This window comes from Typopeltis vanoorti, chromosome 24 (assembly GCF_054136105.1).
Source record: "Typopeltis vanoorti isolate ZY-2024b chromosome 24, IOZ_Tvanoo_1.0, whole genome shotgun sequence".
Taxonomy (NCBI): domain Eukaryota; kingdom Metazoa; phylum Arthropoda; class Arachnida; order Uropygi; family Thelyphonidae; genus Typopeltis; species Typopeltis vanoorti.
In genome coordinates this window covers 5,149,409-6,206,622 of record NC_143572.1, presented here as the reverse complement: position 1 = coordinate 6,206,622, position 1,057,214 = coordinate 5,149,409, and the positions used below count along the sequence as shown (strand labels likewise).

The window sequence follows — 1,057,214 nt, the reverse complement described above, 5'->3', positions numbered from 1 at the left end:
AAGTATATCACAGTGTTATTTTTCATGATATTTTTATAATAATAATAAAAAAATAACCATCATTATTGCTAAACATTTCTTTCTCTCTTACTGTTGAATTAATAAAAACATGATTAGTTTTCTAAATATAAAATGGTAGTAGACGGTAGATGTATGAGGGAAGAGAAACTCAGGTCAGGTCTAGTGTCGGCATGACAGATGGGTTCCCTATTGTCGTAGGGCTACACCAAGGGTCAGCTCTGAGCCCCTACCTCTTTGACCTGGTCATGGATGTACTAGTGGAGGATGTCAAGAAGGAGGCACCATGGAGCATGCTGTTTGCTGATGACATTGTTCTATGCGAATCATCCCGAGAGAAGCTTGAAAATACCCTGGAAGAGTGGAGAAAAGCATTGGAGAAGAGCGGCATGAGAATTAACCGGGTGAAGACTGAATATATGTCAACGGGGAGTGACGAGGATATCGTCATACGACTCCAGGGTGAAAGGCTAATTTCAGGGAAGAAATTCAAGTACCTTGGGTCGGTTGTCGAGAGGAATGGTGACCTGGATGAGGAAATACAGCACCGAATAACATGCGGTTGGATGAATTGGAGGAAGATGAGTGGGATCCTGTACGACAAGAGTGAGTTGTAAGAGGAAAGGAAAGCTCTATAAGATGGTGGTGAGGCCGGCGATGCTCCATGGTGCGGAGACATGGCCTATGACCAAGGCACAGGAGAGGAAGATGGAGGTAGCGGAGATGCGGATGTTGAGATGGATGAGTGGTGTGACAAAGAAGGACAGGATAAGGAATGACTACATCAGAGGGACGGTTAAGGTGGGACCAATTGGCAAGAAGATACAAGAAAGTAGGCTGAGGTGGTTTGGACATGTTGAGAGGAAGGGTGAGGAGTATGTTGGTAAACGAGTGGAGTATATGGAGTTGGAGGGAAGGAGGAAAAGAGGCAGGCCTAAGCTCAGGTGGAGGGATAAGATGACAGAGGATCTTAGGGAGAAAGGATGGAGTCCGAAGGATTCTCTGGACCAGAGAACTTAGAAGAGGAAGGTTAAAGATTGGTGTGCTGACCCCGTTTAACATGGGATAAGGCAGAGTGAAAGAAGAAGACGGTAGATGGCGCTGTGTATTGTGATAGTGGTGACATTGTGGTAGTACGTGAAATATTAAGTATGAATTTTACCACCTTTGCTGCGAGTTGCCCGCGATTGTACCACGTACTAGGACTACTTGCATTAGCTCACGCTAGTAATCGCCGATACTTTTATGGTTTACTATATTCGGCATGAAACTCTCTGATTCCAATCTTTGAGTTTCTTATTCGGTTTTAAAACAACGTGGGATTTAATATTCCCTTAATTTAAATAATGTTTATTATATCGCCGAAATGAAGCCTATTGGCTCTTTATATTTAAGTAACTTAATGGTTGCACCTTTTTGACAACTCGTATAGCAGAGTATATAAGTTCTTTTCGCTATACCCTTTGGTATCTATTTGGTCTAGCTACTCATTGATGAAGCCTCAAAAAAAGGCTGAAACCGGTCTGGGTAGTGACCTCCCACCATAATATAATAACAGCATACATTTCCTAGGAAATGTGTTTTTACATTATGGAAAATACCAAGAATAGCAATCAGAACTTTACCATATTTGCTGCGAGTTGCCCGAGTTGTACTACGTACTAGGACTACTTGCATTAGCTCACGCTAGTAATCGCCGATACTTTTATGGTTTACTATATTCGGCATGAAACTCTCTGATTCCAATCTTTGAGTTTCTTATTCGGTTTTAAAACAATGTGGAATTTAATATCCCCTTAATTTAAATTAAGTATGAGGTTATACATACTAAGGCAACTTGTGAATGCCGGGGAATGTATTCCCCTAAGCTCAACTTACCTTACGAAGCTTTCATAGTTTCTACATTCGGCTTTGAAATAATGCTGGATCTAATATCCACTTGACTTATATAATTTTACATCGCCGACCTGAAGCCTTTTGGCTCTTTATTTTAGTAATTAAGTGTGAGAGATGGCGAGTTGAGTAGAATGCCTCTCGCGATGAGTCCTTGGATGTGGTAAGTAATAATAATAAAAGGAACCACCTTGTTGACGAGGCCTGTGTAGCTGAGTGGAAGTGATGCCTGCATCATCTACGCTAAGCCGTACGAAGATAGATTTATAGTTCAAGTCTAGTCTCCTTTCTTCGATCGGGTCCCGAGTTAGTTCTCAAGAGGGTTTTTCATCCCATAAATAAACTCAAGAAAATCGACCGAAGAAACCACATTATTTCAGACAGTAACTAATGCTGTTAGGGTTAGGTACCAAGAGATGGCAGCACTTGTTTGCCGGTCTCTTCATCGGTGGCGTCCTATAATTAGTCATATACATGGGCCAGCTATCCTTGATTAGTTACAGTGGAGATCGAACTGCTCACTCAGTCTCCAAAAGCTAGATAGGGTTTAAAGGCCTCGCCTACTTCCTATAAGGGAATAAAAAGGCATTAGCTTATTATTATTATTATTATTATTATTATTATTATTATTATTATTATTATTACCAACTTGTTGACTTTGTATTCTGTAGAACATGAGAAATCCGTCAGTATTTGAAATTATAGAAGCAAATTCAGGGCCGTCGTAACTCACTAAGCAATAAAACAATGCCCACACGGGGAAATTTGGAGGAGCACAAAAACTACCAAAATATCTCAAACATAAGATATTTTGTTTGCGTATAAGATATACGCTAACGTATATCTTATACGTATATAACGTATATACGCAGTTGTTTGTGATTGGATGTTTGTAACGTATATAATGTATATACACGGTTGGATGTTTGTGATTGTCTGTGGAAATACTAGTCGTGGTGACGGGCGGTAGATGGCGTAGGTGTAGTTTGGCTGGTGGAATTGAGCTGTGGAGACAGAGGGTTGTAGAGTACGTGCTCTCCCTTGATTAGTCTTTGGACTCCATGAAGGTGTCACGTAATAATAATAATAAATAAATAAAAACATCGTGTTTTTTTTTGTTTTTTTTTACTTTATATAATTTCCTGAATTCAATGGTAGCAAAATAGTACTTGTCCCAGGGGAAGCGCACACCCTAAGAACGGTGCTGAGCAAATGACAATTTAATTACTATCTCAGGAATGGTGGTTAAGGGAATGGAAAAGTTGATTAAAGGTAGAATTCAGGAATGGATGGAGAGGAAGGAGATACTCTACGATGGGATCAACACAACGATTTACGCAAATCTTATTGCACATGGCATCCGGTCAAGAGAGGCGGCCGACAAGTGCTTCCATCTCGTAGTTCCTAATCCTAACACTACGTTTACTGTCCGAAAATACCATGGATGAGTCTATGGACTTCCTGGAGGTGTCACATAATGATAATAATAATGATAGTAATAATAATAATAAATAATAATAGTCGATTTTCTTAAGTTTACATACATACATACATATGTAGTTTATTCACAATATGATACAATGTGAAAAGGGAAAAGAAATTTATATTAAAAATTAAATACTGTATTGCAAATAATGGTCTTCCAAGTCTCTCTATCTTGAGCTAACTGGTAGATGTCAGATGGAGTTTTGCAGTTCAGCCTACTCATGGTTTCACATATGTATTGCCAAAATTCTTTGCATGGTCTTCCTCTACTGCATTTGCCATCTTCTGGTTTGTACAGCATGAGGGATTCCAAAAAGGGCGAGATTTCAGGATGTCTGAGTTGATGCCCAAGCCATCTGAGTTGTAGTTTTTTGACTATACTAAGTGGTTCTTGCTTAGCCAACAGCAGAGTTAGTGATGCGGTCCATCCAGGTGTATCCAAGGATCACTCTGAGACATGTAGTTCCAAAGGAGCTAATTAGATCTGTAGTTTTTTGGGTGCTTATTGTCCAAGTTTGAGAACCATACAAGAAGATGGATCTACTGGTTGCATGGTACAGTCTTAATTTTGTCCTTAATGATACTAATGATGTTTCCAGATGGGACGGAGTTTGTTATGGAAGACTAGAGCCAGCTGTTTACGTTTTCTGATATCATTTTCTGTATTGCTGATGTACGATCCAAGATATTGAAAGTCCTTTACTCTTTTTAAGGGTTTATTGTTGATATGAAGAATAAAGTTTTCACAACCTATTAAGAATACTTTGGACTTCTGGATGTTGATCTGTAGACCAATAAGTTTAGCCTGTGCCTCTAGTAGACTGAGATGTTTTTGTGCATTTGTTGGTTCTGTATTAATAAGTACAACATCGTCAGCAAAGCTAAGATCAGTTATTGTGTGGGTGGATGTTTTAATGTTAAAACCAAGATCTTCTGTGTTGATGATCCAGAAGATGTAGTCCAAGCATATTTAAAACAAATAAGGTGCTAGTACATCACCTTGCAGGACTCCTGTTGTCACTGGAAATGATTCTGAAGTTTCCGTTTTAAAGATTACTGTAGCATTGTAATCTTTATAGGGCGCTGAGATTGCTTGTATGAGTTTTGAGGGTAGACCATTGAAGCTGAGTATTTTAAACATTGCTTCTCTATTAATGGAGTCAAAAGCTTTTTTGAAGTCTATAAAGGTTAAAATGAGTGGTATGCTTTTATCAGGTGAACCTTCTATCATTCTTCTGATGCAATATATCTGTTCTATTGTACATCGTTTTTTTAGAAATCCAGCTTGGTTTTTTCTTAAAATTGGTGTTAAGTAAGGTTCTATTCTATTGGGTATCATCTTATTGTAGATTTTAACTGTGGTTGATAGCAAAGTAATACCTCTGTAGTTGTCCATTCTATTGAGACTGCCCTTTTTGGGTATAGGGACAATAAGGCCTTGTTTCCATTGTTGAGGTATTATTATTTCAGTGTTTAAAGATTGATTCATTATGGCAAAGAGATTGGGATATGTATTATACCCAGCATTTTTGAAAGCTTCTGCTCAAATTTCGTCAATTTCTGCTTTGGTTTGATCTATTGTTATTTTTAGTTCCTTTTCAGTGAAGTCTTCACAATTTATTGGTAGAGTGGTGGTTAGATGCGGGTCCGCTAGCTGACCTGAATGTTGGGGATTATCAACATTCAGTAATTCTTGAAAGTAGTTTCTCCATTCTTTCATCAAGTTGGAATTTACTGATAGCTATCTACCGTTTTTGTCATATTTCCACTTCTTTTTGTTTTATGGTGACAGATATAATTTTTCATTTGAAAGGTGTTTCTAGTATCTCCAGTTTTATTATAATTTTCAAGTTCCTCGCAGTAGTTATTTATTTGATTTTCTTTGTTTTTGGTCATGAGTTCATTGACCTTGTTATTTAAAGTGTCTAGTTTATCTTTATTTATTTCATTCCTGTTTAAGCGGTAGAGTTTCCTTGCTTTAATTCTTTCATGTATATATTTTTCAGTTTCAGGGGTGATCCTCTTGAGTTTACAAAAAAAAACCCAAGTTTCCAGAAGGAAAACACCCGTTTGCCTGTACCAGAGATCGACTAACTCAACAACAACAATCGGTACAAAATATTCTTAGTAAAAGTCCTCTAGCCGGCATCAAGAACTGATCTACGACGCTCTTTCTTCGGGCGATCTAGCGTCGTCGATAATACACTTTCACTGAGTTACGCATGCGACCTGCTCTCTATATGGGAATAAAAAGTGTTAGCTGAATTTTTTTTTTTTTTTTTTTCCCTGTTTGAGCAAATGGGAATGGATGTGAGGCTGGTGGCATCGATGGGGAGTGGCTGCCTGAGAGATACCTTACAGTAGTATGTGATCGAGTCTAGGAGAATGGCTGTAACTAGTGAAATGCTTTATGGTTCTGTTACTAAGACCAGTACTGGTAATTTTTTATAGTAATAATATAAAAATGATTTAATGGGAATATTCAGCTTTTTGTTGATTGTGAAAAACTGGGGAGTGCGATAGTAATAGTTGAAAATGGTGATATAAATATTTTGCTGGATGATTTAAATATACTGGCAATGTGGATGAAGGATAATGCTTATCAATTTATGTTGCCGAAATGTGAGGTTATTGAAATGAAAATATAACATGCTGTGTATTACATTGATGGTACTGGATTGCAGGAAATTCATGAGGTTAGCGGCGTGAGAGTGAGAGTGGATAGAGATTTGAAGACCAGACAGAATATTTCAAAAGGCAAAGTAGCTCAAAATATTACTTGCCAAATAATGAATTAGAAAATGTCTAGAAATGTTTGAAGTGATTTAAAACGTCAGGAAATTCCTAGCAACGGTAATGACCACATAAAAAAACCGAAGTATTCATTGATGGAAACAAGCATGGCAGTGATAAGAGAGGAAATTTCCAGGGAGATTTCATTATTACCATTATTGTTCATCCTAGCATTGATTCCTCTAACATTAATTCTAAAGAAAATTTATTTCGGAAATGAAATATCAAAGAAAGTAAGAAAAAATATCGCATCAGTCAGAGACATTGAATGGAGCGTATCAATTCATCTTTTCTTGGTGTACTCCAGTTCTTTGCTTGTGTTTGAACTGTTTCTATGAATCTTCCATCTGAGTTGCTGAATATACAGTTCGAATCTTCACTGAAGACTGAATTGTGGGGTTCGGAGTTCATAAAAGTTCAACACTACCTACGGTTCGAGGCAAATTAATAGACAGCAAAGGTAGCAAATTGCAGGTTGAAGAAGAATTAAAAACTTGTACCAGAATAAATCCTAAAAATACCTAGGAATTCTTATGACCAGCGATATTTCATATTCCGCATCAAAATGAAAACTGGGCCTGCATATCTGAAAGGATATAGAAGAGTTCCAAAGTATAGACTCAATGGAGGCTGCACTGTAATAACAATCATTATATATGAGCCATCCCTAGAATCGGCTACAATAGTAGAGATAATTCACTAGACACAAATCGATTTGGGGGGGGGGGGCAACTAATCTGCAGTTGCCTGTATTCGACATCATTCCTGGTACTCCCTGGTGTTAGTAACCAGTAACCAGTTTTATATTTTGTCCTATTGGAGTAGTTATTCCAAAGAATGATTATTTGGAGTAGTTATTCCATAAATCAAGGTTTTTGATTAAAATCTCCATAAAGAATATAAATAAGAAGGCAGAAAGATCAAAATATTTATTACTTTCAATGAATTTACGAATCTGAAACTTTACACAGAAGGCTTTCGCTATGAGATTGTCGAAATATCTGAATTTTATGAGGTTAAGTGCTTATCAAAACCTTTTACCTTGCTGATTTTGCCACGTGTTGTCTAGACATTACCTCATCTGGGGAGATAGTGTTTCCTCCTGAAACTCAGGTTTTAGTTCTCTCAAAACAGATAACTGGCCAGTAGAACACAGGATGATTTAAGACGCATAATACACAACCTCATAGCGTTAGTTGTTACGGCTGTATTTCGAAGTAACCCAACCCTAATAAGCATCGACATGCATTATATTACAGTAGTTCATTCCACCGAAAGTCCGAGTCCATTAAGTGTGACAATCTCAGAAAGAATCCCAAATTCCCCTTTTATATTTGACTTACATGTAATGCTGCTGCTACTACCAAATGGGTTCTGTCTGAGCTGATAGTTCTCATGGGACTTTGCTTCCAACTTAACTGAATCACATCTCAGCCATCATGGATATGTTGTCTGGCTAGACACCTGGTTTGATCGGACCTAAAATGTTTTGTTGTTATGGCTGTTTTTTTTTTTTTTTTTTTTTTTGATATGTAACAATTTAATGGGTGGAAAAGTACACAAAACTCTACAATACCTCATCATATTAAAGAGCATTGTCGACAACCTAATAAAAAATACAGACTGGAATTACCTGCTCAAAATAAATACCCTTGTAACCTTATACGAGAACTTCCAACTAATGTTCACAGAAATATACAAAAAAGCAACAAAGCCTATACAAATGAGGCTACAAACAGACAATAACCCATGGATAAATGGCGACATTCTAAATAGTATTACTGTAAAAGAAAATCTATGAAAAAAAACAACTAAAAAAAGTCACCATAACACTCTTTTACAAACATTATGCAAAAACACAACAAATCAATTAACAACAAAAATTCGTAGGACAAAAAGACATTTCCTTTTCTTTTGCAGCTTTTCCCACTTAAATAGGAAAAGACAAAGAGACACTACTACTTCCAAAAATTTACAGAATATAATGACAATATGAAACAAACATGGGCTAAACTAAAAGAATTACTAACTCGAAAAAAGAAAACTTCAGCACAAGATTTTATTGCAAAAAGCTTCGGTCAGGATATAAACCAAGAGGAACTAGCAGACACATTCAAGCACGCCTTCACAAACAATATCACACAACTCAAAAAAGATAATCTACCAATGCTCAACAAAAAATTACCAACATAAAGTCAACAGCAAGCTATTGTATTTTCTACCTATAATAAAACAGGAACTGAAGGAAGCGCTCTTACAGTTAAAACCAAAGACCACTCCAGAAATAGACAAAATAAGACTCACAGACCTTTTAACACACTTTGAACAAATAAATTCAATACTTTTGAGACTCGTGAACATAATATTTGACACTGGCATTATTCTACCACAACTAAAAACTGATTTATTACGCCAATTTACAAATATGATAAAAGAAATGATACACAGAACTACCGGCGAATAGCTAACCTATCAGTCATCTCAAACATTCTTGAAAATACAACACAAACACACCAGACTACAGAACTATTTACAGAAGTGCAACACTATCTCACGAAACCATTACGGCTTTCAGAAAACAAAAAGCAGCATCACTTTTTTAGAAGACATCGCTGACGCCATGAATAGAGCCCTCGATAAAAACAAGTACATTGTCTTTATACTTTTGACTTAACCAAAGCTTTTGATACACTTGAACATGACATACTACTCGCCAAACTATTCTCAATAGGTATAAGAGGAACTGAATACCTGGATCAGAAGCTATCTCTCAAACAGAACACAAGTAACAAAAATAGGCACATATTACAGCTGGGGTATACAAATAAAGCACGGTGTCCCACAAAGCGCCATATTTTTACAAACTCTATTCAACATATACATTAATGATGTTCATAACCTCACCACACGAAGTCAAATATATCAGTACGCAGATGACACCGCGCTATTAGCATTCCACACAGACATCAACACTGCTCTCTCCAAAGCACAACAAGGCCTAAATGAAATCACAGCATACTTCTACCAAAACGTAATTGTAATCAACGGCACCAAGACACTGATGTTAATAATACATAATCCGATGCACCCCGCACCACTATCGCTACACTGTCACACATACCACTGCATTAATAACAAAAATACCTGTTAATGTCTCGAAATCAAACCCGTAACACACTCAAAATACCTAGGTAATCTATGTAAAATAGATTGCCATTTTAAATGGACAAAACACGTAGAATACCTAGACACTAAGCTTCGCATCATCGCAGCAAAACTCTTCCAAATAAAATACGATTCCATCTAACATAAAAAAACTCCTATATCACCTTATTTGCGAATCTCTACTCAGGTACGGTATAACGGTCTACGCAAACACATCAAACAGCCACCTAACAAAATTAGAAACATTACATAGGAAAATTGTGTCAACAGTGATTTGGAGACCTTATATGCAAGCCAATATACGAACTGCTAATGCCGATACACAGAATCCTGCGAATTAAAAATCTGAAACACTATATAATGTTACTTAAGGAATTACTTCAACATCAACTATCGTAACAACAACCCTTCAGCAACTCATACGGTTCTTTTGTGAGATCACATCTGATACCCACGCTACTCAACAACCTATCAAGAAATTTAAAACACATAGACAACTACAGAACATTGAAACACGAACTCTGAAAACTATACCAACACGGTTAATATTAATATAGCATTAACACTACAGTATATACACATCACAAATCACCAGCAACCAACGCCTACATTCCATTCATAAACTTACAAAACAACATAAATAGTGAAGGCTAATCCCACTCTTTTCATAAAAGCTAACACAAGCTTCGAAGTAGGTGGGATTAATCCACCTCATTCAACTAATCCTCATAATCATAGACAACAAATTATTGTAATGTATATGTCAGTATGGTTTATTATAATAATAAATGATGATACTGATATGAAAAAAAATGTGTATTTATATTCAAAGAAAAAATATTAAAAAGAAATAAGGTACCATAAACTGTGTACAGAATTTTGTACAGAGTAGAAAATGTTGTAAATACTCCATATGATAATAACAGGAAAAAAAATATCATATAGAGAAATTATATCTATTGTTAGTGTGCGTGTGTATATATCTACTCTCTATATATAAAAAGATAAGCCGAAATTTGAAATGTTTCTATGTCACGTTTTTTGTCTCTGGCATACCAGCCCGGAACTCGGGGGGTTGGGAGTCGTAGGCGCCAGGGGGGGATTTCCCCCTAGTATATATATATATACAGGGTGTTCGGGATAAATTTGACATATTTATAATTAATTATATTTTTCCGTAAGTTATATGTATTAACACACACTTCTCTTCATTTAAAAGTTTGGACCCTTCTTCATTCATATACAAGATGTCAGAAAGGATGGATAGCTGGAACCCACCTGAATCATGGAAGAGAATAACTTGTATCATGATGATTCGTGCCCGCCATCAAAATAAGGATATTACGACTGCTGCCCAATGCTCCCTGAATACAGTAAAAACAATCAGGCATGAACTAGAGACTTGCAATGGTGACTACGAGGATGTAGCAAGAAGAAAGATCCCTAGCAGACGATCTGATTGCGTTCGTACAGCAGAATTCCTCGCAAATCTGCAGGAACAGGTGTTGAAGAACCCTGGCATGGGAATTCGGGCTTTGTTCGTGGAGTTGCTAACTGTAGTCAAGCCCTTGATAACAAGGGTAGCCAATGGTAGGCCGTATGTATGGCAGCAGGATTCGGCCCCTTGCCACACCTCTGGGAAAAGTCAAAAATGGTTGTCTGAAAATTTCTACGACTTCACCAGTCCAAATGTTTGGCCTCCAAACTCCCCAGACCTTAACCCCATGGATTATTTTGTATGGGGCGCAGTTGAAAAAGACACCAATCGCACTTCCAGTAATACAAAAGCCCAGTTAATGGATAAAATTAAAACAGTTTTTGCGGCCCTTCCCAGGGAGACTGCAGCATCAGCTTGTTCGAGGTTCCGAAGCAGAATTGAAGCTGTGATCGATGCTAATGGTGGTTATTTTGAGTAAATCTTGTTGATAGTATTGTAATTAACTCTGCCTGTAATGTTTTTTTGTCAATTCATTAAATTTAATAGATACAAAGAAGATTTTCTTTTTCCTTACGAAACTGTCAAATTTATCCCGAACACCCTGTATATAGTGTAAAAATGAAAACACCACCGCGCTAGGCCGCACGAAGGAAGTCTTGGTTTCGAGTCTAGTCGGCGACTAGAGGAAATTTTTCTAAGCCTTTTTTCGACCGGTTCCCGAGTTAGTCGATCTCTGGCATGGGAAAGCAGGTTTTTCCTCCCGGAAACTCGGGTTTTTCGTCCTGTAAACTCAAGAAAATCGACCGTAGAACCCACATTATTTCAGACATTAAATATATTGTGTTAGGGTTAGAGACCACGAGATGGCGGCACATTTGAGCCGTCTCTCTTCACTGGTACCGCTTAATTAGTGATAGCCTTGGGCCATCTGTCTCTGATTGGGTACCAGTGGAGATTGAACTGCCCACTCAGTCTCCAAAAGTTAGATAGGGCTAAATGGCCTCGCCTACTCCCGTATATACGGGAATAAAAAGACGTTAGCTGATTTTTTTTTTTTTTGATATAATAATAAAATATATGTTTTAAATAAATAATAATTAAAAAAAATCAGCTAACGCCTTTTTATTCCTGTATACAGGGAGTAGGCGAGGCCGTTTTTTCAGCCCTATCTAACTTTGGAGACTGAGTGGGCAGTTCAATCTCCACTGGTAGTCAATCAGAAATAGCTGGCCCAAGGCTATCACTAATTAATCGGCACGCAGTGAAGAAGGCGGCTAGTAAGTGCCGCCATCTGGTGGTCCTTAACCCTAACACAATATATTTAATGTCTGAAAATAGTGGGTTCTACGGTTTTCTTGAGTTTACGGGAGGAAAAACCCGCTAGCCCGTGTCAGAGATCGACTAACTCTGGAACCGGTCGAAAAAAGGTTTAGAAAAAGTTCCTCTAGTCGACGACTAGATTCGAGCGCCTTTCGTTGTGCGGTCAAGTGCTGTAGAGTGCAAACGCCACTTCTACTGAGCTACACAGGCACAATAATTATCATTATTATTTAAAAAATATTATGCACGTGTAAGTATCTGTTATGCCCGATTGTGTTCATGTAATGTATCATATAATAAAGTTTGAGTGAAAAAAAAAAATTACCCTGATCGCTCACAAATCTTCAAAAAGTTAAGGGTTAAAAGGCCTGGCTTACTCCCTTTGAGGAATATGTATTATTATTATTTATTTATTATTCTCTTATTAGTTTATTATTAAACTATGTTATAGTTTAAGATGTCCATGATAAACAAACCTTTTTGTATAATTACTGCTAATGAACAATCTCTCAGCGGAAAATTCAAAATCCTGACTCTTGATGAGCTTATTCTTTTGACCAGGTCATTGTTACAAGATTCAAGCTGAACTACTTCACGTGATAAAGTCACGTGATGTATTAGACCCTGAAACTGCGCATTTTATCATTGCATATGGACCATATATCACGAGGTGTAATGAACCTTCTTGTGACCTTAAGTAGCCACCTTCACGTGCTACGAAAGGCATTTTTAGAAAGTGACACTGGTGTGTTTATATATATGTGTTTCACAGTCTAGATGATATAACAGCTCTGATTAAAGGTTATGTTAAAAATGGCCTCTTCACTCTTCAAGAGAGCTAGTGCAAAGTTCATAGTTTAGGTCATTACCACATATTCCCGTGCATTTGGTCTGTGTGCGATATTTAAAAAGGAAATCTTTACAAGAACTTTAAAATAAAATATACATAAATGTCTTTAAGTTTAAAAACAATGGTCTCATTAAAATGATTATCTGATGTTTTAAGGCTATCGAATAATAAGTTTCAACTTTTGCTTCTCTTAACAAGTGGACATCATAATTCTCTTCAATTGTTTGATGAGGCCTGATCCTAATACGATTTAGTTATGTGATTATTTTGGAAGAGGATGATCGCTGTTGTCACATGCAAAAGTTGGGTCCTTTCTAAGTTCATCGAAAGCTATTACGTATATGGTTTAGATTTACAACTACTGCCATCATTCTCTATTGTCTATTATTTTTATTATTACTATTAGTAGTAATAGTAGTGGTAGTCAAGGCTGACTAGAGGTTTTGCGTGACCTCGGGAAAAAGCTATTTGTGACCCCTCGTATTTGCAGGCGCCTTTTATCATGATAAAAGGACAAAGAATCAATATAAATTTAATTAAAATATTTCCAATATCAATATATCTCTGAAACATCAAAAATTCTATTATCAAATTTTCTTAGAAATTTGAAAGTGCGGGCCCCTCTGAGCGCGAGCCTCTTTCTGTGGCCCGAAAAGCCGACGTCTGAGTTGGCCCTGGTAGTAGTAGTAGTATTTAAGAATATCATGTAGAAGATTTTAAGCTTTTGAAATCTGCTTCTGGTCAGAGATACCTCAATTGAGAACATAGCATTCATATCTACTGATACAAAATGTAATACGAATGAGCAGCAAAGCAAATGCTAGAAGAATAAATGTCTGCACCAGTGACGCACCCAGAGGGGGGGAGGGGAAAGGAGCCCTGCCCCAAAAGAAAAAGAAAAAAAAACACTAGAAAATTTTCCAAAAATCTTTTCCTAATTAAAATTCATTTTTTTTAAATTTATGTTGTGTTGTGTCTTCTATTTCTATACTGTCCGTGCGGTTAGCCTGGTGGCTTTGCGCTTCGCAACCATATGCCTGGGGAAGGAGTGTCCTGGGTTCGATTCCCGTCGCCGACGTGAGGAGCTTAAGGATCTTCCTCAGCCATAGCCAAGTTAGCCAGTCCTGGGCGCGGACAGCAGGGTTTTCCCCACCAGTTTATCTGGGGGTTTCATCCCGCAAGCAGGCAAACCGACCCCGTGAATAGACACGGATCTACAGCCATAAATACTTAACCCCCCATGAGGGGGCTCAACTCGCCCCAATAGGGACGGGGAGAAAAGGGAGGAAACTCCATATGAATAAATAAATAAATATTTCTATACTACTTATGAATTAGCGAACATTGCAGATGATCAGTCATAGGTCGTATGCGATGCATAGTTTATATTCTCAAATCGTCTATTCAACTCGGGCACCCCCCCCCCAAGATTAAATCCTGAGTGCGCTACTGGTCTGGACTTATACTTCAAACTTATGTATAAACTCTGATTCTTGGGGAGACTTTCACATCACTCCTCCATTTCATCAGCTATTGCCAGCTATCATCAGCTATTCACCAATAACAGAGTGATAGTATCAGTTGTTCCATTCTGAGAGCATAGTGATTTCATTAGCCCTGTTTCACAGAGTAGCAGTAGGCCGCAGCTGATTTGTAATTTCATATTTATCTTATTAAGAGTAATGGCTAACAACAAGCATCTGACAGTTGAACAAAAGGAACGTTATGATTTTATTCGTCAAAAAACAGGGTAACAATTACACAGGGAATACGTCATACTCGATTCGGAACTTCCTAGGCGCCTGCAAGAATCACTATGACTCGTTTATTCTGACAGTGTGAAACAGGAAGGCAGTCCAAAGGAACCGAATGATATCACACTACACGATATTTCTTTTCAAGAAAAAGTTGAAGTATTTCGAGTTGCACAGCAATAATCTACAAAATCAAGAAGAAAGGGACTCATAAACTTGAATATCCGACACCCGCAATATATTTATACGGGTGGTTGTGTCATTATTATTGCGCTGTATCGACCAAAGTTCCTAACTTGACTTTTAGTCGAAAAAAGACTTAAACAGAAATAGTTTTTCAGGTTAGTTTTCTCTTCCTCTCTCTCTTTCTTCTTTCCAGCCCCACAGAGAGTAAAATTATAGTGGATGTAGAAGACGACAAATGATTTTTACAGAGTGATATATTTGCTGATCTTTGAATAGCGTAATGAAGTACATGTGGAAACAGTACATCAAACCATGATGCAATGCTTGAATCAGCTGGACGAACTTCTGTATGTATATATTTATTGTATGTGCACACACACACACACACACACACACACACACACACACACACACACACACACACACACACACACACACACACACACACACACACACACACACACACACACACACACACACACACACACACACACACACACACAATACAAATTTAAACACGAATCAATAAAAATCCTAAAAAATAGGAATTGAAATGATCCAAGAGACTCACCCAATGGGTGATTTTTTGCACTTTTGTGTGAGTCTGAAAGCCCTAGTTAGAATGAGTTCATCAATTTAAATATGATAATAATAATAATTTCATGTGATGTATCCTCAAGGGATTCTAGTATATTAGATAAGCCAACACAATTTATACTTCATTAATAATTTCCTATCAGCAGTTTTAATTCAAACTGTCCATTATTTGTTACATTTTATATGATCGAATCCATTACAAATTACATCCGTCCATCAAAAATGTCAAGTTTGAAGCATAAGTGTCCAGACATTTATTCTTCAAGCATTGTTCTTCTACCCATTCATATCACCTTCTGTATTAGTGGATATGCCATCTTAAATTATTTTTCTATCGACCCCTAACAATGTTATATCGACCAAAGTGGTCGATATAACATTGTTAGGGGTCGATAGAAAAATATAAGACATCAATCTACGGGTAATATTTAATTCGGTTAACTTGAATTACCTCCATCCTGAATGACAACGCAATTAAGAGTGAATCGTGGGAACAGTGACAAGAATAGGACCTGTAAGATGGAGCAAGGTCATGAAAATAGTTACGGAAGCCAATCAATTAGGCCAAAATGAAGTATTTACCGATAAACGGATGTTGGTGGTTCTCGCCGGGCAACGAAGCACACCCTTTACATCGACGACCTTAGTAAATTGTATACTAAGTTAATAAAAGTCTTATTTTCATATATGTAAGGAATATTGTATTATTGTTATTTTGTTATCTAAATTAAATTTTATATTTTATATATTATTTATCCCTCCAATCAAATATGCAATGTTAAGAAGGACGTCAAAAACAAAAACGTATCCCTTTGACGTTAAGCCAATATAATAATATATACTATATTATACATACAATAAACATTGTAACTATAAAATAAACAATCTAAAAACTCACATAAGCGTATTTTTTGCTTGTCCTATTATAAGTACGTAATAGTAAAATAGAGGGGGTCGATAATAAGTCAAGAAACTCTTGAAGGGGGTCGACGGTCAAAGAAGTTTGGCGACCCCTGGTCTATATAATGGGATCATGGCCACTCTTAGTTCAATTCTAGTTTCTAACTAGAGGAACTTTTTATCTAGACTTTTTTTTTTTTTTCAGCCTGTTTCCAAGTTAGTCGATCTTTGACACAGTCAAGTAAGGTTTTTTCTTCCGGAAAGTCAGGTTCTTCATCCCGAAACTCAAGTATCTACTTCATTCGCACTCTTTCAGTCAATAATTATTATATTAATATTAGAGTTAGGGACCGCGAGATGACAGCAGTTGTCGGCTGTACTTTCTTTCCCGGATGCCTTTGTATCATGGATAGTCTTGGATCAGCTATCAGTAAGAGCTGGAAGCGGAAAGTGGCTGGCCATCGATCTAAATAAATAAATAAATACTTACAGTTAAAATGGCCTGGCCATCTCCCTATTTGAGAAATAAAATGCTTAGGGGATTTTATTTTATTCTACCACTGATGCTGCCTGTTGATTATCTGTTTTTCTTAGAATTCTCATATTTGTGGTATCCAATCTGTGAACAGATATTTCGTTTAGAACTCAATTCTAAAAATCCATAAGTTAAAACTGATTTGAACATTCTTGTATCGTTTTTTTTCCCTGCTAAACTCTGTTATTCCGTATAATTTATTTAACCAGCTTCCCACCACAGCATCTTTTTTTTTTTTTTCTACTAAAGAGTTTTTTTTTTTTTTTTAAGAGAGTGCACCTAAATCATGGTAGAATATTGAGTAACACGAATATAAGAAAAGTTTCTTCTCTAATATACACTTTTACGAAAAACTCGACTTTTTAGTGATCATTATATAATAAAAAAATGTAAAGAAAACCTTTGATTAAAAATGGCAATCGATTATATTATCATTTCGGTAGATAAGGACAATGCAGTATCAATATTCCCCAATGCCCCTGATTCAGTTATAATGCATGTGGCGGAATATCCCCCTTCCTCCCACTCCTTGTATTATTCGTCAAGTATATCAAGTATGTCACATAATAGCAAACGGGTGCTGACCTCCTTTATACCTAGTACATGCTATAACAGTTAGACATCTTAAGGCAAAGTTGGTCTCGGAGAAAGGCCTTGGATTCATTCACTTTAATTGAGTTAAAACGTAAATCCGCCGCATAATGTTGCTACTAGTATTCGACTTGCGTACCACAAACTCTAAGGTGTGACTGTTACAGGTCGGCTTTTCACGATTGATATAACCGGGAATGTGCTGACGATTATCACTACAGTGGTTCATTGTAATTTAAATCAAAAATTACAAAAGATATGCTCTTAGCCATTGCTGTAATGGTAACACAACTTGCAAAAGACTAGAATGACAATATTTGATTTTTTTTTTTTGTCTTCAGTTTGTTTTTTTAAAACGAAAAAGAAAAAACTTATTTTAAAAATTCAGCAAAAAAAAATCAGCTAACACCTTTTTATTCCTGTATAGGGAGTAGGCGAGGCCGTTTTAGCCCTATCCAACTTTTGGAGACTGAGTGGGCAGTTCAATCTCCACTGGTACCAATCAGAGATAGATGGCCCAAGGCTATCACTAATTAAGCGGCTCGCAGTGAAGAGAGACGGCTCAAATGTGCCGCCATCTCGTGGTCCCTTACCCTAACACAATATATTTAATGTCTGAAAATAATGTGGGTTCTACGGTCGATTTTCTTGAGTTTACGGGACGAAAAATCCGAGTTTTCGAGAGAAAAAACCGCTTGGCCATGCCAGGTCGAAAAAAATTTTCCTCTAGTCGCCGACTAGATTCTGAAGCAAGTCTTCCTTCGTGCGGTCAAGCGCTGTGGTATGCAAACGCCACATCCACTGAGCTACAGAGGCTAAACTTAGAAATTAAAAATTAGACATTCAACAAAAACAGTGCCGTGTTTTTTATGATAATATTCAAATCGCCAAATAATCAGATTTCTCTTCTTGTGATGCCTCTAGCCTTTCCTGCCATAAACACATTTATGGTTTATGGCAGGAAAGGACCCATTCAGTCGTTGCTTTTTAAACCTACAAGAAACTGGTGTACTTTTTCGTTCAAGGCACTGCTTTATACAACTTATAAACTCTATAAATCTACAAGGTCGCCATGGAATACTGCTGACCTTAAGAGTACGGAAAGAATACGGAAAGACAGAAAGAATACGGAACTAATGCGCACCATCCTAAATATATATTTAGGATGGTGCGTATTCCCGAAGTCTTTCTGAGAATACTTGATGCTATACAGAAGAAGGTAATCCGAATAATTGATGACCCCTCTCTCAGAAATTCACCCAATCATTCTTTCATAGACATCTGATTTGTTCCCTACGTTACCTCCATCGACATTATTCTGCAAACTCTAGTCATCTCCATTTATTGTCCAGCTTCAACTTTCTTTCTCCTAAATTTCAAACACACACACACACACACACACACACACACACACACACACACACACACACACACACACACACACACACACACACACACACACACACACACACACACACACACACACACACACACACACACACACACACACACACACACACACACACACACACACACACACACACACACACACACACATTGTTTAGAAAGAAGTCAACAGACACCCCATGCGCAAAGTGCATCGTGCCATGTAGCGAGTCACCTGTTTGCAGCTGTTATACATTGAAGGAAGATGATGCTCCTAAGTCGGTGCAAATATGTCCGGATGAAATGGTTGCAAGAAGGCAACTGACGGAGTTTGAAAGAGACGATAGGATGTCATGTTGCACATCCATCTGTTCGGCAAATTGTTGAAAAATTGAGCCATCCGAGATCAACAATCATCGATACCATGCCGAATGGAAGTGAAGGGAGTCAATTGCAAGTGCTATCCACAGTGGACGACCCATCACACTCACCGAACGTGACCGTAGGGTGCTACGAAGGATAATATGTATAAACAGCCATTCGTAGGCCGACATGTTGAATGTGGTTTTCCGGGCAACGACTGGAACACGAACCTGCAAAAAAATATTCAGAACCGAGGTTCACAACATGGGTTTCCATAGTAGGACGGCAATATGCATTACCCGAACCAACATGCAGCGTCGTCTTCAGTGGTGCAAAAAGCGTGTAGCGTAAATCGAACGTTGAAGCTTGGAAAACTGTGTCATGGAGAGATGAATCGCGCTACATCCTCTACCGAGCAGACAGATGGATGTGACGGATGCCCAGTGTGATGTATGGTCCTATTTTTCCTGGTTTGGCTTCGGACCTATGTTTGTGATGCCACAAACATTGAACTCCGAGAGCTGTCTGAACATTCTGAAAATGCAATGCTTCCTACTTTGTGGCGTTTCACATAGTAGGGGGCATAACTGACCATTGTCTCTTTCCGCAAGACAATGTACCGTGTCATATGGCTGGAATTGTACCTGCGTGGTTTCTAGACACGAACGTCACCACACTTGATTGGCCTCCACAGAGCCTTGATCTCAACCCTATTGAACATCTGTGGGATGAACTGAAGGGTCAGATGAGTTTTAGGGACGTCTGTCCCATAACAGTCTAGGACCCCATTACAACAGAAAGAATGGTCCAAAACTCTCATTGATCGCTATCGTACGCTTGTGAAAAGCGTACGATAGCGATCAATGAGAGTTTTGGATCAAAGAGCAGCAAATATGCCCGAAATATTAAGCATATTTGCTGCTCTAAGAAGTTTTCACTATTCTTTAAAGAATAATAATTGTCATTGTTCTTTAATGTATTAATTAATTTATATGTGTTAAATACTTTGCGTATGGCTTACATATTCTCAAAATATCTGAAAGAAAAAGAAAACTGTATATTTTATGTTCATTGTCTACATGTGACATTACACCCCTTTTTACATTTGTATTCGTTATCCGTACACGTGGCGGACGGATAACGTCCTTTCTCACCTTTTACTTGTTTTTATCAGCTATCTCTGTAACAGTGAGATGGCTGCTGCATTCTTTTTTATTTATTTATTTTTTTTTTCCCAGCCGCTTATCGTGGAGAACGTATACGGCTGAACAGAAGAAAAAGAACCTTGCTACAGTACAAAGGGCATGGAAACTTATGACCATCGTCATGTGGCATGATGTCCTCTGAATACCCTTGAAATATTTAACGGAATTTCTAATGATAATGGAGATGTAATAAAGTATACTTATATGTTCATGCTGTAATTACATAAACAGCCCGACGATTGCTTTTGATAGCATACCTGATACTACTGGAGGTGCTAATGTTCATTTTCTGAAATTTGGTGGTATTGGGGAAGTAGGAGGTCCCACGAAGATGCGATATAATGTAACTCGAATACAGTTATAATTTTGTAATATCTGCATATTATATAATTTCATGTCTTCTGAGCATTGTGATATTGTTTAAATCATGGGCAGAGAAACTTATGGACAGAGGCAAAATTGAAATATCTCTATAAGTTACGAATATTCTCGATCGTATCCCGGCTGTAATGCCAACTGTGAAAAATAACTGCATCACAAAAGCGGAATTAAAATATAGTTCTAGAGTGAAAATACGCGTATACAATATTTACCAACGCTTCACTCAATGGATGAGTTGAACAAATTTTTAATATACAAGAGTGCCAAAAAGTATCTCTTCACATCCCCTTTCTCTGCTTGCTGACAAATATAAGTGACATTGTTCTAAGCTCATGCATAACTAATTATCATGAACAAGGAGAAAAAAATTTTTTTGCCCTCTCATAAGCTCAGAATCAAATTAGATTATAGTATTTTGCTAGGATGAACATATTCAAATCGTATCCATAACTAATTGTTGCAATTATCCATAACTATTACAACAAAAAAAAAAAATGAAGAACTTTTCACTCATATTGTAGTTGGATTATTTTAATGTAAATTAAGTGACTTTATATATTTATTGTCTCCTAATGGTTAAACAGAGCCTTCGTAGCTCAGTTTATTTCGACGGAGCCGTTTGCTTGGAAAGACCGGCTTAGAATCCTGTCTAAGAGACTTGAAGAACCTTTATCAGAGCTTTCGAATTAAAGGTGAGTTACCGGTCTCATACGGAGATGGAGGATTTTTTCTTTAATTTTCTTGTCATTTGCTGATCTGGTGTTTTCTTCCCAGATGAAACTCGAGTTCAAAAACCAAGTATATACCAATAAATACTACTTAGGAGTATTATGAGCATCGCCTCTTATCTATTTTTGTGATGATGAAAGATGGAACCTGTTGCTTAACGATTTCCAAGATGCTACGGCTAAAATAAATGCAACCTACTTGCTATGGCATATGAAAAAGCCTTAAAGAATTTATTTTGGTTTATTCAAGTCCTTTCAATTGTTATCAAATCAAAAGATAAAAATATTGTCTCATCTATTCATCTTTCCATCCATCAATCCATCTTCCAAGATAGGAAAATTTATTTTATGTTATTATTATTATTATGATTATTTTTTTTTTCAATGGGCAGCGATCTGGAAAGTTCTGATAATACCTAGAACAAAAATGATATCAAAGCAACTGACATAACCACAAGAAAGGACATACGAGGATATAAGAACATAAGTTACCTTCATAACTGTGCTACTAGTGTGTTCTTTCTTGTGGTTATGTCAGTTGCTTTGATATCATTTTTGTTCTCGGTGTTCATCTGAACTTTCCAGACCCCCCCCCCCCTCGTAGGGTACTGCTAAACCTTGCAGTGAAGGGAAAGGTGAGAAAGAAGGGACAATAATGACTTACTGTACATGGAGATAACAAAAGCCTCTCTTTTTTTTACTGTTTGGTTTCCCAAAGCAGAGAATGAATCTTAGCTGTTACTTAAAAATGCAGGGAAACCAATCATTATTTCCATATCCTCATTTACATAATTTCGTTCATCGCAATTTACATGAAATAAAAACATACTCTTCTTGTTTTTACTGCTATTTTATTATCAAGGAATAGCAGAAGTGATGTTTGGGTAAATTCGATCGATGCCAATGATTAGAACCTCCATGTATTTTCAACCAACCACAACATATAAACTCAAAGAACAGACCTCCCTTCCTGCAGAAAGATTTTACTGGTCATGAAATTCTAGCATATTTAATCAGTTAATATAATTTATACAATGTTTTTCAGGAAACCTATGGACAATAATCAGTTTTGCGTGGAAAATAGCTCCCTAAAAATCAACTCGCACTTTGTTTATTAGCAGTTTCAACTATTGATAAACACAGGAACGGGGGAGGGGGGGGGGGTGGCATGATTATATGAGTTGCTGGCTTCTACAGACCAGTAAATGAAATGACAGCCGTTGAAAGTGAAATATTTTTGCTTCATGTTATTCACGTGCATAAATAAACAGCTATATTTATAATTTAATCTAACTACTATAAAATCTTACGCATTCTATAATAACTGACAATATTTATTATTATAATCAACATAATAAATTAACTAGTGTAGCACCTTATATTCACTGAGAACTTTATCTTGGTAAACACAGCAGTATCTCAGTGTTCGATACAGCATCTTCACTAAATTTAATAATTTAATCTTAATAATTCACGTAGCAGCCAGCCTAGTTGGCCGAGTGGTAGCGTATCTGCTCTCCATCCAAGCGACTGCGGGTTTCGAATCCCGCCTAGAGCCTAGATGTCTGTGATTGTCTTTCACGTTCATTCACATTCTTCCCAAGATGGACTGGGTAGCCATGGGAGAGGTCGACCCAATTCTCCCGCAATAGGAGAAGCCTTCATCCTGGAGTGCGGGGAAAATACAGGCTGATCATCACGTAATGGTTATGTATGGTTTACGGGTCTTCTTTTCACAGGGAGCAAGAGCACCCTTACTTTGATTTTACCTGCCATTGTTAACAACAATAAAATAAAACAATAATTATAAACAGCTTATAATTCACAGCGAAACACCAAAACACAGAACGGTACAGCGTGCAACGACGTCGTAAACAATAGTTCCTGAAAACTACGCACCGGTTGATTCACAGGAGGGTAACATCACTAAACCGTCGTATGAGCGAATGTGCAGAGTCGTATAAATCGGTTTTCGTCATAATTGAAAAGCGTTCTATGAGCGGATCGTCGTAAAGCGGAACACTGTAAGGTTTCGCTTTACGACTATTACTGTATTATTGTAATGCAGGGACGAATGCTGGTCTTGCAATTCACGCTTGCTCTTGTTATCGTTCAGGGAGTGAGAGGTGTGATTGGAGTCTAATTAGTGGAATAATGAATTAATGACCATTTAAAACTATATATTTAGAAATTTATTTACATTTAATTATACAAATACAACATTTATTTTACAAATGATATTCTATCTTTTTCAATTTAGTTACTTGAATACAAATTCCATCCTACGGTTCTTCTTTATGAACTGGTCAATAACATCATCATAAAAAGTTGGTTGTAACTTAATTTCCCCAAGCAACACGCACACTTGTAAAGGCTGGTTGAAGCTCACTGGCTAGAGCTACGTTGACTGCGTATGGCCTGTGTTTAAGCAACAGAGTTAGACGACGTTAAGGGAGCAGAAATGGCTATGCGCGCGCACGAAATCACAGCGCTACAAGAGGACCTAGAAGCTCCGACAACCGAGCAAGCCAAGGTAGCTTTGACTAGACGAGCAAGCATCGGCCTTCGATACACAACGCAAAGCTCAATTATCGCCGCACAAGCTTAAGACATCTTTTGTCTACAAAAATAAAAGCCTAAATGGAATGCTTATAAATGCATGCATTTATTAAGAAATAAATATTACTTCTTTCTCAAGTAATTTGCGCAGCAAGCATGGAGAATTCGCCCCTGCTGTAATATACTCTCTATCAGTTGCGGTCTCTCGTTGAACTCTCTCTCTCTCTATATATATATATTCTATCAGTTCAACTGAAAGAATAGACTAATTATATTGTAAGAATTCCTGTTTTAGTTTTCGAAAACTTTTTTCATGCTTACTGTTCGAGAAAGAAATGTCAGTTCCGTTTTTTTTTTTTTTTCCAGTATTGCAAAACCTCTGTAGTTGAAAAGAATAAATATAAAGAGACGAAACATCACCCGAATTTTTCTTTTTATTTCTTTCTTATCCAGACCCTTGCTCGTATTATTGAGTTCAACGCAGGTTATCTCAGTATTCTCTTTTCTGAGTGGAGAAAGGGGAATTCTTCAGTTTTGCTTCGGTTGCATGATTTCTACATTTCAAGAGTGTATTTACTCTACTAGTTTGCATTTTTCTTTGAAGAGTTTCATATTATCTGGATTAGAACACAAGCAAAAAAAATATTTTATCTTTCCTTTTTATTCTTTTTTTGTGCGTATGTGCGCTATCGAGAAGATAATGCGACATTTGCCAGTCGATTGAAAAGACCAGGGTCTGAATCCCTCAAGGGTGGCAGGAATCCTTACATACGTTTTTTCCCACCAAACAGGAAATCAGATTTATTATTGGTATTTACTATAGAAATTGTAATTTTTTTTTTTTTTTTTTTAGATTTGTGGACACTGATTTATTGTACAAATTTTAATCGCTCGGATTGTATGCTAGTGTGAAATTTTTAGGAAGTGATTACCAAAAAGAGCTAACATTTTAATTATATATATATTTTTAAAAGTATTGTCAATGATGCATATATTAATTTACATTATATATAAATATAAAAAAAACCTAGACGTCATCATCATATAATATCAATATTTTTTTCTTCTCTTTTCCTCTCATTTTATATGCGTAATTTCTTCCCTCTTTTTTTATGCTGCCAATAGTAAAGCGAAAATTATTGTCAGATGTTGTACCGATATGAAACTCTGGTGCATGAAAACTACATCTTTAATATAAACATGCATAAACATTTCATTAATTATACAGATTCTCCCAGCCCTTCGATTTTTTAAAATCGTCCATAGTAAAATTTATCATCAAAATATATATTAAAGATGAAAAGTATTGAAATTATGAAAAACTGTCAATACAAATAGACATATGCAATTATACATCATCCTTCCTGTCTTGACTTGTGTGTGTGTGTATATATATATATACACACTATGCGTCACTATAAACATTCATGGTTGTTATTATAATATACGTAGTCTAAGTGTGATGGATGTTTATGATGTTCGTTAGTTATTTGTGAATTGTAATAATGATTTCTTCTTGTGACAAGAACATAGTTTGCCAACACGTCTAAATGTAGTTTTGCTATTCTTCTCCTGGCCTCGTAGTCGTCGTCGTTTGTGTTTAACTGAAATGAACATAACATACACACAAACATGGAATGCCCTTCCCCTCTAAACCTCTAAAGATAATCTAAAAATAAGCGGAGAAATGCGACAGAGGCGAATGATAGTCTTGAAATTCACGCTTGCTCTTGTTATCATTGAGGGAGGGAGTGAGTGAAGTCTGATTAGTCGAATAATGAATTACTGACCATTTAAAACTATATGTTTAGAAATTTATGTACATTTAATCATACAAATACAAAATCTATTTTACAAATGATATTCTACCTTTTTCAATTTAGCTACTTGAATACAAATTCCATCCCACGGTTCTTCTTTATGAACTGGTCAATAACATCGTCATAAAAAGTTGGTTGTAACTTAATTTCCACAAGCAACACGCACACTTGTAAAGGCTGGTTGAAGCTCACTGGCTACAGCTACGTTGACTGCGTATGGCCCGTGTTTAAGCAACAGAGTGAGACGACGTGAAGGGAGCGGAAATGGCTATGCGCGCGCACTAAATCACAGCGCTGCAAGAGGACCTAGAAGCTCCGACAACCTAGCAAGACAAGGTAGCTTTGACTAGACGAGCAAGCATCGGTCTTCGATACACAACGCAAAGCTCAATTATTGCGCGCAAGCTTAAGACGTCTTTTGTCTACAAAAATGAAAGCCTAAATGGAATGTTTATAAATGCATTCATTTATTAACAAATAAATATTACTCCGTTCTCAAGCAATGAGCTTGCGCATCAAGCATATCAAGCATGGAGAATTGGCTCCTGAATGCAAGCCAATAAATCCAAAGTTTCACATTTATTAAATAAACTGACATTCATTTGTATCAATGGCAATTCTGTTCTGACGTGTTTTCTTAAAACAAACGGGGAAAAAAAAGGAGGGGGGAAAGGGGGATAAAGATATACAGTGTTCCCGCTTTTATATACGAACGAACTGGTTTCTGAAATCCTTGTTAAGCGAGTTGTAAACTGAACCCTAAATTCCTATAGACTGTGTCATGAACTGAGATTAGTTTCCTGAAATACAGTTTAAACTATATAATACCACATTAAATTGGCCGCCAAATTAAAATACTCAATAATAATGAAATATTTATCCTCTTTTTAGTGTTTCGTTTGTTTATACACTTTACTGACATAATCAATGTTATTTAAAAAGTTAAAATATGACAGATTTACTGTTTAGAGTTTCATAAAATCAAAACTCTAAATGTAGTTTTTTCCAAACTTAGGAGTTTATTTATTTATTTTTTATTTTTTAACTCTTTTCTGGATAAATTTTCCTGTAGCATGATAAAGCATCCCAGACAGAGATTAAGACCATCGAACTATGTTCAAAATTTGTATTACCAGTTTCCAATTTTTTCTTAGGCTTGAGCCATGTTATTTTTTGTTTTGTTTTGTTTTGTTTCAAAAAAGTCTCTGTAAGTCTGCAGGGTCAAAGTAGGAGTAGGATTAGGTTCTTCTTCTTCTTTTTCGATGGTTCTTTGATTTGCCATTTTCATAAGCTTCTAAATTGTAGGTTCCGTTCATGCTATTCATTTACATTTTTAGTGGGGTGACTTCTAGAACCAATCGATTTACTACCTCAACTATATTCATTATTGTCTTTTGCAAAAGTCAGACTTTAAAAATCTTCAATTGGTTGTTCATGGCATTTCTTTCAATTTCCTTCAAACTGAATTCGGAATGGCATCTCTGGTTTCTATAGCAACCAAAAGGCTGAATATTCGCCAAAACAATTGGAAAAAACCCATTGGGCTATTTTTTTTTTTTTTTTTTTGATCTTTACCGGACAGACACAGTAATAAATGTTGAAAGTAAAAATTTAGTTATTGTGTAAAAAACAAGCTACGTCGATTCAGTTATTAGAAATCTTTCATACTTACTTTCATACATCAAACTATTATTGTCAGTTGTAAGCTGTGATCTCAGTCAGTCGGTAACCTACTATAGAAGGATGTGCACCGCCTCGTTTCTGTGTCATTTCTTATAGTCATAAAAGAAAATTATCCCTGTTATAAGGGGGGGGGGGATCGTAAAGCGGGCAGTATTTAGTTGTTCGTGATAATGATTTTATTACTAGTAATTTTATTAATCACTTATATTTCTTCTTATTAATAACTATTTACTTTATTATTGTTATCAATGTCAACAATTTATCCTCTTTTTAGCGTTTCGTTAGTTTATACACTTTACTGACATAATATTATTTAAGTTCATTAAGAATGACTCGTAACGTAAAAAATCCTAGAAGGGGGTGTTGATGAGTGATCAACGCCCTCTTCCAGGAATTCCTGGATATAATCGCTTCCATGATGCAAATATTTTGTTTGTGATAATTTTTGATCGTGGCAGCAATTCCGCTCCATCTTCCCAAGACCTCAGGTTTCTACGGATTCTTGATGTCTGCTCATTAGCACTTTTGTAAGACTTGCAGCGACTAATGGTGTCACTCAGTCTTAATCAAAAAAGCGCAGAATAATATTTTTCCTCTTCATCCATTCATTTCTTACCGCTTTCCTTTGAAACAGTATTTCGTATCAGCAGGGTTTTAAATCTAATATTATTATATTTCTTTATTCTCAACTTTTCTTTCCTAGTAAGCTCGTTTCCTTCTCGTTTTCTCCACCAAACAACAGGTAAGTTGGTCTGAGATCACAAACAAGTTACGGACATAATACGTACACTGATTTGCTATCTCTGGTACAATCTAAAAACAAACAGTTCGTTCTCCCATGTAGGGTGCTCATGTACTTGAACAATCCCTCCTTGTCTCGTATCGTCACATATATAATAAATAATAAAATAAAAAATTGATATTTACTGATCTTATTTTTTAAAATGGAAACATATCTTCTCTTTTCTCCTTTCTGATATGGTATCCTAATTGATTCAAAAAAAAAAACAAAAAAAAACTGAACTTTATACTTATACTTTATGTTCTTCATTATTTTTCGGAATAATAGACTGAAGTTTATTATTATTATTATTATTATCATTATCATCATCATCATCATTATTAAATAACACTAAGCCTTTCGAAGAAAGATAGTTATAAGTTCGATTCTAGAAGCCAACTAAAGGAATATTTTCTAAACACTTCGTCTGGATCTGAGTTAGTCGATCCCGGCATGGATTTTTTCTTCTGGAAACTGGGATTTTTTTTATTGAGCAATTCTGATCAGCCATAGAACTCATACTCTTTCAGACAATAATAATAAATATAGTGTTAGTAATAGGCACTACATGATGGCGGCAGTCGGCAACTTATTATTCTCCCCGGATGCCTATGAATATCATTGATAGTCTTTGGTCAGCTGTCTGTGATTAGCTAAAGTATAAGATTGGCCTCATTTTTGAAAACGGCCTCGCTTAGGCCCTTTGTGAATAAAAGGTGTTAGGCAGAGTTTGGATTTTATTTTATTTTATTTTATTTATTTTTTAATGATCAGAGTTGTCGTCGGGTAAACAATGAATCAATACTTTTTTGTGCCTCCCATTTGAAGCTATTTATCAAAATTTGTACCAATCCCACCTGCTCGTGGTTTAGTTTTCCAATAAAACAGAATATCCGTGGAATAAAAATAAATGATCTCAGATTCAGGTAGCAAATGCTGAGAGCTGTTCGAGAGCTGCAAACGACGCTCCTGAGACTCATCAGCTTTGATCTGACATGGGAGGTAATCTAGCTGGTGTGAACTGGAAAATAAATAAATAAATAAATAAAACAGATACGATATACCAAGCCGTAATAAATATACAACTAAAAAACACCCGATTTTTAATATTTTAAACTACAGAAACAGCAAATAAAGGTGAAGAATTAAGAAAAATAAGAAAGGGGTATCATGTAAAAATAACTACTATAGAAGAATGAAACGAAGCAAAAAAAATAATAAATAACAATTGAAATAACCAACGAAGTAAGTAACTATTCGAATATATAAAGTGAGTTTAAGACAACTGAAAAAACAACATCAGAAACTATACTGATGATATCTAAAGACTGGGAAAAATGAAAGAACTGACAATAAATACTGTAACGAAATCCTAGTAGTATCAAAATTACAAATCCAAAGAGGAAATATGAATTCCAAAAGAAAATAAAGAAAACCGAATCTGAGGAATTTTAAAAATTTCTTCAACAAATTATTAACGAATATTAATTAACAAGGCAAATAAAAATGGCAACATACAAGGACCACATATTACATAATCTAAATGCAAGCCAATTAGAAAGTGTGTGGGAAATGACGATAAACCACATCAAAGTAAAAATACAGTAAGAATAATTGACTTTGCCATATGAAATAATTTGCAAAATTAAGAAGTCTCAGAAACAAAAACAGATCTCTTCTCCCACTCAGGTCAGACATGGGACTAGTACACACGGACGCAGAAAAAGCTGAATAAATAGCAAAGAACCTAAAAAAACAGCGTAGCCCTACATAAGACAACTTGGACATCAAACATGTCTATAAAATCCACCTCCATGTCAGACATGCACTGAAAGTCACCGATACCTGCAACAACATACCTCCAAACACCTCACCAGCGGAAATCTATGAAGTTCTAAAGAAGCTAAAGAATAAAAAAGCCCCTGGCCCAGATGGCATATCAAATAGAATAATTAAACTGCTGCCCCGAAGAGCTGTCGTACATCTCACCACCATAATCAACGCCATGTTCCGATTTAACTATTCCCCCAGCTATTGGAAAATCGCAGATGTGGTCCCAGTGCATAAACCAGGTAAAGATCCACAACTGCCTGAAAGCTATCGACCCATCAGCCTAATCTCAAACTTAGGCAAAATTGCTGAAAAAATCATCCTCTCTAAACTCCAAGCCTCAGTAAATGAGTTAAATATCCTTCCCAAGGAACAATTTGGCCATCGAGAATCGTCCACTTAATTAAATCTTACCTCCAGGACAGACGCATACAAGTCAAAATAAACGGTACAGTTTCCAGTCAGCGACGGATCTCAGCGAGAGTTCCCCAAGGTTCCCTACTGGCACCGATCTTATTCTCGGTATATATGGCAGACATCTCAATGTCATCCATCTTAGTACTTTATGCGGATGACACAGCAGTACTTGCCAGATCTCTACGACCACATCTTGTCACTAAAAAACTGCAAGAAAACCTACTACAACTAGAACAATGGTTCTCCAAATGGAGATTACAAGTGAATCCCCAAAAGAATTCAGCGTTACTTTTCACCAGAAGATTGGCAACTCCCAAGGGGGACCTTTATCTATTCAGCACCAAAATCCCCTGGCAAACAGAAACAAAATATCTTGTGGTAATTCTAGACAAAAGATTAACGTTCAACCCACACACCTTAATAATATCCCTTAATAAAATCCAGTTCCTACCTCACATGTGTCCTTTCCTCCTCCTTCCAATGAATGTTACCATAGTTGAAATCCTCCATAATAATTACCCTCCTTCCACTCATTGCTTCTATTTGCCTACGCATACTATCTCCACCATCTAATCCATCACCTGGTCTATAGCAGCACCCAATTGTATATTTTGTTCCGCCAGTCTCAATCTCACCCCAAATAGCCTCAAATGAGTTCTTTTCACTATCCTGCAATACAACAATTCTCCTTGGCTGCAGTTCATCAGCTATCATCAATAACACTCCTCCCCCCATTTTATTCTCTCTGTCCCTCCTAAACACACTATAACCTACACATTCTATTCCACTAACTATATCATCACTAACTATATTTCATACACAAAGCATCATGCTCGATATGCTGCAGAAAGTTTACGTCTAGCTGTAGAAGATGATATTTGAACTTCAAAGATGATCGGGTTTGCATGCCCTTAAGCGATGGTGCAAATAGCTGATATTGTACATACGTGTATATACAGTATGTCAGTAGTTACATTGATATGACGTGTACATTGAAGTTAATACATCCTTCGGATATTACACAAATAATATGAATACGAAATATATTTTGATACATTTTATCCGTGTGGCCATTTAGGTAGTTAAGCCTCCATAGGTAAAGTATATATGAGAGTTTTTTTTGATGGAATTTTGTTGTTGTGTTGTTGAATTTTTTGGGTATATGTTTGTTTTTTACATTTTTTGAATTGTTTGTTGTATTTTTGATTAAAAAAAATTCTAACATCTTTTATTTCCAAAAGGAAATAAGCAAGACCATTTAGCACTAACTTTTGAAGACTAGTAGGCAGCTTGCGTCCACCCTTAGCCAATCACAGAATAGCTAGCACAAACACTATCAATGATTTTAATTGTAATCGGAGAGGAGAATACGGTAAAGCGTCACCATGTCGTCGAAGCTAAATGTAACACCATATATTATTGTCTAAAATGGCGTGATTTATACGGTCGATTTTCTTGAGTTTACCCATGAAAAACCCGAGTTGCCTGGAGAAATACCTTACTTACCCATACAAGAGACTGACTAACTCGGTCGAAGTAAGGCTTAGAAAAAGTTTCTGAATTTAGCGACTAGAATCAAACACAGAACAATCTTTCTTCGGAGACCTAGCGCTATGGATGCAAACGTCATTTCACTGTTATTTTTTAAATATTTTGTAGTAGCCATTTTTTTAACCATAGTAACACTAATTTTTATGCTGTATTTTTATGTTATAATTTTGGAGAAATTTATAGAATGGGTATTTAATCTATAGAAGACATTTTCTCTAACCAGTAATTTGTTGCTTTTTCAGTTTATTATCAATTATTTCTTTATTCTATTTAAAATAATTATTGTAAATGTTTTATTATAGTACATAGAAGAGTGATTCCTCTTTAGATATAATATGTGAATATCTCCTTTTCTTTAAGGTATTTTAATCGATATTCCAGTTTACACATTACTTCTTTTTCTGAGACATGCTTGAACACTGGTAATAATATTGTATTGTAGCTGGCATTTCAATATCTGCTTTTATTACTTCTGCAGTAATATTCGTACCAGTAGCTGTTCGCATTTTTGTTCCTTTATGGAATAATTTCTAGTTTTGTTGGTGGATTTATATCTATGACAGATGATCATAAAATAAATTATAATCATCTGTCATAAGTTCGGAAAGGCGTCTAAATTTGATTCTTGTCGTGACGGGAAGTATCTTTATATGAACGTTTTCAATTGAAGCCGATCTCATACGGAAGTAGCAGGGTTCTTTCTCCCAGAAACTCGGGTTTTTCATCCGTTTTTCATTGGGATTTTCATCCCTTCAGAACACAATTTACAGACAAAAAATACTAGTGGTAATGGTGGTGGTGGTGGGAAATAGATGGCGTTGATGTAGATGATGATGATGATGGTAATAGAGTTTTGGTGTAGTTGGTGGATGGAGTGGTGGAGACAGAGAGTTGTAGAGTAGGCGTCCTCCCTCGATAAGTCTTCGGGCTACTTGGAGGTGTGACGAAATAATAACAATCATAATAATATTTTCTCTTTCACTGTTATCCCTTTCATCCAGACTTAAAAATTTTATTGAAATATTCCATCCACCTTTTCAAGTTTTTTGTACATCGCGTATTTATTGAAAAAAAAAGTTTAAAAAAATAAAAAAACACTCGCTATCAACTGCAGCATAAATAATCTACCACTTTTCAAATTTAGTATTTAAATGTTTTTCTTGACCTGTTATGCATGGTAGAACAAACAATTTGGCAAACTCGAGTTTATTCCGAAGAAGCAGCTTTGGTGTAGATGGGAAGATTTTTTTTTTTTTTTTTTTTCGATTATGCCAAAGATCGACTATACTCAGTAAACTTTTTTTTAAAAAGGGAGCACATGGGATTTGAACAATTAAAAAATATATCGTAGAACACTTTTAATACCTAGCTAGAATTAAGAACGCGAGATTGTGGTAGTTGTGATTAATATTCTTCTCGACTCTTATTCACAGCAGTAGCAGATAATACACTCAACTGCCAAGATGCTTAAAAGTGGAAATGGGAACCCCACTGATTTTTAAAAGGTAGGATTAATGCCTACTCTTTTCTGGGAAAGAAAAGGAATTAACAAATTTATTTACACACACTAGGATTGATCCAAAATATCGGACAGAATTATTTTTAGAAGGAAAACCATTCACAGTACTGAATTGAGAACCATACATTTCGATAATAATAAAATAATAAATACAGACCTTTAAGGTCCACCACATATCCAGACTGGATTCTATCTATGAATTTTCGGATAAGGTGGTTAGTTATTCATATGAGTAAATTGTTTGTGTGTATGTGTGTGAACGTTCTCCCGGCCAAGTTTGCGGAATGAAGAACAAGAGTTTCTAGGAGGAGAAACTTTGCCACCTCCGTACAGTACTGGCTAATTCAACTTCTTTTAAAAAGTCCTGATAATTATAAATTGTTCACATCCTGGATGGGATTCGAAACCGACTAAGCTACACAGGACTCTCCATGTTTTTTTTTTCTTTTTTTTTTTTTTCGATATTTAGTATCGTCCCAGACACAAGAAAGAAAAAAGGGAAAAAGAAAAAAAAGAAAAAGCAGCTTGGCTCCGTCGTGAATGAGCAGATTTAAAATGCAATTATATTTCACACCATTACATTATAAAATGGATGTGATGAAGAAGCAACGTTTGTGTACATAAATGAATGAACGTAAGATGAATGATTGCGTGAAACACTTGATTTGATCTATTTCCATACAGTGGATTAAATGCCAAAAATATGCTGATCGCTTTTTCTGAAGTAGAGGTGCATCAGGAATTTCTTTCTCAAGGCTAAACTTTGAATCTCTTCTACAGAAATATTCTTCAATGTCAACGACAATGCCGTTCATTAGAAGCGGGATGTCCTACTAATGGTCTCTCAGCAGCTTATAATAAGCCATGTCGTGCACTCTAGTGTCCAAGAACTCTCAATCCTAGTGCATCATATTGATTTCGAAGTGCCACGAATATTAAATTGCATAAAATATAATAGTTGAAAGCTTATCAGATTCATTGACAATGGATGAATTGCTTACAATCAGGACAGTATATATATATATACATATACACGGCGCCCAACTCCCCGTGTTCCGGACTGGTAGGCCGGTTCTCCTTGAATTCTGATGACTCGAATTTTGAAGACTCGAAAGGGAATTCCCCCCCCCCCCCCTGGAGCCTAAGGCGCCCAACCCCCGGAGTTCCAGACTAGTAGGCCGGTTCTCCTTGAATTCTGATGACTCGAATTTCGAAGACTCGACACTCAGGGTAGTCCCTAAGTTTCAAAACGTGACATAAAAAGGCTTATCATTTTATATATAGAGAGTAAATTATTATTATTATTATCATGTGACACCTCCAGGGAGTCCAAAGACTCATCGAGGGAGAGCGTGCCAACAGTATCGAACGATTGATCCCTTCCAACTAATAACCGCGCTCAAACTTGCTTAACTTTATGCGTGAGCCATTAGTAGCAGAGGCTCTACCCAGGACCGACCTTCTCTATAAAGGGGCCTGGGTGCAAGAAACCTTTTTGGGGCCCTAAAATATTTTTCAAAGGTAAAAATTAAAGGATTCGAAATAAACGTATTGTAAAACCTCTTACTTGCAAATGATTTTGGCACAGGAAAACAACAACAACAAAAAAAACACATTCGAAATATAACAGGTTAACATAACGTTTACTGAACACAAAACACTAATATAATAGAGAAACACAGAGATATTATTACCGGGGCCCCTAAAATCCTGTCGATGAAATCCCTTTAGTTATAAGCAAAATTAGAAGAAAAAAAATAAAATGAAAAACGCGTTTCCGCAAATGTGTACCGACTGTGCCCACTGGATCGGAGGGCCCGGGTACATTGCACCCTCGAGATGGCGGTCCTGGCTCTACCAATCGACCAACCTTTGCTGGTAAAGTGTGTGTGTGTGTGTGTGTGTGTGTGTGTGTGTGTGTGTGTGTGTGTGTGTGTGTGTGTGTGTGTGTGTGTGTGTGTGTGTGTTCGTTCGTTATCTACTTCGTTATCCCTAGGAGGGAGAGTACAAAAGTTTTTTCCTATGACTTCTAGTTATTAAATCGTAAAATCATTACATAGTGCGATGCAGCGAAGAAAATAATTCATTGAAACTCTACTATAGATATATAGCAATTCCAGTTTAGGAGACAGAGAGAAGAGTGCAGAAAAGTTCAAGCCTCTTCAAGTGGACGTCTTTGGAAGAGATTATCAGTTCCACATACATTCCGAAATGAAATCGTGAAGTGTGAAGTGGTGTACGTAGAGGTACTTTGGCCAAGAATGGAAACTCTGGGAAGAGGGGGAGGAATTAAGACCAGAAAGATTTAGTAGAAGTAGTTGTGATAAACGAAGATTATCTTAAGAATCACACACACACACACACACACACACACACACACACACACACACACACACACACACACACACACACACACACACACACACAGAGATAACTTTCATTCTAGGTTACCTGTGTGTGTGTATGTTCGTTATCTACTTCGTTATCCCTAGGGAGCGAGAGTACAAAAGTTTTTACCTTGAACCTTTGCCGCTGATATTTCAAGTGACTCCACTTCGACGCGTTTGAGGTGATAACAGTTCATGTCTGAGGATTCGGTAGCCAAGTACCTGTAGATTAGACACTCTTTTGTGCTACCTCGAAACTGGCGGCGGGGGGGGGGAGATGGGCGTAAATGCTGGGCGTTGAAACGTCTGCCTTCACACATTAAGGGAAGGTTTTTATTCTTTTGATTGGAATTCCAGTCTATTTATACAATCTCTTTTGTATTATTTTTCGCTTCTTGTTTTGTCTCTTTGTTTTATTTTGTTTATGAATCTGTTTAAGAATATATTAGTTCACCTTCCGTTTACTATTCAACATAGCAGAGCACAGCCCAATTGTTGATGACCTTTTCAGCATATCCTTTTATTATCCCAATCACCAAAACTCAAGAACGGATAGGGGATACTCAATAGAGTATCCCTCTAGGAGAGTGTTCACTCAAATCGAGAGGAGTGGTATTGCTACCATTTCGATTTGTTCTGTCAAAATTGCATATTTTACTTTTATTTTATTTTATTTATTTATTTTTTGTGAGTTTCGCTAATCTGCTTGGAATGGATCACAAATATACCGTTCATTCCTTAGTAAGAATGATAGGCAAGATGCACTCCATACACAGTTTAAGTAGCATGTGGTTCCTGCCTGCTTTTAAATTTCAGGCATCATCCTGCTTTCTCGATACTCAGCTCATTTGTAATACTGTATATATATGTTACCGCTAAAGTGCAGAAATCAGTTATTCTACAGATTATCTAGGTATTGTGCAGATTAACTAGGGTGATCCGTTAAAGCGCGAAAATTGTTTCATTTCTCAAATTACCTAGGTAATCTGCAAATTATCTAGATAATCTGCACATTACCTACTAGGCACTCGTTAAAGTGAAAATAAGATTTTTGCTGGAACAACAGCAACGTTTCTGTACGCTTAAATTAACATAATGTTATTTATTTATTTTTCGATATCTAAAGAATCAAGTTAATACAATCAAACAATCAACAAATTAGTTGATAGAATCAATCATCAATCAATTAAAAAACTATAATACAAAGAATCAAACGGTTTAAAATATTATTACAATTAAGGAAATGAATTTGCAAAACATATGACACTGGCGAAACCAAACTAAAAGTGGAGGGAGGGGGGGCGGAAGGAGTAGGGAAAGGAAATGAGAGAAACAAACTTTTGAACTTTAACGATAGGGAAGCCGTTAATGTACACATTACCTAGGTAAAATGCGGAAAACCCTTGATTCCGCACCTTAACGGAGCAAATCAGTTAATCTGCAGTATAGCTAGGAAATGTGCACATTAACGGCTTTCGAGCTTTAGCGGTAACATATACAGTATATTAAAGAAATTTAGAAGAAACCGAGAGATACCAAAATAGAACAAACTATTTATTATTTGAACGCACAACTAGTTTCGTCTTCTTAGGAGACTTCGTCGGGTGCATAGCATGAAAAGAGAAATATAAAAATTATACGTTACAAGAGAACAACAGCCGTAAATTAACTTGATTTTGCTAGCAAGATGCCCTAGCGAGATGAAAACCCAGATGTTTACAAGCGAGGGGCCGTGTCGATTTGTTTTTCAGCTATAGTGCAGAATGACTTGATCGAGAAATATTAAGTTTTTTGTTTTTTAATAAATATATAAATAAACCGAAATTTTAATTTAAACTACCTTTTGAAGAATTTTCAAATTAAGATAAACAGAAGGAAAATCAAGTTAAAATATCTTTCATAATAAAAATAAATAAATAAATAAAAAGGGTAACATTTACCGCGGCGGAAGTTATTAAGTTAACATAGTAACTTAAAATTTCACACGTTAATCCTAACTCGAAAGTACACACGAAGAATGCTGCAGTTGATTTATGTATTTAAACATAAAGAAAATTCAAGTTCTACAAATAAGAACAATTAGCTTTAAATAGATTTCGAAACTATTGCTTAGATTATATTAATTTTTCTATTTAAAACTGCTTACTCAGTTTGCTTAAGAAAATGAAAATGAATGGACAACAAAAATTTATTTTTGTTATGATAAATGAAAGAATCCAAATATTTCCCGCCAGAAAATTCTCCGAAACTTAAAAGAAAATGCAACGCGTATTTTCGGGGGCACAAGGTTAAAAGTTGATACGCAATGTGTTGAATATCTGTCATCACCTTCCCCAGGGATATAGTACACTAACGAGTTGATTAGGGGGTGCCTTTTCCGAGTAGGAGGGAATGTAGAGGGTGGGAGAGGACAAGAAAGAAAGTGTATGGTTAATGAAATCTAGTTCAAGATAACGAAGTAAACGCTAGTAGTTTCTTATAAACATGTAGTCCCACGTGATAGCTTCCCGCGCCAAATTCACAGGAAAAATTCTGAAGTATGTGTTTGGATTTTACATTTTGAATGAAACAACAGAAAGTGAAACCTGAACAAATGGAGACACGAATGATAAACATTAACAATTTCATAAAATTAAATAATAATTTCAATATATGTGAAACCGAGGAAATTTAAGTTAACAGATGTGAGAAGAAAAAAAAAAAAAGATAGAAAGAAAGAAACAGCATTGGCCAACTTGCCAGATATCAAAATTTTATTTTAATAGCCAATAATTTTTAAAAAATTGAAGACAGAATATTTTAATACAATGTAACAAATTTTATTGGAGTTCTTTTTTGAAAATTTTATTGAAATCTATTTAAAGCTAATTGTTCTTATTTGTAGAACTTTTAATTTTATTTATTTATTTATTTTTAAATACATAAATCAACTGCAGCATTCTTCATGTGTACTTTCGAGTTAGGATTAACATGTGAACTTTTAAGTGACTATATTAACTTCATAATTCCACACATTTAGCCACCTGGGAGGTAACTAAATGTGTGGAATTTTCAGTTAAGATAGGGTATATGTAGAATTACTGGGCTGGTATGACATGCTTAGGAGATTACTTGGATCGGTGCCATGGCACGTAAAACTGCAAGGGCTGGATGTTTAAAGCTGCATGGGAAGCAGTAAAGGAGTATTTGAGAGAAGTAATAGCAGACTGCATACCTACAGTAGGGAGAATAAATCAAGTGGGAGTTAAATGGATGAATAACATCATTAAGCTGGAGCTGCAAAAAAGAAGTGGAAGGGAATTTAAAGAGAAAGGTGACCTGCAGGCAAATACAAGAACAGTACAAGGCACGGGCCAGAAGGGTAACTAGTGTGGTAAGAAAAACAAAAGCAGATTATGAAAGGAAGTTAGCAATACAGGCTAAAGAGAATCCCAAACAGTTCTTTTGATATGCTGCAAGTAAAAGAGAAAATGTATACGGTAGAATGATTTTAAGGAATACCAATGGTAGGAAGGTAACCGAATCAGTCGAAACAGTAGAATTACTAAGTGAACAATCTTGTAAGGGTATATCATCCAGGTTGGTGATATTGCAGGAATGAGGGAATCGAGGCTTATATGGGAACCGAGGTGAATAGCATCTTACTGAATGTGAATGCAGCTGCGGGATTGGATGATATACCAGCTCGAGTCTTACTGAAGAGGCAAAGGAACTGTCAGTGCCCTTGACCATATTGTTTAATCTAAGTCTCAGCTCTGGGTTAGTCCCGAAGAGATAGAAAGAGGGGAGAAATGGTTCCATTGCATAAAGGAGGCTCCAAGACTGCTGTTGAAAATTACCGACTGATCAGCATATCAGGAGTCGTTGTCAAACCATGCTGCTCCCCATACTTTATGGGGAGCAGCATGGTTTTGTGAAGGTAGATCATGCCTCAGTAATTTGCTTACGTTTTATAATACAGTGACGGCTGAATTGGATAAGGGTAATGGGTTTACAGTGACACTGCTGGACTTTTCAAAGGCCTTTGACAGGATACCACATGGAATTCTAATCAGTAAACTGCAGCATATGAGGATGGATATACGGTTGGTGATATGGATAGGAGATGGTTGATGGAGAGATATCAGAGCGTAGTTTATTCAGGAGTAGAGTCCAAAAGAAGGCCTTTGACTAGTGGTGTGCCACAGGGTTCTTTCATGAACCACGTTATTTAATTTATTCATTAATGATATAGGAAAGGATTTGAGAGGAACTGTTCAGTTATTCGCCGATGAGGCAAAGTTGGGTAAGCAATAGCGAATACATGATGTCAAAATTTTGCAGGATGATTTGGATAGATTGGCAGAAATGGTTAAGGAGAATGGACGTCAGTTTAATGTGACAAAGTGTAAGGTTATGCATTTTGGGGTGAAAAGATTAGCAACAGTATACCACATTGGTGGAACTGTACTCCTGGAAATTGACGAAGCCAGAGACTTGGGAGTGTTAGTGGATAGGGAGTTAAAGTTCAGACATAGAATAGCACATAGCAAAAGTGGCTAAAGTAGCTCATCAGATCACTTGGTTACTGAAGAATACTTTAACGAGCTGAGACAATCAGGTTATTGTTTCTCTTTATAGAGCCTTGATAAGACCCCATCTTGACTACTGTGCATAGATTGGGTACCAGGGTTTCTTGGTGATGGGGAGGAGGTAGAGAGGATCCAGAGGCGAGTGACCAAGATGGTAGCTGGTCTATGGAATGAACCTTACGAGAACAGGTTGAAGATTTGTGAGTTACAGAAACTAGTTGTTAGGCAGAAAAGGGGTAATATGATTGAGACATTGAAATTACTAAGGGGTTTTTACAGGATTAATGCAGAAATTTTTCAGAACAGGTGTGGTGGCAGGAGAACTTGGGACCATTTATGGAAACTGAGCAAGAGTATAGTTAGCAAGTTAAATTAATTTGTTCATTAATGATATAGGAAAGGAGCTGAGAGGAACTGTTCAGTTATTCGCCGATGAGGCAAAGTCGGGTAAGCAATAGCAAATACATGATGTCAAAATTTTGCAAGATGATTTGGATAGATTGGCAGATTGTTAGAACTAGGTTTTTTACTCGGAGAGTGGTGAATGAGCGGAATAGGTTGCCAGAGTGGGTTGTGGGTGCCATAACTATGAATGAGTTCAAAGCAAAATATCATAGATACTGTGCAAATGCTGAGTAGTTCTTGACATGATGTTCAGGGTCTATGAGTCTAAGAACCCCTTGGGTTGCTCGTAATAATAATAATAATAATAATAATAATAATAATAATAATAATAATAATAATAATAATAAAATGTGTGTGATAATTATTATACTTACAACCTAATGGGCGACAATCCATAGCACTCGATTTTAATCCAAATATAAATAACCAATTTATATTACATCTAACTAGAAATAATAAAATATAGTTTTTTAAAAAAGTTAAGAACAACGAGAAAAAAAGTAAAGAAAATAAAAAGAAAAAAGAAAAGAAAAGAAAAAGAAAAAAAACAAGAAAAGAAAAGCTTTCCCTTTGACAGACATTCTACTGATAATTCAAGCATTCTTAGTTGAAGGAAGTGAACACACATAGGCTAGCGAGCGAAGGTTTGAAGAATATGAAAAACATCTCCCATTGCTGGTTCTTTAGTCACATCTGGTTGATATTTCAAAAGCAAGTGAAGAGTAAAGAAAGCTGTTGATTGGGCTCTCAGAAAACAACATTCTGAAGCCTGTTTCATAACAAGAGGAAGCCTCTTGAAATAAATAATGCTTTGAAGTGCCCAGAATAGAGTAAATGACATGTTGGTCGTTTACGCTTGTTCTTCTCATACGACATGTAAATGTGAATCCAAATTTTCACATGAATCAAAACGTGCCTGTCTGAGAACCAAATGACAGACCTTTATTTGAATGCTCAGTTGATGACGAATAAAGATTATGCTGAAACCAGATATCAAGTTCTTAGTAAGGCAGATCTATGTGTCTCTTCTAGCATAGCAGAAGTTTCGAAAATGGTTTTAACCGATCCAGCTCTCATTATTCAACTAAAGTTACGACTGTTGCCCATCAACACACGTTTGGCACTGTCTTCCGGACGTAATTAACTGTTTGTTTATAGATAGTATAATAATAGTGTCTGCCACATGTTGTTACTGATAGATTCCATTTTACATGGGTGGGGTGGGGGGAAAGGATGTATCTAATATTTTGGCCACTGAGAATAGCATGTAAACAAGAAAGCAAGATCTCTCTACTTGACTTTGGGATCCTGCTTGATATCTGCGTCTACAGCTATCTTAATTACTTTTGAAATAAAAGTTCGCTTTAGTTAATCTACATTAAAAATTATTGCATTCCTAAACTAATCTTAATTATTTTATAGTATTATTTAAATATAACCTCAAAGAGTGGATTTAGTTCCTAGAACGGATCTTTTCATTCGCGAGTAGTGAAATGAGTGAAGCAAAGTTGTTAGCTATTTACATTGGTTGCTCAATTGCTTTTAATTTGCAAATAAACAGCTCTTGATAACTATGATCTCTCTCTCTCTCTCTCTGTCAGAATTTATGGGTTGTGATAACGCGTTGTAGTTGTATTTCAGTTAAAACTCATGAAACAAGCGACATCTCAAGTTAGCTTTATCTCATCATAAATATAACTTCTAGGGGGCGCTTCTCGCCAATGTTAGTTGGTCTATATATACCTACCAAGGAATTATAAAAAGGTGGAAAGGAAAAATGAATTTTATAGAATTAGGATTTTGCTAACAAAATCTTAATTATGCTTCAATTAAAATATGAGTTATTAACATCCCGTGTTTATGCATATCTTGCACACTCTCTTTCTCAAAAAATCCCAATGAATACATGATTTTCTTTCTCCCTATACATTATGAAAAGAATAAAGTTGTTTTCGCATATATATGTGTGTGAACCTCAGCTATAACTTTCCTGATTGTTACTCGACTTACTCATCTGCTGTTCAACTATAGTGTACGCGTGACCACGACCCGGCAGCTACCAAAGCATTCATTCAAAAATTAGCGATTTGTTTTTAATTTAATAATATGACAGTCAAGTAATATTTTTATGTATCTTTGATTTTGTGCACTTCTATGTTATGCACCCATGAAGTCGTATAAAAAGACGAAACTAGTAGTGCTTTTTTGGCTATATAGTCATCAAAGTTGTTTAATATATATTGCTCTCTTTTTTTTTTTTTTCCGTAGTTACTATATGACAACTGAAAAATACAAACACTCATGTTAATAGCTGCTAAATGTTCATTGCTTTTTTTTTTTTCACTATGGTTACTGTTATTTTTAAACTAGACAGATAAAGTATTTCAAAATTAAAAAACAAATAAAAATATTACTTTATCATAAACTCCCTAATCGAATACGCTAGAAACAATTATATCAACATGCAATATTTGATTCTTGCAATACTAGCAACTCTTAAAATAATTTGGAATTGCTCACCTTCGCCCGCCTATTGCAATTTTTGACTTTTGAACTCGGGATGGTCCAACGAAGGAAACACGTCACCGATGAACTGTTTCCGCTTGGTTTCTCTTAACGATAAAAGTCGAAAGCTCAAAGGAGGTCGTGCCGGTTGCTGTCCTGAGTACGTCCCGTGGAGATATCCTCACCGCAGAGGCTTCTTTTTTTCGTTCATCCTTAATTTAAGTTTAATCAAATAAAAATGGAAAATTTCCTCGGAAAATACAAGTTGGTATCCAGTGAAAACTTCGACGAATTTATGAAGGCCATCGGCAAGTGCATTATTTTCGATATTTTAATTTTTGTATTTTATAAGGAAGAATTTTGTATGTTTTTGTGAAAACCTAAATTTATTATTATTGTATTTCAAATTTTACTTTTTAATTATGTTAAACTTACATAGCGGCTTACCTTTTTTTTAATTAAGCATTTAATTATTCTCCATTTTGAATATATTACATTTAAATCATTTCTTATATAGGTAAGGGATTGTAATATATTATTTGTCATGCATTTTGGAAATTATGAAAAAGGGACATTTTTTTTTTCAATTGATACCTACTCTTTAGTTCTTTTTTTTTTTTTTTAATTTTAACTGATACGAATGTTTTGCATGTAAATTGTATTTATACGAGTTATGCATTTATTTTCAAGACGTAGGGAATTAAAATCATTGAAATGAATACTACCATTAAGCAGCTGAAATCAACAGTTCAAGAGATTGTATGTTACTAGCGTTAAAATCTTAATATAAACCACAATCAAATAACTTATATGTAATGCTAAAAGGAAAAATTGAAATAATTAATTATGTTTCTATTTAAGTGCTGCATAAGTCTTGCCAATTTCTAGGAATTGAGCACTCTTAACATATCATCTTTCCCTTAACGTGATAAGTTCACAGCCAAATATCTTGGCTCTATATAAACATAATTAATTTCCTTTTAGGGTGGTTAATCCTATTTGCATGCTTGCTTTGCCTATCAAAGAACGTATTCTTTTGACAACTCGGCTGTTCTGTGTGATGAAAAACCTGCCACCTCTATATGAGACAGCCAACTCGCTTTCAGTGTCGAAACGCTTTATCAAGATTCTTTGCATTGTAGACGGGAACAAGATAACTGGTGGAGTAATATCGAGGAGGTTCTGTTATAAATATTTTCCACTTATTTCTATGTGACCGTTCATTAAAACTGGTACTGGTGTCTCCTACTCGAAGAAACACATAGTGATAGTCACCAAACCTTCACAGTCTTGCTGCATACTCGTAGAACAAATTTTTCTTTCTCGTCTTTCAATCCCTCTGCTACCGTTGATCGGCAGTAGGACTATGTGGAACAGCTTTAGTTCTTATATATTTCCTAGCGAATATTTGTAGACCTTGAAAGCTGATGTTAGTAAGTTTCTATCTGAACTGTAGACTGAACAACCCTTCAACCTATAGTACAGTGGCACCTGCATATAAAAAGCAATCTGAAATATATCACAGACTTCATTCTAATCTCCATGATGCACTTTTAATCTTTCATTTATTTATTTATTTATTTAATTTTATTTTTTTAACACGAGAGGTCGAGAGAACTATAAGCACATCAGTGCCGCGCGTGTGGGATGCAGATGAGGATTGAGATAGAAGTTTTTTAATTATTTATTTTTTTGTTGAAGAGCTGTAAGTTGTAATTGTTTGTGTATACTTCATGGGGAAGGCTATTTCAGAGGACAGAGGTGGAGGAAGCAGGTTCCGTGTGTTTGCACAGGAAAGGGATGCTGGGCAATTGCTGCTCTTGTATTAAAAAGTGCAACTGAAAGTGAAGGAATGACAGTTGCCAATTCACTGGAGCAATGACCATGGAAGTACCATGGTCATTGTGGAATGGACAGTGCTGAAACACAGTGGTGTAGATAGAACTTTTGTCGCCCGGGGCGGTCCCTGAGTTTGCCGCCCCCTCTCAATACACACCAAAAATACTACACGGTCAAACGACGTATAGGGAAATAAATTAAAGCACTATGTTTATTTTTTAAATAAAATTTTAATTTCAACATTCTAAAATGTTATTTTTCTTGCTTTTCTGTTAGCAAAATCGTCGATGACATTGGCGAAGTCTATTTCATAGTAATGTAGGTAATTCTTAATCAATTTTATTTAGAAAAACTCCTCTCACAACTAGCAACACTTACAGCAATTGTGGGGAAAATTCGCAGTAGTATTACAATATTTGGAAATGAGTTCTTGAGACTGTATTTTAGAATTAACTGCAAAAGTTTAAAAAGGTTCAAAGTGTGCCCTCCGCCCCTCTCTAGCTACGCCTCTGCTGAAACACTGCATCTGTAAGAGAGAGGTATGATCAATGAGACTAAATACTCGCCTCTGGACAGCATCAAGAATTTTAAGGGAAGTTTTAGGCGCACATCCCAAACATCTGAGTAGTATTCTAGCCATGGGCGGATTTGCGATTTTTATATTTGCTTTTCCCTATCGAAATTCCGTACAGCCGAAATAAACAGAGCTTTGGAGGAGGAGAGGAAGAATCCTACCACCTGCATGTGAGAGGCTAATTCATTTTCATCTGAGCAGTTCTTATGAAGATTATAAAAACCGAACTAGATCATTCCAACCAAAGGGTATCGGACGATGCAGTTATGGAAGGATGTAGGTTCACATTCCGTCTAGGATGGGAAAAATTTTTATATAGACTGAATAAGTGAATGTGAGATACCGGTCTCAAACGGAGGCGGAGGAATTCCTTTCCCCGGGTAAATCGGGATTTTCATCCCTAAAATAAACACACTGACTATATATATATATATATATATATATATATATATATATATATATATATATATATATATATATATATATATATATATATATATATTATATATATATATATATATATATATATATATATATATATATATATATATATATATATATATATATATATATTATATATATATATATATATATATATATATATATATATATATATATTATATATATATATATATATATATATAGAGAGAGAGAGAGAGAGAGAGAGGTTAATAACGTTTTGAAGATAGGATGGCAGCCACTCTGCATCTTTCAGACCTCCACTGATAGTAAGCCAAAGCAATCAGTGAATCAAACCGTTATTGGAGAGAGAGAGAGAGAGTACAACAGATGACTGAACGCCATCTCGTCATCTCTAAATCCTAACATTCGTATTATTGTCTTTAATAGTATGTTTCTAAGGTCGATTTTTTTGGCGTGGGGTTAAAAACTCGAGTTTCCCATGAAGGGAAAAAGACAATCCATATTTCAGCATTAACATATACTCTCCCATGCCAGAGATCGACTAACACGGGACCTGGTCTTAAAAAAAGGTTAGGAATAATTCTAGTCAGTGACTACAATCGATCCTATAACAGTCTTTCTTCATAACCTAGTGCTTTGAATTGAACTTTTCTGAGTATTTGTTTGAAACTATTATTATTATTATTATTGTTATTATTATTATTATTATTATTTTATCTGAAGAGTATCTGCTTATGTTCAATTTATTTCATTTCCATTTGAAACTAAAAGTAATAATAATAATAATAATAATAATAATAATAATAATAATAATAATAATAATAAAACTCTCTAAACGACATGGAGTATGAAGAGATAAACTTTTAGGATGACATGTACACAAGTTGGCTCTCCCTATACAGTAGAAACCAATGTTTTCGGATACAAATGCCCGATAAAGTATATCGCTCTCATTATGGAATGAGAGAAAATCATAGGAGGAAGAGGAGCAGGATACTAACTGGGGGGGGGGGATAAAAGTTGTAGTTCCCTTCCGTAGTCGAAGCATGATTTTATCCAAATTCGATTGCTAGTAATATTCACAGTACTAACGTATAATGGATATTAAGCATTTCAGGAGTGAATTATTACATATTATTTGTGGGAGATGATTTTCCTCGCCCGATATGAGACTGGCATCGACCTCGCTTACTGGAAGCCTGAAATGGCTTTAAAAAGATACTCTGTGTTAGCCTCTGCTGCAGGCTTTCCAGATTATTTTACCGTTAGCTTACTCACTGTACTAATTGTGCTGTAAGTTACCGACTTTTCAAGGGTAGATTCGCATAAAAACCGCCCATTTACAAATGAAGTTTAAATTAAATCATTTCTGAAAGTTCTAAAATCATTATATCATCATAAACTAAATGTGTCATATTAGCTTTGAGTTCTTGAAATAGATATGAAATTTAAATTTAAAAAAAAAAATCAGCAGTTATCTCTTTGAAGCACAGATGAAATATAGTTCCCGAAATATTCAACCACTTATAACTGTGGTGATAACTATATTTTGACATCCTTTTGTAAGCACAACAATGATAAAGCCATGTTCAAGTAAAGATGGAGGACAGTCGGGCGTCTCTCGTTGTGTGGAATGCACTTGAACCTTATCATCTTGCTTTCCTCTTCAGATAGCAGGAAGTTTGCAAGACGTTGGAATGAGATGGCCAATAAATATGAACATTTAACAAACCGATAAAGCTAACACAAGAGGACTGCTAGTGTAGAAGTACACATATTATCGGAATGGGATAGAAAGTCATGATAAAGCTTTCAAGTATGTGTCCTTATATCAGATGAGCTTTCCTTCTTACTTCAGCTGTGTTTAAATTTGCATTCTATATTTCGTAAGAAGAATAAAAATCCATCAGCAAAATGCTAATGAATTACGCTTTGATTGTACTGCAAAATCAGAAAACAAAATCATTTGTAAAATGGACCTAGGCAACATTGATAAAACATCACCTTAATTAAGAAGTTAGATCCTGATTGTAATCATTCTAGGAATGCTAATTCTTTTTTGTAACCTACCATTGGTTCATTCACTGTTCCTGTAGAAATGACTAAGCATACACGATCCTAAGCTATGTTGATTAAAAATAGACACAGTGCTGATTTCTAGATGACAGAGAGAAATTCTGATATCGCTGTTTTATCAACTTTCTGTTATTCAAGAATTTCTACTTTATTTATATACGCGCATAAAGAAAACAAACCAATACATGAAGGACATCAACTGCAATCATATATTTTGGGAAGAAAAGTACCATCTAGCCTAGTCCTGTCACAAAACATTTCGGAGGAAAATTTCTATCACTGCTGTAAGAGAGTTTGCGTGTATTCTTCTCGCCGCCTTATTTTGCCCACTGAAAAAAAAAGTTTCCGAAAGGAAAAGCACTTCATCCAACTCAACTTCAGTTGAAATCCCTCGTAGAGTATAAGAACCCAAGTCTTTCTAAACAAATGCAATCCATATTTAAGCATTAACATCAAAAGCATTCTTAAAAGGCGAATATATGGACTCTTGGGTAGAGTTTCTATATTTTAAATAGCGGAATACCAAAAAATGTAGAAACCTTAGAGGAAAAAGCAATCGATTCCTTCCCATTAAATCAACGTTATGGAAAAGATATTGATGATGTTTCCTTAATTTGAAGCAATGAACCAGATTCCTTAAAGGAGTTCCTGAATCATCACAACAATCAATACCCAACACTACAGTTTACCTCGGAAATGGAAGTTAATGGCTCTCTCTCGTTCCTGGATGTCAAACTCACTCGTGTGTCAGAAAACTGAAGATCTCTTTTTATGAAAACTTTTTATAGAAAACCCACACATCCAAATACACAATCTCATCATTATCCGCCTCAAAGCTTAGCATCGTTTCTACATTAGGTAAACGTGCTCACTTCCTCTTCAGTGCAGAAGAGATCACCAAAGAACTATAATCTCTTCTAATAACCTATCAGAAATAATCCTAAACAAGCTGCAAGTCTTTTAAGGCATGAGCTCCGTAATATTGATGCAAAAATAAATATTATCTTCAGTACGGTGAGAAGGTGAATTACATAGCAGCTTACTAACAGCTAGTTTAGGATTATTTCCGAAACCGTTTTTCTGAAAGGTTATTAGAAGAGATTATAATTCTTTGATGATCTCTTCTCTTTCACTGAAGAAGGAGTGAGCACGTTTGCCTAATGTAGAAATGATGCCAACCTTTGAGACGGATAATGATGAAATTGCGATATAAAGCCATTACATCGCAACCGTATATAATGTCCGTTTCAACAAAGTTAGCCAAAATTCTCAAGAAATTTCAAATTCGCACTTCTTTCACTCCTCTATTCAGACTCTGTTCCTTTTTCGGCACAGCTAAACCGAAACATGACAGCCAAAAGTGTCCAAGAGTTTATCGTCTTCGATTTAACTGCAGTGCACCCTATTTTGGTCAGACGGAGAAATCCACTGAGTTGCGTATTGAAGGCCATGTGAGAGACATCACGTATGGCAGAACTAGAGCCACCTCACTATCTAATCACCTTAATTCTGCTCATCCCAACGATGAAGATTCTATGATGCTATGATGAGCTTGAAAGAAGAATTGTGGAATCAACTAAAATAGTCCTCACTCCGGTCCATCTTAATACTACTGACCTTAGTCTGATTGCCACTCTTCAGAGATCATGCCTGCGTGAACGTGCGGAAGAATACTATGGCATCCAGAACGTCTTCAAATGTCAGCCATACGTTTGCAATTTAATTTACATCTCTTGTTCTTTTCTAATGTGTGTGTGTGTGTGTGTGTTTTTTTCTCTTTTCATGTCATGCACCCGATGAAGTCATCTAAGAAGACGACACTATTACATATATGTAAAGTACACTAACAGACATAGTGATTACAGAAATATATTATCGCTTAAAAGAAAAGCGAATACATATCTCCTCAGATATAACTCCGTTACTCAACATTCTTACCAGGTCATTTAATGCCTGGAAATAGCTTATCAGAATAAAACAGTAAGTAAATTGTAAATTATCGAGCTTTTGGACATTTGGTCAAATGTCCAAAATATTTTCTACAAGAAAAACAGTAACATAATTACGATTTTTGTCATTTACGGGCAGCAAGCTATTCAATATGCTACAGTTATATGGTGTCAATGGGGCATTATATCAAGCAATACTTAGTCTTTATTTGAGATGTTAATGTCAGCTCTTTGCTTTATGCGGACGATGTTATACATCTAAATAAATCCACTACAAGTCTGCAAGATTCTCTGACTAAATTGAATAACTGTTGTAATAGATATGGTATGAAGATCAGCAATAAAAAGACAAAGACAACGAAAATAGGCAAAATCATTGAAAATATCAACTGCATTGTGAACGGAGAACCTGTGGAACAAGTAAAACATTTCATCTACTTAAACACGATTTTTAGTGAAGATGGTAAATTAAATATGGAAATAGACAACAGAATCAACAAAGCTGGTATGGTAGGAAGTCAATTGAATAAATTCATATGGAATATGAGAGAAATTAGTCGGAACACTAAATTAGCTGTATACAAGACAGTGTTCAAACCAGTTTTAACTTATGGATCTGAGAGCTGGGTTAGAAGTAAAACACTTGACCAAAGATTAGAGACCGCAGATATGAGAGTCCTGAGAAAGATTAGAGACATGAACAGATGGCATCAATGGCAATATCATATTAAAAACGAGGATATTAGGAAAGAACTTGACATTGTTAGCAGAGCTAATCTCAGGTGGTATGGTCACTTAAACAGAATGGGCGAAGAAAGATTAGCAAAACAAGTGTTCTCTGCCAAGTTGGAAGGAAAACGACCGAGAGGAAGACCAAGATATAGGTGGATTGATACGGTACAAGGTGCTTTAGAAGATAGAAATATAAGATCTGGTAATGTTGGAGTCTTGACAAGTAACATGTGGAGGAAAATTGTAGATAAGAAGTTAGTAATGATGTAAATTTTGCATGTAGTACTATCATATCCTGTATACCCCTTGAGGGTACATGGCAGGAATTTGATGATGATGATGACGGGCAGCAAGATTTTGATTTGCATTTGAGAATTTTTGTTGGGTCTCTCAGAATCTTCATAACACCGCTCATAATCTCGCCACATTTTGGGATGTTGCAGTTTGGCAAACAGGCTTTTAGCAAAAAATCATTATAGAGGAACAAAAAATTCTCACTACAGAGAGAAGGGCAAGTGACAGTGGTATTCACGTCGGTAATACGACAGCGACTACCAGGGATAATAGTTTGTAGAACTCAATTACTTTTATTAACGATTAAACTATGGGAAACGATTTTTGCAGCCACTTTCAATCCTATATAGTAACTGAACTAAAAAAAAGCTATAATCACGTTCATTAGGGGACTTTAAATAAGTAATAAATAAATTAAATATAAAAACACGAAATAAGCAGAAGTTGTAAAGAGGATACTTTTTAGGTTTGTTCTTATGTAACTGTCCTCTTCCCCCTGTTTGAAGTGGAAGAGCAAAACTTGTTTGCCAACATTTATCATTGAACGCTGTCAAAAAGCTATTGCCATGCCATGCTATCATGACTACGACGATTACTTCAACAGAATAAACATTGCTATTTAATGATCGAAACTGAGAATTGATGATGAAGCCGAGATAGAAATATCTGTCAAGTCTTCCTAATGTGAATCTCCACTCCACCACTGCAGCAGGATTCGTAATGATTATTCTTTATGTTTTCTTTTCCTATTTCCCTATTGCAATCAAGTTTTGAAATATTTCCCGCATGAATGTTATTACTAGGACAATATAGATATAATTATATCATGCGAATTTCATTTCCTTGAGCATGGCTAAAGGATTAGAATTAGCATGATTCTACTTATTTGTACTATGAATAAATAATGAGTGTTCTGTATTTCTATTTCAAATGAATACAGGATTGTTCCCAACACTTTTTTATGGCAGTTTTCTTCCCGTGCCTATCACCTATCAAAGATAAACGACTGAAACATGATTTCCCCCTCCCCTTTTTTTTATCGATGATACGACTTAACTTAAACATAAGCTTCTTGGGAGGTTTCCAAACATCTTTCAACATTGTGCACAAAAGATAGTCCAAGTCAAAGTCCAAAGAAGTGAATGAACCATGGAGAAGTGGAGATTACATTTTCATCGGTCATTACACTGCGAAGTATAAAGTTAAAAAAAAAAGTTCCCACCTCTTTGGACTTTGACTAATTCTAGTAATTGGCATGACCTCCTCTAACAACCTCATAATCCACAGTATAATGTGATAATTGAAGTTTTGTATAACTTACGTGAGCGCTTTTGAAGACGGAAAAACAGCACTGTTCAAATATATTAATATTTATTCATGCATGAAATAGAATGCTTTACTTGAATGTGGATTAAAATAATAGCACGATAACGAAAGAGACACTGGTCATATGTTAGAATTAACTTTATGTTTATCTGATTCTCTTCATAGCTAGAGTGCAGGAGTTCTTATATCGGCTGCTGTCTCTGGTATAGTTGCCTCCTCAACATCTTCCTTGACTTGGATATTTTCTGACCTCCTGTACGATATGGAATTTTTGTTATTCTTGGCGGAAATGGAACAGAAGTTCCAGTTTTCTTCACAAAATGACACGAGAAAAGAGAAAACAAAGAAAGCAGCTCAGCTGCTCTGAATTTAAAGCCTTTATAACAAAGGTTACAATCGGTGCCAGAACTAGGATGCATCGTGGAGGAACTAACCTGATACTAAGAAAAATCAGAACGAAATTAGTTACACAAAAGTATAGCAATAAAAAAACTTACAGGTGTTTTTCCCATTGATTAATTCACAGATTCCACTAATTCTGTGAATTAACTGGATATTGTAGAAGCTGGAACCTTAATTTGACTTGGATTGATACGAAATTTTACAGTTTATTGGAAAACATAACCCCATAGATTAGTGGCAATATAAGTAATTCGACGGTGAAGGATTAATAGTTATGGACAAACGCATTTATATATTTTAATTAATTTGTTCTCTGACCTGAGATTTTTGTAGTAAACTCCAACTCTGGAGATGAAACTTCCATAGCCCAGAGTGCCCAACTCAAACCCGGAAAGGTGGGAATTCCGGATGTCGAGTTTCTAAAGTTTTTGAAAGAGTTATTTTTTATTTAATTTAAAAAAAAACGGTTTTGATTCGAAGAGTATTTTATAGAAGACAATTCAAGGCACATTGACTCTTATGTTCATTAAACAAGTGTTATATTTATAGGTTCAATATTAAAATGATAAATTACTACTTTCAATTCATTACACTCAAAATTTAAATAATGCTTATTTAAGGCTTTAGTAAATCAGTTTATTTGGTGTTTCTGACAGCATATATATATATATATATATATTCTTGTAGGTGTTGGGATGATGCTGAGGAAGCTTGGTGGCAGTTCTAAGCCCGTAGTAGAAATAAAGAATGATGGTGACGTCTGGACTATTACCACCACCACCACCTTCAAAACGAGTGAAATCAAATTCACGTTAGGAAAGGAATTTGAAGAAACTCGTCTGGATGGTGCAGTAGTAAAGGTGAGATCAATGTCAAATTCATATACAGTCTTATCATTTCTCAAAGATTTAATGCCATTTGGAAATCTGGCTGTGACTTGGATAAAATCAAAATAATATTTATGAATTTAATTTTTTAATGTGATATGAAACAATGATATACTTGTTTGTATTTGGAACACAAGATGACGGCAGTGTATCTATCTAACATAATCTTGTCACCTTTCTTCCAATAAAGAAGCTAGGAATACACCCAAGCGGTTGCAATGATGAAGGCTGGAGACCAGCTGACCAAAAGTTAGAGATAAATGAGTATCGCAATTGCAAAACAAGAAAGAGATTCTAGCATTACTGTTTATTTTGTATCTTTTAAGGAAGGTGTAATAACCTACTGAATTAGCACGGTAGTTAATAATGCAATAAAAATTAAGATAAAATCAATAAATGTGGCAGATAGTGCTAGTTATTTGTAAAGAAGGGAACAGAATTATTTCCCATAATAGAAGTTAATTTTTTAGCCATATTTTTTAGACATATTATGTCTAAATAGCAATTAATTGTCATCTTGTTATATTCCTCCTCCTCCTCCTCCTCATCATCATCATAACGCTAATTACGGATGCAGACAATATTGGTCTGTTCCGGTCTCATTATCCATCGAATATCCTTTTTTTTTTTAGGTCTATACGGCCTAAGTTTAAAAGTAATAATGATAGCACCGAAGAATAGTGATAATAGGCGCACAAATCTCATCTCAGAGGAGCGATCTATCAGAGCCTAGCATGGTCTCTGGCGGACTATTTTCTCCTTCGACAGTTGTCCATTTTAAAAATAGAGGAGGCCTTACAGATTACAGCGTACCCTGTTTATCCTTAAGTATATGGTTTGCAACAATTCATGGAGTGCTGTTTTTATATTTATTTATTTATAATTATAGTATGCATATAACAACTCCGTACGAAGATGTGGGCGAAATGCGATCCTTTTAAGGACACTGAAATCGGGCACTAAATTGTGCTGTTTTTCCCGAAATTCGGATGAGCTCTCTCGATGCTGGGAGGGGTAGCAGGGTAGCGATCAATCTTTTTAGTGATACATAATAAGTATTGTTAGTGACCGTAAAGCTGAAGTTAATTACGAATGAAATGAAATGTTATTCATTTATTTTAGCATTAACGCCATGTACTTCTTGAATCAGATCATTTTTAAAATAAGTTATCCTAATTCAATTACTAATGACAATTTTCGAAATTTGGGTATACTTTACACATCTCATATTTCGCTCTTGTGATTTTTTCGTAGACTGTCATGAACTTTGAAGATGGTAAGTTGGTTCAGAAGCAATTCGGAGAGCCAGAGGTCATCATCACAAGAGAAATTGTGGGAAATCAGATGAAAATGGTAAGTATATTAGTCAGCACAGCATCATATGAAGTAGTATAGAAACGTGTGATGGATACCGAAACGAAACTAACTTTACTTTTTCTTTTTTTTTTTTTTCTTTTTTTTTTTTTAAACTCTGCAACCTTTGTGATGGCCCATATGGCCGCTTGCTAATAAAATACAAATCAACAAACCCACGGACCAACATTTGCAGCACAGTAACTTTCCCAAACATATTTAAAAAGTGTGTTGCAGATTATTTTCTGTATAAAAATAATAAAGTAATCGTTAAAAGTAACAGAGCGTTGTGTGTGTGTAGCAAACGAAGTAGCACCTTTGCAGTTGTTACTTTACCAATGCAGCTTGTTCCCTTTTGGCGTTAGGTGCTGCCATTTTTGCAACAATCTGCACACTCGCACATCAATACAAAGGGAAACTTCGGGTAATACGTAATACCTTTTTGTGTGTAAAAAAGGACACTGAAATTTCGGGGTAATATTCCGTATTACACGAAGTTCCTTTACATAAAAGAAACCGGTAATGTAATCACTGGTCCTAGTAACCGGCACTGAGAAAGCATGAATGCACATTTTACACGTCCTTTTTTTCTTTGTGCCAGCTCCAGAAATCTGGATTTTCACATGTTGAATTGGCAATCTTGTAATGCACTAGTTAGTGCTAACGAAGTTATACCAAACGACAACGCGCAGAACAATAATCACAGCACGGTCAACGTTTTTGTCCAATCGTTTTTTATTATTAATGATTTTTTCCCCGATATTATTAATTGTATCAAATTCAATGCAAAACTAATTCTGAAAAAAGAGATTAGTACTTCAATTAGCAAATTTTATGCTTTTGCAAACATATAACATGAAACGTAACAACTTGAAATTTTTTCTTGTTGCCTACTCCACGGAATTTGTCCTTAATGTCACAGTTACATTAATAAATACAATTTTCAGTACGCAGACAGATGCTAGCGCCACTGATATAATGTACATCATATATCGTATATAAATTTAACATCGCATAGGAGTAATATTGCTGTTTCATTGTGCTAGAGAAAATTCTTTATTGGCATTAATGAATTTTTAATATTCTATTCTAAACTGAAATTAATCATCTTATCAAGACAAAATATTTTCATCACATGTTTCTTTTTAATTATTTTATTATTATTCTTTCCCTAGTTGTGCACTGCTGGAGACGTTGTTTCGACTAGAGTGTATGACAGAGAGTAAGCAGCCGGCCTTAGCACTCTCAATTTTCCTGAATACCAGTTCATATCTACTTCATTAATTATGTAGCTGCATGAATAGACCATTCTGTATGTTCTTCCTGACTGATGCAAGCGGCCGTAAAGGGTACAGAACATATGATAACTACTGAAACAAACACTATGCAACAAAGTTCGCTTCAAATTCAGTTATGTTCCAAATTCAAGAGCAGTTATCAATAAATCAATAAAATCATTCCCGTGAACAAAACTTCAGTTCAAAGTGTAGCATTGCTATCTAATATTTTTAACTAAAAAAAAAATAGAAAACAACTTTGGAAAAGTTATTTCGAAAATAATAAACGAAGACTGTTATATTTCAGTCCTATATATACTTTCTGTCAAGTTTAAATCTTGCAAAATATAAATTTTTACCCAATATGTTGTGAATCGCGAATTATTGAAAAATATTTTTTTCTTAATATAGTGCTTTTATTCATCACTACCTACTTACTAAAAGTATTAATGAACATGTCGCTGTATCAGCTCAGATGTAATATATAATCATTGTGGAAGAACAACATCCATCTCTTAATATCTGGTTGTTGTCTACATAAAGTTCTATTCAAAATAAATTGAAAATATTATTCGGTGTTGTTCTGTTATATTCACATTTTAAATACAGTACATCTGACTGAACTTCAAGAATAATTCCCAATTTGGTATTGGCTTTCACTTTCTTTACTGTCCTTATTTATATAAACAACTTTTATTAGCACAACACTATCAATAAATTCAGTATTTTCTATAAGTGTATAATGACTGAAACGCATTAATAGGACAGACTCCATCCTATAGAGCAACAGTTAGCAACTACAGCTGTTTGAGTACATACACTCTTAAAATTAATGGTAACTATCTCTGAACTGAGCAAAGAAAGGCTTAGAAGCAGTTCATCTAGTAGGCGACTAGAATCAAACCTACTACATTCTTTCTTTCTTCAGGAAGCCTAGCACTATGGATGCAAACTCTATTTCCATAGGGACACATAAGAGTACAGTAATACTTTTCCTTACATCACATCGCTTTACGACGATCCGCTCATACGACACTTTTCAATTATGACCAAAGCCCATTTATACGACGGTTTCAGGAACTGGACGCTGCCGTAAATCAACCACTGCGTCGATTCGTGAACCTGGATTATTTTCGACGTCATTGCTCGCTACATCTCTGTGTTTTGCTGTGAATTATATAAGCAACAGCAACCCAGTGAAAAGAAGAGGCATAATCCTATTACATTATATACAAAGATTAAATGATTAAATTTAGTGTGAGATGAGATAAGCTGCAGGCTAAACCCACCTCGCACTACTGTTATTAAAAATAAAGTTCAAAGTGAAGTGAAAAGTGCTACACTAGTTAATATCGCAATTATCGTAAAACCGGATCTCATTTTCCATAATTAACATTTTTCAGTCTATCGTCGATACTGCGTATTCTGCTAACCAGTAGCGCACCCAAGATTTAATCTGGTGGTGGTGGGGGGGGGGCTGCGTTGAGTAGACGATTTGAGAATACACAGTATGCATCGCATACGACCTATGACTGAGCATCTGCAAATCGCTAATTCATAAGTAGTATAGAAATAGAAGACACGACACAACATAAATTAAAAAAAAAAAAAAGAATTTTAATTAGAAAATATTTTTGGAAAATTTTCTTTCTTTTTTTGGGGGGGGGGAAAGCCCTTGACCCCACTCTGGGTGCACCACTGCTGTTAACACTTGCTTCGTTCCCCCCCCCCCCCCTCAACTGCACTCACTCACTCAATCTCAAACACTTACTCCACTCCTTCCATAAACGACACCACAAATACATTTCTCACACACACACACACACTGCACTGAACAAAATCACGTAGATGCAATTCGCCTTATAACAATTCGTCTTTGCCGCCATACTGTCAATATCAAATTAAAACAAAAATATAAGGTTTACTTAAAACTAAATAACTCAGTCTATCACACACTGTGGATAAAACAAAAAAAACTACAATGAATTAACTTACTATTATTATTAACTAAATCATGAAAAGACTTATCTTTCAGCAGTGATAATAACCAGCAACTTTTACAATGCACCAGCTCGTGGCTGAACCTACTTAATTATGCTAAATCTTTCAGTAACTTCACACTCTGTTGCATCTGTGAATATTAATATATACGTCGAGTTATTAAAAATTTCAACTACCAAAGTAGTTTATGCACATGCTATGTGTGCGACTGGTGGTATTATTTCCCCCCAGTGGCGCACTCGGGAGTTAACCTTTGGGGGGGGGGGCGAGTTGAGTAGACATTTTGCGAATACACACTACACCTACACATCGCATATGACCTATAACTGAGCATCTGCAGTGATCGCTAATTCATAAGTAGCACACAACATAAATAAAAAAAAATGAATTTTAATTAGGAAAAGAATTTTGGAAATTTTTCTAGTGTTTTTTCCTTTTCTTTGGGGGGGTGCCCGGGCCCTTATCCCCCCCTCTGGGTGCGCCACTGTTTCCCCCATCCTTTCAACATGTTATTTATATCCTGTTAATACTAGATGGGGAATACTCTCTATTTGAATGTAAGTCTGCTTACCTTATAGCAAATTGGTGTTCCATAATTTTCTTTCCGATTCATTTACTGCTCTACTGTTTAGTTCTACAACATAAATAGGTTTCCTCTTTCTTTATATCAGTGGCATTGACTAATGACTCAAAAAAACTTTCACTACTTCTTTTCTATTAGAGACTACTTATGGACCATGTCATAAATATCTCATTTTTCTTTTGGCATTTGCTTTCATCGCTTAATCAGCTTTTTTTCTAGCTTATATCAGCTACATTCGTTCTGAGTCAGAAACTTCTGTTTATTTCATATTAGGGCCTTCTTAGGGATCATACAAGTCTTTAAGGCCAACCACCTACCTAGTTTGGTTTTCATACAGGATAAGGTGGTTAGTCTTCTTATGCTAAAATATATGTTTTGTATGTTCTTTTCATGCTTTCTCTTGGCAGGTTTGCCTCATCAGGAGAACGACTCATCTAACTAGATCGGTAGAATCTTTTGAACCCAACAGTTCAACAGCTAAGTTGGTCAACTAGGCCAATGAAGCTAACAACTTTTGGTTTTTATTGAGAAGCATTTCACAGGCCTAACTGATAATGTTAGCAACCATTTGACAACTTAGATGAAAGTCCTTTAACATATGGAAGAACAAATTCTGGAAACTTCCCCAGAAATATTAGAAACCGCCAGATTGACCTAAGTGCCTTTCCGTACCGTTCGAAAATTAAATACCTTCCTAATCTCTCCAAAAGACAAGTACCCTCTTTTTCTTATCCTGGAGTTTACATAATCTCCCATTCTTTTGTCTTTTATTATTATGGACAGACTGGTCATTTCTGCAAAAATTCGTCTTGAAGAACATCAAGAATATATTTCACTTAAGGAACCCAATAAATTTGGTTCAACAAGCCATTGCCTTATCTGCAAAACATAGAATTCAGTGGAATAATACCAAATTTCTACACAAAATTATATTCTCCTGGAAAGACTGTATAAAGAAAGCTTTGAAGCACACATTCACAACCCTAACCTTAACAAAAACGATTGACTTAAACTTTCCCAATTTCGGAAATCTAGCCTAACCAATACTCACTATTCATGTGTTTCATTAATTGTGATTAACTAATTATTTAAATGTAAAATATTTTACTATTTATTTTAATTTATTTTTTTGATTTATTTCTTAATGCAGATGTACTTGTTCTCCTGCAGTCCTTGGCGCATAGAATATCATGCGTTTTAATTAATTTTATTTTATGGTTAACTTCCTATAGCATATTGAAAATGGCTATGAAACGTAGCCAAAAATTTTACAAATGAACCAAATTTTACGTCACTTTCGTAATTATTTAGTATTATAATATCCATTTACATTTTCAAATTAATTTAAATCCCAATATCAACATGTGGGAATATATCCTAGCAATAGCAGGTCAAACACTGTAAACACAAATAAACACATCATCTTCAACAAGGCAATGAATAACTAGGAATATATATTTTAAAATCATCAGATTCCTGTATGATTGTATAATAACTGGCATCTTGTTAATCTTTTAATGTTGCTTTGTCTACTGTGTCTACAGTGAGCTTCAGTCAGCCTTTACAAGTGTGCGTGTTGCTTGAGAAAATTAAGTTACAACCAACTTTTTATGACGGTGTTATTGACCAGTTCATAAAGAAGAACCTTAGGATAGAATTTGTATTCAAGTAGCTAAATTGACAAAGATAGAATATCATTTGTAAAATAAATGTTGTATTTGTATGATTAAATGTACATAACTTTCTAAATATATAGTTTTAAATGGTCAGTAATTCATTATTCCTCTAATCAGACTTCAATCACACCTTTCACTCCCTGAATGATAACAAGAGCAAGCGTGAATTTCAAGATCAGCATTTGCCCCTGGCAGTATATGGAGACTCCATAATTAGAGGGCTAGTTACTGACAGAGTCCATAAGGTCTGCTATCCAGGTGGGAGAATGAGTATGATAATTAAGGCGTTGGACATGAAGAAACGAGTGAGAGTATTAGTTGTGATTGTAGGGACGAATGATCTAACTGGACATAAGGAGGAGGTGAGGACAAATATCAGGAGACTATTGAGAAGAGTGAAAGATAACAGTGTAGTAGGAAAGGTTGTCAGTGTGTTACCCAGGTATGATGACGAAGAGTTGCAATGAAAAGCCAAAATCATGACTGGTATGGTGGTGGAGCTGTGTGAGGAGAGGGGAGTGGAATTTGTGGATGTATGGCATGTGTTTGAGGGAAGAATGAAATTATACAGCATGATGGGCTGCATTTAAATGGCTTTGGAGTGAGTGTGCTGGAGAAAGTCTTGCTGGATGAAAGTATAGTGTGTGGAAGTATAGTTTGTGATGCATGCCAGAGATCGGAAGAAAGAGATGAAGAGAAAAATCAGGAGATTGGTACAGAAGAGACAGCAGTGTTTGGCAGTGGACACTGTAGTAGTGTGAGAGAGGAAGAGAGAATGGGAATACAAAAGGAACAGGGAAACAGAGGGAGCTTGAGTGGACAGGGAGACATGACATAGAGTGAATGTGTGTATGAAGATGGAGTATATATTGCAATGTGGGTGAAGAAGTGGAGACTGAGAAGGTATATGTGGTCAGCAGTGATAAAGGTGGTTTGGCAGGGGAAATCACAATCAACATATGGCTGGGATAGGACTGGCTATAGACCTAAAAATGAACTGTTGTGTTTGTTTACAAATGCCAGAAGAATCAGAAATAAAGAAGATGAAATGGTTTCAGTGACTGAGTTTATTCTCCACAAATCATTGGAATAAGAGAAATATGGTTGAATGAAATTGATATCATAACGGGAAAAGAAATGGAAGTGACTCAGTAAAGAAAACAAAAGTAGAGTATGAGCAGAAATTGGCAAATCAGTCTAAGAAAAATACTCGAGAGTTTTTTAGATTTAGATATGTGACAAGTAAGGAAGAATGATCATGGAAAGGTGAAGTTAAGGGATGAAAGTGGTAGAATGGTAACTGCTGCAGAAGACATTGTTGAGGTATTCAGTGATCAATTTATAAGGGTGTTTCATCCTGATCAGGGTGGAATCTGATGAGCTTAAGTGTAGAGATCATAGGAGAGGATAGCTTAATTGTGAGTGAACAGGAGGTATTTGAGGAAATAACCTTGATGTTAATAAGGTGATAGGATTTGATGATATATCACCATGCATCTTAAGGGAGTGTTCCAGGGAACTGGCAGTAGCATTGGCATGCCTGTTTAATAAAAGTTTTACAACAGCACAGGTTCCAAGGGAGTGGAAGGAAGGTAAAATTGTTTCACTGCATAAAGGCAGTGATAAGGCCATAGCTTCAAATTATAGGCTGGTCTGTATATCTGGAGTTGTGGTGAAGGTCCTGGAGAGAGAGAGAGATTGGTGAGAAGCAGGATACAGAAATTGGTTGATAACAACAGTATTCTCTGTCATTATCAGTATGGCTTTGTTAAAGGGAGATCATATTTCACTAACTTATTTTTGTACTATAACAAGGTGACAAATACCTTGGACAAGGGAGATGCATATAGTGGTATACATGGATTTTGCAAAATCCAAATATACCACATGACACGTGTCATGTGGTATACTTGGATTAAATAAATTGATCTGTTTCATCTGTTTCAATTTATTCAACTTGGTTAAATAAATTGAAACAGATGGGATTGGATAACAGACTTCTGTCTTCGATCAGTGACTGGCTGTCAGATAGGTAACAGAAAGTTGTATATGGGGGTACAGTATCTCGGAAGAGAAAGGTCACCAGTGGTGTGCCACAAGGGTCAGTTTTTGGGGCCATTGTTGTTCAATTTGTATGTTAATGATATTGGGTTGGGTTTAACTGATATCCAGCTGTTTGAAGATGATGCAAAACTGGGGGAGAGAAATGCACAGTCAGGATTACAAGAGGACTTGAATAGATTGCATGAATGGGCAAGTAAGTGGAACCATCAGTTCAATATTGTCAAGTGCAAGGATTTGAGATTTGGTAAGCAACGATGGAATGCAAAGTATACACTTGGTGGGGAAACTTTAACAGAATTAGAGGAGATGAGAGATCTAGGAGCGATGGTGGACAAGGACGTGAAATTCAGGGGCCACATTGCACAAGTTCTGACGACATCACATCGAATAATGGCAATGATGCAGAGAACCCTGACATGTAGAAATAGAGAGGTTATGATTCCATTGTATAAGGCCTTGATCAGGCCTCATATGGATTATTGTGCACAGATTTGGTCGCCAGGTTTACATGGTGACGAGGATACATTGGAAAGGCTACAGAGAAGATTCACAAAGGTAGTCAGTGGTCTTTGGAACGTACTCTACATTCCAAAGACCACTGACATATGAAGTACACTCCTAATTAGAAGAAACACACATATAAACCACAGTGAAAATTACTTAATTGTGAATATTTCATCCTAAGTATCTTAGGACATCATCAGTACAGTATTTAAACAAAAATTAGGAATAACATACAGTTAGGGCGCATGATTACAATAGAACCTCATGAAAACGTGCATAACGTGCTAAAGTAGTACAAAAAACAAAAACAAAAAAAAACGTTAATTATTTAACACAGTTTTGTATGATAATTTCCCATACTTTAGGAATAGTAAGAACGTCGTTGCGGTTTAGGTTTGGTCTGTGTAGTAGGGCTTCAGAACTTTCTTTGTATAAACGTTCATGTTTAAATAAAGATTATGTAAAAGTTTAGCCTTTTCCCAATGGATCCTATGGTTTGGATTTTCAATTCCGTGTTGAGAGAGGCCAGATTTCTGCGGTTTAAGAAGACGAATGTGGTCTTGATGTTCCGAGATGCGTTTCTGAACAGACCTACCTGTCTGTCCAAAGTAAGATAATTTGCAGGCGCATGGAATCTCATAAACACCAGGTAACATCAAGGGTGAGAATTTGTCCTTAGGAGAAGGTAATAAGTTGTAAATTTGGTTGATAGGTTTGTAAGTAGTGGCAAAATTGTATTTCTTCATAATTTTAGAAAGACGTTCTGAGATGCCTTTAACGTAAGGTATGGGAATCTTATGCACTTCTTCCTGTCTGGTTTGATGTATGCAGAAGTGACTGATGATTTTTTGAGTTGTTTTGGGATTATATCCATTTAGGATGGCTGTATTTTTGATAACTTCTAATTCCTGGTTTAAAGATTCTTCAGAGGAGCAGAATTTGTGTGCTCTGGAAACTAGTGATTTAATAATGCCAGATTTCTGAGATGGATGATGAGTAGAAGAATTGTGAATGTAGCGACCTGAGAATGTGGGCTTGCGAAAGACGAACTTGGCGATGGAACCGTCTTCTTTTCTTTTGATGTGTAAATCCAAAAAAGAGATACCCTGTGGAGATTCTTTTTCTAACGTAAAGTTGATGCGATGATGAAGGTTAATTTTATCTAGAAACAGTTGTAATTCGGGTTCGGGATGATTCCATACTGCAAATACGTCATCGACATATCTTAACCAAATTTTTGGTTTGGGTTCAAAAGTGAATATTTTTTCCTCAAGGTGTTCTAGAAACAAATTTGCTAGGTTTGGCGATAAAGGAGATCCCATTGCTGTTCCTTCCTCTTGCTTGTAAATTTGACCTTTCCAGGTGAAGTAACCTGATGCAATAACAAACTTGAACAATTCAACTTTATCAGACGGAAATTTTTTGAGTTAGTAATTCTATTGTTTCTTTATGGGGAATGTTAGTGAAGAGGGAGACAATGTCGAAGCTGATTAACAAGTCAGTTTTTGATAGTTGAATGTCTTTAATTTTTGTGTGAAACTCAGTAGAATTTTTGATTGAAGAGACTGAGTGGCCTATGTGGGGACGGAGAAGGTTAGATACAAATCTTGATAACTTGTACGTTGGACAGCCGATACAGTCTACGACAGGTCTAAGTGGAACATTAGTTTTGTGTAGCTTAGGTAAGCCATAAATTCTAGGAGGTCTTGCATGGTATGTCTTAAGTTTTTTAATTGTTTCTTCATCTAAGGAGGAAGTTTCATTAAGTAGTTTATTTAATTTTCTGAGTTGACAATTCATAGGATTAAAATCCAATTTGGAGTAAGTATTACGATCTCGAAGTAGTAAATTCATTTTTCGGTCATATGAATTGGTATCAAGAACCACAGTATTTCCTTTATCAGCTCTAGTAATGATTAAATTTTTGTTACATTTTAAGGAAATAATAGCTTTCAATTCCAATGGTGGGATATTTAATTCTGAAGGTTTGGCATTGTAGATCACTTTAGCTACTTCGAAACGAAGTTTGTGGCTTCAGTACTGGAGAGATGCTTGATGTTTCTTTCTATATTATGTATAAAGTCTAAATATGGGAAACACTTTGGTGAAATCGCAAATTTATGGCCTCTTGCTAGAACATTTAATTCATCTTTTGTTAGTTGACGGTTAGATAAATTGACTACCCATTTTTCCGTTGGTAATTTGTTAGTGATCCTTTTTGATCGATTTAATAGATTAAGGTATTTAATATGTAGAGCACTATTGCTTTTATCAAAAGCTTTTTTTCCCGAATTCTTTGAGACAGTTATAATTAATTGTAGCAATTCTTGATCTAACGTATTTGACAAATCTGTTTCTAGTTCTGTAATATTTAAATTGTTTGTTGCTAGTTCATGCTTAGACACTCGTAACTGATTGAGTAGTAAGGAATGACTTGCTATTTGATAGATTTTATGGGCGCCTGGAGATTTGATGGTTTCTTTCAGTTTTGCAAAGGAATAAGATTATCACGTCAGCACTTTTTTAAAAAAGATATTCTAGCTCGTAGCTTACCTTGTTTTAGTTGCAGTTTTCCTAGTAAGTTTGTCTTCTGCGCTGTCATTTCCCAGTGAAGGAATAAAACTTTTTTAAATAACGAAACCTGTGGTGCGTTCATAATTAGAAGAAACACACGTATAAACCACAGTGAAAATTATTTAATTGTAAATATTTCATCCTAAGTATCTTAGGACATCATCAGTACAGTATTTATCAAGATTCTTATCTAACCTTCTCCGTCCCCACATAGGCCACTCAGTCTCTTCAATCAAAAATTCTACTGAGTTTCACACAAAAATTAAAGACATTCAACTATCAAAAACTGACTTGTTAATCAGCTTCGACATTGTCTCCCTCTTCACTAACATTCCCCATAAAGAAACAATAGAATTACTAACTCAAAAATTTCCGTCTGATAAAGTTGAATTGTTCAAGTTTGTTATTGCATCAGGTTACTTCACCTGGAAAGGTCAAATTTACAAGCAAGAGGAAGGAACAGCAATGGGATCTCCTTTATCACCAAACCTAGCAAATTTGTTTCTAGAACACCTTGAGGAAAAAATATTCACTTTTGAACCCAAACCAAAAATTTGGCTAAGATATGTCGATGACGTATTTGCAGTATGGAATCATCCCGAACCGGAATTACAACTGTTTCTAGATAAAATTAACCTTCTTCATCATCGCATCAACTTTACGTTAGAAAAAGAATCTCCACAGGGTATCTCTTTTTTGGATTTACACATCAAAAGAAAAGAAGACGGTTCCATCGCCACGTCCGTCTTTCGCAAGCCTACATTCTCAGGTCGCTACATTCACAATTCTTCTGCTCATCATCCATCTCAGAAATCTGGCATTATTAAATCACTAGTTTCCAGAGCACACAAATTCTGCTCCTCTGAAGAATCTTTAAACCAGGAATTAGAAGTTATCAAAAATACAGCATCCTAAATGGATATAATCCCAAAACAACTCAAAAAATCATCAGTCACTTCTGCATACATCAAACCAGACAGGAAGAAGTGCATAGGATTCCCATACCTTACGTTAAAGGCATCTCAGAACGTCTTTCTAAAATTATGAAGAAATACAATTTTGCCACTGCTTACAAACCTATCAACCAAATTTACAACTTATTACCTTCTCCTAAGGACAAATTCTCACCCTTGATGTTACCTGGTGTTTATGAGATTCCATGCTCCTGCAAATTATCTTACTTTGGACAGACAGGTAGGTCTGTTCAGAAACGCATCTCGGAACATCAAGACCACATTCGTCTTCTTAAACCGCAGAAATCTGGCCTCTCTCAACACGGAATTGAAAATCCAAACCATAGGATCCATTGGGAAAAGGCTAAACTTTTACATAGATCTTTATTTAAACATGAACGTTTATACAAAGAAAGTTCTGAAGCCCTACTACACAGACCAAACCTAAACCGCAACAACGTTCTTACTATTCCTAAAGTATGGGAAATTATCATACAAAACTGTGTTAAATAATTAACATTTTTTTTTTTTTTTTTTTTTTACTACTTTAGCACGTTATGCACGTTTTCATGAGATTCTATTGTAATCATGCGCCCTAACTGTATGTTATTCCTAATTTTTGTTTAAATACTGTACTGATGATGTTCTAAGATACTTAGGATGAAATATTTACAATTAAATAATTTTCACTGTGGTTTATACGTGTGTTTCTTCTAATTATGAACGCACCACAGGTTTTGTTATTTAAAAAAGTTTTATAAAAGAAGTACACTCCAGATTGAGAGAATGTAAGTTGCAGAGCCTTGTGAATAGAAGGAAGAGGTGGATATGATTGAGATATATAAGCTGGTCAGGTGTTGTTATTAGGTAGACATGGAAGAGATTTTTCATAGAACGGGAGAGGGGAGTAGAACAAGAGGCCATTGCTGGAAACTGTATAAGGAGGGTGTGAGCAAAGGAGTGATAAGCAGGTTCTTTGCATGGAGGGTGGGCGGTGAGTGGAATGCATTGCCTGACTGTGTTGTGGACACATTGAATCAGTTTAAGATGCAGTTGGATGAGCATTGTATGCAACAGTGAGTGCTTTCGACGATGAGTCTCTGACTCCATGGAGGTCAAATGCTGATGATGATGATAATAATAAAATGTCACCTCCTCTAAGATATCTCAACCTTCTCTTCTTTCTATCCACTAGACTGCAAAATTGCATTCCATCTTCAAGGTTACAGGACAAGAAACAGCCTTAGTCAATCATATAAACTCTTTCCAACATGACTAAATCTGTACATTGTGATCCATATGTGATCTGATCAAAGCCTTACAGTGGGGTTATATCATTAATTCTACACATCTGTGTCCTCTCCATAACTGCCAGAATTTTAGTGAACTGTTACAGGAATACAGGCATATTAGGTTCCTATACACCATTAGCCACAGATTCCTTGTTTCCTCAAGTCCTCTAAGATATCTTCACTACTCTTAAACTGTGCACCCTCATCTTCGCTTCCTGAATTTTAATACCTTACACTTTACCAGATTGAACTGATAACTCCACTAACTTGTCCATTCCGACAGTCTGTTCAAGTCTTCTTGAAAAACCAACATCAGTTCAATATTCACCACTTTGCATCATCTGCAAACAACTGCATATCAAGTTTCAAGCCTTTCCCAACATCATTGACATACCAAGTAGATAGAAATGATCCCCCAAACAGATGCTGTTACCTATCAGATGCCAATCTCCAATTCTGCACACTAATCTACTATCCAACCCCATCTATTAAAAGCAAATTCACTGATGCTTTTTATACCCCAAAGGTGAGGCAATTTATTTCTACCTTTTGAGGACTAATGGGCAGTTAACTGCCACCTTTAGTCAACCAATCACAGAATACCTGGCCCACGAGTATTAGTGATTTTAACTGGCATCCAGAGAGGAGAATACGGTATCCAATTGTGCACCACCTCGTGGTCTTTCATCCTGTCTTGAAAAAAGAAAAGAAAAGAAAAAAAAAAAGAAAATTCATTTAGCACTGCCAGAGATCAACTAACTGGGGGGAAAAATCTTAGAAAATGTTACACGAGATCCTGTCTGTTTTAATTAACAGCTTATCATGTTGCAATCTATCAAAGGCTTTTGCAAAATCCAAAAATGTCAATGTGTTGGCATCTTGCTAGTCCAATCCATTGTTACATTGTTATAAGCAGTGTTAAAACATCTAGCAAACCCCATGCTGTCCATCAAAGTGAATGTTGTTAACCGAATTCTGAATCTTGTTCCTCATTAACCTCACCAACACTTTAATCACAATTCCAAACAGGACCATTGTTAGAGTATTATACACCACCCATAAGCACTGTTTAGCCAATCCAAAATTCAAGAAAACCAAGTAACTTTTCTTCTCTTTTTAAGATTTATGTTTCAGAAGTTCAGATACTTTCCAGTTTTTAGTGCACTCTAAACTTGTTGCTCCTAGGCATTGTCTTAAAATGTACAAATGAAAGAGGAATGGTACAGGAAGTGGTGGTAGAGAAAGGAGAGATGCAATGTTTAGAATGACCTAACAGCTAAAGCACCATAGCCACTTTCCCAAACAAAATTATGTTAAATACATTTAGAATTCATTTTTGATTTGCGTATTATGAAATGTATATAATATAAAATAATATAAGGTAAACGCGTTTTTCGGTATTCTTTTCTTCTTGGAATAAAGTATTTTCTCCAGTATGTTAATCTAATAATAATAATAAGCTAATGGCTTTCATTCCCTTATGGGGAGTAGGCGAACCCTTTAAACTGTATTTCGGAGACTAAGTGGGCAGTTCAATTTCCACTAGTAGCCAATCAGAGATAGCTGGCCCATTTCTATCACTAATTATAGGCAACCACCGATGAACAGACCTGCAAACAAGTACCATCATCTCTTGGTTCTTAACTCTAACAGGATATGTTACTGTCTGAAATAATGTGGGTTCTGTGGTCGATTTTCTTGAGTTTACAGGATGAAAAACTCTAGTTTCCAGGAGAAAAAACCTGCTGTCCTTGCCAAACATCGACTAACTCGGGAATCGGTCAAAGAAAGGCTTAGAAAAAGTCAGCGACTAGTCTATATTCGTGCGGCCAAGGGCAGAGGATGCAAGCATCACTTCCACTGAGCTACACCGGCCTCGTATGATAGTCTTTCTAGTTAATATTTTGTGTTCATGTATTCAATGCAGTACTGTTTATTATTATTATCTGGGAAACTAGAAAGCATAACTATTGAGAGAATATTATTTGAAAAAATTAGTTATGCTTCACAATTACTGGTTACTATTTTTACCACTAGACAAAAATATTACATTTTTTTTTACTTAAGTCGATGACAATACCAGTAACTTGCCACGCATCATTGTTAGTTGTGCACTTACCTTTAATGGAATAAATGACAGATGTTGCTGCAGTACTCGAAAAATTCTAACACACCTACAAAATATGGCATAACCTGAGCAGTTTGTGAGCAGACAAAATTTGATATGGTGGTGTATAGCATCTTATCCTATCAGTGATCCTAACAGGCACTTAAGTGCCCATGACCTTTCCGAGTGTTCTTGAACTTTGCAACCGCAATCCAAGGATAAAGTGGTTAGCCCCATGCCTCCAAGTGTGTCCTATGTCTGTAGATGCCAGTGTTCCCAGGGCAGGTTTGCCTATTCTAGGGAATGAAAAACCCGAGTTTCCAGGTGCAAAAAACCCCATACCTCTGCCACACCACGCCCACTCTCTTGTGACAGGTATCAGCTATTGATACCAATCAGATCTATCCAACTCACTATTATCTAACCTAATCCATTCCAATTATTATTATCCTAAAACCCCATGGAGTCAAAGACTCATCTAGGAGGTCCCTTCATGATACACACAGCTCATCATACCTTGCCTTAAACACATTCAAATTCTCTGCAGACAGGTCCACACTCATAGGCATTCCAATCATTCACGACTCTGCATGCAAAAAACCTGCTTCTCACTCCTTGTTTCCCCTTGATCTTCCACCACTTTATGAAAAACCTCTAACACTGATCCTATAACAATTTCTTACCAACTTGTACATCTCTATCATATCATCCTTCCTCCTATCCATTATACTGTAAATTGCACCATCTCAATCTTTCCTCATATTCAACATTCCAGAGATCAGAAACTACCTTAGTCAATCACCTCTCGACCTTCTCCAACATTTCATCCTTTTGAAAACCAGGTGACCAAATCTGCGCATGGTAGTCCATATGTGGCCTAATCAAGGCCTTATATAATGGAATCAGAATCTTCTTACTTCTGCAAGTTAGTGTCCTCTGCATCATTTCCAGATTCGTTGTGTTCCCCTCACAATTTTGGCTATGTGTCCCCCAAATTTCAGATCCTTATCCACCATCACTCTAAGATCTCTTATTTCCTCCACCTTTAACAATATATCCCCACCAAGCATAAATTCTACACTTCATCTTTGTTTACCAAATTTTAAAACCTTACATTTTGCAACAATTGGAATTCCCACTCCTGTGCCCATTCACTCAATCTATTCAAGTCTTCTTGTAAGGCCAGAACATCTACACTACTCCTCATGGTTTGTCCCAACTTTGCATAATCTGCAAACAACTGAATATCCACACCTAAATATTCTCCAATATCATAAACATACAAGTTAAACAGCAATGGCTCTAAAACAGATCCTTGAGGCACACCACTAGTGACTTTCCTCTTCAGGGATATTGCTCCCTCCATACGCAACTTGCTGATACCTATCAGATAACCAATCTCCACACCAATGCACTAGTCTAATATCCAACCCATTCACTCTAGTTTGACTATCAACTTATCATGCAGTAATCTATCAAAGTCCTTTGCAAAATCTAAGTATACTACTGTGTATCCATCTCTGTTGCCCAATGGAGCCATCACCTTATTGTAATAAGTAGACCTCCCTTTAGTAATCCGTGTTATCCATCAGAGATGATACCACTATTGTGGTATCATCTCTGATGGATAACATGGATAACCAATGCACTAGTCTAATATCCAACCCATCTACTCTAGTTTGACTATCAACTTATCATGCAGTAATGTATCAAAAGCCTTTGCAAAATCTAAGTATGCTACTGTGTATCCATCTCTGTTGCCCAATGGAGCCATCACCTTATTGTAATAAGTAGACCTCCCTTTAGTAAATCCATGTTATCCATCAGAGATGATACCACTGTTGTCAACCCAATTCTAGATACTGGTTCTCACCAGCCTCTCCAACACTTTAACTATGACAACTAACACAGAGATAGGCCTATAATTTGATGCCTGAGTTCTGTCACCACCTTATGAAGTGGCACAATCTTGCCTTTCAGTATATTTTGGTATATTTAGACCTGAGAAGTATTACATGAGGGAGGATATCAAAAAGTTATTGGAAGAACTGAAAAAGAAGAGCGAGAGGGTGAAGACTGTAGATATGTTGCCATGCTATGATAGAGGCAAACTGAGGTGGAGAGCATTCATAGCAAATGAATCAATATGCAGAAGAATATGATGCAAGTATATGCATAATATGATGTAAGTTCGAGGACCTATAGTCTGAATTTGGTGGATGGAAGGATTTATATAATACTGATGGACTGCACTTAAATGGATTTAGGGTGTCTATAGAGAACTTTGTTCATTGAAAGTAAGAAAATGCAAAGCCAGGAAAACTAAAGCAATTACAGTGAAAAAAAAAAAAAGAAAAAAGTAGAATCTTGTCTCTCAATAAACAGTATCAAATGGTGGTAGTTAATTCAAGATGTAAAGGTAGTTAGGGGATGCAACAATTTCTATATACTAATGCCAGACATATCAGGAACAAGAGGGGGAGTTTTGGTATTGGTTAGGGCAACCTTGCCAAAAGTTAGACATTAGTGAGACTTGGCCAACAGCATTTATTGTAGTTACAGGGATAGAATGCGAAAGGTTTTAGCATTTTCAAGGTAAGAGAGACAAGGGATACTGCTGATGATAGCAGAACCACAGAAAAAGAGTAGGAGACAGGTGGCAGTTCTTTTGAGGCACTCTGGTGTGAGATTGAGATCAATAGAACAAAATATCAGTTGGTTGCTACTGTATTCCTGGGGAGGGGGGGTAGAGAGATGATATGGAAGACATGCATCAGCAAATTAGTTGAATGAGTGCAGGTCATGCAATTGTTATAGGGGACTTCTACTATAGACAGAGAGTGGAAGGAGAAAATATCGCATGGCAGGAAGGAAATGGAATTCATGCACTATTGAGAGATAATTACTTTAAGCAGCACGTGAGGGATGGGACTAGGGATATGAGAATGTTGGATCTTGTTGCAACATCAGGAAAGCTACCTGTAATCAAGTTGGCCATAACAGCCTTCAATTGGAGAGAGTGATCATGTGTTTTGACTTAGGAGGCTGCAAAATGTGGAATTTTCTGACAAGAAAGGGCATATGAGGAAATACAATGTAGATGAATATGAGAAACTTAGGAAGAAGCTTTAAGCAGTGCCATGGCATAAAAACCTGCAAGGGAAGGATGTTATCCGTGTATAGGAAACAGTCGAGGGATGTCAGCAGGAAGCAATATCAGAGTGCACACCCAAGGTCAGGAGGATTAATTAGATAGAAGTGAGATAAGTGAGTGGTATCATTAAGCAGGAGTTACAAAAAGAAAATGCCTAAAAAAAAAAAGAATATGCTTAAACAGGCTATGACTAGCAAGCTCACAAACAGTACCAGAGGGCAAGAAGGTGATCTGAATGAAAGGCAAAATCAGATTATGAGAAGAAATTAGCAAAGGAAATCCCAAAGAGTTCTTTCATTACGTGGTAAGTAAGCAGAAGAATAACTATCGAAGGATAACTGAGTGCTGATGGTAGAGTTGCTGAGTGACCACTTTTAATTTGTAAAAGTGGTTATACCATACAAGTGAGATTACTGATACGACAGGGTCTGATGAATTGATGATACTTAAGATGTTGCAGAATTTCAATGTAAATAAGGCCATGGGGTTAGATGGGATATCAGCTTGCATTTTACAAAGAATGTGCGAGGGAACTGGCAATGCCTCTGACTGGGATGTTTAAGTATCAGCTCCAGCAAAGGACTTCAGAGAGTGGACAGAGGTGGAAATTCCTTTGCATAAAGGCACCTCTAATGCTGCAGTAACAAATTATAGACCAAGGACAGCCAAATTTCCTAGGCCAAAAACACACAGAACTTTTTTTTTTTTTTTCAGATGTTTGTGAGCTACAAGATATTATATAAAAAAAAAGTATTTGAAATAATTAAATACAAATATAGACATAAATCTATGTATTTACAGCTGTGAAAAAATCTGTCATGATTTTTTTACTTTTGTGATAAACAAAATAAAAACCAAAACTGATTAAAGAGACACAGCAAACCTAGTGAAATACATGTACCTCATGAGCCAGAATTTTGCTATCTCTGTTATTATAGACCAATCAGTATCTCAGGACTGTTGGAAAAGTACTGAAAGAGTTAGTCAAAGGGAGAGAATTCAGGAGTGGGCAGATATGATATTCTTTGAGGGAGAATATGGCTGTGTGAAAGGTTGGTAATGCTTTAGTACTTGACTAACTTTTCATAATAGAGTGACAGTTGAATTGAATAAAGAGAATGGATACATTATGATATTGCAAAATTCTGTCAGGTATTTGGCATTTGATAGAATACCACATGGAACTCTGTTATGCAAATTAGAACAAATAGGGATGGATATTAAACTGGTAAATGAATACAAGGGTATCCATTTACCATTTTAATCTCCAGAGATACCAAAAATTAGTATATATTGAGAAGCAAAATCCAGGAGAAAGCAGGTGACTAGTGGTGTGCCACAAGGCTCTATGCTTACACCACTACCGTTTAATTTATACATATATGAAACATGAAATAACTGAAGGGAAATATTCAGTTGCTTGCTGATGGCAATATGGAGAGCTTGCAGGATGATTTAAACAGACTGTCAGTATGGGCCAAAGATAATGGGGGTATCAATTTAATGTGGAGGAATGTAAAGTTATACATTACATTTACAATAATAATAGATATTGTAAATTTACTATAATAGCCTGTACAATAATAATAGATACACATCTTCCTTGTTGAATACCTTTGTCACTTGGTTGTAATACATTAACTGGATTGCCAAAACACAATTTCCATTTAAGAAACCCACATTGGCCATCACAGAAAATGCTACTTGTTATTATTATCAGCCCATTTCTGGATCCTAGACCTTACCATTCTCTCCAACACCTTAGCCACAACTCCAGACACGGTCCATAATTCAAATTCTCACATAGAGAATTTGAATCTATGATATGCTTAGAATTATTATTGGTAAGGAAGAAATCAGCAATATTGAAAGTGGTATAAATGTTTAATATTCTAGTAAGTACAGAAACAAGTTTTGCACAATATTGGTGAACAGCAACTATCTAGAGATACTTGCTTGATCAGTGTTGTTGTAAAAAAAAGATCAGATTGAGTTGTGGATAATAAAATCTTCAAAAAAAATTAATTACTATTATTGTTAACAGGTATCTCGAGAGAGTCAAAAGACTCATCACAGGAGGGCCAGAAATATTGTTCACAATATACCCGTCATACCTCCCACAATGCAACTAAATCATCATGGGAGTAAGAAACTAACCATTTTTAACACAGTGTCTATCATACCTCTCCATAAATTGATTCACCAATATAGAACTGACAACCACCTTAGGCAACCCATTTCACTCATTCGCCACCCTTTTAGAAAAAAATCTAGATTTAACATGCTAGCTAATTAAAACTTTACTCAACTTCCAATGATGACCTCTTGTTCTGTCACCACTTGCCATATACTGAAAAAAAGTTCCCCTACCTCCATTCTATAAAACCTTTAGCAACTTGAATGTATCTATAATGTCACCTCTCTACCAATTTTTGTAATCCACAAATCTTCAATCTATCCTTGCATGAAAAATTTCATAGGCCTGTAACCATGTTGTTTACTTTCCTTTGAATCCTCTCAACCACTTTCACATCTCCAAGAAAGAAACCCAGGTGCTCAAACCTTCTAACTCTAACCTTCCCCTGAACAGCAATTTTTCACATTACTGATGGATCCCATGTACTTGAATTTGCTGACTTCCTTAATCATTAAGGAAGAATAATTATAAGGTACACTTGTTTCCCAGGCACTTCCCTGTCAATATTTCCTTTGAGAACCATAATTTTTTGTCCTTGCTGATCTCAGTAATTCTGTCAAGGATTCATCTAGTTCTTTATCATTATAAAGGAGTACTGTATCTGTGCATCTCAGATTACTGATCCATCTGCTACCCATCCTAATTTCCATCTTAAACTCATCTAATGCTATACACACAATATCTTCAGCATAAATACTACACACTTGAAGAGAAAGTAGGAACCTTCCCTAACTCCCCTGCCTACCTAAAGCCAATCAGTCAATCCAACACCTGTTCTTACTCTGGCTTCTTGCTTATTCTACAAGTTAGCTATCAACCTGGTAATGTGTTGAGGAAAACACATTATTTTCATTACCTCTCAGTTTCACATGCTGAAAACAGCCAAACAATGATCTGTCTAAGGTAAAGGATCTGATTTCTGGTACCCTTACCTTTTCTGCAATCTGCTTGTTCCTCAGGTATCTCTGCATTTGCTATATACTTTGGCCTCAATCTTATTTAGAATGACCATTTAATAAAATTGTGCTTGTATGAGAGATTAAACTAACAGTTCTATAACCCCATGCAATCCTTCGCATCTCTCTCTCTCTTCTTGTGCAGTGGTGTAAATAGTGACTTCTTCCAGTCTCTAGGCCATGATCCTTGTAATCAATCTATGAAAAACTCTTATCCCCCCCAACCCTTGTGGTCTTAATTAACTCTACTGGGATTCCATCTGCACCTGTGGCCTTATTGTTGTTAATATCCATGATTGCTCTTTCAACCTCATGCCTAAGGCGGAGGTGGTTCCAAATCAAAACTCTCCTGGTGAGAGGAACTCTTCCAAAGTTTCCTTATCCTCTCTGCTGTACTGTTCCTCTCAGAACTCTTACAATTTCTGTTTGATTTCCAGCTTTCTTCTGTGCTAAGCACTGAAAAAAAAAATGTTGGTACTCTCCATGTCTGACATACTGAAAAATGTGGATTGTACTGCATGGCAGAATATATGGAGAAGAAAAGGTAACTAGACTTTGAGATGGACTCTAAACCTAGGTTGTAGCAGTGCTAGCCTGGTAAGCAAGAACTGATAGTGCCGCACCAGGCAACAAACTTCGTCTAGTATCTAACACCATACCAGTCCCTCCAAGAAAGTCAAAACCTTGTCTTTGTTGTTGTGGGTGAACTACCTCCTGCTATGATCAACAATGCATAGGTATTAGACAATCACCTGAGGAAACTATCTACATATGAACTGACTTAGAAAGATCAGTTCATATGTAGAAGGTATAGGCAAAGAATTTGGTTGCTGATGACTGACAAGCCCTGAAGTTCAGCATGTGCTTAAATAATCATTAGTTCAATTAGTGTTTTACCATTCAAAGTTAGGTACCACAAGTTTTGCATTTTGCAATGGAAAAACTTAACTTTGAATCCTGTGTAGGATGTGAAGAATCATTATCAGGGCTTTTAACTGATGGTAAAGTAGCCTCATATAGAAGCAATAGTTTTTTTTCTCCTGGAAACTTTTATTTTTTTTTTTTCATTCTGTATAACAGACAAACCAGTTAGAGAATATGTGACAGGCATCTCTCAGAGCATTAACAGGTTTCTGTGAAGTTAAGCTACTTGGCCATGACAAGCCACAGCCTAACATGTAAGATCACAAGTGAAGAACATTTACATGTTTTTTAGGGTTCATAGGATATTCAGAATGTCTTAGAGCAATACAGTATCACCTTCTTCACAGCTTATTTATAAGGAGCACGATGTTATGATAAAAATCTCTAGTCATTATCTCTTATGTGTGAGAGATAAGGGGCTCAGCCAATTTCAACATTTGTTGTAAAATTTTCTGACTAGGTTAGAAAGTATATTATACTTAAGAAATTATTTGTTACCATCTATGTTTTACCTGAGCATAAGAAAACAAAAGTTTGTGCATGAATTTTCTTCACGACTAAGCTATTGTGATGTACAGTGTTCAGGGTTTGGGAATGTTGGATCTGGTGACAGCATCAGAAGATCTGTCTATAACCAAAACAGGTACTTTACCTCCAAATGGGGAGACTGATCATATAACCAAGATCTGAGAATTGCAAAAACATGTGGAATTTCCAGTTAATAATGGTTATATGTGAAACTACACATTACTGGAAATGACAAACTTAGGAGGTTACCTAGAGCAAAAAAAAAACTATAAAGGATATCAGAAGAGCATAGGAAAATGTTCAAGGAATGCTTGAGGGAGGCAGTATCAGGATAATTCATGTGAAGTTAAATGGATGGGTAGCATCATTTTAAGCAGAAGCTGGGGGAAAAAAAGTTATGGAGGGAATATGGAGGGAATATAAAGAAAATCACGATCAACAGGCTCATGAGCAGGACAAAGTACAGGCAAAAAGAGTGATCAGGTAAGAAAAGCAAAATCAGATTATGAGAAGAAATTAGTTGAACAGGCTAAAGGAAATTCTAAAGAGCTCCTCTGCCATATGGTGAGTAAAAGAACGATTATGGAAGGATTAATGAGTGCATATGGGGAAGTAGAGGATAAGGAGAACAGCTCCATAACAGGTCACTAGGCCTAATACGTAAAAAAGAAGAATAAGATATGGAGAAGTGACAGAAGCAGAGGAAATAATCAAATCATTTTGTAAGGATGTATCATCCACAGAGATACAAGATACTTCAGTGATAGATGACTGATGTAAGAACAGTAGTGGATGAATTTGAGATGCTTAGAATATGGAATATCAGCATTAATACAACAATGCAACTGGATGGGATATTGATCTGTGCATTACAAGAATGTGCAAAAGAAGTGGCAATGTCTCTAAACAGGTTGCTTAAGTCTCATTACTGGCAGGGAATATTTATCAGGAAGGGAAAAGAGTGCAAAATAATTCCATCATAAAAAGGAGGTTCCAAGACTCCAGTCTTGAAGCCTCCTTAACTACTTTTGTAGTAAATTATAGACCATTTAATATCTCAGGAGTGATAGTTAAGGCATTAGAAAAGTTGATTTAAAGATGAAATTCAACAATGTGTGGACAGGACAACAGGAATATGGTATTTTTTTTGGGGGGGGGGGATTTTAGCATGGTTTTGTGAAGAGGTGGTTATGTCTTTGTAATACGTTCACTTTCTGTAATAAAGTGGAATTGGATAGTGAAAATGGCTACTTAATGATGATGATGCTGACCTTTGTGAGAGTATCTGGCTGGGTTATTATCATTATAATACTTGTATCTTTGTGGAGTGGGGGGACTCATCACAGGAGATCCATATTCCTTTATATATACAATACTTATCATTCCTCTCTTTAAACTTATTCACTGTCAGGGGACTCATTCGCCATCCTCCTAGCAAAAATCTAATCTGCACAACCTTATTAATCACACTCTTACCAACTTCCAGGGGCGACTTTTAACTCTTTCTATATTCATTATTATTATTCCTGACACCTCCAAGGAGTCTGAAGACTCATCACAGGAGGACACCTACAACTGTCTCAACCACTACACTAAACCTCCATCATGAATTAAAAAATTTCTTTCGTCAATCTTATAGAATCCCTTTAATAACTTATAAGTTAATATCTTGTCTCCTCTTTTCCTCCTATTAACTAAACTTTGCAATCCACACACTGTCAACCTATGCTCATAGGGAACATTCCACAGACTTGCCACCAGTTTTGGTCACTCATCAGTAAATCCTCTCCACCATCTCCTGATCCACAAGAAACCCAGGTGACTAAATTTGTGCACAATAGTCAAGATGCGTGCCGGAATCACAGCCTTATAAAGAGGGATAATAACCTATTTTTACTTGTGTTTTTCAACATCTAAGTAATCCTTTGAGCTATTTTATCAACTTTTGCAACATGCCCTCTGAACTTCGACTGTGTAATATTATTCCAAAGCCTCTAGCTTCATCAATTTCCTGCATTCCAATACCATTAATGTGATACACAGTATATAAGCTTTTAAACCCAAAGTGAATAACCCTACATTTTGCAACATTAAATTGACAACCATATCTTCATCCATTAATGTCAATTTATTTAAATTATCCTGCAAGATATTTAACATAATTTTCACGAATTATTGCCCTCCCCAGTTTTATATCAGCAGCAGACAACTGGATATCCACCCTTAAATCTTTCTCTGTATCATTAATATACAAATTAAATAGTTGCCGAAGAATGTCACTTTAATTCTCCTAGATTCTAATCCACTATCTAATATTCTCTGGTGCTTGTCTGTCAGCATCCCCCTCACAATCCATGATACCAGCTTCATATCCACATATGCTTCACCTTTTGTAATAGTTTTCCATGCAGTATTTTGTCAAATGTTTTTTCTAAAATTCTGCAGTATGATGTAGCCATTTCAGTTATCTAATTCTGCTCTCAGTCTATTATAAAATATGACTAAATTACTAAGGCAGGACCTACCCTTTTGCAAAGCTATGCTGCTCCCCCTATAAGAATCATATTCCAATCTATTCACTGCTGGATTTTACCTTGAACCAACTTTTCGGATACTGTAACCACCAATTAATATCCTGAGATATTAATTGGCCTGTAATTTACTACTTTTGTCTTGGAGCCATCTTTTTTGTAATGAAACCATCCTATCCTCTTTCCAATCCCATGGAACCCTACCAGAACTGACACTTTTAACAACTTCATCAGAAGCACTGCCACTTCTCTTGCACATTCTGAAGCACGAGCTGAGATGCTATCCATTTTCACTGCTGTATTCACGTTGATATTTTTTCAATATGTTGAGCACCTCCAGCTTATCTACTTCAATTCTCATATCAGTCTCTGTCATATCAGAAACCTTAAAATCTTCACCTGGATGATACAGCTTTGCAAAGTGATCCCTCAGTAACCCAACTATTTCTTTTGTTTGTCACCTTCAACTATCAGCACTGGTTAAAGTCATCCTTCCATAGCCATTCTTCCTTTTAATTGCTACATAATGAAAAACTCTTTTGGCTTGCTCAAATAATTTTCCATAATAATCTGATATGGCCTTTCTTACCATACTGTTCACCCTTCTTGCTTTCACTTTGTACTGCTCATGAGGATGCTGATCACCTTTTTCTTTATATTCCCTCCACGATGTTTTCTTTTTTGTAGTTCTTGCTTTATGTCTCTACTCATCCACTTAACCCCCACTTGGTTTATCCTCCTGAATCCGGGGCGCAGTCCGATACTGCTTTGCTCAATCCCTTGCCGATTCTCTTGCACTACTGACATTCTTTCATTATACAAGGGTGGTCTGAAAAGTTCTCGGCCTCGACCATAGATGGCAATGCTATCAGCAAGGATTTTTTTTTTTTCCTAAGTTGGTACATCTGTCATAAGCAACCATGTGAAATTGCAAGTCATTCTACCAAGTAGTTTGTTTTATACAGCAAAAGTGTTGTCTGTATCCCTGAAATGGATAAAATTGAGAATCGTGTGGTTATAAAATTCTTTCTAAAAGAAGGTTTAACGCTAAAAGAAATTCATTCAAAGTTCATAAAGGTTAATGGGCGCTCTTCTCCTTAATTTTCGACAATTAAGAAATGGGCAAGTTTAAACAGGGCTGTACCAGCCTTAAAAATGACCACCAGAAATCATTGATCAAGTGCATGATATGGTATTGGATGACTGGCAGGTCAAAGTGCGTGAAATTGCTGAGACTACAGGAATTTCAAAAGAATGTGTAGAATAGATTTTGCATGAAAAATTGCAAATGAAAAAGCTTTGCGCAAGAGGGGTGCCTCACTTGCTCACAACAGATGAAAAAAAAAAAAAAAAAAACGACTTCGCACGAAAATCTCTGAACAGTGCTTGGAGCATTTTAACAAGAATAAAACTGATTTTGTGCATCGATTTATTACTATGGATGAAATTGGATTCACCATTACACACCAGAATCCAAACAGCAGTCAAAACAGTGGACAGAAGCCGGTTGTTCAGTGCCCAAGAAGATAAAGTCAGTTCCATCAGCAGGAAAGATCATGACATCAGTGTTTTGCGATGCTAAATGCATTTTGTTTATTAATTATCTTGAAAAGGGTAAAACAATAACTGGAGAATATTATTCCGATCTTTTAACCAGACTAGATGAGAAATTTTGTGAGAAAAGACCCAGTTTGCAGAAGAAAAAAATTATCTTTCATCAGGACAATGCACCTGCCCACAAAGATGTTTTGGCAATTTGGCTCCCTCTGACTTCTATCTCTTCCCAAAACTAAAAATCTTCCTCGCCGGTCAGCATTTTTCTTCGAATCAAGAGGTGATTGCAGCTGTAGATGGTTATCTTTCAGATTTTACTGGGAACCACTATAGGGATGGGATAATGATGCTGGAATAAAGGAATAAATGTATTAGTTTTGAGGGAGATTATGTTGAAAAATAAAAATAATTTTGAAATTATAATTCGTTTTTTCATTGTTAGGTTGAGAACTTTTCAGACCACCCTCGTAGCCTCTCAAGCCATGATACTGTTCCAAGATGCCTTCAAAGTCTGTCATAATTACCAGCTTTATAGTTTAACATAAACCTTTTCTTGACAGAGAATATCATATTTTGTGCATCATTTAGCAACCTCCCAGAAAAAGACTGCATGGTCACTCTCCCTGATTGGAGGCCAAGTGTCTATCTTCATTATGGATATGTCTTCTGATGCTATTACCAGATCCAGCACTCTCAAACCACCGGTCCCCTCCATAACATGTTTCATGTAATTATTCCTTAATAATTGTATGAACTGTATAAATTTCACTTCCATCTTGAAATGCTCCTTTTCTTGCCTCCAGTTTATATCCTCAGCAGAAGTCCCGTTATAATTGCTCAGCATGCATCTTTCCAATCTGCTGATGCATGGCATCCACATCATTCTGTGGATCCTTTGGTATATAGCAGTAAACAATATATTTTGTCTTAATGGCATCTATCTCGCACTAGGTAGCCTCAAATAAACCATCTTCCCAGACCTAAATCCTCATTAACTTTTAATTTTGTTAGTCGAAGTTATGTTACACCTCCAAGGACTCATCAAGGAAGGACACCTACTGTAAAACTTCTGCATTTCCACCACTTAATTCAGGGAATGACCACTACCATCATTTCCTCCACCAATGCCATCTACTGCCCACCACCACTACTAGTATTTTTGTCCACAAATTGCGTGTTCTCAAGGCCAATTTGTCTGTATGCAGGATGAAAAACCCAAGTTTCAGGGAGAAAAACCTTGCTACCTCCATATGAGATTGGTTAACTCACCTTCAATTGAAAAAAACCCCATATAAAGATTCCTCATGTCATGATGAGAATCAAACTTAGGCTTTTTTCAATTGAAGGGCACAATGTACTATAGTTCTTCCAATTCCATTACAGAGGCACATTCTTCAGCTACTCTATCCTGCCTGAAAATACAATAGTCTTTACATTTTGTTCCCATAACTATGTCGACATTCAGGTCTAACTGATGACTATAATTTCTGACCAAGTCAAGCTGAGCAATGCCCAAAACTCCTCTCCCTTATTTTTGATACTTCTGGCATTTGTGTACACACACATTTCAACACTGTCTTGGATCCACAGTTACCCTTGCATCATGTCATTACAAACCAATTCAGATTTGTAATCTGTGAAACTATGTTCAGCATTGCATAATTATTTGTCTCAGAGGTGGCTGAACTCGATGCATTCTAGTTTCACTGATTTTGCACTTCCAATCTCTCATTAAACAACACTCTATCCAAACATCTCCAAAACCATTCAAATGCAATCAATCAGGCATATACAAGTCCTTTCATCCATCAAATTCACTCCATATGTCTATAAACTGCACTATTCTTCTTCTTGCAAAATTTTTTCGTTCACTCATTTATATTCATGGCCCTTCTCCTCAATTCATTCTTGTCATAATGAGGCAGCAAACTCAATCTTTACTTTCTCACTCTTCTTTTTCACTTATATTACAATTCTTTCACTTGGGCTCTCAATGAATATTTCCCCCTTTCAAATCATTTATGCCAGCCAAAACAATCAATTCTTTTACTTCTTCCATCTTCACACTAACCCTTTCACTGACATCCTTGATTTTTGTGCCTGTGTAACATGCTTTCATCACTTTCTCATTAAGAACATCTCTTATCAATGAATCTCCATACAATACCTTCTCCTCACTTCCAGTTTCTTGCATTTTTCTTTCATTCTTCCTCCTGATGTACCACATGAATTGTTATTGAGTTGCTCTAACTCACGTTTTGTCCTACGAAGAATGCCATGTATGCACATTATGCTTTGCTATATTAATTGATAACCATTATCCTTCCCTTACACTGTCAATTTATATATTTTCTCTTTGTTAGTCTGTTTATATACTTTTCTTTGTATCTCACTTAATTCTGTATTAATACTTATTTTGTTGTCTTACATGTTTATAAAAAGCAAAAATGAAAACTATAAATACCATAAAAAAAGGATGAAATGACTGTTTATTTGTTATTACAAAAAAAGAAAGGCAAATATTTGCATTCTTTAGAACCCTGAAATACACTATTACACAAGTCACTGGTTCATGAACAATACATACATTTCACAAAATGAATTTTCTTTAACATACATTATATGCGTGTGTGTATTATATATATATATATATATATATATATATATATAATACCACTAATGGAAGCATATCGACTGACAAAACAGATTTAACCTGATTGATCTGATTTGTCAATAAAACATGATAGAAGAGAATGAATATAAATTTTGAGATTATGTAAATAAATTATTTCATTGATTTGATAAGTGCAATCTGTACATCTGAAGCAGCATATATTAAGTAATATTAAGTAAATATGCAAATAATTCAGATTCAGATTACTGATGGACACAAGTAATTAATTGCAGTTTTTCCATCCTAAAATACCTTAATTTGATTCATATTCACATAATCTGTTAAAATTAAGTATTGAGACCTTTTTACTTTAGACTTTTGAGAAAGATAAATGTTATTGTGTCCACCATTAAGCCAAATCTCTAAAATAAGTAACAACGTATTTATTTAAACTATATATAAAAAAAAATCCTTTCTTGTAAATCTTTTCACCTATATCAGAGAAGTTAGAGGCTAACACAAACATCCCTAATATACATATATAAGGGATTTTGTTGGTAAAAATGAGATGACTAGTATCATACATTGTCTATAATGTGTTACAAAGCACCATGGTTCATTTACATAACAATAAATTCATAACATTTTTTTTTCATAGTGTTTTTTTCTTTGCTTATTTATGGTAAAACTCTAAACATTCTGTAAACAGAAGAGCACATCTAAAAAATTTAAATTATTCAACTGGTAGCATTAAAATCCAGTAGTATCACTTTTTAAAAGATTTGTTTTTGTATCATTAGGGTAAATACTTTCACTTATTGTGCTTCATCAATGGTGCATTTCTTTTTTTTTTAAAAAAAGGTCATTGTTAGCCATATTAGAAGTAGCAAAATATAAGTTTTGGAACAAAAGGAAATGCCAAGCTTATAAAAATAAGGTAATCCTTCAAACATTCTTCTGGTACTAGAAAGTTTTTTTTTCGCTTGATAACAAATAAAATTAAAGCTGACAAGAAATTATGTTCTTGTTTAATTCTTTACCCAGGTATAAGAAATAAAGTTTGCACATGAAATATCTTCACAACTAAGCTACTTGTATATAGAAGCAGTTGCCTTCACATCAAATGTTTCGATATCCCATAATGCAAAGTGCACTTCCTTTCAAATGTGCATACTGGCATGCATTCAGGGAAGGGTCACTACCAATATATGGAAAATGTATGACTTCTGCATTAATTTAACCTTAGTATCTTCTTGGGTCTGGTTCCCACTGATGGGACCTCAAGAAAGGTCGAAACCAGTTTGTGTAGTGATCCTTCCCTTAATACATAGCAAAATAGGTGTATGAAAGGAAGAGAGCCTTGCATTATGGAATATTGATGTGAAGTCAACTGCTTCTATACTCAAGTAGCTTAGTTGTGAATAAACTTCACGTGCAACCTCTGTTTGCTTATGCTTCCGTAAACAATTAAAGAAGAATTTGTCAACTTTTAATTTCATTTAGCTGCATGCAAGAAATAAAAAGTATTTATTTGAATAATTTACATTTTACTATGCTTGCAAAAAATAAAAATATATTTATTTTTTGCAATTCTTTCTCTTTTTTACAAGCATAGAATATTGCAATAAAAATTATGAGACTTTCAACGTGAAAAGGAAATCTGACAGTATCAGCAGTGGCAGCTGGTGGCTTGAAATCGTGGGGGCTGCTGCAACTTTCGAAACATACATGCACACTGTAAGTACAGTGTATACGTGTTTGGATAAAATATCAAAATTATGGTAAAAATTAAACATGAAAAAATATTGTTTATTATCAATAAAATTATACAGTTTAGTATAATTCAAAATTACTTAAAAATAAAATCCATTCTTCTTGTTTTGTTTCAAGCAAAAAGGTCAATAACTTTTGCCTTGATGTTTGTGTGACTGTTGAAGAATTTTTTCTCCGTTGAAATCATCGCAAGTGCATTTAATCTATCCTGATTCATAGTGCTCCTAAGAAATGATTTTGTCTTTAATGTTGAAAAACAGCATTCAGGCTCTGATGTAGTCAAAGGAATTGTCAAGAGAATTTTTATCAATACAGTAATTTCACTAAGAACACAATCTAAATTATTTTCTGTTATAAATTTTAACAAGTCAATTAATTTACAATAATCATGCATGTCGGGTCTACTGTAGAATACTCGAAGTTCAGTTTCAAGTTTTTCTTTATTGATATTGGGATATGCTTCAGTGGTCAATTTTATTTCTTTTGTAGGCAATCTATTCTTAAAATTAGCTAATTTATCCTTGTTAAATAATTTAGCAGCTACGAACACTCTACTACTGGTGCAAACTGCATATAAACAACAGTGGAACTGCACAACGGACAGTGCCGCATTATGTTAATAGCTCGCATCTCACTATGACGTGCATATGCTTGCGCGTGTAGCAATATGACACTGTGGCAAACATAGTGCTGCTAGCGTGTCCTTCACCCTCCTAAGTGCTACAAGATGGATTTTTATTATTTTTTATACAAAATAAGAGAATTGTATAGGATTGTTGATGATAAAATTAAATATTACAAGCAAATATAAATAAACAATCAATAGCAAGACAATGTAATGAACCATCCTTGAAAGCAACCACAGCTGTTCCAGTACCTGAGATATATGCTTCATGCTATACTACTAAGATAAATATGAAATGTCAGAAAATTAAATCTTTTCTCTCTCATTCTTACACCAATGCATAAAAATTTTAATAATGTAAAGAAGCATGTGAAATTCTAATCTGTTACTGAAATAATGGCTCTTTCCACCTGTCATTAAAGCATAAGAGCTTAAATCTGAATACATCACTCTCACGTTTCAAACTGCTCTAGAAATGTTTCAGGACTATAGGTTAATTTTTATATTGTTTTCATTACAAGTGGAGGAAAGGATCAAAGCATAGTTATGCTATCAATGATCCTTTCTCTGCACTTGTAAATCAGACTAAACAGTTTTTTTTTTTTTTTTTTTTAGGGGGAAATGGTGGCGGTGTTTCCCAAACTTTCAGTAACCACATACCCCTTTTAAAATTTCACAACACTGAAGCATGGCTTCTCAAACAAAGGCAATTTAGGAAGTTATATTTCATATTTCATTCATACAATAATGACTATAAAGGTATGTATTTTTAATACACACATTTGCATTATAATAAATTACGATGCATGAGAAATTTTTTTTAAATTACTAAATACATTTTTATGTTATATACACATACAGTAGAAAATTATAAAATTTAAATTTTCAATAATAATTAAAAACGTTTAATGAAACAAATTGAATTGTTTCTGTTGGGAAGAAGTTAGTTTGGTGAAATCTAGTTCTATATGTCATTTTTAGCCATAGAGGGAGGGGGTTTATGTCAAAATTATTATTATTATTATTATTGTGAAATGCTAAGGACTGTTACAGTTTAAGATACAAATGACTTCAAAATTTAGTGAAGAATTCCAAACATATGATTCAAACCTCAGTAGATTCTGGGTAATTGGAATTAGTCTGGAAGAGCAAAAACAAAATGAGACTATCAAATTTTTTTTTTTGTTTGTTTATTTGGGACACAATGCTGTTTAATTGGGCCAGCCAGTAATTTCTACCACGTGGAGTGTTAGAAAAATTACGTTATCTTCCTTCAAAAATTTAGTGCTGATGGCATCTTCAATGTTGACAAAACAGAGCTATTTTATCATGGCACATTGGATGGGTCCCTGTGTTACAAGCATGATATGTTTGGATCATCAATGAAAGCAATGGAGTGTGTTGCAATCTTAAGTTTTTCACATATGTCAGGAACTGATAAACAAAAGCTGCTAGTTACTGGAATAAGGGACAGACCTTGATGCTTTAAAGAAATAAGAATGGAAAGTTCACCAGTTCAGTACCATGCAAACAAAAAATGTGTGGATAACATCTGAATTGTTTAAGAATAGCTTATTGAGTTGGGACATGAAATTACTGAGAAAATCAAGACTTTACTGGTTCTTGATAATTGCTAAAGAGGTCAGCACAAAAATTCGTCTTTTACATGCAATACATGTAATTTATGCTGATAGTTGGCAAGGAATGAGCAACAAGAACCATCTAAAATTGTTTTACTCACTGTGGTTTTAAGCGTTCAATCATGGTATGCCAGATATTGCCAGTAGTGAAAATGATGTTCCATTATAAACCACATCAGAAACTATGAAGTGTTTACATCCAGTGACAGTAGTCCTCAATATTATAATGAAAATTTTGAGGAAGAAATTGTGGAGGAAATTGCAGCAAAACATCAGAGAATATTAGAACTACAAAGATGAGGATGACACTCTGAAGCTTGAACAAGTGCCTACCCAGGATGATAGAAAATTTATTACTGGATTACAACTATTTCATGCAGGAAAGTAATGCTATATCTGCACTAAATACCTGCATTGATTTTGTTTAATTATAGTCAGTTATTAAAAAAACAACAACTATACTCTATCACTTCCTATGATGTCAATAACTGCTAAGAACCACATGTGTGCTTAATATGTATATAAATGAAATTATTTTTATTGCAATTACTAGACGTTTAATAAAAAGATGCATGTCAGATATAGTATAATGTTTTAAATAATGGCTTCATACATGTAAGAGAAAACTCAATAGAATTTATTATTCCTATATGTTTTGCTTAATATGTCATGAACTTCATCCAGGAAAAATGCAGAAGCCTTTGCTACAACATTTAAATTATGAACACAAGAACAAGTCATACAGCATGCATATACTATCACATGTCTCAGTCACAGCTATACAAGTAGGAGGAAACACTATTAAAGTTTACAGAAGTAGGTATAGATATATAATTAATTTAAAATAAATTATAAACAATTAACTAATCACTTCCCAAAACTTAGAGATAAACATACAGTCTGTCCGATTAAGATTAGGTGTTGGCATAGGGTTTCACACAATTCAAAACATAGATGATCAAATTTGAACATACTGTAGCACAGCATCTTGGTTTGGTTACAGTGAACTCTGTGTCTGGTGTCAGTGGTATGCGAAGGAAGGCCCAAGCCTTCTGATTCCAGAAATCTTATATCATCTTGAATCGAGTTTTCTCTTACATGTATGAAGCTGTTATTTAAAACATTATACTATTTTTATGGCGAATGTTTTACTTTAATTAGAGCCAGTTGTGCAAGTTTATAAGTTAGTAATTTTGGTATGCAATAAATAAAAAACTTGTATTTAGTCTAACGTACATACACCTTTTAAACTCTTGATGTGCATCCTTGTTTAATTGGGCCAAATTATGCTTTTTCTGATGTGACTCCATTAACTGGAATCCACTTTATTTGAATTTAAACTTTTAATACAAATCTCTGAACCATGTGGTTGCACCATGTTCATGCCATTAACTAGAGGTGGCCTATAGGGATCAGTGGATGCATGACAAGAGACTTTATTTTTTTTATGTGGCTCCCACCCATGAAAGGTTTATTTGCAAAGCATAGTACATTCATATCGTGGGGGCAGACTAAGGATTTTTTTTTTTTATAATTTTTATAGTCAGAAAACTCTGCTGTAGAGGTTAAACATTGAACTTTTTCAAGTCACTTCAGGCTTTCAATAAGCAGGGTAGTGTTCTCATAGTGGGCAATGAAATTCATTTCTCGCTTAAAGACAACCACAAACATCCATGCCCATCAGTGGGATTCGAATGCACAACCTGTTGGTTAGAGAGTGAATATGCTAACCACTCAGCCAACCAGGCCAACATTCAAAAACCTTCCTTTAAATATTTTAGTTACTGAAAAATTCATTACAGAACAGACCTGCATTTATTGTGTACCACACTTTGGGAAACACTGCTTTAAGCATTTAGCCATTTTACACAATTTAAACACTTATCTATCACAGAGCCAGTGCACATATGAAAACAATGAAAAGTTCAGTGAAAATAAAGGTTTGTATCAGATTGAGTGCACTTTACTTTTACAAATCTCATTAAGTTTTACTTGATTTGGGTAATTTTATTTATTTATTTTATTATCATTTATTTATTTTGTTGTACCTGTTTTATAGTGAACACATAATATAGCAAATCGTTTGCTCTAACAGACTACCATCTTGGCCAATGCTCCATAGCACCTATTTTAAAGGAAATTTAAATATGATGGAAGACAGTCACTGACAACCTTGTGTCATTCCCTTTGTAATACAGCAAGTATATTCACTCTGGATACTTCAGAATTAGGCATTTCAATTCATGTGAGTTATGCTATTACTCTGGAATCAATTTTATTATGACAAATGATAAATTTAGTGGCAGTAAAACTATAAAAGAATTACCCTGAAGCTATAAACTTTCATACAGCATGCATATACTATCACATGTCTCAGTCAGAGCTATACAAGTAGGAGGAAACACTATTAGAGTTTAGAGAAGTAAGTATAGCTATATAATTTATTTAAAATTAATTTTTATATCTGGAAATACTGAGCAAAAATCTCAGTATTTCCAAACAAAGAAGCAAATGTTTTGTGTTCATCTTTCTTGCATGTTCAGAGATATAATCTGAACCAACCTGTACATTAAAGGAAAAAGTTCAAAGGCACTGTTGTTGATCAAGACTTTAATTCTGATTATAGACAAAATTACCAAGTTAAATAAACATATTTTAGTTTATTATTCCCTGTATATTATGAAACATATAACCCAAACAACATTAACAGCTTCTGTGACCATCAGTTAAAAAGACTGATCATCAACTGAATTCTGATTATATATAATGATACTACTTTTCATTAAGATAAACGAGGTTCAATCTGATATTAATCAGAAGAATTTTTATTAAATTGGCATATCCTTTTGTTAATAAATGCACTGAAAGTAAAACTAAATATATTTAGCATAAATACAAAAATAAAATTATGTTAAAGAGATTAAGTATTGATATATTAAGTTAGTTAATTTTAATTATAAAATTAATAATAATAATGCATTATTCATTATTATACTGTCTGTGTGTGACCACAGTATAATAGCAATAACCATGTTTATTAAACTCTAAAAATCTAAGCAGAAATAAATATATTTTAGCTTAAAACTCTGATGTCAAATGCAAGTCAACCAGCATTCTGTTCCTAAAATAACAGCAGCGCTTTAGTTAAATTGTTATATATATTGTTTTTAAATGAATAAATACTGGTTTGAGTCATATATATTTATATATAAGACACTTTATTTTTGCACAATCTAACAATGATGAAAAACCTCAAACAAGATAAATTAGTAGATGATAGCAGGATTTTAATCTCATCTGACCTTCCTAAAGCTTTAGATTACTTATAAATTTGAAAATAAATTATTTTCAATATGAAATTTAAATGTTTCACACAGATTTTATTATTTAGATATGATATCTACTACAACTATCTATAAAGTTGAGCAATTGTTTCAAAAACAGTGACATAAAAATTAACAGAAGAAAAGCATTTACATATTTTCAACATAACTGAATATGAAATTTTAATATAATGATATAATCCAAATACTGACAAGCCAAATTTCATTAATTACACTTATTTTTCCCCATTTTTTATAGTTTTTTAATTTCTGTTTTTCAAATTATAATAAATATACGTGTAGAAATATATACAAAGGGGCACGCCGGCCATATGTGCAATGTGTGCAATGCACACAGGCGCCAGGATAGTAAAGGCGCCAAAAAGGAGGAAATACTTAAAAAAAAAAACACGTTTTTTTTAAAGTGATTTTTTTATTGGAGGTGGGGGAAAGGGGTACCAACTAAAGTTTTGCACACAGGCGCCAGACACTACTGCCGTGCTACTGGGTATAGGGGCGCCAACTAAAGTTTTGCACAGGCACACCCCTGTATATACATATTATTATTATTATTATTCAGGCCTCCATGGAGTCAAAAGACTCATCATGGGAGGTCCTTCCTAAGAACATAAAGTCTGCCAAGACTCATCGAGGGGAGGTCCCCCCCCCCTAAGAAACACAAAGTCAATCATACCACTCCATAAATTCATTGACCGTTCTTGTTTTCACCACTCCATCAGGCAATGCATTCCACGGTTCAACCACCCTCCATGCAAAGAAACCACTCCTCACCCTCTTGCTCACAGTTTCCTTTCGTAACTTCCAGGGACGGCCTCTTGTCATCACTCCTTCCCGCTGTTCAACCAAGTGAAAGAACTCCCCAGTGTCAACCCTGTAACCACCTCTCAACAGTTTAAAAGTCTCAATCATATCACCTCTCCTTCTTCTATCCACCAAACTCTGCAGTCCACATTCCCTCAGCCGATCCTCATAACCAAAATTGTACAGTCCTGAAACCATCTTTGTGTCCTTTCTACAGTTAATTTATCCTCTTCAAATCCTGGGGACCAAATCTGAGAACAATAGTCTAAGTGTGGTCTGATCAGAGACTTATACAGATAAAAATGCTGTATAAACTGAGTGGCTAATTTATTAGGTTCCAAGAGCACTGGGATAAGTGTTCATATGGAGAAAAGGCAGAGGGGTAGAAAAAGGTTGCCTTGGCAGCATTTCCCTATGTATTCCATGTTGATGGTTAAGCCAAGGTATGGCAAAAGATTGGTGTGACATCATGTGTGTGTGAGAGAGAGAGAGAGAGAAGGAGATGATTTCTTGGTATTAGGTTCCCTGATACTGAGGGAGTGACATTTGAATGAACTCAAATGTCACTGAGAACTCAAACACTGTTGTAAATTAGATGTGTCTTTTCATGCTTAAAGTGTATCTGTCTTTCTATAATGGGTACTTTCAGTAGGATAATGTGCCCTATGACAATTTACAGATCATTTGGGAACAGTTCCAAGAGCACAAGGATGGCTTTATCATACTTCAGCATACATAGTGCCATTACATTTACCTCAGATTAAACATTCAAAGCAAATGCAGGTTGTAATGGGCCTGACCAAAGTTAAGGCAAATAAAAGGGAAGGGGATACCTATTAATTAGATAGGCATACTGAAGTTTGGTTAACTGTATATAAAAGGAAGTAATAGTACCAACCAAAAAAGGAGTGCTCAGTTTTTACAAGTTCTTCCACTTGTAATCTGTATAGCAAAACAAAAATGATCACACACAATCAAAAGTATTTGTTGAATTTAGTGAGAAATTTGGCAATCCATATGAGCAGCAGTTTTAAATAACTATATTCATAATCAATAAGAGCAAAATGGATTCAATAACCATCTGTGATTATCAGTGATTAATTATTATACATGCAATCATCTTATTAGTGCTTTCCAAAGTTGGATCTGTTAAAGAAAAAATGCTAATATTACTGTTAACTTATGTTTCTATAAATATATTTCATAACATTTCTACTTAAGCGAAAATTTTTCTTTAAGGCAATACAGGAAAACCCCAATTTATGAACATGATGTGTTCTTCCAAGAACACATCATATTCATAATGTGAAAAAAAATAAGTTCATATCTGGAATTTATTTTTTTCATAAGATATATTGTTAAATTTTTGAATGCATTTCTGAAATAAATTACCTTAATACAAAGAAATTTGAAAATAATTTATTCCACTTAATTACATTAATTAAAGACAATGCCCATGTTTTGGTTCCTTCGAAAGAAATAAAGTACAGTGTATGTAACTGTTAGCAAATGACCGATATTTTTATAATAAAAGTTTAATCTGAAAATTTTTTTTTTCATTTCTATATGCATTTGTTTGTAGCAAGCCAATTCTCTATTAGTGCCTTTGCAGTGTAGAAAAAATAACATAAGCCTTTGTTTTTGTTCTATTTTGATTCCGAATCCAAATTGCTAAACAGCCTTCCATTTTTACAATGACAATATTTCCTTTTCACAAATACCTATGGCTTGAACATAGCTTGCATATTGTGATATAATGGCAACTTTTTGTTGCCTTTTCCAACAAACTGAAGAAAATTCAGTATGGCACAAAAAGTGGATGTTTTTGTCACTGGACATCGTAAAATATTAGCAAATTCAAAAAAATGTAAAATGTTCATAAGCAGGATTCTGTTTGTGGATGGCCTAATTATAATTTAGTAATGCATATTATCAGCAGAGGCAAAACTATTTTCCTTTATGTGATAAATCAGGAGCTGTTTATAATACTGTGTGTATATATCAATATTATCAAAACTGTTTTATACTAATAAAAGGAGCTAAAATAATTTTTATTAATGATGTAAGTAGGAATTAAGTGAATGATAAAAAAAATGAATTATACAGCAGAAGCATTCTAAATTGAGATATTAATCAATAAAAATAGGAAATATTAATGAAAAATTTATAAAATGTTTCTATTTTCTAAAAAAACATTTTAGAAAATAACTACTTTTCTAAAATGTTTTCAGCTAGTATATTATAACCTAAATTCAAACTGTAGTAAATAATTCATTTTAATACTAGTAAGCAGGCCTCAGGCTTATAATTTCTACATATGGTTCTAAAACTTAACCATATCCAGAATTTCAAAGCATTTGTTAAATTTTATAGTTAAATATTATTAGAAATAAAACTTACCCAGATATATAACATGATGCACATATTTATAATCTGTATCAAAACTAAAATAAATTTTTAACTGGAAATGACCAGAAGCATTTCTCCTCTCAACTGTATGCATGCATTTGGGAGTGATAGCACACGCATACATGTATACCACCATGACCACAAACATGAATAACTTGACATGCTTTGCCCTAACAAATTAATGGAAAGATATAGAACTCTCTTTCTTCAATTTAAAGGAGTGTGCACAAGTGTTAAACATCCGTGGTTGTTTAGGCTGCAGCAAGATAAGTAAATTTCATATTTAAATGCATGTCAATATTGTACTGTGAGATATTTGAGTGTAGAACATGGTATTTGAATAAATTTCTTAGGCAATATTATCATAAAAAAAAAAAAGAATTTATGATAATAACTGCTATGCTGCATCAGGTTAGCACACTGATGCAGCATGGCAGTAAAAGACAAATCACTGCATAAGTTGATAGTCCAAGTAAGAGCAGATGGGATTGGATATTAGACTAGTGCACTGGACTGGAGATTGGCTGTTTAATTTGAATGGGGAAATATAGTTGTTTGCAGATGATGCAAAGTTGAGACGAACTATGAGGAGTAGAGCAGATGTGGCCTTACAAGAAGACTTGAATTAGACTGAGTGAATGGGTAAGGGAGTGGGAATTCCAGTTCAATGTTGTGAAATGTAAGGTTTTAAAATTTGGAAAATAAAGATGAGATGTAGAATTTACAACACAATGAAATTTGACAAGGAATTCTGGCAATGTTGTGGAGAACACTGACTTGTGGAAGTAAGGAGATTCTGATTAGGCCATATATGGACTACTGTGAACATATTTCATTTAGTCACCTGGTTTTCTAAAAGGATGAAAAAATGTTGGAAAGGATCCGGAGGCAAGTGACTAAAGTAGTTTTTGATCCCTGGAATGCTGAATATGAAGCAAGGTTGAGAAGATGCAATTTACAGAGTCTAGCGGATAGGAGGAATGGATGTGATATGACAGATGTGTGAGTTGGTGAGAGGTTGTTATAAGATTAATGTTTGTGGGTAAACAAGAGGTAATCCCCACCAGAAGCTGTATAAGGAAGGTGTGTGAGCAAGAAGTAGATTTTTTTGCATGGAGAGTTGTGAATGATTGGATTGGAATACATTGCCTAAGAGCGTGGCAGGGAATTTGAATGTGTTTAAGGCATGGTATGATGAGCTGTGTATATGACAAAAGGGATCTCTTAGATGAGTCTGTGACTTCATGAGGTCTTAAGATAATAATAACAACAAATACATAATATTCTATATTCAGCTCAGAAGATATATAAATATTTTTGTGCTGTTCTTTATTACTCTCAAGATGCTATAAATAATATTTGAGAAAAGATTAAAGCAAAAATTTAAGTTACTTTAAAAAAACCATTAAGAGATGCAGCTCACTAATAAAATAAATTCTATAATTCAAATAATCTTTTGGTTACATATCGACACATGTTAAAGGAATGTGTGAGAGAATTACCAATATATCTTTGACATGGGTGTTTTAAGTCTTAACACTGTCAGGTTCCCAAAGAAAAGGAAAGAGGGCAAATTGAATCTCATCGCATAAGGATGTTACAAAAACAAAGGCAAAACATATTAGACTAATTAGTAGTAATGGTAAAAGGTCTTAAGGAAAACCTTAACCCTTACAATCAATGCAAAAAAGAAGGCTACATGATATTATGAGATTTTGCAAAATCTCAAAATGACACGACATGACAGCTTGTTACAAAAACTGGCATGATGGTGGTTGTTTAGAATTACAGTTGAAGCAATACAGCTATAAGGCCTGTTAAATGTATGTGCTATTTGGCCCAGTTTATTTGTTTGCAAGATAAAAAACCTGAGTTTTTGGAAGGAGAAGCCCTGTCACCTAATATAAGACCAGCTAACTTTCCTTTGGATGAAAAAAAAAATCCCTATAAAGGTTCATTATGCTCCTAGACATTTAAATCTGGTTCTTTCCAACCAAACGAGGGTATGATGGAGGATGATATGAATAATAAGCTGATGGCCATCAGAAAGATATATATCAAGTAGCCAATGAAGGAGGAAAGATTAAGTAACTAGAAGGGCTCTGTTCTTGAGCTTTAACATTGTAATTTTACATATTAATGATGAATGACCAAAGTGATATCAGGACTATGGAGTGTTGATTATGCAGAAGGGTTAAGGAATGTGGAACAGAGTTTGGTGGATAGGAGGAAAAGAGGAGATATGATAGAGACCTTCAAGTTAGTCAAGGGATTCCACTAGATTAATACAGAAGGAATTATAAGAGTGGACGTTAAGATGGGAAGAACGAGAGGTCATTCCTAAGGGTGTGAGGAGTAGATTTTTTATGTGGAGAGTTGTTGGTGAGTGGAATACATTGCTGGACGCATTGTGAATGCAGGGATTGTAAATAACCTCAACGTTCATTATGATAGACGTGTTGTTGGTTGAGTGAGCTTCCCGCCATGAGTCTATTGACTCCACAGAGGCTACTGTGATAATAATGATACTGGTTTTGTATTTCTGATAATCTTCCTAAAGTTATCCTAGCCTCCTTGTCAAAGTATTCAAGAAAAAAAAGAGGTGGGTGTGGGTATGGGGTAATTAACCATAATAATATCAGGTCAAAAGAAGGTTGATTGTGAGGGCTAATTACAGGAATGTGAATAACATAGTTTGACAATTTACTCTGCTCCTTCACATATGCAAGTGCGTGCGTGCACGCACGCACGCACACACACACAATCACAGCTTTCCCCCTTATCTTTATATATTTGCAGGAGCATAGCCATTTGAAAGGATTTTACATGAAGATATAAGGAAAACTTTTCAACATGACAGGAGAAAAGAGAACAAACGGAATTATTATATAGTGAGTTTTCAGCAAGGAATGAAAAAGAGATTACTATTTTTTCTTCTACACTGTAAGGAAAAGAGCATCAATTCAATTTAAGAAGTAATGATAGAGACAGGATTAACCTCATACTTGATTTATTTATTAATTAAATTTCTAAAGCATAGTCAGTTACTTGGCTGTAATAGGCCATTAAGCCTAACATGTAAGAGTGATGATGAGATATGACTCATCTTCTCCTTACGTATTCATTAAATTTATCAACAACAAAGAACTATTTCAATATCTTATAAAATTACCTAGCTTATACAGATCAACATGCACATCCATAAATCATATCAACTCAACTATTAAATGTCATCTTAAATTTTAACATTGAACCTTCGAAAAAAGAGTAGACATATAAATGCTCAAACATCAAACAAGAAAAATGGCCATCTCAGAACAACGGAATATCACAAGAGCAGATAGGAACAGAATGCAGAAGTGTTTTAACAGCCATGCAACAGAGCTTTGTGAAACAATCAGGAGTTATTTTTCCCTTTCAAGTGGAGTTTAAAAATACAAAGGAGTTTCCAATTGATAAATGGGTAAGCCTATGCTAAAAATCCAACTTTTTCATCTATTTCTTAACTTTTTTAAGATCAATTTTTAAAATGAAATTCTACAATTTTTAAAGTTCATTCAATTGGATACCTTCTGTATCCAATTGAATGTATCCAAAACTAATGATGGTTCAGTAAATGAGTGAACTACCATCTCTCACAGACAAGAAAATGAGCATATAATATAGAAATCACTCAACAATAACAGTATCACTCTCAAGTATTACCAGAAATATGATAGCCATTTAGCAAAATCCAATTACATCTTCTATGTAAGCATTCAAAGTTGAACAGTGCCAATGATTTCACAAAAAGAACCATATCAACTGAAGCTGCAGATGTACAATAATATACTGTTTGTACAGAATAGCAGTAAACAAATTTAAAACTCCATTCTTCTCAACTTCCCTTATAGTTATGCTGACATTTATCTACGATTACCAGAGTCTACTCTTTGTTGGGGTCTGGACTATGGTGATAATATCTACTCATAAAAATAATGAAAACATTGGGCTAATGCAAGCAACTAAAAACCAACTGAACACCCATTCTGACTTCTTATGATTTTCACATTTTCAGACTCCTCAAATAAAGTCATAAAAGGAAAGCAGATTAATGAACTTCCACCATGAACAGACTTTCTCCACGAAACAGCCGAAGCAATTCTACAAACAAGGTGTCAAGCTGCTACCTTCAAATTAGGATATACATATCAACAGGCATACTGATGTATATGTAAATAAATCTTATCATGTATTCTTTAATCTTTTATTTTTTATTTGTCCACTTTTCATTTGAATGATCTTTATTAATAAATAGCAGGCAACTTAACAAGAGTGATAAGTCTATATAGAAGAAAAATATTCATTGTATTTAGTATTGGCAAATAAAATTAACCATTTCTTTCATGAAGTCAAATTTAACAAATAATCCTGAAGGCCTAAGAAATATAAATCTGTGTATGCTATAAACTGAGTATAGATCTAACTTCTGTGACAGAATCACATGCCATGAGAGAGAGATTCATGTTTATCAGGTTATGGTTGTTTACATAAAAAGTCCTATATGTATATAAATATGTAAATAAAACAATGTTTTTAATCAGCTCCGAAATACAAAGCAAAGAAAGACGTTTGTTTTTTGCATGCAGAAGTCAATAAGATTTGGATACCAAAAGTAAATACCTATTAATATTAATAATCATTTTAGTAAAATATATGCTTTCATGAGAGTCGAACATTTCATAAATGGTTTATATTGAAGAATCCGAAAGGATCAACTATTGTGACAACTTCTGAATATGGATTTAGTATATTATGATCTCGATCTTTTCTTACTTTATTTTGTCAAAATCTAGTTATAAGAACTTTTTTCTTTTATAAGTGCCAAACATATAACACAGAAAACTGTTCAAAATGCTTTTACTGTCTCATGGAGCCGAAATTTAGAAACTGAATATTAGAGACAAATATATGAAAATAATAAATTTCCCACCACAAGTATCAAATATACCAAATGTCATGAATATGCTATTTAGTATGTATGGTGTATTTAAAAAAAATTTTTTTTTAATTGTGTATTTTTTTTTTCAAATATATTTCCACCAAGAATATAATGATTATAATGGTTTATGTTAAAAAGGAATTAAGATGCAATATTATCTTAAGGTGTTACATTTACTGACTGCCACATCAAGTACCACTCTAAAAGCTATTGGTATTATTTGTATGCTCACATACGTTTTTGGGTTTGTAGTTTCCTTATATATACATAAATAATGTTTCAGTGGAGAATGTCTTTATTCTAAGGAAATACCATTCTAAGAAATTAAATGTTCATAGTATAAAGGCAGTAACATCAAATAATACACAAAGCATATCCTTAATGTATAAAGAAAATGGAACCAAGATTCTTCAGTCATAAGGAACAACATATATATTGCACTGTCATTACTTCTTGACGTAGTTGAGTTTTGTCCCCTTCTAATGGTACTAATGCTACTTTGAAAGGTTAAAACCTTTCATGCATTAATACTGGGTGAGTAAGGAATCCCACTTTGGAGTCTCAACCTAGTTATATGCTACTTTAGACCTCCAATATCAAGGTAGTGGAGTAGTGTAGTTGACATAAACATTACAATATTTCAGCACATAATTCACAGACTACCTTAAATACTAAATTTTCTGCATAAATGAATACTAGTTATAAAAATTATGAAGCTATAAAACATATGAGAAAAGAAACTACTATACCTTATCTTTAAGACAATGAAATAAGATAATTTAATAGTAATTCAATCATATCTGAGTTTGCTGTGTTTCCTATTAGCTTATTTTAAAGCAGTAATGTATAGTACATATTAAAATTTTAAACTTAAGCAAAAGAGAATCATAATATAGTATAACCAGAAATATTGTGAAGAGATTTATTTAAACATAGTGATCTCCAAACTAAGTCCTTTTTGAAATCCCCTGCCCAAGCAAAGTAAAAAAAATTAAATGATCAGTACTTTAAATTTCAATGTATAGAGGAAAAAATAAATTATTAGTAAAGGTACAAAGCTTAATTTAAATGAAATGCAAATTAAGTGATCATGATGCAAAATGTGTGTATTTATTTTATATCTTCTAACTAGAATCTATTGGTATATAGTTTCAACTTAAAAATATAATTAAGATTCTATTATAATACTTTATTATATAAAGGAGAATAAATAGGAAAAAAAATATTTATTGCACACATTGATTATTAAATTAAAACTTTTGTTTATATAAGAGAGATGTAGAAATGTCACCTTATTTTAAACTTAAGTACCACTCTAAAAGCACTCTTAATGAATGCCACAGTAGTCTATTACAACTTGCAAAGTTTGAAAGAATATATACTTCAAATTTAATTCTTCAAATAAAGGTATGCTATATTTTAAGAGTTTAAACATTGATTTCTAATAGGCTTGTAAAAGTATTTTGAAAATGCACTTTAATAATATGCCTCTTTAAATAACCTTTGAGATTGTTTGGTATCTCATTATTCCAATTACATTAAATTGATGCTGGTATGTGCACCAATTTCTTCTAAATAACAAATGTGATGTTTACACAGTAAAAATGATTTTCCTTAACTCTAAGATAAAAACTTCTATTTTTCTTTTTTTATTATAATTTTTCTTTTTTCTATTTTTAATAGTGTCTGCAAAAAAGAGAGTGTATGCGGGTCTGGCTTGAAACCAAAGAATAATTCCAATAAAATATATCTTTCAAAATCTGTTCTTAAATTGATGACCAAGTTCAAATAAAATAACTAAATTATGCAATTAAATCCAAATTATATATTATAGTACTAAATATCTATTCAAGAGTAATAACTTTTATCAAACTCTAAATATTATTATATAATTTTAAATATCAGGATTTTTCATCTTTTGCAGAATGCATAAACACTTATTAACAATGTCTCTGTGTGTGTGTGTGTGTGTATATATATATATACACACACACACTAGATCTAGCTCCTCAGGTTAAAGACTTAAATAAATTTTGATATTTGAGATCTTTACAAAATTTGTTGAGCCATTCCAATTTTTGTTTTAGCAGGAATAAATCATTTAAATCAAAAATAGAGTGAATCATGGCCAGTTAGATGGGTGCAAGAAGTTTCACTTCTGTTCAGAGAGAAGTGACAACATTTAAACCATATAGTGTTGTAAGGAATTTATTTAATTTCTCGCAAAAATGTTAAGATGAAGTGAGTAAGAGTTAATTAACAAACTGCAAGCAGATTAATGTAGTGTGGGTCATGGTTGTAAGATTTAGGGATGGTGCTGATGTTCAAATGCATGCAGCACCAGTCTCCCACCCCCCAATGTCCTTATTCTGGTTTTATAGCACAAAAATCAACTTGCAATTGGCAATTTATTAGTGACAAGGCTTGTTGTAATAACTTTTTTTTGCTGGTGCTATTAAACTGACTTGCTTTACTGTATTGAGAATCAAGAAAGTTTGAGACCTACTGCTTTATATACAAAACTATCTTATAATTTTATAAAGAGTTCAAGTTCTTTCTCCCATAAGGAACACATTTGTGAGTAATAACAAAAAAATTATAATCATTTGTATTTGAAGACCAGAATCACTGCATTTTTGTACAGAGAATTGTATTAAAAAAAATCCTCCACTGACTATTATTATTATGAAATATTCTTTTATCTGTCAGAATAATTTCTACAACTGAGCATCAAAAACCTGAATGTGCATAATTAAATGAAGATTGATACTTCTTTCTCGTGCATTTCTATGCTGTAAACACACATACTCCAGTTTTTATTTACACTTATCTGATCTTTCAGATAAGTTCTTTAAAAAATTGCTGTGCAATTCAGTAGCATCTTTAGAAAACCTATTATTCAGTTTTATTTCCTTTTTTCTATTTAATACTGAATTTTATCTTAAAACAAGAAGTTTGACTCAACAGAATTCAAACTTACCAAGATATAAAAAAAGAATTACAATATTTCTGTTGCATAATGCATGCACAATTTCATTTAAAAAAAAATAATAAAATCATTTTAATTCAAAATAAAAAAAAAGAAACCTACTTCAAAACATACTAAGATCCAAAAATACAGTTAACTTACTTAAAACAGAAGCTATTATAATACAACATTTACATAAAATCTTTCTTTCTTTCACCTTTCACTTGTCTAAGAGCATTTTCCTGGTAAATAATTTATTTCCAAATTTTCCTTTGGCTTTAAATAGTTAAGTTTTAATATATGAGAATTTATTATTATTCTTTCTAAGCCTAAAAAACTAAATGTAAGTAAAAAAAACAACTGTGCCATAGATGCTTTGAATACTTTATATGGTTTGATCTTTCCTCAACGGCATGATTTTATTTGATCAATTTTAATTTACTTAAACTTAGTAAACTTACTTAATGTTTCACATTCACCCTCTAGTGTTTGAACAATTTTGGACTTTCTTTTTTTTTTTTTTTTTGAAAACATGTTTTCTTTTTAAATTAAAAAAAAAAACATATCCAATAAATTAGTACTGCTAATTGAACCATATGCAGACAAAATTATTTATTTGGTTAGGATATTAAAATCCTAAACATCTTCTTAATATATATTAATTAAAAAACCTATCAAATAATGATTTATTTTAAAAATTTTAATACATTTCACAACAATCTTTTTCAAAATAATTCAAATAAACTAAACTGTTTATAATTTGAACTAACCTAAAAAGTTTAATAAACCAAACTATATAAAATCAACAGCTATACCCTGACAATACTAGACACTAAAAAGTTCAGCCTGTCTTTCAAAACACATTCACAAGAATATAAAACTGGGGAAGGGCAGATATAATAATATAAGTGCTATTACTGTTCATATCAGAAACAACTGTTATAAGCTATGTAACAAAGTCAATTTCACATCAGAAAAAAACCCTGCAAATATCAAAATTGCTCATTTGCTATCCTTTCAAGTAGGGATCATTTGTAGAAAATTTTATGACAATTGAAAGTATCAGAATAGCTCTTAATCTCACATTGTTACAAATATGAACATATATATTTTTATCTTTGTATGTGGATGAGTGAATGTGTACATATTCATATTTATAGCAAATCTTTCTACAGGAGCATCGACTGAAGTGATGCCTCACATATATAAATCCACAGCATCCACCCTTAAGTCACACCCATCCGTGGTCCAGCACAGCCAAAGGTGGTACTACAGGAAGGACGGAACTGAGTAATTGCTGATAATAAAAACAAATCCTTCTGCTGATTAAACTATCTCCAGCTGGTCCTGTTCAGTAAAGGAAGATGAATTTATCTGGTCTCCCCCTACTGACGAAGGTCGACAGACGTCTGTCTCCATCTCAGATCTAAAAATAACAAAAGCATCTGTTTAGTAAAAGTAGCATGGATATCATCCAATACCAGTTTGACCAATTGTGATATCTAGGTATAAACATGAAAATTAAAATAATCAAAACCAGGTTTTTGATAAAACCTTTGGCATCCTTATAAATATAACTCATTTATAAACCTCCTGTGACACACACAATAAAAATTGGGAAACCATTTCAGGTCTTTCAGTATATTATTTTGTGGCTAATAATATTTTTATAAAAGAAGGAGTTGTAGTGAAATACTATTCTGAACTTATTAAATCAGTTTCTACACATTCTAAAACTGTATAATACAAGTGTATATTGGAATATGTAATAATGGTTATCTGGTGTATATTTTCAAGGGATGTATTTATGACACTGAGTAATTATGACAGTCTGACATAATTAAGAAAGCGCCTCTGTAGCACAATTGGAAGAATGGTGGTATGCTGAGTCCTTTGACTGGAAAAAGCCTAAGTTCGATTCTTGTCATGATGGAGAATCTTTATATGGGTTTTTTTCTATTGAAGATGAGTTAGCCAATCTCATACAGAGGTAGCAGGGTTTTTTTTCTCACCAGAAACTCAGGTGTTTTTCATCCTGCATAGACAAATCAGCCTTTAGGACACACACAATTTACAGACAAAAAATACTAGTGGTGGTAGTGAGCAGTAGATGGCATTGATGTAGATGAAGAGTTGCAGAGTAGGTACCCTCTCTTGATGGGGCCTTGAGCTCCTTGGAGGTATCATGAAATAATAATTAAGATTTCATGACTATTTTTTGATTCAACAACTTTCAAATCTTTAAAAACTCAGATCATAAAATGGTATAAAAATCCAGCCATAATTTACAAAGTCTTATCAGATGTAAGTGTACAAGAAAAAAAAAGGATGTTCTTCAATGTTATAATGTTGTTTGTTATTTCCTATGCCAAACAGGATAAGATGTTACCTACACAGGTTCTTCCATGCGCTCAACAAAAACGCATTCCTGACACTCAACATACAGGAAATGATTTTCAAAAAAAAAAACAGGCTTACATAGGCTTACATTATTTATGCCTACTAGAATCAACTATTGGAACCAACTCAACAGCAGTAAACATCCACAAGCTGAGCATTGTATTATTTCATCTAATTAGCAGTTAAACAAAATTATGTATTACCCTGAACACCAGCTATCAGTTTTTCCCAGTGAATTCATCTGATACTGTCTTTTATAAACAAGTGGCACAGCTCACTCATTTAATATTTCTCTCATTGTGTTTTTTTTTTTAAAAAAAAAACATTGATGATGATTAACTGTGATATAGACTGACACATCATAGTAGAATCCCAAACACCTTGATTTTTTTAGCTATTATTATTTAAAAAGTTTTTATATTGTATTGCTGGCTAACATATGTTATGATTTGTAACCCATTTTTTCTCATTTTACATAACTGGTCATATAACTTTTATATGATCAGTTGAACTTATAGAATTTTAAATATATAGTTTAATTACTAATAAGCCCCTGTATGACAGCTTATCACATAAAGCAATCACAACTTAAAGATGTGCAAATTGCTTCTAATGAAATTCTGTATTTTAACCAGCTTGAGGATTTAGTCTTAAGGGATAGCTCCCAACATTTCAAGCTTGCTGTTCACATTCCTACATTGTTTTCATTAATGCCATTCATTCACTTCTCCCCTAATTTGGTTTTGAACAACTATTTATTATTTTTTTATTTGTTTATTCCCCCCCCCCCCAACACAAGCTCTTTAATTCTTATGTTAAAATTGGCTTGAACAATATGTTGTCCAATATTATGTTTATGTTGGAATATGGTATAATGCTAGTCCATGTCTTGACAGAAATCTAGCATTTACTTGCTGTAATTATTAACTCTGCTTCTTTCTCTGGATTTTCCCAAGATATTTCTGTATACTTGGGATTATTTTTTTTACTTTGCTGATTAAAGGTCTTCATCAGAAACTAGCATGATGTTGTTTTTCCTGGTTCTCTGACAAAAACAGCACAGAATCCTTGTATAATTAGATGATGTCCAAGTCAAGTAGCAAACTATGTGATCATATTTTACCATCATAATGTATAAATAATATAAAAGAAATGTAGATATAAGCTTGCACTTCAATTTAATCAACTCCTTAGTCCAGTTTTGCAAATGTCAGTCAAATCCTCTTACTCTTTGGTATAATAATCCTATAATCCAAGCCTTTTTTTCTTTGGGATGCCCATTCATACAAGTTAGTAATCAGTATTCTCTAAGATAGACCCTTGCAATAATATCCGTTCTTAAACAGGAACTTAAAGCTGAAAAGCACATGTCAAATGAGATCTAATCATCATTAGTCTTCATTGTATAGAATTATGGAGGCAAAACACTCATGTTGGAGTAATTACTTTACTTACAATTAAGTAAATAACACTCCCTGTGCAAAGCAGCATGGATGGGGGGGAGGAAGGAAACTGACAGCCAGAGAGCAGCATGTGGTGGAGTAGAGTCTAGGAGAATGATGGTGACCAGTGGAGTGCCTCGGGGTTCAGTTCTGGGGTCACTACTCTTTAATTTGTATACATTACATAGGGAATGATTTAAGGGATATTCATTATTTGCTGATGATACAAAACTGGAGAGCAGTAGTTGATAAAGGTAATATAGATATCCTGCAGGATGATTTAAATAAATAGGCATTGTGGGTAGAGGATAATGATTGTCAATTTAATGTTGCAAAATGTAAGGTTATGCACCTTGGGTTGAAAGGTTGCATATAGTGTATTGATGCATATGGTTGATATTGATGGTATTGGTTTGTAGGAAATCGATGATGCTAGGCACTTGGGGATAATGGTGGTGGACAAAGAGTTGAAGTTCAGAGGGCATATTGCAAAAGTTGAAATAGCTCAACAAATTACTTGGATGTTGAAAACACATAAAGATAAAGAAGTTATTATCCCTCTGTATAAGGCTATGATTTGGACACATCTTGACTAATGCGCACAGATTTGGTCACCTGGGTTTCTTGGGGACCAGAAGGTGGTCGAAAGGGTTCAGAGGCAAGTGACTAAGATGGTGATATGTCTGTGAAATACTTCCTATGAGGATAGGTTGAAGGTTTGTGGGTTACAAAGTTTAGTTGATAGGTGGAAAAGAGGGTACATGATAGTAAAGGATTTTATAAAATTGATGCAAATTAAATTTTTCAATATATGACAAACAGAGAACTAGGGGCCATCCATGGAAGTTGTGTAAGAGTGTGGTTAGTAAGGGGTGTGCAGACAAGATTTTTTTTTGTAGAGAGCGAGTAGAATGGATTGCTAGTTCCCTGATGGTGAATGGATTCAAGGAGTGGTATGATAGGATTTTTGTGTATGATGGTTGATTTGGGTCTCTTGCGATGGGTCTCCGAACCCCATGAAGATGCCCTAAAATAATAATAATGTATGTTTTCCTGATGATGACTTCAATATAGAAGTAGTACTGTCGAGTGTTATTTGCTTAACTGTAAATAAAGCAATTATTCCAACATGACTGTTTTGCCTCTATAAATTCTACACAATGAATGCTGGCCACCGTGCAACCTTGAAAGAAAGAATAATCATCATTAGATTTGAAAGAAATAATTAATCTTTGTGGCAGAAGACAAAATTCCTAAAAATAAATGAACGCATTCAGAATTCTATTTCCAGTCCTGGAAGTCTTACTACAGTGTAGATAATTTGACACTTCAGTGAATTATTATTCTCACATTCTGCTCATCCTTCACTCTTTTAAGTTTATCTTTATCAAATGATTAGGCCCGATTTTAGGCTTTTACTACTCAAATTCAGGACCTTACATTCTGAACTGAGAAATATTGATTGCTAATTCTTAGACCATTTCTGATGAACAAATAGAGACAAGGTAAAACTTTTACTGAAGACGTGAATTAATCTAAGATTAATTATTAATTACTAAGATTAATTCAGAGTCAGGGAAACTAGATCATCAAGGGAGGAATGGGAAAAATGTGTGTGAAAGTTCGGTTATGGTATGCAAACATGATAAAGATATGAATGTCTTCGAACATGGTTATGTATGTGGTGAAGAGATGGAAAAATATGCTTTTGGTTCAGACCTTTTAAGTATGTCTAGGGAGGGAAAAGAGAAAATTCTAACAACAAGACCGATAGATTGCATATCTAATTATAAGAATAAGCTAGGGTAATTTATTATGTCTATACAAAAATGTCAGGGGGCATTAGAAACAAAGAGGTTGAGTTTGTTGCTTTAATGGATATGGTGTGGCATTAGTGAAACCTGGCTATCAGAGTCAGATATGGTAAGTGGGATTGAGTGTAATGGGTATACTATTTTTAGGAATGAGAGAAGAGATATGAGAGGAGGAGGAGCAGTGCTACTAATGATATCAGATGACTTGAGTCCAGTTAGAATAGAAACACAAGAAAACCACGATGGTAACAATGTCCCATGTAGCAGTGAGTTTGAGTCTATCTGGTGTGAAGTCGAGGTTAACAGAATGAAATATATGGTGGAGTGTTACTATAGACCTGGCAGCTCAGTTGCAGGGGACAAAGAAATGCATCACCAATTTAGCCTTAATGGTACCAAATGAATGATCATTATGGGTGACTTTAATTTTCCAAACATTGATTGAGTAGAAGAGAAAGCTCATGATAAGAAAGAAGAAGAATTTATTGAATGTTATGAGGCAATTTTCTCAAGAAGCATGTGAAAGAAGGAACTCAAGGTCAAAAAGTGTTGGATTTGCTCATAGCATCAGAAGGGGCATCTGTTAAGAATATGGCTATTTTGCTACCAATTGGTGATAGTGATTGTGCTGTGCTTTCTTGAGAAGTATCTAATTGTACTGAGGCTCCGATTAAAACTACAAAGCTGGAAATTATGATAAACTTAGGAGAATACTATCTTTGGACCTATGGTATCAGTTACTGAATGGAAAAAATGTCAGCAGTGCATGGGAATCTTTGAAAAAGTGCTTAAATGAGAAGGTATCTGAATGTATCCCTAGTGTTTGAAGAATAAATAGGTTGGGATTGAAATGGATGTGCAGCCTTATTAAGCTAGAGATCCATAACATGATGATGTGGAAAGAATATCGTGAGAATAAGAGTGAGAGGAGTTATGAAATACATAAAGCTCAGGCCAGAAAAGTAACAAGTATTGTGAGAAAAGCTAAAACAGAGTATGAAAAGAAATTGGCCATGCAAGCTAAAGGCAATCCAAAAGAATTTTATTGTTATGCTGCAATCAAAAGAAAGAATGAATGTGAAAGAATAACTTTATTGAATGCAGATGGTACTCGAGTGTCGAAAGCTAATGAGATTGTTTTCAGTTAATGAGTGCTCACTTTGCTAAGATATATCAACCAGGTGCAAGTAACATGGTGCATAGTGCTACTGCTACATTGGATGAAGAGTTAGAGGTTCATGAAAATGAGGTTGAAGAGCTGTTGCACAACCTGGATAAGAATTTTTCTATAGGGACAGATGGAATATCAGTCCATTTGCTAAAGGAATGTTCAGCCGAATTGTCTAGGCCTTTCACGTTTGTATAACTTGAATCTCAGCTCAGGAATGATACCACAGGAATGGAAGGAATGTATGATAGTTCCATTGTACAAGGTTGGTGAAAAAGTGATGTGTCTAACTACTGACCTATTAGTATCTTTGGTGTGGTATAGTAGTGAAGATTTTAGAGAAGTTGGTAAGAACTCACATAATGAAATGGGTAGACAAACAAGCTATACTCTGCAAGGAGCAACATGATTTACTAAAGAAAGGTCATGGATACACTATGATAATGTTAGATTTTTCTAAGGCATTTGATAGGATACCATATGAAAGGCTCTTGCATAAACTGGAGAATATGGGATTGGAATATAAACTCTTGACTTGGATCAGAGGATGGTTGACAGATATCAAAGAGTGGTATACAGTGGGTGTAAATCTGCTAGATTTAAGGTGACCAATGGTACTTCAGGGCTTGGTCCTTGGGCCATTACTGTTCAATATGTACATGAATGGCATCAGGCAAGGTCTAACATCAGATGTGCAATTCTTTGGTGATGATGTGAAGATAGGTAGGGCAATCAAGGATGCTACTGATATTCAGCACTTTTAAAATGATTTGAATAGGCTGGAAATTTGGGCAAACAAAAATGGCTATCGGTTTAATGTTAGTAAGTGTAAGTTATGCACTTTGGCATGATTAGAGGTCCAGCAGCATTTTTTTTATGTTGGGCCCATATACAAGAGGTTGGCTGGTCAACCTATAGTACGTTAGTACCGAATATGGGTGATGGGTTGTGAAAGGAGAAACTTGTTTACATTTGATTTAAATGCCTGCATATTGTATTCCTTGGGAAATATGCCAGGGAGAAGACTCTTCCACAGTACTGCAGTAGCAGGGATGAATGAGGAGGAAAAGAAACTTGTTCTGTGGGTTTCGAGGTGTACCGTAAAAAGATGTTGGGCGGCAACTGTACGTGTTCCAATGGGTTTAGTACAGGGTGAGGGAATTATTGATGCTGTTTCAGATGAACATTTCCCGTGAAAGTATTTATAGAACATACAGATTGCAGACACCAAGCGTCTATGTGAAAGTGAGGGGAGTGAGTTGGTGAGGGATGAGTCATTTATTAGTCTAATTGCTCTCCTCTGTATTGAGTTAAGCATTTTGAGGGTACTTTTTGGAGCCCAACTCCAGATGTGAGAGCAGTATTCAAGAGCTGGGCAGATTTGTGACTTGTATAGTGTTAACAGCTGTTTAGGGGTGAAGTAACGTCTTGAGCGAAAGAGAAAACCTAGTTTTTTTGGAAGCTGAGGATGCAATGGTTGTGATGTGTTTATGCCAGGAGTGGCTTGATGTCAAGGTAATTCCAAGAAGAGAAATTTCGTCTTGTCTGTGAATTCGAGTGTCATCAAAAACAATGCTGGGGGAAAATGGTTCTTTTTTGTGAGAAATAAGACAGAACTGGGTCAAATGAAAGGGAGGAATGTAATGTGCTGTCATCTGCAAAACTGTGTATTGGGTTAGAGGTCAACTGAAGTAGGTCATTGATATATAGAAGGAAGAGGGTCGGTGAGAGAACTGAACCTTGAGGGACCCATCTACCATCACACATAGTGTGCGTCCAGACAGGAAGCTGGCAATCCATCTGCAGAAGTCCTGAGGCAGTCCAAATGATGGGAGGTTGCTTAATAAGCCTTTGTGCCAGACTCTGTCAAAGGCTTTGGAGATATCGAGTGCAACTACTTGAGATTCACCAAATTTTTCCATAGCGTTTGTCCAGTGATGGGTGATGTATGAGAGTAGATCTCCTGTTGAATGGCTTTGATGAAATCCATACTGGTGGTCGCTTAATAGCCCTTTCAAGGTAGATTAGGAGTTGAGAGTTGATGATTTTCTCCATTACTTTTGATAGGACTGAGGTGATTGAGATGGGGCGGTAGTTAGATGGCAGTGATTTGTCACCCTCTTTAGGAATGGGTTGAATATTAGCTGGTTTCCAGGTTTTGGGATATATACCAGTGGAGTAAGAGAGTATGTACAGGTGGCATAGTAGGATAGGAGTCGGTTCAGATGCACAGACCTTCAGGATAATTGGAGGAATTCCATTTGGGCCAGGAGACTTTTTAGTGTCTAATTTAGACAGCAGGTTTGTGATGTCTTTTTGGCAAAAGGATACAGGGAGCATTATATGTTGGGCAGTTGGAATGACCGGAGAGCATTTGCCATTGTCAGTTATGTGTGCGTTGGAGGCAAAGTGTGATGCCAAAAGATTAGCTTTTTCTATAGGTGATGTTGCAATTGAGTCATCTGGGTATGATAGAGGTGGGAATAGTGTAGGACAAAAGTTAGGGCCAATTGCCTTGGCAAGACATCAAAAGGCATGGCTGCCGTTTAGACAGGCTACAAGCTTCCTGCTTTTGGCCCATTCAAATTCTGTTTTGGAAGTATTGATAATTTTCTTGCATTTGTTATGGGCTTCAGTATAGTATTGAATGAGGATGGGGTTCTTGATTTTAGCCAGTTGTGGTATGCCCGATTCTTCATTTGTACAGCCTTGGCACATTTTTTGGAAAAGCAGGGTTTAGTTAGGGGATGGCAGGTCTGAGTAGTGTGGGGAATATATGTGTTCATGCCAGTGAGGATCACTGGTGATGCGTTCAATGCATATGTTGGACTGGAAGACTGAAAACAATAGTCTAACCATAAGAATGAAGCATAGTATCTCAGAGACTGTCCCATTTGGCACTGTTATAATAGCAAACTACTCGTGTGGGAGTGACAGTGTAAGCGTTGTTGCATGGGGGAGGAGATGAGCACTAAGTTGTGGTGAGAATTGCCCAGGGGGCTCACTACGTTCACTGCATATTTGGAGGGGGTCATTAGTAAGGAAGAGATGTAGGGTATTTGGGGAGTGGTTTGGGTTATTTGTTATTCTAGTTGGTTTTTGAACAATTTGTGTGAGGGCATTGGTAACTGCAAATGTTTCAGCATCTCTGTCTGTAGCATCTGTATAACTGGAAGAGGAAAGCCAATTGGTATTATGGACATTGAAGTCACCAAGGAGGATGATTCCTGTCAAATAAGTTAGCTTGTGCTCTTAGAGAATAGAGAGACAAATGCAAGAATGCTAAACACTGTGTAAAACTAGCTAAACAAAAGTCATGGGAGGACTTTGGCAAGAATATAAAAAATAAATATCAAGAAGGTGGCAAAATATTCTGGAGGTTGTTGAAGAAGCTTGGGAATGGAGGAAAGCGTGCTGTAAAAGGAGTTAGAGATGATAAAGGTGACATGAAAATGGGAGAAAAAGATATTCTTGAGGTCTGGAGTAATTACTTCGAAAAATTGCTACATGAAACAAGTAGTGATAGCACAGTGGTAAAAAACACTCAAAAGACATACAGTCAGGAATACATATCCACACTTGAAGTAGGAAAAAACCATCAAAGGCTTGAAATGTGGAAAGGCAGCAGAAGTAGATGATATTTGACCAGAAATGCTGAAATATGGTGGTATAGAATTCTTCCAGTGGCTGCACTGCATAGTTCAGAAAGCCTGGACAGAGGGATGAATTCCCGATGATTGGAGTAGAGCTCTCAATAGTACCCATATATAAAAAGGGAAATAAAACTGAATGTAAGAATTACAGAGGTATTTCCCTACTGAGTGTTCCTGGCAAGATCTATGCAAGTATATTTGAGAAAAACAGTTAAGAAGAATTGCAGAAGAAAAGCTTGGTGAAGAACAAGCTGAATTCAGGCCAAATAGAGGCTGTCAGGATCAGATCTTCACTTTATGACAAAGCATGGGAATACAACAAAGATCTGTATGTAAGTTTTGTCGATTTGGAAAAGGCATATGACAAGGTGCCAAGACAGAAGCTATTCAATACACTGCAGTTATATGGTGTCGATGGGGCATTATATCAAGCAATAGTTAGTCTTCATTTGAGCTGTAAGTCAGCAGTTAGAATTGAAGGAAGTACAGGAAGATGGTTTAATGTTAAATCTGGTGTGAGACAAGGATGTACACTATCCCCTGTGTTATTCATTATCTATATGGATCACATTATGAAGGAAAATGGTATTAAACATGATATCAAAATTGGAGATGTTAATGTCAGCTCTTTGCTTTATGCGGATGATGTTATACTTCTAAATAAATCCGCTACAAGTCTGCAAGATTCTCTGACTAAATTGAATAGCTGTTGTAATAGATATGGTATGAAGGGCAGCAATAAAAAGACAAAGACAATGAAAATAGGCAGAATCAGTGAAAATGTCAACTGTGTTGTGAACCTGTGGAACAAGTAAAACATTTCAGCTACTTAGGCATGAATTTTAGTGAAGATGGTAAATTAAATATAGAAATAGACAACAGAATCAGCAAAGCTGGTATGGTGGGAAGTCAACTGAATAAATTCAAATGGAATAAGAGAGAAATTAGTCGGAACACTAAATTAGCTGTATACAAGAGTGTTCACCAGTTTTAACTTATGGATCTGAGAGCTGGGTCAGAAGTAAAACACTTGACCAAAGACTAGAGACCACAGATATGAGAGTCCTGAGAAAGATTATAGGCATGAACAGATGGCATCAATGGCAATATCATATTAAAAATGAGGATATTAGGAAAGAACATGACATGGTGAGCATCCAGGAATGCATTAGCAGAGCTAATCTCAGGTGGTATGGTCACTTAAACAGAATGGGTGAAGAAAGATTAGCAAAACAAGTGTTCTCTGCCAGGTTGGCAGGAAAACGACCCAGAGGAAGACCAAGATATAGGTGGATTGATACAGTACAAAGTGCCTTAGACGACAGAAATATAAGATCTGATAATGTTGGAGTTTTGACAAGTAACAGACTGATTTGGAGGAAAACTGTAGATAGGAAGTTAGTAATGATGTAATTTTTTTCATGTAGTACTATCATATCCTGTACACCCCTTGAGGGTACATGGCAGGAATTTGATGATGATGGTCTTGCACGTTTCCTATGCAGTGTCTGCAAGCTGGTGTTCTTGGTGGCGTCACTTGGTTTTTGTACAAGTTCGGATTGTTTTCACCCAACTGTTGTCTCCATTTTGGCATTTTCTTTTAGTTGTCTCGGAGTTGGCATCTTTTTTCTCTCTGGGCAAAGGTTAAATCAGGTCAAGCATGTATGCGCGACTGGGGGCAGGTGTCCTTTTGCTTGTTGTTTATCGTTGTTATAAATTTGGATGTGTTTATTGGTGAGTCACAGGTCACTTTTAAGAGACGTGGATAGTTTGTTCCGTCCTTTCTTTTGTTTATGGGTCCGATACGATGGCATTTGACGATATTTCTGGGATCGAAATTGCATTCTCCTGCAAGTTTGCCGATGTCTTCTTTTAGGGAATTACCATCTTCTGTCAGAAAGTCGAGGATAACAGCGTTGAGTTTCCTATTTTCGGCCTCGAGTGAATCATGTACCAATGATGTGATTAGGTCACAAAGTTCGTTAGCAGGCATGGGCGCACTTGCGGTAGAGCACTGATCGTTGAGCATCTCAAGCTTGGTTTCCAACTTTCCTATTTTGGAGGAGAAGGTATCAATCATGATATTGAGCTGTTGCTCAAGGTTTGTGACTCTTTTGCCAGTTTAGTATCTGTTTTACGGAAGGGTAGCACATCGCACAGAAGTAGGGCTGGTTTAGATCGGTGAAAAGCTTGTGCACCAATTCATTTATTTTCGAGCAAGAAATATGTATCCAGTTGCAGCAGAAATCGCACAATATACATTTTTTCCCTTCTTTGACTTCGGTTTCACAGCTGCGGCATTTCGTAATGTCATTCGATTTGTTGGTGGCCGGCGATGCTACACTAACGGGACTCGAGGTAATCTTCCGTTGTTGGCTTTTGTTACCACCATCTTTATTTTGGCCAGTAGGCATAGCGCTTTCATGTGGCTGCTTTTTAGTTGTAAAATATAACAGTTTTAATGGACTATGGGTACTTACGATTTCTGCTGTAGTAATTAATCGGCTGCTTAGCACCTTCTGCTACTTTTCTGTTTGCTGCTTATTTTGTACAAAAAACACTTGCAGTTACGATAGAATGCGGGAGAACAAATTTAACGTTACTTATTTGCTGGCCATATATCAGTGGAACTGATATATGGAGCTACAAGAAACTGAAGAGGCAAAGGATCTCAGCATATTGGCGGATAGGAATTTAAAGTTCAAAGGTCACATAGCAAAAGTTGCAAATACAACACCGAGGATAATTGCAATGTTAAAGCGAACCTTGACATGTAATGATAAGGAAGTCGTTTTGCCTCTTTATAAGGCTTTGAGACCACACCTGGATTATTGTGCACAGATTTGGTCTCCTGGGTTCCAAGGGGATAAAGAATCTGTGGAAAAGGGTGCAAAGAAGAGTTACAAAGATTATATCTGGATTATGGGATTTAGATTATGAGGACAGATTGCGAGTTTGTGGACTGCAGACTGGTTAACAGGAGAAAGAGGGGTGATATGATAGAGGTTTATAAACTTTTGAATTCGTGTTATAGGATATCTGCAAGGAGGGGGGGAAGTGGATATGCAGACATCAGCGAGACAGTTGAGTGTAAGAATGCATATAATGTACCCGAGCCAGTACTAAGGACAAGAAATCAGAATGGGATAGTTAGAATAATGCATCAAGATAGGGGTGGGACTAAGGGATCTCTGCATTTCATGTTACTAATGCCAGGAGTATTAGGAACAAGAAGGAAGAATTTTTGGCCGTGATTGCCTCTTCCTGGCCACAGGTTATTGGCATTAGTGAAACATGGCTGACGGAAGATGATATAGTTAGTGGAATAGAATGTGTAGGTTATAGTGTGTTTAGGAGGGACAGAGAGAATAAAATGGGGGGAGGAGTGTTATTGATGATAGCTGATGAACTGCAGCCAAGGAGAATTGAAGTTGTATTGCAGGATAGTGAAAAGAGCTCATTTGAGGGTATTTGATGTGAGATTGAGACTGGCAGAACAAAATATACAGTTGGGTGTTGCTATAGACCAGGTGATGGAATAGATGGTGAAGATAGTATGCATAAGCAAATAGAAGCAATGAGTGGAAGGAGGGTAATTATTATGGGGGATTTCAACAATGGTAACATTGATTGGAAGGAGGAGAGGACATACGTGAGGAAGAAAATGATTTTATTCAATTATTACGGGATAACTATCTGAGACAGAATGCAATTGAAAATACTATGGGTGTGAGAGTGCTTGACCTGGTAATAGCATCTGAGAATTTGACTGTAATGAATATGACCATGTTGCCATGTTCCACACCTTTAGCCACCTGGGAGGTGGCTAAAGGTGTGGAATTTTCAATTAAGACAGGGTATATGTGGAATTACCATGCCTGCAAGTATGACAAGCTTAGGAGATTGCTTGGATCAGTGCCATGGCATGTACAACTGCAAGGGCTGGATGTCGATAGAGCATGGGAAGTGGTCAAGAAGCATTTACAGGAAGTTATGACCGATTGTATACCTAGGGTCCGAATAGTAAAACAAATAGGGGTTAAATGGATAAATAACACCATTAAGCTTGAGCTGCAAAAAAAGAAACGACTTTGGAGGAAATTTAAAGAAAGAGGTGACCTGCAGGCACACGAACAGTATAAAGTGCAGGCCAGAAGGGTAACAAGTGTGGTAAAAAAAAAGCAAAAGCAGATTATGAAAGGAAACTAGCTATGCAAGCAAAAAAAAAACTGTACAGGGCAAAATGATTTTAAGGAATGACGATGGTAAGGAGGTCACTGAATCAGTCGATATAGTGGCATTACTGAACGAGCACTTTGCAAGAGTATATCATCCAGGTGGTGACATTGAAAAAATGAAGGAACCATTAGTTTATATGGGAATTGTGATGAATGAAGTGGAGGTGAATAGTCTATTACAGAACCTTAATATGAATACATCTGTGGGATTGGATGGTATACAGGCACGGGTTTTACGTGAAGCAGCTAAAGAATTATCAGTGCCCCTGACGTTGTTTAATCTGAGTTTCGTGTCTGGTTTAGTCCCGAAGGTGTGGAAAGAGAGGAAAATAGTTCCACTGCATAAAGGAGGATCCTAGACTACAGTTGCAAATTACTGACCGATCAGCATATCAGGAATCGTTGTCAAGGTCTTGGAGAAAGTAGTCGAGGGAAAAATACAGGAATGGATTGATGAAAACGAGATACTGTACAGGGGACAGCATGGCTTTGTGAAGGGTAGATCATGCCTCAGTAACTTGCTCAAGTTTTATAACACAGTGACGGCTGAACTGGGTAAGGATAATGGGTTTACAGTGATACTGCTGGACCTGGCAAAGGCGTTTGACAGGATACCACACAGAATTCTAATCAATAAACTACAACATATGGGAATGGATATAGGGTTGGTGAGATGGATAGGTGAGTGGTTAATGGAGAGATATCAAAGAGTAGTTTATTCAGGAGTAGAGTCCAAAAGACGGCCTGTGACTAGTGGTGTGCAGCAGGGTTCTGTTCTTAGACCACTGCTGTTTAATTGTTCATTAACGATATAAGGAAGGATCTAAGAGGAACAATTCATTTATTCGCTGATGATGCAAAGTTGGGTAGGGCAATAGTGAATGCAGAAGATGTCAAAATCTTGCAGGACGACTTGAATAGATTGGAGTTCTGGGCTAAGGAGAATGGATGTCAATTTAATGTGACAAAATGTAAGGTTATGCATTTTGAGGTGAAAAGATTAGCAGCAGTATACCACATTGGTGGAACTGTACTCCAGGAGATTGATGAGGCCAGGGACTTGGGAGTGTTGGTGGATAGAGAGATGAAGTTTAGGGGACACATTGCAAAAGTGGCAAAATCAGCCCATTAACTCACTTGGTTGTTGAAAAATACTTTGACGAGCAGAGACAAGCAAGTTATTGTACCTCTGTACTGAGCCTTCATAAGACCTCATCTCGACTACTGTGCCCAGATTTGGTCACCTAGGTTCCTTCTTGATGGGGAGGAGGTGGAGAGGATCCAGAGGTGAGTGACTAAGATGATAGCAGGTCTATGGAATGAACCTTATGAGAACAGGTTGAAGATTTGTGGGTTGCAGAAATTAGTTGATAGGCAGAAAAGGATATGATTGAGACATACAAATTGCTAAAGGGTTTCTATAGGATTAATTCAGAGGATATTTTTGAGATCAGGACTGGTGGTGGGAGAAGTAGGGGACACCTATGGAAGCTGGGAAAGAGTGTGATTAGCAAGGGTGTTGGAGCTGGGTTCTTTACTTTTAGAGTGCTAAATGAGTGGAAATAATCTGCCAGAGTCTGTTGTGGGTGCTATGACGGTGAGTGAGTTCAAGGCAAGGTATGATTAGATACTGTGAGAATGTCATATAGTTGTGTGGACACGATGTTTAGGGCTTCCCTCGATGAGTCTAGGGACTCCCTGGAGTTGACGTAATAACAATAATATCAACTGATGAAAATTTTCATTATATGGAAGGTGGGGAGAGAACATGAGGGCATCTATGGAAGTTAAATTTATTTGTAGTCAGGAAAGGGGTAAAAGCTAGGTTTTTCTCCCAGTGAACAGTGAGTGAGTGAGTAGAATAGTTTGCCTTTAGGGATAGTGAGTGCATCTAGTGTGAATGAATTTAAGGGAAGGTAAGACAGCTGGTTTGGGTGATTTATAGCATCCCTTGATGAGTCCTTGACTACCTGGAGGTCTCAAATAATAATAATTAAACAAAATATTAAGCCTAAGTTAGTATTAAACAAAAGCCTGATTTTCTGGAAACTATTATTTACATCTTTATGTAAATCCATCTGCTGAGAACTTTATTATAATGTGCAATTACACAATCGATTGTGGATCCATTAACTTTTCCAAGGAATAAAGAATTTTAATGTTCCAAAGGTATTAAACAATTTGTGTTTAAAAGTAAAAATGTGTATTTGTATTATTCATGATAATCCAAATACTCTTATCCATATCACTGATAGAGCTTTATGATATACAAAATAAAACACATTTTTTAATCTGTCTGTTTAGTATGTGCACACTGTCTTCTGATTTACATGCTGATTGGATGATGTTAATTCAATACTTTGAATTAACATCATCTATGAATGTAGAGGATGAAAGAGGCTAAAATCGAGCATATGGAATATGCAATTTCATCTAGCCACTTCCACTTGTCTCTCTCTCTCTTTTTGGGTGATTTTTTTTGAAGATTTTTTTTCCTGAAAATTGTATTTGGAACTTTTTAAGAAAATTATATATATTTAGCCATGTTTGAGCCATTTAAAATTATAAAAAATCCACTGACATCTTTTTTTGTTCCCCAAAAGTAGTAGGTGAAACTCTTTTAGTCCTAATGAACTTTTAGGATGCTAGTCAGTAGCTAGACTCTACCCTTAGTCATCAATGAGATGACAAAGCTCAGGGTTATTAATGATTTGTAAGACCACACGCCACCATCTCGTGACTCAAAACTCTAACACTCATACGGTTATTTGAAATAGTGCTCTACAGTCGATTTCCTTGAGTTGTAGGATTAAAAATATGTTTCTGAGAAGGGAGAGGAGGAACACTATGTACTTATGCTAAATATAAACTAACTTGGGGGCCAGCTGCTGAAAGGCTCAGTAAAAGACCATTATAGGTCTTTCTTTTGGCAGTCTGTCATTTCCACAAACATTTCCACATGGCTATGGAGCAGGCATTCTATTTAAGATATATTTAGTCACATTTATATATTTATTATTATTATTATTCAGGCCTCCACAGAGTCAAAAGACTCATTGCGGGAGGTCCTTCCTAAGAAACACAAAGTTTATCAAGACTCATCGTAGAAGGTCCCTCCTAAGAAACACAAAGTCTATCATACCACTCCTTAAACTCATTGACCATTCTTGCCACTCTATCAGGCAATGCATTCCATGGTTCAACCACCCTCCATGCAAAGAAACCACTCCTCACCCTCTTGCTCACAGTTTCGTTTCGTAACTTCCAGGGATGGCCCCCCTTGTCATCACTCCTTCCCGATGTTCAACCAAGTAAAAGAACACCCCAGTGTCAACCCTGTAACCACCTCTCCTTCTATCCACCAAACTCTGCAATCCACATTCCCTCAGCTGATCCTCATAACTAACATTGTACAGTCCTGAAACCATCTTTGTTATCCACCTTTGTACCCTTTCCCTTGTTAATTTATCCCCTTCAAATCCTGGGAACCAAATCTATGAACAATAATCTAAGTGTGGTCTGATCAGTCTTATACAACGGAATGATAACTCTTTTATCTCTGCAGGTCAGTGTCCTTCTCATTATTGTAGCAATCCTCTATGTTACCTTCACCACCTTTGCAATATGTCCCTTGAATTTCAGGTTTCTATCAATTATCAACCACAATAATATAAATTTTAATTTGTTTAATAGACTTAGAATTGAAGAGAAAAGATTCCTTCATATTTGGAAATAAAATTTTCTAAAACAATTAGAAAAGAGCTCATCCATTTCAAGTCTATTTTCAATTCCGACAGTTTTGTTTTAAAACTGAAAATATAATGGTGTTAAAATCACACATACACTACAAAGTGCAATTCAAACCAGTTTAGTAAAATTAAGAAAGCAGTAATGGTTAGTGGGTATCTACTACAATAGTATTCATCCAAAAATAATCTCCTCCATCTTATATTGAAATATAAGATTTCATAATACAAACAAATAACTATTATTATTATTTGCATTTTAATTTTTAGGGAATGATTTCTTTCCCTAGGTAGATTAAACATTCATAAAATTGGCATTTTTATGGGGTAATTGGCATACATGCATCAAGTATGGAAATCAGTTAGGAAGCCAGTATTAAATCTAAAATATTTAGAGAGTTAACACGAAAGTATGAACTTCCACAGGTTTATAAATGTAAAATTTAACTGTACACAAATTAAAAAAAAATATAAACTTAGATGCAGTATAGAATTTTGTTGTAAAGAATAAATATCACGATAGTCTTATTAAATTATGCAGAGATTTTTCTAACAAAATGTGTTAACTATTAAGTTTAGAGGAGTAGGTCAAAGTATTTTTGAAATAATTTTTTTATTTATTTTTTTAAATATTCAAATCTACAGGATTTTGTATTGAAAATTGAGTTCTTCAAAATCTCACTAGGGTTTAACATGAAAGAGATATAATGTAAAGTTAAAAATAATCAGATTTCATAAGAAATAAGAAATCTGAACATTATATGACTATTTGATTGTTTTTCTGATATACATACAAATTGATTTCTCTTTTACAATGATTACAAAAACTCAGCAATACACTTGTAAATGAAAGCTTCTATAACAATTTTTTTAGAAAGTACATGAGTCAAACACTTCTGAAGAAGAGTTAAGCACACTCTAAAAGAGACTGCAATTATGTGATCTTGTTGCCATTCTCCAATAGGATGAAGACATCCTTGCAAACTTTAGTACTGTCAAAACAACACAGCCATGTCTTATTTCTGATAAAAAAAATCTAACAGGTAGGCGATGTGCAATATACAGCCTCTCCCTGTTAACCACGCTACTGGCCAGGGCATATATATACGTCCAAGTTTCCATGGATGCGAAGTGCATATTAAAATTGTAATACCATTGATATTACATTGAAATATATGATGGATACGAAGCATATGAGGATGCATATTTGATCCATAATGGCCGGTAAGGTGATTAATCCTGCTTTCCCATGGTATGGCCTGTTTCCACAAAAGGGGCTCTGGCAAAACCAGCAAGTATTCCCACTATAAAGGGATACCTTCTTAGGTGGAGCAAGTGCTAACTACACCACTACATGGTAGACCTTCATTGTCTGGTGGGATACAACCACCTAGATTACTGGAGGCAGGAAGTGACATACATCACATTTGGTCTTCAGAGCAGAGTTTCCAGTATCTGTGTCCCCCCATTGTGCCTGGAGAGGAAGTCTGAGTAGTGGTATGTAGGAAGCACTGTTGAGGCCACGTTATGGCAAGGAGACTGGTTACTCTGTATGAATGTCATATCCAAGAGTCTTCTCTTACTTCACCTCCCACAAATAAACTGATGATGAACATTACAAACAATGACACTGCAACAAAAAGGAATCTCCCTCATGAACAAATTCCAATAAAAAAAATACATAATGCAACCAATTGCTACATACAAACCAAGCCAGAATCTCTTCATTAAAAACTTGCTTTTGCATCCACTTCACTAATATTTCTGTGATATTGCCACCAACATAAATGACACTCAATATGTTGGTGTCATCCTCCAGACCAGACCTCCTACTCTTGACAGAAACCCAAATAAACACCTACATCTGCTACTGTCAAACTCCAATGTCCAAACCAAATTATACACTACATAATTCCTTTTGTCATAAGGGTGGAATACCTCTGCTTTTGTAGCTAATTTAGAATCCCTTGCTTTCGACCTCCTCTTGTTAAAGGTCTACCTGCCCCCCATCTAGCAATATTCATCTGCTGCATTTACCATTCTCTAAATCCTGATAACTACTAAGACCTCTTCAGATTCTTCTCTATGAAACATGAACATCTGCAATCCAGCCACCCAAATAGTGAGGTGGTCATCTTCCTAGGTGACCCGAACATTTACAATTTCAACTGGTTCCTCTTTTCCACCACTGCTGAGTAACCTGGATGAGAGGTGAAAATCTCTGCTATAAGCAATAATCTAATGCACATCATTCATCTGCCTGCACAAATTCCTGACAACCCTCTTCACTGACCCCAATACTTTGAATCTTTTTTTAACCAGTTCTCTCTCCAAATACACCCTACAGGTCACCTTCTCTCTCTCCCTCTGCAACCAGACCACAACCTTGTACAATTCTCCTCTCTCACAAAATCCCTTCCTCAAGCTATTCCTAACCTCACATTCTCTGGCACTACAAAGGTACTAAATGGGATTAACTTTGGAACTTCTGCTCCTCCTCCTTACCATGGTCTGACTATTGTTAGCTCATTCGACCTAACGCCTGTTCTGAATGAGTCACAGAAATTATTTTCACCAGCATGTAGGCCTTCATCCCCCATTCTATCCAGAATCCTTCTCTACTTTCTAAGCCCTGGTTCAACAGAAAGTGTATCCGAGCAGTTGAAGAAAAATATTCAACTAACTGCATCAAGAACTCCATCTTTATACTTTGAATATACCAAAGCATGCAACAAATGCAAAACAGTCCTCAGCAGATCCAAATCTGATTTTATAAAGGCAAACAGCAAAACACTTCCTCTGGTACAAATGGAAGCTATACCTTCTAGTCACTTGCTAAGGCCAATATGCAACTTCTGCTCACTTGCAGTTCCACCTCTCTCTCATCCTGATAGTGCCACTGTTACTTCACCTAAAGATAAAGCTAACCTCCTAGCATTACGTTTTTCCTCAAACTCTTGCATTGATATCCAAGGGAAATTGCCTCCTACCATATGAGAACCTGAGCACTGAATACTTCCTGTAGTTTTTTGCAAAAGACATCCGAAAATTACTAAATAACTTCAACACTAAAAAGTCTTCTGGTCCTGATGACATCTCTCCAATTATTCTCAAACATCATGCTTTGGGACTTACACCTATCCTATCATCTCTACAATCTATTATACACAGTTGGTAGATACAGTGGATGATTGGTTAACGAACAGTTTGGACTGCGAACAAATCGAACAACGAACACTTTCGCGAAAGATTTTTATGTTCAGACAACAAACACATGTTCGGATAACGAACACCTCACAGAAAAAACACAAGAAGAAGCAATGCTGTGTGCAAGATTTGTAGAACTGTATTTTACTGCGATCTATGAACAGTTTCTGGAAAGAGACTTTGACAGCTGTATACATAACCTTTTTGTGTGCTAGTTGATTTCTGTTCTCTGAATTTTTGTAAGTACTTTTCTGAACTTTTTATTTAAAAAAAAAAAAAAACTGATAATATTATGGGGCCTAAAAAGAGTGGAGTGTCAAGAACTGTGCTCACCATAGAACCCAAGCAAGAGATAATAGCCAAGGTAGAGAGTGGGCAGAAGATGTCTGATGTTGCTAGGCAGTATGGCTTGAATAGGTCTACAGTAGTTTTTATTTTTTTTGGGTCTCCATAACGAATTAATCAAATTCCCATAAAAATCTATGGTAAACTGATGATCGGTTAATGAACAATTCGGGTAGTGAACATCGTCTTTGAACGGATTATGTTTGTTAACCGATCATCCTCTGTATTCCAATGCATGGAGGCAATTTAGCCTATTCTGAAAAAAAGGGAGATAAATATCTACCATCAAACTACTGACTAAATGCCATCACCTCAGTCCTCTCCAAAATAATGGAGACAGTCATCAATAGCCAAATTTACTACATAGGGACCCATTAATTAATCAGCAACCAGTATGGATTCCACCATTCAAGATCACCTCTTAACTTACATCACTCACCACTGGACATGTGTAATGGTAAGGTTCGGCAAAACTTGTGCTCTTGCTCTTGACATTCCCAGAGTTTTTGACCATGTTTGGCATCGAGGCCTGTTAAACAAATCATCATTCTTTGGTCTCCTGCCATCCCCTGTAATTGGGTAGACAGCTTTCTCTCTGGTTGTTCTCTGCAAGTCATAGCAGATGGCTCCCTCTCTTTGTGCTTCACCACCAATGCTGAAGTGCCTCAAGGCTCTCATTCTCATGTACATAAATGACCTACTCTTAATCACCACTAATCCTATCTACAGCTTTGCAGATAATACTCTTTATTCATCCTACCCATTTGACAAACCTCAGATATCCCAAGCATCAATGGGTCACATTCAATGCCACCAAAACACAATGTTGCCTATTCTCTCCAAAAGAAATCTCAGTTCACATTCCATTACCCTCAGCAATTCACGAATCAACAGACAAGATCAGATCTCTTTTGTTGGACTAAGATTCACCTCCAGTCTCTCCTGGTACAAACACATCACATCAATAACTTCCTTGGTATCCAAAAAACTAGGCATTCTCTTTCATTCATGATGTCATTTTACACCCAACCAACTCTTAACAATATACAAATTGCAAATCTCTCCATACTTAGAATATTGTTCATATTTGGGGTGAAACACCTAAAACTCTAAAAATCCTTGACTCTGTCCAGAGGAGAGCAATTTGGTTCCTAGATGATCCCTCTCTTAGAGATTCACTTCAACCTCTATTACACAGATGCAGTGTTTCAGCTCTGTGTCTATTCTACAGGTATCTTAATAGTCATTGTTCCACTGAACTGGCAACCATCCTTCCTCCACTTTCTGTTGCACCTGTTATTACAAGAGCAATAGCTGCCCAGCACCACTTTACTGTGCAACTGCAAACACACTGAACCTGCTTTTCTACTTTCTGTTTTATTTCATCTACCCCTGTTTTCTCTGGAACAGTCTATTGGAAGAAGTATTTCCAAAATACAACCTACAACTCTTCAAAAAAAAAAAAAGTTAATAAACTTCTATCTGAATCCTCACCTGCATTTCAAATATGGTACTGATGTGTATAATTATAGGTCTTCTGACCTTTTGTGTATGAGATCAATCTCACTTTATCTTCCCTTACATCCTCCTCCTCATCAAATATCTGATATGTATCCTCAAGGGGTGTACAGGATACTATGATAAGTTTCAATTATTATTTTCTATTGACAATTTTCCATTCAGTTAGTTTATTAATTGTCAGGACTCCTACATTGTCAGATCTTATATTTTGGTTTTTCAAGGTACTTCAAACTATATCAATTTACCTAGATCTTGGTATTCTCTGGGTCTTTTTCCTGCCATCAAATACCCTGTTTTGATAATCTTCCCTCCCATTTTGTTTAACATTCATGGATGCTAACAATGTTATTCCTTTCTAATGACTTCATTTTTAATCTAATTCTGATATTAATGCTATCTGTTCCCACTCCTAATTTTTCTCAAATCTCTTATATTTGTGGTCACTTATCTTTGATGAACTATTTCTGACCCAGATCTTAGATTTTTAAGTTAAAACTGGTTTCAACTTATATATACAGTTAATTTAATTTTTTGACTAATTTTTATCTTATTCCATCAATTTATTCAGTTGATTCCCCACTATACCAGCTCTGCATATTATGTTCCCTATTTCCATATTAAGATCATCTTCACTAATAAGGCTAAATCACTGAAATATTTTACTTGTTCTATAGGTTCTTCCTTCATTCAGGATGCAATTGATATTATTCACATTCGTCCATATTTTTATAGTTTCATATTTATTGCTGCTTTTCATGCCAAATTTGTTATGGCAATTATTCAATTTAGTTAAGGAATGCTGAAAACTTGTATTGGATTTAAGAGTAGAACCTCAAAATAAGAAGCTGAGATTGCCAACTCCAATTTTGATATCAGGTTTAATGCTGCTTTCCTTCATAACATGATCCACATAGAATAATAGTGGAAATACATGTACCCTTGTTTTGCCTTCAGTTTTACATCAAACAATTTTCCAATTTATTTGAATAAATCAAATATTCCATTATTCCTAAATATGATGATAAGAAGGAGGAGACCATTTTCCTGTACATTCTTCAGTTCTAACTGCTGACTTATTAATCACAGACTGTATATATTGCTCTGTATAATATCTCATTTAATATAATTGTACCATTTTGAACAATTTTTTTTGGCACTTTGTCATAAGCCTTTTCTAGATCTCCCAAACTTGAATATGAATCCTCTATCTGGCCTCACACTAGCTTATTTTTTCTCAAGTATGCTAGTATAAATCACCTTGCATAAATCTTATGACTGGAAGAAGTTTTAAAGTCTAGAGAGTGAAAATCTCATTGATACCCACAAATGCAAGGATAAATCAGGCCTTATCTCCCATGTCTTCACAGAATACCATGAAGCAAACTGATCATCAGCTTCAATAGCATACTTTGATAACTTCCTATTCCAGATTTTCAAACAACCTTGCAATGTTATACACTTTCATGGTACTTGGAGGTCTCCCATTAGCACTGTAGTAAATCAGACCTCTTCTATGCTAGTGGCCATCTAAAAGCTATGCATAACAATGGGATGCATGATAGACACTTTAGATTTTTTTTTTAAACAATAACTTTTTTGTGTCTTCAGTTTTTCTTGTTTTCACTTTTTTTTCCCTCCCTAGTTAAGACTTCTTGAAGAATACTGTTACACATTGACCAGGTAAATATGCAGAAGTGATCTCTTTAGTACCATACCATATAAATTAGCAAGATGTTGAAAGTTTATTTTTCACTAGGTTAGACTATAATAAATTTAGTTTAATCCTTTATCCCAGTGAGAGCAAACAAAGTTTGTGCCTGAAAATATATAGTGTTGTACTATCTTATCTCACCTGGGTAAGTAGTACAACACCAGGGCAACTCGTAGCAAAGGTGGAGCAAGATACCAACACTCCTATCCCAGTATCTCCCATAATGCAAAACACATCTCCTTGTGGATATGTATACTTATGCATCAAGGGATTGGCCACTACCCAGACTAGTTTCGACCTTCACTGAGGTCTCTTCGGTGGGAGCCAGGCCCAGAGTTGGAGGTGCCAGGCAGAAGCCGTAGCAAGGTCATCTTTACCTATAGGAGTTGCCAAAAGGTTTGCCACCTTTTTTTTATTAAATTACTCTGGATTTAGAGAAAAATGTTGAAAGTTTATTTTTCACTAGGTTAGACTATAATAAATTTAGTTTAATCTTTTATCCCAGTGAGAACAAACAAAGTTTGCACCCGAAAGTTGGTGGCCAATCCCTTAATGCATAGCAGTATACATATCCACAAGGAGATGTGTTTTGCATTATGGGAGATACTGGAATAGGAGTGTTGGTAGCGTGCTCCACCTTTGCTACAAGTTGCCCTGGTGTTGTACTACTTACCCAGGTAAGATAGTACAACACTATATTCAGTCCTGAAGACATTTTCAGGCGCAAACTTTGTTTGCTCTCACTGGGATAAAGGATTAAACTAAATTTATTATAATATAAATTAGCAAATTCCCTTTCTTGTTTATTTTGCTTTTTTTATATTTAGCTATTGTGCACTTCTTCTTATTATTAACTTTCCTTAAACATACACAATGAGCTCTCAATTATCCAACCTTCAAATGAACAAAAATTCAATTAACCTACCCTTGAATGGGTTCACATGTCAACCGACTTCTGGTATAGCACAATATAGCTATACCTTCAATTACCCAACCCTTCATCTGACTGACAAATTGTCCTCTTCCTGATGCGGTTGGATAATTGAAATTACTATACATCCAAATCTTAAATTAATTACCCGTGGAAGTTATACATTATATCTAATTTAACACAATTAATACGCATTAGTAGAAGTGAAAGACATGCCTGGGTAGAAGCCTGCATGCCTATACCAAGTCATACCTACTGCTCAATACTGAGATATCCTGGCTAAAAGAAGATGCTCTTGAATGACGTGCTCCAAATTCGAGGCTATTTTCACTAGATAAACTATCATTGCGTCGCAGTGGCATCATACGCTGTCTGTTTAGTACTGATGATACATCAAAACTGCTATCACTGTCAGAACCGCTGCATAGAAAACACCAAAATATTAAAAATAACTAGTGCTCTGCACATTTAAGGTTATTCACAACTTTTTAGAGGAAGAAATATCTTACATGTAACTATGCCAGTTTTTTTTTTTTTTTAAGTTATAGGGTGTTTACTATATATATATTTTTTTTTCGAACATTTCATTAAATGTAAATATTTAATAAATTTTGACAAACATGTTATGCGAAGATCTAATAAGTACCATATTCTGGTGTATTTGAGTTATGTTTCTTCTTCCATCTTAAATATCAAGGTTGGAGAATTTTTTCTGATTTGTTCATGTTTTTTTAAAGACACTTTTTTTTAAAGCCTATATGTATGCAATTTCTTCTCACTTGGAGATGAAAAATGGGTTGTTTAAAGGAAAAAGTAAGATATTTCCTTTTAAAGGAAAAAAAAAAGTCATTTTAGGACAGGTCAAATCGCATGTCAGTATATATATATACAGTATGTGTATGTTCACCTGGCCAAACAATTTTTTTTTCCTTTCTCCACGTAAAACATGATTTTAAAAATTATATTGTGCTAAAAATAAAGAAATACAGGCATAATACATGAATTCTAATATCTTTCTAATTATGCAAGTAGTTCAGGATTTTCAATATTCATTTTTAATGATTATGGCTATAAATGTTTTTGTAGTATCTAGACATTAAATATTTTTCTTTCTAATCTGTTTTAAAATCTAACAGAAATGAAAATATGAATGATTATGAAAATTACTAGATTTTTTCATTTCTTTCCATGTAAAAAAGAATCTATTCTTTGTAATTTCCTTCAAATGCATTGTTCTAGTGCAACCTTCCAAGGAGAGTCTCTTGCTCTCTTTCCCCGACTCTGTATAATTCCTTCTGTATTAATTTGTTATAGCGTATGATAGGATTTTTGTGTATAATGGTTGATTTGGATCTCCTGTGATGGGTCTCCGAACCCCATGAAGATGCCCTAAAATAATAATAATGTATGTTTTCCTGATGATGACTTCAATATAGAAGTAGTACTGTTGAGTACTACTTCTATATTGAAGTAGTGCAACCTTGGAAGGTTGCACTAGAACAATGCATTGTTCAATATAGAAGTAGTACTGTCAAGTACTACTTCTATATTGAAGTAGTGCAACCTTCCAAGGAGAGTCTCTTGCTCTCTTTCCCCAACTCTGTATAATTCCTTCTGTATTAATTTGTTATAAGCTTCTCATTAACCTCCTCAACCTATTCCTATCACCAATATTCCAGAGTGCAGATATTGATTTAGCTACTCATCTCTGACCCTCTTCAGTTTTCTCATTATAGTGGAAAATGTGACAAATTTGCAGAGAATAGTCTGGTGTAGTCCAATCAAGGCTTGTATACAGTGGATGTAACCAATTCCTTGAATGAACTAACCCAGACTATGGTGTTCTTTACCACAACAGCAATATTCTGTGGAGTGTTTGTGACGCTTGCAATGCCCTTTGAATGTCAAGACTCTATTGTTCAATCACTCAAATCAGAACTTATCAACCTCCTGGACTAATATAGTATACAGCCTTCACACTTCTGGATTCTGAAGTGAACACAATCAAATGCCTATTTAAAATCCTTCTTGAAGAGGTTGGCTGAGTGGTTAGCATGTCTGCTCTCCAGCCAGCCAAGAGGCCATGGGTTCAAATCCTGCCATGGGCATGGATGTTTGCGATTGTCCTACTCTCTCTGTGGAAAGGGAATCTGTGACCCTACCACTTATTCTAGCAGAAGACTTCACTCTCGAAACCCAGTGAGGTACAGGAGTGACCACACGGCATCTACAGACATCAAATGTGAATTTCTTTTTTTTTTTTTTTTTTTTTTCCCTTCTTGAAAAGACATGACACCAGCACTAGTCCTTATAACTTTCCCCAACTTCAACTGAACATCTCTCAGTGAAACTGCATGAAATGACAATGAAAAATGAAATTAATAAGATGATAGTATTGGCTCCTGTGTATGCCAATAGTTACTCTCCCCCACCACCATACTCAACTTGCTGGTATCTTTCAAACAATCATCTAGATATCACACTAGTCTATTATCCATTGCATCTCCCTCAAACTGTACATCAACCTAACGTGATAATTTCTCAAATGCTTCGGCAAAGTACAAAAAATATCATTAAACTGAAGTAAATTGTTAAGACTCGACCTCCCCTTTATTCATGCTAATCATTACAGAAAATCTATGTCAACCTAATTCTGTATTCTTTAACCTATCTTTCTAACACCCTAACCAGAAATGCAAATATACAGTCCAGTTTATAACTGGAAAACTATCTTAGCACCACTCTTGTGCTTCTCCTTTGGGATGCTTCCTATTAGGATCTAACTCCACAGTCATATTAATCTTATTAACATCCAGCCTATTATTCACTTCTAGTATGCCCAGTATATTTTGTATCTCTTCTGATCTTTTCGCACACTAATCATAGAAAATAAAGACACAAGGTTGTAAGGTGTGACTTTGAAACACAATCTTTTATACCACAAAAATATGGACATCATAGTCACCAACCAGTTCAGATAATTCATAGCTTTTTAAAATCTCTTTTTTCAGAAGTATTGCAGAATCTACAAAAATTTACTATTCTTGCAAGATGGTTTAAATAGATTAGATAGATTGTGAAAATTGCAAAAAATTTCTGCTGAGACATTACACCATATCTCTGTAAAAACCATAAAATAGATTGCCCAATGCTGATGCCTTATCTCAAAAATGATTAATCATCACTTCACCTCAAGGAATCTAGGAAATTAGTATGTGTGCATGACAGCATGAGAAACTAAGAGAAATCACTTATCCATTCCTGCAACACATCAAACATGTACCATGTGAACAACAACTTACAAGATGTTTGAAACATTGAACTGCATGTGATAAATGGGCTGACTGGTTGGTTTATGGCTTATTGGTGCAAGAACAGCAAAAGTCATACTGTGCCATAGTAAAGGTTGATAAATGAGTCAAGCATATAAACTGCTCTTAACTCTGAATTGGTTCAAAAACATAATTATTATTATTTTCAGTAAGCTCTCATATTTTTACATTTGTGCTTCAAAAAATGTACATTCAGCCTGGTTATGATCTAAAAAAGTAGTGAAAATATGTAAGATTTTGTTTAACTGAAGCCTTTTGGCTCTTTATTTGAGTAATTACTTTTACACACCGACCGAGAGTTCGCTTACGAAAAATACATTTTCTGATATTTCAAGTTCCTTAGTACTGAACAAAAGTTTTTGGTCTATTAACACGTTCGCTGCCAACTACAAGTATACTCATAGTTGGTATATCAGCTACACAAGCCAGCTACGAGTATACTCGTATGACGCTTACCACCAGCAACGAGATTACTGTACTGACTTTGAAGAAGTGAAAATGTTTGGCTTGTGGAGCTAGCAGAAAAACTGTGTATACTCATAGATGGTATATGCTCTGCACAAGCCTACTATGAGTATACTCGTATGACACTTACTGCCAGCAACGAGATTACCGTACTGACCTTGAAGAAGTGAAATTGCTCGGCGTACAGGAACAGACTATGCCAAAGTAGCATGGCAGCAAACGTGTTAAGGTTTCTGAAGAGAACAACCACTTCGAAACAGTTATCAGGTCAGTGAAACCTTATCAAAATGGACTAATAAAAGGTGAATATATAGATGGTCGAGTGGCACCTATGTCTTTTAAGTTATCCATACTAAAGCAACTCATGAATGCCAGGGAGCATATTCCCATAAGCTCTCTCTGGTCAACTTACTTTACAAAACTTTCATAGTTTCAACATACAGCTTTGAAATAATGCTGGATCTAATATTTACTTTACTTATGTAATTTTGCATTGCCGAACCAAAGTCTTTTGGCTCTTCATTTTAGCAATTATATTTCTTTTGTTCTTTTGCAGTTCCTGCTTAATGATGCTACTCATTTGTTTAACTCCTATCTGATTTATCCTTCAGATGTTGCATACATTATTATTATTATTATTAAACAAGACCTCATGGAGTCAAAGACTCATCTAGGAGGTCCTTTTATCTCACACACATCTCATCATACCGGGTCTTAAACACATTGAAACTCCTTGCAGACACCACACTCTCAGGCAAGGCATTCCAATCATTCACAACTCTGCACGAAAAAAACCTGCCTCTCACTCCCCTACTCACACCCTCTTTATACAGTTTCCAGGTATGACCTCTGGTTCTCCCCTGATCTCCCACTATTCTCTGTAGAACTTCTCCACCATTGATCCTATAACAACCCCTTACCAACTTGTAGGTCTCTATCATATCTCCTCTCTTCCTCCTATCCACTAGACTCTGCAAATTACATCTTTTCAATCTTTCCTCATACTCGACATTCCAGAGGTCAGAAACTACCTTAGTCAGTCGCCTTTGCACCCTTTCCAACATCTCTTCATCCTTCTGAAAACCAGGTGACCAAATCTGGGCACAATAGTCCATGTGTGGCCTAATCAACGCCTTATACAATGGAACAAGAATCTCCCTACTTCTACACGTCAGTGTCCTCCTCATCATTCCCAGAAGTCTTTGTGTTGTCTTCACAATTTTGGCGATGTGTCCCCTAAATTTTAGATCCTTATCCACTATCACTCCCAGATCTCTTATTTCCTCTACTTCCAACAATATATTCTCACCAAGCATAAATTTTGCATCCCATCTTTGTTTTCCAAATTTTAAAACCTTACATTTTGCAACATTGAACTCGCATCCCCATTTGCTTGCTCAATCACTCAATTTATTCAAGTCTTCTTGCAAGGCCACAACATCTTCACTACTCTTTATGGTTCGTCCCAACTTTGCATCATCTGCAAACAACTGAATATCTCTATCCAAATCTTCGCCAATATCATTAATATACAAGTTAAATAGTAATGGCCCTAAAACAGATCCCTGAGGCACTCCACTAGTGACTTTCCTTTTCCTGGATATTGCACCCCCATACACAACTTGTTGATACCTATCAGATAGCCAGTCTCCAATCCAATGCACTAATCTAATATCCAACCCCATCTGCTCTAGTTTGACTGTCAACTTATCATGAGGTACTCTATCAAAAGCGTTTGTGAAATCCAAGTATATTACTGTGTATCCTTCTCCTCTGTCCAAGGAAGCAGTCACTTTATTGTAATAAGTAAGTAGATTACTAAAACACGACCTCCCTTTAGCAAATCCATGCCGTCCATCAAAGATTATACCATTGTTGTCAACCCAACTCTGGATCCTAGTTCTCACAATCTTCTCCAACAACTTAACCACAACACCTGACACACAGATAGGCCTATAGTTTGATGCTTGAGTTCGATCACCTCCTTTATGAAGTGGCACAATCTTGCCCTCCTTCCACTCTTTAGGGCCTTGACCAAGTGCAAGACTCATATTAAAAAAATATGTCAAGGCACATACATCTGATACTGCTTTCTTTAATCACCTTTAACCATTTCCGACATGCTCTAATATCATTCCCTTGCAGTTTCTTATGCCCCTGTTGATTATGACAACCTATATTGGACAATTTTTTTCTGACATTTTATTGAAAAAAAAAAAAGTCTTAAAAAAATTGAATAAATGTCTGTTAAATGGAATTCAATAAACAGTTTGAAAACAGTTAAAGGGCATATTTACATATACACTATGCTGACAAAAGTATTTGGACACCTTATGTGCCATGCAAATTTCAGATCCTACCACAAGCAAATATTCAGGGAGTGTCTGTGTAAGTCTGGTAATATAAGGTAGGATGCATGTTTTGCACCGTACTCAATGTCAAGATGCCATGTTCTGCTGAACTGATAGATCACCAACATGGGATGGTAATTGGGCATCATGTCAGTGGTCTTTCTGTCTGTGACATTGCTACCCATCTCAATATACCAAAATCCATGATTGCTTATATCATTCATAGATGGAAAGTTGATGATGCTACCATAGCAGGCAACATCTTGGGAGGCCACCGACACTCAATGACCGAGATCAACGAGCTTTCTCTTAGAATGTTCAAGGTTGACTGTGAACCTCACAGTCAACCTGGAAAATGCTGCAGGGGCATCTGTAAGCACTTAAACTGTTTGCAGAGAGTTGCATGCCTTAGGTTACTTGGAAAAGCTGCTGGGAACAAGTCACACATCATCCCCCAATGCCAAATGATGTTTTTGACTAATGTTTTTCATACCATTCCTGGACTGGTATGAAATGTAAATGATTGAAAAAGGGTTGTGTGGAACGATGAATCATGTTTTACTCTGATAGTGTTTGGATCTGGAGATTACCAGCAGGTTAGCAAGGCTGCATCATTCCAACTGTCAAGTTTAGTGGAGATTTGGTAAACGTATGGTGGTGGTGGTGGTGGGGGGGGGGGGGCGGTTCAGTTGGATGGGACGTGTCCAATGTCAAAACCTAGACATCCTGGAAAATTTCATGCTTCTGATGCTGTGGTAGTACTTCAGCAGTGATCCTTGCATATATCTGCATGATGATGCTCCATGCCATACTAAACTGTGTGCCCAAGACTGGTTTCTACAAAACAATGTTGAAATGTTGGACTGGCTGATTCAGAGTCCAGACATCAACCCCACCGAACATTTTTGGAATGAATTAGAATGTCAAATTCACTACATCAGCATCAGGAATTGGGGTAGCTTTGCACAAGGAATGAAAAGATCTTCCTGTTGCAAGTATCAGAAATTGGTTGAAAGTAAGGCCAAAAGGGTAGCTGCTGTCATTCAGACTAATTCAGTACTAGAAATGTAATATTAACACATTTTTTGATCACAACTAGGCATCCAAATACTTTTGTCAACATAGTGTGTGTGTGTGTGTGTACTCTCCGACCACAGATGCGAGACCCCTCGACACTTCTGCACATGGCAGAAGGCGAATCCATTCCAATAATAGGGCAATCAATGATACATAAGCAAATTAGCTTTTCTTTTATGAAAATTCTAGTTTTAAAGCAGTAACTATTTTGCTTGTACAACAGTCGGAAAATTTTACGTATAAAGTATGTGATTTCGCATGTTCGTGATGAATTCATACATTGCTTTATTACTTTCTCCCCTTCAACATGAACTGACTCTTCTTGGCACTGTGCAGCCAGTGGTTGAACAGTATATATCATCACCAAATTCCTGAAGTACTACTAAGGTGGTCTGAAAAGTTCTCGGCCTCAACCATAGATCGCAACACTATCGGCAAGAATTTTTTTTCTAAGTTGGTACATCTGTCATAAGCATCCATGTGAAATTGCAAGTCATTCTATTAAGTAGTTTGTTTTATACAGCTGTCTGAAACAAAAGTGTCGTCTTTATCCCTTGAAATGGATAAAATTGAGTATCGTGCAGTTATAAAATTCAAAAAGAAATTCATTCGAAGTTCATAAAAGTTTATGGGCACTCTTCTCCTTTGTTTTTGATAATGAAGAAATGGGCTGCCGAGTTTAAACATGGCTGTACCAGCCTTGAAGATGATCCTCGTGAAGGACGTCCATAAAAGTGTAACGACACCAGAAATCATTGATCAAGTGCACAATATAATATTGGATGACCGGCGAGTCAAAGTGCATGAAATTGCTGAGACTATAGGCATTTCAAAAGAATGTAGGATATATTTTGCATGAAGAATTGCAAATGAAAAAGTTTTGCACAAGATGGGTGCCACGCTTGCTCACAGCAGATCAAAAACGCACTCGCATAAAAATCTCTGAACAGTGCTTGGAGCATTTTAACAAAAAATAAAACTGATTTTGTGTGTCGATTTATTACTATGGATGACGCTTGGATTCACCATTACACACCAGAATCCAAACAGTAGTCAAAAGAGTGGACAGAAGCAGTTGTTCAGTGCCAAAGAAGATAAAGTCGGTTCCATCAGCAGGAAAGGTTATGACATTGGTGTTTTGGGATGTTAAAGGCATTTTGTTTATTAATTATCTTGAAAACGGTAAAACATTAACCGGAGAATATTATTCTGATCTTTTAATCCAGACTAGATGAAAAAATTCGTGAAGAAAAAAGAAAGAAGAAAAAAAATCATCTTTCATCAAGAAAATGCACCGGACCACAAAGGAGTTTTGGCAATGGGAAAATTAAGGGATCTGCATTATGAATTGTTGGAACATCCACCCTATTCCCCAGATATGGCTCCCTCTGACTTCTGTCTCTTCCCAAAACTAAAACTCTTCCTCGCTGGTCAGCATTTTTCTTTGAATGAAGAAGTGATTGCAGCTATAGAGGGATATTTTGCAGATCATATGAGAACCACTACAGGGATGGGATAATGGAGCTGGAGCATTGCTGGAATAAATGTATTAGTCTTAAGTGAGATTATGTTGAAAAATAAAAGTAATTTTGAAATTATAAATTAATTTTTTCATTGTCAGGCTGAGAACTTTTCAGACCACCCTCATACATGAAAAAGGTACACTATTATTAACTTCTGATCAACAATTTTCCCCCAAATTAATCTGTTATCTGACAAAACTCCAACATTATCAGATCTTATATTTTTGTTGGAAGTTTATTTTTCACTTGGTTAGACTATAATAAATTTAGTTTAATCCTTTATCCAAGTGTAAGCAAACAAAGTTTGGGCCTGAAAATATCTTCAGGACTGAGGCAAGGTAGTGCAACACCAGGCAACTCTGAGCAAGGTGGACCAAGCTCTCATCACTCCTTGTCTCAGTATCTCCCATAATGCAAAGGACATCTCCTTGTGGATATGTATACTGTTATGAATTAAGGGAAGGGCCGCTGCCTGTTTCAACCTTTATTGAGGTCTCGTCAGTCGGAGGCAGACCCAAACGTGGAGATACTAAGGCAGAAGCAATAGGAGAGTGTTAAGTTCTGAATTAAACAAAAATTAAATTAATTTACGTTTCCTTCAAACTAAACATGGGCTTGCAAATTTGAATCAATTATTGATGTAATTGATGTACCAGAATATGCTAGACTCTTGTAAATTTCACTAAAATATTACTAAGCTGAGAATCCTTCATTTAATATGTGATATTATGGAGTATTGTGAATTGCTAAACTGCTTAAGTGTAAGTACTTATAGATTGCTGGGTGAAAGAGATAATCCGATTAAATAGAAATGGCCGGAATCGAAACACGTGCATCATAGAGTACAGGTGCACCTTTTCGTAAGCAAATAGCCCCCCCCCCCCCCCCCACTCATACACACAGAAGAGTACGCTAAGATTTCCATGTGTGGCATGCAGTGCTGGGTGACGTGAGGTGACGCTGAGAAAATGGGAGGAGTAATTGATGACGTGGAGTGAATATGTGGCGTGCAATTTAAAAAGTCATGCAAAGCCGAGGAAGCTCTCTTGTGCTCTTGTGCTACTGGTTCTTTAGGCGGAGCTTTTACTTTTGCTCGTGTGGAGTTGCACTCCGGAGTTTTTGGGCGGTCTTGTCGATATGTATGTAGCCTCCTCGTGGCGTCCCCTCATTCCCCGCAGATTCGAGACAATGACGGAGCAACTTTGCCGTAGATTTCCCAACAAATTACCGGTCAGCGACCAGCCCAGCAGAAGGTATTCATCGATGCTTATGGAGATGTCGTTATGATGTTGAACGAGTTCACCAAGGAACAACGTCTACCTATTTTCGGCAGCAGAAGTAAGTGCAGATTGAAACCTTGAAGAATACCTCAGCGAAAGCTGAAGGAACGTGGGGTCGAAAGTAATTGTCCAGAAGAGATATGTAAAGTGGCCAGATGATTCCCCAGCAATTGGTAACGTACGATCCATGTTTTATTATGCGTACATGTGTATTAGAAGAATTTATGTAAACTTTAGGAAGGACTTTAGAGAAAGTTTTCTTTGAATGATAAAGTAATAACGAGAATTTTGAGTATTTTGTTAAGTAAATTAATTAAGAGCATGTGGTGCCTTAGAATTGTCTTTTAATGATAGAAAAGGTTATGAGAATTTTGTGAGAAGAAATTGTATAAGAACACATGAAGCTAGTTCAGTAATTCAACTAATAATTATCCTTAGCATTAATGAATAAGTGTGATTTTTCAAGTGTAAATTGTAAGCATTAACTGAGGTTCTTTGTCATGCATGCTAAGATAGATATTGAGAATCTAAGTAAATTAGTGCTCATTCATTAGCAATTGCAGATTACTTATTAAGAGTGAATTCATAGAATGTATAATGTTTCAATTGAATTAAATGTTTTGTTTAACTGATGACTTGCCTGATTTTCTTCTCTGTTGCACTTGCTCATAAATTACAGACCACAGCGGGAGATTGATTTATAGAGAGGCTATGACTGCAACCGTAACTCTTAGTAACATAAGATTGTATGCTAAACTGTGTTTTCTTGTTCCTCGATTCTACACTATCTGTTAATCTAGGATTTGGGGTGGCGCAGTGAAAAATAAATTTTCCCTGAATCCGAAAAAGGAATTAGAACCAGTGTGAGACAAAGGAATAGGTATCCGCCATTAGTAATTCCTTTGTCCCACAAACCACTAGCATAGTTCTTGTAAGTATAGATCGGCCAAGAGAGATACTGAAGTTAAGAGAATTAAGACTGAAGATAAAGCTTTAGTATAATTAAGAATAACCAAGAGGTAAATATAAGAGAATATAGACTAAATATAGAGTAAAATAATAAGAATAAGATAAGAGAGAAAGATTTTACAAGAGGTCATATTTACCTATAGGAGCTGCCAACAGGTGTACCACCTTATTATTGAATTACTCTGGATTTAGAGAAAGATGTTGGAAGTTTATTTTTCACTTGGTTAGACTATAATAAATTTAGTTTAATCCTTTATCCAAGTGTAAGCAAATAAAGTTTGCACCTGAAAATATCTTCAGAACTGAGGTAAGGTAGTGCAACACCAGAAAACACCTGTTGGCAACTTTTATAGGTAAATATGACCTCTCCTATTGCTTCTGCCTTAGTATCTCCATGTTTGGGTCTGCCTCCCACTGACGAGACCTCACTAAAGGTTGAAACCGGTCTGGGTAGTGGCCCTTCCCTTAATGCATAGCAGTATACATGTCTGCAAGGAGATGTGCATTGCATTATGGGAGATACTGAGACAAGGAGTGATGAGAGCTTGTTCCACCTTCCTCGGAGTTGCACTACCTTACATCAGTCCTGAAGATATTTTCAAGCGCAAACTTTGTTTTCTTATATTTTTGTCTGTTAAGGCACTTTTTACTGTATCCAAATGTGGCCTAATCATAGCCTTATACAATGGAACCAGAATCTCCTTGCTTCTACAAGTCAGTGTCCTCTGCATCATTGCAAGAATTTCTGTTGTATTCACAATTTTGTCAATGTGTCCTCTAAATTTTAGATCCTTATCCACCATCACCCCCAAGTTCTCTTATTTCCTCCGCCACCAACAATATACTCCCCATCAAGTGTGAATTCTACATCCCATCCTTGTTTTCCAAATTTTAAAACTTAACATTTTGTAACATTGAACTGGCATCCCCACTTCTGTACCCATTCATGCAGTCTATTCAAGTCTCCTTTGAAGGCCACAACATCTGTTCTACTCCTCATAGTTCATTCCACCTTTGCATCATCTGTAAACAACTGTATATCCCATTCAAATCTTACCCAATATCATTAACATACAGATTAAACAGCAATGACCATAAAACAGATCCCTAGGCACACAACTAGTGACTTTCCTCTTCCGGGATATTGCTCTCCATACACAGCTTGTTGATACCTATTAGACATTCAATCTCCAGTCCAATGCACTAGTCTAATATCCAACCCCATCTGCTCTAGTTTGACTATCAACTTATCTTGCAGTAATCTATCAAAAGCCTTTGCAAAGTCTAAGTATACTATTGTATATTCATCTCCCATGTTCAATGCTATTGTCACCTTTCTGTTTAATAGTTTACTAAAACATGACCTCCCGTTAGCAAATCTGTGCTGTTCATCAAAGATAATACCATTTTCTTTAATTGATATCCATGTATTATATTACCATATTTTCTCTATAATTCATATTTGAGATAACTGTGGCAAGTTATTTTTTCTATTGTTCAGTCATCCACACAACTGTGGATCAGCTCAACATACACATAGCTTCATAAAGATTCCATGTGGTACATTCACAAAATTACCAATGACTTAATAAATAATAATATGCCATATTGGCTTGTTAAAAAACCAAAAAAAGGTTAAAGTGTTTATTGATTACATAACTATGGCACGTTAAAATAGTTGCAGTTCTCTAAAGAGATTATTATTATTAACATCTATCTTCATGGAGTCAAAGGACTCATCAAAAGAGGTTCATACTCTCTCTCTCTCTCTCATGCAGAAAAGACAATTATGCTCTGCCTTAAACCCATTCACAGTTTCTGCACACATCACACTTTCAGGCAATGCATTCCACTCACCAATTACTCTCTATGCAAAGAACCTGATTCTCACTTCCCTGTTCACATCCTCCTTATACAGCTTCCAATTATGTTCTCTAGTTCTACCTTTGCCTCCTCTACTCTATGAAAAATTTCCACCACATTAATTTGGTAACAACTCCTCACCAACTTATGTCTCAATGATATCCCTCTTCATCTTCTATTCATCAGGCTCTGCAAGTTGCATTTCCTCAATATATCCTCATATCTGATACTCTATAGCCCTGACAGTGACTTTGTAAACCTTCCTTTGAACCCTCTCCAATACACTTGGAGGAGGAGGGTTCAAATGGTCACCTGGTTTTTATCCCCTGAAAACCGGGTGACCAACTCTGCACATAGTCTGTGTTTCCTGATCGAAGCCTTATACAAGGGAACCGTAACATCTTTGCTTCTGCATGTCGATATCCTCATTATTGCCATGGTCTATTATGATGTTAATTTTAGAAATGACTCCTATCAAGTCTCTGTTCATCATCACTCCCAGATCTCTTATCTCTTCTGCCTTCTTCAAAATTTCTCCATTAATTGTATACTCTTCATTGCAACTATAACATCTTTGCTTCTTCATGTCAATGTCCTCCTCATTATTGCCATAATCTATTATGATGTTCCTATAATTTTAACAATATGACTCCTAGACTTCAAGTCTCTATCCACCATCACTCCCAGATATCTTATCTCTTCTACCTTCTTCAAAATTTCTCCATTAATTGTATACTCTATATTCCAACCTTGCCTACCAAATTTCAAGGACTGGAACTATGTAACATTAAATTAGCCACAACATCTGCTTTACTTTTCATAGTTCTTCCCAACTTTGTATCATCAGTAAACAGCTGAACGTCTCCAGTTAAGCTGACCCCAATGTCATTAGCATACAGGTTAAACAATGATGATTCTAAAACAGATGGTCCCTGTGATACTCCACTAGTGACCTTCCTCTTTTGGGATACCACTCCTCCATACACAACATGACGATATCTATCTGACAGCTAATCAGCTATCCAACCAACTAGTCTGTCACCTAATCCCATCTGTTTGACTTTAGCTACTAGCTTGTTGTGTGGCAATCTATCAAAGGCCTTTGAAAAATCCAAGTACAACACTGAATATATGCATCTCCTTTATCGAGTGTATTTGTCACCTTGTACTACGTTAAGCGGAATGTTAAAACATGACCTCCCTCTAATAAATCAATTTCTGAATCCTAGTCCTCCCCACCTTCTATAACACCTTAACAATCTCAGTCACACATACTGGCCTATAATTTGTAGCTTCAGAAAAAAAAATCGCTAGTTTTTTTTTTATTGAACAAACAAAATGGCAATATCCTGAAAGAAGCATTACAGAAATGTTTCAAAGGATGGAAAAAATACTGGCAGCAGTTGTACAAAGTGGAGGAGAGTACTTTGAAGGTGACAAAGGCCGAATAGCTTCTAAATTAGACAGGAAAATTTTTATTTAAAAAGTTCAAAAATTTCCCAGACAAACCTTCTCATATAATTGGCTACAACCCATGTTGTAGTCAGTCATGTTTTTTTTTTGTTTTTTTTTAACCCATCCACAGTTGGCCAACCTGCAGTAAACTAGTACCTGGATGAGGCAAGGAAAAGCTTGTGCATCTTGAGGAGCTGTGGATTATATTCCTTGTGAAATACATAAGATAGCAGAAGTGAAGAGGAGAAGAAATTTGTTCTGTGAGTTTGGAGATGCTGGTTAGTTGCCACACATATTTGAAATGATTTGACAGAGCGAGTAGGGGTATTATTGATGCTAATTCTGATGAACAGCTGCCATAGAAGTATTTGTAGAAGACGCAAGCAGCAGAAAGGGGATCATGGACGCAATATTTAGTTGGATTTGATTTTTGCGATTTATATAAAGTTCTCTCTCTATGTTCACTGGACATCTACAGATGCCGTATGGTCACTCCGATGCTCGGTGATGTTCCACACTAGGCCTCACCATGTAGTCCTGTTGTTTGCTTTTCTGGCAGCCTCAACTCTCTGAAGATCAGTCACTCCACACATGCCATCCATCCATCTCATTGATGGTCTACCCCTGCCTCTTTTTCTAGGAACTTTACCTTCTATTACTGTTCTGAGAAGTCCTCCTTCCATCCTTTCTATGTGTCCAAAATATTATAACTTTCTTCTGTCAATATCCTTAAGGAGCCCTAAAGTTCTACTAATCTTTTCTAACACCCATTCATTTGTATGCCTTTCAGTATATGATATCCTCAACAACCCTTTAGGTTCCAAGTCTTGCATCCATAAGTCGCTATTGGAAAAACAACTGCATCTAAAATCCTCAACTTTGTTCCCATGGAGATAGATCCATCCTTCCAGATTTTAGACAGGTCTCTGACTGCTGTTTTAGCCATTCCTAACCTTTTTCTGACATCTTCTGAACAGCAATTCTTCACATTAATAATGGATCCCAGGTACTCAAACTTGCTGACTTCCTCAATTCTTTCTCCATTAAGGTACACTTGTTTCTCAAGAGCTTCTCTGTTTGTTTTTCCTTTGAGAACCGTGATCTTTGTCTTGCTAGAATTGAGTTGAAGTCCTCTGTTATTAGTGATCTTGTTAACTTTGTTAAGAATTAGTCCTAGTTCTTCCATGCCATTACAAAGGAGTACTTATCATAAGCATACCTCAGATTAATGATCAAATCTACCTCCTATCCTAATTCCTGTCCTGAGCTCATCCAATGCTTCACGCATGATGTCCTCTGCATATATACTAAACATACTAAACAAGTGAGGAGAAAGTAAACACCCTTGTCTAACTCCTTTTCCAACTTGAAGCCAGTTAATCAATCCAACACCTGTTCTTACTGTGGCTTCTCGTTCCTTATACAAGTTAGCTATCAACCCGATAGTGTGTTGAGGAAAACCCATTCTTTCATTACTTCCCACAGTTTCACATGCTCAACACAGTCAATAGCTTTAGAGTAGTCTAAGAAACACATTACCAGAATGAGTCTGAATTCTTTATATTTTTCTATGATCTGTCTAAGGCAAATGATCTGATCTCTGGTGCCCCTACCTTTCCTAAAACCTGCTTGTTCCTCAGGCATCTCTGCCTCAACTTTGGCCTCAATCCTATTTAGCATGATCTTTAATAAAATTTTGCTTGCATGAGATATCAAACTAATAGTTCTATAATTCTTGCATGCCTTCATATCACCTTTCTTGTGTAGTGGTATGAAAACTGACTTCTTCCAGTCTCTAGGCCATGATCCTGTCTCCCATATCCTTGTAATCAATCTATGAAACACTCTTATCCCTCCATCCCCTGTGGCCTTAATTAACTATGCTGGGATTTCATCTGCACCTGGGGCCTTATTGCTGTTGAGCTGCTTAACTGCTCTTTCAACTTCATGCCTAAGTGGGGGAGGTTCCAAATCAAAATTTTATTGGTGGGAGGACTCCACATTTTCTTTATCCACTCTACTCTACAGTTCCTCACAGTATTCTTTCCATCTGTTTTTGATTTTCAACTCTTCTGTTAGTAATGATCCATTCCTGTCTTTGATGACATTCAATTTAGGCTTAAACTTGTGCTTTAAGTCACGAACTAAATAAAACATACTTTTATAATTATGCCTTCTCATCTGGAACTCTATTTCTTCACATTTATTAGTATAGAACTTTTTCCTTGTCCCACTTGATGGCTCTTCTGATTTCTCTATGTAATCTCTTGTATTCTTTGGTCCCTGTGTCTCTTTGTTTTTCCAACTGCCTTCTTTTGATTAGTTCCCATGTTGAATCTGATATCGATGGGTCTCTTGGTTTTCTTATTGGACCGAGATACATCTTTGCTGTATCCTGTATTATCATCTTGACTCCCTCCCAAAGCATTTCTGGTGAGATTTCCTCATTGCTCTCCAAAAAAAATCATCCAACCGAGTTGATGTTTCTTCTGTGAACCAACCCACTAGGAATTACTCTAACATCCAATTTAGTGGAATGTGCCTGATCTGGAAGTTTTCGGAGTCTTAGTCTTACTTTGGCTCTTACCAGCTGATGGTCTGTACCACAATCTGCTCCAGGACAAGTATGCACATCAGAGATGCTTGTCTTCCACTGCTGGAGAGCCAGGATGTAATCAATCTGGTGCCTTGACCTATCAATGTTAGATGTCCAAGTATAGGTCCATCATGGATGTTTCTGGAAGCAGGTATTGGTAATAACTAATCTGTTAGCACAGGCAAATTCCAACAGCCTTTCACCATGGGTGTTACATTCAACCAGACCAACATGCCACACTCTAGCGTGACTCTCATACTCTTTCCCACTTTTGCATTTAAGTCTCCTAAGATGTACAGTATGTCTCTCCTTGGTAGGCAGTCCAAAACAGTTTGTGAGTTTTTATAAAATTCTTTTCTTCTTCAGGCCTATCCGTGTGGGGTGCATAAACTACCACAATTAATACATTGGTAGGCTGAGCCTTAAGTCTAATGGAGAGTATCCTATCATTAATGGGGTTATAACCAAGACGGCTTCTTGCCTGAGCTGTCTTCAGTATCATAGCTACCCCATGATGTTTTGAGTCACCAACTGAGTAAATAACTAGCTTACCATCCTGTCTTTTGAAGTGACCTTTTCCATTCCATCTGGTCTTTGTAATTCCCAAGATGTCAATTTTATACCTATCCATCTCTTTACAGACAATCTCAATATAATTCTCAAACAGGACCCTCTGCCTAAGCCCCTGAACGCGGCTCTGATTATTCTGCGCGACAGCCGATGCAGCATGAGATGCGTTATTAGGCACAATCGTAGTAGCATTTTGGAGCGAAGTCACTGCAAGAAGAAAGTGGTAGGGTTGCAGAGTCCCTTTCCACATAAGATGAAATAGCAAAATAGGAAAGACTAACCCCTAGCCCTCGAATACTCTAATAGCATTGGGGGGAAGGTATCAAGAAGAAAAGAAAGGAGGAAAGAAAAAAAAAGGGGAGGGACCAGTGTCTATAGATAATATAACAGATGTATATTACATGAAGTAAGGCATGGTCCAGCATCAGGTATCTTCTAACATATATAAAGTTAGAAGTTGTTTAAAGTAATGCCTTGAGCAAAAAAGAAATCCTAACTTTTTTTCGAGGTAGAGGAGGCAATATTTCTAATATGTTTGTGCCAAGAGAGATTTGAGGTTAGTGTTATACCAAAAAAATAAATCTCATCATCATCGGGAAATTGGATGTTGTCAAAAGTAAGGCAGGAAGAGAAGGGTTCCTTTTTGTGTGAAATAAGACAGAATTGTGTTTGGCTTACAAAGAAATTGACATTAAAAATAATCTAATTCCACTGATGAATGGTTTGGAGATCTGTATTTAAGGTGGTAGTAGTTAATGCTCTGGAGAATGGTGATTTGCATTATTGCTGGGTTTGTCAAATGAAAGGGAGGAATGCGATGTGCTCTGATCAGCAAAACTGTCTACTGGGTTGGTAGTCTGCTGGAGTAGGACATTTAGATATAAAAGGAATATGGTGTTGAATCAATGTTTTTTTCAGATCTTGCCACTGAATCTCCAGGAACAAAACCTTGTAGATTCAATGATAAGTCCTGAAGAAAACATTGACTGATTCAGCCAGACAGGCATGTGGTAAGGTTGTCAGCAAGGATAGAAAACTCAGAACTCCATGGTGGACACGGAAAGTTAAAGAGGCAGTGAAGGAAAAGAAGAAAGCATATCACACGTTTCTGGCGAATAGATCAGCTTGTGCTCTTAGAGAATACAGAGACAAATGTAAGAAAGCTAAAAACTGTGCAAAAACTAGCTAAACAAAAGTCATGGGAAGACTTCAATAAGAACATATAAAATAAATATCAAGGAGTAAGATATTCTGGAGGTTGTTGAAGCAGCTCAGAAATGGAGGAAAGAGTGCAGAGTGCTGTAAAAGGAATTAGAGATGATAAAGGTGACATGAAAACTGGAGAAAAAGATGTCCTTGAAGTATGGAATAATGTCAAATTCCTTGAAAAATTGTTAAATGAAACAAGCAGTGATAACACAGTGGTAAAAAACACTCAACAGACATACAGTCAGGAATACATTTCACACTTGAAGTAGAAAAAACCCTGAAAGGCAAGAAATGTGGAAAGGCAACAGGAGTAGATTATATTCGACCAGAAATGCTCAAGTATGGAGGTATAAAAGTCTTACAGTGGCTGCACTGCATAGTTCAGAAGGGCTGGACAGAGGGACAAATTCTGGATGATTGGAGTTCAGCTCTCATAGTACCTGTAAATAAAAAGAGAAATAAAACTAAATGTGAGAATTACAGAAGTATTTCCCTACTGAGTGTTCCTGGTAAGATTTGTGTAAGTATACTTGAGAAACAGTTGTGAAGGATTGTGGAAGAGAAGCTTGATGAAGAACAAGCTGGATTCAGGCCAAATAGTGGCTATCATCAGATTTTCACTTTATGACAAATAGTTGAGAAATCATGGGAATATAACAAATATCTGTATTTAAGTTTTGTAGACCTTCAAAAGGCATATGACATATGGCAAGAGGAACATTATTCAAAATGCTACAGTTATATGGTGTCGATAGGGCATTATATCAAGCAATATTTAGTATTTATTTGAGTTGTAAGTCAGCAGTTAGAATTGAAGGAAGCACAGAAAGATAGTTTAATGTTAAATCTGGTGTCAGACAAGAATGTAAATTATCCCCTCTGTTATTCATTATCTATATGGATCACATTATGAAGGAAAGTGGTATTAAATCTGATATCAAAAGTGGAGATGTTAATCTTAGCTTTATGCAGATGATGTTCGACTTTTAAATAAATCCAGTACAAATCTACAAGATTCCCTGACTAAATTGAATAACTGTTGTAATAAATTTGATATGAAAATCAGCAATAACAAGACAAAGACAATGAAAATAGGCAGCAATAGGAAATATCAACTGCATCGTGAATGGAGAACCTACAGAACAAGTAAAATATTTCAGCTACTTAGGTACAATTTTTAGTGAGGATGGCAAATTAAATATAGAAATGGACAACAGAATCAACAAAGCCAGTATGGTAGGAAGTCAAATGGAGAGAGAGTTTAGAAATTAGAAATTAGAAGCAAGAGAGAAATTAGTCAAAACACTAAATTAGCTGTATACAAGATAGTGTTCAAACCAATTTTAACTTATGGATCTGAAAGTGGGGTTAGAAATAAAACACTTGACCAAAGACTAGACATCACAGATATGAGAGTCCTGAGAAAGATTAGGGGCATGAACAGATGGCATCAATGGCAATATCATATTAAAAACGAGGATATTAGGAAAGAACTTGACATTGTCAGCATCCAGGAATGCATTAGCAGATCTAATCTCAGGTGGTATAGTCACTTAAGCAGAATGGGAGAGGAAAGATTAGAAAAACAAGTGTTCTCTGCCAGGTTGGCAGGAAAACGACCAAGATATAGGTGGATTGATACAGTACAAGGTGTCTTAGAAGATAGAAATATAAGATCTGATAATGGTGGAGTCTTGACAGATAACAGATTGATTTGGAAGAAAATTGTTGATAGGAAGTTAGTAATGATGTAATTTCTTCATGTAGTATTATCAAAAGGGTGGTGTCGCTAGTGTCGTGAGAAGTAGTGATGTGTAAAGAGGGCTCCAGTTTCAGATAAGTTTTTTGAAATAATTAATTGTATATAAGTGTGTGTTCATGAATAAGAGTTGCTATAAAAGTTGTGCACTTGCGGTGTTATTGGTGTGTGGGAATTTTTCTATGGGTATATTAACGAATTCTTTGAAATTAGAGCTAAGTATACTAACCGGTGAAGGTAAGATGGCAGTGGCTTTGTCCATGCAAGAATTCAATTTTGATTTCAGTCGTTTTGTGAAATGTGAGTGGATGGGGAATGAAGTTAAGAGAATTTGAAATATGTATGGAAGATTGAAAATGATGAAAACAAATAATGTTGGTATAAAAGAGGTAACAAAAGACTTGTGAGTGGCGTTGTATGGTGATTCAATTATTAAAGGGGTGCTGGATGAGAGGGTGCATAAAGTATGTTTTAATGGAGGTAGATTGAGTAGAGTGATTCAGGCATTAGATATGAGAAGTAAGCAAGCAAAAGAGTGGTAGTTGCAATAGGTACAAATGACTTGATTACAAACAAAGAACACATCTGATTGGATATCAGGAGGTTGTTGAGACAAAAAAAGAGAATAGTGTGATAGGAAAGGTAGTAGGTGTGTTGCTAAGGTATGATAGTTGTAAGATGAGGTGGATTAGGAATGATATGGTAACGGAAATGTGTGAGGAGAAAGGAGTACGGTTTGTTAATGTGAGGAATGAGTTTGAAGGATGAAGTGAACTGTATAGGAGCGATGGAATGCAATTGAGTGGATTTGGTGTAAGTCGCTTCGAGAGACTGCTGCTGGAAGGTAGAGAAGTAAGTGCAAAGAATGAATTTGATCAAGTGGTAAGCGATGTGGAAGAATGGGTGAGTAAGACAGGAGAGATTGAAGAAGTGGTTATGAATGAAGAAGTGAATGGCATGAGTATAGAGAATGAGAGAACAGGCGTACAACACAGATAGGGAAACGGAGAGGCTCAGGGTGGACAGAAGAACACAGCATGAGAAAGGTAGATGCTCCAAGAGGATGTGAATGCATGTGTAGACAAAAAGGGGAAGGGGGATGATCTGGAATCAAAGGAAAACAGTTAGCTCTGAAGAAGATTCAAAGATGAATAAGGAGAAACAGGAATGGTTCTAGTTAAGCATGGAGAAGTTACATCTAATAAGTGGTGTCAGTGGAACTAGCTATTGATCCAGGAAGAAGTTGCTTGTATACAAATGCTAAAAGTGCAAAAAACAAGGCAAATAAAATGGTTGCATTAATTGTGTTAGTTCACCCAAATATTGTTGGAATAAGTGAGACATGGTTGGATGAGGATGACATCCTGACAGGAATAGAGATGGAAGGGTATGATATGTTTCGTGAGGATAGAAAGGGTAAAAAGAGAGGGGGAGTGCTATTGATGATAGAGAAAGTCCATACAAAGTAGAGATACAAGAGAGAAATAGTGCCAGTGGTTTTGAGGCAGTATTGTGTGAGATAGAGGTAAATAGAATGAAATACTTAGTTGGATGTTGTTATAGACCTCGTAATGAGGATGGTAATGACTATGAAATGCATAATCAAATTAGCCAAGCAAATAAGAAAAGTCCAATTAATATGGGCAATTTTAGCTATAGCAATATAGACTGGGATGATGAGATAGCAACTGGAAGTAAAGAAAACGAGTTTGAGTTTTTGAGGGACAATTACCTTAGACAGTATGTAACAGAGGGCAAATGAGGATTGAGGGTCTTGGATTTGATCATCTCATCAGAGGATGTAATTATAAATGAGGTGTCAAATCACCCTCCAGCTAGTGAAGGTGACAATGAAGTGATTAGCTGGGTGGTTGCCAGCAGTGTGAGGACCTCTGTAAGAAAAGGGTGTATGTGGAACTACTACAAGGCTGATGATTATGAAGATCTCAGGAGACAGCTTGTAGGTGTAGCATAGAATGAGGAGTTAGCTGAAAAAGAGATCAATGCAGCTTGGAAGATATTCAAGAACTATCTAGTAGAAGCAATGTCTAAATGTATTCTGAGGGTCAGAAGGATAAATAAGGTAGGTGTGAAATGGATGAATGAAGAGATTAAGCATGCGATACAGAGAAAAAAGGCATCATGGAGACAGCATAAGAGAAGTGGGTAATAACCAATTCCATGAGGATTATAAAGATCAGGCAAGGAGGGTGTCTTGGTTGGTAAGGGTAGCAAAAGTGAGATATGAGCAGCAGCTAGTTAATAAAGCCAAAAAGAATCCTAGGAAGTTCTTTCGATATGTAGCCAGCAAAAAAAAAAAAAAAAAAAGAATGATTGGAGAAAATGGTACAAGGACAACTACTGCAGAAGATATAGTAGAAATATTTAATATGCAGTTCATAAAGGTCTTTCATTCTTGTGAATGTGACATCATGTGGAGAGATTAAGAGCAGTTTATGATGGAAAGGAGAGACTGACTGTAAGTGAGCAAGAGGTGTATGGGGAATTGAGCAAACTTGATGTTAATAAGGCTGTGGGACTTGATAATATATTACCATGTATTCTGAAGGAATGTGCCATGGAGTTGACATCTGTCTCATATCTTTTTAATATGAGTCTTGCACTGGGTCGAGTTCCAAAGGAGCAGGAGGAAAAGATTGTGCGACTTCATAAGGGAGGTGATAGAACTCGGGCATCAAATTATAGATCTGTCATCTGGTTTTTGAAAACCAGATGACAGATCATCTGGTTTTTGAAAACCAGATGACCAGATTTGGTCATCTGGTTTTCAAAAGGACAAAGAGATGTTGGAAAGTGTACAGAGGCAACTGACTAAGGTAGTTTCTGATCTCTGGACTGTTGAATATGAGGAGGAAGGGTGATATAATAGAGACCTACAAGTTGGTAAGGGGTTGTTATAGGATCAATGTTGGAGAGGTTTTACAGAAAACGGTGAGAGATCAGGGGAGAACCAGAGGTTATCCCTGGAAGCTGTATAAGTAGGGTGTTTTGCATGTAGAGTTGTGAATGATTGGAATGCCTTGCATGAGTGTGGTGTCTGCAGAGAATTTGAGTGTGTTTAAGGCAAGGTATGATGAGCTGTGTATATGACAAAAGGACCTCCTAGATAAGTATTTGACTTCATGGGGTCTTGGGATAATAATAATAATAATAATAATAATAATATCCTATACACGCCCTTGAGTGTACATGTCAGAAATTTGATGATGCTGGAATAGGGTGGCTGATAGAACAGAGCCTTGTTCTATCAGCCAAAAGAACCCCTGCATCAGTTGTACACTTAAAAGATATTGTAACCATCCACCATCACCAAAGTGAACATCCAGTCAGCAAGCTGGCAGTCTAACTGCAGAAGTCAGGGGGGGGTAGATCGAATGATGGGAGTTTACTTAAATAGAGCTGCCAGACTCAGTCAAAAGTATTAAAGATTACGGACAACCACTTGAGACTCACCAAACTTGTCCATGGTATTTGTCCAGATATGGGTGATATAAGTGAGTAAATCACCTGTTGACCAACAGTGACAGAAACCACACTGGCAGTCATTTATTAGCCAAAAGTCTTCAAGATAGTGTAGCAGCTGAGTTGACAGCTCTTTCTATTACTTTGGAAAGAACTGAAGTAAGATAAATTGGACAGTAGTTTCAGGGTATAGATTTGTCTCCCTTTTTCAGGTTGAAAATGGGCTAATTTCCATATTGCAAGGTACAGACACCAGGAAAATAAGAGAGTGTAAAAAGACAACACAGAATGGGAATCAACTTTAAAGCACAGACATTTCGGACAATTGGAAGAATGCCATCAGGGCCAGGAGACTTTTTAGTATCCAATTTGAGCAAAATTCTCCTGATATCTCTTTGGCAAAAGGACACACCGGGCATTGAGTATAGAGTGTGTGGGATAGTTGGGGAACATTTACAAAAAATTGCAGTACTAGAATTAGGGGAGAAATGGGAAGCCAGGAGATTGGCTTTTTCTGTGGGTGATGATGACGCAAGAGTGGTGGGAGCAGTGTTGGACAGAAACCAGAATCCATGTGGACAGGATACAAATTTCCTCTTTTTAGCCCTCTCAAAGTCAGTTTTTGACATGTTAATAGTTTTCTTGCAACTATTCTAGGCTTTGGTATAGGCAATATAGATAGATGGAGGTTTGGATGAAAACCAGTTATGGTATGCTCAATTTTTCTCTTGTACAGCTTTGGTGTGACTGTGGGAGAACCAAGGCTTAGAACAGGGGATGGGAATTCAGGGTGGAACAGGGAATAAATGTTTCCATGCTGATATAAATTATTTTGATGATACGTTCTGATAGGTTGTTTGTTATTGTTTCATAAGAGAAGAGATCAGCACGAGGTTGTGGTCTGAACTACCTAGAGGACAGACTACATGGATGAATTACTAGTGAGGAAGTGGTCCAAAGTATTTGGAGAGTGGTTGGAGTTGTCTGGTATTCTAGTAGTCATGTGTATTATTTGTGTAAGATCACAAGGCACTTTGACTAGGCATGGGAGATTCGTTGCAGCACTCCACGTGTTCATCAGCCTGAAGCTGTGACATCTGACAATTTTCCTAAGGTTAAATTGCATCACTTGGCAAGCTTGCATATGTTGTTTAGTGTAGCATTGTGTCTATTTTGGATGTGAATAACCCGATTCTTCAATGTATCGCTTATTATTAAGATAATTAATAATAAGCAGTATTAATAATAATTAATAATAATAACCTCTTTGCAGACGACCAAATAATAATAACAAATTCTGAAGATAACTTACAGAAAGCTATTTTAAATCTAAATGAGATATTCAAAGATTATGGTATGATAATATCAATGGAAAAATCAAAAACTATGGCCTTTAAAGGACAAGATCCAGCAAGAACTAAAATAGTATTAGATAACAAGATCTTAGAACAGGTGAATTCATTTAACTACCTAGGATGTATGATCACTTATGAAAATGAAAAAAGATATAAACATAAAAATTGCAAAATATTTAAAAATAACAGGAGTAATTAACTCTATATTTAAACCAAACCTAGTTCAAAAACAAACCAGGCTAAAAGTATACAATACATTAGCCCTACCGGTCTTAATGTATGGAAGCGAAATCTGGACAATAAAACAAAAAGACAAACAAAGATTAACAACAGCAGAAATGAAGTTTATGAGAAAAACTGCAAAGTATACCCTATTTGATCACAAAAGAAACGAAGATATTATGAAAGAATTAAATCAAGAACCAGTAATTGAAAAAATTAAAAAATATAAACATAGATGGATGGAACACGTTCAAAGAATGAAAACAGAAAGAGTACCAAAACAAGCCTTAAAGTACAAGCCATTAGGAAAAAGAAAACCAGGACGTCCTCTTAAACGATTCAACGATGACTTCTAAGGCGAACAGGCCATACAGGCCTAAATCCTTGATACATATGATGATGATTAAGATAATTAAGAAAGCTGTTAAGAGGTCCCTTAATCACCATGCAGTCAGCTATCAAGAACATGACATGCCTTTTGCAGAAGCCAGTACATCCAAATATCATATATGAACCTAGAAGCAAATTGGTACATTGCATTCCTATTCACAAATGAAAGTAGGAAAAAACCTTAGAATTTTACAACAGGCTTTATTTAAATTTAATTCCAAGCCTTTTTTAAATATCAAGACATTCTTTATAATCAACAATATGGATTGGTAATGAGTTCTGTGTTCTTCTCTAGACTTTCACTTGTGCTTTTGCTTCACTTTACACAAAACTTGATCAATGCACTGTTCTAAATTCTGTTCATTCCTTTTTCTGCAGAAAGCAACAAACGTACACATTCAAACTCTAACACAAGAAATATAAATGTGTGAATTAATACCTATAATTTGTTCATCACCTCTCTTTGAAATTTACCTCTCTTTAGTGCTTAGCAATGCAACAGCACGAGGCTCGTTCTACTTTTGAATGATCAATTGTTTGTATTTCACCTTGTAAAAAACTGTTCCTATCAAGCCACTGAGGATAGTCTGTTAATTTCAGACTGAAATATTTGGCAGATATTAAAATAATCTTGTGTTAACGTGTTTAGATTTCTTAATTTAATGTAACAAGTATCTCTCAAGAATAAAACTTGAACACAGCTTGTCAGGTACTGGCTTGATTGTTTTGATATGACTCATGGAAATAGCACAGACATGTCCACACAAGCATAATCATTTTGTTCTGCTTGACTTGCCATGCAATAGTATGAGGCCATTCCAAGAATTTAATCGCTGCACCTTCTAAGTACCTACCCACTATAAGAACATACACCATTCCCTGATGTCAATGCATCTGGCTATTCCACCTGTGTTCACCTCTTCACTTGCATATGTACCATTCAATTTCTGGTGGGACTTTTCCATACAAGATAGGAAACACCAAGCAAGATATCAGAAATTCCTCAAATTTCATCTTACTGATTCAGATCTCTGCATGTTCTGCAACAAACATTGGAAACCTGGACTATATGTAACGTCCTGTAAACAAGGCAATTATCAGTTATGTCCTGGACATAACTATCTCTACTATCTGCAATCAGATAGTAAGATGTGCAACTCTCTTTCTCCCTCTCTATCCACTTCTGCAAAAGCCATACTATTGCATTTTCTACTTTCAATGTACAAGAGAAAATCATCATTCAACAATCACTGAGTTAAGGAAAAAATATATGGACTATGCAACAAACTACATAGAAGACTATTTATGAAATACCACAAGGAAATCTAACTCCATTCAGCAATGAATAGAATCTAACTGGTATCCTTTTTAACAATGAAGACTTTATGAACATTGTTATGTAGCTGAGAGTCCACTCAAAAAAACAATGGCAGAAGCAAAGAATGCTCTTCCCACTTTTAAACCAAAAATGTTTTCTGAAGAAAACACAAAAATTATTTTGCCATCTCAAGGAGATATGTATTTACATTTAAAAAATAATAATTTACATATTTTCTTTTTTGTGTGGTTCCCACCCAAGGAAGGTTATTATAAATCTATAGTACATTTTGTAATGTGGGTGGGTTAAGGATTTTCTTTTGCCATTTTTTATCCATTTTATATTCTGTTTTTTTTGTAAATTTTTTTAAAATTTTTACATAGTCTGGAAACTGTGGTCTCACACCAGGTAATGATATTCATCTCCACCTAAAGACAACCCAAAGATATCCATGCCCATGGTGGAATTCAAGCCCCCAATCTGTTGGTTGGAGAGCAGGTATGCTAATCACACAGCCAACCAGGCTGAATAATAAATATACACAAAAATAAACACATTAAAACAAAACAAAACAAAAAAATTTCATCAATTAATATGCCTCTTTTCTTGGAAGCAACCATGGATTGCATGGGTTGAAGTTTTCATGTGCTGCATAATGCAAAAACGAAAGGTATGCCGTTTTGAAAACTAGTTGGTATAACATAGTTGTTTATTATATATACTTGATCAACATAGTCCCATTAGCCTAAAAGAAAGGAGATAGTCCCATTAGAAATCATTCCAGAGCTTTTATGGTCAGGAAAATTAAACGTTACTTAACATGAATAGAATCCATGGGGGAACCAAACAAAAGGTATGCCATTTTGAAAACTAGTTGTTTATTATATGTACTTGATCAATATAGTCCCATTAGAAGTCATTCCAGAGTTTTTATGGTCAAGTAAATTAAACATTTTTTAACATTTATAATAGTTCTGTCGATTTATTCATTTTGTAAATAAGCACAATGTCTATGAACTTATTATATTTTCATGTTGTTAATAATTTCTATTTTTAGTCTCCTCAGTAATAACACACCTCCTCTAATCACTGTAAAAACATATATTCACATCACTGTTACTCTTTGTAAACATTTTCAAGACATATTTAGGGTTTATATTTTGTTTGCAATAAGTACCTACCAAGGTTCACTAATAAGAAAACTTGTGCCCAAGGTAGTGAAATAAACAAAATAGCAGTGACATATCAACTGTACATTAGCATACTAGGAATACCATCTGTTATATTAAACAATGGATATTAAGGATCCAACCATATTTTACAGCCAAAAATTGGAAGGAATTTAAGAAAAAGTCTCAAATACTTACCCAAGAGCTTATGATTTATGCAGTGAACATATTGGCTCTTGGGAAACCAGGTAATTCCAATGCTGAAGGTAAGATTCTTTTGAGATTTGACTCTGAAATATGGTTGGATCCATAATATTCCAAATTTTAATATTTTACGTATGTCAAATTGAAGCCTTTCGGCTCTATTTTAGACATCTATTATGTTTACAAAGTGGCACTTAATTGTGCTGAATGAGCATATTTGTGAGTCTGCATAAGTTGAGGATTTACTGGATGTATACTTTTGGATATACATTTAAGATAATCATCATCAAATTCCTGCATTGTATCCTCAAGGCATGTACAGGATATGATAGTACTACATGAAAAATTTACATCATTACTAACTTCCTATCTACAATTTTCCATTATCAGATCGTATATTTCTATCTTCTAATGCACTTTTTATCATATCAATCGACCTGTGTCTTGGTCTTCCTCTAGGTCTTTTTCTTGCCAACATGGCAGAGAATACTTATTTTGCTAATCTTTCCTCTCCCATTTCTGTTTAAGCGACCATCCCACCTGAGATTAGCTCTGCTAACACACTACTGGATGCTAACCATGTTAAGTTCTTTCCTAATATCCTTATTTTTAATATGATATTGCCATTGATGCCATCAGTTAATGATCCTAATCTTTCTCAGGACTTTCATATCTGTAGACCCTAGTCTTTTGTCAAGTACTTTACTATTGACCAAGCTCTCAGATCAATAAGTTTAAATTGGTTTGAACACATTCTTGCATACAGCTAATATACTGTTTTGAATAATTTCTTGTTTATTCCATATAAATTTATTCAGCTGACTTCGTACCATACTAGCTTTGTTGATTCTGTTGTCTATTTCCATATTTAATTTGTCATCTTCACTAAAAATCGTGCCTAAGTAGCTGAAATGTTTTACACAGGGTTTAGCTTTCTTACATTTGTCTCTGTATTCTCCAAGAGCACAAGATGTCTTATTTGCCAGAAACGTTTGATATGCTTTCTTCTTTAACTTCACTGCCTCCTTAACTTCTTGTGTCCACCATGGAGTTCTGATTTTTCTATCCTTGCAGACAACCTAACCACATGCCTCTCTGGCTGAATCAATCAGTGTTTTCTTCAGGGCCTGCCAATGAATCTCCAAGGTTTGGTTCCTGTTCTCAAACTCTTTCATTTTTTCTTGAATAATATATGTGTATTTTAGTCTACAGTTCACATCTGAGAACTGCTCAACTTTTATTCGCTTTAAAACTTTCTTACATGATCTTATTTCCAATATGAAATTCAATTTTATTCTGCTCAAGACTGAATAGTGATCACTTCCAATTTCAAATCCTCTGTACACTCTGGTGTTCTGCATCACTATAGACAACAACATAGTCAATGAGACTTTTCTTATTCCTTGTCTCTTTCCTCCATGTGAATCTGTGCACATTTTTATGTTGGAACATGGTGTTAGTAATAACCAGTCCATGTCCTGAGGAGAAATCCAACAGGTATTTGCCATTATTATTAGTTTTTCTCTTTTCTCCAAATTTTCCCAAAATATTTTTGTATGTCTGACAATCATTTCCTACTCTGCTATTTAGATCCCCAACAACAACCAACTTTTCCGTTTTCATTGTGTCAGTTGCTTTCACTAAATCCTCAAAAAAATTCCTCCACTTCTACCTCAGTAGAACCTTCTGTGGGACCATAGGCACAAATAAGTCTCATTGTCCAGTTTCGCATTCTCATATTTGCCCACATCACTCTACTTGAGACTGCCTGCCATTCAAGAAGATTAGCCTTGTATTTAGTGTTGAATACTATAGCTACTCCTTTTCCTTGATTGTCATTGCCTGAATATAACATTTTGTATTTATTGCTCAGAAAGATCTCACCAGTTTTCGTCTTTCAGTGTCTCAACTGAGACACTGAAAGACGAAATTATATCAATCTGGTACTTATCCAATTTCTCAGCTAGTTCCATTTCTTTGCCATTCAGGCTTCTTATGTTGATAGTACCGATCTTGAACTCTGGTGATATTGAGATGGGGTGTGTTTTAGGATTTGTTCCAGTAGCTGACTATTTGCTGTTTGCCCCGGTTCCTTGGTGAAAACAATCGGGGGGGGGGGGGGGGGGGGGCTTGTTTAACTGGATGATGCCCCAGCTAGCATGAAGTTCTGTCATGTTGTACCATAATTCTATATTTTGGTTTAAGCCAATAAGAATACAATTTCGTCAGCTAAATCTCAAACTGCCAGCCCATTCTCATCCGTTCAGTATCCAGGTAGATACCCAACAGGGTGCACCACGAGAAGGGAGGATTGGACATTAGGTCAGAAGTCCTGGTCAGTTCTCTGCATTCCTTTAAAGGCTATGTGGAGGTCTCCTCTGTTATACAGCTTTGACCTTTAAGCACCCTATTTAAGATAACAGATAATAGAAATATTTATATGTTTAAAATGTCTGTTACGTCACATAGAATGTATATTTTAAAAGTTGAAATAAAAGAAGAAAATCAAGTTGAAAATTAAAAAAATCTATGGCTTTGTTTTTTAAGTACATTTTAAATTATTTAACCTAATTAATTAAAATATTTTTCGTCTTGCTTACAAAGAGTTTGTGTTTTTTAAGAAGGTAAACCTGAACCAAACAAGGGCCTATAAGGGCCAGATTCTGTGCCAAGCCTACAGTAAATATATACTCCTGACAATGATTCAAGAAAAGGATCAAAATGTTGAGGTTGCAATAACTCAAAACTTATTTTACCAATATTATATTGCTGCTTTTTTTTTTTTAGAAGTAATAACATGAAGAAATAACTTCAATGATTGGTTGAAATCTTGCAGCACAAATATTAGTAGCATAGGCATGGTTCAAAGAAAGGATTTTTATTACTTTTTACATGTGAATCCCACCCAAGAAAGGTTGGGAAGTACATTAGTACTATGGGTGAGCTAAGGGTTAAATATAGAGAACACACTTGCCAGCCTGGTGGAGTATCTGCTCTCCAGCCAAAAGGCTGCGGATTTGAATCCTGCATGGGCATGAATGTTTGTGGAAATACCAGTGACGGGCAGTAGATGGCACTGGTGTAGTTGGTGGATTGAGTGGTGGAGTCAGAGAGATGTAGAGTAGGTGTCCTCCCTTGATGAGTCTTCGGACTCCATGGAGGTGTCATGTAATAATAATAATCCTCGCTTAGAGTTTTTTTATTTTTAATATGCTTTTTTAGTTCTCTAATCAGCAGATTAATAGTCTCACAATGAGTAAAAAAAAAAATTATCCATTATCTAAAAAATTTTGCCAAGCATTTATGCCACATATTCTATTCTCTTGACTAGATAGTTAGCTAGCCAATCATTATATAGCCCTATAGGCTGAATAACTAACTCAGATGATTAACTGAATGTCAGATAACAGAGAAGTACTGCATTTTAAAATCATTAAATATTCAGAGAAAGGGTGTTTAAGCATCAAAGCTATATAACTGAGAGGAGACCTCCACATAGCCTTCAAAGGAATGAGGAGAACTGACCAGGATTTCTGACCTAATGTCCAATCCTCACCTTCTCATGGTGCACCCTGTTGGATATCTACCTGAATACTGAACGAATGAGGATGGGCAGGCAATTTGGGATTTAGCCGACCAAATTGTAATTCTTATTGGCTTAAACCAAAATATCAAATGATGTTATAACATGACAGAATTTCATACCGGCTGGGGCATAGGCAGGTTAAACAAGGTCCCTGTTGTTTTCACCAGCAAACCAGGACAAACAACGAAAAGTCAGCTACTGGAACAAATCCTAAAAGTTACCAAATTTGAACTCAGCAGAGTTCAAGTTTGGTACTATCAACATAAGAAGCCTGAATGGCAAAGAAATAGAGATAGCTGAGGAATTGGATAAATACCAGATCGACATAATACGGGTGACTGAAAGACAAAAACTGGTGAGATCTCTCTGAGCAATAAATACAAAATGTTATATTCAGGCAATGACAATCAAGGAAAAGAAGGAGTAGCCATAGTACTCAACACTAAATACAAGGCTAATCTTCTTGAATGGCAGGCAGTCTCAAGTAGAGCGATGGTTGGCAATATGAGAATGGGGAACTGGACAATAAGACTTATTTGTGCCTATGGTCCAACAGAAGGTTCTACTAAGATAGAAGTGGAGGAATTTTTTGAGAATTTAGAGAACGCAACTAACACAATGAAAAAGGAAAAGTTGGTCCTTGTTGGGGAGTAGGAAATGATTGTCAGACATACAAAAATGTTTTGGGAAAATTTGGAGAAAAGAGCAAAGCTAATAATAATAATGGCAAATACCTGTTGGATTTCTGCTCAGTACATGGACTGGTTATTACTAACACCATGTTCCAACATAAAAATGTGCACAAATTCACATGGAGAGAAGAGGCAAGGAATAAGAAAAGTCTCATTGATTATGTTATAGTTGATAGTGATGTTTTCTCACTGATGCAAAACACCAGAGTGTACAGAGGATTTGAAATTGGAAGTCATGACCATTTAGTCTTGAGCAGGATAAAATTGAATTTCATATTGAAAAGAATAACATGTAAGAAAGTTTTAAAGCGAATAAAAGTTGAGCAGCTCTCAGATTTGAACTGTACACTAAAATACACATATATTATTCAAGAAAAAAGGAAAAGAGTTTGAGAACAGGAACCAAACCTTGGAGATTCAGTGGCAAGCCTTGAAGAAAACAGTGATTGATTCAGCCAGAGAAGCATGTGGTGAGGTTGTCTGCAAGGATAGAAAAATCAGAACTTCATGGTGGACACAAGAAGTTAGACGCAGTGAAGGAAAAGAAGAAAGCATATCAAAAGTTCCTGGCAAATAAGTCAACTTGTGCTCTTAGAGAATACAGAGATAAATGTAAGAAAGCTAAACTCTGTGTAAAACTGGCTAGATTCTATTTTATTGCCAAAGTCACTGGAGGACTTTGGCAATAAAATAGAAAATAAATATCAAGAAGGTGGCAAGATATTCTGGAGGTTGCTGAAGAAGCTCAGAAATGGAGGAAAGAATGCTGTAAAAGGCTTCAGAGATGATTAAAGTGATATGAAAATGGGAGAAAAAGATATCCTTGAAGTATGGAGTAATTACTTTGAAAAATTGCTAAATGAAACAAGCAATGATGACAGCACAGTGGCAAAATACGCTCAACAAGAATTCAATCAGGAATACATGTCCATACTTGAAGTAGAAAAAGCCATCAAAAGCCTCAAATGTGGAAAGTCTGCAGGTGTAGATGTCAACCAGAAATGCTCAAGTATGGAGGTATGAAAGTCTTACAGTGGCTGCACTGCATACTTCAGAAAGCCTGGACAGAGGGATAAATTTCAGATGATTAGAGTGGAGCACTTATAGTACCCATATCTAAAAAAGGAAATAAAACTGAATGTGAGAATTACAGAGGCATTTCATTACTGAGTGTTGGTAAGATATATGCAAGTATGCGAGAGAAATGGTTGAGAAGTATTGTGGAAGAGAAGCTTGGTGAAGAACAAGCTGGATTCAGGCCAAATAGAGGCTGTCAGGATCAGATTTTCACTTTAACAGATAGTTGAGAAATCATGGGAATATAACAAAGATCAGTATTTAAGTTTTGTATATCTGGAAAAGGCATATGACAAGGTGCCAAGAGAGAAGCTATTCAAAACGCTACAGTTATATGATGTCAATGCAGCATTATATCAAGCAATATTTAGTCTTTATTTGAGTTGTAAGTCAGCAGTTAGAATTGAAGGAAGTACAGGAAGATGGTTTAATGTTAAATGTGGTGTGAGACAGGGATAAACATTATCCTCTCTGTTATTCATTATCTATATGGATCACAATATGAAGGAAAGTGGTATTAAACCTGATATCAAAATTGGAGATATTAATGTCAGCTCTTTGCTTTATGCAGATGATGTTATACCTCTAAATATCCGCTACAAGTCTGCAAGATTCCCTTACTAAATTGAATAACTGTTGTTATAGATATACGCTATGATGGTCAGCAATAACAAGACAATGAAAATAGACAGAAACACTGAAAATGTCAACTGTGTTGTGAATGGAGAACCTATGGAACAAGTAAAACATTTCAGCTACTTAAGCACGATTTTTAGTGAAGATGGTAAATTAAATATGGAAATAGACAACAGAGTCAACAAAGCTGGTATGGTAGAAAGTCAGCCGAATAAATTTATATGGAATAAGAGAGAAATTATTCAAAGCACCATATTAGCTGTATGCAAGGCAGTGTTCAAACCAATTTTAACTTATGGATCTGAGAGCTGGGTTAGGAGTAAAACACTTGACCAAAGACTAGAGACCGCAGATATGAGAGTCCTGAGAAAGATTGGGGGCATGAACAAATGGCATCAATGGCAACATTATATGAAAAATGAGGATATTTGGAAAGAACTTGATATTGTCAGCATCCATGAATGCATTAGGAGAGCTAATCTCAGCTGGTATGGTCACTTAAGCTGAATAGAAAAGGAAAGATTATCAAAACAAGTTTTCTCTGCCAGGAAAAAGACCCAGAGGAAGACCAAGATATAGGTGGATTAATACAGTAAAAAGTGCCTTAGAAGACAGAAATATAAGACCTGATAATATTGGAGTCTTTGGCAGGTAACAGACTGATTTGGAGGAAAATTGTAGATAGGAAGTTAGTAATGATGTAAATTTTTCATATAGTACCATCCATATCCTGCAAACCCCTTGAGAGTATATATATCGGGAATTTGATGATGATGATAAATATTCAAAAATTGCTTCCAAAATTTTTTTACATCTAAATAATGTTTACAGCTTTATACTATGAATATGGGGTAGTACACTTTTATTTATTTAAATTCCATCATTTAAAATTATAACTTTATATCCATGCAATGCAGAAGTAATTAAAAAAATTGATTACTAGAATGAAATAATTTGAAAAGAATCACAAACAGCTACCTATCATCAGGAACATCTGTGTCAGAATCTAAATCTTCTTCTAAAGCATTCTGCAAATCTTGTATTCTTTGGCAGGCAAGTCTTAAGTCGTTCTTTGTCACTTGAAGATCTGCCTCATTATTTTCCAATGCCATTTCCTGAAAAACAAAACCATATTTTTGGAATGCAATTGAATATACAATTTAAATACAGTACGCACATTCTGTGTGTACTGTATTTAAAAAAAAAAATTTTTTCCATAATTACCACCACCTTTTCCTGTAGAAAGGATGAAGTGCTGGTAATCATTCATCTTATGTACAGCACTAAGAATGAAATAAATAAGATCTTTATTAAATAACTGACATTTCATTGGATTTTAAATCACCATTTTCAAAGCACAAAAGGTGGAATAAACAGGCAATAACAATTAGTAATGAGAATAATTCATAATTTAATGAACAACAATCTAAGTTCTAACTTGGTGCCCTCTAATATTGGATTTAAAAAAAAAAAAAAAAAAAAAAAATGATGTTTGTGGATGAGTTGGAATTAGTCTTAAAATAACTGTGTGGGACTATTAATTTGTCAAAATTTAGACAAATTAATAGTGCCACACTTGTTGAAATTGTAGCCATTTCTGTATAACACTATAGATTTCTTCCATCTTGAAAGCTATCTTTTGCTACCAGTCCTGACTCAATAATGGTGGGAATGAATTTATTTGTGTATTCTAAGGCAGATGTTAACACATCTTGTTGATCCATTGTAGACAAAGTTACAAATATGTATTTCATACTCTTCTAGATGATTGGATATATAAATAATAGATGTGAAAAGGATGGAATTTGAGGCTCTAGAGAAAGCTACTGACACAATGAAAAAGGAAAAGTTGGTCCTTGTTGGGGATCTAAATAGCAGAGTAGGAAGTGATTGTCAGACATACAAAAATGTTTTGGGAAAATTTGGAGAAAAGAGCAAAGCTAATAATAATAGCAAATACCTGTTGGATTTCTGCTCAGGACATGGACTGGTTATTACTAACACCATTCTCGTGGAAAGGCTTAGACGTTGGTTATGCATTTTCACTATATTATTTCAGGAAATTACAACGTACTAGGATATACATTAAAAAAATAAATTTTAATATATTTCGGCAACGTCACGCTGCCATTTTCAAGAACTTAGGTACAAGATACGTGCACGCAGGCACAGCAAAACAATAAATGAGCAAGAAGTATGAAGCTATTATTTCTCCTGAAGTCCTGATGGTGCCCTCCTACGGGCAATGTTGGTATTCTTGGGTGATTGGGCTGAAAGTCTTCTGATGTAAGTTCCCAAATTTGAGGAAGTGGCCGAAGTAGGACAGCTTACAGCTGCAAGGGACCTGGTACACACCAGGTAGGTCTAGGTGGGGAGGTTGGTCTTTTGTTGAGCGGATAAGGGATGCCAATTTTTTGTAAGGTAACAAGAAGTTAAGTTATGTTTTTTTAAGATTTTTGTGATTTTTTCTGAGGTGCCTCGGATATAGGGTATGGTGATGGAGGTCAAAGTAGGACAGCTTTACCCTATATCCATCACCATACCCTATATCCGAGGCACCTCAGAAAAAATCACAAAAATCTTAAAAAAACATAACTTCTTGTTACAAACCTTATAAAAAAATTGGCATCCCTTATCCAAAAGACCCCCCCCCCCCCTAGACCTACCTGGTGTGTATCAGGTCCCTTGCAGCTGTAAGCTGTCCTACTTCGGCAAAACAGGCAGGACAGCAAATATCAGAATTTCAGAACACAAGGACTACATCCGGTTTCACCAATACAGCCACTCTGGTCTTGTTGACTATGCTCTGGATACCTGCCATAGAATACGGTGGAAAAAAGCCAGCATAATACACCGTAGCAAATACAGATATGAAAAGCTTTTCATAGAATCAGCTTCAGCCTTAAGAAACGAGCCAAACCTCAACAAATTTGGCTGCATGAGACTTCCTCAAATTTGGGAAACCTACATCAGAAGCCCTTCAGCCCAATCGCCCAAGAATACCAACATTGCCCGCTAGAGGGCACCATCAGGACTTTAAGAGAAATAATAGCTTCATACTTCTTGCTCATTTATTGTTTTGCTGTGCTGCGTGCACGTATCTTGTACCTAAGTTCTTGAAAATGGCAGCGTCACGTTGCCAAAATATAGAAATATATTAAAATTTATTTTTTTAATGTATATCCTAGTACGTTATAATTTCCTGAAATAATATAGTGAAAATACTAACACCATGTTCTAACATAAAAATGTGCACAAATTCACATGGAGAGAAGAGGCAAGGAATAAGAAAAGTCTCATTGACTATGTTATTGTTGATAGTGATGTTTTCTCCCTGGTGCAGGACACCAGAGTGTACAGAGGATTTGAAATTGGAAGTGATCACTATTTAGTCTTGAGCAGGATAAAATTGAATTTCATATTGAAAAGAATGACACGTAAGAAAGCTTTAAAGCAAATAAAAGTTGAGCAGCTCTCAGATGTGAACTGTAGACTAAAATACACCAAGATTATTGAAGGAAAAATGAAAGGGCTTGAGAACAGGAACATAATCTTGGAGATTCAGTGGCAAGCCTTGAAGAAAACCCTGATTGATTCAGCTAGAGAGGCATGTGGTGAGGTTGTCTACAAGGATAGAAAAATAAGAACTTCATGGTGGACACAGGAAGTTAAAGAGGAAGTGAAGGAAAAGAAGAAAGCATAATAAAAGTTCCTGGCAAATAAGTCAGCTTGTGCTCTTAGAGAATAGAGAGACAAATGTAAGAAAGCTAAACTCTGTGTAAAACTGGCTAGATTCTATTTTATTGCCAAAGTCACTGGAGGATTTTGGCAATAAAATAGAAAATAAATATCAAGAAGGTGGCAAGATATTCTGGAGGTTGTTGAAGAAGCTCAGAAATGGAGGAAAGAATGCTGTAAAAGGACTCAGAGATGATTAAAGTGATATGAAAATGGGAGAAAGAGATATCCTTGAATTATGGAGTAATTACTTTGAAAAATTGCTAAATGAAACAAGCAATGATGACAGCACAGTGGTAAGATACGCTCAACAAGCATGCAATCAGGAATACATGTCCATACTTGAAGTAGAAAAAGCCATCAAAGGCTTGAAATATGGAAAGGCAGCAGGAGTAGATGATATTCGACCAGAAATGCTGAAGTATGGTGGTATAAAAGTGTTGCAGTGACTGCACTGCATAGTTTAGAAGACCTGGACAGAGGGACGAAGTCCCAATGATTGGAGTAGAGCTCTCGTAGTACCTATATATAAAAAGGGAAATAAAACTGAATGTGAGAATTACAGAGGTATATCCCTATTGAGTGTTCCTGGTAAGATATATGCAAGTATACTTGAGAAACGATCGAGAAGAATTGTAAAAGAAAAGCTTGGTGAAGAACAAGCTGGATTCAGGGCAAATAGAGGCTGTCAGGATCAGATCTTCACTTTACGACAAATAGTGGAGAAATCATGGGAATATAACAAAGATCTCTATTTGAGTTTTGTAGATCTGGAAAAGTCATATGACAAGGTGCCAAGAGAGAAGCTATTCAATAGTTACAGTTATATGGTGTCAATGGGGCATTATATCAAGCAATACTTAGTCTTTATTTGAGTTGTAAGTCAGCAGTTAGAATTGATGGAAGTACAGGAAGAGGGTTTAATGTTAAATCTGGTGTGAGACAAGGATGTACATTATCCTCTCTGTTATTCATTATTTATATGGATCACATTATGAAGGAAAGTGGTATTAAACATGATATCAAAATTGGAGATGTTAATGTCGGCTCTTTGCTTTATGCGGACGATGTTATGCTTATCAATAAATCTGCTACACGTCTGCAAGATTCTATGACTATATTGAATAACCATTGTAATAGATATGGTATGAAGGTCAGCATTAAAAAGACAAAGACAATGAAAATAGGCAGAATCATTGAAAATGTCAACTGTGTTGTGAATGGAGAACCTGTGGAACAAGTAAAACATTTCAGCTACTTAGGCATGATTTTTAGTGAAGATGGTAAATTAAATATGGAAATAGACAACAGAATCAACAAAGCTGGTATGGTAGGAAGTCAATTGAATAAATTCATGTGGAATAAGAGAGAAATTAGTTGGAACACTAAATTAGCTGTATACAAGACAGTGTTTAAACCAGTTTTAACTTATTAATTCTTCACCAACCAGATGGAAACCTACATTTCTCAGTTTATAGAAAGAAGACTCATACAAGCCATTATATCCATGCAGAATCTCATCTCCATCCCAGTCCAAAATCAGGAACTATTAAAACACTGGTTCATCAGGCCCACTCCTCTTGTTCTTCAGACGATCTTTTACAGAAAGAACTACAATATATAACTTCTTCCTTTCTATCTAATGGTTATAAAAATTGCTTCATTAAAAGAACTTTGAGTGGTTTTAATATGTCTTCCTCTTCAAACACAGAAGAAATAACGTGCATTACTATCCCTTATGTACAAGGCATCAGTGAACATATAGCAAAAGTTTTAAAACAACTGAATATTTTTGTTGCCTTTTGACCGTTTAAAAAAATCTCCACCTTTCTCACTTCTCCTAAGGACAAGCTTCCACATCTTAATCATCCAGGTGTCTACCAGATTCCGTACTCTTGTTGATTATCTTATTTCGGACAAATGGGAAGATCTGCCTGTATTCGGCTAGAAGAACACCACCAATCTTATATTGAATACTTTAAACCTGAAAAGTCTGGACTTGCAGAACATGCCATCTTCACTAGAAATAGAGTTCATTGGAGAAAGACAAGAGTTCTTCACAAAACTTGGTTCCTCATGGAACGCCTTTATAAAGAAACATATGAAACTCTGCTTCATTCTCCTAACTTAAACAGATCCGACAGCTTACGTCTGTCCCCTTTATGGGAGATAGTACTTTACAAATCAGCTAATCTTTCCTAACTTTTTATTGTATTGATTTTTTTTTTAGGAAATTATTGACCTTTTTAGTTATCTTACACCAGTTACTTAGGTGGCGCTTTTTGGAATAGTCAGTTATTGTTTAATTTGCGCTTAATATGTACTGAAGATGCCTGTGACACACAGGCGAAAATTATACTATTAAATAATCTTTGTACGTGAGTTTTTTCTGTTATTAATTTTGTATCAATAACTTGGCTTCTTATGCAACTGCAATTAATGATTGTCCTAGTAGGAGTTGTGAGTCAAGATGAGGATCATGCATGCAGCAGAAGTGCTTCTGTTTTGTGTCTTCTGCTGTGAAAATGTGAACCTGTTTGAACAACTAAAAGCAATGGGGTTTATTGTTGTTGTGGGGTATCCCCAAATAATATCCCAAGCTGTCATCTGAGCTTCACTGACTGTTCTGCAACTGTCATTCCACCATGGCTTAAGGAGAAGTGGAAACTAACTAGATGTTATAGGGATTGCAGTTGTGGAAGCATGTATCATAGGCCATCACATGATTCACAGCATCACTGATGGAAGAAGAGCTGACCATTGCAGAATCAAATTCTGATAATGATGAGAAGGTGAGCCAGTCAGCTTACTCAAATTTCCATCATGATATTCATGATGGAATGCATGGTTGCCCATGCAAGAAGGTGGGTATCCTGGGAAAGTGATCATTCTCAAATGAATTCTCATCAGTTTTCTACTTGAAGAGTGGGAAAAGGTACGGTGGCAAGATAGTTAAATTTTTGGCAGTGTATGTTTGAGTAAACAATATGGAAGAAGGTTTTACTCAATGTATTTGGGGAGGAAGGGGAGAGAGAGATCATTGTTTTTGAGGATTTGTTCAACAACTCTCAAATGAATTCTCATCAGTTTTCTACTTGAAGAGTGGGAAAAGGTATGGTGGCAAGATAGTTAAATCTTTGGCAGTGAATGTTTGAATAAACAATATGGAAGAAGGTTTTACTCAATGTATTTGGGGAGGAAGGGGAGAGAGATCATTGTTTTTGAGTATTTGTTCAACAACTTCTCCTCTGATGTTTGTTAGAGCACAACCCCACAAAGCGTTGTGTCCATTTAAATCCCCATTAAAAGGGGTTTGTAACTGCAATATGACAACAACAAAGCCATCTTGAGAGACATCTATGGCAAGAGGAAGCACACTGTTAATGGAGTTCTGATTCCGTTAACAGCCTAACTACAACTACTTTTATGTTTGTATTGAGTGAGTCTTGCTGAGAGGAGGTACTGATTGCCCACAAGGATGGCAACCGATCCATGAACTGGTCCATTCCCTATCCTGTCCTTATGAATGAAGACAGTATTTTGCAATGCTGGATTATCTTTCGGCTTTAGATGTGTTTCCTGTACTGGTTTATACTTCTGCAAGAGGACCTTGATGTCATCAACATTTTAAAAGATTCCATGCCAATTCCATTGTAGGAATGTTTTTTATTATTTCTTTTTGGTGATATCATCTGGCTTCATGTGTTGAGTAGTTCTGCTTTCATTAGTCTAGGATTTTTTTTTTTTTTTTTATTTTTTATTTTTTATTATTTTTTTTATAGAGAACTGAAGATGGTCAGTATCCATCATTTCCTCTTCATCATAAAAAATATCCAAGACACCATCATATTGCACTCCATCTAGGGCAGATAGTCCATCTATTAGACAGTCTTGAGACCCTCTGAGGTGCAAAGAATGAAAACAGAAAGATTACCAAAACAAGTCTTAAATTACAAACTACTAGGAAAAAGAAACCAGGAAGTCCTCTTAAGAGATTCAATGATGACTTCTTAGGCTGGAACAGGTCACTCTAAGCCTAAATCCTTGACAAGCATGATGATAATGATGAGGACTATCTTTGCATTTCCTCAGGAGTGAGTCCAAAGTAATTTGTCATCTTCTTTCACTCAAAGGAGATTCTAATCAATTCAGGGATGTTGTAATTGTAGAAGGTAGGAACGACACAAGTTTCGATCCTTACTGATACTTTTTGATAACTGCATTCTCAGCGTAAGAGGGTTTATCAGATGTTGCTGCCACTTTTGTGGTATACTGTCTCTTTGCTTTCTTGAGTGAGGCAGTGATCTGTTTTTATTTTTTTTTATCTCCTCATTCTTCCATCTTTAGTATGCTCAGGAGTAAGCTGGATGGGCTTCCTCACAATTAGGGCACTTTGGTGTTTTGCTCTTGTAATCTTTGTTGTCATGGTCTTTACTGCCACATCAGCACAGATGGTAGAGCCATGACAGGCAAATTGAGAAGGATCATACTTCCGCCATTTAATTAATGCAGTGCAAAGGATTTGAGAAATAGAGCCTTAACTGGGAAATAAGATAGTCCACTTTGACAGACATTGGTGGTTTTAGTGTGTTAAATGCAAGGATCATGGGGAACCAGATGACCATCCTTAAATGCAAGTATTCGTCTCATAGCTGTCACTCCCTGATCATCCATTTCAGAGTCGATCTCTTTATCTGGTAAGTTGAGATCACACCTCAATATTATGTCTCTGGAAAGGTTTAAAATTTTGGGGAGGTAACCATAATTGGTATTCCCCTGATAGATGTTATTTACACAAAGTAAGTTTTCTGATTGTGTTCTTAGTTGATGCTTTGATAAGTGTATTTTTTCAAAATCTTGTAATTAGGAAACTGAAATTCAGATTCATTTTTAACCATCCAATCGTTTAACAAAATTTTTCATTAAACCCAGTGTAATATATAGTGAACAGAAATATTAGGGTCAACAAGGGGCTATGTATCTCTCTCACACTCCCCCCCCCAAGACATGAAATTTACATTCTTTACATTCTTTATATTCCTGCCAGGCCTTCCTTCTAGATGAAGAAGGGTGACATTATTCCAAACGGACATTCCCCTGTTGAATGTATTATCAGGAAAAGTGGCATACTGATTTCAGCTTCTAATATTTTCTGCTTCTTATTCTGATTTTCAGTTGGTGTTTCTATTATTTTGTGATATGGTTGGGGCTTGTTGAGGGCTCTGATAGACAAGAGGATGAAGTATTCATTCTCAGGATATGTTTGGCCTTAGATATACACAGACTTGGGCCTTGAGGAAATCTGCAGCACCCTTGAACTTTACAGGCAAGCCCACTATCCAATCGATTCTATTGAGATTGAAAGCTATTGAAATACTTGTAGCAGTTTCTAAAGTAACTGCAAAGAAAACCCATACAACTAAATTTTTGCACATTTAAAATTGCATTATTGCAGAGTATGTAAAGAGGTTTTCAAAACATTGCTGATTTTTGTGCTAATGGGACAATAGAGAAAATAAATTGATTGTGTCAAGAAAATGTCCTCCCTGAAATTTCACGTCTTGGGGGGGGGGGAGAGTGTGAGAGACAGAGAGAGATACATAGCCCCCTTGTTGACCCTAATATTTCTGTTCACTATATATTACACTGAGTTTAATGAAAAATTTTGTTAAACAATTAGATGGTTAAAGAATCTGAATTTCAGTTTCCTAATTACAAGATTTTGAAAATTTTCAGAAGCCAAAATTAAGAAAGGACCTAAAATTAAGAAATAAAAAAGGATCTCACTAAAATAGAACCAAATATCTCTGCATGATTTTCAAAAGCTTGAAAATCATGCAGAGATAACTGCTGAAGGGTATTTGGACTTGGGTGGATATTTCTGAATTATGGATAAAATGTCTAAGGCTAGGAAGTGAGTGTATTGTTTGTGTTGATTTGTTCTCCTGGTCAGTTTACCTGTTCTTTAATTTTTTATGTTCTTTAAATTTTAACTCTTGTGTATTTTGTTTGCTAATGGATTTTCATTCTCCCCTGGTTCTTTCTTGAAAACATAAGTGCAACAAGTGATGAGCACGGTGAAACGTTTCATCACAATATTGTGGTAATGGTATTGGTACAATAGGATATTACAAATTATTTCTTAAAAAAAGAGGGACATGCAACAATTCTTTACGAGGAGGAGACAAAATACTCATTAGATCTTTTAAATAATTGTATTTTTAACAAAGACTTCAATTTCGGCTATTTATGTCATTTTACAAAATGCAATTTTTTTTTCTTATTGAAATTTATTATTATTATTATTATTTTTTTTTTAATCATTGGAAAATACATTACGTCAACGTGATCATCAGTCATCTGGATAATTATTCTTTTCAGTATTCTAAAAAACATATGTTTGGCTAGGTGTTGTACATAAAAATAATAAACAGAAAACTTGTTACCACTACTTTTTTACTCAAACATTATATTAAGTGTCATACCAAGTCATGCTGCTTGTGGTATGCTTCAGATTCTTTCTGCTGCAAGCTTGCATAATCTTCACGAAGATCTCGTAATTGTCTTTGCAACCTACGAACACTTTCTTGAGCTTGATGTTCCTTATTTCGCAACACATCACATTCTTCCCTAAGTCTTTCACACTGTTCTTTGTGTCTAGATATTTGGTGCTATGTAAAGTAAAAAAATATTAATTTTCACATGATAATAATAAATAATAATTTATAACTGGAATAATATTTATAACAATGCCATAAAAGCTTGAAAAGAAATATACTGAAATTATTTTATCAAAGCAAAACAGTATTGTTCGGCTCTGTCTGGGTCTCATTATGGGTACACAAACATTAGAATAACAAGAAAACATTTTTTTTTTGGTCCTGTTTTTAGTAAACAGTAAATGAAGTAAAAAGCAAAGTAAGTAGTGCATATTTTATTTTAAATGTTCTATGAAAGACAATTGCAGCATTAAATATCATAATTCAATTTTTACCTTTTTTTTTACCTTACCTCTAGTCTTGAATGTGTAGTTTGCTCCAGTTCAAGCTTTGACTCTGAGTCTCTAATTTTTGCCTCTAATCTATGGACTTTATGAATATCTTCTGTATGTCCTGACAACTGTTCTACTTTACCAGATAAGTCTGTTACCTAAAAAAAAGTAGAGAAATGGAGATGAGTAATTCTATTATTTCAGAAGAGGAATCTTGATTTAATTACTTTGTGATACCAATTCCACACAGTTCAGTGATCCACAATTTGTATTTGAATATCTAGTGTGTTGCTCAGAGAGTATAAATAGACATATTATTATTATTCAGGACCTCCATGAAACAATGAGGCTAATCATTTATGATCTATTTTAGACTGCATAAATTTTCTCCTAACATTCTTTAAATTCATTTACTGTCTGCACTATTACTAGTCTTTCATACAATACATTCAGTGCTCCTACCACTACCAGGCCAGCCATTTCAAAAAAGCTACTCAATTCCCTTGCACAATTTTCAGGAATGACAATTGTCTCTTCCCCTCATTTTTCATATAACAAATCTTCCCAGTTTCTACTCAGTAAATATCTCTCAACAACTTAAATGTCTCAATTATACCACTTCTTAATTTTCTTCTAACAAACTCTGCAGATACATATACCTTAGTCAATCCTCATAACCAATGTTCCACACTCCTGATATCATTTTTATCTGTCATTACACCCTTTTCAAAAGTCTCTTCATCTCTTTAAAATCCCACTAACCAAATTTGAGCAGAGTAATCCAGAGATGATCATTAGTGCATGAAATCAATGCACTTATCTCTGGTAGTCAGGGTCCTTCTCAGTATTATAATAATCTTCTAGACCACCGTCATCACGCCACCTCTGCAAAATGCTTTCTAAACTTCAAAAATCTATCCACCAGCTCTCCAAGGTCTTTTGTCCTTTCTGCCTTCTCCAGTATAGTTTCCCAACATGGTATGCAGGCTCCATCTTGTGGAACCCAAAATCAAATTCCAACTTAGGTTCATTAAATACTGGCATCTCGATTCGCTCAACTCACCTTTGAAGCTTATTTCACCAGCACTGACAACCATCCCCAGTTTTGCATTATTTATAAACAACTGAATATCTCTCAATATTTGCATACTAGAAGACAAGGGATAGACATGTGCAACAAGATAATTCTATATTTATTGTGAGAATTGTCTAATTTTTAGTTTAAGTGTGACTTGTGATAGCTGAGTTTGAAATGCAGTGTTTGGTAAATTCTTAGGAAATATTACTTTAAGTTCATTGTTTCTTGTTGGCACTCTGGTAAAAAAATGGCAGTGAAAGGTAGATCATTGCATAGGTCGGTGAAAGATAAAGTAAATGACTTGGTGCCGAGAATGTAGTATGTATGAGAAGATGATGCAGATGTTTATGAGGAGAGGTTTAGTAAGAGTGTGGTATGCAGAAAGTACGATATTCTGATGGACAACAAGGCTTGTTTAAATCAGAGTAGGGAACATGGTATTGTAACTGAAATGGTTGTTTCAGAAGAAAATGGTGTGAACGATAAGAAAGCATGTGAAACTAGTAGTGAAGAAAAGAATGTGATTGGTGATAAAGAGTGTGATAAGGATGCTAAAAAAACAGCAATTAATGGTAAAACGGCAAACAAGCTCATGTGACTAATTATGGGATGGTGAGAGTGAAAGATTGAAAATCGATGTAAGTTCGAAAGTTGAGTTGGCTAAGCACGAGATGAAGTGGATGTGGAGTGAAAGAAGAGAATTGTAGATATGAAAGTATGGATGAGTGAAGAAGGAGGAAATGAATAGTACTAGTATGAAAGAGGTAACAAAAGACTTGTAAGTGGCATTATATGGGAATTTGATTATTAGAGGTTTGGTGAATGAGAAGATGCACAAGGTTTGTTTTCCAGAAGTTAAAATGAATAGAGTGACTGACACACTAGATGTGAGGAGTAAGCAAGCAAAAGAGTTGGTAGTGGAAACAAATGACTTGACTGGAAACAAGGAGAATATAAGACTGGATACCAGGAGGTTGTTGAGAAGATAACGGTGTGATAGGAAAGGTAGTCAGTGTGTTTCCACAGTATGACAGTGACAAGATGAGGCAGAGGGCAAGGATTATGAATGATATATTAGTGGAAATGTGTGAAGATAAAGGAGTGCAGATTGTTAATGTGTGGAATGAGTTTGAAAGAAGAATTGAATTGTATAAGAAGAGTGATGGACTGCATTTGAATGGTTTTGGTATGAGTCACTTGGAGAAACTGATGATGGAAGGGAGAGTAATGAGTGTAGAGAATGGATCTGAGCAAGTAAGTGATGTGGAAAAAGAGTACAGAAGGAAGGATTAAAGTGGTGCATATGAATGGAGAAGTTGGTAGCATGAGTGTAAAGAATGAGAGAACAAGTACGTAAAAGAAAACAGGGGAATGGGGGGGGGGGAACTCAGGGTGGACAGGGGAACAAGCATGAGAAAATTCAATGCTCAAAGAAGAGGTGAAAGTGTGAGTAGACAAGACAAGAATAATGGGATTGCCTGAATGTGGTTTGAATAGGATACTAGGATGAGTAAATAGAGAGAAGAATGCCTCTTGAGGACTGCATGGAGAACCAACATCTAATAAGTGGTACCAGTGAAACATATTATAGATTCAGAAATGAGTATATGAATGCTAGATGATATTCTGACAGCAATAAAGATGGAAGGGTATGATGTTTTTCAAGAAGACAAAAAGAGTAAAAATGGAAGTGGACTGCTACTGATGATAGAAAAGAAGTTATGTCTACACAAGGTACAGATGTAAGGAGGAATTAGTTATAGTGGTTTTGAGGCAGTATAATGCGAGATAGAAATAAATTGAATGAAATACCTAGTTGGATATACAGTAAAGGGTATATAGTATATTTAGTAATATATACTATATAGTATATACTAGTAAATACTGTAATATATACTAGTAAAGGATATATAGTAATACCTAGTAAAGGCCTGGAAAAGTGAAGGGTAGTGACCATGAAATGTATAAGCAAATAGAAAAAGGGTTATCATTATGAATGATTTTAATTACAGCAATATAGATTGGGATGATGCGATACCAACTGGAAATAAAGAAAATGAATTTCTTTAGTTTTTGAGGGATAACTACCTCAGACAGTAAGCAACAGAGGGCACACGAGGATTGCGGGTTTTGGATTTGATCATCTCATCAGAGGATGACATTACACATAAATGAGGTGTCAAATTTCCCTCCATTTGGTGAAAGTGACCATGAAGTGATTACCTGAGTGGTTGCAAGCCATGTGAGGACTTCTGTCAGGAAATGGTATATGTGGAACTACAAGGTTAGTGATTATGAGAAGCTCAGGAGATAGGTTGATGGTATGGCATGGAATAAGGAGTTGGGTGGTCTTAGGTGCTATTCAAAGGTTGGAGGGTTAAATAAGGTAGGTGTGAAATGGATGAATGAAGAGTTTAAGCATGCAATACAGAGAAAGAAGGTATTATTGTTACACCCTGATACCTTAAGAATGTAGAATTCCAAGCTATCATGGTGTAACATGAAGAGCAAATAAAATAAAACCTCTGTATAAAAGCTAATAGATGAATTATTTAAAAGAGAGAAAAATGTTCTTGCATCCACGTAAAATATATGTCAAAAAAAATTTTAGCTAAGTAAGACAGAAAAGGATTAGTCATAAGAAATTGTATGTGAGAGGCTAGAGATTAAAATATTAAGTAAATTCATAGAAAAATTTTGGAAGGGGGATTAAATTAGAGGCTAGCAAAAGAAAAACAACAGACTATAGCTTAGAGTCAATTCCTGGATTTAGACATTGTCACGGGCTCGCTGACCAAAGGATGTGTGGCAGAAAAACGCCACCGTAATTGGTCGGTGAAGTCGAATCAAGTAAGGGACGGAGAAAAGAAATTAAAGAAGGTGCCGTTAGGAGAGAAGGTATAAAAGGGTTAGGACCCCCCCCACCACCACCACCACAAGAGGCTTTTTCCACGGAGAGTTTCTTCACGAGCTCCTTCATATAGGTTTCATGTGGTTTTTCTGAGTGGCGGGATGGAGTTAATCTCCGTCGTCACAATAAGGAAACAAAAGTGAGCGGGATTTCGATTCCATATTTCCTATGGTAAGAAACGAGGAATGTCATTTAGCCAAAGGAAAGAAGGTATTATCTATGTGTTTCATAATCCAGTGACAACTACGAAAAAAGGAAATCTGTAAAAGAAGTCTGTGTTCACGTGGTGAGTTTCACAGCCATTGTATAGATGATTCTAAAAGTGTCCTTAATTCAAGTACGAAAGGTTAAGATCGCGTAAGCACAGTTTATTGCCAAAAGAACTTAGGGGTGACTGATTATAGGAGAGATCATACCATGATAGTTCAATCGGAAAAAGATAGAGGCCAATATAGAAAAATCAAGAGAAAAAGGTACTGTAAAATCTCATGTTAACTGAAAATCGTCTGTAATTGTAATCATTATTCTATTACTGAACTATTGAAGAGACTAAGGAAATTTATACTAGGATTTTAGTACATGACTGATTATAATGAAAATATATTTGTTAATATTATATAAGTAATTCATGTGTCCTAAGAATTATGCATGTGTATTGTAACGTATAGGAAAGTTTTAAATGTCAAAGTTATGTGTTAGTACAGTAAAAGGATAATTTAATCTACATAGTTTTGGATAGTTAAATAGAGTGAATTGATCACATGTGTCCATGTGCTACAGCATATAGCGTATATTCAGACTAATATAGGGTTAACTAAGATGTTAATTAGATCTGGGATTGTACATATGATTTTATGTGTTGAATTTGTTATGGCGGCATGATTGTAATACCCATATAGGATCTTAGCCAAATTACTTGTGATAAGCTAATGTTATTTTGTAAATATTTTCTTAGTATTGAATTGAATTATATTAGAAATTGAATTGTACCATGCTAATGAGTTTAATAAACCTTTGTTAATTGATAAAAACAGTTGTCTGAAATTGCTGCCCAATGCACCACTTGAAAACGTACGAACCTAATCACACGGGGAAATTAATGTGTTAAAAAATGAGATAAAGTGTCACGACTGCAATATTGTTTCACATTCAGACATATTTTAGTAATTGCTCCTTGTTTTTGTATTTAATATCTCAAACCAAATGTTCCAAAAGGTGCAGCATATTATAAATATTAGGGACACTAAGGGGAGAAATAACTTAAATATTTCTATTTTTGGGTGATATCTCGTGCATAGATAATAATTGAACATAGATAAGCATAATTTCACTAGGCAGGATAATAATCGTAAATTGGGACACAACATTATGGAGGCAACATAAGATGAGTGGTAATAATCAATTCCATTAGGAGTACAAAGGGCAGGCGACTAGGTTGATAAGGGTATCAAAAGTGCAGTATGAGCAGCAGTTAGCTAATAAAGCAAAAAACCTAGGGAGTTCTTTCGACATGTGGCCAGCACAAAAAATTATGATTATTATAGAATGACATTAATTGGAGAGAGAATGGTATAAGGATAACTGCTGCAGAGAATATAGTTGAGATATTTAATGAGCAATGTTCATAAAAGTTATATCATTATTGTGAATGTGACATTGTGGAGAGTTTGAGAAGAGTGATTGACTGTGAGTGAGAAAGAGGTAGGTGGGGAATTGAGCAGAGCATATCTGGTGTAACTTCAGCAATGGTGGCAGTAATTCTGGAATGCAGCTCATCCAAATTGGATGGTAGTGGTACAAACACGCGATCTTTCGCAAAGCCCCACAAGAAAAAAAATCTTATGGAGTAAGGTTGGGGATTGCAGTGGCTAAAGCTACAGGCAACCCTCTACCAATCCATCCACCTGGAAAACAGGAGTCAAGGTATGAGATGGTGCTCCATCTTGCTGAAAATTTAAGCATCTGTCGTAGTCATCATCATCTGATTGTGGTATTAGGTACCCTTGTAGCATGTCCAGATACACACCAGGCAATGGTAGACTCAGAAAAAAAGAAAGGTCTATAAATTTTCTTCTTGTTTATGACACAAAAAAAATTTAGCCTTCGGGGTGCCGCGAACATGTTCTATGATGGCATGTGGATTTTTGCTTCCCCAAATTCTGCAGCCATGAATGTTTACTTTCCCACTTATATGAAAAGTGCACTCATCACTGAAAATGACCATGCACAAAAAAAGTCCTCATTTTGTTCTACCCTACTGATCATTTCTATACAGAAATCCTGGAATATCTTCTTTCTTCAAATGCAGTATGAGGCTAAATTTGTAGGATCTTAAATGTAGGCGCTGTTGTAAAACATGCCACACAGTTACATGTGGAATTCCAATTTGATGAGATGCCCATCTGGTTGACTTTCCAGGGCTTCTCTGGAAATGAAACTTTTCCAAACTTCTTCCAGAACAGCATTGGCAGCACGCAGCCTTCCTGTTGACCTTGGATGATGCACAGAACAGCCTGTTTCCACAAAATTCTTGTGTTACATGTAGATTGTGCATCTTCTAGGAGGTTCTTTGCCATATTGTATGCAGAAATTCCTCTGAACTTGGCTGCAGGCTTCATTTTCTCAAACCAAAACACACAACGTGCAGGCTCTGCAGCATCAAAAGTCGCCATTTTCAAATGGTGTGATATATCATGACATCTAGTGTTGTCATTTGGTAATAAAGTTACATGACCTTTCACTACATTATGGCACTCATTCAACTTTTGTATATCTTCTGAGTTATTCTCTGTTCTTCTTATTAAAATAGAAGATGTGGTCTGAAACAAGATGGAATCTATTCTCATGAGAGACAGTCTATTTTAGGATTGACAGAAGTATATCAAGAGAGCAGTAATAACACAAGAATTAATAATGAGAAACACTAAATAGCAATTTAAGTCTGAGAGTAATCATCATGTTTATTAACAAATACCAAAAATATTAGAAATAAAAGAAAAGTTCATAGCACTGATAACAACAAGACTTTTCAAAAAACAATAGTACATGTGACAGATTGTTGATGTTTATTGCCGGGATAGCTAAAACTATGATGTATCAGTTTGTGATAAAATAACAGAGATATTATGTCTGTTAATTTATCAGGCTAGTCTCTATTCTGTGGGAGAAAGAATCCAAGTTGCCAGGAGGAAAAAATCCTAATATTATGCCTTTGTCTCAGAAAGGATAACAGCCATGCTTTTTAAGGTCCTTTTGCAAAAGGACCTTAAAAATTTTGAAAATAGTGATGCAAACTGAAGTTACTCAGTCTTACAGGAATTAAGTACAAAGATATAATGATATACAAAAGAACATAAAAGTTACAATACTTCTAGAATTTTCAGGGTGTTTTTTTTTTTTTTTTTTTGTTCATGTGTGATTTTGTTTTTCCCCTCATTAGAATATAAAAATAAATAAACACAATTCTAGATGCAGAGCAAAAATGCAGATGATTCTGTGTGTGTTTTTAACATGTTTTTTTTTTTTAAAACTCATATTCATAAGCTTTTATTTATTTCTGCTCTTTCTCTGCATTTACAACTCAATATCTTAAAATTTTAATTATTTAATTTGAAAAACTTTTTACTGCAGTCAGAAGAACAACATATATTCTTTCTTTCACGGTATTAAGCCTTCTGGCTTTTTAGTCTCACACCATCTCTTTAAGGATCCTTCTCTATTCCTTATACCTCTTTTGTTTTATATTTTATTTATTTTTGTAATCTGGTTGATGACATTCTACTGACATGTTGAATCTACCTATTTTTATAATTATCCAGTATTTGTAAATTTTGTTCTTATTGTAGTTCTTGTATTTTTTATTATTATTTTTTTAATCTAGTTTAGTGCATCCTACTGTTGTTCTCAAAAATTTAATTTCTATGATCTTCATAGGTCAATTTTTTCACTTCTATATAACAAGCTTAGCTAAAACAATGAACAGTACTTCTTTATATTATCTCGAATTATTTTTGCTGTAATATAAGCGGCACCATTAGATCAAAATTTTGTATAAAATTAATAAATTCACCAAAACCATATTTTAAATATATCATGCTAATAATCTTGTAAATTCATTAATTTTATGTTTGATCTGTTTCTTCAATATAACTTATATTACATCAAAATAATTAAAATTATTAATAGTTTGTTATTTAGAATCATTCTGGTTCTCATTGGCTCCTTTCCTTTAAATGTCATAACTTCTGTTTTATCAGAAGATATTCTCATACCATATTTGGTAACAAGGTTGTCAATTTGAAAACATCGTTGTTAAGGTTATCAATGCACAAACAGCAGACATAGTTCATCTTCTGTATTAGCATTAATATTCGATCATCTACTTAATAATGTATTTAATTGCTAATTTGATTCCAATTGTATTTATATAATGCAAAATATGTCATTAATATACAGAGCTGGTGTGATATTTTATATTTGATAAATAGATAAACAACTGATACAGTGAATACATTGGACCTAATATATCAATGAAATAGGAGATTAAAAAATTTTAATTCCATTGTTTTTTAAGAGTTACTATATCAAATAATCTACTTTATTTTTTCTTCATCATCAAAATCCTGCCATATACCCTCAAGGGGTATACAGGATATGATAGTACTGCATGAAAAATTTATATCATTACTAACTTCCTATCTACAATTTTCCTCCAGATATCAGTCTGTTACTTGTCAAGACTCCAATATTATCAGATCTTATATTTCTGTCGTCTAAAGCACTTTGTACCGTATCAATCCACCTATATCTTGGTCTTCCTCTGCATCATTTTCCTGCTAACCTGGCAGAGAACACTTGTTTTGTCAATCTTACCTCGCCTATTCTGTTTAAATGACCATACCACCTGAGATTAGCTGTGCTAATGCATTCCTGGATGCTAACAATGTCAAGTTCTTTCCTAATATTCTCATTTTTAATATGATATTGCCATTGATGCCATCTGTTCATTCCCCCAGTCTTTCTCAGGACTCTCATATCTGCAGTCCCTAGTCTTTAGTCAAGTGTTTTACTTCTAACCCATCTCTCAGATCCATAAGTTAAAACTGGTTTGAACACTGTCTTGTATACAGCTAATTTAGTGTTCTGACTAATTTCTCTCTTATTCCACATGAATTTATTCAGTTGACTTCCTACTATACCAGCTTTATTGATTCTGTTGTCTATTTCCATATTTAATTTACCATCTTCACTAAAAATCGTGTCTAAGTAGGTGAAATGTTTTACTTGTTCCACAGGTTCTCCGTTCACAATGCAGTTGACATTTTTCAACGATTCTGCCTATTTTTTATTGTCGTTGCTCTTTTTAATGCTGATCTTCATGCCATATCTATTACAACAGTTATTCAATTTAGTCAGAGAATCTTGCAGACTTGTAGCAGATTTATTGATAAGTATAACATCGTCTGCATAAAGCAAAGAGCTGACATTAACATCTCCAATTTTGATATCATGTTTAATACCACTTTCCTTCATAATGAGATCCATATAGATAATGAATAACAGAGAGGATAATGTATATCCTTGTCTCACACCACATTTAACATTAAACCATCTTCCTGTACTTCCTTCAATTCTAACTGCTGACTTACAACTCAAATAAAGACTAAGTATTGCTTGATATAATGCTGCATTGACATCATATAATTGTAATGTATTGAATAGCTTCTCTCTTGGCACCTTATCATATGCCTTTTCCAGATCTACAAAAAACTCAAATAGAGATCAGATCTTTCTTATATTCCCATGATTTCTCCACTATTTGTCGTCAAGTGAATATCTGATCCTGACAACCTCTATTTGGCCTGAATGCAGCTTGTTCTTCACCAAGCTTTTCTTCTACAATTCTTCTCAACAGTTTCCAAAGTATACTTGCATATATCTTACCAGGAACACTCAGTAGGGAAATACCTCTGTAATCCTCACATTCAGTTTTATTTCCCTTTTTATATATGAGTACTATGAGAGCTCTACTCCAATCATCGGGAATTCGTCCGGCTGTCCAGGTCTTCTAAACTATGCAGTGCAGTCACTGCAACACTTTTATACCACCATACTTCAGCATTTCTGGTAGAATATCATCTACTCCTGCTGCCTTTCCACATTTAAAGCCTTTGATGGCTTTTTCTACTTCAAGTATAGATATGTATTCTGACTGTATGCCTGTTGAGTGTTTTTTAACACTGTGCTATCACTGCTTGTTTCATTTAGCATTTCTCGAAGTAATCACTCCATATTTCAAGAATATCTTTTTCTCCCGTTTTCATGTCACCTTTATCATCTGTAACTCCTTTTACAGTACTCTTTCCTCCATTTCTAAGCTTCTTCAACATATTTTGCCACCTTCTTGATATTTATTTTCTATGTTCTTGCCAAAATCCTCCCATGACTTTTGTTTAGTTAGTTTTACCCAGTGTTTAGCTTTCTTAAATTTGTCTCTTATTCTCTAAGAGCACAAGCTGACTTATTTACCAGAAACTTTTGATATGCTTTCTTCTTTTCCTTCACTGCCTCTTTAACTTCCCGTGTCCACCATGAAGTTCTGATTTTTCTATCCTTGCAGACAACCTCACCACATGCCTCTCTAGCTTAATCAATCAAGGTTTTCTTCAAGGCTTGCCACTGAATCTCTAAAGTTTGGTTCCTGTTCTCAAACTCGTTCATTTTTTCTTCAATAATCTTTGTGTATTTTAGTCTACAGTTCACATCTGAGAGCTGCTCAACTTTTATTTGCTTTAAAGCTTTCTTACGTGTCATTCTTTTCAATATGAAATTCAATTTTATCCTGCTCAAGACTAAATAGTGATCACTTCCAATTTCAAATCCTCTGTACACTCTGGTGTCCTGCACCAGGGAGAAAACATCACTATCAACAATAACACAGTCAATGAGACTTTTCTTATTCCTTGCCTCTTCTCTCCATGTGAATTTCTGCACATTTTTATGTTGGAACATGGTGTTATTAATAACCAATCCATGTCCTGAGCAGAAATCAAACAGGTATTTGCCATTTTTTCCCAATATATTTTTGTATGTCTGACAATCATTTCCCCCAACAAGGACCAACGTTTTCCTTTTCATTGTGTCAGATGCTTTCTCTAAATCCTCAAAAAATTCCTCCACTTCTACCGTAGTAGAACCTTCTGTGGATCCATAGGCACAAATAAGTCTCATTGTCCAGTTCCCCATTCTATTTGCCCACATCACTCTACTTGAGACTGCCTGCCTTTCAAGAAGATTAGCCTCGTATTTAGTGTTGAATACAATGATTACTCCTTCTTTTCCTTGACTGTCATTTCCTGAATATAACATTTTGTATTTATTGCACAGAAAGATCTCACCAGTTTATGTCTTTTTTGTTTCAGTCACCCCTATTATGTCGATATGGTACTTATCTAATTCCTTAGCTAGCTCTATTTCTTTGCCATTCAGGCTTCTTATGTTGATAGTACCAATCTTTAACTCTGGTGATGTTGAGTTGGGGTGTTTTTTCAGATTTGTTCCAGTAGCTGACTTTTCGCTGTTCACCCTGGTTCCCTGGTGAAAACAACAGGGGCCTTGTTTAACTGGGCGATGCCCCAGCCAGCATGAAATTTTGTCATGTTGTACCTTTATTTTTTTATTGATAATTTTATTAGGAAATTCTGCTCTTTAGCCTGCAATGGTTAATTACTCTCCTCCACCCCAAATCTAGTTTTATTATTTAAATATCATGGTGGCTATATGTATATTGGGCAGTTATAGAGAAAGTGACAGAGTTCACATTTTCTTCTAGAAATATTCCATCAAGTTCTTTAAATCAAGATGTAGATTAACTCTATAATACTTTATATAGATTAAATAAAAATGATTCACTTTGTAAACTTAAGGATTAAGTTAATCAACAATTATTATTAACAGATTTTATGATGGATCTGAAATAGAATACCTGTTCTTTGAGTGTATGCTTCTCACTTTCAAGATCGGATATTTGTTGATTCTGTTCAGCAATTGTTTTCTGGTCTAAAGACATCTGGAGGAGCAAGAAAAATACATAATATATCTAATACAAAGAAATGCTATTATACATGCAGTTTTTTTTTCTTTATCATAGATTGTTAAATCAAATGAAAGCAACCTCTTTCCTTTTATGCACAGAAACAACACTTTTAAGGATAAGTTAAATCTTCAAAATGAAAGCACAATCAAGTGATTATGAAAGGAAAATTGAATAATATGATTTTTCTTTCAGAACACATTAAAAATATCTCAGAAAAATATGCTTAACTATTTTTCTGAGGAATCTGAAATTTTTCTCCAGTTCAAATGAGAGATATTTGATAATGCCTATTAGCAATACTTGATAGTGAAGCACTGAACATACAAGATTTGCATTAAATTTTTTTTTTGAGTTGACCAAATTTTTACATACTTTTCGTTTGTTTGTATATTTGTTTATTAGTTAGATTTGTTTGTTTCCATTTCCTTAAGAGTAAAAAAACAAATCTCCTATTTTTTTTTTTATGCCAGATATATCATGTGGATAACACCATTGTGAAAAGAGATGCAATAAAATATTCAGTTTCACACACATGCACACACTTCACTTGCAAACTTCGTTTGCTTATACCTGGATAAAGGATAAAAACAAAAAGATAATTTCTTGTTAAGTATAATATATATAGTCACGTGTCAAGAGGTTGCATTTTTATAGAAGACATAAAAATGTGTGTTTCAGAATTTTTGAAACATGTGGATAATTTTTATAAGTTAGTGAATTGTTTTGCTAGTTATGATGCTTCCACAAAAATGGAAAAGTGAGGTTAGTGTATTGTCAAGCAAAAGTAAAACTCATCATCATCAAATTCCTGACATGTACCCTCAAGGGGTGTACAGGATATGATAGTACTGCATGAAAAATTTACATCATTACTAACTTCCTATGTACAATTTTCCTCCAATTTATACTTCTAAGGCACTTTTTACTGTATCAATCCACCTATATATCTTTGTCTTCCTCTAGGTCTTTTTTCCTGCCAACCTGGAAGAGAACACTTGTTTGGCCAATCTTTCCTCTCCCATTCTATTTAAGTGACCATAACACCTGAGATTAGCTCTGATAACACATTCCTGGATGCTAAGCATGTCACGTTCTTTCCTAATATCCTCGTTTTTAATATAATATTGCCATTGATGCCATCTGTTCATGCCACTAATCTTCCTCAGGACTCTCATATTTGTGGTCTCTAGTCTTTGGTCAAGTGTTTCATTTCTAACCCTGCTTTCAGATCCATAATTAAAATTGGTTTGAACACTGTCTTGCATACAGCTAATATAGTGCTTTGAATAATTTCTCTCTTATTCCATATAAATTTATTCGGCTGACTTCCTACCATACCAGCTTTGTTGATTCTGTTGTCTATTTCCATATTTAACTTACCATCTTCACTAAAAATCGTGCTTAAGTGGCTGAAATGTTTTACTTGTTCTATAGGTTCTCCATTCACAATGCAGTTGATATTTTCAATGTTTCTGTCTATTTTCATTGTCTTGTTATTGCTGACCTTCATACCATATAGCTATAACAACAGTTATTCAATTTACTAAGGGAATCTTGCAGACTTGTTGCAGATTTATTTAGAAGTATAACATCATCTGCATAAAGCAAAGAGCTGACATTAATATCTCCAATTTTGATATCAGGTTTAATACCACTTTCCTTCATATTGTGATCCATATAGATAATGAATAACAGAGGTGATAATGTATATCCTTGTCTGACACCAGATTTAACATTAAACCATCTTCCTGTACTTCCTTCAATTCTAATTGCCTTACAATTCAAATAAAGACTAAGTATTGCTTGATATAATGTGATATAAATGACCCACTGACACCATATAACTGTAGCATTTTGAATAGCCTCTCTCTTGGCACCTTGTCATATGCCTTTTCCAGATCTACAAAACTTAAATACTGATCTTTGTTATATTCCCATGATTTCTCAACTATTTGTCGTAAAGTGAAAAGTAAAACTACTGCATCAAAAAATGTATAGATTTCAATACGAAACTTCCTGCCATTGAACTTGCTTAAAGAGGTGAACATATGGCTGTTTTGCATGTTAAATAATAATTTAAAATTTTACCTATTATTATTATTGTTAGCATCAGGCCTCCATGAAGTCAAGAGCAAGAGAAGTATTATGGGAGATTCCCACCATCAAAAGTCTCTCTCTCTCTCTCTCTCTCTCACACACACACACACACACACACACACACTTAACTTAGGCAATGCATTCATTCCAGTTGCCAACCATTCTCCATGCAAACCTGTTGCTCACATCCTCTTTAGACAGTTTCTGGGCATGGTCTTTGGTTCTACCCAGTATCCATCTATTCTATGAAAAATCTCTTCAACATTAACCTAGTAACAATTCTCATGCCAACTTATATGTCTTGATCATATCCTGACCTCTTCCCCTCCTATTCATCAGGGTGTGCAAATGACATTCCATCAATCTGTTCTTATATATTTCACAGACCCGAAGCCCCCCCCCCCTTAATCAGTCGTCACTGGTCCATTTCCAATATATTCTCAAGCACATGAAAGCCTGGTGACCAAATTTCCATACAATAATCCACAAAGTCTGATCAACAGCCGTCTTACTTCTGAATGTTGAGGTCCTCTTCTCATCAATGTCATAATCTAAAATAACTAAAATTAATTAAAAAACATTAGCCTATTCATAATATTAATGTTCATAAGTATATGATCTTTCATGGATTAGAATAATGTAAAAAAATTAATCACTTTTGAGTAGGATTAAAAAATGATAACATGATAGTACTCGTGGAAATGTGATGAATAAATTGGAACAAATGGGGATTAATGTGAAACTAGTGATATAGATACGATAGTGGCAGATGAAGATGCAATAACAGTTCCATCTAATCTATCTGTAATTCTATTCAATCCGTAATTATTATTATCATCATCAGACCTCCATGGAGTCTAGAGTCTCAATGCGGGAGATCCATCCCACTCTCTCACACACTGCTCATCATACCTTGACTTAAATTCATTCACTGTCTCTTCTCTCACCACCACACTTTCAGACACTGCATTCCAATCACCCACCACTCTCCATGCAAAAAAATCTACTCCTAACTCCCTTGCTTACACTTTCCCTATACAACTTCTATGAAAAATCTCATCAACATTAATCTGTTAATTACCCCTTACCAACTTATACAATGAAGTGGGGGGGGGGGTATTAGAACTGGAAAGTTCTAATAAACACCTAGAACAACAATGATTTTAAAGCAATCAATATAACCACAAGAAAGAACATACATTAAAACCCTTTAACTCCCATTTTCATGAATTGTAATAATTTATTCTTTTCGTTCAGGATATATAAGAAGAGTTGCTTTAATATCATTTTTGTTCTAGGTGTTTATCAGAATGTTTCAGCCTCCCTCTTTGTATGTCTCGATCATGTCCCTCCCCCCCCTCCTCATCCTTCTACCCACTAGGCTCTGCAGTCTGCATTCTTTCAATCTGTCCTCATACTCCACATTCCAGAGAACAGAAACCAATTTAGTCAATCATCTCTGAATCATTTCTGACTCATCAACTTTTTGAAAACCAGGCAACCAAATTAATGCTTTGGTTGCATTATTGTGTTCTTGCATCATTGCCATAATCTATAGTGTTGCCCTCACAATTTTAGAAAGCATACCCCGAAATTTCAAGTTTCTTATCCACCATTACCCCCCAGATCTTTCATCTCCTCCACTTCCTTTAAGATATGCCCATCAATCCTATACTCTGCATCCCATCTTTTCTTCCCAAATTTTAAAACCTTACACTTTGCTGTCCTCTTGCTTACACTTTGAGTCCTCTTGCAAGGCTACAACATCTGCTCTATTTCTCAATACTCTCCCCAACTCTGCATCATCTGCAAAGTAATGGAGAGTTAAAATGATTTAAGGGGATATTCAGTTGTTTGCTAATGATGCAGAAATGGGTATAGCAGCAGTAAACAAAGGATCATGGCCATGAATTTAATGTTGCAGAATGTAAGGTTATGCTTTGGGATGAACAGATTTCATACTGAGTATTACACTGATGATACTGAATATAGAGGCTAGGGATTTAGAGATGATGGTGGAACAGATAGTTGAAGTTCAGAAGGTATATTGCAAAAGTTGGCAAAACAACTCAAAAGGATTACTTGGATGTGGAAGAACACACTGACAAGCAGAGATAGGGAGGTTGTTATTCCTCTTTATAAGGCTATGATATGGCCACACCTTGACTACTGTGCACAGATTTAGTCACCTGCATTTCTTGAGGACAAGGATTTGGTGGAGAGGATTCAGAAACTAGTGAGAAATCTGGTGACAGTCTATGAAATGCTTCCTATGAGGACACTGAAGGTGTGTGGATTGCAAAGTTTAGTTGAGAGGTGGAAAACAGGAAACATCATAGAAACTTGTAAGTTATTAAAGGTGCTTAAATAAAAGATTGACATAAAAGAAAATTTTCAATACACGACAAGTAGAGAGAGAGTGAGAATTACACGGTTATTTCTAGAAGTTGTGTAAGAATGTGGTGAGTAAGGGTGTGCAGACTAGATTTTTTGTTTGGAGAGTGGTGAATGACTGGAATGAACTGCAGAGATGGTTGTTCACTGCCCTGATAGTGAATTATTTAAGGAAAGGTAAGATAGGCTTGTGTGAATAATAGCATGAGTCTCCCACAATTGAGTCTTCTGTCTCCATGAAAATACCTATATAATAATAAATGTTTCTAATCTGTAAGTGAAATTTTCTTAAAAACAAAAAAAAAAAAAAAAGAAAGACTTTTTAGTTGTCATGTAAAATCAAAGTTGAGCAATTTTTCCAGTACTTTTATCACCATTCCTGAGATATTGATTGGCCTATAATTTGCTATTGCAGTCTTAGAACCTCCTTTATGCAAGTGAATTATTTTGCTCTTTTTCCACTTCCATTCAATGAAATAATAAAGTGGTTAAGGTGTGTATATGTAAGAAGGCAAATATCAATACTTTTATGATTTGATAAAGTGTCTGATTAAAGCTAAATTTTATATTATTTTATATTAATAATCATAAATAATAACTGAAGTGTTTTATATAAATGTTAATAAGAAAGCATTTGCATACTTTTTTGAATTTTTATCTTTTGAAAAGAAAAATAATTACTTTGAAGTTCATATTACCTGATTAACTACTGCCTTATATTTTCTCATAACTTCTGTCATTTCTTCTTCCATTTCTTCTAGCTGAGTCTGAAGGGCACTTTTTTCTCGTGATAACTGAAGACAACGGCCCTCAACCTTAATCAGATTACAATTTTTAATATATTTTAAGTCAATTTTAATTTAAATAACAGAGTGATAAAAGTTATTCAGAATTAATAAATGCTAACAGTCAATAAAAACACCAATGTGAAATCATGTTATCCATGATGAGAATAACACAGCATTAATCATTATGTCATTTAGTATACTTCAATGATGCCTACACTTTTATTGATAGAGCAAACTAATACCAAAATTACTAATTTACTTGGACAATTAAGTTTTCTTTCACTAACTAAGAAATCAACTGGTATGGGCTAGTTTTATTACTAAATAATTTTAATCCATCTCCCATTTTCCCTTTTCATGTTAGGATCAACGGTCTGTCACAGAAAGTAGCTTGGCTTTTTAAAAAAACCTGATTACTGTTTAAGATAGGTCAGTTAATCCTATATATATTGTCTGTTATTATAAATGTTAATTTGCATGCATTCTAGCAACAGTTAGCTTGTTTTGCAGGATATAATATGTGATGGGGGGGGGGGGAAATGCCTTCTCTGTATGAGACTGGCTAACTCACCTTTAACTGAAAAGCCATGATAAAGGTTCTTTGCATTGTAGACAGGATTTGAACCCAAGTCTTTCAAACTAAAGGACCATCTATACTGACTGAGCTACAGAAGTTATGCTAATTTCAATATTTTCATAAAAATATTAAAAGACAGAAGAAAGACATGAGAAGCAAGAAGACAGTAATAGTACACAAGTATCTAGAAAGAAGAAACTCTAGATGAAGCAAATGAAACAAATGAGAATACATGAACATATCATAAACTGAGCATGTGGAAAAAAACAGAATTAGTAAAGCCTGAAATTTAAAGATTTATGACTGGTATGCAAAAGAAATAAGGAAGATAATTGTGAACAACAGAAATATAAGAATTTATCATAACTCCTAATGATTTGATTCCAGAAAAAAAAAAGTTAAATACCTTGAACGTTTTAGATGTAAAGCTGCAAAATTTTATATTCCATACATGCTGAACAATATGATTTTACTGAAGTATTCAAATGAGCTAATTTTACCTCATGAATGAACTACAAACATGCGATCTAAATTACAAAGGGTGGAAAAAGAAAAGTTCATGTTGTATATCCATATGCATGTAAGCAAGCCCAAGAAAAAAGTGACTACAATGTTAGTAAGCCTTTCACCTATTACTTAATCACTTTAGTTTTGCCAATTTACCAAAACACGCCTGGAAATGAAAAGCAAATGCTGAACAAACATTGAGGATTATTACTAAAAGCACACAGACCAAGTAAGAATAGTAGCAGTTTTGCTTACTGCAAAAATCAAAAAGAAACACACACCAAAAATCGAATAACAAGAGCTAAACAACAAAAACCGAGATAAAGTAAGGACATACTGATTTTAAAAGCTGAAAAAAGAAGCAAATTTTATTATGCTTGTGGCATAACAAAATTCTTTGGACTGCTTTTAGCCTGCATAGTCAATTTAGCTTTCTGAAGAATACTTGTTACTCTTCATGACTGTTAAAAAAAAATAGTGTTAAATCCACTTAAAGAATATCTCAAATTGACAAAATGTAGCTGTCAATAAATAAACAAAAACCACAAAACAGACAACTGGCCAGAAGATTTAACAGTGAGGCTAGTATCAATATGTTAAAGTTTTATGAATTACCTAAAGCACTATTTCCCAAATTTTTCCTATGATGGAACACTTCACAAATTCCTGAGATTTTTACAGAACACCTTGGTTAGAGTCGCAGCATTTAAACCCATTCCAGGCTCATATTAATATTAATTTGGATAATTTTTCACGGAACACTTATTCAATTTCTGCAGACCACGATTTGGGAAACCCTGACCTAAAGCATAAAAAGGAGAAGACATCACTTGGAGTAACAACAGGAAGGCATGATGTTCAAATATCTTATAAAGTAGTTGATTAAATGACAATAAATCTCTTGTATGTGGAAGCATTGGGAAATTTATTTTCCTGTTAGTATGATGAGAACAGATAAAAGAAAATAACACTACAAAGAAAGAAAGAACCAAACAAATAAACAAACATGCAGCAGAGCCTGCACTTGCATTCAAGTAACTAACGGCCGTCCATTGGTAATTAACATGATGGCTGCAAATTCATGATCTACTGAATAAAATAAATTGAAACTTTCAATAAGTTAAGAAATTTTCTTAACTTAAAATATTAAAATTCTTATTTTCTACAATTTTCTTCATTTAACAGCATGTCAATGCATATCAGATTTTTTGGCTCATAGCAAAATAGGAGAAAAGAGAACCACAGTTTTCCTTTCTTTGTGCAAGATCCAGAAATGCAGCTGATTTCACTCAAAACATTTATCAAAATTTCTATATTATTATATGAGATCTCCAGAGAGTCAAGGACTCACAGAGGGAGGCTATACATCACCCAAACCAGCTGTCATACCTTCTCTTAAATTCATTCACGCTAGATGCACTCACTACCTCTAATGGCAAACTATTCCACCGACTCATTCTGTGAGAGAAAATCCTAGCTCTTATCCCTATCTTGACTGCAAATAAACTTAACTTCCATAGATGCCCCTGTGTTCTCAATATAATGAAAAATTTCATCATACGATATCCTATAACACCCATTCAGAAGTTTATAGACATCTATCATATCAGCCGTCTTTCTCCTGTTCAATCAGAGTCTTTAATCCATGTACTTCAATCTATCCTCATAATCTAAATCCATAATTCCCAATATAATCTCTGTAACTCTTCTTTGCATCCTTTCCACAGCTTCTTTATCCCCCTTGTAACCTGGGAGAGAAACTGATGAGACCAAAATTGGGAGACCACATCTGTGCACAATAGTGCACAGATGTGGTCTCCCAGTTTTGGTCTCATCAGTTTCTTGTAGCATAATCCTGCTAATATAATATGCCACTGGAAATTTCAGAGGTCAAGCTAAATGTGGTCATTCTAAGACCACATTTAGCTTTACCTCTCTGAATTAACGTCATTTATTTTTTATCTGGCTTGACAGAATATTTTTTCCTTTTCAGTTATAATTTGAATTGCTTTTGAACAATCTGTGGGTCTTATCACAATTGCCATTTGTGCTCTGAAGATGCTAGCTTGAAATCCAGCAAAATATTAGTGACTCAATAAATTATTTACTATTTGGTGATTATTATGAATAACCACCAAATCTTAAGCCTATTATAATATTCCTGAGCTTCCTCGAGAATCCCCATAGATTTTAATAACAGCATTGATACTGGAAACTGAGTCTAATACATAGCCATACAAGAGATCCTGTTTATCAGACTCCTCCTCCAATTTAATGCACCCCAACTAAAATTACTACTCTTACTTACTCCTGATTTTTCTCTTTTGATCCAATAATTATCCTCTATAAATCACCTTCTACCCATGAATTTGCTAGTTAATTCATCAATATCTCAACCCCCCCCTCCAAATTTTCTACTGATGAGTGAGCAGTGCTTATAAATAAAGCTAATAATGCATGCTCCATTTGAATCACGCTTCATATGGCATTCTTTTACAGGTGACAATTATCATATATGCAGTCAATCCATTCCACTGAAGTTCAGAATTACTGTTTTTTTTTCCTTTTTTTTTTTTTTTGTATTTTGTCCATGCAATTAAAAATTACAGGCTGTAGCTTAATATAAATACAATAAATATTGGCTATAAGTACTTGCAATATACACTTAGGTCTAAATTAATTCTCTTTATACAGCTCTTCAACAAACTTAAAAATATAATTCAAAATCAATCAAAAATTTTTGGAGCTCACATGTACAAATGCTTTTGCACACATATATTTGTAAATGTTCTTAGTTGACATTATAGTTATTGATTTTATTTATTTATTTTTAAATGTACATGTTTTGCTATTTATCACTTTAAATATCAGAAAGCAAAGGTAAATGGTTTAATTAATGGTCAGATATTTAATGCAATTTGCACTCATCTATACATTTCACAACTGATATATATATATATATATATATATATATACACGAGGTGTGGCTATTAAATAATGAGACAAGGTGCGCTGTGAATCATGTACTCATAGCAGTGGGATGACCTGTGCCATGAATGACCTTGAAGGTCCTAGAAGCAGTTGAGATAAGCACTATTCGCTGTCGCTCATAGTTAGTCTGTAGGCAGTTATAAAAGAAACACGTGTGAAGTCACTTTGCTGGAATAATGTCTAATGTTAAACTCGAGCAACGCATTATTTCAAATTCCTTGTAAAATTAAAGAAATCAACGACTGAGTGTTTGAAAACGTGTGTAGAGGCTTAAGTACTGTGAGGACATCATGTTGGAGGCTTAATGGATTTTTTACAACACTCAAAAAGAATTAAAATAGAATTTAATACTTCCTATATTTCGTCCTAGTCACTAGGACATCTACGGGGATTACAAAAACAATTAATGTAACATATACACAAATAACAAACAATACTAAGCCCAACCATGTGGGTGACATTAAAGTCCTATCTAGGTAGAGCGCCCTCTAAGGGCAGTAGTACGTGGCCTGGAATGTAAGGTGGGAACTCTGGTGATGAGTGTTTTCCAAATCTTCGGAAGCTTAATGCAACCGTATTTATTGAGATTTGGTTGGTTTTTGAGAGCTGCTGCTGCTTCTAAGAAAAGTCTCTCTTTCTTGAATTTGCTGTGATGGAGCATGGTGGTTTTCTTCCATGATACCCTGTGGGTGGTGTCCAAAACATGGTCAGCCAAGCCTGAATGGCCATAGTTGTGTTTGAAGATGTACGACATGTGTTCCTCTAGACGGATGGATGCTGATCTGCCTGTCTCCAAAGTACGCCAGCTTACAGGAATAGGGTACTTTGTAAACTCCAGGCAGAGAGAGAGAGGAGGGAGCTGATCTTTCGTAGAACGGATAAGGGTAGCAAGTTTGCGGTGGGGCTTATATGCTGCATGTAGGTTGTACTTTTTTAGTATCTTGGCTATTTTTTCGGATGTGCCACAGATGTAGGGTATGGTGATGGCATTTTTAAAATCTTGTTGACGAGAAGGACGGGGAATGGGGGAGGAGTTGATTATTTTTTTGATACTGTGATCGCTGTAGCCATTGGAGAGGAAAGTGCTGTGTATGTGGTTAAGCTCAGTAGTGAGGGCGGTTCCACTGGATCAAAGATTGTGGGCTCTCTTGGTAAGGGTTTTAATAATGCCATATTGTTGAGAGGGGTGGTGGTGGGAGAGTTTGTGAATGTATCTGCCTGTGTGTGTGGGTTTTCTGTATACGGTGAAGGTAAGTGTATCATTAGGCAGGCGTGTGACTAAGGTGTCTAGGAAGGGTAAACAATTGTTCTTTTCCATAGTGAACTGGATTCTTGGATGTAGACTATTGAGATGACTGAGGAAGGAGTCTAACGTGTCTGGGCCATGAGGCTAAATAGAGAACACATCATCTACATATCTTAGCCAGATAGAAGGTTTGAGTGGGGCTGAGTCTATGGCTCGTTTTTTGAAATCTTCCATATAGAAATTGGCAAAGGGGGGGGTGAGACGGGGGAACCCATGGCAGTTCCCTCTATCTGCTTGTAGATTTTGTTGTTCCAAGAGAAATACCCAGAGTTAATGGCAAAGGAAAAGAGATCTAAGATATCAGAGGAAAAAACGTTTTCTAAGAGAGATAAGGTGTCAATTAAGGGAATATTGGTAAACAAATTCTCCTCAGCGATCGCGCTACCTACATCCTGCTAGAACACGACCCCACAAAAACACAAGCTAAGAAAGTAAAAATCTTACTCAAAAAAGTATCTTCTTGGCCCCCTGACATCACGAAAAAACTTAAACCTTTCTGCTCTCGTCCTCCCCGAACATACGGTTTACCAAAAATCCACAAACCCAATTCCCCACTAAGGCCTATAGTAGATGCCACCAATGCACCTTGCTATAGAATATCTAAACAGCTGGCCAACTCTCTGATCCCCCTCACCGGAAGGTCCCCTTCCTATATAAAAAACTCGACCCACTTTAAAGCCCTCACAGAAAATTTAACCTTGAATAAGACAGACATATTGGTAAGCTTTGATATCTCCTCTTTGTTTACCAATATTACCTTAATTGACTCCTTATCTCTCTTAGAAAACGTTTTTCCCTCTGACATCTTAGATCTCTTTTCCTTTGCCATTAACTCTGGGTATTTCTCTTGGAACAAAATCTACAAGCAGATAGAGGGAACTGCCATGGGTTCCCCCGTCTCATCCCCCCCTTGCCAATTCCTATATGGAAGATTTCGAAAAATGAGCCATAGACTCAGCCCCACTCAAACCTTCTATCTGGCTAAGATATGTAGATGATGTGTTCTCTATTTAGCCTCATGGCCCAGACACGTTAGACTCCTTCCTCAGTCATCTCAATAGTCTACATCCAAGAATCCAGTTCACTATAGAAAAGGAAAATAACAATTGTTTACCCTTCCTAGACACCTTAGTCACATGCCTGCCTAATGATACACTTACCTTCACCGTATACAGAAAACCCACACACACAGGCAGATACATTCACAAACTCTCCCACCACCACCCCTCTCAACAATATGGCATTATTAAAACCCTTACCAAGAGAGCCCACAATCTTTGATCCAGTGGAACCGCCCTCACTACTGAGCTTAACCACATACACAGCACTTTCCTCTCCAATGGCTACAGCGATCACAGTATCAAAAAAATAATCAACTCCTCCCCCATTCCCCATCCTTCTCGTCAACAAGATTTTAAAAATGCCATCACCATATCCTACATCCGTGGCACATCCGAAAAAATAGCCAAGATACTAAAAAAGTACAACCTACACACAGCATATAAGCCCCATCGCAAACTTGCTACCCTTATCCGTTCTACGAAAGATCAGCTCCCTCCTCTCTCTCTCTGCCTGGAGTTTACAAAGTACCCCGTTCCTGTAAGCTGGCGTACTTTGGACAGACAGGCAGATCAGCATCCATCCGTCTAGAGGATCACAAGTCGTACATCTTCAAACACATTCAGGCTTGGCTGACCATGTTTTGGACACCACCCACAGGGTATCATGGAAGAAAACCACCATGCTCCACCACAGCAAATTCAAGAAAGAGAGACTTTTCTTAGAAGCAGCAGCACCTCTCAAAAACCAACCAAATCTCAATAAATACAGTTGCATTAAGCTTCCGAAGATTTGGGAAACACTCATCACCAGAGTTCCCACCTTACATTCCAGGCGACCTACTACTGCCCTTAGAGGGCGCTCTACCTAGATAGGACTTTAGTGTCACCCACATGGTTGGGCTTAGTATTGTTTGTTATTTGTGTATATGTTACATTAATTGTTTTTGTAATCCCCGTAGATGTCCTAGTGACTAGGACGAAATATAGGAAGTATTAAATTCTATTTTAATTCTTTTTGAGTGTTGTAAAAAATCCATTAAGCCTCCAACATGATGAGTGTTTGAAACTGTTGCAGGAGGTGTACAGTGATAATGTAATGTCACATGCACAAATGTCTGAATGGCACAAATGCTTTGCTGAAGGTCGAGAAAACGTTGAAGATGAAGAATGACCAGGTCGCTCTGTCACGGCAGCAACCAAACAAAATGTTGAAAATTAATGAAATTGTCCAAAGGATCGCCGATTAAGCATTTGGATGATAGTAGACATGGTGCACATTGATAAGGAGACTGTATGACAAATTTTGCATGAGCAACTGAACATGAACAAAGTCGGAGCCAAAATGGTTCCCAAAAACTTGTGTCAGGAGCAGAAAGACATCTGGAAACAAATTTTCATGGAACGGCTGACAGTAGAGCCAGACTTGCAGGAGAAGATCATCACATGTGATGAGATGTGGATTTTCCAGTACAATCCAGAAACAAAGAGACAATAGATGCACTGAAAAACTCCAACGTCACCGAGAATGAAAAAAGCAAGAATGAGCAGGGTCAATTTTTTTTATATCAACATTATTACTGTGAGGTTCTGGCCAAACTGAGAGAACGAGTGAGGAAGAAGAGACCCGATCTCTGGAAGAACAACGCTTGGATTCTCCATCAGGACAATGCTCCAGCCCACAGTATACTGCTAAAGCAGTATCTGGCTGATAAGAAAATCCCAGTGTATAGATAGAGGAGGGAGTATGTTGAAGGGGATAACAATTAAGTTGTGCAATTGTAATATTAAACCACATTTTTGCAACCAGTCTCGTTATTTAATAGCCATGCCTAGTATATATATGCCAGGCAATGCTACAACATGGAATTAGCAAAAGAATTTTATATGTGTCTATGTACTTTCTTCCAAAGCACACACACATAAAAAAAAAAAAAAAAAAAAAAAAAAAAAAAAAAAATTAACTTAAGGAACATACAAAATAGACTAACTCTGTATGTCTATATAGTAGCCCTGTAATTTTGAGAAGGACGATTACAGGAAGTCTAGTTATTGTCCTCAGGGAAGAGGGACTGCTTCCTATGTGAAACTATTGAGGTTAGGTTGAGAAAATCATGCTGTTGCTCCTCTAATGAATACTTTTTCAAGAGAACCAATCAGACAGAGAGAGAGAGAATTTTCCTCTACAAATTAACTACAGTAAATCTTATGCTATGACAACTTGTTTTTTCTTGGTTCCTAAGGGTTCATAATAAAGTGCAAATCAACTGTATTAACTTTGCTTTTCACTAGCATCTTGCTGACTGCTTACAGTGAAATATTGCTACACTCCAATAGCATGAGAACTGATGACATTGTTCCCATGACTGTGACCAAAAGACTGGTGACTGCTACAATGCAGTTTCGTATTTTCCCTTTCTGTTATTTTATTGTAAACCCATTTCTTAATGCAATACTTTCACTGAAAATAATTTACAAATTTACTTTACATTTTCATTGTGTGTAGTTCAAACATATGTGTTTATTATGTTCTTCTTCAACTGTAAAGCTTAGATTTGTGTTTATTTCTTTTATACATTATGTTGGAGGTTTAATGGACTTTTTACAACACTCAAAAAGAATTAAAATAGAATTTAATACTTCCTATATTTCGTCCTAGTCACTAGGACATCTACGGGGATTACAAAGACAATTAATGTAACATGCACACAAAAACTTACAATACTAAGCCCAGCCACGTGGGTGACAATAAAGTCCTATCTAGGTGGAGCGCCCTCTAAGGGCAGTTGTAGGTGGCCTGGAATGTAAGGTGGGACCTCTGGCGATGACTGTTTCCCAAATCTTCGGAAGCTTAATGCAACCGTATTTGTTAAGATTTGGTTGGTTTTTGAGAGCTGCTGCTGCTTCTAAGAAAAGTCTCTCTTTCTTGAATTTGCTGTGGTGGAGCATGGTGGTTTTTTTTCCATGATACTCTGTGGGTGGTGTCCAAAACATGGTCAGCCAAGCCTGAATGGCCATAGTTGTGTTTAACGATGTACGACTTGTGTTCCTCTAGGCGGATGGATGCTGATCTGCCTGTCTGTCCAAAGTACGCAAGCTTACAGGAACAGGGTACTTTGTAAACTCCAGGCAGAGAGAGAGGAGGGAGCTGATCTTTCGTAGAACGGATAAGGGTAGCCAGTTTGCGGTAGGGCTTATATGCTGTGTGTAGGTTATACTTTTTTAGTATCTTAGCTATTTTTTCCGAAGTGCCACGGATGTAGGGTATGGTGATGGCATTTTTAAATTCTTGTTGATGAGAGGGACGGGGAATGGGGGAGGAATTGATTATTTTTTTGATACTGTGTTCGCTGTAGCCATTGGAGAGGAAAGTTCTGTGTATGTGGTTAAGCTCAGTAGTGAGGGCGGTTCCACTGGAACAAAGATTGTGGGCTCTCTTGGTAAGGGTTTTAATGATGCCATATTGTTGTGAGGGGTGGTGGTGGGAGAGTTTGTGAATGTATCTGCCTGTGTGTGTGGGTTTTCTGTATACGGTGAAGGCAAGTGTATCATTAGGCAGGCGCGTGACTAAGGTGTCTAGGAAGGGTAAACAATTGTTCTTTTACTTTTCCATAGTAAACTGGATTCTTGGATGTAGGCTATTGAGATGACCAAGGAAGGAATCTAACGTGTCTGGGCCATGAGGCCAAATAGAGAACACATCATCTACATATCTTAGCCAGATAGAAGGTTTGAGTGGGGCTGAGTCTATGGCTCGTTTTTCGAAATCTTCCATATAGAAATTGGCAAGGGGGGGTGAGAAGGGGGAGCCCATGGCGGTTCCCTCTATCTGCTTGTAGATTTTGTTATTCCAAGCGAAATACCCAGAGTTGATGGCAAAGGAAAAGAGATCTAAGATGTCAGGGGGAAAAACGTTTTCTAAGAGAGATAAAGTGTCAGTTAAGGGAATATTAGTAAACAAGGAGGAGATATCAAAGCTTACTAATATGTCTGTATTATTCAAGGTTAAATTTTCTGTGAGGGCTTTAAAGTGGGTAGAGTTTTTTATATAGGAAGCTGAATTTCCGGTGAGGGGGGACAGAGAGTTGGCCAGCTGTTTAGACAGTCTGTAACAAGGTGCATTGGTGGCATCTACTATAGGCCTGAGTGGGGAATTAGGTTTGTGGATTTTTGGTAGACCGTATATTCGGGGGGGACGGGAGCGGAAAGGTTTAAGTTTTTTCGTGACGTCGGGGGGCCAGGAGGTTACTTTTTTAAGTAAGATTTTTAATTTCTTAACTTGCGTTTTTGTGGGGTCGTGTTCTAGCGGGATGTAGGTAGCGCGATTGCGGAGGATAATGTTCATTTTACGATTGTATTCGCTGGTATTAAGGACAACTGTGGCATTACCTTTGTCCGCTCTGGTGATGACGATACTTTTTTCTTTGGGTAGTTTCTGGAGAGCCATGCGTTGGGAATAAGATAAGTTACTTTTTGGAGGCGACGAGTGAACGAGGATGTTGGCTACGTCGAGTCTGATGTTGTTGGCTACTTCCGACGGTAAGCGACCGATCCCCCGTTCGACGTTAACCATTACATCGAGCACCGGCACTTCTTTCGGGGCGACGGCAAAATTACGGCCGAGGCAAAGGGCGCTGATGGCATCATCGTTGAGCCTTTTGGACGAGAGGTTTATTACTGTCTGGAGTGGTTGAATTTGTGGTTGTGGTTTGTCTTTAACCAGGCTGTTGTATTTCTTGACGTGTTTGTTTTTTATTTTCTGAAATTCTCTCTGTGCGGAAGTTTCCGAAATGTCAGAGAGAATCGACCAGAGTTCAGGGTTAAGAACGGTGGAGAGCTCCGCTTGTAAGGAGCCAATGGCGGCGTTCGTCACTGCGAGGGTGGCACGAGTAGAGGCGATTTGCTCGCGTAGTAATGCTAAGCTGGCACGTTTGTATATCCGGAGTGCTTTTTTGGAATGGAAATTTATCTTCATTTTAACACATTTCGGTATCACTCTTGTGTCCCGACATCTTTTTAAAAAGGCCAGCCTATTTAGTTGTCTAGATAGTCGTAGTTTTGACTTACCGTATTGCTTGGATTTGCGTGCTAACTCTTCTCCATGGATGATTAGAATTCTTGTGTAGAGGCTTAAGTGCTGTGAGGACATTATGTTGGAGGTTTAATGGACTTTTTACAACACTCAAAAAGAATTAAAATAGAATTTAATACTTCCTATATTTCGTCCTAGTCACTAGGACATCTACGGGGATTACAAAGACAATTAATGTAACATGCACACAAAAACTTACAATACTAAGTTTTTGTGTGCATGTTACATTAATTGTCTTTGTAATCCCCGTAGATGTCCTAGTGACTAGGACGAAATATAGGAAGTATTAAATTCTATTTTAATTCTTTTTGAGTGTTGTAAAACGTCCATTAAACCTCCAACATAATGTCCTCACAGCACTTAAGCCTCTACACAAGAATTCTTTTATACAGTTCATTCTAATTTGTATTTTATCATTACCAACAATATGATCAAGAGCTAATTTTATCATTTCAGTATTTACAGGCACTATGATACCACTCTTATATTTTAATCTTGTCTTCTTCCTTACTGCTTAGGTAGTAGTAAAGGCAAAATCCTAGTAATAACTAGGACTTCACCTTTACTACTACCTATTATCCAACTGATTACAAACAAACAGATAAAATATAATTGCTATGCATTTATCTAACAAAAAGTATTAAAGTTAGTTTTATCTCAAAAAACACACTTAATTCAATTTTTGTATGTTTGAATCAATGTATTCAAAAACTCACATCGTTTTTGGTCCTAGTGACTTCCTCTAACTGAGTCTGTATATCCTGCAGCTCCATTTCTGCTGTCTGCCTGGCTTTCAAAGCTGCTGCTTTTGCAAATTCTGCATCTTCTAACTGTTAATAAAACATTTTTTTTTAAATGAGGATGTATGCACAAACAAGACATTAAACAATGAAAAGCATGACACAAATTCATGTTTTTGAAGATGGCTAATTTCTTAAAAGAAATGCATCTAGTTGGAGGAGAGGAGCATTTAACTTTTTTGTGACTATTTCTGATGAATGATCCTCTTTTATTAGCATTACATACAATTCACATATTCTCTGATATGCACCCCAATGGGATGTACATGTACAGGATATTATGATAATAAAGCATAATTAAGTTTTCATTACGTTTTCTTTGTGCCAAATTAATCTGCCATTTGTGAGATCCCCAATAAGTCAGTTTTTATATTCTGGTCTTCCATAGCATTATAAATGCCTCAACATACTTAGATTTAATCTTCTTATTCTTCTGGAACTTTCCCAACATCCTTCATTATTTGAGATGAGGAACCGATAAAGAGGATCCAGGGAAAAGCAACCAAGATAGTCACAGGTCAGCAGAGTGCTTCCTGTGAGGAGAGATTACAGGTTTGTTGGTAACAAAGTTTAGCTGATTTAGCAATGAGTTAAGATAAAAACATATAAGTTACTAAAGAGATTTTATAGGATTGATGTAGAATAAATTTCTCAGTACATGACAAGAAGGGAGAGAACAAGGAATCATCCCTTCAAATTGTGTAAGCACGGTTAGCAAGGTTGAGAAGACAATTTTTTTCCTTTCAGAGTAGAGAATGAGCAGAGTGCAGTGAGTTTCTGGTCAGCTTTGAGTATTCTATAAGCAAATAAGTTCAAAGAGAATTATGTACTGCATGAACAATAGTTAGTGCTGACTAATGTCTTTGGATTCAATGGAGAGGCCTGAGTAATAATAATAATAAAATTCCTACTTTTGCTAACTTTTCCTCATATACTTTGCTTATTAAGTGAACACATCACCATTAGATTAATGTTGCTTACACATTCTTGAATGTTAATAATGTTCTTCTGAAATATCTTCATTTGACTTGGAATTTATTTAGGAGTTGCATAATATTATCTTCAAAGAGTAAATCTCTTATTTTAATATCAGCCACTTTATTTCATAATGTGATCGATACAATGATTTTAGATTAATAAATAATTTTAGATAATAAATAACAATAGCAATAACAGAGATTTGGGGCCATTATTGGGCTGGTGATGTGTAATATACATACACAATAGGCCAATATACTGATATAGATTAAACGTGTGGACAGACTTATGTGTTCGTCGAACATGTTGTTTATTATTTTAACGGTATAATAGAACACAGAAACTAAGTAAATAATTAATTTATTAACTTGATGCTGATATTTCGCTGGTATTATAACCAGCATCTTCAGAGCACAAAAACACTGTTTGTCACAATACGCGAGACTAAAACAACATGGTGTACATTAACAAAATTGTAGCAGCAACACAAAGACTAGAGTCCTGATTTTGGCGCCCTCTATCTGAAAAAAAAAAAAAAAAAAAAAAAAAAAAAAAAAAAAAACGCTATCATATATTGCTAGAGTCCTAGAAAAGTGCTAGTTTTTCCTTAATATGACTGTCTCCCAGATCTTCGGCAAGTTAATACAGCCATATTTGTTGAGATTTGGGGTGTGTTTTAGGGCTTCTGTCGCCTCTAAGAACAATCTCTCTGATTTATATGGGTTTCTGTGTAGTACTTTTGTGTTTTTCCAGTTGATCCTGTGTGCAGGGGTATCCAGAGCATGGTCTGCTAGGCCCGACTTCCCATAATGATATTTCCGGACGTATCGTTTATGTTCGCTGATGCGGATATTCACAGTTCTTCCTGTTTGACCGTAGTAGGCTTGATTGCATGAGCAGGGTACTTGGTAGACTCCTGGATGTGATAAAGGAGGAATGCTGTCCTTGGGTGAGCGGATGAGGGTGGCTAATTTGCTACATGGTCTGAATGTAGTGCGTAGTTTATGTTTAATGAGAATTCTTGAGATCTTTTCGGATGTGCCTTTAATGTAAGGGATGGTGACTGTTTTGTTGTAGTTCTCTGTGGTGGATGGTGGGAGGGGTTTCTTAGGAGTGTTTAGTATTTTGTTTATTTTTTGTGGATTGTAGCCGTTGGCCAAGAAGGTGTGGCGTAAGTGAGTCAGTTCAGCAGTAAGAGCCTTGTCATTTGAACAGATTGCTCTCGCTCTATGGGTTAGCGTTTTTAAAATGCCATATTGTTGAGAAGGATGATGGTGTGATTGTTTGTGTAAGTATCTGCCTGTATGTGTGGGTTTTCTGAAAACTGAAAATGATAAGGAACCATCTGGGAGACGTGTAATGAGTGTATCCAGGAAGGGCAGACAGTTGTTGGCTTCCGGTTCCATAGTAAAGTGGATTTTTGGGTGTTGGCTATTTAAATGTGCTAGGAATGTTTTCAATGTCTCAGGGCCATGTGGCCAAATGGCAAGCACATCATCAACATAGCGTAGCCAAAGTGTTGGTTTGAGAGTGGCTGTATTGATTGTTTGTTTTTCCAGGTGTTCTATGTAAAAGTTGGCTAGGGGGGGAGAAAGGGGGGAGCCCATGGCTGTCCCATCAATTTGTTTGTATATTTTCCCTTTCCATGTGAAATATCCTGCATGTATTGTGAATTTGAATAGTTCAAATATATCAGGGGGGAAGTGTGACTTCAGTAGATTGAGGGTTTCTATTAGTGGTACATTTGTGAATAGTGAAGTGATGTCAAAGCTTACTATTAAGTCTGAGCTTTTTAGGGTGAGGTGTTGTAAGATGCTTTTTAGGTGTGCTGAATTTTTGATAAAGGAGGGAGAATTGTTAGTGAGAGTGGCTAGTAGCTTCGCTAAATGTCTAGCCAGTTTGTATGTGGGACTATTTATACTGTCCACAATTGGGCGTAGGGGTGTGCCTGGTTTGTGAATTTTTGGTGATCCATAGATCCTCGGTGTTCTAACATGGAAGGGTTTGAGTTTGTTAACTGTGTCTTTGGGCCAGGAAGTGACTTTTTTTAATAATTTTCGTGCCTTATTCTTTTGTGTGTTGGTGGGATTGCGATCTATAATTTTGTATGTTGACTGATCTTGTAATAGTGTGTGCATTTTGTTTTCATATTCAGTTGTGTCCATCACCACGGTTGTATTTCCTTTGTCTGCTTTTGTTATGGTAATCTGGCTGTTGTTGTGTAGCTCTTTTATAGCCATGAATTCCTTATGTGGGATATTACTTTTTGGAGGCTTGGACTTGATTAGGATGTTGGCCACATCTAAACGTATGTTGTTAGCTATTGTTGGAGGCAGGTCGTAAATTCCTCGTTCGATGGACGCCATTATTTCGGCTTTTGGAACTTGCTTCGGAGTTATGGCAAAGTTGTGCCCTCGACTTAGAGCAGTTGTGGCTTCTTTGCTTAAGGTGAGTGACGATAGATTCACAATGACGAGGTCTTGTTGTAATTGCGGTCGTTGTAGATTTTCGAACTTCTTTTGGTGCCGGTTTTTGACTCTGTCGAATTCTTTTTTTGCCGTTGCGTCGGTGATGTTCTCTAAGATCTGCCAAAGTTCCGTATTTAGAATATTATGCAATGATTCTCGTAATGCGCTGATGGTTGTATTTGCTTGTGCTAATTCCCGGCGAGTGGTGTTAATTTGTTCGCGTAAAAGTGCTACACTCGCTCGTTTATAGATGCGTTGGGCTTTGGCCGAGTGGAACTTGTTTTTGATTTTAAAACAGTTAGGTATTAATTTGGTGTCTCGGCACCTCTTTAAGAAGGCTAACCTGTTTAGTTGCCGCGCCAATTTCAACTTCCACTTACCATATCGTCGTGTCTTGCGTACGATATCGTCTCCGTGAAGAATCCTTAAACGTGTGGACAGACTTATGTGTTCGTCGAACATGTTGTTTATTATTTTAACGGTATAATAGAACACAGAAACTATGTAAATAATTAATTTATTAACTTGATGCTGATATTTCGCTGGTATTATAACCCAGATGGTTCCTTATCATTTTCAGTTTTCAGAAAACCCACACATACAGGCAGATACTTACACAAACAATCACACCATCATCCTTCTCAACAATATGGCATTTTAAAAACGCTAACCCATAGAGCGAGAGCAATCTGTTCAAATGACAAGGCTCTTACTGCTGAACTGACTCACTTACGCCACACCTTCTTGGCCAACGGCTACAATCCACAAAAAATAAACAAAATACTAAACACTCCTAAGAAACCCCTCCCACCATCCACCACAGAGAACTACAACAAAACAGTCACCATCCCTTACATTAAAGGCACATCCGAAAAGATCTCAAGAATTCTCATTAAACATAAACTACGCACTACATTCAGACCATGTAGCAAATTAGCCACCCTCATCCGCTCACCCAAGGACAGCATTCCTCCTTTATCACATCCAGGAGTCTATCAAGTACCCTGCTCATGCAATCAAGCCTACTACGGTCAAACAGGAAGAACTGTGAATATCCGCATCAGCGAACATAAACGATACGTCCGGAAATATCATTATGGGAAGTCGGGCCTAGCAGACCATGCTCTGGATACCCCTGCACACAGGATCAACTGGAAAAACACAAAAGTACTACACAGAAACCCATATAAATCAGAGAGATTGTTCTTAGAGGCGACAGAAGCCCTAAAACACACCCCAAATCTCAACAAATATGGCTGTATTAACTTGCCGAAGATCTGGGAGACAGTCATATTAAGGAAAAACTAGCACTTTTCTAGGACTCTAGCAATATATGATAGCGTTTTTTTTTTTTTTTTTTTTTTTTTTTTTCAGATAGAGGGCGCCAAAATCAGGACTCTAGTCTTTGTGTTGCTGCTACAATTTTGTTAATGTACACCATGTTGTTTTAGTCTCGAGTATTGTGACAAACAGTGTTTTTGTGCTCTGAAGATGCTGGTTATAATACCAGCGAAATATCAGCATCAAGTTAATAAATTAATTATTTACTTAGTTTCTGTGTTCTATTATACCGTTAAAATAATAAACAACATGATATAGATTAAATACTTTTGATATTCTAGCACTATCAGCGAGCAATCTGCAGGAAATCAAGATATACATGGTAAAAACAAGATTTTACTGTGATCATAAACTTCTCACACAAAAAAGAAATTAAAAAAACAACAACAACAACCAACAAACATTCAACAAAAACTCACATTGCCAAAATTATACATTACACAGCTTGTTCTGCCACCAGAGTTGCACTTGTGCAGTCATCAGAACTGACATTCCAAGTCAGAGATTGCAAAACTTTGAATCCGCCCAGTCTGATCCGCTTTGGCTCAAGATTTTCTTACTAAACAAACCTGTCACCTTCATTTATTGTCTATATCACTATTCAAACTTTGATAATCATTCTGGCCTCTTCAACTAGCTCTCTCTCTCTCTCTTCAGCTTGATTTTCTGCAGTCAAAATACCCTAATGGTGAGGTCATCCTTCTTAGGGACTTCAACACCCACAACTCAAATTGGCTTCCCTTCTCCAGTTTTCCACCAACCAAGCAGACAGGGATGATGAGGTATCTGCCATTAGCAATGACTTATCACAGATTGTCAATCTCCTTACCAGAATACTTGACAAATTCCTCCAATATGGCAACATTGTGGATGTAGCATCACTATTTTCATCCATTTCCTGCATTGATGACTAGACAAAGTCTCTCCCCTCCTCCCAACACACCTTATCAAGAACCACTCACCACACATCACCCATCATCTTCTGCCAGAAAGAAATCTGAAGAATCCTTAATAATCTGAACACAAACAAGGCATCTGGGCTGATTACTGTGTTAAAAATTTGTATTCCAGAACTAACACCTATCCTGTATTGTCTCTTCAATACATATTCAATACATACATTCAATCTATATTATTCAAGCATCTACTCTACACCATGGAAAGAGACTCGCATCCAGCCTATTCCAAAGAAAGAAAAAGAAAGTTAGCCAACAAACCGTTATCAAATGCTCTCGCTTCTGTTCTTTCTAAAATTATGGAGAAGGTCATCAAGTCAACTTCTGTACCACCTGGAGACCCACTAACTAACCTGTAACCAGCAATATGGATTCCATCCTCTCAATCCATAGGATGATCTAGCCTCCACCACCCACCTTTGGGCTCAAGCCATGGAAAAATTCAAAGAACTAATGTAGTTGCTCTCGACATTTCAAAAGTATCTGATTGAGTTTGGCACAGGGGCCTACTTAGCAAGCTGCCATTCTATGGTCTGCCTTCCAACCTCTGTAACTGGATTGTGAACAGCTTTCTCTCATCAGACTTCCCCAACAATGCAGGAGTACCACAGTGTTCTGAACTCTCACTCACTCTCTTCCTCCTGTATATAAATGGCGCTTTCACAGACTTAAAATCCTATCTATAGTTTTGCAAATGACAGTATACTTCATTCCTCCTTTTCATTTGATAAATCTTGTAGTGGCCAATTAGAATCCTCAAGATTCACCATGACAAATATCCTGAACTCTGATCTCCTACATATATTTCAATAGGGCAAGGATAATCTTGTAGACTTCAATGCTGCCAAAACTCAGTACTGTCTAATCTCTTGCAAAAAAGAGCTCACATCCCCTCCCCTAACCATCAATACCTGATAGCTAAACATGATCAGATTTCCCTCCTTGGACTGATCTACACTACCAATCCTTCCTGGCACAAATACATTGCACCCATAGCTTCTGCAGTAGCCAAAAAACTTTATACTATCCCGTTCAAGACACTATATCACACCTTTACAGCTCCCAACTCTATACAAATCCCAATCTGCATAACAATGGAATATTACTCACATATTTGGGATAGTGCACCAAAATCCTTCCTACAAGGATGATATCCAAAAAAGTAATCCAATTAATTAATTATTCCTCTCTCACAGATCCACTTTAATCCCTCTCCACATAGATTCATTTTCTGCCCTTATGGCTTTCTACAGATACTTGTATGGGAATCATTTCCTTTATAATGAATACTTCTATGGTCAATGATGCTCTGATGAGTTGGCCACTATCATTCTTCGATTTTCTTCCAAAATCATAAGAACAAGAGATGCTGCTAACCAACACCTATTTACAGTCCAGCTTGAAGCCTGCCAAACCAACTTCTCTGCCTCCTCTTTAATTCCATCTATTTCTGTTCTGTGGAACACTTTCAGCTGTTAAAAAAAAAAAAAAAAATTTAAACAGATTCCTCCTTTCTTACCCACTTGCCTTCACATTCCATTGTTATGTTATAGGTCTTACAACCTTTCATTGTGTAGCTCACATATATTACTAGTTGGAGGAAATGCTACACAAATTTTTTCCCATGTTTATTATAGTAGGTCCAGTAATTTCACTACCTGGTGAAACACCACCACCATGCTTATTGGAGGATTTCTGATTTCTGCTCTTTCCCTTCCGAATCTTTAACTTACAGTGTTAGTGATACCTTCACAGGCAAACCAAACATACAAGGGCATGCAGAAAAGTTGTGATAATCACCATGAATGAATTAAGGTAGAACCATGTAACTTGCACATTATTCTACATATTCCCCATGAAGTGTTATTTGCAATCCTCTGAGAAAAAAGTCTTTCCCCTTGTTGCACAAACAGTTCTCAGCTGCAGATATGTCATCATCTGTGGTAAATTTTGTTACTTTCAAGTGTTTCTTTAAATTTGAGAAAAGGAATTAGTCAGATGGGGAAAGGTCTTTCAAAAATGGTGGGTGAGGTAGACAGTGAAAGCCCAAGTTGTGTATTGTCTGTTGGGTTTCATGAACAGTGTGAGCAGGTGCATTGTCCTGCAAAAGCAACACACCTCTGTTCAGTTTCCCATGTTGTTTTCCCTTCAATATCTCCTTCAAATCCTTCAGAGCTGTTGAATAAACTTCTGCTGTAAGAATTTCACATTTTTGAGGTATTTGGTAAGGATTACACCATCCATCCCAAAAGACAATGGCAAGAACCTTCCCTGCTGACTTTTGGGTTTGGAAATTCTTTAGCTGTGGAGAACCTTTGTGTCTCCACTCCACTGACTGTTGTTTGGTGCCTGGGTCATAGTGATGAAGCCATGTTTCATCAACAGTCACAATATGAGCCAAAAAAAATTGTACTTGATTTCTCAAAATGACCCCAAATCCCTTGAGATGACAGCAAACATTCTCTCTCTTTATGCATTTGAACATTTAGGGACTCACTTCGCTGAGAGCTTCTGCATGTCCAGATGTTGGTGGATAATGACCCCAACTCATTCTCTGGATATCCCCAGTCTTTGCAATGTTTTTGGCTGGTATTTGTCTATCATCAAGGATCATGGCATGCACTGCATTGATGTTTTCAGGTTCCTGACCTGGAGGCATCTGTTGTCTCAGGATGCTCCGTTTCAAACTTGGATACCAATCCGGCAACTGTTGGATATCTTGGGGCACAGTCTCCTAAAGTCTCAACACAATGTTTGGTGAATCTCAGTTGCAGACTTTTCTTGCAGCAAGAAAAACTTGATGATCGCCCACACCTCTATGTCTTCGAATTTCTTCAAAACCTCTGACATATCTTCTTATATATACTCTAAAAGAAAAAGAAGAAATTATTACAATTTGATGAAACATGGGTTTTAAGATATGTTCTTTCTTGTGGTTATATCAGTTTGCTTTAATATCATTTTTATTTTAGGTGTTTATTAGAACTTTTCAGCTCCTCCTCATACTGTGGAGATCCAGAGCCTCCACATCTTCAAGGACAGGTATAGCACTCATACTGAACTTTAATGGAGAAAATACACATCTGGAGATAATAATTACTAACTGAATTCATTTAGCTAATAAGTTACTGTACCAATGATTTGTCTTGGTCACCAAGGTCATCAGTTACACAAACATTACAACTAAGCATGTACATGCAGGCAAATACAGATAGAGTATGAAAGATAGGATCATACAATCCTAACTGGCACCCTCTATGGGCAGTGATGGAAAATAGCTGAAGATCTCAAAATAATGGTCTCCCATATTTTAGATAAAGTAAGGCAGCCAAATTTGATCAGATTTGGTGAATGCTGTTCTCTCTCTCTCTCTCTCTCTATCTGATTTGTGTCTCTTCCTGAATAAAAGTGGAATGGCATTCTTGATAAAGCAAAACATTTCCCAAAGACTACTCAGTTCAAGAATATCAAGAGAACTTTTCTCTTAAACCCTGCCCACACACAGCACTGAAGTACTATAGACTTTGTAGTCTCTCATGTTTGAGGAATGTTATGTATATATATAAAGAAATAAATATAGTCTTGCTACAGTCAGCATAATGATTCTAATTTTAAGAGGACCTCTGGCATAGTAAATTAAATAATAAAGAAACACGTAAAAACCACAGTGATATCTTTAAATTAGTAAAAGGACAAATATTTCATACTAAAATTAATAGTACATCTCCAGTGTCTGTTACAGTAATAGGAATGGAATACAAGCAAAACGTTCGGTGGATCACCTATTAAAATACAATTGTTACCACGTGCTAGGAAATAATAGAAAATAACAAATTTAATCTATTAAGATAAATGGTTTTTTTACATAAGATAAAAGTCTTCCAGATCTTTGAGAGAGAGACAGACAGTCATTTCTATTTAAATTCGGTTGGCGTAAGATAGTTCAACAACTTTCTTTGAATAAGCGTTCATATTTGAATCTGCATCTATGGAGGAGAAGCGCTTTATCCCACTGGACACTATAAATAGAGTCAATACTGTGCTGCGCCAGACCAGACTTCAGAGGTTTGTTATAATCAATATAATATTGATGTTCTTTTATTCTTTTTTCCAAAGAACAGGCAGTTTGTCCAAGATAAGAGACATCGCATTCGCAAGGTATTTGGTAAACGCCAGCCAAAGATAGAGAAGACGGTTTATCCTTTGTAGAAGGTAATAAAGAAGAAATTTTGTTGATAGGAATATATGTTGGAATCAACTGATATGTTTTCAGAATTCTACCTATAGGTTCTGAGATTCCTGGAATGTACGGAATAGGAACTCTGTGGACTGTTGAAGAAACTGTAGGTATTGGAACATAAGAGTCAAGTATCTGGTGGATTTGATTGGCGTTGTAATCATTTGATTCCATTAACTTTTTAATGATGGAAAGTTCTTGTTGTAAGATTATTGGGGAAGAGCAAACTTTATGTGCTCTATGAATTAGAGATTTAAGAATGCCAAATTTTTGAGACGTGTGGTGCACAAACTTTTTTGTGAATGTATCTGCCAGTAAATGTGGGTTTTCAAAAGACGCTTGTAGATAAGGTGCCAGAAGATGTTCCAGTAAGGAAGATGTCCAAAAATGGTGAAATACCAGAGTTTTCTTTTTCCATAGTGAATTGGATGCATGGGTGAAGGTTATTTATCCGTTGCAGAAAAGTGGAAAGTTCATCTTCAGTGTGTGGCCAAACAGCAAAAACAACATCGACGTAACAGTACCAAAGAGATGGTTGAGGATGAATGGATGAGAACATAGTATCTTCGAACTGTTTCAAATAGTAGTTTGCCAAAGGTGGAGACAGAGGGCTACCCATGGCAGTACCTTCAATTTGTTTGTAGATTGTTTTTCCAACTGAAATAACCTCAGTGGATGACATATTCGAATATCCTTGCGATATATGGAGGGTAATCTTCATATAAAGAATTGACTGTGTCGGTTAATGAGATATTGGCGAACAGAGAAATGATGTCAAAACTGACTAACATTTCAGAATCTGTAATTTTAATATCTTTGATTTTTTCAAGAAAATCTGTTGAGTTTTTTATATAGGATCTGAAATGATTACAGATTCTGAAATGTTAGTTTTGACATCATTTCTCTGTTCACCAATATCCCATTAACCGACACAGTCAATTCTTTATATGAAGATTACCCTCCAGATATCGCAAGGATATTCGAATATGTCATCCACTGAGGTTATTTCAGTTGGAAAAACAAAATCTACAAACAAATTGAAGGTACTGCCATGGGTAGCCCTGTCTCCACCTTTGGCAAACTACTATTTCAAATAATTCGAAGATACTATGTTCTCATCCATTCATCCTCAACCATCTCTTTGGTACCGTTATGTTTTACCAAACGTTTTGCTTGTATTCCATTCCTATTACTGTAACAGACATTGAAGATTTACTATTAATTTTAGTGAAAAATATTTGTCCTTTTATTAAAGTTGTAGTTTTTTACGTGTTTCTTTATTATTTAATATAGTTAACATAAAAAAAGCAAATATCTCTCCAAAAATAAAAATAATTCAATCAGTGAGTAATTATTTTTATGCACTGACCGAGAGTTTGCTTACGAAAAATACATTTCTCTGAATTTCCTTAGTACCGAATGAGAGTTTTAGCTCTCTTAAGGTTTCTGAAGAGAACCAACCAGTTAGAAACAGCTGTCAGGCCAGTGAAACCTTATCAAAATGGACTAATAAAAGGCAAATATACACACTTGGGCAGTGCCTATGTCTTTTAAGTAATCCACACTAAGGCAACTTGGGGATGCCCAGGAATGTATTCCCACAGCTCTCTGATCAACTTACAAAACTTTCATAGTTTCTACGTTTGACTTTGAAACAATGCTAATTTCTACATTTGACTTTGAAACAATCTAATATCCACTTTGCTTATGTAATTTTGCATTGCCAAACTGAAGCCTTTTGACTCTTTATTTTTAGTAATTACAATCAGTATGATTCCTTTCGTCACAGAGATGGTACTCGTACTTTTCTATAGTCTGATATCCCTTGCATAGGATGCTTAATCTTGAATCTCATCTTTTTGACTTTGTGGTTTAAGATTTTCTTGCCTCATTATGTATCATTCATTTGTTGTCTTTACTACTCTTTCAATGACAGATTTCCTACATTTTTGATTTCTAACAATCCATCTATTCCAAGAACAAAATTATCTTCCTTAGTAACTTTAACATCCAAAGTCCAACTGGCTTCCTTTTTGCAGTTCCACTGACCAAGCTGAAAGAGAAGCTGATACATTCCACTAAGAAATGAACTAAAACAAATTGTTCATCTACTAACCAGAAAACCTAACAATCTTGTCTGCATACTCAACACCCTGAATCTTTTCTTAATCAGTTCTCCTGCAAGGTGCACTGTTGAAATGAGTTACTCCTGGTAACTCAGTCAATAATTTCATATAACTTTCATTTCTAGTGGAATGCACTTCCTTCAGCTTTTCAAAACCTCCAAACCTTTGCCACTATAACAATGCCAAGTGGAAGATCTCAAAGATTTTTTACTTCTTCTTTCCACAATCATGTTAATGTTTCTGTTAATTCAGATTCAGATACTTGTTGCGATTTAGTTATTGAAATTATCATATTGGAAAGAGAACTTTCATTCTATAATCTGTTCAAAATTCCTACCCAATTATCATATTGGATCCAAGCAATGGTTCTTTCATGAAGTATGCCAAAGCTGCCCAAGGGAAAAAAGCATACATATGATATGCAGGTTGAAACTAGAACTCCAGCTTATTCAGTCTACACCAATGGTGCAACACCTACAAAACAATCATTACAGGATTAAGTCTATGAAAGGGTTCAACGAGACAAACTTGCCTATATACCAATGACAGATGTACCTTTTGGTGTATTGCAAAAGGCTGTTGAATGCAATTTCTGTCCATCTGTGCTTCATTTTCGTTCTCTCTCTCTCTCTCTCTCACTCACCTAAATGCAGAATTGGAACATCACCTAAAGATAAAGCTGACTTCCTTATTTAATTCTTCAACTCTTGTACTGATGACCAATACAAATCTTTTCCACTTTTACAAACACTGCATTACATACCTCCTAGAACCCTTTGCTTGAAAGACATCAGAAGAATCTTGATCAACTTGGACCAACAAAAGGCCTCTAATCCTAATGGTATCCCAAATGTTGTGCTCAAGAGATGTGCTCCTGAACTAACACCTGTCCTTTGCTATCTTAACATTATATTATACTCAGCTATTATTCATCCCACAGCCATGGAAGCAAACTCATACAGTCAATTCCACAAAAGATACCATCAACTATCAACTATGTGTTTACCATCCACTATCAAAATACTGCTCTTGAATCAGTATCTAAAGTAATGGAGATCAACAACAGTCAAATTCTTCAACACCTGGAGACCTGCCAACAAATCAGTGACTTTCAACGTTTATTCCATCAGTCAAGATTCACAGCAGATCTCTTTGCCTGTATTGCTCCTCTGGACAAGTGCAATAGAACACTGGAGAAACCGGTGTGGTAGCACTTGATATTTTCAGGATATCTGATGGGGAGAGACATTGAGGGGTCTCAGAAAACTGCCATCTTATGTAACTGGACTACCAGTTATCTCCCAGGTCATTCATTAATTTATAAGTAATGATAGAAGGCATTCTCTCTTCACATTTCCTATTAATACAAGTGTTCCTCAAGGCTCTGTTATTGACCAATACTCTCCCTCATATACATAAACGACTTTCTCTCATCAACCTCAATCTCTATATGCAGTTCTGCTGATTACTGCACTCTCCATTCTTCCTGTTCATACATCATGGCTTGCAGTGTTGTATGAATGGATGATCCTTTATATTTGAGAATATTTATCCTAAAATGATCCCTATACTATCCTTCAGTGGAGTGATGACAATCTAGTCACTTTCAATGTTTCCCAAACACTTTTTTTTTTGTTTGTTTCTTTTTTCCCTTAGTTCTTTCCCCTTTACTTTACATACTGCTTAACTTAATTTATTATTATTTTCCTGACTTCCATGGAGTCACAAGACTCACTGTGGGAGGTCAACATAAAGTCAATCATACCACTCCTTAAACTCATTCACCACCCTCTCCAGCAATGCATTCCAAACTCCTACCATTCTCCATAAAAAAAAACTTACTTCTTACCCTTTTACTCACCACTCCCTTTTATAGCTTCCAGTGCTCCTTCCCCTCATTCTACCATATGAAAAATCTCCTCAGTGTTAAAACAATAATAATGCTTCAATAGCTTAAACATCTCGATGATACCCTTTGTCTTCTATCCACCAAACGCTGCAATTTACATGCCCTCAGTCCATCCTCATAATCAACATTGTACAATCCTGATATCATTTTTAATTATCTGTTTCTGCACCCTCTCTAAAGTTATTTCATCCCCATCAAATCCCAGTGACCAAATATGAGCACAGAAATTCAGATATTGTCTGATCAAAGCTTTAGACAATGGGACCATCACACTTTTATCTTTTGCAGTTAATGTCCTCCTCAACATTGCAGCAATTCTCTGAGATGCCTTTACAACCCTTGCAATATGTCCTCAGAACTGTGAATCTCTATCCATAATCATCCCGAGATCCTTGCTTCCTCCACTTCTTCCAATATAATTCCATCAAGTAAGTACGAAATATCCCATCTGTGAATCCCAAATTTTAAAACCTTACATTTACTTACAACTTACAAAAATACAATTTATTTATTTATTTCATTTTTTAAAATTTTTATTTTCACCAGTAGAGTAACCTTTGATCAAATCATTGTCTCTTCAGTATACTATGTGAAATGTAATTTAGCTTGTCTCTCTCTATATATGTGTATACTCTGAATGATGACCTTGATATGAAGGTCGAAACTTCGGGAAATTAAAATAATTATTTATAATGCAGTTGTAGAGTCCATAATTTGTGTAAAATAAATATAGATTCCTCACTCTGCATTTCATATTAATTATTTATTCCTTATATGGCTGTGTGATTAGATGTATGATGTAAGCTTACATTTTACAAGAATGTGTAAAGGAACTGGCAATGCTTTTGTCTAGTTTTTCTCAGGGTCTGGTAAAGTCTCAAGGAAGTGGAAGGAGGAAAAAATAATTCCTTTGCTTAAAGGCTGCTCTAAGATGACTGATTAATTTCTCAGAGTGGTGACAAAAACATTAGAAAAGCTAGTCAAAGACAGAATTCAGGAACTGGTGGGTAAGAATATGATACTCTATGGGGGGGGGGGGGGGAATCACTTTATTAGTAATTTACTAACTTCTTATAACAGAGTGACAGTTGAGATGGAGAGAATGGCTACACAATGATGATTTATTCCAAATGCATTTATGAAAATTATGGAGACAACTACCGTGTTTGAATAAAAACTAGTTTAATATAACTAAAATCTACATTCGACGTTTCGACCTTTATGTCAAGGTCATCTTCTGGAGCATACAACTATACACAGGAAACAAGCTATACTACAATCAAACTGGTTTGTTAAAGACACTGACCAACCGCGACAACAATTGTTGGCCTGACCTCTGGTGAGAAAAAAAAAAAAATATATATATATATATATATATATATATATATAAATAAATAAATAAAATAAAAAAAATAAAAAATAAAAAATTATACATCAATGCTAGAGTCCTATTAATAGTGTTGTCTACTATATACATATATTAACATCATTGTTTCATTAACATCAATGGTTTCTAATACTAGCTAAGGATTGGCTAGAATCCTGACTTATGCTGGATCTTTCATATTAGGTAGGCTGAATGTGTGCCATCCAGATCCTTGGAATTTTCATGCCATCTTTGTTGTTGATATTTGGGTGGTTTATCAGGATTTCGCAGGATTCCTTAAATTTCCTTTTGTACCAGGTTTTTGTGCGGTGTAAGGAGCAGGTGCTTTTCCAGTTGATTTGGTGTAAGGTGTTCAGTGCATGGTCTGAGAGGCCTGCTTCACCATAATGGTTATATTTAATGTGTTCTTTCTTGTGTATAGGGTTTGTCCGTCCTGTTTCACCGATGTATGGTATGTTACAGGTGCAGCGGATACACCTGTAACAGACTCCAGGATGTGCTAATGGGAGGAGAGGATCCTTAGAGGAGTTGAATATGGTTTTAAGTTTAGTGGGTGGTTTAAAGGTAGCATTGAGGTTATAATGTTGTAGGGTTCTGTTGACTTTTTTTGATAACCCTTTAATGTATGGGATGGCTATGGTTTTATTGTAATCTAGATTCGTTTTTGTTGTAGTTTTATAGAGTATTTTATTAACAGTCTTTTTGTTATAACCATTATTTATGAGTCACTAATGATTAGCTGATAACAACACATATAAAATGGTAAATTATAACCCAACAAAAAGGATAAAACAGAAAAACTACTCAAGTCCGTCAACTTCTTGGCCACCAGACACGGTTAAAAAAATCAAACCCCACTACGCCTGCCCCCCCCACCAGATCATATGGGGTTCCGAAAATACATAAACAAAATGTGCCCCTTTGACCAATCGTGGAAGGAATAGACAGTCCCAATTACCACCTAGCCAAGAAATTAGCGGCAACACTCAAGGAGTTGGTAGGTCATTCCCCCTCCTACATAAAAAGCACACAACACTTTATAAACAAAATTAAAAACATAACTCTCGACAAAGATGACTTATTAGTCAGTTTCGACATTTCTGCCCTTTTCACTAATGTCTCCATCAATGACACAATTCTCCTACTACAGAACAAATTTCCGCACGACATTACGGCCCTCTTTGCCCACGTACTAAAGTCCGGTTACTTCGTGTGGCAAAACAAATTCTACCTACAAAAAGAAGGTACAGCCATGGACTCACCACTATCCCCCCCCCCCCCAAATCGCTAACTTCTACATGAAAACCTTTGAGCAAAGGGCTCTTGATTCCGCCACGCTAAGACTGACAGTCTGGCTTAGATACATTGACGAAGTGTTTGCGATCTGGCCGCACGGGCGACAAACGCTAAACACATTCCTCAGCCACCTGAACAAACAACACGAACGCATACAATTTACCATCGAAATCGAAAATCAAAATTTGCTCCCGTTCCTAGACACACTAGTCACACGTTTTCCTTCAGGCAGTCTATCCTTTACGGTCTACCGAAAACCGACACACACTGACCAATACATACATGCTAATTCATACCACCACCCATCACAAAAATATGGAGTCATTAACAACCCTTAAAAACAGAACCACAACTATTTGCTCTAACCAGCAAGGTCTGAAACAAGAACTAAAAATCATTATTAGTGATACATACATAAATAATGGCTATAACAAAAAGACTGTTAATAAAATACTCTATAAAACTACAACAAAAACGAATCTAGATTACAATAAAACCATAGCCATCCCATACATTAAAGGGTTATCAGAAAAAGTCATCAGAATCCTACAACATTATAACCTCAATGCTACCTTTAAACCACCTACTAAACTTAAAACCATATTCAACTCCTCTAAGGATCCTCTCCTCCCATTAGCACATCCTGGAGTCTATTGCATCTGCTGCACCTGTAACTCACCATACATCGGTGAAACAGGACGGACAATCCCTATATGCAAGAAAGAACACATTAGACACATTAAATATAACCATTATGGTGAAGCAGGCCTTTCAGACCACGCACTCAACACCTTACACTAAATCAACTGGAAAAGCACCTGATCCTTGCACCGCACAAAAACCTGGTACGAAAGGAAATTTAAGGAATCCTGCGAAATCCTGATAAACCACCCAAATATCAACAACAAAGATGGCATGAAAATTCCAAGGATCTGGATGGCACACATTCAGCCTACCTAATATGAAAGATCCAGCATAAGTGAGGACTCTAGCCAATCCTTAGCTAGTATTAGAAACCATTCCATACCAACTGGCTGGAATGATGTTAATATATGTATACAGTAGACAACATTAATAATAATACTTTAGCGTTGATGTATAATTTTTTATTTTTTTATTTTATTTATTTATATATATATATTTTTTTTTTTTTTTATATATATAAATACACAGGCTGATATATATATATCAGCCTGTGTAGCTCAGTGGATGTGGCGTTTGCACACCATCGCGCTAGGCCGCACGAAGGAAGTCTTGGTTTTCGAGTCTAGTCGGCGACTAGAGGAAATTTTTCTAAGCCTTTTTTCGACCGGTTCCCGAGTTAGTCGATCTCTGGCACGGGCAAGCAGGTTTTTCCTCCCGGAAACTCAGGTTTTTCGTCCTGTAAACTCAAGAAAATCGACCGTAGAACCCACATTATTTCAGACATTAAATATATTGTGTTAGGGTTAGAGACCAGGAGATGGCGGCACATTTGAGCCGTCTCTCTTCACTGCGTACCGCTTAATTAGTGATAGCCTTGGGCCATCTGTCTCTGATTGGGTACCAGTGGAGATTGAACTGCCCACTCAGTCTCCAAAAGTTAGATAGGGCTAAATGGCCTCGCCTACTCCCGTATATACAGGAATAAAAAGGCGTTATTACCACTCGGCCAGCCTGGCTGAATATGAACTGGTAATACATGAAAACAACTTATGTTTCAGAAGTAAATATAGTCACACTTTTGGTAAGGGGCTGGTAGACCCCAGCACACTAAACTTGCTTGCGTGCAACAGCCTGTTCTCTATGGCGTCGAGTAGCGGGTTACGGGAGGGGAAGCTATACTGAGGCATGACTCAATGCCACACGTTGTTAAAAAGTTATTGTCAATTTAAAATCTTTGAGGTCTGTAACACCCCACTTTACTAACACCGGGTTAATGTGAAAAACTGTAAACTGTAAAGTTATGAATTTTGGGATAAAATAGATTACAAGTTGTGTACCACACTGATGAAACAGTATTCTAGAAAACTGATAAAGCTAGGGATTTGGTGGCAGCAGTAATAATAGTAAATAGACAGAGAGATGAAGTTTAGGGGACATATTGTTAATGTTGCCAAGAAGGTTCACAAGATTACTTAGTTATTGATGAATACATAAAAAAGTAGAAATCAGGAGTGATTATATCATAACCATGCACATGATTAGTGGGACCCTAAAATCCGCCCCTCTACCGTGGCTACCAGTGCCACAGCAGAGGGGTGCAGTGGCACTGGTATGTTAAGCCTACCTTCATATATTTATCAATCCACATCTGAAATGCTGTGCTCAGGTCTGGTCAGCTGGATTTCATGGAGATGAGGAAGTAGCAGAGAGAAGCCAGAGGTGAGTGACAAAGATAGTAAGTGGTCTGTGGAATGCTCTCTATGAGAATAAATTGAGGGCTGCAAAAGTTGGTTGATAGGCAAAAAAAGAGGGGCTGTGATAGAAACATTTATGTTACTTAAAGGATTTATAGGACTGATGCTAAGGAAATATTACAGCACTTGGCTAGAGGGACAGAACAAGAGGTCATCCCTGAAAATTGAGTAAGAGTGTGAGAACTAGATTTTTCACTTGAAGAGTAGAATGGGTTGCCAGAGTCAGTTATGGGTGCTCTGTCTGACAATGGATTTCCTATGACGAGTCTTCAGACTCTATGGAAGAGCCCATGCAAAAATAACAAAAATCACACCATTGTTGAAAGTTTTTCACTTGGTTATATTATAAATTAAAGATGCCAAGAAATTATATAAGGAATTTGTTTAATCTATTGATTTAATCCATTATCCAAGTGTAAGCATACAAAGTGAAAAACTTTCAACAACTATCTATCTCTAATCCAGAGTACTTTAATAATAAGGTGTGACACCTTTTGGCAACTCATATAGGAAAATGACTTCTGCATTACTTCAACCTTGGTATCTCACCTCCGGGTCTGGCTCCCACTGATGAGACCTTAATAAAGGTCGAAACCGGCCTGGGTAGTGATCCTTCCCACAATGCATAGCATTATACATGTCCACAAGGAGATGTGCTTTGCATTATGGGATACAATGGCAAGTGATGTCTTTATGTCTTTGCATTATGGGATACAATGGCAAGTCATACCACCTATGCCACGAGTTGCCCCAGTCCTGAAAGATACTTCAGGACTGGCGCAAACTTTGTTCGCTTATACCTGGATAATGGATTAAATCAAGTACATATAATTTCTTGGTGTCTTTAATTTAAAACATTATGCCATTTTGTAGAATTTTCTTTGACACCATATTATAGATCTTTTTCAGGCCTCTGATAATTAAATACAATAACTATCTTTTGAAATACCCATGATTTCTCAACTATTTGTCTTAAAGTGAGAATCTGATGCTGGCAACTCCTGTTTAGTCTGAGTATCTGTTTTTCTACCATCAAATTTCTTAAATATATTCGTAAAGTAAAAAACAAAATAAAAAAGAGGAACAACATCATCTCAAGACTAAGTGAAACTAGTTGGAATTGCAGAGCTCAGGTACTTAGGATTCTCAGGCCTGGAGCTTGTTTACTCTGCTGCAGAGTACTACATGCCAGTCTCGGAAAGAAGTGCTCACACAAACACCATTGACTCCCGACTGAACATAACCATGCACATGATTAGTGGGACCCTGAAATCCGCCCCTCTACCGTGGCTACCAGTGCCACAGCAGAGGGGTGCAGTGGCACTGGTATGTTAAGCCTACCTTCATATATTTATCAAATATATGAAGGTAGGCATCCCTAAAAGAACTGGAGAAAATCACAAATAACTCCCTACTGCCTCTCCACTCAACCCTTAAAAATAACCCTAGAACCTGGCTGAAGTCAAGGTACCCAAAAAGTACCCTTCTCTGGTCCAGCACCTTCAAATCACGACAGATTGGAAGAAACAATGAGCTATGAAATTGCCAACAAATGGCTCTCTTGTGAAAGACCAATGCAGCTGACAGCCTGGCTTCATCCTTCCTAGAAGGCTATGGACAACTGTTAACAGAATCAGGGCAGATGCAGCTATCTCCTAAATAAATGAAATATGGCAAATAGCCCTTAATGTGACTGCACCCATATGTTACGGACTATCAAACATATCATCAGTCACTGTCCCATTTGCTGTTTTCATGGCAACCTGCAAGAGATACATGAAGTGTCAAAGGAGGCTCTAGAGTGGCTTTCAACATTGGATATTGAATTATAGCTATACTCTGCCATAAGAATAAATGAATAAAATCAGCTAAAAAAAATCAGCTAAATGAATAAATAAAATGCTAAATAAAATCTTAAATATGATTGCAAAAATTTTACCTCAAACACTAATTAGAGAAATTCTTCTATAAGTTTGACATTTTATTTCCCTTTTTACAGATGGGCACTATGACAGCTCTGCTCCAATCACTGGGAATTTAACCTTCTATCATGTGTATTGAATTATGCAGTGCAGCCATTTTTAAAACTTTTATACCTCCATACTTGAGAATTTCTTGTTAAATATCATCTACTTCAGATGATATTTGAATGCTGTTCTAGACTTCTGGTTTTTGAAGGCTTTGCCTACCTCAAGTATTACTATGTACTTTGACTGCATTCCTTTTGAATATTTTCTACCATCATTCTGCTGCTTATTGTTTCATTTAATAATCTTTGAAAGTAATTACATTGAATTAAAAGTATATTCTTGAATCAATCCAGTTGACAATATTTTTCACAGTAAATAATTTGCCTTATCTTAATTTGTCTGCAATGTAACAAGCTTCTTGTTAGTTATATTCATACACACACAAAAATAATTATCAGAATTTATGCATAAATTCAATGTGTTCTATGTTAAATATTTCCACTTTATAAATTTAAAGTTCCTCAGTTGTGATTAGAAATTAAATTGCATAAAATAGAGAACTAGCATTCATAAAAAAAAAGTTTATTGCATAATAAACTGTTTTTTATTATGCAAAAATACTTAATACTGCTATCAATATTAATAAGGTTTTATTTTATCCCTTTACCTGATTCTTTAGCTGTCTAATAAGAGTCTTATTAGCTTGACCATCTCTGGTATGTTCTAACATAGTCTGTGCATCTTTTAATAATGCTTTAGTTCTTTTAAGATCACGCCTCAATCTTCTTTCTATTTCTGGATCTGTAGGTGGAGGCTGATCGCTCAGCTCAATGATTCTTCTTTCCAGTTCATGCTTTTGTTTGACCAACTGATGATGTTCTTCTTGTTCTGATTCTAACTGGGCTTCAAGATTTTTTACCTAAGGAATTGAATAAATGATGTTTATTAAACTGAATCAAATAAAAAACTTATTTTACTCAATTGAATTTAAAAAGGTTTATTAAAATATAACTATTTTTATACTTATACAATAGTATTTAATAAAGTGTATGATGAATGAACACATGGAAAATATCACACAGAAGCACGTGAAAGTAAGCATTGCATTCAAGATGTTTATGAAATTAAATCAAGTTTAATTTCAGAATTTAAATCTATTAAATTCAGCCATCTATGCCATGGCTCCAGACATACAACTTAAATCTAGTAGCAACAAAAATTACTCACACAAGGTCTACTTTACACAGATATTGTTATAGGTGATGTTTTTAAAAAACTAAATGCTATGATGACAAAACAAGGTAATAAATTCTTTAATTCTCACTATACATTATACGTAATAATACAGAAATATGCTTTCCTTCAATGTGAGTTTAAAATGTATGCCACAACATATTAAAAAGCAGTTTCATTATGTAAAATATTCAAATATTTAATTACACTAAGCTAATTCATATTGTGAGCTGTGAAATAAGCTTTGGACAATACTGTATTACAATTACACACCTACTTAAGAGGATAAAGGTGTTGGAAGAATAAATGTATAGATTACAGTATTTAATTAGATTGTACCAGATTTAATCTGTATTTATAATTACCAGTTTACGTATTTTGTTAATAAAATTATATTGTAAGAAAAGCACATTTTAAAAAAATAAATTGTCTATTACATATGTTATGCTTATGGTATATGCGTATAAGGTTAATACTGAATTAAATGAATGCACTGATTTGATTCTAAAATTTAATTATTAAAAATGATAACAGTAATTTAAATGCATTGATGATATGAAATCTTACTTGTTTTGTGACGAAAAAGTTATCATTTCTCTCTCACACTTTAAGTGTGCAAGATTTACTGTTTTCAAGTAAAGCAATGTAACACCTAACAGTGTCTCATTTTTCTTGCTTCATGACTGAAATGAAAGCTAGAAGTGTGACTTGTAGTGGAGCATGCACAGAGTGAAAGGAACTCTATAATTCTGCTGAGAGAAACGAGAGTGAATTTTGGAAGTCAATAGCAGATATTTATGAAGTCTTTAAATGTTTTAAAGTTACAAATTGTAATGTTACGATAATGATGACAGGACAACTGTTGGGGGAAGAAGATATGTCACGTTGAGTTTTTAATGGCTGCTTTTTCATAGGCTTTCATACAGAAAGAAAAAATTCTGAATTTTACAAGAGATAATAGGACAGAAGAAAGTCAAGATGACTAGTTTACGTTACAACATTTAGAGAAACCTGGCACCTAAAATTGAAACTGTTTTTGCGATTCTTTAAAAGAGAATGCTATAGTATTCGAAATAAGGATTTCAGATCCAGAAGTTCCATATAGTTGAAAATAAAACTTCTTTAATAAATTTGCTGGCAGTCATCCATGAATGCATAACTTGACAATGAATGAGATGATGGTTTAAAAAAAAAAAGGTATAAATTATGCAAAGAAAATAAACATATTTTGAATGTATTTAGCATGAGGTTGAAAATTCACTCACTACTTGTCTTGGATAAGTTACCTGTGGTGAGTGGGTGAGTAGATTTCTGGAACCCTGATATATACAATCCACTTGCTCCCTGTGAAAATTTACTTCTCATTCCCTTTGCCAATCATTTATATTCCACTCAAGGTATGATTCGCTGTTTGATCTCTTCCCACCATGCAAGAAATATTGTCAGGGAAATAAAATGATCAGCAGAAATAATCCCAATTATGATCTCATAAGATAAAAACCTGGAACTTATAGGAATTTATTCTCATTCTTAATTGTTCTCTTTAGCTGCTTCATAGTAATCACAACAGCTGCTATACTGTATATCCTATCTTCCTTTTACACATGGAATCAAAAAAGAGACTATTAAAGCTAAGTAACATGGCTTCTGATAATTTAATTTTGATAATGATAGGTAGTATTCTTTGCCTAGTCTGTTTTGCAAGAAAAACAGAAAAACTGTTATTTTTTTTTTCTTCTTCTCACCCGATTAAACACGATGTTATAGGTTTTTAAACTTCTTTTTAGATAAACACACTGCTTGGAAAGAAGTCAACAGACACCTCCATGGGCAAGGTACATCATGTCATGTAATGGGTAATGCATTTGTAGCTGATATAAATTGGAGAAATATGATGCTCCCAAGTCAGTGTAACTGTGTTTGGGTGAAATGGCTGAGAAAAGGGAACTGACACAGTTTGAAAGAAGCTTTGTTATAGGATGCCATGTTGCAGGCCTATTCTATTCAGCAAATTGTTGACAAATCGGGCCATCCCAAATTAACAAACAGTGATACCATACTGAGATGGAAGCACGGGGAGTCAACTGCGAGTGCTACCTGCAGTGGACAACCCACCACACCCTACAGTCTAAAAACTCAACATGCCATATCTTATTCCCTCAACTCACCGAACATGACTGTAGGGTGCTATGAAGGATAATATGCAAAAACCTCCATTCATTGGCTGACACAGAATGCAGAGTTCTGGGTGCTGACTGGAACACAAATCTGCACAAAAACATTCAGAACTAATGCTGCTCACAGCATGAGTTTCCATGGTAGGCCCCACATTGCACAAACCAACATGTAGCATCGTCTTCAGTGGTGCAAAGTGTGTAATATACTGAATTCACTGCTCCATAACACAGCTTGGAAAGCTGTGCTATGGAGCAATGAATCACACTACACTATAGTACACCCTCTAATAAGAAGGTGGACAAGTGCAAGTGTGGCAGATGCCTGGTGAACATCATTTACTAGAGTGTATAACCCCAACTATGAAATTTGAGGATGGCAGTATGATGTATGGTCCTGTTTTTTCCTGATTTGGCTCTGGACCTCTGTTTGTGGTGCCACAGATATTGAACTCTGAGAGATACTGAACTGAGATCTGAACATTCTAGACAATGCTTCCTCCTTTGTGATGTTAACAATGCACTGTCTCATAAGGTTGCTGCTGTAACTGCATGGTTTGCGGACATGAATGTCATTACACTTAACTGGCCTCCACAGAGCCATGATTTCAACCCTACTGAGCATCTATGGGATGAACTGGAGCATCAGATAAGGTAAGAAACATCCATCCCACAACAGTCCAGGACCTCATGGTCAAAAATTCCCTCTGATCACTATCATACACTTGTGCAAAGCATGCTCTGTAGGATTGCTGCAGTCACTGCAGTGAAATAAAGTCCTATGTTATATTAAGTTGGGTGCCGTTTGGTCCTCACAATATGGTGTTCAATAACTTCTTTCCAAGCAGTGTATACATCGGCACATGTGTGCATGCGCATAAGGTAGAATGAAAAACTGCCAGTGTACAGACATCAGTCATGATCTACATGACTAAAACTAGTCATGTAGAAATGAAATGAAGAGAATTGGAAATGTGTACGCAAGAGTGAAGATGAAAACAAATGATGTCATTATGTGGCAATTTGAATATTAGAGGTGTGATAAACAAGAAGATGCACAAGGTTTGATTTCTAGGAAGTAAAATGAATAGAGTGATTGAGGAATTAGATGTGAAGAGTAAGCAGCAAGCAAAGGAATTTGTAGTGGTAGCAGGACAAATGACTTGACTTGACTGAGAACAAGGAGAATGTAAGATTGGATATCATGAGGATGATATCCAATGGTAGTCACAGTGTTGCCCAGGTATGACAGTGATGAGATGAGGTGGAGAGCATGAATTATTATTATTAAGAGAAACCTCCAGGAGTCAGGGACTCATCAAGGGAGGCCACATACTATATGCACTAGCTATCATACTTATTCTTGAATTCATTCACACTTCTTGCACACACACACAACATCCAACGGCAATCCATTCCACTCATGCACCAACCTATTAGAGAAAAATCTAGCCCCCTCCCCCACTTCTTAGCAGCATTCATTCTCAAGCTTCCAAGGATTTCTTGTCCCTTCCCCACTCTCCATAAAATGAAATCCTGTGTGACCCTTTCAGAAGTCTGAAAGTCTCAATCACATCACTCCTCTTTCTCCTATTGGCTAGTGTCTGCAGTCTACAAATTCTCAATCTGTCTTCATAATCAGTATCCATGATAATGAAATAATTTTTTACACTCTCCTTTGGACTCTCTCCACTATCAGAATCACAACAGAAACCAGAAGACCAGACCTGCACACAATAGTTCAAATGAGTTCTTATCAAGGCCTTATAAAGAGGCAAAGAGACATCCTTATCTTTACATGTGAAAATTCGTTTCAGCATTGCAATTATCTTTTCAATTGTATTTTGCTATCTTTGCTACTATCCAACAACAGATGGGAAAATGCTGGCAGGCAGATTGCCATGAAGAGTCAATTCATGTTGAAGGGGAGAAAGGAATAAGGAGATGTACGAATTCATCAACAACAAGCAAAATCATGTGCTTTATACGTAAAATTTTCAAACTGTTATACAAGCAAAATAGTCATTACCACTTTAAAAACTAGAATTTTCATAAAAGAAAAGCTAATCTTCTGACGTATAATAATAAACACTCATCCAGAAATGCACTGATTACGCTATTATCGGAATGGATTCACCTTCTTCTCAACACTTCTGCCATGTGCAGAAGTGTTGAGGGGACTCACATCTGTGGTTGGATAGTATCTACTAACACTCCAAGATCCATAGCCTGATCAGTTTCTTCTAGCATAATCCACCAATATGATACGATATTGGATATCTAAAAAGTATCATGATGTATCCATTCTCCTTGTCTAGCTCAATGGTAACATTACTATAGAATAAGAGCAAGTTGCTAAAACATCCCTTCCCTTAATAAATCCATTCTGTTCATTGCAAAGTAGAGATTTACTGTCAACCCATTTCTGAATGCAAGCCCTAACCAATTTTTCCAAAATCTTCACCACCACTCCCAAGATACTGATTGGTCATCAATTCGATACATTGGTCTTTGCACCACCCTTGTGCAATGGGATTACCATACATTCTTTCCATTCCTGTTGAATCCTCCCTGTTTTGAGACTCATAATAAACAGCCTGGTCAAAGGAATAGCCAGTTTAGCTGAACACTCTTTTAGCACCTGTGCTGATATCCCATCAAGTCTTATTAATGAATTCATATTCAGTTTGTGCAACAGCTCTAAAACCTCCTCTTCATACAACCGAGTTTCTTCATTCAGTGAAGAGGTAGAAGTAAACTCAATGTTGCATACACCAGGTTGACAGCGTCTAGCAAAATTGGCACTCATTAGTTGAACAACCTCTTCTGCATCTGTCACCCTCACACCATCTGCATTCAGAACAGTTATTTTGTTATTCTTTCATGTTCGTTCATTCTTTCTTTTACTTGCAGCATATCATAGAATTCGTGTGGGTTGTCTTTAGCTTGCAGAGCCAGTTTCTTTTCATACTCTCACTTTGCTTTCCATACTAGAATAGTTCCAATTATTCTAGCCTGCTGCTTATAATTTTCATAATGGACATCATCCTTATGCACATGGTATTCCTACCATATCATCTGTTTCTTAAGAATTTCTTGGATGTGTAATTTTATTAATTTATTAATAAAATTACACATCCATTTGACTCCTACCCTATTTATTCTTTGAACTCTCAGGACATATTCTGACATTGCATCATTAAACCACCCAAGCGGTGATGTGTATATATGGATGCGAAGTGCATGTTAAAATTGTAATACCATTGATATTACATTGAAATATATGATGGATATGAAGTGTAGAGGAGTGATGTATTTTATCAATATTGGTGGTGACATGGTTAAGTATTTTTTAAAAGCTTCCCATGCACTGTTGATATTCTTCCCATCCAGCAACAATACCATTTCACTGAACTCAGTATACTCCAAGTTAGTCATAATTTCCTGCTTTGTAGTTCAGCAAGTAACCTTTTCTGAATAGAATATTCATAAACTTAGTCACTTCCCAAGTGAGTACTGCATGATCGTTGTCATCAACCAGAGCCAGAATAGTTACATCTTTAAATGAAACACCTTCTCACACTATAATCAAATCTAACACTCTTAACTTGAGTTCCTTCTGTCACATGCTGCTTGAGGAAGTTGTCTCGCAACAGTTCAATAAATTCAGTTTCATTCTTCTCGTGAGATTTTACTTCTACCCAATCAATATTTGGATAATTCAAGTCTCACATTATTATTACTCTTTTTATGCCCATCGTCTATATTTGGTGATAGGTCTGTACCAAATCCCCTCCCCCCACTCCCAGTAACTGATCTTGTTAGATTCAGCTTCACACCAGATAGCTTCAAACTCACTGCCAAAATTGTTACTATAGTGCTGTTATAGGTCTCAACTCTAACTGAATTTGAGACATTTCATATTGTTAAATTGTGAATGAAGATATTTATAATTAATAATACTTCATTCATAATTAACATCATCTACCATATCATAAGCAGGACTTATTTAAATTTATTTTGTTGGTCTCTTGCTTATAAAATGTTATTCATGTAATTCCTTTTGAGTTTTGTTAGTTAATTTTATTTATGTAATTTTAGGGTATATCATAGACATGAAAAGGCTCTGTATTAAAGTGTCATTTATTTTATTTGCTTTATTCCTTTAATAATAATATAAGAAACTGTGATGTATGTAAATAATAATAAAAATCCAGAAGATTCCTTGTGATATCATTTGATTAGTTGTGAGAAATCATGCAAATTTCTCCGAGCATGTGTTGGAGCGTGAAGAGAAAAGCAAGTTTGATGTGAGCTAAACCAGTGAGAATCAGTTACTGACGACAAAAAGGAACGAGTGGACATGAAAACAAAAGTAAAAAGGAGAAACGAGTGAGGGAGTATAGAGAACGGTAGCTAGAGATTGAAGGGGGATTTTCACATGCCGAAAGCGGAATAGAAAGGAATCGCTTGGCATTTTAACTTGCCTTCTTTGGAGTTGGATTTCTACCAAAACTTCCTAACGCCTAGCAGTGGAAAAGTGCAGGACATAGGATAATACGTATAAGAAAAGGAAGAAATGGGTAGATAATTTAAACCAAGTGCAAAAAGGTTATATTCTCCTGGGTCTATAAATCAATCCCGGAAATAGAAGATTCTTTTAAGTTTGTGTTACTACAAAGTAAAAGTCAGCAAAGGACTTTAAAGATGTTGTTCGATCTCCTTATGATGTGATGAAGCTATATCCTGGTAAGATTACCTTTACTATACTTAGTGAGAAGTAACGAAAATTAATTCTGCCGAAAGTAATTTATTCCTAGTTGCTGTATTCAGCGAGTCAAGATTGAATGTGTGATGTGCTAAGACTTTTCTCTCTTCAAGTGACAAATGCTATATTATTGAATTAAGTGTTCATTGACTGAATGAGAATATTGAGAAGCCTATTTGTTGTAATTTAGGAATCTCAAACTTACAAGAACTAATTTTGATTGACTTAGCTTAGAGAATTACAAATGAATGTCTGATGGTTGAAGAGTTGTATTGTTTCTGAATTTCTTGAACTGATTTGATATTTAAAATGTTTTGAGATGTAACCTTAGTCAGAGTGGAGTTGTTATAGAAGTTCTTTGTAACAAGAAGAATAAGATCTGTTAATATAGTTTTTAATTATAAATTTTAAGCTCAGCTGAGTAGTATACTAGTATCTTAATGAGAGTTTTATATTCGTTTAATTGTAATGTCCCTGTTGGAAGATTGTGTTATAATTACATCGTAACAAATGATGTATTATCAACAAATTTGCTTAAGAAAGCCTTTAACTCCTGCACAAGAGTAAATTCCTCAACTGCTTTTCCTTTGTCAAAAACGCTGTATGCACCATCTCTAATAGCCAGCAATCCTTCAGGACAGTTGAGGAATTTACTCAACTTTAGTTAAAAGTTTTCTTAAGCAAATTTGTTGATGACTCTGCTAGCCATCATCGTCGAAGATTATGTGCCACTGCATTAAATGTTTTTCTTTATCTAAGATCAATCTACAGTTTGCCTGATTTTTTTTCACTGAACTGCTCATTAAATATTTCGAACCAAAAGCAGGAGCTTTGCTTAATAGTGAGAACCTTGGACTAAAATCAGCTTTATAATAACCTGGTACAGTTGAAGTTTTGATTTATCAAAGTTGCTCATGCAATTCAGAACATAGAGTGGTGCAGTATAATACAAATTTTCTTTATGTTTGGATGATATATCAGCCTACAACTAGTTAAATATTAACGAGAGAGAACTATAAGACGATAAAACTTGATTGAGCACAAGCTACGATCAAACAATATCATTAGCAGCACACACCCGCTACTCTACTGTCTATCTTTCCTAAAAATACTCTACCATTTACACTCAATACCAGTTAGTATGTCTGATTCTTATAGCTAGGTCTCACTGATGACTACAATCTGAGGTCCCAACATATTGACCAAGGCAACAAACTCTACCCCTTTGTTTCTGATACTCCTGGCATTTATGTATAGACATAATAATCTACCCACGTGTTCTTTTCTATACTCTTGTCTGTAGGCTGGATGACACAGATAACTTGCAGATCTTTATTCTTCTGTAGTGCCTTATACATGTAGACATCTTGCACACATTTGATGGTCAAAACGGGATGAACACGAAGTTGAAATCCTTCTTTCCTCATAATCATTTCCATGATAATGCCCATTCTTGTCATTAGCACAATTATATAACATTGTCGCTCTTACACCCATATTGTTACACTTGTACACTCATACCAGCTCATGTCATACGAGAAGCAGCTAAAGAATTGTCAGTACCCTTGACCATTTTGTTTAATTTGAGTCTCGGGTCTGGGTTAGTCCCAAGGGGACAGAAAGAGGGGAAAATAGTTCCACTGCATAAAGGTGGTTCCAAGACTGCTGTTGTAAATTACCGACCAATTAGCATATCAGGAATCGTTGTCAAGGTCTTAGAGAAATTAGTCAAGAAAAGAATACAGGATTGGATAGATGAAAATGGGATATTGTATGGGGGACAACATGGTTTTGTGAAGGGTAGATCATGCCTTAGTAACTTGCTCACGTTTTATAACACAGTGACGGCTGAACTTGATAAGGGTAATGGGTTTACAGTGATTCTACTGGACCTTGTCAAGGCCTTTGACAGGATACCACATGGAACCCTAATCAGTAAACTGGAGCAGATGGGAATGGATATAGGGTTGGTGAGATGGATAGGAGGATGGTTGATGGAGAGATACCAGAGAGTGGTTTATTCAGGAGTTGAGTCTAAAAGACGGCTTGTGGCTAGTGGTGTGTGTGCCGCAGGGCTCTGTTCTTGGACCACTACTTTTCAATTTGTTCATCAATGATATAGGAAAGGATCTGAGAGGAAGTGTTCACTTGTTTGCTGATGATGCAAAGTTGGGTAGAGCAATTGTGAGTGCACAGGATGTCAAAATTTTACAGGATGATTTGGATAGTTTGGAGGACTGGGCTAGGAAAAATGGATGTCAATTTAATGTGGCAAAGTGTAAGGTTATGCATTTTGGGGTGAAAAGAATAGCAGCAGTATACCGCATTGGTGGAATTGTACTCCAGGAGATTGATGAGGCCAGGGATTTGGGAGTGTTGGTGGATAGGGAATTGAAGTTTAGGGGGCACATTGCAAAAGTGGCTAAATCAGCTCATCAAATCACTTGGCTTCTGAAAAATACTTTAACATGCAGAGACAAACAAGTTATTTTCTCTGTTTTTTTAACATGCAGTTATTTTAACATGCAGAGACAAACAAGTTATTTCCTCTGTATTGAGCCTTGATAAGACCCCATCTGGACTACTGTGCCCAGTTATGGGCACCAGGGTTTCTTCATGATGGGGAGGAAGTGGAGAGGATCCAGAGACGAGTAACCAAGATGATAGCAGGTCTGTGGAATGAACCTTATGAGAATAGGTTGAAGATTTGTGGGTTGCAAAAATTGGTCGATAGGCGGAAAAGGGGTGATATGATTGAGACATTCAAATTACTGAAAGGTTTCTATAAGATTAATCCAGAAGATATTTTTGAAAATAGGACTGGTGGTGGGAGGACTAGGGGCCATGCATGGAAGCTAGGTAAGAATGTGGTTAACAAGGGTGTTAGAGCTAGGTTTTTTACTTGGAGAGTGGTGAATGAGTGGAATAAGCTGCTAGATGCTAGAGTCTGTTGTGGGTGCTACGACCATGAATGAGTTCAAGGCAAGGTATGATAGATACAGTGTGAATGTCGAATAGTTGTTCTTGACATGATGTTAGGGCCTCCCTCAATGAGTCTGTCAACTCCTTGGAGTTGCCTGGGATAATAATAATATAATGAATGATATTTTAGCAGAAATGTGTGAAGAAAAAATAGTAATCAAAAAAAAAAAATCAGGAGAAAATAGTAAAGTTTGTTAATGTGTGGAATGAGTTTAAAGGAAGAAATGAAGTATATAAGAGTGATGGACTGAATCTGAAACTTTTGGAGTGAGTCATTTGGAGAGACTGCTGCTGAAAGGAAGAATAATGAGAGCAGAGAATAAATCTGAGAAAGTAAGAAGCAATGTGAAAGAGTGGGAAGTAAGGAAGGATAGACTGAAGTGGTGGTTATGAATGAAGAAGAGGGTGCCATCAGTTTGTAGAGAATGAGATCAATTGTGTGAGACAAATAGGAAAATCAGTTGACTGAAAGTGAACAGTGGAACACAGTGTGAGAAATATTCATGCTCTAAGAGGATGTGAATGCACGTAGAGAGAAAAAGGGAGTGGATGACATGGGATGTAGTGAAAATAGTTGAATTTGAAAAAGGTTCGGAGATGAGTAAGAAGAGAGAGAGAAAGACCTCAAGTAAAGTACAGAGAAGTCACATCTAATAAGTGGTATCAGTGAAACTTGTTATAGATCCAGTAATGAACTCTTATGTTTGTATACGAATGCTAGAAGTATTAGAAACAAGGGAAATGAAATGGTTGCATTTGATTGAGATAGTTCACCAAAAAATTGTTGGAATAAGTAAGACATGGTTGGATGAGGATGACATCCTGACAGGAATAAAGATGGAAGGGTATGATTTATTTTGAGAAGATAGAAAGGGTAAAAAAAAGAAATGGAGTGGTATTTATGTCGTTTAAGGAGTTATGATATGAGATAAAGGTCAATAGAATGAAATACTTTTTTTACATGTTACTATAGGCCTGGTAATAAGGAGAGTTCTGAAAAGTTCTCAGCCTAACAATGAAAAAACAAATTTCATAATAAAATAATAATAAAATCAAATAAAAATAATTTCAAAATTATTTTTATTTTTCAACATAATCTCCCTTAAGACTAATGCATTTATTCCAGAGATGCTCCAGGGCCATTATTCCGTCCCTGTAGTGGTTCTCAGTAAGATCTGCAAAATAATCCTCTATAGCTGAAATCATCTCTTGACCAGTGAGGAAGAGTTTTAGTTTGGGGAAGAGATAGAAGTCAGAGGGAGCCAAATCTGAGGAAATAGGGTGGATGTTCCAACAATTCATAGTGCAGATCCCTTAATTTTCCCATTTCCAAAACACCTTTGTGGACAGGTGCATTTTCCTGATGAAAGATGATTTTTTTTTCTTCTGCAAACCAAGTCTTTTCTCATGAATTTTTTCGTCTAGCCTGATTAAAAGATCGGAATAATATTCCCCGGTTATTGTTTTACCCATTTCAAGATAATTAATAAACATAATGCCTTTAGCATCCCAAACCACTGATGCCATGACCTTTCCTGCTGATGGAACTGACTTTGTCTTCTTTGGCGCTGAACAACTGGCTTCTGTCCACTGTTTTGACTGCTGTTTGGATTCTGGTGTGTAATGGTGAATCCAAGTCTCATCCATGGTAATAAATCGACACATAAAATCATTTTTATTCTTGTTAAAATGCTTGGGGGATTTTCATGCAAGTGCATTTTTGATCTGCTGTGAGCAAGCGTTGCACCCATCTTGCACAAAGCTTTTTTCATTTGCAATTCTTCATGCAAAATATATCCTAAATGTTCTTTTGAAATGCTTATCTATAGGTCTCAGCAATTTCATGCACTTTGATTTGCCGGTCATCCAATACCATATCATGAACTTGATCAATGGTTTCTGGCATTGTTACACTTTTTGGACATCCTTCACATGGATCACCTTCAAGGCTGGTACTGCCACGTTTAAACTCGGCAGCCCATTTGTTAATTGTCAAAAACGAAGGGGAAGAGTGCCCATAAACTTTTATGAACCTCGAATGAATTTCTTTTGCCGTTAAACCTTCTTTTACAAAGAATTTTTAACTGCACGATACTCAATTTTATCCATTTCAAGGGATACATTCAACACTTTTGTTTCAGATAGCTGTTTCTGTTTCGCTTATGAGAGATGTACCAACTGAGAAAGAAAAAAAAATCTTGCCTATAGTGTTTCCATCTATGGTTGAGGCTGAGAACTTGTCAGACCACTCTTGTATATAAGCAAATTAGCCAAGCAAATGGGAAAAAGGGTGATCATATTATGGGAGATTTTATTTAGGGCAATATAGATTGGGATGACAAGATAGCAACCAGAAAAAATGAGTTTCTTGAATTTTTGAGGGACAACTACCTCAGGAAATATGTAACAGGGAGCACACAAGAAGTGAGGGTCTTGGATTTGATTATCTCAACAGAAGATGTTATTTCTTGTTTTGTATTTGTCACTTAAACATTAAACCTCGAGTTTTTTTTTTGGTTTTATTTGTTGACCAGATATTAATAAATGATATACACAAATTGTCAACAAGTTTCATCAGCTATTCTGTCTTATACTTGTACTGAAGAAGCCAGACAGAATAGCCATGTGAGTAGTTCTGTGAGTAAAGGGTATATGAGGGTAGTCTGAAAAGTTCTTGGTCTCAACCATAGATGGCTACACTATCGACAAGAGATTTTTTTTTCTAAGTTGGTACATCTGTCATAAGCATCCATCTATCAAGAGTTTGTTTTATACAGCTGTCTGAAGCAAAAGTGTTGTCTGTATTCCGTGAAATGGATAAAATTGAGTATCGTGTGGTTATAAAATTCTTTGTAAAAAAAGTTTAACGCCAAAAGAAATTCATTCGAAGTTCATAAACTTTTATGAGCTTCGAATGAAGTCCATAAATTTTATGAATTTTTATAAATATTTAGGATATATTTTGCATGGAGAATTTCAAATGAAAAAGCTTTGCGCAAGATGGGTGCTGCACTTTCTCACAGTAGATCAAAAACGCACTCGAATGAAAATCTCTCAACAGTGCTTGGAGCATTTTAACAAGAATAAAACTGATTTTGTGAGTCAATTATGGATGAGACTTGGATTCACCATTACACACCAGAATTCAAACAGCAGTCAAAACAGTGGACAGAAGCCAGTTGTTCAATGCCAAAGAAGACAAAGTCGGTTCCATCAGCAGGAAAGGTCATGGCATCAGTTTTGGGATGCTAAAGGCGTTATGTTTATTAATTATCTTGAAAAGGGATAAAACAATAATTGGGAAATATTAGTCTGATCTTTTAACCAGACTAGACGAAAAAATTTGTGAGAAAAGACACGGTTTGCAGAAGAAAAAACATCACCTTTCATCAGGATAATGCACCTGTCCACAAAGGTGTTTTGGCAATATGAAAATTAAGGGATCTGCACTATGAATTGTTGAAACATCCACCCTATTCCCCAGATTTGGCTCCCTCTGACTTCTATCTCTTCCCAAAACTAAAACTCTTCCTTGCTATTCAGCGTTTTTCTTCGAATCAAGAGGAGGAGGAGATAATGAGGAGGAGAGAGAGAGAGACTGACTGTGAGTCAGGAAGATGTATATGGGGATTAAGCAAACTTGATATTAATAAGGCTATGGGACTTGATGGTATATCACCCATATTTTGAACAAATGTGAGATGGAGTTGACATCTCCCTTGACATACTTGTTTAATATGAATCTTACATTGGATCATGTTTCAAAGGACTTGAAGGAAGCCAAGATTGTACTGCTTCATAAAAGAAGTGTCAGAATTCAAATTATAGGCCAATCTGTGTGTCAGGTGTTGTGGTTAATGTGTTGGAAAGGCTGGTGGGAATTAGGATCCAGAATTGGGCTGACAACAATGGTATTAACTTTGATGGACAGCACAGATTTGCTAAAGAAGATTTAGTAATCTCCTTTCTTTTTACAATATAGTGGCAGTAGCATTTGTTGTGGGAGATGGCTACAGTAGTATACTTAGACTTTGCAAAGGCTTCTGATAGATTACTGCAGGATAAGTTGATAGTCAAACTAGAGCAGATGGTGTTGGATATTAGATTAATGCATTGGATTTGAGATTGGCTATTTGATAAGTATCCACAGGTAGTGTATGGAGGAGCAATATCTCAGAAGAGGAAAGTCACTAGTGATGTGCCTCAGGATTCCGCTTTAGCGTTAGGAAGATTTGAATGGTGATGTACAGTTGTTTTCAGATCATGCAAAGTTGGGAAGAACTATGAGTAGTAGAGCAGATGTTGTGGCCTTAGAAGTCTTGAATAGACTGAGTTAATGGATACCAGAGTGGGGATACAGTTCAATGTTGAGAAATGTAAGGTTTTAAAATTTGGAAAACAAAGATGGGATGTAGAATTTACTCTTGGCGAGGATATATTTTTGGAGGTGGAGGAAACAAGAGATCTTGGAATGATGGTAGATAAGAATCTAAAATTTAGAGGGCATACTGCCATAATTATGAGGTCAAGACAACAAATTCTAGCAATGATGCAGAGGACACTGACTTTTAGAAGTAAGGAGATTCTGGTTCCATTGTATAAGGCTCTGATTTAGCCATCTGGTTTTTGAAAGGATGAACAGATGTAAATGGTTCAGAGGTGATCGACTAAAACAGTTTCTGATTTCTGGAATGCTGAATATGAAGAAAGGTTGAGACGATTCCTCCAAATGGATAGGAGGAAGAGGGGTGATATGATAGAGACGTACAAGTTAGTAAGGGGTTGTTATAGGATTAACATTGAAGAAGTTTGAACAAGAGGTCATCCCTGGAAGCTATATAAAGAGGGTGTGAGGAAGGGAGTGAGAAGCAGGTTTTTTTGCATGGAGAGTTGTGAATAATGGCCTGAGAGAGTGTGATGTCTGCAGAAAATTTGAATATGTTTAAGCAGTGCTTTTTTTCTGGCGGTACGAACGGTACGCAGTACCAGCTCCTTTTTTCTTAAGTTTTTAAAAATTTGTGATTTATTGACAGCAAAATGAATTATAAATATTCCGGTAGATGGTACTGTGTTCATGAATTGAATTTTCAGTTTTGATTACTCATAAGTTGGCACCCTGCTTTCCTGTTTCATAGGTTTGTGCACAACCAGAAACAGGAAGCTGTGTTCACTTCCAATATCAGTTTATTAGTTCTATATTCACTCTGCAACAGGCAGGTGTTCGCGTGAGTTTCGAATTAATCTAAGTTAAATCAGTGCAATCATTGTTCAAAAATGAATAAAATAAGTAGTTACTTTATGCCAATGGGTAAAAAAAAAGGAAGGCTGAAGAAGCAGAAATTGTTAAATCTGCTTGTGATCCTGTTAAACAGAAAACTAGCACCAAAAATACACTTGGTGAAGAGGATCACGAAACCAAGACTGAAGATCCACGTGGTCAAAAGGAAGCAGATTCTGATAATGATTGGCCCAAATGTTGGACACTTGGCAGAAAAATGACTTCTGTGAGAGAAACGAGTGGCTGTATGTCAAGAATAAAATGTTAGGCTGTAAAGTGTGTCGTGATGTTGGAAGTCTTGTCGTCGATAAACACATGGGAACGAAAATTTCAGCGGAGTGGGCAAATGGTAAAATCAGTCATTTTGGAGAATCTCGCAAACAACAGTTAATGTCATTAAGAAAAAAGATTTACGATCTTAACACGTTCGCTGCCACACTACTTCGGCATAGTCTGTTCCCGTACGCCGAGCAATTTCACTTCTTCAAGGTCAGTACAGTAATCTCGTTGCCAGCGGTAAGCATCCTACGAGTATACTCGTAGTTGGCTTGTGCAGAGCATATACCTTCTATGAGAATACACAGTTTTGATGCTAGCTCCACAAGCCAAGCATTTTCACTTCTTCAAGGTCAGTACAGTAATCTCGTTGCCGGCGGTAAGCGTCATACGAGTATACTCATAGCTGGCTTGTGGGGCTGGTTTACGAACTACGAGTATACTCATAGTTGGCAGCGAACATGTTAAGGAGAGTGCAGTGCACAAAGCATGCCAAAAAAGCGAGACGACGAGTATATATCGGAGGATATGTTAAAAGTGTGGAAGTTGCTGTAATAACATCTTCATGGTAAGTACCGGCATCTTTTTTCCAGAAAAAAAAGCACTGTGTTTAAGGCATGTATGATTAGCTATGTGTATGAAAAAAGGGACTTCCTAAATGAGACTGATTCCATGGAGTCTTAGGATAATAATAATAAATGTTTCAGCTATTTAGGACAAGTTTTAGTGAGGATGATAATTTATATATGGAAATAGCCAAATAAAGCTGGTAGGGTGATGTGCCAAATAAATAAATTTATATGGAATAAGAAAGAAATTAGGCAAAATAATAAACCAGTGGCATACAAGACAGGACAGTTAAAGGAATTTTAAATTCAGGGATCTGAAATTTGAGGGAGAAATAAAAGAGATTTTAAAGACTAGAGACCCAAAGTATGACACTTCTCAGAAAAATTAGGATTGAACAAATGGTAGTATAATAAAATATCAATTTTAGTATAATAAAATTGATAGGAGGAAGGGTTAGCAAAATAGATGTTTGATGCTAGGATGGCAAGAAAAAAGCATCCAGAGAGGAAGAGAAAATGGAAACTTGAACAAAACTGATTTGGAGGTTACTTAAAGGAATCTAAACCCAGCCATGATGCAGCGATGCCACATCATGTTGGTTCTAATCCTAGATAAATAGGTGAGGGGTGAGCGAAAGGCTAGTAATCCATCCTCACAAAACAGTGCGTTGTTATGGAAACCAGGCCACAGAAAAATCTGACCAAAAAAGTAACCCTAAATGAAGACAGATGTTGAGAATGATATCCTCTAATAAAAGCTCTTATAGAGATACTAGGGAAATGAGGAATACAGTGGAAAATTAAGACAAGACTCAAGAACCAAAAGAGGCATACAAATTATTTGGAGACAAAAAAAAACAAAAAAAAAAAACAAATTGGATGGTGGAATGCGAGGACTATGTATAAAACATCAAAAGCAGCCAATATAGTCAAAGAAATGAAAGACTACAAAATTGAAATATTAGGAATATGTGAGATAAGATGGAATGGACAGGGATTGATCCAGTTGAGATTAGAAGAAACAATAACATACTCTGGAAACAAAGAGGATAGCAAACATGCAAAAGGAGTGGCAATAATGATGTCTAGTAAAGCAAGAAGAGCAATGATAGATTGAGAACCAGTTACAGAAAGATACCTAAAGGTAGGTCTCTCCCCCTCCTATATTAAAAACACACAACACTTTATAAACAAAATCAAAGACATCACACTGGAAAAAAATGATTTTTTAGTCAGTTTTGATGTCTCTGCCCCCTTCACAAATGTCTCTATCAATGATATAATCCTTCTATTACATGACAAATTTCCTCCCGATATCACAGCGCTCTTTACGCATGTAATACATTCTGGCTATACTGGCAAAACACTTTCTACTTCCAAAAAGAAGGCACAGCCATGGGCTCACCAATACCCCCCCCCCCCGCCATTGCTAACTTTTACATGGAACATTTTGGGCAACGTGGTCTAGATTCCTCTCCTTTAAAACCCAAAGTCTGGCTTAGATATATTGACAATGTTTTCGCTATTTGACCACATAACAGAACACTAGACACTTTCCTCAGCCACCTAAACAAACAACACAAATACATACAATTCACAATCGAGGTTGAGAAACAGAACACACTTCCATTTTTAGATATGCTTGTAACACATCTTCCTTCTGGCAGTCTTTCCTTCACTGTTTACTGGAAACAGACATATACTGGCCATATATATATATATATACACAAAAACTCCTACTACCACCCAACACAAAAACTAAGGGTCATTAATACACTTAAAAACAGGGTTTTGAAGATTTGTTCCAATGAACAAGCACTTAAAGATGAATTAAAAGTTATCAGCAATATCTTCCTAAAAATTGGTTACAGCCAAAATACTATCGACAAAATTCTGTACAAGACCTCACTTAAAAACAAAAATAAACAAGACTATAATAAAACTGCAACCGTTCCATACATTAAAGGGATATCAGACAAAATAAATAGAATACTACAAAAAATACAACCTTAAAGCCCTTTAAACCTCCTGCAAAATTAAAGAACCTACTCAACACATCCAAGGATCCACTCCCTCCACTGGCCCACTCTGGGGTATAACGTATTCATCGCACCTATAATTTGCCCTATATAGGGGAAACAGGATGCACAATTCCTATCAGAAAAAAGGGACATAAATGACACATCGAATATAATAACCATGGTCAAGCTGGTCTTTCTGATCATGCCCTGAACACTTTACACAGAATTGACTGGAAAAGCACCTGCTGTTTACATCACACCAAAACATGGTGAACGTAAATTTAAGGAGGCCTGTGAGATTCTTATCAATCACCCTAATCTTAACAATAATGATGGTCTAAAAATCCCAAACATATGGGAGGCACATATTCTACCCACTTAACCTTTCTCCCTAAGAGGTTAATTATAAACAGAACCATAGGTAATCCAGGATCCTAAAATCTAATATAACATTTGTCATGTTAAATTAGGACATTATTTTCACTGTAACAAAACTATCTATATGAAAGAATGTTTCTCTGATGTTGTCTTAAATAGAATATAGCTTTGATGTAGTTAATTTATTTTATTTCATTTATTTATTGTAATTTTATTTTAATTTCACTAGAGGTCAGGCCAGTAGAATAACCTTTGATCAAATCATCATGCTATGTGAAATGTAATTTAGCTTGTCTCTGTATATACTCCACATGATGATATGTTAAAAGTGTGGAAGTCTCTGTATATACTCCACTGTATGTGTATACTCCACATGATGACCTTCATATGAAGGTCAAAACACTGGGAAATTAAAATAATTATTTATAACATGGTTGTAGAGTCCATAATTTGTGTAAAATGAATGCTCATCACCGTGTAACACTAAAGGAAAGAACATTTAATTCAAGATTCTATAAAGTGACAACTATAAATGTATATGCACCAACTAATAATACAGATGAAAAAGAAAATTTTAATTTTATAGCATATTACAAAAAAGTAATAGATAACACAAATCCTAGGGATATAACTATAGTAATGGGAGATCTAAATGCTAAAACAGGAAATCATCGTATAGGTAGAGAAATGATAATGGGAAAAGAAGGTATAGAAATATAAATGAGAATGGAGTGATGCTATTCTACATGGCAAATGAATTAGTTATAAGAGGATTCATTTTTAAGCATAAAAATATACATAAAGTAACATGGAGAGTACTAGATGGAAAAACTTATAATCGAATTGATCATATTATTATTATTCAGGCCTCCATGGAGTCAGAAGACTCTTCGTGGAAGGTCCTTTCTAAGAAACACAAGTCTATCAAGACTCATCGAGGGAGGTTCCTCCTAGGAAACACACAGTCTATCATACCACTCCTTAAATGCATTGACCATTCTCACTCTCACCACTTAATCAGGCTATGCATTCCATGGTTCAACCACCCTCCATGCAAAGAAACCACTCCTCACCCTCTTTCTCACAGTTTCCTTTTGTAACTTTCAAGGATGGCCGCTTGTCATGACTCCTTCCGCTGTTCAACCAAGCGAAAGAACTCCCCAGTGTCAACCCTGTAACTACCTCTCAACAGTTTAAAAGTGTCAATCACATCACCTCTCCTTCTATCCACCAAACTCTGCAGTCCACACTCTCCCTCAGCCAATCCTCATAACTAACATTGTACAGTCCTGAAACCATCTTTGTTATCTGCCTTTGTACCCTTTCCACAGTTAATTTATCCCCTTCAAATCCTGGGGACCAAATCTGAGAACAATAGTTAAGTGTGGTCTGATCAGAGTCTTATACAATGGAATGATAACTCTTTTATCTCTGCAGGTCAGTGTCCTTCTCATTATTGCAGCAATCCTCTGTGTTACCTTCACAAAGGTTACCTTCACAATTTGTTTGTGAAGGTAACCTTTGCAATATGTTCCCTAAATTTCAGGTTTCTATCAATCATCAACCCCAGATCTGTTGTCTCCACTACTTCCTCCAGTTTAACTCCTCCCATAGAGTATGCAGCGTCCCATCGATGTGTCCCAAAACTCAAGACTTTACATTTTGTTGCATTAAACTATCACCCCCCCATTCATTTGCCTATCTATCTAGTTTATTCAAGTCCTCTTGCAGGGCTACCACATCTACACTATTACTAATAACCCTTCTCAGTTTCGTATCATCCGCAAACAACTGAATATACCCTTGCAATCCACGGCCAATGTCATTGATATAAAGGTTAAACAATATAGGTCCCGGTACTGAGTCCTGTAGAACCCCCACTTGTAACCTTCTGCCTCTTTGATATTGCTCCACCATACACAACTCTCTGAAACCTATCAGACAACCAATCCTGAATCCAGTTGACCAATCTGACATCCAGACCCATGTGCTGCAATTTGAATATCAGCTTAACGTGTGGCACCTTGTCAAATGCCTTTGCTAAGTCTAGGAAAATGGCAGTATATGCCTTTCCTTCATCTAATGCTCTTGTAACTTTATTATAAAAGGCTAGCATATTGCTAAAACAAGAGCACCCCTTCACAAATCCATGTTGACTCTCACAGATAACATTACCCTCATCTGCTCAATGCTGTATACAGTCCCTCACTACTTTCTCCAAGATCTTACTAACTACTGGTGACACACAAACTGGCCTATAATTAGACACTTCCAGTCTGCTACCGCCCTCATACAATGGCACTATCTTACCTTCCTTCCATTCCATGGGCACCTTTCCCGCAGCCAGACTTTCATTGAAAAGCTAGGTTAAAGGCACTGTCAGTTCCCTAGCGGATTCTCTCAAAACTCATGGTGAAATACCATCCAGTCCCACAGCTTTACTGACATCCAGAGTATTTGGAACACGCTCTCCTATTGCACCTCTAAACCTCAAACCTGCCCTATCCCTCTAGTATTCAAATTGACTCCTCTAGGATGAAATACTCCAATAAAGTGTTCATTGAACAATTCCACTATGTACTCTGCATCAGTCACTCTATTCCCATTTTTATCCAACAATGTCATTCTTCCACAGTCATTTCTTCTCCTACTGGCCACATAGCTAAAAAATTCCCTAGGATTTTCCTTGGATCTTAGGGCCAATCTTTTCTCATATTCCAGTTTCGCCTTCCTTACCATACTAGTCACTCTCCTGGCCAGTGTCTTATATTCTTCATGCATCTTCTCTTCACCTGTCTCCTTATATCTCTTCCATAGCCTCTTTTTCGCATGCAGTTCCTGTTTAATATTGTTTGTCATCCACTTTACTCCAAATTGTGTCCTCTTCTTCACTCATGGAATACAGCTTACCATTGCTGCTAACAAATATTCCTTCACAATTTCCCAAGCACTAATGATATCCCAGCCTTCCAATTCCTCCCTCCACGAAACTTCTCTAAGTTGATGTCTAAGACTATTATAATCATCTGCTTTATAATTCCACATACGTTCCCGTCTCTTTGATACTCCTGCATGTCTATTAATTTTCCAAGTCAAAACCATATGGTCACTCTCTCCAACTGGTGGGAGAGATGTCATCTCAGTTATTATCAACTCTTCTGATGCTATAACCAAATCCAAAACCCTTGAACCTCTTGTTCCCTTTGTTACATTTTGCCTAAGACATTTGTCCCTGAAGAATTCTAGAAATTCCATTTCCTTATTGCTACATGCATTTTCCTCTCCCCAATTTATACTGCTGTAGTATATAATGATACAAAGAAAACAGAGAGGATCTCTTTTGAATGTGAGATTAAAGAGAGGAGCAGATGCTTATACAAACCAATTTTTAGTAATAGGAAAAATAAGATTAATGATCATAAAGAAAGTAATGTACAAAAATAGAATGTATAACATAAGTGAACTAAAAAAAATATGGGAACTAAATGAAAATATGCAGTAGAGATTAAAAATATATATTATTATTATTACACCTTCCATGGGGTTGGCAGACTCATCATGGGAGGTTCATTAAAATGAAAACAAATCCGTCATAATTAACCTTAAAATCCTTAACACTCCCTGCATTAACAACATATTCTGGTAATGCATTCCATTCACTGACAATGCTCTATGTAAAAAAATCTACTCCTCACACCTGTCTTCACCACAGTTTTACACAACCTTCAGGGATGTCCTCTGGTTGTTCCCCCTCTTGCCTTCTTCTCTTTTTATAATCTCCTCTGGATTACTCTGATAAAATCCAAATCCATTCACTAACTTAAATATCTCTATCATATCATCTCTTTTTCTCCTATTCACCAAATTCTGCAATCCTTGTTTCTTCAACCTCTCTCTCCATAGCCAACATTCCAGAATATTGATATTGATTTAGTTGCTCTTCTCTAGACCCTCTCTAATGTTTTGACATCACATTGAGAATTAGGTGGCTAAATCTGAACACATTAGTCTAAGTGTGGTCTGACCAGTGCTTTATACAGTGGCACAATCACCTCCTTATCCCTACATGTCAGAGTACTTCGTATCACAGCGGCATTACGATATGTAGTCTTTATAACACTTGCAACATGCCCTCTAAGCTTCAGTCTACTGTGAACCATCACTCCAAATCTTGAATCTCATTCACTTTCTGCAGTATAGCACCATAAATATAGTACACAGCCTTATATTTCTGTACTCCAAAATGCAATATGTTGCACTTATTAATATTAAAACAAAAGTCTATTTATTCAGATCTTCCTGAAGTGAATTAATATCAGCAGTGTTACTTTTATAATTCTTCTCAACTCTGCATTATCAGCAAACAATTGAAGCTTCCCAGTCAGTGCGCATGACATATCATTTATAAAGAAGTTAAACAGTGTGTGTGTGTGTAGGGGGGGGGGGGAATACTATGAATGCATAGAAGAAAAGACAAAGAATGGATATCTTCTCACACAAAACTCAAAATTTAAGAAAGAAATGAAATAAAGAAAAAATAACACAAGAATAGCATCAGAATACAAGGGAAATATTAAAAAAATACATAATGACATTAAGAAAAATCCAAGAATAGATAAGAGAGTTTATAGAAAACATACTAAATGAGACGGAAATTACAGCTAATAGAGGTGATACTAAAACATTATATAAATTAAAGATGCCTAGAAATTATATTCTTGGTTTAATCCTCTATCCAAGTGTAAGCAAACAAATTTACATCTGAAGTACCTTCAAGAGAGGGCAACTTGTATATAGAAGCTGATGACTTCGCATCACTTGCCTTAGTATCTCATAATGCAAAGCACATATCCTTATGGACATGTATAATGCTATACATTAAGGGAAGGGTCACTACCCAGACCCGTTTTGGCCTTTACTGAGGTTTCATCAGTGGGAGCCAGACCCAGAAGTGATACCATGGTTGAAGTAATGCAGAGGTCATATTTCCAAATACGAGTAGCCAAAAAGTGTCACACCTTATTATTAAAATACTCTGGACTAGAGATAGATGTTCGAAGTTTTACCAATTCTTTATCCAAGTTTACAGTTGGATAAAGGATTGGTAACCAAGAATACAATTTCTTGGCATCTTTAATTTATAGTACAACCAAGTGGAAAAACTTTCAGAATAAAACATTATATAATATTAAAAGAACAGGCAAGAAAAAAAGAAGAAAAGATATTATTAAAAACAATAAAATAAAATAAACCACAATAAAAATAAAATAGAAAAATGGGATGGGTATATCAAAGAGATAATGAATAGAGATAAACCTGAAAAAGAAATTCAAATGCCAGAAAGAAAAGAAAGAAATATTAAAAATAGACACCAAAGAAATAAAAAAAGCTCTAAAAGAAAATAAAATGAAAAAAGCAGCTTGTATATATGGTATACCCAATGAACTATTAAAAGCAGATATAGATTTAATGATGAATATACCCTACCTACTTCTTAAACAAACATGGATGCAGGAAGAATGGCCAAATTGTTGGAATATTGGTTTACTGATAAAAAGGAGATTTAACCTACTATAGTAATTGGAGAAGAATGTCATTATTAACCACAATTAGTAAAATACTAAGAATAAGCAGAGTGGCACAGTGGAAGCGTGCTGGGCCCATAACCCAGAGGTCCATGGATCGAAACTATGCTCTGCTAACAGTTTTTTATCCCTGGAAGTTACGAAAGGAAACTGTGAGCAAGAGGGTGAGGAGTAGTTTCTTTGCATGGAGGGTGGTTGAACCATGGAATGCATTGCCTGATAGAGTGGTGAGAGCGAGAATGGTCAATGAGTTTAAGGATGGTATGATAGACTTTGTGTTTCCTAGGAGGGACCTCCCACGATGAGTCTTTTGATTCCTTGGAGGCCTAAATAATAATAATAATAATAATAATAATAATATTATGAAGAATAAAACAAGAAATAGACCAAAAGCTAAGAGAAACAAAAGAAGCATTTACAAGTTATATATAGAGCAAATAGCAACATTTAGAATAATAATATAACAGTCAATAGAATGGTATTCAAATCTTTATATCAACTTTGTTGATTTCAAAAAAGTTTTTGACACCTTTGACAGAGAAGCAATGTGGAAATTAATGTCATAATGTGGCATACCATGTAAAATTATCAACACAGTTAAAAAAATTTATGAAAAATATAAAATACAAATCATACACAATGGAGAACATTCAGAAAAGTTTGAAATTAAAACAGTAGTTAGACAGGATTACTGTTGTAGACTGGACTATGAGAAATGCCACGAAAAACACAAAAGGAATACACTGGAATTTAATAGAACAGCTACACGACCTGGATTTTGCAGATGATATATGTTCATTGGCACATACACAACAACATATGATGTAAAAAACAATAAAACTCAATGAAGAAGCGTTGACTGTTGGATTAAGAATAAATAGAATGAAAATGAAAATAAATAAACAAAAAGAAAAAAAAATAGTACTGGACATACAAATCTTAGAAACAGTGGAGAACTTTAATTAACTAGGATCAATGATAAATAAACAGGGAGGAGCAGAGGAAGATATAAAATCTAAGATGCATAAAGCACAGAAAATTTTTAACATATTAGAGAACATACAGAGATCAATGGAAATTGGTTTAAGAAACAAAATCAGATTATTTAATACAAATGTTAAACCACTTCTACTCTATGCATCAGAAACATGGGCAACAACAAAAGCAATTAGGAAAAAAAACTGCAAAGCTTTGTAAATAAATGTTTAAGATGAATTATACAAATAATATGGCCAGAAAAAATATCCAATAAAGAATTATGGCAAAAACCAATAATATACGACATCATTCAGAGAAAATGAAGATGGATAGGGCATGTAGTAAAAAAATCTGAAAATAAAGTCAAACAAGCATCAGAATGGAATCCACAAGGAAAGAGGAAGAGAGGTAGACCAAAGATGAACTGGTGGAGAAGAGTAGAAGAGATCAAAGAGTGGAAAGACTTAGATACATATGAAGTGAGAGAGAGAGAGAAAGAGAGGCACAAAATAGGGTCAGGTGGAGATCCGTGGTTGAAGTTCTATGCTTCCAGTGGAGTCAAGAGGAATAAATAAGTAAAGAAATCTAGTAATACTGTAAATTGAATCATCTGGTATTATCATAATATCTATAGCCTAGAGATATACATATCAAGAATTTGATGATGATATTCTTAAGGATTTATTAGAATTAGCAACAGTAATTTCCATGCTTTCTTCTATATCAAGTTTAATATGTTTTTCTTGATGTACAACTTTTGCTTTAATATCCAAAGAGGTTATTCACAGAAATGGATGGAGAAACATTATGAAGATAAATATAAAAGAACTTTCAGCAATTAGGCCTAGCTGGCTGAGGGTTAGTGTATCTTTTATATTCAATGTGCTGTGGATTCAATCACTACTGTGAGTACAGATGTTTGCAATTGTACTATAGGTGAAAAATGAATTTCATTGCCCAACCGTCCCACTTAGTGGAGGTGAAATGGCTTGAAAAAGTTCCATGTTTGGTATCTTTGAGTGGGGGTTTACAGAGTATGTAAAAAAGAAATTAAAAAAAAAAAAAAACAGTAAAAACATCTAACAGAAAACAGAAAAAAAAATCCTAGTTACCCATGGTACTAATGATCAATAGGTTTATAATCTATCATGGATGGGAGTCACATAAAAAAATTAAATATGAAATGTGTATTAGTATTTCTCTATCAAACCATCCATTGACAGTTTAACTCCAAATCCACAGAATAAATTCTTCCTCATCATTCATTCACTCCACTGAAAAAAATATTAGTAATAGCATTGTATTTTTTCTTATATATTTCCTAAAAGAAAAGTACTATATATAAACCATTCAAATATAATGTTACCAAGCTTTTTCTCTCTTCCTAATCTTTTCCATGTATGATAAACAAAAAAAGAGCATGATTAACAAAAACATAACATAATAATAGCAAAATAAAATTCACATGACAGCCTCATGGCTGAAGAGCAGACATGCTAACCACTAGGCCAACCAAAATAACACAATAAATTAAAAAAAAAAAAAAATAATAATAAAAAAAATAATAAATTAAAAAAAAAAAACCCACCATGCAGCAAACAGAAGGATCGAGCTGAATCATATAATTCTCAGGCCTTAGGCACATCAAATTTCTGCTTTTCATCATGACAGTGTACTAAAAAATTCCAACTTAAAATAATGCTACAACTTTGTAGCTAAGTGGCTCGCTTAAAGCACATCTGTAACAAGTGATAATGACAAGCACGCACAGGCACACACACACACACATGCACGCACACGCACACACAAAGTAAATAAATAAATAATAAACACATTCTTCATGTCAATTATTGCCGATTTAGAATAAGATCAAAATCTCAGATGTATATCATTTGGTATATCATGCTTTCTTATATTGCAATGCAAAAATGCAAGAAAATAAAAAGATCAGATAAATGCATTTCCCCATTTGTATAAAAGACCACCTTATTCGTGGTCTTGGTGGAATTATGATGGTTGTAATTTTTTATTTATTTTTTTAATTTTTTTTTATTTCTCAGGTGATGTTTCTTTAACTAGAAAAAAATAATACCCTTCAGATGGTAATACATTTTGAATGTGTTACAATGTGTATCCAGCTGGATACACTGCCCATATATGTGCAGTGTATCCAGCTGTCTATCTGCCCATAAACTTAAGCAAAGCTGGATACAATGTGTATCCAGCTTTGCTTAAGTTTATGGGCAGATAAAAATTTCAAAACTGCACAAACTTTTCAAACACAAATATTAAAGTTTTTTTTTATTTTTTTATCTGCATTATCTTGACTAAGGTATACCCACCTTTTTTGAAAAACTGGCCCGTATTTCTTCCACCTCTTCTTCCCTCACTGATACTTCTCTACGATGCTCTTGCCTCTGTTTTTCTAAAGACATTTCTAAACGTAGTTTGGCTTGTTCTAACATCTGTACTTGGGCAACTAGTTCTTCAAGTTCTTCTTCCTGATCTCTTAATTTACGTTCAAGTTCTTGCTTTGCTCTCTTTAGCTGAGTTACCTTATTTAGAAAGCAGAAATAAACAAGCAGATTATAATTAGCATTTAGAGAAACAGAATATTGAATCATATTGATGCTCTTTAATTATCGTAACCTGTTCTATTAAATTATGTTATTTGTAATTCCTGTCTGAAATTTAAGATTTGCACCATAAAACTGCAGCACCACATTCTAATTCCAAACACATAATATTCCTTTTTATATCGATATCTCCATTCTTATCATGAAATCTACAGATTTCTAGGATTACTTTACTTCCGTTATTGCAGATTTAGAACTGCTTCTAGAATTGAGTTGCTTTTTTCCTATCAGAATTCCTTCTAAGATACAGTGTTACTGAAGTTATGCTTAACATGTCTGGGGACTATATTTATTAACAACAAATGACTATTTCTTTAGTGATATGCTAAGTTCACAAGTATCAATAATAAGTGATGTTACTAATATGGAATTTTATGAAATTATATAGTGAAACAAGAACTACACTCATTTTCAAATAAGATCAACAACCTTTATCCTCGCATCAAATTCACACTAGAAAAAGAATCATCACAAGGTATCTCCTTTCTTGATATACACATTCAATGAAAACAAGATGGTTCCATTTCCACTTCTGACTATCGTAAACCAACTTTTTCAGGTCATTACATCTGCAATTCATTGGCTCGCCATCCATCGCAAAAATATGGCATCATAAACTCTTGGGTATCCAGAGCACACAAAGTTTGTTCCTCTGAAGAATCTTTAAAACAAGAATTAGAAATTATTAAAGATACAGATTTATTAAATGGATACAATCCAAAAACAACTAAAAATCATCAGCCACTTCCCTACACATCAACCAGACAAGAAGAAGAAGCCAATAGGACTACTATATCATATATCAAAGGCATCTCTGAATGTCTATCAAAAATTATGAATAAATACAAACTTGCAGCTACCTATAAACCTATCAACCAGATCCACAATTTGCTAACTTCTCCAAAAGACAAACTCACCTATGATGCTACTTGGCATATATGAAGTTCCATGTTCTTGTAAGATGTCTTACTATGGACAAACAGGAAGATCTATAAGTAAACGCATCTCTGAACATCAAGACAACATGTCTTATAAAACCTCACAAATCTGGCCTCGCACAACATGGAGTTGAAAACCCTAACTATAGGATCCAATGGAAAAACACTAGGCTGTTACATATCCTTATATAAACATGAGCGTTTATATAAAGAAAGTGCTGAAGCCTTGCATCACAGACCCAATCTGAACCGTAATGACTGTTTCACTATCCCAAAAGTCTGGGAAATTATTATCCCCAATTGTATAAAATAAATTTATCATATATATTTTAATTTTAATTACAGCCGAAGTTTTTATTTTTTTTTAGGTCCTCAAACACAATACTGCTGTATGCATAGAAAGGGATTCCAATGTAAGCATGCACACTAACTGTTTCTTCGAATGTAATTCCTAGTTGTCTGTAATAAATGTACTGATGATGTCTTAAGATACCTAAGACGAAATACCTACATATTATAAAAATTTAATTACTGTGGTATACATGTGAATTTTTAGTTATGGAATTTTACTGGCCTAGACAAGTTGGCTGGATGGATAGAGTCCCCCCCCCCTCTCTCTCTCTCTCTCTCTCTCTCTCACTCACACACACACACACACACACACAAAACAATCCCACTGTGCCATTGATATTTGTGAATGTATTTACAAATTCCTTTTGTGAGTGTCTTTAGTCATTTATGAATGACTTCGCATGCAAACTTTGTTTGCTTATACCAAGAATATAATTCTTGGCATCTTTAATTTATAGTATAACCAAGTGGAAGACCTTTCAACATCTATCTCTAATCCAGAGTATCTCAGTAATAAGGTGTGACAGCTTTTGATTACTTGTATATGGAAATATGACCACTGCATTACTTCAACCTTGGTATCACTTTTGGGTCTGGCTCCCACTGATGAGACCTCAATAAAGATTGACACAGGTCTGAGTAGTGGCTCTTCTCAAGTAGCCCAGTCGTGAAGTGACTTCACGCACAAACTTTGTTTGCTTACGCTTGGATAAAGGATTAAACCCATACCATAACTTCTTAGTATCCTTAATTTATTTTGAATAAAAAAAAAAAATGCACTATTAAAAGGCAAATATATGGGTGGCTGCGGATTGTATTCTCATAAGCTATCTGATCTTTTTTTTTTTAAACTTTCAGTTTATATATATATATATATATATATATATATATATATGTGTGTGTGTGTGTGTGTGTGTGTGTGTGTGTGTGTGTGTGTGATCATAGGCTTCTACTCAGTTGTTGTGATACATTTTTAAAAAATAGATTTAATGACTTAAAAAACCGAGATAACTAATAAAGATTTTAATGAGAATAATACAACTAGTTTCGGCTTATAACAGCCTTCATCAGGTATTCATAAAGGAAGAGAATAGTAATAAACATTGAAGCATCTAAAAAACTGAAAATTACAGGTAAAAATTGCCACACATAATTGATACATAAAAAACGTATTTTTTCAAGTTGTTCTAACAGGTGTGCCATTGTTTATTGCAAGTGTGCATGCAGGCTCACGTGAACGCCAATATTGAATAACTGCAGCATGGCTATCTGGGATGTTATAACTCAAATTGTTGTTTAAGTGGACAGGATTCAGCAGGATTTCCCTTGATTCTACAATATTTCTCTCAAACTCATCATCACAGCGAAAAATATTTTCTGATCTATCCCAGCAAATGGAGTGGCTTTGTTGATCATCATTAGGATTGTTTTGAAAAAAAGAACGTGACTGGATAACACAGTTGCATGTGATCTGACTTAGTAAGAGATATCTCTCTTATGCTCCTCTATACGTTGTTCAATAGATTTGTTAGTTTGTCCAAAATAAGGGATATTGCAATCGCACCATAATTTATATACACCTGGATATTTTATATTGTGATGAGTAGGGTTTGGATGGCTGATTAGAGAACAGATTTTAGGAAGTGTGGTGAAGAATGTCCTGATGTTGTATTTTTTAAGGACTTTAGCTAATTTGTTAGAGACTGTGTTAATGTATGGGATGGAGATGCTACCTTTAAAATTAATAATTTCTGTTGTGCACTGCCAAAGGACTTTCTTAATCACTGCCAGAAGAACTTTCTTAATCGTTTTTTCAGAGTGTCCGTTGTGTTTAAAGATAAGGGAGAGATGATTTATTTCTTTTTGTAGTTCATCTGGTTTTCAAGAGAGAGCATGCTCTGTGTCCTAAGGTAGATATAGTTCCAAGTTTTTATGGTGGAAAAGGATGAGAAAGATTATGCAGATATCTATTGGTATGAGTAGGTTTTCTGTATATAGAGATTTTTAATCTTTCAGAGCATCGTGTAAGCATGACATCCAGGAAAAGTAAGGAGTTATTTTCTAGATCACCAGTAAATTTTATATTAGGATGTTGGATGTTAAGATGATGAAGAAAATCTATGAGAGATGTGTGCCCGTGATTCCAAATAATAAAAATATCATCAACATATCGTTTCCAAACTTTTGGTTTAAATGAGAAGGAAGATATGGCTTTCGTTTCAAAATCTTCAAGGAAGATGTTAGCTAAAATCACAACCTAAAATATCCAGGTGTATATAAATTATGGTGTGATTGCAATATCCCTCATTTTGGACAAACTAAAGAATCTATTGAACAATGTATAGAAGAGCATAAGAGAAACATCTCTTACAAAAGATCACATGCAACTGCATTATCCAGTCATGTTCTTTTTTCAAACAATCCTAATGATGATCAACAAACCACTCCATTTGCTGGGATAGATCAGAAAATATTTTTCGCTGTGATGATGAGTTTGAGAGAAAAATTGTAGAATCAAGGGAAATCCTGCTGAATCCTGTCCACTTAAACAACAATTTGAGTTATAACATCCCATATAGCCATGCTACAGTTATTCAATATTGGCGTTCACATGAGCCTGCACACACACACACTAGCAATAAACAATGGCACGCCTGTTAGAACAACTTGAAAAAATACAACGTTTTTTATGTATCAATTATGGCAATTTTTACCTGTAATTTTCAGTTTTTTAGATGCTTCAATGTTTATTACTATTCTCTTCTTTTATGAATACCTGATGAAGGCTGCTATAAGCCGAAACTAGTTGTATTATTCTCATTAAAATCTTTATTAGTTATCTCGGTTTTTTAAGTCATTAAATCTATTTAAAAAAAAATACACACACACACACACACACACACACACACACACATGCGCATATTATTTTTATTTATTTTTTTTATGAAATAAGGATTGTTCTTTTTCATTTTCATGTGGATTTAGGTGAAGTATTATTACACATATTTTTCAATCTTCATTCTGCAATTCGGCTAAGGCACTGGATATTCGTCCAAAGCATACGAATTAAATTTTATAAACAAATGTTTAAAAAAAATTTTTTTTTTAAATAAAAAAGTTAAAAAGTTTAATTGATGCAAATTTTTAATGAGTATTTTGTTTTTTTTTCAAAACATTTGTTTATAAAATTTCATTCAGTATACTTTGGGTGAATATTCAGCGCTTCAGCCAAACTTCAAACCAAATATTCAGTATTTGTTTATTCAGCCACGTCATGGTTTGCCATGTCTCTAGTTATGATAACTCAAAGGTATTTTATACCTAGTATGTTGTTTTCAAGAATGAGCTCTTTTTAATGTGATGAATGTCTTACAACAGTATAAAATTGGACTTTGTGCTGTACAAGAGGTGCAATGGCTGGGACATGGCTCGCCCCGCAATCAGGGGTACACGCTATACTATAGTGGTGACGACAGAGGACGAAAAGTACTCGGAACTGCGTTTTTAGACAGTGATAAATTTTTTGTAATATTTTAGATTTTAAACCTGTGAACAATTGGCTGTGTACTATTAGAGTTAAGGGACTTTTCAAAATGTGTCTATTGTGAACTGTTATGCGCCTACTGAAGAGAGCTCGGAGGAAGCTAAAGATTGTTTCTGCGAAGTGCTTGAGCATGCTAATCTACCATCTTATGACATCAAGCTAGTAGTGGGAGATTTCAACACGAAGCTGGGGAGAGAGCGTGTGTGGCGCCCTTTCGTGGGTAGTGAGAGCCTACATGAGGAGTGCAATGATAACGGGATCTGACTTGCCAGTTTTGCCACTGCTACAGGATGCTTTGTAAAGAGCACTATGTTTGTGCATAAAGACGTCCACAAGCAGACCTGGAGATTGCTGGACAGTACAACTGCTAACCAAATAGACCATGTACTAGTGTATCGACATCACCACAGCTCCATCTCGGATGTGAGAAGTTTCAGAGGAGCAGATGGAGATAGCGACCACTATCTGGCAGCCTATGATTTGCGGTTCAGAAGCCTGTGTCCTACCATACGATCGGCATGGGACCTGGACTAGTTGAAAACAGCAGAAGGCAAGCAGGCTTTCCAGTTTGAGTTGTTGCAGAATCGTTTTGGGGAGTTACAGGAGGAAGAGGATGATCTAGATCCGGACGGGATGTGGGACAGCATCAAAAATACGCATTAGCTGCCTCAAGTACTGTGGGAAAGAGAAAGAGGAGGAGAAAAGCATGGTTTAATAGGGAGTGTGAAGAAGCTGTAGCGAAATGAAGGGAAGCACTATTGAACTACCTAGTGGATAGCAGGAAGAAAGCTGCATATGAGAGGGTGAGAAGAGTGGCGAATATATGTCTATGCAGGGAAAAGCGGAAGTATCTTAATGAGAAAGTGGCTAGTATAGAGAGAAATAGGGTGACGAATAATGGACGGGAGATGTACCGGACGATCAAAGCCATGTGAGGTGCCCAGGCACAAGCAGCAACCATAAGAGATGAGAGTGGAAATCTATTAACAAACTCGGAAGATGCTCTCGATCGGTGGCGTAGATATTTTGCGAACTTGCTGAATGTCAATATCAGAGAATTATACTCCTTATCAAACTGCTGAACCATTTATTGAAGAGCCGACATTTAGTGAGATTACTCGTGCTATCCGCATGCCGAAAAATAATAAGGCTCTAGGAGTGGACTGTATACCAGCACAGCTCCTGAAGAATGGTGGGGATGTCCTGCTAAAGCAGCTATACCGCTTCATCTTAATGATCTGGCAAGAAGAATGGCTGTCGGACAAGTGGAAGGAGTCGCTGATCACCCATAAGAAAAGAGATAAGGCTCAGTGCGGCAACTATAGGGGCATCTCATTGCTGTCGACTGGCTACAAGGTGCTGTCTAACATCATGCTAATGCACCTCACACCATATGCAGAAGAGTGCCTTGGTGAACTACCAGACGGGCTTCAGGAGTAACTGTTCTACAATAGACCAACTCTTCATGCTGCGCCAAGTTTTTGAAAAGTGCTGGGAATATAACCGGGAAGTTCATAATATTTTCATAGACTTTTCTAAAGCCTAAGACTCAATAATACGCCCAAAAATATGGCAGGTGTTAGAAGAGCTGGGAATTCCTCGAAAACTCCGAAAAATGGTGCAAGTGTGCGTAGCTGGTTCGAGAGCAAGAGTAAAAGCAGAAGGTGACCTGTCGGACCTGTTTCAAGTACAGACCGATGTGAAGCAGGGTGATGGGCTTTCTCCAATTCTCTTCAATCTAGCATTGGAAAAAGTAATTAGAAACACACACAGCAAGTGGCAGGTGGAGTCGACATGGGGGGTGCAAGTTAGGATTCTTGGCTATGCAGATGACCTGAACATCATGGCGCATCAATGGGATGACACAGTGGCATTGGTTACTGCTATTGAAGAAACTGCAGAAGAAGCTGGCCTGAAGATAAACACTGAGAAGACAAAATACCTTTTTATGAGTCACCATGCTGCTCAAGATCCAGAGGGAGCTGCACAGTTTGAGAGGGTGAAGGTATTTAGGTACTTGGGTTCTTTCATGACTGAAGACAACAAAGTTGCAGCTGATGTCCAGAGTCAGGTAAATGCTGCGAATGTGGCCTATTATCAGGTGCATCCCCTTTTCGTCTCACGCTTGCTGTCTTGGACTACAAAGGTGGGACTATACAAGACTTTGATCAGGCCTGTTCTCCTCTACGGTGCTGAAGCGTGGACTCACACAGCGAGACAAGCCGATCACCTGAGAGTATTCGAGAACAAAATGCTATGACATATCTATGGAGTGGTCATGGCAGACGGAGTCTGGAGGAGGCGGTCCAATGCTGCCATACACGCTTTATACAACTCGGCAGAAGTCTTGATGGAGCTGCGAGCCCGGTGTCTTCAATGGCTGGGGCACCTGTACCATATGGGCCCCGAAAGGACAGTGAGACAAGTGTGGGAGGCTGCCAGGGAGACCAAGAAGGAGATGGGTGGATCAGGAGAAGGAGGACCTGCAGGCTGTCGGGCTGGAGACCAGAACGTGGCGGACAGTCGCAGAGGACTGTGCTCAGTGGCGACATGTAGTGCTTGAGGCCAAAAGTCCCCACAGGCGGATAGCACCTGGCTAATGTAATGTTGTTGTTCCCTGCAACATAAAGATTATTATTTGTTTAAAGACAAAGTCTAAAAAAATTTTATTATTTTTTCTACTGAATGGCTAAAATACAGCTTCTTATTTTCACACAGTCAATAAAGTGGCCACAGTGCTGTAATAACAAACTACCAGAAAAAAGTTGGCAGAACCATTTGTAAAATTGATTTTTTCCAGCCTTAAAGTATAACTTTACAGTGGACTCTAACTGTAACTAATACAATAGCACAGAGCGCTCACTCACTCACTAAACAACCTACCAAAAAAAAAAGTCGCAGTCAATATTCTCTATTATTAATGCTAAAGGAACTTTATTAGAGTAAATCTTCTATATATGTGTTAAAACAATGTCATGCTAAATGGCATCTCATTTCATAACTCAAAGTTGTTGGGTATGCTACATCTTTGCAGTTCAGTTCCTTGTGTATATCTGAGAAAGTACACAAGAAGTTGACTTTGACAAGAACTGAAATTGAAACCAAAAATTAACATTTTAATGGTTATGCAGTAACATATTCTGACTGTGAAATATGTATAGCAAAATATATATATTTCACAGTATCAATTTTTCTATTACTTCTACACATAACATGGATAGCCAAACTTTACTTAATCACAGTCCGCGTGGTTAGCCTAGTGGCTGTGCGCTTTGCAACTATATACCCATGGAAGGAGTGTCCTAGGTTAGACTCCCATCAACGACGTGAGGCGCTTAAGGATCTTTCTCAGTCATAGCCAAGTTAGCTGGTCTTGGGCGTGGACAGCAGGATTTTTTCCACCAATTTATCTGGAGTTTTTCATCCCGCAAGCAGGCAAACCGGCCCTGTGAACACACATGGATCTACAGTCATAAATACTTAACCCCCCATAAGGGGGCTCAACTCGCCCTAGTAGGGACGGAGGAGAAATAGGGGGGAAACTCCATACGAATAAATAAAACTTTGTCACAAACAATAATATTGTGGACACTGTTAAAAATGTCACAAGAAAAGATCCTGGGTGTTCTATCATTTTCATGCAAATACAAGTTTATATCAAAAATTTATCTTGTGAGACAGTGATTTAAAACAATACATAAAATAGAGAAATTTATTGTTCTTACCTCTTCTTCTCCACGGCTACTAAGAGTAAGTTCATCTAATTCTTTGTGAAGTTGAACAATTTTTTCATGGTGCATTTCCATATCCATTCTAGTGGTCTGCATAATAACAGGTTTCATTAAATGATGGTATTCTGCTTATTCATAACATAGCAGCTTAAAATTAGATCTAACATGTATAACATTGCTCCAATAATTAATTCATTTGCATTCTTTTTTATCACAATCTTTTAAGTTTAGATACTGTTATTTAGCATTGAGTTTAAGATAAATTCATCTTAAGATCAATGCTAAATAACAATCAAAATCAATTGGAAAAAATAAAATCAATATCAAAATCAAACTCAATTCAAAAGAATCGTTTAAAATAATATACTTGATATTTTGTCACTGTAACAAAAGGCATCATAATCAAAACACGAATACAAGACTGTCAAATATATAGTCATTGCAGTAAACCAAGAAAACAAAATATCTTCAGAAAAAGCGCCTTCTAAGGGCATAAACCAACCAATTGCCTGCAAATAATTTTTATGTGGCCCATGCAGAAAAAGAACTAAAATAGCATTTCAAATTTGTTAATTATTTCAAGAACCACATATATTCTACAATAAGTGAAAATTAATAAATTTAAAAGGATGTGGCATTCCCTGCAATGAATATACAAGAGTGTTGATTTACAAAGTCAGGTGTTGGCATCAAGAATTATTTATTTATTTTTTAATGCATGTTTTGTCTATGTTGCACCACTGTGTGTGTGTGCTAGCATGCAAGTGTCAAGCTCGAATGCATCAAATGTGTAAATGGAGTCATGTGTACACTAAATACAGTGATGTACACATCAATTTTCACATTGTTAAATTCTATTATTTTGATATAACTTGTCCATTGTATTGAATCATTATTATTATGATGATTATTATACAGGTATCTCCATGGAGTCAGAAGACTCTTTGTGAGAGATTCATTATTCATATGCTAGCTATCATGTGAATAATGAATCTTATTTTACTATTATTTTAATTATTTTAAATAATTCTAATTATTTTACTATCTCTTCAATCATGCCTCATATCAAATGAGTCACAATACATTATTATTAATTTGTATTAAATTAAAATATCATCCTCAAAAGTGTTCTGAAATAGGAAAGTTGATTTGAACATCTGTTAATCTTATGTAAAAAATAAGAGTAACAGGAAAATGGAAACTTTTCATGTCATCAGATAAGGAAAATGTAATATACTATTTTTTCCTGAATCATTTATTGGAATTCACGAAACAAATTTAACTCTGAATTGGTCCATATAAGGAAAAAAATTGGATGCTACTGTCCTAGAACATGAGCAGTCATAAAAATCAGTCACTCCAATTCTGGGTAGCTGAGTGTAGCTTTATTTGTTGCATGAAGAGAGCATGTTTCAATGCTGAATCCTTTAGGTTATTCTAAGCAGATATTTACAGTTCACTCAGTCCAAATAAAGTGAAACAATTTTATCGTTATATAAGAAATGTATCAAATCAGTTCAGCTAAAACTTTTTATTCTGGTAAAGGGAGCAGGCGAGGCTGTTTAAGGCCTACCTAACTTTTTTTTTTGGAGGCTGAGGAGGTGGTTCGATCCCCAACAGCAGCCTATCAGAGATAGCGGCCCAAGACTATAACTAATTATACATGCCATCCAGTGAAGAGAGGTGACTGACAAGTGCTACCATCTCATGGTCTCTAATCCTAACACGAGAGTGGTCTGAAAGGTTTTCAGCCTCGACCACAGATGGCAATTTTCGGTAAGATTTTTTTTCTAAGTTGGTACATCTGTCATAAACATCCATGTGAAATTGCAAGTCATTCTATCAAGTAGTTTGTTTTATACAATTGTCTGAAGCAAAAGCGTTCTCTGTATCCCTTGAAATGGATAAAATTGAGTATCGTGCAGTTATAAAATTCTTTGTAAAAAGAAGGTTAAATGCAAAAAGAAATTCATTCTAAGTTCATAAAAGTTTATGGGCCCTCTTCTCCTTTGTTCTCGACAATTAAGAAATGGGATGCTGAGTTTAAATATGGCGGTACCAGATTTGAAGGTGATCCATGTAAAAGACGTCCAAAAAGTGTAACAACACCAGAAATCATTGATCAAGTGCACGATATGGTATTGGATGCCCGACAAGTTAAAGTGCATGAAACTGCTGAGGCTATAGGCATTTCAAAAGAATGTGTAGGATATATTTTGCATGAAGAATTGCAAATGAAGAAGTTTTGCTCAAGATGGGTGCAGCACTTGCTCACAGTAGATCAAAAACGCACTCACATGAAAATCTCTGAACAGTGCTTGGAGTATTTTAACAAGAATAAAACTGATTTTGTGCATCAATTTCTTACTATGGATGAGACTTGGATTCACCATTACACACCAGAATCCAAACAGTAGTCAAAACAGTGGACAGAAGCCGGTTGTCAGTGCCAAAGAAGACAAAGTCAGTTCCATCAGTAGGAAAGGTCATGGCATTGCCATTTTGGGATGCTAAAGGCATTTTGTTTATTAATTATTTTGAAAAGGGTAAAACAATAACCAGGGAATATTATTCCGATCTTTTAACCAGACTAGAAGAAAAAATTCATGAGAAAAGACGTGGTTTGCAGAAGAAAAAATAATCTTTCATCAGGAAAAAGCACCTGCCCACCAAGGCGTTTTGGCAATGGGAAAATTAAGGGATCTGCACTATGAATTGTTGGAACATCCACCCTATTTCCTCAGATTTGGCTCCCTCTGACTTCTATCTCTTCCCCAAACTAAAACTCTTCCTCACTGGTCAGCGTTTTTCTTAGAATCAAGAGGTGATTGCAGCTATAGAGTGGTATTTTGCAGATCTTGCTGAGAACCACTACGGGGATGGGATAATGGTGCTGGAGCATCGCTGGAATAAATGTATTAGTCTTAAGGGAGATTATGTTGAAAAATAAAAATAATTTTGAAATTATAAATTCTTTTTTAATTGTTAGGCCGAGAACTTTTCACACCACCATTGTACTATGTTTACTGTCTGTAAATAGTGTGGGCTCTTCAATCGATTTTCTTGAGTTTAGGGATGAAAAACACAAGTTTCCAGAGATTGTCTAACGTAGGAATTGATCGGAAAAAGGCTTAGTAAAGATTCTAGTCACCTCTAGGCGGTGACTAGAATCGAACTTACAATGCTCTCACTTCAGGTGATCTAGCAACGCAGAAGGCACATGCCACTTCCACTGAGCTATACAGGTGCTTCTTAGAAATATATTAAAAGTGTATTTTAACACACCAATTTTAACTCTTTTATTTATCATTTGAAATACATTACTGTATTTCAAATGTCAAAGGTGCAACTCTTGAAATACAGTGGAACCTCGGTTGTCAAACAACTCTCATCTCGAACAAATCAGTTCTCGAACATATTTTCCAAAAAAAAACGCATCAGTTTCCGAACAGGCAAACCGGCAACCACATGCTCAATGGGCTGAGATGTAAGATGGGAGAGTGTCAATTATGCGGCAGCCTCTGCTCAGTGCAGACACCTGCTCGAATTTGCAGTGCGGTTTCTTGATTTTCTTTGTGTTTTGTTGTTTTTTCATAAATTGCAATTCTCCTCCGTATAGTTAAAGTGAAGTTAAATTTTCGTCTATGTTTTATCTATTTATTGTATTTATTCTTTTTGTGTAAGATTGAAGTACTGTTATAAAGGTTTAAATAAGCATCTGGGGTTCTGGAATGGATTAATCCATTTTACATTAATTCTTATGGGAAAATGGTTTCAGTTTTCAAACAAATCGGTTCCCAAACAGCCTTTAGGAACGAATTATGTTCGACAACCGAGGTTCCACTGTAGCATTCAAGTAAATGCCATTTACACCAAAATGGCTCTTTAGCAAAAAAAGATTGCAGAGCCATGATCTAACCCCTTCCATTTCAAGGCTACCAACTTGTTGTTCAGCAGTCTATCGGATACCTTCAGATTCCAATTTTGTAATCTTTGCAAAACAAATATACTACTGTCACCTTTTTGTCCTCAAAAATATCTGAACTTCCCTTTGTATTAGTCTCTCTTGTTAGATGTCATCTCCTTAAAAGAGATTGACTACCATATGCTTCCACCATGTACAGGTTTTGTGCTTCTCTTTTGCATTCTTCAAAGGACAAAAAGGTCCAATCCTTAATATTTCTCATCCAATCTGTTCATTGTCTTCCTCTTCTTCTTTTTCCTGGTATCATTCCTTCTAGAAGTGTTTTTTGTAGGGATTCATACCTTAGTATGTGACCAAGGTAGGTGGTTTTCCTTTTCTTAATGGTTTTCAACAGATTCTTATCTTCTCCAATCATCTCTAATATTTCTAAATTAGTTTTTTTGGCAGTCCATGGGACTCTAAGAATTCTTCTGAGGATCCACATCTCAAAGACTTTTAGTTTATTTTCATAATATTTTGATATTGTCCAGGTTTCTGCTCCATATAGCAGTGTTGACCATACTTAGCATTTGGAAAGCCTAAATTCTTGTTTTTGTGTGAATTTCCCCTAGCAATTTCTATTCTTCTTAATATTTCCTTATCCCAGTTTCCATTCTCTGTAATTAGTTGACCCAAATATATATAACTCTCTACTTGATCTAAAGTATTTCCTCTGATCTTAATATTTATATTAGGCATTTTCTCTTTTTCTCTTGTTATCAGCATGGTTTTAGTTTTTTTGAAGTTGAAATTAAGTCCATATTTCACTTCTAGTAGGTTTTGAAGATCTTTTTTTATTTTCAGCTAGCAGTACTGTATCATCTGCATATCTTAAGTTGTTTATATTCAATATAATATAAAAACAATATAAAAACAAAAACATAAAATACACTCTGAAAATAAAATAATAAAATGTATAAAATCAACTGTATTGAATAAAATGCTTCAGTTAATTAATAAAAAAGTTAATGCTTTTTTACAAAAAAGCATTAACTTTGTCACTCATCTCTAAGATATATGCATCTTTTCCCTTGCAGTTGCAGGTTTAATATATTTAGTTTCTCGAATATGTCCACCAAGGCAGCTCAATTTCATCAAATAAGTGGTCTCTAAACTTCTCTGCTTTTCGGTGATTTTCCTCTTCCAAGAAGATTGCTATTTCATTGCTTAATTCGTAAACACACTGTAAACATTTTCCCTGTGATAACCATCTTGTCTCACAGGAAAATAGTAACACTGAATGTTCTGCTCCAGCCATAACTTTGCAAAGTTCTTGATTTTAAGGATCTCATTTTTATATAATTCACCATGGTTATAACTATTGTTAACACAATGTTTAGACCAGGACTCATTTCCTTTGCAGCAAGAGCTTCTCTATGGATCATGCACTGTGTCCAAATACATTCTGAGGATTTTTCCGTCACAAGGACTTTTAAACCTTCCAGACATAACTCAAGCACCATCAGTGCAAATTCCAACACAATTTTTTCCACTGTATATAAAATCGTTGCATATAAAATCGTCCAATATTTTGAACAATTCCAGTGCTGTGGCTCTTCTTTCTATTGGTTTACAAAACAATAACTCTACAACTGCTGATAATATTGCAAAATCGAACATAAGCAATTAAATGACAATCCTTGTTGCTATCTGTTGCCTTGTCAAGCTGAATTGAGAATAATTGGTCGCTAAACTTCGACAAAAGTTGTTGCTGCATATCTTCACATATCACCAATTTGCCGAGCAACAGTATCATTTGATAGAGGTATGCTCTGTAGTTGTTTAGTAAAGCTTTCTCCAAGCATAGTTTCCACAATATCAATTGCAGCTGGCAGAATTAGGTCTTCTCCGATAGTGTGGGGCTTTTTGCACCTAGCTATTTTATATGCAACTTTGTAAGAAGCTAGCAAAGCTTTTTCATTTACAGACAAAGCTTTTTTAATGCCAGATTTTTGCTTTTCAAAGCATTCCGGTTTGGCAGCAAAGACCACTCGAGGTTTGTTAACATACTCCTTATGAAGTGTTTCCAAAAGTCTTAAGTTTATTCAGTTTCATGCTATCAGCTACCAAAATTTTTGAACAAATAACACACAGTGGTCTTTCTTCATCATTTACTTCGGTCTTTGTAAAACCAAAATCTAAATATTCTGCTGCATACTTTCTTGATTTTACTTTTGGAGTGATATTCTGTGAGCCCGAATTTGTTGATGTTGATGTTCCATAGTTGTCAGATGCCTGCTTACGTCCAATAAATAATTTATCCATTTTTCTACACTAGAAAAGATTGTTTTTTATATCAGGTATCACAATTGTTGTGAACAGGTGTAAAATAATGCCAATCATAGACTTCTCACTGTTGGTTAATGTTGCAGTGTTACTGCCATCTTGTCATCTCAAGCCTCATTTATACTCACAGAAACATTTGAGAATTCACGTGATGAAATCGCGAATGCTTCCGAAAGGCTGATACAATTCAACTGACTGTGCTGTGATGCCAGATCTATATAATTTTAGAAATATTTGATGATGTATTTAAATTTGTATGAATATTGAAATATTTTAATTAATTCCTAGTTTTTTGTTTTGTTTTGCTAACTTTTATGGATTTTGCCAGTGTCTCAACACAAGAATTGCAAGGGGGGGGGGGTGCCACAAAAACTAATATTAAAAAATGGGGCACACATGAAAGAAGGTTGAGAAACACTGCCCTAAACAGACCCCCGAGGCACACCACTAGTGACCTTCCTCTTCCAGGATATTGCTTTCCCTTATACAAATTGCTGATACCTATCAGCCAATCTCCAATCCAATGCACTAGCCTCGTATCCAACTCCATCCACTCTAGTTTGACTATCAATCTATCATGCAGTAATCTATCAAAAGCCTTTACAAAATCTAAGTATATTACTGTGTGTCCATCTTCCTCATCCAATGCAGCTGTCACCTTATTGTAATAAGTAAGTAGATAACTAAAACAGGACCTCCCTTTAGCAAATCCATTCAATATATCAAAGATAATACCACTGTTGTTAACCCAATTCTGGGTCCTGATTCTCACTAGACTTTTCAACAACAACACATTAACCAAAAGACCTGACACACAGATTGGCCTGTAATTTGATTTAAGTTCTATCTCATCCCTTTTTGAAAAGGTACAATCTTGCTTTGCTTCCACTCCTTCAGAACTTGACCAAATGTAAGACTCATTTTAAATAAATGTGAAAGCATATGTCAATCCCCAGGATATTCTTTAAAAATATGTGGTGATATATCATCAAGTTCCATAGCCAGAATGTCACATTCACAAGTATGAATGCGACATTCTGGCTGTGGGACTTGATGATATTGCTTCATGAAACTGCTCATTAAATATCTCAACTATACCTTCTGCAGCAGCTGTTCTTATACCAATTTCTGAAATCAATGTCAACCTACCATAATCTTTTTTTTTTTTTTTTTTTTTTTTTTTTTTTTTTTTTTTTTTTGCTGGCTACATATCGAAAGAACTACCTATGGTTTTTTTTTTTTTCCCTGCTTGTGTAGCTAATTGCTACACATGCTGCACTTTTATTACCCTTACCACCCAAGTCACCCTCCTTGCCTGTTCTTTGTACTCCTTATGAAATTGATTATTACTATTCATCTTATTTTGCCTCCATAATAGCTTCTTTCTCTGTATTGCATGTTTACACTCTTCATTTATCCCTTTCGCATCTACTTTATTTAACCTACTGACCTTTGGAATACATTTAGACATGTCTACTAGATACTTCATGAATAGCACCCAAGAAGCATTGATCTCCTTTCCAACTAACTCCTCATTTCATGCTACAGCTACAAGATGTCTCCTAAGCTTCTCATAATCGCCAGCCTTTTAGTTTCACATATACCCTTTTCTCATAGAAGTTTTCACGTGACTGGCAACAACCCAGGTAAACACTTCATGGTCACTCTCACCAACTGGAGGGAGTATTGACATCTCATTTATAATGATATGCTCTGATGATATGATCAAATCCAAGTCCCTCAATCCTTATGTGCCCTCTGTTACATACTGCTTTAGGTGGTTGGCCCTCAAAAACTCAAGAAACTTAATTTTCTTTACTTCAGTTGCTATCTCATCATCCCAATCTATATTGCCATAATTAAAATCACCTATAATGACCACCCTTTTCCTATGTACATATACACCATACTGCCTCAAAACCCCTGCTACTATTTCCCTCTTGCATTCTACCTTGTATGGAAATAATTCCTTTTCTATATCAATAGCACTCCACCTTCCTTTTTCACTCTTTTTTTTATCTTTGCGAGAAACATTATATCCCATATCCTTCCATCTTTATTCCTGTAGGGATGTCATTCTCATCCAGCCATGTTTCACTTATTCCAACAATTTTTTAGGTGAATGATTTCAATCAATGCAATCATTTCATTTCCCAAGTTTCTGATACTTCTAGCATTTGTATATAACAAGTTCGCCATTACACCACTTATTAGATGTGACTTTTCCATATCCTCCTCGAGTCATTTCTTTTTCTCCTTACTCATTCCAAGAACTTTTTTGAAATTCAACTGTTTTCTCCACATTCTAGGTCATCACATTCCCTTCTTGTCTACACACGCATTTACATTGACCCTTCTCACGTTGTGTTCCCCTGTCCACCCTGAGTGTCCCTGTTTTACTGTTTTCCTTGCACACTTGTTCTCTTCACTCATGCTCCCCACTTCTTCATTCATAAACACCACTTCAATCTCTCCTTCCTTACTCTACTGTTCTTTCACATAGCTTCTTACTTGCTCAGATTCATTTTCTGTACTCACTCTCCCTTTCAGAGAAATTTCTCCAAATGACTCATACCAAAACCATTCAAATGCAGTCCATCACTCTTATACAGTTCAATTCATTCTTCAAACTCATTCCACACATTAAGAAACTGCACTCTCTTTTCTCTTCATACATTTCTGCTATCATATCATTCATAGTCCTCGCTCTCTGTCTCATCTCAACAATTTCATGCTGAGCAACACACTGACTACCTTTCCTATCACATTACTATCTTTTATTCTTTTCAACAATCTCATGATATCCACTCTTGCATTCTCCTAGTTCCTAATCAAGTAATTTTTTCCTTCAACCACTACCAACTATTTTGCCTCATTCCTCTTATCCAATGCCTCAATCACTATATTCATTTTATCTCCTGGAAAATACACCTTGTGCATTTTCTTGTTTACCACACAATTTTAATAACTGAATCACCATACAACTCCACTGACGAATTGTTCATTATCTCTTTCATACTGACATCCTTTGTTATCTTCTTCTTCACTCTTCCATACATATCCACTATTCTCTTCAATTCACTCTGCATTCACCTCATCTCTTTCCACATCTTTACCAACTCAGCTTTCAAATCTTGCTTCATTTTTTTTGTTATCATTCACTCTCACTATTTCATTGCAAGTCACACAGATTTGTTTGCTGTCAACCCCGCTCACCACCTTACCATTAATTGCACTCTATTTTTCAACATCATTATCACCCACTTTATCATCAATCAAACTCTTTTCCTCATATCTGAACATTCTCATGACCTTCCTCAAATGTCGTTTCAGTTACAGCACCATGTTACCCATTCGTTAACAATAAAATGGGCTGTACTGAAGAGCTCAATGACTTTTGATGTGACAAGTAACAAGATCATATGATGCCACCTTTGTAGCAATCCCATTCAGAAAATATCTGCTCTGCTCCAATGAACTGTAAGTGATGCTATTGTGAAGTGGAAATGTCAGGAGCAACAACAGCACAATCATGAGCTGGTAGGTCACATAAAATCAGTGAGACTACTGATTGCTGAAATGCATGGCATGTCTTACTAATAAGTTCTAAAATGTCTCTACAAACAATGTCAGCACTACAATTGTTGATTACGAGCTGAAGAACATGGGTTTCCATGGCTACACAACTGCATACAGAACTAACATCAGAAAGGGCAAAGCCAAGCATTGGGTGGAGTGGTGTAAAGCTCACCACCGTTAGACTGCCTCTGGAGCTGTGGAAATGCATGCTCTGGAATGATGATTTGCATTTCACATCTGGAGGTTTGATGGATGAGTCTAGGTTTGGTGGATGGTAGAATGCTACTAGCTCACGTGAGCGAAAGGTGGGATCAGCAGGCATCTGGATATTTTTGATTCTTAAGTGGGTACTGATGTTATCAACCTAATTCTGTATCCTAGCCTACCTCTCTAACACCTTAACCACAGCTTGAGACACATAGAGTGACCAATAATTTGTAGCCTGTTTTATCATCCATTTTGTGTACTGGAATGATTTTACCCTCTTTCCACTTTTCTGGGACAGGAATAATGTTGCAAGATTCTTGTTAAACAAGGTCAAGGCTGCCATATTCTTAAGGCACACTGTAATATGCTATTCAATTCTACTGCATTAATAACATTTAGTTTACTTAATTGGCACATAATCCTGCTCATCCATCAGGCCTTCCTTCACTATATCTTCTATAATCAACCTCAGCACTATTTCATGCTTACAAGTGAATGAAATACCTTGATGAACTAGGCTTTGAATACTTTGACCATATTCTTTGCAGCAGTCACTAATCTACCCTTTTAATCTTCCCACAATTATTCTTTCTTCTTACTCGCCACACATTTAAAAAAAAAAAAAACTGATTTTTTTCTTAGCTTCACTGGCCAATTGTTGCTCATGCTGCACTTTGGCGATTCTTACCAAGTAAGACTTTTTTTTAACCAAGTAAAACTAGATTCCTCTCCTTTAAAATCCAAAGTCTGGCTTAGATATCTTGACGATATTTTTGTGATCTGGCCCCATGGCCACCAGACATTCCTTAGTCACCTAAACAAACAACACAAACGCATACAGTTCACAATTGAGATTGAAAAACAGAACACACTTCTGTTTCTAGATATACCTGTCACATGTCTGCCTTCTGGCAGTCTTTCCTTCACTGTTTACCGGAAACCGACACATACTGGCCAATATATACACACAAACTCCTACCACCACCCAACACAAAAACTAGGTGTCATTAATACTCTAAAAAATAAGGCTTTGAAGATCTGCTCCAATGAACAAGCACCGAAAGACAAATTTAAAGTTATCAGCAATACTTTTCAAAAAATTATTACAGCCAAAACACTACTTACAAAATTCTCTACAAGACCTCAATAAAAAACAAAGATAAACCAGACTACAATAAAACTATAACCATTCCTTACATTAAATGGACATCAGATAAAATAAGCAGAATACTTCAGAAATACAACCTCAAAGCCACCTTTAAACCTCCTGCAAAATTAAAAAGCTTACTCAACTCATCCAAAGACCCACCCTGGAGTATACTGTATTCTTGCACCTTAATCCATCATATACAGGGGAAACAGGATGCACAATTCCTATCAGACAAAAGGAACATAAAGGACACATTAAATATAATAACTATGGTGAAGCTGGCCTTTCTGATCATGCCCTGAACATAGAATTGACTGAAAAAGCACAAGTTGTTTACATCACACCAAAACATGGTATGAACGCAAATTTAAGGAAGCCTGTGAGATTCTTATCAACCACCCCAATCTGAACAATAATGATGATCTAAAAATCCCAAGCATATGGAAGGCACATATTCCACCCACTTAACCTTTCTCCCTAAGAGTTAACTATAAACAGGATTGTAGATAATCCAGAATCCTAAATCTAATATGAATTGTAATGTTAAAAATAGGAAACTGGAAGAAAACTATCTATAAGAAAGAATGTTTCTCTCATTTTATCTTAAATAGAATTTAGCTTTGATGTAGTTTCTAAATAATTAATTAATTTGTAATTTTATCGGTATTTTTTTTTTTTCTTTCACTAGAGATTATGCCAGTAGAATAACCGGTCATCAAATCATTGTTTCTTTAGCTTACTGTGTGAAACATAACTCAGCTTGTCCTTAATATGAAGGTTGAAACGTCGAGAAATTAAAATAGTTATTTATAACCCAGTTGTAAAGTCCATAATTTCTAAAATGAATGCTGATCACCGTGCAACACTAAAAGAAAGAAGACTTTTTATATAGTGAAATTTGTGGGGTATCCATAACTATAGAATAACACGCATGCCACAGTAAATAACTTTTTTTTATTATGTAGATATTTCATCTTTGTATCAAAAGACACCATCAGTACAACTATCTAGTGATCAGTACAACGATCCAGTGGCAAAATGTCAAATTATAGTTTGCCCACTAATAAACCCTTTGACACTTCTGCGCATGTCCCAAAAAGGAGAATCCATTCCGATAATAGGGTAATCAATCCATCTTCTGGGCTGAGTTTGTTTATTATTACAGATTGGAAAATTTAGCTTTTATTTTAAGAACATTGTAGTTTTTAAAGTGTAACTATTTTGCTTGTATAACAGTTGAAAAAATGTACATAGAGTATTAAGAAAATTAAAAAAAGGTATAGCATAAAATAAAAATTTAACGGAATTTATTTTTAAGAAAGTTTTCTATAAAATAAAAATAATTATACAGAAAAACAGAAATTTTTTTCAAATGAACTTAAATATTCTAAACTTACAGTTGGGAGAACTGGGACACTTTAATGTCGTAAATCGATTAATTACTTATGACTTGTTGCGACTCTTTTAACAAACCCATACAAAAAAAAAAAGGTTGGAAAAAAATACCATTATCAAATCCTTTTAATCTTCATATTCATCTCAATCGGTGTCCGAATCGCCATCACTTTCACTTAAACTGATCACCAAAGATTCGCATAATTCTTTGATAATTCCATCTCTGTTCCAATACATATTTTCCAATGAGGTGACATGAGAGCAATATTTTCCCCAGTTTTGAACTGTAATACTTTCAATCGCCTGTTCTGAAAGCTTAAAAAGTTTTGACATGTCAATATCCCCAGTTACATTGCGATGGCGAATGAAACTTTTCACTTCTGCTCAAACATACTCAATAGCATTAATATCACAATGATATGGTGGTAGCCTCAAAGCTAGAAATCCATGCTCTTTAAGCATCGTGTCGAATTTAAATAGTTTAGTTGTGGGTGAGTTTCTTTTGACCAAATTAAGCAATTCAATTTTTTGCTTATCTGGGGAATGAGAAATGTTATTTGCAGAGAGCCAATCCATAAGCTTCTTATTAGACCAATTTGGAACTTTGTTTAATCGAATAGAGTGATATGAAACATTATCAATTATAACAACAGCATTTTTAGGAAGGTTTGGAATCAGTTTTTCTTCTGCCCACTTTTTGAAGATCGTAGAATTCATTTGCCCATGGTAATCTCCAGTAGTTGAATTGGCTTTGTATAGAAAGTTTGAATTCAGTAAAAAACCCATTTCTCCACCCATACACAAAATTATTATGTGCCGCGAGGCATTTCCGGTTTGTATTATCCCCACATTCTTCTTTAAATTGCCACCATTTTCCATAAGTTAAATTACTATCAATCCAAGTTTCATCTAGATACACAATCCGTCTTTTCTCCTCTCTAAAATGTCTTATTGCTCTCAAACACAGCATTCTAGATAAAACAATGTCTCTTTGCTGAATGATAAGTTTCCTTTTATTATGGGACTTTTTAAAACAAAATCCGATTTCATTAAGTATTTTCCTTAAAGCTTCTCTTTTCCAAGGAAAATTAATTTTTTCTTTAAGCACAGGAATCAATTTCGGAACAGTTGGCACTCTTTTCTTGCCCACACAAAATTCGTGAATAGTTCTTCTTATAATATCTACATCAAAATCATTCAAAGCTACGGTTTCGATGGTTTTCTTTCTCTGGCGCTTTTTTTTTTTTTTTTAGGAGATTTAAATTTTGGCTTACCTTCACCTTTTGATTCCCTATGAATTCTTTTAACAGTCGACCCCGATATGCCCGCAATTACGTTTGCATGTTTTATGACTTCAGAAAGGGGAACAAGGAGACGGCCTTCTGATGATTCTTTTTTGCAGAATATCAGCACATTATTCAATATTCTTTTGCAAGAGCTACTGAAACGTTTAACAACAGAACTTGTGGACTGTACTGGATCCATCATACAAATTAATAATAAAAAAATAATGCAAAAAAGCAACAACAAAAATCAAGCTACTACTAGTACAGCGACAGACAAGAAAGCACGTGATTTCGCATGTTGGCGACAAATTCGTACATCCTTCATTTTTTCTCCCCTTCAGCATGAATCGACCATTCTTGGTAAAATACCAAAGAGAGACCTACAAATGGTGGGCATACTATACTACATAGATCCACATATAAACATGAACACTTTGGCCAAACAGGCAGGACAGCAAATATCAGAATTTCAGAACACAAGGACTACATCCGGTTTCACCAATACAGCCACTCTGGTCTTGCTGACCATGCGCTGGATACCTGCCATAGAATACGGTGGAAGAAAGCCACGATAATACACCGTAGTAAATACAAATACGAAAGGCTTTTCATGGAATCAGCTTCAGCCCTAAGAAACAATCCAAACCTCAACAAATTTGGCTGCATGAGACTGCCTCAAATTTGGGAAACCTACATCAGAAGACCTTCAGCGCAATCGCCCAAGAATACCAACACATTCCGCTAGGGGGCACCATCAGGACTTTAGGAGAAATAATAGCTTCCTGTTTCTTCCTCACTTACTGTTCGTTGTGCCTGCGTGCATGTGTCTTGTTCTTGAAAATGGCAACGTGACGTTGCCGAAATCTTGAAGTATATTAAAATTTATTTTAATGTATATCCTAGTTGACGTTGTAATTTCCTTAAATTATTTAGTAAAAAACATGAACAGTTATATAAAGAAAGTGCTGAAGCCTTACTTCACAGACCTAATCAAAAATATTTTTGAATCTTAATCAAAAATATTGTTTCACTATTCCAGAAGTTTGGGAAATAGTTATCCTCAATTGTATTCAATAATTTATCAGCTACATTTTAATTTAAGTAATTTTAATTTCAGCCCAGTAGCTTTTAATCCATGAACACACGACTGTATATGTAGAGGATTCCAAATTAAGCACGAACACTACTGTTTTTTTGAATTCAATTCTTATTGTTGTTCATTAATTGTACTGATGATGTCTTATGATACATAAAACAAAATATCTACATAATAAAAAAAAAGTTATTCACTATGACATACGTGTTATTCTACAGTTACCAAGTAAGTCCTTCCTATTCTGCTTTTTATTAGTCCTCATGCAACTGATTATTACCATTAGCTTTATGCTTTCACTAATAATGCCTTCTTCCAGATATCCTTAATTTTTCTCTATTCATCCATTTTACATTTACTTTATTTAACCACATGACCTTTAGAATGCATTCAGACTTGCTGGTGTTAAATAGTTTTTGATCAGTGCCCAAGCAGCATTTATCTCCTTTCTCTCTAACTCTTTATCTCCCATTCCATGGTATAGCTCAAAGCTATTTCCTAAGTTTTTCGTAATCACTGGCTTTATAAGTTCTCATCCTTTTCAGATGTAAGTCTTCATATGAGTGACAACCATATGAAGTTTAATCACTCATAATCACTCTTGATAACTGAAGGGAATTTCAACATCCCATTCATAATCACATGCTCTGATGATAAATCGCATGTAAGATACTCAATTCTCATGCACCCTCCAGGACATATTGCTAAGTCCCTAAAGAAATCAAGAAATTCACTTTCCTTATTCTCCAGATGCCATCTTTTTATTCCAGTCTATATTGTTACAATTGAAATCACCTTATCTTGCTCACTAGGCCAATTTGCTTATATATTTCCTTGTTGTCTTCCCACTTTCCCCAGCCTATATAAACATTCAAATAAACATCTCCTCCTGTCTAAAAACATTTCACTGTGTTATACTATCATGTTTGTTTCTGGTTCAAGCAAATGCAAAATAAAATTTGGTTGGCCAATTCTAAAACTGCCAGCATATTCTTGTTTGCTCAGTATCAGTGACAGCTACTAACAGGATGCACCATGTGAAGGTGAGGACTGATATTAAGTCATATGTCCCAGTCTATTTTCCACATTCCATAAAGTCTATGTGGAAGTCTCCTCCCAGTTATTTAGAGCTGACTTTTAAGTCAAGTGACCCTAAAATAAGCACCTTAAATGCCTTTCTATATAACCTTAAATAACCTTTTGCCAACAACAACATACGCTTTATAAATACTTATTTACAATACATCTTGGTTTTCAAACTGGTGGTTGCATGAATGACTGCCCAGTGATAAGTAATATTAGATGGTGAGATTTTTGGGAAATATGAAGGGTAAGGTCCTTTGTGGAGTTTATTTCATATCATTAGTACTACTATGTGGAGCTTGGCAATGTTCTTCTAGACCTTCCTTTGCACAGTTAACCTATTCAAGGTTTTTTCAGGAATCAGCTCCAGTTGTGCTGAATAATCATCACTATGACCATTTCACCAGTTGTATTCCAGTCATCTTTCCTATATTTTTGCTATTTTACCAAATGGCATTTCATATTTTGCTAGGTATCAAATAGCTGTCACTTGTACTCACTTGTACTTTGGAAATGCTCACTGGAAAAGTGCAATGGCTTCCACAACTTGTGCTAAAATATTAACTTTCAAAAGTGCACAAACTTTTTTGGTCTCCTGATATTTGGGCATAAGGCATTAGTCCTACACAAAATGAAAACACGTTAAAAATGCAATGATGTTAACTGTATAATAACATTAAAAGAGACATCAACAATATAAGTTACTGAAAATTCAAGTCATATGTTACAAATGTTTATCATCAGCTTTCTCACATTGCTTTCCAGTGATCCTTAGAACAACTGAGGTCTAATATATTACTGATTTCTAAATTTAACAAGGTTTAATGTGAGCGAACTCTTCAATAGATTCCTTAAAATGGCATGAGAACAAATTCATCTTCTAAGTATAGAATACCACAGTAGCTATGTTCCATTCCAAGATGTGGTTTGCAGACAAGACATGAATGGCTAAACCTGATTTCAATTTTCTTTTATGAGCAACATTGCTATAATGTTTGCTTTCCTTAATCTCATAATTTCTTCTAGTCTGATCAATGTAAGGCTTTCTGCAGAACACTAAATTTTGTAAACCCCTGGATAGTTTTAGAAAGAGGAGACTAACCAGCATATTTTTTCAACTAACTTATAGAGAACCTTAATATTTAGATCTTTAAGAACCGAAGTGATGAGTAGAAATTTCACTGAAGTGTGGAAGGAAGACAGACTATCTGTATTTGTAAACAATAATGCATAAACTACTTTTTTATGGTAGCCATTAAGGATGAAATTATTATATTAATCTAATTCTTCCTTCTTTTAATTGTCATTACTTAAGATGCATAATCTTCTATTTCTAAGCATATTAATGAAAGCAGATTTTTATGTGGGATGGGTTTACTATTGACTTCTAGGAATATACATCTTCTGGTTTTCTAAAAATGGCAATGCAAGTTATTTTTAAAAATTTCAGATCATATGTTATTTTTCAATATATCATTTTTTTAAACATCATTTTTGACTTCATTAAAACATACAGTGCATAACAAAAATAGATGACTATAAGGTAGTAAATCTACAAAATAAAAGTAAATAAATAACAGTTAATTATAATTAATGAGGGAGAATTCATAAATTAAATTTATATTGTGGAAGCAACACCTATTAATACTGAATTTATACAACTTATGGTCCAGTGAGTTCTTGACATAAAATATTACTGTATCACAATAATTAATTTCATGCCACAGAGAAATTCAATATGCTATATATATAATTAACTTTACCTGAAGCTCTTGCTCCAAAGAATATTTTTCTGCTTGACACGAATCTTTTTCTCTCTGAAGTTTTTCTTTAAACATACGCTCTTTCCTTACTTCTTCCTGTGATAAACTCAACTCTGTATCAAATCTAATGTACCAAACAAAGTAAAAATATTAAAATATTTAAAGAATTTAATAAATTAAAAATGAAATAACAATAATGATATTTATCAAACTTGCTTGAAGTATAGAATTTTTTATACTTCATTCAATATAGTAAGTGATTTTTTTTTTTTTTGTGATAATCTCACCCTTGAAAAGTTGTAAACCTAAAATGTGCATTAGTACTGTAGATTGGATGAGGATTAGATGATCCAAAAATCCTGCTTTAGAGACCAAACATAGTACTCCTTCAAGTCCAATAATCAGTATAGTAGTTTCATAGTGGGAATGATATTTATTTATTACTACAAACATCTGAGCCACTGTGAGATTTAAATCTATATCTTATTGAATAGAGAGCAAAAATAATATCAATCATGCTGAGAAACCCTTACAAAAAGAAAGTATCACTCCTTACACATCAAAAACAGAAATCCAGAAGATCGTTATTAGTCTAAATCAGTAATGGACTAATAATGTTTAGAGAAGCACATAATATGGTCAAAGCAGTTTGATCTCTGTTTTGTGATAGGAAGTATCAATGACTGCTCTTGGTATGACCCTAAATTTGTGCAGCTCAAGTGGCTTAACCAATTTTCTTTATTTGATCCAAATAACTCAAACCTAAAATAAGATCTTGAATAGCAAGATTAAGGATATAAAGCAGAGTAGCCCTAAGGTACTACAAAACGGCAATAAATTACTGTTACTGTAGAGTACATAACTTTTCACCCAAGTTCTGAGTAAGAAGTTATGTGCTACATGCCATTCTATTACCATGTTTTGAAGCAATTTTCAAGGAGAATTTCCTAATATTTTTTTTTTTTTTCACAAAAAGTTACTAACATATTTCACCACCCACATAAAACTATTTTTGAATTCTGATTTTAATCTATTTATTAATTAGTCATTTGTGAACCTTCAAAATGAAAGAAAATTTTGATAAAATAAAGAACTAAAAGATGTGAAAACATGAATTCCTGTCATTTGGAATGTGGATCAGTAATCATCTGGGTTACAATAGTGAATGAATCAATGTGTAGGTAATGCAGGAGGAATGATGTGGAGTTTGTGGATATCTGGAGTGAGCTTAATAGATGAAAGGACTTATACAAGGTTTGATGGTTTGCATAGATTGTACAGACTATGAGTCTATACAATCTATGTATAGACTCAGTCTATACATAGATTGTGCCAAAGGCGAACTGAGGAGGAGAGCATTGATAGCCAATTTGGCACAATCTATGTATAAACTCATAGTCTATAGATAGATTGTGCCAAATTGGCTATCAGTGCCCTCCTCCTCAGTTTGGCTCTATCATAGCATGGCAAGAAACTTACAATCTTCACCTTCTCACTCTTTGGTTTTTCCTCTTCTAACAACTTCTTTACGTCCTCCCTCATAGAATACTTCCATTTCATACTTGTCTATTTCCACAGCCACACATTCAATATTATTAATATCATTTTCCATCTTATCATCAGAATTTGTTGTGTTCTCATCACCTAACAGACACTCCCTTTTAAAATACATAATACATATTCTCTCTCCAGTTTCAACTTCCTTCCAAATATTCTTTAATTTTCTCGACGCATACAATTTGCACACACTGCACAGTGAATAATATCCCACAAATCCAAATTGTCGGGCAACGAGGTCTTTGCCGTCATTCTTTGTTGCATTGGTGCCGTGCAGAAAATATCACAATAAAATATCACAATAAACTAATACTCTAAAAACATGAAAATGTACACTAATAAACTATAATACTCTAATTTTCTGATGAAAAAACACAACAAAACAGATAAAAATTGCTAATTTCACACAAGCGCTAAATTACATGACCACTCGCAATATAACCCCCTGGAAGGGAGATTGGTTGCTTTCCATATAGGTAACATGATCATGAGTCTATCTCCTCCACTTCATGTCTCCAATCTTTATTTTCATCTAATAATAAACCAAAAATGAAAGAGACAAACAAAGATGGCAATACTGTGAACAAAATAAATCTCCCTCAAAAATCAGTTCTTCCAAACAAATCAAACCAGATTTCCTTCTCTTAACAGAAACCCAAATTGCAGCAAACATCAATCACCTCCAATGCCCAAATTATACACTTCACAATTCATTTTTCCACCAAGGTGGCATCTGTGCTTTTGTATATTCTGACATTGTCTGGCAGAAAATGACAAATTTAGAATCCCCTGCTTTTGACCTTGTCTGGCTGAGGGTTTCCTTGTCCCACTTAGTAACATTCATTTACTGCATTTACTGGTCTCCAAACCTGAAACCCACAAAGACCTCTTCACCTTCCTCTCCATGAAACTTGACCATTTACAACCCAGCCATCCAACCAGTGAAGTCATTATCCTAGGTGACCTGAATGTTCACAACTCCAACTGGCTTCTCTTCTCCAACACTACTGATCAAGCTGGATGTGATGCAGAAGTTTTTGTAATAAGCAATGGTCTAACGCAAATCATGTCTTGTCCAAATGGTAGCCGTGCCTTCTGGTCCATTGCAAAATCCATCGGACACAACCTCTGCTCACCTGAGCTCCCACCTCTCACCCATCCAGATGGCATCACTGGTAAATCATTATGTTTTTATTTCTTATGTTTTTCTTATGTTCATCATTGCTTATGTTTTTCATTTCTTATGAAAAATATAAGAAAAACAGACAATTTGAACATTACAAAATCATCTGGCACCAATGGCATCTCTCCTATTGTACTCATAAGTTGTGCTGCAGAGCTAACACCTGTCTTCTATCATCTCTTCAATCTTCTATACTCAGCTGGCACCTATCCCATCTCATGAAAGCTAATATACGAGGATGGCGACACAATTCGTTCATTCTTATAAGTGTTGGCACATATCATCATTTTTATGACACCTGGCAAAATTTTAGCCATGTGCGATGCACAGTTCTCGTTTGGCAAACATTTAAAATGACTATGTTCACATCTTTCATAAAAATGGAGAAAAACGAGTTTTGTGCAATGATAAAACACTTTTATTTGAAGAAGCAGACGGCCACGAAGATTAGAGCCGAGTTAGATGCAGTTCATGGGGACTCTGCACCAGCATTAAAGACTATTTATTTTTGGATAAATGAGTTTAAACATGGTCATAAGTCCATTGAAGATGAAGCACACTCCGGATGCCCGACTGAGGTCACTACGAAGGAAATGATTGACAAAATCCATGGTATCATTATGGAAGACCGCTGAGTGAAAGTGCGTGAGATTGCCAAGATTGTAGGCATCTCATCTGAATGGGTGTATAATATCCTGCATGAAAAATTGCACATGAAAAAGCTGTGTACGCGATGGGTGTGTCGATTGTTGACTGTCGATCAAAAACATGTGAAAAGACATTTCAATGCGGTGTTTGGCAATTTTAATTGCAAATTTGCAGAATTTTTTGCATCAATTTGTGATTGTAGATGAAACTTGGATCTACCACTACACATCTGAGTCCAAGCAGTAGTCAAAACAGTGGACAATGCCTGGTGAAAAAGCACTGGAAAAAAAAAAAAAGACTGTTTTGTCAGCTGGGAAGTTAATGTCACTGTTTTTTGGGATTCACAAGGAATTATCATGATACTATCTGGAAAAGGGTAAGACAATAATAGGAGTTTATTATGTCATTGATGGACAGTTTAAAAAAAGAACTGAAGAAAAATCGGCCAAGATTGGCATACAAAAAAGTGCTCTTTCATCAAGACAATGCACCGTCCCGCATATCGGCTTTCACAATGGCAAAATTGCATGAATTTCACAAAATTCACAAAATTGCAAAATTTCACATCCACCGTATTCTCCAGGCATGACCCAGTGTGACGTCTTGTTCCCAAACTTAAAAATTTGGCTCAGTGGGAAAAAATTTTCTTCGAGCAAGGATGTCATCAAGGCTGTCAATGACTATTTTGCACAATTTGACAAATCCTACTTTTTCAGATGGGATGAAAAAATTGGAAACTCGCTGGATCACATGTGTAGACCTCAATGGAGATAGTCTCCATACATGTGATTTTTTCTAAAAAAAAATTAGTTTAACTTATTTTTTAGCAAACTTTTCAAACAACTCTCATATATCCAACCCACCCATTCCAAAAAAAAAAAAAAGGGAGACAAAAGCCTAACATCTAACAACCAACCAACTGCCATCACTTCAATCCTCTCTAAAATAATGGAAAAGTTATAAATGATCAACTTCTTCACAATTTAGAAGCTCACTAATTAATCAGTGACCATCTGTATGGATTCCACCAATCCAGATCCACGACTAATATCATAGCCTACATCACTCACCACTAGATATGTGACATGAAAAGGTTCAGAGAAAAGTGTGCTGTTGCTCTTGCAAACTGCCTTCCTTCAGCCTACTTGCCACCCTCTGTAACTGGATGGCCAGCCTTTTCTCGGGTCGTTCACTGAGTATCATGGCAGATGGTACCCTCTCGACCTTTGCCACTAAAGTGGCTTGGTGCTCCAATCTCTCACTTATCCTCTTTATCTCGCCTACAAATAACCTACTCTCATTCACTACAAATCCTATCCATATCTTTGCAATGATAGCACTCTTCATTCATCCTGCTCCATGTAGTTCCCAGACATTCCTTACATCAAGAACATCTGCAACCAGTTCCTTAAACACTGATCTCCATACCATGCTGCAGTGGGGTAAGGATAATCTAGTTACTTTCAATGCCACCAAAATGAAGATGTCTTTCCTCTCACAAAAGGGATCTCAGTTCACTCTCCCTAATCCTCCGTAATATGTACAGGTAAATGTCACTCCAAGAAGAGAGGATGAACTATCTCTTCTTCGAGAGACATTTAACTCCAACCTCTACTGGCACAAAAACACATCCTATCAATAACTACTTCAGCTTCTAAAAAACTAGGCATTCGTTTCTGCTTAAAAAGCTATTTTACACCCATCCATGCAGCTGTTAACCACTATACAAATTACAAATCTGCCCATTCTTAGAATACTGTTTACACATTTGGGGTGGTGCACCTAAAACCTCCTTAAAAATTCTTGATACTGTCCAAAGGAGAGCAATTTGACTTATAGATGATACTTCCTCACAAGTTCACTTCAACAACTGCCTCCAGTGAATTGGCAAACCATCATTTCTCCACTTGCTTTTAGGCCTGTGAAAACAGCTTCCAACATCCCTTCACAGTACAACTTCAATCTCTTTGAACCTGCTTCTCCTCATTTATTCCCATCTGCCTCTGTCCTCTGGAACAGCCTTCCCCATGATGTTTCCCAGCATCTTCAACTTTCAGCTCTTTAAGAAGAAGATCGATAGGCTTCTTCTTTCTCAACCTTATCTGCACCTCATATATGGCACTGATGTGCTATAGGCCATAAAAAAAAACCTACCAGCAGCAGTAGGTAAATTTAATACAGTTCATTAATGCAATTTGTCATCTTCAATCACTGCTCTAAAAACTAAGAAATTACACATCTAAAAGATATTCTATTCTGTGGAATTTCATCAAAAATTAATAGACTATGTCATTATCCAATCTGAAATCATGCCTTCTTCCAAAAGCAATTTATATCTTACATTATCCTAATCTTACACTATCCTAAAATTCCGTTCAACAACTGCCTCCAGTGAAGAAAAAGAAAGAGAGAGAGAGAGAGAGAATATTGTCAAATGATATGATAGTTTTATATGCTTAAATAGATCAGTATTTTCAATCACAAATTTTGAATTTTTCAGTAATTCTTTAATTAGTTGGAAAATAAAATTTGATAAAGGAGGGCCGTTGTGGTGTACAAAGGTCATCTGAAAAGTTCTTGACCTAACAATGAAAAAACGAATTTATAATTTAAAAATTATTTTTATTTTTCAACATAATCTCCCTTTAGACTAATGCATTTATTCCAGCGATGCTCCAGGGCCATTATCCCATCCCTGTAGTGGTTCTCAGTAAAATCTGCAACATACCCCTCTACAGCTGCAATCACCTCTTGATTTGAAGAAAAACGCTGACCACCAGGAAGAGTTTTAGTTTGGGGAAGAGATAGACGTCAGAGGGAGCCAAATCTGGGGAAATAGGGTTGATGTTCCAACAATTCATAATGTAGATCCCTTAATTTTCTCATTGCTAAAACACCATTGTGGGCAGGAGCATTGTCCTGATGAAAGATGATTTTTTCTTCTCAAACCGGGTCTTTTCTCACGAATTTTTTCGTCTAGTCTGGTTAAAAGATTGGAATAATATTCCCTGGTTATTATTTTACCCCTTTCAAGATAATTAATAAACAAAATGCCTTTAGCATCCCAAAACACCGATGCCATGACCTTTCCTGCTGATGAGGCCAACTTTGTCTTCTTTGGCGCTGAACAACTGGCTTCTGTCCGCTGTTTTGACTGCTGTTTGGATTCTGGTGAATTCTGGTAATGGTGAATCCAAGTCTCATAAATAGTAATAAATCGACACACGAAATAAGTTTTATTCTTGTTAAAACGCTCCAAGCACTGTTCAGAGATTTTAATGCAAGTGCATTTTTTATCTGCTGTGAGCAAGCATGGCACCCATCTTGCGCAAAGCTTTTTCATTTGCAATTTCTCATGCAAAATATGTCCTACACGTTCTTTTGAAATGCCTATAGTCTCAGCAATTTCATGCACTTTGACTCACCGGTCATCAATACTATATCATGCACTTCAATGATTTTTGGTGTTGTTACACTTTTTGGACGTCCTTCACATGGATCATCTTCAAGGCTGGTACGGCCACATTAAAACTCGGCAGCCCATTTGTTAATTGTCAAAAATGAAGGAGAAGAGTGCCCATAAACTTTTATGAACTTCTAATGAATTTCTTTTGCCGTTAAACCTTCTTTTACAAAGAATTTTATAACTGCACGATACTCAATTTTATCCATTTCAAGGGATACAGACAACACTTTTGCTTCAGACAGCTTTATAATACAAACTACTTGATAGAATGACTTGCACTTTCACATGGATGCTTATGACAGATGTACCAACCTAGAAAAAAAAATCTTGCCGATAGTGTTGCTATCTATGGTCGAGGCTGAGAACTTTTCAGACCACCCTTGTATTTGCATGAAATTATGGAGCATATAGGATAATCTCATTTTTGTATCTTTACACGTGCAAAAATAATAAGATGATGGTTTGCATAAGGGATGGTTTTTTTTTTTTTTTTTTTTTTTTTTTGTAATGGTATATTTATCTACTTTAATTTCGTCACTGAGTTGATATAAAAAGTTTTCGATTTGTTTTATGATATTGGGAGTAGCGTCTTTTGTAATAATTTTATAAGTGTCGATAATATCTAAAATTTTATTGTGGTTATCAGTTTTATCTCTGGCTCTGCTGGCAGAGTAGTTAGCACATCTGCTCTCCACACAAGAGGCTGTGGGTTTGAATCCTGCAATGGACATGGATGTTTGTGATTGTCCTACTAACTCTGTGTGGAAAGGAAATTTGCAACTCTACCACTTTTTCTAGCAGAAGATTTCATTCCCAAAACCCTATGAGTTACAGGAACATACGCCATCAGTGATGACACGTGTGAAATAACTAAAAAATCAGTTTTGTAATTCTAAAGTAATATTGCCTTTATATCTTTCATGATATTTATAAAGTCATCAAAATACATTTTAAAATATTCTGATTAAAAATTACTTTCAAACAAGCAAGAGACTACAGAATTTGCTAAAACATAAAAGCTCAATATCTCCAACTGACATTTTATTATGGCATAAATTTTCTTTTCAAGTTTCAGTGTCAATCAGGATGCAATGCCTGCTACACTAGATTTACTATTTGTTCTTTAAAATCTCTTTTATAGGAACATGACCGAGATCGCAATATCTCCATACCAGATTATTTACATTCCATCCTTAAAAAAAATGTAAACACACACACACCATTATCAACAAAAATCACACTACTGAAATATCATTGCACACAATACAATCGATACCTATTCCTGAAATTGAAAAAATTACCATTATTTATTTTCAAGCACACGAAACTAAATTAGATCGCTCTGAATCTCTAGCAATAAGAACAAACTTGAACACTATAATCACAAAAAAAAAACTATCTAATCTTGTCCTCATGGCAATTAAATAAAATAAATTACTTTCCATTAATCTAGAACCACCCTGTTACATTTGAACCAATCTAACTCCTCTTAATACATAAACTAAAATCATTTGAAAGGCTCATAGTTAGTTTTGTGGTTTGTCATCTGATGAAAATTACCACGAAATAGCCAACACACGTCATGTGTTGCTGGTCATGTATATAGTTTGACCACAGATGTGAGACCCCTTGACACTTCTGCACATGGCAGAAGAAGGCGAATATATTCCGATAATAGGGTAATCAATGCGTTTCGTGGGATGAGTGTTAATTATTACATGTCAGAAAATTAGCTTTTCTTTTATGAACATTCCAGTTTTTAAAGTGGTAACTATTTTGCTTGCATAACAGTTGGAAAATTTTAAGTATAAAGCACATGATTTCGAGTGTTGGTCACGAATTCATGCATCACCATTTATTCCTTTCTCTCCTTCAGCATGAATTGATTCTTCTTGGCACTGTGCCAGCTAAGGTTCTCTTAACTGTCGGCAGACTATATATATTAATATTCTTTGTTCATTTTTATTCCATAATTTTGGGTTTTTCAAATTTTTTTTTTAGCATTCACAGTTTTATTTCTTTATCTCTTAAAATCTATGTCTATTTAATTCACCATTTTCTTTGCTAACCAGCTTTACCTATGTTTCATTTTTGGCTACTAAACATACATATTTATGGTCATATAGCTGAGTTTCATTCTCAACAACTTTTTGCTATCATACATTTAAGTTTCACCCTGAACACTCTGTTATCCCTAATGTCTAAAACTACACATTCAGGTATGTCCTTTTAATTACTCTTTTAATATAAATGAAAAAGTTTATACTAGATCTAATGTTAGCCTTCTGTTGGAATATAGGGTAGCTCCGTCACCAAATAAAAATCTTACCACTTGTTTTGATATTGTTTTAAATTAGGAGTGACATGAAAATGGTTCAGGAAATTTCTCTATAGCCACAAGGTTTTCTGATATTAATTCCAATTAATATAATATTCTTCCTGAAAAGTCACCCACACAAAATTCATAACCATATGCTTATCAACAATGAGCTGGCATCCATATTCTTTTAGTTCATGTTAACCAGTCTTTCAAGTCATTCTGCATTACCTGTGTCTCATATCAATATTTCCTCATTTTGGCATCATTACCATTTTTAAAATATTACTATTTAAACGAGTGCCCTGGAAAAGAAGAAATAATGTTGAAAAAGTTAATATTTAATGCTGAAAGAATCACAGAATAGAGTAAACCAGGAGTCTGCTCAATGGTCCACACTTGGTTTTTAGCTAGTTTCATGTCTCTGGTGACATGGTTGTATTACACTGGACATGAAATTGTCCTCCAAAACCTCAAGTGTGTATACCAAGGGTGGGCAGCCTTTTTAAGTGTGCATGCCAAAATTGCCAAACCTTTGATGCAAATTTTTCTCACGTGCCAACTGAAATTTTGGGGAACATGTTATTATTTGATGTCTTTTAAGTATTGAGAGAACCTTTTCAAATAATCAAAAATCAAACTAGAGTGGTAAAATCAAAGAATATTGTAAGAGGGATTATTGTAAGTCATTGAATTAATTTTGCATTCATTCAATGCAAGACTGAATGAATGCAAAAACTAGTGACAGTGTTTTTACTTAAAAGTCCTTCTACCCTGTTGATAGTGTGGATATTTTTTATTTTCCTTTAAGTGTAATTCTAGCTGCCATATACAGCCACACAATTTAAAGAAGCTATTTTTAACATCAGCAAATCAGTAAACAACATAAGTTTTTTTTAAGTTAGTTTCCAATATATTACAGTGCACAATCTCAATCATTTTACTTGACTAAAGCACAGTAAAATAAAATAAAATAAAAGATATTTTATTAATTCTTAATCCCTTACGAGTAATAAATAAAAATTACAGATAAAATAAAATGTTATTTACCTACATAATATATTAAACAGAAGTTAATCTTTAGCATTTTTTAGCAGAAAACATCAAATCAAAACTAGACAAAGAAAAATAGTGGACGTTTTATTTATTTAGCATCAATGAGACTTCTGCTGCTGTATCACAGATGACATAATTTATATCAGGTGTATATTTTGTAACCTGTAGAGATATGCATGTGCTACTAGTTTCATCTATAAGGCTACTCCTATTTTGAGTCTTAACAAAGTTCATCACTGAGAACAATGATTCACAAGAATATGTAGATGAAAAATGGACAGTAATGTTGTTGCAAGGGTATTTAAACATACAAAGTTTCTGGAATAGTATTCCAAGTCCTTAGTACCTCATTTTCTGCACATCTCTCTGTTATTTCCATCTCTAATTGTTCCTTTTCAATATTTTCCAAGTAACTCTGAGGTCAACAAATTTTTGCCTCCAAATTGAGCTACTTTGAAAATCAATCAACTGCATTTCAAAATCATCCATATTTATCCACGAAAACACCTGCAAATTTAATTCATCCAGTTTTATAGTGTCTGGAAACTTAAGAATTTTGCAGTCTCTTCTTGTTCTCTGAACTTAACAAATCTTAGAGAGAACTGCTCAACAGTTGACACAATGACATTTAAAAATAGCTTTTGAAGACATTGTTTTCTCATCCTTTTGGAGATCATTGATGTATTTCTTTAGGTTTGGAAAATATCTAAATCTTTCACTGTCTACATCCCTCTTATAAAACTGCTAGTTTCATTTCAAACGTTTGATGTCATCAAACATCAAGAATCTTACCAGAGTCCTGTAGTTTAAAGTTCAAGTCATTTAATGTTTGCAAAAATCTGCAAAAAAAACATCAGTTTACAAACCCACAAGTGTGTAGACCTGGCTTTTCAATGAAAGTCTGACTATGGGAAAGGTACCCAGGGAATGGAAGGAAAGTAAGATAGTGCTATTGCATAAGGACGGGAGCAGATTGGAAATATCTAATTATAGGCCAGTTTGTGTGTCATCGGTAGTAGTTGAGGTCTTGGAGAAATTAGTGAGGGACCATATACAGTGTTGGGCAGATGAGGGTAATGTTATCTATGATAATCAACATGGATTTATTATTTATTAAGGGGTGCTCTTGCTTTAGCAATATGATTGTCTTTTATAATAAAGTGACAAGAGCAGTTGATGAGTGAAAGGCATATACTGCCATTTTTTTTTTATTTTGCAAAAGCATTTGATAGGGTACCACATGATAAGCTGATACTTAAGTTGCAGCACATGGATTTAGATATCAGGTTAGTCAACTGGATTCAGGATTGGTTGTCTGATAGGTATCAGAAAGTTGTGTATGGTGGGGCAATATCAAGGAGGCAGAAGGTTACAAGTGGGGTTTCACAGGGCTCAATACTGAGACCTGAATTGTTTAACCTTTACATCAATGACATTGTCAATGGATTGCAAGGGTATATTCAGTTGTTTACAGATGGGCAGGGTTATTAGTAATAGTGCAGATGTGGCAGCCCTTCAAGAGGATTTGAATAAGTTAGACAGATGGGCAAATGAATTGGGGTTTCAGTTTAATGAAGCAAAATGTAAGGTCTTCAGGTTTGGGACCCATCGATGGGATGCTGCATACTCTATTGGAGGAGCTATACTGGAGGAGGTAGGGGAGACAAGAGATCTGGGGTTGATGATTGATAGAAACCTGAAATTCAGGGAGCATACTGCACGGTAACCCAGAGGATTGCTGCAATACTGAGAAGGACACTGACCTGCAGAGATAAAAGAGTTATCATTCCATTGTATAAGACTCTGATCAGACCACACTTAGACTATTGTTCTCAAATTTGGTCCCCAGGATTTGAAGGGTTAAATTAACTGTGGAAAGGGTACAGAGGGAATGTGGACTGCAGAGTTTGGTGGATAGAAGAAGGAGAGGTGATATCATCGAGACTTTTAAACTGTTGAGAGGCAGTTACAGGGTTGACACTGGGGAGTTCTTTCACTTGGTGGAACAGCAGGAAAGAGCGATGGCAAGGGGGCCATCCCTGGAAGTTACGAAAGGAAGCTGTAAGCAAGAGAGTGAAGAGTGTTTTTTTTTGCGTAGAGGGTGGTTGAACCGTGGAATGCACTGCCTGATAGAGTAGTGAGAGCAAGAATGTGGTATGATAGACTTTGTGTTTCCTAGGAAGGTGCTCCCACGATGAGTCTCTTGACTCCATGGAGGCCTGAATAATAATAATTTCTCTATAAGAGATTTGTTGATTAGTCAAAAAGAGATTTATCTCATCCAGGCATTCAATAAATCATTTCAGAACAAGACCTCAACTATGCCAACAAACACTGTTGTACATTATTAATCCTTTGTACACTGAATCCACCTCATTCAATAGATTCTGAAATTGTCTTTTATTCAAAGCACGTGCAGAAATGTAATTAACAACTAAATAACTAAATTCCTTTAGGTCAGCTTTTGCAGATAAAGTCTCCTCGTGTATGATGCAATGAAAACTTATCAGTGGATGACAACATGTTTTGCAAACAGATTTACAAATCCTGCTTCCTTACCAATCATGCTGGGTGTATCATCTGTTGTGACAGATATCACTTTTGAAATAACAATTTGTCAAATAGATAATTCATTCATAACTGCTTTACATATTTCAACCCCAGTTTTACGTTCAGGTAGTATTACAAGGTTAATTATCTCTTTGCATACTTCGTCAACCCTACAAAATCATGCAGATTGCTAGCTTAGCTAATGATGTAATGTCTGTGCTCTCATCAACACAAATAGAAAAGAACTTACATGAAGCCAAATCTTTTGTTAATTATCCTGTTGTATTCCTTTCCAACTTTAGCATCCTATCCTTAATTGTTTTTCTACTCGCAGACAACATATTCTAGCCATGTTTCTTTAATAACTCCCCATCACTGAATGGTTTTCCATGTGGGACAATAACTTTTGAAACCTAAAAACTAGCTACAACTAAATTGGAACTAGGCCTACCTGAAATAAATTTCGTCAAACTATCAGACTGCATTTTCTGTCTTGCTCAGTCAATGAGAAATTAATTCTCTTTGTTCTTGCTCATTTTTATTGCTTAAGTTCTTATGAACAGTTTCAAAATGTCTTTTTACAGAAGTCCTACAAACAACTGAATCAGAACATAAAATGCATAATGCTTTATTATCTTTCTTAATCATACCAAATTTTTCAGTCTAGTATTCTTTAAATTCTCTAAGATTCTGTTCATTTGAATGTCTTTGTTTCTTTGCTGGTGGTTATGACATTAAACTGACAATAAATACTTCCATTCAATATTTTAATGACTTATGATTTAATTAAATCGAAATCCACATATATACAAACTTTAGAAAACCTTAATAAATTCTTTACAAAACAAGAAAAAAAAAAATATAATGATGGTAAAGGAGTAGCATCGTGACTGGCTGCCTGGTGAATGATGCAACAACTGAATGGGACAAAACTTGTACGTCAGTATATCATGGAGATAGATGGCTTGGAAATAGGATGTTTGTTTCATTTTCTTATTACTTTTTATTACTAAAACAGCTGATAGTGTTTGTTTCTTTATTGCATTTTTATTTGGTATTGCTCTACTTAATAAAATTGTATTTTATTAAGTTAAAATATACAACTCAGACAAAATGTTGGATATTTATTTATTTTTTAAGGTGAGCCCTGGATTGCGTGCCGGAAAAAAGTCGTTGGCATGCCATGTTTGGCACACGTGCCAATGGTCCCCACCCCTGGTGTAGACCATGCATTAATTCCAGTCTACATTGGTTCCATTCTAAACAGGAGTTCAACATGAGGGTTTAAGCAGTGCATATGGTTGCTGCAGACCAAATGGACTTTGCTGAAGTTAAGCATATGTGTAGCTTCTGGTAGCATGAAGCTATCAGTTTTATTTTAGGTTTAGCCTAATTATACATTGCTGGTATATTTGTGTGTAATCATACAATAAATAATACTGTCTAACTAACTTATATGAAGATGCACCTGTATATCTGTAAAACATTTTCACTGTCACAAACAGGTGTTTCACATGAAAGGGCACAATCTTAGGAGCTCCATACTGGATATCAGTGCTTTTCTTGATTAAGTATGAAACATTTTCTCGATAATGACCTGGCAACAAAAACTGAAACATATGGTAAACACATTTTTATTTATGTTTACCATTTTTAAGTGATCAATTAAAAGCTAAAAAATCCATATCAATGTTTACTTCATTCAGCTTAACCATGCACAAGATGTTTAGAAATTCACTGTCTATTTTGCCATTTCCTAAATTCATACAGCTTGACATTAGAAAGAAATCAACTAAGTGATAGAGAGAGACAGAATGTTGTATAGCTCATATAAAAACAATGACTTACTTTCTCTGTTTCTTTTCCAAATCAGCATTACGAGCCATCTGTTCCTCTAGAAGTAATTTATGATCTTGCAACTCAGCACCTAATTTCTGGGATTTTCGTTTCCATTGACTAAGAACTTGTCGTTCCTCTTCTAAGTCTTCAAGTAACTCTGCCAACTAAATATACAAGATTTCAAATGCTATTTTAAGAGTTTCTAAGAAGGTTATAACATCATTGAAGTTATCTATCCTCCCATATATCTAATTTAGTATTTTTCTTGCCAAAATGCACTCATATAACAATAGAATTTTTTATGTACACCCTCTGTCCAAAAAGAAACCAAATTTTTTGAAAATAGAAGAAACTAGTAGTGCCACCAGTTGTATCTTTTTGTTGTAGAAAGCGGCAACCTTCATTAGTGTTCTGTCAATTGTTTATGACATTTGTTTCATTAGAAGTCGAGTTATAGTGACAAGAGTGACAGTGTGTTTTGACGAATGGTCGGAAAATGAGTTTCAAACAGAGAGCTGCGATTGACTTTTGTGTTAAAGTTGGTAAACGTTTTACCAAAATGCATCAAATGCTTCAAAAAGCATACGGTGATGAATGCTTATCCCGTACTCATGTTTACGAGTGGTTTAAGCGACTTCAAGGTGGTCATGAGACTCTTGAGGACAATGAAAAGCTAGGCTGTCCAAAAACTGGACTGAGCAAAGTTAACATCCAAAAGTGCACGATTTCATCAAAGAAAACCCGAAATCATTTGTGAGATTGATTGAAGATGAATTAGGGATTCAAAAATTAACTATGCACAACATTTTGACCGAGAGATTGGGCCTTCGTAAATTGAATTTGTGATTTGTTCCTCATAAGTTGACCGACGACCAAAAAAGGTATTGAATTGAATACTGCAAGGAACCTCATTAAAACCACTCGTAAGGACTCAAACTTCCTTGAAACGATCGTTATTGGTGATGAAACGTGGTGTTTTGAGTATGAGCTCAAAACAAAGTGCCAGTGGAGACCACCAGAAGAGGGGCATCGAAAAAAAAGTCGCTTGGAGAAGTCAAAAGTAAAGACAATGCTGATTTGTTTCTACGATTCCAAGGGCATTATCCACAAAGAATTCATTCCACCTGGCCAAACAGTTAACGGTGAGTTTTATCTCGAAGTTTTGAAGCAATTGATAGCGAGAATTCGTCATGAATATCGTGACAACCAACCGTTCATCAAAACACACTGTCACTCTTGGCACTATAACTCGGCTTCTAATGAAACAAATGTCATAAACAGTTGACACAACACTAATGAAGGTTGCCACTTTCGACAACGAAAAGATACAACAGGTGGCACCACTAGTTTCTTCTATTTTCGAAAAGTTCGGTTTCTTTTTGGATAGAAGGTGTATGTGTGTGCATGTGTAGAGCAGTCATGTACACGAAAGATTCAGAATAAACTTGCATTAAAGTACTTAAAACAGTACAATATTATAATTTTATAATACAGTATATATCTAAAGTAGTTAAAAGGTGGGAAGAAGAAGAACATGACATATGGCTTAACTAATTTTGTGATGTAATATATATATATATTACTCCCACACATGAGAGGCAGCAGGGGCATGCCAGTAGTGTCCGGCACCTGTGTGTAAAACTTTAGTTGGCAACCCCTCCCCCAATAAAAAAATCACTTTAAAAAATTTGAAGTATTTCCTCCTCTTTGGCACCTTTACTATCCTGGTGCCTGTGTGCACCACACACATTGCACATATGGTCGGTACCCCTGAGAAGCAGTAGGGCTATAGCAATATATGCTGTATGTGCATAGGCATAAAGTACAAACAGGAGATACATCAGAGGCTATACTGAATCTGAAAAGTCATCATCGATTAATCAAATGCTCCTTTCTAAACAGACAGTGGATTTTTAAAAAACTAGATGTGTCAGTTGAATGTGGAAACACTATTCAAAAGCAAAAAAGATTTGCATAGGCAAGTAGTTCAGGACAAAAGTGACATCCAGAGCTCAAGAAGAAGTAACTTTTTTTAGAGAATGGGATAGTTACAGATATAACTTAAGAAATGCTGGAGGTTCCTAAGAGACATCTTAACTGTAGGAAAATTTGTTGCAGATAAGACGACTACATTTTAAATGCATCGAGTCTCGACTATAAAAAGAGAAAAATTATGTTAAAAGAAACTTGTTTCTTTATCAATTTGGCATCAAACTTTTCATCCATAAATTGCAAATGCAAATATGTACTCATGTACACTCTCTCTCTCACACACACACAGACACAGATAATACATAGAAGGGAAAATTGCCTCTAATTCACTTTGTTGCTGGCTGATTCACTGGTTCAGTTTGGCAAAAGGATGTCCATTGTAAATGTTTAAACATGCAGACACAATTAAAAGCACTAGTGGTGAAAAATCACAACTAGCGATTTTAATTGTGTCTGCAAGATTTTAATAGACTCTATAATGTAATACATTATAGTGCTTTGCTAGTGATTGATAATTTTAGCATAAGTGTGCTATATGATGGAAAGGCAATGCTAATTTTTTTTAAATGATTAGTAATTTAAATTTTAACAAGAGAAATAACTTACTGTATCATTAGAGGAAAAATTATTTGTGCCAATCTAATGCAATTAAGCTTTCATGACTAATATATGATCAACTTTTTTTCCCAATCGGTATATTATTTGTCTCTGATAGAATTAGCAATACCTTTTACATCTTCTAAAATAATATTGTAACTGTGGTGTAAAGGAGGTTATATTCTACAAAAGAAGGCTACACTTTGTTAGTTGAAGTTCAGGGGACATGATGCAAAAGCTGTAAAATTTACTCAGAAAATTACCACCACCAAAACACACATACAGTCCGTCAAAAAAATGTATACACACTTCAGCACTAAAGAAAAACCTGCATAAAAATTGCAATACTAAATTTATACAGACATCAAGGGATGAATACAAGTTACCTTTGACTTCTACAATTACACAAGGTGCTCAAAGTGGTTACCATTAATGTCCAGACACATTATTATGGCGAACTACTGCTTGTGCAATGTTGGCCAAAGTGGCCAGTGGGATTGCTGCGTATGGTATTTCAATTTCTTCTACGATACACTACATCCTTTAGAGTCCAGTCCCCCCCCCCATAGGTAGAAGTCCAAGGGTGTTAAATCAGGAGAATGTGTTGGGGGGGGGGCACTCAACTGCACCTCTTTGTCCTATCCATTGTCCCTGCAAACTCTCATTGGGGTAAGCTCTCACGTCTCGGTGGTAGTGTGGTGGTGCACCATCTTTTGAAAGAGAAATTGATTTAGCTGCTTTAAGAAGGCACCATATGCTTGCAAAGCTAACTCCTGTTTCAACACCATAGCCGAGGAAGCAGGACTTGCTGCTGTGTGAGGCCTCTCGGATCTTCCCTTGTGCACATCACACATGGTACCATGGGTCTCAAACTTATTAAGAATACATGCAATTGTCAGATGTGTTGGAGGTGCAAACTCATGCCTCCACTGTCATTGAACTTCAACAGCATTCTCAAATTTGAAATACCACTTTAAAATAGTCTTGTGTTCCTTGAACAATCATGCCTCAACCATTTTGTTTGACTGTTCTACTGGTCACGTGTTGATGCTAGTATTCATGTGAGTAACGGCATCGTTCTAGAGAACATTATACTACACATTGCTACCAGAATTCGATCCAACTTTGAAAAAAGTCCACAGATAACATCTGTTAAAGTGTGTATACATTTTTTTGAAGGGCTCTGTAAATAAAGAAGTGAGTTATTGCATCAATGAATAATCTTCATCTACATTTCAGTGCCCTGATCTGGTCACTTGCTATCTGGGTGCTAAAGGGGGTAGGAGGAGAGAGAGTGAGTGAGTGATCCTAAAGGTGAGTGACTAAAGCTGTTAAGGGATTGTGCTTGAGAGCTTGGGGACACACATTGCACTAGCTGTGAAAGTTGCTAAGAAAAGTACTGTCATAAAAACACAGTGACACATACAGATAAGGAGGTGAGTTACTGAATCAACGAATAAGCCACATCTATATTTCAGTACTCAGATCTAGTTACCTGCTATCTGGGTGGTAAGCCATAAACAATAAGGGGGCATGTGTGAGAGAGAGAGAGCACAGTGACTAAGACTGTTGAGGGATTGTGCTATGAGAACTTGGTAGACAGGAGAAGAGATGAAATGACTGAGACATATAAATTGGTAAGAAAGCTTATCAACAGATAAAATAATCAATAATGTCATTGTGTAAGTGAAATACTGCAGAGGATAACAGGCAGAGGGAGAACAAGATCACCCCAGAACCTGTATAAGGATCAAACAAGCAAGAAAGTGAAAAAAAAAAACATTTATTCAAGGGATCATGAATAAATATATTTTTTGGAATGGAGAGTGACCAATAAGTGGAATGAACTGGCACAATCCAATAGTGAATGTGCTCAAGGTAAGATGAGTCCTGTGACACCATGGTGGAGAAGATTATTTTGGCTTGGTTTTGGGTTTAGTGGTGAAAGGAGTTAGTTATATTGTATCAATACATATCTTAGCAGTACACAAGGTAATAATTACATAATAAATGCATAAAAGAGTATAAACAGATATAAAAATCAATGATTAAAAGGAAATGTAAAAAACTTCATAAAAACATATATAAAAAACCAAGTGTTAAAAGCTTATATATACTAAGTTGAACTAGCATAGCCTAGCAATGCTGCTGCAAGTGCCCTAAGCCTTGGCCAGAATTTTGACATTGTTCTGAAGCAAGTACTAGCATTAGACCTAATGTTCATATTGAATGAAGTATCTGTAATTTTGCTCTAGAACTAACTAACATTAGGCTTGACATCACCAATATTCTTTCTCGAACTTCGCCTCCTAAAAGAAATCTATTACTTTGCCAACTCACTGCCCTCAAGAAACTACACAAAGATAGCAGTATTGTCATCAGCAAAACTGATAAGGGAAGCGCTACTGTTATTCTTAATACTAGTGAATACAATAAATAAATGGACATCATTCTTCAGAGACTGCTCCACCTACAGACCTTGAGGATTATGATCCCACCAAATCTCAGATCAAAAAAGTTTTTCCCTGGTCTTCTGAAATCACAAAAAAAACTCAAACTCTTCCATTCTTGTCTCCCACCAGATATATGGATTACAAAAAAATACATAAATGCAATTCCCCCCTAAGACCTATAGTAGATGCTACAGATTCCTCATGCTATAAATTAGAAGAAAAAAAAAAGTTCCCCTCTCACTGGTCATACCACTTCCTATATAAAAACTCTATAATTTTAAAACTTCCATTGAGAATTTAACATTAAATAATACAGACATTTTGGTTAGCTTGGATATCACCTCACTGTTCATAATATTCCTTAAATGACACCTTATTCACTTATAAAGAAAGTTCTTCCTCTTGATATTACTGATCTGTTTTCCTTTACCCTCCATTCTGGATATTTCTCTTGGAAGCACAAAATTTATAAACACTCTGTGGATATCCCCCCCCCCAATCTCAGCTCCACTTGCCAATTGCCAATTTTTTTTTTTCTAGAATATTTTGAAAAACAAGCTCTTAACTCAGCTCCTGTCAAACCTTCTATCTGATTATGATATGTTCTCCATTTGGCCTCATGACCAAGACACATTAAACTCTTTCTTCTCTCACCTCAATAGTCTTCACTCTAGAATCCATTTTACCATGGAAAAGGAATAACAATTTAGCCTTTCTAGACCTTGGTAACACACCTACCCAATGGTAACCTGTCCTTTTCAGTATACAGGAACCCCATCAACACAGGCAGATACATTTAAACTTTTCCACCCCCCACAATATGGTATCATTAAAACACTCACCAATAGAGCCTATAACCTTTGTTCCAATGAGGCCTCTCTTACAGCAGAACTTAATCATACGCACCACACCTTCTTATGTAATGACTACAGTATCTTACAGTATCAAAAAATTAGTCAATTATTTCCTCCAGCACTCAACCTTCTCTTCAGAAACATTTATGTAATGTTATTATCTCCTATGTTCAAGGCACTTCAGAAAAAAAAATTCCAGTCTTAAAAAAATACAATCTCTGCACAGTTTTTTTAAGGGATTGTGCTTGAGAGCTTGTCCCACTGAAAGCTTGCTACCCTTATACATTCTACTAAAGATCAGCTCCCTCCTTCTCTGTATCTGGAGTATATAAAATGGCCTGTTCCTGCAACTTGGCCTACTATGGACAGACAGGAAGATCAGCCAACATGGAAGAACACAAAAAAATGCATCTCCAGTTAAGACTATGATCAATTGGGCCTTGTGGACCATGCTTTAGATATGGCTCATAGAATCAATTGGAAACAGGTCACCATACTCCATCACAGTAAATGTAGAAGAGAAAGAATATTTTTGGAATCTGTAACTACTCTCAGAAATCAGCCTAATTTAAATAAATATGGTTGCATAAAACTTTCCATATTATGGAAAGTTTTACACTAATACTTCAAAATCCCAGTAAACAACCTAGGTCACCAACAGGTGCCTCACCTAATTAGGACTCTAGTCTTTCATCCAGGTGTTTCACTTAGTTTGTGTTGCCTTTGTGTGTATGTTACAAGTCTCATATTGTACTACCTGGTAAAAATATTTTAGAAGAATTAAATAATATTTTTAATCATTTCTTAGTGCTTTTCATTCCATTAAGCCTCTAACATGAGTTTCTCCCAGCACTTAAGCCTTAACACACAGATTAAGTTGAACTAATAAAACTAATATATACAATATGTATCTAATATATAAGGTAGTACAACGTATGTGACGCATCAATGTATTAATGCTCCATAAAAATTTAAAAACAGAAATAACACTACATGAATCTGATAAGTGTATGAGCTCAGACAGATTATGAATATGACTAAAACAGCTCACTAACAAAATGAGAGCAGCCGATTAAAATATGAATAATGGTTAGTTCAGTACCACGTTGGCACATAAGCATATCATCACCCCTCAACAGAAAGGAGTATGTAAAATGACTATGGCTTATGTGAATCCAAGCAAGAGCAACTTCCTCTTTATAGTCCCTGTGTATTTGATTTCAGGCTTGATTTTATGAAGCTCATTATTGGCCTCTCTATTCCATGATGGCTGACACTGGGATAAAATTTGTTTTTATCATGAAAAAGTTTGTTTCATGATCTGCTTGTAATCAGTGCAGTGGATGAGAAGATGATGGAAGCTTGAGAAACAAGCTGACCTAGCTGCAGTATCTGCAGTCTTGTTTCTCTTAATCTCAATGTAACTTGGAATCCAACTTTGAAAATCTGTATATATTACTTTAAGCCAAGCTCTATTGCATACAGCTCAGTAGCAAACTTGTTACATTATCATGGGACCTGAGCAGATATTATGTTTCTGGAAAGACAGCAGAAGATCCCACTTGTTTCTATAAATCTGAACCGTCTGTGTAGACAGGCACAAAATCAGAGTATTCTATGTGCTAAAAAGCTATTGGTAAACAATAGGAGGAGGAGTGGAACCTATAATTTTACTGATGACAGTATTACACTTCTGTTTCTCATTTGACAAACACTACATTATATAAATGAACAAAACTTCTAAAAAATTCTGTTTCTCAATCCATTCTTCTGTGGGCTTTTGATAACCTTAACTTCAATGCTAACTAATGATTGGAATCTTCCTGGACAAGGCCCAGGTTTCAGAATCTCATCTTGCCTTTGGACAAGATGAGATTCTCTTCTTAGGATCATGAACCTCTGATCTATCTTGGCATAAACATATTAGGTTTCCTCTTTCACTCGAGGTGTTACTTTGCCTCTAAACAATTATTAATTCTATATAAATCACAAATTTGTCCTATTAGTGGCTATTGTACCACATTTGAAGTAATGACCCCAAAAATCCTTAATTCAGTGCAGAATAAAGTGATTTGGTTGATTCATGAGCTGTCTTCAATTCTCACCGCCCTCCACGGCTTCATGGAGTTGTTTAATAATAATACAAATCATACAATGACTATCAATCATGGTGAGGCTGCCTCTGGGTTTTCAGGGATGGTGGTGTGTGTTGGGGGGGGGGGGGGGGGAAGAGATTCCACAAACAAATGATATGTAGGAGCATATTCATACAAGTTTAAGTTTACATTACTTCTGTAATGTTTTAGAATAGTTTTATGGCAATCCCACCACAGAAGAATGGATACATAATTTGTCATCTAGATGGATGCAGATTTGATATCTAGCTGTGAAATCTGTTTCTGCAGAAAAGTTTTTACCTAATGTTCCAGATTTCTTCATGGCAAAGCCTAACTATAGGGGGGATAAAGACTAGTTTACTAGTTCCTCTCCCCCATACATGGCAAAAGAAAAAAAATCAATAAAGCAATTTTTTTTTACCTGTTTAAGAGAAGTCACACACACACACACACACACACACACACTTTGGTAAACGAGACCCACCAACTGGGCATTATTGCTTATGACTTTTGTAGCATTTATAAGATTGCATATCCTTTTCGATAATTAATGAATTGCTGATGATGAAATTTGTTGAAGTATCTCTATTCTAAATGTTATGTAGAATGAATTTAAATTATACTTAGAGAACTATGTATGGTTAAATTATATCTAAAGAACTATGCGAGTTAAAAACTTATTATTAAATGATATAAAACCTCATATGAGTCAATAAATACATGGAATGTGAAGTGCCCATTGAAATAAGTCTGAAAACTAATGAATAAACATGGATATAACACATAAATTATTTGATATATTTCATCCATATAGCTGGTTTGGATGATTAAAATAAAGAAACTAAAATCACCTGTGAAATGAGTTTTTTTTGTTTACACTACTTTTGGGTTTTATAACACAATAATAATCCATTCATTTCTGGAAATCTTGAACAACATGTGATTAAAAACTTGGATAATTACCTTCTTGTCTGCAGCTTTTTTTGCTAAAAGTTTCTGTTCTTGCTCTTCTTCATGTTGTTGCTGCATTTTTCGTTTAGTCATTTCCAAATCTCTCATTGCCCTTTCATATTTCTGTTTATATATTGAAACTAGTAAAGCAAAGCAATTATAATTAAAATTGGGCAGCCTGTTACAAAAGAAAATTATTTTCTCATAGAGCCAAAAAAAAAAGTTAAGGTTGTTCAAATTTTAATTAATTCATTTCAGAAATGCTATTGTATGGGTGATAAAAGATCTATGTCAATAATTTTTTTTCTCAATATTTGAGGGGGAAGATACACATATTCATAGTGGGGATATATGTAACTAGATTCAGACATTTTAAAACAATCCTTGTACTGTTTATAGAGCCTCTTATTATTTTTTGGTAGAATAAAAAGCGATAATGATTTTTTAAAATCACCATTGCTTTGTATATATTATATATATATATAAAGTTAATTCAGCTTTATATATTTACGTAAAATTATATTTATGGAAATATGTCGAACTTACTTCATCACATTGGATGCATTACAAGACTTTTAATTTTGTCATTTTCAGCTTTCAACATTAAAATCTTATGACAGAAACAGCATAATACAAAATGCAGTAGTTTCAACAGGAATCACTACAACTATGGAAATGTGGATATAGAAATAAAATGTTTGCATTGTTGAACTGGGGAAAACTACACTGAAATTAATAATAATGACACATCAGTATTAATTATAATTCATCGGACATGTTGATGTTGCCAATAATAAATGCTACTCTTCTGATATACTCCTGTATTTTTGGACAGCCATGATTATAGTGATGTGGTTTCAAGCTAAGATCTAGTTTACAATTTCCTAAGTAAGAGAATATTAAGTGAACTTTTTCTGAAATAAACAAAAAAAATACGATAACTGTGTATAACAGCAAATGAACAGCAATAATAGTGGATAGGGAGTTAAAGTTTAGACAGGACATAGCAAAAGTGGCCAAAGCAGCTCATCAGATTACTTGGTTACTGAAGAATACTTTGATGAGCAGAGATAAGGCTTTTATTCCTCTTTATCAAGATGGGGCCTTGATAAGACCCCATCTTGACTACTGCATGCAGATCTGGTCACCTGGGTTTCTTGGCGATGAGGAAGAGGTGGAGAGAATCCAGAGGTAAGTAACCAAGATGGTAGCTAAGGAATGGACCTTATGAGAACAGGTTGAAGATTTGTGAGTTACAGAAATTGGTTGACAGGTGGAAAAGGGGATGTGATAATAATAATAATAATAATAATGAGGATTTAAGTTTTGTTGATCTGGAAAAGGCATATGACAAGATTCCAAGAGGAAAGCTCTTCAAAATATTACAGTTATATGGTGTAAATGGGATATTATATCAAGAAATACACAATCTCTATTTAAGCTGCAAGCAGGAGTCAGTCAACAACAAGATGGTTTGATGTTAAGTCAGGTGTGCGACAAGGGTGCACATTATCTATATGGATAACATCATGAAGGAAAATGGTATTAAATCTGATAGCTCTTTATGCAGATGATGTTATACTTCTGAATAAATCTAGTACAAGTCTGCAAGATTCCCTGAATAAATTAAATGACTGTTGTAATAAATTTGGTATGCAAATCAGCATTAAAAAGATAAATACAGTGTAAATAGGCAGAAACACTGAAAACATCAACTAATCCTGAATGGTGAACCTATAGAACAAGTAAAACATTTCAGCTATTTAGGTACAATTTTCAGTGAAGATAGTAAATTAAATATAGAAATAGATAACAGAATTAGTAAAGCTAGTATGGTAGGAAAAAAGCTGAATAAATGTATATGGAATAAGAAAGAAACTAGTCAAAACATTAAATTAGCTGTATACAAGACGGTGTTCAAACCAATTTTGACTTACGGATTTGAGAGATGGGTTAGAAATAAAACACTTGATCAAAGACTAGAGATCTCTGATATAAGAATTCTGAGAAAGATTAGTGGAGTGAACAGATGGCATCAATGGCAGTATCACATTAAAAATGAGGATAATAGGAAAGAACTTGCCATTGTTAGCATTCAGGAATGTGTTAGTAGAGCTAATCTCAGATGGTTATGGTCACATAAACGGAATGGGAGAGGAAAGATTAGCAAAACAAGTATTCTTTGCCAGGTTGGAAGAGAAAAAACCAAGATGTAGGTGTATAGATACAGCAAAAAGCACCTTAAAAGACAGAAATATAAGATCTGATAATATTGGAATCTTGACAGATCAAAGATTAATTTGGAGAAAATTGTTGATAAGAAGTTAACAATGGTGGAACTTCGTCATGTAGTATTATCATAATTATCCTATGCACCTCCCCCCCCCCCGAGGATACATATCAGAAATTTGATGATGATGAGTTGGGTTGGGTTAGAAATGAAACAGTGAATAAAGACTGGATATCATCACAGATATGAGAGTTCAGAGAAAAACTAGGATAGTGAACAGATGATCTCGATGGCAGCTCATATAAATGAAAATAACAGGAAGTAACTTGACACTGTTAGCATTCAAGAAAGCTTGTGTATGGTTAATTATAGTCACTTAAAGAGAATATGAGAGCAGAGGTTTGCAAAACCAGTGTTTGATTCCAAGATAGCATGAAAAAGACCAAGAGAAGACATCTATGTGGAATAATGTAACTGGAAGTGCCCTAGAAAAACAGAAGTGTAAGATTTGATAATATTGGAGTGCCAACAAGTGATAGGATAATTTGGAGGAAAATTGTTTAACGGATAATGGAAACTTAATGTAGTTCGGTCATAGTATCATAGTAATACTACACACTGCTTCAGGGTACATATCCTGAAATTGATAATAATGATGAGGAATGCAATCTCAAGTGCATCATTTCTTAAGTAGACAAAGCCATCAGATAACTTATGCAGAAAGGCAGCTGATACATGATATTCAACTAAAAATGCTCAAATATGGAGGTATAAAAGTTTTATAGTGGCTACACCATAATTCAGAAGGCCTGGTGAGGTTGTCCAGATGATTATAAAAGAAGTCTCAAAAAAGGCAAATAAAACTCTGTAATTCTCGCATACAGTTGAATAAGCAAGTATTCAACTGTATGTGAGAATTACAGAGGAATTTCCATACTGAATGTTCTGGATAAGATTTATACAAGCATACTTGAGAAGAATGGCTTCCAGCTTAGTCAGTTTCGATGATGCCCTTTGAATGGAAAGACCCAAGTTCAAATCCTGTCTAAGACAAGAAAAACATTTATCTACACTTTTCAAGTAAAGGTGAGCTATAGCCAGTCTCATACAAAGGTAGAAGGGATTTTCTCAAGGAAACTCAAGTTTTTCATATTGCAATCAGGCAAACTGCCCAGGAGAAAGCATGCGATTTACATCAAAGGTATATACAGTCTTAGGGTTAAATGCCTTATCCTAGAATTGTGATTACAAAATTGTTGGAAGGTTGTGAAGATTTAAGAGTCTACTAGAATCACTGATGATGATGACACTTGGAGAAGAGCCAGCTGATTCAGGCCAAATAAAGGCTGTCAGGATCAGATAGGCGAAAACATGAGAACATAACGGGAATTGGCATTTAAGTTTTGTATATATAGAAATGATTTTAATGATATGGTCTAAATGGAACATTATACAGAAAAATATATAGTCTATACTTACAGTGCACATCTGCAATTAGAATTGAAGAATATAGAGATAACATCAGGTATAAGACAAGCATGAATGCTAGCTCCACTATTATTCATCTACCTGGATCACATTCTGAACAAATGTGGCATCAAAATTGAAGATATTCAACTTAGCTTTTTTAGAGATGATATATTGCTAAATAAATCCAGGTTTTCAAAGATTATTTGACTAGACTGAATAACTACTATAACAACTTTGCTAAGAAAATTAGCAATAAAAAAAAAAAAAAACTATAAACACAGTTTTGTCCTTTTATTGAAAAAAAAAATCATGTACTTCAAATATATAGATCAAGTAAAATATTTCATCTCTTTTAGGCATAATATTTAGGGAAAATAGCAAATTAAATATGGAAATAGACAAAGCGTGTGTGGCAGGGAGCTAGCTGAATAAATTTCGTATGGAATAAGAGAGAAATTACCCAAAATCCCGAAAAAGCAGCATATAAGACATTTTCCAAACCAATTTTAACTTATGATCTGAGAGCTGGGTTAGAAATAAAGTGGTTGATTAAAGACTATGGACAGCAGATATGAGGTTTTAAATAAAAATTAGTGGAATGAAATTACATCAATGGTAGCATCATATTAGAAATGAATATATTAAGAAGGGAACTTGATATTGTTAGCATTCAGGAAGATGTGAATAGAGATAATATAAGGTGGTATGGTCACTTAAACAGAATGGAAGAGGAAAGGTTAGCAAAACTTGTGTTTGATGCCAATTTGACAAGAAAAAGACCTATTGGAGGACTGAATTTTAGGTGGTGAGTTGATGCAGTTAGAATGCCCTAGAAGGGCCATAATATGAGATCTGACAACACCAAAGTTATAACAAACAGCAAGAAAGAGGAATTTGGATTAAAACTGTTAACAGGAAGTTAATAATAATAAACTTAATCATGTAGTGGTAATATACTAAGTATCCTGATCATCCGTTGAAGGTATGTGTGTGTGTGTGTATATATATATATATATATATATATATATCAGGAATTTAATATTCATGATGTTTTAAAACACTATAATAAATAACACATAAGTATGAACTTTCTTTCTACATAATTTGTTGTTACTAAGCTAAGTTACAATGACCCAGTAAAGTACAAATTAATACAAATATATAAACTATAACAGCATTTTCATTACCTTTTACACTTATAATAAATTGTGTTTTTTATAAAATTCTAAATTTTATCTAAATTTTAATCATAATAAAGAAAATAACTAGATGAAGGAATTTTGCATTGTACATGTAAATTGTTTTTCATGAGGAAATATACTCAAAATCATACCATATCTGAATTTTTTAAAGATCGTTATTACATAAATATCAATAGAAAAGAACATAAAAATAGTAAAGACATCTACCATTAGCATCATCATCATCAGAAAGATCCCCATTTAATTCAGCACCTCTGTATATTCTAGCCTCCATTACTTCCATCTCCATTCTATCAGACTTGTGTTGCATCTGGGCACAACGGCTCTGAAAGAAAATAATCAAAGATAACAGATAGTACTTAAGGTAAAAAGTGGTTTATAAAAATAATCACAATATAACTGATATTTATTATAAGTAATCAGGATGCACCTTAGATGATTTCAAATTACTTCAAAAGCAATATATAATTTTAATTTACAGAATCTCAACTGATATTTTTTAAAAATTTATCATATTCATTACATTTTAATCATAAATGACTAACATGTAATGAATGGTTTATTTATAAATATTAAAAGTACAAGAGAAAGTTATAAATTTGGGGAGCATGGGTCTTTGAGGGCAAATAGTTTCAGTATCCTTTAACATGAATTATTGTATTATCCATGACTTAGGTAATACAGTACTGTATTTATGTTTAGAGTGAAATAATGTCGTAGGCAAATTTCATAAGAAAATAATTTAAAATATATTTAAAAATTATTTTAATATAGCATAAAAACATCACATAAAGAATTGTCAATACTATACCAAATGAAATACTAAAATCAAGTCAGTTAATTCTTCTCAAGTCATAATAGCTGCAATCATCCTTAGTGTGAAATCAGAAGCTCAAGTGTAGAGAATGAAATGAGAGAAGACTTAATGGTGAGCAAGCAAGAAGATATATGAAGAACTAAGTAAGTTAGATATTAATAAGGCAATAGGACTTGATGACATATCACTATGTGTCTTAAGGGAATGTTCCAAGGAGTTAGCATTATTCTTGAGCCATGTGTTTAACAAGAGTCTTGAAACCGCACAAGTCCCAAAGGAGGGGAAAGAAGGCAAAATTGTTCCACTTCACACAAATTATAAGTCAATCTATATATCTTGAGTTGTAGTTAAGGTACTAGAGAGGTTGGCAAGATATAGAATACAAAAATGGGTTGATAATAGTGATATTCTTTGTGCTTGTCAGCATGGAATTGTTAAAGGTAAGTCGTGTTTCACAAACTTGCTTATGTACTATAACAAGGTGATGAATGTACTAGACAAGGGAGATTCATATACAGTGGTAAACTTAAGATTTTGTAAAGGCTTCTGATAGACTGCCACACTCACTAAAATTGAAGCAGGTGGGACTGGATGATAAGACTTGTAAATAGGTGAATGGCTATCAGATAGGTATGGGGGGGGCACTATCTTGAGAGAGGAGAGTTGCTAGTGGTGTATTGTAGGGGTCAGTTTTGTGACCATTGTTGTTTAATTTGTATATTGATAACACTGAGATAGGTTTATCTGCAATACAACTGTTTGCAGATGATGCAAAACTGGGGAGAGTGATGAAGAATCAAGCAGATGTTGTGGCCTTACAGGAGATGATTTGAATAGATTGTATGAGTGGGCAATATGGAACTGCAAATTCAATATTGCCAAGTGTGTAAGATTCTGAGATTTGGTAGGCAACAATGGGATGCAATGTATGTGTCACTTAGTGAGAAATTTTGGAGGAAATTGAGGAGATAAGAGACCTTGGAGTGGTGGTGGACAGAGATCTGAAATTGTGAAGACATCACATCAGATTATGGCAATGATGCAGAGCACCTTAACTTGTAGAAATAGAGGTTCTGGTTCTCTTGTATAAAACCTTAATCAGACCTCATATGAATCACTGTGCACATAATTTGTCCCTTGATTTTCATGGTGATGAGGTTATGTTGGAAAGAGTTCAGAGAAGACTAAGGTCATAATTGGGATCTGAGTAGACTGTGTCTGGGAAGACAGCAGAAGATTCCACTAGCACCTTTGATTTTGAACCATCTGTGTAGACAGGCACAAAATCAGAATATTCATTTCTATGAGCTTGAAAGAGCTGCTGATATACAATAGAAGAGGATGAATGGTTAACTTGCACAGAGAAACCTGCATGGTGAAATATATAAATGCTACAGTGAAATGTATTTAGTGACATATGTGCTATATTGTCTATTCCTATTTCTAGAGTTTGTAAGAGAGCTTTTAATCAAAAACCAAAGCATTCTATGGCAATCTGATGGGTGTTGTACAGAATCTCCCAATATGGACAGAAAATAGTTGGCCAAGTGGGATAGTCTGACAGGTTGATTGGTGCAAGAATGACAAAGTTCATACTGCATCATAGCAAAGGTTACAGCAATATACAAAAACCAAGCCAGACAATGCAGTATAGACAAATGAAATTACAGCAAGAACTATAGTAGTACATAATTTCATAGACTATAGCAGTACATAGGCAAAAACAAAATTACACAATAACCACAGTAATTAACTTTAATGAAATGAAACTACAGATATTTCGTACTGAAAATAACAGTATACATCATCAGTACATAAAAACAAGTATATCAAAGACCCGGGAATACAAGGGTACATACAACAATTGGTATACCAATTAAAAACTGTTGCCACATGCTAGAAATTAATAGATTAATAAATAATATTATTAAAAATATTTTTGATGGTTACATGAAATGAGAATCTCCAAAACTTTTTGGGGAGAGAGACAATCGTTCCAATTCAGATTTGGCTGATGTAAAAGGGCTTCGCAACTTTCTTTGAAAAGGCATTCATATGTAAAATTGCTTCTATGGAGAAGACGATCCTCATCCCACCAGATACTGTGTTTAGTGTCAATACTATGTTGTGCCAGACCAGACTTTTGAAGTTTCATGTATTCAATATAATACTGATGTTCATTAATTCTTTTTTTTCACAGAATGGCCTGTCTGCTCAAAGTATGTCAGATTATATTTACGAAGTATCTGGTAAATGCCAGCTAATGATAGAGGTGACAGTTTGTCTTTTGTAGATGGCAACAGATGAGAAATTTTGTTGATAGGAAAATATGTGGGAATAAGGTGACACTTCAAAATTCTACCAATAGGTTTAGAGATAAGCAGAAATATAAGGGATTGGAGCTCTGTGGTCTGTTGAAGAATCCTGAGGTGTTGGAACATAGGAGTCAATTATCTACTGGATTTGATTAATGGTTTAAATATAAATTAAAGATGCCAAGAAATTATATTCTTAGTTTAATCCTTTATCCAAGTGGAAGGAAACAAACTTTGTGCCTGAACTATTTTCAGGACTGGGCAATTCGTATAAAGAAGCTAATGACTTCGCATCACTTGACTTAGTATCCCATACTGCAAAGCACATATCCTTACGGACATGTATAATGTTATGCATTATAGGAAGAGTCACTACCCAGACTGGTTTCAACCTTTATTGAGGTCTCATAGTGGGAGCCAGACCCAGAGGTGATACCAAGGTTAAAGTAATGTCGAAGTCATATTTCTATATACGAGTAGTCAAAAGGTGTCACACCTTATTATTAAAATACTCTGGATTAGAGACAATTGTTGGAAGTTTTTTCATGTGGTTATCATGCAATTATGTTTTTAAATTTTTTTTGTAGAAGATTAAAAACATTATTCACTCTGTCTGAGTCTGATAACATCTGTGTGAGTGTCTGGCTAGATAGGTAAAAATATTTTATTCCTCTATCATGTAAACTGTTGGCACTCCATCAGAATATCACAAACGGTAAGATGCATACTGTATTTTCTACAAATGAGAGGGTCATCAGCCCTCAATAAATAAGAATGTGTAAGATGACTATGCTTATACGGAGCCTAGCAAGAACAACTTAATCACTTCTCTATGTTGATCAGAATAACAATGTTTAATTTCAAGCTTAATGTCATATGATTTGTCAATGCTTCCTGCCATGATGACTGCCATTGAGCAATTAGCTTTGATCTTATAAACCGTCCGTATATGGCACTGTCAAACAGTATGTGGAGAAAGTATGAGCTGATCTAGCAGCTGCATCTGCAGTCTATTTCCCTTTATTCCAAAGTGGATGGAAATACAGCACAACTGAAAATCAAAATTAAAGGTTTTCGTTTGTCACAACAGGTTTAACATCTCATACAGTACTGGATTTGTAAAGAGCTCAACGAGTCTCTATAAATTACACACTTTTGGTAGTAGTTTTCTTTTATATGCACAAGTGCATGTTGAATGGCATGCAACTCTGTTATAATTACTGCAATCAGGTGGGATCTGGTTGGAGATAGTAATGTCAGGAAACACAGCAGTACATCCAACACAGGTATCAGTTCTTGAGCCATCAGTATAAAATGGGTAAGAAATCAGAGTGGGCTGCTCAGTGTGCATTAAACAATTGCAGGTATGGAGTATGAGACTTCTGTAGTTGACAAAGTGAGAGGTTACAGGATGGAGTGCAAACCTGCCATGGAGAGATGCTGTTATATTTGTAGGCAATGTTGTCAACATTCATGCCAACAGATTGCATAGTCTCTTTAACATGCATACCAAAAGGACAGATGGCAGTGTGATGTGTGTGTGATATTGAGATTCACAATGCAGAGGAAAAAAGACTAGCCCATTATCAGCAACACAATCATTATTGTCTAAGGTAGATAAACAGTGTGATCTGTATCTGCCTTTCATCTTCTGGACTTTATCCCAGACAGTTTTTGCACTGGTTGTTTGATTATTCCATGATGTAAATTTAATCAAGGATTGTTTTTGACTTTGACATTTCACATAACATGCTTGGACAATTCAATATGTCATATGATTTACTACTTCACTGATAGGTGTTTGACTGACTGCATTCAGCATTTAATTTTGCAGTATGGGAAAAAGTATTCCAGTCAGCACAATCCATTTTCCATATGGAAACTATTGTAGGAGAACATGGTTCATGTGAAATCATTGTTTAGATAACAGGAAAATGATCACTTCTGTGGTTGTTGTCTTTGACATCCTACATGAGCAGTGGAAAAATGGCAGGAGAGCAGATAGTAACATTGCCTGCAGAATATGAGCAGGTAGACATACTGAGAAAATATTGAGTCATCATTCAATGATACAACCTTGTCCACTTGTGTTGGTACTACCCCATAGGGTGTTGTGCCCATTAAAGTCAACCATAAGAAGTAAGGAAGTTGCAAGATAAGGTTATTAGTATTGTGAAAATTTTTCACTTAGTTAAACTATAAATTAAAGATGCCAATTATATTCTTGATTATATTCTTGGTTTCATCCTTTATCCAAATATAAGCAAAGTTTGTGTACGAAGTAACTTCACAACTGGGCTACTTGTATAGAGAGGCTAATGACTTCCCATCAATTGCCTTAGTATCCCATAATGTAAAGCATATATCCTTACAGACAAGTATAATGCTATGCATTATGGGAAGAGCCAATAACCAGACTGCCTGTTTCTGAGTGGGACCACTGCTGAGTTCATAGCTCGGCTTCGTGGGGGTTAGTCTGCCAATGGGCAAAGCCACCACTAAGGGTTCCTCTCTGTGGCAGGGTTGGCTTGTCACTGAGTGGAACCACGGCTGAGTAAAATGATCCTTCGGGTCACTTGCTGTGCTTAGTGATCGCTTGAATTTTTGGAGACTTCCTTTCATTTATATAGTGAAACTGGTCTTGGTAGTGGCCCTTCCCATAATGCATAACATTACTTCAGTTAGTTACTTCAGGTGCAAACTTTGTTTGCTTACACTTCGATAAAGGATGAAACAAAGAATATACATGACTTCTTTTTCATGGTATTAACAACACCACAAACACTTTTAACAACAAAGATGTTTTATTAATGCTTATATTTCACTGATTTTCAACTCAGCATCATCAGAGCACAACACACGTGTAAACACAACAGTGAGTGAGTGAAACGATATAATTGCAAAAGACAAGAGATCTAAAGTCCTATTTTTTGGCGCCCTCTAACGAGAAAAAACAAACAAACAGCAGTTATCCAGGAGTTTTTCTTAGGATAACCGTCTCCCAAATGGACAAGACACTTTGGATGCTTTTGTCACCTACCTAAACAGCCAACACCCCAAAATTTTCACAGTAGAAAAAGAATCAAATAACTGTTTACCATTTCTTGACACATTAGTCACCCGCCTTTCAGATGGTTCACTATCTTTTTCTATTTACAGAAAGCCTACACACACAGGAAGATACCTACATAAACAATCACATCATCATCCAGTCCAACAGTACGGCATTTTAAAAACACTTACACACAGAGCCATTTGTTCTAACGATACAGCTCTGACCACTGAACTCCAATACCTGTGCTATACGTTCTTAGCCAACGGCTACAATCCCTACAAAATAGATAAAATACTACATAGGCCCATTACTCTGCCCTCCCCTAATACACAAGAATACAACATGACCATTTCTATTCCCTATATCAGAGGTACATCGGAAAAGATAGCCAAAGTATTGTTGAAACATGGCCTTCGCACCACTTTCAAACCTCATGTCAAGTTGGCAACTCTGATCCGCTCGCCTAAGGATAAACTTCACCCTTTAGCACACCCAGGAGTGTATGAAGTTCCATGTGACTGTGATTTGGCCTATTATGGGCAAACAGGAAGATCAGTGAACATCCGCCTGGAAGAACATGAAAGATACATTTGCTACTATTACTATGGCAAGTCGGGACTGGCAGACCACGCTTTGGACACTCCTTCACACAGGATTAGATGGAGGAAAACGAATGTGCTATTTAGGAGTCGTTATAGATCTGAAAGATTATTTTTTGAGTCAGCAATAGCTTTGAAGAATTCTCCCAACCTTAACAAATATGGTTGCATTAATTTGCCAAAAATTTGGGAGACAGTTATCCTAAGAAAAACTCCTGGATAACTGCTGTGTTTTTTTTTTTTTTCTCGTTAGAGGGCGCCAAAAATAGGACTTTAGATCTTTTGTCTTTTGCAATTATATTGTTTCACTCACTCTCTGTCGCATTTACATGCGTGTTGTGCTCTGATGATGCTGAGTTGAAAATCAGCGAAATATAAGCGTTAATAAAACATCTTTGTTGTTAAAAGTGTTTGTGGTGTCGTTAATACCGTGAAAGATAAGTTATGAATAACCATCAACACCTAAGCTTATCTGTTACAAAGAATATAATTTCTTGGCATCTTTAATTTAAAGGTTATCAAATAATTGATTTCATTTAACTTAGCACTCAGTGGTAAATAAATTGTGCATACTGTAATAAGAAATCCCACAGATAAGCAAATCAGTATTGATTCCAGAGCAGTATTAAGCTGGACATGATGGAAAGGAGTGCGACGCCCCACTACAATAGTTACTACTCCATGAGCAGGACCACCTCCAGTTCTGTCATTGCACACAATAGTGAAATAATTACTTAAGGAAAGGTCCTCATGGGATCTTAAATATATTTTCTGCAGACAGAAACAGAAAGGTTTGTGTAATAAGAAATAAGAAATGATTTCTTATTACACATGACCATAAACCTTTTCAGTATAACAGGAGCTCAGAACAGGTACAGTAGTGGCTAACTTCCTTTTCCTGATTTTATGATATATTTTGTTCTGTTTTAATTGTTTGTATTACTTTTTCATCTTTCCACTTCTGGCATGCACAGGAGTAAGCTGAGTGACCTCCCTGACAGTTGACACATTTAGCTTTCTTTGCAGAGCAAGATTTGTTATCATACTCTTTACTACCACATCAGGCACAGGTTGCAGAGTCATGATAGGCAGTTTGGGCATGCCAACATTTCTGACATTTAAAGTAGGTATGTACAGACTAACAGGACAGTTGATATACCCTGCTTTTTCAGTTATTTGAGACTTAAGTGTATCAAAAGCAAGGATGATGTCTTAGTCAGAACCAGATGACAATCCCTACATATCAGGGTGTGCCTCACACATGTCACTCCCTGATCTTTAAGCTCTGAACGTATTTACTCATAAAGAACATCAAGGAGATGCCATTCTGATATCATTCCACTACAAGAATTGGGTGTTTTATGAGGTTTCATTGCGACTGGTATTCCACCCATTCATGTTGCTTCCAATAGTTTCTTGGAATGTTGCTGACATCATGTTTCCACAAGAATATCACTAGAACATAATTTCTTAATGGTTTTTGGAGGTCCTGCAAGTTCTTCTAAACCCTTTTGAATAAAGAAGTGTGACATTTTCCCTATTGGCTTTTCATCTGTTTCATGGATGATCAAAAACACTGGTACATTTTTACAGTATCATATATTTTTTCTTTCTTACTTCTGTTACCAAATGATGTATCTGCAGTATTAGTACTTGGTTGGGACCTTGTTATGGCCTCTAAAAACTTTTGAAGATGAAGAATTCATGCTTGCTCATAACATTTCATTCTGATAAAGTAAGGTTTGTTCTTAGGACTGGAAGTGAATGAAATGGATGGATTTAGTATATTCTGGATACCAATCATATGTGCACCTGATGAGGCTGCAGCATTTGTTTTAAGAAACAGAGATTCATGATCTGACTGTTTAACCGCCCCCAACCGGCCAGGACATATATATATATATATATATATATATACGTCCAGATAAATCTGGATACGATTCTGTAATATCTATTGAATAACATGGATAAGAAGTGCAAGTTGGTCTCACTATTTCATCCACCTCGGCCAGCAGAGAAGTTAATAAAAGTCTTGCACAGCAGGTAGAATCCCTAAAGAGTGGGAACAATGCTAAGAGTGCCACTGCATAAGTATTATAGTGTAAAACAGAAACTGTAAATGCATAGATCAGTTTGCAGGTCTTCATTTGTCTTGTTAATGATGTTTTATCAATGTTGTCATATTTTATAACTAAACAAACAAGTAGTCAATGAAGGGATATGCACATGTACATAAAATTCAGAATTTTTCTGAACTTTGCAAAGACATTTAACAGACTCATATTTAAGTTATAACAAATGAGTTGAGATAAATTCAAGATACCAAGAAATTATATAATTGGTTTAATCCTTTATCCAAGTATAAGGAAACAAAGTTTGTACCTGAAGTATTTTCAGGACTGGGGCAACTTGTATATAGAAGCTAATGACTTGATATCACTTGCCTTAGTATCCCATAATGCAAAGCACATATCCTTAAGGACAAGTATAATGCTATGCATTATGGGAAGGGTCACTACCCAGACCAGTTCCAATCTTTCTTGAGATCTCATCAGTGGAATAATGCATTAGCATTATAGGAAGGGTTACTATCCAGACCGGCTTTGCCCTTTGTATAGGTGAAGCGGGCTCTAAAAATAAGACGATCCTAAAAGATCGCCCAACTCAGGGTTGTTCCACTCAGTGACAAGCTCACCCCATCACTGAGAAGAACTTCTCAGCATTGACTCTACCTAGTGGCAGGCTTATCCCACCACCAAGCAGAGCCATAATCTCAGTGGCGGCCGCACTCAGAGACAGGCAAAAACTTACCCCCAAGCAGAGCCTCTCGGAGCCAGACCCAAATCGGTTTCGACCTTACTGAGTGGAAACCAGACCTAGAGGTGATACTAAGATTGAAGTAATGCAGAAGTCATATTTTTATATACAATTAGCCAAAAGATGTCACAACTTATTATTAAAATACTCTGGATTAGAGATAATTGTTGGAAGTTTTTCCACTTGGTTATACTATAAATTAAAGATACCAAGAAATTATATACTTGGTTTAATCCTTTATCCAAGTGTAAGCAAACAAGTCATTAGCTTCTATATACGAGTTGTTCCAGTCTTGAAAATAATTCAGGTGCAAACTTTGTTTGCTTACACTTGGATAAAGGATTAAACCAAGTATATAATTTCTTGGTATCTTTAATTTATAATATAACCAAGTGGAAAAACTTCCAACAAATGAGTTAAGATAATTTAGTAGTAAATTAGATTGATCATTAACCATGTTGCCAGATATCAGGTGTATCAAGGAGGAGGAGAAAGAAGTGGTATTCCACATGACTGAATTTAACTTCTGTTAATGATATGAATAAAGTGCAGGAAAATTATGCAAAATGTGAGTTTTTAGGAATGGTGTATATGTAGTGGCTTGCTCTTCACGAGGATTCGAATAGGCTTGAAAGGTGGGCAAATCCTTGGGGTACAATTTTAAAATAGTTAAGTAGGTTGTTTCAAATAGTGATATTTATGAAAGTATTGGTGGACTATACTGGACAGGAAGTTGAATTTCAATGGTGAAGACTACCACATAGATTGTTGAAATAGTGAAAAGGAAGTTCATCAGCAGAGATAAGGATGTGGTGAAGTCATTATATAACACTTTGATCAAACCACGTGTAAATCTGGTAAACTAGATTCTAAGAAGATAAAAAGAAAGTCTTATAAAAGGTACAAAGGAAGATCACAAAAAATGATATCGGAATTGAAATGTTAGCTGTGAAGACAGACTGAAAGAATATAATCTGCAGAGCTTGCTAGATAGAAGTGATATGATTGGCCATAAGTTACTGAGAAAGACATTAGGATAGACACCAAGATTTTCCAGAGGGTAGAAGAGGGAAAAGAGGCAAGGATAAGGCAAGAAAGTGAGAAATAGGCTTTCTCATAGAGTGCTAGGTACAAACAGAGACTGAGAGGGTGGTGGTGGCATGAGTGCATATAATTCTACCTAACTTTGCATCATCAGCAAATATTTGAAGATTCCCAGTCAATGCACATGAAACATCATTAACATATATAGTAGGGCTCAAGCACAGAACCCTTAGGCATGCCACTGGTCACCTTCTTTTTCTGTGACACTGCCCCATTGTATACAACTTGCTGGTATCTATCAGAAAAGCCAATCTTCAATACATCTAACTAATCTGTTACCTAATCCCATCTTTTGCAACTTGTACACCAATCTGTCATGGGGTAATCTATCAAATGCTTTGCAAAGTCCAAGAAAATTATTATATAGGAATTTCCCTTATCTAATGCATTCACCACCTGCCCTACACAAATCCGTATATGCTGACCATCACCGGGAATTTTATGTCCATCAACCCAATCCTGTATTCTATTTCTAACAGATTTTCCCAACACTTTGATCACAACTGTAGATATACAGACTGGTCTATAAATGGAAACTTCTGTCCTAGAATCATGCTTCTGAAGAGGTACTATTTTGTTTTCTTTCCACTCCTTAGGAACCTTCCTCACTGCAAGAGGAAGGTCTATTCATTAAATAGACAGGTCAAGGGCACAGCTAACTCTTTTGCATATTATTTAAAAATATGAGGTGACATGGCATCCATTTCCACAGTCTTATTAATATCTAACACAAGAAACACGTGATATATCTTTGATTCTTCCCATTTATTGTTCTGTTATATAAAGCTTTGATTAGGCCACACATGGACTATTATGCCCAGATTTGGTCACCTGGTTTTCAGAAGGACGAAGAGATGTTGGAAAGGGTCCAGAGGCGACTGACTAAGGTAGTTTCTGACCTCTGGAATGTCGAGTATGCGGAAAGATTGAGAAGATGCAACTTGCAGAGTCTGGTGGAGAGGAGGAAGAGGGGAGATATGATAGAGACCCACAAGTTAGTAAGGGGTTGTTATAGGATCAATGCTGGAGAGGTTCTACAGAAAATAGTGGGAGATCAGGGGTGAACCAGAGGCTGGAAACTGTATAAAGAGGGTGTGAGAAGCAGGTTTTTTCATGCAGAGTTGTGAATGATTGGAATGCCTTGCATGAGAGTGTGGTGTCCGCAGAGAATTTGAGTGTGTTTAAAGCATGGTATGATGAGCTGTGTGTATGATAAAAGGATCTCCTAGATGATTCTTTGACTCCACGGGGTCTTGGGTAATAATAATAATACTTGCCTCCCTTCTACATGTTGCACAGCATCATTCACACCACTATGATATACATTGATGAAGTGTTCATTAAACAATTCCACTATGTCATTTGCTGTGGTTACTCTGCTGTCATAACCATCCATTAGTGTCAACCTGCCATAATTATTTTTTCTCTTGTTGCCACATAGCAGAAAAATTTCCTTGGATTAGCTTTGACCTGACTGGCCAATCTCCTCTCATATTCTACTTTTTTTTATTTTCTATCCATGTTTGTCACTATTCTGGCCTACAGTTTATATTCTTTGCATTTGTTCACTAGAAACTATGTTGTACCATCTCCATAAAAACTTCTTTTGCCACACTGCTTGCTTGATTTCAGTGTTCATCCATCTCACTCCTACTTCATTTTTTTGCTTAACTTTTGATATTCAGTTATGAATTGCTTGCGACTCTGCCTTATCATTTCCCATGCACTGTCAACATCTTTTCTGCGCAACTCATCAACTCAATGTATTGGTGCTAGTTAACTATGGAGCTTCTCATAATCACCTATCTAATAGTTCCACATATATCTTCTTGATAACTTTTTCCTTTTTGACTACCTTCCAAACCAATACCTCATGATTACTCTCATCAGTCAGTGGCAGTGTTAATACCTCATTCACAACCACATCCTGTGAGGATATTATCAATTCACTCTCCTTGTTTCTATACACTATTTCTTCTTTCCAATCCACATTCCATTATTTAAAATTTCCCATTAGGATCAAATTATTTTAATGGCTCAACTAATTTGACTAAACATTTCACAATGAGTGCTCTCCACATTCCCTGGCCTATAACATTATCCTATTAGATATACTATTCTATTGATTTCAATAGATTCATCGCACTAAGCAGCTTCAAAATCTTCACGTGTATTATTTTCTACGCGCACTCTTGAAGAACAGTCGATGATGAATATAACTCAGATTTTACTCAGAAGAATAATTAAATTACATAAGCAAAGTGGATATTAGATCCAGCATTATTTCAAAGCCGTATGTAAAAATTATGAACGTTTCATAACTTAACCAGAGAGAACTTGCAGAAATACATTCATCGGCATCCGAGTTGCTTTAGTGTAGATTACTTAAAAGACATAGCCGCTGCTCAGGTATCTATATATTCATCTTTTATTAGCCCATTTCTAGGTTTCACTGGCCTGACAGTTGTTTCGAACTGGTTGAATGATTGAAGATTATAAATGAAACTGCATATTTTTTGGGATGAAAGTGTGATGTTTGGATTTCAAATGTAGAAAAGGTATACATTGCAGTATCCCAGAATTATAATCTTGTTTTCATCCATATTAGATCAGTGCACTCAGTGTTTTCATCCATATTATACCCAAAAAATGTATACACTGTAATACTACAGAAATTATTTTTTTTACATCCATGTTAAACCAAAGCATATATATGTAAATAAAATTTTTCATGTAAAATTACATTTGTGATGCACTTTTAGTATATAAATAGTTAACTTTTGGTTTAATGAAATGAAAACAGCACTATGAATGAATTAAACAATTGTTTAATGACTCCAATATTTTGTCACTATCACAGTAATATGACATAATCACTTTAATGTTCACAAATACAACACAGAAATACAAACTAGTAATGACTAGATTGAAAGCCTAATGTCCTAGGAAAGCAATGTTAGCTGTTGGCCAGGTGTTCTGCACAACTGTATGTTTATTCAATTTGCTAAAACAACATCTTATTTCAGAGGAAGTATGCCATATTGCATAGAATAAAAAAACGGTTTTCATTAAATGTGGTAATAAAGGATTAATTTAATAAGAATATAATTTCTTCAAATATAATATCAGTGAGAAATCTAGGTATAACTGTGTCAAACATAGAGATAGTAAAAATATGATAATACATCATTTTGCTATTTATATATTTGGTGAGCACTTTGTGGCATAAAATTGTTGGCATCAGTGAAACATGGCTCTCAGATTCAGATGTAACTGTCGAATGTAAAGGACAGTATTTTTTAGGAATGACAGAAAGAGTCCAGTTCAGACAGAAACATATGAAAGCAATAATGTAACTTGTAGTACTGATTTTGAGGGTATCTGGTGTGTAATGGAGGCTAACAAGATGAAATACAAGAGTGGTCTGAAAAATTCTCGGCCTAACAATGAAAAAACGAATTTATAATTTCAAAATGATTTTTATTTTTCAACATAATCTCCTTTAAGACTAATATATTTATTCCAGCGATACTCCAGCACCATTACCATGTCCCTGTAGTGGTTCTCAGTAAGATTTGTAAAATACCCCTCTACAGCTGCAATCACCTCTTAATTCGAAGAAAAACACTGACCAGCGAGGAAGAGTTTTAGTTTGGGGAAGAGATAGAAGTCAGAGGGAGCCAAATCTGGGGAATAGAGTGGATGTTCCAACAATTCATAGTGCAGATCCCTTAATTTTCATATTGCCAAAACACCTTTGTGGGCAGGTGCATTGTCTTGATGAAAGATGATTTTTTTCCTTCTGCAAATCGAGTCTTTTCTCATGAATTTTTTCGTCTAGTCTGGTTAAAAGATTGGAATAATATTCCCTGGTTATTGTTTTACCCCTTTCAAGATAATTAATAAACAAAATGCCTTTAGCATCCCAAAACACCAATGCCATGACCTGCTGATGGAACTGACTTTGTCTTCTTTGGCACTGAACAACTGCTTCTGTCCACTCTTTTGACTGTTGTTTGGATTCTGGTGTGTAATGTTGAATCCAAGTCTCATCCATAGTAATAAATCAGTTTTATTCTTGTTAAAATGCTCCAAGCCCTGTTCAGAGATTTTCATGTGAGTGCATTTTTGATCTGTTGTGAGCAAGCGTGGCACCCATCTTGTGCAAAGCTTTTTCATTTGCAATTCTTCACGCAAAATATATCCTACACATTCTTTTGAAATGCCTATAGTCTCAGCAGTTTCATGCACTTTGACTCACCATTCATCCAATACCATATCATGCACTTCATCAATGATTTCTGGTGTTGTTAGACTTTTTGGACATCCTTCACATGGATCACCTTCAAGGTTGGTACGGTCACGTTTAAACTTGGCAGCCCATTTCTTAATTGTCAAAAACGAAGGCGAAGAGTGCCCATAAAATTTTATGAACTTTGAATGAATTTCTTTTTATGTTAAACCTTCTTTTACAAAGAATTTTATTTTATAACCGCATGATACTCAATTTTATTGATTTAGGGATACAGACAACACTTTTGCTTCAGACAGTTGTATAAAACAAACTACTTAATAGAATGACTTGCAATTTTACATGGATGCTTATGACAGATGTACCAACTTAGAAAAAAAAATCTTGCCGATAGTGTTGCCATCTATGGTCGAGGCCGAGAACTTTTTAGACCACCCTCATATATGATAGGGTGTTGCTACAGACCTGGTGGTCCAACTGCTGGGAACAATGAATGGCCAATTTACCCTAATGGGTACCTAACAAGTAATCATTATGCGAGACAAATTATTCAAATATTAATTGTAAAGTACAAAAAAACTCACAATAATGATGAAGCTGTTGCATGACAATTTTCTGAAGCCGCATGTGAAAGAAGGAAACTGGAGGTCAAAGAATGTTAGATTTGATTGTGGCATCAGAGGATGTATATTTAAGAATGTGACTGTTTTGCCACCAGTTGGTGACAGTAATCATTCCGCACTGACCTGGGAAGTAGCCAATTGTATGTATGTTCTAATCAGGACAGTTATATGCTGAACTACAAATCTGAAAATTATCACAATTCCAGGAGAATATTATCTTTTGTTCCATCGTATCAGTTGCTGAATGGGAAGGATATCAGCAGTGCATGGGAAACTTTGAAAAGATGCTTAAATGATGCAGTATCTGAATGTGTCCCTAGCGTTTGAAAAACAAATAGAATAGAAGTGAAATGGAAATGCAATCTCACTAAACAAGATATACATAAGAAGAAGATATGGAAGAAATATCATGAGAATAAAAGTGAGAAGAGTATGAAATATATAAATTTCAGGCAAGAAACGTTATGAATATTGTATAGAAAGCTGAGATTTTAGAGAAGTTGGTAAGAACACACAACAGAAATGGGTGGACAGCATGGGTTTACTAAAGAGAAGTCATGTCTGAGCAATTTGCTCATATTTTATAATAATGTTACAGCTCAGCTGGATAAAGGAAATGGATGTACTATGACAGTATTAGACTTTGCTAAAGCATTTGATAGGATACCACATGAGAGGCTGTTACATAAACTACAGAAAATGGGATTGGAATGTAAACTATTGGTTTAGATGAGTAGGTGGCTGATGGACAGGTGTTAAGATATTTAAATATCTTAATTTCTCTCGTTGCCTGTGCCATTGTTCATTTACTAGGGGTCTATTTATTATGTATCAATATTTATTTTCCTCTTTATGTTTTACAAATATTTCACTCAAACTTTTTTACAGGCCTACATATATTTTTTTCCACAGGCCTACATATATTTGATGTTTCACTATGCTACATTTACACATGGCAGGGTAAAGCAACAGGATTATTTGACAGCTGATCAGGAAGCCTCCCACAGATGAATTACCATCAGGTTCGGGTCAGTGCACTATCTGGCAGCCAGTTTGCAGAAAAATGTTTTACTGCTGTACCCTCAAATAGAGCAGAAACTAAATGCCTAATTGAGTCCCTAATTCATGAATCCCTAATTCAGATTTCATAATTTTTTTGTAACTATTAATTTAGCTTTGAAAAATTGTTTGGAGAGTACTCAAAGACTATAGGTCTTTCAGTATAAATTTTAAATTTAAATTCAATTTAAAATTTTTATTAATTATAAGATCAAAATAAATGTTAAATATCTGAATACACTTTAATACTGTAGTTAGTGCATGCTGTTAGTACATGTTAGGAATGTTTAGCATAGATAATGGATCTAGGAATTCAATCCTCAGATTTGGATGAGTTCCATGACATTGTTTCAAGGTTGTTCTTGTCTGCTCTGTCTGACACATTTTTATAGTCCTTGACATATCAAAGAACTTTTAAGTACCATTAGCAAATAAATATATATTTTTTCCTATTATGCAAGTGCATTTTCAATTTAAAAAATTTATTTTCATATAGTGAAAATTTGTATAACTTAAATTTTTAGCAACATTAATTTTTATTATTATTTAAATGCACCCCTAATCTACTAGTTCAAGAATATTCATGAAAATATTCTGTCTTGAAAGCATATAATTAAGTAGTGTATTTGTTTTTGTTAAAATTGTATGTGTGTGTGCGTGCACACACATGCAGGCATTTACAAAATTGTTAATTTAAAAAGAAATTTAAAAAATATAAGTGAAACTTTCACTGCAGATTTCATTATTATGATAATACTCGGTGACTATGTGATGAAGGCAATATGAATGAAGTAGTGGCATGCAACTCTGTTGTATAATGTATTTTGTATAATGTAAAGATAAGTGCTATTTTGAATAATAATTGGCACTGTTTCATATATTTTAGGGTTTCATCATCATCATCATCAAATTCCTGCCAAATACCCTCAAGGGGTGTACAGGATATGACAGTACTACATGAAAAATTTACATCATTACTAACTTCCTATCTACAATTTTCCTCCAAATCAGTCTGTTACTAGTCAAGACTCCAACATTATCACATCTTATATTTCTATCGTCTAACGAACTTTGTACCGTATCAATCCACCTATATCTTGGTCTTCCTCCGGGTCGTTTTCCTGCCAACCTGGCAGAGAACACTTGTTTTGCTAATCTTTCCTCTCCCATTCTATTTAAGTGACCATACCACCTGAGATTACTAATCTTTCTCAGGACTCTCATATCTGCAGTCTCTAGTCTTTGGTCAAGTGTTTTACTTCTGACCCAGCTCTCAGATCCATAAGTTAAAACTGGTTTGAACACTGTCTTGTAGACAGCTAATTTAGTGTTCCGACTAATTTCTCTCTTATTCCATATGAATTTATTCAATTGACTTCCCACCATACCAGCTTTGCTGATTCTGTTGTCTATTTCTATATTTAATTTACCATCTTCAGTAAAAATCGTGCCTAAGTAACTGAAACGTTTTACTTGTTCCACAGGTTCTCCATTCACAACACACTTGACATTTTCAATGATTCTGCCTATTTTCATTGTCTTTGTCTTTTTATTGCTGACTTTCATACCATATCTATTACAACAGCTATTCAATTTAGTCAGAGAATCTTGCAGACTTTTAGCGGATTTATTTAGAAGTATAACATCATCTGCATAAAGCAAAGAGCTGACATTAACATCTCCAATTTTGATATCAGGTTTAATACCAATTTCCTTCATAATGTGATCCATATAGATAATGAATAACAGAGGGGATAATGTACATCCTTGTCTCACACCAGATTTAATATTAAACCATCTTCCTGTACTTCCTTCAATTCTAACTGCTGACTTACAACTCAAATAAAGACTATGTATTGCTTGATATAATGCACCATTGACACCATATAACTGCAGCGTATTGAATAGCTTCTCTCTTGGCACCTTGTCATATGCCTTTTCCAAATCGACAAAACTTAAATACAGATCTTTGTTATATTCCCATGCTTTCTCGACTATTTGTCGTAAAGTGAAGATCTGATCCTGACAGCCTCTATTTGGCCTGAATCCAGCTTGTTCTCCATCAAGCTTTTCTTCCACAATTCTTCTCAACCGTTTCTCAAGTATACTTGCATAGATCTTGCCAGGAACACTCGGTAGGGAAATACCTCTGTAATTCTCACATTCAGTTTTATTTCCCTTTTTATATGGGTACTATGAGAGCTCTACTCCAATCATCGGGAATTCGTCCCTCAGTTCAGGCTTTCTGAACTATGCAGTGCAGCCACTGTAAGACTTTTATACCACCATACTTCAGCATTTCTGGTCGAATATCATCTACTCCTGCTGCCTTTCCACATTTCAAGCCTTTGATGGCTTTTTCTACTTCAAGTATGGATATGTATTCCTGACTGCATGCCTGGTCAGTGTTTTTTACCACTGTGCTGTCATCACTGCTTGTTTCATTTAGCAAATTTTCAAAGTAATTACTCCATACTTCAAGGATATCTTTTTCTCCCGTTTTCATGTCACCTTTATCATCTCTAACTCCTTTTACAGCACTCTTGCCTCCATTTTTTAGCTTCTTCAACAACCTCCAGAATATCTTACCACCTTCTTGATATTTATTTTCTATATTCTTGCCAAACTCATCCCATGACTTTTGTTTAGCTAGTTTTACACAGTGTTAGCATTTTTGTATTTGTCTTTATATTCTCTAAGAGCACAAGGTGACTTATTTGACAGGAACTTTTGATATGCGTTCTTCTTTTCCTTCACTGCCTCTTTAACTTCCTGTGTCCACCAGAGAGTTCTGATTTTTTTATCCTTGCACACAACCTCACCACATGCCTCTCTGGCAGAATCAATCAATGTTTTCTTCAGAGTTTGCCACTGAATCTCCAAGGTTTGATTCCTGTTCTCAAACTCTTTCATTTTCTTTTCAATAATCTTTCTGTATTTTAGTCTGCAGTTCACATCTGAGAGCTGCTCAACTTTTATTCGCTTTAAAACTTTCTTACATGTCATTCTTTTCAATATGAAATTCAATTTTATCCTGCTCAAGACTAAATAGTGATCGCTTCCAATTTCAAATCCTCTGTACACTCTGGTGTCCTGCACCAGGGAGAAAACATCACTATCAACAATAACATAGTCAATGAGACTTTTCTTATTCCTAGCCTCTTCTCTCCAGGTGAATTTGTGCACATTTTTATGTTGGAACATGGTGTTAGTAATAACCAGTCCATGTCCTGAGCAGAAATCCAACAGATATTTGCTATTATTATTAGCTTTGCTCTTTTCTCCAAATTTTCCCAAAATATTTCTGTATGTCTCACAATCATTTCCTACTCTGCTATTTAGATCCCCAACAAGGACCAACTTTTCCTTTTTCATTGTGTCAGTTGCTTTTTCTAAAGAGTCAAAAAATTCCTCCACTTCTACCTTAGTAGAACCTTCTGTGGGACTATAGGCACAAATAAGTCTCATTGTCCAGTTCCCCATTCTCATATTTGCCCACATTACTCTACTTGAGACTGACTGCCATTCAAGAAGATTAGCCTAGTATTTTGTGTTGAATACTATGGCTACTCCTTCTTTTCCTTGATTGTCATTGCCTGAATATAACATTTTGTATTTATTGCTCAGAAAGATCTCACCAGTTTTTGTCTTTTTTGTTTCATTATTATGTCCCTATTATGTCGATCTGGTACTTATCTAATTCCTCAGCTAGCTCCATTTCTTTGCCATTCAGGCTTCTTACATTGATAGTACCGATCTTTAACTCTGGTGATGTTGAGTTGGGGTTTGTTTTCAGATTTGTTCCAGTAGCTGACTTTTCGCTGTTCGCCCTGGTTCCCTGGCGAAAACAACGGGGGGCCTTGTTTAACCGGGCAACGCCCCAGCCGGCATGAAATTCTGTCATGTTGTACCATCATTTTTTATTTTGGTTTAACCAATAAGAATACAATTTGGTTGGCTAAATCCCAAATTGCCAGCCCATCCTCGTTCGTTCAGTATCAAAGTAGATACCCAACAGGGTGCACCACGAGAAGGTTAGGATTGGACATTAGGTCAGAAGCCCTGGTCGGTTCTCCACATTCCTTTAAAGGCTATGTGGAGGTCTCCTCTCAGTTATACAGCTTTGACCCTTAAGCACCCCTTTAGGGTTTCATTATACCCTAAAATGAATGAAACAGTGATGTCCTGATGTCCATTGCCATGCATATACATATACATATGCATGGCATTGTAAGAGATGTCTTTGTGAAGAGGGATAGAATGAGCAAAATACGAGAGAAAGTATGGATTTGTCGTAAGTGCGATATACTGTTGGATCACGATACACAGAATGTGAAACTGACAGAAAAGACAGATAGTGTACATGAAAGAAACAGAAATGAAATGAAAGACAGAGAGACTGACAGAGTGAAAGAATGCAGGAATGTAGAAATGAAAGTTACGAAAAACCAAAATGAAATGAAAACAGGAGAAACTGAGGGAGTGAAAAAATGCAAGGATGTAGAAGCAAAGGTTATGGAAAAAGTTGCGAAAAACAGAAGTGAAATGAAAGTTGGAGAAACTGAAGGAGGGAAAGAATGCAAAGATGTACAAGCAAAAGTTAGTGATAAAGGGGTGAAAGAAAGTAAAAGGTGATTTGGCAGGTGTAGTGAGGAAATCACAACCAACATATGGCTTGGATAGGACTGGTTATAGACATAAAAATGAACTGTTGTGTTTGTTTCCAAATGCCAGAAGTATCAGAAATAAAGGGGATTAAACGGTTTCAGTGATTGAGTTTATTCGCCCCCAAATCATTGGAATAAGCGAAATGATTGAATGAAGATGATATCGTAACCGGAATAGAAATGGAATGGTACAATATTTTTCCTGATGATAGAAAGGGCAGGAAGGGAGGGGAAGTACTGCTGATGATAGCAGGTGAATTAAGTCCGCATAAGGTAGACATGAAAGGGGAAAATAATGGCAGTGCTTATGAGGCAGTGTGGTGTAATGTGGGGGATGAGAGGAAGACATATTTAGTTGGATGTTGCTATAGGCCTGGGAATGTGGAAGGTGTGATGAAGAAATATATAAAGAACTTGGATTAGTGAACGAAGGAAGGGTAATTATCATGGGTGATTTTAATTATGGTGGTATAGATTGGAATGAAGAGATAGCATTTGGGAATAAGGAAAATGAATTTCTGGAGTTCTTAAGAGATAACTATCTCAGGCAGCATGTAAAGAAAGGCACACACAAATCAAGAGTTCTAGAACGATGAGATCTATGCATATAGATCTCATCATTTCATCAGAGGATGTAATTGTTATAAGGGTTACACATTTTCCACCAGTTAGCAAATGATCATGAATAATCACCTGTGTTGTGGCTAGTCATATGCAGACTTTTGCAAGGTAAAGATATAAGTGGAATTATAATGGTGATTATGACAAGGTTAGGAAACAAATTCAAGCTATAACATGGAATGAGGAGTTGAGCAGTAAGGAAATAAATGCTGCTGCATTTTTGAAAATTATGGAGACAACTACCGTGTTTGAATAAAAAACTTTAGTTTAATATCGCTAAAATCTACATTCGACGTTTCGACCTTTATGTCAAGATCATCTTCTGGATCATACAACTATACACGGAAAACAAGCTACACTACAATCAAACTGGCTTGTTAAAGACAGTGACCAGCCGCTACAACAATTGTTGGCCTGACCTCTGGTGAAAAAAAAAAAAAAAAAAAAAGCTAGAGTCCTATTATTAGTGTGATCTGTTGGTTGTAGAAATACATTGGGCACAACAACAAGTATCTATCTATATACATATATTAACATCATGTACATTCCAGCCAGTTGGTATGGAATGGTTTCTAATATTAGCTGAATTTTTAGATTGGCTAGAGTCCTAACTTATGCTGGATCTTTATATTAGGTAGGCTGAATGTGTGCCATCCAGATCCTTGGAATTTTCATGCCATCTTTGTTGTTGATATTTGGGTGGTTTATCAGGATTTCGCAGGCTTCCTTAAATTTCCTTTTGTACCAGGTTTTTGTGCGGTGGAAAGAGCGGGTGCTTTTCCAGTTGATTTGGTGTAAGGTGTTGAGTGCATGGTCTGAGAGGTCTGCTTCACCATAATGGTTATATTTAATGTGTCTAACATGTTCTTTCTTGCGTATAGGGATTGTCCGTCCTGTTTCACCAATGTATGTTAAGTTACAGGTACAGCGGATGCAATAGACTCCAGGATGTGCTAATGGGAGGAGGGATCCTTAGAGGAGTTGAATGTGGTTTTAAGTTTAGTGGGTGGTTTAAAGGTAGCACTGAAGTTATAATGTTGTAGGATTCTGATGACTTTTTCTGATAACCCTTTAATGTATGGGATGGCTATGGTTTTATTGTAATCTAGATTCGTTTTTGTTGTAGTTTTATAGAGTATTTTATTAACAGTATTTTTGTTATAGCCATTATTTATGAATGTGTCACTAATGATTTTTAGTTCTCGTTTCAGAGCTTCCTGGTTAGAGCAAATAGTTGTAGCTCTGTTTTTAAGAGTGTTAATGACTCCATATTTTTGTGATGGGTGGTGGTATGAATTAGCAAGTATGTATTGGCCAGTTTGTGTCGGTTTTCGGTAGACCATGAAGGATAGACTGCCTGAAGGAAGACGTGTGACTAGTGTGTCTAGGAACGGGAGCGAATTTTGATTTTCGATTTCAATGGTAAGTTGTATGCGTTCGTGTTGTTTGTTCAGGTGACTGAGGAATGTGTTTAGCATTTGTCGCCCATGCGGCCAGATCGCAAACACGTCGTCAATGTATCTAAGCCAGACTGTCGGGCTTAGCGTGGCGGTATCAAGAGCCCTTTGCTCAAAGGTTTCCATGTAGAAGTTAGTGATTGGGGGGGGGGGATAGTGGTGAGCCCATGGCTGTACCTTCTTTTTGTAGGTAAAATTTGTTTTGCCACACGAAGTAACCGGACTGTAGTACGTGGGCAAAGAGGGCCGTAATGTGGGGCGGAAATTTGTTCTGTAGTAGGAGAATTGTGTCATTGATGGGGGACATTAGTGAAAAGGGCAGAAATGTTGAAACTGACTAATAAGTCGACTTTGTTGAGTGTTATGTTTTTAATTTTGTTTATAAAGCATTGTGTGTTTTTTTTATGTAGGAGGGGGAATGATCTACCAACTCCTAAAGTGTTGCTGCTAATAATCTATTCCTTCCACGATTGGTCGAAGGGGCACATGTTGTTTGTGTATTTCCAGGACCCATATATTCTGGGGGGGGGAGCATAGTGGGTTTTGAGTTTTTTAACCATGTCTGGTGGCCAAGAAGTGATGGACTTGAGGAGTTTCTCTGTTTTATCCTTTATCCTTTTTGTTGGGTTATAATTTACCATTTTATATATGTTGTTATCGGCTACTAGTTGATTCATTTGAAGTATGTATGTTGACCTGTCAAGGACAACAGTGGCATTCCCTTTATCCAATTTCGTTATTATTATGTGTTGTTTGGCTTTTAATGACTTAATTGCTGCTAATTCTGTTTTTGTGAGATTGTTCTGTATGGTTTTCTTAGTGTTCAGGACATTACTAGTTTCTAGTCGTATTTTATGTGCCATATTGTTACGTAAGGACCTGATGCCTCTTTCAATGTGGTAGATAAAATCCAATTTGTTCATCTTTTTAGGTGCTATTGCATAGTTAAGTCCTTTATTCAGTAGCGTAAGTTCACCGTTGTTCAGGGTGTGGCTTGATAGGTTGATCACATGGTTCTTGCTTGCCGGTGGTTGATCGCTCCTTGTCTCCCTTGTTTGTTGTTCATTGTTGGTGTTTATCGGGGAGGAAGTCTTCTAATTGGATGGATTCCTGTGATTGGTCGCCATATTTTGCCGTTGTTTCAAACTGTGGAATTTGGTCTCGAGTTTTTCTTTATTCTTTTCCAGGGTATATGGGGTCCCGAAAATACACAAACAAAATGTGCCCCTTCGACCAAAAGTGGAAGAAATAGACAGTCCCAATTACTACTTAGCCAAGAAATTAGCAGCAATACTCAAGGGTTTGGTAGGTCATTCCCCTCCCCTACATAAAAAAAACACAACACTTTATAAACAAAATTAAAAACACATAACACTCAACAAAGATGATTTATTAGTCAGTTTCGACGTTTCTGCCCTTTTCACTAATGTTCCCATCAATGACACAATTCTCCTACTACAGAACAAATTTCCACCCGACATTACGGCCCTCTTTGCCCATGTACTACAGTCCGGATACTTCGTGTGGCAAAACAAATTTTACTTACTAAAAGAAGGTACAGCCATGGGCTCACCACTATCCCCCCCCCAATCGTTAACTTCTACATGGAAACCTTTGAACAAAGGGCTCTGGATTCCCCCACACTAAGACTGACAGTCTGGCTTAGATACATTGACGACGTGTTTGCGATCTGGCCGCACGGACGACAAACGCTAAACACATTCCTTAGCCACCTGAACAAACAACGCGAATGCATACAATTTACCATCGAAATCGAATACCAAAATTTGCTCCCGTTCCTAGACACACATCTTCCTTCAGGCAGTCTATCCTTCACAGTCTCCCAAAAACCGACACACACGCCAATACATATATGCTAATTCATACCATCACCCATCACAAAAATATGGAGTCATTAACACCCTTAAAAACAGAGCTAAAACAATTTGCTCTAACCAACAAGCCCTGAAACAAGAACTAAAAATCATCAGCGACACATTCTTAAATAACGACTATAACAAAAATACTATTAATAAAATACTCCATAAAACACCAACAAAAACGAATCTAGATTACAGTAAAACCATAGCCATCCCATACATTAAAGGGTTACCAGAAAAAGTCAACAGAATCCTACAACATTATAACCTCAATGCCACCTTTAAACCACCCACTAAACTTAAAACCATATTCAACTCCTCTAAGGATCCTCTCCTCCCATTAACACATCCTGGAGTCTATTGCATCCGCTGCACCTGTAACTTACCATACATTGGTGAAACAGGACGGACAATCCCTATACGCAAGAAAGAACACATCAGACACATTAAATATAACCATTATGGTGAAGCAGGCCTTTCAGACCACGCACTCAACACCTTACACCAAATCAACTGGAAAAGCACCCACTCTTTACACTGCACAAAAACCTGGTACAAAAGGAAATTTAAGGAAGCCTGCGAAATCCTGATAAACCACCCAAATATTCAACAACAAAGATGGCATGAAAAATTCCAAGGATCTGGATGGCGCACATTCAGCCTACCTAATATATAAGATCCAGCATAAGTTAGGACTCTAGCCAATCTTCAGCTAATATTAGAAACCATTCCATACCAACTGGCTGGAATGTACATGATGTTAATATATGTACATAGATAGATACTTGTTGTTGTGCCCAATGTATTTCTACAACCAACAGATAACACTAATAATCGGACTCTAGCGTTGATGTATAATTTTTTTTTTTTTTTTTTTTTTTTCACCAGAGGTTAGACCAACAATTGTTGTAGCAGTTGGTCAGTGTCTTTAACAAACCAGTTTGGTTGTAGTGTAGCTTGTTTTCTGTGTATAGTTGTATGCTCCAGAAGATGACCTTGACATAAAGGTCAAAACGTCGAATGTAATTTTTATTATTATTATTATTATTTGACACCTCCAGAGAGGCCAAAGACTCATCGAGGGTGCCAACAGCATCAAACGATTGGTCCCCATATTAAACTAAAGTTTTTATTCAAACACGGTAGTTGTCTCCATAATTTTCAAAAATGCATTCGGATCACCGTGTAAGCTAAAACGAAAAGAAATAAATGCTGCATGGGAACTTACATAACAGCACCAATGTACGAATGTATCCCAAGGCCAAAAGGCTGAATATGGTAGGTGTAAAATGGATGAATGTAGAGCTTAAGCATGAAATATAGAAAAAGAAAGTACTTTGGAGTAAGTACAAGATGAATAATGGTAATCAGCCACATGAAGAATATAAAGAACAAGCCAGGAGAGTGACTCAATTAGTAAGGAAAAACCCTAGAGTTTTTTTTTAGATACGTGGCAAGTAGAAGGAAGAACGATCATGGTAAGATGATGTTAATGGATGAAAGTTGTAGAATGGTAACTGCTGGAGAAGATATTGTTGAGGTATTCAGTGATCAATTTATAAGTGTGTTTCATCCTGATCAGGGTGGAATCATGAGGAGCTTAAGTGTAGAGGACATACGAGAGGATAGCTTCATTGTGAGTGAGTGAGCAGGAGGTATTTGAGGAAATAAATAACCTTGATGTTAATAAAGCAATAGGATTTGATGACAATCACCACACATCTTAAGGGAATGTTCCAGAGCCACTGACAGTAGCATCGGCATGTCTGTTTAACAAGAGTTTTGTAACAGCACAGGTTCCAAGGGAGTGGAAGGGGAGTAAAATTGTTCCACTGCATAAAGGCAGTGAATTATAGGCTAGTCTGTATATCTGCAGTTGTGATGAAGGTCCTGGAGAGATTGGTGAGAAGTAGGATACAGAAATGGGTTGATAACAGTAGTATTTTGTGGATATCTGCATGGTTTGTGAAGAGCAGATCATGTTTCACTAACTTATGTACTATAACGAGGTGACAAATACCTTGGACAAGGGAGATGCACATACAGTGGAGTACTTGGATTTTGCAAAGGCTTTTGATAGACTGCCACATGACAAGTTCTTAAATAAATTGAAACAGATGGAATTTCATAAGAGACTTCTGTGTTGGATCAGCGACTGGCTGTCGGATAGGTATCAGAAAGTTGTATATGGGGGTGCAGTATCTCGAAAGAGAAAGCTCACCAGTGATGTGCTGCAGGGATCAGTTTTGGGGCGATTGTTGTTCAATTTGTATGTTAATGATATTGGGTTGGGTTTAACTAGTGATATCCAGCTGTTTGCAGATGATGCAAAACTAGGGAGAGCAATACACAGTCAGGCTGATGTTAATGCCTTACAAGAGGACTTGAATAGATTGCATTAATGGGGAGGCAAGTGAAACTGTCAGTTCAATGTTGCCAAGTGTAAGGTTTTGAGATTTGGTAAGCAACAATGGGATGCAAAGTATGCACTTGGTGGAAAAACTTTAACAGAAGTAGAGGAGATGAGAGATCTGGGAGAGATGGTGGACAAGGACCTGAAATTCAGGGGCTACATTGCACAAGTTGTGAAGACATCACATTGAATAATGGCAATGATGTGGAGAACCCTGACATGCAGAAATAGAGAGGTTATGATTCCATTGTATAAGGCCTTGTTCAGGCCTCATATGGATTATTGTGCACAGATTTGGTTGCCGGGTTTTCATAGTGACAAGGATATGTTGAAAAGGGTACAGAGAAGGTAGCCAGTGGTCTTGGAATGTGGAGTATGAGGACAGATTGAGAGAATGTAAGTTGCAGAGCCTTGTGAATAGGAGGAAGAGGGGGGGAATATGACTGAGACATATAAGCTGATCAGGGGTTGTTATCAGGTAGACATGGAAGAGATTTTTCATAGAATGGGAAAGGGAAGTAAAACAAGAGGCCATTGCTGGAAACTGTATGAAGGTGTGAGTAAATGAGTGAGAAGCAGGTTCTTTGCATGGAGGGTGGTTGGTGAGTGTGTTGTGGATGTGGACACACTGAATCAGTTTAAGATGTGGTTGGATGAGCATTGCATGCAATAGTGAGTACCTACCACGATGAGTCTCTGACTCCATGGGGATCAAATGCTAATAATAATAAATCAGATCATCAGATCACTTGGTTACTGAAGAATAATTTGACAAGCAGAGACAAGCAGGTTATTGTTCCTCTTTATCAAGCCTTGATTAATACCCATCTTGAATACTGTGCCTAGATCCGGTCGCTAGGGTTTCTTCTTAATGGGGAGGAGGTAGAGAGGATCCAGAGACGAATGACCAAGATGGTAGCTGGTCTATGGAATGAACCTTATGAGAACAGGTTGAAGATCTGTTGGTTACAGAAATTGGTTGATAGGCAAAAAAGGGGTGATATGATTGAGACATTCAAATTACTGAGGGTTTTTTTTACAAGAATAATTCAGAGGATATTTTTCAGAACAGGTCTGGTGGTAGGAGAACTAGGGGCCATCCATGGAAACTGAGAAAGAGTGTAGTTAGCAAGGGTGTTAGAACTAGGTTTTTTACTTGGAGAGTGGTGAATGAGTTCAAAACAAAGTATGACAGATACTGTATGAATGCTAAATAGTTCTTGACATGATGTTTAGAGTCTCCCTCGATGAATCTAAGGACTCCTTGGAGTTGCCTGTAATAATAATAATAATACTGCAATCAGGTGGAATTTGGTTGGAGTTTGTACCATTAGAAAACACAGCAGCCCAGCCAAAAGAGATCTCTGATCTTGAACCATTGGTACAGATGGGCAGGAAATTAGAGTGGACTGCTCTGTGTGCATTGCACAACTGAAGGTAGACAGATGAAGGTATGCGAGATTTCTGTAGTTGACAAAGTGAGAGCTTGCAGGATGGGGTGCAAGCCTGCCAAGGAGGAATGCTGTTCTGTTTGGTGCAGGTACACCTTCAAATCAAAAAATTAGAATAATCAAAGAAAAAAATGTGTTGAATGATTTACAATTCTAATTTATTGGATAGAAAAAAATTATTAACCAATATGAATTAGCATAATCTAAATCTATGTGCTTTGTAGATTATATAATCAACAAGTTGGCCTGGTTGGCCGAGTGGTTAGCATATCCGCTCTCCAGCCAAAAGGCTGCAGGTTCGAATCCTATCATGGGCATGGATGTTTGTGATTGTCTGTGAAAATACTAGTGTTGGTGGTGGTGGACGGTAGATGGCGTTGGTTTGGTTGTGGTTCGTTACAGTTGGTGGAGACAGATAGCTGTATTATAGGTGCCCTCCCTCGATGAGTCTTTGGACTCCCTGGAGGTGTCATATAATAGTAATAACAACACTGTAAGCACATAAAAATAATATAAATCATAAGAAAACTGTTATTCAAAAACATTTACAAAATTAGAATATTTAACGTGGTTCAAAATATTAGAATATTCTAAATTATTCGAATTGGTTTTGAGGAGAGGATAGAAATAGCATATATTTCAGTAGCTGCAGGACTGACTCACGTGAAGAATTGTTTGCACGTGGATTTCAGTTAATCATTTGCTAAACATGGGTCAAACAAATGACATATTGGAAGCTAAGAAGTTTCATATGGTGTCTCTACACAAAAAAGGTCAAACAACAGTTTATATCTAAGGAAATGAAATGTTCTCAAGCAAGCATGAGTAGAGTATTGAGACAGTATTCTAATAACTGGAGTTTTCAAAATAATCACTGCAATAGCAGTTGAAAGGTAATAACTACATCAAGAGATTGGAGGAGATTAAAGAACATCATGAAGAAAAACTGCTTCTGAATGGAAGCAGTTTTTCAGGAGATGGAACAGGAGATGGAAATAACTAGGTGTGAATGTGTCTAAACCTATGATGTTGAGACAACTTCACAAATGGTTTTAAATCACATGCGCCTAAGATGAAGCCACTTATGACTTTCAAGCAAAAGGCAACTAGAGTGCAATGGTATAAACAGACTGTTGTGGGATCAAGAGGACTGGAAAAAGGTACTTTTTAGTGATGAAAGTATCTTTTGTGTGTCCCATGGTCATTAAAGGATATGTGTTTGGTATCTTAAGCAAGAAGCATAAAATGTTTGGTGAAATTTGCAGCTTCTGTCATAGTATAGGCTTGTATGACTGTAGAGGCACCAGGTAGGCTGTGTATTAGGTACAAAAGAGTCAATTCCAAAGTGCACCAAGAAATTCTTGAGCACTTTATGTTACCGGTATTGGAAGATTTATGTAATGATTTCGTTTTTCAGCAAGATGCAGATTCTTGTCATACTTCAAGACCATTACTAGATGGCTCAAAAAAAGGCAAATTAGTGTAATTCCTTGACTGGTAAACTCACCAGATTTAAACCTCATTGAGAATTTGTAGGGAATTATGAAGAAACATCTTCAAGAAGTTACCCCAATAGAACTTGTTTCTAGTCTGCAGACCATATGGGCATGTTTTGATAAAAAAGGACTCTGAACCACTAGTAAATAATATGGCCAACCATTTATGAACAGTCATAAATGCTAAGGGGGGGATGCAACAAAGTACTAATTATCATGTTGTTTCCCTTTGACTGTAATTTTTGTGCATTTATTTTCACATTATTCTAATATTTTGAATCACCTTAAAAATTATTCTAATTTTGAGAATGTTTTCAACTAACAGTTTTCTTATTATTTATATTACATTTTTATGTGTTTACATGGTTATATAATCTACAAAGTACCTAGATTAGATTATGCTAATTCATATTTGATAATAATTATTTTCTATGTAATAAATTAGAATTGCAAATCATTAAACACATTTTATTTGATTATTCTAATTTTCTGATTCGAAGGTGTACTGCAATGTTTCACATCGTTTTTTGGATTATGCCCCAACTCAACGCCTCAAAGATTTTGATGTCCCCCCCCCCTCCCCTTAGCATAACAGTCAGCCAAGTTCTGAAAAAGTACAATATAAATTATACTTTTAATTTTAAATTAAAAAGGAACATAGGTAAAACTGTTTTTAATTTGACTTTCTTTAATGAATATAAATTTAATATTACACTTTGTATATTATCAAAAATAAATTGAACTGATCTCGGGAAAATAAAATCCAAGTTAATGCGATCCTTGAGCTTGATGTCTGCTGCAAAGAGTTTTTATTTGAGGTACTAATTTAGTCATTTTCAATCTCAAATCCCCACAGTTTGTGATATCCAGAGATAATTTCTTTTTTTTTCAGTAGCAGGTCATTTACAGCACTAAAGCCACATTCAGCTAAGTATGATGATGGGAAGGGCAACAGTATTTTTTTTTTGCAAAACTGTTGAATTTCGGTATTTCATTTCAGTCTCATCAGAAAGCCATGACATTGTTCCTTTTATGTTGAATCAAGTTCTAATAGACTCATCATTTTGCTTTTCTGAGAGTTCTTTTTGATACTGTATTTATGTTGACTGCTGTACTAGTGTTGTCAGCTTTTTTTTTTTTATTTTTTTTTTTTATCAGAAAGTCAGGGTTGCAACATCGATAATTTATCACTGACAATGGTGAGTTTTTTTAGTATATCGGTGATGAGGTGACGAATGCAACATCATTTTCTAATTGTCTCCCAAAATATTCAAATTTCCCCCCTGTGGGGCATACGCCCCCACGTTGAGAAACACTGGTGTGATGTTATCAACACTGATGCCAACAGCTTCCATAGTCTCTCTGGCATGCATATCAAAAGAACAGATGACAGTCTGATGTGTGATACAAGACCTCCCAAAGTAGAAAAAAGAGACTAATACATACAGGGTGATTGGGAAGGGACTTAATTTTTATGGCATAACAAAATAAATTTGTTTTTGTGTAAGAAATAGAGGGGAATAATTTCACTAAATGGGGGGGTTGAGACAGCCTTCTCGTGCCCCCCTGACAACACAGATTGAAGCAGGTTTCCAGAAAAAACTTAAATACAGAGCCACTTTCATTGACCTAACATCAGCTTATGACACAGTCGAGATCAGGGGCCTCCTCCTAAAGCTAGGAAATATTCTAAGGTGCAAAAAAATATCCAGCTTTTCGAATCCATTCTCTCCAACAGAAAGATCTGGGTCCATAATGGCGGAAAAAAGAGCAGGCCCAGATTCCTTCAGAACGGTCTCCAACAGGGCTCTGTGTTATCCCCTTTACTTTTTTTAACATCTACATGTACGACTTGCCACATACCAGCTCAAGCAAGTATATGCATGCTGATGACCTAGCAATCCTACATCAATCTACCTCCTTTGCCAACCTGGAATCAACCTTGAACACAGACCTGAATATCCTGGAAGAGCATTTCAAGCAGTGGTACTTGAAGCCAAATCCAACAAAAAATGTGTCCACGGTATTTCACCTGAACAATGCAGAGGCGAATCGACACTTCAACCTTTCTTTCTGTGGAAAAATGGTAGAACATGAGCCTCACCCGAAATACCTTGGAGTGAGTCTGGACAGAAGCCCAACCTATAAAAGGCACATCACCAACCTGTCCAACAAAATTAAAACGAGAAAAAATATCATTTCAAGGCTTGCTGGAACAACCTGGGGTTGTGGTGCAGAAGTCCTAAGGTCATCTGCACTAGCCCTTGCATTCTCTGCAGCAGAATATTGTGATCCTGTCTAGCAAAGAAGTGCACACACTACCATTATAGACACCGAGCTAAACTGTACCATGCACACAATTAGTGGGACAGTGAGAGCACCCCCCCCCCTGGCTGCCTGTCCTATCTAACATTGCTCCACCAAACATACGGAGAAGACAAGCCACGATTAAAGAATTTAATAGCAGAGCACATGGATCTTCTACCAGGCAGCCGTTTGTTGGGAGATTGTTGGACCAGTATTCTCTCCACATGTCAGGTGTTGATAGCAGGGTAGCTGAAGAGAGTTTGTCCATGGACCAGAAAGGTTTTCTAAATTTTAGGTGAAGACTAGGTGGATTTATGAGAGTCTGGTGCAGGGGCAGGAGTGGGTTGTGGCTACCTACTACATAAATGGAGGCTGTTAGACCACCCTTATTGCGATTGTTCTCCCGCGGCTCAGATGATTACTCATATTGTGAACGACTGCCCAAGGTGCTAATTTCATGCTGGTGACCTACAGGACATCCACAAGGTGATGGGTGAGGTCTTGGATTGGCTTTCCAGACTGGACATTGACCTGCAGCTGTTCTGTATTACTTTTGCCATAAGAATAAATAAATAAATTTCACTAAACACAAAGACTTTGAATGAATGATGTGCAAAAAGCACCAGAAGCCAATCAGATATGCTGATGATGGATCAGGTTCAACCACCGGAACATGCTTTCCGTTGTAGAACTGTAAACCTGGTACAAGTGCACAATAAATGAGGAGTAAGGAAGATCAATCAGCATTCCATCCTGTAGAGGATAGAATGCAGAGAATATTCAGTGCTTTTTTTGTACTCATCCTGAAGATGACGAATGTGTGCAACAAAAGTCAGCTTTCTGTAAAGATGAGTCCCAAAAACGTGACTTCTATGGGGATAATAGTTCATTCGTTCTTAAATCAGGATTGGGGTGGAGAATGTATTTCCAGCAGAAGTGTACACAGACAGCTTTTTCCTGCAGATAATCTGAACCCATGACTTCATAGGATCATTGTCATAATGATCCTATGAAGAGACACAATCGATAGCTTGTTGTGGTTGTCTTTCAATGATCCTCATATTACAGGATTGACAGTAAACTGTGAAGTCATCGACATAAAGGCAATTGCCTACTGCAGGAGGAAGCTGTTCAGCAACTGCATTTACTTTAATAGTGAAGAAGGTCACACTTGAGACAGAGCCTTGAGGAACTCCACACTTCTTGATGATATGTCAAGATAACATGCTTCCCACTCGAGACTTGAAAGACATGGCTAGATAGAGAGTTCAAAATAGAAATAGGAAAGTACTCCCTCAAACCAGGAATTTGAGGGAGTACTTTTATTAAACAGGTCTTTTAATATGCCATATCTTCAACCTGTGTCATAGGCTTTTTCCATGTTGAAGAACATTGAAACCACATGTTCTCGTTTCAGGAAAGAATCACATATACATGTTTATAAACGGACTCAATGGTCCAAGGTAGATCGGTGTCTATGAAAGTCACATTGTATGTTGGAAAGAAATTTGTTACTTTCTCTAAGTACCAGAGAAGTCTTGTATATAAAATTATTTCCAAGACCTTAGAAAGATGGCTAATCAGAGCAATGGATAATAATTATTGGTCTGGGCTGGTTCCTGGCCTAGCTTTGGGATAGCAATGACAATCAACTTATGCCAAGAGTTCAGAAATTCTTCCTCTGTAAATATTCTGTTGTAAGAGGAGGAGATCCATAGAAGATGATGGGATATGTTTTATCATCTCATAATGGATATCATCAATGGAAACCAAAAAGAGCACTTCTCCTCTCTCACTGTAGCAGTGCTCTTTTTGGTTTCTCCTCAACAAATAGTCAATTGTGTGATCCAATCCCCTTGTAACAAAAGCTTAGCTACTGTTTCTCTTATTGTTCTTTAACAATTAAAAAAATCAGGAGATAGGAATCAGCTGCTAAGATCCTGGTATAGTTTTCTCCCATAGTGTTTACAATAGCTTTGGGATCAGCAACAATACATCCATTAAGATCCAAGGTAGAGAGTGTGTTCTGTATCAACCTTTCATCTTCCATATTTTATCCCTATGATTTTTGCACTACTTGCTTGATTAATTGATGGTGTAAATTTAATCCACGATTGTTTTTGACTCTGACATCTCACATAATGTGCTCTGGCCCAAGCATGTTTAAATGCTATTAAGTTTGTTGTGATAGAATATCTACAAAATATATCCCATGACTATCTTGATCTTTTTTTAGGCTACTTGGCACTCTCTCGTTTCCACCAAGGCTATGGGTAGAGTGGAAATTAGGATGTATTTGTATATGTATTACAGATTGAAGTATATACTTCATACTTCAATCTGTGATATACTTCAGTGTTTCATTAATAGATGTTTTGCTGACTGCTTCACTATTAAATTTTGCAACATGGGAAAATGCATTCCAGTCAGTGTGGTCCATTTTCCACATAGGCATCCATGCAGGAGGACATGGTTCTTGTGAAGACAGTGTGGATAAGAGGAAATTGATTGCTTCCATATAGGTTTTCATCAACATCCCATGCGAGCAGTGGAAAAATGGCAGAGGGAGCAGATTGTAAGATTGATTGTGGAATAAGAACAACTAGGCATCTAGAAGAAGGTGGTTATGCCATTATTAATAAGGGAGATGTCATGGTTGTCAAGCATTTGTGCACATTTGCTGACACTATCCCACAGAGTGTTATGTCCAGTAAATTCAGCCATTAGGAGTATGGGCTGAGGCAGTTGACTCAGATCATGATATTATCGAGTTCTGCTTAATTTAATTAAAAACGCAACGCTAAATATATTCACCACAGTGTGATTAGAAACCCCACATATAGGTGAATTGCTACTGCTTCTAGAGCAGTGTTAAGCTGAACAGTATGACTGCCTATGAGAATAGTTACTCCACCATGTGCAGGGCCATCTCCGTTTCTGTCCTTGCATACAAGAGTGATATTCCTGAAGGTAGGATCCTCACACAGTTTTAAATAAGTTTCTTGCAAAGAGAAACAAAAAGGTTCTGTTTCTGCATCAGAATATCAATGCTATTCTATTGAAACCCATGACAGTTCAATTGTAAAAATTTACTTATTGTTTAGGCTTTGCAGACTTGTCTGGTTTCCAGAGGTTCAGGACTTGTCCTTATCAGATTTGTATTTTACATTAACAGGGTAAGTTCAAGCTGATTTCAGTGGCTACTGAAGCAGTGGTGGCCCATACATAAGCACTGTGACACTGCAGCACCCCCAAGTTTCAATTTAAAAATGAAAAAATTAAATTTTGTTTGTGTTCATAAATAATAACAATGCTTACAACATTATATAAATGCAATACAACATGTTAAAGATTACAGCTTATGTTTCGACATTGACTGAATAGTTAGTAATTGGAATTGTTCAATTAACACTTTAGATTACGAAACAAATACACTGCGATCTAATGCAGTGTCAGAATTATCACGTTATATCACGTTCAACCAATCGCAACCAGACTCGCCGATATTTGTTTGTGCTTCTCATTGCACGTAACTAATGAATCTGACAACTGCTCTTTGGGCAGTGTATCGTATGCTTCTGCGCATTATTTCTGTGAGATAGGAAAGGGTGAACTATTTTTTGTAATCTTATTTTATTTTGTTAAAATAACATATAATTGATTTTTTAACGATACTTGTGACATAATGATTAGAAATATATACACATTTGCACAAAAATAATGTTTAATTTACCAAATATTTTGGTCTGAATATTACAGCCCATCTTCAGTGGCTACATAGGAATAGTTAAAAAAAAAAAAAAAAAAAAAAAAAAAAAAAAAAAAAAAGTGGAATACGAACAATTGATCATTCACACATAGAACGAGCCGCGCGATGTCATATTGCGAAGTATTAGAATTTGTTTGTATTAGAATTTATATTAGAGTTTGTATTAGTATTAGAATAAGTATTAGAATTTAAGATATTTGTTTGCACTTCTCATTGCACGTAACTAGTGAATCTGACACTGCTCTTTGGGTAGTGTATCGTATGCTTCCGCGCATTATTTCTGTGAGATAGGAAAGGGTGAACTATTTTTTGCAATCTTATTTTATTTTGTTAAAATAACATAACTGATTTTTTAACGATACTTGTGGCATAATGATTAGAAATATATACACGTTTGCACAAGAATAATGTTTAATTTGCCAAATATTTCGGTCTGAATATTACAGACCATTTTAAGTGGCTACATAGGAATAGTTTTAAAAAAACAAAGTGGAATACGATCATTCACACATAGAACGAGCCACATAAAGTCATAATTAAAGATATTAATTCAGAAATTCATATAATAATCTTAAATAACATTAGACTAATATAGGAAATTTACAAAAAAAAAAATTAATGTGTTATCCTGATTAAACTTTCCCAAATTTTTGATATAGATATACAGTCACTACGATTCACGTTGAAGTAAGGCCTCCACACTTTCTTTAAATAAACGTTCAAATTTGTAGCGACATCTGTGTAGGAGGAGAGAGTCTTGGACCAAAGGATGTTGTGGCTTGTTTCTTAATCTAGATTTCTCAGGTTTGTTGTGTTGAATTGATGACTGATGCTCTTGAATTCTTTTTTCTATAGAACTTCCAGTTTGTCCAAAGTAGAAAAGATTACAATTACAAGGAACTTAATACACACCAGGTAGAGACAATGTTGAGCGTTTATCTTTAGATGAAGAAAAATGGGTGGATAATTTGTTAATAAGTGTATAAGTGGCTGTTAAATCATATTTCTTCAGAATTCTTAATTCCAATTCCTTACATTTCCAGGATTTCAGAACCAATTTCAAGAATTCTGAAGAAATATGATTTTAACAGCCATATCCACCCATTTTCCTTCATCTAAAGATAAATGCTCGACCTTGTCTCAACCTGGTGTGTATCAAGTCCCTTGTAATTGTAATCTTTTCTACTTTGGACAAACTGGACGTTCTATACAAAAAAGAATTCAAGAGCATCGGTTATCAATTCAACACAACAAACCTGATAAATCTGGATTAGAAACAAGCCACAACATCCTTTGGTCCAAGACTCTCTCCTCCTACACAGATGTCACTACAAATTTGAACGTTTATTTAAAGAAAGTGTGGAGGCCTTACTTCAACGTCCTAACTTGAATCGTAATGACTGTATATCGATATCAAAAATTTGGGAAAGTTTAATCAGGATAACACATTAATTTTTTTTTTGTTGTAAATTTCCTATATTAGTCTAATGTTATTTAAGATTATTATATAAATTTCTGAATTAATATCTTTAATTATGACTTTAAAAATGTTTACTCTTCTAATACTTAGCAATATGACATCACGCGGCTCGTTCTATGTGTGAATGATCATATTCCACTTTGTTTTTTTAAACTATTCCTGTGTCGCCACTGAAGATGGTCCGTAATATTCAGACCGAAATATATGGCAAATTAAACATTATTCTTGTGCAAATGTGTATATATTTCATAACATATAATTATTTATTTATTTATTATAGATACTAGGCTGAATTATAATGAGTGTCACTGTTGAAAATATGAAAAGAGTTATATTTTTTCAATTATGGTTACACAAAACACATGCACTCAGAGCCAGTGCTAGGGTCTTTGCCACCCGCATGCAATGTCTATCTAAGCGCCCCTGTAACGATCCAGGCGTGTGTAGTTCTTTTATGATAATAAAAATTTAAATTATTTGAAATTTCTTAAAATTTTGACAGAACAGCCATACCTTGGTTCGCTAAATGTAACGAACCAGGGGTATTGAGGAGGCAGGATAATCATTAAAAACTCGAATATTCAAAAAATTCTCAAAAGTTAAAGCAAATTTTGATAAAGCCACTTCACTTTAATCGTTGAATATAATGATACAGGATTATAGCCTTCTTACCAACCCGAATCGCTAACACAATTAAAATGAATTTTAATTAAAGTTAAAATTTATTTGAACTAAAGTTTAAAAAATTCTTGCATTTTACTAAATTCTGAGTAACTTGTAAAAATTTTTTAATCATTTTTATAAGTGGAACTATCTTTCAGGAAAATAAAAGAAACTCAAGATAGATGAAAAAATAAGAAAAGAATTCAGAAATAATAATTAGAACATTTTATTAATATAAGTATTCAAAAAATAAAATCTTTACAGAATAACAGAAAATAAATTAAATTACATAAATATCCTTGAAATTTTTTTATTAAAATTTTAGGGTTCTTGATTTCATATTCACCAAATTAGAAATAATGGTCTTGATGTCTAATTCCACACATGCATCATTTTCAATACCTATTAACGCCAAACTAAAAAGCCTTTTTTGTGATATACTTGTTCTTAAGTAGGTTTTAATCAATTTCAACTTAGAAAAGGAACGTTCACTGCTCGCTACACTAACAGGTAAGGTTAATAGTATTCTTAAAGCAATTGAAAAGTTAGGGAAAGATAAATTATTGGACACAATAAAATTAAGAATATCGAAAGGGTTTTGAATATTTAAATTAACGTTCCATAAATATCCCGGAAAGCACATAACTCGTCATATAGTTCTATTGCATTTACGTCTTTATTGTCGCCGTCCTTCAAGAGAATCTCTAAATCGTCACAATTTTTTCGTAAATCTTCGTTATTAATTTGTAGTAATCTATACAAGAAATTGAAATTATCATAATATGTTTTTAGTTGTTCAAAACGTTCTATTAACGAACACACTGCAACGTCTAGAAATGTATAAAACACATTCACTCTAAATTTATCTTCTGGCGATTGCGGTGTTTCGTCATGATGCTCATAGTCAAATTGTCGTATCTTCTTTCGTCGTCTGATTTCATACCAGTTTTAAATTCTTGTTCTCCATCCACCTCTTCACTCAGTTCTTTTTGTCTTGAAGCATTTTACTTGTGTTTATTTTACATCAATGAGGATGTTCCATTTTTCAATCATGCCAAATTATAAGAGAGCAAATAAATTTGTAGTCCTTTATTTTAGCACATAATGTTTGTGTTTCATGCTGAGTTTCTTTATTAAAAATTTCATTACTTAAAATTTCAAAAAGTGCATCGTAAATTTCACCCATTTAACTGATATCGTAGAGGGCGGATTGCATTAATTTTACTTTCCCATCGCGTTTCTGATGGGTGTTTCAATGTTAAATTTTTTACGAACTTTAAAAGGATTGCCCAATGTTTGTAAGAGAATGAAAAGAAATTGTATATTACTTGAATAATTGCAAAAAACTAATTGTATCTGCATTCAATTTGGCTGCATCGTTAATGATTAAATTTAGAGTATGAGCAGCACATGGCACATAAAAATCTCGAGGATTTCTGTTCAAAAGGAAATTTTGGAGCCCATATTTTTTCTTTTTCATATTTGCCCCATTGTCATACCCTTGACATCGCATGTCTTCAATGGGGATGTTCCAATTTTCCAGTTGTTCCATTATTGTTGCACATAAACCACGTCCTGTGGAATCTGATATATCTACAAAACGTAAAAAGTTTTTCCTGATCTTGACAATTCCATTGTCACAGGAAACAAAGCGAATAATACTGGTCATTTGTTCTGTTTTACTTGCATCAGGTGTGCAGTCTAAAATTATGGAATATTATTTATATTTTCGAATCGATAATAAAATTGTATCCCTGATTGTGTTACTTAAAGTTACCAATATTTCATTTTGACTGTCTTTACTCAAATAGTGTACTCAATTGTTTCCTTGTAGGGCCCTTTAAACATGATTTTCCATAACGGATCAAACTTCACAAACAGTTCGACTAATTTTAAAAAATTGCCGTTATTCCTTTCATGGCAAAGGTTGGTCTTGGTAGAGCCTCTGCTACTAATGGCTCAGTTAAGTAAGTTTGAGTGCGGTTAGTAGTCTGAAGGGGACAAATCGTTCGATGATGTTGGCACACTCTCCCTCGATGAGTCTTTGGTCTCCCTGGAGGTGTCTAATAACAATACCTGAAGCAGGCAAAATAGCCATAATAATAATAATAATAATTTATCAGATGATCCTCGAAAAGCTAAATTTTAGCTACCAGGGAATTTTATAATTTCAATCAAGTGTTCTAAAACACTCATCCAATGTTTCTTTTCCATTTCATACATGCTTTGAGTCTGGCAATCAATAGTAGTTTTGTTTTTTAAATTTTTATCAAGTTCCTTCCATTTTAAGAAATTTTTCATGTGAGCTAAACTCATGTCTATGGAAAGTTATACTTACATTTCTCCAATCGTTATAACCTTCTACAAGACTACTTGATTCAGTAGGTGCGAAAAGTTTGCAACAAAAGCAAAAAACAGAATTTAAAGTTTCAAAATAAATGCGCCATGTTCTTGGCACGAACTCCCTGTTTTCCATTTTTCTATTATAATATGTGTCGCCAAATTTACAACCATATATATCTCTGGGATATGTTATATTTTTCTTTTGAACAGGCCCCATTTCAATTAAAACTCGGAATTTTTCATCAATATTTCCCCATTCACATGGATCTTCTAAATTTACAGAGACTAACAATGTGTTAATTTCGTGGTCAACTACAACCAAATCTTCTCCTAACTGTTTTTCACTTAAATCCTGCATCTTATTATCTTGTTCAACAGTTGTAATAGTACTTTCATTCAAACTGGATGATGTGCATGGTTCATCAACTCTGATTTCTGATGTATCGAGTTGGTTACAATCTGCATCAAAATATTTTAATATTTTAACAAATTTATTAAGAGCCCCAGTTTATTTCTTAATACCTGCTTCTTTTGCAGCATGACGCTTACGATTTTGTGCACCAGATAACTATTTTATAATTTTTGATTCCATTTCTATTTTATACCCACAAGAAATTATTATACAACACGACACAGAGATGAAACAATAGTCCACACTGCGCTACTGTCAGTAGCCTATTGAGATGCATACTCTTATAAATCTACTGTTGCTATCCTGTCATTACTGCGACATTGTAAAATTTTATTATTATTTTAACTTTGTATACTTGTAATTTTTATTAGTTACTTGTGATGTCTTTTTTCTTTACTTTATACTTTATTCTCCATTATTTTATTTTAATGTAGCTGTGTGCGCTTTCTCTCTCTTAGAATCTCTCTTGTTTATATTATTACGTGCTATGTTTACAAGAAAGTCAAATAACATTTATTTACATTACTATGAAATGTACACGAATTTACACATTAGGGAGATTGCTTTCTCTATCCTTCTATAAAAACTCTTGAGCAAAATTTAGACCCTTTTGTCTTCAACTTTAAAATATTTTCTTTAACACAAATCGTTATATCTACTGTCAGTTTACAAATTTTACTTATTAAATTCCAAGCTTACTCGCAAAGAGGTTACCTAAATCTCTGTTAAGTTATCTTTACAAATTTGATATCAACTTCTAACATGCCAATTGATTATCTTAAGGACATTTCTTAACCTTATTAAACATATATCTTAAAAGTCTTTCTAATACAACTATAAGAGGAATTATATAAAAGTTTTGAACTTACAAAGGCTCTGTATCTCACAATTAGTCAAAAGTCTTTCACTAAAAGTTCTATGGCAACTCATTCATCTCAGATCTTCATCTGGAAATTTGGCTTTGGCTATATCAATTGGGAATGTAGCGGGACTCGTACAGTTCCGGAAAAATGTTATTCTCCCACGGCGAAAAGAAAAACTTACGATCGAAGGTACTTCGAGAAATTTGACTCACCTTTTCTCCTCTACTTGGGCTCGCCGAAAATGCCTGGACGACTGTCGTCTCATGTAGCTTGAATTGCTGCCTCTAAGAAACTGAAAATGCCGCCTCCAAGAAAAATGAAACTGTTGTCAACTGTCAATCAGGATCCCTCTGGACTGGAAACTTTTCTCTTCTACGGCGCTTGGGACTTCTCCTTTCGGCAATTTGAAAGCCCTGTCTGTGGCCTAGAAGTCGTTTCTCTCTAGCGACGTCTCGAACCAAGAAGCTCCTTTCTGGAAGCGGAAAACTCCTCTCTCAACCAACGTCGGATCTGGGATGCTCTCCGACGATGTCTAGAACCAAGCAGCTCTGTCTCTGTTTGGCAACGTCTGGGACCGAACTGCCTCCTCTTTGACAGCATCTGGAACTGGGCAGCCTCTCCTGTCTCTCTATGGACAGCTCTGGAACTGGGCCCCCTTCTACTTCTGCAGCAATCCCTGGATTCGTGCAGCCCCTTCTGTTTGCTTCAGTCCCTTTTCATTATACCTCCTCTGAAACCTTGCACGAAGTTTGCCAACCCCCAAAGAATCAGTATGATTCTTTCATCTTAAGTTTCAAGTTCGGCACGCCTTTTGTTCTCCTCCGCTTTCTTTTAATTGTAAGTTGCTGGCCATCGGAAAGTTGTTTGAACCTTTCTGACTGACTTAGCAGATGTTTACACTTAGAGCTTGCAAGCCTTTCTCATACAAGCAAATTTTAATAACAATCTTTCTAATGCTGTCATGTAGATCTATTACATGCAGCTTCAGCGATATAAACATTGCCTTTGTTTTTAACACTCTAACATATTCTTATTAAAGCAGTATATACAGTTAACTTCTAGAGTGTTATTTACAATGACATCTAAAACAAACTATACAGAGACAAACAAAGTTTATTTTTACAATATTCACATGGGATTTAACCTAAGTAAACAATCGAATGCAATGTGCTTTGGAATATTTAAGCTACAATTGAGTTTTTACAGTACCATATAACTGGTTACGTAGCAACAAATAACCAATTTAATAAATTGGTTAGTGATTAGGAAAATTTTTTTTTAAAATTTTATTTTATACATGCAGCACCCCCACTTAAAATTTTCACTAGCCACCACTGTATTGAAGTATCCATTATTTTTGTGGAAGAGCCTGGTGATTTGTCTTTCAGGTTTGCCTTGCATTGAGTTTTTTTCACATGCGAGTTCTCATCAGATGGTACCATTTTTGGAACGTGACTATTGTGCAATTGATGCTCAACAGAGAAACAGTCATGATCTTAAAGTTCAGGCATAGTGAAATTATCGAATTGTGGAATAGACGCATGAGTTTAGAGTTGATGTTGCCATTTTCTTAATTATTACCTTCTCGAGTATCCCAGAGCAGGTCCAGTGGCGGCTAACTTTCCTTCTGCATCGTGATCTGATATGTTTTGCTCTAGTTTTATTTTTTTTTAATTTCTTTCTTGGGAGTATATGTTGTGCTCTTGCATGGGAGTATACTGGATTATCTCCCTGATAGTTTATGTTTAGCTTTCTTGGTAGAACAAGATTGGTTATCATGTTCTTTACTACCACATCGGGCACAAGTGGCAGAGCAGTGATAGTAAGTTTGGGCAGGTCCGCATTTGAATCATCTTAGTGGATTAGGGATGTACATGTTTCAGTGTTACACCCTGATACCTTAAGAATGTAGAATTCCCAGCTATCATGGTGTAACATGAAGAGAAAATAAAATAAACCCCTGTATAAAAGCTAATAGATGAATTATTTAGAAGAAAGAAAAATATTCTTGCATCCAAGTAAAATATATAACAAAAAGGTGTTTGTTGAACTAACTAAAAAAAAGAAGGAATATATTAGTGTTGTTATAAAAAAAAAAAAAAATTTAGCTAAGTAAGACAGAAAGGATTAGTCAAAAGAAATTGTATGTGAGAGGCTAGAGATTAAAATATTAAGTAAATTCTTAAAAATTTGGAAGGGGGATTAATTTAGAGGCTAGCAAAAGAAAAACAATAGACTATCGCTCAGGGAAAGAAATTCCCGGATTTGAGACATCGTCACGGGCTCGCCAACTAGAGGATGTTTGGCAGAAAAACGCCACCCTAATTGGTCGGTGAAGTCGAATCAAGTAAGGGGCAGAGAAAAGAAATTAAAGAGGGTGCCGTTTAGAAGTCAAGGTATAAAAGAGTTAACCCCCCCCCCCCAGGAGGCTTTTTTTTTTTTCCGGAGAGTTTCTTCACGAGCTCCTTCGTATAGGTTTCACGTGGTTTTCCTGAGTGGCGGATTGGAGTTATCTCCGTCGTCACAACAAGGAAACAAAAGTGAGCGGGATTTCGATTCCGTATTTCCTATGGTAAGAAACGAGGAATGCCATTTAGCCAAAGGAAAGAAGGTATTGTCTAAGGGTTTCATATTCCAGTGACAACTACGAAAAAGGGAAATCTGTAAAGAAGTTGGTGTCCACGTGGTGAGTCTCACAGCCAATGTATAGATGATTCAAAGTGTGTCCTTAATTAAGAAAAGTTAAGCTCGCGTAAGCACAGTTCAATGCCAAAAGAACTTAGGAGTGACCGATTATAGGAGAGATCATACAAGGATAGTTCAATCGGAACCAGGTAGAGGCCAATATAGAAAACTCAAGAGAAAAAGGTACTGTAAAAATCTCATGTTAACTGAAAATCGTCTGTAATTGTAATCATTATTCTATTACTGAATTGTTGAAGAGACTAAGGAAATTTATACTAGGACTTTAGTACATGACTGATTATATAATGAAAGTATGCTTGCTAATATTAATATTATATAAGTAGTTATGTGTCCTGAGATTTATGCATGGGTATTGTAATGTATAGGAATGTCTTAAATGTCAAAGTCATTTATGTGTTAGTACAGTAAAAGGATAATTTAATCTACATAGTTTTGGATAGTTAAATAGAGTGAATTGATCATATATGTGCTACAGCATATATTCAGACTAATATAGGGTTAACTAAGGTGTTAATTAGATCTGGGATTATACATATGATTTTATGTTGAATTTGTTATGGCGGCATGATCATAATGCCCATATAGGATCATAGCCAAATTACTTGTGATAAGCTAATGTTAATTTGTAAATGTTTTCTTAGTATTGAATTGAAATATATTAGAAATTGAATTGTACCATACTAATAAGTTTAATAAACCTTTGTTCATTGATAAAACAGTTGTCTGAAATTGCACCACTTGAAAAACGTATGAACCTAATCACGCGGAAAATTAATGTGTTAAGAAACGAGATAAAGTGACACGACTGCAATATTGTTTCACATTCAGACATATTTTAGTAATTGCTCCTTGTTTTTGTATTTAATATCTCAAACTAAATGTCCCAAAAGGCACAGCATAACATAAATATTAGGGACACTAAGGGGAAAAATAACTTAAATATTTGTATTTTTGGGTGATATCTTGTGCATAGATAATAGTTGAGCAATAGATAAGCATAATTTCACTAGATAGGATAATAATCATAAATTGGGACACAACATCAGTAAGGAAATACTGTGAGTAGACATATTACTTAAAATATAATAATGGAATAATTAACTCAAGTAAAATATTATTTATTAGTAGAATTTTCGCCTGAGTATCACAGGCATCTTCAGTATATGTAAAAAGCTAATTAAACAAAAACTGACAATTCCAAAAGGCACCACCTAAGTAGCTAATGTAAAATATCTAAAAAAGGTCATCAAATTTCCTAACTTATTTAAAAAAAAACCAGATAAATAAATAAATAAATAAAAATATATATATACAAATTTAAAAAATTTAGGAAAGATTAGCCGATTTTAAAAGTATTATCTCCCACAAAGGGTATAGACGTAGACCATTGGACTTGTTTAAGTTAGGAACAGGCATTCCGTTAAGGCCAGTTGTAGACTGTATAGGTTGTCCCACTTATAAAATTTCAAAATTTTTATCAAATTTACTCACTTCTTCAACTAGAAGAACTGCTACTTATATAAAAATTCTTTGGATTTCTAAAATAAAATTTTGGATTTGGGGGCTTCGGATATTATGATTAGTCTAGATGTTGTTTCATTATTTAGTAATGTTCCTTTATCTGACATGATTGAATTACTGCAACAAGAATTCCCTTCAGACATGGTAAAAATATTTGATTTTATAATACATTCCGGTTATTTTTCCTTTAAAAACAAGTTATATCAACAAATCAAAGGACCAACAATGGGCAATCCTATTTCTCCTGCTACTTCCAACTTCTTTATGGAGCATTTTGAACAACGTATTTTTAACATTTCTCCTAGATCTACTCATTGGTTCAGCTATGTAGATGACATTTTTGCTATCTGGAATGTCTCTTCTGATGAATTACAACAGCTTCTCTCTAAACTAAATGCACTTCATCCAAGGATCCAGTTCACCCTAGAAGTAGAAGTAAATAAGCAGTTAGCCTTTTTGGATCTTTTAATTCTTCGCCAACCAGATGGTAACCTACGTTTCTCAGTCTATAGGAAGGAGACTCATACAGGCCATTATATCCATGCTGAATCTCATTACCATCCCAGTCAAAAGGCGGGAACTATTAAAACACTGATTCATGGGGCCCACTCCTTTTGTTCTTCAGAGAAACTATTACTGAAAGAATTGCATTATATTCTTTCCTCTTTTTTATCTAATTGATATAAGAATTCATTCATCAAAAGAGCTTTGAGTAGTGCTGATATATCTTCCTCTTCAAAGATAGAAGAAATAACGCACATTCCTATCCCTTATGTGCAAGGCATTAGTGAATGCATAGCAAAAGTATTAAAACCACTAAATATTTTTGTTGCCTTTTGACCCATCAGAAAAATCTCCAACTTTCTCACTTCTCCAAAGGACAAGCTTCCACATCTCAGTTATCCAGGTGTCCACCAGATTCCTTGCTCGTGTGGGTTATCTTATTTCGGACAAACAGAAAGATCTGCTTTTATTCAGCTAAAAGAACACAACTCATATATTCAATACCTTAAATCTGAACAGTCTGGACATGCAGAGCATGCCATCAACACTAGACATAGAGTTCACTGGAACAAGACAAAAGTCGGTTTCTCATGGAACGGCTTTATAAAGAAACGTGAAACTTTGCTTCACTCTCCTAACTTAAACAGATCCAATGGTCTGCGTCTATCCCCTTTGTGGGAGATAGGAAAGATTAGCTGATTTAAAAAGTACTAACTTTTTTAATATATATATATATATATATATATATATTATTTATTTATTTTTTTTAAAATAAGTTAGGAAATTTAATGACCTTTTTTAGTTATCTTACATTAGCTACTTAGGTAGTGCCTTTTGGAATTGTCAGTTATTGTTTAATTAGCTTCTCACAAGTACTGAAGATGCTCGCGATACTGAGGCGAAAATTCTACTAATAAATAACATTTTACGTGAGTTAATTCTTTTATTATAATTTTAAGTAATAGGGATGTACACTCTAAGAGGGCAATTGAGATGCCCTGCTTTAACAGATGTTGGCAGCTTATTAGTATCAAAGATAAGGATGATGTTTCTGGTTGGAACCAGGCGACCATCCCTAGGGATCAGGATGGGCCTCATGCCCATCACCCCTGATCTTTCAGCTTGAGCATATCTCTTCATCAGGAACATCTAGAAGATCCCATTCAGATATCATCCCTGTTGCACAGTTGCACCTCATAATATTTTATGAGGTGCAACTGTTACTAGTATTCCATCCATTAATGTAGCTCTGAGTAGTTTTTTTTTTTTTTTTAATTTTGTTGACGTTGTTTCTACAAGGAGATCACTAGAACGTAATTTCTTAACTGTTTTTGAGAGAAACTTCTAGTCCTTTTAGATCCTTTTGAATGAAGAAGGGTGGCATTTTCCTACTGGCTTTACACCTGTTGCATGGGTAATTAGCAAATCTGGTACATTTGTACCAGTATCAAAGATGAAGTCTTTGTTTCTTACTTCTGTTATCAAGAAGTAAGAAATGTTTGAGGATGAAGGATTCATGTTCAAATGATTTTTTGTTCAATGGCAGAGCTCTCCACCCACCACAGAGTCACACATGGAAGTTCATTATCTGGCAAGCAATAATTGTGCTCAGGAATGGAATGCTAGGGTTACTGCAGATACTATACGAGCACCTTTGCAGGCAAGGTCACTAACCAACTGATCCTAACCAGGCCATCTAGGACTACCCAACTTGCCAAAGCAGTGCAAGACGACCAGGATATCCATTTCTGGATGCCCACAAGTCATCTGGCAGCTAGCTTCCAGAGCATCACTGGGATGCTCTGGAAGATAGGATAGTGAAAAAGACTTAGGATAAGTAGAGTGAAGAAAAGCAAACAAAAAGAGGAATAATGAAAAGGGCCAGTACCATCACTGGGAGGTTCCCCTCCACCATGAACAGGTGCCTCACATAGAGGGGGTGCTTACAATATTGCAAACCTTAATGTGAAAATGGCCTTAGAATTAGATGACATATCAGCCTGTGCATTATGAGAATGTGAAGGGAACCAGCACCTGCTCTCAGCAAGTTGTTTAATTTAAGCCTCACAGAGAGGGTATGGTTCTCCTTTATAAGGCTTTAATAAGGCCACATGTGGACTACTGTGTGTAGATTTGGCCACCTGGATTTTGTGGGAATGAAATGTTAGAGAAGATCCAGAGGCAAATGCAAAGATTGTGGCAAGTCTATGGAATGCTCCTAAGAATAAAAAGGTTTTATAGGACTGACAGTGAAGACTTTCTTTTTCAGTTTATGGCAGGAAGGGGGAGAACGAGATGGTCATCCCCTGAAATTGTGTAAGAGTGTGGTTAGCTAGGGTGTTATGATTATGAGATTTTTTTTTTTTTGCCTGGAGGTGGTGAATGGGGTGAAATGGATTGTCACAGGTGGTTGTCAGTAACTGGTCAGTGAATGAGTTTAAGGAGAGATATGATAGGTTTTGTGAATAATGGGTCTTTCGACTCCATGAAGATACCTGTATAATAATAATAATACATAAAAAAAATCAGCTAATGCCCTTTTTATTTCCTTAGCACTATGTAACTTTTGGAGACTGAGCAGGCAGTTGTTCTCCACTGGTAGTAAATTTTCCACTGGTAGCCAATCAGAGATAGCTGGCCCAAGGCTATCACTAATTAAGTAGCCCACAGTGAAGATATAGCACAATTGCTGCCATCTTGTGGTCCCTAACACTATTTTTTTTTAAATGTCTGAAATAGTATGGTTTTACAGTCAATTTTCTTGAGTTTATGGGATGAAAAACCCGAGTTTCCGGGAGAAAAATCCTGCTTACCCATGCCAGAGATCGACTAACTCGGGAACTGGTCAAAAAATGCTTAGTAAAAGTTCCTCTAGTCGATGACAAGACTTTAACTCTAAGTCTATCTTCGGGTGGTTTAGCGCTGAGGAGTGCAAAGACCACTTCCACTGAACTACATAGGCTCTATAATAATAGATTTAATAGGATGTTGTTTATGAATAAGGCAAGGCTGTAAGCAAATGAAAAAAAAAAAAAGAATTTAAAAAAAGGATGACCCTAATGGAAGATTTTAATTATGAGAATCTGGATTTTAAAGATGATGCAGCATATGAAAGCAAAGAAAGTGAATTTTTATGCTTTTGAGGAATATCTTCCTTAGACAACAAACAAAAAACTTACTATAAAGGTTGCGTGTTGAATTTTGTAGTTACCTCAGAAGATCTCACTACAATCTATTGATGCATCATAATTAATCTCCAACTGGTGAGAATGATCATACAGTGCTGATGTGGAAGGTAAACATGCAGGGGAGGGTTTCAGTCAAAAATAATAGGCACAGGATTCTCTGTAATGGTCGGCATGGTTTTGTAAAAGGTGAGTCTCACTTTAGCAATCTACTGGCATTTAACAAAAAGCGAAGGGCAAGTTTGAGCGCAGTTAGTAGTTGGAAGGGGATCAATCGTTCGATGCTGTTGGTACACTCTCTCCCTCGATGAGTCTTTGGACTCCCTGGAGGTGTCACATAATCATAATTATAATAATAATATGCCAGATAAAGGAAACCCATATATGTGAATCTGAATCATATTTTTGGAATTTAAAAAAGCATTTGACAGAGTATGATGAATATGACAAAAATGGATAATAAATTATTAAGATGAATGGGAAATTGGCTGGACACCAGTAAGTTGTATATGACGAAACAATGTCTCAAACAACAGAAACTAGTGATGTACTATCGAGTTCTGTTTTTGGAATACTATTGTTCAACTTTTACATTGTATCCTTCTCAAGTATCCGAAATGGTCCGATAGACGAAAATTTGGTTCGAGGGATTTTTGAAAGTAATTTTTGAATATGTGCATGACGGACAAAACGCATTTGAAAATCGAACATAGCTATATGCATATACATATTGTAAATAAAATATTGCAAATTGCTTCGTTTACTATGTTTTTAATTTACTACAAATTAAATTAATTTGTATACAAATCAAATTAATTCATTATACACTATTAAAATGGAAAATAAATATCCATTATAATTTCGCACTAAAACAAAACAAAACAAACAAACAATGCTCCCGCAACTACTACCCTACCTGAAAATTACGAATGCGAACTTGCGAAACCACAAACAAACTTTCCTTATGTAGTTGCTTCATTAGAAGACTTAAATAAGGAAATGCTGCAGAGAACCCATACATCTGCCTCTTCAATGATCAAAGCAGTGAAACCTTTAATCAAAAACACTAATAATATGAGACAGCAAGGCAGGCTTGCGGGCAGAGTTCATGTCTTTTAAGTTGTGCAAAGTGAAAGCAAATGATGCCGAACGTTCGTAATTTTGTTAGCTGTAGCTCTTTCAAAACTTTTAGTTTCAAGGTATTTGCCTACCTCGTATAAAATTTTTATTTTTTGTCCCCTCTCTCTTTTAAATAAACAAAGCCTGCACACTAGTACGATGATAATAAGATTACGCTTTTGAGATTGTTATCTTCATTAAGTAAGCTTCCTAAACATTATTTTACAACACCCGTTAGAAGAAGCGTGAATGTTATTTATGTTATTTTTACCGAATCATTTTCTGCTGCTGATGCTTACTAAAATGACTTTAGAGATAAATTATACATATTGAAATAATCATTACAATATTAAAATATGTAATTTAAGGATGCACACATGACAATTATATAACAGTTAAACAGATTAACTTAAATCTTACTCACTTGGTTTCAATACGATCCTTAAGCAATCACAGGCAGTCCTGTGTCAACATAACAAAATGGATTTATAATAATTTTACTCGCATTAAAATTTTTGTGTATCCATAGCAGAAAGACTTAAAATGAATTATTAATTAATTTGAATGATATTAATAAATTATTAATTTATTCTCGGACCGTAAAATGAGAACAAATCCTAGCGGCAAAGTTGAGGTTACAGCTGTAGTAGTTCCGACTTCCGTGATTTTAATTTAGAAAATAGCAAATATTTTAACTTGGACAACTCTTTATATATATATATATATAATCTGATGATGCTTACGATAATGATTTTAGATCAAATATATAACCTGGTCAAAATATTGTTTATAAAAATAGTTGCCATATGGTATGCAGTTATTTTTGAATATGTATAATCGACCACTTCAATGAATGAAAAAAAAAATAATAGAAATAATAAACTTACTTGCAGCTCTTGTACTTCCTTTTCTAGCCTCATCCTTTCAGAAGTTTCTGACTCAAGCATCTCCGAAGTGTGAGTGGAAGCGGCTTGTTCTTCATTAAGATCTGCCCACAGTTCTGAAACCTGGGGAGAAGATTTTCGGTTACTGAAATATTCCATCCGTGGTCTTACAACGTTGCTAAATGAAGAACTCTGTTTAGATGTTTGTGAATATGAGTATCTCTTGGGTAAATATGAAGAATAAGACGGCGCAGATTTAGAAGAACTTAGAATTTCTAACGACCGCTGTACTGAGAGAGGTTCAGCGATGCGTTTAACATTAAGAGAGCTGACTCTATTCAGTCTAGGAGGTACTGGAGGCGGAATAGAGGGATCGTATCTCGGATATCTTCCAAACGAATCTGTAATGGATTTGTGTTTACCAGATTCAGTTTGTTTAAAGCTCTTCTGAAGATCTTTCAAATCTATTATTTTCATTCCTGTATCTAACTTTGAAGCAGAGTCAATCTTTGAGGATGGAGAGTCTCCGCCGGATAGCAGTTTCACTGACATCACGTCGTCTCGTCGGGCGTTTCGTATTTTAACCTCAATTGAATTTATTCTTTCATCGTGGTTAAAGCTAGATGTTCTTCTAGGCAATGTCAATGCACTTAGCTTTTCCCTGATAGCCGTTTTCTTGTCCTCTGTTATAACTTCAACTGATCTGCTCTGAATAGTTTCCTTATTAGTAGATATTTCGTTCTTTTCTAAACTCTCTTGTGTGATGGATGTATCCTCGTTATTGCCAGACCTAATCGGATTGGCAACTGCCACAGGCTTCATTACACCATTTTTACTTCCGGGATTATCCTTCGAGGAGTTCACTTCCGCTGTTTTTAAAGGGAGTGGTGGCGGAATGCTAGAGGACAGCATCGTCTCGGACGTAACTGGCATATTCCCCTTTAAGTAAGGGATATGGGGAAGTTCCAAAAAGTAATGAACTACATAGGTCTACACATATGCACCAATTCATATATCGCAGATATCCAAATTATCTTCACTTTAGGAGAGATTACTAGATGCCTCATGAAGCTTATGTTTCGCAAACAAAATATTAACAAGATTTTCGAATACTATTCGGGCAGGGTTAACCACGATCGTAGGAGAATTCTCCGGACCAAGAGGCCCGGCCGACCTGCAGAGTTTTTACAAGCAACAAGCTACAAGTCTTCCGTTCTTCCCGTCAGCACATTCACTATGCTCCTTTCCGCCAATTACGAGGACGCCAGCAATATGTGATGTCAGTACTACTCTCTCCCTCCCCCTATTTCCCCTGGTTCTTCGTTTCACCAGCTAAACCTAGATCCCGCCAATTTGCCTTCTGGCTCTATTTTGAGACACATACCATACGAAATACTGTATACTTCTTGAGAATATGTAGTGAGAAAAACGAATGAAACTTGTTTTAAGTGAATACATTCGCTCAAACTTGAGAAGCAGCATAGACTGGAAAAAAGTTTCAGTCATACCCTGTCTCCTGAGTTAAAAAGTATGTGGTGTATGTGAGCGTGTGCAAGCGCGCCTGTGTAGTGGGGTAAGGAATAAGAAAAAGCTTTTCATTCTGGCAAATTCGGCTTAAAATCTTCAACTCACTAGTTAGAAGCATCACTTTCTGAATGAGCACACTTGGGACTTTTTTTTTTTTTTTTTTTGTTTGCTGATGTATGTGATGTATGCATGTTCTCAAAAAAGAGCACATCAAGTACTGGGAAACCTGCCAGCCACGTTAGCACTATTACTACTTTCAAGTCAAAGTGATGAGCTTTGCAACCTATCAGGCCTAACTATAGAAAATGTTGCCAACAACTAAGTGTCATTGGTCAGCACATATAACCTACGTGGTTTTATCTTAATGGTTTGCTGTGCGCCCAAGGAGACCTAATCTGTTCCCCTAAAAACCACTGCAAATGCATTGTGTCTCAGAATATTTGCTAAGTGCGAAACTTACTTTGTGAAAGGATATTTCACGAACGATTATCTGAAGCCTATTAGATACAGAATTATAAGTAAACAGCTATAATATATTAACAACTTCTCTCCAGTCGGGAGGAAAGTAACAATCTATAAATGACCTACAATATGCGCTGATTAAAAAAAAAAAAAAAAGTAAAGGGATCCGGAAATATTTTAAACTTTTTTTTAGCATATCATTTTTTCTGCTTTTGGACGGACTTCTATAACTTTCACGCATTGTATTTTATTATATTGATATTCAACATGTGAATATTACTGCATTTTTGAATATAGGTTAAAACAGGAATAAACTATTTAGGCTCAAATCTTCAGAACAATCAAGAGAAATGCCATCAAGGCCAAGAGACTTGTTATCAACCAATGTGAACAACCTTCTAATATCTTTTTTTTTGGGGGGGGGATTCAAAAGAGACACTGAACAGAGTGACCATCGGACACCACTGTTTCTTAGAGAAGCGTAGTAATCAGTACAGAGAGAACAAAGAACATCAGTTTGCACACCAATAAGACAACGTAGTTCACTCCGTATCGACAATGTCATTTGACTCTAAAGACCACGATTCGAATCCAGTCTAGGAAGCGAAGAACTTTTATAAAGGCTTTTTCAGCTGAAGGTGAATTAGCCGGTCTCATGGGTTTTTTCCCACCCAGAAATCCGATTTTTCATCCGCAAAACAGACAAACTAGCCAGAAGAACTCGTGCGATTAGAAAAAAATATAATACTGGCCTCATAACCTGAATTACTTTGGCCTTAATTGAAATCGCCAAATTCAATAAGTGGAAGACGTTTAGGATTCTCAGAATGTTCGATTATCTCCTACAATTATCCCTCAGTGATGTACGTGTGGTAGGAATGTTAATTTTTAGGTTTATGATTCTGAAGATATTGGCCTCCGTTGCTACTGGGATCACTGTTCGTCCTATCCTCCTTTCTGGTTTAGGATGAAGACTACATTTGTAAACTATCTTCAGTAGTGAAAACTTACTCACTTGCAAGCGCTGAGGAAGAAAGGAGGTCAATGGTAAGCAATGTAAAAATATAAGCAAACAAGTTTGCGCTTTAACTATTTCCAGGACTGGGGCAACTTGTATAAAGAAGCTAATGACTTCGCATGACATGCCTTAGTATCCTATGATGCAAAGCATCACAGGATACATCTTCTTGCGGAAATGTATAATGCTATGCATTATGGGAAGGGTCACTACCCAGACCGGTTTCGATTAAACCAAGTATATAATTGCTAGGCATCTTTAATTTATAGTATTACCGAGTGGAATAACTTCCAAGAACATTCTCTAATCCAGAGTATTTTAATAATAACCTTTTGGCTACTCGCATATGATAATAGGACTTGTGCATTGCTTAGTATCACTTCTAGGTCTGATTCCCAATGATGAGACCTCAATAAAGGTCGAAACCGGTCTGGGCAGCGACCCTTCAAGGGTCAGCTTCTTTATACGAGTTGCCCCAGTCCTGAAAACAGTTCAGGCGCAAACTTGTTTGCTTACACTTGGATAAAGGATTAAACCAAGTATATAATTTCTTGGCATCTTTAATTTATAGTATATATAACCAAGTGGAAAACCTTCCAACAACTTATGGACATAATGTGATTATCATAATCATATCTGTTATATACTCTCACACAAGGTGTATGCTATATCAAGATACTACAAAGATATTAATATTTTATAAGTTTCAGATCAACATTTTTTTTTCTTCCAAATTGGCCTGTTATTTATCAGGTCTAATTTGATTCGCTCTTACAATTCTATCTTCTAAAGCATATTCAACAACTACATATTTTTGCTTGCCATTTTGCCTCAGACAACCGTTTTACCAATCTTTCATCAGTCATTTTGTTTAAGTGCCAAACGAATTTTATATTAGATTTAAATATTTTTTACATATTAATAATGCCAGTTCTTGTCTGATATCTTCATTTTAATGTTTGCCACTGATGTTTTTTGTTTGCTCATATAATTCTTCCCCTAAATTTTCCCTCCTATCCATGACCACTCGCCTGTGATCAATTTTTTATATTTAGCCCAGCTGTTCAATCCAGAGGTTAAGATCCAGAGGTTTGAACACTATTTTATACTTATAGTTTTGTTCTTTTGGTAAATTTATTTCTTGTTCCACGTAAACTAATTCAACTGATTTCCTATTATAAACCTTGTGTATTCAGTTATCAATTTCCATATCTGGTCTTCCTATCTTCACTAAAAATTGCGACTAAATATCTAGAATGTGTAGGGTTCGCTGCTGAGAATGTATTCAAATTAGTTTTGTTTACCTACTATTTATCTCATTAGCCTTTTTATTACTGAATTTTCATACCAAACTTGTCATAGCAATTATATCATATTCAAAGATTATTTAAAGTAGATGACATCCTCTGCATAAAGTACTACTCAAAATCTTGTTGAATATCAAGCTTAGTATCCCAATTACCTTAACGATATATGTTACATAGATTGTGAATAATCTATGTGGCTTTATAATAAATAAAATAAAATTTTATTTTCTGTAATAAAATTATATTATTATTCAATAATAATAATTTGCAGTATATACAGGCCCTAAGATGCACCACCTGATCATATTGACTTTTGTAAGGTGGTTAATTAGTCTTATGCTTAAATGTGCAAATTGTGTGCTCTCTTGGTCGATTTGCAAAAAAAGACCGGACTGTCCAAAAAGAAAACCCTTCTACCTCATTATCAAACTGGCTAAGTATATAATTTCCAACAGGGATGACGATACAAAATGAACTACAGAGGCTACCTTCCTGTACATTCTTCAATTCTGATTTGTAACATATAAATAAGCCATACCAATCGGTATAAGCTTTCTTCCACCATACAGACAGTGCTTTGACAAGTTTCCCCTTGGTACCTTCATCACATGGTTTTTTCCGAGATCATTGAAGCTCCAAACAGAGATTCTTATCATATTCCCATGTTTGCTCGACTACTTATCATACAATAAAAATATGATCTTGGCAATCTTATTTTGGCTAAATCCAGCTTGTTCTTCAGTTCAACAGTATTTTTATCCCTCTCCTAACGTCTGTTTATAAGGCTTTCTTAGAATACTCAGTAATGAAATTTATTCAGTACTTCTCCCATTCACTTATTTGCCTTTTTAAATAAAACACTGCGATGAGATCTTCTCCATTCCAATCTGCTGGGATTTAACCTTTTATCTAAGCCTTCTGGATTATGTTATGCAGCCACTCCAAAACTTTTATACCACCTATTTTAGGTCTACTCCATCCATACATATGATAAATGTAAGAGGTATCTGAAGACTAAATTTCGGCGAGTAGTTTACATTTCATAATAATAAACTGTGATAATAAGTTGTCTAATCTGCAGTGGTGAATAATGTTCTAGATACGGTTACTAACAAAGGAGGAGAAACAACGTGTTTACAGATGATATGATAATTTCGGCACATTCCGAAGAAGAAGCTACAGAAGAAACCGGACAAATGGAACAGTGTGACACAGAACTATGGGTTACATTAGCAAGAAGAGTGACAGCATGGTTTTAAATCGCAGTGTACACGTTAACGGTGTTAGACTCAAACCTTCAAATATTTAAGAAGTGTATTTTCTAGGTGATGGAAGTTTAGATCGTGAAATACCGAAGAGGATTTCAAAACATTTTCGGTAGTCTAAGTAATCAACTTTGGCACAGTGGGGGTCTCAACGAAATGCAAGCTTTCGAATAACAGAAGTTATTTTATCTCAATTTCGTCTTATGCAGAAGAGACATGGAAACATAAGTAGAATACAAACAATGAAAGTGAAAGTTTTGAGGACAATGTTGGTAAAAAAACAAGGAAAGACAAAATAAGAAATGTGAATATCAGGAATGTTTTTAGACTAAAAAGCACTGCACTATATAATGCCGACAGATTTCGTTTGTGACCTTTCATATATAATGCGTGTAGTATGTGGCCTCCCTCGATGAGTCCCTGAAGGTCTCTCTCTTAATAATACTAATAATAATATGGTTCGATTGCAAAACAAACAGAATGGCGCGACTAAGTTCTGCAGCGGACATATCAAATCTAAATAAATGCGACCTAGCACAGGTTAACTGATTTTGACCTGTACGTCATCGGAGTAACAAATTTCATTCTTTAACTCAAAATATAGCGCCTAGCAGTGCATTTGGAAAACGACGGACATGGGCTCTTCAACTAGGAAGAAAAAAAAAAAAAAAAAAACTGAATTAGCGTCTCGTCATGACGAGAGTAATCTTTATATATGTGCTTTTTCAATCGATGGTAATCCAGCCAATCTCATTCAGAGGAAGTTCCCCCCCCCCCTCAAATAAAGTGGTGTTTTTCATTCCAAAACTGTTCAGAGAACACAAGCAATTAAATTATGCAGTGACATAACAAACAAGGACAGTTCTGGTTTTACTGATGTAAAAATTACACAGACTGTATAATTTTTACATGCTTTTGTATAATAAAGACACAAGACATTCCAAGATGTACGAGCGCGTTTTACGACGGACTCGGAAGTATGTTCGACTCATTTAATTTTAAACTACATGCTCTGCGAGTCAAAACAGCTATTAAGGTGCAATTACGTTAGCTAATTTAAAATATTAACTAATTCATTTAACATATACACACATCACATTATATATTTTCCAAAAACGTGAAAAAAAGTTGTGTGAAAAATCCTTACCTGATAGAATAATTTGTTCATTGTAAATTTGGATTCGGCCTCGAAATATATTAGAATCACATAAATTACTTTCATTTACAAAAAAGTGTTAATTTACTTGACAAATGTAAATACTGATATCTAGCGAGAGTAATTTTTAACTTTTCCAACATAGCTTTTTGAAGTATTTCAAGGCATCCAGAACCAGGTGCAATATAATAATGTATCAGAAATGTTATTCGTCTCATCTGCAGTAGTACGGAAAGGAGATGTAATATCGAATTAAGTTGCAATAATATTAGCAATCTCTGTGGTGTTTATCTGAATGGATTAAGTATATCGCAAAGCTCATTTGTAACCGCTGATTTAAAACAGGCAGGATTACTCGCAAAAATCGTTGACACTAGCTTAAAAAAAAAAAAAAAAAAAAAAAAAAGGAATTTGTTTCTGGGTGGATAGTAGAATGTGCAAATATGGAGCCGCGTGAGCAGAGCATCCGCAATTTTATTTGGCACAGATGGCAGAGTATCAAGTTAATGTGCGAAGAAATAATGGAAGGGGAAATTGGGAATCTTTTTCACTTATGATGTGTTAAGTGAATATAGGGAACTGTAGGTTATTTCCCTCTAATATACGACATGCCTATCACTGCCTTTTGTTCATTTTGCACTAAACTAAATAAGTAAGAAGCTTATTTTAGTTTGTTTATTCAGCTTGTTAAAGCTGAGAGCGAGCAAATGCTGCCGATTACTAAAATACGCTGCAAAAAATTACATGGAAATTCCGTTTTTCTTGAATACTGAGTACCGGCGGCACAGCAAACTACACAATTAAGGGATGTACACCAGATAACTGTAGTTGTATACAATACCAGGGCTGGGACATGAATAAGTTTCTAGCGCGTTGTCATCATAGGCTGCCATATTAATCGGTGATTGCATCCCCGCCCCCCATACACTCAACTGCTCCCGCCATTAAAAGATGACATTAAATGAAAATAACAATCAAAGAGAACACAAACTGAGTCGACAGGAGTGTGCTGAAAGAGCAGCGCCTACAAAATAAGCACTAGTAGAATAGGTCAGTCAGAATTACAGCAACCCCCCCCCCACACACACACACACAGAACTGTAGAGTGAGACAGATTATTACGTATGCAACTTCACAGCCGGTTTCTAAGGAATGACTACAGTTAACAAGATAAATATAACCATAAGCAATATTCAGGGTTAAAATTCAGGGCAAACTCTGCACCACTCATTTATGAGTGGTGCAGAGTTTGCCATGAGCGAACAGAAATTTGTTGGAAAATTATTGGCAGGCCTGGTTGGCGTATCCGCTCTCCAGTCAAAAGGCTGAGGTTAGAATCCAGCCGTGGGCATGGTTGTTTGTGATTGTCTGTGAAAATACTAGTTGTGGTAGTGGGCGGTAGATGGCGTTGGTGTGGATGATGGTGGTAGTTGTGGTTCGTTGTAGTTGGTGGATTGAGTGGTGGAGACGGAGAGTTGCCTTCCCCTCGATGAGTCTTTGGACTCCTTGGAGGTGTCACGTAATAATAATATCACAGGGTGATGAATCATGATAACCTTCAAACCAGATGGACGTGTTTGTGTATGACACGACCAGGAAAGCATTATTTACCAACGTGTATCGTTCCATCTGCTAAGTGATAGTAGCGGTTATCGGGTGGTGATTATTCTGCTAGTTTGGTCTAGTATCCCATTACTGTAGCATCCGGAAAAATGGACAGTGAATGTCATATTAACGTTCTCAGCAGTGTTGCCTATATGATGGTGGTATGATAACTCACATGAATATCAGGCATGCTAATGTAAAAGTTACACCGATCGGTACAGTCCCGATCCCCAATAAGGCATTTTTGGGAAAATAATGTCAGTTGAGCGAGAAACAATTTTACTACAGAAACTGACATCCATTGTAATGGACGTATGAATCAAAACATACTGTATATCTGTTAATAAGCATTTATTGAAAATGTCTACCCAAGAGAGAGCACAAATATATCTCACTTTAGTTTGTTTCATTTTTGACACTAGAAGATGTATATATGCACAATGATTGTGAAAAATAAAATCAGTGATATAATAATAATAAAAAAAGAAGATGATTTTTTGGGCGCCTAAGGTACGCTGATGCTCATGAAACATTCAAGCACCTGTATAATTTCTGTAACGACAGCGTATGTCTCAAAAGTGAAAGGTCGAAGGCTTTTATTACTAACTGTTGGACTGTTAGTAAGATTACGATAATCGAATTTTTAAATTAAATGGTATTTCCAATTGATGTTTTTTTTGGAAATATGCTTACTAAAATAAATAAGCAAAACACTAAATAAAAAAATAAAAATACAAAAAATGTATAAAATTAATGAAATAGAAAAAAACCATTTGTCTACCTATGATATGAATGTATTATACGTTTACTAAACCTTTCGGGGATGAGAAACCATACAAAAAATTCTTCTTTTTTTTTTTTATTATATCACTGATTTTATTTTTCACAATCGTTGTGCATATATACATCTTCTTCTAGTGTCAAAAATGAAACAAACCAAAGTGAGATTTATTTCTATAATTTTAATAAGGAATATATTTAATGATCACATATAAAACAATAATTTGAGAGTTTATCAAATATTCTTTCTAAATGTGATCCGATTACACAAATTATACTTGAGAAGCAAAAACGCGCTTTCACAGTTTCGGAAATACGAGTAAAATTTTATTTATATAATAATAATAATAATAATAATGCAACCTCAAATATACTACAAATAAAAATACCCAGCGATTTAAATGGATCCAAAGCAAATGATTCTTCGGTATTTGTAAGTCTTCATGATGACTTCCGCCTTTTTATTCCCTCCCCCCACATCAAAACAAAGTTACATGAGCGACACGAATACCCTGATTAGCCCAATGTCAGAGAGAACGTTTTGTGGATATTCATTTCTCTTTTCGCTCTTTCCTTGTCTAAGGACATCGACCCGCAAGTTAGGAGACGTCGAATTGCAGACGCAGCGTCTGTTACGCATCGAATGCGATGGAAGAACTTCAAAGAACCTTGAAGTTTCCTATTTGAACACTTAAAATAGCGTTTGCAGCGGGAGCTAGGGTTTGAAATCCTGGTTACTCTAGTGAAGCTTCTTTAGTTGATAGCTCAATTACGAATGTCCTTGCTCTCAATTTATAGGATTAATTTAAGAGCAGTGCTTGACGCTAGTTAAATAATAAAATATATTTTCTTCTTTTTAATAAATTTACTCCAAAACAGCTTCGCTCACAGAAACTAAACATTGACAATGACCTTGTGATGATTATTAAACAGGAACATTTCAGTATAATTATTCTTAAGATAAATTTATTATTTTATCTTTCGATTTAGGCGTTCTTTGCAACGAGAATGTCTTATTTGTCTGTCCGTTTGAATTATAAGGACCTGTTAGTATCGGGTATACGCATACTTGCCAATTCAATCCAAGTTTCCTCCTTCCCCGTCAAAGCACATCCCACTCATCAATGGTTGATAAAATAGCACATTTGGTACAGTGGGTAAGTTAAGGGTAAATAATAAGAATTACCAAATGCGCACTTCTAAAGACCACGCAATAAACCTTTTTTGAAGCCCACTTCGTAATTCCATCTGCGGGACAGTAAAGACTTTCACAAACATCCACTCCACAGCTGGATTCGAACTCATCGGATGGAAAGCCGAGAGGTATCAAATTAGTCAACGAGAAAGGCGATATACATGGTTATGTATCGAGAAAACTGCCTACATAACCATGTATATCGCCTTTCTCGTTGACAGAAGCAATAAAAACTTTCAAAAAAAAAAAGTATATATACGAGTATGTTGAAAGATTTTTCACTTGGTTATACTATAAATGCTAACAAAATATATATTCGTGGTTTAATCGTTTATCCAAGTTTGGGTTACCTGTATATAGGCGCTAATGACTTCACATCAATTGCCTTAGTATCCCATAATGCAAAGCGCGCGCACCCTTTCAGATGTGTATAATGCAATGCATTATGGAAAAGGCCACTACACAAGACGGGTTTGAAATTTACTGATGTATGCTAAAGTGCGGGAATACCTCTCTAAATCTCACTGAGTGACCTAAAGGATCACTACTAAACTCATCACTTCTGACCTGAATCTCTCTCTCCGGGACAGGAAGCTCAGTGACGGCCAGTATCTAGGCAGAACCTTTCTACTCCCCTGGAAGCAAGCTACCATCATCAGTGGGAGCCAGACATAGAAGAGATAACCAAGGTTAAAGTAATGCAGAAGCCATATATTACCATATACAAGTAGTCCAAATGTTTCACACCTTATTATTAAAATACTCTGGATTAGAGATAGATGCTGAAATTTTTTTTTTCACTTGGTTACACTATAAATTAAAGATGTCAAGAAAACATATATTCGTGGTTTGATCCTTTATCCACTCTTTGTAAGCAATGTTTGCAAGTGAAGTATATAGGTCTGGCTCCCAATGATGAGACCTTCATCAAAGTCGAAACCAGTGTGAGTAGTGGCCCCTCCCATAATGCATTGCACCATACTCATCTGAACGAGTGTGTACTTTGCATTATGGGGTACTACGGCAATTGACATGAAGATACAGTACTTCACACGCAAGCATTGTCTGCTTACACTTGGATAAAGAGTAAGCAAATATATATATATATATATATATATATACTGTGTGTGTGTACACACACACACGTAAAGGATAATGCAAATATCCTTTTGCATTATCTTTACTTTTGATTAGATGGGGAAAAGGATATGGTATTTAGATAGTCATTTAATCGTTTTTTCATTAAGATTTCAATAACCTTTGACATTGTGGATAGTATAGATATTGGTCTGTAATTTCTGATTTGATTTCTATACTATCCACAATGTCAAAGGTTATTGAAATCTTAATCAAAAAACGATTAAATGACTATCTAAATACCATATCCTTTCTCAAATTTATTATAATCATCATCAAATTCCTGCCATGTACCCTCAAGGGGTGTACAGGATATGACAGTACTACATGAAAAATTTACAGGTCAAAGCTGTATAACTGAGAGGAGACCTCCACACAGCCTTTAAAGGAATGCGGAGAACCGACCAGGGCTTCTGACCTAATGTCCAATCCTCACCTTCTCGTGGTGCACACTGTTAGGTATCTGCCTGGATACTGGGCGAACGAACGAGGATGGACTGGCAATTTGGAATTTAGCCGGCCAAATTGTATTCTTATTGGCTTAAACCAAAATACAAAATGACGGTACAGCATGACAAATTTATTATAATTGGTACCAATTTCGAATTTTTCATGTCTACCTGCAAAGCTCATATCAACACTATTAGATAATGATAGATTCAACAGTATAGAGTGATGATCTGTTATTTTGCTAAGATAGATTGCAGAAGATACCTCATGGGTCATTTTGTTTCTTATGAATATATGATCAATACAACTTATGAGTTGTTTCGCTTCTCTCGTATTGCCATCAATATATGCAAGAAATCCAATGTGTAGATAATATATTTTTATATTCAATTTTGCTATTATTCTTGTACAAATACAATTTTATATTCCCCACTAATATGACATTATCGTGTTTTAAGGTCTTAGGACATTATTTAGCTCTGATAGAAATATATCAACTGGGGCCATCATGTACACGGTATGCAGCAAATGAAAGTATATTCATTACTGTGTATATTTGATTCCAGTTTATGAAAATTAAAATTATTTTTCTTAGTGTACAGAATTAATCCACCTGAACGATTATAATCACGACAGTCATAATAAGTGTCGTAATTAACGAAAGATAACGATCAATGTCAAGTTGTTTGATCTATATTTCATTTAAGATTAGCACATCTATATATGGTTCGATTTCTAAGAAAAGTAACATTAAATTATCAAAAGTTGACCTTAACGACCTAATAATTACATGATATAGGTTAGCATTCTCGGATGAATTTGAAGTAGTGTCAAAAAACTTTTTTTTACAGATGTTAGATTGTATTTTTTTTTTTTTTTAAAGTTGACAATCCATTTAGTTCATCATTATTCCGTTATTCAAAGATGGCATGGCATCTAGAATTTACTGCCTTCTTCGATTGTGTTCGTTGAGGTGTTTTTATCTGTATCACTTTTTGTGTTGTCGTCCTTTCTCATGAACAGTTTACCGTCTCTTATCCATACATACTTGACTGTACAACGACTAGCGTGAAGCCTGTTTTTCTGCTGGTGGGTATTCTGTGGGTGTGCACGGTATCTTCCTTTTTAACTCCAAGTAGATTCACCAATTTTTCGGTTACGGTATGCATATTTTCATCACGAGCTTCTGATAAACTGTTTATTTCAATATTGTCAACGTGGAGCAGTGATGAATTTCATTAACTTCCCATTTCAATTCATTCATTTGAGCTTTCAGTATTTTATTTTTAAAATACTGAAATACTTGAAAAACTAATCAAAGAGTTTTAGTACAAAACTCCTTGATTAGTTTTTCATTGCATTCGGCTTTGTTCTTTAAATTTTGAATGCATGCAAAGCTGTACTCCAGCGATGACTTCAAATCGCTTTCTACTTTAACAGCGTTTGGATCCTCTGATCTCTGAACTTTCTTAGGAAAACTCTCACGTCCGCTTCCCCGTCATCTTTATTTAATGCTTTAGTTGAACCTGTCTAGCTAGTTACTAGTTGAGCTGCTAGTATTTAGTCTACTTGTAGCGTTAATGTCATTTTTGGGAGAAGTATTATTATAACTATGGCATTTCCATTTTAATTTCTTATCCTTAGACATTTTTCGGAAATTAGACTCAGTAATACCCATACATGCAGGATGATAATATTCACGACATTCCAAAGAACATTACGGTAAGTCGCTTTTGTCTATCTTACCTTTGCAGGCGTTTGTAGTCTACAGCGGACATGACTTGGCTGGTGACAGTCAACGACAAAACACAGCGCAGAGTTTGAGGCATACAGCCTAACAGGAAAAATTAAGATACATTACTTTCACTGACGTTAAGACTTTGAGAATGCTAAATATACGGATGATATTCCTGATGGGTACTAGGATATCCACCCCTACTTATGAGGATTGTTGTAATCGCTATCACTCCCTGATCTTTTAATTCGGAGCAAATCAAACATCGAAGAAACCCCACTCTGATATTACTCGTGAAGAAAAATTCAGTAATGTGGGTAGTTACCATGATTGGTATTCTCCTGAGTGATGTTTAAAGGAATTGCTCGGATTGTTTTTGGAAGGGCGTCTCAATGAGGTCTCGTAAAAATGTTTTCATATATTTCAGAGATCCAATCAAATCTATTTAAAAGGGTTTGGAGAAATTCCAAACCCTTTTAAATAAAGTTACATTTTTATGACGGGACATATATGATAGGTATGGTATGATATGATATATGACAGGTATCTCTGGTTTTTTTTTCCTTTTAATTTTTGATGTCATTTGACGGGCATATTGAGAACTAGATTTTTTGCGTTGAGAGTGGTAAATGAATGGAATGCATTGCCTGACTTAGTTGTGAGTGCTTCATCTGTTAATGAATTCAAGAAGAGGTATGATACATATTGCTTTGATAGTTTGGGTCTCCCACGATGAGTCTGACTCCATGGAGATACCCGTATAATAATAATAATATGGTTCCTACAGTCGGGGCTTGTTGAAGATCCCTATAAACCTAAAGATGTAGGCCTCATTCTCATAAAAAAAAAGTACTAAAAGAAAAGAAACATTAGTACTAAATACATTAGTATTTAGTACTAATGTTTCCCCATCCACCACACATGGATGCCCACTATATGACTGCACGTAGAATGCCACAGCTTTTCATAAGCTACGCTAGTACCACACCGAGCCTTGGACCCTGCCGTTGGAGATACCTCACACACAAAGTTTTATTTATTTATGCTTGGAGAAATATGATAGTTACCTACATGCCAGACATGCGGTGATCTAATATGGATACATCACTTGATGGATTTTTAATGAATTTGTATTTTACGTGAATCACTCTCACGAAAGGATGCAAACTAATTGCACATTTACTTCCGTTGGTGAGTGTGAGATTAGATAATCATATAATCCTGATCAAACGTGTTTCTATCAGGCTTTCAACAAGTAGGTGAGGTCTCACACTAGCGACGAAAAGCCTTGACCACCTACGGATTTCCAAAAAAATCCATGTCATAGTGGGACTCAATCGCAGATCCTGTTGACTGGAAATCAGAGAAATTATCCGCTCAGCTAACTAGGTAGCAAAATTCCTTCCTTAATTAATATTAATCATTTAAGATAATTAATGAAGGAATAAAACAAGTAAATAATCAGCGCCTTACAGTCAAAGAATAGAACGCCAGTGGAAGTTCTAGAATTCTTAGCGAGTATTTGCTCATTAAAATGACAAATCGACCTTATTTATGTTATATTCCTTTCCAATCGAATTGGATATCTGTGTGGCAAAATCTGATTGAACATAAAAAATGTCGATCTGTCATTTTTTCAGATGTAAATTCAGATTTAAAATCCGGTATTGGGCGCATCTTCTGCTCGTGGTCCAGGCTTAGTGAAAAGTGCCAGAATGATGGATGGTAGCTCAGTGGAGGGTGTCCATGGAAGCACTTGCAATAAAGATCTAAGGCCTGAACAGACTGTGTGAGATTGTTTCAAGTGAGTCAGTGAAAGCGGAGGCACAGATAAACTGGTAAATCCTCTGAATATTATCAAGCATATTTGGGGATGTTTTTTTGTGTATCCTCCCAAGCATGTAAACAGTATTCAACAGTTGGGCAGATTTGAGAGAAATTTGAGATTGGGAAAGAGACTGATGTGATTATGAGATAATCAGTCCGAGAAAGAGAGAAAAGACAGGACAATGTTATAGTAGGATTAAAGGTGAGTAGGTTATCGAAGAATGGCATGAAGGTCTGTTTAAGGCACTGGTCGCAGATGATTTTTAAGTTTAGGGTTTGGCCATCACGAGATTTGTCAAAGGATCAGGCGTGAGTTGGGTTTTTGAATTTCGTCTGAAGCAGCTAAGGATATGAGACCAGTGTTAATCGCGTGTGTTCTTCTGGAAGTTTTTTTTTTTTTTTTAATCCCCGCCATCTCCATATGAAACCAGCTAATTCACTTCCGAATGAAATATCATAAGGAGTGGAGGAACTGATTGTGCTATCATCAACAAGAGTCATTTTATATAGAAAAAATGAGGTCAGGTAACTTAACTCCCTGCAGTGTAAGGAAGCCAGAAGAGAAGAAGCCGTGTTAGGGGGGAAGAAGCACACAGATTACAGATCGCCTAGTATACAGACCACCTTCGTGAGGCCATCTGCGCACAGTAGAAGCATATACAAATTTTCCTGTAGTCGACAAGCGGTCAGATCGCAGCTGATTCGGGGAGAGCTATTAATCGGAGACATCAGTCACCCGCTGCAACCGCAGTGGGTGTTTGTGACTGTTGGAGTTGGTTCCACATTCTGTAAACCACAGAACGACTCAAATGTAACCATCTGGCTACCTCCGCCTGACTTTGGTCGGTCTCTAGTCGTATAATGGCTTGCCTTCTCCTGAATTCATCGATTAAATGATGTCGTGTAACACCATATCCAAGAAGTCCGCTCTCACAAAATGTCTTGTACTCAACACCAGACAAGAAATGGAAAACTACTCCAAAACGCGGATTTCATGCCGTGGCTCATTTGCATATACCGCTGACAGCCCCACTCACATTTGAATACGATAACCAGACTCAGCGTCACTTTTTACAAAATGTACCCGACTTTTAGATCCCCCCCCTTCCCCCGCCAAGTTATCACAATTCTATTATTTTTCTTTAATTTATAGAAACTGCAGTAGACCGGTTTTGGTAGGTAAATAAAATCCTCACTGTGGTTTGTCAGATTTTAATGAAATTTGGTTGTTTTTATGGGAATGCAACTTACCAAAAGTTATGAAACTATTGTACACTAGCAGCGATAAGTGGATTAAATTTGAAGTTTTTGCAAAAATTTGTCAACATATTTCAAATTCAAACGTTAATTGGACTTAAAAAGTCATATAAGAAGAAACATTTCTAGATAAAAGTAATAACTCCGCTCTGGCTAAATGGGATTTAAGAAAATCGTCCATTATCTCAATTTTGTTTAAATAGTTAATTTTTCATGATAAATTTAGGCAAAAAGTTCGAAATGACGCAAAATGTTACAAACGATAATACGATATCTGTAGTGCTCTAGACGTTCAGGCAGTAAACAGTGGATATAAACAATTGCAATTAATTGAACTTGATAACATAAATACTCCCCTCTCACTGGCTGCCATCTCATGGAGTGTACGGAAGACGGTGCCTTTTGGATAGAAAAACCTGGATTCCAATACCGTTGAGGACGCGAACAATCTTTATACGTGAATTTTAAACAAAGATTAATTAAACTGGCATCATGGGAAATGACAGGATCTTTTCCTCCAGGAAAGTGGTTTTTACATTACGAAAAATAGACAAACATAGTTTAAAGATTGTATACAAATGGGCAGGCGAGAGTAATATTACCTACTTAAATATAGTAGTAATATTAACAACTATATTTTCTTAAACGGACTCCCTTTTATAATAAAGGCACAAGAACAAGTGATAAGGAAGAGATATTATATATACTGCGTGGTGGTGGGGGGGATATTTTATTATTATTTTTTTAAAGCATTTGACATGGTGCCCCATGATAAGTTGATATTTAAGTTGCAGTGCATGAACTAGTAAAAGGTGGAGGGGAAAAAAAAAAGAAAGTGAACTAGTAAAATGTAAAAAGTGTATATCAGGTGAATGAATCGGATTGGAAAGGGCTGTCTATATATCAGAGAACTGTGTTGTATCTTCAGAGCAGTATCTAGGAAAAGGGAGGTCACAAGTGAGGTTCTACAGGGCTAAATTCTCGGACTACTGTTATGTCAATGATACTGTCAGTGGCTTGAAGTTGTATGGAGATATTCAATTCTATGCAGATGATTGGTTCTCTTTTGGGTTTAGTGGCACAAGGTCAGCTAAGGTCATACTGCGCCAATACGTCTTAACCGTACACACGAAAATAAATACATAAAAAGTATAAGCAGGTATACAAACAAATGTAAAAGGTGTATAAAACAAGTGTAAAACATTCATAAAATATACAAAAATATACCAGGAGTTAGAAAATGAATACACACAGATTTCAAGTAATAAAACTAATATATACAGATGGGAGGGATCGTGAGAATCTGCGTGTAAGAGCGACAATGTTAGATAACTGTGTTAATGATGGGAATGGGTATTATTATGGAAATGATTATGAACAGAGAACAATTCTGTGTTCATCCGGTTCGGACCTATCAAACATGTGTAACCATGTCTGCATAAGTAAGGAACTAGATAAGAACAGAAATCTGCAAGATGCCGAACTGTGTCATGCAGACCACAAACAAGAGTATGCAGATAATTTATTATGTTTAACTCTACAAAGGAGTCGAGTTTATTGCCTTAGTTAATATATTGGAACTTCATGATGTGAGCATTAGTGAGACTTTGGCTAACAGACAGGGGCGCATCAGTAGTATCCGGCGACTGTGTGCAAAACTTGAGTCTTCGGACTCCTTGGAGGAGTCACGAATAATAAAAACTTTAGTTGGCATCCCTATACCTAGTAGCACGCCAGTAGTGTCCGGCGCCTACAGGCGTGCTACTGGGTATTTCCCATACTTTAGGAATAGCAAGAACGCCATTTGGTCTGTGTAGTAGGGCTTCAGCACTTTCTTTATATAAACGTTCATATTTACATAAAGATCTATGTAAAAGTTTTGTCTTTTCCCAATGAATCATATGGTTTGGGTTTTCAACTCCGTGTTGAGTGAGGCCAGATTTCTGCGGTTTAAAAAGACGAATGTGGTCCTGATGTTCCGAAATGCGTTTCTGAACAGATCTACCTGTCTGTCCATAAAAAGACAACTTGCAGGAGCATGGGACCTCATACACGCCAGGTAACATCAGAGGTGAGAGTTTGTCTTTAGGAGAAGGTAATAAGTTATAGATCTGGTTGATGGGTTTGTAGATAGTGGCACGATTGTATTTCTTCATAATTTTTGAAAGACGTTCGGATATGCCTTTGACATAAGGTATGGGAATCCTATGAGCTTCTTCTTGTCTAGGTTGATGTGTGTGGGGAAGTGACCGAAGCTTTTTTTTTTTTTTTTTTGAGTTATTTTAAGATTGTATCCATTTAGTATAGTATTTTTGATTATTTCTAATTCTTGGTTTAGAGATTCTTCAGAGGAGTAGAATCTGTGCGCTCTGGTAACTAATGATTTAATGATGCCAAATTTTTGAGATGGATGATGAGCTGAAGAATCACTGTACTGAGGATGTCCCAAGACACTTGGGATGAAATATAGTGATGAATACTAGTAACAATTTTTCATGTGGAGTGAATTTAAAGACAATTGGTGTGAGGTGGAGTTTAACAAGATTAAATACACAATGGGATGTTGTTACAGACCTGGTGGATCAGTTGCTAGTGACCGAAGAGATGCATCAACAAATAAATACGATGGGAGCGAAAAGCGTAATCATAATGGAGAACTTTAATTATCCGAACATTGACTGGGTAGCTAAGAAATAGCAATTATAAGAATGAAGCTGAATTTACTGAGCTGTTGCGAGACAACTTCCTCAAGCAGCATGTGACAGAAGGAACTCTAGGTCAAAGAGTGTTAGATATAATTATAGTGTCAGAGGGAGTTTCAGTTAAAGACGTAACTATTCTGTCTCCGTTTGGTGACAATGATCATGTAGTAATCACTTGGGAAGTGGCTAGGCTTATGAACGTTCCATTCAGAACTACACAGCAGGAAATTATGACCACCTGAGGGGTATACCGGGTTCTGTGCCATTGCATCACTTATTGGATGCAAAGGATATCGACAGTGTGTGTGAAGCGTTTAAAAATATTTAAATGATGTGATATCAGAATGTGTCCCTAGAGTTCGAAGAATAAATAGTGGGAGTGAAATGTATGTGTACTCTAATTAAGCAAGAGATTAGTAAGAAAAAGATGATGTAGAAGGAATATCATATGGATAAGGATGATGTCAGTTATGATAATTATAAGCAGCAGGCCAGACAAGTGCTGTACGAAAAGCTAACTCCGCGTATGAAAAGAAACTGGCTCTGCAAGTAAAAGAATGAATGAATTTGAAAGAATAACTACTGAATGCAGAAGTAATTGTTCAACTAATGAGCAATCATTTTTCTAAAAGCTATCAACTTGGTATACGCAACATTGAACTCTCCGCTATCCTCTTCACCGTATGAGGAAACTCATGTGGATGAGGACGGTACTAGAGCTGTTGAAACAAACTAAGAATTCTGCAACAGGAACTGATGGGATATTAGCACGAATGCTAAGATAGCGTTCAGCTGAACTGGCTATTCCCTTGACACCTGGTTATATAAACTGAGTCTAAGAACAGGGAAGATTCTGCAGGAGTGAAAGAATATATATGGTAATCCCATTGCACAAGGTGGCGCAAAGACCGATGTATCCAATTTTCGACCAATCAGTATTTCAGGGGTGCTGGTGAAGGTTTTGGAAAAATTAGTTAAGGCTCGCATTCAGAAATGGATTGACATTAAATCTCTACTTGGCAGTAAACGGCATGTGTTTACTAAGGGAAGGTCATGTTTTAGCAACTTCCTCACATTCTATAATAATGTTATCATTAAACTAGACAAGGGAAATGGATGCACCATGATACTTTTGGATTTTGCTAAGGCTTTTGACAGAATACAGCACGGAAGACTGTTGCATAAATTGAAGAATATGGGTTTGAATTATAAAATATTAGCGTGGATAATAGGACGGCTGACTGGCAGATGTCAAAAAGTGGTATATGGAGGTGTGAATCTGCAAGATTCAAGGTAACCAGTGGTGTGCCTCAAGAATCAGTCCTTGGTCTATTGATAATCAGTCTCTACATTATATTGGGTAGGATTTGACATGTGACATACAGCTATTTGTTGATTATGCCAAGATAGGTAGGGTAATCACGAGTGCTGCTGATATGCAGTACTTGCAGAATGATTTGAATATGCTGGAATTGTGAGCATGTGAAAATGGCTATCGTTTCAATGGTTAATAAACGTTAAATCATGCACTTTTGTTTGATTAGCTATCCAATATCATATTATATTGGTGGGATTATGCTTGAAGAAACTGTGAGGCTAGGGATTTGTAGACAGGAAGTTGAAGTCCAAGGTCATATAGCAAAAATTGTAAATACAACTCAGAGAATAATGCAATACCAAAAACAAACCTTGAACATGTAAAGATAAGGAAGTCATTTTTGCCTCTTTACATGGCCTTGATAAGACTTTTCTTGGACTACTGCGAGCAGGTCTGGTCTCTGTGGTGATTCTGATACAGTGGAGAGAGGGAGAATGCAAAGAAGAGTGCCAAAAATGATATCAGGATTGTGGAATACAGATTATGAAGACAGATTGAGCATTTGTGGGTTGCAGACACTAGCAAACAGGAGAAAGAGGGGTGATATGATTGAGACTTACAAACTTCTGAAAGGATCATACAGAATTTCAGTAGATGGAATTTTTCATTTTATGGAGGGTGGGGAAAGGACGCAGGGGCATCCATGGAAGTTGAGAATTGTGAAGAAGGGAGTTAGGACTATTTTTCTCTCATAGAGTAGTGTGATTGGAATGGATTGCCGTTGGATGCGATGTGTGCAAGTAGCGTGCATGAATTCAAGAATAAGTATGACAGCTGGTGCGTACAGTATGGTCTCCCTCGATGAGTTCCTAACTCCCTGGAGGCCTCTCTTAATAATAATAATATACAATGCAGAGAGTTTTTCCACTTGGTTAGAAAATAAATTATACTTGTCAAGAAATTAATATATCCTTGTTTCACCTTCAGCCAAGTGTAAGAAAACAAAGTTTAGGAGTGAAGTATCTTCACGAGCAGGCTACTTGTATATAGAGACGTGAAGGATCTTAATAGAAAACCATGATAATCTTTCATTTGAAGTCTACATGGGAATAAAAAAAAATCTGGGCGACATCTGCATGCCACATCACATCACACCACACCCAGCGCAAAAAATGAGGCATAATAAAAACTCCTAAAGACAGGGATATTACAATATCCAGTAATGATCATACAAAAGAAAAAGAAATAACACATCTTTAGGGAATTCTCCTAGAAAATCGATACAATTTCAGTATCAACAGCATTATAAATAGGCCATCACATATTCCAGAGCGTATACAAGACGTCTACAAAAGTGCTATTTTTTTTTCTTTCATCATCATTAGTGTTGTCTCTTGACAGGTCCAATGGTATATCTCAGCAAATTCTCTTCCTTCAAATTCCTCTATCTCTTGCTTCCTCCATTTCTTGATATCTTCTTGTGCCCATTATATCATCAAGCATCATTAGTCGTCTATTTCCTCCAATTTTCCCTTATATCATTCTTTTCAGTAGGCTGTCTCCTCTTAATACATGTCCGATCCAGTTATCCTTTTTTTGTCTCATGGTCTTTAGTAAATTCCTTTCTTCTTCAACTCTTTGCAATACTTCTCTCCATTGGTAATTTTTCCAGCTCACTTTATTTTCTCCATTCTTCATAACCACAAATCAAATGCCTCCAACATTTTAGCTTCTTTCTTCCAAATTGTCCATGTTTCTGACCCATATAAGGTCATACTCCAAATATAACACTCAATAAGCCTTTTCTCTAAATTTTTATTCATTTTATTAATAAACAAATTTTTCTTGCTATAAAATGCATATTTTCCTTTGTTAATTCTTTCTTTTATTTCCATGTCACATTTTCCATTTTCGTGTATTATACTACCAAGGTATTTGTATTGTTTCACTTGCTCTACACTTTCTCCATTCATCACCACCTTGCCACTTCCTGGTTTCCTGGAGACTCTCATCACTTTTGTTTTCTTTGCGTTAATTTTCATACCATATTTCTTGCATATACTTTCACATTAGGTGCTGTAGTTCATCTTCAGTATTAGCTAATATTGCTTGATCATCTCTGAATCTAATATTTTGTATTGTTCTTCCTCCAATAGTGATTCCTCTAAAAAAAAATCAAATGCTTCTTTTATCATTTCTTCTGCAAAGTTATTGAAGAGTGTCGGTGACAGGCAGCGTCCCTGTCTTACACCTCTGCCAATCACATATTTTTTTAGTTTTTCCTACTTTTGTCTTTATTATAGCAGTCTGGTTCATATATAATTTAGCTATTAACCTTCGGTCTCTCCAATCTAAACCTATTTTGCGTTATTTATTTAACACTTCCATGTTTTTTCTTTACGTTATATTAATGCTAAATATAAAACAGCGAAAGTTTTAAAACAATACAATTTAAAAGTTGCTTTTCGATTACTACAAAAAAAAAAAAGAAATAATAATAATATATAAATAAATTAAAAAATCTTGATGCTAAGATCGCCCACTTCTTAAACAACCAAGAATGTACAAAATCTTCTGCACTTGTGGCATTTATTACGTTGGACAGACGGATCGACGGATTTAAAGAAATTCGTCAAAAACACATCTCAAGGATGGCGAGAAAACACGGACACACAAATCAGGACTGGTATTTCAAACTACTAAAGAAAAATACCAAGTGAATTGACAACTCATAAAACTGCCATGCATGGAATTCAAACAATTATGTGCGTAGCCTACCTAAAGTAATAAAATCTAAGGTCTCAACTTATATCAACTATTATATAAAAGACCTGCATAATAAGGAATTAGGCTATGAGTGAAGATATACAGCACACTGCACCAATGAACCATGAGTCTGTTATCTCCCAAGATAGTCAGCATCTTGCGAATATATTCTATCTGAATAACGACAGTTGTTAATTTAGAAATCTCTCTATGAATAATACCTTTTTTCGTATTTTTTTTTTAATCTGAAGTAGTACACCAAAATGCTATATGAAACTAGTAATTAAATAATAGCTAATAAGAAAACAACTAATATGATATTAGATAGCTGGATATCTAAAAGTGCAGAAATAGAATCTGATCATTATCTGTTACAAGGAAAATTAAGAATACCTCCAAGATGGTTTAAAATTAACCAAATCCGAGCTACGAGAAATCTTTTTGAGTTCAACTCTATGATGATAAAAGTATCAACTACCTTTATTCGCAAAGAATAAATAGAAAACTAGCGAAAATAAAAGAAAAGAACGATATAGAAATAGAATGGAATAATTTTTTAAAAAAAGTTTAATAAATGCACCAACAGAATGCTTCGGAATAAAAAAAAAAATATATCCTCTGCATTTTCGGATTTTATCTCATACTTATTTGCTGTTGGTATGGAAGATTTTTATTAGATCCAGGATTCCTTTTGGCTCTGAACGACGGATATGTATTATGCAAACTACAATTCTTAAAACATCTGGCTGGTTTCAACTTTTCCCTGAAACCGATTGCATAGCAGCTTAAAGAAAGTTTGGAGTATCTTATACCGCATCAATAAACCCGATTGCTTTCAATCGTACCCTAGCAAGACATACATACGGAGACTCAATGCATCGCTGAGAGAAGATCTGACCGTCGCAGAAACAAATTCTGCTAAGAAAGAGAAAGTGAGCCAGTCAGCCCATACGATTTTCCATCGTGATATCCGTGATGAGTAACATAGTTACTCATACAAAAAAATTAGATATCATGGGGAGGTGATCACTCCCAAATCACCTGTCATCAGTTTCCACTTAAACAGTGGGAGGATGGAGGGTGTGTTATATGCAATTATTTTTTCTGCTTTTTAAATAAGTGTTGCATCCCTGATGTAAATCTAACGACTTAAACTTGTTGGGTTATACTGTTTATTTTAATAAAATCTATTTCTTGATTTAAAAGAAAAAAAAAGTAACGGAATAACACGCAAATTACTTCATACATGCAGAATTTTTCAGCTAGGTAGCCTAAGCATTGTCAATGCATGCTATAAACTGCAGGAAGATAACTCTATTTGCAACTGTTAGTATTCAAAGAAATAACTTTAAATAAATACTAATTCTTGAAACTTAGGAAGAATTCTCAAAACTGGGAAGGGAAAGTAAGATAGTTGTTTTTGTAACTTTTTATCCCTGTGTTTCAAGAATTAATTTTTATTTAAATGTATTTCTTAAAATTCTAATAGTTCTATTTGAATTCTATTATTCTGCTGCCTCCCAACAATCAGAACCTTTGAGGTCATTCATCCATTTACTTGCTACACAGAGAAATACCTCTTTGGTTTTTTTTTCTCTCATAATTAGTTTTGGCCTTCCTCACCACACAGTCAACCTTCCTGCTTGTGCTTTGTACTGCTCATGGGCATGCTGATCACCTTTTTCTTTACATTTGTCCACAATTTTTATTTGTCTGCAACTCGTGCTTAATGAAGCTTTGCTACTATAAAACTAAGTACTATATGATTATCCTTCTAACTCTATGTATAGTCTGATACTGCTTTATTGAAATGCCCTTTGTTCACCTCCCATTACACTACCAATATCTCTTCCCTTCAAATTCTTACACCATTCAGCACTCCCGAACCTCATGTCCCCTCCATTATATGTAGTCTCGAGTAATTATCTCTCAGCAACTGTATAAATTCCATTTCCTTCCCTCCCTGTTACCATTCCTCCTCCCATTCTATATCCCATAGTTGAAATCCCCCATAACAATTACTTGACTAGACCTCATCGTGCTAATTTGCTGATACATGTCATCTACATTCTCCTCATTTGCTGGATTACAGCAGCAAACAAGTGTATATCCTTGTATATCCTTGGCCTATATCTCATGCTAGATAGTCTCAAATGAATTGGCCTGTGCATCTCTATCCTCCTGGTGTACTTTTACTCTTTTTGGCATCAATTCTTCTGCCATATTTAACAAAACTCTTCTCCCACCTGTTCCTTCTGCCACTGAAGATACTATATCTTTTGCATTCTATTTCTATGACGATGCCATCCTTGGTCAACCAAGTCTCACTAATGCCTATAACATTTGGCCAAGTTGAACTAATGAATGCCAAAATCTCCTTGACCTTATTCTGAATAATTCTGACATTAGTATATACAAACTAAGATATTCCCTTCATCCCACAACCTCCCTTACACTTTATGTTGCTTAGTCCACTAAAGTTAAGAGACTAAGGAAGTTTCATTTAGCATCATGTGATCATTGCCTCAACTTACTAACCTTTAGGTTGCCTGGACCATGCTCACCCCCCTCCTCCCCAACTCTAAGCTTCCGAGTCTCCTGACCCCAAATTCATTCAAATGAAAGCCATCCACCATATATAAATATTCCCTTCCATCAAATGCACTCCACACATCCATAAATTGCACACCATTCCTCCTGCATGTGGGCACTGACTCATTTGTGATCGTAGTTCTTTATCTCAGCTCATCTCTATCATACTGTAGCAACAGACTCCACTTTTAGTTTCTCTTCTTTTTCGCATGCACCAGCGACTCTTTTATATCTTCTCGCATATCACCTTTGTTATCTGCTAAATCATTTGTACCAGTCAAAATAAACATCCCTTTAACTAACATCCTTAATCTTGGCACCAGGAAAACATGATTTCATCACACTTCCTTTTAGGAGTGTGATGAAAGGATTTCTCCAGCACTGCTTTTATCAATGAATCACCATACAAAATTCGATCCTTATTCTCACATTTTCGCTCTTTTGTATTTTACTTTCTCTTCCTTTGCGTCTCCCCAGGGCCTCCTTATTCATTGGGCTAAATGAGCTATAGCCCAGGGGTCCAAGGGTGTTTAAGAAATAGCTTTTTTCTATTGTGTGTATTTTTATAAATACAAATAAACTACCTTTATTATATTATAAATATTGTTAACTTAAATAAAGATGTGAAATGTTGATATATTTTAAAATAAAATTTTTTGCAATGAAAGTTATTTAATTAATTATATGTATTATTTAATTATTGCTCAATCCAATGTGATTAAGATGCCAAATTTTTTTAGTCCAGGGCACTCAAACTTGTTAAGACAGCCCTGCATCTCCCCCTTCTTTTACTTCTGTGTCTGGTTGGAGGAGATAGAAGAATTAGCTGCAAAAACAGGGTTAACTGGAGAATATTAATATGGACCTTGGCCTCATGTGCCACAAGGCAATAGATAAGTAGTTAGCCTGTATTAGGTGCCAGCTATGATCCAAACAGAATGGATGACTGCATAAAAAAAAAAAGTGTAAAAATTCTTATCCTTAAAGTCTCAAAACCTAAATATGTAATATTCAGGTTTTGAGATAATATGATAGAAAAACAGTGATCAAAACAGGAAACAATCAAAGAAATGAAACAAGTTAAACTGAAGTTGGTCCTAGTACATCCAAGAAATACCTGAAAGTCAAATCTTCCATTAAAATCAGCTTTTAGGAATTACTGAAGAAACAAGGAAACCAACAAATCAATATTTCTATACCTTTATAGCTTTTTTTTTTTTAATTTTTATTGTTTTTTTTTTTAATCTCACTCCCACACATGAGCATGAAAAACCTATATTATATAAGTGCCATGTGTGGACAAGGTTCAAGGGAAAAATAATGTTGATATTCTTTTTGAAAAGTGGAGGTTGTAGCCTTTAGAGTATATTTCATTGGGAAAGTTGTTCCACAGAGCTGAGGTAGATACAGGAAGTAGGTTGAGTGGCCAGAAATTCAACTGCTGAAGAATGTTCAGTAACTGTGGCTTGTATTATTGTAGGTTTAACAGAAACAGAGAGGAATGATGGTTCTACAGAAGAGCATCCATGGAGAGAGAAAAAAAGAGATATCTGCAGAAGAGATAAATTGCAGAAAATGACTGATGAGTCAAGTTGCTGGAGAGTACAGGGAGAAAGAGTCAGAAACTAGCCAAACTACCTTCTTCTCAACAGCATAATGAATTTTTCAGAGAACGTTTAGGTGTGCCACTGCAAATGTGACAGCAGTATTCCTAGGTTACATGAAGTTGCACATAGTTAGATGGATAGATGCAAAGTAACATCTTGAGTGAAAAAAAGGACCTGAACTTCAATGTTAGCAACACAGAGCTCTGTATTATTTCTACTAAGAGAGATAATTAATCACTGAATTTTCCCTTAGCTTTCCTAATATTGAGATTGCTAAAACAAGCTTTTTCTTCTTGGGCTGACACATTTCTAGCCTTCTGAAACAAACACATCTCATCAGCTTGCAAGCAGATGAGATGTGTTCTGATGAGAAAAGCTTTGCCTAGCAGAAAAGCTAGGCAAAGCTTTTCTGCTCAAGACATCACTTTTAAACTGCTTCCATCCTATAAATTAAATCTGCACAGCCTTGGAATACTATTCTCACATTTCATGAACATCAAAAATCTCTTAAAAATGCTTGATGCTATCCAAAAGAAGATAATCTATTAATCCTTGAGTTTCCCCATTTCACTCTCAGATTCATTCAATCCAATTATTTTCACACTAACTTTTTTTTTACCTTATGCCTCTTCTATAAGGTATTTTTAATGGGTGATGTCCTGCTGAAGTGTACACCATCATTACTCCTTTAAACTTGTAAGAACACAAACGGCTGTTTGTCCAGACCTACAGAAACAAACTTCTCCCCCCTCTTTCATTTCATGTCTCTGTGTACTAGAACAATCATCATACTAACTTTCTTAAAGACTATAACATCCACATCTACATTTCTGAAAGAACTGTAGATGTGGATGTTATAATCTTTACACACATATAATACACACATCACTAGACAGTATCAATTCTCTGTTATCAGACTGACAATCACTTCTAGACTTTCTTGGCAACACATGACATGAAGTTCACTCTATCCCTCTATGCTATCTTTCACCTACCCAGCTGCTAACTCTGTCCAAATCACAGACCTGCCCAACTTTAGAACACTGTCATTATTATTATTACCCAAGACCTCATGGAGACAATGACTCATCTGGGATGTCCTTTTATCACACACATACAGCTCATCATACCATGCTTTGAACACATTCAAACTCCATGCAGACACCACACTCTCAGGCAAGGCATTCCAATCATTTACAACTCTGTACAAAAAAAACCTGCCTCTCACTCCACTACTCACACCTTCTTTATACAGTTTCCAGGTATGACCTCTGGTTCTCCCCTGATCTCCAACTATTTTCTGTAGAACCTCTCCAGCATTGATCCTATAACAACCCCTTACCAACTTGTAGGTCTATCATATCTCCCCTCTTCCTCCTGTTTACCAGACTCTGCAAATTGCATCTCCTCAATCTTTCCTCATACTCGACATTCCAGAGGTCAGAAACTACCTTAGTCAGTCGCCTTTGGACCCTTTCCAACATCTCTCTTCATCCTTCTGAAAACCAGGTGACCAAATCTGGACACAATAGTCTATGTGTGGCCTAATCAAAGCCTTATACAATGGAACAAGAATCTCCCTACTCCTACACATCAGTGTCCTCCGCATCATTCCCAGAAGCCTTTGTGTTGTCTTCACAATTTTGGCTACGTGTCCCCTAAATTTCAGATCCTTATCCACTATCACCCCCCAGATCTCTTATTTCTTCCACCTCCAACAATGTATCCTCACCAAGCATAAATTCTGCATCCCATCTTTGCTTTCCAAATTTTAAAACCGTACACTTTGCAACATTGAACTAACATCCCCATTTCCATGCCCATTCACTCAATTTATTCAAGTCTTCCTGCAAGGTCACAACATCCTGACTACTCTTCATGGTTCGTCCCAACTTTGCATCCTCTGCAAACAACTGAATATCTCTATCCAAGTCTTCACCTATATCATTAGCATACAAGTTAAACAGTAATGGCCCTAAAACAGATCCCTGAGGCACTTCGCTAGTGACTTTCCTTTTCCTCGACATCGCTCCCCCATACACAACTTGTTGATACCTATCAGAGCCAATCTCCAATCCAATGCACCAATCTAATATCCAACCTCATCTGCTCCAGTTTGACTATCAATTTATCATGAGGTACTTCATCAAAAGCCTTTGCAAAATCCAAGTATATCCTTCTCCTCTGTCCAAGGAAGCAGTCACTTTATTGTAATAAGTAGATTACTAAAACATGACCGTCCTTTAGCAAATCCATGCTGTCCATCAAAGACGATACCATTGTTGCCAACCCAACTCTAGATCCTAGTTCACACAAGCTTCTCCAACAACTTAACCGCAACACCTGACACACAGATAGGCCTATAGTTTAATGCTTGAGTTCGATCACCTCCTTTATGAAGTGGCACAATCTTGCCCTCCTTCCACTCCTTAGGGACTTGACTGAGTGCAAGACTTGTATTAAAAAAATATGTCAAGACAGGCATCAACTACCTGGCACATTCCTTCAGAATACGTGGCGATATATTATCAAGTCCCACAGCTTTATAAACATTTAGTTTACTCAACTCCCTATACACCTCTTGTTCACCTACAGTCAGTCTCTCCTCCCCATCATCAACTGCTCTCAATTCCTCCATGAAGTCACATTCACAAGATTGAAAGATCTTTATGAACTGCTCATTAAGTATCTCCACCACACATTCAGCATCACCTGTCTTTATACCATTTTTTTCAATCAATGTCATCCTTCTATAATCATTCTTTCTTTTGCTGGCTACATATCGAAAGAGCTCCTTAGGATTCTTTCTGGCTTCATTAGCTAACTGCTATTCATACCTCTCTTTAGCTACCCTCACCAATCAAGTCACCCTCCTTGCCTGGTCTTTGTAGACCTTATGCAATTGGCTATTTCCACTTCGGTTATGCTGCCTCCACAATGCCCTCTTTCTCTGTATCACATGCTTAATCTCTTTATTCATCCATCTCACACCTACTTTATTTAACCTTCTCACTCTTGGAATATATTCAGACATTGCATCTACTAGATAGTTTTTGAAAATCCCCCAAGCTGCATTGATCTCTTTTCCAGCTAACTCCTCATTCCATGTTACACCCACAAGCTGTCTCCTGAGCTCTCCATAATCACCCCCACATATACCCTTTTCTCACAGAGGTCCTTACACTGCTGGCAACCACCCAGGTAATAAGCTCATGGTCACTCTCACCAATTGGTAGATGATTTGACACCTCATTTATAATTACATCTTCTGATGAGATGACCAAATCCAAGACCCTCAATCCTCGCATGCCCTCTATTATATACTGTCTGAGGTAGTTATCCCTCAAAAACTCAAGAAACTCATTTTCTTTACTTCCAGTTGCTATCTCATCATTCTAGTCTATACTGCCATAATTAAAATCATAATGATCACCCTTTTCTTATTTGCTTGGCTAATTTGATTATACATTTCATTATCACCACCACCCACATTTCTTGGTCTATAACAACATCCAACCCAGTATTTGATTCCATTCATCTCTACCTCACACCATACTGCCTCAAAACCACTGGCACTATTCCCCTCTTGCATCTCTACTTTGTATGGACATAACTCTTTCTCTATCATCAATAACACTCCCCCCTCCCCTTTTACCCTTTCTATCCTCACGAAACACATCATACCCTTCCATCTCTTATTCCTGTCAGGATGTCGTCCTCTTCCAACCATGTCTCACTTATTCTGACAATCTTTGGGTGAACAGATGCAAATTAATGCAACCATTTCATCTGCCTTGTTTCTTATACTTCTAGCATTTGTATACAAACACAACAGCTCATTTCTGGATTTACAGATAGTTCCACTGATACCACTCACTTGATGTGATCTCTCAATGCTCGACTGGGGCTATTTCTCTTTCTGCTTATTCATTTTAAAACCCTTTTCAATTCCAACTGTTTCCTCTTGATCCTAGGTTATCCCAATCCTTTCTACACATGCTCTCACCTCCTCTCGGAGCATCCACCTTTCTCATGCTGTGTACCCCTGTCCACCCTGAGCCTCCCCATTTTCCTGTTCCTCTTGCACACCCATTCTCACATTTTCTATACTCATACCACTCACTTCCTCATTTTTGGGATGTTTGGGATGTTGCATCAAAAACAGATAAAATCCTTGTTGCTATCCAAAAGAGGATAGTTTGGCTAATTACTGATTTCAACTCTTTTCTCATTTCAACTGCTATCTCATAGTTAGTCTGTTTCTGTATTAAATCTCTTCTACAGGTATATTGCATGATGCTGTTACACTGAACTGGCATCCATCATTCTTCTGCTTTCCACAGAATGAAAGAAACAAGTAGCTGTTTCAACATTCTTTTACAGTCCAACTGCACCCACCAAACTTACTTCTCCTCCCCACTCAATTTGCCTCTGTTCTTCTTCATTAAGGGTTTCCAGCAACTTCCAGCTTTTAAAGAAAAACAGCTTTTTCTTAAAAAGCTGGAGGATTCATCAGTCTCTTGTCTGTGAGAATGATATATATATATATATATATAAAGAAAAGTGAAAAAGTGGACTAATGCAAACAAGATATTCACTGGTTCTAGAAAGTTTTTTTTTGCTTTGTCACAAAACAAATAGACAAGAAATCCTTAAATTCTTTAACTGCATGTAAGCAAAGAAAGTCTGCACATGAAGTATCTGCATGCCAAGACTACTTAGATATAGAGGCTTTGGGTTTACATCAACTTTAGTATCCCACTGGATTTTGAGTGTGAAAGTGTTATTTAACTACTGTAAGACGGTGATTTTTTAATTAGTTTTTTTTTAAGATTAAACAGTGTATTTTTATTATTTTTTTATTTTACTGGACTATTGTATTTAGTACACTGACTAATATAATTGTAAGTATATTGTTATTTAAGACAGTCATTAAAAACTGTGCCAAAAACTCATCAGAACAAGCAGTCAAAAAGCACAAGAACATGTATGTCAGAGATGAGAACTTTGTCCCACTGAGCAAAATCATTATAAACACTGATTATATAAATTAGGATAAATTAGTGCTTGAAATTTCCAGATTAAAACAAATTATTAGACAATCAAGCAAAGGGCTAGAAAAGGTTGAAAAGCATTAAAAAAAAAATCAGGAAGGATAAAAAAGAAATAAGCAGAATAAGAGGCAGGAAGGTGCATAAATTGGTAAGATATGCATTAAAAAATAATTAAAAAAGAGTAATATAGGACAGTTATTTGCTACTTAAAATTGTGCCAGATGATGGGGTCACTACTTCCAAGCTTCCCAGAAGCAAAATTTGAGAAAAGCAAAGCAAAAGATAACATAGTGATTGTAAGAAACTAATGATTTCAGGAGTGATAAATGTATTGTGAGAAAGGATTGCTGGAAGTCAGAAAGAACATTTAATAGTAAAAATTGTTAGCCTGCTGTTGAGATATGCCAGTACCAAATTAAGGAGGTGAGCTAAGATATCAAATGATTTGACACAAACTGTGTAGAAGAAATGGGTGCAAGTTTTTAGATACGTGGAATGAGCATGATAGCAGAGGAGAAATGTATAAGAGGGATGACCTGCACTGGAATTGATTTGGAATGGACATCAGGAGTCTAGAGAAATTATTTACTCAGGGTGTGATTTAATGAAGTGAGTAGGGACACTAGATCATCATAGGAGGAATGGTGAATGTGTATGTAAGTTCAGCTAAGATATGCAAACACATGATGGAAGTTTTTTCACTTGGCTATGCTACCAATTATATATTTGGTTTAATAATTTATCCAAGTGTAAGCAAACAAAGTTTGCACCTGAAGTATTTTCAGAACTGAGGCAACCTGTGGTAAAGGTGGAGTAAGTTCTAATCACTTTCCCTAGTATCCCATAATGCAAAGCACATTATACATGTCTACAATCCTTGTAGACATGTATAATGCTATTCATCAAGGGAAGGGCCACTAACCAGACCAGTTTTGACCTTTATTGAAAACTCATCAATGGGAGCAAGACCCAGAGGTGGTGATACTAAGGTGGAAGTAATGCAGAGGTCATATCACCATATACCAGTTGCCAAAAGGTGTCAACACCTTATTATTAAAATTCTCTGGATTAGAGATAGTTGATGGAAGTTTTTTCACTTGGCTATGCTAAGGTGCAAATGTTGTTTGCTTACACTTGACTAAGGATTAAACCAAATATATAATTGGTATACAAACACAATAATGATATGAATGTCAATAAGCATGGCTATGAATCAAGAGAAGGGACAGGCGTGTTTACTTTGGTTTCAGACATTCTAGAGTCTGGACTCTTGGACAAACAAGAGTTAATTATAAATAGGACTATAAGTAATATAACACTCTCATGTTAAATTAGGACACCACGTTTGGTGCACTAAAACTATCTATATGAATTTGTTCTCTAATGATGTTATAAATAGAATATAGCTTTGATGTAGTTTTTTTTTTTCACTAGAGGTCAGGCCAGTAGAATAACATTTGATCAAATTATTGTTTCTCTGCTTACTGTTTGAAATGTAATATAGCTTGTCTCTCTCTCTCTCTCTCTCTCTCTCTGTGTGTGTGTGTGTGACAGAATGATCATTGACTCAGTTAACATACATAGTTTTATGAAGAATTAAATGACTAGAACCGAGATTTAAGTAAAAAGGTTTTAATATAAACACACTACTAGTTTCGGCCTGTAACAGCCTTCTTCAGGTGACATTATAAAAGAAAAAACACTAAACATTGAGAGTTAAAAGACTATGAACAACACAGACAGTCTTTATACATAATTAGCATGAAAACATTGTAGTTGTATTTGAAGCTGTTCTTTCGTTTGTTGCATTGTTGGGAGAGTGCTTGTTTGCTGCATCACGTGAACGCCAGTACATGATTACAGCTGAATGACTATCTGGGAGGTTGTAGCTTAAGTTGTTATTTAGATGAACAGGATTGAAGATGATTTCTCTAGATTCCACAATTTTTCTCTCTATTTCGTCACTGCAACAGAAGATGTTAGTAGATTTTTCCCAGCAGACTTTGTGACTTTGGTTATCATCATTAGGATTAGCCGAGAAAAGGATATGACTTGATAATGCACTCGCTCGCTGTCTCTTGTAAGTAATGTCTCTCATGTGTTCTTCCATACGCATTTCGACAGATTTGTCTGTCTGCCCGAAATAAGGAATATCGCAGTCACATAATATTTTATATACACCAGGGTATTTGAGTTGATGATGACAAGGTTTTGGGTGGCTAATTAAGGAACGGATCTTTAGAAGTGGAGTAAACAAGGTTCTGATATTTTATTTTCTTAGAACTTTTGCTAATTTGTGTGAAACAGTACTTATGTAAGGAATAGATATATTGCCTTTGAATCTATTTGTTTCTTCTGAGTGATGTCTAGGAGGATTAAGAAGGAATTTGTCAATGATTTTCTTGGAATATCCATTAACTTCGAAAGAAGTTTTCAGATGGTTTATTTCTGTAAGCAGTTCGTTTGGGTCATCAAGAAGAGAACGGGCTCTATGTCCCAAGGTGGAAATTATTCCAAGCTTATGAGGAGGGAAATGATGAGACTGACTATGCAGAAATCTGTTGGTATGTGTGGGCTTTCTATATATCGATATTTTTAGTTTACCAGAAGAGCGAGTCAGTTTGACATCAAGAAAAGGCAAGGAATTATCCGTTTCAAGCTCAGCAGTAAACTTAATACTTTGATGTCGGCTATTGAGATGTTCGAGGAAAACCATAAGGGATTCATGTCCATGGCTCCAAACAATGAAGACATCATCCACATAACGTTTCCAAACTTTAGGTGTTAAAATAAAGGAAGAGATAGCCTTGGTTTCAAAATCCTCTAAGTAAATATTTGCGAGTACAGGGGATAAAGGATTACCCATAGGCAGTCCATGATTTTGTTTGTATATATTATCTTGAAATTTGAAGTAACCGGACCTGATGCAATGTGTAAGCAAGACTAACGTTTTTTTGGATAATTTATTAAAAACAACAACTGAATTATCCCGAAACGTTCGTTTATCTCTACGCTCTCTCCATCTGTTAATTCCTCGCATATTTGGTGTTCCTAAAATCCATAAAGAGAACACCCCATTACGCCCGATTGTAAACGGTATTGATTCTCCTACATACAATCTTTCAAAATATCTTGCCAAATACCTCAAATGTTTTTCAGGGAAGTCACCATCCTTTATCAAGAACACTACAGAATTTGTTACATACATCAAGGATATTACAGTTGATGAAAATGACATCTTGGACATAACTTCTTTGTTCACTAATGTCCCTACAGATGAAGTCCTAACATTACTCAAGGACAAGTTATCCAAAAAAATGTTAGTCTTGCTTACACATTGCATCAGGTCCGGTTACTTCAAATTTCAAGATAATATATACAAACAAAATCATGGACTGCCTATGGGTAATCCTTTATCCCCTGTACTCGCAAATATTTACTTAGAGGATTTTGAAACCAAGGCTATCTCTTCCTTTATTTTAACACCTAAAGTTTGGAAACGTTATGTGGATGATGTCTTCATTGTTTGGAGCCATGGACATGAATCCCTTATGGTTTTCCTCGAACATCTCAATAGCCGACATCAAAGTATTAAGTTTACTGCTGAGCTGGAAACGGATAATTCCTTGCCTTTTCTTGATGTCAAACTGACTCGCTCTTCTGGTAAACTAAAAATATCGATATATAGAAAGCCCACACATACCAACAGATTTCTGCATAGTCAGTCTCATCATTTCCCTCCTCATAAGCTTGGAATAATTTCCACCTTGGGACATAGAGCCCGTTCTCTTCTTGATGACCCAAACGAACTGCTTACAGAAATAAACCATCTGAAAACTTCTTTCGAAGTTAATGGATATTCCAAGAAAATCATTGACAAATTCCTTCTTAATCCTCCTAGACATCACTCAGAAGAAACAAATAGATTCAAAGGCAATATATCTATTCCTTACATAAGTACTGTTTCACACAAATTAGCAAAAGTTCTAAGAAAATACAATATCAGAACCTTGTTTACTCCACTTCTAAAGATCCGTTCCTTAATTAGCCACCCAAAACCTTGTCATCATCAACTCAAATACCCTGGTGTATATAAAATATTATGTGACTGCGATATTCCTTATTTCGGGCAGACAGACAAATCTGTCGAAATGCGTATGGAAGAACACATGAGAGACATTACTTACAAGAGACAGCGAGCGAGTGCATTATCAAGTCATATCCTTTTCTCGGCTAATCCTAATGATGATAACCAAAGTCACAAAGTCTGCTGGGAAAAATCTACTAACATCTTCTGTTGCAGTGACGAAATAGAGAGAAAAATTGTGGAATCTAGAGAAATCATCTTCAATCCTGTTCATCTAAATAACAACTTAAGCTACAACCTCCCAGATAGTCATTCAGCTGTAATCATGTACTGGCATTCACGTGATGCAGCAAACACGCATTCTCCCAACAATGCAACAAACGAAAGAACAACTTCAAATACAACTACAACGTTTTCATGCTAATTATGTATAAAGACTGTCTGTGTTGTTCATAGTCTTTTAACCCTCAATGTTTAGTGTTTTTTCTTTTATAATGTCACCTGAAGAAGGCTGTTACAGGCCGAAACTAGAAGTGTATTTATATTAAAACCTTTTTACTTAAATCTCGGTTCTAGTCATTTAATTCTTCATAAAACTATATATATATATATATATATATATACACACACACACACACACACATACATATACACCACTGTGTATGTATGTATATATATATATATATACACATACACAGTGGTGCCTCATACTTCGAACGTTCCAGAGTTCAAACTCTTGAGAATACAAGAAATTTGATTCACAGTTCAAATGGCGTTTCTAAGTTCAAACTGTAGTCCAGAAACTCAGAGTCATATAGCATTAGACAGTTTTGGCATGCCATTGGACATGCTTCTCCCCACTAATTTCTCTCACCCACTTCCCCATGCCTGCTGCACAGTGTGTGTCTGTCTTAGTCCGCTGTGCATTGTCCCTTACTTTACACAGCCTAGTCATTGCATGATATGTTTGTGTAGAGAATTTTTAACTGTTTTTGGCATTTTCTTTATTGCCCATGGCATCCAAGAATGTAGAAAGAACAAAACTTAAAAGAAAAGTTGTAGTATCGACAATTGAGATGAAAAAAGAAATTATCATGAAACATGAAAGCGGTACACGTTTGATGGATCTGGCAATGATGTTGAAAATGTCAAAGTCAATGATAAGTAGCATTCTTAACAATAAGAAAGCAATAAAAGCAGCAAATCTGGCTAAAGGTGTGACAACATTGACCTCCAGGAGATCACATGTTATTAAAGAGATGGCAAAACTCCTTTTAGTGTGGATAAACGAGAAGCGATTATATGGTGACGTTATCGCTGAGAGAATTATTTGTGAGAAGCCAAACATCTGCATAGTGAACTTAAGAAACGCACACCTGAGACCAGTACTGAAAATGGGGAGTTTAAAGGAGGCTGATTCGATAAATTCAAAAAACAAACAGGGATCCATAGTGTTGTCATGCACGGACAGGCTGCTAGTGCCGATGTAGAAGAAGCAGACAACTTCGTAAAAACCTTTAAGGAGCATGTGGAGAGTGAGGGATTTGTATCTCAACAGGTTTTTAATTGTGATGAAACAGGTCTTTTTTGGAAAAAACTGCCCAAAAGGACCTATATCACAAAAGAAGAAAACCTATGAAAGATAGAATTACTTTGCTTTGTGGTAATGCTAGTGGAGACTGCAAGATAAAGCCTTTGCTCATTTACCATTCTAAAAATCTGCGCTTTTTTAAAAAGAACGCATAAAGAGCAAATTCGGTGTTATGTGGAGGGCCAACACGAAAGTGTGGGTTACGAGAAAGTTTTTCACTGAGTGGATTTATCAACAATTTTCTCCCACTGTAAAAGCTTATCTTACTGAAAAAAATCTACCATTAAAAGCTCTTCTAGTGATGGACAATGCTCCTGCTCATCCCCCAAATTCAGAGGAGGATTTAGTTGGTGAATTCAGTTTCATCAAGATAAAGTTTTTGCCGCCCAATACCACTTCTAACATACAACCATGGACCAGCAAGTGATTTCAAACTTCAAAAAACTGTATATTAAAGTTATGTTTCAAAAGTGATTTGAAATAACCAATGCCACAGAACTGACTTAAAGAATTTTGGAAAGAAGTTTCTATTAAAACAATGATTTCTGCTTGGAAAAAACTCTGGCCATATTGTATTTCAGTCAGTGAAGTAGTAAGCTGTGAAGAAGAGTCTGCTGTAAATGAAACTGTGTCTTTGGGTAAAGCTATGGGATTAGAGGTGAGTGATAAGGATGTAGAGGAGTTAATAGATGATCATAAAACCGAACTCAGCACAGAAGAACTTCAACATCTTCACGATCAACAACAAAAAGAAGTGGGAAAAGAAATTTTTATGGAAGAGAAGGATGCCAAAGAATGCATTTCCAATGCCGACCTTCAAGAATTGTCCTCTGTTTGGATTAGAACACAAGCTATTGTGGAAAAATGGCACCCTAATAAGACAGAAGTGACCAGGAATATCAACTTATTCGATAACAATGTGATGGGTTATTTTAAAAATATCAAAGAAAATCATCAGCACCGAACAACATTAGATAGATTCTTCTCTGCAGAAAAAAGAGAACGTGAATCAGCATTCTCAACTCCAGTTAAGAAGCAGAAAGAAGACACTTAATAACGGGAGCATTATTTTCGTCTTTGTGATTTTTATATTCAAAAAATATTCTTCGCTGTTTATTTAAATTATACATATTTAGTCATAAAATACTTAAAAACGAGACTTTTTGTGGTTATGAGACCATAGGTACTTTATTAATATAATCCCGCCTACTAGTTTCGCTAGCGATTGTCTAGCAAAATTGTGTGCCATTCAGCTTTGTCAATGTTGAATGACACACACAAAAAAATATGAGAGAAAATACAGAAACGTTGCAAACTATTAGGCAGTTAAGTTTGAAACTATGCATGCATGTGTTGAGAAGCTTCAGTCAGTATCATAGATATGTGTTGTATGCACACGTGTTACATGATTTTTCGCGTGTTGTAGTTCCGTTAAACTGAGTGAGTTGATTAAGTTTTTCCATATATCTTTCAGTATGGTACCCTGATTTAGGTTGTTACCTGTTCTTAATACCATTGCCACTTCCTTGAAAATTATATGATGATAATCATCATCCAAATACGACATAGAGCTATTTCCCCAGTCAACTGCATGGTTGGAAGTTGCAAAGCGATGTGCTAAGCCTGAGGAGATTGTCCTGTTGTGATTGACATCCCCAACATGCTCCTTCTGTCTGATTTCCAGGATTCTTGAAGTTTGTCCAATATATGAACGGCTGCACGTACATGGAATTCTATAAACACCTGGATATTTGAAAAATGGTACACTGTCTTTAGGAGATCTTAATACTAATACTTGTCTGATGGTAGTGGTAGGCTTAAATAACACTCTGATGTTGTGAGATTTTAACATTCTCGCTAATCTATAAGAGACTGAATCTACGTAAGGGATGACTACTGTTGAAGCATACTGGGTGACTGTTCCTTGTTGTTGGAGGTTGTCTTTATAAAGGAACTTGTTGATGATGTTTGTAGGTAAACCAAAAAAAATTATATTTTTATGTTGTAATAATTAAAATTAATAAAAGATATTTTGTTTAATTTTTTCTAAGTGATTAACATTAAAAAACCTAAAATAGATTAAAAAAAATTATTGAAATTTTTTGGATATGTGAATGGATTATTTCGCTTTCCATTATTTCTTATGTAAAATCTTGATTCGGACTTCGGACGGATTTCTGGAACGAATTAAATACGAACTACGAGGCACCACTGTGTGTATACATTCAGATGATGACCTACAGAATGACTACGTTTGCTAATTTTTATTACTGAGAAATAAATAATACAGTAATAACTTACATTTTATGAAACGGCGGGATATCTTTTACTAATTGGAACAAGCTGCTATATGGGCTAGCAGCAATCCTACATATATTTTACATGCATATACATTATATACATACAGTATATCTACACACACACACACATGCACAAGTAGCAAAACATATAATGTATATAAATGTAAATAGTAAAATGTATATAGTAATATACTGCTATGCATTATAGGAAGAGATACTGCTCAGATTGGTTTGGGCCTTTGAGGTCTCATCAGTGGGAGCTAGGATGATACAGCAGTTACCTCAATGCAGGAGTCATATTTTCCACATACAAGTAACAAGTTCTGTCAGGATAATAAATTATTCCAGATCAAGAAATTTCTAGAAAGTGGATTTTTGCTTGATTACAAAGTTTATTATTATTAGACACCACCAACGACTCATTGGGAGGGCATACAACTCTGCTACACACAACTCATCCTCTCCCCTACTTAATCTTCTAAGCAGACAAGAGTACTGCTGCCATAATGCCATCTACCACCCACTAACACCAACAGTATTTTATTTAATTAATTAGTTAATTAAACTGTAATATTAAAATCAAATTACCATCAACTACCACCCACCAACAATAGTATTTTATAAGTTAATTAACTGCATTTGATTTTACTTTAATTCATTGGTTCACTTCTGTGAGTTTTTCTAGGAAGAAAGAGGATTCACTGTATGTTCGTCCTAATGGATGACTGCAGAAACATGGACCCTTCAAAGTGATTTGGTTGGCAAGGAAAATCGCTCACTTTATTCACCATTTTCAGATGCTTAGTGTGAATTTCATGACACTTTTAAGCAGTTTATTACAGTAATGAAGGAAACAAGCGGGGCCCCTTCAATGGAGTTTCGCTAAGTCAAACTCATTTTATCATCATTCCATTCAATTTCATTTAAGTGCCAAAAGTTGCCAAAAAACAAATCAACTCCTACATGAAAAAAAAAAAAAAAAAAAAGAAAAAGAAAGAAAGCTACAAGATATATTCCACACAAAAATGAGTTGATTGTTGAGAACAGATATAGGCACTAGAGAACCTATATGATTATCAACACATGGGGGGGGGGGGTAAATACTAGCAATATAATGATCATCAAAATAATGAACATCCCCATAAAGAAGCGGATGAAGACATAGTTCGCTCATGTCCATACCAACTGTAAACAATGTCATAGAAGAACTTTAATTCTAATGTGATTCAGCACAGCATCTGATGTTCCTAATATTATCCTTTTTTTTTTTTTTTTCATGCTATGGAGGAAAAAAGCAAGTGAAAATTCACTTTTTCCAGGTTTGATTTCTCAATAAAAACACACTTTAATTCTTAATCATATAACTTAAATTATTCTGTAATAAAAGAAATATGCAATATTTTCATACACTAAAAGAAACTATGTATCACATTTTAAGCTAATCAACATTTAGCTCAGTTGTCCACCTGTACAACATACAGACATATTCAGAAACACAACTATAAGGAAAATGGCGTAATTCGGCAACAAACCACCAATCACCAACTTAAAATTATACTTTATTTACAGTTTGAATTAAATGGTTCAGTACTCACTTGTGGAAAATAATCTTTCGAAGTCGTTCGTCCTTAAGAACCATTGCAAAACATAATTTCTTTATAAAAGATGCACTAATTTCATCCCGAGTAAGTCTAACAGAGCTCGGATGGTTTGTTTATTATTACTTTTTTTCTTTTTTTTTTACTGCCGAACCTGCCTACCTCAAAGACATTACATACCCCCCCCCCCCTATCATTGTATAGTGATAGGGACAGTGCCCAGACTTCTGGAGAGGGGAAAACTTTTACGATCTTTGAGCAGTTTTCATACCACGTAATTAAATCTCAAGGAGAGCGATACAGCATTGCATTCCACTGCAACTATTAAGCGTACCATATTATTAAAGGGCTGACTATCACTGAACGGGTTGGGTTGCGGGTAAAGTCAATCGTAATAAAGGTTTTCGCAAAACTTATTAAGCAAAAAGAGTGACGCTGTAAGAAGCTTAACCATGGGATGGAACGTGTTTTTTTTTTTTTTTTTTTTTTTTTTGAACGTACTCAATGAGTAAAATCTATCCGAAGCCGAAGTTTTCGAATAACTTTCGACAAGATCGTTTGGGAGCTGCACGTGCTGTGCATCTCACTGTGTGCTGAAATGAACGTATCTATAAATAGTAAAGACAAATAAGCACTACATCAAGAACTTTGCCGCCGACGTCAGACACGGTCGATGTCATGGAGTACAGCAATATTGCAGAAACAAATTTTGGGGTACGTATGGGTTTCTTAATATATGCTGAACACTAATAGTAGGCGCTATAGAAATTGTTAGTAATCACAAAGTTATCCAGGATTTTTATTTTTATTTATTTTTTGGCCAATTTAAAACGACAGGAAACAAAGCATCTCGAATGTGTACATAAAAATGTACACATTCGATATATATATATATATATATATATATATATATATATATATATATATATATATATATATATATATGTGTGTGTGTGTGTGTGTGTGTGTGAGAGAGAGAGAAAGAGCCAAAAATCGCGCGCAGGACCGACAAAGCTATGAAAAGTAAATAGTTGGATGTTCAGCGGCTTTATTGTGACATAAAAAAAAAACCCTGCAGTAATTATTTGATTCATAATTTAATTAATAAAATATTAAAATTATAATATTCATTCAGGTATCTATTTATTTAACATTTAATCAAATTATTTTGTTATTAAATTGTAGATGAGCATGTTTCATGAGTTGCCTCTAATCATGATACTAGATAGAAGATAGGTTCCACTCGTCTATTAAAGGAATTCTTTCAATCCAAACTCAGAAAATATAATCAACAGTCACATCAACAAAAACATACTAATTAAAATACGACAATCATCTGCAGTATTCACATAATCAAATTCCATACACACACAAATGAGGTCTGACTCAGAAAAAACGAGAATGTGACTGTATTTCTTTTTATTTAACAAATTTAGAAAAACAACTACGATCTCCTTCAAAATAGTTCCCTTCGGAGTTGACACACAGCTGCATACGATACTGCCAACGTTCAAAGCCATTCTGCAGATCATTTTCTGAAAGGCTGTTGAGGATCTCCGTCGTTTTTTGCTTTCACATCTTCTACCGACAAAAAATGGGTTCCGTTGAGCAGTGGTGCACCCAGAGGGGGGGGCTGTTTCCCCCCCAAAGAAAAATGAAGAAAAAACCCCCTAGAAAATTAAAAAAAAAATCTTTTCCTAATTAAAATTCATTTTTTTTTTATTTATGTTGTGTCATGTCTTCTATTTCTATACTACTTATGAATTGCGATCGTTGCAGATGATCAGTCGTATGCGATGTGTAGCGTGTATTCTCAAATTAAATGAATGGGCCCGCCGATAGTTTTCTCGGCATGAAACCCTATGGATTTCGTACCCAGCTATAAAGTAATACGGGATTTACCCTTTCTATTAACAAATTTTCCGGTAAAATAGCCTTTCGGTTTATTATCTTAGTAAGAAAATAGTATTTTTCTGTGGCAGTTAACGACGAGGAGGAGAGGGGAGGAAATCGTTAAAGAAACAATTGTTATAATCAAAATGGGATAAGAAAAGTCAAATTCTCGAACTCTAAGATCATTGTTTCTACCGATTAATTGGCTTTTAACTAACCGACGTATCACTTGATCAGGTTTATCTGGTAATGAGAGTCAAGAATACGTTGTAAATTAATATCGAAATTATTTAAAATGGAACTGTGAATTCATGTTTTGAGAAAACATCGCCGATTCATGAAAATGGAAATCCATTTTGATGCATCGTTTTCCTAATTTATTGAATTTAATTACTGACATTAAAAAACAAGATATGGTACATTTTGTTTGCTTAAAAAACGTAGAGGAACTAAGCCCAGCTGAAGAACATAGAAGTTGTATTGTAATCATATGAAATTACAAATACTGATAAACGTCGTAATTTGTAACAATGCATGCTGCGCCAAAACATGCTGACGTATTTTCATTCCCAAAGAGAATGGGCAGAACTCTTTCAGTCCTAACTCTGGAAGGAAATCGATAGGCAGCCAGTCACACGCTTATTCATTACTGGTAATTTAAGTTCACCTCTTCTAACGATTTACACACGAATGCAAAAAAAAAGTACAGCAGACAGGTACGCCATCTCATGTGCCTGACCCTAAATGGAATACTATCTAAAACATGGTAAATTCTAATGAGTATTTCTGAGATGTGGCATTAACTGTTCGCTCATAGGCCAGCTCAGGACTGACGGAAACAAGACCTTCAGTTCCTCTAGTCAGTGAAAAGAACCAAACTTATTAAAGTCATTCTTCTAACGATCAGCGAGAAAATTTAATATTTAATAAGATTCGAGCACGCACGAATGTAATCAGATTAAATTTCCTTTGCAAAACCTAGGAATTAGAATAAGGATGTCATATTACTGTGATATTTCTAATCTGCTTCCTGAGTTGGACGCAAATGGCAGAATTATATTCAATATTTTAAAATTACCTTTCTGGAAAAAAGAAAAAAAATTATAAATTTTCCCTCTAAATTTATATATATATATATATAATTTAGAGGGAAACTTTTTTTTTTGTCAGTTTATGAGGTCAAACTATAAATGTATTTAATTTTCACAAATAATATCGTGACTCATAACTGAAAGCAAATGTTCCAAGAACAGCTGTTCAGAATGCAATACTGTAAACAAGTCAATTACCATTCTTTTTTTTTTTTTTTTTATCTTCAGTCCAAAATAACGGCGGCGCCGAAAATTTTAGTGACGTATTCCTACGATATTGGGATGGCGTTTCTTACATATGCTTTAAAATAAACTCCGCTAATAGATTCAAAAGGTATTCGGAAAGAATTTCTGAAAAATTAAAATAAAATAAGAGTTTCATAATATTAATAGCGCAAAAACTTTTTGGTGCGATTAATATTATGAAATTAATATACTTTTTTTTTTTTTTAAATCTATGTCACTTGTAATCAAGTTTATCGTTTCGGCAATGAAAAGCTATTCCCAAACCTGGCTTCTACGTAATGAAAGCTGAGCGATCAATCTAGATTGATTTATGTCGTAAACAAAACGTGTACGCCGAAATAGCATATATAGCACTTTCAAAACAGCATTTTTTTTTTTTAATGTGTACAGCAATCCCTCGATTAATGCGCCTCCGATTAGTACGTTTTCAATTAGTATGTTACAGATTAAAAAAAAAAAATTCTATCTATACATTTTAAAAAATGTAGATAGAAATTTTATGGCTAACTATTTCAAAAAATCACTCACCAGTGTGAAATAATTTAGTTACCGATTTAAAACATTTTACAAAGTAATTTTTTAATGGCATACTACACTATTTCCATGTACACTGTGTTCCAAAGTTACCGCCAAAATTTGTCGTCTGCTAATAACGAGATAACTGTCCATATCTGGTGCCTCCTTTGCAACTGTTTTTCTTACTTTCTTCTTCTTCTTCTTCTTATTATTATTATTATGTGACACCTCCAGGGAATTCAAGGACTTATCGAGGGAGAGTGCGCCAACAGCATCGAACGATTGATCCCCTTCCAACTACTAACATGAGTAAAAGAATTAGTGAGCAAAAAAGTGGAAGTGTGAAAATGATTCGAAAAGTAATCTCATTGGATAAAAAACTTGAAATAATAAAGAAAAATGAACAAGGCGAGTCCAGAGCAAAGATAGGACAAGAACACAAAAATGGGTGAATCAACTACAGTGGCGTACCCAGATGCGCAGTGTGTATTCTCGAATCGTCTATTCAACACGCCTCCCCCCCCCCCCAAGATTAAATCCTGAGTGCACTACTGATCAACTATAAGAGCAATTTTAAGCAAAGCTGCTTGAAGTTTATCATGCATGCAGACCACCCAAATCAAAGAATTATAATGACTGAATTAGAGAGCTTTCTTTCTACATGGATCGAAGTTGTAACTAAAAACGGATCCCGCTAAGTACTAACCTTATTAAATTAAAAGCATTCAGTCTCTTTGAAAGAAATGGCTATCAATGATGAAAAAGAAGAATTCCACGCTAGTGCTGTATTGTTTGAGCGTTTTTCAAATAAGTGAAATAGCCTACATAATATTCTAATCACAGGCGAAGCTGCAACTGTAGATATGGAGGTGGCCGAACATTATCCAGAGATTTTGAAGAAAATTGTGGAAGAAGGGGACTATCGTGACAAACAAATACTTAATGTCGATGAAACCAGCCTTTTTTGGAAGCGAATATCTTCCAAGAGTTTTCTGGCTAAATCAGAGAAATCTCAGCCTGGTTATAAAGTCGCAAAGTCGAATGAAATTGCTGCTAGCAATATACGAACCGTTTGGAAACACAATCTTCCACATTGTACAAATGATTTTAGAGGCTTTTCAAATGAATCTAAGTTAATTAAATCTCATTCTGAGAAATTGAGTGATTCCGACCTACTAAGTTTAGATGCACAGCGGGAAGATCCCGAAGAATATGAAAAAAATTTAATCACTGACAAGTCCAAAGAGATTTAACAGAAACAATTTGAAAATATTTTTTCGTGCAGATCGCAGTTTTTAAGAAGCAATGCTTTGAGGCCGACCCTGATGAAGAGAGAAGCAGCAAAATTTGCAGAAGTAGTAGAAGAGGCAATAGGGCCATACCGTCAGTTATATGAAAAAAAAAAAAAAAGAAACAGAATGCCCGCCAAACTACGCTAGCTCAATTCTTTGTTAAGAAGTAGAATAATAAATTTAGATTCGATATGTTTTATTGTCTTTCAGCTTCATTTCCCTTTAACTAGGCCCTGAGATATAGCCTAAATCTTTTATAAAAAAAATTAAGGGTAAAAAAAGAAATTTGAGGAACGAACTATACTTCCCCCCCCCCAAAGGTCATTATATTCGATTAGTGCGTTTCGATTAATGCCCGTTTTAAAGAACGCATTAATCGAGGGATTGTTGTATTATATAGATTTTGTGTGAATTGGAAATGGATGTTTGTGATTACCTGTGAAAATACTAGTGGTGGTTGTGGTTGGCAGTAGATGTGGATTAAGTGGTGGAGACAGAGAGCTGTAGAGTGGGTGCCACGTAATAATAATATATTTCACTGCATCAATTCCCCTCCTACCTGAGATCAATGCACAGCAATAAGTAAGAAATAAGAAATGTATAAAAATAAATAAACAAACGTAATGAGAAGACTGGCCAGAATACGGAAGATAAATATCATAAAGGTGACAAAATTTTCCAGAGACTATTAAGAAATATTAGAAATGGAAGAAAAAATACTAGGAATCAGATGATAAAGGAGATGAAAACTGAAGATATTCTAGATGTCACAAGTAATTACATGAAAGATATCCATATGAAAACAGAAGTGACAGAACAGTAATAGAAAATATTCAAAAGAAATACAATTAGGAGCCCTCCCTCGATGAGTCCTTGAACTTCTTGGTGTCACATAATAATAATAAATCAATACTTGGGGTAGAACATGCCATTAAAAACTGAAATATAGAAGGGCAGTTGGGGAAGATGTTAACCAACTAGAAATGTTAGTTAACATCTGGAGATATAATAATTTTACAGTGGCTGCATAACTCTGAAGAGTTGATCTGAAGGTCAAATTCTGGATGAATGGAGTAGAGTTCTTATAGAACCCATTTGTGTGTGTGTGTGGGGGTGTTTTTTAAACATAGATTTAATGACTTAAAAAACCGAGATAACTTATAAAGATTTTAATGAGAATAATACAACTAGTTTCGGCTTATAACAGCCTTCCTCAAGTATTCATAAAGGAAAAGAATAGTAATAAACATTGAAGTATCTAAAACAACTGGAAATTACAGGTAAAAATTGCCACACATAATTGATACATAAAAAACGTTGTATTTTTTCAAGTTGTTCTAACAGGCGTGCCGTTGTTTATTGCAAGTGTGCGTGCAGGCTCACGTGAACGCCAATATTGAATAACTGCAGCATGGCTATCTGGGATGTTATAACTCAAATTGTTGTTTAAGTGGACAGGGTTCAGCAGGATTTCCCTTGATTCTACAATTTTTCTCTCAAACTCATCATCACAGCGAAAAGTATTTTCTGATCTATCCCAGCAAACGGAGTGGCTTTGTTGATCATCATTAGGATTATTTGAAAAAAGAACATGACTGGATAACGCAGTTGCATGAGACATTTTGTAAGAGATGTCTCTCTTATGCTCTTCTATACGTTGTTCAATAGATTTGTTAGTTTGTCCAAAATAAGAGATATTGCAATCGCACCATAATTTATATACACATGGATATTTTAGGTAGTGATGAGTAGGCTTTGGATGGCTGATTAGAGAACGAATTTTAGGAAGTGTGGCGAAGAACGTCCTGATATTATATTTTTTAAGGACTTTAGCTAATTTTTTAGAGACTGTGCTAATGTACGGAATGGAGATGCTGCCTTTAAAATTAATAGTTTCTGTTGTGCACTGCTTAGGAGGATCCAGAAGAAATTTCTTAATCGTTTTTTTCAGAGTATACATTTTGCTTAAAGATAAGAGTGAGGTGATTTATTTCTTTTTGTAGTTCATCTCGTTCATTCAAGAGAGAGCGTACTCTGTGTCCTAAGGTAGATATAGTTCCAAGTTTTTATGGTGGAAAATGATGAGAAAGATTATGCAGATATCTATTGGTATGAGTAGGTTTTCTGTATATAGAGATTTTTAATCTTTCAGAGCATCGTGTAAGCATGACATCCAGGAAAGGTAAGGAGTTATTATTTTCTAGATCAGCAGTAAATTTTTTATTAGGATGTTGGATGTTTAGATGATGAAGAAAATCTATGAGAGATGTGTGCCCGTGATTCCAAATAATAAAAATATCATCAACATATCGTTTCCAAACTTTTGGTTTAAATGAGAAGGAAGATATGGCTTTCGTTTCAAAATCTTCAAGGAAGATGTTAGCTAGAACTGGGGATAAAAGATTGCCCATTGCCAGGCCTTGTTTTTTTGTTGGTAAACGGAGTCCTGATATCTGAAGTAACCAGAATGAATACAATGTTTTAATAAAGCAAACATTTTTTTTTTTTTTTGGATAATTTGTCCTTTAGTAATGTAAGCACCTCGTCTGTAGGAACGTTAGTAAATAAAGATATAATGTCAAAACTTGCTAGAATGTCATTTTCATTGATGGGAATATCTTTTATATGAGAAACAAAATCTGTGGTGTTTTTGATGAAAGATGAAGATTTATTGGAGAAACACTTGAGGAACTTTGCTAGATATTTGGAAAGTTTATACGTAGGTGAGTCAATTCCTTCCACAATTGGGCGAAGAGGGATGTTTTCTTTATGAATTTTGAGAACTCCATAGATGCGTGGGATAAGAGGATGTAGAGAGCGTAAAGAGGGGCGAACATTATGAGGAAGTTCACTCGTAGTCTTTAACAAGTTGTTTGTACGGTTTTGTAATTCTCTTGTAGGATCTTCCTGAAGAATTGAATATGTCGAATTATCTTCAAGTAATTGAAGCATTTTGTTGTGGTAATCTTCAGAGTTGAGGATGACCATGGAATTGCCTTTATCCGCAGGTAAAATAATAATGTTACTGCTCTGTTTTAGATTTTTTAGGGCTCGTCTTTCAGCCAGAGAAATATTATCTGTTGGAGGTTTAGCATTATTGATAATGAAAATCGATTCAATACGAAGAAGTTTCGCCAAATGATTAGGAATGAGTGAACTTGCCTTTTCTATTTTTGTAAGAAGAGATTCTTTAGGGATAAATTTTGGTGAGGGAATGAAATTGAGACCTTTGCTAAGAATATCCGTTTCCGCATCCGTTAAAATATGAGAAGATTTGTTCACTACAACTTTTCAGGATTAATACGGGCTTCACTATGACCAGATCTGTTTTGTATCCTTTTTAGATTATTAAATTTCCTGATAAGAGTATATTTATTCTTGTTTTGTATTCGTGTGGCTTGTGCTTCACTGTTAATGATAAAATCATGTAAGTTAACATTATCCATAATTTCTTCAAGTTTTTGAGTTAAAGATCTTTTAGTACCGAACAAAAAAGCTAAACAACGTTTTGTGTCTGAAATTCTTTCGCTGAGGAGATCCATCTTAGCTTTACGATAAATTCTTTTAGCGCGTTCCGTTGTTATCTTTTCTTGAAAAGAGATGAAATTGGGAAAAACTGTATGGAACTTACAACGTTTGAGGAAAACTAACCTGTTTATTTTCAATCCTATTTTCTTCAATGTTTTTTTTAAATTCCTTTGTATGTTAATTAGAGAGGCCTCGTCATTTAGGCTATAGATGTGATCATAGGCTTTTACTCAGTTGTTGTGATACATTTTAAAACATAGATTTAATGACTTAAAAAACCGAGATAACTTATAAAGATTTTAATGAGAATAATACAACTAGTTTCGGCTTATAACAGCCTTCCTCAGGTATTCATAAAGGAAAAGAACAGTAATAAACATTGAAGTATCTAAAACAACTGGAAATTACAGGTAAAAATTGCCACACATAATTGATACATAAAAAACGTTGTATTTTTTCAAGTTGTTCTAACAGGCGTGCCATTGTTTATTGCAAGTGTGCGTGCAGGCTCACGTGAACGCCAATATTGAATAACTGCAGCATGGCTATCTGGGATGTTATAACTCAAATTGTTGTTTAAGTGGACAGGGTTCAGCAGGATTTCCCTTGATTCTACAATTTTTCTCTCAAACTCATCATCACAGCGAAAAATATTTTCTGATCTATCCCAGCAAACGGAGTGGCTTTGTTGATCATCATTAGGATTATTTGAAAAAAGAACATGACTGGATAACGCAGTTTCATGAGATCTTTTGTAAGAGATGTCTCTCTTATGCTCTTCTATACGTTGTTCAATAGATTTGTTAGTTTGTCCAAAATAAGAAATATTGCAATCGCACCATAATTTATATACACCTGGATATTTTAGGTACTGAGAAGTAGGCTTTGGATACTCATCACCACCTGGTATGTGTACCCCAGGGGGTATGCATACCACACTTTAAGAAACACTGACGTAGAGTTCAGTGTTAGCGCATGCGCTGTCATCGACGATCACAGCTGTTGTCCTGTTCATTTAAACTTTCCAATTGTTGTCGCAGTTGTGAACGGTGATAAATTTCTGCAGTTAAATTATCTAAAAATTTCTTGGCAAATTATGGCTGAAAAACGTGGGCATTGTTACAATATTGCATACAAGCTACGTGTGATTGCGTATGCTAAAGAACATGGAAACAGGTCTGCAGAGAGGCATTTCGGAACCCCCCCCCCCCGCCACCAACTGAGAAAATGATAAGAACTTGGCGGAATCAGGAAAAGGATTTAGAAAAAGCAACTCATAGTAAACATAACCTACGAAGTGGAACTGCAAAATGGGCAGAACTGAATACTTGCATTTTTGACGACAGAAAATGCGGGACTTTCAGTGTCTACAAAAATGATTATTCATCAAGCGAAAGCGATTGCCACTAACAGAGGGATCGCCAACTTTACTGGATCAACATCACGGTGTTCAAGATTCATGAAGAGAAAGCAGCTATGTATGCAGACTAAAACAAAAATATCATAAAAGATGCCAGCTGTATATGAAGAAAAAATGTTTGAATTTCATCGATTCGTCATTAACGCAAGGAAACGAGAAAATTTTGAACTTGCGCAAATAGGAAACATGGACGAGGTTCCCTGACTTTTGATGTGCCCTCAAACAAAACTGTAGATTCCAAGGGCACTAAAAGTGTTACTATTAAAACTTTGGGCACGAAAAAACTCACTACACGGTTCTTTTATCCTGCTGTGCTGATGGCACAAAATTGGCCCCACTATTGATTTTTAAAAGGAAGAAGCTACCCAAAGAAAAACTGCTTAAAGGAGTGTTTGTACATGTTCATGCAAAAGGATGGATGGATGGATGGAGAGGAATGAAGTTATGGATAGATAAAATTTGGTCTAGGCGGCCTGGTAGACTGTTGAAGAAGCCTGCCATGCTAGTATGGGATCAGTTTCGTTCTCACAGAACAGACGATGTTACAAATAAACTCAAGGAACTGAAAACTCAGTTAGATGTAATTCCAGAGGTCTAACTAGTCAGCTTCAACCTTTAGATGCCTGTATTAATAAACCATTTAAGGGATTTATGAAGAAGATGTGGAAGAACAGCTGGATGCAGTCTTCAGATTTTGAGGTAACGCCACCAGGAAGAAGCCTAGCATTTCACAAGTGAAATGCTAGGCTTCTTCCTGGGTCAAAACTTCATGGGATGCCGTGAAAACAGAGACAGTGGTTAAATCATTTAAGAAGTGTGGAATTAGTAATGCATTGGATGGTACAGAGGACAATTTCTTGTATGAGGAAACCTCTTACAACAAATTGTCCTCTGTTGACACTTGACACCTCTTCTAAATCAGATTCTGATTTATAAGAGGTTTCAAGTGTCTCTTCATTTAGCTCTGGGTATGAATTTCTGGGTTTTGATGATTAAAAGGTGGGCACTCTTTCCTAGTTAGAATAGGTATTTGTTGAAAGTAGACCTACTTATTACTTTATATTTGAAATACTGTAAATTCATTATAATATTCAGTGATAAAGTTTTTTTCCTAAAATATGTGTACAAAAAAAGGGGTGCATCTTATATACCAGCAAATATAGTATATAAAATTAAATGTGAAAATTATAGAGTAATTTACTCCTGATGAGTGTTTCATGTAAGATTTATGCAAGCATAATTGAGAAGAGGCTAATAAAAGAGGAAGTTAATGCCTCTTCTCAATCAATTAAGGATTGTAAGGATCAGATTTTCACTTTAAGAAAAACAGCTGAGAAATTATGGGAATATAATGAGGATCATTATTTAAGTTTTATAGATCTGGAAAAGGAATATAACATAGTGCCATGATTTCAGCTTTTAAAAACGTTATATGCAGAGCAATACATAATCTATATTTAAGTTGTAAGTCAGCAGTTAGAAATGAAATAGGGGGCAGAAGATGGTTTGATGCAAATTTCATCAAAGACTCATCATCTATATGGATCATTATGAAGAAAAATAGTTTTATGCCTGTTATCAGAATAAATGTTAACCTCAATTCTTTACTTTATGCAGATTTATATTATTAAATCTAGTTCAAGACTGCTATGTTGATTCTCCAGCATAGTGTTGTTTAAGGAAATTAAGAATGTATACTAAATAATAACTAAAAATATTTAATTATTATTTCCTATATTTTGCTGATGTTAAATCGTTATCTTCAGGGATAAAAACACTGGTATTACACAAGTGCATGCAGGTACATTTCAGTAACAAAGCTCCATCTGCATTAATAAATATTCAGTTTATTATAATTTATTTTGAAAATCTATTAATGCACCACAATCTACAATCAACAACCTCACCACATGCCAGAGAGGCATGTGGTGAGGTTGTCTGCAAGGATAGAAAAATCAGAACTCCATGGCAGACACAGGAAGTTAAAGAGGCAGTGAAGGAAAAGAAGAAAGCATATCAAATGTTCCTGGCAAATAAGTTAGCTTGTGCTCTTAGAAAATAGAGAGACAAATGCAAGAATGCTAAACACTGTGTAAAACTAGCTAAACAAAAGTCATGGGAGGACATTGGCAAGAATATAGAAAATAAATATCAAGAAGGTGGCAAAAAATTCTGGAGGTTGTTGAAGAAGCTTAGAAATGGAGGAAAGAGTGCTGTAAAAGGAGTTAGAGATGATAAAGGTAACATGAAAATGGAAGAAAAAGATATCCTTAAAGTATGGAGTAATTACTTTGAAAATTTGCTAAATGAAACAAGCAGTGATGACAGCACAGTGATAAAAAACACTGACCAGGCAGTCGGGAATCAGGAATAGATATCCATACTTGAAGTAGAAAAAGCCATCAAAGGCTTGAAATGTGGAAAGGCAGCAGGAGTAGATGATATTCGACCAGAAATGCTGAAATATGGTGGTATAGAAGTCTTAGAATGGCAGCACTGCAGTTCAGAATGCCTGGACAGAGGGATGAATTCCAGATGATTGAAGTAAAGCTCTCATAGTACCCATATATAAAAAGGGAAATAAAACTGAATGTGAGAATTACAGAGGTATATACCTCCTGAGTGTTCCTCGTAAGATATATGAAAGTATACTTGAGAAACGGTTGAGAAGAATTGTGGAAGAAAAGCTTGGTGAAGAACAAGCTGGATTCAGGTCAAATAGAGGCTGTCAGGATCAGATCTTCACTTTACGACAAATAGTGGAGAAATCATGGGAATATAACAAAGATCTGTATTTAAGTCCTTTCTTTTAGGCTTGCACGGTGATCCGAATGCATTTTTGGAAATTATGGAGACAACTACCGTGTTTGAATAAAAACTTTAGTTTACTATTACTAAAATTTTACAATTCGACGTTTCGACCTTTATGTTAAGGTCATCTTCTGGAGCGTACAAATATACACAGGAAACAAGCTATACCACAATCATACTGGTTCGTTAAAGACACTGACTAATCGCTACCACAATTGTTGGCCTGACCTCTGGTGGAAAAAAAAAAAAAAAAAAAATTATACATCAGCGCTAAAGTCCTATTATTTGTGTTGTCTACTATATACTAACATTATATTAACACCATTCCAGCCAGTTGGAGTGGAATGGTTTCTATTAATAGCAGATTGGCTAGAGTCCTGACTTGTGTTGAATCTTTCAAATTAGGTTGGCTGAATGTGTGCCATCCAGATCCTTGGAATTTTCATACCATCTTTGTTGTTGATGTTTGGGTGGTCAATCAGGATTTCGCAGGATTCTTTAAATTTTCTTTCGTACCATGTTTTTGTACGGTGTAAGGTCTACTGAAAACCTACACACACAGGCCAATACATACATGCGAATTCATATCACCACCCAGCACAAAAATATGGAGTCATAAACACCCTTAAAAACAGAGCCACAACTATTTGCTCTAACCAGCAGGCCCTGAAACAAGAACTAAAAATCATTAGTGACACATTCATAAACAATGGCTATAACAAAAATACTGTCAATAAAATACTCTTTAAAACCACAACAAAAACGAATCTAGACTACAGTAAAACCATAGCCATCCCATACATTAAAGGGTTATCAGAAAAAATCAACAGAATCCTACAACATTATAACCTTAATGCCACCTTTAAACCACCCACTAAACTTAAAACTATATTCAGCTCCTCTAAGGACCCTCTCCTCCCATTAGCACATCCTGGAGTCTATTGCAACCGCTGCACCTGTAACTTACCGTACATTGGTGAAACAGGACGGACAATCCCTATACGCAAAAAAAGAACACATTAGACACATTAAATATAACCATTATGGTGAAGCAGGCCTCTCAGACCACGCACTCAACACCTTACACCAAATCAACTGGAAAAGCACCTGCTCCTTACACCGTACAAAAACATGGTACGAAAGAAAATTTAAAGAATCCTGCGAAATCCTGATAAACCACCCAAACATCAACAACAAAGATGGTATGAAAATTCCAAGGATCTGGATGGCACACATTCAGCCAACCTAATTTGAAAGATTCAACACAAGTCAGGACTCTAGCCAATCTGCTATTAATAGAAACCATTCCACTCCAACTGGCTGGAATGATGTTAATATAATGTTAGTATATAGTAGACAACACAAATAATAGGACTTTAGCGCTGATGTATAATTTTTTTTTTTTTTTTTCCACCAGAGGTCAGGCCAACAATTGTGGTAGCGATTAGTCAGTGTCTTTAACGAACCAGTATGATTGTGGTATAGCTTGTTTCCTGTGTATATTTGTACGCTCCAGAAGATGACCTTAACATAAAGGTCGAAACGTCGAATTGTAAAATTTTAGTAATAGTAAACTAAAGTTTTTATTCAAACATGGTAGTTGTCTCCATAATTTCCAAAAATGCATCTGTATTTAAGTTTTGTCGATTTGGAAAAGCATATGACAAGGTGCCAAGAGAGAAGCTACTCAATACGCTACAGTTATATGGTGTCAATGGGGCATTATATCAAGCAATATTTAGTCTTTATTTGAGTTGTAAGCCAGATGTTAATGTCAGCTCTTTGCTTTATGCGGACGATGTTATACTTCTAAATAAATCCACCACAAGTCTGCAAGATTCTCTGACTACATTGAATAACTGTTTGTAACAGATATGGTATGAAGGTCAGCAATAAAAAGACAAAGACAATGAAAATAGGCAGAATCATTGAAAATGTCAACTGTGTTGTGAATGGAGAACTTGTGGAACAAGTAAAACATTTCAGCTACTTAGGCACGATTTTTAGTGAGGATGGTAAATTAAATATGGAAATAGACAACAGAATCAACAAAGCTGGTATAGTAGGAAGTCTATTGAATAAATTCATATGGAATAAGAGAGAAATTAATCAGAATACTAAATTAGCTATACAAGACAGTGTTCAAACCAGTTTTAACTTATGGATTTGAGAGCTGGGTCAGTAGTAAAACACTTGACCAAAGACTGGAGACCACAGATATGAGAGTCCTGAGAAAGATTAGAGGTGTGAACAGATGGCATCAATGACAATATCATATTAAAAATGAGCATATTAGGAAAGAACTTGATATTGTCAGCATCCAGGAATGCATTAGCAGAGCTAATCTCAGGTGGTATGGTCACTTAAACAGAATGGGCGAAGAAAGATTAGCAAAACAAGTGTTCTCTGCAAAGTTGGCAGGAAAAGGACCCAGAGGAAGACCAAGATATAGGTGGATTGATACGGTACAAAGTGCCTTAGACGATAGAAATATAAGATCTGGTAATGTTTGAGTCTTGACAAGTAACAGACTGATTTGGAGGAAAATTGTAGATAGGAAATTAGTAATGATGTAAATTTTTCATGTAGTACTATCCTATCCTGTACACCCCTTGAGGGTACATGGCAGGAATTCGATGATGATTAATGCAGATGGAGCTATTCTCCTGCAGCCGATATTGCGCATAATATCACGTGCTTTCAATTAAATTGGTTTTGAGTTTCCTATAACTGCATTGATAATGGCTATGAAACTTTGCCAAAAATTTTACAATAAAATTATTAAATGTAAGCATTTCTGGTATTAATTATAATGAATTCTTCCGCTTATGTCTCAATTTTCAGATGAATCTTGTCAACAGGTTCTGAGTCATCTGCAAAGCATTGGTATCCATTCACACTTCAGCATTACAAATCAATTATTTCCTAGGTTTCTCTCTACCCCTGTTTGGAATTACAAACCACAGAGGCCTAACTGAAAAGTTGTACTAATGCATAATAATATATTAAGTACACCCTCTGTCCAAAAAGAAACTGAACTTTTGATAGAAAATAAAACACAGGCCAATTATAATTATTCAAATCATTATTTCAATCAACATACTCTCCCTCAGCTTCAATACAGCGTTCGACACAGTCAATTAATTCGTTAAATGAGTTTTTTTATATCAGTTTTTGGGATACTGTTGAGGGTCATGGTTACTGCCACTTGAAAGTTTTCAATGGTGTCTTATCGCTTTCCTTTCATCAGCAAATGAAGTTGGGGTAAGAGAAAGGTTAACAGGGTGCAAAATCAGCTGAATATGGTGCGTGATCCAACACACAAACTTGGTTTTTGCTCAAAAACTGTCTTACAATGTTCGAATGATGAGATGGTGCATTATCGTACAAAAGTGACCAGCTGCCTGCATCACGATATTCATGCCGTTCGCGACGAATTCTCGCTATCAGTCGCTTAAAAACTTCGAGATAAAACTCGCCATTGACCATTTGGCCAGGCAGAATGAATTCTTTGTAGATAATGCCCTTGGAATCGTAGAAACAAATCAGCATTGTCTTTACTTTTGACTTTTCCAATCGACTTTTTTCGGATGACACTCTTCTGGTGGTCTCCACTCAGCACTCTGGTACTTTGTTTCAGGCTCATACTCAAAACACCGTGTTTCGTCACCAGTAATGATCATCTCAAGAAAGTTTGAGTCCTTACGAGTGGTTTTAATGCAGTCCTTGCAGTGTTCAATTCGATACTTTTTTGGTTGTCAGTCGACTTGTGGGAAACAAATCGTGAATTCAATTTACGATTTGTAAATTGAATTGAACAAACTCTCGGTCAAAATGTTGTGCACAGTTGATTTTGGAATCCCCAATTCATCTTCAATCAATCTCATGGACAATTTCGGGTTTTCTTTGATGAAATCACGCACTTTTTGGATGTTAACTTCGCTCAGTCCAGTTTTTGGAAGGCCAGGCTTGAGGACGGGATAAGAATTCATCACCGTATGCTTTTTGATGCTTTGATGCGTTTTGGTAAAACATTTTACCAAGTTTAACACAAAACACAATCGCAGCTCGTTTGTCAAAACACACTGTCACTCTTGCCACTATAACTCGGCTTCTAATGAAACAGTTGACACAACACTAATGAAGGGTGCTGCTTTCGACAACCAAACGATACAACAGGTGGCGCCAGTAGTTTCTTCTATTTTTGAAAAGTTCGGTTTCTCTTTGGACAGCGGGTGTAATATCATCAAAGAGTTGTACAGAAAATCGAATCGACAACACAAATTAATAATGCCCAGAAGATTTATTGGATTTTCTTTTAACTTATTCTACCCAATACTCCTGGACAGCAAAAATAACACTAAAATCACTTTCAAAAATCTTAACAGAAAAGGATGCCCAACACATTGTGACCTGGAATGGACAATACAATCCCTTTCCAGTCAAATGAGTAAAATGTCAATCATTTCTGAAATCTGTGAACTGCTTCAAATCAGTCTAACATCTTTTCTAATACATTTCATCAGCTTATTACCTTGTAGAATCAAATGGTCTGTGCCTCAAAAGTTCCTGTTTTCACAATGAACAAAGTTTTATTTCTTTATTTCAACCCAATAGTGCAAAACAGAATTTACATATTTCTAATTAATAAAATCAAATTTCATCTATGGGAAGTTCAGAAAAAGAGTGACTAACTTACACTAACATTATCTACAGAAGCATTGCAAGGCATACACTTGCCCCTATTATCAGCCTGCAACACCTAGAGAGAAGCGTTTTAACTAACGATTGATTTCAGTGACTTTGGTGTCGACCACTATACTACAAGGAGAACACAAAGATAAATACTATCCCCCCCAATAATCTCAAGTTATTCAGTTGAGTTATGTCTGAATGACTTTCAGTCATAATCTATAAGGAACTGGAAGGAACTCTTGCCATGAAGCTTGAGATAACAAGAGTAAGAGGGAATGACAATAGTACGATCTCCCATTAGATACAGAAGGTCTATGATAAAGATATAAAGAGGTCTATGATGTGTTTACCTTAAACTGATGAAAGTCTCAATAAAGATCAAACCTAACTGTGAGTAGTGGCCTTTCCATAATGCATAACAATATGCAAGTCTGAAAGGGAGTGTATAATGTGCATTATGGTATATTAAGGCAAGTGATGTGAAATCAAAAAACTCTATATACAAGCAGCCTAATCATGTACTTCATGTGTAAAGTTTGCTTGCTTATGCTTGGCAAAGGATTAAAACATGATTATTATTATTGTACGGGTACCTCCATGGAGTAGTCCAAAGACAGAGATACAGATAAAGCACTCACAACTGACTCTGGCAACCCATTCCACTCATTCACAAATCTCCAAGCAAAAAATCTAGTCCTCACACACATACTAACCACACCTTTATTCAACTTACAGGAATAACCCCTTGTTCTTGCCACTCCATCCAAGTGCTGAAACATTTCCCCATGCATCAATCCTATAAAACCATTTAAGCAACTTAAATGTTTCTATCATGTCCCCTCTTTTTCTCTTATCAACCAACTTCAGCAATACACACACACACCCCCCTCATCTATTTCCATAAGGAACATTCTACAGACACCACTCACCTCTGAATATTCTCCAACACGGAAATAGACTTCAGCTCAGTAATCTAGAAGTAGATGTATCAAGGCCGTATAATGAGGAATAACTTTCTTATCTCTGCTTGTTAATGTGTTGTGAAGTGTTGATCTATGATTAATTAGCACCAATGTAGCTTAATTGGAAGAACGAAGGTACGTTGCGCCTTCGATAGAAAAGGCCTAAATTCGATTCTCATCATGAAGGAGGAATCTTTATATGTACTTTTTCAATTGAAGGTGAGTTAGCCAATCTCATACGGAAGTAGCAGGTTTTTTCCCTCCAGAAACTCAGGTTTTTTACCTTGCATACAGACAAATCGGCCCTTCAGAACACACACACAATTTACAGACAAAAAAATACTAGCTGTGGTGGTGGGCAGTAGAAGCCATCGATGTAGGTGATTGGCAGTAGAGGTTCAGTGTAGTGGTGGAGACGGAGAGTTGGTGTCCTCCTGCAATGAGTCTTTGCACTCCTTGGAGATGTCATGAATAATAATAATAATAATGGGTTCTTCAATAGCCAAGTAATCTTATGTGCAACCTTAGCAATATGTCCTTCAAACTTTAACCCTCTGTCTACCATCACGCCTAAATCTCTAGCTTCATCTATTTCCTGGAGTAGTGCTATCAATGTGATACACAGCTTGTAATCTATTTATCCCAAAATGCATAACTTTACATTTCTCCACATTAAACTGATGCCGATTATAATTTGCTAATACTGACAGCCTTTTTAAACTGTCTTGCAAGTTCTCCACATTGCTTTAATTAACAATTACTGTATCTAATTTTGCATCATCAGAAAACAACTAAATATTTCCTTTCAGATTACTTCCTATAACATTTATGTACAATTTAAACAGAAATAGTACCAGCAACGAACTTGCAGCAGACTACTAGTCACCTGTTTTTGTCTCGATTCAGCCCCTCCATATACCACTTTTTGATATCTGTCCAGCAGCCACCCTGTTATCTGCTTAACCAGTGTAATATTCATCACCACTTGTTCTAATGTGCATAACAGAGGTTCTGCGGAATGCCTTGTCAAATGCCTTGGCAAAAATCCAGCAGAATCATTGTGTAGCCATTTCCTTTATCGAACTCTGTGTTACTCTATTATCGACCCTTCACAAAGCCATGTTGCTTCTCATACAGTATCATATTTTTATCCATCCATTCTTGAATTCTCTTTTTGACCAATTTTTCCAATACTTTTACCACCATGCCTGAAATACTGTCTATACTTTACTACTGCAAGTTTCTAAGACTTTGGCAAGTCTTAGAAACTCCCTTATATACAAAGGAATTATTTGGCCCACTTCCCACTCCCCTGTAACTCTACCAGAGCTGAGACTTAAAGAGCCTAGTCAGAGGCATTGCTAGTTCTCTTGTACATTCTCGCAAAACCCGAGCTGATATCCCAGGGCTGTATTTACATTGAGATCCTGCAATGTAACAACCTATAGCAACAACCAGTTGTATATTTAATCTGACTGGCCTTGATCTGATACCAGACTGCTTCAAATAAAACAGTCTAGTGTGACTGTTTATCTCCTATTCTTTTTGGCTGTAATTCATCCGCTATCATTAGCAGTACCTCTCCCACCATCCTATTTCTCTATCTTCCCTGAAAATATTAAACCCTTCACATTCTATCCCTGTAACTAAATCATCAGCTATTAGGCAAGTCTCAATAATTCCTATAACTTCTGGCAAGGTTGCACTAACCAATATCAGTAACACCTCCCTCTTGTTCCTGATATTTCTGGCAATTTTATACAGAAACTGCAGCATCCCTTTAGGCCCCCAACCAGCTTTAGTTTGTGAATTGACTACTCTATTCAATATCTTTGCTTGGGAGATTAGATTCTGCACTTGTTCATTCTCACACTTACTTGCCTCATGGGTGCTTTCACACAAAGTCACCTACATCCACCCTAATTGCTTAAAGTCCTCCTGAAGTTGCACTTCTGAATGGTGGTGAACAAAGTTCTCTCTCTAGATACTTAACACCAAAACCATTTAGATGCAGTCCATCAGAATTGTACAAATCCTTCTTTCCATCAAACACAGACCACATATCCACAAATCCTACGTCATTCCTTCTGCACAATCTACATATAGACTCATTGGCTAGCAACACCCTCCTCATCAGTTCACATCTATCATAGTGTGGTGGGAGACTTACAATCTTCATCTTCTTGCTCTTCAGTTTTGCCTCTTCTAACAACTCCTTTACCTCCTCTTTCATAGAATACTTATTGGCACAAATGATTTTAGAGGCAAGAAGACAATCATTTCCTTTGACTTACCTTTTTTTTGCATCTGGATGACGTGACTAATATTATGACAAAGCACCAACATCTACTCTACTTCTCGTTGCCCTCCCCAACTTTTATGCAAACAACTGTATATCATCATTTAAACCATTTCCAATGTCATTTATATACAAATTAAACAACAATGGCCTCAAAACATATTATTGGGGCATGCCATTAGTGACTTTTCTCTTCTGGGATAACACTTGCCCATACACAACCTGTTGATACCTATCAGACAGCAAATCTATCATCTAATGCACTAATCTACTACCAAACCCTACTATTCCAATTTAACTACTAGTTTGTCATGTGGTAATCAAAATCCTTCACAAAATTTAAATATACTACAATACAATACAATAAATCTAAAGTTATTTCAAGATATGGTCAATGATAATGGGAGAATGATAAATACCGAGGAGGATATTGCAAAGGTGTTAAACGAGCAGTTCATTAACGTATTCCATCCCTGTGATTGTAACATAACGCAGAACAATTTTGTCATCTTTCCATTCCTTTGTGACCTGAGCTAATCTAATCTAGTTGAAAATGCATGTTAAAAGGTGTTGTTAACTCCCTGAAACATTCCCTCACAACACTCAGTGATATACCATCAAGTCCCATGACCTTGTTGACATCAAGTTTACTCAATTCTTCATATAACTCCTGCTCACTCACCATTAGTTCTGTGTTATGTTACAATCACAGGGATGGAATATTTTAATGAACTGCTCATTTAACCTTTGCAATATCCTCCTCAGTATTTATCATTCTCCCATTATCACTGACCATATCTTGAAATAACTTTAGATTTATTGTATTGTATTGCGTTGCAATGCATTATATATATATATATATATATATATATATATATATATTCATTTTTCTAAATTAACTGACTTAAAACCCGAGAATTATAACACAATAAAATTTATTTGAAAAAACGCAACATGTTTAGTCAAGAATGACTTCATCAGGCAATAAGAACATAGAAAGATATTAAAAGACACTGAAATTAACATTGACACACTCTAAAGCTATACAATTATAAAGCCATAATATTCGACTGTAAATTACAGTTATTATGAGCTTGAACTACAGTCCGAGTTAAAGTTCTATTGTTGTACACCTGTGCGTGTGTGGAATCACGCGATCTCCAGTAACTAATAGTAGAGTTGAAAGAGTCAGGCAAATTATAGCTAAGATTGTTATTCATGTGAAGAGGGTCCAAGGTGATTTCCTTTGACTCGATAATGCGGCGCTCTACCTCATCATGGCAGATATGTAGGTTAGAAGTTGATGTCCAATTTATTTCATGTTGGCGGCTTTCGTTGTTCGTGTTTATTGAAAGCAGGACATGGCTTGACAGAGCAGTTGCTCTGGTTCTTTTATAAGCAATGTCGCACTGGTGCTCTTCTTGCTGTGAAAAGCAAAGATAAATTGCGTTAATGTTAATGTCAGTGTTAGTGTGTCAATGTTAATTTCAGTGTCTTTTAATATCTTTCTATGTTCTTATCGCCTGATGAAGTTATTCTTGACGAAACATGTTGCGTTTTTTCAAATAAATGTCATTGTGTTATAATTCTCGGGTTTTAAGTCAGTTAATTTAGAAAAATGAACATATCCGAACCCAAAGTTAATAGTACTAATCATCATTTCCCTTCTGATGAGGGTAATTGTGCACTTACGAAAGCATATCAGAAGACACTAAAGAGCATCGGAATTAATATCAACAGACTTATCTTCTCGAAGAAATGTAAGTTTTCCTCAATTATTCCAAAGTTCCTACAATTTAAAGAAATCATTACTACAGAAAGAGCGCACCGCATTTACACTAGAGCTAAACTTGAACTTTTAACAGAGAGGATTTGCGATACAAAACGCAATTTATCTTTGCTTTTCACAGAAAAAACATCTTTAGAAAACCAATTAGCAGCCTGCTTAGATCTGGATTCTCGGAATCACATTAGAGATTTAAGTACACACCGTGCATTACAATATCAAAACTTAAACAAACAGAAGCTAATCAGGAAATTCAACTTTGTCAAGTCAAAACAAGAAAGATCTACCTTAAATAATTGTCATAGCAGACTTAAAAATTTGGTGATTAACAAATCGTCATACGTGCTAAGTCCCGATGAAGAGAAAATTCTCGAAAAAGGCCTAAATTTTGGGTTGGCACCAAAATGCATCCCTAAAGAACTACTTTTAACTAAGATGGAGAAGGCAGCTTCGCTACTTCCTACCGCAGACGCGAGTTTACTTCGCATCAAAGCAATTCTTGCAATCAACAATGCAAAACCTCCTTCTGATAATATATCCCCTAGTGAGAGACTTGCAATTAAAAATCTAAGGATTAACAAGGACATTATCATCTTAAAGGCTGATAAGGGGAATGCAACTGTGTTCTAGATAAAATAGACTACCGAGAAAAAATCTTAGCACTGTTAGATTCAGATAGTTATTCGGAAATTGAGAGAGATCCAACAAGAGAAATACACAATAGAACCAATAATCTCCTACAAAAGACCACAGAAATGCCACGGAATACACGGCTCTCCATCCGCTCTTTACACCCCCTCATTCCAAGGTTATATGGTCTCCCGAAGGTACACAAAGAAAACTATCCACTGAGACCAATAGTAGACAGCATTGACTCACCCACATACAGGTTATCCAAATATTTGGCGTCATCGTTAAAAGCTTATGCGGGAAAATCTTCTTCTTATATTAAAAACTCAACAGATTTTGTCTCTAAAATAAAGGACCTAAAACTAAAATCTTCTGACATCATGGTGAGCTTTGACGTGGTAGCACTCTTTACCAACGTTCCGACACAGGACGTTCTCCATATTTTAAAAAACAAGATTTCAAATAAAATGTTCTCTCTGTTATCTCACTGTGTAAACTCTGGCTATTTTGAATTCGAAGGTAAACTATACAAACAGGTCAAAGGATTAGCTATGGGAAGCCCCCTCTCTCCTGTGTTAGCCAACATTTTTTTCGAGGACTCTGAACAAAAAGCGATTTCCTCTTTTACTTTAAAACCGAAAATTTGGCTTAGATATGTGGACGATATATTCCTCATATGGGAGCATGGCACTGAGAATCTTCACAAGTTTTTCGACCACTTAAACAACCACCATCAAGATATAAAATTGACTATGGAGATTGAAGAAAATAGTTCCATCTGTTTCCTAGATGTTAAATTCACCAAGATGCCTGAATCAATTAAAGTCTCTATATTTAGAAAGCCAACTCATACAGACAGATATTTGCATGCATCATCCCATCACCATCCAGCGCAAAAGTTGGGTATTATATCAACTCTAGCGAATTGTGCAAGATCTGTACTGTCGGATGAAGAAGAACTGAAAAAAAAACTACAACATCTTAAATGGACCTTTAAAAACAATGGCTACTCTCTAAAAAATATTAACAACCAATTATCCCACCATCAACGTAGAGACACAGGACGACTCCAAAGGTCATATCGTCTTGCCATATATCAGCACAATATCCAAAAAGCTGAGTAGAATTCTAAAGAAGTTTAACATAAAAACGTGCTTCTCGACTATGCCAAAAATAAGATCACGCTTCAACAACTATAAACAACCTCACAACCTTCTACAATTCCCAGGTGTATACAAGGTCACTTGTGAATGCGGAAAGCCTTACTATGGACAGACAGAGAAATCTATCTTACTACGTCTCAAAGAGCACCAACGCGACATTGCTTATAAAAGAACCAGAGCAACTGCTCTGTCAAGCCATGTCCTGCTTTCAATAAACACGAACAACGAAAGCCACCAACATGAAATAAATTGGACATCAACTTCAAACCTACACATCTGCCATGATGAGGTAGAGCGCCGCATTGTCGAGTCAAAGGAAATCACCTTGGACCCTCTTCACATGAATAAAAATCTTAGCTATAATTTGCCTGACTCTTTCAACTCTACTATTAGACACTGGAGATCGCATGATTCAACACACACACAGGTGTACAACAATAGAACTTTAACTCGGACTGTAGTTCAAGCTCATAATAACTGTAATTTACAGTCGAATATTATGGCTTTATAACTTTAGAGTGTGTCAATGTTAATTTCAGTGTCTTTTAATATCTTTCTATGTTCTTATCGCCTGATGAAGTCATTCTTGACGAAACATGTTGCGTTTTTTCAAATAAATGTCATTGTGTTATAATTCTCGGGTTTTAAGTCAGTTAATTTAGATAAATGAACATATCCCAACCCCGAGTTAATAGTACTAATCATATATATATATATATATATATATATATATATATATATATATATATATATATATATATATATACACACACACTAAAGAAAGAAATGAAAACTAATACAATCTGAACATTTCTTGAGGGTACATATCAGGAAATTGACAACTGATGAACTAATACAACTTCATTAGGAAGAATAATTTGAAATATGTTGGAAACCTGTGATTTAGAAGTATGCATTTTACCATTTATTAATGAAATGCCATAAAACTTCAGTTTATAAAGGGAAAAATGTGGCATAGTACTTCATAATGCATGTTTAAGAAATGCTGTTAAAATCTTCCATGAAATAAAACCAAACGTGCTATTTAAAAATAATACAGTCATGATTAATGAACATTCAAGATTCTATTTTGACTGATGTATATCATGAAGAACCTGTGGATCAAGCCTCTTAATTTATTTATCAGTTTGCATAGCATGACACCCTTAAAAAAATAATTTTTTTTTTAAATTTTAAAACTCCTTCATTCATAATAATTTTATAACTAATATGTAACACTGTGACTACTGCATTCAACTATCATAAATACTTAAAAATGGCTTCTAGTTTACATACCTTGGCCTCTAGTTTATCGTTAGTATGCTTCAGTTCATTACGTTCATGCTCAAGCTTTTCCACTCGAATGCGAAGTGTTTCCAATTCTTCCTGTAATGTAAGAAATGCACAAATGTATGTATAGGAGGTGAATACAAGTAATCATAAATGAAACAAAGAAATGAGTAAATCTGATAAAATGCTTTTTGTTACTCAATACAGAATTTTTTTTTTTTAACATTGGAATTTTTTTTTTTTTGTAAATAGAAACAAGGAATTGTTATTTTGCAACACAAACTGTAATTTGGATAGATGAAAACAATTGTTTCTATGTAAAAATTGAATAGTTTTAAATCCTCTTAAAATAGATGAACAATAACTGAGAAGTTATTTACCCAACTAGACTATAAGTAATATGTCTAAGGAAATGGATAACTTGTGCAATGCTGCAGTTCAGAAGAACAATTACTTGAGTTACTTAGGTTGTATGCAGAATTATGGTGAAACCAACTAAGATTGTAAGGCATCTGCTAACTCTGTATATTCTAGTTGGCTTGCCAGTTTAGGAAATAAAAATCCTTAGTGTTTGCAGAAGAAAATGCCCTGCTCTGTATGAGATCAGCTAACTTACCTTCACATGGAAAACCCTTATAAAGGTTCTCTGCATCCTACATGGAATATGAAACAAAATCTTTCCTGATAACCTGGTGGCCTTGCACTTTTTTTTTTTTATGAGCAGTACAAAATCTTTGCTAAGGTGCTAAAATGCAACTAGTCACTATCTTTTGCTAAACCATGAAATATGCAACAGAATTTGCAGTTTTATCATTTTTAAATTTCAAGGCTTCTTTTTCTTATTTCACTTAATAAATTGGAAAATTATCTGAATCAAAATCAGTTGACAGTAAACTACATGTGTTTAGGACTTGGGGTTTTAGTATTTTGTCTTTGTAGCATAGATGTCATCTGGGATACAATATATACTGTAATAATACAAAAACACATAAAATGAGTAAAAATGTTACACTAGAAGCTTCAAATCTTTCAGAAGATTTGAAGCTTCCATGGAAGTGGCACCTTCCATGGATGCCCCTTCAATGTTAGCTGGTAGCTAACATTCATAATAATGTTTCACAGTATAAACAACATCAGGAGAGGAGAAAATATATTAAAAAATCCAATGTTTTGCTGGTTTTCTGTCCAGCGTAATCAGTGCACAATTATAACTGTGATAGGCACATAGCACTAAACAACGTAATTGAGGGAAAACAATTTAAATTGTAACTGACAACAGAACTAATGTCCTTGCATGGCACTGTCTGTGTGTCAGATAACCACAAAGTTAATTTAGAGAAGTCAGGCTTTCAGGTTTTAAAATGACAGTCTCCCAGGTCTTTGGTAATTTAATGCAACCATCCTTGTTGAGGTTGGGAGAGAGTGCTCCATAGCTGATGCTGATTCTAAAATAGTCTCAGACCTATAACGACTTCTATGTAATAAAGAGGTAGAATGTGCACTAAACTCAGCTAAAAATGGTAAAGCTTTAGGCTGGTATAGGACACCAGCATAAATAGTAAAGTTATTAGAAGGTAACAACATTAATTTATTAGTAAAGCTATGTAATAAGATCTACTATACAGGCATAATCCCTCAAGACTGGTTACAGTCAATTTTCATCATGCTACCTAAAAAATGCAAAAACTTGTAATGACTATAGAATGATCGGCCTAATGATCACATTCTCAAAATGTTTCTGGAAGTAATTCAAAAAAGAATATACAAAAAATGTGAAGACACCATCAGTGATACCCAATTCTGCTTTAGAAATGGTTTGGAAACAAGAGAGGCTCTTTTCTGTTCTCAGATCTTATTCCAAAAATGTATTGACCAAAACAAGGAAATATTCATTTGCTTCATTGACTTTGAGAAAGCATTTGACAAAGTCCAACATGCTAGAATGATTACACTATTAAAAAGAATTGGATTAGATGGTAAAGACATCAGAATCATTGAAAACTTATATTGGAACCAAAAGGCATCTGTTCAAGTTGATGACATTATTACAGACTCCATTAACATCAAATGAGGAGTAAGGCAAGGATGTGTGCTGTCACCTCTTCTTTTTAACATATACTCAGAAGCCATATTTCAAAAAATCTTAAAAGGAAGAGAGGAAGGAATTGATGTAAATGGTGAAATCATCAGTAACATCCGATATGCTGATGACACAGCTCTCCTGGCTGACAATATTCAGGATCTTCAAAATCTTCTGGAACTAGTGAATGAAGAGAGTGAAAAAATGGGATTAAAAATAAATATCACCAAAACTAAATTCATGGTCATAAGAAAGAAACTAATTCTTAATTCAGCACTTTCTTTAAATGGAAAACAAATGAAAAGAGTGGCAAAGTTTAAATATCTCAGATGCTGGTTAAATGAAGATTGCAATCCAGAAATGGAAATAAAAGAACTGAAATGGCAGAAAAAATTTTCTCTTGATGAAATCAACACTGTGTAACTGCAGTTTAAATTTAGAGCTTAGAGTACGCATGGTTAAATGCTATGTATGGTTGTACTGCTGTACAGTGCAGAAACTTCGACCTCGAAGACAACATCAATAAAAAGAAGCATTTGAGATGTGGTTATACAGACGAATGTTAAAAATCCCATGGACAGCAAAAATGTCCAATCAGGAAGTATTGGAACAAATGGAGAAATCACGTGAACTTTTAAATACCATAAAAAGAAGGAAAACTGCATATCTTGGTCACCTACTTCGTAATGAAAAATATAAGATACTTCAATTGATTATAAAAGGGAAGATAAATGGAAGAAGAGGACAAGGAAGATGAAGAAAATCTTGGCTCGCAAACATCAGATAGTGGACTGGCATGAACTCTGACAGACTGCTCAGAATTTGCCAAGGTGGTCGCTGACCTCCGATAGGAGATGGCACTCAAAGAAGATGATGTAATAAAGATGAAGTATTAAGATGTAATAAAGAATCATATGAAGGAATGATGTTTTCCTTCAAATGATTCTATGTGAAATAGTATGCAGAGCATGGTCTGCCAATCCTGACTTGCAACACAGATGATTACGGATTGAAATTTTGTGTTCTTCAAGGCAGATGTTAACTGATCCACCAGTCTGTCCTAAGTAGGCCAAGCAGTTGATCTTTAGCAAAATGTATGAAGGTAGCTAGTTGAATGATATGTTTGAAAGTGGCATGGACATATTAGTTCTGTTGTCAATTACAATTTAAACTGTTTTCCTCAATTACGTAGTTTAGTGCTGTGTGCTTATCACAGTTATAATTGTGCTCTGATGAAGCTAGTTAGAAAACCAGTGAAATATTGAACACACATTGTGAGCCTGCAAGACCGCGAAGAGTGTAAGATAGCGACTGATAAAAAAGTAATTATACTGCTCAAAACCATTAGGGGATATTTTGGTTTTCTTTTAAATTATCAAGTTTATAAAAATATTGAGAGTTTATTTTTCACTTGGTTAGTCTATAATAAGTTTAGTTTAATCCTTTATCCAAGTGTGAGCAAACAAACTTTGCACCTGAAAGTATCTTCAGGACTGAGCTAAGGTGGTGCAACACCAAGGCAACTCATGGCAAATTATAAAAATAATTTACAAATGTAACACAATTTCTAATAAATAACGATTATTTAAACAATATCTCATCAATTACACCTATCCATAAGTAAGATATATTTATTAATGTATAAAGTATCTAATAAGTTAAGGAGATAAAAATCCCTTATTGTTATTCAGCCAGTAAGCGAAACTAAGATCGAACACTACGATCTGTAACGTTTCATGCCGACGAACTGTCAGCGTATCCAAGCGTAAGTGACCACTTGGTAGTACCACACAACGGCAACTCGTTGCAAAGGTGAAGCAAGCTTCCTCACTGTTCTTGATATTTTCTCATAATGTAAAACACAGCTCTTAAGAGATGTAGTACTGTTTTACATTATGAGGAGAGGTCACTACCCAGACCGGTTTCAACCTTTTTTGAGGTCTCATCAGTGAGTAGCTAGACCTAGTTAATATCAAAGTTCAGTAGCTAGACTCATCAGTGAGTCTAGCTACTCACTGATGAGACCTCAAAAAAGGTTGAAACCGGTCTGGGTAGTGACCTCTCCTCATAATGTAAAACAGTACTACATCTCTTAAGAGCTGTGTTTTACATTATGAGAAAATATCAAGAACAGTGAGGAAGCTTGCTTCACCTTTGCAACGAGTTGCCGTGGTGTGGTACTACCAAGTGGTCACTTACGCTTGGATACGCTGACAGTTCGTCGGCATGAAACGTTACAGATCGTAGTGTTCGATCTTAGTTTCGCTTACTGGCTGAATAACAATAAGGGATTTTTATCTCCTTAACTTATACCAACCTCGCCAGAAAAAAATAGCCGTTTGGCTTTTCATCAAAGTATCTAATAGTTATAATTATTTGCAGAAATTTATAATTATCCGACAGAAACTAAAATACCACTAATTGTTTTGAGCAGTGTATATGAATCATTAGTAGATGTAATTAAGACAGTTAAGGAGATATTAATCAATATGATACATTATTTGATCTTCTTCTTCTGCTACGCGTTATTCCCGCTTCCCATGCAGGGTCCGCGTGTTACTTTAGATGCGACTTCTTGTTAGTACTACTCCCAACCGACCCGTCGCCTGGTCTGCCGCTGGGGGGGGGATATATTTTTGACTGTAGAGGCGTATGTTCATGGGGCCGGTTTGCCTGTTTGCGGGATGAAAAACGGCAGATAAACTGGCGGAAAAACCCTACTGACCGCGCCCAAGACCGGCTAACTTGGCTATGCCTGTGGAAGATCCTCAAATTCCTCACGTCAACAACAGGAATCAAACCTGGGACACTCCTTCCCCAGGCATATGGTTGCGAAGCGCAAAGCCACTAGGCTAACCGCGCGGTATGATACATTATTTGATCATATTACAAATTTGTTGTTAGTTAAAAAAACGATTAATAGGTTTGTACTACTTTTAAGTGATATAATTGTTTTAATAATGTACGGAAGTTATAATACCTATAATAAATACTATAAATTTTTTAGCTTCAAATTCTTAAGTATGGATCATTGGTTAAGAATCGATTTATAATATGAGATTGCAATATAGCAGAGGTCAAGGCTTTAGAAGCTTCGTATCATGTATCGATATTAATAGAAAAAAAAAAAAAAAAATGGTGCAGCAGAAATAATAGTGAAACTTTGATTAAGCCTCCATCAAAAATAATAGCAAAAATTATGGTCGGGGATAATGCAAAAAAGGTCTTTTGATCAGATTTACCTTTGAAATAGTACAAAGAATCACAGAAATGGGAGAAAACATAAAACAAACATTGTTATCCGATATATGTAAGAGTTATTATAGTTTGCAGGTCGATGAAGCCACTGACATTACAAATTTTGGAAATCTAGTTAGGTACGAAAAAAATCAAAAACTTCATGACCACCTTTTATTTTGCTAACCCTCGGCAGAACATACAACAAGAGAAGAAATATTCAACGGTATAAATACATTTATGCATCAAAATAAGCTTGATTGGAAAAGTTGTGTTGGAATAAGCACGGACGGAGAGAAATCCATGGTCAGATCTAATAAAGGGCTTGTTCCAAGGATTCAAACTGTTACACAAGATGCAAAGTCAACACACTGCTTCATACACAGTAGGCTTTGGCTACACATATGATATCTACAGACCTAAGAAAAGTTCTGGAGGAAGCTGTAAAAATCATAAATTATATTAAAAACTGTTCCTCTAAATGACAGACTTTTCTCTCAACTTTGCGAAGAAATGGGAAGTAATCATACACTTCTTTTTCGTACCGATGTTCACTGGCTTTCTTGTGGAAAAGTCCTTACTTGTTTATTTGAACTTTAAAATGAACTGCAAGTTTTTCTTAATTAAAATTTTGAATTGAAAAAAATATTTACATAATTGGAAATGGCTCGGTCAATTAGCATACCTGGCAGATATATTTACTGTATTAAATAATCTTAATTTGTCTTTACAAGGGAAGAAAATTTCTATATTTCATGTCCAAGATAAAGAGAATGTCACATTGGCAAAGCTGAAGTTATGGCAAAAGCAGGTTGGTAATGGAGAATTTGATGCGTTTCCATCTCTTCATGAATTGGTCGCAAGTTCAAATGAACAAGTTGATGATGTGAAAATTATTATCATGCTGTAGCATTTACAAATGAATATAGAAAAGTATTTCCCTGAATTGGAAATTAATATTGAGTGGATAAGATACCCTTTCAATATCAACATATCTATGCCAAAGGGTCTGTCGCCAATAGAAGAACAACAACTTTTAGAACTAGCTTCTGATGGTTTTCTAAAAAATGAATACAATGAGAATACGTTATCATCATCATCATTTTGGCTACAAATACAGAATGAATTTCCTTAATTAACAGATAAAGTTCTAAGGTTCATTTTTTTTTTTTTTTTTCATTTCCAAGTTCATATCTGTGCAAAGTTGTATTTTCAGCCCTTGCAGATATTAAGACGAAGAAGATGAACCATATCTGAGATTGAAATTAACAACTATAGAGCCAAATTTTGCTGCATTTTATCCCACCATAAGCAATTTCACTCCTCTTATTGATGATAAATTATTTAAATTAAGTAAAAATTTATAGTATCTTTATAAATTTTGTTCTATTAAAAATAAATCATATTTTTTTGTTTACATGTACATCTAAATTCAAATAAAATACATATTTACAATGAAATATGATTTTTTATTTTATTTATTATTATTATTTTGATAAGAGGGTACTTGGCAATAATGAAAATTTAAGAAGGGGGTACACAGGTATCTGAAGTTTGAGAAACATTGATCTAACTTTACCCCATGAATCTCATTTACGAATCCCACCCAGGAAATATACTATATGTATATTTTGTGGGTCGGATTTACATAAAAATTAGTGTGATGCATACCAGGTATATAATAAAATAATTACAAACTGATTTTCAATCATTTATTATTTTTATCAGTCAAATGCTACAAGAGTTGCTTAAAAAAGATCAGTGCTTTAAAAGCACTTATATTTTTAATGGTAAATTTTATTATTATTATGCAAATACCTGCTGGAGCCAAGACTCATCTTGCAGATATGAAAAATCTCAAAAAGAAATTTAAAAAACTCTGGGCAAGCATATCTAAGAAAAAGCTGTTGGTTATTTATTCTTGTTTTTTTTTATGGCGCAAAGACAAGATTAACGCTTTTACTCGAATATAACTCGTACCCCCCCCCCCCCGGAATTAAAGTTAAAAATTCGTGGTGTGCGAAAAAAAGCGGGAATTTTCGGAAACTAAAGTTTTACAAAAAAAAAAAAATAATAAATAAATAAATTCCCGTTTATAATTATATCCTCAGTATTCATTATAATTTATAACTGCGCACATTATTTATAAACTGAATGTATTCACATTTTAATTATTAACGTTATTTACGCGATATATTTGCATCTTTAGCGACAATTAGTCGCTAAAGATTCAAATTAGTGAATGACTAATGAGAAATGAAAGCTGAGGGCGAAACGGACAGGAAAGGTAGGGATAGCGCAGCTATGGAGAGGTGCATATGATTGGTGCGTTATTAAGACAAGCCGACGATTGTTGAGTTGATATGCTGATTTTCTTTAATCGAATTTCAAAATATCTGCAACTACTATAACAACATTCACTATCTATTTCTTCAAGTTTTACACATTTTCTTGTGCGAGATATATATGCGAAATGTTTTAATTTCTTTTTTCATAAAGTAAAATCAGTGCGAGATATACGCATAAATACGGTATACTGCACCAAGACACAGGTTAGAGTAGCAGAGTTCGAATCCCTGGTGGGATTTGAACCCACAGCCTATTGGCTAGAGAGGATATGCTAACCACTTGGCCAACCAGGCCGGCAGATAAGCAGTTGGAGGCGTTATACAAGTTATTATATAATAAGTATAGCAACCACATGCATAACTCTAATTGTTATTCTTTTAGATATGCTTAACAGAGATCTTTGATTTTTTTTTTTTTACTCACAAGAAATTTATTTACTCATGCATACAGTATATTATATTTTACACTCTCAAGAGAAACAAACTGTTTAAGAGAGAAATTATGAAGAAATTTGAATGAAATTAACTTTAAATATGAGCTGGTACTATATGCGAAACATCCTTTGCTTCCTAAAGTTGTGTAGGGTGGGGGAATTCGCCAATTCAGTCGTTTATTACCACACTCAGAACTCAACGGATCAATTAAACCATCTAATTAGTAAGAAAGAATAAGTAGAGCGAACGCTGGCATCACAAAACGTATTTTCTTGATATTTATTCAAGAAATAAAAGTCTGACAATTTTCCTACCTGTCCTGCAGTAAGACTGCGCGGCCATGCTGACCAAATATAACTTCCCACTCTCTGTAACGGGTTCATGAGATGAACTCGTTAAGAAAGCACCTTATATCGCGGAGAGAAATTGCATTAAAAAAAAAAAAATCGCACCCTTCGTTTAAGCAGCACTTTTCCAAGCAAGATGCGATTGATAACGAAGGAAATGAATAATCTAGTGCGAAATAACGCAAACTACCAAGGATTTAAAAGAGAAATAAAATAAATAACGACATAAAATAACACGTGTTAGGTATACGTCAAAATGTGCCTGCTTGTAATTCGTATTAATGAATTTGCTTCTACGCGGCACGGCCAATGTAGGGAATGGTGGCCAGTTTCCAAACTCCATCAATTGGACGTAAGCCATACATATACTTACGCCAAGCAGGTGAATAAGTATTGTCACGGGCTGTTGAAAACACGCAACTGGCAAGTCAGCAGGCCGGTTCCCGTCACAATTTTTGTGTAACACAGGAGACAGCCAGATCCCGGAAGAGAATCAGTTCATCACATAGCCGTATATCTGCATCAGGAAGATTTGACAGCACTATTCATCCGGAAGGGAAAAAAGTTTAACGTTTGATTGAGGGGATTATCTAAACCCTAGCCCACTGAACATTTATGTAATAAAGTATACAAGTTGCCAATATTTTAGGTGGACATTAACGGTATTAATTCGCAACACAAGAATAATAAGAAAAATAATTAATATATATTTAACTTATTTGCTTATACTATATCTAGCATCTTCAGAGCACAAAAAACAGTTTCTCACAGTACTCGAACAGCAACAATTTAGTTAACAACAGGCCTAGTTTAAAAGACTGCAATGGAAAACACAATGAACTAAAGTTCTAATTGGCGCCAAGTATTATTGGATAAAGAGAGAAAAAACTACAGAAATATTAATTTGATCTTAAAATGACTGTTTCCAAGATTTTTGGTAAGACACAGCCATAATTGTCGAGGTTTGGGGAATGTTTTAAAGATGCTGCAGATTCCAAAAAGTCTCTCTGACTTATTCCGTGTAGCACTTTTGTTTTCTTCAATTTGATCCTGTGTGAAGTGATTACCGAGGCTTGGTTAGTAGTCCAGACTTGCTGTAACGATAGTCTGGATGTATTTTTTATGTTCTCTGAGTCGGATGTCAATAGTTCTTCCTATCTGTCTATAGCAAGCTAGGTACAAACACAGGGCACTTCATACACTCCTAGATGTGATAAAAGAGAAACTTCCTTAGGTGAATGGATGAAAGTTGTCGATTTGATATATCTGGTTGAAATGTGGTGAGGAGCTGATATTTATTAAGCACTCCTTACTAATATTTTCGGATGCTCCCTGAATTTATGTGATGTTAACAGTTTTGCTGTAATTTTGTGTATTAGGCGATGCAAAGAACTGTGTGATATTTTAACCGTTCTAACTCACATTTCATTTCATTCAATAACAGTCCTTTAGATGTAGTTAACGTGTTAACCTAATACTCTAAACGTTTTAGTTATCACAATATTATTACTATACAGTAATAATATTGCGATAACTAAAACGGACAATGGTAGTGCAAGTGTGATAATGAATGAAAACTGAATATTAAAACAAAATGCACATTCTATTACAAGATCGGTCTACACACCAAATCATAGATTATGATTCTACTAACTCACAAAAGAATCTTCTTCTTTCACTACGCGTTATTCCCGCTTCCTATGCAGGGTCTGCGTGTTACTTAGATGCGACTTCTTGTTAGTACCACTCCCAACCGACCTGTCGCCTAGTCTGCCGCTGGGGGGATATATATTTTTAACTGTAGTAGCGTATGTTCATGGGGCCGGTTTGCCTGCTTGCGGGATGAAAAACGGCAGATAAACTGGCGGAAAAAACCTTACTGCCCACACCCAAGACCGGCTAACTTGGCTATGCCTGAGAAAAATCCTCAAGTTCCTCACGTCATCCATGGGAAAAGATCGCGTTAACTGATAAATTACTCGCTTAAAGCGGAAAATAGTATCCTTTCATTCAATCGCGCATATCGAATTCACGTTAAATGAGGTTTTCCTGTACTATCCATAAGGTTCGTAAATTACTGAGGTCCTTTCCTGGCCAAAAGAAACTGTTAACAAACTCAAGCCATAAAAACACCAGAATATATGGATCACCGAAAATTCAGAAACAAGAAACACTCCTATTCCTGACTGTGAATAGTATACGAAAACCTCACTTAACGTAAATTCGATATGCGAGATTGAAAGAAATTATATTTTCCGCTTTAAGAGAGTAATTAATCAGTTAACGCGATTTTTTTACGTTACGCGAAAATTTTGCGGAAAAGCTGGAAGTCATTAAGAGTTATGAAAGTGACGCTAGTAATACACAATGATTGTGCGAGACCTGGGATACAGGGAGTCTACAGTTTGGACTATGTTAAATAAGAGCAAATAAAAATAACAAGGAAAGTTGCTATTGGTTCTTTAAGCATGCAGATTACCCGAAATAGAAGCCATTTAATGATTGAGATGGAGCGTCTTCTATCACTATGGATTGAGGACCAAAAAAGAATACCTCTTAGTACAGGGAATATTCAGGCAAAAGCTCTCAATTTTTTTTTAACTCAGAGAAAGAGACCAAATTTCAAGAGGAATGTAAAAGCTTTACTGCGGGTTTAGGATGGTTTGACCGTCTTAAAAATCGAACTGGACTGCATAGCGTAAGAATAACTGGGCAATCTGTTACTGCTTATAAAGATCTGCAGCCAAGTTTCCTGAAGAATTGCAAAGCAGAATTCAGGAGGGTGATTATGAAGATCGGAAAGTATTCAACTTCGACGAAACCGGTCTCTTTTGGAAGCGTATGCCAACAAAAACTTTCCTAGCTAAAACTGAAGCATCTCAACCAGGATACAAAGTATCTAAACATCGCCTTACGCTTTTATTAGGATGCGATGAAGAAGGCAACCTTAAACTCAAGCCTGTTAGTTTATCGTGCGCAAAATCCAATTGTGCTGATTGGAAACAATTGGAAAAGAACTTGGATTTAATGAACTGGATAATGAAGATGTGAGAAACTTGCTCGATATCCATTCAGAAGAGTTAAGCGAGAATGATCTCCTTCAACTAGAAGAACAGCTTGCATATGAAGAAGATAAGGAGTACGAACAAGAGAATGATATGGAACGAAGCTTCGAAGTCCGCCGAAATCTTGATAAAGCGATCGCCAGCTATCGCAAATTGCATGACAAGATGAAAATATGGAGCACGATTCAAACCTCTTTACTTAATTTTTTTGTAAAAAAGTAGCTCAACCAAATGTTGACATTAAATAAAAATTTAAGCAATTGATTTTTATTAACTTTGATTTTATCCTCTAATATAGCTTATACTGTAATTTTTTTCCAAATTTACACTGACGGATGAATTATAATTATTCCTACTGTTCATTGTATTCGCTTAACGCGATTTTGCTTAGCGCGCATTAATTGATGCCATCAATTAATCCATCAATTTGATGGATTAATTAATAGCGATAAGCGAGGTTTTCCTTTATATACAGTCCTACACACAAACTTGCTAAACATCTGTCTAAATTACTAGCCGACTTCTACAAATAATTCTTACTCTTTGGTAAAAATTCTGTTCGCCTAAAAAGTATATTAAACGACAACATTTTAAAAAGTTCGGACAATGATTAGTATCGATATTACTTCATTACTGAACCAATGATTGTTAACTAATTATGTTTTTTTTTTTTTTTTTTTTTTTGAGACTACTGAGGGGAACTCATCAGAAATGCTTTGGGAAGGATTCCAGGTATAAATATAGGATGCAGCCATGAATTATCTCAGCCCAGTAAGAAGACCAAGATACCCATGGAAATTAACAAGGGATCTAATCGAGAAACAAAGATACACAGGGACTGAAGAATATAAGTTACATAGAGAAGTCAGAAAAGCCATTAGGCAGGACAAGGAAAAGTTTTATACTAATAAATGTGAAAAGATAAAATTCCAGATGAGGAGGCATAAGTATAAAAGGATGTTTCGTTCAGTTTGTGACCTAAAGCACAAGTTTAAGCCCAAACTGAATGTCATCAAAGACAGGAATGGAGCAGTACTAACAGAAGAGCTGAAAATAAAAAAAAAAAAAAAAAAAAACAGATGGAAAGAATAGTGTGAGGAACTATACAACGGAAAAAATAAAGAAAATTTGGAGGAGCCCTCTCACTAGGAAAATTTCGAATTGGAACCTCCTCCATTTAGGCATGAAGTTGAAAGAGCAGTTAAAATCTTAATAGTAATAAGGTCCCAGGTGCATAAATCCCAGCAGAGTTAATTAAGGCTACACGTGATGGAGGAATAAGAGCATTTTATAGATTGATTATAAGGATATGGGAGACAGGATCATGGCCTAGAGACTGGAAAAAGTCAGTTTTCATACCACTACACAAAGGGGAGATATGAAGGATTTCAAGAACTATATAACTATTAGTTTAATCTCTCATGCAAGGAAAATTTTATTAAAGGTCATTCTAAATAAGACTGAAGACAAAGTTGAGGCAGAGATGCCTGAGGAACAAGCAGGTTTAGGAAAGGGTAAAGGCAGAACCGGCGCTAAGGTCTTTGGCGCCCGCATTGCAATTTCTATTTAAGCGCCCCTGTAACGATCCGGGCATGTGTGGTTCTTTTACGATAATAACAATTTAAATTATTTGAAAATTCTTAAATAAATTTTGACAGAATAGCCACACGCTGGTTCGCTAAATGTAACGAACCGGAGATATTGATTAGGCAGGATAATTGTTAAAAACCCGAATATTCAAAAAATTCTTAAAAGTTAAAGAAAATTTTGACAAAACCACTTCACTTTAATCGTTGAATATAATGATACAGGGATTATAGCCTTTTCACCGCCTCGAAACGCTAACACAATTAAAATGAATTTTAATTAAAGTTAAAATTTATTTGAACTAAAGTTTAAAAAATTCTTTCATTTTACAAGTTAGTAAATTCTTAGTAACTTGTAAAATTTTTTTAATAATTTTTATAAGTGAAACTATCTTTTAGGAAAATAAAAGAAACTCAAGATAGATGAGAAAATAAGAAAGGATTCCAGAATTAATTAGAACATTTAATATAAGTATTCAAAAAATAACATCTTTACAGAATAACAGAAAATAAATTAAATTACATAAATATACTTGAAAATTTTTTAAATAAAATTTTAGAGTTTTTGATTTCATATTCACAAAATTAGAAATAATGGTCTTAACGTCTAATTCCGCACATACATCATTTTCAATAGCTATTAACGCCAAACTAACAAGCCTTCTTTTGTGACATACTTGTTCTTAAGTAGATTTTAATCAATTTCAACTTGGAATAGGAACGTTCGCCGCTCGCTACACTAAGGTTAATAGTATTCTTAAAAGCAATCGAAAAGTTAGGGAAAGATAAATTATTGGACACAATAAAATTAAGAATATCGAAAGGGTTTTGAATATCTAAATTAACCTTCCGAAAAATATCCCGGAAAGCACATAACTCGTCATAGTTCTATTGCATTTTCATCTTTATTGTCGCCTTCCTTCAAGAGAATCTCTAAATCGTCACAATTTTTTCGTAAATCTTCGTTATTAATTTGTAGTAATCTATACAAGAAATTGAAATTATCATAATATGTTTTTAGTTGTTCAAAACGTTCTATTAACGAACACATTGCAACGTCTAGAAATGTATAAAACACATTCACTCTAAATTTATCTTCTGGCGATTGCGGCGTTTCGTGATGATGCTCATAGTCAAATTGTCGTATCTTCTTTCGTCGTCTGATTTCATATCAGTTTTAAATTCTTGTTCTCCATCCACCTCTTCACTCAGTTCTTTTGCCGCTTTTTTAAAACTTCTTTAAAATTTGTATCTGATCGATACTCTTGTAAGAATATTTTTAAGTTTTCGATAGATTGTAAAGCAAGTGTGATGTTCATATTTTTGTCTTGAAGCATTTTACTTGTGTTTATTTTACATCAATGAGGATGTTCCATTTTTCAATCATGCCAAATTATAAGAGAGCAAAAAAATTTGTAGTCCTTTATTTTAGCACATGTTTGTTTCATGCTGAGTTTCTTTATTAAAAATTTCATTACTTAAAATTTCAAAAAGTGCATCGTAAATTTCACCTATTTAACTGATATCGTAGAGGGCGGATTGCATTAATTTTACTTTCCCATCGCGTTTCTGATGGGTGTTTCAATGTTAAATTTTTTACGAACTTTAAAAGGATTGCCCAATGTTTGTAAGAGAATGAAAAGAAATTGTACTTTTCTTGAATAATTGCAAAAAACTAATTGTATCTGCATTCAATTTGGCTGCATCGTTAATGATTAAATTTAGAGTATTAGCAGCACATGGCACATAAAAATCTCGAGGATTTCTGTTCAAAAGGAAATTTTGGAGCCCATATTTTTTTCCCTTTCATATTTGCCGCATTGTCATACCCTTGACCTCGCATGTCTTCAATGGGGATGTTCCAATTTTCCAGTTGTTCCATTATTGTTGCACATAAACCACGTCCTGTGGAATCTGATATATCTACAAAACGTTAAAAGTTTTTCCTGATCTTGACAATTCCATTGTCACAGGAAACAAAGCGAATAATACTGGTCATTTGTTCTGTTTTACTTGCATCAGGTGTGCAGTCTAAAATTATGGAATATTATTTATATTTTCGAATTGATAATAAAATTGTATCACTGATTGCGTTACTTAAAGTTTCCAATATTTCATTTTGTCTGTCTTTACTCAAATAGTGTTCTCTATTGTTTTGATGTAGGGCCCTTTCAACATGATTTTTCCATAACGGGATCAAAGTTTGCAAACAATTCGACTAATTTTAAAAAATTGCCGTTATACCTTTCATATGATTTATCAGATGATCCGCGAAAAGCTAAATTTTGGCTACCAAGGAATTTTATAATTTCAATCAAGCATTCTAAAACACTCGTTCAATGTTTCTTTTCCATTTCATATATGCTTTGAGTCTGGTAATCAATAGTAGTTTTGATTATTAAATTTTTATCACGTTCCTTCCATTTTACGATATTTTTCATGTGAGTTAAACTAGTCTGATATCTATGCAAAGTAGCACTTACATTTCTCCAATCGTTATAACCTTCTACAAGACTACTTGATTCGGTAGGTGCAAAAAGTTTGCAACAAAAGCAAAAAAAAAAGAATTTAAAGTTTCGGAATAAATGAGCCATGTTCTTGGCACGAGCTCTCCGTTTTCCATTTTTCTATTATAATATGTGTCACCAAATTTACAACCATATGTATCTCTGGGATATATTATATTTTTGTTTTTAACAGGCTCCATTTCAATTAAAACAACTCGTAATTTTTCATCAATATTTCTCCGTTCACCTGGATCTTCTAAATTTACAGAGACTAACAATGTGTTAGTTTCGTGGTCAACTACAACTAAATCTTCCTCTAACTGTTTTTCACTTAAATCATGCGTCTTGTTCAATAGTTGCAATAGTACTTTCATACAAACTGGATGATACGCACGGTTCTTCAACTCTGATTTCTGATGTATCGAGTTGGTTACAATCTGTATCAGATTATTTTAACAAATTTATTAAGAGCCTCAGTTTGTTTCTTAATAACTGCTTCTTTCGCAGCATGACGCGCACGATTTTGTGCACCGGATAACTTTTTTTTTTAAATTTTTGATTCCATTTCTATTTTATATCCAAAAGAAATTATTACACAACATGACACAGAGACGAAATAATAGTCCGCACAGCGCTGCTGTTAGTAACCTACTGAGATGCGAACCATATGACTACCTAACTAGCAACAAATGTTTTGTAGGAAAATTCGTTTCTGCACATAAAAACCGTTCACCGTTTCACTTTAGACAGACTGCTGTAGACACAACATTCTGCAGGCAAGTTTAGCCTGCTCTCGCTGCAAAATTGTAAACAGCCGGCTGATCAAAGAGGCGGCAATATACAATTTTTTTAAAAAAAATTTTTATTCAGTGTATCCATCCTTATTTATTTTAATATTGATCATTCTAAGAATTTTTTGTTTTTATAATAACAATTTTGTTTCTTAAAAATGAACTTATGAACCCTGTCCCGGCGGCGGTGGCGCCCCTTCATAGGGGCGCCCGCATGCAGCGCATGCTCATTTCCGCCGGCCCTGGATAAAGGCACCAGAGGTCAGATCATTGAAAAGTGTAAAGAATTTGGACTCTCGATGGTAATGTGTTTCATAAGTTTTTGACTGTGTTTAGCATGTGAAACTGGGGGGGGGGATGAAAAGAATGGGTTTACTTCACCATATCTCATCAAGTAGATAGCTAACTTGTGCAGTGAGCAAGAAGCCATAGTAAGAACAGGTGTTGGGTTAACTGATTGGCTTCAAGTTAGAAAGGGAGTTTAAGCAAGGATGTTTACTTTCTTCTCACCTGTTTAGTGTCTATGCTGAGGACATCATATACCACCGGGGGAGCTCGGAATTAGGATAGGTGGTAGATTGATCAGTAATCTGAGGTATGCTGATGATACCGTATTCCTCTGTAATGACAAGGAAGAACTAAGGCAAATTCTTGATTAAGTTAACCAGATCAGTAAGAACAGAGAGCTTCAGCCCAATCCTAGCAAGACAAAGACTATGGTTCTCAAAGAAAATACAGACAGGGAAGCTCCTGAAAAACGAGTGCACCTGGGATCCATTATTAATGTAATGAATTGCTGTTCAGAAGACATCAGAAGATTAGGAATGGCTAAAAAACAACAGTCAGAGATTTGTCTAACATCTGGAAGGATGGATCTGTTTCCAGAAGATTAAAGTTGAAGATTTTGGATGCAGCTGTTTTTCCCAACAGCAACTTTGAACCTAAAGAAGTCTGAGAGGAAAAGGATAGCTGCTTTAGAGAGATGTGGTGTCACACAAGGCTGTTGAAGAAATCATATACTGAAAGGCAAATAAATGGATTGGTGCTAGAAAGGATCAGTAGAACTTTAAGGCTCCTTAACGCTTTCATTGCCAAGCTGAAAATTGGAATTTCGTGTGGTGGCCAACTTTTTTTTTATTTAGTTAACGACGTCCACGCGATAACGCGTGATCGGCCGTTTGGTGAGAACTCGCATCGCGTGATTGGCAATGAACGTGTTAAGAAGCCTACAGTTAAAGGAAACCTTACCTTGAAATACTTTGGACACGTTGAAAGGATGGAGGGAGGATTTCTCAGAACAGTAAGAGAAAGTAAAGTTCTGGGAAAAAGAGGAAGGGGTAGACAGCCAATGAGATGAATGGATGATGTGTCTAGAGTGACTGATCTTCAGAGTTGAAGTCTCCAGAAAAGCATATAACAGGACAGCATAACGAGCAGTGGCGAATTCTCCATGCTTGCTCATTAATTGTGAAAGAAGTATTATTTATTTGTTAATAAATGCATGCATTTATAAGCATTCCATTTAGGCTTTTATTTTTGTAGACAATAGACGTTTTTAGCTTGCGCGGCAATAATTGAGCTTTGCGTTGTGTATCGAAGGCCGACGCTAGTCAAGTTACCTTGGCTTGCTCGGTTGTGGGAGCTTCCAGGTCCTCGCTTCAGCACTGTGATTTCATGCACGCGCATAGCTATTTCCGCTCCCTCCACGTCATCTCACCCTGTTGCTTAAACACAGGCCATACGCAGTCAAAGTAGCTCTAGCCAGCATTTACAAGTGTGCGTGTTGCTTGGGAAAATTAAGTTACAACCAACTTTTAATGACAATGTTATTGACCAGTTCATAAAGAAGAACAGTAAGGTAGAATTTGTATTCAAGTAGCTAAATTAAAAAAAGATAAAATATCATTTTTAAAATAAATGTTGTATTTGTATGATTAAATGTACATAAATTTCTAAATACAGGTAACCCTCGTATAACGTGGTACTTATACAACACGGTCTAAAAATTGTAGTAACCCTTCATCTTTTCATGTTTTTCACCGCGCGACTTAAAAATCAAATTTTATCTTCGTTCAATTTGTGTCTGCCTGTATCCCACATGTAATTATAAGTAGCGAATTTATATTAGGGGAAAATACCCTTTAGCACGCATGTACCTCAATTGTTTACCGTATAAAAACGTTTATTGTTGAAAACTGTCCTCGTTTCTGCCAGAAAAGTGCATTAAAAATCATAAGTGTGTTCATCTCAAGCTGAGAACTTTATTTTTTGGTGAGTTACATACAATATGTAATGCTTGCTTTTTTGTGTAAAAAAATATTTTTATAGTAAATGGCCACAAACTGCAACGAAAGTGAAAAACCAACATTGAAAACAAAATTAATTTCTCTCGAAGAAAAATATTCAAAATCTTGGATCGGTTGAAAAATGGAGAAAAATCAGGAGTTTTTGCAGGGACTTTGAATTTAAATAAATCACAATTCGAACAATCAAACAAATGCGCATAAATTCCGAGAAAGTGTTTATTGCTGGGTCAACGATAAGTGCAAAGCGCGTTGCTCGTTTACGCGATATTCTAATAGAAAAATAGAGAAATCTCTAATGATTTCGATAGAAGATTGCACCTCAAAAGAAAATTCCTATGGATGGAAATCTTATTAAACAAAAAAACTCTCACAGTTTATAAACATTTATAGTGCAGACCACTCATTCAATGCGGATAAATCTGGGTTATATTGGAAAAAAGTGCAAAAACGCACCTATATTTCGAAAAATGAAAGATCAGCTGCTGGATTCAAAGTTTCCAAAGATAGAATTACTGTTTTGTAGTAATGCATCAGGTGATTACATGACAAAACTAGTGTTTATTAACCAATCCTTAAATCCTCGTGCTATGAAAGATTAAAATATGCACTATTTTATTTTGCCTAAAACATTTATGCATTATGTGCAATGAAGTTTAAGTACAATTTGTAATTTTTATACTATGTATTTGTTTCATAGTTTATGTTTTCTTAACTTACATGAATTACCTGAATTAAATAAAAATATATTTTTTGTTGGATATGTCATTGTTTATATAATTAAAAAAAAAACGATTTCGGAACATAACCCTACTTTTTCTATGTGATCTGAGACTCGCATAACGCGATTTATATAACGCGGCATTTCTGCGGAACCTAAAATCCGCGTTATACGAGGGTTATCTGTACATAGTAATGTACAGATAACCCTCGTATTTTAAATGGTCAGTAATTCATTATTCCGCTAATCAGACTTCAATCATACCTCTCATTCCCTGAATGATAACAAGCATCTGAGTGACTATACGACATCTGATGATGTTCAATGAACAGATGGATGGGTTGGCCAATGTACCATTAACCGAAAATTTGGATCTGCTAAAGTTGCATTCCCCTCAGATCTATTTGAATTATTCACATTTACAGGACTGGTTATTTTGGAACACCTATGCCCTCTTTTAGCCAATTTCTACATGAAACACTTAGAAAACCAAGCAATAAATACAGCCCCCTTCAAGCCAGTGGTTTGGCTGTGTTATGTTATGATGTGTTTTGCTATTTGGCCACATAGTCCAGACACATTAGATACATTTTTGGTGAATTTAAGCAGCCAATACGCCAAAATCCACTTCACAATGGAATAGGAATCTAATGATTGTTTACCCTTCCTAGATACACTAATGACATGCCTTCCTGATAGTTCAGTGTCTTTTTCTGTTTATAGAAAACCTACACATACTGGTAGATATGTGCAAAAACAATCACTTCATCATCCATCTCAACAATATGGTATTCTAAAAACACTAACTCAGAGAGCCAGAGATCTGTTCTGAGACAGTGCTCTTACCAATAAACTAATTTACCTCCTTTTTTAACTAATGGCTATAATACCAGAAAAACAGAAGAAAAACTAAATGTTCCTTGAAAATCACCTAATACAAAAGACTATAGCAAAACTGTTACCATACCACACATTCAAGGCACATCTGAAAAGATATCTAGATGTCAGCTGTACACCATATTTAAACCATATATTCAAATTGGCAACTCTCATCTGTTCACTTAAGGAACTTTCTCATTTATCACATCCAGGAATGTATGAAGTGCCCTGTACTTGTGACCTGGCTTACTATGGACTGATAGGAAGAAATGTTGACATCCGACTAGGAGAACATAAAAAATACATTCAGCACTACTGTTACAGTCTGGACTAGCAACTAAGCCTTGGATGTCACTTCACACACACACACACACGATCAAATGGAAGAAAACAAAAGTGCTACACGGAAGTAATTATAAGTCAGAGAGAGACTTTTTTTTTTTTTTTTTTTTTGGAACTACAGTATCTTTAAACACATTCTCCAAACCTCAACAATTATGACTGTGTCAATTTACCAAAAATCTCAGAGTCATTTTAAGATCCAATTGACACTTGTATATTTTTCTCTCTCTTTATCCAATAATAGATGGCGGCAATTAGAACGTTAGTTCATTGTGCTATCCATTGTAATTTTTTAAACTTGATCCGCTGCTAACTCAATTGTTGTGTTCGTGTACTGTGGCAACTGTTTTTTGTGCTCTGCAAATGCTGGATATAATGCAGCGAAATATTAGCAAATAATTTAAATAAACATTAATTACTCATGTTGTAAATTAATACTACTATAAACTGCCAACACAACACATTATTTGTATTCACCTGAATTGGTGAATGCCAGCAATAACATGGTTATTGCTGGCATTCTGATATGTAATTACTGATGTTGGGAAAAAAGACATCTATTGAGAAATTTTAAAGACAAATTTGTGACACGAAGTTGCGAAAAAAAAAATAGAAGTTTATCAGAGTGTAATTATGAAAGCAGTAAAAAAGAAGAGTCGAGTTAGGTACAGTGTTAGAAATTTTGATGCTTCAATGTGCTTCACAACATGAGAGAGGAGGAAAGACGAGAGAAACTCTTGGTATAATATTAGTAAGAAAGGAAACAAGTCAAGGAAAGTACAAGAAAGCAAGGAAAAAAAAAGGATATGGTAATATCTGACATGGGGGGGGGGAACAAGTAATGATATATGAAGTGAGGCAAAAAGGCAGGGTAAAAGATTAACACCTACCATGGTATGACAATAGGAGCTGAGGTAGAGTGCTGATTACAAGTGATTCAGAGAGGATACCCTATCAGTGACAGTCAGTGAAAATTTTAAGTAGGGGTGCTGCATATACAAAATAAAAATTCAAAAAAAAAAATTCTTTTTTTTCCCTAATCAGTAACCAATTTAGTAATAAATAAATTTACATATTAAAAAATTGTTTTATTAAAAATATTTCACTCTCACCATAAACAAACACCAATAATAAAATTTTCGTATCTCACAGAAATAACGCACGCATGCATACAATTTATCTGTAAGCAACACTGCCCAAACGAGCAGTGTCGGAATCACTTGTAACGTGCAACGACAAGCATAAACAATATCGGCGAGTCTACCTGCGATTGGCGTGATAATTCTCACACTGCATTAGATCGCAGTGCATTTGTTTCGTGTAACGATAATTGAAAAAATATAATTCTTTTCATATTTTCAACAGTGACACTCATCATAATTCAGACTTGTATCTATAATAAATAAATAATTATATGTTATTTTAACAAAATAAAATAGATTTACAAAAAATAGTTCACCCTCACCACAAACACGCACCAATAATAAAAGTTTCGTATCTCACAGAAATAACGTGTGCAAGCATACGATGCACTGCCCAAATGAGCAGTGTTGGAATCACTTGTAATGTGCAATGAGAAGCAGAAACGAATATCAGCGAGTCTAGCTGCAATTGGTCGAATGTGATAATTCCAACACTGTGTTAGATCGCAGTGCATTTGTTTCGTAATCTAAAGAGTTAATTGAACAATTCCAATTATTAACTATTCAATCAATGTCAAAACATAAGCTGTAACCTTTATCATCTTGTATTGCATTTATATAATGTTGTAAGCATTGTTGTTATTTATTTCTGAGTTTCCTTGACTGCTGTGCACTCAGCATTTGCCATGGTTGGCAAAATGATTTGGCCCCCGAACTAGATAAGGTTGCCCATGGCAGGCATGGGCAACCTTATCTAGTTCGGGGGCCAAATTATCATTCTGTCTCCGAGTCAAGGGCCAGACCAAATTATTAAATAAAATAAATTACTATTAAATGAATTAATTATTCATTTAAATTCTTCGAATTATTCATTAATTATTAACTATTCATGAACTATTCCAATGAAATATGAAGTTGCTACTTCATATTTCATTTATTTATAATATAATGCTTTGGTATAAAGCTGTACATAAATTTTATAATATAATGAACGACATAACAATTTAATGTGAAGATTGACCTTGTACTTCAACTACGAGACTATCAATATTGACGTTAATATTACTTGAGGATAATCGCATAGAGTTTTCGAGGTTTTCATCCGTTATTCTTGTCCAAATTCTTGATTTATTGTATTTCATCCTCGAAAAAAAATGTTCACACATATGTGCTGCCCAAATGATTTTTCTTGAAAAGGCGCGTAAATATGTATATTTTTCTTCCACCAAATAAAATTTATAAAAATCTGTCAAATAAATGTTGTTAAATTGTGATTTTAGCACTAAATCCACCTGAAGCTCAATAAGTTCCATCTGTAAGTTTTCTGGCACATTATTTACATCAGCATCCATCAGACAAGCAAATATAGCGGATGTGGAGTCTTTGTTTTTGAAGTCGGCAAACCTTGTATCAAATTGCTCTATTAGTGCCTTCAGTTCATCTCATAACAATTATAAGGGATATTTTTATGAGTTGCTAGAGTAGTAAAATTATAACAATTTTTAGATCTTATCTGACTTTCCAACAATCTTATTTTATTACAAAAAGCTTTGACATGTCCATACAGTTCATAAACCAATTGTCCTTGTTTTTGAAATTTAAGATTCAGTTCGTTTAGATATCCGGTGACATCTACAAGGAATGCTAAATCACACACCCACTCATCATCTTTTACTTGGTTAATTGTTTCCTTTTATGTCCATAAAATCTGCAATGCCTTGTCTCAGATCATAAAATCGTTTTAACATTTTACCTTTACTCAACCACCTCACTTCACAATAATAAGACACATCTTCATAATCCGAAAATAGGTCTGCCTAGTACTCCTTAAATTGGCAGTGATTAAGTGCACATGACTTAATAAAGTTAATACTGGCTACTACAACTTCCATAACATTTGTGAATTTAATCGATTTTGCACACAGATTTTGTTGGTAGATAATGCAGTGAAAATTTTTGTTAAATTTTCCAGATGGATTTGTAGTTCTATTGCTCTTTCATGAACTATTCCAATAAATCCCTTCTGTGCACCAACCATTGCAGGGGATCCATCAGTGCATATGCCAGATAGTGAACTCCATTTAAGTCCAAATCTCTCGAAGACTGTGTTGACTGTTTCAAATATATCTTCACTGGTAGTTGTTCCTTTTAATGGCCGAAGCGCCAATAATTCTTCTGTGATGTTGAAATCTGCATCAATTCCTTGAATAAATATTGCTAGTTGTGCTGTATTGGAGGCATCAGTGCTGTCATCCAAAGCAATTGAAAATGCTTCCAATCTAGCAATCTTCTCTTTTAAACTTTTTTTGATATCATCAGCCATAATTTCTACCCATCGGACAACAGTACGTCTCGACAAATGAATATTCTCGAAGCTTTTTTTCATTTCAGGACATATTATACTTGCAACATCCAGCAGACATTCTTTGATAAATTCTCCTTCACCAAATGACTTAGAATGTTTAGCGATTTTTTTGCTTACCACAAAGCTGGCTCTGACAATGCTGTGGTGCTGCGTTCTTTGCTTGTTGAACATTTGCTGCTGGGTATCCAAGTTCTTCTTCAACTTCTGTATTTCATCTTTTTGTAGTTGTCCATCAATTTTTGGGTGATCTGCATGTCTCAAAGTAAAGTGTCTCTTCAAGTTGAATTCTTTGTTGACGGATACGGATTCGTTGCATAGCAAACATGCAGGCAAACCTTTATTCAGAATAAAATAATAATCCTCTGTCCAGTTGTCTTGAAATTGATGATTCTCTGCATCTACTTTTCTATTTTTTTTTTGCAATAACCCCCTGACATTGTCCCAAATTTATAAGCGATATTCAGAACTGTCAAACAAAACTATCTTCTACACCGCAGGCACCGAACAGAACACAACATCAGCGCAGGCACCAAACAGAACAGAACAGAATATCAACGCAGGTACCGAACCGAATAGAACAGAACATCAATGCAGGCACTGAACAAAGCACCACACCAACGCAAGTACCAAACCTGACATGTTGTAACACATTCACACATGCCGCTAGTCAAAGTGAGAAAGGGATCTTGGTTGGAGAAAACATAGTGTGTTTTGCGCAAGTCATATGACATCAGCTTAATGTGAGTTAGTAGAACACACCATGTTTTCTCCCACCATGAATCAGACAAACTTTGCTGAAATAGATTAGGGCTGGATCAAAAGAAGTAGAGGGCAGGATCCGGCCCGTGGGCTGCCCATATGTGGTTTATGGAAAAGTGGAAACTAATTAATGTTTTAGGAATTGCAGTCATGGCAGCTTGTGTAATATATGGCCACATGATTCACTGCATCACTGACAGGAGATGAGCTGACCATTGCAGAATCAAATTCTGCTAAAGAAGCGAAGGTGAGCCAGCCAGTCTGCTCAATTGTGATATCCATGATGTAGTGCATGGTTGTCCAAGCAAAAAAAAAGCATATATATCATGAGTAAATGAGCACTCCCTAATGAGTTGTCATTAGTTCTCCACTTAATTAGGAAAAGGAAGGTAAGTAGACAGCTAAGTCAATAGTGGTGAAGGTTTGGATAATATGGAAGGTGTTACTTCCTGTGTTTAAGAAGGAGATTATCATTGGGCATATGCTCTACTATAATCTTCTTGAATGGCAAGCATCATCAAGTGGAGTGTTGTGGGAAAATCAAAATGGGGAACTGTACTAAGAATTTTTTGTACTTATGGTCCCACAGAAGGTGTCAAGAAGAAAAATGAAGATGGTACTTGTTGGAGAAACAGCAGAATAGGAAATGTAGAGAAAAGAGCATTGTCAGTAATGACTAGTTCATGTCCTGAATAGGAAGTCAGCAGGTAGTTTCACTGTTATTAGTTTTGCTCTTTGTGCATAGCCTCTATGTTCTAACATGAAAATGTGCACAAATTCATATGGAGAAAAGACATAAGAAATAGTCTTACTGACCATGTTATGTTGATAGTGATATCGTCATGCTAGCTCAAGACATAAGTATACAGGGAAAATGAAATAGGATGTGATCAACCATTTAGTTTTGCATAGGGTGAAAATGAATATCATACTGAAAAGAAAAGTATGCAAGAAAGTTTTAAAATGCATTGAAGGTCAGCAGTTTTCAGATGTGAACTGTAAACTAAAATCCACAAATATTATTAAAGGAAAAATAAAAATTCTGACAAATAAGAGACCAATTTGGAAGAAAATTGTTGACAGGAATATAGTAATAATGTAAACTTTTCATGTAACACCATAATTCTATCCTGTACACTTCCTTTAAAGCAAATAAAAGAATATGATGATGATGATATCAATCCCACATACAGGAAGATGCAAAACTTATATCACATCCGAGTTGTAAGGAATAGGTAAGTATATTTTCTGGATATGCGCTGCACACCCGGAAAATTCATGCAGCAACAATTTTTAAGCAGTTATTTATATGAAATGTATTTGTATTTTATATTGGTTACAGCTGAACTGATACAAGCATCAACACTTTAGTGTTGTAACTGTAAATCACACAAGGCAAGCATTGCTGCTGAAGCACATGTTGACTAGTCAATAATGAGAGAGAGAGAGCAATGTCATTCCTCATGTAGTCTGCAATGAGGCATCTGCCTTCATTTTTTAATGGCTGAAGGTGAGCAGAGATAATGTAATACATCATTACTACAAGCAAAATGATTGAAATTTGCACTTGAAATAAAGCCATGCAGACTATAGGACTAAGCAGAATCTTGGTTTTACTTAAGTAATCTACTCAGTTCTACTGAGTAGAACCAAGTAGCCCGCCTGCAGCCAAGAAGTCCAGTGGAGTTCATTATTGGGTTCCGGTTAGATAACTGTGCATATATAGCAGAGCCTATGTAGCTCAATGGAAGTGGTGTTTGCACTCCCCAGAGCTAAGCCACCCGAAGAAAAAGCATCATCAGTTTAATTCTAGGTGGCGACACTAGAAAAACTTTTCTAAGGCTTTTTTTCATTCGGTTCCCTATTAGTCTATCTCTAGCACAGGCAAGCGGGTTTTTTTCTCCCAGAAACTCGAAATTTTCGTCCATAAACTTGAAAAAAATCGACTGCAGAACCCACACACTTTCAGAAACTAAAAATGTTGTGATAGGATTAGGGACCTCGAGATGGCAGTACTTGTTGTCTCTTCACTGTGGGCTGCTTAAATTAGCTATAGCCTTGAGACAGCTATCTCTGATTGGCAACCAGTGGAGATTGAACTACCTACTTAGTCTCCAAAAAGTTTGATAAGGCTAAGCGGATATTTTGTGCACATTAAATATCAAACAGAGAATACGCGGTCAAGTTAAAAATTGTTAAAGCCGATAAATCACGTCTGCCTCTTCCAAATTTAGGTAGGATTTACACTTAGGAAAGTAAGGATTCATGTGATGTATATGAACAGGTTTTTTTAATATAGTAAGTTTTATATAAATTTAATGATTTTTTAAATAATGTTGCTTTATCACAGCACACCATTGATAGATATTCAAATATGCAAAACACAACTCAAGTATTTATATTCAATGATTAATGATAACTAATGATAGTTTTTCTGGATTTTTTCCCCCTCTCTGTTGAGCATACTTTTTAAACTTTAATGAGATAACACAATGTATTATTGTATTCTTATTATACAAGTGCTTTAAAATGAACAAAGAAAAATGGAAGTGTAGTTTTCATAGAGTTACAGAAAAAAAAAAATGTTAACAAGTTGAAACTAGATCGTAAAGTTTACTGTGAAAAAGTGGTTTGCTGTTCTCCATTGTTCATGGGTGAACTGTCTTATACCAAAACACATCAGAACTTGAAAACATACGTTGGTTTTCATAACTGCTTCTTCAAAAAAATCGGTGGATACTTACTTTAAAAACCTTATACCAAATGGAAAAGATTTAGGGATTGTGGCTCCTGAAAGATTATGGACTTACCATACTGTTAAAGAGAACCAAAGCTGGCAGTCAAATGTTTTGGACCCAAATTTCAATCTACGCAGAAAAGACAAGAGGTAATTGTAATGAATGTATTAGTTCCTGATGGTGTTGATAAATGGGATTAAGAGCCGAATACAGTAATTAATTCAGATTGTTAGTTAACATAAACAGATGCTTCTAAACAAGGAAATAAATATTAAATTATGAGAATTCAATTCGCAAACTGGTGAAACTATTTAAATAATATCATTGAAAAATATAAATGCCACTTTCTGAGGAGGCAATATAAATTGTACTTTGGTGGTGCAATTAGACAAATCATTAATAATAAACTTCAAAAACTGAAGAATTATTTAGGAAGAAAAATGGTAGGTGTTGGTTCCGATGGTTTGCCCATTGATAAGCAATAAGTAAAGATACATTCTTACTTATTATTAATATGGGCTACTCAATGGAGTCTTTAGACTCATCGAGGGACGTCCTAAACATCAAGCCAAGCACTATTCATCATTTGTGCAGTATCTATCATACTTTGCTTTGAACTCATTTACAGTCATAGCACCCACAACAAACTCTGGCAACTCATTCCACTCATTCACTGCTTGCCAAGGAAAAAACCTAGTTTTAACACCCTTCTTAACTATACTCTTACTCATACATTTTTGAAAATTGTGGAGACAACTACTGTGTTATCGTCTCCATAATTTCCAAAAATGTATTCAGATCACCGTGTAAGCTTAAAAGAAAAAAATACTCTTACTCAGTTTCCAAGGATTGTCCCTAGTTCTCACACCATCAGACCTGTTCATAAAAATTTCCTCTGAATTAATCTTATATAAACGTTCAGTAATTTGCATGTCTCGATCATATTACCCCTTTTCCACCTGTCAACCAATTTCTGTAACCAACAAATCTTCAACCTGTTCTCATAAGGTTCATTCCATAGACCAACTACCATCTTGTTGGGAGTTTTTCCCACGTGGTTATACTATAAATTAAAGATACCAAGAAATTATATACTTCCTTTAATCCTTTATCCAAGTGTAAGCAAACAAAGTTTGTGCCTGAAGTATTTTCTGGACAGGGACAACTCACATATAGGCTAATGACTTCACATCACTTGCCTTAGTATCCCATAATGCAAAGCACGTATCCTTGTAGACATGTATAATGCTAGCTATGCATCATGCATTATGGTAGTGACCCTTCCCATAATGCATAGCATTATACATGTCCACAAGGATATGTGCTTTGCATTATGGGAAGGGTCACCACCCAGACCAGTTTTGACCTTTATTGAGGTGAAAAAGTAAATCATAGGCCTAGAGTAGTTAGTATAGGAGTACAAGAGAGCGTGATAGTATTAGGAGAAAGAAAGACAGATAGATAGCATGAGAGAGAGTAAAGGCCTCAGCTCTTTTATATCATCACATAGCCAAAGGCTATCAGTTTTCCTTTTTCACCAATCTCATATAGATGAATGACCAAAATACTAATTGAAACTAAAGCGCAAAGATGACTGATACCCAGATGGTTAGCCCCATCTGTGTTAAATGCCTTGAGTTGCCCTTCTCTGCCTGGCATTGATCTCCATTCAACCCTGTAATTTACTATAAAACCACATTAAATTAAGAGAATGGAACTATTTCAAAACCTCTCATAGCAAGAATAGACAGAATTTTATCTCACCCTGATGAATATTGCATAATGTGAGTGGTCTACACCATCTAGTGATAAATTAGCTATCTCCTAGAATGCTTCTTTCTAAATACAAAAATCGTCTGACTGAACAATAAAATTTCCACAGTACAATATTATAAAGCATTTGGATGTCATGTTGTTGGTTTTCAAATCCATGTTTCTTTCTAACTTTCCATAAATGGTATTTTAATTCGTTAATTATAAAAATCAAAATTCTCTTCCCATTGCTGACAGGTGGTGGATGGTAAAGTAAAAAAATTACCTGTTCTGTTGTAATGGAATAATCTGTTCCCAATATGAAGGGCAAGAGGGCAGCCGTAGAATGCATGTTCTACTGTTTCTAATTGGTAACAGATGTCACAGATTGGATCTCCAATGTTAAAGTACCTCCATTTGATGGCATTCACTGGAAGGTGGCCAGATGCAATTCTCCAAGTAAGATCCCTCCTGTTGGGTACCCTTGTAACTTCATCAAGTTATGAAACAAAATATTGTTGTCTGTACCTAACTGTGGAACTTCACGGTGAAAGAAATGAAAGATTTCTTTATACCAAATTTTACTATTTTTAATGGAAAGAATGACAATTCCAGAGTGTTTTTATCAGTCTTAGAGGAGTTAAGTACAGAATGTTGTAGTATTCAGGAACAATCTCAGCTTTTGGACCTGTATAATCATTAACTCCAAAAAGGGGAAGATGAAAACCCAAGTAGTACCGAAGAAGGTCTGCACATGTGTGATCAGTCTGCAATATTTTATGTATTTTAGAAGCTGTATTGCTTAAATAGCAGAATTTTAAGACTCAGAGTTCAAATCCTCCATGCTTCTTTGATAGTTGAAGAAATTCTTTTTTAACTTGGTATTCGCTGGACCAAAAAAATTGCAGAGGTTTACTATATAATTGCTTTTCTTCAGCTTCTGTGATGTCTATAATATTTATTATATACAACTGAGCAGGAAAGATTATGGTTTTAAGTACTGTAGCTTTAGAAAAAAAAGGAGGGTGGCACTAACTTCCAGTCTTCTAACATTTCAAAGTTCTTGTATATATGTTCTTGGACTGGTAATATTGGGCAAGGGAATTCCAAATATAATGAGGGTTCTCTCTTAGGGGTTAGTTCAAAAGGAATGCTTCCAAGATCCCACTTTCCATAAACTTTTAATTTTGTCTTGTCTGCATTAATAATTAATCCACTGCTTTTGCTGAATTTTTCCAAATTACCCAAATATATATATATGGAATCATTATCCTTCAAAGTTCCCACTACATCTTCGGCATAAACTAATGCCTTATTTTCCTTTATAGTTGAAGGAACTGTTATTCCTGTGTATTGTTGATTTCCTGTAAGAAAGGTTCAAGAACCAATGCAAAGAGCAGTGGACTTAGAGGGCAACCTTGGTTTACATCTTTGCGAATTTTTACCAGGTCTGACAGGAACCCATTAACTAGGAGGCACTGAATTGATATAGGCTCCTTTGATAACGGACAGATTGACCTTTATCGAGATCTCATCATTGAGAGCCAGACCCAGAGATGACACTACAGTTGAAGTAATGAAGAAGTCATATTTTCATATATGAGTAGCCAAAAGGTGTCACAACTTATTATTAAAATACTCTGGATAAGAGATAATTGTTGGAAGTTTTTCCAGTTTATACTATAAATTAAATATATCAATCAATTATATACTGTTTAATCCTTTATCACAAAGCATGCACCTGAAGTATTTTTAGGACTGAGGCAACTCATATATAGAAGCTAATGACTTCACATCACTTGCATTAGTATCCCATAATGCAAAGCACATATCCTTGTGGTCGTGTATAATGGCATGCATTATGGAAAGGGTCACTATCCACACATGTAATGTGAAGTCATTAGCATCTATATACGAGTTGTCCCAATCCTAAAAATACTTCAGGTGCAAACTTTGTTTGCTTATACTTGGATAAAGGATTAAACCAAGTATATAATTTCTTGGTATCTTTAATTTATAGTATAACCAAGTGGAAAAACTTCCAACAACTTTCTCTAATCCAGAGAATATTATTAGGACTTGTATATGAAAAATATGACTTCTGCATTACTCCAACCTCAGTATCACCTCTGGGTCTGGCTCCCACTGATGAGACCTCAATAAAAGTCAAAACAAGTCTATAGATGAATCGGCAAAAAAACTTTTCACCGATCTCAACCAGCCCTACTTCTGTACGATGTGCCTCCCTTTTGTAAAACGGTTACTAAACCTAGGCTAGAGAGTTGAAAACCTCGAACAACAGCTTAATACTATGATAGATACTTTCTCCTCCAAAATTAGAAAGTTGGAAACTAAGCTCGAGATACTCGAACTGATCGCAAGTGCACCCATACCAGCTAATGAACTTCGTGAACTAATCACATCTATGGTACACAAGTTGCTCGAGGCCGAAAATAGGAGACTGAACGCCATTATCCTGAACTTTCCAATGGAAAACAATGAATTCTTAAAAGAGGATGTCGACAAACTAGAAGGAGAATGCAATTTTGATCCCAAAAATATCGTTAATGCCATAGTTACGGACCCATAAACAAAAGAAAGGGCTGAACTAATTTTCCACGTCTCGTGAAAACGTGGACCTGCGACACACCAACAAACACATCCAAATTTACAACACTGATAAACAACAAGCTAAAGGACATTTTTCCCCAGTCGGGCATACGTGTTCGACCTGATTTAACCTTTGCCCAGAGAGAACAAAGACAACTAGAAAAAAAATGCCCAAATGGAGACAACAGTTGGATGATAGACTACAAACAAACCAAACTAGTGCAAAAACCAAGTGACTCTACTAGTAGCCACCAAGGAGACCAGTATGCAGGCACTGCATAGGAAACGTGCAAGACCCTTGCAGTCAAATCCATGCCTCATAGAACCTTGCATATCCGCTTCACCAACATTTGTGGCCTCAATTCCAACCTTAATAGTGTCCACTACCATCTGCAGTCTGCCAAACCCCACATACTCTTTTTAACAGAAACTCAAATCTCACCTTCTCCCAGCACTATCCATCTCAACCTTCCTAACTATACATATTTAACTCCTTTCGATCAAGGGTGGCATCTGTGCATATATCCGCTCTGACATACCCTGCCAGAGAGCACCTAACCTAGAATCGTCCACCTTCGACCTTCTTTGGCTAAAGCTATCCCCCCCCCCCCTCAGTCAAATTCATCTGCTGTCTCTATTGCATTCCTAATACCACCAATCATTCTGAGCTCTTTCATTTCCTCTCCCTAAAAGTTGATTTTCTCCAGTCCCACTCTCCTAACAGCAAAATCATCCTCCTGGGTGATTTTAATGTCCATAACACCAATTGCTATCCTCTTCCAGTTGTACAGATCCTGCAGGCAGAGATGCTGAAACATTTGCCATCACTGATGACGTTACACAGATTGTTCAAAAGACGACCAGAATACCAGATAAACCAAACTACTCCCCAAATATTCTAGATCTCTTCCTTACTAATGACCCCTCCAAATATGTAGTGAGCCCCCCTGGGTCATTCTGGCCACAACCTAATGCTCATCTCCTCCCCCATGCAACAACACTTACACAGTCACTCCCACACAAGAGTAGTTTGGCATTATAACAGTACCAAATGGAACAGTCTCCGAGACTATTATGCTACATACACTATTATGCTACATAGTGTAGAGAATGAGGCCATGAGTGTGGACTTGAATGAAGTTAAGAGTGGTAAAATATATGATGATTCTATGATTAAGGGTATGGAGAGTGGTATGCATGAGGAGTGCTTGGCTGATGGGACAATAGAAAGAGTGGCTTTAGCAATAAAGAGAGGGCATGAAACAGACAAGATGATAGTTATGGTGGGTACGAATGACTTGAGAGGTAGTATAAATCGGGTAGGAAAAGATTTAAGAACATTATTAGATATTGTGAAGAGGAAAAGTGTCAATGGGAGAATAGTGTGTGTGCTGCCTCGTTTTGACAATTACGAGTTAAGTAGACGAGCAATGATAATGAATGATATAATTGCAAGAATGTGCAGAAAAAGAGGTCTGGAGTTTGTTGATGTTTGGAGTGTGTTTGAAGGGAAAAGGCAGTTGTATGCTAGAGATGGTCTGCATCTTAACATGGAAGGACATAAGCGATTGAAGAAGTTATTGTTTTCTGAACAGGTTGAAGTTATTGGGCAGGGAAACTAATATTGAAAAGGCTGAGTGTAAGAGAGAGAAACTTTAGCACTTGTGTATTTATTGATCCTTATAGGCAGAATAAATTGCAGAAGAGAGGGGATAAAAATCGGCATAGGACTACGGTAGTTAGTGACTTATATATCAGTTCTAAAGCCGGTACAAGATCTAGAGGGAATCTGCAATTTTTGTATACCAATGCTAGAAGCATTCGAAATAAGAGAGAAGAATTTTTGGCATTAGTCAGTGAAATTTCACCAAAAGTTGTAGGCATTAGTGAAACTTGGCTGTCAGCAGAAGATGTGGTCACTGGAATTGAATGTGATGGGTACAGTATTTTCAGGGAGGATAGAGAAGATAGAACAGGAGGAGGAGTACTGTTGATGATAGCTGATGTGTTGCAGCCAAAGAAAGTAGTATATCATGATGATAGACATGTAAATGAGAGTTCATTTGAGGCAGTCTGGTGCGAAATAGTGACCAACGCAACCAAATATACAGTTGGATGCTGCTATAGGCCAGGGAGTACGGGGGGAGATATTGAATTCATGCATCAGCAACTTAGTGCAATGAGTGAAGGCTTAGTGATTATTATGGGGGATTTTAATTATGGTGATATCAATTGGAAGGAGGAAATATCACGTAGCAAAAAGGAAATGGAGTTCATACATCTTCTACGAGATAATTACTTGAAACAGCACGTAACTGAAGGGACACGTGGTGTGAGAGTGTTGGACCTGGTTATTGGTTCAGAGGTTATATGCATAAGTAAGGTGTCCTCGTTACCTCCAGTTGGTGAAAGCGATCATGTGGTATTGACTTGGGAGGTTGCAAAATCTGTGGATTTTTCTATTAAGAAGGGGTATGTACGGAACTACAGGTTAGGCAATTATAACAAGCTTCGGAGTGAGCTTGCAGCCATCCCATGGCAGAACATATTGCAAGGGAAAGATGTTAGCAGTGCTTGGGATAAAATCAGCGGGTATCTGAGGAAAGCAATATCAGATTGTGTCCCCATGGTCAGGAGGTCAAACAAGGCAGGCATTAGATGGATGAGCAGTAGTATCAAGCTTGAACTGCAAAAAAAGAAAATGTTATGGAGAATTTACAAGGAGAAGGGCGATCAGAACACCCATGAGCAGTACAAGGCTCAAGCTAGGAAGGTTACCAGCATAGTAAGAAAAGCTAAATCAGATTATGAGAAGACCTTAGCCAAAGAGATCAAGGGTAATCCCAAAGAGTTCTTCCGCTATGTGGCAAGTAAGAGGAAGAATGACTTCGGAAGGATAACCTTAGTGGGTGCTGATGGTATTGAGGTGACAAAATCAGATGTAATAGTCGAGTTACTGAGTGATCACTTCTCAAAAGTCTATCACCCAAGTGAGGATATCTCTATACCTATAGCAATACCTAATGTGAGAATTGAAGCTAAAGAATCAGAAGTATTAAATATATTGCAAAACTTAAATGCAAACACTGCGGTAGGCTTAGATGGAATATCAGCTCGGGTGTTGCGTGAATGTGCAAATGAATTGTCAACCCCTCTTACCTGGATATTTAATTTAAGTTTGAACTCTGGTATGGTCCCTAGGGAGTGGAAGTTAGGCAAAGTGGTTCCTTTGCATAAGGGTGGCTCTAAAACTGCGGTATTGAATTACAGACCAATCACCATCTCAGGAGTAGTGGTAAAAGTATTGGAAAAGTTGGTTAAAGACAAAATTCAAGAATGGGTGGATCAGGATATGATACTCTATAGAGGCCAACATGGTTTTGTTAAAGGTAGATCCTGCCTTAGCAATCTATTAACTATTCATAATAGAATAACATCAGAGTTGGACAAAGGAACTGGCTACACAGTGGTACTTCTGGATTTTGCTAAGGCTTTTGACAGGATACCCCATAGAACACTGTTACGCAAATTGGAGCAGATGGGAATGGATATTAAATTGGTGATATGGATAGGAGAATGGCTCAGGGAGAGATACCATAAGGTGGTGTATGGAGGAGCCGAGTCCAGAATGAGGCAGGTGACCAGTGGTGTGCCTCAGGGCTCTGTGCTTGGGCCAATGTTGTTTAATTTGTATATAAATGATATAGGAAACGGCTTAAAGGGAGATATTCAGTTGTTTGCTGATGATGCAAAGTTGTGTAGTGCAATAAAAAATCAAGCTGATGTTGAAAGTTTGCAGGAGGATTTAAATAAGCTGGTAAAATGGGCAAAAGAAAATGGATGTCAGTTCAATGTGGAAAAGTGTAAAGTCATGCATTTTGGGATTAAAAGATTACCAGCTGTGTACTACATCGATGGAAAGGTACTCCAAGAGATTGATGAGGCTAGGGACTTAGGGGTATTGGTAGATAGGGAGATGAAGTTCAGAGGACACATTGCTAAGGTGTCCAAGATTGCACATAGGATTACTTGGTTGTTGAGGAACACACTGACATCCAGAGATAAAGAGGTTATTATTCCCCTTTATAAAGCATTGATACTTCCACATTTGGATTACTGTGCTCAGGTCTGGTCACCTGGATTCCTTGGAGATGAGGAGGCCGTGGAGAGGGTTCAGAGAAGAGTGACCAAGTTGGTGAGTGATATAAAAAATGCTCCCTACATTGATAGATTGAGAGCTTGTGGATTGCAGAGGTTGGTTGATAGGCGAAGAAGAGGGGATATGATAGAAACATTCAAATTACTAAAAGGTTTTTATAGGATTGATGCAGGGGAAATGTTTCAGCTGTGTGATAGTGATGGAAGAACAAGAGGTCATCTCTGGAAATTAAAGAAGAGTGTGGTTAACAAAGGTGTCAGAACAAGGTTTTTTGCCTGGAGGGTGGTGAATGAGTGGAATTCATTGCCTGACTTTGTTGTGAGCTCTTCATCTGTAAATGAATTCAAGAAGAGATATGACAGATATTGTTTTGCTAGTTTGGGTCTCCCGCGATGAGTCTACTGACTCCATGGAGATACCCGTAATAATAATAATAATACATTCCCATGGTTGGATTGTTTCCGGTATTCCAGTCCAAATATATGCACCGAACATATCACCAAAGTAATCTTCACTGGCATGAAAACATACATTCCCCACACTACTCTGAATTGCTGTCCCCTAACTAAACCCTGGTTATCCAAAAGATGTGCCAAGGCAGTACAAATGAAAAATCAGGCATACCATAATGGCTCAAATCAAGAACCCCATCCTACTGCAATGCCTATACTGAAGCCCAAAACAGATGCAAAAAAAAATTATCAATGCTTCTAAAACAGAATTTGAATGGGCAAACAGCTTGCAGCCTGTCCAAATGGCAGCCATGACTTTTGGTCTCTTGTCAAGGCAATTGGTCATAATTTTTGCCCTACACTACTCCCACCGCTATCATACCCAGATGGCATTGCAACATCACCCACAGAAAAAGCTAACCTCCTGGCTTCACACTTTGCCTCCAATGCACACATAACTGACAATGGAAAATGCCCTCCAGTCATTCCAACTGCCCAACATGCAATGCCCCCCTGCATCCTTTTACCAAAAAGATATTATAAACCTGTTGTCTAAATTAGACACAAAAAAGTCTCCTAGCCCTGATTGCATTCCTCCAATTGTCCTGAAAGTCTGCACAACAGAACTGACTCCTATCCTATGCCGTCTGTACATACTCTCTTACTTCACTGGTATATATATCCCAAAGCTTGGAAACTGGCCCACATTCAACCCATTCCTATAAAGGGTGACAAATCACTGCCATCTAACTACAGCCCTATCTCACTTCAGTCCTATCTAAAGTGATGGAGAAAACCATCAACTCTCAACTCCTACTCTACCTTGAAGGTGCCCAACTATTAAGCGAAGGATTCCGTCGAAGCCGATCAACAGGAGATCTACTCTCATACATCACCCATCACTGGACAAATGCCATGGAGAAATTCGCCGAATCCCAAGTAGTTGCACTTGATATCTCTAAAGCCTTTGACTGAGTCTGGCACAAAGGCTTACTAAGCAAACTCCCATCATTTGGACTGTCTCAGGACTTCTGCAAATGGATTGCCAGCTTCCTATCTGGACGAACACTATGTGTGATGGTAGATGGCTCCCTATCCTCTCACCATCCATCTAATGTCGGGGTTCCACAAGGTTCAGTTCTCTCACCGACCTACTTCAGTTGACCTCTAACCCAATTCACAGTTTTGCAGATGACAGAACATTACACTCCTCCCTCTCATTTGACAAACCCTACTCTACACAACTCATTTTAACCCACAGAACATCAACCACCACTGCCCTTAATTCTGACCTCCAAGCCATCCTCCAATGGGGCTCAGATAACCTCGTCAACTTCAATGCTAGTAAAACCCAATTCTGTCTTATTTCTCACAAAAAAGAACCATTTTCCCCAAACATTGTTTTTGGTAACACTCAAATTCCCAGCAAGATGAGATCTCTTTTCTCGAAATTACCCTGACACCAAGCCTCTCCTGGCATAAACACATCACAACCATTGCATCCTCAGCTTCCAAAAAACTAGGTTTTCTCTTTCGCTCAAGATGCTACTTCACCTCTAAACAGCTATTAACATTATACAAATCTCAAATCCACCCAGCTATTGAATACTGCTCTCATATTTGGAGTGGGGCTCCTAAAAGCTCCCTCAAAATGCTTGACTCAATACAGAGGAGAGCAATTAGATTGATAAATGACCCATCTCTCCCCAACTCACTTTCACATAGATGCTTGGTCTCTGCGATTTGTATATTCTATAAACATTTCCATGGAAAATGTTCATCCAAAACAGCATCAATAATTCCCCCACTCTGTATTAAGCCCATTGAAATACGTACAGCTGCCGCCAAACATCCTTTCACAGTACACCTTGAAACCCACAGAATAAGTTTCTTTTCCTCCTCCTTCATCCCCGCTACTGCGGTACTGTGGAATAGTCTTTCCCTTGACGTATTTACCAATGAATACAACATACAGGCTTTTAAATCAAATGTAAACAAGTTTCTCCTTTCCCAACCCATTACCCATATATGGTACTAACATACTATAGGTTGACCAGCCAACTTCTCGTATATGAGCACAACATGAAAAAAAAAAAAAAAGATAGTGATCCGTCCCATAATGCATAGCATTATACATGTCTACAAGGATATGTGCTTTGCATTATGGGATACTAAGGAAAGTGATGTGAAGTCATTAGCTTCTATATATGAGTTGCCCCAGACCTGAAAATACTTCATGCACAAACTTTGTTTGGTTATTACACTTGGATAAAAGATTAAACCAACTATATAATTTCTTAGCATCTTTAATTTACTGTTACCATCTTGGTCACTTGCTTCTGAATCCTCTCTACCTCTTCCTTATTGCCAAAAAACCCTGGTGACAAAATCTGTGTGCACTAGTCAAGATGGGGTCATATCAAGGCTTGATAAAGAGGAATAAATAACCTGCTTCTGTCTACTCGTCAAAGTATTCTTCAGTAACCAAGTAATTTGATAAGCTCTCTAAACTTTAACTCCCTATCCACTAACACTCCCAAATCTCTGGCTTTGTCAATTTCCTGGACAACAGTTTCATTAATGTGGTATATGGCAGGTAATCTTTTAATTCCCCAAATGCATAACCTTACACATTGTTTTACACATGTGCTGCAGTTTACTTGCAGCACATGTGTAAGAATTCAATGTGGTATCCTGTCAAAGGGCTTTGCAAGGTCCAGCAGTATCGTATCACTGAATTATCGTATCACTGAATCCATAACCCATTACACCTATCCCATTACAAAACTTGTTATCCCAATGCAGTATCCCATTTCTGTCTACCCATTCCTGTATTTTGCTCTTGACCAACTTGTCCAGTACCTTGACAACAACTTCTGATCATTCGGTAATTTGCTACATCTGTCTTGGGGCACCTTTATGAAATGGAACTAAGTTATTTCCCCCTTTTTTCATACCCTTGCGACTAACCTAGAGGAGACTTAGATAAAAAAATGTGGTTAAGAGCACTCGTTGTTGCAATATCTCCACCTGGATGATATAAGTGAACACTTGCAAAGTGTTTACTTAGTAATTCTACCATTTTGACTGATTCAGTTACCTCCCTACCATCAGCATTCATTAAAATCATTCTGCCATAAACCTTTTACTTGCAGCCTACTACTATTTTGACTGATTCAGTTACCTCCCTACTATCGGCATTCATCAAAATCATTCTACCATAAACATTCTTCCTTTTGCTTGCAGCCTATTGAAAGAACTGTTTGGGATTATCTTTGTCCTGCAATTACCTTTCATACTCTGCTTTTGTCTTTTTTTTACCACACACACACACAAGTAACATATATGTTTTATATATATATAGTTAGGATTTATGAGCTCATTGAATTTTGTAATGTAGCAGAAGTATAAGCATTTGTTAGGATATTTGTGGAAAATTTTAAATAAGAAATTATATTTTTGTTTAATGCTTTATCCAAGCATAAGCAAAGTTTGTATGTGAAGTATCTTCAAGATTAGACCTACTTGTATATAAAGGGCTGTTAACTTCACATTGATTGTCTCAGTATGAAGTGATATATCTTCATATAATAAGGCGATACAGATTTCTTACTACTTGTATATGGAAAATATGTGATTTACATTAAGATTAATTCAATCTTGGTATCTTCCTGATTCAGGTTCCCACTGACTAGAGCTCAGTAAAGGTCAAAACTGGTCTGGGTAATGTTCCTTCGCATGATGCAGTGCAACATATACAAGGAAGTGAGTTTAGCTAATATTATTATTATTATTATTTGACACCTCCAGGGAGTCCTAAGACTCATCGAGGGAGGACACCTACTCTGCATCTCTCCATCTCCACCACTTAACCTCATCCACAAACCGCCTCATCTACACCAACACCATCTATTGTCCACTATCACCACTATTATTTTCACAGACAATGACAAACATCCATGCTCACGGCAGCATTTTAACCCGCAGTCTTTTGGCTGGAGAGCGGATACGCTAACCACTCGGCCAAGGTAACTGATACGAAGTCAACAGCCTCTACATGCAAGTAGTGTAGTCATGAAGATAGTTTGTTTTCTCATGCTTCGATAAAGAATTAAACAAGAATTTCTTGTCAAGTGTAATTTGCAGTTGTTAGGATATAACAAAACAAGATGGCTTGCACTGATGGGAACCACTGAAAGAATTCTGAAAATACAGGATTGAAAAATTACTTTCTCAACCAAGACAAATATCCAAAATATTAAACAGTTTTTCTGAAAATTCCTATTTGATAGTATTGTTGTACTTTGTTCACAGCTAAACTTCCACATCTCAGGCATTGCTAAAATCAAGGGTTAGAATGCATCTGCATTGAGGTGTCAAAGTTGTTTAAAGGAAAATCTTGTATCTATGAAAAATAACATTATTTCTGCCTCATTCTGTGCTGTTATGAACCTTTCAACAGCAATATATCCAGCTTAACACTGCCACTCATATGAAGACCATCTCCAATAATCGCTAATGGGGAGAATATGCAATTCACAGTCTCTCCCTGTCAAGTATGGGTCTCTAGGTATGACTAAAATACTTAGATACACATAACCTTCACCATTTTGAAGGTACATCAATTAAAACAGTGTTGTAGCAGGCCAGCCGCCAGTTTGGGCCCAAGCCTGACAGTTATAAATCATGAGGCTTCCCAATCAACTAGTGCATAATCAGGTTGTGTAATCATGGCATGGATACACTGTCAAGGCTACATCATTGCATGGAGACTGGTTTCTCTCTGTATGATATCATGTCCAAGAGTCTATCTTCTCTCACTGCACCTCTCTACTATATCATTCCAGCTAATCAAACTTACAAAGACTCTCACAAATAATAACAGTGCCGCTGCAGCAAAAGTGAATCTCCCTTATAAACCAGTTGCATGAAAATCACATAACTAGTCACAACATACAAACCATGCCAGAATCTCTTCACTAAAAACTCATTTTCACATCAACTTTAGTAACATCCAGGCATTAACACAAATATAAATGATGTTCACCATCACTTGCAGTCTTCCAGACCAGACATATTATTCCTGACAGAAACCCAGATCACAGCTAGATGTAGTACTGTCCACCTCTAGTGCCAAATTACACACTTCATGATTCTTTTCACTACAAGAGTGGAATCTGTGCCTTTCTGAAATCTGCCACAGCCTGCCAGAGAATGGCTAATTTAGAATTCCCTGCTTTTGATATTTTGTGGCTTAAAGTTTCCTTTCCCCATTTAGTAACATTAGTTCTTGCATTTTCCAGTCTCAAAACACTGACAACCACTCAGATATCTTCACATTCCTTACCATAAAACTTGACCACCCGCAATCCAGCTAACCAAATAGTGAGGTCATCTTCCTGGGTGACCGCAATGTAAACAATTCTAACTGACTCCCCTCTCCTCCAACACCACCGACCAAACAGGAAGAGAATCAGAAGTCTATGCTATATATGTAATGACCTAACATATATTGTACATCTACCCACTGGAATTTCCGATAACCATCTTCATTCTCCAACTCTGGATCTCTTTTTGACCAGGTCTCCTTACAGATACACTGTAGAGGTCACCTCTCCTATTGGCAACTTGGCCACAATCTTGTATAAGTCACCTCTCTCACAGAATGCCCCTCCTCCAATCATTCCTGACCTTGCATCCTGTGGCACTACAAAGGAGCCAATTGGGGTGATCTCTGGGATTTCTATTGCTTCCCCTCACCTGACTAACACCTGCTGCAAACAAGTCACAGAAATTATTGTCATTAGTATGAAGGCCTTCATTCCCAATTCAATCCATAATTCTCATCTGTTTTCCAAGACCTGATTCAACTAAAAATGTATAAAAGCAGTCAAAGAAAACAATTCAGCTTACCACATGTGGCTCTCATTGAGAACTCCAACTTCATACTCTGCCTATACCAAAGCAAGTAACATATGCAAATCAGTTATCAGCAGATCCAAATCCGGTCCCTTGCTAAGGCAACTGGGCACATATTCTGCTCACCTGCACTTCCACCTATCTCATCCTTATGTAACCACTGTTGTTTACCCACAGAAAAAGTTGACTTGCTGGAGTCACACTTTTCCTCAAATTCCTGCATAGATGATGGGAAATCACCTCCTATCATACCAGAATCCAAACACTGTATGGCCTCCTATAGTTTTTCAACAAAAAAAGTCATCAGAAAACTACTAAATAACTTGGATACTAAAAAGTCTTCTGGTCCCGATGGTATCCCTCCAATTTTTCTCCTACATTGTACTCCAGAGATAACACCTGCCCTGCATCATCTCTATGAATATATTATACATATTTGGTACTTATTCCAATGCATGAAAGCAATCTCATATACATCCTATTCCAAAAAAGGGTGACAGAAGTATATTATTACACTACCAACCAACTTCCATCACCTCTGTCCTGTCTAAAATAATGGAGAAAGTCATTAATAGCCAACTCCTCCAGTACTTAAAAGTCCATCGTGACTACTTGTATATGGAAATATGACTTCTGCATTACCGATGCCTCAACTTTATTTAGGTATCATCAGTGGGAGCCAGACGATACCTAAATAAAGTTGAGGTATCGATCTAGATTGAAACGCTTGCCATAATGCATAGCATTATCCATATCCAAAAGGATATGTGCATTGCATTATGGATACTAAGGCAAATGATGTGAAGTCATCAGCCTCTGTATACAAGTAGCCCAGTTGTGAAATGATTTCGGATGCAAACTTTTTTTGCTTACCAAGAATATAATTTCTTGGCATCTTTAATTTATAGTAATAACTGAGCGAAAAAAAACTTTCAACACTCCTCATATCATTCTAATTTCAAAGTAATAATTTGTACATAATCACCTTATCAAACTCCTCATTCAAATCACATTCTCTCCTGACATCTCATTTCCGGACCTGCAAGTTATCCACATAATCTAAAAGAATACATGTAACACACTTAACAATATGACTACAGCTGAAGTGCATATCTATCCATCAGAGACAAAGCAGCTGTCATCTTAATTACCATAGTGGTCAACAAATGCTGGTCTATTCCTGAATAATTTATAACGAAACAAAAAATAAACACACACACTTCATTCAGCACACAACTCCTATAACAATTGTTATGCAACACAAACACATCAAGGCTCATAAATAATTAATCAAAAAGTTATTTGAGAGCAGCCTTCCAAATGACTTTTCCCTTATGACTTTTTAAAAAAAAAATTAAATTAATTTAGTGATTCTAATGTATTTTAAGCATCAAATCCAAATATGGAACCCAAAACATCACATAAAACTGACTGTACCATTTTTGGAATATTTTATCATGAATTAGAAAGAATACTGATTTTAATTTTATTCTAATAGAATACTAATTTTCAATTATTGTCACCTAACCATCCTTTTGTAGCAGGAGTTACACAAGGCATATATAAGCAGTAGTTTGAAAATGAATACTATAACAAATTCTGAAAGAAATCTGAATTCATCTTTTCTCAACTGCTCATTTTTGAATTCATTATGCTGTAAAACATGCATGAACTGCATCTTTTACAGCATAATGTGTGTGTGATTCAATTATAAATGTTAAACAGTGACTATCACTTGTTCAGTTAGAGCTGTAAACTTTCAGTAATCAAGGGAACAAGATAAAAGTGGCTCATTATTGTTACCCAATTGTAATGTTAATTAAGTCTCAATAAACTCAAAGGAAGTAAAAGGTTTCAGAAGTCACAGACTGATTTTTGGGAGTGACAATGATATGGAGGATACAGCAAAAAGACCACGTAACATATTGTTACCTGCGTTAATTAATGTATCCGAGTTTCCTATGAAAAATAACATTTATGTCACACTCAAACCTCACTCTTTTGATCTTCCACTCTCATTCTACCATCACATCAAGATAACATAGCAGTGAAAGATGAGTCTTCTGCTTTCATCATCATCATCAAGTTCTCAAACTTCAACCAACTGAATATAAGGAATTAGATAATCAAGTTAGAAATTTGAATTTGTCTAAATTCAAATTTAGTTCCAGGATGAAAAACTTCTGTTTCAGGAACAAATAGTTTTTTTTTTCTTTTAAAGAGAAAAAAATGGAGTTCGTGAGCAGAATGAGTGACTGACATTTCTCTTGCAGATTCTTTCAAAACAAGCTTAAATGTAATTTTGTTGAATAATAATTATTATTATCATCACACCCTTCATGGAGTCAGGAAACTCATCATGGAAGGTTCATACAACTGACAACATATTTATCATACAAGATCTTAAAATCCATAACACTTCCAGCATTTACAATGGATTCTGATAATATGTTCCACTCACCCACTCCTCACATCCTTCTTTTCACACCTTTACACAACTAGAAGTTATGAAAAGGTGTGGTGAAGGGTCAATTCTTGTTCCTCCTCCCCCCTCACCTTCTACTCTTTTGATAATTACTCTGTATTAATCCAATAAAATCCCCCTACTAATTTTAACATTGTTATCATATCACCTCTTTTCTTCCTATCCACCAAACTATGTAATCCACATTCCTTTAATCTCTCTCTTCATTCCAAAGCCTTGATAGTGTCTTAGTTGCTCACCTCTGGACCCAATAATAATAGTGATCTAATATAATAATAACAACAGGAAATCTTCTTACTGCATGCACCCAAAGTAAATATTCCTGATATCAGCTAATATAAATTTAAAATTTTTAAATTTTATTTCCTAAAATACATGGAATCCACCTGTTTGGATTCTGTAATTGTACTTATGGGATTATACCAATCACATGAAGTGCAAAAGATGAAAATATTAAGTTTTTGGTTAACTCTCACTACAGCCAACTCTGTTATAGCAAACTATTCATAGGGACCTTATGAGTTCTTTATAGGGAAAGCCAGCTGTATTTGTCAGATTTATAATAAATACATTTGGTACAAAGTGTACAGTCGCTGCAATCATCTAACTGTAAGCAATGGAAGAAATTTACTGAAGGAAAGATAATCAGGGAATTGATTTACAGAAGAAAATTATAGGAGACATAGTAACTAAACTAAACTAAACTGTATAGTGAGAGCTCAGTAGAAAATGATTTAGTAGAAAGAAAGTGCTCTGGTGTGTGTGTGTGGGGGGGGGAATTACAAGCTGTACATTAGATCAAGTGAGTACTGCTTAGGGAACATGAGAGAGGTTGTTTCAGAGGACAGTAAGATGGAATGAAGAGGGAGGGTGAGAAGCTAGTTCAGGGTTACTTTTAGATTGACCTGATGTTTTTATAGGTTCAGAAGAAAATGGAGGAATAATGAAAAAAAAAAGTCCTTGAAATCGCCTACAGAAAAGACATTAAGCAAAACACATTTGTGTTGACAAATGATAAAGAAAACTGAAGTAACATAATCATCATATATTGCAATATAACTAAAAAAAAAATCTGTACATGAAGCCGTCTTACTGAGCTCAATAAAACTACAAAGCAAATGTGACATACATGTTAAACTCAAAATAATGTCAACTCACTGTTTTTGTGCGCAACTCTTCTTCTGTTCTATGGACATTAAGTAATGGTAGAATCTTAATATATAAACGCCACCAAGGCCAACTGTGTATGCCTAGAAACTTTCGAACATTTCTCTGGATGCAGCGAATTGCCATGTCTTGGACCTAGAATGAAAAAACAACATATTTGTATTCTATATTTGACTTGAGTATCTACAATATTTCTGTTCCCCAACCTAAAGATACATCTACAGTGATATTTTCCAAGCAGTAATTTTGACAAAATCAAATAACACATGAGAAGCATTTTATATAAGCAATTAGACCTAATAATGACCATGAAGCACAATAAGATATACTTAGATCTTTTCAATAGTATAGTCCGCACGGTTAGCCTAGTGGCTATGCGCTTTGCAACCATATGCCTGGGGAAGGAGTGTCCTAGGTTCGATTCCCGTCAGTGACGTGAGGAGCTGAAGGATCTTCCTCAGCCATAGCCAAGTTAGCCAGTCTTGGGCGTGGACAGCAAGGTTTTTTCCTCAGTTTATTCTGGGGTTTTTCATCCTGCAAAGTAGGCAAACTGGCCTTGAGAACTTAACACTACAAGCCATAGGATATACCGGGGCATAGGGCTGACCACCTTATTCTGTAAACGGATTGAGGTCCGATGATCAATGGACCCTCGACACCGCAAAGTAAAAGAGAGTATAAAGAAGAAGAAGAATAATAGTATAGTTGACTCTCACTCTAACAAACACCATTAAACTCATTCACTAGAACAAAGTATACCGAAAATTCCAGAACAAAATCCCATATGCATATTACATGCTGCTGCTGTGGTCCCTAAAAGTTATCCATAGTGAGGATATCCATATTTTACAATAACTATAGATAGGCAGAAAACCATAAGAGGGCAGTAATGGTAAGACCTAAACAAACAAACACTCTGGAAATGTGAAGGATGACTACATCAGTTTCACAAAAACATTTCCATAACTTGTATACAGAGGTGGTTGTCAGGATCTGCTACAGATCATGAGCAGTGGAATCCACTGGTGATCTGATTATTTGGGAGATCTACAAGTGGTGAATAAGTTAAATGATGATGACTTTCTCTATTATGTTTGAGAGCTCAGAGGTGAGGGATAACGAGATAATAGTCTGATGGCAGACTTTTATTTCTCTTTTTTGGAACACATTTTCTGCCTATCTATGGAGAGATAGCAAATGAGTAAGAAAGTTTGTACAGATGATACAGGATGGATGTTAATTCCAGAGACCAGTTTTGAGCATAGCTGGGGAACTATGCTCATACAATCAGTACCAGACAACTTAAATATCCAAACTATTCAGAATTCTTCTAATGTTCTTCTGATGAAAGACCTAAGGAAGTATACAGTGAGATGTACTTGGTAAGATGGGATCTTCTATACAGGAATTGGAAGAGAAGAATAATTCCAAGAGATAAGCTTCATCTTTGGATGATGTAATGACAGTACCAGCTGCATATGAGAAAGATATGGAGACATGGAAGTGCAGAAGTTGCACTTGATGGCATTGGTAATGGACAAGAAGGCCATGAATTTTAGCAGGAGGCAAGCTTTCTGCACTTGGCTCTTTCAAAATCTCATTCAGGATTTTGTTTGCTGATAGTTTTCTTTCTTTCTTTTTTTTTTCCATTCTTACTAGAATATGAGAAATATAAGACCTTCATTCCCATTCCACTCCAACCCATATTTTTCAACAGGAGGACAGTTTTTTTGCACCTGGCTCTTTTAAAGTTTCATTTAGTTTTGCTGATGTTCTTTATTAGCCACTGCAAATAGGTTGAGCACGAAATTTGCATTTTAGTCTTGAGCCACTTGTGACAGGCCAGATTCTTTTCCTGGACAGCTTACCAAACCTTTTGAAAAACAGGAATCTGAATACCAGTTCAGAGTTTTGAGTGAAATGAAGGTCTTCATTCAAGTAAGAATTATTTCAGTTATCTGGTCAGAGCAGAATTAAAAGAATGAAAAGAATAAGCTAGCTCATGGAAAAAAAGAGAAAGACATTACAGAGATTATTCCATTTGGCGCTGCTGTACAGCCAAAGACTAGAGTGGTTATTCTGATAACCACTGGCCTTTTTAGAAAATGACTATTCACTTGGAAAGTGGGAAGTTATTGATATTATTTTTTAAAACTTGCAAGGTTGAGTGTAGAAATGGAAGTAGGAATGATGAAAAGTGCAGTTTGCAAAGTTGAGGTGAACTTCATTGTTGTTGCAGTTGCCAGTTAGGGTTCTTTAGAAATAACTGGTTGTGTTCAGAACACTAAATGTGGTGCTGATATCATGAATGTTGGTGAAGTGGATACAGAAGTATATTTTTAAGTGGTTTTTTTTTAATGAATTATCTTTATTAAAGTTTTCCATTTTTCTCCTATTTCTTCATTGATTTAGCTTATTTTAGGTACTCTGTTAATTAATTGATATAGTATTCTAATGCTATCTTTTTTGTAATAGATATACTTCGTATATGTGTTCTATTTCTTGATTTTTCTTATTTGCATCCTTTCTCCATTTTGTTAGTATTTCTATTTTAGAAACCACTAAGTAATGATCTGAAAAAATTTCATTTCCTCTGTAAACATGTACATCCCTTACATGTGGAACTAATTTCTAATTAGTAATAATATGATCACTATTAGATTTTATTCTTCTGCAATTCCAAATATATTTATTTATATTCTTATTTTTTTGTTTTTTGAAAAAAGTATTAGTTATTTTAAAATTATTGAAATTACTAAAGTCTAATAGTTATTGACTATTTTTATTCATGAAAAGTTCTCCATATTTTCTTAAGACATCTGGGATTGGATTATTTCCAACTCTAGCATTAAAATCTCCTACTATTAATATATAGTCATTTTTATTACATTTATTTAACCATTTTTGTAGTTCTTCATAAAATTATTCAGAGCCCTGTTTTCTACCTTCTTCAGGGGCATATACTTCTATGATATTTAAGTAGCTTCTATTCGTTTTTAATTTAATTGTTATAATTTGATTATTTACAAAATTGTAAATGATCATTTACAAAATAGTACTTTTGTATTCTTTTTTTTCCCCATTTATTAACAATTAAAATGGCACTCCACTAGAAGTGCTGACATTTTACTATATAACATTTCTTCACTATATAACATTTTACTATGTTATATAGTGAAGTTCCACTTCACTATATAACATAGTAAAACCATCTATATATTCTTTATCCTTTAATTTCTTTTTTTTGTTTCTGTTATCATGACTATATTAATATTTTTAGTTGTTTGGTTTTAGTTGATAAACTTTGTATACTTGTTCTATTTCTTGTTTTCTCCTATTTACTTCCTTTCTCCATTTTGTTAGTATTTCTATTTTAGAAACTAAATAACGATCTGAAGTTTTAGTTATTTGGGATTACGGCTAAAGCAGCTAAGGTTATGAGGCCTATGTAAAGTGTACATGTTCTGGCTGGGTTATCTGCTTTTTCAGGATGAAAAATCCTGCCATTTCCATATAAGCCCTTTAATGGAAAAATCCTCATCATGGTCTTTCTGATTAAAGGGAATCGTTAATGCTAACTAAGCTATGTTGGATCCCCAGAAATCGAGACTCCTTGTGTAGGAGACATTCACGTGTCTTTCACACTTATACTGCATACCAATATTCTATGTTTCTGATAACACCAATTAAAAAAAAAAAACCACTATCAAAAATAACAAACAAAAAATATATAAAAATTACCAAAAATACAATAAAAAGCATAACAACAAAAATATAATAAATTAATTCCACAAAATCAAAAAAACACTTTAACATCCACTAATTTTATGCCATCAACTCAAATTGTCAAACTACATAAAACCTGATCTGTTATTTCTTAAAACCTCAACTGGCAACCTCAAAAATACTGTCTGCTTCAGCTATCTAAAGGACATTACACGATTCCATCTATAAGAGCAATACATGTCCATTAATAAGATCTGACATCCCATGACAAGCTTTTCTAAAAACTTAAAAATCCCATCTTTATGATCTACTATGGCTTAAAATTTTCTTGCTACTCTTGCTTTGTTGCTTTCATTTCTAATTCTCTGCTCTCCAAATTCTGATAACCACTCTGACTTCTTTTGGAGATTTTATAATTAAAACTGGATTCCCTTCTCTAACTTCACAGATCAGACTGGAAGAGATGCTGAAGCATTTGCTATTAAAAATGATTTAATACTAATTGTTCATCTACCTAAAATCACAGTGGATAACCTTTTTCATTCTCCCAATTCTCTGGATGTTTTCTTGGCCAGGTTTCTCACTCCTAATATACAGTAGATGTCAGATCTCATCTTGTTGGCTCCAGTCATGACCTTGTCCAAATTTCCTTTACTGCAAAATGACCTTCATTTCAACATTCTCAGCTGTGTCTTATGTTACTTCAGCATTGCCAGATGGAATCGACTCCATGACTGACCTTTATACTCAGTCTCAGCTGTGTTTGCCATGGGCAGACCTTCATGCCTTACTCCACTTGGACCTCCAGCTGATATACAAACACTGGTTCTCCAGCAAGTATGTAAGAGTAATTCAAAATAAAAATTTGACATGTAGCAAATGCCCATGGAATCTGTATGGACCCATTGTAGGTTGGCGATTTTTTTTTTTTTTTTTAAGGGAATTAGATGTAAAGAGTTGCTTCTTTGTTTGGGTGGCAGTCATGCCTTCTCTTCCGTCACCAAAACATGACTTCTGCTCTTATGCAGTTCCACCACTCTTGCATCTGGGTGATTCCACTGCCCTGAGATAGGATTAACTTCTTAGCATCAGTCTTCTCTAACAGCCCTGGATAGATGGCCAGGATACTATCATCTCAACAGGCAGAGGCAATATAGGATGAGCATCATTTCCAAAGTGCAAATCCTGAGCACAATCAAGGGAGATGCTAACCAGACAAATCAGGATACTGCTTCTTCTCCCATTGTCCCCGTGGTTTGCACTTTGGAAATGATGCTCATCCTATATTGCTACTGCCTATTGACGCTGTACTCACCATGTCCCTATTGCATCATGTTGGTCAATGAAACAATGAAAAGATCAACAGTGATCAGTTACTTCACTACTTGAGGGCCAGCCAATTGTTTAATCACCAGTGTGGATTCTAACATTCTCTTTTCACAGAAGATCTCTGGTAGACCTCCCCCATCCCTTTGAACACTGGTGCCGGAGAACTCAGAGTAATGTGTTTGGCTCTTGGTATTTCCAGAACATTGAATGGGATGAGGCACAGGGCTGTCTTGCTGGAATGCCACTTGTAGTCTACTTTCAGTCCTTTGCAAGTGAGCCACCAGTTTCCTTTCATTATTCACTACATCATGATGGGCAGCTTACTCTTTTCACATTTCTCTATGAGTGCTGGAGTACTTTCGCCCATTATCTTCCTTATGCCCTTACCTTGCTAACTACAACTCCTGCCGGTGGTTTTCCTGATGATATATTTCTATTCTTCATTCAGCAGGCCATAAAATACTCAGGGATAACCTAGTCGACTTCAGGACACTACCAAGGTGCAGTCCTATCTTGTTTCTCTTTGGGGAGATTTCACCCCATACCCTTACACTTTTCATGATATATGTATCTCCAGCTAAGATCAGATGGGCTGACATATGCTTCTAGACTTTGCTGTATCCATGGCCTCCTTGGTTCCAATGGGCTCTGTCTTCTTTAATTTATGACACTGCAGCTCCTGGCCCTGAATGAACCCCAAACTCAAAGACAATGTTATCATATTTTATGGGGTGCACTTGAATCTTCTGGAATGCTTGATCTGTCTAGGGGAGGAAAATCAAAAATGCACTCGCATGAAAATCTCTGAACAGTGCTTGGAACATTTTAACAAAAATAAAACTGATTTTGTCAGTCGATTTATTACTATGGATGAGATTCAGATTCACCATTACACACCAGAATCCAAACAGCAGTCAAAACAGTGGACAAAAGCTGGTTGCTCAGCACCAAAGAAGACAAAATTGGTTCCATCAGCAGGAAAGGTCATGGCATTGGTGTTTTGGGATGCTAAAGGAATTTTGATTATTAATTATTTTGAAAAGGGTAAAACAATAACCGAGAAATATTATTCTAATCTTTTAACCAGACTAGATGATAAAATTTGTGAGAAAAGACCTGGTTTGTAGAAGAAAAAAAATCATCCTTCATCAGGACAATGCACGTGCCCACAAAAGTGTTTTGGCAATGGTAAAATTAAGGGACTTGCACTATGAATTGTTGGAACATCCACCCTATTCCCCAGATTTGGCTCCCTCTGACTTCAATCCTTTCCCAAAACTAAAACTCTTCCACACTGGTCAGTGTTTTTCTTTGAATCAAGAGGTGATCATAGCTGTAGAGGGATATTTTGCAGATCATACTGAGAACTACTAAAGGAACAGGATAATGGCAGTAGAGCATCAATGGAATAAATGTATTAGTCTTAAGATAGATTATGTTGAAAAATAAAAATAATTTTGAAATTATAAATTCGTTTTTTCATTGTTAGGCCAAGAACTTTTCAGACCACTCTCGTATGTCAGCACTTCAACACTATCATAACTACTAACACTGCAGTCTTCTTTTGACTGGATCAATGCATTTAGTCTTCCTTTGGGTAATTTTCTGGCCATCTTTGCATCAAACATCTGTTTTGCTTCCTTTCCTCTCCCATTCTGCTCAAGTAACCAAACTACCTTAGATTAGCCCTGTTCACACATATTTGAATGCTAACAATGTGAAGTTCCTGCTACTATGTTCATTTTTATTATTGACAAATTAGTATTCAAAACTAGTATCCATATATTTACCAGCAAATGACTCCCATCTGTGAAGATTTACAGTTGCATTCTTTCTCATTAAATGAAATTTAGTGAAAAAGAATAAAACTATAGATCTTTAATTTAATTTCTCATCTGACAGATCAGATGGCTATCATCAGAAGAGAAGAATACAAGGGAAAAAACGGCTTCTTTCATAGATATGACAAATCTGGACTGGTAGGCCTTACTATGAAGAAAATTCACAAAATAAAATTAAAGAAAACATCCCTAATGCAAAGAAAAGATGTAAGATGTTAGTGCTATACTAGAATCTTTCATATTTCAATACCAATAATCAAAACCATATCATAGCAATGTTAACATCATTATTAGTGTTACAAATCCTTGATCCCAAATGTAAGCAGAGTTCACTGAACTTTATATATATAGTAACCATTAATAAAGCAACAGAACTCAAAGTGAAAATGTAAGCAGAGTTCACTGAACTTTATGTATATAGTAACCATTAATAAAGCAACAGAACTCAAAGTGAAACATATCAGGAATTAATAAACTGCGACACACACAGTATTTCGAAAAACAACTAACCTTAAGCTTGTTGAGATGACTTCTAGCAAGGTAACCTCGACAATGTGACTGGAAACGGATAATCATATCATTTAACTTCTCATCTCTCTGAATTTCCAACTGAACTAAAGTTCCTGCACGTAAGAATATCTGTAGGGGAAAAAAATTTGATTATGCAGCAAATAACTTGTCATGATAATTTCAATAGATGAAAATTTATGTAATTACCTTGCATATAATTAAGATGGTTCAACTGTAACCTTAATATGCCATATGAAATCTTAAAATACCTCATTTAATAAAAAAGTCAGATAAATATTTTATTTTGAGATAACATCACTTTCACCAATATAAAATTCTTTAAAAACATTATAACTTATACCTTTAAGTTATAGTGTTTGTAATTTATCACTGTTCATTCATGTTTCATTTCATTCTGAATTTAAATATCTATTTTTGCAATACACTACTATTCTGAATTTTAATTACGTCTCTTTTATACACATCCATCCATAAAAGGCTGTAATCCCTTCATAAGTAAGTAAGTACAGGAGCTATAGGCAAGAAAATTCTACAAACCACATTCTAAAGATAAAACATGGAACTTTTTTTAAAGTTACTTCAAGTTTCCAAATAAGCAGGATAGTGGCTGTGCATTGGGTGATGAAATTCATCTGCTACCTAGGCATTCACAAACGTTCATGTCTACAATGGGATTTGAACCAGTGGCCAACTGGTTAGAAAGTGAAAGTGCTACCCACTCAGCCACCCAGGCAATATGACTAGCCACAAAGAAATTAGAATAGGGATCCCAAATATGTTGGAAAAAAATACGGGACACTTATGACTGAGTGTGAAAGTTTAGTATGCACATCCACCACATATGCCAGTCTTACGAAATGATTCTAACTTTCCACGTGTGTGCATGGTAAGGTTTACTATGCACACTTTACTAAGTATAAGTTAACAAATAGTAAATCAAATTGTTTGGCTGCATATTTTCATTAAGTCACTTTAAGTTGTCTTCAAATGGTTTTTTACTTACTATTATAGATATAAAATAGATTGTTAATACGGTAATGCTCTTCTCACCCGACAATATTCTTATTAATCAATCAGTTATGCTCACTCTTGCAATACTTTTCTGAAGAATGAATTTCACTTAACAATTGTTTGTTTTTAAGAATCATGTCATGAAAAGCTACACAATCCTCACTGAAGAATGATTTTACAATAAGCATTGATTTTACAGTTTTTAATAATAGAACAGAAATTGTAACTCACAATTTTTTATTCAGTCTTGAACTCTAAAATACAGGACAAAAAGCTGTCCTGAAGAGTTTTCTTGGGACAATGGGACGCATTAGCCAAAAACGGGACGATCCCGTATTTTACGGAACGTCTGGTATCCCTAAATTAGAACCAACTGAACTTTTCCAATTACTGTGTGCATGTGATTTCCATATTTTGAATCATTCTAGTCTTATAATGATGACTGAATCACCTGGTTGTGAGACTTCTTTTTTAGGGACTTAAAGTGGCTTGAAAAAAGCTATGGCCCTCCAGAGTAGTGCTCCTAGATTACCTGACTCTTAGTCTATCCAACAGGTTTTTGTACACATTCAATAGGTTTCAGCCAGTATGAGTTTCAAATATATATATATATATATATATATCATGGGTGGGGAAACGTCTGGCCCACGGGCCATATAAGGCCTGCAAAATCATTTGGCTGGCCCTGCCAAGCAACTGCAGGTGGGACTCGAAATTCAATAAATCTAGGAGCTTTTTTTTCATAACAACATAATTTTATATTAAGTGAATCATAATAATGACGTAAATTTTGAGGGACAAACAAGGAACATCCATTACAGGACAGACAGTACACATACAAGTACATGATGGAAACAGACATGTATGCTTCTCATCAGCTGCCGCAAATGTTGGAACATATCCAACATTTGTACCATCGAGAGTCGATGGTACAAATGTTGGATATGTTCCAAATCCAAGATGCAGGATATTAGTACAGCGATCAAAGCAAAATAATCACGTTGCTGGTGACACACACGCTGGATAGTTATTAAAATTTAAGTGATGTGACATCCTACAAATGGCGACTACAAGAAAAGAAAAGTTGATACAAAGTGTGTCTTTTTCCAAGAGAAATGAACAAATGATTATTTTGACTTCAACAAGAAGTCAAAGACAAACCTGTCTGCCTAGTTTGTGGAAATGCATTAGCATTAATGAAAAAAAAAAGACAATCTGGAGCATCGTTACAGCTCAAAACATGCTAAACTCAATGAATTGGGAGGCCAAATGCATCTGGATAACATCAATGCTCTTCAGAGGAGTTTGGAATCACAACAAGCTGATTTCACTAGGTCTCATTGTGACAGAGACGTTATTCTGACGAGTTATGTAGTGAGCGAGCTAATCGCAAAGAAGCTGAGGCTTCATGTAGAGGAAGAGTTTGTAAAAGAGTGCATGGTGGCTACTGTGGAGTTGTTAGCACCAAACAAAGTAAAATTGTTTCAGAGTGTTAGTTTGTCTTGGAGAACCATCTCAGATTGGATTACTGACTTAGTGCAGATGTGGTAATCCTGCAAGAGGATTTGAATAAGCTAGACAGATGGGCAAATGAATGGGGTGTCTGTTTAATGCAACAAAATGTAAGGGCTTGAGGTTTGGGACACATCAATGGGAAGCTGCATGCTCTATTGGAGGGGCTATACTGGAGGAAGTATAGGAGACAACAGATCTGGGGTTAATAATTGATAGAAACCTGAAATTCAAGGGACATATTGCAAAGGTGGTGAAGGTAATACAGAGGATTGCTGCAATAATGAGAAGGTCACTGACCTTTTATCACTGAATGATAAAAGAGTTATCATTCAGTTGTATAAGACCCTGATCAAACCACACTTAGACTATTGTTCTCAGATTTGATGGGGATAAATTAATTGAGGAACGGGTACAAATGCAGATAACAAAGACAGTTTCAGGACTGTACAATGTTAGTTATGAGGATCAGCTGAGGGAATGTGGACTGCAAAGTTTGGTGGATAGAAGAAGGAGAGGTGATATGATTGAGACTTTCAAACTATACAGAGGCGGTTACAGGGTTGATCCTGGGGAGTTCTTTCGTTTGGTTGAACAGCAGGAAGGAGTGAGGATAAGGGGTCATCCCTGGAAGTTATGAAAGGAAACTGTGAGCAAGAGAGTAAGGAGTGGTTTCTTTGCATGGAGGGTGGATGAAGCATGGAATGCATTGCCTAAGAGAGTGGTGAGAGTGAAAACGGTCAATGAGTTTAATGAGTGGTATGATAGACTTTGTGTTTCCTAGGAAGGACCTCCCTCGATGAGTCTTTTGACTCCTTGGAGGCATGATTAATAATAATATCAGGTTTAATACCTTCATAAGTGATCCATATAGATAATGAGGGATCCTTGTCTGACACCAGATGTAACATTAAACCATCTTCTTGTACTTCCTTCAATTCTAACTGCTGACATACAACTCTAATAAAGACTAAGTATTTTTTGATATAATGCCCCATTGATAACATACAACTGTAGCGTTTTGAATAACTTCTCTCTTGGCACCTTGTCATATGCTTTTTTTCCAGATCGATAAAGTTTAAATACAGATCTCTGTTATATTCCCATGATTTCTCAGTTATTTGTTGTAAAGTGAAAATCTGATCCTAATAGCTTCTATTTGGCCTGAATCCAGCTGGTTCTTCACCAAGCTTCTCTTCTACAATCCTTCTCAACAGTTTCTCAAGTATACTTGCATATATCTTGCCAGGAACACTTAATAGGGAAATACCTCTGTAATTCTCACATTCAGTTTTATTTCCCTTTTTATATATGGGTACTATGAGAGCTCTACTCCAGATGTCCAGGCCTTCTGAACTATGCAGTGCAGCCACTGTAAGACTTTTATACCTCTATACCTTAGCATTTCTGGTCGAATATCATCTATTCCAGCTGCCTTTCCACATTTAAGGCTTTTGATGTCTTTGTTTTTTTTACCACTGTGCTGTCACTGATTGTTTCATTTAGCAATTTTTCAAAGTAATTACTCCATACTTCAGGGATATATTTTTTGTTGGTTTTCATGTTACCTTTATCACCTCTAATTCCTTTTACAGCACCCTTCCCCCCACCATTTCTGAGCTTTTTCAATAACCTCCAGAATACCTTGCCACTTTCTTGATATTTATATTATATGTTCTTATGTAAAGTCTTCTCATGACTTTTGTTTAGTTTAGTTAGCTAGTTTTACACAGTGTTTAGATGTTACATTTGTCTCTGTATTCTTTAAGTGCACAAGCTGACTTATTTTCCAGAAACTTTTGCTATGCTTTCTTCTTTTCCTTCCCTGCCTCTTTAACTTCCCGTGTCCACCATGGAGTTCTGATTTTTCTATCCTTGCAGACAACTTCACCACATGCCTCTCTGGCTGCATCAATGTTTTCTTCAGGGCTTGCCACTGAATCTGCAAGGTTTGGATCCTGTTCTCAAACTCTTTCATTTTTTCTTGAATAATATTTGTGGATTTTAGTTTACAGTTCACATCTGAGAGCTGCTCAACTTTTATTTGCTTTAAAACTTTCTTGCATGTTCTTCTTTTCAATATGAAATTGAATTTTATCCTGCTCAAGACTAAATAGTGATCACCTCTTATTTCAAATCCTCTGTACACTCTGGTGGCCTGCACCAGGGAGAAAACATAAGTATTAACACATAGTCAATGAAACTTATGTTATTCCTTGCCTCTTCTCTCCATGATTTGTGCACATTTTTATGTTGGAACATTGTGTTATAAATAACTAGTCCATGTCCTGAGCAGAAATCCAACAGGTATTTGTTTTAAATTTCAGATTTTAATTGTTTCAGAAATGTTTCAAATTTTAAAACTTTACATTTCACATCAGTGAACTGGCATCCCTACTCTCATGTCCATCCAATGAGCCTATTCAAATCTTTTAGTAAGGTCACAACATCTGCTCTAATCCGTATAGTTTGTCCGAACTTTGCATCACCTGCACACAACTGAAAATCCCCATTCAAGTCTCCCCCAATATCATTAACAGACAGGTTAAACAGCAATGGTCCTAAAACAGATGCATAAGGCACACCAAAAGATGCTAAATTATAAGTGATTTAGCATCTTTTTCATTTACTCCTTCTCCTCGTTATACGTGTATTAGACCAAGTGACCTGTTCCGTTCGTATTAGGAATCTGACATAAAAATAATTCCTTGCTCAGTAGGCCCAAACAAAAACATAAAAACCTGAAATATCCTGGTGTTTGCCGAATTTGGTGCAACTGCAATAAGCCTAATTTCAGACAGAGGGAAAAATCCATCGAATTACATCGTGAGGAACATAAAAGAGACGTCACATATGACACAACCAGAGCTAGTGTTCTGTTTAACCATGTCCCAAATTCTGTTCACACTAATGGGCAATACTTCATTCATCCAGTCTTATGGGACAGATCTGAAAAATATCTTTTGATACTATGATGAACTGGAAAGAAAAATTGTATAATCCAAAGAAATCGTCCTCAGTCTAGTACATCTTAACACTAACCTCAGCTATAATCTCTTAGACTGTCATTGCAATGCCATCCAACTTTGGTGTTCACAAGATATTGAACACATGCATATGCCTAACAAAGAAGACATACACAGAACACCTTCAAATGTTAATACTTTAATGCTTTAATGTCTAGTTTTTTAGTCTTTTACAATTTTTGTTGGTTGTTCCTTGTTATGCACCTGAAGAAGTCTTCTCATCATCATCAAATTCCTGCCATGTAGTACTATCATATCCTGTACAGGAGTGTACAGGATATGATAGTACTACATGAAAAATTTACATCATTACTAACTTCCTATCTACAATTTTCATTCAAATCATTCTGTTACTTGTCAAGACTCCAATATTACCAGATCTTATATTTCTATTGTCTAAGGCAGTTTGTACCGTATCAATCCACCTATATCTTGTTCTTCCTCTGGGTCATTTTCCTGTTAACCTGGCAGAGAACACTTGTTTTGCTAATCTTTCCACGTCCATTCTGTTTAAGTGTACACACCATGAGATTAGCTCTGCTAACGCATTCCTGGATGCTGACAATGTCAAGTTCTTTCCTAATATTCTCGTTTTGCCATTGATTTGCCTATGATATCGCCATTGATGCCATCTGTTCACACCTCTAATCTTTCTCAGGACTCTCATATCTGTGGTCTCCAGTCTTTGGTCAAGTGTTTTACTTCTGACCCAGCTCTCAGATCCATAAGTTAAAACTGGTTTGAACACTGTCTTGTATACAGCTAATTTTGTGTTCTGACTAATTTCTCTCTTATTCCATATGAATTTATTCAATTGACTTCCTACCATACCAGCTTTGTTGATTCTGTTGTCTATTTCCATATTTGATTTACCATCTTCACTAAAAATTGTGCCTAACTAGCTGAAATGTTTTACTTGTTCCACAGGTTCTCCGTTCACAATGCAGTTGACATTTTCAACGATTCTGCCTATTTTCATTGTCTTTGTTTTTTTATTGCTGACCTTCATACCATATCTATTACAACAGTTATTCAATTTAGTAAGGGAATCTTGCAGACTTGTAGCAGATTTATACTTTATAGATTTATAGACAAAGTATAACATCATCCGCATAAAGCAAAGAGCTGACATTCTTCTTCTTCTTATTGTGCTATCTTCTATCGAAGGTCAGCGGCCATCTTAGCAAACAAACTGCGGTCTTGTGCTAATCTGAGCAGTTGTGCACTGCTCTTTCCTGTCCACGTCTTGATGTTGTAAAACCATGACATTCTTTTTCTTCCTCTAGTTCCTTTGCACTCAATTCTTCCTACCAAAATAGTTTGTAAAAATTGGTATTTGCTGTTTCTCATGAGAGCTGACAGGATCAGATCTTCATTTTATGAAAAATAGTTGAGAAAGCATGGGAATATAACACAGATCTGTATTTAAGTTTTGTCGATTTGGAAAAGGCATATGAAAAGGTACCAAGAGAGAAGCTATTCAATACACTACAGTTATATGGTGTCAATTATATCAAGCAATACTTAGTCTTTATTTGAGTTGTAAGTCAGCAGTCAGAATTGAAGGAAGTTAGAAATGAAGGAGCTGACATTAACATCTCCAATTTTGATATCATGTTTAATACCACTTTCCTTCATAATGTGAAGATTATTGTGATATAGATAATGAATAACAGAGGGGATAATGTACATCCTTGTCTCACACCAGATTTAACATTAAACCATCTTCCTGTATACTTCCTTCAATTCTAACTGCTGACTTACAACTCAAATAAAGACTAAGTATTGCTTGATATAATTGACACCATATAACTGTAGCATATTGAATAGCTTCTCTCTTGGTACCTTGTCATATGCCTTTTCCAAATTGACAAAACTTAAATACAGATCTCTGTTATATTCCCATGCTTTCTCGACTATTTGTCTTAAAATGAAGATCTGATCCTGACAGCCTCTATTTGGCGTGAATATAGCTTGTTCTTCACCCAGCTTTTCTTCCACAATTCTTCTCAATCGTTTCTCAAGTATACTTGCATATATCTTGCCAGGAACACTTAATAGGGAAATATCTCTGTAATTCTCACATTGAGTTTTATTTCCCTTTTTATATATGGGTACAATGAAAGCTCTAATCCAATCATTGGGAATTCGTCCCTCTGTCCAGGCATTCTAAACTATGCAGTGCAGCCACTGTAAGACTTTTATACCACCACACTTCAGCATTTCTGGTTGAATATCATCTACTCCTTCTGCCTTTGATGGCTTTTTCTACTTCCAGTATGGATATGTATTCCTGACTGCATGCCTGGTCAGTGTTTTTTTTTTTTTTTTTTTTTTTTATCACTGTGCTATCATCACTGCTTGTTTCATTTAGCAAATTTTCAAAGTAATTACTCCATACTTCCAGGATATCTTTTTCTTCCGTTTTCATTCCACCTTTATCATCTCTAACTTCTTTTACAGCACTCTTTCCTCCATTCCTAAGCTTCTTCAACAACCTCCCTCCAGAATATTTTGCCACCTTCTTGATATTTATTTTCTATGTTCTTGCCAAAGTCCTCCAATGACTTTTGTTTAGCTAGTTTTACACACTGTTTAGCTTTCTTACATTTGTCTCCGTATTCTCTAAGAGCACAAGCTGACTTATTTGCCAGAAACTTTTGATATGCTTTCTTCTTTTCACTTCCTCTTTAACTTCCTGTGTCCTCCATAGAGTTCTAATTTTTCTATCCTTGCAGACAACTTCACTAGATGCCTCTCTAGCTGAATCAATCAGGGTTTCCTTCAGGGCTTGCCACTGAATCACCACGGTTTGGTTCCTGTTCTCAAACTCTTTCATTTTTCCTTCAATAGTCTTTGTGTATTTTAGTCTACAGCTGACATCTGAGAGCTGCTCAACTTTTATTCGCTTTAAAACTTTCTTACATGTCATTCTTTTCAATATGAAATTCAATTTTATCTTGCTCAAGACTAAATAGTGATCACTTCCAATTTCAAATCCTCTGTACATCCTCTGAACATAGTCAATGAGACTTTTCTTATTCCTTGCCTCTTCTCTCCATGTGAATTTGTGCACATTTTTATGTTGGAACATGGTGTTAGTAATAACCAGGCCATGTCCTGAGCAGAAATCGTATTTGCCATTATTATTAGCTTTGCTCTTTTCTCCAATTTTCCAAAAACATTTTTGTATGTCTGACAATCACTTCCTACTCTGTTATTTAAATCCCCAACAAGGACCAACTTTTCCTTTTTCATTGTGTCAGTAGCTTTCTGTAGAGCCTCAAAAAATTCCTCCACTTCTATCTTAGTAGAACCTTCTTTGGGACCATAGGCACAAATAAGTCTCATTGTCCAGTTCCCCATTCTGATATTTGCCCAAATCACTCTACTTGACACTGCCTGCCATTCAAGAAGATGAGCCTCGTATTTTGTGTTGAATACTATGGCTGCTAATCCTTTTCCTTGAGTGTCATTGCCTGAATATAACATTTTGTATTTATTATATATAGGAAGAAGTCTTCTATGAAGATGAAATTAGTCACACAATATACTTAAAATAATATTTTTATCTCTCAGCTTTCAGTCATCTTTTTCTTTTTTTTTTTGTAAAGAAAGTAATTGGTCAATATGTCTGCCGGAACAAGCAATTATATTCGGCAAGCAGGTAAGAACACCATTTACAGAAGCGTGGAGCATATCTGGGTGGATGCAAGGAACTTAATGCCGAATGGCATCTTTTAAATTGGCTAAGGAAGATTGGCTGCTCAGGTACACTTTGGAGTTTATATAGCCCAAGAACCAAAAATCTACTGCTGTCAGGTCTGGAGACTGAGGAGACTATGCAGATTTGCAATTATGGATGATAAGTTGTTTTTGACCAAATGTGCTGATGAGAAATTGCTTCATGGGTCATGTGATGTGAGGTGGCACCCCATCATGCATGAATATGACTGTGTGAAGAACATTTTTTTCCAGCGAGCATGGCCCCACATGCTCATATAGCAGTTGCAAGTAGTGCTGTGCATTTACTGAGCACATCTTCCAGCCCCTTGTTGCACATGACTCTTCAAAGAAAAGGGACCGAAAATGACAGATGCAGTGAAGCCACACCAAACAGTGAATGTAATGGTTCTTTTGTGTAGGCATGTGAATCCTGCACCCTAGTTATGTATATTAACTGTCCTATGCAATGAAAACTTCACTTCATCTGTCCAGAAAATGTACAGCCATTGTGGATCTTCCGAAGTTTAAGTAAGGTCACACATCTACTCTACTCCGTATAATTTTTCTGAACTATACGGAGTAGAACAGTTGGTCCAAGTTGCGAATTCCTCCCACTTAGTGGTATCAGTATAGCTAGTGAAGAGATTGAAGCTTGTATGGAAAGAAGTTTAACACACCAAGAAGGATGTGGAATACGGACGTTTTTGCTATGCCTATGATTCTTGAAGCTTCCCATGCACCGCTTACTTTAAGGCAGTAGACCCACTCATTGACTGTGCCACTAGGGTATTCATTCATGATACTACAGTGCTGGTATAAGCTTTAAATAACACTGGTCTGTCAGTGCGAGGGCGATCTGACAAACTTCCAGTTTTCTCAAAATGTCGTATTACAGACTGTAGTCTGGTAGGGGTGATAGGACCTTGACCTTCCACCATACTTTTCTGAGTTTGAAACTTTTGTAAAATTTCCACCATTTATGTAAAGTAACTTCCACCATATCCACCAATATCCATCACAGTAACAAATCTTTTTTTTCATAAAAATGATTCTGTTTGCACCAATGACTAGAAATTTGTATGCATTTATTACAAGCTGCCAGCGATATACTGCTATGTGTACCACTGGATTCTGCATTTTATAGGACTCATTTGCACGTACCTCACAAATGAGGTATGTGGTACAGTACCCCTCTATCAGTGAAAATGTGAACTAATTTTTTCCCTGCCAACCCCCCCCCCATGATTAACATTCATACAAACTGTACTCTAATATACCAATTTTTCTGATTTTTATGAATTATTGAAATATTTACAAATTTATGGGACACCCAGTATATAAATGTCAAATCAAGGACACTTTCTCAATTAGCTCCATGAGTTAACCAAGCTTCCAGTTAACAGCTTGGTTAACTGCTTGTTGGAGAAACTCTCTTACTTGCAATTTATTTTTTATTAAACATTTACCTGACTAAGGCCAAGTCGGTATGTGGTACTATCAATGTCAATATGTTCCAGAAGTGATTCAACAGCATGGCGCTCATCAAATATAGGATGTGTGGAATGATTTTCAGGAGGAATTAGAAGTTCAAATCGACGCCTGAATTCCCCATACATCAAGTGCTCTGGAAAACCTGAGGAGGAAGAAAAAAATGAAAGAATTCTGTACAGTTGTAGTCTTGTAAAAAATTGTACTTTGGGAAACTAATACTATTACATGATATATATATAACAGAACAGCTAATTGAGGTACATTTCTTGCAGTAAAATAACTGTAACAAGAATTTGAAAGTCATCTAAGAGATAGGAGACAGTATAGTTGTTGCCTGTATACAGAAAAGAAGCTGATTTGTTATCATTTCAATAAACATCTCATGTGCACACTTCATGTTCAGACTGGAGGATGCTTAACTATCAAAGTAGATACAGGTGACTCTCATTAGAGCAAACTCTTAGGGACAACAAGAATAGTTTGTTACAGCAGATAGTTTGCTATAGTGAATATGTTTTAGTAGTGAATTGCACCTATGAGGATATGGTTGGTTCTTTTCAGCAGTTTGTTTGTTACAGTAAGATTTTTATAGCAATGTTTGCTATAGTGGGATGCTGTGACTGGAAGGAAATTTCCTCATAGCCTGTAAAGAATGCAAAAATTAACCAGGGTTTAGGTCAGAAACCCTGGTTATTTTCTACATGTTCTAATGCATGCCCAACTTCACCTTTTCATGTGTCTAATAAGTTCTCTTCTATTGCATCAGTCTTATGACTGGTAGCTCAGCAGCATTTCCTTCCATTCTTCTCTTCTGTTTGCTTTTCTCTTTAAGCTTAATAAGTATCCACCTGGATAATGAAGAACGGGTTGGCAATTTAGGACTGAGTCAAACAAACTTATTCTGTAATGAATTAAACCACACACAATAAAAGACGGTACAACACAAGATGAAACATTGTCCTGGCTCTTTGTCTCCACTTCCCTTTATCATGCTGTGGCAGTAGACTCACAATTTTCAGTTTCTCATTCTTCTTATTTGTTTATACCAACAAATCTTTCATATCTTCAGGGATAAGTATTAAAATTAAACAGAAACATAAAACACCCAAAAACTTTAACATATTAAAAAACAGAAACTGTAAGGTGGATGACTGACTGCTCTCAATTCTAAATTGACATTTGTTCATTCTTGAAAACTAGAAAATCACTTAAGTCTGTGTTCTCCTCTGCCTCCTCTCCAAATGCTGTTTGCACATTTTGGAGATAGTGTAACATTTCAAAAGTCTCTAAAGAAGCAGTTTTACTAAGTTTAAATTAAACTTGGTTTGGTATGATGGTATCACTCAACAGACTAATGAAGCGACAGTCCAGGAACATTAGGTGGTACTTTGTATGTGAGCAAAATACTAAAATATAATCCTTCTTTAATCAAGCCATGTTTGTCCATTATGAAAACTCACTAATAGGTATCCCTATATATCCAGAATACAAAGTTTGAGTGTGTGTGTGTATGTGTGTAAAGATTTTCCAGCTATAATATAAAACTAATAATATATATAAACTACAGTAAAGAGCCAAGTGGTTATTTTTTCAGCGACATAAATTGAGTTAAGGGGATAATAAATCCCTCATTATTTTAAAGGTCGAAACCGGTCTGGGTAGTGACCTTCCTCATAATGTAAAACAGTAATACATCTCCTAGGAGCTGCATTTTATATTATGAGAAAATATTAAGGATAGTGATCGAAACTTGCTCCACCTTTGCTCCGAGTTGCCCTAGTGTTGTACTACCAGGTGTTGACTTATGCTTGGACTCGCCGAAAGTTCTTCGGCATGAAACTCTTAGATTTCAATCTTCGAGTTTCTTATTCGGCTTTAAAATAATGAGGGATTTATTATCCCCTTAACTCAACTATATATAAAATTTGAAAAAAAAAAAAAAAAAAAAAAAACCTTCAAAGATTTATCTTGGTATAGAAAGGCTTATTGTGTTCATTGTACATGTTGTTTAATTTTGACGGTATATATCTGAACACTGAATTATAAGTAAATAATTATTTATTAACTTATTGCTGATATTTTGCTGGTGTTATAACCAGCATCTTCAGAGCACAAAAACACAGTTTGTCACAGTACGTGAGACTACAACAACATGGTGTAACAAAGGGACTAGTTTAACAAAATTGTAGCAACAACACAAAGACTAAAGTCCTAATTAGTCGCCCTCTAAAAAAAAAAAAAAAAAAAAAAAAAAAAAAAAAAAAAAAAAGAGCGAAAGCAGGTACTAGTAATGTCTTAAGATGACTGTCTAACAAATCTTAGGCAAATTTATACAACACCATATTTGTTGAGATTCGGAGCTTGTTTCAAGGATTCTGTTGCTTCTAAGAACAATCTCTCTCTCTCTCTCTCTCTGACTTGTAAAAGCTTGATCCTGTGTGCAGGGGGTATCCAAAGCATGGTCTGCTAGGCCCGACTTGTCATAGTGCCAGATGTATCTTTTATGTTCACTGATGCAGATGACCACAGTTCTTCCTGTTTGATCATAGTAAGCTTGATCACAAGAGCAGGGTACTACTTCGTAGACTCCTGAATGTGGCAAAGGAGGGATGCTGCCCTCTGGTGAACGGATGAGAGTTGCTAATTTGACACACGGGCTGAATACAGTGCATAGTTGATGTTTATTGAGAATTCTAGATATCTTTTCCGATGTGCCTTTAATGTATGGGATGGTGACTGTTTCTTGTAGCTCTCTGCGATGGATAGTGGGAGGGGTTTCTTAGGAGCATTTAATATTTTGTTTATCTTATGGGGATTATAGCCATTTGCCAAGAAGGTGTGGCTTAAGTGTGCCAGTTCAGCAACAAGAGCATTGTCATTGGAACAGATTGCTCTCTCACTCTGTGGGTTAACATTCTTAAGATACCATACTGTTGAGAAGGGCGATGGTGTGATTATTTGTAAATATCTCCCTATATGTGTGGGTTTTCTAAAAACTGAGAATGATAAAAACCATCTGGAAGACGTGTGATTAGCGTATCCAGGAAGGGCAGACGGTTATTAGCTTCCAGTTCCATTTTTAAAGTGGATATTTGGATGTTAGCTATTTAAATGCGCTATGAATGTATCCAATGTGCCTGGGCCTTGTGGCCATATAGCAAGCACATCGTCAACATAGCGTAGCCAAAGTGTTCATTTGAGAGTGGCTGTACTGATAGCTAGTTTTTCCAGGTGTTCTATGTAGAAGTTGGCTAAAGGGGGAGAAAGAGGGGAGCCCATAGCTGTCCCCTCTAATTGTTTGTATATTTTCCCTTTCCATGATGTGAAATATCCTGTATGTATTGTGGATTTAAATTATTCAAATATATCAGGGGAAAAGTGTGACTTTAGCAGATTAAGGGGTTTCAATTAGTGGTACATTTGTGAATAGTGAGGTGATATCAAAGCTCACCATTAAGTCTGAACTTTTTAAGGTATGGTGTTCTAAAATACTTTTTAGGTGAGCAGAATTTTTGACAAAGGAGGGAGAATTGTTTATGAGAGTGGCTAGTAGCTTAGCTAAATGTCTAGCCAGTTTGTATGTGGGACTATTTATACTATCTGCAATAGGGCGCAAGGGTGTACCTTGTTTGTGAATTTTTGGTGCTCCATATATCCTGGATGTTTTAACATGGAAGAGCTTCAGTTTGTTTACTGTTTCTTTTTTCTTTAATTTATGCATTTTATTCTTTTGTGTGTTGGTGGGATTGCGATCTATAATTTTGTATGTTGATTGTTCTGAAAAAGTGTGTGTATTTTGTTTTCATATTCTGTTGTGTCCATCACCACGGTTGCGTTCCCTTTGTCTGCTATTGTTATGATAATCTGGTTATTATTATGTAACGTTATCTTTTAGAGAAATGATTTCCTTACAAGGGATATTATTTTTGGGAGGCTTAGACTGGATTAGGATGTTGGCCATATCTAAACGTATGTTATTGATAGTTGCTGGAGGCAGGTCGTACATTTCCCATTCAATGGATGCCATTATTTCGGCTTTTGGAACTTGTTTGGGAGTAACAGCAAAATTGTGCCCCAAACTTAAAGTACTAATGGCTTCTTTGGTTAAGGTGAGCAATGATAAATTCACAAAGACTCGATCTTGTTATAATTGCGGTCGTTGTGTAGCACTATGTTGCTGGAGATTTTCAAACTTTTTCTGGTGCCACTTTTTTGACTTTGATGAATTCTTTTCCAGCCGTTGCATCAGTGATGTTGTCTAGGATTTCCCACAGTTCTGTGTTTAAAATATTAAATACTAGTTCATGTAGCATGTTGATGGTTGAATTTAATTTTGATAACTCAAGGCAAGTGGTGTTAATCTGTTCTCATAATAGTGCTACACTCACTTGTCTACAAATACATTGGACTTTGGTCGAGTGGAACTTGTTTTTAATTTTCACACAGTTAGGTATTAAATTGGTGTCTCGGCACCTCTTTAAGAAGGCTAACCTGTTCAGTTCCTGCACCAATTTCAACTTCCACTCACTGTATTGTCGTGTTTTGCGTACAATATCATCTGCATGAAGAATCCTCAAATGTGTACTGTGACGAACTGTGTTTTTGTGCTATGAAGATGCTGGTTATAACACCAGCGAAATATCAGCAATAAGTCAATAAATAATTATTTACTTATAATTCTGTGTTCTGATATATATCGTCAAAATTAAACAACATGTACGACGAACACATAAGCCTTTCCACACGTTTGAGGATTCTTCACGGAGACGATACTGTATGCAAGACAACAATAGGGTAAGTGAAAGTTGAAACTGGTCGACAACTGAACATGTTAGCCTTCTTAAAGAGATACCAAGACACCAATTTAATACCTAACTGTGTGAAAATTAAAAACAAGTTCCACTTGGCCTAAGCCCAATGTATTTGTAGACGAGCGAGTGTAGCTCTATTACAAGAACAGATTTAATGCCACTCACTTTGAGTTATCAAAATTAAATTCAACCATAGACACACTACGTGAACTACTATTTAATATTTTAAACAAGGAACTGTGGGCGATCCAGACAACATACCGACGCAATGGCTAGAAAGGAATTCAAAGTCAAAAACCGGCACCAGAAAAAGTTTGAAAATCTCCAACAATGCAGTGCTACACAACGACTGCAATTACAACAAGATCGCGTCTTTGTGAATTCATCATCGCTCACCTTAACCAAAGAAGCCATTAGTACTTTAAGTCGAAGGCACAATTTTGCTGTTACTCCCAAACAAGTTCCAAAAGCCGAAATAATGGTGTCCGTCGAACAGGGAATATACAACCTACCTCCAGCAATAGCCAATAACATACATTTAGATGTGGCCAACATCCTAATCCAGTCTAAGCCTCCCAAAAATAATATCCCCCATAAGGAAATCATTGCTCTAAAAGAGTTACATAACAATAACCAGAATATCATAACAAAAGCAGACAAAGGGAATGCAACTGTGGTGATGGACACAACAGAGTATGAAAACCAAATGCACACACTTTTATAAGACCAGTCAACATACAAAAGAATAAGGTGCATAAATTACTGAAAAAAGTCACTTCCTGGACTAAAGAAACAGTAAACAAACTCGCGCCCTTCCAGGTTTTCAAACAGTTCTTATTTGGACATTGTGCGGTATTGGTACATGGATTTATTTCAATAATTATTAAAAATAATATCTCACCTTTTTCAAATGTGTGAGATTTGGTTAATACATAAAATATATAATTAAAGGTAAATTAATTTTCTTTATTAATTATACAAAGGTAAATTAAATTTTGTTTCTTTAAGCCCTTAAACAATGCCAAAACGAAAGTCCATTTTTAATTATGATTATTTGAAAGAATGGAATTTCATTGCAAAAGGAAAACATAATGATTTTGTTGGATTCTGATTATGTAGATATTATGTAGATATTAAATATTATTTGCTTCAGAATCCAACATGATCTTCCATCACAAAGGCTACATTTGTAAATATTATTTAATGTAAATAACTTAAATTATAATTTGATAATTTGATATCATGTAATTATCTTAATTATATCTAATATTTAATTGTTTAATCAAAGATATGTGTTAATAGTAATAAGATTCTGTATTAAATATTATTAAGCTATTTTATTTATTGTTATGTCAATATTATAAGAACTTGTATTTGTAATTTAACTACGCATTTATTGAAATGCAAATATTCTATTTATTCTTGTTTGTGAAAGTTTAACGTTATGTAATAACTGAATATAGCGGTATAACCTTATGTAACGTTAGCGAAAATGTTTACGTTTATTTGTTGTCATGGAAACGCGTGAAATAAACGAGCGCGAGTGGAACAGAGCGAGGGCTGGAAAAAGAATAATAAAAAAATATAAGAGGTAACAAGAGAGAGTTGGGACGAAAACTTGGAAGTGAAAGGAAGCAAGGGCATAAACTAGAGAAGTAGAAGTAAATGAAAGGTTCTTAAGGGCAGGAGCTAAGAGGATAATTTTTATAAGTGAGCAAGGACGAAGTGAATTTTATAGTTAGCTGAAAGTGAAGCCAGCAGTAATAATAAAAGGGAAATTGATGCTGTAATTGGATAATATAAAAAGCTGGACGTTCAAGGAAGAATTCTGAATAAACCCAGTTGGTCTAGAATTGCAGCTTATTTCCGATTTGCCCTAAGGAGAACCGCACAGTGTTTTAATTAGTTTATGAGTGGTAACAAGGATAGTTGAAGTACCCTGCAGTCGATGTCTGGATTTCTGAAGCGCGATTGACAGTGTTTTAATTATAACTGTGGATAAGTCTTGTAGATGTGTTTTTATTAAGTAAGATAAGTAAGTTCCAAAGGCTTGCTCACAACATGATTGATGTATTAGGAACTATTTCCGGTAAGGTTTATCATAGTGTATTATTTCTATGCTTGAAGAATTGTGTGTTAATTACGCTATGCTTAACGCTACTTTAACTGTGGAAACTCTTTGTGAATGAGAGTTGGAGATAAGAATTGTTTGAAAGATACTTTCAGCTATTAGTGCTTGTAATATTTTGAACTTATAGCATGACTGAGAATTGTGTGAAAACTAACTAGATTGGATGTTCCATTATATTAATTTAAGTGTAGAAACTTTGTAACCCAGAAGCTGAGAAAGTACATGTGAAGACTTGGAAGATTGTGCTATTGAGATTATCTAAACTTAATGTTTGACTTGTTTCTAGTATATAGAAATTAGAAGTAAAATTTATGTATTTATCATATAACCTTATATTAAATGTTTTGTTTTATTAATTTCAAGTGTGTTTGCCTGATTCTTTTTTATTGCACCGTTCATAAATAATTCGAATCTAGCGGGAGCCTCAAAAGAAAATATATACTTCGGCCTGATTGAATGGAAGACTGCTAACTAACTTTGAATTGATCCTACTACTTCATATAGATTTATCTAAGGACAGAGTGGTGCAGTATAATAGAAATTTCTCTACCCTTGGATTAGTGATCAATTTACAATTAGTTTTCCCTTATTTTATGAAAGTGACTTTTAACAAGATGGCGGATTCGAACATCAAGAGAACAAACATAAACAACAGACAAATATAAATAATTTTGTTGGATCCTACTTCGTCTTAATCTGTACCTTGGATCCGACATGTTATTTACTACGATGTTCTTAACCTAAAAATAGTTGCTAGTTGGTTTCTAATTCAAATATAGAGAAAATTTATATTTAAAGACTGCGCCACTCTATATCTGAATTAGTTCAAGAATTGAAGAAAGATCAACCCTCAACTATTTCTCCTTAATATATATACTGGCCGAGTATATTTGACTTACTTAATTTACCCGCTTTGGTTCGAATATTTTATGAATGGTGCAGTAAAAGAGATTCAGGCAAAATACAACTTTTGATTAACAAAAACAAACATTTAATATAAGCTATATAACACATAAATTCTACTTCTAATTTAAACAATAAAAACAAGTCAAACATTAAGCCAATCAATCACATTAGTTCAACCTTCCAAGCCTTCACGTACACGTTCTCAGCTTCTGAGTTACAAAGTTCCTACACATATATAAATATAATAGAACTTCCTATCTAATCAGTTTTCACACACTTCTCAGTCATGCTATAAGTTCAAAATATCGCAGGCACTAATAGTTGAAAGCATCTTTCAAACAATTCTTTCTCCAACTCTCATTCACAAAGAGTTTCCACAGTTAAAGTAGCGTTAAGCATAGCGTAATTAACACACAATTCTTCAAGCATAGAAATAATACACTATGATAAACCTTACCGGAAATAGTTCCTAATACATCAATCATGTTGTGAGCAAGCCTTTGGAACTTATTTATCTTACTTAATAAAAACACATCTACAAGACTTATCCACAGTTATAATTAAAACACTATCAATCGCGCGTCAGAAATCCAGACATCGACTGCAGGGTACTTCAACTATCCTTGTTACCACTCATAAACTAATTAAAACACTGTGCGGTTCTCCTTAGGGCAAATCGGAAATAAGCCGCAATTCTAGACCAACTGGGTTTATTCAGAATTCTTCCTTGAACGTCCAGCTTTTTATATTATCCGATTACAGCATCAATTTCCCTTTTATTATTACTGCTGGCTTCACTTTCAGCTAACTATAAAATTCACTTCATCCTTGCTCACTTATAAAAATTATCCTCTTAACTCCTGCCCTTAAGAACCTTTCATTTACTTCTACTTCTCTAGTTTATGCCCTTACTTCCTTTCACTTCCAAGTTTTCGTCCCAACTCTCTCTTGTTACCTCTTATATTTTTTTATTATTCTTTTTCCAGCCCTCGCTCTGTTCCACTCGCGCGTTTATTTCATGCGTTTCCATGAAAACAAATAAACGTAAACATTTTCGCTAACGTTACATAAGGTTATACCGCTATATTCAGTTATTACATAACGTTAAACTTTCACAAACAAGAATAAATAGAATATTTGCATTTCAATAAATGCGTAGTTAAATTACAAATACAAGTTCTTATAATATTGACATAACAATAAATAAAATAGCTTAATAATATTTAATACAGAATCTTATTACTATTAACACATATCTTTGATTAAACAATTAAATATTAGATATAATTAAGGTAATTACATGATATCAAATTATCAAATTATAATTTAAGTTATTTACATTAAATAATATTTACAAATGTAGCATTTGTGATGGAAGATCATGTTGGATTCTGAAGCAAATAATAATTACTCTAATATCTACATAATCAGAATCCAACAATGAAGTCGAATGCAAAATCTGTAGACGAATGCTTAGTATTGCACATGGGGGAAGATTGGATATTACACAATACATTAACACTCAGAAACATAAATTGAGCATTTCGAGTTCCAGTTCCAAAATTATCAGTACTTATTTTGTAAAACCAAATACCAGATTTATTTTTTATTTTGTAAAACCAACTCCCCAAAATTGTCCCGTATTTGGAAAACCAAATACAAGACATGGGTGACCCATGTCCCGTATTAGATTTTCAAAAATCTGGCAACCCTATTCAGGGCACACATGAAAAGATATCTAGAGTGTTTAATAAATATCAGCTGCATACCACCTTTAAACCATATATCAAATTGGCAACTCTCATCAGTTCAGCTAAGGAACTTTCTCCTTTATCACATCCAGGAGTGTATGAAGTGCCCTGTATTTGTGACCTGGCTTACTATGGACAGATAAGAAGAACTGTTGACATCTGACTCAGAAAATATAAAAATTACATTGAGCATTATTGTTACAGCAAGTCAGGACTAGCAGACTAATCCTTGGATATCTCTTCATGCAAGATTAAATGGAAAAAAACAAAAGTGCCACACAGAAGTAATTATAAATCAGAGAGAGTGCTTTTGGAATCAGCAACATCTTTTAAACATTCCCCAAACCGCAGTTATGACTGTCAGTTTACAAAAAATCTTGGAAACTATCGTTTTAAGATCAAATTAATCCTTGTATTTTTTCCTCTAACTTTATTCAACAACAGATGGATGATGCCAATTAGGACTTTAGTTCCTTGTGTTGTTCATTACAATTTTTAAACTAGCCCTAATGTAAACTAAATTGTTGCTGTTTGTGTACTGTAACACTGTTTTTTGTGCTCTGAAGATGCTCAATATAATGCCAGAAAAATATCAGCAAATAAGTTAAATAAATATTAATCGTTCTTGTGTTGTGAATTAATATTGTTAAATAAATTGACATGAACTGTCAACACATAAGCGCTTCTCCTTGTTTATGGATATTTCCTGAATGCAGTTTTGGCAGAATCTCCAAAATCTTTACAGATTTTGGAGATTCTACCAACCCTACAAATCTGTTCTGGATGAAGAAAGGTGGCATTTTTCCAATTGGACATTCAGCTGTTGACTGTATGATTAAGACCTGTGTTGTATTTGTTGCAGCCTCTGACGTTTTTTGTTTCTTACTTTGGTTTTATGTTGTTGTTTCTATAGTTTCTGAACCTGGTTGGAGCATGTTGAGCGTCCCTGATAAACAAGAGAAAGAAAAACTATTCATTATCTGGAGGAGTTTGATTTAGATCCAGTGCTCCCCACTCATGATGGAGTCGCACATGGGTGCTGAAATCTACAGCAAACATGTAACTGCACATGGGAGTGGAACACCAGAGCTACCCTGATGTTATACACTACAGCAAGCTTGAAGCCTGTCCCTGGACCATGGGAAAGGAGACCCACTGCCACACTCTTGACTTTTGCCAAGGACATCTGGAAAGAGGGATCCTGGTAGTCTTGTACTACTTAGGCCTCTGCTTCAACAAGATAGGGGGTCCTGGATGGCCTGGCCAAGATCAATCAACTAGTGGAAGCAGAGGCCAAAATAAATAATGCAAGATTACCAGGCCCCCCCCCCTTTTCGTATCTCCTTGGCAAAGGTCAAGAATGTGGCAGTGGGTATCCTTTCCCATGGTCTGGGTCTCAATGCACAGTAAACATATCAGCAAGGCATTAGATCCAAGTGATGGTTGTGTAGAAGAGAGGATAGTTAATCAAAATCAGGAGAAGTAAAGAGAAGAATATGGGAAGAAACGAATAAAAAAAGAATAAGAATGAAAAGGGCCAGTACCAGGAACAAGTGCCTCACATGGAAGAGTGTACTGTATGCATTTCAGTTCTCCATTGCTCTTGATGATAAGCAGGATTTAATGGTTTGAAATATAAAGAAGAAACAACTTAAATGTTAAACCATCAAATATTCAAACTGCTTGATATTTGTGAATTAAGTGAAGTTTTTGATATCTATATGGCATGCCAATAGGTGCAATATGAAATCAACAAACCATAGTGGACAACACGTTTGTTTGCCATCCTTTTAGAAAATAGAGCCCAAAATCTGGATTTGTGCATAGAGAAATAGCTATTTATAATATCACTTCATGGTATACAAGCCTTCTGTACACATACAAGGAAAAGCAGAATCAACTACTGCACTTCCCTCTGGCATCAACCTTCACAGAACCTGAATGATGGACTCACAGATATAAGGCACCTCTCAGGCATCAGCCACATCTATTTGGAAAAGGATAGCATGGTCTGTCACTCTACATGAAGGACTTCCAACACTATGAATTAATTATGATACCAGAATAGTCTGCATTATTGACTGCAATGATATTTTTCGATTTATATGCATCTGCCCTACTAAAGAAATCAAGACTATGTAATGCTTTACATATTATCTACCACTTTACAAATCACAAAGTCCATAAGTTCTCTATATGCCACTGACAGCAAACAGATGTGCAGTCAACTAACAGTATATCTGAATTATATATTTGTATAAGCCACTCATGAGAATAGTGATATACACAGTAGTATGTTTCATTCTAAAACCTGGCCTGTACTAATATTTATATCAACATAGTGCATATAGATAAAGAACAGATAAAAGATTTAGTGATGCTGTAAGTATGTAGTGAATGAGTTGATTGTATTGGTGGCACATACATGAATGTGTACGTGTACTACATGAATGTAAAGAGAATTGGCATTTCATCTGATGAAGTTGTTCAATCTATGTCTCATCTCTGGCAGGGTTCCAAGGGAATGGAAAGAGGGTAAGATAGTACTAATGCATAAAGGTGGCTTCAAGACAGAGGTAGAAAACTACAGACCAATTAATATATTGGGAGTGGTTATTAAAGTATTGGAAAAGTTGGTGAAAGGTAAAATACAACAGTGGGTAGATAGGGATGCGATACTCTAGTGGGCAGCATGGCTTTGTAAAGGGTAGGTCCTGTCTTAGTAACTTATTCACATTTTATAAAGTGACAGCAGAATTGGATAAAGGTAATGGCTACACCATGATGCTGCTCGACTTTGCAAAGGCATTTGACAGAATACCACATAGAAAATTATTAATATGGGAGAGGATGGGAATGGATATGAGGCTAGTAGCATGGATGGCAGATGGACAGACACCAGAGAGTAGTATATGGCAGAGGCTAGGAGAATGATGGTGACTAGTGAAGTACCTCAGGGTTTGGTACTAGGGCCACTTTAATTTTTTAATTTTTATTATTATTATCTGAGACCTCCAGGGAGTCAAGGACTCATCAAGGGAGGCTATAAATTACACAGCCCAGCTATCATACCTTCCCTTATATTCATTTATACTAGATGCACTCACTACCTGCAAGGGCAAATTATTCCACTCACTCACTGCTCTCTGGGAGAAAAATCTAGCTCTTAACTGAAAACAACCTTAACTTCCATGGATGCCCCCATGTTCTCTCCCTGCCTTCCATATAATGAAACATTTAATCATTTGAAATGCTATAGCACCCATTCAAAAGTTTATAGACCTCTATCATATCACCCCTCTTTCTCCTGTTACCCAGAGTCTGTAATCCACATACTCACAATCTGTCCTCATAATCTAAGTCCCATAATCCGGATATAATCTTTGAAATTCTTCTTTGCACCCTTTCCACAGCTTCTTTATCCCTTTGGAACCTGGGAGACCAAATATGCACACAGTAATCCAAGTGTGGTCTTATCAAAACCTTATATAGAGGCAAAATTACTTCCTTATCCTTACATATCAAGGTTCACTTCAACATAACAATTATCCTCTGAGTTATATTTGCAACTCTTGCTATGTGACCTTTGAACTTTAAATTTTTATCCATCAATACACCAATCCCTTGCCTCTTCAGTTTCTTGTAGCATAATCCCACTAATATAATATGCTGCTGGAACTCTAATCACACCAAAGTGCATAACTTTACACTTACTAATATTAAACTGACAGTCATTTTTGTTTGCCCAGATTTCCAGTCTATTCAAATCATTTTGTAATTGCTGAATATCAGTAGCATCTCTGATTGTCCTACCTATCTTCGCATCATCAGCAAACAATTGCAAATCTGATGATAGACTCTGCTTGATGTCATTAATGTACAGACCAAACAATAATGGCCCAAGGACCGAGCCCTGAGGTACACCACAGTGATTACCTTAAATCTGGCAGATTCACACCCACTGTATACCACTTTTTGATATCTGTCTGTTAACCATCTCCTGATCCAAGTCAATATATTATATTCCAATACCATATTCTCCAGTTTACACAACAGTCTATCGTGTGGTATCCTATCAAATGCCTTAGAAAAATCCAATATTATCATAGTGTATCCATTCCCTTTATCCAACTCGGCCATAACATTATTATAAAACATGAGCAAATTGCTAAAACATGGCCTTCCTTTAGTAAACCCATGCTGTTCCCTGCAGAGTATAGAATGCTTGTCTGCCCATTTCTGTATGCGAGTTCTTACCAACTTCTCTAAAATCGTAACTACCACACCAGAGATACTAATAGGTCGGTAGTTTGACACATCAGTTTTTGCACCACCCTTGTGCAATGGAACTATCATACATTCCTTCCATTCTTGTGGTATCATTCCTGAGCTGAGACTCAAGTTATACAAATGTGTGAAAGGCCTAGTCAATTCAGCTGAACATTTCTTTAATAAACAGGCAGATATTCCATCTGTTCCTATTGACAAATTCTTATCCAGGTTATGCAAGAGCTCTTCAACCTCATTTTCATGAACCTGTAACTCTTCATCCAACGTAGCAGTAGCACCATGCTACATACACCTGGTTGATATATCTTAGCAACGTGAGCACTCATTAACTGAACAATCTCCTTAGCTTCCGATACTCATGTAGCATCTGCATTCAATAAAGTTATTCTTTCACATTCATTCTTTCTTTTGCTTGCAGCATAACAATAAAATTCTTTTGGATTGCCTTTAGCTTGCATGGCCAATTTCTTTTCATACTCTATTTTAGCTTTTCTCACAATACTTGTTACTTTTCTGGCCTAAGCTTTATATATTTCATAACTCCTCTCACTCTTATTCTCATGATATTCTTTCCACATCATCATGTTATGGATCTCTAGCTTAATAAGGCTGCACATCCATTTCAATCCCAACCTATTTATTCTTCAAACACTAGGGATACATTCAGATACTGCCTCATTCAAGCACTTTTTCAAAGATTCCCATGCATTGCTGACATTTTTTCCATTCAGTAATTGATACCATGGGACCAAATATAATATTCTAATTTGTATATTAATGACATAGGGAAAGATTTAAGAAGGGGATATTCAGTTGTTTGCTGATGATGCAAAGCTGGGGAAAGCAATAGTTGATAAAGGTGATGTAGATATCCTGAAGGATGACTTAAATAAATTGGCATTGTGGGCAAAGGATATTGATTGTCAATTTCATGTTGCAAAATGTAAGGTTAACCACTTTGGATTGAAAAGGTTGCATATGGTGTATCACATTGATGGTATTGATTTGCAGGAAATTAATGAGACTAGGGACTTGGAGATAATGGTGGACAAAGAGTTAAAATTCAGAGAGCATATTGCAAAAGTTGGTAAAATAGCTCAATGAAGTGCTTAGATATTATAACAAATAAAGATAAGGAAGTCATTATCCCTTTTTATAAGGCTATGATTCAGCCATATCTTGAGCTGTGCATGCACAGATTTGATTACCTGGGTTTCTTGGGGACCAGGAGGTGGTCAAAAAGATTCAGAGACAAGTGACCAAGATGGTCACAGGCATGTGAAATACTCCCTATAAGGAAAGGTTGAAGGTTTGTGGGTTACAAAGTTTAGTTGATAGGCAGAAAAGGGGAGACATGATAGAAACTTTTAAGATATTAAAGGGGTTTTATAAAATTGATGCAAGTGAAATTTTTCAACAAAAAAGTCATAAAACTAGGGGCCATCCTTGGAAGTTGTGTAAGAGTGTGGTTAGTAGAGGTGTGCAGACCAGATTTTTTGTGTGGAGAGTGATAAGTGAGTGGAATGGATTGCCAGAATTGGTTGTGAGTTCCCTGATGGCAAATGGATTGAAGGAGCGATATGATAGGATTTGTGTGTATGATGGTTGATTTGGGTCTCCCATGATGAGTCTCCAGACTCCATGGAGATGCCGTAAATAATAATAATAATATCTAACACTGAAAAGATTATGATATATATTATATATATGTATTTCTATATGAATTTTATTATATAATCATGCAGTTTCCACATCAGTCTTAATGTGCTTACATGTCAATAAATACATGGATGTGAAGTGTAGCTTGAAATTGAAATAACATTTGAATTCTAATAGAATAATATAAATACACAGTAAAATTTATTTCATATATTTCATCCATATGAACATGTGGGTGGTTAAACAAATTTAACCATAATTAAATAAGAATCTAACTGAATAAAATCACACTGCTATGTTGAAGTAATCATAAGTATATGTTATTCTTAAAAAGAATGTTTTAACTGAGTTCTGCTGACTCAAATTTCAGCTTGAACCAATGATAAAACCTTACACAATAAGATATATATTATACTTGGAATGTTATAAAAAAGCAACAAATAATCTGTCAAACTCAAAAAGATCTATGAATAATATTAGTGCATTACCTTGCTTGTAAACTCTCACAGCATCAAGTATTTGAGAGCCTCTAATCTGAGAACGGAGCAAAGGTATATTAAGGATAATGTCTTCAGAAGAACTTGCTCTTGCTACTGTAAGTGAATTTCTTACATCACACAGTCCAGCATTGTGCTGGGGTAGAAGACAGTGAACAAAGTGAAGTTTAGTTCGGCGTAGCATTTCTATAACAACATCCTGGAATGATAATCATAATTTAAAGTAGAAAATATCTAAAAATAAAATTATATCAATTTTTGTACAACTTTTAGAAATAACTAATAACTAATCTTATAAATAAATAGTGTCAACTATAGTTTTTGAAGCCATAATGGTCATGGCATTCCCCCCCCCCCCCTTTTTTTTTTCCATGTCAGTCACATGCTGACAAATGATTGGAATCTGTAAATGCATTTTTTGAAGATCGTGGAGTTGAATTCACTGGAGAAAATGGTAGAGCAGGTTACTCCAAAGAACAGAAGCAGAATGGATGAAGGAAGAGATGAGAAGTTGGTTCAATAAGTTTGGAGATGAATTGTGTATAGATGTTGACAAGGAACTGCCCAGTTTGTATATGATTAGAGAAAAGTAGAGGAATGGTGGTGACCAATTCAGTGGAGCAATGCCCATGGAAATATATAGAAAAAAAGACCCAATGAAGAAACAGAGGATCGTTGGGAAAGCAACTGGAAAAAGGACACAGTGAGGGGATGGTAATCATTAAGCCAACAGTCCTCTTCTGGATACAATCAAATATTTTGAGGGAGGTTTTGAATGCACAATCTCAAAGACGAGAACGATATTCTAAGGTTGGGTAAGTTTGGGATTTATAAAGTGTTAGGAGTTGAGCAGAAGAGCAGTAATGTTTAGAATGAAAAGAATACAAAATTTTTTTTGGATGTTGAAGAGGTTATTGATGTGATGTGCTTGTGCCAGGATAGGATAGATGTAAAAGTTAATCCAAGAAAAGAAACTGATCTTGGTTGGCAATGGAATATTATCATGCTCACCTTGCTTGAGAATAGAGAGGAGATCAGTTTTTAAAGCACTGGTTACAGATAATCTTGAAGCATAATCATTTGAGCACACTACAAGATTTTATGAATAAAGAAGAGGAATAGAACATACTGTCATTAGCAAAACTATGAAGAGGATTTGATGCTAATGAAAGGAAGAAAGAAGGTCATTTATGTATAAGAGAAAAAATGTAGGTCAAAGTACAAAGCCCCAGGGTATGCAGCAGTGATGGAAAAATCTGATGACAGAAAATGATTCATCATGGTATGCAATGAACAACCAGAGAGGAAGCTGGCAATCCACTCACAAAGGACACAAGGGAGAAAACAACATGAAAATTTGGTATGAAGGTCTCGATGCCATACTCAATCAAATGCCTTGGAAATATCAACCCATGGTTTGGAGAAAACCATGACAAAAACTTTGTGCCCATTGTAAAAAGGGGCACAAAGTTAGCAACATCTACTGTGGAATGGTGGAATCCATATTGGTGATCCCTAACTGACTGATGAATTCCATGGAAAAGAGGTACAAAATTCCTACAGGTTATCCCAGTTGGTACCATTGTAGTAGCTGAGATTGGTTGGGAAAAAGGTAATCTATAGAAAGAGAAACATGGACAAGGTTATGGTACAGTTATCAAAAGGAAAGCTAACATCAATAATATATCTGGAGGGAGAGCTTGATGAAGATTATCTTATAATTGGATAGGCAAGCAAATGATTTGTGTCAGAAATAAATTTGTGCTTCCCTTCCAGCTTAGTCTGTGAAATGAGAACAACAGGAGAAGTTTGAATTATGAATGAATCTTCAAGAAAGATTCTTTCTTGCTTAAGTAATTAGATTGTATACGATCAACTTTCAGAGATATATAATCAAAGAGATCACCACTGATGCCCAAATTGGGAGGGAAGCAACAAAACAGGACAGGGAAATTTTGAGTAAGAACAATTCATACACACAAAATATATATATATATATATATATATATATATATATATATACAGGGTGTTCGGGATAAATTTGACAGTTTCGTAAGGAAAAAGAAAATCTTCTTTGTATCTATTAAATTTAATGAATTGACAAAAAAACATTACAGGCAGAGTTAATTACAATACTATCAACAAGATTTACTCAAAATAACCACCATTAGCATCGATCACAGCTTCAATTCTGCTTCGGAACCTCGAACAAGCTGATGCTACAGTCTCCCTGGGAAGGGCCGCAAAAACTGTTTTAATTTTATCCATTAACTGGGCTTTTGTATTACTGGAAGTGCGATTGGTGTCTTTTTCAACTGCGCCCCATACAAAATAATCCATGGGGTTAAGGTCTGGGGAGTTTGGAGGCCAAACATTTGGACTGGTGAAGTCGTAGAAATTTTCAGACAACCATTTTTGACTTTTCCCAGAGGTGTGGCAAGGGGCCGAATCCTGCTGCCATACATACGGCCTACCATTGGCTACCCTTGTTATCCAGGGCTTGACTACAGTTAGCAACTCCACGAACAAAGCCCGAATTCCAATGCCAGGGTTCTTCAACACCTGTTCCTGCAGATTTGCGAGGAATTCTGCTGTACGAACGCAATCAGATCGTCTGCTAGGGATCTTTCTTCTTGCTACATCCTCGTAGTCACCATTGCAAGTCTCTAGTTCATGCCTGATTGTTTTTACTGTATTCAGGGAGCATTGGGCAGCAGTCGTAATATCCTTATTTTGATGGCGGGCACGAATCATCATGATACAAGTTATTCTCTTCCATGATTCAGGTGGGTTCCAGCTATCCATCCTTTCTGACATCTTGTATATGAATGAAGAAGGGTCCAAACTTTTAAATGAAGAGAAGTGTGTGTTAATACATGTAACTTACGGAAAAATATAATTAATTATAAATATGTCAAATTTATCCTGAACACCCTGTGTGTATATATATATATATATATATATATATATATATATATATATATATATATATATATATATATATATATATACAGTAAATTCAAGTTAATTGATCTGCCAGTTAATCGGGGCAGCCATTTTATTGGGACATGTCTGGAAGAACAGAAACAAAATGAGAATATAACAAGATTTGGGACACAATGCCATATAATTGGGCCAGCCAGTAACTTCTACCACATAGAGTATTAGAAAAATTATGTAACTTTGATTCAGAAATTTAGTGCTGATGACATGTGCAATACTGACAAAACAGGGTCATTTTATAGCACCACATTGGATGGTTCCCTGTGTTATAAACGTATTACACTGTTTGAATCAATGAAAGTAATAGATCATGTAACAATGTTCTACTTCTTCTCTTCAAGGATTAGGCATTTGCCTGTTCTAGCTTCACTAGTCTCTCTTTCTCTCTCTCTTTTCCTTTGGTCTATATCTATCCACTTCTTTTGGTTGCTGATATCTTTCCATCTTAAACACATGTTCTTTCCATTTCTCTCTATATTCCTTGATCTTTTCAATTATGTTATAAATATCTAGTTCTTTTCTGATGCCTTCATTTCTTATATGGTCAAATTTTGTGCATCCTTTTATTGTTCTTAAAAATCTTATCTCTGCAGCTTGTATTTTACTTTCATCTTTCTTTTTAACAGTCCATGTTTCTGAACCATAAAATAGAGAGGGAGTGGCCATTACTTTGTAAAATTTTAGTTGAGTTTCTCATCTTGTTTTTTATTCTGTGTATTTTAATTGTTCCACAGATTTTCTGAAATTTCTTTATTTTTTTCATCTATATCTTTAACATATGTAATTATGCAGCCTAAATAATTAAACTGTGTCATCTTCTATTATTTTATTTTCTATAACTATTTTTGACCATAATCTTGACCTTTAAATGCCATAACTTCTGTTTTCTTCTGTAAAAGTTTTAAATTGTATTGTTGGCTTATTTTGTTTAATTCGTAAACTGAGTTTTAGAAGTCATCTTCATGGTCTTGTAATATAATCTGATCATCTGCATATGCACTGTACTGATAATAGTTCTTCTGGTTAACTGGATACCTTATTTTATTGTTATTTTTCATATTTTAATAATCTGATATATATATATATTCCCTACTGAATGTTCCTGGCAAGATCTATGCAAGTATATTTGAGAAACGGTTGAGAAGAATTGTGGAAGAAAAGCTTGGTGAAGAACAAGCTGGATTCAGGCCAAATAGAAGCTGTCAGGATCAGATCTTCACTTTACTACAAATAGTCGAGAAAGCATGGGAATATAACAGAGATCTGTATTTAAGTTTTGTCGATTTGGAAAAGGCATATGACAAGGTGCCAAGACAGAAGCTATTCAAAACGCTACAGTTATATGGTGTCAATTATATTAAGCAATACTTAGTCTTTATTTGCGTTGTAAGTCAGCAGTTAGAATTGAGGTACGGGAAGATGGTTTAATGTTAAATCTGGTGTGAGACAAGGATGTACATTATCCCCTCTGTTATTCATTATCTATATGGATCACATTATGAAGGAAAGTGGTATTAAACATGATATCAAAATTGGAGATGTTAATGTCAGCTCTTTGCTTTATGCAAATGATGTTATACTTCTAAATAAATCTGCTACAAGTCTGCAAGATTCTCTGACTAAATTGAATAGCTGTTGTAATAGATATGGCATGAAGGTCAGCAATAAAAAGACAAAGACAATGAAAATAGGCAGAATCATTGAAAATGTCAACTGTGTTGTGAATGGAGAACCTGTGGAACAAGTGAAACATTTCAGCTACTGAGGCACAATTTTTACTGAAGATGGTAAATTAAATATAGAAATAGACAACAGAATCAGCAAAGCTGGTATGGTATGAAGTCAATTGAATAAATTCATATGGAATAAGGGAGAAATTAGTTGGAACACTAAATTAGCTATATACAGGACAGTGTTCAAACCAGTTTTAACTTATGGATCTGGGAGCTGGGTCAGAAGTAAAACACTTGACCAAAGACTAGAGACCGCAGATATGAGAGTCCTGAGAAAGATTATAGGCATGAGCAGATGGCATCAATGGCAATATCATATTAAAAATGAGGATATTAGGAAAGAACTTGACATTGTCAACATCCAGGAATGCATTAGCAGAGCTATTCTCAGGTGGTATCGTCACTTAAACAGAATGGGCGAAGAAAGATTAGCAAAACAAGTGTTCTCTGCCAGGTTGGCAGGAAAACGACTCAGAGGAAGACCAAGATATAGGTGGATTGATACGGTACAAAGTGCCTTAGACGATAGAAATATAAGATCTGATAATGTTGGAGTCTTGACAAGTAACAGACTGATTTGGATAAAAATTGTAGATAGGAAGTTAGTAATGATGTAATTTTTTTCATGTAGTACTATCATATCCTGTATACCCCTTGAGGGTACATAGCAGGAATTTGATGATGATGATATATATATTGAATGGAGTTGGGAATAAGCTACATCCCTGCCTGACACCCCCTGATTTATTCTAATCTCTTCTGTTAATTTGTTATCAAACTATAACTTATTTTTGTATTATTAGAGAAACTTTGTATAATTTGTACCAAATGTAATGGATATACTTGTTTTTTTTTCATTATGTTCCATTATAACACAAACAAAATGACTTCAGACATGGAAGATCATGTATAGATCTTCCATGTCTGAAGTCATTTTGTTCTTCTGAGAGTAGATTGTTTGAAATATTTCCAAGTCTGTTATTCAGGATTTTACTGTAAATTTTGTAACCTGTATTTAATAAACTTATTCCTGTGTAATTTCCATAATAATCTCTGTCTCCTTTTTTAAATATAGATATAATCTTAGCTTTTAAGCAATTTGAAGGAACCTTTCCTCCAACAGTTATTAATTTTAAGAATCTGTGATATAAATATAATCTGCCATATTTCCAAAGCGCTGTACTTATGCCATTTAATTTTCTATTTTTCGATATCTTCACTGCTTCTTTTAGTTGTTCCAACTTTATTGGTTCTATATCAGTACTGATTTCTTCACCATTATTTTCTGTTATTAAATTTGGGTCATACCATAAATTCTTATAACGTTCTATCCATTGTTTCTCTTTTATTATATTGATTTGTGCAGTATCACTTTCTTTGTAGTTTAATTTACTTAATATGTCTTGTCTTCCATGTATGTCTTCTTCTATTTTATTAAAAAAATCTGTCCCAAGAATCTTGGTGAGCTTTCTGCACTATGGTTTTAGTTATATTTCTTTTGTTTTTGATTTTGTATATTTCTTGTTTCCTTTGTATGTTTTTTTTGAAGGAGTGATTTTATTATTATTATTATTCAGGCCTCCATGCAGTCAAAAGACTCATCATGGGAGGTCCTTCTTAAGAACATAAAGTCTGTCAAGACTCATTGAGGGAAGCCCCCCCCCCCCCCCAAGAAACACAAAGTCTATCATACCGCTCCTTAAACTCATTGACCGTTCTCGCTCCCACCACTCCATCAGGCAATGCATTCCACGGTTCAACCACCCTCCATACAAAGAAATCACTCCTTACCCTCTTTCTCACAGTTTCCTTTCATAACTTCCAGGGATGGCCTCTTGTCATCACTCCTTCCCGCTGTTCAACCAAGCGAAAGAACTCCCCAGTGTGAACCCTGTAACCACCTCACAACAGTTTAAAACCTCTCCTTCTTCTATCCACCAAACTCTGCAGTCCACATTCCCTCAGCCAATCCTCATAACTATGCTTGTAGTCCTGAAACCATCTTTGTCATCCGTCTTTGTATCCTTTCCACAGTTAATTTATCCCCTTCAAATCCTGGGGACCAAATCTGAGAACAATAGCCCAAGTGTGGTCTGATCAGAGACTTATACAACAGAATGATAACCCTCTTATCTCTGCAGGTCAGTGTCCTTCTCATAATTGCAGCAATCCTCTGTGTTACCTTCACCACCTTTGCAATATGTCCCCTAAACTTCAGGTTTCTATCAATCATCAACCCCAGATCTCATCAACCCCCTACATCCTCCAGTATAACTCCTCCTATAGAGTATGCAGCATCCCATCGATGTTTCCCAAACCTCAAGACCTTACATTTTGCTGCATTAAACTGACACCCCCATTCATTTGACAATCTATCTAGCTTATTTAAATCCTCTTGCAGGGCTAACACATCTGCATCATCAGATTCCTGCCATGTACCCTCAAGGGGTGTACAGGATATGACAGTACTACATGAAAAAATTACATCATTACTAACTTCCTATCTACAATTTTCCTCCAAATCAGTTTGTTGCTTGTCAAGACTCCAACATTATCAGATCTTATATTTCTATCGTCTAAGGCACTTTGTACCGTATCAATCAACCTATATCTTGGTCTTCCTCTGGGTCGTTTTCCTGCCAACCTGGCAGAGAACACTTGTTTTGCTAATCTTTCCTCTCCCATTCTATTTAAGTGACCATACCATCTGAGATTAGCTCTGCTAACGCATTCCTGGATGCTGACAATGTCAAGTTCTTTCCTAATATCCTCATTTTTAATATGATATTGCCATTGATGCCATCTGTTCACGCCTCTAATCTTTCTCAGGACTCTCATATCTGCGATCTCTAGTCTTTGGTCAAGTGTTTTACTTCTGACCCAGCTCTCAGATCCATAAGTTAAAACTGGTTTGAACACAGTCTTGTATACAGCTAATTTAGTGTTCCGACTAATTTCTTTCTTATTCCATATGAATTTATTCAATTGACTTCCCACGATACCAGCTTTGCTGATTCTGTTGTCTATTTCTATATTTAGTTTACCATCTTCAGTAAAAATTGTGCCTAAGTAGCTGAAATGTTTTACTTGTTCCACAGGTTCTCCATTCACAACACAGTTGACATTTTCAATGATTCTGCCTATTTTCATTGTCTTTGTCTTTTTATTGCTGACCTTCATATCATATCTATTACAACAGCTATTCAATTTAGTCAGAGAATCTTGCAGACTTGTAGCGGATTTATTTAGAAGTATAACATCATCCGCATAAAGCAAGGAGCTGACATTAACATCTCCAATTTTGATATCAAGTTTAATACCACATTCCTTCATAATGTGATCCATATAGATAATGAATAACAGAGGGGATAATGTACATCCTTGTCTCACACCAGATTTAACATTAAACCATCTTCCTGTACTTCCTTCAATTCTAACTGCTGACTCACAACTCAAATAAAGACTAAGTATTGCTTGATATAATGCCCCATTGACAGCATATAACTGCAGCGTATTGAATAGCTTCTCTCTTGGCACCTTGTCATATGCCTTTTCCAAATCGACAAAACTTAAATACAGATCTTTGTTATATTCCCATGCTTTCTCGACTATTTGTCGTAAAGTAAAGATCTGATCCTGACAGCCTCTATTTGGCCTGAATCCAGCTTGTTCTTCACCAAGCTTTTCTTCCACAATTCTTCTCAACCGTTTCTCAAGTATACTTGCATAGATCTTGCCAGGAACACTCAGTAGGGAAATACCTCTATAATTCTCACATTCAGTTTTATTTCCCTTTTTATATATGGGTACTATGAGAGCTCTACTCCAATCATCGGGAATTCGTCCCTCTGTCCAGGCTTTCTGAACTATGCAGTGCAGCCACTGTAAGACTCTTATACCACCATACTTCAGCATTTCTGGTCGAATATCATCTACTCCTGCTGCCTTTCCACATTTCAAGCCTTTGATGGCTTTTTCTACTTCAAGTATGGATATGTATTCCTGACTGCATGCCTGGTCAGTGTTTTTTATCACTGTGCTGTCATCACTGCTTGTTTCATTTAGCAGTTTTTCAAAGTAATTACTCCATACTTCAAGGATATCTTTTTCTCCCGTTTTCATTTCACCTTTATCATCTCTAATTCCTTTTACAGCACTCTTTCCTCCATTCCTAAGCTTCTTCAACAACCTCCAGAATATTTTGCCACCTTCTTGATATTTATTTTCTATATTCTCGCCAAAGTCCTCCCATGACTTTTGTTTAGCTAGTTTTACACACTGTTTAGCTTTCTTACATTTGTCTCTGTATTCTGTAAGAGTAAAAACTGACTTATTTGCCAGGAACTTTTGATATGCTTTCTTCTTTTCCTTCACTGCCTCTTTAACTTCCTGTGTCCACCAGGGAGTTCTGATTTTTTTATCCTTGCACACAACCTCACCACATGCCTCTCTGGCAGAATCAATCAATGTTTCCTTCAGAGTTTGCCACTGAATCTCCAAGGTTTGATTCCTGTTCTCAAACTCTTTCATTTTCTTTTCAATAATATTTCTGTATTTTAGTCTACAGTTCACATCTGAGAGCTGCTCAACTTTTATTCGCTTTAAAACTTTCTTACATGCTATTCTTTTCAATATGAAATTCAATTTTATCCTGCTCAAGACTAAATAGTGATCACTTCCAATTTCAAATCCTCTGTACACTCTGGTGTCCTGCACCAGAGAGAAAACATCACTATCAACAATAACATAGTCAATGAGACTTTTCTTATTCCTAGCCTCTTCTCTCCATGTGAATTTGTGCACATTTTTATGTTGGAACATGGTGTTAGTAATAACCAGTCCATGTCCTGAGCAGAAATCCAACAGATATTTCCCATTATTATTAGCTTTGCTCTTTTCTCCAAATTTTCCCAAAATATTTTTGTATGTCTCACAATCATTTCCTACTCTACTATTTAGATCCCCAACAAGGACCAACTTTTCCTTTTTCATTGTGTCAGTTGCTTTTTCTAAAGCCTCAAAAAATTCCTCCACTTCTACCTTAGTAGAACCTTCTGTGGGACCATAGGCACAAATAAGTCTCATTGTCCAGTTCCCCATTCTCATATTTGCCCACATCTGCATTATTACTAATAATCCTTCCCAGTTTCGCATCATCTGCAAACAACTGAATATCCCCTTGCAATCCACTGGCAATGTCATTGATATAAAGGTTAAACAATATAGGTCCTAGTACTGAGCCCTGTGGGACCCCACTTGTAACCCTCTGCCTCCTTGAAACTGCTCCACCATACACAACTCTCTGATACCTATCAGACAGCCAATCCTGAATCCAGTTGACCAATCTGACATGCAGACCCATGTGCTGCAACTTAAATATCAGCTTATCATGTGGCACCCTGTCAAATGCCTTCGCCAAGTCTAAGAAAATTGCAGTATATGCCTTTCCCTAATGTTCTTGTAACTTTATTATAAAAGGCTAGCATATTGCTAAAACAAGAGCATCATTTCACAAATCCATGTTGATTCTCACAGATAACATTACCCTCATCTGCCCAATGCTGTATACGGTCCCTCACTACTTTCTCCAAGATCTTAACAACTACTGATGACACACAGACTTGCCTATAATTAGACACTTCCAGTCTGTTACCACCCTTATGCAATGGCACTATCTTACCTTCCTTCCATTCCCTGGGCACCTTTGCCAAAGCCAGACTTTCATTGAAAAGCCACGTTAAAGGCACTGTCAGTTCCCTAACACAAAACTCGTGGTGAAATATCATCCAGTCCCACAGCTTTACTGACATCCAGAGTACTCAGTATCTGAAACACACTCTCCTCCTGTACCTCTAAACCTCGAACCAGCCCTATCCTTCTAGCATTAAAATTGACTCCTCTAGGATGAAATACTCCAATAAAGTGTTCATTGAACAATTCCACTATGTCCTTTGCATCAGTCACTCTATTCCCATTTTTATCCCACAATATCATTCTTCCACAGTCATTTCTCCTCCTACTGGCCACATAGCTAAAAAATTCCCTAGGATTTTCTTTGGATCTTAGGGCCAATCTCCTCTCCATTTGTATGTCATCTATTTTTCATTTATTGCATTTTCTATATATGTGTTCCAGATTTTTAATGATTTTCTTTTTAAAATTTTATTTTCTTTCCAAGTACTTCAGAGGCTATTTTATGGATAATCTTTATTAAAGTTTTCCATTCCTCTATATTTTCACCAATTTTTAAGTAATCTGCTTATCATGATTGATATTGCATACTTGTTCTATTTCTTTTTTTTTTTTTTTCCTATTAACTTTCTTTCTTCATTGTACTAGTATTTCTATTTTAGAGGATCATTTTTTCAGATCATTACTAAGTAATGATCTGAAAAAATTTGGCTTACTCTGTATACATGTACATCTCTCACTCATGGAGCTAGTTTCTGATAGTAATGATATAATCAATTATTCTTGTTCCTCTGCCATTCCAAGTATATTTATTTATATTCTTTCTTTGAAAAATGTATTGGTTATTTTAAAATTATCGAAAGTACAGAAGTCTATTAGTACTCGACCATTGTTATCCATGCAAATTTCTTCATATTTTCCTAAGAGATTTGGAATTGGATTATTTCCAACTCTAGCATTAAGATCTCCTGCTATTAACACCCCAACCAGCTATGATGTCTATAGACGTCATAATTTGGCAAAATTTGGATATGATTCTGTAACACCTATTTATTAACATGGATAAGAAGTGCAATTGGTCTCACTATTTAATCCACCACAGCCAGTAGAGAGGTTAATATATAGTCATTTTTATTACATTTGAGTAGCTTCTATTTGTTTTTAATTTTACTGTTAATCCGATCATTTACAAAACTGTACTTTCATATTCTATTTTTCTATTTATTATCAATTAAAATGGCCATGCCACTAGAAGATCTGATATGTTGGTCCGCTCCACTATATAGCATAGTAAAACCATCTATATCTTTTGTTCCCTTTAATTTTTTTTGTTTCTATTATCACAACTACATTAATATTTTTAGTTTTTAGTTGTTTTACTAATTCATTCCTTTGTTGCTATGCTTTGCACATTCCACATGGCTACTTTTAAAATGTCCGAGATTCCTAATCGGTTACCTTTATCCTTACTTGTCATTTTCCACTGTTTCAGTCCAATGAATTTTCCAGTTCAAGCATCTGAGTTATAGAAATTTTTTACTTGGTAAATCAACCGCCTTACCCAAAACCCCCAACATGGAGGACTAGGGTATCTCTTGCTTAGTATGGCCCCTATTTATCGACCTGTCCAGCTAAGGAGGCCCTACCAGTAGCTTAGCTACTGCTAGCAGAGCTCTTGAGGTCACTGGAACATGCAAGCCTCCTTACCATGTCAAGGTGGAGATACCATTAAGGAGGTGTAACAATGTTATGCTGCTGTTCAAATAAGTCAGGAACTAGTAAATAAAAGCTGTTAATGGAAAAATTAGAGAGGTTGCAATGTTTTAAAGCTGTTGTTTTTGTGCTCATTGTGGTTTTAAGCATTCAATAATGGATATACCGAATGTGGCTGATAGTGAAAATGGCATCCCATTAGATGTGAACTATGCCAGAAACTATGAAGCATATGCATCCATTGATGCTAGTCTTCAATGCTATAATAAAATGATTTAGAAAAGCAAAACATCCAACGGCATTAGAAGAAAAAAGAAAGTGATAAGGATGACACTCCTCGGCTTAAACGAGTGATTATCATTAGAAAATTTATTACTGGATCATAGCTCTATTTCATGCAGGAATGCAATATTATATCTGCACTAAATGCTCATGCTGATTCTGTTTAATTGCATTCAATCAAAAAAAAAAAAAAAGACAGGTTATGCTCAATCAATTCCTACAATGTCATTAACTGCTAAGAACTGAATGAACATTTAATATACATATAAACGAAATTATTTTTATGGCAAATATTTTACTTTAATTAAACCAATTGTTTATCTATAAGTCAGTAATTTTGCCACACAAAAAATGAAAAACTTGTCTAAACACACATTCTATCTTATGTACATACACCTTCTAAACTCTTGACATACAACTTGATTTAATTGGAGCAGCTGTTTAATTGGGCCAAATTATGCTATTTCTGATGTGGTCCAATTAACTGGAATCCACTATACTATTATTAATAAAATGTCTGCTATATAATGTTGCAGTTGGCAAAAAAGCCTGACTTTCTATAGGAAAATATTAAAGAAAAAACTTTTAGCACAGCAGTATTTCAGTGCTACAAAAATTCACTACAGCTAACAATTTACATACATACATAAACAGTTTATTCACAATATGATACAATGTGAAAAGGGAAAAGAGATTTATATTAAAAATTAAATATTGCAAATTATGGTCTTCCAAGTCTCTCTATCTTGAGCTAACTGGTAGATGTTAGATGGAGTTTTGCAGTTCAACCTACTGATGGTTTCAACATATGTATTGCCAAAATTGTTTGCATGGTCTTCCTCTACTGCATTTGCCATCTTCTGGTTTATACAGGACGAGGGATTCCAAAAAGGGCAAGACTTCAGGATGTCTGAGTTGATGCCCAAGCCATCTGAGTTGTCTGATTTGTAATTTTTTGACTATACTGACAAGTGGTTCTTGCTTAGCCAGATTTAGCACAGCAGAATTAGTGACGCAGTCCATCCAGGTGTATCTAAGGATCAGTCTGAGACATGTAGTTCTAAAGGAGTTAATTAGATCTGTAGTTTTTTTGGTGCTTATTGTCCAGGTTTGAGAACCATACAAGAAGATGGATCTACTGGTTGCATGGCATAGTCTTAATTTTGTCTTTAATGATGATTTCCAGGTGGGGCGGAGTTTGTTATGGAAAACTAGAGCCAACTGTTTATGTTTTCTGATATCATTTTCTGTATTGCTGATGTACGATTCAAGGTATTAAAAGTCCTTTACTCTTTCTAAGGGTTTATTATTGATATGAAGTATAAAGTTTTCACAACCTATTGAGAATACTTTGGACTTTTGGATTTTGATCTGCAGACCAATAAGTTTAGCCTATGCCTCTAGTAGACTGAGATGGTTTTGTGCATTTGTTGGTTCTGTATCAATAAGTACAACATCGTCAGCAAAGCTAAGATCAGTTATTTGCATGGTGTGGGTAGATGTTTTAATGCTAAAACCAAGATCTTCTGTGTTGATGGTCCAGAAGACGTAGTCCAAGCATATTAAAAACAAATAAGGTGCTAGTACATCACCTTGCAGGATTCCTGTTGTCACTAGAAATGATTCAGATGTTTCCGTTTTAAAGATTACTGTAGCATTGTAATCTTTATAGGACACTAAGATTGCTTTTATGAGTTTTGAGGGTAGACCATAGAAGCTAAGTATTTTACACATTGCTTCTCTATTAATGGAGTCAAAGGCTTTTTTGAAGTCTATAAAGGTTAAAATGAGTGGTGAGTTTTTATTACGTGAACCTTCTGATGCAATGTATCTGTTCTATTGTACATCGTTTTTTTAGAAATCCAGCTTTTGGTTTTTTCTTAAAAGTGGTGTTAAGTAAGGTTCTATTCTATTGAGTATCATCCTATTGCAGATTTTAACTGTGGTTGATAGCAAAGTAATACCTCTGTAGTTATCTATTCTATTAAGACTGCCCTTTTTGGGTATAGAGACAATAAGGCCTTGTTTCCATTGTTTAAAGCTTGATTCATTACGGCAAGGAGATTGGAATATGTATTATACCCAGCATTTTTGAAAGCTTCTGCTCTAATTCAATCCCGGAGGACTTTCCTGCTTTGGTTTGATCTATAGCTATTTTTAGTTCTTTTTCAGTAAAGTTTTCACAATTTATTAGTAGCGTGGTGATGCAGGTCCACAAGCGGACTTGAATTGGGGATTATCAACATTCGGTAATTCTTGAAAGTAGTTTCTTCATTCGTTCATCAAGTTCAAATTTACTGATAGCTGTCTACTGTTTTTGTCATGTGTGATAATATTTCCACTTCTTTTTGTTTTATGGTGACAGATATAATTTATCATCTGAAAAGTGTTTCTGGTATCCCCAGTTTTATTATAATTTCCAAGTTCCTTGCAGTATTTATTTGATTTTCTTTGTCTCTGGTTGTTAGTTCATTGCCTTGTTATTTAAAATGTCTATCTTTATTTATTTCATTCCTGTTTATGCAGTATAGTTTCCTTGCTTTATTTCTTTCATCTATGTATTTTTCAGTTTCAGGGGTAATCCATTTACAATGTGACATTAAAATCTTCAATATAAATATATATCTATGAATAGATAACTACTTATATCTATTCATAGATATAAGTAGTTATCTATACTGTTCTATGAATACTGTTCTATGAATAATCAATTCATAGATTTGTTATTAATGTATTATTAAACAAAACTAGCCTGACAACAGAAAATGGAAATAGATACCCATAGTGAATAATGAATAAAATAATGTCACTCTGCTCTTAACAGATGAAATATCTAGAGGCCAAGAGAAATAATAGATACTGATATGAACTGATTTACTGGGGAAAAAGGGGGGGGGGGAGGACAACTCCATGCAGTATATATTATATATATTACATGGAGTAATATATTATATATATTACTCCATGTAATATATTATACCTGATAAAAAATTACATTCTTGTCAGCTTTTTTTTTTGAATCATAATGTAAATCACACTTCTTTTCAGACATATATATTATGGAAATAGTCAGTACCCAGACCAATTTTTGACTTTTAATGAGGTCCCATCATTAGGAACTAGACCCAAGAGACACTAAAGTTAAACAAATGCAGAAATCATTTGGTTTCATATTATACTATACTTAATAAAAAAAAAACATTTTTGTTTTAATCCTTTACCCAAGTATAAACAAACAGTTTTTTTGTCAAGTACGATATTACTTTGTAACCATAATACTTTCTATAACAATTTCTGATCCAGAGTGTAATCATATTACTTTCAATCTTCTTCTTCTTCTTCTTTAGTGTTCTGCAATTGAGCAGGTTCTTCTTTTAATATCAGAAACTTTCCTTCCACTCTCTCTTCTGTTCTGAGCCTTCTCTTTCAAGGTTGTGTACCTGTCTCATTGAGCATGTCATCTAGCATTGTTTTCCTTACTCTTCCGCTGGGTCATTTTCCGTCTATTTTTCCTTCAATGGCATCTCTGATGATTCCATTCCCTCTCAGAATATGTTCTATCCAGTTTCCCTTGCTTCTTTTTATCCTCCTTAACATACTTCTTCTACTCTTTTTAAGACCTCTTCATTAGTTATTTTATCTGTCCATTTAATTTTTTCCATCCTTCTCCAAATCCACATCTCAAAGCTTTCAAAAATCTTAATTGCTTCTTTCTTCGATGTCCAAGTTTCAGATGCATAGAGGGCAACACTCCACACATAACGTTTCATTAGGTCTTTTCTGTAGGTTTCTATCCATCTTACTTCTGAATAAATTCCATTTTCTATTAAAGGCATCTCTTCCCATCACTATTCTTGCTTTTATGTCACTTTTACATCTTCCATCACTGCTAATAACCCTTCCTAGATATTTAAATGTCTTTACTTGATTCAATTTTTCCCATTTATTCTGATATCCATATTTGCCTCTTTCCTTGCTATTTTCATCACCTTTGTTTTTCTGATGTTAATTTTCATTCCATAATTGGTACCTCTCAGGGGACCCTGTAACCCCTAGAGAGCACGTCCCCTGGGTGGTGGATAGGGGAGCCCACCATGTGCGTGTGTGTGTGTGTGTATATATATATATATATATATATATATATATATGGAGGGGTGGTCCGAATATACTGAATAAGGACTTGTGGACCAACAGGGCCATAAGGGGCAATCATCTTGATCGTAAGGGAAACGGCACTCCCATGGACCCCTAGCTGGATTTATCCTCTCCTTCTTCTACTTTGAGGAAGACCCACTTACTTTAATCTTTCCTATAAGGCCTTATCAGCCAACTTTTCTTACTTTATGACCCTTGTGCTATTAGAGTACTCGAGGGCCATGGGGGACTTTTCATTTCTGGCCTTACAACTATGTCCTCACTATAAACCTTACTATATTTCTTCTATAATCTACCCTTTCAGCTTCAATATACCCTATTCCTCCTATGGGTTTAGATTCGGAAGAAGGCGAGTTCAGAAGCCTTAAGGTAGCAGCGCTACCATTGAACTATTCCATCGTCAGGCTAGTCCCCTGACATGGAGAACATACCATACTTGTAAGCTGACAGAAAAATATAATCGGATTGAATCTATGGGAAACAACCCTAGAATGGAAAAGGGAAAATGAAAATGGAAACGACAAAATATAATACACACAGCAAACTGGAATGTAAGAGGAATAGCATATAAAGAAATAGAATTAGACCAGTTATTAAATGAAAGAAATTTTAAAATAGCAGTAATCACTGAAACAAAAAAGAAATTAAAAGGAACTATGAGAACTGAAAATTTTAATGTGATATACAGTGGAGTCGACAGAGACCAAAGAGCATAAGCAGGAGTCATGATTTGGATTCATAACTCCCTTTCAAAACAGTTAAAACATTATAAATTATGGAATGAAAGAATAATAGAAGCTAGAATAAAAATAGATAGAGGCTATTTAACAATAATTGGTTTATATGCCCCAGAAGAAGGAAGAGAACAGGATAATATTGATTTTTATAATCAGCTACAAAACATATACAGGGTGTTCGGGATAAATTTGATATTTTTATAATTAATTATATTTTTCCGTAAGTTACATGTATTAACACACACTTCTCTTCATTTAAAAGTTTGGACCCTTCTTCATTCACATACAAGATGTCAGAAAGGATGGATAGCTGGAACCCACCTGAATCATGGAAGAGAATAACTTGTATCATGATGATTCGTGCCCGCCATCAAAATAAGGATATTACGACTGCTGCCCAATGCTCCCTGAATACAGTAAAAACAATCAGGCATGAACTAGAGACTTGCAATGGTGACTATGAGGATGTAGCAAGAAGAAAGATCCCTAGCAGACGATCTGATTGCGTTCGTACAGCAGAATTCCTCGCAAATCTGCAGGAACAGGTGTTGAAGAACCCTGGCATTGGAATTCGGGCTTTGTTCGTGGAGTTGCTAACTGTAGTCAAGCCCTGGATAACAAGGGTAGGCAATGGTAGGCCGTATGTATGGCAGCAGGATTCGGCCCCTTGCCACACCTCTGGGAAAAGTCAAAAATGGTTGTCGAAAATTTCTACGACTTCACCAGTCCAAATGTTTGGCCTCCAAACTCCCCAGACCTTAACCCCATGGATTATTTTGTATGGGGCGCAGTTGAAAAAGACACCAATCGCACTTCCAGTAATACAAAAGCCCAGTTAATGGATAAAATTAAAACAGTTTTTGCGGCCCTTCCCAGAGAGACTGTAGCATCAGCTTGTTCGAGGTTCCGAAGCAGAATTAAGCTGTGATCGATGCTAATGGTGGTTATTTTGAGTAAATCTTGTTGATAGTATTGTAATTAACTCTGCCTGTAATGTTTTTTTGTCAATTCATTAAATTTAATAGATACAAAGAAGATTTTCTTTTTCCTTACGAAACTGTCAAATTTATCCCGAACACCCTGTATATACTAAAATAAATAAAAATGATTACATAATTTTAGCAGGAGACTTAAATGCAAGAACTGGAAACACGAAAATTAATAATAATATAGGAATACATGGAGAACACACTCTAAACAGAAATGGTAAAAAATTGATTGACTTTGTAGTTTATAATAACCTAAAAATAATGAATTCCTTCTATAAACATAAAGACATACATAAATATACTTGGGCAGCAAGAGGATGGAAATCAATATCAGATTACTTCATATTAAATGAAAAGACATCAAAATTTTCACTCGATGTTAGAGTTCACAGAGGATATGAAATAAGCAGTGACCACTTCCTTGTTAAAATAAAATTAAGATTACCACCTAAATGGCTACAAGTAACAAGAACAGAAAGAAAAATTGAAACATTTGTTTATAAAACTAGACTATTGAATGACACAAATGTACAATGGCTATATGAACAAAGAATTAACCAGTATCTAGATAAAATAAAACAAAATGAAGAAATAGAAATAGAATGGCTTAATATAAAAACGATACTAAATGCAGCAGCAAATGAAAGCTTAGGAAAGACCAAAAAATTCAATAAAAGAAAAAACTGAAGATCTGGGATGATACAATCAAAGAAATAATCAAAAAGAAAAAAGAAGCCTATCACAAATGGTTAAGCAGTAAAAGATTAGAAGATGAAATAGAATATAAAAGAATAAGAGCCATAGCTATAAGAGAAGTCAGAAAAAGACAGAGAATCATGGAATAAATTTGTTTCTAATTTAGAACATGATTTATATAAAATAAGACCCAATGTACATAAGATTTTGAAACATCTAAATGCAGATACCAAAGAAAACATAAAATTAAACACTGAATTGAAATTAGAAGAATTTCTAAATTACTACACAGAACTGTGGACAGACAAATATTTTAAAAAAGACAACTGGCAAACAATTAATGAAAATGAAAAGGAAATAACTGAAGAAAAATTAGAAATCAGCCTGAAAGAAACAAGAAATGGAAAATCACCAGAAGATAAGCTAGGTTCACAACTATATAAATACGCAGGAACAAGATTCAAAGGAAGACTTATTATTTTTAAATAAAATTTACTCAACTGGTATCCCCCCAATAGAATGGAAAAAAGCAATTGTGATTCCTATCTTTAAGAAAGGTAATAGAGATGACCCTAAAAACTATAGAGGCATCAGTATACTAAATTCATGTTACAAAATATACAGCAGAATTTTAAATAACAAACTAATGAAATATTCCGAAAACTTTATTCTAGAGGTACAAAATGGATTTAGAAAAGGACGATCATGTATAGACCCAGCCTTCTGCCTAAAATTAATAATAGAGAAAAGAAGAGAATATAATTTAGAAACACACATTGCATTTATTGACTTTGAAAAAGCATTTGACAAAGTTAAAAGAAACATATTATTTAACATATTAAAAGAAAGACAAATACCAAATAATATCCTAAAAGCTGTCACAAGTATATATGAAAATAATCAAATACAAATAAGATTAAATCATGAGCTATCACATACAAGAGAGATAAACCAAGGGGTCCGACAGGGATGTCCCCTCTCAGCAACTCTTTTTAATATCTACTTAAATGAAATAATAATAAAATGGAGTAAAAATTTACATCAAGGAATTAAACTTTCACGTACAGTTAACTTAAACACTCTCCTCTTTGCAGACGACCAAATAATAATTACAAATTCTGAAGATAACTTACAGAAAGCTATTTTAAATCACAATGAGATATCCAAAGATTATGGTATGATAATATCAATGGAAAAATCAAAAACTATGGCCTTTAAAGGACAAGATCAAGCAAGAACTAAAATAGTATTAGATAACAAGATCTTAGAACAGGTGAATTCATTTAACTACCTAGGATGTATGATCACTTATGAAAATGAAAAAGATATAAACATAAAAATTGCAAAATATTTAAAAATAACAGGAATAATTAACTCTATATTTAAACCAAACCTAGTTCAAAAACAAACCAGGCTAAAAGTATACAATACATTAGCCCTACCGGTCTTAATGTATGGAAGCGAAATCTGGACAATAAAACAAAAAGACAAACAAAGATTAACAACAGCAGAAATGAAGTTTATGAGAAAAACTGCAAAGTATACCCTATTTGATCACAAAAGAAACGAAGATATTATGAAAGAATTAAACCAAGAACCAGTAATTGAAAACATTAAAAAATATAAACATAGATGGATGGAACACGCTCAAAGAATGAAAACAGAAAGATTACCAAAACAAGCCTTCAAGTACAAGCCATTAGGAAAAAGAAAACCGAAAGAAAAGAAAGAAGGACGTCCTCTTAAACGATGATTTCTAAGGCCAGAACAGGCCATACTAGGCCTAAATCCTTGATTCGTATGATGATGATGATGATGATTGATACAGGATTCCAGTAATCTGTTCAACAGATGTTGTAGTCCTGTTTCAGTGTTTGATAGTAATGCCTTGTCATCTGCGTATCTTATTGCAAATATCTGTCTACCTCCAATCTTTATTCCTTCTTCCGAATTCTCCACTGCTTCTTTTAGCATTGCTTCGGAATACATGTTGAACAAAATTGGTGACAGAGAACAGACTTGTCTTACTCCTCATCCAATGATGCCTGGTTTTTTTGTACCATATATGTCTCTCACCATGGCAGTTTGTTCCATATATAGTGAGATAATTAGCCTTCTGTCTTTCCAATCTATACTACTCTTTTCCATTACTTCCACCATCTTATCCCATTTTACATAGTCAAAAGCTTTCTCAAAATATATATAACAGATGTTAACTTCTTTATTCACTTCTAGACTTCTTTCACTTACTATTCTTAACAGTCCAATCACATCTCTTATTCCCCTACCCTTCCTGAAACCAAACTGATCTTCTCCAAGAAATTCTTCCACTTTAGATGCAATTCTTCGTGTTAAGATTCTCATAAGTATTTTTGATGTATGGGAAATGAGGCTTTATTGTTCTAAAATCCTTGCAGTTCACTGCATTACTTTTCTTTGGTATAGGTATAAATATTAAGGTCATAAAATCTTTTGGTAGTTCTCCTTTGTTATAAATTAAATTAATTATTTTGGTTATTTCTTCAGTTCTTTCTTCTGAAGTTGTTTCATGAATTCTGCAGGTATTTCATCTTTTCCTTCTGCCTTTCCTCATTTTAGTTCTTTAATGGCCATTTCTACTTCTGTCTTCAAAATCTCTGGGCCTAGATCATCTTCATTTACCTTCTTTATATCTTCTAATGGAAACTCATTTGGTCTATTTTCCTTGTCATATAGATCTTCAATGTATTCCTTCCATCTCATTGGGATTTTATCTTCTTCAGTTATGATTTTTCCATTCTTATTTTCTATGCCTCTAGCTCGAATTCCATTTCTCTTGTGATTCATGCTTCTTGCTTTTTCATATAAAAGATCATACCCTCCCACTCTCTCATAATTTTCCATTTCTTCACATTGTTTTTTAAGCCAATCTTCTCTACTTCTTTCTGCTTCCCTTCTCAATCTGTCATTCAGGGTTCTATATTGTATTTTCCCTTCTGGAGTGTCTTTATTTTTCCATTTTCTTCTTTCTTCCATTAGAGAAATCATCTCATTAGTTATACAAGGTGTTTTTTATTCTTTTAGCTCTTATATATCCAATTTCTTCTTCTGCAATCTTCTTTATTTTCTCTTTAACTTGTTCCCATTTCTTTTCTGGATCTTCAGTTCTGACAAAACTTGTTTCCTCTAATTCTTTCTCAAATCTATTTCCAAATTCCTCGGTATATTTTAATTTCCCTAAGTTCCAATTTTTCCTTTTCATAGCTTCTTTTATTTTCTTTAGTTTCACATTTATTTCTATGAATAGTAGGTTGTGGTCAAAGTAAATATCAGCTCCAGGATATGTGCATGCATTTTTTACACTATTCTTGTATCTTTGCTTTACTATAATGTAATCAATTTGATACCTTTCCGTATCTCCTGGTTTTTTCCATGTGTATAGTCTTCTCTTAGATTTTTTAAACCAAGTATTTGTAATTATTAGCTTATTTTCTTTACAGAATTCCATTAACCTTTTCCCCTCTCTCATTTCTATTACCTAGTCCATATCATCCTACTACATTCCCATCCTCTTCTTCTCCTACAACTATTCTTTCTATAACTATTTCTAATCTAGAGTTTTTTTAATAACGTGGTGATATATCACATTATTAAAACTGATGAGACCTCAATAAAGGTCAAAACCAATCTAGGTGATGACTCTTCCTATAATGTATAGTAATACACACTTTTAAAATGAAGTACATTTTGCATTATGTGATACTGAAGCAACTAATGTGATATATATACAAATGGGTAGTCATGAAGATACTTCATGTGCAAATTTTTTGTTTACTTAAGCTTGGGAAAGAAATCAACATAGGAATATATAGTTTAAATTAAGGGGTTTTTGAATCCCACATTGTTTCAAAACTGAATAAGAAACTCAAAGATCGGAATCAAAGAGTTTCATGCCGAATATAGTAAACCATAAAAGTATCGGCGAATACTAGCGTAAGACAAAGAACGTAATCCAACACTAGGGCAACTCATTGCAAAGGTAAGGAAAGTTCTGATCACTATTCTTAGTATTTCCCATAATGTAAAACCCATCTCCTAGGAGATGGGTGATGTTATACATTATGGTGGAAGTTCTCTACCCAGACCAGTTTCAACCTTCATTGAGGTCTCATCAGTGAGTAGGTAGACCAAATTAATACTAAGAGTATAGCGAAAAGAACTTATATACTCTGCTATACGAGTTGTCAAAAAAGTGCACCCATTAAATTACTTAAATATAAAGAGCCAATAGGCTTCACTTCGGCGATGCAACATTATTTAAATTAAGGGGATATTGAATCCCACATTCTTATTATAAGAGTTTCTTATTCGGTTTTGAAACAATGTGGGATTCAATATCCCCTTAATTTAAATAATGTCACATCACTGAAGTGAAGTCTATTGGCTCTTTATATTTAAGGAATATATAACTTCTTTCAAAGTATAATATACTTTGTAACCAAGCAAAAAATTTTCAACAGCTCCACTTAATATTTATCACAACTGGATTGTGACTGAATAACAACAGTTTCTGATATTTACTGAATTTCTACACTTAGTGGTTTAACTTTATGCAAGTGCTGGGTTTAAGTTTTTGATGCTCATAAGTAGTATTAGACATTAATTAGATTTTTAGGCAAATATATATATATATATATATATATATATATATATATATATATATTATTATTTCCATATTTATAACATTTATAAAGTTACAGAATACATAGTTACTTGAACCGTAATTCAAGAAAGAAGCAACGTGGTAAAAACACACAGGTGTATAATTTTACTCCCAAACATATGAGAACTTAAATTTCGAAGCCATCAAATAATGATCACTACAATTCAGAAATATCAATAAGTCCATTGTAATTAGTAAAATTAAAACTCTTATATAATTATTGCTAATGGTTAATCAAAATAGTTTTTAATGTACTAAACAAAGAATGATTACTGGTATATGAGGACTACTATATAAAAACATTCATACTGCAATATTGTTCTGTATGTGTATGTCTCACCCATGAAAGATGTCAACCTACTATACATTAGTAGGTTGACAGGTGTTCAATAAGAAGGGTGGAGATCTCATACCAGGTGATGAAATTCAACTGCCACCCAAAACCATACACATGCTTGCAATGGAATTTGAACCATTGCTTCATGAGTCAGAAAGTACGAGTACTATCTGCTCAGCCAACTGGTTGGTCAGCATTTGGGAAGGGAGTGATCATCTCCCCCCCCCCAACAACAACATTACTGTACAACATAGTTGTACCAGTAATGAGTAGATGATATACAACACCTCTTCTTCAATTACCAATCTCACCATATTGTGGTGTAGCTTGTCAGAACAAAAAGAGTGGCTCTAGCATACCTAGCAAGCATTCCTGCTGCACATACTGAATCCACTAGCTGATTAGATTACCGGAAATCCCAGTTAGCTTCCTGCCCCCCCCCACTTATTAGAAATCTTGAAGTGGTGAATTCTGTGTTTGGTCTCCAAAGCAGGGATCCCGGTTTCTATCACCCCCCCCTTCTCCATGCAGTGTAAGCAACACCTTTCAGGAATCAATCGCTCAATACATGGAGCAAAGATGAAAGGTATGCCAGTTTACTTGGAGACCTAAACCTCTGCCATTTTGAGGATACAGCAGTAAAATGTTAGTGTTGTAGGCTGGTAGTACATACAGGCCTGAATCCATTAGTAACATTTCATAAATTTTATTGCTGGCATATAATTCTGTTGCCACATACTCTTCCAGATTGTGCTTGCAAGGGGAATCCAAGTAGTGGTAGGCACTATTGAGGCCACAATATGACAGGGAGATTCGTCACTTTCTGTATTGGTACTACCTCCAAAAGAACCTCCACATTGCATGTTATTACTCTACTTTTCATTAAATTCATAATCAATAATGAAGCATACAACAAAATGACAGTGTCGCTATGACTGAAACCAATTTCAACAAAAATATACAAATCAAACTATACAAAACAACCCAAAAATTCCTACAGAAATCCCATTCACATACACTTCACTAACATTCAAAACATAAATGCTATGAAAAATTATGTTCATTATTTACAGATATCTAGACCACACTTCCTCTTGACAGAAAAACAAACTGCATCAATCACAGTCTACCTTCACTTTCCTTTTGCCAAAAGGATGTGCTTTTATAATATGTAACATTGTTTGCCAGAGAATATCAAATTTAGAATCTTCTGCTTTCGACTTTGACCTTCCCCTCCGGCTTAAGGTTTCCTGGCATCATTTAGTAACATTTGTCTACTGTATTTACTACTGTCAAAGTTCTGAAAACTACTTTTCTTCACCAAGCTTTCTCTGAAGTTTGACCTCCTGCAGTTCAGCTATCAAATTAGTGATGTCTTCCTAGACATAACTGTCCACAACTCCAACTGGTTTCCTTTTTCAACTACCAACCAAGATGGATAACATCTGGAAGTATTTGATATAATCAATGATATAATGCAAATTGCACATCTACCAACCAAATTCTTAATCCTCTCCACTCTCCTAATACCCTTGAGCTTTTTTTTTTAACCAGTACTTCATCTAGATATACTGCTGAGGTCACCTCCCATTTTGATAACTCAGATCATTATCTTATATAGAGTGTATAAGACGGTGATCTTCCCTCTTTTACCGAATGCTTTCCATTGAACTGTTCCTGACCTTGAGTCCATTACAAAAGTGCCAAGTGGGATGACATTGAGAACTTCTACTCTTCCTTCAATGTCAGAAACTACTGATTCTCTATTGATCCAACCACATGCTCTAAGCAAGTCATAGAACTTATCCTCCCTGGCATGAAGGTCTTTTTGTGACTAATTCCATCCAAGATTCCCTTCTACTTTCAAAGCCTTAGTTCTGAGGTTGTTTCTTCAAGAAGGCAACTGAAGAAAAAAATTCAGTTTACCACAAATTAAGCTGCATATTCAGTCTATGCTGACATGCACAACAAAGACAAAACAACATCAACAAACCCATGTATGACTTCATAAGGGCCAACAGCAAAAAAACTCGACTCTGGTCAAATAGCAGCTGTGCCTTCTGATCCTTGCAAAGGCCATTAAACAGAACTTCTGCTTATCTGTTCCATCTCTCATCCTGATGGTGCCACCATTCTTATGCTTAAAGATAAAGCTGACCTCCTGGAATCACTTCCTTCAGCCCCTGCACGAGATATCCAAGGCAAAAAATCACCCATACCAGACAATCAGCACCATATGTCTCCTGTGGATTTTTGGCAAAGGAGACATCAGAGAATACCATATACAACTTAGATGCCAAAGTCTTCCAGTCTAGCTTTATTCAAATATTGTGCTACAGAGCTAACACCCATCCCATATAATCTGTACAATCTTTTATACTCGTGCTACACTGAAGGGAAACTAAAAAGAGCTGATTGAAAATTTTAAGGTACATCGCATTAAACGACATGGAATTAATAGAGCATGCTAAAAAAAAATTCATATGTTTATTTATATATTTAGTTTGGGTGTTAGTTCAAAGATAATTAAAATATTATTATTATATACATACTCTGGAGGTGTCAGAATATATATTATTATATACATACTCTGACACCTCCAGGGAGTCTGGGAATCATCAGTGGGGGAGAGAGGTTTTGTGGGTTATACAATGTCTAAATATTTATCACATCTTTTTTTTGAACACACCATTCACTGAAAATACACTAACAAAACCCAATGGCAGCATATTCCAATTGTCAGGAGAAATAACTAAATCCCATAATGTTTCATGACCACAGTTTCTCAGCTTCCAGGTATGAACACTTTCTCTCTTTCCCCCTCCCCAAGTAGCCATTTTCTCAACACATCATGAGAAGTACCTAAATCCCACAATGTTTCATGACCATAGCCTCTCTCAGCTTCCAAGTATGAAAAGTCTCTCTCTCTCTCTCCCCCCCCCCCCAAGCTGCCATAAGTTGCGAAATGTTTCTTGTATCTAACAACCATAAAAATTTAACAACCATATTTATTTAGATCAGGTTGGTTTTTAAAATCTGCTGCCTTAATTCCAAAAAAATCTTTCAAGTTTATATTTGTTGCAGTGAAGTACAGCAGTTTTGTTTTATTCCTCATTTGATTCTGTGCAAAGTATAAGAGACATGGTCAGCTAAAACAGAGTGACCATAGTTGTACAGTAGATATATTTCTTGTGTTCAAGATTGATCTCCTAATTTCTCCATAATATGACATGTTGCAAGAACAAGGAACTTTGTACGCATCTGAAACAGAGAGGGAAGGGAGCTGATCTTCAGGAGAGCAGATAAGGGCAGCCAGCTTCGTATGAGGTCTGAAAGCACTGCAGATTCTTTAAAATTCTAACTTTTTTCCTGAGCTTCCAAAGATATAGGGAATAGCAATAGCATTATTATAATCTGTATGTTGATGAGAACGTGAGGTGATGGAAGGAATAACTATTTTGTTAATCTTAAACCATTAAACCTATCCACACAAGTAGATACAGTAGATACATATACAAATTTGCCCATTATCTTCCTCCCCTCTCAACAATATCATATAAAAAAATCCTTGTTAACAGGGCCTCTAATTCTGATCCAAAACTAGGCTTTCCTCACAGCTGAACTCTTCTTTATGCACCCTACCTTTCTGTTCGATGGTTATAATGCCAAAGAAATTAAAATAGTTGTTTCTCCTATCCTATCACATCCTTTCACTATCTCTGGAGTGATCGTGAAGATTTTAGAGCAGTTGGTAAGAACTCGCACACAGAAATGGGTGGACAAACAAACAAACTACACTTTGAGAGGAACTGCAGGGGTTCACTCAAGCGAAATCAGGTCTGAGCAATTTGCTCATATTTCACAATAATGTTACAGAAAGTTGGATAAAGGGAATGAATACACTATGATACTGTTGGAAGTTGCTAAGATATTTGATAGGGTACCACATGATAGGCCATTATATAAACTGGAGAATATGGGATTGGAATATAAACTATTGGCTTGATAAGTTGGTTGCTGATGGATAGGTATTAGTAAATGGTATATGTGAGTGGAGGGAGTGAATCTGTAGATTTAAGGTGACCAGTAGTGTGCCCAAGAGATCAGTCCTTGAACCATTGTTGTTTTAATGTATATATATTAATGATATGGAGGGCCTGATAAGAGATCTTCGATTGTTTGCCGATGATGAAAATAGGCAAGACAATCAAGGATGGTACTGATATCAGCATTTGCAGGGTGAAATGAATAGGCTGGAAGTGTGGGTAAACAATAATGGCTAAGAATTAAATGTTAGCAAGTATAAAGTTATAAACTTTTGCACAATGAGATATTTAACTGCATATAGTACAGTGGTGGGATTATGCGTGGAGTAACTCACGAGACTAGAGGTAGTAAGTTCTGTTGAAGTAGTAAGTAGATCTAGTATGAATGAATTTGGGGCAATGTTTTATAGTGTAACTATGCACTGGTGTCCAAAACTTAAGGAAAAACAGTATTTTTGAAGATTACAATTGCAAATTCAGAGGAATCAGCTTTTGACAATTTGTATAACTTATGATTTCGAGTAGAAAGCATTAATTTCTTAACTACGTCCATAGGCAATTTGTAATTTTTACCAAAAACATTGCAAATTTAATTTGCATGAAATTTATAACACATTTTTTGTGTTATAAACTTCTGTAGACATAACTTACCTGTATATGAACATTTTTTCATATACAGGTAAAAATGTAATTTGTTCTTAGCTTTTGGATGCCAGTGATCAATAATATTTCCCAGGTTTTCTACCTAGCATCAGAAGAACATAATTATAACTGTGACAGGTATACAGCACAGAACCTTAGTTCAGTGCTATGTGCCTGTCATGCATGATGTTGGTTCAGGTAATGTGGTGATTGCACATTGTTGTCCTACCATGGAAACCAATGTTGTGAGCCTTCAGTCTGAATGTTTCTGTGCAGATTCGTGTTCCAGTTGATACCTGCAGCTCCGCATTCAACGTGTCTGCTGACAAATGGTGGTTCTTATACATTATCTTTCGTAGCATCCTAAGGGCATGTTTGGTAAGTGTGGTTGATCTTCCACTGTGGGTAGCACTTGTAGTCAACTCCCTGCACTTCTATCTCAGTATGTTATTACTAATTGTTGACCTGGGGTGACCCAATTTGTTGACAATTTACCATACAGATAGGCCAGCAAGATGGCATCCTATCACAATGTCTCTATCAAATTCCATCAGTTCCCTTCTTGCAGCCATTTCACACAGACACAGTTGCACTAATTTGTGAACATCATATTCTTCCAATTTATATCAGCTAAAAACATGTAACTCGTTACATGAAACAATATAAGTTGCCCATGGGGTGTGTCCATTGACTTCTTTCCAAGCAGTGTATGTATGTCTAGAGTTTATGGGATCCAATGTTATTCACTTCACCCAGTAACTTACAGGGCGCACACACACACACACTTAGCATCACAAATGAAGATTATTAGTAAGTCGCTTGCCAGTAATGAAAGTATTTCTATTCACACCTATTCTTTCTCTCCCTTATATTTGTAATTCTCATATTGGTTCATTAATGATCATTCACATATTTACCTCTTTTAGCCAATGAAATATATCAATCAAATAAAGCATTCTCCTTTAATGTTCTCTAATACATCTTAAAACAAATGTATTCATTTCTTCCCCATGCAAATTTTGTTACAATCAAAGAGCCTTCACAATATGTAGTGCATCTGCCAATATGCAAACTGTTTTCTCTTGCCCCACCAGAAGGTTAAGTTGGCAGTGACAGAGTTCCAAATGTCCCTACATGAATGTGTTAAATGCTACTCTACTCTACAAAGAACTACTATTTGATATGCTACATAAATAATGCATTTTTATTTGCCCACGTGGCTGCTATACTGAGCATCTTTTTAGCACATCTAAACAACCAACATCCTAGGATCTGATTTATATTAAAAAAAAAAAAAAAGAAAACAATGGAAGTCAATCCTTCCTAGATATTTTGATTACACATCATCCTGAAGGATTCTTGGCATTTTGTCTCTATGGAAAAATCCACACACACACACACACATACATACATACATTAACAGTCAGAAAAAAGAAAGCTTCATGAGAAAGCTCACTGATTTACTTTTCCATATCTTGTCCACTGCTTGTAGGTTTACTTTAACTTTGTTATTGAGGCTCTTATTTCTTTCGCATAGCCTAAATCAGTGCTTCCCAAACTTCTGGATGTCAGGGCCCCCTTTGCAAAAATTAAAATATTTCACGCCCCCCCCCCCTCGAAAAAAATCGTAATAGAGAGATATATTATTATAATATTTATAGTATTTATATTCAATACAAAACATACACAGTGAATATTGCAAAAATCAAATGCAAATATTACATTTTTTGCCTCTTACCGTTTGGTTCTGAAGACGATGCGGGCTGTTCTGGTAAAATATGAAATACTGTCCTTTTTTTTTTTTTTAGTCTGTTTCTGATTGTCTGCGGGATTTTTTTTTTAAATTTTTTTATCAGCCACTTATCTATCTCAGGGTTAAATTTTTTAACGTAAAATAGATCAAATAATATCACCACTTACCGATACTGGCACACCACAGATTGATAACATGAAATTAGTGAATATTACCTGAACAAGGGAATCCCTCGGACCAGGAACATTTTTCTCTTTTGTGACTTTTCTCCCTTTAACGTAATTAAGCCTAACGTGAAACAGACAGCAGAGGCAGGTTATTAAAACATGCATATGATTGGTGCAGTATTAACAAAAGATCGTGCAACCGAAAGACAAAAGCATAGCTGACAATTGAGTTGAAATGCTAACTCTCTTCAACCGAATTCCATATGTGAAACTGCCATAACATTCATTATACATATATATATATATATATTACTTAGTTTTAACACTTTTACGAATTTTAACATGTTCGGTTGAATTTTATTGCTGCCTTGGGAAATCGAACTCACACACATCTAATTAATAACAATAGTTTTTAGTTAGATACTGTGTTTGCCCATGCAACATATAGTTTTGTTTCTGTATGAGGGGACATGTGATTCATTAATTAGTGTGTTTTTATCCCAGTTGTCTCTAATCGCACTATTTGTTGAGAAATATATTACACAGACTCCTCATACCTTATTCACTGGCATAATAAAAGTACTTGTTTTGATTGCCTCTGCAGTATAGTGGCTGTTAGGGAAGGGTGTTGTTTACCACTGCAAGCGAGTTACTATCTCCCCACATGAACTTGTTTAAACCATTTTTCATGTGTGAAGTCTATGCGAAACTTTTATTGGTAACAGAAAACTAGCTCGGATGACAGTGATAATATAAAACGAGTTTTGATATGTATATAAAGTCAATATCAGCAGTCCCTGATTACGAACGCGTGATGAAAGGGACAGGAAGATTTGGAGCTTCCCTGGCGAGCATTTGAAGTAAATACAATTAACCACTTCTTTGAAATGAAACATATGAATAAGCAATATTTACTAATATTCATTAAGCGTTGAAATACGCAGGAAGCAATGTTTGCGAACCAACATCAATGTGTGAATTTTTCCATTAAATATAAAAAATAACAAAAAAGAAATAATAAAAGTTAAATACATTTCTTTTAAAATAAAAAAATTTACTTAGTCTTAAAACATTTTAAATTTGTTTTCATTATTTCACGGCCCCCCTCAACAAAACCTACGTCCCCAAGGGGGCCGGCCCACAGTTTGGGAAGCGCTGGCCTAAATGATATATCATGTTGCTCCCTAGGTATACAAAATTCCTAACCTCTTCCAGCTCTTGTTCGTTGACCTTTAAATTTCTCTTTAATCCTTTTCTCTATGAATATCATTGCTTTTTATTTTATCAATGTTCATTATCAGCCCATATCTCTTTCTTTCTTCACTTAATTCAGCACTGTTCTTTCTAGTTCTTTATCTTCTTCAATAATGACTATGTCATCTGCAAATTGCAAGTTCTTTATTTTAGTAACCTGAATTGAAATTCCTTTTATATTATCTTTTATGACATCCATTATTCTTTCTAGAAGCAGGATAATGGTGCATGGGAGATATTGGGTCTCACTGTCTAGTACATTCTGTTATCCAGAACCATCCTTCTATTTCTCAACAGTTTCTCAAAGTAGCCTATGCATTGTCATTGATGTTTTGCAAGAGACATACTACATTCTTGTCTACGCCATAAGATTTGAGTACAGTGAATGCCACTTTCTGATCTATACTGCCAAATACTTTCTGAAAGTCAACAAAACAGGTATAAACATTTTTATTTTTACGAAGAGCTTTCTCCACAATTAATCTTAACATTAGTATTTGATTAATAGTACTTCTGTCTCTTACAAGCCCTGCTTGCTCATCTTCAAGATTTTTTCCATTAGTTTTCTTATTCTTTCTGTTAATATCATCTGAAATACTTTTTCCACATGACTTATTAGAGCCATTTCCTGTAATTTTTGCAGTCCATTTTGCCTCCTTTTTTGTCAATAGGTATTAGGAATGATATTCTTGATTCTTTCGGTATTTTGCCTTCTTCTCATGCAATGTTACATAACTGGTATAGTTCATCTATTATTACCTCCCAACTATGTTTCAACATCTTTCCAGTGATCTCATCATTTCCAGGGCTTTTATAGTTTTTAGATGTTTTAATGCCTTTACAACCTCATCCCCTCAGTATATTTGTTTCTCCATCTCTGCTTAGTAGTGATATTTCCCTCAATTCATCATCAATTAACTTCTTTTGGATCTCAACATCTCCCCATGTCTTATATAACTCTGAGCAGTATCTTGTCCATCACTTTCCTATTTCATCAAGATTTCACCACTTTATTTATGACTCAATGCCTTGGACTCGATTTCTTGTTGATGTTTCTCATCATATTACATACTTCCCTTGTTCTGTATTCAACAAAGTATTTATCAATATCCTTGTACTATTCCTCTGGCCATCTTGAGTTGTCTCTTCTAATACATTTTTACTCTATACTGTTCTTCCATTTCCACAGAGATCTCTTTCTTAGTCTTGAAACCTCTTTTTTCATGAATCTTCCAAAGAAGACATGGATCTCTTGCGAGATCCACATCTTCTTTGGAAGTATTCTCTGGGACTGCTTGTTTTATTGCTTTCTTGATTGCAAAAACCACTTTGTTGTTTCTATCCTCCAGTTCCTTTTACATAATGAATTTTAGTTCTTCCTTGAGCATTTTCCTATACACTTTCCCTATAATTTCCTCACTCAGTGGCTTCATATCTCTGTCTGATTCTGAAACTGTTCCTTTACTTGTCGCTTGAGTTTCAACTTGATATTAGCAATCACTAAGCTATGATCCGATTCCATATCTGCTCCTTAAAACGTTTGACACTGCTGAACTAAAAGAATATACAGAAATTGTAAAAGAGCTAAGTCATGTGTAAAAGTAGCTAAACAAGTAAAAGTAAAAGTAGCTAAACAAGACTTTGGTAAGAATATAGAAAACAAATATCAGAAAGGTGGCAAAATGTTCTAGAGGCTATTGAAAAAAAAGCTTAGATATAGAGGAATAAAAGTTACATGAAAACTGAAGATATCTGAAGTACACTGCTCAAAACAATTAGGGGATATTTTAGTTTCTGTTGGATAATTATAAATTTCCGCAAATAATTATAACTAATTATAACTGCCAGCCTTGTTGGCCGAGTGGTTAACATATCTGCTCTCCAGCCAAAAAGCTGTGGGTTCAGATCTCGCTGTGGGCATGGATGTTTGTGATTTGTAAAAATAGTGGTGGTGGTTGGCGTTAGATGGTGGTGGTGTAGATGAAGATAGTTGCAGTTAGTGGAGTGGTGGATACGGAGAGTTGTAGAGCAGGTGCCCTCCCTCGATGAGTCTTTGGACTCCCTGGAGGTGTTATGTAATAATAATAATAACTATTGGGTACTTTATACATGAATAAATATTTCTTACTTATGGATAGGGTGTAACTGATGAGATATTGTTTAAATAATCGATATTTATTACAAATTTAACAAATTATACATTTTAGCATGAAATAATTTTAACAAGAATATCCCCTAATTGTTTTGAGTAGTATAGTTACTATGAAAGAAAGTTAAATGAAACATGCAGTAACAGAACAGCAGTAGAAAATTTTCAAGAGAAATGCAAACAGGAGTACATATCAATAACTGAGGTAGAAAAAGCCATCAAAAACTTAAAATGTAGAAAGGCAGCTGGAGTAGATAAAATTCAACAAGAAATGTTTAAAGTATGGAGGTATAAAAGTTTTTCAGTGGCTATTCTGCATAATTCAGAGAAGCTAGTCAGAAGGTCAAATTCTAGATTATTGGAGTAGAGCTCTAATAGTTCCATCTATAAAAAAGGGGAATAAAGCTCAATGTGAGAAATACAGAGGAATTTCTCTACTAAGTGTTCCAGGTAAGATTTCTGCAAACATACTTGAAAAGTGGTTGAGAAAGACTGTGGATAGAAAGAGAACAAGCTGGGTTTGGGCCAAATAGAGGATGTCGAGGTCAGATTTTCACTTTATGACAAAACAGTTCAGAAATCATAGACATATGACAAGGACCCGTACTTAAGTTTTATAGATCTGGAAAACATATATGACAAGGTTCCCAGAGAAAAGATGTTCAAACACTACAATTATATGTGATAAATAGAATATTATACAGAGCAATACATGGTGTACATCTAAGTCACCAGTTAGAATTGAGGGAAATACAGGAAGCTGGTTTGATGTAAAATCAGGGGTAAGATAAGGCTGCACATTATGTAAGAAAGTGACATTAGGCTGGATAATGGAATTGGAGATGTCAAACGTAGCTCTTTGCTTTATACAGATGATGTTACACTCCTAAACACACCCAGTGCAAATCTCCAAGTTTCTCTAAATAAATTGAATGACAGCTATAACAAATTTGGCATGAAAATCAGACCAAAACGATGAAAATAGGCAAAAACATATGACATGAACACATTAACTTCATTTTGAATGGAGAGCCTGTAGAACAAGTAAAGTATTTCAGCTATTCAGCATAGTTTTTAGTGAAGATGGAAAGTTAAATTTGGAAATAGACAACAGAATAAGCAAAGCTGGTATGGTGGGTAGCCAGGTCAATAATTTATATGGAATAAGAGAGAAATTAGCCAAAACACCAAACTAATAGTATACAAGACAGTGTTCAAACCAGTTTTAAGTTATGGATCTGAGAGTTAGGTTAGAAATAAAGTGCTTGATCAAAGGCACATGGAGTATAAGGGTTCTGAGAAAAATTAGGAAAGTGAACAGATGGCATCAATGGCAGAATCATATTAAAAATAAAGATATTAGAAAGGAAGTTGACACTATTAGTATTCAAGCATGAATAAGCAGAGTTAATCTAAGATGATATATCCACTTAAATAGAATAGGCGAGGAAAGGTTAGCAAAACACCTGTTTTGCTAACCTCTCCCAAAGTACAACAAAGGTTTTGCTAACCTTCCCCAGAACACACACTACAGCAAATCCATCACTATCCAATATATCTGGGGCACATGCCAAAATGGTAGAAAAGAGACCCAGAGGAAGACCAAGGTCTAGGTAGATTGATTGAGTCAGAAGTGCCTTAAAGGCATGAAAGGCATGACAATACTGGAGTGCTGACAAGTAAAAGACTGATTTGGAGGAAAGTTGTAGATCGAATATTAATAATAAATGTAAACTTAATGATGTAGTGCTGTCATAGTAGCCTGAATACCCCTTGAGAGTACATATTACAAAACATCATTCGTGGCTAACAGCTACAAATCCATCCTTCTGCTTCTCCCCCCCCCCCTCCAAAATACACACTACAACAAATCCATCACTATCCCATATATCTGGGGCATATGCAGAAAGTTAACAAAAATGTTAAAAATACAATTTAATGACCACATTCAGCCTATACAAAAAATTAGCATCTCTTATCCACTGTTCTAAAACCAGTTACACTCTAGATTTGCTTGGTGCCTTACAGCTCTACACTATCCTGTGGCTAAACAAGCCAGAGTAAGAGAGGTTGCAGAATCTTTAAGCACAAAGACTACATCCAGTCACTATATACATAGTGCTATGACACTTAGGATTTGGAGATTAAGTTTTGGATTGTCTTGCAGGGAATGTGTTGAAAAAAAATATAATTTGAAAAAGGGCAATCTTAATTTATCCAAGTAAGCAAAAATACAAAAGACTACTAAACCTACACCTTAAAAAAATATCCAAACTTCAACAAATTTGGATGCATAAAACTAGCTCACATCTAAGAAATGGTCATCCTCATAGTATCAGTTGAAAGGCCAAGAGAAACCATTGAAGTCCACTAAGGGGACTTGACATGACTCTAAATTTATTGAGGTTTGAATCAATTCCCTAAGTGGTTTTCAAAAATGGATTAAAATTTTCAAAATTTGTTTCTTACAATTTTCAAAAATTGTTAGAGAGCAAGTGGATAGCATACCCACTTGCTCTCTAACAATAAGTTGCAGGTTTGAAAATCCTGCCAGTCATGGTGGGTTGTAAATAACTTTAGGTGAGATATAAATTTTATTGCCAAGTGTGAGATTACCATCCTGCTTGGTGTTAAAAGACTTTTCACTTGGTTGTAAATTAAATTAAAGATACCAAAAAAATTATAATCTTGTTTAATCCTTTATTCACGTGCAATCAAACAAAGTTTGTGCATGAAGTATCTTCAAGACTAGGTTACTCCTATATAGAGGCTAATGACTTCATACTGATTGCCTTGGTATCTCATAATGCAAAGCGCGCACACACACACACACACGCACGCACACACACACACACACACACCCGTTCAGGTGTGTATAATGCTATGCATTACAGGAAAGGTCACTACCAAGACCAGTTTTGACCTTTGCTGATGCAAGTTAAAGTAGAGAGTTACCGCTCCAAAAACTCTGAATGATCTACAAGAGCACTCTAAATCTCACTGAATGACCCTAAAGAATCATTGCTGAACTCATCACTCCTGACCTGAATCACTCCAGGAAAGGAAACTCAGTGGTGGGTCCACTCATGACAGGTAAAAAACCTGCCACTGAACAGAGCCTCTCTACTACTCCCCAAGAAGCAAGCAAACCCAAAGATGAACGTTAAATGTCATCAGTGGGATGCAATCTCGTGAGTGGGAGCCTGAAGCAGAAAAGACACCAAGAGTGAAGTAATGTATAAGTCATATATCTCCCACAAGAGTGAAAAATTGTAAATTAATTAAATTAAAGATGCCAAGAAATTATATTCCTGTTTAATCCTTTATCCAAGTGTAAGCAAACAAAATTTGCATATAAATTTCCTGACTAGGCCACTTGTACATAGAGGCTAATGAATCACATTAACTTTATATATGCCTCTATATACAAATAGTGTAGTATAGTTGACAAGATTATTTATGTGCAATCTTTGTTTGCTTAAACTTGGATAAAGGATTAAACAAGAATATAACTTGTTGGTAGCTTTAATTTAATTACCATCTTGCTTATTAGCGGACTGAAGTGGCTTTTAAATACAGTCATCCCTCAACTTACGTCGGGGTTCCGTCCCGGCAGGACGTAAGTTGATACATTAAATCAACAGAATTATAGGGGTTAGGGACTTAACCGTAATAAGTATACTTTGATTTCAACTTTTAAACCTTATAAAACTGTACTGTTACTGTCACTATAAAACAGGAAAATAATCACCCAAATCTTTCTCCATAATCACATCTTCATTACCTTCCCTATGCGAAGGACTAGGCTGCAGCTCTTCTGGCGTGTAACCTTTGTTTTTTGATGAAAATGTCCGAGGTGCTTTGCTTATTCCTCTTCTTCTTTTCACCATAAATTTGTTTATAGCAAACAATTGCATCATGTACTTTCTTTTCTACTAATAAGTAGCATTCAACATTGGGGTCCATGTCTTCAGCCATTTTGAGAACATCGCTAACTTCAGAGTACATTTCTGCAAGACCCTTCACTGTGAATTATTTAACTACCTCTTCTTGTTTCTCTTTTCCCTCTTTCTTTTCTTCCTCTTCTGCAACATGCTTTTTCCTCCAGTTTGACTAATTCTTCATTGGTCGACTCTTCAGGGACACTTTCTATGAGTTGAACTATGTCATCATCATTCACTTTGAGATTCAGGTTGTTTGCTAGGCCCACTATTTCTCCACTCAATTTACAAAGTGCTTCATTTTTTTCAAAACTTCCAAAATCATGCACAAACCTTTTCAATGTCTTTTTCCATATACTACTCATTTATTGAGAGGTCACTTTGTCCAAAGTCACAACAATATTTTTAATAGCATGATAAATATTGAATGCTTTCCATAATTGCATGAGAGCATAATCATTTCCTTCAGTGGCAGAAATGGCTTGTGAAAAAGTTCTCCATGGATAATAAGCCTTAAACACTGAAAGAAACACTACTTTATTGATAGTTTGGATGAATAAAGTAGTGTTTGAAGGGAAAACCATGACCCTGATCTTGGGGTGAAATCACCAATGTAAGGTGGATGACCAGAAGCATTATCTAGAATTAATACAATTTTAAATTTTACATTTTCTTTCACACAATAGCTTTCCATTTCACTCGCATAAAAGTTGATTAAGGCCTCCTCAAACAATTTTTGAGTCATCCAAGACTTCTTATTGTTCCGATAATGAACCGAAAAAGTATGGTTCCTAATTCCTAATGTTTTTTAAGGCTTGTGTATTCTAACTGTGCCATATCACAAATGGTTTCAGTTTATATCCAGCCACATTACCCCCTAACAGAATCGTAATATGATCTTTAAAAGCTTTGAAACCAGGCTGGATTTTAGTTTTTGGTGGATGAATGTCAGCTTAGACATTTTTTTCCAAACCAAGGAGGCCTCATCCATATTAAATATTTGCTGTGGCAGATAATTTTCCTCTATAATAATTTTATTCAATTTATCCACAAACTTCTTGGAAAGCTTCTAATCGGCACTTGCAGGTTCACCATACATTTTCACATTATGCAGCACAAAACTCTGCTTGAATTTCATGAACCAACCGGAAGAAGCGTTTAATTCGTAATCAGGCACAGCTTTCTCCTTCAACATGTTGAAGAGACTTAGTGCCTTAGCAGTTATGGTCATAGTGCTAAGGAGTATATGATTTTGGTTCAGGTCCTCTATCCATGATGCAAGTAGCTTTTCCATATCACTGATAGGACCTTGTTGTTGCTTCATCACTATCATCAATTTAATGGAAGCAGATCCTTTCACAGTCTCTATGATTTTATCCTTATTTTTCAAAATGATCGTCACTGTAGAATGAGATCATCCAAAGTCATGTCGGGAGGTCACATTGACAGGTTTACCAGCTTCATGTTGCTATATAACTGGTAACTTCGTTTCAAGATCAATTGCTTGCCTCTTTTTCTGTGATTCTTCACTAAGTTTTTTGATTGGGCATGTAGTGGCCATATTACACAAAATATTGCAAAATATTTAACAATAAACAAACAAATAACCTATTTCTCAAACACAAAATCAACAGAGTAACTGTTGAAGACACTTGCCAATTGCTGAGGGAGGTTGCTGTAGAATATGGTGTTGCTACTGCGCATGATGCAATGTTGCTAAATAGAAACCTTTTTACTTTACGCTAGCTTGTGTCTTGTTTGAAAGTATAGTCGAAAATATTTTTTACTGCCTTATGGGATCACAGATGTATCTTCGAACGGACGTAAGTCAAGGGACTGTGTGTGAGTATGTATATATCACATCCCATGTATGATGATAACATCCTGTAAGGTTAACAATCTTTAATGAGTAGGAGTCACATGACAAAAAATTGTGCAATTTCTGACTTAAACCTACTTTTATTCCTTTGCCTGTGTGCTGTTCTCTAATGATGATAGTTTGATAAAATAGAATAAATGTTAATTAAATTGCGTTAGGTATTATATCACCTATGGTACTCTTTTCTAAAAATACCATTACTGTGCAAAAAAGTGATGATTTTTTCCCTCCTCAAAAGTCATAAGTGATTAACCTCCTAGACAGAACATTCTAGACCACACTAAAAACATTTAAAAAATGTATTACCCTGTCATGAAAAGTGTCTGGAATGACCAGTGAATGTTATTTCAAACACTGCATATTTCTTGGAACTGCTAATATCAGTGAAACAAATGTGATCCTTGGTACCTACCATTGTGTATTTCACCTGAAGAGGAAGGGAACGGCGCTTAACACCAGCAGCTGATACTGTTTGTGCTCTGCGAATGCTTGAAGTTCGGCGAAGTGTCGAACTGCTTTCTGTATTAAGAAGTGTACTGCTACTCACAGAAGAAGAATTTAAACCCCGAGAAGATGAAAACAGCTGATTAATGTAATCTCTATTGATAAAAAAATAAAAATAAAAAAAAAGAGCTTAATTTGTTATGACAGCCAAAACTGATTACAAATTTTTATTTGCTTTCTGAATGCCATTTATATAAATGTGAAGAAAATACAGTAAATAAAAATCAGATACAAATTGCTTAATCTTTTAATCAAAAAGATCATTAAATTAAAAAAAACCTTCGTATCAAGTTTCAAAAAGATAAATTAAAGAAATTAATGAAAAAAATAGTAGCATTATTTGCAACTAAGAAAAAAGGAAAAGAAATGCATAAAACGTAAAAATTAGGTAATGGCATAAACTAGGTAAAGTGGAGTAAGGAAGAAAAGGTAAAAGGCAGTAGTAGTAGTAGTAGTAAAAATCCTACATTATTATTATTATTATTATTACATGACACCTCCAGGGAGTCCAAAGACTTATCGAGGGAGGGCACCTACTCCACAACTCTCCATCTCTACCACTCAAATCCACCAACTACAATTACACCAACGCCATCTATCACCCATCATCACCACTAGTATTTTCACAAACAATCACAAACATCCATGCCAATGGTGGGATTCGAACCCCAGCCTTTTGGCTGGAGAGCGGATTCACTAACCACTCGGCCAACCAGGCCGGAAATATGAGCAATTCATGAGCAATATAATTTAAACAGAAAAGAACATAACTATGTACTAAAAAGAATCATAATTGTTTAATTAGAGAAGGAGGTAATAAATTAGAAATGTTTTTGCTGGTATTCTTCCACATGAAAGAAACAGAAGTGATAGAATAATCTGACTAGTTCTAATAGTTTGTGAAAATCCTTGGGTTTCACATTATCAGGAAAAACATGTGAATAGACTAAAAAAAAAACAGGTTTTAACAGGTAATGTACATAATAACATATTTGAAAACAGCTATAGCAATGGAAAGTGTGCATTTGTTTACCAGTTTGCAATCAGTCATGAACTACTGGGACCAAACATGTCATGTTGAATTAAAGAAGACCAGACTCGATGAAAAATCGTTCAATGTTTTTTGTCATATTGTTGAGGATGTTTGATCATTTCAGCTGATCCACTGAACATTCTTGAGGGGGGGGGAGAAAAAAAATGTCATCTATGTGGAGCATTTTGGTTTGTTGCCATAATACTTGTTTGGCTTGGTTTCAGTTGTATGTGTTGCCAGTCCTGATTTGGCTGGAGAGCGGATTCACTAACCACTCGGCCAACCAGGCCGGAAATATGAGCAATTCATGAGCAATATAATTTAAACAGAAAAGAACATAACTATGTACTAAAAAGAATCATAATTGTTTAATTAGAGAAGGAGGTAATAAATTAGAAATGTTTTTGCTGGTATTCTTCCACATGAAAGAAACAGAAGTGATAGAATAATCTGACTAGTTCTAATAGTTTGTGAAAATCCTTGGGTTTCACATTATCAGGAAAAACATGTGAATAGACTAAAAAAAAACAGGTTTTAACAGGTAATGTACATAATAACATATTTGAAAACAGCTATAGCAATGGAAAGTGTGCATTTGTTTACCAGTTTGCAATCAGTCATGAACTACTGGGACCAAACATGTCATGTTGAATTAAAGAAGACCAGACTCGATGAAAAATCGTTCAATGTTTTTTGTCATATTGTTGAGGATGTTTGATCATTTCAGCTGATCCACTGAACATTCTTGAGGGGGGGGGAGAAAAAAAAATGTCATCTATGTGGAGCATTTTGGTTTGTTGCCATAATACTTGTTTGGCTTGGTTTCAGTTGTATGTGTTGCCAGTCCTGATTTGTGCTTCCTTTCATTCTCTATGTCCTCGATATGTTCAGATTGGTGTACATCTTATGACCTATTAATCTATTAATAAGAAAAAGAATAAATAATGCATGTAGAAAAATGAAATCATTGAAAGAGAAAAATATGGAAAAAAGAAAAGAAAGATGCACATGAACTGTACTTTGTTTGGAATGTGAAATATTAACTCATTAAAATTAATAAGGAATTCTTATGGCATCAAACATTTTCACATACACAGGAAACTACTGTTTGGTCATATTTGGTTATGAAATATAGTTATTTACCTTTTATAAACTTTAACTGTGCAATTTAAACTGCATTTAATTTGTGAAAAGAAATTAAGTTGGTTCAAGCAATTATTGTCATTTGGTACACTATGAGAGAAAATTTCCCATTTCATAGTGCAAACTATGGTTTGCTGCTAATTCATCACAGGCAAGAAGAGGGAAGCCATATGAAGTCAGTTTTTTATGTGTACATTTTTTTCTTTTTATGTGTACATTTCTTTGATGTTGTAAGTGTTCTGTATTAATTTTAAGATATTAATATTTTGTATGCCAAACTAAAGTACAGCTCAGGTATCTTCCTCAATTTCTTACTAGTTATTTAATAGAGACATGCACATTAGAACATACTATGTTTTTTGAATAATGGCTTCATATATGTAATAGAAAACTAAATATAATTTAATTACTCCTATGTATTTCACACAATATGTCATGACCTTCTTTCAAGGAGAAGACAAAAAAACCGGTAACAACATTTAAATTCTGAATACAAGAATGAGTCAAACAGAATGCATATAATATCATGTGTGTCTTGGTTACAGCTGTTTACAGGAGGAGGAAATACTATTACGAGGGTTGTTTAAAAAGTCTGGTAAATTTCCAATAGACATCGACACAATTTGTTCATTCATACCAGTGTTGGCACATATCATCTTTTTCATGACCCCTAGCAAAATTTTAGCCATGTGCGATGCATAGTTCTCAAAGTTCTAAAAGATTGGTAAATTTCCAATAGACATCGACACAATTTGTTCATTTATACTAGTGTTGGCACATATCATCTTTTTCATGACTCCTGGCAAAATTTTAGCCCCGTGCGATGCACAGTTCTCGTTTGGCAAACATTTAAAATGACTATGTTCACATTTTTCATAAAAATGGAGAAAATTAATGATAAAACACTTTTTATTTGAAGAAGTGGATGGCCATGCAGATCAAAGTAGAGTTAGATGCTGTTCGTGGGGGGCTCTGCACCAGCATTAAAGACTATTTATTTTTGGATAAATGAGTTTAAACGTGGTCATAAGTCCATCGAAAATGAAGCACGCTCTGGATGCCCAACTGAGGTCACTATGAAGGAAAGAAATGATTGATAAAATCCAATGTATCGTTATGGAAGACCACCAAGTGAAAGTGAGTGAGATTGCTGAGATTGTAGGCATCTAAACTGAATGGATGTATAATATACTGCACGAAAAACGACACATAAAAAAGCTGTGTGCATGATGGGTGTCGCGAATGTTGACTGTCGATCAAAATTGCATGCGAAAAGACATTTCAACACAGTCTTTGGCAATGTTTAATCACAATTCCCAGGATATTTTGCATTGATTTGTGACTGTAGACGAAACTTGGATCCACCACCACTACACACCTGAGTCCAAGCAGCAGTCAAAACAGTGGACAACGCCCAGTGAAAGAGCACTGAAAAAAGCAAAGACCGTTTTGTCAGCTGGGAAGGTGATGGCTACTGTTTTTTGGGATTCCCAAGGAATTATCATGATAGACTATTTGGAAAAGGGTAAGACAATAACAAGAGTCTATTATGCATGAGATTTTTATTGTTGGACCGTGTTAACCCGGTGTTAGTAAGGTGGGGTGTCACAGACCCCAAAGACTTTAAATTGACTATAACTTTTTAACAACGCATGGCAGTGAATCTTGCTTCAGTATAGCTTCCCCTCCCATAAACAGCTACTCAACATCATAGATGACAGGCTGTTGCATGCAAGCAAGTTTAGTGTGGGACCCCACCTTACTACTTTTGTTACATTCTCCCACCTTACTAATGCCAGGTTAAAAGAAGAACCGAAGAAAAAATGGCCAACATTGGCACACAAAAAAGTACTCTTTCATCAAGACAATGCACCGTCCAACATCAGCTGTTGCAATGGGAAAATTGCACAAATTGAAGCTCGAATTGGTCCCACATCCACTGTATTCACTGAACTTGGCCCCGTGTGACTGTTCTTGTTCCCAAACTTAAAAATTTGGCTCGGTGGGAAAAATTTTCTTCAAATGAGGATGTCATCAAGGCTATCAATGACTATTTTGCACAATTTGACAAATCCTACTTTTTAGATGGGATGAAAAAATTGGAAACTCGCTGGACCAAATGTGTAGACCTCGATGGAGACTATGTTGAGAAATAACGGTGAATTTTTCCAAAAAAATGTATTTAACTTATTTTTTTACCAAACATTTCAAACAACCCTCGTAAAGTTCAGAGAAAAATATACAAAATTATCTATATTCAAAAAATATAGTATTTTATTTTTTTGTCAATTTTGTTTTCTGCATGCATTATAAATTATTATTATTATTTTTAAATGAAATTGCTTATGTGACCAAGAGCACTTACTGTGATAACAAAATTGGCATATCCAATACATGATGATGATGCTACTTCAGCACATGTTTATGCATCGTGGAAAAACATCATTCTTGATGTTGAGGGGAAAGGGGTATATTATGTGGGAAACTCAACTATATGTAGATGCCATTTCATAAGCAATTCAAATAACAGAGATTCCATTTTCAACATATTTGCAAAAATATATATGTAAAATACTAAAACACACATGATTAGCAGGCATAACATAGTGGGCTTAAGTTAGAAATAAACAGGAAAAGAAATTTTGCAAAATGATTTAAATGAAATGGCAGTATGGACAAAGGGGAGACGATATTAATTTAATGTGGTAAAGTGTAAGGTTATGCATTTTGGGGAGAAAAAAATTACAAGCTGTGTACCACATTGATGGAACTAGGTTCTAGGAAATTGATAAACCCAGAGACTTGGGAGTTTTATGATAGGGAGTTATCAATTTCCTAAACATGGAAAAAATTTTACCTGAAGGGAAAAAAGCAATGAAATAAATAAATTCATAAGAAACAATGAATATAACATGTCCAAATAAAATAACAGAGAATAACAATACTTAACAAAGAGATAACAGAATATAGGTTTAACATTAAATCTACAATATGTTGTATTTTATATTTAAAATGTTAATTATGTAAAAAATTACATTATTTACACTTAAAAATGTAATTTTTTAAGCTTGCAATCTCTTAACAAAAAAAAGAACAGATTAAATGCAACAAGGAGTTATAGTGACTCTTAAGCAAAATACTTAGCAAGCTTCTGATTACTACTCTTATTACAATAATGACTGTTTTTAAATTGAATATTATCAGTCTGTCATGTTTATTTGGCAGATATATGAAGTCTTCTCAAAAAGTTCCATGACAATTATTAATCTAAAAAATTGAGCATGCTAGTATACAATTAAGCAAGCAGATATATATCTAGATATGTTAACATGACCAAACCAGCCCAAAGTTGTAGCATCACCTTAGCCATCTGCAGTGCTCTGAAGAATTAACAATATTTTTGTTTTCATTTTTTTCGAATGTACCAATGCCAGGAATTAATGAACAAGGTGTGTGCATCAATATTTACATTAAACTTGACAAAAAAAGCCATAGAAACTTATCAAATGCTTAAAGCAGATTTTGGTCATAATGCCTAAGTCACTTAAAGTCATTCAAATGGTTTAAAAATGGTCAAACTTTGATTGAAAATGACTCTGAACAAATACTGACATACCATGCCCATGATTTGGTGGTATTAACAAGCAGCAAATTAGTGTTTGAGAACTAGCCAGTGAAAGAGGAATTTCAGTTGGATCCTGCCATCAAATTCTGACAGAAAATTTGAAAATGAGGAGGACTGGTGAAAAGTTTTGAGACATGAACTCATTCAGCTCTTTCAACTTGCGAGTTTCTATCTTAAAGAACAGGCAGGAACTGTTGTACCTCACTCACTATTTGCCAGATTTGGCTTCCTATAACTTCTTTTATTCTCTAAACTAAAATCTATAATTAAAGGATGAAGGTTTCAAGATATAAATGAAAATAAACAGAATGAAACTGAGAACTCAAAGCCATTCCTTTAAAACAGTTACAAAGATGCTTCAAAAAGTGGGAACATGGTATTAGGCAGGAAGAGAATATTTCAAAGGGGGATATATTTTAAATAAAGTCCTGGAACCTTTTGAACAGATTTACAGTTGCATCTTTGAACTAATTTTGACAAATATTAAATACAGTGGTTTCTTAAACTGTTTATGCTTCAATTAGCCCGATTAGATAAAAATGAAAGAAAGGGAATTGGGTCATGTATATTTTCATTATTATTATGGGTTACTCCATGAAGTCCTTAGACTCATTGAGGGAGGCCCTTAACATCATGCCAAGCGCTATCCAACATTTGTGCAGTATCTATCATACTTTGAACTCATTCACAGGCATGGCACCCACAATAGACTTTGGCAACCTATTCCAATCAATTACCACTCTACAGGCAAAAAATCTAGTCCTGAAACCATTGCTAACTACACTCTTAAGTTTCCAAGGATGGCCAATAGTTCTCCCACCAACCAGACCTGTTCTGAAAAATGCCTGTTGACCAATTTCTGTAACCTAACCTGCAAATATTCAACCTGCCCTCATAAGGCTCATTCCATAGACCTGCTACCATCTTGGTCACTTGCCTCATCACCCCCAAGAAACCTAGGTGACCTGTGCACTGTAGTCAAGATGGGATTTTACCAAGGGCTCTATTAAGAAGGATAATGACCTGCTTGTCTCTGCTCATCAAAGTATTTTTCAGTAGCCAAATAATCCAATGGGCTGCTTTAATCACTTTTGCAAAAGATATGCCTGCCCTCCATACTTTAACTCCTTATCCATTAACATCCCCAAATACATGGCTTCATCAATTTTCTGGAGTACAGTTACATCAATGTGGTACAAAGCTAGTAGTCTTTTCATCCCAAAATACATAACCTTACACTTTGCTACATTAAAATGATGTCCATTCTCCTTTACCCGAAAGAATGTCAAGCTTATGCAAATCATCCTGCAAAATTTTAACATCATGTTTATTAACTATTGCTCTACCAATTTTGCATCATCAGCAAATGACTGAATAGCTATTAATAATAATGAATAGCTATTCATATTAATATAAAGATTTTTTCCTATATCATTAATGTACAAATTAAATAGTAGTGGCCCATGAGCAGAGCTCTGTGGCATGCCAGTAATCACAGCCCTTCTACTGGACTTTACTCTTGAATAACCTATGGTCTGATATCTCTCCATCAACCACCTTCTTATCCACTTCAACTTTATATCTATTCCCATGTCCTGTAATTTATTACATAGAATTCCATGCAGTATCCTGTCAAATGCCTTTGCAAAGTTTAGCAGTATAACTATAAACCCATTACATTATCTAACTCTACTGTCACTGTATTACAAAACATGAGCAAGTTACTGAGGCATGACCTACACTTCACAAAACCATGCTCCCCTCCATAGAGTATCCCCTGGAGTATCCACTTAATTTATATAATTTTGCATCACTGAAGTGAAGCCTTTTGGCTCTTTATTTTAGTAAAAAAATTTTCTTTCTTTTTTTCCTGTGTCTCCTCTCCATGTGAAATATGTTGAGATCTTTATGTTGAAACATGTTATTGATGAACAGTCAATGTCATGAACAGAAATTTAGCAGGTACTTAAAAGTATTATTTGATTTTCTCTTTCTCCAAATTTTTCGAAAACTTTTCTATATATCTGGAAAATATTTCTTGCTCTGCTATTTAGAGTTCCAAGAAGGATCAGCTTTTTTTGTCAGATGCCTTCTCTAATAACTTGAGAAATTTCTTCACCTCTTCCTTGGTAGAACTTTTTGGAATCATAGGCACAAATACGTTTCGCTGTCCAATTCTCCATTTTGAAAGTCCAATTAAAAAAATCCAATTCTACATAATTCTACTTGAAATTGACTGACAATCATGGATTTTATCTTCAAGTTTGGTGTTGAATGTTATTGCTACTCCTTCCTTTCCCCAATCACTATTGCTTGAATATAACATCCTATATTTATTATTTAGCATGATCTCAGTGTTTTAGTCTTCACTGTCTCACTAACACCAATAATGTCCATGTACTTCTCTGGTTCTGATGCTAGTTCAGCTTCATTTCTGTCGATGGAGACTTTTTTTTTTTTTTTTTTTTTAAACCTTAGGTTTTTTCCAGTAGATAACTATCACTCTGGTTCCCTGGAGGAAAGAGAGGGTCTTATTTAACTGGATGACATCCCAGGTGGCATGACTTTATCTTATTATATTGCTGTCTTGTTGTTTAAACCAATACAAAATACAATTTGGTTAGCTGAATCCTAAATTGCCAGTCCATCCTCATTCATTCAGTACCCAGTGGATACCCACTAATTGGGCATGACATGTGAAGGGAAGGATTGGACATAAGGTTAAAAGTCCAAGTCAGTAAGTCAGTTCTCTGCACTCACTTAAGGGTGTGGAAGTCTACTCCCAGTTAGCTGGCTTTAACTCTTAAGCAATCATAGGCACAAATACGTTTCGCTGTCCAATTCTCCATTTTGAAAGTCCAATTAAAAAAATCCAATTCTACATAATTCTACTTGAAATTGACTGACAATCATGGATTTTATCTTCAAGTTTGGTGTTGAATGTTATTGCTACTCCTTCCTTTCCCCAATCACTATTGCTTGAATATAACATCCTATATTTATTATTTAGCATGATCTCAGTGTTTTAGTCTTCACTGTCTCACTAACACCAATAATGTCCATGTACTTCTCTGGTTCTGATGCTAGTTCAGCTTCATTTCTGTCGATGGAGACTTTTTTTTTTTTTTTTTTTTTTAAACCTTAGGTTTTTTCCAGTAGATAACTATCACTCTGGTTCCCTGGAGGAAAGAGAGGGTCTTATTTAACTGGATGACATCCCAGGTGGCATGACTTTATCTTATTATATTGCTGTCTTGTTGTTTAAACCAATACAAAATACAATTTGGTTAGCTGAATCCTAAATTGCCAGTCCATCCTCATTCATTCAGTACCCAGTGGATACCCACTAATTGGGCATGACATGTGAAGGGAAGGATTGGACATAAGGTTAAAAGTCCAAGTCAGTAAGTCAGTTCTCTGCACTCACTTAAGGGTGTGGAAGTCTACTCCCAGTTAGCTGGCTTTAACTCTTAAGCAATCCCATTCCTATACTTAATGATCATAATAGCTTATTACATCTGGGATTTTTTTTAACATCTGATGATGATTAGTCAGAATAACAAAATATTGATTATAATTAATAAAATTATATACATCCTCCTGAGCTTTAAGTTCCTATCAAATGCACTTAGACAAAGCTTAAACACAGAAGAAAGAGTACTACAATAGGAATAATAACGAATGCAGAAACTGAAAATAATGATATACAAGGTTTTTTTTTTAAAAAAAATAATAATTAAAATTATGTAACAAACAACAGAATAGGACATAAGGTTAGAAGAGAATATGCAGAAGAACATTTGAACTCTAAAGTTAGAAAAAAAAGCTGACTGTAAATCTGAAATGCGAAAAGCAACTGAAGTAGAAAGAAGGCTGAATCACAGATGATAACCACAGAGCTAATTGTACCAATCTATTTAAAAAAAGGAAATAAAAAAACAATGTGAGATTCATAGAGGAATTTCTATATTTGATGTTACAAATGACATAGATGCAAATGTACTTTAGTTGAGACTTCAGGGAAAATTGCTGAACATAATACGTGAAAAACAAGATGGAGTCTGGTCAATAGTGTGATGGAGCCAGCTTGCACCAGCTCACATGAGCAAAATGTTAAAATTTCAAGAATTCCATGAGTCAGTTGTTAAATTGATCATAACTATAAACTGTAGAGTGGCACACACAAACTTCAATCCACAACGGCTAGAATGATAAGCTTGTATATGGTGACATGGAAAACCCAGCCTGGGTGCACTTGTTTATTGAAGCACAAAGGGTGTTTAGGCACCCTTTGTGCTTCAATCCATTTTCTTTCCCTTTCCCTATGTATCAGCCTATCGTAGGGATTATCTCTACTAGCAATTTTATAGGAATATTATTTTTCAATTAACCCCTGCTTATTTTCATCTGGACTACTTAAGATAAAGACAATCCAATGTTTGACATCTGGTGAAGATCTTGTGTTGTGTGAATCGTATCATTAACCTAAGAAAAAGTAGGCTAGGCAAAATTCAGCAAATGTTTGCTGATAATGGAATTAGTTTATATGCTACATGATCAAAAATATCTGGATTCCAGATCAACTCAATTCTCACTGTATTATGAAAGACATTAACATGGATTTGGTCCATCCTTTGTTGTTATAATAGCCTTCAATCTTCTGGGAAAGCTTTCTGCTAGATTTTGATACATTACTGTGTTAATTCCCTCACATTCCTCCAGAAGTGTATTTAATCAGAACAGTCACTAATTTTGTATGATATGACCTAACTTGCAATCAGCATTCTATTTCATTCAACAGGTGTTCAATGGGGTAGAGATCAAGACTCTGCAGGTCAGTCAAGTTCTTCAATAGGTTCTTCACCTATCTCTCATCAAACCATTCATACACAGACCTTGCTTTATGGATAGGGAATTATGTTGACACAGAAAAGGGCTTTCAACAAATTTATGCCATAAAGTTAGGAGCATAGAAGTTTCTAGATTGTCTTCATAGGCTGCAACAAAATACCACATCACTGGAACTAGTCAGTCTAGCTCAAATCATAAAAAACAACTTCAGAACACAATGCCTCCTCCAAAAAAGGAGACAGCAAAAAAAAAAAAAAAAAAAAAAAAAAAAAAAAAAAAAAAAAAAAAAAAAAAAACTCAAGAGAAGTAGAGATTATGAGAAGAAAAGCAAAGAAAAAGGGAGAAGAATGAAAAGGGCCAATACCATCATCACTGGGAAGTCCTGTCCACCACAAACAGGTGTCCCACAAGGAGGGGATGCATTGGAATAGTGTTTTCCCAGCATTTGCAAAATCCAGACTCTTCCATCACACTGCTGGATGGTTAAACTTGATTAATAACTACAGTAGATAACTATCTACTGTAGTAATTGTTTTCCACTACTCCAGAATCCAAAGGCAGTGAGCTTTACATTGCCTCACCCAACCCCTGGAGTTATCCCTAGCAGATTTGTATGCCAGTTGTTAGCCCATGGCTTAACAACCGGCATGCAAATCTGACATCAGTTTTTTTTTTTTTTTTTTTTTTTTTAGCAAGACAGTTATTAGAAAATTGCTAGCACATCTTTGCATCAGGTTAAATAGCAATTAAAGAAATTTACTTTTCACACTCAGAATAAAAGTAAAGAAACTGTGGAAAAAAAAAAAACTCTCTATTTAAGATTACAGATCTTAAAACAAGTATATAATACTGCCAAGTGGTTAGCCAATCTGCTCTCCAGCCAAAAGGCTGCAGGTTCGAATCCTGCTGTGGGCATGGATGTTTGTGATTGTCTGTGAAAATATTAGTGGTGGTGGGCAGTAGATGGTGTTGGTGTAGTTATGGTTTGTTGTAGTTGGTGGATTAAGTGGTGGAGACAGCAAGTTGTAAATGCCCTCCCTCGATGAGTCTTTAGACTCCCTGGAGGTGTCATGTAATAATAATAATAACAATGAAACTGTTAAGTTAATGAAACTTCACATGAACTGATTTGTAGCATATACTCAAACCATGAAGTCAGTACTTAGATATTGTCTTCAAACTGTTTTCCTGCACACTGCAGTACAAGAAAACAGTCTGAAAATGTTACACATTTCAGACTGTTACAAGGTAAGATCCCACATTGCTTCCATTATTATTTATATAATTTACACAGATTATAAATATTTATATTTAGAGCATATTATCAATGTATCATTAACCCTTTAACTGCTGAGAAAGTATTATTACGGGCTCGGAAATTCACTCCTGCTTTGCTGAGCCCGTATATGTACGGTTGGCGCGCCTCCCATATTCAGACAATTTTTTAGTGTGGAAAGAATAGTTGTAAGATATTCAAACTTTGCAGGTAGTTTCCTCCATCTATTGCCAACCAATTGAAATTTATTTGACTTGGGTTTCTGTCCTTGTATGACATCTAAAGAGAAAAATTTGAACTGGTGCAACTAATCATATTAAGCTCTTCCATAGTGCAACTGGAAAAATGACGGTACATTGTGCCCATTGATTGAAAAAGGCCTAAGTTCGAATTCTCATCGTGACGGGAGGAATCTCTATATATGGACTTTTTCAATCGAAGGTGAGTTAGCCAATCTCATACGGAGGTAGCAGGATTTTTTTCTCCCGGAAACTTGGGTTTTTCATCCCACATACAGACAAATCGGCCCTTCATAACACATGCAATTTACAGACAAAAAATACTAGTTGTGGTGGAGGGTAGTAGATGGCGTTAATATGGATGATTGGTAGTAGAGGTTTGGGTGGAGACTGAAAGTTGTACAGTAGGTGTCCTCCCGCGATGCTTCGGACTCCTTGGAGGTGTTATAAATAATAATAATAATATACAGCACGATGCATAAACCACGTGACTGCGAAGATTTCCAGGATGTCACAATATGGCGTCTACCAGTAAATATCCGCGTTATCCTACTGATGATCAAATCGATGAATTGTTAACAACAAATGAGTCAGGAGAAGAATTGTCCAAGTTAAGTGAATTGTGTACTTCAGATGAAGAAGATCCTGGTGATTATACATAAATTAATGTCTGTAATTTGCATAATCAAGTGGACACCTCTTGATTATGCAAATTTTATAAAACACTATTATTGCCATTTTATAAAACACTATTATTTTTGTGAGTGAACAAGTGTATATCAAGAATGTATGATGGTGTCTGGACTTCTTACTATAGTAAAACTTTTAATTGATTTTATTTATAAATTTTTGCAAAATTAATTCAGCACATGGGACAATGTCAGTAGAATATGAAATCAGCAGTTAAAGGATTAAAGAAATGTAATTTTCAACAAGATGTCAAAACAGGAAATGTTACTCTTGCTTTACACTGGTGTATAGTAAGCTTAACAAAACATATTTATTGTAATTGTGTTTGCTATGATGCAATGTGTTCACCATCACAGTGAATAAATTTGTTATAACAAACTATCAAAATTCCACTGAAGTCCCAAAGAATTAGTGCTATGGAAAAGAAAAGAAAAGAAAAAAAAAATCGCTGTAGCAAATCTATCATATGGTTATAAAGATTATTAATGAAATATTCATTTGGTCTCTTACAAGTTCTTTACAGTGAGAGTAAATGTAAGGGACCAAATGAATATTTCATTTGGTCCCTTACATGGCCATTCTCTACCCCCTCAGAGAATGATCATTTAGTCATGATAGACAGGTCGCTATCAGTGTTTGGATCAGCATAAAGCACCATGTATTCATGACAGATTTCCCCCTCCCCCTCTCTCTCTCTAACTGAGGGTAAACATAACATCTCAGTTACAATAACAACCTCTGAATCTAGGACCAGATCCTAGAATCAGAGAAGTTACTTGTAAACAAACTTGTAAATGAACTGAATTTGAACAGTAAAAATAACAATGTTTACCAGAAGATTCCAATAACAATGGAATCTTCTGGTCAAAGATCTGTCTGTGAGTGAATTGATTGTCAAGTGCTAAATTTTTTTTTTATTCAATGTTTTAGAACTTTCAGTTACACTGAAGAAGTCAAGGTTCAGAACAAAACACTGGTTATATACCTTATTAATAAACTTCCTTGTGTCTATGTTTGTATATATCATTTTTTACATTACAAGTGCCATGCCACATGACAGACGAGAAGGATAGGAGGATACACACACATATCCTTCTCGTCTGTCCCAAGATGAGTTGAGTCCCCTCCTAAAGAGGGGTTACTGTTCACCACTTCTCTGCTGCATACCCTAAGGGCGACATTCATGATTGTAATCCTGTGTGTGTTCACGGGGCCGATTTGCCTGCTTGCGGGATGAAAAACCCCAGATAAACTGTGGGAAAAACCCAGCTGTCTACACCCAAGATTAGCTAACTTGGCTATAACTGAGGAAGATCCTTAAGCTCCTCACATCGTTAATGGGAACTGAACCTAGGACACTCCTTTCCCAGGCATATGGTTGTGAAGCGTTTGATAGCCACTAGGCTAACCGTGCACGGGTGTGTGTGTGTGTGTATACACAATTACTCTGTAAATAAATATATATATATATACACACACACTGCTTGGAAAGAAGTCAACAGACACCATAGCATGACAAACAAACAGCCAGGGTACCCATCTTAATAAGATGTAGGACCTCCTTTAGCTGTGATGACTACAGCAATCCTAAGGGGGGGGATACTTCCCGCAAGCATACGATAGCAAACAATGGGAATTTTGAACCATTCTTCCTGTAGGCATGTAATGCGGTTCTGGACTGTTGTGAAGCAGACATCCCTAGAACTTACCTGATACTCCAGTTCATCACACAGATGTTCAATAGGGTTGAGATCAGGACTCTGCAGAAACAAGTGTGGTGACATTCATGTCCACAAACCACGCAGTTACAGCCTTATGACATGGTTCATTGTTTTGCTGAAAAAGACAATGGTCAGTTCCACAGAAACAACACAGAGCAGGAAGCAATGCATTGTCCAAAATGTTCAGATACCTTGATTATTCAGAAGCTCCCATGTCCCACTGTACACACTCTTTGCACCACTGAAGATGACGTTGCATGTTGGTTTGGGTAACGTGGAGCTTGAATGTTGCTGTCCTACCATAGAAACCGATGTTGTAAGCCTCGGGTCAAATGTTTTTGTGCAGATCTGTGTTCTAGTCAATGCTTAGAACTCCACATTCAACCTGTTGGCTGACAGACAGTAGTTTTTACATACCCTTTGTAGCACCTTATGGCCATGTTCAGTGAGTGTTGTCCACTGTGGGTAGCACTTGGCTCCCTGCACTTCCATCTCAGTATGGTATTACTGATTGCCCAATTTATCAACAATTTGCTGAAGAGATAGGTCTGCAACATGGCATGTTTTCACAATGCCTCTTTCAAACTCTGTCAGTTCCCTTCACGCAGCCATTTCACCTGGACACGGTTCCACTGATTGAGAGCATCATATTCCTCCAATTTGGACCAGCTACAAACATGAATCATTACTTGGCATGATGCGCTTTGCCCAGAGTATTTACACATTTACAGAAAATTAGTTATTTTCAGCAAATATGAAAATTCAAGAAAATTAAACAAATTCAAACATAACACCAATTTTTTAAATTAGTAACCTGTTTTAGAATAATTGTACAATACTATACTGACTTATAACTACTAATGAAAATGTACATTCTTCACACCTACTTTTGAGAATCTTGTAACAAAGAAACAGCTTGTCTAATGACAGGATGTTCTCTTGAAACTTTCAACCAACCTGACACAGCATATGTAACAGGATTTGTTCCCTGAAAATGCTGAATTATGAAATGATTGCTATGGGAACCTTTTTTTATCAGTTGCTGATGCTCTGAAAATAAAATAAGAGAGTTCAAACTGCATAATTTTAAAACTGTTTTTTATTCCTATACATTTCAGTTGACAAGACAAGAATTGTTGCTCAATAGTATTACAATAATATACTATGATACTGTAATTTCGGCTATCTTCAAGTTTAAATATTCTTACAAGTGATATACTATTAAATATTTTAATACCTATCATATAGTGCATGCTTTTATTATTATTATCCAAAGATCCCCACGGTGTCTAAGACTCATTGCAGTAAGTTCCTTTGTCATACACACAGCACATAATATCATGCCTTAAATTCAAATTTTCTGCAGATACCACACTCTTAGAGAAGATATTCCAATCATTCACAACTCTCCAGGCAAAAATCCTGCTTCTCACATTTGTGTATGAGAATGGTTTTATAAGTTTCTGGACTGACTAACTTTTAGAGATGATAGAAAGAAAACAACTATGTCACTTCTCAACATAATCTCCCTTTACTTCAACACACTTTTCACATCTTTGAATTAACATTTCTATGCAATTCAGGAATAGTCTGTACTGAGAAATAGTCTAGGTTGCGCTTCACCTGGTTTGAGCCACTCCATGGATTTTGCAAAATAGCTTAAAACTGCTTTTTTTCACCTTATTGTCATCTGCATATGACAATAAGGCATGCGACAGAGTGGCCAGGCAGGAGGTATGGAGGTGTATGAGGAAGAAGGGGGTGTCGGAGAAGTACGTGAGGTTGGTGAAGGAGATGTATGAGGGAACAGAAACTCAGGTCAGGTCTAGTGTCGGCATGACAGAAGGGTTCCCCATTGTCGTAGGGCTACACCAAGGGTCAGCGCTGAGCCCCTACTCTTTGAGCTGGTCATGGATGGACTAGTGGAGGATGTCAAGAAGGAAGCACCACGGAGCATGCTGTTGGCCGACGACATTGTTCTATGCGGATCATCCGAGAGAAGCTTGAAAATACCCTGGAAGAGTGGAGAAAGGTATTGGAGGAGAGAGAGAGGCATGAGAATTAACCTAGTGAAGACTGAATATATGTCAACGGGGAGTGACGAGGATATGGCCATATGACTCCAGGGTGAAAGGCTAATTTCAGGGAAGAAATTCAAGTAGCTTGGGTCGGTTGTCGAGAGAAATGGTGACTTGGATGAGGAAATACAGCACCGAATAACATGCGGTTGGATGAATTGGAGGAAGATGAGCGGGGTCCTGTGCGACGAGAGAGCGAGTTATAAGAGGAAAGGAAAGCTGTATAAGATGGTGGTGAGGCTGGCGATGCTCCATGATGCGGAAACATGGCCTATAACCAAGGCACAGGAGAGGAAGATGGAGGTAGCGGAGATGCGGATGTTGAGATGGATGAGTGGTGTGACAAAGAAGGAGAGGATAAGGAATGATTACATCAGAGGGACGGTTAAGGTGGTACCAATTGGCAAGAAGATACAAGAAAGTAAGCTGAGGTGGTTTGGACATGTAGAGAGGAAGGGTGAGGAGTATGATGGTAAACGAGTGGAGTATATGGAGTTGGAGGGAAGGAGGAAAAGAGGCAGGCCCAAGCTCAGGTGGAGGGATAAGGTGACAGAGGATCGTAGGGAGAAAGGATGGCGTCCGAAGGACACCCTGGACCGGAGAACTTGGAAGAGGAAGGTTAAAGATCGGTGCGCCGACCCCTTTTAACATGGGATAAGGCATAGTGAAAGAAGAAGACTAAAAGTCATTATCTTTCCTAGATGCCAGCATTTTGTACTGCACTTTACTAGTAGATACACACAGAAAGATCGCAAAAACTACTCAATGAGGGTCATAGCATATGTTTCAATGATGCAGTTTTACAGCAGAGACTCCTTACTGTCAAAACCTTGATGCAGCAAAATAGATACAACCCTCTAGCATCCAAATTATCACTAGCAATTCTGTTCCCTAACATATGACCTGTGCTGAGAGAAGCAACTTAATTCATATATTTCTGGCATTTTTGAGTATACCACTCGATTTCTGAAGTTCAAGGTATAAAAGGCATTGCTTTTATACCTTGCAACGTGTTTTTTTTTTTTTTTTTTTTTTTTTTAACACCCTACTTTCTCTTTCTTACCTAGTTGTATCAGCTTCTTGTGAATCTCATTTTTCTTATTTTAGTCAAATTGATTATTCCACTCACAAAGCATTAGTGAACACTAAGATCACACCCATTATGGTGAACTGTATATATTAGCATGCAAATGCTGAACACAGTACTCATTGTGTACTGCACTTTACTAGGATATACATACAGAAAGAACACAAAAACTACTCAATGAGGAGTCACACCATTTGTTTCAATGATTCAGCTTTACAGCAGTTACTTCCTACTGTCAAAACCTTGATGCAATAAAACCTGCCATAACATCCAAATAATCACTGGACAGTTAATTGCTTCATCTTATTCTTTCTGAAATATTTGATATTTAAGTAATTAATAAATAATATAGTTTTTATCTTGCTTGTGTGCTTTATTATTAAGAACTGGCAATAGTAATTCCCTCTCTCTACTAGAATCTGTTAAAACAAGTACTAAATCTTCACAGTTGGACTTCAAGCTGATAGAACAGATTTCCCTGAGAGCTCTCATACAGAGAACACATAATCCTACAATAAAAGCTTTATTAGTTCTAGATTTTTCTATTGTTTCATATAACATTTTTTATACACTTCTTTGGGAGATTTTAAGATAAGTTACATGACAAGAGACTATATATCAAAGTGAATAGGAATGAAATCAATATAAAGTTTTCAAAATGACTGAATTACAGCAATACATCAGTGATGTAGGGATTTCTCCATCACACTTCCTTAAAGAGAGTACTAAAACATGTCTGGATGACAAAGAAAAGAAAGAAAGATGGTGAAACCTAACCTACTGGGTGACATGATTACTTTTTATTGTTCTTGCTGGAAAACTTAAGGAAAGCTTGACTTCTTTTTTTTCCATCCTTTCTCCAGATATTCTGAAGTTATGAAAATTGCTAAATCCAGTACTCTCACTATAACAAACTCACAGGGACCACAAGGACAGTTTCTTATAGTGGAAAGTTTGCTATGGTGAATTTCTTTCAGTACAACATCAACTGTTGGACTTTTCAGCAGTTTGGTATAGTAAATGATTTTGTTATAGTTTTGTTATAGTGCTTTTATAGTGTTTGCTATAGTGAAAGTTGACTGTAAAAGATAAATAACTTTATGCAATAACAATAATATTTTCAGATTAGATGATTTTTTTTCTATATATGTAATGGGTATGCATTTTTACTCTAACAAATTGGATATCTAAGCAATGAATTTTACTCCGCTTCTTAATAGATTCATGTCCCAATCTGCTGAAATTTTAAACTTGATTAACAAAACTAACCTCAATCAACTTGAGCTTACCCCTTGTGGAATACTGAGAAAATATCCTTTCAACAAAAGATTTGTCTGTTGAGCCAGGAAAAAGTGATTCTTCATCCAGTAACCACAATATACCTCTCTGCCCAACATCCCGTAGGTCACTCGTAGAAGAACGGCTAGGCCCTTGTTGAGGTGTGTGATCTATCATATTTATCAATGATATAGGACTGGAAACATTGAATTCCTCATCCCATTTTATATTTTCCTAGGTAAAAAAAAAAAAAAAAAATTACTGAAGCTGTTAATGCAAGTTAGCTGAAAACCTACTACCAAATGTCATGCATAAAAACCACAACAGTTTCTAGTTACATTAATTTTTTTGGAATTCATAAAAACAGAATAAATGGAATATTTCTTTTATGTCTGTAGGTCTTCATTATTATTTTGTTTGTTAAGGTATGATAGTTATATGAAGTTATAATTATTTCTGAAACTCCATTTCTGGTTATATTTCTACAGAGAGAGAGAGAGAGGATGCAATTTCAAAATAATATTCAAAGTAATACTTCTCAATTTAATTTTGGTGACTATATAACACATTTATGCCACAGCTGTGCACCAGAAGTTGAAACTGGCCACTAGAAGTCCACTATGTACTTGTTGGTAAAGGGCTCTGGAAAAGATAGGTGCTATTTTGCATAATAAGTGGCGATATTGCTTGCAATTTAGTATAATATAGTTTAGTATAGTTTATTTTTGATAGCTTAGTGTACCTGTATAATTGTTAGCCTTGTGGATTTTTACTGACTTTTTTTTTAATGAATTTTCGAATCTTGCCTTGAACAGAACACAATTTTGGTAACTACAAGGTAACGTACGATTATAATGGTATGTTAGGAGAAAAAAAAAAGTACGTAACTTTGACACCCCCCTTTCAGTACATGCACTATAAGATATGCCTTATAATGGTATATGCCATATTCAGTACTTTTTTCTTTCTTTCTTTCTCTCTCTCTTTTTTCCCCCCACCATACTGCACAATTTAGGTTGAAAAAATTACACACTATACTGCAGTTTAATACCATCACATTGATGGTATTGGACTGCAGCAAATTGATGACGCTATGGATGGTGGACAAAGTTGAAGTTCAGAAGATCCATTGCAAAAGTTGGCAAAATAGCTCAAAGGTTCTGAGCAAAGGATTACGTGAATGTTGAAAAACACTTAGGAAAACACACTACCATGTAAACATACAGAGGTTATTATACTTCTTTGTAAAGTTATGATTCAGCCTCATCCACTAATATGCACAGATTTGGTCACTGAGTTTTTTGGAGATCAGAAGGTGGTGAAATGGTTCTAAAGACAAGAGACCAAGCTGGTGACAGATCTGTGGAATGCTCTCTGAAGAGAGGTTGTGTGGGTTGCAAAGTTTGGTTTGATTAGTGAAAACGAGGCAACACAATAGAAACTCATAAGTTACTAAAATTTGATGCAGAAAAATTTTCCATATGTGAAAAATAGAGAACTAGGAGTTAGCCTTGGAAGTTGTGTAAGAGCGTAGTTATTAAGGCTGTGCAGACTAGATTTTTTTTTAGCTTGGTGAATGGTGAATGAGTGGAATGAATTGTCCGAATTAAGTGCCCCTGACAGTGAATGAGTTTAATTAAGTAGACTGGTATTTCGTATATAAAGGTTAGTGTGGTTTCCCACAGCGAGTCATCTGACTCCATGGAGATCTGTATAATAATGCCCGAAGTACAGAATTCTGTAGCACACCACTGATCATACTCCTCTTAAACTCAGCATCTCCATGAATCACTTTCTGACACATCAGTCAATCATTCTCCTATTCACATCATAAGTTTAGCTTGCATACTATTCCCTTCGAGTTTATAGAATGTCTTGTATGGTCCTGTAAAATGCACTGGCAAAAACCAGAGGTATTGTGGTATATCCATTCCTTTTATTCAATTCTGTAGTCGTATTATTAAATATGGTCAAGTTGCTACTGAAAACTTACATTTAGTAAAATCATTCTGTCCTCTATATAGGCTCTCACTCAACTTTAAATAAAATTTTTAACCACCTATAATTCACTAATGAGTACTAGTTCCACTCTTGTATAATTAATTATCTTGCTTTCCTTCCACTCAATAGGAATCATGTATATGTTGAGATTCAAGGTAGTGATAAACTAATTTAGAGGGAGGGGGGGAGTAGAATTGTCATCTCTCTTGCATTCTTTCAGCACCTATGCTGATATTTTATCCAATCTGACTGCTATATTCAAATCAGTCCAGTTCTCACTTCAGCATCTAAAGCTAATAGATGAACTAAAAATGTAATGTACGTAATGTTGATTCTCCAGGCAATTAATTTCTCACAACAAGGCAATGCCTCAGGCTGCTTTCTCAGTATATCATAACAACATGCCTTGCATATCTGCATATAAACCATAAGATATAACCATAAGTTGGGATTCTCAGATGCTATTACTGGATCCCACAGTCTACCTGAAGTTCATCACATGCTGCATAGGGTAACTTTCAGGTAATTCCATAAATTCTCTTTTCCCTGTCTTAAATGTTTTCTCACTCTTCTAGTGTATATTTCCATAACAGAAACTGGCTATAAGGTTATTCCTCTAATTCTATAGAGGAATCTGCAAGAATAATTTTTGGTAGATTACGAGGGTGGTCTGAAAAGTTCTCAGCCTCAACCATACATGGCAACACTATTGGCAAGATTTTTTTTTTCTTCTAAGTTGGTACATCTGTCATAAGCATCCATGTGAATTGCAAGTCAATCTATCAAGAAGTTTGTTTTATACAGCTGTCTGAAGCAAAAGTGTTGTCTGTATCCCTTGAAAGATAAAATCGAGTATCCTGCAGGTATAAAATTCTTTGTAAAAGAAGATTTAATGCCAAAAGAAATTCATAAAAGTTTATGGGCACTCTTCTCCTTCATTTTTGACAATTAAGAAATGGGCTGCCGAGTTTAAACATGGCCATACCAGCCTTGAAGATGATCCACGTGAAGGACGTCCAAAAAGTGTAACAACACTAGAAATCATTGATCAAGTGATATGGTATTGGATGACTGGCAAGTCAAAGTGTGTGAAATTGCTGAGACTATAGGCATTTCAAAAGAACATGTAGAATATATTTTGCATGAAGAATTGCATATGAAAAAGCTTTGCACAAGATGGGTGGCACACTTACTCATAGCAGGTCAAAAATGCACTCACGTGAAAATCTCTGAATAGTGCTTGGAGCATTTTAATAAGAATAAAACTGATTCTGTGCATCGATTTATTACTATGGATGAGACTTGGATTCACCATTACACACCAGAATTCAAACAGCAGTCAAAAAAGAACAGAAGCCAGTTGTTCAGTGCCAAAGAAGACAAAGTTGGTTCCATCAGCAGGAAAGATCATGGCATCAGTGTTTTGGGATGCTAAATCCCAAAACACCGATGCCATGATCTTTCCTGCTGTTTATTAATTTGTTTATTAATTATCTTGAAAAGGGTAAAACAATAACTGGGGAATATCATTCAGATCTTTTAACCAGACTAGATGAAAAAATTCATGAGAAAAGACCCGGTTTGCAGAAAAAAAAAATCGATCTTTCATCAGGACAATGCACCTGCCCCCAAAATTGTTTTGGCAATGAGAAAATTAAAGGATCTGCACTATGAATTGTTGGAACATCCAGCCTATTCCCCAGATTTGGCTCCCTCTGACTTCTATCTCTTCCTAAAACTAAAACTCTTCTCACTTGTCAGCGTTTTTCTTAGAATCAAGATGATTGCAGCTGTAGAGGAGTATTTTATTAGAGACTACAGGGATGGAATAATGGCCCTGGAGCATTGCTGGAATAAATGTATTAGTCTTAAGGGAGATTATAAATTCGTTTTTTGTTTGTTAGGCAGAGAACTTTTCAGACCATCCTTGTATGTTAAAAAATAAATAAGCAAATCATTGAATACGATAAGAAAATTATAATAAAATATTTTTACAGTGTAAATTTCTCTAAGGAGAAATGCTTAAACAGTTGAATTTTTGTGATGACGTGTTTCGTATGCATATCTAGGAAAATGTTAAGTGAGAATTAGATGAAGAGGAAAACAAGGGAATGAAAAATTTTTTATATCATCATCATCAGCAACTTCCAGGAAGTCAAAGACTCATTGAGAGAGGTTATACATCACTCACACTAGCTGTCATACCTTCTTTTCAACTCATTCTCACTAGAGGCACTTAACACTTCAACAGCAAACTTTTTCCTCTCACTCACTGTTCTGTGAGAGAAAAATTTAACTCTCTCAACCCTTACTTAACTGCACACAAACTACTTCCACAGATGCTCCCCTTGTCCTCTCCTCACCCTCCATATATAAAAAATTTCATCAACCAATACCCTATAACACTCTTTCAGAAATTTTTATGGATCCAATACATCTTTCTCCCATTTATATTTATACATTTCTGCATTACACATGCTCTCAATCTTTCCTCATAATATATATATATTCCATAATATTCATATCATCTTTGTAACTGTTCTTTTCACCCCTCTCCCCAGCTTCTCAGAACTTAGCAGGCCAATTTGCCTGTACAGTTCAGGTAAAGTTCAAGGCTTTGCAAACAGGGAAAATAACTTCTTTATCATTGTATGCCAATGTATGTTTCATCATTGAAATTTTCCTCCCAGTTGTATTTGCAATTTTTGTTATGTGACCTTCAGACTTCAGCTTCCTATCCACCATAATTTAAACATCCCAATCCTCATGGGTTGCTCCAAGCCTAATCCCGCCAATATGATAATGCCACTGGAAATCTAATCGTGCAAAAGTAATACCAATTTAAACTTACTAACACTGAATTGACATCAATCATTATATGTCCACAGTTCCAAATTATTCAAATAATATTGTAAACAATGCATATCAGCAGTATCCCTGGTGATGCACTCCTATCACTGCATCATTAGCAAACAACTAAATCTTCTGCCAGTCCTTCCCAATAACATTATTGAATAGATTGAACAACAGTAGTCCAAGAAATGATCCTTGAGGTACACCGCTAGTTACCTTAAATCTGCCAGATACTTGATTATCCAAATCCACAGTATATATATATATTCTACTCCCATATCCTCCAAACTTATGCAACGGCCTTTCAAGTGATATCCTCAAATGCATATGCATTCCCTTTTACCCAATGAGAGCAAATTGCTAAGACATGATCTCTCTTTAGTAAACTCATGCTGTTCCTTGCAAAACAGTTTGTCTGTCAACCGATTTCTGTATGCAAGTCCCTGCTAAATTTTCTCAAACTTCACCACTATTCCATAGACACACATCAGTTTTGCACCACCCCTTGAATACACCCCTTGAAACTATCACACATTGTTTCTGAACTGAAATTCAACTTACACACTATATAAAGGCCAACCAGTTGAGCTGAACATTCCTTTAGTATATCTGTGGGGATATCCCATCTGTTCTTCTGCTGAATTCTTATCCAGGTTATTATGCAACAACTCTAGAATATCCTTCTTGTACACCTCTATCGCCTCATTCCATGTAGTAGTTGCACTGTGCATCATGTTACATACACATGGTTGATGGAGCTAAGCAAATTTAGCAATCATTATTTGAATAACTGCATCTGCTTCTGACACAAGCATACCATCTGCATACAAAAAAGTCATTTTTTCATGTTCATTCTTTTTTCTACTTGCAGCATAACAATAAAATTCTTTTGGTTCACCTTTAGCCTACAAAGTCAATTTCTTTTCATACTCTCAGACAGAAATGTTGAGTATTATGCAGAAAACATAATACTCAACATCCTTCTACATCATCATCTTCTTATGGATCTACTGTTTAATAAGGATACGTATTCATTTCACTCTCACTCCCATTTGATCTATGAACTGTAGGGACACATTTAGTTATAGCACCATTTAAGCAGATTTCAAAGCATTTACTAAAATAAAGATCCAAAAGGCTTCAGTTCAGCGATGCAAAATTATATAAATCAAATGGATATTAGATCCAGCATTATTTCAAAGCTGAATGTAGAAATTATGAAAGTTTTGTAAAAAGAGTTCGCCAGAGAGCTCACAGGAATACACTCGCTGCCCTAGCATGGACCACTTAGAAGACATGCGCGCTTGCCCTGGCATCCATATATTCACTTTCTATTTTTATTATTATCACTTGACACCTCCAGGGAGTCCAAAGACTCATCGAGGGAAGGCATCTACTCTACAACTCTATCTCCACCACCACCCACAATCCACCAACCAATGAACCACAACTACACTAACGCCATCTACAGCCCACCACTACCACTGCTATTTTCACAGACAATCACAAACATCCAAGCCCATGGCAGGATTCGAACCTGCAGCCTTTTTGGCTGGAGAGCAGATACGCTAATGACTCGGCCAACCAGGCCTCAAATAAGATAAGATGGAATAAGATGGATATTAGTCCATTCTGATAAGGTTTCACTAACTGACAGCTGTTTCGAACTGGTTGGTTCTCTTGAGAGACTAGGCAGAAACCATAAGAGAGCAAAAACTCTCATTCAGTACTAAGGAATTTGAAATGTTGGAGAGGTGTGTTTTTTGTAAGCAGACTCTCGGTCAGTGCATGAAGTATTTACTAAAATAAAGAGCCAAAAGGCTTCAGTTCTATTAACAAATTAATTTGTTATCTGTCAATATTATAAGATCTCATATTTCTGTCTTTCAAGGCACTTTTTACTATGAATCCATCTACATCTTGGCCTTCCTCTCCAAGTGTTTTCTTGCCAACTTGGCAAAGAACACTTTTGTCATTCTTTTTTATCCCATCTGTTTAAATGACCATACCACCCAAGATAAGATGAGGTTAATTTAAGGAAGCAGGTGTATGATGGATTGTAATAATAAGCTGCACTAAAATCAAAACGAGCAGGTAAAGGAAGTAACCTGCTTCGTAAGGGTAGTCAAAGTGCAGTATGAGCAGCATTCACCTAATGCAATCAGAAAAAATCCCAGGGAATTCTTCTGATATGTGATCAGTATAAGAAAGGATGATAATGGATGGTGAATAGTAGAATGATAACCACTGTAGAGAATTTAATAAAGATATTAAATGAGAGCAGTTAATAAAATGCTATGTCATTCTCATTAATGTGATATCATGCAGGACGTAGGTGCAATGGAGAGAGAATAGAGGAACTGACAGTGAGTGAGCAGGAATAAGGCTGTAAGACTTGATGATATATCACAGCATTGAAAAAATTGTTCAATGGGAATATTTCAGGGAGATAACAGATTAGCTGCACCTTTTTTTAATATGAGTCTTATACCAGGCCAAGTTCCAAAGAAGTGGAAAAAGGACACAATGTTCCACTTCAGATGGAAAGTGATAAGACTTAGGCTTCAAATTATAGGCCAATTTGCATGACTGCAATTGTATTTAAATGGAGAGGTCAGTGAGAACACCAAGATCCAGAAATGTGTTGACAACAGCAACATTCTCTTTGGTAGACAGGTAATTGCTAAAGGAAGATCATGTTTTAGCAGTCTATTTACTTATTGCAACAAGGTGATAAATGCATTGGGCAAGGTTGATGCATACAGTGTGGTATATTTAGATTTTTCAAAAGCTGAAAAATGATAAGTCAGTAATAAAATAAGAATGGATAAGAATGGACAATGGACTTGTGTGCTGGATTGGAGATTAGCCATCTAATCTTTTGTGGGGTAGCAATATCCTACAAGAGGAAAGTCACTAGTGGGTGCTGTAATAGTTGTTTTGGGGATACTGCCATTGAGTTTGCATATTAATGATACTGGGTAAAGAATGAATGGAGATATGTGGTTGCTTGCAGATGATACAAAGATGAGAAGGACTGTGAGGAATAGGGCAGATGATGTGGTTTTACAAGAGGACCTGAACAGACTGGTTGAGTGTGCAAGTGAGTGGTGGCTACTAGTTCAATGTTGCAACATGTAAGGTTTTAAAATATGGGAAGCAAAGATGGGATATTCAACTGGTGGTGATATCTTACAAGAGGGGGAAAAGAAAAGGGAACTACGAGTGATGTTGGATAAGAATCTGAAATTGTGAGGACAAAACAAGATGCCAAGAAATAGGGAGATATCCACTATTTTAGGCCTTGATCAGGTTCATATAGATACTATGCACAGATTTGGTCACCTGGCTTTCAGGAGATATTGAAAAACATCCAGAAACAATTGACTGGATGGCAGTGAATGCATTTAAGGCATGGTTCAATGAATATTGTGTGTGTGTGTGTGTGTGTGTGTGTGTGTGTGTGTGTGTGTGTGTGTGTGTGTGTGTGTGTGTGTGTGTGTGTGTGTGTGTGTGTGTGTGTTTGTGTAACCTCCTACAGATGCATCTTGACTACATGGATATCTAGTAATAAAATAATAACAGACATTTAGAGCATCTTATAGCAAAGCCACTGCTCTTAGCATAAGAGGCACTGCTGTGAAGTTTGTTATGCATAAAAATTTTATTTGCAGCAAGCAGACTGCTTGTTATAAATTTCATTAGCAGATGCTTTTCTTAATTACAGAATACATAAATAATTCTAATTAGATAAATATTAGGGATGATGGCTACTTCTTTGACAGTTTTGTAAAGATTTATGATATTTAATGTGACTTGAGCCTCTGTAGCTCAGTTGGTACAGACTAAACCCTTTGGTCGGAAAGACCTGGGGTTGATTCCCATCTATGAAACGAGGAATCTTTATCCGGTCTCTTTCGACTAAAGATGAGTTGGCCGGTCTCATATGGAGGTAGCGAGTTTCTTCATCTGGAAACTTGGGTTTTTTTTCATCCCTCAGAACAGGCAAACCAGCCTTGTGAAGATACATGGATTTAGAGTGATAAAATATATATACCCAATCCCCCATCAGGAGGGCTTAATTCCCCCCCCCCCCCCCAAACCCCAAAAGGATAGGAGAGAAAGGGGGTAACCACATATGAATAAATAGATGTGACTTCATTCTTTTAAGTTTTTATTTCTCGAGTGATCAAAAGCTACACAAATGGTGTACTAAAATCAGCATTTTAGTGCCAATGCAGTACTTCAGGATAAAAAAAAAAAAATAAAAAAATAAAACCATAGTCCTTGTGACATTTTCTGGCAAAATCATCTATGATAAAGCAAAAATTTTAATAAAACTTAAAAATTAAAATTTTAATAAAACAGTTCTAAATTATGGCATACCAAAGTTAACGAACCGAATGAAAAATGGGTTGTCAACTTATCTAGTAGTCCACTAACAGAAGATGAATTAAATTCTAGCAAGAAGTCAAAAATTTGCCATTTCACCTAAACGAATTCCATATTTAGATTTTATACACAACACTGAAAGAAACATCGGCCATTCGTCCAATACTGAAGCCAACAGACTACATTTCGAAATTGCAAAAATAATCTATGATGCCAAACCTTTGGACTTGAATATCCCAGCATCAGAACTGAAAGCTCTTATCTCGCTAAAACATAATAGAAACAATCATCACCAGAGCTGACAAGGGAAACACCACTGTTGTCCTAGATTTGGTCCATATGACCAAAAAATGAATTTATTACTCCGAGATCAAAATACATATGCCCAACTTGATTATGATCCTACAAAAAGACAGCTGAAGAAACTAAATAAGTTACTAGATGAAACCTCTTCCCAAGATCAAGAAACAATAAAAAAAACTGAGGCCATACCATGCTGGGCCTCCTGGAATATATGGTTTACCTAAACTTCACAAGAATAAATTCCACTCAGACCAATTGTGGATTTTATTAGCAGCCGGACTTACGAATTATCAAGATTTTTATCTAACCTTCTCTGTCCTCTAATAGGCCACTCAGCCTCATCAATTAAAAATTCCACAGAATTTCACACAAAAATTAAAGACATTCAACTGTTCGAAACTAACATGCTAATTAACTTTGACATTGTTTCTCCTCTTCAATAATATTCCCTATCATGAAACGATAGACTTACTAACTTAAAAATTTCCATCTGATATTGCTGAATTATTCAAATTTATTACATCTGGATACTTCACTTGGAAAGAGAAAATTTACAAGCAGGAGGAAGGAACAGCAATGGTTATCACCAAACTTAGCCAACCTTTTTATAGAACACCTTGAAGAAAACATTTTCACATTTAATCCTAAACCAAAAATCTGGCTACGATATGTCAACGACATCTTTGCTGTCTGGGGGTCATTCTGAACAAGAAAACCAGGTTTATATTTAAAATAGCTTGGTATCTTTAAAGAACTACACTTGTTTCTAGATAAAATCAACCTTCTTCACCCTCACTTCAAATTCATGCTAGAAAAAGAATCTCCACAGGATATCTCCTTCCTGGATGTACACATCCAAAGAAAAAAAGATGGTTCTATCTCTACTTCTGTCTATCGTAAGCCAATATTTTCAGGTCGCTACATTCACAATTCTTCGACTCATCATCAATCTCGAAAATCAAAAATCATTAGTAACCAGAGCACACAGAACTCTGCTCTTCCAAAGAATCTTTAAACCAAGAATTGGAAACAATCAAAAATACAGCCATACAAAATGGATACAACCTAAAAACAACTCAAAAAATCATCAGTCACTTCCCCACACATCTACAAGATAAGAACAAACCCGCAGGATTCCCATGCCTTATGTTAAAGGTATTTCCGAATGTCTTTCAAAAATTATGAGGAAATATAAATTGGCTGCTACCTACAAACCAATCAACCAGACCCACAATTGATTACCCTCTCCTAAAGACAAACTCTTACCTCTGATGATACTTGGCATGTATGAAGTCTTGTGTTCCTGTAAATTGTCCTGCTATGGATAGACAGGTAGATCCATTAGCAAACACATTTCGGAACATCGAGACCATATCCATCTTATCAAACTACTAAAATCTGGCCTTGCACAACACGGAATTGAAAACCTAAACCATAGGATCCATTGGAAGAAGACTAAACTTCTACATCCATCTTTATATAAACATGAACATTTATATAAAAAAAGTGCTGAAGCTCTAAGTCACAGACCCAATTTGAACCATAACGAAGTTCTCACTGTCCCTAAAGTCTGGGAAATTGTCATCCTAAATTGTGTCAAATAATTTTATATGTGTTATCTCATTTTAATGTAACCCTTTCGGGTTACATTAAAATGAGATATATTTAAATTTAATTCTATAACACCATACCGCATGCATAGAGGGATCCCATTGCAAGCATTCGCCATAACTGTATGTGATTCCTAGTATTGTTTGAATTAACTGTACTGAAGATGACCTATGATACTTAGGACAAAATATTTACTTATTAAAAAATCTTATTACTGTGATTACATGTGTATGCTTAGTCATGAATGCTCCACAGGTTTCAATTATACAACAAAGTTAACAGAGCTTGACTAATATTTAAAATCAAATATTTCAAACTTAAAATTCAGCTCATATTCAATGAAACCAAAGACCATAAGTTAATTTAATCAATGACAATTACAGGCCTGTGATGGAGAGAAGAGGTTTAATTTCTTATAGTTTATGAATATAAGAGTAAGTTTCCATTGAAGAAGTTCTTTTATTTACCTTTGTACTCTGATAAATGGTTAGCTTATTTTTCACCACCACAATCAAGAGAGAGCAAGCTACCACTCCTGTCCGTTTGTTGAGTTTCCTTCTCAAATTTTGGATAAACTGGTTGTTGAGAAGAGGATTAGCAAGTATTAAAACTATATCTCTTACGAAGCTTGTGCTCAGTCTTGTTCAGCATGAACTGTCATACGATTCACCATAAGAGCCATGAACAAAGGGAATGTTGAAAAAAAAGCTCATCCACAGAAGCCATTTTAAACAAGAACACTTAATCAAGGAGAGCTATGAAGCCCTACCCTATATTGATTTCATTTGAATTGGAATGTAATTTTATCGTGATGAAAGTTTAAAATATTATTATACTAAGAGGTAATTAATTTTTATTAATTTATTTCTCAAGCTTCATTCAACCTTCAGTGAGTGGATGCCTTTCTGTTCTATTTCATATAACATGGAAACACAATCTAATCAACTATCATAGTTAGTTGATTAGATTATATCTTTGAGTGATCAAGTGATTGGTAAACATTTTTTTTACTGGTTTAAATGAGATCTTAGTTTCATGGAAAATTGATAATGATCTAGTCCAAAATATTTGATTTGAAATATCAATATGTATTTACTATACTAATATATTTGTTATAATTCACAATTACTAAATTCAGCAGAGAACTATGGTTATAACCAATTTGGTTATATTATAATTTGTCAAGAACAGAGCTCAAACTACAGATAATTCCTACGAGACCAATAATCAACCATACCACTGCACATCTTTTATAAAGTAAAATAAAAACAAATACAAGCATTTTTACCTGAGCATATCTTTCTTGCTGAACTGAAAATACAGAATCATGAAACAAAAGTTGTAGTCTTTCTTGTATATAATTATGGCATAAATCTTCCAAATTAGCCCCACACTGACGTCCACAAGATGCAGGATTCTGAAATCCAGGTGTATCCAATAAGTATACTGATGCCATACTACGTCCTCCACTTGACAAAGAACTGCATTGTAAAAAATTAAATAAATAAATAAATAAAATGTAACTGAGTTGTTACTATAGCAAAAAAAATTATGACTAAATGTTAGATACTGTTAATTCATAATATTCATGTTACACCAAAAGCAATTAAACTTTTATAATATTACTAGTTAAATAAGCAACTGCAACACTTTGTATTCCACTGCAATATATTCTCCTACTAATTTTAATATAAAAAAACAGGCACAAAGTTGTACCCATTTCGTTTTGCATATTGAACTTTGTGTTATTTTAACACACAATTAACAAAAGAAAAGCACTCACCACTATTTTCTGTATGAGATAGAAAAGGCTGCAAAAGATTGCCACAGGTTTAAAAATGATCTAGAAAATCATCACAATGAATAGCATAGCAAAATGGAAATGCATAAGGGACAAGAAGCAGAAAATCGGTGACTAATCCTACCCCCCTCCTCCCCACCCATTTAATAACAATCCCATAGAAGAGAGAGAGAGAGAGGTTGCCCAAAAGCACAATGGTAATGTGTAGGAAAAGTTAAGAGAGAAAGAACTTATATTTTTTCTTGAAAAACATTGAAAGAGTATGCTTACAAAATATTGTTTAAACATGTTCAGTAACAATACCTAAGACTACTCGAGATGCAGGCAACATATGAGACTGTATACTAATGTATATTTGTAAAATATATGAGACTGGTAATAATTTTGTTGTATTTTAGACTATTATTCTATATGTATACATGCTACTTCTTATTTTTTCCCAACAATAACAGTCAAATCAAAATTAATACATTTTAACATAGCTCTTAACCACAAAATTTCTTTAAGGTTCATCAAGCCAAAGCAGAATCATTAATATCATCCTTATATTCTCTATTTGAATAGCATATTAAATGTGTACTCTGCATCCGGTATACAGGTATAGAATTAACCAGGAAAATTTGAAGGAAGTGAAAGATATGAGAGATCTGGGTGTGATGGTGAACAGAAACTTGAAGTTTAGGGATCACATTGCTAAAATTGTAAGAGCATCCCAACCGATTATGGCAATGAGGAGGAGGATATTGACATGTAGAAATAAAGAGGTTATGGTTCCCTTGTATAAGACTGATCAAGCTACATATGGACTACTGTGCATAAATTTAGTTGCCTGTTATTCAGGGGTGGGGGTGGGGAGAATGTATTGAAGAAGGTTTACACAGAAAAGAGAAGACATCCATATAAAAATGATTGCAACCAATATCAGTACAAGTTGAAAGTTTATTTTTCACTTGGTTAGACTATAATAAATTTAGTTTAATCCTTTATCCAAGTGTAAGCAAACAAAGTTTGCACCTGAAAATATCTTCAGGACTGAGGTAAGGTAGTGCAACACCAGGCAACTCTGAGCAAAGGGGGATCAAGTTCTCATCTCTCCTTGCCTCAGTTTGTTCAGAGTTGCCTGGTGTTGCACTACCTTACCTCAGTCCTGGAGATATTTTCAGGTGCAAACTTTGTTTGCTTACACTTGGATAAAGGATTAAACTAAATTTATTATAGTCTAACCAAGTGAAAAATAAACTTCCAACATCTTTCTCTAAATCCAGAGTAATTCAATAATAAGGTGGTACACCTGTTGGCAACTCCTATAGGTAAATATGACTTCTCCTATTGCTTCGGCCTTAGTATCTCCACGTTTGGGTCTGCCTCACACTGACGGGACCTCAATAAAGCTTGAAACCGGTCTGGATAGTGGCCCTTCCCTTAATGCATAGCAGTATACATGTCTGCAAGGAGATGTGCTTTGCATTATGGGAGATACTGAGACAAGGAGTGATGAGAGCTTGGTCAACCTTTGCTCGGAGTTGCCTGGTGTTGCACTACCTTACCTCAGTCCTGAAGATATTTTCAGGCACAAACTTTGTTTGCTTACATTTGGATAAAGGATTAAACTAAATTTATTATCAGTACAAGTTGTTGGTATAAGATCCACTTTCTAAAACAAATCAGCCAGAGAGACAGAGGAAACTTATAGAACCTTATGATTGTAAGAAGAGGGAATATGACTGAGACATAAGTTGTTGAGGAGATTGATACCAAATTAAGGTGGAAGAAATTTTTTTATCAAGTAGAGGGATGCAAAGGTATAACTAGATATCATCCCTGGAAGCTGTATAAGAGGCTCTTTGCATGGAAAATGATTGGCGAGTAGAATGCATTGTCTGAAAGTGGTGGGTGCAGAAACTGTGAATGAGTTTAAAGCAAGGTTTGATGATCTTTTTACACGACAGACATGCTTACAGAGTATAGACCTCCTGTGATGAGTCTTTTGGCTCCATCAGGGCCAGATAGTAATAATAATCTGCATGTCTTACCAAACAACAAATGCAAATACAGTGCTATATATCACACTTCTCCAAAATGATAAGGAAACACACAGATTATTATAAACAGACAAGGAATTTACAGTATTTTTATCTCATTTGAAACAGCAGTGTTTTTCTTGTGTGATATGGAAAAACCAATCTTGATTTAAGTGCTTATTCTTTCTCAACATCTCTGATATATTCATGCTGGCTGATTTCTCCAAATAAGCCTAACTAATATAAGCAATGCCACATGCACCATAAATCTTATACTTCCCAATTTTTTAAGAGGTGAGAGAGAGTTTAGATGATCAACCTACATAGCTAACAACATATAGTGAATTGAAAGTACATTTTAAGAATTTGCCTGTTTAGTCTATGATCTTCTTTATGTATGGAAGGATAAATGTGTATTTGTAATTGCAGTTCTGCTGATTTGTTTCACAAAGTAGATCGTATCACAGCAACTTGTGTACTGATATTAGTAGCAAATATTCTTCATCGTTTTTATAGGATGTCTTCTATGTTCTTCAGTCCTATTCCTATTTGATGTGAATGTGAAGTGGAACATTTTTATTTATTTTTATTATAAATTCCAACTCAATGTAAAGTAATTAGGATATGATACTAACTACATTCAGTTTGCTATAATTAGACACTTGAAACAGAATGGATATGTTATATTAAAAAATATTGTTTGCCAAATCAACAATAGTTTGCAAGTGACTTAATTATGTAGTGCATTACTTCGAGATTAAGAATAGTAACAGACTTATCTCTCAGTTTGTTTATAACTGAGGTTGTTCCATGTGAAATCAACAAATTAAAAAGTAAATTAAAACTGCATTATTTTGTATTTTGATGAAAGTGAATTGTTTGGTTAAACTATCCTTTTAAATCAAGAAAATCTTTTTAGATTTTTCCTGACATGCTCTTAATCATGGCAGCTATTTTTGTTTGGTATATCAACAGACAAGGGTTTTAAAATTAATTACAGCTTAAATATTTCCAGACTGTTTTGAATCAGTATCATGTGAGGTGGAGGGTTGACAGGAAGAGATATTTAGTTGGATGTTGCTGTAGGCCAGGGAATGTGAATGGAGGTGATAAAGAAATATATAAGCAACTTGGATCAGTGAACAAATAATTATAATGGGTAATTTTAATTATTATTATTATTACATGACACCTCCAGGGAGTCAAAGCCTCATCGAGGGAGGGCACCTATTTTACAACTCTCTGTCTCCACCACCCATTCCACCAACTATAACTAACCACAACTATACCAATGCCATCTACCGCCCACCACCACTACTATTTCCACAGACTCACAAATATCCATACCCATGGCGGGATTCGAACCTGCAGCCTTTTGGCTGGAGAGCAGATACGCTCTCCAGCCAAAAAGGCCAGCAATTAATTATGGCAGTATATATTGGAATGAAGAGATAGCATTTGGGAATGAGGCAATATATGTAGAATTACAAGACTGGTGATTATGAATAGCTTAGGAGATATCTTGGAGCTATAGCATGGAATGAGGTGTTAAGCAGGGGAGAGGGAGGGTGGAGAAAAGCTGCATGGGAACTGACAAAAAGATATTTAACAACGTTGACTTGTGAATATACTCTAAAGCTCAAAAGACTGAATAAAGGGATTAAGAATGAAATTTGGAAGAAGAGGATACTGCGGAGGCATCACAAGATGAATAATGGTAGCATTTAAATCAATCAGTAAGTACTGCAAAACTACAGTATGAGCAGAAATTAGCAAATCAGTTAAAGAAAAACCCTAAAGAGCTTTTCAGATATGTGGCAAGTAGAAGGAAAAATGATTATGGTAAGCTGTTAATGGATAAAAATGGTAGAATGGTAACTGCTGCAGAAGACATCATTGAGGAATTCAGTGAATAATTTAAAAGATGTTTTGTCTCATCAGGGCGAAATCATGAAAAATTCAAGCATAGAGGAGGAGAGGATGCCTTAATTGTGAGTGAGCAGGAGGTATACGTGGAAATAAATAAACTTGATGTCAATAAGGCAATAGGATTTGATGATATGTCACCACACGTCTTAAAGGAATGTTCCAGGGAATTGGCAGTAGCATTGGCATGCCTGTTTAATAAGGCCTACAACAGTAAAGGTTCTAAGAGAGTGGAAAGAAGGTAAAAGTGTTCCACTGTATAAAGGTGGTGATAAGGCTGTGGCTAAAAATTACAGGCTAATCTGTATATGATGAGTTGTGGTTAAGGTACTGGAAAAATTGGTGAGAACTAGGATACAGAAATGAGTTGATAACAGCAGTATTCTTTGTGGTTGTCAGCATGGGTTTGTTAAAGGGAGATCATTTTTTACAACTTACTTATCTATTATAACAAGGTGACAAACATATTGGACAAGGGAGATACATATTCAGTAATATACAAGCTGTTAAATAAATTGTTAAATAAACAGACTAGTCAGTTGGATTGGTGACTTGCTGTCAGATAGGTATCAGAAAGTTGTATAATAGGAAAGTGACTAGTGGTGTGCTACAGGGGTCTGTAATGGGATCATTGTTGTTCAGTTTGTATATTTGAGATGGGTTTAAGTGGTGATATGCAGCTGTTTGCAGATGATACAAAATTGGGGATAGCAATGCAGAGTCAAGTGGATGTTATGGCCTTACAGGAAGACTTGAATACACTGTATGAATGGGCAGGTAAGTGGAACTATCGGTTCAATGTTGCAAAGTGCAAGGTTTTGAAATCTGGTAAGCAATGACAAGATGCAAAGTATTCTCTTGGTGGGGAAACTCTCAAAAAGGTAGAGAAGGTGAGAGATCTGGAACAGTCGTGGACAAGGACCTAAAATTCAGAGGCCACATCGGATAATGGCAATGATGTAAAGGACCCTGATCTGACATGCAGAAATAAAGAGATTTTGATTCCAGTATACAAGGTCTCATGTGAATTATTGTGCACAGATTTGGTCACCAGGATTTCATGGTGACCAGGATAAGTTAGAAAGGATCCAAAGAGGATTCACAAAGGTGGTCAAGTGGTCTTTGGAATATGGAGTATGAAGACAGATTGAAAGAATATAAATTGCAAAGCCTCATGAACAGGAGGAGGAGAAATGGGGGGGGGGAATATGATTGAGACATATATAAGTTAGTCAGGGATTGTTATTAGGTTGACATAGACAAAATATTTCATAGAATGAGAGAGTTGGTAGAACACACCATCACTGGAAACTGTATAAGGAGGATATGAGTGAAGGAGTGGGTAGAAGGTTCTTTGCAAGGAGAGTGGTTGTTGAATGGAATGTGTTGCCTAAGTGTATTTTGAATGTAGATACACTGAATCAGTTTAAGACATGGTTGGATGAGCTTTGTGTGTGACATCATGTACCTCCCACGACTAGTCTCTGACTCCATAGAGGTCAGATGTTAATAAGAATGAAATTTTTTTCTTATAAATGAAAAAAAAATATTTTAAAAAATGCAGTCAATATGTTCAGAAAATTTCTATAATCAATTACTACACATACATCTTGTATCAGTCAAGAATAAGAAATACCAGAATTTTTATATATATATATATATATACATATTAATTGGCTAATTATGATTAGATGACTATGCTTTTTTTTTTTTTTTGTTCTCGAAGAACTCTATTGAAGATGATTACTTTCATGAAACAGTTGATAAAATAATTGCAAAGGTATTTATTTAAAAAAACACTGTTGCTTTTTACTTAATTCTTATTTATTGTTTATTTGTAATTGTAGCCAGAAATCACTTTACAGAATGTTTATAGTTTCTGCATTTGTGCAGTTCTGATTTATAGACATGATATTTAGAATAACAAACCATGACATATACACTAATGCATAAATTTTATCTATAACATTTGGAGCTAAGCTATTATCCCATCCCTATTTCCAAGAATTGCTGATTATGACTTGAAAATAGACATCATTGGATTTAACAAATTTGTGATGAATCTTATTCTTCAGCAGAAATCAGATAAAATCTTGCTATATATTATAATTATTCAGGACTCCATGGAGTCACAAGAATCATCATGGGAGGCCCATCGTAGAAAACACAAAGCATATTGTACCACTCCTTGAACTCATTGACCATTTGTGCTCTTGCTACTATCAGGCAATGTATTCCACGGTTCAGCTACCTTCCATGGAAAGAAACCACTTCTCACCCTCTTGCTCACAACTTCCTTTCGTAACTTCAAGGGATGGCCCCTCATCCTTGCTCTCTCCCCATTCCACCAAACAAAAGAACTCCCCAGTGTAACCCTGCAACTACCTCTCAACAATTTAAAAGTCTCAATCATATCACCTCTCATCATTATCTACCAAACTCTGCAGTCCACATTCCTCAGCCTATCTTCATAACATAGTACAGTGCTGATACCATCTTTGCCATCCACCTCTGCACTCTTTCCATGGTTAATTTATCCCCTTCAAATCCTGGGGACTGAATTTGAGAAAGTCCAAGTGTAGTTTGATCAGGGCTTTATACAATGGAATGGCATCTCTTATCTCTACAGATCGGTGTTCTTCTTAGCATTATAGCAATCCTCTGGGTTACCTTCACAACCTTTGCAATATGTTCCCTGAATTTCAGGTTTCTATCAATCACCACCCACAGATTCCTTGCCTTCCCCACTTCCTCCTCCAAAGTATGCAGCCTCCCCCTCCCCCAATCGATGAATCTCAAACTTCAAGACTTTTCATTTAGCTGCATTAAACTGACATCCGCACATCCAGTTTATTCAAATCCTCTTGCAGGATTTGAATAAACTTGCTGCCACATCTGCACTATTACTAATAACCCTTCCCAGCTTCACATCATCTGCAAACAACTGAATATCCCCTTGCAATCCATCTACAATGTCGTTGATATGAAGGTTCAACAATACAGCTCCCAGTAGTACTGAGCCCTGTAGGATCCCACTTGTAACCTTCTGCTTCCTAGAATCTGCACCCCCAATACACAACTCTTTGATACCTATCAGACAGCCAATCCCAAATCCAGTTCACTAACCCTTCATCTAAACCCATGTGCTGCAACTTAAATATATCAGCTTATCATATGGTACCCATTCAACTGCTTTGTAAAATCCAAAAAAATTGGCAGAATATACCTTTCTCTGATCAACTGCTCTTGTCACTTTATTATAAAAGGCAATCATATTACTAAAACAAGAGCACCACTTAACAAATCCATGTTGACTCTCACAGATAACATTACCCTCATCTACCCAATGTTATAAATCAGGGGTCGGCAAACTTTTCAGACTAGCAGGCCACATTCACCTTTTATTTTTAATAATTGGGCAACAAGCGTTCAATTAAGAGAAAATAGTGAGTGAAAAAATACTTAAGTTATCAATTTTAATTATGTCAATCTTAAAAAACACAGAAATATTTAAAGTAAGAGATAAAGTACGACATCCTCGTAATGATGTCTGATATTATGTTAACCCATTTTTGAAATTATTTTTAACAAATATATATCCTATGAAAATAATAGTTGATGTTATTGAATTATATTAAACAACAGACCAGGGAATGCAACTGCAAAAGTGCGGCAAAATCTTGGTTGTTGTCAGATAAAGTCGCCTTTGTTATCCCCACTCATGATGACTTGTGCCAAGTTGCACAGTGATATCACAAATTATTGGAATAAAATTATTTTTAATTTATTATTTATTTTATAAAATGTATTATTTAAATAATTCAACATACTAGGCACATGCCATGTAAGTATGGTCAACCTTTTCTGGGCCCCCAAAAATGCTCGTTTGGGCCGCATGCAGCCTGCCGATCCCTGCTGTAAATGATCCCTTAATAATTTCTTCAAGTATTTAACTACTGATGAAATACAAACTAGTCTACAGTTTGACACTTCCAGTCTGCTATCACCCTTATCCAATGGCACTATCTTACTCGTATCCTTCCACTCCTTGGGTGCCTTTCCCATGGCAAGAGTTTCATTGAAAGCCAGTTCAAAGGAGCTGTCAGTTCTTTAGCACATTCTCTCAAAACTAATGGCAAAATTCTATCCAGCCCCAATGCTTTTATTGCATCCAGAGTACTCGATATATTGCATTACTTGACGCCACATATATATATATATATATACAGGGTGTTCGGGATAAATTTGACATATTTATAATTAATTATATTTTTCCGTAAGTTACATGTATTAACACACACTTCTCTTCATTTAAAAGTTTGGACCCTTCTTCATTCATATACAAGATGTCAGAAAGGATGGATAGCTGGAACCCACCTGAATCATGGAAGAGAATAACTTGTATCATGATGATTCGTGCCCGCCATCAAAATAAGGATATTACGACTGCTGCCCAATGCTCCCTGAATACAGTAAAAACAATCAGGCATGAACTAGAGACTTGCAATGGTGACTACGAGGATGTAGCAAGAAGAAAGATCCCTAGCAGACGATCTGATTGCGTTCGTACAGCAGAATTCCTCGCAAATCTGCAGGAACAGGTGTTGAAGAACCCTGGCATTGGAATTCGGGCTTTGTTCGTGGAGTTGCTAACTGTAGTCAAGCCCTGGATAACAAGGGTAGCCAATGGTAGGCCGTATGTATGGCAGCAGGATTCGGCCCCTTGCCACACCTCTGGGAAAAGTCAAAAATGGTTGTCTGAAAATTTCTACGACTTCACCAGTCCAAATGTTTGGCCTCCAAACTCCCCAGACCTTAACCCCATGGATTATTTTGTATGGGGCGCAGTTGAAAAAGACACCAATCGCACTTCCAGTAATACAAAAGCCCAGTTAATGGATAAAATTAAAACAGTTTTTGCGGCCCTTCCCAGGGAGACTGTAGCATCAGCTTGTTCGAGGTTCCAAAGCAGAATTGAAGCTGTGATCGATGCTAATGGTGGTTATTTTGAGTAAATCTTGTTGATAGTATTGTAATTAACTCTGCCTGTAATGTTTTTTTGTCAATTCATTAAATTTAATAGATACAAAGAAGATTTTCTTTTTCCTTACGAAACTGTCAAATTTATCCCGAACACCCTGTATATATATATATATGGTGGCTTCAAATAACTGACTGGGAAAAGTCCCATGTTTGGTTCTGAGAAAATATTTTTTTACATAGTCTTTTTCCATATTATGTAAAATGCATGATATATATTTAGTTAATATAGGGATAGTTAATATAAGGTATCAAAGTAGGGATGGGGATCTTAAATTCATGTACACTAATGCTAGAAGTATTAGGAACAAGAAGGAAGAGTTTTTGGCCATAGTTGGCACATCCAAACCACAGGTTATTGGCATTAGTGAATCATGGCTGACTGTAGATGATATAGCTAGTGGGATTGAATGTGATGGGTATAGTGTGTTCAGGAATGACAGGGAGAATAAAATGGGGGGAGGAATATTGTTGATGATAGCTGATGAGCTGCAGAAGAGTGTGGTTAGAAAAACAAAAAAGGATTACGAAAGAGCATTGTCCATGCAGGATAGAGAAAAAGTTGAATTGCAGGATAGAGAAAAGAGCACATTTGAGGCCATTTGGTGTGAGATTGTGGCTAGCAGAACAAAATATACGATTGGGTGCTGCTATAGACCAGGTGATGGAAAAGATGATGGAGACAGTATGCACAAACAAATAGAAGAAATGAGTGGAAGGAGGGTAATTATTATGGGAGATTTCAACTACGATCGCATTGATTAGTGAAGAGAGGACACACAGGAGAAAGGAACTGAATTTTATGCGGTTATTAAGGGATAACTATCTGCGACAGCATGTAATGGAAAATACTAGGGGTCAGAGAGTGCTTGACCTAGTAATTCCATCTGAGGATTTGGCTAACAAATATGACCACATTGCCACCAATGTGAGAGTGATCATAGGGTCTTGACTTGGGAGGTGGCTAAAGGTGTGGAATTTACAATTAAGACAGGGTACATGTGGAATTATTGAGCTGGAAAGTATGACAAGCTTAGGAGTTTGATTAGTTCAGTGCCATGGCATGTACAACTGCAAGGACTAGAAGCTGATAGTGCATGGGAGGCAGTTAAGAAGTGTTTGCATGAAACAATGGCTGACTGTATACATGGAATTGTTTATTCAGGAGTCCGAATAATAAATCAAGTAGGGGTTAAATGGATGAATAACACCATTAATCTTGAGCTGTAAAAAAAAGAAACAACTATGGAGGGAATTTAAGGAGAAAGGTGACTGGCAGGCACCTGAACGGTATAAAGCGCAGGCCAGAAGGGTAACGAGTGTGGTTAGAAAAACAAAAAAGGATTATGAAAGAACATTGTCCATGCAGGCTAAAGAGAATCCTAAACAGTTTGTTCGATATGTTGCAAGTAAAAGGAAAAATGTATATGGCAGAATGATTTTAAAGAATGCCAATGGTAGGGAGGTAACCGAATCAGTTGATATAGTTGAGTTACTGCGAGCACTTTGCAAGAATATATCATCCAGGTGGTTACATTGCAGAAATGAATGAACCACTAGATTATACGGGAATTGTGGTGAATGAAGTGGAGGTGAGTGGTCTATTGCATAACCTCAATGTCAATACATCTGTGGGATTGGATGGTATACCAGATTGTGCCGTATGAGAAGAAACCAAACAATTGTCAGTACCCTTGACCATTTTGTTTAATTTGAGTCTTGGGTCTGGGTTAGTCCCGAGGGGGTGAAAAGCGGGGAAAATAGTTCCACTGCATAAAGGTGGTTCCAAGACTGCTGTTGTAAATTACTGACCGATTAGCATATCAGGAATCATTGTCAAGGTCTTGGAGAAATTAGTCAAGAAAAGAATACAGGATTGGATAGATGAAAATGAGATATTGTATGGGGGACAAAATGGTTTTGTGAAGGGTAGATAATGCCTCAGTAACTTGCTCACGTTCTATAACACAGTGACGGCTGAACTGGATAAGGGTAATGGGTTTACAGCGATTCTACTGGACCTTGCCAAGGCCATTGACAGGATACCACATGGAACCCTAATCAATAACCGGGGGAAGATTGGGATGGATATAGGGTGGGTGAGATGGATAGGAGGGTGGTTGATGGAGAGATACCAGAGAGTGCTTTATTCAGGAATTGAGTCCAAAAGGCAGTTTGTGACTAGTGGTGTGTGCAGGGCTCTGTTCTTGGACCACTACTTTTCAATTTGTTCATCAATGATATAGGAAAGGATCTGAGAGAAAGTGTTCAACTGTTTGCTGATGATGCAGAGTTGGGTAGAGCAATTGTGAGTGCACAGGATGTCAAAATTTTGCAGGATGATTTGAAAATTTTGAGGACTGGGCTAGGAAAAATGGATGTCAATTTAATGTAGCAAAGTGTAAGGTTATGCATTTTGGGGTGAAAAGAATAGCAGCAGTATATCACATTGGTGGAACTGTACTCCAGAAGTTTGATGAGGCCAGGGATTTGGGAGTGTTGGTGGACAGGGAATTGAAGTTTTGGGGGCACATTGCAAAAGTGGCTAAATCAGCTCATCAAATCACTTGGCTTCTGAAAAATACTTTAACATGCAGAGGCAAACGAGTTATTGTTCCTCTGGATCGAGCCTTGATAAGACCCCATCTGGACTACTGTGCCAGGTATGAGTGCCAGGGTTTCTTCGTGATGGGGAGGAAGTGGAGAGGATCCAGAGACGAGTGACCAAGATGATAGCAGGTCTGTGGAATGAACCTTATGAGAATAGGTTGAAGATTTGTGGGTTGCAGAAATTGGTCGATAGGCGAAGGAGGGGTGATATGGTTGAGACATTCAAATTACTGAAGGGTTTCTATAAGATTGATCCAGAAGATATTTTTGAAAATATGACTGGTGGTGGGAGGACTAGGGGCCATGCATGGAAGCTGGGCAAGAATGTGGTTAACAAGGGTGTTAGAGCTAGGTTATTTACTTGGAAAGTGGTGAATGAGTGGAATAAGCTACCAGAGTCTGTTGTGGGTGCTACGACCGTGAATGAGTTCAAGGCAAGGTATGATAGATACTGTGTGAATGTCGAATAGTTGTTCTTGACATGATGTTAGGGCCTCTCTCAATGAATCTGTCGACTCCTTGGAGTTGCCCGGAATAATAATAATAATATATATACATACGAACTGAAATGAATTTTCTAAAAAAAAAAAAAAAACTTGACACACACCCATATTAAACATACAAGGAGAATAATATATAGGTAAGCTTCAACAGCATCACAGTTAATTCAATAAAAACTGAAGTCATGTTTTGATAAACAGACTCCATACACCTTATAATTTATTTTTTGGTGAACTATTCATTTGATGATTTGTAGCTTTGATGAATTGCTGGTTTTCAATTAATTGCACTTCGATAAATTTTTTTTTTTTGATGAATTGCTGATCAATGAATAGTTTTTCTGAGGAACTGTCTTTCAATGAATTGCTTTTTTTCACTTAACTGTTATTCGATAAATTGTTTTTCTAATAATGTTCATTTGATTGTTGTTTTTTTTTACATAAATTGCCTTTCAGTAAATTGTCATTCAATAAATTCTTTTGATGAATTTTCTGAATACTAACATGCAATGTAATCTGGATCTTTACAGCCAATGTAGATAAGTTTTTTTTTTTTTCCTTTCTCATCAGCTTTTATTTATGGGATTTATGTGGGAAAAAAAAAAAACTTAGTACAAGAGAATGGCAGAGAGTACTCAATCTCCACATGTATGGGGGAGGAGGAGGCTTGACAATACTACCTTAAATGTTCTGCTGGAAAAAATGTTTGAAAGTAGTGTTATGTGGGGATTAAATGGTACTTCTGTCAGTTCTGTGTACTACTTTTTTTTTTTCATGCTCTGAATTGCAAACATGGCATCAGCCCCTTCAGGTCTCAAATGGCCATTTAGTAGTATTTCACCTAATGAAGATCATTATCATTTTCTAGTGATAAGTCTAAATGGCATTTTCACCTGCTAAGAACATATCCCTTTAAAGCAAGAAAACTTGCTGAATTCTTATTTATGTTCATGTGCTTGCTTGAATGCAAATTAATAAAAGAAGATATGATGCTACACTCATATAATCAACACACACAAAGAGAAGTGAAGAACCTGAATCACCCATGCTTCCCAACTACACCCTTACTCAGTTTGGCAAGATGACCCCAAGTTCTTCCCCATCTGCAAAAAAAAATAAAATAAAATAAAATAATAAAATAAAAAATATACCGAACATGAATAAAAACAAGAACATAATATCTTATCGAGTAAAAGTTAGCCTTTCCCTTGGTGTATTTCTACAGAATATAATCTACAGTTCAGCAAATATCATGTTAAGAAGTTTGTTCGATCTTTTCAACTTTCTGCCTATTCCTCAGTTAATGCAATACAGGTTTAACAACCTTAGTTATGGGAATACTATAGAAAATCTGTGTCAAGAAAGATTTAAGAAAGCGATTGCATGCCAAAAATAAATAAATAAAATAAATAATAATAATAAAACGCTTGAAACTGTAGCATAAAATTGTTTTCCTTAGTTAAGAAACATGGATATCATATCCTCCTTTCATATCCTAAATATTTTACAAAATATTTTCAAGCTAAAATCTTTTTGTTTAACAGTTCATTCTAAATCATAATCTTTCATTTTTTTGCAGTTTTTATATAAAAAAATTAAGATGCTAATTACTGTACACTGATATATGTTTCTATATATCTACTTACATGAATAATGGCTGAATTTGACAGTGATCTGTGAATTTAAATTGTGAATTGATATACTGATATCTTCAAAATTAGAGTAGTTCGTGAAGAAAAACTGACTCAGTCCAGCATGCTTTATTCTATGATGAAGAGGAACCTGTGGGTTTTCTTCTATAACTGAAGAAAGAACATGTGACCACAGTGAAAATATGGAATATTTAATTAAACTAGTTAAGACATTTTCTTTTTCAGCATCACAAAACATTGTCAGTGTATACAATTAAGAGAACAATGGGAGAGTTAGAACTGATTATAATTGCATGCTCTAGCAAATGGTAATCCTAAATATGTCCCACATCTCAAATTTTTTTAAGCCGTTCAAACTAGAACACATATTAAAAACCTCAGGAGGAAAAAGAAAAAAAATCTAAGCAATTTGTAACTGTAATTTCAGAAACTTGAACAGCAAGTACATTGCTAGGATTAACCCTCTCATGCACATGTTCACTGTGGTGGATGGCTACTATTGGTTTTTTAATCACAATTTCAGAAATTCGTGCATGAGAAGGTTAAGATTCTGCTAATGTAGTAAGACTTGTGAGGTTTCTTTACACAAGCATTCATATTAAAAATGCTTTGATGGAGCACTTGTCCAAATTTATGAGGTTTTATCAACCAAATAAACTGCTGATGTTCTGAGCGCCATGTCTCAGCTGAATAACCTGAGTGACCAAAAGAGAATAGGCTGCAGAAGATGGTGTTTGATTAACAGCTCGTAAAGTTTTTATCGTGATTTTTTTATGAAGTTGGAAGGTGGCAATAACATAAGAGTTCCTCAGAACCTTGCAACATTCAGAGGTACCTCTCACATACAAAATAGGAATCCAGTAAAGTTAATTTGAAATTGGCAGATGTGGAGATAAAAAAATGTACAATAATTCTGAGTCAGCTTTTGACCTGCAGCTATCATCTGCTTAATATTTAAGATTTCCTGTTAGAGAAGCACTTCAAGGGAGTTTATGTTGTGATTGCACTCTTGTCTTATTTCTGAAATGGGTGATGTTTAGAGGGCTTTCTTTTGTTCCAAAGAAAGTGGCTTAGTAGTATGCCAATGAAGAAAAAAAGATCCGTTTGTTAGAGATGAACATCCAGAAAGGATAATACTCTTTGTGATTCCTTTTCAAGGATAAATTTAATTCCAAGGTGCAGATGACTGACTGATTAATTAGTTTATTTATTTATTTATTATTTTTTTTTTTAACAAATACTTGAAAATCTAGATCTATATGTTTCCAAAGAGCAAAATGTTTATCTTTGAGCAAGCCATGCCTTGCTTCTCTCTATCAGCTGCTGCATTCATCAAAAAAAGGAAGTTGACTAATATTTTTTGTAAACTTCTTGTAATTAAAAAAGGAGGGTGACATTTTTAATACTTTGAACCCTGATTTACTGGATCTTGCTTTTTTTGCATTTCAAAAATGCAAAAGCTGTTAATTTAAGCTTATGAAAGGAAATACCAAAAATCTTATCAAAACTATGAAAGCCTCCTACATACTTCCAAAAACCAGCTAAGCTACTAAATAGGCGAGTGATCAATCCCCCCCCCCCCCAACTTCCCTTTAAAAGAGGATATATTTCATGTCCTCTCCTCTAAGCTATGGATTTGCTGTGATCCTAAATATTTCCCACATCTGAAATTTCTCCACAATATAGAAAATAAAATTACCGTAATTGTTTTTCAAATGATGTCAGCTAACAAGTTATGTTTCTGAGATGCCAAAGCCATTTATTGTCCAAAAATACTAAGATTCAGATATTCATATTTCTGAATTTAAAGTGCTTCATTCCGTAAAAAAATAAAATAAAATAAAATAACTAAACAAATAAATAAAATAGTCATTACTACTGTGAAAAAGCCAAATTGTGTTGATGAATTCCAGAATTTATCAGAGAATAATGAATCTTCTACAAGATAATAGCATCTACTCAATTACGAGCGAGGTTCCCTTAAACTATGCAACAAATTAATTACTCAGGCCTTACCATGCCAAACTTCCCTGTGATCTACTAAAGATTCACAAATCAGATTGCCCTTTAAGGTCACAGCTGATTCTATTGATTGTTCTTACTAACAGGGTCACCAAATCTTACCTAATGTTCTCCAACCTCTTGCAAGTTGCTCAAGTTCATATAGCAAAAACATCATTGATTTTCTCTCAAAAATTAGACAACATTTGATCCTTCCATCAAGGCAAATTTTGATATCATCCCACCTTTCTCTTTATCAATATACCACTGGATGACGTTTTGGAATATTTGTTTAAAGATTTTCCTTAAATTAAATTAACTATTGTAGAGTCTATTCAAACAAGCTTAACTCACTATATTGGACCTAGAGGAACCTTTACAAACTGAATAAACTGCAGCAGTCAATTATCACCTATTTAGGCAAACTTTTTTTGGAGTGATCAAAGGAAAAGATTTTCTGCTCTATCCATTGTAAAACAATCCTTATGGATCTAGTATGTTGACAACAATTTTGTGTTATAGAAACATACAGATCAAGATTTACAAACATTTCTTCAAAAAAAAAAAACTCAGTCATCTTCAATCAGAAGATTAAATTTAGCCTAAAAAAAAGGAATCAGAAGTACTATCCCTTGTGGATGTTTGTCTAGAATGAGAAACTATACTGCAAACCCACTTTCTCAGGATGCTATCCATTCCAAAAATATGGAGTAATCAAATTTCCTTTAACAAGATATCACAACTATGCTACTCTGAAACATTTCTCAAATGGGATATCTCAAATATTAGGAACAATGTCCTTAAATGGATACAATTCAAAGGTGATTCAAAATAACATTTATCACTGCACTGGCCAACTCGAGGTGGAATATGTTGCAATGGGTCAAGACAACAAAATCTATTACTACCCTCTTAAAGACAAGCTTGTCCCTTGCTGCTACCAGATGTTTACTGACTCCTGTTCTTCTACAACCAAGAATAAAGCAGGTCACAACTGATTTTGAACAAAGTAAAATAGGATAATTTTACTTTGTTCAAACAGACTGCTCTATTGTGAAGTAGATCTCTTGATATCAATGATTTATTCAGCTGATAGTCATAGAATTCTTTGGGATGATACCAAATTGCTTCATCAAGGCATTTTTAATAAGAATGCTTGTATAAAAAAAAACACCAAAGCCTTATTGCATCATCAAAATCTTAATCACATTGAGAGTTAATTATTCCCAAAAGTGTATAAAATTGTAATTAAAAATTCTTAAATCCCCCCCCCCAGTTCCTTTCAATGTCATAGTTTGAACAAAGTATACACTCAGTCATATCTATAATTACCATTATTACAGCACACAGTTATAATCAGTGTTTTTAAATTTCCCCTTATTTTCTTAGTTATATATACAAATTCTGTTCTGTGATACTTTAGATATATGCATCTCTGAACTACTCATATTTCACCTCTCCCCTTCGTTTACAGGACTTCACAGGTTAAGAAGGTTTATATAGACTGCACCCTATTTTGAATGATAATAAATATTAAACCTTCTAAAATGAAATTTATTGTGCACAGGCTTTCCTGCATCTGCAGACAGATTACGCAATCCAGTTTCTCATATATAATCTTAAACTGTACCTGTTCAAAAGAGGTGAATCCAGTTGACTCTTCTGTGTCACTAAGTAGGAGTGAAGATAACAATATGATCATCTACAACGAGTCAGTGTTTACACATTTCTGCTATGATATATATATATATATATATATATATATATATATATATATATATATATATATATATATATATATATATATATAAAGGGTGTCCCAAAATTCACGCAAGATTTAAATTTAGCGCCATTTGTGCGGTAAAGTGTTGCCAACGAGAAAAAAAAGACAGCATGACAGTTGACAGTTCAGGGTTATTAAAAATGGAGCGCTACACGAAAAAACAATGCATTTTCATTGTTGAGCAATATTTTAAAAATAATGAAGGTTTGGCAGCTACAGTTCGCAATTTTCGTACAAAATATGGTCGGAATAGTGATTTAACTTCATCAACTGTGAAAAGATTAATTAAAAAATTCAAGGAAACTGGATCAATTAGTGATCTTATACACTCTGGCCATCCTTCAACAAGTCGTTCAACAGAAAACATCGAAGCAGTTCGTGAGAGTGTTGCTGAGAGTCCAGGAACATCAATTTGGCACAGTGGTCTTGAATTGGGTATTTCGAGAAGCTCTCTACAATGTATTCTCATGAAAGATTTGCATCTTTATGCTTACAAAGTTCAATTGACTCAAGAACTGAAGCCTACTGACCACACACAGCGAAGAGAGTTCATTGAATGGATTATGGAATAACAACAAGTGGATGTTTATTTTTCGAACAAAATCATCTTCAGCGATGAGGCTCATTTTCATCTTGATGGCTTCGTTAATCGACAAAATTGTCGCATTTGGGGTTCAGAAAATCCACGAGTGATTGTTGAGAAACAAATGCATCCACGTGTCACTGTTTGGTGCGGATTTTGGGCTGGAGGCATCATCGGTCCATTCTTCTTCAAAAATGCGGCTGGTAAGGCAATAACAGTTAATAGTGCTCGCTATCACGACATGATAATCCAGTTTTTTGTGCCTAAATTGCAAGATATGAATGTGGACGACATGTGGTTTCAACAAGACAGTGCCACATGCCATACAGCCCGAGAAACAATTCAATTACTGCATGAGTCATTTCCTGGTCATGTAATTTCCCGTTTTGGTAATCAGAATTGGCCACCCAGATCATGTGACTTAACGGCGTTGGACTTTTTTCTTTTGGGTTTTTTGAAGTCTAAGGTTTATGCCAACAAGCCCACGAACACTCATTCCTTGAAGGAGGAAATTGAGCGTTGTATCAATAAAATTCAGCCACATTTATGCAAAACGGTCACGGAAAATTTCGACAAAAGAGTGCATATGTGCCAGCAAAGCCATGGAGGCCATTTACCCGATATGCTATTCCATGCATAACCCTATACTGTATACTTTATGAATCAATAAGAAATTATAATTTTTAATTAAAAACCTGTGTTTTCTATCAAAATTACTTCTTGTGTGAATTTTGGGACACCCTGTATGTGTGTGTGTGTACATAACTGGAAGAATGATGTGTGTACATCATTCTTCCAGTTATGCATCCATAGTACAACTGGAAGAATGATGAGACCTTTCAACCTTCAACTGGAAAAGATAACCTGAGTTTGATTCTTGTGGTGACAAGAGAAATCTTTATACTAGGCATTTTCAATTGATAATAAATTAGCCAATAAAGAGGTAGCAAGGTTCTAGTTTTTTTCTCTCAGAAACTAGAGATTGTCATTCTACATAGACAAATAAGCCACAGTACACATGAAATTTGCAGACAAAAACCACTATTAGTGGTGGCAGATAGCATGTGCATGTAGAGGAACAATTAAGTATAGATAGTGAGTTATGTGGAGTGCCCTCCCATGACAAATCCTTGGAAATGACACATAATAATAATAATAATATATGAATTGAAGTGAATAGCTGATGTAGAAGTCTGTTTACCTACTGAGTTGTTTGGAACAAAATGCAACAATGATTCCTGATTGACAATTAGCATTTCCAAGAAAGAAATATATAATTCTGGAATCTCCCTTAATCATATCTGCAACCAGTATGTTCAATAAAATGTGCAACATCTTTCTTTTTTTGTGAAAAGAGTATAAATTTACAGTATGGTAAATATCTAATTCAGAAAAAAAACAGAAGAAATGTGTGTATACACAGTCCCATAGGTGAACTAATCTGTAAAATCTGCTCTCTGGAGATCAAGCATGATAGTATATTTTTCAAGTCACTAGAGGGTTATAATGAGCAAGGCAGTAGTTCCCAGCGACGGAAGTCATCTACTACATAACATCATGCAGTGAGATTCAAATCCACAGCTTGTAAGATGCAAAACACAAACGCTATCATCCTTATCCAAGGTCAAAAAAGGCATTCAACATATGCTTCCATTTCATTCTAAGATGTTTGGAAAAAAAGAAAGATGATGAGTAACTGGTTTAGTAAGCTTGCAGCTGAAATATATGGATATTGATCTAATTGCTCAGTTCTTGCATGTTTAGAGGAATATGGAAGAATGACGATGGCTAGTTTGGGGGAATAGTAGCTATGAAAATGGCTGCTGAAAATGCATAAGACAATCACTTTATCATGAACAATATTCATGATAAAGTGATTGGAGTCAGTCTATTAAGCAGATAGTTCTCTTCTGAATAACATTAAGCATTTTTAGGTATGTGTACATCAAGCAAAATGTGACAGCAGTATTCTAAAGTTGGAGAGATTTGGGATTTTGTAGTGTTAGCAATTAAACAGGTGAAAAACAGTGTTTTGAACACAACAGGATGATACTTTTTTTTTTTTTTTTTTTGAGGCTATGAAGACATGGATGGAATGTATTTATACCAGGAAAGGCTAGAAGGTTTAAGTCAGCTATAGAATATGATCTTGACTAGAGATATAAGTTTTGTTAAAGGTAAGAAAAAATGGAGTAAGATATTTATTATTATTAGTAGTAGTAGTAGTATGGAGTCAAAGACTCATCTAGGAGATTCCTTTGTCATACACACAGCTCATTATGCCTTAACACACTGAAATTCTCTGCAGACACCATGCTGTCAGGTAATGCATTCCAATCGTTAACAATTCTGAAAGCAAAAAAAATACTTCTCACTCCCTTGTGAGAGGTAGTTTTTTTTTCAGCTTACAGGGATGACCTCTTGTTTGCCCACAATCTTTTATCATTTTATGAAAAACCTCTTCAACATTAATCCTATAACCTCTTACCAAGTTGAACGTCTTGATCATATTACCCCTCTTCCTCTTATCCACTAGACCATACATTGCATCTTCTTAACCTGTCTTCATATTCAACATTCCAGAGATCAGAAACTACCTTAGTCAATTGCCTCTGGACCATTTCTAACATCTCTTCATCAGTTTGAAAACTAGGTGACCAAATCTGTGCACAGTAGTCCATATGTGACCTAATAAAAGCCTTATATAATGGAACCAGAATCTCCTTACAAGTCCGTGTCCTCTGCATCACTGCTAAAATTCATTGTGTTGACCTCACAATTTTGGCAATGTGTCCTCTAAATTTTAGATCCTTATCCACAATCATCCCAAGATCTCTTATTTCCTCCACCTCCAACAATATGTCCCCAGCAAGAGTAAATTCTACAACTCATCTTTGTTTTCGAAATTTTGAAACCTTACATTTCATGACATTGAATGGCATCCCCACTACTGAGCTTATTCAGTCTATTCAAGTCTTCTTGTAAGGCCACATCTGCTTTAGTCCTCATAATGTGTCCCAACTTTGCATAATCTGCAAACAAAACTATCCCATTCAGCTCTTCCTCAATATCATTAACATACAAGTTAAATACCAATGGCCCTAAAACAGACACCCTCCCCCCCCGAAGCACACCACTAGAGACTTTCCTCTTCCAGGTTATTGCTTCCCTATACACAACTTGCTGATACCCATCGTATAGCCAACCTACAATCCAATGTACAAGTCTAATATCCAACCACATCCACTCTAGTCTGACTATCAACTTATTATGTGGTAATCTATCAAAAGCCTTTGCAAAATCTAAATATACTACTGTGCATCAAACTCCCTCCCAATGAAGTTGTCACCTTATTGTAATAAGTAGATTACTAAACATGACCTTCCTTTAGTAAATCCAAGCTCTCCATCAAAAATAATACCAGTGTTGTCAAACCAATTTTGGATCCTGGCTCTCACCAGGCTCTCCAACACTTTAACCCCAATACCTGACACAAAGATTGGCCTATAATTTGATGCTCAAGTTTTGTCACAGAGAATAGCATTTGGAATGCTGACGTTCACTAGGTTATCCTTGTTCCATGGCAGAATAGCATGATCAGTATTTAATGTACTGTTTATGGACAATACCAGAACTTGGAACACATGATCATTACAAAATGTGTGTTAAACAAGGAAGAGCAATGTAATGCCATCATCAAAACTACAGACAGGATTTAAGGGTAAGCGACAGAAAGTCATTTCATGTTTGGGAGGCAGTATGTGGATAAAAATTCAAGTCCTTGACATGTTCTAGCATTAGAAGAAAAATCTGAAAAGAGAAAAAACTACTATGACACAAGGTTAATTATCAGGGAGGAAACTGGTGATGCCAACTGTAAAAAGGGCAAACCATTAAGTGAGTTAGGTAAGTAGATTTCAGATCACATCAAATGCAGTGGAAATCTCAAGAGTGAATTGAAACAGTTTTCTCCAGACCAACCTGTAGAACAAGAATAGCAGAACCCATATTGGTTATCAGTAATTAACTGGTGGACTGAGTGATCGATTTATCATCAGTGACCCCTTTTATTTTTAAGAGAACTTCAGCAAGGACAAAGAGATGATAGTTTGATAGCCGACGTTTATTTCCTTTTTTTTTTTTTTTTTTTAAATGAGCTGAACACAGAGATTTGTTTCCTTGATGTCAGTCAGATGCCATACAAGTATGAATGTATGCATACATGTGTGTGTGTGTGTGTGTATATGTACTAAGAATCAGGATAATCCAGTTTGAGTTAAGGGTTATATAATCCAGTGGCTCTGCATTAGAGACCAATGTACTTTTTCATGACACTTCAATGCTCCAATAAGCAGTGATCTAATATTAGACACTTAAATGACCTACAAACAAAAGACTTTCACGTATAAAAATCCATGCTACAGTGAAATAAGAACCCAAGCCAGTTGGGCAGAGTAAGACACTCATCTACTTGGCCAATCAGTCTATAGCATAAAAAACATACTGAACTAGTTGGCTTAATATATACAGACAAGAAAGAAGGAAAAATCAGATGCCAGAAAATGTATATTTATTTATAAAAAATCATTATGTATTAAATATGGGTTCCACAGTATACAATGTATAAATACCTAGTCTAGCCATAAATACTGTTACAACTTGAACAGTACATAAACCTTTAAACTATCAGTAAATCATTTACAGCTTTCAGCACATACAAACCACATGTATAACATGCATATAGCAGAACTTAATGTCCGAAATATCCCCTCTTTTGCCTTCAAGCATGCCCAAAGTCTGAAGACATATATCAATGGCAGCATAAACAACATCCAATGGAAGTGCTGACATTGCTCACTCCAAATCTACCTTCAGGTTAGTGATGCAAGTGTCATTTCTTGCAGGCTACTCTCTCTCAAGCTCCAACCACAATTTAAAGTCCAACAAATTCAGAGACTTCAAATTGGCAAATCAGATGGTGATATGTGGCCAGCCACATTCACCTTCAACCACTGTTGTGCGATTGTATCCTCACCTTGTGTGCAGGGCCGAGTCCTGTTACAAGGTCCACCGCCTACCATGAAACAAGGTATTGTTCAGAGGCCATACCACAGTGTCTTGATAAACTTTGGTAGCGGTCTTGACCCCCTTTCTTGCAAAAATGCGACTTGGAATCCCCCCCCCCCAATACGTCACCCCCCCACATCAAACCATCACTTCACTGATGCGGAATGATGACCTCTCTGAATCCTGGGTGTTATGGTATGTGCTGTGTGACTGTCTGGAGCATATATCCAATCATTTTGGCAGTTAAATGACTCTTCAATAGTGAAAATCTTCACTTCTGTGATGAGGAGATCTCTGTGTCTGTTGTTCGCATACCACTAGAGAAGTGCCTTTGATTTTATTACCCTCTGCCACATGGTGTTAGGAAGTTTCCAGCAGAAGACAATAGGCTCTCACCCCAGGTCATCAGTTAGTACATATGACATTGTTCTTTTTTACATCACCACTTTCTGCATTCTCGCAGGATTATGGTGGAGGCATGCCTTCATAGCCCTCACAAGCTGTTGTATCCAAACACAGCATGGTCGACTTGTTCTTTGGCAGTCAGATACATCTTCGATATCGTTATAACAGTTAGCAGTCTGCTACACAAACATCCTACTGATCCCAAGTGTTTTTAGTATGTTGAAAATAAAAGGTGGCTGCATTCCAACTTGTGAAGTGCTAATACGAGCTACATGGTTCTCATAATCTCCCCACTGCATTGTGACATAATCTCCCCACTGTACAGTTAGACAACTCTCTCTACTGTTAAACACACAAAATTTGGCTGTGCACAGTGTCACTAATGGAACCGAGCTTACACAATTCTCTGGGCTTAATAAAATAAAATTAATAAAATAATTAATAAAATATTATAAAATAATATAAATAATAAAATTAATAAAATAAATAAATGAATACTGGCAACTTAATCAGGGTTGGGCAAGAATGATGCCACACAAAGTAGAGAATAATTCTGTTTCATTCCATATTAAGTATATGTCCATTAATGTAGAGTGTGTAAATAGTTGATTCTATCAGCTATTTTATATTACAAATAAAAATTTAATTGTGTCAACTTCATTCCTCATTTAGGACTAACATTAAGGCAGTCTAAATTAAAGATGCCAAGAAATTATATTCTTGGTTTCATCCTTTATCCAAGTATAAGCAAACAAAGTTTGCATGTGAAGTAACTTCATGACTGGACTACTTGCATATAGAAGCTAATGACTTCAGATCAATTGCCTTAGTATATAATGCAATACATACATCCTTATGGACATGTATAATGCTATGCATTATGGGAAGAGCCAATATTTAGACCAGTTTCGATCTTTACTGAAGTCTCATCAGCAAGAGCCACACCCAGAAGTTATAACAAGGTTGAAGTAATACAGTTGTGAAATTACTACATGTGCAAACTTTGTTTGCTTATGCTTGGATAAAGGATGAAACCAAGAATATAATTTCTTGGCATTTTTAATTTATAGTGTAACCAAGTGAAAACAACTTTCAACATTAAGGTAGGCTGTGATATTCAGAATCCAATCATTTAGTAAATATTATTACAATTTGAATATGTACAAAATGAAAGCCAAACTAACAGACTTGGCTAACAGCAGATGATATAGTTACATGAATAGAATGTGATTGATTTAGTATTTTCAGGGATGATAGAGTAAACAGGACAAGGGTGGGGTACTGCTGATGACAGCAGATGAATTGCAGCCAACAAGAGTAGGAGTCAGTGGGGTAGGTGGCAGTTCTTTTGAGTCAATCTGGTGTGAGATTGAGACCAATAGGACAAAATATAAAAATTGGTTGCTGTTATAGGCCAAAGCTGCCAGAGAAGATATGGAAGACATGCATCAGCAGATAAATACAATGAGTACAAGTTAAGATAGATCTTGTTATAGGGTCAAAAGAACTAAGGTGGCTACATTGCCTCCAATTGAAGAAAGTGATCATATGGTCTTGATTTGGGAGGTAGCAAAACATGTGGAAATTCCTGTTAATATGTGGAACTATAAGATAGGTGATTATGATACATTCAAGAGGTAACTTGAAGCAGTATGGCATAAAGTTCTGCAAGGGAAGGATGTTCACAGTGCATGGGGATACTCAAGGGATATATGGAGGAAGCAATATCACACTATATTCCCAGTCAGGAGAGTAAATCATGTAGGAGTTAGATGGATGAGTAGTATCCTTAAGCATGAGCTGCAAAAAAAGAAAATGTAGAGGGTATCTAAGGAGAAAGGTGACCAGCTAACTCATGAACAGTACAAGGATGGATCAGGCAAGAAAGATGACTAGCATAGTAAGGAAGACAATCAGATTATGAGAAGAGATTAGCTGAGCAGGCAAAAGGAAATTCCAAAGAGTTTTTTCATTATGTGGCAAGTAGGAAGAAGAATGATTCTGGAAGGATAACTTAATGAGTGAAGATGGTAGAGAGGTAACAAAGGCAGATGAAATTGTTGAACTACTGAGCGATCATTTTGTAATATCTTAACATATTACAGAATCTGAATTCAAATACAGCTGAGGGATAGGATGGGATAATGGTTTGCATTTTACGAGAATGTGCAGATGAACTGGCAATGCCTTTGACAAAATTGTTTAAGTCCTAGCTCTGGCAAAGTCCTAAGAGAGTGAAAGGAGGGCAAAATAATTACTTTGCATAAAGGAGGATCCAAAGTAGCAAATTATAGACAATTAGTATCTCAGAAGTGGTGATAAATGTACTTGAAAAGTTGGTCAAAAAGAGAATTCAGGAATCAGTGGATAAGAATATGACATTCTAAGGAGTAGCACCACATTGTGAAAGGTGGTGGGTCATGCCTTGGTAATATACTAATTTTTTATAATAGAGTGACAACTCAGTTGGATGAATCTTAAGATTCAATTTATGGATATGGAGCTCACAACTCTCTTTATATAGTCTTTCAAGTAAAAAAAAATCAATTTTGAGCACAACTAGTTTTATTCCAATGAATTCTGCCTAATGGATAAAGCATGGCTGGCTAAACCAGACTTATCAGATTCAAGAAGTAGAATATAATCTTGATGTTCTTCTTTCCAGATATGAGCTGAATCTGAGCTGAACAACCAATCTGTCAATAATAACAAAGGCCACATGGACATTATTATTAACATCACCTCCATGGAGTCAAAAGACTCATTGGGGAAGGTCTATACTCTTTTATGCAGAAAGATCATCGAGCCATGACTTACACCCATGTAATAGTTTCTGCACTAAGCAGACTTTCAGGTAATGCATTCTACTCACCAATCACTATCCATGCAAAGAACCTGCTTCTGCTCCCTTGTTCATTCACACCCTCCTTATACAGATTCTCCTCCACCTTAATTTGGTAATAACTCCTCACAACACTTATATGTCTCAATCATATCCCCCTTTCTTACAATTACAAGACTCTGTAAGTTGCATTCCCTAAATCTCTCATTGTATCTGACATTTGACAGACCTAACACGGTAGCAAATAGTAAACCTTCTCTGAACATTCTCCAATACATCCCCTTGAAAACCAAGCATCTCTCATCTCCTCCAAAATTTCTTCATCATCTCATCTTCCTTTTACCTTGCAGTGTAGAGGGTTTATTAATCATCGGACCTCAAACTGTTCACAGGATAAGGTGGTCAAGCCCTATGCCCCGGTGTATCCTATGTCCGTAGTGTTGAGTTGTCAAGGCTGGTTTGCCTGCTTTGCAGGATGAAAAACTCCAGGATAAACTAGAGAAAACACTCTACTGTCCATGCCCAAGACAGGCTGAGGAAGATCCCTCAGTTCCTCACGTCACCGACGACGGGAATCAAACCTAGGACACTCCTTCCCCAAGCATACGGTTGCGAAGTACACAGCCACTAGGCTAACAGGGTGGACTAAAATTTCTTCATTAATTGTATATTCTGCATTCTAGTCTTGCCTACCAGCTTTCAAGACTTAGCACTTCACAACATTAAACTGACAGTGCCACTCATTTACTATTTACATAGTCTATTCAGATCATCTTGCAAGGCCACAACATCTGTTCTACTTCTCATGGACCATCCTAACTTTACATCAACAGCAAACAGCTGCACATCTCTAGCTATGCTGGTCTCATCATCATCAGAACACAACACACTTGTACACACAACAGTGAGTGAGTGAAACAATATAATTGCAAAAGAAAAAAGATCTAAAGTCCTATTTTTGACACCCTCTAATAAAAAAAAAAAAAAAAAAAAAAGAAGCTATGCAGGAGTTTTTCTTAGGATAACTGTCTCCCAAATTTTTGGCAAATTAATGCAACCATATTTATTAAGGTTGGGATAATTCTTCAAAGCCATTGCTGACTCAAAAAATAACCTTTCAGATCTATAATGACTCCTAAATAGCACATTTGTTTTCCTCCATCTAATCCTGTGTGAAGGAGTATCCAAAGCGTGGTCTGCCAGTCCCAACTTGCCATAGTAATAGTAGCGAATGTATCTTTCATGTTCTTCCAGGCGGATGTTCACTGATCTTCCTGTTTGCCCATAATAGGCCAAGTCACAGTCACAAGGAACTTCATACACTCCAGGGTGTGCTAAAGGGTGAAGTTTATCCTTAGGCATGCAGATTAGGGTTGCCAGCTTGACATGAGGTTGAAAGTAGTGCGAAGGCCATGTTTCAACTAAACTTTGGCTATCTTTTCCGATGTACCTCTGATATAGAGAATAGAATGGTCATGTTGTATTCTTGTGTATAAGGGGAGGGCAGAGTAATGGGCCTATGTAGTATTTTATCTATTTTGTAGGGATTGTAGCCATTGGCTAAGAACGTATGGTGCAGATATTGGAGTTCTGTGGTCAAGCTGTATCGTTGAACAAATGGCTCTGGCTTTGTGTGTAAGTGTTTTTAAAATGCCGTGCTGTTGGACTGGATGATGATGTGAGTGTTTATGTAGATATCTTCCTGTGTGTGTAGGCTTTCTGTAAATAGAAAAAGATAGTGATCCATCTGAAAGGCAGGTGACTAATGTGTCAAGAAATGGTAAACAGTTATTTGATTATTTTTCTACTGTGAAGTGGATTTTGGGGCATTGGCTGTTTAGGTAGGAGACAAACGCATCCAAAGTGTCTTGTCCATGGGGCCAGATGGCAAACACATCATCATCTACATAGTGTAACCACACTTGTGGCTTGTATGTAGCTGTGGTAAGTACGTTGTTTTCAAAGTGTTCCACATAAAAATTTGCTAAAGGGGGGGGGGGGGGGTCCCTTAGCAGTACCATTCATCTGTTTGTAGAATTTTCCTCCCCATGTAAAGTAACCTGCATTTATGATAAATTTAAATAATTCAAAAATAGCAGGGGGAAATTTAGACTTGATTAAATCAAGTCAAAATTGAGTTGAAAATCAGCGAAATATAAGCATTAATAAAACATCTTTGTGAAAAAAGTGTGTGGTGTTGTTAATACCGTGAAAAATAAGTCATGAATAACCATCAACACCAAAGCTTATCTGTTAGATTTGTCAGAAATGTCTAAATCTTCAATGTAATTCTAGGCCAAATAATTAAAACGTCTGACTTAGTCAATTATTTTATTGTCTATTACTATTTTAGTTTAGATGGGCATTTTCATTTGAATGCCATAAGTTTTTTCTTGAGAGACTAACCTTACATTATTCATTATCTCCTGATATGTACTCTCAAGAGATGCTCAGGATACTATGATAGAACTACATGATTAAATTTACATTATTATTAATCGCATATCAACAATTTTCTTCCAAATTAGTCTATTACTTGTCAGTACTCCAATATTATCATATCTCACATTTCATACTAAGGTACTTCTGACAATCAATTCACCTAAATTCCTGGTCTTTCTCCTGCAATCTTGACAAACATCTGTTCTGCTAACCTAACCTCGTCCATTCTACTTAACTGGCCATACCACCCCAGATAAGCTCTGCTCACACATTCTTGAACATTAACAACGTCAAGTTCCTTTCTAATATCTTCATTTTAAATATTATTCTGCCACTGATATCATCTGTTCATTCCCCTATTCTTTCTCTTCTTCTTAGGTGGCATATTTGTATTGAAGGTTTACAATGATAGATTTTCACAGTGGTCTGAAAAGTTCTCAAGCCTAACAATGAAAAAACAAATTTATCATTTTAAAATTATTTTTATTTTTCAACATAATCTCTTTTATGACTAATACATTTATTCCAGTGATGCTCCAGAGCCATTATCCTGTCCTTGTAGTGGTTCTCAGTAAGATCTGCAAAATACTCCTCTACAGCTGCAATCACCTCTTGATTCGAAGAAAAAAGAAAGAGTTTTAGTTTTGGAAGAGATAGAAATCAGAGGGAGCCAAATCTGGGGAATAGGGCGGATCTCTTATGAGATCCACAACAAGAGGAGGATATGGAAAGAATATCATGAGAATAATAGTGAGAGGAGTTATGAAATATATCAAGTTCAGCCAGAAAAGTAACGAGTATTGTGCAGAAAGCTAAATTAGAGTATGAAAAGAAATTGGCCATGCAAGCTAAAGGCAATTCAAAAGAATTTTATCATTATGCCGCAAGCAAAAAAAAAAAAAAAGAATGAATATGAAAGAATAACTTTATTGATTGCAGATGGTACTTGAGTGTCAGAAGCTAATGAGATTGTTCAATTAATGAGTAATCACTTTCCTAAGATATATCAACCAGGTGTATGTAACATGGTGCACAGTACTACTGCTACAATGGATAGAGTTAGAGTTTCATAAAAATGAGGTTGAAGAGCTGTTGCATAACCTGGATAACAATTTGTCTATAGGGAGAGATGGAATATCAGCCTGTTTGCTAAAGGAATGTTCAGCCAAATTGGGCTTTCATATGTTTGTATAACTTGAATCTCAGATTAAAAAAATACCACAGGAATGGAAGGAATGTATGATAGTCCCATTGTACAAGGGTGGTGCAAAAATTGATGTATATAACAATCAAACTATCAGTGTCTTGTGGTAGAGTAGTGAAGATTTTAGACTGGTAAGAACTTGCATACAGAAATGGATAGACAAGCAAGTTATACTCTGCGAGCAACAGCATGGGTTTACTAAAGGAAGGTCATGTTTTAGCAATTTGCTCATATTTTATAACAATGTTACAGCTGAGTTGGATAAAGGGAAACATATATACTATGATTATGATGGAGTTTTCTAAGGCATTTAATAGGATACCACATGAAAGGCTGTTGCATAAACTGAAGAATATGGGAGTGGAATATAAACTCATGATTTGGATCAGGGAATGGTTGACAGACATATCAAAAACTGATATACAGTGGGTGTGAATCTGTCAGATTTAAGGTGACCAGTAGTGTACCTCAGGGTTCAGTCCTTGGGCTATTATTGTTCAATCTACACATTAATGACATCAGGCAGGGTCTAACATCAGATGTGCAACTGTTTGCTGATGATGCTAACACAGGCAGGACAATCAGGGATGCAACTGATATTCAGCACGTACAAAATGATTTGAATAGGCTGGAAATTTCAACAAACAAAAATGGCTATCAGTTTAATGTATGCACTTTGGTGTGATTAGATTTCCAGCAGCATATTATATTAGTGGGGTTATGCTACAAGAAACTGAGGCGGCAAGGGATCTTGGCATATTCGTGCATAGGAATTTAAAGTTCAAAGGTCACATAGCAAAAGTTGCAAATACAACTCAGAGGATAAGTGTGATGTTGAAACGAACCTTGACATGCAAGGATAAGGAAGTCATTTTGCCTCTTTATAAAGCTTTGATAAGACTACACCTGGATTATTGTGTGTAGATTTGGTCTCCTGGATTCCAAGGAGATAAAGAAGCTGTGGAAAGGGTGCAAAGAAGAGTTAAAAAGATTATATCCGAATTATGGAATTTAGATTATGAGGACAGATTGCGAGTATGTGGATTACAGGCTGGATAGGAGAAAGAGGAAATGATATGATACAGGTCTGTAAACTTTTGAATGGGTATTACAGGATGGCATCTGATGAAATTTTTCATTATATGGAAGGTGGGGGAGAGAACATAACGGCATCCATGGAAGGTAAGTTTGTTCACAGTCAAGAAAGGGATAAGAGCTAGATTTTTCTCTCAAAGAGCAGTAAGTGAGTGGAATAGTGAGTGCATTTAGTGCAAATGAATTTAAGGGAAGGTATGACAGCTGGTTTGGGTGATTTATAGCCTCCCTTGATGAGTCCTTGACTCGCTAGCTGTCTTAGCTAATAATAATAATTCTGTTCTTCTCCAAAATCCACCTCATAACCTGTATTTAATAAACTTATTCCTCTGTAGTTATCACAGTCATTCTTAATTTTTTTTTTTTTAATTTTAAGATGGGAATCACAGTTGCATGGTTCAAGTCACCGAGTATTCTTCTGTTTATGTATTTTGCTTATTGTGATAAAAAATCATTGGCGAACTTTATTTCCTGCATATTTTATAAGCTCTGCAATTTTATCTTCTCCTAGCGATTTTCCATTTTTTTTAATGCTTCATTTAATTCTTCTCATGCAATATTATTTGGAGGACTTATCAGTCACATTTTCTAAAAATCTTTAAAATATTGATTCTGTTTATTTTCTTTCCGAGTTTATAATAATAATCCGTCTATCGTTGGTCATCTGCCTATCTAATACGTATTGTTTCTTTTGTTTCTTTCTGGAAGAACTAAGAACTTTATTGCTTTATAGATTTTGGGCTGTGGTTTATATATTTCTTTATGAATTTACTAATATAATTATCCCAACTTTTTCTGTGAAGTTTTCTTATCTCTGTTTTTGTTCTTTTCCTCTTATATTACCATTACTACTACTATTACGTGACACCACCAAGAAGTCCAAGGACTGATCACACGATGCCACTCTACTCCATTCTGCTATACACATCTGTCTCCCCTACTACTTATTTTCTCCTACTACAAACAACTACTATCAACACCATCTACTGTCCATCATCAACAGTATTTTTTGCTGTGAATTATGCGTGTTCTGAAGGTCGATTTGCCTATTTGCAGGATGAAAAAATCAAGTTTCTGTGAGAAAAAACACTGCTACCTCTGAATGAGATCAGCATACTCACCTTCAAATGAAAAAGTCATATAAAGATTCCTCTCATAATGACAAGAATCAAACTTAAGGCTTTTCCAGTCAAAGGGCGCATTCATTCTTCCAATTATGCCGTGGTGGCTCATTATATTCTATTTCATCTTCCAGTTTTCTTGAGGTAAGCCATTTAATATATGCAGTTTTTTATATCCTCAATTATATTCTTGATTTCAGCATGCCACATCTGAAGCCCTTGTTTTCTTTTCCATTTTTTTTTACTCTCTTCTGCTTTATGTATAATCAGTGTCAGATTTTTCCATGCTTCTATTATTCTGCTCTTTTTTCCATTGTGATATTTTAAGTATGTATTTATGTTTTCTTGGTATGCATTCTTTTTTCTGTTTGCAGAAATAAATTTTAGTATCATATTTGTCACATGCACTCAGATTTCAATTGTTATCTAATATTTGTATTTCTCTTTTCATATGTATGCACAGACAATGGCTATAAAACTCAGCTGAAAATTCTGTACATATTAAACAAATGTTTTTCCTTAAGTGTTATCATTATGTCATAATTAATCTTATCATTATGTCTTCTGCTTAGGTCTCTATTTTTCATACTAAAGGAAGGAGTAGTTATAGTGTTCAATGTCAAACATGAGGATAATGTTCTTGAATGGCTAGCAACATTGATAGAGTGATGTGGACAAAGATGGAGAATTGGACAAGACATTCATGCCTATGATCCCATGCAAAAATTCTATTAATGAAGAAGTGGAGGAATTTCTTAATTCACTAAAGAAGGCAGCTGACAAAGAAAAACAAAATGTTGGAATGTTCTTGAATGGCTAGCAACATTGATAGAGTAATGTGGACAACGATGGAGAATTGAACGAGACATTCATGCCTATGATCCTATGCAAAAATTCTATTAATGAAGAAGTTGGTTGGTTTATATGGCACAAAAACTACAAAGTAAATTACTTTGTAATTTACTTTGTAGTTTGCCATACTAAAGGTTACAACATTAGCATTTACAGAAAATTGTGAATAATATGTCTGTACAAGAATCTAGTTTCACAAAGCAGCATCTCTAGGTAAACAGAAAAACAGAACTGCTACAGAGGGCACAGCAACATATCAGAGGTTATTACAGTAGTGCAAAAATAGTTAATACAAGTTAATACATAACATATGAAACACTAAGCCAAGGAATGCAGTATCTACATATATGTAAAATTATAATAGATGCCTTTATAGCAGTACAAAAATAGGCAAAAAGAGATTATTATACAATATGTATGGATGAAAATTAAATTTAGCAATGCAGTAGAAACAGAATTTAGGATACATATAAATAGAATTACTAGAAAGTACATAAATAGGTAAGATGTCCTACAGCACTACATGATTATTCGAAAAATAAAGTAGTAAATAAGATGCATACACAAAATGTATGTTAAGTGATGCAGTATCTACATATAAACACAATTACTGCAGAGATTTCAGCAAAACATAAATAGATAACTATAGGTTAACATATGTATATACAAAACAAGTCAAGGAAAGCAGTATCTACATCTAGTAAGATTAGAACAAACATTATTATACTAATACTTAAAGAGTCAGAAAGAAATTATTATACAGCATTGATGCATAAAATTTAAGTTTATGCATTATGGTATTTACATATTAACAAAATTACAGCAGGGTGATACAAATATACAAGATCAAGGCCTATGATAATATACAATTGGTCAGATTTAACCTAATGAATAATATATATGTATAAAAGTTAAGTTAAGCAAAAAAAAGTATTTACATATAAACAAATTTATGGTCAAATGTGTTTGAACAAATTAATTCTTTCTAAAAAATTAAAATCATGCAATTTGCCTGAGTCTGCTAGCATTTCCCTGAGTGTATATGGCTTGGTTAGATAGGTGAAAATTTCATTCCTCTCTCTCTCTCTCGTGTAAATTTTTGAGAATCTACTAGAATATGATGAATAGTGAGATGTGTGTGTGTGTTGCATTTTTCACATATGAGAGGGTCATCAGCTCTCAGTAAATGAGGATGCGTAAGGTGACTGTGACCTATGCAGAGCCTAGCAAAGACAACCTCCTCCCTTCTCTTTGTACGTTGACTAGAATGCCAGTGTTTAATGTTATATAATTTGTTTGTTGATGTTTCTTGTCATGTTAACTCCCACTGAGAGCAATTAGCTTTGATCTTATAAGTTGTCTGTAGTCTGTATATGGAACTGCCAAATAGTATGTAGAGAAGGTATGGGCTGATTTAGCAGCTGCATCTGCAGCCTCATTTCCTTTGATTCCGATGTGGCTGGGAATCCAGCAGAACTGAACATCGAAATTAAGGATTTTCATTTTGTGAAGCAGGTGTAGCATTTCATACAGTACTGGATGAGGATTATACATAGGAGAGGAGATAGCCTGTAAAGAGCTCAATGAGTCTGTATAAATTATACACTTTTGGTAGCAGTTTTCTTTTATATGCACAAGTGCAAGCTGAATGACATGTAACTCTGCTGTATAATTACTGCAGTCAGGTGGGATCTGATTTGAGATAATAAATAATGTCAGGAAACACAGCAGCACAGTCAACAGAGGTGTTAGTTCTTGAACCATCAATATAGATGGTTCAAGAACTATATTAATGCATACAGAGCATGTGCTGCTCTGTATGCATTAAACAATTGCAGGTAAATGGATGATGGGCTATAAGATTTCTGTAGCTGACAAAGTGAGAGGTTGCAGGATGGTGTGCACACCTGCCATGGAGGAATGCTGTTATGTTTAGTGTAGCTAATGTTGTCAACATTTATACTAACAGCTTGCACAGTTTCTTTAATACGAATACCAAAAGGATGTATAGCAGTTTGATGTGTGTGATATTGATCTTCCCAATGCAAAGAGAGAGAAGATACTATTCCATGTAGGGTGCTCTGGAAGAGATTTTATTTTTAGGGCGTAATTAAGAGACAACTGTTTCTATCACAATGATAGAGCCGGTTCATTTGCTTATACATAGAGACTTAGAGTGAGTGAGGTGCGAAAGGCACCAGTAGCTATCCGTATACCTTGATAATAAATGAATCCAACCATCATAGGTTACTCTGTCTTGCCGAACATAGACTTGAGACCCATAATCCAGCTTTGAACGTATAAGTGCACGATAAAGATGAAGCAATGAAGCTCGATCAGCACCCCACCTAGTAGAGGACAAAGTGAGAAGGAGGTTCAAAGTTCTTTTGCACTTTTCTCTTAGTTGACGAATGTGTGCTAGAAATGCGAGTTTTCTGTCAAAAATGAGTTCCAAGAACTTGGTTTCTGTAGTTACTGGAATAACAGTAGGTCCCATTCTTAGTTCAGGATCTGGGTGATGACTGTGTTTTCGACAGAAGTGTACAAAGACACTTTTTTCTGTAGAAAACTTAAACCCATTATTAAGAGCCCACAGACAGACATGATCAATTGCTTGCTGAAGTTGTCTTTCAATTACCCTCATGTTACGTGAGTGACAGTAAATTGTGAAGTCATCAACATATAGAGCATTGTCTACAGTGGGAAGAAGCTGTTCAAATTATTGAACTGATTTTAATAGCAAAAAAGGTTACATTTAAGACAAAGCCTTGGGGAACACCTTATTCTTGAAGGTATGGTCGAGATAGCGTACTTCCCACTCTGACTTGGAAAGTTTGCCTGGACAGAAAGTTTTTAATAAATATAGGGAGGTGTCCTTTGAGATCTAGGTTATAGAGGGCTTTTAATATGCCATATCTCCAGGTTGTGTCATAAGCTTTTTCAATGTCAAAAAAAAAAAAAACAGAGACAAGATGTTCTCGCTTCAGAAATGCATCTCTTATACAAGTTTCTAACTGAACTAAATGGTCTAAAGTTGATCAATGTCTATGGAAACCACATTGAGTATTGGAAAGAAGACTGTTGCTTTCTAAATACCAGAGAAGTCTGGCATTAACCATTTTCTCTAGTATCTTACAAAGACAGCTGGTCAGAGCAATGGGTTGATAATTATTTGCTTGTGTTGGATCTTTTCCTGGTTTTGGGATAGCAATGACAATTGACTTATGCCAAGAATTTGGAAACTCTTTCTTCCTCTGCAAATATTCCATTGTATAAAAAGAGAAGAAGATCCATAGAAGATGATGGTAGATGTTTTATCATTTCATAATGGATGTCATCAGGTCCTGCTGCACTAGGATGAGATTGTAGGAGAGCTCTTTTTAGTTCCTCCTTGAAATGGCTGAAGAATGTTGGTAGAAAAATTAAGCCTTTCGGTATTAAAAATTCCGGAGAATATGAAGCTGTTGCTGATAGCAAAAGTTTCTCCCAAAGTATCTGCAATAGCTTTGGGATCAGAAAGAACACTCCCATTACAGTCTAAGGTGGACAAACAATGTGTACTATATCTGCCTTTCATTTCCCGGATTTTATCCCATACAATTTTTGGACTGGTCATCTGATTAAGTGATGTAGTAAATTGGATCCATGATTGTTTTTGACTCTGACATCTTACAAAACATGCTTTGGCTCGAGCACGCTTGAAAGTTATTAAATTTGATGTGGTGGGGTATCTATGAAATACGCTCCATGCTCTGTGTTGATCTTTTTTGGCTGCCTGACATTCTGGGTTCCACCAAGGCTTTGGATAGACTGGAAATCAAGATGATGTTTTGGGGATGGAAGTTGTTGCTGCCTAGACAGTGCATTCTGTTATATATTACAGCTTCATTGATAGGTGTTTGACTGATGGCATCAGCATTAAATTTTGCAAGATGAGAGAAAGTGTTTGAGTCAGCCTGTTCCATTTTCCATATAGGTATCTGTGTGGGTGAACATGGTTTCTGTGAAGACATTGTACAAAGAACAGGAAAGTGATCACTTCCATATATGTTCTCTTCAATGTCCCACATGAGCAGTGGAAGAATGGAAGGGGAACAGATTGTAAGATCAATTGCAGAATATGAGTGGGTAGGCATATGGAAGAAAGTATTGAGTTTATTATTTAGAAAGGAAAGGTTATTATTATTAAGGATTTTTTCAATGATTCGACCTCGTCTATTAGTGTTGGCACTACCCCATAGAGTATTGTGACCGTTAAAGTCACCCATCAAAAGTATAGGTTCAGGCAGTTGCGAGATAAGGTTATCAAGATCAATTTCATTTAACTCAGCATTTGGTGGTAAATAAATTGAACATACTGTAATAAGGAATACCACAGAGAAGCGAATCGCTACTGTTTCCAGAGAAGTATTAAGTTGGACCTGATGGAAAGGAGTATGAATGCCCACTAGGATAGTTACTCCTCCATGAGCAGGACCATCTCCAGTTCTATCCTTACGTACAACAGTGAAATTCCTAAAGGTCCTCATTGGGTGTTAAGTAAGTTTCCTGTAGACAGAAACAGAAATGTTTGTATTTCTGCACCAACATCTTGATATCATCAATATTCTGGCAGATTCCATGATGGTTCCATTGTAAAAATATTCCTATTGTTTTGATTTTGTTGACTTGTCTGATTTTCGAGAGGTTGAGGCCTTACCTTTGTCAGATTTATATTTATCTGCTGTTTTAGGGAAGTATGGATGGCCAGTCTCCATCACTTCCTCTGGTAGAGTGTTCAAAAAGTTAGGGTCAGTTGGTATGCTTAGTTTGCTTTCAGTGGGTATCGAGGTATCCATTTTTTCTGTGCGAGTGTCTGGTGGTTTATCTTTGAGTGAAGTCTCCACCATAATTTTTTTGACAGATGAGTTTTCATTGAATGGGACCATTTTTGAAGTTGTCTCTGGAGTAAGGCCATGTCTTGTGATTAATGCGCTCAACAGAGAAGCACTTGCGATCATAAAATTCAGATATGATGAAATTATCAAATGGTGGAATAGACATACATGTATGAATTGATGTTGGCACTTTTTTCAATTGTTACTTTTTCAGCATAAGAGGATCGTAGAACAGGTGTAATGGTGGCTAGCTTTTTTGCATCCTGATATGTTATGATTTGTTCTGTTTTTATTTTTTGTATCTTTTTTTCATCTTTCCATTTCTGACATGCACGAGAGTATGCTGAATGATCTCCCTGACAGTTGACACATTTAGCTTTTTTTCACAGCAAGATTTATTTTCATGTTCTTTACTACCACATCAAGCACAGGTAGTAGAACCATGACAGGCAGTTTGGGCATGTCCATATCTTTGACATTTAAAGCATCTCAGCAGGTTAGGGATGTACATTCTAACAGGACAGCTGAGATACTCTGCTTTTACAGATGTCAGAGGCCTAGGTGTATCAAAAGTAAGGATGACGTTCTTGGTTGAGACCAGGAGACCATCCCTGTGTATCAGGATGTGCCTCACACCCGTCACTCCTTGATCTTTAAGCTCTGAACATATCTCCTCATCAGGAACCTCAAGGAGATCCCATTCTGATATCACTCCTCTACTGGAATTGAGTGTTCTGTGAGGTGCTACTGCAATTTGTATTCCACCCATTGTCGTTGCTCTCAGTAGTTTCTCGGAATGTTGTTTGCACATTGTTTCCACGAGGATATCACCAGAACGGAATTTCTTGACAGTTTTGGGAGGTCCTGCCAGTTCTTCTAAACCTTTTTTGGATAAAGAAGGGTGGCATTTTCCCAATTGGTTTTTCACCTGTTGCATGAATGATTATAAAGGTTGGTACATTTTTATTAGTATCCGATATCTTTTGTTTCTTACTTCTGTTTCCATATGCTGTGTCTATATTATCAGTAGTTAATTGGGGCTTTGTTAGGGTCCCTGAAGCATTTGAGGATGAAGAATTCATATTTAAGGAATTTTCAATTCAGCACCAGAGCTCCCTACCCACCACGGAGCCACACATGAAAGCCCACTACCCGGCAAGCAAAGCCTGCACTCAGGAGTGGAATGCCAGGGCTACCCTGGATGCTATACCAGCACTGGTATAGTATCCAGGTATACATGGCTAGGATCCTGACCCCGGACCATGGGGTGAGAGACTTACTGCAACACTGTTGACCCTTACAGGCAATCCCACTAGCTGATTGATCCTGGCTGGGCCATCCAGGACCATCCGTCTTGCCAAAGCAGGGCCAAAGTAGTGCAAGACTACCAGGACTCCCCTTTCCAGATGTCCATGGGTCGCACTGCATGGCAAACACGGCGGCAGGGCATTGGATCCCAGTAATGGTAGTCTGGAAAAAGGATAGTGAAAAAGACTCAGGAGAAGTAGAGCAAAGAATACGGGAAGAAAAGCAAAGAAAAAGAGGAGGAATGAAAAGGGCCAGTGCCATCACTGGAAGGTCCCCTCCACCACGAACAGGTGCCCCACATGGTGGGAATGAAGAAATGGAGGAATTTCTTAAGTCACTAAAGAAGGCAGCTAACAAAGAAAAATGAAATGTTGATCCTTATTGAATATGATTTCTAGCTTAGTTGAGTAAACAATGCATAATCTCATTACCAACCCATTCATATTTGAAACCTGGAAAATCAACCATTCGTGGTCATTTTTGTACTCATGTTCATTTGTCCTGGGGTAGCTAGACACATGATTGATTGCATTCCTCCAATACCTCTAGTTTCCTTGAAGTTCACTGAGGTTGTACTTCCAACTTCTCACTGAACTACACTTTCTCAAAATATCTAAATCCAAAACTATTTAAAAGCAACCCATCAGGCACGAGTCCTTTCATGCATGAAATTTCCAATTTTATAAATACATAAAATGCATATATAAATACATAATGCAAGCATGCATAAAATACATACATAAATATTAAAGTGTTCTTATTCATAAAAATTAATAAGAACACTGTAACACAAAAACAGAGGGGCAAGAAGAAACAAATTAAAATTATTAAAATTTTTTAAAAATTAAGAATTAATTTTCTTACCGATTAATTAGTGCTAGGAGAGAAGAGAAGACTTCATTGTATAAACCAATTTGCATGGCTTGTAGGGCTTCAGCAGCTTCCTGTGAACCATCCAATAAACCTGATCTGTAAAAGCAATTTGATATGGTTCTAAAAGTAATTAACATTCAGTTTATTAATATTCCAATATGATCTAAGATTCCATGTCAAGAAACTTTGTGATAACTATATAGACCATTTTTATAAACTTGTTTTTTTTTTAATCCTTTTTCCCAAGTAAGCAAACAGACAAGTAAGTCAAGTTTGTGCCTGAACATAGTTCAGGTCTGAGGCAACTCATGGTAAAGGTGGAGTAAGCTCTGATCACTTTCCTTAATATTTTCCCCTAATGCAAAGCACATCACCTTGCGGAGACTTGCTTTTATGCATATAGCATCATCATCATAATGCATAGCATCATACATTTCCGCAAGGGGATGTGCTTTGCATTAGGAGAAAATACTAAGGAAAGTGATCAGAGCTTACTCCAACTTTACCACAAGTTGCCTCAGACCTGAACTATGTTCAGGTGCAAACTTGACTTACTTGTCTGTTTGCTTACTTGGGAAAAAGGATTAAAAAAAAAACAAGTTTATAAAATTGCTTGGTATCTTTACCAAGGTATCTTGGTAAAGCTACCAAGCAATTTTATAAACTCGATCAGCACCCCACCTTGGTATCAAAAGAGTTGAGTATGAAATAAATCTCTCTACAAACAGGTGCAGGGGATTTGAAATAGGAAATGATGACCACCACCTGATGTTGAGAGTGATGAAAATAAGTAACTCACTGAGGGGGGGGGGGGTAGGAGAAGTGTACTAAAGTTGAAAAGAATCAAAAAGATGAACTTAATCTTATAAAATGAATGGCAATCTCCAAAGAAAATGAATGACTCAACTTGGGAAGCATGTTATGCAAATCCAACCCACAAAAGGTCAAAAACCAATCATACATTAGTTCTGTGAGTAGGTGGACCTAAGGGTTAGACAATCTCGAAATCCTATTGCAGAAACTAAACGTGAAACATTTTTTAAGCTACCTAAAGCTTCCAAAAGAAACCACGCAATGATCTTACACTGAGTGATGAAACTCATTTACTACAAGATATCACCTTATGTGGTGAAGTCGTCCCAAGGATAAAAAAATTAAGAACTATATAGTAGACACAGAAGATTTTAGAAAGATTATGAAGGATAAATATCATGATGGTGGCACGATGTCTTAAAGACTACTAAAAAAGCTTAATAATGGACCAAAAGAAGAAACATGAAAAACTGAAGCTAAGGATATTCTAAAGTTTACACTGAAATTATGAATGATGAGGAGAAGAGAAAGAGACTGACTGTGGGTGAGGAAGAGGTATGTTGGGAATTAAGCAAATTTGATATTAATAAGGCAGTGGGACTTGATGACATATCAATATGCATTTTGAAGTGAAGAAATGTGTCAAGGAGTTGACATCTGCCTTGTCATATTTGTTTAATATGAGTCTTACATTAGGTCAAGTTCCAAAAGAGTGGAAGGAAGGAAGGCAAGATTATACTGCTTCATAAAGGAGGTGACAGAATTCAAGCATCAAATTAAAGGCCAATCTGTGTATTAGGTGTTGTGGTTAAAGTGCTGCTGAGAATCAGGATCCAGAATTGGGTAGACAAGAATGGTATTATCACTGATGGGCAGTGCAGATTTGCTAAAGGTATGTCATGTTTTAGTAATTTACTTACTTATTACAATAAGGTGACAGCAGCATTGGATGCTGGAGATGGATTTGCACAGGCTTTTGATAGATTACCGCATGATAAGTTTATAGTCTACTAGAGCAGATGGGGGTTGGATATTAGACTAGTGCATTGGATTGGAGATTAGTTGTCTGATAGGTATCAACAAGTTGTGCATGGGGAAGCAATATTCCAGAAGAGGAAAATCACTAGTGGTGTGCTTCAGGATCTGTTTTTGGGAAAATATTCAGTGCTGGACATTCATCACCTATCCCAGCAACATATTACATTCACATACAGTTTGCTTGCTCACCTTCTATGTTTCCACTGCACTTTTAGCTGAACACAAAACTTAATACTGGCTGCTTGTTCTATTTTAATTTCACAACATAAACACACAAGATACTTACATTTTAACTGTTATAGTTTTTTTTAACATGGCAGATATTGAAAGTGACATTGTATATGCGTTGGTTAAGGAATAACATATCTTTTAAATGATATGTACTTCAAATAGATGGCACCATTAGTAGGAGTTTCATTCAGTTAATTTGTAGGAGGAGTTTAATGGACGTTCAGTCACATTTGGCAATTTTCACACTGCATAGGGAGTAATTTTCTTAATTTTGTTTAGCATAAATCTTTCTTGGACATCAGTTGCAGGAATCGGTAACAAACGTACTAGAAAAATTCAGTACAAATCAATTTTTTTTATAAATTCTTGCTCTGCAATACAGCACGTTACAGCCTTCATTCTCTCACTGTTTCAACCATGTATTTTCTTCAAAAATGATATGTGAATGATCCAATGATGTGTGTTTTGCTCTGACATTCCTTCTCAGTCAGTCATTCTACAAGCAGTTAAAGAATGTATTAGCCTAACATGATTTTATCTTTTTTCTAATTTTAATATACTTCCTACAATACCACTAGTTTAATGTTACAAGCAGTAAAAGGATGTATTATTCTGATATAGTTTTATCATCTTTCCTACAATGATTATTACAGATCAATATAAAATTTCCCACATCACAGAACAAACAATCTGCAGCCACCACTGTAATAAGAATCTTATGCATAGTAATTATATGCCATGTCCAAAGTCATGAAGTTGTTTGAGTTACATATATGATAAAAATACAACTGAAATTTTGCAAGTCAAGTTAAAAAAAAAGTGTGTATATATATATATATATATACACACACACACACACACACACACACACTTTTATATATATATTATGGGTGCTCTATACATATATAGAGCATCAACATGATATCTCTTACAACAGAACCTGTACAAGCGCCCTCTCCAGTCATGTCCTTTTCTCTGCCAACTCTAATTTTGAAGAGCGTCAACACCAGATAGACTGGAATGTTACTACAAATATTCATAAATGCCCTGATGAACTAGAAAGACGTATCTTAGAATTGAAAGAAACCCCCTCACACATGAACAGTAATTTAAGTTATAGCTTACCTGATTCACAGAGTACAGTAATTCAGTTTTGGCATTCTCGAGATAGTTCCCACTCACTAACGCCTCACGCTAGACCTCCTACGTGGACGCCAGTTCAAACTTAACTGTTGTCGTTCCTAACTTGTTTATATGAGAAGTTCATTTTTTATCTTGCTAACTTTCCAGTTTTTTATGTGATAGTATGTACACCTCAAGAAGTCAGCATTCTGAAGAAACTGTGGTGTTCTAATTAAAGTTTTTGTCTTATCTCAGTGTTCTAGTCAGTAAAATATATATATATATAGAGAGAGAGAGAGAGAGAGAGAGAGAGAGAGAGAGAGAGATTTACTTATTTTTTCTAAAAAAAACTGAAAACAATAGCTTTTAAAGGCCAATCACCAAAAAAAGTAGAAGGGTAATAAATAAAATTCTGGAATAAATTAATTTCTTTATTTATTTAGGGTGCATGATTTCACATGAAGATGAAAAGGAAAGAGATAATAGCAACTGAAATGAAATTTATGAGAGTAAAATAGCAAAATAAATCCTATTTGTATAATAAATTTAGTTTAATCCTTTATCCAAGTGTGAGCAAACCAAGTTTGCACCTGAAAGTATCTTCAGCACTGGGGTAAGGTGGTACAACACCAGGACACTCCTTGCAAAGGTGGAGCAAGCTACCAACACTCCTATCTCAGTATCTCCCATAATGCAAAACACATTATGGGAGATACTTTCTCTAAATCCAGAGTAATTTATTAAAAAAGGGTGGCACGCCATTTGGCAACTCCTATAGGTAGAGATGACCTGCTAGTGCTTCTGCCTGGTATCTCAACTTGGGCCTGGCTCCCACTGAAGAGACCTCAATAAAGGTCGAAACTAGTCTTGGTTGTGGTCCTTCCCTTCATGCATAACATTAGACACATCTGCAAGGAGATGTGTTTTGCATTATGGGAGATACTGAGATAGGAGTGTTGGTAGTTTGCTCCACCTTTGCAAGGAGTTTCCTGGTGTTGTACCACCTTACCCCAGTCCTGAAGATACTTTCAGGCGCAAACTTGGTTTGCTCACACTTGGATAAAGGATTAAACTAAATTTATTATACTCTAACCTAGTGACAAATAAACTTTCAACATCTAAATCCTATTTGATTATAAAAGAAATGAAATAATGAAAGATTTAAAAAAAGCAAAAACCAGTAATATACCAAATGTCAATAAATAAACTGCCCAAACAAGACTTCAATATGAACCATTTGGAAAAGTGAGGCTAAGTAAAGCATCAAAGAGACTAATTCATAGCTTCTGATAGCGTAACAGATCCAAATCCTTGATTATGATACATAAATATAAATACAAATGGAAACAGTATGTAGAACAAATAGCATATGATAAAATACACAGGAAGGACTACAAATAAAGGGTTGAAGAAACAGAGACAACTGATAAAACACTGGAATCAGACTGAAACAGACCACCTGGCTTGGATTCACGAAAAGAGGAAGAAGAAATATAAATATTCCCTTCTAATATTAAGTTCATGGAATTACAAAGAAATCAGAATCACAAACTTCATAACTTAAATATTGCATTATAAAGCTTCCTTTCCTTTAATGTTACATAGTGATCAGGATTCATATTGATAAATTATGAAAACTACATTTGTGTTAAGAATAATTATTTAATTTCCCAACATTTTGACTGTCATATTAAGTCATCATTTGGAGTATACGCATATAGTATGTGTGTTATATATACGTTGATCAACCGTAATTCTACTGGTCTGACCTCTAATGGGAAAAAAAAACCTACATCAAAGCTGTATCCTATTTATAACATGATCAGAGAACAAATTCACATTAATACTTTTAATACAGCAATAGTGGTGATCTAATCAATAATTTAACATGAGTGTTTGTTATATAAAGGATAAGATTCTGGATTACTAGAGTCCTAATTATAATTTATAATGAACTAAGGAACAAAAGGTTATGTGGGTAGAATATGTACCATCCACATTCTTGGGATTTTTAGACCTTCATTATTGTTAAGATTAGGATCGTTGATTAGAATGACAGAGGCATCTTTAAATTTGCACTCATACCACATTTTAGTGTGATGTAATGAACAGGTGCACCTTTCCAGTCAGTTCTATGTCAAGTATTCGGGGCATGATCAGAAAGGCCAGCTTTACCATAGATTTTAAATTGAATGTGTTTTTTTTTATAGGAATTGTGCATGCAGTTTCACCTATATAAGGCATATTACAAGTGCACTGAATATAGTATACTCAAGGGTGAGTCAGGGGAGGAAGTGGATCCCTTGAGGAGTTGAATAATTTCTTTAATTTTCCAGGAGGTTTAAAGGTGACATTAAGGTTGTATTTCTCTAATATTTTGTTTATTTTATCTGATATCCCTTTAATGCATAGAATGTCTACAGTTTTATTGTAATCAAGTTTATGTTTATACCAAAATTTCAAATGATGGTACAATATGACAGAATTTCATGCCAGCTGGGGCATCGCCCAGTTAAACAAGGTCCCCATTGTTCTCACCAGGGTAAACAGCGAAAAGTCAGCTACTGGAACAAATCCTAAAACTTACCCCAACTCAACATCACCAGAGTTCAAGATCGGTACTATCAACAAAAGAAGCCTGAATGGCAAAGAAATGAAGCTAGCTGATGAATTGGATAAGTACCAGATGGACATATAACAGGGGTGACTGAAACAAAAAAGACAAAAACTGGTGAGATCTTTCTGAGCAATAAATACAAAATGGTATATTTAGGCAATGATAATCAAGGACAAGATGGAGTAGCCTTAGTATTCAATACTAAATACGAGGCTAATCTTTTTGAATGGCAGGCAGTCTCAAGTAGAGTGATGTGAGCAAATATGAGAATGGGGAAACCCTGGAAAATGAGACTTATTTGTGCCTATGGTCCTACAGAAGGTTCTACTAAGGTAGAAGTGGAGGAATTTTTTGAGGCTTTAGAGAAAGCAACTGACACAATGAAAAAGGAAAAGTTGGTCCTTGTTGGGGATCTAAATGGCAGAGTAGGAAATGATTGTCAGACATACAAAAATATTTTGGAAAAATTTAGAGAAAAGAGCAAAGCTAATAATAATGGCAAATACCTGTTGGATTTCTGCTCAGGACATGGAATGGTTATTACTAACACAATGTTCCAACATAAAAATGTGCACAAATTCACATGGAGAGAAGAGGCAAGGAATAAGAAAAGTCTCATTGACTATGTTATTGTTGATAGTGATGTTTTTCCACTGGTGCAGGACACCAGTGTACAGAAGATTTGAAATGGAAAGTGATCACCATTTAGTTTTGAGCAGGATAAAATTGAATTTCATGTTGAAAAGAAGAACATGTAGGAAAGTTTTAAAGAGAATAAAAGTTGAGCAGCTCCCAGATGTGAACTGTTGACTAAAATACACAAATATTATTCAAGAAAAAAAATGAAAGGGTTTGAGAGCAGGAACCAAACTTTGGAGATTCAGTGGAAAGCCCTGAAGAAAACACTGATTGAATCAGCCAGAGAGGCATGTGGTGAGGTTGTGTGCAAGGATAGAAAAATCAGAACTGCATTGTGGACACAGAAAGTTAAAGAAACAGTGAAGGAAAACAAGAAAGCATATCAAAAGTTCCTGGCAAATAAGTCAGCTTGTGCTCTTAGAAAATACAGAGACAAATGTAAGAAAACTAAACACTGTTTAAAACTTCTGTGTCACAACTAAATCATAATTAAAACAACTAAAGTCATGGGAGGACTTTGGCAAGAACATAGAAAATAAATATCAAGGTGATAAGATATTCTCGAGATTGTTGAAGCTCAGAAATGGAGGAAAGAGTGCTGTAAAAGGAGTTAGAGATGATAAAGGTGACATGAAAACAGGAGAAAAAGATATCCTTGAAGTATGGAGTAATTAATTTGAAAAATGAAACAAAGCAGTCATGACAGCGCAGTGGTAAAAAACACTGACCTGACATGCAGTCAGGAATACATCTCCATACTTGAAGTAGAAAAAGCCATCAAAAGCCTGAAATGTGGAAAGGCAGCAGAAGTAGATGATATTCAACCAGATATGCTCAAGTACCCATATATAAAAAGGGAAATAAAACTGAATGTGAGAATCACAGAAGCATTTCATTACTGAGTGTTCCAGGTAAGATATATGCATGAATACTTGAGAAAGAGTTGAGATGGATTGTGGAAGGAAAGCTTGGTGAAGAACAAGCTGGATTCAGGCCAAATTCACGGCAAATAGTTGAGAAATCATTGAAACATAACAAAGATCTGTATTTAAGTTTTGTCGATCTGGAAAAGGAAAATGACAAGGTGCTAGGAGAGAAGCTATTCAAAACACTACAGTTATATGGTTCAATTGGACATTATATGAAGCAAAACTTAGTCTTTATTTGAGTTGTACGCTAGCAGTTAAAATTGAAGGAAGCAGGAAGATGGTTTAATGTTAAATCTGGTGTGAGACAAGGTTGTACATTATCCCCTCTGTTATTCATTATCTATATGGATCACATTATGAAGGAAAGTGGTATTAAACATGATATCAAAATTGGAGATGTTAATCTCAGCTCTTTCCTTTATGCGGATGATGTTATACTGCTAAATAAATCCGCTATGAGTCTGCAAGAATCAATGACTAAATTGAATAACTGTTGTAATAGATATGGTATGAACGTCAGCATTAAAAAGACAAAGACAGTGAAAATAGGCAGAAACATTGAAATCGACCAATCGACCAACCTTTGCCAGCAAAGGTTGGTCGATTGGTAGAGCCTCTGCTACTAATAGCTCAGTTAAGTAAGTTTGAGCGTGGTTAGTAGTTGGAAGGGGGCCAATCGTTCGATGCTGTCGGCACACTCTCCCTCGATGAGTCTTTGGACTCCCTGGAGGTGTCAAAATAATAATAATAATAATAATAATAATAATAATAATATCAACTGCATTGTGAATGGAGAACTTATAGAACAAGTAAAACATTTCAGCTACTTAGGCACGATTTTTAGTGAAGATGGCAAGTTAAATATGGAAACAGACAACAGAATCAACAAAGTTGGTATGGTAGGAAGTCAATTGAATAAATTTATATGAAATAAGAGAGAAATTAGCCAAAACACTAAATTAGCTACATACAAGACGGTGTTTAAACCAATTTTAACATATGGATCTGAGAGCTGGGTTAGAAGTAAAACACTTGACCAAAGACTAGAGACTGTAGAGTCATTAGAAAGATTACAGGCATGAACAGATGGCATGAATGGCAATATCATATTAAAAACGAGGATATTAGGGAAGAACTTGACATTGTCAGCATCCAGGAATGTGTTAGCAGAGCTAATCTCAGGTGGTATGGTCACTTAAACAGAATGGGTGAGGAAAGATTAGCAAAACAAGTGTTCTCTCCCAGGTTAGCAGGAAAATGACCCAGAGGACGACCAAGATATAGGTGGATTGATATGGTAAAAAGTGCCTTAGAAGACACAAATATAGGATCTGATAATGTTGTGACAAGTAACAGACTTATTTGGAGGAAAATTGTAGATAGGAAGTTAGTAATGATGTAATTTTTTTCATGTAGTACTATCATATCCAGTACACCCCTTGAGGGTGTACTGGATATGATAGTGTCAACATTCACTCTCCCTATGTCATATCTCTGTCCACCTGCTCCCCCCGTTCCTCTTGCATTCCCATTCTCTCTTCTTCTCTCACACTACCATCATTTCCACTGCCAAGCACCTTCTGTCTCTTATACCATTTTTGATCTTTCACTTCATCTTACTTTTGATCTCTTGCATGCACAGCACACATTTAACAGACTGATCTGGAGGAAAATTGTAGATAGGAAATTAGTAATGATGTAAATTATTCATATAGTACTATCATATCCTGTACACCCCTTGACGATATATATCAGGAATTTGATGATGATTTTGTGTTTTTTATTAGGTGCACTTTGAAGAATTTGTCGTGCATTTTTGCTATAGCCTTAGGAAGGTATATAGGAAGTATATAAACTAATTATTAGGAAGGTATAGCTTTAAGAAGGCATTGCTGATAACTTTTACTTCATGCTTAAGTACTTGCTCATTAGAGCAAATCTTTAATTCTTTGTTTTTCAGTGTGTTAATCACACCTAGTTTTTGTATTGGGTGGTTGGTTGTGATAGTTTGTGTATATATTGGCCAGTAAACACTTAAGGAAAGATTGCCAGAAGGAAGACGTGCAACAAGTGCATCTAGAAATGGAAATATATTCCGATATCAATTTGAATTGTAACATGAAGGTTGAAATATCGGGAAATTAAAGTAATTATTCTTAACAAGGTTGTAATAATCTCCATAATTTATCATTATGAATGCCGATTACCATGTAACATTAAAGGAAAGGATCCTGATAATCTATGGATATTTAACGCACAAGCAGTGTAGTCACTATGGTAAGCTAAAGATATGTGCTTCTCTTTTGATTAATCGACTAGCATTTTTAAAAAGATGTAGAGACAGTAATCTTATTCCTAATGGCATCAAGCTAAAAAGGAAATTTACCCCAGCAAAAGAACTATGAATTTTTTTTTTTTATGTTGAGCCTATACATGAGAGGTTAGTTGATCAATCTATAGTACATTAGTACCATATATGGGTAGTGGGTAGGGAAAGAATAAACTTGTTTAAGTTTGATTTAAAAGAAGTGCACTACACAAAAAAAGAATGCTGTGCAAAACATGATGACAAGACTGAGGAGAACTTCATTCTCCTAGCAGGTTAAGAGAGTGAAGGCCATGGTGAAGAATGCAAAATGAAATTATAAAATGAAACATGCCAAGGGAAATCTAGAAGAATTTAATTGTTGTGTAGCAAGTAAAAGAAAGAATGATCATGGAAGAATAACTTCAGTGAATAGTATTATTATTATTTCGTGATGCCTCCAAGGAGTTCAAAGACTCATTGAGGAGATGGCACCTACTCTACAACTCTCTGTTTTCACTAACTACTACACCAAACTGCTACTACCATCATCATCGGCATCTACTGTCAACCACCACCACCACTAGTATTTCTTTGTAAATTGCATGTGTTCTGAAGGCCGATTTGTCTGTATGCAGGATGAAAAACCCAAGTTTCCGGGAGAAAAAACCTTACTACCTCTGTATGAGATTGGCTAACTCACCTTCAATTGAAAAAAACCCATATAAAGATTCCTCCTGTCATGACAAGAATCGAACTTAGGCCTTTTCCAATGGAAAGGTACAATGCACCATCATTCTTCCAATTGCACAATATGGAAGTGAATATAGATGGTAGAAAAGTTTTAAAAGTAGGTCTTGTTATTTTACCAAAACATTTGATAGTTTTCCATGTAAGAGGTTATTATGCAATCTCAACTAGATGAGAATACATAATAAACCTGTAGCAAGACAGGAGAGTGGCTGATTGGTATTAAAAAGAGATATGTGAAAGTGCTGATCAAAGGGAAAGAGGGTGATCAGTCCTATATTACAGAGTTCTATACTTGGGGTCATTGTTATTTATCTTGTATACAATCATCTGCCACTGCAGCTAACTAGAGGGACCACAGGAAGAGTTTGTTTATAGTGAATTTCTTTTAGTACAATATTATACCTAGGGGCTTGGTTGAACTTTTTTTCATTGTTATTTTTATAGTGGGGGTTTGCTGTAATGAAAGCTGCCTGCATTAATGATATTGCAGATGATCAAGAGATTGACACAATTATCTGCTGATGATACTATGTTAAGGAGAGTGACAAAGGACACAACTGATACAGTTATAGTCAACCGGCAGTGATTCTGATACGGAATCTCTGCCAGTTGACTTGAGCACTCAGTATATAAGCAAATAACAATGAATATTAATTCAATGTTGCCAACTGTAATGTAATGCCTTTCAGATGCAGGATTAAGTTTGCATGCAGTTTTATATTAATGGGAATTTGCTGCAAGAAGTTAAGTTAGAGAGTAGGAAAGGTGGGAGGGCACCTTTGGTTATATATAGCATAACCAAATTTTAGAGTGGGAAGGAAGGATTCATTGATTAGATAACTGATAAAACTGCAATGACAGGCATTGGAGCAATTGATTTTTGAACTTTTTTTATGCAATTTAACATTAAAATAATTAGTCAAAATGCAAATAACAGACACTACAACAATTGATTTTCAGACCTTTCTGATATTAAATAAGGAGTTCAATATTTAGAAAACTGCAAGTAACGATGCATGCTATCTGATGAAAAGGTGAAATAAATAGGCTTAATGCTACATAACTCAACATAGCTCTATGCAGTTTTGTCATAAAGCTAATAAACAAACCTTGCAGGAGGCTAATTGAGATTTGTTTATGAATGCAATATATTAATTTATTTTGGATAATTTCATTTGAACTGACATTTACTTCTCAATAACAATTCTGAATAACCAAAAAACTGCCTTTCAAAATGAAAGAGTTAATAAATATTTACAGTATTTCATTATATAAATAATAGAGAATAAAATTATCCTACCTCGGAGATACCTTGCCAGACACAGGACTGCTAAAGTCTGGTGAAAATATGCATTTAGCAAGATCTTCAACTGACGTTCCCAACAGTGCAGCTGCTTTCTGAGCACTCAGTGGTTTTAAAAACTGACTCCTACCATTACTCGCTTAAAAAAAATATAGAGAGTAATAATTCAAAGAATAAACAAACACTCACAATGGATATTTTGTGTTTTGCATAAATTCTATCAGTTTTTGTGTTTTCAGCATATAAATTATTAGTGTTTTTTTTATAATCTATTATTATCACCAGAAAACCCCAATATTCATATTTTTGTACTAAAATTGTTCATAACATACATACAATTTTAGTGCAAAAGACAGCCTTCATGTTTATAAAGATTTCCCAGATGGGCAAAATTGTGCTCCAGAGCAGAAGAATGCTTTAAATGAACTTCTCGAACTCTGATTGGTTTCAAGTCCATTTCACTTTGACCTAGTTGAAAATATCTAAAAATGAACAATGAAGCATTTATTTAGTTAAATAATAAATTCCTAGAATCATGAAAAGAACTGCAAAATACACATTATTAGACCAAAAAAAAAAAAAGGAACAAAGATATTTTAAAAGAACTAAAAACAAAATCAATAGAAGAAAAACTAAACAATTACAAACAAAAATGGATAGAACATGTAAATCGAATGGCCAACACCCGATAAATAATAAAATATCAACCAACTGGAAACAGAAAGCTGGGTAGACCTCAAAAAAAGTATATTAGATGGATAATGAGACCGGAAAAGACCAATACAGTCTATATCTATAATTAGCATTATAATGATGATAAATTCCCAAGGTTAAGAGAAACTAAAATAAGAGGGACTCTTGTCAGCCTTTACATGTAAAGGACAAACAGAGCTTGACACCAATGAAGAAATATCAACACAACTAGCCTTAATCACTTTGTTCAAACTCCCTTAGTAACATCAAACTTAAAAATTCTGTTAATATTATGAATGAGATGTTAAGGTGCTATAAATTAATGAGTTGTACATCATGACATTGATGATATATTTCTTTGATCCACATCTAAAATTTCCTCTTGACCAACCTGTATACAATAAGTGATGAACAGGGTGAAAGGTGCCATCAGTAAATAGAATGACAAATCCAAGGAAAATGGAACTTCAGTATGATGGCTTCCTTATCAGAAGGTGCTTATACACAAAAAAATCAGCAAGCTTTTTAGACTGTCTAAACTTTGTCTAACTAAAATAATTATTATTTTAGATTTCCTTAAATTTATATTTTATATAAGGTATTTTTATCTAAAAAGAAGTAAGTGATACAAACGTTCTGAAATCAGATTTGAATTATATGGGTGTCATATTTATAAAAATTACATTTTGTTTCAAGGACAAAAAAAAAGTTTTTTTTTTTTAATGTCTGTGCAGTGTAATTTTATGTAGTTAAATAATTAGGATAGCAAATATTTTAAACTAAACTGATAATGCATACAAATAAATCACCTTGATAGCAACTTAACCACCCACATAGATAAAACATATAAAAAATATAAGCTTTGTATCCACCTTATTTCAGTGATATCCAAATGTTATATTAACTTCAATGAACACTACACATCCAAGATTTATTGATGTGTAAACACATCAAGGCTGATTCAGTGGTTAATCAATTTATATATTTTTTAAAATCATAATAGACAAAAAAAAAAGATTTAATTGCTACACATAAAATGAAAAATATTCAACTGCATTATCTAACTCCACTGTTCCATTTACAACTGTCAATTTCTTCACATATAGATCTTTCAGCTATTTTAGTAATATGTAGACTTTCAGTGAAATTGTATGCCTACAAATGCATGCATTTTCAAAGATAAGTTTGCTTATTTTTAGCAGCACAGGAGATAAAAACTCTGCAATTTCTAAGACTTTAACTTACTTACTCTTGCTTAAAAATTCCTTCTGTAATGGGACTCAGACAACTATCATTCCCTTTCAAGTGATCCATGGAAAAGCTTTGTCACTGATCACTTGGATGAATCACAGAAATACCAGCTGAGAAATATTCAATGCATAATTCATACAAACGTTTTATGGATGTAAATATATACAACACATAGTTTGACAGATATCTCCATGATGAGTGATTTTGCCTTTCTACTATTATCAAATAGTAGATTTGTTTGTTTCCATCTTATTATTAAAAAGTTCTCATTTATGAAAATTCTCTTTTAAAATGATCACTACAGAATGGACCAATGGTTTGATCTATTCTGTAGTAACAACTGCAAAACAGATAATTGGCTTTAGCATAATGATTTCAGAGAGGCTATTTTACTAAAACAGCCAACAACAATCACCTATTTCATTTTACAAAAGAGTGAGGTGAAAAAGTTGTTTTGGCTGGAACAAATTCCAGTTAAAAGATTTGAAATGGGGAAAAAGTTTGGTATGAGGGAGGACATGAAAGAGTTACTAAATGTAGCAAAAGGAAAAAAAACGAGTGATTTAAGATAGTCTGTTGCTATAGTATGACAGAGTTGAGCTGAGAAGAAGGACCATAATACAAATAAGTCAATATGCAGCTTATACAAGAGGTGGATTTTCTGGAAATGTGGAAGAAGTTTAAAGGATGAAAGGACTTGTACAAAAGAATGGTTTGCATCTAAATGGATTTGGTAATAGAAACTTTCAGGGCTGGAAAAATTGTTGAATGAAGTGACAGTGGATGTGCAAAATCAAAGAAGCTAGAACTTTGGTAGGAAGGGGGGGGGGGAGAGTTTTCTGAATAAGCACACAGATAACAGTGAGGCAACTGAGTGTAAGAATGAACCGCTGATGACAAACCAGAATGGGATAGTTAGTACATAAAGTGCAAGGACAGCGGTAAGCCTAAGGAGCTATTGTACTTTATGCATACTAATGCTGGGAGCATTCAGAACAAGAGAAAGAGGAGTTTTTGGCATTGGTTAGTTCATTCTGGTCAAAGGTTATTCGCATTAGTGAGACATGGCCAACAGAATATAATATTGTTAGTGGGATAAAATGTGAAAGGTATAGTGTTTTCATGGAGGGCAGAGAGAAAAGAATGTGGGGGAAGGCAGTATTATTGATGATGGATCAATAATAACTGCAACCAAATAGAGTAGGAGTTAAACTGCACACTAGTGAAAACAGCACATTTGAGGCCATCTGGTGTGAGGTAGTGGTCAGCAAAACAAAATAAACAGTTGATTGCTTCCATAGACCACGGGATGCGAAGGATGATGGAAATGGTATGTATCATCAAATAAGCTCAATAAGTAGAGGGCAGTAATTATTATAGGGGGGGGCTTTAATTATAGGAACACAGAAGGAGGAAAGGGCATATGGAATGAAGGAAATGGAATTTATGCAATTATTAAGGAATAATTACCTGAGGGATCAGAGAATGTGTCTATAACCAATATGATCACACTGCCACCAACTGGTGAAAGTGATCAAACGTTCTTTTCCTGGGAGGTGGTTAAATGCTTGGAATTTTCAGTTAAGAGGGGATATATGTGGAATTATAGGGCAAAGTATGACAAACTTAGCATGTGAAATTGCAAGGGCTGAATGTTGACAGTGCATTGGAAGTGAAAAAGGAGTGTTTGAAGGAAGTAATAGCAGACTGCATAGCTAAAGTCAGAAGAATAAATAAAATGGGAGTTAAATGGACAAATTAAGCCGGATTTACAAACAAAAAATTGGTGGATGGAATTCAAGGAGAAAGGTGATCAGCAAGCAGATGAGCAATACAAAGCACAGGCAAGAAGTGCAACCAGTATAGCAAGAAAGGCAAAATCAGAGCATGAAAGGAAGTTATCAGTACAGACCAAAGATTCCAAAAATCCCAAAGAGCTCTTTTGGAATGTTGCAAGTAAAAGGAAGAATTCATCATCATCATCAAATTCCTGCCATGTACCCTCAAGGGGTGTACAGGATATGATAGTACTACATGAAAAAAATTACATCATTATTAATTTCCTATCTACAATTTTCCTCCAAATCAGTCTGTTACTTGTCAAGACTCCAACATTATCAGATCTTATGTTGAATTTTTTCTTGACAATTATTCATAAGACTATAACACTTTTTTATAAAATCTTTATCAAGTAGCTTTATTTTTAAAGAAGGTATTCATAAAGAAGGTATTCCATTACGTCCAATAGTTGATGGAATCTATTCTCCCACTTACCAACTATCTTGCGAAGATTTTACAACAACACATTCACGTCTCAGATACTTATATTAAAAACTCAAAACATTTTATAGATAAAATAAAAAACATCCCTATTTTTGAAGAGGATATACTAGCAAGCCTGGACATCACATCTCTGTTTACTAACATTCCAGTGGTTGAAGTCATCAACATCTTAGAGAAATTGTTCCCAAGAAACATCACTACTTTGTTCAATCACTGTTTAACTTCTAACTATTTCATTTGGCAAGAAACGATCTACAAACAACTCACTGGATTAGCTATGGGTAGTCCCCTCTCACCTCCTTGTGCTGACTTATTCATGGAAGATCTAGAGAAAAAAATCTTAACCCAGATCTTTCCAAAACCGAAAATTTGGTACAGATATGTAGATGACATCTTTATCATTTGGGATCATACAAAAGAAGAACTAATGAATTACCTCAACCAAATCAATAGTTTCCACAATACCATCAAATTCACATTAGAAATGGAAAAAGATAAAAAACTGCCATTCCTTGACATTTTAATAAAGAAACAATCCAATAACAGTATCAACCTATCTGTATACAGAAAACCTACAAATACTGGACGTTACCTCCATTTCAACTCAGCTCATCACATAGCTCAGAAACTTAGCATTATCCATAGTCTCAAGAAAAGAGCTATACAGTATACGACAGACAAGGATGACCTACTAACAGAATTAACCACAATATCCAGAGAACTTTCTTTAAATGGTTACCCTAAAAGACTCTGGATACTGATATACCACATCGACAACGTGATGACGTCCAATACATCAGTACAATTACAATTCCTTTTGTCAACAACCTTTCCAAAAAATTAGCTAACCTTTTAAAACCATACAAGATCAGAATGGCATTCAAACCAATCAATACTATTCGGAAATTTTTAAGATCACCGAAAGATCCTCACCCATTCTACAAATACTCTGGAGTATATAATATTCCTTGCTCATGTGGTATTAGTTACGTAGGTCAGACATCTAGAAGCTTCGAAACGAGAAAGAAAGAACACATAGGATATGTCAGAAATAACAGACAAGACATTTCAGGCCTTTCATGCCACTTTGCCTCTACTAACCATCACATTGAGTGGGATAAGAGCCTTATGCCATACATAGAAGATAACTACCATTCAAGAACCTTTAAAGAAGCAGCTACAGTCGCCCGTATAACTGAAAACCTAAACAAGAATCAAGGTCTAATTTTACCAGAAATTTGGAAAACTTTTGTCAGATCATTAAACATCAAAGAAATGAACTTTCATAACAATTACGTCATGAGTCATCACGAATAAATCACGTTAACGAGACACGCACATTGTCACGCACAATACCAATTTTTGTATGATTTAGAACCATCGGTTATAACCTAGTCTGTAACCTTCATTTTGTGCTTACTGATTTGTATTCCCTGAGGATGCCAATAGAAACAGATTGGCGAAACATGTAGGAGGATAAAAATAAAGCTACTTGATAAAGATTTTATAAAAAAGTGTTATAGTATTATCAGATCTTATATTTCTATCGTCTAAAGCACTTTGTATCGTATCAATCCACCTATATCTTGGCCTTCCTCTGGGTCGTTTTGCTGCCACCCTGGCAGAGAAAACTTGTTTTGCTAATCTTTCCTCGCCCATTCTATTTAAGTGACCATACCACCTGAGATTAGCTCTGCTAACGCATTCCTGGATGCTGACAATGTCAAGTTCTTTCCTAATATCCTCGTTTTTAATATGATATTGCCATTGATGCCATCTGTTCACGCCTATAATCTTTCTCAGGACTCTCATATCTGTGGTCTCTAGTCTTTGGTCAAGTGTTTTACTTCTGACCCAGCTCTCAGATCCATAAGTTAAAACTGGTTTGAACACTGTCTTGTATACAGCTAATTTAGTGTTCCAGCTAATTTCTCTCTTATTCCATATGAATTTATTCAATTGACTTCCCACCATACCAGCTTTGCTGATTCTGTTGTCTATTTCTATATTGAATTTACCATCTTCAGTAAAAATCGTGCCTAAGTAGCTGAAATGTTTTACTTGTTCCACAGGTTCTCCATTCACAACACAGTTGACATTTTCACTGATTCTGCCTATTTTCATTGTCTTTGTCTTTTTATTGCTGACCTTCATACCATATCTATTACAACAGCTATTCAATTTAGTCAGAGAATCTTGCAGACTTGTAGCAGATTTATTTAGAAGTATAACATCATCTGCATAGAGCAAAGAGCTGACATTAACATCTCCAATTTTGATATCATGTTTAATACCACTTTCCTTCATAATGTGATCCATATAGATAATGAATAACAGAGGGGATAATGTACATCCTTGTCTCACACCAGATTTAACATTAAACCATCTTCCTGTACTTCCTTCAATTCTGATTGCTGACTTACAACTCAAATAAAGACTAAGTATTGCTTGGTATAATGCCCCATTCACACCATATAACTGCAGCGTATTGAATAGCTTCTCTCTTGGCACCTTGTCATATGCCTTTTCCAGATCGACAAAACTTAAATACAGATCTTTGTTATATTCCCATGCTTTCTCGACTATTTGTCGTAAAGTGAAGATCTGATCCTGACAGCCTCTATTTGGCCTGAATCCAGCTTGTTCTTCACCAAGCTTTTCTTCCACAATTCTTCTCAACCGTTTCTCAAGTATACTTGCATAGATCTTGCCAGGAACACTCAGTAGAGAAATACCTCTGTAATTCTCACATTCAGTTTTATTTCCCTTTTTATATGGGTACTATGAGAGCTCTACTCCAATCATCGGGAATTCGTCCCTCTGTCCAGGCTTTCTGAACTATGCAGTGCAGCCACTGTAATACTCTTATACCACCATACTTCAGCATTTCTGGTTGAATATCATCTACTCCTGCTGCCTTTCCACATTTCAAGCCTTTGATGGCTTTTTCTACTTCAAGTATGGATATGTATTCCTGACTGCATGCCTGGTCAGTGTTTTTTACCACTGTGCTGTCATCACTGCTTGTTTCATTTAGCAGTTTTTCAAAGTAATTACTCCATACTTCAATGATATCTTTTTCTCCCGTTTTCATGTCACCTTTATCATCTCTAATTCCTTTTACAGCACTCTTTCCTCCATTCTTAAGTTTCTTCAACAACCTCCAGAATATTTTGCCACCTTCTTGATATTTATTTTCTATATTCTTGCCAAAGTCCTCCCATGACTTTTGTTTAGCTAGTTTTACACAGTGTTTAGCATTCTTGCATTTGTCTCTATATTCTCTAAGAGCAAAAGCTGACTTATTTGCCAGGAACTTTTGATATGCTTTCTTCTTTTCCTTCACTGCCTCTTTAACTTCCTGTGTCCACCAGGGAGTTCCGATTTTTTTATCCTTACAAACAACCTCACCACATGCCTCTCTGGCAGAATCAATCAATGTTTTCTTCAGAGTTTGCCACTGAATCTCCAAGGTTTGATTCCTGTTCTCAAACTCTTTCATTTTTTCTTCAATAATCTTTGTGTATTTTAGTCTACAGTTCACATCTGAGAGCTGCTCAACTTTTATTCGCTTTAAAACTTTCTTACATGTTATTCTTTTCAATATGAAATTCAATTTTATCCTGCTCAAGACTAAATAGTGATCACTTCCAATTTCAAATCCTCTGTACACTCTGGTGTCCTGCACCAGGGAGAAAACATCACTATCAACAATAACATAGTCAATGAGACTTTTCTTATTCCTAGCCTCTTCTCTCCATGTGAATTTGTGCACATTTTTATGTTGGAACATGGTGTTAGTAATGACCAGTCCATGTCCTGAGCAGAAATCCAACAGATATTTGCCATTATTATTAGCTTTGCTCTTTTTTCCAAATTTTCCCAAAATATTTTTGTATGTCTGACAATCATTTCCTACTCTGCTATTTAGATCCCCAAGAAGGACCAACTTTTCATTTTTCATCGTGTCAGTTGCTTTTTCTAAAGCCTCAAAAAATTCCTCCACTTCTACCTTAGTAGAACCTTCTGTGGGACCATAGGCACAAATAAGTCTCATTGTCCAGTTCCCCATTCTCATATTTGCCCACATTACTCTACTTGAGACTGCCTGCCATTCAAGAAGATTAGCCTCGTATTTTGTGTTGAATACTATGGCTACTCCTTCTTTTCCTTGATTGTCATTGCCTGAATATAACATTTTGTATTTATTGCTCAGAAAGAGCTCACCAGTTTTGGTCTTTTTTGTTTCAGTCACCCCTATTATGTCGATCTGGTACTTATCTAATTCCTCAGCTAGCTCCATTTCTTTGCCATTCAGGCTTCTTACATTGATAGTACCGATCTTTAACTCTGGTGATGTTGAGTTGGGGTTTATTTTCAAATTTGTTCCAGTAGCTGACTTTTCGCTGTTCGTCCTGGTTCCCTGGCGAAAACAACGGGGGCCTTGTTTAACCGGGCGACACCCCAGCCGGCATGAAATTTTGTCATGTTGTACCATCATTCTATATTTTGGTTTAACCAATAAGAATACAATTTGGTCGGCTAAATCCCAAATTGCCAGCCCATCTTCGTCCGTTCAGTATCCAAGTAGATACCCAACAGGTTGCACCACGAGAAGGTGAGGATTGGACATTAGGTCAGAAGCCCTGGTCGGTTCTCCGCATTCCTTTAAAGGCTATGTGGAGGTCTCCTCTCAGTTATACAGCTTTTGGAAGTTTATTTTGCACTTGGTTAGACTATAATAAATTTAGTTTAATCCTTTATCCAAGTGTAAGCAAACAATGTTTGCGACAAGGAGTGATGAGAGCTTGGTCCACTTTTGCTACGAGTTGCCAAGGGATGTACCATCTTACCTCAGTCCTGAAGATATTTTCAGGCACAAACTTTGTTTGCTTACACTTGGATAAAGGATTAAACTATGTTTATTATAGTCTAACCAAGTGCAAAATAAACTTCCAACATTTTTCTCTAAATCCAGAGTAATTTAATAATAAGGTGGTACACCTGTTGACAACTCGTATAGGTGGATATGACCTCTCCATTGCTTTTCCTTTAGTATCACCACCCTGGGTCTGCCTCCCACTGACAAGACCTCAATAAAGGTCGAAACCGGTCTGGGCCACTACCCAGACTGGTTGCATCACAGTATACATGTCTGCAAGGAGATGTGCTTTGCATTATGGGAGATACTGAGACAAGGAGTGATGAGATCTTGGCCCACCTTTGCTATGAGTTGCACCATCTTACCTCAGTCCTGAAGATATTTTCAGGCGCAAACTTTGTTTGCTTAGACTTGGATAAAGGATTACACTAAATTTATTATAAAAGGAAGAATGTTTATGCCGGAATGATTATAATGAACGCTGATGATAGGGAGATGAATTGATTATAATGAACGCTGAATCAGGCAAATAGTAGAATTACTAAGTGAACACTTTGCAAGACTAGATCATCCAGGTAGAGATAGTAGAATAATAACAAAAGAGGCAAAGGCTTATATGGAAACAGAGGAAAATGAACTGGAGGTGCATAGCATATTACAGAACATTAATGTGAATACAGCTAGGAGATTATATGGTATACCAGGCGAGTTTGACCTTTCACCATATTGTTTAATCTAAGTCTCAGCTCTATTTATTAGTAATAAGTAATGAATCCGGAATGTTTTGTTATCAAGGACAAACTTTTTTTTTTGACAAAATTTTCATATTAATGTAACGAATGAAAACTCTTCCTAGCAACAACTTGCACTCACACAGTTAAATCTGAGGTCAAGTATACATTTCTGATAAATCCAGTTGTAGTTTTATATGATCCCACTTTAAATACTTTGATGTGATCCTGGGTTGCAGCCAATCATATGAGAACTTCTATAAAGACAGGATATACGTACAATAGGATATATGTGCTGGCCTGGTTGGCTGAGTGGTTAGCATATCCACTCTCCAGACAAAAAGGCTGCGGGTTTGAATCCTGCCTGGGCATGAATGTTTTTGATTCTTTATGAAAATACTAGTGGTGGTGGGCAGTAGATGATGATGGTAGTTGCAGTTTGCTGTAGTTGGTGAAGACTCAGAGTTGTAGAGTAGGCATCTTCCCTCGATCAGTCTTTAGACTCCTTGGAGGTGTCACATAATAATAACTCTAGAGCCTCCATAGCTCAGTCAGTATAGATGAAGCCCTTTGGTCGGAAAGACCTGGGTTCGATTCCCATCCAACGTGAGGAATCTTAATCTAGTCTCTTTCAACTAAAGGTGAGTTAGCCAGTCTCATATGGAGGTAGAGAGTTTTTTTTACCCAGAGACTGGAGTTTTTCATCCCCAGAACAGGCAAACCAGCCCCATGAACACACATCTACAGACATAGGACACCAGGAGGCATAGGGACAACCACTTTATCCTTGAGATGATCATGGTTGTGAAGTCCACAGCTAAAGAACCTTAATGGTTTCGTGAAAAGCTCAAGAAAAGACAATAATAATAACTTTACAAGGCTGGTGCTTATGGAAAGCTTAAGAGACAACTAGGAGCTACAGCATGGAAAGATGAGTTGATGAGTTAAGAAGTAAGGAGACAGACACTAAATAAAGAGCTATTTAGCAGCAGCAATGTCTGAGTGTATTCCAAAGGTAAAAAAAAAAGTAGGAGTAAAACGGATGAATGAAGAGATTAAGCATGAAAGGTGGTAGCACTGTACAGGCAACACAAGACAAATGTCAGTAATGATCGGTTGCATGAAGAGAGTACAAAGAGCAGGCCAGAAAGGTGACTTGGTTGGTAAAAAACAGAAAAAGTGCAGTATTAGAAGTAGCCAATTAAACTAAGAAAAATCCTAGTGAGTTAGTTCAATATGTGGCAAGTAGAAGAAAAAATGGCTAGGAAAAAATGAAATGGCTGATGACAGTGTCAGACTGGTAACCAATGTGGAAGATATGCTTGAAGTATTCAATGATCAGTTTATTAATGTATTTCATCCTTGTGAAGGCATCGTCAAGATAAGCTGGAATGTAGACAGTGGTAGATAAGGACTGATGGTGAATGAGTAGAGGTATATGAGGAATTAAGTAAACTTGATGTTAATAAGGCAACAGGATTTGAGTATATCACCATGTCTTGAAGAAATGCCCTATGGAATTAATGGAACCTTAGGCACACCTTTTTAACATAAGTCTTGCAACAGGGTGAGTCCCAAAGGAATGGAAGTTGGGAAAAATTGTTTCATTCCACAAAGGAAAAAGTGGGGGAATAAGACCGAGGCTGCAAATTATAGGCCAATCTGTGCATCTGAGGCTGTTGGAAAGGACTAAGATTCAGAAATGGATTGCTAATAATCCATTTCTGAATCTTAGTCCTCAACAACCTTTATAATGTTTTTTATGTTGGAGGTTTAATGGATTTTAATGGATAATGTCCTCACAGCACTTAAGCCTCTACACAAGAACCTTTATAATGGTTAGCATGGATTTGTTATGAGAAGGTTATGTTTCATCAATCTGCTTATAAATTACAAGCAACATATTCACACTTGATAAAGGAGATGCATGAATAATAGTGTACTTGGAATTTTCAAAGGAGTTTGATAGGCTGCCACATGACAAACTAGTATAAAAAAGGAAACAGATTGGACTAGATAACAGACTAGTGAGTTGAATAACTGATTGGCTGTCAGATGGGTATCAGGTGGTTGTGTATGGAGGAATTGTATCCCAAAATAGGAAGGTCACTAGTGTGACACAGGGATCTGTTTGGGGACAATTACTGCTTAACTTTTATGTTATGACACTGAGACTGGCTTAACTAGAGATATGCAACCGTTTGCCAATGATGCAAAGTTGGGAAGAACTATTAAGAACTACGTAGAGCAAATGCTGTGATGTTGCAGGAGGATCCAAGTACATATGTGAGTGGGCAAATGAGTGAAGCTATCAGTTTAATGTTGTAAAGTGCTAGGTCTTGAAATTTGGTAGGCAAGGTTGGGATGCACAGTATACAATTAATGGAGAAATTCTGAAGGAGATGGAGATGAGAGATATGGGTATGATGGTGGACAGAGATTTGAAGTTTAGGGGTCACATTGCTAAAATTGTAAGAGCATCCCAATGGATTATAGCAATAATGAGGAGAACATGACTTATTTTATCACGGTATTAACAACACCACAAACACTTTTATTAACAAGGATGTTTTATTAACGCTAATATTTCGCTGATTTTCAAATCAGCATCATCAGAGCACAACACACATGTAAACGCGACAGTGAGTGAAACAATATAATTGCAGAAAGACAAAAGATCTAAAGTCCTATTTTTGGCGCCCTCTAACGAGAAAGAAAAAAAAAAAAAAAAAAAAAAAAAAAAAAAAGCAGCAGTTATCCAGGAGTTTTTCTTAGGATAACTGTCTCCCAAATTTTTGGCAAATTAATGCAACCATATTTGTTAAGGTTGGGAGAATTCTTCAAAGCCATTGCTGACTCAAAAAATAGTCTTTCAGATCTATAACGACTTCTAAATAGCACATTCGTTTTTCTCCATCTAATCCTGTGTGAAGGAGTGTCCAAAGCGTGGTCTGCCAGTCCCGACTTGCCATAGTAATAGTAGCGAATGTATCTTTCATGTTCTTCCAGGCGGATGTTCACTGATCTTCCTGTTTGCCCATAATAGGCTAAGTCACAGTCACATGGAACTTCATACACTACTGGGTGTGCTAAAGGGTGAAGTTTATCCGTTGGTGAGCGGATCAGAGTTGCCAGCTTGACATGAGGCTTGAAGGTGGTGAAGGCCATGTTTCACCAATACTTTGGCTATCTTTTCCGATGTACCTCTGATATAGGGAATGGAAATGGTCATGTTGTATTCTTGTGTATTAGGGGGGGGGGGGCAAAGTAATGGGCCTATGTAGTATTTTTTCTATTTTGTGTAGCCGTTGGCTAAGAACGTATGGCGCAGGTACTGGAGTTCAGTGGTCAGAGCTGTATCGTTAGAACAAATGGCTCTGGCTCTGTGTGTCAGTGTTTTTTAAAATGCCGTACTGTTGAACTGGATGATGATGTGAATGTTTATGTAGGTATCTTCCTGTGTGTGTAGGCTTCCTGTAAATAGAAAAAGATAGTGATCCATCTGAAAGGCGGGTGACTAATGTGTCAAGAAATGGTAAACAGTTATTTGATTCTTTTTCTACTGTGAAGTGGATTTTGGGGTGTTGGCTGTTTAGGTAGGTGACAAAAGCATTCAAAGTGTCTTGTCCATGGGGCCAGATGGCAAACACATCATCTACATAGCGCAACCACACTAGTGGCTTGTATGTAGCTGTGGTAAGTACTTTGTTTTCAAAGTGTTCCATGTAAAAATTTGCTAACGGGGGGGAGAGGGGGGAACCCATAGCAGTACCATTAATCTGTTTGTAGAATTTCCCCCCCCCCCCCATGTAAAGTAACCTGCATTCATGGTAAATTGAAATAATTCGAAAATATCTGGGGGAAATTTAGACTTGATTAATTCAAGAGTGTCTATAAGTGGTACATTGGTAAATAGGGAGGTGACATCGAAACTAACCATTATGTCTGAATTTTTTAGGATTAGATTTTTAACCAGTGTTTTGAAATGGATAGAATTTTTTTACAAAAGTAGAGGAGTTGCCAGTAAGAGGGGCAAGCGACTTAGCTAAATGCCGGGCCAGTTTATATGTGGGACTATCTATGCTATCAACTATGGGGCGTAGGGGGAACATTAGTTTTGTGGATTTTTGGTAATCCATAAATGCGGGGTGTTTTAACATGAATTGGTTTTATTTTCCTGATGATTTCTTTGGGCCATGATGTCACTTTTTTTTTAGTAATTTTCGGACTTTTTTCTTTTGCGCCATTGTAGGGTCTCGATGTATACTTTGATACGTAGAACTGTCACATATGAGATCTTGCATTTTTTTGTGTGTTTTTTGTGAAATTCTACAAACAGATTAATGGTACTGCTATGGGTTCCCCCCTCTCCCCCCCCGTTAGCAAATTTTTACATGGAACACTTTGAAAACAAAGTACTTACCACAGCTACATACAAGCCACTAGTGTGGTTGCGCTATGTAGATGATGTGTTTGCCATCTGGCCCCATGGACAAGACACTTTGGATGCTTTTGTCACCTACCTAAACAGCCAACACCCCAAAATTCACTTCACAGTAGAAAAAGAATCAAATAACTGTTTACCATTTCTTGACACATTAGTCACCCGCCTTTCAGATGGATCACTATCTTTTTCTATTTACAGGAAGCCTACACACACAGGAAGATACCTACATAAACAATCACATCATCATCCAGTCCAACAGTACGGCATTTTAAAAACACTGACACACAGAGCCAGAGCCATTTGTTCTAACGATACAGCTCTGACCACTGAACTCCAGTACCTGCGCCATACGTTCTTAGCCAACGGCTACAATCCCTACAAAATAGAAAAAATACTACATAGGCCCATTACTTTGCCCCCCCCCTCCCCCCCCCCCCCCCCCAATACACAAGAATACAACATGACCATTTCCATTCCCTATATCAGAGGTACATCGGAAAAGATAGCCAAAGTATTGGTGAAACATGGCCTTCGCACCACCTTCAAGCCTCATGTCAAGCTGGCAACTCTGATCCGCTCACCAAAGGATAAACTTCCACCCTTTAGCACACCCAGGAGTGTATGAAGTTCCATGTGACTGTGGACTTAGCCTATTATGGGCAAACAGGGAAGATCAGTGAACATCCGCCTGGAAGAACATGAAAGATACATTCGCTACTATTACTATGGCAAGTCAGGACTGGCAGACCACGCTTTGGACACTCCTTCACACAGGATTAGATGGAGAAAAACGAATGTGCTATTTAGAAGTCGTTATAGATCTGAAAGACTATTTTTTGAGTCAGCAATGGCTTTGAAGAATTCTCCCAACCTTAACAAATATGGTTGCATTAATTTGCCAAAAATTTGGGAGACAGTTATCCTAAGAAAAACTCCTGGATAACTGCTGCTGCTGCTTTTTTTTTTTTTTTTTTTTTTTTTTTCCCGTTAGAGGGCGCCAAAAATAGGACTTTAGATCTTTTGTCTTTCTGCAATTATATTGTTTCACTCACTGTCGCGTTTACATGTGTGTTGTGCTCTGATGATGCTGATTTGAAAATTAGCGAAATATTAGCGTTAATAAAACATCCTTGTTAATAAAAGTGTTTGTGGTGTTGTTAATACCGTGAAAAAATAACTCATGAATAACCAGCAACGCCTAAGCTTATCAGTTAGATTAATGAGGAGAACAATGACATGCAGAAGTAAAGAGGTTATGGTTCCCTTATATAAGGCTTTGATCAGGCTACATATGGACAACTGTGCATAAATTTGGTTTTTCAGGGGGTGAGAGAGCTATTGGAGAAGGTCCAGAGATTTACATAGAACATAGAAGACATCCATATAAAAGTAATAACGAATAGTTGCAACTAATATCAGTACACAAATTGTTGGAATAAGATCTGCTCTGTAAAACAAATCAGCAGGAGAGACTGAGGGAATACAACTTACAGAACCTTGTGATTGTAAGAAGAGGGAATGTGACACATATAAGATGGTGAGAGGTTATCATCAGATTAAGGTGGAGGAAATTTTTCATCAAGTAGAGGGATGCAAGGGTATAACTAGAGGACATTCCTGGAAGCTGTATAAGGAGGGTGTGATAATAATTATTATTATTACATAACATCTCCAGGGAGTCCACAGCTCTCTGTCTCCACCAACTGCAACTACCTTCATCATCTACACTAACACCATTGACCACCACTAGTATTTTCACAGACAAACATCCATGCGCAGGCGAGGTTCGAACCCACAGCCTTCTGGCTGGAGAGCAGATAAGCTAACCACTTGGCCAACCAGGCCGGCTGATAAGCAGGCTCTTTGCATGGAAAGTGATTGGTGAGTAAAATGCATTGTCTGAAATTGTGGTGAGTGCAAAAACTATGAATGGGTTTAAGGCACAGTTCAATGAGGTTTTTTGCATGACAGAATACAGGCCTCCTGCAATAAGTCTTGACTCCATTGAGACCAGATATTAATAATCATAATAATCTGAGTGTATTTTCAATCAACAGCATGCAAATGCAATTTATATTATACCTTATATTATAAACAGATATAAGGTATGAAGGGCAGCAATAAAAAGACAAAGACAATGAAAATAGGTGGAATCATTTGAAAATGTCAACTATGTTGTGAATGAGGAACCTATGGAATAAATAACACATTTCAGCTACTTAGGCACGATTTTTAGTGAAGATGGTAAATTAAATATGGAAATAGACAACAGAATCAACAAAGCTGGTATGGTAGGAAGTCAATTGAATAAATTCATATAGAATAAGAGAGAAATTAGTCGGAACACTAAATTAGCTGTATACAAGACAGTGTTCAAACCTGTTTTAACTTATGGATCTGAGAGCTGGGTCAGAAGTAAAACACTTGACCAAAGATGAGAGACCACAAGATATGAAAGTCCTGAGAAAGATTAGAGGCATGAACAGATGGCATCAATGGCAATATCATATTAAAAACAAGGATATTAGGAAAGAACTAGACATTATCAGCATCCAGGAATGCGTTAGCAGAGCTAATCTCAGATGGTATGGTCGCTTAAAGAGAATGGGTGAGGAAAGATTAGCAAAGCAAATGTTCTCTGCCATGTTGGCAGGAAAACGACCCAGAGGAAGACCAAGATATAGGTGGATTGATATAATACAAAGTGCCTTAGATGATAGAAATATAAGATCAGATAATGTTGGAGTCTTGACAAGTAACAGACTGATTTGAACGAAAATTGTAGATAGGAAGTTAGTAATGATGTAAATTTTTCATGTAGTACTATCATATCCTGTACCCCTTGAGGGTACATGTCAGGAATTTGATGATGATGATGACAGATATAAGGAATTTAGAGAATTTTTGTCTCATTTGAAATAGCAGTGTTTTTATTTTGTGGTATGGAAGATCAATCCTGATTTAAGTGCGCCTTCTTTCTCTGATACATTCATGCTGGCTGATTTCTCCAGATCAGCCTAACTGACTAATATAATCAATGCCACACACACCATGAATCTTGTATTTACCTGATTTCTTAACAGATGAGGAATAGCTTAGATGACCAACCTGCAAATAGTTAATAACATATAGTGAATTGAAGATACATTTTAAGAATTGCATATTCAGTCTATAATCTTTATGTATGGAAGGATATAGGTATTTTTGTAATTGTAGTTCCGCTGCTAATTTATTTCACAAAGTAGATCTTATCACAACAACTTGTGTATATTGATATTAGTAGCAAACATTCTTCATCATTTTTATAGGATGTCTTATATGTTCTTCAGCTCCTGCTCCTTTTTGATGTGACTGAAGTGGTGCATTCTTTTTTTTTTATATATATTACTATTATCATAAATGAGAATTTCTGGTAAATTTCTGAGAAAATGACAAATTCCAACGCAGTGTAAAGTAATTAAGATATGATACTAACTACATACAGTTTGCTATAATTAGACATTATAGCAGAGCAGAATGGATATGCTATAAAAAACATTATGTTTGCCAAATCAACAAAATAATTTGCAAGTGAGTTGTAATTATGTAGTATATTACTTCAAGATTAAGAATAGCCACAGACTTATCTCTCAGTTTGTTTATAACTGGGGTCATTCAATGTGAAATTATCAAATTAAAAAATGAAATTGAAGCTGCATAATTTTGTATTTTGATGAAAGGGAGCTGTTTGGTCTATCATTCTAAATCAAGAAAATATTTTTAGATTTTTCCTGACATACTATGAATCATGGTAGCCATTTTTGCTTGGTATATTGACAGAATTTTTGTTCCAAGGGTTTTAAAATTAATCACAGCTTATATCCAGACTGTCCAATTTCTTATTTTTAATGCCATTTTAATGTTCAAAGTGTGCATTTTTTGCATTCTTATTTGAATTTTCAGACAAACTCATTTTTTTTTGTATTATTTTGTATTATTATTAATGTAAAAGTAGAATAAAACACTCACACATATTATATATATATTTAACTAAGGTATGCAGGCAATGTAATTACATATTGCTAGGGGTTGCAAAAAATATAATTTCATTGCTAAAAAAAACTGGCACTCACCATCTAAATGCACTTTATTTTTCCAGCAGATATGATCTTATTGTAAGTTTTAATAGTTACTGTAATAAACACAACAGACCTAATTATTCTATCATGGTGAAATGGCCTCTGATTCTCAACTGGCTGAAATTGGAATAAGTTCAAAGCTCTTTGAAACAGAAGTAGATAGTGATGGGACATAACTGTGATCTATTCTTGTGTTATTAATTTTTCTCAGCTTTTTCAAATCTTTAAGCAGCTTTTCTTCATGTTCATTGTCTTCACTGGATACAAAAAAGAATTTCATACTAGCAGTGTTGTTAGAACAGTTGTTGAGCTTGGTTTGCTGTGACAATATGTGGTTTTCAGTAGTCCTTTGTAAACCTGCCTTTGTGACCAACTGTTTAATGATTCTCTGAATGAAACCTACATATAAATTTTATTTTATTTTATTTTTTCTTTCTAAGCATTCATTCTTATATTTGTTTATTAAAGAGGTGTGATATATGGAGACTTGATAATCCGTGGTGTATAGGATACAATGCCAGAGGATAGATAGAAAGACAGAATGCAAGATAAAATGCCAATGTTTGCCTGGAGGAGCAGTAAATAGTGTGACTAGGACAATTAAGTAAGGTGAAAGGACAGATGAGATGACTGTGATTGTGGGCACGAGCAACTTGAGAGGCAGTGTGAACCAGTTAGTAAGAGATCTAAGGTTCATGCTTGAGGCTGTATGGAAGAGGACTGAGAGAGGCAAGATAGTGAGTGTGTTGCCTAAGTATGATAATGAATGCAGAGAAGAGCCTCAAATCATCATTGAAATATACTCAGCCTAAACACAAAGTCAACTATTTTATTCATCCCTGCAATCTCTCTTTCTCTCTGCCTATGGAACAGTTACCATCAAGATTTCCTAGAAAGTATGACCATTAACTTTTTGTTTAACCACTTTTTTAAAAGTGTTATTGAAAAGCATCAAATCACTATTTTATTTATAAAACCATTGGCTCAACATAGTATTCTAATATATTTAATACTAAGGTACCTAACAATGTAAAAATATTACCTTTAGTAGCTCCTGCAATACCCAGATGATAGATTGCTGCTAAAACACACCAAATGGCTTTTGCTTCACAATCATGAATACCAAGAGTCTGCACTGATGCACAAACATAAGCCCATGACAAACTCAGCCTCTGCTGATCTTCGGCCTATATTTTAAAGTACAAAAATCTCAAAATACTGTCTGTCACTTACGCAATAAATTCCTATCCAATCCAATAAATTTCCATGAATTTCTGATAATCCACCAACAGATTTTCAAAGTAATTACTAGAGTGATCCTAAATTTTCAGAATTCATCTGTATATTGTATTTTTATTTTTTATCCTGTGCTATAATAATGTGTTCTGTATACCAATTTTAAAGAAGTGAGATATGAATCATTTCATAGTAAGAATTATGTTTACCTTAAGTGATTTTTGCTGTTGTTTTATGAGTATCCATAATCATCTAATTTGATAACTTTACTCAGTGATGTTTGAACTCTGAGATAATTCAGTCCCAACAGTCTGAAACATCTATAAAGCAAAATGGCTGAAATACTTGAAGATGAGCAGGGTGGCAAGAAAAAAATAATTTAGAAGACCAAAATTCTAGGTAGATCAATGCCTTTGGCATTACCTTAGAAGACTGAAATGTAAGAGCCCTGGCAAATAAGATTCATTTGGATGACAACTGTTGATAAGAAGGTAAGGTAGTAATGTAAACTTCTTGTCAGGTGTCATCTCCTTCCAGGAGGTTGACTACCATGAGCTTCCACCATGTATAGTTTTGTGCTTCTCTCTTACATTCTTCATAAGACAAAAAGGCCCAGTCCTTGATATTTGCCATCCAATTTGTTCTTTGTCTTCCTCTTCTTCTTTTTCCTTATATCATTTCATGTAAAAGTTTTTTTTTTTAGGGATTCATGTATTAGTATGTAACCAAGGTAAGTGAGTTTCATTTTCTTAATGGTTTTCAAAAGAGTTCTTTCTCCCAATCATCTCTAATAACTCTAAATTAGTTTTTTTTGGCAGTCCATGGGACTCTAAGGATTCTTCTGAGGATCCACATTTCATAAGCTTTTAGTTTATTTTCACAATATTTTGATATTGTCTAGGTTTCTGCTCCATATAGCAGTGTTGACCATATGTAGCATTTGGACAGCCTAATTCTTGTTTTTGTGTGAATTTCCCTTGAGGTCAATGTTTTTCATGCTAATGAGGGTTGATCCAGCAATTTCTGTCCTTCTTAATATTTTCTTATCACACTTTCCATTCTCTATAATTAGTTGACACAAATATATATAACTATCTACTTGATCTAAAGTACTTCCTCAGATCTTAATATTTATATTGGGTATTTTCCCTTTTTCTCTTGTTACCAACATGGTTTGGTTTTTTTTTTTTTTTTTTTTTGAATTTGAAATAAGTCCATATTTTTCACTTAGTTTCTTAGTAGGTTATGAAGATCTTTTTTGTTTTCAGTGCCAGCAGTATCATATTGACAGTATATCTTAAGTTGTTTGTATTTCTGCCTCCTATGAAAGATATTTTCAGTATAGAGGTTAAACAATATAGGAGAAAGAACAGTCATGTCTGACATCCTTCTTTACTGGGAATTTCTATGAGGTTTCACTTGCAATTTTTTTTGAGGCAGTTTGCTCCTGATATAGATTTATTAGTAATCTCTTATCTTTGCCATCTACTCCTAATTTTTTGATGCATTCTATCAGTTGTTCTATATTGTCAAAGGCCTTTGTGTAGTCAATAATATGTAAGTAGACTTTTTCTGTTTCTCCAATCTTTCTATAATAGTTCTAACATTAAAGAGTTCTTCTCTAAAACCTTTATTTTCCTGAAAACCAGATTGTGTCTCATTAATTTCCAATTTCATTTTATGTTTATTACTTCCTGGGATGATATATAGCATAACTTTTGCTATCTGACTGATCAGACATTGTTCTGTACTCTTCACATTTCATTGTCTTAGATTTTTTAGGTAGCATTATGAATGTCGAGTGCTTAAAATCTTTTGGCAAGTGTCCAGTTTCTTTCATATATTTTATTATATATGTCAGTCAGTGATCTTATGGCCTTATCATTTAAAGCCTTTAGGCATTCTGCCATAATTTCATCCAATCCTGGAGCTTTGTAATGTAAACTTATGAAAGTATTATCAGAGTATCCAAAAGAATCCTTGAGGACACAGATCAGGAATTGATGGTAATGATAACATTGTGCACTAGATATACAGTAAATTAAAATTAACTGGGACATATCAGGACTAGAACATTTTGATCCAATTAAGTTGATGCCCCAATCAGGGCAAAGTTTCTTGATAATAGTTAGAAAAATATAAAAAGACAAACTAACATTTCACTGAGCAACAAATCATTTATTCAAATTAATTATGATGGCAAAATATGTATATATTTAAATTTTCCTCATCATCATTATCAGATCTGTTGTCCTTCAATGTAATCCTATTAAAATAAAATACAAAAAATACAAAAAACAAAAAATGTTTAAATAACAAATATTTTCTAATGTGTTGACATTAGAAAATATTTGTTATTTAAACATTTAATTTATATAATTTGAATTTAATATCATGCCTACATTTCTGTTGAGATAACCATCTGTTGCTTAAAAATCATCACAACCCAGTTTCTCAGCTAGTTCCTCTGACTTCTTTTTTTAACATTGGACCACTGATGCACACCACTCATGTAGTTATAATGGAGAACCACTGATTCAGGACACCTTCAGCATTAGGATCCTTATCTACATGCGTTCATTTTTGGGATGTTTCCCTCTTTTCCATAGCATGTCCATTCTTCTCACAGTTTATCTTGCTGTTGTATAAAATGTGCAATCATAGATTTCAGTACTTTTGTAATTAATTCTACTAGACAATGACTGGTATTGGGAGAATGGTCTTTGATTTGGTCTAGTAAAGCAATTTTTTCAGCTAGTGAACAAATCTTTATATGGCATCTTTGTAAGGATACAAAATTTTATAAAATTGAAATTAAAAACAAAATTATCCTCCCCCCCCCCCCCCAAAAAAAAGCAATGAAAAATCTTTACACTTCTAATTAGGCATCGACTTAGCATAAAAGATGACATCCATGCACTCAAGTGACACTAGTTAGAAACTGTTCTACCTTAGAAGGTAATATGCTGTGTAAGATGAGTCCATGAGAGGAGTGATGAGTCATTTGTAGTCTAAAATATGGAGGAACAAAAACTTACGAGTCATTTATAAGCTGTGGTTAGTGCAGCATGACCTTTGCACTCCTTGTACCAATAACCTTAAACCAATTACTTTAGAGGAATAACTTTGAGTACTGCATCTCCTGCTCCAAATAAACTGCTTGTTGTGCCAAATAAGAGAAGAAAACTCTGGTAATTTTTTCGATTTTGTTTCGTTCTTTAAGATTCATTATTATTATTACATGACACCTCCAGGGAGTCCAAAGACTCATCGAGGGAGGGCAGCTACTCTACAACTCTCTGTCTCCACCACTCAATCCACTAACTACAACAAACCGCAACTACACCAACACCATCTACTGTTCATGAACAATCACAAACATCCAGTTCACAGTGGGATTCAAATCCCAGCCCTTTGGCTGAAGAATGGATATGCTAACCACTTGGCCAACCTGGCTGGCAATAATAGTACGAAAGTTGCATCTGTCAGGAATCGAACCCAGGCCACCTGCGTGGCAGGCAAGCATTCTACCACTGATGAGATTTATCTCAGATAAACAGCTGTCCCAATTAACCAAAGGGCCAATGAACTGGATTCGACTGTACATACATACAGTGTGTGTGTGTGATCAAAAAATTAAATTTTGTACATTGCATAAATGCAGTTTTTTCATTACTATTACAAAATGAAATTACTGGTTACAAAGGGGCCCAGACATTAATACTATGGTTTCACTGTTAAAATTTACCAGAAAGAATTTGAAATACTGCATCGGACCAGTGTGTGATGATGCTTGAATAATGAGAATGTATATGCAAAAATACATGCAAAGCAAATTATGTAGACAGAATTTTTGTAGCACTCATCAGATTTGTATAGGTATTTGGTCATGACAGGCCATTAAGCATAAGTTAAAGGAATGACAAACTATATATTTTACCTTATTTGCAAAACAGGATGCAGAACTTATGGTCATATGTATAGGCTAACATATATATGGATGAATAACAATGTCTGTGGCTTCTTGACTGGTTAGTTCTAGATTCAAATCCTGTCCAGGAAGAATTTTCAAATGTTTCATCTGTTCAAATGAAGATCCCAGATGAGGAATCCTAGAAACATGGAGCCTGGTTGCCAACACCATGCAAATATTCATAGGCAACTTGTTGAACGACTCTCAAATGATGATGTGCTTGTTAAACTAAGTTAACAGACTTGAAGGGATGACACCAGTGGCTATTATGACTAGTTAAGAAGAATATCTGATAGGTATAAGATAAATAACAGAGTATATGCACTGCAGAGATGATGATTGTGTCAGGTAGTTAGACGATCCTCACTATCGTGCATGAGGATAGTCTAAGGTGATTAAGTTAGTATGTAAATAAGCTATAGGTAGGTTAGGTGAGAAAGCGATTCAGACTCACATAATGGGTCAAATTATCAGAAACTGGTGTAGTTCTACTGGAAATATCCATGGCTAGTATCCGGCCTAGCATGCAAAGGTTTAGATGCTATAACTATCAATAATCATTAGTGGCATAAGTATGGCTAAATGTTCCTAGGTCATATGCCAGTGGGCATGGTTTGAATGCTTTTAGATCCACATTTGTGGGATTGTGGCTGATCACATCTAAGTCAGGAATCCATCTAGCCCTACAACAATATTGTTCATGCCACACACATTGAAAGGTAGCACTAGTCAGAGTTGCTTTCATACTATTAGATAGCACCAGAACACAAGAATTTAAGTAGGCACATTGCAGCTGCTGCTTCCTACACTGCATCGTTCAAGCAAATTTTTACATGGAACACTTTGAAAACAAAGTACTTACCACAGCTACATACAAGCCACAAGTGTGGTTACGCAATGCAGATGATGCGTTTGCCATCTGGCCCCATGGACAAGACACTTTGGATGCGTTTGTCTCCTACCTAAACAGCCAACACCCCAAAATCCACTTCACAGTAGAAAAAGAATCAAATAACTGTTTACCATTTCTTGACACATTAATCACTCACCTTTAAGATGGATCACTATCTTTTTCTATTTACAGAAAGCCTACACACACAGGAAGATATCTACACAAACATTCACATCATCATCCAGTTCAACAGTACGGCATTTTAAAACCACTTACACACAGAGCCAGAGCCATTTGTTCTAACGATACAGCTCTGACCACAGAACTCCAATATCTGCACCATACGTTCTTAGCCAATGGCTACAATCCCTACAAAATAGATAAAATACCACGTAAGCCCATTACTCTGCCCTCCCCTAATGCACAAGAATACAAAATGACCATTTATATTCCCTATATCAGAAGTACATCGGAAAAGATAGCCAAAGTTTTGTTGAAACATGGCCTTCGCACCACTTTCAAACCTCATGTCAAGCTGGCAACTCTGATCCGCTCACCTAAGGATAAACCACTCTTTAGCACACCCAGGAGTGTAAGAAGTTCCTTGTGACTGTGACGTGGCCTATTATGAGCAAACAGAAAGATCAGTGAACATCGGCCTGGAAGAACATGAAAGATACATTCGCTACTATTACTATGGCAAGTCAGGACTGGCAGACCATGCTTTGGACACTCCTTCACACAGGATTAGATGGAGGAAAACGAATGTGCAATTTATGAGTCGTTATAGATCTGAAAGGTTATTTTTTGAGTCAGCAATGGCTTTGAAGAATTCTCCCAACCTTAACAAATATGGTTGCATTAATTAGCCAAAAATTTGGGAGATAGTTATCCTAAGAAAAACTCCTGCATAGCTGTTTTTTTTTTTTTTTCCCATTAGAGGGCGCCAAAAATAGGACTTTAGATCTTTTGTCTTTTGCAAGTATATTGTTTCACTCACTCACTGTTGTGTGTACAAGTGTGTTGTGCTCTGATGATGCTGAGTTGAAAATCAGCGAAATATAAGCGATAATAAAACATCGTTGTAAAAAAAGTGTGTGGTGTTAATACTGTAAAAAATAAGTCATGAGGAATAGTGGTGTTTTCTTTTTGTGTGTTTGGGTAGGGGGAAAGTAGGAGAGGCATGTAGCATTTTATTTCCTAGGAGCTCTAGTCATCAGCCAAGAAAGTGTGGCAAAGATAGTTGAGTTCTGTTGAAAGGGTTGTATCATAGATCAAATAGCAATAACTCTCTGTGTAAGTGTTTTTATAATTCCATACTGTTGGGGTGGATGACGTGATTGCTTATATAGATATCCTGTGTGTGTGTTTGCATTCTATAAATAAAAAAAGGCAGTCAACCATCTGTGACAAGTGATTAATATGTCAAGAAAAGGCAAACAGTTATTTGATTGTTTTTCTAATGTGAAGTGAATTTTGAGGATGTTGGCTTTGTAGCTTACGAAGACGTAGAAGGTAAGTAAGTTAACTTAGAAAGATGTAGAAAGCAAGTTATAAATTAAAGATGGCAAACAATTATATTCTTGTTTTCATCCTTTATCCAAGCAAACAAAGTTTGCACATGAAGTAACTTCATGACAGGACAACACATATATAGAGGCTAATGACTTCACATCAGTTGCCTTAGTATATCATAATGCAATGCACATATCTTTACAAACATGTTTAATGCCATGCATTATGGGAAAGGCCACTACCCAGAAGTGATACCAAGGTTGAAGTAATGCAGAAGTCATATTTCCATATACAGACAAAAGATGTTCCACTTTATTATTAAATTAAAATACTCTGGATTAGAGATAGATGTAGAAGGTTTTTCCACTTGGTTATATTATAAATTAAAGATGCCAAGAAATTATATTCTTGGTTTCATCCTTCATCCAAGTGTAAGCAAACAAAGTTTGCAACTTACCAAGAATATAATTTCTTGACATCTTTAATTTATAATATAACCAAGTTGAAAACTTTCAAGTAACTGTGGTAAGTACTAAAAGTGTTCCATGTAAACATTAGCTGGGGGGGGGGTGCATCCAGTATCATTAATCTGGTTGTAGATTTTTCATTACCAAGTAACCTGCATGCATAGTATATTTCAGTGATTCAAAGATATCTGCTGAGGGGGAACTTTATTAAATCAAGAGTGTCTGTTAGTGGTACATTAATAAATACAGAACTGACATCAAAACTAACCATGATGTCTGAATTTTTAAGGTTGTTTTATGTGATTTATGACCAGGGCCATTGTCAGATTAGATCGCACCCTGAGGCAAATATTTAAATATCGCCCCTGATGGATTATAAGCCAAAAATTATAAAAAAAAATTCCAATTGCTATTTTGTTTTAATTAATGCAAAACAATTACATAATAATATTAATTAAATGTTTGCTCTGCAGGGATATCGCACAATAAAACTGTTTATAAGGATCTGAGAGGAAATGTTCACTTGTTTGCTGATGATGCAAAGTTGGGTAGAGCAAATTGTGAGTGCACAGGATGTCAAAATTTTAAAGGATGATTTGGATAGTTTGGAGGATTGGGCTAGGGAAAATGGATGTCAATTTAATGTGGCAAAGTGTAAGGTTATGCATTTTGGAGTGAAAAGATTAGCAGCAATATATCACATTGGTGGAACTGTACTCCAGGAGATTGATGAGGCCAGGGATTTGGGAGTGTTGGTGGACAGGGAATTGAAGTTTTGGGGGCACATTGCAAAAGTGGCTAAATCAGCTCATCAAATCACTTGGTTACTGAAAAATACTTTAACAAGCAGAGACAAACAAGTTATTGTTCCTCTATATCGAGCCCTGATAAGACTCCATTTGGACTACTCTGCCCAGATATGGGCGCCAGGGTTTCTTCTTGATGGGAAGGAGGTGGAGAGGATCCAGAGACGAGTGACCAAGATGATGGCAGGTCTGTGGAATGAACTTTATGAGAACAGATTGAAGATATGTGGGTTGCAAAAATTGGTTGATAGGCAGAAAAGGGGTGATATGATTGAGACATTCAAATTAATGAAGGGTTTCTATAAGATCAATCCAGAAGATATTTTTGAGAATAGGACTGGTGGTGGGAGGACTAGGGGCCATACATGGAAGCTGGGCAAGAATGTGGTTAACAAGGGTGTTAGAGCTAGGTTTTTTACTTGGAGAGTGGTAAATAGTGGAATAAGCTGCCAGAGTCTGTTGTGAGTGCTATGACTGTGAATGAGTTCAAGGCGAGGTATGATAGATACTGTGTGAATGTCGAATAGTTGTTCTTGATATGATGTTAGGGCCTCCCTCGATGAGTCTGTTGACTCCTTGGAGTTGCCCGAAATAATAATAATAATCTCTTCTAAATTTAAATTATAAGCTATGTCTGCCTCTATCTCTATAGTTGCTAGACTGACCAATCTTTCTTGAGTCATTGCTGTTCTAAAATAATTTTTAATCAGTTTAAGCTTGGAAAAACTTCTTTCTGCATTTTCTATGCTAACAGGAATTAACAAGAAATTAACAGGAATTAAACAGAAAAAAAAAGGAATTAACATGAAATAACAAGCACTACTAACTGCAACATGGTCTGATTGAGCGCCTTTATTAAGCCGGGCCGTGAGGCAGGTTGCCTCTATGCTACACCCTGTCGATGGTACTGTTTATAACCAGTGATTTGAAATGGACAGAATTTTTTTTTTAAAATTAAAGTACAGGGGGTTATCATTTTGCAGGCTATCTACAACCCCTCCCTTCACAACAGCCAATAATATTTGCTTAAACACAGCAAACATTCTTACCAAATCTAAACCACTTAAAAGCAATATACCACAGAAACCAAGACATGCTTTAAAAGTTATATAAGAATAAAAATATTGTGATCACTATAGTGATGAGCATAATTCTACAATTATCATGAATCAAAAGGATTATTACAATAAAAAAAAATGCAGGATCTCCTATTTTGACAATTCTAATTACCAAATCATAGATAAGAAAAAAAGTTTGTAAACTAGTGAAACAAAAAAGTTACTTCTTGGCAAAAGAAATCATTACCAAATTAAAACCCCTTCATGTTAAACTATTCTATGTTTATGGGGTACCACCTAAAATCCATAAATCCAACTCCCCTATGCACTATGGTTAATAGTACAGTCCAACTTATAAACTTGCTTAACAGTTACCCAAGTCACTTCCTTCCCTCCTCCCCAATGGAAACTCTTCTATTTTTATAATAAATTAACCATTTCAAATCACCAATAAAAAAAAATCACATCCTTAAGAAATTATATATAATGGTTAGTTTTGATGTCACTTTCTTATTTACTAATGTACCACTAACAGACACTCTTGATGTAATAAAGTTTAACTCCCCCAAGCAAGGAAAAATCTACAAACAGATTATTGGTACTGCAATAAGTTTCTCCTCCTTTAGCTAACTTTTATATGGAATACTTTGAGGACAAAGTACTCAACCCCACCCCAAAATTCACTTTACAATAGAAAAAAACAGTCCAATAATTGTTTGCATTTTCTTGGCACATTAGTCATTTGCCAAAGACAATTCACTATCTTCTTCTGTTTATAGAACACCCACCCAACCACCCACACAGGAAGATATCTATATAAACAATCACATCATTATCCAGTCCAACAGCATGGAACTCTAAAAGACTTACAGATAGATAGCCAGGCTATTTTAATGATACTCTTCCACAGAACACAACTATCTTTGGCATACTTTCTTGGTCAATGACCAGAGTTCCGACAAAATACTATATGGCCTTCCTACTTTTCCCCCTTCCCCAAACAACCAAGAACAAAATGCTCCTATTCCATATATTATTATTATTACGTGACACCTCCAAGGAGTCCAAAGACTCATTGAGGGAGGGCACCTACTACACAGCTCTTTGCCTCCACCACTCAATCTACCAACTACAGCAAACCACATCATCTACACCAACACCACTAGTATTTTCACAGACAATCACACACATCCATGCCCACAGAGGGATTGAACCCACAGCCCTTTGACTGGAGAGTTGATACGCTAAACACTTTCATACCACATGTCAAATTAGCAATTCTGATCAGCTCTTCTAAGGACAAACTCCATCCTCCAGCATATCCTGGAGTATATGAAGTTCTCTGTGACTTAGCCTACTAAGGATAGACAGGAAGATCTGTTAACATCTGCCTTCAAGAACACATAAGAAATATGTTTACTACCATTATTATGACAACTCAGGACTGGTAGATATACTTTAGACACCCCTTCATACAAAGAAGAGCAATGTGCTATACAGAAATCATTACAGGTCAAAAAGACTATTTTTAGAGTTAGCAATGGCTATGAAGCATTCTCTTAACCTTAACAAGCATGGCTGCATTAATCTGCCAAAAATTTGGGAGACTGTCATCTTAAGATAATCTTATGACACCTACACAACTGTAATATTTCTTTTATGCAACATTAGAGGGAACCAACTTAGGAATTTAGATCTTTTGTCCATTATAATTTGAACTGTTTCAATTATTCATGGTAGCATGTCAACTGTAACATATTATTTTTCTCTGAGGATGCTGGTTTGAAATTCAGCAAAATCTAACTAAGTTTAATAAACATCTTTTTTATAATGTAGTTTTGTTTGGTGTTATATGAGTAAAATAAGTTATGAATAATGTGGTACACCTAAGCACGTCAATCAACTAGATACTATTTTAGCACAATAAATAGAAAACGTTATATGTTACTATGTTAAATAAAATGTTAATATTTTAAATAAATATGCAAATATGTTGATATGTTAAATAAAATACAAATAAAAAATAAAATTATATCTAATTATGCTGACTACCATAGTAGTCAGCAAAATCTAACTAAGTTTAATAAACATCTTTTTATAATAATTAGATTCAGAATCAGCATGCTGGATGATTTTATATATATATAAAATCAGCCAGCATGATAACTGATTACTTTGCACCATTATGAGTTTCAGTATATAATATAGACAATACAGAATATGCATCCACAGTAGTAGCAAATAATTATCTAATTATCCAAATAATTATCTAATAGAAAGAAGGTTTCAATATTTGCTATCCATTATGGTAAATTCTGCATACATATTGGATGCCATGATTTGTAGAATTGTATTTAAAAAAAAAAAACTTTTAAAATATATATCAACTCCACACACATACAGTTCAGCTGATACATACTGTATCAGCTGAACATGATACAGTCATGTTCAGCTGACAAAGCTGAACATGACTGTATCATATGTTGACAAGTGATTATGAAGAAAGAAGGAATATGCTTATCTTTTTGAAGAGATGGAGGATGTAGTCATTGAGTAAAATAGTTCTAAAGAACAGAGGAAAGTGAAATGAAAGAGAAGAATGGAAAGTTAGTTTGACAAGTCTGAAACTAAACTGTGTATGGTTGTTGATGAGTAGCTGCTTAGGCCTACATATGTTTAGAAATGAGGTGAAATAGTGGTGGTATGACTGATGGAACAGAATGCATAAAAATACCTAGAAAAAAGAACAATGTTGAAACAAAGCACTATGGGAAAGCAACTGCATGTACTTGTGGTGTAACAGTTATTACATCCGCCTAACATGAAGAAGGTCCCAGGTTCAATCCCTCGCAAATACATCTCAGTTTTCTTTTAGCTTGGTTACACAGAGTGATATACAGGGAAAAGTGGGAGCTGGAGTGAAAGCAGAAATTGGCAAGTGGGTCAGCTGATATCAGAAAGAAAGATGTGCGAGATAAGAAAAATGAGGGCTTGACCAAGAGAGAAAGAAAAATTAAGGAGCGAGTCTAATACAGTGAATCAATCATAAAAGGTGTGATCAATGAGAAGTTAACAAAACTTTGTTTTCTGGATGTGAAAATTAATGATGTTAGTGGGGTTATTAGAGCACATAAGGGTAGAGTGAAAGAGATGATCATATTGGCTGGAACAAATGATTTGAAAGGAGAAAGTATGGCATGAGAGAGGACATGAAAGAATTACTGGAAGTAGCAAAAGAAGAGTGAGAGAGTTAAGAATGGTGAGTGTGTTCTGAGAAGGAGAACCATAATAGCAAATGACTCGATGCATAGGTTATGCAAGAGGAGTGGTGTGGAGTTTGTGGATATGTGGAGTGAGATTAACGGGTGAAAGGACTTACACAAGAAGGATGGTTTGTATCTAAATAGATCTGGTGTTTGGAGACTGGAAAAAGTGTTGTTGAATGAAGTGGATGTGCATAATCAGAGAAACTAGAGCTTTTAGGGTGGGGAGAGCTGCTGAGTAGATATGCAGACATCAGTGGGGGCAGTTGAGTGTAAGAATGTGTATAATATGCCTGAGTTAGTACCACTGGTAACAAACCAGAAAGGGATAGTTACTATTTAATGGGAAAGTGCCAGGATAGCAGTGGACCTAAGAGTCTTTTGCACTTTATGTACACTAATGCCAGGAGTATCCAGAAGAAGTAGGAGGAATTTTTGGCATTGTTAGTTCAACCTGGCCAAAGGTTATGGCATTAGTGAGATATGGCTAACAGAAGATGATGCAGTTTAGTGGGATAGAATGTGAAGGGTATAGTGTGTTCAGGGAGGATAGAGAGAAAAGAATGGGGGTGGTGTGTTATTCATGATAGCCAATGAACTACAACCAAAGAGAGTAGAAGTTCAACTGCAGGACAATGAAAATAGCACATTTGAAGCCATATGGTGGGAGATGGAGCCCAGCAGAACAAAATATACAGTTGGATGCTGCTATAGACCAGGGGACAGAAGAGATAATGGAGATAGCATACATCGGCAAGTAGGCTCAATGAATGGAGGACAGGTAATTATTATGGGGCTTTCAACTATGGGAACATAGATTGGAAAGAGAAGAGGACACATTGGATGAAGGAAATGGAATTTATGCAGTTATTAAGTGATAATTACCCGAGACAGCATGTGATGGAATATACTAGGGGTTTGAGAATGCTCGATCTAGTAATTGCATCTGAGAATTTGTCTATAATTAATATGACCATGTTGCCAGCAACTGGTGAGAGTGATCATATGATCTTGACCTGGGAGGTGGCTAAATGTGTGGAATTTTCAGTTAAGATAGGGTGTGTATATATATATATATATATATATATATGCACGGAATTACCAGACTGGTAAGTATGACAAGCTTAGGAGATTGCTTGGATCAGTGCTATGGCATGTAAAACTGCAAGGGCTGAATGATGACAGCACATGGGAAGTGGTAAAGGAGTGTTTGAGGAAGGTAATACCAGATTGCTTACCTAGAGTCAGGAGAGTAAATTAAGTGAGAGTTAAATGGATGACTATCATCATTAACATAGAGCTTAAAAAAAAAAAAGAAACAACTGCGAAGGGAATTTAAGGAGAAAGATGACCAGTAGGCACATGAACTGTACAAGGCTCAGGCCAGAATGGTAACTTGTGTGGTAAGACAGGCAAAAGCAGAGTATGAAAGGAAGTTAGCAATGTAGGCTAAAGATAATCCCAAACAGTTCTTTCGATATGCTGCAAGTTATAATATGGAGAAAATCTAAATTATATATATATATATATATATATATATATGCTGAAAGACATATTTTTTAAAAATATTAAATGACTTGAAGCCAAGAGATAAAAATAAAACACTATTTTAATTCAGCACGACTAGTTTCATCTTTCACAAGACTTCTTCAGGTGCACAAAATAGAGAGAAACAACCAATAAAAACTGTAATTGAAAAAAATCTTACCAACAAAAGCATTAGCATGAAAAAAAGGTAAATATTAAAGTGTTAGCGTCTAGATATTTGAAGCTGTTCTCTGTATAACCTCATTGTTGGGCATGCACATCTTGTGAACGGCAGAGTTTGATGGCAGCACAATGACAGTCAGATAGATTATAACTAAGGTTGTTATTAAGATGTATTGGATTAAGGAAATTTCTTTAGATCAAATTATTCTTCTTTCCAGTTTGTTGTAGCAAAGAAAATAGCAATGATAAAATATTTATCAAAAGTTCCAAATGCACTTTTGATATAAAAAAAAAACTTGAATTCAGATTCCATCTTGCTCCATGGAACATACACCTTGCTTTTCATTAAGCACATAAGTCTCACTAATATACGAAGGCTTGATATGTTATGCTGTCCTTCAAATATTAACTTCACAGTTCCTCCTGGATTCAGTAGCTTTTTTCCCTCCTTTCCCTCTCCTTCCACTTTGCTTGCTTGCAAGCCTAGTCTGTTACCCAGAAACAGCTGTTCTAAAAATTTGCAACTAATGTCATGCCCATTACTGAGATTCAAGACAAAAATCAAGTGACAGAAATGGCTGCCAATATTACAGTGCTTGCATGTTGTAATAGTGTATGGCATAATATAAACAAACAAATAATAATATACATGCAATTTCATTGAAAGTTTTTTTCACTTGGTTATACTAAAAATTAAAGATGTCAAGAAATTATATTGTAATAAAAATATATCTAACACTGGGTTTATAGGTCATAATAATTTGATGCTTGCCCAAGACCACAACCCTTTCAACAAACATCCTGGAGTTTACAATATTCCATGTTCTTGTGGCCTTAATTACACAGGGCAAACATCAAGAAGTTTAGAAATAAAACAAAAGGAGTATAATGGAGACATCAATAACAACAGAGAAGACAGCTCAGGTCAAGACAGCTCTAGAGATCTCAGATAATAATATTTTTAAGAATTGGCTTATGAACCAGGACAAAAATCTACAAAAATTTTACTGGCTCTTGACAACATGGTTCTAAGCAATCAATCATGAATATGTCAGATATGGCGAATAGTGAAAATGACATTGCATTAGACATGAAGATCAGAAACTATGACAACATGTTTGCACACATCAACATTGTCGTCTTCAATACTATAATGGAAATGCAGAATTGAGGAGGAAATGAAGCAAAATATCAGAGGACATTACAAGAAAAGTGATCAAGATGATACTCACAGGCTTGAAAGCAACTACTCAGGATGCTACAAAATTTATTACTCGATTAAGACTATATTTCATGCAAGAAAGCATTACTATATGTGCACAAATATCTGCACTGATTGTTTAATTTCAGTCAAAAGGCTACCCTTGATCAACTACATCATTAACTGCTAAGAACTGCATGTGTGTTTAGATACATATATAAATTAAATTATTTTGATGGCAAATAGTTTAATTAAAGCCAATTATTTCCATTTCTTGTCTAAACTTGGAATTGGTCTTATGTATATACAGTTTGTACCCAGTTGGATTAACTGTGGCAGCTGCTTAATCGAGACAAATTATGCAATTCCCAACGTTGCCCAATTTACAAGAATCCACTGTTTAGATTGATATCATCTGAAAACTCTGCTTTAGAGAAACAAAAAAGTTTTTCAAGCTACTTCGGGCCTCCAGCAAACAAAATGGTGGTCTTATGCTAAAGAATGAAATTTATATTCTATCTAAAAGACACTGATAAACATCCATTTCCAAGGTGGGATTTTAAACTTCCATCATACTAGTTGTAGAGTGGATACACAAACTATATACAATGCCAGCTGAGTTAGCAACATATGCTGTACCTTTTTTTGAGCTTTTATGTAATAAAAGAAATTTGACATAAAAGAAAAATGAAAATGCATTTGATAAAGTTAAAAGAAACATTATTTAACATATTAAAAGAAAGACAAATACCAAATAATATCCTAAAAGCTATCACAAGTATATATGAAAATAATCAAATACAAATAAGATTAAATCAGGAGCTATCATATACAAGAGAGATAAACCAAGGGGTCCGACAGGGATGTCCCCTCTCAGCAACTCTTTTTAATATCTACTTAAATAAAATAATAATAAAATGGAGTAAAAATTTACATCAAGGAATTAAACTTTCACGTACAGTTAACTTAAACACTCTCCTCTTCGCAGACGACCAAATAATAATTACAAATTCTGAAGATAACTTACAGAAAGATATTTTAAATCCAAATGAGATATCCAAAGATTATGGTATGATAATATCAAAAGAAAAATCAAAAACTATGGCCTTTAAAGGACAAGATCCAGCAAGAACTAAAATAGTAATAGATAACAAGATCTTAGAACAGCTGAATTCATTTAACTACCTAGGATGTATGATCACATATGAAAATGAAAAAGATATAAACGTAAAAATTACAAAATATTTAAAAATAACAGGTGTAATTAACTCTATATTTAAACCAAACCTAGTTCAAAAACAAACCAGGCTAAAAGTATACAATACATTAGGCTTACCAGTCTTAATGTATGGAAGCAAAATCTGGACAATAAAACAAAAAGACAAACAAAGATTAACAACAGCAGAAATGAAGTTTATGAGAAAAACTGCAAAGTATACCCTATTTGATCACAAAAGAAACGAAGATATTATGAAAGAATTAAACCAAGAACCAGTAATAGAAAAAATTAAAAAATATAAACATAAATGGATGGAACACGTTCAAAGAATGAAAACAGAAAGATTACCAAAACAAGCCTTAAAGTACAAGCTATTAGGAAAAAGAAAACAAAGACGTCCTCTTAAACGATGACTTCTAAGGCCGGAACAGGCCATGTTAGGCCTAAATCCTTGATACGTATGATGATGATGTAATAAAAGAAAAAAATTTCATAACAACCAAAAAAAAAAAGAAAAAAAGTTCCCTTTATTCTTAAAAGTTCTCTCATTCACTCAAAAATTATTTTCACATTCAAGGCAAATAATTCTGAATAAGTAACATACACAGTTGAAAATATTTAATTAAAATGGATTAATTAAATATTTCAATTTCCATATTGTGGATCATCAGTGTAAAACAGTTTGAAATAAAAAAATTTAAACCTCAATGAAGGTATATACAGAATGGAATCTATCCTCATATGCACGCCTGAGATAGCAAGATAAAAGAACTATACACATTAGGATCAACTGAGGTGCATATTGTGTGATGATATATATATATATATATAAATTGAAGAATATGTGTTACATGTAATTAAAAAAAATAAACATTTATATAATTAAACAGTATATTAATCCACATTCAGTTCAAACCCTAAAAATATACTATGCAAGATAATCTAGAATTTATGGCTTACCAAAGTTGCATAAACCAGGATATCCTCTTTGTCCAATCATGGATTGCATACATAGTGCTACACATAAAATTTCGAAGTTTCTTTCAAATTTCTTCTCTCCGTTAACTGGCCATTCCTTTTCTTATATTAAAAATACAAGCAACTTCATATCTAAAATTAAAGATTTGAGACTTCACCCCACAGATTTACTAGTAAGTTCTGATATAGCTACACTTTTCACAAATGGTCCTCTAGCTGACACCACAGAATTTTTATCATCTAATTTTCCATCAGATATTCTAGACCTCTTTAAGTTCGTCATGAATATAGCATTGTTAAATGTCTTCTTTTCAGAGTTCATATTATCTGTTCTTCATCTGATCTATTTCAGAAAAAATTTTTCTACAATTAAAGAAACTGTCATTCTCAATGATTACAACAGTAGAGAAGATTAATAACTTTTTTTTTTCCCACCCACCATTAGAAGAGAAGATTTGGAGCGAATCACCATCCCATAGATTAAAGGCATTTGAGAATGCATTACTCTCACCTTAAAGAATTTTAATAATTCCACAACTTCCAAGCTTATAAATTCAATTAGCTCACTGATACCATCTCCAAAAGATAAAATTCCATCTCTAGAGTCTATTCAGTCCCATGCAACTGTAAGTTATTCTACTTTGGCCAAACAGGCTGATCTGTTTCTATACATCTCTCTGAACACCAATTCTACATTTCCTCCAAGAACTGGAACCAATCAGGTCTAGCAGAACATGGGATTACTAATACTAGCCACAGGATCTTTTGGAATGATGCCAAATTACTACATAGATGTTGGAATAAATATGAGCATCACTTTAAAGTTCCAAAGTACTTTCGCACTGCACAAATCTCAACCTTGATGGACTCTATACCAAAAGTCTGTGAAATTATTATTAAAAAACTATACTGTTTAATTATATATATTTTTTTAATTACGTGTAATGCATTCTTTGATTGATTTATTATAATTTATTTTTTATAATTGTAGGTACACTTCAATATCATATTTTTCCATTCCACTCTCTGTAAACCTTTATTATTGTTTATGTTTTTGATTTCAAACAGTTTTACACTGACGATGATCCACAATACATGAATCGAAACATTTATAATAAATCATCTTAATTAAATATTTTCAACTGTCTCCACATGTTACTTATTCAGAATGAATAACATGGTTTTCTCTTAATAAAGTGAATAATTATTTCTTCAGACATGTAAACATTATGTACTGCTACTATAATATACCTTTTAAAAATAATAATAATAATAAAGCTTCAATGTTCTGTGTATAGAGAATACATCTGCAATAGAAAACAACTTACCCATGATGATGTTACAAAGTTTGCATCATTCAAATCATCAAGATACAACTCCTTCCTGAAACAACAATGAAAATCTTTTTTTTTTGTTTTTTTGCTGATCAGCAATGAGAAATTATTGAAAATCATTCTCATAGCTTACACTATGTTACATATCTAGTCCAAGAAAAGCTTAAAAACTTATACTGATTGACAATTTATAGACATAACTTATTGCCAACAATTTTTTAACGATAATTCAAAACATAAAAATTTTTATTAAACCTTGCACTGTTAGATCATGAACAAAGAATTTGGTCCTTAACACTGAGTTTAACATCTAGAGATTCTAACATCTATCAAGAAAATATGAAATGGGAAGAAAGAAAGCTTCAAACTTCTTTATAGTACACGTAATCAAAATTAGATGTGCAGCCATATTTCTATAAGTCAAAGTGTAGAATGATGAAGCCAGCAACAGGCATGCAATACAAAAAATTGAAAACAATGGCACAATGTGATACTAAAAGCAACTTGCAATAGAATCTCTCATTAATAATGCAAACATTTAATGCAAAATAATTATGCCAATCTGATTTTTGCATTCTTATTTTAAATTGGTCAATATGTTTTACTATTTTAAAACTGTAGTATCTCTGAGGGCTACATAGTTTAATCACAATTATAAAAGTCTTCAGAGATAAGAATATGCACAACCATTTCATTTACATCAATTAAATTTACATTCGTCATATGCGTGTCATGTAAGGTGTTGAATATGTCTTAGCATTCAACAACTTATAAGCACGTTAGCTTTTTCATGTCTTGTAGCATATTTCACCATATATATAGTTTTTGGTAAAGAATAAAAAATGGTAATTAAGTAATTTGAAAGAATGAAACAAGAGGATGAATGAAAAATAAGAAAATTTGAAGTTGAAAGCATACATAAATGATGATTTCCTCCTGTATATACAAAACAGACTAAGTTGTAAAATTATGATCAATTCAGACAGAAATATGACCCAAAAGTTTATGAAATGTCGATAATCTCTCAACTAACTCTTCACATGCATTTCTTCTAAAACAAAAAGCCAAGTCCTTTAAGGTAAAAACACTTGATACATAGTCACAACATCCTCAAACATTGGCAAGGCAGCATGTACACAGAACTAAGTCAATGTTCAAAGCATGTGATAATCACATGGTATGAGGCCTACACTTTATGCTAGGAAAGGATCTATCATCGGGGACTTTAATCTTTAAAGGTAAAGGCCACGATTTTGCTGTCGTACCTAAATGCATCCATTATTGTTTTTTTTTTTTTTTGCATAACATCGAACGCAATCTGTCAGGACTTTCCAGCAAAGATGCTAATAAACTATGCTTGGAAGTTGCTGCTTTACTTTTTAATAGCAAATTACCTCCATGTAATTTTTCTAGTGCTGAAACCCATGTGTTGTTTTCATTAAGACAAAAGAGCAATATATCTATTTCAAAAAGCAGATTAAGGAAAAACTGTAGTGGTAATGGATAAGGTTGACTATGAGAGGAAGATAGAGTGTCTTTTAAGGATACCTCCACCTATCAAGAAATTAGTTATAACCCTACAAAAGCACAAAATAAACAATTAAATAAGTTGCCTGATGAAGTTGTTAGTTGGGATCAAAATACTTTGGACAAGTTGCACAATCATTTTGGAAAAACTCCTCGTTTATATGGTCACCCAAAAATTCATAAAAGAGGTTATCCAGTAAGATCCATCGTGAATTGTATTGACTCTCCCGCCTATTTACTAGCCCTATTTTTCTATCCACTGCAAGGTGAAGGCCTCTCCCATTGCAGGAGGTTTTGGGTCTACTACTCCCATGGTGACCTGGTCCATATTCAAATACAAGAGTTGGATTTATTGGTCAGTTTTGACATTGTTTCCCTCTTTACCAACATTCTATTATCTGACACTGTTAATTTACTATATGACGATTACCCTACTGATATTACAAAGATTTTGAATGTTATAGAATCAGGATATTTCAGTTGGAAAAACAAAATCTATAGCAAGTTGAAGGCACTGCCATGGGTAGCCCTCTGTCTCCACCTTTGGTAAACTATTTTTTGAACCATTTGGAAGATACCTAGTTCTCATCCATTCATCACCCAACCCTCTCATTGATTTTGTTATGTTGATGATGTCCTCGTAGTTTGGCCTCATTCTGAAAATGAACTTGCCACTTTCCTACAACAGATCAATAACCTTCACCCATGCATTCAATTCACCATGGAAAAAGAAAAAGCTGGTAGTTTACTATTCTTGCACATCCTTCTTATGTGCACAGCCTCAGGTAATTTATCAACCAGTGTTTATCGAAAACCTACCTTTACTGGCACATACATTCATCAAAAGTTCTGCTCATCACACCTCTCAAAAAATTGGTGTCATCAAGTCTTTAATTAACAGAGCACATAATATGTGCTCCTCTCCCTCAAGCTTACAACAAGAACTTCTCACTATCAAAACATTCATGGAATTTAATGGTTAAAACCCTAATCAAATCCAGCAGATAATTGACTCATGTTCCAACACCTGAATATTCTTCAACAGACCATAGGGTTCCAATCCCTTATATTTCTGACATCTCTGAACAGATTGGTAGAATTATGAAGAAGTATCATCTCATTTCCACAAATTTTCCTACAAAATTTCTCATTTGTTGCCATCTACAAAAAAACTATAACCTCTATCATTAGCCACCATTTACCAAATACCTAGTGAATGTAATCTAACATACTTTGGGCAGACAGGCTGTTCTATAGAAAAAAAGAATTAATGAACATCAATATTATATCGAATACATGAAACCTCAAGACTCTGGTCTAGCACAACAGAGTATTGACACTAAACACAGTATCCAGTGGAATGAAGCTTGTCTTCTCCATAGAAACAGGTTTAAATATGAATGTCTTTTCAAAGAAAGTTGTGAAGCCCTTTTACATTGGCCAAATCTGAATCTGAACGATTGTCTCTCTCTCTCTCTCCCCCCCCCCCCCCAAAAAAAAGTTTGGGAGATTATTTTATGTAACCATCAAAAATAGCTTTTAATAATATTATTTATTAATATTCATTTCTAGCTCATGGCAACAGTTTTTAATTGATAAACCACCGAATGCTGTATGTACCTTGTATTCCCATTTCTTTGATTTGCTTGTTTCTACACACTGATGATGATGTACTGTTATTTTCAGTATGAAATATCTATACTTTAATTTCATTAAAGTTAATTACTGTGGTTATTGTGTAATTTGTTTATCAGGGACTTTTATTTTATTATTTTCCCACTTAACCAGACTGTTGTGTGTGTAGTTTGACGTTGGACTTTTCAAAGAGCATCATTTACTTGAACAGTGTCAGGCTTGAAAGAAAATATGAAATGGGGTGAGCCTCAAACTTCATGTTTAGCACATGAACAAAAGCAGATTACACACTTCTACCATAACAGAAATAGTGCACCACATACCTTTTGCTTTCAGCAAAAAGACAATAGAAGAATCTTAAATAACCTAGATACAAAAGTCTTCTAGTCTTGACCTGCATAACTTTAGTCAAAAGGGTGTGCCAGAAATAACACCTTTCCTATATAATCCTACATTTTTTTTTAATCCTCAGCTAACATCTATTTCAATACATGGAAGCAAACCTACATTCAGTCCATTCCAACAGAACACAGATCCACAAGTGTCTCAGAAGTGTTCCGAGACACTTCTGTATTTGCTTACTTTGCAAAGCTTGAGGTTAAAGTCATCCTCACCTTCCAGTGGTATAACCTGTTTCCACAAACATGGAAACAGGTTATACCACTCTCACTGTAGGAAATGCCAACTAGACCAATAGGTGGTAGATGTCTTTCATCACAAAGTGAAATATTACCACCTTGCTCATTAGAGACCTCAAGTGGCTGCAGCCAGATTTGGTTGCTAGAGTAAGGGTTCTAGTTTCTGTCCTCCCCCACCACCCCTGCTACTCTTCCCACATGCAGTGAGCATGATATCATCAATGACATACTAATCTCACTTTAAGGGGTCCGGACCTTTCCCCATTCAAGAGTATAGTTATTGTAAAACAGTTCCACAAGCCAGCTGCTGGTTAGTACACAGGAACAAACCAGTAGTAACAACTTAGAGGCTTCTTGATCAGCCAGTCTCAAATCCTACAAGCACATATTTTGCCAGTTCGTGACTGAAGGGAGACCAAATACTGTGACTGCAGGGGGGGGGGAAGAACTGTAGAGGCCACGTATAGTCAGGAGAATGAGTTCTCTCTGTGTGGGCAGTATGTTTGCAAGTCCATCACCTCTCACTGCATGCCCCCACATCCTCTTTATCTCTTACTCACCAAACACAATGAACCACAGCCCAAAGTAATGTGATTTTACTGCAAATCTCAAAAATTTCCCTACAAAAAATAGTTTTAAAAAATCTCAAAAAAAAAAACATCAAAAATCTAACCAAACAACCCACCATTAATTCTTACCAAAAAAAAATTTCCACATCCACTTTGCCAACATCCGTGGTCTAAACAGCAATATAAATTATGTGCACCACCACTTACAGTCATCTAAACCAGAAGTACTATTCCTATCAGAACCCAAACAGTCACTGTCCACCTCAACTGCTAAAAAAAAAAAAAAAAACCTATACATTACACAGCTCTTTCCACCACAAAGGGAGCACTTGTGCATTCATGAGCACTCACATACCATGCCAGAGAGTGCACATTCTTGAATCTCAATTGTTTGATATGCTTTAGTTCAAAATTTCTCTACCAAACCAACATGCCCTTTTCATATGCTATCTCTATTGCTCTCCACAACTCACACTGGCTCCCCTTCTCCAGTTTCATAATCAAGCAGGCAAGGATGATGAGGTGTTTGCCATCAGCAATGACCTATCTCAGATTATCAATCTTCCTACCAGATGACCTGACAATCCCCTCCAATTTGCCAACATACTTGATCTCTTCCTAACAAGCTCTACTTTCAGGTATACTGTGGTTGTCATTTCTCCTCTTGGTAACTCAGACCACAACCTCATACAAGTTTTTTTTTTTTTTTTTTTTTTTTTTTTTTTTTGCCACATAACAATCTTCACCTACCCAATTCACAGTCTCGTGTCCTTTGGCACTGCAAGAGTGCCAACTGGGAGGACCTCTGCAACTTCCATTCCTGCTTCTCATGGTGCAATTACTGCTTAAGTTCTTCTGATCCAAACATTTGCTCAGATTGAATAACAGAAATCATCCTCACAGGAATAAAAGCTTTCATCCCTCATTCCACTCCAACTTCTCAGCCACCATCCAAGCTTCGGTTCTCAAAAAAAGTGTCCATTGTATACATTATATAATGCATAAAAAATATCCCGGGACTACTGATATTACTAGATTACTACAAGATTTTTGAGGCCTTCTTAAAGTGGAGACATTTAGGTTTCCAGAAATTGTCTGGAAAACATACCTCTAGTTGCTTTCCAAAGAAGGATGGATTCTAAAATGTTTGAACACATGAAGTACCTTTTTAATACAGCATATTATAAAGCTAAATTCAATACCATTTACTGACTTCATAGGCTCAATAGCAGAACAATGTCAAAATGACATGAAATGTAAACAATTTGTGCAATGTTGGTTACTGTGTTAAACAAAAATTAGTTAAGAAAATCCAAGACTCCAGTAGCGATTCTTCTTCTAGATCAGGGATTGCCAAAACGTTCGATAGTGAGCCCATGGGGCATTGTTGGGCAAGCTTGAGGTCTTTAGTTCCTAATAAAGCAAATGAAAGTCAGTAAGTTTATTTTAGACGTCTTTAAAGAAAATATTTCCTCACAAAGATAATTCTAGACATCTAGAATTAGTATACAAAACAAGTTGTTAACTCAAGTAGTTAATGAGACAAGATGTTAACTTGGGTAGTCATCAGAGTGGCTTATCCATATACACCTGCCAGCACATCAACTGTGTACCCTTTAAGACTTAAATAAATTGATATTAATATTTATGGCTAGTTTGCATTTTTTTTCTTAAGGAGTACCCCTTGTATTACATCACTGGCTTCTTACTTCAGTTAACTTAAAATATTAGTGATATTTTAAAGACATAAATTAAAAGAAAAATATGGAAGGAATAATTTTTGACATACCGTTCTAGGATACTCAGGATCATCTTTTTATGGAACAGCATCAGAAGGATATTGATAAAAATGATATAACTGAACTTTAGACCTTTATAATTAACTCTGAATGATGGACTATAGCCATTTAAGGCTGTCATTTGGATAAATACAATAGGGCTTTTTTCCAAAAAAAAAAAAAAAAAAAAAAAAAAAAAAAAAAAAAAAAAAAGGGGGGGGGAGGGGCAGGAAAAAAATATAGAGATAACAGCACATGGGAACTAAAATGCAGAAATTAAAGATATGCAAATTAAAAGCCAAAATATACATATGGTAATTTCATAATGACCTTGTATCAAGGATGAACTACAAAACTTTTTTAGAAAAAGGAGAAAGACAAGACTTTTTTGAAAAAAGTCCTAATGTATTTATCCAAATGATAGCCTTAAATGGTTATAGTCCATCATCCACAGTTCATTCTAAAGGTCTAAAATTCAGTTATATAATTTTTATCAATATACTTCTAATGCTGCTCCATTAAAAGATAATCTTGAGGATTCTAGAAAGGTATGTCAAAAATTATTTCTTCCATATTTTTCTTTTAATTTGTCTTTAAAATATCATTAATTTTTAAGTTAATTGGAGTAAAAAGCCAATGATGTAATACAAGGGATACGCCTTAAAAAAACAGGCAAAACAGCCATAAATATTAATATCAATTTTAGAGGAGTAACATGGAAAATTTTCAGAAATAATATTTATAAATAAATAGTTTTAGTTAGTGTCCAAGCAGATTTTCATTTGAGTGGTCATGTGCTCAGTTTCCTTTTACTGCCATTGCTGTAGTCAAACTTCAGTGCTATTTCTGTTGTCACTAGATATTTTCATCCTGCAGTGTCTGAGAGTGGATTATTTGTTTTGTTGCAACAGTTTCTTATTAGACACGCTAACAGTATTTTAACTAAGCAGAGAACTCAACTAGATCTTAAAAATGACACTATCTAAGATTACAACTAACAAATCACAAATTGAATATTTCCTCTCTTCTAAAAGCAAATCAACTCCATCCTTCACATTAGATATGCAGTAAGTGATAGCGCTCGTTACATTTTTTTAATATGCGTTGAAAATCACAATTGGATGCATTTTCTAAAAAAATTGTTTATAAAATATTATTATTATTATTACATAACACCTCCATGGAGTCCAAAGACTCATCGAGGGAGGGTCTCTACAACTTTCTGTCTCCACACCGCAACCACCTTCATCTACACCAACAGCATCTGCCGACGACCACCACTACCACTAGTATTTTCACAGACAGTCACAAACATCCATGCCCACGGCAGGATTCGAATCCACAGCTGTTTGGCTGGAGAACGGATATGCTAACCACTTGGCCAACCAGGCCTGCTTCAAGTTAATATATTAACTTGAATTTTAGTGCTCTTGGGAGTCTTTGTTATTACTGAATTTTACTTAGGGAACTCTCTGACCAAAAATTTGGAAGTCCCTGTTCTAGTGTTTCTTCTTATCATGGAAGACAAGTAATTGGTTGGCAGGTATGAGGAACAAAAGTAGCATGTAACAAGCTGGGAAAGAAAGCAATGGACTAGTGGCAAAATTAAAGAGTGACATGCTAGATCTTATAAATTACTGCAAATAGTTGGAATTTGGCTGTTTTAAATGCATACTATGTACAAGTAAAAATTTTATAGAGAAGCATTCATCCAGCAGTGGACTGAAGAAAGACTGTTGATAATGATAAATATATGTAAGGATTCATAAGGCAGTAAACCAGAATAAGATATAATTAATTTAACCAAAAAACATAATGTTTCATACCAATTGCGTAAGACATGTTCAGAGGTAAAACAAAAACTAATAAACAAAGAAACAGTGAGAGATTAACAATGTGACAACCATTATATAATTATACAAGAATCTAATAATTTTAAAAATATTTCTAATTGTGGATTGCATTGTTGAGCACACTGTGCCTTGTTTATTGTTTATATAGTTATTTTTAGGTGTTTGATATTCAGTGCCATTTCTAAAGAACTGCCACATTCTGCTTTTGGTTATATTATAACAACAGTATAACAGTTTGACTCATCTCATAAGCCTTCATGTGAGTCAGCTGAAGAGTAAGTACATGTGATGACAGAATTGAGGCCTCACTTCTTTGCTCTTCAGTATCTCTGATATGTTCTTCACTGCTCAATTGATTTATACTTAGTATTCATGTTATATATGGGGATCACTTAAAGGTCAAAGCCAAATAACTGTGAGGAGACCTCCACATTGCCTTTCAGGAATGTGGAGAACCAACTGAAGCTCCTGACCTAATATCCAATCTTCAGTTTCATGTGGTGAACCCCACATGGAACCTGACAATTTGGGACTTAGCCAACAAAACTGAACTCTCTATTTGCTTAAACCACAAATGCATATGATGGTACAAACATGATGTTCATGCCAGCTGGGGCATCCCTGGTTAAACAAGGTCCCCACTATTTTCGCCAGGGAAGCAGGCCAAATAGTGAAAATTCATCCACTGTAACAAGCTCTAGTTGACACCTAGTTGGGCTTATAATTTTCTTATAAACCCAACATCAAAAGAACTGAAGATAGGAACCATCAATATAAGGAGCATTAATGGAAAGGAAATTGAGCTTGCAGGCGAATTGAAAACATACCATGTGGACATAATGATCAAGGAAAGGAAGTAGTAGCAGCAATAGCATTCAACACCAAACATAAACTTCTTGATTGGAAGGCAGTTTTCAAGTAGAGTTATGTGGGTAAGCTTCAAAATGGGGAAATAGACAATGAAACTTATTGGTGCCTATGGTCCCACAGAAAGGTCTCCCAAGGAAGAAGTAGAGGAATTTTTTGTTATTAGAACAGGCAGCTGACAAAGAAAATGGAAAAAATGATCCTTATTGAAGACCTGAACAGCAGAGTAGGAAATGAATCTCAGCAAGTATATAGGAACATTTTAGGAAAATTTGGAGAAAAGGGCAAAGCTAATAATAATGGTAAATAGTATTTATTGGACTTCTGCTCAGGACACGGACTAGTCATTACTAACACCATATTTCAACATAAAGATGTGTACAAGTTCGCACAGAAAGAAGACACAAGAAATAAGAAAAGCCTCATTAACTATGGCATTGTTGATAATGCTGGTACAAGATAAAAGAATGTACAGAGGATTTGAAATTGGAAGTGACCATTACTTAGTGCTAAGCAGGATAAAAATGGATATAACATTGAAAATAACAATATGTAGGAAAGTTTTAAAAGAATTATAATAAAGTTAGTTTAATCCTTTACCCAAGTGTAGGCAAACAAAGTTTGCTCCTGAAGTAGTTCAGGACTGAGGCAACTCGTAGTAAAGGTGGACCAAGATCTCATCACTCCTTGTCTCAGTAGCTCCCATAATGCAAAGCACATATCCTTGCAAACATGTATAAAGCTATGCATTAAGGGAAGGGGCACTACCCAGACTGGTTTCAACCTTTATTGAGATCTCGTCAGTGGGAGGCAGACCCAGATGTGGTGATACCAAGACAGAAACAATGGAGAGGTCATATTTACTTATACGAGTTGCCAAAAGGTGTACCACCTTATTATTAATTTACTCTGGATTTAGAGATAGATGTTGGAAGTTTATTTTGCACTTGGTTAGACTATAATAAATTTAGTTTAATCCTTTACCCAAGTGTAGGCAAACAAAGTTTGAGCCTGAAGTAGTTCAGGACTGAGGCAACTTTTAGTAAAGGCAGACCAAGCTCTCATCACTTTTCGTCTCAGTATCCCCCATAATGCAAAGCACATATCCGTGTGGACATGTATAAAGCTACGCATTGAGGGAAGGGCCACTACCCAGACCAGTTTCAACCTTTATTAAGTAAGTGGGAGGCAGACCCAGAAGTGGTGATACTAAGGCAGAAGCATTGGAGAGGTCATATTTACTTATAAGAATCCACAAGGATATGTGCTTTGCATTATGGGAGATACTCAGACAAGGAGTGATGAGAGTTTGGTCGACCTTTACTACGAGTTGCCTCAGTCCTGAACTACTTCAGGACTGAGGCAAACTTTGTTTGCTTACACTTGGGTAAAGGATTAAACTAAATTTATTATAGTCTAACCAAGTGGGAAAAAACTTCCAACATCTTTCTCTAAATCCAGAGTAATTTAATAATAAGGTGGCACACCTTTTGGCAACTTGTATAGGTAAATATGACTTCTCCATTGCTTCTGTCTTAGTATCACCACTTCAGGGTCTGCCTCCCACTGACGAGACCTCAATAAAGGTTGAAACTAGTCTGAGTAGTGACCCTTCCCCTTAATGCATAGCTTTATACATGTTCGCAAGGATATGTGCTTTGCATTATGACAGATACTGAGACAAGGAGTAATGAGAGCTTGGTCCACCTTTACTACGAGTTGCCTCAGTCCTGAACTACTTCAGGTGTAAACTTTGTTTGCCTACACTTGGGCAAAGGATTAAACTAAATTTATTATAGTCTAATCAAGTGGAGAATAAACTTCCAACTTTTAAAAGAATTAAAGTTGCGAAGCTTAGTGCCTATGGTCCCATAGGCACTAAGTTCTAAGGAAGTCTTCTAAGGAAGAAGTGGAGGAATTTTTTGTAAACTGTAGACTCAACTATACAAACATTATTGAAGAAAATTTGAAGCAGTTTGAAAACAAGAACCAAACCTTGGAATCTCAGTGATAAACTCTGTAGAAGACACTGCTTCAGGTAGGGAGGTATGTGGTAAAATTGTCTATAAAGAGAGAAAAATAAGAATCCCATGGTGAACACAAGTTAAAGAAGCAATCCAGGAAAAGAGGAAAATATATCAAACTTTTAAGAAAATAAGTTGGTAGATGCACTAAAAAATACAGAGAAAAATGTAAGAGCTAAACTATGTGTAAAAGTAGCTAAACCAAAGTAATGGGAAGTTTTTGGTAACAATATTTAATAATGTTCTTTTGGCTACAAAAGCTTAGGAAATTGAGGAAAAAGTACCATAAAAGAAATCAAAGATGATAAAGGTAATATGAAAAGTGAAGATAAGGATATCCTACATGTATGGAGTAATTTTCAAAAGATTGCTAGATGAAACAAGCAGTGATAGAAAATTTTCAAGAGAAATGCAAACAGGAGTACATATCAATATTTGAGATATATAAAAAAAAAAACATCAAAAACTTGAAGTGCGGAAAGGCATCTGAAGTAGATGATATTCAAACAGAAATGCTTAAATATCAAGGTGCAAAAGTTTTGCAGTGGCTATGCTACATAATTCAGAGGACTTGGTCAGAAGGCCAAATTCCAGATGATTGGAAGAAAGTGCTTCTATCTATCTATCTGTCTGTCTGTCTGTCTTGTCGCTGAAGTGTGCAGACGTGTCCAAGGTCGCTCTTGCCTAAAGTTGTGTTTTGTGCGGTCGAATACGTCAATCAACTTCAAGATTTATACCTACATAATCGTAAGCACCTAATCTATCGCGTTAAAAAATTAGTTTTCTAAATTTGTGAAGCTAGGAAAAGTTATATTAATTTTAAAATTTTAAAATCTTCTTTGTTCGTGTGCTTATTGTTACAACGGTATGCCTTCGAGTACCGGGAATTTGTGATAGCTTGCGTTTCCCCTTATTCGCCCGAAGCAATGGCCAGTATAAACCACAGCATATCACCACCAGCAGCAGCCGGTCCACGCCCGAGCTCAGCAGGAATCGGTCAAAGGTCGCAGAATTCCGATCAAGGAAAAGACGCCAGCCACATCGCCAGAGAAGAAAAAGACATCAGTCTCAGCCCCCCGGACAACAACGGACAAAGGTCAGTACTCTCTGTCTCCTATGCTAACATTGTAGCTAATACTTCAGCGCGAATTAATACCACTGCCACAACGCGTACAAACGTTCACCCAGCCAACCGCTTTTCCCGAGATAACGGAATTGTAATTTTCGCAATCGAAAATACCCCACTGGAAAAGTATCTAGATGCAGTAGCTCAACATGTTCCCCCCCAAAAATATAACTCACATATCAAGAGTTGCCGGAACCGTACAAATGTACTTTAACAACGCATCTTGGTCTGAGACATTAATTGAAAAGGGAATAGACATCGGAGCATGCCACGTGAATATCTCACCAATCGCAATTGCTCCCACAAAAGTAACAGTGTCAAATGTTCCACCGGAAATAAGCCATCAAATGCTTCGCGGATTACTATCAAAATACGGCTCAGTGACAGGTAAAATCCGAACGCTACGCGCCTCTACAACTAGGCCTGAATTCGCTCACATCAAGAGCTTTAGAAGACAGGCTCTAATGCACTTTGGCGACAATACAATCGGCTCCATACCCAAAATAATCAACACAGAAATAGACGGAGTACCCTACACCTTTTATATTACTGTTGCTGCTCAGTGCTTTTACAGCCACGAAGAAGGCCATGTAAGGAAGTTATACCCGTATGTACCCAGAAATGAGAAACCGGTTAACAACACTACTAACCCTAGCGAATCAGAGAATCAGAAGCAGCAAGCAGCCAACCCCAAAAAACAGAGAATCCCTAACAAACAACAAAGATCTCAAGGAAACAGCTCTCAGCCCAGTACCGAGGAGACAAAATCAAGTGGTAGCACTAAAGAAACCCAACTTTCGAAAGAACCTCCACCAACATCGATTAAAAGCAATCCTAGAGAAAAGGAAACCGAACACAGACAACTAACTAACTCTGATAAAGATACAAATAACAAAGAGGAGCAAGAAACAAAAACGGAAAAAAAGCCAAAGACAAACCAGCTCAGCTGCAGCAGGGAACCTTTGCCTCCAAGCACTCTGGAACCCTCCCAGCAGCCTGTAGAGGGGGATGAAGAGATCGAGCTTCTTGAGTCCTCAGATGATGAAGAGGAAACTGGAAATGCAAGTCTTCCTCACACTGAAGGCCCACTCACAAGTGAGCAGCTTCAGAGCTTTCTTAAAAAAGTTCGAGGCTCTTCACAAAAACTGCTGACAGCCTATGACTACACCGCTGACATCAGTGGTCTTATCACCCAGCTGGAAGAGTTAAGAACTATTCTGGCAGGAAAAAGAGGGAGAAAAACCACCAATCTCAGGAAAAGGATATACTACCTGATAAACGGGCTTGAATCCCAGCGGCAGCGTAACTATCCATAAAGGAAGTGAGGATTACCGCACCAAATAAAACTAAACCATAAAAATAATGAGCACTTCAATAAACCTTCTCTCACTAAACGCTAGAGGATGTGCCACACCACTGCGAAACAGGCTGGTCCTGCAGCATATCCTTGCCCAACGGCCAGAAATAGTTATGCTGCAGGAAACAAACTTCCATTGCAATAGCAAAGCTTCATATCAACACTGGAAGAACTGGCCTTATACCATGCACCACTGTCCTGCCATACAACTTCATGGATCGGGAGTCAGCATTGGAATTCACCAAAACAGCGCTCTAAAAGTAGAAATAATCGATACCTTTCCTGGGTGTGCAATATATGCACTCATTACAACTCAGACAGGAAAGAAAATCTATATCATTAACATATACATCCCACAAAATGACCAGCTTGCAGTGCAGGTACTGGAGTTTGTGCGAAACCACCTCAGCAAGGTCAATGACCACATCATACTAGCAGGGGATTTCAACTGCACTCTGGATCCTGCAATGGACAGACAGCAATGCCAAGAACATCGACACTCACTAGTTCAGCTTCTCCAGGATGTAATAAATGACTTCGAGCTGACTGACACCTTCAGACACTTGCACCCACATGAGAAAATGTTCTCCTGGAGAGCCAAAGGTGGTCCTACCAGTGTCTTATACCAGGCACGGCTCGACAGATACTACACATCGATGCACACAATACCCTACATCAGGAGAGTCACATACCATCCATCTCATGCATCAGACCATGATTCCATCCTTCTTAACATTTGCTTTCCTGGACACACCAGATACAAAGGAGGAGCATACTGGATATTTAACAACAGCCTACTAAAGGATACAGAATATCTCAGAACCTCTAAAATCTATATCGAAACTCTCATCAGAGATATACCTACTTCACAATCAATTTCCGAGTGGTGGTCACTTTTTAAATCCAAAGTTAAGGTATTCACCCAAAAATATAGTCACCGAAGAAATTTGAACAAGCATTCAGCCCTTAAAAATTTGCAACAACAACAGCAATTGCATCATCCAGAATCTGAGGAATACCAGTCCCTAGAAGCCACCATACGCTCACACCTAGAGCACTCTGCAAGAGGAGCACTAATAAGAGCACGACGCAAACATATTAACTTCGCAGATGCCCCTACAAAGTATTTCTTTTCACTAGAAAAACGCCAACAAGAGTGCACCACTATATCTGCTATTGAAACAGATAATGGAAACATCATAGAAAATCATGAAGAAATCCTCTTATATACCTTGCAGTACTACAAAAATTTGTACCAAGCCAACCCAACATCTATGGAGGCCACGAATAAAATTCTCTCCGATGTGAAAAGACTCTCACCAACAACAAGGAGTAACACAGAACTCCCTATCACGTTACACGATCTGAAAACTGCCTGCACCTCCTTACCTAAAGATAAATCTCCTGGCATAGACGGGCTCACCACTGAATTTTATCAGTCCTTCTGGGAACAGCTTGGACCTATCCTCTACAGAGTATTTGTCGAAGCGAATACCAATGGCTTTCCACTCAATATGACAACATCAGTTATCAAACTCATTCCAAAGAAAGGAGACGCGACGAAACTAGGAAACTGGAGACCCATCTCTATCACAAACACCGACTGCAAAATTATATCCAAAGCCATTGCCAACAAACTTAAACCCGCTCTGAGCGAAATAATAAATAGGCATCAGAGCTATTCCATCCCTGGAAGATCTATCCATGAAAACTTACATCTCATAAGGGATCTCATAAGCATAGCGAACAACAACAGTGAAACAATGGGTCTTGTAACACTAGACCAAGAAAAAGCTTTCGACCGCGTTGAACACCTTTACCTCTTCAACTGCTTGAAAGCATTTGGCTTTGGCTCAGGCATCATTCACTCTATTAAAATGTTGTATGCCAAGGCACAGTTTTGCATGAAAATAAACAACAGGCTTACCATAACTGCACCATACAGCAGAGGTATTAAACAAGGCTGTCCACTCTCCGGTCCTCTTTACACAATTGCCATCGAACCCTTTCTGTGTAGACTCAGCATGCTGCTCAAAGCATGCCGCCCTAAACTTCCCTACCAAACCATAACCCTGACAGCATATGCTGATGATGTTACAATCATAGCCCGCAAAGAAGAGGACTTTCATAACATACAAATGGCATACCAACAATATCAGGCAGCCTCAGGAGCCAAACTAAACACACATAAAACCATAGGACTGTGGTGTGGCAAATGGAAAAACCGAACCGATTCCCCAATGTCTGGTACCTGGTCCACAGAGGGAAACAAATACCTGGGGATTTACCTAGGAAACACACCCTCTTATGTGGATAAGAACTGGGAAACACTAAACAAGCGTTTCAAGCAAGTTCTAGGAAAGTGGGCAGCAATACGAGCCTCTGCCTCCACAAGAGGGAGAACAATAATCGTTAACCAAATAGCCACCAGTGTCCTTTGGCATACACTAAAGATCCTTACGCCACCAGTTCAATTCATCAAACAAATAAAGTCAACCATATATCGATTCATATGGAATAAAACAAACTGGCTTTCCTACTCCCAGCTATGTACTTCTCTCAAAGATGGAGGACAAAAGTTGGTCTCCATTGACAACAGGATAACAACGTTCCGCGCTCGATTTCTCATAAATGCCCTACAACAGGAAATATCACACAAGTGCACCACTGAGTATATTTTCACTTCTGCCACTAGAGGTCTCTCTCTCTCCACCACCTTAAGAATGACAACAGCTCAAGTGCCTGTAAATTTAACAAACTTCTACAAAGACGCCCTTCGACGATGGAAGAAGCTAAACCTCCAGCACACAGTGAAGACAGCATCCCTACCTGAAATCCTCATGGAACCCATCTTTCACAACACGATGGTAAGAAGCCCGATCACTCAGAAAGAATTTTTCTTTCCTCCATGGAGCTGGCGAAACGTGAGGATCTTGGGTGACATTCTTTCTCCAAGCCTCACCTGGCGCTTTCCAAATTCGCTCGAAAACCTGGAATATGGGAATGAGTCTGAGCAGATAGACACCGTAAAGGCCGCTTTTCAAGCCGCTATGCCTGATAGCATAACAGAAGTGGGGCTTATTCCTCCAAACTCAGAAGTTTTGGTGCCTATCTTTCTGATAAAAACCAATAACTCATGGGAGAAACTTACACCCAGCAACACCAACAAGATCTACAGCACCCTAACACAACAGTCAAACCAAAGCACTTTGATGGAAAATCCTGCATCATCTGATGAAACACTATTTCAATGGGATCTACCATATCGCACAAGAGCCATCAAACCTGACGCAGATATTCAGTGGAGAATGTGGCATAATATATTACCTACCCCTACTATATTACGAAAATTTAACTCAAACGTCTCAGATAACTGCCTCTTCTGCTACCAATTAGGAACGGTCCGGCATGTCTACTTGGAATGCCCAGTCAACACTAAATTAATCAATTTGACTCGGGAAACGGCAGCTCTTACCTGTGGTAATCTTCATACAGAAGAGGAATATTTCAATCTCGTCCATGTGGAGCCAAATAACCATTCATTCTGCAATTACCTTTTCATCACCGCAAAAGCGGTAACATACAACTTCTACCTCAGACATACAAGACCAGACAGCACAGCAACTTCACAGAGAGAGGCAACTGACCAACTCACTGCAGCCTTCCAACAAAAGGTGAGATGTCGGATCCTACACGAACATCACCACCATAGGCAAAACAACACCTTAGATCTTTTCCACCAAGAATGGAATCCACGGAATCAACTCCTGGCTGAGCAGGGCGACTGCATTATAATCCACTTTCCAGCATAGAAGTGACACCTTTACCCCCCCCCCCAAAAAAAAGAAAGGGGGAAGAAAGAAGGATTGTTGTGCTTAACAGTTAAAAGTTGTTCTTATGTTAAAACAAGATCTTATGTTATCATGTTAAAATAACTCTTAATGGCTTTAATTTATTTAAAAAAAAAAAAAAAATGTAATTAGCCTTATAAGTGACTTCGATGTAACATACCTCAACAAGAGTATGAGCATGTAACCTCTCTGTCTGACTGCAGAGAAAACCAAAAACCGGTTAATCCTGTATATAAGATTGTTATGTTTACAATAAAAAAAAAAAAAAAAAAAAAAAAAAAAATCTATCTATCTATCTATCTATCTATCTTTCCGCTAGGTGGCCAAGGTGTTGCACGTGCGTTCATACCGCTCCTGCCTTCCCCCACCTTTTATACGTTTATCCGAAAGGAAGGACTTATTTTTTTATATAGGTATATTCTCCAAGCCGAGAGCTATCTACTCATACTAGTCGTGTACGCGTAAGTGTAGTGATAAGTGATTTATGACAGTTCTCTTCTACTGCTGTACGAGTTCGTATATATCTTCAATTTGGACGCCATAATTCCTTCTCGGACACCTGCACCCCTCACCTGAGGCTATAGCCGGCGAAGGATTAACCGCCATGGCAACGGCACATTCATGTACTACCAAGGATTTAGCAATTCAAAGACCCCCTACGACTTCGGACCCGGAAGGAAGAGCAAAGGTCACCGGAGCTATGTACACAGAAAACAGGTCAGTCAATTCAAAATCTTATGCTAATGTTGTATCTAATGGAAATATCCTATCGTCCCCCAAAACACTGATCTCACACACGAACGCCTCATCAGCCAGCAATAAACCGATTAACGCAAAAATAACTACCACTGTTACGAACGTCATTTCCCGAGAAAATGGGATTGTTCTTTTCGCCACCAAAGAAAACATCCCATTAGAAGATTATCTGACGGCGATCGCCAAAATTGTGCCCGCAAAAAACATTACCGACGCTTCCCGCGTAGCTGGAACTGTGCAAGTATATTTTAGCCATATCTCATGGGCACAAACGGTACTGCAAAAAGGAGTCGATATTGGCGATTATCACTTCGAAGCAGCCCCAATAGCACTGGCCCCAACAAAAGTAACAGTATCAAATGTTCCCCCTGAAATTCCTCATCAACTCATCAGATCCATGTTATCAAGATACGGTTCGGTCACAGGAAAAATACGCACATTGTCAGCAGCCACGAAGAAGCCCGAATTTGCCCATGTCAAAAGCTTTCGAAGGCAGGCATTAATGCATTTTCCAAACAACGACGCACTGCACGACCTCCCAAAATTAATCAACACGGACATAAACGGAATAACCTATACTTTCTACTTATCTTCCTCATCACAGTGCTTCTTCTGTCATGAAGATGGTCACATTAGGAAACAATGCCCCTATATTACCAACAGTTCATCAACAAACATCCCAGCCCAGAATAGTAAACCAGTTGAACAGAATAACATCGCACATGAAGAAAATCAAAGCATAGGAAAAAGTAAACCAAAAATCCTCTCCTCATTACAAACTTCAGAGGAAAGAAAATCCCGAACTGAAAAAGACAACGCTCACGTCGCTCTTGAACGCCTGCCAAGTAATGAGATCCAAGGCTCAGAAAACGAAGTCTCACAACACGAAAACACGGATCCTCCCAACAGAGATGACAAGGACGAACTAATTAAAAGCAATCCCCAGACCCAGCAACCAGAATCACTAACTCAGCCTCCCACTAATTCAAAACCTCACCCTATAGAAGAAACTACTCAAAATGGCCTTTCTTCACCTGCAGCCAGCCAAGGAGAAACAGAGTTCCCAGACGATGAGGAAACTGTATTTCCACATGACGACCTAGAAGAAGAGGAAGCTGAGGGCGAACTTCCTCACACTGAGGGTACCCTAACCATGAAGCAGCTGTCATCCTTTATACAGAAAGTGCGAGGTTCTCCTCACAAACTAACTATAGCCCTTAAATACACCACAAGAATCCCAGAACTAATATCTCAACTTCAGGACCTACACTCGAAACTGAAATGTAAAAAGAGCAGAGCAGAGGTTAACAGGAGTAAGCGAATCTACTACCTAATTAATGGTCTACAAACACAGTACCAGGACCAATATTAGATTAAACTTACAATCAAACTTTCATAAATCATAATGTCTATAAGCCTTTTCTCTCTCAATGCAAGAGGATGTGCCTCTGCTCTACGCAACAGAATAGTCTTTGACCAGGTACAAAAATATCATATAGACCTAATACTAATGCAAGAAACAAACATCAACTCCTCATCCAATTTATCCAGAAGATGGGCAGAGTGGCCTTATGACTTACAGCACTCTGCAACCCAACAACATCATGGAGCAGGAGTTAGCTTATGTGTACATCATAGATCTCCCTAAACTAAAAGTGATTGCTGATATACCAGGATATGCCTTGTATGCTCACATAATAGCACCCAACCGTAATACCCTGCATGTGTTCAACATCTACATACCACAGCAGGATGCTCTGGCATCACAAATCCTGGATTTCGTTCAAAACCATCTGTCTAGTATAGACCAAGAACATGTTATAATAGCGGGAGACTTTAATTGCACTCTTGACCAAGAAAAAGACAGACTTCAGTGTGCTGAACATCGTAGCCAATTAATAAACAAACTTCAAACATTGGTAAACGATAATGAACTCATCGACGTCTTCCGGCATCAACATCCTGATAAGAAATCCTACACATGGAGGTCAGCAATCACAGCGACAAATAGGCCACTCTACCAAGCACGACTGGACAGATACTACATTTCCAAACATACCTTGCCTCTAGTCAGAAACATCTCACACATCCCTTCCTACATGGGTGGGGGGGGGGGGGGGTGGGGGGGGGGGGGGGTGGGGGGGGGGGGGGGTGGGGGGGGGGGGGGGTGGGGGGGGGGGGGGGTGGGGGGGGGGGGGGGTGGGGGGGGGGGGGGGTGGGGGGGGGGGGGGGTGGGGGGGGGGGGGGGTGGGGGGGGGGGGGGGTGGGGGGGGGGGGGGGTGGGGGGGGGGGGGGGTGGGGGGGGGGGGGGGTGGGGGGGGGGGGGGGTGGGGGGGGGGGGGGGTGGGGGGGGGGGGGGGTGGGGGGGGGGGGGGGTGGGGGGGGGGGGGGGTGGGGGGGGGGGGGGGTGGGGGGGGGGGGGGGTGGGGGGGGGGGGGGGTGGGGGGGGGGGGGGGTGGGGGGGGGGGGGGGTGGGGGGGGGGGGGGGTGGGGGGGGGGGGGGGTGGGGGGGGGGGGGGGTGGGGGGGGGGGGGGGTGGGGGGGGGGGGGGGTGGGGGGGGGGGGGGGTGGGGGGGGGGGGGGGTGGGGGGGGGGGGGGGGATGCAACATTTTTTTTTTTAATAATTTGTGCACTTTCTTTTGGGATTTTCTAGGATCCCAATCTATGATCTGATAAGTGGAGTTGATTCATTTTTATTGGCTAAAAATTATAGGCACCAGCAAGACCTAGTCGACAGAAAATGATATAGTTAAAGGGGTAGAATGTAAAGAAAATTGTATTTTCAGGGAGGATAGGAAGAATAGGTCACAAGGGGATATTGCCGATGATACCTGAAGAATTTCAACCAACAAAGTCAGAAGTTAAGAGGCATTTTCGGTATCAAGAAGATGGTTCATTTGAGGCAAAATTCAAGAATGTGTAGACAGAAATGTGATACTCTGCAATGGGCCGCATGACTTTGTAAAAGGTAGGTCCTGCCTTATTAACTTATTCATATTTTATAACAGAGTGATAAAAGATTCAGTTATGAGAAATGGCTATATTATGATATTGCTGGACTTTACAGAAGTATTTGACAGAATACCGTATGGAAAGATATTACATACACTGCAGAAATGGGAATGGATATGGCACTGGTGGTGGATAGAAAGTGGCTGACACCAAAAAAGTAGTAGAGGATAGTGGAATTCTGGAGAATGGGAGTTATTAGTGGAGTGCCCCCAAAACTCTACTAGACTAGAGTCAGTATTCTAATAGGGTGGCTATTCAGTTATTTGCTGAGGGGAGGGGGGGTAACAGTTGATAAAGGTGATGTAGATATCATGCAGGATGATTGAAATAAGTTGGCATTGTGGGCAAAAGATAATGGCTATGAATTCAGTATTGCAAAAAATTGTAATGTTATGCATTTCAATGAAAATATTACATACTCTGTACCACAATAATGGCACTGGATTGCAGGAAATTGTTTAGGCCAGAGATTTGGTGGGGGGACAGAGAGAGCTGAAGTTCAGAGGGCATATTTTAAAATTTGGCAAAATAGCTCAACAGATTAACTGGATGTTAAAAAACACGCTAATTAATAAAGATGAAGAGATTACTGTTCCTCTTTATAAGGCTATGATTCAGCCTCAATTTTACTGTGCACAGATTTGGTCACCTAGGTTTCTTGGCGATCAGAAGGTAGTGGAGAGGATTCAGAGATGAGTGACCAAGCTGGTGACAGGTCTGTGGAATGCTCCTATGAGGGCAGATTGAAGGTGTGAGAGTAACAAAGTTTAGTTAACAGAAAAGAGAGGACATGATAAAAACTTAAGTTACTAAAAGGATTCTATAATACTGACAAAAGAAATTTTTCAATACATAATGAACAGAAAGAAAGAGAACAAGTGGTTGCCCCTGGAAGTTATACACTGTGTGGTAAGGTTGGGAGTAGATTTTTTGCTTAGAAAGTGGTAGTTATGAGTACCCTGACAGTGAATGAGTTTACTGTGAGTATAAAAGTTAGTATGGGCTCTCTGGGATGAGTCATGTGATTCTATGAAGATATTCACATAATAATAATTATGATTAGGAAATACATTACAAGTGAATTATCTACCTGAGAATATCATCGGCTCCTGCCAGTAACTGATAAAAAATGTTGAAACTGGACTCTCCTTCGGGTCTGCGACCTACTCTTGATTTTTCCAACAAATACACCTGATTAAAAAGCATGAAAAATAAACCAATGTTTAGAATTAAGTCAACTTCTATAATATAAAAATTTACTTTTTTATATATCCTATATTTCACTAAATAACATTCTATATATATTTTTATTTGATATATCAAAAATCTAATTTAAGATGAAATGAGCAAGCATAAAAGACAGGTGCGCTTACAAGATGATAACCTTGTGAAGTATGGGCTGACTGACTGACCTCAGTGCAGATATACAAGCAGACTTGTTTCCTTTGATCCTAATACAACCTGGGATCCAACACTGGCAAATGCCAAGTTGGGGCCTCCTTATTTGACAGAACTGAAGCAGAATCTGAGGCACAAATGTGGATGGCAATTCGCTATAGGCAATCAAACTTCATGCCTATAGTGAACTTGTGAATATGATGCAGCTCTGGAAGCATTTCAAGTTGATATAGTTTAGTGCATGTGCTGTGACATGTAGCTTTGTAGTATATTGCTATATTCTCATGGAATGTTTGATTAGATATGCTGTCAACAGTATAAGACTCCACTAAAACTTCTCATTCTGAATTATATATATGTAGGGAGATAAAAATTAAGAGTATTCTGGTCTGTGTTTAAAAGAGCTGCTGGAAGACAGATGGAGGGACTATGTGTTTCCCTCTGCTTTGCAGAGCAACTGCATGACAGAATACAGGTATACCAAAGTTGAAACGCTGTTTTGCTGCATATGCAGTGTTGTATGCTGTAATGTCCAGAGCAGGGATGGCCAACCTATGACACATGTGCCAAAAGTGGCACATTGGACCACAATGATAATAATAAAAAAGTAAGCCTATTTATGCAAAAAGTACTAACCAAAAACCAATTCGTATAAAAAAGCAAAAACTTGGTAATTATTTTTAGCAAGTTTATTGTTTTGTGCACATCTTTGGCCCATTCACATGTTTGATCCTGAAGTTATATCTGTGTTAGCAACAGCAATGTGTCGCAGGTTTTTGTCAGTCAGTGTACAATTGATACTCGTGCACCACAGAGTTGTACTTTGTTCGTCCTTATTGAACATTTATTTTACATTTGCAGTTCGCAAATTGTTTCCTAGCTTAGTAAATGATATCAATGCATTCAGGATGAAGTTAAAACTGATTCAGTTATGGGAAATGCTTACTCTCAATTAGAAAATGAGGACTTGAGCAAGTTTCTGCACTTAAAAGAGTGAATGTGCTGGAGATAATGGCAATTTTACAAAATATATTGAAAAAATCAGCTTATGTGTTTTGCTAAAGAAGAGGATTGCATAAATGCATTTATAAACCCATTTTCATTTAGTGAACAAAAAATTATGAAAATGCTTAGTAACATACAAATGGGACTTATGGACTTGAAAACAAATTCATTATTGAACATGAAATTTGATTAGCTTCTCTCGGTCACAAATGCTTCCAATGTGATTAATTTCTGGAGATCATTACCCTGTGAGTATTTTTCAGAATTAAGAAAATTTGCCCAGAGTTATATCTGTCATTTCAGAATGACATACAGATGTGAACAAGTATTTTCAGCTATGTAATTGATTAAATACAAAATCAGGTCACGATTGACTGATTCAAATTTGAAAAATTCTCTGCTGCTATCAATAACTAATTTAACTCCACACATTAAAAGCTTGGCAAAATCAAAACAGACTCAAAAGTCTCATTAAGATAAATAATGTTTATCTTGTTTTTATATTAAATCAATATATCATGTCTATATTAACATATTTTTACAGGGAGCTTTTAAGGATCCAAGAGCTGTATGGTACATCCGAACTTGTACATGGAATGTAAAAGGTTGGCCACCCCTGGTCTAGAGCCACCCCAGGCTGTTATACACACTTTTGGCCTGCATATCAGCAATTCTCTGATATGCAGGCCAAAAGTGTGTATAACAGCCTGCTAAGTATTATACAAATTTTCCCAAAATGAGCAAAAAATGCCTGTCCATGTGGAATGGTCTGGAAGGGATTTTATTTTTAATGCATAATGTAAAGACAAGGGCTCACTTTAGTGAGTACGGGCAAGGCAAACCCGAGGTAACTGATGCTGGACCATGCCTTACTTCATGTATTATATATCTGTTATATTATTCTGTAGACTGGTCCCTCCTCTTCTTTCTTTGCTTCTTTCTCCTCTCCTTGCTCCTTCCCCCCTGATGCTATTAGAGTATTCGAGGGCTAGGGGCGAGTCTTTCCTATCTTGCTAAGTCATTTCGTCTTATGCAGCCACCGAAGGAGGCAAGCTAGCCTCAATAGGTGCCGGTCCCAAGCCCGGATAAATGCGAGGGTTGATGTCAGGAAGGGCATCCGGTCGGAAAACTTCAGTGCCAACTCAAACTATGATTATGAGTCGAAGAGAAAATGATATAAGGGCTAGGGCGTACCCCTTAAGCGATGCGCAGCCACATCGCCCTACAGCTGCAAGAAGTGGACGAGCTACCGCATCAAGGGCGGGTGCGGTTAAAGAAGCGAGCCCAGCAGGTGGAGAGGATGTTGCGAGTGGGAACAGTGAATGTTGGAAGCATGACTGGAAGGGGAAGAGAGGTGGCAGACATGATGAGGAAGAGGAAGTTGAACATTTTGTGTGTGCAGGAGACAAGGTGGAAAGGGGGAAAGGCAAAGGAACTGGGAGATGGATACAAATTGTTCTACTCTGGAGCGAATAACGAGGGAAGAAATGGTGTAGGAATTGTGGTGTGTGGCAGAATGAAGGGTGAAGTACTGGACGTGGGTAGAAGGAACGACAGGATCATGCGAATGAAATTGGGTCTTGGAGAAGAGCGGGTGGTCGTATTATGTGTATATGCCCTGCAAGTTGGTTGTACAGCAGAGGAAAAAGATGAGTTCTGGAATGTGTTAGATGAAGAAATGAGGGAATTGTAAGAAAACGAGATGGTGATTGTCGGAGGAGACTTGAATGGGCACATAGGAAGACAGAATAGAGACTGTGAAAGGGTGCATGGTGGCCACGGATTGGGAATGATGAACCAGGAAGGAGAGAGGTTGTGGACTTTGCAGTAGCGTTTGATCTGGCAATTGTGAACTCATTTTTCTACAAGAGGGAAGAACATTTGATAACATTTAGGAGTGGTAACAACAGCTCACAAATTGACTACATTTTGACTAGAAGAAAACATCTTAAGGTTGTGACAAATTGTAAAGTAATTCCAACAGATCAAGTAGCACAACAACACCGACTGCTGTGCGCAGACTTTAAAATAAGATCGAAGATAAGAACTTCTGGATGCCATGGGATGAAGACAATTAAGTGGTTTCGCTTAAAAGAGGAGAGTGTGAGGAATCATTTTAGGGAGAGGGTGTTAGAGAGGATTTCAGATGGACTGGAAAGTGTACAAGATTGGTGGAAACATAATTCAAAAGTAATCCTGAGCTGTGCAATCAAGGTGCTTGGTGAGACATCTGGAAAGATTAGTGAGCAGAAGGAAGGTTGGTGATGAAATAATGATGTACAAGTGGCAGTGACAGCTAAGAGGAAGGCAAAGCAGAAGTGGGATGAGTCAAGAGTGGAAGAGGACAGAGAGGTGTACAAAGAGAGAAAGCAAGAAGCCAAGAGAGTTGTGGCACAGGCGAAGGCCATGGCATATCAAGATCTGTATGATCAATTAGAAACAAAGGAAGGACAGAGAAAAATTTACCAACTAGCGAAATGTAGAAATAAAGCAGCAAAGGACATCTTACATGTGAGGCAGATCAAAGATGCTGAAGGAAGAGTATTATGGAGGGATGTGGACATAAGAAACAGATGGAAAATATACTTTGAGGGACTTTTGAATGAGGAAAATGCAAGGACTCACAGAGGAGATGGGCAGTCTTCTGAGGGGATGGTGCAGAACATCAGTAGAATGGAAGTGACGGAGGCCATGAAGAGGATGAGGAATGGAAAATCGGTGGGCCCTGATTTTCCATTCCAGTGGAGGCATGGAAGGCTCTGGGGGAATAGGAAATTGACCTGCTGTGGGACTTGTTCATGAAAGTTTGCCAACAGGAAAATATACCCGAGGAATAGAGGGAGAGTACTCTTGTTCCCATCTACAAAGGTAAAGTGGATGCACAAGACTGTAAAAATTACAGAGGAATAAAGTTGATGTCCCACACAATGAAGATCCTAGAAAGGGTTCTTGATGGCAGATTGAGGAAGGAGGTGGAAATTGCAAAGGAACAATTTGGCTTCATGCCTGGTAGATCAACAACAGATGCTATCTTTGGGTTACGACAGATGATGGAAAGATAGCGAGAGAGAAACAAAAGGGAGCTACAGCTGGTATTTATTGATCTGGAGAAAGCATACGATAGAGTGCCAAGACAAGAAGTCTGGAGGTGTCTGAGGGAGAAGAAGGTGCCGGAGAAATATGTCAGGTTAGTGCGGGAAATGTACAGAAATGTGAAGACAAGTGTTCGGACCTGTTTGGGACAGACAGAAAGTTTTCAAGTAACAGTTGGCATGCATCAAGGGTCAGCATTAAGTCCGTTTCTGTTTAATATTGTGATGGAGGTGGTAACAGAGGAGGTGAGAGAAGATGCACCTTGGACAATGTTGTACGCAGATGACATCTTGCTGTGTGTAGATTCAAGAGAAGAAGCGGAAACTAAACTGGAAAGATGGAGACAAGTACTGGAAGATAGAGGTATGAGACTGAGCAGAAGTAAGACAGAGTATATGTGTCGCACAGTGGGCAGCGGCAGCCAGGAGACAGATCTGGAGCTGGAAGGAAATGTCATCAGGAAGGTGAGAGACTTTAGATACTTAGGTTCAACAGTGGAAGAAGATGGAGGAGCTGAGAAGGAAGTGGGATGCAGGATACAAGCGGGTTGGAGGAACTGGAGGATGATGGCTGGAGTATTATGCGATAAGAGGTTGCCGATCAATCTGAAAGGCAAAATTTATAGGACAGTAGCGAGGCCAGCTATGACATATGCTATAGAAACTGTGGCCCTGAGGAAAAATAACATCAGCAGGATGGAAGTAGCAGAGATGAGAATGCTTAGGTGGATGTGCGGTGTGACCAGAAAGGATCATCTGAGAAATGACTATGTCAGGGGAACAGTGAAAGTTACGAACTTAGGAGCAAAAATACAGGAGGCAAGGTTGAGATGATTTGGTCATGTGATGAGGAGGGAGGACGAATATGTGAGAAGAAGGGTCATGCAGATGGATATGCAAGGAAGGCGGAAGTGTGGGCGGCCAAAGAAGAGATGGAGGGAGCTGGTAGAAGAGGACTTGAAGATGAAGAACTTGGATGTGGTGACAGCCCAAGACAGGAAGGTGTGGAGGAGACTCATTACAAACAGTGACCCCCACTTAAGTGGGAGAAGCTGCAGAAGAAGAAGAATGTAAAGACAGCTGGTAGCATTGAAATTACACATTTCAGGAACATTGATATAAAAATTAGGAACAAGTTTGAAAAGCATTAATTACAATTCTAACTGCCTGATGACAGACATGATCTAACATTGAAGCATACTATCTCTCACAGAAGCACACTCTTCAGACCTTTAACAATCAAGTCTTGATCAGATAAGTGCTTGGTAGAAGCAAAGATCAGTCTGCACCCTAAAAGCAGGAAGATAAAGGGAGTATAATGTTCATTACTCTCTGACACTTATCTTGTATCCAAGTACTTTACCTCTGTCATAACTGAAGTTATAAATTTTTCCTAGTCTGTTCTGGGTCCAGAATGAAGACTGCATTTACAGCAAAAATTACTGCATTACAGTAGCAGTGATCACTTTAGCTGTAAATAGCTAGCTTCATCCTTCTTTCTATGACCTTTATACTGCAAAAATGGCAAAAGAATGTGAAGTCATTCATACATAGTCTTGCACGGGAAATGCTTGGTATAGGGGGAAAGCCATTCTGTTAACTTTCACCGTGAATAGTGTAATACAACACAGAATCTTGTGGAACTCATCCCTCCTAGAGCACTGGTCAAGAGAGTAGAACTCTCTCTCTTCAGTTAGAAAGTTCTGATAAAGAAAAGATGGGTTACATACAAGACCATAGCTGTGTAGGTCTTTTAAACACACCAAACCTCCAAGCTGTGTCAAATGTCTTTTTCCATATCAAAGAAAAAGGATACTAAGTGCTTATATTTTAGGAAGGCAATGCTGATAGATGTTTCCAGTTAATTAAGGTCTATTTGGCCTGAATCCAGCTTGTTCTTCATTTCCACAATTTTTCTTAGCCGTTTCTTAAGTATACTAACATAAATCTTACTAGGTACACTACATAGAGAAATACCTCTAATTCTCACATTCAGTTTTATTTCCCTTTTTATAGATAGTACTATGAGAGCTCAACTCCAATCATTCAGAATCCAAACCTCTGACCAGACCTCAATTATGCAGTGCAGCCACTGTAAAACTTTTATACCTCCATATTTTTTTTCTTGTGAAATTTCATCTATTCCAGCTGTCTTTCCACATTTCAGATTTTTGATGGCTTTTTCTACTTCAAGTATGAATATCCATTTCTGTCTGCATTCCTATTGGGTATTATCTATCACCAAGCTGACACTGATTGTTTCATTTAGTAATCTTTCAAAGTAATTACTCCAGACATCTTTGCCTCCATTTCTAAGCTTTTTCAATAGTCTCCAGAATATGCAACCTTCCTAAAATTTATTTTCTATGTTCTTACCAAAGTCTTCCCATCAATTTTGTTTAGCCAGTTTTACACAGTGCTTCACATTTTTTACATTTTTCTCTGCATTCTTTAAGAACGCGAACTGATTTACTTGCCAGAAACTTTTTGATATGATAGCTTTTTTCTTTTTCTTGACTGCCTCTTTAACTTACTGAATCCATGATGGAGTTCTGATTTTTCAATCCTTACAGACAACCTTACCACATGCTTCTCCAGATTAATCAATCAATCAATGTACTGATTCAACTTGGAATCAAACCTTGGAGATTTGAAAAAACCATTGAATCACCAAGGTTTGGTTCTTGTTTTCAAATTCTTTTATTATTTCTTGAATGATGTTTGGGTATATTTTAGTCTCCAGTTCACCTCTGAAAGCTGCTCTACTTTGAGTTGTTTTTAAAATTTTCTTACATGCACTGCTTTATAATATGAAATTAAATTTTATCCTGCTCAAAACTAAATAGTGATCACAAATTAGTCAATGAGACTTATTTCTTTCATCCTCTCTCCATGTGAATTTGTGCACATTTTTATGCTAGAACATGGTGTAAGTAATAACTAGTTCAAGTTCTGAACAGAAATCCAGCATGTACTCACCATTATTATTAGCTTTGCTCTTTTCAACAAATTTGCCGAAAACAGTTCTATGCCTGATAATCATTTCCTACTCTGTTGTTAAGATCTCCAACAATGACTAACTTTTCCTTTTTCATTTGTCTTCTATGCCTCATAAAATTCCTCCATTTCTTTCTTGGTAAAACCTTCTGTGGGATCATAAGCACAAATAAGTCTCATTGTACAGTTCTCCATTCTGATATTTGTCCCCATCACTTTACTTGCTAGTGCCTTCCATTCAAAAAGATTATCCTCGTATTTAGTGTTGAATACTATAGCTACTCCTTTTCCCTAATTGTTACTATCTGAATATATTTCGTATTTATTTTATTATGACCTTTTTTCTTGACCAACTAGTATTAATAAATTAAAGAATTAATTCTGTATGTTAGTCAAGTAAATAATAGTTTAATATCCGACGTTTCACTGACTGATATCTGTCAGCATTTTCAAAGGATACACTGGTAAGCAGTAGAAAGTAACAAAAACTAGGAAACTAACTGACAATTCTAAAAATTATATAAAGTTATCGCTGTGCATGATACAATACATGTGGCATGTATGTTTTATTTGTTGGGAAATTTATTGCAATTTTCATGAAAGTTCATTTCTTTTTGGTTAAATGATCTGATTAGAGTTTTTCATATATCTGGTAAGATTAGGCCTTGATTCTTATTTAAGTTACCTGTTGAATGGGCGACTGTAGCAGCTTCATTAAATGTTCTGGAATGGTAGTTCTCTTCTATGTAGGGCATATGGCTCATATCCCATTCAATATTATGGTTGGTAGAAGCAAAATATGAAGAAAGACCTGAATTATCCTCTCTGTTATTCCTTACATAGCCTATGTGTTCTTTATTTGTTTCAAAACTTCTAGATGTCTGTCCGATGTAATTAATACCGCATGAACAAGGTATGCTATAAACTCCAGAGTATTTGTAGAAAGGATGGCTATCTTTCGGTGATCTTATAAACTTTTGAATGGTCTCAATGGGTTTGAAGGTTACTCTGATATTATATGGTTTTAGAAGAAGAGCTATTTTTTTGGATATGGTACTAACATATGGAATTGTTATAGAACTGATGTATCGGGTTTCATCTCGTTGTCTTTGCGGTATGTCAGTAAAGAGAATCTTGTTGATGATTCTTGTAGGGTAGCCATTTAGGGATAGATCTCTGGATATTTTCATTACTTCTCCTTGTAAGTCGCCAGGGTCTGTGGTACACTGTATAGCTCTTCTTTTGAGCATATGGATAATGCTGAGTTTCTGGGATATGTGGTGAGACAAGTCGAAATGGAGGTAGCGTCCAGTGTTAGTAGGTTTCTATATACCGACAGGTTGTTGCTATTATCAGTTTGTTTCTTAATAAGGACGTCTAGGAATGGAAGTTTATTATCTTTTTCTAGTTCCAATGTGAACTTGATAGTGTTGTGGAAGCAATTAATTCTGATAATCTATCAGTTCCTCTTTTTTGTGATTCCAAATGATGAAGATGCCATCAACATACCTAAGCCATGTGGTTGGTTGGGTAATTTGGGATAAAATTTGAGTTTCCAGATTTTCTAAGAATAGGTCGGCACAAGAAGGAGAGAGAGGGCTACCCATGGCTAATCCATTAAGTTGTTTGTAGTATGATTTTGGCCATGTAAAATAATTTGAAGTTAAGCAATACTTGAACAACTTCATGTTTGGTGGGAACAAGTTTTCTAAGATGTTGATGACTTCTGAAACTGGGATATTTGTGAACAGAGATGTCACATTCAGGCTAGCCATAATGTTATCTTTAGAGATACAGATGTTTTTTAATTTCTCCAAGAAATGTTGTCTGCGCGGTTAGCCATGAGTAGCCCTCTCTCTCCTTCCCGTCGGTGACGCGAGGAGCTGAAGGATCTTCCTCAGCCATAGCCAAGTTAGCCAGTCTTGGGCGTGGACAGCAGGGTTTTCCCCAGTTTATTCTGGGGTTTTTCATCCCGCAAAGCAGGCAAACTGGCCTTGAGAACTTAACACTACAGGTCATAGGATATACCGGGGCATAGGGCTGACCACCTTATCCTGTAAACGTATTGAGGTCCGATGTTCAATGGACCCTCGACACTGCAAGGTAAAAGAGGGTATAAAGAAGATGAGATGAGATGAAAAGAAATGTTGGGAGTTCTTGATATAAGAATCCATGTTGTGAATGTGATCTCGTAACATTTTGGCTAGATATTTTGATAGTCTATGGATTTTGGGAACATCATATAGTCTTGGAGTTAACGGATGCAAGACTATATGGCGTTCCCAAAATCCATAAAGAAGGTACATCATTACATCCAATAGTAGATGGTATCCACTCCCCTACTTACAGACTATCAAAATATCTAGCCAAAATGTTACAAGAACACATTCACAACATGGATTCTTATATCAAGAACTCCCAACATTTCTTGGAGAAATTAAAAAACATCCGTATCTCTGAAGATAATATATGGTTAGCCTGGATGTCACATCTCTGTTCACAAATATCCAAGTTTCAGAAGTCATCAACATCTTAGAAAACTTGTTCAAACCAAACATCACCAAGTTGTTCTGCTTCAAATTATTTTACATGGCAAAAAACATACTACAAACAACTTAATGGATTAGCCATGGGTAGTCCTCTCTCTCCTTCTTGTGCTGACCTATTCTTAGAAAATCAGGAAACTCAAATTTTATCCCAAATTACCCCTAAACCAACCACATAGTTTAGATATGTTGACGGCATCTTCATCATTTGGAATCACAAAAACTAATAGATTATCTAAACAAAATTAATTGCTTCCACAACAATATCAAGTTCACATTGGAACTAAAAAAAGATAATAAACTTCCATTCCTAGACGTCCTTTTTAAGAAACAAACTGATAATAGCAACAACCTGTTGGTATATAGTAAACCTACTAACACTGGACGCTACCTCCATTTCGACTCTTCTCTCCACATATACCAGAAACTCAGCATTATCCATATGCTCAAAAGAAGAGCTATACAGTGTACCACAGACCCTGGCGACTTACAAGAAGAATTAATGAAAATATCCAGAGATCTATCCCTAAATGGCTACCCTACAAGAATCATCAACAAGATTCTCTTTACTGACATACCGCAAAGACAACGAGATGAAACCCGATACATCAGTTCTATAATAATTCCATTTGTTAGTACCATATCCAAAAAAATTAGCTCTTCTTCTAAAAACATATAATATCAGAGTAACCTTCAAACCTATTGAGACCATTCAAAAGTTTATAAGATCACCGAAAGATAGCCATCCTTTCTACAAATACTCTGGAGTTTATAGCATACCTTGTTCTTGTGGTATTAATTACATCGGACAGACATCTAGAAGTTTTGAAACAAATAAAGAACACATAGGCTATGTAAGGAATAACAGAGAGGATATATCAGGTCTTTCTTCATATTTTGCTTCTACCAACCATAATATTGAATGGGATATGAGCCATATGACCTACATAGAAGAGAACTACCATTCCAGAACATTTAAGGAAGCTGCTACAGTCGCCCATTCAACAGGTAACTTAAATAAGAATCAAGGCCTAATCTTACCAGATATATGGAAAACTCTAATCAGATCATTTAACCAAAAAGAAAAGAACTTTCATGAAAATTACAATAAATTTCTCAACAAATAAAATATTGTATATGCAACACGCGTATTATATCATTGTATCACGCACAGTGATAACTTTATATAATTTTTAGAATTGTCAGTTAGTTTCCTAGTTTTTGTTACTTTCTACTGCTTACCAGCGTATCCTTTGAAAATGCTGACAGATATCATTCAGTGAAACGCCAAATATTAAACTATTATTTACTTGACTAACATACAGAATTAAGTCTTTAATTTATAATATTTTTTTATTTGTGAAAGATCTCACCTGTTTTTGTCTTCTTTGTTTCAGTCACAATGCCTATTATGTCGATCTGGTACTTATCTAATTCTTCTGCTAGTTCCATTTCTTCTCCATTGTTGCTTCTTATGTTGATAGTAGCAATCTTGAATTCTGCTAATATTCAGATGGGATGTGCTCCAAGATTCGTCTGGGCTTACTTTGAGCTGTTCACGCTCCTTCCCTGACAAAAACAATGGGGCCTTGTTTAACAGGGCAACACCTCAGCATGAAATTCTGTCATGTTGTACCATCATTTTGCATTGTGGTTCAAGCCAATAAGAATACAGTTTCACCAGTTAAATCCCAAATTGCTGGCCCATCTTCATTTGTTGAGTATCCAGGTAGATACTTAACAGGGTACATCACAAGAAGGTGGAGATGGACATTAGGTCAAAAGATTCAGTCAGTTCTCTACCTCCCTTAAAAGGATATGTGGAGGTCTCCTCCTAGTTATATGGCTTTGACCCTTACACACCCTTTAAGTAATTCAACAATCCTAAAATATGTTGGTTGTGAGATAAATTATGTCTGAAAAACATCACCCACTTAGGCTATGCTCTAATTACCTTCATTATTGAAATTAATCAGTTAATGCCTGTTTCCAGGACTAATATACTTAAAAAATACTTGTTTTTGTAGAACAAATAGAACAAGAGAAATTACCTGAACTGATGATGAAATAATTTGACCTGAATGATCAAAATCAAGAGAAACTAACTGAGTAAAACGGGTCGCATTATAACTAGCTATAGTTTTGCAGTTGCCAAAGGATTCCAAAAGTGTTGTAATGGCACTCAATTTTTCCACTGGAAATGAAAAAAAAAAATTCAGTAATTAACAACTTATTAAAATCTTACTTCCTAGTAAGCTTTTCTATTACAAAACCTTAACATGAAAATAAAAACATAAATAAAAATTAAGCTTTAATATTTTTTTAAAAATGCTTTTCTCAAAAACATTAACACAAATCCAAAACTGAACCAACCCAGCTGATAATTGCTTATGCATTTGCTTAAATAAATTTCTTGTATATATATATATATATCTTGTATATTTATTTCCCCCATTTGATTATCTTCTTACTTTGTATTCCATCACTCCTGGGTCAACTTGTAGGTAGCCTTTTCTTTCTGCAGTTTCATTTCATTTCTAACTGTAGTACAGAATTTCTTTAGTATATTATTTTAATTTATCCCTGATATTGCTTTTTTTTTTTTTTTTGTCATGCCTTTAATACCTCTTTCTATCAATGTTCAAGCCTCATCGTCAAAATTATTTAATTTCTAGAGTGGTGCTGATCTCATGCATCAACAAAACTGCGAGGTAAAAAATTCAGTCTACATTTAAAATTTTCTGCTCTGACTTTACCAAATCTTTCCTCCATTTATGCTGATTGTTTCTTCAGTGATTAAGCTTTTTTTTTTTACTTTTTTTAATGATGATACCACCATTGGGGATGGGAGTGGGATATGTCATAAAATGTTTCATTCTAAAATGTTGGCAATGTATCAGTGCTATAAATGGGAATTGATGTGTGATGATAAAATTATTATACAGCAACTGAATCAGAGAATATTGTTTTCTGTAGAAATTTCAGCTAGGTTTCCTAGCCACTGTCAAAACAATAAGAACAATATTTAAAACTGCAAGCACATGATGGTATATGCTATCAACTGTAGGAGGATAACTCCATCACTCAGAGAAATAAATTTAAATAACTGCAAGATTAAGAAACATGGGAATAAGGAATATTTTTTCTAGAATTTTCTGCTAGGTTTCCAAGTCATTATCAACACAATAAGAATAACACTTAAAACTGCAAGCACGTGATGCTATATTCTATCAATTGAAGGAGGACAACTCCACCTACAAACTATTAGAATTCAGAGAAATAAATTTAAATAATTACAATGTTAAGAAACACAGGAATAGGGAGTATTACTTAGGATGAGTTCCCAAAATCTGAAAAGTTTAAGACAATTGTTTCTGTTGAGGTTTGGACTGTTAATGTGAGCTTTACAACTTTCTTTATACAAAAATTATTTTTAGGAAGAAAATAACTTATGAAGGACTTTAACTTTGTTCTAATGAATTCTATGTCTAGTGGATAAGGCATGGCTGATTAAACCAGCCTTATCAGACTCTTGAAGTAAAATATACTCTTGATCTTCTTCTTCTAGATGAATCTGAGCAGAATGACCTGTCTATAATAATAACGGCCACGAGAACAAGGGATCTGTAAACTCCAGAATAAGATCAAGGAGGATATCTGTCTTTCATAGTGGGTGGGAAGGAATTTAGTTTATGAACTGGATGGAAAGAAATTTGTAGGTCAGTCTGGCAGAGAAGTCTTGCAGTGTCTCCCTGTCCATCCTATGCATACTGGTAAATGTATTAATGTTGCTTCTTGTCATTGCCTACCAAAAATATTGTGTTTAACACTTTAGTTCACTATGTACATAAGCAGTGTTCAACTCACTCTTTTAAATACTGAATTGTCATTAAATCAGAATAACTTTCTTCTCTAATGGTTACAATACAAAAATAATTGATAAAATAATTTATAATTAGGGCCTTCATCTTAATCCACCTGAAAAAGAAGTTTCTAGAATTTCAATACCATATGTTAAAGGACTATTAAAAATAATTTCAAAACTTCTTTGTCAGTCTGACCTACAAGTTTTTTTCATCCTGTTCATAAACTAAATTCCTTTCTACCCCTCTATGAAAGACAAATATCCTCCATGCCCTTATCCTGGAGTTTACAGATCCCTTGTTCATGTAGCTTTTGTTATTATGGGCAGACAGTTCATTCTGCTGAGATCATCTAGAAGAAGATCAATAGTATATTTTACTTCGAGAGTGTGATAAGTATGGTTTAGCCAGCCATGCCCTATCCATTAGACATAGTATTCATTGAAACAGCGGTGTTGTGGAAGAGCAGGAGTGTAAGGTAGGAGAATTTCTGAATAGATAGGCGAGTGGCACAAGTAATGAGAATGAGAGAGAGAAGGAACATAAGACAGACAGTGAAATGGAGGAGGGGGGTTAGGGTGGACAGGGAGAGACTGTGCAAGACTTCTTTGCTAGACTGATCTACGTTTCTTTCCATCCAGTTCATCATAAACTAAATTCCTTTCTACCCTCTATGAAAGACAAATATCCTCCTTGATCTTATCCTGGAGTTTACAGATCCCCTGTTCATGTGGCCTTTATTATTATGGGAAGACGGGTCGTTCTGCTCAGATTTGTCTAGAAGTATATCAAGAATATATTTTACTTCAAGAGTCTGATAAGCCTGGTTTAGCCAGCCATACCTTATCCACTAGACACAGAATTCATTGGAACAAAACTAAAGTTCTACATAAGTTACTTTTCATCTTGAAAGATTATATAAAAAAAAGTTGTGATGCTCACATTCACAGTCCAAACCTTAATAAAAATTATTGCTTTGCACTTTCCCAACTTTGGGAAGTCATCTTAAGTAACACTCCTCATTCCTGTATTTCTTGATATTGTAATTATTTAAATTTATTTCTCTGAATTCTAATAGTTTGTGGATGAAGTTATCCTCCTACAATTGATAACATATATTAGCATGTGCATGCAATTTTAAGTGTTGTACTCATTGTGTTTATCTTTCTTCAGTTGTATTGACAATAGTTAGAAAACTTAACTAAAAATTCTAAAAATAATAAATATTTTCCTTATGTAAGTGTTATTACATTACTGTACAATTGTTTTATTATTATATCATCCATTTACATTTTTATATTTCAATCTTTTAATCTAAAATATTTCTGAATTTTTAGGCAGACTGGTAAATTTACATTATACACACCAAAGCAAACGAAATGATAGCATCATATCTCCATACTACATGTTATTTTAGTTTCCCTGTTCTACAGGATGAAAAACCCTGGCAACTGCTACAAAATAAAGTTAACTCAGTTTTTCCAAACAAATGACACCTGTCTACTGAAGGCTACACTTTGGAAAATAAATAGGTACATATTATACACATAGATGATAAGTACCTATCATCTGTACAGCAGTCATGCAAGGTAGTGAAAATGTGATTAGCATGAGAAAGTAATTGAAGAGATGAAAGCAGAGTTTGTAAAGATGAAGCAAGAGATTAAACATATGAGGAATAAACTGAAGAGAATTGAGGTAAATGGCAGTGAGAAATTAAATGAAGAAACGAAAGAGGAGTTGGTAAAATGAGGCAAGGGATTAAACATGTGAGGAACGAACGGAGGGGAATTACAGATTTGCATGGAAATGTGAGGAAGAATGGGACAAAAGATTTGAAAGAGATATCGAATGATCTGAAAGTAGCCCTGTATGGAGATGTGATGATTAGAGGTGTGGTAAGTGAACAGGTACACAATGTTTGTTTCCCAGGTGATAGAAAAAGCAGGGTCACTGAAGCATTGGATAAGAGGAGTAAGCGAGCAAAGGAGTATTGATAGTGGTAGTTGGCACAAATGATTTGACTGGTAACAAGAAGAATGTAAGAACGAATGTCAGAATGTTCTCCTTAACGAATGTTAAGGAGAGTGAAAAATAACAATGTGCTAAGTAAGGTGGTCAGCATGCTGGCCAGGTATGATAATGATGAACTGAGAAGGCAAGTGAAGATTATGATTGATATGCTAACAGAGCTGTGTGAGGATAAAGAAGTTCGTTTTGTGAATGTATAGAATGAATTTGAGGGGAGATAGAGCTGAATAAAAGAGATGGGCTACAATTAAATGGATATGATGTTAAGTCAGTTGGAGAAACTGTTGCTGCAAGAGAAAAGTAATGACTGAAGTGAATGGAAAACTTGAGGAAGCAAGAGGTATTGGCAAAGAGCAGGAGAATGAGGTAAGAAAATTTGTGAATGGAGAGGTGAGTGACACGAGTGAAGAGAATGAGAGAGAAGAAACACAAGACAGATAGGGAAATGGGGGAGAGAAACGGTGGACAAGAAGATATTGCATGAAAATTGTAGATAATGGTTTCAGAAGTGATGTGTGAATGTGCAAGAAAGGATGATTAAGGCAATCAAGGATGTGGGGATAACATTTGGGTCTGGGGAGGGATGTGTAATATATTATTATTATGTGACACCTCCAGAGAGTCCAAAGACTCATCGAGGGAGTGTGCCCCAACAACATTGAATGATTCCCCTTCCAACTACTAAACGCACTCAAACTTGCTGTTTGAGTTCCGCACGCAAACTTTTTGCATGAGCCATTAGTAGCAGAGGCTCTACCAATTAACCAACCTTTATATGACAGTGTGGAATGGCAAGGGGGAAGTATGGAGGAGTCATATGCGAGAGGTCAGGTCATTGGGACTTGTAATACAAACAGAAATGAGCTAGTATGTATGTTTACAAATGCTAAAAGTATTCAAAATAAGTGGAATGAAACTGTAGCATTGATAACATCCATTTGCACAAAAATGAAAAGAGGATAACATTCTAACAGGAATAGAAATGGATATGTAGTCTTTTGTCAAGACAGACAAGGCAGAAAGCGAGGAGTGCTGTTGATGATGGCAGGAGTTGTGCCCATCTAGGGTTGAGAAGCAAGGAGCAAATAGTGACAGTGGTTTTGAAGTAGTTTGGTGTGAAATGAAGGTGTATAGGATGAAATGTTTCGTAGGGTGTTGCTATAGACCTGGTAATGTGGAGGGCAGTGCGAAGGAATTGCTTCGGAAAATTGGTCTGGCAAATAAGAAAAGAATGACCATTATGAGCAATTTCAATTAAGGTAATATCGACTGGAATGAAGAGACAGCATCTGGAACCAAAGAGAATGAATTTCTTGAGTTTTTGAGGGACAACTATCTTAGGCAGTACGGAACAGAGGCTACAAGAAGATTGAGGGTTTTGGATTTCATTCTTATGAAAAGATATTTTTGTAAATGAAGTGTCAAATCTTCCTTCAGTTGATGAAAGTGACCATAAAGTAAATCACTTGGGTGGTAGCCAGCTATATCAAGACTTTTGTGACAAAAGATTATACATGGAACTATAAGGTGGGTGATTATGACAAACTCAGGAGATGGCTTGCAGCAATATCATGAAATGAAGAACTGGATGGGAAGGAAATCAATTCTACTTGGTCCCTACTCAGAAACTTTGTTGAAAGTTTTTTTCACTTGGTTATACTATAAATTAAAGATGCCAAGAAATTATATTCTATGTTTCATCCTTTATCCAAGTATAAGCAATGCAAACTCATTAGCCTCTACATACAAGTAGCCCAGTTGTGAAGTGACTTCACACACAAACTTTGTCTGCTTACACTCGGATAAAGGATGAAACCAAATATAATTTCTTGGCATATTTAATGTATATTTTAACCAAGTGAAAAAATTTCAACATCTATCTCTAATCCAGAATATTTTAGTAATTTTTGACTTGTATATGGAAATACAATTTCTACATTACTTTCAGCCTTGGCATCTCTTTTGGGTCAGGCTCCAACTGATGAGACTTCAATAAAGGTCAAAACCAGTCTGGGTAGTAGCCCATAATGCATAGCATTATAGATGTCCATAAGGATACGTGCATTGCATTATAGGATACCAAGGCAGTCTCCGTAGCTCATTCGGTATAGATGAAGCTCTTTGGTTGGAAAGACCTGGTTTCGATTCCTGTCAGTGATGTGAGGAACCTTCATCTGGTCTCTTTTGATGAAAGGTGAGTGTTAGCCAGTTTCATACAGAGGTAGGGGATTTTTTCACCCCAAAACTCAGGTTTTTCGTCTGCCAGAACAGGCATACTGGCACCATGAACACAATACATCTACAGACATAGGACACATTGGGAGGCATAGGGCTAACCACCTTATCCTCAAGTTATGGTTGCGAAGTCCAAGAATACATGGAAAAGTCATGGATGCTTAAGTGCCTGTTAGGATCACTGATAGGAATAGGAAGGCAACTGATGTGAAGTCATTAGCCTCTATATACAAGCAACCCAGTTGTGAGGTGACTTCACGTGCAAACTTTGTTTGCTTACACTTGGATAAAGGATGAAACCAAGAATATAATTTCTTGCCATGTAACTTATTCTACTCAGGAACTATTTTGGCAGAGACAATGACCGAGTGTATTCCAAAGTTCAGGAGATTAAATAAGGTAGGCGTAAAATGGACAAATGAAGAGGTGTACCATTTGGAAGAAAAATGCATCGTGGATGCAGCACAAGATGAATGGCAATAATCAGTTACATGAGGAGTACAAAGAGCAAGCAAGGAAGGTGACTCACTTGGTAAGGGTATGAGGAATTGATTAAATGTGATGTCAATAAGGCCATAGGATTTGATGATATACATAACTGTGTGTCATGAGGGAATGTTCGAAGGAGTTAACAAGATTGGCCCAAGTTCCAAAGGAGTGGAAAGAGGGCAAAATTGTTCTGTTTCATAAAGGGCATGATAAGACTAAGGCTTCGAAGTATAGGTCAATCTGCTTATCAGGAGTTGTGGTCAAGGTGAATAGAGAAGATAGTGAGCAGTAGGATTTAGAACTAGGTTGACAACAGCAGAATTCTCGTTAATGGACAGCATGGGTTTGCTAAAGGAAGATCATATACAATATGATCTTCTTTTAGCATATACAATATAATATTATATATGCTAAAGGAGGTGCATATACAATAGTATATTCAGATTTTGCAAAGGCTTTCAACAGATTGCCACATGGCAAACTGGTAGTTAAATTGAAACAGATTGGGTATTAGTGCATTGAATAGGAGATTAGCTGTCTGATAGGTATCAACAGGTTGTGTATGCGGAGGGAACCATATCTCAGAAGAGGAAAGTCACTAGTAGTCATTATAGCAAAAATACTATCAATAAAGCTCTTCATAAAACTTCATAAAAAAATACTTAATATAGATTACAATAAAACCATAATTATCCCATATATTAAAGGGTTATCAGAAAAAATAAATAGAATTCTACACCATTATAATCTTAATACCACTTTTAAACCACCTTTAAAATTAAAAAGCATATTCAACTTCTCGAAGGATTCTCTCTCCACACAGGCCACCCTGTGGTTTATTGTATCTATTGTACCTGTAATTACCTTAGATTGGATCCCTATCCATAAAAAAGAATACAAATGACACATTAAATTTAACAATTTTGGTGAAGCAGGCCTCTCCAATCATGCTCTTAACACCCACACCAAACTGATTGGAAAAGTACACGTTCTTTACATCATACAAAAACTTGGTATGAACGGAAATTTAAAGAAGCCTGCGAAATTTTAATTAACCATCCTAATCTTAACAATAATGGTGGCATAAAAATCCCAAGAATTTGGATGGCACACATTCGGTCCACTAAGTTCAGGTTTTCCAGCAAACCCTGACTTTAGGACTCTAAGCAATTATTTCAGCTTTTATTTTATTTATATTGTTTTGTTGTAATTTATATGTATACTTATATGAGTAACTTTGTGTGAACATATTGCTCTCTAGCTTACGTTATTTTAGTAATCAAATAGATAATAATAATAACAGGATTCTAGTGTTGATGTAGTAAGGTTTTTTTTTCTCGCTAGAGGTCAGGCCAATAGTTTTAACAGTTGACTAGATCAATGTAACTTTAGCATACCATGCAGATTGTAGTGCAGCTTGTTTCTTTGTATGTATGCATATACTCCAGATGATGACCTCAATGTGAAGGTTGAAACGTCGAGTTTTTATTTTGGTTTATATTAAACTGAAGTTTTACTGTAACATGGTAGTTGTTTCCATAATTTTTATGAAGTTGGTTCAATTCAATTTTGGTTACAACTAAACTATTTGTATATTGTCAAAATGATTTGAAGTAATACTGCTTTGGGAGGATGGAATTTAATGAAATTTATTATTATTTTTACCCAAGAGGATAATTTAAGTCGCCTTCAAAATGATCTTAAAAGACTAGAAAAGCGTGATTAAAATTTAATTTGGAGAAATATATATATATATATATATATATATATATATATATATATATACATATATATAAGGGTATTTACTCGGATTGTAGACATTTTTATATTAGAATTTTACTGCCTAGAAACACAGAGATAAGACAAAACTTTAATTAGAACACAACTAGTTTCATGGGAATGCCGACTTCTTCAGGCGTACATACTATCACAAAAAACTGGAAAATTAGCAAGATAAAAAAGTGAACTTCTCATATAAACAAGTTAGGAACAACAACAACAGTCAAGTTTGAACTGCCGTCTGTGTGGCAGATCTAGTGTGAGGCATTAGTGAGTGGGAACTATCTCGAGAATGCCAGAATTGAATTACTGTGCTGTGAATCAGGTAAGCTATAACTTAAATCACTGTTCATGTGTGGGGGTCCAGAACTATTTCTTAGGATTCTAAAATGAGTCTTTCTAGTTCATCAGGGCATTTATGGATATTTGTAGTAAGATTCCAGTTTATCTGGTGTTGACACTCTTTTAAATTAGAATTCGCAGAGAAAAGGACATGACTAGAGAGGGCATTTGCACGAGTTCTGTTGTAAGAGATATCACATTGATGCTCTTCGAGTCGTAGTGAGACAGACTTATCGGTTTGCCCGTAATACAGCTTCCCGCAACTACAGATGATTTTATATACTCCTGGGAACAAAAGTTGGTGATGTTTAGGCTTGGGTTGACACAGGAAAGAAAGAAGTTTTGGTAGAGTAGTGAAGCACCTTCTAATATTAAATTTCTTCATAACTTTTGACAATTTGGGTGATAGAGAACTCACATACAGTAATGAAATGTGTGCAATAGGATTACAGTTATCTTCTTGCTGATGTTGGAGACGTGGGTATAGACAGTTAGAAATGCTTTGAGGTAAGTAGCCATTGTTTAAGAATGTACTCTTGAGGTGGTTAAGTTCAATTTGAAGATCTTCTTATTCTGAAATTAGAGATCTTGCCCGATGAGCCAGAGTGGTGATAATTCCGAGTTTCTATGGAGGGAAGTGATGAGCGGAGGCATGTAAGTATCTATCTGTACGAGTTGTTTTTCGAAAAATAGAAAATTTGAGACAATTAGGCATCCTAGTAATCTTTAAATCTAAAAAGGAGAGGACACCTTCACCTCAAGTTCTGATGTGAATTTGATATTTTGGTGAACTTGAACTTGAGGTGAACAGTGTCCAACTCATACAGACAAATACTTACCTGCCTCCTCTCATAACTTCCCTCCACAGAAACTCGGAATATGAATGAGGCATATGAATGAGGTTGAAGAGCTGTAACATAACCTGAATGTCAATTCAGCTACAAGGCCAGATGGGATATCATCATGTGTGCTAAAGGAATGTTCAGTCAAATTGGCTAGGCCCTTGATGTGCTTGTATAACTCGAGTCTCAGCTCAGGAAAGATTCCACAGGAATGAATATAATGTATATTTCCATTCTACAAGGATGATGCAAAAACAGATATTGTCTAACTACCAACCTATCAATATCTCTGTAGTAGTGATGAAGATTTTAGAGAAGCTAGTAAGACCTCATATACAGACAATCTATACTCTACAAGGAACAGCATGGGTTTATTAAAGGGAAGTCATGTTTTACGAACCTGCTTATATTTTATATCAGTGTTACAGATGAGATGGACAAAGGAAACGGATACACTATGATACTGTTGGACTTTGAAACATAGCTGCACATGAAAGGTTATTATTATATTATTATTATTCGTGACACCCAAGGAGTCCGAAGACTCATTGCAGGAGGACACCTACTGCACAACTCTCCATTTCCACCACACTACACCGAACCTCTACTACCAATCATCTACATCAACAAGTATTTTTTGTCTATAAATTGCATGTGTTCTGAAGGGCCGATTTGTCTATATGGGGGATGAAAAACCAGAGTTTCAGGGAGAAAAAAACCTTGCTACCTCCGTATGAGATCAGCTAACTCACCTTCAATTGAAAAGGTCCATATAAATATTCTTCCTTTAAATCTTTAATCTTTAAATCTAAAAAGGAGAGGACCCCTTCACCTCAAGTTCTGATGTGAATTTGATATTTTGGTGAACTTGAACTTGAGGTGGACGGTGTCCAACTCATACGGAAAGATATTTACATGCCTCCTCCTCTCATAACTTCCCTCCACAGAAACTTGGAATTATAGGTACATAAACTGAGGAATGTAGAATATAAATAAACTCTTGACTTGAATAAGTAGATGGTTGATCAACAGGTATCAGAAAATGGTATATGGTGAGTGAATCTGCCAGAATTAAGGGAATCAGTGGTGGTGGTCTGCAAGAAATCAGTTCTTTGACCATTGTTGTTCACAATCCATTTACGATATTGAGAAAGATCAGGCAGGAGATGTTGAATTGTTTGCTGATGATGCAAAGATAGGCAGGCCAGGGCAATAAAGGATGCTGCTGATATATAGCACTTACAGAATGATTTGAAAATGTTGGAAATATGGGCAAATGACAATTACTATCAATTCAATGTCAATAAGCATAAAGTTATGCACTTTGGCATATAGCTATTGCCAACGACATATTACATTGATGGAATTGTGCTATAAGAAACTGACATGGCTAAGGATCTGAGTTATGGTGGATTGGAATATCGTGAGAATAAGAGTGAGAGGAGCTATGAAATATATAAAGTGAAATATTTAAAGTTTGAAGATCGCATAGCAAAAATTGCAAACACAATACAGACGATGATTGCAATGTTGAAACAAACACTGACATTTAAGGCTAATGAAGTCATTTTGCCTTTTCACAAGGACTTTGATGTGACACCTCATGGATGACTGCATGTAAATTTGGTATGCTGGGTTCAAAGGGGGGGGGGGATAAAGAAGCTGCAGGAAGAATGAAAAGAAAAGTTGCAAAGATTATAATGGGATTATGGAATGTAAATTATGAGAACATATTGAGAGTATGTGGAATTGCAGAGACTGGAGAAAGAAGGAATTTATATGACAGAGGTTTATATACTTCTGAATGAGTGTTACAAGATATCATCTGATGAAATTTTTCATTATATGGAGGGTAGAATGAGAACATGCAGACATCCATAAAAATTAAATTTGTGTGCAGTTAAGAAAGGGGTAAGAGCAAGATTTTTTTTTTTCACAGAGCAGCGAGTGAGTGAGTGGAACAGTTTGCCTGTTGAAGTGGTCAGTACATCTTGTTTGAATAAGATGTGTGTGTGTGTGTGTCCTCCCTCCGAGTTCTTAACCCCCTGGAAGTGTCAGATAATACCGAACACACAATTTGTCTTCGAAGTGCAAATAGTGATTCTTTACCAATTTCGATGTGCTGAACATGAAAATGACAAAATCTGTTGATTAGGTCTTGCTTAGAAGAGACTCAGTCTGCATTGTATACATAAGTATCATTTGGCAATGCTGTATTTCAATCTCCTAATTGCAACCTATTGCATCAGTCAATCATACACAACACCCAAGGAGCTATTGCATCATTGACTGATGCAATGAAGCTGAGTCATGACATCGCTGTCGTAAGATGATGCAATCATTAGTATAAAGTGAAGTCTCATAGGTGAGCGAGTGTTTGTGCAACTTCCTGTGCTACACTTCCATTTATTCTTGCATCATAGGTACTACACAAGTGATCCCTCCAAAGGAATTTTCTATCGATTCAGAGGACAATGAGGACGGAGGTGAACTGATGTCAGGTTCTCCTGAGCCTTTGGCATCTAATGATGATCCATGTGTTGGCCATGGTGCATCATCTGAGCCACACATTCTCACACAAGAAGAACTGAACAATCTTGTTCATGATCTGGAGCTGTCCAAGGCCAAAGTAGAGTTACTAGAATCAAGTCTACAATAGAATCTTCTCAAGGAAAATGTCCAAATGACTTTGTTTCACATTCATCATGAGCAGTTTGCACCTTACTTCCAAAAGGAAGATGACCTTGTATTCTGCTACAATGTAGATTGCCTGATGAATGCCCTTCGAACAAAAATGACCGTACATGAATAGCGACTATTCACAGACCTGTCGAAATTGAGTCTCAAGGTGGTGTTGCTGCATAATGAAAACCAGCTTCCATCTGTTCCAGTCAGACATGCTGTCTACATGAAGAAACCTACAACAACAACCTAAAACAGCTGTTAAACTTTCTTCAATACAGCAAGTACAGCTGGCATCTCTGTGGTGACCTAAGAACATGCAACACCCAGTAATGGAACATCCAACACCCAATAATGGCAGAAATGCACAAAATTCTGCTACTGCTTCTACACATCAAACTTGTTCTGGTAAAAAACTTCGTAAAAGCAATGGGCCAGACTGGATCACATTTCAAGGACTTGGCTGACAAATTCCCTTGACTCAGTGAAGTGAAAATGAAAGAGAGTTTTTGTGGATTCTCACATCCAAGAGCTCTTCATTGACGAGATGTTTGAAAACCTGCTACAGGGTGATGAGAAAAAAGCTTGTGACGCATTTTGTCTGATGTCAACTAACTTCCTCAGAAATGTCAGGGCAGAAAACTACAAGGAGCTGGTTAAGGACTTGTCTGTCTCTGTATCACAAACTTGGCTCAATATGTCCCTAAAAATACACTTGTCCATTCCCACTTGGATTGCTTCCTCAACAACTATAACATGGTTAGTGACGAGCACAGTGAATATTCCCATCAGGAAAATGCAACGATGGAGAAACTATACCACGAAAAGTGGTCCACTTCCATGTTGGCTGACTATTGTTGGAAACTCATTAGAGACAATCCTGAGCAACTATACAAGTGACAGGCAAAGCGACATCGGACATAGAAGCAGACATTTACTAGTATGTGTGTGATAAGTATGTATTACTCTATTATAATATTATTATTATTATTTGACACCTCCAGGGAGTCCAAAGACTCATTGAGGGAGAGTGAGCCAACAGCATCGAATGATTGGTCCCCTTCCAACTACTAACCGTGCTCAAACTTACTTAACTGAGCCATTAGTAGCAGAGGCTCTTCCAATCGACCAACCTTTGCTGGCATTATATAAGAAACTATTGCAGATCTCTCACAAAGCATAATCAATTTTGCATTTTCATTGTCATATTCAGCAACTCGAAATCTATAAGAAATGACTAAATTAATCTGGGGGATATTAATTTTAATTAATATTGGCCAGTTTATTAATTAAGTAATCATTTTATTACTTAATCTTTTAATTAAGTATTAAAAAAGTAACGAATAAAGCACAAAATCAGGGAAAGTGATCGACTTTCATGTTGGCTGATTACTGCTGATGCTCATTAGAGATGATCCTGAGCAACTATACAAGCAACAGGCAAAGCAAGGCTGAATGTAGAAGTGGACATTTACCAGTATATGTGATAAGTAAATATTACTCTTTAAAGTATTCATATGGTCATGAAGTGTTAAAATATAAGAATTATTGTTTATGTGACCATAGGTTTTTTTAATTACTATATATGTTCATATAATAGCACCTACCAGTTTCGCTAGCAAATGTCTAGCTTTCGCAAGGCTTGAACGGTGAACACAAAAAAAAATATGAAATATGCACCAAGTATAAAGAATACAAAACCGTTAGTAACTATAAGGTAGCTAAGTTGATACGTTCGCATGACAATGTCAGCATGTATTGCGAATCCTTAGTCCGTGTCCTGAACATGCGTTACATGAGCACGCGTTATATGATTGTTGGCATACTGTAGTTCCGTCAAACTGAGTGAATTGATTAAATTTTTCCAAGTCTCGTTCAATATGGCACTTTGGTTTCTGTTTAGGTTGCTGCCTGTTTGTAGGACTACTGTTGCTTCTTTGAATAATCGGTGTCTGAAATCAGCATTTATGTAGGGCATAGAGCTATTTTCCCAGTCTACAGAATGATTAGAAGTTGAAAAGTGATGTGCTAAACCGGAGGTGATCATCCTGTTATGATTGACATCTCCAACATGTTCAATCTTGTCTGATTTCAAGGCTTCTTGAAGTTTGTCCAATGTAGGAGAGGCCACACGTACATGGAATATTATACACACCTGGATATTTCTAAAATAGAACACTACCCTTAGGAAATCTTATCACCTGTCTAATGCTAGTAGTTGGTTTAAAAACATAGATATAACATAGCTATGAGAAAACTTTCAAGTTAAAAAAGGTTAACCAAATTAAAAAATTTGAAGAACTCTATAAGAAAAAATACCATACACACAACAGCCTCCCAGAGGATAAAGTGATTTTCAACATGTCGGATTATGCCTTTCAAAATATGAATCCGATATCCTAAAGAAGGTTTCAACTTTTCAACCACTCCCAATTACATCCCAAAAATGGACTTCATTTGTGGAATTGAAAAAGGTCTTTTTCAATTTGAAAAATTGAAGATAAACAATTTATTATCAGACAGTTCTACGTATAAAATTCTCAACAAAGATCCTACTATGACGAATCATAATGAGACAAACCATCTGATCCACAATATGAGTGCTTGGCCTGAGGAATTGAAAAGAAAAATTAAATCCTTACATCCCATTACTCCTAGACTTTATGGTACACCTAAAGTACACAAAGAAGAAGTCCTAATTCGTCTGATTGTTGATGGCAGGGCCTCCCCAACATACCTTTTAGCTAAACATCTTGCAAACTAAAAGGAAAAATCAGACAAACAGAATCCTATATTAAAAATTCTCAACAATTTGTTGAAAAGCTGAAGAATGTGAAACTAACAAAAACAGACATAATGGCCAGTCTGGATATAGTATCCTTATTTACAAATGTACCAATAGAAGAAGTCATTAACATTATCAAAGATCTCTTTCCTGTAGATATTACACAGATGTTCAAGCACTGCCTAAAATCAAATTTCTTTAAGGTAAACAACAAGGTGTACCAACAATTAGAAGGCATAGCCATGGGCAGCCCTCTGTCACCACCATGTGCAGACCTTTTCATGGAGAAATTTGAAAATGAAAACTTTGCCAATATTACTCATAAACCTTCAATATGGTGGAGATATGTACATGATATCTTCATCATATGGCAAGAAAACATAGAAAACCTACATATGTTTGTAGACAGAATCAACTCACTCCACAACAAAATCAAATTTACTCTAGAAGTGGAAAATAACAAACAACTGCACTTCTTAGACATACTGGTAAAGAGATAAGATAACAATTTCAAACTATCCATTCAAAAAAGCCTACAGATACTGGACGATATCTACATTATTCTTCAAACTATTATAGGTCACATAAACATAGCATCATCCACATGTTGGGAAATAGAGTCTGCAAATTCGTCAGAGACGAATTTGCAGACTCTATTTCCATTCATATATAGTAAGTTCAGACAGAACTGTCTCAAATTGTTACAACACCATCTCAAAATGGATATCCTCTAAACATTATCAACAAATTCCTATATAAAGATAACCACCGACAACAAGAAACAGTCTCCCAGCAGGTTTCAACAGTCGTCATCCCTTTATGGGTTCGGTTTCCACCAATATAGCGAGATTGTTAAAAGCTCATAACATCAGAGTTGTTTTTAAACCAACTACTAGCATTTGACAGGTGTTAAGATCTCCTAAGGATAGTGTTCCATTTTACAAATATCCAGGTGTGTATAATATTCCATGTACGTGTGGCCTCTCCTACATTGGACAAACTTCAAGAAGCCTTGAAATCAGACAAGAATGAACATGTTGGAGATGTCAATCATAACAGGATGATCACCTCCGGTTTAGCATATCACTTTTAAACTTCTAACCATTCTATAGACTGGGAAAATAGCTATATGCCCTACATAGACGATGATTTCAGACACCGATTATTCAAAGAAGCAACAGTAGTCCTACGAACAGGCAGCAACCTAAACAGAAACCAAAGTGGCATATTGAATGAGACTTAGAAAAATTTAATCAAATCACTCAGTTTGACGGAACTACAGTATGCCAACAATCATATAATGCGTGCTCATGTAACGCATGTTCAGGACACGGACTAAGGATTCGCAATACATGCTGACATTGTCATGCGAACGTATCAACTTAACTACCTTATAGTTACTAACAGTTTTGTATTCTTTATACTTGGTGCATTTTTCATATTTTTTTATGTTTACCGTTCAAGCCTTGAGAAAGCTAGACAGTTACTAGCGAAACTGGTAGGTGTTATTATATGAACATATATAGTAATTAAAAAAACCTATAGTCACATAAACAATAATGTCTTATATTTTAAATATTACTCTATTATATAAAAAATTACTGCGGATCTCTCACAAACCACAGTCGATTTTTGCATTTTCATCGTCACATTCATGTTCAGCAAATCAAAATCTATGAGAAATGACCAAAGTAATTTGGGGGTGGGGGGGAAAATGACTTTTGTAAAATTTTGTTGTCCAGTATAATTAATCAAATGCTAATTTACATTATTAAATTAATTTAATTGCATAAGTAGGATACCAATTAGTTAAAAATTAGCAATTATTAATAACAACAATGAAAGATTATAAACTCATGAATTGGCTAATATTTAAATATTAAAAAAGCAATGAATAAATCACAAAATCATTTTGTAAATGACAAGAATCATGCATCTTCAAATTGACCATTTACTAACTTGTTAATATATTTTTTGGAGATCCACCCATGACTGCAAAATACTGGAGTAAATGTCGAAAATTTGTTGTCTTGCCACTTCCACTTCGTCCCAAAACCACTATCGATTGGTCCCTCCTGGAAATCAAAAGACTATTCCAGGCAGATTGAGCAACTGCATATATATGTGGAGGCATCTCATCTGGTCTGCATCCTCTGAATATTCTCATAACCTAAGAACATTAAATTTAAAAAAATTACCCACGATACATAATATTATCCTCATTGTCTTCTTAATATGTTAAGCTCCACAGTCTATCACAGACTTCAGAAACTCAATCTGCCATCACAAATTTATATCAATGTGAATTATGTGGATTCATATAAACCCTACAAGGGTGGTCTGAAAAGTTCTCGGCCTAACAATGAAAAAATGAATTTATAATTTCAAAATTATTTTTATTTTCAACATAATCTCCCTTAGGACTAATACATTTATTCCAGAAATGCTCCAGCCCCATTATCCTCCCTGTAGTGCTTCTCAGTAAGATCTGCAAAATATCCCTCTATAGCTGCAATCACCTCTTGATCTGAAGAAAAACGCTGACCAGCGAGGAAGAGTTTTAGTTTTGGGAAGACACAGAAGTCAGAGGGAGCCAAATCTGGGGAATAGGGTGGATTTCCAACAATTAATAGTGCAGATCCCTTAATTTTCTCATTGCCAAAACATTTTTGTGGGTAGATGCACTGTCTTGATGAAAATGATTTTTTCTTCTGCAAACCGGGTCTTTTCTCACAATTTTTTTTTTGTCTGGTCTGGTTAAAAGATCAGAATAATATTCCCCAGTTATTGTTTTACCTTTTTCAAGATAATTAATAAACAATAGCATCCCAAAACATCAATGCCATGACCTTTCCTGCTGATGGAACTGACTTTGTCTTCTTTGATGCTGAACAGCCGGTTTCTGTACAGGATTTTGACTGCTGTTTGGATTCTGGTGTGTAATGCCGAAAATCCAAATCTCATCCATAGTAATAAATCGACACACAAAATCAGTTTTATTCTTGTTTAAATGCTCCAAGCACTGTTCAAAGATTTTCATGATAGCGCATTTTTGATCTGTTGTAAGCAAGCATGACACTCATCTTGCACAAAGCTTTTTCATATGCAAAATATATCCTACTTTGGTATTAAACCTTATTTTACAAAGAATTTTATAATTGCATGATACTCAATATTATCCATTTCAAGGGATACAGACAACACTTTTGCTTCAGACAGCTGTATAAAACAAACTATTTGATAGAATTACTTGCAATTTCACATGGATGCTTATGACAGATGTACTACTTAGAAAAAAAAAATCTTGTCGATAGTGTTGCCATCTATGATCGAGGCCGAGAACTTTTCAGACCACACTCGTAATTGAACTTTATAATAAAAATGGTTCTATTTCATTCCCACTTAGATTGCTTATAATCAAACTGAAGTACAAATATTCACTTGCCAAAAATAGCTGGATACTAAGAGTTCTGCAGTTATTAATAAATGTGTATATGCTGATAGTTTATACCATATTTACTCAACATTTTTCCATAGGTGATTTTGCATTTGTGCTTTTCAGAGAAATTAAGAAAACATTTATTTAATGCATAAATTATTCCAGAAAATGTATCTTAGCAGGAAGTCATCTGTCTTATGCTTGAGATACACGTTTTGGAAATTTTATACGTCCACTATTCTTGCCACATAAACAAGTAAGGATATGATTGCAGATAATCATAGAGGTGTGTTTCATAATAGCACTCTCATATGCATTCATTAATACATCAATATATTCATTAATACAGTAATTTAACTTAACAGCCATTTTTTGGCATATAGTGTAGTTTTGTTTACTTTTGTCATTAAAATTGAAATTATTCAATAAATTTTAATAGATCATAAATATTAAATTTCATTAAATTTTATCAAGCTATAGAGGAATTATTCTGATTCATTTTACCAATAAATAAATAATAATCCAGTCATAGTGAATATAGAAGAAAAAACATATATTTCAAATCAAGAAAAACAAAATTATAAAACAACAACAACAACAAAAATTCATCTGGACACTCATGTTTTTCTTTAAAAGAAGTTAAATTTTATTTTGTTATTATTAGTCAATTTCATGAAATTATTAGTTTCAACTTGGGGCAACAAGGCATTCTTACTTTAAAGCAATTATTGAAGAAATTATGAAAATATGACAAAGTTCTGTATTCAGGTTTTATAAATCTGAAATACGCATATAATGTATGGGAAAAGATGTCTAAAATGCTACAATCATATAATGTAGCATTTTGAACAGTTTTTTCCCCCCTCTCACTTTTCTTTTATGTGACTCTCCTACCCATAAAAGGTTGTAAATCTGCACTACATCAGTATTAAGGTGGGCAAAATAAAAAAATTATTATTTTTTTTAAATACATGTCATAATGCTAAATTGCATAGCAATTTTTTCAAAACAAAATATGGTAATTATCTGTTATATGTGATTATCAGAACAGACCTTACAGGATTGTAGGTGGAGAGTTCCTATGGCACCAAAGTACATGTTGGCAGTATGAATTACATAAACAAATCACTATATTCATAAGCATAGTGATTTGTTTATGTAATAATATATTAATAAATTTATAACAGAAATAAATTTTTCATATCTTCTTCTTTCTTGAAGAAAAAAAAAAAATATATATATATATACATATATATACATATATACACTACTTGAAAAGAAGTCAACGGTCACACCCACGAGCAAGATGCATCATGCCATGTAACAAGTCATGTGTTTGAAGCGGCTAAAAAATTGTCAGTACCCTTGACCATTTTGTTTAATTTGAGTCTCGGGTCTGGGTTAGTCCCAAGGGGATGGAAAGAGGGGAAAATAGTTCCACTGCATAAAGGAGGTTCCAAGACTGCTGTTGTAAATTACCGACCGATTAGCATATCAGGAATCGTTGTAAACCTTGGAGAAATTAGTCAAGAAAAGAATACAGGATTGGATAGATGAAAATGGGATATTGTATGGTGGACAACATGGTTTTGTGAAGGGTAGATCATGCCTCAGTGACTTGCTCACATTTTATAACACAGTGACAGCTGAACTGGATAAGGGTAATGGGTTTACAGTGATTCTACTGGACCTTCTCAAAGGCTTTGAAAGGATACCACATGGAACTCTAATCAGTAAACTGGAGCAGATGGGGATGGATATAGAGTTGGTGAGATGGATAGTAGGGTGGTTGATGGAGAGATACCAGAGAGTGGTTTATTCAGGAGTTGAGTCCAAAAGACGGCTTGTGACTAGTGGTGTGCCGCAGGGCTCTGTTCTTGGACCACTACTTTACAATTTGTTCATCAATGATATAGGAAAGGATCTGAGAGGAAGTGTTCACTTGTTTGCTGATGATGCCAAGTTGGGTAGAGCAATCGTGAGTGCACAGGATGTCAAAATTTTACAGGATGATTTGGATAGTTTGGAGGACTGGGCTAGGAAAAATGGATGTCAATTTAATGTGGCAAAGTGTAAGGTTATGCATTTTGGGGTGAAAAGAATAGCAGCAGTATATCACATTGGTGGAACCGTACTCCAGGAGATTGATGAGACCAGGGATTTTAGAGCATTGGTGGATAGGGAATTGAAGTTTAGGGGGCACATTGCAAAAGTGGCTAAATCAGCTCATCAAATCACTTGGCTTCTGAAAAATACTTTAAAAAGCAGACAAACAAGTTATTGTTCTTCTGTATCAAGCCTTGATAAGCCTCCATCTACACTACTGTGCCCAGATATGGGTGCCAGGGTTTCTTCTTGATGGGAAGGAGGTGCAGAGGATCTAGAGACGAGTGACCAAGATGATAGCAGGTCTGTGGACTGAACCATATGAGAACAGGTTGAAGATTTGTGGGTTGCAAAAATTGGTCGATAGGCGGAAAAGGGGTGATATGATTGAGACATTCAAAGTACTGAAGGGTTTCTATAAGATTAATCTAGAAGATATTTTTGAGAATAGGACTGGTGGTGGGAGGACTAGGGGCCATACATGGAAGTTGGGCAAGAATGTGGTTAGCTAGGTTTTTTACTTGGAGAGTGGTGGATGAGTGGAATAAGCTGCCAGAGTCTGTTGTGGGTGCTACGACAGTGAATGAGTTCAAGGAGAGGTATGATAGATAGTGTGTGAATGTCGAATAGTTGTTCTTGACATGATGTTAGGGCCTCCCTCGACGAGTCTGTTGACTCCTTGGAGTTGTCTGGAATAATAATAATAATGTGTTTGCAGCCTGTATAAACTCAAGTAATATGATGCTCCTGTGTCAATGCAACTGTGTCTGGGTGAAATAGCTGCAAGAAGGGAACTGACAGTGTGAAAGCAGCACTGTAATAGGATACAATGCTGCAGTCCTATCTGTTTGGCAAATTGCTGACATTTGCACCATCCCAGGTAAATAATCAGTGATACCATACCAAGATGGAAGTACAGGGAGGCAAATGCAAGTGCTACCCACAGTAGATGATCCACTACATTTGCCAAATGTTATCACAGGGTGCCATGAAGGATAATATGCAAAAAACGCCATTTATTGGCCAATACATTGAATGCAGAGGTATGGTCATCAACTTGAACACAAATCTGCACAAAAACATTCAGAACCAAGCCTCACAACATGCTTTTCCATGGTAGGACCATAATATGCAAACCCCCCCCTAATTACCCAAACCAGCATGCAGCATCGTCTTTAGTGGTACAAAGAGCATGTACAGTGTGATGTGGAAGCTTGAAAAGCTGTGTTATGGAGCGACGAATCATGCTACATCCTTTGCTGAGCACATGGATGGATGTGGGTGTGGCAGATGCCCGGTGAATGTCTCTTACTAGAGTGTATAATCACAACTATAAAATTTGGAGATGCAGCGTGATGGTATGGTCCTGTTTTTCATTGTCTGGACATGGCAAGTCAAGCACACTTGACTTGCCTCCACTGAGTTAGTGATCTCGACCCTATTGAACATCTGTGGGATGAACTAGCATTAGGTGAGTTCTTGGGGCATCTGCCTACAAGAGCTCAGGACCTCATTACATGCCTACAGGAAGAATGGTCCAAAATTCCCATTAATGACTATCTACTTGAGAAAGTATGCCCTATAGCATTGCTTTAGTCATTGCAGCAAAAGGAGCTCCTACATCTTATTAAGAGGTGGACACCATGGCTGTTTGTGCCTCGCACTATGGTATCCATTGAGTTATTTCCCAAGCAGTGTATATACAGAAACAAATGCCTTACAATAACTACAGTATAAGTAAACCCATTTTCAACAGTTGTGATTGTCATATTCCATACTTCTTTGCTATTTCATTATGCAGCAGATTATTTGCCAAGCCCTTGATAATAGTTGACTTGTTCTCAAAGAGTCAAATCCTTACGTTTTTATGACACTGCTGAGTAAAAATAAAATGTTTAAAATATGCTTTAACATATGCATTCAGTTTTCAATTTATGAAAGTGCAACTAACTGTAGTTTCCTCTTAACAACACAAGGAATAATATTGCCATACCATTAAGTTAATGGGATAATAAATCCCCTTAACTTAATTGTAATTATTTTACAGCCGGTACGAAACTCAGAGATCGAAATCTAAGAGTTTCATGCCTGGACTATTGGCGAGTCCAAGCGTAAGTCATCACTTGAGTAGTACAACACTATGGCAACTCATGTCAAAGGTGGAGCAAGCTCCATCACTATCCTTAATATTTTCTCATAATGTAAAATGCAGCTCCTAGGAGATGTATTGACATGAGTTGCCATAGTGTTATACTACCCAAGTGATGACTTACGCTTGGACTCGCTGATAGTTCTTCGTCATGAAACTCTTAGATTTTGATCTCCGAGTTTCGTACCTGGTTGTAAAATAATGAGGGATTTATTATCCCCTTAACTTAATTTACGCCGCCAGAAAAATAGCCTCTTGGCTCTTTATATTGTCATACCATGTTTATATGTCACCATAGTATGGTGACAAAGATACATAGGTTATGACTGTATAACAGTGAAATGTAGTATTTATGTCTATGTGTGACAAACTTCTAGAACCAGTAAAATGAGAAAATTTTTGAAGTCAAATCTTTGAAAAAACATAATAGATTTTTAGGAAAAAAACAAACAAAATTATTTAACCATTAATAAAACATATTAGAAAATGCATTATCAGCTATAGATCTTTGAGGTGAAAATCAGGTTTGTAGATTTTAGGCATGACACATATCCAGGAAGAAAGACAAGAATTGAAGGCTTTAAGTGTTTTTTGTAAATTAAAAAGACCAGTGAGATACTTTTTTGAAGAGGCTTTTTAATTTTTTAATCTGAGATTTGGTGGGATCAAATCTAATGGTAAGATGCTAATGCATGTCTGAGAACGGTATGCATTTTTCTATTATATTCACTGACATTAAGGATAACTGTGGTGCTGCTCTTATCCACTCTGGTGATGACTATGCTATCTCTGCATGGCTTCTTGATGGCACAGAGTTGGCAGGATGACAGATTCCTTTTCAGAGGTGAGGCTCTGAAAAGCATATTGGCAATATAAAGTCTAATACTATTACGGCATTTCTAAAACCAAGTTACGGACTTGGAATTTGAAGTTACACATCAGGTCTTGTGCATGTACTTATTTCAGTACAACAGCAAAATTTCAGATGAAACTTAGGGTACTGATGACTGCTTCGTTAAGTCTATTTTTTTGATAACAAGTTAACTACAATACGAAGAGGTTGTACTTGAATGTAGGATTCAGAATTAAAATGAGTGTACTGTAATTTACAAAACATAAACTGGGTTTAGATGGTCAGTTTTTTTTTTTTTTTTCATTAATCGTAAAGTTTTGCCTACTTGACTGTTGGCTTCATCTGGGCATACAAGGTGACAAAAGAGCTTAAAAAAGATCAAAAACAAACTAAGGATATCAAGTTAAAACATAAATGAATATTAAATATTATCTAAATTCAAATAAAATGATACATCAAATGCATGGAGCGTGTATGTTATCAGTCATTGTTATACATGCACGATCTATAATTGAGGCAAAATTGAACTCCGATGTGTTGAGTGATCTTATGGGACTTTTCCGTATGTATATCCGATGTGTTGAAGGATATCAAGTTAAAACATAAATGAATGTTAAATATTATCTAAATTCAAATAAAATGATACATCAAATGCATGGATCATGTATGTTATCAGTCATTTTTATACATGTACGATCTATAATTGTAGCAAAATTGAAGTCAGATGTGTTGAGTGATCTTATGAGACCTTTCCATATGTCACCAAGGATCATCCCTTGGTTTCCTTTCAAGCTACCTCTTGAACGGATAACTACTGCAGCTTCTTTGATGTTGAACAGAAATCTTCAAGTATGGCATAGTACTTTTATCCTATTCGATGTTATGATTGGCATAGAAAAATGGAACGCCAAGCCAGAATTATCTTCTCTGTTGTTATTAATGTCCCCGATATGCTCTTTTTTTCTTATCTCTAGACTTCTAGACATTTGTCCTATATAATTTAAACCACAAGAGCAGGGGATGTTGTAAACTCCTCGATGTTTATAGAAAGCATTTTTGTCCTTAGGTGATCTTAACAAGTTGTGGATTGTCTTTATTGGTTTGAAAGCCACTCTGATCTCATAAGGTTTGAGCATTTTAGCAATTTTCTGTGAAACAGACCCAGCAAAAGGAATGGAAATCGAAGATCTGTAGTGGGTATCTTGCATATGTTGTTGGAGAGGGAGGGGTTGGAGAAAAGAATCTTATTTATGAAATTTTTTGGATAGCCATTCTCCAAATATAACTCTCCTACCTACCTACAATCAAAACACTTAAGACACCTAGCTTATCTTTTAAAAGCACATATTCGTAATAGGGACACATATATTAGAAATACACAACATTTCATTGAAAAGCTGAGTAACATCTCCATTTCAGAAACAGATATTCTTGCTAGCCTGGATGTTGTGTCCTTGTTCAGTAGATGGATCCACTGAATATTGTCCCAGTAGACGAAGTCATAACATTCATAGACAATCTATTTCCTCAAGATATTACTCATCTTTATAGACATTGTCTCACTTCAAACTACTTCAAATGGAATGGAAAGATCTATAAACAACTATCGGGTCTTGTGATGGGTAGCCCTCTATCTTCCCCATGTGCTGATTTGTTTATGGAGAAGTCTGAAACAGATATCTTGTCACAATTAGATACTTCAAAGAGATACTTCTATCTTATGCATGTTCGAATAATTTTTTACGATAGTACATTGACAGAAACAATCCAGTACGTTGTTTACAAACCATTTAATTAAGTCAAAAGGAAGTATTTACAGAGCGATTCACATATATACACGCAAAGTCATTACAACTCTCAATTCTCTCTAATCTTATCTTAGTTCCTTGGTTAAGACAAAATTTCACAAACATAGACATATATTCTTGTTCAGTATTACAACTACTTACAATATTTGTTCTGCAGAGTCTCTCACATCAAACTTTTGTAGACATGTAAGTCTTATTGCATCCTTAACATGACGGCAATGTAGAGTTCCTTCCTTCCACGACAACTCGACACATTTTCTCACGTGGCAGCAATCCAGGTAATGACAAATGACAATCCAGGTAATGACACCTCCTTCAATTCCTGACAACAAAATCTTGTGTGACGGTGATCTTAGGTAAGGGAACCCTAAGATAAAATTCCTTTGTGGCGAGCTGCCTTATATAGGCCCGGATTTCCCTTTGTGCGCATGCATGCATCTCTGATTTTTGGTCACGTATTTACCTTTGGACAAGATGAAGTCATTTTTCGTGCATCTTTGGACCATTTTATCCATGGCAATTATGGTCACGTATTGACCTCTGAATATGATGTCATCCTTCACAGGTTTTTGGAATTTAACAGTTATGGCAATTTTCAGAAATCTTCACTAGTTTTAGCATTAGGCTTACTTATTTAACATTACTTATTAGACTTATTTGATGATGTTATGTGCCCAGTGGCAGCTTAGGCACAGGCTGAGACCGCCTCATGCCCCTCAAGGCTAGGGGCCCCCAGCACGCACTATATTTTTTTTTTAGTAAAATTTTAAAAACTAATATTCCATTTTGTTTCAATTTTGTCTTAATTCTTGGAACTACTGTCTGTACTGTTGTTTAATTGTAACTATATAATAAAATAAATTCTATTTTCATTTTTGTTTTCCAAATCGACCACTTCAAATAAAGGCGGTATAAACGGTTAAGGAACTAATGAAATTCTTGTAACCTTCAGTATGCTTTATCCTTTGTTGTGGTTCGGTTGTTGTAATTGTAATTATAAAGTAATTATTTTGAATAAATATGCATATTTAATATTTTAGCCATGAAATGAATGTACTTGTCCGGTGAAGAAAAAAGAAAATGATGAAAGGAAAAAAAAAATTATCGCTCTCTCACAAAAAAACTCATTGGAGGTTTTTTTTGATTTCCTCTTCATCTAAATTTCAGAGCAACGAAGATCGTCAACCAACATGTGATGAATGAGACGAAAAAGAAGATAGTCTAAAAAGTGATAACATAATAGAAAACGCTGAACGAAATGAAGAAAACTCTGCGAAGGAAGAAGGTGCCAAATATGACAAAACAACCGACAATGCTGAACTTGAACGAGATGTGCAAGACACAGAGGAAAATGCCGAAGAAGAAAAGAATGAGGTGCTGATGCAGATCAACATAAACAACCAAACTCCGATAATTTTCCAAAAGATGTCGCTTTATGGACGTGCAAAATATCAGAGAAAATGGTAAATTACTTTATAAATGATAAATCGTGCAATATCAGAGACATAACATCTTTAAAAGTTGAATATAATGACAGAAATCAGACGTACTACAGAAATATTTCAAGTGTTCGTTTTTACTGTGAAAAAGCAAATGGCACAAAAGAATATCGAGAATGGCTTATTTTTTCAGAAAGTAGCAAAATGATTTACTGCTATGTTTGCAAACTTTTTACCCATTCTATTACTAAATTTAGTACAGGATACGATTGGAAAAATCTTAAACGTGCATTGAAAGAACATGAATGCTCTAAAGCACATATTTCCTCAATGTTGATTTAAAAAAAAGATTATCGATAACTGGATATATTGATTCTCATTTGATTAATCAGATTAATATTGAACAAAAATATTGGCGAGATGTTTTAAAAAGAATTGTAGCCACAGTAAAGTTGTTAGCAAGTTTGGGTTTAGGATTTCAGGGGCACAGAGAAGATGAAAGTGTTGGTGGTGTTAACAAAAGAGGAAATTTTATAACTTGTATAGAATATTTATCACAGTTTGATGAGTTTATTAAAAATCATTTAACAAGATATGATAATATCGGAAGCGGGAAGGTTAATTACTTATCTCATACGATATGTGATGAATTTATTGCTTTAATGGGACTGAAGTAAAGGAGAAATTAATTATGAAAGTTAGAGAAGCTCTGTATTATTCGTTGAGTGTCGATTCCACACCCGATGTGAGCCATATAGACCAGTTAACTTTTATATTGAGAAATGTAAATAGTAAAGGAGATGTGCTGGAACGGTTTTTGGTTTTCTGCAATTAAATAACCATTACGCAACAAATTTAGAGGAACTCATTTTTAACAATTTAAATGCACTATCTTTAGATATAAAAAATTGTTGTGGCCAAATATACAACAATGCGGCAAATATAATGGTCCAAAAGCAAGAATTAAGATGTTGAACGAATCAGCAATTTTCATTCCATGTCCCACTCACACACTTAACATTATTGGAAACTCTGCTGCAGAAGCTTGTTCAAAGGCTTTTTATTATTTCGATTTTGTACAGAACGTATATAATTTTTTTTCTAAATCTATGCAACGATGGAATTTACTTAGACAGTTTTGCCAATACAAATTCCAAACATTAAATGAATCAGTGACACAAGATGGTCATCACGAGCTGATGCCATATCTGCTTTGCAATTAAATTATAAACATATTAAAAATGTTCTTATTAAAATAAACTTGAAAAACCAGATAATAGATTGCAAGCCAAAACATTGTCAAAATATTTCAATAAATACGAAATTGCAGTGTTAACATTATGGGATAGATTATTGCAAAGAATAAATAACACAAGAGACTCCAAATTAATTCAAAAAGAAGACCTCACACAACAAAAATGAATGTGAACCATCAGATAGATGTAATTACACCTGATTTAATCAGCAATTGTACTTTTGACTCGCTTGATGCATGGAAACAACACACAATACAAGTGAGATGGCTCTCCATCTTGCATATTAACATCAGAAGCATTCGAAAACATTGGTTATTGTTACAGGCTTATTTAAGGAATTACACTGGTGTTATTGATATATTGGTCTTAACAGAAGTATCCATAACTAATGACGAATGGACTGTTTTCCAAATTCCAGGCTTCCAATAACAGAGATCATGCCGCTGAACAAAAAGAGGGGGTGGAATATTAATATTTATCGAACATAAATTAATAGCAAAAGAAACAAACTGTCTATTAGTTTGAGCATGCTGAGACCCTTTGCATCGAAATCACTAATACCACCAATAGACAGCATCCCATAATACTAAATGCTATTTACAGGCCACCAAACCTAAACGTGATAAAATTCTTGCACGAACTCAACTGCTGGCTTTCATGCCAAGAACTATGCTCAACCGAATACCTAATAATAATCTGCGACATAAACATAAATATTGCACACAAAAACCACAATAACACTGTGCAATACCTAGACACACTATCCATGTATAACCTAATACCAACAATAACATCATGTACTAGAGAAGAAATATTCGGAAATACTATCACTGCTTCCTGCCTAGATCATATAAACATCAGAGCACCACCAAACGGTTACACTGCATCAGTCATAAAGTGCAAAGTAGCAGGCCATTACTTCACGGCTCTAAACCTGCACACTAAGACAATATCCATGCAATTCCCCACAGATGAAAAGCAACACAAAACAATAATAGACAAAGAAATAGTCAACAATGAAATAAGAAAAACCAACTGGGAATACATGGCATCACATTCAGCAGATATCTTATATAACACCATTAAACTCACACTGGAGGAAATATATAAGAAAGCTGCAAAGAATGTCAGAATTTGCTCAAGAACAACCCAAAATCCTTGGATAACACAACATTTAATCCTAGAAATACACAGAAAGGATGATCTATGGAGAGAATTAAAGTGATATCCAAATAACGCAGCTTTAAAAACTGAATATAAGATAACAAGGAATCGCCTTACAACACAAATAAGAAATGCATAAAGAAACTACTACAGAGACAAATTAACCTCTGCACAAAACAACATGAAACAAACCTGGCATCTGATCAACGAGATGCTAGATTGTGCTCCCAACACCACTGCCTCTGAAACTATAAAACACAGCTTTGTGAAAGACGCAAAACCTATCCAACAACTAGCAAATGACTTTATCCAATACTTTGCAGACTCCTTCCAAGAATTACACAGAAATATTCCCCAATCACAAAACATGATCCTCCACTTGGACCACAATCAAAACAGACATTATGGTTCCCAACCATAAAAGTAGCAGAAGTTCTCTCTGTAATACATGAAATCACACCAAACAAAGGCCCAGGAATTGATGGTATAAGACCTAAGGATATCAAGAAACATGCAACTAGCTTAGGAGCTATCCTACAAAAATTACTAAATAAAATATTTAAAACAGGACAGATATCAAGTATGCTAAAGACCGACATAATCACACCCATATACAAACATGGAAAAAGAAGTTTAATCAACAATTAAGGAACAGATTGTGGAGCAGATCAAATCAAATTATGGAGCAGATCGTACTAAAAAAACTCACAGCATATAAAGAACTTTAATATCTCCAAAACACAATACAGTTTGCAGAAAAATAAGGGAACAACATCTCTCTTGAAAGATTTTACAGACGTAATTAATACCGCCTTACACAAAACAAAATTGCCATGGTAGTCTTTATTGATGTAACTAAAGCATTTGATACACTCACACACCAAACCTTGTTAGAAAAGCTGGGGCATGTTGCAATACATGGGACTCTGCACAGGTGGTTTACAAACTACCTTCAAAATAGAAAGCATATCACATGTATCGGGTCAAACCGAAGTAGAGAGCAGCTACCAGTAACCTGTGGAATGCCACAGGAAACTGCACTATCCCCAACTCTATTCAACATTTATATGCACGATATTAATCACCTACCTCTCAAAGGTAAGATCTTCCAATATGCAGAAAATACAGCTATAATAGCTATCCATAATAATGCAAGCATAGCCCAAACAAACATGCAAAATAACATAAATCTGCTCATAGATTGGCTCACCAAAAACTCCATACGCCAAAATTCAGATAAGAAAAAATTAATGATATTCAGAAATCCACTGACTCAACCAGTTGATAACAAATATATAAGCATCCAACATCCACTCTCCAACATAAAAAACACACAACAGTAAAACCACTAGTCACTCAGGTCGAAACAATACGATACCTTGAAATTTACTTCTATGCAGATATGAATTGGAATAGCCACATAAACAATCTACATAACAAACTATGAACAATAACTGGCAAACTCTACAGGCTAAAAGACATAGTACCCAGATGCCGTAAAACACTAATATACAAAGTATATTAGCACTAATATACAAAGTATATTAGTGTTTTTAGGCATGTCGTAATATTTTGTATATTACCACATGCCTTATCTTAGTATATTTTGGCGCTATGCCAAAATATACAAAGATACACTATAACAACGTATGCTTTCTGTGCACTCTACAAACTAAACAGATTAATGTTGTTACAGTACAAAATGATAAAACTGATCTTTTCGGAATAAAGAGACAATATCGACTTTATATACACCACCAGGTCCGGCAGAAGTGGACATGCATTGTATGCTGTGCATGCGGGTGCCACTACGAAGCGGGTGCTGCAGCCAGTTCATAAGTTCATTTTTAAGAAACAAAATTTTTATCATAAAAACAAAAAATTCTGACAATGATCAATATTAAAATAATCATCGAAAAATTTTTTTAAAAAATTGTATATAGCCGCCTCTTTGATCAGCCGGCTGTTTACAATTTTGCAGCGAGAGCAAGCTAAAGGCTTGCCTGCAGAATGTTGTGTCCACTGCAGTCTATCTAAAGTGAAACAGTGAACGGTTTTTATGCGCAGAAACGAATTTTCATACAAAACATTTGTTGCTAGTTAACCAGTCATATGGTACGTATCTCAGTAAGCTACAGACAGTAGCGCAGTGCAGTCTATTATTTCGTCTCTGTGTTGTGTTGTGTAATAATTTCTTGTGGGTATAAAATAGAAATGGAATCAAATGCACAAAATCGTAAGCATCATGCTGTGAAAGAAGTAGATATTAAGGAATTAACTGGGGTGCTTAATAAATTTGGAACTCTGAACATCAGAAATCAGAGCTGAAGAACCACGTGCACATCATCCAGTTTGCATGAAAGTACTATTGCAACTATTGAACACGATAACAAGGCGCATGATTTAAGTGAAAAACAGTTAGAAGATTTAGTTGTGGTTAACCACAAAACTAACACATTGTTAGTCTCTGTAAATTTAGAAGATCCAGGTAAATTGACAAATATTGATGAAAAATTACGAGTTGTTTTAATTGAAATGGGGCCTGTTCAAAAGAAAATATAATATACATCAGAGATACATATGGTCATAAATTTGGCGACATGTATTATAATAGAATAATGGAAAATGGGGAGCTTGTGCCAAGAACATGGCTCGTTTATTCCAAAACTTTAAATTCTATTTTTTGCTTTTGTTGCAAACTTTTCGCACCTACCGAATCAAGTAGTCTTATAGAAGGTTATAATGATTGGAGAAATGTCAGTACAACTTTGCATAAGAGACAAGTTTAAGTCTCTTTGTATGATACTAGTTTACCGCACATGAAAAGTTTCTTAAAATGCAAAGAATTTGATAAAAATGTAAAAAACAAAACTACTATTGATTGCCAAACTCAAAGCATGTATGAAATGGAAAAGAAAGATTGGACGAGCGTTTTAGAATGCTTCATTGAAATTATAAAATTCCTTGGTAGCCAAAATTTAGCTTTTCGCAGATCATCTGATAAATTATAAGAAAGGAATAACGGCAATTTTTTAAATTAGTCAAATTGTTTGCAAAGTTTGATCCCATTATGGAAAATCATGTTGAAAGGGCCCTACAACGAAACAACAGAGTACAGTATTTGAGTAAAGACAGTCAAAATGAAATATTGGAAACTTTTAAGTAATGCAATCAGGGATACAATTTTATTATAAATTCGAAAATCTAAATATTATTCCATAATTTTAGACTGCACACCTGATGCAAGTAAAACAGAACAAATGACCATTATTATGCTTTGTTTCCTGTGACAATGGAATTGTCAAGATCTGGGAAATCTTTTTAAGTTTTGCAGATATATCGCATTCCACAGGATGAGGTTTATGTGCAACAATAATGGAACAACTGGAAAAATGGAACATTCCCACTGAAGACATGTGAGGTCAAGGTATGACAATTGGACAAATATGAAAGGGAAAAAATATGGGCTCCAAAATTTGCTTTTGAACAAAAATCATCGAGATTTTTTACGTACAATGTGCTGCTAATACTCTAAATTTAATCATTAACGATGCAGCCAAATTGAATGCAGATACAATTAGTTTCTTTGCAATTATTCAAGAAATATACAATTTCTTTTCATTCTCTTACAAATGTTGGATAATCCTTTTAAAGTTCGTAAAAAATTTAACATTGAAAGCCATCAGAAACGCGATGGGAAAGTAAAATTAATGCAATCTGTCCTCTATGATATCAGTTAGGTGATATTTACGATGCACTTTTTGAAATTTTAATAAAGAAGCTCAGCACGAAGCACAAACATTATGTGCTAAAATAAAGGACTACAAATTTATTTGTTCTCTTATAACTTGGCATTATTTTCTTAACAGAATAAATCCTGTGAGTAAAATGCTTCAAGACAAAAATATGAACATTACACTTACTTTAGAATGTATCGAAAACTTAAAACTATTCTTACAAGATTATCGATCAGATACAAATTTTAAAGAAGTTCTAAAAACGGCCAAAGAACTCAGTGAAGAAGTAGATGGAGAACAAAAATTTACAACTGGTATGGAAGTTTGATGACGAAAGAAGACACGACAATTTGACTATGAGCATCATGACGAAACACCACAATCTCCAGAAGATAAATTTAAAGTGAATGTGTTTTATACACTTCTAGATGTTGAAATGTGTTCGTTAATAGAACATTTTGAACAACTAAAAACATAGTATGATAATTTCAATTTCTTGTATAGATTATTACAAATTAATAACAAACATTTACGAAAAAATTGTGACGATTCAGAGATTCTCTTGGATGACGGGTGACAATAAAGAAGTAAATGCAATAGAACTATATGACGAGTTATGTGCTTTCCGGGATACTTTTCGGATGGATAATTTAAATATTCAAAACCTTTTCAATATCCTTAATTTTATTGTGTCCAATAAAATATCTTTCCCTAACTTTTCAATTGCTTTAAGAATGCTATTAACCTTACCTGTTAGTGGAGCAAGTGGTGAACGTTCCTTTTTCAAGTTGAAATTGATTAAAACCTACTTAAGAACAAGTATGTCACAAAAAAGGCTTGTTAGTTTGGCGTTAATAGCTATTGAAAATGATATATGTGTGGAATTTTAGATGTTAAGACCATTATTTCTAATTTCGTGAATATGAAATCAAAACTCTTAAAATTTTAATAAAAAATATTTCAAGTATATTTATGTAATTTAATTTGTAAAGATGTTGAAGTAAAGATATTATTTTTTGAATACTTATATTAAATGTTCTAATTATTTCTGAATTATTTTCTTATCTATCTTGAGTTTCTTTTATTTTCCTAAAAGATAGTTGCACTTATAAAAAATTTTTTATACAAGTTACTAAATTCTTAGTAACTTGTAAAATGCAAGAATTTTTTAAACATTAGTTCAAATAAATTTTAACTTTAATTAAAATTCATTTTCATTTTGTTAGCGATTCAGATCGGTGAGAAAGCTATAATCCCTGTATCATTATATTCAACGATTAAAGCAAAGTGGCTTTATCAAATGCTTCAACTTTTGAGAATTTTTTGAATATTAGGATTTTTCAGATTATCCTACCTAGTCAACACCCCCGGTTCATTACATTTAGCAAACCAACGTGTGGATGTTCTGTCAAAATTTATTTAAGAAATTTCAAATAATTTAAATTTTTATTATCGTAAATGAATCACACATGCCCAGATCATTACAGGGGCACTTAGATAGAAATTGAATGCGGGCGACAAAGACCCTAGCGCCGGTTCTGTACGCTGCAATGTCAGAACACTTATGTCACTATGCAGCTTTGCTAAAACATTATTTCGATGCCAACTACAGGACAGTCAGAAATACATACTGTATAACAAGGCCTCAGATAACCAATTATATCACACATAAATATAATAATCACTACGAAAGGGACACGAAACTTCTACATCCCAGACATGATAAACAAATTACCTTTTGAATATAGAAACCTTACAAACTACAATAGCCTGAAAAGAGATCTAAGTACATACTATGAAAAAGAAACATGCACCCAAATACCATACAGACTTAATGAAACACAATATATTTGTTCAGGTTCCAGTTCAGCGACACATCAAGACATTCCAAGTTATCATGTGTGTGTGTGTGTGTGCGCGCGTGCATGCGCCAGTTTCTCAATCAATGGCTGCAGTGGAAATCAAACCTATTAAACATCAGCCTACTCACCAACACAGCAAACAAACCAATAAATAATAACTGACATCATCCTCAGATAAGCTTCAGAAATAAGCTTTGAGGGTGAAAGTTAAGAAATTACATCTCATCCAAGATCAATAAAAAAATGGAAAAAAATTCCAAATTCATGTATCACATTTAAGTGCTGTATTTACAGCACTTAAATGTGATACATGAATTTGGATTTTATACATATACTAAATATATACTTAAATATACTAAAGAAATCAAAATTGTAAATATATATAACTCATTGTTAAATGAATAAATTGTGTATTATTATTAACACATTATATACAGGGGGAAAAAAGAAAGAAAAAATCTGTACAAATTTCATTGTTAAAAAAATTAAAAAATGAAAAAATTTTAAAAAATGTAATTAAGAATTACATATTTACATATTGTAAATATGTAATCTTATGTGTTGTAAATACTTAATCACAATATGTAATCATAATTTTAATAATAAAAAAATACTGATTTTTTAAATAAAAATATGTAATCAAGTATATATCATATTTAATCAAATGTAAGTAATGCATGTATCATATGTAATAATGAAAAAATATGTAATTTTTATAATTTTTAAATTTTGTAACAATTATTAATTGTATGCAAGATATAATAAAGAGTTTATTTTTATTCAAAAAAAGTATTATTATTATTATTGCAGCGGCCATATGCAGAGATTGCCTTGTTTTCTGAAACAAAAATGACAAGAGCAGCAGTTTGCTATATTTTGAACCGAAAGCTGGAAATGCATTATAAGTCTCATTATTATAATTCTTATAATTTATTATAATGAATTTAAAACTTCTGATAATTCTAAAAATGTACCAGGGCGTCGTCCTGGCCTGACTACACCCCTGCTTACCATCTTCACTAAACATCGTGCCTAAGTAGCTGAAATGTTTTTACCTGTTCTATAGGTTCTCCATTCACAATGCAGTTGATATTTTCAATGCTTCTGCCTATTTTCAGTGTCTTGTTACTGCTGACTTTCATTCCAAATCTATTACAACAGTTATTCAGTTCAATCAGGGAATCTTGCAGACTTGTACTGGATTTATTTAAAAGTATAACGTCATTCACAATAAAGTAAAGAGATGAGATTAACATCTCCAATTTTGATATATTAAGTTTAATACAACTTTCCTTCATAATGTGATCCATATAGATAATGAATAACAGAAACGATAAATCGAACCATCTTCCTTTACTTCCTTCAATTCTAACTGCTGACTTACAACTCAAATAAAGACTAAGTATTGCTTGATATAATACTTATTCCTCTATCATATATGTTTTGAATAGCTTTTCTCTTGGCATAGTGTCATGGACTTTTGAAGGTCTATAAAAGTTAAATACAAATCTTTGTGATATTCCCATGATTTCCCAACTATTTGTCATGAAAATCTAATCCTGACAGCCACTATTTGGCTTGAATCCAGCTTGTTCTTCACCAAGCTTTCCTATCCCAATCCTTCTCAATCATTTCTCAAGTATACTTGCATAAATCTTACCAGAAACACTCAGTAAGGAAATACCTCTGTAATTTTCACATTCAGTTCCATTTCCCTTTTTATATATGGATAATATGAGAGCTCTACTCCAATCATCTGGGATTCATCCCTCTGTCCAGGCCTTCTGAACTATGCAGTGCAGCCACTGTAAGACTTTTATACCTCCATACTTGAGCATTTCTGGTTGAATATCATATACTCAAACTGCCTTTCCACATTTCAGGCTTTTGATGACTTTTTCTACATCAAGTATTAATATGTATTCTATTGCATGTCTGTTGAGTATTTTTTACCACTGTGCTGTCATCACTGCTTGTTTCATTTAGCAATTTTTCAAAGTAATTACTCCATACATCAAGGATATCTTTTTCTCCAGTTTTCATGTCATCTTTATCATTTATCTAATTTACAGCACTCTTTCCTCCATTTCTGAGCTTTTTCAACAACCTCCAGAATATCCTGTCCCACCTGGTTGATATTTATTTTCTATGTTCTTACCGAAGTCTTCCCATGACTTTTGTTTAGCTAGTTTTACACAGTGTTTAGCTTTCTTACATTTGTCGCTGTATTCTCTAACAGCACAGACCAACTTATTCACCAGGAACTTTTGATATGTTTTCTTCTTTCCCTTCACTGCCTCTTTAACTTCCTGTGTATACCATGGAGTTCTGATTTTTCTATCCTTGCAGACAACATCACCACATCCCTCTCTGGCTGAATCAATCAATGTTTTCTTCAGGATTTGCATTCACATTCATTTCTATTGTTCTAACTCCAAGGTCTGGTTCCTGTTCTCAAACTCTTTTTTTTTTCTTGAATACTGTTTGTGTATTTTAGTCTACAGTTCACATCTGAGAGCTACTCAACTTTTATTCACTTTAAAACTTTCTTACATGTTCTTTTTTTCAATATGAAATTCAATTTTATCCTGCTCAAGACAAAATGGTGATCACTTCCAATTTCAAATCCTCTGTACACGCATGTCCTGCACCAGTAGGAAAACATTACTGTCAACAATAACACAGTCAATGAGACTTTTCTTATTCCTTACCTCTTCTCTCCATGTGAATTTGTGCACATTTTTATGTGGAAACATTATGTTAGTAATAACCAGTCCATGTCATGAGCAAAAATACAAGTATTTGCCACTATATTAGCTTTGCTCTTTTCTCCAAATTTTCCCAAAATACTCAGATCCCCAACAAGGAGACCAACATTTTATTTTTCATTGTGTCAGTTGCTTTCTTTAAAGCAGGGATGCACAAACTGGTTAAAGCCCAGGGCTGCATAGTTCCACTGTTACTTATGGGAGGGCCGCCAAAAAAAACTTGAAAGTTATCTACCATATATTGTTTATTTTATTTATACCTATCATAATTGTTACAAAAAAGGTAATAAAAAAGTAAGTGAATTTAATTTGATGCGTGACACCGCATTGATTTGACAATTGTTTTGATGTTTGGTTCGAGTTTTGTAGTAGCCAACTGCAAAATTGATTCTAAATTTTCATCAGTCAAGCAGTTCCTATTTTTCGATTTGTTAATATTCATGACTGAAAAAGTTTGTTCACAAATATATGTTGAGCCAAAGAGGCTTGCACATTTTAATACATTATCTAGCAACCATTTATAATTATTTTTATCGACACAACAATAGAAATTTAATAAATTGCCTTTGTTAAATTTATTTCGCATGCTCTCATCGTTTTGAATGTCGATGAGTTCAAGCTGTGCTGATTCGGGTGCATTTTCCAGCAAAATGGCGAAAGGATTGCTAAATAAATCTAAAAATGATTTCACTTTTTTAAGATCAGAAAACCGATCCTTGAAGGCTGATATCAAGTTATCAATCTTTTCAACATACACAGTTTTGAAGTTGACATTGAACTTTTCACAAACTTTCTTATAATTAGGAAAATGGATGTAATTCCCTGACTTCAGTTGGATTTGAAATAGATTTATTGCACTGAAAAGACAAAATGTGGCCGTAAAGTTGAGTAACCAATTGATCTTTGCCTTGAAGTCGCGTATTTAAAGTATTTAAATGATTAGTAATGTCAACCAGAAAGGCTAAGTCACGTAACCAATCCAGATTTTTTATGTCAGGGACGTTTTTGTTTTTTTCAGTGAAGAAGATTTCAATTTCATCAATTAAATTTAGGAACCGCATCAATGTTTGTCCACGACTTAGCCACCTCACTTCTGTGTAAAAAATTAAGTCACCATATTCACTTTCAATGTCTTCAAGAAACTTTTCAAATTATCGGTGATTAAGGCCACGGGATTTTATAAAATTAATCGTTGAAACCACAACTTTCATGACATGTTAAAATCCAAGTTTCTTAGGGTACAAGCTCTCCTGGTGGATTATACAGTGGAATTGTATCAACTCATCATCGTGCCGTCCCAAACGCTGTTTCAATAATGTTACCAATCCAGAATTAGCTCCTACCATGGAAGAAGCTCTGTCAGTCGTGATACCTGATAATTTCGTCAGATCAAAATCAATTTTGGAACACTGTTCCAAAAGCCCAATGAACATGTCATTATCTTTCGTTTGATCTGACAATGAATCATTCCAATCGGCTCCTCACTTACCTCAAACTCTTGCATTATTCCACGTGCAAATATTAACAACTGGGCTGTGGAAGTAATGTCAGTTGATTCATCAATAGCTAATGAAAAATAGGCAAATTTTTTTGAATAAGATGTTAATTGGTCCTTTACATTTTCCGACATTGCAGTAATTCTTCTTTGCACAGTCATCCTGTTTAACTGAATTTTCTCAACATCTTTGGCTGATTCAAGACAAATTTTTTAGCAGCTATCTCAAGGCAATCTTTAACAAAATCTCCGTCTGTAAATGGTCGCCACCTTTTTGCTATAAGGCAAGATATTGCAAAACTTATTTCTGTTGCGATTTCCGAATCTTGAATAGGTTTTGTAAACATCACTTGCCGATGTGTCAATTCTCGTGTCAAAAATGAAATCTTTTGTTAACGTAGTTCTTCGGGTAGATTTGAAAATGTAGAATGCAGACTTTCATAGTGTCTCCTTATATTGTATTTTTTTGGTATGGCTACAGCACTTTTGCAAATCAAGCACACGATATTAAACGACTGCACAAAACCATATTTTTCAGTCAAGCTATCCTGAAACTGTCGTTTTTCATACTGTAGTTTGCGTTTCCTACTTGGTCCTGCTTTATCAATTGTAGAATTTATTTTTTACAGTTTCCTAGGGTTGATAATTAATTGTAGCAACCGCACCTATGAAAACAAAATACTCATATGACAAATAGATGAATTATAAATTTGTTAACATTATTACTAACCGATTATTGTAAGTAGACAGGCAATCGTGATGTCACAGCTACTTTGCTTTGCACATGTAGCATTTTTAAAAATTACCTATCGTGTAACTTGTTAAAGTTAAAATAATACATGGTGAGGTGGGCTGCCAGCAAATCAATGGAGGGCCGTGCATCCCTACTTTAAAGCCTCAAAATATTCCTCCACTTTTATGTTAGTAGAACTTTCTGTGGGACCAAAGGCACAAATAAGTCTCATTGTCCAGTTTCAATTTCTGATATTTGCCCACATCGCTATTTAACATTGCCTGCAATTCAAGAAGATTAGCCTCATATTTAGTGTTGAATACTATAGCTACTCCTTTTCCTTGATTGTCATTGACTAAATATAACATTTTGCATTTACTGCTCCGAAAGATCTCACCAGTTTTTCTCTTTTTAGTTTCAGTCATCTCTATTATGTCAATCTGGTACTTATCCAAATCCTCAGCTAGCTCCATTTCTTTGCCATTTAGGCTTCTTATGTTGATAATACCAATCTTGAACTCTGGTGATGCCGAGTTGGAATGTGTATCAGGATTTGTTCCAGTAGCTGACTTTTTGCTGTTTGCCCTGGTTCCCTGGCAAAAACAACGAGGGCCTTATTTAACCGGAAGACACCCCACCCAGCATAAAATTCTGTCATGTTGTGCCATTTTATATTGTGGTTTAAGCCAATAAGAATACAATTTGGTCAGCTAAATCCCAAATTGCCAGTCCATCCTTGTTCATTCAGTCCAGGTAAATACCTAACAGGGTGCACCACAATAAGGTGAAGATTGAACATTAGGTAATAAACCCTGGTCAGTTCTCTGCATTCCTTTAAAGGTTATGTGGAGATCTCTCAGTTATACAGCTTTGATCCTTAAGCACTCCAGAGATGAAATATTGGAAGTATTAATTAGTGTTTTTAATCCTTTCATAGTGCTGTTTCACTCCACTTAGCCTCTAAAATGAGTTTGTCACTGCACTTAAGGCTTAATACTTGGACAGTGGTTATTCATGTTGAACATACAGAATGTAAGGCAAGATATTACAGTAAGTTAAAAGTTTGTTTATCTGATAATTAAACTGACTAGCTTTTCTTACAAGATATCAGAATATGAATATATTACCCAATGAGGTCTCCTGAACAAGCTACCACCTTATGTCCCTCCTGTCTCCATGCTCTGTGATCAGATTACCAGCTTCCTCACTGGTTGTTCACTGTGTGTTGGGTGGATGGTTTCCTCTCATCAGATTTCCTAATCAATGCTGGATTATCTCAGGATTCTGTGTTTTCACCCATGCTCTTCCTCCTTTGCATCAATATCTCCTTTTTCTGACTTCAAATCCCATTTGCAGCTTCGCCAATGGCAGTACTCTCCATTCCTCTTTTGATTAACCCTGCAGTACTCTAATTAGATGCTTCAAGATCTTCCATAACCATTGACTTGAACACTGATCTCCTCAACATCCTCAAATGGAATGAAACCAACTTATTAAATTTCATTGCCACAAAAAAAAAAAAAAAACCCCTCAAGCCTGCCTTATTACCAGCAAGAAAAATCCTACCTCATCCCTTTTCATTTTTGATCATTTTCAAGATCAACTTTCTCTTCTTGGGTTAACTGTCACATCCAGTTTATATTGCACAAACATATTACTTATATAGCCTCCTTAGCCTATAAAAACCTTGGTGTTCTTTTCTGTTCTAAACATTACTTCTCTTCCTCTCAACACCTAATACTTTATGTCTCAGATCCAGGCAACTTTGGAGTACTGTTCCCACATTTCGGCTCAAGCACCCAAGACCTCCCTAAGAATTTTTGATGATATTCAGAAGAAGGCCCTTCCCTCAGAGACTCCCTGAGGTCACTTTATCATAGACATGCACTATTTCAGTGCTGTCTTTTTTATAGGTACTTTCATGAACATTGCATTAGCCTCTGAATTGGCTGCTACCATCCCTCCACTTTCATCTAACCATGTAAGAACTAGAGCAGCCACTGGCCAACACCCATACAATGTCCAGCTTCCAACACATCAAACTAATTTCTCATCAGCTTCCTTCATTCTATCTACCTCTATTCTTTGGAACAATCTTCCCCATACTGTTTTACCTGATGAGCACAATCTCCATTCTTTAAGAAACATATCAACAGGCTACATTTTCTCCTTAATCACTTGCCCACACATGGCACTGTAGTGTTATAGATTTTGTGACCTATCATGTGTGGGGTCAAAAAAAAAAACTTGTGAAATTAAAAATCAAGTTTAAATTTTAAGAAAAAAAAGGCATTCCATATCTTCAATCAATGCAAGTTTTGATTTACTATGGAAGAGATCAGTGTTACACACATCTGCTTCACTGCTATGTACTAAATTTTCTTTACTGCTTTTTCTACCAAATTAGCCATAGCTCATTAGGAGCTCTCAATAACTCTCAAACTTGAACTCTGTACCATTCTCTTTCAAATTTCAGAAGCCTTTAATCAGATAGCTTAAAAATAGAAAATAACATTTTCAAAAAGTACAACAGTCTTTTCAATTCTGAATCCCAGCTTCAAGTTTCAACTCTACATACTGTAGTTCGCCTGTTATCAAAAAATCACAATTTTGCTGTTGTACCAAAACAAGACTACCAGCACTAGACATAATTTCAACATCAAATGCAAATCCATAACTTGCTGCAAAAATACCTAATAACATTAAGCTTGACATAACAAAAATTTTTTCAGAGCTCCTCCAGAAAGTAATCTATCATCCTGTCAGTTTAAATTACGGATATAACAGCATAATCATCGTCAGAGTGCAAAAGACTAGCAGCACAGTTTTCATAAACACCAGTGAATAAAAAAAAAAAATGCATACCAGTCTCAAAGACTGCATCACCTGCTTACCATTATATTATGATCCCATTAAATCTCAGATTAAAAAAATTAAAAAGCCTACCCCCCCCAAAAAAAAAAGTTTAAACCCTTCAGGTTCTTGTGCTCCCCAAATATATGGCTTACCTAAAATCTACAAATCAAATTTCACCTAATATGACAGATGGTGCAGATCACTTTGCACCTATAAATTATCAAAACAATTAGCTATCCACCACTCTTACCAGCCATACCACATCATACATAATCTCTACCATTTTAAAATGTATATAGAAAATTTAATAGAAAATAATACAAATTTATTGGTCAACTTTGACATCATCTCATTTTTTACTACTATTCTCTTAAATGATAACAGCAGTACTTAAAGAAATTAACATCCATATATTAATTAGAGGGGTTGCTTAATGGTCAAATCCAAATAACTGGGAGAAGACCTCTGCATTGCCTTTCAGGAATGCAGAGAACTGACTGGGGGTTCTGACCTTGTGTCCAATCCTAACCTTCACATGGTGTGCTCCATTAGTAAGTATCTACTGAGTACTGAACGAACAAGCATGGCTGGCAATTTGGGACTTAACTGACCAAATTGTACTTTTTATTGGCTTAAACGGCAAATACATATGATGGTACAACATGATTAGATTTCAAACCAGCTGGGGCATTGCCCAGTTAAACAAGACCCCATCCTGTTTTCATCAGGGAAGCACGGGAAGACAGTGAATATTAATCTACTGGAACAAATTCCAACTCAACACGAAGAGGAAGAATAAACCTAACATCAGAATATAAGATAGGAACCATCAATATAAGAAGTATTATTGGAAAGGAAATCGAACTTGCTGAAGAATTAGAAAAGTACCATGTGGACATAATTGGCATTACAGAGGCAAAGAAGACAAAAACAGATGAGATCTCACTAAATAATAAGTATCAGTTGCTATTTCTCAGGCAATAATGATCAAGGAAGGAAAGGAGTAGCAATAGCATTTCACACCAAACATAAGGATACCACATGATTTAAAGCAGTTTTCAAGTTGAGTAGTGTGGGCAAACTTCAAAATGGGGATGTGGACAATGAAATTTATTTGTGCCTATGGCCCCTACAGAAGGTTCTTCTAAGAAGAAGTAGAGGAATTTTGTGAGTCGGTGAGTCATTAGAAGAGGCAGATGACATCAAGAAAATGGAAAAAGTGGTCTTTGTTGGAGATCTGAACAACAGAGCAGAGAATGAATCCCAAGCATATAGGAACATTTTGGGAAAATTTGGAGAAAAGGGCAAAACTAATAATAACGATAAGTATTTACTGGAGAGAAGAGGCAAGGAATAAGAAAAGTCTCATTGACTATGTTATTGTTGTTAGTGATGTTTTCTCCCTGGTGCAGGACACCAGAGTGTACAAAGGATTTGAAATTGAAAGTAATTACCATTTAGTCTTGAGCAGGATATAAGAAAGTTTTAAAGCAAATAAAAGTTGAGCAGCTCTCAGATGTGAACTGTAGACTAAAATACATAAACATGATTGAAGAAAAAAATGAAAGAGTTTGAGAACAGGAACCAAACCTTGGAGAGTCAGTGGCAAGCCCTGAAGCCGATTGATTCAGCCAGAGAGGCATGTGGTGAGGTTGTCTGCAAGGATAGAAAAATCAGAACTCCATAGTGGACACCAGAAGTTAAAGAGGTAGAGAAGGAAAAAAAGAAAACATATCAAAAGTTCCTGGTGAATAAGTTGGCTTGTGCTCTTAGAGAATACAGAGACAAATGTAAGAAAGTGAAACACTGTGTAAACTAGCTAAACAAAAGTCATGAGATGACTTTGGTAAGAACATACAGGGTGTTCGGGATAAATTTGACAGTTTCGTAAGGAAAAAGAAAATCTTCTTTGTATCTATTAAATTTAATGAATTGACAAAAAAACATTACAGGCAGAGTTAATTACAATACTATCAACAAGATTTACTCAAAATAACCACCATTAGCATCGATCACAGCTTCAATTCTGCTTCGGAACCTCGAACAAGCTGATGCTACAGTCTCCCTGGGAAGGGCCGCAAAAACTGTTTTAATTTTATCCATTAACTGGGCTTTTGTATTACTGGAAGTGCGATTGGTGTCTTTTTCAACTGCGCCCCATACAAAATAATCCATGGGGTTAAGGTCTGGGGAGTTTGGAGGCCAAACATTTGGACTGGTGAAGTCGTAGAAATTTTCAGACAACCATTTTTGACTTTTCCCAGAGGTGTGGCAAGGGGCCGAATCCTGCTGCCATACATACGGCCTACCATTGGCTACCCTTGTTATCCAGGGCTTGACTACAGTTAGCAACTCCACGAACAAAGCCCGAATTCCAATGCCAGGGTTCTTCAACACCTGTTCCTGCAGATTTGCGAGGAATTCTGCTGTACGAATGCAATCAGATCGTCTGCTAGGGATCTTTCTTCTTGCTACATCCTCGTAGTCACCATTGCAAGTCTCTAGTTCATGCCTGATTGTTTTTACTGTATTCAGGGAGCATTGGGCAGCAGTCGTAATATCCTTATTTTGATGGCGGGCACGAATCATCATGATACAAGTTATTCTCTTCCATGATTCAGGTGGGTTCCAGCTATCCATCCTTTCTGACATCTTGTATATGAATGAAGAAGGGTCCAAACTTTTAAATGAAGAGAAGTGTGTGTTAATACATGTAACTTACGGAAAAATATAATTAATTATAAATATGTCAAATTTATCCCGAACACCCTGTAGAAAATAAATATCAACCAGGTGGGGCAGGATATTCTGGAGGTTGTTGAAGAAGCTCAGAAATGGAGGAAAGAGTGCTGTAAATTAGATAAATGATAAAGGTGACATGAAAACTGGAGAAAAGGATATTCTTGAGTATGGAGTAATTATTTCGAAAAATTGCTAAATGAAACAAGCAGTGATGACAGCACAGTGATAAAAAATACTCAACAGACATGCAATCAGGAATACATATTAATACTTGATGTAGAAAAAGTCATCAAAAGCCTGAAATGTGGAAAGGCAGTTGGAGTATATGATATTCAACCAGAAATGCTGAAGTATGGAGGTATAAGTCTTACAGTGGCTGCACTGCATAATTCAGAAGGCCTGGACAGAGGGACAAATTCCAGATGATTGGAGCAGAGCTCTCATAGTACCTATATGTAAAAAGGGAAATAAAACTGAATGTGAGTATTTCTTTACTGAGTGTTCCTGGTAAGATATATGGAAGTATATTTGAGAAATGGTTGAGAAGGATTGGGAAAGGAAAGCTTGGTAAAGAACAAGCTGGATTCAGGCCAAATAGAGGCCATCAAAATCAGATTTTCCCTTTATGACAGATAGTTGAGAAATCATGGGAATATAACAAAAATCTGTATTCAAGTTTTGTAGATCTGGAAAAGACATATGACAAAGTGCCAAGTGAGAGAAGCTATTTGATATGCTACAGTTATATGGTACATTATATCAAGCAATCCTTCATCTTTATTTGAGTTGTAAGTCAGCAGTTAGAATCGAAGGAAGTACAGGAAGATGGTTTAATGTTAAATCTGTTGTAAGACAAGGATGTACATTATCCCCGCTGTTATCTATATGGATCACATTATGAAGGAAAGTGGTATGTATTAAAATTGGAGATGTTAATCTAAGCTCTTTGCTTTATGCAGATGATGTTATACATCTAGATAAATCTACTACAAGTCTGCAAGATTCCCTAACTAAAGTGAATAACTGTTGTAATAGATATGGTATGAGGGTCAGCACTAAAAAGACAGACAACGAAACAGGCAGAAACAGTGAAAATATCAATTGCATTGTGAATAGAGAACCTATAGAATAAGTAAAACATTTCAGCTACTTAGGCACAATTTTAGTGAAGATGGTAAACTAAATATGGAAATAGACAACAGAATCAACAAAGCTGGTATAGTAGGAAGTCAATTGAATAAATTCATATGGAATAAGAGAGAAATTAGTCAGAACACTAAATTAGTTGTATACAAAATAGTATTCAAGCCAATTTTAGGTAGCAGGGTTTTTTCTCCCGAAAACTCGGGTTTTTCATCCCGCATACATACAAATCGGCCCTTCAGAACACACGCAATTTACAGACAAAAATTACTAGGTGGTGTTGGAGGTGGGCAGTAGATGGCATTGATGGAGACGATTTGTAGTAGAGGTTAGGTGTAGAGACAGTTGTAGGTGTCCTCCCGCGATGAGTCTTCGGACTCCTTGGAAGTATCAGGAATAATAATAATAATAAAACAAGTGTTCTCTGCCAGCTTGGCAGGAAAAAGACCCAGAGGAAGACCAAGATATAGGTGGATTGATACAGTAAAAAGTGTCTTAGAAGATAGAAATATAAGAACTGATAATGTTGGAGTCTTGACAGGTAACAGAGTGATTTGGAGGAAAATTGTAGATAGGAAGTTAGTAATGATGTAAGTTTTCATGTAGTACTATCATATCCAGTACACCCATTGAGGGGTATATATCAGGAATTTGATGATGATGAGTATTTACCGGACTTCTGCTCAGGACACGGACTAGTCATTACTTACACCAAGTTTCACCATAAAGATGTGCACCAGTTCACATGGATAGAAGACACGAGAAATAAGAAAAACATCATTAACTACGTCATTGATAATGATATCTTCAAGGTAATTCAGGATACAAGAGCGTACAGAATATTTGAAATTGGAAGTGACCATCACTTAGTACTAAGCAGGATAAAAATGGATATCACATTTACAAGAACAGTCTGTAAAAAAGATTTAAAAAGAATTAAAGTTGAGCAGTTTTTACAAGTAAATCGTATTAACTAAAAGAAACACACGTTTTAACCACAGTGAAAATTATTTAATTGTAAATATTTCATCCTAAGTATCTTAGGACATCATCAGTACAGGTAGTTTTAAACAATAATAGGAATAACATACAGTTAGAGCGCATGATTACAATAGAATCTCATTAAACGTGCATAGCGTGCTAAAGTAGTACAAAAAAAAAAAAAATTAATTATTTAACACAATTTTGTATGACAATTTAACATACTTTAGGAATAGTAAGAACATCACTGCAGTTTAAGCTTGGTCTGTGTAGTAGGGCTTCAGAACTTTCTTTGTATAAATGTTCATGTTTATATAAAGATCTATGTAAAAGTTTAGACGTTGGTAATTTGTTAGTGATCTTTTTTTGATCGATTTAATAGATTAAGGTATTTAATTTAATTTAATAGATTAAGGACTTTTCCCAATGGATCCTATGGTTTGGATTTTCAATTCCGTGTTGAGAGAGGCCAGATTTCTGCGGTTCAAAAAGACGAATGTGGTCTTGATGTTCCAAGATGCGTTTCTGAACAGACCAACCTGTCTGTCCAAAGTAAGATAATTTGCATGAGCATGGAATCTCATAAACGCCAGGCAACATCAAAGGTGAGAGTTTGTCCTTAGGAGAAGGTAACAAGTTGTAAATTTGGTTGATAAGTTTATAAGTAAGAGTAAGTAAGTTCGTAAGTATCAACGTAAGAAGCCTGAATGGCAAAGAAATGGAGCTAGCTGAGGAATTACATAAGTACCAGATCGACATAATAGGGGTGACTGAAACAAAAAAGACCAAAACTGGTGAGATCTTTCTGAGCAATAAATACAAAATGTTATATTCAGGCAATTACAATCAAGGAAAAGAAGGAGTAGCCATAGTATTCAACACAAAATACGAGGCTAATCTTCTTGAATGGCAGTCAGTCTCAAGTAGAGTAATGTGGGCAAATATGAGAATGGGGAACTGGACAATGAGACTTATTTGTGCCTATGGTCCCACAGAAGGTTCTACTAAGGTAGAAGTGGAGGAATTTTTTGAGGCTTTAGAGAAAGCAACTGACACAATGAAAAAGGAAAAGTTGGTCCTTGTTGGGGATCTAAATGGCAGAGTAGGAAATGATTGTCAGACATACAAAAATATTTTGGAAAAATTTGGAGAAAAGAGCAAAGCTAATAATAATGGCAAATATCTGTTGGATTTCTGCTCAGGACATGGACTGGTTATTACTAACACCATGTTCCAACATAAAAATGTGCACAAATTCACATGGAGAGAAGAGGCTAGGAATAAGAAAAGTCTCATTGACTATGTTATTGTTGATAGTGATGTTTTCTCCCTGGTGCAGGACACCAGAGTGTACAGAGGATTTGAAATTGGAAGTGATCACTATTTAGTCTTGAGCAGGATAAAATTGAATTTCATATTGAAAAGAATAACATATAAGAAAGTTTTAAAGCGAATAAAAGTTGAGCAGCTCTCAGATGTGAACTGTAGACTAAAATACAGAAAGATTATTGAAAAGAAAATGAAAGTGTTTGAAAACAGTAATCAAACCTTCGAGATTCAGTGGCAAACTCTGAAGAAAACATTGATTGATTGTGCCAGAGAGGCATGTGGTGAGGTTGTGTGCAAGGATAAAAAAATCAGAACTCCCTGGTGGACACAGGAAGTTAAAGAGGCAGTGAAGGAAAAGAAGAAAGCATATCAAAAGTTCCTGGCAAATAAGTCAGCTTTTACTCTTACAGAATACAGAGACAAATGTAAGAAAGCTAAACAGTGTGTAAAACTAGCTAAACAAAAGTCATGGGAGGACTTTGGCAAGAATATAGAAAATAAATATCAAGAAGGTGGAAAAAGTTTCTGGAGGTTGTTGAAGAAGCTTAGGAATGGAGGAAAGAGTGCTGTAAAAGGAGTTAGAGATGATAAAGGTGACATGAAAACAGGAGAAAAAGATATCCTTGAAGTATGGAGTAATTACTTTGAAAAACTGATAAATGAAACAAGCAGTGATGACAGCACAGTGATAAAAAACACTGACCAGGCATGCAGTCAGGAATACATATCCATACTTGAAGTAGAAAAAGCCATCAAAGGCTTGAAATGTGGAAAGGCAGCAGGAGTAGATGATATTCGACCAGAAATGCTGAAGTATGGTGGTATAAAAGTCTTACAGTGGCTGCACTGCATAGTTCAGAAAGCCTGGACAGAGGGACGAATTCCCGATGATTAGAGTAGAGCTCTCATAGTACCCATATATAAAAAGGGAAATAAAACTAAATGTGAGAATTACAGAGGTATTTCCCTACTGAGTGTTCCTGGCAAGATCTATGCAAGTATACTTGAGAAACGGTTGAGAAGAATTGTGGAAGAAAAGCTTGGTGAAGAACAAGCTGGATTCAGGCCAAATAGAGGCTGTCAGGATCAGATCTTCACTTTACGACAAATAGTCGAGAAAGCATGGGAATATAACAAAGATCTGTATTTAAGTTTTGTCGATTTGGAAAAGGCTCATGACAAGGTGCCAAGAGAGAAGCTGTTCAATACGCTGCAGTTATATGGTGTCAATGGGGCATTATATCAAGCAATACTTAGTCTTTATTTGAGTTGTAAGTCAGCAGTTAGAATTGAAGGAAGTACAGGAAGATGGTTTAATGTTAAATATGGTGTGAGACAAGGATGTACATTATCCCCTCTGTTATTCATTATCTATATGGATCACATTATGAAGGAATGTGGTATTAAACCTGATATCAAAATTGGAGATGTTAATGTCAGCTCTTTGCTTTATGCGGATGATGTTATACTTCTAAATAATCCGCTACAAGTCTGCAAGATTCTCTGACTAAATTGAATAGCTGTTGTAATAGATATGGTATGAAGGTCAGCAATAAAAAGACAAAGACAATGAAAATAGACAGAATCATTGAAAATGTCAACTGTGTTGTGAATGGAGAACTTGTGGAACAAGTAAAACATTTCAGCTACTTAGGCATGATTTTTACTGAAGATGGTAAACTAAATATAGAAATAGACAATAGAATCAGCAAAGCTGGTATGGTGGGAAGTCAACTGAATAAATTCATATGGAATAAGAAAGAAATTAGTCGTAACACGAAATTAGCTGTATACAAGACAGTGTTCAAACCAGTTTTAACTTATGGATCTGAGAGCTGGGTCAGAAGTAAAACACTTGACCAAAGACTAGAGACCACAGATATGAGAGTCCTGAGAAAGATTAGAGGCGTGAACAGATGGCATCAATGGCAATATCATATTAAAAATGAGGATATTAGGAAAGAACTTGACATTGGCAGCATCCAGGAATGCGTTAGCAGAGCTAATCTCAGGTGGTATGGTCACTTAAATAGAATGGGAGAGGAAAGATTAGCAAAACAAGTGTTCTCTGAAAACGACCCAGAGGAAGACCAAGATATAGGTGGATTGATACGGTACAAAGTGCCTTAGACGACAGAAATATAAGATCTGATAATGTTGGAGTCTTGACAAGTAACAGACTGATTTGGAGGAAAATTGTAGATAGGAAGTTAGTAATGATGTAATTTTTTCATGTAGTACTGTCATATCCTGTACACCCCTTCAGGGTACATGGCAGGAATTTGATGATGATGATGAGGTTTGTAAGTAGTGGCAAAATTGTATTTCTTCATAATTTTAGAAAGACGTTCTGAGATGCCTTTAACATAAATTATGGGAATCCTATGGACTTCTTTTTGTCTGGTTTGATGTGTGGAGAAATGACTACTGATGATTTTTTTCGGATTATATCCATTTAGAATGGCTGTATTTTTGATTACTTCTAATTCCTGGTTTAAAGATTCTTCAGAGGAGCAGAATTTGTGTGCTCTGGAAACTAGTGATTTAATAATGCCAGATTTCTGAGATGGATGAGGAGCAGAAGAATTGTGAATGACTATTCTTCTGCCCAACAATTGTGAATGTAGCGACCTGAGAATGTAGGCTTGCAAAAGACAGACGTGGCGATGGAACCGTCTTCTTTTCTTTCGATGTGTAAATCCAAAAAGTCGATACCCTGTGGAGATTCTTTTTCTAACATAAAGTTGATGCAATGATGAAGAAGGTCAATTTTATCCAGAAACAGTTGTAATTAATGTTCAGGACGATCCCAGACTGCAAATACGTCGTCGACATATCTTAACCAAATTTTTTTCTAGAAACTTTTTTCTAGAACACCTCAAGGTGTTCTAGAAAAAAGTTTGCTAGGTTTGGTGATAAAGGAGATCCCATTGCTGTTCCTTCTTCTTGCTTGTAAATTTGACCTTTCCAGGTGAAGTAACCGGATGCAATAACAAACTTGAACAATTCAACTATATCAGACAGAAATTTTTGAGTTAGTAATTCTATTTTTCTTTATGGGGAATGTTTGTGAAGAGGGAGACAATGTCGAAGCTGATTAACAAGTCAGTTTTTGATAGTTGAAGGTCTTTAATTTTTGTGTGAAACTCAGTAGAATTTTTGATTGAAGAAACTGAGTGGCCTATGTGAGGGCGGAGAAGGTTAGATAAGAATCTTGATAACTTATATGTTGGACAGCTGATACAGTCTATGACGGGTCTAAGTGGAACATTAGTTTTGTGTAGCTTAGGTAAGCCATAAATTCTAGGAGGTCTTGCATAGTATGTGTTAAGTTTTTTGATTGTTTCTTCATCTAAGGAGGAAGTTTCATTAAGTAGCTTATTTAATTTTCTGAGTTGACGATTCGTAGGATCATAATCCAATTTGGCGTAAGTATTATGATCTCGAAGAAGTAAATTCATTTTTTGGTCATATGAATTGGTATCAAGAACCACAGTGGTATTTCCTTTATCAGCTCTAGTAATGATTATATTTTTGTTACATTTTAAGGAAATAATAGCTTTCAATTCTGATGGTGGGATATTTAATTCTGAAGGTTTGGCATTGTAGATCACTTTAGCTACTTCGAATCGAAGTCTGTTGGCTTCAATAATGGAGAGATGTTTGATGTTTCTTTCTATATTATGTATGAAGTCTAAATATGGGAAACACTTTGGTGAAATCACAAATGGCCTCTTGCTAGAACATTTAATTCATCTTTTGTTAGTGGACAGTTAGATAAATTGACTGCCCATTTTTCCGTTGGTAATTTGTTAGTGATCTTTTTTGATCAATTTAATAGATTAAGGTATTTAATATGTAGAGCACTATTGCTTTTATCAAAAGGTTTTTTCCCCTATATTAAATACCTTAATCTATTAAATCGATCAAAAAAGATCACTAACAAATTACCAACGTCTAAACTTTTACATAGATCTTTATATAAACATGAACGTTTATACAAAAAAAGTTCTGAAGCCCTACTACACAGACCAAACTTAAACCACAACGACGTTCTTACTATTCCTAAAGTATGGGAAATTGTCATACAAAATTGTGTTAAATAATTATTTATTTTTTTTTTTTGTACTACTTTAGCACGTTATGCACATTTAATGAGATTCTATTGTAAGCATGCACCCTAACTGTATGTTATTCCTATTATTGTTTAAAACTACTGTACTGATGATGTCCTAAGATACTTAGGATGAAATATTTACAATTAAATAATTTTCACTGTGGTTAATATGTGTGTTTCTTTTAATTATGAACGCATCACAGGTTTCGTTATTTAAAAAAAAATAATAAAATAAAATAAATTGTATATTTGACTATTCAAACATCACTGAAGAAAAACGAACCAAAGTGAAAACAAACATCAAACCTTGGAGTCTCGATAGCAAACTCTAAAGAAGATATTGGCTGATTTGGCTAGGTAGGTATGTGGTAAAGTTGTCTGCAAGGATAGAAAAATAAGAACACCATGGTGATACAAGAAGCAGTCCTGGAAAAGAAAAAGCATACCAAAAAGGTGTCCTAGTAAATAAGTCAGGAGATGTCCTGTAAGAATACAGAGAAAAATGTAAGCAACTAAATTATGTGCAAAAGTAGCTAGGACTACTTTTACACAGTTTACACATAGAGGATTGTATGTGTAATTGTAAATTGGGGAAGACTTTGGTAAGAATATAGAAAAACAAATTACTGACTTCTTATCCTCCTTTCCTTATTTCATTGCAGAAAGGTATCAAATTTTCTGGAGGGTATTGAAAAGCTTAGAAATGGAGGAAAGAGCACTGTAAAAGGAATCAAAGATGATAAAAGTGACATGAAAACTGAAGATAAAGGATGTCTGGAGTAATTACTTTGAAAGACTTAAAAGAAACAAGCAGTGATAGAACCATACTAGAAAATTTTCAAGAGGAATGATATGATACTCAAGGTAGAAAAAGCTATCAAAAACTTGAAATGTGGAAAGGCAGCTGGAGTAGATGTCATTCGAACCAGAAATGCTTACGTATGGAGGTATAAAAGTTTTGCAGAAGGTCAAATTCCCAATGATTGCAGTAGAGCTCTCATAGTACCCATCTATAAAAATGGGAATAAAGTTGAATGTGAGAATTACAGAGGAATTTCTCTACTAAGCGTTCCAGGTAAGATTTATGCAAACATTTTTTTTTTTCGTGCAGAGTTGTGAATGATTGGAATGCCTTGCCTGAGAGTGTGGTGTCTGCAAGGAGTTTGAATGTGTTTAAGACCCGGTATGATGAGATGTGTGTGAGATAAAAGGACCTCCTAGATGAGTCTTTGACTCCATGAGGTCTTGTTTAATAATTTAATAATAATAAAACATGCTTACATAAATGCAGGAAGATGGTTTTGATGTAAAATCAGGGGTAAGACAACAATGCACATTATCTCCACTCTTATTCATCATTTATATGCATCAAATTATGAAAGAAACTGGCATTAGGTCATATATTAGAATTAGAGGTCCAACTTTGCTTTATGCAGATGATGTTGTATTCCTCAACACATCTATTGCAAGTCTCCAGGATTCTCTAACTAAATTGAATAATAGCTGTAACCAATTTTGGTGAAAATCAGCAATAAAAAGTCCAAAACTAGGAAAATAAGCAGGTACACAGAAAACTTCAGCTAAATAATGAATGGAGATCCTATAGAAGAAGTAAAATATTTCAGGAATAAAAAATTTGGCTAATTTTTTTTTTATGGAATAAGAGAGAAATTAGCCAAAACACCAAACTAGCAATATACAAGACAGTATTCAAACCAGTTTTAAGTTATGGATCTGAGAGTGTGGTTAGAAATGAAGCACTTGATCAAAGACTGGAGACCACAGATATGAGGATTCTGAGAAAAATTAGAGGAGTGAACTGATGGCATCAATGGCAAAATCATATTCAAAATGAAGATATTAGAAAGGAACTTGACACTATTAGTATTCAAGAATGTATAAGCAGAGTTAAGCTAAAGTGGTATTGGCTACTTAAATAGAATGGGTGAGGAAAGTTTAGCAAAAACAGGTGTGTGATGCATGGTAAGAAAAAGACCTGAAGGAAGACCAAGATCTAGGTGGATTAATTCAGTCAGAACTGCCTTAGAAGAATGAAATGTTAGATATGATAAGATCAGAGTGGTTACAAGACTAAGTTGAAGGGAAATTGTTGATAGGAGATAAATAAAAATGTAAACTTAATCATGTAGTACTATCACAGTAACTTGAACACCCCTTGGAGGTACATATCAGGAAATTGATGATGATATTAATTAGAAAAAACTTAATACTTCCACAATATTGATTAATACTTAATCAACAATCTGGAAAAGTCAAATTGCCACCATCAGGGAACAAAGAACAAATTTATATGTGCACACAGGGATTATTTTAGGACTTCAGACTTACCTCTGTAAGATTTTGAGTGTTCTTACCTGTTGGACTGAAGTTGTCAGGTTTCAGGTAATTTTATACAAACATATATATATATATATATTGAAGTTTGGGTAGTTCCATACGGCTGAAGCAAATTCCAGGAAACATCTTTCATATTAGAATTTGCTTCTGTGGAGTAAGGTGGTATATATTTCCATAGTATATTGTGGTGGTATCCAAGGTAACAAGGTAGTGGTGAAACCAGATGTAGTCTTTCTGCTTGGTAATTCTGATATCAGCTGTCTTATGATTACATAGAACTTGGTAAGTGCTTTGCAGGTTAGGAACTGTGAGTTGGAGGAAAAATCCAAGCCACACCGCCACATGGTTCCCCCCCCACACACACACCCTGATAGGACATCCCTCCGCCAGTAGGCGAACATACTCGTCAAGTGATCTTAAACTAGCTCTGTTAACAATAACAGCGTACAACATGTCTTTCCTATGTAGGAAAAGTGAAGTCATTTTCAAAATACACGTGTATTCAGTAACTGAAACATCTCATGTTCTAAATTAATTCAGATAAAATATGCATATATTATATATCACATCTAGATGGGTGTCTAAGTGCTCAGATAAACAGCGAATGGTTCACGTAATAAATATTCTTAAAATATGGTGCCCTTTTCCCTAAACCAACCTATTCCAGTTTTATGAATATTAATATTTCAAGACCAAACAGAAATTAAGAAACTCATCGATCAATAAAATATTACTTTCACTGTATAAGAATAAAAATATTATGAAAATCAAATTAAAATCTAAATAAATAATACATAGATCTTTCCCTCTTTTACCTTTGCGGTGTCGAGGGTTTCTATTCCATATAACCGTAACATGAGGATAAGGTGGTTGGCCCTTTACCTCACAGTGTATCTTATGTCTGTAGAAGCATTATGTTCTCAAGGCCATTTTGCCTGCTTTGGGGAAGAAAAACCCCAGATAAACTGGGGAGAAAAACCCTGTAGTCCACTCCCAAGACCAGCTAACTTGGCTATGTCTGAGAAAGATCCTTAGCTCCTGAAGTCAGTGACGGGAATCGAACCCAGGACACTCCTCCTTTCCCATGCATATGGTTGCGAAGCACATAGCCACTCGGCTAACCGTGTGCACTAAAACATAGATACATAATAAAATCATATTTTGTGAAATTTATCTTGAACTGAATTTACTTTTCATATAGAGGTTCAATGCAATATCATTTCAATTTTCTACCAAATAACATTTTCAGCAAATTTTTTCCGCGATCGATAGTTCATGTGATGATTTTTCCTCTCGATGAATTGTCCATGAACCATCTCTCTACCACAATTCCTGACAATGTTCTTCACTCATCCAACACTGGATTTCTTTTTAACCTTTTGTTAAAATCTTTTTTGGTAATTCAGACTCCAATCTCATTCAAGTTTTATCTCTGGTGGAATGTCCTTCCTTTCAGCCATTCACAACCTTGCATGCTCTGACAATACAACAATGCCAAGTAAGAGGAAGGACTTATGTGACTTTTACTCCTCCTTTCCATGGTCAAATTACTGTTTTCATTCTTTAGATCTAGATACCTATTGTGATCTTGTTACAGAAATCATCCTCGCTCTGTTCAAATTTCCCAACTGATATCTAAACCGTGCTAAACCATAGTTTTCCATGAAGTGTGCCAGGGCTGCCCCAAAAAAGCAAACACACTTTCACAAGTGGCTTGAGACCAAAACACCAGTTTCTTCAGCCTACAGTTACTCGTAACACTTTTAAAATCACTATTAAAAGATGAACAGATAAAGAATTCTACAAGGATAAAATGTAGAAAACTTGCTGCTTGTGTCAAAGGCAGTCTGACTTCTGATCCCTCACCAAAGCTATTCAGTACCTTTTGTCCATCTGTGCTACCTCCTCTATCTCACCTTATGCCAGTAACATATATACATAAATACAAGGCTTTGTCTTGGCCTCATTCTTTTTTCAATAGAAGGTCATGATGGAATCCCATCCATTGTGATTAAGAGATATGATCCTACTCTTTATCATCTATTTACTAAACTGTACTCAGCTAACATCCACTCTGCAATATGGAAGAAAGCCCATATACAACCATTTCCCCCCCCCCAAAAATAAATAAATGTTTACCATCAGGCTATTGATCTAATACTCTCATATAAGTTTTGTCTTATGTAATGGGTAAAGTCAGCAACAGTCAACTTCAACACCTTGAGAACTATCTAATTAGTGACCACTGATATGGATTTCACCATTCCATGGAAAGGTTTAGAGAAATCTGTGCTATTGCTTTTGACATCTCCAAGGCTTCTGATAGGTCTAGCATCGAGGGCTTCTCAACAAGTTTCCGTCATTTGGACTACCTTCATCCCTGTGCAAATGGATTACCAGTTTTCTCTCAGATCAATCCTTACATGTAATGATGAATGTTGTTCTCTCTCTCTCTCCAGACTTTCCTGCCAATGCTGGTACCTCAGGGCTCTGTCATTTCTCTTACCCTCTTCCTAATTTATATAAATGACCTGCTCTTATTGACTGCAAATCCTATTAATAGTATTGCTGATGATAGCACACTTCACTCTTTGTGCTCATACAACAAGCCTCTCAAACATCTCAAGCTTCAAGATTATCTGTAATAAGGGTAATGAACACTGATCATCCCAGTTTCCTTGATTGAGGTGAAGCAACCTAGTTAACTTCAATGCTCAGCCCAACAGTCAAGACCAAATCAGACTCTCTCTTCTAGGACTAACTCTTACTCCAAACCTTTCCTGGAACAATCATATAACTCCTATAGCATCATCGGCTTCAAAAAAACTTTGCATCCTTTTCCACTCAAGATGGTACTTTTCTGCTGAACAGTTACTTACCCTATATAAATCCCAAATCCAACCAACATTGGAATACTGCTCTGATGTCTGGGGTGGTGCACCTAAGACCACCCTAAAAATTCTTGATGCTGTTCATAAAAGGGTAGTTCGGTTGATTAATGACACGTTTCTTAAAGACACCCCTTCTGCCACTTTCCCATAGAAAATCAGTTTCTGCATTGTGTCTCTTCTACAGATATTTCTCTGTCCACTGTTCTGCAAAACTAGTATATATTATGCCTCTCCTTTTTGCCAGATCTACAGGAACTACAGCAACAACTGCTTAAACTGTGTACTCACCAAACTTTCTACTCCCAATTATCTTTCATACCTTTCAGGTGTCTACCAGGTTCCATATAGTTGTAAGTTGTCCTATTATTACTGAACACAAAAATTACATTTGGTTCCACCACCACACACGGCATTTGTTTGCTATAAGCTCTTCAGCATTTCATGTGTGGGAGAAATATATATATATAAAAAATCCCATATATCTGAGACACAGATGCAAAACTGACAAAAATTCTAAAAAGATACAACCTTATAACCACTTACAGACCATATAAAAAACTAACAACCTTTATTTTCTCCCCCAAAGTCTAGCCATAGTCCCTAAACCTGCCAGGTGTCTACCAGTTCCATACAGTTTTAAGTTGTCCTATTATGGCCAAACAGGCAGGACAACTAATATCAGATTTGCCAAACACAAAGATTACATCCAGTGACACCACTAGAGTCACTCAGAGCTTGCCAGCCATGATTTGGACAGCTGCTGCAAGATACCACGGGAAAAGGTCCACTTACTCCATAGAAGCAAATTCAAATATGATAGACTTTTCCTGGAACTCACTTCAGCCTTATAGAACTACCCAAACCTCAATAAATATGGTTGTATAAAACTGCCTAAATTCTGGCACTTATCTCAAGAACTTCAGCCCAACAGACAAGAAAACTCATCCTAACCCATTGGAAGCACAATTTTAGGCTTTTGCTGTTTCTAGAAATAATTAACATTTTTGCTAATTAACATATAGTAGTTAGTTATTCACATGCAACATCTTTCTGATGCTGTATAGCAGTGGTGGTCAACCTTTTTTACTACACGAGCTACTTTTCTATAAAAAGTTATTCGGCAATTTACACTCTCATATATTTGAAAAATCGGATTCTGACAAGTATGTCGATCCGAAACACGACAGAATTTTTCACGAAATATCAGTTAATATTAGGAATTTTTCCTGTGCATACTTCCAAATGACTTCATTGTTTATTGATTTTAAATGTAAACTATTCTGAATGTTTATTATTTCAAGTTCTACTTCAGCTTGGTTTATATCAAACAGCCCACTAATTTTATTTGAATTTCTGTGATGTTCAAGTTTTCTTGAAACGGATTATTGATAAAAGATGCAATCATTTCAGTTTTATTAAAATCTTTAAATCTTGAATTTATTTCTTCCTCAACTAATTCTATTTCACGAATAAATTCTTTTAAATCATAGTGAAACGTTTCTTGATTTTATTCAAAAAATTTTAATAAATATGGGTGATGTCTAAATTCGCGGTCATTTATATTTTTCTTTAATAAAAGTAAGTATTGTTGGAAAATTTTTATTGAACTTAACATGTCAATTAAATTTTTATCTCTACCGTGTAACTCTAAATTTAAATTGTTTAATTTCGTACAGAAATCTACTAAAAATGATAAGTATAACAACCATCTTTTATCACTCAATTGTGGATAAATATCTCCTTTTTCATCAAGAAATTTTTTATATTGTTAATTAATACAAGATATCTTTCTAAAAATTGACTTCTGCTGAGCCAGCAAACATTATTGTACAATAGAAGTTCCCTATCATCATCTGCCTGTAATTTAAATAACTGCCGTTGCAGGCTTTTCCTCAAACAGAATTTACAATTTTAAATGTAATATCCAAAACATCTTTTGTGTTTAATCTTTTACTACACAGTACTTGTTGGTGAATAATACGGTGGTACGTTAACAAATCTGGATATTTGTCATCGTTTTTATATAATGAAACGAAGCCTGATTTATTACCTATCATTGCAGGAGCACCATCAGTAGTGATAGACACAAGTTTAAAATGCAGAAGTTTGTGTTGTTTCACAAATTCATTAAATGCTGAAAAAATGTCTTCTCCCCTAGTCCTTCCCAATAATAGTATAATTTTCAAAAGTTCTTCTTTACTTGAATAATCTTCAAATACCATGCGAATAAATACCATTAACTGAGAAATATCAGTGAAGCCATTTGATTCATCAAATTGTAATGAAAACGCAACACACTGGTGAATGTCTGACATTAACCTGGCCTGGAAACTTTTCTCCGGCAATTGGAACTCTTCCTTTCGGCAATTTAAAACCTTTTCTGCGAGATCTTGAACCGAGAAATTCCTTTCTGGAAGCAGGAAACTCCTCTCTCAAGCAACATGGATCTGGGCAGTCTCTCTGACAGCGACTCTGGACCAGACGGCCTCCTCTCCGACAGCAATTCTGGAACCAGGACCCCTTCTGTTTGCTTCAGTCGCTTTTTATTAGGCCTCCTCTGAGACCTTGCATGAAGTTTGGCAACCCTCAAAGAATCGGTATGAGTCTTTCATCTTAAGTTTCAAGTTCGGCACGCCTTTTGTTCTCCTCTGCTGTCTTTTGATTGTAAGTTGCCAGCCATCAGAAAGTTGTTTAAACTCTTTCTGGCTGACTTCGGAGATGTTGATACTTAGAGCCTGCAAGCCTTTCTCATACATACAAGTTTCAATAACAATCTTTCTAATGCCGCCATGTAATACAGTTTAGGCGACAAAAACATTGCCTTTGTTTTTAACACTCTAACATATTCTTACAAAAGAGTTATTTATAAAAACATCTAATACAAACTATACCGAGACAAACAAAGTTTATTTTTTTACAATATTCACATGGGACTTAACTTAAGTAAAAAAATCAATGTAACGTGCTTTGGAATATTTAATATTTAAGCTACAATCGAGTTTTAACACTTTGCTTATAATCGTATTCACTCGGCTCGCTGTTTGACTTCCACTGATCCAAATTAATTCATTTACCCGGACTTATAAGAAAATTACTGATTTGATAATTTTAACGAAAAATAAATAAACAATAGCAATACACTTAAAGCGAATTAAAAATAATAAAAATAATGATAAATAAAATATTATGTTTTCAGTTTTAATTAAATTTGTAAGTAAGGAAGAATACACAAGAGATCGACCAAAAATCGCTCCGCGATCGACCCTGCTGTATAGTCACTCCTTCACTCCCAAAACTCTCACTGGGTTTTGGGAGTGAAGCTTTCTGCTAAAAGAAGTAGGGTCACAGGTTCCCATATCAAGAAGAGTTAGTAGGACAGTACGAACAACCATACTCCTGGTGGGATTTGAACCCGCAGCTTCTTAACTGGAGGATAGATACACTAACCACTCAACCAATCAGGCCAGCAATATGCAGTATACATAAATAAGTAAATTATCCATAATTTACTTAAGTAAATTATGGATAATCAATGGATAATCTTTTCCACTAGAATTTTCTTAAACGATCCCTTAATACTTTCAAAAAAAAATATATTTCTTCCTGACATCGCAATTTTTTTTCCCTTCATTATCCATTGTGGATATTACACTTGAAAAAACAAAAAATAAAAACAGAGGATATCACTAGGGGTTCTCTCCTCTTACATCCCCCTCACTAAGTCTTTCATGGAAAATTTTGAAAAATAAACACTTGATTCAACCCTCTCAAACCTTCTGTATGTGATATATTCTGTAGTATTTAGGCTAATGTGCTGGTTTAAACTCGTGGAATGAATAGAGAACAGAGGAAGGAACAATAAAATACAAGTTTATTGGATCCTATATTTATTTCTCTCTCTCACACATACACACTGTCAGGGATATAATCTGAAAATTGCAAAAGCATACACAAAAACACTCAAGAAAATAAATGAGAAAAATAAAATTTATACTAAAAGCCTAAAATCCCATTAGGTGGTGCCCTCTATGGGTGCAATTGACTAACCTTAGCTGCTGAGTGGGAAGCCTAAGAATTAAAGTCCCAAATCTGCTGTTGATTCAATGCAAAGTCTTTCAAGTTTATACATGTTAAAGTAATGCTATTGTGGTCATCAACTAGTGATTATCGAAAAATTAATATGTTGCTCTCAAAGACCGCCACTATTTATAAACCCCTGAATTGTGAAACAGTTAAATAGAAACCTTGGATCCTTTGAAATAGTTAAAAAAAAAACTCAAACAATTTAGTCCCACCCCCCTCCCCTCTGGTTATGCAGATTGCCTAAAATTCAAAAACCTAATAACGCTCTCCGTCCCACAGCAGATGCTAGTGACTTTCCCTCTTTTAAGTTAGCCAAACAATTAGCTACATCTAACCCACACTATATTAAAAATTCCAGTCAGTCCAAATCTTTAATCCAAAATTTACTTCTAAATAATAATGATATCACGATGAGCTTTGATGTCAGCTCTTTATTCACCAATATTTTCCTTTCTGACACTTTATCTTTACTGAAAAACACTTTTCTCCCTGATATCATCGTTTTTTTTTTTATTTTACCATCAATGTTGGCTATTTCTCCAGATACCAGATATAATATAATACTAGAATACCAGATATAAACAGAGGATACAGCAGATGTTGTAGGTTTACAGAAGTACGTGAATAGATTGTATGAGCGGGTAACAGTATGAAATTGTCGGTTCAATATTGTGAAGTATAATGTTCTGAAATTTGGTTGGCAACAGTGAAATGCATAGTGTACACTTCATAGAGAAATTTCGAAGTAAGATGAGGAGACAAGAGACTTTAAAGTGGTGGTGAACACTCTGAAATTCAGTGATCACACTGAACTTCAGATGAATAGATACATTGAATGAGTTTAAAGCATGGTTTGATGGGCTTTGTGTGTAACAGTGTGTACCTCCTGCAATAACTCTCGATTCCATGGAGGTCTGGTATCAATAATAATAATAAGGATAATGAATACAACCTGTTTGAGTCACCTTAAGTCTCACTTTCATTATTTTGTTGAAAGCACAAATTTTGCAATTTCTAATCTTCTCAGTCTTGTTGTTTTGTAATCTGCTGTAAAGGGCTGCCATGGATGGATCAAGGTTGGATGCCTGGGCTGCCCATTTATAAATGAAAAGACTCTATTTACCATACTTATTAAATATAATGGGTTGTTAACATTCTTGTTTTCATATTGCCAGCCTGGTTGGCCAAGTGATTAGCATATCTGCTCTCCAGCCAGACGACTGCGGGTTCAAATCCCACCATGGGCATGGATGTTTGTGATTGTGAAAATACTGTTGGTGGTAGTTGGAAGTAGATGCCGTTGGTGTAGATGACGAAGGTAGTTGCGATTAGTAGAGATGGAGAGTTGGTACCCTCCCTTGATGAGTCATTGGACTCCCGGGAGGTGTCATGTAATAATAATAATAATATGAGAATTAGGTATCCTGTTTCACCTATGTAATATTAAGCAGATAGCATTATAGACATTCTTGACACAGCTTGTGAAAAAGATGAATTAATTAGTTTTATATAGCAGAACATGCTAATTGTTTAATGTTATCAAAACCATATTACCTAAAATATATAATTATAATGCAACTAAATGAATTAAAAATAAAACCATCACGGTTACTTGAATCAGTCACTCCATGACCATCAGATATTGAGAAGAAACTAAACCCATATTCTCTCTCCAAAACACACACCCCAGAATTTATGATCTTAAAATTTATAAAAATAATGTACACTTTGGTTGACAGTAGACACACAGTTCTAATTATCACTAAGTCAAGTCATTTCTCAACTGACTTGTGTGATCTGTGTGATAATTTTATTAAAAAGGACACTAAACAAAAAAATAATAATACTACAGCTTTAGTCACATGTGTTTGTTTTCCTTATCTTTAAAGATACTATTTACATTTTGAAACAAAATTTGTTTATTTTATAATTTATATTAATAATATTAATATTCTAATTTTTTATGTAATGTTTTATGTTTCAAGAAAATTGTTTATTAATATTTATCGATTATCTTTCAATACAGGTTTTTTTTTTGAACATGTAAGAAATTATATAATTTACCAGTAAATTACACATTGAATTACTGATAATCGAAAAGTTGGGAAAATTTCCAATCCCTGTAAAGTTCTACTGGATGTTATTTAACGGGAGCGTTCATACTGATATAAACTGTTATATGGTAAAGATCATCAGAGCCACTCCTCAATTCAGTCTAATCTTCCCAATAATTCCATGACCATCCTCACTCACTTTCAGTTTTCTTAATTTTGCATTTAAGTCCTTCCATTACTAATATTATTCTTAACAGAATTTTATCTAATCATAATGAAATGGTAGAATATCCTCCTGTTCTATGTAGGAGAAAGAATATTCCAAGATGTAGGAACAGAGGCTTCAAAAGGGATTTGTCATAGCATGATTCTTCTACAGTGGTAGAGTTTTAATTATAAGTATTACATGCAATCACTGAATTCAACATCTGGCTTATTAAAAAAAATGCCATTTCTGCTCTCATTTTCAAAAACAGACAATCGCACACAATTAAAAAAAGATTTCCCATTGTTTTCACCAAACAACCCAAAATGTCAGTTCCATGTTCTTCCATTATTTTTGGTACACAAATAAGAAAACTCCCATATGTGGAGTTTCTCATTGCCATAAAGCTGCTCACATTCCAATTTGTTAGCTGTGTTTTTCTTAAAGAGTGCTGTTCTGAGATAAGTTTTAGCCTCTGAATGTCACTGCTTCTCAACAGTGTGAATTATAGGTGTGCATTCCTTTTCTCTTCATGTAAAGTGGTACCTGGGGAAGGACAGCAGGTGGTCGTTACAGCCACTAGGTGTTGATGCATGGGTGTGTGTGTGGGGGGGGTCTGAACAGAAAGCTTTTATCTAAAGAACAGAAAGCTATTTGTTATCTTATTCAGAAATTTAAATGTGGGCAACATATGGGAATGAAACCAGGCTTACATAATAATTGCCCAGTTTTGGGGATGATCAAGTAATCTAGTTACACCACTCTTCCATTTCTGTTAAAATTCAAAGTTTTTGCTCTGAGAAGCATTCATCACAATCAACAAGTCAAAACAATTAGCATGAAGCTGATTGGGACTTTACAATCTGAAACTTATTTTCATGTGTGGGTGGCTCTATATAGTACAATTCCATGCAAAATTCTTACAAAATGTGAAAATATGTCAACCTGGTTAGCTGAGTAGTTAGCATAGTTAGGATTCATGGATGACTGTGACTCATTAGGCAGGAGATTAATTTCACCACCCAGTGTAAGATTACTGCCCTGATTATTACAGATCTGAAGAGGCATGAAAAATTTCAATGTTTGGTTTCTACAACAGGGTTCCCAAATAATGCCAAAAATTAATTTTAAATAAATAAAAATTGATAAAAATAGAAGAAATCTTTAGACCACTGATGATATCAATTGCATTATACGTTTAACCTTTCATGTGTGGGAAATGGATTAAAAAAATTAAATAACTTACCAGACAGAATGGAAGTTTTGTAGCAGCTATCACTTTCATTTGTGCAAGTTTTTTCTTTCAGTTAATAAGACTGTAATAACAAGTTTCACTAATAAAACAGCATGGCATTCCTCACAATAAGTTCTTATTTATTAAAATCTAGTGTTCAAAGTGTTTATTTCCTAAAATTTATGAATGTGTAATCTTTTCAACTGATCAGGCTTAAATTCAATGTTTCATCCTGTTTTTGTATCCTCAAAAATTTTATTAATGAGGATCATTAGTTTTTATTTTATATGCCTTAGCTTTTAAAGTAAACACTAAAGGACAAACACTTGGAAACACTTGGAAAAGACGTCAATGGACACTAGAACAGACAGCCATGCCACTCACCATAATAAGATGTAGGACCTTCTTTCACTGTGATGACTGCAGCAATCCTATGGAGCATACTTTCTACAAGAGTAAGATAGTGACCAATGGGAATTTTGGACCATTCTTCCCATAGGCATATAATGAGATCATGAACTGTTGTGGGGCAGAGGTCCCTTAACTTCACCCGATGCACCAGTTCATCCCACAGATGTTCAATAGGGTTGAGATTGGGATTCTGTGGAGGCCAGTCAAGTGCGGTGATGTTCATGTCAACAAACCATGCAGTTACAGCAGAGATCTGAGGCCAAACCAGGAGCATGCCATCACACCACCTCCTCTGAATTTCATAGCTTTAGTTATGCACTCTGGTAAGAGATGTTCACCAGGCATCCACCACACCAATTAATGAATTATGCTACACCAGGTGTAGCATGATTCATTGATAGATGGATAAAATCTGATAGGATTGAATTAGTTTCGATAAAGTAATAAAGTACTACTATAATAAATAATTGTAACAGAAATCACTTAATTTCCTAGGAACTGAATGGATACAGCTTTAGCCACTAAGGATTTTTGAAATATTATTAACAATAACATACCTTCTCAGAATAAAGTGCTAATGGCTGTAGAGGATTAATCACCATTAGGGTATCACCAGCATATGTGTGCACAAGAGCAGATCCAAAACGTTGGCGAAGCACATGAAGAATACCAGATTCATTTAAATGTCGTAATTGTGATACATTTTCGACATAGTCAAAGACAGGAGGATTAGTCTGTAAAAAGTCAATCAAAATGCAGCCTTAAATTGATCTATTCACTAATTAGTAATATAACTGAAAAGTTTTTATTTATAATAAATGAGAATTCTTAGTAGATAATTTTCCCTGTAATATGTTTGGTCTCTAAACATGTTACAAGGAAATCCATGTTTCTAACAGGCTAAATATATTATGACCATCAATGAATGGGATTATCATAACATATTTATGATAATCTTCTTATCAATACACACACAGTTTTGTACACACTCTGCAGATGGTCTTTGAAATGCCTCTTTTAAAGAACATAGAACACCTCTTATTCTTGTAACAGTAATTAACTTCGCCTATTTCATTTTATCTAAAGTGCTAATTAATTTTTTTTTTTTGAATAACTTAGAAAAAAAAAAGATTTAAGGATTAATTCCACAATTTATTTCTTGTAATTCCTATACTCTGTTAATATAAAAAACTGGGGGAAAAAAACATCTGTTCAAGTATCAAACAATGAGATATACCTTCATAACTTTTGGCTGAAAATCAGTTGCAGTTTTTTGCACTGGGAATAGTAGAGTTCATCCCCAGCAGTACACTGTGAACAAAATTAAAAATTATGTACTGTAAACACACATTCACATGAAAAAATTAATGTGAATGTAATTAATATTAATTGTAATATAAAAATTTTAATATTAATATTATTTATTAATATTAAATATCATTAATATTTATATATATTTATATAAATCTTGGGGCTCATACTGGCTACCGAGCACATTCCCTAGGTGGCGGATAGGGGGAAACCCTGGCTACCATCCGTTGGGTATCAGGGGAGCTCTGACTATATTGAACAAAGAGCCTTGGATCAGTGGTTTTGGGACTGCCGATCCTATGTGAAAATATTGCCATTCACCAATCTGCAGCAAGGCCGGCATGGTAAATTTAGGCCCTATCTTCCAAGATGAATCAAACAGAAATAAAATGGCATTTATTCCCCAGAGGCCAGATTGTTACTACCTACAGGAGCAGACAGTTAACCATGAAGGCAGAGTGTTCTAAGAATCCCTGGGTAACCAAGATCACGCTACCATTGGAAACTAGACCTTGAAGTTAGATGTAATGGTGAAGAAATTCTTCAATTAAACAACAGAGACATGCTGTATTATAGAGACCAAAATAAGGAAAGAATCAGAGGAGTTGGATTTATGATCGACAAAAAATTGAAGAACAACATAACAGAATTTGACAGTATATCAGATCGAAGAGCAGGTATTGTTCAAATCTCAAAAAGATACACTCTTAAGATCATCCAAGTCCCATAATAAGCAACAATAAGTCATACTGATGAAGAAATTGAAGTCTATCATGATGAATCCCAACTTTATAATAAAGGAAAACATCATTTCAGAAATGTAATTGGGAGACTTTAATGCTAGAATTGGTACACAACAATCAGATGAAAGCTCAATGTGAAATTTTGGATATGGCATGAGAGATGAAAGAGGAGCAAGATTAATAGAATTTGCAGAAAAAGAAAACCTTTACATCATGAATTCTTTTTTCAAGAAAAAAAAAGCACATGGGAAGTGGACATGGAAAAGTCCAAATGAAAAACTAGTGAATTTGACTATCTTTAGCAATAAGAAAAACATCTTTCAAGATTGCTCTGTTATAAACACCTTCAACATTGGAAGTGACCATCACATGGTAAGCAGTAAGATTCAAATAAACTACCAAAAAGAAAGAAGAAAAATGTTCCGAAGATAAAAGCAAAACATAGATGTACACAAACTCAACATTAAAAAGATATATTCCAACATGAACTAAACAAGATTTAAAACTCTTATTATAGATGACAATCCATCAGAAAGTAATGACGTTATTACCCAAAACATTTTATAATGCTCACTTGAAATAGCTGGTACCACAGAACAGAAACAAGACAAAATTTCTGAAGAAACAAAACAGATTATGAAGAAATGAAACATTTTTTTTAAGTTAAGGGATATTATATTCCATATTGTTTCTTAGTCGAATAAGAAACTCAAAGAGTTTCATGCCGAATACAGAAACTAAAAAAAGTTTGACGATTCCAAGCGTAAGCAAATACCTGGGTAGTGCAGCATCTGACCCTTGAAGGTAGTGCAAGCTGAGGCAACTCATGTAAAGGGTGGAGCAAGCTCCGATCACTATTCTTGATATTTTATTATTATTACCCAAGGCCCCATGGAGTCAAAGACTCATCTAGGAGGTCCTTTTATCAAACACACAGCTCATCATACTGATAATTTGAGTGTGCTTTAAACACACTCAAATTCTCTGCAAACACCACAATCACAGGCAAGGCATTCCAATCATTCACACCTCTGCATGAAAAAAACCTGCTTCTCACACCTTCCTTATACAGCTTCCAAAGGTTAGAAACTACCTTAGTCAGCGCCTCTGGACCCTCTCCAACATCTCTTCATCCCTCAAGCACCAGCTATCCTGAGGGAAACTTCGATTAGTCTTTCGCCCCTATATCCGGGCCTGATGATCGATTTGCATGTCAGAACTGCTGCGGACCTCCATCAGAGTTTCCGCTGGCTTTGTCCTGCCCAGGCATAGTTCACCAATTTTGTTTCTTTTATTATATCTTGGATCAGTCAAACTATTATGCATGTATTTGGGGTGGAGAGATAAAGTTGTTTTTGTTATTTAGAATTATAGCAGAAGCAACTAAAACTATTGTATTATGTCTTATCTGCATGTTCTGGCTGGTTTTCTTCAAACCCCCATGAAAAACAGGGTAATTCAGATGAAAAGCCTTATAAATGTTCTTCCATACTCCAGGCAAAATTAAATCCATGTCTTTCTAAACCAAAAGGCATCTTCAAAACTGACTGAACTATGTGGAGACTCCTTCGAGAGATAAGGAAATTATGATACAAATTTGGAGGTAGGTAACAAAAAAAACAGAACTATGAAGACTGTCATGCCCTGATAGCTATTCTCCGGGGACTGCATTCCCCAGTCAGTGTTGTTACAGATTAACATCATGAAATCCATAAGGAAACCTAAGCCAGATTATTCAAATCAGTATGTGGGATTTGAAGACAGATCGAGGGAATGTAGTTTGCAAAGCTTTATGAATAAGATGAAAAGAGGGGATATGATTGAAGCACTTAAGTTGGTAAAGGGTTGTTACCAGGTTTGTGTGGAAGAAATTTTTCACAGAATGGGAGGGGGGGGTAAACATGGGGACATTCCTGGAAGCTGTATAATGATGTGCTTTATTATGCATAGACATTTAGTATAGTCTACATATGTCAATCATTTGTGTCTTCTCTGACAATACAATCCCTTTTCTGTAGAGAGTAGGGATTGTATTGTCAGAGAAGTTTTAATTTACCCATAATGTGAACCTAGGAGCTGTATTTTGTTCAACATGAAATGAAACAATCAAATAACTTACAGAATAAAACTGAATATCCTGAATTGTGAAAAACGATCAGAAAATGTATCACAGAAGAAATATGAAAATTCAATTGTAAATTCATACAACAATCAATTGAAAATAACCGTAGTCTCAAAAAAGCCAAACAGTAGCAATAAACAGATGATTGCAGTCAAACTACAAGATGGGACTATAACCAGAGATAGATATGTTATAGCAAAAAGAATTGAAGAATTTTGCTCAGTATTATATCAGGATGATGATTTAAATGAAGAAGAAAACTATGAAATAGCTGAAGTACAACAGATTCAACCAGAAGACATTATGTGGAAGATCCAAAACTTGCAAAATAAGAAAGATGCAGGTGAGGATGGAGTTATAGCTGAACTTCTAAAAGCAGAAAGCAGGTGGAGAAATGATCTACAAAATCTTAGCAAAACTATTTACCTTATGAGGGTGGTCTGAAAAGTTCTTGGCCTCTACCATAGATGGCAACACTATCAGCAATAATTTTTTTCCTAAGTTGGTACATCTGTCATAAGCATCCATGTGAAATTGCAAGTCATTCTATCAAGTAGTTTGTTTTATACAGCTCTCTGAAGCAAAAGTGATGTCTGTAATCCCTTGAAATGGATAAAATTGAGTATCGTGCAGTTATAAAATTCTTTGTTAAAGAAGGTTTAACAACAAAAGAAACTCATTCGAAGTTCATAAATGTTTATGGGCACTCTTCTCCTTCATTTTCGACAATTAAGAAATGGGCTGCCGAGTTTAAATGTGGCTGTACCAGCCTTGAAGATGATCCACATGAAGGACATCCAAAAAGTGTAACAACACCAGAAATCATTGATCAAGTGCATGATATGGTATTGGATGACCGGCGAGTCCAAGTGCATGAAATTGCCGAGACTATAGCCATTCCAAAAGAACGTGTAGGATATATTTTACATGAATAATTTCATATGAAAAAGCTTTTTGCAAGAAGGGTGCCATACTTGCCCACAGCAGGTCAAGAATGCACTCGCATGAAAAGTTCTGAACAGTGCTTGGAGCATTTTAACAAGAATAAAAGTGATTTTGTGCATCGATTTATTACTATGGATGAAATTTGATTCACCATTACACACCACAATCCAAACAGCAGTCAAAACAGTGGACAGAAGCCGGTTGTTCAGCACCGAAGACAAAGTCGGTTCCATCAGCAGGAAAGTTCATGGCATCGGTGTTTTGGGATGATAAAGGCATTTTGTTTATTAATTATCTTGAAAAGGGTAAAACAATAGCTGGGGAATATTATTCCGATCTTTTAACCAGACTAAATGAAAAAATTCATGAGAAAAGACCCGGCTTGCAGAAGAAAAAAAACGATCTTTCATTAGTACAATGAACCTGCCCACAAAGGTGTTTTGGCAATGAGAAAATTAAGGGATCTGCACTATGAATTGTTGGAACATCCACTCTATTCCCCAGATTTGGCTCCCTCTGACTTCTGTCTCTTCCCAAAACTAAAACTCTGCCTCGCTGGTCAGCGTTTTTCTTCGAATCAAGAGGTGATTGCAGCTGTAGAGGGGTATTTTGCAGATCTTACTGAGAACCACTACAGGGACGGGATAATGGCACTGGAATTAATGTATTAGTCTTAAGGGAGATTATGTTGAAAAATAAAAATAATTTTGAAATTATAAATTCGTTTTTTAATTGTTAGGATGAGAACTTTTCAGACCACCCTCGTATGTCTGAAGAAAAATTATGTACCAAGAACATGGAAGGCTACCCTAATTCTGATACATAAAAAAGGTGAAGCAGAAGACTTGATGAACTACCAACCTATCTGTAGTTCTTAGGCTTTGTATGACTCTAGATCTAGCACAACCAAAAGAACAGGCAGGCTTTCGAAGTGATTTTAGTACAATGAACCATATTCAAGTTGTACAACAGATTATTAAATGTTGTAATGAATATCAGTTACAATTATGTTTTAGTTTTATTAATTAAGAGAAAGCCTGTGATTCAGTATAAAAATTTATGCAATACTTAAAGCATTATGAAACCAACAAGTGGAGGAGCGGTATGTCGGGACCATCAAATCAGCATACCCCAATGCCATAGCAGCAATTTATTTTAATGGAAACATCTTTACTGTGGAAATACAGAGAAGTATAAGACAAGGTGACACAACATCTCCAAAATTATTCACAGCATGCCTAGAAGAAATATTCAAACTTCTTGATTGGGAAGGGAAAGGTCTGAAGATAAATGGAAGATATTTAAGCCATTTATGCTTTGCAGATGACATAGTTACTTTATTTCAACTACGCATTAATTACGGACTTGTATCCATGAACTCCAAATTGCTAGCAAAACAGCTGGCTTAAAGATAAACTTAAAGAAGACCCAAGTTATGTTCAATAGCTATGTGCAATCAAAAATAATAAAAATCAATAATGATGAAATTAAACAAGTAGATCATTATATATATTTAGGACAACAGATATCAATAGAACAAAATATCATGGACGAAATTAAAAGATGCAAGATGCTTGGGTGGAAAGCATTTGAAAAATTACATTTGATATTCAAAAGCCAACTACCATTATGCCTAAAGAGAAAAGTTTTTAACCAATGTTATTCTTCCTATATTAGACTGTGAAACATGGACACTAAATGCAAAGGAAATTCAAAAATTAAGAACAACATGATTTAGTATGGAAAGAAGTATGCTTGATATCACAAGACTGGATCACAAAAGGAATATGTGGATAAGAAATCAAACCAGTCTTTGACATCATAGGAAGAGTGAAACATCTAAATTGGCAATGGGCTGGGCATATTACTCAAAGACAAGATCAATGATGGACAAAAGAAGTACTGGATTGGATTCCACAAGAGTCAAAACGACTTAAATCATGATAGATTGATGATATCATCAGATTTGCAGAAGTGATATGGGGAAAGGAGAGAGCCATGGACAGACAAATTTGAAGTAATCTTGGAAAGGCCTTCATCCAGTAGTGGATCGACAATGGCTGATGATGATTTATATAAATATTTATAAATGTATTTTAAAAACTGATAAACACCTAGAACATGGTTCTACCTCAATTCCTTCATGGTGATTATCACAACTTTTGAACACACCCTCGTACATTCCTTTTCAGCTGAAAATACCACATAACTGACAATCTTCCAGGTCAAGCCAACAAGATGCCTCTCCCCCCACCCCTGTAGGAGACAATGTCACTATCTTAAATACAGCCAAGTCCTCTGAAGCTATCACCAAATGGAGCACTCTTGTATTCACACACAGTTCTCTCCATTACATAATTTCTCAAATAATCGTCTCTTATCAGCTATATAAATTCCATTTCCTTCCCTCCCAAGAACCATTCCTGCTTTCACTCTATGTCTCCATAGTTGAAGTACCTTATAATAATGACTCACACTGAACTTATTGTGCTACTTAGCTGATGTATGCCATCTGCATTCTCCCTTGTGCCACATGGCCTATAGCAACAACCAAATATATTTTACATCCTGGTGGTTTCCACTTTAATTCTTAATCTCACACTAACTAGTCTCAACTGCTCTTAGCATTCACATTTTCCTTCTTCTGTTCCCTCTGCCTTATCTGATAATATTATCAAATAAGGCAGAGGGAATCTTTGCATTTTACCCCATGACTATATCATTTTATATCAATCAAAGTCTTGCAAATGCTTATAAACTTCTGACCAAATTGAACTAACCTAAAGTAAAAACTTCTCTCACCCCTCCCACTCATTTCAGATACTTCTGGCATTAGTATATATGAACATCAGTATCTCATTTGGTACACTCTCCCTCAGTCCTTGTGTTGTCAATCCCACTCAATTTCTGAGCCTGTAGAGGTACAACATTTGATCATTTTTCTACTCATTTTCTTGATGGATACCTGCACCATGCTTTCCTGGAAACCTCACTCTAACAACTCTAGTTTCCCTGAATGCTGTCCCAAACTCTCACTGAACAATACTTTCTTAAAACACCTGACTCCAGATGCAAACCATTGGCCTTGCATAAGTCCTTCTGCCAATCGATTTAAACACATTCTTATGCTTTTTATGTGGAATAAATTTTTCAGTGTACATTAAACAGTATGCTAGAATTGATAAAGACAGAATTTTAAGGAGTATTAAAAATTCTTGAAGGTTAAACATTGAAATTAGATCTATTATGTAACAGTGTTCTAAATCACTCAATTCAATGACACAATTTCCTAGAGTAAGAAACTTTGTGTATTGATGAAGAAACACAAAGTTTCTCACTCTAGGAAATTATATTATTAAAATGTTATAACATATGAAGATAAAAATACCTTTTCTACATCTTCTTCATCCACTTCTAAATATTCTCCTGAAAATTCAAGCTTTACACGAACTTTTCCTTCTGCATGTGAGCCTGCATTCACTAACTGAGCAGCAGTGAATCCATGTTTATATATAACCCAAACTTTTTCTGTTTGGAGCCATGCTCGTTCAGCAGCTAGTTGCTCATCTGACTTTGCCTGATAGAAAAAAAAAATTATCAAAATTTTATATTCACATAACTTTAATGGAAGCAAACACATTCTTAAAGGTTGCTTACTATACAGCTAAAATTTAAATATAGGAACTGCATGTTAGTTGCTAATAATCTTATTAAATTTAATGGCAAGAACAGTAACATTACTCACCACTTCAAAATATAAAATACACAGTGATTAAAGTAATAAATTGAAGAATTCAAGGAAGAGGGTTGGATTGTAGGTTTGATGAGCATAAAAATGTACACATACTTAACTATTTTCTGGTTATTCAGAGCAAAGTTATCAAACTAATCAAATAAGCTTTAATCACAAATAATTTGGCACAGTCACTTAGGCATCTTTTTCCTATGGCTCACAGTTCAAATTGAGCCTAGGCATCCTGGATTTGTTGCCTTTGGACAGTGTAATATGATATTATCATGACCAATGGTATCTATCCATTTTGCTCTTTTACCAAGAATGTTATCATTTATTGTATTCTTAAGTATGCTGTCATTTATCACATGAAAAACATCCTGCTCACTGCAACTTTTTGAACTTAAATATACCAGATATTGTGGGTTCTTTATAAAGTTTATATAACTCATGGTTGCATCTGATCCTCCAGAAGCCATTATCATTGACTGGGCCAAATATTTTTCTAAGGCTTTTCTTTCCAAAAGCTGAAATCAGATTTTCTATCCTTGCCATAAACATCCAGGTAATCATTTCGCATCCATAGTTACTGAGAAAAATGAAAAATGGAAAGGCTGTGGGAGCAGACCAGATACCTGGGGAAGTGTGGAAAAGTTCAGGCAGTGAGGGCGTGGATATGTTATAGGATCTGATGTGTAAAATAGCCCAACAGGAAAAGATACCAGAGGAATGGAGAAAAAGTATTCTCGTCCCAATCTACAAAGGAAGAGGAGATGTTCAAGACTATGGCAACTATAGAGGAATCAAGCTGATGTCACACACATTAAAAATATGGGAAAGAGTAATTGAAGCAAGGTTATGGCAGGAAACAAAAATTGGTGAGGAGCGGTTTGGATTTATGCCAGGAAGAGGGACAATGGATGCAATATTTGCGCTAAGGCGATTGATGGAGAAATATAGAGAGATGCAAGTGGATCTGCACATGGCGTTTATAGACCTGGAAAAGGCATACGACAGAGTGGCCAGGCTGGAGGTGTATGAGGAAGAAGGGGGGTGTCGGAGAAGTACGTGAGGTTGGTGAAGGAGATGTATGAGGGAACAGAAACTCAGGTCAGATCTAGTGTCGGCATGACAGAAGGGTTCCCTATTGTCATAGGGCTTCACCAAGGGTCAGCTCTGAGCCCCTACCTCTTTGACCTGGTCATGGATGTACTAGTGGAGGATATCAAGGAGGAGGCACCATGGAGCATGCTGTTTGCCGATGACATTGTTCCATGCAAATCATCCCAAGAGAAGCTTGAAAATACCCTGGAAGAGTGGAGAAAGGCATTGGAGGAGAGTGGCATGAGAATTAACCGGGTGAAGACTGAATATATGTCAACGGGGAGTGACGAGGATATTGTCATACGACTCCAGGGTGAAAGGCTAATTTCAGGAAAGAAATTCAAGTACCCTGGGTCGGTTGTCGAAGGAATGGTGACCTGGATGAGGAAATACAGCACCGAATAACATGCGGTTGGATGAATTGGAGGAAGATGAGCGGGGTCCTGTGCGACAAGAGAGTGAGTTATAAGAGGAAAGGAAAGCTCTATAAGATGGTGGTGAGGCTGGCGATGCTCCATGGTGCAGAGACGTGGCCTATAACCAAGGCACAGGAGAGGAAGATGGAGGTAGCGGAGATGCGGATGTTGAGATGGATGAGTGGTGTGACAAAGAAGGACAGGATAAGGAATGACTACATCAGAGGGACGGTTAAGGTGGGACCAATTGGCAAGAAGATACAAGAAAGTAGGCTGAAGTGGTTTGGACATGTTGAGAGAAAGGGTGAGGAGCATGTTGGTAAACGAGTGGAGTATATGGAGTTGGAGGGAAGGAGGCAGGCCCAAGCTCAGGTGGAGGGATAAGATGACAGAGGATCTTAGGGAGAAAGGATGGAGTCCAAAGGATGCTCTGGACTGGAGAACTTGGAAGAGGAAGGTTAAAGATTGGTGCGCCGACCCCTTTTTAACATGGGATAAGGCAGAGTGAAAGAAGAAGAAGTAGTTAATAACTAGGCAAATTATCAATTTATATATTTTTACTTTGGTCTTGCAATGAATATCTTTTGAAATGAGTACACATGAGAGAGAGAGAGAATAAAAAGCCCAATTTAGTTAATGAATTCTGCTGGTTGGCTAGTGATCATTAATACCAAAATATTTAAATTGTTCCACTTTTCTATTTCAGGGTTCCCAATTAGTTAGCTGATTCTGCACGGTATTAAGTATTATTTTGGTTTTTTATTGATTAAATTTTAGCCCTCTCTTCTGCTAATTTTTCTAGTTCCAAATATATGTTTCTTCTGCTTTTTTAAGCATAATCATCAAAGAATAAATCAAAATGTAATAAGGTATCTTTTAAGCATGGTCACTAGTATTTCCAAAGGATGAGGATTTCCTAAATCCTCAGTAATTTTTTACATCTTAACTTATTAAGATTCGGGATGTTTTGTATGGCATAAAAAGTTTCTAATTATTCTAAGTTTGGAAACTTTGGTCTAACAGACAACTAAATTTGTTCTTACAGATATAGCATTTTTACAATGCCTTTGTTGTAAAGGATTTTGCAGTTAATGTTTGAGTTCTCGTGTGACTAGGATGTCCAAGAATAGTAGGCTATGTTTAGTTCCAATTTATGGCAGATGTAATTATTGGGTTTGGATTATGTAAATATGTTAAAAGTATGTCTAATATCTTCACCCAATGTTGAGAAATAGAAAATACATTCACATAGTACATAATAAAAAAATTTAAAGTAGATGGGATTTGGCACTCAATGTCTGAATAACTAATGTAGGAGTTCAAGAGTGAGGTGAGGAAGAATAGAAATCTCAAAGCCATGCTTTTGATCTAAATGTGGATTACTTTATGACAAATAAATTGGCATGAACAAAAAATTTAAGTTACATACTACTTACAAGCAATTATTTAAACTAGCTGACCTATTTTTCAAAGAATGAAATCTATCTATTAGCAGAAATTTATAGAAAATGTCAATGTAAACTCTTAGCATCCATAAAAAGAGAAAAACTAATTATCACATATTAATGAAATATTCAGAATGAAACTGATGATGGAAATACAAAAGAGCAATGATAAACAAATGTGAATAAGTATGGGATGAGGGTAGGGTACTTGGTAAAAAATGGAAAAGTTGAGAAAGGAAGTAGAGCACTTAAGAACTGAAGTAATAAGAGGCAAAGAAGATATTAAAAGTTGATGAGGAAAAAAGTGCAAGAGAAGAATGGAGGTGTGAGGATGTAGATGTTCTTGGTGTGACTTTTTTCTCACATCAGCAACGTAAGCTATAATTCACCATAAAAACAGTTACAAAAATTATGTCAATTCATGCTATAAATAATAAGTCAAAATAAGAAAATATATAAGAAAATTGTAGTCAGGAATAATATAAAATTAATAAATAAAAATTATTTTTCTTTAAAAGAATGTATATAAATTTATACATAATTATAATATTTAGTCTTTTGTAGAAATCACAAAATCTCCATGAGTGTATAGGATAGGAGCAGAGAGATTATTAAAAGCAGTCAAATAATGACTGCTTAAAATAATGTTGACAAAATGAAGGCAGTCGATTAAAATATGTATAAGCATGTCATCAATAAGAAAATTTATAAAATGACTACAAAGTATGGGGAGCTGAGCAAGAACAACTTTCTCTCTGCAAACCTTGCACAGCTAGACAGCCGAAGTTTAATTTCAGGTATAGTTGCTGTTATTCTCTCTATTCCATGATGTTCATTTTTTTATCTTATAATTTTTCTAAAATCTATGTAGGGGAACAGGCAGATGGTGGTATCTTAGGGGACAAGCAGACCTAGCTGCAGCATACGACCTCGTTTCCCTTGATCCTAGCGAAACTATGGATCCAACAAAGTCAAATATTTTTGTGAATTATGCCTCTATGAAACTTTGCAATCCTATCAAACATTTTGTGCCATGAGTTGATAGAGTTGGAAAATGCTGTAATAATATTCTGGAGAACAAACATAGTACTTATTTTCTCATATCACTTCAGGCCTCTGAAAAGCAGAGTGGTAATCTCATACTGAGCAACAAAAATAATCCACCAACTAACAGGATTCTAAGTAAACATTTGAGCTGGAGAGTGGAGCAGAGATGCTGTCTACTTAGTCAATGAAATCTGCATACTAAGAACATGCACCAGTGGAAGATGAGGATTTGGACCTAAGTCAGAAGCCATGGTTGGTTTGGGGAATTACTTACTATGTGAAGGTCTGCTCCTGCATTTTTTTTTTATTATTATGTTAACGTGAATCCTATCCACAAAAGGCCATAAACTACAGTACATTAGTTGTATGGGTGGGCTCAGAGTTCAAATAATCTTGGACACTACTCTAGAATCGAACAGCTTTTTTCCTTTTATTTATTTTTTTCACACCACTTCAGGCTGTCAACAAAAGCTGAATGGTATTTCAATGTTATACGGTGATCAGCATTCATTTTAATAAAATTATGGAGACTTTTTCACACTAGAGGTCAGGCCTGTAAAGTGGACCAAATTAGTGTTACTTTAGCATACTGTCTGAATTGCAATGTAGATTGTCTGTATGTGTGTGTGTGTCTACTCTATATATATATATATATTAAAAGATAAGCCGAAATTTGAAACATTTTTATGTTAAGTTTTTTGTCTTACCAGCCCGGAACTCGGGGAATTGGGCGTCGAAGGCAATAGGGGGGGGGGGTCGGAGCTCCCCTAGTGTGTGTGCGTGTATATACACACACACACACACACACACACACACACACACACACACACACACACACCCCAGATGAAAGTCAAAATGTCAGAATGTTGAAGTTATTATTCTTAACATGACAGTAATCTCCATGATTTTAACAAAATGAAAAATAAAATGCTCAATTGTGGGTTTTCAATAGACAATGAAATTCATCTACCACTAATCTAGCACTGACCTAACCGTTTGAAGAGCAATGGACAGATTTGAACAAGTTGTACAAGTTAGAAGTGGTGTCATGAGCAGAAAAGGGCAAAGTTTTTGGAGGTTGAAAAGGCAATGGATGCATTTGAGAGGAAATACTACAGGTTAGAGGCATAAGTTAGTTCAAGAAGATAAATATGATTCTGTACAGAGACCGAAGGTAAGTGAAAGTGAAGTGGGATCTTTCTTACAAGGAATAAGACAGGACTGGATTTTGATAGCACTGTTGTTCATCAGGTGCCACTGGAGAATGGCAGAAGAATGATATCTAGTGGTCAGTTTCATCTTTGGATGAAAATATGATGATAATATTTAAGAGGCAAATTTTCTTCATGACATTGAATTTAGCTTCCCCCTGCCTCCAGCTAATATAAACATCACTGTAGACAAATATTTGAAGGCCATTTGTGGTATTCTGAAAAGCTTGCTTAGACTGGAGGGAGGGGGGGGAGAGAAAGCTAAGCAAAATGGGGAATAAAAGCCTTCATTTCAGCAAGCATGATATCAAAATAGTAGAAAAAGTAACTGGAACACTGGGAAGGAAGAGTAGAAATTGTTGATCTAATCCTTTCCCTCTTTTTTTTATGTGAATCCCATCTATGAAAGGTTTAAAACACTGAATACATTAAATAAAAAATGAATACACCTAATGTACATTTAGAAATCATACATGGTACTCTTGCCACTTCAGGCATCCAATAAGCAGGAGTGGTGGTTTCACACTTGGTAATGAAACTGACACCAAAAGACATTCACAAGTATCCATACCAAACTAGGATTCAAACTCATGGCTTGTTAAGTGGTCGCAGAGATGCTATTCACATGGCCAACCAGGTCAAAATGCCAAAGCACATGAGCCTGACAAGGATGTTTAATAGAAAAAAAAAAGGAAGACAAACGAAGTTATGGTCTGAGTTACCATGAAGATAGCTGGTAATCACAATGTTATCTCTTTTCTTGGAAAGAAAATCTGGTGAGGAAGTGGACAAAGGTGCTGGGAAGATTATCTTGGTTATTCTAGTGAGGAGGTAAACAATTTGCATTAGATCAGCATAGCTGCAAACATTCCTTCTTGTTTGATTTGGAACTGGAAACTAGTTTGAACAATGGATATTGCTCAAATTCTCACAATGTCTCCACGGACAACAATTCAATTGCAGAAAATCAAGATTCAAAGAGGTGGTCAAATTTTGGAAGGTGTTAAAGACAGCAAATGAATGTAACGTAAAAGTTTAAGCCAGAGATTATCAAAAAGAGTAGATTCCAGACTTTATAATCTCTGGCATAGGATATCAGATGTGATAAATGATTAAATACCACTCTTATAATTGAAAGAATGATGCAGAGTGTAGTTTTCACAGTTGAGGTATAGCGGTTGCTGCAGCTATCAGTTGGCATTCTATTCAGAATAGAGGGTTTAATTTTGATGTTTGTTTGTTTTTTTTTTAATGTGAATCCCACCTATGAAAAGTTGTTATCTTATATTAGTATAGCAGGTGGACTAAGGATTAAATAATCCAGAAATCCTGATTTAGAGAGTAGGTTCCAAATTTGTTTTATCATCCAAGGTGACGAAATTCATCTACTACTAATAACATTTGTAAACATCCATATCGGTTGGTTAGAGAGCTAACCACTCAGCCAATTAGGTCAGCAATGCACATAATGTGTTATGGAAATGAATGCTGGATTATTATTATATTTATTTATTTTATTATTTTTTTTTTGTATGGATTTTTGTTCAATATTTGTTTGTGTATCACCTTTTTGTTATTAACTGTTGGGCAGAAGAGTGCGCCTTAGTTATCTTGAAACCTATCAGCTTTTTTCATAGTTATTCACTGAAAAAGCAAACACCACTTCACTGGCTATCCATTGCACTTGCTAACAAAATGCTATGAGAAAAACTTAGACGTCACGCCACCTGTTCACTCTAGAGCAGATCCTAAGGATTCTGACAATAAAATCGGGGTTCTGTAATAAAATTAGTTTTTGAGTTCTTATTAATAGTTTAAAATATGTATGAAAAATTTAGTAAAATAAAGTTTCAAAAATTTCAATGAAATCCGTTGAGTCAAGTGGTGGATGAATGAATCGAATACTTGCATTCTATTCTCCCACCACTAGTTGAATAATATTCCCTGATGAAATCATCTGTAGTGAGGTGGGATGCAGCATACGAGTAGGTGTATCGGTCAGACTGGTGATGTTTTGTATTACAATCATTTTCCGATTTATGTACTTTTCAAATAAAAATAAAGTGAGCACCATATAAATTTATAATATTATGATTGTGTATACCCCAAATTAAAATATCATGGATCACTGGTTGAGAGAAGGGGTTAAAAAAAAAAAAAAAAGTTTTGCATCAAGGAAAAGGGAAGTGTTGTTTGTCAATACTAAAAATTGACAAGTCATAAAAAACGTAAATACAACTCGAGTTATTTATTACTCAGATTCACGATCGCAAGAAATCCTGAGGCCTGATGCAGTATGTATATTATGCAATAAAATTTTATCAAATAGTTTGCTAGCACCAGTTAAATTGTGCACATTCTGAAATCAACCATTGAGAATACAAAAATTTTATGTTGAAAATGTTGACAGATAATGAAAGGGCAACAATGGCTTTCTACAAAGCTACCATATAGGGCTTGCAGGTGAAGCACATACAATTTCTGAAACTCTCATAAAAACCATGCATCAAAGATATTGTCCAGTGTATGTTCAATGAGAAATCCTGTCAACAAACTGATAAAATTTCTTTCTCAAATACTAGTTTCACACAGAATTCATGATAGGGCTGAGGATATTGAGTAGGAACTTATTTTAAGACTTTGGTCATGTGATGAGTGTGCTTTACAATTAAATGAGACAACAGATGTTGCAAACCTATCAATTTTATTAGTTTTCATTCATTATTACTATGATAATTCTATTGAAGAAGACTGTGAAAATTTACAAACCAATACAATGGGAGAAATTATATTTAAATATAACAATATATCATTGATTTTATCAAGACTCATGGAAAAAGTTGGGAGAAATGTGTCAATGTATGTAGTGATGGTGCAAAGTCAATTATAAGACCTGTAAAAAGGGCAGCAACACAAATTAAAAATGTTGTTAAACATGTACGAGTAGTTACCGTGTTCTTCACAGACATGCACTGGTTGCTCAAATATCCCTTCAACTTTTAAATCTACTTTAGATGAAATAGTGAAAATTATTAACTTTATGAAAACACGACCGTTAAAAACAAGACCATTCAAAATTATACGTGAAGATATGGGCAGCCAACATACCTCTTTGCTGGTACATACTGAAATTAGATGGATGTCATGTGGTATAGTTCTTGTCAGATTGTTTGAATTACAAGAAGAACTCGCCATAGTCTTACACAATGACAAATTTCTATTAGCAGATATATTCACAAAATTGAATGATGTTTTTCTCTCTTTCTTCAAGGAAAAAATGAAAATATTTTCAACACTAAAAATAAACTACAATCATTATTACAAAAGTTACAATACTGGACAATGGCTGTTAAAAAAATTAATATGAATCCATTTCCAACTTTAAATGACTTTTTACAGAAATCAAACTGTGAAATTGATGAGGAAATCTGAAAAGAAATTGTCATCTAAAATCAACAAATATGGCATTCAATGAATATTTTCCTCTACTAAAAGATGGCAATAACTCTTGGGTTTTGAATCCTTCAACATTAAGGAAAAGCCAGAGGAACTGCCTACTTCAGAATATGAAAATCTCATCAACCCGACATCAAACAGCCAAATGACAGTTAAATTTAATGAATTTTCATTAAACGAGTTTTGGTGTAGCTTAAAAGAAGAATATCCAAATTTATTCAAAAAGGCAATTTGTTGTTGGTTGCCGTTTAGTACCACATATCTCTGTCAAAGTGGATTTTTGCTCTACACTGTGACAAAAACAAAATACAGAACTAAGTTGGATGCCACTCCTGATATTAGAATTTAGCTGTCCAATTAAACTAAATTTTGAAAGAACATTGAAAGAAAAGAAAAAGTTTAATCCTTCACATTAATTACCCATTTGAATTAATATTTGCTTTTTCAATGAATTATTTTTGATTTTTTGAATTGTTTTATTTATAATCCACTAGTCTGGGTTCCAAAATTTTTTTTTATCAAGATGAAAGGGTTCTGCAATTAAAATAAGTTGGGAACCAATGCTCTAGTGTCTTACTCTAAAGGTGACAATTTGTTTTCACTTCTGACATACTGTAAAATAGATATACCCCTTATTTAACTCAATTGAATCATTTCTTTTCTATTTACCAAATTGTAAACCCCACACATGGAGGGAGGAATTGGAAGGCCGGGATATCATTAGTGCGTGGGAAATTGTAAAAGAATATTTGTTAGCAGCAATGGTAAGTTATATACCACAAGTGGAGAAAATGGAAACAGTAGGAGAGAGGGAATGAGAGAGATGTATGGGAGTGCTAGAAGAGGAGAGAATGAAAACAGTAGAAGAGAGAGGTATGGGAATGAAAGAAGAGGAGAGAATGGAAACAATAGGAGAGAGGGAATGGTAAGAGGTATAATGTATGGCGACTCAATGATCCGTGGTGTTCAAGATAGGATGCGTGAGGAGTGTTTGCCAGGAGGAACAATAGAAAGGGTGGCTATGGCAATTAAGAGAGGTGAAAGGGTGGATGAGATGATTGTGATGGTAGGAACAAATGACTTGAGTGGTAATGTAAGACGGGCAGCGAGAGATACGAGATTTTTGCTTGAGACTGTACGGAAGAAGACAGAGAGAGGAAAAATAGTGTGCGTGTTGCCTAGGTATGATAATGATGAGCTGAGCAGAAGAGCGGTGATATTGAATGGCATAATAGCGAGAATGTGTAACAAGAGAGGACTGGTATATGTGGATGCTTGGAGTGCGTTTGAGGAAAGAGAGGAGTTGTATGCGAGAGACCGTTTACATTTGAATGAGGAAGGACGTAGGCATCTGGAGAGAGATTGCTGTTCTGAAAGAGTAAGTGTGTCCCAGGGAGGATGAAAGCAGGGGTTGCCTCTTGTGGGAATGGATACTTGGGAGAAGGGAGACAATGTCAGGTAACACTGAGCCCAGTGGAGTCTAGAAGGAATAATGCTGGGTATAGAAACAATGGCATTTATATGCTGTATACTAATGCCAGGAGTATCCGGAATAAGGGAGTGGAATTGGTGGCACAGATAGCATCAGCCTGGCCAAAAATTATTGCGATCACTGAGACGTGGTTGACAGAAGGGGATATAACAACAGGAATAGAAGTCGCTGGGTATAGCATTTTTCGTCAGAATAGGAGGGGAAAGAGTGGTGGTGGGGTGCTGCTTATGATAAGTTATGACCTATGTCCTCTAAGAGTGGAGAATTTGGAAGGAAGTGAGACAAATGATTTTGAGAACGTATAGTGTGAGGTAGAGGTAGGCAAGACAGGATATTTAGTGAGGTGTTGCTACAGACCCAGGAGCACAGAGGATGGGGACCAGGAGATGTTTAGACAGCTAAGTTTAGCAAGTGCAAGAAAAATGATTGTTATGGGAGATTTTAACTACAGTAATATAAATTGGAGAGAGAGGAAGATGCATGTAGCAATAGGGGAATGGAATTTCTAGAATTCTTGAGGGACAAATGTCTTAGGCAACATGTAACAGAGGGAACAAGAGGTTCAAAAGTTTTGGATTTGGTTATAGCATCAGAAGAGTTGATAATAACCGAGTTGACATCTCTCCCACCAGTTGGAGAGAGTGACCGTATGGTGTTGACTTGGAAAATGAATAGACATGCAGGAGTATCAAAGAGATGGGAACTTATGTGGAATTATAAGGCAGGTGATTATAATAGTCTTAGACGTCAACTTCGGGAAGTTTCATGGAGGGAGGAATTGGAAGGCCGGGATATCACCAGTGCATGGGAAATTGTGAAAGAATATTTGTTATCAGCAATGGTAAGTTGTATACCACAAGTGAAGAAGAGGAAGCAATTTGGAGTAAAGTGGATGACAAACAATTTTAAACAGGAATTGCATGCGAAAAAGAGGCTATGGAAGAGATATAAGGAGACAGGTGAAGAGATGCATGAGGAATATAAGACACAGGCCAGAAATTGACTAGTGTGGTAAGGAAAGCGAAACTGGAATATGAGAGGAGATTGGCCCTAAGATCCAAAAAAAAATCCTAGGGAATTTTTTAGCTATGTGGCCAGTAGGAGGAGAAATGACTGTGGAAGAATGATATTGTGATATAAAAATGGGAATAGAGTGACTGATGCAGAGGACATAGTGGAATTGTTCAATGAACACTTTATTGGAGTATTTCATCCTAGAGGAGTCAGTTTTAATGCTAGAGGGATAGGACTGGTTCAAGGTCTGGAGGTACAGGAGGAGAGCGTGTTTCAGATACTGAGTACTCTGGATGTTAGTAAAGCTGTGGGACTGGATGGTATTTCACCACGAGTTTTGAGAGAATGTGCTAGGGAATTGACAGTACCTTTAACGTGGCTTTTCAATGAAAGTCTGGCTTTGGCAAAGGTGCCCAGGGAATGGAAGGAAGGTAAGATAGTGCCATTGCATAAGGGTGGTAACAGACTGGAAGTGTCTAATTATAGGCAGGTCTGTGTGTCATCAGTAGTTGTTAAGATCTTGGAGAAAGTAGTGAGGGACCGTATACAGCATTGGGCAGATGAGGGTAATGTTATCTGTGAGAATCAACATGGATTTGTGAAATGACGCTCTTGTTTTAGCAATATGCTAGCCTTTTATAATAAAGTTAGTAGAACATTAGATGAGGGAAAGGCATACTCTGCAATTTTCTTAGACTTGGCGAAGGCATTTGACAGGGTGCCACATGATAAGCTGATATTTAAGTTGCAGCACATGGGTCTGGATGTCAGATTGGTCAACTGGATTCAGGATTGGCTGTCTGATAGGTATCAGAGAGTTGTGTATGGTGGAGCAGTTTCCAGGAGGCAGAGGGTTACAAGTGGGGTCCCACAGGGCTCAGTACTAGGACCTATATTGTTTAACCTTTATATCAATGACATAGCCAGTGGATTGCAGGGGGATATTCAGTTGTTTGCGGATGATGCGAAGCTGGGAAGGATTATTAGTAATAGTGCAGATGTGGTAGCCCTGCAAGAGGATTTAAATAAGCTAGATAGATGGGCAAATGAATGGGAGTTTCGGTTTAATGCAGCAAAATGTAAGGTCTTGAGGTTTGGGAAACATCGATGGGATGCTGCATACTCTATGGGAGGAGTTATACTGGAGGAAGTTGGGGAGACAAGAGATCTGGGGGTTGATGATTGATAGAAACCTGAAGTTTAGGGGACATATTGCAAAGGTGGTGAAGGTAACACAGAGGATTGCTGCTATTATGAGAAGGACACTGACCTGCAGAGATAAGAGGGTTATCATTCCGTTGTATAAGTCTCTGATCAGACCACACTTGGACTACTGTTCTCAGCTTTGGTCCCCAGGATTTGAAGGGGATAAATTAACTGTGGATAGGATACAAAGACGGATGACAAAGATGGTTTCAGGACTGTACAAGGATAGTTATGAGGATCGGCTGAGAGAATGTGGACTGCAGAGTTTGGTGGATAGAAGAAGGAGAGGTGATATGATTGAGACTTTTAAACTGTTGAGAGGTGGTTACAGGGTTGACACTGGGGAGTTCTTTCGCTTGGTTGATCAGCAGGAAGGAGTGATGACAAGAGGCCATCCCTGGAAGTTACGAAAGGAAACTGTGAGCAAGAGGGTAAGGAGTGGTTTCTTTGTGTGGAGGGTGGTTGAGCCGTGGAATGCATTGCCTGATGGAGTGGTGGGAGTGAGTACGGTCAGTGAGTTTAAAGAGTGGTATGATAGACTTTGTGTTTCTCAGGGGGGGACCTCCCCTCGATGAGTCTTGACAGACTTTATGTCTTGGGAAGGACCTCCCTCAATGAGTCTTTTGACTCCTTGGAGGCCTGAATAATAATAATAAAGTGAAGAAGAGGACACAATTTGGAGTAAAGTGGATGACAAACAATATTAAGCAGGAATTGCATGCGATAAAGAGGCTATGGAAGAGATATAAGGAGACAGATGAAGAGAAGATGCATGAAGAATATAAGACACATGCCAGAAGAGTGACTAGTATGGTAAGGAAGGCAAAACTGGAATATGAGAGGAAATTGGCCCTAAGATCCAAAAAAAATCCTAGGGGATTTTTTAGCTATGTGGCCAGTAGTAGGAGAAATGACTGTGGAAGAATGACATTGTGGGATAAAAATGGGAATAGAGTGACTGATGCAGAGAACATAGTGGAATTGTTCAATGAACACTTGATTGGAGTATTTCATCCAGAAGGAGTAAATTTTAATACTAGTGGGATAGGGCAGGTTTGAGATTTGGAGGTGCAGGAGGAGGAGAGTGTGTTCCAAATACTGAGTATTTCATCCTGGAGGAGTCAGTTTGAATACTAGAGCAGTGGGTCTTTTAACCTTTTTAGTGCACCCCCTTGAAAAATGTGTTTCTATTTCTTTATTTAGGAAATTAAATCTATTGAAAGATAATTTATTTATTGAAAAATAAACACATACATTTACATATACATACAAAACAATATCTCCATTTTTAATGGCTATGTTGTTGTCTATTAAATTAAAGAAAATTAGTATTCGTTTCTGCGTCAAACCACTTCATTAACATTCGTACTCAGAGTATGCAAACACGTGCACGTATCAACCAGTTTCTTATTGTACTGCATGTACTGGTAAGTGCAATGTGCTGAGGCAAAGGTAGAGAGGATAGGAGTGGGGGTCCCAAAAGTCGATGTAGCGTTTGCTAGTTTCTCACAGGTGGTAGTTTCTATCGAAAATTTAGAAACTTTTCTCGCACCCCTGAAAATGCTTTCTTGCACCCCCAAGGGTGCACACAGCCCAGGTTAAGAACCACTGTACTAGAGGGATAGGGCAGGCTCGAGGTTTAGAGGTACAGGAGGACAGTGTGTTGCAAATACTGAGTACTCTGGATGTCAGTAAAGCTGTGGGACTGGATGGTATTTCACCATGAGTTTTGAGAGAATGTGATGGGAACTGACAGTGCCTTTGACCTGGCTTTTCAATGAAAGTCTGGCTGTGGGAAAGGTGCCCATGGAATGGAAGGAAGGTAAGATAGTGCCATTGCATAAGGATAGTAGCAGACTGGAAGTGTCTAATTATAGGCCAGTCTGTGTATCATCAGTACTTGTTAAGATCTTGGAGAAAGTAGTGAGGGACCGTATACAGCATTGGGCAGATGAGGATAATGTTATCTGTGAGAGTCAACATGGATTTGTGAAGGAGCGCTCTTGTTTTAGCAATATGCTAGCCTTTTATAATAAAGTTACAAGAGCATTAGATTAGGGAAAGGCATATACTGCCATTTTCTTAGACTTAGCAAAAGCATTTGACAGGGTGCCACACAATAAGCTGATATTTAAGTTGCAGCACATGGGTCAGGATGTCAGATTGGTCAACTAGATTCAGGATTGGCTGTCCAATAGGTATCAGAGAGTTGTGTATGGTGGGACAGTTTCAAGGAGGCAGAGGGTTACAAGTGGGGTCCCACAGGGACCAGTACTGGGACCTATATTGTTTAACCTTTATATCAATGACATTGTCAGTGGATTGCAAGGGGATATTCAATTGTTTGCAGATTATTAGTAATAGTGCAGATGTGGTAGCCTTGCAAGAGGATTTGAATAAGCTAGATAGATGGGCAAATGAATGGGAGTTTCGGTTTAATGCAGCAAAATGTAAGGTCTTGAGGTTTGGGAAACATCGATGGGACACTGCATACTCTATGGGAGGAGTTATACTGGAGGAAGTAGGGGAGAGAAGAGATCTGGGGTTGGTGATTGAAAGAAACCTGAAATTTAGGGGACATATTGCAAAGGTAATACAGAGGATTGCTGTGTTAATGAAGAACACTGACCTGCAGAGATAAAAGGGTTATCATTCTGTTGTATAAGTCTCTGATCAGACCACACTTAGACTACTGTTCTCAGATTTGGTCCCCCAGGATTTTTAGAAGATAAATTAACTGTGGAAAGGGCACAAAGGCAGATAAAGATGGTTTCAGGACTGTACAATGTTAGTTATGAGGATCGGCTGAGGGAATGTGGACTGCAGAGTTTGGTGGATAGAAGAAGGAGAGGTGATATGATCGAGACTTTTAAACTGTTGAGAGGTGGTTACAGGGTTGACACTGGGGAGTTCTTTCGCTTGGTTGAACAGTAGGAAGGAGTGATGACAAGAGGCCATCCCTGAAAGTTACAAAAGGAAACTGTTTTCAAGAGAGTGAGGAGTGGTTTTTTTTGCATGGAGGGTGGTTGAACTATTGAATGTTAGTTCATGCTTTTAAAACATTTCCAATATCTCCTCTATTCCCAGAGAATCAAGTGACCCTACATGATAACATTATTCTCAATAAATAATTGAGAATATCTACTGTTCTACCTTCTTTTCTTTCTGACCAATTCAAAAGAAAAAAAAAAAAACTGTAATACATAAATATACATAAAAAAAAGTAAGCCAATATGGTCTGCTCTACTCCCAAGAATATACTTGTTGCTAATCAGTGCCGCACTCAGGATTTAATGTGTGTGTGGGGGGGGGGGGGGGGGGGGGGGAGTTGAGTATACTCAATACCTATTGTATACAAGCTATGACTGAGCATCTGCAGTGGTTGCCAATACATGATACCCGTGATCTCCTCTGGCTCGGCTTGGGCAAACGAAGTAGCGTCCGAGCACTACTTAGTTCGCCTTGCGTTCATAGTGGCCAGGATTCCCGATAGCTATAGAGGATTCCCATCTTATGTGACTGCTAATTTATAAGTAGCATAGAAATAGAAGACATGACACAACATATTTTTAAAAAAATGAATTTTAATTAGGAAAGGATTTTTGGAAATTTTTCTATTGTTTTTTCCTTGGCCCCTTTCCCTGAGTGAGCCAATGTTGCTAATAGGCATTAACAAATTTACTTTAATAAAAAAAAGTGTGTGTGTGGGGGGGGGTGAACTACTGGCCTCAAAAAATCATGGTCAATCATATCTGACCATATTTTTTATGCATTCCAGAAGGTAATGTGAATATCAAAATAGGTGGCATTACAATTAGCAAACATTCACTGTATATCCATTTGCGTCATCCAGTGGCGCACCCAGAGGGGGGGGGGGGGCCAAGGGGCCCGGGCATCCACCAAAGGAAAAAACACTAGAAAAATTTCCAAAAATCTTTTCCTAATTCAAATTCATTTTTTTTTATTTATGTTGTGTGCTACTTATGAATTAGCGATCACTGCAGATGCTCAGTTATAGGTCATGCGATATGTAGTGTGTATTCGCAAAACGTCTACTCAACTCGGCCCCCCCCCCAAGGTTAAATCCTGAGCACTCGGCCCCCTCCAAGATTAAATCCTGAGTGTGCCACTGGCCTCATCTAACTCATTTGTTAATTTAGCACCTTTGCAACCTGCTTAATAAAATACAAACAGATTACTAAAACAAGACATCCTTAACAAATCCATACTGTCCTTCTAGATAAGCAGGGCCGCACCGGCCATATGTGCAATGTGCGCGACATACATAGACGCCAGGATAGTAAAGGTGCCAAAGAGAAGGAAATACTTAAAAAAAAAAAAAAAACGTTTTTTTAAAGTGATTTTTTAGGGGGGGTGGGATAGGGGTGCCAACTAAAGTTTTGCACACAGGTGCTGGACACTACTGGTGTGCCCCTGTAGATAAGGCTTCAAAACCTACAAAAAGCTTCTGCAATACTTTTATCACCATTCTAGAGATACTTACTGGTCTATAGCACCTACATTTTTCCCTACACTACCATAGTGCAAATCAAATAGTCTTAATCCTTTTTAGATTTATTCCATTTCTTTGTAAGCTGATACATGTTGAGATTCAAACAACCAGATTAAGGGCATTTCTTTTGCATATTCTCTTATCACTTTATTGATATTCCATTTAATCCCACTTCTGTATTTGCATTAAAACATATGCAATATCTCTAATAACTCACATTGTTTCATTTAGTCCTTGCACAGTATCAAGAACTTCATGCTTTATCTGAAATATATCATGGAAAAATGACTGCTCAACATAATCAAGGTATGACCATTACTTTCCTACAATCTATGCTTGCTCAATATTGTTATCATTATGCAAATATCTCCATAGAATCAAAAGACACATTGTAGGAGATCCATTATTCACACACTAGCTACACACATCATTCACACAATACCTAACATACCTCTCCTTAAACTCATTCACTGATGAAGCACTCACAATCACCTCCGGCAACCTTTTCACCATCCTCCAAGTAAAAAATGTAGTTCTAAATGCCCTTGCTAACCACACGCTTTACATAATTTCCCTGGAGCCCTCATCCTCTCCCTTCCTGCCATGTACTGAAAAAAAGCCTTCAGTGTCAATCCTATAAAATCCTTTTAAATAACTTTTATGCTTTCATCATGGCTCCTCTTTTTCACCTATCAGCTAGGTTTTGAAGCTCACAGACAATCAAAATATTGTCATAGGGAGCATTCCATAGACCTGCCACTATCTTGGTCATTCGTCTCTGGATCCTCTCCACCACTTCATCCCCACGGATATAGTCAAGATGTGGCCTTATTAATACCTTATATAGGGGAACATTAACATCTCTATCCCTGCTTGTTAGTATATTGTTCAACAATCATGATGTACTGTTTTGGCTACCATTGCAATATGCCTTCTAAAATTTAAATCTCTGTCCACAATAATCCTCAACTCCCTGGTCCCATCAGTTTCTTTCCTGCAGTTCAGTTCCATCAATATAGCATGCAGCTCATAATCTCTTCTTCTTCCCAAAGTACATCACCTTACACTTGGCCAAATTAAAAATGCAGCCATTACTTTTTCCCATAATGCTAGTCTATTTAAGTCTTCCTGCAGGATCTTTGTGTCACCTTAATTTATTATCACTGTTCCCAATATATTGCATCATCAGCAAACAGCTAAATATTACCTGTCATTTCCTATATCAGTGACATACAAATTAACGACAGAGGACCAAGTACTGAGTTCTGTGGTACATCGCTAGTTATCTACTTTCCCCTGGACTCAACTCCTCCATAAACCACTCTGACATCTGCCCTTCAGCCACCCTTTAATCCAAATCATCAAATTTGTATCCAACCCCATTTGCTATAATTTATACAAGAAAGTTCTATATGGAATCTTGTCAAATGCCTTTGCAGAGTCTAGCAAAATCACTGAGCAGTCATTTCCCTTATCCAACTCCATTGTCACTTTATTATAAAACATCAACAAATTACTAAGGCAAGTCCTACCCTTCACAAAACAATCTGACCCTTATAGGATATAATAATCCCATCCACCCAGTCCTGAATTCTGTCTCCCACCAATTTCTCCAATACCTTAACCACCACTGCTGAGATGCTGATTGGCCTATAATTTGCTACTTTTGTCTAGGAGCCTCCTTTATGTAGTGGAATTATTCTGCCTTTGGTAAAATAATTTCCATTCCATTGGTACTGTAACAAAAGGGTGTTGTTTTCCTATACTTGTATTGTAATATCTTTATTCTCTTATATCTCTATTCTTTAGCTTTATCTTTATTCTATATTACTAATTAGCTGTGCGCGTTTTTTCTCTCGTGACCTTTCTCACTTATTCTGTTACATACTAAGTTTATCCACCTTCTGTATTTACTAGTCGTATGCCTAAGAACACTGAAAATTTATTTGTAAGACTGCGCCATCAGTGTTGTTTATTATCAGCAGAAGACTAAGTAATATGTCCAGTAGATTTCTCTCTCTCTCACTAGCATGAGTTCCTTCAACAAAGTTTATACATACAGTCATGGTTCTCTAAATACTTAAACTGCGCTTTTATTACCTTAGTTGTTTCCCGCTCACAAGTCCGATTTATTTAGGAACAGTGCAGTTGTAAAATTCTTAAAGATCAAGCAGCACTCTATGGGCATCTAAATAAAACACATTTATTTACAATAAATATAAAGTACATAAATTAAGTGACAGGGAGGTTACTCTCTCTACCTGTCCTTTAGACTTTAGCATAAATTAAAATCCTTTCTTCAACTAAATAATCTCTTTAACTCTAAAACTTACTTACTCTCTGCTTACAAATTCAACTTATTAAACTTCTAGTTTACTCGCAAAGAGGTTAGTTTTTACAAATTACATGTCAACTTCTAACATGCCAATGGACTCTCATATGGACACTTCATATACTATTAAACTAATTTTCTATTTATTACTATTAAACTAATTCTTAACAGTCCATAGACAACATATCGCCCAGATTATAAGAGAAAATATACACATACAAAGAGAAGTAACTTACAGAGGCTCTGTATCGCACATTCAATCAAGAGTCTTTTAAAGTCTTTATGGCTTTTCTTTCATCTCGAGTCTTAGGTTTCCTTCAGGAGTATCTTGCTACAGTGGTATCACTTCAGGATATTAGCGGGCTTTTGGACTGCAATCTGCAGCACTTGAATAGCACATATACAAGAGGTTTCAGCATACGGGAAAATTCTCCTCTGGGTCCTTACTTCGGGAACTTCTGCTACTAATCGCTGATGACTGATCTGGCTCGCTTTGGTAACAGTGCTTCGCCTTTTGCTCTCTCGGCTCTCCTCTTTAGTAACTGGGGCCTTGCCTCTCCTCTTTTCTCTGCCACCACTGCTCTGGTTCGGACTCCGCTTACAGTCTGCAGCTCGCTTCCGCTCTGGTTCTGACTGCATCCAATGACTCTCTGCTGACGCTGGAAGCCCCCCTCTGCTCGGCTCTGTTTCTTTTTATTATGCCTTCTCTAAGACCTCGCATGAAGGGTTATAACCCCCTAAGAATTCAGCATGACTCTTTCATTTTCTTTTATGTTCAACCTGCTCTTTGTTCTCACCCACACTCTTTTGATCGTAAGTTGCTGGCCAGCGGCAAGTTGTTTGAATCTTTTAGACTGACTTTTGGAGGTGTTTATGCACAGAGCTTGTAAGCACTTTCTCATACACAAAATTCATAAACAACCTTTCTTATGCCCTCATAGAGAGCTATTACACAATGTTCCGGCGGCAAAACATTGCTTCTGTTTTTAACACTCTAAAATATTTCTTGTTAAAGGAATATATACAGTTAGTTTCCAAAGGGTTATTTACAATAATATCTAGCACAAAATATACAGAGACACAAACGAGGTTATTTACCGTTCTCATGGGACTTGATATGTAAAAATTTGATGTAAAGCGCTTTGATATTTTTAAGCTACATCGAGTTTTTACAGTACCTTCTCAGTACTGAGGCTTAAATTAAACAGCTTGGTCAGAGGAGCTGATAATTCCACTGCACAAGGCCAATATGCCATCTAATCCAATGGTTGTGTTCACGTTTAGGTTCTGCAATATTTTAAGCAACTCCATTTTTTCGACCTCTATTCTTTCATCAGTCAAAGTCAATAGTGGTGGTGTTGCACTTGGCAGTGCAACACCACCACCTATATGGTACATCTCTGCAAAATGCTTAATCAGTAATTCAAATATATGGTTTGCTTCTGTTACCTCTCCAACATCAGAACTTTTTAAACTCATCTTTCCACAGTTATTCCTCCTTTTACTTACCACATAATAAAAGAATTCTTTAGGATTTCTTTTGACATAATCAGCGAGCTCTCTCATAATTAGTTTTGGCCTTCCTTACCATTTAGGTCATTCTTCCTGCTGTGCTCTGTACTGCTGATCCTTTTTTTTTTTTTAATATATATTATTATTACATGACACCTCCAAGGAGTCCAAAGACTCATCGTGGGAGCGCACCTACTCTACAACTCTATCTCCACCACTGAATCCACCAACTACAGTGAGCCGCATCATCTACACTAATGCCATCTACTGTCTACCACTAGTATTTTCACAGACAATCACAAACATTCATGCCCACGGTGGGATTTGAACCCACAGCCTTTGGGCTGGAGAGTGGATACTCTAACTACTTGGCCAACCAGGCAATATATATATATATATATATCAAAAAAAAAAAAAAAATCAGCTAACGCCTTTTTATTCCCGTATATACGGGAGTAGGCGAGGCCATTTAGCCCTATCTAACTTTTGGAGACTGAGTGGGCAGGTCAATCTCCACTGGTACCCAATCAGAGACAGATGGCCCAAAGCTATCACTAATTAAGCGGTACGCAGTGAAGAGAGACGGCTCAAATGTGCCGCCATCTCGTGGTCTCTAACCCTAACACAATATATTTAATGTCTGAAATAATGTGGGTTCTACGGTCGATTTTCTTGAATTTACAGGACGAAAAATCCGAGTTTCCGGGAGGAAAAACCTGCTTGCCCGTGCCAGAGATCGACTAACTCGGGAACCGGTCGAAAAAAGGCTTAGAAAAATTTCCTCTAGTCGCCGACTAGACTCGAAACCAAGACTTCCTTCGTGCGGCCTAGCGCGGTGGTGTGCAAACGCCACATCCACTGAGCTACACAGGCTGCATATATATATATATATATACATGGTGAGGAAAAAAGAAAAAAAAAAAAAAAAAAAAAAAAAAAAAAAAATTATATATATATATATATATATATATATATATATATATTTTTTTTTTTTTTTTTTTTTCCTCACCATGACTTTTTCTTTGTCTTCAACTCCTGCTTAATAATATTATTCATCCATCTAACTCCAACCTGATTTATCCTTCTGATTCTGAGTTTTCTTCAAGTACCCCTTGACAACCTCCCAGCACCAACATCTCTCCCCTCCAAATTCTTATGCCTTTCTTATAATTCCATATATATCCCTAATTAACAGAAAATTCTGCATGTCTGGCAATCACTCAGGTCAAGGATACATGAATCACTGTTCCCATTTGGAGATAGAATAGCTAGATTGGTTACTGCTCTCTGATGTTGTGATCAGATCTAGCACTCTCAAATCTCGTGTCACCCTCATTTAAATACTGCCTCAGGTAATTATCTCTCAGCAGTTGTATAAATTCCATTACCTTCCTTCCCTGTGGCAATTATTCCTCTCAATCTATGCCCCACAGTTAAAATCCCCCATAATTACTTGGCTTGTACTCATTATGCTAATTTGCCAATGCACATCATCTACATTCTCTCTTATACCCCATGGATTATAGCAGCAACCAATTACAAATTTTATCCTGTCGGAGTACCTAACACCAGATAGCCTCAAATGAACTGTCCTCTGCATCTACAAAAATGAATATATCTGTCACCGCAAATAAAAATTTACTGACTTCTTTGTCATAATAATTTGCACTGTTAGCCCCAACCATTCCAAAATTTTAGGTAGCATTCTTGACTATGAAAAGATCATAGTATTTGTTTGAATCCACACAATGATATATAATTTTAGTGAAAAAAAAAATTTATAATTTATCAACCTCAGCATAATTGACCAAGTGTTAAATTCTGTACTGATTTCAGAGAAAATTGAAATAATGGTAATATACTCAAATCAATTTAAAACATGACAGCAAAATGAAAAACATTTTTAGTAATAAAAAAATTGAAATAAACATTTAGCTCTGAAATAAGTTTTATTAGATGCAATATAAAACAAACTGATAATTTTGAAGAGAAATAAAGGAAGAGTACTTACTGTTTTTTTAAATCTACAGCTTCCATTTCTGGACAAACTTTTAATGTGTGTGTGATCAGTTTCATCTTCATTTTTATCTAATCCACTTCTGAGTGCAAGCTCCCTGAGTTCTGGCACTTGCTGGACTTTCAGCAAAACACTATCTCCAGATGACTTAATAAGATCTATAATTTCTTCTCTGGATTTATTTTCTACACTTACATCATTAACTTCCAATAATCTATCACCAGGCAACAGGCCAGTTTCATTGGCTTTCCCAATAGCACTAGGTTCAGCAAATATAATAGTCTGTCTGTTCTCATTGCTCTCTAATGAAGTACGATCTAGAACAGCTGCTCGCCTAAGAGAAAACCCGAAGTCACCAGTTGGCTGGCGTTTAATAGTAAAAACACGAATTTGGGGTGGCTTTAATAAAACTATAGGGGGAAGCCTTAAATCTAATGCATAAGATTTCCAACAGATTCCGTGACCACCTTGTTCTCCAGGTGGAAGCTGAAAGGATGATGTAGAAGTTATACTTCCTTTACTTGGGCTTGGTGTCACAGTTCGAGTTGATGAATTCTGCAAAGATGGACTATGATTCATTTGTTCCATAAATGCTATCATCTCACTTGTCAAGCTTGTACTTCCCTGTGGGGATGCCATTGAATATGCACTTCCCTGAGGAGATGGAGTGGTCACTGAAGTTGCATTCTGTCCTGAATTTGGTCTTGTCCTAAGCTGAGGCTTCTTAGGAACAGGTGGCGGCCTTTTTGTAGGACTTCCTGTTTCGATGCGATCCAAATTGGTGACACTTCCTCCTGATGGACTTGAATCAGCTGAAACAGCTGCAGAGCTAAGGCTATAATCACTACTATTGCTTCGCTTCTCTGATAATTCTTCTTCTTTAACAGCATCACCAGAACCAGAATTTCTATTCACCTTGGAATGAATTGTAAAACTCAACCTCACCTCATCTAAACGCTTTAAATCATCCTGAGTAAGCTTATTTTCTCTTTCAGTCCTCTGCTCTCTCTTTTCCCTTTCTCTTTTTTTCTTTTCTTCTCTTTCTTTATCTCTATCTCTTTTCCATCGAAACATTTTCCAATTGAGCTTAATGAAGTGCAGATACCTATAATTAAATATTTACACTTAAATTATATAATAAATTATTAATTTATTAAATAAAAATAATTACTATACAAAACTAGTTGGAATTATGACCAACACAACTAAAACAATGAGGCATGTATATAAATTCATGTTCTCCAGGTTGAAAAAAATCCAAATTCTGGTCTAGAAGGAAATTCTCTAGCATCTCCAATTGCTAATCCATCTGCTAAAAAAGACTTCAAAATTTCAAATGTATTCATTCTGCAAAAAAAGTATGTTTCACAAAATACACAATTTGTTTTGTACATCTGTACATATTATGTACAGCTGTCCATCCAACTAATACAAAATTATAATTTTTTTTAATCATTTCACCAAATTATGCTAATAAAAATTATTCAAATGAACCCAAAATTAAACTACATACACACCAACTGTCAAAATAGCCACTTCTTGTATAAGACACCCGTGAGATTTCCATATTATATAAATACAACACATATGCCACAGTAAAAATAAATAAATTAATAAATATATAATATTTTATTTCACATATATAACAGAATCATTATAAACAAGCAGTCACAGAGTAGATACAACACTATTGGAATGTGTGAATATATAGTAAAAATTAAGGATAACAATTTCCCAGCCTTTTCTAATTGAAAAGCAAGTGTTAAAATTTAAGTGAGCTCAATGGAGTAAGGCTTCAGCACCTTCTATGAATGCTCTCAAATTTGTAATATGGTATCATCCAATATGATACTGTGGCAAGTGTTATGAATTCCATGTTAATCTAGGTCAGATATGAGGTCTGATAAGCTGGATATGATGTTCTAAAATACGTTTTTTGACTCATCTTCCTGTTTGACCAAAATAGGATAAGATGCAAGGCATGGAATTTGGTAATAAAATCTTGTTGATACAAGAATTTATTTTTTCATGGGAAGTCTACAACATTTCCAAGTCTACAACAAGAGCAACAATATGCTAAAAAAACAGAATTTGACAGATTGGATATATAGAGGACCTAATTTTTAAAGTATTACAGACCATTCTAAACTAATATTGACATTCACTAGGATAAAGAGAGCTATTAAATCAGCAAGTGCTCAATAAAGCCAGCGATTCTCTTGTTCTTAATTGGTTAAGAGTTCTTTCTTTAAAAGATATTTAACATTATTAAAATAACTGAGTTGGAAACCGATCTTTCAAATACAATACAATCAACCTTATTAGATGCAGCTATCAATATATCAAAAAATGCTGGCACAAGAGACAATGAGAAAAAGTAACACCAACCAATCTTAATTGCAAATGTTTAACCTTACTAGAACGCTCAGAAAACTTAAAATCATGGACAAATGGATGGCTAATTTATCTGGCTTCCCATTAACTGAAGATGGATTGAACTTTCTATCATGGCACAAGTTTACTATTACTATCTCTCCTAAACAAGAACTTTCTACATAAAAAGAATATTGTAGGTGGCTAATTATTTATGGTGCCAATCTTCTGAACTGAATATTCCACCTTCAAAATTGAAAGTAGTGAAGGTGCTGAAGCACATCAATATTATTATTACAAAAGTTGACAAAGAGATGCTGCATTACTGTTGCTTTGGAATCTGTAGCTTACAGTAAGAGAATGAATTTACTTCTTTGGGAATGAAATATGTATTGTGTGATTAGTAGGTATTCTACTAAAAAAAAAAAAGTCAGAAAAATAAACTAAACAAGTTATTAGATAAGGCTAAGTCCAACAATCAAGTGATTATAAAAAAAAACGCTCAGAACATACCATCCAAAGCCTCTGAGATTCTATGATGCACTTAAACTACAGAAAAATAATTGTCTTCTTAGATCTATCATTGATTACATTAGATAGTCTCACCAATAAAATTTGTCTATCCTTCTCCATCCTCTAACTGGTCATGTTGCTTCTTAAATAAAATAAAAAAAAGAATTGCTCTCAAAAATAAAAGACAAAGCTTGAATCTTCAGATATTATGGTGAGTTTTAACACTGCATCTCTATTATTATCCTCAGACCTACATGGAGTCAAAAACTCATTGCAGGAAGTCCCTCTGTCATACATATACCTCATCATACCATGCCTTAATCATACCATCACACCACTCTTCATACAAAAAAAAAAAAATTTACTCCTTTTGCTCACACTCCCTTTATGCAGTTTCTGAGAGATGACCACTTGTTCTCCCCACATCTCACTGGTCTGGTTGGCCAAGTGGTTAGTGAACCCACTCTCCAACCAACAAGTTGCAGATTCAAATCCTGCTGCAAGCATGGATGTTTGTGATTGTCTTACCTTGTACTGCTATAACATTTATATGGTGCAGCATGACCTTTGCTGTCCTTGCACCATTAAAACAATAATTCATCATCACTACTCTATGCAAAACCTCATCAACGTTAATCTGATAAGAACCTCAAACCAACTTATACTTTTCTATCACAGCATACCACCTCCTATCCATTAGACTGTAAATTGCATCTTCTCACCCTTTCTTCATACGCATATACTTCATATACCTATTCCAGAGAATAGGCACTACCTATCAATCACCAGAGGACCCTTCCCGATACCACTTCATCCTTTTGAAAACCAGTTAACAATAAATCTGTGTATAGTAGTCCATACATGGTCTGCTCAAGGCCTTATAGAATGGAACCAGAATCTACTTACTTCTATAAGTCAATGTCCTCCACATCACTGCCAGAATTCATTGGATTGTCCTCACAATTTTAGCCATGTCCTCTAACTTTTGAATCCCTATCCACCATCACCCCTAGATCTCTTATTTCTTCCACTTCCTGCAATACATCTTTGCCAACTGTATACCCTACATTCTATCTTTGTTTACCAAATTGTAAAACTTTATGTTCCCCAACAGTGAATTGGAGAACCCCATTCCCATTCAAGTCCTCTCACAGCCACATCTGCTTACTCCTCATATACATACTGGCACTGAATTAGAAATCTTTATGCAGATGTATGTAAATGTCACTTACATACAATACTTGATCACATGTTCTAGGCAACTATTTAAGAATGCTGTTGATCAATAGTGAACTTTGAAAGATCCAAAAGGATCTTTCGGGGTTCAATAAAGGCCTTATTGTGGGTGCTCATCTGGCCAGAGAAAAACAGGCTATCTGAACACTGTCACTGATCAAGTCCATCCTGCAATGATGACCTTTTATCAAGCAGGTAACAGTTGTTTCATGGATGACAATGCTACTGTCCATCATGCAAGAATTGAAGAATTGTTCAGCAGTGGGACAGTGACTTCCACCATCTCCCATGGCCACCTCAAAGCCCGAATCCTAGTTAGAATGTATGGGACATGTTAGAAAAACAGATCTGAGAGCAAATTCCATCAAATCTGAGCTGGTTAAAGGACTGTATGGTGAACAACTAGTATGTTGTAGACACAGATGTAATCCAATCTTGTGGAATATATGCCAAACTGCATATGTGCTGCAATTCAGGCTAAAGGAGTTCATAACTTATTTTAACAGTATTAACAACACCAGATGAACTATTTCATAAAAAATAAATAAATAAAAAGAAGATGCTTATCAACTAGCTTTTTTGCTGAATTTCAAATCAGCATCTTCAGAGCACAAAGCAGAATGCATACGTGATGAGTAAGTAAAACAATTCAAAAACTGTAACTGACAAAGGATCTAAAGTCCTAATTTGGCACCCTCTAATGTTGCAAAGAAAGAACTATTATAGCTATGTAGGAGTCGATCTTAAGATAACAGTCTCCCAAATTTTTGGCAAATTAATGCAACCATATTTGTTGCATTCATTTGCCAGGTTAGGAGAACTCTCCATAGTCATGGCTGACTCTTAAAATAATCTTTCCAATCTGTAATGACTTCTAAATAGTACATTAGTTTTCTTCCATTTAATCCTGTCTGAATAGACTTTGCACTTTGAGAAGATGCTGATTTGAAATTTAGCAAAATATAGGTCATAATAAACATTTTTTTTTTTAATGAAATAGTTTGTGTGGTGTTGTTTATACCATTAAAATAAGTTATGCATTCAACATCTAAGCTTGTCTGTTAGATTCAGGCTAAAGGAGGTCCAACATGGTATTAAATAAGTTTCTAATCAGTGGCCTGTATGTTTAGTTCTTCCCACCTTTGCATCATCTGCAAACAACTGAATATCTCCATTCAAATTTTTCCCAATATCATTAACATAAATAGCAATGTCCTTCAAACAGACCATTGAGGCACACCGCTAGTAGTTCTTCTTGGATATTGCTCCCCCATACATAACTTGCTAATACCTATCAGGCAGCCAATCTCTAATCCAAAGCACTAATCTAATATCCAATCCCATTTGTTCTAGTTTAACTATCAACTCATTGTATGGACATCTATCAAAAGCATTTGCAAAATCAAAGTATAGTACCAAGTATCTACCATTAAATTGAAGTTTATCCTTTTCACAGATATTCTTCATATTGAGACATCAGAATTTTTCTCATCAATTTCCATCTGACATTTATGCTATATTCCAATTTCATCTGCACATCATCCATCCCATAAATACAGCATTATAAAACTGATGGTATCTAAAGCACATAAAATTTGCTCTCCAAATTATCTCTTCAACAGGAATTGGAAACCATCAGACAAACAGGCCATATTAAACAGTTATAACCCAAGAATTATGCATAAAATGAATAATAGTTTCTGTCAACATCCTGTAAAGAAAGAAATCCACAGAAGTACTATTCCTTGTATAAAAGGTATTTCTGAATGTATGGCAAAGATTATGAAGATAAAAATTCCAGCTCATCACCACCTTCAAACCCATCAACCAAATCCACAATCTCTTACCTTCTTCATAAGATAAACTGTCAGCTTTGCTGCTACCTAGTGTTTACCAACTTCCATGTTCTGACAACTTGTGCCAAAACATTGGAAGATCAGTCAAAAAATGTATTTCAGAATGTCATATTCAGCATATCAAACCTTAAAATCAGGCCTGGCTAACATGGAATTGACAACATTAGCCACAGGATCCAGTGAGATAATGCCAAACTTTTGCAAAACTCTACTTATAAATTTGAATGCTTAATCAAAGAAAGTGCTGAAGTTTCTCCAACAGCCTAATATAAATTGTAATGATTGCCCTTCTATTACAAAAGTTTTGGGAAACTGTTATATGTATTATACTTTTTTTTATTTTGTTTTTTTTTATCACACACATACACATCCCAATAGTGTTTTATTCTAGCTTCTACATGACTGTAAATAATTCCATTGTAATGCATATTTTATGTTCATGTGTATCCAATTTCCTTTAATGTTCTTTAACTTACACTGATGATGTTTTTATGATACATGAAATGAAATATTTGTGATTAATAAATAATATTTTTGCTGTGGTATATGTATTGTGTATAAAAATTATCCAATTTCCATAGAAATTGGGGGTTACTCAAATCAATCCAGTTAGAATTCTGGGATATATGGATGAACAAAGTGACAGGTCCTTATGCAAAGTGCAAAACCTAATCAGCAACAAACTGACTGTTAAATTTAGCAGCACAATGACCCAGATGGAATATTTGATTTGCATTATTAATCATTTATGGATTTTACTACTTTGTATTGTTTACCTTTTATTTTGTTATCACAAATTTCAGACATTTTTCCCCCTTTTATTTACATACTTATTTTCTAATAATATACACTAAACAGCACTGATTAATGAAACAAAATTTTCACCTTATTCACCTGTAAATCATCATATACCAATGATACAAATCAACTGTTGGTTAAATGATTGTTCAGATTATGTATTCTTTGTCTGGTTTGTGCATATTATGCAGGATCAAAAAGCCTAATTATCAAGAAGGAAACACCGTTACCTCCATATGAAACTGATTAACCATCTTTAGTTGAAAAGTCTTTATCTTCTCATAAATAAAGATGAGAAATTAATGGATTTTTCCAGCCAGTAGACATAATCACAAGAAGCTACTTTATGAAGGCACTAAAATCAGTAGCAAACATATATACACGTGCACACACACACACTTTCCTAAAGCAAGAAATTCCTGGATTTAAGTTTTCCAAGGAAGAGAACTTTTTTTTTTAAATTGATTAATAAAGATTTTTTACTACTGTTATTTACCAAATATGGTTTGAATAGTAACAAAATTCAGTGATGCTAAACCTGCCAAAATGACAAGGATAAAAATGGCAGCAAATAGTAACCTGTCAGAAAAGGATTTCCCACAGCAAGCAAATAATTGCTACTTACTCTCCATGCCCAGAGGCAATTTGAGTACAGTATTGGAAAAGGGATGGGCTGAGGCCATGCCTAACTACCTATCCATTCTTTAAACAAATTAACCAAAGATTCACTCAAAATATCCAATATCAGCCCACTTCACACATGTGGCTCCCCCCCCACACACACGAGGAACCTGGACTGCACTTACTTCATCATACTCAGTTTCCAGAATTTACCTTAAATCTTCTTCTACTAACCAACCATGAGCTGCAAAATGTTACTTGTATCAATATTGTAAGATTCCTGCTAACTTCATGTTTTTATCATGTATCCTCTCCACTACCAATGTCTGAAAATTTGCAATCTCTTACTGAGTAATCCGCAATAATAATACTCTGACCGCAATGACTTCAAAATTCAAAGTCATTGCAAAAAATTTCAAAATTCAAAACTTTACACCGAAAAACTGAAACAACATGCATTATCATCATATGAGTGTGTGCTGAAAAGTTCTGATAATCACCATAAAGAAAACTGAGGCAGAAACATGTAACATACACATTATTCTACATTATTCCACAAAGTTATACACTTGTTACAACACTGCTGCATCATTTGCAATACTCTGAGAAAAAAAGTCTTTCACTTGTGCAAACCAGTGGTCAGCTACAAATGTGACTTCATCATCAGTGGTGAATTTTGTTCCTTTCAAGTGTTTCTTTAAATCTGGGAATAGAAAATACTCAGATGGGGCCAGGTCTGGCAAATATGGTGGGTGAAGCAGACATTGAAAGCCAAGTTGTGTACTGTCTACTGAGTTTCATGAGCAGTATGAGCAGGTGCATTATCCTGGAAAATCAACATGCCTGTGCTCAGTTTCCTGCAGTGTTTTCCCTTCAGTGCCTTTTTCAATTCCTTCAGAGCTGTTGAATAAACTGCTGCTGTAACAGTTTCACCTTTTTTGAGATACTTGGTAAGGTATCTCAAAAGATTACACCATCCATATCCCAAAAGACAACTGGTAAGAACCTTCCTTGCTGATCTTTGGGTTCAGAACTTCTTTTTCAGTGAAGAACCTTTGTGTCTCCATTCCATTGATGTTGTTTGGTATCTGGGTCATAGTGATGAAGCCATGCTTCATCAACAGTCACAAAGCAAGCAAAAAAATGTGCACCTGATTTCTCAAAATGAGCCAAAATCCCTTAAGATGACAGCACACTATCTCCCTTTTGGTCGGCATTCAAACATTTATCGACTCACTTCACTGAGAGCTTTTGCATGTCCAGATGTTGGTGGATAATGACCCCAACTTGTTCCCTGGATATCCCCCAGAGTCTTTGCAATGTTTTTGGCTGGTATTCCTCTATCATCAAGGATCATGTCATGCACTATATCGATGTTTTCAGGTGTGATCGCTGTTGAAGGTCTTCCTAACCTGGGAGCATCTGTTGTCTCAGGATGTACAGTTTTAAACTTGACCACCATCTAGAAAGTGTTCGATATGCTGGGGCACAGTCCCCTAAAGTCTCACAAAGTTCGGTGAACATCAGTTGGGGCTTTCTTGCAGCACAGAAAACTTGATGACAGCGTGCACTTCTGTATCTTTGAATTTCTCCAAAATCTCTGGCATATCTTCTTATAAATCCTAAAAGAAAAAGAACAAATTATTCCAATTTGATGAAGCATGGGGGTAAAAGTTTTTTTTAAGATATGTTCTTTCTTGTGGTTATATCAGTTGCTTTAACACCATTTCTGTTCTAGGTGTTTATCGGAACTTTTCACCCAACCCCTCATATAACCACCAGTCTGCTCAAATCAGCCTGCTGTAAAATTCTGTATTAGCTATATCCCTCTCTTCTCCAACACTGAATCAGAAGCAAATAACTGGATATTACTCTTTAGATCAAATGTTCCCCTTTCTTAGTTAGCATCCTTAGTTTCATAACTTTTTCAGATTAGATTTCAGATTTTAACTCGACTTTTGTTTCTACTGGAAACATAACAATTTGTTCCATTCTTAATTCAGGATCTGGGTGAATCATAACATGAGGGTAACTGAAACACAACTTTCAATTACCTCATGTTACAAAAGAGTACATTTTCGACACAAGTGTACACAAAAGTTTTTTATTCTGCTGAAAACCTGAATCCATTACTAACACCAATGGAGAGACATGATCGATTGCTTCCTGAAAGTGTCTTTCAGTTACATTCATGTTACAATAGTGACAGAAAATTGTGAAGTCATTAACATGTAGGGCATTACCTACAGTGGGAAGAAGCTATTCAGAGATTAAGTTAACTTTAATAACAAAAAGTCTCACACTTAAGACAGGGCCTTGGAAAACACCTTGTTCTTGATATGGCCAAGATAGCATACTTCACACTCAGAAAGTTTGACTGGATAGAAGCAATGAAAAAAGATGTTCATGTTTTAAGAATGTGTCACTTATATAAATTTCTAAATGGATCAAATGATCCAAAGTTGAATAATATCTACAAAAGCCTGATTATGTATTATAGAGAAGATCAGTGCTTTCTAAATTATTATTATTATTCAGGCCTCCATGCAGTCAAAAGACTCATGGTGGGAGGTCTTTCCTAAGAAAACACAAAGTCTATCAAGACTCATGAAGGGGAGGTCCCCCCCTAATAAGCACGAAGTCTATCATACCACTCCTTAAACTCATTGACCATTCTCACTCTCGCCACTCTATCAGGAAATGCATTCCATGGTTCAACCACCCTCCATGCAAAGAAACCATGCCTCACCCTCTTGCTCATTGTTTCCTTTCATAACTTCCAGGGATGGGCATCGTCATCACTCCTTCCAGCTGTTCAACCAAGCGAAAGAACTTCCCAGTGTCAACCCTGTAACCACCTTTCAACAGTTTAAAAGTCTCAATCATATCACCTCTCCTTCTATCCACCAAACTTTGTAATCCACATTCTCTCAGCCGATCCTCATAACTAACATTGTACAGTCCTGAAACCATCTTTGTTATCTGCCTTTGTACCTTTCCACAGTTAATTAATCCCCTTCAACTCCTAGGGACCAAATCTGAGAACAATAGTCTAAGTGTGGTCTGATCAGAGTCTTATACAACAGAATGATAACCCTTTTATCTCTGCAGGTCAGTGTCTTTCTCATTATTGCAGCAATCCTCTGTGTTACCTTCACCACCTTTGCAATATGTCCAATAAATTTCAGGTTTCTATCAATCATCAAACCCAGATCTCTTGTCTCCCCCACCCCTCCAGTATAACTCCTCCCACAGAGTATGCGGTGTCCCATCCAATGTTTCCCAAACCTCAAGACCTTATATTTTGCTGCATTAAACTGACACCCCCATTCATTTGTCCATCTATCTAGCTTATTCAAATCCTCTTGCAGGGCTACCACATCTGCACTATTACTAATAATCCTTCCTAGCTTCGTATCATCTGCAAACAACTGAATATCCCCTTGCAATCCACTGACAACGTCATTGATAAAAAGATTAAACAATATAGGTCCCAGTACTGAGCCCTGTGGGACCCCACTTGTAACCCTCTGCCTCCTTGAAACTGCCCCACCATACACAACTCTCTTATACCTATTGGACAGCCAATCCTGAATCCAGTTGACCAATCTGACATCCAGACCCATGTGCTGCAACTTAAATATCACCTTATCATGTGGCAACCTGTCAAATGCCTTCGCTAAGTCTAAGAAAATGGCAGTACATGCCTTTCAATCATCTAATGCTCTTGTAACTTTATTATAAAAGGCTGGCATATTGCTAAAACAAGATTTTCAAGATTTTAACCATTTTCTCTAATATCTTACAAAGGAAGCTAATCAGAGCAATAGGTCATTAATTATTTGCTTGTGTTGGATCCTTTCATAGTTTTGGGATAGCAATGACAACTGACTTATGCCAAGAATTTGAAATTTCTTCCTCTGCAAGTATCCTGTTGTATATATACTAAGAGAAGGAGATCCATAGATGATGGACGTTGAAGCAGGTGCTGAAATTCTGGCAAAATGTCTGCAATAGTTTTGGATTCAGATCTAAAAAAAATGTGAAATCTCACATTTCCTTCAACAGTTATTAATTTTAAGAATATTTGATATAAATATTCTCCACCATATTTCAAAATTCTATTTATGCCATCTAAACCAGTTGATTTTCTATTTCTTTTTATATCTTTATTGCTAGTTGATTTTCTATTTCTTTTTATATCTTTATTAGAAAGAAAGAAAAAGCAGGATAGACCTCAAAAAGGATATTGGATGGATAATGAGACCAGAACACACCAATATGGTCTATACCAGTAATTAGTATTATGATGATCATCTTTATTGCTTCTTTTAGTTCTTCTAATCTGATTGGTTCTATATCAGTACTGATTTCTTCATTATTTTCGGTTATTAAATTTGGGTCATACCATAAATTCTTAAAATGTCTTTTCCATTGTTTCTCTTGTTTTATGTTGCTTTTGCTGTATTTCTTTCTTTATTGTTTAATTTCCTTAATATTTTGTGGGCTATGTCTTGTCTTCCAAGTATGTCTTGTTCTATTTTATTAAAAAATCTGTCCCAAGAATCTTGATGAGCTTTCTGTGCTATGGTTTTAGCTATATTTCTTTTGTTTCAGTATTTTTTTAAGGAATGATTTGCATGCCTATTGTTTTATTGCATTTTATTTGTCTTTCCAAGTACTTCAGAGGCTGATTTATGAATTATCTTTATTCAAGTTGTCCATTCTTCTATATCTTTATTGATTTTGACTTCTTTTTGGTAATCTATTAGTCATGATTCATACAGCATTCTAATACTTTCATCTTGTCATAGATATACTTTGTATACTTGTTCTATTTCTTGTTTTTTCTTATTGACTTCTTTTCTCCATTTTGTTACTATTTTTATTTTAGAAACCTAAGTAATGATCTGAAAAGATTGCATTTCCTCTGTAAACATGCACACACCTCTCTCTCTCTCTCTCTCTCTCTCTCGCAGGTGGTGCTGTTTTCTGATTAGTAATGATATAAGCAATTATAGATCTTGTTCCTCTGCCATTCCAAATATATTATTTTTATATTATATATATATATATTTTTTTTTTTCGAAAAAAAAAGTATTAGTTACTTTAAAATTATTGAAAATACAGAAGTCTAATAGTTCTTCACCATTTTTATTCACACAAATTTCTCTAAGATATTTGGGATTGGATTATTTCAACCCTACTGTTTTTTGTAGTTTCTCATAAAACCATTCAAAGTCCTCTTTTCTAACTTCTTCACATGCATATACTATTATGATATTTAAGTACCTCCAATTTGGTTTTAATTTAACTGTTATAATTCAATTATTTACAAAACTGTAATGTCATATTCTATTTGTGCATTTATTATTGATTAAAATGGCCACTCCACTATATAACATAGTAAAACCATCTACAAGAGTGGGGGTCTGAAAAGTTCTGATAAAACATCTAGAATAAAAATGATATTAAAGCAACTGATATAACCACAAGAAAGAGTATAACTCTTTCTTGTGGTTATATCCTTTAATCCCCATGTTTCATCATATTGTAATAATTTGTTCTTTATTTTTTTAGGATATATATATATATATATATATAAGAAGATATGCCAGATGTTTTGAAGAAATTCAAAGATACAGAGGTGCAGGCAGTCTCAAGTTTTTTGTGCTGAAAGAAAAGTCCACAATTGAGATTCAACAAACTTTGTGTGAGACTTTAGGGGACTGTGCCCCAGCATATCCAACAGTTGCAAGATAGGCAGTCAAGTTTAAAACATGTACATCCTGAGACAACAGATGCTCCCGGGTCAGGAAGATCTTCAACAGTGATCACACCTGAAAACATCGATATAGTGCATGACATGATCCTTGATGATAGAGGAATACCAGCCAAAAACATTGCAAAGACTCTGGGGATATCCAGGGAACAAGTTGGGGTCATTATCCACTAACATCTGGACATGCAAAAGCTCTCAGCAAAGTGAGTCGACAAATGCTTGAATGCCGACCAAAAGAGAGATAGTGTGCTGTCATCTTAAGGGATTTGGGCTCATTTTGAGAAATCAGGTGCACATTTTTTGGCTTGTTTTATGACCCAGACACCAAACAGTCAATGGAATGGAGACGCAAAGGTTCTTCACTGCCAAAGAAGTTCTGAACCCAAAGATCAGCAGAGAAGGTTCTTGCTAATTGTCTTTTGGGATATGGATGGTGTAATCCTTACCAAGTATCTCAAAAAAGGTGAAACTGTTACAGCAGCAGTTTATTCAACAGCTCTGAAGGAAAACCACCACAGGAAACTGAGCACAAGCATGTTGATTTTGCAGGATAATGCACCTGCTCATACTGCTCATGCTCAGTAGACGATACACAACTTGGGATTTCAATGTCTGCTTCACCCACCATATTTGTCAGACCTGGCCCCATCTGAGTATTTTCTATTCCCAAATTTAAAGAAACACTTGAAAGGAAAAAAATTCACCAGAGATGAAGTCATATTTGCAACTAAGGATTGGTCTGTGCAACAAGGGAAAGAATTTTTTCTCAGAGTATTGCAAATGATGCAGCAGTGTTGTAACAAGTGTAACGCTTCATGAGGAATATACAGAATAATGTGTAAGTTACATTGTTCTACCTCAATTCCTTGATGGTGATTGTCACAACTTTTCAGCACACTCTCGTATGTATTTTGTTCCCTTTAATTTCTTTTTTGTTTCTTTTATCACAGGTACACTAATATTTTTTAGTTTTTAGCTATTTTGCTAATTCTAATTCCTTTGTTGTTATGCTTCACACATTCCATGCAGCTACTTTTAAAATGTCCAAGATTCCTAAGCATTTACCTTTATCCTTTCTTGCTCATTTTCCACTGTTTCTGTCCACTTAATTTTCCAGTTGAAGCACCTGAGTTGTAGAAATTTTTTACTTGGTATGGTAATGCAAATCCTCTAACCTGGAAGATAGGTATCTCTCTTAGTCTGGCACCTCTCTCTGATAACCTTTCCTGCAATGACCAAACAGGCAGGACAATGAACATAAGGATCCTGGAGCAACAAAACCATATCCAATACCACCACCACTATGTCTGAGCACTAACAGATGATGCCTTTGAGATACCACAAAATCCATTAGAAAAAGGCCACTTCACTGGGGAAAATATTAATATGAGAATATTCTTTGAATTTGTCTCTCCCATACAAGCTATTCTAACAAATATGGTTGCTTTAAACTACCTCTCACCTGGGAAACCCATCTACAGACGGTAAATCCAATGATCAAGAACTCAAAACCTAGGTGGCACAATTTAGGACCAATAGGGCTTCCAGTGTTTCCCCTTGTCAATGTCACTCAATATATTCAGCATGAATGCAGACAGACACTAATATTCCCTGATTATGCCAATTAATTTTGGGAAAATATTTGAAGTGATTTAATTATTTAGCCATATTTTCTACACTGTAATTTATTTGAAATAACAAGATAAATAACCATGTGCAAACTTGAACATCAAAGAGGTTGATGCCATCAACAAGATATTAATTTTTGAACGATTATTCTAATTTTTGTAAAATTCATTCCAAATCCTCAATTTGTGTTCTTCAGTTCATCTGTTATCTCTGTTAATTCAGTGTTGTCTTCTGAGAAGATGGCACAGCATCAGTAGAGTGAAGACTGCCTAGGTATCCAAGACAGAAGCAACCATCACCTGTATGTTTGGCTTCCCAAAGTTGATTAGATACAAGGTAGAGGCTGGTATTGGTGTAGATCTGATAGGCACAAGGGGATTTGATGGTTTCTTTAAATCTAGTGAAGGTAGGAATAATCTTAGAGTTGTAGCATTTCTTCAAAAAAAGCAATCCTTGCTCACAGCTTACCTTATTGAACAAACAGCTTACCAATCTTTATGTTCAAATCTTCCCTGTGAAGGATGAGCAAATGAGTCTTCGGGAGCACTCATGATATACTAGAAAACAAAAACTGAAATACGGAGACACAAGAAGTTCAATAACAATGTATTAAATCAAATATTTTGATCTGAATCAATGATCAATCACCACTACAGGTATGAATCAAAAATATTCTAACTAACCAATAAACAAAATATATATAAATATAACAATATAGTTAACTTGCTCACCACAACTGACTATTTGCATAATAGGCTGGATACAGAAAAATGGGGAGGTTAGCATTCATATTTGTTTCCAGTAGCAATCATTGAGAGAGACAGAGAGAGAGAGTTTATATATATATATATATATATATATATATATATATATATATATATATATATGAGTAGATGGAAGGAAAGAAGATAACTTCCATGCTCGTTTGAAAGTATTGAACCAATTGCATTTGTGGGGATTCCTTACTATTGATTAAAAAAAAGGATAGGATATGGAAATCCTCTTGACATTAGACTGTAGTCTGGCAGAAGGATGATAATTATCACTTATTTTCTGGTGGTTTCTTTATATCATCAGGTGACAATGTAATTCATATTTCATTTACAAATGTATGTAGGAAAGTTTTTCATTCAGCTATGAAGTAAACTGCACCATTTTATTCTAAAGACAGGAGTTCAAAGAACAAATTGTGCATGCTCTGTGTACAAGACTTTTGGTAAGTGTGAAAGATAATAATGTGAAGCAGTAGTTCACTCAGGATTTAATCTTGGGGGGGGAGTAGAGATTTGAGAATACATACTACACATCACATATGACCTATGACTGAGCATCTGCAATGGTCGCTAATTCATAAGTAGTATAGAAATAGAAGACATGACACAACATTAAAAAAAAATGAATTTTAATTAGGAAAAGATTCTTGGAAAATTTTCTATTTTTTTTTCCCTTTTTCTTTGGGGGGGGGGGGGAAACAGAGTACCCTGCCCCTCCCTCTAGGTGCACTACTGATGTGAAGTTTGGTGAATACTGCCAACCAGTGCAGGGAGGATTCCTGTGGATGGAAAATTCAATATTGCCTATAGAATTATGGATTACTGAAGTATCCAGAAAGGGAAGTATTATTATTATTACGGGCAACTCCAGGGAGTCATTAGACTCATCGAGGGAGGCCCCAAATCATATTCATCACAACTATTCGACATTCATACCTATCTTCCATTATCTATCATACCTCGCCTTAAGCTCATTCACTGTCACAGCATCCACCACAGACTCTGGGAGTGCATTCCACTCATTCACCACTCTAAAAGTAAAGAACCCAGCTCTAACACCTTTACTAACCACACTTTTGCCCAGTTTCCATGGATGTCCCCCTAGTCCTCCCACAACCAGCCCTGTTCTCAAAAATATCTTCTGAATTAATTTTATAGAAATCCATCAGTAATTTGAATGTCTCAATCATATCTCCCCTCCTCCACCTATCAACCAATTTTTGCAACCCACAAATCCTCAACCTGTTCTCATAAGGTTCATTCCACAAACCTGCTATCATCTTGGTCACTCGCCTCTGGATCCTCTCCATCTCCTCCCCATCAAGAAGAAACCTAGGCCAAATCTAGGCACAGTAGTCGAGATAGGGTCTTATCTAGGCACAGTAGTCGAGATAGGGTCTTATCAAGGCTCGATACAGAGAAACAATAACCTGCTTGTCAACGTATTCTTCAGCAACCAAGTGATTTGATGAACTGATTTGGCCACTTTTGCAATGTGCCCCCTAAACTTCAACTCCTTATCCACCAACCAACGCTCCTAAATCTCGTGCCTCATCAATTTCCTGGAGTACAGTACCACCAATGTAGTAAACTGCTGCTAATCTTTTCACCCCAAAATGTATAACCTTACATTTTGCCACATTAAATTGACATCCATTCTCCTTAGCCCAGACCTCCAATCTATCCAAATCATCTTGCAAAATTTTGATATCATCTGCATTCACTATTGCCCTACCCAACTTTGCATCATCCGCAAACAAATGAACTGTTCCTCTGAGATCCTTTTCTATATCATTAATGAACAAATTAAACAGCAGTGGTCCAAGAACAGATCCTTGTGGCACACCACTAGTCACATGCCGTCTTGTGGACTCTACTCCTGAATAAACCACTCTCTGATGTATGCTGGGATTTTTTTTAATGTATGATGTGCGGTATGCTGTTAGATTCATGTTCGATAGTGAACTTGATGTGGGTATATAAAGTTTTGTCCAAAAATTGAACTAATTATTTTAGAGTGAGACAAGACTGCAAAGATATCAATAAAATGTAGCCAGATACAAGCTTGAGGAAAAACAGTGTTAAAGTTGGTCTTCCAAATGTTCAATGAAGTAATCAAAACAGGTGAGACAAAATTGTCAAGTGGCTGTGCCTCCTTTCTTTATTGTTAAATGACTTATTGTTAATTTGGTTAACTTACCCAATTTAACAATAATGTCCTCAAGGAAGTCATCTTGTAAAAAGTGAAGGAGTTTCTTAGATAGGTATGTTTGTAAACAGAGAAACCACATCAAAAGAAACCATAATTTCACAGCCAAGCAGACAAATATTTTTAAAACTGTTTCTGATATGAGGTATACAGTAATGTGAAGCATATTCCCTTTCAGACATGTATATTACTATGCGTTACAGGAAGGGAGGTCTTCTAAATGGGAACTGAACCCATTCAGAAGACCTCTGAACTCCTGCAACGCAGTTAAGTCAATGCAGAAGTAATATATCGTTCACATACAAGGAATAAAATGGTGCAATTTACTTCATAACTGAATGAAAAACTTTCCTACAACTATCTCTGACCCAGAGTATTTTAAATATATGATGTTACACCATTTTACCATTTGCATATGTAAAATATGTGATTTCTGATTGATTGAATCTCAGTATCTTCCTGGGTTTAGTTCCTACTGAGGAGATCTCCATGAAGATTAAAACCAGTCTGAGTAGTGGCCTTTGCACTTTGTATTGAGAACAGCATTAATTTGCTTAGGACTTTGCCTAATTGAATCAACACTATTCCTGTCCCACTAACTGGAAATCTTGTGTATATCTGGCTAAAATGCTATGTCCTTTTGTAGGAGTCATCTTGAACAAAACAAAACTTTTAGTAACATATTATGAAGAATGAGGTTATCACAAAAATTAAAATTTTCCAAATGTTGACCAAACCAGATATATTCAGCCAATGAATACAATCATAATTAGATTAAGGCAAAAAAAAGGCTTGCTTCCCTCATGTAATAAACAGAAGGAGCGAAATAAAACTACTTACTTAACAGAACTACTCTTGCTTTCATCTATGAAGAATCCACAGAGATGCATATAATGATTACTAATGGGGAAATCATCTCTGTATAACAGCGATTAACACAGGGATGTGGTTGGATCAAATCAAAGCTCAGAATCCTGTTGAAAGCAATTAGCCTTACACACGTTGATACAAGTGTGAACCGAAGCATAGTTAAACAGATGGATGCATTCAGTTGCCAAAATAATATCTTTTAAGTTAAAATTAAAATAATTATAAATAGATGTTTCGACGAAGAGTTATCTTGTTTATAGCAGTTTCTCACAAGGGTCAGAAATAAATGCCTAAATGACGTTATAATTATCACTTAATCTATGGATCCAGCCTAAGGTCAGCTTTAAGGAAATAAATCCATAAATATCTTAACAGACAATAATCATTTAACGTTGCGAGGTAATTTTAAAACAAAACTTAATAGGAAATTAATTTGGCCGTATGTTGCAAAATTACCCTTACGATGACCTCCATATATCGCGGAATAGTAATAATCCATTGATCGATTAATATAACAAACATATATACACTATGTGTGTATATATGTATATATAGATGTAAATTAACAAACTTTTTCAAAAATGATTACGTTTATACTCACACCTACCTCGTTACAATAATTATTAATAACGATAGCGCTTCAACTCGAATACATATTATTCATAAAATCCATATACATCGCACTGCAACCGTTTATGCTGTTCGCTTCCATCCAATTAATCATGGTAATTGTGGTACATACTTATACTTGGGTACAGCACACAACATGAACGTACACAAGCAAAGTTCATCATTAAAGGTCCACGATCGTCAATTATTAGATACAAGTAACTAGCCACGGCCTAGATGTCACTTCCCTCACACCTGTCATTGACCGGATTGCGCGCCATCTGCATTCCAATATGAGAAACACTAGATATTTTTTTCCAGTTAAATAGTATATAACGGAATGCAGAGAATGCGACGACTCTATCCTTCTTAGAGTGATCATATGATCAGAACTACCATTTAAGTAGTGATTTGTCCTGCGATGAGTTCTGGGACTCAGGCGATTCCAAGTAGTAGTGACAATAATAATTATGTTAATCATATTCTATTTTTAATTATTTGGTTTCAGTTTTTTTCGACTACATTATTGGATACAGGTGTTATCGTTAATCAAAAAAAAAAAAAAAAATCAGCTAACGCCTTTTTATTCCCGTATACGGGGAGTAGGCGAGGCCATTTAGCCCTATCTAACTTTTGGAGACTGAGTGGGCAGTTCAATCTCCACTGGTACCAATCAGAGAGATAGATGGCCCAAGGCTATCACTAATTAAGCGGTACTCAGTGAAGAGAGACGACTCAAATGTGCCGCCATCTCGTGGTCCCTAACCCTAACACAATATATTTAATGTCTGAAATAATGTGGGTTCTACGGTCAATTTTCTTGAGTTTACAGGACGAAAAACTCGAGTTTCCGGGGGGAAAAACCTGCTTGCCCGTGCCAGAGATCGACTAACTCGGGAACCGGTCGAAAAAAGGCTTAGAAAAATTTCCTCTAGTCACCGACTAGACTCGACACCAAGTCTTCCTTCGTGCGGCCAAGCGCCGTGGTTGACAAACGCCACATCCACTGAGCTACACAGGCTCTAGTTATCCTTAATTACACCAATAAATTCTTCTTAGGCATTATAAGTTTGTTCAAACTGTGTATACACTGCTTTGACTGCGTCTATTTTGGCTTCCCATCGAGTATCCCATAATGGTTTATTTAAATGCTTTTGTTTGTATAATTTCCCACCTTTTTTGTAGATGCAGAAAATACGCAGTATAAACGTTCAATATTCCGAAAAGTTTATATAATATATACTACTGGAAGCAGCATCACAAATCATCAAATTAAAAGAATGTGATAAGCAAGGTACGTAAATTGCATGAGGGTTTAAACTAATTTTTCTAGATTGTAGGCCTTTATATGTTCCCTTCATATTGCTACCGTTATCGTATGCTTGCCCTCTACAATTCATAATATCTAAATCAAGCTCACCTATTCTTTTTAAAGGTGAATTTGCTAGTTCTTCACCAGTCACATCAATTACTTGAATAAATCCTATAAATGACTCATTTATAATTGATTTTTTGTCTACAAAATTTACATATCTAATAATTATTGAAGTTTGTTCCGTGTGAGAAATATCAGGAGTACAATCCATTTGGATACTGTAATATATCGCTGCTTTTACATCATCTTTAATTTTATTAAGGACTTCATTACCTAATGCAGCAATAATTTCCTCTTGAAATCTATGCGCCAAATGATGCACAATTTTTTTTTTCGTATTTTTAATTCTGTTTACATGATCCATTAGCACAGGATCATATTTACATAATAATTCTATTAAACTTCAAAATTTTTCATTATTCGTCGTTCCTATTGTTTCATGGGATCCTCGAAATGACAGATTATTTACAATATATGCTACTGGAAATATAACTTGCTAAAAATAGAATTACATCTGCAATTCTTTGGAATGATAATTTTAGACGTTCCATTTCTTTATTTATATTAATTTGATTTGTTCTGTGAAGTCGAACATAAATTAAGCCTTTTTAATAATTCTTGCCAAGCAATAAAAGAATTAAAGTGACCAACAGAAAGCTCGTGATCTCGAATTACAGATGACAGTTTTTTCCATTTATTAAAACCATGTATAAATCGTGTTGATTAATCTTTTCCTCTTCTTCTGGAAAATAATACACAACAAAAGCAAAATACTGAGTTTTGAGCTTTTGAGTAAAGTAACCAGCTACGAAGCTGAGTTTCACCATTTCGCTTTTTTTTTAAATAGTACGATGTAGAAAAAGATCTACCAACATTCTTAACAAATGCATCTTGATGATGTTGTTTAGATCCGGTTTAAACACAAAATAATCTAAATTTATCAGTTATAATATTTGGCCACAAACCTGGATCATTTATATTCACTTGATCACCATCGTTGTTATTGTTTTCATCGTTATTTTCTATACCCAAAACGTTTGTATAATCAGACGCGTCTTTTCGACGAATCCCACAGTTCCCACATTTTCGTCGAAAGGTTGTGTAGCTTGTTTGGAGTTTTCTTCTTCAGTTGAAGTATGAATCGCAGCTGCTGAAGGCGTAGCAATTTCGTTGTCAGATTGTAGCCACGAAAACAACTCTACTTGTGACTTTTTGAGATTTTGCTTTTTTCTTTTTTCTTTTCTGCTGATTTTCTTTTTTGACACCCAGATACTTTCTTGACATGGACATAATTGCTTTGCCTGTCGAATAAGTAAATAGTATTAAATATTTTTATCCCATGAATTAACAAAAAAGTTAAATATGTACATACTTTTTACAATATTACAAAATTTTAGAAACACCAAAGGAATGTGTTTATTTTTTTCGTTTGTTTACTTCAGTACATCAGTTTCACCCTTATCTATCACTGTTAACTGAGTTCAAATTAACTTAGTTCAGATCTAATCACGTGCAGACAACACTTCATAATCCCGAATATTGATATTACATTTCACGTAGCTTTAAAAATAACTTACCGTATTTACTGCAATATAACTGGTCCTCGCGTATAACTCGCACCCCTGATTTTACTTTGCGAAAAAAAGAAATTGAAAAGTTTTACGTAACCTCGCACAGAAAAAAAAAGTTTAATCACGTTCACCTCATGGCAATAGTGCTCGCTCATGGCAATAGATCAAGTGGCAAACCATGCACCCTCCATACTAGCCAATATATCTGCAGACACAAGTAAAAGCATGTCGTTTTATTGTATCATTGAATTAGGTACAAACAGTTGCAGTCTGTGTGTGATATATTTCTCAACAAATAGTGCAATTAGAGACAGCCGGGATAAAAATGGCACTAACTAATGAATCGCATGTTCCTTCCCCAAAAAACTATGATATTTAGCCGCAAGCAAAAACATATGCTGCACTGGCAAACACTAAAAACTAAATGTGTGGGAGTCTGTTCCCCCAGCTCAAATGCAGAGCAACGATAAAAATTAACAGAAAGTGTTAAAATTCGTAAACGTGTTAAAGTTAGGAAATATATAGTGAATATTGTTATGGCACTTTCAGATTTAAATTTGGTTGAAGAGAATTGGCATTTCAATTCAAAAATTATCTGCTGACTTTTATCTTTGACTCGTGCGATCTTTTGTTAATACCGCACCAATCATATGCACATATCTTTACTGACCAAGTGCCATGGTTGTCTGTTCGTTAGTCATTTGTGAAGGATTGTTCATTAAGTATCTCAAGTCTTGTAAATTACTGCTAATTTTTGCTTGAAATAATGGGAAAGCAGATGGTGCTATTTGGGTAGGATGCCCACAAGGAAACTGCTTTCTAGGCAGGAAATAGAAATTGCAATATATGCGGGGATTTTACGAAAAAAACTGAAATCTTTAGTTTCCGAAAATCAATGTAAAGGAAATCTGCTTTTATATCTAATAGGTTAAACATATTGATTGACAATAAATACTTCCAATCCATATTATAATGACTTACGATTTAATAAAATACAAATACAAATACACATTAGAAAACGGATACGTTCTTTACGAAACATGAAAAGACATCAAATGATGGTAAAGGAGTCACGTCACGTCCGGATGCCTGACGAATGATGCAACAACTGAATTGGACAAAACTTGTACATCAGTATATCTCGGAGATATATCGATGGCTTGGAAATAGGATGTTTGTTTCTAATTTTCTTATTACTTATTATTATGAAACAGTTGGTAGAGTTTAATTAATTATTGCATTTTTATTTGGTATAGCTGTACTTAATAAAATTGTATTATATTAAGTTAAAATATTCGTCAGCGAAGATGCTTGAAAGGTATTTTTTTATTTAATTATTTTTTAAGATGAGCCCTGGGTTGCGTGCAGGAAAAAAGTCATTGGCGTGACACGTTTGGCAGGCACGTTAAGGGTTGTCCACCCCTGCTCTAGATTAACAATATATAAAGAATATAATAAATATTTTTTCAACGGTTTCGATAACGAGCCAAATGATATAAATGTGTATAGTTCAACCACCGTTTGTCGGTCTCTACTTGGCGTCTTGCCAAGAATAGTCGATTAATGCTGAAGGGGAGAAAGAAATGAAGGACGTCCGAATCGGTCGCCAACACGCGAAATCACGTGTTTATAGGTAAATTTTTCCAACTGTTATACAAGCAACATTGTTAACTACAATAATCATGAAAGAGAAGTTAATTTTCCGATCTGTAATAATAAACAACTCATCCCACAATACGGAATGATTAGCCTATTATCGGAATGGATTCTCCTTTTTCAGACATGCGCAGAAGTGTCGAAGGATCTCTAATTGGTGGGCGAACAATAACAGATTAGAAAAAAACTAATGATGAATCAGGCATTTTAGCATTTTAGGGTTAAAACGAAATCATGTTTGTTAATTTTTATACACTGCAAAACGCATCAAAAGGGTTAAGCAAAAACCCTAATATAATAGAGAAATGCAAGGATATTATTATTACTGGGAGCCCTAAAATCCTGTCGATGAACTCCCTTTAGCATAAGCAAAATTAGAAGAAGAAGAAGAAAAAAATACGTTTCCGCAAATGTGTACCGACTGTGTCCACTCGATCGTGGGGCAGGGGTGCATAGCACCCATCGCACCCCCGAGATGGCCGGCCCTGGTTCTATGAAGAGGAGTATTTACAGCTGTTGCATACACTAAATAAGAATTCAGCAATAGGACTTCATGGGATATCAGCATGATTTCTAACAGAGTGTTCAGCTGAACTGGCTATTCCTTTGACCAGGCTATAAAATTTGAGTCTCAGAACAGGGAAGAATCCACAGGAATGGAAAGAATGCATGGTAATCCCATTGCACAAGGTGATGCAAAGACCGATGGATCTAACTATCGACCAATCAGTATCTCAGGAAAGGCGGTGAATATTTTGGAAAAATTAGTTAGGGCTCACATTCAGAAATGGGCTGACAGTGAATCTTTACTCTTCAATGAGCAAAATGGGTTTCCTATGGGATGTGAGCAAGTTTGGCAACTTGCTCACATCTTATAACAATGTTACCATTGAACTAGAAAAGGGGATGGATACATCATGATACTTTTGGAATTTGTTAAGGCTTTCGACAGAATACAGCATGGAAGACTTGCAAAAATTCGAAAATATGGGTTTGGATTATAAAATATTAGCGTGGTTAAGGGAATGGCTGGCTGACCGATATCAAAAAGTGGTGTACGGGGATGCGAGTCTGCAAGATTTAAGATAACTAGTGGTGTACCACAAGGACCAGTCCTTGGCCCACTCTTATTTAATATCTACATTAATGATATTGGATATGATTTGAGATTGGACATACAGCTATGTCTGATGATGCAAAGGCAGGTAAATAGAGTAATTAGGAATTCTGCTGATATGCAGTTCTTGCAGAATGATTTGATAGGCTGGAATTGTGGGCATGGAAAAATTGATATCAGTTCAATATTAGTAAATGTAAAGTCATGCACTTTGGCGTGATTAGATATCCAGTGTCGCATTGTATTGGTGGAATTGCGCTAGAAGAAACTGTTCAGGATAGAGATCTTGGAGTGTGAGTAGACAGCAAGTTGAAGTCAGTGGCTATGTACAAAAGATTGCAAACACAACTCAAAAGATAATTGTAATGTTGAAAGGAACTTTCACATATAAAGATAAGGATGTCATTTTGCCTTTTTAAAAGACCTTATTGATGTACTGCATACCTCACTGCATACTATTTTGTGCAGGTCTGGTCGTCTGGTCTCCTAGTTCCATTGTGATTCTACAAACCTGATATCATTTTTGACACTCTCCATTGCAATTTTTCCACTGTATCAGAATCTCAAAATGTATTTAGAATTTGTAGAATACAGACACTAGCAAAGAGGAGAAAGAGGAATGATGTGATTGAGACGTACAAACTTCTGAAAGGGTGATACAAGATTTCAGTTCATGGAATTTTTCATTTTATAGAAGACGGGGAAAGGCCAAGAGAGCATCCTTGGAAGCTGAGAATGAATGCTGCTAAAAAGGAGATGGGCTAGATTTTTCTCTCATAGGGTGGTGCATGAGTGGAATGGTTTGTTATTAGATGCGATGTGCACAAGCAGTGTGAATGAATTCGAGAATAAGTATGATAGCTAGTGCGAGTAGTATGTGGCCTCCCTTGATGACTCCCTGACTCCCTGGATGTCTCTTTTAATAATAATAATAATAATAATAATAATAATAATAATAATAATAATAATAATAATAATAATAATAATAATAATAATAACAAAGAAAAACTGAAAAATAAACAAAATATTATGCAGAGTATATAAAAAGAAAGTCTCATGGTGGTAGAAAACAAAATTGAGAAGGATGACCATTATGGTAAGGAAGTCGAAATAAGATTAAACGAGGAATTAATTGAACAAAAGAAGGGAAATAAATCCCAAAGAATTCTCTGGCAAGAAAAAGGAAGAAAAACTATAGAATGATATTTAAATGAGTGCAAATGATAGGGAGGTCACAAAAGCAGTCTAAATAACTGAGGTACTATAAGTGATCATTTTGGAAGTGTGTAATATGCAAAAAGTGTATAGTACACATTACTTTACATATCTGTATACTATGTTACAGAAGCACATGCGAATAATGCTAAGGTATTAGATGAAACATCAGTCTGAAAAATATATGAATGTGATAGGGAAATGGAGGCATCGCTGACTACACAGTTTAATTTGTAGGTGAATAATAATGATACTATATCGGGGAAGCCTGCTTTTGTGAAGGATACTTCTTAGTAATTTAGTCGTTTGTGACAATCAAGTGACGGTGGATTTGGATAAGGCAAAAGGATATACATTAATACTGATGAGCTTTAGATAAGCATTTGACATAAAGCTAGTGATAGGGATAAAGTATGGCTGATGAACAGACTAGAGATTAATATATGGAGGAGTTGGCGAGTGATTATCAGTGTAGTCCAGAGCTTTATAATGGACCACTCCATTTAATATGTATTTCAATGATATAGTACTCCACTCTGCTACACACACATCTAACCATCTCTCTTGCTACTTAATTCTCCCACTACACACAACTGTCTGCGCGGTTAGCCTAGTGGTTGTGCACTTCGCAATCATATGCCTGGGGAAGGATTGTCCTGGGTTCGATTCCCGTCGGAGACGTGAGGAGCTTAAGGATCTTCCTCAGCCATAGCCAAGTTAGCCGGTCTTAGGCATGGACAGCAGGGTTTTTTCCTCAGTTTATCCTGGGGTTTTTCATCCCACAAACAGGCAAACCAGACCTGTGAACATACAGGATATAGCCATAGGACATATAGACGAAGACAGAAGAGGGGATGGATGGGCGCCATCTGTCTTAATTTCCTGCCATTAGACATTCATGGCTTAGCCATGAGTGACCCAACAGTCCATTAAGGACTATGGGAGAGGACAGGACACACAACAACCATCAACGCCATCTACCGGCCATCACCACCAATAAGATTATTTTGTGTTGGATCAATGTTGCACTCGAAGTAGTTATCATTAACAAATACACTTCAAAATTTGTATACGTTTATGGACAGGTGTACAGTATATAAGAAAAAGCAAAAATAAAAGAAAGTCCTATTGATTAAATTATTGTTGATAATGGAATGTAAGACTTATTAGATAAGTATTTATAGATTATTGTAATCAGAAGTGATTTCAATCATTTAAAGAATATAAAAAAGAGCATCCCCCCCCCAAAAAAAAACATGCCAAATAAAAAAAGAAGAAGAAGAAGCAGAAGGAAGAAAAAAGAAAGAAAATGAAAAATATGCAAAAAAATTTGATGCAGTGAAAGTTATACACATCGCAGATATGAAGAGCAGATTCAAAAATATAAATATTACAGTAAATATGCAAAAGTATTTTGTGTGTGTGTGTGTGTGTGTGTGTGTGTGTGTGTGTGTGTGTGTGTGTGTGTGTGTGTGTGTGTGTGTGTGTGTGTGTGTGTGTGTGTGTGTGTGTGTGTGTGTGTGTGTGTGTGTATTAAGTACTTTAGGCGGTATCGAGCTGATTTTAAACCTGTCGTAACTTCATAAAAGACCCTTCATAAAAAAAATTATGAAGGCTTTTGAACTAAAGGTAACGTGAGGCAGCTGGTCTCATATACAGAAGTGGTAAAGGTTTCCTCCCTGAAAACTTAGGTTTTTCATCCCTCACAAAAGCAAACGCATTATATATTATATTATATTATATTATATTATATTATATTATATTATATTATATTATATTATATTATATTATATTATATTATACAGTAGGCGCCAAAAAAAGAAAAACCACTGAATAACTAGAACGATATATGTTATGGAACAAACGGGTTTATTAATAAATAAATCTATGTTTACACGTGATGATATGTACATCCACACCTTTGGTGGAATCTTGATCGACTGCTCGACATGGACACCTTGCTTTTCAAGATAGGGTTCGTAGTGCATGAGAAGGTTCTCTGTCATCTTGGAGAATAAGGATTGGGACCTTGCTGGACATATCGTAGAATTTTATCCCTTTGTTCATGAAGGTTTGAAGGCGTGTCATGGTGGAATACCTATTCCTCCATCATACATACAGTCAAACGAAGGCATCAAGTGATGTGGGAGCAGGAGAATGTATAGAGTGTGGATATTCTGTGAACCTTGAAATGAGCTTCCCAGGAAAGTGTTCTGATAAATAGGCTCTACAACACCGCACGTGTGACAGTTTGTTCTGCCCTGTTGGAATACCTGTGCATGAAATGGAATGTTTTTTGTACGACACATTCTAGGCAAATCCTGGGTGAATGGAACAAACACATTCTCGAAGTAGCGTTCGCTATTCAAAGTCAGCGTTACACCACCCTCTTTGATGTAGTAATGCCATGGTCGGAAACCGCACACAATGCGGTGACCTTCTGGCTGTGAAGGGATCTATTTTGAACAAATTCAGGTCTTGAGAAACCTAGAAACCTGTATTTCGTCTGTTTACGTGATTGCTTAGATCAGGGGGGTCTTCAACGCATGACCAGCGGGCCACAGGTGGCTCGCGGAGCTCTTTGCTATGGCCTGCCCGCCATTTGGAATAAATAACTATTTAACATTGAAACGCGATTAAATAAAAAATAATTTCAATGAAGCCAGCGGGCCACTAAGCTATACTGTGGTATTTAAAATTGTAAGATGCTTTCCAGATTTACAAGGAACGCTGTCATTTGATACTTTACATAAAATCCTATAAAAATAAATATTAAATAGACATGCTTCTTCAGCCATCTACTAGCACCAAGAGGTACTTTAGTACTAGTACTAACGTCGCAGATAGATGGCGGAAGCAGTAGTTCGTTTGAGTGCGCTATCTAGTGCCTTCCAGATACATCTCGAAGGTTCTCGATACTTCGTTATTTTCATATAAATACAAGAGGATCTCATCCACAGTCAGTCAGTCGTGAACTGTGTGATTTGTGTATACGCGCACGCAGGTTCGTCATGTCAGCCATAGCCTATTATGGTTTTATATTGCCAGACTTTTTCATTAGTGTGAGATATAGTCAGTGGATAATAAGTTACCCGGCCATTTTGGATCCTTTTGTGGGTTCACCTTCCATCACTATGACGTCTGTGAGTGAAAAGAGTAAATCGAGTGATTCTTGTCTGGTTTTTAATGAAAAGTGAACCAATTTGTATTTTTTTGTGCAGATCGACGATAAGTCAGTGTGTTTAATTTTTCGTGAGTCAGTGTCAGTATCAGAAGAATACAATATAAAACAAAACTATGAGACAAAGCATGCATCCAATTTCGATCATCTTCAAGAGCAGCTTCATGTGGACAAAGTAAACCGTCTCCAAAATGATTTAACATGCCAGCAGGGTACGTTTAAAAGGCAGAGGGAAGAGAGCGAAGCGTGCGTCAAAGTCAGCTATGTAATAGCTAAAACAACTGCTAAAAAATCAAAAGCCTTCTTGGACGGCGAGTTTGTAAAAGAGTGTCTCATTGCTGCTGGGGAAATTCTGTGCCCAAATAAGGAGGAGATGTTTAAAAAACCGAGTTTGTCTGGGTAAACTGTAGCACGATGTGTCGAAGAACTTGCCAATGACATTGAAGAAACTTTAAAAAAACGGTCGTCCGAATTTACGTCATATTCACTTGCTTTAGATGAGAGCACAGATGTGAAGGATACAGCACAACTGGCTATCTCTGTCCGTGGCATTGATCAACAATTCAGTGTGACAGAACTGCTAGCGCTCGTACCTATGAACGGAACGACGAAAGGCACTGATATTCTTGAAACCGCCAAGAAAAGCTCCAGTGTTTCGACCTCAGCTTAACCAACCTCGAGGGTGTGGTATCTGATGGTGCCCCTGATACAATGGGAAAGAACGAAGGGTTTGTTGCCTTGCTACGGAAAGAACCGGAACTAGAAGGAAAAGAATTCGTCCATTACCACTGTTTAATCCACCAGGAGAATTTGTGTGCGAAAACTATCGGATTTGAGAATGTCGTCAAAGTTATTTTGACTGTCATCAACATTATTAGGGCAAGAGGATTGAATCAACGTCAATTACAAGAGATTATGACACAAGAGTGTGAAGCGGATCACAGCGGTGTGGTTTATTATAGTGATATGCATTGTTTGAGCAGAGAGAAGGTTCTTAACAGAGTCTTGGACTTAAGGAACGAAATACAGCAGTTCATACAAACCAAGAGGAATCCTATTGTGGAATATAACGATCCAAAGTGGATGACAGACTTTGCCTTTGTGACCGATATCTCGTTGCATATGTATGACCTAAATACGCGGCTACAATCCAAAGATCAACTGGTGCACACTCTGTTTGATCACATCAAAGCAATTGCGAAGTGAGTTCGTAGAGAGATTTAGTGATTTTCGCAACCAACAGCCTTCTTTAGATTTATTTTCAATGCCATTCAGTGTCAATGCTATCGATATACCAGGCTCAGTACAAATGAAGTTGCTTGAACAACTCCAAAACAACTCTTCTTTGAGAGAAAAATTATTCAATGTGCCCTTGCTTATATTTTACAAAGACTACATTTCTGATGACGCATTCCATAATCTTCACTGGCATGTTTGAAGATGTGTGCTTTGTTAGGAAGCACATACTTATGTGAGCAGTTCTTATCCAGAATGGAGCATGTGAAGTCCAAGACAAGAACTTAGATTACTGACCAACATCGCGAGAATACTCTGCGCATAGCGACTTCCAACATTGATGCCAATATCGACAAGCTGCTCAAGGAAAACCAATGCCAAGTTGCCTATTGACATTGCAAAAAATGAACGTTTTCGTCATTAAATTATATATTTTGAAGTATCGATTGTATTTACTTATCATGAACCCGACTCCTACCTACATTCTTAAAGCTGAGTTTGTTTATTTTTATAGGATTTTATGTCAAGTGTCCAATGCACAGCGTTACTTGTAAATCTGGAAAGCATCTTACAATTCTAATACTGCAGAATATCTTAGTGGCCCGAGGGCTTTATTGAAATATTTAATGTAGCTCGCACTGTCTGGAAGGTGATCCCTGCATTAAGGTATGAAATTATGGATTTATAAATCAACTTCTAAACAGAATAACTGAGTAAAAATTTCACAGTGGTTTAACGTAAATATGGAAAACATTCCAGTGACATCAAACTTTGTTTATTCAGGTTTACAATTGCATATTTTATTTTGCTGAATTTATTATTTACAAGTATATTCACAGAGAATAATTCGAAACATGTAATTACCTAGAACTATTTCACAAGTTTTAGTTTACCCTCTTAACTTTTTCCAATGAGTTTAATAATAAAAATATTCGTTCCTCACTGTTTTTTTTTTTGTGAGGGGGAGGTTACAGTACATCAAAACAGCTGGTCACACAACAGAATCTTAATATCCGATATCATAGGAAGCACAGCTCCATACATCTGATATGGTGTTAGTCTCAAAACTACACCATGCCTGTTTAACGATTCCGTATATTCCTTTGTCGCCAGATATACACAAGTGGTCAGCGTATAGTGTTCGTAAATGATCCAAAATAAAGAATCTTTTTCGAACTGTATAATTCTTCCCATTTGTCTTATAGCTGGTAATTCACTTTCCAAAAATAGTAAAAGATTAACAATGTTGTATATTTTTGGTGAAAATCGATCACAAAGAAAAGTAGATTACAAATCGAACATAGGAGACTGTAATATTCTCAAATGCCAAGATGGTTAACTAATCCTCGATGAAAGGAGATGGTGTAAGATAGCTGTGAAGAAGCTGAGGATTTTCACCAAAAATATACGACATTGATAATCATTTTCTATTTTTGGAAACTGAATTACCAGCTGTAAGACTAATGGGAAGAATTATAGCCACCATCTAAACTCTTCAATGGTTAAATTAGACTTTCAAGACTTGATATAATTCGATAAAGATTCTTTATTTTGGGACATTTACGAACACTATACGCTGACCGCTCGTGTATATCTGGCGACAAAGGAATACACGGAATCGTTAAACAGGCATGGTGTAGTTTTGAGACTAACACTGTATCAGATGTATGGAGCTGTGCTTCCTATGATATCGGTTATTAAGATTCTGTTGTGTGACCAGCTGTTTTGATATACTGTAACCTCCCCCTCACAAAAAAAAACAGTGAAGAACGAATATTTTTATTATTAAACTCATTGGAAATTGTTAAGAGGGTGAACTAAAACTTGTGAAATAGTTCTAGGTAATTACATGTTTCGAATTATTCTCTGTGAATATACTTGTAAATAATGTTTCAGCAAAAACTAAGAACTTTTATTGTTAAAAGACCATAAGATTATATGATTACAAATACAAATATTTCCGACAAGTGTCATTAGCCACTGTCTAGCATTTTCAAGGCTGTACTGGTGTGAAAACAAATGCATCAAGTTACATGAAAACATACACTTTAGTAACTGCTAGGCCATTACATTTATAATTCATGTTTGATGGCGTGCATGCATTCTAATCTTCAGTCAGAATCCGGTACATGACCACGTGTTGTGTAGTTTTTCTTATATTGTAGTTCTGTTGAACTGAGAGAATTGTGAGATATTTTCATATGTCTTTAAGAATAGCACCTTGATTTCTATTTAAATTATTGCCTTTCAAAGAAGCACCACTGCTGCTTCTTTGAAAGTTCTGTGACTGTTGTCGATGTTGTCATTTCTCGATGTAAGGCATAGAACTGTTTATCAAATCTATAACGTGATTTGATGTTGAAAAATGATGAGCTAAACCAGATGCGATGATTCTATTGTGATTGACATCCCCTACATGTCACAATCCTTCTGTCTTATTTCAAAATTTCTAGAGGTCTGTCCCATGTAAGAAAGGCCACATGTGCATGGAATTTCATATGCTCCATAAAATTTGAAGAAAGGTACCTCATCTTTGGGTGAATTTTAAGACTTGTCTGATCGTAGTAGTTGATTTAAAAACTACTCTGATGTTATGAGCTTTTAACATTCTCACCAATTTTGTGTATACTGAATTAATATATGGAATGCCAGCTGTGGACACATATTGGGACTCCATTCCACTTTGTTGGGGTTGTCTTTAAAAAGCAATTTGTTTAAATGTTATAAGGGTATCCATTCAGAAATAGAGTGTTAGCTATTTGTGACAGTTCTCACTATACATCTACTGCTTTCTAAATAGACCATAAGGCTTTATTACAGAGCAAATGAATGATGGTGTGTTTTTGTGATCTATGATGGCTAGACAAATAATGTAGATATCTAACTGTATCTGTGGGTTTCTTGTAAATAAAGAGTTGGACATTGTTATCTTCTCTCCTCACCAGTATGCCACGAAAGGGTAGTTCTTTGTTCTTCTCCAGTTCCATAGTGAATTTGATCTTATTATGTAGTGAGTTAATTTTCTTAAGAAACACGAGAAGGTTTTCTGTATTATCCTTCCAGATGATTAACACATCATCGACATATCTCCACCAAATCGAAGGTTTAGGTGAAATGGAACTGGAATTGGAGAAGAACAAAGAATTACCCTTTCTTGGCATACTGGTGTTATCTCTACTGTGAAATTAATCAGGGAACCAAAATAAAAAACAGTTGGAGAACGCTGATATCCAATAATTAATTATTTTAGAAAAATGTGAACTGGTAGCTATTGTCAAGAAAACGTGAATAAAAAAATGTGATGACATCTCTTGACACTCAACTAAAAATTCCTATAATCTAAATTAGAGGTGAAATAGCACACACACTAAAAATACCAAATCATATTGTCATCTGTTCACACTCCTGTGAAATTAATGTGGGGAATGAAAAAAAAGTGTGGGGTGGAGAAATTACTGATATCCAGTTATTAACTATTTTAGAAAAATGTCTACCACTACCTATTGACAAGAAAGCATGAATGTAAAAAAATGTGATGACATCTCTTGACTCTAAACTAAAAATTCCCATAGTCAAAATTAGGAATGAAATACCACACACTCATATTGGAAAACTCGTGCTGCACCTATAAACAAATAATCTCCCATAGTTTCACTTTCAAGCCAAAGACCTCAGCACTTGACTAAATATCCTCCCAGAATTCCAATCTCTCATCATTATCCATAATGCCACACTCTAACCAAAGGCTCATCTCACTTCACTGACATATAGCAGCACCAGGGCACATCACTGAATTTCACACTCAAACCAAATGACATAACATGACGTCATAGAGAGATGTGTCCCCAGGGAAATTCCAAGGATTCCATACTCTAACCATCACCCAGAATTCCATATGCAAACGATTATCCATAATGCACCAATGCAACCAAACAAAAAAGAGGGTGCTCACACAACTCATGCATACAGGATACAGATGCCAACGATAATGACATCACGAAAATACATCTCAAAATGATTTCGAACCATTATCCAGAATTCCACACTCAAATGAAAGACACAACGTGATTTCAGAGACATATTAGTCCCCCCCACAGGTAAATTCCAAGGATTAAATACTGTAAAATCACCCAGAATTCTATACATGAACAATTATCCATAACGCACCAACGCAACCAAACAAAAACAAGGGTACTCACATAACCCATGCATCCAGGAGACAGGTGACATCAGAGATGACCACGAGAATGACATCATGAAACTACACCTTAAATTTACATCACTTATCTACTGCTAAGCAATGGCATCAATTATCTACAGCTGAGAAATGGCATCACTTATCTACATCTGATAAGAACACAGAGGGATGGCAGTGACGTCACTTCCTCCTGCCATTTACCCTACCCTTATTTTGCTTAAAGTGACCTTTTGATGTGAATTATCTAGAACTGAGAAATGATGTCACTTATCTAAATCTCATAAGAACAGAGAGGGCTGGTAGCGACGTCATTCTCCCCACCATTTACCCTATCCCTATTTTGCTTAAAGTGACTGGTTAACTACTATCACCATTATTCACAGCAACAAAACGGAAGCAATCCTAACAGCCCTGGATAATATGTACATGATCCCTTAATTTAAACCCTAGAAAAAGCATCAGAATAGTACAAAAAATCGGGAAATCAATGTTGATTTGCCCATAAAGTACTATCGTTTTTCTTATAACACGTGTGCATGAATTTGTCGCTAGGAATTAGAAAAATAGGGGAATAAAATCACCAAAATCTGAAATTGTGTTAGTTCATATGTAATTTTTCACAAGTTCACTATGCTTTGCGCTACCAAGTAACAGCACCAGATGAACTTTTCCTTCTGTAAACGTGAAACCTCACCTGGCTGAACATATGAGCCTCCGTAGCTCACTTGGTTTCGACAAGGATCTGTGTTTGAAAAATCTGGGTTGGAATTCCGTCTAGACACGAGGAACCTTTATTGGGGTTTTTTAGCTAAAGGTGAGTTAGTTGGTTTCATATGGAGGTTGGGAAGGAGAGTTCTCTCGGAAACTCATATTTTTCATCCCTCAAAACGGGCAAGCCGGTCCTGGTACATAACTACCAAGAAAGGATGGAAGTGAACAACTGCGAGATGGAAGAGAATAAAGCATCACCATCTTGTCTTTCTATTGCACATTTCAACTTGAGATCTATGCATTTTAAGTAGAAATCCGGAATAGGCAACCTTCTGGATGTAGGACACTTGACCTTGACAGTAAACGACAGACGCTGAATGTAGTAACTAGTGGAGGAATACACAAAACACACCCATATATCATCTTCTCTCTTAACCCAGCAACACCTACGTGTGTACTGTACTAAGTTTCTTTTATTAGGAATTTAAGATGTTCAAAACAGTGGTAGCTCAAAAACAGAGGCAGGTCAAGCAAAACTTGTGCAAGTATACAATCGACAGTACAGGTTTTGCGTGTTACTTCCCTAATTCTATTTTTCCTATATGTTATATTTATTTCGCGAAATTCTATAACGTGGCGATTTTTAGGAACATATATTATGGCATTATAAGAAAAACTACGGATATATTGAGTTAGGCAAGAAACAAAAACATTTCTTCTTTAAGAAAACTGCAAAATTGTGAAGTACACTGAATAACATAAATATTTTAACGAAGTTCTAGATGAACGAAGAAGGGTATAAACAACCATTGGGCTCAAATGAAACCAACCGGAATCCGAATGCTAAACACCATTCGGATTTCAGTTGGTTTCAACATTCCCGCTCCAGAATATAAACCTCCTTCTACGTCAAACAGTAAGCACTCAGTTTTTGTAGAATGAATCAAACTGAACATCCACTAAAACCTGCAAACCATTTTCACAAATGAAATCAGTGTGTAGAATCTCAGGAACAAAACAATATCATTCAGGATTAACCCTTCTAAAGCCTTTACAAATAAAACATACCTATTCATAAACTCAAACACTTGCAAAAAATAGGCTACCAGACTATTAATTGTCCAGCAGTTATTAGAATGACATATCAATTAGCACTTCAGTTTTATGAAGATGACATGAATGCTTCAGGAGAGGGAGATTACCACATTTTCACCATGGTAATGCTGAATTGATAATCGATTACAGAGACAATCAATCATCTCAGACCTTATATTCACAAAAGGAATTTCTGTGCCAGTTCCTGACTTTGTAATTTATTCTACAACTAATGGATTATTTAATGAGCATATCAACTGGACAATAAATTCTCTTTGCTTCATGAAACTGCGCAAAAATTAGAAATACTAGAAATATGATAATCCAGAAGCTGAACTAGGAACGGTCAGGAATCAAAATCATATTACATTACCAAAAACTGCAGCCAGCATTTCATGATATTGTAACTGGAACCTTTCACACTTTTATAGCCATATCAATATCTTCTCTGGTCTTTGATTAATACAGGACTTAAAATGTGAAGAGATTTTGTAAGACAAATCCTGCTAAGTGGGGAATATACAAGAGGGGTCTGGAAAGTTCTGATAAACACTTAAAACAAAAATGATATTAAAGCAACTGATTATAACCACAAGAAAGAACAAAACCCTTTAATCCCCATTCCCCATGTTTCATCAAATTGTAATAATTTGTGCTTTTTCTTTTAGAATTATAAGAAGACATAAAATTAATTAATTTTTGTTCTAGGTGTTTATCAAAACTTTCCAGACCACCCTCGTATCTCGAGAGGAAGCGGTGGATAAGTGTTCTTAGCCATCTTACATGCCAAACATAGGATAACACAGTTATTCTATCCTTATTATTTTATTACTATGTTTCGTTACTTATGTTCTCTGGCAGTTTCGTTCTCTCTCTCTCTCTCTCTTTGAAAAGTGCCAAGTTTCTCGGAAAAAATAATGACTCATCTGTTTGCCACCACACAACTCTTCTTCAATTAGAAAATCCTTATAAATATTTCTTATGCTCTGCATGGGATTCGAACGCAGGTGTCGATATAAAAACGTCGCATTACTGACTGCGTCTGAGAAAGCGTAAAGTTTCATCAACTTTTATTATCAAATTTGCTCTTATTAAAATGTTAATAAGCAACCCGAACAGAATTATGTCTCTTAATTTCTTAATGCGGTGCTTTAACTCTGAAATTTCTAAAAGAAAGAGGGACAAAAATTTATGTGCTGCAGGAGGAAATACTTAAATGCCTTCAATCAAAACCTGTACTTATTGGCGCTAAACTAATTCTGAAATCAGCTGGTGGGGAAAAAAAATTCTCTAGTCATTAAGTAGGATCTAACCTATGACTTTCTTTCGTTCTTTAATCTAGCGTCTTGGAAGCGACCACTAGGAGACAAGTGCTAAACTAATATTTGGTTGCTGTACTTGTTGTTCTAATTGAAGATTATGTTTCTATAACATAGAATGATTTCATTTGTTAACCGGAAAATGAACACCTACATTTTCAACATCTGTGAACGCCGAAAATGTAAGTTGATCTGATAGCATCGGCTGTGTTTGAGAGAGAGCGAGCAGAACCAGGATGATTCCGTTACACAACTACTGTATATCGATAAGGAGAGAAGGAAATGGAAACAAGGAAGTGAAAAGGTGAGACAATATTAAATTTTTAGTATAAAATGTACCTGGTAATTGTAGTTTTGTCAAAACACTGACTAGATTACAATACGTCTTCTCAGTTATATAATATTATTGAGCAAACTTTGCTTACCCAGCAAAGGTTGCTCGTTTGGTACAGCCTCTGCTACTAATCGCTCAGCAAAAAGTTAAGCAAGTTTGAGCGCGATTAGTAGTTGGAAGGAGTTCAATCGTTCGATGCTGTTGGCGCACTTTCCCTCGATGAGTCCTCGGACTCCCTGGAGGTGTCACATAATAATAATAATATTCAGTTAACTTGCCTTAAGAAACAATTGATTTTTACAAAAGTAAAAAAAAAAAAACTAACCCCTTTTATTTCCTTATAGGGATTAGGCAAGGCCTTTAAACCCTATCTAGCTTTTGGAGACTGAGTGGACAGTTCAATTACCACCAGCAGCAATCAGAGATAGATGAACCATCTCTATCACTAATTATAGAAGACACCGATGAAGAGACAGGCAAACAAGTGCTGCCATCTCTTGGTGCCTAACCCTAACAAGATATGTTACTTTCTGAAATAATGTGCGTTCTACTGTCGATTTTCTTGAGTTTACTGGACGAAAAATCTGAGTTTCCTGGAAAAAAAAATTCGCTTGCCGTACCAGGATTCGAATAACTCGGGAACCAATCGCAGATAAGCTTCAAAAAAGCTCCTCCAGTAGGTTAGATTAGGGCTAAGTGACTACCTTCGGGGGACCAAGCGCACAGGATGCAAGCGTCCTTTCCACTAAGCTACACAGGCCTTATTTAATTTACAAAAATTATTTTAAGAAACAATATTTTAATTGTTTACAATACTTATCATGTTTAAATGCATCAAAAAGAAGGTGAAGTTTTCCAACAGATACTTTTTTGCTTGGGAAAGTAAATTTAAATTTGCTTTCTCAAGCAAACATAATTCAATAGTTGAGACATTTCACTTTTACTCTTCATCTGCAAATATGTTCGGATGTTTTACGAATAGCATATCTATATTTTATATGAACGATTTTCGATCTCTGGCATGGGCAAGCGGGTTTTTCCACCCGGAAACGCGGGTTTTTTGTCCCGTGAATTCAAGAAAATTGACCGTAGTACCCACATTATTTCAGACAGTAACATATCTTGTTAGGGTTAGGTACCAATAGATGGCAGCACTTGGTTGCCAGTCTCTTCATCAGTGGCTGCTATAATTAGTGATAGACATGGGCCAGTCTCTGATTGACTACTGGTGGATATTGAACTACCCACTCAGTCTCCAAAAGCTAGATAGGGTATAAGGGCCTCGCATACTCCCTATTAGGGAATAAATGGCGTTAGCTGATTTATTTATTTTTGTTTTATGAACGATTTGGAAAAATTTCCATCGGCGATAATGACGAGAACTAGAGTTACAAAATTATAATAATGCGGCTTTAGGCTCGTAGATTAATTTTTTTTAAAAAAATCGACTACCTTCGACATTTTTACCTTCAGTTAACTGACATCATCATCATCAGGAAAAGCAGTAGAGAACATACAAAAATATCTGAACACTTTAACAGCATTGCTTAAAAAAATTAAATTAAATTAAAATAATAATAATGTAAGCAGTTGATAACGGCAGTGACGAATGTCATTAGATACATCATGCAAAGTCTGCGTATTGTTGCATAAACTGTCTACACTTCCCAAATATCTCAAGTTTTCACTACATTTCAAAACTTGCTCATTGAGTCTAATTCCATTAACTTGTACAGTTTCTCTACCATATAAAATCATCCTTTCACACTTCTTGTTATTAATACTTTGTAATGAACAGCATGGATTTACTCAAGCAAGGTCATGTTGAGCATTCTATAATAATGTTACTGTTGAGTTAGACAGGAGAAATGGCTATACCATGATACTTTTAGATTTTGCTAGGGCTTTTAACAGAATACAGCATGGAAGACTGTTTTGCATAAATTGAAGAATATGGGATTAGATTATAAATTGGAATAGATAGGAAGATGGCTGACTGACAGATATCATAAAATTTTACGGGGATGTGAATCTGCATCCCCAGGTAACTGGTCGTATAACACAAGGATCCTTGTTTGTATGTTATTCAATATGTGCATTAATGACATTGGGAAGGATTTCATAGATAGTACTTGTAGAATGATTTGAATAGGCAGAATTGTGGCTATGTGACAATGAATGTCAGTTTAATGTTAGTAAACCTAAAGTCATGTATTTGATGTGATGAGATATCCAATGTCTTACTATGGTGTAATTATGCTAGAATAAACTGATCAGGCTAGGGATTTTGGAGTTTTAGTAGAGGGGAAGTTGATATTCAAGGACCATAGAACTAAGACTGGAAATAAACTCAGAGGATAAATTGCAATCATGAAACGAACTTTGACATGAAGGAACCCATTTTCTCTTTACGAGACTTTAATAAGACCACATTTAGACTATTGTGTGCAGGTCTTGCCTCCTGGTTTCAGTGGAGAGAGAGAGTCCGCGCAGTTAGCCTAGTGGCTTTGCGCTTCGCAACCATATGCCTGGGTTCGATTCCCGTCGCCGACGTGAGGTGCTTAAGGATCTTCCTCAGCCACAGCCAAGTTAGCCGGTCTTGGGCCTGAACAGCAGGGTTTTTCCCCCAGTTTATCTGGGGTTTTTCATCTCACAAGTAGGCAAACCGGTCCCGTGAACATACATGGAGCTACAGCCATAAATACTTAACCCCCCCCATGAGTGGGCTCAACTCGCCCCAATAGGGACGGGGAAGAAAAGGAAGGAAATTCCATATGAATAAATAAATAAATAGTGGAGAGAGAGTACAAAGGAGAGTTTTAAAAATATCAGGATTGTGGAATACTGATTACGAAGGCAAATTGAGATTTTGTAGAATTTAGACACTAGCAAACAGGAGAAGAGGGGTGATATTATTGAGACTTCTGAAGGGTCATACATGATTTCGAGTTATGGAATTTTTCATTTTATGGAGGGTGAGGAAATGATGAGGGGACATCTTTGGAAGTTTAGAATGAATGCTGTCAAGAAGGAGGCGAGAGCTAGATTTTTCTGTACACATACACACACTGGGGTACAAAAGCTAAGGACGAATTTCATTTTTTACCTGAATATGAAAACTTTTTCATGACTACAGCAAATGTGGATATAAATTGTAAGCATACTAATAAATTATATTACACAAAAATGTGATATAAATTTCGTACAAATTAAATTGCAATATTTTTGGCAAAAGTTACAAATTTCCTAAGGACGTAGTTAATGAACAGTACTTGTTATTATTATTTGACACCTCCCAGGAGTCCAAAGACTTATCGAGAAAGGGCACCTACTCTACATCTCTCCGTGTACTACCAACTACAATGAACCGCAACTACTTTCATCATCTATACCAACGCCCTTTATCGCCGACTGCTACCACTAGTATTTTCACAGACAATCACAAACATCCATGCCCATGGCAGGATTCGAGCCCACAGTCGTTTGGCTGGAGAGCGGATACGCTAACCACTTGGCCAACCAGGCCGGGTTATGTAGAACTATGCGAAGAGATATTTCAGTATGGAATATGTCCACTCAAAAACTGCGATGCAGCTCTCACAAAGTTGTACCATGCTTAGCACCAAGTTGTTCAGGAGTTCTTGAGACAAACTTGCCCAGTTCTCCTTCTGAGCAAGGAGGACTGAGCGTTGTATTTTTTTTTTTTTTTTGTTTAGAGGGAAATTTCGAGCAGCAATGCGTCTTCTTCCTATTGTGTCCCAAACTTGTTCTATGGGATTAAGATCTGGGGAGCGTGCTGGCTACTCGAATCGATTAATATCTTCCATCTCCAGAAGTTATCTCCAATGCTCGTGTACGATATGGTGTGAAATTTCATCCATAAAAATGAATTCTTCGCCTACAGCAACACAAAAAAATCAAACATGACATTTAAGAACTTCGTTTCATTATCATTCCCCAGTCATAGTCCCTTTTTCCAGCACTTGTAGCTTCTGTTCATTAAGCATAATGCCTCCTCAGACCTCATGACTTTAGCACTGTCATATCTATCCCTTTCAAGAACATTCTCGCGATGGTAAACAGTGCCACTTCCACGCCAGATCAAGTGTCATCTAGAATCGGAGGAAAGTCTGAAAGGACTCTCATCTGTAAAGAGTACATTAGCCCATTGGTGTCTTGTCCAATTTTCATGGATACAACACTGCTGAAAGGTGCTCTACGATGAGCTGTGGATAAAGGAACACAGACGACAGGCCTTCGGGCGTATAGGCCTACTTGTTGCTAACATCTTGCCACAGTTTGTCGAGATATCCGCGTACCTGTCCTTGAATGGAGCCGATGCAAGCTGACTTGCCGTGGCGCATCATTTTGCTGTTATAAACAAAAATCTGTCTCCAGGCTCTGTGGTAGAAAAAAGGTGACCTCTTAACAAACGTCTGCAATTTATTCCATTGGTTTGAAACGTTACCCAGAACCTGAATACAAAGTTATGCGAAATTCCAAACTCTCTGGAAATATCAGTAATTATGCGGCCTTCTTCAAGCTTTTCAATAATTCTTTCCCGAGTGAAATCATCTAGACAATGTCTTTGAGGCATTACAAGACATCCAAGTTTGTAATTTTATTCCTTCACGAAAAAGAGCTTCCTTCAAACACAATTCGCTTAGCGTAACCTTTTGCCTTTAATCCTGTTGATTGTTACCACGTTCATGTGATTCGAAAATTTGACCAGCTCTCTCTCGAAATCGTTAGTTATACAAATTGCCACAAAGTGATTCGTCTTAATTTGGGGTTATCATCTTCAGAAATAGTGTTAGTCCTTAGGATTTGGACACAATGTGTGTGTGTGTGTGTGTGTGTGTGTGTGTGTGTGTGTGTGTGTGTGTGTGTGTGTGTGTGTGTGTGTGTGTGTGTGTGTGTGTGTGTGTGTGTGTGTGTGTGTGTGCTTTTTAATACACGTAGACATACTACTATATGTGTACGTGCATTAAAAAGAAATTATATTAATATTAAAATTATTAATATTAATAATAATATTATTATTATTTACATAGACCTTCAGGGAATCAGGGACTCATCGAGGGAGGCCACGTACTATCTACACAGCTGGCACACCTCTTCTTGAATTCATTCATACTACGTGCACATACAACATCCAATGGCAATACATTCCAATCACGCACAACTTTATGACAGAAAATTTTAACTCTCACTCTTGAATTCATTCATTCATGTACTCGAAGAAGTATATAAATATATTCATGTATTCATTTACTTCTGCGCGCGCATTGGAAGAAGATGAATCCATTCCGATAATAGGGTAATCAATCTGTCTTGTGGGATGAGTTGTTTATTATTACACGTCGGAAAATTAACTTTTCTTTTATGAACATTATAGTTATTAAAGTGGTAACTATTTTGCTTGTATAACAGTTTCGAAAAATTTAGGTGTAAAGCACGTGATTTCGCGTGTGTTGGTGACCAGTTCGTACATCCTGGAGGTGTCAAATAATAATAAATAATAACCCTTTATTTCTTTTTCCCCCTTCAGCATGAATATTCTTGGCAATCTGCCAGCTACGGTTCTATGAACTGCGGGCGTGCAATAAACGTCAGTGGTTCCCAAATCGAGCGCCTCGACGTCCTGGGACGCTGCTAAATATAATTCAATATTTTCACTGAAATAACTGCACCAACTGTATGCCTATGTTCTGACTTTGGGCGCGGTGAACCGAAAACGTTTGGGAATCACTTGTACAATGGCGCACTCAAGATTTAATCTTTTTTTTTTTTAGGGGGGGGGGTTGAGTAGGCGATTTACGAATAAACCCTACGCATTGCATACGACCTGTGACTGAGCATCTGCAGTGATCGCCAATACATGATAAGTAGTATAGAAATAGAAGACAAAACAAATAAAAAAAAAAAGAAATTTTAATTAGGAACAGATTTTTGAAAATTTTTCTAGTGTTTATTTCCTCTTTCTTTGGGGGGGGGGCAGGGCCCCTTGGCCTCCTCCCTGGTTGCGCCACTGCACTTTTATATGTATATGGTAGAAGGTGTGACAGCTGGGCAGGTAGTATGCGGCCTACCTAAATATATATGTCGATTGGTCGATTTTCTTCTTTTAGTAATTCTGGTGTTCCCAAATTTCCCTATCATCTCCAAACACTGCTGTTTCTGCAGTCTAGTCACTAACTGTATCTTGGACTCTCTTCATCACCACAATGGAGATAAGGCACTCCCTTGTCAAAGTCCATTATGAAGTGTAGTGTAAATGACTTCAAATTACCGAAGTTAGTCTTCACACAAGGATCAGATCTAGTATACATTTATTGATCACAACTATTTTTTCTTTTTCTATGCCTATCTTTTTTCAAACTTTCCTAGACATTTTCTTGCTGGACTCAATCAAAGGTTTTTTTCCAAAAAAAAGAAATGTTATATTTTAAAACACTTTAACATATTTTAATATGTTAAAATTTTTGCTGTGCTTTTAATATTTTAAAACATGTCACATATCCCTAATATATTAAAAATGTTAACATACTTTTAATATGATAAAAATATGAGCATATTTTTTGTTTTAATTAACTAATGTTTTTCCACGCTACTGATCTGCAATGTGGATGAGTGGATAATTATTTGGAAAACAGAATGATTAATTCGTTTGGGCTTATATCGATTGTAGTACTAAGATTTCTTTCTGGCAGCTCGCCACCAAGAACCGACGCGATACGATGCATATGACGTAAGGTGCTGAAACATCAGAAAGGGGTCGCAATGATGTGATAAAAATTAATACGCTTTTAGTAAATTAATTGAAATTAAAACGAAATGTTGCATTCGTGGTACGTATAGAGATCTTTATAAGTAATAAATTTCATTTATCTATCTTAAACAATTCGGGGATATGATAACCCGGAAGTGCTAATTAACACTTCCGGGTTATTGATGATTAAAATATTGATAATTGATTAAATATTGATATCTACAAAGTATCTAAAAGTAACTTGCGGAAAATGATCGCCTCTTTCAGACAAAAGAAACCTCGTATGCATTAGGACAGTGGTTACCAATCTGTGGTCCGGGACCCTGGGGATCCATAGTAACATCTGAGGGATCTGCAAGAGCTTCATTTTTGAGAACAAGTATTTTATGTTATGAACAATCACGATGTACTCCCACGGACTGTACAGACTGACAATGCATTGTGGCACCTCGATGTACGTTCAATGGGTATGCCACATATTGGTGCATGTTTGCCTCTCGAATGCATTTTCCATCTTTATCGTTGTATAGACGGGAACACATTGAACGTCAAACGCCATCAGTTAAAGTAACTGATATGCAATGTTGTTTTAATTGATTGTAACTATATGTTAAAAAGAAAGGCTGATGTACATTATTTTTCATAAGAGCTATATTTCCTTTTATAGTATTCCTAGTACCGGAAGCAAGAACATAGGCCATCATCATTTAAGTTAAAATTAGTCAATCCAATCTTTTCCACAGTGGTCTGCCGTATTTTTCAAGTTAAAATAAGGTCGTACGCTTCCAAAAGGTTGGGAACTGCTGCACTAGGATCTCTACTTATCTCTAATAGAAAGTTGTTATTTCCGATCAAGGTAGGAACGCCCATCCTTCCGTTTTTCACAAAATTGTCCCTGCTTTCCATTTCGGGATGTCGATAAGTGTCGTTTTTCAATGTCCGATTTCCAAGATGAAACGTTTTCGTGCAATATTCATAAAACAAACTGCTGCAGAAATAAAGCGTATTATATTACGATAACTGCAAGCCATATATGGCTTTATTTGTACTATGAAAATTTTATGCTTTTTTTTCTTTTCTTTTCTTTCCCATAGTTTTCCAACACTTTCATAATGAAAATAATCCTTTTGAGAATATGAAAACCATTGTTGAATTCATTATGATTTGTCTAGGTCTGTTGCTTCAGTAGAAAGAAATGTCGCTACTGAATTTATTATGAAGCGGGGAGAAAAGTCGATTGCATTATTAACACTGTAAAATCAATGATAATTATAAAAACCTATTTCAAAATTTATTTTTAAAAAAAAAGTATATTCTTCTGAAAATATGAGGCCGGCTGCATCAGCCACAATAGTAAAATTCCAAGAAAAAGAAACTGTCGGGACTTCAAACAGGTAAATTTTCAGATACTTGTTATGTTATATATATATATATATATATATATTTCCAACTGAATTTATTAACTATTTTAATCATTACTTAAATAAAATATCGTAAGAAACTTTTTTGAATACCTAATTTTATTCCAACTTGCGTTACCAATTTTTGCAGTCAAAATAGTGAATTTCAGGCGATTGAAATAATTTTTATTCGATTTTGGTCCTCCGTTTTTCTATTAATTATAGGCTCTGTACATGAGAACCAATGTTGAATAACCAGCAGGGATGATCGTCACGTCGTAGACGGGATTCGAACGCAGATCAAGTTCAACCAGAGTGTATCATTGATACCAACTGAGTTAAGAATATTCTCTGTAATAGAATGATAAACAAAATAAACAATTAAAATATTGAAAAATACATTAATGCTAGTTCTCATCAAAGCAATTACCCGAATAACATAAACGGCACCAAACAACCTCATAATTGGCAAGCATTTTCAATTTAAAACTAAAAAATAAAAATAAAAACCTCTTAGAAGTATAATACAGTTGCACAGAAGTTATTAAAAACACCTACATACTGTAAGCAAAATATTTATTTTCTATAATATAATAAAAAAATCGAATTAATCAAACTGGTAGCGTAATCTAGCGTCGAATTACATTCAGAAGAAATTAAAAACCGTATTGAATTTTTTCCCATTAAAAATATATATAAAATGAATGAATTTTATATAATAAATATATATAAAAATGGATGCTCGTACTTCCCTCCCCCCTCCTCTAGGTGGCATTGCATAAAAGAAATTGCTTTTATAGATCATATGACATATTATCTGATACTTGTAGTGTCACTGTACGACGATGATAATAATAATAATAATAATAACTCAAGGAAAATGTTTTATCACGAGTGTCATATACAAAAGCGTTAAGTAGAAGATAGATATATCCATAGAAGATCGTAGAACCTCAGATGAAATGTATTTTGCATTATTATTATTATTATTATTATTGCTGTTACTTGAAACCTCCATGGAATCCAATGACTCATCGCCGGAGAGCATTCTTACCACACATATTTACGCTACTTAATCCTCCATCCAATTTTACACATTACACCATCTGCCGCCTAGTAACAGGATATTTTTGTCTGTTAATTGCATGTGTTCTGCAATGTGTTCCGACCGATTTGCCTATATATGCGAGTTGAAAAACCCGATTAAAAAAAAGGCTGTTGCTTCCATATGTGACTAACTCATCTTAATTTAAAAGAGCCCATATAAAGATTCTTCTTGTCATGACAAGAATAAAACTCATGTCTTTTCTACTCGAAGGGAATATGTCCCGTCGTTCTTTCAACTTCACTGTGGGATGCTTTCTTGGGTAGAAACAATTGTCAATATTATTGTTTATTCATATTAGAGCACCATTTCCGCATGTACTCAATATTCTATCCACTTATTTCAATACAAAACAGCATTAAAACACTCCATGTTTCAAAAATACGTGCTGAAGAACAAGCCCAGCCATCTCATTAAATATTCTTATTGTCATTAATACACTAAGTTAGAAATTAAAAGTTGTAATTTTTAAAATATCTCTATCTATTATTTTACTTTTAGTTTCACTTTGAAGTATAATTATATCGAAGAACTGTAAGAACATCTTAGTTTGTACTAGAAGAATAAAATACATGCTAAGAAAATTATAGGTTAATATTGTTTTATGAAAAGTTGAAGGGGGGGACAAGAATTTTTCTCATTGGTAACTTCTTTTGCTCTGCTGACATGTCCTTATATCTTGCAACTCGCAAGTTATTAATATTACACGTTCCTGTCCTGCTCTCTACCACTGAAGAAAGAATAATATTTCAAAACATTTCTGTCTGGAAATGGAACCTTAAAATGAGCTAATAAAATACGAAAATACACAGGCTGCAGTGGATATGTCATTTTATTTCACTTGTATTCACAGAATATCATACTCTTCCATATAAAGTATCTATGTTGCTTTCATTTATTTATTATATCATTTATTTCATTTATTTAATATATTTACTGATATCGGATGACTTGAATCCAGTTAGAGTTGAGACCTATGATTGTAGTAGTACTGCTAACAATATTTCGTGTGGCAGTGAGTCTGAAGCCATCTGGTGTGAGGTGAAATCTAACAAGATCAATTACATAGTGGGTTGTTGTACAGACCTGGTGGATCGGTTGCTAGCGATGAAGAAATGCATCACCAAATAGAAAAGATGAGCGCTAAAACAGTAATCATAATGGGAGACTTTAATTATCCAAATATTGATTGGGTAGCAGTAGAATCTCGTGAAAAGAATGCAAATGCATTCATTGAGCTATTGCGGGACAACTTGCTCAAGCAGCATGTGATAGAAGGAACTCGAGGGCAAAGAGTGTTAGATTTGATTATTGTGTCAGAGGGCGTTTCAGTTAAAAATGTAACTATTCTGCCTCCGGTTGGTGACAGTGATCATGCGGTACACACTTGGGAAGTGACTAAGTTTATGTTCCATTCAGAAAAGGTTACATGCTGAACTCCAAAGCAGGAAATTATGACCAACTGAAGAACATACTGAGTTCAGTGGAATGGGATTGGTTGCTGGATGGAAAGAATATCGACAGTGCATGGGAAGCATTAAACAATACTTAAATGATGATATATCAGAATGTGTCCCTAGAGTTCGAAGAATAAATAGAGTAGGAGTCAAATGAATGAGTAATCTTATTAAACAAGAGATTTGTAAGAAAAGGACGATATGTGGAAGGAATACGCGTGCATAAGGATGACGTCCGTTATGAACGTTATAAGCGTTATATTACAAAGAACTGCTGCAAGTAAAAGAAAGAATGAATATGAAAGAATAACTCTTCTAAATCCTGGTGGCGTGAGGGTTACAGATACAGAAGAAATTGTTCCTTTAATGAGTGCCCATTTTGTTAAAGTTATCAACCTGGTGTATGCAACATTGAGCTCACCATTACTCTTCACTAGATGAAGAAGCGAAGGTGTGTGAGGCTGAGGTATTAGAGCTGTTGCACAAATTGAATAAGAATTCAGCAATAGGGACTAATGGTATATCAGCATATGTGCTAAAAGAGTGTTCAGCTGAACAGGCCATTCCTTTGACCAGGCTGTTTAATATGAGTCTCAGAACAGGAAAGATTCCACAGGAATAGAAGGAATGTATGGTAATTCCATTGCACAAGGGTGGTGCAAAGACCAATGTATCCAACTATCGACCAATTAATATCTCAGGGATGGTGGTGAAGATTTTGGAAAAATTGGTCAGGGCTCGCATTCAGAAATCGGTGAACAGTGAAAGTCTACTTTGCAATGAACACATGGGTGTACTGAGGAAAGGTCATGTTTTAACAACTTGCTCACATTGTATAACAATGTTATCATTGAATTAGACAATGGATACACCATAATACTTTTCGATTTTGCTAAGGCTTTTGACAGAATACAGCATGGTAGACTGTTGCATAAATTTGAGAAAATGAGATTGGGTTATAGAATATTAGAATGGATAAGAGGATGGCTGATTGACAGATATCAAAAAGTGGTATAAAGGGGGGATGCAAGATTTAAGGTAAGTGATGTACCATAAGGTACATCAGTGCCTGGTCCACTGTTATTCAATCTGTACATTGGGAAGAATTGTATATTGGGAAGGATTTGAAAAACGACATACAGCTATTTGCTGATGATGCTAAGATAGGTAGGGTAATCAGGAATGCTGCTGATATGCAATCCTTGCAGAATGATTTGAATAGACTGGAACTGTAGGCATGGAAAAATGGGTGTCAGTTCAATGTCAGTAAATGTAAAGTCATTCACTTCGGCGTGATTACATATCCAATGTCGTATTATATTGGGGATTAGGCTAGAAGAAACTGATGAGGCTATGGATCGTGGAGTGTTAATAGATAGGAAGTTGAAGTTCAGGGACCATGTGACAAAGATTGCAAATACAACTCAAAAGATAATTGGGATGCTTAAACGAATATTCATATGCAAAGATAAGGATGTCATTTTGCCCATTTGCAAGGCCTTGATAAGACCTATATAAGACCTTGATAAGTGCGTAGGTCTGGTCTTCTGGTTTCCGTTGTGATTGTGATATATTGGAGAGAGTACATAGGAGAGTGTTAAAAATGATACGATTGTAAAATACTGATTATGGGGATAGATTGAGAATTTATAGACTTCAGACCAGGGGTGACTTGTGCATAGGCACTGCAGAATCCCCAATTTTTCTCGATATATAAATATGTTTATTAATTTATTTATATTTGCTTGTAATATTTAATTTTATCATCAACAATCCTATACAATTCTCTTATTTTGTATAAAAAATAATAAAAATCCATCTTGTAGCACTTAGGAAGGCGAAGGACGCTAGCAGCACCGTGTTTACCACAGTGTCATATTGCTACTCGCGCAAGAATATGCACGTCATAGTGAGATGCGAGCTATTAGCGTAATGCAGCACTGTTCGTTGCGCAGTTCCACTGTTGTTTATTTTGATATTATTATATGCAATATTATATGCGGTTTGGCCCAGTAGAAGAGTGTTCGTAGTGCTTATCGTGTTTACTCCGTTTCTTTAAATATTTGGACATTACAATTAAAGTCATAACATTTTTTATAGTTTTTATTTTAGAACATTATTGGGGTTATGATAATGGATTTTATTTTTAAGTTATACTAGTTCAAAATTATACAGTTCAGTATAATTTTGAATTATACTAAACTGTATAATTTCATCGATAATAAACAATATTTTTTCATGTTTAATTTTTTTTAAATGTTTACCATAATTTTGATATTTTATCCAAACAGGTATACAATGTACTTACAGTGGGTATATATATTTCGAAAGTTGCAGCACCCCCAAGATTTCAAGAAACGAGCCCCACTGCTTCAGACACTAGCAAACAGGAGAAAGAGGGGTGATATAATTGAGACTTACAAACTTCTGAAAGAATCATACAGGATTTCAATTGATGGAGGGGTGGGGAAAGGACGAGAGGGCATCCTTGGAAGTTAAGAATGAAGGCTGCTAAGAAGGGGATGAGGGCTAGATTTTTCTCTTAGAGGGGTGGTGCGTGCAGAACCCGCGCTAAGGTCTTTGCCTCCCGCATGCAATTTCTATCTAAGCTCCCCTGTAACGATCCGGACGTGTGTGGTTCTTTTACGACAATAAAAATTTAAATTATTTGAAATTTCTAAAATAAATTTTGACAGAACAGCCACACGTTGGTTCGCTAAATGTAACGAACCGGGGGTGTTAACTAGGCAGGATAATCGTTAAAAATCCGAATATTCAAAAAAATTCTCAAAAGTTGAAGCAAATTTTGATAAAGCCACTTCACTTTAATCGTTGAATATAATGATACAGGAATTATAGCCTTCTCACCGACCCGAATCGCTAACAAAATTAAAATGAATTTTAATTAAAGTTAAAATTTATATATAAAGTTAAAGTTTAAAAAATTCTTGCATGTTACTAAATTCTTAATAACATGTAAAAAAATTTTAATAATTTTTATAAGTGGAACTATCTTTTAGGAAAATAAAAGAAGCTCAAGATAGATGAGAAAATAAGAAAAGAATTCAGAAATAATTAGAACATTTATTATAAGAATTCAAAAAATAACATCTTTACAGAATAATAGATAATAAATTAAATTACATAAATATACTTGACATTTTTTTAATTAAAATTTTAGGGGTTTTGATTTCATATTCACAAAATTAGAAATAATGGTCTTAACGTCTAATTCCGCACACATACATCATTTTCAATAGCTATTAGCGCCAAACTAACAAGCCTTTTTTTGACATACTTGTTCTTTAGTAGGTTTGAATCAATTTCCACTTGGAAAAGGAACGTTCACCGCTCGCTACACTAACAGGTAAAGTTAATGGTATTCTTAAAGCAATTGAAAAGTTAGGGAAAGATAAATTATTGGACACAATAAAATTAAGAATATCGAAAGGGTTTTGAATAATTAAATTATCCTTCCGAAAAATATTCCGGAAAGCACATAACTCTTCATATAGTTCTATTGCATTTACATCTTTATTGTCGGCGTTCTTCAAGAGAATCTAAATCGTCACAATTTTTTCGTAAATCTTCATTATTAATTTGTAGTAATCTATACAAGAAATTGAAATTATCATAATATGGTTTTAGTTGTTCAAAACGTTCTATTAACTAACACACTGCAACGTCTAGAAGTGTATAAAACACATTCACTCTAAATTTATCTTCTGGCGATTGTGGCGTTTCATCATGATGCTCGTAGTCAAATTGTCGTGTCTTCTTTTGTCTTCGAACTTCCGTACCAGTATTAAATTCTTGTTCTCCATCCACCTCTTTACTCAGTCCTTTTGGCGTTTTTAGAACTTCTTTAAAATTTGTATCTGATCGATACTCTTGTAAGAATAGTTTTAAGTTTTTGATAGATTCTAAAGCAAGTGTAATATTCATATTTTTGTCTTGAAGCATTTTACTCACAGGGTTTATTCTGTTAAGTAAATCATGCCAAGTTATAAGAGAGCAAATAAATTTCTAGTCCTTTATTTTAGCACATAATGTTTGTGCTTCATGCTGAGTTTCTTTATTAAAATTTTCATTATTTAAAATTTCAAAAAGTGCATCATAAATTTCTCCTAACTGATATCGTAGAGGGCGGATTGCATTAATTTTACTTTCCCATCGCGTTTCTGATGGCTGTTTCAATGTTAATTTTTTTAGGAACTTTAAAAGGATTGTCCAACGATTGTAAGAGAATGAAAAGAAATAGTATATTTCTTGAATAATTGCAAAAAACTAATTGTATCTGCATTCAATTTGGCTGCATCGCTGATGATTAAATTTAGAGTATGAGCAGCACATTGCACGTAAAAAGCTCGAGGATTTTTTTTTTCAAAAGCAAATTTTGGAGCCCATATTTTCCCCCTTTCATATTTGCCCCATTGTCCTACCCTTGACCTCGCATGTCTTCAATGGGAATGTTCCATTTTTCCAGTTGTTCCATTATTGTTGCACATAAACCTCGTCCTGTGGAATCTAATATACCTGCAAAACCTAAAAGGTTTTCCCTGATCTTGACAATTCCATTGTCACAGGAAACAAAGCGAATAATAATTGCCATTTGTTCTGTTTTACATGCATCAGGTGTGCAGCCTAAAATTATGGAATAATATTTAGATTTGCGAATTGATAATAAAATTGTATCCCTGATTGCGTTACTTAAAGTTTCCAATATTTCATTTTGACTGTCTTTACTCAAATAGTGTACTCTATTGTTTTGTTGTAGGGCCCTTTCAACATGATTTTCCATAATGGGATCAAACTTCGCAAACAGTTCAACTTATTTTAAAAAATTGCCATTATTCCTTTCATATAATTTATCAGACGATCCGCGAAAAGCTAAATTTTGGCTACCAAGGAATTTTATAATTTCAATCAAGCGTAAGTAAGTACAACTTACTTACTTACGTATGTAAGTAAGTACAACTTTGCATAATACTTATGCAAAGTTGTACTTACATTTCTCCAATCGCTATAACCTTCTACAATACTACTTGATTCAGTAGGTGTGAAAAGTTTGCAAAAAACAGAATTTAAAGTTTTGGAATAAATGAGCCATGTTCTTGGCACGAGCTCCCCGTTTTTCATTATTCTATTATAATACGTGTCGCCAAATTTACGACCCTATGTATCTCTGGGATATATTATATTTTTATTTTGAACAGGCCCCATTTCAATTAAAACAACTCGTAATTTTTCATCAATATTTCCCCATTCACCTGGATCTTCTAAATTTACAGAGACTAACAATGTGTTAATTTCGTGGTCAACTACAACTAAATCTTCTCCTAACTGCTTTTCACTTAAATCATGAGTCTTGTTATCTTGTTCAATAGTTGCAATAGTACTTTCATGCAAACTGATGTATCGAGTTGGTCACAAGCTGCATCAGAATATTTTAATATTTTAACAAATTTATTAAGAGCCCCAGTTTGTTTTTTTTAATATCTGCTTCTTTCGCAGCATGACGCTTATGATTTTGTGCACCGGATAATTTTTTTTTTTAATTTTTGATTCCATTTCTATTTTATACCCACCAGAAATTATTACACAACACGACACAGAGACGAAATAATAGTCCGCGCTGCGCTACAGTCATATGGTATGCTATGAGATGCGTACCATATGACTGGTTAACTAGCAACAAATGTTTTGTATGAAAATTCGTTTCTGCGCATAAAAACCGTTCACTGTTTCACTTTAGTTAGACAGCAGTAGACACAACATTCTGCAGGCAAGCATTTAGCCTGCTCTCGCTGCAAAATTGTAAACAGCCAGCTGATCAAAGAGGAGGCAATATACAATTTTTAAAAATTTTTATTCGGTGTATCCGGCCTTATTTATTTTAATATTGATCATTCTAAGAATTTTTTGTTTTTATGATAAAAATTGTTTCTTAAAAACGAACTTATGAACCTTGTCATGGCGGCGGCACCCTCTTTGTAGCGACGCCCGCATGCACCGGATACCGCTTCCGCCGGCCCTGGGTGCATGATTGGAATGGATGTTGTCAGTGAATTCAAGAATAAGTATGATAGCTGGTGGGTGTAGCATGTGGCCTTCCTCGACGAGTTTAATCGAGGGAGGCCACATACTACACATAATCTATAATAATAATAATAATAATAATAATTATTATTATTATTATTATTATTATTATTATTATATATCAGAAAACAAAAAGCACCATTACTTTATTAGAAGACATCGCCGACACAATAAACAAAGCTCTCGACAAAAACTAAAACAAGTACGCCGTCCTTATACTGCTGGACCCAACCAAAGCATTTGACACACTTGAACATGACATACTAATCACCAAACTATACTCAATAGGTATAAGAGGAACACTGCATACATGGAGAACTACCTCTGAAACAGAACACAAGTAACAAAAATAGGTACATGTCACAGTCGGAGTATACAAGTAAAACACGGTGTACCTCAAGGTGCCATATTATCACCCACTCTATTCAACATATACATTAACGATGTTCATAATATATCCATAAGAAGTCAACTATTTCAATACGCAGATGACACTGCACTACTAGCAATCCACACAGACATTAACACAGCTCTCTGCAAAACACAAGACCTAAACGAAATCACAACATACTTCCACCAAAACGTAATTCTAATCAACGGCACCAAAACCAAACACAGATATTGATAATATACAACCCAAGAATCATACGCCCCGCATCACTATCGATACATTGTCACACATACCGCTGCATTAACAACAAAAATACCTGCCAATGTTCCGAAATCAAACCTGTAACACACGCCAAATACCTCGGTCTCTATATAGATTCCCACCTTAAATGGACAAAACATATAGAATACCTACACACCAAACTCCGGATCATCGCAGCAAAACTCTTCCAAGTTAAAGACATTATTCCACCCAACATAAAAAAACTACTATATCACGGTATCTGCGAATCCCTACTCAGATATGGAATAACAGTCTATACAAATACATCAAACAGCCACCTAACAAAATTAGAAACACTACACAGGAAAATCGTGTCAACAGTGATCTGGATACCTTACACGCAACAACCAATATCCGACAAGCACATGGCAATACACAGAATTCTGAGCATTAAAAACCTAAAACACTACATGACATTAACAAGGAATTACTTCAACATCATCTATCGAAACAACAGAGACACATACCGTATAACATGACCTACAACAACTCTCTACATCCCCACACCCTTCAACAACTCATACGGTTCTTTTGTGAGATCACATCAGATACCCACGCAACTCAACAACCTACCAAGAAAGTTAAAACACGTAGATAACTACAGAACATTAAAAAACGAACTCTGGAAAATATACCAACAAAGTTAAGAAACCATTAACACTAATATACACATCACAAATCACTAGCATCCAATGCCTACATCCCATACATAAACAGTAGCAACAACACAAATAGTGAAGGCTAAATCCCACTCTCTTCATAAAATCTAACCCAAGCTTCGAAGTAGGTGGGATTAACTTACCTCACTCATCTACAAGTAATCCTTATAAGCAAATGCAGAAATTTGTATGTATAATCATTCTTTCTCAAACTTAAAAATAAAAAATAAAAAATAAAATAAAAATTAAATAAAAAAAAATAAAAAATTATACAGAAAATTCTGTATAATCTTCATTGTTAATATTAAAAGAACATGTGTTGTAAATACATAATATAAAGGCAAAAAAAGTATTATTAAAAATTTTAATTGAAATCCAATGTAGGAATTGCAGCACTTAGTGCTGAACTCTGTAAAATTATAAGATGCAATGTCATACAAGATGTTTATTGTATGTATAAATATTTTAGCAATCAATAAAATATATTTAAAAAAAAATTATACAGGCCTGTGTAGCTCAGTGGAAGTGACGCTTGCATGCTCTGCACTAGGACGCCCGAAGGTAGACTTCAATTCAAGTCTATTCGCCGGCTATGGGAACTTTACCTAAGCCTATCTTCTACCGGTTTCCGAGTTAGTCGATCTTTGGCATGGACAAGAGGGCATTTTCTCCCAGAAACTTGGATTTTTCGTGCGTAAACTCAAGAAAATCGACCGTAGGACCCACATTATTTCAGGTAGTAACACATGGTGTTAGGATTAGGTAGCAAGAGATAGCAGCACGTGTTTGCCAATCTCTTCATCGGTGTCTCCTATAATTAATGATAGACATGATCCAGCTATTTCTGATTGGATAGTGGTGGTGACTGAACTGCCCACTCATTCTCCAAAAGCTATATAGGTTTAAAAGACCTTCCCTATTCCCTATAAGGGAATAAAAGGGGTTAACTTGTTATTATTTTATTATTATCAAATCTCCATTTATCAAAAGACTCATCACGAGAAATCCCACTGTCACATACACAGTTTATCATGATTGGTGATCATTCCTTTTTAAACAGATTTTCTGAGCTTTCATTTTTATAATTTAGTAGCTCTTTCTTAAAGTTAACTAATACCAGATTTTAAAAATGCAACTAGCTGCTTAGTAACAAATTGTCATTATTGACAAAATATTATTATTTTATTATTATCAAATCTCCATGGAAACAAAGACTCATCACTGGAGGTCGTCACACAGATGTAAATTAGGCTTAACCCAACACATGCACAAAACTTCAATAAATGAAAGAATCACATCAGAGTAACGACTTTACTTACCATTAATGACTTCATTTATCCTAAGAACTTCTCATCCGACATAGACTATTAATATAATTCAACTGTTCAACAAACTAATAATATAAACACGAGAACTGAACATATTACATTAATTAATACGCCATCATTATACTGTTATTATTTATTTATTGCATCATGAGACATTTGCTCTAAATCAGAAAATGTATTTTCATATAATATATAGTCTTAAAAGAGTAAGAGAAATAATATGCATGTGAGGAGAGAGAGAGAGAGGGGGGGGGGAATACACAATCTCGTGTATTGTGTGTTTCTGCGCACGCGCGTGCACGAAATGTTTTACCAACCAGTGTTTCTTAAACTGAGTTACGCGAATATTTGTTGAAGTTCCCTAGAAGGTACTTATAACTTGTATCGGGTGTATTATTATTATTATTATTATGATTCCTGATACCTCCAAGGAGTCCGAAGACTCATCGTGGGAGGACATCTTCAACTGTCTCTACACCTTACCTCTACTACGAATCAACGCCATCTACCGCCCACCTCCAACACCACCACAACTAGTAATTTTTGTCTGTAAATTGCGTGTGTTCTGAAGGGCCGATTTGTATGTATGCGGGATGAAAAACCCGAGTTTCCGGGAGAAAAAACCCTGCTACCTCCGTATGAGATCGGCTAACTCACCATCGAATGAAATCGACCAGATAAAGATTCCTCCCGTCGCGACGAGAATCGAACTTAGGCCTATTCCAATCGAAGGGCGCAATGTACCGTCGTTCTTCCAATTGCGCTACGGAGGCGCTTTAGTGTAGTTTCTCAATAAATAAATAAATTAAATAAAAATAAATAAACTTCAGTGAATAGGGAATAGGAATGTTATTAAAATTGACTTATTGCTGAAATAGTTATATCACTTTATAATTTCTAATATTATAAAGTTATAATATTAGATCGTGTTTTCTCGATTAAAATATTTTGTAGGTAACGGTTCACTGTCATAATTCTTTTCCGATAATCTTTTATGAAAATTATCATAAGAGTTCTGAGAAAAAGAAATATGTTTATTTAGGAATCCGCATATCAAAACGTGTAAAGAAACACTGTAGGATTAGTTTCCTATTTTGCACAGCCCTGTGAAAGACGCGAATGCAAAGAACTGCAAAAATTTATTTTTCTTCTGAGTATGCATACGTTTGTACATGCAAATAAATAATTTATACATGCAAAAAAATATATTTATTAAATCTTTTAAATATTACAACTTACAAAGAGTTAAGTTAAACAGTTGTAGTGTCACTCGCTTTTCGTCAAAGTCATTTATTATTTCCTCAAAATTTAAACTTTTAACTATTTCACCTTCAATAGATGTAACTGCAAGTGACGACAAACGTTCTTGACAAATGTAAGGCTGTAAAATTATTCACAAGAATATACGCATAATAAAGCAGTGGAAGTCTAGACAAACGCCTGGTCACCGACGACGCCGACGCTAGTCTACGAGTTCTTATTATACATTTATTGTTGCATCAGTCCAACCCTGACGACCGTCACTGTAAAAAATCTCCCAATTTAAAAATTTCAGTCCGTTTGATTTATATTTAAAAAAAAAAAAATGTACTCAATTTAATACAACGGAATTCATGCCCCCCCCCCCACACACACACGCTTGGGCTTTGTGCAAATACACAGGTTTCCATCAAGGAAGCCGCTCCTGAAACATTCTTTTAATTTATTGGTATCCAGGATTACTGGCAGATTATATAAAAATTCCATATTCATATAAAATCTTCTGGTGATCTTCAAAAGTTGGGGCTAAACTGCCTTGCCTACCCCCTTTGGAGCATAAAAGGCATTACCGGATTTATTCATTCACTGATTTTAATGAAGGAAAAAACTCAACATTAAAAAGAATTGTATCGAATCGCGATTTAACATGACAATATAATTAGTATGTACGACATAACTACACGATAATGTTCAACAATAATATCAACTGATATTTTATGCGATGCGTGTTAGTGCATAATCAAATACGTCCTAACATCGAAAGTATAATTATTAGGAAGCATGCAAGTTCATCCTGTGAAATGACGTTTTTCATTGAAGGAGATTTCTTATACTGATTTTGATGTGTCAACGGTTCTTCTCTGCTTCATATTTTGGTTCCACTCTGCTTCATATTGCGTTTTTAACTCTATAAAATATATTGAAACAAATCGAACAATGACCAGATTTACAAACATCCAAGAGGTGTATAACAATGATATCATAATGACACACACACACACACTCTCTCTCTCTCTCTCTCTCTCTCTCTCTCTCTCTCTCTCTCTCTCTCTCTCTCTCTCTCTCTCTCTCTCTTGCTGTTCACTCTTTCTGGGTGTGTGGATGAATGTGAGAGCTCACGTTAGTTTCTCAGAAATATATTCATATGCAATTCGTTTTAGTTTTAGTTTTTAGTAGTCAGAGGACTCATCGTGTGAGGGGAGTCTACACCAACCACTATCTATATAACCTAATCCTCCATGTATGCACAATACCATAACTATCTACATACTAAGCCATCTACCGCCTACTAATGGTAGTTTCGTCTCTAAAAATTATTATTACTCAAATTACATAATTTAATGGCACATACAGGGTGTTCGGGATAAATTTGACAGTTTCGTAAGGAAAAAGAAAATCTTCTTTGTATCTATTAAATTTAATGAATTGACAAAAAAACATTACAGGCAGAGTTAATTACAATACTATCAACAAGATTTACTCAAAATAACCACCATTAGCATCGATCACAGCTTCAATTCTGCTTCGGAACCTCGAACAAGCTGATGCTACAGTCTCCCTGGGAAGGGCCGCAAAAACTGTTTTAATTTTATCCATTAACTGGGCTTTTGTATTACTGGAAGTGCGATTGGTGTCTTTTTCAACTGCGCCCCATACAAAATAATCCATGGGGTTAAGGTCTGGGGAGTTTGGAGGCCAAACATTTGGACTGGTGAAGTCGTAGAAATTTTCAGACAACCATTTTTGACTTTTCTCAGAGGTGTGGCAAGGGGCCGAATCCTGCTGCCATACATACGGCCTACCATTGGCTACCCTTGTTATCCAGGGCTTGACTACAGTTAGCAACTCCACGAACAAAGCCCGAATTCCAATGCCAGGGTTCTTCAACACCTGTTCCTGCAGATTTGCGAGGAATTCTGCTGTACGAACGCAATCAGATCGTCTGCTAGGGATCTTTCTTCTTGCTACATCCTCGTAGTCACCATTGCAAGTCTCTAGTTCATGCCTGATTGTTTTTACTGTATTCAGGGAGCATTGGGCAGCAGTCGTAATATCCTTATTTTGATGGCGGGCACGAATCATCATGATACAAGTTATTCTCTTCCATGATTCAGGTGGGTTCCAGCTATCCATCCTTTCTGACATCTTGTATATGAATGAAGAAGGGTCCAAACTTTTAAATGAAGAGAAGTGTGTGTTAATACATGTAACTTACGGGAAAATATAATTAATTATAAATATGTCAAATTTATCCCGAACACCCTGTAAATTATTGTTGTTGTTGTTGTTGTTGTTATATATAGAAGAGAGGGCGCTGTGTAGACATACGAATTGCATGGTTGTATCGCTGGTCCAGTTTTTATACTTTAATGTGGTTCAAACTCCTGTTGTTAATTTTAAAGTGTCACAAGGTAACTCTTCTTGTCACGCTGAAGACAGTGATATATAATTCATCGAAATCGGCCAAGTGAAACCCAAATTTTGAGTATGCTGAAAATTGAGCAGAGTTCTCGGTGGTCACTAACGAGTATAGAACAAAGGACGTCGCCATCTTTACAGTTGTCCAAGTGAAGAAAGATGAGCCATGAAGTGCAACAAGTGCCTGAAGGAAGTATCGTCCGAGGGAAGTCATATAACCTGCAGGAAATGCCTTAGGAATCTTCACTTTACATCTTCCGCATCTCAGAAACACCATGGCAACGCAAATTCAATGCCAAGCGAGAGGAATGGAAATGCCTATACTGCAGAGAGAACAAAGAAACGCCGCCACTCACGACGCAACTGATTAAATTCTTGCACGAACTCAATTGCTGGCTTTCATGCCAAGAAATATGCTCAACCGAATACCTAATGATAATTGGCGACATAAACATAAATATTGCAAACGAAAACCAGAAAACCTGTACGATACCTAGACACACTATCCATGTATAATCTAATACCAACAATAACATCATGTACTAGAGAAGAAATATTCGGAAATACTATCACTGCCTCCTGTCTAGATCATATAAACGTCCCAGCACCACCAAACAGTTACACTGCATCAGTCATAAAGTGCAAAGTAGCAGACCATTACTTCACCGCTCTAAACCTGCACATGCAGAAGAAAAGCGACAGAAAACAATAATAGACGAAGAAATAGTCAACCACGAAATAAGAAAAACAGACTGGGAACACCTGGCATCAGATTCAGCAGGTAGATATCTTATATAACAACATTAAACTCACACTGGAGGAAATATATAAGAGAGCTACAAAGAAAGTCAGAATTCGTTCAAAAAGCAACACAAAATCCTTGGATAACACAAAACTTAATCATACAAATACACAAAGGACGCTTTATGGAAAGAATTAAAGCGATATCCAAATAACACAGCTTTAAAAACTGAATATAACATAACAAGGAATCGCCTTACAACACAAATCAGAAATGCAAAAAGAAGCTACTACAGAGACAAACTAACCTCTGCACAAAACAACATGAAACAAACCTGCCATCTGATCAATGAGATGCTAGATTGTGTTCCCAACACCACCGCCTCCGAAACCATAAAACACAGCTTTGTGAAATATGCAAAACCTATCCAACAACTAGCAAATGACTTTATCCAATACTTTGCAGACTCCATCCAAGAACTGCACAGAAATATTCTCCCAATCACAAAACATGACCCTCCACTTGGACCACAATCAAAACAGACATTATGGTTCCTAACAATAAAAGAAGCAGAACTTCTCTCTGCAATACATCAAATCAAACCAAACAAAGGTCCAGGAATTGATGGTATAAGACCTAAAGATATAAAGCAATATGCATGCAATTTAGTCCTATCCTACTAAAATTAATAAATAAAATATTTAAAACTGGACAGATACCAAGTAGGCTAAAGACCGCCATAATCACACCCATACATGGAAAAAGGAATTTAATCAGCAATTACACACCTATAGCAACATTATCAATTATCAATCAAATTATGGAGCGGTCATACTGAAGAAACTACAGCATACACAGAGACATTTCATATTATCCCCAAAACACAATATAGTTTTCAGAAAAATAAGGGAACAACATCTCTCTTGGAAGACTTTACAGACGTAATTAATACCGCCTTAGACAAAAACAAAATTGCCATAGTCTTTATTGATCTAACTAAATCATTCGATACACTCACACATCAAACCTTGTTAGAAAAGCTGAGGCATGTTGGAATAGACAGGCCTCTTCACAGGTGGTTTATAAACTACCTTCAAAATAGAAAGCATATCACACGTATCGGTTTAAACCGAAGCAGAGAGCTACCTGTAACCTGTGGAGCACCACATGGAGCTGTACTCTCCCCAACTCTATTCAACATTTACACGCACGATATTAATCAGCTACCACTCAAAGGTAAGATATTCCAATACGCAGATGATACAGCAATAATATCCATCCATAATAACGCAAGCATAGCCCAAACAAATATGCAACATGACATAAATCTGATCGTGGACTGGCTCACGAAAAACTCCATGCACCTAAACTCAGAAAAGACAAAATTAATGATATTCAGAAATCCACTGACTCGACCAGTTGATAACAAATATATAACCATCCAACATCCACTTTCCAACATAAAAAACACACAGAACAGCAAAACCACTACAATCACTCAGGTTGAAATAATACGATACCTTGGAATTTACTTCGATGCAGATATGAACTGTAATAGCCACATAAACATCTACACAACAAATTCCTAACAGTAAGCGGCAAACTCTAAAAGAGATAGTTCCCATACTCCAAAAAATACTAATATACAAAGCACTATGCCAAAATATACTGATATGCTATAACAACTTGTGCTTCTTGCACCCTACAAATTAAATAGATTAATGTCGCTACAGTACAAAATGATAAAACTGATCTTTCGGGAACAAAGAGAAAATAATGACCTTATATACGTTGCAATGCCAGAACACAAAATACTGACAACAAAACATTTATGTCACTATGCAGCTTTGCTAAAACATTATTTCGATGCAACTTCAAGACAGTCAGAAATACATACCGTATAACAAGACAACTAATTATATCACATATATAAATACAATAATCACTACGGAAAGACCACGTGAAACTTCTACATCCCAGACATGATAAACAACTTACTTTATTATTATTATTATTATTATTATTATTATTATTATTATTATTATTATTATTATTATTACTACGGGCTACTCCAGGGAGTCCTTAGACTCATCGAGGGAGGCCCTAAACATCATGTCCACACAACTGTTCAACATTCTCACAGTATCTATCATACCTTGCCTTGAACTCGCTCACTGTCATAGCACCCACAACAGACTCTGGCAGTTTATTCCACTCATTTACCACTCTAAAAGTAAAGAACCCAGCTCTAACACTCCTGCTAACCACGCTCTTGCCCAGCTTCCATGGGTGTCCCCTAGTTCTCCCACCACCAGTCCTGATCTCAAAAATATCCTCTGAATTAATCCTATAGAATACTTTTAGCAATTTGAATGTCTCAATCATATCTCCCCTTTTCCGCCTATCAACTAGTTTCTGCAACCCACAAATCTTCAACCTGTTCTCATATGGTTCATTCCATAGACCTGCTATCATCTTAGTCACTCGCCTCTGGATCCTCTCCACCTCCTCCCCATCAAGAAGGAACCGAGGTGACCAAATCTGGGCACAGTAGTCGAGATGAGGTCTTATCAGGGCTCGGTACAGAGGTACAATAACTTGCTTGTCTCTGCTCGTCAAGGTATTTTTCAGCAACCAAGTGAGTTGATGAGCTGATTTAGCTACTTTCGCAATGTGCCCCCTAAACTTCATCTCCCTATCCACCAACACTCCCAAGTCCCTGGCCTCATCAATCTCTTGGAGTACAGTTCCACCAATGTGGTATACTGCTGCTAATCTTTTCACTCCGAAATGCATAACCTTACATTTTGTCACAATTGAATACTTTTGAATACAGAAACCTTACAAACTACAATAGCCTGAAAAGAGCTCTAAGGACATACTATGAACAAGAAACACGCACCCAAAATACCATACGAACTTAATGAAACATGATATATTTGTTCAGGCTTTCAGTTCAGCGATGCATCAATACATTCCAAGTTATTGTGTGTGTGTGTGTGTGTGTGTGTGTGTGTGTGTGTGTGTGTGTGTGTGTGTGTGTGTGTGTGTGTGTGTGTGTGTGTGTGTGCGCGTGCGCGCGTGCGTGCGTGCGTGCGTGTGCGTGAGCGCGAATTTCTCAATCAAAGATTTCGTAGTTTCCCAACACAGCAACTGGTGTCATCCTCAGATAAGCTTACATATAAGCTTCGAGGAGTAAAGCAGAGAAATTAGTTCTCATCCAAGTTGTATCATTACCAAATGCATGTAATGTACGTATCACATGTAAAGCAATGTATGTAATGTATGTATTATATGTAAGCAAATGTATGTAATGTATCATATGTAATCAAATGTAAGTAATGTATCATATGTAATCAAATGTATGTAATAACTGTAACAAAAGTATGCAATATAGAGTGATTATATCCAAATGGCCTCGCCTACTCCGGTATACGGGAATAAAAAGGCGTTAGCTGATTTTTTTTTTTGATATTGTATATATAGAGTATAAAATTGCAAAGAAACATCTGTAATAATCATCATTATGAATATTATAATAATATACGTTGTAAACAGATATTGTTATTATTATTATTTAAAAAAATGTTTGAACGAGAAAGTATTTGTTATGCATAATTGAGTTCATATAATGTATGTAATTTATCTGAGAAATAATAAAATGTTAATATATATATATATATATATATATATTATTCATTTTTATTATTATAGAAATCAAACCTGTAACACATGCAAAATACCTTGGTCTCCACATAGATTGCCACCAACATAGATTGCCACCAACATACCAAACTCCGGATCATCACAGCAAAACTCTTCCAAGTAAAAGACATTATTCCATCTAACATAAAAAAAAACTCCTTTATCATGGTATCTGCGAATCCATGCTCAGATACGATATAACAGTCTATGCAAACACATCAAACAGCCACCTAACAAAATTAGAAATATTACATAATAAAATTGTGTCAACAGTGATGCGGATACCTTATACACAACAGTCAATATCCGACCAGCATATGGCGATACACAGAATTCTGAGCATTAAAAACCTAAAACACTACATAACATTACTAAGGAATTACTTCAACATCACCTATCGAAACAAACCGGAGACACATATCGTATAACACGACTCACAACTCTCTGCATCCCTACACTCTTCAACAACTCACATGGTTCTTTTATGAGATCACATCAGATACCCACGCTACTCAACAACCTATCAAGAAATTTAAAACACATAGACAACTACAGATCATTAAAACACGAACTCTGGAAAATATACCAACAAAGTTAATATACCATTAACACTAAAATACACCTCAGAAATCACCAGTATCCAATGCCTACATCCCATCCATAAATAGTAACAACAACGAAAATAGTGAAGGCTAGTCCCACTCTCTTCAAAAAAGCTAACCCAAGCTGTAATAATAATAATAATAATAAGAAGAAGAAGAATATCCAGTCAGACATTATAAACTTCAAGGTCTTTGACTCTATGAAGAAATGGCCAGACAACATTTTCACCAATACCAACTTCACTATCATACACACAAACATAAGAAGTATAAAAAACCACTGGTTTACACTGATAACACTGCTCAACTACACCTTGACAAACATAGATGCGCTAATACTGACCGAAGTTACAATAAACGACACAGAAATTTTCGCATACAACAGTAATAATTACCAAACAAAAGAGGAGGTGGTATCGTGGCATTTATCAAAGAAAAATACAATGTGACTGAAAAACAAACTCATTTCGAACATGTGGAAACACTAATTTTCGAAATTAACTAAGTATATTAACTAAGCATGGCTAAGTGGCATCGAACACCGTACAACACATAGACTCGTCCTAATAGGAGACATTAATATAAATACTCTTGACCACGCTTCTTCCACCACTAACACATACCTTCATATACTAAGTCAGTACAACATAAACCCTACCATTAACTCCTCAACAAGAGAAGAAATGCTCAACTATTCACTGACACAGTGTTTCTCAACCTTTTTGCCATTGCGGAGCCCTTGAAATAATATTCATGTTGTAGGGAACCCCTACATAATAATTACTATATATCATTGTTAGTATCTTTCTTTATTATTTATGAATTTAAAGATCACGAGGAAAACAAATAATAAATGCAATAGTAACTTCATCGTTTATTTGTAATTTTCAAAATAATAAGAAAAAACAAAGTAAAATGTCACATAAACAAAAATATATGCCAAAGAATTTGTTATTTTTGAAACAAATATGAATAATAAAGTTTAATTTTCTAATGTGAAACCTGTGCTTGTCTTTTGGTACACAAATACTTAATTCGGGGTCGGATTTTAGATAAACAAATTCGGGGTAGGATTTCATCTTCAACAGAAAGGAGACGATTTCTGTCTTTTCAACATTTCGAGTTCCTTGGTACTTGAACGAGACTTTTTTGATCTCTTAGGTTTCTTCGAATCTAGTTCCCGGTGAGGGAGACTTAGATTTTGGAGGTTTGCCTTGAGAGAGCATTTTGAGTCTCCAGGGAGAGTGGTTTCCAGCGTGGTCCATAAGGGGCTTTGTCGGTGGATGCTTTTCCTTGGAATATGAGCGGTTCTGCTCAGTGGTAGGGTGAGCCTGTCACTGAGTGGAACCAAAGCTGAGTTGGACGATCTTTCGGTCACTAGTAGGGAGTGGTCTGGGAGATCGCCTGACTTTTAGAGAGGCCCTTTACTTAAACATTGGTCTTGTCCCTCTGAGGGAGCTTAAGATTTCAGAAAAGTTTTGCTTTGGGAGAGCATTCGAGTCTCTCGGGATTGGCATTTTCCAGCAGGGCCTCTATCGGCGCTGTGGCAGTGGGATGCTTTTCCCTGGAGTATGAGCGGTTCTGCTCAGTATTGGGGTGAGCCTTTCATTTGGTGGAACCAAAGCTGAGTTGGGTCATCTTTCAGTCACTTGTAGGGAGTGGTCTGGGGGATCGTCCTAATTTTTAGAGGGAATTACTTAAAAATTGTCCCTGCTGAGGGAGCTTAAGGTTTCAGGAGAGTTTTGCTTTGAGAGAACAACTTCAGTCTCCAGGAAAAGTATTTTCCGGTGTGGCCCATGTGGGGCCTTTTCAGTGGATTCTTTTCTCTGGAATATGAGCGGTTCGGCTCAGTGGTACAGTGAGCCTATCACTGAGTGGGACCACTGCTGAGTAGACGATCCTTCAGTCACTCATACGGAGTAATCTAGGCAATCGCCTAATTTTTAGATAGGCCTTTACTTATAAATCGGGTCTTTCCCCGCTGCGGGAGGGGGGGGGATTAAGATTTTGGAGAAGTTTTGCCTTGAGAGAGCAATTTGAGTTTCTGGGGACTGGCGTTTTCTGGCATTTTTAGGGCCTCTATTGGAGCTGTGTCGATGGGTGCTTTTCCCTTGAACATGAGCGGTTTGCTCAGTGGTGGGGTGAGTCTGTCACTGAGTAAAACCAACGCTAAACTGGACGATCTTTCGGTCACGCGTAGGGAGTAGTCTGGGGGATCGCCTAATATTCCTAAATAGTTGCCTGATCTCTGAGGAGAACCAACCAGTTTGAAACAGCTGTCATGCCAGTGAAACCTTATCAAAATTGATCAAGAGAAGGCGAATATATGGATGCTTCAGAACAAGCGATAATGTCTTCTATAAAGTCCGCGCTAGGGTAACCCGTAAATGCTGGCGAGTGTATTCCCGTAAACTCTCTGGTCAAATTTCGTACGAAACTTTCATAGTTTCTACATTCGGCTTTGAAATAATGCTGGATTTAATATCCATTTGATTTATATAAACTGATAGTAGTCTGGGGGATCGCCTAATATTCTTAAATAGTTGCCTGATCTCTGAGGAGAACCAACCAGTTCGAAACAGCTGTCAGGCCAATGAAACCATATCAAAAGAGATATTGGCTAGTACTTGAAATTATATACAAGTGTATATACCTGATTATATGGTCAAAGTAGTTCTCGCAGATGGTAAGAATATATTTTTTTTACCGTCTAAAATTATTATTCTTATTTTACTGTTACTCGTTCGTTTTAATAAAACCAAGATACTACTGCTTATATTTTTGTATTTTTTTAGCTTTTAACATAATTATTTATTTATATGTTTATTTTGGATTTAATGAATATTTATTTCGCTTTTGATAGTATAATACACAAAGTGATGCTAAGAAAGTTTGAATCCGGAGTTAGTAAAAGAGAACGACTTAGAGAAAAGGAAAAACAGCTTATCGGAAAAACAACATCCTGAGGCATATTTTAATAAATATGCCTCAGGATGTTGGTCAAATTGAAGGTTTAAAAAAACAAACAATACACAGAATGCAATAGAATATATGTCAAAAATGTAAATGAATCACATTTTTACTGTAAAAAGATGAATGGAACGAAGGAGAAACGAGAATGGCTAATTTTTTCAGAAGCCAGCAAAGCAATTTACTGCTTTGTTTGCAAATTGTTTTCTAAGTCAAATAATAGTTTTATGAAGGGTTTTAACTGGAGAAATATAATACAAACCTTATGTAATCATGAGCATTCTACTGAGCATATACGAGAGATGTGCAACATATCGCAAAAGAAAATCAAGTTCTTGTAAATAGTCGAATTGATTCTGAATCGTCGACGAAACAAATACAATCTGAAGAAAATTATTGGAGAGAGAGAGAGAGAGAGAGAGAGAGAGAGGTTTTAAAAAGAATAATAGCTACCATTAAGTTACTGAGTAATCTAGGGCTAGCATTTAGAGGCAATACAAATTATATATTTTATGATGCTTGCGGAAATTATTTATCGTGTGGCTCTGGCAGATCAAATTATCTTTCTTACCACACTTGTGATGAATTCATAGCATTAATAGCTAAAAAAACAAGAGAAATATTAATATCAGAAATTAAGGAAGTTATTTTGCAATTTTGCAAAATAACTTCCTTTTTTGCTTATTTTGCAATAATACTCGATTCCACGCCAGAAGTTGCCCATAATAACCAACTAGCTATTATATGTAGGTACGTTACCGCGAATTCTGACATTAGAGAAACATTTATCGGATTCATCAGTATTACACAACATAATTCCTTATATTTAGAAGAGGTAGTATTAAAAAAATTAGAAGAATTATCTTTGGAGATAAAAATGTGCAGAGGACAAAGCTATGATAACCACGCCAATATGGGAGGTGTCTATAGAGGTTTACAAGCTAGCTTAAAAAAACGTAGTCCCTTTGCACATTATATACAATGCTTTAGTCATTCTTTAAATTTAATTGGCAACTGTGCTGCGGAATCTTGTCCAGAAGCAGTGCAATATTTTTGTTTTATTCAAAATGTATATAATTACTTTTCATCTTCAACAAGAAGATGGGGTATACTCCTTAAACATTTAGAAAAAAAAACCTTTAACAGTCAAAAGACTAAGTGAAACGAGGTGGTCCGCAAGAGCTGACGCTATATTGAAAAGTGGGCATAAAATAAAAGTGGGTATAAAATTATGCCCACTTTTCAAAGTGGGCTTTGAAAAGTGGGCATAAGCAAATTAAAGACGCATTACTTGAACTATCCATTTCTCCTCATGAAAAACCTATTTCTAAATTAGACATTGGCTGAACATTTTGACAATTCAGAAACAGCAATTTTATCAGTTGTGTGGGACAAAATTTTACAACGAATACATGCTACTAGCAAATCTCTATACGACCCCGATATGGATTTGTGTTAGCTAATAATTTGTTAGAGTCTCTAGTTGGTTTTATTTTCGATATAAGAAATAGTTTTGCTGCTTTAAATGAAGCACAAATGAAGCGAATTTATTAATAGATGAGATAAAATTTAAAGATGAGAGGGAAAGTGAAAAAAAAAAAAAATGTGTGACGAAGTTTCACAATGTAACAATAAGATTATATTACGTGGGAAAGAAAATTTTAATACTTTTAATGTCATTTGCGATAAGCTAATTTTGGAAATTAATGAAAGAACAAAAAGCTATTTCGACATATTAGATATGTTTGATATTTTTTTGAAGAAAGATATAGATCAAGAGAAGTACAAGACTAGTATTAACAAAATTTTACAAACTTATAATATTGACTGATATTGACTCATAAAAATTTATTGAAGTTAAGAAATTTTTAATAATGATAAAGGAAGAAAATTCTTCAATTAAAGATATGTACAGATTTATAAATGATGGGTTAAGATCTACTTTTCCGAACGCAAAAACAATTTGAAAAATATTTTTAACGAAGCCTATTTCAAATGCAATATTTCAAATGAAATTGAGCTGAACGTTCAATTTCAGTGTTGAAACGAATAAAAAAATATTTAAGAAGCAACTTGCACCAAAATAAAGCAAGTGACTTGTCGTTATAGCTATATATGCTAAAAACGGATCCAGAAAAAAAAAAAAAAAAATTTTGTTATTATTATTTTTTTTTTTTTTAATTTAAATTTAAACTGATTTATTTTATATACTTTTTTTCGCAAATATATGTATACCAATGTTGCGTTATTTTTATTTTATTAAAATGAGTTATTATGGAAATGTCGACTTTGCGTATGAATTTGATTCACTAAAATAGACTTGTTCTTTCGAGGCCTCATAATGATGTTGTTCCTAGGTACAACATCATAATGATGTTGTTCCTAGGGTCTCCAAAAGTATAAATGCGATCCTGCCAATGCTGCAAACAACAGCCGAGGAAATGGAGGACAAGGAGTATAATAATGCGAACACAGGTGAGCTCATTTTGAATTTATTATTTGAAAATATACTACAAAACTTAAAAGACTTTTTAATTATATTCATTCGAGAAGTACTTGAGAAATAGACCGCACAAATCACGGGGGAAAATAACCAATACGGGGAGTTTATAAAGTTTAATAATAATTTATAGAAGAAGTTCTGATGAACCGTTAGATAAATTAAAAAAAACAAAGAGCTAATGTAAATGCGGTATAACTTAAAGAGACTACGGCAAGAACTGTATTCTCTAAAACTACATTACGAACTCCTAAATCAACAATAGCATAAAAATATCTCCTTCTAGGCGTTCTTCCAGAAACTGCATCCACGGAACATTTAAGAGACACGTAGTTCACTTAAGCCAGAACAGTGAAATACTAGATAATACACATAAAGCAACCGCCTCTGAAACAATAAAACACAGCTTTGTTTGCGAGGTCATATCCCTCGAAAATCTGCAAACAACTTTAATTGGCACTTTGTGACCCTTGTGCAAAAACTACAGGAAACTTACTCCCCCCCTCCACACACACAAAAAGAAATATTCTACCACTAGGATCACGGACAATCTTGTCAGTGCGGTTCCCAATAGTAACAAAGAAGAGCTGTCGCTTGCAATTCGTCAAATTAACTTTAACAGAAAAGCAAGTATAGACGGAATCAGGCCAAAAGACACCAAAGACACTCAACAAAGCTATATCCCATTATATTAAAACTGTTAAATAATGACTTTGAAACGAGGTGCATACCTGAAACAATAAAGACTGCATTAATCATTCCCACGCATAAACGTAGAAAAAGAAACATTAGAAGTACCCACAGATCCATTTCCACATTTTCAGTAATCAACCAAATTTGAAGCGCATCGTGAATCTCGACCTCTGCAATTACATACAAATATTCCACATCATCCCATAAACACAATATGGTTTTCAAAAAAATAAAGAAACAACAACGCTCCTTGGAAGATTTCGTACACCTAATAAACACTGCATTAGATAAAAACAGAATAGTATTAGTTGTTTTTATTGATCTAACAAAGGTGTTTGACACATACACACAAAGCCTTGTTGAACAAACTAACACATTTTGGAATCAGAGGACGTCTAAAGCCAATCACACGTATAGGATCAGCACGCAGCAAAGGACTACCAGTAACATGTGGAGCACCACAAGGAGCTGTTCTTTCTCCGATTCTGTTTAACACTTTCATTGCCAAGCTGAAAATTGGAATTTCGTGTGGTAGCCAAATTTTTTTTATTTTTTTTATTCAGTTAGCGACGTCCACGCGATAACGCGTGATCGGCCGCTTGGTGAGAGCTCGCATCGCGTGATTGCGCGATATCGTTCATTGCCAAGCTGAAAATTGGAATTTTGTGGTGGCCAACTTTTTTTTTATTTTTTTTATTTAGTTAACGACGTCCACGCGATAACTCGTGATCGGCCGTTTGGTGAGAACTCGCATCGCGCGATATCGCGTGTTTGGCAATGAACATGTTAACATACACACACACACAATATTGACCAACTTTCCATAAAAAGTAATATCTTCTGATACGCAAACGACATGGCCATAATATCTATTCACAACAACGCAAATTTCGCTTACACAAATATGCATCACGACATCAATCAAATCACTAACTGGCTAACTGAAAATGGCATATATATATATATATATATATATATATATATAAACCCTGAAAAAAAAAAAACCTAATGATATTCAAAAACCTTCAGACCCTACCCATAGAAATTAAATATTTCACTATCCGACATCCAACCTCCTATATACAAAGCGCTAATCCTAAACCACATTCATCACACAAGCAAAAACAACACGTTATCTCGGACTTCACTTCGATGCTTATCAAAGTTGAAGATAGCCATACAAATTATCTACACAACAAACTCAGGATAATAGCAGGAAAACTATATCGATTAAAAGACATTGCTCCCACACACATAAAAATACTAATCTATAAGGCACTGTGTGAAACATTTTGAGATATGCGATTACGAGTATATCATACGCATTCTGCGTAGACTACAAACTTAACAGATTACAATCGTTGCAAAACAAAATGGAAACACTGATATTCTGGGAACAAAGAGAAGAGTCGTCTGCACTCATGCTTGCTGCAATGGCAGAACAAAAATATTTAAGATAAAACACTTATGCCGCTACATAGTCATGCCAAAACACTGCTTCAGTCCAATCTACAGAATAACCAGAACAACATATCAGGTAACAAGACAATATACTGTAATTACTACAAGATAATTACTACAGAAAAGCCACCTTACAAGGATACAAAGACGCCCAGTTCATTCCCCCCCCCACTTCAACAATAGTATAGTGCCCACGAAGGGTTTTTCTGTAAACCTATAGAACATGCGTACCATCCATGGCTAAGGATTTTTTTTAGATTTTTTTTAGCTTTATATATTTTTTGGTAGTTTTTTATTTCTTATATAGTCCGGAAATTCTGTTCTAGAGACCAAACATAGAACTTTTTCAAGCCACTTCAGATCTCTATTAAGCGGAAAGGTGTTCTTACACCGGCGATGAAATTCGTTTCCTACCTAAAGACAATCCCAAATATCCATGCTTATGGTAGAATTCGAAACCTGCAGCCTGTTGGTCGGAGAGCAGATACTGTCAACCCCAGCTGAAAACCAAATCGTCGCGAATCAAGTTTTCCTTTGACATTAGTGAATATCCAAATACCCATATCACCAACGCTCTCCTTCCAAATATCCACATTAAACACAAGTCAACCTTCCTCTCTACAACTCTGATTATATTCTTGTTCACGTTTCCTTCTCCATGGAACATGCGTCGTCAATCCATTTTTAGTCTTATAACGATTGATGCTGTACTCAGGGCCGAGTCAACCCGAGGGTGCACCGCACCCGGGCAACAACATTGATAGGGCGACATTTTATGTAGCTAATATCTAAATTGGATTATACAATGCAGTATTAGGGGGGGGCCGATAAAAGTTTGCACTCGAGCGACAATACCCTTGGCGTGCCCCTGGCTGTACTATACATAACAGAGAATGATATCTGTGATTCCTAGGCGTACTTTTTCACAGAAGTGAGTATTGTTTCCGTTCTTCCGATCCAAATACCCACTCTAACGAAATACTTAAATAATCCTTTCTGAAATGAATGTCTTCTTTCTCCACTCCACACAAAACCTGAGTGATTTATTTTGCATCTCCAACAGGTTTGCCAAAGCAGTCCAAGATTTTACAATATAATAATAATAATAATAATAATAAATAAATAAATAAAAATTCCTGCGTTATAGAAACATTTCCCATAATTTGTTAAGTACAATTACACAGACCAACTAAATAAAGCATTCGCAGAAAAAAATTGTCGATTTTCCATGTCGAATAACGCGTATCATATTGAAGACACTTTTTCCAGTTTTTCAAGCTTTTCTGTTCGACCGTTCATTGGCAATCGAGCTGATTTTGACTCAGATGTGCCAGACAAACGTTCTACACTCACGGAAACTCAGGTTTGCATCCCGTAAAACACACTTGATTATCAATCATAATATACTAGTCTCATTGCCCTGGCTACTTTGGCTGTAATTCCAAATAATAATATTAACAGCAACTTCAGATGAAAATTTGTTGATGATACTTAAAAGATGAACTCTTGTTCTGTTCCAAACTTTTTTAAAATCATTATGCCAAGTAGCCATCGAGCTATCAAATCAAAATTTAAAATTATTTCACGAGAAACAAAAAAAAACAAAAAAAAAAAAAAAACATTTCTAAGAGAAATTTTCTATTCGCGAGGAAACTCATAATAGATGAAAGTTGACAACAGCATCGAGAGATAATGGTCCTTCAATCGCAAAGTTTAATTAGATTTCAAGAATAGCTCGAATTCTTAGAAATCCGGTCGAACAAGAAAGATCACGCAAGAAAAGTATTTATTCAAGATTGATAAATTCATGAAACCCCCCCCCCTACCACCACCACCGTAAACACACCGAAATTGAAATAAATATTCTATTAGGAAACTGCAAGAAAGGAAGATGAACTCAACCTAGTTTCAAGAATCAACATACAAAGCTTATATTTCTAATATTTCTAATTGTATGTTTGCATTGTTCAACAGAACGTATACTTTTTAACGCATTCGCGTGCACGTGTTTAGCTAATGAAGTTTACGATATATTCAGACAAGTTGATACTTGAGTTAATGAGACATCAAGTGTTATGGGATAACACTTGGTGTTTCATTTGCGAAGCGCCTTGTGGGTCAGCTGAAGAGAGCATATGTGAAGACAAAGCTGATGCTTCACTCTTATTCTATTCAATATCTCGGATATGTTCTTCAATAGACTGTTCAATTGTTTCTGTCTGTCTGTCCGTAGTAAGATGTTGCTCCCACTCACAAAAGATTATTCGCAAACCAATAGCAAATTTGTAATGTGAATCTGGTTTTCCATTTCAGTCGTTTCCGACCGTAGGTGACTTTGTAGGCATTGTCCACAAAGTATTCCTGGTGAGATTTTACAGGGTAGTTCGCCATTGCTTTCCACCCCTTTGCTCACATTGCTTTTCACACTTCAAACTTCTAAAATTCTGGCGTTATAAAGGAGCTAAGTAACGATTGCTTATCCTACAAAACTCTTTCCTTATATATACATATATGTATATGAAATATTAGACATATTTCATCATACAAAACGGAGTAGTATATCATATCAAAAGCATCTGAAAAAACATACAACTGTGGCTTTCCGTTTTATTTGCATTTTTTTGTTTTTGTTTTTAGGTATCTTTGCCAAAAATTCATGCACAACTAATGGATTTGTTAAGTCCGTCGTTACTCGGGTTGCCACGGCTAACTGTACGGATTTTCATGAAATCCATAATCGGATTCGTTAATTATTATTATTATTATTATTTTGACACCTCCAGGGAGTCCAAAGACTCATCGAGGGAGAGTGTGCCGACAGCATCGAACGATTGGTCCCCTTCCAACTACTAACCGCGCTCAAACATACTTAACTGAGCCATTAGTAGCAGAGGCTCTACCAATCGACCAACCTTATTATTGTGTGGTCCAGTAGTGTAGGTAGAGCTTTTGCCACCGGGGGGAGGTCCCTGAGTTTGTCGCCCCTTTCAATACACACCAAAAATATATCAAAAAGTCAAAACGACGTATAGGAAAATAAATTAAAACACTATGTTTATTTTTGAAGTAAAACTTTAATTTTAAATTTTAAAATGTTATTTTTCTTGTTTTTCTGTTAGCAAAATCGTCGATGACATTGGCGAAGCCTATTTCATAGTCATGTAGGTAATTCGTAATCAATTCTATTTAGAAAAACTCCTCTCACAACTAGCAATACTTACAGCAATTGTGAGGAAAATTCGCAGCAGTATTACAATATTTGGGAATGAATTCTCGAGATTGCATTTTAGAATTAACTGCAAAAGTTCAAAAAGGTTCAGAGTGCCGCCCCCTTCGCCCTCCCCTAGCTACGCCTCTGGTGTGGCCGTCTAAATTTTTACGTAAACTGGGCTAATTCGCGTCTGTGAAGTGTTGTGGCAATGTTTTAGTTCCATAATGCGAGAACGTAAAAGAACAATCGCTAAAAGTTGTCAAGTGTCCTTCCCCCAGGCCCCCCCCCTGGGGCTTTTTTTTTTTTAAGTAGATCCTTTGGCGAGGTACGTAGTGGGTTTTTTCCTCTTCCTGTGAAGTTTTTTTAAAGCCCATAAATAAAAAAAAAACTGCTTTCGCTATACAGCAAATGTTGAGGTTACCGTTCAAGAATTCAGGAATGACTATAAAGACTGTAATAACTATAATAACTATAATTTAATAATAACATTTAATGCAGCATATACAAAACATTAATAGACGATGGCTAACTTCATACGACATGAGAAACATTTACTCATGCAAATTAAGTAACGGTGTCCTTCCGTCTGACAAATACAGTACATGCTTACAGTGGCTCATCCAGGGAGGGGGGGCAAAGGGGCCCATACCCCCCACCCAAAAAAAAAAAAGAAAAGAAAAAGGAAATAAACACTAGAAAATTTTCCAAACATCTTTTCCTAATTAAAATTCATTTTTTATTTATGTTGTGTCTTCTATTTCTATACTACTTATCATGTATTGGCAATCACTGCAGATACCCAGTCATAGGTCGTATGCAATGCGTAGTGTGTATTTGTAAATCGTCTACTCAACTCGCCACCCCTCCTCCCCAAGATTAAATCCTGAGTGCGCCACTGCATGCTTAAATGTACTAAGTTAGTAACTTAGCTCCAACATTAACTTTAGTAGTTTAGTTAACAGAATTTCTAAGAAGCGTCTAAAGCCCTAGCTAGTGAACAATTTACACAACAGAAAACGCGTCAGTTACCTTCAACAGAACTCAAGCATTCAATGAACTACTGTTCACAAAAGGGTGTAAGGACGTAGGAGGGGGAAGGGGGGGGGGGCAGACTTTCTTGGCGCCAGTGTAGCTGTACGAGTAAAGATATTTAGTCTATTACCGTGTGGCTGTGTCAAGTGGGATACACAATTCGTCAGTTTTAAGACATATACTGAATGTACATTAAGCCATATTTGTGTGTGTGATTTTGTCTCTATTTTCTTCGATTTTTTTTTTTTTTTTTTTTTTTTTTTTTACTGGCGTCGAAATGTATTTCTACGGAACAGATCCCAGGCTTTTCGCATAAGCACATTGTGAATAAACGCTTCCTTGTATGTTCTCCCGAACAATAGCCTTGGGTAGAACTTAAGAGAGAAATTGTAGACGAGACCCTTTTATTTCCCCCCACCCCACTTTTCTTTCAAGAGTTGCTTCCTAAGATCCGGAATAAATTTCTTTTATTAGGAACTATTCTTAGTTGAGATGGTGGTAAAAAACTTTGTTACTTACTAGTGCAGAAAAATCTTTCTTCACATAAATTTCAGGGGAAAAATTTTGGACCAACTGCTGTGACATAAACGATGACTTCGTTTCTCTTTTCAGATAGAGACTTGATTTTTTTTTTTTTTTAATCTCTAGCTCTGAGTTATCAGTCGTTAATCACTTTCTGTGTAGATTCAGGCACTTTGCCTGTAGCTAGTAATTAGCCAGTTACCATACAGCGTAATGACGTCTAGCCAGTCATCCTCTCACTTCTTTCTTTCTTCCCTTGTTAGCTTCAGCATACATCCTGCTTGAGAACTCCCTTCTGGATTACAATGGAAGAAATGAAATTTGCCTTCTCCTTGTCTGCAACGAAGGTGTCTCTCTCTCTGTGTGTGTGTGTGTGTGTGCAATTAAAATATTACGCAGAGTGCAAAAATAATTAATTAAACAATAAAACTATACCGTGCAAAAATAATCAAATAAACAAGAATATATAATTATAAAAAATAAACAATACATAAATCTGCTAATGCCTTTCATTACTCAAACGAATAAAATTTTAATTGGCATCCGGGAGACAAAGAAGCCTGTGTAGCCCAGTAGAAGTGGCATTTACACTCTATGGCGCTTGACCGCACGAAGAAAGGATTTGGTGGTTCAAATCTAGTTGCCGACTAGAGGAAATTTTTCTAAGCTTTTTTCGACCGGTTCTCGAGTTAGTCGATCTCTGGCACGGGCTAGCGGGTTTTTTCTCCCAGAAACTCGGGTTTTTGTCCAGTAAACTCAAGAAAATCGACCGTCAAACTCACACTATTTTCAGACAATAAAAATATGTTAGGGTTAGGGACCACGAGATGGCGACACTAACTTGCCGCCTTCTTCACTGCGTACCGATGAATCAGTGATAGCCTTGGGCCAGCTCTCTCTCTCTCTGATTGGCTACCAGTAGGGATTGAACTGCCCACTCAGTCTCCAAAAAACGTATAGGGAGTAGGCGGGGTAAACGGCCCCGCCTACTCCCTATACGGGAACAAATAGGCGTTGGCTGATTTAAGAATCCGGGATACTGCAAGCAACTGTCGCCATTTCATGATCCATGACCCTAATAATATATAGGATTATCTGAAATAGTGTGAATTCTACGGCCTGTTTTCTTGAGTTACAGAACCAAAAAAACCCTGAGTTTCGAAAAAAAAAATCGACTTACTTGCCCTTGCCAGAGATCGAGACTCGGAGTCGGATAAAAGAAAGGCTTAGAAAATAGGAAGGCATATCATGCAGTCGATCACTAAAATCGAACATAGAACGGTTTTTCTTCAGGTGGCCTAGTACTCTGAATACAAACACATCCAAATGCATAATATTTACACCAATGCTTTTACTATGATGGATATCACTATTCCCTATAATTATTTCATTTTGTGAAATTTACCTCTCATGGTCTGTGGGAGAGTGGGATGTTTCCCATGGCATCCTCTGTAAATAGTCCAACAAACTATCTTAGTTTGTATGATTGAAGAATTCATGCCTGTTTTCGCTTCTTTTCCGTTTAATCAATTGTTCTTTCCTTGGAATATTTTATATTTAAAACTCGTATCGTATTACATGTGATACACTGGTTTTGTGTCATGCTTATTCCTAATACAAAAGAATAGTTACATTTAGTTTTATATAGTTATTATTATTATTATTATTATTATTATGGACAACTCCATGGAGACCTTACACTCATCGAGGGAGGCCCATATCTGGAACAACTATTCGACATTTGCACAGTATCTATCATACTTTGCTTTAAACTCATTCACAGTCATGGAACCCACAGCAAACTCTGGCAGTTTATTCCACTCATTCACCACTCTCCAAGTAAAAAACCTAGTTCTAACACCCTTGCTAACTACACTCTTGCTCAGTTTCCATGGATGGCCCATAGTTCATCACCAGACCTGTTCTGAAAAATTTCCTCTGAACTAATTTTGTAAAACTCTTCAGTAATTTGAATGTCTCAATCATACCCCTTTTCTGCCTATCAACCAATTTCTGTAACCTACAGATCTTCAACCTGTTCTCGTAAGGTTCATTCCATACACCAGCTATCATCTTGGTCACCTGCCTCTGGATCCTCTCTACTTCATCCCCATCAAGAAGAAACCCAGGGACCCAGATCTGGGCACAGTAGTCAAGATGGGGTCTTATTAAGGCTCGATAAAGAGTAACAATAACTTGCTTATCTCTGCTCGTCAAAGTATTCTTCAGTAACCAAGTGATCTTATGAGCTGATTTAGCCACTTTTGGTGTGCTCCCCCCTAAACTTCAACTCCCTATCCATCAACACACCCAAATCTCTGGCTTCGTCAACCTCCTGGAGTACAGTTCCACCAATGTGATATACTGCTGCTAATATTTTCACCCCAAAATGCATAACCTTACACTTTGTTACATTTAACTGACATCCATTCTCATTAGCCCAGACTGCCAATCTATCCAAATCATCCTACAAAATTTTGACATCATGTGCATTCATTATTACTCTACCCAAATGTGCATCATCAGCAAATAAATGAAGAGTTCCTCTCAGATCCTTTCCTATATCATTAATGAACAGAATTAAATAGCAGTGGTCCAAAAACAGAACCCTGCAGCACACCACTAGTAACGGGCCTTCTTTTGGACTTTATACTTGAATAAAAAGTACTCTCTGATATCTCTCCATCAATCACCCTCCTATCCACATCACCAACCCTATATCCATCCCCATGTGCTGCAGTTTACTGATTAGAATTTCATATGGTATCCTATAAAAGTCTAGCAGCATCACTGTAAATCCATTACCTTATCTAGTTCAGCCGTTACTGTATTATAAAACGTGAGCAAGTTACTGAGGCATAAGAGAGATCGTGCTTTCACAAAACCATGTTGTCCTCCATACAGCATCCCATTTTTAACTATACATTCCTGTATTTCGCTCTTGACTAATATCTCCAAAACCTTGACAACGATTCCTGATATGCTAATCGGTCGGTAATTTGCAACAGTAGTCTTGGAACCTTCTTTATGCAATGGAACTATTTTCCCCTCTTTCCATCCCCTCGGAACTAACCCAGAGCTGAGACTTAAATTAAACTATATGGTCAAGGGAACTGATAATTCCTTTACCGCCTCACGCAAGACTCGAGCTGGTATACCATCCAATCCCACACAATGGCTCCCCACTTTTATTTAGCCAATTTCTGCATAGAACACTTGAAAAGCTAGCTATCAATACAGCTACTCTCAAACCATTGTTTTGGCTATGCTATGTTGATGATGTATCTGCTATTTGGCCACATGGTCCAGACACATTGAATACATTCTTAGTGCATTTAAATAGTCAACACGCAAAAATCCACTTTACAAGGGAACTGGAAGCTAATAATTGTCTGCCCTTTCTGGATACACTAATCACACATCTTCCAGATGATTCCTTATCTTTTCGATTTATAGAAAACCCACACATACAGGGAAATATTTGCAAAAACAGTCACACCATCGCTCATTTCAACAGTATGGCATCCTAAAAACACTGACCCACACAGCTAGAGCGATTTGTTCCAATAACAATGCTCTCACAGCTGAACTCACTCACATAGATCTCTCCTTCTTAGCCAATGGCAGTAATGTAACGGTTTTGACGAAGCTTTTTAGTCGGAAAGACCTGGGTTCGATTCCCGTCTGTGATGTGATGAACCTTTATCTGGTATCTTTCGACTATAAGTGAGTTAGCCGGTCTCATACGGAGGTAAAGATTTTTCCAACTGGAAAACCGTGTTTTTAGTCCTTCAGAATAGGCAAACCGGTCCCGTGAACACACATGGATTCACAGTCATAAAATACATACTTAATCCCTCATTAGGGGGGGGGGATAAACCAGTCCTAAGGGATGGAAGAGGAACGGAGGAATCCCATACATATAAATAAAAAAATTAAGAACAGAATGTCTTCTTTAAAACGTAAAGGAGGCTATGAAGTGTCCTTTTCATGTGATCTAGTTTACTATGGACAGACAGATAGAACTCTGGACATCCACCTCAGTGAATATAAAAAATACATCTGGAACTGTTGTTAGAAAATTTCCTCTAGTCGGCTATTAGAGTTGTACCTAGATCTTCCTTCATTTGATCAAGATCCGTGTCGTGCAAAGGCCATTCCATTGAGCTACACAAGCCCTTGGTGTAAACTAATTAAAATAATTAATAATGTCGGGTAAGCTATTCGGTGATTTGTTACGTATGGAGGGTATCTGCTCACTAGTTTTCAAAGTTAGATAGGATTAAATGGCCTCGATTACTCCGTAAATAAAGCGTTTTTTTTTTAATTTTCAGAAATCAGAAAATGATCAGAAAAATCGTTGACTGTGGAATCTTGAATAGACATGCAGTTATATTACTTATGATCAGGTACAAGATGGCAGCGGATATCTGCTCTATTCTCGCCGTCTTTGCGAAGAACATCCTTTTAACTACACCCAACCCAGTAATCCGTGAATGGGGAAAAATAGAACCGAAATGCTTACGTTCACATAAAGTGATGTGGGACTACAAATCCTTCTACTCCTTTTGGGAAATGGAAAGGGTATCAGAAGGATAATTTATATTTGTTGTGGTTATAGTCTTTTGGTTGTTTAGGATCAGCAATATACATGCCACCATCTAGGGAAATGACTAAAAGCAAGGTGGTTTCCCGTTGCCTTCCTTGCTACACTATATCTTATGACCGTAGCCTGTATGTTCACGGAGCAGGTTTGAATGTTTGTTGGATAAACAATCCCAGATAAATTGGCGGAAAAAACCCTGCTGTACACGCCCAATATACCACAATCCCTGTGGTACATTGCTGGTACTTCAGACAAAAGAAGCCAAAGAGATGAATCACAAGTAACATGAAGCTAATATCTCAAACAAGGCGTCCAAAGGTACCAAGCCTCCTGGACCATATGCAGAAACTATGATAAATACAAAACTTAAAAAGTTCCTTGCCGGCTCGATCGTCGCCCGGAATACCAAGGATCGCGTTGCTTGTTTGGGTGAAGGACAAGCTTCGAAAAATAAATTAGAGTCCCCTAAACAACACTCTCTCAAGATATGTTCCTTAAACACAGAAGGACCATCGAAATCGAAAGTCGAAGTCATTGGCAAAATAGCCAGAGACAAAGCAATCGACGTCCTGGCTCTCTCTAGGAAATCCATGTGCCTGACACAGCTCTCAAGAAACTAAAGATCACAGACCTAATTCTCGTGGCTTATAACTGCCATCCCAAGCACGGCCTGGCCTCAAGGACATAACCCAATGTGTACCTGATGCAGAATACTCCATAGGTATTAAAATTCAAAATACCACATCTACAATGTCTACAAACCACCATCACAAACCTGGTCTGAACAGATGGATCGGCCACTACCTCACCCTGTTATCTATGTTGGTGACTTCAGCTCTCATCACATCATGTGGGTCTATTCCTCTAACAAGAGGAACAGTAATAATCTAGTTAATTGGATGGATACGTATAACCTATATTTGAATTACGATGCCAAGCAGGAAGGCACTCTCCACTCAGCCAGATGGAACGAACCTATACCCTGGATCTGTACATAGTTTCTAAAGACTCTGAAGGCAATCCTCTGCCAAAAAGCAGAACATCCTCAACAGATAATCCTAATAATCCTAATAGAACATCCTAATAGTCAGCATTTTTCTACGCTAATAGCGACAGGCACATTAATCCCACTCATCAGCTCAACACCAATCGCTTGATGGAACCTTTGCAGGTCCAACTGGAATGAATTTGAGAAACAAATCGAGCAAACCATCAGAGCAATTCAACCCACTCCTAATTGCTATCCAAGATTTGTTCAACTAATCAAAACTGCAGCCAAAGCCTCTATTCCTAGAGACTACAGAAAACAATACAACCCGTGCTGGAGTAGCGAAACTGAGGAACTTTTAGCCAAATATGAAGAGACTGAATACCCGCCTGTTGCTAAAGGTTCTTCAGTTTCTCATCCATCCATTAACTCGATTTCACCACATCTAGCTGGAAAAACTGGTCTCTTCTGAGAAAATTAGGTTGGAGAAGAACCAACAACGCACAAAACAACAGAAATAACTCCTGATCAAATGGCTAATCATTTTATTGAATACTTCCAAGATATGTCCAGGCTCTATCAGGAAAATAACTGTGCAATCTTCCATCAGACAAATCCTGAAGATGGGCCCCGAGCTTCCTGAACGTTTCCACTCAGTATCTCGGGAAGAATACAGGTAGCCTTAAAACTCATCAAGAATGGCAAGGCTGCAGGAGTGGATGATATCCTCTCTGAATTTCTAAAACATCTTGGTCAAAAAGGCCAAACATGGCTGGCCGCCTTTTTCTCAGAAATTATAACGACTAGAAAACTACCAAATCTGTGGCTGAAAGCCAAAATAATTGCCATGTCCAAACCAGGGAAAGATCCAAATGATGTCAAAAATCTATGACCTATCTCCTTGCTTTGCACCACCTTTAAGTTCTTTGAAAGAATTTTCCTTTAAAGAATTTCACCACTCATCGAAAGAGCACTACCGACTGAACAAGCTGGCTTCAAGCCAGGAAGAAGTTTCTGTGACCAGGTCCTGTCCCTGACAACACAGATTGAAGCAGACTTCCAGGAAAAACTTAAATCCAGAGCCACTTTCATTGACCTAACATCAGCTTATGACACAGTCCGAATCTGGGACCCTTCTCCTAAAGCTAAGAAATATTATAAGGTGCAAAAAACTTTCCAGCTTTTTGAATCGATTCTCTCCAACAGAAAGATCCGGGTCTGTATTGGTGGAAAAAATTGCAGGCCCAGATTCCTTTACAATGGTCTCTTGCTTAGATGTTAAAGAGTAAGGGGCTCGGTGTCACGGTCGAATGCTGGTCTTGGAATTCACGCTTGTTATCATTCAGGGAGTGAGAGGTGTGATTGAAGTCCAATTAATGGAATAATGAATTACTAACCATTAAAAATGATATATTTAGAAATTTATGTACATTTAATCATACAAATACAATATTTATTTTACAAATGATATTCTATGTTTTTTAATTTAGTTGACCTATCTCCTTGTATACAACATTTACAACAAATACAACATTTATTTTACAAATGATATTCTATGTTTTTTAATTTAGTTGACCTACTTGAATACAAATTCTACCCTTCGGTTCTTCTTTATGAACTGGTCAATAACATCATCATAAAACTTGGTTGTAACTTAATTATTATTATTATTATTATTATTTTAACGGTGTCTCCATGGAGTCAAAAGACTCATCGCGGGAGACCCGACATTGACACACTAACCATTATTTACACAATACCTGTCATACCTCTCCTTAAATTCATTCACAGTTGAAGCATTCACAACCAGTTCTGGCAAAGCATTCCACCCATTCACAACCCTCCAAGTAAAAAATCTAGTCCTAACACCCTTGTTAACCACACTCTTACACAATCTCCAGGGATGACCTCTCGTTCTCTCACATCCTGCATTGGTCTTAAGAATATCATCAGTATCAATCCTGTAAAATCCCTTTAACAATTTAAATACCTCTATCATATCTCCTCTCCTACGTCTATCAGCTAGTTTTTGGGGCCCACAGATCATCAATCTATCCTCATAGGGAACATCCCACAGACCTGCAACAATCTTTGTAACCCTCCTCTGAATCCTTTCTACCACTTCCGCATCACCAAGAAATCCTGGCGACCAGATCTGTGCACAATAGTCCAAATGCGGCCTTATTAATGCCTTATAGAGTGGAATAATAACTTCCCTATCCCTGCTTGTTAGTGTGTTCCTCAACAACCATGTAATTTGATGTGATGTTTTGGCAATCTTAGCAATATGCCCTTTAAACTTAAGTTCTCTGTCCACAATAACTCCCAAGTCTCTTATCTCATCAACTTCCTGCAGTTCAGTTCCGTTAATATAGTAAACAGCATGCGATTTCATCCTCCCGAAGTGCATCACCTTACACTTAGCCACGTTGAACTGACAGCCATTTACCTCAGTCCATAGCGTCAGCCTATTTAAGTCATCCTGTAAAATATCCACATCATTTGAATTGATTATCGCTCTTCCCAATTTTGCATCATCAGCAAACAAGGGGATATTTCCATTCAAGGTATTTCCAATATCATTGATGTACAAATTAAACAATAGAGGACCAAGAACTGAGCCCTGAGGTACACCACTAGTCACTTGCCTTTTCCTGGACTCAGCTCCTCCGTAAACCACTCTTTGATATCTGTCCGCCAGCCATCCTTTAATCCAAATCACCATCTTCGGATCCAAACCCATTTGCTCTAATTTATGTAACAGAGTTCCATGTGGAATCCTGTCAAAAGCCTTTGCAAAGTCAAGCAGTATCACTGAGTAAGGATTTCCTTTATCCAACTCCACTGTTACTTTATTATAGAACGTAAGCAAATTACTTAGGCAAGACCTACCTTTCACAAAACCATGTTGCCCCTTATAAAGTATCATATTGCTGTCCACCCAGTCCTGAATTCTAATTTTAACTAATTTCTCCAAAATCTTAACCACCACTCCAGATATATTGATTGGTCTATAATTTGCAACATCAGTCTTAGAGCCTCCCTTGTGCAATGGAACTATTTTCCCCTCTTTCCACTCTATTGGCACTTTACCAGAACTGAGGCTTAAATTAAACATCCTGGTTAGAGGAGTTGCTAATTCTCTTGCACATTCTCGTAACACATGGGCCGATATGCCATCTAACCCAATGGCAGTGTTAGCATTAAGGTTCTTTAATATATTAAGCACCTCAATTTCATCTATTTCTATACTCTCATCTGTCAATGGCACATCTGACACTGCACTATCACTACGAAGATGGTACACTTTTGCGAAATGATCACTAAGCAACTCAACTATTTGATTAGCTTCAGTAATTTCCTTACCATCAACACTTTAATTAGAAAGCCTTTCTGGTCCATGGACGAACTCTCTTCAGCTGCCCTGCCATCAACACCTGACATGTGGAGAGAACACTGGTCCAACAATCTTCCAACAAAGGGCTTCCTGGTAGAAGATCCCTGTGCTCTGCAGCCTGGCTTTGCCCTTCCTAGGAAGATTTGGTCATCTATCAACAGGATCAGAACTCACCATAGCAGATGTGGTTGCCTACTACATAAATGGAGACTGTTAGGCTACCCCTATTGTGATTGTTCTCCTTGGCTCAGCCCAAGGTGCCAATTTCACTGTGGTGGCCCAATCCAGAAGGTGACAGATGAGGCCTTGGATTGGCTTTCCAGACTAGCCATTGATCTGTAGCTGTTTTGTATTCCTTTTGCCATAAGAATAAATAAAATAAATAAATAAATAAATAAAGCAGAAGTTTTTTAAAATTATATTTTGCTTTGTTTTGAGCCTGTGTAGCTCAGTAGATGTGGGCATTTGAACACCACGGCGCTTTGCCGCACGAAGGAAGACTTGGTTTCGAGTCTAGTCGGCAACTAGAGGAAATTTTTCTAAGCCTTTTTTCGACCGGTTCCCGAGTTAGTCGATCTCTGGCACGGGCAAGCGGGTTTTTCCTCCAGGAAAACGGGACGAAAACCCCGGAAAACTCGGGTTTTTCGTCCTGTAAACTCAAGAAAATCGACCGTAGAACCCACATTATTTTCAGACATTAAATATATTGTGTTAGGGTTAGGGACCACGAGATGGCGGCACATTTGAGCCGTCTCTCTTCACTGCGTACCGCTTAATTAGTGATAGCCTTGGGCCATCTATCTCTGATTGGGTACCAGTGGAGACTGAACTGCCCACTCAGTCTCCAAAAGTTAGATAGGGCTAAATGGCCTCGCCTACTCCCGTAATACGGAAATAAAAAAGCGTTAGCTTTTTTTTTGTTTTTTTTTTTGTTTTAGAAGTAATGGTGATTATTTCAGAATATTTGATATGTACTTTATATTTTGTGGTATTTGGCACAGGTAAGAATTTTTGATTCTACAACACAGAGAAACTGACTGCAGAAATCATATATCATTTATTCGATAAAACCAAATGGGATCACGAGTGGCGGCAGTTGTCCGCCATATACTTGTGACGCTTTCCTTAGTTCATGGCAGTAGAATATACATTAATCTTCTGGCGATGATGAAGGTTCCAAAAGGGTTAGAATTAAGGAATACTGCCTACCCCTTTAGGAAATAAAATGGTGTAGAAGGTGAAACTATTGTCTATAATGCTGCAAAGAGAATATTAACATCAGAAAACAAATAAGTGCCGGCTTTCTCATGTACAGTATATAGTACACTTAGTTTAGAAAAAGGATCCTTCTGATCGAAAATCCTTAAACTTTGCCTTTCAGAGCAAAGAAACCTTTTCGCCGAAAATTTTGCATTTCATTGGCAACTTATATTTAGGCTTTAAAAAATATAATAATAAATGCGCAGAAAAAATTCCAACCGCCAGATGGACTTTGAATTTCTTGTCTTCATCAGAACTGGGTGGAGTTTCGTATTATTTTTTTAAAATATTCCGTATGAACGTATGAATATATTGTGACCTCCGTGGTCAATCCAAGGTCGTATCGCACTTCTTTGCAGTATCGTGGAGGTTGCGGTGGACGATAACATTCACGTTTTGTCAAAGTGCTAATCAGATAAATCTTCAGCTGGGGTTTACGAGCGTTGTGCTGTCATTTATGATTACTTGTGATTGTTTATGTTCTAAAGCAAATTTGTTGGTATGTAATTCTTTAAACCGTCTTTAAAGAAAACGACAACGCGCTGCAGTTGTGCCTACTCGAAAAGCATATTCTAGATATCTTTTTTAATGCATGCTGGAAAATGTTTGATACGGTTATTGGAATCATCGCCGAAGCAATTAAAATAAGAGACCAACTTGTTTCGTAATGTTAATTGCGTGTGTACTTTCTAGTTGACCCTTTTTGCGGAATGAAAAGGCCGTTTCTGGGAAGAATAAACAACCATCCCCATATGAGAGCGGCTAATTCACCTTAAGATAAAAATCCCCAGAAGCATTCTTTGCACATTAAACGGGATTCGAGCCCTTCCGACCAGTGTATTTTGAGTTTCCAGATCCCGAGGGGTGGGGGGGTATATTCGTTAAGGAAGGTCGTGCTTTAGCAATCTATTCACACGGGACAGCTGGTCACCATATTGGGATTTGAAACGAGCTTCAACAGAATATGGATTATGGTATAAATTGGAGTAGCATTGGAATAAATAATGGCTGGTGATGAATTGACCCCCCCCGAATCACGCCATGCCCTTGGCGGGATTCGAACTGCAGCCTCTTGGCTGGAGAGCAGATACGCTAACCACTCAGCCAACCAGGCCCAGTGATGGGGATAGTGATCTGGTAAATATTAAAGTGCTACCCTAAGGAGGAATAGATCTGAGCAGCACAAAGTTAGTGAGTGGAATGCTTTTTCTTTTTTTTTACTGATGACACAAAGTTGGGAATAGTAGTTTTAAATGACCCTGATATCTTTAACCCACATTAGTAAGGTGGGGTGTCTCAAATCCCAAATGTTTTAAATTGACTAACTTTTTAAGGTTTGGCAGTAAGTCATGCCTCAGTATAGCTTCCCCTCCCGTAACCTGCTACTTGACGCCATAGATGACAGGTTGTTGCACGCAAGCAAGTGTAGTGTGGGACCCACCTTACCACTTTCGTTACTTTTTCCCACCTTACTAATGCCTTAAGATAAAATATCGTATGTCCAACTGCTGCTCCCAACCAGTGTTATGAATAGAAAGAATGGAGGTGATTACAAAACCTAAAACTTCACAACATTAAGTTTAATGTTATATTATATATTATATTATATTATATAATATAACATTAAACTTAATGTTGTGAAGTTTAATTTTGTATTATATTTTGTGCTTTAGATGGAGGTGATTGCATTATAGGCTTTGTTTTATATTATTGAGACTTTGCACCAGAAGAAAAGTTGTCAAAATTCAGAGTGGAGTATTGCAAAGATGGTTAAAGACACATAAAGATTGCTTATGCTGTAGATATTAGTAAGATTAGAATAAGGGGTTATCATTTGATTCTTTAGAGAAACTTGTGACATTAAGATTATAACATATAGACACGTTTACACAAGAATATTATATTTTAATTTGCCAAATATTTCAATCTGAAAATAACAGACTATCTTCAGTGGCTACATAGGAACAGTTTTCATTTAATTTATATATATATATATATATATATATATATATATATATATATATAAAGGTCTTGATCTGATCACCTCACAATTACTTGTGTAGATCTGGTAGGTGGATTTTTGGGGAATGGGGTGGTGGGGGGGAGGAAATGTACAGGTAATCATGATAATTAACTATGGGATATTGACTGCAAGGACAAATTAAGGTAGTTTGGAGTTGTGCTGTTCGATGAATAGATGGGGAGGAATGGTATTATTTGAGCATCTCTAGGATAGGTATAGGGATATTTTTGGATATTGGATATTGCCAAAGAAAGTGGTAATTCCGTGAAATTAAAGAATTATATCAGTGTGGGAGTCATCCATATTAATATAGATCTGTTGTGGGAAGGAGTTGGTATTGCTAATTTTTCCTGTAAATATGATAATCATTAACTAGTTAATATGGATTACATGGGTGGAGGAGAGGACCTTTCATGATGAGCCTTGGACATTATTGAGGGGAACAAGCAATATTAAATTATCATTATAACTAAGCTAGAGAACCTAGTTCTCTTTTTTGTGATTGTTTTCCTATAATTGTATTGAAAATGGCTATGAAATAGCTGAAAATCTTACAAATAAAAAGATTTAAATTAGTATCAACGATTCTGTTATTAATTAGTTATAATGAATTCTTCCACTTATGTCTCAATTTTTAGATCAATTAAATTATCAGTGCAGCATTTTGCTGCACCTTTCTTTTGAGATATGAACTGCCTTTTGTTATTTTAAAATGTTTGAACACTTATTTACCTATATTATTGCTCTACTGTTCCTCAGTTAAGAAGTGAAGGGTTGATTATTTAATAATCAACCCTTCACTTCTTGATTATTTAATAATCAAGCTTGGTTAGCTGAGCGGATATTATCTGTATTCTCCATCCAACAGATCATGGGTTTGAATCTATTTGCAATAGGAGTGTTTGTGAATGTCGAGATGCAATTTATGCTCCAATGTGAAGCTTCCTTATTTATTAAAAGGCTGAAGTGTCTTGAAAAAAAAAGCTATCGTGTCTAGAGCAGAATGCTCCTGGATTATTTAATACATAGTCCACCCAGAGTGCTATGGGTTTACAACTTCATGAAGTAGTAGGTGGGATTCACATTTAAAAAAGAAAAAAAAAATCTTTTGGGATGTGAAGTGCAACTGACAGGCAGATTACTTGTTATACTTCCTTGGTGTCTCAACAGTGGATTTTCAGGTGCACTGAAGTTTGCAATATGGTTCTGCTTTTTCTAACTAACTGCAAAAGTTGACTAATTACACAAAAAAAGTAACATTTTAACCCCCTCCCCTTTATTTTTTTCTTGTGCTTTTAATAGTTGTTTACCAGTGTCTCGTATACATGGTTGTCTTATTCTTTGGACTACACTTAAGAGAGATGACATTTACAGCTATGATTAAATTGGTGTAAAACTTAATCTGCTTCTTTGAATTAGAAGAAAAGCTTCCTACTTGAAAGAATTATAGTTGGCTATTTAGAGTTATCTGAAAATGTAACTTATAGTTAACAAGAAATTATATTTGTTTTGATCCTTTATCCAAGCATTGTTCCCTACAAACAACAACAAAAAAAAGTTTGTGTATGAAGTATCTTCATGCCTAGGCCCTTGTATAGAGAGGGCAGTTCATTTTATATTGCTTTGATTTTCATATCTGAAAAGTTTTTTTTCATGATTTTCCAAAACTATATAAACTATTTTTCCTGTGTATCCTATAAGTAGATGCAATGATGTTTCTTATGATGATCCTGAAAAAGTGATTTTAAAAATTAATCTGTAGGCAGAAATAACCCATTAGTAAGTTTACAAATGATTGCCACCAGAAGCCAGACACTCATAGACTGTATTATCTCCTGTACCTTGCCTTGTTAACATACGGCATTGATGCATGGGCAACATATTCCATTTATTTACCACTCGCCATTAAAAAAAATTCTAGTGGAAAGGCTTAGACGTTGGTTATGCATTATTACTAAATAGTTTAGGAAAATAACGATGTAGACTAGGATATACATTAAAATAACTTTTTAATATAAATCCAATATTTCGGCAACGTCACGTTGCCATTTTCAACAGGAATTTGTGAGCAAGACCCGTGCACGCAGGCACAGCAGACAGTAAATGAGGGCGAAGCAGGAAGCTATTCTTTCTCCTAAAGTCCTTCTGGTGCCCCCTAACGGGCAATGTTGGTATTCTTGGGTGATTGGGCTGAGGTTTTCTGATGTAGGTTTCCCAAATTTGAGGCAGTCTCATGCAGCCAAATTTCTTGAGGTTTGGATTGTTTCTTAGGGCTGAGGCTGATTCCACGAAAAGCCTTTCGTACTTGTATTTACTACAGTGAATGATCGTAGCTTTCTTCCACCATATTCTATGGTGGGTATCCAGAGCATGGTCTGCAAGACCAGAGTGGCTGTATTGGTGGAACCGGATGTAGTCCTTGTGTTCTGTAATTCTGATATTGACTGTCCTGCCTGTTTGGCCAAAGTAGGACAGCTTACAGCTGCAAGGGACCTGGTATACACCAGGTAAGTCTAGGGGGGAGGTTGGTCGTTAGTGGAGTGGATAAGGGATGCCTATTTCTTATATGGTCTGTAACAAGAAGTTAAGCCATTCTTGTTACAGACCACATAAGAAATTGGCATCCCTTATCTGCTCCACTAAAGACCAACCTCCCCCCCCCCCTCTAGACCTACCTGGTGTATACCAGGTCCCTTGCAGCTGTAAGCTGTCCTACTTTGGCCAAACAGGCAGGACAGCCAATATCAGAATTACAGAACACAAGGACTACATCCGGTTCCACCAATACAGCCACTCTGGTCTTGCAGACCATGCTCTGGATACCCACCATAGAATACAGTGGAAGAAAGCTACGATCATTCACTGTAGTAAATACAAGTACGAAAGGCTTTTCGTGGAATCAGCCTCAGCCCTAAGAAACAATCCAAACCTCAAGAAATTTGGCTGCACGAGACTGCCTCAAATTTGGGAAACCTACATCAGAAGACCTCAGCCCAGTCACCCAAGAATACCAACATTGCCCGCTAGGGGGCACCAGTAGGACTTTAGGAGAAAGAATAGCTTCCTGCTTCATCCTCATTTACTGTTTGCTGTGCCTGCATGCATGTGTCTTGCTCACAAGTTCCTGTTGAAAATGGCAACATGATGTTGCCGAAATATTGGATTTGTGTTAAAAAGTTATTTTAATGTATATCCTAGCCATTAAAAAAAAAAAAAAAACTCCTTTTCACTTTCTTATTCACATGACCTTTAATAGTTTCCAGAAGCAACTGATTATTCTCCCATCACCTATTACCCTATACAGTAATTCTCCTTTATCTATTTGATTGGCTCATCTCATGTATGTTACAATTATATTATCTCCTGTCTACCAAGCTCTGCAGCTTCGTTCTTTTTGATTTGCACTCATAATTAACATTCCAGTCTTGAGACGGTTATTTGCCTTTGGACTCTGTTTCCTCATTGCCCATATGACTAGATCTGTACACAGAAGTCTGAATTTGGCCTGATTAATGTCTTATACAGTGGAATTATTACCTCCTTATCCCCACTTGCCAGAGTTCTTCACATTATAGGGGCAGTCTTGTGGGTAATTCTTATAACTTTTGCATTGTGTCCCCTGAAATTCAACTCCTTATCCATCAGCATCTCCAAATCAATCACCATCTTTACATTCTTGAGTACAGTTCCACTAGTATAATAAATCTTGTTCCATTTTCTATGGCCAAAGTAGTTTGCAGTTTACTAATGTGTAGCTTACAAATATATATCCTTCAAATATTTCCTAAAATTAATCAAAAAATTATCTGTGTGTGATATTTATAAACATTTGTCTCCATTGTATATATATATTTTTTCAGGTTATTTTTCTTAAAGGGTTCAAATGTACTGACAAATTGTTGTTTTTCTGCTTTCCCTTATATTGCTAATTGCTTTAAAATATGTTTCCTTTCCAATCTATTTCTGTGGCTACAATACTTGTATAATTATGACAAACTTAAATTGGATCAACAGACCTGTGAGAGGTTTGTCTCATTGATCAAGCAGCATATCTATCATATTAAATCTTAAACTCATTCATGTTCTTAGCATAACACAATTCTGGCACTGCATTTCACTCACCACTGCTCTCTGTGTAAAAAAATATACTGTTCTTCATTACATCTTTAAGCAGCTTCTGGGATGATCTTTTCATCCCAGAAGCCTATAAAATCTCTTCACTAAATAAATTCTATTATATCATCTCTTCTCTACCTGCCCACTAAATGTAGCAATTTATATTCCCTCACTCTCTATTTTTCATGAACATACAAATGTCCTGATATGGCCTTACTCACTTGTCTCTTTGTACTCTCCAGTTTCCACTTCAAAATGAAAACTAGGTTGATCAGACTTAGTTGAACAATGACTCCACAGCTATAAAATCCTCTATAGCTTTTTAAACCACATTAAAGCATTCATGATATGGTCACCTTTATTGTGAAACTAGAACAATATGACTATTTCCATTTCCTTGATACACTTATAATTAATCCTAGCAGAATTTTATTTCTTATTTTTATAATGTACACAAATGGTTACAGCAGTTAACACCATATCTAGCTTGTTAAAAAAATAGTCATCACTACAACTAGTTAATTACTCAGTGATTAGTTAGTTGCTGAGTGAAAAAATCAGTATATATGAATGTGAAGTATGTGCTGGATTTTTAGTATGCAAAGTTAATTTATCCCCTTCAAATCCTTGGGACCAAATCTGAGAACAATAGCCTAAGTATGATCTGATCATAGTCTTATACAATGGAATGATGAGTCTTTTATCTCTGCAGGTCAGTGTCCTCATTATTGCAGCATTCCTCTGTTACCTTCACCACTTTTGCAATATGTGCCCTAAATTTCAGGTTTCTATCAATCGTCAACTCCCGATCTCTTGTCTCCCCTACTTCCTCCAGTATAGCAACTCCCATAGAGTATGCAGCTAGCATATCACTAAAACAAGAGTACCCCTTCACAAATCCATGTTGACTCTCACAGATAACATTATCTGCATCTCCCCAATGCTGTATACAGTCCCTCAGTAATTTCTCCAAGATCTTAACAACTACTGATGACACACAAACTGGCCTATAATTAGACACTTCCAGTCTGCTACCACCCTTATGCAGTGGCACTATCTTACCTTCCTTCCATTCCCTGGGCACATTTCTTGCAGCCAGACTTTCATTGAAAAGCCAGGTCAAAGGTGCTATCAGTTCTGTAGCACATTCTCTCAAAACCCGTGGTGAAATACCATCCAGTCCCACAACTTTACTGACATCCAGAGTACTCAGTATTTGGAATATACTCTCCTCCTGCACCTGTAAACCTCGAACCTGCCCTGTCATTCTAGTATTAAAATTTACTCCTCCAGGATTAAATACTCCAATAAAGTGTTCATTGAACAATTCCACTATGTTCTCTGCATCAGTCCCTCTATTCCCATTTTTATCCCAAAATGTCATTCTTCCACAGTCATTTCTCCTTCTACTGGCCACATAGCTAAAAAATTCCCTAGGATTTCCATTGAATCTTAGGGCCAATCTCCTCATATTCCAGTTTCGCCTTCCTTACCATACTAGTCACTCTCCTGGCCTGAATCTTATATTCTTCATGCATCTGCTCTCCACCCCTCTCCTTATATCTCTTCTCTTTTCCATAACCTCTTTTTCACCTGCAATTCCTGTTTGGCAGTGTTTGTCATCCACTTTACACCAAATTGTGTCCTCTTCTTCACTTGTGGAATACAGCTTACTGTTACTGCTAACAAATATTCCTTCACAATAATAACACTAATGATATTCTTGCTTTTTAATTCCACCCTCCATGGAACTGCTCTAAGTTGATGTCTAAGACTTATAATCACCTGCCTTATAATTCCACATACGTTCCCTTTTCTTTAATACTCCTGCATGTGTATTCATCTTCCAAGTCAACTCTCCAACTGAGAAGAGAGAGAGAGAGATGTCATCTCAGTTATTATCAGCTCTTCTGATGCTATGAGCAAATCCAAAACTCTTGAACCTCTTTTCCTCTCCTCAATTTATACTGCTATAGTTAAAATCTCCCATAACAATCATTATTCTTGCACTTGCCAAACTCAAATGTCTAAACATCTCCTGGTCCCCACCCTCTGTGCTCCTTGGTCAGTAGCAACACCCCACTAAATATCCTCTCTTGCCCACCTCTACCTCACGCCATATGCTTCCAAAATCATTAGTGTCACTGCCTTCCAGTGTCTCCACTCTTAGAGAACACAAGTCATCAGTTATAATAAGCATTACTCCACCACCACGCCTTCCCTTCCTATCCTGCCAAAAAATACTGTACCCAGCTATTTCTATTCCTGTTATTATATCCTCTTCTGTCAACCACATCTCAGTGATCCCAATAATCTTTGGCCTGGCTGATGTTATCAGCACCACCAATTCCTCTCCTTTATTCCGGATACTCCTGGCACTAGTATAAAGCATAAAATGCCATTGTTTCTATACCTAGCATTATCCCCTCTAGACTCTACTGGGCTCATCATTACCTGATGTCATCCCCATTTTCTCAAGTACCCATTCCCACAAGAGGCCGCCCCCGCTACCATTCACCCTGGGACACAGCAACTCGTTCAAAACAGCAATCTCTCCTATGACCAGATGCCTATGTCTTTCCTCATTCAAATGCGAGCTGTCTCTCGTATAGAATTTCTCTCTGTCCTCAAATGCCCTCTTAGCATCCACATATTCCAATCCTCTCTTCTGACACATTCTAGCTATTATGTTATTCAATATTACTGCTCTTCTGCTCAGCTCGTCACTATCATACCTAGGCAACGTGCACACTATCCTTCCTCTCTCTGTCTTCTTTCGTACAACCTCAAGCAAGAATCTCATATCTCTCGTTGCCCAATTTACATTACCACTCAAGTCATTTTCATTTTGCTAATCTGGCAGTACTTATACCAAGCTACTAACAATCTTCCATAATCATTGTCTTAAATACTGATCTCCTTGCAATATTTCAGTGCAGTGAGGACAACTTAATCAACTTCAGTTCCATGAAAGCAGAGTTCTGTCTTCTTACATGCAAGAAATACCACATTATTATCCCTCACTTTTGATAATATCCAGAATCTCTCTTTTTCTTGGGCTGACTTGCACCTCCAGCCTTTCTTGCATAGCCTCCTGTATCTTCAATAAACTTTGTACTCTTTTCCACTAAAGGATTACTTCTTGTACAACTCTAACACTATATAAAACCCAAATGTTTTTGCAAACAGTGCACCAGAATATTCTAGAAATACTTGATTCTGTGCTGAAGAGGGTGATCCAGTTAATTGGCAACCTCTCATTCAGAGATTCACTCAGTTAATCTCTTGATTATGTTCTATTGCTATATTCCTCTTTTTTCAGATATCTTCATGGGTGCTATTGCACTCAATTATCTGCCATCATTCCTTCACTTTCCCTCAAGCCAGTAAACATAGGTGCAGCTGCTTTCAACATCCATTCACCATCCATTTCCAAACATACTGAACCAATGATAAGCTGATACTTAAGTTGCAGCACATGGGTTAGATGTTGGGTTAGTGAACTGGATTCAGGATTGGCTGTCTGATAGGTATCAGACAGTTGTGTATGATGGAGCAATATCAAGGAGGCACAAGGTTACAAGTGAGGTTCCCCAGGGCTCAGTACTGGGACCTCTATTGTTTAACCTTTATGTCAATGGATTGCAAGGAGATATTCAGTTGTTTACAGATGATGTGAAGCTGGGCAGGGTTATTAGCAATAGTGCAGATGTGGTAGCCCTTCAAGAGGATTTGAATAAACTGGACAGATGGATAAATGAATGTGGGGATGTTGGTTTAATGCAGCAAAATGTAAAGTCTTGAAGTTTGGGATACATTGATGGGAGGCTGCATACTCAATTGGAGGACTGTACTAGAGGAAGTAGGGGTGACGAGATTTGGGGGTGGTGATTGATAGAAACTGAAATTCAAGGAGCATATTGCAAAGGTGGTTGAAGGTAACCCAGAGGATTGCTGCAATACTGAGAAGGACGCTGACCTGCAGAGATAAGAGTCATCATTCCGTTGTATAAGACGGATCAAACCACACTTAGACTATTCTTCTCAAATTTGGTCCCCAGGATTTGAAGGGAATAAATTAACTATAGAAAGGGTACAGAAGCAGATAACAAAGATGGTTTCAGGACTGTACAATGTTATGAGGATTGGCTGAGGGAATGTGGACTGCAGAGTTTGGTGGATAGAAGGAGAGGTGATATGATAAACTTTTAAACTGTTGAGTTACAGGGTTGACACTGGAGAGTTCTTTCACTTGGTGGAATAGCAGGAAGGAGCGATAACAAGGGGCCATCCCTGGAAGTTTCGAAAGGAAGCTGTGAGCAGGAGGGTGAGAGTGGTTTGCATTGCGTTGAGGGTGATTGATCCATGGAATGCATTGCCTGATAGAGTGGTGACAGCAAGAACAGGCAACTAGTGGTATGATAGACTTTGTGTTTCCTAGGAAGGTCCTCCCACGATGAGTCTCTTGACTCCATATAGATCTGAATAATAATAATAGTAACATCTGTGTTTTGAAACAGTCTTTTCTGTGTGTAGGCATGTAGTCATTTCATCCTTCATTTTCACCACCTCTTGCCTAAGTTCTTCCACTCAGATTTCATTATTACCATTACTTACACTCACTTCTATTATTGTTACTTTCAGCCACACTGTTTTTTTTTTTTTTTTCAAATGCTTCAGTCTATCATTACACTCCTCATACATTGTAATACTCGCATTCTTTTCATTCTGACTCGTATTCCATGAATCATTCACTTTTTGGTGCATGCACGTACGTACATACACGCACACACTGTTTACAGTGCATTCACTAGTAAAAGCCCAACATAAAGCTCAGTTTTCAAGTTGAAACTTTTTTAGCATTGTTATATAACAGTCAGGTGCAATGTAGAAAGTAGTTGTATTCAGTTGAAAATAAACATTGCTATAAAAATACTACAATATTAAAAATATAAAACAAGTTTTGGAATGCATCAAACATCTAATGCACAGCAAGATGGCACAGCCTATAATGTCATAAGTATAACTTTTAATAAATTGATATTTTTACTAAAAAACATAATAGGAATTTTAATTAGCCATGATTAGTACACACACACACACACTAGAATGAAAAAAATAAGACTGACTGGGTTTCACAACACCTGCAATCTGGTGGCTTCTTCAGGTTTTTTTTTTTTTAGTGGGAGAAATGAAGAAGGCAGTTTATTAATTTAGTATGAATTGTCTACTAAATTAATGACAGATATGTTACCTTCAAAAATTGAACTGCCAGACAGTGCTGTTAAACCATTCAATATTTTTTTTTATTCTTACTCATCATGGAAAATGATTTTTTCCAAAAAAGCTGAACAGATATATCAAAAAGCTTTATTGGCTCTTCTTTGGAAATATGCATTCCATTCGATTTATAATTGGCAAATTAGATTCCATATGCCTCAACCTGCACTGTTTTCTCACAGATAGGATTGGCACTGATTTGTGTAATTATATTAACGATATCATCTACATTTCATTCCATCACACCTGCCTTTCTATTTAAAAAAAAAAAAAAAGGGAGGGAGGCAAACTGTCTAAAGAAAAGTTTATTTATATAATTTGAAATTGAAAGATATTTTCCTTCCTGCTCAAAAAGTTAATTTATCAAATTACTCTTACACATTCAGTAATTTCTTGAAGAAAAAAAAGCATTTCACCTTTGCCATTGCCCCTTTTTTTTATTTCAAGAGTAAACATATTATGCACTGTTGAAAAAGGTATTATTTTTTTCATTTGACTCTGCAGATGAAATATTTATTTTATTTATTATTATTATTACATGATGCCCCCAAGGACTCATTGCGGGAAGGCACTCTACTCTGTTATATCTCGCCAATTTCCCTACTACTTAATGCTTCACCTACACATGACATTACTACCGTCAATTTCATCTAGTACTCATCACCACCACCACCACCACCAACAGTGTATTTGTCTGTAAATCGTGTGTTCTCATGGCCAATTTCCTTGTACATGGGATGAAAACCCGAGTTTCTCGGAGGGAAAAAACCTTGCTACCACCATACGAGATTGGCTAACTTACCTTTAACTGAAAAAGCCCATATTAAAAATTTCCCTCATCAACAATGAGAATCAAACGCAAAACTTTTCCTGTTGAAGGGCACAATGTTCTGCTGTTCTTCCAATTGTGCTGTGGAGGTACTAATTTAAAACAATTATCTAAAGTTATATTTAAAACTATTTAAATTTAAAGCAGTTTTTCTGCTCCTTTCTTGTCAACACCTAGCAACATTAATAGTTAGTAGCAAGTCTCTTTATGCTTTAAAGAAAAACATCATTATCCTCACCACCGATTACAGTTCAAATATATCTCTGCTTTTACACTCCTGCCTGCTTATCTCTTGATGATCCTAGACTCATCACAGGAGACCCACTCTGTCCATTAACACTATACCTGTCATACATCTCTTAAACCTATTTGCTGTTGGGGCACTCACAACCACTTCTGGCATTTCATGTCACTCTCCAAGACAAGAACCTAATCTGCACACCCTTACTAACCACAGTCATAAACAGCTTCCAAGTGTGACCTCTTGTTTTCCCACTATTCCTCATGTATTGAAATATTTCTTCTATGTAAATCTTATCCCTTTAGTAACTTATAAATTTCTATCACATCTCCTCTCTTCTGCCTGTCAGCATAACTCTGCAACTCACACACACACCCTCAACCTATCCTCATAGGGAACATTTCACAGACCTGTCACCAACTTGGTCATTTGTCTGTGAATCCTCTCCACCACCTGATCCCTAAGAAATGCAGACAACCAAATCTGTGCACAGTGGTCAATGAATCATGAATCATAGCCTTATAAAGAAGAATAATAACCTCCCTATCATTACTTGTTAATGTGTTCTTCAGCATCCAAGTAATCTGCTGAGCTATTTTGCCAACTCTTGCAATTCAGAGTCCTCTCTTGAATTGCAAGAGAAGACTCTGAATTTCAAATCTCTGTCCATCACCACTCCCAGATCCCTAGCCTCATCAATTTCTTGTAAACTTGTACCATCAATATGATACAAAGTATGTGATTTCTTCATCCCAAAGTGCATTACCTTACATTTTACACCATTGAATCGACAACCATTATCTTTTTCCCATGCTGCCAATTTATTTAAATCATCTTGTAAGAGATTTACATCATCTTTATCAACTATTGATCTTCCCAGTTTTGCATCATTGGCAAACAACTGAATGTTCCCCTTCAAATTAGAGTAGTGGTCCTAGTATAGAGCCCTAGGACACTCCACTAGTCACCCTCATTTGCATTGATTCCACTCTACCATACACCACCCTATGTCTGTCTATCAGCCACCCCATCCATGCCACAAACCTCATATCCATTTGCTCCAACTTACGTAATAGTTTTCCATGCAGTGTTCTTCCTTTTTTTCCTTTATCTAATTAGATAACCATATCCTTATCTAATTCTATGCGTCGATAGGCTTAGAAACAAAAGTAATGCACAGAAGCCTTAAAACATACTCCAACCTTAACAAGAATGGCTGTATAAATCTACCAAAGATTTGGGAGACAGTCATTTTAAGACCAAATTAATATTTATTACTTTTATTTTATTTCATTTCTTCAAACTTTCTAAGACTATCATTTGGACTACTATTTCAAAACTTTGAATTTTTTTTTTTTTTTTAACCTAGATGGTGCCATATTAGGACTTTAGTCTTGTGTTGCACGCTGCAATTACTTTTACTAGCCCCACTGTTACACCGGATTGTGGTTGTTTTGCATTTGTAACAAACTTTGTGTTGTGTGCTCTGAAGATGCTGGATATAATACCAGCAAAATATTAGCTTTTAAGTTAATAAATAGTTATTTTCTTAATCATCTGTGTTCATATCAAACCATGAAATCTATTACAAAAATTTATCTAATTCTGCTGTCACCTTATTACAACATGTGAAATAAACTGAGGCAGGACCTACCTTTCACAAAGCCATGCTGTCCCCCTATAAAGTATCATATTCCTATCTACCCCTTTCTGAATTTTACTTTTAACCAACTTTTCCAATACTTTAACCACCACTCCAGAGATGCTGATTAGTATGTAATTTGCCACTTCTGTCTTGGAGCTGCCTGTAATGGAGTTATCTTTCCCTCTTTCCACTCCCTTGGAACATTGCCAAAACTGAGACTTAGATTAAACAACTTTGACAGAGGCGCTGCCAGTTCACTTGCACATTCTTGTCCAAGCCAACTGCTGTATTCACATTGATATTTTTCAATATACTGATTACCTCCAGTTCATCTATCTCAGTGTTTCTCAAACTTCAGATATCTGCGGACCCCTTCTTAAATTTTCATTATTATTAAGTACCCCCTAATTAATTAAAATTAATATAAATTAATTAAAACGAATAAATTAAAATTAATATAAATTAATTTAAAATATTAAAAAATTAAATATCTATTTTATTTGAATTTATATGTTCATGTAAACAAAAAATATGATTTATTTTTAATAGAACAAACTTTATAAAGATACTATAAAGTTTTACTTACTTGAAATAATTTATCATCGAGAGGAGTAAAATTGCTTATGGTGAGATAAAATTTCAGCAAAATTTGGCTCTATAGTTGTTAATTTCGATCTCAGATGTGGTTCAACATCTATAATGCGATTCCTCTTCTTCGTCTTAATATCTACAAGGGCCGAAAATCCAATTTCGCACAGATGTGAATTTGGAAATAGAAAAATGAACCTTGGAGCTTTATCTGTTAATTCAGGAAATTCATTCTGTATTTGTAGCCAAAATGACGATAACATATTCTTGCTGTATTTATTTTTTAGGAAACCATCAGAAGCTAGTTCTAAAAGTTGTTCTTCTATTGACAATAGACCCTTTGGCATAAATTTGTTTTTATTGAAAGGGTTATCTTATCCACTCAATATTAATGTCTAATTCAGGGAAATACTTTTCTAGATTCATTTGTAAGCTTTTTTTAAATGCTGCATGATAGTAATTTTCACATCATCAATTTGTTCATTTGAACTTGTGAGCAATTCATGAAGCGAAACGCGTCAAATTCTCCATTACCAACCCACTTTTGCCATAACTTCATTTTTGCCAATATGGCATTCACTTTATCTTGGACATGAAATATAGAAATTTCCTTGCCTTGTATAGATAAATTAAGACTATTTAATACAGTATATCTGCCAGGTACTAATTGACTGAGCGATTTCCAATTATGTAAATGCTTTTACAATTCAAACTTTTCATCAAGAAAAACTTGTAGTTCATTCTGAAGTTCAAATAAACGAGTAAGAACTTTTCCATGAGAAAGCCAACGAACATCGGTATGGAAAAGAGGTTGTGTATAGTTGCTTCCCATTTCTTTGCAAAGTTGAGAGAAAAGTCTGACGTTTAGAGGACGGCCTTTAATATAATTTGATTTTTACAGCTTCATCAAGAACTTTTCTTAGGTCTGTAGACATCATGTGTAGCCAAAGCCTCCCTGTGTATGCAGCAGTGTGTCGACTTTGCATTTGATGCAACAGCTTGAATCCTTGAAACAAGCCTTTTTTTAGATCTGACCATGGATTTCGCTCCATCTGTGCTTATTCCAACACAACTTTTCCAATCAAGCTTGTTTTGATGCATAAAGGTATTTATACTGTTGAATATTTCTTCTCCTGTTGTATGTTTTGGCAAGGGGTTGGCAATATAAAAGGTCGTCATGAATTTTTTGATTTTTTTCGTACCTAACGAACATTAGAAGATTTGCAAAATTTGTAATGTCGGTGGATTCATCTACCTGCAACGCATAATAATGACTCTTACGTATATCGGATAACAATGTTTGTTTTATATTTTCAGCCATTTCAGTGATTCTTTGATGAATGGTACTATTTGAAAGGCAAATCCGATCAAAAGATCTTTTTTTGCATTATCTCCGATCATAATTTGTGCTATCATTTTTGCTGCAGGTTTGACCAAAGTTTCACCAATTGTTTCCGCTGCACCACTTTTTGCTATTAATAGTGACACACGATATGAAGCTTCTAAAGCCTTCATGTTTTCACCTCCTGACACGATTGACATCACTTTTTGAGGTTCTTTTAAATTTTTTAGTTTATTTTGAAAAAATTCAACAGGTTTGTCCTTGCATTCATTATGTTTCGATTCAGAATGGTGATTTAAATTACATGGTTTCATGCTTTCATTTTTTAAAGTTTTACCGCAAATTACATATAATGGAATAGGTTCCTTTTCATTTCCCGTCCAAGAAAATCCACATTTCAAGTAATTTATATCGTACTTACGAAGTTTTCTCATCTTCTTCCTAGTTGGTTCTTTAGAGATGTCAGACAACACACACTTATCAATTTCACTTGATCCATATACAATATCAACATTTCCTTGTTACTGACAGCTACTTGTATCTACTATGTTCCTCTCTTTTGCGCATTTTAAAACTCTGGTCTTTAACCAATGATCCATACTTAAGAGTTTGAAAGCTAAAAAAATACTGTATTTAACAAACAGTTCTTCAACAGATGGCTAGTGAAAGCAGAACTTGAAACAGACAGCAATGGTAGGCCAGTAGAGATAAAGCAGCTATGAAGACGTTCATACGATTGGTGCGGTATTAACAAAAGATCGCGCTACTAATTGACAAAGACAAGCCTACAGTTCAGTTGAAATGCTAATTCTCTTCAACCGAATTCTTTATATAATATCTGAAACACATTCACTATATATTTCTTAGTTTTAACACGTTCACTCAAACAAAACCATATGTTGCTGGTGCACCATATGGTTTTGATTGTCTACTATACAGCATTTTATGTGGGAGGGGTCATACGATTCATTAGTTAGTGCCGTTTTACCCAGTTGTCTCTAATTGTACTGTTTGTTGAGAAACATATTGCACAGCCTGCAGATGTCTCTGTACCTTATTCAGTAATACAATAGGAACGTTTTACGATCTCAAACTTAAATTTTATTCTATGCATTAATGATGCATAGCCGAAAATTGTCATGGACCCCCGGAAGACCTTTCGCAGATCCCTAGGGTTTGCTTACCACACTTTGAGAAACGCTGATCTATCTCAATGCTTACATCTGTTTCTGTCACCTCAGTAACTGCAAAGTCACCAACTGGATGATGTACTCTTGCAAAGTGATCACTTAGCAACTGAAATATTTCTTCTGCTTCTGTCATTTTTCTATCACCAGCACTGAGTAAAGTTATCTTTACTCAGTGCTGATTTTGCACTTCCACCCTCTTACTGAACAACAGCCCAGTTGCGAAGTGACATGCAAACTTTATTTGCTTGCACTTAGATAATGGATGCAATCAAGAATATAATTTCTTGACATCTTTAATTTATTGTATAAGTGAAAAACTTTCATCTATAATTACCATTCTTGTTTGTGCTTTATACTGCTCAGGCATACTGTGATCACCTTGTTGTTTTTATTCCTTCCACAATGCTTTCTTTTTTTCTTTTTTTGCAGTTCCTGCTTTATATTGCTGGTCATCCACTTAATCCCTACTCAGTTTATCCTCCTGACTGGGTATGCATTCTGATGCTGCCTCGCTCAAACAATCCCTGATCACTTCCCATGCACAAATGACATTCATTTCATATAATTTCTTATGTCAACACAGGAATTATTATCTTCTCCATCACAGGAAATATGAACTTGAAAAGCTCTTTTTAGAATCAATAGCAGATTTATAAAACCAGCCTAATTTTAATAAATATGGCTATAAACTTCCCAAGATTTGGAAAACTCCTGCCCGATATCTAAGGCTATCCCACAGCACCAATAGAAGTGCCATCTCATAAGACTAGTCTTCATTTAGTCTAATTTCATTTCTTCTACTTATGTGTGTTGTTGCAATTTTAACATTGAATTTCTAAAGATGTCTCTGTGACAGATGAAATATTGAAATAATTAAACATGCTGTTTAATTATTTCTTTGTGCTGCATTTATTCCATTAAACTGTATAATGAGTGCAAACCAGCATCTAAGCTTAAATACCTGTTTAGTGATGTCTGGTCTAGCTCACCATACTTCAGCTACTAATTGTATTGTTGATTGGAGTAAATTTAGAGTAAAAAAAAAGCACTGTTGATTGTTTTATTTAGAAGAAAACCTTTCTCAACAGATGTTATACAAGGTATAACAACCACTTGTTATACCTTGTATATACCTTGTGTACTGCTATAATGTTTGATATGGTGCAGTATGACCTTTGCTGTCCTTGCACCATTAAAAAAATATATAAATCATCTCAACAGATTAAATAATCTATGGCAGGTTTTCACTCACATGTCTTCCTGAACAGAAACCAGGATTTAATCCTAAATGATGTCTCCAGAAATTACTACTCAGATCTGTTAACGCACTGAATTTTACTTTCAGACTATTACGGTACTTATAAAGAGACAGCTGACTTGTGCTACATGTTACTAAGTCTCATTTACTTTGTGTTGGATTGTTTCTCTTTTAACTATTTGTTTTAACATCAACTGGGTTTTTTCATTTCTCCCATTAAAAAAAAAAAAAAAAAAAACAGTGACCAGATTATACATGTTATAACATTAGTCAGTTGTGTGTGTGTGTGTGTGTGTTTACTAATAACTAATTAAAATTTCCTGTTACTTATAAGAATAACTTATTTCCAACATCATGAGACTTTGTTTGCATGTTTCTTTATTTTCATATATGGAAGCAGTATTATCATCAGACCTCCATGGAGTCCAAGACTCATTGTGGAGATCACACAACTCCTCATACCATGCCTTAAATGCATTCACGGTCTCTCCCACTTCCCATGCTCTCAATGGATCATTGCTGTAATCCATTGTATAAGACCCTGATCAGACCACACTTAGACTATTGTAATCAGATTTGGTCCCCAGGATTTGAAGGGGATAAATTAACTGTGGAAAGGGTACAGAGGCGGATAACAAAGACAGTTTCAGGCCTGTGCAATGTTAGTTATGAGGATCGGCTGAGGGAATGTGGACTGCAGTGTTTGGAGAATAGAAGGAGAGGTGATATGATTGAGACTTTTAAACTGTTGAGAGGTGGTTACAGGGTTGACACTGGGAAGTTCTTTCGCTTGGTTGAGCAGCAGGAAGGAGTGATGACAAGGGCCATCCTTGGAAGTTACGAAAGAAAACTGTGAGCAAGAGGGTGAGGAGTGGTTTCTTTGCTTGGAGGGTAGTTGAACTGTTGAATGCATTGCTTGATGGAGCGGTGAGAGCGAGAACTGTCAATGAATTTAAGGAGTGGTATGATAGACTTTGTGCTTCCTAGAAGGGACCTCCCACGATGAGTGTTTTGACTCCTTGGAGGCCTAAATAATAATAATAATAATAAAAAAAAATGCATTCCAATCATTTACTACTTCTTATACAGCTTCCAGTAATGCTTCTTATTCTTCCCCCCCCCATTCTATGAAAAACCTTGTTCACATTATCTGGTAATAACCTTACCAGCTTATGCCTTAGTCAGTTGTCCCTGGACCCTTTTATCTCTGCATTCTTTTGGAAACCAGATGGTCATGCTAGTGTACAGACAGTGAAACCATAACATCCTTACTTTTACATATCCGTGCACCCATATCTTTGCTATAATCCATTGTGCAGTCTCCGAAATTTTAAGTTTTTATCCACCATTGCCTTTCTCTAAGATATCTCCACCAGTCATAGACTCTGCATCCTCTATTTTTGCTTCTTGAATTTTAAAACTTTATGCTTTTCAACATTGAACTATTAATCCCATTTGCCCAGCCTTTTTCATATCCACTTGCAGAGCCAAAACATCTGTTCTACTCCTCACATTTCTTCCCAACTTAGTATGATTTGCATGAAATTGCATGTTATCATTCAAACCTTTCCTATCAACTTATAAGTTACACGGCAATGGCTGCAAAACACACCCTTGGGGCACACCACTAGCAACTTTTCTTTTGTGGGATATCACTTGCTGATACCTGGCAGTCTCTAATCCAATATACTAAACTACTATCCATTCCTATCTATTCCAGCTTAATTAACAGTTTGTTATGTGGCAAACAAAAATGCCTTTGCAAAATCTAAATATACCTTTAGAAAACTCATGCTGTCTATCAAAGAGAGTGCCACTGTTTTCAACCAATTCTGAATCTTTCTATTTGCTAAACTTAGGTTTTAACATCTCCAGACACATAGATTGACCTATAATTCAAAGCATTAGTCTTATCAACTTCTTTATGAAGTGGGAAAATTTTGCCCTCATTCACTCCTTTCGAACTTGGCTCAAACACAGTGATATGCCATCAAATACAACAGCTTCTTAACATCAGGTTTGCTCATTTCCTCATATACTTCTTCCTTCCCACTGTACTGAAGTTTGGCACAATGCAAGGATGGAATACATTTTTGAATTGCTCATTTTTGATATCTCAACTGTATCATCTGCAGTGGTTTTTCTATTGTTTTCACTGACCATTGTTTTCCTTCCGTAATCATTCTTTTACACAAATTGCATATAGACACAGTAATTGTCTTGGATTTACACTGCAAATGTATTATTTATTTACATAACGGATGAATTTATTGTCGTGATGTTTTTTCTTAATTTTTAGTTTGAAAGAAAAATTAAATTTGATAATCATATCTAATAAAGTACTCAGAAGCCCTGTGGGTATAGAGACATAGAGAATGATAAGAACATTAGTTTGGCCAGTTTTCACATATGGAAGTGAGACCTGGGTATTCAAGAAGAGAGAAAGACAACAGATAGTGGCCTTTGAAATGTGGTGCTACAGAAGAGCCCTGAAAATATCATGGACAGAGCATGTGATAAATGCAGAGGTACTATAGAGAATGAAAACATGGAAATCTTTATTGCAGGAAATGATCCAGAGAAAGATGAGACTGGCACAACATATATTGAGGAGATCAACAGGACAGAGGACACTAACAGCTTTTGAAGGAAAGATTATAGGAAGAGGATCAAGAGGTAAAAAAAAAAAAGGACATGGTTTGATGATATAAGATCATGGACAGAATCACATGACTATGCAGAAATAAAAATGAAAGCCACCAACAGAGAGAACTAGAAGGACGGAAGCTACATGAAGAAGAAGAAACATATCAAATATTACACGTATTATTATTGGCTACTCCATGGAGTCTTTACTCTTGAGGGAGGCCCTAAACATCATGCCAAGCGCTATCCAACATTCGCACAGTATCTATCATGCTTTGCTTTGAGCTCATTCAGTCATGGAATCTACAACAGCCTCTGGTAAGCAAATTCACTCTTCACCAGTCTCCAAGCAAAAACTTTAATCTTTTAAAAACCTTCAGTAATTTTGTCTCACTCATATCACTACTTTTCTGCCTGGCAACCAATTCCTGTAACCCACAAATCTTCAACCTGTCCTCATAATGTTCATTCCATAGACCTGCTACAATCTTGGTCATTTGCCTCTGGATCCTCTCTACCTTTTTCTCATCCCCATGTGACCAGATCTGTTCACAGTAGTCAAGATGTCTTACCATGGCTCTATAAAGAAATTTAATAACTTGCTCGTCAGGGTATTCTTCAGGAATGAAGTATTCGATGAGCTGCTTTTGCAATAAGACCTCTAAACTTCAACTCTCTATCCACTAACACTCCCAAATTTTTGACTTCATCAATTTCTTGGAGTACAATTCCATCAATGTGTTACACAGCTGGTAATCTTTTCATCCCAAAATGCATAACCTTACACTTTGCCACATTAAACTGATATCCATTCTCCTTTGCCCTGACTGTCAGTCTATCCAAATCATCCTGCAAAATTTTAACATCTTTATTAACTGTTGCTCTACCTAATTTTGCATCATTGGCAAACAACTGAATAGTTCCTCTCAGCTCCTTTCCTATATCAATGTACAAATTAAACGGCATTGTCCCATGAACAAAGGCCTGTGACACACCACTAGTCACAAGTTTTCTACCAGACTCCACTCCTGAATAAACTATTCTCTGATATCTCTCCATCAACCACTTTCTTATCCACCTCACCAAACCTTTATCCATTGCCATGTGCTGCAGTTTACTGATTAGAATTCCATGTGATATCCTGTCAAAGGCTTTTGCAAAGTCCAGCAGTATCACTTTAAACTCATTGCCTTTATCCTTTCTTTATATGGAAGCTTTTGAGCAACATGCTCTTGATTCCTTTACTCTAAAACCTACAGTTTGGCTTAGATTCGTTGATGTTTTCATTATCTGGCCACACAACTTCCAAACGTTAAACACATTCCTTAGCCACCTGAACAAAGAACATGAGCACATGCAATTTACTATTGAAAATCAGAACTCCCGTTCCTGGATATACTAGTCACATGTCTTCCCTCAGGCAGTCTATCCTTCACTCTTTACTGTAAGCCTACACACACACACACACACACACTGGCCAATATACATGCTAACTCATATCACCACCCTTTGCAAAAATTTGGAGTCATCAATACCTTCAAAAACAGAGCTATAAGAATTTGCTCTAATGAACAAGCTCTTAAACAAGAATTAAAAATCATTAGAATTACATTTATAAATAATGGATATAGCAAAAATACCATTAATAAAATTCTTCATGAAACTTCATCAAAAAGTAATATAGATCATAGTAAAGCCATAACACTCCCATACATTAAAGGGTTGTCAGAAAAAATTAATAGAATCCTGTATCATTATAATCTTAATGCCACTTTTAAACCATCTTTAAAATTAAAAAACATTCAACACCTCTAATGATCCTCTTCCCCCCCCCATTGCCACACTCTATAGTTTATTGCATCTATTGCACCTGTAATTTACCTTATATTGGGGAAACTGGACGTACAATCCCTATCCATAAAAAAAAAGAACGCAAACAACACATTAAATATAATAATTTTGGTGAAGCAAGCCTCTCAGATCACACTCTTAACACCCTACATCGAATTGATTGGAAAAGTACTTGTTTTTTGCATCATACAAAAACTTGGTATGAACAGAAATTTAAAGAAGCCTGTGAAATTTTGATTAACCACTCTAATCTTAATAATAATGGTGGCTTAAAAATTCCAAGAGTTTGGTTGGCACACATTCAGCCCACTTAGTTTCCAGCAAACCTTGACTTTAGGACTAAGCAATTTTTCATTTTTTATTGGCCACTATCCATACCAGTTGCAATTTATATGTATACTTATATAAGTAATTTTAATTTTTGTTTATCTATTATTTTCTATATAAACATGTTACTCTCCAGCTTAATTTAACTTTGTAAGCTAATAGATAATAATAATAACAGGACTCTAGCTTTGATTTAATTTTTTTTTTTAGCACCAGAGGTCAAGCAAATAGTTTTAACAGTTGATCAGTAACTTTAGCATGCCATGTAGATAGTAGTGCAGCTTGTTTCTTTGTATATATATATATATACGTATACTCCAGAAGATGACCTTAATGTGAAGGTTGAAACGTCAAGTGTATATTTTGGTTTATATTAAACTAAAGTTTTACTTTAATATGGTAGTTGTATCTATAATTTTCATAATGTATCATTACCTTTATCCAACTCAACTGTCACTGTATTATAGAATGTGAGCAAGTTATTGAGGTGTAATCTATCCCTCACAAAATCATGTTGCCCCCTCCCATATATAGTATCCCTCTTTCTGCTTATCCATTCCTGTATTTTGCTTTTGACTAACTTCTCCAGCACCTTGTCTATGACTTGATATGCTGATTAGTCAGTTATTTGCTACCTTGGAGCCTCTTTTGTGCAATAAAACTAATTTCCCCTCTTTCCATCTTCTCCTTGGGACCTAACCAAAGCCGTGCCTTTGACTATGTTGTTTAATCTGCCACTTCCCTAGCACCTTCTTGAAAAACTCAAGCTGGTATACCATTGAATCCCATAGTGTATTCACATCAAGGTTCTGTAATATGCTATGCCCCTCCACTTCATTTACCTCAGTTTTCAAATTAGCCTTTACTTCTTTTGTTACTTCAATATGTCCACTTGGATATTATACTCTTGCAAGGTGTTCAGTTATTAATTCTACTATTTTGCCTGATTCAGTTACTTCCTTACCATTGCATTTATTAAAATCATTCTACCATAAACATTCTTCCTTTTACTTGCAACACACCAAAATAACTCTTTGGGATTATCTTTAGCCTATACTGCAAACTTCCTTTCTTACTACACTAGTTACTCTTCTGGTCTATACTTTGTACTGCTCATGTGCCTGGTCACCTTTCTCCTTGAATTTCCTCCATAAATTTTTCTTTTTTTGTTGCTCCAGCTTAATGATATTCATTTATTTAACTCCCACTTGATTTATTCTCCTGACTTTAGGTATGCAGTCTGTTACTTCCCGCAGACACTCCTTTATCACTTTCCATGCACTATTAACATCCATCCCTTCCAGTTTCACATGCCATGATCCAAGAAATCTAAGTTTTTCATACCTTCCGTACATTTAGCCACCTTCCAGGTCAAATCCATTATGATCACTTTCATAAGTTGGCAGTGTGGTCATATTGGTTATAGACACATTCTCTGATGCACTCTCAAATCCCTTAGTACATTCCATCACATGCTGCTTCAGGTAATTATTCCTTAGTAACTGCATAAATTCCATTTCCTTCCTCCTTCCAATCTGTTTCCATAATTAAAATCTCCCGTATTATTATAATTGAAATCTCCCGTATTATTATGTAGTAATAATTACCCTCCCTCCAGTCACTGAGCTTATTTGCTGGTGCATACTATTCCCACCATCCTTTACATCTCTTGGTCTATAAAAGCAACCAACTGTATATTTTGTTCTGCTGACCACTATCTCACACCAAGATAACCTCAAATGTGCTATTTTTACTGATCTGCAGTTAAACTCCTCCTCTTTGGTTGCAGTTCATCAGCTATCATCATTAATATTCCTCTTTTCTATCTTCCCTGAAAACACTAGACCCTTCACATTCTATACCACTAACTATATCTTCTGTCAGCCATGTCTCACTAATGCCAGTAACCTGCCAATAAATAATATCAAAAATCAAATACATGTATATTTGCTAGCCTAGTTGGCTGAGTGGTTAACATACCTGCTTCCAACCATTAGGCTTTGATCATTAATAAATGGATGGAGAGGTCATTGCTTTCTATGAGACCACCACCGTCCTATTTGTTTGAGGCCTGAAATGTCTTGCAAGAGTTCCATATTTGGTTCTCTATAGTAGTGTTTCTAGACTCTGTAAGAAATAAATTTAAAAATATTTAAAAAGATAAAGAAATAAGAAATCTTTAACCCATCCACAGTGCTAAGGTAATATAACTTTACAAATTTGTGTGTGGGAGTGACATAATATACATTGACAGATAAATAGATAGACCTGTTGGCTGTTATATTTTTCTTTTATATTAGCATAATATAGCATAATAAAATCTCAGTCAAATACGTTCGAAGTTAGTAATTTTGTAGTATTAGAATATATGTGCAAAAATGAATATGTTTGTAGTATGCTAACATTGGATTTTGTCCAGCGCATGGTCTGCCAAACCTGAATGACTGTAACTGTGGGCAGAGATCTCTTATGTTCTTCCACATGGATGTTGGCAGATCTTGAAGTTGGATAAACTGGAAAATCTGAAAAAATTCATTCTGGAAGAGTATAAGAGAAAGATCTGCCCACACAATTATGTAGTAATTGTCTGACAGTAAGTAAGTCTGACAGACCATGACTTGGACATTTTTTGGGGTGGATTTTAATACTAGCTTATTTCTTCTGTATATAAAAAAAAAAATCCACATTTTTGTTTTTTAGATTTTGGAGTAAAATCAAAATGACAAGCAGGGGTCTTGAACAGCAGATCACTGCTGAACAAGAATATACTTTACTGGATCATCTTAGTGCCTTGGACATAGATGCCCCTCCATCTAATACTAGACTGACAGGCATCATTTGTACCATTGGTATGTTTAATTGTTTTTATGAAAAATGTTAAAAATTCACTCCATGTTTCTGCATGTGTGTGTGTGTGCATATAAACTAATTTATTCTGATAACATATTCTAGGACCATCATCCCGGGATGTTGACACATTAGTTGAGATGATAAAAGCAGGAATGAATATTGCTAGACTTAATTTTTCTCATGGAACACATGAGGTATGTTAAAGATTTGTCACACATTGTTTTTTATTATATTTATTTTGTTACTTAGTTTGATTTATGTCAAAATCCATTAAATGGTATTTAACAGTATTAATTTAATTTTAAGGGAACTTGGTTTCTGTAGTTTCAGTGTGGAAAATAATCTTCTTGAGGTCCATTTCTGACTTGTGTTTTCATTATACTCCATAATTTTCCTGTGTGTATTTTATCAAAAGGCTTTCTTATAATCTGTAAAGGCTAAACAACTCAAAATTAAATTTTCATATTTTTTTCAGTAACTTGTTTTAACTTGACATATAAGAACATAAGACATAACTAATAAATAACATAAAATTGATTTACCTTTTATATATATATATTTATTAGTATAAAATTTTTGCTCTGATATCAAGAGGGCATCTTCAGTATGATTTTCAAATTTAAGGACAGAAACCAGTACATTCAACAATGATATACGCAGACTGTATGTACATAATGTAAAATGTAATGGTCTAATTATATTAAGATTCTGGTAAAAATAGCTTTAACAAGATTTAATAATAAAAAAATAATTAAGTTTAATTTCAGAATTAACTTAAATTTATTTTTTTTACTTATTATTAAATATTGTTAAAGTTACTTTTAATAGAGCCTTAAATATAATTATTCACACAATTACTAGAGCAAAAATTTTATACTAATAAAAAATATACATAATTTTAAATTTTAATATATATTTTGTAACCTGTATTTAATAAGCTTTTTTTCATGTATAATTTTCAGTCATCTCTATCTCCTTCTTTAAATATAACCTTAGTTTTTAACCAATCTGATGGAACTTGACATTTCCTCTGACAGTTCTACAGTTATTTATTAACTTAAAGAATCTCTGATGTAAATATTCTCCATCATACAAAAATCTGCATTTATGCCATCTGATCCACTTGATTTTCTATTCCACAATGTGGAAGTTGCAAATGGGGGTGGGATGGTTTGACAGCATAGCTAAGACTGGTTATAGAAAGAAATGAATTGCTATGTTTATTTACAAATGCTAAGAGTATCAGAAATAAGGGAGATGAAATTATTGCATTGATTTGAGTATATTTACATGAAATAGACTACATGGTCACTTTTCTGATCAGAGGCAGAGTGATTACAGTGTTTATGGATACATCTTCTGATGCTGTTACCAGATTTGGCATGCTCAAGCCCTTGGTCCCTTCCACCACATGCTGTTTCAGATAATTATCCCTCAGTAACTGGATAAATTCCATTTCTATCTTGCCATGCGTCCTTTCCTCCTAGTAAAGTTAGTCATCATTGTACTGACCTGCTGATGCATGGCATCCACATTTTCATGTAAGTTAGCCTTTTGAAGAAATGGATTACAGAAACAGTAATCCATACAAAGAAATGAAGCATAGAAATAAGTGATCATTCCTGTTTAAAATAAGTGATCATTCCTGTTTACATTCTTATAAACATGTGGATAAAGGTGGTTATGCGTGTTTCAGTCATTGGTGATAGAAATGCCTCATCATCTACCTGCTGGATCAGTGTAATTTGAAAAAGAAATCCAGTTGGAATTGTGAATATAAAATCATCCAAAGATGATGGATGGTATCAGGAAAGTGTACTGTAAAAAATTGTGATTTAAAGGAAATCAGAAAGTTCAGAATGGTCTGTGGCAATTGGTGAGTGTTAGACAACAAACACATTGGATTAGAGACAGATTTCTTTACCCAGATGAGATGGAAGAGAAGAAATTCTAAGTCAAACACTCTAAATGAGATATCAAAATGAAATGATTAGTGATTGAAGAAGTTGAATCACTAATTTATTAACTAAATTATTAATCATCAATAATCAAAAGGCTTTTTCTTAAAAGTTTGTGTTTTGCAGATTAGAGATGAAAATGAATAGTTCTTACAGCTTTGAGGTTGGAAGTAAGAAAACATATTTAAGAACTAAACTGAAAAATTTTGGAACTTAACTTTTTATCCTGGAACTTTGGAGCTTGTTAACTACTTCTGTGTTTGAGTATGCTAGTTTAGTTGAAATTGGGAAAGATATGGAATATTCAGTAATGAATTGTTAGCTGAATAAAATTCTCCATATGTATGGAGAATTTTATTCAGCTCCTTTGCAGATAATGGCCCAGTGCTGAGGCCATAATTTGCAAGATTTTTCAATTTCCCTTACCTAGTGGTGGGGAAGTTGAACAAGAAAATTTTGTGAGCTGCAGAGTGATCAGCTGAGTAAGTGATTTATGTAGTTAGCAAATAGATTTAGTAATGCATAGAGAGTGAAATGAATTTCAGTTAATGTATGACAGGCATGATAACAGTTGAGCATTCTTATTCTTGTCCAAAGAGATCTAATATCATGTTTAACCAGCTTACCGGCCATTATGGGTCAAATACGCATCCTCATGCGCTTCGTATCCATCATATATATTCAATGTAATATCAATGGTATTGCAATTTTAATATGCACTTCGCATCCATGATAACCTTGACGTCTATAGTCGTCTTGGCCGGTAGCGTGGTTAACAGATGTTCTTTAAATAACCTTGAATTCTTAAAATACAATAGATGTAAAATTTCTATGATTAGTGTATGTGGGAATTCTTGTCCTAACAACTGCTTGTGTGTCATAACACAACTGAAACTCATTTTTTTATTGTAATTAATTGATATTTTATTTTGTATTTTTACCATAATGCTATTTCAATAAGAATTTTCTGCTGATTTTCAGTTGAAAAGTCTAGCTTGAAATAATTAATTTTTACAAAAAAACTTAGCATTTCAATATTTTGCTTTTTAGTCTTGTAATTATTATAATCAGCCTTTTAAAATGCACACTTTTCACTTTGGTCTTATACTTTCAGTACCATGCCGGGACTGTTAAAAATGTTAGGGAAGCTGTACAAAGGGTGAGTGAAGAATTGAACATTCCATCTTATCCAGTAGCCATTGCTTTAGATACCAAAGGACCAGAAATACGAACTGGCTTATTAGAAGGGGTTAGTATTATTACTTTATTAAAAGCAGTTTTAATAATGAATTGTTAGACTATTTGTATTTTTTCAGAGGACGAAGTAATAACATTGCTTTTAGATTTTATTCTTTAATTTTGTGTAACTTATATTAAGAAACCTAAGGATTACTGTAGGTATGTGTCATTATGTTCAAGTATTTTTCTGACTTCTAATAATTTAAAATCAATCTCTCTCTCTCTCTCTCTCTCTCTGTTTTTTGTTTTCCTCCCAGTGGTAACTCTACCAGGAGGTAATTTATTCCTACATGCTCATTGCATACAATGCATATATTACATGTGGCTTCCAAGTACTGATTAACATTTATATTTCCAATTTTGTATTAGTATTTACATTTATATTTATACATCTATATGTACATATTCCGACCTTTGCATTCACATTTATATTTTTATATTTACAAATATTTCATCATCATCAAATTCCTGCCATGTACCCTCAAGGGGGTGTACAGGATATGATAGTACTACATAAAAAATTTACATCGTTATCAACTTCCTATCTACAATTTTCCTCCATATCGGTCTGTTACTTGTCAAGACTCCAATATTATCACATCTTTATTATTATTATTCAGGCCTCCATGGAGTCAAAAGACTCATCGCGGGAGGTCCTTCCAAAGAACATAGTCTATCAAGACTCATCGACAGGAGGTCCCCCCCTAAGAAACACAAAGTCTATTATACCACTCCTTAAACTCATTGGCCGTTCTTGCTCCCACCACTCCATCAGGCAATGCATTCCACGGTTCAACCACCCTCCACACAAAGAAACCACTCCTTACCCTCTTGCTCACAGTTTCCTTTCGTAACTTCCAGGGATGGCCACTTGTCATCACTCCTTCCCGCTATTCAACCAAGCGAAAGAACTCCCCAGTGTCAACCCTGTAACCACCTCTCAACAGTTTAAAAGTCTCAATCATATCACCTCTCCTTCTTCTATCCACCAAACTCTGCAATCCACATTCCCTCATCCAATCCTCATAACCATGCTTGTACAGTCCTGAAACCAACTTTGTCATCTGTCTTTGTATCCTTTCCACAGTTAATTTATCCCCTTCAAATCCTGGGGACCAAATCCGAGAACAATAGTCCAAGTGTGGTCTGATCAGAGACTTACACAACGGAATGATAACCCTCTTATCTCTGCAGGTCAGTGTCCTTCTCATTATTGCAGCAATCCTCTGTGTTACCTTCACCACCTTTGCAATATGTCCCCTAAACTTCAGGTTTCTATCAATCATCAACCTCAGATCTCTTGTCTCCCCTACTTCCTCCAGTATAACTCCTCCCATAGAGTATGCAGCATCCCATCGGTTTCCCAAACCTCAAGATCTTACATTTTGCTGCATTAAACTGACACCCCCATTCAGTTGCCCATCTATCTAGCTTATTTAAATCCTCTTGCAGGGCTACCACATCTGCACTATTACTAATAATCCTTCCCAGCTTCGCATCATCCGCAAACAACTGAATATCCCCTTGCAATCCACTGGCAATGTCATTGATATAAAGGTTAAACAATATAGGTCCTATTACTGAGCCCTGTGGGACCCCACTTGTAACCCTCTGCCTCCTTGAAATTGCTCCACCATACACAACTCTCTGATACCTATCAGACAGCCAATCCTGAATCCAGTTGACCCATCCAGACCCATGTGCTGCAATTTAAATATCAGCTTATCATGTGGCACCCTGTCAATTGCCTTTGCTAAGTCTAAGAAAATTGCAGTATATGCCTTTCCCTCATCTAATGTTCTTGTAACTTTATTATAAAAGGCTAGCATATTGCTAAAACAAGAACGCCCTTTCACAAATCCATGTTGACTCTCACAGATAACATTACCCTCATCCGCCCAATGCTGTATATTGTCCCTCACTACTTTCTCCAAGATCTTAACAACTACTGATGACACACAGACTGGCCTATAATTAGACACTTCCAGTCTGTTACCACCCTTATGCAATGGCACTATCTTACCTTCCTTCCATTCCCTGGGCACCTTTGCCAAAGCCAGACTTTCATTGAAAAGCCAGGTTAAAGGCACTGTCAGTTCCCTAGCACATTCTCTCAAAATGTGTGGTTAAATACCATCCAGTCCCACAGCTTTACTGACCTCCAGAGTACTCAGTATCTGAAACGCACTCTCCTCCTGTACCTCTATACTTCGAACCAGCCCTATCCCTCTAGCATTAAAACTGACTCCTCTAGGATGAAATACTCCAATAAAGTGTTCATTGAACAATTCTACTATGTCCTCTGCATCAGTCACTCTATTCCCATTTTTATCCCACAATATCATTCTTCCACAGTCATTTCTCCTCCTACTGGCCACATAGCTAAAAAAAATTTCCTAGGATTTTCTTTGGATCTTAGGGCCAATCTCCTCTCATATTCCAGTTTCGCTTTCCTTACCACACTAGTCACTCTTCTGGCCTGTGTCTTATATTCTTCATACATCTTCTCTTTACCTGTCTCTTTATATTTCTTCCATAGCCTCTTTTTCGCATGCAATTCCTGTTTAATATTGTTTGTCATCCACTTTACTCCAAATTGTGTCCTCTTCTTCACTTGTGGTATACAACTTACCATTGCTGCTAACAAATATTCTTTCACAATTTCCCATGCACTAATGATATCCTGGCCTTCCAATTCCTCCCTCCATGAACTTCCCAAATGAGCATCCATTCCCTCTACACAGCCTATTCATCAAATCATAGTGTATCCATTCCTTTTATCCAGCTTGGCCGTAACATTGTTATAAAATATGAGCAAATTGCTAAAACATGACCTTCCTTTTGTAAACCCATTATGAGTTTAGAATGTTTGTCTACCCATTTCTGTATGCGAGTTCTTACCAACTTCTCTAAAATCTTCACTATCACACCAGAGATACTGATAAGTTTGTAATTAGACACATCAGTTTTTGCACCACCTTTGCACAATGAAATTATCATACATTCCTTCCATTCCTGTGGTATCATTCCCGAGATGAGACTCAAGTTATACCAACATGTGAAAGGCCTAGCCAATTCAGCTGAAGTTTCCTTTAGCAAATGGGCTGATATTCCATCTATACCTGTTGACAAATTCTTATCCAGGTTATGCAACAGCTCTTCCACCTCATTTTCATGAACCTCTAACTCTGCACCATGTTACATACATCTGGTTGATAAAGTGAGCACTCATTAATTGAACAATCTCATTAGCTTCCTACACTAGATTACCATCTGCATTCAATAAAGTTATTCTTTCACATTCTTTTTTTTTTTTTTGCTTGTGGCATAACGATAAAGTTCTTTTGGATTGCCTTTTTTCTTTTCATACTCCAATTTTGCTTTCCCACACAATACTCATTACCTTTTCCTGCCCGAGCTCTATATAATTCATAACTCCTCTCACTCGTATTCTTCACAATATTCTTTCCATATCATCATCTGGATCTCTTTCTTAATGAAGTTGCACATCTATTTCACTCCCAACTTATTTATTCTTTGAACACTGAGAATTCAGATACCACCTCATTTAAGCACTTTTTCAAAGATTCCCATGAATTGCTGACATTTTTCCCATTCAGTATTTGATACCATGGGACCGAAGAAAGTATTCTCCTAAGTTGATCATATTTCCAGCTTTGTAGTTCAACATGTAACCTGTTGTAATTGGAGCATCAATACAATTTGATACTTCCCAGTTAAGCGCAGCATGATCACTGTCACCAACTGGTGATAAAATAGCTATATTCTTAACAGAGACCCTTTCTGATGCTCTGAGCAAATCTAACACTTTGACCTTGAGTTCCTTCTTTCACATGCTACTTGAGAAAGTTGTCTTGCAACAATTCAATAAATTCCTCTTCTTTCTTATGAGATTTCTCATCTACCCAATTAATGTTTGGAAAGTCATCCATAAGGCTACATTGGCGATTCAATTCTTCGTACCCTGCAACTGAGCCATCAGGTCTGTAGCAACACCCATCATATATTTCATTTTGTTAGCACTCAAACTCATTACTACATCTGCCATTGTTACCATCATTGTTTTCTTGCATTTCTACACTAACTGGACTTAAGTCATCTGATATCATTAGTAGTAGTACTCCTCTCTTCTGTCATTCCTAAAAATAGTATACCCATTACACTTGATCCCAGTTACCATATTTGATTCTGATAACCAGGTTTCAGTTTTAGGCCACATCATATTCAATAAAGCAACGAGCTCAACAACTATGTTTTGATGCTCTTTTGTATATAGACATTTGTATATAGACATAATAAATTACCACCTGGCCTATTCTTATAATTAGATATGCAATCTATTTCACCTTGCTGTAGAACTTTCTCTTTTCCCTCCCCACATACTTAAAAGGTCCAAATCCAAAGCATATTTTTCCACACCTTCACCACATACATAACCATGTTCTAAAACATCCATATCTTGATCACATTTGCATTACCATAGCTGAACTTTCACACACATTTTTTTTTTCCCCATTTCCCCCTTGATGATTTAGTTTTCCTGACTCTCTGCATTAACATAAACTCTCTGCATATTAACATAAAAATAAAAGAAAACATAAGTAATCTTTTTTCATAGTTATAAGAAATCTGTACATTGCTGAAACTAGTCCAAAGTCACACTTGGTGCTTATATTCATATGATAATTTTTTTTATCATGGTATTCTTTATTTTTATCTTTATTTAAATATTATATATATTTATTATTTATTTAAATATTAAATATTTCTAGGGAGCTACAGCTGAGGTTGAAATAATGAAGGGAACAGAAGTACGAGTGACTACTGATGATAGTTACAAAGAAAAGTGTTCTGCAGAAGTACTCTATTTTGATTATGAGAACATTACCAAAGTTATAGTACCTGGAAATAGAATTTTTATAGATGATGGACTTATATCACTGATTGTGAAAGAAATTGGTATGTAGCATTACGTTATTATTATTACTTTATTATTATTATTATGTGACACCTCCAGGGAGTCCAAAGATGCATCGAGGGAGGACTACTCCACAACTGTCTCCACCAACTACAACTAATTGCAACCACACCAATGCCATCTACCACCCACCACCACAACAACTAGTATTTCCACAGACAATCACAAACAGGATTCGAACCTTCAACCTTTTGGCTGGATTACAGATATGCTGACCACTCAGCCAACCAAGCCAGCAATTTAATGCCATTAAAAACAAGGAATAAACAGTAATTCATCATTGGATAAATATAGTCAACTTTCACTATAACAAACTGATAAGATCCAGACAAAAGTGCAGTAAAGTATACAGTAAAATACAGTAATAGTGCTTTAAAATAATGCTGTTACTTTGTGAGACTTTGACCAGCAATTTTTGTTAGTTATTATAGTGAGTTAGTATGTAGTTAATAATGTTAACTCATCTAGAAAATAACTTTTGGCTAAAATAAAAATTACATAAGTAAAATCCATATTAAATTTTATTTAATTATCGTGACTTATGTACAATTTGTTGTGTTAACAATAGAATTTATTAGCTGCTGTATATTTCTTCCTCACAAGGATTTCATCATGGAGAAGAGAAGATTGAGAACATTTCAAACAGACATAAATCACATAGTATGTGTTTACTTGCTTTTATCTCAGTCATCACTGAGTAAACAGGAGAGTACATTATCAAAGTTCAAGGAAAAGAGTGGTCAGTTTTTGCAATTCAAAGAAATGGATATGTATTCATTCTTTATAGATATTCAGATCTTAGTTTATCTTGATCTATTAAAAAAACAGAATCAACAGTTAGTTATAATTGCTTTTCAAAACTTTGAAATAGCCATGTAATCAGAATGGTTGAGATTTTGTTACTGATGTAAAATTTCACAAGTTCAATGAACAGACAAATTTAAATCAATTTGAATGTAAAATCTTACTTTGATTGCAATATATATCCAAAGTATTATTATTATCCTAAGGCCCCATGGAGTCAAAGACTCGTATAGGGGGTCCTTTTGTCATACACATAGCTCATCATACATTGCCTTAAACACATTCACATTCTCTGCAGACACACTCTTAGGCAAGGCATTCCAGTCATTCACAATCTGCATGCAAAACCTGCTTCTCAACAAAACCTAAACAAAACCTCTTGTTTACACCTTCCTTATACAGCTTCTAGGGATGACCTCTTGTTCTCCCCATAACATCTTCAGTAAATTGCATATTCTCAACCTTTCCTCATATTGAACATTCCAGAGACCAGAAACTACTTAGTCAATCACCTCTGAAACTTTTCCAACATCTTTTCATTCTTTTGAAAACCAAGTGACCAAATCTCTGCACAGTAGTCTTATGTGGTCTACAATGGAACAAGAATCTCCCTACTTCTACAAGTCAGTGTCCTCTGCATCATTCTGAGAATTCATTGTGTGGTCCTCACAAGTTTGACAATGTCTACTAAATTTTAGATCCTTATCCACTATCACCCCAAGAACTCTTATTTCCACCACCTTCAGCAATATATCCCCACCAAGTGTACATCCCATCTTTGTTTCCCAGTTGAATGGCTATCCCCACTCCTGTGCCCATTCACTCAATCTATTCAAGTCTTCTTATAAGGCCAGAACATCAGCTCTGCTCCTCACAATTCATCCCAACTTTGCATCATCTGCAAACAACTGAATATCCCAATGCAAATATTCACTGATAATAATCAACATACAGTTTTAACAACAATGGCCTAAAACAGACCCAGAGTACACCACTAGTGACTTTCCTCTTCCAGGATATTGCGACACCATACACGACTTACTGTTACCCATCAGATAGCCAGTCTCTGATCCAATGTACTAATCTAATATCTAATCCCATGTGCGCTAGTTTGATTATCAACTTATTAGGCAGTAATCTATCAAGAGCCTTCGCAAAATCTAAGGATACTGCTGTGTATCCCTCTCCTCCGTCCAATGAAGCCGTCACCTTATTGTAATAAGCAAGTAGATTACTAAAACATGACCTCCCTTTAGCAAATCCATACTGTCCATTAAAGATAATTGTCAACTCATTTCTGGATCCTGGTTCTCACCAGCCTCTCCAACACCTTAACCACAACATCTGACACACAGACAGGCCTATAATTTGATGCTTGAGTTCTATCATCTCCTTTATGAAGCAGCACAATCTTGCCAGAACTTGACCCAGTTTAAGACTCGTATTAAAAAAATATGTCAAGGCAGATGCCAACTCCCTGCCACATTCCTTCAAAATACATGGTGATATATTATAAAGTCCCAAGCCTTATTAACATCAAATTTGCTCATCTCCCCAAATACCTCTTGCTCACTTATAGTCAGTCTCTCCTCCTCCTCGTTATTAACTGCTCTCAAACTCTCAGTGATGTAACATTCACAAGAATGAAAGACCTTCATGAACTGCTCATTAAGTATCTCCACTATCTTTTGCAGCTGTTCTTATACCATTTTCTCCAGTCTGTCATCCTTCCATAATCTTTTTTGCTAGCTATATATATCGAAAGAACTTCCTAGGATTCTTTCTGGCTTCATTAGCTAACTCTTGCTTATACTACACTTTTGCTACCCTTACCAACCAAGTCACCGTCCTTGCCTGTTCTTTGTAATTCTCATGGCATTGATTATTACCACTCCTCTGCCTTCATAATCCGTTTTTTCTCTGTATCGCATGCTTAATCTCTTCATTCATTTTACACCTACCTTATTTAACCTTCTAACACCTACAAGCTTTCTCCTGAGCTCCTCATAATCATCAGCCTTGTAGTTCCACATATACCCTTTCCACACAGAAGTCCTCACAACCACCCAGGTAATCACTTCATGGTCACTCTCACCAATTGGAGAGTGATTTGACACCTCATTTATAATTACATCCTCTGATGAGATGATCAAAAACTCAATTCCTGTGTGCCCTCTGCTACATACTTTCTGAGGTAGTTGTCTCTCAAAAACTCAAGAAACTAATTTTCTTTACTTCCAGTTGCTATCTCATCATCCCAGTGTATATTGCCATAATTAAAATTGCCCATAACAATTACCCTTTTTTTTATTTGCTTAGCTAATTTGATTATACATTTCATGGTCACTACCATTCACATTACCAAGTCTATAACAGCATCTAAGTATTTCATTCTATTCACCTCTATCTCCCACCATACTGCCTCAAAATCACTGGCTCTATTTCCCCTCTTGCATCTCTGCCTTGTATGAACTCTTTCTCTGTCATCAATTGCACTCCTTCTCCTCCCTTTTTACCCATTTTGTCTTTATGAAACACATCATACCCTTCCATCTCTATTCCTGTTAGGATGCCATTCTCATCCAACCATGTCTTGCTTATTCCAACAATTCTTGGGTGAACACACTCAATTAGTGCAACCATTTCATCTGCCTTGTTTCTTACACTTCTAGTATTTGTATATGAATATAGCAGCTCATTCCTGGATCTATAGCTAGTTCCACTGATGCCACTTATTTGTTGTGACTTCTCCATGCCTAACTTGAGCCATTTCTTTTTCTCCTTATTCATCTTAGAACCTTACTTCAAATCCAACTGTTTTTCCTTGCTACACAAGTATTTACATCCTCTTGGAGCATCAACCGTTCTCAAGCTGTTTTCTCCTGTCCACCCTGAGTCTCCCCGTTTCCATGTTTGTCTTCCACACCTGTTCTCTCATTCTCTATGCTTATGCCACTCACTTCTTCATTCATAACCACCTCTTCAATCTCTCATGTCTTTCCCTCCCATTCTTCCTCATTGCTTCCCACTTGATCAGATTAATTCTCTGCACTCACTTCTCTACTTCCCAGCAACAGTCTTCCTAGTGACTCACACCAAAACCATTCAAATTCTTATACACTTCACTTCATCCTTCAAACTCATATCACACATTAACAAATTGCACTCCTTTTCTGCTCTCACATTTCTGCTATCATATCATTCATAATCTTTGCTCTCTGCTTCATCTCACCACTGTCATACCTGGGCAACACACTTACTACTTTCCTATCACACTATTATCTTTTATCTATCTCAACAACCTCCTGATATCCAATCTGATGTGTTCTTTGTTCCCAGTCAAAATCATTTGTTCCTATTACAACTACCAACTCTTTAGCTCACTTACTTCTCATATTCAGTGCCTCAGTCACTCTACTCATTCTACCTCCAGGAAATCAAGCCTTTTGCATCCTCTTATCCAGCACACTTCTAATAATTTAATGACCATACAATGCCACTTGCAAGTCTTTCATTACTTCTTTTATACCAATATTATTCATTTTCATTTGTTTTCACCCTTCCATACATATTTCGAATACTCTTAACTTCATTCTGCATCCATTTCATCTCTTGCCTCATCTTAACCAACTCAACTTTCAAATCTTGCATCACATTTTCACTCTCTCAACTTTGTTACCAACCATACATGCTTGTTCACAGTCAATGCTGCTTGCCACCTTACCTTTAACTGCATTTTTTTTTTTTTTTTTAACTTCCACTACATTCGTATCACTTTTGTCTTTCTTACCATCAATTGTTAAGACTTGTATTTGTTTGACTTGTAAATTCAAAAACTTATCAGTTCTTTAACAGACTGGGAAGTGTATAATAAAGCTGTTTTTCTCATTGAAAGGGAACATAGTTAAACCAATAGTGTGAAGTGAGTACACACATTTGCTCAGATGTCCAGAAAGCAGCAGAGTTGATAGCAACAGCTGTAAACATGAAAAATATTTTGCCATTTTTAAACGGAATATATTTTGGAGAGAGGATAGTAAAAAAAATTAAGGAATGGAATACATGGAGCAGTAGATTTATCCAAAAGTGTTTCAAACTGTGGGTGATAACCAGTAAATATAAATCTAAAGAAAGCTTCTCAAATGATTTTAAAGGATAGGCTGTAAGACTTTGAAGAAATTTATTTTCTCCTCATTAATTGGACTACTATTGTTGTCCATACTAACAGTTCTAGCATAACTTTTGAATTATGTTAAAAAGTATGTTAAAAGTATTCCATATGTTGGAAATAGAACATATGGAATACTTTATGCATTTTCCTATATAGGGTTTCTTCTGATTTTTGCACAATTTAAGATTCTCTGTAGTACAGTATACCAGAGACAAGGAAGAAATAGTATTTTGGAGACACACTTTACTGAAATACTATTTCTTCCTGGCCTCTGGTATACCATACTACAGAAAATCTTGAAGTGGAAGAATTGTTTAACGGTGAAGTTGGAATTCTTTGTGGAGGGTTTCTTTATGGATGTTTGTTTATGAAGCGAGGTAAATCTATGGTGAAACTTTGACACTGAAGTCGGAACTAGAACATACTTATTCTTTTTGTTTTCATCTTAAGAAAAGAGATTCCTTTTTTAAAAATGGATACTTGTTTTGAATTAAAGCAGGCTGTTCTCATTAGAACTGATTGTACTGGAGAATTAAATTTTGTAAGCTTTCAAAGAATTAACAAAGGATTTAGATTTGTTTCTTTGTTATACTTGGAGTGTGTGTGTGTGTGTGTGTGTGTGTGTGTGTGTGTGTGTGTGAATGACTGAACAAGGAAGAATATCTTATGAAGTTTTTCAATGATATTTAATGTGAAGAAACCACACACACACACACACACACGAGAGGAGGAGGCTGGAGAGTTTGGATAAACACCTAGAACAAAGATGATATTATAGCAACTGATATAACCACAAGAAAGAGCATACTAGTAGCAAAGTTATTAAGATAACTCATGTTCTTATACCCTTGTAAGTTATTTCTTGTGGTTATATCAGTTGCTTTAATATAATTTTGTTTTAAGTGTTTATCAGAACTTTCCAGCCACCCCTTTGTGTGTGTGTGTGTGTGTGTGTGTGTGTGTGTGTGTGGTCTCTTAAGGGTCAAAGCCAAATAACTGGGAGGAGACCTCCATGTTGCCTTTCAGGGATGTGTAGAACCAACTCGTGCTTCTGATCTAATGTCCAATCCTCACCTTTATGTGATTCGCCCTGTAAATAGGTATTCACTAGGTGCTGAACAAATGAGGATGGGCTGGCAGTTTGGAAATTGGCTTGCCAAATCGTACTCTCTATGGCTTAAACGATAAATGCATATGATGATACAACATGATGAGATTTCATGCCAGCTGAGGAATCTGTCAGCTAAACAAAGCCATCGCTGTTTTCATCAGGGAACCAGGGCAAGCAGTGAAAAGCCAGCTTCTGGAACAAGCTCCAACTCAACATCTGAAAGAACTGAAGATAGGAACCATCAATATAAGGAGTATTAATGGAAAGGAAAACGAACTTGCAGAAGAATTGGAAAGGTACCATGTGGACATAATTGGCATTACTGAGACAAAGAAGACAAAAACAGGGAGATCCTACTGAATAATAAGTATAGGATGTTATTTTCAGGCAATAACGATCAAGGAAAGGAAGGAGTATCGATAGCATTCAACACCAAACATGAAGATAAATTTCTCAATTGGAAGGCAGTTTCAAGTAGAGTTATGTTTGCAAACTTCAAAATGTAGAAATGGACTATGAAACTTATTTGTGCCTATGGCCCCACAGAAGGTTCTAAAGAAAAAATGGAGGAATTTTTTGAGTCATTAGAAGAGGCAGCTGACATAAAGAAAATAGAAAAAATGGTCTTTGTTGGAGATCTGAACAATAGAGTAAGAAATGAATCCCAGGCATATAGGAACATTTTGGGAAAATTTGGAAAAAGGGCAAAGCTAATAATGGTATCTTTTTACTGGATTTCTGCTCAGAACATGAACTAGCCATTTTCATGTCCTGAGTATCCCTTGTGTCCCTGAGTGTCCTTGTATCCCTTCAGGATACAAGAGTGTACAGAATATTTGAAATTGGAAGGCAACCATCACTTAGTACTAAGCAGGATAAAAATGGATATCACATTGAAAAGAACAGTATGTAAAAAAGATTTAAAAAGAATTGAAGTTAAGCAGCTTTTACAAGTAAATTGTAGACTCGACTATACAAATATTATTAAAGAAAAAATGAAACAAATTGAAAACAAACATCAAACTTTTGAATCTCAGTAGCAAACTCTGAAGAAATGATTGAATTGGCTATGTAGGTATGTGGTGAAGTTATCTGCAAGGATAGAAAAATAACACCATGGTGACACAAAAAGTTAAGGAAGCAGTCCTGGAAAAGAAGAAATCATACCAAAAGTTCTTAGCAAATAAGTTGGCACATACCCTAAAAGAATACAGAGAAAAATGTAAGAGAACTAAGCTGTGTGTAAAAAGTAGCTAAACAAAAGTCATGGGAAGACTGGTAAGAATATAGAAAATAAATATCAGGAAGGTGGCAAAATGTTCTGGAGGCTACTGAAGAAGTTGGAAAAATGAGGAAAGAGTACTGTTAAAGGAATCAAAGATGATAAAAGTGACATGAAAACAGGATAAGGATGTCTTAGATGTCTGGAGTAATTACTTTGAAAGCCTGTTAATCAAACCAAGCAATGACAGAACCATACCAGAAAATTTTCAAGAGGAAGAGCACATATCAACATTTGAGGTAGAAAAAGCCATCAAAAACTTGAAATGTGGAAAGATAGCTGAAGTAGATGATATATGACCAGAAATGCTTAAGTATGGAGATATAAAAGTTTTGCAGTGGCTACACTGCACAATTCAAAGGGCCTAGTCAGAAGGTTTGGAGTAGAGATGTCATACAGTAATACCAATGTATAGAAAAAAAAAAGGGAATAAAACTGAATGTGAGAATTACAGAGGAATTTCTCTACTAAGTGTTCCAGGTAATATTTATGCAAGTATAATTGAAAAGAGATTGAGAAAGATTGTGAAAGAGAAACTTGGAGAAGAACAAGCTGGGTTCAGGGCAAATAGAGGTTGTAAAGATCAGATTTTCACTTTAAGAGAAATAATTGAGAAATCATAGGAATAGGTGGAGAGAATGGATGAGAGATGAGGGAAAGTATGGATTTGCAGGAAGTGCGATATATTATTAGTGCAACAAATTATCCTTGAATAGGATAATTCAGGCTTTTGGACATGAGGAGGAAATGAACAAGAGAATTAGTGAGTGGTCATGAGGACAAATGATTTAATTGGACATGAGGAGTATGTAAGGGGGAAAAAATATCAAGACGTTGAGAAGAGTGAAAGAAAAACAGTGTAGTGAGAAAGGTAGGTTGCTGTGTGTTCCCGAGGTATGATGATGAATTGAGACGGAGAGTTGGAGTCATGAATGGTATGCTAGCAGAGCTGTGTGAGGAGAAGGTAATACAGTTTGTGGATGTATGGCATGTGTTTGAGAGAAGAATGGAATTATACAGGCATGATTAGGTTGCATTTAAATGGCTTTGGAGTGAATGTACTGGAGAAAGTGTTGCTAGATGGAAGTACAGTGTGTGCTGTGCATGCAAGAGATTAAAAGTAAGATGAAGTGAAAGATCAGAAATGGTATAAGAGACAGAAGGTGCTTGGCAGTGGAAATGATGGTAGTGTGAGAGACGAAGAGAGAGTGGGAATGCAAGAGGAACGGAGGGGGGGGGGCAGGTGGACAGAGATATGACATAGGGAGAGTGGATGTTGAAAGTAGCAGTGAATGTGTATATCATCAATTTCCTGCCATGTACCCTCAAGGGGTGTACTGGATATGATAGTACTACATGAAAAATTTATATCATTACTAACTTCCTATCTACAATTTTCTTCCAAATCAGTCTGTTACTTGTCACAACATTATTAGATCCTATATTTGTTGTCTTCTAAGGCACTTTTTACCATATCAATCCACCTATATCTTGGTCGTCCTCTGGGTCATTTTCCTGCCAACCTGGGAGAGAACACTTGTTTTGCTAATCTTTCCTCACCCATTCTGTTTAAGTGACCATACCACCCGAGATTAGCTCTGCTCCTGGATGCTGACAATGTCAAGTTCTTTCTGAATATTCTTGTTTTTAATATAATATTGCCATTGATGCAATCTGTTCACGCCTATAATCTTTCTCAGAACTTCTCATATCTGCGGTCTCTAGTCTTTGGTCAAGTGTTTTACTTCTGACCCAGCTCTCAGATCCATAAGTTAAAACAGGTTTGAACACTGTCTTGTATACGGCTAATTTAGTGTTCTGACTAATTTCTCTCTTATTCCATATGAATTTATTCATTTGACTTCCTACCATTCCAGCTTTGCTGATTCTGTTGTCTATTTCTATATTGAATTTACCATCTTCACTAATGCAGTTGGCATTTATTAATGCTTCTGCCTATTTTCATTATCTTTGTCTTGCTATTGCTGACCTTCATGCCATATCTATTACAACAGTTATTCAAATTAGTCAGGGAAACTTTCAGACTTGTATTGGATTTATTTAGAAATATATAACATTGTCTGCATAAAGCAAAGAGCTGACATTAACATCTCCAATTTTGATATCATGTTTAATACCACTTTCCTTCATAATGTGATCCATATAGATAATGAATAACAGAGGGGATAATGTACATCCTTGTCTCACACCAGATTTAACATTAAACCATCTTCCTGTACTTCCTTCAATTCTAACTGCTGACTTACAACTCAAATAAAGACTAAGTATTGCTTGATATAATGCCCCATTGACACCATATAACTGTAGCGTATTGAATAGCTTCTGTCTTGGCACCTTGTCATATGCCTTTTCCAGATCTACAAAACTTAAATACAGATCCTTGTTATATTCCCATGCTTTCTCAACTATTTGTCGTAAAGTGAAGATCTGATCCTGACAGCCTCTATTTGGCCTGAATCCAGCTTGTTCTTCACCAAGCTTTTCTTCCACAATTCTTCTCAACCGTTTATCAAGTATACTTGCATAAATCTCACTAGGAACACTCAGTAGGGGAAATACCTCTGTAATTCTCACATTCAGTTTTATTTCCCTTTTTATATGTGGGTACTATGAGAACTCTAGTCCAATCATCGGGAATATGTCCCTCTGTCCACGGCTTCTGAACTATGCAGTGCAGCCACTGTAAGACTTTTATACCTTCATACTGCAGCATTTCAGGTCTAATATCATCTATTCCTGCTGCTTTTCTGCATTTCAAGCCTTTGGCTTTTTCTACTTCAAGTGGAAAACACTTATTCCTGTTGAGTGTTTTTTTACTACATTGCTATCACTGCTTGTTTCATTTAGCAATTTTTCGAAGTAATTACTCCATTCTTCAAGGAGCTCTTTCCTCCATTTCTGAGCTTCTTCAGCAACCTCCTGAATATCTTTCCACCCTCTTGATATTTATTTTCTATGTTCTTACCAAAGTCTTCCCATGACTTTTGTTTAGATAGTTCTCAAACATTCTCGTTTTTCTTCAATAATCCTTGTGTATTTTAGTCTACAGTTCACATCTGAGAGCTGCTCAACTTTTATTCGCTTTAAAACTTTCTTACATGTTATTCTTTTTAATATGAAATCCAATTTTATCCTGCTCAAGACTAAATAGTGATCACTTCCAATTTGAAATCTTCTGTACACTAGTGTCCTGCACCAGGGAGAAATCATCACTATCAACAGTAACATAGTCAATGAGATTTTTCTTATTCCTTGCCTCTTCTCTCCATGTGAATTTGTGCACATTTTTATGTTGGAACATGGTGTTAGTAATAATCAGTCCATGTCCTGAGCAGAAATCCAACAGATATTTGCCATTATTATTAGCTTTGCTCTTTTCTCCAAATTTTCCCAAAATGTTTTTGTATGTCTCACAATCATTTCCTACTCTGTTATTTAGATTCCCAGCAAGGACCAACGTTTCCTTGTTCATTGTGTCAGTTGCTTTCTCTAAAGCCTCAAAAAATTCTTCCACTTCTACCTTAGTAGAACCTTCTGTAGGACCATAGGCACAAATAAGTCTCATTGTCCAGTTCCCCATTCTGATATCTGCCCACATCGCTCTACTTGAGACTGCCTGCCATTCAAGAAGATGAGCCACGTATTTTGTGTTGAATGCTATGTCTACTCCTTCTTTTCCTTGATTGTCATTGCCTGAATATAACATTTTGTGTTTAATGCTCAGAAAGATCTCACCAGTTTGTCTTTTTTGTTTCGGTCACCTCTATTATGTTGATCTGGTACTTATCTAATTCCTCAGCTAGCTCCATTTCTTTGCCATTCAGGCTTCTTATGTTGCTATTACCAATCTTTAACTCTGGTAATGTTGAGTTGGGGCATGTTTTCAGATTTGTTCCAGTAGCTGACTTTTCGCTGTTTGCCCTGGTTCCCTGGCAAAATCACAGGGGGCCTTGTTTAACCGTTCGACCCCCCAGCCAGCATGGAATTCTGTCATGTTGAACCATCATTTTGTATTTTGGTTTAAGCCAATAAGAATACAATTTGGTTGGATAAATCCCAAATTGTCAGCCCATCCTCTTTCGTTCAGTACTCAAGGAAGATACCTAACAGGGTGCAATACAAGAAGGTGAGGATTATGCATTAGGTCAGAAGCCCTGGTCGGTTCTCTGCATTTCTTTAAAGGCTATGAGGTGGAGATGGAATATATTGCAATGTGGGTGTCGAGACTGAGCAGATATAAGTGATGATAAAGGTGATTGGGGCAACTGGTTGGTTGTGATTTTATTTACAAATGCCAGAAGTATTAGAAATAAGGGGAATGAAATGGTTTCAGCGATTGAGTTTATTCATCCCAAATCATTGGAATGAGTGAATGAAAATGATATCATAGTGGGAATAGAAATGGAAGGATACAGTGTTTTTTGCAAGGATAGAAAGGGCAAGAAGGGAGAGAGTGGGTGCTGATGATATCAGAGGAATTAAGTTCACATAAGGTAGACATAAGGTTTTTACATGAACGACTTATGGATGTGAGAACTTGGAACCTAAAGAAGTCAGATAAGAAACGGATATCTGCTTTTGAGACGTGATGTTACAGAATGCTGTTGAAGATATCATATACTGAAAGGCATACAAATGAATGGGTGTTGGAAAAGATCATTAGAACTTTAAGGCTCCTTAAGGATATTGACAGAAGAAAGTTAAAATATTTTGGACACGTAGAAAGGATGGAAGAGGGACTTCTCAGAACAGTAATAGAGGGTAAAGTTCCTTGAAAAAGAGGCAGGGGTTTACCATCCATGAGATCGATGGATGGTGTGTGTGTGTGTGTGTGTGTGTGTGTGTGTGTGTGTGTGTGTGTGTGTGTGTGTGTGTGTGTGTGTGTGTGGAGTGACTAGGCTTCAGACAGTTGAGGCTGCCAAAAAAGGAAACCACAGGACTACTTGGCGAGGCCGGGTGTGGCACATCACTGAGCATCAGAGTGACCATACGGCATCTGTAGATGCCCAGTGAACATAGAGAGAGAAGATAGACATGAAAGAGGGAAATAGTGACACTAGTTATGAAGCAATGTGGTATAATGTGGAAGTTGACAGGAAGAAACATTTAGTTGGATGTTGCTATAGGCCATGAAATGTGGAGGGTGGTTATTAAGAAATGTGTAAAGAACTTAGGTTAGTGAACAAAGGAAGGGTGATTATTATGGGTGATGTTATTTATGGCACTATAGACTGGAATAAAGAGATAGCATTTGGGAATAAGGAAAATGAATTTCTTGATTACTTGAGAGATAATTATCTCAAGTAGCATGTAAAGGAGGGCAATCAAGCATCGAAAGTTTTTAGATCTGATTATATCATCAGAGAATGTCATTGTGAGTGGGGTTTCACACTTCCCTCCAGTGAGAGTGATCATGAAATGATCATCTGGGTTGTGGCTAGCCATATGGGGACTTCTGTGAGGAAAGAATATATATGGAATTATAATGTGCAGGAGTGGCTGTGTAAGTGTTGTTGCATGGGGAGGAGACGAACACTAGGTTGTGGTCAGAATGATTATGACAAGCTTTAGGAGACAACTTGGATCTATAGCATGGAATGAGGAGTTGAGTGGTAAGGAAATAAATGCTGCTTAGGAACTGACAAAGAAAATACATAACAGCATCAGTGTGTGAAGGTACAGGTAACCCCCGTATAACATTTCGATATAACGTGGTCTACAAATTGTAACTCTTATTCAACGCAATACTTATACAATGCAGTTTCAATAAACACATGGTCTACAAATTGTAGTAACCCTTTATCTTTTCATTTATTTTTCACCACGTGACTTAAGAATCAAATTTTATCTTGCGTCTGCTCGTATCGCACATGTAGTTATAAGTAGCGAATTTATATTAGGGGAAATACTCTTCAGCACGCATTTACATGAATTATTTACCATATAAAGTGTTTATTGTTGAAAGTTGTCTTCGTTTTCTGCCAGGAAAGCGCATTAAAAATCATGTGTATTAATCTCAAGCTGAGAGCTTTATTTTCTGGTGAGTTACATACAGTATGTAATGCTTTTTTATGTAAAAGTATAATTTTTATAGTAATGGCCACTTAGAGGGCTTTTGTGATATGGTTGAAAATGAAATTGGTGAATTAATTGATAGGATAATAGATTTAAATGAGGAGGAACTGGTACAATTAATAGATGATGTCGAACCAAATGGCGGGGAAAGTTCCAAAGATTCTGATTGTGATGAATCCATTAAAGAATTCAGTTTAAAGAAATTAGCAGAAGGATTGCACTTGGCAAGAAAGTTAGGAAGTTATTTTATGGATAATGATTCCTCAATGGAGTGCTCCGGAAAATTCACGAGACAATTGGATATTTGTTTAGCTCCATATTATGAACTTAATAAAAAATTGCAGCATAGTAGTAAGCAAGGTCTTATTACTGACTTCTTGATAACTAAACCAGCCAAAGTATACAATGAGAATTATACAAATGATGTCCAAGAGATTTCGAGTGATGATGATGTCCGGCCCCTCGTAAATAAAGAACATCTACAAAATGTTATTTTTGAAGACATTGATGATTAAAATATGCACTTTATTTTATTTTGCCTAAAACATTTATGCATTTTGGGCAATGAAGTTTACGTAAAATTTGTATTTTTATGCTATGTATTTTGTTTCATAGTTTGTTTTCTTAACTTACATGAATTACCTGAATTAAATAAGAAAATTTTTTTTTTGTTGGATATGTCATTGTTGTTTATATAATTAAAAGAAACAATTTTGGAACATATCCTTACTTTTTCTATGTGATCTGAGTCTTGCATAACGCGTTATATAAATCACGTTATGCGAGATTTCTGTGGAACCTAACATCTGCGTTATACAAGGGTTACCAGTATTCCAAATGCCTGAAGGCTGAATAAGGTAGATGTAAAATGGACGAATGAGGGACTTATGCATGAAATCTAGAAGAAGGCACTTTGGAGGCAATACAAGATAAATCAATGGTAATAATCAGTTTCATGAAGAGTATAAAGAACAAACCAGGAGAGTGACTCAGTAAGGAAAACAAAAGTGCAATATGAGCAGAAATTGGAAAATCAGGTGAAGAAAAACCCTAGAGGTTTTTTTAGATATGTGGCAAGTAGAAGGAAAAATGATCATAGTAAGATGATGTTGATGGATGAAAATAGTAGAATGGTAACTGCTGTAGAAGGCATTGTTGAGGTATTCAGTGATCAATTTATAAAGGTGTTTCATTCTGATCAGGGCAAAATCATGAGGAACTTAAGTGTAGAGGACATAGGAGAGGATGGCTTAATTGTGAGTGTGCAGGAGGTATTTGAGGAAATAAATAAACTTGATGTCAATAAGGTGGTAGGATTTGATGACATATCACTATGCATCTTAAGGGAATGTTCCAGGGAATAGGCAGTAGCATTGGCATGCTTGTTTAATAAGTTACAAAAGCACAGGTTCTAAGGGAGTGGAAAGAAGGTAAAATTGTTCCACTGCATAAAGGTGATAAGACTGTGGCTTCAGATAAGCCAATCTGTATATCTGGAGTTGTGGTGAAGGTACTAGAGAGATTGGTGAGAAGTAGGATACAGAATTGGGTTGAAAACAGAAGTATTGTTTGTGGTTATCAGCATATGTTAAGGGGACAATCATGTTTTAGTAATAAATTCATGAATGTAATAAATTAGATTTACTTTTTAGATTTGGGGAACACTAACATTTCGATACATTAAACAGTGGTACATCCATTTTCCTTTGCAACTTTGCTGTCACTATTATAGATCATGAGCATATTACAAATCTAGATCCATCTTTAACAAAGCATGTCATCTTCTATAGTAAAAACTGTTCCCCAAAATGAATTCCTTATATTTGTTCTAATTCATCTTATAGTTTTTGATTATGTCCTTGTAGAACCTGGTTATACTTCTACTATCATCTCTTCTATATATTCCCTGAATTTATGAACTTCAGTTAAGTCTTCTCTTCTACTAGACAAATACAATGAATTACATAATCCAAGTGATCCTCATCACTGTTATAGAAGATTCATTTTTATATAAAACTTTATAACAGCATGGCTGTTATAAAGTTTTAATGACATAAAGTTTTTCATGACACCAATATGATTAATGGAGGCGCTGGTGTTCTCCTTCTACTCCCGAAAGGTGAAAAACTTTCAATAAAAGTTGGATCTGGGAGAATCGCTTCCAATTTTACCAGCGAACTCTACGCAATAATTAAAGCACTAGAAGCCTACTTAAATCTATCATCATCTCAACAATCTGAAGGAATTATAATTTACAGTGACTCAAGATCAGCTATGGAGGCAATCAAAAATGGCAATACCAAGCTCACACAAGACATCCATAAACTCTTAAATCATCTAAAGTGTTTAGGTAAAAGTTGCATTCTACAATGGATTCCTGCTCATGTAGGCATTGATCACAACGAAGCAGCTGATAAATTAGCAAAAGAGGCCAGAGAACTCAACCAAGAAACTCATATGATAACTCTTGCTGATGCCAATGCACTAGCAAAAGCTAAACTAATTCCATTGAAATCAGTGATACAACATCAAATTCCCGAGATCAATGCTGACAGAAGGACCTCCACTACGATAGCAAGACTACGAACAGGACATTATAGAGGAATGAAGATCAATACAGATGATACGAGAACATATAGAAACTGCAACAACTGCCCCAATACGGAACTGACACCCACTCACATCTTTACCTGTCCAGCAATTACAGCAGCCTTGCAAGAAATAGATCCTAATCCTGAACAACAGCTCTATACAAACAAAATCACAGACATAGCCAAAGCAGTACAAAGAGCGCACGGAAACATCTAAGACTCTTCAAAGGACAAGACAACAACAACAACAACAACAGCATGGCTCCCTGCAAATTATGCTTCTGTTAATAAAACCAATCCATTTCTGAGTTTTACATTTTTTGTATGGTATAATTCCTAAACTTTTTACACCATCAACCAAAACACCTAAATCTGTATATTCGTTAATTCTTTCTAAAACTGACCTTTTTGCCTTGTATCCATTTAATGCTTCCTTTCTATCAAATCTCAGCATATGAGATTTGCTTACATTTATAAGCAAATGATATACATATGATATGCTTAAATTTGTGCTCACATTAAATTTTAATTCCATCTTGCCTGTGCATCCTTTCAGTCTTTTAATATCATCCTGTAAAGTATATAGTTCACTACTTCATTCAGCTTAATATCAACAGACAGAAGCTTTACTCTCATAAGCCTGTGTGGAATCGCTCATCTCAGGAGACCTCGCTGAACTGACCTGTGTGTGTGTCAATCATATTGAAGCTTGAACTCATACGCACTCTTAGCATTCACGAATGTATGACAAATGCATTCCATCCATCCTTCACCACTCTCCATTTAAAAAATCCACTTCTCATTTCCTTGTTCAGCACATCAGTTTAAACACCAAGTCCTAGGACTGAACCTGGTATTCCATGCTACTAACCTGTTGTCTCCTTGATGAAACATAAGATTTGCCAAAAAAAAACCCAACAGTTGATTACTACTTTATAACTGCAGAATATGTGTTTTGGATATGTTTTATTTGATTGTTTTGATTATTACTTTATTTCTCTCTTAGTTAGTTTCTTCTGCAAATGTATGAAAACTTCAGCGTCATGCAACAGGAATAGTAATTATTTTGAGTTTAGATGAAGTGGGAATAAGCATAATGAGAAGTAATGGAATGAGAGTTAACCAAATGGAATATTTTTAATAAATAGATTCTGTTAGCCTATGTAATATCTGTTTTTTCTATGATATTATTATTATTTATAATTATTTTTTTTGTATGTCGATCTGCACCAATTGTAATATTCTATGATTTAATTTTCTTATCTTATTCTCTTATGTCTACTTTACTTCTACAGGTTTAAATCTTTCTGTTAAATTCTCTTTACCTTTTTCTATCTTAAGCCGATTAATTTAGTCCCCGCTTGTAATCCTTTATACTACCTACAACTGTTAGCGCTATTAGTAAAAGACCTCGAATAGGCAATTCACGGATACAGTGTTAACTATTTCCCACACGATATAATGCAGGGAAAATTTATTTGTTTTTTCGACTGCGCCACCCTGAATTAAAGTTATGGCACAGGAAGAATAGTTATACCACTTATAGAATAGTCAACTTTTAAAAATAATACCTTAAATAGTCAGTCGTGGCAATTTCTCTAATTTTAGGTCACACAGGCTTGATATTTTTATGAGACAGTGCATTGGCAAAACAAGATCAGGTAAGCTATTAACAAAATGAACATGTTTATTCATTCTAAGACAAACTATTTACAAAATTCAAACAGCACATATCACATGTCTGGTTCTAACTATGACAACAAGAGCACAATAGAGACAATACAATCACATGATTAAGGAATTGACTGCGTATACTAGAAATATAAATTAAATCAAACTTTAATATATACTTTCCAATATTTCGGCAATGTCACGTTGCCAACTTCATGGGAACTTAAGATAAAGACACATGCACGCAAGTACTACACAACAGCAAATGAGAAACGAAGCGAAGAAGCTACCGTTTTCCTAAAGTCCTAATGGTGCCCCCCTAGCCGGCTATATTAGGTGTTCTTGGCCTTTGGGTTGAAGTTCTCTTGATGTATGTTTCCCAAATTTGGGGCAGTCTCATGCGTCCAAATTTGTTGAGGTTTGGCATATTCCTAAGGGCTGAGGCTGATTCCTTGAATAGTCTTTCATATTTGAACTTGCTGCAGTGTATTACTGTGGCTTTCTTCCATTTTATTCTGTGGCAAGTATCCAGAGCATGGTCTGCAAGCCCAGAGTGGCTGTACTGGTGAAATCGGATGTAATCCTTGTGTTCTGAGATTCTGATATTTGCTGTCCTGCCTGTTTGGCCAAAGTAGGACAGTTTACAGCTGCAAGGGACCCAGTATACACTAGGTAGGTCTAGGGGAAGTGGTTGGTCTTTAGTGGAGCGGATAAGGGATGCCAATTTTCTATATGGTCTGTAACAAGAGATAGCCATGTTTTTTTAGAATTTTGTTGATTTTTTCATAGGTGCCTCAGATGTAGGGAACGGTGATGGATTTAGAGTAATCTTTTTTGTGAAAGGGGGGGGAGGTGGGTTTTGGATAACTGGTTTTAGTATTTTTTTTTGGGAAGGGTAGCCATTGGCTGAGAAAGTGTTAAGGATGATTTAGTTCAGTGGTTAGGGCTTTGTCATTTGAACAGATTAGTTTAACCTGTTGAATAGTGTCTTAATAACTCCATATTGTTGTGGGGGGGAGGGTGAAAGTATCTGCCTGTATGGGTGGGTTTTCTCCAAACTGAGAAAACCAAGGTTCCATCAGGTTGGCAGGTGACTAGTGTGTCTAGGAAGGGGAGACCATTGTTTTCCTTTTTCCAGGGTGAACTCGATTCTGGGGTGTTGGTTGTTTAAGTGTGTTAAGGAGAGGAGTGTATCCGAGCCATGTGGCCGAATAGCGAACACATCATCAATGTAGTGAAGCCATATGGTAGATTTTTGTTGGGCAGAGTTTAAGGCTTTTCTTTTCAAAAGTCTCCATAAAGAATTTTTAGTATATGCTGTCAATTTCTTAAGTATTTAATAATCATGTTTAGCCAATGTATAAGCCTTTCTACAAGAAATACAATCACGTCTAATTCTCCACACGATCATTTAAGCATTTTTGCTCAAGCTTTAAGGCAAAGACATTATAAATACACATAAATTTTCAGACACTTGGATAGAATTTAACATACTTTAACTTCACTCATGTTATAAACAGAAAAAGGCAAAACTTAAACCACATTCAATTTTTGCATTACACAATATTAGCAAATTTTAGATCTCTATATTCTACTATTCCCATTCAACTTGAAGTATGGCTTTCCAACCTATCTAGTACTTTCTATGCTAATAATTACCAGAACCAACATCAGTTGCTTGAACTTCACAATCCAGGATATTGCTTAAAACATTTTACTTACAGTCTTTGCCAGTTCATTACACAGTCCTAGATCCTTAAGGCTTACGGGCACGTTCTGCTTCCAAAAAAAAAAATTTCCGATCAGGCACTAGGTTATGGCAGCGATAATTCAGCATACACATAGATCATTGAAGAATCATATGGTAGGACATCTCGAAAGGACCGTCTCTGCCGCTATCGAACTTCCCATCTTCGTCAGAACTGCTCGCGAATGAGACTCTCCCTGTCCTCAGGAAAAACTCTTGGCACAGGAATAAAACTTCAAAACGAGAGCCCCTTGTCCCCTCAATCTCTGCCTTTTATATCACTCTCCCAACCTTGTCCCTTCTTCAAATTAAGTCCCTGGATTTACTGGAGGTTTTTTTTTTTCCCCATCACCCACGCTATCGTTGGGTTTTGGCAGAAAACTCCTAATCCGGTGACCTTCGTGATTGTCGCTAGCCTTAGGTCTATTTGCCTAATCCTGTCTGAGTTTAATTTATGCTACAATTCTAGTGGTTCTTATTCAAATATTCTAACAATTTGTTACCAGATTTAATATAGTAAAGTGAGCTATACCTTATTTTAATTACAAGTATTTTATGTAATTTAATTGGCCATGTAAAATCAACATAGGTAAAAATATTTCTATTTTTATTCTATACGAGATTTTACACCTAAATGGGAATCCATAAAATGAAAATTTCACTTTTTTGCAGGTTCAGATTCTGTGCTTTGTGAAGTGGAAAATGGAGGCATGCTTGGTAGCAAGAAAGGAGTAAATCTTCCTGGTGTAGAGGTAGATTTGCCTGCAGTCTCTGAAAAAGATAAGGAAGATCTTCTCTTTGGTGTTGCAGAGAAGGTAATCATATGAAAGAAATCAAATGCAGCTATGCTTCTCAAATTAATATATGAGCCATCTTTATAAAGCTTTTTTTTTGTTTGTTTTAGAGATTTTTTTTTTAAATCATTGAATATGATTTCAAAAAAACGATTACTTATGTTACGCATAGAGTGCTTTATATTATTGCTTTCTTATAAATTGAATAATTTATAATAAAGTAAATGAATGTTTAAACTAGTAATAATAGCACTATGATAAATACTTAAAGAACTGCTAAGTACATGATTAGCAAAAATCATTATGTGAAAATACATTCAGTTAGAAATTGAAGCTCTAAGTGGAAAAAAACCTCCACATAGCTTATATGGAGAACTAGGCTTCTCTTCCAGGGTATACTAAGCTATAACGTATTATTCAATATTCATCAGATGCTATATGAGCATGGATAAGCTGGATTAGGGATCTGCCAAACTAAATTGTTTTGTATTGGCTGAAACCACATGCAGAAGAAGCCAAAAGAGTTGTTGCACAAGTGAAGGCCATGGCATATCAAGACTTTTATGATCAATTAGAAACAAAAGGAAGGACAGAGAAAGATTTATCGATTGGAAAAATGTAGAAATAAGGCATCAAAGGACATAGTACATGTGAGGCAGATCAAAGACTCTGGAGGAAGGGTATTAATGAGGGATGTGGATATAAGAAACAGATGGAGAATATACTTTGAAGGGCTTTTGAATGAAGAAAATGCAAGGACTCGCAGAGAAGATGGGGAGCCTTATGAGAGGATGGTGCAGAACATTAGTAAAGTGGAAGTGAAGGAAGCCATAAAGAGGATGAAGAATGGAAAATTGGTGGGTCCTGACAGGATCCCAGTGGAGCCATGGAAGGAACTGGGGGAAGACTAAATTGACCTATTGTGGGATCTGTTAATAAAAGTTTGTCAACAGGAAAATATACCCGAGGAATGGAGAGAAAGTACTCTTGTCCCCATCTACAAGAGTAATGGGGATGCCCAAGACTGTAAGAATTACAGAGGAATAAAGTTTATGTCCCACACAATGAAAATCCTAGAAAGGGTTCTTGATGGAAGACTGAGGAAGGAGGTGGAGATTGCAAAGGAGCAATTTGGCTTCATGCCTGGTCGATCAATTGACAGATGATGGAAAAGTTTCGAGAGAAGCAATGGGAGCTACATCTGGTATTTATTGATCTGGAGAAAGCATATGATAGAGTGCTAAGGCAAGAAGTCTGGAGGTGACTGAGGAAGAAGAAGGTACCAGAGAAATATGTCAGGTTGGTGCAGGAGATGTACAGAAATGTTAAAACAAGAGTTTGAACCTGCCGGGGAGAGACAAAGTTTTCCAGTGACAGTTAACGTGCATCAAGGGTCAGCATTAAGTCCGTTCCTGTTTAATATTGTGATGGAGGTGGTGACAGAGGAGGTGAGAGAAGACATGCCTTGGACTATGTTGTATGCAGATGACATTGTGCTGTGTGCAGAATCAAGAGAAGTGGCAGCTGTACTTGAAGAGAGAGAGAGAGAGGTATGAGACTGAGCAGAAGTAAGACAGTATATGTGTTGCAAAGTGGATGGGAGACAGATCTGGAGCTGGAAGGAAATGTCATCAGGAAGGTCAGCGACTTTAGATACTTAGGTTCAACAATGAAAGAGGATGGTGAGGTCGAGAAGGAAGGATGCAGGATACAAGCAGGACGGAGGAACTGGAGAGAGAGATGGCCGGAGTGCTATGCGATAAGAGGGTGCTGATCAATCTAAAAGCAAAATCTGCAGGACAGTAGTGAGACCAGCTATGACATATGCTATGGAAACTGTGGCCCTGAGGAAAAATAACATCAGCAGAATGGAGGTAATGGAGATGAGATGCTTAGGTGGATGTGCAGTGTGACCAGAAAGGATCGTCTGAGAAATGACTATGTAAGGGGAATGGTGAAAGTTACAAACTTAAGAGCAAAGATACAGGAGGCAAGGTTGAGATGGTTTGGTCATGTGATGAGGGAGGAAGGGTATGTAGGAAGAAATGTCATGCAGATGGATGTGCAGGGGAGAAGGAAGCGCAGATGGCCAAAGAAGAGATGGAGGAAGATGGTGGAGGAGGACTTGAGGATGAAGAACCTCGGTGTGGCTACAGGAGGTTGTGGAGGAGACTCACCACAAACAGCAACCCTACTTAAGTGGGAAAAGCTGCAGAAGAAGAAGATTGGCTGAAACCACATACATATTATGATGTGCATCATGATGGTACAGTGTAATCTGATGACATCTGAGGTTGTCTGTTTTTATTTATTTAGTTCTATTTATTATTTTTTTGCTACTCTCACCCATGAAATGTTGGAAACTTAGCGCCATTTTAATCTGTGGATTGGCTAAAAGTTATGTAATCTGGACATTCAGATATAAATCCCTGGAACAGAAAAATAAAAGCTTTATGGTAGACACAGGAAGAAGCAGTCCATGAAAAAATAAATAAATAAAAAAATTTCCCTAGTTAGTAAGTTAGCATCTTCTCTTAGAAGAAAATATCAAAAAGCTAAGCTGTAAAAATAGCTAAATAAGTAATAGAAAGATTTTGAAAAAAAATAAAATAAAGACCATAAATATCAGTGATCATTGCCAAATGTTTTGGAAGTTGCTAAAGAAAACTTAAAAAGGGAGTAACTGTATAAAGAATTATCATAAATGTAATATGAAAACAAACTGAAGATTGACAGGATACAAGACTTGAAAAATGAGTTGAATAAGAAGTGAAATGAATAATATCCATTGAGTGCAAAAGGTTCGGGTGAAGGAAAGCAGAGAAAAAGAAGTGATGAATGATTTGAGAATAGCGAAGTATTGAGATTTTATTATTAGAAATGTGGTAAATGAAAGATTATATAAAGTGACCTTTCCAGGAGGAGAAATTTGCAAGCTATTTTGATTAGATATGAGAAGTAGATGATCAAGTGAATTGATACTGTGGTTAGAACTTAAGGACATAAAGAGAAAAATGTAAGAAAGCAAAGCGCTGTAAAACTAGCTAAACAAAAGTCATGGGAAGAACGTAGAACTGAAGATAAAGATTGTCTTGAATAATTACTTTGAAAGATTGCTAAATGAAACAAGTAGTATAAGCACAGTGATAGAAAAACTTAACAGGGGATGCAATCAAAAATAAATATCTGTACTCAAAGTAGAAAAATACATTAAAAACCTAAAAGGTAACTGTGGTAGATATTTAACCAAAAATTCTCAAATATGGAGTTATAAAAAGTTGTGCAGTGGCTGTACTACATAATTCAGAAGACATAGTCAGAAAGTGAATCTGGATAATTAGAAGAGCTCTCATAATCATCATCATCATCATCAGTTGCATCAGTCTTGGGACTGGTAGCTCAGCAGCAATTTCCTCCATTCCTCTCTGTCATTGGCTTTCTTCTTAACCTCCTGGTAACTCCTCAAACCCGTGCTGTCTTTGACTTGGTCAAGAAAGCTTTCTTGGTCTACCTCATCTTCTTATCCCCTCTATTTTGCCTTCAGTTATTCTTTTCACAAGTCCACGTCGAAATATATGTCCAAACCACCTATCCCTTCTAATTTTGATCGATTTAATTAGAGTTCTTGTGTCATTTATCTCTCTCAGGACTTCTTCGTTTCATTTTTTTTCTGTCCATTTTATTTTGTTCAAGTGGTGCCAACACCACATTTCAAAAGTTTTTTTTTCAATTGTAGGTTGAGGTTTCCTGTTAAAATGCTTTTCATCTTAGAGAATTGGGCTTTTGTGTTGTTTATTCTTGATCTTATGTCTTGTTCTGCCATCTTCTGTTATTAGGCTTCCTAAATATTTTAAGCTTTTCACTTGTTTTATTTGTTTCACGCTGATGTCTATATGCTCTATATTGATAGGGATTTTGCCTGTAACAGTGATTTTAGTCTTATGTGTTGATTTTCATTTTATATTTTTCAAGGTTATTATTTAGTAATTCTAACATTATTTTTAACGTTCTTCTGTTTTCTGCTACAAGGGCTATGTCATCAGCAAATCTCATACACATGACTTGCTCACCATTTATCTTTATGCCACTATTTATTTTATCTTTAGTTTCCTGAATGGCCTTTTCAATATATAAATTAAAGTGGTGAAAGTATATATCTTTGTCTTACTCCACTCCTTATATTTATTATTTTCTCCTTATCATTGATTTTAATCCGTCCATTTTGATTTTTGTAAATTTGATAAATTATTTTCCTATCCCTCAAATCTTTGTTGATATTAGTTAGACAATTTATGAGTATTTGCTGGTTTACTTTATCAAACACTTTCTCTAAATCAAGGAAGCAAATAAGTGTTTGATTAAGGTCTAATCTTCTCTCTATTATTGTTCTTAAACAGAGTATTGCCTCTCTTGTTCCTATATTCTTTCTGATTCCAAATTGGTCTTCATCCAATAGACAATCTATTTTTGAATAAATTCTATTTTGAATCATTTTTAGCAGAATTTTGCTGCTAACATGTGGGATTAAAGCTATTGTTCTAAATTGGCTGCATTTGTTTACATTATTATTTTTTGGTATTGGTATTATGGTTGATTTCATAAACTCCTTTGGTATTTCTCGTCTATCATAGATTTGGGCTATTAATTGATAGAGTAAGGTTTTTGTCTCATCACCTAGATTTTGTAGCAGTTCTATAGGAATATTGTCTACACCTGAACTTTTTCCCTTACTCATTTCGGACAGTGCTTTATCAAATTCTTCTTATTGGCGTCCTAGATTATCTTCATTTTGATTTTCTATGCTGATATCAACATCAAGTTTGTCGCTGTTATAGAGATTTTCAAGATAATTCTTCCATTCCATTAATATATCCTCAGATCCTATTAGTAATTTTCCATTTTCATCTTTGATGGCATTGTTTTTGCTGTTCATGGTACTCATCTTTAAAAAGGAAAATAATACTGAATTTGAGATATTTCCTTACTGAATGTTACTGGTGAGATTTATGTAAGTGTACTTGAGAAATGGCTAAGAAAAACTGTGGAAGGAAGCTTGGTGAAGAACAAGTTGGATTCAGGCCAAATAGAAGCTGTCAGGATCAGAATTTCAATTTAAGACAAATAGTTCAGAAATCTTGGGAATGTAACAAGAATTTGTATTAGTTTTGTAGATCTGGAAAATTTATATTACAAGGTGCCAAGAGGAAAGTTCTTCAAACTCTGCAGTTATATAATGTAAATGGAACATATCAAGCAGTACATAATTTATATTTGAGCTATAAGTTGGCTGTTAGAATTGAAGGAGGTAAGGGAAGATGGTTGCTTCAAGGGGTGCACATTATCTCCATGGTTATTCATTATCTATATGGATCACATTATGAAGGAAAATGGTATTAAATCTGATATTAAAATTGGTGATGTTAATCTTAGCTCTTTACTTTATGCAGGTGATGTTATACTTCTAAATAAGTACAAGTTTGCAAGATTCCCTAAATAAATGTTGTAATAAATTTGGCATGAAAATAAAGACAGACAATGAAAATATGAACTCTATCCTGAATGGAGAACCTATAGAACAAGTAAAACATTACAGCTATTTAGGCACAATTTTTAGTGAAGATGGAAAATTAAATATGGAAATAGACAACAGAATTAGTAAATCTCGTATGATAGGAAGTCAGCTGAATAAATTTATTTTGAATATGTAAGAAATCAGTCAAAACACTAAATTAGCTGTATACAAGATGCCATTCAAATGAGTTTTAACTTATGAATCTAAGAGCTGGGTTAGAAAAAAAATACTTGGTTAAAGATTGGAGACCATAGATATGAGAGTTCTGAGAAAGATTAGGGGAGTGAACAGATTGCATCAGTGGCAGTATTGTATTAAAAATGAAGATATCAGGAAGGAACTTGATACACATTCAAGAATGTTTTTACAGAGTTAATCTAATGTTATCTAATCTCAAATGGTATGGTTATTTAAATGGAACAGAAGAAGAAAGGTTGGCAGGAGAAAGACCTAGAGGAAAACCAAGATGTAGGTGGATTGATACAGTAAAAAGTGCCTTAGAAGACAGAAATAAAAAAATCTGATAACATTGGAGTGTTAACAGATTAATTTGGAGGAAAATTGTTGATCGGAAGTTACCAATGGTGTAACTTTTTCATGTAGACTATCATATCTCAAGGACGTTTATGGTTCTTGAGGGTACATATCAGGAGTTTGACATAAATAGAATGTGAGGACATATATCAATGTTCTTGAGGAGAACGGACGATAACAGTGTGGTTGGAGAGGTGGTCAGTGTTGCAGAGGTATAATAATGATGAGTTGATATGAAGAGCAGGAATCAAGAATGATATTTTGGCAGAGCTGTGTGAGGTGAAGGAAGTGGAGTGGAGTTTGTAAAAGTGTGAGATACATTTCAGGGAAGAATGGAAGTGTTCAAAAGTTATAGGTTGCATTTAAATGGATTTGATGTGAGTCAAAGAGACATGTTGCTGCAAGGAGGAGCAGTGAGTGATGTGAGCAAGAAGAAAGCAGAGGAAGTAAGAGGTGAAGCATAAGATAAGGCGAGAGGAACTGGTGAGACTGAAATGGTTGTAAATGAGAAGAGTAGTACTGTGAGTGATAGAATGAGAATCCAAGGTAGACAGGGGAGACAGCATAAGGAGAATGTATGTTGGAAGTAGTAGTGAATGTGTATGGGGATGGTCAGTATGAGAATGGTATTGCCTGCGATGCAACTTGGGTTAGTGAACAAGGGAAGGATGGTTATGTGGAAATTGCAATCTACAAGTGGAATGGGCAAGACTGGTTATGGATCTAAAAGTGAATTGATGTGTTCATTTACAAATGCCAGGACCATCAGAAATAAGGGAGATGAAGTGGTGTTTTTTTTATTTAGTTTTTATTCACCCAAAAATTGTTGAAAATGATGTTTTTTGTGAGGATAGAACAAAAAAGGAGTGTGGGGGTGGGGGTGAGTTCTGTTGATGATAACAGGCAAACTATGTCTGCACAATGTGGAGATGCTGAGAAGTTAATAGTGGCATTAAGTTAGTCAGTATGGTATGTGTGATGGAGATTGACAGAAAGAGAGATTTAGTCAGATGCTGCTATAGGCCAAGGAATGTGGAGGGTGGTGAATTTGGATTATTGAACAAGAGACGGGTGATTTTAATCATGGCAGTATAGATAGGAATGAAGATACAGCATTTGAGAATAAGGAAAATGAATTTCTGGAGTTCTTGAGAGACAACTATCTTAGGCAGCAGGAAGGCACATGAGCGTCAATCAGAGGATGCGATTGTCACTGGGATTTCACACATCCTCTAGTTGATGAGAGTGATCATGAAGTGATCATCTGCTTTGTAGCTAACCATATGAAGACTTCTGTGAGGAAAGGATATATGTGGAATTAAAAGGATGATGATTATGAAATGCTCAGGATACAGTTTGGAGCTATAGCATGGAATAAGGTGTTAAGCAGTAGGGAGATAAATACTGCATGGAAACTGTCCAAAAGATGTTTAACAACATCGATCTGCTAATATATTAATATAGAAGGCCAAAAGACCGAATAAAGTAGGTTAAAGATACCAAGAAATTAAATATTTGGTTTTAATCCTTTTCCCAAGGAAGCAAAACAATGTTTTGCGTGTGAAATATATTCATGTCTGAGTCTTATATATATAGTCTAATGACTTTATATTACTTGCCTTAGTATGTATCCCATAATGCAAAGCACACACCCCTTTTGGACATGTATAATGTTATGCATGATGGGAAGGGCCACTACCCAGACTGGTTTCAACCTATATTGAGGTCTCATCAGTGGGAGCCAGATTCGGAGAGATACCAAGGACGTGAAACTCAGACCTGAATATATTTCACATGCAAAACATTGTTTTGCTTCCTTGGGAAAAGGATTAAAACCAAGTATATGATTTCTTGGTATCTGTAACGTATAATAAACCCAAGGTAAAAAAAAACTCTGAATAAAGTAGGTGGATTGAATGGATGGATTAAGCATGAAATTTGAAGGAAGCAGATCCTGTGGAGACAGCATAAGATGAATGATGGAAGCAAAAGCAATCAGTTGCATGAGAAGTATAAAGAGCAGGTCATGAATGTGGCTCAGTTTACTTTTAGCTAATAATGTAGTCCTTGTATGGTTGATTGGGAAGATGACTCTTGTATTCCAAAACGTTTGGGCTAATTTCCGGTTCAGCATTTTCATGTACTTTTTTGATTTTACTGTATAGTTCATTTGAAAGCTCCCTCCTTTCTATACTGAAGGTTTGGAAACTCATGCATGTATATTGGCCTTCAGTGTACATGCAAGTTCACCATAATTAGAGTTACTTCAGTGTTGACAAAATTTTGCACTGGGATCATCACTTGAGATATCTTTTTTTGTTGTTGTTGTTACTGATTTATCCCATTTTGAAAATTTTTGAATAAGGATATTATTGGTGTACATTCCATTGGAAATCTGTCAGTTTTCACTGTTCTCACCTGGCTTCCTACCTTCCCAGGAATTATTGCTACTTTGGAAGAATGTAAAACCCTATAATAATTTATCCCTGGTTTCCATGTTTTTAACTAAGTTGCAACTAAATATTTCCCTCTACTGTATGGCATGAAAGAATGTTATTAGCCCTTTCCTTCATGCTTACATAGTGATTCAAAGACATTATGAAAATTATGGAAACAACTACCGTGTTAGAGTAAAACTTTAGTTTAATATAAACTAAAATAGACACTCAACGTTTCGACCTTCACATTAAGGTCATCATCTGAAGTATACACATATATACAAAAAACAAGCAACACTACAATTTACATGATAACTAATAATTAAGGAATTGACAGCGTACACTAGAAATATAAATTAAATAAACTTTAATATATACTTTCCAATATTTCGGCAAACATCACGTTGGCATCTTCTTGGGAACTTATTACAAAGACAAGCGCACACAAGTACTATGCAAATGAGAACAGAAGCTAGGAAGTTAACGTTTTCCTAAAGTCCTGATGGTGCCCCCTGGCGAGCTATATTGGTAGTTCTTGGCCTTTGGGCTGAAGTTCTGATAAATGTTTTCCCAAATTTGGGGCAGTCTCATGCATTCAAATTTGTTGAAGTTTGGCATGTTCCTAAGGGCTGAGGCTGATTCCATGAATAGTCTTTCATATTTGAACTTACTGCGGTGTATTACTGTGGCTTTCTTCCATCTTATTCTGTGACAGGTATCCAGAGCGTGGTCTGCAAGCCCAGAGTGGCTGTACTTGTGAAATCGGATGTAATCCTTGTGTTCTGAGATTCTGATATTTGCTGTCCTGCCTGTTTGGCCAAAGTAGGACAGTTTACAGCTGCAAGGGACCTGGTATACACCAGGTAGGTCTAGGGGAAGTGGTTGGTCTTTAGTGGAGCGGATAAGGGATGCCAATTTTCTATGTGGTCTGTAAGAGGTGGTCAAGTCATGTTTTTTTAAGATTTTGTTGATTTTTTCCGAGGTGCCTCGGATGTAGGGAATGGTGATGGATTTAGAGTAATCCTTTTTGTGAGGGGGAGGGGGTGGTGGGTTGTGGATAACTGGGTTAAGTATTTTTTGGATTCTTTTTTTTTGGGGGGGGGTAGCCGTTGGCTGAGAAAGTGTCACGAATGTGATTTAGTTCAGTAGTTAGGGCTTGATCATTAGAACAGATTATTTTTGCCCTGTTGAATAGTGTCTTAATAACTCCATATTGTTGTGAGGGGGGTGATGGGATTGTTGGTGAATGTATCTACCTGTATGGGTGGGTTTTCTATAAACTGAGAAAACCAAGTTTCCATCAGGTTGGCAGGTGACTAGTGTGTCTAGGAAGGGGAGGTTATTGTTTGCCTCTTTTTCCAGGGTGAACTTGATTCTAGGGTGTTGGTTGTTTAAGTGTGTTAGGAAGGAGAGGAGTGAATCTGGGCCATGTGGCCCAGATTCACTCCTCTTTATAGTTCTTTCATTCATTGCTTTATAGAAATCAGAAAAATAGAAATAAGAATTTTCATTCCTTTATAGAAAACCCGCCAACAGGGCAAAAATAATCTGTTCTAATGATCAAGCCCTAACTACTGAACTAAATCACATTCGTGACACTTTCTCAGCCAACGGCTACCCCCCCCCAAAAAAAAAGAATCCAAAAAATACTTAACCCAGTTATCCACAACCCACCACCCCCTCCCCCTCACAAAAAGGATTACTCTAAATCCATCACCATTCCCTACATCCGAGGCACCTCGGAAAAAATCAACAAAATCTTAAAAAAACATGACTTGACCACCTCTTACAGACCACATAGAAAATTGGCATCCCTTATCCGCTCCACTAAAGACCAACCACTTCCCCTAGACCTACCTGGTGTATACCAGGTCCCTTGCAGCTGGAAACTGTCCTACTTTGGCCAAACAGGCAGGACAGCAAATATCAGAATCTCAGAACACAAGGATTACATCCGATTTCACAAGTACAGCCACTCTGGGCTTGCAGACCACGCTCTGGATACTCGCCACAGAATAAGAAGGAAGAAAGCCACAGTAATACACCACAGCAAGTTCAAATATGAAAGACTATTCATGGAATCAGCCTCAGCCCTTAGGAACATGCCAAACTTCAACAAATTTGGATGCATGAGACTGCCCCAAATTTGGGAAACATTTATCAGAAGAACTTCAGCCCAAAAGCCAACAACTACCAGTATAGCTCGCTAGGGGGCACATCAGGACTTTAGGAAAATGTTAACTTCCTAGCTTCTGTTCTCATTTGCTGTTATGTAGTACTTGTGTGCACTTGTCTTTGTAATAAGTTCCCAAGAAGATGGCAACGTGACGTTTGCCGAAATATCGGAAAGTATGTATTAAAGTTTATTTAATTTATATTTCTAGTGTACGCTGTCAATTCCTTAATTATTAGTTATCATGTATAACCAGCATATAAGCCTCTCAACAAGAATACAATTTACATGGTGTGCTAAAGTTACTGATTAACTATTAAAACTATTGGCCTGACCTCTGGTGTAAAAAAAAACCTTACTACATCAATGCTAGTCCTCTATTATTAGCTTACCAAATTAAATTAAAGCTGGAGAACAACATGTTCACATAAAAAAATAATAATAATTATATAAGTATAATGTAATTTATAGCTAATCAGTATTAATAGTGGTTAATAAAAGCTGAAAATTGCTTAGAGTCCTGAAGTTATTTGCTGGAGAACTAAGTGGGCTGAATGTCTGCCATTCAAATTTTTGGGATTTTTATGCCACAATTATTAAGATTGGGGTGGTTAATCAAAAATTCTTTGAACTTCCATTCATACCAAGTTTTTGTACGATGTAAAGACTTTTACATCGTACAAAAACTGATCGTAAAAGTCTTACAAAGATCGTACAAACTGATCGTAAGCTTTTACAATCAGTTTGGTTTAGGGTGTTAAGAGCATGATCTGAGAGGCCTGCTTCTCCAAATTGTTAAATTTAATGTATCGCTTGTGTTCTTTTTTACGGACAGGGATTGTATGTCCAGTTTCTCCAATATAAGGTAAGTTACAGGTTCAATAAACTCCTGGGGGTATAATAATTGTCAGCAGGCATTTGTTATAATGTACCATCTGTGCATTTAGTTATTTCTTATTCTGTCTTATTGTGTGTGGCTGTTTTAATTCCTCAATTTTTTTCTTTCCTCTATTTCCTACCACTTAACGTTCCTACAAAATGGTGACGCTGCTGGTGAATAATAAGGTGACCAATCGTCCTCCTTTAGGGAGGACGGTCCTTCTTTTGTAGGCTCTGTCCTTTCTCAAAGTTTCCTCCTACCTGTCCTCCTTTTCGATATTTTAGAACTAATCTGTTAATCGCTGTATTCAGAGATGCTGCGCCGAACTGTTACGCATCATGTGACTGTACATTTCGGAAAGACGCGATTATGAAACGCATGCGCAGGGCATAGGAGAACTTCACATGTCTCATACCATTGCGCACTTCACTTTGTTTACTTTATCTCTATATTATACTTAGTGTTTATTTCTAACGGAAATACGAAATTATTTCTTTCTCAGTGAATATTATACTCGGGTAAGTACAATTCACGTTTTATTAATTCAATTTATACAACCCTATTTTCAACACAAGTGTAAAATAATTTAAATATAGATTTAGTAAAGTTTTATCGCTTTTGTTATTAAAGTTTTAGTTTTAATTATTAATTTTATTTATTCATAATGTGCTTGCATCGTTCCTGTGGCTCTATATTGGGTGGAAATATTTAACCATTTCAAAAATGAACACATTCCATATGAAAATTTAGTTATTCTTGTTAAATTTACGTTGTGCTGCCCTGGAACTAATGCAGCAGTTGAAAGAGTTTTTTCAATTGGTAATGATTTTTGGACAAGTGCGAAATCAAGATTGAATGTTGATACTCTAGCTGCAGCACTTACTGTAAAATTCAATATGAAGGATATTTCTTGCTCCGAAATTTCCAATATATTGTTAGAAAATGATATATTGACAAAAAATATTCATTCAATGGAAAAATACTCGTTTAATTAAATAATTAAAAGGGACGTAAGCATAATTAGTGTATTTTTGTTTAAATTAATCAAATGTTTCATTTGTTTACGTTGTACTTTTTTCTTAAATTTTTTCATCCTCCTTTTCATTGTAAAAAAATTGATCACGTTATGAATAAGCCTGTGAACTAGGCCAATTCACGAGTGCAGATAACTATCTCCTACGCGAAAAGAAAACAAGAAAATTTATTTTATTTATGACTTTACCTGAGTTCTTCACATAAAGCATCGGGGATATGTTATAACACCTGTAGGATATAGCTAAATCTAATTGTGGGCTTAATTAACAGTCATGCCAATTCCCCAAATTCTTAGCATACAGGCTCAAAGTTTTTGCGAGATAGTGCATTGTACAAAGATCAGGTGATAGTCTCTATTAAGCAAACAAAACACATTTATTATAACTTAAAGTAAATCTACACTATTATATACTTTTCATACAATTTCTTTTTTAATCTTAGCATGAATTTCAGTTACTATCTAACATTATCAAACTTCTCATTTACAGTGAGATGAGATTCTCATATTCTACAATTCTGGCTGTCACTATCTCCAACTTATGCTATGCTCACATTTCAATTTCAAACTTTTCTATCCACGACAATATTATTAGCCTTGTAACATTATGTCCAGTGGACTTACAATCTGCACTTAACTATTAATACAAAGTTCTTGTGTAGAGGCTTAAGTGTTGTGAGGACATTATGTTGGAGGTTTAATGGATTTTTTTACAACACTCAAAAAGAATTAAATTAGAATTTAATACTCCTATATTTTGTCCTAGTCACTAGGACATCTACGGGGATTACAAAAACAATTAATGTAACATGCACACAAAAACTTATAATACTGAGCTCAACCACGTGGGTAACACTTAAGTCCTATCTAGGTGGAGCGCCCTCTAAGGGCGGTAGTAGGTGGCCTGGAATGTAAGGTGGGACCTCTGGTGATGAGTGTTTCCCAAATCTTCGGAAGCTTAATGCAACCGTGTTTGTTAAGATTTGGTTGGTTTCTGAGAGCTGCTGCTTCTAAGAAAAGTCTCTCTTTCTTGAATTTGCTGTGGTGGAGCATGGTGGTTTTCTTCCATGATACTCTGTGGGTGGTGTCCAAAACATGGTCAGCCAAGCCTGAATGGCCATAGTTGTGTTTAACTATGTACGACTTGTGTTCCTCCAGGCGGATGGATGCTGATCTGCCTGTCTGTTCAAAGTACGCAAGCTTACAGGAACAGGGTACTTTGTAAACTCCAGGCGGAGTGAGAGGAGGGAGCTGATCTTTCGTAGAACGGATAAGGGTAGCAAGTTTGTGGTAGGGCTTATATGCTGTGTGTAGGTTATACTTTTTTAGTATCTTGGCTATTTTTTCCGAAGTGCCTTGGATGTAGGGTATTGTGATGGCATTTTTAAAATCTTGTTGACGAGAGGGACGGGGAATGGGGGAAGAAATGATTATTTTTTTGATACTGTGTTCGCTGTAGCCATTGGAGAGGAAAGTTCTGTGTATGTTGTTAAGCTCAGTAGTGAGGGCGGTTCCACTGGAACAAAGATTGTGGGCTCTCTTGGTAAGGGTTTTAATGATGCCATATTGTTGTGAGGGGTGGTGGTTGGAGAGTTTGTGAATGTATCTCCCTGTGTGTGTGGGTTTTCTGTATATAGTGAAGGCAAATGTATCATTAGGCAGGCACGTGACTAAGGTGTCTAGGAAGGGTAAACAATTGTTCTTTTCCTTTTCCATAGTAAACTGGATTCTTGGATGTAGGCTATTGAGATGACAGAGGAAGGAGTCTGATGTGTCTGGGCCATGAGGCCAAATGGAGAACACATCATCTACATATCTTAGCCAGATAGGTTTGAGTGGGGCTGAGTCTATGGCTCGTTTTTCGAATTCTTCCATATAGAAATTGGCAAGGGGGGTGAGAGGGGAGAACCCATGGCGGTTCCTTCTATCTGCTTGTAGATTTTGTTCCAAGAGAAATACCCAGAGTTGATGGCAAAGGAAAAGAGATCTAAGATGTCAGAGGGGAAAACGTTTTCTAAGAGAGAGATAAAGTGTCAGTTAAGGGAATATTGGTAAACAAAGAGGAGATATCAAAGCTTACTAATATGTCTGTATTTTTCAAGGTTAAATTTTCTGTGAGGGCTTTAAAGTGGGTCGAGTTTTTTATATAGGAAGCTGAATTTCCGGTGAGGGGGGACAGAGTTGGCCAGCTGTTTAGACAGTCTGTAACAAGGTGCATTGGTGGCATCTACTATAGGTCTGAGTGGGGAATTGGGTTTGTGGATTTTTGGTAAACCGTATATTCGGGGGGGACGGGAGCGGAAAGGTTTAAGTTTTTTCGTGACGTCAGGGGACTAGGAGGTTACTTTTTTAAGTAAGATTTTTAATTTCTTAACTTGTGTTTTTGTGGGGTCGTGTTCTAGCGGGATGTAGGTAGCGCGATCGCGGAGGATAATGTTCATTTTACGATTGTATTCGCTGGTATTAAGAACAACTGTGGCATTACCCTCATCCGCTCTGGTGATGACGATACTTTTTTTTTTTTGCATAGTTTCTGGAGAGCCATGCATTGGGCATAAGATAAGTTACTTTTTGGAGGCGAAGAGTGAGTGAGGATGTTGGCTACGTCGAGTCTGATGTTGTTGGCTACCTCCGACAGTAAGCGACCGATCTCCCGTTTGAAGTTAACCATTTCTTCGAGCAACGGCTCTTCTTTCGGGGCGACGGCAAAATTACGGCCAAGGGCGCTGACGGCATCCTCGTTGAGCCTTTTGGAAGAGAGGTTTATTACTGTCTGGAGCGGTTGAATTTGTGGTTGTGGTTTGTCTTTAACCAGGTTGCTGTATTTCTTGACGTGTTTGTTTTTTATTTTTTGAAATTCTCTCTGTGCGGAAGTTTCCGAAATGTCAGAGAAAATCGACCAAAGTTCAGGGTTAAGAACAGTGGAGAGCTCTGAATGTAAGGCGCCAATGGCGGCGTTCGTCACTGCGAGGGCGGCACGAGTAGAGGCGATTTGCTCGCGTAGTAATGCTAGGCTGGCACGTTTATATATACGGAGTGCTTTTTTGGAATGGAAATTGGTCTTCATTTTAACACATTTCGGTATCACTCTTGTATCCCGACATCTTTTTAAAAAGGCCAGCCTATTTAGTTGTCTAGATAGTCGTAGTTTTGACTTACCGTATTGCTTGGATTTACGTGCTAAATCTTCTCCATGGATGATTAGAATTCTTGTGTAGAGGCTTAAGTGTTGTGAGGACATTATGTTGGAGGTTTAATGGATTTTTTTACAACACTCAAAAAGAATTAAATTAGAATTTAATACTCCTATATTTTGTCCTAGTCACTAGGACATCTACGGGGATTACAAAAACAATTAATGTAACATGCACACAAAAACTTACAATACTGAGCCCAACCACGTGGGTGACACTAAAGTCCTATCTAGGTAGAGCGCTCTCTAAAGGCGGTAGTAGGTGGCCTGGAATGTAAGGTGGGACCTCTGGTGATGAGTGTTTCCCAAATCTTCGGAAGCTTAATGCAACCGTATTTGTTAAGATTTGGTTGGTTTCTGAGAGCTGCTGCTGCTTTTAAGAAAAGTCTCTCTTTCTTGAATTTGCTGTGGTGGAGCATGGTGGTTTTCTTCCATGATACTCTGTGGGGTGGTGTCCAAAACATGGTCAGCCATGGGTTCCCCCCTCTCACCCCCCTTGCCAATTTCGAAAAATGAGCCATAGACTCAGCCCCACTCAAACCTTCTATCTGGCTAAGATATGTAGATGATGTTTTCTCCATTTGGCCTCATGGCCCAGACACGTTAGACTCCTTCCTCGGTCATCTCAATAGCCTACATCCAAGAATCCAGTTTACTATGGAAAAGGAAAAGAACAATTGTTTACCCTTCCTAGACACCTCAGTCACGTGCCTGCCTAATGATACACTTGCCTTCACTATATACAGAAAACCCACACACACAGGCAGATACATTCACAAACTCTTCCACCACCACCCCTCACAACAATATGTCATCATTAAAACCCTTACCAAGAGAGCCCACAATCTTTGTTCCAGTGGAACCGCCCTCACTACTGAGCTTAACAACATACACAGAACTTTCCTCTCCAATGGCTACAGTGAACACAGTATCAAAAAAATAATCAATTCCTCCCCCATTCCCTGTCCGTCTCGTCAACAAGATTTTAAAAATGCCATCACAATACCCTACATCCGAGGCACTTCGGAAAAAATAGCCAAGATACTAAAAAAGTATAACCTACACACAGCATATAAGCCCTACCGCAAACTTGCTACCCTTATCCGTTCTACGAAAGATCAGCTCCCTCCTCTCTCTCTGCCTGGAGTTTACAAAGTACCCTGTTCCTGTAAGCTTGCGTACTTTGGACAGACAGGCAGATCAGCATCCATCCGCCTGGAGGAACACAAGTCGTACATCGTTAAACACAACTATGGCCATTCAGGCTTGGCTGACCATGTTTTGGACACCACCCACAGAGTATCATGGAAGAAAACCACCATGTTCCACCACAGCAAATTCAAGAAAGAAAGACTTTTCTTAGAAGCAGCAGCAGCTCTCAGAAACCAACCAAATCTTAACAAATACGGTTGCATTAAGTTTCCGAAGATTTGGGAAACACTCATCACCAGAGGTCCCACCTTGCATTCCAGGCCACCTACTACCGCCCTTAGAGACCGCTCCACCTAGATAGGACTTTAGTGTCACCCACGTGGTTGGGCTCAGTATTGTAAGTTTTTGTGTGCATGTTACATTAATTGTTTTTGTAATCCCCGTAGATGTCCTAGTGACTAGGACGAAATATAGGAGTATTAAATTCTAATTTAATTCTTTTTGACTGTTGTAAAAAAAAATCTATTAAACCTCCAACATAATATTAATACAAAGATTTCTACTCACAGTCCCTTTGTAGCACATAGTCCTATCAGCACATGAGATCCTTGGCTGTTTCTGGTGACTCCTCCGATCCATTCTGTGTACTGGACTTCCACGTTCGGGGTGCTCGGTAGGCATCCTTCCATAATTCACTTGCAGAAGCAGCAGCACATCTTCTCCGAAGGGACTAAGTCGACTAAAGGTGTCCTGCATTCGGTGCATGACGCAAGTTCCCTTTACTTACTATACATCACGGAAACTTTCCCTTCTTCTCCATAGGTTTCCCGTTTCTCCACAGATTGCGTACCTGCAGACTGCAGTTAGATGACCACAAGAGAGAGCGATCTTGTTCTTCAGGCCTCCTATATACAGTTTTCGGGAGTTCCGTGTTTCAGGGTCGGAGACCCCTGAATATCCTGCGATCACTCTGATGTCAGCTGTCTTGATCTTCAATGTAGGTGGGAAACTTCCTTGCTCAAATGACCTTCAGTGCTATTGTTCACTTTCGAGTCCCAGATATAATCCACTTTAATCCTTTTTTACTTAAGGTAAAACTTTCAATACTGGGCTATTTTTACAATATCACTCCTGGATAAATTACACAATTTACAATCAGTATGGCAACATGTAATTTTATTATATTTATAATATTTACGACCTCTGTAAAAGCCAATGCCTAAAAATTAAGAACTTTTACTGCATCGAATTTTACAAGGGGAGAGGATCTTTAGAGAAGTTCGATATGTTTCTTAATTTTAAAGATGGTTTATAAGTGGCATTAAGATTATGGTGCAGAATTCTATTAATTTTTTCTGATAATCCTTTAATGTATAGAATAGCTGTGGTTTTCCTGTAATCTATGTTATTTTTTGATGTAGTTTTATGTAGAACTTTATTAATAGTATTTTTGCTGTAGCCATTATTTATAAAAGTATTGCTAATAATTTTTAATTCTTGTTTAAGAGCTTGTTCATTAGAGCAAATTGTTATAGCTCTGTTTTTGAGGGTGTTAATGACTCCAAGTTTTTGCAACGAGTTGCGATAGGAGTTAGCATGTTGGCTGGTATGCATAGGCTTGCAGTAAACAGTGAAGGATAGACATGTAACCAGTGTGTTCTGGAAAGGAAGCGAGTTCTGATTTTCAATTTCAATAGTAAATTGTATGTGCTCATCTTGTTTGTTCAGGTAGCTAAAGAATGTGTTTAATGTTTGGCGCTGTGCGGCCAAACAACGAAAATATCATCAACGTATCTAAGCCAAATTGTAAGTTTTAGAGTAAAGGAATCTAGAGCATGTTGCTCAAAAGCTTCCATATAAAAGTTAGCAATTTGGAGGAGCGGGGGATAGTAGGGAGTCCATGGCCATACCTTCTTTTTGTAGGTAAAAATTATTTTGCCACACTAAGTAACCGAAACGTAGTACATGGACGAAGAGAACCGTAATGTCGGGCAGAACTTTGTTCTGTAGGAAAAGAATCTAATGTGTCACTGATTGGGACATTTGTGAAAAGGGCAGAAATGTCAAAACTGACTAATAAATCATCTTTGCCAAGTGTTTGTTTTTAATTTTGTTTATGAAATGTTGTGGTCTTTATATAGGAGGGGGGAATGACCTACCAACTCCTTGAGTGTTGATGCTAATTTCTTGGTTAGGTGATAATTAGGCTATTTTTACAATATCACTCCTGGATTTACATAAAGTGCAAAATTTAAATATTTATACTATTTCGATAATTTTATGAAAAATTCAGTATTACTTTTTTTTTTTTTTTTTCTCCGGATACTCTTTAGGGCTGTCAGTACCCACAACTATCAGCCAAAGGCAAACTCTGACTTCAGGACTCTAAACAATTTTCAGCTTTTATTGGCCATTATTAATACTGATTAGCTATAAATTATATTATACTTATATAATTTTCTTTTTTTTATGTGAACATGTTGTTCTCCAGCTTTAATTTAATTTTGTAACCTAATAATAATAGAGGACTAAAGTTTTACTCTAACATGTGGTGATATCTAATGGTGATAAAGAAATAATTCTATATCACCAGCAAATGCTGCAGCTGAGAAACTACCAGCAAAATAAAAATTAAAATATCAAAATTAAGAATGTAAAAGAAAATAAGTCCAGGCATACCTCAGTCATGCAACACATTAGGTTCCAGGCCACTGTTGTATAGCGGATTTTGTCATATAGCAAATTGTTGCTTTTTTTTCCCCCTCCTACTTAATATAAGCATGGAAAGTTTAATGTTTTTAAGCCGTCATATATGTGAATAAACGAAATAAGGCATTTATTTATTATTTATATGGAGTTCTCTTCTCTTTCTCTCCCATCAGTTTGGAGGGAGGGGCTTGTTGAGCATTCCTAATGAAGGATTAAGTATATCTACCTTATGATTATAAGTCCATGTGTGTTCACGGGGCCAGTTTGCCTAATCTGAGGGATGAAAAACCCAAGTTTCTGGGGGGGGGGGGGGTTCAGAGTTATTTACATCAGGTATACAAACTTAATGAGGTGGATCAGATCTAATGGAATGCCAGCTAAAATCAGCTTGTATAGGAGTCCAAAGTGCAATAATTTGTCAAAGGCCTTTTCCAAGTCAAGAAAGACTACTCTGGTGTATGGATGCCAGTTGAAGCTGGTGGTAATGTATTCAACTAGTCTATGGATCTGTTGAGTAGTGCTGTGGAGTTTGCGAAAACCAAACTGCTCTATAGGTAGGATATTTAGCTTGTTTACAGAAACTTGATTTTGGAGAGGATGACTTTTTCAGCGATTTTGCCCAAATTGGAAATTGGACTGATGGGGAGATAACTTTGTGGCAGCTGTGTGTCCTTATCAGGCTTATAAATAGGGACCACATCTGCCAACTTCCAAGCATAGGAAAAGTATTTGAATCTAAGCATGGCATTTATTGTTGTAAGATGTACGATGGCCTTTCGGGGTAGCAGTTTAATAACTTTATTAGGGATGCCGTCAGATCCAGGAGCTTTTTTATTTTTTAAATTTTGTATGATGTCGATTTCGGCTGGAGAAGTAGGTGCGAGTTGGCTGGTGTAGGTATCACACTGTTTTAGTACGTATCTGACGTGGCGGTGGATTTTATAAATATGATTGAAGTTCAGGTTATCATATGAAGGGCTGCACTGCTTTTCTAAGTTTTTGACTATAGTTTTGGCTTTTTCAGTATCTGAGTGAACTATGCCTGAATCTGATTTGAGAGGAGGAAGAGATTTTTATTTTTGATATTTCTTAACAGTTTCAAAACAGTTTGATCACTGGGTGAAATGGAAGCTAATTTATCTTCCCATAGTTTGTTTCTGTGGGCCTTCAGTGCATCTCTCACTGCACTATTCAACCGGTTGAGTAACTTTTTATCTTGGGGAGCCCTGGTATTAAAGTATCTTTTTTCTTGCCTTATTTTTCTCCTTGATCAAGCTAATAATATCTTCTGGAAGTCTTTTAGGCTTAGAACTAGTTGTATTTCAGGTGATAGATGATAAGGCTGCATTGATTTGTTGAGTAAATTTATTGACTGCAGAATCAATTTCTTCTTTAGAGTTAATGAGGAACAGGACCAAAGTGGTTTGGGAGCACATTGGATAATTTTTCCCAAGGTGTGAGGCAGGGGGAACAGTCCCTTCTGATTGCCTAATTGGAGCAGAATAGGGTTGTGGTCAGTGGTTAATTCGTCAAGTGAATCCAAGTTGTACTGCAATTTGACATTTTGGAGGAAAACTATATCTAGGACGTCGGAGGAGCCAATTGGACTGAGATGAGTTGGTATTGAAGGACCAGTCACAGCTACGCAGTTGGAACCTGAGTAGTTAAACAGTATGCTACCATTTTTGTTGGTAGATTTACTGTTCCAAGCAGGATGTTTTGCATTGAAGTCTCCAGCAATGATGACCGATCCTTTTACGCCAAGGATGGCATCCAGATCTGAGGTCAGCAATGTTTTTGTTGGAGGGTTGTAAACAGCAAAAATTTTTAGGTTTCCAACTGAGTTTGTGAGGACATTAATGCCTGTGATTTCGAGGTTGGCAGTTGCAGAGTTGGTTATTGAATGATGGCTTATATAGTTTTTGATAAGGGTGGCTGTACCTCCACCTCTATACCCAAGTCTGTCGTTTTTGTAAACCTGATACCCTCTGATTTTTAGGTTGTCAGCAGGTCTCGGGTGAGTTTCATTGATTAGAAGTATATCTGTATTATGTCTATTATTGAATTCCTGGATTTCCAACACTTTGTTTTCGATACCGTTGGCGTTTCAAGCGATAATCCTAAGCGAATCTGGAGTAATTTTTTTCCTATGCATCAGAGAATGCAGATAATATGGATTGAGTGTGCTGTAAAAAATCTTTTTGTAACACTTAGTGATGGGTTTGTGTTGCTGAAATCCTGCAGCATATTTGCAAGAGAAGAGGTGATAATAGCTGATAGATATGAATGTGGATTAGCCAGGTTCTGGTTTTGTACTATCTGTTTGGAGCGGGCCACATCAGCATATGTTCTCATTTTATGTTGAGGATTCATTTTCTTGAGGGGCTCAGTTTATGATGAGCGAGCATCTGTTGTCACGTTCTCCCTTTTGGAGGACTGAGGAGCTTGAATTTCAGGAACTTTCACACTAGATGACGAGGTAGGTTGACTATTTGGAACGTTCCATCTGTTTTTAGGGTGATGAATACACCCTCTATAATTAGCGGGGTGAGGACCGCCACAATTAGCGCACTTAGCCAAGGTGGATTTTGACTTGGTGCAAGTGTTTGTTGGGTGATTCTTGCCACATTTTAAGACTCTGTACTGAGCTTTGCACAACTTTTGGGCATGGCCAAACTTCTGGCATCTGTGGCACTGCCCAGAAGATGCTCTTTTCCTCAATGGTTTTCTGAGGTATTTTAAGTCCACAGATTGACTTTAGATTGTAAATATCCTTGTAAATGTTATGAATCTCTACTAAAACTAGAGGCATAGGTGTCTTATTTGATCTGAACATTCTACTGACCTTTATGGGAGGTAGATCCTGTAAGTTGAGGTCGGTGACTATTTCATCTGTGTCAATATCCTCGGAGGACCACTTTCAGATTTTTTTTCGGAGGTAAGTGAAAAGTGTATGCTATTGTATTGTATTCCTCTTGCGTCCAGCTCCTTTGTAAGATTTCTATAATCAGCAACCTTGGCAGGCTGAATTTTTATGCCCTCATCTACATTTTTGGCCAATCTATAATTTATTTGTAGGTTAGCCATGGTGGTTCTTAGGGTTGTCCATCTCTGCTTCTCCCTTCTCATTGAGAGAGGCGGTGGAGTCTAAATTGGGAGAGTCTTGGTCCATACCAACTTCATTTGTTGGTTCAGAAGCAAGAGTTTTTCACTTCTTACGAGTGCGAGTTTCTTCTTGATCAGTGGGATTAGAGGAAGACACCAGTAAGAGCTTTTCCTCCATTTGAGGAGAGTCTTCATTTTCTTCATCATCAACTTCGGATAATGAATATAAGTTTAAATTGCCGGGCCATTCTTGTTCAAATTTTTTAAGAAGCTTTTTAATGAAAGTGCTAGCCCTTTGTCAAGAGAGTCGCCGATGATGTCAGGATCAATCAAATTAGCAGGCCATTTCAGTTTGAGCTCCTTTTGAAGTTTATTAATGAGTATGATAGCCGGCTCTTCGTCAAGTAAGTCAGTGACAACGTTCAAGTCAGGCACGCTCATATCGATTTAATTGCATATGAACGCAAATATAAATCCCGCAGGTCTAGAGACCTGCCAGCAAAATTTCTGTAGACAATCCTGCAGCCGTAGAGAACTGCCAGCAATGCCAAGCGTTGACTAACGCAATAATCTACCAGCTAGACAGTATAAGTGCAAAAAGTTTTAGTAACAAGTACACATAAACTCTCTTCATGATAGGCGCCATTTTTTTGCACCAAGAAGTGAAGCTGAATCAATTCAGAGTTCTTATGTTATCCATGTTTAATGGTGTATCACCATATTATAGAAGTACTCTAGATTATCGATTTAATTTGTAATAAAGTTTTTCTGCTTTATTACAAATTAAATTGTAATAGACAAGAAATTATATTCTTGTTTTAATCCTTTACCCAAGCATAAGTAAGCAAGTTATCTTCACAACTAGTCTACTTGTATATAGAGGCTATCAACTTCACATCAGTTGCCTCATCTTATATTGCAAAGCATGCTTCATTTCTTACGTAACTACTTTGCCTTCAAATTGGATGGAGGTGCTGGTTCTCCACAGCATGCCTGTCCCATTCTCTTGATAGCATATACCTCTGCTGCATCTACGAATATTTATTTCTTCTTAGATTTAGCATGAAGGAGAAATGAATGCCAAAGGTCTTGCTCTGCCATTTGTGGCATCAACTACTTGAGGCTTCTAATTGGCCTTAATACTACAAGATATACAGACAAATCGGCCCTTCAGAACACATGCAATTTACAGACAAAAAATACTAGTTATTATTATTATTATTATTATTCAGGCCTCCAAGGAGTCAAAAGACTCATCGAGGGAGGTCCTTCCTAAGACATAAAGTCTGTCAAGACTCATCAAGGGGAGGTCCCCCCCCCCTGAGAAACACAGTCTATCATACCACTCTTTAAACTCACTGACCGTTCTCGCTCCCACCACTCCATCAGGCAATGCATTCCACGGCTCAACCACCCTCCACACAAAGAAACCACTCCTTACCCTCTTGCTCACAGTTTCCTTTCGTAACTTCCAGGGATGGCCTTTTGTCATCACTCCTTCCTGCTGATCAACCAAGCGAAAGAACTCCCCAGTGTCAACCCTGTAACCACCTCTCAACAGTTTAAAAGTCTCAATCATATCACCTCTCCTTCTATCCACCAAACTCTGCAGTCCACATTCTCTCAGCCGATCCTCATAACTATCCTTGTACAGTCCTGAAACCATCTTTGTCATCCATCTTTGTATCCTTTCCACAGTTAATTTATCCCCTTCAAATCCTGGGGACCAAATCTGAGAACACTAGTCCAAGTGTGGTCTGATCAGAGACTTATACAACGGAATGATAACCCTCTTATCTCTGCAGGTCAGTGTCCTTCTCATAATAGCAGCAATCCTCTGTGTTACCTTCACCACCTTTGCAATATGTCCCCTAAACTTCAGGTTTCTATCAATCATCAACCCCAGAACTCTTGTCTCCCCTACTTCCTCCAGTATAACTCCTCCCATAGAGTATGCAGCATCCCATCGGTTTCCCAAACCTCAAGACCTTACATTTTGCTGCATTAAACTGATACCCCATTCATTTGCCCATCTATCTAGCTTATTTAAATCCTCTTGCAGGGCTACCACATCTGCACTATTACTAATAATCCTTCCCAGCTTCGCATCATCCGCAAACAACTGAATATCCCCGGCAGTAGATGGTGCTGATGGAGATGATTCGTAGTAGAGGTTCGGTGTAGTGGTTGAGACAGTTGTAGGTGTCCTCCTGCGATGAGTCTTCGGACTCCTTGGAGGTATCAGGAATAATAATAATGTTGCAGAAACCATTTTTGTAGAAACATGACACACTGGCAAGGAGGTATGGCCAAATAATTAGCCAAATTAGTGTGTTTTGGAATCGGTGAAAAAAAACATTCACACTGTTGAGCAATAATGTTATAGGTTTTGGTGACTCAGCATATCTTTAGATATGACATTTTACATTTTCCAGTTATCTCTCATAAGGTACCACCCAAATTAAATTAAATTTGTTCAATTTGAAGGAATAATATATATTAGTGATATCTAAATTTTTTTATCATCATAGTACAGTATGTTCATATGTAGTTAACTTGAAAGGCTTTTCATATTTATTGTGCTTTTTTTTTCACATACTTTTATCTTTCCCACAAATTTATGGGATGGTTTCTCAGGATAAATAAAAGGTGGCAGAATACTAAATTTCTGTTATAGTTATTTGATCCATATAGTGATCAGAAATGTTAATGCTAAATAAATTAAGTGGTTGATTTCAAATATGTATATCTGAGTGCTGTACTTATACAGTGACATTTGCAGGTCGATATGGTGTTTGCATCATTTATCAGAAATTCAAGTGGAGTGAAAATCATACGTGATATCCTTGGAAAGAGTATTAAAATTATATCAAAAATTGAGAACGATGAAGGAGTCAAGAAGTAAGTATAATCATGTTATAGATACCTATTAAAATTCATAAATTAAAGATACCAAGAAATTATATACTTGGTTTAATCCTTTATCCAACTGTAAGCAAACAAAATTTGCACATAGAGTATTTTCAGGACTGGGATAACTCGTATATATGAATTGCTCCAGTCCTGAAAAAAGACCTCAAAAAAAAAAAAAATATATATATATATATATAGAAGGAAATAACTTCACATCACTTGCATCACCTCTTGGTCTGGCTCCCACTGATGAGACCTCAATAAAGGTTGAAACCGGTCTGGGTAGTGACCCTTCCCATAATGCATAGTATTATACATGTCCACAAGGATATGTGCTTTGCATTATGGGATACTAAGGCAAGTGATGTAAATCATTGGCTTCTATGTATAAGTTACCCCAGACCTGAAAATACTTCAGGTGCAAACTTTGTTTGTTTACACTTGGATAAAGGATTAAACCAAGTATATAATTTCTTGGTAGCTTTAATTTATAGTATAACCAACTGGAAAAACTTCCAATATTAAAATTCATGTTATGTGTTAATGAAGAACTTTTCCTGACTGACCTCTACTAATAAATATATATATCTGTTCGATGCATAGTATTATTTTGATGCTTTTATACATCTTTATGTAATTCATTGTAGTTTTGTCCAAATGTTTTTCTATATTACAAAAATTTTATAATTTGCATAAATGTGATCTATTATTGCCTAGAATAATTGTTTTTTGTATTTGTTATCTTCTACAGAGAAAAACAAGTTAAAAAATATAGACAATGTAGCACTGTAGGTACATATAGACAATGTAGCACATATGCATTATTTCATCTTGATGTCTTCACGGTTATTCAGGTAATACAACTGTTATGTAAGTAGATAAGAAGATAGGTGCACAGTTATTTCCACGGGGATACATATCCCAAAAGAGTGATTAAAGTTGTTGGCATTCAAGGGCAATGTGTGCATCATTAATGCTGTGAAAGTTGTATTTTAGTCTTCATATAAAGTGGTTATTGTCCAGTTTTAACAAGAATTAAAATTTCTTTGCAATTTTTTTTTAAGTCTTATTATCTGAGACCTTCAGTGAATGAAGAACTCATTGTGGGAGGCCATATTTCACCCATGCCAGCTGCTATACATTCTCTTAAACTCATTCATACTAGATGCATTCACTACTTCAACAGGCAAACTGTTTCACTCACTCACTACTCTGTGACAGAAAAATCTAGATTTTTTTTCCATTTCTTAACTGTGTGCAAACTTAATTTCCATGGCTGCTCCCATGTTCTCACCCCACCTTCCACATAACAGAAAAGGTCATCGGACGATATCCTGTAACACTATCAAAATTTATAGGCCTCTGTCACATCACCCCTTCCTCTTTCTTCTCTTTACCAGTGTCTGCAGCCTACATACCCTCAGTCTTGTCTTATAGGCAAAATGACTTCCTTATCCTTACATGTTGTTGTTCGTTTCAAAATTGCAATTATCTTTTGAGTTGTATTTGCAATTTTTTACTATGTGACCTTTGAATTTCAATTTCCTATCCACCATAACTCCAAGATCTCTAGCTTAATCAGCTTCTTTTAGCATAATCCCACCAACATAATATGCCATTGGAAATCTCATCATGCCCAGGTGCATAATTTTACACTTACTAATATTGAACTGATAGCCATTAGCATTTGTCTACATTTCCAGCCTATTCAAATCATTCTGTAAGTGCTGAATATCATTAGCATCCCTATTTGCCCTACCAATTTGCCTTGCCAATGCGAACCCAGGTCAGAAAGACCTGGGTTCGATTCCACTCTATGATGTGAGAAACCTTTGTTTCAATAAGGAAATACCATGAGTAGACATTAATTAAAATTATAATAAAGGAAAGGCTTAGTAAAAGTTCCTCTAGTTGACGACTAGACTTGAACTCAAAGTCTCTCTTTGGGCGGTTTAGTGCTTAGGAGTGCAAACACCACTTCCACTGAGCTACACAGGTTCATGAGTTATAATTTTTAATAGTGAGAAACCTTTATCTGGTCTCTTTTGACTAAAGGTGAGTTAGCCAGTCTCATATGGAGGTAGAGGGTTTTTTTCACCCAGAAACTCTGGTTTTTCGTTCCTCAGAACAGGCAAGCCAGCCTGTGAACACACATGGATTTACAGTCATAAAATATATATATACCTAATCCCTCGTTAGGAGGGCTCAACCCACCTCCTTAAAGGGAAGGGAGAGAAAGGGGAATGGAACCTCATATGAATAAATAAATAATGCTTCACAATATCATTAATATATAGATTGAACAACAGTGATTCAAGGATTGATCCCTGGAGTGCACCACTAGTCACCTTAAATCTTGCAGATTCACACCCACCATGTGCCGCTTTCTGATACCTTCCATCAATCACTTCAGGGAAGATGAAAGATAGCATGGCAGAAAACTGCTATTTTGTGGTCCCTAACATTATGTTATTGTCCAAAATATTGCATGTTTTACGATTGTTTTTCTTGAATTGTAGAATTAAAAACCTAACTTTCCAGAGGGAGAATCCTACATGCCCATCCCAGAGATCGACTAACTTGGGAACTGGTTAAAGAAAGACTTAGAAAAAGTTCCTCATGTTGGTATTTAGAATTGAACTAAGAATAGTCTTTCTTTGGGTGGCCTACTGCTCTGGATGCAAACTCAGGGCTACACAGGCCTATAATTGTTTTGTCTATTTAATAATAATACCTCTCTGTTAATACTATCTGAAGCTCTCACAAATTCTATAAAATTTAGTTAAATGGAGAATTCTAAATTCTATACTCTATTCACATATATTTAGGTTAAAAATGCAACGTTTTGTATTTCCTGTTCAGAAACTTGTTTAATTCTACCAAAAGTCTTTGTGGATACTGACAGATTAATTCCCCTCCAATTTTCATGAGATTCTTTAGTATTATAGTTATTATTTCTTCCTTGCATTGTCAGGTAGATTTAGTTTTTGAATCCAACTTTTGCTGATATTTAAGCTTTTTCATCTGTATAGTCCAGATCTGTAATGTGACATTTCATTTTATTCCTCTGTTACAGTCAACTTTTGCTATAGCACACTGTTCTAACAAACTTACTTGCTGTATCATTATGCAGGCTTCTTGTGGAATGAGGACATAATACAATTATGTTGTCAGTATTCTTACCACATAAAACAGCTGGAATTCAAAAGTGAATTTAATAGGAGGGTGAACAACTCAATGGGTCATTCTCATAATAAGACCAGTAATATGATCAAAGATATGCTTATTTTGAGAATACCAAAAAAAAAGTCTCATATCATGACACTTCCCTGGTCCCAAGAATTGGCTGTTTTCCAAAGTACACAAGCACTGCTTGCTACTGAGGTCTTGTTGAAACAAGATATTCTCCAACTTCATTGTTATCTGAGCATCTAGCAAACCTGCTAAGCCTTCACATTGGCAAGCCGACTAGAGGACAGATAGGCTATGGAGTTATGCTGATGAAACAGAACTCCATAGCCTATCTATCCTCTAGTCGGCTTGCCAATGTGAAGGCTTAGCAGGTTTGCTAGATGCTCAGATAACAATGAAGTTGGAGAATATCTTGTTTCAACAATGGACCTCAGTAGCAAGCAGTGCTTGTATTATGGCAACAAACTAAAATGTTCCACGTAGTTACAGATTTCTTTCTTTCAGTGTTACACGGTGATCAGCATTCATTTATGAAATTTCCCGACGTTTCAACCTTCATATTAAGGTCATCATCTGGAGTATATACAAAGGACAAGCTGAGTTACATTTCACACAGTATGCTAAAGAGACAATGATTGATCAACCGTTATTCTACTGACATGACCTCTAGTGAAAATATAACTTCAAACCCAAAGTCTAGCTTAGGTATGTTGATGATGTTTTCACGATCTGGCCCCATGGCTGCTAGACACTTTCCTTAGCTACCTAAACAAACAACACAAACGCATACAGTTTCACAATTGAGATTGAAAAGCAGAACACATTTCCGTTTCTAGATACACTTGTTACATGTCTTCCTTCTGGCAGTCTTTCATTCACTGTTTACCGGAAACGACACATACTGGCCAATATATACACATAAACTCCTACCAACACAAAAACTAGGTGTCATTGATACTCTAAAAAACAGGGCTTTGAAGATGTGCTCCAATGAACAAGTGTTTAAAGACAAATTTAAAGTTATCAGCAATACTCTCCTAAGGAATGGTTACAGCCAAAACACTATTAACAAAATTCTCTGTAAGACCTCAATAAAAAACAAAGATAAACCAGACTACAATTAAACTATAACCATTCCTTACATTAAAGGGACATCAGATAAAATAAACAGAAATACAATCTCAAGGCCACCTTTAAACCTCCTGCAAAATACTCAACTCATCCAAAGACTTACTCCCTCTGCTGGCCAACCCTGGGGTATACCGCATTTATTGCACCTGTAATCTACCATATATAGGGGAAACAGGACACACAATTCTTATCAGACAAAAGGAACATAAATGACACATTAAATATAATAACTATGGTGAAACTGGCCTTTCTGATCATGCCCTGAACACTTTACATAGAATTGACTGGAAAAGCACCAATTGTTTACATCGCACCAAAACATGGTGTGAATGTAAATTTAAGGAAGCCTGTGAGATTCTTATCAACCACCCTAATCTGAACAATAATGATGGTCTAAACATTCCAAGCATATGGAAGGCACATATTCTACCCACAGAACCTTTCTCCCTAAGAGTTAACTATAAACAGGACTGTAGATAATCCAGAATCTTAAATCTAATATAACAATTATCATGCTAAATTAGGACATCATTGTTACTGTAAGAAAACTATTTACATGAAAGAATGTTTCTCTTATGTTATCTTAAATAGAATTTAGCTTTGATGTAGTTTCTAAATAATTAATTTTTTTAATTTTATCTGTATTTTTTTTTAGATTATATTTTCACTAGAGGTCATGCCATTAGAATAACTTGATCAAATCATTGTCTCTTTAGCATACTGTGTGAAATGTAACCCATAGAGGACATAGTGGAATTGTTCAATGAACACTTTATTGGAGTGTTTCAACGTGGAGGAGTCGATTTGAATACTAGAAGGATAGGGCAGGTTCGAGGTTTAGAGGTGCAGGAGGAGAGTGTGTTCCACATACCGAGTACCCTGGATGTTAGTAAAACTGTGGGACTAGATGGTATTTCACCACGAGTTTTGAGAGAATGTGCTAAGGAACTGACAGTACCTTTGACCTGGCTTTTCAATGAAAGTGTGGCTGCAGGAAAAGTGCTCATGGAATGGAAGGAAGGTAAGATAGTGCCATTGCATAAGGCGGTAGCAGACTGGAAGCATCTAATTATAGGCCAGTTGTGTGTCATCAGTAGTTAGTAAGTTTAAGTTAGTTATACTTGGAGACGGTATACAGCATTGGGTAGATGAGGGTAATGTTATCTGTGAGAGTCAACATGGATTTGTGAAGGGGCGCTCTTGTTTTAGCAATATGCTAGCCTTTTATGATAAAGTTACAAGAGTATTAGATGAGGGAAAGGCATATACTGCCATTTTCCTAGACTTAGCAAAGGCATTTGGCCACACGATAAGCTGATATTCAAGTTGCAGCACATGGATCTGGATGTCAGATTGGTCAACTGGATTCAGGATTGGCTGTCCGATAGGTATCAGAGAGTTGTGTATGGTGGGGCAGTTTCAAGGAGGCAGAGGGTTACAAGTGTGCTCCCACAGGGCTCAGTACTGGGACCTATATTGTTTAACCTTTATATCAATGACATTGTCCGTGGATTGCAAGGGGATATTCAGTTGTTTGCAGATTATGCGAAGCTGGGAAGGGTTATTAGTAACAGTGCAGATGTGGTAGCCTTGCAAGAGGATTTGAATAAGCTAGATAGATGGGCAAATGAATGGGGGTGTCAGTTTAATGCAGCAAAATGTAAGGTCTTGCAGTTTGGGACACATAGATGAGACGCTGCATACTCTATGGGAGGAGTTTAAACTGGAGGAAGTAGGGGAGACGAGATCTGGGGTGGATGATTGATAGAAACCTGAAATTTAGGGGACATATTGCAAAGGTAGTGAAGGTAACACAGAGGATTGCTGCAATAATGAGGACACTGACCTGCAGAGATAAAACAGTTATCATTCCATTGTATAAGATCCTGATCAGGCCACACTTGGACTATTGTTCTCAGATTTGGTCCCCAGGATTTGAAGGGGATAAATTAACTGTGGAAAGGGTACAAAGGCAGATAACAAAGATGGTTATCCGCTGATACTCCAGTGATGTGGTTCCACCAGGATGGTGCCACTGCACACACTGCTTGTGCCATGTTAGGAGTCTTAAGGAAGATTTTTGGCGAACATCTAATTTCAAGAAATTCAGCATTCAATTGGCCTGCTCGTTCGCCAGATTTAACGGCCTCTGACTTTTTTCCCTTTGGGGACATCTTAAGGAGTGGGGGGAGGTATGTGACGGGAATTAATGCCAGATACTCTGCCACGCGTGATGGAAAATGTTCTCGAAAGAGCCCAACTTTGTGACACTGAAAATGGCAGTCACAAGACATAGTCTTCTATACCTAGCTCATAAAATTCTCCATGGATTATGTTACTGTTTTGAAGAGAAATAAATTCAAAACTTACATTTTAAAAAGTTATTATTTTAAACCTCTTCATTATTTTCACCCCACTCTATACACACACACACACACACACACACACACACACACACACACACACACACACACACACACACACACTCACTAGCCCAGTTTCAGAATTTAAAATTTCGTTTTGATTTTATATAGATTGATCTTTTTTTTTTTCCCATATGCAGTTGTCAATTTGTTTAAACTTTAGCAGATCTTGGTTAAAAAATAGTGAAGATCATTGTGTTTCTGCTGACTAAGTATTATACTAAGCCAATGGTGCAGAGAAAATAAATGGAGTAGGCATATGAATGACAAGTACTTTGCAAGACTATATTACTGTATTATTAGTAATAAAAATTTCAATTTCAATGTAAAGTTAGTCTCTCTGTGTAATCTGTATTGTTGTGCTTTGGGGACAAATATAAGATTTCCAAAGGTAAAGGAGTTCTAATTTTCCTAATTAACTTTTTCACTGACATGCTATCAGCTTTGTCATGGTTGGCAGAGTGAATAGCATTTTCGTAGTCTAACCATGCCCTGTTTAGATACCTTGTGTCATCGATATGTGTGAAAATCTTTAGGTGGTATACAATTTTTGTTTCCCAGCAGGAGATCACAACCCTGTGTATTGGAGACCTTAAGTGGCTTGGAAAAGTGCCATGTTTAATCTCTAGAGCAGTGTTTCCCAAATTTTTACTACGAACGGAACACTTCACAAATCCTGAAATTTTAATGGAATAGCTTGGTTAGAGTCGAGTACCATCAGTCTTGCATTCAATGTAAAGTTAAGTGCACACTATCACTGCAGCAGGCTGTATTGCATCCCAAAAATGTGACTACGCACACTACAGGGGTGCCGGGCTGCATCGCATCGGCCTTGACCTGAACTTCATTTGGAACACTCACACTTGGAAGTGTTGACCCACAGGCGGCTGAGTCAAGGCCAATCGCAAGCTGGCCTTAATAGCACAATCCACATGCAAAATGAGGATCACCTGATTTTCAGACATGTTTGAACTTGTCACAGCATTTACAGCTATTCCAGGCTCATATTAATTTTGATAATTTTTCATGGAAAACTTTTTTTTTTCCGCAGAACACAATTTGTGTTCTGCGGAACACTGGTGTTCTGCAGAACACAATTTGGGAAACCCTGCTCTAGAGCATGGTTCCTGGATTATCAACTCTTAGCTAATCCATGGTATCTAAATTATTATTTGGTATGCCAAGAAGAATACCTTGGTGGCAGAAGCAGATCCTCTTCTGGATTCTTCTTCTACATGTGCTTTATAACATAAGCAAATTATATCTAATACATGCTAAAGAAACATGAATAGCTGAAAAAACTCTACCATATGTATGCAGAGAGAAAGAATCATACTATGATTTGGTGCTGACCTATAACACAATCTTATGTCCGTGTGAAGGTGAACTGTTTGTTATATACTGTATAAAGAAATATATTACTTTTTATAACCAGTATTGATTCCACATAGAGAAGGTTGCTAGAACAATATTATTTATAAATCTACTAGTTTTGTATATCTTTATTGTACACTTCGTCAAGAAAGAAAGGACTGAATTACATGGCTGAGTTTGGCACATTTTTACGTTGAATCCTGATGATTTGTGACATGAGAGAATCAGAAGTTTGCATATACCAAATTTTTAATGAAAGATCATCAAGCTGATCATGTGTCATCTGCTAGATCATGCTTTGTTTCTTGTTGTACTGGCATGGTTTTTTTTTAACATTTTTGATGACTGAATGCTCTTGTATAGAAATTATATTCAGTGTATACCATATCAGTATCTTGCCAAAGTACATGTTTAGTTTTTTTGTTGTATGCACTGCTAGTCTTAATTTATATTTTCTTTTTGCCAATGTACTGACATGGTATACATTGACTATAATTTCTGCATTGAAACCATTCAGAATCACAAAAAAATTTAAAAAAAAAAAAAAAACCTTACCACCACAACTAGAAGCATGGCATGATTCTACATCAGATGCAGTGATCAAACCTCGGAACGTTCTCATCATGTCACAAACCATCAGGATTCAACATTAAAACATGGATGCTTTCCATTCTTAGTCTTTTTTTCAATGATTATGTACTAACTTTAATGGTACTTGCTTGTTGAAAAAAAACTGTCATGTAGTTCATGCCTTTCTCCCTCCTGATGAAGATGTACAATAAGGATGCACAAAACTAGTTCTAAATGATACTATCATTTAGAACTTACTTGATTACTGAACTTACTTGACATGGAATCAATACCAGTAAAAAAAAAGTTCCACAGACAAGATTAATAATTTATTTAAACTAATTGATATGTTTTATGTTCAGAATAGATGAGATAATTGAAGAAAGTGATGGCATCATGGTGGCTCGTGGTGATTTAGGAATAGAAATTCCCCCAGAAAAAGTGTTCCTGGCCCAGAAGATGATGATTGCCAAATGTAATATGTTGGGAAAACCAGTCATTTGTGCAACTCAGGTAAATTTTGTCTCTTTAAACTAAGCGTTCAGATTTATACAGTCTCTACAGTGTGCATTTTCCGTAATAATGTCTACTGATACATTACCTCTAAGCTTCCGTGGAGTCATTGGAATCGTCGTGGGAGGTTGAACACTCGTATCACAAACTATCACACCTTGTCTTAAAGACAGTTCAGCACTGGACTTGCCATCCACTCTGGCATACCATGCAAAAAAATCTGCTTTTAACTTCCTTACCTCATATGACATTTTGTACAGTCATCCAGGGATGACCTCTCATTCTCTCTCTCATCATGCAATAATTCCCCTGTATCTATCTAATAGGCTCCTCTCACCAACTTACAGATCTCAATCATATCACCTCTTTCTTTCTCCGAGCTACCAAGTTCTGCAGATCATCATCAAATTCCTGCCATGTACCCTCAAGGGGTGTACAGGATATGATAGTACTACATGAAAAAAATTACATCATTACTAACTTCCTATCTACAATTTTCCTCCAAATCAGTCTGTTACCTGTCAAGACTCCAACATTATCAGATCTTATATTTATATCATCTAAGGCACTTTGTACCTTATCAATCCACCTATATCTTGGTCTTCCTCTGGATCTTTTTCCTGCCAACCTGGCAGAGAACACTTGTTTTGCTAATCTTTCCTTGCCCATTCTGTTCAAGTAACCATACCACCTGAGATTAGCTCTGCTAACGCATTCCAGGATGCTGACAATGTCAAGTTCTTTCCGAACGTTCTTGTTTTTAATATAATATTGCCATTGATGCCATCTGTTCACGCCTATAATCTTTCTCAGAACTCTCATATCTGCGGTCTCTAGTCTTTGGTCAAGTGTTTTACTTCTTACCCAGCTCTCAGATCCATAAGTTAAAACTGGTTTGAACACTGTCTTGTATACAGCTAATTTAGTGTTCTGACTAATTTCTCTCTTATTCCATATGCATTTATTCAATTGACTTCCTACCATTCCAGCTTTGCTGATTCTGTTGTCTATTTCTATATTGAATTTACCATCTTCACTAAAAATCGTGCTAAGTAGCTGAAATGTTTTACTTGTTCCACAGGTTCTTCATTCACAACACAGTTGACATTTTCAATGATTCTGCCTATTTACATTGTCTTTGTCTTTTTAATACTGACCTTCATACCATATCTATTACAACAGTTAGTCAATTTAGTCAGAGAATCTTGCAGACTTATAGTGGATTTATTTAGAAGTATAACATCATCCACATAAAGCAAAGAGCCGACATTAACATCATCTCCAATTTTGATATCATGTTTAATACCACTTTCCTTCATAATGTGATCCACATAAATAATGAATAACAGAGGGGATGATGTACATCCTGGTCTCCACCAGATTTAACATTAAACCATCTTCCTGTACTTCCTTCAATTCTAACTGCTGACTTACAACTCAAATAAAGACTAAGTATTGCTTGATATAATTCCCGATTGACACCATATAACTGTAGCGTATTAAATAGCTTCTGTCTTGGCACCATGTCATATGCCTTTTTCTAAATCGACAAAACTTAAATACGGATCTTTGTTATATTCCCATGCTTTCTTGACTATTTGTCATAAAGTGAAGATCTGATCCTGACAGCTTCTATTTGGCCTGAATCCAGCTTGTTCTTCATGAAGCTTTTCTTCCACAATTCTTCTCAACCTTTTCTCAAGTATACTTGAGTGGGTCAAGCGCTACGAACGTCTTTTGAAGAGCTCCTGATTCAGATAAGTTTTACTAGGAATAATTAAGTATATATGCGTAATTGTTTAAGTAAGAGCGGCTGTAAACGTTGTACGCTACCGATATTATTAGTGTGGGGTTTTTTTTCTTGCTTAAACTAAATACGAAAACGTTAATATTAGACCTAGTAACCTGCAGAGAAAAAAAAAAAAAAAAAATGGCGGCGGCATTGTCATTCCATGATTTTAATTTGGATTTCAGTCGGTTCGTTAAGTGTGAGGTCTGTTATATGTATTCCTTCGACTACATAAATGATTTGTGGATGTTTAGTGCGGATGGAAGAAGGGTGTGTGCGAAATGTGACCTGAACGAGGAATTGATGAATGCGAATATGAAGTTGATGACAGAAAGTGCTAGAACCGATAGTGTCGCGAGTGCACGTTTGAAAGAGACGGATGGCGGGAAAGAAAGGCGAAAAAATGTTAAAAAATCAGAAAAAAAGAAAAAGAGCGATTTGACAACCGTAACGGATGTTAAAAGGGACGAAAGTAAGGCGGAAAGAAACGAAATTGAGAGAACGAATGAAAGTAGAAATGGCGTGGTGCAGAAATCGCAAGTAAAAAAAATCGAAAGAATGAATGATAGCGAAAAAAGAATGACTGATGGCGAAAGTTGGACGCATGTTGGAACGAAAGTACTGAACCAAAGAAAGATGAATGACAGTAAAGGTGAGAAGAATGATAGCGAAAGTTGGACGCATGTTAGTCCGAAAGTACGGAAACAAAGAAAGATATGTGAGAGTGAGAAGAAAATGATAGTGAAAGTTGGACGTATGTTGGACCGAAAGTACGGAAACAAAGAAGGATGAATGAGAGGGAAAGTGAGAAGAGGGGCTCGAGAGTTAGAAAGTCAGAAAGATTTAATGATAGAGTGAATGTGTCGCGAGGTTCGGAAGGTGAATTGGATTGGATGAAGCAAGAAATGAAATGGATGCGGAATGAAATTGAGAGAATTCAGGTCAAAACTATTAAAATAAATCATGATGGCATGAAAGAGATAACAAAAGATGAGCGAGTGGCGTTGTATGGCGACTCCATTATTAAAGGTGTGCTAGAGGATAAAATGCACAAGGTATGTTTTCCAGGCGGTAAAATGAGTAGAGTGATTGAGGCATTGAATATGAGGCGGGAACGAGCAAAAGAGTTAATTGTATTAATTGGTACGAATGATTTGAGAGAGAACAAAGAGCATGTCAAAATGAATGTCAGGAGACTGCTTGGAAAGATAAAGGAGAATAGTGTGACAGGAAGGGTGGTCAGTGTGTTGCCTAGGTATGATTGTGGTGAAATGAGGCGGAGAGCAAGGATTATGAATGATATTCTGGCTGAAATGTGTGAGGAGATGGGAGTAGAGTTTGTTAATGTATGAAATGAGTTTGAGGGACGAAGTGAGCTGTATGGGAGCGATGGACTGCATTTGAGTGGTTATGGTGTGAGTCGCTTGGAGAGACTGCTGCTGGAAGGTAGAGAAGTGAATAGAGAGAATGAATCAGATCGAGAGGGGAGTGATGTGGAAGAGCAGGAGAGTAAGACAGGAGAGATTGAAGGAGTGGAAATGAATGTGGAAGTGAGTGGTATGAGTATAGAAAATGAGAGAATGGGTGTGCAAGAGGAGCAGGGAAAAGGCGAGGCTCAGGGTGGACAGGGATTCACAGCGTGAGAAAGGTGGATGCTCCAAGAGGAGGTGAGAGAATGTGTAGGCAGGAAAGTAATGGGATGATCAGGGATCAAAAGGAAACAGATGGAATTGCAAAGGGTTCTAAAATGAAGAAGCAGAAAGGGAAATGGCCCCAGTCCAGCATGGAGAGATCACATCGAGTGAGTGGTATCAGTGGAACTAGCTGTAGATCCAGAAATGAGTTGTTGTGTTTGTATACCAATGCTAGAAGTATAAGAAACAAGGCGGATGAAATGGTTGCACTAATTGCATCTGTGCACCCAGAGATTGTCGGAATAAGTGAGACATGGTTAGATGAGGATGACATCCTGACAGGAATAGAGATGGAAAGGTATGATGTGTTTCGTGAGGATAGAAGGGGTAAAAAGGGAGGGGGAGTGCTATTGATGATAGAGAAAGAGTTATGTCCATACAAGGTAGAGATGCAAGAGGGAAATGGGGCCAGTGGTTTTGAGGCAGTATGGTGTGAGATAGAGGTGAATAGAATCAAATACTTGGTGGGATGTTGTTATAGACCTGGTAATGTGGATGGTGGTGATAGTGAAATGTATAGTCAAATAAGCCAAGCAAATAAGAAAAGGGTGATCATTATGGGTGATTTTAATTATGGCAATATAGACTGGAATGAAGAGATAGCAACTGGAAGTAAAGAAAATGAGTTTCTTGAGTTTTTGAGGGATAACTACCTCAGACAGTATGTAACAGAGGGCACAAGAGGATTAAGGGTCTTGGATTTGGTCATCTCATCAGAGGATGTAATTATCAATGAGGTATCAAATCATCCACCAATTGGTGAAAGTGACCATGAGGTGATTACTTGGGTGGTTGCCAGCAGTGCAAGGACCACAGTGAAAAAAGGGTATATGTGGAACTACAAGGGGGGTGATTATGAAGAGCTCAGGAGACAGCTTGCAGGTGTAGCATGGAATGAGGAGTTAGCTGGAAAAGAGATCAATGCAGCTTGGAGGATTTTCAAAAAATATTTAGTGGATGCAATGTCTAAATGTATACCACGGGTGAGAAGGTTAAATAAGTTAGGTGTGAGATGGATGAATAAAGAGATTAAACATGCAATACAGAGAAAAAGGGCATTGTGGAGGCAGCATAAGAGAAGTGGAAGTAACCAATTTCATGAGTTCTACAAAGACCAGGCAAGGAGAGTGACTTGGTTGGTGAGAGTAGCTAAAGAGAGGTATGAACAGCAGTTAGCTAATGAAGCTAAAAAGAATCCTAGGGAGTTCTTTCGATATGTAGCCAGCAAAAGAAAGAATGATTATGGAAGGATGACATTGATTGGAGGAAATGGTATAAAGACAGCTGTTGCAGAATGTGTGGTGGAGATACTTAATGAACAGTTCATAAAGATCTTTCAATCTTGTGAATGTGACTTCATGGAGAGATTAAGAGCAGTTGATGATGGGGAGGAGAGACTGACTGTAAGTGAGGAAGAGGTGTTTGGGGAGTTGAGTAAACTAGATGTAAATAAGGCTGTGGGACTTGATAATATATCACCGCGTATTCTGAAGGAATGTGCCAGAGAGTTGACACCTGCCTTGACATATTTTTTTAATACGAGTCTTGCACTAGGTCAAATCCCTAAAGAGTGGAAGGAGGGCAAGATTGTGCCACTTCATAAAGGAGGTGATCGAACTCAAGCATCAAACTATAGGCCTATCTGTGTGTCAGGTGTTGTGGTTAAGTTGTTGGAGAAGCTTGTGAGAACTAGGATCCAGAGTTGGGTTGACAACAATGGTATAATCTTTGATGGACAGCATGGATTTGCTAAAGGGAGGTCGTGTTTTAGTAATCTACTTACTTATTACAATAAAGTGACTGCTTCCTTGGACAGAGGAGAAGGATACACAGTAATATATTTGGATTTTGCAAAAGCTTTTGATAGAGTACCTCATGATAAGTTGACAGTCAAACTAGAGCAGATGGGGTTGGATATTAGATTAGTGCATTGAATTGGAGACTGGCTATCTGATAGGTATCAACAAGTTGTGTATGGGGGTGCAATATCCAGGAAAAGGAAAGTCACTAGTGGAGTGCCTCAGGGATCTGTTTTAGGGCCATTACTATTTAACTTGTATATTAATGATATTGGCAAAGATTTGGATGGAGATATTCAGTTGTTTGCAGATGATGCAAAGTTGGGACGAACCATAAAGAGTAGTGAAGATGTTGTGGTCTTGCAAGAAGACTTGAATAAATTGAGTGATTGGGCAAGCAAATGGGGATGTGAGTTCAATGTTGCAAAATGTAAGGTTTTAAAATTTGGAAAACAAAGATGGGATGCAGAATTTATGCTTGGTAAGAATATATTGTTGGAAGTAGAGGAAATAAGAGATCTGGGAGTGATAGTGGATAAGGATCTAAAATTTAGGGGACACATCGCCAAAATTGTGAAGACAACACAAAGACTTCTGGGAATGATGAGGAGGACACTGACGTGTAGAAGTAGGGAGATTCTTGTTCCATTGTATAAGGCTTTGATTAGGCCACACATGGACTATTGTGCCCAGATTTGGTCACCTGGTTTTCAGAAGGATGAAGAGATGTTGGAAAGGGTCCAAAGGCGACTGACTAAGGTAGTTTCTGACCTCTGGAATGTCGAGTATGAGGAAAGATTGAAAAGATGTAATTTGCAGAGTCTAGTGGAGAGAAGGAAGAAGGGAGATATGATAGAGACCTACAAGTTGGTAAGGGGTTGTTATAGGATCAATGGTGGAGAAGTTCTACAGAGAATAGTGGGAGATCAGGGGAGAACCAGAGGTCATGCCTGGAAACTGTATAAAGAGGGTGTGAGTAGGGGAGTGAGAGGCAGGTTTTTTTCGTGCAGAGTTGTGAATGATTGGAATGCCTTGCCTTGAGAGTGTGGTGTCTGCAAGGAGTTTGAATGTGTTTAAGACCCGGTATGATGAGGTGTGTGTGAGATAAAAGGACCTCCTAGATGAGTCTTTGACTCCATGAGGTCTTGTTTAATAATAATAATACTTGCATAGATCTTGCCAGGAACATTCAGTAGGAAAATTCCTCTGTAATTCTCACATTCAGTTTTATTTCCCTTTTTATATATGGGTACTATGAGAGCTCTACTCCAATCATCGGGAATTCGTCCCTGTCCAGGCTTTCTGAACTATGCAGTGCAGCCACTGTAAGACTTTTATACCAACATACTTCAGCATTTCTGGTCGAATATATCTACTCCTGCTGCCTTTCCACACACATTTCAAGCCTTTGATTGCTTTTTTTTCTACTTCAAGTACGGATATGTATTCCCTGCATGACTGGTCAGTGTTTTTTACCACTGTGCTGTCATCACTGCTTGTTTCATTTAGCTGTTTTTCGAAGTATTTACTCCATACTTCAAGGATATCTTTTTCTCCTGTTTTCATGTAATCTTTATCATCTCTAACTCCTTTTACAGCACTCTTTCCTTCATTTTTAAGCTTCTTCAACAACCTCCAGAATATTTTGCTGCCACCTTGATATTTATTTTCTATATTCTTGACAAAGTCCTCCCATGACTTTTGTTTAGCTAGTTTTACACGGTGTTTAGCTTTCTTACATTTGTCTCTGTATTCTCTAAGAGCACAAGCTGACTTATTTGCCAGGAACTTTTGATATGCTTTCTTCTTTTCCTTTACTGCCTCTTTAACTTCCTGTGTCCACCATGGAGTTCTAATTTTTCTATCCTTGCAGACAACTTCACCACATGCCTCTCTAGCTGAATCAATTAGGGCTTTCTTCAAGGCTTGCCACTGAATCTCCAAAGTTTGATTCCTGTTCTCAAACTCTTTCATCTTTTCTTCTGTGTATTTTAGTCTAAAGTTATCTTTGTGTATTTTAGTCTAAAGTTCACATCTGAGAGCTGCTCAACTTTTATTCGCTTTAAAACTTTTACTTTAAAACTTTCAAGCTTCTTTTTTGCTTACACTTGCATAAAAAATTAAACCAATAATATACTTTCTTGGCATCTGTAATTTATTATCTCCTTACCATACTTGTGAGGGTTCTTCAGATTATTATAGCTGCAGTTTGGGTAATGCTTACAACATTTTGCAATGTCCTGCTGTACTTCAGTTCTCTATTCACTAAGATCTCTGATCTCCCTCACTTCCTCCACCTTTCAAAACAAAGGTTCCTCTAATATGATAAGACACATTCCATCTTCTCTGGCCAAAGTATATTACTTTACACTTAGCAACACTGAAGTGACATCACCATTCTTCTGTTTAAAGGATTAACTTATTCAAATCTGGCAATAACATCACATCAGAACTTCCTGACATTGCTTTTCCAAATTTAGCATCATCAGCAGATAGCTAAATATCTTTTCTCACATCTAAAATTATATCATTGATACAATAATGAAACAGTAGTGGTGGTCCACGAACAGACCTTGTGGTATTCCACTCATCACCTTCCTCCTTTTTTGGAACACTGTACACTACCTCCTGGCTCCTGTTAGTGAATCATCCCTGCATGGCAGAGGTTTTCAACCTTTCAGACAGTGCAGCCCGCATTAAAAATTTCAATGAAGCCCACGAGCCACTAAGCTATACTGCAGTATTTAGAATTGTAAGATGCTTTCCCGATTCACAAGGAACGCTGTACATTTGATACGTTACATAAAATCCTATAAAAATAAACAAACTAAGCTTTAAGAGTGTAGGTAGGAGTCTGGTTCATGATAAATAAATACAATCAATACTTGAAAAAATATAATTTAATGAAGGAAACATTCATTTTTTTACAATATCAATGGGAAACTTGGCAATGCTTTTCCTTGACCAGCTTGTTGATGTTGCATCAGTGTTGGAAGTCGCTATGCGTAGAGTATTCTCGAGATGTTGGTTCGTAATCAGAGTTTTTGTCTTGGACTACACATGATTCATTCTGGAGAAGAACTGCTCACATGAGTATGTGCTTCCTAACAAAGTGCACATCTTCAAAGCATGCCAGCAAGATTATGGAATGCATCCTCAGAAATGTAGGCTTTGTAAAATATAAGCAAGGGCACATTGAATAATTTTTTCTCAAAGAAGAGTTGTTTTGGAGTTCAAGCAGCTCCTGCCTGGCGTTCGGCAGCATTGACTGAATGGCATTGAAAATAAATCTAAAGAAGACTGTTGGTTACGAAAATCACTAAATCTCTCTTCGAACTCAATTCGCAACGCGGCTAATTTTGTAGCATGTTCATCAAGAGACGAACAGTTGGACTCAGCAAGAAGCTGAAAATGAGTTAAATTGTACCTCCCAAAGTTTGAGCTTAGCCACAAAAGCTTTGATGTGATCAAACAGAGTGTGCAAGTTGATCTTTGGATTGTAGCTGCATATTTAGGTCATTCATATGCAAAGAGATGTCGGTCACAAAGGCAAAGTCTGTCATCCACTTCGGATCGTTGAATTCCGCAATCGGCTTCCCCTTGGTCTGCATGAACTGCTGTATTTTGCTCCTTAAGTCAAAGACTCTTTGAAGACCCTTCCCTCTGCTCAACCAATGCACATCACCGTGATCCGCTTCGTACTCTTGGGTCAAAAACTCTTGGAATTGATGATGATTCAATCCTCTTGCCCTAATAATGTTGACAATCGCAATAACTTTCATGACATTCTCAAATCCAATAGTTTTAGCACACAAATTCTCCTGGTGGATTAAACAGTGGTAATAGACGAAATCTTTTCCTTCTAGTTCCAGTTCTTTCTGTAGCAGTGCAACAAACCCTTTATTCTTTCCCACCATAGCAGGGTCACCATCAGTTACCACACCCTCGACATTTGTTAAGCTGAGGTCGAAACTCTGGAGTGTTTTCTTGGCGACTTCAAGAATACCGGTGCCTTTCGTCATTCCCTTCATAGGTACGAGCACTAGCAGTTCTTCTGTCACAGTGAATTGTTGATCAGTACCATGGACAAAGATAGTCAGTTGTGCTGTATCCTTCACATCTGTGATCTCATCTAAAGCAAGTGAATATGACGTAAATTCGGATGACCGTTTTTTTAAAGTTCCTTCAACATCATTGGCAAGTTCTTCGACGTGTCGTGCTACAGTCACCCCAGAAAAACTCGGTTTTTTAAAATTTCCTTATTATTTGGGCACAGAATTTCCCCAGCAGCAATGAGAGACGCTCTTTCACAAAATCGCCATCCATGAAGGCTTTTGATTTTATAGCAATTTTTTTCAGCTATTACATAACTTACTTTGACGCATGCTTCGCTCTCTTCCCTCTGCCTTTTAAACATTTTAAATGCCTTGATTTAAAATGCCTTAATTGATATAATTGATTTAAAATGCCTTGCTGGCATTTTAAATCAATTCGAAGATGGTTCACTTTGTCCACACGAAGCTGCCCTTGAACATGATCGAAATTGGACTCATGCTTTGTCTCATAGTGTAGATTTATATTGTATTCTTTTGATAATGACACTGACTCACGATAAATGAAACACACTGGCTTATCATCAGTCGGCACAAAAAAGGTACACATTGGTCCACTTTTCATTAAAAAAAAACCCGACAAGAATCACTTGATTTATGATTTTTACTCATAGACACCATAGTGATGGAAGGCGAACCCAAAAAATGATCCAAAATGGCTGTGTAACGGTTATTATCCACTGAATATGTCTTGCACTAATGAAAAAAAAAAAAGTCTGACAATATAAAACCAGAATAGGCTATGGCTGAAATGACGAATCTGCTTGCACTATACACGAATATCACACTGTTCACGACTGACTGTGGATGAGATCCTCTTGTATTTATATGAAAACAAAGTATCGAGAACCTTAGAGATGTATCTGGAAGGCACTAGACAGCACCCTCGAACGAACTACTGCTTCAGCCTGTAGTTAGTACTAGTACTTAAGTAACGCTTGGTGCTGGTAGATGGCTCAAGAAGCATGTCTATTTAATATTTATTTTTATGGGATTTTATGTAAAGTATCAAATGCACAGTATTCCTTGTGAATCTTGAAAGCATTGTACAATTCTAAATATCGCAGTATAGCTTAGTGGCCCGCAGACTTCATTGAAATTATGTTTTATTTAATCACGTTTTAATGTTAAGTAGTTATTTTTTTAAAATGGCCACAGCTCTGCGGGGTCATGCATTGATGACCCCTGCTGTATGCAATTACTAGCTGATTATCTATATTATTTATTATGTGGCACTCCATCAAATGCATTAGCAAAATTCAGATAAGTCACTGTATAAGTATCTTTGTCATGTAACCAAGTTACTAAAGCAAGACCTCCCTTTAAAACCATGCTGTTACTGAAAGATTTCCTTTCCCATCAATCCAGGTTTGTGTTCCGTCTCTAACCAGCTTCTCTAACACCTCTTCCACTACACACCTGATATGTATATATTACTGTCCTATGGTTGGACATCAGTCTGACTTGGATTCTCCCTTATGCAGTGATACTATTTTTCCTTCTTTCCACTCTTCCGGGACTATTCCTGTTTGCCAGACTCCTGTTGAATAACCAAATCAAGGGCACTGCCAGCTCTTTCACACGTTCCCTTAATATGTTGTAATATCCCATCGAGTGATCTTCTGCATTTTGAACATTATGGTTACTTAATATTCTAAACACTTCCCATTCACGAACTGTCAGTCTTCTGTCCTTCCTATTGTTATTCAGTACTTCTAAATCCCCCTTCCCTTCATAAAATACACTAACAAAATACTCGTTGAACATCTTTGGCACATGTGACCAATGTTCCATCTCCAACAAATAAAGTCAGTCTTCCATATTCATCTTTTCTTTTACTGGTGACATACTGTCTTTTGAAAAATGCTATAACCATTGTATTCTATTCCTGTCAGTACATCATCCTCCATTAACTGTGTCTCATTGACATCAATGATTGCTGATTGACCAACTGTATCATTGCCACAAACTCTGTACCCTTAATCCTAATGCTTCTTATATTGGTATATAAGCATTAGCTTTCCACTGACTCCCCTTTCCACAATTCCTCATCACATCATTCAAGTCCTTTAACTCTGCTTACATTGAGGTCATCCCTGCATCCTTGTCTTCTTTTGTCATTTATCGCACACTAATCATGGTAGCTTGATTAGTGTGCAATAAACTCTGTCTCACCATCTAGTTTTTGTTTCTCTGAATGGTTGCATACTCTCCTCCTCTCATCAGCAATCTACTCAGCTTTGTGCTGCTGTTGTTACTCGAACATCCATGTCCTATCTGTTCTCTCCTCTCATTTAATCATCCAACTATACATAATACTACTACCATCAACACAAAACATCATCTGTTTTTTGTTTTTTTTTGTCTATAAATTGCATTTTTCTCCCAAAATCCTGAATTTTTGTGAGAAAAAAACCCTGCTACCCCTATATGAGATTGGCTAACTCACCTTCAATTGAAGAAAGCCATGTAAAGATTTCTCTCATCACAATGTAATTCGAACTCACTATTTCAGTTTGATGGGTGCAATATATCCTGCTGATCTTACAATGTGGAGGTATTTAAAATCAATTTAATACACAAATAGACAAAGTTGCTGCCATCTTGCTTTTGATGCTCGTTAATATGTTAAGTTTAAAGACTGTAAGAAAACTGAAACAGACATGTGAGTGCACACACACACACTACAAATACTCTTCTGCAGCAACTCTCGCATATAAACACACACACAACACAGTTAATTAACCAAAAACTTATCTAACCCTGCTGAGAGGTTTGACCTATATAGTCCCTCTTGACCATTTGATCAAGTCATGTGCAGTCCCTCTTAATCATTTGATGAGATCTGGCTTTTAGAAGCTTACTCAGTAAACTGTCAATCTGTGGTGCATTCTGCTCTTTACCACCTTTTTTTTGTAATTGCATAACTTTTTTCTGGTCATTTGTCAGCAGTGCCGGATTAAAGGGCAGGCTGACCAGGCACCAAACATAGGGGACTCCAAAACCAAGGCCGACACTAGGGCCTTAGAGCCTGCGCTCCTTCCAGAAATAATTACCTGGCAATGGAAGCATTGCTATACTTTCTTTTGCTCTGAGAAGATGCAAATATTGAAAGAACATAAAATAATTCATTATCTTCTAGTGATAGAAATGTCTACTTAGCAAGTACGAAACAATGTGATTGACAATGGGGAGTGAGAGATTAAATTCTTTAGCCTTATCTATTGAAAATGCTGTTGCTCAGAAAATAGACATTAGTGAAAGCATAAAGGCTTTTGCAGATTTAAAATCAAGAAAAAAAATATCTAAATTATAATTGATTAAATTAAAATTACAGTGTAAAATCAATAATTTTTGTTTGTAATCATTTTTATTTGTTTCTTTTTTATGTAGTATATCTGAGTGAATAAAAATAAGTAGAAATAATGAAGTTATGAAATTATTAATAATTTGAAAAAATACTTATATTTGCAATTAGAAAGTACTTAAAAAAAAAAATAAAAAAAACAACTTAGGGGCATCACACACAGTCTGCCCAGGGTGCAAAATTAACTTGGTCCACCTCTGATTGTCAGTTGACTGATAATTTGTCAAATAAGGTTCCTTCTCATTTTACTTGGGATATTTGCAAACAACCCAAGAATCAAGATCTTCTACAAGTGTCTTAGTGATCTTTATTTCATTTGAAAAACAGTACAGTATCAATTTGAACATGTCATTCATTAGTACATAAGTATCAGTAAAATTCAGAGCCATTTTTGTGTGTTAGGCTTATGTTTAAAATCAATAGATTTGCAATTAATGAAAAATGATAAACTTCTTCTGTATCTTGTCCCACTTAAGTAGGGTCACTGTTTGTAGTGGGTCTCCTCCACATCCTCCTATCTTGGGCTGTAATCACATCTGAGTTCTTCATCCTCAAGTCCTCCTCCACCAGCTCTCCATCTCTTATTGGGCCACCCATGCTTCCTTCTCCCCTGCATGATCTTTCTTCCCACTTACTCATCCTCCCTCCTCATCACATGGCCAAACCATCTCAACCTTGCCTCCTGTATCTTCACTCTAAGTTCGTAACTTTCACTGTTCCCCTTACATAGTTATTTCTCAAACTATCCTTTCTGGTCACACCGCACAGCCACCTAAGTATTCTTATCTCTGCTACCTCCATCCTGCTGATGTTATTTTTCCTCAGGACCACTGTTTCCATAGCATACGTCATAGCTGGTCTCACTACTGTCCTGTAGATTTTGCCTTTTAGATTGATTGGTACCCTCTTATCGCATATCACTCCAGCCATGTCTCACTCTCTCCAGTTCCTCCATCCTCTTTCACTGTTAAAACTAAGTATCTAACGTCACTAACATTCTTGATGGCATTTCCTTCCAGCTCCAGATCTGTCTCCTGGCTGCCATCCACTTTGCAACACACATACTCTGTCTTTATTATTATGGGCAGCTACACGAAGTCCTTAGACTCATTGAGGGAGGCCCAACATCAATATTGTCTTATATGATACAAAACACTGTAGATGTTTTGCATATTACTAACACTAGACATCAAAAATGAAAAGATACACCCAAAAGAATACAGTGCATATGATAAAATAGAGGAATGGTTCCAGATGCGAAAACCCGATACAAACAATAAGTTATTTTTAAACAAAACATATGAAAATCATTGAATAACACTGTTTAATTTTAATGGAGTATTTTTTATTTTAAATGCTTATTTAAGGTATATACATATGTATCTTTCTTAAAGAAAATACTGTGTCACTAATAAAACAGAAATTCAAAAAGGCCCAAATACTCCTGCACATATAGTTATTAGTTAAATTTTATTCACATCACTTTCTGACAGTAGCCACATTCTTTTGTGTGAGACTGGAATTAAATCGCTTCCATCACTTGAAATACTTTTGCCGTCCTGTTCATACTGCAGTAGCAAAACATTTTCTTTAGTAAAAGGAACTAAATTAGCACTAATTTCCAATAATTCTGAAGGTCTATTTTTTTTTTTTCTTTTTTTACCGTGAACTCTGTAATTAATCATTGAGATCCTGTTTTGAATAGATCTTTGTATAATTCTTCATATCGCACCTTACATGACTTCAGTTCACAGTTAAACTGTTCAGCAGCTCATTCAGTATTTGGATCATGTGTAAGAAAGTGACTTTGCAATTTACTAGCCATTTGAAGCCCTTCTTTAATTAATCCTGCAGTGAGTGGAATATCATCATCATCACTTTTTTTCTTTTTCACTGAGATTCTCAAGGACAGCTTTTATTATTTCGTCATCACTAACAGCCTTGTCAACCATCAATTCTTCAATATTTGCAAACAAAAAATCATCAAATCCTTCTCTGCCAACTGCATGTGCTAATCTAATGATATTGGGATATTCAGTTGTATGCAAAGGTACAGGGTTTTTCTTTTTCACGCATTCTGGCCAAGTAGCTTTCCAGCATGCATTTAAAGTTGACGGTTTCGATTCTGATAATGCCAACTTAGCAAAGTCCACACATCAATAACTGTTAGTAAATTATCCTTATCTAGTTTATCCAGAATGTATTGGAATGGTCTATTTATGTAGTAAGTTTTGAAGGTAGCGATCACACTCTGGTCTAGTGGTTATATTAAGGATGTTGTATTAGGTGGCAGAAAACAGTTCCACATTTGGGTGTTCTAAAACAGGATTGCCACATGTATTTGTCTATAATCAATAAAACTTTGAAGTCCAGATTTTTTTCCATCAAATGGTGATTAACTTCTGGAACAAAACATTGATAAAACCATTCGTTAAAAATTTTTTTTGTAACTCATCCATTTTTGTTCGCCTTCCAGTTCACTGGTAATGTGCTAAAATCCACACCTTTCATTGTCTGCGGTCTTAAGGATTGATTAATGGTTTTAATATACAATCTCCTGAAGCATTGCTGCAAAATAAATCACATTATCCTTAGCTGCTTTAAAGCCACCAACACTTTTTTGTGATTTTGATATAAGTTCTACTTGGCATTTTTTTTTCCAGAAACGGCTGGTCTCATCTGTGTTCCAAACTTGATGAGTGTAGCCACCATTTTTAATAATTTTGGACAGTTTTGAAAGAAATTCCCTATCTGCTAGCTCATCTGCAGATGCAGCTTCTTCTTTTATTGTTACATTATGAAGCACGTATCTTTTGAGAAATTTTATAAGCCGGTTGGCTTATAAAATTTCTCAAAAGATACGTGCTTGCAGAAAAATCACAATTGTTGTTTGCTCCTTTTCCTGAATCTGTTTGTACAACTGTAATGCTTTGTTTGAACATTTCTTTCTAAAGATATTCCTTTTTGTGAGCAGTCTTCTATCCACATCACTAGGGCCTTTTCCATCTTCACTTTTATAATTCGTCTCATATACGAGGACAACTTGGCACCTAATTTTGTTCCATACAGAACAGATTTTCTAATGGCCTCTTTATTTTTCTTCATTCAGGGTAGCTTCGTTCAATCTAAAATATTTCTCTAAAGATGTTGAACCTTCTCCAGCTGCTAAATGATCTAAAATTTTGATCTTAGTTTCTAAAGAAATAGCTTTTCTTTTCTTCTTCCGTCTAACTGAATTATCTGACATCGTGATTAATGGGATAATGTTACAAAAATATCTGAAAATAATCAATAATTAATTTTGCTAATTTCATATTATGCATACAAATCTTCAAAATTTGATGCATACCTATATAACTCTATTGCATGAACAAAACACAAGACATGTAAACATTTTGAATTGTAAACAAGAAATGATTGTTTAGCAAGCAGCTTTATATCAGCTGGCCCTCCCATAACGAACCAACTTCGAGGAATCAGCACCCTTCAGCTTCCAGGAACCAATGGCATGGAATCCTAGTGCAATTGATACAATTGCTTCATGGTAGCCTAGCCTATATGCTAATAAATGAAGGAATCATAAAATTTTTATTTTATTCTAATTAAATAAATTTAGCTAATTAATAAATAACAGTTAATTTTATTTAGTGATGATTTAATACTGCATCTTTACATTTGTTTGTGTTTTTCTCGACTGCAAATGACACCATGAACAGTCTGTAAGTGTCTGTGTGCATAAGTTTTGATAAATCTTAACTTTTTATAATGGAGTTTTGAATATTTTATGATAGCAAATGATAAAGTAGACTAGTGTCTACGTATATTTAACAAATTCATGACATACTTAACTCTTTCTTAATTTTTTCGATATTTCTAGCTACGTGGCTCTTCTGCAAGTTTTTCAAATTGTCACAAATCTCCAAAAAGTTTTCCTGGATATTTATTGAAAAAAAATCTGTGTATAAGTGGACCTGCACAGTTCAAACTTGCATTGTTCAAGGGTCAAGTGTAATTGAATTGTCCAGGCAGCCACACCCACAATTTCAAAAACATCATCCTGATTTCCAGTGTCCAAAGCCATGATAGAATTCTGAGTGCCGGGCAGCCGAAAAAGATAGAGTACTGGGTTTAGATCAGAGTCAGAAACCATCATGAATTGTTTACATCATCTATCATTTATGTAACCAGTGCAGAATTTGTATGGAATAAAATTCAGAAAATGAAGGGTAGATATAGAATGCACCATTAGTCCATTATGTTCCAGGTAGGCTAATGATGTGTTCTATATTTACTCTTCATTTTCTGGAAAGATAAAAATGCTCCTTATTAGTTCTTTCTTAATGAATAGCTAATTGTACAACTCTAGCCCATTTGTAGAAAAGTTGAGCTGCTGTTTCCCTTGTTGTTCTTTCAATATCAAAAATTCAGAGGGATATGAAGCTGTTGCCAAGATTCCAGCAAAGCATTCCTGATAAAGTGTCCACAACTGCTTTGCATTCAGCAATTACACATTGTCCTCCTCCTGAATTTTTGATATTGAAGAAATATCAGCTCCTTTCTATAAATGGGCTAGAGTTGTACATTTAGCCACTCATTAAGAAGGAACTAAATAGTGTAGTAAGGCCTGATGACATCTATTATGAGATGATAGAACATTTCTCACCATTTACTTATGGATCTTCTTCTCTTACGACTGGAGTTACTGGATTCATTGTATTTCAAACCCTGAAAGATCCAGTAATGCCACTGATCTCTAGTATTTAGAAAGCACAATCTTCTCTCCAACATAAAGTGTAACTTTTAAAGATACTGTTTGTCATTGGAACATTTGGTCCATCCAGAAATAAGTAACTTCTTTGGCATGTACAAAAAAAAAAGTTTGATACAGTCTAGAGATATGGCATATTAATGGACTTCTATAGTCAACATATCAGCAGCATCTTCCTGGTTTTATTAAACTTTTTTCTCTCTCTAATGGAGTCTTCGAATTTAGTGAGAAGCACGATAGTGGCTCTGTCACCAAGGCTCTGTCTTAAGAGTGACACTCTTTGCCATCAGAATAAATTCATTCACAAAACAACTTGCTCCTACAGTAAGCAATGCCCTATGACGGGCAGTCTGGAAAGTTCTAATAAACACCTAGAACAAAAAATATTAAAGCAACTGATATAACCACAAGAAAAAAACATATGTTGATTTGTATATAAGAGAATATAAGAACATAAGTTACCTTCGTAACTCTGCTACTAGCATGTTCCTTCTTGTGTTTATATCAGTTGCTTTAATGTCATTTTTGTTCTAGATGTTTATCAGAACTTTTTGTCCCCCCCTCCGTATATGTTAATTTTTCACAATTTATTATTATTATTATTATTCCAGGCAACTCCAAGGAGTCGACAGACTCATCGAGGGAGGCCCTGACATCATGTCAAGAACAACTATTCGACATTCGCACAGTATCTATCATACCTTGCCTTGAACTCATTCACGGTCGTAGCACCCATAACAGACTCTGGCAGCTTATTCCACTCATTCACCACTCCAAGTAAAAAACCTAGCTCTAACACCCTTGTTAACCACATTCTTGCCCAGCTTCCATGCATGGTCCCTAGTCCTCCCACCACCAGTCCTATTTTCAAAAATATTTTCTGGATTAATCTTATAGTAACACTTCAGTAATTTGAATGTCTCACTCATATCACCCCTTTTCTGCCTATCGACCAATTTTTGCAACCAACAAATCTTCAACCTATTCTCATAAGGTTCATTCCACAGACCTGCTATCATCTGGGTCCCTCGTCTCTGGATCCTCTCCACTTCCTCCCTATCACGAAGAAACCCTGGCACCCATAACTGGGCACAGTAGTCCAGATGGGGTCTTATCAAGGCTTGATACAGAGGAACAATCACTTGTTTGTCTCTGCATGTTAAAGTATTTTTCAGACGCCAAGTGATTTGATGAACTGATTTAGCCATTTTTGCAATGTGCCTCCTAAACTTCAATTCCCTATCTACCAACACTCCCAAATCCCTGGCCTCATCAAACTTCTGGAGTACGGTTCCACCAATGTGATATACTGCTGCTATTCTTTTCACCCCAAAATGCATAACCTTACACTTTGCCACATTAAATTGACATCCATTTTTCCTAGCCCAGTCCTCCAAACTATCCAAATCATCCTGCAAAATTTTGACATCCTGTGCACTCACAATTGCTCTACCCAACTTTGCATCATCAGCAAACAAGTGAACACTTCCTCTCAGATCCTTTTTTATATCATTGATGAACAAATTGAAAAGTAGTGGTCCAAGAACAGAGCTCTGTGGCACACCACTAGCCACAAGCCATCTTTTAGACTCAACTCCTGAATAAACCACTCTCTGGTATCTCTCCATCAACCACCCTCCTATCCATCTCACCAACTCTATATCCATCCCCATCTGCTCCAGTTTACTGATTAGGGTTCCATGTGGTATCCTGTCAAAGACCTTGGCAAGGTCCAGTAGAATCACTGTAAACCCATTACCCTTATCTAGTTCAGCCATCACTGTGTTATAAAACGTGAGCAAGTTACTGAGGCATGATCTACGCTTCACAAAACCATGTTATCCCTCATACAATATCCCATTTTCATCTATCCAATCCTGAATTCTTTTCTTGATTAATTTCTCGAAGGAATTGACAACGATTCCTGAAATACTAATCGGTTGGTAATTTACAACAGCAGTCATGCAGTAGAACTATTTTCCCCTCTTTCCACCCCCTCGGGACTAACCCAGACCCAAGACTCAAATTAAACAAAATGGTCAAGAGTACTGACAATTCTTTAGCCGCTTCTCGTACGACACGAGCTGGTATACCATCCAATCCCACAGATGTATTGACATTGAGGTTATGCAATAGACTACTCACCTCCACTTCATTCACCACAATTCCCTTATAATCTACTGGTTCATTCATTTCTTCAATGTCACCACCTGGATGATATATTCTTGCAAAGTGCTCACTCAGTAACTCAACTATATCAACTGATTCAGTTACCTCCCTACCATCAGCATTCTTTAAAATCATTCTGCCGTATACATTTTTCCTTTTACTTGCAACATATTGAAAAACCAGTTTAGGATTCTCTTTAGCCTGCATGGCCAATGTTTTTTCGTAATCCTTTTTTGCTTTTCTTACCACACTTGTTACCCTTCTGGCCTGCGCTTTATGTGCCTGCCGGTCACCTTTCTCCTTAAATTCCCTCCATAGTTGTTTCTTTTTTTGCAGTTCAAGCTTAATAGTGTTATTCATCCATTTAACCCCTACTTGATCTATTATTCGGACTCTAGGTATACAGTCAGCCATTGCTTCATGCAAACACTTCTTAACTGCCTCCCATGCACTATCAACTTCTAGTCCTTGCAGTTGTACATGCCATGGCACTGAACCAATCAATCTCCTATGCTTTCCATACTTTCCATCCCGATAATTCCACATGTACCCTGTCTTAATTGTAAATTCCACACCTTTAGCCACCTCCCAAGTCAAGACCCTATGATCACTCTCACCAATTGGTGGCAATGTGGTCATATTTGTTATATCCAAATCCTCAGATGGAATTACTAGGTCAAGCACTCTCTGACCCCTAGTATTTTCCATTATTACATGCTGTCGCAGATAGTTATCCCTTAATAACCACATAAAATCCAATTCCTTTCTCCCGTGTGTCCTCTCTTCACTAATCAATGCAACTCTAGTTGAAATCTCCCATAATAATTACCCTCCTTCCACTCATTTCTTTTATTTGTTTGTGCATACTGTCTCCATCATCTTTTCCATCACCTGGTCTATAGCAGCACCCAGTTGTATATTTTGTTCTGCTAGCCACAATCTCACACCAAATAGCCTCAAATGTGCTCTTTTCTCTATCTTGCAAATCAACTTCTAATCTCCTTGGTTGCAGCTCATCAGCTGTCATCAACAATACTCCTCTCCCCATTTTATTCTCCTTGTCATTACTGAACACACTATACCCATCATATTCAATCCCCCTAGCTATATCATCTACAGTTAGCCATGATTCACTAATGCCAATAATGTGGTCTGGAAGTGCCAACCATGGCCAAAAACTCTTCCTTCTTGTTCCTAATACTCCTAGCATTAGTGTACATGAATTTAAGACCCCCATTAGCCCCATCCCTACCTTGATGCCTTATATTAACTATTCCATTCTGATTTGTTGTCCTTATTTGCTCGGGCATATTATACTCATTCATACATTCGACTGCCTTCCTAAGGTCTATCTACTCCTCCCCCACCTTAATAAATCTAGTTTCCCTGATTTTGCACATCCACTACATTCAGCAGCACTTTTTCAAGTCTCCTTACACCGTATCCATCTTATATAGATCCATCTTATATGAAGGTAGCACGTGGCGGTGAATTTGAGCTGTGCAGAAGAAAGTGATTTTTAATCGGTGAATAGTCCGCTTTTTTCCCCGTTTTTCTACGATTTTGAGTGCTAAATTGTTTCTCTGAATAAGAGTGTACTTCAGTGGTTGTTTTTTGGAAGTTAGTTGCTGTCGTGATATAATATATTTTGGTACCGTCGGAATCGAACGCGTAACGGTGGAAGACAAAACGAAGCTAAGTTACTGTATTTAGTTATATTTCATTTTATTTAATTATATTTAGTACTTAAATGTTCTGATGTTTGTACTTTTTTTCCTCTTATTTATTAATTGAATAATTATTAAAGATTAGGGTATAATTTGACAAAACACGTCACAGATAAGTATGGCACCTGTGCGAAGGAAAATGGCGGCCAGTAATGAAGGTTCGCCATCGTTATCAAAGAACGGTAGCATAAAAGAAATGAGTCAGTGTACTAGCTGTGAAATGTACGCTTTGCGGAGTGCGGTCGGAGTGTGGTTAGATGATAATAAAGGATTGAATGTGTGTAGAAAATGTAGGGAGAATGCGGAATTGAAGTGTATTTCGGATCGTGAGTGTGATATTTTTGTCAACCTTCAGAATGAAGGAAACAGGGATATGACAAGAAACGGCAAGGTTGTACATGAAAATTGTGAGAGTGCGAATGTAGAAAGTGTGAATGATAGTATAAATGGTTTCTCAGAGAACAAAAAAAGATGAGATAGATGCATTGAGTGAGATCGCGTTGTTGAATAGTGCGATAGAAAGAGCAAAACAGCAGCTAGAGTGCATGAACAAAAGTAGACTGAATGAACCAACCAATAATAAAAGGTATGACAGGAAAAATAGACGTATGAATGTGAACATGAATAAAATGAAGGATAGAGTGCTGTATGGAGACTCATTAGTACGAGGTGTGTTAGTAGAGGATTTGACAAAATCGTACCAACCTGGTGCGACCATAAAGGACGTAACTGCGTCTATTAGAGAGCAAAAGGAAAGGGTGAAAGAAATGATTGTTGTGGCAGGTACGAATGATTTGAAAGGAGATAAAATGGAAATGATAGAAGACCTGAATGAATTGTTTGAGGTAGCAAAAGAAAAGAGTGAGAGAGTTAGAATGATTAGTCTTTTGCCACGGTATGACAGTGAAATGTTTAAAAGGAGGGCTATAATTGCAAATGACTTTATGCGTGGGTTATGTATGACGAGTGGTGTGGAATTTGTGGATGTGTGGAGTGAGTTTGATGGGCGAAAGGATCTATATAAGATGGATGGCTTGCATTTGAATGGTTACGGTGTAAGAAGACTTGAGAAAGTGTTGCTGAATGTAGTGGATGTGCAAATTCAGGGAAACTAGATTTGTTAGGGGGGGGGGAGTAGAGATACAGTCCTTATGGAGGCAGTTGAATGTAAGAATGAATATAATATGCCAGAGCAAATAAGGACAACAAATCTGAGTGGGATAGTTAATATAAGGCATCAAGATAAGGTTGGGGCTAATGGGGGTCTTAAATTCATGTACACTAATACTAGGAGTATTAGGAACAAGAAGGAAGAGTTTTTGGCCATGGTTGGCACTTCCAGAACACAGGTTATAGGTATTAGTGAAACATGGCTGACTGTAGATGATATAACTAGTGGGATTGAATGTGATGGGTATAGTGTGTTCAGGAATGACAGAGAGAATAAAATGGGGGGGAGGAGTATTGTTGATGATAGCTGATGAGCTCCAGCCAAGGAGAATAGAAGTTGAATTGCAGGATAGAGAAAAGAGCACATTTGAGGCCATTTGGTGTGAGATTGTGGCTAGCAGAACTAAATATACAATTGGGTGCTGCTATAGACCAGGTGATGGAAAAGATGGTGGTGACAGTATACACAAGCAAATAGAAGAAATGGGTGGAAGGAGGGTGATTATTATGGGAGATTTCAACTATGGTCGCATTGATTGGAGTGAGGAGAGGACACACGAGAGGAAGGAACTGGATTTTATGCGGTTATTAAGGGATAACTATCTGCGACAGCATGTAATGGAAAATACTAGGGGTCAGAGAGTGCTTGACCTAGTAATTACATCTGAGGATTTGGCTGTAACAAATATGACCACATTGCCACCAATCGGTGAGAGTGATCATAGGGTCTTAACTTTGAAGGTGGCTAAAGGTGTAGAATTTTCAATTAAGACAGGGTACATGTGGAATTATCAGGCTGGAAAGTATGACAAGCTTAGGAGTTTGATTGGTTCAGTGCCATGGCATGTACAACTGCAAGGACTAGAAGTTGATAGTGCATGGGAGGTAGTTAAGAAGTGCTTGCATGAAGCAATGGCTGACTGTATACCTAGAGTCCGAATAATAAATCAAGTAGGGGTTAAATGGATGAATAACACCATTAAGCTTGAGTTGCAAAAAAAGAAACAACTATGGAGGGAATTTAAGGAGAAGGGTGACCGGCAGGCACATGAACGGTATAAAGCACATCTAGAAGGGTGACGAGTGTGGTAAGAAAAGCAAAAAAGGATTACGAAAGAACATTGGCCATGCAGGCTAAAGAGAATCCTAAACAGTTTTTTAGATATGTAGCAAGTAAAAGGAAAAATGTACATGGCAGATTGATTTTAAAGAATGCCGATGGTAGGGAGGTAACTGAATCAGTTGAGATAGTTGAGTTACTGAGTGAGCACTTTGCAAAAGTATATCATCCAGGTGGTGACATTGCAGAAACGAATAAACCAGTAGATTATACGGGAATTGTGGTTAATGAAGTGGAGGTGAGTAGTCTATTGCATAACCTCAATGTCAATACATCTGTGGGATTGGATGGTATACCAGCTCGTGTTATACGAAAAGCAGCTAAAGAATTGTCAGTATCCTTGACCATTTTGTTTAATTTGAGTCTCGGGTCTGGGTTAGTCCCGAGCGGGTGGAAAGAGGGGAAAATAGTTCCACTGCATAAAGGTGGTTCCAAGACTGCTGCAGTAAATTACCGACCGATTAGCATATCAGGAATCATTGTCAGGGTCTTAGAGAAAATAGTCAAGAGGAAAATACAAGATTGGATAGAAGAAAATGGGATACTGTATCGGGGACAGCATGGTTTTGTGAAGGGTAGGTCATGCCTCAGTAACTTGCTCACGTATTATAACACAGTGACGGCTGAACTGGATAAGGGTAATGGGTTTACGGTGATTCTACTGGACCTTGCCAAGGCCTTTGACAGGATTCCACATGGAATTCTAATCAGTAAATTGCAGCATATGGGAATGGACATAGGGTTGGTGAGATGGATAGGAGGGTGGTTGACGGAGAGATATCAGAGAGTGGTTTACTCGGGAGTAGAGTCCACAAGACGGCCTGTGACTAGTGGTGTGCCACAAGGATCTGTTCTTGGACCACTGCTGTTTAATTTGTTCATAAATGATATAGGAAATGATCTGAGAGGAACAGTTCATTTGTTTGCGGATGATGCGAAGTTGGGTAGGGCAATAGTGAATGCAGATGACGTCAAAATTTTGCAGGATGATTTGGATAGATTGGAGGTCTGGGCTAAGGAGAATGGATGTCAGTTTAATGTGGCAAAATGCATTTTGGGGTGAAAAGATTGGCGGCAGTTTACTGCATTGGTGGAACCGTGCTCCAGGAAATTGATGAGGCACGAGATTTAGGAGTGTTGGTAGATAAGGAATTGAAATTTAGGGGACACATTGCAAAAGTGACCAAAACAGCTCATCAAATCACTTGGTTGCTGAAGAATACGATGACAAGCAGGTTATTGTTCCTCTGTATCGAGCCTTGATAAGACCCCATCTAGACTACTGTGCTCAGATTTGGTCACCTAGGTTTCTTGATGGGGAGGAGGTGGAGAGGATCCAGAGGCGAGTGACCAAGATGATAGCAGGTCTGTGGAATGAACTGTATGAGAACAGGTTGAGGATTTGTGGGTTGCAAAAATTGGTTGATAGGTGGAGGAGGGGAGATATGATTGAGACATTCAAATTACTGAAGGGTTTCTATAAAATTAATTCAGAAGATATTTTTGAGAACAGGGCTGGTTGTGGGAGGACTAGGGGACATCCATGGAAACTGGGCAAAAGTGTGGTTAGTAAAGGTGTTAGAGCTGGGTTCTTTACTTTTAGAGTAGTGAATGAGTGGAATGCGCTCCCTGAGTCTGTGGTGGATGCTGTGACAGTGAATGAGTTTAAGGCGAGGTATGATAGATACTGTATGAATGTCAAATAGTTGTGATGAATATGATTTGGGGCCTCCCTCGATGAGTCCAATGACTCCCTGGAGTTGCCCGTAATAATAGTAATAATAATATAGATCCTTTCGCCCATCGAACTCACTCCACACGTCCACAAATTCCACACCATTCGTCATACATAACCCACGCATAAAGTCATTCGCAATTATGGCCCTCCTTTTAAACATTTCACTGTCATACCATGGCAAAAGACTAATTATTCTAACTCTCTCACTCTTTTCTTTTGCTACCTCAAACAATTCATTCAGGTCTTCTATCATTTCCATTTTATCTCCTTTCAAATCCTTCGTACCTGCCACAACAATCATTTCTTTCACCCTTTCCTTTTGCTCTCTAATAGACTCAGTTACATCCTTTATGGTCGCACCAGGTTGGTACGATTTTGTCAAATCCTCTACTAACACACCTTGTACTAACGAGTCTCCATACAGGACTCTCTCCTTCATTTTGTTTACGTTCACACTCATACGCTTATTTTTCCTATCATACTTTTTATTATTGGCTGCTACACTCAGTCGACTCTTGTTCATACGCTCTAGCTGCCGCTTTGCCCTTTGTATTGCTCTGCTCAACAACGCAATCTCACTCATTGCATCTATCTCATCTTTTTTATTCTCTGTAAAACGATTAATTTGCTCTGAATTAATACCATCATTCACACTTTCTGCATTCACACCCTCACAGTTCTCTGGTACAACCTCGCTATTTCTTGTCATATCACTATTTTCTTCATTCTGAAGTTTGACAAAAATATCACACTCACTACCTGAAATACACTTTAATTCCTCATTCTCCTTACATTTTCTACACACATTCACTCCTTTATTATCATCTAACCATACTCCGACCGCACTCCGCAAAGCGTACATTTCGCAGAGAGTACACTGAATCATCTCCTTTATATTACCGTTATTGAATAAAGATGGCGAACCATCTTTACTGGCTGCCATTTTCCTTCATACGGGAGCCATACTCCTAACATATTTTATCAAATTATAAAATGAAACACCAAAAACACACAAACAGACACTAAGATATGCAAGGCAAACAAAACTATGTAATATTCATGTAAATTTATCAATGATAACTTAAAATAACACTTATCTTATCAGGAGCTCTCAACAAACGACTACAAATCCCTCTCAATTTACTGTCATTCTTAAAACGTGAGGATCATGACAAGGCAACTTCAACAAGTAATCAACTATATCTGTTCAGCTCTTAGTAATGGGTTCTGGTTTTCAACAACATTAAAAAAAAATAAGTGTTCTTTGGTCAAGCTTATGTTCTTTACACAGACTCGTCATCTACAAGAACGGTACAAGAGGACTCTGAATATAATTTGGACTATCCTCTACAACAGTGGTTCTCGCACTTTTTCAGGCTGTGGCACACTTGGCAATGTAAATTGCTGCTGTGGCACACCCATCTGTTCTTAATGCTGGACTTTCATGTAATTAACCATAAATTTGACATAGTGATGATGTAATCATTGTTGTATTATTGGTAGTAGATTGGTGATGCTTTGATTTACATTTGCAGCAAAATAAACCAATGTTACATAAATGTTAGGCTAGTGAACGTTTTATACAAATATAATTGTATGAATAGGCCAAAATAATTTAGACAAATATTTTTTACTATCAAAATTTGGCAGCATGCCTCTGCCTCTCTCATGGCACATTGTTTGAGAAGCACTGCTCTGAAGAATAGGACATAGATCGATCTCCCTTGTTTCACTTTTTTTTTATATATATACTTGATCAATCAAAGCTTGATTATGGGTTCAAAGTCTATAGTTCAGCAAGGAAGAAGTATCCTGTGATGACTGGATGGGATCATTCACAAGGTAGCTACTAGTGAATTTCACGCAACTCATTTTCATAGTCTTTACATTGAAGGAAATAAACCTACTCTGTTGCTTTGGTGGAAACCATTGTCTCTTAAGTATACCTTAAAAATAGTCTTTTCCTAAACATTCTATGTGGACTAGTATTTTATTTATTTTTTCTTATTAGGGGTTAAACCTAACTTAACTTGGGGAAGTTTAATATTACACATCAGACTTGCATTTGGTATGCATGTGAAAGAGTATGCAAGCAATTGGTATGAATATTATTATTATTATTATTATTATTCAGGCCTCCATGGAGTCAAAAGACTCATCGTGGGAGATTCAGTGTTGCCTACACTAAACATGATACTTCTGTGGAAATGACTTCTATTGGGATTTATTGATCAAGTATTTTTTTAGAACAACTATGTTATACCAACTAGTTTCACCAACTGAGGCTGTTTGCATCTTCAGGGTACATAACTGATATAAGGCACTTAAAGCTAAAAACTGTTACAGAGGAGGAGGATTTACATAGAGGAGGATTTCCGCTCCCGAATTATTAAAGAAGCCACAACAGTTGTCTGTTCTGTACAAAACCTTAACAGGAACCAAGGATTAATCTTGCCTGAGATCTGGAAGACCCTTATTAGATCTCTAAACATACAAGAACTGAATTATAGTGCCAATTATAGAACGTTCCTAAATAACAAGTGAGATCATACACACGCTATGCATATATTGTACGCGTTCTGTTTTGTCAAATATAATTGGAATCAGTTGATTTAGAGTCTGTAACAGTTTTTAGCTTTAAGTGCCTTATATCAGTTATGTACCCTGAAGATGCCAACAGCCTCAGTTGGTATAACATAGTTGTTCTAAAAAAATACTTGATCAATAAATCCCAATAGAAGCCATTTCCATACTTTTCATGGTCAAGAAAATAATGTTTTAACATGATACTATTCTTTTTGGCAGTTTTGCACTACATGCAGCTTCTCACTATGCCAGCTAAGGAAGTCAAATACTCCAGCAGTCTACATACAACCATTTAATGCACTCAGAGAAAAGCTCTCCAATTTCTTACTAATTGTTTGATATCTCAGATCTCTAAGTTGTGTTGCTTCTTTTCCTGACCATCTTGTCTCCTGTCAGATTCCATTTGAATGCAGTAACTACACTGCTGAACTTAATGCCATCCAGCTCTCGCTTGTATAAAAGAAAACTGCTACCAAAAATGTATGATTTATAGATTCTTGAGTACTTTATTCCTTCCAGGCCATCTTTCCTCTCTTGAGTATTACCCATATCCAGTGCTTTATATTTTATAATTATTATATCAAATGAAGATCCTTAATTTCAATGTTTGATGTTGGATATCCAGTCACACTGGAATCAAGAAAAATTAGACTGTGGATGCACCTGCTACATCAGCTTGTACTATCTTCATGTACTGTTTATCGTTTGCCTAATACATGCTACAGACAGTTAATAAAAGTAAATTAAAAATTAATCAATGTCTAATTTTTTTAATTAATTTTTAATTTAATGACTGACACTGACAAACTATATGAGATTAAGGCTTGAACAGCATTGGCAGTCTAGTCTATGTATGAAAAGAAAAAGAAGAGAGGACATTGTACTTGCTAGGCTTCACATAATTCTGCCTTATATGTTCTTAGTTATTGAGGGCTGATGACCCAACAATGTGTGTGAGCAGTAACACTCATCTTGCCATTTGCAATGTTCTGGTGGAGTGCCAGCATGTCACTCTAGAGAGGAATCAGACTCAAAAAGGTTACACGAAGTTTAACTTTTTACAAAAAATTAACATATTTAACTATATATTTTTTACTACCTCAAATACTTCTGTAACCTCTGTAAAGGTGCAGTATGACATTTCTATCCTTGTGCTAATGTAAATCAGTTGACCACCTTTCCCTCTTGTTTGGCCATAATCTGAATAAAATACCAAACTTGTTTACATTCAGATGATTTTTTATTTATTTATTTTCTTATTCATATTCAATGTGTTTTAGATTATTGTTTCAAATAGTATATCATAAATCACCGAATTGGTATTTTAAACCTACGAAGGCGTAATGAATGCTCTCCTTGCACCTTTTCAGATGTTGGAAAGTATGGTTAAGAAACCTCGTCCTACTCGAGCAGAAGGTTCTGATGTTGCCAATGCTGTTCTCGATGGTGCAGACTGTGTTATGCTTTCTGGAGAAACGGCGAAAGGAGATTATCCTCTTGAAGCTGTGAAAATTATGCATGCTATTTGTGTGGAGGCAGAGGCAGCGATCTTTCACAGAAATGTGTTTATTGAACTCAGTATGAAAACTCCTGTACCTACAGATTCAACTCATACTGTTGCTATTGCAGCTGTAAATGCTTCCATGAAATGCTTGGCAGTAGCCATTATTGTGATTACTACAACTGGAAGGTAAACTGTTTTTTTTTTTCTTTTCAAAATGCATTTTTTTTAATATAATAATCTGTTAATGTTCTTTCATTTTATAATTCAGTAAATGAATGTGCAGGTAGTTCAAAATATATGAACATAAACCATTGGTTATCAGATAATTTCAGTATTTCTTGTTTCTGTAGAGCTGAATTATTCTACAGTATATTATTTTGTAATTACAGCGAATTATTCTATAGATTCGCTCAAAAAAATACCAATTCTTATATAGCAACGGGGGTTGGGAATGTAATAGTGATTAAAGAACATTGGAGATAGACAGTGAGGCATTTGTTCATAATATTCAGGGATATTATTATTATCATCAGCAGCAGCAGACCTCCATGGAGTCAAGAGACTCATTGTGAGACGTCCCACTCTGACATGCACAGCTCATCGTACCTTGACTTGAATGCATTCACTGTCCCTACACTTGCCACACTCTCAGACAATGCATTCCAATCACCCACCACTCTCCATGCAAAGAATCTACTTCTCACCCCCTTGCTCTCACTCACTTTATACAGCTTTTAGGGATGGCTTCCTGTTCTTCCCGTCTCCAGATATTCTATGAAAAATCTCATCCATGCTAATCTGGTAATTACCTCTTTCATCTCAATCATGTCTCTCCTCTTCTTTCTATCCATTAGGCTCTGTAATTTGCATTCTCTCAATTTGTCCTCACATTCCAGAGACCAGAAACTTAGTCGATTGTCTCTGAACCCTCTCCAACATTTCATCATCCTTTTGAAAACCTAGCAACCAAATCTGTGTGTAGTAATCCATGTGGCTTGATCAAAGTCTTATACGATGAAATCAAAACATCCTTACTTCTGCTCATCAGTGTTCTCTGCATAATTCCCATAATCTGCTGTGCCATCCTCACAATTTTAACAAAATGTCCACGAAATATTTCAAGACCCTGTCCACCACAACTCCTAAGTCCTTCATCTCCTCAACCCCCTCCAAAATATCCCCACCAATCTTATACTTTGTATCCCATCTTTGCTTCCCAAATTTTAAAACCTTACACTTCGCAACATCAAACTGGTATTCCCAGACAGTCTATTTAAGTCCTCTTGCAAAAGCTTCATTTGCTCTACTTCTCATAACTCTCCCCAACTTTGCATCATCTGTAAACGATTGTATATCCATTTAAGTCCTTTCCAATGTCGTTTGCATACAAATTAAACAACAATGGTCCCCAAAACACCCCTGGGGCATGCCACTAGTGACTTTCCTCTTCTGGGATATCACTACTCTCATACAAAACCTGTTAATATCTATCAGATGGCCAATCTCCAATCCAGTGCATTAATCTACTATCCAACCCAATCTGTTCCAGTTTAACTACTAGTTTGTCATGTGGTGATCTGTCAAAAGAATTTTCAAAATCTAAATATGCTACTGTATATATAAGCATTCCCCTTTTCCAATGTATTCGTCATCTTGTTATAATAAGTAAGCAGATTGCTAAAAGTGGCAGTAGAGAATTCTACTGCTGCCCACCCAGTTCTGGATCTTTGTCCTCACTAGCTTGTCCAACATTTTGGCCCCAACTCCAGACAAGCATATTGGCCTATAATTCGAAGCCTTAGTCGTATCACCTCCTTTATGAAGCAGAACAATTTTGCCATCTTTCCATTCCTTTGGGACCTGGGATAATCTAATATTCATGTTAAAAATGTGCATTAATGGTGTTAACTCCCTGGAACATTCCCCCAAGACATGCAGTGATATACCATCAAGTCTCATGGCCTTGTTTAATGTCAAGTTTATTCAATTCCTTGTATACCTCCTGCTCACTCCTCATTAGTGGTTCTTCCTCTATTTTTACTGCTCTTAAGTTCTGTATTATGTTACAATCACGGGGATGGAATACTTTAATGAACTACTCATTTAACATCTCTGCTATATCTTCCTCAGTGTTTATCATTCTCCCATAATTATTCTTCCTTTTACTGGCTGCTTATCGAGAAGATCTCCATAGGATTTCTTTTAACGTCATTTGCTAAATGTTGCTCATACTACACTTTTGCTACCCTTACTAAGTGCATCACCTGCTTTGCTTGCTCTTTGTACTCCTCATGTAATTGATTATCTCTACTCATCTTGTGCCATCTCCATAATACCATTTTCTTCTAGATTGCACACTTCACCTCTTCAATCATCCATTTTACACCTAGCTTATTTTAATCCTGACTTTTGGAATGCACTCAGTCGTTGCATCTGCCAGATAATTCCTGAATTGAGACCAAGCAGCATTGATTTCCTTCTCATACAATTCCTCATCCCATGATATTGCTCTAAGTTGCCTCTGAGTTTGCCATAATCACTTGCCTTATAGTTCCACATATAACTCTTTCTCACAAAAGTACTGATATGGCTGGCTACCACCACCCAAGTGATCACTGCATGATCACTTTCACCAGCTGAAGGAAGATGTGGCACTTCATTTATGACAATATCTTCTGATGATATAATCAAGTCCAACACCCTCATGTGGCCTCTGTTACATACTACTTAAGGTAGTTATCTGTTAATTCTCCTTGCTTCCTGATGCCATCTCTTCATTCCAGTCTATATTACCATAATTTAAATTGCCCATAATGATCATCCTTTTCTTATCAGCCAGACCAATTTGTCTAAGCATTTTCTTCTCGCTGACTTCCACATTACCAGGTCTATAGCAGCATCCTTCATCCTATCCACCTCTACTTCAAAACCACTGTCAGTGGTTTTGTTTGGGTTTTGTTTTTTATTTTGTTTTGGTAATTTGTATAATAAAAAAAGGATCTTCTGCATAAATAAAGGTATTCCCAAAGCACAAAATTAAGGAAGTTTGCCATTATTGCTTAATAGTTTTTGAAATTTGTCAAACCAGACTTAAATTTCACACAAAGGCTCCTTTTCCCCACTCTTTCCTTTCCTAATCTGAAAGCAATCCAAATAGTCAGAAACATTCTGAACCATGGAGAGCTAGAGAGGTCAATGATTTTGCTTTTTGAATGTAAGGAAAAAGTATTATTTGAAATACTTGGAATGTCAAAAATTGTCATTATGCATTTCAAAAGGGAGACTTCTATCTCAATCACTATGGGTGAAGCACTTTGCTTGGAAAGACCTGGGTTTGAATTCCATCTGCCACACAAGTTCTTTATAAGAAAGCCATGCCACTCCCTAGACAGGAGTAGCATGGCTTTCCTTCCTAGAAACTCAGGTTTTTCATTCCACAAAACAGGCAAATTGGCCAGAAGAATGAACACACACACACAAAATTTTAAGTTATAGCAGGCAATGCAGATAGGATTAACCGCCACTATCATAAGTGGTACCAGCTTTCAAAGCAGCCAAGTTACTTGGCTGTGACAGGCCATAGAACCTAACGCAAAAGGGAAGGTGGAATGAGGTTGGCTTCAACTCTTGCTTGCTTGCCTGGTGGGGGGGGGAGTGACCTTGGGTTCATATCCTGTGGTGAGAGGAACTTTAGGGGGCATTTTTTACAACAGAGCTAAATGAGCTTTAAACAGCAATGGTTTGCATGTGTGTGGGGGGGTCAGGTTTTACTTCCCAGGTGAAAGTCTTATTGTGCCAGTGAAAATGTCCATTGGTGTGAATACTTTTCATAAACAAAGCAGACAGTGGTTGTATTGCTGACCATCTCTTATTCTGTAAAAATTGGCTTTCTTTTTCTGTGTGCTTTTTTTTTGTGTTATAGCAATAATGTTTATGTAGAGGTTCATCTTGATTATGCTAAATATCATAAGCTATTCAGTGGCATGTATGCGACTTTACCTTAAATTATTTTTTATTATTTTTTTTTGTTTTATTTTTTGTCTTTGTTTTTAATCTGACTCCAGTGCCTCCATTAGTCCAGTCATTTTCAATGCTCTTTGGTTGGAAAGACCTAGGTTTAAATTCCAGCTGTGATCCAAGTAACCTTTATTAGGGCTTTTCAATTAAAGGTGAGTTAGCTGGTTTCATACTGAAGCAGTTTTTCTTCCCTCAAAACAGGCAAACTGGCTCCATAAATTCATCTACAGAGAAAATATTTAACCTTAGAGACTGGAGCAGAGAAATGGAAAGTGGGGGGGGGGGGGAGTATTAAATTGCCTAAAACCCCTAATTATAGGACTGAACCAATCTAAGAACAGATGATAATTGTATGGATGGAATATGATTCCCACATACACAGGTTATAACTGATAGTACATTAATACTGTGAATGGGGAAAGGATTCTTTTATCATTATTTTTTTTTTATATATTTTTTTACATTATCCATAAACCTAGCTCTAGTGACCAAACAAACTTTCTTCAAGTCTCCAGTAAGCAGGGTGCTCGTGGTCTCGCAGCATTCTTCTGACTAAAGACAATTACAAATATCTGTCTATTGTGGGATTCAGACCTGCAGCCTGTTGGTTGGAGAGTGGGTATGTTAACTACTTGGCAAACCTGGCCAGTTTGATTTTGTGTGTGTTCGTTGTTTTCCTTTTCTTCTTATTGTTGTTATTATTATAAAGTATCTCCATGGAGTCTGGGGACTCACAGTGGGAGACTTGCACTGAGGCTTATACACACATAACCTATGATACTTCTCCTTAAATTGCAACTTGCAACTAATTCTGGCAATCCATTCCATTTGTTCACCAGTCTCCACACAAAAAATCTGGTCTGTACACGTCTACTAACCACACTGTTACACAACTTCCATAGATGGCTCCTAGTTCTCTATTTGTCCTATATTGAAAATTTTCCTTTACCTCAATTTTATAAAATCTCTTTATCTTCAAAGTTTCTATCATGTCCTCTTTTCCACCCATCATCTAAACTTTCAGACCTTCAGTCTATCCTCATAAGCATTCCACAGACCTGTCACCAGCTTAGTCACTCGTCTCAATCCTCTACCATTTCTTGATCCCCATGAATCCCACATGACCAAATCTATGCACAGTAATTAAGATGTGGTTGAATCATAGTCTTATAAAGAATGATAATAACCTGATTTTACTTGTTAGCATATTTTTCAATATTCAAGTAATCCCTTGAGCTATTTTACTAACTTTTGCAATATGCCCTCTGAACGTCAACTGTCTATCCACCATCACTTCCAAGTCCCTAGCCTCATCAATTTCCAGCAGTCAGTTACCGTCAGTGTGATATCCAGTATGCAACCTTTTCAATCCGAAGTGGTTTGCAACATTAAATTGACACTCATTCTCATTCATTCATTCACAATGCCAATGTATTTAAATCGTCCTACAGGATATCTATATTGCCTTTATCAACTGTTGCAGTCTCAAGTTTTTCATAATCAGCAAATATCTGAATATCCCCCTTTAAATCTTTCCCTATATCTTTGATATACAAATTAGAGTAATGGCCCTAATAAAGAACCCCAAGGAACTCCACTAATCACCCTTATTCTTTATGATTCCACCCAGCCATATATTATTCTCTGGTGTCTGACTGTCAGCCCCCCCATCATGCTATTAGTTTCATATCCATTCCCATTTGCTCCAACTTTAGTAATAGTGGTATTCTGTCACAAGCCTTTGCGAAGTCCAGCAATATCATGGTTATCATATTATTCAAAAGATAAAATTTCTTTTATCTAATGTTTGTATAGTTGAGTCTGCTGTCACTTGATTATAAAATGTTAATAAATTACTATGCCACGCTGCCCACTATTAAAGTATTATATCCTTATTCACTCAATGTTGGATTTTATCTTGAAACAACTTTTCCAATTCTCTAACTACCACTCCAGAGATATTATTAATTGGTCTCTAATTTGCTACTTCAGTCTTGGCGCCACCTTTCTGTAATGGAACTATCTTACCCTCTTTCTCCTCCTTAAAACTTTGACAGAGTTGAGACTTAGATTGAACAACTTCATCAGAGAAATGCCAGTTCTCTTGCACATTCATGTAGTACACGGGCTGATTTCCCATCTACTCCAATTGCTGTATTCAAGTTGATGTTTTTTAATATCCTGAACACCACCTATTCTTCTTCCTCAATTCTCACATCATCAAATGTAAAATCTTCACCTGAATGATAGCACCTTTGCAAAGTGATCACTCAGCAATTCAACTATTTCGTTTGTCTCTGTCATCTTTCCGCCATCAGCATTGATTAAAGTGATTCTACCATAGTCATTTCCCTTCTTACTTGCTACATAATGAAAAACTCTTTTGGATTTACTTTGGCCTGTTTAACTAATTTTCTCATCTGATTTGGCCTTTCTTGCTATACTAATTAGTTAGTCTTCTTGCTTACGCTTTGTACTGCTTGCAAGTATGCTGATCACCTTTTTTTTAATATCTTATCACTTTTTTTTTTTATTTATATCTCTACTCATCCATTTTATCCCCACTTGGTACATCCTCCTGACCTTTAGTAGGCAATCTGATACTGCTTCACTCAAACAATCTCTGACCATTTCCCATGCACTGCTGGCATTCTTTCCTTGCAGCTTCTCAAGCTGCAGCACTGCTCCAAGATGCCTCCTAAGTCATAACTACCAACTTAATAGTTCAACATAAACCCTTTCATAATGGAATTCCACATGATTAGCAACTTCCCAGAACAAGATTGCATGTTCACCTTTCCCAATTGGAATCAACAGAAAGCAGGCACTGTTTCTTCAGGTTAAACCTGAAGAAATGGTGTTTGCTATCTGTTATAGTCTGCTTTTGATAGTTGATATAAATTCCTTTGTGGTTCATCCATTTTTAAATATTTTCCATTCTTATTCCCACAGATTTAGACTTATTTCTTCTGCAATTGTTGTAATAGCTAATTTTGAACACTTTTCAGAGAAGAATAAAGAAATGGGGCAGGAGGAAGTGTATTATTAATGATAGCTGAAGAAATTCAACCAACAAAAACAGAAGTTAAGGAAGATTGTAGTTCTGATGGAAATGTTTCATTCGAGGCTGTCTGATGTGAGATAGAGGGCCAATAGGACAAAATATATTATCGATTGCTGCTATAGACCTGGAGCTCAGAAAAAAATGTGGACAACATGCATGAGCAGATTAGCACAATGAGTGCAGGCCGAGCAATTATCATGGGAGACTTCAACTATGGTAATATAGAATGGAAGAAGGAAAGGGCACGTGGCAAATGGAAATGAAATTTATATAGTTACTAAGGGATAATTAAATGAAACAACATGGGATGGAAGAGACCATGGGTTTGAGAGGGTTGGATCTGGTACAGCATCAGTAGATCTGTGTATAATTGCAGCAGCAACTCTACCTCTGATTGGGGAAAGTAACCATGCAGTCTTGCCCTGGGAGGTTGCTCAACATGTGGAAATTTCAGTCAAAGGGTTTATGCAGAACTATAAAGCTGGCGATTATGACAAATTGAGAAGGCAACTTGAAGCAATGCCATGGTATAAGAAACTATATGGAATGAATGTCATTAGTGTATGGGAAGTGGTCAAGGAAAAAGAATGGGTGTGCATACACACCCATTAGGAGATGTATGCTCTGCATTACAGGATACTAAGGCAATTGATGTGAAGTCAATTAGTAGCCCTGTCCTGAAGATATTTCATGCACAAACTTTGCTTACACTTGAATAAAGGATTAAATCATCTTTAATTTATAATATAACCAGTGGTTAAATTCAGCTGGGACCCGAGCCTGGAACTTTTTTATGCACCAAGCCTGGACCCAGAACATTTTTCTGTTTTGTGACTTTTCTCCCTTTACGGTAATTATGCCTACATTGTTGTATTATTATTCAACAATCGTTTACAGTTTTGAATGTGTATATAAAGTCTGTATCAATAGTCACCTGATTACAAACGTGTGATGAAAGGGACTAGGAGGTTTGGAGCTTCTTGTAATGCATTATCTTGCAGCGATTGACAAGCAACATTATTGCAGCGTAGTGTAGCAGAATTTTGACAGACTCGTAGCGATATTTTCTTTTCTGGTTGGCAACACTGTCAACAATCAATAACCAACAACAGAACAGCAAATTAGCAGTTGTTTATCAGAGATTGTGATTGCAAGAAGTGCAAAGAAAATCATGTAATATTTTTGTGTTTATCTAAGCCTGCTATTTCAACTATGGATAAGTACACTGATACCTTCTTTAAATTATTCTTATTATTCTTATTCTTATTGAAAAATAGCTCGGATGAGAGTGATAATACAAAACGAGTTTGTAATGACAGTTTGTGTGTAGTTTCAGAAGAGAAAGAAATCTATAACGAATCCACAGAAACACAGGATTCCCATCAGTTGCAATGCTATAATATTAATACATTGAATGAAAGGAAAGATTTGCCTACTTGCTGGACACTCGACCAGTGGATAGCATTCGAAGGTTAAATACAATTGGTTATTTTGTAAGGACGGAGTTGTGGGGGTGTTTAACATGTGCAGAGTAATATGTAAATATGCATTTACGTAACAAGCTGAATAGGCCTACTACTGTTTTTTCATTGCGCATATAACCTAATGTTATCTTAAATTGAATTATCTTTTAATAGAAGTATTATATTAATTTGTAATTTTGTATTTGTATTTAATGTTTCTGGTAGTGTGGAAGAGAAGGCCTGATGGCTTTAACTCCACCAGAATAAATAAATAAAATTTTAAAAAAATGTTGTAACAATTTAGATCATAAGGATCATAAACACATTCATGATCCTTACTTTAAGGACCCTGCAGTTTATTCATTTAGAATTTAACCACTGAGTATAACCAAGTGAAACAAACTTTCAACAAATTGCTCTGTAATCTGCACATTCAGCTTTATTCCATTTTTTATATGGTAACTATGACAATTTTCCTCCAATCATCGGGAATTCGACCTTCTGAATTACATAGTGTAGCGTAAAACTGCAAAACTTTTCATATTTAAGCATTTCTGTTATATTGTCTGCTCCAGTTCTTTCCACATGTCAAGTTTTTGATAGCGTTTTCTATCTCTAGTATTGATATGTAATCTTTTTTGCATTTCTCTTGAAAATTTTCTAGTATAGTTCTGTTACTGCTTGTTTCATTTAATAGTCTGTAGTAATTACTACAGACATCTAGGATATCCTTATCTTCAGTTTTCATGTCACCTTTATCATCTTTTGATCCTTTCATAGCATTTTTTCCTCCATTTCTAAGCTGTTTCAATAGCTTCCAGAACATTTTGATATTTATCCTAATATTTATCTTCTAAATTCCCACTGAAGTCTTCCCATGACTTTTGTTTAGCTATTTTCACACATAGCTTACATTTTTCTCTGTATTTTTAGGGCATCTGTGGACTTATTTGCTAGGAACTTTTGTTATGCTTTCCATCATGATGTTCCTATTTTTCTATCCTTACAACTTCATCACATACCTCTCTTGCTAAATCAATGTTTTCTTCAGAGTTTGCCACAGAGACTCCAGCATTTGGTTCTTGTTTTCAAACTGTTCCATCTTTTCCTGAATAATGTTTGTATAGTTGAGTCTGCAGTTTACCTGTAAAAGCTGCTGAACTTGAATTCTTTTTAAATCTTTTTTTTACATACTGCTCTTTTTCAAACTGTTCCATCTTTTCCTGAATAATGTTTGTATAGTTGAGTCTGCAGTTTACCTGTAAAAGCTGCTGAACTTTAATTCTTTTTAAATCTTTTTTTTACATACTGCTCTTTTCAATGTGGTATTCAGTTTTATCCTACTTAAAACTAAGTAATGGGCACTTCCAATTTCAAATCCCATGTACACTCTTATCCTGAACCAGCATAAAAATATCTATTTACAATAGCATAATAAGGCTTTTATTTCTTGCATCTTCTCTTCTTGTGAACTTGGGCACATCTTTATGTTGGAACATGATATTAGTAATAAGTCTATATCCATCAGATACTTATTATTATTAGCCTTGTCCTTTTCTCCAAATTTTTCCTTAACATTTCTATATGCCTGGTGGGATTCACTTCCTAACATAACATAATTCTACTTGTAAGCTGACAGAAAAAGATAAACAGATTGAATTTATGGAAAACGACCCTGGAATGGAAAAGGTAAAACAAAAATGGAAACGAAAAAATATAATACACACAGCAAACTGGAATGTTAGAGGAATAGCATATAAAGAAATAGAATTAGACCAACTATTAAATGAAAGAAATTTTAAAATAGCAGTAATCACTGAAACAAAAAAGAAATTAAAAGGAACTATGAGAACTGAAAATTTTAATGTAATATACAGTGGAGTTGACAGAGTCCAAAGAGCATAAGCAGGAGTCATGATTTGGATTCATGACTCCCTTTCAAAACAGTTAAAACATTATAAATTATGGAATGAAAGAATAATAGAAGTTAGAATAAAAATAGATAGGCTATTTAACAATAATTGGTTTATATGCCCCAGAAGAAAGGAAGAGAGCAGGATAATATTGATTTTTATAATCAGCTACAAAACATATATAATAAAATAAATAAAAATGATTACATAATTTTAGCAGGAGACAATGCAAGAATTGGAAACACGAAAATTAATAATAATATAGGAATACATGGAGAACATACTCTAAACAGGAATGGTAAAAAATTGATTGACTTTGTAGTGTATAATAACCTAAAAATAATGAATTCCTTCTATAAACATAAAGACATACATAAATATACTTGGGCAGCAAGAGGATGGAAATCAATATTAGATTACTTTATACTAAATGAAAAGACATCAAAATTTTCACTAGATGTTAGAGTTCACAGAGGATATGAAATAAGCAGTGACCACTTCCTTGTTAAAATAAAATTAAGATTACCATCTAAATGGCTACAAGTAACAAGAACAGAAAGAAAAATTGAAACATTTGTTTATAAAACTAGACTATTGAATGACACAAATGTACAATGGCTATATGAACAAAGAATTAACCAATATCTAGACAAAATAAAACAAAATGAAGAAATAGAATGGCTTAATATAAAAACGATACTAAATGCAGCCTGTGTAGCTCAGTGGATGTGGCGTTTGCCAACCACTGCGCTTGGCCGCACGAAGGAAGACTTGGTTTCGAGTCTAGTCGGCGACTAGGGGAAATTTTTCTAAGCCTTTTTTCGACCGGTTCCCGACTTAGTCGATCTCTGGCACGAGCAAGCGGGTTTTTCCTCCTGGAAACTCGGGTTTTTCGTCCTGTAAACTCAAGAAAATCGACCGTAGAACCCACATTATTTTCAGACATTAAATATATTGTGTTAGAGTTAGGGACCACGAGATGGTGGCACATTTGAGCCGTCTCTCTTCACTGAATACTGCTTAATTAGTGATAGCCTTGGGCCATCTATCTCTGATTGGTACCAGTGGAGACTGAACTGCCCACTCAGTCTCCAAAAGTTAGATAGGGCTAAATGGCCTCGCCTACTCCCCGTATATGGGAATAAAAAGGCGTTAGCTGATTTTTTTTAATTTTTTTTATTTATTTTTTTTTTTTTACTAAATGCAGCAGCAAATGAAAGCTTAGGAAAGACCAAAAAATTCAATAAAAGGAAAAAACTGAAGATCTGGGATGATACATTGAAAGAAATAATCAAAAAGAAAAAAGAAGCCTATCACAAATGGTTAAGCAGTAAAAGATTAGAAGATGAAATATAATATAATATAAAAGAATAAGAGCCATAACTAAAAGAGAAGTCAGAAAAACACATAGAGAATCATGGAACAAATTTGTTTCTAATTTAGAACATGATTTATATAAAATAAGACCCAATGTATATGAAATTTTGAAACACTTAAATGCAGTTACCAAAGAAAACATAAAATTAAACACTGAATTGAAATTAGAATTTCTAAATTACTACACAGAATAGTGGACAGACAAATATTTTAAAAAAGACAACTGGCAAACGATTAATGAAAATGAAAAGGAAATTACTAAAGAAGAATTAGAAATCGGCCTGAAAGAAACAAGAAACGGAAAATCACCTGGAGAAGATGAACTAGGTTCAGAACTATATAAATACACAGGAAAAAGATTTAAAGAAAGACTCTTATTATTTTAAAATAAAACCTATTCAACTGGTTTCCCCTCTCAATAAAATGGAAAAAAGCAATTGTGATTCCTACCTTTAAAAAAGGTAATAGAGATGACCCTAAAAACTATAGAGGTATCAGTATACTAAATTCCTGTTACAAAATTGGTATTTGTCTTTCTTTTAATATGTTAAATAATATGTTCTTTTAACTTTGTCAAATGCTTTTTCAAAGTCAATAAATACAATATGTGTTTCTAAATTATATTCTCTTCTTTTCTCTGTTATTCATTTTAGAGTGCCTCCGTAGCGCAATTGGAAGAACAACGGTATGTTGCGCCCTTCGATTGGAATAGGCCTAAGTTCGATTCTCGTTGTGACGGGAGGAATCTCTATCTGGACAATTTCAATCGAAGGTGAGTTAGCCGATCTCATATGGGAGTAGCAGGGTTTTTCCTCCCAGGAACTCGGGTTTTTCATCCAGCATACAGACAAATCGGCCCTTCAGAACACACTCAATTTACAGACAAAAAATACTAGTTGTGGTGGGCGGTAGATGGCGTTGATGCAGATAATTCGTAGTAGAGGTTGGATGTAGTGGTTGAGGCGGTTGTATCAGTTGAGACAGTTATAGGTGTCCTCCCGTGATGAGTCTTCGGACTCCTTGGAGGTGTCAGGAATAAAAATATATAGCAGAATCTTAAATAACAAACTAATGAAATATTCTGAAAACTTTATTTTAGAAGTACAGAATGGATTTAGAAAAAGATAATCATGTATAGACCCAGCCTTTTTTGCCTAAAATTAATAATGGAGAAAAGAAGAGAATACAATTTAGAAACATATTGTATTTATTGACTTTGAAAAAGCATTCGACAAAGTTAAAAGAAACATTATTTAACATATTAAAAGAAAGACAAATACCAAATAATATCCTAAAAGCTATCACAAGTATATATGAAAATAAAATACAAATAAGATTAAATCATGAGCTATCATATACGCGAGAGATAAACCAAGGGGTCTGACAAGGATGTCCCCTCTCAGCAACGCTTTTTAATATTTACTTAATGAAATAATAATAAAATGGAATAAAAATTTACATCAAGGAATTAAACTTTCTCCTACAGTGAACTTAAACACTCTCCTTTTTGCTGATTACCAAATAATAATTACAAATTCTGAAGATAACTTACAGAAAGCTATTTTAAATCTAAATGAGATAGCTGAAGATTATGGTATGATAATATCAACAGAAAAATCAAAAACTATGGCCTTTAAAGGACAAGATCCAGCAAGAACTAAAATAGTAATAGATAACAAGATCTTAGAACAGGTGAATTCATTCAACTACCTAGGATGCATGATCACATATGAAAATGACAAAGATATAAACGTAAAAATTGCAAAATATTTAAAATTAACAGGTGTAATTAACTCTATTTTTAAACCAAACCTAGTTCAAAAACAAACCAGACTAAAAGTATACAATACATTAGCCCTACCAGTCTTAATGTAAAGAAGCGAAATCTGGGCAATAAGACAAACAAAGATTAATAACAGCAGAAATGAAGTTTATGAGAAAAACTGCAAAGTATACCCTATTTGATCACAAAAGAAACTAAGAAATTATGAAAGAATTAAACCAAGAACCAGTAATAGAAAAAATTAAAAAAAATATAAACATAAATGGATGGAAGACGTTCAAAGAATGAAAACAGAAAGATTACCAAAACAAGCCTTCAAGTACAAGCCATTAGGAAAAAGAAAACCAGGACATCCTCTTAAACGATTCAACGATGACTTCTAAGGCCGGAACAGGCCATGCTAGGCCTAAATCCTTGTAACGCATGATGATGATGATGATTCACTTCCTGCTCTGATGTTTACATTTCTAACAAGTTCCACTTTTTCCATTTATTTGGTCAGCTGCCTGCTCTAATGATTCAAAATTCCTCCACTTCTTCCTTAGGTGGGCCTTCTGTGGGACCATAGGCAAATAAGTTTCATTGTCCCTTTTCCCATTTTGAAGTTTGCCCACATAACTCTGCTTGAAATTGCCTTCCAATCAAGAAGTTTATTTTGATGTTTGGTGTTGAATGTTATTGCTACTCATTCCTTTCCTTGAATTGCTCGAATATAACATCCTATACTTATTATTTAGTAAGATCTTACCTGCTTTTGTCTTCTTTGTTTCAGTGGTGCTAATTATTATCCACATGATACTTTCCAGGTTTTTTTTTTTTTTTTTTTTTGCATTTCCTCAGTATTAATGAGAAATTATGGAACATTAATTTCCTTAGATGTTGAGACTGGGACAGACTCAACATCTAAAGTAGCTGACTTTTTGCTGCTCTCCCAGGTTCCCTAACAAAGACAGCAGTGGCCTTGTTTAACTGAGTGATGTCCCAATCAGCATGAAATCTCATTATGTTGCACCATCATATTTGTGGTTTAAGACAGAAGTACAATTTGGTCAGCTAAGTCCTAAATTGCTAGCCAATTCTTGTTCGTTCACTACTCGCTGGACACCTACTAATGGGACACATCACATGAAGGTGAGGATTAAATATTAGTTCAGATGCCCCAGTCATTTCTCTGCATTCTTTAAAGGCAATGTGGAGGTCTCCTTCCAGTTATTTGGCTTTGACCCTTAAGCCACCCCTACAAGATTTGTTTGCTCTATTAATGCTAGGTGGTTATTTTGGTTTTTAAATTGCTGTGGTCTATTGATGAGAGGTGTTGAGTTTTAATTCATGCAGATATGACAATGAATAAACTATGGCAAATTGTTCTGCTTGATTGTTTGAAATGGTGTTCTTCTATTATTGGTTGGCTGTGATATACTGTGAAGGAGCAACTGACATTTCCTTTTATTTTATTCCTGTCAGCATGTGTTATATTCTTTGTTACTGTCCTTCTTCTTAATGTTTTCTTAGAAGGGCGAGTGCACTTATTGTAGTGAAGTGGCAGTTGGTACAGGTTTGAATCGATACTGGCATTTCCACTGTATCTTCCAGAAGAAACTTCACATATAAGGTGTTCTTGCATTTTCAAGCAGATTGGTGTTAAACTGGCAATAATGCCACTTCGTGAATGGTAGAAAAGTTCCTTTATATGTTGTTTTCAGCACTCGTTGTCTAATCTCATTTATCTTTGTCAATTTTTCTACAAGGTTTACTGTTTGTAAGCTTTTTTTAGCAACATGAGTTGTGCTTGTTGAAGTTGAATTTGTCATTTATCACTCGTAGGCGTTTTATCTTACTATCTATAGAATTTCCCCACTTAGGAAGACCATTATTGGTTATTTTGATCACATTACATGAAATGTTAAGCACTTCAGGCTTGGTGCTATTGAATGTAACTTTCCTCTCATGTACTCATTCTGCAATTTAAAGAGTTCAGCTGTTGCTTCATTTGTGTTCACTTCCATTTGTAGGCTTTTTGCATCCTTGTAACACTAAGGTACTGATTTCTGCTAACAAGATTTAACTTCATAGGTATTCTGAATATTTGGTCATAGGATTTTTTTCAAACGTGATGAAAGCTCTGAGACAAGGAAGTCTGTGTTGTCCTGTGCTGATATCCATATGACTAAGTGCTTCTTCAAGTTAAACTGTTGGTGGCTTTTGATAGTTAAGTGATGCTTTGAGATTAAGCTTGCAAATTCTCCTTTCATTGCTTCTGCAAATGGGTCTAAGTTGGTTTTCTTATTGATGTACTTAAATTTATTACAATTGTTAAAAAAAAAAAATAATAAAAAATAAAAAAAAAATAAGCTAACGCTTTTTATTCCCGTATACGGGGAGTAGACGAGGCCATTTAGCCCTATCTAACTTTTGGAGACTGAGTGGGCAGTTCAATCTCAACTGGTACCAATCAGAGAGATAGATGGCCCAAGGCTATCACTAATTAAGCAGTACACAGTGAAGAGAGACGGCTCAAATGTGCCGCCATCTCGTGGTCCCTAACACAATATATTTAATGTCTGAATTAATATGGGTTCTACCATCGATTTTCTTGAGTTTACGGGACGAAAAACCCACTTGCCCGTGCCAGAGATCGACTAACTCGGGAACCGGTCGAAAAAAGGCTCAGAAAAATTTCCTCTAGTCGGCGACTAGACTCGAAACCAAGTCTTCCTTCATGCGGCCAAGCGCCGTGGCATGCAAACGCCACATCCACTGAGCTACACAGGCTCATTACAATTGCTTGACTTGTGAATTCTTTTTTGCATTGTTTGTTGTTTGGTTTCCGAATCATATGTAAATATCCAAGTTTCATCACAAGTAATTAACGAATTCTACAAATCTGGTTCATCCTTAATGCATTGCAGAAGGTCCAAACACAGTTCCTTGTGTTGTTCTTTTTGTTCATCTGACAACATTTTTGGAACAGCACCAATTTTGCACAAACCTTTTTCATGTTCAATTCTTCCGTTAAAATGTTTTGAACACTTTCCCTGTCCAAATGAACTTTCTCAGCTATAGCTCGGACACCCAACCTTCTGTCTTTTCGAATCACATCTCGCACTTTTTTTTAATGTTGTCATCAGTAACTGCTGTGTGTGGGTGGCCTGAGTGATCATCTTTCACACTTTCCCTGCCTTCCAAAAATCATTTGTGCTATTCAAAAATGTGTGCACGAGACATGCAGTCTTCACCATAAGCCTCAGTTAATAATCGAAAAAGTTTCCGTCGTGGATTTCTTCAGTTGCATAAGAAACTTGATGCTAACTCGCCGTTCACTCTTGCACTCCAACATTTTCTGACTGAGGGTAAGAAAACATCTATATTTGAACACGTGTCCACTTGTACTGAGTAAAACAATGCAGCTGAGCCTTGTCCTCATGGTGAAAACTGTATGAGAGTATCATACAGTTTTTTTAAAGTGAAAATGAGGCTGATCTCTGTCAACAATTAAAACAAAGCATGATGTATTTGATTTGACAGCCATTTTTAAGAAATTTAATTAAATTAATTTGCAACTTCAAGGAGACAGTATAACATTTATCAATTTCAAAAATATCATTATTTATTGAAAAACTTAATATTTTCCATCATAATCTGTTGAAGAGGAAATTTCATCTGTTTCTGGAATTGTTATCAACAAATGATGATGTAACTCCACAGGAGATTGAAAGGTTCAGTAGTCATCTCAATGAACTTAAATTGGATATGGAAAAATGATTTAGTGATATTTTGAATTTGAAAGTGTATGACTGGATGGTGAATCCTTTTACTGCAAATGCTGCTGAGGCTGATATAACATGTCAAAAACTATTAAAACAGGTAGTTCCTGACCTCTGGAATGTCAAGTATGAGGAAAGATTGAGAAGATGTAATTTGCAGAGTCTGGTGGACAGGAGGAAGAGGTGGGCAGATATGATAGAGGCCTACAAGTTGGTAAGGGGTTGTTATAGGATCAATGCTGGAGAAGTTCTACAGAAAATAGTGGGAGATCGGGGGAGAACCAGAGGTCATCCCTGGAAACTGTATAAAGAGGGTGTGAGTAGGGGAGTGAGGGGCAGGTTTTTCATGCAGAGTTGTAAATGATTGGAATGCCTTGCCTGAGAGTGTGGTATCTGCAAGGAGTTTGAATGTGTTCAAGGCACGGTATGATGAGCTGTGTGTGTGTGATAAAAGGACCTCCCAGATGAGTCTTTGACCCATGAGGTCTTGGGGTAATAATAATAAATAACTTAGATATGATGAAGAGAGCAAATTGAATTTCAGTAGTGGTGGATACCAAAATCTCTGGCAAAATAACAAAATGCCCACCTTATCCAAATATATGGAAAATTATATTTAATTTACTTCTACCTTTCCCTACCTCATATCTACTGGAAGCAGGCTTTAGTGCTGTAAATCTTATTGTCACCAAACAGAAAAACTGTCTGAAAATCACTGAAAGAGGAGACCTTTTGCCTTTTCCTTATGAAAATTGAACCAGATATCCAACATTTAGTTTCTCAACATCAATGGCTCAAGGATCTCATTAGATTAAAGATGATTTCAATTAGTTTTATGTGGGATATGTAACTTTTTTTATTAGTGGGTGGTAAGGAAATTTTACCCTCACAAAAGTTACAAAAGTGGGCACTAAGTATATTAAAAGGCTGAAGCGCACTGGTCTATGGTCATACATTCAAACGAATGTTGACCACTGTCTGCTATATAAGGAATAAAAATGCAGCAGTTGATGCATCTGCTATGTGTGGTGAGTAGTGTTATACTTAGTGTTGAATTAACATTCAGTACTACACATAGGGGCAGCCATTTTTAAGAAATTTAATTAAATTAAATTTCTTAAAATTAACAATTTCAATGATAGGACGTATATATACAAGAATAGCTTTGAACTTAGTTCATTATCCTTGTCTGTGTAGTTTATCATTGTTGGAAGGTTGAATGATTTTGTCATTGGAGTGTGACATTTCACTCCTTGCTATTGTATACTCACATTATTGCAAAAATCATTGGTCAGTTTTCTTAGTGTGAAATCCATTCTTTGGTGTTGTGGGAGACAGTATAATTAGTGACAAATTGATTTAATAATATACCGTGTAGTATTAATAATGCACACTTTGTGGATTATTAACACTACATGCTACCGGCCAGGACGTATATATACGTCCACATTTCCATGGATGCGAAGTGCATATTAAAATTGTAATACCATTGATATTACATTGAAATTTATGATGGATACGAAGTTTTTGAGGGTGCATATTTGATCTTTAATGGCCAGTAAGGTTATTAATAAATCTTCTCATTAATCCTTAATGAGAAAAGAAAAACTGAAAATGAAAATTGTGAATTCCAGGGATGGACAGTTAAATATCTGTTCATTTTATACACTAGAAAAACCAAATTGTTTAATGTGTTTTCAGACTGTTACAGTTTGTAAAGAATACAATTTAAAACACCATTATCGGTCTATGCACAAAAACAAGTTTTCTTTATATTCAGAAAAAACAAATACTTTTAGTAAAGAAGCCAAAAAAAAAAAAATCAACGGAATAGAAACATTTTTTTAAAACTGTATCAAAATCACAAGAAGCATTTGTAACTGCTTCATTCACTGTCTCCAGGGATGGCGTGTTAAATGATGTACCACTGAAACGTTTCAAGCTTTTGCTGGAAAACTGATAACGAAATTTGAAGCAGTTTCATTCTTGCATCAGACCTTGTCATTGTGATGCACAGATTTATAAGTATTTGAGTGGCAAATGAGTTACCAAAATCAAGTACTATTTTTCTGTTCCATTGGGTAAGAGCACTGATATGTCTGCTACTAGCCAACTGTGTATCTTTATTAGGGCAAAGAGAACTTTTAAAATTAGCCTGGTACAACTATAGGTGAAAACATTTATGAAAAATTCAGATGCATAATAACAGAACACGGTTTGGGACAAATGCACTGCTGTTATAGTTAACAATTTCAATGATAGGCAAAAATATGCATGATTGCTTTAAATTTGTGTTGCACTACTACATTCCAAGTCTTATTGCATAACTTCATTGAAACTAAGCAGTATAATGGATAAAGTGGTTAAAATCACTAATGTAAGTAGTGGTGGAAACCATATTCTTATGAGTAGAAAATTCAATTTTTTTTTTTTAGATCATTGCTGAGTATGGTGATTGCTTTTTTTTCACAATAGAATTTGCTGGCTAAATGGCAGTAATTGTCCGCGTGGTTAGCCTAGTGGCTGTGTGCTTCGCAACCATATTCCTGGGGAAGGAGTGTCCTAGGTTCAATTCCCGTCGGTGACATGAGGAGCTGAAGGATCTTCCTCAGCCATAGGCAAGTTAGCCGGTCTTGGGCTTGGACAGTAGGGTGTTTTCCCCAGTTTATCCTGGGGTTTTTCATCCCACAAAGCAGGCAAACCGGCCTTGAGAGCTCAACCTTACGGACATAGGATACACCGGGGCATAGGGCTGACCACTTTATCCTGTGAACGGTTTGAGGTCCGATGATTAATTAACCCTCGACGCCACAAGGTAAAAGTGGGGAAAAGGAAGATGAGATGAGATGCCAGTAATTGGTTAAAGAGATTTTGTGATCTTAGAAATAAAGTTGGTTGTTTTTAATAGAAGAGGATGGTGATAGTGTTTTAATGAGTATTATTGTTAATTTGCTTAGTTCATTTACAAGGAAAAGGTAAAAATATTAGCAATCTTTATAGCCATGTAACTGAATTTTGAAACAAATTACCGTTCTTAAAATTTAGAAAAAACAATTCATTTTAAATCCTGCAAGGCGCTTTTCGGTAAAATAGGGTAGCTTGATACAAATATAAATTTTGAAATATTTGATCCAAAGTTAGATGCTCTTGAGAATTTTTACAACAGGTTTGCTAGTTTTTTATAAACTTAAATATACCATAATGTATATTTAATGATAATGCATTTATTAGATGAAGAAAGAAACTGAAATGGATGTGAAAAAAAATTAAATAAATAAAATAAATTAACCCATCTCCCCCACCACCACATACACACACATATTCAAACCAGAAAGACTGTAGACCTCAAATCACTCCTGTTAAATAGTACACATCTGCAAGTGAGCATTTCCAGTAGAACTTTATCAGTTCAGAATTCACTAACTGCACATCAACAAATATCAACATAGACATAAGAACTTGAATCCCAGTATCATCACTTCACTATAGATATATATATATTTTTTGTATTTTTAATTTATCTATATTTTTCTCATAGTCTTGGGAAACCTTGCTCTACCAAACATGAAGCAACTTTTTCAAACCACTTCAGGCTTTCAATAAGCAGGACAGTGGTTTCACACTAGGTGGTAATATTCATCTCCCACCGAGAGACAAACATCCATGTCTATGGCGAGATTCGAACCCACAGCCTATTGGTTGGAGAGCAGGCACACTAACCACTGCATAATAACCAAGCCAATTTGAATCTTTATCCCGTATTAGTAGAAAGTATTCTCTAATGGTTACATTTATATTTCAAGATTTCATCTTTTTTTTTTTTTTATTATTGCATAATTATTCCTTCTCTCCTTTTTTGATATAGAACAGCACATTTAGTTTCGAAGTATCGGCCTCGATGCCCAATTATTGCAGTTTCTAGGTTTACTCACACAACAAGACAGGCTCACTTGTGGCGGGGAATTCTTCCTCTTCATTTTGCAGGTAAGTCGTTGAATAAGTAAAAGGTTCTATTCATTTATTTTACTTTTTTCTGGAACTACTAGTTGTGCTGTACCTTCACAGTATGCTGAATTTTATTAAAATAGAGATATTTTACTCCATTATCCTGCCAAATCACTTTAATGCTGAATTTTTAAGTTTAAATTGAGACACTTCAAAGTGAGTGAAGAGAAAGAAAACTTCATTTTTTTTTCTCCCTATGAGTTTGTTGATTTGTGAATTGGTAGTGTCTAGTTGCTTACATATCTCCATCTCCTCTGTTACTGAGAGGAGATGAAGAGAATTACTAAGGCCAGCTTTGATGAGCGAAATTTCAGTAATCTTACTTATGCTGAAGTTATTATTATTCGGGCCTCCTTGGAATCAAGAGACTCATAGCAGGAGGTCCTTCCTAGGAAACAGTCTATCATACCACTCCTTGAACTCATGGACCGTTCTTGCTCTCACCACTCTATCAGGCAATGCATTCCATGGTTATACCACCCTCCATGCAAAGAAACCACTCCTCACCCTCTTGCTCACAGCTTCCTTTCGTACTTTCCAGGGATGGCCCCTTGTCATCGCTCCTTCCCACTGCTCCACCAAGTGAAAGAACTTCCCAGTGTTCACCCTGTAACTGCCTCTCAACAGTTTAAAAGTCTCTCATATCATCCCTCCTCCTACTGACCTGAGTCTTGTATTCTTCATGCATCTGCTCTCCACCCCTTTCCAAATTCTGCACTCCACATTCAGCTGATCCTCATAATTAACATTGTACAGTCCTGAAATAATTTTTGTTATCTGCCTCTGCACCCTCTCCACAGTTAATTTATCCCCTTCAAATCCTGGGAACCAAATTTGAGAACACTAGTCCAAGTGTGTGGTCTGATCAGGGTCTTATACAACGGAATGATAACTCTTCTATATCTGCAGGTCAGCGTCCTTCTCAGTATTGCAGCAGTCCCCTGGGTTACCTTCACCACCTTTGCAATATGTTCACTGAATTTCACTTTTCTATCGATCATCACCCCCAGTACAGCTCCTCCAATCAAGTATGCAGCCTCCCATCGATGTATCCCAAACTTCAAGACTTTACATTTTGCTGCATTAAACTGATACCTCCATTCATTTGCCCATCTGTCTAGTTTATTCAAATCCTCTTTCAGAGCCCACATCTGTACTATTACTAATCACCCTTCCCAGCTTTACATCATCTGCAAACAACTGAATATCCCCTTACAATCCATTGACAATGTCATTGATATAAAGGTTAAACAATATAGGTCCCAGTACTGAGCCCTGTGGAACCCCACTTGTAACCTTCTGCTTCCTTGATATTGCCCCACCATACACAACTCTCTGATACCTATCAGACAGCCAATCCTGAATCTAGTTGACTAACCCGACATCTAAACCCATGTGCTGTAACTTAAATATCAGCTTATCATGTACCACCCTGTCAAATGCCTTTGCAAAATCCAAAAAAATTTCAGTGTATGCCTTTCCCTCAACAACTTCTCTTGTCACTTTATTATAAAAGGCAATCGTATTACTTAAGCACGAGTGCCGCTTAACAAATCCATATTGATTCTCACAGATAACATTACCCTCATCTGCCCAATGCTGTATATAGTCCCTCACTAATTTCTCCAAGACCTTAACAACTACTGATGACACACAAAGTGGCCTATAATTAGACACTTCTGGTCTGCTACCACCCTTATACAATGGTGCTATCTTACCTTCCTTTCATCCTCGAACCTGCCCCCCCCTCTAATATTAAAACCTTCTTCTCCAGGATGAAATACTCAATAAAGTGCTCGTTAAACAACTCCACTATGTCCTCTGCATCAGTCACCCTGTTCCCATTTTTATCCCACAATGTTATTCTTCCACATCATTTCTCCTCCTACTGGCCACATAGCTAAAAAATTCCCTAGGATTTTCTTTGGATCTTAGTGCCAATCTCTTCTCATATTCCAGTTTTGCCTTCCTCACCATACTAGTCACTCTCCTGACCTGAGTCTTGTATTCTTCATGCATCTGCTCTCCACCCCTTTCCTTATATCTCTTTCGTAATCTTTTTTTCACCTGCAGTTCCTGTTTGATATTGTTTCTCATCCACTTTACACCAAATTGTGCCCGCTTCTTCCCACGTGGAATACTGTTTACTATTGCAATGATTCTTTGTAGATAAGTGATATAATGTGAGAACTTTTGTTTCCAAAAGTTTCTGAGTGCATACTCAAAAACATTACCTCTTAAATTTAAAAACATCAGTATATTCACATGAGCATATTCACTCTTTGAGAAGCATAGTGGTGAATGCAGATACATTGAATGAGTTGAAAGAATGATTTGATGGACTTTGTGTGTAACAGTGGTTTGCCTCCTGCAATGAATTTTCAGGCTCTGTGAAAGTCTGGTGTTAATAATAATATAATGTTTTATATCAAACCAAAATAAATTCTCCCACAATAAGTCTTTTGACTCCTTGAAGGTCATCATCAAATTCCTGCCATGTACTCTCAAGGGGTGTACAGGATATGACAGTACTACATGAAAAAATTACATCATTACTAACTTCCTATCTACAATTTTCCTCCAAATCAGTCTGTTACTTGTCAAGACTCCAACATTATAATATCTTATATTTCTATCGTCTAAGGCACTTTGTACCATATCAATCCACCTATATCTTGGTCTTCCTCTGGGTCGTTTTCCTGCCAACCTGGCAGAGAACACTTGTTTTGCTAATCTTTCCTCTCCCATTCTATTTATGTGACCATGCGACCTGAGATTAGCTCTGCTAATGCATTCCTGGATGCTGACAATGTCAAGTTCTTTCCTAATATCCTCATTTTTAATATGATATTGCCATTGATGCCATCTGTTCACGCCTCTAATCTTTCTCAGGACTCTCATATCTGCGGTCTCTAGTCTTTGGTCAAGTGTTTTACTTCTGACCCAGCTCTCAGATCCATAAGTTAAAACTGGTTTGAACACTGTCTTGTATACAGCTAATTTAGTGTTCCGACTAATTTCTCTCTTATTCCATATGAACTTTGCTGATTCTGTTGTCTATTTCTATATTTAATTTACCATCTTCAGTAAAAATTGTGCCTAAGTAGCTGAAATGTTTTACTTGTTCCACAGGTTCTCCATTCACAACACAGTTGACATTTTCAATGATTCTGCCGATTTTCATTGTCTGTCTTTTTATTGTTGACCTTCATACCATATCTATTACAACAGCTATTCAATTTAGTCAGAGAATCTTGCAGACTTGTAGCGGATTTATTTAGAAGTATAACATCATCTGCATAAAGCAAAGAGCTGACATTAACATCTCCAATTTTGATATCAGGTTTAATACCACTTTCCTTCATAATGTGATCCATATAGATAATGAATAACAGAGGGGATAATGTACATCCTTGTCTCACACCAGATTTAACATTAAACCATCTTCCTGTACTTCAATTCTAATGCTGACTTACAACTCAAATAAAGACTAAGTATTGCTTGATATAATGCCCCATTGACACCATATAACTGTAGCATATTGAATAACTTCTCTCTTGGCACCTTGTCATATGCCTTTTCCAGATCGACAAAATTTAAATACAGATCTTTGTTATATTCCCATGCTTTCTCGACTATTTGTCGTAAAGTGAAGATCTGATCCTGACAGCCTCTATTTGGCCCGAATCCAGCTTGTTCTTCACCAAGCTTTTCTTCCACAATTCTTCTCAACCGTTTCTCAAGTATACTTGCATAGATCTTGCCAGGAACACTCAGTAGGGAAATACCTCTGTAATTCTCACATTCAGTTTTATTTCCCTTTTTATATATGGGTACTATGAGAGCTCTACTCCAATCATCGGGAATTCGTCCCTCTGTCCAGGCTTTCTGAACTATGCAGTGCAGCCACTGTAAGACTTTTATACCACCATACTTCAGCATTTCTGGTCGAATATCATCTACTCCTGCTGCCTTTCCACATTTCAAGCCTTTTCTACTGGCTTGAAATGGCTTTTTCTACTTCAATCCTTGAAAGTCTGGCATTAAAAATAATAAATCTATTGCATTTATTTTACATTAATTGTTATCTTTAAAATACAGTGCATAGAAAGAGGAGGGAAGGGGATCAACCTAGAAGATATGACTGTTAGCAAGTAGTAAATAGTAAGTTCATCTAAGTGAATGAGTGTAAAGAGAAATGTGATAAGCATTATGGAGTTAGTGGGCCTTCCATGATGAAACTTAGGACAACCCTATGGAAATGCCCAAATATAAAGTATATAGAACTGCAGTGGTCAGATGAAATTATTATTATTGTTATATGGTCACCTCCATGGAGTCCTAAGACTCATTTCAGGAGACCCAATCTATCCACACAATATCATACCTCTCCTTGAAACCATAAACAGACAAAGCACTCACAACTGACTCTAGCAACCCGTTCCAATTATTCACAACTCTCCAAACAAAAAAAAAATCTAGTCCTCACACCCCTACTAACCACACCTTTATTCAACTTCCAGGGATGACCCCTTGTTCTGTTCCCTCTAGCCAAGTGCTGAAACATTTCCCCTGCATCAGTCCTATAAAATCCTTTAAGCAACTTTAATGTTTCTATCATATCCCCTCTTTTTCTCCTATCAACCAACTTCTGCAATCCACACACCCTCAATCTATCCTCATAGAGAACATTCTACAGGTCACTCACCATCTTGGTTGCTCACCTCTGAATCCTCTCCACTGCTTCCTCATCCCCAAGAAATCCAGGGGACCAGACTTCAGCACAGTAATCCAGATGTGGGTGTATCAAGGCCTTATAAAGAGGAATAACAATGTTCTTATCTCTACTTATTGATATGTCCAGATGTGGGCTTATCAATTATGAGCATATCAAGGCCTTATAAAGATGAATAACAACTTCCTTCTCTCTACTATATTAATGTTTTCTTCAGTAGCCAAATAATCTTATGAGCTACCTTAAAAACCTTAGCAATATGTCCTCTAAATATCACTGTCTGCCACCATCCCTGAATCTCTAGCTTCATCTCTTTCCTGAAGTACAGTGCCATCAATGTGATACAGAACTTGTAATCTGTTTATCCCAAAATGCGTAACTTTACATTTCCCCACATTATACTGACACTCATTGTCTTTTTCCCCATACTTACAGCCTATTTAAATTGTCCTATAAGCTCTCCGCATCACCTTGATTAACTATAACTAATTTCGTATCATCAGCAAACAACTAAATATTTCCTTTCAGGTTATTTTCTATATCATTTATGTACAAATTAAACAGCAGTGGTTCCAGCACTGAACCTTGCAGCACACCACTAGTCACCTGTTTTCACCTCGATTCTGTCCCTCCACATACCGTTTTCTGATATCTGTCCAGCAGCCACTCTCTTATCCACTTTACTAGTGTCATATCCATCCCCATCTGTTCTAATTTTCGTAACAGAGTTCCATTCGGTATTCTATCAAATTCCTTTGCAAAATTATCATGTAGCCATTTCCTTTATCCAATTCAGCTGTTACTCCATTATAAAAAGTTAGTAAATGACTAAGTCATAACTGACTCTTCACAAAGCCATGTTGACCCTTGTACAGTATCATATGTTTATCTACTCATTCTTGAATTCTCTTTTTGACCAATTTTTCTAGTACTTTTATCACCATGTCTGAGATACTTATTGGTCTAAAATTTGCTGCCACAGTCTTAGAACCTCCCTTATGCAAGGGAATTATTTTACCCTCTTTCCACTCCCTTGGAACTCTACAGAGTTGAGACTTAAATTAAAGAGCCTAGTCAGAGGCATTGCCAGTTGCCTTGTACATTCTTACAAAACCCAGCTGATATTCCATGTAATCCCACAGCTGTATTTACATTGAGATTCTGCAATATCCTAAGAATCTCCAATTCACCCACCTCTGTTCCCACATTAGTGTCTGTCACATATATTAAAGCAGTAACTTCACTAGAATAATATACCCTTGCAAATTGGTCACTTAGTAACTCAACTATTTTATCTGGTTCTGTCACCTTCTGACAATCATCACTCAATGCATTGTTTTATGCCATGGTACAGAATTAAGCTTCTTCCTAAGCTTGTCATAATCACCTGCCTGAGTTCTGGATATACCACCTCTTCTTGAACAGAATATTCCTCATGTTTTACAATCTTCCAAGTCAAGACTGTATGGTCACTTTCACCAATCAGAGGTAATGTGTTCACTTTGGTTATGGATAGCTCTTCTGATCCTATGACTAGTTCTAATACTCTCCTGCTCCTAGTCCCTCCATCACATGCTGCCTTAAGTAATTATCTCTTAGTAGGTGTATAAATTCTATTTCCTTCCTGCCATGTGATCTTTCTTCCTTCCATATCTCCATAGTTGAAGTCCCCCATAATAATCACTTGACCTGTACTCATTGTACTGATTTAGTGATGCACATCTTCCAGATCATTGTGGAACTCCCTGGCCTGTAGCAACAACTAACTGTATATTTTGTCTTACTGGTCTTAATCTCATACTAGACTGCTTCAAATGAACAGCCACCCTCCTGTCTATCTCCTTATTCATCTGCTATCATCAGCAGTACCCTCTCCCCATCCTGTATTCTCTATCTCCCTGAAAATACTAAACCCTTCACATTCTATCCCTGTAACTACATTATCTGCTGTTAGCAAAGTATCACTTATGTATAACTTCTGAGGTTGCACTAACCAATGCTAAAAACTCCTCCCTCTTGTTCCTGATAATTCTGGCATTATCATATAGAAAGTGCAGCATCACTTTGGTCCCCCACCCACCTTTACATCCTGAATTGACTACCCTGTTCAATATTTTTGCTTGAGAGACTAGATTCTGCACTTGGTCATTCTCACACTCGCTCGCCTCGTGGGTGCCTTCATACAAGCTCACTTTCTTCCACCCTAATTGCTTAAGTTTTCCTGAATTTGTACTTCAGTATGTTCAGTGAACAAAGCTCTCTCCAGATACTTAACATCAAAACCATTTAGATGCAGTCCATCAGCATTGGTACAAATCCTTCTTTCCATCAAACACAGAATACAAACCCAGAAATCCTACATCATTCCCTCTGCACAATCTACGTATAGACTCACTGGCTACCAATGCCCTCCTCCTCAGTTCACCTCTATCATAGAGTGGTATGCAACTTACAATTTCACCTTCTCGTTCTTCAGTTTTTGTCTCTTTTAACAACTTTACATCCTCCATCACAATGCTTCTTGTCTCTCAAATCATTTGTACTAACCAAGACAATCATTTCCTCCAACTTTTGCATCTGGATGGCCTGGCTAATATTATGAATTTTTGCACCCAAAAGACATGATTTTGTCAACCTTTCATTAAGTACTCCCTGATCATTGCGTCTACGTATATAATTGTCTTAACTTATTTTTCTGGTTTGTTCAGTTGGTCTTTATTATTCCTTCAGACTGCCAGCTTCTTTCTCTTTTCAGCCCTGCTAATCACGAATGGTTGGACTAAAGTATTAGCTGGATATCACATGCCTTAATGCATTATATGGTTTAATGAAATAAAAATAGCAAATAAATACACATGTTTAATCAATATATTTATGTTTGTTGTGGTGGTGAAGCATAGTAGTTTTCTTTCATTTGATTCTGTGCAAGGTATCCAAGGCATGGTCATATAGATCTGATTGACCATACTTATGGCAACAGATGTATTTTTTATGTTCTATGTGGTTGGACTAAAGTATTAGCTGGATATCACATGCCTTAATGCATTATATGGTTTAATGAAATAAAAATAGCAAATAAATACACATGTTTAATCAATATATTTATGTTTGTTGTGGTGGTGAAGCATAGTAGTTTTCTTTCATTTGATTCTGTGCAAGGTATCCAAGGCATGGTCATATAGATCTGATTGACCATACTTATGGCAACAGATGTATTTTTTATGTTCTATGTAGATGTTTGCAGATCTCCCAGTTTGACCATATATGATGCAAGAACAAGGAACTCTGGAAGAGAGAGAGAGAGAGAATAGGTAGAGGATCCTTGGGAAAGTAGATGAGGGTAGCCAGCTTCAGATGAAATTTATGCAGTGCAGAGACTGTACTTTTTTTAGAGCTCTAGCTATTTTTTCTGAGAGACCCTAGATATAAGGAACAATGATGTCATTACTATAGTTAGCATGTTGAGAAAGTGGAAGTGAGGAGATGGAAGGAACAATTAATTTCTTTTTGGCATTGTAACCATTGGACAGGAAGGTCTGATGAATGAAGGAAATAGTACAGAGATCGGAGGCCTACAATATGTTATCAAGGGTTTTGATAACACCATATTATTGGGGGGAGGGGGGGGCAGATGATGGAATGATGGGAAAGTTTGTGTATAGTATCTACTTGTGTGTGGGGGCTATTGGGAAGATCGGTGATTAAAGTATCTAGAAAAGGTAGACTATTACTGCTTTCTTTAGTGAACAAGATTCTGGGGTGCTGTCTGTTGAGATAGAGGAGAAAGGAGTCTAATGTATCTGAACTATGTTGCCAAATAGAGATCACAGATCTGGGCTAAGGTACATCAATGTACCTTAGCCAAAATAGAATGTTTGAGGATAGCAGTATCAAGAGCGTGTTTTTCAAAATGCTCCATATAATAATTGTTCAATAGGGGGAGAACCCATAGCTGTGCCCTCTGTCTGTTTATAAATGATATATTTCTAAGTGAGGTAACCAGAATGAATAGTAAAATTAAAAACATCATTGCTATCATGGGTAGAACAATTTTTTTAGTAAATTTAAAGTGTCAGAAAAAGGAGTATTGATAAAAAGAGATGACATCAAAGCTTACCATGATATTGTCTAAAATGAAATTTTAGATTAAAGATTTGAAATGAGTGGAATCTTTTAATATAAAATGAAGATTGACCTGTAAGTGGCATTAAGGATTTAGCTATTTGGCTAAATTAAAAGATGAGGAATCAGTAACATCTACTGTGGAATGGAGAGGGTTATTAGGTTTATGAATTTCTGGCAATCTGTATATCTGAATGGGGTAATTCAGTCAGGGACTTGCACATGTCCATGCCTTGCACAGAATCAAATGGAAGAAGACTACTAAACAAGTACAAATTTGAAAGGCTTTTTTTTAGAATCAGCAGGATTTAAAAAAAAACCAACCTAATCTTACTAAATATGGTTGTACTAAACTTTCCAAGATTTGGAAACTTTAATTCTTGGGCCTCCCACCCAACAGTTAAGGCTAGCCAATAGCACCAATAGAGGGCAACCCTCATTTTTCAAGTTGACTTTTTCCACTTATTGTTTTTGTGCATTTTTGTGTGTGCTTTTACGATTTTAATATTGTTTTCCTGATAATGTCTCATTGACTGAGACAAAATATACACTTGATTAAACATGTATTTAATTATTTATTTGTGTTGCTTTTATTCCATTAAACCTTATATTGAATTCCAACCAGCATGTAAGTCTAAATAGTCGACATGCATTAATCAGCAGTTATCAAACAATGAACCTTTTCAAGCTCTGTTTTCAGCTTCATAAATTCTCTTGGTGGTTATGAGATTAGATTTTATTGTAGTTTTTCACAGAACTTGCATTCTGTCTTTTAGCTACAAACTGGTTAAGGAAAGTTTTTTTTTCATTTTTGTTTGCTCTTGGCAAAAAAAAAAAAAAAAAAAAAAAAAAAAAAAAAAAAAAAAAAAAACTACCTTTCCACTAGTACTTTAAAATTTTTAAGCTATTACTGTAGACAGTTTTAGATTTCTGGTATTTATCCTGAGAATACTTTTTACATGCATATGATGAGCTATTATGGCATTATATGCAAATGTAAAAATACAATCAACTCTTAGTATAGCAAATACCCTGATAACAAGTTTGATCACTACAATAAACTGTTGGTGAGGGAATTATTTTTGTGGTCTCTACAAGTTTTCTATAGTGAGTCAACTGTAATTTCTTTTAAAAATATATTTAGTGATTGAGAGAAACCTGATTGGAACTACAACAGTTCTTATACTTCCTACAAACAGAGCAAGAACTCTTGCATGGTTACATTCTTATATTGGTAACATATATCCTCAATTACATTCATTATTCAGGATATGCATTACCAATGAATTGATTTACTTGTTACATACATTTTTTGTAGTGATGGCTCCTTTCCTTGATTGTCCTAATTTTGCTAAAACAACCAAAGGAATCATGCATTAAAAGTAAAACTGTTGACTTGCTTCTTAATTTTCTGAAAATAGCTCATATTATATTGTATACCTTTTGAGTATACTGTATAATGTTAGGATATGTGCTATCACAAACAGGTCAGATTTCATCTTTGAGGATTTGAAAAAGATAGCTATCGTTATTTGGAAGTCGAATTAGATGTTTCTTAGGCAGTTTTGTCAAGCATAGATATTTCCATCTTATTAAAGCCAAAATATCTTCACCATATATGCATTGAGTATAACTAAATTATTAGCTTTGCAAAGTAGAGATTTCAAATTGGCTAAATAAATAGTCATGTCATTTTTTCTGCATAGGTGACCGAATTCCAGATTGGCCTCATGATGTTGATGTGCGTATTCAGTATGCTATAGACTTTGGTAAAAGTCGTCACTTCATTAAGACAGGAGATGCTGTGATTGTTGTCACAGGTTGGCGCAAAGGTGCTGGAGCAACTAATACAATGCGTGTTGTGTATGTTGAATAAAACTGCAAATGGGGAGGGACTGAATGTCAAAGAGCATTTAAAAAAAAAATCTATTTTGTAACTTATTTATTTTTTTGTCTTTTTATCATTTTGTTTAATGTCAAAGTATATTTCTTGATGTTTATATATAGAGTGAACTATGTTTGGGAACAGAAATTGGGAAGAACATTATAAACATTCCTGTTTAACTCTGTATCTAAAGTAGCAAAATGTTATTTTTTGAAAGTTGTGTACACAGAATAAAGCTGTATTAATACTGATGAAAACTGTAATTATGCTTAAAACACTGTTACTGCATTTCATAGTTTAGAAATTAAAGGATTAATCAAATATGCTGTTTTTCTTTCTCTCCACCCCTCTCTCCCATATCCATTCATTCAGAAATCTTTAGATTTATTCATCTTGATATTTAGAATTGCAGAGAAACTTTATTTTCAAGAAACATTATTTTCATTGAGATGCTTGTCATGTTTAAATTTCTGAGAGTTAGTGCTTCTTCTGTTATTTATTTCAGCATTAGGAATCATTCGGTTAGTATTAAATGTAAACTGATGCTGTTAAATTTTTTAACTGTTTGCAAGCATTGCTTTCAACCCTTCCCATTCAGACCAGGCACTGTACAGATTGTATCCATTGCATATTCACTCATGGGAACTGATACAACAAATCTTTTGTACTTCTGGTTTGCCATCTGGCAGGCATATGGCAAATCATTACAGGTGCTTTTAAAGAAATCATAGCTATTGTAGAAGGAATGAGATTTGTTGCTTTCATTATATAAGTAACTGACAATTAAGAAAACTTCTAGCATTGTTTTGTATGTTTATATTTCTAAGAGGTATGGGTAATGACATTTCAACACTCATTAATCAGATGTGAACCATTTTAATGTAACTTGCACATCTCAGGAAAATAATAGGCATGAATATACAATAGATTTGTTGCAGTTGAATACAGTGAGTCACCACTGGAGGGCCATTACATACATTAGTTTTATTAATTGAATTTTTGAATCTTGCTTTGAATGGAACACAATGGTGTTCTGAACAGTATCTGCACATTATGTGCTGCAAGTTGTGTATGGGGAGGGGTAGTATCCCAGAAGAGGAAAGTCACTAGTGGTGTGCCATAGGGATCTGTTTTGGGATAATTGTTATTTAAATTAAGGGGATATTAAATCCCACATTGTTTCAAAACCGAATAAGAAACTCAAAGATCGGAATCAAAGAGTTCCATGCCAAATATAGTCAACTATAAAAGTATTGGCGAATACTACCATAAGCTAAAGCATGTAGTACAAACTAGGGCAACTCGCAGCAAAGGTGGGTAAAGCTCTGATCACTATTCTTAGTATTTTCCATAATGTAAACCACATCTCCTGGGAGATGTATGATGTTATACATTATGGTGGGAGTCACTACCCAGACCAGTTTCGACCTTTATCGAGATCTCATCAGTGAGTAGGTAGACCAAATTAATACTAAGGGTATAGCGAAAAGAACTTATATACTTTGCTATATGAGTTGTCAAAAAGGTGCACCCATTAAATTACTTAAATATAAAGAGCCAATAAGCTTCACTTCGGCGATGTAACATTATTTATAAGGGGATATTAAATCCTACATTGGGGAATCAAACTCTGTGATTCCGATCTTTGAGTTTCTTATTTGGTTTTGAAACAAATGTGGGATTTAATATCCCCTTAATTTAAATAATGCTACATCGCCTTACAAACTTGATTTTACCACATATAGGAAAAACACCATCGTTCATTAAGAACAGCACAGACTTCATAGAAAAAGTAAAAGATATACACATCGGTCTTTCAGACATATTAGTGAGTTTAGATGTGGTCAGCCTTTTCACAAAGATTCCAAGAAATGAAACAGTAAACATCCTAGATCTCTTCCCACCAGACATTGTACAGCTCTACGAACATTGCATAAAAAACACATTCTTCCTTTACCTCACCAGCTCTAGCAAACCTCTACATGGAAAATTTTGAAAATAATGCTCTACAAAACTGGCACATCAAACCAAAAATTTGGCTCTGCTATGTAGACAACATCTTCATCATTTGGCCAGGAACAGCACTAGAACTGACTGCATTTAAAGACTATCTTAATAACTTAAGATAGTTATTAGACATCCTAACATAAAATTTACTCTGGAACTAGAAGAAAATAAAAAAACTTCCTTTCCTAGACATCCTTATAGAAATAAATGAAATAAAAAAACAGATTATCGTTTTCCATTTATAGAAAGCCGACAAACACAGGAAGATTCCTTCATGCTACCTCACACCACCACCCCAATCAAAAAATAGGCCTCATAAAAACCTTAAGGGATAAAGCATACAGCATCCCCAGTACAGAAGAAAAGCAGAAAGAAGAAATACAATACTTAACACAGATCCTACAACTGAATAGTTTCAAAACTAAATTAAGAAAATTCTCAATACAGGAAACTTAAACAAGACTTCAAGAATGCAGTCACCCTTCCTTATATCAAGAATGTCACAGATAAATTAGCCAAACTTCTCTACAAGTACAACATAAAAATGACTTTCCTACCACTTGAAAAGATATCAAAATCTCTTCATCCTTCGAAACCTCCACATCACCCACTGAAAAAACCAGGAGTTTACAATATTCACTGTTCCTGTGGCATCTGCTACGTAGGCCAGACGGAGAGATTGGGAGAAATCTGCATGAGCGAACATCAAAAGTACATACAAAAAAAGAGAGAACATAAGTCTGGTTTGGCATTTCACACAACTTCTACTGGTCATCATGTACTCTGGGACAGAACAAACATGTCCTACATTGAAAAAAACGGTTTACAAGAAAATTCAAAGAGGCAGCAAATATGATCAATATTCCTATGCAATGCAACAAAAATCAAGGTTTGATTTTAAATCAAGTTTGGTCAGCGTTTATCAAAAATTTACCCAGTTCAGACTTTGGACAGAGTGAAAATGAACCAAAGAACATGACATCAAATAGCATTGTTTCCAGCTAACACGTATTAACGGTTGTATAGATCTGTTATTTGGTTTTTAATGAACTTTTTTGATGTTCATAATACCAATAAATGAACTTGTTTTTTTTCGTAATTTCTTATGGTTTGTGCTTTAAACTGTTATCTTTACCCCTGAAAGTTAGTCTGACGACTAACGAAACGTGTCGGGTTTGTTTTTTAGTACTTGTTTAGTTTTAAAAAACAGTCTTTTTTTTTAATAAAAATGTGGTCACAAAACCGACATAATTCAATTGAACTTCTTAACCACGGAAACCTCTGTATGATTTATAATTTGTTACTTCTATCTTGGAGACACCTTTATGTCACAGAGCTGTCTTACCTTCTTTTCACTCTATTTGAAACTTAGATTGAACAAATTCATTCAAGGCACTGCCAATTTTCTTGCACATTTGCATAGTACATGGGACTCGATGCCATGCAGTCTCACTGCTGTATTCACATATATTTTTTTATATGCTGAGCATCGCCTGTTCATCTACCTCAATTCTGATATTAGTCTGTAACAGCAACTACAAAATCTTAACGTGGATGATACTTTTGCAGTGATCAGTCAGCAACTCTGATTCTTTTGCTTCTATCACTTTCCTGCCATCAGCATTGATTAACATCATCCTTCCATAGTCATTATTCCTTTTTCTTGCTACATAGTGAAAAAACGTTTTTTAGATTTAATTTGGACTGCATAACTAATTTTTTCTCATAATGTGATTTTTTTCTCACCATAATAGTCACTCTTCTTACTTTCACTTTGCACTGTTCATTAGTATGCTGATAACAGTTTGTTTATATATTTGCTCCTGACTGTGGGTGTACAGTCTGATACTACTTCTGTCAAACAATCTCTGACCACTTCCTATGCACTACTTTCATTCTTTCCTTGTAGCTTCTCAAGCCATGGTACTGCTCCAAGATGCCTCTTAAGTATGGTACAGTAACTAGCTTTATAGTTCAACAAAAACCTTTTCTTGACAGAAAATTTCATGTTTAGCAACCTCCCCGAACAAGGCCGCATGATTACTCTCCCCAACTGAAAGTGTGCCTACATTGGTTATGGATACATCTTCTGATGCAGTTCCCAGATCCAGCACTATCAAACTCCTGGCTCTCTCCTTGGCATGCTGTTTCAGGTAATTATTCCTTAGCAACTGTATAAATTTCACTTCCATCTCACTATGCTCCTTTTTCCTATAATAATTGCTCAGCCTGCATGCATTGTACTAATTTACAAATGCATTGCATCCACATCTTTCTGTGGATCTGTCTATAGTAGCAACCAACAATATATTTTCCTATTGGAATCTCTCACCAGGTAGCCTCAGATCCTCTAACTCCCAATTTTGTTTTTTATAGTTCTTCAGCTATCATCCTTAATTCCTACCTCTTGTTTTATCATATCCTGTATCTTCCCTGAAAATACAATGCCCTTTACATTGTATCTCTGTAACTATATCATTTTCTGACAACCAGCTCTGACTGATGTCCATAATTTTTGGCCAAGTAGAGTTGACCAATGACAAGCTTTTCTCGTTTATTTCTGGTATTTGTGTACGTGCATTTCATCATTCTCTTGAACCTGCAGTTACCCTAATCCAGGTGGATATGCAAACTGCATTCACCATTGTATAATGATTTCTGTAAACATACGATACTCATTTGTCTGAGGGGTGTCTGAACCTGCTCTTGATTGCATCTCCCTAACACTTCTCATTTCCCTGATTTTGCACTTCCAACATCTCAGTGAACAGCACTCTCTCCAAATGTCTAACTCCAAAATCTTTCGTGTGCAGTCCACACTAATATTAGCCCATTTGTCCATCAAATTTGCTCTAAACGTCTATAAATTGCATACTATTCCTTCTGCACAATCTCAATCGTGCCTCTTCTCAATTCAGTCATCATACCGAGGCAATAGGCTCACAATGTTTACTTTTTCACTCTTCTTTTTTGCTTCTATCAGCCATTCTTTCATATCATTTCTCGTTGTATACTTCTTGCATTTCAAATCATTCATGCAATCCAAAATAATTATTTCACTTCTCTCCTCTACAAACTAACAGCTTCACTATCATCCTTGATCTTTGCAGCTGGAAACATGCCTTTGTTACTTTTTTTTTTTTTAACAGTAAAGCACTTCATTGAATTCCCATACAATACCTTCTCCTTATTCTCAGTTTCTCCCACTTCTATCATTTTTTTCATTCACTTTCTGAGAACCACACAACATTGGTTTCTTCAGTCACTGTAGCTCATGTTTTGCCCTGTGAAGAATGCCATGTAAGTGCTGTTTCGCTCCTTACTGTTACTTCATTATTCACATTACATTCAACCACTTCTTTCATGCTCTCATATTTCACACACCATCTTTCATTCCTTCCACATTTTCTATCTCCCCTTACCTTGTTAATATTAGTTATTTGATTCTCCTACTTTCCATGTTGATTCGCATTTCTTGCACTTGACATGAAATGTTTCTGAGACACTTTCTCTACTCCCATACCATAAACCTTTCACTGTTAGTAATGAGTACATGAACACCCTCACCATTGTGCAAAATCCATCATGCTAAATTTAATATACAACGAAGCTTTGACTGCCATTTTCATCCTAGGCATCAGTACCATGAAAAATGCCTTTTGAATGTTATCAAGTATTTCATTTCTTACACATGCACTCAATTTTACAGTCTAAGTAAAATGCTAATAAAATAATTAAAATTGCTAATATTCATCAAAATGGACTTATCTGAAACAATGGGCACCACCACTTCTACTAAATGGCAGCAGCCTATGACATAAGAGCAAGTTCAATTGGTTTTGCTGCTTTAGAACAAATTGAGAGGTGATGAGACTTTTTGGTTAAGAGATTGAATATTATACTGGAGATTTAAAGAAGAATTTTTCTGAAATCAATCCCATTAAGAGATTACACCAGACTCATGACTGCATGCATGTATGTGAAGTAATAAAAATTCTTCAGAGATTACTTGAAATGATTTACTAATAATTGACACCAGTGGCTCATGAGAGAGAGAGAGATTAAAAATTGGAAGGAAAACTCAAATGGATATTCCTTTGTTACTGATATCTGGTGATTGAAAATTCCTCTTAATTTGACATTTTGCTCTAAATCCCTTACATGACATTGCAGTTGATCTTTCATATGCTGAAAGAAATCCCATTTAGAAGGAATACACCAATATCAAAAAATACTTTGCATGGGGTATTGGCTATTCATGTGCAACATCAGTGAATTGCTGATAGACCTATGCTGGTTTGAGTTCATCAAATGTTTATATCTCATCAAATTCTTAATAAGAACTGTCTAGCTGAGCAAAAATACTTTAAATACTTTTTGGTTTTATGGTTTCATTAAGTATTATCATTTTATGAGAAAAAAGTTCATTGCTTGATTTGCAGTGAGTCGTGCATTCTAGAAATTATTATTACTGTACACCAGCAAAGATTGGTAGAGTCTCTGCTACTAATGGCTCACGCAAGTTAAGCAAGTCTGAGCAGGGTTAATAGTTGGAAGGAAACCAATCATTTGATGCTGTTGGCACTCTGCTGAGGACTGGCCATTCTCACAGGGTTAACTTCAGCCTGTAAACTGACGTATGTCAGACCTCTGTACCCTCGAGGGCATGTGGGGATATGACGTTATTACTGTACAGACACCTCCATGGAGTCTGAAGACTTGTTATGTGAGACCCAAACCCTTTGCACAATATCTGTCATACCTATAGTTGAATATATTAAGACAAAGCACTCACAAGTGACATCGATTCCATTCATTCACCACTCCCTAAGTGAAAAAGGCCAATTCTCATACTCTTGCTGACCACACTCTTATCCAGTTTCCACTGATCTTATCCTGCCCCCTCTACCAATTGCTTATATATTTCCTCTGTATTAATCCTATAATATAATATTGTAAAGAGAAATATGTTTGGCTTATTTTGGCAAGTTTTTTCTCCTGGAAACTCTGGTTTTTCATCTTATAACCTCAATAAAATTGACTGTAGAAACCATGCTATTTTCAGACAGTAAACATATTGTTAGGATTAGGGATCATGAGATGGCAGCATTTGCCAGCTGCTTCTCTTCACCGGATGCCATGTAGAATCTCAGTTCTACATGGTGATAGTTTTGTGCCAGCTATCTCTGATTGGCTACTGGTGGAGATTGAACTGTTCTATCAGTCTCCAAAAGTTAGATGTGGCTAAAACAGCCTCGCCTACTCCAAATAAGAGAATAAAATGGCATTGGCTGGCAACACTACTCTTGAGACCAAACATGGAACTTTTTTTCCAAGTCACTTTAGGCCTCCAATAAGCAGGACAGTGGTCTCAAACTGGGCAATGAAATTTATCTCCCACCTAAAATTCAACTTCCACCTAAAGATCCCACATACTCTCATGAATCCTATAATATAATATCTTTTAAGTAACATATGTTTCTATCATACCCGTCTTCTTTTTTTTTTTTTAGTCTGTTGATGAAATTGGATGTATCAAGGCTTTATAAAGAGGATTAAGTCCCTTATATCCACTTGGTTATTCTATAAATTCAAGATGCCAAAATATATTCGTGGTTTAATCCTTTATCCAAGTGTAAGAAAACAAAGTTTGCACACTAGCCACTATATACATCAGCCTCTATCTATATATGAGTTGCCCAGTCATTAAGTTACTTCATGCACAAACTTTGTTTGCTTACACTTAAAGGATTAAACCAGAATATAATTCGTTGGCATCTTTAATTTATTTTTACTTATATCCACTTGTTAGTATGTTCTTCAATAACCAAGTAATCCTGTTGGCTACCTGGGTGTCTTAGCAGTATGCCCTCTAAACTTCAGCTCTCTCTCTATATATATATATATATATTATTACCACCAAATCCCTGGCTTAATTTCCTGGAGTACAGTTCCTTCAATGCAGTGCACAGCTTGCAATCTTTGTATCCCAAAATGTCTAACTTTACACTTTTCCACATTAAATTGACATCATTATGTTCTGCAAATAGTGGCAGCATCCTGCAAGCTCTCTACATCACCATAATTATTACCTTATCAAACTTTGCCTAATCAGCAAACAACTGAATATCTCCCCGAGTTCCAGACTAGTAGGCCAGTTCTCCTTGAATTCTGATGACTCGAATTTTGAAAACTCGAAGGGGGGTCTGGTGCCCAAACCCTCGAGTTCCAGACTGGTAGGCTGGTTCTCCTTGAATTCTGATGACTCAAAATTTGAAAACTCGAAAGGGGGTTTATCCCCATGGCGCCCAACACCCCCGAGTTCCGGACTGGAAGGCCGGTTCTCCTTGAATTCTGATGACTCGAATTTTGAAGACTCGACACTGAGGGTAGCCCCTGAATTTCAAAACGTTTCAAATAACTTGACAAAAAACGTTTCATAAAAAGGCTTATTTTATATCTATAGGGTAGATATATCATTTATGTACAATTTAAACAGCAGTGGTCCAAGTACAGTGTTGCTGGATACTACTAGTCACCTGGATTCTGCTTCTCCATATGCTGCTTTTTGGTATCCCTCCATCAGCTATTCTAGTATCCATATATATATAGGGCTTCCTGGATCCAGAAGTCGCCAGAGAGAGAGAGAGAGAGAGAGGGCTTCCTGTTTCCAGACGTCAGAGAGGAGCTTCCCGGTTCCAGTCTTAAGAGAAGATGTTAAGTTGCCAAAAATAGATGTTCCAATCGCCGCAGAAAAGCTTCCAGGCCAGAGAGGAATCCCAGTTGGCAGCAATTTGAGTTAGTGGAGGCAATCGTCCAGGCATTTTTGGCAAGCCTAAGCAGAGGAGAAAAGGCAAAACAAATTACCCTTAGCACCTTCGCCCAGAAGTTTTCTTTTCACTTTGGGAGAATAACTTTTTGCTGGAGCTGTATATGAGTACCACAGGGCACAGTTCACAGTCCACTATTTTCCTGATGAGATATTTCTGAAGCCAGATTTCCTGAAGGAAGCTCAAGATCTGAGATGAGAGAATTGCCTTAGAACGTTTTGTGCAAGACCTTTGACAATGTGCGATACAGAGCTCTTTTGTAATTTATATACCTTTGTACAATTCCTCTTATAATGTGTTTTAGTTGGACAATTAAGATTTAGATTAACAGTAACAAGAAGTGTCATTAAGAGAATCTATTGGCATATTTGAAGTCGATATACAGTTTGTAAAAGTAACTTAATAGAGAGTTAGCTAACCTCTTTGCAAGTATACTAGGAGTTTAATAAGTGGAAATTGTAAACAGAGTAAATAAGTTTTTGAGTTAAAGAACGTTTTTGCGATCATTTTGAAATGCGTTCCAGAGACAACAGAGGTTTTTTTGTGTGCTGCTGCTGCTATTTGTATTAATTAGTTGGGTAAGAGCAGTTTCTATATCACATAAATAGAGCATTTGAATTTAAAGTTTATTATTATTTATAAATTAAATTGATTTTTTAGTTCATTTTTGTGCATTTTTGTGTCAAGATTCTAGTCATTTTAGGGTAAAATATTGATTAAAAAAGTGGATGTTAGCGAGCATTGGAAGTTATCGTTACTAATTATTGCCTCTGCGTTTTAACTAAAGCTGGAATTATTATGCTTATTACTGCAACTTAAAAAAATCAAAGCTGGAGTTGAATAAATCTTGTAATAAATGAATGTTGTAATTCCATAAATATGATGATTTTTGCTATAATTTTTATTATCGTAAATTCAAAATGTTTATTTTTAGTGAGAATATCTGAACTTTACAGTTCATGAAGTTCCAATTTTTATCTTGATTAGATAAAATCAAGATAAAAATTATGATGCTTGTCAAACAAAATCAACGCTGCAATTGAAATCTTTCACAGAAAGATTTTAATTACATGAAATATTTAAAAGTGTAAATAATATATACATTTAGAATTACATTAAAAGATTTTAAACTATTTAGAAAATTTAATATTAAATATAAAATATAAAAGTTGCACAATTATTTATAATCCATCGATATAAGTTAGTCATTTATTTATATAAAATGACTTACAAGGTTGCCAGTTTAATGTTACCAAGATTTTTTAAATATTAATATTTATTGTATACATGTGAAACTCGTTTATATTCTTGGGAAGAGACGCAATAAATAAATTGTGCACCAAAAAGGGTCAAATATCGTAGAACAGTAAAGGAAATTCCAAAAAAAACTTATCAAATTATAATTAAACTGATAGTTTAGTTACCGTTATTTGGCTAGTACTTGTAAAGCAGTATACTGTATACAAGTGTATATACCTAATTATATGGTTAAAGTAGTTGTTGCAGTCGGTAAGAATATATTATTCAATTAATTATTATTCTTATTTTACTGATACTCGTTTATTTTAACAAAACCAAGATACTGCTGTTTCTATTTTTGTATTTTTTTAAGCTTTTAACGTAATTGTTTATTTTATTTATATGTTTATTTTGGATTTAATAAATATTTATTCCGCTTTTAATAGATTAATGATGCCAAGAAAATTTGAATCCGGAGCTAGTAAAAGAAAACGACTTAGAGAAAATGAAAAACAGCTAAATAGTCAAAAGAGGGCAATTTTGTCTTGCGTTCTGAAAATGATGCATTTCGTAGAACTGAAGTTGTACTTCACAGTTCTCGGAATGAAAACGAAACGTTCGTTTCATTATCAGGAGCAGATGAAAGTGAAAATGAAGAACATCAAAATGATGTGGAAGACATAGAAGGAGAGAAAGAAGTAAATGAAACAAATCAGGAGGATTTTGAAAAAAATTTTCAATCGGAGTCTGTACTTACCAGCAAGCAAGCTATCTCTTATCCTACCGATATAGCAGTGTGGTCACTTACTATTAACGAACAGTTTATCGAGCATATTTTAATAAATATGCCCCAGAATGTTGGTAAAATCGAAAATTTAAAAAAAAAGAATACACAGAACGCAATAGAATATATGTCAGAAATGTAAATATATCACATTTTTACTGTAAAAAGGCAAATAGAACAAAGGAGAAATGAGAGTGGCTAATTTTTTCAGACACCAGCAAAGAAATTTACTGCTTTGTTTGTAAATTGTTTTCTAAGTCAAATAATAGCTTAATGAAGAGTTTTAATGACTGGGGAAATATAACACGAACCTTATGTGACCACGAGCAGTCTACTAAGCATATACGAGCGATGTGCACATATCACAAAAGAAAATCAAGTTCTGTAAATAGTCGAATTGATCAAACAAATACAATCGGAAGAAAATTATTGGAGATAGGTTTTAAAAATAATAATAGCTACCATTAAGTTACTGAGTAAACTAGGGCTAGCATTTTGAGGAAATACAAATGATATTTATTCTGATTCTTGCGGAAATTATTTATCGTGTTTACATTATTTAAGTGAATTTGATGATTTTTTAAAACATCACATGAAAATGTATGCCAACTGTGGTTCCGGCAGATCAAATTATCTTTCTTACCATACTTGTGATGAATTCATAGCATTAATAGCTAAAAAAACAAGAGAAATATTAATATCATAAATTAAGGAAGCTGCTTATTTTGCAATAATACTCGATTCAACGCCAGACATTGCCTATAATGACCAACTAGCTATGAAATTTAGGTATGTTGCCCCAAATTCTGACATTAGAGAAACATTTATCGGGTTCATCAGAATTACACCACATAATTCCTTATATTTAGAAGAGGTAGTATTTAAAAAAATTAGAAAAATTATCTTCGGATATAAAAATGTGCAGAGGGCAAAGCTATGATAACGCTGCCAATATGAAAGGTTTACAAGCTATGCTGAAAAACGTAGTCCCTCTGCACATTATATACCATGCTCTAGTCATTCCTTAAATTTAATTGGCAGCTATGCCGCGGAATCTTGTCCGGAAGCATTGCAATATTTCTGTTTTATTCAAAATGTGTATAATTACTTTTCATCTTCAACAAGAAGATGGGGTATACTCCTTAAACATTTAGAAAAAAAACTTTAACAGTTAAAACACTAAGTGAAACGAGGTGGTCCGGAAGAGCTGACGATATATTGCTTTTGAAACGTGGATATAAACAAATTAAAGACGCGTTACTTGAACTATCCATTTCTCATCATGAACCCTATTTCTAAATTAGAGAGTTCATCATTGGCTGAATATTTTGACAAACCAGAAATTTAACAGCTATGTGGGACAAACTTTTACAACGAATAAATGCTACTAGTAAATCTCCACAAGATCCCGATATGGATTTGTTTTTAGCTAATAATTTGTTACACTCTTTAGTTGGTTTTATTTTAGATA

The 1,057,214-nt window shown here is 35.9% G+C and overlaps 3 protein-coding genes across 3 annotated transcripts; 2 read left to right on the top strand and 1 right to left on the bottom strand.

The window, feature by feature from the left end:
* Nucleotides 1-43,750: 43,750 nt before the first annotated feature.
* LOC150092905 (sodium/calcium exchanger regulatory protein 1-like) lies at nucleotides 43,751-57,319 on the top strand. Its single transcript, XM_090413484.1, has 4 exons — nucleotides 43,751-43,924; nucleotides 53,919-54,091; nucleotides 55,373-55,471; nucleotides 56,647-57,319. The coding sequence occupies exons 1-4, from the start codon at nucleotides 43,855-43,857 to the stop codon at nucleotides 56,695-56,697; spliced, it is 393 nt and encodes a 130-aa protein (XP_090269610.1). The 5' UTR covers nucleotides 43,751-43,854; the 3' UTR covers nucleotides 56,698-57,319.
* Nucleotides 57,320-104,192: 46,873 nt separating this feature from the next.
* On the bottom strand, nucleotides 104,193-823,990 carry Mhcl (Myosin heavy chain-like). Its single transcript, XM_090414205.1, has 36 exons — nucleotides 823,789-823,990; nucleotides 804,516-805,626; nucleotides 781,412-781,600; nucleotides 773,460-773,636; nucleotides 723,649-723,859; nucleotides 706,693-706,835; nucleotides 694,694-694,794; nucleotides 672,604-672,658; nucleotides 654,000-654,144; nucleotides 634,550-634,691; nucleotides 622,794-622,898; nucleotides 582,088-582,280; nucleotides 569,651-569,873; nucleotides 566,084-566,246; nucleotides 550,527-550,713; nucleotides 510,237-510,444; nucleotides 494,176-494,342; nucleotides 483,414-483,542; nucleotides 475,999-476,142; nucleotides 429,825-429,914; nucleotides 361,864-361,983; nucleotides 309,686-309,803; nucleotides 304,589-304,716; nucleotides 295,622-295,776; nucleotides 280,997-281,120; nucleotides 263,185-263,280; nucleotides 254,333-254,545; nucleotides 226,416-226,667; nucleotides 204,598-204,711; nucleotides 192,261-192,377; nucleotides 186,961-187,044; nucleotides 175,008-175,145; nucleotides 174,482-174,667; nucleotides 165,237-165,373; nucleotides 129,930-130,097; nucleotides 104,193-104,927 (listed from the first exon to the last, which is right to left on the bottom strand). The coding sequence occupies exons 2-36, from the start codon at nucleotides 805,593-805,595 to the stop codon at nucleotides 104,828-104,830; spliced, it is 6,102 nt and encodes a 2,033-aa protein (XP_090270331.1). The 5' UTR covers nucleotides 805,596-805,626; nucleotides 823,789-823,990; the 3' UTR covers nucleotides 104,193-104,827.
* Nucleotides 823,991-893,930: 69,940 nt separating this feature from the next.
* LOC150092903 (pyruvate kinase PKM-like) lies at nucleotides 893,931-1,045,204 on the top strand. The gene is made up of 11 exons (XM_090413392.1): nucleotides 893,931-894,157; nucleotides 919,695-919,843; nucleotides 919,947-920,038; nucleotides 922,917-923,051; nucleotides 927,835-928,021; nucleotides 948,186-948,328; nucleotides 973,879-973,997; nucleotides 983,062-983,212; nucleotides 1,012,622-1,012,941; nucleotides 1,034,002-1,034,120; nucleotides 1,044,705-1,045,204. Exons 2-11 carry the CDS (start codon nucleotides 919,714-919,716, stop codon nucleotides 1,044,872-1,044,874), a joined length of 1,566 nt encoding a protein of 521 aa, XP_090269518.1. The 5' UTR covers nucleotides 893,931-894,157; nucleotides 919,695-919,713; the 3' UTR covers nucleotides 1,044,875-1,045,204.
* The last annotated feature ends 12,010 nt before the right edge of the window (nucleotides 1,045,205-1,057,214 follow it).

Bases quoted from the DNA above. Each gene is read 5' to 3' on its own strand.
- Mhcl (XM_090414205.1), bottom strand. From the start codon at position 805,595: ATGTTTCGATGGAAAAGAGATAGAGATAAAGAAAGAGAAGAAAAGAAA. The intron at 634,692-653,999 runs GTAATATTTTTA...ATTTTTTTTAAG, and splicing joins TATTGCAGGAGCTACTAAAG to CGAGTAATGGTAGGAGTCAG. The intron at 582,281-622,793 runs GTAAGAAAATTA...TTTACAATGCAG, and splicing joins CTCCTAGCACTAATTAATCG to TTCTTTGTCAAGTGGAGGAC.
- LOC150092903 (XM_090413392.1), top strand. From the start codon at position 919,714: ATGACAAGCAGGGGTCTTGAACAGCAGATCACTGCTGAACAAGAATAT. The intron at 973,998-983,061 runs GTAAGTATAATC...TTTTATGTTCAG, and splicing joins AACGATGAAGGAGTCAAGAA to AATAGATGAGATAATTGAAG. The intron at 1,012,942-1,034,001 runs GTAAACTGTTTT...TTTTTGATATAG, and splicing joins GTGATTACTACAACTGGAAG to AACAGCACATTTAGTTTCGA.
- LOC150092905 (XM_090413484.1), top strand. From the start codon at position 43,855: ATGGAAAATTTCCTCGGAAAATACAAGTTGGTATCCAGTGAAAACTTC. The intron at 43,925-53,918 runs GCAAGTGCATTA...ATATTCTTGTAG, and splicing joins CGAATTTATGAAGGCCATCG to GTGTTGGGATGATGCTGAGG. The intron at 55,472-56,646 runs GTAAGTATATTA...TTCTTTCCCTAG, and splicing joins TGGGAAATCAGATGAAAATG to TTGTGCACTGCTGGAGACGT.